A 1,015,590-nucleotide genomic window follows, 5' to 3' on the forward strand; every position below is an offset into this window, starting at 1 on the left:
TTCAGGTTTTTTTACTACTTTTTTTTGTTCTACAATATGACATTTATTTTGTTTTGAGGGGGTCTTTTTTTTTGTCTTCACGTTTTTTTTACTACTTTTTTTTGTTCTTTAATTTCTGATTTTTTTGAGGGGGTCTTTTTATTTGTCTTCACTTTTGTTTCTTTTTTTTTTGTTCTATAATTTGAGGGTTTTTTTTTTTGAGGGGTCTTTTTTTGGTCTTCATATTTTGTCTCTTTTTTGTTTTTTATTACTAATTTTTTGAGATTTTTTTTGGTCTTTTTTTGGTCTTCATATTTTTTTTTTTTATCAATTTTTTCCACCCCAATTATTTCTAGGTGTTTTATTTCCTCTTTTGTTGATATATTTGTTGTCTTTTTTATTCTTTCCTGACTTTTTTTTAGGGTTTTTTTTTGTGTTCACGTTTTTTTTTTTTAAATCTTTTTTTTCTACCCCAATTATTTCAAGGTGTTTTATTTCCTCTTTTTTGTTTATATTATTTTTTTGTTTTGTCTTTTTTGACTTTTTGGGCGGGTCCTTTTTTTATTGTTTACTTTTTTTTTTTTTTTGCTCAATTTTTTTTCTTCTTCCTTTTTCCACTCGTTTTTTGTTGGTGCCAAGATATTATTTTTCTTCTCTTTTAATTTGAAAGCCTAGAGTGATGCTGCCTTTTGTGGTGCAATCTGAGGCCGCGACGCGTTGGCGTGAAGTTGTAGATTCATCTTGATAACGACCCCTCACCCCCTAATTTTTTAATTTTTTTGTTTTGGGGTCACGGCGCTCACCCTACAAGCAACCGTCACCTCTCGCCCCACCGTTGCTTCATTTTCAGTCCATATGCTAACGACAGTGGATATGTAGCATTGATAGTTTGTTGACTACTTGATAGCGATCAGCTTAGAACGTGACAATACCCAATATCCCCCCTCAACCCCGCCACAATAAGACAATGCTAACTTTACATTGAAATATTTTGTACCGACTGAATGTTTTTTTTTTTTTTGCCTTTTCACTTGGTGTACCTGTCGTCGTCATCACTGGTTCACAAATATCGTTTAATAATTCATACAGGGGGAAAAAGGGGGAAAAATGAAAGAAAAAAATGTTTTATTTGGGTTTTCTTTTGCGATCTTGTGAAATTGGCGCTAACACTTTGGGCCGAGATTTTTATTCACTTTATTCTGAAGGTCATTTTTGTTGTTGTTTTTTTGTTTTGTTTGTGAGCCGTCTCATTGCAGTAAAAATCCAGTAAAATTCCTGTAAAATTTCAGTACAATTTCAGTAAGATTTCAGTAACATTTCAGTAAAATTCTTGTAAAATTTCAGTAACATTTCAGTAAAATTCCAGGAAATTTCAGTAAAATGCGAAAATCTAATCACTTAGCTTTCAGTTTTCACAAGGCCAAAATCTCTCACAAATACTTCGATTTCGGGTGTGAAAACTAAAAAGATTAATTAAGTTACTTTCTTTTTTTTCACCAATAAGCTAATGCTAACACAAATAGATTTAATTTGGCTACTAACGTCATTCTATTTTATGTTGCTAGCCGTAGCTGGCTTTTGGGCTACCAGCACATTTTAATTTTATTTTGAAAATACTGTAGATTGTAGTTTATAATTTTAAACATTGTAGGTGGGATTTTTTTTTTTTTTTTTGTTTTGGCTTTCAGGTTACACAAAAAACAATTTGCTTATCCTAAAATCACAAAACAGCCATCCGCTGCTATAAATGTAAATTTTCCCATTTTTATTTATGGAATTCAACTAAAATTTGCCCGCAACATTGCCAACATTTATCAAATGCGATGAAATTATAATCACTATTTTAGATGATTTTTTTTAAATATATAATCTACCCCCAAATTTCCCCCCTAAAAAAATATATATAGCAAGTATATTATGTCATCCATAAATTGTGTTTGTCGATTAATGTTTTTTTCCCCACAAAAAAATAAATAAACTAATCTTGGACCAATAAAACAATCAATTTAGCAAGTCACAAAACTAGCTTGACTAGTAGGGGGAAAAATGACAATTCCTTGTTAATATGAGACAAAGACTAAGAAATAAATGAGCTTAGCCTTACTTGCTCCGATTTTCTTGCTAACGACTGCACGATTAATGCGAAAAATTAGCCTCGCGTTAGCTCCTAGCATATCTGCAGTTAACCGTTTTTGGGTGAAATTATACTCATTTGTTTACTTTTCTATTTTTATTTTTGTACATTTTTGTTTTTGATAATCAACCCAAAATTTTGTCAATCAGGTTTCAACTGTCATGATTCATATTTTCTTGCAAAAAATTACATAAAAATCTCACTAGTATAGGCGTCGTTTACCAAGAAACAATTAGCTTAGTTCATGAAACTCGCTAACGCTGCTGAAAAAACTCAACTTTAAAACCCTCAACGTTAAATCATTCACAACAAACCAGTGAACGATTAGCCTAGCTTAACTTGCGCTTAATTTTTTGGGCTAAAAAGCAATTATTGTGTCCACAATTAGTTAGCTTAGCTTTAGCAACTCAATGATTCTACCACATGTATATTTTTTGTCGCCAAATTCTTAACAACAATTAGCTTTACTTCACTTTTTTTTCCTCCACCATTTTGTTTTCCCGCCGCCAAGAACGCAGAGAAAGTGTTAGCATTAGCGGTGACGACGTCATTGCTCCCAGTGTTGACATGTTAGTTCTTTTTTTTTTTTTTTGTCCGTAATGTATTACTGAGCCACTTTTTGTGACGAGAATAATGACGACACAATAATAATAATAATAATAATAAGCTAACACGCGAAGGAAGCTCCGTGTCTATTTTCCGATCTTTGAAACTCCGCCTCCCTGACAAATCTCTCAACCAGTCGTCTGCACTTTAATGCAGGTTGGCCTCACCACTCAACCCCCACCCCCTCAAAAAAATTAATAATCCTGCTGTACTGGTGAGCAAAAAAAAAAAAAAAAAAACGGGAGTTGTCTCTTGGTTTTAAGCATTTGCTGATAACAAAAAAAATGTATTTCTTGCTTGTTGTTTCAAGTTGTTGTTGTTGTTGTTAGTTTCTTCACCTTTCAGATTCGACTAGTCGATTAAAAAGAAAAATACAATAAAAATTGTCAGTGTTAAAACTCAAATGGACATTTTGACTGATTTTTATTTCTTATTTTTGAGAGGTGGTTTGAAATTTTCTATCTATTAGCTAGCTACGTAGCTGGCTATCTATTTGCTATCCATTTGCTCTCTATTAGCTAGCTACCTAGCTGGCTATATATTTGCTATCTGTTTGCTATCCATTTGCTATTTGTTTGCTATCTATTAGCTAGCCTCCTAGCTGGTTCCCATGTTTGAGTTGCAGTGGAGTCTCCCTCACGGGGGTGGGGGTCAAAGGGTCAGATCCCGTGGCGAGCAGCTGGTTTGGCTGAATTTCTCACCTTTTGCTCCAAAATGATTTTAGCTAACTCACAGAAGCGGCGCCACAGTGTGGTTAATATTGTAAAACTCTTGTGTCTTGTGTACCCCTGAACGAACGCTCTTCATGAACTCGGGCAACACTATTTCATATAATAATAATAATAATAATAATAATAATAATAATAATAATAATAATAATAATAATAATAATAATAATAATAATAATACTTTCATATCTTTCTTTTTTTTCTCCTGCTCACACAGCTCCTCTTGTATTCTAGTTGATAAGAGCAAATGGTGAGTAGTTTTACTTTATTTAAATATTATTGTGCCGGTGATCGTTTTATGGTCTTGTTCGTGTAGTGAGTGTTACTTCCGGTTTGAGTGAACGCTGGTGCGTCACCCGCAGAAAAAGAAAATTGTTGTTATCCTGTGACTGTAAAGTCCCCTTGAAATTTTTGAAAGGAGCTTTAAAATAAAATGTATCATTATTAATCGATTTGTACTTGACTTGCGTTATTACCATCACTTGAAAGCGAGTGTTCTCTGTCAGCTACGAAAGGACCTTTAACAGACGAAGAAGAAATACCGAGCTCTGATTGGACACCACTACGGAAGAGGAAGGCTTTACGGATCGTCTCTTTCCGTTTGGTGGGGAGGTTGAATCGCTGCAGCTAACCGGTCGTCCTGTCACCCTTCTCCATTCCGGGTCAATGTTTGGACGTCGGACGACGCCCGGTACAGAACCAGACAAGAACAACAACGAGATGTTGCTTGCTCGTTCTTGCAAAAGTCGTTTTATCTACTGCGAGTAACGACGAGGTGAGGTGAGGTCGGCGACAAACAGCGAACGTCAGGAGCTAGCTAGTTAGCTAGCTAGCTAGTTAGCTAGCTAGCTAGCTGCCTTCTGCTAGATTATTTCTCTCCCCTGCAACACGCTTCTTTTATTAACGTCGACGACAAGATATGTTAAAACGGTCGTGTACACACAACTTATGAGACTATGTTGCACATGGCAACCAACAACAAGCATTTAAATGTTTAGCTTCTCATCGGACACAACGTTAGCAACAGCCGCTGCAAAGCTAGCATAGCCCTTACTCAGGCTGTCATAATAAATTGCAGTAGTCTGTGTGTGAATATATTTATATACATATGACATTCATTTGTATGTACTGTTTGGTTGTGTGGAGATCGATTAAGGGCCATTTTTTAACTGAAATCAACCCCTCGTCATTATACGTTAGCAGATTTGCGTCTTTTTCCATGAATTTCGCTTTTATTTTGGAAACCTACGAACAGCTCTTTTACAGAGGCATTTGTGTATTTGTTAGTTTTAACGCATCAGTAATAATCAAACGAGGTTCTGTGAAAGATAAATTCATGAGAAAGTTGGTTACACTTGCGTTGTTTCATTTGTAGTGTAAGGCGCCATTTTTTGCCGGACTTTGTGGACTCAAACTGGCGGAAATGGACGAACAAAGCGTGGAGGTTTGTTGGTCGCCGCACAAATCCCAGTCCGGCTCATTTTATAATGGTCCCATTTGTTGTTTTGGTGGACGTAGAGCATCGCCGAAGTGTTTCGCTGCTTCATCTGCATGGAGAAACTGAGGGATGCTCGCCTCTGCCCGCATTGCTCCAAACTCTGCTGCTTCAGTTGCATACGAGTAAGTGGGACATGCTTTTATTTTGGCGCGCTGTCTTAAAACGATCAATCGCTCCTATCGCTTCTTGGTACAACCGTAGCGGGTTGTTAGTGCTGCGTCATAATAATAATAATCCATTTCATTTATAAGCGCCTTTCAAAACTCTCAAGGTCACTTTACAGTCAGAGTTTTTCTGTGGGTGAGCAGCGGCAGCCACACGCGCCAGCGTTCACTCAACCCGGAAGTAACTCAAATAGAATACTATAGACAAAGAGATAGAAAGCTAGCTAGCAAGCCAGTAGATAGGTAATAATAAATACATACACACAAAGAAATACAACAAAATGAATACAAAAATACACGCATAAATCGATAAATAGGTAAACAAAGATGTGCATGAATAAATAAATAATACATGGGTGAATAAAAAAAATAAATGAGTGAATGATTGAATAACTAAATAGATGCACACAATTTTTCTTTGGGTGAGCAGCGGCAGCCACACGTGCCAGCAATCACTCAACCCGGAAATCACTCAAACAAATAGAAAGCTAGCCTAATAGATAGCCAATAGATAGCTAGCTAATAGAGCTGCTAAGATTGTTGACATTGATGGTGCCCAATCACTTTTTTAGAACATGCTACTAATGTTGTAGAGATGGAGGTGCTTACTACCTGGTGCCCACAGTCACTATCTTTGGCTCAGCTAGCTAGCTAGCTAAATAATAATAATCCGTTTGATTTATAAGCGCCTGTCAAAACTCTCAAGGTCACTTTATAGTCACAGGATCGTTTTTTTCTGCGGTTGAGAAGCGGCAGCCACATGCGCAAGACGCTTCTAAATGAAATTTATTATTATTAATATCAGTAATTTTGTAGTATATCTCCGTTTGGCGCCCTTCCTTCACACTTTTCGCGTGGACGTTAACATTCACTTGTTCTTGTTGACAGCGCTGGCTGACGGAGCAGAGAGCTCAGTGTCCACACTGTCGGTAAGTGCGCCAACGTCCACTGAGCCTTTTTTTCCCTCCAAAATCCCAACGATGCTTCAGAGCGTCCCGATGGTGCGCCTGCAGGGCTCCGCTACAGCTGAGGGAGCTTGTGAACTGCCGCTGGGCCGAAGAAGTGACGCAGCAGCTGGACACCTTGCAGCTGTGCAACCTCACCAAGCACGAGGATAACGACAAAGACAAGTCAGACCCTTTTGTTTTTTGAGTTTTTGCCGAGCGCCGCCTCCTAATTCGCGACTAGTTAAAATAATAGTACCAGGCGGTGCCTCTAGATGGCAGTACAGTGATACCTCAGTTTTCAAACTCCTCGGTTTACGAACGTTAAATTTGAGAAAATTTTGCCTTGGCATACGAACTATTTTTCGGGATACACATGGAGCGCGAACGAGTCCGTTCTCCTAACAAGAAAATGGCAGCTGACTGTTTTTGTCCTCTATCCCCCGGTCAAGAAACGCAGCAGTGAGGGGGGGGTGGGCTTTAAACATTGAAGAGACAGGCAGACGACAGAGAGAGAGAGTGAGAACATGGATAGAAAATAGTGAAATTGGGACTCCTACTTTGATAGATCAAAACCAGACTACAAGGTTAAAATATCCCATCAATCAGGCTCCACAAATAACCCGAACAAGCCATCTGTAAACTTGATGCAAAAAGCTATTAACCCAGCTAAACAAAACACAGTTGATGAGGAACAAGGTAAAATTATCGCAAAGAAAGCAACTACAAGGGATCATTCGTCAAGATGGTGAAAGAAGGCCACGTTCCTCATCAAGTGTTTAATGCTAATGAAAGCGGCCACTCCATTCCATCAAGCCATCAACGACCATCACAAAGGTCAATAAAACAACTTTATTATACAGTACAGTTTATTTCTTTCATTATAATACCATAGCGCATTTATTATACATAAAATAAGGCCTATTTTGTGTAGTTTTACGGCTTATTTAGTAGAAACATCATGTTTTATAGGGACCTGGGAACGGATTATTCTCATTTTAATGGTTTCCTATGTGAAATCAATTTTTGGGATACACACTTTTCGCCTTACACACGTGATCCATTTTGTTTGTATTTGTTTTTTGAAGATGTGAGAACCACCACGAAAAGCTGAGCGTCTTCTGCTGGACGTGCAAGAAATGCATCTGCCACCAGTGCGCTTTGTGGGGCGGCATGGTGAGCGAGCCTCGCCAAAAGAGTCGCCGGGTCCCGCCCCCGATTGTGCGCCGACGCCCTATTGTTGTGTTTTGCGTAGCACGGCGGCCACACGTTCAAACCCCTGGTGGAGATCTACGAGCAGCACGTGACCAAGGTGAAAGAGGAAGTGTCCAAGTTGCGGCGGCGCCTCATGGAGCTCATCGGCCTGGTGCAGGAAGTGGTGAGCGCGGCTCGTCGGGACGCCCCGCGTGATGGCGACGGGCGTGTCGCGGCGCTATAAATGTCGCCGTTTGGGACAGGAAAGGAACGTGGAGGCGGTGCGGGGAGCCAAGGACGAGCGGGTGCGCGAAATCCGCAACGCGGTGGAAATGATGATCGCGCGTCTGGACAACCAGCTGAAGAACAAACTCATCACGCTTATGGGTAGGAAGGCTGCTGCGCTCACACACATATTTTATTTATGTATTTAGTTGTGTGTTTATTTTTTAATGTGTACATATATATATATATATATTTATATTTTATTTTCAAATTTTTGTCTGCATTTTTATGTTTATATATTTATTTACTTAATTATTAGTTTAGTTATTTTCTTCTTTATTTTTATTTATTTATGTATTCATTTATTTGTTTTTATTTTTTTAATTTCAGTCTATAGTTATTTATTTGTGTATGTATTTTTATGTTTATGTATGTATTTATCTGTGTATTTATTTACTTAATTGTTAGTTTGTTTGTTTATTTTTGTGTTTATTTCTATTTTATGTAAGTGTTTATTTATTTTTATTTTTTAATTTCAGTCTATATGTTTATGAATTTTTGTTTATGTATGTATTTATGTATTTATTTAGTTAATGTGTTTGTTTATTTATATTCTTGTTTGTTTATGTGTGTTTATTTTTATTTTATGTATGTGTTTATTTGTATTTTTTTCAGTCTATATATTTATTTGTGTATGTATTTTTATGTTTATGTGTGTATGTATTTACTTCATTGTGTGTTTGTGTGTTTATTTTTCATTTCTGTATTTATATATTTAGATTTTTTAAATTTCAGTCTGTATTTATTTATGTATTTTTTTGTTTCTTTATTTAATTATTAGTTTGTTCATTTATTTTTCATTATTTTTATTTTTCATTGATGTATTTATTTATATTTTTTTTATTTCTGTATGTATTTATTTGTTTAAGTATTTATTTTTGTTTTGTAATTTCTGCCTGTATTTATTTATGTATTTTTGTTTATTTATGTTTTATTTATCTGTGTTTATTTAATTATTAGTCTGTGTTTTTATTTGCCATTTATTTTTGTATTTATTTATTTGTATTTTTTAAATTTATCTATGTAATGTCTTGAATTCTTGTATATTTGTTTATTTTGTCATTGGCACCAATACAGATGTCGCGATTCAATATTAGAATTATTATTGCGCTTGTGAAAAAAATGAACACACCAAAACGTATTTATTGGATCCGAAATATCTTTTTGGCCCCGCCCACTCTGAAAATACAAACACTCACCTCTTCCTCCTTTGTCATCAGGCCAAAAGACGTCGTTAACCCAGGAGACGGAGCTGCTGGAGTCCATCCTGCAGGAGGTGGAGCATCAGGTTGGAGCACTTCCTTGTTTGGCGTATGATTGAGCCTTTTTATTTTTCTTCTTCTTCTTGGAACGATTTTGAAGTCCAAAAAAATAATTGTATCCATTTTTCAAGATGAACGGCAATATTTGACCCAGGTGACCTTTGACCTATTTTTGTCTTGTTTTCTCACCTGCCCCCCAATAGCTCCACTCGTGCAGTAAAAGCGAGCTGATCTCCAAAAGTCCCGAGATCCTCCTCATGTTCCAGCAGGTCCACAGGAAACCCATGCAGTCCTTCGTCACCACGCCGGTGCCGCCCGACTTCACCAGGTACTTGAGACACTTTATACAAAAAGCTACCCATTCCATCAAACCATCAACGACCATCACAAAGGTCAATAAAACAACTTTATTATACTGTACAGTTTATTCATTTCTTATTACAATACCATAGCACATTTATTATACATAAAATAAGGTCAATTGTGTGTAGTTTCAAGGCTTATTTAGTTGGAAGTTATGTTTTATGGGGACCTGGGAACGGATTATTCTCTTTTTAATGGTTTCCTATGGGAAATTACTGTTTGGAAGACACACTTTTCGCCTAACACACACCATTTGTGTTTTCCAGCGAGCTGGTTCCAGCGTACGACTCGAGCACTTTTGTTTTGGTCAACTTCAGGTACGTACGACCCGAGACGCCGTTGAAGAAGGTTTTGGTTACAATTATCATCGGGGATTTTTATTTATTAATGTCTTTTTCAGCACCTTGCGTCAGCGGGCCGACCCGGTTTACAGCCCCCCCTTGCAGATCGCCGGACTCTGTTGGAGGCTCAAAGTTTACCCGGTTAGTTCCTCTCATCACTCTTTCTTGACATCGAATGGGAATCTATTGTTATCGTACGATGATCTGGATCCATATTTACCCACCCTCCTCCGCCATGTTCCTTATTTCGGTTACCGTGATACCTCAGTTTACGGACGCTTTAGCTCGCAAACATTTTGCCTCACACCCCCTTTTGTTGACTGCAGACGTGGTTTGTTATCGAGTGGAGTACTTTTGCTAATACGGGACCGAAAAAGACCCCAGCACAGGCTCGTGTTGAGCCGAAGAAGACAAAAAAGAAAATGACGGTTGAGCAGAAGAAGGAGATCATCGAAAACCACAGACGAGCTGTGCGTTGGTGTGACTTAGCGTCCCAGTAGCAGTATGCTAAGTCGACCGTTGCGACGTGAGGCGAAGGGTGTTTCTGTGTTGTCTAATTAACGGTCTCGGGCAATAGAAGAGGTTGAAAAACTTCTGTTGATTTGAATGAACGAAAAGCAGATAGCAGGGGACAGTGTGAGTGAGGGTATTATCGCCAGCAACTTCACTCGGATATCATCAAGAGGCAATGACCATCACAAAGGTCAATAAAACGACTTTATTATACTGTAGTTTATCAATAATAATGTTTATTTCATTACAATACAATAGTACATTTATTATACATAAAATAACGTCTATTTTGTGTAGTTTGAAGGCTTATTTAGTAGACAAGTATGTTTTATGGGGACCTGGGAACGGATTAATCTCATTTTAATGGTTTCTTATGGGAAATACATGTTCGGCAGACTCACTTTTCGCCTTACACACACTTTCTGGCAACCAATTAAGTTCGTCAGATGAGGTATCACTGTACTCGCGAATCCGGGTTGAGTGAACACTGGCGCGTGTGGCTGCCGCTGCTCACCTGCAGAAAAAATATCCTGTGACTCGCTATGTACTCGCAAAAATGGAATTGTCATTTCTTTGCCTTGTGAAACGGGTGAAAACGGGTTGGATGATTTGAAACCTTTGTAATAAAAATAAAAATAATAATAATAAAAATAATAACTAAAAAAATTATAATAATAATAAAAATGATAATAATACATGTCAGTTATAAACACCTTTCAAAACTCTCAAGGACACTTTTGTTTGTGATTGAGCGAAATAAAAAACACAGAAATTGGGTGGAGGGGTCGTTTTTTGACAGCGCCGTCGCATGCTAATGTGTTAGCAAAAATAGCATCCAGTTTCTTGTCCTTGCAGGACGGCAACGGTGTGGTTCGCGGAAACTACCTGTCGGTCTTCTTGGAGTTGTCTGCCGGACTCCCCGAAACCTCCAAGTCGGTCTCATCATTTCCACATCGAAGCCCCGCCCCTCCCTAACCTCCTTAACCTTGAGGCGTTCCTCATGGTACAGGTACGAGTACCGCGTGGAAATGGTGCACCAGGCCTCCAGCGACCCGAGCAAGAACATCATCCGCGAGTTTGCGTCCGACTTTGAGGTGGGCGAGTGTTGGGGCTACAACCGCTTCTTCCGACTGGATCTGCTGGCCAGCGAGGGCTACCTCAACACACAGACCGACACGCTGGTGCTGCGGTACGCACAATCGGGTGCCGATAAAGCACTGGTCAGACCTCTGGCAATGTTTTTCCCTTTCACGAGGGGGCGGCATTTGCCTTTTGTCCATGTTAGCGCTTTGTTACAGCTTCAGTTGCTGTTAAAGCGCGAGAGACATCAATTTGCATGTATTGCATTGTATTTCGTACATCTGCCCCCATTTCAAGCTCATATAACTCCAGCCCCATATAACTTAGGAATTAACTCTTTTTTTAATGATGGAAAAAGATAGTCTAAGGTTTCTAACGCCAGACTGAATGTTTATGTAGTCCTAAAGCTCAATATTCTGTGGGTCCTGCAATTTGAGTGAAAGTGACAAAAACCCTGGCACATCGTCCGCCAGTCAATGAGTTAAAAGCTCACAGTGCGCCTTGTGTATGGTCATTATAATAGATATCATTTATTTTATGATTTCCTAGCTTCTATTTTGGTGCATTAAAAAAATTGTAGCTAGCTATTCGCTAGCTAATAGTTTTCTATTCACTTGCTATTGGCTAGCTGGCTTGCTATCAATTCGAGTTATTCCGTGTTGAGTGAACGCTGGCGCATGTGGCTGCCGCTGCTCACCCACAGGCAAAAACTTATCCTGTGACTGAAAAGTGACCTTGAGAGTTTTGAAAGGCGCTTAGAAATGAAATGTACTATTATTGTTATTATATGTCATTAGCATGTGTCATTCGCAGATTCTGCAAAATGGCCGTGCGCCCAATAATAATAATCATCATCATCATCATAATCATAATCCATTACATTTCTACGAACCTTTCAAAACTCTCGAGGTCACTTTACAGTGACGGGATCGGTTTTTCTGCGGGTGAGAAGCGGCAGCCACATGTGTCAGCGTTCACTCAACCCGGAAGTAACTGAAATAGATAGAAAGCTAGCTAACAGATAGCTAATAGATAGCCAGCTAGTCAGTTAGCTAACTAGCTAGACAGCCATATGGCTAATAATTAGCCAGCTACATAACTAGCTAGCTAGCCAGATAGCTAATAGATAGCAAATAGATAGCCAGATAGGTAGCTAGACATATAGCTAATAGAAGGCAAATCGATAACAGCCTATTGTTTGATTCCCCCCGCCTCCAGATACCAGGTCCGATCGCCCACTTTCTTCCAGAAGTGCCGAGACCAGTACTGGTACATCAGCCAGCTGGAATCGGCGCAGAGTGGCTACGTCCAGCAGATCAACAACCTCAAAGAGGTGACACGGGTGGTTTGGGGGCCTTTGACGAAGGCAAGCGAATAATTTTTTGGGATGTCGGGGTGTCCGTCTCTCAGAGGTTAGCCATCGAAGTGTTCCGCCACCGTTCGTCGCGTAGCTCCTCCCCCCACGACCTGAGGGAACGAATCCCTCGCCCCGTCACCGGCAAGAAGACGGACGACGAAGCGACGGTGCACGACGACGACTCCAACGTAAGACCGCCCCCCCGGGAGCGCCGCCCCCCCCCCCCGTAGCGAGACCTCACTCCCGCCGTCCCTTTTGGGCAGCTGTCGGACGGCGACCTGGAGGTGGACTGCCTGACGGAGGAGGAGGCCAACCCGCTGGACGGCAGCAGCACGTCGGGGAGCTCGGCGGCCACCAGCAACACGGAGGAGAACGACGTCGACGACGAGACCATGTGAGCGGCGGCGAGCCGAGACCTAAAAAACCCTCTTCAAAGTGGCTTTGACGTGTCCGCCCGCCCGCTCGCCGTGCCGGTTCAGGTCTGGCGAGAACGACGTGGACTTCGTGGGGAACTTGGACGCCGAGGAAGGGGAGCTCCCCGACGACGACTTGGATGGCGCTTCAGGTACTGATCGCCGCGACTCATCAACACGGGCTTTATTTGCCTTGGAGGAAGGTGACTCATTCCAACGGGCGCCCACTTGCGGCTTTGGATGCACATTATTGATTAGCTTTGACCTTTAAAGATCTTATTGATGACCCGGAAGGGGAGAAAAAAAAAAACACAGGTGTCAAACGTGAGGCCCGGGGGCCCAAATCTGGCCCGCCACGTCATTTTATTTGGCCCGCGAAAGGAAATCAAACCTGTGAAATTCTGCGAGTTAGTGATCCCGAGCTAGCAAGAAATTTAGCTGGCTAGCGACCCCGAGCTAGCTCGTGGCCAAGCTAGCATGCGACCCCGATTGAGCTAGCGATTGAACTAGCTAGCATTACAGCTAGGTAGTGGCCCTGAGCTAGTTCGCGACCCCGAGCTAGCTAGCAACACTGAGCTAGCTAGCGATTAAGCTAGCGATTGAACTAGCTAGTGTTAGAGATAGCTAGCGGCCCTGAGCTAGCTAGTGACCCCTACCCGGCTAGCTAACGATCAAGCTAGCTAACACTTAGCATGTGTTTCTTCTGCTGCTGTTTCCTCCCTAGGCGGCGCCAGCTCCCGTCTGCGCTCGGCCCTCCTCAGCTCCGCCGCGGGCCGGGCCTCGGGCGGGGCGGCGTCCTGCGCCGGCGGCGCCGCGGGCGGCAGCTTGCTGGACATGGACCCGGTCATCCTCATCCAGCTGCTGGATCTGAAGGAGCACAACAGCGCCGAGTCCCTGTGGGGCCTTCAAGCCGCCCGTCGCATCTCGCTCCTCCAAAATGCGGGCGGCGCCCCTTCCCGGAAAGAGCGAGAGCGCCGCCCGCAGGCGGTGCGCCGCTCCCCGCCGGACTCGGCGGTTCTGGTTCGCCTCAAGGCGCAAATGGCCGAAGTGCGGAGCAAGATGTCCGACGTCAAGAGCCAAGTGCTGGAGGCCCGCGCCGCCGGCGATTTCGGACCCGGACCGTCGGGGATTTTTGGGGGCCAACCGGAACCGGCGGACGGACGCAAAACCGGCCTTCGTACCGGTGAGAAAACCCCAAGTGTCGCGTGGGTTGTGGAAATCCAACGCGGGTGTCGGCGACCAATCATTTGCCGGTGACGTCACCCCAAGAACGAGACGCTAATGTCGTTTTCAACCCCGACCAGGACGAAAATATCCGCCATCCGTCCTGGATCGGCGGAGTCCCGAGCAGACCCAAAAAGACTCGGAGGAATCGAACGCGGACGCCGAACTCAAAGACACCCCTGATGGTTTGTAGCGCCGTTTATTTGTCAATATTGATCATTGATTGACAATACAAACCTTTTTAAAAACAAGTCACACGCGTCATCTGGCGTCCCGCAGGACGAGCGGGCGTAACGGACGACGCCCGAGTCTCCGCCGAGCCGTCGCCGCCGCCGCCCTCCAAGGCGCAGCTGTACACGCCGTCGATGTCCGCGGACGTCGTCTTCTCCGCTAACAGCTGCGGGTACCGTGCATCATTAACTAGCTGGCTATCTCTTTGCTATCTGTTAGCTGGCTGGCTATCTATTACCTGTCTGGCTACCTAGCTAGGTATCTATTAGCTGTATGGTAGCTGTCTGGCTAGCTAGCTGGCTATCTGTTAGCTATCTAGCTAGCTAACTATTGGATAGTTAGCTATCTATTAGCTATGTATTAGCTGGCAAGCTAGCTTTCTATCTATTTCAGTTCTTCTGGGGCGTGTGGCTGCCGCTGCTCACCCACAGAGTTTTGAAAGGCGCTTAGAAATGAAATGGATTATTCTTATCAGAAATGGAAAATGGCGAGCGATTTCCTCCCCTCATTGACCTCCCGGTGACCTTCCACAGGGCGGCTGTGTTGCACTCGGAGTCGGAAAGTTCCGGAAACTCCCAACGTTCCTTGCTGGAGGGGCCAGCGGCGCAGTCCAGTGAAGGTCAGTTTAAGCCCTCGGGGGCGTTTTAAGAGATCCTCACCCCAAAAAAAGCCACACTCGCGTCTCATGGTTTCCCTTGTAGAACCGCTGGTGTCCATACCGGCGACCAGCAGTGAGAGCGACACCGAAGATGAGGACGACGCACACGGCGCCGACTGTCGCTACGACGACCAGACGCTTCCCTGCTCAGGTAACGAGCCGCCGTTTTGTGACCCAAAAAAATGATTTTTGACAGCGGCTTCCTTTATTTTTGACACTTAAAGGGGAGTCGCTCTCGGAAGACGTGACTGACAGATGATGTCACCAAGATGGCTACTTTCCACGATGACCACCATCTTTGTACCAAATTCCCATTCTGATGGAGACCTCAAACTCTCCCAGTGCCCCCACCAAGATGGCTACTTTCCACGATGACCACCATCTTTGCAACAAATTCCCATTGTGATTGAGATGATGGAGACCTCAAACTCTCCCAGTGCCCCCACCAAGATGGCTACTTTCCACGATGACCACCATCTTTACACCAAATTCCCATTCCGCTCGCCTGCATGATTTCAATTATTATTAATTTTTAAAAATCATCCAACATGTCAATCATTGTGAAGAGCGCATTGGCACGGAGCATTGCTGTAATGATGCAACGCTAATTCACATTTGGGCTGCTAACGACTTTTTTTGCGCACTTTACAAGCGTCCATTCCGTCATTTTTTTTGTGACACTGAGCCATTTGTTTTGAGTTACCTTCACCGAGTTGAAATGAAAACGGTACGTGTGCACGTTTTGTGAAGGAAAATGTCTGCTTGCGTTTGGCTTCGAGCCAAAGGAAAGAACAAGAGCGCCACCTGGAATGGTGAACTTGAACCTTTGTTTGTTGATAATGTTGACTGATCCTTGTTTTGCAGGTAATAAAGGCAATTTTAGCGTCGTCTGACTCTGGCCATTTATTCACCCGAGCTGTGAGGAGAGTTTGCAACGGAGAGGCTCGTTTTGGAAAAAGGACGATGGACCATGGAGGGTAAGGCGTTTTTAGCGTAAAAAACCACCATGTATAGGAAGGCGTTTTTAGCGCGAAAAAACGACTGTGTATAGTAAGGCATTTTTAGCCGAAAAAAACGACCATTTATAGTAAGGCGTTTTTAGTGCAAAAAACAACCATGTATAGTAAGGCGTTTTTAGACGAAAAAACGACCATGTATAGTAAGGCGTTTTTAGCGCCAAAAAAACGACCATGTATAGTAAGGCATTTTTAGCGCAAAAAACGACCATGTATAGTAAGGCAGTTTTAGCGCAAAAAAAACGACCATGTATTGTAAGGCGTTTTTAGCTGAAAAAAAGGACAATTTTTAGCCGAAAAATCGACCATGTATAGTAAGGCATTTTTAGCCGAAAAATCGACCATGTATAGTAAGGCATTTTTAGCGCAAAAAACGACCATGTATATAGTAAGACGTTTTTAGACGAAAAAAACGACCATGTATAGTAAGGCGTTTTTAGCGCAAAAAACGACCATGTATAGTAAGGCGTTTTACGCGCAAAAAACGACCATGTATATAGTAAGGTGTTTTTAGACGACAAAAACGACCATGTATAGTAAGGCATTTTTCGCGCAAAAAAACCACCATGTATAGTAAGGCGTTTTTAGCCGAAAGACGACAATTTATAGTAAGGCGTTTTTTGCTGAAAAAACGACCATGTATAGTAAGGCGTTTCTCGCGCAAAAAAACGACCATGTATAGTAAAGCGTTTTTAGCGCAAAAAAACAACCATGTATAGTAAGGCGTTTTTAGACGAAAAAAACGACCATGTATAGTAAGGTGTTTTTAGACGAAAAAAACGACCACGTATAGTAAGGCGTTTTTAGACGAAAAAAACGACCATGTATAGTAAGGCGTTTTTAGCGCAAAAAAAAAGACTATGTATAGTAAGCCGTTTCTCGCGCAAAAAACGACCATGTATAGTAAGGCGTTTTTAGCCGAAAAAAACGACCGTGTATAGTGAGGCGTTTTTAGCGCAAAAAACGACCATGTATAGTAAGGCATTTTTAGCGCAAAAAAAACGACCATGTATAGTAAGGCGTTTTTAGCCGAAAGACGACCATTTATAGTAAGGCGTTTTTTTGCTGAAAAAACGACCATGTATAGTAAGGCGTTTTTAGCCGAAAAAAAACGACCATGTATAGTAAGGCGTTTTTAGACGAAAAAAACGACCATGTATAGTAAGGTGTTTTTAGACGAAAAAAACGACCGTGTATAGTGAGGCGTTTTTAGCGCAAAAAACGACCATGTATAGTAAGGCATTTTTAGCGCAAAAAAAACGACCATGTATAGTAAGGCGTTTTTAGCCGAAAGACGACCATTTATAGTAAGGCGTTTTTTTGCTGAAAAAACGACCATGTATAGTAAGGCGTTTTTAACCGAAAAAAAAACGACCATGTATAGTAAGGCGTTTTTAGACGAAAAAAACGACCATGTATAGTAAGGTGTTTTTAGACGAAAAAAACGACCATGTATAGTAAGGCGTTTTTAGACGAAAAAAACGACCATGTATAGTAAGGCGTTTTTCGCGCAAAAAACGACCATGTATAGTAAGGCGTTTTTAGCGCAAAAAAAACGACTATGTATAGTAAGGCGTTTTTAGACGAAAAAAACGACCATGTATAGTAAGGCGTTTTTAGCGCAAAAAACGACCATGTATAGTAAGGCGTTTTTAGACGAAAAAAACGACCATGTATAGTAAGGCGTTTTTAGCGCACAAAACGACTATGTATAGTAAGGTGTTTTTCACGCAAAAAACGACCATGTATAGTAAGGCGTTTTTAGCGCAAAAAAACGACCACAGTAAGGCGTTTTTAGCACACAAAACGACCATGTATAATAAGGTTTTTTCCGCGCAAAAAACGACCATGTATAGTAAGGCGTTTTTAGCGCAAAAAAAAACGACCATGTATAATAAGGCGTTTTTCGCGCAAAAAACGACCATGTATAGTAAGGCGTTTTTAGACGAAAAAAACGACCATGTATAGTAAGCCGTTTTTAGCGCACAAAACGACCATGTATAGTAAGGCGTTTTTAGCGCAAAAAAACGACCATGTATAGTAAGGCGTTTTTAGCGCACAAAACGACCATGTATAGTAAGGTGTTTTTCACGCAAAAAACGACCATGTATAGTAAGGCATTTTTAGCGCAAAAAAACGACCATGTATAGTAAGGCGTTTTTAGCGCAAAAAAACGACCATGTATAGTAAGGCGTTTTTCACGCAAAAAACGACCATGTATAGTAAGGCATTTTACGCGCAAAAAACGACCATGTATAGTAAGGCGTTTTTAGCGCACAAAACGACCATGTATAGTAAGGTGTTTTTCACGCAAAAAACGACCATGTATAGTAAGGCGTTTTTAGCGCAAAAAAACGACCATGTATAGTAAGGCGTTTTTAGCGCACAAAACGATCATGTATAATAAGGCGTTTTTCGCGCAAAAAACGACCATGTATAGTAAGGCGTTTTTCACGCAAAAAACTACCATGTATAGTAAGGCGTTTTTAGCGCAAAAAAACGACCATGTATAGTAAGGCATTTTACGCGCAAAAAAACGACCATGTATAGTAAGGCGTTTTTAGCGCACAAAACGACCATGTATAGTAAGGTGTTTTTCACGCAAAAAACGACCATGTATAGTAAGGCGTTTTTAGCGCACAAAACGACCATGTATAATAAGGCGTTTTTCGCGCAAAAAACGACCATGTATAGTAAGGCGTTTTTCACGCAAAAAACTACCATGTATAGTAAGGCGTTTTTAGCGCAAAAAAACGACCATGTATAGTAAGGCATTTTACGCGCAAAAAAACGACCATGTATAGTAAGGCGTTTTTAGACGAAAAAAACGACCATGTATAGTAAGGCGTTTTTAGACGAAAAAAACGACCATGTATAGTTAGGCGTTTTTAGCGCACAAAACGACCATGTATAGTAAGGCGTTTTTAGACGAAAAAAACGACCATGTATAGTAAGGCGTTTTTAGCGCAAAAAAACGACCATGTATAGTAAGGCATTTTACGCGCAAAAAACGACCATGTATAGTAAGGCGTTTTTAGCGCAAAAAAACGACCATGTATAGTAAGGCATTTTACGCGCAAAAAAACGACCATGTATAGTAAGGCGTTTTTAGCGCACAAAACGACCATGTATAATAAGGTGTTTTTAGCGCAAAAAACGACCATGTATAGTAAGGCGTTTTTAGCGCACAAAACGACCATGTATAGTAAGGTGTTTTTCACGCAAAAAAATGACCATGTATAGTAAGGCGTTTTTAGCACAAAAAAAACGACCATGTATAGTAAGGCGTTTTTCGCGCAAAAAACGACCATGTATAGTAAGGCGTTTTTAGCGCACAAAACGACCATGTATAATAAGGTGTTTTTAGCGCACAAAACGACCATGTATAATAAGGCGTTTTTAGCGCAAAAAACGACCATGTATAGTAAGGCGTTTTTAGCGCACAAAACGACCATGTATAGTAAGGCGTTTCTCGCACAAAAAACGACCATGTATAGTAAGGCGTTGTTCGCGCAAAAAACGACCATGTATAGTAAGGCGTTTTACGCGCACAAAACGACCATGTATAATAAGGTGTTTTTAGCGCAAAAAAAACGACCATGTATAATAAGGCGTTTTTAGCGCAAAAAAAAACGACCATGTATAATAAGGCGTTTTTCGCGCAAAAAACGACCATGTATAATAAGGCGTTTTTCGCGCAAAAAACGACTATGTATAGTAAGGCGTTTTTAGACGAAAAAAACAACCATGTATAGTAAGCCGTTTTTAGCGCACAAAACGACCATGTATAGTAAGGCGTTTTTAGCGCAAAAAAACGACCATGTATAGTAAGGCGTTTTTAGCGCACAAAACGACCATGTATAGTAAGGTGTTTTTCACGCAAAAAACGACCATGTATAGTAAGGCGTTTTTAGCGCAAAAAAACGACCATGTATAGTAAGGCGTTTTTAGCGCAAAAAAACGACCATGTATAGTAAGGCATTTTACGCGCAAAAAATGACCATGTATAGTAAGGCGTTTTTAGCGCACAAAACGACCATGTATAGTAAGGTGTTTTTCACGCAAAAAACGACCATGTATAGTAAGGCGTTTTTAGCGCAAAAAAACGACCATGTATAGTAAGGCGTTTTTAGCGCACAAAACGACCATGTATAATAAGGCGTTTTTCGCGCAAAAAACGACCATGTATAGTAAGGCGTTTTTCACGCAAAAAACTACCATGTATAGTAAGGCGTTTTTAGCGCAAAAAAACGACCATGTATAGTAAGGCATTTTACGCGCAAAAAAACGACCATGTATAGTAAGGCGTTTTTAGACGAAAAAAACGACCATGTATAGTAAGGCGTTTTTAGACGAAAAAAACGACCATGTATAGTAAGGCGTTTTTAGCCGAAAAAAAACGACCATGTATAGTAAGGCGTTTTTCACGCAAAAAACGACCATGTATAGTAAGGCGTTTTTAGCGCAAAAAAACGACCATGTATAGTAAGGCATTTTACGCGCAAAAAACGACCATGTATAGTAAGGCGTTTTTAGCGCAAAAAAACGACCATGTATAGTAAGGCATTTTACGCGCAAAAAAACGACCATGTATAGTAAGGCGTTTTTAGCGCACAAAACGACCATGTATAATAAGGTGTTTTTAGCGCAAAAAACGACCATGTATAGTAAGGCGTTTTTAGCGCACAAAACGACCATGTATAGTAAGGCGTTTTTCACGCAAAAAAACGACCATGTATAGTAAGGCGTTTTTAGACGAAAAAAACGACCATGTATAGTAAGCCGTTTTTAGCGCACAAAACGACCATGTATAGTAAGGCGTTTTTCGCGCAAAAAACGACCATGTATAGTAAGGCGTTTTTAGCGCACAAAACGACCATGTATAATAAGGTGTTTTTAGCGCACAAAACGACCATGTATAATAAGGCGTTTTTAGCGCAAAAAACGACCATGTATAGTAAGGCGTTTTTAGCGCACAAAACGACCATGTATAGTAAGGCGTTTCTCGCACAAAAAACGACCATGTATAGTAAGGTGTTTTTAGCGCAAAAAAAAAACGACCATGTATAATAAGGCGTTTTTAGCGCAAAAAAAACCGACCATGTATAATAAGGCGTTTTTCGCGCAAAAAACGACCATGTATAATAAGGCGTTTTTCGCGCAAAAAACGACTATGTATAGTAAGGCGTTTTTAGACGAAAAAAACGACCATGTATAGTAAGCCGTTTTTAGCGCACAAAACGACCATGTATAGTAAGGCGTTTTTAGCGCAAAAAAACGACCATGTATAGTAAGGCGTTTTTAGCGCACAAAACGACCATGTATAGTAAGGTGTTTTTCACGCAAAAAACGACCATGTATAGTAAGGCGTTTTTAGCGCAAAAAAACGACCATGTATAGTAAGGCGTTTTTAGCGCAAAAAAACGACCATGTATAGTAAGGCGTTTTTCACGCAAAAAACGACCATGTATAGTAAGGCATTTTACGCGCAAAAAACGACCATGTATAGTAAGGCGTTTTTAGCGCACAAAACGACCATGTATAGTAAGGTGTTTTTCACGCAAAAAACGACCATGTATAGTAAGGCGTTTTTAGCGCAAAAAAACGACCATGTATAGTAAGGCGTTTTTAGCGCACAAAACGACCATGTATAATAAGGCGTTTTTCGCGCAAAAAACGACCATGTATAGTAAGGCATTTTACGCGCAAAAAACGACCATGTATAGTAAGGCGTTTTTAGCGCACAAAACGACCATGTATAATAAGGTGTTTTTAGCGCAAAAAACGACCATGTATAGTAAGGCGTTTTTAGCGCACAAAACGACCATGTATAGTAAGGTGTTTTTCACGCAAAAAACGACCATGTATAGTAAGGCGTTTTTAGCGCAAAAAAACGACCATGTATAGTAAGGCGTTTTTAACGCAAAAAAACGACAATGTATAGTAAGGCGTTTTTAGACGAAAAAAACGACCATGTATAGTAAGGCGTTTTTAGACGAAAAAAACGACCATGTATAGTAAGGCGTTTTTAGCCGAAAAAAAACGACCATGTATAGTAAGGCGTTTTTCACGCAAAAAACGACCATGTATAGTAAGGCGTTTTTAGCGCAAAAAAACGACCATGTATAGTAAGGCATTTTACGCGCAAAAAACGACCATGTATAGTAAGGCGTTTTTAGCGCAAAAAAACGACCATGTATAGTAAGGCATTTTACGCGCAAAAAAACGACCATGTATAGTAAGGCGTTTTTAGCGCACAAAACGACCATGTATAATAAGGTGTTTTTAGCGCAAAAAACGACCATGTATAGTAAGGCGTTTTTAGCGCACAAAACGACCATGTATAGTAAGGCGTTTTTCACGCAAAAAAACGACCATGTATAGTAAGGCGTTTTTAGCACAAAAAAACGACCATGTATAGTAAGGCGTTTTTCGCGCAAAAAACGACCATGTATAGTAAGGCGTTTTTCGCGCACAAAATGACCATGTATAATAAGGTGTTTTTAGACGAAAAAAACGACCATGTATAGTAAGCCGTTTTTAGCGCACAAAACGACCATGTATAGTAAGGCGTTTTTCGCGCAAAAAACGACCATGTATAGTAAGGCGTTTTTCACGCAAAAAAACGACCATGTATAGTAAGGCGTTTTTAGACGAAAAAAACGACCATGTATAGTAAGCCGTTTTTAGCGCACAAAACGACCATGTATAGTAAGGCGTTTTTCGCGCAAAAAACGACCATGTATAGTAAGGCGTTTTTAGCGCACAAAACGACCATGTATAATAAGGTGTTTTTAGCGCACAAAACGACCATGTATAATAAGGCGTTTTTAGCGCAAAAAACGACCATGTATAGTAAGGCGTTTTTAGCGCACAAAACGACCATGTATAGTAAGGCGTTTCTCGCACAAAAAACGACCATGTATAGTAAGGTGTTTTTAGCGCAAAAAAAAAACGACCATGTATAATAAGGCGTTTTTAGCGCAAAAAAAACCGACCATGTATAATAAGGCGTTTTTCGCGCAAAAAACGACCATGTATAATAAGGCGTTTTTCGCGCAAAAAACGACTATGTATAGTAAGGCGTTTTTAGACGAAAAAAACGACCATGTATAGTAAGCCGTTTTTAGCGCACAAAACGACCATGTATAGTAAGGCGTTTTTAGCGCAAAAAAACGACCATGTATAGTAAGGCGTTTTTAGCGCACAAAACGACCATGTATAGTAAGGTGTTTTTCACGCAAAAAACGACCATGTATAGTAAGGCGTTTTTAGCGCAAAAAAACGACCATGTATAGTAAGGCGTTTTTAGCGCAAAAAAACGACCATGTATAGTAAGGCGTTTTTCACGCAAAAAACGACCATGTATAGTAAGGCATTTTACGCGCAAAAAACGACCATGTATAGTAAGGCGTTTTTAGCGCACAAAACGACCATGTATAGTAAGGTGTTTTTCACGCAAAAAACGACCATGTATAGTAAGGCGTTTTTAGCGCAAAAAAACGACCATGTATAGTAAGGCGTTTTTAGCGCACAAAACGACCATGTATAATAAGGCGTTTTTCGCGCAAAAAACGACCATGTATAGTAAGGCATTTTACGCGCAAAAAACGACCATGTATAGTAAGGCGTTTTTAGCGCACAAAACGACCATGTATAATAAGGTGTTTTTAGCGCAAAAAACGACCATGTATAGTAAGGCGTTTTTAGCGCACAAAACGACCATGTATAGTAAGGTGTTTTTCACGCAAAAAACGACCATGTATAGTAAGGCGTTTTTAGCGCAAAAAAACGACCATGTATAGTAAGGCGTTTTTAACGCAAAAAAACGACAATGTATAGTAAGGCGTTTTTAGACGAAAAAAACGACCATGTATAGTAAGGCGTTTTTAGACGAAAAAAACGACCATGTATAGTAAGGCGTTTTTAGCCGAAAAAAAACGACCATGTATAGTAAGGCGTTTTTCACGCAAAAAACGACCATGTATAGTAAGGCGTTTTTAGCGCAAAAAAACGACCATGTATAGTAAGGCATTTTACGCGCAAAAAACGACCATGTATAGTAAGGCGTTTTTAGCGCAAAAAAACGACCATGTATAGTAAGGCATTTTACGCGCAAAAAAACGACCATGTATAGTAAGGCGTTTTTAGCGCACAAAACGACCATGTATAATAAGGTGTTTTTAGCGCAAAAAACGACCATGTATAGTAAGGCGTTTTTAGCGCACAAAACGACCATGTATAGTAAGGCGTTTTTCACGCAAAAAAACGACCATGTATAGTAAGGCGTTTTTAGCACAAAAAAACGACCATGTATAGTAAGGCGTTTTTCGCGCAAAAAACGACCATGTATAGTAAGGCGTTTTTCGCGCACAAAATGACCATGTATAATAAGGTGTTTTTCACGCAAAAAAACGACTATGTATAGTAAGGCGTTTTTAGACGAAAAAAACGACCATGTATAGTAAGCCGTTTTTAGCGCACAAAACGACCATGTATAGTAAGGCGTTTTTCGCGCAAAAAACGACCATGTATAGTAAGGCGTTTTTAGCGCACAAAACGACCATGTATAATAAGGTGTTTTTAGCGCACAAAACGACCATGTATAATAAGGCGTTTTTAGCGCAAAAAACGACCATGTATAGTAAGGCGTTTTTAGCGCACAAAACGACCATGTATAGTAAGGCGTTTCTCGCACAAAAAACGACCATGTATAGTAAGGTGTTTTTAGCGCAAAAAAAAAACGACCATGTATAATAAGGCGTTTTTAGCGCAAAAAAAAACGACCATGTATAATAAGGCGTTTTTCGCGCAAAAAACGACCATGTATAATAAGGCGTTTTTCGCGCAAAAAACGACTATGTATAGTAAGGCGTTTTTAGACGAAAAAAACGACCATGTATAGTAAGCCGTTTTTAGCGCACAAAACGACCATGTATAGTAAGGCGTTTTTAGCGCAAAAAAACGACCATGTATAGTAAGGCGTTTTTAGCGCACAAAACGACCATGTATAGTAAGGTGTTTTTCACGCAAAAAACGACCATGTATAGTAAGGCGTTTTTAGCGCAAAAAAACGACCATGTATAGTAAGGCGTTTTTAGCGCAAAAAAACGACCATGTATAGTAAGGCGTTTTTCACGCAAAAAACGACCATGTATAGTAAGGCATTTTACGCGCAAAAAACGACCATGTATAGTAAGGCGTTTTTAGCGCACAAAACGACCATGTATAGTAAGGTGTTTTTCACGCAAAAAACGACCATGTATAGTAAGGCGTTTTTAGCGCAAAAAAACGACCATGTATAGTAAGGCGTTTTTAGCGCACAAAACGACCATGTATAATAAGGCGTTTTTCGCGCAAAAAACGACCATGTATAGTAAGGCATTTTACGCGCAAAAAACGACCATGTATAGTAAGGCGTTTTTAGCGCACAAAACGACCATGTATAATAAGGTGTTTTTAGCGCAAAAAACGACCATGTATAGTAAGGCGTTTTTAGCGCACAAAACGACCATGTATAGTAAGGTGTTTTTCACGCAAAAAACGACCATGTATAGTAAGGCGTTTTTAGCGCAAAAAAACGACCATGTATAGTAAGGCGTTTTTAACGCAAAAAAACGACAATGTATAGTAAGGCGTTTTTAGACGAAAAAAACGACCATGTATAGTAAGGCGTTTTTAGACGAAAAAAACGACCATGTATAGTAAGGCGTTTTTAGCGCAAAAAAACGACCATGTATAGTAAGGCGTTTTTAGCGCACAAAACGACCATGTATAGTAAGGCGTTTTTAGCGCACAAAACGACCATGTATAATAAGGTGTTTTTAGCGCAAAAAACCACCATGTATAGTAAGGCGTTTTTAGCGCACAAAACGACCATGTATAATAAGGTGTTTTTAGCGCAAAAAAAAACGACCATGTATAGTAAGGCGTTTTTAGCGCAAAAGAAACGACCATGTATAGTAAGGCATTTTACGCGCAAAAAACGACCATGTATAGTAAGGCGTTTCTCGCACAAAAAACGACCATGTATAGTAAGGCGTTTTTAGACGAAAAAAACGACCATGTATAGTAAGGCGTTTTTAGACGAAAAAAACGACCATGTATAGTAAGGCGTTTTTAGCGCAAAAAAACGACCATGTATAGTAAGGCGTTTTTAGCGCACAAAACGACCATGTATAGTAAGGCGTTTTTAGCGCACAAAACGACCATGTATAATAAGGTGTTTTTAGCGCAAAAAACCACCATGTATAGTAAGGCGTTTTTAGCGCACAAAACGACCATGTATAATAAGGTGTTTTTAGCGCAAAAAAAACGACCATGTATAGTAAGGCGTTTTTAGCGCAAAAAACGACCATGTATAATAAGGCATTTTTAACGCAAAAAACGACCATGTATAGTAAGGTGTTTTTTTGCACAAAAAAACAACCATGTATAGTAAGGCGTTTCTCACGCAAAAAACGACCATGTATAGTAAGGCGTTGGTCGTTGTTTGCGTTAAAAACGCCTTACTATACATGGTCATTTTTTTGCGCTAAAAACACCTTATTATACATGGTCGTTTTGTGCGCTAAAAAAGCCTTACTATACATGGTCGTTTTTTTTCGTCTAAAAACGCCTTACTATACATTGTCGTTTTTTTGTGTTAAAAATGCCTTACTATACATGGTCATTTTTTTGCGCTAAAAATGCCTTACTATACATGGTCATTTTTTTGCGATAAAAATGCCTTACTATACATGGTCATTTTTTTTTGCAAAAAACGCCTTACTATACATGGTCGTTTTTTTGTGCAAAAAAACGCCTTACTATACATGGTGGTTTTTTTGTGCAAAAAAACGCCTTACTATATATGGTCGTTTTTTGCGTTAAAAACGCCTTACTATACATGGTCATTTTTTGGTGCAAAAAACGCCTTACTACACATGGTCGTTTTTTGCGCTAAAAACGCCTTACTACACATGGTCGTTTTTTGCGCTAAAAACGCCTTACTATACATGGTCGTTTTTTTGCGCTAAAAACGCCTTACTATACATGGTCATTTTTTTGCGCTAAAAACGGCTTACTATACATGATCGTTTTTTGCGTTAAAAATGCCTTACAATACATGGTTTTTTTTGCGCTAAAAACGCCTTACTATACATGGTCATTTTTTGCGCTAAAAACGCCTTACTACACATGGTCGTTTTTTGCGCTAAAAACGCCTTACTATACATGGTCGTTTTTTGCGCTAAAAACGCCTTACAATACATGGTTTTTTTTTGCGATAAAAACGCCTTACTACACATGATCGTTTTTTGCGCTAAAAACGCCTTACAATACATGGTTTTTTTTTGCGCTAAAAACGCCTTACTATACATGGTCGTTTTTTGCGTTAAAAATGCCTTACTATACATGGTTGTTCTTTCCGTCTAAAAACGCCTCACTATCCATGGTGGTTTTTCTTCTGGGTTAAAAACATGAAAAGCCACGCAGCCCAACGGACGAACATTTCAACTCCGCCCACACCGGAATTGAACCTTTGCACCGCGACGTCAACGTCCTAACCACTTTTTTACATTGAAAAATGTAAAGATCAACATGGTTGACTTGTAGTCTTTATATACACGATGGTTACTCTTCAGTTACAGTACAGGTATTATATTTACTGTATGCATTAAGGTATGTGTGCCTATATCATATCATATAATACACACACACAAAACACACACATTTGCTGTAAATACTTGCTTTCAAGGTAAATTGCACGTGTTCACGAGGGGCTTCCGTGTATTGTCCATAGACAACCGACCCCCCAGAATAACTTTTTGTCGTTCCCGCCCACCCCAACACATTATTGCTTACAGAGTGCGAGAGAGAGAGAAGAAAAATACATTTTTTTTGTGTACATAAACACAACGGCAAAAAAAAAACAACGATGATAGCGGCAGTGGGCTAACTCCATTTTGGTGTCATGGCCTCTTTTTGGTAGTTAGTTCCACTTTTGGCAGATAGGGGGCAGCCCGTATGTTGTACTCACCATTTCAACTGAGCCATCAAGGGGGCCGAAGGGGGTTTTGTCAATGCGAGTGGACCCAAAATGGGGGTTCAGTTTCAGTGATTCACCTGAAAAAAGAACAAAAAAATCTCGATGATGTGGTATACAGTGATACCTTGGCTTACGAACTTAATTGGTTCCCAGACAGAGTGTGTAAGGTGAAAAGTGTGTATCCCAAAAATTAATTCCCCATAGGAAACCATTAAAATGAGAATAATCTGTTCCCAGGTTCCCATAAAACATGATTTTCTACTAAATAAGATGTAAAACTACACAAAATATACCTTATTTTATGTATAATAAATGTACAATTGTATTGTATGAAAGAAATAAACTACTGAATAATAAAGTCATTTTATTTACATGTGTGATGGTTGTTGATGGCTTGATGGAATGGGAGGAGGTCGGAGGGAGGGAATTGCTGTTTGGAAGGAGAGTCAGATTCCATAAGGACAGTAATTAAAGAAATAAAGTGGTTTTATTGCCCTTTATGATGGGCGTTTCGCCATCTTGAGGAATGATCCCTTGTAGGTGCTTTCTCTGCCATCATTTTACCTTGTTCCTCATCAATTGTGTTCTGTTTAGCTGGGTTGATAGCTTTTTGTGTTGTAGCTTTCAAGCGTACGGATGGCTTGTGCGGGTTATTTGTGGAGCCTGATTGATGGGATATTTTAACCTTGCAGTCTACACTCTGCCTTTGAACTATCAAAGCTGAAACGAGTCCAAATTTCAGTTTTCCATCCATTTTCTCACTCTCTCTCTGCCGTCTGCCTGTCTCTTTAATGTTTAAAACCCTCCCCCTCACTGCTGCGTTCTTGACCAATCACGTGGCTTTAACCGAAGACTGGGGCGGGGAATAGAGGACCAAAACAGTCGGCTGCCATTTTCTAGTTAGGAGAACGGGCTCGTTCGCCAACGACACATCAGTCATTGTGGCGCTCCGTGCGTATCCCGAAAAACAGTTTGTGTGGCAAGGTTAAATGTTCATCAATTTAAGGTTCGTAATCTGAAAAGTTCGTAAGCTAAGGGGTTCGTAAACCGAGGTATCACTGCACTTTCGCGTTTTCTTTCTTTCGCAAGCAGTCAAAGGTCACGTTGACGAACGACTATCGAAAGTCTCCAGAAAGAAAGCGAAGAAAAATGGCAGGAGGAAGCTCACCGGCAAGATGGCCGTTTGGCATCAGATGGCGCGGGGAAGTCGCGGCGGGGCGGCGGCCTCGGGTTTCCGGATGGCATAAAGGGGCGGCGACGCTAGAGGTTGGCTAAATCCGCAGCGCCGCCTGAGGTCGTTGCACCTGCGGCTTTGCCAGGGGACCCGCCTCGCCCTCGCCCGCGGCGGGTCCGTGAAAGTCAGGCGGGACCTGCGACTCGGGGGGCGTTTCTCCAGGAAGCGCCAGCGGCGCAGGGAAGGGGCGTGGCCTAGCGGCGGCCCCGCCACGCTCAGGCTGGTCCTGTCCGTGAAGGAGTCCGTGCGGTCTTCGTAGGCCAGGTCGGCGGGGGCGGAGCACTGCTGCAGGGGCCAACCGCCGCGGCTTTTCCCCTCGTGTTCGGCGGCGCCGCCTCGCTCCGCCCCGGACGCTTCCTCCTCCTCTTCCTCTTGGGGTCGGTCCTCCGGCTCGGCGGCGGGCTCCTCTTCGGCCTCGGGCTGGCCCCGGTCCCGGTCCTCCTCGGGGTCCGGGGGTCCGCGGGGGTCCCGCAGGAAGACGGCCACCACGGTGATGTTGTCGCTGGAGCCTGCGTCGCGGGCCGAGGCCACTAGCTTGTGCGCCACCATGGCGGTGTCGCCGGCGTTTTCACGCAGGTGGTCGCTCACCACCCGGACCGCCTCGTCCGGACTCACCGTGTCCCAAAAGCCGTCGCAGGCCAGGAGCAGGTAGTCCTCCGAGCCGTCCAGGGGGAAGGCGGCGCGGTCGGCGTCCCCGCAGATGTACGGCTTGTGCTCCGAGTCGCCTGGCGGCGGGGAAAACCTCGTTAGCCTCCGTCCGCCGGGACCCTCGGCACCGGACGGGCCGCTTACCGATGGCCCGGGATACCGATAGACTGCCGTTGACCCGCCAGGTCCCGAACCAGATCACGCAGCCTCCCAGCGCTTCGATCCTCTGCTTCTCGTCCTGACGGACGTTTTGGGAGATAGTAGATGGCACTGAATGAGTCATCTGGCTGGGTACCTAGCTAGAGAGCTATTTGCTATTTATTAGCTGTCTAGCTGGCTATTTAGCTAGCAAGCTATTTGCTGGCTATCTATTAGCTATCTAGCTAGCTATTTGGCTATTTACCTGGCCGGCTGGACAAATAGGTGGCTATCTATTAGCTATCTAGCTAGCTATTTGGCTATTTACCTGGCCGGCTGGACAGATAGCTGGCTATCTATTAGCTATCTAGCTAGCTATTTGGCTATTTACCTGGCCAGCTGGACAGATAGCTGGCTATCTATTAGCTATCTATTAGCAATCTAGCTAGCTATTTGGCTATTTAGCTGGCCGGCTGAATAGAAAGCTGGCTATCTATTAGCTATCTATTAGCTGGCTGGATAGATAGCTGGCTAGCTGTTTGGCTATTTAGCTGGCTATCTATTAGCTATCAATGAGCTATCTCGCTAGCTTTCCATCCATCTATTTGAGTTCCTTGCGGGTCGAGTGAACGGTTTCCGCCACCTCTCTGTCCGGTTTGTGCGCTTTCATCAGCTCCACCACTTCTCCGCCACGGACCAGGATGACCTGCGAGTCTCCAAGCCAGGCGACGTGCAACGTCCGACCGCGCAGGAACGTCACCACGCCCGTCGTGCCGCAACGCAGGTTCTGCGCGCGCGGGTTCCAACTCGTTAGCGGTGAGAAAAAAAAAAAAAAAAACACGTCATCAAGTAATGCGCCGTTACCTCGCGCGAGGCTTTCTTCACAAAATGCTCGTCGGTGATTTTGAAGGCCTGGCGGAGAGCCTCGCCGGGATCTTGGCGGAGGGAATCCTGGCGAGCTAAATTGACGTGGAGATGGTTGGCGGCGTAAATGGCGGCGTCCACCCCGCCGTGTCCGTCAAACACGGCGAAGAAAGCTTGTTCTTCTTGATCCTAAAGACAAACAAAGACATTTAGTCGACACTAAATTTGTAAAAAAAAATATATATATACAAAATTGGGATTTTCATTTTATATATATATATATATATATATATATATATATATATATATATATATATATATATATATATATATATATATATATATATATATATTTTTAATGTTCTCATTTTTTGGGAACATTTTCTAAAATGGCCTTTTTCTTAATTTTTGGTAAGTCTCTAAAAAGGTGATACCTTAATTTTTTAAACATTTTTTTAAAATGGTGATTTACTAAATTTTTGACATTTTTTTTAAATTGTGTTTGTCTTAATTTTTTGAACATTTTCTAAAATGGCGATTTTTTTTTTGAAAATTGTAGAAAATTGTGATTTTTGAAATTTTTGAACATTTTCTAAAATGGCGATTTTCTCAATTTCTAAAAAAAAATCCAAAATGGTCATTTTCTAAATTTGTAGAAATTTTCTAAAATGCAGATTTTCTAACTGTTTTAAAAATTTTTCTAAAATGGCGATTTTCAAAATGTCTAAAAAAATGATCAAAATGGTGAATTTCTAAATTTGTCGAAATTTTCTAAAATGGCATTTTTCTAAATGTCTTGAAAATGTTCTAAAATGGCGTTTTTCCAAAAAAAAATGTAAACGAGCACACGCACTAAAATGTTTTGAAACGACCACGCCCACTATGCCGCGCCCCCTTTGTGGCAAAACGTTTGGCCACGCCTACCTCACCTGAATATTAAAAAGCGTGTTAAAGTCGGGGATAATGATGTGCCTGTCCTCCATCTTGCGCCTCATGTTCTTGATGGCGTGGATGGACGTCTCGTAGTAGGGCTGCGGGCGGCGGCGGTAAGGCAGCTCTTTGCTCCAAGCGCCGCACGTCTCAAAAAGTCGGTTGAAGATGAGCCGCGACAATTTCACCGCCTCGATTTCTGGCAAAATTCCAAAAGGTGGAAAAAAAAAAAAAAAACCAAAACCAAAACATTGTGACACTTCCTCGCTAGCCAATTTCCAAAAGTCCTCGTTTCCGAAGCGAGCGCGTGACACGCTTGCGAACGTCCAGAGGATGACTTTCAAAAGCGCTAACATGCTAACGTGGCGCCAGGCCATCCATCGCCCTTACTTTTCTTTGACATTAAGTGTATTAGCTATCTAGCTATTAGCTGCATAGCTATCTGTTGGCTATCTATTAACTATCTACTAGCTGGCTAACTAGCTTTCTCTCTATTTAGCTTTCTATTGGCTATATGGCTATCTAGGTGGCTAGCAATTAGCAATCTGTTGGCTATCTACTGGCTTTAAATCTATCAGCTATATAGCTATCTGGGTGGCTGGCTATCTAGGTAGCTAGCTATTAGCTGTATAGCTATCTAGCTGGCTAGCTATCTATTACCTAGTTTTCTCTCTATTTAGCTATATGGCTATCTATCTGTTGGCTATCTATTAGCTATCTACTAGCTGCCTGGCTTTCTATCGATTTAGCTATCTATTAGCTATATAGCTATCTGGGTGGCTGGTTATCTGGGTAGCTATCTGTTGGCTATCTAGTGGATGGCTAGCTAGCTTACTATCTATTTACTTCCGGGTTGAGTGAACGCTGCCGCATGCGGCTGCCGCTGCTCACCCACAGAAAAACTGATCCTGTGACTGTAAAGTGACCTTGAGAGTTTTGAAAGGCGCTTACAAATGAACTTGATTATTATTATTATTATTATTATTATTATTTAAATCACAATTTAAACCACTTTTATTTTGAAATTTCACTGTGCAAGGCCAATAATGTGCCCGCAAGCCAAATTCCGAGCAAAAGTGGTGTCCCTCAGAGCTCAATCTTAGAGCCACTTTTTGTTCTATGACAATCTGACAAGGTCAAGATCGGACTTACGAGGTAAAGGTCCGACGCCGTCTTCCCCGCTCTTGATGAGGTGATGGATGGTGAGGTCGCTCTGCAGGATGCTATCCGACGTAGCCCGGGCCAAGGCTGCCGCTAGCGAGCACGGGCAGTTACTGCGGAATTGGAATGAGACAAAGTTCAAATTTGCTCTTGTTGGTTTGAATCAGGTGACAACTTTAGCTAACAAAAAAAATGGTGCTAAAATTTCATTTAAAAGCGCATTTCAAAACTCTCAAGATCACTTTACAATCACAGGATAAGTTTCTCAGTGGGTGAGCAGCGGCAGCCACACCGGCCAGCGTTCACTCAACTCGGAAGTAACTCGGATAGATAGAAAGCTAGATAGCTAATAGATAGCTAACAGATAGCTAGCTAGGCCTTCACTCAACCCGGATGTAACTCAGACAGAAAACTAGCTTGCTAAGAGACAGCTAATAGATAGCTAAGTAACTCGGATAGAAAGCTAGGTAGCTAATAGATAGCTAACAAATAGCTAGCTAGGCGTTCACTCAACCGTAAGTAACTCGGATAGAAAGCAAGCTAGCGAATAGATGGCTAACAGAAAGCTAGCTAGGCCTTCACTCAACCCAGAAGTAACTCAGATAGAAAGCTAGCTCGCTAAGAGACAGCTAATAGATAGCTAAGTAACACGGATGGAAAGCTAGCTAAAGGATAGCTAACAGATAGCTACGTAGGCCTTCACTCAACCCGGAAGTAACTCAGTTAGAAAGTCGAGCCGGTCGTAAGTCGGATGTTCCCTGTATATCCTTCTTATTTTTATTTATTCAATATCTTCCAGCAGCGCCACTTTAATCCGTTTTTACTTTCTCCTCCCACTGCTGTTTTTCAACAACCTTGTCACCGATGCTTTTCGCCGGCTGCGCGTACGCCGATGACTCATGGATGCGGTGGTCTGGTTTTTATTTTTTTGCTCGATTTTACCCTGCAACGGAGCATCGGGGTTGTTGCCACGGCAACAGAGCCTCGTCCTTTGGTCCCGATAACGGCAGAGCGACGTTATTTTTCATTTTCTATGAGATGAGGGCGCTAAAAAAATGACTTGAAGGGGCGGGAGTCCCCCCCGGAAACAGTTAGCCAAGCGCTAGCCCACGCAAAGCGGACACACGTTACGTCATCCCGGCGCTACTCGAGTAGAGCGCTCGGCTCAGAATAGCTCCCATCAAGTCCTCCCCCCCCCCTCTCACACATAACATTATTTTGCTTTGTTTTTTTTGACTTGTTGATTTGACTGGGGGGGGTTGATTTATGACTTTAATACTCGACATGCGAATGCGGATTAATATCTATTAGCAACCTAGCTATCTGGCTACCTAGCTAGCTATCTATTTGCTACCTATTAGCTATGAAGCTGGCTAGCTAGCTATTTAGCAATTTCCTCTATGTTTGCTATCTATTAGCTATGTAGCTAGATGGATACTTAGCTAGCTAGCTATTAGCTATCTGTCTGGCTATCTAGCTGGATAGCTCTTTGCTATCTATTAGCTATCTGGCTGGCTACCTAGCTAGCTAGCTATTTGCTCTGTATTAGTTATATAGCTAGCTAGCTAGCTGTTTGCTGTATATTTGCTCTCTATTAGCTATGTAGCTAGATGGCTACTTAGCTAGCGATCTATTTGCTATCTATTAGTTATCTAGCTGGCTACCGAGCTGGCTAGCCTTTTGCTATCTATTAGCTATCTGGCTGTATACGTAGATAGCTAGCTATTTGCTATGTATTTGATATCTATTAGTTATCTAGCTAGCTATCTATCTAGCTATTTGCTATCTATTAGCTATCTAGCTGGCTAGCTAGCTATTTGCTATATATTTGCTATCTATTAGTTATGTAACTAGATGGCTACTTAGCTAGCTATCTATTTGCTATCTATTAGCTATCTGGCTGGCTACCTAGCTGGCTAGCTATTTGCTATGTATTTGCTATCTATTAGTTATCTAGCTAGCTAGCTATCCATTTGCTATCTGTTTGCTATCTACCTAGCTGGCTATCTAGCTATCTATTAGTTATCTATTAGCTAGCCAGCTAACTTTCTATTTGAGTTATTCCGGGTTGAGTGAACGTCGGCGCTGCTCAAAAAAAACTGATCCTGTGACTGTAAAGTGACCTTGAGAGTTTTGAAAGGCGCTTAGAAATTAAATGGATTATTATTTATGATTAAGGGGAGAGGTTGGGGGAGTGCCCCCCCTCCCCGTCCCCCAGCCGCTTCAAGGGCACGAGCAAAGTATTGCAGGGATTGCTTTGCATTCATGCCACCTGCCAGCCACGTCAAGCATGAGTCACCATTTTGAATTATGAGCGTTTTGAGTGCAATGCGGTCGGGGGGGGGGGGGGGGGGGGGGGGGGGGGGGGGGGGGGGGGGGGGGGTAGAGGGAGGGCCCTGCCTCTTAAAGGGTCTCGGTAGAAAAAAGGAGGACACCGCACACTCCATTTTTTTTTTTTTTTTTAAATGAAGGTCAGCGTGTTGCCCAAAAAATGGGGCCTTCTCTCCAGAGTGGGAATTAATCAAGGCGCCGCCATTAGAAAAAGACCACTTTGCCTTCAGCCCACTTTAGCGCCATACATGAAGAATATGTCAACCATATTGGAAGATTAATGCCAAAAAAATAATCCAATTAATAAATAAAATGACATGTCAGGCCTGCATTCACGCATTTCCCCCCCCCCCATTTTATGTTGGATGCTTAGTAGCTAGCTAGTTGGTTAGCTATCTATTGGCTATTTTGCTGGCTGGCTAGCTATCTATTGGCTGGCTGGCTGGTTAGCTGGCTGTCTATTAGCCGGATAGGAAAGAGATAAGTTTGTTTTGGTGTAACTTTGGTATGTGGTTTAAAAATAGATACCAAAAAAAAATCACCCTCTTGCCACAAGATGGTGCCGGAGCGCAACATGTTGAAATCAAACTGGATTTAAAATAGTGAACCAAATACTACTACTACTACTAATAATAATAATAATAATAATAATACATTTCCTTTATAAGCACCTTTCAAATCTGTCAAGGTCACAGGTTTACAGTCACAGGATCAGCGGTCACTCAACCCAGAAATAAGTCAGATAGAAAGCTAGCTAGCTGATAATAATAATAATAAAAATACATTGTGGCGCAAATGGCTGCCGCTGCTCACCTGCACTAAAAAATCCAGTGACTGTAAAGTGTCCTTGAGAGTTTAGAAATTAAATGTATTATTATTATTATTGGCACCTTTCAAAACTCTCAAAGACATAGCTAATAAATAGCTAGCTAGCAAGCTAGATAGCAAATTGATGTAGCTAGCTAGCTAGCTAGACTACCAAAATGGATAATAATACATTTCATTTATAAACACCTATCAAATCTCTCAAGGTCACTCTACAGTCACAGGATGAGTTTTTCTGTGGGTGAGCAGTGGTAGCCACACGCACTCAACCCAGATATAACTCAGATAGAAAGCTAAAGCTAGCTAGCTAATAGATCGCTACAAGATAGATAACTATGTCTTCACTCAACCCGGAAAGTAAGTCAGAAAGAAAGCTAACTAGCTCATAGACATTATGTTTTATGAATGTAAAATTATGTCCCCGCCCCCATTGTTTTTTGGTGTGCGGGGGGTTGAAAACCTAAATCCACGACTATTTGAAGGCCACGTATTCGTGTGAAACTAGTTCATCTTGAAAAAGGGGGTCATCCATCGCCATCCATGCGAGACGCGCCCCCCCCCCCCCCCCTTGCGGTCAAAACCATCTTTGGCGTTCAAATCCGGATGGTTGCCATGGCAACGCGGTTCCCGGGACCACCGAAAGAGGCTTTCAAATCGCACCAAAGGTCAAACAAAGCTAAGTGAACGTCATGTGTTTGAAGCAAGCATAAAAACCTATATTAGCTCGATGCTAGCATACAATGGGAAACACCATAGACGGGCTAACGAAACGCGGAGGTGGACTAAGTGGCGGCGGTTCGGTGAACGTCACATCCATCAGGCGGCCTCCGCATCCATTGAACCGGCGAACTCTCCCTCTCGCGCGCTACGCTATTATTAGCCGCTCGGCCCGGAGACAAGCTAATGACACGCCGGATGAATCAGCAGACGCGCTAGCCGTTTTCACGCTAATCAAGAAATAAGTCAAATAATAATAATAATAATAAATAATCAAAAGAAGAGAACGGGTGACGCACAGTCAAGTTTACATTGTAGCACATTAGCGACCTATAATTGTTCTTCCCTGGAGGGCGACCGGGCTGTTGCCGTGGCAACGGTCATCAGCCAAAACGCAAGGTTGAGTCAATGCCGACTTCCTTCCGGGACACGCTGCAAATATAAAAAGCGCTGGTCAGACCTCTGGCCATGTTTTTTCCCTTCCATGAGAGGGCAGCATTTGCCTTTTTGTCCATGTTAGCGCTTTAGCTGGCTATCTATCTATTTGCTGTCTATTAGCTGTCTAGCTGGCTCTCTAGCTAGACAGCTAGCCATCATTTAGCTATCTAGCTGGCTAGGTAGCTATCTATTAGCAACTGTATCCTGTGACTGTAAAGTGACCTTGAGAGTTTTGAAAGGTGCTTATAAATGAAATGCATTATTATTATTGTTACTGTATCTATTAGCTTGCTAGCTTTCTATTTATTTGAGTTACTTCCGGGTTGAGTGAACGCTGGCGCGTGTGGCTGCCGCTGCTCACCCACAGAAAAAATGATCCTGTGACTGTAAAGTGACCTTGAGAGTTTTGAAAGGCACTTAGAAATCAAATGTATTATTATGATTATTATATGTATGGATTGCATTGAATGTTGTACATATGCCCCCATTTCAAGCTCAGATAACTCCAGACCCATATAACTTAGGAATTAACTATTTCTTAATGAAAAAAGACAGTCAATGAGTTAAACCTGAACCTTTTTGAGATTAGTTTGATACCAATTCAAAAGGCAACTTGTGAATCAAATGCGCATCGTCAGGAACATAAACAACGACAAAACTATCGGCAATGCATCAAGCGCAAAATAAGGAACAGGAAGTGGACCTCGTCGCCAAAACGAGCCCGGGTTGTCGTCGCCCCAGGCGGAGGAAGCGGAGAGGGTGGAGTCGCGCTTTGGTCAGGAAGGAAATGGCTCGGGCAGCCTTCAACATCGCTTCCGTACAACGTTAAAGCAAAATGCTAACGCGTATAGCCTTCAAGGGGAGGCTGCTAGCGGTTAGCATGTCCATTTGACGGGGGTTCTAGGCTACAAGATTATTAAGATTGGGCTTCAAAGTACCATTTCGGAGGGACTTGAACAGCCTGAGTAGGATTGGTCCGTCCATTTTGCTACGACACCCTCCCAATAACACCGAGACTGCCAAACTACACATTTTCACACGTCCGTTCGACTGACTTTTGGTGTGAATTGGCTCTCACAGAATTTCTCGGTGTTTTCGAAGCATCCCGCGAATCAACTAGCGTCAAATCCGGGTTGTTTTCCATCTTCTGGCTTAAACCATAGCTAGCTTAGCCGCCATCTTCGCTGCGAATCTAATGAGGACAATCGCAGTAGATTAGCTCAAAATCAATGGATGGCTGCGTTTGCATGTTGCAAACCACCCACTTTCATTATTAACTCATTGACTGCCAGACCATGGGCAAAAATAGGTCCAGGCCAGTGCCAGGGTTTTTGTCATTCTCACTTGAATTTCAGGAAACACAGAATATTGAGTTTTAGGACAACATGAATATTCAAATACAGCGTCAGAAACCTTAGACAATCTCCTTTTATCAGAAAAAAATAGGTAATTCCTAAATGATATGGTTCTTGAGTTATATGAGCTTGAAATGGGGCGGATGTACAAAATTCAATTCAATACATATTGATTTCTATAGCGCTTTAACAACAACTGAAGCTGTAACAAAGCGCTAACATGAACAAAAGGCAAATGCCGCCCCCTGGTGGAAGTGAAAAACATTGCCAGAGGCCATGGCCAGCGCTTTATCAACACCCAAGCATGAAAGAAAACAACCCGAACGAATGGCGGGAATGTCGATTCGCGTCACATTTTCAATTACAGGTATTATCCGACTTACGACCAGCTCAACTTACGACCACCCGTACTTACAACCATGACCTCCAGACCGTAGTTTTAAATTTTTAATTCTACGCCTGGCACTGCTACGCGCTAGCAGGCTGGCAACGCGCACGACAATTTTGGCCAGCCAGGCAGCATCTCACGCTCGCGCAGCAATCGACCGTGTGATGGCACCAGAGTTGAGTCATTTAGCTTCCGAGTCTCTATTCAACATTTTGAATGGATTTCGACTTACGACCGTTTCAACTTACGACCATTTGGTCGGAACGGAATTCGGTCGCAAGTCGGATGTTACCTGTATATAAATTCGGGAATGGCAGTGAATGAGTTAACCCTGAACACGCATGCTAGGCAACACCACTGGAGTACCACAGAGCGCCTTCCCAAGCCCACAAGTAGTTTTTTTTTTTAAGGAAGGTTAAATGCACACGTCCATTACGGACTCAAGTGCAGAGCTGGTGCCCTCGATGAGCGCTTGCCTTGCCAGCACAACTATTTTGGGTTTCAAACGAGGCCATCGTCTCATTTTCTCACTTTTTTTTCCCTCTTTGTGCTGCCATTTTCACCAAGTCTGTTCACACACACAAAATCAGTTGAATCCAGTTAGAACTGCACACTAACGACATTATGTAAGAAGAAATGCACCTTGTGCTGCATTTTTGTTTCTGCCGGTGTGGAATTTATCAAAAGGAAGCAAATAACAGAGAAGGTTGTGTTTATTTTTAGCCATGGTCTTCCTCACCCCCTCCTGTGAAATGACGTCGGCATGTTACGCAAAATCGGGGGGGTTCACCTTTGCCCCCCCCCCCCCCCCTTCCTCCTCGTCCTCCTAAGTGGTTCTGCAGCACGGCTGAGAATAAAATAAGCATCTACACGAAGATTTAAATAATATATAGATATTATGCAACTCTTTCGGTGGGGAGGGGACACACCCAGCGCGGTTGGGAGTGAACTACACCCACCCCGAGTCGCCCCCCAAACCCCTCCCCCGGTCGTTTTCCACGGTTTCCCCCTAAAAACAAGCAACGTGTACGTATATCAAGCGATCGAATGTCCACTTAACTATTTGTAGAGGTGCTGCAGACACAAATCGAGGCATTCCCCCTCCACCTCGTCCTCGCACACCAAGTCGGTCAAGGGGCGGGAGGGCGGCGGGTCGCTGTCCTGCAGAGGAGGCTTCATCTCCCGAAGAAAAAGCTCCAGGAAGCGTCGGAAGGTTTTCTCCTCTGCTGCACAGCCGGCCATCATTGCTCATTCCTGGACACGCTCGCACTCGCAGCTCCGCCCGTCGCTTCGCTTCGCTTCGCTCGGCTGGGAACACTGGCGGCGATATTCGGGCCCGAAGACGTGTTTTTTTTTCCGGGGCGAGGGTGGGGTGAAGGGGTGACGGAGGGGGAGACCGCCGGTGCGTGGAACGAAGAGTCGAGAAGGGCGATGACGGCGAAGTGATTTTGGCGATGCGTCGGATTGCCCCCATTCACCGCCGAGTGGGAGCGCGCCGGGCTTGCTGGGATTTCTCGTCGGATAGGAAGGACGTGACGTCACGGGAGGTGTCTTCACGCGTGACGAGAACGCGCATGGGAATATTTTTGTTTTATTCGTAATGTATGTGGACACGGTGACTATAACAAGTCATATGATTCAGGTTAAAATGATAATCATTTGGTCCAAAACAGAAATGTCAACGAACATTTGCCAGTTTTATTTCACGTCGTCTCACAAATAAAGACATTCCAATGTAAGTTGATGACATACTATTGCTATCGCGAAAAGTTTGTGGGGCCATTGACTTCGTCGTAGTCATAACATGTTACATAAACCGTGTTGTGAATTTACTCGTAGAGGAACGTTGTACATCTTTGTTTTTGTATCCATTCGGACATTTTAGTTTTTGAACCACTAAGTCGTGTTGGCGCCACCCCTCGTTATTGCTATCGCGAAAAGCTTTTGGTGATATTCACCTCGACCGTAGTCATAACATGTTACATAAACCGTGTTGTGAATTTACTCGTAGAGGAACGTTGTACATATTTGTCTTTGTATCCGGTCGGACATTTTAGTTTCCGAACCACTAAGTCGTGTTGGTGCGTCACTATTTTGGTGCCCCCCTCGCTCTTTGTTTTGGTCCTTTCCAAACCAAAATGAAGGCGGTCAACATGGCCGCCGCCGTGAGCTTAGAGAGCCTCCTCCGCGCGGTGGTCTCGGAGGACGCCGAGCACCGGGACGACGGCCTTTGCGTGGTGGGCATCTTCGGTAAAAGCAACACGCAGCTGGGCGCCCTCAAGGAGTCGCTGGTCAACATCCTGGCGGACAAGCACGTCTTCTCCGCCTTGGGCGGAGCGGACGACGACGGCGACGACGGCGGCATCCGGGCGTTGTACAACCCGGACGACCGCGTCTTGTATCTGCTGCTCACCTCCGTGTGCGACGGCCGCCAGTTGCTCCAGCGGGCTCGCCGTTCACCGGGCGCGGGCAGCGGCCACGCCGACGCGCACGACTTCTGGAAGGGTCTCGAGCGACGGCACTGCCTCGATCTCCTCTACTTATTCTCCGTGTGTCACGTCCTGCTGCTCGTCCACCCCAACCATACGTTCGACGTGACTTACGACCGGCTTTTCCGAGCTCTGGACGCCCTGAGGCAGAAGGCGCTGCCGCTGCTCCGGGCCGCCGTCAAGGACTGCCCGGTGTCCAAGGAGTGGAAAGTCAACTGCAGGCCTTGCCCGCCTCGGTTGCTCTTCGTCTTCCAGATGAGCGGAACCCTCAAGGTCCGCCGTGTGCAACACATCCACACCCACACACAACCCACACATTACACAATTGACTTTTAGTTTAGTTTTTTCTCATCATTAAAACGAAAAAAAAAGTAAATAAAAAAACTCAGTAGTGGGCCATGCATGTCACTCATAGGCCTTCAGTAGTGCTATGTCTGAATCAATCAGCTGCGAGTGCGGTGTGATATTACTACACATCCACTAGACTCGAGCCGAGAGGGGTGATGGCTGGTCTAGCTGGCTATCTAGCTAACTATTATCTATCTATCTTAAATGCTTAAATATGACAACACACATGTGGAAGCAGCACAAAAGGGGAAAAGGAAGCTGAAAGACAATTTGGAATTATTTAATAAGAATCCACGGACAAAATCATTTGCTATCTATTAGCTATCTGGCTGGCTAGCTAGCTATCTATTCACTATCTAGCTGGCTGGCTATCTAGTTAGGTATCTGTTGGCTATCAATTGGCTAGCTAGCTAGCTTTGTATCTTGAATTACGTCCGGGTTGAGTGAACGCTGGCGCCTGTGGCAGCCGCTGCTCACCCACAGAAAAACTTATCCCGTGACTGTAAAATGACCTTGAGAGTTTTGAAAGGCGCTTCTAAATGAAATGTATTATTATTATTTTCTATCTGTTAGTTATCTATTAGCTATGTATTAGCGGTCTAGCTATCTATAAATGTATTATTATGATTCAAATATAATTCCCATCTCTTTTGAGGCCAGCAGAGAAGGCCTCGCAGGCCCTGCCGCCCCACCACTGACATTTCTCACTGGGTTCTTCTCCAGGGGCCCAACGGCGGCACCGAGACGACGGGCGTCCACCCGGACAAGCCCAAGAAGCACTCGCCCCGTCGGCGTCTTCAGCACGCCCTGGAGGACCAAATCTACCGCATCTTCCGCAAAAGCCGCGTGCTAACCAACCAGAGCGGCAACTGCCTGTTCAGCGTCCCCGCCAACCAGGCCTTCGTCTACGTGCTGCCCGCCGCCGCCGCCGCCGAGGACCCCCCGGGGGCCCTGCTGGGCCGCCTGCGCTCCAACTGCATCCTGTGCGAGCAGGACTCGGGCGCGCTGGTGTCCGGACCGCGCCGCTACCAACAGACGCGGCGCTCGGCCCGGCGGGGGGTGGCTGAGGTCGCCGTGGGGGGCGTGGCGGCGACTGATTGTAGCTTGAAGGAGTTTTTGTGGCAGCACGTGGAGCTGGTTCTGACCAAAAAGGGCTTTGATGACAGCGTGGGACGGAACCCGCAACCGTGTCACTTTGAGCTGCCGTCCTACTCCAAGTGGGCCCAGGTTAGATTCGAAAGTCTACCCCCACCAGCTATGGGCTATCAATTAGCTATTAGCAGCCCGGCTGGCTGGCTAGCTATCTAGCTAACTATTAGCTATCTATTACCAGGCTGGCTAGCTATCTAGCTAACTATTAGCTATCCATTAACGGCCTGGCAGGCTATCTAGCTAACTATTAGCTATCTATTAGCAGCCTGGCTGGCTAGCTATCTATTAGCTAGCTAGCTGCTTTCTATCTATTTGAAAGGTGCTTAGAAATGAAATGTATTATTATCCATTTTCTATCTGTTGGTTATCTATTAGCGGTCAGGGTGGCTGGCTATCTAGCTAACTATCTATTAGCTAGCGAGCTAGCTTTCTATCAATTTGAGTCACCTTCGGGTTAAGTGAACGCTGACGCATGTGTCTGCCGCTGCTCACCCACAGAAAAATGTAGCCCCGTGACTATAAAGTGACCTTGAGAGTTTTGAAAGGCGCTTAGAAATGAAATGGATTATTATTATTATTATGTTTTTAATTCTCCAAAATGGCCACAGGTGGCGCTGAAGCTCCACCAGGCGCTAACGGGCAGCGACGACGACAACGACGCCGAAACAGCCGAGCAGGCGTCTAAGATCCAAGCCCAGCTGAAGGTACTGGACGGCTTTCTGGACGCCGACGCCAAGTTCTCGGAGAACCGTTGCCAGAAGGCCCTGCCGCTGGCCCACGGCGCCTACCAGGCTAACCTACCGCACAACTACACCACGGCGGTGCATAAGAACCAGCTAGCGCAGGCGCTGCGCGTCTATAGCCAGCACGCGCGTGGCGTAGCCTTCCAGCGCTACGCCCTGCAGGTCCACGAGGACTGCTACAAGTTCTGGAGCAACGGCCACCAGCTATGCGAGGAACGTAGCCTTTCCGACCAACATTGCGTTCATAAGTTTCACCTTCTGCCACAAGCGGGTTAGCAAAAGTCGCCATTTTCTTTTTTTCATGTTAGCATGCAAAATGTTAGCACTTTTGCTTTTCGATTTTCTTAGGAGAGGCAACAGATATGGATCACAACCCGCCTATTCTCAACCACAACAGTAGGGGGCGCACCACCGGGTCCTGCAACTGCGGGAGGAAGCAGGCTCCCCGAGAGGACCCCTTTGACGTTCAGGCGGCAAACTACGAGTTTTACCAGGTCTGGGATTCACAAATTTGTCTGGGTTTTGTTTTATCATGCTTGGGTGACGATAAAGCTCTGGTCAGACCTCTGGCAATGTTTTTTTTTTTTTTTTTTTTTTTTTTTTTTGCTTTCATGAGGGGGCAGCATTTGCCTTTCAGCTTCAGCTGTTGTTCAAGCGCTATATACAGGTAACATCCGACTTACGACCGAGTTCCATTCCAACCAAATGGTCGTAAGTCAAAATGGTTGTAAGTCGAAATCCATTCAAAATGTTGAATAGAAACTCCCCCCTCTGGTGCAATCACACGGTCGATTGCTGTGCGAGAGTGAGATGCTAGCTGGCTGGCCAAAATTGTCATACGTGTTGCCGGCCTGCTAGCGCGTAGCGGTGCCAGGCGTAGAATTAACATTTGTAGAATAGGGTCTGGAGGTCGCGGTCGTAAGTTGGATGTTACCTGTACATGCTATCTAGCTGGCTAGCTATTAGCTATCGATTGGTTAGCTAGCTAGGTTTCTATCTATTTGTCTTACTATTCTATTTGAGTTACTTCCGGGTTGAGTGAACACTGGTGCGTGTGGCTGCCACTGCTCACCCAGAGAAAAACTGATCCCGTGACTGTAAAGTGACCTTGAAAGGTGCTTAGAAATCAAATGTATTATTATTGTATTTTGTACATCCGGCCCCATTTCAAGCTAAGATAACTCCAGACCGATATCACTTAGGAATTAACTCTTTTTCTGATGAAAGAAGAGAGTCTAGAGTTTCTTACGCTGCATTGAATGTTAATGTAGTCCTAAAAGTCAATACAGGTAACATCCAACTTACGACCGGCTCAACTTACGACCGCGACTTTTCTGCGCTTGGTTTCAAACTCACCCGTCCGTCCGTCCGTCCGTCTGTCTGTCCTTGTTGTGGTCTTGCAGGCCTTGGATGAGAAATGCTGCGTGAAGCTGGAGCGCATCAACTTCCCCATCTTCCAACCCAGCACGCCCGACCCGGCGCCGGCCGGCAACCGGGGGCCACGCCCCCCTTGCGAGGCAGACGGCGAGCGCCTGAAGGACCCCGGCGCCGCCCACAGCCACACGCCGGGCGACACCGGCTTGAGTCTGGCGCTCAGTTTGGGCCAATCCACCGACAGTTTGGGCGCTTACGCCGACGGCGACGGGTCGTCATCCGCCGCCGTTGACGGGCAAGTCCAGCAGAAGCGACCTAGCTTGGCCGACCGGCAGCCGTCCACCGTGGAGTACCTGCCCGGAATGATGCACTCGGGTTGCCCTAAAGGCCTCCTGCCCAAATTCTCCAGCTGGTCGCTTCTCAAACTGGGCCCGGCCAAGTCGTACAATTGCCACAAGGGCCTGGAGCAGCCCGGATTCCTCCCCGGCGCCAACTTCCTGCTCCCGTGGGACCTCCTGATCCGAACCCGCGGCGAAGACGACCCGGTCGAGACGCTGGACGGCGCCAGCGCCGCCGCCTCCTCCTGGCCGGCTCCTAACAAAAACCCGGTGGGGAAACGCGGTGGCCCGGGCGGCCCCGGACGCAACCGGCGGCGGGACGACACGGCGAGGGCTTACGTGGGATTCGAGTACGAGGACGGGCGAGGGCGGCGGTTCATCGGGTCGGGGCCCGATAAGGTCGTCAAGGCGATGGCGGGCGCCAAGGAGACCGCCGGCAGGGTGTTAAGCGGCGACGTGGCGCTTTACGTGCCGTCGCCCTCGCAGGGGAGGGGCCTCAAGCCGCATTTTGCTCAGCTGATGAGGCTTTTTGTCGTGGTGCCCGACGCGCCGCTGGAAGTTAGCCTCAACCCGCAGGTAAGCCACGCAAAGAAACACTTTTTCTTTCTGGAATTGACAAGCACAATAAAATGAACATACAACAACAAAAATGGACATAAAATGACAAATTAAAAATGTTCTTTTCATTAAAAAAATAAAATAAAATTCCTCGCAAAAAAAAAATGGAGACATAAGATGACAAATTAACATTTTTGTGTTAATAGGAAAAGCCCCAAAAAATGTCCATAAGATGAAAAATTAACAATTTCCGATTCATATAAAAAAATAATACTTCCCAGCAAAAAAAAACATTAAAAAAAATTGTCTTCATTGAAAAAAATGGCTGTAAGATGAAAAATTAAAAATGTTCTTTTCATTAAAAAAACAAAAACAATTCCTAGCAAAAAAAATACAAAAAAATGGACATAAGATGACAAATTAAAAATGTTCTGTTCATAGAAAAAAAAACAGATGTTCTAGTAAAAAAATAAAAAAATGGACATAAGATGAAAAATGTCAAATTTTCTGTCCATAGAAAAAGCAGATGTCCTAGCATAAAATGGCTGTAAAATGACCAATTACAAAAATTCTGTTCATTAAAAAAAACTCATTTCCCAGAAAAAAAATAACATAAAAAATGAACATAGGATGCCGAAAAAAATCTGTTAGTAGAAAAAGCAGAAGTCGTAGCAAAAAAATCAAAAATGGCCGTAAGATGTCAAATGAAAAGCGTGCATTCTCCAAAACGTTCATTTTGAAATTGGAAAAATATCGCATGCATCTCCCATTTGAAGTTTTACATTCCATGTATAATATTTATATATATATTTTTTTAAAAGTGATGTATTTTTTTGTGTTGTGTGGGAGAGGCAAGGGACGGCAAAAAGACGATGGCATTTGCTTTTCTTTTGCAGGTGCAGCCTGGCCCGCCGCCGTGCCCCGTCTTCCACCCTGAGCAGAGCGACTTGGTGCTTCCCCCCGACGGCCTTTGGGTGCTCCGCTTTCCGTACGCTTACGCCACCGAGGTGGGACCCTGCTACCCCCCCAAGGAGAACCAACCCCTGGCCCACTACAAAGTGCTGCGGGGAATCCTCCGAGCCGCCGCTAACGCCAACGCCGCAATTTAACCGCATTTAACCACAATAAACCCTCGACAAATGCGCAATACCGCAAACGGCCACCGGAGGGAGACAATTTAAGCATCCTGCCAAGAACCAGCTTCTTTGCTTGTCAATCAATCTGTTCGGGATTAAACAAGAACCGGGAATGTAGTTTGCTACGTATCTTGTATATATTTGTCAACTCCGCAAGTTTTAAGAACTTTTCCGGGCCTGTTTCCTGAAAACTAGTTGCCATTTTGAACATTTCCCGATTAAACGGATGCCGTTGAAAAGTTAAAACATAACCGAACTGGCCTGCGAGAGTGATTCTTCCACACACATTTTAACAAATCACTGACCTCATTTTTTTTTTTTTAAACTATCAAATGGAAATATTTGAAAATCTATTTATATATCTAATTTTTAAACATTCGTTATTTGAGCGAAAATCACTAATTAAAAATGCTATCTAGCTAGCTACCTAGTTGCCTATCTATTAGCTATCTGGCTGGCTATTGAGCTATCAATTAGCTATACAGCTATCTAACTATCTATTAGCTAGCTATATAGCTAGCTTTCTATATATTTGAGTTACTTTGGGGTTGAGTCTAATTTTTAAACATTCGTTATTTGAGCGAAAATCGCTAATTAAAAATGCTATCTAGCTAGCTGGCTATTTAACTATCTAGCTGGATATCTATTGGCTATCTAGCTAGCTTTCTATCTATTTGAGTTACTTCCAGATTGAGTGAACGCTGGCGCATGTGGCTGCCGCTGCTCACCCACGGGAACATTTATCCTGTGACCTTGAGTTTTGAAAGGCACTTATATATACACACACAGAAAAAAAACACACTTGAATATCACCTGAAGGAATGTAGCCAATAACAATGTAGTTAATAACAAAGCTCGCTAGTCAAGGTCATCAAGTGGGACGTCACAAGTGACGTTCGATTGTTAAAAGGCGAACGATTATGATTGGAAGTGACATGTTTTTTTTTTTTAATCCTCTGGTTTAAACTGTTTTTTTTGGGGGGGTTCACGCGTCCCATGAGGACCATTTGAAGAATTGCGTTTTTAATCGCAGAACCACTATTTAGCATTTCCTTGGTGACCTTTGGAGTAGGATTGAGGTAAATCTGGGCCGCTGTTTAAAGCTACAACATGAATACCGAAAAAGTCAAAACATCGTCTGTCCGGAGGGGGCTTTTTTATTTATTTATTTTTTTTGCTCCCCCCCCCCCCACCCTCACTCACCCGGTGAACAGGTACAAGAGAGGAGAGGCGGTACGAACTAAATCATTTTCCACAGTGTGCTAAAGTTCACCTAGCGAGGCAGGCCGAAAGTAGATAGAAGAGAAGACCCTTGGACGACGACGACGACGACAATGACGGCGTCGAGATGTTGATGGACGAGCGTCGTTACCGACGAAAAGACGACGACGCCTTGACAAGGTGACACAAATTGATTTTAGAATAGGTGCTCGTGAAATGGTTAACGCCATTAAAATGACCTGATGACCTCTCGCAAAGGGAAATCTTGATACTAAGACGGACGAATTGGAGGCGTATTTTATGTATGTTTTTAATATGTGGGAGAAAAGCATATTGTCGCCGATATGAATGACTATATTGAGGCAGTTTGACGACAGGGCCAAATCATTTTGGAAAATCATTTATTAGCCATTTTTTAACGAGTTTTAGAGGGCAATGAGGTGCGCTAGTGTTTTAATCAACTTATTATTATTATTACTATTATTATTGTTATTATCAACTTATTATTTCAACTAATTAGTTTTTAAGGGACTGCAACGTTTAGCATTTTTGTAACAGACTTAAAAAATGTAGTAGGGCAAATATTATAATATTATATATTTTTTAAAAAAAATATTATTTATAGCATTTTCGCAACTGATTACAAAAATAATGTCGAAGGGCTAATACTGTAATACAATTATTATTATTATATATTTTTGTAATTATTTTTTTGTCAATTTCTTCTTATTTTTTAACAAATTATTTGAAGTGACTTCACCGGTTAGCATTTTTTTGCAACTGATTAAAAAAAATGTAGTAGGGCAAATACTGTAATATTATTATTTATATTTTTTAACAAATTATTTGTTTATCAACTTATTTTTTTTCACAACTTTAAGTGACTTCAACGATGAGCATTTTTGCAATTGATTACAAAAATAATGTAGAAGGTCAATTATTGTAATAACATTATTATATATATTATAAACAAATTATTATTTGTCAACTTATCATTTTTAATTTTTTAACACATTATTTGAAGTGACTGCACCGATTAGCATTTTTGTAACTGAGCAAATGCTATAAAATATTTTAACCTTTGAGTGATTAAATCTGGAACTAATTAACTATTTCTTTGGGTTAAACTCTACAGTAGCTTATGCTCTAATTATTTATACGTCTTCGAATCTGTTTTTCACTTCCCTGTTTTGACAGTTAAAATTGAAAATATACGTTGCTGCCATCTAGAGGACAAAATACAAACTGCATCGTTTTTGACCATTTTATTTTCACTTCAAATCGTCAAATTATTAACAAGAAGAATATATTTCATTATCTGAGCACCTTTCAAAATTCTCAAGGTCACTTTACAGTCACCGGATAAAGTTTTTCTGTGGGTGAGCAGCGGCAGCCACATGCGCCAGTGTTCACTCAACACTGAAGTAACTCAACTAGATGGAAAGCTGGCTAGCTAGCTAGCTAATGGATAGCAAATAAATAGCTAATAGATAGCCAGTCAGCTAGACAGCTAATAGCTAGCTAGGTAATGGATATGGAATAGATAGCCAGATAACCAACAGCTAGCCAGCCAGTCAGCTCGACAGATAACAGCTAGCTAGCTAATGGATAGCGAATAGATAACTACAACAGGTCAAACCTTTCAAACGGTTTTCACAAGGCGGGTGATTTTTAACGCAGTTTTTGCCGGGACGGGCGTTGCTTTTCCTTCTCCGTTCATCCGAAGGTCCCCAAAAAACGAGGCGGCAGCGCGATGACGGCGAGGAAAGCGGAGGTCCGTCGACGCATGGTGTCCAAAGACGGCCACAACAACGTGCGCATCAATAACGTGGAGGGCATGGTCAAGTTGTACCTTCACGACATCTGGACCACGGTGGTGGACATGAAGTGGCGCTACAAGCTCACCCTGTTCGCCTCCACCTTCATCATGACCTGGTTCGTCTTCGGCGTCTTCTTCTACCTGATCGGCATGGGCAACGGCGACTTGGAGCCAGTCCTCAACTCCAACCACACGCCCTGCCTGGAGAACGTCAAAACCTTCACGGGGGCGTTCCTCTTCTCCCTGGAGTCGCAGACCACCATCGGTTACGGATTCCGCTACATCACCGAGGACTGCCCGCTGGCTATCTTCACCTTGGTGGCCCAGCTGGTCATCACCGGGCTGGCCGAGATCTTCGTCACGGGGGCCTTCCTGGCCAAGCTGGCCCGGCCCAAGAAGCGAGCCGAGACCATCAAGTTCAGCCGGCGGGCGGTGGTGTGCCGGCGACGGGGGCGACTCTGCCTGGTGATCCAGGTGGCCAACATGCGTAAGAGTCCGCTCATCCAGTGCCAGCTCGCCGGCAAGCTCCTCCACGCCAACGTCACCCAGGAGGGCGAGAAGAGCCTGGTCCACCAGACCTCCGTCCACTTCTTCATGGACTCCAGCGGCGAGTGCCCGTTCCTCATCCTTCCGCTTACTTTCTACCACATCCTGGATGAGCGTAGCCCCCTAGCCGGGCTCACCGCCCGGAACCTGCGCAGCCGCGAGATGGAGCTGCTGGTGACCCTCAACGCCACCATGGAGTCCACGGCGGCAACCACCCAGAGTAGGACGTCCTACGTGCCCGGCGAGATCCTTTGGGGCTACGAGTTCAAGCCGGTGATTTTCGCCACGGCCGGCGGGAGATACGTGGCCGACTTTAACTTCTTTGACAAGGTTCAGGTGTGCGGCGACGCCACGTTCCTCGACAACGCTCCGGCTGAAAAGCTCCAGCTGGAGGAGAACTACAAGAAAGAGTAGCTAACTGCAGTTTTTTTCTGGTCCAGAACCGCTCAGGTTTGGGACTCCTGCTGCGGGCTGACGACTCCTTATCGAAATCGATATGATGTGGAGCTAGCCGGCCACTGTGTGGGCAGCTTAGTTTTGGTAGCATTAGCGAGCACGTGCTAATAAGGTCATTTGTGATTTTTGTGTGTGGGAAAGGCGACAAACATGAAATTTAACATGACGGTAGGAATATAGGTAGGGCCGGAACTACCAGTAAGACTTTAGTTTGCTGACGAAGCTTCTTGGATAAGAAGTGAAACATCCGACACCTTCAAATTTGTACAGATGACGGCTGAAGAAACCTTTTCATCCATGGACCATTCCTGTACCACTGAGAGCTTACACAGACAAAGAGTAAAATAAGATTTGTTTGACTACAAAAATGTCTTCTTTGTTTTCTTTTCCCTTCCAATGTCGACTTTTAGCTTTTATCGTGACAACAATTTGACAGCAGCAAAGTGATAAAATTAAAAGGAAAGGAGAGGAAGAAGTAGAAAAACAAAATACAGGAGCTGCTGTAAAGGCAGCAACTGTCGCAAAGTCAAAACCTAGCTGATCTCTATTTGCTATCTATTCGCTATCTAACTAGCTAGCTAGCTATTAGTTATCTATTAGCTAGCTAGCTATCTTTCTATCTATTTGAGTTATTCCAGGTTGAGTGAACGCTGGCGCATGTGGCTGCCGCTGCTCACCCGCAGAAAAGCTGATCCTGTGACTTGAGAGTTTTGAAAGGCGCTTAGAAATGAAATGTATTATTTTTATTAGTTGAAACTGATCGCTATAAACACTCGTGACTCCAAAACATGATCCATATTTTCATTCAGACAATTTATTGTTTCTGCTTTACCAGCATTTTTAGAGCGAATTTGCTAAATGATCACGCGAGGAAGTCTTAAGCTAGCTGAAGTCCAAGATGACCACGCACCGGTCCATTTGGCCACTACCTCTTTGGTTCGTTTTTATTTGGAGAAATTCGAGATTTATCAGAATCAGAAAACCTTTAATCGGCCCACAATTGGGAAATTTGCAACACATTTAGCGCAAAATAAGAACTGTGAGAGCAATAAACGCAACAAAACGTCAATAAGGCTTCTTTCTAGTTGAATTTAGCACAAACGCCATTTTTATTTTATTTGACAATGTAGCGCTACATTTATTTTACATACAAAATACTGACGCCTACAGGACGTAGATGGAACTGCATCTAGCCAATCGTTTACAAATGTTTACATTTAGATTTGTTTGTTACGTTTGAAACTAGCAAATAAATGATACATTTAACTCCTCGTCTGCTTTTCGACCATTTTAAGAACGACTTTGCTTCATGGTCAACCGAGTAAGTCTTAAGCTAGCTGAGGTCCATTTTGCCACGATTTCCCTGGTTAGTTTTTATTTGGAATGGCCAGAGAAAGAGCCTTACTGTCGAGAGTGAGAGTAACAAACGCAATAAAACATCGATAAGGCTTCTTTCTTGTTGAATTTAACACAATCGCCATTTTGATTTTATTTGAAAATGTACCGACCACTAAATGTACAGTATTTTAAATATACATTACTGACGCCTAGAGGACATTGGCGGAACTGCGAGTAGCCAAACGGGCTAAACATTTTCATTTGTTTGAAAAGTTTGAAACTCACTAATAATGTCGACGTGACTCAAGCAGATCTATAATGAGATAAAATGTGTTTCCGGTTACTTTTTGGTTCGTTTGGACACTTTACGGTAGTTTAAAATTCAACCTAACAACGTGGCACGGCGTAAACGTCACCTCGATTTGTTTGGACTGTTAGCAAAAAATATACACACACACAACAGAAACGCGTATTTCAGTGTTACGTTTGAGATAAAAGTAGTTGAATATTTAGCACACACAATTAAAGGAGCGTCGTGTACCCCCTCCCCCCACCCCCAAAATGATGGGCTACCTGGTCCTACCTGTTCGTCGACGGGATGAACGTCAAACGAAAGTTTCCGGCTTCCATTTTTCTTGGGGGGGGGGGGGGTAAGCTTCGGCTCATGACGTCATCAGATGGGGGTCCATAAAAACGCAGCTGACACAAGCAGCGTCGGCAATTGATCTTTGTACAAAAGATGACGTCACTGGCGAGCGCCCAACGTTTGTCTGTGGTGGCCCGTGTGTCGCCGTGACGTCACACTGTGAATCCGAGTCGGCGACTCGGAGCTCCTGTGTTGTGAGTCCTCTTGTTACTCGCCTCCTGCAAGACTTACACAAATACTACATTTGTCGTCCATTTTAATGCTAACAATGCTATAAACGATCGCTGTTTCGGTTTTTTTCCTCCTTTTTTCCCGCCTAAACAGGTGAGTCACAAACGCATTTTAATTCACAATTCATTACTTAATTAATTACTTATGAATATAAAGATTATAATTTGTTGAAAAGTTTGAATATAAAACACGAAATGTACTAATGACATTTTATTAAAAATGCTAACATGTCGGTAATAACCAGCATATACAAAAAAAGGTACTGCAGGTCATGAAGATTTTGACATGGTGTTACTATTTTTAATGAAATGCTCACATTTAGTAATAATAATAACAATAATAATAATAATAATAATACATTACATTTTAAGCGCCTTTGAAAGCTCTCAAGGACACCAGTCACAGACAAGCATAGATACAATAATAGATAAAATACAATTATAAATAGATTACAATAAATAAAATACAATTATAAATAGAAACAAGAGACAGAGCTACACAGACTATTTTAATGAAATACTAGCTAGCATTTAGTAATAATAAAATAATAATACATTTTAAGCGCCTTTCAACGCTCTCAAGGACACTTTACAGTCACAGACAAGAATTGATATAATAATAAATAAAATACAATTGGATTTGCCTTTATTAGTCTCGCAGTGGAGAAATTTACATTTCACAGCAGCAAAGTTATGAAAGGAATGAAAGTAGAAAAACAAAATACATGAGCTGCTGGAAAGAATACAATCAATAAAATATAATTATAAATAGAAACAAGAGAGAGAGCTACACGGACACTTTTTAATAAAATGCTAGCTAGCATTTAGTAATAATAAAATACATTTCAAGCGCCTTTCAAAGCTGTCAATGACACTTTACAACTTCCAGGTTGAGTGAACGCTGGCGCGTGTGGCTGCCGCTGCTCACCCACACAAAAACTGATCCTGTGACTGTAAAGTGACCTTGAGAGTTTTGAAAGGCGCTTAGAAATTAAATGTATTAATATTATTCTCATTATTAGCTAGCTAGCGTTCGATCTAGAAGCTTAATCTAGCGCTTTTTTTGTCTTTCACCCCCTCTAGAGTTGACCTTTGACCCTTGGGCCCACAAACCTCATTTGCGTTGCGATTTGGACTTTTTCCGTCGTCCGGTCGTCATCCGTTGTCCAAATCGATGACGCGATCCGACTGGTGAAATTGTTTCCAAGCCACCTCGGAGAGATGGAGGCGGAAATTTTCCCCAAGGAAGTCATCTTGGAACTGGTGAAAGCCAGTTTCGAGCAGATCTCGACGACCCAGTGGGCTCTGCTGGTGGCGGGGACCCCCGACTCGGAGACCAAGGCCATCATCGCCGACACCATCGGCGACGTGATCCAGAGGATCTCCTCCGACGTGGTCAGGCATCTTCTGCCCGCCATTAATGATCACCTGCGAGGACAAGAGGTTCACACGCCGGTCCGGATCGGTGGAAAAGAAGGATTCGGACTTTGTTCACGGGTAAGAAGACCGCTAAAAAAAGCCCGAAAACATTAGCAATGTGTGAAACTCATGACAAAAAGTTAGCGGACACCAGGGCAGACAACTCTGAAAAGTTGCCTGCCCCGGCCTGTTTGTGATGTGTCGTTCGCGAACGAGCCGGTTCTTAGAGCCGGATCTCTGAAGTGAACGAAGAGAGCCGGTTCCTAACAAGGAGCCGGAAATGGGAGCCGAATTCTTTTGTCCTCTATTTCCCGCCCCCAGTCTTCGGCTAAAGCCGCATGTGATTGGTCGATAGCCATTGTAGAGGAGGGAGGATTATAGACACACGCAGCAGTGTAGATAGGTGGACATGTTATTACATTATGCTGTTATTATTCAATTATATTTTTTACTAGTTGGTATGATAGCATTATTAATATGAAAAGCAAATTAGTGACAGTTGATGATCAGACCAGAGTAGCCACAGGAAGGTGAAAGTTAGTGGATGCTCTCTGTGCACATATAAATCAAGCCATATAAATAAAAATATTTGATATAGTGTATTTTTTACACGAGTAATCCGTTTTTCGCATGATTTTTGGTAGTTAATTTAAGCAAAGAAAAAAAAACCTGAAGAGCCATTTAGGAGCCAAAAGAGCCGGATCTTTTTAGTGAGCCGAGCCAAAAGAACCGTCTCTCTGAAAAGAGATGGAATTGCCATCACTACTGCCTGCCCCATTTTTCATAACTTGAAACACAATAAGAACTAATCACAAAAATACAAATATTATAGACTAGTTAAAAAAGTCCGCTAGCCTTATGCTACTTAATGAATGCTAGGCTAGTTTAAACAAAGTCCACTAGCCAAATGCTAATGGATAAATGCTAGGCTAGTTAAAAAAGTCCACTAGCCAAATGCTAATGAATGAATGCTAGGCTAGTTTAAAAAAAGTCCAATGGTCTAATGCTAATGAATGAATGCTAGGCTAGTTTAAAAAAGTCCACTAGTTCTAATGCTAATGAATTAATGCTAGGCTAGTTTATAAAAAATCCACTAGTCTAATGCTAATGAATGAATGCTAAGCTAGTTAAAAAAAAAGTCCACTAGCCTAATGCTATTTGTCTTACTACTCTATTTGAGTTACTTCCGGGTTGAGTGAATGCTGGCGCGTGTGGCTGCCGCTGCTCACCCACAGAAAAATGGATCCAGTGACTGTAAAGTGACCTTGATAGTTTTGAAAGGCGCTTATAAATGAAATTTTCAGGTAATATTCGACTTACGATCGACTCGACTTACGACACCTGTACTTACGACCATGACCCCCAGATCCAATTTCAGAGGGAGGAGTTTGCGAGTCATTTATCCTCTGAGCCTCTATTAAACATTTTGAATGGATTTCGACTTACGACCATTTCGACTTACGACCGTTTGCTCTGAACGGAACTCGGTCGTAAGTCGGATGTTACCTATCTGTATTACTATTAATTATGACTTCCTACCACCACAGGTGATCAAGGCCATCGACCGTTGCAGTCCGAAGCTGAGCGAGTGCCTGACCGAGACCTTCGCGGCCGCCTTGGACCTCCCGCCGCAGAAGTACGAAGGCTCGGGGGAGCTCACCTCCCTGGTGGAGTCGGAGGTCAAGCACCGGGTGACGTCGGCCTTGTCCGTGGCCCGGAACACGAGCGAATGGCCGTCGGACCCTACCCTCTTCATCCGGGGCACTATGTCTAGCGTCGGAAACCTGTCGTCCATCTTCCGCAAAGCCGTGGAGTACCTGAGGCAGGCGTTCGCCCGGACCCGAACGCCGTGCGTGGTCCTGTGCGGCCGCTCGGCTATGAAAGCCGGCGACATGACGGACGCCGTGAGCGGGATCCTCCTCAAGTGGTCTAGTCAGGGCGAGAAGGACAACGACCCGCAAAACCGAGTCGACGTGGAGACGAGGAGCCGAACCTCTGACCCGGATAACTTGGAAGTGGTGACCGACACTTCCGAGTCGGGGTTGACGCAAAGCGCCAAGCTAGCCGCGCTGGATATCACCAGAAGTATCATCCAGGAACCCTCGGGCGGCTCCGGAGACCGCGCGGAAAAACTGACGCGTTTCAACGTCAACCTGAAGGTCATTTCCAATAAAGTCAAGAATTTCTTTAGCTCGCAGGAAACGGCCGGCGCGGACGGCGGCGTCACCGTACGCAAGATGCGCTTCTTTAAGTTTGCGCGCTCGCAGTTTACGCGCATGTTGGGAGGTCTCAAGCGCACCTTCAAGAACCAGGAGGGCTGCTTGGTGTGCCTCAGGCCGGACCAGCAAAAGTCCCCCAGAGGGGACTCCAAAGGCACCTTCAGGTCCAGCACCTTACACGTCAGACCCTCGCAAAATCCCGCCTTTGAGTTCGAGGCCATCCAAGAGATGGTGTCCAAGCTGTTTGAAGACCTCAGCAAGCTGGAACCGGAAGCCCGCGCCGCCAAAATCCAGCGCTACATGGACGAGAAGCTCTGGGGCTTCTCTCAGGAACTCACCTCTCGTCTGTACGAGTACATCATGTCTTCTCAGAGCGAAGTGTACGAGGTGCCCTCTAGCCGTTCCAACACACCTTTCATGGACTCTGTACTATGGGGCCGGCGAGGCAAGAAGAACTGGGACGGTGGCCAGAAGTTCTCGCCCGAGGTCCTGTACGCCATGACGGAGGACGCGGTCTGGAGGTTCCTGCAGCAACTGCTGCTCTGGATGGAGACGGAGGACGGGGGGACGTACGCCGACGAGGTGTCGGGCGCCGTCGGCGAGATCAACGAGCTGGTGGTCACCGCCCTCAACACGGGCGAAGATCTGCAAGACCAGGTCTCCACAGAAGCCAGCTTGGAAGAGCTGGCGAAGGACGACGCCCCGGTATTGTCCTCACACGTCCTGGAAAGCTGCGCCAGGACCTCGCCCTGCTCCGACTCGGAACCGCTTTCCTTGAAGGACCTGAGCGAGGTCTTGGCCTTCACGCTAGCAACCCAGCTGGGCCACCGCCTGCCCAAGAAGTGCAAGAGGTCTCTGAAACCAGACGCCCTGATGCTGGTGGTCCAGCATCTGTCCTCCAGGGCGCTTCAGGAGATCCACCCGGACCACATGGACAACATCGAGACGCTGGCCAACGTGGAGGAGGTGATCGTCCCCGTGGTGAAGAATCTGCTAGCCGAGTTCGGATCGCCCGATAAGCTAGTGGAAGCCGTAACGTTGGACGAGGCCTACTTCGACGACGTGGTCCTGAAGCATCTGGCGGCGCAACTCAAAGCCCCCAGAGATGCGCCCCGCGGCGCCTTGTCGTCCATCATGCGCTGCTACCCGTGTCGCTGATCCCCCGTCGGACCTTAGCGCTCGGGCGGATCGCGTGACCCGACCATCGCCCCGGACTTCTGAACCCAAGATGGCGGGTGAATCTTGGCATTCGATCGGGTCCAGACACGGACTCCGTTTGAACATGTGGAGCCGGTTGGTTTGCGGTCATCTCGAAGCTTCGCCTAGCTTGACCATGAAGCTTCATCTAGCTTGACCACGAAGCTTCACCTTCACCGATGGGTCAATACGGCACCTTTAAGAGAATTCAAAGGATCCAACCTGGATTCTTCAACTGTTTTTATTGATCTGCACCGACTCCTCCGGACTCAGACCCTGCACAGCTTGAGCGGGAAGTTCTCGGTGATCAGGTGGTCGTCATGGAGCACGATGACGACGTTGACTTCAAACTCTGTGAAGAAAATGCGTCATTTTTTTTAGCTCAACTGCGAGAGATAAATTCTTGCTAGGCGATGGTACCGAATCCCACTGGACATTTTATGGAGATGATTTCATTTTCATATTTCCATATCTCAGTGGAGAACGTACTCCACCCCAAGGGTGGGCAAAGCGCGGCCCACCGAATATTGACATCAGGATTTATGTTATATTTTTGTGCATTATTTTTCGGTTGTTCAAATATGTACAGTGATACCTCAGCTTATGAACTTAATTGGTTCCCAGAAAGTGTGTGTAAGGCAAAGTGTGTCTTTCAAACATTAATTTCCCATAGGAAACCATTAAAATGAAAATAATTCGTTCCCAGGTTCCCATAAACCATAATTTTCTACTAAATAACACTTAAAATGATACAAAATATACCTTATTTTATGTACAATAAATGTGCTATTGTATGTATTGTAATTAAAGAAATAAAGTACGGTATAATAAAGTCATTTTATTGACCTTTGTGTTGGTTGTTGATGTAGTTGCCTCTTGATGATATCCGCGTGAAGTTGCCGTGCTTTCTCTGCGATAATAATATTAATAATAATCATAATAATAATACATTTCATTTAACAGCGCCTTTCAAAACTCTCAAGGTCACTTTACAGTCACAGGTTCAGTTTTTCTGGAACTTACATATAATTTCACATTTTTGATCGGAAATTACTTTTAAGCAACAACAAAAAAAAAAAAAAACTGGTTAAATCTGGCTCTTTTTAGTGAGCCAAAAGATCCGGCTCTTTTTAGTATGCCAAAAGATCCAGCTGTTTTTAGTATGCGGCTCTTTTTAATGAGCCAATAGACTAAAAAAAGCTATTTTTTTAGTGAGGGAACCAAAAGAACCAACTTTCTCATCAATGAACCGAAAGAGCCAACTCTCTCAAGTGAGCCGAGCCAAAAAGATGGCTCTCTAAAAAGATTCAGCTCTTCTTTGTGGGCCGAAAGAGCCATCTCTTTTTAATGAGCCGAGTCAAAAAGAACGTCTCGCTGAAAAGTGTCGGCTCTCGTTAGTAAGCAGAAAGAGACTTGTTTTATTTAGTGATTTGAGCCAAAAGACTGGCTAATAGAGCCGGCTCTCGTTAGTGAGCCGAAAGAGCAATATTTTTTTAGTGAGCCGGGCAAAAGAACTGGCTCTCTAATAAGAGTCTGCTCTCAATCATGAGCCGAAAGAGCTGGTTCTTTTTCGTGAGCCGAGCCAAAAGAAACGACTCTCTAAAAAGAACCAGAATTCCCATCACTAGTCCTCGACGTGGTCAGACGGTCAAAAGTACATGATGTACATGACGTGTCTCCACTGACCGACTTTGAAGTTGGTGGTCTCCAGGGTGGGACAGGTGAAGAGCCTGGGGAACACCATGTAGATGGGAATGGGCAGCCCGCGACACACGTCGCCCTCGGCTATCTGGATGTTCTGGATCTCGGTGGCGTCTCGGGCGTAACCTTCGGCGCAGCCTGTACAAGAACGCAGACGGAAAAGGATTCATAAAATAACATGTAAATCGGGTGTACATCAAGTGTACAGATGGCTTGTGCTGGTTATTTGTGGAGCCTGATTGATAGGAATTTTAACCTTGCAGTCTACACTCTGCCTTTGAACTATCAAAGTTGAAACGAGTGCAAATGTCACTGTTTTCTCTCCATTTTCTAACTCTCTATCGTCTGCCTGTCTCTCTAATGTTTTAACCACCTCCCCTCACTGCTGCGTTCTTGACCAATCACGTGGCTTTAACCGAAGACTGGGGGCGAGGAATAGAGGACAAAAATGAGTCGGCTGCCATTGTCTTGTTAGGAGAACGGGCTCGTTCGGCAACGACACATCACTCATTGTGGCAGCTCCGTGTGTATCCCGAAAAATAGTTTGTATGCCAAGGTAAAAATGTCATCAATTTAACGTTGGTAAACCGAAACGTTTGTAAGAAAATGGCAACGGTCCATACCGCAGGTCTCCACTCGAATGAGCTGGAGTTCGATGCTCTTGATGGGAACGTCAGAACTTTCCACCACCACCTCTCCGGTTAGCGGACGGCTTACGACGCAGGTGGTGTTGTCCAGGTGACCTCGGATGAGAAACCTCGGCAGTGAACTCCGCTGAGAACGAAGGACGACCAAGTGAGTGACTTGGACTCTTGGCGGCAATTCGGAATCAAACGTTTTGGGGCACCTCGCGGATGTTCTGAAGGGTCTCGGGCGTGATGGTGAAGTTGACCGGGGAGGCGCCCACGTTTGCTTTCTGGGGCTAAAAATGAGTAGGGTTGAACTTTTAGAGATCATCTTGTGGTACAAGTTCCACTCGCATGTGGGCGGGGCATATTTCCAACCTGACAGTGGACGATGAATTCGCAGCTTTTGCTTAAATCTTTGGCCAGCAGGGAGCGCTTCAAGTCACAGCGAAGAGTGTACTGTAATAACAACAACAACAATAATAATAATACATTTCATTTAGAAGCACCTTTCAAAACTCTCAAGGTTACTTTACAGTCACAGGCTCAGTTTTTCTGTGGGTGAGGAGCGGCAGCCACACGCGTCAGCGTTCACTCAACCCAGAAGTAACTCAAAAAGACCAGTAACACCAAAACGAAACGCCAACATTTAGGCTACGTTAGCATTTCGACTGTCAAAAAATACATTTTGGTCAAATGCAGGAAAACGGCAAGAAACAAGGCAGATGGAAATACGAACTGTGTTGTGTGCTAACCTGGATGTTGATGAAGACCCCGTGGTAGGTCTCGTACAGCGTTTTGTTGCCTTTGGCGTCGAGGGGGAACTCGAAAGGGATCTCCGTCTTGCCTCCTGGGATCTTGCCGGCTTTGGCCACCTCGATGCTGCAGCTGATCAGCGGGATGGGCTGCGGAGAAGCAATGTCAGATTATGTCTTTGGACTCATAATAATAATAATAATTATTATAATAACACATTTAATTTCTAAGCGCCGAGGGGTTTCAGGTTGAGACTTTTCAGGCTTAGGGTTAGAGGTTTCTCAGGCTTAAGCGTTTCACGCTTAGGGTTTTAGGGGTATCCGGTTTAGGCTTTTCAGGCTTAGGTGTTTCAGGTTTAGGGTTTTAGGGGGTTCAGGCTTAGGCTTTTCAGGCTTAGGGGTTTGGGTTAGACGTTTTCAGGGTTAGGCGTTTCAGGCTTAGGGTTGTCAGGATGAGGGGTTTTCAAGGCTCATGAGTTTTTAGGTTTGGGCGCATCAGGGTTATGGTTTTAGGGGGTTCAGGTCTGCATGTTGTAGGCTTTAGGCTTACAGGCTTTTCAGGTACGCTGAGGGTTTTAGGGGTATCCGGTTTAGGCTTTTCAGGCTTAAGGTTTTTCAGGCTTAGGTGTTTCAGGCTTAGGGTTTTAGGGGGTTCAGGTTTGCAGTTTTCAGGCTTAGTGATTTAGGGGTTTCAGGCCTAAGGTTTTTGGGTTTTCAAGGCTTAGGAAAATTCAATCAAAACAACCAAACACATAATTATTCTTTTGTTACACAACCGTAACCGCCTGACAGAGAGATGGAGAGACTGGACAAAATACAAAAAGGAAAAAAGTGGAGATTCCTGGAAAGGTATTGATTTCAAGAAACGCAAGGTCTGGACTTTTTGACCTTAGCTATTTGAACACGTCATTATTGATCTCACCTTGACTGAGTTATAGAAGGCCTCAAAGACGCCAACGCTCTTGGAGCTCAGCTGTAGGTTGACCAGGCCCTCCATGCTAAGGGAGATCCCATGATGCTGCATGGCCTCCTTGCATGCCAGCACAATAATGCCGGCCAAAGACTCCTGCATGATGTCAGAGAAACACATTACCTAACTTATTGTGTCACCTATGAGATAGAAACCAATACATCATTGATTTTGAATCCCAAATGAATATTAATAAAGGGGTAAACATGTATGTCAAAAACAACGAAATATATATTCACTTTCATACACTCAAAAAATAGTTGAAAAAAACACAAGTAAACAGTAAATGGGAGGGGGAAAGAAAATTTGTATGCGAAGAAAAGTAAATGAGACGCAAGTCACGAGACAAGGATGGCGCCTCCTCTTCTGTCAAACTAGCATAGCACCATTAGCATCGCTTCACTTTCGACGTACTTACACCCTCATGATAAACTTTGTTGGCCCTTTTTAGCCGTATGTCCAACGTGACGCTCATCTCCGGTCGTCAGACATCAGCCCAGTCGTTTAACGGTAAAAATTTCATGTTATGTAGCTGGACATGTTGGATTTTTAGACGACTTACATACTTCTGTGATTACTTCCGGATAAAAGCGGAAGTAGCGACGCTCGAGACGTTTAACGTTTTCAAAGTAAAGGCGAGATAACGTCATTTAGGATTGTGAGTGCTCTTGGCAGCCATTTTAATGATAAGAAAGTCTTTTGAAAGTGAGAACAACTAATTCTTTATACACCCCTCAAAAATAAGAATTTATTGCAACATAATGACTATTTTCCTTTACGGGCAACTTTCTTGTTTCTGAGCAGTTAGTAGTACACATCGTAATTTGCCGTAGGGGTGATGACAAAGGAGGAATAAAAATCTGAGAACCGCTGGAAAAAGTTTAGCGATTTTTTGGGGGGAGGTTACAGAATATTTTGAAAAGTATGATGATTTTTGTATACGGTTTACAGTTTGGTGATTAATTCCGGGCTAAAAGCGGAAGTAGGGAACTCTGAGACTTTGAACATTTTCAAATTAAAAGAGTTCTAATGTCATTTAGGATTGTGAGTGCTTTTGGCATCCATTTTAATGACGATATTTTCTTTTGAAAGTGAGAACAACCAATTCTTTATACACCCCACAAAAACATTATGACTATTATTATCATTATTATGGTTTATTGGCATTTAGACATCGTAATTTGCCGGAAGGGTGATGAGAGAGGACGAAGAAAAACCTGCGAAGCGCTAGGAAAAGTGTAGCGTATTTATTTATTTATTTATTTATTTTTTGAGGGGGGGGTGACAGAATACTTTAAAAAGTATGATGTACATCAACGCTCATAAGATAAGTGACATGTATCTCCTAAACTAGTAGTTGAGGAAAGAAAAGAGGACTACAACACAGGAAGTAAAAGTCTTACACGCTATGACGTCCTGGCGACTACAGTCAGACGTCGCGAGTTCGCCAAATGACGTCACCTTTTGTCCAAAGATCAAGGGCGACACTTGACCGGTGGGAGCAATTTCACGGAACCGCTACTGTTTACATACACGGTACTACGCGGTCTCGATGTAGTGGACCCGAACACGTGACGTCACTTTCCTGCCGAAACGAAGCGATCCCGAGATGGAGCCGGATCGTTTACTCAAAGTGGACCCCATTCTAGAACTGGTCAAGTCCCGCTTCAATCTCATCTCGGCGGCCCAGTGGGCGTTGCTGGTGGCCGGAACTCCGGATTCGGAGACCAAGGCGGTTTTGGCCGATACCATCAGCGATGTGATCCAAAGGATCTCCACCGAGGTGGTGCGGCAGCTGCAACCCGCCATCAGCGAGCACCTTCGAGGACATGCGTCCCAAGCTCAGGTAACGTACAGCTGGAAAAAACGTCTAAGTAGTAGCATAGACAAGTATAGTAGTTACAAATATTTATTTACCATATTGTCTGGACTATAACTTAACGTGTAAGGCGCATAATTCATAGTACAGTGATACCTCGATTTTCGAACATAATCCGTTTCAGAAACCTGTTCGAATACCGATTTGTTCAAAAACCGAAACAGCACTTTCCATTAAAATCAATGTAAAAAAATCCGTTCAAAGTCTAGAAAACAACTTTTTAACTATTTCATCGCATAAACCGGATAAAAACTTAACTTACAAGTAAATTTAGGGAAGAAAATACAGTAAAGTCTCATTATATCGATATCGGATATATCGATAGTCCCGGTTATATCGATACTATTTCTATGCGCGCGCGGAGAAAATTACATGCAAACAGGGTCGGATATATCGATAGTCCCGGTTATATCGATATTTTTTCGGACTCCCTTGAATATCGATATAACGAGACTTTACTGTATTGGTAAAATTACAGTATTTAAAAATAATTATAAAATTAACTCTGAAATGTGTATAGAGTAAAAAGTAAAAAGCGGCAAAAATATTCAGAATGACTGATTCCCAGGTCCTGAATGACTGCTAACGGTAGCCAAAGCGTTGATAATAAAAATACTAAAAACTCACACAAACGCTTTTCAGTTCTATTTTTTGGGGTGCCGTTGCGGAGATTGGCAAAGGGGGCGGGGCCTTTCTAAATAAACAAAATACAAATGGGTTATCAAGCGTCGCGAGTATGAATACAAAAATGGACCTACCAGTAACCAGTTGCCCTGGGGTGCTCCCCACCACCACAGGTGAGCAATGCCATCGACCGTTGCAGTCCGAAGCTGAGCGAATGCCTGACCGAGACCTTTGCGGCCGCCTTGGACCTCCCGCCGCAGAACTACGAGGCCGCGGGGGAGCTCACCACGCTGGTGGAGTCGGAGGTCAAGCACCGGGTGACGTCGGCCTTGTCCGTTGCCCGGAACACGAGCGAATGGCCGTCGGACCCTACCCTCTTCATCCGGGGCACTATGTCTAGCGTGGGCAACCTGGCGTCCATCTTCCGTAAAGCCGTGGAGTACCTGAGGCAGGTGTTCGCTCGGGCCCGTATGCCGTGCGTGGTCCTGTGCGGCCACTCCGCCTTGAAAGCCGGCGACATGACGGATGCCGTGAGCGGGATCCTCCTCAAGTGGTCCCGTGCCAGCAAAGGCGAGAAACCAGTCCCGTTAGAACCCGTGGTGGAAGTGGAGAAACCGAGTCAAGACTCCGAGACTGCCAACGTGGAGGACGAGAGCGAACGAGCCGACCTTGAGGTCAAGCAGAGCGCCCTGGTGGCCGCGCAAGACATCACCAAAAGTATCATCCAGGAGCCCTTCCGCGGTTCCGGGGACCGCGTGGAAAGCCGCCTGACGCGCTTCAACCTCAACCTGAAGCTGATCTCCAACAAAGTCAAGAACTTCTTCAAGTCGCAGGATACGTCCAGCCCAGACGGCCACAGCGTTGTGCGCAAGTTCCGCTTCTTCAAGTTTGCACGCTTGCAGTTTGCCCGCATGCTGGGAGGACTGAAGCGCGCCTTTAGAAACCAAGAGGCCTGTCTGGTGTCCCTCCGGCCAGATTTCCCCAAGTCCCCCAAAGACTCCAAATGGGGAGGCGCTTTCAGGTCCAGCACTTTACACGTCAGGCCGTCGCAAAATCCTGCCTTTGAGTTTGAGGCCATCCAGGACCGGGTGGCCAAGATGTTCGACGACCTGAACCAGATGGAGCCGGAGGTCCGCGAGGCCAAAATGAAGCGCTACATGGACGAGAAGCTTCCAGGCTTCTCCCAAGACCTCTCCTCTCGTCTGTACGAGTACATCATGTCCTCTCAGAGCGAAGTGTACGAGGTGCCCTCCAGCCGCTCCAACACGCCTTTCATGGACTCGGTGCTGTGGGGCCGGCGGGGCAAGAAGAACTGGGACGGCGGTCAGAAGTTCTCGCCCGAGGTCCTGTACGCCATGACGGAGGACGCGGCCTGGAGGTTCCTGCAGCAGCTGGTGCTCTGGATGGAGACGGAGCCGCAAGGCGAGGAGACGTACGCCGACGAAGTGTCGGGCGCCGTCAGCGAGATCAACACGCTGATCGTCACCGCCCTCAACGCGGATGAAGACGACCAAGAAGAACCCCCAAAGAGCCTCCAGGGGAGCGCGACGATGCTTGTCCAAGACGAAGTGCCAATCCAGGAGTGTTTCTCCACGGCTTCCGACTCGCCGCCTCCCCAAACGCAACCCTCGGCGCTCATGGCCGTTCCGGAGCCGTCGCCCAAGCTTTCTCCCAGGTGCTATCGCACAGCGTCCCTCAACGTGAAGTTGACCCGCCTCCTGGCGTCCACGCTGGCCACGCAGCTGGCCGATCGCCTCCCTCGCAAGTGCAAGCAGTCTATGAAGATGGACACCCTGATGCTGATGGTCGATCATCTGTCGTCCCGGGCCGTGGAGGAGATCAGCCCGCATCACATGGACAACATCGAGACCATGGAGAACCTGGATGAGGTGATCACGCCCGTCGTCAAGAAGCTCCTGACCCACTTTGGCTCGCCGACCAAACTGGTGGAGGCCGTGACGTTGGACAAGGCGTCTTTTGATGACGCCGTCTTCACGCACCTCCTGACCCAACTTTCCATCGTCAGGGAACAGCCTAAAGTCAGCAAAGGACTCAGATTCTTCTCCTCCGTGGCCAAGCTCTGCTCTCGCTCCACGTGACCCACATCCCTGAACGTCTTTCAAAGTCCAGGGGCGGTTGTCAACACATGTATCATGTATTTCTTTCCGATTGTATCGTTTGATTGATATTCTTTGATGTCTGTTGGGGATGGGACCAAGTACCCTTCAGGACACTCTACGTAGAACAATACACTTTTATGGGCTGCGGTTTTTCGCTTTTGCCATTCACTTCACCGAGTCTTCACGGACACCATGAAACCAATAACACGAGATGGAGATCTGACAGACGGAAATTTGAACTGGCACCGGGTTCGGTCAAATCTTCACCGTGGATTCATTTTGGACTGCTGAAGACGAGGACATGGGAGTGAAAACTGGACAGATGTTTTACCATCTGCTAGTTCTGACCTGTACTTCTTAGGAAACAAGCAGTATGACCAAGATTCTCCTGTCAATATGGCCAAACGTGGATTTCATGGACATGGCTAAAAACGGACAAGTAGCCACCAACGTCTAAGTCTGCCGCTGCTCACCCACAGAAAAACGGATCCTGTGACTGTAAAGTGACCATGACAGTTTTGAAAGGCGCTTAGAAATGAAATGGATTATTATTACTCTATGTCTAAAGAGTTCCGGTATTGGCCACAGCGCCAGTAGATGGCGCTGTGGTGCAACCAGTGGCGTTCCGCGACAAGTTGACCACAGCGGCGCCTCTCCGGCAGCCATGTTGGATGTGGCGACACTTCCAATCAATGGCAAACAATGAAAAGCACTGATGGAAGCTCAGGGCACTGTTGTTGTTTGGGATAAAAGTTAAAAGTTTTTAAACACTTTCAAGCGTTTGTTTATTTGTTTCCAGTGATTTTTTTATTTTTATTTTTTTTTGGAAAAAAAACATTTCATTTCCCACTCAAATTTGCCTGCTAAAGCCAGTGTAAGAAACCTTGGATTTTCTTTCATCAGAAAAAAAAACTGTTAATTCCTAAGTTATATGTGTCTGGAGCTTGAAATGGGGGTGACTGTATATAAGGCAAATGCTGGAAGGGAAAAAACATTGCCAGAGGTCTGACCAGCGCATTATCGGCAAACCCCCGCAAAAAAGAAAAAAAAAAAAAAAACGAACAATCGGGAATGGCGCTCCACCTCATACCTTTTGGATTGGATTGGATATGCCTTTATTAGTCTCACAGTGGAGAAATTTACATTTCACAGCAGCAAAGTGATGAAAGGAATGAAAGTAGAAAAACGAAATACATGAGCTGCTGGAAAGGCAGCCACTCTTCCCACTTTTCTTTTGAAAATCTCTTTGCATTTGTGTATTTTCTTCTAGATTGGTGCAGTTGTACCTTTGGTTATTAATCTAGCTACCTAGCTGGCTACCTTGCTGGCTAGCTAGCTGGCTACCTCGCTATCTATTTGCTATCTAACTAGCTAGCTGGCTATCTGTTAGTTATCTATTAGCTAGCTAGCTGACTTCCTATCTACAGTGATACCTCGGTTTACGAACCCCTTGGCTTACGAACTTTTCGGTTTACGAACGTTAAATTTATAAAAATTTTACCTTGGCGTACGAACTATTTTTCGGGATACACACAGAGTGCAACAATGAGTGACATGTCGTTTGCGAACACGCCCGTTCTCCTAACAAGAAAATGGCAACCGACTCATTTTTGTCCTCTATTCCCCGCCCCCAGTCTTCGGTAAAAGACATGTCATTGGTCAAGAACGCAGCAGTGAGGGGGAAGTTTACAGAGAGAGAGTGAGGCTGTTCTCCAAAAACAAAGTGGCAGCCAATTTTTTTTTTATCCTCTATTCCCCACCCCCAGTTTTGCTAATTATACATTCGGTTTATTATACATAAAATAAGGTATATTTTGTGTAGTTTTAAGGCTTAGAAAGTAGAAAACGATGTTTTATGGGGACCTGTGAACGCATTATTCTGATTTTAATGGTTTCCTATGGGAAATTAATTTTTGGGATACACACTTTTCACATTACACACTGTGTCTGGGAACCAATTAAGTTCGTAAGCCAAGGTATCACTGTATTTAAGTTATTCCGGGACCTTGAGAGTTTTGAAAGGCGCTTAGAAATAAAATGTATTTTTATTATTCTTACAATTGGAAGTAAAAATATAAACTTTATTAGCCGTAGCTAAGAACATCGACGTAAAAATCGATTTAAAATAAAAGAACCTCATCATGGGGCTTGGTGCCTCCTACCGGGTAATAAAGGAAATTCTTTGAACATGGTTTCCTTCCGGCATGTTGGACACGTGTTCTTCTCCTCCAGCCACAACGCGATGCACTGAAAACAAACACCGCAAAACGCCTTCAAAGCGATACGGGGACATCGTACGGTGTTGATGCTACGAACATGAAATTTGCGGCTTGGTTGGACTTACTTTCTTGTGGAAGGCGTGTCTGCACTCCAAAACCAAAGACTCGGGTGGCCTCATCGGATCCTGACAGATGACGCAAGGGTCCTCCAAGTTCAGCTGCAATTACACACGAGATGCAACTTAAAGGACAACCGATCCCTCCGGACAAGTTGTGTACAAAAAAAAAAAAAACACCTGCACAAAAAAAATCCCTTGACTGTAAAGTGTCATGTAAAGCATCATGTAAATTCGGGTAGGGTGAACGCTGGCGCGAATGGCTACCGCTGCTCACCCGCACAAAAAAAATCCCGTGACTGTAAAGTGTCCTTGAGTGTTTTGAAAGGCACTTAGAAATTGAATGTATTATTATTGCTATCCATTTGCTATCTATTAGCACATGTAGCTATGTAGCCGGCTATTTATTTGCTATCTGTCTAGCAAGCTAGCTATGTAGCTGGCTATTTATTAACTATATGGCTATCTAGCTAGTTAACTAACTGTCCAGCTGGCTATCTATTAGCTATCTGTTAGCTAGCTGAGTTACTCCCGGGTTGACCTGCAGAAAAACCGATCCTGTGACCTTGAGAGTTTTGAAAAACGCTTAGAAATGAAATGTATTATTATTATTGTTATTACTATTATACATATTTGGGCTTACCGCATTGGGACCGAGCGGCGTTTGGTACCGTGACTTCTTCCAGATGGCGGAGGGCTCAACCGAAGGTGGCACGGCCGCAGCCCCCGCCGCGGCGTTGTTGGATTGCGCCTCCTGAGAAGATGCGCTAATTGTTAAATGTGATTATTATTATTATTATTTATTAATCAAGGCAAGTATAGCTTGATTTGCGAAACGCTCTACCTGATGATCGCAGATCAGCTGGCTTACGGCACTGACCAGGTCTTGAAAGCGAATGTTGCTCAGGCTGCCGCCATTGGATGACCGTAGATCCTTAAAGAACTTGATGAAATCCGATCTTGTGGGAGGAAAATTTTTTTTAGGCTAGCTAGCTAAATTGACCTCATTGAAGACGTCTTGAAAATCTATTAGCTGGCTATCTTGTTATCTGGCTGGCTATCTAGCTATTTAGCAAGGTACTGTATCGATTAACTATATAGCTAGCTAGCTATTTTGCTCTCTATTTGCGAGCGTCCCTAATCAACTGCTGAAAAGGACACTTTGATCATCTCCTCTTTCATCTAGAACTGCTTCATGTCACAAAGAGGGTACAGAAAGTGCTGAAGAATGAATGACTCTCTGGGTCTTTGTGTTGTCATATTTGTTATTATTTTTTTTAACTTTGTTACTTCCAGGTTGAGTGAACGCTGACGCGTGTGGCTGCCGCTCAGAAAAAATATCCTGTGACTGTAAAGTGTCCTTGAGAGTTTTGAAAGGCCCTTATAATTGAAATGTATTATTAGTATTATTATTATTATTATTATTATTATTATTATTATTATTATTATAGCTCGCTAGCTTTATCTATTTGAGTTACTTCCGGGTTGAGTGAACGCTGGCGCATGTGGCCGCCACTGCTCACCCGCAGAAAAACCGATCCTGTTACTGTAAAATGACCCTGAGAGTTTTGAAAGGCGCTTATAAATGAAATGTATTATTATTATTATTATTATTATTATTATTATTATTATTATTATAAAGAATGCTAATTTACAAATATGGAACTGCAACTATGGCGGGTATACGCTTTACAGAAAAATAACATTTGGAAATAGGGTAGATGGCACTGAATGAAATAAAAAAAATGTGATGCTACGTGATTAGCATGACACCATTTCACCTGCCATTTTGTTTTCACCTGGTGTATTCGGGGAAGATGGCACGGAGGCTCTCCACGGCTTTGTCCAAAACGGTGTTCCCAGCAGCCTGCGGGGGGGCGGCTACGTTCTGAGTCGCCGCGGCTTGCGGCGCAGCGACGGCTGAATGCGGCGGAGGCGTGAGAAAAACGCTCAACGCGGCCATGTCGGAAGACAGCTGCAATGTTTTACCGAAAGAGGGCGGAGTCTAGATTATTCCCACGCTGGAAATGGATGCTCGTCGACGTTCTCATTCGGTGGCTTACCAGAGGAACTTGAAGATCCGTCTGGTGACTCCCCGGCAGGTTTTTAACTTCTTGGCCTTGTTTGACTTGCTCCACCTGTTCCTTGTATTGTATCTGGGGATACGTTTCAGTGTTTTTTTTTATCCAAAAAGTGACTTCTGGGGATAGCAGGCTTCATATACTACATCCACAAAGCAGAAAATACAACACAATACAATACATATTGGTTTATATAGCGCTTTCATGGATGGCGAATAAGTGGCCAGATAGCTAACAGCCAGCTAGCTAGACAGCTAATAGCTAGCCAGCTAGCTAATGGATAGCTAGTAAATGGCGAATGGATAGCCAGATAACCAACAGCTTACAGCCAGCCAGCTAGCTAATTGGTTCCCAGAACTTTCTATCTATTGGAGTGATTCTGGGTTGAGTGAACGCCGGCGCATGTGGCTGCCACTGGTCACCCACAGAAAAAAAACGCATCCGTAACTGTAAAGTGACCTTGAGTGTTTTGCAAGGCGCTTAGAAATGTATTATTATTATTATTATTATTATTATTATTATTATTATTATTATTATTAAACAGTTGAAGCTGGAACAATGTGCTTAACATGAACAACTATATATCATATACAGTAATACCTCGGTTTTCGATGATAATCCGTTCCAGAAACCTGTTTGAAAACTGATTAATTTGAAAACCAAATCAGCTCTCCTCATTGTAATCAAAGTAACTTTTTTAATTCATTCCAAGTCTGGAAAATAACTTTTTAAAAGCACTCTTTAACTAATTTATCGCATAAACTATACACGTAGGTGTGGCTGTACAGGAAATAAAGCACTTAAAAAGATAGTAGAAAGCACCAGAGAGTAAAACTATGGTCAAGTCTGAATCATGTCAACTCAAATGCCAAAGAGTACAAGTGAAAACAGCAACGGCCCCAAATTTGAGCCCTGCGGAACACCACATGACAGAGGGGCAATGACTCAGAACAGCAAATACGAACTTGTCAGCGAGGTAGGACCTAAACCAGTCAAGAGAGCACTATGGGTAATGCCCGCTACATGCTGCAAATGAAAATGTCACACGGCTACTACCATTTGTACGCAACGTACCTTCAAAGCAGCAATTTTCTGCTCCAGCTCTTGGATTTTGCCTCTTACGTGTTCTTTGCCGGCTCCCAGGTAGGGATACCTGCCAGGGAAGGATGGAGAACCACTTCACGTGAAGCCAAGGCCAATCCGAAAATGACCCCCAGTCATCGATTTCAAATCTTTACTTACCATTGTACGTATTGGTCCAGTGTGAGCTGCAGGGCTTTAGCGTCGGCCAACCGAGCGCAAAGGCCGTGCAGGCGCTGATCGTGACTGCTCTCCAATATGGACAACTGGTGGAACAAAAACCGGGATCACTCGTTTCTTGACTGCACATATTAACTGCCAGATGTGCAAAAAATGTGTCCATTCCAGTGCCAGGGTTTTTGTCATTGTGACATTTTGGAATTTTACACATTTGATTTGCTTTCTCGGGCCGATTAAAATGAGGTGGCGGGCCAGATTTAGCGCCCGGGGCCTCGATTTGAACGCCAGCGGCTTTAAAGCTACAAATAGCGCAGCAGCTGCCCAAACAACAAGAAAAAATATTTGCCAAGTACACATTCGTGCGCGAGTTTCAACGTTGAAAGAAGAAAGGCCCAACTCTATTTGCTATCTATTTGCGATCTACTAGCTGTCTAACCGGCTGGCTATCTATTTGCTATCTGGCTAGCTATGTAACTGGCTATTTATTAGCTATATGGCTATCTAGCTAGTTAGCTAACTATCTAGCTATCTGTTAGCTAGCAAGCTTTCAATCTATTTGAGTTACTTATGGGTTGAGTGAACGTTGGCGCATGTGGCTGCCGCTGCTCACCCGCAGAAAAACAGATCTTGTGACTGTAAAGTGACCTTGAGAGTTTTGAAAGGTGCTTAGAAATGAAATGTATTATTATTACATTATTATTATCAGATTTTATTATTATTATTATTAATATAAATGAGGTTAAAACGGCTTACTTGGGCGATGCGGGATCTCGTGTGTGCCGCGGCGATGGCATTTCTGCAGCGCTTCATCTCATCTTCCAGACTCATCTTCTCGGCTGCTGACTGATTGCTTGAAGATGGAATCAACCCGGAATAACTCAAATACATCGAAAGTTAGCTAATGGCTAAATAGATAACTAATAGATAGCTAGCTCGCCAGTTAGATAGCTAATAGATAGCAAATAGCTAGCTAGTAAGCCACCTAGATAGCTAGTTAGGTAGCTAGCTATATAGCTAAATAGCCAGCTAGAGAGCTACTCTAGTTATCTATTAGCTAGCTAACTAATAAACAACTAATAGATAGCTATCTACATAGCTAGTCTTATTCAAGTCTTCTTATGAGTGTATTGCGTTGGAACGAGACGTACCTTAGGTCCAAGAAGCTGTTCAACTTCTGTTCATAGCTGGCCTCGTTTGCTTGAATTTGTCTGGCGAAACTGCAGGCGATCAAACGGGAACGCTGTTTAGATCCCGGGATTCCAAACTATGGTACCAGAACTACAAAAAAAATGGGTGCGGATTTGCATACGGACCTTTCCCCTTCTGCCAATAACTTTGCCTTCTCAATCTTGAGGGCCTTCAATGCCTCCTGATTGGCTTTCTTCTCCTTCTGGTCCTTCTTTACCTCCTCCTCAAGCTTCTGCTGGAACAGGCTCAATTCTTTGTCCGTAACCTTGATGAGGGAGGCGACAAAAAAGGCGAGGGTAGGGGGGGGTTAGACACGAGCCAGATGGACCGGTTTCACAATTTGAAGCGCACTTTTATATTTGTTGTAATCTCCTGGATGTCTTTCTCCAAGGACGCCAAAGTCATCTGGTGTTCCTGATCCAAAGTCAGCTGGCGGTCGTCTGCCATTTTATTCATCTGCTCCTCCATTTCTCGAATCCGTTTGACCTTTTTGTTGATGTCACCCTGGAAGACGACTGCCGGTTGAAACGACGAACGTCCAGCGTAGCATCTGGAGAGGAATTCGTAAACAAGAACTGACCTGGAACCTCTCGTAAGGATGCAAAGGTTCCGTGTTGACCGCAACGCAGTTTTTGTCTCCTTGAGATGTCTGAGGGAGGACAAAAAATGAATAAAGCGCTGTTTTTTTGTGTGCGTTATGTGCTTCCAGAGTCCTCTGAATATAATAATAATCATCAGCCACACGCGCCGGCGTTCACTCAACCCGAAAGTCACTCAAATAGATAGAAAGCTAGCTAGCTAATAGATAGCTAACACAGTAGTCATCCAGACAGCTAGCCATCTCGATAACTAATAGATCGCTAGCCAGATAGCTAGCCAGCTAAACAGCTAATAGATATCTAGCCAGCTCGATAGCAGGTAGCAAATAGATAGCTAGCTAGGTAGTCAGCTAGATAGATAGATAGCTAGATGGCAGCTATGTTGATGCATGTCATTTTCTGTCATTTTACATGACCGTATATGATCAATATGATTGATTGTTCGGTCTGCAGCAATTTTGGTTTGGATTGAATGTACCTTTATTCGTCTCGCAGTGGAGAAATTGACATTTCACAGCAGCAAAGTTATGAACAGAACAGAAGAGGAAACACAATATTTACAAAAGATGTATTTTTAAATTTATTATTTTTACATATTATTATTATTATTAAATATTTATTATGAATTAAATTAATTGACATTATTATTTACAAAATATTTACAATATTTTGACAACATTGTAGGACATAGGTGTCAAAGTCAAGGTCCGGGGGCCAAATGTGGCCCACCACATCAATTGATTCGGCCCACAAAAGCAAATCAAACTTGTGAAATTTCATGACGCTTGCTAAAAAATGTCACTAACAGTCATTGTTTTTGACTTCAAATTTGAAAAATAGTTATTCATTAATTTGTTGCGCGCTTTTGTATGTAATATATAGAGGGGATGAAACATTCCAATGGCTTCCCCAAATTTATACCAGCCCGCGATAGTAAACCGTAACTACAATATGGCCCAGAGGGAAAAAAATGACTGACATCCCTTTTGTTGGATGACAAAATTGTTCCGAAAATGGTAAAAAATGAGTTAGAAATTGGATTCCTGTCAAGCCAAGAAGCAAAATGTCTACCTGTACTTGTGCGTGTTTCCTCAAAATGGCTTCCGGCGGTGTTGGACTTAAATCGAAATACGTTTCGCAGGCCTCGCCCACCCGTCCGGCACAAAGATCCAGAGATCCAAAGGGGGCGGAGCTTTTGCCTCTTGATGGGGGGAGTTCATCCACGCTTGACGTTGCGCGTCCGCCGATGTCTCTGAAGCGTGCGGATCGCAACAGGAAGCGCTCCAAGCCGCCCGCCTGTTGGATCTTGGCCTGAGCCGCCGCCGGGTAGTTTTCGATCTCGTCTCGCAGTAGCGGGTCGTCGGCCGGCAGGGGGCCGTGTTCTTGTAGAACCTGCGCAAAATAGCTACAAAGGGGAAAGGGGGCCTTTTGAGTTGGGCTTTGAGTTAGTCAGTTTTGGATTGGATTGGATATGCCTTTATTAGTCTCACAGTGGAGAAATTTACATTTCACAGCAGTAAAGTGATGAAAGGAATGTGGTTTCATTCTGATTGGGGTTTCATTTGGATGCGATTTGGATACTACAGTGATACCTCAGCTTACGAACGCTTTAGCTAACAAACTTTTCGCTTTATGAACATTAAATTCACGAGGATATAATCTTAACATACAAACTAGTTCTCAGCGGACGAAGCAAACCACACAGGTGGCTGCCGGACTAGTTTTCCACACCCCCCTCTGTTTGAGTGCAGGCGTGGTTTGTTATCGAGTGGATTACTTTTGCTATTATGGGACCAAAAAAAGACCCCACCACAGGCTAGTGTTAAGCCAAAGAGGACACAATAGAAAATGACGGTCGAGCAATAGAAGGAGATTATCGAAAAACACCAACGAGGTGTGCGTTTGTCTGACTTAGCGTCCTAGTATGCTAAGTCAACCATTGCTACGTGTGGCTAAGGGTGTTTCTGTTGTCTTAGGCAATAGAAGAGGTTGAAAAACTTCTGTTGATTTGGATTAACAAAAAGCAGCTGGCAGGGGACAGTGTGAGTGACGGTATTATCGCCGAGAAAGCACAGCACTCGGATATCATCAAGAGGCGACCATCACAAAGGTAAATAAAATGACTTTATTATATAGTACAGTTTATTTCTGTCATTACAATACAATAGCACATTTATTATACATAAAATAAGGTATATTTTGTGTAGTTTTAAGGCTTATTTAGTAGAAAATTATGTTTTATGGGGACATGGGAACGGATTATTCTCATTTTAATGGTTTCTTATGGGAAACAAATGTTTGGAATACACACTTTTCACCTTACACACATTTTCTGGGAACCAATTAAGTTCGTAATCTGGGTATCACTGTAGTGTACCTTTTTCGTACCGGTTCGCAGGTATTGAGTTGTGTATTGTTGTGATTTCAATTCACTGATTTTTTTTCTATTTGTTGAACAATACTGGATCAGTTCACTTGCCACGACTCACCCCAAAACATTTTATGATGAATTTAAAAAAAATGACAATCTGAGGCTTTTACTCACTCATCCAAATATTCCACGGTGAAGTTTGGATTATCGTCCACAATCGGTTGACAGTCCCTGGGGCGTCCCGTGCCGTAATACTGTTCCTCAAACTGTGCGACCTGCGCTCGAAGGTGAGGGGGGATGCTAAAAGGATTATCGGGGTCAGGTAAATATCTGTGGACAAAACAAAATTAATAAGGACTTTGTTCAAGAAACAATTTTGCCATCACCGGCCAGGCGGCCTCGCCACTTACATTGCATTTTGTTGGTTCCATTCATCCGGCGGGTCATTTTGCCAACCGCAAAATAATGGAAGAACCTGAAAAAGAACAAAAGTTGGCAGTGGCTGTCAGAGATGTTCGATCGGACACTGTGGACAAAGACTCGAACCCAGAAAGATTGTCTTTTACTGCCGGCAGTATATGCAAATTAAAGTGAACCATTAGTAAAACATAGTTTTCTTGATTAGAATACCACGCTCCTGGAACATTCTGAGCCCCAACAGCTGTAAGCAATAAAACAAAATAAGCAAAAAAACATTGTCTTTTCCATGAACTGATAAATTTGTAACCTGGTTAATGAGCTCTTCCTGTGAAGGAGTTTCAAGTCGTAAATTACTCCGGTGATAAAGGAGTTTCCCAAGTCCTAAATTCTATCCAAGGCCAGATCTCCTGGATGAAGATGACAGTTTAACTTGCTGTGTCTGTTGACCTCAGATTGACCCCAGGTTGTCTGTGCTTCAATTATGTATTCGAGTCACATATGTTGACTAAGCATACAACAGCATGAAACTTTGAAATATGATGACTTTTTATTCTGCATCAGTGCCAAAAACCGGAACTTTGCCGATCACCATCCAGATGGGCAAAAGTGACCAAACGACTAACCTTTGACTCTTTCTTTTTTCTTCGTCCTCGGCGCTTATTGCCCGCAGGAAAACTCTGAATGAGACATTCGCAAACGTGTTACATGATATGGTAAAACCGTCTTGTCATCGGCTGCCGACAAAAAAAAAAAAAAAACAGGTGACAGAAAGTAAGAGTACCGGTGTTTGCTTACATTTTGATGACCGTCCTTATTTAAAACAGAAGGGTGTCCATCTTAGGGAGGGAAAAATAAAAACACAGTTGAAGGTTAAAGGTCATGTGGTGACGCTTGAGCAAAAAGAAAAAAATCGTATAAGGTGTAAATTCTGAGAGATTTTTGTCTCAGTCGCCTCACAACCAACTGCACGGACAAGACAAATTCCACAGCTTTGATGTTTGCTTTTTTTCAGATTTACCTTTATTAATGTCAATAGGAGGATGACCGGGAAGAAATATAGGCAACTAAAAAGAATTAAAGAACACAATCAGGGATGAGCCTCAATAAAACATATTCACCCAATGCTTATCAACGCACCGTTGCAAGCTCCCGAAAGATGCCGTTTTTCTTCCAGTCACCATCGCAGTCCGTGTCGTCTGAATCCGAGACACAAATGGCCGCCATACCTGTCGCAACGTCACAGTCAGTTTGAGCCATTTTGGTCATGTCATGCCTATGACTACAAACCGGTTATACGACAACTATGAATTCAAGAAACTATGCTTGTGTTCATTTTCTATGTTTGGGTTTTGAAAAAGAGATATGTGTCTTCTTCTTTTCCTTTCGGCTTTTCCCTTCAAGGGGTCACCACAGCGAATCAGTGTCCTCCATCTTCAGAGGTTTGATCCGCATGTTTGTTTTGGCCAAGCTTTTACATCGGATGTCCTCCCTGACACAACCCTCTGTATTTATCCGCGCTTGGGACCGGCACAAGAAGACTTATGTCCCTTTGTGGCTACATAATAAGCAACTCACTCAGTAAAAGGCTCCTAGACACAAAATGGTCAATTAGTCAGATAGCTAACAAACAGCAAATAGAGAGCTAGCTGGTCAGCTAGCTAATAGACAGCAAATAAAATGATATACGTTATATCATTATATATATATATGTATGTATATATATATGTGTAAAGATTTTAAATAATGATGATAATAATAATAATCCACGTTTTACAAATATGAAAAACGCGTTTTAAAGACATAACTACATTTTGAGTTTCAGTTTGTATTCCCAATATTTCCCTTTGAGACAAAAATAATTTATATTGAACCTTTACGAAATTCAGATTCGTATGTTTTTGGCGGTGGGGTATTACAGGAGATGTATTTTCTCGTTTTCGCGCACTTTTTTGTTGTACTTTTAACATACAAAAAAAATGGAATTAATGAGTTTTATGTTGTCTGTAGATTATTATGAAATGCCAAGCGTCTCTCCACTTCCGATTAAACGAAACTGAAAAGAGTATCGATCTCGCGTTCACCTCGGTTTGAAAAACAATGATACGACGTAAATAACCAAATAGAGTATATTATGGAGGGAAAATAGTAAATGTGGCAGTTTTGCTCGGCGGTGTTAGCTTTAGCATTTAGCACCCTAGTTGAGCTAACAAGCAGAGTCTGTGGACGGCTAATTCCTCGTTCGGCCTCACAAAATAAGCACCTGAAATTGATGTTTTTTTTGGTCTGGGATCTTGTCACACATAAGATGGGCAAGAAAACCATCTTGGCACACTTATTCAATCGCCCTCGCGTCTTTCTTACCACTTTGGTCGACGACGATCTGCCAAAACATCCAAAGCAGGGACGGCAGGTCACATTATGGGAGAACGAAACAGAAATAAACAGACCCCCCGCCCCCACGACACCCAAAAACAACAATAATACTAATAATACTACTACTACTACTACTACTAATAATAATAATAATAATAATAATAATAATAATAATAATAATAATACCTTCGTCCTGGTTACAAATTCCACATTGACGATTGACGACAGGATTGACACGTCGCGACTGGGTTCGATTTCAAACTAAATGTGACCGGTCAGTGCTAACGAAATTAGATTTGAGTATTTCTTTTAATTCCCTTAACCGCGATAAACATTATATCATTTTATGTTTTCTGACAAAACAGTCATTCGGAAAAAAATATAGAATAATACAGTAAGGTCCGGTGCTTGTGATTTGCATGTTTGGGGGCTGGGCTCGTCGGGGGAGCCTGACGTCACGGAGAGAAGGAAGGACCCTACAACTAGGAGTCCGCGAGAGTGCCTGAGTGGAGTAAGCATAAGAGTGAGTTGAATCACCCCACCAACAACTCCAGTATGAGGGTTTATTCCTAAAATTATAAGTTTAATTAACTGTACAATGGACATAAAATACGAATTGTAATTGGTCTCTGTGGCCAATCTTCCAAACAGTATAGATTACAAAAAAAAAAAAAAAACATTCATACCCATCTAGTCTGGACTAAGCTCAAAAGCATCCTCTTGTGCCAACAGTTGCTCTAACACTTTTTTGGAGTGCAAGAAAAAGCGTCTGCTGTGCTCTAGGTCTTGCGCGTTTATGATTCGCGTCACCAAAGCTCGTTGGATGGCCGGAGACTCGCAAGGGTGATGCAGCACCATGTGACTGACATTTCTGCCCGGTTCAATGACCAGAAGGCCCTCTTTGTCAGTTTTACAAGTTCCGCCATCGCTCGTCTGGTTGAACGTCTCCGACTGACTGATGTGAAAGGGCCTCCCGCTGGAGCAGGTACGGTTATTGCGACGCTGCGGTGCAGTTGCTGCACTTTCCAGAATATTTCTGTGGAGGTAGACGGTGTAACCTTGCACCAGACGGTTTAATGCAGTCTTGTAGGATAAACGAAGAGACTCCACCGACCCAAATGGCACAGAATGAAGACGAACCTGTTCAAAGAAAAAGCAAATAAATACATAAATAAATAAATGAATACATCAATAAATAAAGAGGCAAACAAATAAATACAATGGTGAATAAATAAACATGAAAGAACAAATACATGAATACATAACTAACGACTATAACTAATTAATAAACTAGCTAATTAAATAACAGATAAATAAATAAGTAAACAGACAAATAAACAGATAAACAGACAGTAAATAAATAAATAGGTGAAAAAATAAACATAAATGAATATCAAACCTAACTAACTACTGTAACTAAATAAAATAAAAAAGCCCCAAAAAATGTGTGCAAAACAAACAAACAGAAAAATGAATAAATAATTACATAAATAAACATAAATAAATAAATAAATGAATACATAACTAACAACTGTAACTTTCTAGCTCACTAACTAAATAAACAGATACATAAAAGTAATCAGACAAAAAAACAGGGACATAAATACATATTTGAATAAACAAACGAATAAATAAATACATACATACATAACTAACTACCGTAAATAACTCACTAACTAGCTAGCTAACTAACAAACTAAATAAATGAATACATAACTAACTACTGTAACTAATGAACTAACTAAATAAAGCCCAAGAAAATCAAGTGCAAACATACAAATAAATAAATACATAAAATAAATAAATAAATAAATAAATAAATACACACATACATAAATAAATAAACATAAAAGAATAAGTAAACGAATAAATAAATGAATGTATAAAAAAATACATAACTAACGACTGTAACTATTTAGCTAACTAACTAAATAAACAGATAAATAAATAAATATTTGAATAAATAAACATAAATAAATGAATGAATACATAACTACTGTAACTAACTCACTTACCAAATAACTCATTAACTAATTAAATACACAAATAAATACATAAAGAAAGATATAAATACATGAATAAATAAATACATAAATAAATAAATCCCCCCTTCCTCCCCAAAATCAAGTGCAAATAAAGAAAGGCATGAAATCCATGTTTCCAAAATGTTGCCAGACCTGGTGTATCCTCATATGGAGATGAAGCGCAGCTCCGGTCAACCATTGTTGCATGGACACCGAACTCATCCTCTTCTTCTTGGTCATCCTCTGATAATGGTCCAGCATTTCCAATTTCAGCCAGGTGTCGTAGATCTCCGTGGTTTCGGCCATCGTTTCCTGGTCGTTGGCCACGGCCGGGACGGAGCGTAGGTAGTTGTGCGCAATTCCGCCGATTCGTGAGGAGATTGGAATTCCAAAAATCTTTTTGGCCGCTTTTGTCAGGGGCCGTTGGGCAGCGTGTGTTGAACTGTTGCTCCTGACCTAGTGAAGAAATACACATCAGCACAGCTTAGGAGGCGCAACAGAATTTCAAATTAGCATTTTTCGGCACTTAAAGGACAACCGACACCTGCGGGCAAGTTGCGTCCCTAATTTGTACAATCACTTGAAATGACTTCTACTGAGCGTATTTTATACAAAGATTCCACGGCATATAGCTATATTTTACGTTTGAAGACTCGCGCTGAATATTCAGAAAGTCTTGTTTTGGAGTTGATGCCTGATGTGACGTCACGTCTGGAACGCCCCTGACCGAGAAAGCGACACACAATGCATTTTGGGTACTACTTGTTTTCATCCGAAAACACCGTTAATGGTGAAATTAGAAGGAAAACTACATAAATAACGCGATGGTGAATGGTTGTGTGTTGCAACAAGACTACTATTTGATACTAGTTGACACAAATTCCCAGCAGACAAATCAGCCCATTTCCAACGGAGCTTGTGCGCCATCTTGTGCATTTTCTGGGACGCTACGTTGGAGTCCAGACGGCTCGAATTGATACGGAAGGACTTCTTTAATCGATTCCAAACATTTATGCTTTCCTCTTCCGAACTATTGGAATCAGATTCATAACTGGATGAGTAACAAGAAAGGATCTTTTTCCGAATCTGAACTCTCTGAAGCCATTGTTTTGAATCTGGAGCAAGGCAGTTGGTGAAGAAGTATCCTGGTGTGACGTCACGAACAAAGGGGGCGGGACTTTCTGAATCTACCCAGTTTTGGGACACTTTTAAGTCATTTTTATTGGTGTTTTGCATTTGACTAAAAATATCAGCCTGCGTGTTTTGGGTATTTTAGTTGCTCTAAAACGTTTTTTTTTTTTTAATGTCAGTTAGGAAACAAAAAAAATGGTGTCGCTTGTCCTTTAATTCTCGGCAGATTATAAAATTGTACCGGCTTGAGACGAAAAAAAAATATCGTACAAGAAAAAAGAGATTTTACAAGAAAAAGGGTTTAAAAAGAATTGAGTCCTTATCTTTGGATTAAAATAGTAAACGTAGTCAATCCCATCCAACGAAAAAAATCAATATTGACATGAGTCATCAATAAATCCAACAACCTGTTGAGCAGCGTGGTCCAACAGCAAGGACAAAGCCAGCGCTACCACCCCGACGCCCACGTAGGTAACCCTGGCGCCTCCCAACTCTCGGTTAAGATGGAGGCCCAACGCCGCCCGCTGCTCCTCGCCGAAGCTCCTCTGCAACGAAGAGTACTGATGCTGCAGCGCGGCCGACGAGTCCAAAGACAGGAAGGAATTGAGAACCGGGTCCAGGGAGATGTTCGGAACCACGTTGGCGTCACGGGCCGCCACAAAGAGTTCCTGGACGGTCGCCTGCGAGGGCAGACACAGACCGGGGTCCAGCGGGATCATGGTTGACCGCTTGTGTGTTATAACAGCCGTGTTTTAGTCCATAGTATTATTGACCTTGTGGTGTGTTTACTTACAGGCTGTTACGTCACATCCGGTCAGCCATTGGACCGTCACATAAATCCCCTTTTCCATGTGATGGGCACATACTCACAGCTAACTACAAGGCACACTAAAGTGGCCATGTTGACTTGGTTGTTATCAACAGCTGTGACGTCAACTAACCTATAATAGGAACGATGACATTAAAATGGCTGGAGTTGTTTTCAGCAAAAAAACATTGACATGTTACACCGGTAAAAACACGTTTTTTTTAAATAGAAGATTCGCCGTGGGAAAAAAAAACAATAATTTCCTCGGAAATGTCAGCTTTTTTAACATTACCATTTCATTCTCGTAGTTTCTTGTCGCTAGATTTTTAGATATGATAAACATACAAATGAATGACAAGTTGCCGTCGTCAAAGTGCTTCCGGTTTTTTGGGTAGTGTATACTGCGCATGCGTGTACTGACTATGTTGGGGATTAATTTTTTTAAAGGAAAACGGGAATAATGTGTAATTTTGTTGAAAAAGGACACTTATTTCCATGAGAAAAAAATCGTAATTTGATAAAAGTAAATTCGTCGTATTACTTGCGCTAAAATCGGCATTACAGATAAAAAAAAACATTGAAATGTACGCGAGATTTCTTTTTTTTTTTAACACCGTGTTTTCTTCACGTTACAACGGGATATTGTCCTATAATTATTCATATGTATTTCGTCAAAACGCCCAAGAGGAAAAAAACCAACAAAAATACGCTCCGTCAATCACGTGACACCATGCACCGAAGGCTTTTCGGTGACAAGTGAAATTTGACAACAGCAAAGACACGCTTTTCTTAAGTAGAACGTCTACTGTAGGATTAAAAACATTACTTTCCTTGGAAAATATCAGCTATTTTAACATTTCATTCTCGTAGTTTCTTGTCGCTAATTTTTTTTATTGAATAAACGTACAAACTAATAACAGGTCGCCGTCGTCAAAGTGCTTCCGGTTTTTTGGGTAGTGCATAATGCGCATGCGTGTACTGTTGGGGGTTTATTTTTAAAAGGAAAACGGGAATAAAGTGTAATTTTATCGAAAAAGGGCAATTATTTTCATGAGGGAAAAAAATCGTAATTTTATAAGAGTAGATTCGTCGTATTGCTTACAGTAATATCGGCATTACAGATAAAAATTCATTGAAATGTACACGAGATTTTTTTTTAAAGCGTGTTGTTTTCTTCACGTTACAACGGTATTTTCGTTGTAGAATTGTTCATATTTAATTCGTGAAAACGCACAAGAGTAAAAAAACAAACGAAAAGACACTTGACAATCACGTGACCCCGTGTTCCGAAGGCTTTCCGGTGACCAGTGACGTCACGCGCAAATCCATCCCATGTCTGAAAGCTGATGGACCTAATAAAATAAGTACAATGGCGCACCTTTTACTCTATTTCTACCCCTTTATCCTTTTATTTTAGTTCTTGGACTAATCTTTAAACTGGCGACCATATTACAAGAATCTGGACAAAGCTATTCGCCGTACAGTTGCCCGGTATCGTAGCTGGAATAAAAGAAGATCTTCTACATTTATGCGTTGAGGGGGGAAAAATAACAGGTGAGTACTTCACATGATCGATTCGCATGATCGATTTAACTCGCGTTTAAATTGAACGGGATGCAGTTTCTCCTCATGGTGGTTCGACGCGGTTTAGCAGCTTGAATGAGCTAACGTTAGCGACATGCCACTAAATGTGTAACTGCAACGTAATAATCATTATTATAATGCTTATCGATACAAAAATACCAAAGTTGAAAATACAAAATGGCAAGAATGGCGTGCAGTGAATCACAACATATTATAACAATGCTTAAATGCCACAAAAAAAACGTCCCGGTGGTAATGGAGGACACTCAATTTCTATCAACTAAAATTTCCCAGCCCAAAATTCACATTTTGACGTCACATGCCAGCAGGCCCCGCCCCTCAAAGGCACGTGCATATCTAGAAAAATGTCCTTTTCAGCAGTGGATCAGGGACGTCATTGTCTTGTACCAACAACCGGTGGCATTTATGGCATTATGATCTATTCTCTAGGTATAAGCTATTTATTCGCTATCTATTCGCTAGCTATTCGCGATCTATTCGCTAGCTATTTGCGATCTATTCGCTAGCTATTAGCTATCTATTGGCTAGCAAGCTTGCTATCTATTTGAGTTACTTCTGGGTTGAGTGAACGCTCTAGTGTTTTTTTAATAATATTCTTTTTCGCAGCATGAGTCAGAAAACAGAACGTCGCGGCATCCACGTGGACCAATCGGAGCTGCTCTGCAAGAAAGGATGCGGTTACTACGGCAACACGGCCTGGCAAGGCCTGTGCTCCAAATGTTGGCGGGTGGAGTACCAACGGGTGCGCCAGAAGCAGATCCAGGACGACCGGGCCTTGGCCGAAAAGTATATTGCGCCTCTCGTCGCCCGTGTCAATCTCGAGCGTCGGCTAGCGTAGCCGCGGAGCAATCAAGTCCTCGTTTTCATCGCAATTTCCAAGAGTCTACTTGACGTTTGGATGAAAAGGACTCAAAGCTAGCTCGCTATTTGCTGTCCATTTCCTATTTATTAGCTGACTAGCTAGCTATTTGGCTGGCTCGCGAGCTGGCTGGCTAGCCATTAGGCTAGCTTTCTGGCTGGCAAGCTATCTATCTGTATATATATTAGCTATATAGCTAGCTAGCTTTCAAGCTATCTATCTCTTTGCTATTTATTGGCTGGCTAGCAAGCTATATGGCTGGCTTGCTGGCTATCCGGCTATCTAGCTATCTGGCTGGCTGGCAAGCTATCTATCTGTATATTTATTGGATATCTGGCTGGCTGGCTAGCTATCTGCTAGCTTTCTGGCTGGCTGGCAAGCTATCTATCTGTATATCTATTAGCTATATAGCTAGCTCACTATTTGCTATCTATTAGCTAGCTGGCTAGCTTTCTATCTATTTGAGTTAAATTTTTGTGGGAGGAGCTTGTTTGAGGAGTTAAGCAAGTTGGACTCTTGTCATATCGTCCAGGTTGCAGCGAGAGGAGGAAGCGGCCGCCTTCGCTAGCGCTCATGGCGCTCATGGCGCTCAGGCTCAGTCCACCCCGTCTTCGTCCCAGTCCTCGCTCGGACCCTTTTCCAAATTTGAGGAGAAAAAAACCAACGAGAAGACGCGTAAAGTGACGACCGTCAAGAAGTTCTTCAGCCCATCGTCGCGGACGTCTTCCAAGAAAGGTACACTTAGAACTAGATTACATTAGATTAGATTAGCCTTTATTTGTCTCCCAGTGGAGAAATTTACATGGACGTCTCCTGTTTCACGTAAATGCAAATGTCACGTCGGCCATTTTGAATGCATTTCAACTTACACCTGTTTGACTTACGGCCGCTTTGTCTGAACGGAACGCGGTCGTAACTCGGATGTTACCTGTACTGTATATGGATTGTACAGTAAAGTCTCGTTATATCGATATTGGATATATCGATAGTCCCGGTTATATCGATATTTTTTCGGACTCCCTTGAATATCGATATAACGAGACTTTACTGTATTTTGTACATCTGCCCCCATTTCAGGATCATGTAACTCCAGACCCAGATAACTTGGGAATTAACTGTTTGTTTATGATGAAAGAAGAGAGTCTAAGGTTTCTAACGCTGGATTGAATGTTCATGTAGACCTAAATACTCAATATTCTGTGGGACCTGGAATTTTGAGTGACAATGACAAAAACCCTGGCACTGGAGTGGTCAGATTTTTACACATCTGGCAGTGAATGAGTTAATTTTTGATGCCATTTTCACCTCATCAGACTCCCCGGAGGTGAAGACGAGCAGCCCGTCCGTTAGCCGCCGCGCCAGCTTCGACTCGGACCAGGTCTCCAAGGACTTTGGGGAGTTCCTGAGGAACATGCAGCGACCCGGCCGAGAGATCCAGAAGCAGTGTCGCAGCTTCCTGCTAAGCATGTCCGGCAAGAAGGTGAGGAAATGTGCTTCCGTCAACATTCTCATCGATGGATCACTCCTGGACCACCGAGAGCTTACGCAGACGTGTTGCCACACAAAGTTCAGCACGTCATTTGGTTTTTGTTTCAGGACCTGAACGCAGAAGAAGTGTCGGAGTGCGTTCAGGATTTCTACCAAAGCCTGGCCGACCGCTTGACGAGCCACTTCAAAGGTGACGAGATTCCCGGACCGCTTCGCATCCGTAAAGGTGACCCTGGCGTGATTGTGGCGTCCTTCAGGTTCGTCCGAGTCGGTGGAGCAGGTGATGGACCAGGTGGAAAAGTACATCATGACTCGTCTGTACAAAAGCGTCTTCTGCCCGGAAACTAGCGACGACGAGAAGAAGGACTTGGCCATGCAGAACCGGATCAGGTGGGCGTGGCCTGTTTTTCGCATTTCCACGTTTGCGCGACTCGACTGGACGCTGCTTGCGTTTGGTCTTGCAGGGCCCTCCACTGGGTCAACATCCAGATGCTTTGCGTACCCATGGACGAGGAGATCCCAGAGGCCTGCGAGAGTGTGGTCAAAGCCATCACGGGTAAACCTTCCGTTGCCGTACGTCCAGGGTGGAATTGGAGTTAGCGTTTCCTCTCTTTAAATCCAAAGTCACAAATAATGACTTTCGCGGGCCGAATCAAATGATGTGGCGGCCCAGATTTGGCCCCCGGGCCTCGACTTAGACACCCGCGCGATACATGGTGGGTTTTTTTTCGGTTGGTTCGGATTTTAGCCAGCATTTGCTAGATATTAGCTGGCTCTCTAGCTAGCTAGCTATTTTCTATCTAGTTAACTGGCTGGCTATCTAGCTGGCTACCTATTAGCCATCTATTAGCTGTCTAGCTAACTATTTGCTATGTATTAGCTGTCTAGCTGACTGGCTGGCTATCTAGCTGGCTACCTGTTAGCTATCTATTATCCGGCTATCTAGCTATTATTATCATCATGGCACTTGACATGCTTGATTTGCTATGACGGGCCGAATAAAATGACATGGCGGCCAGATTTGGCCCCCGGGCCTCGACTTTAACACCCACGGGGTTTTGTTTCTCTTGCAACCACTCCAGACATCATCGAAATGGATTCAAAAAAGGTTCCCCGTGACAAGCTGGCGTGCGTGACGCGCTGCAGCAAGCACATCTTCGCCGCCATCGGCAGCACCAAGCGCGAGCCGGCGTCGGCCGACGACTTCCTGCCGGCGCTCATCTACATCGTGCTCAAGGGCAACCCGCCCAGACTGCAGTCCAACATCCAGTACATCACGCGCTTCTGCAACCCCAGCAGGCTGATGACCGGCGAGGACGGCTACTACTTCACCAACCTGGTCGGCCATCTTGAACTATATAGATTGACTATGAGCGAGGGGGGGCGGGGCAATGGCGCTTTGTAGCTAGCTAGCTATCTGTTAGCTATGTATCCAGCTAGCTATCTATTAGGTAGCTGCATAGTTAGCTGGCTATCTATTAGCTATCTAGTGGTTAGCTGCTTACTTTTTTAATTTATTTAGCTAGCTAGTTTTTTTATTTATTTGACTTACTTCCGGGTTGAGTGAACGCCGCCGCGTGTGGCTGCCGCTGCTCACCCACAGATAAAAAAACTGATCCTGTGACTGTAAAGTATCCTTGAGAGTTTTGAAAGGCGCTTAGAAATCAAATGTATTATTATTATTACTGTACCTATTAGCTAGCTAGCTTTCTATCTATTTGAGTTACTTCCGGGTTGAGTGAACGCCGGCACGTGTGGCGGCCGCTGCTCATCCACAGAAAAAGAAAGTGATCCTGTGACTGTAAAGTATCCTTCAGAATTTTGAAAGGCGCTTAGAAATCAAATGTATTATTATTATTATTATATCGAATAGAATAGCGACAAAGATGGCAGCCATGATGCTACACACCTCTTTATCTTATTTCTGATTATTCTTATCCCCCCCCCCCACCAGTGCTGCGCAGCGGCCTTCATCGAAAAACTGGACGCCCAATCCCTCAACCTGACCCCGGAGGAGTTCCAGTCCTACATGTCGGGCCAGACCTCGCCGCAGTCCGACCGGAAGCGTCTTTCAGATCCTCCGGTCGCCAGCCCCGCGCTGCTCCAGCTCAGGCGCAACCTGGACCTCCTGTCCGACCTGGACGCCCGACAAGAGGCGCTGATGGAGGCGGCCCGCCAGCTGGGCGCCGAGCTGGCGGCCTGGTCCGACAACGTACGACGGGAGGTGCGGGACGCCCTGGAGAAACAGCCGCTGACCCGGAATCGGCCCGTCGTCGCTGATGAGCTGCTGGCCGAGGCTTTGGTGGCCCAGGTTTTGGTTGACTAATGCGTTACAAACGTGAGACAAGTCCACGCATTCCATTTACAGTGACACCTCAGCTTACGAACTTAATTGCTTCCCAGAAATTGCGTGTAAGGCGAAAAGTGTGTCTTCTAACTCGACCTCCATTAGAACACGACACAAGACAACGTTGCTCATCATTTGGATGCCACAATTTAGCGGATGTAAACGTAAAGTGCATGAACGACAAAAAAACGGTTCGCGATTCCAGTAAAAGACACATTAATAGAGTTACTTACATGTCGCCGGGTTGGAGAGTAAAAAAACAATAAAATATAAGCGGAATACAATTTACATTGTCGTGCCGAAACGCTGTTTGTATTGAGTTTGGCCTACTGCGACTTCCGTATGACTTCCGCGTTCCGGTACTTCCGCTTTGACGAATCGTCGCGCTAATGTAAATACGTCGTCGAAATTACATTAAAATAATATGAATTTTAAAAAAAATATTTCGAAGCGTCTTTCAAAACTTTCAAGGACACTTTACTTCGGGATTTATTTTTCGTGACTGAATTTCCGTATGACAGAAATCCGTCGGTAGAAAAAAACAATATTCTCGTTGACGCTAAATGCTGTGTTTTTTTTTAAATAAAGAAAATCCAAATAACATGAATAACACAGCCTGACAAAAACAAAAATGCAATTAACAGTTTATTTAATATAGTTGTGATTATACTTTTTGTTGATGTGTGTGCGTGTTTGTGAGAAAAGTTTCAGGCTTCGGGGCTTTTACTGCAACGGCGATTGTCTCTTTCTCACTCCAATGTGCAAATAAAGTTGGTTTGTATTTTTAAAGGGCAGTTGAAAGTCATGGCTTTCCGTAGTAGAAGTTTACAAGAAGAAAAAAAATCCCCCCAAAGTGGAGAATGCGGACACCACACATGAAAATCATCTCAGATGATTCGTTTATTGTTGGGCATATGCTAATGCACATACGGAAAGTTTCAACTGTAATCATTAATAAGTGTATCGTGTGTGTGTGTGTGTGTATGAATCCAGTAGACAGCTTTTTAAAATCCTCAAAAATTACATAGCTATTTTCCATTTTGAGGGACTTTTTAAAATTATTATCGTTTATAATAATTATTGTCTCCGATTGGCGATCATCTTTTGAAGTACCAACACATCCAAAAAAAACGCAAAGCTGCGGAAAGGTTTTGGGGCGAACGCAGTTTTTGAATGTTCGGAGACTCAAATTTGCTATCGTAAGGCATAGATTATGTACAGGGCTAAGCTAAACCGCGATAGCGTCAAACAACCCTCAAATACAGTCAAACATTGGTTTTCGATCACAATCGGTTCCATAAATCTGTTCTAAAACCCAAATATTTCCCATTACGATCAATGTCTGCTTTTTTTATCACGACTGAACAAAATAAGCATGACTGCTACGGGAGGATAATGCGTCGGTCACAATAAGACGCAACACCAGGAAGTGACGTAAAAAGGAAGCGGAGTCGACTGGTGTGTTCAGGTGCGCTCGGTTTGGTGAGAACCAATTTTCAGTGGTTAACTGAGGCTAAAAGCCTATAATTTTTTTGGTCAAAAACCTAATTGGTCGAGAACCAAGACATTCGAAAACCAAGGTTTGCCAGTATTCACACAGCAAACCCAAGACACCGGGAGGGGTCCAAAACATGTCAACTTATGTACAAAAATACTTGATATGCAAACGTCCGTACGGGGAGATTGGAATAGAAAAAATAAGAAGGATCTGGGGACGGGGTTTCCTCTGGCCACTGCCCAAAATGGCGGAGCTAGCGCGCATGTTCGTAGCTACAGTTTGGACTCGCTCTCAGCGTTGGCGACATCTCCGTTGCGTTCAGTCCGCGAGTCTCGGCGTTCAGCCTCGGGCGCCAGACCCTGCTGGCTCAGTTTGCTGCCCATGGACCACGTAAGGGGCAGGCGGGCGCGGCCGCTCATGTCGGCTAGCTGGCGGGCGCTGCAGGCCGGCGTGTTGGTCTCGTAGATGTCGTGGAAACTGTTGTAGTCCACCTCGTAGAAGCCGTCCTCTAGCGTTAGCACGGGTGTGAAGCGGTAGCCCCACTTGATCTCGCTGCTCACGTACGAGCTGCGGGCCTGGCACGTCATGCCTGGGGACAGTGGCAAGGGATTGGCGCTAACTCAGGGCTACGTCCCTAGCTGTCCTCTAAACTCGTCCGTCCGTCCGTCCTTCCCCATGGTAGGACGAGTCAGTTGGTCGCATCGATCGCCATACGTCAGTCCAGAAGACCCTATCAATCAGTCCAGCTCAGTCAGTCAGTCTGTTCACCTGTTTTCATGTCAGGCCTTTGACTCACCCGTCGCAAACTGTCTTCCCACCTTTTGTCCACCATTTTGTCTCTCCAAGGTCGTTGGTCCCGGATCTTATCTGTCAGTCGATCCATTCTTCCAAGTCAGTCAGTCTGTCCACCTGTTTTCATATCAGGCCTTGGACTCAACCGTCTGTCCACCCCTTCCCATCCGCCATTTTGTCCGTCCAAGGTTGTTGGTCCCGGGTTCTTACCTGTCAGTCCATCTGAGTTTCAAGGTCTGTGAGTCAGTCCGTCCACCTGTTTTCATGTCAGGCCTTTGACTAAACTGTCGCGATCGGTCTGTCCACCTCTTCGCGTCCACCATTTTGTCTGTCCAAGGTTGTTGGCCCTGGTTTTTACATGTCAGTCGATCCGTTCAAATGAGTCCGTCGGTCAGTCAGTCTGTCCACCTGTTTTCACGTCAGGCCTTTGACCGTTGCAAACCGCCTTCCCACCTCTTGTCCACCATTTAGTCCGTCCAAGCTCATTGGTCTCGGATCTTCACTGTCACTCCACAAATAATTCATGGCATCCGTCCACTGGCTGTGTCCCCCCCCCCCGATGTCTTATTCGGTCCCTTCATCCTCATCTGTCAATCTGTCCAACCACCTCAGTCAGTCTCGAGAAACCATCCAAGGATTCGGTCCAACATCTGTCAGTCCGCCAGTCAACCCCCATCAGACAATCGTCCACCGTCTCCCAGTCCAGTGTCCGTCCTGGAAAGGACTATTGTCAAAACGTATTAGCGACTTACCCGTGGCCTCGACCATGCCCTCCAAAATGACCACAATCTCCAGCTCCTCCTTGGCCAGATGAGCCGGGGAGATCTCCCAAAAGGGACTGTTCTGGTTGATCTCGTGACAGATGATGAGCGGCGAGACGAGGAAGAGACGGTCGTCGCCCGTGTCGTAGCCCACGTTTATGTCCGTCTGGTTGAGGGGGATGAACTCGCCCTCCTTGGTCTGCTTGGACTTGATGAGCTTGGCCCGGATGGAGGCCTCCACGATGTGCGAGTTCCGCAGGTCGCCCACCCGGAACATCAGACACAGGCGTCCGTCTCTCATGGAGATGACGGCGTTGGTGGAAAACACCAGAGTCTCGGCTCGCTTCTTGGGTTGCGAGATCTTGACGAACATGCAGCCCACCATGAAAGCGTTGACGATGGAGCCCAGCACCGACTGGATCAGGAGCAGGAGGATCCCTTCGGGGCACTTGTCCGTGATGACCCGGTAGCCGTAACCGATGGTGGTTTCCGTCTCGATGGAGAACAGGAAGGCCGACACGAAGCCGTTGAGATTATTGACGCACGGAGTCCAAAGGTTGTCGGCGAGGTGGTCCAGGTCGCCTCGCAGGTACGCGATGAGCCACCACATGAAGCCGAAGAAGAGCCAGGTGACCGTGTACACCAGGACGAAGATGAAGATGTTGAAGCGCCACTTGAGGTCCACCAGGGTGGTGAAGATGTCCGTCAGGTAGCGGTAGATCTCCCGCACGTTGCCGTGGTGGACGTTGCACTTGCCGTCTTTCTGGACGTAGCGCTGGACCTTGCGCGAACGATCCGTCGCCGCCAACGCTTTGGACGGATCCTGGCCGAACGCCTTGAGGAACTTGGAGGCTTTGCCCAGGGCCGGACTCTCCACATCCTGCTCCATGAGGATTCTGGATGGATTCAAGGCTGTGAAGAGACGCAAAGGGTGTTCTTTGGGGGAGAAACCAGAACGTTCCCGTACTTTTCCCTTCTATTAGCTATCTATCCAGCTATCTATTAGCTTTCTATTAGCTAGCTAGCTTTCTATCCATTTAAGTTACTTCCGGGTTGAGTGAACGCTGGCGCGTGTGGCTGCCGCTGCTCACCCGCAGAAAAAACTATCCTGTGACTGTAAAGTGACCTTGAGAGTTTTGAAAGGTGCTTAGAAATTAAATGTATTATGATTATCACATCTATTAGCTAGCAAGCTATTAGCTTTTCTGTTGCAAAACATAATTTGCACCCCTGACTTGACTGTCACGTCAGATTTCCCCAGCGACCCTGCGACAGCCCCCCCCCCCGCGACCTTTCGACCCCACCGGCGTATTTACCAGCAGAACAAACGAATGCGTCGAAGGCGTTGCGCACTCCGTTCACAAGGGAATATTTTGAGCTTGAGCAGCACCGGTTTCCATGGCAACGTGCAGGCTCCGTCTATCAAGTGCTCACAATATAGCGGGGGAATGTTCTGGAACAGGCCGCTGCGCCGGCTAACGCTAGTCTCGTTAGTTTCAGTCGGTTGATAGCCGCTGTGATTTGATCAGTAGAAGAAGAAGAAAAAAAACGGCACTAGGATATAAGCCGCGGTAGCTTTCCAATGTCATGATAGTTTTCAATGCGAAAATTGGGGCTCTCAATCCATTTGCTATCCATTTTCCATCTATTTGCTAGCTATTTGCTATCCATTTGCGATCTATTAGCTCGCTACGCAGCTGGCTATCTATTTGCTATCCATGTGTTATCTATTTGCTATCTAGATAGCTATTTATTTGTGATCTATTAGCTAGTGACATAGCTGGCTATCTCTTTGCTATCTATTAGCTATCTGGCTAGCTATATGGCTATCTAGCTAGTTAGCTGCCTAGCTGGCTATCTATTAGCTATCTGTTAGCTAGCTTTCTATCTATTTGAGTTACTTCCGGGTTGAGTGAATGCTGGCGCGTGTGGCTGCCGCTGCTCACCCGCAGAAAAATCGATCGTGTGACTGTAAAGTGACCTTGAGAGTTTTAAAAAGAGCTTATAAATGAAATGGATTCGTATTCTTATTATTTAAAAAGGTTAGATGTTTTCTTACTCATTTGACCTCTTCCATCACGCTCAATATTAAAGTCCTTGAAAGTAAGGATAACATGCTAACGTTAGCATGCATTTTTTTGCATCTCCGGTGGTATTTCTATCGATTGCCGATCGGTCGTCACCATGAGTTGTCATCATAAAAAAAAAAAAAAAAAGAAAAATCCGAAAGCCCAACGGAGCATCTGCCGGCCGTTGCTAGGCAACCATTGTTTGGGGAATGGGCTTGAGCAAACAGAAAATGGGATTGTTTAAGCAGGTGCGCGCCACAATGGCCGACCGAGACTCATCTGAACACCAATGACTAACTAACTAGCCAGCTGGCTAGTTAGATAGCGAATAGAAAGCAAATAGATAGATAGCTAGGTAGCCAGTTAGCTAGTTAGATAGCGAATAGAAAGCAAATAGATAGTTAGCTACGTAGCCACCTAGCTAGTTAGATAGCAAATCAATAGCAAATTTGACAATAAAGCATGGCTGACTTTGAAATTGCGCAATAATGAATAAATACACAAATTGTTAAGTTTAAAGGTTCAAAATGGCGTCATGGAGCTCTCACCTTGCAAAAACAGGATAAACTATTAGGTGGGGGGGGGGGTGTTTTTGGTACAGGAAGAGCCTGTTGTCATGGAGACGGAGGTGACCTGTTCTCGGAGTGCGAAGAACAGTCAAAGGTCTGATGAATCATAAAAAAAGCAGCGCACCCCCTCCCCAATCCATCGTATCACGGCACTAACGTCGTTAGCATAAATAGCATCCTGGTCCTGTTATGCAACCCCCCCCCCCCCCCTCATCCATCCTTGCGCCTTTCCCGCATGTGAGAAGGCGTTACGATAGGGAAAAATGGCTTACCTGCAGCAAACGGGGGGCCCGGGCGCTTCCCATTGGCGTCCTTTTCCACAGTGGCGGCGAGCGGCTTAGAAAGGGCCTTTTTCCTCTGCCTCCATCCTTCCCGATGCCAGGAAGGCTTGCGAAGAAAGGAGCTTGTTAGCTCGCCAGCGCCAGCCTCCTCCCACCGTTGCTATCCGCCCTCCTCCTTCTTCTTCTACTCCTCCTCCTCCAGCGGCGACCTCCTTTCCGGGTCAAGTGGTTGGAGGGCAAAAGAAGAGCAGCCAAATGTGAATGAGAAATGGGAAAGAAATAAGAAATATGCATGTGGTAAGAAAAAAATACAAATAAAAAAGGTGGACTGTCCCTTTAAAATGTTCCACTTTGGGGGGTGGAGCTTATTTTTTTATGTTGAAATGTGATAATTTGTAAAAAAAAATAAAAAGCAGGTCTGCCCCTTTAAGATTTTCCACCTTATGGCAACCATAGTCGGAAAAAATATATAAAAAATATATACATACATATACTAATATATATTAAACTTATATTAAAAAAAATAAGAGAAATTGGTTAAAAAATATAGATTTTTTTGGGTGGATCTTATTTTTTTTCTTATTATAATGTGATAATCTGTAAATAATAATAAAAATAAACAACTAAATAAAGCAGGTCCGCCACTTTAAGGTTTTCTACCTAATGGGGACCATACAGTCGGAAACTTTGTTGCAGGAAAAAATATTACATATTATACTAATATAATTTAAAAGTCTATTTAAAAAAAAAAAAAAGAGAAATTTGTTGAAAAATGTGGATTTTTTGGGGGGTAGCGCTGATTTTTTTCTTATGATGTAATAAATAATATAATCTGTAAAAAAATAACAAAAGCAGGTCTGCTCCTTTAAGATTTTCCACTTGATTGCAGAAAAAAAATATTTACATATAATACTAACATATTATTTTTTTAAATAAGAGAAATTGGTTAAAAATGCTGATTTTTTGGGGGGTGGAGCTTATGTTTTATGTTGAAATGTGATAATCTGTAAAAAAATAAAAAATAAAAGCAGGTCTGCCCCTTTAAGATTTTCCACTTTATGGGGACCATTGTCTGAAACTTGGTTGCAGAAAAAATATATACATACAACACTAATATACATTTAAAATATATAAAAAAATGAGGATTTTTTTGGGTGAATCTTATCTTTTTCTTCTGTTGAAATGTGATAATCTGTTAAAAAAATTATAATCAAAGAAAAAAAAACTGTCGTTTTGATGACGTCACCCAAAGCACAAATGATTTTTCAAAATAATTGCGTGCGATTTTAAGTGACCTTTTTTTCTTCGTTGTTGGGAATGTGGATTAACAGCATATCAAAATAAGATTTTGACGTTCGGCATGTCAATAAAAACACGGCCATTTTAAGCACGACACTGGATTCTTTTATATCATATAGATTTACTTCAATTGGTGTCTGTCATAAAATTGTACAATACAAAGCAACGGGGGAAAAAACTACAGCTTCCTAGAAGCCAACAGCTTTTTTTTCCCTGATGATCCATTATAGAAACAAACACAAGGTAGCGCTATTGAGACGACAAAAATCAAAAAGTGGACGTTGCTATACCGTCTAGCGGTGAGGTACAAAAGATATACTTTGTCGGCTACAATCACAAGGTGCTCAGGTACGGGGACACCGGAAGTCCCGGTAGCGTAGCGTGAAGCGCTACGTTACAACAATTGCTTGTACGACAGTCAAACCCCGGTTTTCAAACAGAATACGTTACACAAACCTGTACTAAAACCAACGTACTAGAAAACCGAAACATGTCCCATTCTTATACATTTCTGCTTTAAAAAAAATCGATGTTGAACAATACAAATACACAAATGAACGCTACACGACAATAATGCGTAGTCGGTCACAATGACACGCGACACAAGGAAGTGACGTATAAGGAAGCGGAGGGGAGTCGAGTGGTGCATTCAAGTGCACTCAGTTTGGTTCACTTGTAAACCAAGGCGTAAAAATCACGATTTTTTTTGTAAAAAATCCAATTGGTCGATAACCGAAAAGTTCGAAAACCGAGGTTTGACTTGATATAAAACGTCTTCTTCTTTTCCTTTCGGCTTTTCCCTTCAAGGGGTCGCCGCAGCAAATCAGTGTCCTCCATCTTTAGAGGTTTGATCCGCGTGGAGGGGGAAAAAAATGTGGAATTGCGAGCGGAATGCTTGAAATAAGAACGTCTATGAATAAGTTGTCTTTTTGCAGGGAGGAATAATTGTGATTTCTTTTTCTCCCCATAAATGAAAACAAGTTGAAAATTAAACTTCCAAATGGAATGTTAGCATTTTGGTTTTGTTTAGAAATTAAATGTATTATTATTATTAATATTGTAAATCTCACCAAAATGCTCCCGTTCCAACAGGCAAGGACCCCCTACCCCGCCTTTTACCACCAGGTGATCTTGAACTCGTAAATGGGCCTCTTGCAGTAATAATGGTTGATGAGATGCTTATCGCACACACCGATGCACTGCTGCTCGGCGGCGATGCCGCGGCGCGCCAGGTCACCCACGATGCAATGCAGCAAGTCGTAGACGTCGGCCACCGCCTCCCATGGCCCGAAGGACACGTCCACGTCGCAGTGGTGCTCAAAGAGCTTGGCCTCGCCCTCAACGCGCTCCGAGCGCAGCGTGTTGAAGAGCGGGCGCTCGTACGGCGTGATGGGCATCTCCTCTTTGTAGACGCAAACCTTTAGCTTGGCGAAGCGCGCCTTCTTCTGCGTAGCGCGTAGTTTGGCGATCTCCACGATGCGCTCCAGATTGTCTGACGAAACACAAAGCCCTCATCAACAAACAAACAAAAAAAAATCTGGGATTTGTCTAATTTTCAACATTTTGGTAAATACTTTTTCAGGGATTTTTCTAATTTTAAAAATTTTGGAAAATCATTTTTCTGTGATTTTTCCTAATTTTTAAAATTTTGGCAAATCATTTTCCAGGGATTTTTCCAATTTTCAAAATTTTGGAAAATAATTTTTCAGGGTTTTTTCTAATTTGTAAAATTTTGGCAAATCATTTTTCTCTGATTTTTATAATTTTGGCAAATAATCTTTCAGGGATTTTTTTAATTTCAAAATTTTGGCAAATAATTTTTCTACTACTTTTCTAATTTTTCAAAATTTCGATGTGGGTTATTTCGCTGTTGTAAATTGTGTCATTGGGTAAGACAAATAAAGGTTTTCTTATAATGACCACGTTACTTCCGGGTTGAGTGAACGCTGGACACTGTAAAGTGTCCTTGATAGTTTTGAGAGGCGCTTATAAATGAAATTTATTATTATTATTATTACAAAGCTTGGAGGTTGGTGTAACAAGATGGCGTCAAAGCACCCTTTTTATCCCTGCCTACCTTTGTAGTAAGGCAGCAGGTCGAGAAAAGCCTGCCGGACTTTCTCTCCGGTGAGCGGCTGCGTGTCTTCTAGGCGCTCCATCAGCGGCGCGATGGAGTAGTACTGCGCCTCGCGGTGCACCGCCCTGACGCGCTCACGTTGGGGCAGCTCGCCCTCGCGTAAGAAGTTCAGGATGTCCCTTCACGACACGAACACCGCGCTTTTGTACACCTTTTGAAATACGACGGCAAACTCACCCAAAATAGGCGCCGTCGCGGTCGATGAAGAAGCGTCCGTCGGCGTCGCGCGGGATCTGGTGGCGCCCGCTGAACATGGCGGCTAGCATGGTGTCTTCGTAACGCCGTAGCGTGGACAACCGGGTGGTGAAGTGCGAGCCTCCCACGTTCAGAGAGATCACCTCGGGAAACTTTACAAAGGGGGACAAAAAAAGGGGGAACGAAATACGGGTAACATCCGACTTACAACCAAACGGTCGTAAATCGAAGTGGTCGTAGGTCGAAATGCATTCAAAATGTTGAATAGAGACGTTGCGGTGTCAAATTGTCAAAAATAGGTGCCAGGCGTAGAATGACAATTTTAAAAATAGGGTCTGGAAGTCGTGGTCGTAAGTACGGGTGGTCGCATTTCATTTAGAAGCGCCTTTCAAAACTCTCAAGGTCGCTTTACAGTCACAGGAGCAGTTTTTCTGTGGGCGAGCAGCAGCAGCCACATACGCCAGCGTTCACTCAACCCGGAAGTAAATCAAATCGATAGAAAACTAGCTAGCTAGCTACCAGATAGCTAAGCCAGCCAGCTAGATAGCTAATCGATAGCTAATAGATAGCCAGCCAGCTAATAGATAGGTAATAGATAGCCAGCTAACCAGCAAGCCAGCTAATAGATAGCTAGCCAGCTATGTCAACAAAGAACAGTTTTTTGGGTGTCCCTTTCAGTGTGTTTATTGTTTACATAAGGAATATGGGCCATTTTCTATCAGATTTATGTTGACTAACCTTGTTAGCTGTTAAATTCCGGGAGAAAGACAACTTGGGAACGTTAAATTGAAGATTGGGGTGGTTGTTAGCATGTCGTGTTTACGTCTGTATTCAGATTCAAGCATTTGGCGCTTGTTTATGACGTCAGGTGTCAGCCCCATTCAAGGACTGCTTGCAATTAAATGAAAACAAACAGTTTTGCGTATATATTAACCAACGACCCCACCTCGTGTTCCCGTCTGGCGTCCGACGAAGACCGAGACGGCTTTCCCCGGCAGACGTTCGCCGTCGCCACGGGAGGGGAGGCCGGCTTCCGCGAGTCATCGTCGGCCATGGCATCGCTGGCTTTCTCGACGTCGGCCGCGGTCGAAAAGACCACCATGACTTTAGGCAGCGGCAGGGTGCGCCGCTCCTGGATGAACCGTCTCACCCGAGTCGTCGCCGCCGGGAGAAGGGGGCTTCGGGACGGAGACATTCGCTCTCCGCCCCCGACGCCGTTGGAGCTGCTCGCGCCATTCTGTTGCATGCGCGCGGCAACCGCTGCTGCCAACAAGCATCAATAAAACGGCGGCTGGTGACAAGTCAGCCAAGAGGCTTTACTGAGACTCGGCACCTTCATGCGGTGCCTAATCGGTTTCTTCCCACAACCGGGCCCGGTTTATTTCAAGATATCTTAAGCCGCCGTTAGCTTGAGAAGGGGGCGTGTATCCTTCCGGAACTGTTTTCGCTCCTGCCAACTACCACGTCGACGAACAAGCCGACGTCTGACGTCATGACGTCAGAAAGTGAAAGCGTCGACACAGATTTCTGGAATTATTTCGATTTTTTTTAATGCGTTTAAAATATCACAGCGGTTTTTGTGTTTTGAACTCAACTCACAACAACACGTGAAAGTCTTTTTGGTAAAAAGAAAAGTAGCGAAGTCGAGAACGAGCCTGTAACGTGACGTCATAATATCGCGCCGCGGGTCGAGCACCTATCTAATCGTTTTTAAACACTACAGTATAACTATATTGCCTGATTTTGACACTTTACCAAAAACAGGCTTCGATACAATCGTTTTTAATTAAATACGGATTTTAAAAGTGGTCTTTTAATTATAACAATAATCTTTTTTGTGTTGGTTTTTGTCATGTACTACAATAAAAATGGTATTCATTGATTGAACTCAAACAAGGAAGTTACTAAATCAACAGCCCAATGACATATTTTTAAAAAATGATTCTTTTGAGCATTCCTTTTTTTTCTCCACCCTACCCAAAAAATAAGTGGAAGTGTTATCAAAATCAAGCTGAGAAAAAAAGACAACAATCACACCACAAAAGGTTTTCGGGACATTTATTAACTTGAACAGGCGAGCAGAGGTCAGAAGGTACACAAACGCCACACGAACGCCACACGAACCGTCGCGTGCGTAACAGTTAGCGATGTGGCATGACTACACACAAGTTAGCGCGGAATGACCGGCAGAGAGTTAAACACGTACTTTCTTAAGTCTGTCGTGATGGCAACTTTTCATCACAGCAAAATTTAAAAAAAATAAAATAAAATAAAATAAAAAAGCTCCACTGTAATATTCCACCTACGCTAGCAGTTTCTGACTCGTCACAGTTTTGATCTGCCATAAAGCCCACCGGCCATGTGTGTGTTTTTTTTTTATTTAATTTTATTTTTTTGCAGGGTTGCGCAAGCTAACACCAATCTGGTTTTTAGTTGCCACTCACCTTTCAGCATACACACATTCACATGTTCTCTCGGTCTTACAAACACGCATGGTGTGTTCTCACACACACGTTAGCGGGTCGATGGGGAAAGAAGTTTTAGATGTTACTCAGGGCGTCCACTCCGGGAAGAACTTTGCCTGCGGGGGGTTGGATGAAGAATTGATCAATTTAGAGGAAAAACAAAGCAAATTCACATGACGTTTTATGTCCTTTCACTCACCTTCCAGCAGTTCCAGGCTGGCTCCGCCTCCTGTGCTCACGTGACTGACCTTATCTTCAGTGTTCCACTTGGCACAGCAGGTGGCAGTGTCTCCCCCACCTGGATAAACCACAGACAAGTTCGGTGTTTCAAAAAAAAGAAGAAAAAGTGCCGATTGGTGAGTTGGAGCAAAGATTGTCTCTGCTTTTGAGATGCTTCACTCCCACATATTTTGTTGACACCAATGATTGGACTGCTTTCCTCTAATGTCCGTTTGCATTTTGAAAATATGACGGTTCGGTTGTGCGCTATTATTATCGTTATTATCATCATTATTATTAGCTAACTATCTATCTAGCTGTTACCTGCTTCATTAATAATGGCCCTAACACTAGTTATCTAGCTAGCTATCTATTTGCTAGCTATTAGCTATATGACTGTCTAGCTCTCTATCTAGCAATCTATTAGATATCTACGTATTAGCTAGCTAGCTTCCTATCTATTTGAGTTACTTCCAGGTTGAGTCTCCGGGCCAATACAATGCTATTTTTTGTTACAAATTTGTCCAGGCTAGCTTATTAGCTCGCTATCGATTAGCTATCCGGCTGGCTAGGTAGCTATCTAGGTCGCTATCTAGCTAGCTTTCTATCAATTTGAATTCCTTCCGGTTTGAGTGAACGCTGGCGCGTGTGGCTGCCCCTGCTCCCCCACAGAAAAACTTCATCCTGTGACTATAAAGCGACCTTGAGAGTTTTGCAAGGTGCTTGTAAATGAAATGTATGATTATGATGCAGATGATTGTTACCGATGATTGTGACGCAACCCGACTGGGTGACCTCCACCACTTTGTCCATCAGGTTCTTGGTGCCTTTGGCAAAGTTGTCCCATTCGAAGACCCCCACGGGGCCGTTCCACACGATCTGCTTGGCTCGACCCACCGCTTCGCCGTAAGCCTTGGAGCTCTCGGGGCCGCAATCCAAACCCTGAAAAAGAGCTTAGTAGCATTTGTATTTTTTTTTTAAATCGGGGAAACAAATGTCACTCACCATCCAACCAGCGGGGATGCCGGCGGCGACGGTGGTCACACCCGTGGCGGCCTTCTCGTCAAATTTGTCGGCGGTGACAAAGTCGACGGGCAACGTGATTTTGACGCCGTTCTTCTCGGCTTTGGCCATCAGGTCCTTGACGATGCCGGCGCCTTCCTCGTCATACAGGGAGTTGCCGATCTGTTCACAGGATCAGTTTTTCTGTGGGTGAGCAGCGGCAACCACACGCGCCAGCGTTCACTCAACCTGGAATAACTCAAATAGATAGAAAGCTAGATAGATAGCTAATAGAGAGCGACCTAGATAGCTAGCCAATAGAGAGTTAGCTAGATAGCTAGCCAGCCAGATAATAACAACAATAAAAATAACAATAACAATAACAATAATAATAATAATCCATTTCATTTCTAAGCACCTTTCAAAACTCTCAAGGTAGCTTTACAGTCACTGGATACGTTTTTTTCTGTGAGTGAGCAGCGGCAGCCACACGCACCAGCGTTCACTCAACCCGGAAGTAACCCAAATAGATAGAAAGGTAGCTAGCTAGCTATTCGATTGCCAACAGATAGCCAGCCAGCCAGATAGCTAATCGATAGCTAATCAATAGCTAGCTAGCAAGCTAGCCTGGACAAACAAAAAATAGCATCGTATTGTATTTTTTTATCAAGGCGTTTAAGTCTCTTCTCCTTATGAATAAAATAAAATAAAATAAAATAAAGTCCGAGCGACTATTAGCACACGTCAGAAGCTATCAATTCCTGAGATATTGAAATCTGCTATCGGCCTGAGCAAATACTGGTGGCGGTGTGAAATTATTTGCGGATTTCAGAATATGAGTGAGATTACAACCTTGTCACCAAAAATGGCGTCAAAGGCACAAAAGAAAAATACTTTAGATACAAAACCGTTTGGGCAACGCGAGGGTCACCACAAGGTCCTTTCCGGAGCGCGTATGAGCACATTTTTGTCCCCGCCCCCCTCACCTCCATGTTGTTGAGAACTTTGAGGAAGGTGAAGGCCATGCCGCCTCCGATGATCATCTCGTCCACCTTATCCAGCATGTTGTTGATCAGCTGGATCTTATCTTTCACCTTTGCGCTTAAAAAAACGGAACAAAATACATGAAAAGCTGAGCTCGACGTAACGCCCCCGAGCTCTGTTCTGACCAAACGGTCGTAAGTCAAAATGGTTGTAAGTCGAAATCCATTCAAAATGTTGAATAGAGACCCGGAAGCTAATTGACACGCAAACTCTGGTGCCATCACGCGGTTGATTGCTGTGCGAGTGTGTGACATGCTGGCTGGCCAAAATTGTTGTACACGTTGCCAGCCTGTTAGCGCGTTGCGGTGCAGGCGTAGAATGAAAATTTAAAAAAATAGGGTCTGGAGGTCGTCGCAAGTACGGGTCGTCATAGGTCAAGCTGGTTGTAAGTCGGATGTTACCTGTATACCCAAATTTAATATAGTTTAAATATACTATATATAGGTATGTATATTGTAAAAATATTCAATATTATTTAAAAAATAACAAAACAGCCCAAAATACAGTCAAACCTTGGTTTTCGAACGTCTTGGTTCTCAACCAATTTTTTTTAATGCTTCGGTTGACAATTGAAAATTGGTTCGCAACCAAACTGAGTGCGCCTGAATGCACCACGAGTTGCGATTGCGCAATCGCCAGAATAACAAAATAGCCCAAAATACACTCAAACCTTAGTATTCGATTGTCTTGGTTCTCAACCTATTCGGTTTTGGACCAAAAATGTATTTTTTATGCCTTGGTTGACAATTGAAAATTGGTTCATAACCAAACTGAGTGCGCCTGAATGCACCACGAGTTGCGATTGCGCAATCGGCAGAAAAACAAAATAGCCCAAAATACACTCAAAGCTTGGTTTTCGAACGTCTTGGTTCTCAACCGGTTAATTCGGTTTTCAACCAGATTTTTTTTTATGCTTCGGTTGACAATCGAAAATCAGTTCTCGACTAAACTGAGCGCACCTGAATGCACCACGAGTTGCGATTGTGCAATCGGCAGGGTTCAAACAAACTCTGAACCCATCAACCATCGCTGATAGCGACGCGCGCGAAGTCACCGCAAGCGTCGGGGGCAAAGGTCACGTGACGCTGGGCACTGGTCTCACCCGCCGAGGATGGCCAGGAAGGGCCTCTGCGGTTTCTCCAGAGCCATGGCGAAGTACTCCAGCTCCTTTTTCATCAACAGGCCGGCCGCCTTCTGGGGCAGGTTGATGCCCACCATGGAACTGAAGGGGGGGGAGGGGCGTTAAATGTAGTTGCTGTCAATCAGGGAGGTCGGTGGGGGTGGGTGGGGGCTCACCTGTGGGCTCTATGAGCCGTGCCGAAAGCATCGTTGATGTAGACGTCGCCCAGTTTGGACAAAGACGCCCGGAAGGAGTCGATCTGCTCTTGAGAAGCCTTCGTCTGTCACATTGGAAACAATTCAGTTTGTAAGTTGAGGTAGCACTGTATTTTGTGTAGTTTTAAGGCTTATTTAGTAGAAAATGACGTTTTAAGGGGTCCCTGGGAACGGATTATTCTCATTTTAATGGTTTCCCATGGGAAATAAATGTTTGGAAGACAAACTTTTGGCCTTGACCCCCTCGCTATATCGTATTGAAGCATTTTTGTGTATATGTGAGTGAGTTTGACCTTGTTTCCGGCGGGGTCTTTGCCCTTCCCCTCCTCGGCCACGTGAAAGCGGAGGTTCTCCAGCAGGATGACGGAACCGGCGGCGGGTTTAGCGCAGGCGGCCTCCACCTCGGCACCCACGCAGTCCTTCAGGAAGGTGACGTCCCTACGCAAAATGGAGGTCGGTCGGGGGTCATTTTTAGTCCGATCTACTACGCGACTTTGGGCCAAAATGCCTCTCACTTTCCCAACAGCGACTTGAGCTCGGCGGCGACGGGCTGCAGCGAGTATTTCTCAGGCACAAAGTTGCCGTCGGGGCGGCCCAAGTGGCTCATCAGGACCACCGACTTGGCGCCGCCGTCCAAGCAGTGTTTGATGCTCGGGATGGCGGCGATGATCCTGAAACGGGATGAGGGAAAAGGACGTGATAGAGATTAGACAAAATAAGAAATGTCATGCTGTTGTATGCTTAGTCAACATGTGTGACTCGAATACACAATTGAAGCACAAACAACCTGGGGTCAATCTGAGGTCAACAGACACAGCGTGTTAAACTGTCATCTTCATCCAGGAGATCTGGCCTTGGATAGAATTTAGGACTTGGGAAACTCCTTTATCACTGAAGCAATTTATGACTTGAAACTCATTCACAGGAAGAGCTCATTAACCAGGTTACAAATTTGTCAGTTCATGGAAGAGACAACGTTTTATTGCTTACAGCTGCGTTCGCGCTTAGAACGCCCAGGGGTGTGGTCTTCTAAGAAAGAAAACTATGTTTTACTAATGTATCACTTAAATTTGCATCTACTCTCAATAAATAGCTTGACAGAGGGCTGCAGAATTCAGGCGTCTGTCATGAATGGCTGCGTCTCCTGCCGGCAGTAAAGACAACCTCAATCACTCTCGCTATCAGGATGTCAGGCGTACCTCTGGTTGTTGGTGATGCGCTTGTCCTTCATGGGAACGTTGAAGTCAACCCTGGCAGAAAAGAAAGAAAAATAATAGCAATGTTGAAAACAGAAAAAAACATGGATGTTGTAGAATATTCTTTTTTTTTTTGGGGGGCGGGGGGGGGTTCCAAATGGATACAAGAAAACCATTTGCAATTTTGTTTGCAATTACAGAAAGTGCGTGTAAGGCAAAACGTGTGTATTCCAAACATTTATTTCCCATAAGAAACCATTAAAATGAGAATAATCCGTTCCCAGGTCCCCATAAAACATAATTTTCTTCTAAATAAACCTTAAAACTACACAAAATAGACCTTATTTTATGTATAATAAATGTGCTATTGTATTATAATGAGAGAAATAAACTGTACTGTATAATTAAGTCTTTTTATTGACCTTTGTGATGGTCGTTGATGTCGTTGCCTCTTGATATCCGAGTGAAGTTGCCGGCGATAATACCCTCACCCGCTTTTCGTTAATCCAAATCAACAGAAGTTTTTCAAGCTCTTCTATTGCCTGAGACCGTTGCTTAGACAACACAGAAACACCCTTAGCCACACGTAGCGACTTAGCATACTGGTACTGTGATGCTGTGACACACAAACGCACACTTCGTTGGTGTTTTTTGATGATCTCCTTCTTCTGCTCGACCATCATTTTCTTTTGTGTCCTTTTCGGCTTAACACTAGCCGGCGGTGGGGTCTTTTTCGCTCCCATAATAGCAAAAGTACTCCACTCCATAACAAACCACGTATGCACTCATAGAAAACTAGTCCGCCAGCCACCGTGGCGCTGTGTGGTTTGGTTCGTCCGCCAAAAACCAGTTTGTATGCCACGATTATATGCTCACGAATTTAATGTTCGTAAGGTGAAAAGTTCGTGAGCTAAAGCGTACGTAAGCTGAGGTATCACTGTGTTGTGATCCCTTGCTATATCGCGCTTTGATTATCGCATCCCTTAATGCATTGCGTCTTTTTCAGTGGGGGAAAAAATATATTTCAATCACAAACAATTGTACACAAATTCATCAGGGACATAGATGTGAGCAAATCCTACTTTTGCGGATTTTTGTCTATCCCAGGTGGTCCTGGTTTCCCATTCACCGCGAAAAACGAGGGAATACTGTAATCACTCAAATAAACGGTTGTTGTCGATCATGTCCACCAGAGGGCGCAGATGGACGAATTAAACGAGTTTGAATGCTATTCAGCAATTGATTTGATTGCAAAATGTGTCATAAATCCTATTTAGGGGAAGTGAGATCACTCTGATGATTTTTTATAAGATAATAACCAAGAAGATGTTATTTAACCAAGTGTAAATGGATTAAATGAGTGAATGTGGCCCTTTTTTTTTTATACGGCGCCGGCGGCGTTGCATAAATTCCCTCCTCCCCACCTGATGCGTCCTAAAGCGACACCAGCGTGTAAAGACAATGGCGTGGCGTTTACTGTAAAAGCATTGTCTGCTCCGGAAGCTCAGCAGTCAGCTTTTCAGCGGCATTTTTTGGCACAGCCAAGCGAGCATTTGATGATCCGCTGCCTTACAAACGCAGCACTTTTGATAGTGGCCGACAGCCATGTTATTGTTGAACTCCTCCTGAGCCTACCGAAAAAACGGACAGCTCGTTTGCTCGTTTTTGGAGGGGGGAATGAAGCAGAGTCTTGGGTGATCGGCCCACTGTCGCCATGGTAACGTCTTCACATCTCCCTCATTTTCATTCAAGACCTCAATTCGAATGAAATGCTAATAATGTCAGATGAGACACGCTTGATGCTAACATGCTAATAAGGTCAAATCGCAAACCGTATCTGGCGTATGTATTATTATTATGGCAACTGGAACCTTTGACCTTTCCGCAAAGGGATGGGTGTCAGGTTCAAGCGTGCCCCAAGTCCAATGCGCAGACAATCGTCAGAAGATATTTATGAAAAGTTATTGATTAACAGGAAGGATGCACAAGTGCATCAGCGCACAGTGATCGGGTCTTCTTTTGTGCATGTTTTCAAGCTCAACTCAAAAGCCACCTGTTTAAAATAGCATTTTCTGTGTAGCTCTTGTTTCTATTCATAGTTTTATTTAATTTATTGTATTCTATTTGTAATTGTATTTTATTTATTATAGTATCTATGCTTGTCTGTGACTGTAAAGTGTCCTTGAGAGCTTTGAAAGGTGCTTAAAATAAAATGTATAATTATTATGTTTTCGATCATTTTCCCTCCAAAAAACGAACCAGTTTGGTTCATTCAAGAAGTTTAAATCAACGAATTTTCTAATTTTTGCTTTTATTTGGAAGACTGGACGTAAAGGGAAGTCTACCATGTCGTCACTTTTGGTTCTAATCTTCATTTTTAATTTTGAGGGACTTTATTCACTCATCTTACCGAATTTGCTGTTTTCATAACAAAAATATATAAATAACTGTCGTTGTCGTAATAGTCGGCACCTTTTTGATCGGATGTAATTACGGTTTTCAAGAAGAAATATATTGATCTGGAATGGTTTTATGGCTTGTCCATTTGAGGAAAGCACACGGATAAACACTTGATGCAGCAAAATTAAAATATTCGAGCGGTTAAATATACTTGCAACACTATTAATAGGGGGACCCTCACACTTGGCGTCATTACGAAACATTAAAAAAATCACTTCCGGATTTTGTCAATGATGAAATAAAATATCAATAAAATTAAAATCGTCAGTTATCACGAAACGACCTGCGGTAATAATTATAAAACGGTGACAGCAAAAAAAAAATGAAATTAAATACCAAAGCGTTAGCTAGTGCAGGCTAATGCAATTTCCGTGCAGCGCTCACCTCATGATGACTCGCTTCCCCTTGACGTCCACCTTCTCCAGGGTAAGTTTGTTGGACAGAGACATCTTGGCGTCTTTTTTTTGGTGATTCGTCACGTCGCGTTGGTCGCTGTGTCGCCTCCGCGGGTTGCTGGGTGGCTGGCGAGTTCCCGAAAGACGGCGGTGACCTTTCCGGAGCGCCGGGATAAGGTTGAGGGAAGACACGCCTTCCTTCAAAGTGATTGGCTGGACGCTGGGAAGCGGCGCCGCTGCGTTTGATTGGCTAGCAAAGATGTCATTTATGGAACGTCACTCTTAAAGCGGAAGTTGGTTGTTATGACTAAGTTCACGAAGTTCAAGCCAACTTTATTGTCAGATATGCGATTCAATTATATTTTACCATAAATAAAAAGTATTTTTTGTCAAATTATGACATTGGTGTAAATAATAATTTCTTTGCATTTGCATTAATACATTTAATTTCCAATCGCCTTTCTGAACACTTAAACACTTTACAATCAAAAGAACAATGGAAAAAATAAAACCATAAATAAAATGATAAATAATAAAAAAGCTGATTGAACTAGACCATCAATGCTATTTTAAACAGATGGGTTTTGAGGTGTTTTTTCAAAGTAGGAAGGAAGTCAATATTACGGATGTTGGGTGTTAATCACACAAATAAAAATAAAAATAAACACACACCAATCTAGAATCACATGTCATTTATTTGGACAATATTGAAACAAACTTTATTGTTCATCTGTACAGTCTCGAGATTTTTTGTTTGGATCTCCATCCACCATGGCGGCCTTTTATGATTTATTCATCACCAGCCTCCCTCCATGGTTTGGGCATCACCTTGCCAACAGGGGAAAGGTTCCAAGTGATGCCAGTCTGAGTCCCCACCTGGAAAAAAAGTGTGTTTATCCCGCATGGAGGAAATCAAAACATAGATGCCACTAAACAGATAGCTAGCCACGTTATAGCCAGTCAGCCACTCAGATAGCCAGCCTGCTAGATAGCAAATAGATAGCTAGCTAGGTAGCCAGCTCGATAGCTAGCATACACATGATGTAATGAGAACCATTAATAGCTAATAGATAGCCAGATATCGCAGTTATAGCTAATAGATAGCCAGCCCGCTAGATAACTAGCATACACATGTTGTTTATACATGATGTAATGTATATTTATGCATTTATGTATTTATTTATGTATTTATAAATGTATTTATTCATGTAGTACTTATGTATTTATTTGTGGATTTATAAATATATTTATGTATGTATTTATTTAAGTGTTTATGTATTTATTTGTTTATATATATATATATTTACGTATAACCGATATATATATATATATATATATATATATATATATATATATATATATATATATATATATATATTAACGTATTATTTATGTATTTCTGTATGTGTTTATTTATATCTGTATTTATGTATGTATTTGTTTGTTTACATATAATGTATTTATTTATAGGTGTGTTTATTCATTCTAATAATGAAAGAACTTCCGGTTTGAGTGAACGCTGGCGCATGTGGCTGCCGCTGCTCACCTGCAGACAAAATATCCTGTGACTGTAAAGTGTCCTTGAGAGTTTTGAAAGTTTTGAAATAAATTCAATGTATTCTATTATGATGTAATGAGAACCATTAATAGATAATAGATAGCCATCCAGCTAGCTAGATAGCTAAAAAGCTAATAGATAACCAGGTTGATAGCCAGCCAGCCAGCTAGATAGCTAATAGACAGCAAATAGCTAGCTAGCTAGCTAGGTAGCGAGCTAGCTATCTCAAATGAGTTAATAAACACCAAATCACCGTTTGCAATGTGAAAATTTGACTTCAATTTAAAGCATTTTTGAACCCAACATATTGTTCATATTTGGCGCAGGTGAAGTCGCCATTGTAGCTAGAATTAGCATGACAACAAAATCAATTTGGAGGACTCTTGCTATCATGCTAATTGCTCATAACAGAAATACTTTACTTACATATGACCACACTGCTGTGCAGAAGACAATCCCGCCAAGCAACACACCGGTGCCATACTTAGAGTGAAAATCCTGTGGGGCGTTGGACCCGTGCCGGATTTGGCGTGCAGCTTGACCTGGATGACCACAGCACAAAACATTATTAGCTATTTGCTATCTAGCTAGCTATCTAATAGTTAGCTATTAGCGAGCTAACTTTCTATCTATTTTGAGTTATTCCGGGTTGAGTCAACGCTGGCTCGTCTTGCTATCTATTAGCTATCTACCTAGCTATCTGTTTGCTATCTAGCTAGCTATTAGATATCTATCTAGCTTTCTATCTATTTGAGTTACTTCCGGTTTGAGTGAACGATTATTATTATTATTAAAAAGTCAGTTTTCACCAAAAGTAGTTTACTTTTTTTACATTTATGGAATTTATTATGTATGAGTGAATGCTGGCGCGTCTGATTATTATTATTAATTATTATTAGTAGTAGTAGTAGTATTATTAAAAAGTCAGTTTTCACCAAAATAAGTATACTCTTTGGAAGACAAGAATTGAACCGAGCCATATTGTACCTCTTTTATCGGCAAAATATGATATTTGCATTGTGGAACGGTCACATTTACACAATGGCGTTTTACTTTTGTTAGTAATTGTTTTCTTGTAAAGTCACTTTAACACACGGGTCCTCTGTTTACGACGTTTCTACGACAACGCCCGTTCGACATACGAACGACTGCAACTTTGCGATTAAATTGCCACTCCAACAACATTAACAAAAGGGTCGTATAAAAGTAAAGTGTCAATTCCGCCAATTTCTTAAACTTACTTCAATTTTAAAACTCTTCTAGACTTGTATTAACGATAAAGGCTAAAAGAAATAGCAAACCAGAGCTGTTAGCATTAGCATGCTGACCGGGATGACCCGTCGGAGACGCGTCCAAAGAATCGAATCACAAACGTTTAATAGCTAAACGTATCACGATTTCTTGAAAGCAAATAAACGTTTATCTAATAACGCCTGGTCGTCTTACCGCTGATGTTCACGGCGGCTTTAGCGAATCTGTACATGACGATGCTAGTAGTAGATAGTTGATACCCTTGAACAGAAGCAATGAAGTCGGTCGCAAATTTGCCACGGAAGTGACGTGTGTTACTTAGTGTGAGCATGCGCAGTCGGTATCGTTTGTCTTCTCGTGGCACGTGGACAAAAAGCGAATACAGAAAGTAAAACGTACGCTTGTAGATATTAAAAACATAAAACAATATGATATATCTGTCTGTTGTTGTGATTTCGAGTGATATTAAAAAGTATAGAAATAAAATAACGGACAGCCGATCATCAGTGTCAGGATGGCCGAGTGGTCTAAGGCGCCAGACTCAAGGATGAACGTCCTTCCGGCATACGGGTATTCTGGTCTCCGAATGGAGGCGTGGGTTCGAATCCCACTTCTGACACATACCTTTTCATGAAAATACATTTCATTTATCACAGCATCAGTTTTTCTTTGGGTAAGCAGCGGCAGCCACACACGGCAGCGTTCAATCAACCCGGAAGTAACTTAATAGATAGAAATCGAGCTAGCTAGCTCTTAGATAGCTAATAGATAGATAGATAGCTATTAAGATGATACCCAGCCAGCCAGCCAGCTAGATAGCTAATAGATAGCAAATAGATATCAAATAACTAGCTAAGTAGGTAGCTTAAAAACTTATCCTGTGACTGTCCTTGAGAGTTTTGAAAGGCGCTTAGAAATAAAATGTATTATTATTATTATTTAGGTTTTTTGGGAGTCTTTTGACTTCAAGATGGCTGCCCTGCCAGCAGCTCGTGTATTTTGTTTTTCTACTTCTTTCTTTCCTTTCCGCTTTCTTTCATAACTTTGCTGCTGTAAAATGTCAATTTGTCCACTGCGAGATGAATAAAGGTACATCCAATCCACTGAATAATAAAGTAAAATCTTATTTTTTTACATTAGATACATTTTTTGGGATCACAAATAATAGACAAAAGAGAATTTATTATTATTCTTTTTTTTATTCCAAAGCTTTATTTCTTAAATTGATATCCTTTCAAGGCTGCTAGCATGATAACATTCAGTCGGCATCTACTTAGCAAATGGCAGTTCTAACCTCGAACAAGTCAGCCCGGTGTACAAGCGGTGAGTGCATCCACCTCACTGTGCAGAGGTACCGGGTTTGATTCCTACTACGGTCTTCCCGATTGAACTAAATTGTCCCCCGTGAAGACCTCGATCAATGGATATGAACGGATTGTTTATGTGGCGTATTTGAATAGGAATGACAATGAATGTAAAGAGAGAAGCGTCATTTCAAAAATAAGTATACTTGGTCCATCTCTTTAAAAAATAAAGAAATCTTTACGTCACACCTGACATTTGTTTTAGCTGTTAGCAAAGGCCACTGCTAACCCACCTGTGCTGCCTTAATCAATACCAAAATCCGTATTTATTGTAGCGTTCCGTTTTGATTGACATCTCGGGTTGCAACATAAAGATTTGTAATGGCAGCAGAAAGACAAGGTCGCATTGACGCAATTTAAGCTAATCTCCGCGCGCAGCAACGTTAGCCCATTGACAATATAGAACATTTAGCATGAAGACATCCGCGTCCTTTTCGCAGCTGGCTAGCATGCGCGGCGTGGCCTTTTTTTAGTCTACTTTCTTGTCCTTCCCTTCTTCGTCGTCCGTGTACTCCGTCGGTTCCTCGCCGGGCTTCAAAAGCTTGCCGACGTAGTCGTATTTAACTGTAATGACACAAAACAAGCCTTTTATTTTGAAATTTTCCCCCTGAGAGCTTCACGGTCCATGTTAGCGTGTGACACAACACAACAGCAATTTCACCAGAAAGAAAAGATGCTATCTATTAGCTAGCTGGCTAGCTCTCGAGATGCCTATCTATTAGTTATTTATTAGCTAGCTAATCTCGCTATCTAGCTGGCTATCTATTTGCTATGTATTAGCTAACTGGCTGGCTATCTATGATTTATTTATTAGCGAGCTAATATCGCTATCTAGATGGCTACCGAGCTGGCTATATATTTGCTATCTATTAGCAGGCTGGCTAGCTGTGTATTAGTTATTTATTAGCTCGCTATCTAGCTGGATATCTATTTGCAATCTATTAGCTAGCTGTCTAGCTGGCTATCTATTAGTTATTTATTAGCTAGCTAATCTCACTATCTAGCTGGCTATCTATTAGCTAGCTGGCTAGCGTTCTAGCTATTAGTCATTTATAATAATAATAATAATAATAATCCATTTAATTTCTAAGCACCTTTCAAAACTCTCAAGGTCACGGGATGTGTTTTTCTGTGGGTGAGCAATGGCAGCCAGACGCTCCAGCGTTCACTCAACCCGCAATAACTCAAATAGATAGAAAGCTAGCTAGCTGATCTGGCTATCTAGCTGGCGGGCCACTCACAGGTGAACTGCGCCTCCCACTCGGAGAGGCTCTCCTGCTGTGCGGCGCTCAGGTCGGATAAGTCGTCGTGCTCTTCTTTCAGGGCTTCCTGACCCAGGCAGAAGGTGGCCAGACCTCGGGATGCGTCCCTGCCGGCGAAAACGCCGTAGGGACCGTCTGGGGAAAAAAAACACAGGATGGATATTGAACTTCATGAAACAATTGTAAATAATTCAAGAATTTGCCTGTAATTGAGTTGGTATGAATTTGGGCCTAATTTGATCACACACACAATTGATGAGGAACAAGGTAAAAACCAGCCACTCCATTCCATCAAGCCATCAACGACCATCACAAAGGTCAATAAAACCACTTTATTTTACAGTACAGTTTATTTCCCTCATTATAATACCATAGCACATTTATTATACATAAAATAAGGTATATTTAGTGTAGTTTTAAGGCTTAGAAAAGTAGAAAATTATGTTTTATGGGGACCTGAGAACGGATTATTCCCATTTTAATGGTTTCCTATGGGAAAATAATTTTGGGGACACACACTTTTCGCCTTACACACTCTGTCTGGGAAGCAATTAAATGAGTAAGCCAAGGTATCACTGTACTTTTTTTTGTGGGCTGCGTTGACTTTTGCACATTTTATTAATGGCATGGTGATTCTGTGGTTGGGCGTGGCAGCATAAACAACAGTTGTGATCTCAATGCTGTCGTGATGGGAATTCCGGCTCTTTTCAAAGAGCCGGTTCTTTTGGCTTGGCTCCCAAATGCCTCCTCAGTTTCTTTGTTTAGCAACTATCCCAAAATATCATAATTGAATAATAACAGCATAATGCCATTAGATTAGCTGGCTACCTAGCTCGCTAGCTGTTTGCTATCTATTAGCTGTCTAGCTTATCTAGCTGGATTGCTATTTAGCTGGCTGGCTGGCTGGATAGATACCAAAAAAACTCGGCTCCTTCTTAGGAGCCGGATCTCTGAAGTGAACGAAGAGAGCCGATTCCTATGAACTAGCTCGTTCGCGAACGACACATCACTACATTGCTGGTCAGAGGTTACACGGAGCAGAGGTAGCAAAGCTCACATGAGGTCAAGGCGATTGCGGATTTTCTAGAGGGGGGGGTCCAAATTGGCTTGAAACCACTTCGAGCACCGTTCCGAATATTTCGGAGAACCCAAATCGGTTCTTGGGTCGATTCGCTTTCTTGGAACGGGGCCCAAACAAACACAGGCAATGTCTACCATCGCAAGGCGCTAAAACTTTGTCAAGTTAACGCGAAATTTCATCTCGTTGTTCACGGAAGGCGACAAAGTAGTAGCTTTTGAGACATTAGTGAAACTTGGTGAAACTTACCCGGCCCGTAGAATTTGCTCCCCCTGGTCACGTCGAAGACTTTGCCGTTGACAGCCATGAGGATTCGGGGACTTTGCTGCCCATCGTACGGCTTCAATTCATCCAGGGTAAAGTCTCGCTTTTTGAGTTTGGGCAGCGGTTCCTCAACTGGGCCCAAATCCGTCGGCTTGTCGCCGCGGAAGATTTTGTACAACAAGTAAAGACATAAAGCTAGCAAGGTGAGGTTCAAAGGGGACGTGAAAATCTCCCGTAAGATTCCGTCTGAAGTGGTTTCGACTTCATCGTCTTCAGCCATGTTTGAGTCTGCCAGTGTTTTCCGTTGTGTGGGCGTGTTCGAAGAGGGGGGAAGTGAAGAGATTTTAGCCAATCAAAGAGCCCCAAACTATGACGCCCTATCAATTTCTTCCAATCACATTACGCTATTTTACATCATATACGTCAAATAAATCTGATCCGATTGACATTAAATTATTGTCGTTTTTGCTAATCACTGTCAAACTACCGTGTTTGGGGAAGTCACTATGAATATGCGATAGTTTTTTGAGAAGTTCGTGTATTATTACATTGTTATATCGGTGGGGGGAAACAAACGCTGTCAATAAACCTTCAAACGTGCTTACACGTCATTCATGTAAACATGACTATTTTTTTCCTCGTAAAATCAATAAGTAAGTATAAGTAAAATCAATCAATAAAACACGTTATTGTGCAATAAGGATTAGAAAAAAAACATTTGATTCAAAAAGAAGACTTTCAGTTCCACAAAGATGACCGACCATAACTTTGGAGCGCCCTCTTATTTCTTCCGTCTTCATAGTGACGTTAGTGGGGAGTTCCCACCCCAACAAACAAAGCTGATTTCGAATCATACCCCGTCGACCTTCTACCTCCACCCAGACCCGCTTTCCGAACGCGTCGCTCTGTTCTTCTTTTAAAATAGTCATCCAGGATTCGAGAAGGGACATTTTTTTCACCAACTGGAAATTATGATCATGTTATCTATCTGGAAAATGTAGCTTTGGCGTTTTCTGCCATTGCGCAACAGAGGAGGGGGTTCGTTCGGCAACAGCAGCCGGTTTAGCTTAGCTTAGCTTTAGCTCCCCTTGATCTGGACAGAGATGACAAGCGTCTTCTTCACCCCCAGTTTGTCGCCCGTCCGAAACATTTCGTAGCTGCCGATGTCCACTTGACGTTTTCGGGCTTTCTGATTGTTGTTGTCGCGGGGGAGACGATGGAGACGTGTTGAGTCCTGCTCGCTGCCAAGTAAGATATCCAATTTTTACCCCTCGCCACAAGAATGTAATAATATATCGATTTTTTGAGCGAGTTAAATAAAATGATAAAATACACGGCCTATTTGCTTTAAAATAAGCATCAAGCCATCTAAAGATATGAAAATACTGGAAATAATATTATAAATAAAAAAATATTACGCAAGGAGTTAAAGTTGTATTATATCAGAATAAAGTTGTTTACTACATTCACGAGTCCGTCGTATTTTCTCAAACCGGAAGTTATAATTTCACGTTAATAAAATGGTATAGCCCAAAAACTGTATTTTCAATATTAAAGTTAAAGGTTCACACAAATCTGCTTTTGTTTGGTCCAATTCCTTCGTAATTCCAACCCAAAATCATTTGCATGACAAATAGTGTGAACCATGTTTTTTCTTCTTTTCACAGGCCATTTTCCTTCCTTACTTCCTTCTTCCTAGTGCTTTAGCCACCCCCCTATAGACATACAAAACTTTTATTTGGGGTGGGTGTGGGGGGGTGTAATATGAGCAGCATGCACGTGGATGCCAAGGTGGTGATGTTGGGCAAGGAGAGCGTGGGCAAGACCAGCCTGGTGGAGCGTTACGTCCATCACCGCTTCCTGGTGGGACCGTACCAGAACGTAAGATTCAACGCAAAAATAAAAACGCCATCTTAGATTAAATTTGGGAGAATACATCGACACACACACAAAAAAAGTTGGAGATTTGACAAGAAAAAAATTTTTTTTTTTTTTATTTATTCCAAACAAAAGATCTTTTTTCGTACAAATTTTAAAAAAATGATGATTTACACTGAATGTCACGATTAAATACAGATAGAACGCTAGTTAGTTCAATTAAGGGTTCAATTAATCAGAATCAGAAAACCTTTATTCGGCCCACAATGGGGAAATTTGCAGTCCACAGCAATAATAAATACATAAAATAAATACAGATAGAAAGCTAGCCAGCCAGTTAGTAGATAGCTTGTTAGATAGCTAGCCACCTAGATAGCTCTATAGCTAATAGCTAGCTAGACAGTTAACTAATACACTGAATGTCACTATTAAATACAGATGGAAAGCTAGCCAGCCAGCTAGTAGATATCTAATAGATAGCCAACAGATAGCTAGCTAGATAGCTAGCCACCTAATTAAACGCATAAAGATAGAAAGCTAACTAGCCAGCTAGTAGATAGCTAACAAATAGCCAACAGATAGCTAGCTAGAGAGCTCGCCACCTAGATAGCTCTTTAGCTAATAGCTAGCTAGTTAGCTTATACATTGAATGTCACTATTAAATACATAGAAAGCTAGCCAGTCAGCTAGTAGATAGCTAATAGATAGCTAGCCACTTAGATAGCTATATAGCTAATAGCTAGCTAGATAGTTTGGTCCATTTGGGCTAAGGCCAAAATGTTTATGACAATAATAATTTCCTTGCGCAGACTATCGGTGCTGCTTTTGTGGCCAAAACAATCCAAGTGGGAGAAAAAGTGATCACCTTGGGAATCTGGGTGAGTGAGATCCCGCCTCCATCGCCATTTTTGATTCATTTTTTTATAAAAAAAAAAAAAAAAAAAAAGAGTATTTTTTTTCTTGGTCTCTGGCGCGACCAGGACACAGCCGGGTCAGAACGCTACGAAGCCATGAGCAGAATTTACTACAGAGGAGCCCGAGCGGCCGTCGTCTGCTACGGTAAATGGCGGTCGTGTGACGGCGGCCATTTTGTATTTGATGTCCACCGGATGCCATTTTGTAAAATTAAAGTCTCATTTTTAAAAACAAGTTCTTTTAATGAATACTATTCCATAAATGTATATTATTCATAAATATGATTCTTTTTATATTCTTATTTGGACTGTCGAATTGAATTTTTCTTTGATATTATTCGTCAAAACAAAATTCACACGATGGCGTTTAATTTGCACGTTTTGGTTATTTTTAGATCTAACCGACAGCAGCAGCTTCGAGCGAGCTCGATTTTGGGTGAAAGAACTGCAAAACTGCGAAGAGGTATGCTAGCTGGCTACCTAGCTAGCTATCTATTTGCTATATGTATTAGCTATCTAACTAGCTAGCTAGCTAGCTATCGATTAGTTATCTTTTAGCTAGTTAGCTAACTTTCTATCTATTTGAGTTACTTCCCGGTTGATTGAACGTTGGCGCATGTGGCTGCCACTGCTCACCCACAGAAAACTGATTACTATGCTAGCTTTTCACAGAATGATGTTATATTAAATATCTTATTTTTGTTTTTAAACCGTCCTTAGCACTGTAAGATCTACCTATGCGGCACCAAAAGCGACTTGATCCAAGGAGACCGAAATCTTCGGCAGATCGACTATCACGACACTCAGGATTTTGCTGAAGGTAAATTAAAAAATACTCAAATAGATAGAAAGCTAGCTAGCTGGCTAATAGATAACTAATAAATAGCTAGACAGATAGCTAATAGATAGCAAATAGATAGCTAGTGAGGTAGCCATCTAGATAGCCAGTTAGCAAATAGATATCAAATAGATATGTAGCAAGGTAGCCAGCTAGACAGCTAGCTAAATAGTGAGATTCCCTAGCTAATAAATAACTAAAATATAGCCAGCTAGAGAGCTAGCCAGCTAGCTAATAGATAGCTAATAGAAATTTAGCTAGATAGCCAGCTAGATAGCTAGCTAGATAGCGAGATTAGCTAGCTAATAAATAACTAATAGATAGCCAGCTAGAGAACTAACTAATAGATAGCAACTAGATAGCCAGCTAGGTAGCCAGCGAGATTAGCGTTCACTCAACCCGGAAGTAACTCAAATGGATAGAAAGCTAGCTAGCTAAGTGATAGCTAGCTAAGAGATAGCTAATAATAATAATACACTTCATAGTCACAGGACAAGTGCCAAGTACATAGCTGCTAAGTGATAGCTAGCCAACAGATAGCTAATAATAATAATACATTTCTTTACAAGCGCTGTCAATGTCATTTCACAGTCACAGGACACGTTAAATAGCTAGCTTGATAGCTTGCTAGCCAATAGATAGCTAGCCAGATAATGAAAGCTAGAAAATGACTGACACCCCTGGTCTATCTAAGGTAAGCAAAGTTAGTTTTGAAGACATTTTATTTCCTTTGGTTCTTTATCCTCCGCAGAGATCGGAGCGCAGCATTTTGAGACCTCCAGTAAAACGGGAAGAAACGTGGGTGAGTCATTATCTGCCCACCGTCCCAAAACTGAACTGAAGGCAAAACTGAACGTAAACGTTGGATGAACCCCCCCCCCCCCCACCTTGCAGATGAGCTGTTCCAGAAGGTAGCCGAGGACTACAACAACGCCACGTTCCAGTACATGACAGGTGGGCTATCTATTAGCTATCTAGCTAGCTTTTAGCTATCTATTGGCTACCTAGCTAACCGGTCGGGCATTATTTGGCTTCATCTCAATTATGCGTTTAATTAGATGGCTAGCTATCTATCTGTCGGCTATCTATAAGTTATCTACTAGCGGGCTAGCTTTCTATCTGTATTTAATAGTGACATTCAGTGTATTAGCTAACTAACTAGCTATAGAGCTATTTAGGTGGCTAGCTATCAGTTGGCTATCAGATGGCTGGCTAGCTTTCTATCTGTATCTAATCGTGACATTCAGTGTATTAGCTAACTAACTATCCAGCTATAAAGCTATCTAGATGGCTAGCTATCTGTTGGCTGTCTATTAGTTATCTACTAGCTGGTTGGCTAGCTTTCTATCTGTATTTAATAGTGACATTCAGTGTATTAGCTAACTATCTAGATATCTAGCCATAGAGCTATCTAGGTGGCTAGCTATCTAGCGAGCTATCTGTGACCTGTGACTATAAAGTGACCTTTACAGAGTTTTGAAAGGCGCTTTGAAACAAAATGTAAGATTATTATTATTATTATTATTACATGACAGGTGAGTTGAATTCATTGCACCCAAAAACAATTTTCAAATGAGACGACGGTGAAATCAAAACCACCTTTGATCCCTTTTGCCATGTAAAAAAAATAATCATAAATAATATAATAATAAAAAAATCCCAACCTGTGTTTTGTCTTGGTAGAAGAAGCCAGAGTGACCTTGGGCCAGAAGAAAGAATCCTACTTCTACTCGTGCTGCAACAGCAACTAATGCTGGAAAGAGGCGCTAGCATGCATCTCGGACATGGATGACGATGGAAGAGAAGCCAAAAGAGGGAGAAAAAAAAAGAACTAAATTGTCTTTTTTTTTTTTGGGGGGGGGGGGGGGGGTCAGCACTGAACCGAGCCAAATGAAGGCGTAAATTTTACAACAAACATTTGACCCACAAGACCTGTGCTGGATCTGCTGTTATTTTGAAGGTGGGAGGGAAGTTAAGACATATTTTGGACTAATTTCCACCAAAATTGCCTAAGGACAAAAGAATTTTAGCACACACACACACACACACACACACAAATATGGATTTTGTTACCATGGCAACTCAAAAAAAACAAGTGTCAAACAATGCGCATGCAAAACAAAAAAAACATGCAGGTCTGCTTACCTTTTCACTTTAGCTTCAAGTTCCTCCCCCTTGTCACACATGAATGGCGTCTTCGGCAAATGGCCAATCTGTTGCACAATTTCTTCTCTCGCCGGATCGCCCAAATGAAAAAAATGATATTTTTTTTTTGGGGGGGGTGCAAAAAAGTGCTCGAAACGACATGAATGCCGTCGTTTGACATTTTGACATACCTTATTTATTGCTTACGAATCACAGATTCGGGATGAACCGCTGGAATGTTTTTGTTTTCCATGCAAAAACTGTGCTGAATTAAAAAAAAATAGAATCAAATCCAAGGTCATCAAATGATGTTTGCACGGATGAGAATGGCAAATGAGAAAAAAGGTGGGAGGTGATGATTAATAGATAGCTAGCTAGGTAGCCAGCAACGGTGACCCCGTTCAACCAGGAATAACACAAATAGATCAAGTTAGCTAGCTAGCTAATAGCTAGTTAGACAGCTAATAGATAGCTAGCTAGGTAGCCATCAACAGTGACCCCGTTCAACCGGGAATAACTCAGATCAAGTTAGCTAGCTAGCTAGCTAATAGATAACAAATAGATAGCTAGACAGCGAATAGATAGCAAATAGATAGCGAGCTAGGTAGCCAGCAACGGTTACCCCGTTCAACCAGGAATAACTCAAATAGACCAAGTTAGCTAACTGGCTAATAGATAACTAATATAAATAGATAGCTAATATAAATATATATATATATATATATATATATATATATATATATATATATATATATATATATATATATATATATATATATATATATATAAATATAGCGCCAGCGATACCAGCAAAACTTTCATTCGATGACGACGCTTTTCGGATGAGTCCGACACCTTCAAAGAAGTACAGAAGAAACCTTTTCCTCGATGGATCAATCCTGTACGACAAATCCGAACGGACAATAATCAAAATCAGAACACACGATAGAAAACAAGTCCGGTTCTACTTTTTTTTTAATTTATTTTGGCTTCATGTTGGAGCAGAAGAGAAAAAAAAAAACCGAGGCCAGTAAGTACAAAGTGCTTATTTCACAACATTTCTTTTGTTCTCTCTTTCGGTCTATATATATATATATATATATATTTATTTATATATTTACTTTTTTTTTTTGTTGTCGATTTGTGTGTATGGATGACGGCGAGACGGAACGGGCTAGAATGAGACGTGTTAGTCAGGGGCGCCTAATTTTTTCCTTCCCAAAAAAAAAAAAAAACTCCAGGGAGAAGACACTTTAAGGCAGTACACACACTCTCACACACACACACACACTCTCACAGAAACAACATGGCGGCGGTTGTGCGTCACATTGACAGTAATTATGAATAAATAACTACAGTGTACACACTGCGACTTAGTGCCATCCCTACAGTGTTAAGACCATTTGTTGATGTTTTGATTTTTTTTTCCTGCCCCCGCCCTCCTGAACTTGTCTCGATGGCATCTTGATCTCGACTGGACAAAAGCATCAGGACACACAAAAAATAAAAATAAATGCTGAAAATGTTCTAATTTAAGGCAATTTATAGCACACTCGCTAGCTAGCTAGATAGCTGGCTGGCTATATATTAGCTAGCTAGTCCGCTGGCTAGATAGATAGCTATCTAGCGGGCTATATATTAGCTACCTAGCTCGATAGATGGCTAGATAGCTATTAGCTATCTGATAGTGTATTAGTATCTAATACGCTAATATCTAGCTATTAGCTACAGAGCTATCTAGGTGGCTATCTATTAGCTATCTACTAGCTGGCTGGCTGGTTTTCTACCTGTATTTAATAGTGACATTCAGTGTATTAGCTAACCATCTAGCTATCAGCTATAGCGCTATCTAGCTGGCTAGCTATCTATCTGTATTTAATAGTGAAATTTAGTGTATTAGCTAACTAACTCGCTAGCTAGCTATAGAGCTATCTAGGTGGCTAGCTATTATCTATCAACTAGCTGGGCATGCTAGGTTTCTATCTATTAGAGTTACTTCCGGGTTGAGTGAACGCTGGCGTGTGTGGCGGCCACTGCTCACCCACAGAAAAACTGATCCTGTGACTGTAAAGTGAGAGAGTTTTGAAAGGCGCTTAGAAATTAAATGTATTATTATTATTATTATTATTATTATTATTATTAATCATAAAACTGATTGAGGGCTGTGTCCCAATACTTTTGTCCATCGTGTGTCATGGCCCCCTAAACACTTCGCCAAGAAATATCTTTCAAACTCGCCCGGTCACGTGATGCCTCGCAATCGGGTCACCTTTGCATCATCGTCAGGGAGGCGAGTCTCTCCCGTGATTGGTCCACAGGGTCCAAAATGTCCGCCGTCCTCATCGAGCAAGCGTCTGAGGAAGCAACAAGTGTACAGTAAAACGCGAAGCGGCTCGGGGACGATCCGATGGAGGCGTGACGGGAGGTTGATTGCTACTTTATGAGGGTTATGGAAGTGGGCCGGGGTGGGGCGAGGGGTTTAATATGAGAGCTGGCTGAGGGAGGGTCAATATGAGAGTTGGCTGGGTGAGGTGGATAGGGAGCGGTTGCCTTTGAACAGGAAATAAATAAATATGTTGTCGCACATACACACCAAAAAAATAATGAACTGTAGAGGGCGTCTCATCTAGTTTGTTTGCCAAAATTGAAACTGTTGTAATGATTCACACGGCCAGTAGATGGCAGCGCCGTCTAGGAAAATAACCTGATCCCAAATATGAAAATACTTTTCGCAAAAATAATAATAATAATAATTCACGGTGTAAATAACGAACGGCATGTCAAAAAATAAATAAAAATGCGATCAGTCGACTTTTTTTGGACAAATACAGGTAATATCCGACTTACAATCAGTTTTACTTACGACCACCCGTACTTACGACCATGACCTCCATTTTTAAAATGCGTAAAAAAATAAATTCGGAAAAAAAACACGTTTAAAGTTGAAAATATAAACACAGCGTTAACAGAACCTCCATACAGTACAGGTAACATCCGACTTACGACCAGTTCGACTTACGACCTCCATTTGAAAAATGTTAATTCTACGCCTGGCACCGCAACACACTAGCAGGCCGGCAACGCATACGACAATTTTGGCCAGCCAGCCAGCATCTCACGCTCGTACAGCAATCGACCGTGTGATGGCACCAGAGGGGAACGGGGGGTGTTTGCGAGTCATTTAGCCTCCGAGTCTCTATTCAACATTTTTGAATGGATTTCGACTTGCGACCATTTTGACTTACGACGGAACGGAACTCGGTCGTAAGTCGGATGTTACCTTTAAATCAACAGTCGTTAGAGCTAACTGGAAATGTTGATGTAAATGATGATGTAAACTAAAAATAAAAATGAAATGTTACGTTAGCAACATGCCGCTCCTTTTCACACCAATTACGTACGCGTACCTCCACTTAGTGCAAAAGCGAGTGCAAGAGGTGATCATTCGCTTTGATCGTCATTTTGGTCATTGACGTCACGTTTATCGCTTCTTTCAAATCGACGCAAAATGGCTGAAAGCTCGTCTTGGTCTTAGACGGACGGAGCTGCGGCCTTGTGAAATCAAGACCCCCGGCCTGTGAAAATTGTGGCCAAAGCTCTCCTATTGACCCCCCTAAAATTGTGGCCAAAGCTCTCATATTGAACCGCTTCTTTCAAATCGACGAAAAAAAGGAAAAAAAAAAAAAACGATGACGGGGAAGAACCACCCAAACAAAATGGCGGACAGCTCAGCTTGGAATTAGACAGAGCAAAATCAAGACCCCGCCCCGCATGTGAAAATTGTGGCCAAAGCTCTCATAGTGAACCCTCACCCCCAAAAGTGGCGTAGCTAATGATACGTGCGCGTGAAATTTTTCGTTGTCGCCAGGGAGCGTGTGCAAAGGGTCCGAGCTTGCGTCACAAGTGCTTCCTGTCCTAGAACTCACACTAATCCCCCGAGCTAATCGATAAAAGTTGATGTGAACAAACCACTTGGTCACTCTTCTTCGTCGTCGTCGTCATCGTCTCTGAGTTCCAGGTATTCCAGAGCCTCTTCGTCGTCCTCCTCCTCCTCCTCCTCGTCCAGCATTTCGTCCTCGTCCTCCTCCAGGACGTCTCTGTCCTCCTCATAGGAGGAGATGGGCGAGTACTGCGGGAGGTCAAAGCCGCCGCCGCCGCCACCCGCGGCAGGCGCCGAAACGGGAATGGCGACGGGCAGCGGGATGGAAAACGCCGGAAAAGCGTCCCGGGCGACATCCGAGGGGACGCTCGGGGCGAGCGACGGCGGCGTGATGACGGCCATCCCCAAGCCGGCGGTCAAGGCGTGCGGTCGGGGGTCGTACTCGCGGATCTCGCCCGGTTCCAGCGGGTGTGGTCCGCAGGGGTCGTGCTCGCTGCAGCAAAGTTTGCCGTCCAGCTTGGAGATGAAAAGAAGGCCCTCGCGGTGCGGCGTGCAGAAGGAACTGGGGCACATCTCGCAGAAGGACTGCGCCTCCTTGCCGCAGATGTCGCATTGGTGACGTGGACACTCCCAGCGGCCTGGCGGGAATTGAACAAACATAATAAAAATGGATTTCGGAGACGGCGCCATAGAGCACCTTGGTCCTCGTGTCCTTCTGGGTTGCAAGCAAGAACTTGAGGGGGCATGTCGCTTAGCTGTCCGGCTAGCTAGCTAGCTATCTGTTAGCTACCCAGTTAGCTATCTGCTCACCCACAGAAACAAAATGTATCCGGTGACCAATATTAAATTCCACTCCCAGTCTTCATCATGAGCTATCTAGCGAGTTCTCTAGCTGGCTACCCAGCTAGCTATTTAGGTGTCTATTTAGCTATCTTTCTACCTAGCAATTCGCTAGCTGGCTATCTGGATAACTATTTAACTGTCCACCAAGCTAGCTATCTAGGTGGCTTCCTAGCTAGCTAACTATTAGCTATCTAACTGGCTACCTGGCTAGCGATCTAACTGGCTAGCGATGTAGGTGGCTACCTGGCTAGCTATCTACGTGCCTACCTGGCTAGCTATGTAGATGGCTTCCTATCTAGCTAGCTATTTGCTATCTATTAGCTAGCTATCTATTCGCTTGCTTGCTAACTTTCCATCGAGTGACCTTGAGAATTTTGAAAGGCGCTTAGAAATTAAATGAATTATTATAATTATAAATGTATTATTATTATTATCATCTTGTCGGAATGATGTCGCCAAGCGGTACGGGCAGACACTGACCGGCGGGTCTCCTGGTGAGGTTGAGGCAGTCGGCGTGGTAGACTTTGGGACATCCGGGCTTCTTGCACGAGACCATCTGGCCGCCGTCGCCGCAGCTGAAACACTCGTCTTCGCGCTCTTTGGTCACCACCACCTTCTTCTTACGCCGGCCGGGCCCGCGCCGCTTCAGCTTGCGCCCTTTGTCGTCTGACGGAGGGTTGTTCTGATGGGGGAAGGGTTTGTTTACCAACAAAATCTCTTTTCACGAATGATTTTTCCTCAGAATTTGTAATTAGCAATAGCAATTTGACATTTTTATTTAGCGACACCCATGTCACTCACCAACCAAGCCCGACCCCACCAAGTTAAAGTCACAAATACAGTCAAAAACGTGGCTTTACAAACGTCTCGCTTCTCGACCAATTTGGTTTCAGACCAAAAATTTCAGGTTTTTTTTTACGCTAAAGTTTACAACCAAAAATGGGTTCTCGAACAAACCGAGTGCACCTGAATGCATCACTCAACTCCCCTTATACGTCACTTCCTCATGTCGCGTCTCATTGTGAACGACGCTTTATCCTCGTGTATTGTTTTATCACGATAAATAAAAGCATTGATTCTAATGTGAAATGTTTCAGTTTTAATAATAATAATAATAATAAATTTCATTTATAAGCGCCTTTCAATACTCTCAAGGTCAATTTACAGTCACGGGATAAGTTTTCCTGTGGGTGAGCAGTGGCAGCCACACGCGCCAGCGTTCGTTCAACCTGGGATAACGCAAATAGATAGAAAGCAAGCTAGCTAATAGTTTAGCTAGCTAGATAGCCAGCAAGATAGCTTAGTAGATAGTCAGAAAGCTAGCTAACTAACTAATAGATAGCCAGCTAGATAGCTCGCCAGATAGTCAGAATGCTAGCCAGCGAGCCAACAGCCAAATAATAATAATAATAATACTAATAACAATACATTTCATTTCTAAGCCCCTTTCAAAACTCTCATGGTCACTTTCCAGTCACAGGATATGTTTTTCTGTGGGTGAGCAGCGGTGAGCAGACAAAGGTTAGCTAGCATACCTTGGGCCTCACGCCGAGAAATCCGCTGCAGTTGGGGGCGCCGCACTTGCACACCGTCTTGCCATTACCCAAACACTCCAGGTTGTAGTTAAAAGTCAGTTCGGTGCCTGACGACAGAAATAACGCCGTGAGAAAATAGGTTTTTTTCTTGCTGGAGTGCCGATAAAGCGCTGGTCAGACCTCAATGCTTTTTTCCCTTCCACGAGAGAGCAGCATTTGTGCTTTATTACAGTTTCAGCTGTTGTTAAAGCGCTAAATCAATATGGATGTATTGCGTTGTATTTTGGACACCTTTCCCCTATTTCGAGCTCAGATAACTCCAGACCCATATAATTTAGGAATTAACTGTTTTTTCCCGATGAAAGAAGAGAGTCTAAAGTTTTTAACACTGCATTTAATAGTGATTTAGTCCTAAAAGTCCAGATTCTGTGGGTCCTGGAATTTAAGTGACAATGACAAAAACCCTGGCACTGGAGTGGACACATTTTTGCACATCATCTGGCAGTCAATGAGTTCAAAACGTTTTTTTTTTTTTTTTACCGTTAGCATTTAGCTTACCAGCAGAGACGTCCACCAAGGCGAAGAGTCCGACGCGGGTGTCGCCGCTCACCGTCCATTTTTGCGTCTCGCAGTTGGGTTGGCAGCAGTGGTTCATGAAACGGGCCTCGTTGCCTTTCGGACCGGCGTCGATGATGCGATCCTAACGGGTCGCGATGGGGTTGTAGAAGAAAATGTATATTCTAATAATTCTCATTGTTTTTTTTTTATTAGTACCTTGTCCAGCGTTAGCATGTAGAAGTTACAGATGTCATGCTCCTGGGCGTGCCTGATCCTGTTCCGGCACTCCTCCTCGTCGATGACCTCACCGACGTATTCGCTCACAAACTGACCCTGGGCGGGGCAAATCGAATGGGTCACATGACGGAGCGCGTCTACGGCGGCCGTTTTTATTGTCTTTTATTTTGAAGGGGGTACCTTTTTGATGTCGTGGACGCAGCGGAGGCCCCAACCCCGAGACAGCGTCCGGAAGATTTCCACCTGGCTGTACTGACGCCTGCTGAACGTCTGGTTGAGGCAGCGCTCGCCGGCCGGGCAAACCTGCGGCGGCGCGGCGCCATTCAAAAAATTGGATTTCGCTATCACGCTATTTATTTCGCTATCAAGCTAGCTGCTTATTTCGCTATCACGCTAGCTATTTATTTCGCTATAATGCTAGCTATTTATCTGGCTATTTATCTAGCTAACTATTTATCCAACTAGCTATTTATCTCGCTATGTAGGCATCTATTTATCTGGCTATCTAGTTCTAAAAAAACAAAAGAAAAAACAAACAAAAGCATCCACCCGCCCACCTGCGGGTGGCATTCGTAGAGCAGCATGCGGTTGATGCACTCCGAGTCGACGCCGCAGGGGCTCTCGTCCGTGGCCTTACAGTTGCAGCGCGGGATCTCCGACAGATCGGCCGTGACGATCTGGACCTTCCCGATTGGCCGGTTCACCTGCAGGGGGCGGAGTCAACAAGCATTTTAATGGACGATCGGCGCCAATCATGGACGCCGCATGCGTCGTATACGGCGATCCCACCTTAATGTGTTTGTACGGCGGTGGCTTCCTGTCGTTCTTTCGGTCCTCCTGAAGCTGCCGAAGCTCCTTCTCGGCCTGAAGCTCGCGGAATCGCACCGCCGCCTCCTCCAGAGCTGCCGACGGGCAAAAGAAAAGCCGTCACCGCAAATCCAGACGTCCGCCCGGGGTGTCGTTTTCTGACCTTTCTTATAAGTAGCGTCCACGCCTTTGCCCATCTTCTCTTTGCTGTTGGCGTCCACGTCCATGTAGGGAAAAACGCGGGCCTGGTAGGTCCACAAGTAGTCGTTGGAGCCGAAAAAGTGGACGGGGAACTCGCCCACGTCGTGCCGCATACGCAGGATGTTGTCCGGGATGGATTTGGGGTGGCTGACCTCGGCGGGCCACCACCTGGATGATTAAAATTAATAGTATTACTTAGCTGACTGTAAGCTGTCTGGCTAGCTAGCTCTTGGCTATTTGGAGGTCTATATTCACTATTTATTTGCTATCCATTAGCCGTCTAGCTGATTGTAAGCTGTCTGGAGGGCGAGCTGTTAGCTATTTGGAGATCTATATTTGCTATTTATTTGCAATCCATTAGCTAGCTATTAGCTCTCTAGCTGACTGTAAGCTGGCTATCTGTTAGCTATTTGGAGATCTATATTCGCTATTTATTCGTAATCCATTAGCTAGCTAGCTGTCTAGCTGGATATCTATATTCGCTATTTATTTGCTATCCATTGGCTAGCTAGCTAGATGTTATCTGTCTGGCTATCTATTAGCTATTTATTCACTATCCAATAGCTGGCTAGCTAGCTAGCTTTCTATCTATTTGAGGTACTTCGGAGATGAGTGAACGCTGGCGCGTGTGGCTACCGCTGCTCACCTGCAGAAAAAAACTTATCCTGTGACTGTAAAGTGTCCTTGAGAGTTTCGAAAGGCGCTTATGAATTAAATGTATTATTATTAATTTAATTATTATAAATGTAATCCGAGATTAATGGCGAAATGCTAACCGCTAGCGGTGCGCTCACAAGGCGGATGTTTTCCGTGACTGACCTGTAGCGTCCCACCTTGACCCACAGGATGTCCTTGTAGCGAGGCTTCTTGCCGGCCTTGCAATCGTTGCAGTACCAGCTGCCTTTGGGCATCTCCATGTTCAGACATTCTCGGTGGAAGGCGGCCGGGCACGACTCGCAGCACAGAAGGCTGCCCCCTGCAGGACGCCGTTTCAATCATAAACGCTTGAGTGATTATTAGCTAACTCTAGCTAGCTAGCTAGCTAGCTAGCTAGCTTTCTATCTAATAATCCTAATAATAATAATAATACATTTCATTTCGAAGCGCCTTTCAAAACTCTCTAGGTCACTTAGAGAATAGAGAGAATAGAAATATAGAGAGAATATGAAATGTATTATTATTATTCTAATTAGAAAAACGGGTGAGACAAGGCGTCCATGTCACAGAAAGACGGTTTTTGCGGTTACCTTCGGTGCACACGAAGCACCAGCTGACGTTCACGTGCTCGTGGTTCTTGACACCGCGCCGCGGCGTGAAGTGGTTGGGGCAGATGACGCTGTTGCTGGAAAGGACCACGCAGCCGGCCACCATGCACAGGTCGTTGGCGTGATAAGCCACGGGGCAGCGCACGCAACGCACCAGGCGACCTGGTTGAACCAACAAACCCTGTCAAGCGGAGGCGTTTCGCTTTCGGGGGTCGGTCGGGCTCACCTTTGGAGATGGACGGACTGCCAGGGTTGGAGACGAAGCAGGTGAGGCAGGCGTGGATGGAGCAACGGAATCCGCGGCTGAGGGGCGCGGTGGGGGCGTAGGCGGCGATGCATTCGCCGTGGTAGAACTTGCCGCACACGGGGACCATGCAGCGACGCACGTCCTCGCTACGCTTCTTGCACACAAAGCACGTGTGGATGCCTGAACGACAAAAACACGACGGTCTTTACAGTCCCCCAGCAAAAAATAAATAGCTAGCTAAATAGCTCGATATCTAGAAAGCTAGGCAGGCAGCGAGCTAGCTCGATAGCTAGATACATAGCTAGATACAATAGATAGATAAATACCTCGATAGATAGCTAGTTAGCTAGCTTGATAGTTAGATAGATAAATAGCTATCTAGCCAGATAGTTGGCGAGCTAGATAGACAGGCATACAGAAAGACAGCTAGGGAGACATCTAGATGAATAACTAGCTAGATAGCGAGCTAGAAAGCTACATAAATAGCTAGCTAGATCATTAGCTACATAGCTAATGATCTATCTAGCTAGCTACGTTAGTTAGCTACATAGCTAATGATCTATCTAGCTATTTATGTAGCTTGCTAGCTCGCTATCTAGCTAGATATCTAGACAGTTAGTTAAACAGCTAGCTAGTTAGATAAATAGATAGCTAGATACAGTAGCTAGCCAGATACAGTAGCTAGATAAATAGCTTGATAGTTAGCAAGCTAAATAGATAGCTTGCTATCTAGCTAGATAGACAGACAGATAGAAAGACAGCTCGGTAGACAGCTAGATAAATAAATAGCTGGCTAGATAGTTAGTTAAATAGATAACCACCTAACCAGCTATTTATGTAGCTTTCAAGCTCACTCTCTAGCTAGATATCTAGACAGCTAGGTAGCCAGCTAGTTAGCAAGCTAGATAAATAGCTAGAAAGCTTGATAAATAGCAAGATAGCTAGAGAAATAGCTAGCTAGTTAGTTAGCAAGATAAATAGCTACGTAGATAGATAGCCAGCTAGCTAGATACCCAGCTAGCTAGATAAACAAACAAAGAAGCCAACAAATAAATTGACATTGATAAAAAAAAAAAAGCGATGGCTTGAGTCTCCTAACAAAAAACGTAAAATGTAAATAAAAAAAAAAAAAGTGAGCGCCTCCATTGTCCTTACCCGACTTGCATTCGGGGCAGACAAACTTCCCTTTGGGGGCCTCGGCCAGGGAGATGCAGGCCAAGTGAAAGGCGCCACAGCATTGCCCCTCACAGTGAAGCAGCTCCCCCGTCTTCTCGCACACCTGACAACAAAGCGGCCATCTTGAGAACCAAAACAAACGAGCAGCATGCTAGCGCGTGAACGCTAAGTCACCTGACACACGTTCTCCTTCAAGGAGGCGGGGCCTCCCCGGTCACCGATGATCCTCCGGCTTTGTCCGAGCGCGTCATCGCACAGCGACGAGTCGTCTCGGGTGGACGAGAAGCTCTGGTCCAATGTGGAGGCTTCACCCTGAGAGAGAAAATAATAATAAGAATAATATATTTCATTTATAAGCGCCTTTCAAAACTCTCAAGGTCACTTTACAGTCACAGGATCAGTTCTTTTTTTCTGTGGGTGAGCAGCGGCAGCCACACGCGCCAGTGATTAGTTTCACAGTGGGGTAATTTACATTTCACAGCAGCCAAGTTAGAGAAAGAAAGGAATAGGTATCTAGCTAGATAGCTATCTAGCTAATAGCTAGGGAGCTAGATAGCTAGCTAAAGGCAATGATTGACAGGGGATATACAAAAGATACTTTGGATTTGCAGAATAAAATAGATCTATAATCCTTTTTTTTCACCAGAATCCGACTCGTAGTACCTCGGACTCGGTGGTGTACTTGAAGCCGTCGTCCATGTGAGGCAGGTGCGCATCTGCAGGCGTGTCGTCGGCCTGCTCGGACAACGCCGGTGCCAGGATGGGGGGGCCTGGAGGGCTGGCTGGAGTCGGCGACGGCGCAGGAGCCGCCGGACTCATCGGTTTTAACGCGGGAGGGTCGGGATCGGGATCCGCTGTCAGACAGACCCCCATTTGAGCAAAAACTGATTTTTCTTTTCAGGGTTTACCACAAAAAAAAAATGGAAATGGGGGTGATGGTGCGGTTTTAAAGGAGCTTCTTCACTAACCTGCTTGTGGATCATCGAAGGAGTTATTCACAATTTTGATCTGCGAAAAAACAAAAAAACAAAAATTCAGAATCCCGCCACAATAAAACAAAAAAGTTCGTCTGCCAAATATTTCTTTCCCATAGGAAACCATTAAAATGAGAATAATCCGTTCCCGGATCCCCATAAAACATAATTTTCTACTTAATAATCAGAAGAAGAATCAGAATCTGAATCATCTATTGCCGAGTATATAGAACACACAAGGAATTTGTTCCCGGTAGAACAAAAAGCCTTAAAACTACACAAAATATACCTTATTTTATGTATAATAAATGTGCTATGGTATTGTAATGAAAGAAATAACCTGTACAGTATAATAAAGTCGTTTTATTTACCTTTGCGATGGTCGTTGATGCCGTTGCCTCTGGATGATATGCGAGTAAAGTTGCCGTGCTTTCTCGTTGATAATACCCTCACTCACACTGTCCCCTGCTAGCTGCTTTTCATTAATCAAATCAACACAAGTTTTTCAACCTCTTCTATTGCCTGAGACTGTTGCTTAGACAACACAGAAACATAGCTTAATAGCTTCCTTGTTCTTAAGGATGGTAGCAATGGTCGACTTAGCGTACTGGTACTGGGATGCTAAGTGACACAAACACACACCTCCTTGGTGTTTTTTGATGATCTCCTTCTTCTGCTCGATCGTCATTTTCTTTTGTGTCTTCTTCGGTTTAATGCTAGCCTGTGGTGGGGTCTTCTTCGGTCCGATAATAGCTAAAGTACTACACTTGATAACAAACTACGTCTGCACTCAAAGCAAGGAGGTGACGAAAACTAGTCCGCCAGCCACCGTGGCTCCGTGTGCGGAGGTATGACTGTAATTGGATAACAGAGTATTTATTTCCTAAAGCTTTTGAGCTAACGTACCTTCTTCTTCGGGCCCACAGACGCCTCGGATTCAAGACAATATTCCAGGATCTTCGGAGTTGGTTTCCTCTTCCGCTTTTTTTGTAGCAAAGCGGCCTTGCCTGAAATCAAAATGTCACAGAAAACCAAAAAAAGTATGAAGTATTTGAATTACGACCGCGACCGGACGCCATCGTCATCTCACAATCGTCTCCAGCGAGTTCTTCAATCGCCGGCGGTTCGGCTTCGGCTTCAGGGGGCGGAGTCAAAGTGTCGATGGAAAGCGGCTGCGTTTCCGGCGGCGACGCATTTTCGGCGTTGGGGATTTGGAGTTCTGTGGTGAGGGTGATTTCCTCCGGAGGCGGAGTCTGCATTTCAGGAAGTGCTTTCAACGATGGCGGCTCGGGGACGTGTTTGTCCAGTGCAGGTGGTTGGGGTGAAAGTGCTTGGTTAGCCTAGCGTAGCGGAAAATTTCATGTTCATTTGTACACTGATGGATTCATAATTAACTGTGTATACAGGTAACATCCGATTTACGACCGGGTCGATTTACGACCGGGTTCCGTGCCGACGAAACGGTCGTAAGTCGAAATTCATTCAAACTGGCCGACGTGACGTTGGCACAACAGGATAGTATACGATGTCAATCCGTTGTTTTTAATTAAGCAACATTTTCTATTGAATACTATTATACACCAAACTCTTTACAGTTCATTTATACATTTGATAACTTTTAGTGTCATTTTTAATCATTTTATATTTCGTATTATCGATTTTTATTACTGTATAACTGTACCTCTAATGTATACAAAACTGTTTACTGTACAGTTCATTTATAAATGTTATACTTACCCTGCTCTCCCTGCTAACGGCCAATAGAGGTCGCCAGACACACACGCCTCAGCAGTGTACAATACTACAGGAGATGTCGCACTGTAGAACTACTGTATTGAGTGCAGTCACGCAGTAGATTGCTGTGCGAGTGTGTGACATGCTGGCTGGCCAAAATTGTAGTACGCGTTGCCGGGTGCTTGCGCGTTGCGGTGCCAGGTGTAGAATTAAAACAAAAGGGGGTCTGGCGGTTGTGGTCTTAAGTACGGGTGGTCGTAACTCGCACCGGTCGTAACTCGGATGTTACCTGTATTATTTTTTTCTTTTCTTACCGTTGTAATTGTCTCAAGAGGCTTTTTGCTTTTCTTCCTGGAAGAGAAAATGTGGTCGTACTCTTCCGTCCATTCTAGGAGCCTTTTGCTTGGCTTGCGTACTCGTTTATTGGCTAAAAGATGTGAAAACATTTCGCATTTAGGAAACACCGACTTCAATGTTCATACACACACACTAAATGTACTGCATTTAGGACATTATACTCCAAAATTCGCAATACGGACAGAATACTAATATAGAATCAACAGTGGAGCACCACAGGGGTCACTACACAGTACCCTATGTCTTTGTTTATTAACCTCGTTTTCATATCATAAATAATCATGTACAAAATATCGAAGTTACAGTTACAATCGCAGCGATTTCTAAATCTAGATCTCGACAGTCTTGACCTACCAGAGGACTCGTCATCGCCTTCTCCAGCCTTGGCTTGGGAGCAGTCGGATGCAAAGCCATTTTCAAAGTCTCCGCCCCACCTCAACAATGGTCCTTGGTTACCGGGCTGCATTTCCAACAGGGACCGGACCTTTGCCGAGTAATCCAGTACCGAGGAAAAGTCCATTCCAAGAAAGGACCCCACGCCCGGGTACCCGGGTCCGGACCCAGCGGGACGACTCGGCACTTTGCGTCCGTCTTTGTTCTTCATCCAAGCGGAGCTATTTCTTTTCTTGTAAGGCCTTCTGGACACGTGTCTTCGACTCGCGTCCACGCAGGGATTCAGATTCCGATCACCGTTCACAACGCCTTGTTCTCGGCCCGCGGGTCGAGCCACTCCAGGCATGACCATGGGCTCCTCTTTGACGTGGGCGCTCGGTGGTCCGATTTCCAGTTCTAAAGGGGTCCCGGTACGCTCTCGAGTGTCATGCATGTCTTTCATCATCATAAGAAAAGTGCTGAACTTGTAATTCAAGTCTGGTTTGAAGGTAAGCGCTTTGCCGTTAGCCTCGTCGGTCAAGGATTGGAAGGAGACTTCTTTTGTGGTTTTCAAAGCATTCATAAAGGAAAACGACGAGGGAGGGGAAGACGAGGAGGCGCTTTGGTGGCCCTTCTTTGTCTTGACATTGGAGGTGAGAGGTATGAAATCCATTGGCGGCGTTGAAGATACCGAAAGGATGTCCTCTTCACTCTTGAACTCAGTGCAATCATCCAACACCGAAGGAAGGGTACGGCCACTGGATACGGTTTCGGCACAAACAGCGCTAGTCCGAGACTCTACCGGTTTGAGTTTACCGCAAACGGTGGAATTGCTTCCGATGTTCCAGGCGGAGTTCTTTCCATGGTGATCCTGGTTTGCCTGGTTTTGGTCACGACGCAAAAGTTCATTCTGGGCAGCCTTCTTCTTGGCCTTTCTGTGCTTCAGCTTTTGTAACACCTTCAAGTTTTTCAGGGCTCCGGTCATCAACCGATTGCTAGCCGGTAGATGGACGGGCTGTTCTCGTGGTAGAACTTGGGGTAATTTATCAGGAACTTGCTTTGATTCCAGGGATTTGGTCTTGGAGGATGACGGCTCTTGGTACACCTGACCATCGCCAGATACCGAATTTGATTTCAGGATTTGGTCGTGGGGGATGGTGACTCTTGGTACACCTGACCATCGCCAGATACTGAATTTCTATCGTCCTGTGAGGGCACCGGGGGTGTGACATGCAGCAAGCTGGAGGCGCGAGCCACACGTTGCTTTGAAGCTTCTGGAAGATCGGAAGTAATTTTGGGAGGACATTTTGCTTCAGCGTCTGTTGTACGGGATTTGGAAGAGCCACCGGGATCGTTGTTGGACTTGCTCTTTCCGGAAACAATTTCCTTGTCAATTTTTCCTAAAACAACAAATGCACTTCTGTCTCCACTACGTGCCGAAAAACTCATCTTTTCTGGGCCACTTTTGGCATCAGGGTTACTTGAAGAGCTTTTGTCTTCAGTTTTTCGGACAACTGGTTTGCCTTCACCAATGCTGGAAACGCTTTTGTCTGCACAAATTCTGGACACGTTTTTGTTTTCGCCATTTGTAGATGCACTTTTGTCGTCGCAAATTTGAGATGCGTTTTTTTCCTGTTTGCTTCCGAAAACCGGGTCGTGTCCATTACTTGTGGAAAAGCTTTTCTCATTTTTTCGGCGCGAAATTTTGTCCTCGTTTTTTCTGTAAACGTCTTTGTCTTCAGTGAGCCTGTAAACCACTTTGTGTTTGCCGTTAGATGTAATTTTTTCCCCCGTTTCTCTCGAAACACCGCCGACCTTGTTTTTCCCGTCTTCGCCAGTTCTGGGAACAGTTTTTTCATCGCCGGATGTGGACACAACTTTGTGTTCAGTTTTTCGGAAAATCCTATTTGGAGAAACGCTTTGGTCTTCACCATTTCTCGATATATTTTTGTCTTCACAGTCTCTGGGCTTAATTTTGACTTCACAATTTCCAGAAAGTCTCGTGTCTTCAACATTCCCAGAAACAGTTTGTTTCCCGCCGCTTTGGGAAACCTTTTTGTCCACACTATTTTTGGAGATCAAGTCTAATTGAGACAGAGACTGAACCGCTGTTCTTTGGGGTTCCTTTCCCTTTGGACACCCAGTTTGTTTGTTGGAACTAGTATCAATTTTAGACTTCAAATAATTCTGAATATTTACATCCACGCGCATCAATTTAATGAACGGTAGTTTACACATAGCAATCAAAGCCTTTTGAAGGTCTGTTGACACTTCATTTAAACTGGACTTGGCCGTGGTATGACTTTCTCTTTCTTCCGTCTGGTCCAAAGCGCCAGGATCAAGTCTTTTACTGGACCTCAATTTACAACGATCACTTTGACCTTGGTGCTTGACATCGGCCTTCTTCTGAAACCTTTTGACATGTGAGCGACTTTGACCAGATGGCTGTTTGGAAGAGGGTTTAGAATGAGGGATAATTTGGCGAGACTTTAAGGAGTCAGACTTCTTAGAGGACCTGCAGGAATCTACAGACGCTTGCGATGATCCCTGAAGGTTGGAGGAGTCTATAGACTGCAGTTTTTGTGAGGATACGGGAGGGTGATAAGAATCCAATAACTTGTGTTTATGTGATGATCTTTGGATCTCAGATGAATCCAATGACTTCATCTTATGAGATGTTCCATGAGGGTCCATGGATATTTCTTTCCGTGATGAGCCGGACGAGTCAGAAATATGCACCGACTTCAGCTTTTCTGACAAAATGTGAGGGTCAGAAGACTCGCTGGACCCCTGGCTCTGTGACATTCTTCGAGGTGCAGCAGAATCCTTTGATTTTACCTTTTGAGATGAAGCTTTTGGATCTGAAGAATACTTGGACTCATGCTTTTGTGACAGTCCTCGTTGGCCGGAAGAACCTGTGGGCTCCTGATTTTTTGACAGTCGACGGGAATCACAAGGATCCATGGAATCCCACTTTTGTGACAATCTTTGATCAGACGAATCCCTGGGCACCTGCTTGTTTGATGGCCGAGTGTCAGAAGATTCCATCGGCTTCAGCTTTTCTGGCGGAACCTGAGGGTCAGAAGACTTCCTGGACTCATGCTTTTGTGATAATCCTCGAGGTTCCGAAGACTCCATCAACTTCAGCTTTTGTGACAAATTTTGAGGGTCAGAAGAATACTTGGTCTCCTGCTTTTGAGATAATCGTCGTCGGTCTGGAGAACCTGTGGATTCTCGCTTTTGTGACAAATTTTGAGGGTCAGGAGAATACTTGGTCTCCAGTTTTTGAGATAATCGCCGTTGGTCAGGAGAACCTGTAGATTCTCGCTTTTTTGACAATCCATGGGAGTCAAAAGAATCAATGGAATTCAGCTTTTGTGAAGATTCTTGATGGTCGGGTGAATCCATGGACACCTGCTTCTTTAATAACCCACAAGGGGAAGGAATATCCACCAACTTCTGCTGTTGTGCTGAAACTCGGGGGTCGGAAGAATCCCCTGAGTCATGTTTTTTTGAGGATCCTCGAGGTTCAGAAGAATCTATTGGCTTCAGCTTTTGTGACGAAACTCCGTGGTCAGAGGAATATTTAAATGCTTGCTTTTGTGACAATAACCAATGGTCAGAGGAAACCTTGGACTCTTGTTTTTTTGATAGTCCACGAGAGTCGGAAGAATCTGTAGAATTAGGGTTTTGTGGTGATCGTCTATGATCGGGCGAATACCTGGACTCCTGCTGTTGTGACAATAGTTGGGTTTCTGAAGAATCCACCAACTTGGGCTTTTGTGATGATCCTTGGGGTTGATAAGAATTCACAGATTTCTTCTTTTGTGATGATATTTGGGGGTCTGATGTTTGTATGGATTCCCGCCTTTGTGACAATTCTTTTGAGCAAGAAGATTCTGTTGATTTCTTCTGGGACAACCCATCAGGGTTAGAAGAATCAAATAACTTTTGCTTTTGAGACAAATTTGGGTGGTGAAAAGAATGCCCTCCTTTTGACAATACTTCTAGCTTAACATAATCGACAGACTTTTGGGATTCCTTTTGAGGGTCAGAAGAATCCATGGAATTCGTTTTTTGTGACAGTCCTTGACGGTCATAAGAATCCACAAACCTCTGCTGCTGCGGTGGTCCTCGAGGGTCAGAAGAATCCATGGACTTCTGTCTTTGTGACAGTCCTTGACAATCCACAAGCTTCTGCTGTTGTGGGGATCCTTGAGGAGGAGACCCATCCATTGACGCCATCTTTTGCAATGATATTTGGAAGTTGGGAGAATTCATGGACTTCTGCTTTTCTGACAATGTTCCAGGATTAGAAGAACCCTGTGGCAAATTTTGAGACCATGAAGAATTCTTCAACTTCTGCTTTTGCAATGATACCGAAAATTCAGAACAACCCTTGGACTCCCGCTGCGGCGACAATGCGAGAAGGTGAGAGGAATCCATCGATTTCTGCTTGTGGAACAGTCGAGCGGAAACGTCGGCGTCCTTCCGCCTTAGGTTTGCAAAATCCACGCATCTCTGCTTCTGTGGGAAGATTTGGGGGTCAGGAGATTCCTTGGAGTCCTTCTGCGGCATTGCTTCAGGGCTGAAACAATCCACTGACTTCTGTTTTTTAGACAATCCTCGAGGTTCCAAAGAATCGATTGATTCCTGCTTTTGGGACAATGATTGAGGGTCAGAAAGAGCCATAAATTTCAGCTTTTTTGGTGATCCTTGAGGGTAAGAGAAATCCAAAGATTGATGCTTTTGTGATGATCCTCCGGCGTCAGAAGAATTAACTGATTTGCACTTTTGGGACAATTCTCTGGAGTCGGATATAACCACTGATTTGCGCTTTTGAGAAGATGTTCGAGAGTCAGAACTATTCCGAGACTCGCGGTTCTGGGGTGTACTTGGAGGGTAAGAGGAATCCACAGATTTCTGCTTTTGTGACCATCCTGCAGGGTCAGAAGATAAAATTGAGTCTTGTTTTTGTGACAATGTCCGAGAGTCAGAACTATTGCAAGACTTGCGGTTTTGGGATATACTTGGAGGGTAAGAGGAATCCACAGGTTTCTGCTTTTGAGACAATCGTGTAGGGTCAGAAGATAACATTGAGTCTTGTTTTTGTGACAATGACTGAGAGTCCGAAAAATCGGTGAACATCTGTTTATGTAATAATCCTTGAGAGTCAAAAGGAGCCATGGACTGTTTGTTTTCTGAAGATTGAAAAGGGTCAGAAAAGACCACTGACTCTTGAAGTTGTGACAATCCAAGAAGGTCGGAAGAATCCATCGACATCTGGTGTTGAGACAAGAGCGCAGGACTACTTTTGGGAGACTCGCTAGCTACAAAGTTATTTTTAGAATCCCACTGCCATGACTGCTCAGACACAAGCTTTGGTTCAGGATTTACCAATCCACCCTGCTGGTCACCTTGCCCGGTAAAGGAGGCAGAATCCTCTTGAGCCGTCAAGTTTTTAGTAACAGCAGAAGTCTTTTTCTTACTGAGTACGTTGGTGACAATGGTACGGTCTGACCGTTCTGGAGTCACCGTTTTCGGTCGTCTGTCTTTGCCCGATTTACTGAACCAAAGACCACTTTGCATTTCCGGTTGTTTCTTTTCCTCCTTGGTGAGATTAGCGGGCGACTGGGTCGACGCGGTTTGGCGTTCAAGTGCTTTTGGACACAAAATCTTAGGGACCGACTCAAGGTCCGAATAAGGGCACTCTATGTTCTTATCTGATTGGTCGGGGTTGTGATGTCGGACCTTTTTAGATCTCTTATTTGAGAAGTTGGAGTCTTCCATCATGGCAGAAGACTTCTTTAAAGTGCCTTGCTTATTTTCTACCGGGGATGACGTCTGGCAAGAGATCGATTCGCCGATTGAGTGCGACTTTTCCAGAAGATTAGAGGCAGCGGGGGAAGATGGCGAAAGTGGTGGGCAGGGCTTGGTCGTGGTCGGTGAACCGTCATGGAAGGTTGCGTCCATGGTGAAAGAGTCGATGTTGGGCCTTTGCTGGAGAATACTTTCGGCTTCAGCCACGCTCAATTTCCAAGATGCTTCGTAGCGTTTAGCGATCTGCGGAAACACAAAGTTAGTGAAGATCTATATCAACGTCAGATTCTTGCTTATTGATTCGACACAAAGTAGAGAATTACGGTGTATTGGTGGTTCGTCCCTTTTTGCTTCCCCTTCCTACGCATTTGCGCAAGCTGCTCAAACTGAAAACCCCCGTGAAAAATATGAGTGGATTTGTCCTCCACCCAGGCTCGCTCCTCCTGGTCCCCAAAAGTCTTGATGTGGTAGAGTCGACATGGCCGATCGCTTGGCTCTAAAATAAAAACAGTCACAATCATCCGTAAGCAATAAAACCACAAGACATTTGCATACAGCCAGCAATGCAATTGGCGCACCTTTAACCTTGTGATAGACTCCCTGCGCAGGGTCAACAACCACCTCGCAGGGCCACCACGGACGTCGGTTGAACTTTGCCCAAATGACCTCGCCCTCCAGAAACTTGACTGGTGGTACGGTGCTTCGTTTCATGTCGCTCTTTCGTGGAAAACGTTTACAAAAACAAACATGAAGAGTTTCGAGGTTTACCTGAGACCGTTTACCTGAAACCTGGGACCCGAAAGGACAATCGACACCTCTGGACAAGTTGCGTCCCAAATTTGTAAAATCACTTCTACTGAGCACATTTTACAAAGATCCCTCCGCATATAGCTATATTTGACGTTTTATTAGAATATTCATGAAGTTTTGTTTTCGAGTTGATGACGATACCTGACATGACGTCACGTCTGGAACGCCCCTGACCAAGAAAGCGACACACAATGCATTTTGGGTACTTTGTTTGGTCTGAAAACTTTGTGTTGATGGCGAAATTAGAAGGAAAACATAAATAAGGCGATGGTGAATCGTTGTGTGTTGCACCAAGACTACTATTTGATACTAGTTGACACAAATTCCCGGCAGACAAATCAGCCCATTTCCAACAGAGCTTGGGCGCCATCTTGTGCATTTTCTGGGACGCTACATTGGCGCTCTGATGGCTCGAATTGCGATGCAAGTACTTCTTTAATCGATTACAAACATTTATGCTTTCCTCTTCAGAACTATTTGAATCATATTCATAACTGGATGAGTAACAAGAAAGCCTCTTCTTCGAATCTGAAGCCATTGTTTTGATTCTCAAGCAAGGCAAGACGTCTTGGCCTGAGGTCACGAACAAGGGGGCGGGACCTTCTGAAACTGGCCATTTCCGGTTTCATTTTGAAGTCGTTTTGGGACACTTTAAGGCATTTTTATCGGTGTTTTGCATTTGACTAAAAAATATCAGACTGTGTGTTTTGGCTATTTTAGGTGCTATCAAACATTTTTCTGATGTCAGTTAGGAAACAAAACAATGGTGTCGGTTGTCCTTCAATGACCCTGCGTAATTGTAAAAATACTTGCCATCAAATGCCTGGAGGGGCTATCGCCAAAAAGAAAGAGATCCGTATCGCTCTCCCACTCGTCATCGGAAACATCCCAGTACCTTCTGCGAAAACCCGAAGACTGCGACCGGGTGATGACTTTTGCGGATGAAACATTTACATCCTTGGATTCCGATTGTAAATCCACAGCGGTAGACTGAAACTCCTTCTCGGGGGTCTTGCGTTTTTCCCGCAAGTCCGTGACGGCAAAATACGTCGCGTCCTCCGGTTGCTCTTTGTCACAATCGTCGTCGTCAAACAAAGAGGATTCAAAATGGAGGAGGCCATTTGCAAAGGGGCTGTTGCTATCCAGGGAGAAGGCCGGACTGGGCGGGCAAGAGAAGCAACTGTCGGGTTTCCTCCCCGATGCAGCGGGACTGCTACAGCTAGCTGGCGGCTCCTCGTTAGCGCTGCTGCCACTTTGGATCTCGCCTTGTTTGGCAAAACCGGCGCCGCAGTCGGGCCAGGAGTCCCGCGCCGACTCCTTTTCAGCGGAGGTGGCCCACTCCCAGTTCTTCCCTGGTCGGGTGGGTAAAACTAAGTCGGGCTGGCTCACCATGGTGGTGAGATGCTGGAGTCTCCTCAGGGGGCTGTAGGTGGACGAGGGCGGCGAAGGGTCCCGTTGCGCAAAACCGTAGATGGATGCGTGCTGTAGGGAGGAGGCGGCGGCGGACATGGTTGTGCCGGGGTCTTGATTGTGTTTGGATCGGGGGTAGCGGGAGAGGTCTCGGGCAGAACTTGGCGGGCAGTTGGACTCCCGGTTTGGGCCTGCATGTAGCCCACTCATGCTGCCATGCTATCTCCCTGGAACAGGAACGGTGTCATTAATAATAATTAATAATAATAATAATAATAATAATAATAATACATTTCATTTTTAAGTGCCTTTCAAAACTCTCAAGGTCACTTTACAGTCAGTTTTTCTGTGGGTGAGCAGCGGCAGCCACACTCACCCCGGAAGTCACTCAAATAGAAAGAAAGCTAGCCTGGTAATAGATAGCATATATTATAAATGAAATGTATTATAATTATTATCATTTGCTAGCTGTTTGCTATCTATTAGCATTCTCGCTGGCTAGCTCGCTATCTATTAGCTAGCTGGCTGGCTGGCTGGCTATCTAGCTAGGTATCCGTTAGCTATCATTTATTAACCAATGGGGTAATTAGCCTCGTCTTATTTATCACATTGTGACATCTTTAGACCAAGGAACTATGTTGAAGTGAAGGGTAAGAGGTCATAGCATTTTATAATGGGAACTAAAGTACTCCGGTGCTATCTTTTAGCGTCACAAAACTTTTTGACTGGGGGTCAATTCCCTAAAAATGGAAGGACCTGATCCCGACTTTCCGCAAAAACATTGACATCCATTTCAAAATACCAGTTTGGCTCTTAAATTGAAATTTTTGGTTCACGTGACCCCTGGAATCTGTACCATTTAAAAAATAGCAAGGGGCAATGCTATCATAACTGCATTTTTATAACCTAGACAACACAAAAATGAATCTAGTTCTGATGACAAATCTGGATCTTGTGCTAGACTCTATCCCACTTGTCTTCAGGGGACACTCTTAACCGTTCGCAGGGGCACACAGAAACGTTTGACCCATTCTCAAAGGAAAACAATTCATATTTAGCCATATTGAAAAGCAGTTTCCATCACATTATTCCGGGGGTTGCGTCAAGGATGTCAAAAAGGGGGTTGCCTGTCCAAAAACAACACTTCAAGGTGACGATAATACGAAAAAATAGATCTACATATGAAAATCTGAAATGGCTAATTCAAGAATGAAGCTGTGATCGTCTTGTTTTCCTTGTCGGTGCGCAGCTTGGGAAGCCTTGCTTGCCTTTGAGGTGAACATTTCTAGAAAAGCCATCAATGGTGTGTCAAATGAGCTTCCTTTTTTGCTAGCCATTACGGGATGTGATGAAGATCCTGTCATGCCTGCATTTGTATGAATAGTATGCTGCGCGCGTGCGTGTGTATGTGTGTGTGTGTGTGTGTGTTGCATGAGGACACCCACTCACATAGGCATTAAAATGGCCCTGGTCGTGCGTGTGCGCGTCACCCAGCCTGTGCAAATACACGTTTGACACTGCGTGTAATGTGTGCGTGTTGTCAAATTACAACAAAACATGCAACACAACGACGACGCCAGGAATACACGCGCGCGCACACAAATACGGTAGGCTTGTGTCGGCGTGCACGCGCACCAGTATGGTTTGAGAGGCACGTAAAAAAAAAACAAAAAAAAAAACACACAAAACGCCGACGAACGCGACAACCGTGACGAGTTTCTTACCATTCCCCCGTCGAGCAGCTTCCGGGCGAGTCCAGCCGCCTCCATTTTGCCTCCCAAATGAGGCAATTCCGGGATTTTTGACAGCGGATGAGAGCGACGGAAGAGTCCCGGCGGCGGCACTACTAGGCCCGGATCCCGAGGAGCACTCACCCCCCCTCCCCTTCTTCGTCTCTTCTTCCACCACACCACCACCTCCCCTTCTTCCTCCCTTCTAATATATGCTCCCGCAAGGGCAATATAACCCCATTTTCTATTTGTACACGACTTTATACCATAAACGTGGATTTAATCTGGCATAAACGTCAATTTCCTGCCTTTAGAAGCCCCCCATTCCCACATGTGGCCACCTCGCCTTAACGAGCCGTCAATCACTCGCAGTCGGCGTCGGTGACGTCACGCGCCGAACTTCCACCTAGCCGTCACCTTCTACCTACGCCAAAAATAGAAAAATTCACACCGTCGAAAAGAAAAAAAAACACGCGTGGGGTTGTATCACGTTTCGTCTCTCTGTTGTTTCCCCGTGACGGGGGACTCGAGTCCAGTGGCTCCACAACCTTTCAAAATGGAGTCCTCCACAGAGACTCTCACGAGAGGTGGCGGTGGAGGCGGAGATGGGCGACGAAATAGGCCCACGAAGGGTTACAGAGCGTGGGGGGTTTTACGGTTGAGGCTTCCGTGGTGGAGTTGTCGTGACAAAATGTAAACATACAAGCAACGTGAAATTGTGGCGAATCTACGCGCAACCGACATTGAATAGCGCAAAACGGCAACCTTCCCCCCTTCTCAAACTCGAACCTTGGCGGGGTGGGAAAAAAACAAAAACACGACGACACGAGCGAAATGGCGGCCAGTAGCCGTGGTCGGTCGCCACCGCCGGGATGAAATGTGAATGTTTTTAGACATTTCCTTGGGGGATGGGGGTCATTTGCGATGAGGAAGCAAAACGGTAGTTCAAGACAGAGAAAAAAGGTAGAAGGTCTCAGCCACGACCAACAGGCGGAGAAGAAAGGGCCCGTGGCCACACGGGGGGAGTTTAGTGGGTGAAGCAGCGCCCCCTAGGAGGAAGACCCCGCACCTGCAGGCGAAGTCGCCCTTTGTGCAGGCCCGATTTGCTGCTGGTTTTGTTCTTGAGGTTGAAGCGGAAGTTGCCAGCTAATCACTCAAGCTAGCTCTCGGAATTTTTCATATTTGTTTACAACTTGACTTGAACGCTAGAATTGGTTCGTAACGTGTGATTAAAAGTCGTGGTCATCTGAATTTCATGGAAAAGTACGCGATTGACATATGTATATAAATACGTCTGACAATCACACACACAAAATAAAACACAATCCCTGCCATGTTATATTTTATATTAACGGACACAGCGAGGCCATCGGCGGCCATCTTGTGTTGCCATTCGTTGAATACGTAAACTTCTCTGGGACATCTTCAGAGCTAATATGTCGCAGCATATGGTCTGTGTGTTTGTATTAGTCAGCCCGAGATGAAACATGAACGTTTCATTGGTCAGAAATAAATCCAAAATCCACCCTTTATGGTAGAAGTGCCACACAAAGATTTGTCTGAAGTGTGTTCTCAAAATGACCAACACTGAAACGAAATCAGAAGCCATCAAGGTCTATTAAATGGCTCCAAAATGCCAACCTAAACTCTGTAACGACACGATAGAGTCAATCATGAAATCCTTCTTTGGTACTGAACTTGCATTTAACGCATATTGACTCTAGGGGGAGCCAAAGCACAGCTAGTAAGATTCTATGGGGTTTTTGTTCACCTAATTTTTAATCCAAACACATTTTTACGGTTTGTTTTCGAGTCTCAAATCAAGAAAACACAAGAAGTTGACTATTCCTCAAAAATAATAAAATAAAATCACATCTCAGACACTTTGGTTGGTTTTATGAATAACTTGATTCATCAAAACGATCATCAAATTTTAAGATTGATGACGTTTTTTGTCATAATGGCGCTTACGGTTGTTATGGAAGCAAGTGGACTGAACAAGTCATCGATGACTAAATGAGTGTGCACGTGTAAAAGCGTGCATATGCCTTCCTGTTGTTTTAGATTCTGCTTCACCCCCCCCCCCTCACCTCTTATGCGTGCCCTCTGACCTCAGCTGAACCCAGCTGTCAGCTGTTCTGGGCCAGCGTGGGAGCCCCCCCCCCACCCCCCTCTTTCGTCTGATTCCGACGAGGCATGTAACTTCTTGACAAGTTTTCACGGCAATGTTGAACTGAGCTCATAAAAAAAGTGTTTCATCGCTGCTAATGTACTGCAGCATATTTCGATGGCGTGACGAGAGGAGCCCCCTGGTGGCCGCGAGATGCATTACGCGAGCACCTGGCTCGACGCTAGTCCAGAGAGAAATGACACAAAAAAATGCATTTATTAAGAAATGAATGTACTGATTTCATCATTACATATCTCGTATTTTTTGCTTTCATTTAATAAATATATATGATATAATTATATAAACATAAGCTCTCTATTTGCTATCTAGCTGGCTAGCTATCTATCTAGCTAGCTCTCTATTTACTATCTAACTGGCTAGTTATCAATCGAGCTTGCTATTAGCTATCTATTAGCTAATGTATTTGAGTTACTTCCGGATTGAGTGGCGCGTGTGGCTGCCACTGCTCACCCACAGAAAAACTGATCATGTGACTGTAAAGTGACCGCGAGAGTTTTGAAAGGTGCTTATAAATGAAATATATTATTATTAATATTAATATATTGAACTACATAAATAATAAAAAATGAAGTTATTATTTATTTCAATGTATTAATCTATGTATATTAATCTTTTATTTATTATTATTTATTATTTTATTGTTCTTGTCTTGTGACTGTAAGGTGTCCTTAAGTGTTTTGAAAGGCACTTAAAAAATAAAATGTATTATTTTTTTTGCATAAATAAATACATAATAGTGGCTAATCATAAACAAATAAAACAGGCAACGCGTGCAACAATTTTGGCCAGCCAGCATGTCACTCTCGCACAGCAATCGACCGCGTGATGGCACCAGAGTTTGCAAGTAATTTAGGCCCTGAGTCTCTTTTCAACATTTTGAATGTATTTCAATTTACAACCATTTTGACTTACGACCGTTCGGTCGGAACGGAACTCGGTCGTAAGTCTGATGTTACGTGTATGCCGAATTAATTAAAATGAATAAAAACAATGAGTTGGTGGTGATAAGAAATAACTCCACTGGCTGTTTTTGTTTTATTTTGGCGGCCATCGCAGCTCATGAGCTAGCCTCATCTGCATAATCCTCATTAATCCTACTCCAAAATGTGAAAGGGGAAACGCTGTGAAAAGGAGAATCTGCCTCAAATGCGCCTTCGATGCCTCGGGATACAAATATCTCCACAGACCCCCCCCCAAAAAAAAAAAAAAAAAAAAAGAAGAAGAAGAAAGAAACATTCCTTGGTACCTCAAAAGAAAATTCCCACTCAAAAAAGGTGCGTAATGAAAGTGAGCGGAAGTGGCGAGGGGTTTTTACAAGCGTGATTGAAAAAGAGAAAAGGTGGACGAGAGGCGCGGGCGAAGGGTGGAGGCCCCACTCGCTGGAGGCTGGGTGAAAAGAGTCCCCGATCAACGCTTTCATGACAAATTCCTGCTGCTTTGGAAGGGGCGCAGAGGTCTTCCTTTTCTCACTGTTTATCCGGGTGCCCCGGGTGCCCCCCCCATCCCAACACCCGCATTCCACAAGACCGCCTGCGAGCGCGATTTTGTATTTTGAGATATTAAAACAGTTCTGAGATCAAATATTTCATTTGCCGCTGTACAGGTAGTAATAATAATAATCATCTATTTCATTTACAACCGCCTTAGCTAGCTGGCTATCAGCTAGCAAGCTAGCTAGTAGCTAGCTAATAGTAAGTTAATAGATAGATAGCGAGATAGCTATCGAGATAGTACCTCCTAGATAGCTACATAGCTAATAGATAGCTAGCTAGTTAGCAAATAATAATAATAATAATCCATTTCATTTATAAGTCTCAAGGTCACTTTACAGGCACAGGATCGGTTTTTCTGCAGGTGAGCAGTGGCAGCCACATATGCCAGCGCTCACTCAACCCAGAAGTAACTTAAATAGATAGAAAGCTAGCTAGCTAGTAGATAGCTAATAGATAGCCAACAACCCGGAATAACTCAAATAGAGAGAAAAGCTAGCTAGCTAGCTAACAATAATAATACATTTCATTTATAAGCACCTTTCAAAACTCTCAAGGTCACTTTACAGTCACAGGATCGGTTTTTCTGCGGGTGAGCAGAGGCAGCCACATGCGCCAGAGCTCACTCGACCCAGAAGTAACTCAAATAGGTAAAAAGCTAGCTAGCTAGCTAGCCAACAGATAAATAGATAGCCAGCTAGACAGTCAGCTAAATACCGAGATAGCCATACAGCTAATAAATAGCCAGCTACATAGGTAGTCAGCTAGCTAATAGATAGCTCATGGATAGCAAATGGATAGCAAGTAGATAGCCAATAGCCAGTTAATAGATAGATAGATAGCTAAATAGCAGCCACCTAGATAGCTAATAGATAGCTAGTTAGCTAATACACTGAATATCACAAATTAAATAAACTCAAGACATCCCGTAAATTCCAGTTTTGTCTTCACTTTGAAGGGAATTGAGGCTTTGATGTCCATGTGCGACGAAGGGGGGTGCATAAAGAAGTGGCAAAAAAAAGCAGGAGGGGCCTGCCTTTGGATATTTCCCCAAACAAAAGCCGAAAGAAAACCTGAAAGCGCGCCGCTGCCGCTCTCATTGAGTTGTCAATCGTCCCGGCGGGTCCCAACGGCGTCCTCGACCGTTTCGGCAAAGTTTGCGCCCCGAAGAACTCTTTTCTTTTCTCCAGTGTGAAGCTGTCAAGAAGAACCCCCTCAAATTTCACCCCTCGCTGACCCAAGTCCAAAGTCTTCTTTTTGTCTCATTGGACGGCAACGGCGTCATTCATCCCCTATTCAAAGCTTAAAGGACAACCGACGTCACTTTTTTGTTTCCTAACTGACATCCCAAAAACCTTTTGGAGCATCGAAAAGAGCCAAAACACGCAGGCTGATATTTTGAGTCAAATGCAAAACGCCAATCAAAATGACTTCAAGTGTCCCAAAACTGCTACAAAATGGTCGGATTGAGAAAGTCCCGCCCCCTCGATCGTGACATCATTATAGGACACAAACTGCCTTGCTCCAGAATCATAACAATGGCTTCAGAGAGTTCAGATGATAAGATGCTTTAATAATAATAATAAATATTTTTTTTAATTTTATTTTATATATATATATATATATATATATATATATATATATATATATATATATATATATATATATATATAATAAAATGTCTTATTATTATTAGTAGTAGTAGTAGTATATTATTATTATATTATTATTATCAAATTATTATTATTAGTTGTAGTAGCCGTCGTAGTATTAAATTATTATGATTAAACTATTATCAATTTATTATTATTATTAGTAGTAGTAGTAATAGTATTGTTGTTACTATTACTATTATTGTTAGTTATTGTTATTATTATTATTATTACAAGTAGTAGTATTACATTATTTTTATTATTAAACTATTATTATCAAATTATGATTATGATTATTATGATGATGATTATTATTATTATGTATTATGTATTATTCATTATGTATTATGTTTATTGTGATTATTATTATGATTATTATGATGATTATTATGATATGAGGTGGCTGGGGCATCTGCTTGTCTTTTGTACTTTGTCCCAAGTGAAGATGAATTTCCCCGCGTGCTCCGATGCAAGCGTGGCGCCGCCACTTGGTCTGGCGCTGAGTTCGATCCAACCACAAAACCCACACGGCCACATTTTTGGGTGTCTGCCCTTTAATCGGGCGCCCCCGCACCAATTCGGCCTTCTGAGGCTCGTCGGGATGAAAATAGACTGCAATCAGCGAACGCCTCTGAAGTTGCCTTCCAAGAAAAATGTTTACCCTTTTTTTCTCCTTCCCTCCAACTTGTTTACGATGGAGACGTGCCACCTAGAGTTACGGCGTCGCGATTTGCTCTTTTTGACCTCCCCGCGCCACCTCAATGGGACACTTATCTCCTGATCCACCTCATTGCTTTTGCAAGCGTTGTTTTTTTTTTGTTGCTAAAAAGTTAGCATCTATGAAATAAGTCCAACAATGCGGACGTCGCCATTGGCTGATGTCACGTATCAAGTCCGAGTAAGTAGGGGGCGAAAAAATGAAGAGACTCGGGAATCTGAATTCAACGCGGACTAACATTTGGACTTGGCCCGAAAACAAGGCCGTCTGGCTCGAATTTACAACCCTAATAAATCTCCACCCTCTTTACCCTTTGACCCCTCCGTAGCAGGCAGGCAGTGTCTCAAAATCTTAATCACTCCCGCCGGATCCCCCCCCACCCCCACCCCATACCACTTCCCATGAGCACCCCCTTCCTCTAGGGGGTGGGGGCGGCTCAGGAGAGAAAGTGGCTAAGCGAACACGCACACAGCTGGTATTCTTGTGCCGTGAAAAGCCAATGGCCGCCTTTGTCGTCACCTGACGACATCCCCTCCCTCCCCATACCACCTCCCCCCCCTTTCGGCGTACGTTGAGTGCATTTTCTGAGTGGTGTTGACTGGGTCCGAGTTACTTAGCTATCTATTAGCTGTCTATTAGCTAGCTAGCTTTCTATCAGAGTTACTTTCGGGTTGAGTGAACGCTGGAGCGTGTGGCTGCCGCTGCTCACCCACAGAAAAACTTATCCTGAGACTGTAAAGTGACCTTGAGAGTTTTGAAAGGCGAATGGATTATTATTATGATGATGATGGTTATTATTATTATTTTACGTGGGTGTTGTGAGGCCTTCAGCTTTCACTCTCTACGATGCGTTCAAGGACAAACCGAAATCCAGTTTGTTTGTCATCCACTGATTATCTCTTATAGTCCAGGAGCCAGATGAAGTGGCTCGGGCATCAATTGTTATTTTTTATTTTTAGTTCAAAGCATTCTTGTTTCCAGATGACTCCCGATAACGGGCGCCTTCATTATCCAATTGGAAGGCTCATATCAAAAAACAAGGCGTCCCGAGTGGCCTCATGTAAACAATTATGGCCAAGTGGAAAATGCTGCGGCCTGTAATTGGGCGTGTGGGTCGCCACTGATTGGCCATTGCGTGCGTCAATCGACCGTTTCGCCATCCAACCACTGCGGCCAGATGTTGTTTCTTTGCCAAATAAACCAAAAAACGCTGCGTGGAAAGGCGCCATTTGCGCTAGATACTTTTATTTTGAAAAAGATCTTTAAGATGGCTGTTTTTATAATAATAAGAAGAAGAATAATAGTAATAATAAATAATACTAATAATAATAATAATACATTTCATTTGTAATCGTCTTTCAAAACTCTCAAGGTCACTTTACAGACACAGGATCAGTTTTTCTGTGGGTGAGCAGTGGCAGCCACATACGCCAGCGTTAAATCAACCCGGAAGTAACTCGGATAGAAAGCTAGCTAAGTAGCTAGCTAGCTACCAGATAGCTAATAGATAGCCTGCCATCTAGCTAGCTAATAAATAGCTAATACATAGCTACTAGATAGCCAGCCAACTAGCTAGTGAGCCAATAGATAGCCAGCCAGCTAATAGGTAGCCAGCTAATAAAGTTTCATGGTACTATCTGAAGATTTTGCTGAATAATAATTCATTGTAAATGTATTTTAGAGGTTTATTTACTTTTGGATTCGCCCTTTTCACTGACCACACGCGATCAAAAAACACACAGTGACTCGGTCAAGTCCAATATTAATCTTTTGTTTGGAGGTATATTAAGCAGATGCCCGAGCCACCTCATCCGGCACCTCTCTATGTGGAGGAGAAGCGGCTCTGTCAAGTCCAATATTATGATCCTAGTGAGAATCAAATATTTGATGACAGTCAGCTCATAGACATGAAAAAGAAAAGGACGCGGCATTCACCCGCGAAGTGGTTAGGGGACAACAGAGGGCACTGACCTGAACTTGTGCAACATGTGCCCACTTGCCTGCCATTGACAATATTTGAGGAATTCTTCCACGATGGATGGAATGAGAAGATTCGTCGGGGGGGGTCAAAGGTCAATTCGTGCCATGATGCAGGGGTCAAGTTTATTTTTGCTGCCGGGAGGTGGCTAGGGGGGGCCGTAGATGCCAAAAGCCAGTGGAAGAGTGAAGCGGGATTCTGCAAATGAATGGAGGGTTATGTGCATTGTGTGGCCTTACGGTGTGTGGGGGTGTAAAAAAACTTCAATCCCCGAAGCTATTCCTGTAATCTTGCAACCCCCCCCCCTCCCACCCCAAACCACTTCTTCCATCTTCTTCCCTGCAGGCTTCACATCAAAGGTTTATGCGTTATCAGTGTGTGTGTGTGGGGGGGGGGCAACCACTTCACCCCCCCCCCCACTTGCTTTATCTCTTTCAGGACAAAAGCACCCCCCCCCCTCAAAAAAAAAAAAAACCACAAAAGCCTGCCTGTGTCCGCCGAGGCGGTTGGGGGTGGTGGGTCAGGCCACTTGATTTTCACTCAACCCGGAAATCAATAGATAGAAACCTAGCTAGCCAGCTAGTAGAGAGCTAATAGCTAGCCAAAAATCCGGAATAACTCAAAATAGAGAAAAGCTAGCTAGCCAGCTAGTAGATAACTAATAGATAGCCAACAGATAGCTAGCTAGATAGCTCACCACCAAGAAAGCTCTATATCTAATAGTTAGCTAGCTAGATAGTTAGTTAGCTAATACACTGAATGTCACTATTAAACACACAGATAGAATGCTAGCTAGCCAGCTAGTAGATAGCTGAAGAGTCGGGTGGCGTTTCAGACTGTCCACAACTGCAACGTGGAGGCAGACTTTGGAATCGTGAAGTCATGTGACCTGTCCGTCGTGTCACATGACCAGTTTTGCGCTATTCTGTTTTTCTTGGATGACAACAAGAAGCCATTTTGCAAACACGAGTGGGCTGATATCAGAGCCATGTTGACCCCAGAACTAAATCAGACCCCCGTCGGCCCATCCTGACCCCCCTTCCATCAAAACCTGGACCCCTGGGTGACCGACACCATCTTTGTCTCACTTCACGTTAAGGCTAACACTTGTTAGCATAGCTAAGATGCCTTTGAATTAACTCATTCACTGCCATTCATGAATTTAATTGAAAATATGACATAAAGCGCCATTCTGGAATTTGTTAGGGTTTTGTTTTTTTCATGCTTGAGTGCCCATAAAGCACTGGCCAGACCTCTGGTAATATTTTTTTACTTCCACAAGGGGTCAGAATTTCCCTTGTTTTCATGTTAGCGCTTTGTTACAGCTACACTACAGCTAAAGCGATATATAAACAAATATGCATGTACTGTATTGTATTTTGGACATCTGCCCCCATTTCAAGCTCAGATAACTCCAGAGCCATATAACTTAGCAATTAACTGTTTTTTTTCTGATGAAACAAGACAGTCTAAAGTTTCTAAAACTGTATCGAATGTTTTTGTAGTCCTAAAACTCAATATTTTGTGGGTCCCGGAATTCGAGTGACAAATACAAAAACACTAGCACTGGAGTGGACACATTTCTTTGGACATCATCTGGCAGTGAATGAGTTAAATCCGGGTTCCTGGGTGGGTTCGTGTGGGCGTTTTTTATTTTTTTTTATTGTTGTGCAAATTAGCCACACATGCTAACGCCCCGGATAGCGAGCGTACAAAATCATCCGAACAGTCTTGACAACAGACGCCTCTCAGGAGGAGAGCGTAAGGCGGGCATTCCGCCGAGGGGATCTATGACAATTGCTTTTGAAACACCAGCGACAAGGACGCCATGAATGGAGACGCACCCGTCAAATGCGGACAATCGAGTATGAAATCACAATTATGGACAGTCCAAGAAAAAAAATAGCGTCACTGCCATTTTTGGGCTCATCTTTGGTACAGTTAGCAAGTCGAAAACTGCAGGAAGCGCCGCTAACGGACCGTCCGCTAGCTCATCAACCGTCAAAGACCCCAACATAGCTATATAGATAGCTAGATGGCTAGCTAGATAGATAGCTAGATAGATAGCGGCAGCCACACGCGCCAGCGTTCACTCAACCCGGAAGTAAATCAAATAGATAGGAAGCTACCTATCTAGCTAGATATCCAACCATCTAGCTAGGTATATAGCTAGATAGATAGCTAGTTAGGTAAGTAGCTAGGTAGGTAGCTAGGTAGGTAGGTAGCTAGATAGATAGCGGCAGCCACATGCGCCAGCCTTCACTCAAACAGGAAGTAACTCAAATAGATAGAAAGCTAGCTAGATAGCTAGCTAGCTGCTATCTAGCTAGATATCCAGCCATCTAGCTAGCTATCTAGCTAGATATCTAGCTAGATGGCTGGTTAGTTATCTATCTAGCTCGATATCTAGCTAGCTAGCTAGCTAGGTAGCTAGCCGGGTCGGTAGCTAGGTAGCTAGATAGATAGCGGATGCCACACGCGCCAGCCTTCACTCAACCCGGAAGTAACTCGAATAGAGCGACATATGTTGCTAGATGTGTAGCTAGATAGATTGAGGCATTAGCACCAAAGTCCATTTTTCCGATCGACGGCGCGGAAGGACAATAACATTCCTGCGCATATTATCAGACGGTCGACCAATCGGCACTCGAGAAACTCCAAACATGTCTTCCCGCATTGCGCGTAGACCGGCTTTGATCCGGTTCCCTTTTGTGCAAATACCGACGCAGAAGAAAGACCTGGTCCACGTTGGGGAGACTGCAGGATTAAGAGGATCCTTTTTGGGGAGGCTGATCGGACATGAAGGGGTTAGGGGAGGGGGTTGTGGGGCGGTCACTCGGTTGAGATTAACACCTCCGTTTGGTTTTCCCATGCCGCCTCTCAATCCCTTTGGAATGCTGCATTCCCTAAACCCCGTCACCGATGTCTCCCTTGGAACTGACGTTCCGGTTCTGCTTCACGCGGAGAACCGGGAAAATGAAGACCCCAAAATTATCCATCCTGAACAGAACCCATAGATTGCAAGGTTTGACCCACTGAAAAACCACAGAAAACCAGTCTTTGATTCGGATCAGAATCCCCAAAATGGTTCGGATTACGGTTCGGGTTAGGGTTGGCCAAGTGTGTAGACCACATGAGGAATTTGTCTTCGCTAGAACATGCTGCACTAGTATCATCAGATTTACAAAAGATGGACTTTCACAATAAAAGCAGTTTTGGGCTTTGGGTCACCGTAGCGAGTGGCTAATGAACCCGTTGCCTGCGTTGAGACGCCCATTGTCTCCCAAAAGCTGCTCACTTCACATCTAAAGATGGATTGGGACATCAACCGCTGGCCCCCCGAAAGGTCGAGCTTAAAGGTTTTAAAGACCTCATGGTCGAAAGGTCTCATTGCCCCCCCCCCCCGCAATCAAATCCAGAAGCCTGGCAACAATGTGGCCTTACGGGCTTGGACTCCCACTTCTTTAGGCTGATCCTCCACCGCGAGAAGCTCTTAATCAGGGGCCAAACAATGAGGGCCCCCAAATCTTTGGCTCTTCTTGACAGGGGCCCCTGATCTAATCAGGGGTTGCAAGGCGGGGGGCAAGGGGGGCCAAGGAGGGACTGATCCAAGGGATTATTGAGAGTGATCTGGATGGAATGAAGGAATGGAATCGATCGGCAGAGTCGGGAGGAGAAAGTTCGAGCAGATAAAGGGCATTCTTGGTTGCCGTGGTAACGAGTCGGCCATTTTGGAAGGTGAGGAAGATTTCGGACATTTTGTGACGATTTTTTTTCAACTTGAATTTTTCTGTAAGCGTTGAATAGAAGTAATTGTTGATTGTTGACGTTTAAGATTTTTTTTAAACAATTTAGAAAATTATTTGAGAAAATTTTCTAAATATTTAGAACGTCGCCGTTAGATTTTTTTTTTATGTATTTTTATGTAAAAAAAAATCGCCATTTTGGAAAATGTTAAAAAAATGTTCAAAAAAATGTGAAAATCGCCATTTTAGATTTTTTTTCAATTTTAGAAAATTGCCATTTTAGGCAATGTTTAAAAAAATCTGAAAATCGCCATTTTCAATTTTTTTTTTTTTGAAAATCGTTATTTTAGAAAATTTTCTGAACAAAAAAAAATCGGCATTTTCCATTTTTTTTTGAAATCGCCAATTTAAAAATGTGTCAAAAAAAAATCACCTTTTTTGATTTTTTTTATTTTATTTCGAAAATCGCCATTTTTGAAAATCCGGGTGTCATTGAGTCAATTAGTCATCTGACTAATTTGCTGTTCCTAACTGAGCCTGCAGATGGCAGCACTTAGCACACGTAGCTAACGCCGCTACTGCCCAATGCTTTCATTATACATGATGTCCAGACATTATTGATTCTATGACGGAGTCTGCGGGCCGAATGAAAATTGATCAGGGGCCACATTTGGCCCCCGGGCCGCACTTTGAGTGTCGATGTGAGAATGCGATTATTATGGAACAAAATCAAACCGAACAACTCGTTTAGACATGACAAACTACAGTAAACCGGCTACCGTGGCGCCGTCCCCAAAAAAGGCGCTAAGCTAGCCTCTCCGATGAATCACTTGAGGAAGGAAGCGTCGTAGCGCCAAATGGTTTCCGTCCTCTCTCGGGTGTTTATCGAAAAGTGTAATGATGACAAACGCCCGGCATGTGTAAGGCGTTAACAGGATTTCCTGTGGCACGGTGCGACCGCTCGTCTGCATTCACTCACGGCTCAGCGTCCATTTTAAGCCAACATGTCTTTCTATGGACATCCTGCGTACGTCAAGCCGTGTTTGGAGGATACTAATCTGCTCCGGTCGCGGCACCCGGCGCTGCCAACTATCTGGAACGTTGCACTCGAGGGGGGGCGATTAATTGGTACTGTAGAGACAAGGACGGGGAAAAAAGGCTACTAAATAGCTTTTCAGGGGGGGGGGGGTAACATGCCGGAAAATGTACTATTGTATTGTAATTAAAGAAATAAACTGTACTGTATAATAAAGTTGTTTTATTGACCTTTGTGACGGTCATTGACGGCTTGATGGAATGGAATGGGAGGAGGTCGGGGGGAGGGAATTGCTGTTTGGAAGGAGAGTCAGATTCCATAAGGACTGTAATTAAAGAAATAAACTACAGTATAATAAAGTTGTTTTATTGACCTTTGTGATGGTCGTTGACGGTTTGATGGAATGGAGTGGCCATCTTGAGGAATAATTCCTTGTAAGCTTTGGCAGCTTTACCGTCAGAATTGGCTGCCTCACCAGGACGAATGACACTATGAATCCCTGTACGACGACGCTTAAAGTTCTCGAACCATCCGTGGCTAGCCTTGAAATCATCAATGGATGCCGAACTTCCAGGTTGCCTCTTGACGATATCCGAGTGAAGTTGCCTGCGATAATCTTACCTAGTTCATCATCAATTATGTTCTGTTTCGCTGGGTTGATAGCTTTTTGCATCAAGTGTAAAGATGGCTTGTGCGGGGTTTGTGGAGCCTGATTGATGGGATATTTTAACCTTGTACAGTACACTATCAATAAAGTTGAAACGAGTCGGCTTTTGCCAACGTCCCACGACAGGTGAGCCGAATTCAAGCGTGCCACCCGGGGGCCACGTTCTTCAAAGACGAACCAAAACAAATAATTGACAACGTAAGCGAAGGAGATTGATCAAGGCGGCGGGGTTCAGACAGGGTTCATTCTTCTGTATGTGATGTGGTTGGGGGGGGGGGGGTGCGGAAGGGGTACGGAAGGGGTTGACTTGGGGTCTTGGGATCAGGCCTCCCCTGCTGCATGTGATTAGGAGAAGAAAGGGAGAGGGGGCGAGGGCAAACAAGCATCTCCATCATATCTGTCGTCATGTAAACAGATGGACGGAGGCGTGGCTAGCTTGGAGTTGCATGCTAACGGGAAGCCAACAAAATACTTTTTTTTTTAAATTAATCAATCAAAAATGAACCATTCGATTACTGCCCACTAAAGAAACCTTTTAAGGTTTCATGTTGTTATAGCAGAACCCCCGACTCACCGAATCGGACCCCATCACTCTTCTTTAGCACCCCCCCGTCCCCCACCATGATCGCATCACAAAGTCCCGCCTGTAGTGGCATCTCGGCCCTTTGTTGCCATCTAATGATTAACACAAACCTTTACATTAATTGCGTGAATTGCCCCGCCCCTCCTGAATAGAAATTTCAGATATGAACATGTTGGAACTACATTTTGCGACTTAAACATTGGGGGGAAATGGATGGAGGAATAGATGGAGCGCTAGCTAGGTAGCTAGCTTGATAGCTACCTGAATAGCTGGATGGATAGATGGATAGCTAGCTAGATAGCTGGATAGCGAGATGGATAGCTAGATGGATAGCTAGATGGCTAACTCGGTGGATAGCTAGATGGATAGATGGATTTCCTAAATAGATAGCTGGGTAGCTAGATGGATAACTAGATTGATAGCTGGATAGCGAGACGGATAGCTAGGTGGCTAGCTAGATGGATAACGAGATGGATAGCTAGATGGATAGATGAATTAGATGGATAGCTAGCCGAATAGCTGGATAGTTGGATAGCTTGATGGATAGATGGATGGCTAGATAGTTAGCTGGATAGCTAAATGGATAGCCAGATGGATAGTTAGCTGGATAGCTAGATGTATAGCTAGATGGATAGATGGATAGCTAGCTGGATAGTCGGATAGCTGGATGGATAGCTGGATGGCTAGATAGATGAGAACTCGGTGGATAGCTAGATGGATTAGATGGTTAGCTAGCTGGTTAGGTGGATATCTGGATAGCTAGATGGATAGGTGAATAGCTCGATGGCTAGCTAGATGGATAACTAGTTGGATAGCCGGATAGCTGGATAACTGGATAGCTAGATACCTGGATAGCTAGATATCGATATATATCTAGCTAACCAGCTAGCTAGCTAGCTTGCTAGCTAGATATAAATTACAGCGGCGAGCCAGGTATTAACGAAAGAGAATATTTGGTGGTTATCTTTGCCGCTCCCAAACGGGGGTTGTGATATAATCGGATTCGCTTTTATCTGATAGCATCGGTGACGCGGGCCGATGTCCCCCACAACCGCTTCCAGATAGCAATGATAGCTCACATACTGATGCTAATGAGGTGGTGGGGGAGGGCAGCCATGTTTGGTGCCTGAACACTGATAACAAACTGATTTGGGCAGATAGGTGGGGGGGGGGGTCGATGATGACCGGGCGGAGGGAAAGTGAGGTGGACGAAAGGTCAGGAAGAATGCGCGAGGTGTGGCTGCTCGCTCATTAGTTGCCGTCACAGCGGGAGGGGGCGCATGGGGGCCACATCAGGTCCCTTTCACATTTAAAGATCCCCCCGCCCCCGGCATCCCAAGCCTCTTCTTTCAAAAGCTTGTTGACGCCATTTGCATGTGTTAGATTGAATGAGCTCAGATGACTAAAAAGCAATCAGAGGACTTGCTTTTTTTTAAATTATGTTTTATGGGCACCTGGGAACGGATTATTCTCATTTTAATGGTTTCTTATGGGAAATAAAGATTTGGCAATCAAACTTTTCGCTTTAAACACACTTTCTGGGAAGCAATTAAGTTGGTAAGCTGAGGTATCACTGTATGTATTTTGGTTCGGACTTTAGCGATCATTCACCATTTTGAATGGATTTCAACTTACGACCATTTTGACTTACGACTGTTTGGTCGGAACGGAACTCGGTCGTAAATCGGATGTTACCCGTATATCCCCGTGAACATGAATCATAAAGGTACAAAGGAAAGTTGTTGTTTTTTTGGGGGGGCGGGGCTCAGGGGGGGTTCCCACTTTGCGCAGGGGCGCTACATAACCCGACGCTAGTTTTGCTCCGAGTGTTGACATCCATTTCAGGCTTCCACTCGGGGGCTCAGACGGTGCTTTATGGTGAAAGTCAAAGTACACAAATACAGGAAGTCGTAAAGTAGATAAGCGCCGAGCGCGCCGCCGAGCGCAACACGCTCGGGTGTGTTTAGCGTGTTTATCGCACGCGAACGTGCGTCGCGTCGATGTAGCGAACACAACATGACCATTTTTTTTTAATGGACTGACCTTTGAAACTTCCTCCAAAACGAGAACACGATGTAATAGCGACCTCGGATTTATGACCATCGGGATGAGCAGCTGTTGGCGATGACGAACAACCATACCCATGATGCATTGCGGCGTCAGGAGTCTGTTGAGTGAAAGATTAGAATTAGTTCAGAATATGTTTTGGATCAATTTTTTTTGCATTTCGAGCAAGAATCTCGAGCTGACTTTCCAGCAGCTCCTGTATTTTGTTTTTCTACTTCTTTCTTTCCTTTCCTTTCCTTTCATCACTTTGCTGCTGTGAAATGTCAATTTCTCTACTGCGAAACGAATAAAGGTTCAATCCAATCTCTTACTCCGCCCTCATGTCTATATCATCTGAAATCTGAATAATTAAAAAAAAAACATTTTTGATCTGTTATGCTGCATTAGCTATCCGTCTAGCTGGCTAGCTACCTAGCTAGCTGTCTATTTGCTATCTATCTGACTGGCTAGCTATCTGTCTGCCTGGCTAGTTATCTATTGCCTATCTATTAGCTATCTATTAACTAGCTAGCTGACTGGCTAGCTATCAATTTGCTATTTATTTTCTATCTATTGGCTATGTACTGTATTAGCTATCGACCTGACTGCCTAGCTATCTAGCTGCCTGGCTAGCTATCTATTAGCTATTTATTAGCTAGCTAGCTCACTTTCTATCTATTTGAGTTACTTCCGGGTTGAGTGAACGCCGGCGCATGTGGCTGCCACTGCTTACGCACATAAAAACTGATCCTGTGACCTTGAGAGTTTTGAAAGGTGCTTAGAAATGAAATGTATTATTATTATTATTATTATTATTACTATTATTATTAAATGGCCGTCCCCTAGTATGAGCATCTTTCTAACAATCATTGTCACAATTTTTTTTGACATGTTTTTCCTTTAAAGCAGCACATTCAAAAATAGCAAATGGGGGTGGGGTGGGGGGTTGCTAATGGGATTATCCCCCCCCCCCCACTTTACTGATGTCACAAAACATGTCAGAAATTTGCTTAATTAGAGCTACCCTCCCCTCTATACCATATTTGCATAAAAGGCTAATTAAGGCGTCATAATTAGGTACTTGTCAAAAAATAAATTAAAAATAAATGCTTTGGGAAAACAGATTGAAGTGCCCGGATGTAAAAAAAATGTTTTTTTTTTCTGGGGGGGGGGGGGGGTTGGATATAAAAAAAAAATAAATAATAATAAATGAGCATTGCAGCAGTGTTTTTTTTTTTGTTGGTTGAAGAGATGAGTGTGTTGCGGGGGGGCATCGAAGAAAGGTGGGGGCAGAAGTACCCCCCCCCCCCTCCCACGACCCCCCCCCCCCCTCTGACATACACGCGCCCTCCCCCAGCCACTCGGACCATTGTTGTTGTGGCCGCAAGCAGTGCGCGTCGCTCGCTGAGGTGGCGGCAGTGCAGTCGGAGCCGAGCTGCAGCGACGACGCACGCGGACGCTTCTCCTCAAAGTTTTTCACCCCCCCCCCCCTTACCGCGTCAACCGAACCGAACCTTGGCGGAGGTCCACTTAGACCACGCGCGCATAAAGCGAGTTGGAAGAAGAGGACCCAAAAGGGACACCCGAGGACGCCGCGTAAAAGACAGAGAGAGAACCGGCTTTACCCCCCCCCCCCCTCCAGCCCAAAAAAGACGCCGAGTCCAAGACGCTTAAAGCGGACAACATTCGCGGAGGTCGTCGGGGGAAGGAGCCTAGCAGATTCCCCTTGTGTGGACCCCCCTTCCATGGATGTACTTTGAGTGATTGTCCCCCGCTCCTCGCACCAGGGGCCCGGCAGCTGTCGCCACTCAAGGGGGGAGGAGGCGGACTAGGGTGGGTGGGGGGGTCGCTGGTGACTGGGATGGATTTCGAAGACTGCCAGTGACAAGAAAAGTGATTTTCTTGTCGCTGTTTTTTTTTAAACGCAAGTGGACTACTCAAAAACTGAATGAGGATTTCAACATTTCAGGGTAGGGGAAACGAGTGACCCCAGCCGGTAAGAATACAAAAACTCCTTGAACTCCTTGAAACTTTTCGTCCTTATTTATCTCGTTTGAAATTCGTTGAAACGAAAAAGCCCGTTTGCGAAATGAGCGCTTTAGACATTGAACCCGACCTGGAGAGCGCCCGACCGACCGACCGACCGCGCGCGCGTGTGCGTTAGCGCTGGGCTGTAGTGCGCTCGGAGTTTGGACTTTAGGACGCCTGGCAACTTGTAAACGTCCTGAAAGAGGGATGCTAATCGCAGCTCGGATCGATTCCCCAAACTTTGGGTTTCTTGGTTCTTTTCCGATCTTATTATGGGGTGCTGGAAACCATCCGTTTCGTGACTTTGGGAGTCAGATTGTAGACGCGTAATCCGTATGAGGACCGGTTCACCGCTGGAGTGGTCACAAGTTGCGTCATTGGCGTGAGCGATGCAAAAGACAGTCAACCGGTTTATCTCTGGCTCATTTCCATGAGAAGGCCGCCAGATAACTCCAGATTTGCATGGAAGGGAGTCGAGATGTCAGGCGGACTCCAATCCCAGATGGACTCTTTAGCAAAGTCAGATATAAGCCAGAAGGTTTTACAACGCGGATATGATCAATTTGTCTGAAAACGTCGGCGAGAAAGCAAGCAGATTGATCAGACGGTGTTGGACTTTCGTATTCCGGGTCTCCCTGGCAAATTTCAAGTGTTTTCTTCCCTCGGTCATGGCCCATTAACCCTGGTCGGCCCTTAGCGCCGTCCATTGACAAACACCAGGCGGTAACCGCCCGGCCCCTCATTCATGGCGCAGAGGGAGAGCCCTGGACTATGTAGGACGGAAAACACGAGTGGGACAGTTCGTGAGACAGCTCGCGGGACATCTGGTTTAGAATGCGACTGCTCCCAGTCCAAACAGTCGCTCTTTAAATTGAACCGTGCAGAAGACCTGGTCCTCATTTTTCATTTTGCCTTCCCAGGTTCAAGACTTGAGGACCGGTGACGTCGTCGATGCCAGGAGCCGGCGGGTAAAGCCAGGTCTGGGCTTCCCGCGTTGACGTCGTCGCCTTCCAACGTGCCTCGAGAAGACCGGCATGGCGAGACTCTGCGCGTTGTGCCTGTTCCTGCTCTGCTGCTCAGACCAGCTATGGGCCAGGTCCCGCGACGGATCAGCAAGAACCAAAGGTAAAGACGCGGACATTGTTTTTGAGAGTGAGACTCCCGGATCCGGCAGTGGCAGGAAAGTATCTTTGGCTCTTGAATATCAAGGCCGAGATCAGGTTGTAATTAGGGCACTGGTACCAATCTATCAGCTTTGTTATAGAACCTGAAGACAATCCCGACTCGGGTTGTCTGGACCTTTGCCTGAGAGCAGGAAGAACCTTAATTTGGCTTTCAGGTCTGTACCGCAGTCGTTGTTTTCTGTGGTCCCCTTTGGCGGCTTCTTTACCACCAGATTGTGGTGTTCGAAGCACCCTGGACTTGGTTTTCAGACATGATGCACACAAAGTCCCAATTTCGAGTCGTCAATCAACCTAACTTGTGTTTTTCCAATGTGGGAGGAAGCTGGAGTACCCGTAGAAAGCCACCCTAAGAGCAGAGAAAACACGCAGACTCCACACAGCGCGAGCAGAGTCGACATTCAAAGAGGCACTCAGGACTGTGAAGTAGACATGCGAAGCATCGGGCCACCCCTGAGTCAAAAACACCTTGGTTTCCGCCCAGTTCCCTTGACTAAACCGCAATCTGGATGCGCTCCTGGATGGCAAAATGTAGATTGGCGTCAGGGGTGGGGTGCCGTGGAGGTGTCAGAGTGTTCCCGCTTGGTTCAATTCCAAAGTAAGTTCAGTACTTCCACTGTAAATACCGAGTCCCGTCACCTCCCGCGAGATGGAGAGCAGAGGGCGCAAAGTGTGTTTTGGCTGCCTGGAAAAATGCTACCCGATCTGCCGCGAGCCCTGAGGCTCGGAAGTGTCAATCTGCCGGGTCGCACGGCAGCTGCAGAAGAAGAAAAAGAAGAAGAGGGAGGAGGAAGGCAAGAGTGATATTTTCCACAGATGGAATTTAATAGTGAGTGGTTTTAGGGTCTCCGGGGACTGGTAAAGGACAGGGTCCTTGCTGGGGGTATCAAGCCCTGAGGTGAGGATAGCTGGGGCTTGATCCAGAGAAGCCCTGGTGACGTTATTCACAAGGTACATGAAGGAAGAAGGATCGGAGGTGGTTCAGGATTTGGAGGGTAGATTCGGTCAGCTGAGGTCAGCACATTTTAAGGCACCCTCCTCGGCACTGAAGAGCAATAAAAATGGTGGGGGCAACATCAATGTGCAGTGACCGTGCCAAGGAATCTGTAACGTTGAACCCCCCTCCTTTTCCCTACCGGGGGTGCATCCACTGGTCAGGCCATTTAGTGGGAGCACCGACGGCGAGTAGCACTGGCAGCCCGCCACCCGGTCGCCTGTCTCGCAATTTGTTTGTGTTTGTGCCTTGTTTTGTTTGCCCCATTTGCCTCGGGGTGATCATTCACACCCCGCCGCAAGTTCACCAGCAGGACACGGCTGATCCCCCGGCCCCTGCAAGTTCATGACCACGCGTCCCCAAGCATCTCCTGAACTTTGTGAATCAACAGATTTGTGTTTCTGTGTAGTCTGCCGTTTTGTGTAGTCTCCTTGTAAGGCTCAATGTTGCGATTGTGCGTTTTGTTCCGAGTACATTAGCGCCGTGTGTACTTTGGGGCAGTTAGTGAAGAAGGACTTCACTCTGACAGGGGAACAGATTGCCTTTTCACTAAGCGCTCGCAGGAAGCAATCAAACAGAAAATTGCCCTGGAAAATTGCTCGTTCTGAGTGACTGAGCGGTAATGGAGGTCCGCGGTCAGGGGGGAGCGCATATGTTGCTAGCGCAGCAAGTGACCCGATGAATGGAGTCCACTGTGGCCGATGGTGACACGATAGTAGCCAGGTTATCTTCGCACTCCATCGCCACTTCCTGGTGGCATTAAGCGGTCTCAGTTGGATAGGAACACAATGTTCTTCCGACGCCGGATGTTTCAGGGGAAGGGGGGAGGAACAAAAACCGGAAGGATGTGCAACAGTGCTTTTGATCTTTACACCTTCAGGGACCCGGATTAACATTGGGTTTTTTTCACCTTCCAGCACTTCAGATGTCCAGACCTCTGATCGTGGCAGGTTACCCGGAAAACATCACAGTGACGGTGACCGGTCAAGCCAAGCTGCTGTGTAAAGTCCACCGGCCGGGATCCACGAGGGTGCAGTGGTTGAAGGTGGAGCCTGGGGGACCGAGACCAGGCCTCAGACCCCTCACGGTGAGTGATGCTCAACTGCCTGACCGTCAAAAAGTAGCCTCTTACCGAGGCGCCTATCTCAAAGCTACCTTGTTTTCAGCCCTTACAGAGCAACGGACCCAAGTTGAACGTGTTGCATCTGTCTGACATCAGCCAGGAGGACGCCGGCGAATATATCTGCCTGGCCGAAAGCAAACACAAAGGCAAAACTGTCCAAGCCATGCAGTCGGCGTGGCTGGAGGTCCGGCCAGGTAAGATGTCACCCGTAAGTCTGCTGGATCACGAGCAGTCAGACAGAAACATCATTGGTTTTCTAACACGTCTACCTTCTTGCGCAGGTCCCATCGTTCCAAAAATAGTGGACGTGACTGAAACGATGATCGCGCAAGGTAACGTCATGCGCCGGAGCTTTTCCTCAACTAAAATTAGGTGGATACGTTCATTGGAAATGTGAGAGCAAGTGAGACCTGCAGGTCTCCAGTGACCCTTCACCACCCCCCTTTTTGTCTTTGCGCTCGGTGTACTGTCACACCGCGACATGTTCATTAGCTTCATTCTCTCCTACTCAGTCCTAGGCTCTGTTTGTTTAAAATGAACCGAGGGGAGGGAGCTTCACGGTGTCCGCTCGAATGCTCACCGTCCCAGGATAATCCACAAAAGGGACAACAAAATGAAGCAGCTCAAGGGAGTGGGTGGCGGGCGGTAGGGTCAGGTCGGTCACTCAGTCCTCATCTCCATGGCAATGTCATTTGTTGGTAGGTGCGGGGGTGGGGGCTATCTCACTGAGCGGCGAGGGCTCGCCAAGTGCTAGCCAACATAGGGGAATGTTTTTTCATTCGGGGTAGTTTTGTTCAAAATTTAATGGCCTTAAGAAAGAGTTTTTGGTGACCGTTCAGCCTGTTTGCGAATGTCTAGAGAACATTTTTGGAACCTTTTGCAACCTTGTATGAACTACACTCTGGCAATTCTTCAACAGGGGGTGTAACCCTCTGCCTAACTCAGCTTGATTCATCCGCAAGTAGTTTCTGTCCTGAGGTCCAAAGGCAATGTTATCCTCGGTGGACGTCCACCATAACCTTTTGTGCTCATTCTATACAGACTCCCTGATTGATGACACGACAGAGCGTCTCCTGCTAGAGCCGGGCGACGTCCTGAAATTGCGCTGTGACACGCCCACTCGGCCCGGCATGGCGGTCAACTGGTACAAAGAGGGAAATCGGCTGGTGCCGGCGCCCCGTATCCAGATCCGTGGCGCTGCCATGGAGATCGCCGACGTCACAGACGAGGACTCGGGAGTCTATGCGTGCGCCTTGCGCGGAACTAGAGGGCCTGTGAAGAACTTCACCGTCACTGTGACCGGTAAGAGGCAAAGGAAATGACTAATCCGCACCGTAGCATTGGCGGTACAGTGCAAGTTGTGTCCAGCCAAGACATGGTGGCTCAAGGAATGGCAAAAAAAATCAGCTCCCATTAATACGACTCACTTTGTAGACTCGTTGGGCTCAGGGGACGATGACGAGGACAATGGCCTGGATGACTCACCGTCCGAGATCGAAAACGACCAAGTTTACCTTTCTCGAGGTGCATTACTCGTCGGCGGTGTATCAAGTTCACCCGGACGCTGGGAACTGACGCATGGTCTGGTCTTGGCAGGTCCTTACTGGACCCACACCCAGCGAATGGACAAGAAGCTGTATGCCGTCCCGGCTGGCAACACGGTGAAGTTTCGGTGCCCGGCCATGGGTAGTCCCATGCCAAGTATTCGGTGGCTGAAAAATGGCAGGGAGTTCAGAGGAGAGCACCGTATCGGGGGCATCAAGGTAAATAGATTTCCTTTCTTCCTTGAATTGCCCATTTTTTGAATGAGTATGACTCATTTCCTGATATTTTGTTGTTTGTTTGGTTTTCTGCAAGCTGAGGCATCAACACTGGAGCTTGGTGATGGAGAGTGTTGTGCCTTCAGACAGAGGAAATTACACCTGTGTGGTGGAAAACAAGTACGGCGCCATTTCTCACAGCTACGTCCTTGATGTCCTAGGTAAGATTCCGAGATTTGAGGTCAGTCCGGGGAGGAGGTTGGCGCGTTGTGGGGGTTCGCCTGGAAGAACATTTTTTACAGCTTCGGAACTGGCTCGTGCATGCAAAAATGCTAAAAAGTAATGTTTCCCCGGGCTGAGGTTGTAAACACTCAGTCCATAAAACGAATGGCATCTTAAAAGTTTGGATTTCAAGGCAAGTCGTTGCCATCTGACTGAGCGTATTCATGGAAGCCCCAGCGGCGGTCATTACTTGGCTCTTGTGGAAAAAAGCATCGTGGCTCCAAATGAAAGCGTCCAGTGTGAGGGAGAGGATAATCGGTGAGAGTGGAGAGGGGAGGGCGAAAGGTGACGCGGCGCCTAGCTTCAGCCATGGCGCAGGGGGGATGCGGACAGTCAGGCGTCCAAAGCAGTTTTCTACCTGACCTGTGACTGTGGATAGAGGAGGGCGGTGGGCTTGTTTGCTCATTTGCTGGCTCTGAATCCACAGCGGGGTCAGTTTCCCTTTCTGGGCTAGGACGAGGCGGGAGAGGACTAACGAGACACTTAACGAGATCAGAGAATGACACAAACCGCTGATCAAAGGGGACCCCGGTGGCCTTTCTTTTCGATGTGCAGTATTTGTGAAAACATGCCCCGAAATCCGTTTTCAAATAATGAAGGTAGCTCGGGTTGGACCTTTGTTCTTTTCCCTTCAGAGCGCTCGCCCCATCGGCCCATCCTGCAGGCCGGCCTACCGGCCAACACCACGGCAGTAGTGGGCAGCGATGTCCAGTTCCAGTGCAAAGTCTACAGTGATGCGCAGCCACACATTCAGTGGCTCAAACACATCGAGAGGAACGGGAGTAGATACGGACCTGACGGGACACCATACGTGCAGGTTCTCAAGGTCGGTGAACTTGGCATCCCCGCAGTCTTGAAAGCTTGCAGATTTTGACCCCTCTTTTGTCACGTAGACCGGCAGTCTCAACATGTCCGAGGTGGAGGTGCTCTATCTGTCCAAAATCACAACAGAGGACGCGGGAGAGTACACCTGTCTGGCCGGAAACTCCATCGGTTTTGCCTACCAGTCGGCTTGGCTCACCGTCCTTTCGGGTAAAGGAAAAACCAAATGCCCGACCGATGCGACAACCCTTTCGGCGCCACGTTTGAACAACTAGCGTACGGTTCCTAACTATCTGCAGAAGAAGAAGCCGCAGACTCCCCGGACGCCATCGAGACCAAGTACACGGACATCATCATCTACGCCTGCGGCTTCCTGGCTCTCATCATGGCCATCGTCATTGCGGTTTTGTGTCGGATGCAACTGCACCCCCGACGGGAGCCGTTTGATGCCCTCCCGGTCCAGAAGCTTTCCAAGTTCCCGTTACGCCGGCAGGTGGGGGATCGCGGCAAGACGTGGTCTTCCATTTGACAGCTCAAAAGCTCACGTTGACTCTTGCTTTTAGTACTCGGTGGACTCCAACTCATCGGGGAAGTCCAGTGCGTCTTTGATGAGGGTGGCTCGCCTTTCGTCGAGCTGCTCTCCCATGCTGGCCGGAGTGATGGAGTTTGAATTACCCCACGACCCCGACTGGGAGTTCCCCAGGGACAAGTAAGATAACCTAAAACGACATCTTCCATTGTAGCTTACGCGAAAATCCGCCAACTCTGATAGCTGCGTCTTGACCCTCAAAAAACATTTTTCTTCGGTTGGCGGGACTCGGCCGTAAAAATTTAAATTGCAGTTCTCCGGTCATGCAAGGGACCTAAAAAGGAACCTATGTTTGAAGAAACCGGAGCCCCATATTATGGCGGCTGGGGCAGAATTTTCAAGTGCTCTTATTTTTAACCGACTCCCGTCCTGTCCTCCAGCTTGACGCTGGGAAAACCTCTGGGGGAAGGCTGCTTCGGCCAAGTGGTTAGAGCCGAGGCCTACGGCATCAACAAGGACTCTTCGGAACAAGCCACGACTGTGGCGGTGAAGATGCTGAAAGGTAACAATGCCGACTTTCAAAATTTGCAACCTCAAGAGATTAGTTTGTGCCCGTTTGAACCTTTGTTTCGACTGCTCCAGATGATGCCACAGACAAAGATCTCGCTGACCTCATCTCCGAAATGGAGCTGATGAAGGTGATGGACAAACACAAGAACATCATCAACCTGCTTGGAGTCTGTACCCAGGAGGGTGAGTTGGATCCACAACGGACGATCTGAACATGGGGCGGTCAGAAGCTAGACCTTCTGGTCCCAAACAACAACTGAAGCAAACCCCGTTCCCATTCTCCTCCCCTGCGGAACCAGGACCCTTGTACGTCCTGGTGGAGTACGCCTCAAAAGGCAGCCTGCGCGAGTACCTGCGAGCCCGACGGCCTCCGGGCATGGACTACACTTTCGACGTCACCAAGGTGCCTGAGGAACAGCTCACCTTCAAGGATTTGCTGTCTTGTGCCTACCAGGTGGCCAGAGGGATGGAGTACCTGGCTTCGAAACGGGTAGGTTTGGACTTGCAAGTAGATTTGGGCAGTTTCTCAGTAGGGTCAAGCACAACAGTTATTCTGGTGGCTAAAAGGGATCCGATAAACATTCTTTCACCCTGAGACTTCCCAAAATCGACGAGATTGCGGTTCCTTGAACAATGAACCACAAGGCGGTATCGCATTTGGATCATTGCGGACTGAGAGTTCTAGGTTGTTTATGTATCGCAGAAGCCGGATGTTTTCTGGTCTGTGGTTTTGGACCACTGGTTGCGGAATCCGATGCTAATGCGACCACTAGAATGCATTTATGAGCCCGGATAGGAAGCGTGGCCGACAACACGGGAACACCAAGCCTCAAAATTGGACGGCCCAAAAGGGTCAAAATACATAAAAGTCCTCCAGTTTCAATCGAGGGATCTTCATGAGAGCTCCGCCTTCACATCTCTCGTCCAGATGGGTCTTTTTTATTTGCTATATTCTTGACCCCCCCCCCCCCCCCTACCCCAATCTTTCTTTTCTTGTCATTTTCCCAGCTTGCCCTCTGCTCTCACTCATCAAAACCCTTCTTTGTCTGGCAGGCCGCCTTCTCAGACTCCAGTCCGGTTTACTCTCCTCCGTCCATCTGTCCGTCCCCGCCGTCTTCGGGCTTTTGTCCCTTTTAGCACCGCCATAAATCTGTTAGCAAACAGACTGTCTGGGCGGAGGCATCGGGTTTCTGGGCTGTGAGGCCACTGCCGGAGTCTCAAAGTAACCCTCCATTATAAGGAGGCCCGCAAACCAAAGGGCCTTTGGTTTGCGGGCCTCTCGCAAAGTCTATTTCGAACCAAAACCAAAATAAGCTTAAATGATGCCCATTCAAGACGCATAAACTGGGTCTTTCAAGCACACGCCCACCTTTCCCTTGACACTCTAAAAGAAGGTATTTGCCTCGAGTACAAGTCGGTCTGGATAATGACATTTCGGTTCGGATACAAAAATAAATACAGTGATACCTCGGCTTACGAACGCTTTAGCTAACGAACTTATCGCATACAAACTATTTTTTGGGAAACACATAGAGCGCCACAATGAGTGATGTGGACTGCAAGGTTAAAATATCCCATCAATCAGGCTCCACAAATAACCCGCAACAGCCATCTGTACAATGTGAAGAGAAAAGACAAGCAAGGGAACCCGCTATTAATGAAGTTTCTAGTGTGTCTGCTTGCATGCTGTTGCAATATCACAACTTCTAAAATGCACAACCCAGAGCTCCTTGAGACACTTTATGCAAAAAGCTATCAACTCAGCTAAACAGAACACAATTGATGAGGAACTAGGTAAAATTATCGCCGAGAAATCACGCCAACTTCACTCCGATATCGTCAAGAGGCAACCTGGAAGTTCGTCATCCATTGATGATTTCAAGGCTAGCCAGTGACGGTTCGAGAACTTTAAGCGTCGTACAGGGATTCACAGTGTCATTCGTCATGGTGAGCCAGCCAGTTCTGACGATAAAGCTGCCAAAGCTTACAAGGAATCATTCCTCAAGATGGTGGAAGAAGAAGGCGACGTTCCTCATCAAGTGTTGAATACTGATGAAACTGGCTTCTCCATTCCATCAAGCCATCAACGACCATCAGAAAGGTCAATAAAACCACTTTATTAAACAGTACAGTTTATTTCTTTAATTATAATACCAAAGCACATTTGTTATAAATAAAATAAGGTATATTTTGTGTAGTTTTAAGGCTTAGAAAAGTAGAAAATTATGTTTTATGGGGAGCTGGGAACGGATTATTCTCATTTTAATGGTTTCCTATGGGAAATTAATTTTTGGGATACACACTTTCCGCCTTATACACATTTTCTGGGAATTAAGTTCGTAAGCCAAGGTATCACTGTACATAAAACCCCAACTTGAGATGAACCAGTCTCAGATTCTGGTCTAAATTTGTTAGTTTGAGGGAGTTTTTTCCGACACGGAGCTCTGGTCCCGAATCCTTAATCATACTCTGGTCTCAGTTGGTTTGAGTTCCTGCACGGAATTGAGTCTAGAGTCTGAAACAATCGGCCGACATCCCTCCGTTTTCATTTGGCAGTGTATCCACCGAGATTTGGCGGCCAGGAACGTCCTGGTGACGGAGGACAACGTGATGAAAATCGCCGACTTTGGCCTGGCGAGGGGCGTCCACCAGATCGACTACTACAAGAAGACCACCAACGTGAGTCAAGACCCCATTTTGGCGCCGTACTGTACTTCCAGACGCCAGTCAGACCTCCAGCTCTTGATTGGCAGGCAGCGGAATGGGATGTAATTAGAAAGGAGGGAAAGCCAGAAAGGGGGGTGGGGGGGGGTCTGGTTTTAGCCAAACCGGAGCAGGGAGGCGTCTTTTACAGTCAGACAATGAAAGTCGGGCCTTTTTAAATACTCGCAGCTGCGTTGGCACGGCAACCCGAGGCAGAAAATGGATCGAAAACACAATGAAATTTGGACTCGTTTCAACTTTATTGATAGTTCAATGGCACAGTGTAAATTGTGCATTTAAAGGACAACCGACACCAAGTTGCCTCCATAATTTGTAAAAATCACTTCAAATGACTTCTACTGAGCATATTTTACACAGATTGCAGCTCATATAGCTAGATTGTTCTGACCGAGAAAGCGACCCACAATGCATTTTGGGTACTTTGTTTGGTCTGAAAACTTCGTGTGGATGGTGAAAGTAGAAGGAAAAAAACAAATAACGCGATGGTGAATCGTGTGTTGCACCAAACTACTATTTGATACTAGTTGACACTAATTCCCAGCGGACAAATCAGCCCATTTCCAACGGAGCTTGGGCGCCATCTTGTGCATTTTCTGGGCGCTAATATAGGTGGCTGGAATTGACACGGAAGGACGTCTTTAATCGATTGCAAACATGTATGCTTTCCTCTTCAGAACTATTTGAATCATATTCATAACTGGATGAGTAAAAAGAAAGCATCTTCTCCGAATCGGAACTCTTTGAAGCCATTGTTTTGATTCTGGAGCAAGGCAGTTTGTGACCCAAAGTGACATCACGAACAAGGGGGCGGGACTTTCAGATTCCGCCCAGTTTCAAGCTCATTTTGTAGCAGTTTTGGGACACTTTTAAATCATTTTGATTGGTGTTTTGCTTTTGACTAAAAATATCAGCCTGCGTGTTTTGGCTATTTTAGATGCTATAAAACGTTTTTCTGATGTCAGTTAGCAAACCAAAAAATGCTGTCGGCCGTCCTTTAATCGGTATCTATACACAGGGACGCCTTCCGGTGAAGTGGATGGCACCCGAGGCCTTGTTCGACCGGGTCTACACCCACCAGAGCGACGTGTAAGCGCTACCCATACCACTTCGGACAGTCACAAATGATACAAGTGTCGTTCGCTAAGCGCTCACCGTATTCGGCAGGTGGTCGTTCGGCGTGCTAATGTGGGAGATCTTCACCCTGGGGGGCTCACCTTATCCCGGTATTCCGGTTGAGGAGCTCTTTAAGCTGCTGAAAGAAGGACACCGCATGGACAAGCCGTCCAACTGCACGCATGAACTGTAAGTTGAGAAAACGCTGGCTAAAAGTAAGACGTCGGTCTACTAGCGGCTATTTAGCGGGTGTGTTTTTGTGTCTGTGAAGCTACATGATGATGCGCGAGTGCTGGCATGCGGTTCCCATCCAGAGGCCCACCTTTAAAAAGTTGGTGGAGGAGCTGGACAAGGTGCTGCTGTCCATCTCTGATGAGGTCAGTGTGTTATCTTCTATGCTAGGATGAGACAATGCTAATGTTAGCTCATGGATGGAAGGCAATGAACGGGTTGACAAACTGGTCCGGAAAGCAAATGAAGCTATGCTAACTAGGCTCGGTCAACTAAAATCAAATACAGTGATACCTCAGCTTATGAACGTTTGGTTCCCAGAAAGACTGCAAGGCAAAAAGTGTGTATTCCAAACATTAATTTTCTATAGGAAACCATTAAAATGAGAATAATCCGTTCCCAGGTCCCCGTAAAACATCATTTTTCTCCTAAATTAAGCCTTAAAACTACACAAAATATACCTTATTTTATGTATAATAAACGTGCTATTGTATTGTAATAAAAGAAAAAAACAGTACGGTATAATAAAGTTGTTTTATTGACCTTTGTTATGGTCGTTGATGTATAACTACAATGTATTATTATTAGTAGCTGTCTATTAGCTAGCTAGTTGATCTATGTAGCTATGATTGAATGTGAAAGCTAGCTAGCTGTCTTTTAGCTAGCTAGCTGAATAGCTAGTAGTATAATGTCAAGCTTGCTAGCTATTCATTATTAGTGCTAGCGAGCTATCTATTAGTTTTGAGCGTTTTGAACGGCACTATAAAGCGAGCTTATTAGCGCACTTTCTACTAGCTAGGCGTGTGGTTGCCGCTGCTCACCGGCAGGAATAAAACTTATCCTGTGACTGTAACGTGACCTTGAGAGTTTTGAAAGGCGCTTAGAAATGAAATGTATTATTATTATGAGCTATCTATTAGAAAGCTAGCTATTAGCGACACAGCTATCTAGCTAGCTATCTATCTATTAGCTATCTTTCCTTGAGAGTTTTGAAAGGCGTTTACTACTAAAATGTATTCTTATTATACTCCAGTTGTTCTCGGCGTAGCAAATCAGCCCTCGAACCGTAAAATCGGGCAACCGAAGCGCCTTAATGGCGGTTTCCCCTTTAGCGGCGTATGTTAACACGCGTGTTTTTCCTGCAGTACTTGGACCTGTCGACACCCTTCGAGCAATACTCGCCGTCGTGCGAGGACACATCCAGCTCGTGCTCGTCCGACGACGACTCGGTCTTCACGCACGACGCCTTGTCGACGGAACCGTGCCTGCTAGGCTACCAGGTGGCGCTACCCCGCCAGGACACCAAGACGGCGCTACGCTAAGGACGTCTTTTTGTAATGGACGGATGTGTTTTTTGGACAGCTACATCCGGGAACTTTTTGGGTAAACAGAGGACTGAAAAACGCCACTCGCCCCAAATGTTATTTTTGTTTTTAAAAAGACATTTTATTTTGACAAGGACAAATAAATATATAGATTTTATTTTGCTATGTTTAAAAAAAAAAGAAGCGATTGTTAATTATAAATCTCTCTATATAAGATTATTTTACTTTGGTGTTGCTTATTTAAAAGGAAAAAAAAGTCTTAAAACTCAGGATGTCTTATGCTAAAAAAAAAACAAAAGAAGTTGGAGGAAGTGTCTGAATGGATGATTTCCTGTGAATATATTACAACAATAAAATATTGGATGTACACCCTTGTGCGAATTAATTGCACCACCCTGTGATCTTATAATTTGCTAGCCATTTGCTATCTATTAGCTATATGGCTAGCTATTTGCTATCTAGCCAGCTATCTATTCACTATCTAACTGATTGGCTATCTAGCTAGGTATCTGTTGGCCATCTATTAGCTAGCTAGTAAATTAGCTTGTTAGCTTTCTATCTATTTGAGTTACTTCCGGGTTGAGTGAACGCTGGTGCGTGTGGCTTCCGCTGCTCACCCACAGAAAAACTAATTGAGAGTTTTGAAAGGCGCTTAGAAATTAAATGCATAATAATAATAATAATGGATTATTATTATTGTTATAAGTTTTACTGTGGGTGAGCAGCGGCAGCCACACGCGCCAGCATTCACTCAACCCGGAAGTAACTCAAATAGACAGAAAGCTAGCTAATATATAGCTAATAGCTAGCCAGTTAGATAGCTAGCCAGATAGATAGGTAATAGCTAGCTAGACAGCTAATATCTAGCCAGCTAGACAGACAATAGATAGCTAGCTAGGTAGCTAGCTATACAGAAAGATTATTATTATCATTTAGTTTAGAATGGGGTCACAGGAGGGGGTGTGCGGGGTGTTTGGGGTTGAAATAGAGGCGGTGTTGTGGGAACGGGTGGGGGGTGAGTTGGGCTAGCTCCTTTGTGAGGTGCTAACCCTTCACCCAAGACCCCCGAGAACCAGCAAGGGGGTCCCCGGGCGAGAGGGTCCTTGGGCGGCTTGAACAATGAAGGCCTTTAAAACGGGGAGTGATGGGCAAATGCAGAAAGAGGGGATCTTTTTATGGCCCCCGCCCACAGCAACACACACATTTCCCCTCACCATTTGCAAAACGGTGGTGGACCCCCAAAAAGCAGGCAGTCGGGAAGAGCAGGGATGTATTTGACAAATTGTATTAAATAAAGTCAGCGGGAACAAAAATCTCCCCCAAAAAAGTCATCAGCACAAAAAGGTCCAAAGTAGTAAACAAACAGACTAATAAAGATTAATCCAATCCAAAAATAAATATTAAATATGATTTTGGGGTAGGGGTGGTCTTCCAAAGCCAGGAAGACCCCGAGGGTGCCCGCAGATTTATTGCGCGCGAGTGCCTTTAGCCACAAGCGCTAGCACGTACGCGGAGGACCACACAGCGCGTGTGCACACGTGTTCCAATGCGCTCGTGCGTAGCGAACGATAAGGCGCCGGCGCGTGATAAGCTGGGGGGGGGGGGAAACACACTGCCACGGCCCTTCTTGACCTTTGACCCCTACCCCCTGACTTTCCCTCCCCTTCGTCTCGTCGTTTCGCCCGTCTGTCTCTCGTCTGCCTCACGTCACTTTCTTTCTCATTTGCCATTTTTTTCTTTGTCCCCCCCGGCAGGCAGAAAGAGGGTTTGGCAAAGAAAGCCTACTTTATACTACTTTATACTACTTTATACTACTACTTTATAGCTAATAGATAGCAAATAGATAGCCAGTTCGATATGACCACATGCTTCAGCATCACCGCACGAGCATATTGTGGTTGCTGCACCCGCCTCGCAGTGCAGAGATCCCGGTTAGAATCCGAAAATCATTCACCGCGTCGGGGCAAATTTTTTCTCGCTACTGTTCCGTGATTGGCCGACCCGAAATAAAAAATGGAGGCAAGACGGCGCCCGCTCTGCGCTATTTTCAGGCCGTCCTGGCAAGCGTTGAAATGTAAGTTAATGGCTGTTTGGATTGCCCCCCTCCCCACCAATGTACAGACATGGAAGCATAATGACAGGGTTGTAAAATCACATCCACGCGCACGCTGGGGTGGAACATGTTAGTTTAAACTTTTAACCAAAACACTGAGCATGTTGTTGCTCCTTTCTCCAAAATGGCGGGCGACAAAATGTTCCTGGCGGTTTTCACAAGCTAAAAACGGGACTGGAGACACTCCGCCGCCATTGGGAGGGCAATGTTGGCTATCTTGCTATCGATTAGCTATCTGGCGAGCTATTAGCTGTCTAGCTAGCTGGCTGTTGGCTATCTGGCTGTCTATTAGATATTTATTAGCTATCCGTTAGCTAGCTGGCTAGCTATTAGCTGTCTAGCTAGCTATCTATTAGCTATTTATTAGCTATTCATTAGCTAGCTGGCAAGCTATTAGTTGTCTAGCTGGCTGTTGGGTATCTTTTAGCTATTTATTAGCTAGATCGCTAGCTATTAGCTGTAAGGCTAGCTGGTTGTTGGCTATCTGGCTATTAGCTATTCATTAGCTAGCTGGCTAGCTATTAGCTGTCTAGCTAGCTGGCTGGTGGCTATCTATTAGCTATTTATTAGCTATCCATTTGCTAGCTAGCTAGCTTTCTATCTATTTCATTTACTTCAGGGTTGAGTGAACGGTGGCGGCGCGTGTGTCTGCCACTGCTCACCCACATCCTGTGACAGTAAAGTGACCTTGAGAGTTTTGAAAGGCGCTTAGAAATCAAATGTATTATTATTTATGTTATTATTATTACAAGGTCACTTTGCCCCGCTAAGTTAGTGATTGTCTCCGAGAACTTTAGTCAAAGCAAACATGCGAGGCAGACGCGCCGACCGCAAGGCCACCGCGCCTTCACAATGCCTCAGTGTTGCTATTCCGATGGGCGCAGGATGAACAAACGCCCCAGTTAAATGCACTCAATAGAAATCCTGTTGGAGGTTCGAGACCCCCACCGTGCTGACAGGAACACCCCCCCTGCCCCCCAACCTCCGAGCCGCCACCGCGTCGGCCGACTGCTCGTTTATTGCTCTGTCATTTCAGCGGACTGATTCATTCGGGGCGGAGGCAGGAAGTCGGGCGCATTCGGAACCGGAATGTGCACATGCATGCTTAGCGTGTTGTGAGACACACACACACACACACACACACACACACACACACACACACACACACACACACACACACACACACACACACACACACACACACACACACACACACACACACACACACACACACACACACACACACACACGTTTTGCTATATGGTGGGGACGAGGTGTGTGAGGGATTTGTCCCTGTGGGAACCCAATTATACACACATACACACACACATTCTGACTGGTGTGTGTGTGTGTGTGTGTGTGTGTGCGCGCGATGATCTCATAGCCCGAGCACTCACACACACAGAAGCATGACGCCGCATCTGCCTCGCGTTAGTCCACAAATTGTTACGACAACTGCGCGACGTGAATGCATCATTTTGCTTTTCGTTTCGAGACGCGGGCAAAATGGCAACCCCCAGCCACCCCACTTTTTTTTTTCACTGTTTGCTCTGGAAAAGCTGCCCAGGGTCTCCAAATGTCAAGCTAGCTAGACAGCTAATCGATAGCAAATAGATGCCTAGCTAGGTAGCCAGCAACGGCGACTCCGTTCAACCGGGAATAACTCAAATAGATAATTAGCTAGCTAGCTAATAGATAACTAATAGCTAGCTAGCTAGCTAATTAGACAGCTAATAGATAGCAAATAGATAGCCAGCTAGGTAGCCACAACGGTGACCCCGTTCAATGACTCCAAATAGATCAAAGTAGCTAGCTCGCTAATAGATAACTTACGGATGTCACACGTAAGCTAGCAAAAGAGGATTCGTTTTGTTTTTTTTGGGGGGGCAATAATCATTTGTCACTTGTTCACTCAACCACACAAAGGGCATCTTTTAGGATGGCCTTTTTTAGGGTGTGCGGGGGGGGGGGGGGGTCCCACCTGGGTACAGGCCACCTTTCATTAGCTTCGTTGACAGCGGCGCTAAAATCGCCCTGTGGGGTTTAGCATCCAATGAAGGAGATGATTCAAGTAGAGCGAGAGAAAAAAAATATCTCAACGAGTGTTCCATGAGTATGCGTTTTTTTTTTTTTTTTTTTTTTTTGGGGGGGGGGAGCTAAATAGCTAGCGCTGGCTAGCCAGATGTGTCAAGTGGGTGGTTAGCGACTAAAAAAGGCACTTTAGGGGTGCGAGACTGGTGACTGGAGGGCCTTTGTGCAACGGGCCAAAACTCACTCAAAGTGCCATCAAGAAACAAACCACCCAAAAATTGCTTTGGATGTAAACCTTAAGGTGCACCGCATTATGAGGGGCACCTTCAACAAATGCCACTTTTTTTTTTTTGCATTTTTTGGCAGTGAAGGAGTTAATTCGACAAAAAATAACGGGAGGTGGAGTGAGGATAAGAAGAGATAGAAAGAGAGGAAGAGGAAGGAAGGCAGGAGGTGGTTGGGGGAGGCAGGGTGAAAACCGAATCGCCAAGGGAACAATGAGGCACTCTTATCCAAACAACAGCTGAAAACATCTTGAGGCTGAAAGTTTGGCCGCCGCGCCACATTTCCGGTTGCTGATATTAAGCAACTGCTTCACGACGATCGTCACTAAATCGTCACTCCAGTTATAGAAATAATAATAATAATAGCTAATAATAGCTAGCTAATAGCTAGCGGGTTACCCAGTTCGCTAGCTAATAGCTAGCGAGCTGGATAGATAGCTAACAGATAACCAACCAGCTAGACAGCCAATAGGTAGCCAATAGCCAGCCAGCCAACTAGAGTTAATAGATAGCCAGCCAGCTAGCTAGCTAGGTAATAGATAGCCAATAGATAGCCAGCTAACCAGGTACCTAGCTAATAGCTAGCGATCTGGAACGATAGCTAACGGATAGCCAGCCAGCTAGGTAGCCAATAGCGAGCCAGCCAACTAGCTCACCAACAGACATCCAATAGATAGCCAGCTAGCCATCCAAATAGCCAATAGATAGCCAGCTATTAGCATGCCAGCTGGATAGATAGCTAATAAAAAGCCAGATAACCAGATAGCTATTATCAAAATAATATGAACATTCACGGAAAACGTGGTTTTTAATAACAAAGTGCCTACAAGAGAGCAAAATGGCTCCCGCGAGACAAAAAATAATCATGTTGCGGATTCCCGAGCCGCTTCGATAAAATAGTTTCTCTGCAAATCGAGTGTGTACCTTCCTGATTCCTTTTGGCTTTGGCCTTGCCCTCCTCCTCCTCCTCCTCCTTTGCCGGCATCCCTTCCTCCAACGCCAGCTGTTGTTTTGGAGACAGCCAGGGTTACTAGCCGGGGTGCTCGGGTCAAGACCTCCGCCTGGACAAACGAGACCATTGTAAGTTGAAGTGCATCGTAGTGGGGGGTGCTAGGCGTCTAGCATGTGTGCCTAGTGTCGGAATCGCCACCTCATGCTTTTTGCCACCCTTTGTACAGTTGTCCCAATGATTGACGACGGGAACCAAAATGGCCTCCGCGGATCGCAAACAATTTCTTGTTATTTCTTTAGCTATCTATTAGCTAGCTAGCAAGCTAGTTGAGCCAAAGAGAGTGACTGTGGGCACCAGGTGGCAAGCACCTCCATTTACAACATTAGTAGCCTGTTCTAAAAAAAGGGACTGGGCACCATGAATGTCAACAATCTTAGCTATCTATTAGCTAGCTAGCTAGCTTTCTACCTATTTCAGTTACTTCCGGGTTGATTGAACGTTGGCGCGTGTGGCTGTCGCTGCTCACCCACAGAAAAACTTACCCTGTGACTCTAAAGTTTAGAAAGGCGCTTAGAAATGAAATGGATAATTTTTATTATTACTGTTATAACTACTACTATTACTACTACTACTACTAGTATTACTACTACTACTAATACTACTACTATTACTACTACTAGTAGTATTACTACTATTACTACTACTACTACTAGTATTACTACTACTATTATTATTAGTACTATTACCACTACGACTATTATCATTATTATTATTATTACTATTATTACTACTACTACTACTAGTATTACTACTACTATTACTAGTATTATTACTACTACTAGTAATATTACCACTACTACTACTAGTATTACTACTACTATTATTACTACTATTATTATTATTATCATTATTATTATTATTGTTATTATTATTATTAGCATTATTATTACTAGTATTCTTACTATTATTCTTATTCTTATTATTATTATTATGAATTATTTCGTACCCAGCCCGCAAACGACTCCGGCGCCAGAGTCAAAAGCCAGCTTTGTGCCGAGCCCAGAGGCAAGAGGAAGGAGTGCGGCTTGCTGACCTTTGACCCCCTCCCGGACCCTTCCGGAGGTCACGAGGCCCCCCCGGAAGCCATTTCGGAGTGGCTCACCAAACGGCCAGCGCGTCCGGACGAAGTTTTGCCATCTGTCCCCGGTGTCGGGCTTTTTGTTTGGCTCACCGGGGTCGCGACCCCCCGACCCGGAAAATTCGAGGAACCGAAAGCACAGCTGAGAAGAGAGAAAGTTCCAGTTCCAGGATCCAGCTGACGGCGGTTCCACCTGTTCCCTGTCCTCAGAGCTGCTTCCCCATCCGGATGTGGGAACTTGGGGAATACGGATGAATCCAAAAAAGGAAAAACAAGACCCCCACCATTTTTTTTTTTCTTTAACAATCAGCCGAGTTTCTGTGGCAGCGACGCCAACCTCGGTGTGCCTCAAATATGCCGGAAACAGAATCGATTGCGTTTGACTTGGCTGCATTAAAATGCTGGAATTTATGCCGGGTGGGCTACCCCCACACACCCCAAAAAAAAAAAAAAAAAAAAAAATGCTTCCTCTGTGGTTGCACAACTTCAAACATGGTGGGCAAATCCACTGATTTTCCTTTTTTTTTTTGCTTGAACAGCAAAAAAAGACAAACGCCATTAACTATTAATAATAATAATAATAATAATACATTCATTTTACAAGCACCTTTCAAAACTCTCAAGGACACTTTACAGTCACAGGATAAGAACAAAAAGGTTTTTCTGCGGGTGAGCAGCGGCAGCCAGAATTGCAGTAACGCGCACACATTTAACTCAGAATTTCAATTTTTAACTCAAAATTCCGACTTTTAACTCAAAATTCCGACTTTTAACTCAAAATTCCGACTTTTAACTCAAAATTCTGACTTTTAACTCACTCAATAATATAGTTATCAAAAGTTTCCTGTAGTTTAAAAAAAATTGAGGGTGAAACTCAAATCGTCTTTCCCATTTGAAAGCAATGGAAATGCCATTAATCCGTTCCAGGCCAGCAGGAAATATATTTGTTCCTTTTTTATAAAGGAAATAGCAACTGTGATTTAGTTTCCACTTTTCCCTTTTATGAAGCCGAAAAAAATGCTCAGCCTGAAAAAATCAATTTAAATATTTTTTTTGGAGTGGGAGGGGCAAGAGGTGTCTTTTATTGTATTTTTTGGGGTCAATAACATTCATGCTGTCTTGTTGTCAAAAGTTTTCGGTAGTTTTTTTTAATTTTTTTTGGGTGGGGGGGTGTGAAACTCAAATCATCTTTCCCCATTGAAAACAATGGAAATGCCATGAATCCGTTCCAGCCCAACAGGAAATATTTTTTTTATTTTTTTAGTAAGGGAACTAGCAATGGCGAACATTTTGTTTCTACTTTTCCCTTTCATGAAGCAGATAAAAATGAGTATAGAAGCTTGAAAGAATTAAACACGCACCCACGTTGTGGAGAAATTGTTGTTTTAAGCTGCTTTCCATCTTGCGTCTTAATCATTTTACAGTTTGGGGGTGTGGAGGCAATGCTAGCCGGATTCAACAAAGCAACGGCGGCGTGTCGGATGGCCTGCATCATTAGGGATACCGTCAGCACCGGCGGGTCAGGATGGAGTCAGCGAAGGGGGGTGTGGGGGTGAAGGTGCGCTGATTCGAGGAGGGGGTGGTGGGAGGGGGGGGGGTGCAGATTAGGCAGTTAAAGAGCTTGGAGAGGAAGTGGACTTTTAATGCTGACAAGGTTCCTGTGGAGAGTGTTATGCTAATCTGCTCATGTTTAGCGCTACAAAACGTCTGGCGTGGAAGAGGAGGGGGGGGGGGATGCGCCATGAAAACATCCAGCTCCGGCCAACACAAGGAAGCAGGAAGGGGGGAGGCGGCTGGGGGGGGGGGGGGGCATTGCACACAGGAAGTAAACACGGCAGATTTTGTTTTTTGTCTTTTTTTGCCTTCCTGTGTCCGAATTGTAACGATGGCTACAGTGATACCGAAGCTCACAAATTAATTGGTCGCCAGAAAGTGTGTGTAAGGCGAAAAAGTTCGTCTACCAAACATTTACTTCCCATAAGAAACTATTAAAATGAGAATAATCCGTTTCCAGGTCCCCATAAAACATAATTTTCTACTAAATAAACCTTACAACTACACAAAATAGACCTTATTTCCATCTATTTGAGTTACTTCCGGGTTGAGTGAACGCTGGTGCATGTGGCTGCCACTGCTCACCCACGGAAAAACTTATCCTGTGACTGTAAAGTGACCTTGAGAGTTTTGAAAGGCGCTTATATATGAAGTGTATTGTTATTATTATTATTATTATTATTATTATTATTATGAAAGTCCGCCAATTGAAAACATTTGAAATCATCAAAACACACTCACTCTTGACGCTTCCTGTCGCCGTCATCGGGAACCGAATGGAAGCTGTCAGGCTTCGTTAGGTGGGCAGGAAGGGGGGTACCGGGGGTCAGGGGGGTGTCTACACACTTCAACAGCCAACCGACCAACCGTCCGTCCGTCCGTCTGTCTGTCTGTCTGCGCCTGAGTGTCGCCACTTTGTCGAAACCCCGTGACACATGCCTTTCAAAAGCGCTGCCGACTGTCAAAACAAATCAAGAGGAATATTTACAACATTCTGTTGATTGGGAATGCTATTGTTCTAAATTAAATGTGGAAGCCATAACCTAGTTCACTTTCGCCGAGAAGAACCCCTGGACTCATTTGGCTTGAGGTGGGGCGCTTAAAACCCTGGTCTGACTGGCCGTCAATCATTGGGAAGTGATTATTATTATTATTATTATTATTACAGTGATACCACGGTTTACGAACGCTTTAGCTCACGAACATTAAATTAGCGAGAATATAATCTTGGCATACAAACTAGTTTTTGGCAGATGAACCAAACCACACAGCACCATAGTGGCTGGTGGACTAGTTTTAAACACCCCCTTTCTGAGTGCAGATGTTGTTTGTTATCGAGTGGAGTACTTTTGCTCTTATGGGGGCGAAAAAGACCCCACCGCAGGCTAGTGTTAAGCCGAAGAGACACAAAAGAAAATAACGGTCGAGCAGAAGAAGGAGATCATGGAGAAACACCGACTAGTCCGGCAGCCACGATGGCGCTGTTCAGCCATGTGGTTTGGTGTTCTTCCGCCGAAAAACAAAATTATCAATAAAGTTGAAACGAGTCCAAATTTCACTGTGTTTTCCATCCATTTTCTCACCATTACTCTTTTGTTTTTTTGTTTCAAGCTTTGTCGTCTCCCTCTCATGTCATCTCCCTCCTCTACCACCGATCGTGACCAATCACGTGCGGCTTTAACCAAAGACTGGGGGCGGGGAATAAAGTAAAAAAAAAGCCGGCTGCCATTTCAGGAGCTCCAAGAACCGGCTCGTTCGCGAACGACACATCAGTCATTGTGGCGCTCTGTGTGTTTCCCGAAAAATAGTTTGTACTCCAAGGTTCTATTCTCGCTAATTTAATGTTCGTTAAGCGAAAAGTTCATTAGCTAAAGCGTTCGTAAACCCAGTTATGACTGTACGACTAAAATAAGTGATTTGAAGGCTTATAAAAATGTGTATGTAATTTAGTAGAAAATTATGTTTTATGGGGGACCTGGGAACGGATTATTCTCATTTTAATGGTTTCCTATGGGAGATTAATGTTTGGAATACACACTTTTTTTTACACATACGGCAAGTGTAACACCCCCTTTCGACCATCCCGTTCCACTTTTCACCAAGGCAGCGGGTTGAGGGACACGTGTGGACAGAAGACAAAGTGACGTCTCTGCGGGAAGAGTGCAATAGGTTAGAATATTAACCAAAAGCGTCCAAGAGCGGAACGGCTCACCCGTGCGTCCGTCCGTCCGTCGTCCGTTGGCAAAGCGTCCCCCCCGTCCGTCCGTCCTGGGGAAAATCCATCATGATCATGACAGTTTGGACTCCTTAAATAACAGATGCCCTTTGAAAAGTCCAAGTGCGGACAGGAAGACAGACGTTGGTGACGTATTAGTGACAGAACACAGTTCTTCTTCTCCCGTTTAGGCCTGGTACACAGTCAAGGATCTGTCGCATCTGTTTATCTGTTGCAGCCTCCATAACACATAAAGATTTAAACAGACATTCAACAGTTTAGGTTATAGAGTTCAATCTGGGTTTCTGACCATAATCCGTTCCAGAAAGCTGTTGGAAAACCGAAATACGTATTTCCTATTATAATCAATGTCTGCTTTTTTTTTTTTTTTACAAAAATTGTAATTGAGCAATACATACACGTCGACTCAAAATGGCGACGTCAGGAAGTGACGTATAAGGAAGCAGAAGGGAGTCGAGTGGTGCATTCAGGTGCGTTCGGTTTGCCCGAGCGGTTAAACCGAGGCATTAAAAAATTTTGGGTCGAAAACCCAATCATTCGAGAACTGAGACGTTTGAAAACCAAGTCTATATAAAGCAATTGCTATTGTATTTTGTACATCATAGATAGCGAATGGATAGCTAATATCTAGCGACTAGATAGTGAATGGATAGCGAATAGATAGCTAATATCTAGCGACTAGATAGTGAATGGATAGCTAATAGCTCGCAAATGGATAGCTAATAGCTAGCGAGGAGATAGCTAATAGCTAGCGAATAGATAGCTAATAGGTAGTGAAGAGATAGCTAATAGCTAGCGAAGAGATAGCTAATAGCTAGCGAGTAGACACCAAATAGTTATCAAATAGACCCGGAAGTAACTCAAATAGATAGAAAACTAGCTAGCTAATGGCTAATAGCTAGCAAAGAGATAGCTAATAGCTAGCGAAGAGATACCTAATAGCATAGCACGATTCCCCCAGCACAGGTTTGAGTCATCACCCCCCGCCGCCCCCTGACAACCCAACGGATGGACCCGATTGGGATGGGAGGGAGTGGAGGGGGAGGGCGGCCGGACCTGGCAAGTCCGGCTGGGAGCGGAAACCCAAAGAGGAAGCGTCCATTTGATGCAGCTGTTTTCTCCCTCTCACTGACTCACTGGGTATCGAGTGTCCGAGGGGGGTCTCGGGGTGGGGTGGGGGGGAGGGGCAATGCTGCAGGCCAACAGGTGTCTGCGACTGCCATGCTCAGTTTTTGCACACATGGATTTGGGTGGCCATCTTTTTTTTCTACTTCTTTCATTCCTTTCATAACTTTACTGCTGTGAAATGTCAATGTATCCACTGCCAGACTAATAATAATAACACATAGAATTTATAAGCGCCTTTCTAAACTCTCAACTCTTTATTTGCCATAAGAAACCATTCAAATGAGAATAATCCGTTCCCGGCTCCCCATAAAATCTCATTTTTGACTAAATAAGCCTTAAAACTACACAAAATAGACCTTATTTCCATTTATTTTATTTACTTCTAGGTTGAGTGAACGCTGGCGGCGCGTGTGGCTGCCGCTACTCACCCACAGAAAAAGTTATCCTGTGACTGTAAAGTGACCTTGAGAGTTGTATTATTATTACTATTATTTGAACTTCCCATTGGAACGAACCACTTTTTGGCGAGGTACAAGGGCGCCACCGTGTGGTGAACTTTAGCAACCCCTTTTTTGCAAACTTCCCATGATGCTCAATGCAACGTATGAATGAACTGATTGGGGGTGCGCCTTATACACTTATAATATTTCTAGAATATTAAGAAATGGTCAAAATGTGTTGGTGGGAGTCCATTTTGATAATCTAAAGAGAACTACGAGAAGACATGCTGCTTTTCTGCCATGATTGATTGACGTGGCCGTACACCCGTGCCAATGTTTCTCGGGTGTTCGGTACGCCGTTGCGACGAAATCAAGGAGAGCCAACAAAAACCATCAGAAACGTTTTTTTTTTCTTTATGTAGCACATCAAGATAACACCAAAATGTACAGCAAATAAAAATAATTTAAAAAACCTCTCCCAAAAAAATAGCGCCAATATTCAGCAGGTTTAGAGAACAAGGTCAAACTTACTTGATGATACTCACTGACATCACTTGTGCCTATTTTGACATCAACTTGACGACCAAACGGAGGACTCGTTTTGTTATTGATCGCCGTTTACTGCAAAAGTGGAATAAAAACCAAGTCAGGTATACATTAAAAAAAAATGGCGGTAGAAGAAAAGCAGATTTTTCTTTTTCGGTCGACTTCCATTGTTGAGGGGGCGTAACGATTGAAAGCGGGACACGGCATGACCAAAGCCACAACAGTTTTTCATCTGAAATCTGCGAGGACAAGATCAATGACCAAATTTAAAGGACAACCGACACCATTTTTTTGTTTCCTGACATCAGAAAAACGTTTGAGAGCATCTAAAATAGCCAAAAAGGCTGATAGTTTTAGTCAAATGAAAAACAACAATAAAAAATAACTTCAAGTGTCCAAAAAAACGACTTCAAAATGAAACCGGAAATGGCCAGTTTCAGAAAGTCCCGCCCCCTTGTTCGTGACATCACGCCAAGATGTCTTTCCTTTCTCAAAACAATGGCTGCAGATTGGGAGAAGATGCTTTCTTATTACTCATCCAGTTATGAATATGATTCAAATAGTTCTGAAGAGGAAAGCATAAATGTTTGCAATCCATTAAAGGAGTCCTCCCATATCAATTTGAGCCGTCACTGACAGCAATGTAGCACCCAGAAAATGCACAAGATGGCGGCCAAGCTCCGTTGGAAATGGGCTGATTTGTCTGCTGGGAATTTGTGTCAAATAGTCGTAAAATTCACCATCGCATCATTTCTGTGTTTTTCTTCTAATTTCGCCATCAACACAAAGTTTTCAGATCAAATAAAGTACCCAAAATGCATTGTGCATCACTTTCTCGGTCATGGGCGTTCCAAACGTGACTATTTTGCTATCAAAGTCATCTCAAGCCCAATTATGGGATGTCTCTGAAATGGACGCTTGCCATTGTTGTTTGTTAGCACTTGTTGCGAGCTAGTGGCGAGGTCAAGCAAAAACCGTTTTTTTAATGTATGTGTTAATAATAATAATAAATTGAATGCATAACCGCCTTTCAAAACGCTCAAGGTCACTTTACAGTCACAGGATAAGTTTTTCTGCGGGTGAGCAGCGGCAGCCACATACGCCAGCGTTCGCTCAACCTGAAAGTAAATAGGGAGCTAGCTAGCCAGCTAGTAGATAGCTAATACATAGCCAACAGATAATCCACTAGATAGCCACCTAGATAGCTAGCTAGCTAGGTAGTTAGTTAGCTAATACACTGAATGTCACTAAAATACACAGATTTAAAGCTAGCTAGCCACCTAGATAGCTATCTAGCTAGCCAGCTAATACACTGAATGTCAGTTTAGTCGCTGAAAGTAATTGCCCGCCCCCCCCAAAACAACGCAAGATTCTCAGACTTACAAAAAGATGTTTTTTAAATAAATAAATAAAAATAACAGTAAAAAGATGGCGAAAACTCCCGCACACAACTCGAAATCTAACGACAGTTCCGTGCGACATGATGACAGGAACCGTTTGGGTAAAAGTAACAATAACCGACATTATTTTTCCTTTGATATGGAGATCTTGGGCTTCTCCGTAGACAAGTTTTTTTTCCCCCCAAAGGGGAATATGTCCTTGTTTATCACATGCTGAGACGATCACAAAATCGTTTTTTTAAAGGACAACCGAGAGCATTTTTTTGTTTCCTAACTGACATCAGAAAAATGTTTTGGAGCATCTAAAATTGCCAAAACACGCAGGCTGATATTTTGAGTCAAATGGAAAACACCAATAAAAATGACTTCAAGTGTCCCAAAACTGCCAGAAAATGAGCTCGGAATTGGGGGAGATTCAGAAAGTCCCGCCCCTTGTTGGTGACATCACGCCAGGATACTCCTTCACAAACTGCCTTGCTCCAGAATCAACACAATGGCTTCAGAGAGTTCACATTCGGAAAAGATGCTTTCTTGTTACTCATCCAGTTATGAATATGATCCAAATAGTTCTGAAGAGGAAAGCATACATGTTTGCAATCGATTAAATTCCGGCCGTCTGCAAGCAATTAGCTAGCTAGATAGCTGGCTATTAGCTATTTAACTGGCTAGCTGGCTATCTATCTCTCGCTATCTAGCTATCTATTTATTAGCTAGCTATCTATCTATTAATTAGCTATTAGCTAGTTGATAGTTACCTATCTGGCTCTCCATCTATTTGCTCAGTAGAAGTCATTTGAAGCCATTTTAGCAATGACGGACACAACTTGTTGGGAGGTGTCGGTTGTCCTTTACAGTAGAATCTCAAATTAGGGGTTCAGTTCAAATACAATTTGGGGGGGGGGGGGGGGGGGTGCGTGGAGTCTTGCGGTAGTTTTGATATGGTTCCAGATCCTGACTGAATCCTCCATCATCTGGCACCTAAAACCCAGTCTGGTGGTTGCGGTCCTCCCACGTCCTTGTTAGCGTGCGTCCTAGCTGTCTTCCTGGAATTGGTCAACGTCGCCCCCCATCCCAAAAAAGTTATCTTCCGTCTCAAAAAGGTTGCCTTCCGTCACAAAATCTTGGTCCTCCCCCGACGCCATCAGCTCGCTCGGCGGACCCCTCCGGTAGGCGTCGTTGCCGGGCTGCTCGCCGTCATCGTTTCCGGCGAAATGCTCGTCGCTTCCGTCCCGCCGCTGGTTTTGGGGCGTCGACGCCTGCTGGTTGTCCAGCCCAGATTTTTTCAGTCTGGAATCAAGTTAGGAGGAGTGTCAAAAAGTGAGAATATTATCACCCCCCGGCCCACACATACTCCATTTTTACCATCAAACTGCTTCATTTTACAGTAAATAATGCAAAAATATGAATAATAGACAGACAGACAGACAGACAGACAGACAGACAGACAGACAGACAGACAGACAGACAGACAGACAGACAGACAGACAGATAGATAGATAGATAGATAGATAGATAGATAGATAGATAGATAGATAGATAGATAGATAGATAGATAGATAGATAGATAGATAGATAGATAGATAGATGTTTTGAATGTCTTTTAATATTACTCCGGCTATCACGCTCCATATTGCAACCCTCCGCCATGTTGGATGTAACTACTGCAATGCACTATGGGTAAATTAATATTCGATTATCTCTTTCAGCAGTTTCAGGCGGAAAAGCCTGAAACTGGTTTACGAAGCGCGGGCGGTCGCTGCGTACGTACTGGTTCTTGTGTTTGGCGCCGCTGACGTGAGACTGGTACTGATCCACAGAGTTGAGCTCAATGTTGCAGAGCGTACAGGGTAGGCCTTTTGCTGCGGACGCCGCTTGAAAAAGAAAAACGTTCAACGCCCTCAATTTTAAGAAGAGGTTCTCCCCCCCCCCCTCTTTTTTTGCGACGATAGCGTCGAGGTACCGACCAGGAGCGGCGGGCTGAGCGTAGAGCTTCATCAGGTCCTGCTGGGCCAGGTGCTTCTTGTGCTTTTTGCCCGAGTAGTGCTGCTGGGCCATGTGAGCGTTGTTGAAGGACGCGTGGCAGATGGAACAGAAGCGGTCGGGGTCTTGGTCGCCCCCGTGACGCCCGTTGTCAGTCGCCATGGCCACCGCTTTCTTCTTGGATGGAGCTGGCGCAACCAGTTGGGCTACCGGTGAACAACAACGGTAAACAACAAAAAAAAAGTCTTCAGTCATAATAATAACAATAATACAGTGATAGCTCAGCTTACGAACTTAATCGGTTCCCAGAAAGTGTGTGTAAGGCGAAAAGTGTGACTTCCAAACATTAATTTCTCATAGGAAACCATTCAAAAAGAGAATAAACAGTTTCCAGGTCCCCATAAACCTAATGTTTGTAATGTTCATTAGCTAAAGCGTTCGTAAGTCGAGGTATCACTGTAATAATAAATTTGTACATATAAGCGCAAGGAGATTCAAGCCACTCCCTGTCCAACAGAAAAAAAAAACATGCTTTGAGTTGTGCACGTACAGGTCTGGAAGTCCACCGCTTTGAATTTGAGGTGCTTGGCGTGGATCTTGCCCTGGTAGTGAGAATGCGCCATGACGGGGGACGTGAAGGTCATCTTGCACATTTCGCAAGCCTTCATCGGGTCAGACTCGCCGTTGTCGTACTGAAAGACAAAAACGCCGCAAAGTTGGAGTCCAGACGGCTCGAATTGATACGGAAGGACTTCTTGAATCGATTGCAAACATTTATGCTTTCCTCTTCAGAACTATTTGAATCAGATTCATAACTGGATGAGTAAAAAGAAAGCATCTTCTCCCAATGTGAACTCTCTGAAGCCATTGTTTTGATTCTGGAGCAAGGCAGTTTGTGAAGGAGTATCCTGTTGTGATGTCACCAACAAGGGGGCGGGACTTTCTGAATCTCCCCCAGTTCCGAGCTCATTTTCTGGCAGTTTTGGGACACGTTTAAGTCATTTTTATTGGTGTTTTGCATTTGACTCAAAATATCAGCCTGCGTGTGTTGGCTATTTTTGATGCGATAAAACGTTTTTCTGATGTCAGTTAGGAAACACAAAAATGCTGTCGGTTGTCCTTTAAGGAGACATGTCAATAATTAGCAGATTTTTGCTATTCGCCCACTACCCCAGTTATTAAATCCCCCAGTTATTCACATGTAAAGTGACAAATATGTCAAAACAACCCCCAAAATTAGAGAACAGCTTTGCTTACTTACACTGACAGACGTCAGAGTCTTCAACTTTTTGGTCTCTGGCTCCTTCTCGTTTTGGATGGAGAGGTAACGTCGCACCTTGTTGCTGTGTTTCTTACTCTATGAAAAAAAAAAGAGCAAAAACACGTTAAATGACCTCATCGGTGAAACGTGATAACAAATAAATAAACAAAAGAAAAAGGGCGGCAACCTGATAATGAGCTAGCTTCTGTGACTCTGAGATGAGGACGGCGTTGCAGACGCTGCAGAGGCTGTCTGTGAACAGGTTGCCGTGCTCCCTGATCATTTGATTGACTGCGATGGACGGGGTGGGGGGGAAACAAATGAAAGGTGGTTTTAAAAAAACGACAATGCTTGGGAATTCAATACACATATCAAGGAAACTAAGTAACATAACGTAACCCTTTCAAATTGCTGCTGTGGACTGCAAATTTCCCCATTTTGGGACGAATAAAGGTTTTCCGATTCTGGTGACATGATTTTTACTTAATAATCAGTTCATGTCAGGTTCTATTTTAGGAAAATCATCCAAATATACGAGTGAGAGGATACTATATATATATATATATATATATATATATATATATATATATATATATATATATTACAACAAGCCAAAGTGACAAAAGAAAACAAAAACAACAAAATCCATTTAGCGGCTTTTAGTTATCTGTTAGCAAGATAGCAATCTCGATATCTATCTATTAGCGATCTATTATATACAGTATATACCTAGCTAGCTATCTCGATAGCTATATATTAGCTAGCTAGCTAGTTGTTATCGGGTGGATTACTTTTGCTATTATGGGAGCGAAAAAGACCCCACCACAGGCTAGTTTTAAGAAGAGGACATAAAAGAAAATTACGGTGAAGCAGAAGGAGATCAATGAAAAACACGAACGAGGTGTGCGTTTGCGTGACTTAGCTTATTACAATACAATAGTACATTTATTATACATGAAATAAGGTCTATTTTGTGTAGTTTTAAGGCTTATTTAGAAGAAAATTATGTTTTATGGGGACCTAGGAACGGATTATTCTCATTTCTAATGGTTTCTTATGGGAAATAAATGTTTGGCAGATAAACTTTTTGCCTTGCACACACTTTCTGGGAACGAATTAAGTTCGTTAGCTGAGGTATCACTGTATAGTGTATTAATAGAGTAGAAAGAAGGGTTGACAACAAAACTATATTCTCTATGTTGATAAACAGGTGGTTTGAAACGGTTGGTAAAATGATTCGATCAACCAGTTCTCTTGTAAAAAAAAAAAATATTTTCGATTTTACACAGAAGCCTCTTTCAACCCCATAACCACCGAATTTATCTAAACCAAATCCACCCAATCTATCTAAAATGTAACTGTGAGTCGGAAGGGTGTGTGACAATAAAAGAGCAAATTATCCGAGATACGTACAGCGAGCCCGTTTTGCGACGACGGCGCGGAGTTCAACGTGGAGTGAGCGAAACCGCATAATCGGCACCACAAGTCGCCGCTTAGCGGGGCTAACCACAAAAACACGACGACGTAAACGAGCGGACGTCCAAGCACCGCTGTAGTTAAAGACCATTCGCCAACATTGGGCGAAAGTAACGCGGCGTGATGAGCTCGCTGCGACCTTGACGACGAGTCGGCTGCTGTTAGCTTAGTTTAGCTTCTCGTAGCTCGAGTCAGCTCATACCAGACAGACGAGCACGTAGCATAGCTTAAATTAGCTTTATTCATTCGCACTTCGGACACTATCGACGCGCGGTCGGGAAAAGGCAAGCAACAAAAAAGGCAAAACATTTTTTTTTGGGGGGGGGGGGGGTTGTTTCATCTTCATTAAGAAAGTCTCACCTTGGTCTGGCCCCGTAGGTAAGTAAGGGAATTGATCAGTCTCCATCGCGACCGCCATCGTAACTTCAGCTCGAGGCTCGAGCAACACTTTAGCGCCAATGCGCGAAACTGCGCATGCGCACAAGCTGTCTTGGAAACTGGAATTTGCCACTTTTTCTCTTTTTCTTTTTGTTTTTAGCCATTACTATTTTATTTTACCGATAAAATATCAATATAATATATATATAAAGGATAAGTAATGTAAAAAATATGCTTCAAAACAAATAACGACATCGTGTAAAACGTAATCAAATATCAAATCCACAAAACACACGCCATTTAGGTTATAAAACATATAAAACGTAAATAAAACATTTTTCTGTTTTAAGACCAAATACAAAGAGAAGAAAAAAACAAATATGGAACTGAAGCCGATCGAAAATTGACAGAATTGAACCGATTTCATTGATCGTCAATGGGACTCCAGAGCTTCTTGTTTCTGTGTTTGCCCATTTTGAGCTTAACGTCCTCTGTTTGGTTAAAAGAAACTTTGTTCTTCTCCTATTTCACATGCTTCAAGTAACTGTTGTAAAAGCCTTTTATAACTAAAGATATACGTATTGTGCGTGTGTATCGTTTCAAAAATAATTCAAACTCTTGCACATGCAGGTCAAGGTTTGACCAGTAAGTGTCGCTGTCGTCACATTTAGCTCTTATGAATGAAAATTCAACCTTCGGTTTCCAAGCGATTTAAAAAAAGTACTTGATAGCCAACGTACTGCACAGCAAGCGACCGGTTTCAGTTTGTTTACAAACTAAAAAACATATCACAAAATTGTCTTTTTCAAAATTGTATTTTCTACAAGTAAAAAAGCGGTAGACGATTATTCGGTTTCCGTAGTGTAGTGGTTATCACGTTCGCCTAACACGCGAAAGGTCCCAGGTTCGAGACCGGGCGGAAACAAGCTAACTTTTTTAATCGTTAAATTCCCCTCTCCTCGGATAGTTGAAAGACGAACAACTACCGGTATTTCGAATGCTAAAATTGTATCCAAAATATGTCATCGACCCTTCAATGGGTACTGATGTGCAAAGTGGATAATTACAACGTATGTCAAAGCATGAATAAATAAATGGGCTGTTGTCCTACTCGGACATGCTTTAATGAGTTTTAATGGCTAGTATTTTTTAAATAATAATAATAAAATAATGCCTTTGATTTATAAGCGCCCCTCAAAACCCTCAAGGCCACCCTACAGTCACAGGACCAGTCCCTCCGTGGGTGAGCAGCGGCAGCCACACGCGCCAGCATTCACCCAACCCAGAAGCAACTCAAATAGAAAGAAAGCTATCTAGCTAAGCTAGTGAATAGCTAGCCAGTGCTAGCCATTCACTAGCTGTATAAGTAATAGATAGCTCGATAGCTAGCCAGATAGCTTACATATAGCACTTCGCAAGCGACATTCCCAAATTTCTTCAGGATTAGTTTTTTTCTTGTTTGGGCGCCAATAAAGCGCTAGCCAGACTTCTGCCCATGTTTTTTTCTTTTCCACAAGGGGGCAGCATTTCTCTTTTTTCTGTTAGCGCTTTGTTCCAGCTTCAGCATGTTTTGATTTTGCTAATATGACTTCATATCCAAATGCAGCAGTCCCACACACACATCCACCATTAGCTAGCTGGCGAGCTATCCATTAGCCCAAAATGTACCTTTTTTCTTCCCGTGGATATATTGTACAATACAAACATGCATTCAATAAAGCAGACACATAGAATGAGACGAGAGAGGACTATGGGAGCTCCAGTTCGAGACCAGGGATGGAAGGAAAGGTGGTGTACATCTTTCCTTTGGTGGTCACCATCATGGCTTCTCCGTTCTTGGTCTCATCCGTCACCAGTTCCAGAAGGTTCTCTGCCACCTCGGAAGGCCTGAAAACCAAAATTGGCAATGGAGAAGTGATGCTGGAACCATGGATCTTCCCCCCAGCAAGCTGTTAATAATAATAATCATAATAAGAATAATACATTTCATTTATAAGCGCCTTTCAAAACTGTCAAGGTCACTTGACAGTCACAGAATAATTGTTTTCTGTGGGTGAGCAGCGGCAGCCACACGCGCCAGCGTTCACTCAACCTAGAAGTAACTCAAATAGATTGAAAGCTAGCTAGCTAGTAGATAGTCAATAGATAGCAAATAGTCAGCCAGACAGACACCCAGCTATGTAGCTAATAGATAGCCAGCTAGATAGCCAGCCAGATTGACCTAACTACAATAAAATAATCAAAGCCCCAATGGACATGGGTACAATCAGATATCAATAATGTCGATTAGAAAGTGTACAATGGGTCCTTCCTGGTCTTTTTACATCATGTTGCTCACTTGAGCTATCTAGCTGGCTAGCCGGCTATCTAGCTAACAATCTAGCAGGCTACCTAGCTACTTGCTATCCACTAGCGATCTAGCAGCCGAGCTAGCTATCTATACGATATTTGTAGTGTGTTTTTTTTTTTCTTCTTGCCTTCAACTGCCGTTGTTAGCAATTCTGCTCATATGCTACCTAGCTAGCTATTTGCGATCTATTATCAATCATTTCCGGTTGGGCTTATTATTATTATATCTTTTTAAAACACCAACACACACCAATCACTTACTTGATGATGCCATGCTTGTCTATGAGTTGTAGGGTGGGCATTTCCAGCAAGGTGAAGCGTCCCAGTTTTTCGGCGTAACTCGTGAGCAGATCAGTGTCCACCAAAGCTGGACAAATGGCATTAAAGCGAATGCCGTAGCCCGCCATGATGGAAGCAGCCTAGTACGTAAACACGGGAGGGGGAGAAAAATGACACATCGGTTGCGTAGCGTTTCTGTGTAGCCGATAGAGGCTCACCGCCATGGCTCTGGCAAAGCCAATCACGGCACTCTTGGTGGCGCTGTAGACGGGGCAGCTGGGTAGTGGTTTGATACCTACGATAGATAGAGAGAGAGCAATACATTATACGACACGTACTAGGTTATAAAAATGCCTCAGAGTGCATAGTCTTGTCAATGGAACCAAAACTAACACAAAAATTCCAAGAAACAATCTCCATTTTAACTCATTCACTGCCTGATGATGGGCAAAAATGTATCCGCTCCAGCTGGATAGCTAGATGGCTAGCTAGATGGGTAGCTAAATGGATAACTAGATGGATAGCTGGATGGATAGATAGCTAAATCAGAAATCAAATCCTGGTTTTCTCATAACTTTCTCAAACTAAACAGCGAAAAAACGGAACTTCTCCTTGTCGGTACAAAATCCACCCTTCACAAAGCAAACAGTTTCTCTCTCACCATTGACAATTCTACCGTGTCCCCCGCCCTTCAGGTTAAGAGCCTGGGTGTCATCCTTGATAGCACACTATCTTTTCACTCCCACATAAATAACATAACCCGGTCTGCATATTTTCACCTCCGCAATATCAATCGTCTCCGTCCCTCTCTCACCCCTCACACCACTGCTATCCTCGTCCACAGTCTCGTCACCTCCCGTATCGATTATTGTAATTCACTTCTTTTCGGGGTCAATCAAAAATGTCTCCATAAACTCCAACTAGTCCAAAATTCCTCAGCCCGGATCATCACAAAAACCCCCTCATTTCACCACATCACTCCTGTCCTCCAACAGCTCCACTGGCTCCCTGTTAAACTCCGTATTGAATTCAAGATACTTCTGTTTACATTTAAAGCCATCCATAACCTTGCCCCCCCCTATCTGTCTGACCTAATTCAAATCTCCGTTCCTACTCGGGCCCTCAGATCCTCTTCCTCCCTCCACCTCTACACGCCCTCTGCCCGTCTCACAACGATGGGGTGCAGAGCTTTCAGCCGCTCCGCTCCTAAACTCTGGAACTCACTTCCACCCAACATCCGCAACATTGACTCCCTTCCTACTTTCAAATCTCACCTGAAAACCCACCTCTTTAAACTTGCTTACATGGTCTAATTTATTATGCTGTTTTATTATTTATTGCTTTATGCATGATTTTACTGTTTTGTGTGTTGTCTTTGTTGTAAAGTGTCCTTGAGTGTTCAGAAAGGCGCTTGTAAATTAAATGTATTATTATTATTATTAAATAGCAAGATGGATACACAGCTAAATAGCTAGATGGACAGGTGGATGAGATTGATAGCCAGGTGGATAGCTGGATAACTAGATGGCTAGCTAGATGGTTAGCTAAATGGATAACTAGATGGATAGCTAGATGGATAGATAGATAAATAGCTAGATGGATAGATGGATAGATAGCTAAATAGCTAGATGGACAGATTAATGAGATGGATAGCTAGCTGGATAGCTAGATGGCTAGCTAGATGGGTAGCTACATGGATAACTAGATTGATAGCTAGATAGCTAGATGGATAGATAGCTAAATAGCTAGCTAAATGGACAGATGGATGAGATTGATAGCTAACTGGATAGCTGGATAGCTAGATGGCTAGCTAGATGGGTAGCTAGATGGATCGATAGCTACAGATAGGATGATGAGGACAGATATGACAGATGGATGAGATGGATAGCTAGCTGGCTAGCCGGATAGCCGGATAGCTAGATGGATAGCTAGCTCCATAGCTGGATAGCCGGATAGCTGGATAGCGAGATGGATTTATAGAATATTGAGTTTTAGGACGACATAAACATTCAATTCGGCTTTAGAAACCTTAGACGCTCTTCTTTCATCAGAAAAAAAATAGTTAATTCCTAAGTTATATGGGTCTGGAGTTATCTGAGCTTGAAATGGGGCAGCAGTACAAACTAGAATGCAATGCATTTTTAGTTATGTCGCGCTTTAACAACAGCTGAAGCTGTAACATGGACATAAGGCAAATGCTGCCCCCTCGTGGAAGGTAAAAACATTGTCAGTGATCTGACCAGCACTTTATCCGCACCCGCAAAAAAAATAAAAATAAAAATTCATGAATGCCGCTCCACGTCACACTTTTCAATTCTCGAATAGATTCCGGAATGGCAGTGAAAAGTTACAAAATCAGGTGGAGATCTTCACCTGCGATTGATGCAGTGGTGACAATGACACCTCCTCGACCGCCATTCAACTTGCTCATGTACTCCAGGGCAGCGTACGTCCCCTTAATGACACCCGCCTACGGCGACAAAGCCATCGACAACAACGGCAGTTTATTATTTTATTTCTCTTTTTTGACACGATAGACAATCAAAATTGCCCCATTGTGGGACGAATAAAAGTTTTCTGATTCTGATTCGGATCAAATCGAGCCGATGTTGTCTCATAAAAATGTTCTTACAAGGTTGATGGCCACTGTTTGCTCCCAATTTTTCTCATTCAGGATTCCGGCATTGTTGCAAAGGATGTCGATCCCTCCAAAAGTCTCCACGGTCGTCTTGAAGGCGGCTTTTCCGTGGGTGGAAAGAGAAAACCAATTATAGTCTGGACAGGCTTAGCCAATCTCCAGACTGAGATACTATGGAGTGGCGTTCCTCACGGCTCAATCTTAAACCCACTGGCAATTTAGATACACTTCACATTTCAATTAGGTTTCATGGATTGGGACCTTGTGTGTGTTTTTTTATTTGATCAACTAGTAATACCAGTGTCTGAAAAAACGTCTGCCCGAATGCCCGGGGCGTGCAACGTTTACGTTGGGCGTACAATTTACAAAACGAGTCCGCCCGGGTGGCCGACAACTTCAAGAAAATAATAAAAATCAAACGTTTGCTTAAATCAATAAAGCAAACGTTTGAACAAAGATTTCGAAATCGGAATAAATTATTCCGATTTCGAAATCTTCATTCGGTTTGGAAATTTGGGCATTTCGGTTCATTTGGCAATTTGCATACCCGGCACGGCAGCCAATCAGAAGCCTACTTCGTCCTTCCGGACTTTCCCTAACATTATAAGGTCGTGCATTTGCATAACATTTTGCAAAGTAGATGCACAGCCCCAGAAGAAAGATTCAAAAGAAGCTAACAAAATTTATGATGCTACAAAACGTTAACGTACACTGTCCCGTGACTGTAAAGTGTACTTGAGAGTTTTGAAAGGCGCTTAAAAATAGGAGTTCAAGTGGCTTGTAGCAGTTTGCTTGTAGCGTTTGCTTTTTTGAATAAAGTTTTATTTGATTTTTTTTTTTTCTTGAAGATGTCAGCCACCCGGGCGGAGACGTTTTGTAAGTTGTACGCCCCGGGCATCCGGGCAGACGTTATTTCAGACGCTGCCCCTATCCTTGAGTGCGTACGTGTTTTGTTATCTAGGATATGTTTGTTATTATGGGACCAAAAAAGACCCCGCTGCAGTAGAAAATGATGTTTTATGGGGACCTGGGAACGGATTATCACATTTCAATGGTTTCCTATGGGAAATAAATGTTTGGCAGACTAACTTTTCGCCTTACACACACTTTCTGGGCACCAATTAAATTCGTAAGTTGAGGTATCACTGTCTCGAATGAGAATGCAAAATGCAGTCTTACAGTTCTTGCTAATCACTCATTCACGAGGCACGTGTTCCGAAGATTGTACGATTATTAGCGTTCGTTGCTCGGTGGGCGATTCACCAGGCAGGTTCCAACAAGGCGGAAGAATGCAAAGCTGTCACACGGACACCTTTCATTCCACTCCCTAGCCGACGCTACCTTTCAGCTGCTCTTCCGACAGGACGTCGCAGCTTAGGAAAAGAGCTCGATCTTGCCCGTCCTCCTTGTTGAGGGCGTCCGTCGCAATCTTTCCGTCGCGTTCGTTCACGTCCAACAGAACAACCTGGCGAAGGTGAATGCGGTTGGTCAGTTTGGCCGTGACGTCACTGGACCAAGACTGCTGGTCTTCACGTTCGTTCCATCCATTGATATCCATTCGATTGATATCGAATTGGTTCGAATCAGAGGGACAAATCTGCACTTGTCAATCAAATGAATGGACGTGACATTAATGAATCAACAGAGAAAATTTACACTTGGGCTTCCAAGCTATCAATTATTCCGGAACATTCAGCAAAAACTTCATTATTTACGATCGACTTTGGAAACACTTAAAGGACAACCGACACCTCCGGACAAGTTGCGTCCATAATTTGTAAAAATCACTTGAAATGACTTCTACTGAGCGCGTTTTACAAAGATTCCACGGTATATAGCTATAATTTACCTTTTAAAACTTGCACTGAATATACAGGAAGTCTTGTTTTCGAGTTGCTGATGATTCCTGACGTGGCATCACGTCAGGAAAACCCCTGACTGAGAAAGCGACACATAATGCATTTTGGGTACTTTTTTTCATTTGAAAATCCGTGTTGTTGGCGAAAACAGATAAATAACGCAATGGTGAATCGTGTGTTGCACCAAGACTACTATTTGATACTAGTTGACACAAATTCCCAGCGGACAAATCAGCCCATTTCCAACGGAGCTTGTGCGCCATCTTGTGCATTTTCTGGGCGCTACATTGGAGTCCAGACGCCTCAAAATGATACGGAAGGACTTCTTGAATCAATTCCAAACATTTATGCTTTCCTCTTCAGAACTATTTGAATCATCTTCATAACTGGATTAGTAACAAGAAAGTATCTTCTCCCAATCTGAAGCCACTGTTTTGATTCTGGAGCGAGGCAGTTTGTGAAGGAGTATCTTGGTGTGATGTCACCAACAAGGGGGCGGGACTTTCTGATTCAAGCTCATTTTCTGGCAGTTTTGGGACACTTTTAAGTCATTTTTATTGATGTTTTATGTTTGACTAAAATATCAGCCTGCGTGTTTTGGCTATTTTAGATGCTATAAAAGGTTTTTCTGATGTCAGTTAGGAAAAGAAAAAATGCTGTCGGTTGTCCTTTAAGTGGTGAGAGATGTTTGAATACCGTCGGGATTGTTGTTTATGAGAGTGGGCGTTTATTTTTTTACACAAACACGCTCACAACAAAATTCAGAACATTTCTCATTCGTCACGGCAGGGTGTTGTCTATGATAAATTGTATTGAATTTTAAAAATTAACCGATTAATCCAAAATTCGAGGAAATAAAGTGAGCCGATTGCTTTCCAGATAAGACTCTTTCTAATAAGATAGATAAGATTCTTTTTTTCGTTAGATGGACGGACTTTAATTCTTTCTTCGTGAGATGTTTTGTACGAAGAAACACGCCCGTGAGCAGTTTAAAAGGAAAAATAAACACTATTTTGGGGGGATTTTACAAAACATGACGTGTGTGCGATCGCTTCGCTTGAATCTAAACTACGGTTCAATTTACAAATCAATTCTAATAACTTTGACTCGATTGATTACTGTCACAAACACGGCGCTTTTCTTCGTTTTAATCGATTGTTTACCTTCGCTCCATGTTTGAAGAGAATCTCGCTGAAAGCTTTGCCGATTCCTGCCGCCGCTCCGGTCACCACTGCGACTTTTCCTTCGAGTGACATTTTACGTGAATTGGGAGCCAAAATGAGGGTGTTTCGTCTGCCTCAAAGTGTGCCCGTGATCCTAAACGGGCGAGTGCGCGTGGACGTCTAAGTATTCAACAACGGGCACCACCCATTTAGACAAACACGGATTGAGCATGAGAAAAAATGCGTTTTTACTAATTACTGTCAAAGTAAAGCGATTGGGATTGAAATGCGCCTGTTTTTAATCATTCCGAATTTGTTTCAATGTTTTACAGCTGTGGAATCTTTGAATTAAACGACGTAATATCGATGTAGTTAACGTACATCATTAAAAAAAAACGTGTTTTGTAAAATGGAGGTTGGTTCAATCCGTGGGCTCGGCGTGTGTTGTTCTACAAGTGACCGACCACAAGATGAGAAGGTTTCTTCAGCCGTCATCTGTACAATTTTGAAGGTTTCGGACGTTTCGCTTCCTATCCGAGAAGCTTCGTCAGCGAACTCAAGTCTGACTGGTCGTATCGGCCCTATTTATAAATCCCTAATGTCCAGACCTGGCGGCACCGGACACAGCTATGATAGGTCCCTACTCTCAGGTTGGGGGGAGCAGAGGACCACTCCCTGCGCCCCCCCTGATTGTTCCTACATTGCTGACTAACGACTGGCCTATTTGCCACACTCCCACCGGCATCACCTCATCAGCATTGCGAAAGTTGCCTAACCTGTTTTGCCTAAGCAGGCTATTGTATAAACGATCCAAATTGAATCTCACCCAACCAGGCCGCTTTAATGAAGGATTTTGTTGTTTTATAAGAATGGCTTCTTTTACCCCCCTTTCAAAGCATCTATGTTCTTTCGCTAAGATTTTAACCTCATTGTCGTCAAATGAGTGGTTGCTAGCTTTTAGGTGCAAATGTACTGCCGATTGAGGCCCACTTGTATTATCCCTGCAATGTTGATGAAGGCTTTTTTGGAGAATTTGTTGAGTCTCCCCAATGTACTGCTCTTTACAATTTTCATTCTTACAATGTATTGAATAAACTACATGACTTTGTTTTTCATTTGGTAGCCTATCTTTTGGATGCACTCATTTTTGCCTTAACGTGTTTATCGGTTTGAAATAAGTAGGGATTTTGAAACGTCCGAAACCTTCAAATTTGTGCAGATGACGGCTGAAGAAACCTTCTCATCGACGGACCACTCCTGTACGACTGAGAGCTTACACAGAAGTGACCGCAAGATGTCGCCAAAAACGACGCAACGCTGCTTCACTTCGTCACGAGGTGGAGCACATCCTAATGGACTCTGGACTGCATTCAATCGTGTTACTGGCGCCGTCAGTTGCACCACTGTCTTCAATCGTTGACATGAAGCAACGATTCTAATTAGAACGCCTTCTGGAAATCTTAATTGGCTTCATGCAACAAATATGGTACAGAAAGTGCTTATGATTGCATATTTGGGAGTGAGGGTCGTTGGATCTGAACTCCTATCAGCTTCTATCAGGGAAGACACTCCCTGACATGAAACTCCCTCTGCAAGTACACACACACACACACACACACACACACACACACACACACACACACACACACACACACACACACACACACACACACGCACGCACGCACACACACACACACACACACACACACACACACACACACACACACACACACACACACACACATTTACAATACAGGTTTGGCTGAGGGATATTTTTTCTGCAGGTGAGCAGTGGCAGCCACACGTGCCAGCGTTCATTCAACCCGGAAGTAACATAAAATTAAAAAAAAACGCCATATAGCTGGCTAGCTATGTAGCTAGCCAGCTACATGACGTTTTTTTAGCGGCAGCCACACGCGCCAGCGTTCACTTAACCCTGAAGTAAATCAAATAGAAAGAAAAGTAGCTAGCTAGCTAATGGATAGCTAATCAATAGCTAATGCTAGGCAGATAGCAAACAACCATACAGCTAGACAGCTAACAGCCAGCCAGCTAGACAGCTAACAGCCAGCCAGCTAGACAGCCAGCAAGCTAGCTAACGGATAGCTAATAAATAGCTAATAATTTCTTTCATAATTTTGCTGCTGTGAAATGTAAATTTCTCCACTGCGAGACTAATAAAGGCAAATACAATACAATACAATACAATACAATAATAGACAGCCAACAAGCAGCCAGACATACACACACACATGCACTCTCACATACAAGAGTCCCTTTCATGCTAGCACCGGGCCTTGGTTTTCAGTGAGACAAAGCTAGCCACCGTCCACAATTTATAATTTAATTTTGGGTCGCGGTGGGAGTTCAGTGTGCCCCCCCGAACCCGACCTGCTGGTGCTTACTGGGCAAATGTGCCATTTAGTGGCTTTCAACTTGCTGACCAGCTGCTGACTTGTTGTGTTTTCATTGGCGATTACGACTCCCAAAAAGGGGCGGCGTGGCGGACAATGGCACCCAGCTTTACATGTCCCTGGAGCGCTCGCACACAAAGAAGCATAACGCGCCACCATACAGTCCCTGGGCGAGTTTTTTTGCCGGCCAGGGGGCCCTCGACGGGAAAAGGAACAACCTGGATCTGAAGCGTACTTGTAGCCTAACGGTGATTATTGATTAGCCGCCATTGGCCGTCTTTGTTGTCGTCAACTAGTCCTTTCTGATGGAACTAAGCTATCATATGAACAATCCACACAGAAATCAAGTGTCAACAATAAAGCACTGAACATGATGGGGTCTATGACTGGCCTGATTGTCCCATTTGCCCTGGTATCACCTCAGAAGTATAACTAAGCCTATGTTGCCGAGGAAGTCTGTTGTAGGAACGATCCAAATTGAACCTCACCCCACCATAGCGATTTAGTGATGGGTTTTTGCTGTTTTATGAAAATAGCTTATTTTACCATCCAAATTGAACTTCTCACCATCATGGCGATAAAACAGCAAAACCCATTACTAAATTTCCATGGTGGGATGAGGTTCAATTTGGTTCCTACAACAGACTTCTTAGGCGACAGGATTAGTTATGCTGAGTCTGGACAGCAGGGATATATATATATATATATATATATATATATATATATATATATATATATATATATATATATATATATATATATATATATATATATATAGGGCCAAAGCTACCAGCAAATTTTAGTTTTCTGACGAAGCCTCTCGGATAAGAAGCGAAACGTCCAACACCTTCAAAGAAGTACAGATGACGGCTGAAGAAACCTTGTCAAAGAGTTAATTGAGTTTTTTAAGTGTGTTTTAAGTCACGTGACTTTGATTTCTTTGCTATCCTTCAACCACTGCCTCTAAATGGAACGGCACCATTGACCTCGTGGACATTACATATTGTATTACATCAACCCATGACTAAATTGTACTTTTTTTTGACGCTCTTTGTAGTGCATCCAATGGAGCACGACAAGAGGTTTTGTGTTCATTATGTTATTGGCGATGACAAACTACGACATCAAGACACGGAAACAAGAATATAGTGTAACTTTAAGACAAATACGCACACGGCGTGGACACGTGCAAGTTAGTTCAGGGGGGAGGGGACTCACCGAAGAGGCGTTCAAGGACACGTTACTTCAGATACGTCAACTCTGTGCTTGTTTATTCGGTCAACGTCCGACAAAGATTTCACCTATTCCCAATATGTTGTGTCATCAAACTTTTTGCGATTGGGGTTTAGGTGATTAAAGTCATTTAAAGACGTGAGAAATTCAAAAAAACAACGGAGGTTTGGTTGGGCAGAAGAGGAAAAATACAAATGGCTATTAACGCCGTTCGACGTTAATTTATGTTTAGTATTTAATAACAAAAAGTTTGTAAAGGTTGTTTAAAATGTTAAAAACGGCATTGGTGAAAGCAGGGTTTCAAAATAGAAAAGAATGTGCAAAAATGAAGCTATGGAAACTGGGGGAAAACACATTATTTTTACCTGAGTACCCTGAATATGGCATTACTGTGATGTGTTTGAAAGCTTTGTTGTCGCGTGCGTTCGCCCTTTGAGTAAAATACACTTTCAAATAAAAAACTATTTGTTCAACACGATTACGTGGTATCAGTCTGGTTGTAGAACTTCTAATTTAAAGTTTCAGTTACGATATATACATAAAAGCGTTTCAAATTTGAATCGATTTCTATTCAAATGTTTTGATGTTTCAAACCGCGATTTCTTTTCACCAGAAAACAATGAACGCAGCATTCTTATGACGTGCCACTGATGCGCGCGCCCGACCTTACGACGACGTACGTGCGCGCCCCCTGGAATCGCGTGGTGGAGAGCGACCATATTGCTGCTATCGGCGGAGGTAGGGTTGTTCTCCCCGCCGTAAGGCCTATCGGACGGGGATCTTTTGGGATTTCGTTCATGTTTGAAACAACCGTGGACGTGTCCGCGTCTTGGACCGAAGCTCGGTTCGTCTAAGCTCGACGGAGGAGCGCCACACTCCCTCCGATCAACTTCACTTTTCCCCTTCGACCGCATTCGGACCGGGGGGTGAAGGGGGAGGAGGAGGAGGAGCGGACTGGCTAATCTCGTAGCGGGTGGGAGAACCGCTCGCGGCGTTTGCAAATGGCCACTCAGGTGGAGACTCTCCTACCGGGCAACCCGCTTATCAACGCGGAGGAGCGGGGCCAAGTGAGCCGCGGCCAACCGGAGCTGGACGGGGCCAAGCGGGGCCGGGCTGGGAGTGTGACCGAGGAGGAGGAGCCCGAGCCCGGCAGCGGCGACGCCAGCGGGCACGGGCGGAGCTCCGGAAGCCCCAAGCGGGACGCGAAGGGCGACGAGGGGGGCTGTGACAGCGCAGTCAACGCCGGGGAGGATGACGGGAAAGGCCGGAAGGAGTTTACGGAGGCCCCCCCGCCCAAGGTGAACCCGTGGACTAGGAAAATGAACGCGGTGACCGTGGTCAGCGTGAACGGACAAGCACATCACGGTGGGTACACCCCCCTAAAAACCACTCAGATTTCTCCCCCTCGCGTGTGCGTGGGTCAATCCGGCAGGTGGACCAGGTCGCGTTCATTTTGTTTTAAATGTCAAGCCCTACTGGATCTAATCGCATGCATGCAGCCCCTTCCCCACTCCGGGAGTCTATTCCTGGAATCTAGGGTCTCTCAACTATTATCACGGGGTGTCCCGTTGCGCCCACGACGCCATTTCACGCGCGCACCTCGAGAAATGACTTGTTCGATTATTTAGTTATTTATTGTTTGGCCTCAAAAGTTGTGATGCGTAAAAGTGCAACGTCACAACCGTGCAAGCAAAATCGATAAAGTGGACGTTTAATCGGGAATGACACCGCGTTGAATTCAACTAACTGTCACGCGGGGTGAGCTCGAGTGGTCGTGGGTGCTTAGGTGGCCATCTTTAAAAGTGAATTTACGCCAGAAAAAAAAGTGGAGACGCCCGCCCTGGCTAACAATAGCACAGGCCTAGTTTAGCCGCCCCAAACATTTGTTCTCATTGGCACTCTACTCTAAAAACGACCTCCCCGTCTTAAAACCTCTCAAATTTATTGCTATCCCTCGACGATTCAACTATTTAATCGTCTCAAAAAGACCAGCGGATTTGTTATGAGACATCACGTGTTCCCCGCACGTGTGGAAGACACGCTAGCCTACACGAGCTAGCTAGCTAAAGGAACCCCTTGTTGCAATCGACCTCCCCTGTTTTGTTGTCTATGGCGTCGTTTGTTAGCCCCCCTCTTGTTTAGTTGCGGGGGCTGTCATGTGGCCTTTAAGTCGACGACCTCTTCCAGGCTACCGGTTAGCCGGCGATGCTAACAAGGCTGCGTGCAAGTCGTCGTATTTCGCTCACGAACGCGACACGTCGTGGTGAGAAACGTGTCTTTAAAAAACGGGAATGGGTCGTGAGTCGTTTTCTTCCGCACAAAGTAGTGCTGATCGGAGAAGAAACCGTTTTTAAACCTTCCGAAGGGGGCTGGCATGTGGAAAGACAACGTGTCTTTCAGCCATTTGTCTTCCCCCACGCCACGCTGCCGCTTGTGTTGGAATCGTCCAGCTGTTTCACGAAGCGTATCTATTTGAGTTATTCCGCTTCCAAGTTTGATGAACTTTGCACGTAAAATCGCCGTTGCAGCATCGCCGAATACACTAGAAATATTCGCTGACTTGTGTTTTGACATCTGGACTCGGATTTTTTTCGGTCACTGGTCACTTGAGACCGAGACAATACACAAATTAGCACATTCTGGATACTTGATAGGAATGACGTGTAAATTCAAATGTTAAATAGAATCCAGATACTTCGATAGCTATGTATATTGTTCCCTTTTTGTTATAGTCCCAATGTAACACTCTTTATTTGTTTTTTTTGTTATTATTGTTTATTTTGGACAAGAGTCAGAGTGAGCTCAGACAGATATGTTACCTTCATTTTCTTCTGTCAATTTTATTTTAAGCGGCTCCTAAAAAAGCTTTCAGATGAAACCAGTCCGCTTCTCCACGGGCATTTTATCTATTTGCTATCTATTAGCTTTCTGACTGGCTACCTAGCTAGCTATCTATTTGCTATCTATTAGCTTTCTGGCTGGCTAGCTATCTAACCAGCCATCTATTAGCTAGCTGGCTAGCTTTCTAACCAGCCATCTATTAGCTAGCTGGCTAGCTAACTTTCTATCTATTTGAGTGAACGCTGGCGCATGTGGCTGCCGCTGCTCACCCACAGAAAAACTTATCCTGTGACTGTTAAGTGACCATGAGAGTTTTTAAAGGTGCTTGTAAATGAAATGTATATTTATTATAAAAATTAGCAGACAAAAAAAACGGAATGAATAATGAGGGGTGTGACATAGGTAGTGAACAAACGGATAGCTTTCGTTCGTACGTCGACCCAATCTAAAACAATATCCTGAGTTCCTGGATGTCTCTACAGTAATGGAGGTGCTAGCGCACGGTACAGCGGCACATAAAACCGGCGTCCCAGGGGATTGTTCGATGGAGCCGAAGCGATTAATGGGATTGGTGTTTTTTTTATAGCGCCATCATTCGCGCCGATCAAAGGATTACTGTTGCACTTCGTAGTCAGTCACGGTGCCGAGCGCTTAGGGTTCGAAACCCTGGTGGAGTTTGCATGTTCTGCGCCGGTTTCCACCCACATTCCACAAAGAAGCATGGCAGGTTAATGGAAGTCTTGAAATTGGCCGTAGGCGTGCCTAAGTACGTACAAATATTCGTCTCTGTGTACCCTGCGGTTGGCTGGCAACCAGTTCAGGATGTACCCCGTGTACTGCCCAAAGTCAGCTGACAGAGGCTCCGGCGCCCCCCCCCCCACCCCCAACCCCCTGGCGAATCTTGTGAGGATAAAGCCGATCATAAAATGGATGGATGTGCTATACTATATTTAATTTTATATGTGCAGTGAGGGTGTTACGATATGGCGTTTATTTTAGCTAGCGGTCACTCAACCTGGAAGTAACTCAAATAGATAGAAAGCTAGCCAAAAGATAGACAGAGAGACATATAGCTAGACAGATAGCTAGCTAGACAGACAGATAGCCAGATAGCTAGACAGACAGACAGACGGATAGCTAGCTAGACAGACGGATAGCTAGCTAGACAGACAGACAGTTAGCTAGACAGACAGACAGCTAGCTAGACACTAGACAGACAGCTAGCCAGCTAGACAGACAGATAGATAGCTAGCTAGATAGATAGAAACACTGATAGCCAGACAGCTAGACAGACAGATAGCTAGATAGATGACTGAGTTATTTATGAGCTAGCTAGCTAACTTTAGCTACATAGCTGGGTGTCTGGCTGGCTGACTATTTGCTATCTATTGACTATCTACTAGCTAGCTAGCTTTCTATCTATTTGAGTTACTTCCGGGTTGCGTGAACGCTGGCGCGTGTGGCTGCTGCTGCTCACCCACAGAAGAACGTATCCGGTGACCTGTAAAGTGACATTTAGAGTTTTGAAAGGCGCTTAGAAATGAAACATATTATTATTATTATTATTATTATAAGTATGTGGTCAAAATTGAAATTCGCCAACAGTGCTAATTCCACGTTAGCTTAATGTCGTAACTCCAAAGACAAACGTGTCAATTCTCCATTTTGATGACATCATTGGGCTGCACCTTTTGCGCAGCCGCTAACTATCAGCTGTCTGCGGCGAGCCATTCAACTCAAGCGGCTTTATCTGCCGCAGGCCGAGTCTGCGTTTGGCGATAGAGCTCGAGAGGGTGTGGGCCGGTTACGCCGATGGCGTGTCCGGACGACTCGGTATCAATATCGACGAGTCTTCCATTCAAGAGGTTTTCAAAATAAAATCTGAGTCTAATTTTGTGCTTTTTAAAGCGCGGAAGCCCAAATGTTGGGCTAATGTTTAACTACGCTGCTAACTGATTGGATTAGCATGTGAGTCATTATCAGTGCAATGAACGCTTGCTAAGGGGTGGTTGGGGGTAGTGGGGAGTCGGAGGGGGGGGGGGGGGGTTAAGAAACCCAATTCATGACTGAAGGTCGTGCCCCCAGTCGTCACGGCCATTTTGAAACGCTGTTGAATTCTTGCACCCCTTTGTCTGCAAAAGGCAAATAAATGAGAAGTGACGACAGCCATGTCATCACGTGCCGTTGTAACTCATTGACTTTCTGGTTTTTTTTTTTTTTTTGGGGGGGGGGTCACGTTCCAACGTTTATAATAATACATTTCATTTCTAAGCGCCTTTCAAAATTCGCAAGGTCACTTTACAGTCACAGGATAAGTTTTTTCTGTGGGTGAGCAGCGGCAGCCACACGCGGCAGCGTTCACTCAAACCAGAAATAGATAGAAAGTTAGCTAGCTAATAGATAACTCATAGCTCGCTAGATAGTTGCATAACTCAAATAGGTAGAAAGTTAGCTAGCTAATAGATAACTAATAACTAGCTAAATAGATGGCGAACCAGCTAGATTGCAAATAGAGAGCTAGCTAGCTCGCCAACGAGATAGCTGGATAGAAAGTTAGCTAGCTAATAGATAACTCATAGTTAGCTAAATAGTTGAATAACTCAAATAGGTAGAAAGTTAGCTAGCTAATTGATAACTAATAACTAGCTAGAGACATAGCTAGCCAGCTAGATAGCAGATAGGGAGCTAGCTAACCAGCTAGATACAAATAGAGAGCTTATGTTTATATAACTATTATTAATTATATACTCCATTTGAACTTTTAGTAGGACATAAACATTCAATGCAGTGTAAGAAACCTTAGACGCTCTTCTTTCATCAGAAAAAAAGGAGTTAATTCCTAAGTTGTATGGGTCTGGAGTTATCTGATCTTGAAATGGGGGCAGATGTACGAAATCCGATACAATACATATTGATTTCTATAGCGCTTTAACAACAGCTGAAGCTAGACCAAAGCGCTAACATGGACAAAAGGCAAATGCTGCCGAATCGTGGAAGGGAAAAAACATTGCCAGAGGTCTGGCCAGCGCTTTTTCGGCACCCGGAGTCGCGCAGCGTTATCGGGCCAAGTTTATTTGCGGCGTTTCTAAGCCGAGACGCGGCGGGATTCGGTGGGACAGAGCTCTCGTTTGTTGGCCGCCGCGTTGTGGAATGTGCGCTGGTTGCTAGCGCGGTCGGCGTGCTGCTGCTTTTGCCGCGGATGTTCGGCGCTGCCGTCATCCTTTTTCCAGCGGCGTCGCTTTGTCTTTTTTGAACGTCACCTGTTTGAGCTAGCTTCTGGCGGACAACAATTAGAATCTTCCACCCCTCCCGTACACATGTCAGGGATTGGTCGGCTAGCTGAATAGAAATAGCGCCCTCGATCGCGAGTTAGCTCGCTGGCTAGTTAGCTTGATAGATTCGTATATTTGTTTTCGCATTTTTTTTTTTTACATCGGATGCCCTTCCTGGCACAACCCTCTGTATTTATCTGGGCTTGGGACCGGCACAATAAGACACTGGCTTGTGCCCACTTGTGGCTACATTTGCTAGCTCGATAGATAGGTATGAAATTTCACAAGTCTAATTTGCTTTCGCGGGCCGAATAAATTGATGTGGTGGGCCAGATTTGGGCCCCGGGCCTTTACTTGGACACCTAGGCTACATTGTCGGACCCCTTTGCACTAAAATATCATTTTATTCTATTTTCTCAGTCCATTATTTTTCATTTTCATGCCCAAATGCTTGATTAGCATCTTTGAGGGCGGGACTCTGCGTGAAAACAGGTTTTCGGAGTGACTTTGTCACCGATGTCCCGAGTGACTCATAATAGCAGCGGTAGTAGCACCCAAAACAAAAAAAAATCAACCCGGTGCATCAAACTCCCCTTTGCCCGACACTCATTGTACGCGTCCGGAAAACGAGTTTCCTGTTATTTCCGCGCCGGATTATTGAAAGCTAGCCCCCCCCCCCTCTTCCATTTTGTATTTTTCCTTGGAATGTGGGGAATGATTGAGCCTGATAAGCTGATGAAGAAACAACTTTATTTACTCCAAGAAGGTTTCTTAAAGGACAACAAAAATGACTTCAAGTGTCCCAAAACTGCTTCAAAATGACTTTGGAAATGGCGAGTTCCAGAAGATCCCGCCCACTTGTTGGTGACATCACGCCAGGATACTCCTTTACAAACTGCCTTGCTCCAGAATCAAATTGTGGCGCTGTGTGGTTTCGTTCATCCACCAAAAACTAGTTCGTCAGCCAAGACTATATACCCGCGAATTTAATGGTCGTAAGTTGAAAAGTTGGTGATCGAAAGCGTTCGTAAGTTGAGGTATGACCGTATTTGTGAATTGAACGCCTCCATCTTGTTTCCGCAGAGTTAAGCGGTCCCGCCAAGGTGGTGAGAGCAGGCAACCCTCCCAAAGCTCGACGTGGAGGCAAGGTATGAACGGATTTCTTTTCAATTGGAGCTTCTCCAACATTTCTCAACTGCACTAGTGTCTTTTTCGGGCGCTTGATAACAAACTTTTGCTGCGTTGCTCAGGTCGGAGACTTTGGCGACACCAACAGTTGGCCCACACCGGGGGAAATCGCAACCAAAGACATGCAGGTGGGTGGTTTTTTTTTTTTTTTTTTTTTTTTTTTTTTTTTGTGGTGCTCGGACCTGGACCTCGGATGGTTTCTTGGCTCCGTTAGCGTAGCGTAGCGCTGAACTCTGTGATCATCGACAACCATTTTAGAACGATAGAGGAGTTTTCGGTCAATGAGTTAATGAATAACTTGTTTTCAAATTTGTAGTTAAAATGACTGTTATTGTGGTTTAAATGCAACATTTTGGTGCAGGCTTTAGCTAGCATCATGGATCTCGACGTGCCTTATTTGCTATCGCGGGCCGAATAAAATGATGTGGCGGGCCACATTTGTCCCCCGGGCCTTAATTTTGACACCTGTGGAGTAAGGGATTAGCCAGATAGCGGAATAGATAGCTAGATAGCTAGCTCGATAGATGAGCATGGCACTTGACATGCTTGATTTGATTTCGTGGGCCGAATAAAATGATGTGGCGGGCCACATCTGGCCCCCGGGCCTTGACTTTGACACCAGTGCTCTACATTTCTTATTCTTATTGTTATTCATGGCGCGACGAGGCTCCAACTGTTAACGTTCTTGACAAATCGTCACTCGAAATCTGTCGTGTGCTCGCTCACAAAATAGCCAGACGGCGGCGACGGCGGCGACAGCGGCGGCGGCGGCGGCATTCCCGACGTGCTTCCGTGTTGCATAATATCGACGTCAAAGCATGAAACAGCTGTAGCTTGGGGGGGCTTCTCAGCGGTGACCCCTCCTCACCTTTTGCTTCAATGTAGCCGTTAGCTATTTCTGATTCCCCGGATTGACTTGGCGCCCTAATTTAGCGCGCGGGAGCAAAATGTGGGTTGGCATCATCGGAAGCCGGTATTAATGGCGCTTGGGAGGGTTTGTCCTTTTAGGGACGGGGCCCCCGCACCCCCAGATCGGTGACGCCGGTGCTATTTTTTTTTTTTTGGGGGGGGGGGTGTCCGAGCGTCACGTAACAGGACTTGCGTGCACGCTAATGAGAAGGTTGATCTTGGAGCTAGCGTCTTTTCTTTTTAGCTGCGCGGTGCATACTTATTTCTAAGCACCTTTCCAAAACTCTCAAGGTCACAGGAGAAGTTTTGTCTGTGGGTGAGCAACGGCCGCCACACGTGCCTGCGTTCACGCAACCCGGAAGTAACTCAAATTGATAGAAAGCTAGCTATCTAGTAGATAGCTAACAAATAGCTAGCTAGGCCCTCACTCAACCCGGAAGTAACTCAGATAGAAAGCTAGCTAGCTAATAAATAGCTAATAGATAGCTAACAGATAGCTAGCTAGGCCCTCACTCAACCCGGAAGTAACTCAGATAGAAAGCTAGCTAGCTAATAAATAGCTAATAGATAGCTAGCTAGATAGCTAATGGATAGCTAACAGATAGTTAGCTAGGCCTTCACTCAACCCACAACTAACTCAAATAGATAGAAATCTAGCTCGCTAATACTTGAGGTTTGTTGCTCGGGCGCTCGCATTGTTTCTCAACCAAATTCCGCCGCCCCTGCCCCTCCCCCTCGTTCCTTTGTTTATTTTTTTTTGACATTTTCTCCACCATCCCACCACACGACGACCCATTTGCATACCGAGCGCCGCTTACCTTAATCCTCAAGCTAATCGCCCAAAAGTAAACAATGTGGAGCAGCCATGTTAGATTTAAACCCCGCCTATCGCCATCTTGTCCCCACCATTTCATTTGTGCCTGTCAACAATCTGTTTTTATTTATTTAGATTATTTGTTTTTGTGTGTGTGTTAGTCTCTGTCCACGTCATTGTGTCTTCTAAAATGCTCTTCCCACCCTTGCCCCCCCTCCCTCTGTTCAGATCGAGGCAGTGACACGGACCGTGTCCTGCCCGCCGACTGTCAGGCAGGGCAAAGACTCGTGGAGATCCACTGTAAGTTTCAACCGGCAGCCTCGTAAACGCTAGCCCGTTGACGCCCGCTAGCCCCCTCGTATACGATTAGCTTGAAGCTCCGCCGCCGATGTGTCGAGAGAAACCGTTAGCAGTATTCAAATTGTTGAGTGTCGAACTCTGGAAGAGTTTTCTGCATGTTTTCAGACTAACTCTTCATCTGTCAGACATCTTGCTAGCTAGCTAGCTAGCGTCAGGTCAGGCTAGCATGACACAAAGGCAGCCCAACTTCTTATTCTGTCTAATCTCAGTAATAGCTAATATCAGTAATCCAAATAAAGCGTCGCCTAAGAAGGTAAAGTTCAAGGCTATCTCGATTCACCTCCTCCAAAGTTGTCCATCGTTAAAAGCCATTGCCCGTTTCTCCTCACCCCCTAACTCCATTCCTTCTATTCCTTCTATTCACCCTTCCAAGCCTGAGCCGGTTTTAACGGATTACGGCTCGTGGACGCACGCCGCGGTTGGACTTAATCTCTGTTGTGTTGGGAAATTGCACTAGCTAGGCGCTAATCCACGCCGTCCGTTTGAGTGTCAATTGCGTTGGAGTTCAATGAGCAACTTTGCGTTCGTTCGTATGGAAAAAGGGGGTGTAGTTGTCCCATAATATGGTTTTTGTGGGGGTGCGTGTGGGCACGAATGTTGTGTACCTTCATCATAATAATAATAATCCATTTCCTTTCTAAGCGCCTTTCAAAACTCTCAAGGTCAATTAACAGTCACAGGATCAGTTTTTCTGTGGGTGAGCAGCGGCAGCCACACGCGCCAGCGTTCACGCAACCCCCGAAGTAACTCAAATAGATAGAGAGGTAGCTAGCTAAGGATAGCAAATCAATAGCTAATAGATAGCCAACAGCTAGCCAGCTAGAGAGCTGACAGCCAGTCAGCTCGACAGCCAATAGCTAGCTAATGGATAGCGAATAGATAGCCAGATAGCCGATAGCTTACAGCCAGCCAGCTGGACAGCTAATAGCTAGCCAGCTAGCTAATAGATAGCCAGCTAGACAGCTTACAGCCAGTCAGCTAGATAGCTAATAGCTAGCTAGCTAATCAGAATCAGAAAACTTTTATTCGTCCCACAATTGGGAAATTTGCAGGAAACTAGACAGCTAATAGCCAGCCATCTAGACAGCCAATAGCTAGCCACCTAGCTAATGGGTAGCTAATAAATAGCTAATAGCCAGCCAGCTAGACATTTAATAGCTGGGGGGAGTTTGCGAGTCATTTAGCCTCTATTCAACATTTTGAATGGATTTTGACTTACGACCATTTTGACTTACGACCGTTTGGTCGGAACGGAACTCGGTCGTAAGTCGGTTTTTACCTGTATTCATTTATTTATTTTCAATTGAACAAAACAAGAGGGGGGGGAAACCATTTTTTGCTGTTGGTACCGTTAGCCCGCTAACGGACCAGGTCACGCAGAGTCCACTCGGTGGGGAAAGCTGCTTCTCTTCTAACATCAACCTGTCCTCCCAGCAGGCCCACAAGAAGACCTCCACGAAGAAGGAAACCAAGGAGAAGCGCGACAGCAACGAGGAGAGCAAAGAAAACCTCAAGACCAACAAGTCGGACGACTCCGGCGAGGAAAAGAACGGAGACGACGAATCCCACAAGAATGGCCAGAAGAAAAAAGGTCCGTTTTTTTAAAAAACAAAATCCCATCCAAATGACAAATGCGGCGCTACGCTACGTTGTTAGCCGCCAACTTCCTGTTTGGCTTCCATCTTCCCCCTCGTTCGGATTTGCAGCCAAAGCAAGCAGAGCGCCACGTCACTTGAAAATAGCTGTGTCATTCCCTTGTTTGTCCTCCCTGGCGGTCGCCCGCCTCCGGCAGATCGTGCACGCCTCCTGCTGGCCGGCCGCAATCCTGCAAAAAACCTTAACAAATACAGTGATGATAATCATAATAATAATAATCCATTTCATTTATAAGCGCCTTTCAAAACTCGCCAGGACACTTTACAGTCACAGGATCAGTTTTTCTGTGGCTGACCTCACCTCCCGAACTTAATTGGTTCCCAGAAAGTGTGTGTGAGGCGAAAAGTGTGTCTTCCAAACATTTATTTCCCATAAGAAACCATTAAAAATGAGATAATTCGTTCCCATGTCCCCATAAAAAAATATTTTTTTACTAAATAAGCCTTAAAACTACACAAAATATACATTAGTTTGTGTATAATAAATGTGCTATGGGAGTGTAATGAAAGAAATAAACCGTACTGTATAATAAAGTTGTTTTATTGACCTTTGTGATGGTCGTTGAGTATGAGAAGCTGCCCATTGCCATCTTGCTGCCCCTTACATCCCAAACCGCAAGAGAGGGCAAATTCTGCAGCAGGATGGTGCTGCTTCTCATACTTCAGCCTCCACATCAAAGTTCCAGAAAGCAAAGAAGGTCAAGGTGCTCCAGGATAGGTCAGCCCAGTCAGCAGACGTGAACGCTATTCAACATGTCGGGGCTAAGATGAAGAAGGAAGCTTTGGAAGATGAAACCGAAGAATCTTGATGAACTCTGGGAGTCCCGCAAGACTGCTTTCTTTGCCATTCCCGATGACTTCATCAATAAATTAATTGAGTCATTGCCGAGACGTATGGATGCAGTCCTCCAAGCTCACGGGAGCCGTACACGATCTTCATACTTTTTCTAAGGCATCATAACTTTATGTTCTGACGGTATTGTCGCATATTTGTGTATGCAAAATGAAATAGATGTGTATCATTTCTACATTGCTTTTGTACGAGACAAGACTTTTGTCCAAGCAAAATCTGACCTTTGAAACTCAATGAGTGATACAAAACTTTATTTTGGTATAATAAGCATCATCGAGAGGGCTTTGCCTTTCATATTGCCAATTTTCCTCACGCAGGAAACAAGCAGAAGTGGGTCCCCCTGATGATCGAGGGACCCCGGGAGCGTTCGGCATCCCGGAATAACAGCCGGCAGAACGAAAACCCCCGCCTGCCGCCCAACGCCAGGAACGACCTCCGAGGTGAGCGCCGCCATTTTGTGGAAGTCGACCCGCGATGAGAAAATGGCCCCTTTTGCTGATTTTGCGTCGCCGCAGATTGGCACAGTCACAAGTACGAGCGGGAGTGGCGAGACGACCACGACGAGGTGTCCAGCGTCAAGAGCGAGGGGGCCCCCTTCCGAGGAGGCTTCAGGGGACGCGGACGCGGCCGGGGGAGAGGCAGGGGGCGGGGGCGAGGCAGAGGTATGGCGCTATAGCATTTTATTGGATATTTTAAAACATGGTGTCCATGTCAATGTGTAGTTTTAAGGCTTATTGAGCAGAAAATGATGTTTTATGGGGACCTGGGAACGGATTATTCTCATTTTAATGGTTTCTTATGGGAAATAAATGTTTGGAAGACTAACTTTTCGCCTTCCACATACTTTCTGGGAACCAATTAAGTTTGTACGCTCAGGTATCACTCTATGAGTGCTTATATAATATACCCCATTGAAAAAAATATTTTGGGGGTGCAGAAAATGTCATTTCTAAGCATGCCCCCCCCCCCTTCAGGCCACTACGACTACCACCAAGCCTACAAGTCGTACGACGCGAAAGACGGAACCTACGGGCAGAAATTCAGCAATTCGGTCACCTACTACTACGACAACATGAGCAGCAGCGACTTGTACTCGGTGGACCAGGACCTTCTCAAGGATTACATCAAGAGGCAAATGTGAGCTCGGGGAGGGGGGGGGAGCTTTCGAGTTGTCGCCGGTTGGAAATGATGAGTATTTTCATGTCTCTTCTCTGATGAAAAATAACCGTGAAGAGCACAAGTTGAACTCTGATATCTGCGGCGCTGTTTTTTTTTTTTTGTAGCTTTTGCGTCGTTTCTTCAGCGTTCTAAAGGAGCTTCTTGTTTCTCCGCAGCGAGTACTACTTCAGCCTGGACAACCTGGAGCGGGATTTCTTCCTACGGAGGAAGATGGACCAGGAAGGGTTCCTGCCCATCGGACTCATTGCTAGCTTCCACCGAGTTCAGGCGCTCACCACCGACGTCAACATCATCTTGGAAGTAAGGATGTTTTTTTTTCCCATACAGTAATACCTCGGTTTACGAACCCCTTGGCTTACGAACTTTTCGGTTTACGAACGTAAAATTTATGAAAATTTAACCTTGGCATACAAACTATTTTTCGGGATACACACAGAGATGCCACAATGAGTGATGTGTCGTTGGCGAAAGAGCCCATTCTCCTGACAAGAAAATGGCAGCCGACATGTTTTTGTCCTCTATTCCCCGCCCCCAGTCTTCGGTTAAAGCCACGTGATTGGTCAAAAACGCATCAGTGAAGGGGAGTGTTAAACATTAAAGGGACAGGCAGACGAGAGAGAGAGAAATTTGGACTCGTCTCAACTTTATTGATACATTTTATGGGAACCTGGGAACGGATTATTCTCATTTTAATGGTTTCCTATGGGAAATTAATTTTTGGGATACACACTTTTCGCCTTACGCACTCTGTCTGGGAACCAATTAAGTTCGTAAGCCAAGGTATTACCGTATCTGCTACGCAAAAGAACCCGCGGAAGAACTGATGCCATCTTCATGTCTCTTCTCTGACATCACTGGAGAGATTTGATATTTTTCACAACTCTGATCTCCGCGTGAAGAAGCAACATGTTGTATCCGTTGTCGTCGTCCGTGTAATTAGTCTCCTCCGCCGTCTCGTTCCCGGCAGGCTCTGAAGGACAGCAATGAGGTAGAAGTTCTGGACATGAAGATCCGTCGCAAGTTGGAGCCCGAAAAGTGGCCCCTGCCGGGTCTGAGCGTGCCGAACCAGACGGACTTTTCGCAGCTCATCAACTGCCCCGAGTTTGTTCCCCGGCAGCCCGCCGAGGAACCCGTCGGTGAGGAAGGAACCACGGCGAAACATTGTCAATGGTGACCCAAAATGAAGACCCGCCGCCATTTTGTGTCAGGTTCTCCCTTCAGGGTCTCCTCGACTTTGACCCAACGTCCCCCCAAAGCTGAATTTGACGCGCCCTCCAACCTGAAGACCATGCCCAAGGGTCTCTCGGCGAGCCTCCCCGACCTCGACTCCGAGTCCTGGATCGAGGTCAAGAAGAGGCCGCGACCTTCGCCGGCCAGACCCAAGGTCACCCCGGAGAAGGTGACGACCTCGTCGGGCGACGTCATTCCGCCATTTTGTTTTTTTTTGTCAATTTGATCTCACCGCCATCTTCGTTTTCGATGGCAAACTAACGCAGGCGCCGTCTTCGCAGCAGCAGAGGGAAAAGGACAACGCCGGACGCTTGCCGCCGCCCCGGTGTGGCTCGCCGTCGTCGCCCGCCCTACCTGGAAATAAGGTGAAAATGTCCGCTAGCGATGGATGGATGGATCTGATAGCTAGCTAGCTAACTAGCTATCTAACTACCTAACTAGCCGTCTACCCATCTCGCTAGCTAACGAGCAAGATAGCTAGCTGATGGATAGATAGAGAGCTAGCTAGCTGGATGGATGGATCTGATAGCTAGCTAACTAGACGTCTAACTAGCTAAGTCCCCATCTACCCATCTCGCTAGCTAGCTAGCTGATCAATAGATAGCTATCTAGTTGGATGGATGGATGGATCTGATGGCTAGCTCACTCGCCATCTACCCATCTCGTTAGGTAGCTAACTAGCAACCTAGCTAGCTGATTGCTAGATAGCTAGATAGCTTGGGACTCTGCTAGTTTAGCTTTGCGAAAAGGAAGGGATTTTTTTTTTTTTTAATCCGCCGCTGGTGTCCAAACGTAGGAAAGCGGCGAGCAGGACGAGCCCGAGGAGCTGGACTTTATGTTTGACGAGGAGATGGAGCAGATGGACGGACGGCGCAACACCTTCACCGACTGGTCGGACGAGGACTCGGACGGCGAGATCGACGACCACGACGTCAACAAGATCTTGATCGTGACGCAGACGCCACCTTACCTGCGCAAACACCCCGGCGGCGACCGCACGGGCCACCACACGTCCCGCGCCAAACTCTCCAGCGAGCTGGTCAAGGTCATCAACGACGGGCTCTTCTACTACGAGCGCGACTTGTGGGACGACACCTACGAGCCCGAGTACGCCACCATTAAGGTGAGGCAACCCTTTAAACACCCGCGACCGACGCTTCTCGTTTCTCCTTTGTTGCGATGTTAAATGGACTTTTTGCCTCGGCGCAAAGCCCCTCAAAAAGGGAACCCCATTTATGTATCTATTTATTTGATTATTCATTTATTTATTTGTTTATGTATTCATTATTCGTTTATTTATTTATCTATTTACCTATGTTTTTATTATTTGGATTTTAATTTCAATATTTATTTTAATTTTCATTTTTAAATGTATTTTTATATATACTTTTCCTTTTATTTAATGTATTTTTATTAATTTTGGGGGTTGCTAAGGCCTAGCGTAAAAGAACCAAAACCTTGTTTTTTATGTATTTATGTATTTGTTTATTTAATTTTTATTTTACTTTGAATAATTATTTTATATTTAATTTTATCTACATTTTTCTATTTCTATTTTTATTTAATTATTATTTATTTTGGGCGTTGCTATGCTGCAGCGTAAAAGAACCAGAGCCTTATTTATTTGTCTTTATGTATTTGTTTATTACATTTTTATTTTACTTTTAATAATTATGTTTATAGTTATTTTTATATTCATTTTTCTATTTTACTATTTTTCATTTTATTTTATTCTATTTATTTATTTGTGGGGCTGATATGGTGCAGTGTAAGAGAAAAAAGCCTTTATTTTTGTATTTGTTTATTTAATTTTTATTTCACTTTTAATATTTCTTTTTATCTTATTTTTTCTATTTCTATTTTTCTTATTTATTGGAATTTATTTTGTGGGAGTGCTACGGTTCCGCGTAAACGAACCAAAGCTAGCCGGTCAATGTATCTTCCAAGACCTTCCACGTTGTGGCCTCCATTATAATGGAGGCGTTTCCACGCTAAAGGCTAACAAACAACACTGGAACCAAAACGTTCTCCTTCGCTTTTGAGCGTGTTCTGGATGTAGAAACAGAGAATTTTGTTTTAGCCCCCGCCCCCCTTTTGTTTTGGGGCTCTTTTGTGAGGCCTTCACGTGCCGGTCTCGCTCTGTGTGGAAGGGTTTGTTTGAGTAAATAAAGCGCACGGAGCAGGCATCCACGGGCCTTCAGGCAAAGATGGACGCTCAACAACGTGAAGTTGCCCGTGTGAGTTTTTTCCACAAGCTGTTCCTGAGCTGCGCTTGCCCCCCCCCGCCCTCGATATTACAGCAAAGAATAATTAATTAGTCTTTTATTTTGAAATGATTCTATTGTCCATCATCTTTCAGCAAGAGGTGGAGAACTTCAAGAAGGTTCACCTGATCAGCCGCGAAGAATTCGACTGCCTGACCCCCGAACCCCCCGTCGACCCCAACCAGGAAGTTCCCCCGGGCCCCCCGCAACCCCACCAAAGTAAGAGCTGATTTTCACCCTGTTGCAAATGGCCGCCACAACCTCATCGCCTTCCCTTTCAGTCCCGACAGACGCCTTGGCGAACAAACTCTTCGGCGCCCCCGAACCGTCGTCGATAGCGCGGTCGCTCCCGACGACCGTGCCCGAGTCGCCCAACTACCGCACGCCCCGAACGCCGCGCACGCCTCATCGGAAAGACGCCGCCATGACGCCGCGTTTCTACCCCGTGGTCAAAGAAAGTCGGCCCGTTGACGCCAAGGTGAGATGCAGCTTGGGAAAATGGGGGGAAATATGGCTACCAAGCTGGCTAGCTAGCTTGCTATCTATTTGCTATCTATTAGCTAGCTAGCTTGCTGTCTAGCTGGCTATCTAGCTGGCTACCTTGCTAGCTAGCTATTTTATATCTTAGCTATCTATTCGCTAGGTATTAGCTATCTATTCGCTTGCTTGCTATCTATTTGAGTCACTTCCAGGTTGAGTGCACGCTGGTGCGTGTGGCTGCCGCTGCTCACCCAAAGAAAAAAACTTATATGTGACTGTAAAGTGACCTTGAGAGTTTTGAAAGGCGCTTATAAATGATTTTTTTTAAATTATTATTATTATCTATTTGCTAACTAGTTATCTAGCTGGCTACCTAGCTAGCTGGCTATTAGCTAGCTATTAGTTATCTATTAGCCAGCTGGCTAACTTTCTGTCTATTTGAGTGATTCCGGTTTGAGTGAACGCTGGCGCATGTGGCTGCCGCTGCTCACCCACAGAAGAACTTTATCCTATGACTGTAAAGTGACCTTGAGAGTTTAGAAAGGCGCTTTGAAATGAAATGAATTTTTATAACATGGCCGCCCTCTGATTCGCTCCAGACCCCGAGGAAACGCAAGACCCGGCACAGTTCCAACCCCCCCATGGAGTGCCACGTGGGCTGGGTGATGGATTCCCGAGAGCACCGTTCCCGAACTGCCTCAGTCAGGTAACACTTGCCTTACACGTAGCCTAGCTAACTTGCTAGAAAGTTGGCTGGCTAGCTAGATGATGGGTGGCTGGTTGGATTGCTGATGTATAGCAAATGGCTAGCTAGCTAGTTAGCCAGCTAGATGGCTGGCTGGCTATTTGCTATGTGTTGGCTATCTGTCTGGCTGGCTATCGATTGGTTGTCTATTTTCTGGCTCGCTAGCTAGCTAACTTTCTATCTATTTGACTTACTTCCGAGTTGCGTGAACGCTGGCGCATGTGGCTGCCGCTGCTCACCCACAGAAAAACTGATCTTGTGACTGTAAAGTGCCCTTTTGAAAGGCGCTTAGAAATGCAATGTATTATTATTATTATAACTCTTAACTCCGCCCCCAGCTCTAACGCCAGCCCCTCTGAGGGCACCCCGGTCCTGGGCAACGTAGGTTGCACGCCACAGTCCCTGCCCAAGTTCCAGCACCCTTCCCACGAGTTGCTCAAGGAGAACGGCTTCACGCAGCACGTCTACCACAAGTACCGCCGACGCTGCCTAAACGGTAAAGACGACTCGACGGGCGCTGGGGGCGGGGGGGTCACCGGTGTGCCAGGCTAACCGCTAATTGAACCGCAGAGAGGAAGCGGTTGGGGATCGGCCAATCCCAGGAGATGAACACGCTGTTCCGCTTCTGGTCCTTCTTCTTGCGGGATCACTTCAACAGGAAGATGTACGAAGAGTTCCGCCAGTTGGTACTGGAAGACGGCAAAGAAGGATACAGGTGAGAGCAGAGGGAGGTGGTTAGGGGATACAGGGAGGTGGTTAGGGGGGGGGACGCCGCCGCTTAAATAACACCCCGCCGTCTGCTCTTCCAGGTACGGTTTGGAATGCCTGTTTAGGTACTACAGCTACGGTTTGGAGAAGAAGTTCCGGCCGGATATCTTCAAGGACTTCCAGGAAGAGACCATGAAAGACTACGAGTCCGGTGAGATGCGAATGGATAGCCAGCTAACCAGCTAGCCGGCTAGTGGATAGCTGACAGATAGCCAGCTAGCTAGATGTATAGCTAATAGATATCCAGCTAGATAGCTAATAGATATCTAATAGATAGCTGGCTAACTAGCTGCATAGATAGCCAGATAGCTAACTAGCTGGAGAGATAGCTAATAGATCGGCTGTTAGCTATCTGGCTGGCTATCTAGCTAAGTATCTGTTGGTTATCAATTGGCTAGCTCGCTAGCTTTCTATCTATTTGAGTTACTTCCGGGTTGAGTGAACGCTGGCGCATGTGGCTGCCACTGCTCACCCACAGAAAAAACTTACCCTGTGACTGTAAAGTGAACTGAGAGTTTTGACCTGAGAGTGAGAGTTTTGAAAGGCACTTACAAAGGAAATGTATTATTATTATTATTATTAAAAAAAAAAAAAAAGCACCCAACCACTTTGAATTATTATTATTATTATTTTTTTTTTGGGGGGGGGGGGGCGTCGTTACGACTGATCGCCGATTGGTTGAAAGTGTCGTTGAATTTGTGTCGGTGCTTCTGCAGGTCAACTGTACGGCCTGGAGAAGTTCTGGGCCTTCCTCAAGTATTCCAAAACCAAGACCTTGGAGATCGAGCCCAAACTCCAGGAATGTCTTGGAAAGTTCAAGCGACTGGAGGACTTTAGAATCGACGTGAGTCCAATTTATTTATTTTTTGACTTTGTTTGCTGGAAAAGGTGGTGGGCAGGGTGTGAAGGGTCCACGCAAATTTTTATGGCTGCGAAGCTTCCAGGCGCCATTTTTATTATTGGTTGCCAGACAAAAAGTGTGAGTCCCAAAACATTAATTTCCCATAGGAAACCATTAAAATGAGAATAATCCGTTCCCAGGTCCCCATAAAACAATTTTCTAAGCCTTAAAACTACTACTACAAAATAGACCTTATTTTATGTATAATAAATGTGCTATGGTATTGTAATTAAAGAAATAAACTGTACTGTATAATAGTCATTTTATTGACCTTTGTGATGGTCGTTGATGGCTTAATGGAATGGAGTGGCCGCTTTGATCAGCATTAAACACTTGATGAGGAACGTAGCCTTCTTCTTCCACCATCTTGTGCATCAATATCAATAAAGTTGAAACGAGTCCCAATTTCACCCGTTTAGCCGCCGATGGAGGAGGGCGGCCGCCGGAGACACTCGTCCAGCGGGGACGGGCGACGCCGCCACCCCTCGCATCCCTCCAGTCGCCCGCATAGCCGGAACAGCAGCGGCTCCAGTCCCGTCGCCGCCATCGCCGTCAAGGATGACGCCAAACCCGACACCAAGTAAAAAACACGACTTGGGGGGGGGGGGGGCTTCAAAGCCGCATCACTACCCCCCGCCTTCCCGAGCCGCTTCACTTTTAGGCTTAAGGGGAACTATATCATGACGTGATGAGGAAAATTTGGGTGATTTTTTTTTTTTTTTTTTTTTTTTTTTTTTTTAGGTAAGCGAGCCAGCAACGCGGTGTCAAACACGGTTTTTTCCTTTGCAGATCGTTACCAGTCCACCAGGTGGAATTTTTCGTTTAATTTTTTTAATGGTTATCTAACCACACTTTTTGTTTCTTTCCCTTTCAAGGATTTTTTTTTTTTTCAATGGGGGGGCGGGGCATCCGGAGACAATTTTCGGACCAAAGCGCCTTGACAAAAAATTGATTAGCTGGATTTTTTTCGGATGGGGGGGCGGGGCTTAATAACCAAAAATGCTACAAAACGAATAGCTAAGGTATAGGAAGAGACTTGATTTAAGTGTTGCCTTGTCGTTCATGGTTTTGATGTAGCCCCCCCCCCCAAAAAAACACCCCCCCCCCACTACCCGTCTAACCACGTCTTGCCAAACTTGCTTAAATTGTCTTCCAAGTGTCATTTTTTTTTGGGGGGGGGGGGTCCTGTTACAAGTGCTACGAGTCGTTTAGCTTCATGCTAAAGCGCATCCGCGTTCCATTGGAGGAAGTTTCCTGGACCTTTTTTAGGCAAAGGGGGCGGGGCTATGGGCGGGAGGGGCGTTTCCTGATATTGTTTTCACACATCCCATCCAATCACTCACTCATCCAATCCGTCAAGGACTGGAAGGAATCAATAAATCCGGATTACTTGAAGAAACAGGAAGTGACACGGGATTTTGGCGGTAGGGGGCGGGGTCAAATGTCAAAATTGAACAATGATGACGTCGCCGGATGTATTTTTTTGCCTTACGCACGCGTCTATGTACTCCTTGACATGTTAAAAATGCTTCTGGATTCTTGGGGTGGGTGACATGAGCAGGATATTTAGGGTTTTTTGGGGGGTTCCTGTTGACATCTGCAACATTTGAATGTGTATTTAAATCGACAAAAGGGAACAGGGAAGAGAAAAAAAAGCTCGAGCAAATCTTGTTTCATGTTGAAATCGCTTCCATTTCCCTGTTCCCGCCCCCCTTTTTTCACCCCTCCCCCTTATTGATTAGCACCTCTACTCCAATTGGATTCCATTTTTTTTTGGGGGGGGGGGGGTTAATGTAGAGACAGTCTTAAAAGAAATTGTGTGTGTGTGAGTTATGTAAAAAAAAAAATAAGAATTGCAATTATTTGCCTTGTTTTTGTCCTCCCAATATGGACGTCGCCCTCATTTTCTCTTCCAACGCAAGCGGAGCTGGACTTTGGCCTCCTTTTCTCTTTTTCGGGGAGGCTCACGTTGTTGTTTTTTTGAGACTTGATGACAAACGAGAGCGAGACGAGCATAAAAAAAAAACAAAGATTGGACTACATTTTTTTAATGCTCACTGTGCTTCACCTGTCGGGACATTTTTGAGGATTTCGAGGCCTTGTGGGAGTTGTCCACCCTCACGGAGGTGCCACCACCTCCATATCGGCTCCTTGCAAAACTCTGGCTGGTGGGTGGGGTGGGTGGCGAAAACGCAAAAAAAAAAAAAAAAAAAATACAAGTAGCATCCGACTTACGACCAACCTGTACTTACGACCACCCGTACTTACAACCACAACCTCCAGACCTTATTTTTAACATTTTAAGAAGGGGGAGTTTGCGAGTCATTTAGCCTCCGAGTCTCTATTGAACATTTTGACTGGATTTCAACTTACGACCATTTGGTCGGAAATGGAACTCTGTCGTAAGTCGGATGTTACCTGTACAAAAGTGTGTGTGTGTGTGAGGAAAATGGCTGGTTATGATGTCTGCAGACTGAAAAGTATAAAAAAATGTCATCAAGCCATATGAATATAATAATAATAATAAGGAAAAAAACTGTATATGAAGCATTGAAATTGAAAATAGCTTTCGGCTTGTTATGAGGAGAAATTAACAAAAAAAATGTGAAAATCCTCCCCGGTAAAAAAAAATATATATATATATATATAAAATGGAAAAAAAAAGTCAATTTACTTGAATGAAATCTTGTATGATAACATTTAATATTCGCTATCCGCTTTGTAGGCTGATGTGATTGGCTATTATTATTATTATTATTAGTGTTATTTGTAATTTGTAGTAATGCTTTTTTTTTCTCCATTCTCTCCCCTTTAATTAAAAAAAAATGGACAAAAAAAACCCACCTCAAAAACTTGGGCTGCCGAGTCATCATTTCTTCCCCTCGGATTGTCAAAATAAGATCATTTATTGATGAATCAGTCATCGCTAACGCGATTGGAGCAGCAAATGTAGCCATTGTTACAATTCGGACCTTTTCTCATAAAATTGTAAATGGTTGTCAGTCAGTTTCAAAAATGATTGAACAAAAATTGATCAACAGGTCTTAAAAGACAAAAAAGCGTGACGGGTGTTCATTGGGCCTTAGCGAAAGTGACGGGCGGGTCAATTGGCCATTAGCGGGCGTGATGGGTGTTCAGTGGGCCTTGACGGGCGTTCAATGGGCCTTAGTGGCCGTGGTGGGCGGGTCAACGGTCCATTAGCGGGCGTGACGGGCGTTCAGTGGGCCTTAGCGGGCGTGATGGGCGGGTCAATGGTCTGTTAGCGGGAGTGACGGGCCTTCAGTGGGCCTTAGCGGGCGTGACGGGCGTTCAGTGAGCCTTCGTGGGCGTGTCGGGGATGCTGTCAGTCAGTGGAGTGAGTCCCATGAGCAAAACGTGGCGTTCGTACTGCTTGGTCTCCCGGAACTTGGCGTCGGTGCCATGCAGGCGGTCCAAAACCCCGAAAACGCCGAAGCACTGGTTGAACCTTGAGGGGAGGAGGCACGATGGGGGCGGGGTTAACGTGAGTACATGACGACGACCCGGAAAGTTCTCCAGGAAAAGCCCACCTGAGATGATGAAAGTCGTGGAACTCGGGCGAGGGCAGAAAAGGGAGGTGATAGCCGCAGTGGGAAATGGTGGTGGTGACCAGCGCCAAGCAGTACCACGCGCACGTGCTGGACACGTGCGAGCACAGCAGAACCGGGCCCAGCACCACCGGCAGCAGGTTGGAGAACTGATGGGTCGCAAAAAAAATGTACATTGCATCTGCAAAAATGTCTTGCAGTGATACGAACTCAATTGGTTCCCAGAAAGTGTGTGTAAGGCCAAACATTTATTTCCCATAGGAAGCCATTAAAATGAGAATAATCCGTTCCCTGGTCCCCATAAAACATAATTTTCTACTAAATTACGCCTTAAAACTACACAAAATAGACATTATTTGATGTGTAATAAATGTGCTATTGTATTGTCATTAAAGAAATAAACTGTACTGTATAATAGTTGTTTAATTGACCTTTGCGATGGTCGTTGATGTCGTTGCCGTGTGATAATACCCTCACTCACACTGTCCCTTGCTAGCTGCTTTTCATTCATCCAAATCAACAGATGTTTTTCAACCTCTTCTATTGCCTGAGACCGATGCTTAGACAACACAGAAACACCCTTAGCCACACGTAGCAATTAGCGTACTGGTACTGGGACGCTAAGTCACACAAACGCACACTTTGTTGGTGTTTTTCGATGATCTCCTTCTGCTTGACCGTCATTTTCTTTAATGTCTTAACACGAGCCTGTGGTGGGCTCGTTTTCGATCCCATAATAGCAAAAGTACTCCACTCGATAACAAACCAAGTCTGCACTCAAATAAAGGGGTGACGAAAAGTTGACTGTATTTTGTGACTCTCTGTCTCTTCCAGGGAGACCCGAAGAGTCATCGAAAAACGTGAAGGTAGCGCGAAACCTACCAAATGTTCCAGCGGGTGAGCGTAGGTGGCCACCACGCAGATGGGGGCGGTCCACTCGTGGTGCTGCTTGTGGAAGCGCTTGTACAGAGTTGGATGGTGGAACAGTCTTGACGGGGAAGGGAACACACCCACAAAAATGACTTTGACACCCTTAGTTATAAAAGTTTTTAAATGTCTTTTGCTACCTGTGCGAGTAGTAAAAGAGAACTTCCTCCAAGATGGAGAAGATGGTGAGCTCAGCGAGGGCCCAGCGGAGGGTGGGCAGCTGAGGTCCGCAGGGGGTTCCTCTCCAACGGGTCAGGTGGTAAGCGGCCACTACCACGGGCGCGGAAATGAACAACTGGTTGAACACCACCGTCTTCAAAGTGTGACGCAGCTTCTCCGGCTCCACCTGGACAACAGGCGGCCAATCACAACCAAGAGTTAATTCCTAAGTGAGATGGGTCTGGCGTTATATGAGCTTGAAATGACGCTGGCTGTCCAAAATACAGTGCAATAGATTGATACCTCAGCTTTCTTTGAGTGCACTCGGTGCAGATGTGGTTTGTTATCGAGTGGAGTACTTTTGCTTTTTTTGGACCAAAAAACATCCCACCGCAGGCTAGCGTGAAGCCCAAGAGGACACAAACGAAAATGACGGTCGAGCAGAAGATGGAGATGATCAAATAACGCGAACCAGGTGTTCTGTTTGGATGACTTAGTGTCCCAGTGCCAGTATGCTAAGTCCACCATTGCTACGTGTGGCTAAGGGTGTTTCTGTGTTGTCTAAGCAACAGTCTCAGGCAATAGAACAGGTTGAGAAACCTCTGTTGATTTGGTTTAACAAAAAAAGCAACTGGCAGGGGACATTGTGAGTGAGGGTATTATCGCCGAGAAAGCGCGGCAACTTCACTCGGATATCAAGAGGCAACTACATCAACAACCATCACAAAGGTCAATAAAACGACTTTATTATACAGTACAGTTTATTTCTTTCATTACAATACAATAACACATTTATTAGACATAAAATAAGGTATATTTTGTGTGATTTTAAGGCTTATTTAGTAGAAAAAGTGTGTTTTATGGGGACCTGGGAACGGATTATTCTCATTTTAATGCTTTCTTATGGGAAATACATGTTTGGAAGACGAACTTTTAGCCTGACACACTCTGGCAACCATTGAAGTTCGTAAGCTGAGTTATTACTGTATATACATATTGGTGTATATAGTGCTATAATAATAATAATTCATTTCTAAGCGCCTTTCAAAACTAGCTCATATGGACTAAAGGCAAAATCTACCCCCTTGTGGAAAAGAAAAAATATTGCCAGAGGCCTTGGGCAGCGCTTTATCAGCACCCAAGCAGTGAAGAAAAAAAACCGGAAAAAAATCAGGAATGGCGGTCTGTCACATTTTCACAGCGCCCTCTGCTGGAGCGCTACAGCACCAGCAGCTAAATTGCCTCCTTTTTTTGACAACATCCTGGCCTACTTCTGCGTTATTTCGGGGAGAAAAACAAATCGGGTTAATTATGTCAGTGTGAGTCCAAAATGCAAAATAAATCAATAAAATAAATAAAAGTAAATCGTTACTCTGATAAGATAACGCCTGTAGAGTAACTTCTAGCACACGTTATCAACTATCTATCAGGGATGTGATAGGACTTTGAGACTCCATACACAGACGCGCACACTCACAACCCATGAACTGTGACTCAAAAACAATATATATTATTGTAATTATTATGTTCAAATTCCCAGTCTCAAAGTAGCCACGCAGGGCGTCGAATCATTTTAACGCTTCATTGATCCCGACTAAAAATAAACCAACCGTGCAACTTTCTAACCACTTTGACTCAAGCGTGACGGAGTACACTTAAACGCATCACGCCGTTGCGTCACATTTACCGTACATGGCCAAAACCTACCGGGTTGTTCTTGTCGGCTTGGATTCGGTAGCGGGTGATGAAAGTTGGCTTCCCCGTGGTGTCCACTAGTAGCAGGAGAGCGTTAAATGCCCAAAACACCACGTTGGGAACCAGCATCGTGCCTGTGGATGTCATGACATTACAGTTCTTTTCACTTTAATTCCCATTGGACGGCCATTTTGCACCTTCCGAATTCTGCCTAGCAACAAGCGGGCCGAGCCATTCCATTGGTCAACGCCAATTTGAATGTTATTCCGCTTCCGTTTAGATATTTAATAACAAGAATGCGTTTTATTTCAAGCGGTTTTAAAAGCTCTCAATGACACTTTACAGTCACAGACAAACATAGATACAATAATAAATAAAATCAAAATATTTAACGCATAATGCTTCCCAGAGATAGATAATCAATTCTGTACATGTCATTGTGCACTGGAAATGTTTACATGTCATACAGATCGATTTGTGGTCACCCCCATCATCTGTTATCGCAGAAACAAAATATGGGATTGAGCCTTTGAAGAAATCCAGTCCATCCTCCTTACCCATGTAGAATAAGGCCTCGTCGTGGCCCTCAAACATCACGTAGAGTTTGGTCCATAAATTCTGCCAAAAGTCGCCCGAAGCTCCCCAAAACTTCTGAAGATGCCTGCAAAACATAGAAAATGGCCGCTGTATCTCATCGGCCATCATTTGACAAGATTTCCTCGTGATTTTTGTCCATGATATTTACACACACAAAAAAAAACAACAACTATTTTTCCCCTCATAGATAAGAACAAGATGGAGTGCTATGTGGCTAAAGGAAGGAAATCGCACCATGTCAACGAATTACCAAACGCCGCCAGGAACAGGATTCCGGATCCGATGACAATGACGGCTTTCTTCACGGAATCCCACAGACCTCCAGAGGCCTCCTGAGGAGACAAAAAAACAAACGTTCACAAATGGTCACGCAACATCAAGTACAAGCTACTAGTCCCTTTAGCCTGTCTTATTCTTGTCACATCTGCTTTACTGGTCCTTTGCTTTGAAAATTCCTGAATTTGGCACTCATCTCTTGGGCGGGGAAGTTCCCGGGGGTCGCCGCTATCAAGTTTTTGGCTAACGGTGGCATTGTTGAGGACCTTAAGAGGCTCTCTGGAAATCAACGTGACTTAGCTTGATATTGCTGTGCAACCATGTCAATTTTTTAATCTGGCAGGAAGAGTCCAACCCCGGGTAAGGAAACGCACTTGGCGGAGCTATTGTGTAGAAAACAAAAACTGTTTTTTTTTGTTCTACGAGAAGTCCTCAACATGCTGATGTGTCAGTCACCAAAAATTAAAATAATAATAATAATAACACATGATGGACATTTTGGTCTTTCTCCCATTGAGTCATGTGTTAATTGAGCGATACACGACAAAACTAGAAAAGTACAAAATAAAAATAAGTGTGATGAAACCGAACCAACCTGACAATCCAGACAATAAGCAACATCATCATATAATAACTCAGGTGTGCGTGTGTGTCAAGAAGCGCTTACCTGCCTGCTGCTTACCCGTGCTCCCCTCATGTCTAAAAACAACAACAAATCATTAGCAAAGATCAATTTTACACATTCCCGTACTCAAAAGAAAAGTATTTTGACTGATCGTAATGATAACATGAATTGACACGAGGTCAAGTGTTCCCTGTGTTTGTATGGCTTTTCTCTGGGTACTCTGGCTTCTTCCCACATTTCAAAAATATACTTGGTGTGTTAAATGTCTACCCTAAATTGTCCCTGGGTGTGATGATGAGCGCGAATGGTCATTTGTCTATATGTGCCCTGCAAATGGCAGCGAACCAGTACCTCACCCACAAAGTTGGGTATTTATTTACATGGGTACACAAAGGTAAATTTTACTTTTTACTATTTAGGCCCTTTAAAAAAAAGACAAAATAACCCCCAGTTTTAAAGTCACTTGATAGGACGATTTTATATACACATCCTTAAACATCTGATGTTACTTTTAATTCCTCGTTTGTATTTCTTCATCGCTCACCTGCACGACGCGTCGCTCCACCGCACTTTTGCCGCTGTTGTGTGTTCGGTCTCGAAGTTCAATTTTCCGGGCGGTCATCTGGCTTTGAAGGGGCTTTGTTGACAGACAACCCAGCGACACGCCGATTGGACCGCTGCAGGTCACATGACCGGTGCGTACCCGGAAGTAACAGTCCATGCCGCCTCGAACAGTCTCGATCGATATTTGTTTTCATTTCCTTGATGTGTTGTTTTTATGAATAACTCTTTAATCTGTATATTTCAAAAGCGCTGCCAAGGTAAAATTTTGAATATCCCACAGGAGTCATTTAGATGACGTACTTACTCGTTAAACTCATAAATAATGAAGTCATGTTCATCGGGTGTCACCGCACGCCAAACATGATGTGCAGTCATCCATTTAACGATCATGTTATCTCTGTAAACGCGTGTTTACCAAATGCTTTGGCAGATAGAGTAGTGTGCATAAAACACGATAGGATCTTAATCGTCAGCAACAAAACCCCAAATCAACTGAGAAAGCCAGCTCGGTGTTCGTTTTCTTTTTTTTCTACTCTTGTATCTCAATAAATAATTGATTTGTTGTGAACGATAAGCACAATATACGATACAGTTGGTAAAATTATCATTTCAAGATGTCAGTTTACGGTCGCCCTTGAACGTCATCTACAAATGAGCAGACCCGTTTAATTGATAATAATCGAATTTGGCCATTGAGTGCAACGCTCCTTAGCCGATGGATGATGTTTTTTTCTATTTCGATTAGTAACGATCAGCTTATTTGCACGACCAAAACATGCTTGGCCGCAAGGTCAACTTTCTGCCTCCGAGCTATATTCACCGTCGCGTTGCTCAAGCCTGACGCGCAGTGGCCGTATGCCGCCATTGCAGCTTGACCATGATTTACCATGAATTACGTATTCAACACAACCAATCTTTATTTATCGACTGGGGGAGCAACATATAGTATTTTAACATAAAGTAAAACATTACACGTTGACATGAAACATGGCGAAATTGATGTCCGAAATAAAAGCTCTTTGACAGGACAGTACGTACTATGTCGCTTGGCTTCCGTTGCTGTGGCAACCCCGGAAATGTTACGTCTTTATGAATTTTGACAAACAACGATTTTTCAATTCACTCACAATCACACTACGCGACAAGTGTTCCCTTAACCCACTAAGCACCAGTAAATGTTGATACGCCCCTGCCTGTGTTAGTCAATCATAAATTCAGCTTCATTTGAAACAGGCGGGGTCTTTACTTCTCATGGATTGTTACCAGAAACATTCTAAAAAAACGGTTCAATATTTTAAAAAATGTCTTTCTGATCCTCCCGATGGAATTAATGTGTTTGTTCTCTTCGTTGTTGTTGTTGTTTTTTTTGGGGGGGGCAGTCGACGGATTCCAGCCCGGGTGCCACGGGGCAGGTTGAGGCGGCTGCTCCCCCGCTGAGTGGCGTCGTCGTCGGCCGGCAGCTATCGGCTCGTCTCGCTGTGGATTGTGGGAGGCGACCGACACAACCGCAGCGAATCGCCGAGCCGAACCTTCGCGAGTCACCGGGAGACATTTTACGCCTTCGTCCTCGGTTTTGGCTTTGACGTAAGTACGCCATTTGCTCGCGGTTGTGTGTGTTTTTTGGGGGGTTGATATTGATATTTTCATATAACCTGGCGGAAGCGGAGCGAAGGCCGAAGTGGCGAGCTCTCGCGAGGGGGACGGCGAGACGCCACCGTCGCCGCCGACATAAGCGCAAACGTCAACGCCGCTTCGACTGACATATTGCGGAAATGCTCGTGAATGTCAAAGCCCGCTTGGGACGCGAACGGGCCGAGGTTGTCGTCACCGCGTCGGGCCGCGGGGACGAACGCCACCCCGGTTTCGTTTCCACCTCCCGCTTGCTAACCTCGGCGGTCGTTCACGTCGCTTTCCCGCTCCAAAATGGAGCCGGGGTCGGCCTGCACACTTGACGCACATGACCGCGGTGAGGGTGTTGATGCCATCAACACCCTCATTGTGACCCCCAAACAACACAATAACCCCTCTCGTGATGCCATATTATCCCATTTGAAGAATTTTAATGACTATCGATGACCAAACATGTGAGTATGGTAACATTCGGGCTTCATTTTGGATCATTTTCTCATTAGTACGCCAACACGTCTAATGAGTATTCATTTTGGCTAATTACAAATCAATTTTTGGAATCAATTTGACAACTAGCTCGGATATTTAAACGCGGGGCGACATAAAAGCACGCGAGGGCTATGTATTAATACTTAAAAGGTGTCACCACGACACAAAAATGACAACTATGTTTGTAGTTAATGAGCCTCCACGAGCTCGGCGGTCGCCATGTTTTAAAATTTACCGATGGTATTTTTTTCGAAGGGGGGGGCACTTAGAAAGGCGCTTATAAATGAAATTTATAATTATTATTATTATAAAAGCTCACCTATTTATTGCTTGTGTACACAAATGGCGCCCCCTGATGGTACCCTGGTAAAATGAGTGAAGGATTTTCAATTAGCCAGAAGTAGCGGTTGCCCCCCCTTTTTAATAATAATAATAATAATAATAATACATTTCATTTCTAAGCGCCTTTCAAAACTCTCAAGGCCACTTTTCAGTCACAGGATAAGTTTTTCTGTGAGTGGGCACACGCGCCAGCGTTCAGTCAACCCAGAAGTAACTCAAATAGATAGAAAGCTAGCTAGCCAATAGATAGCCAATTGAAAGGCAATATAAATGAATAAATGAATGAAAAATAAATGAAATGTATTATTATTATTATTATAAACGGTAACTGTTGTCAAACTAGGTGCTATATTGCCAAATTTGTTGTCCAATGAAGCGCTCTTGTTTTCCTTGTAGCCGCAGGAGGCCCCGATCGCGTCATTGTGACAAGATGTCCAGTCGAGGAGGTAAAAAGAAGCTAACCAAGACGTCGCGCTCCACCAAGGCGGGCGTCATCTTCCCGGTGGGCCGCATGCTACGCTACATCAAGCGCGGCCTGCCCAAGTACCGCATCGGGGTGGGGGCGCCCGTCTACCTGGCTGCCGTGCTGGAGTACCTCACCGGTGAATCAATTTTTGTATTTTTCATTGATAATAATCATAGTAATACATTTAATTTCTAAGCGCCTTTCTAAACTACCTAGCTAGCTATTTATTTGCTATCTGTCTAGCTGGCTATATATTAGCTATCTAGTTGGTTATTAGCTATCTAGCTGGCTGGCTATTAGCTAGCTTTCTGTCGATTTGAGTTACCTCGGGGTTGACTGAACGCTGGCGCGTGTGGCTGCCGCTGCTCACCCACGGAAAAACTACTTAAATGGATTCTTCTTCTTCTTCTTCTTCTTATTATTATTATTATTATTATTATTATTATTATTCAGCACTTGCTGTACCCTCTTTGTGACATGAGGCAGTTCTAGATGAAAGAGGAGAGGATCAAAGCATCCTTTTCAGCAGTGGATCAGAGACGTCATGGTGAAATGTGCACGTCTGCTACAAACTAAATGTTGAAAGCAAAACATTTGTCCTTGAGAGTTTCGAAAGGCGCTTATAAATGACATTTATTATTATTAATATTATTATTCACCGCACCGCGGACGTTGCGGTTTGTTCCGGCGCCGTGACGTCCATCGATTGACATTTCTCCTCCGCAGCTGAAATCTTGGAACTGGCGGGCAACGCGGCCCGAGACAATAAAAAGGGACGCGTCACGCCGCGACACATCCTGCTCGCCATCGCCAACGACGAGGAACTCAACCAGGTCGGTCGCCTTACGCCACCTGGACCGCCCGGGATGAAAATCAAACGCACCCAAAATCTCATTTTTTTCCTCCATTTTAGCTGTTGAAGGGCGTGACCATCGCGGCGGGCGGCGTCCTGCCCAACATCCACCCCGAACTTCTGGCAAAGAAGCGAGGCGCCAGAGGCAAGCTAGAAACGCCCCTCTCGCCCGCCCCCGAGAAGAAAGCCAAACCGGCGAAGAAGACGGCCGCCAAGAAAATGGCCGCCAGGAAGGGCGCCGGCAAAGCCAAGGTAGGACAGGAAAGCCACCTCGTCGGACACGCCCCCCGTTTGTGACATCACCGCCCCCTTCCGACCCCCCGCTTTGCAGAAACAGGGCGAAGCTAGCAAGACGGCGTCGGCCGACAGCACCACTGAAGGCTCCCCGGCGGACAGCTTCACCGTCCTGTCCACCAAGAGTCTCTTCTTGGGACAAAAAGTCAGTCCAAGCCGCAATGGGGGCCTTTCATTTTGGCCCCCGTGGCATTGCCTGTGGGATTTCATCGGACGGGGGAAAAAAATTCATCCGAAGGCTTTTTGGGGGCTGATTTTATCCCCGCCGTTATTCTTTTAATGCAATAATCTGCTGAATAGCCCCGCCCCCAAGTCCTCATTTGGGATGCGCTGAGTCAATGGCCGCCGTCAATTTCCGTGGGGACGCCATTCGTGGCTCCATGACGCCAAACGAGTCCAGTCAAACCTCGACCGATTCAGTTTTCACCCAAAAATGCCGTTTTTAATGCTTTGGTTTACAACCCAAAATGGGGTCTCGATTTAACTAGGCGTACCTGAATGCACCACTCCCCTCCTCTCCGCTTCCTTATACAGGTAACATCCGACTTACGACCGAGTTCCATTCCGACCAAACGGTCGTAAGTTGAAATCATTCAAAATGTTGAATAGAGACTCGGAGGCTAAATGAGTTGCAACCCCCTCCTAGCCAGGAGATCAATTCATTCCAATCATTTTTTTTTTGGTCAGCGTTTCAATTGTTATGACATCATGAATCCGGATTTTAACGATCCCGAATTGACCTCACGCGGTCGTCTTCATGTTTTATTTTCATCGGGAAGAATTGATTTCAAAGGGGGGAAAAATGGCCGACGTCATCAGCGCTTCTCAAATGAAAACACGACAAGACTAACACGATAACCAAACGATGCGGCCTGAGCCTTCAAAAAAAATCAATAATAATATTAATTAATTAATTAATTGGCGCATCGAATATTCCACGATCAACTTCAAAATACAAAACAAAATGGCGTCCATTGAGGCTCAGGTGGTGTCAACTTGGTTTTAACGGCTCTGCTTCCTTCCTCCTTGTCGCTCTTTCGCTGCATGACCCCCCGCCCCTCTTTGACCCCACCTTGACCCCACGCAGCTCAACCTCATCCACAGCGAGGTCAGTAACTTGGCTGGCTTTGACGTGGAGGGGGTCATCAACCCCACCAACGCCGAACTTGAGCTAAAGGATGATCTAGGTGAGACCCCGCCCCCTCCCCGTTCCACGCCCTGCCCCCTTGAAACGCTCGGCGGCCATGTTTGCACCCTCCTATGTGCTCACTTCCTGTCCGGCGGCCATTTTGTCAGTTCCTGCCCGACAGGAAGTTGCCCATTCACTTTCCTCGCCAAACGTGGACGATCCGCTTAGTCAAAAGCCGCCAAATCGCAACCGTTCGCCTTTTTGATTTGATTATTTTTGGCCATTCTGACCAAACGACCACCCCTCCCCCGCCCGGCTTCCGTGGCTCTGGTTTCCCGTGGTGTGGTGATGGCCGCGTGTTGTCTGACCGCCGTGTTGTTTGTGGTTCATTCGTAGTTGCAAGTTGTCCAAGCCGACATTTCCATAGTGGAGAGCGACGCTGTCGTTCACCCCACCAACTCGGCGCTCTATACGGGCGGTGAAGTAGGTAAAGGAACCAATCACGTTCCAGCTTGGCTTCGGCCTTTCCCCAAAGCTGCCGCTTCTGCCCCCGCCCCTTTTTGACACTGACCCCAAGCGAGCGTACCCGATTCAGATTGCAAAAACGCTGATTTGGCGATACCGCCGCCCTATCGGATCCGAGGATGGATTTAGACGTCCGGTCGGAACGCCCGTTTCAAAATTCAGGGCAAAAAAAGGCTAATTTCAAGATAGGCAAAACCAAAGACGACTCACCGTTGTCTAAATAAGCTAAGCAAATATTCCAGCTAACCTTCACACTGTATCTCACGAACGTCAAGTTTCAATCCGACGTCCCGTATTGGCATGTGTCCGCCTGCTAGCATGGCCGCCGGCAACCTCCTCCGCCCGTGTTTGACTTTCCCGCCTGTGAGATCTGGACTGCTTCCTTTCGCAGGTTCTGCCCTGGAAAAGAAGGGAGGCAAGGAGTTAGCCGAAGCCATCTTGGAGATCAAGAAGAAGAACGGGCCGCTGGATGTGGCGGGAGGCAAGTAGCTCCCTTAAGTCGGATTTATTAAAATCGTTTCACGTCAGCGAAGGTCGTTGGGGGGAAAAAGACAATTCAAGATGCTCTTGGATGGAGCCCTGAGGAACTCCACGGTTGGTAGTCGGCAGATACTTGCTAGGAACACACCCCCCCTATCTTCATTGAACTAATTGGAAAAAAGAAAATTCAAGGTGCTCTAGGATAGAGCCCTGAGGGACTCCACGGTTGATAGGGGGCGTGTTTATAAGAAGTATCTCTGTCCACTATCTTCATTGAAGTAGTTGGGGGAAAAAAGAAAATTCAAGATTCTCTAGGATAGAGCCCTGAGGAACTCCATAGTGGACCGTGGACCGATCAAAACGTCCTCTATCTCCATTGAAGACTTGACGTTGTATAATTCTATATATATTTTTGGGATGTTTTCAGCTGTGTTGACCGCCGGCTTTGGCCTTCCCGCCAAGTACGTCATCCACTGCAACAGTCCGGCGTGGGGCTCGGACAAGTGCGAGGACATGCTGGACAAAACGGTGAAGAACTGCCTGGCGCTGGCCGACGACAAGAAGCTCAAGTCGGTGGCCTTCCCGTCTATCGGCAGCGGAAGGTAAGGGGAACCCTGAACCCCTCCCCAACTGCCAAAACCGGTTTCATTCACTGCCATTCCCGATTTTTTTGGGGGGTTTTCTTGTGGGGGTGCTGATAAAGCGCTGGTCAGACCTTCCATGAGGGGGAAGAATTTCCCGCTTTTCCATGTTAGCGCTTTGTGCCAGCTTCAGCTGTTGTTTAAGCGCTATATAAACCAATATGGATGTATTGTATTTTGGACATCCGCCCACATTTCAAACTCGTATAACTCCAGACCCATATGACTTAGGAATTAACTCTTTTTTTTCAGCCTAAGGTTTCTTACGCTGCATTGAATGTTGATGTATAGTCCCAAAACTCAAGTATTCTGTGGGTCCTGCAATTCCAGTGAAAATGACAAAAACCCTGGCACTGGAGCGGACACATTTTTTTCACGTCTGGCAGTCAATGAGTTAATAAATACATAAATACACAGCTACAAACAATAAAAAATGTTTTTTGGATTGGATTGGATATGCCTTTATTAGTCTTACAGTGGAGAAATTTACATTGAACAGATTAATGGCAATTGCATTAGTTTCAATGGAGAAAGACGATTTGGAATACAAACATGGAACCAAGTATCTCAGCAAGCGAGCCATAACTTAGGAATTAACTCTTTTTTTTTGATGCGCACGTTTCAATCAGCACGTTTTTCACCAGTAGACCCACTAAAGACTCTCAAAAAGCCCCTCCCGCCCCCCCGCAATTTGGTTGAGGGTTAGCGAAGGCTAACGGCAGGCCCGTCCGTCCTTCTAGGAACGGTTTTCCCAAGCAGACGGCGGCCCAGGTGATCCTGAAGGCCATCTCCAGCTACTTTGTAGCCACCATGTCGTCCACCATCAAGACGGTTTACTTTGTTCTCTTTGACAGCGAGAGCATCGGCATCTACGTGCAGGAAATGGCTAAATTGGAGGCTAGTTAAAAGCTAGCGCGCTACTTATTTTTGGCTCTTTTCTTTCCTATTGAATTTTTTTCCCCCTTTAAAAATTTACGTCATCGCTGACCTTTTAAAGGCAAACAGCGGCGACAGAATAAGAAAAGAAGTTTGAATTTTTTGGGGAAACGGGTATTTGCATGTTAGCATCACCATTGCTAGTTACGTAAAAAGAAAAGGAAGAAAAATAATCTTTGCACCTTTGTTTTCATCTCGGTAGCGTTCGTAATTGTGTTTTCAACCTGTCGCCATCTTTTTTCGTCGAGGAATCTCTTTAATTTGGCTTTTATTTGGGTGTGGCGTGTTTGTTAGCTGTTTTGCCCTGCAGAATTGACCTTAAAAAAATGGGGTCAAATTTAGTCTCAAGTGACTATCCCTCATCTTTCTATCAATGTTTGTAGTTGAAGTATTTGTGGAGAAAAAAAACTAAATATTCTGTCGTATTTTGAATTTGCACATCTTTTCAAGGCGTTTGGAAGCTAATTGCTAGCCTGGCGTCGTCGCTATTTATGTATGTTTTGTCCTCATTTAGCCGTACAAAAAAAATATGATTATGGAGGGGGGGGGGGGGGGTTGTAATGGGAGGGGAGGTAACTGAGATTGCCGCTAGGTGGCGCACTAGGATCAGAATTGGTCTTTGTCAATTGGAATTTGGTTTTGATGGATAGAAAGAAAAGGTCCAAAAAAGACGTTTTCAGCTTTCGAATGAATGACTTTGTACATTTGATGACCACAAACAAAAACAAATTAATCTGTCTGCACTTGGACAATAAACGCTTCCAAAACACCCCCAAAATGGAACTATTGTCTTCACAAGAACAAACATATAAACAATAATAATAAAACAATTACAAATTAAAACGGTACTTCCTAAAATGGATTACCAAAATTTGGATTTGATTATTATTTTTAATGTGTTTTTTTAATCTCTCCTCCTTATTCATACATTTAAGAATTTTTACAAATCAAGTCATTTTAACTCTAATTTTACTGGTGTTGTAAAAAAAATATTTTTTAAACTCCACAAATTTTTAACAGAATTTTTTTTACATAATTTTTGTAAAATTGTAAATTTTATTATTTTATGTTAATGTGCTTTAAAAAACATAAAAACAAATTTAATAGGTGTTGTACAAATATTTTTTAAACTCTCCAGATTATTAACTGATTTTTTTAACATAATTTTTGTTTTAATTGTAAATTGTATTATTTTGTATTTGTAAATTTGCTTTAAAAAACATCAAAATTAATTTAATTGGTGTTGTCAAAATAATATTGTTAAAAATATTTGTTAAACTCTCCAGATTGTTGAAATTATTTTTCAAAACATGTTTTTTGTTAAATTTTACATTCTATTATTTTATATTTGCACATTTGCTTTAAAAACATCAAAACTAATTTAATTGGTGTTGTCATTTTAATATAAAAAATCCTTTTTAAAATCTAGATTTTTTAAATTAATTTTTTTAAACATATTTTTTGTTAAATTGTAAATTTTTATTATTTTATATTTGTAAATTTGCTCAAAAACATCAAAACTAATTTAATTGGTGTTATCAAAATAATATAAAAAATACTTTTTAAACTCTCCAGATTTTTTAAATTAATTTTTGTAAACATAATTATTAAATGGTAAATGTTATTTTATATTTGTATTTTTTCTTTTCGTTTTTAACATCAAAATATCACCTCTGTATTTCTTTATAAAACTCTGCACTGCTCAATTTATAATAATTAAATTAATTAATTAATTTTCATTTATTTTGAATATTGTTTTTTTAAAAAAAGCCCCCAATTTTATGGTTATTTAATCTTTTTTTTTTTTTTTTTTTTAAGATAAAAACCTACGCCGAATTTGTTTGTCAGTTAGCGGCCGCAACGCTAGGCCTGTCAATCAATGACTCCAGACATCACTTGACCCCCGCTGAACTTTTGCCCTCATCCTTCCAGTTATTGATTAAAAGCCGGACGTCCAAGCCGCCGCGCAATCGCGCCGCAATAGCGCTTGGGACGACTTCTCCTTCAAATCCGCGACGGCTCGCAAAATCTTCCCACGGGGACAAACCAGGAATTCATGACGACTAACTAGCTCGTCAAAACGACATGTCATCGCTTGACGACTTGCTCTTAGTCGATGTTTGACAACGACAACCTTGCGACCAATCCTGCCAAACTCGACTGATTCAAAACAGACAAAAGGCGAGTGTCGAAAACTCGGAAACGACGCCCCGCTAAACTCTTGACGACTTGTCAATCGGACGGCGCCGCGCTTTTAGCGTCTTTGCTACGTCCCGCCGAGATTCGCTAGCTACAGAGCTAATGGGGCTTCCGTGGCGGTGCTTTTCTTGGCCATTTAAAGAACATTGCTAAGATGCTTTTTAGGTTAGCTAGCTAGCCACATCTTTTTATCAAGTAAGAAGGCAAAAAAAATGTGCACGGAGAAATTCTGGGGAGTCAGACGGGGGTCATGTTCCCAGCCGTGGGGGTGGGGGGCGTCCCGGGACCACAGACCCCATCTGAGGCCTAATCCCTAGGAAATACATCCAGGTTTCAGCTGCGATTCCCCCTCTTCCCGTCCAACCATCTCCGAACCCCCCCCCCCCCCCCCCACTCCCACCCGAAGAAAAATCTCTTAAATTCAAAGCATGTGTCCCAGGCCAATCCCAGGCTTGTGTTTCCCAGCGTCCCACCTGATGAAATTTTAGTCTTTGCGCGAAAAATGGAGTGAGGGTGGAGGCAAAACATCAAATAAAATAAAGCAAACACTGAAGGCTGGATCAAGGTGGGATCAGGAGGGCGGGCGTAAAAAGTTGGTGGAGGACGGGGTTAGAAGCGCTTTCGTTTCTCTGATCCCCAGATAGCAGCAAAAAAAAAAAATGTTCACAGGATGGCAACAAAATTGTTTTTCAGGCAACCCCCCACCCCAAAACAAGCGCCCCCATTTGACAACCTCAAATTAAAAAACAGTCATACCTTTAGTTTACGAACTTTTCGCTTTACAAACATTACATTTGCCAGAATATAATCTCGGCATAAGAACTAGTTTTTGGTGGATGAACCAAACCACGCGGTGGCCGGCGGACTAGTTTTCCACACCCACTTTTTTTTGAGTGCAGACATGGTTTGTTATCAAGTGGAGTACATTTGATATTATGGCACCGAAAAAGACCCCACCACAGGCTAGTGTTAAACCTAAGAGGACACAAAACAAAATAGCTATCTGGCTAGCTATCTAGCTGGTTAGCTATTAGCCATCTATTGCTTTCTATCTATTTGTCTTACTATTCTATTTGCGTTATTTCCGGGTTGAGTGAATGCTGGCGTGTGTGGCTGCCGCTGCTTACCCACAGAAAATACTTATCCTGTGACTGTAAAGTGACCTTGAGAGTTTTGAAAGGCGCTTAGAAATGAAATGTATTATTATTATTATTATTATAATAAAATGACAGTCGAGCAGAAGTAGATCATCGAAAAACACCAACGAAGTGTGCGTTTGTGTGACTTAGCGTACCAGTATGCTAAGTGGACCATTGCTACCATCCATTGACAACGACCATCACAAAAGTAAATAAAATGACTTTATTATAAAGTACAGTTTATTTATATAATTACAATACCATAGGACATTTATTATACGTAAAATAAGGTATATTTTGTGTAGTTTTAAAGCTTATTTAGTAGAAAATTTGGTTTTATGGGGACCTGGGAACAAATTATTCTCATTTTAATGGTTTCATATGGGAAAGAAATGTTTGGCAGACGAACTTTTCGCCTTACACACACTTTCTGGGAACCGATTAAGTTTGTGAGATGACGTATCACTGTATGTCAGGTTTTTGTAAAATGTAAATCAAAATAGCTGCCCCCCCCCCCAAAAAAAAAAGTCCAGTGGACATTTTTATTGTGGGGGGGGGGTGCTAACAAGGAGCTGTCCCGGTGTCCCTTGAATAATCCCATGATCCTCTTGGCCATTAAAGACGAGATCTCTAACATCAGGGCAGAGAGTCGCTATCACCCCCCCCTCCCCTCATGGTAGCTTCTGCCCCCCCGTGACACCCGAAAAGGGTTAACCCCCCCCCCCCCTCCTCCTGCTGACACTTAGCGCCGGCAACCCGATAGCAGCCCGCCTTTTGATGGCCTGATTCTGTAGCTTAAGAGAATAAATTAAACCAAATCCTCGTCCTCCTTCGGGCGCACCGCGTCGGTTGATTTAGGATTTTCATCTGGAATGAGAGCGTTTGGAGTCCCACCCGTAACACCCCCCCCCCCGACCCTCCCGACCCCACCCTTTCCTTCCGCCTTTTTTAGGCAGGCTGTATATATTTGGATCAAATGCGCTGCTAATGGAAGGCCGCTGCGACTGTCAATCAAACAAAGACATTCCGTCCCGATCTGGCGTTGCCGTGGGGGGGTTTGCGTGGGTTGCGTGGGGGTGTTAGATGCTGATACGAAAGCTCGCCGATGGCCCCTCACGGTGCCAAACAATAGTAACGTGCCTTCTGCTAGCTTAAATGCTAACTCTCTAGCTAAATCTCGTAGCTAGCAACGCCCTTAGCCTTTAAGCAACAAATACAAACGTTAGCATCAGAATATAACATTACGATATATTCCTTATAGTCTACGAATAATATTAGTGATAATAATAATAATCCATTTCATTACGAAGCGTCTTTCAAAACTTAGCTATCCCCCTGAGCCCCGCGGCGGTAGCCTAGCCGCTACCAAAACAAGTTTGTAGAAAGAAAACAAAATCCAACTTCAAGAAAAAAACATTCACATTTTTTTCTGTCGATGAAACCGCCGTCCCTAATGAAGTGTCCGGCGGCCGCGCGTGAATTCCTGAGGGTCATTGAACGCATCGCCGTAAATGACTTTTTTATTAGCGTTGGCCCGCTTTCGGGGGTCACGGGGAGGTTATCCAAGGCCGTACACGCGCGCGTGGGTTTTCCCACGCTAGATAGCGTATTGCTGCGCGCGCGCGGGTTAATGCGAGGGCCTCGTCGGACGGGGTCAAGCCCGACAGATAAACTTCGGCCCCCGAAGGTTCCAAGCTTCTCGGCGGATCTGCAAATCATTAAGCCCAAGGTGATTCACGGCGGCTTTGCCCCAGAGGATTGTGGGCCGCGTCTGGGAGATACACCCCCCAATCGCTGACTCAGGCGAGCCACTCAAGAAGAAGAAGAACACTTTTTATTTCAAAGCAACTTTCAAAACTCTGAAGGTCACTTTTCAACCTGGAAAAACTCAAATAGATAGAAAGTTAGCTAGTTGGCTAATATATAACTAATAGACAAAGACAATGTTACAGGGTGGGAAGGCCCCAAATCCCCCCACAAGCTAATTGCGCCGCATTGTCCTGACTGACTTTGAACTCCAAACGGGGACGGACGACGCTGGAGGGCCTCCGTTTTTTTGCGGGTGTGCGAGGGCAAACAGGTCTGGGCCGCTATGGAGCTCCCGTCCGTCTTCCTGAAAATATCAAGGGCGTCGACTAAACGCATCAAGAACCACACACACCTAAAAAAAAACGTGGCTCAAAAGATGGACTTGCAAGGCCCATTTTCACCCCCAAAAAAATGAAGATCAAGCCGCCCTGTGGCCCATCTTCGACAACGCCGACGTTGGGCCACAATGCGGCACTGCGTCGTTTTTTGGCTCTTCTGATGGTCTTCTGACGGACTTCTTGCAAGGTAAGGTACTCGTTTTTTGGCGCTCAAACGGATCAACGCCGACGAGGGAAAAGACTGACGAGCCTTCGACGGGGGGATGCTAATGTTAGCATCTCGCTATCCTTGACCACCGATTCCATCGCATCCTGGTGGTCCTGCAAAAAGATCTTCGACGGACTGAGTGCTGTTTACACTATGACACCTTTGACGTGTCAGGGTGTGTTTATGGGCGACCATTCGTCTCGGCTCGGGCGTTGACCGAGCGGATAAAAGCGCCCGTGGACGTTTGACCTTCCGTTCAGGTGCCGCTCAGAAGATGAAACGTCACCGACACCATTAGCGCGTCTCCGTTTTAGCCCCGAATGACCTGGCACACACTTTTTACTTACTTTGACGGCCCGAATTCATCATTCAAATGACGAATACCAAAATGGTGAAAGGAATTTTGTCTGTTCTTTTCAGGTTAAAGACGCCTTACTAGACATGGTCGTTTTTTCGCTGAAAAAAGCGCCTTACTTACGTCATATTTTACAATATATACATGGTCGTTTTTGTCGATCAAAAATGCCTTACTATGGTAAGGCGTTTTTTTCTGCCAAAAATGCCTTAGTATAGTAAGGTGTTTTTTTTTCGGCCAAAAATGCCTTACTATAGTAAGCCGTTTTTTTTCTGCCAAAAATGCCTTACTATAGTAAGGCGTTTTTTTTCGGCCAAAAATGCCTTACTATAGTAAGGTGGTTTTTTTTGGCCAAAAATGCCTTAGTATAGTAAGCCGTTTTTTTTTCGGCCAAAAATGCCTTACTATAGTAAGGCGTTTTTTTCTGCCAAAAACGCCTTACTATAGTAAGGCGTTTTTTTTCTGCCAAAAATGCCTTATTATAGTAAGGCGTTTTTTTTCGGCCAAAAATGCCTTAGTATAGTAAGCCGTTTTTTTTTCGGCCAAAAATGCCTTACTATAGTAAGGCGTTTTTTTCTGCCAAAAACGCCTTACTATAGTAAGCCGTTTTTTTCCGGCCAAAAATGCCTTAGTATAGTAAGGTGTTTTTTTTTGGCCAAAAATGCCTTAGTATAGTAAGGCGTTTTTTTCGGCCAAAAATGACATACTATAGTTAGGCATTTTTTTTTCGTCCGAAAATGCCTTACTATAGTAAGGCGTTTTTTTCTGCCAAAAATGCCTTACTATAGTAAGCGGTTTTTTTCCGGCCAAAAATGCCTTAGTATAGTAAGGCGTTTTTTTTCATCAAAAATGCCTTACTATAGTAAGGTGTTTTTTTTTGGCCAAAAATGCCTTAGTATAGTAAGGCGTTTTTTTCGGCCAAAAATGACATACTATAGTTAGGCATTTTTTTTTCGTCCGAAAATGCCTTACTATAGTAAGGCGTTTTTTTTCGGCCAAAAATGCCTTGCTATAGTAAGCCGTTTTATTCGGCCAAAAATGCCTTCGTATAGTAAGCCGTTTTTTTTCGGCCAAAATGCCTTACTATAGTAAGCCGTTTTTTTTCGGCCAAAAATGCCTTATTATAGTAAGGCGTTTTTTTTTTTCGGCCAAAAATGCCTTACTATAGTAAGGCGTTTTTTCTCGGCCAAAAATGCCTTACTATAGTAAGCCGTTTTTTTCAGCCAAAAATGCCTTACTATAGTAAGGTGTTTTTTTCGGCCAAAAATGCCTTACTATAGTAAGGCGTTTTTTTCGGCCAAAAATGCCTTACTATAGTAAGGCGTTTTTTTTCGGCCAAAAATGCCTTACTATAGTCAGCCGTTTTTTTGGCCAAACATGCCATACGATAAATGGTGTTTTTTTTTCGGCCCAAAAACTTACTATAGTAAGGCGTTTTTTTCGGCCAAAAATGCGTTACTCTAGCAAGGCATTTTTTTCATCCAAAAATGCCTTACTATAGTAAGGCGTTTTTTTTTCGGCCAAAAATGACTTACTGTAGTAAGCCGTTTTTTTGGGCCAAACATGCCATACGTAAGGCGCTTTTTTGGGCCAAACATGCCATACGATAAATGGTGTTTTTTTCGGCCAAAAAAACTTACTATAGTAAGGCGTTTTTTTCAGCCAAAAATGCCTTACTATAGTAAGGCGTTTTTTTCAGCCAAAAATGACTTACTAAAGTAAGGCATTTTTTTTCATCCAAAAAGTCCTTACTATAGTAAGGCGTTTTTTTCGGCCAAAAATGCCTTACTATAGTAAGGCGTTTTTTTCGGCCAAAAATGACTTGCTATAGTAAGGCGTTTTTTTTTTCGGCCAAAAATGCCTTAGTATAGTAAGGCGTTTTTTTTCGGCCAAAAATGCCTTACTATAGTAAGGCATTTTTTTTCGTCCAAAAATGCCTTACTATAGTAAGGCGTTTTTTTTTCGGCCAAAAATGACTTACTATAGTAAGGCGTTTTTTTCGGCCAAAAATACCTTACTATAGTAAGGCGTTTTTTTTCGTCCAAAAATACCTTACTATAGTAAGGCGTTTTTTTCGGCCAAAAATACCTTACTATAGTAAGGCGGTTTTTTTCGGCCAAAAATACCTTACTATAGTAAGGCGTTTTTTTGGGCCAAAAATACCTTACTATAGTAAGGCGTTTTTTTCGGCCAAAAATGCCTTACTATAGTAAGGTGTTTTTTTTCGGACAAAAATGCCTAAAGATAGTAAAGCGGTTTTTTTTTCGGCCAAAAATGCCTTACTATAGTAAGGCGGTTTTTTTTGGCCAAAAATACCTTACTATAGTAAGACGTTTTTTTTGGCCAAAAATGCCTTACTATAGTAAGGCGTTTTTTTTCGGCCAAAAATGCCTTACTATAGTAAGGCGTTTTTTTTCGGCCAAAAATGCCTTACTATAGTAAGGCGTTTTTTTTTGGCCAAAAATAACTTACTATAGTAAGGCGTTTTTTTTGGCCAAAAATACCTTACTATAGTAAGGCGTTTTTTTTCGGCCAAAAATGACTTACTATAGAAAGGCGGTTTTTTTTCGGCCAAAAATACCTTACTATAGTAAGGCGTTTTTTTTTCGGCCAAAAATGCCTTACTATAGTAAGGCGTTTTTTTTTTTCGGACAAAAATGCCTTACTATAGTAAGGCGTTTTTTTTCGGCCAAAAATGCCTTACTATAGTAAGGCGTTTTTTTTTGCCAAAAATGCCTTACTATAGTAAGGCGTTTTTTTGGCCAAAAATGCCTAACTATAGTAAGGAGTTTTTTTTGGCCAAAAATGCCTTACTATAGTAAGGAGTTTTTTTTGGCCAAAAATGCCTTACTATAGTAAGGCGTTTTTTTTTCGGCCAAAAATGCCTTACTATAGTAAGGCATTTTTTTTCGTCCAAAAATGCCTTACTATAGTAAGGTGTTTTTTTTTCGGCCAAAAATGACTTACTATAGTAAGGCGTTTTTTTCGGCCAAAAATACCTTACTATAGTAAGGCGTTTTTTTTCGTCCAAAAATACCTTACTATAGTAAGGCGTTTTTTTCGGCCAAAAATACCTTACTATAGTAAGGCGTTTTTTTTTCGGCCAAAAATACCTTACTATAGTAAGGCGTTTTTTTGGGCCAAAAATACCTTACTATAGTAAGGCGTTTTTTTCGGCCAAAAATGCCTTACTATAGTAAGGCGTTTTTTTTCGGACAAAAATGCCTAAAGATAGTAAAGCGGTTTTTTTTCGGCCAAAAATGCCTTACTATAGTAAGGCGTTTTTTTTTGGCCAAAAATGACTTACGATAGTAAGGCGTTTTTTTTGGCCAAAAATGCCTTACTATAGTAAGGCGTTTTTTTTTTCGGCCAAAAATGCCTTACTATAGTAAGGCGTTTTTTTTTGGCCAAAAATGCCTTACTATAGTAAGGCGCCTTACTATAGTTTTTTTTTCGGCCAAAAATGCCTTACTATAGTAAGGCGTTTTTTTTTCGGCCAAAAATGCCTTACTATAGTAAGGCGTTTTTTTTTTGGCCAAAAATAACTTACTATAGTAAGGCGTTTTTTTTGGCCAAAAATACCTTACTATAGTAAGGCGTTTTTTTTTCGGCCAAAAATGACTTACTATAGAAAGGCTATAGTAAGGCGTTTTTTTTCGGCCAAAAATACCTTACTATAGTAAGGCGTTTTTACTTTCGGCCAAAAATGCCTTACTATAGTAAGGCGACTTACTATTTTTTTTTTCGGACAAAAATGCCTTACTATAGTAAGGCGTTTTTTTCGGCCAAAAATGCCTTACTATAGTAAGGCGTTTTTTTTGGCCAAAAATGCCTTACTATCTATGGTCATTTTTTACAATATATACATGGTTGTTTTTTCGGTACACAGACAGAGCGCCGCTCATTATGAAATCAAGTCTCGATTTTTCATTGACGACGCAGACGAGGAGATTGTAAACAAAATGGACGGCGCAGGAAATCCGCCAAAATGAGACAACAAAGAGAGCAATCCCAAAAATGAGGGTCCCCATTTTTTTTTGGTGAAATTGCACTATTTGTAATTAATGCTCAATTAAACTCCAGGCGGGCGCCCCCAAATCCCTCGGATGGTCCCACATGAGCCGTCGCAGCTGGTCCACATTGGAGTGCGGGGCTCTGGTTACCTTGTTAAGGTGAACTGGCTTCCTCCCTGATCCCGGACACCAGTTGGCCCTTAACAAAAAATAAAAATAAAAAGTGTGATTACGGGCAGACGGGAGCAACTTTTTGCTGCGATCAATCAGTAAAACTATGGATCAAAGTCATATTTTTCAATCATTTTAAAAATCTTATTTTTTCTGTTATTGGATGTTGGATGTACGTACCTTTATTTGTCTCGCAGCGGAGAAATTGACATTTCACAGCAGCAAAGTTATAAAAAGAAGAGGAAAGGAAAGAAAGAAGTAGAAAAACAAAATACAGGAGCGGCGGCCATCTTGAAGTAAAAAAAAAACAACAATAAAAACTAAATAACAAATAAAATGACAACACAAAGACACAGACTCAGTCATTCTTCAGCACTGGCTGTAGCCTCTTTGTGACGTGAAGCAGTTCTAGATGAAAGAGGAGAGGATCAAAGCGTCCTTTTTACCAGTGGATCAGAGACATTTCAATGTTACAATTCCTAATCTAAACTGTTTGCCACGTGCCAAAACGATGGCGCCAGTTGAACGACAACACTCGAACGCATCACGACCGAGCGTCCCAACGCCTTAACCCCCCCCCCCCCCCCCGCACTCCCAAAAATGAGCCTTCACTGAAGCCGTCGTCATCATCATTACCATCATCCCAATTGGCGAGGTCACGGGCTATTTTGCCATCACTTCATTTCGTCTGCGAGGGACTTTTCCAATCATTCATGTACAGTCCAAGCTCACTTTTCAACCATAATCCGTTCCAGAAAGCTCTTCGGAAACCGATTTGCTAAAAAAACGGAAATATTTCAGAATCAGAAAGCAAGTGACATATACTATCTCTTAGCTATCTATTAGCTAGCTAGCTTTATATCAATTTGAGCTACTTCCTGTTACTTATATAGCTGAATAGCTATATAGATGTAGAACTATCTATTAGCTAGCTAACGTTCCATCTATTTGAGTTACTTCCTGGTTGAGTGAACGCTGGCGCATATGGCTGCCGCTGCTCACCCACAGAAAAACTTATCCTGTGACTGTAAAGTGACCTTGAGAGTTTTGAAAGACGCTTATAAGTGAAATGTATTATGATTATTGATTAATGATTCATGATTAATGATTCATGATTATTGATTATTGATTATTGATTAATGATGACTTTTTAATTATTATTATATAAGTAAACAGAGGATAGGCGAGTGATGCATTCAGGTGCACTCGGTTACGTTGAGAACCCAATTTCAGTTGTAAACCGAGTCATCAAAAACCCGAAATTTTGGGTGGAAAACCCAATTGGTCGAGAACCAAGACGTTCGACTGTACTGGTGAACGTTAGTTAGTAGGACAAAAGTAGCAGCTAGCATCGCCGCTAATCTCACGAACGGGTTTTCCTAGCCAAAATGCGCCTTTTTGAAACGGCGCTCCAAGCTAGGTTTGACAATTAGCCGCAGGCCGTGAGGCAAATTGACCCGTCTCCGCCGCCTGTCAACCGGACGTCTCATTTCACGTCCACGTCCCGCCCCACTTGTCAAAACAGAGTGACGGGTTGACGTGACATGTCGGCGACATCGCCTGCCGCTTGTGACTTCCTGTCTATCAGATAAAGACAAACGTTCTGCGGCGAGCTAATTTTTAGCCACAGAGAATATTTGCCAAATTAGCATTGCGCAATGTCCAAAGACATGGAGAGCAAAAAGCCGCCGGCTGTTGCACTGTTGGGCTAACGTCTTGTTGAAACAATGCTAATGGGCGGCTAACAAGCAGCTAATGTGAAAAGTGCTTGTTATCTGTGCGCCTTTGTCCCCCCCCCCCCCCCCCCCCCCCTCTAGGCGAAACCGGCGGCTAATCCGCATCGACCGGAGGCCTCCGTCTTCCATTGTCACATTTGGAGTCTCCCGAAGGGCCGCAAATTTGATTGACATTCGGTGTCGTCGTCCATTTTTTTCCCTCTTGAGCTTCAATCGGGAAGATTTTGTTTTGTTTTTGTTTGTTTTGGTGACTTTTCTTTTTGTGATTGACGACTTCATTCAGTCCGGCAAGCGCGCCGCTTCTTTCTGTGCGTGTGGACGGAAACAACAAGGTGGCGTCGGCGCTTGATGAATGAATGGCATATTTCTCGCACGGTTTACTCTGCAGCGAAAACGCCTTGGAGTGACTCATTCTTTAGACTGAAAGAAGAAGAGGAGGCGATGGGGGGGCAGCGAAAAAAAAAAAAAAAAAAAATATGGGCACGGTTGGAAGACATCACAATGTGTTTGAATGGGCCACAAAAGAAAAAGTGCAGCTGATTCAAAGTGTCTCTTTTGTCTTGTCTTTTTGTTTGTTTTGGCTTCTTCAATGGCACCTTTTCATACGCGGAGGGAGAAAAAGAAACAACCTCCTTAATAAAAAAAAAAAGCACCGCCCAAAAAAATAAAAACTCCATTAAAAAATGTATTGCGAGACTAATAAAGGCAAATCCAATCCAATCCAATCCAATAAACTCCCCCCAAAAATCCATTAAAAAAATTCATTAACAAAACATCCCCAAAAAACAAACTACATAAAAAATTAATATTAAAAAAACACTTATTTGCAATATGATAAGAGTCTAAGCTTTCTTAGGCTGTATTGAATGTTTATATAGTCCTAAAACTCAATATTCTGTGGGTCGAGTGATAATGACAAAAACCCTGGCACCGTCTTCCAACCGTCACACCTGGACATTATTTTTTTCACATGTCTGACAGTCAATGAGTTAAATACATAAATATATAAATACATAAATACACAGATACAAACAATGACATTTTTTGGAAACGGATTAATGCCAATTGCATTCGTTTCAAAGGAGAAAGACGATTTGGAATACTAACATGGCACATTTTCTGACCTAATATCTCAACAAGCCAGCCTGGTTTTAAAGAATTCAACATCAGAAAGTTGTGGCAGACACACACACACACACACACACACACACACACACACACACACACACACACACACACACACACACACACACACACACACGCACACACACACACACTTATGCACACACACGCACGAACAGACGGCGGGGCCAAGTACTGGTTGCTCCGAGAGACGTTGATGAAGAGCCTCATCAGGCCTGTAAAGAGGAGATGGTCCACTTTGAAGTGGACCATGACACTGTCCAGAACCACACAGACACACACACACACACGAGTGCGCTCGTTCAAAGTGTGTGTTTGTCATTCCAGGGTTATAAAGGTGGATGTAAACACAAAAGGAAGAAAGCAAAAGAGCACAGACGCCGTCAAACGCTGAGTTAGCGAGCAGGAGACAATTTGGTTGGTTGGGGGGGGGGGGGGCTGGGGGGGTCTCGAACTCGGATCCATCAAGAAGCTCTGATGTCATGAAGGAAGTGCAATTAAAAATGGCGGATAGCAAAACAAATATTTAGAAATGGATTTCGGGGGGGATCAAGCTAAACGGAACGCATGTCAGATGAAAAGAAAACGAAAAGGCGGCCATCTTGTCAAAATCAGGACAAATTAGGACAAAGACAATCAAAACGGAATTTCTGAGACAGGAAAAAAAAACAGCACCCCACCCTCCATTTATTATAATTAAAACCCACAAATCACAACAATTTACATTGAAAAAAATGGCGGAAGAAAGAAAAAAATATCAAAAAATGTGGAATGACTTCCATTGGTTACGTGTCAATACCCACTTTGGCCACAAGGGGGCAGAAACAAACATACACAAAGCCTCAGAGGAGTTTAAAAAATGGCAAAATGGCAATAATAATAATAATAATAATAATAATAATAATAATAATAAATGTCATTTATAAGCGCCTTTCAAAACATTCACAGGATCCGTTTTTCAATGCAGCTTACGGAAGGAGTCGCAGCGCTAGCGAAACTCGTCTTGGTTTGGATCTGCCCGCGCCGCCTCGCTAGCTAAGCGCACCCAAACAAAGGGTAGCCAGACGCGGCGCACAAAACGTTAGCTTAGCCATACGGACAACGAAAAGGTAGAATTTGCGGCGAACTGCGGCGCATGCTAGCAAGGCCTGGTCCCAGAAGCCCCGCCCCCAACCGCCTCCTCTGGTGCTGTCAAAGACCCCCCCCCCAGTTGCCTCCCCTCTGCCTCCTGACGGTTATTGAAGAGGCCGATGTCAGCAGCGAAGTCAAGCGGCGTCTTCTCGGGAAGGGGCCTAATGCGTCGCGTTTGACCTTCCTCGCCGTCAATCACGTGGCGGCACGCCTTCAGATCTCCCAAAACGTGCCGGCGTTCGCATTTTGCGCACGTGTCAAAAGATTAGCAAAGGGAGGGGGTGAGATTATTTTTTTAAAAAAATCTATTTTTCCAGCTTCAGCTGTTGTTCAGGCGCATATTTTGTACATCCGCCCCCATTTCAAGCTCAGATAACTCCAGAACCATATCACTTAGGAATTAACTCATTTCGTTGTACTAAATTCATCCTGTCTACTTGATAACTAATGTTAAGCAGATTCCTTACTTACAGACAGTGTATTGTCGGTGTTCAAATACCTGACATGTTTCGGCGACTACTTCCGCCTTCGTCAGAGTGTCACGGATGTTGCTGTGACGCGCCATTTTCAGCTGGTGTTGCTATGGGGGCGTGACCTACCTGTCAGAACTGACAGGCAAGCCACGCCCCCCGCTGTCCGCTCGTCCCTCCAGGATGCTGCTCCAGGTAGTAGAGAGCATGTAAGCTCCCTCATCCCTGTTGATGGTCCTTGGTCCTCGCAATAAATCATGCAATAAATCATACATCGCATAAGTCATGCAATAAATCATACATCGGGGAGACAGGAAGGAGTTTCAATACAAGAAAAAAAGAGCACAAGAACGAGTGCGAGAAGGAGACGGCAACAATCCAAACAAGAGCAATAAAAGAACAAGCACAACAGGAGCACCATAAATCAGCCATCACGGACCACTGCAAAAGAGAGAACCACATCATGGACTGGGAGAAGGCCAGAGTCATCCGCACCGAAGACAACAAACATCAGCGCTGGATCAGGGAGGCCATTGAAATCCGAAAGCGAGGACCAAGGACCATCAACAGGGATGAGGGAGCTTACATGCTCTCTACTACCTGGAGCAGCATCCTGGAGGGACGAGCGGACAGCGGGGGGCGTGGCTTGCCTGTCAGTTCTGACAGGTAGGTCACGCCCTCATAGCAACACCAGCTGAAAATGGCGCGTCACAGCAACATCCGTGACACTCTGACGAAGGCGGAAGTAGTCGCCGAAACATGTCAGGTATTTGAACACCGACAATACACTGTCTGTAAGTAAGGAATCTGCTTAACATTAATTAACTCATTTCATTTCATTTATAATCACCTTTCAAAACCCTCAAGGACACTTTATTGCAACAACAACAACAACAATAATAATAATAATAATAATAATAATAATAATAATAAGAAGAAGAAGAAGAAGAAGAAAAGAATAATCATCATCATCCTCATAATAATACATTTCATTTATCAGCCAATATGTATGTATTGTATTGTATTGTATTTTGTACAGCCGCCCCCATTTCATGTTCATATAACTCCAGAACCATATAACTTAGGAATTAACTCTTTTTTTTCTTCTTACGGTGCATTGAATGTTTATGTCGTCCTAAACCTGAATTTTCTGTGGGTCCTGCAATTCGAGTGAAAATGACTAAAACCCTGGCACATTTTGGAGCATGGTCTGGCAGTCAACGAGTTAATAGTGCTTTTTTTGGTTTAGTTTTTAAACAGGTTATTTTAGATTAGTATTGAAAAATCTCACAGACTTTTATTTTGTAATTTCCTGCAACTTTATTGTCACTTTTTTTTGTTAACAACAACAACAACGTGAGTTTAAAATGTCCATTCAAGCTAAGCTAAAATTTGGATTTGGGTCTTTTTTGTTGTTGTTGTTGTTGTTGTTTTTTTAGGGGGGGGGGGGTGTCCCACCGCCATCTTGCATCGGCTTCAATAGGGGGCACTAGTGGGCCGCTCCGGAGGAAGCGCGTTTCCTTTGCACCGAAATGAGTCAGAATCATTTGCTAAGCTAATTTTGACAACCGCTCGTTTCTTTCCATTCACAAGAAATGACTCGTTGTCAAACCAAAATAATAATCATAATAATCATAATCAAGATAGGCGTTGGCCAGCAGTCGCCCACGACTTGATTGACATTTTTGGGGGCGGCGGGGAGGAGTCATCATGAGTCAGCATTCATTCGCCCATTCAAAAATGTGGTGGTCTCGCACGCATCTAAATTCGCATTTTTTTTTCCCACAAAAAAAAACAATACAGATCTAATCCCGCAGCCAAGATGGACGCCAGCCGTCATGATGTCATGGCATGGGCGGGGCTAGTGAGAGAGAGAGACAGGTGAGTGGCGAGAGTAATTGGTTTCCTGCCGGGGATTAACTTGTCTGCCTCGGGGGGGTTCGGCCTTCAACAATGCGCAGGTAGTGTGTATCATCCATGGTTGCCGCGGCAACCCCAATTTTTTTTTTTTTGGGGGGGCCACGCGCTTTGTCCGCTTCGCAAACCTTTTAGCGAGATGTTCCGCGCACGCCGATGTGGACGTGCGCGGAATGTTAACCTGGGTGAGCTAGCGCCGCGTTAGCATCTTAGCGCTAACGCTTTGGATCGCGGCGGGGCGAAGATTCGCTCCGACTCATGTGCGTAAGAAACAAAAAAAAAAAGGGCAGGGCCCCGAGTCGCTTCCCTTTGCTCTGATCAAGGGATTTGCGTTTGATTGACAGCTGGAAAGCCGAGTGACACGTTGATAAAAGGACGCCTCGCCGCAGGGCTAAAAGGCAAAGCGGTTGCGCCAGGTTCCCACCGAGCGGCCGGATGACGACGCCGGGCGGCAAAGAGACGCCCTGACGCCTGCGTGGCGGGCGCTGTCGTGTCTCGACAAAATCCCGGCGAGGAAACGCGCCATTTTATGAGCGGGAGTCCGAAAATGCGGCGGGGGAGGGGCATTTAAACAGGTGAATAAGCCCCACCCCCAACACAAATAGTGGCGGCAAATATTGAAAAAGTAGCGCCTGAAAGCGTTAGCGCTAGCAACCTGTTTTGCTACGCTTTTCTTCATTCAAACGTACAAAGTGAAACAAAACACACTGATGCCTCTAGTGGCCTAAAGTGGAATCGCAGCAAAGGAAATGTTTTATTATAATAATAATAAGAAGAAATAATAATAACAATAATAATAATGCATTTTATTTCTAAGCGCCTTTCAAAACACTTTACAGTCACAGAATATTTTTTCTGTGGGTGAGCAGCGATAGCTAGCTAATAGATAGCTAGCTAGATAGCTAATATGTTTCCTGACTCAAATAGCTAGCTAGCTATATTGCTAATAGCTAGCTGTCTAGCTAGATAGCTAATAGATAGAAAGCTAGCTAGCTAATAGATAGAAAACTAGCTAGCTAGATAGCTAATAGAATGCTAGATAGCTAGCTAATAATAATAATAATAATAATAATAATAATAATAATACATTTCATTTAAAAGCGCCTTTCAAAACTCTCAAGGTAACTTTACAGTCACAGGATACGTTTTCTGTGGGTGAGCAGCGGCAACCACACACTCGATAACAAACCACGTCTGCACTCAAAGGGGGTGTGGAAAAATTAGTCCGTGGCGCTGTGTGGTTTGGTTCGTTTGTATGCCAAGATTATATTCTCACGAATTTAATGTTCGTAAGGCGAAAAGTTCGTTAGCTAAAGCGTCCGTAAGCCGAGGTGTGGTTTGCGCCCTCATTTTCCCGCCACAAGTTCATCCCCGTGTCCGTCCGAGACGCTTTTATGAATTCTGTGCAAGCGACGGAGAAGGTCAGAAATGGAGGGGCGAGGGACGGTGGGGGGTTTTGCTCTAAGTGCCCCCCAAGAGAGCAACCCGGGTCAGGGAGTGGACAACCTGCCAATTACCCCCCGCGAGTCGTCCAAACGGCAAAACGGCGGCGGAGGTGACATCATGGATATGTATGACACACCCGCGTTGGCGCCGCGCGGTGATTTCCCCAGGTAGCCGCGCTAAGCCCCCCGCGCGGGCCGCGGATTTGCCCGACACCTTGTTTAACACAGACGTCACACAAAATCAGGACGGAAAGAAAGAAAAGATGGCTTACGACGAAGCGGCTCAGGTCCCGCGGAGGCGCTCGCCTCGCTTTGATTGACAGGCGCCAAAGCTCGGAGATCCCGATTGAGTCTAGCGTGTCAATGCGCCGCCATTTCGTCCATTTCTGTCTTAACGGGACAGACGTTGTGTCCCTATGCTAGGCTTGGCGATGCTAGCCTCTGCAAAGCTAGCCTCTGCTATGCTAGCTATGGCGATGCTAGCCTAAGCATTGCTAGCCGCAGCGATCCTAACCACAGCAATGTTAGCCACGGTGATGCATGCCACTGCAACGCTAGCCACGGCAAAGCTAGCCTTGGAGATATTAGCCACAGCAACGCTAGCCTTTTTGAGGCTAGCCTCCACGATCCTAGCCTCGGCGAAGCTAGCCTCTGCGATGCTTGATACGGTGATGCTTGATACAGCGATGCTAGCCTCTGTGATGCTAGCCTCAACGAAGCTAGCCACAGCGACGCTAGCCTTGGCGATGCTAGCCTAAGCATTGCTAGCCATGACCGTGCTAGCTACGGAAATGCTAGCCATGGAGATGTTAGCCGCACCGATATTAGCCTCTGCGATGCTAGCTATGGCGATGCTAGCCTAAACATAGATAGCCGCGGCGATGCTAGCATCGTGTTGTGCTAATCGGTAACATTCGGCTCCATTTCCACTGCGGGTCTTGTCAATCAAACTCCGAGAAGGTGAAAGATCAATCACATGGTGCGACGTTAACATTCTTCCGTCATCATCGATCCCGTAACAAAAAAAAAACCTTTGCAAGCTAACGTGTTCGAACGTCAACATACGCTAGCACAGCATCAAACTTTTAAAACGACTTCTTTGTTTTTGCCGGTGCAGCGGTAATATGCCCCCCCTCCCCCCAACCACTTCGCCCTGCCCGCCCACTCGCAGACAAACGAAGAGCCGCCACGCACCGAAGATTTTGCCGACGAGGCACCTGGCGGAGCTAAACAAAAAGCTATCGTGAAGACCTGTCAAGTTTCCGCTCTACAAACGGCGGGGGTGCGGCGGAGGAGGAGGTGGTGCGGGGTGTGTTTGGCGCTCGCTCAGGTCCAAATTGGCTCAGGTAATTATGCAGACGGCGCGGCTAGCGGCTAGCGGTGACATCAGAGCTAAAGCTCCGAGATGGAGCTTGTTAGCGGGCAGCTCCATTAAGGCCCCTGGACGACATCTAAATTGGCTTCCCCCGAGCCGCCTCCCCCGCCGCCTCCCCCGCCGCCACCCTCATGTATATACATGGCAAATCCCCGGCAGACACGAGCAAACGCGCCCGGCCCAAAAGCTCGGCGGCGTCGACCCCTCGCCGCAGCGAGGAAATCTCCCTCGATCGCTCCATCCCCGAAATCCGACATCCCAATACGACCAATCGTCATGCCAACCGCGATATCAAGATATGTTAGCTAACTGTCCAGGTTTTTTCGACAAACGTTCTAGCTTTTGGCTATCTGGAGCTCTATATTCGCGATTCATTCGCTATCCATTAGCTAGCTAGATAGATATTAGCATAGCTATATATCTAGCTCTCTATCTACAGTTTTAGCTATCTAGCTATCTACGTATTCACTATCTATTAGCTGTCTAGCTGGCTAGCTACTAGCTATATAGCTAGCTAGCTTTCCATCTATTTGAGTTACTTCCAGGATGAGTGAACGCTGGCGCGTGTGGCTAGCCCACATACGGCAAGCGTGACTCAAAAGCTCAGATGGGATTGCACAAGCGGCAACGCTACTTCTTCTTCTTCTTCTTTTGTATTGTTGTTTTTTTCTTTGGGTGCGTAATGGCCTCCATTTGGAACAACTTGCAAAATGCTATTACGGGCGCTAAAGTGGCTGGTTTCCAACGCCACTTGTGTTAGCGCCGACCGCACTCGGCTGCTTTTTAAACCGTGCGGTCGCACCGCAGCGGCGCGCCTCGCGCGAGGCTGGACAAAAAATTGGAAAAGAGCTGATATCGGAGACGGCTTATTACAAGACGAAGTGCAGATGGCGCCTGCCTGCCGAAAGGGCGACTGGACGGAACGCCCGCCGCCGCCACCGCCGCCACCTCCGCCACCGCCGCCACCGCGCACCTTAGCGCTTCTGAGTAAACTGCTACTTAGGGAGATATAAGAATACATCAACTAAAACAGTAAATATGTCTACATTCTGTTTAAAAAAAGAAATACTCCTTTCATTAAAAACATAAATATATAATTAAATACATAAATAAATACATAGATAAATAAATGAACGAATAAATGAATTAATAAATCCATAAATAAATCCATAAATAAATAAATGAATAAATAAACCCATAAATGAATCCATCAATAAATCCATAGATTAACAAATAAGTAAATAGGTAAATAGGTGAATGTGCAAATAAATAATAATAATAAAACAAATAGACACATAAAGAAATAAGTAATAATAATAAACAAATAAAAGAACAAATAAAGGAATAAATTAATAAATAAACAAATAAACAGACAAATAAATAAATAAATAAATAAATAAAAATAGACAAATAAATAGACGAATAAATAAATAAATAAATAAATAAATAAATAAATAAAGTGAAGATTCTAAAGACTACAAAAGTTGTCCTATGAAAAAAAAGTCGACTTTTGGGACAGGGTTTATTTTGTATTTTTCAAAGGTGAAAAATACAACATTTCTGCATGATGAAATTTGTAAGATAATATAAATTCAGATAAGATAATATAAGATAGGCTTTCATAGTGCCAAAAGGGGGAAATTTGCAATATAAAGCAGCATTTGTCCGCTAGATTTGGTCGCGCCTGCCTGAGGGGAATCGCTGGAAAAAGTGGTGGGCAGGATGCGGAGGGTCCAGTAGGATTTTTCCGCACCCTTATTTGGATTCTTGCAGTGTGCACAATGGCCCCTGGGCCGTCCAGCCATGACGGTTAAATGGCAATGACATTCCTCCCGAATCAAAAACTGTGCTGGCGTATTGGTGCTGCCACTTTCACAAGATTCGGTGAGTCAAAAGGCAGCGCGTGCACTTCAAAGGTGTGGAAAGTCATCGTAAGCGTGGCGCCAATAAATGATGCGCCGTCCAAACGCCGGTCGACGCCTTTGTCATAATGGCGGCAATTAAAATTCATCTGGCAACATCTATGTCAATCAATCGGCGGCCATTGAAAAAAGGAAAAAACGTCGCCGCGAACGTGAGCGAAAGCCGCCGCCGGCAGAGCATTGATTTTGTAAATCGGGGCAGGGTGAGAGCACCAGCTGTGTTTATTTGACCTTTGACCCCCCCAGGGCCACTCCAATCTCAACAAGAGCTTGGCCCGACGCACACGCGCGTAGCATTACTGACCCCCCCCCCCCTCAATTAAAAGACAGCAAAGGTCAGTGCAACAAAGGTAGGAGTGGACGGGGGGGGGGGGGGGGGGGGGTCCCCAAAAAAATGTTTTTATTCAATGCACAATAAGGCACTCTGATGTCATCATTTTATGCTTTGGTGTGCTTGATTGCAAAGAAAAAAAATCAATTAGTGCCATTCATTACTTTTAGTTCATTTTATTGATTGATTTTTAACTCATTCACTGCCATTCACGAATGTATTCGAGAATTGATAATATGACGTAAAGCGCCATTTCTGAATTTAGTAGGGTTTTAGTTTTTCGTGCTTGGGGGCCGATAAAGCGCTGGCCAGACCTCTTGCAATGGTTTTTCCCTTTCACAAGGGGGCAGCATTTGTCTTTTGTCCATGTTCGTGCTTTGTTCCAGCTTCCTGCTGTTAATAATAATAATAATAATACTTTGTATTTATAAGCCAATATGTATGTTTTGTATTGTATTTTAGACAGCCGCCCCCATTTCAAGCTCATGTAACTCCAGACCCATATCATTTAGGAATTAACTATTAAGGTTTCTAATCCTGTATTGAACGTTTATGTCATCCGAAAACTCACTATTCTGTGCAATTTCAGTGACAATGACAAAAACCCTGGCACTGCAATGGACACATTTTTGCACATCGTCTGCCGGTCAATGAGTTAAATGACAAGCAAATGGTCAGATGGTGGCTAAAACGGGCATCAAATGAAAAACTAGCATGTTGCTACGTAGCGCGAGTTTTCCGTCTGACTCGATGGAGGAAACACTTTAGGAAAACTGACTGACGGAAAAGGTCAGAGGTTTTTTTTCTTTTGGGGGGGTGAGGGGGGTCAGGTGAGGAAGGAGGGAGGGAGGGAGGGAGGGAAGGTGTGTCTGGCAAGGCTGCTGAGAGCTTTTCTCAGGTAGGTCTGCCCAAACACGACAACCTTGTTTACTTGTCAGCTTGCGCTTTTGTGCGGGCCTCCCACGGGAGACAAAAGAAAGGGTGAGGGGGGGGGGGGGGAAAGCTCTTAAAGACCACCGATGGAGACGTACGCAAAAGAACCCCCCCACCACCCCGCCCACTTTGTCTTTACGCATGTATGCTTAAACATCCTGACTTGTGTGTGTGTTTGCGCACACGCGTGTTGATTTTTTTTTGCGTGTCTAAAAAGTGACCCGGAGTGCATGTTGTGTTTGTTGCTGGGCGGGTTTGTGTACAAAAGCAAACACGTGTGACTAATTCACGCTGGTGAGCAAAAAAAAAAAAAATGTGGGCGTGTCGCTGTTTCAGTAGTGCTGAACGCTTTTTTTTTTTTTTTTTTGTAAGGTGTCCTCAATTTTTTGGTTGGTTTCGATTTTCTTCAAATGAGTCACTTCCAATTACAGATGCTACCCAATTTACGAAACGACACGAGTTCAAGAACGCTCGTTCGCAAGTTGAATTCGTTCATAAGTTGAATTCGTTCATAAGTTGAATTCGTTCGTAATTCAAATTTGTTCGCAAGTTGAATTCGTTCATAAGTTGAATTCGTTCGTAACTCAAATTTGTTCGTAAATTGAATTCGTTCGTAACTCAAATTTGTTCGTAAGTTGAATTCGTTCGTAACTCAAATTTGTTCATAAGTTGATTCAGTGCTATATTTTGAATGGAATGTATGTTGAAGGCTTATATAAGTATGTTGAAGGCTTGTACTAATAATAATAATAATAATAATAATAATAAATTTACTTTACAAGCGCTTTTCAAGGTCTCTCTCAAGGTCACTTCACAGTCACAGGACAAGTTAGATAGCTAGCTAGCCAGATAGGAACTGTCTCCATGAAAATCGGAAAATGTCAACGTACGTATGGAAACTAAATCCATCCATGGCGCCAATTTAGCACGTTACAGTCCCAAATTATAATTCTTCTTCTTCTTCTCTTGTTAAACATGTCTAGATTGTGCCGATAGACGTAGCATGTTAGCAGCGAGGCAAATCTGGTCACGTGTGCGCGTGAGCTACTGTGGGAAACCCCCCCCAGACCTGGATGAAGATAACCAGAGTCGCAGTAGCTCATCCTGCTAACCCCAATGACCCCCCCCCCCAAAAAAAAAAAAAAAAAAAAAAAAAAAATTACAGGCGAACAGCCATCATCCGAAGCTCGGGGTCAGCGCATACCTGCGCTGGTCTGAGTGAAGAAGCTTTTTCCCATTTTTATCTGCGCCTGGAGATAAAAGTACCAGACCGCTATTTTCACCGGGCGTCCTCCAAACCTGGAGCGCCTGGAATTTCCAGAAAAAGGCCGTAAATTGCGACGCCGGCGTTTTTCCTCCTCCCAAAACAAGATGAAGAAGAAGAAGAAGAAGACTTGTGAAAAACACATCCATCACTTTTGCTTCTGACAGAGTTTGCATCTATTAGCTAGCTAGCTCTCTATCTATTTCAGTTACTTTCGGGTTGAGTAAACACTAGCGCGTGTGACTGCCGCTGCTCACCCACATAAAAACTTATCCTGTGACTGTAAAGTGTCCTTGAGAGTTGAAGGATGAGTCGCCATTTTCTTTGTCAGTCAAAAAAGGGCCTCGCGCCAAAAACAACCCGGTGTCAAAACACGCCACAAAGATGGCCGACGCAGTGCCCGAAAGTATGATTTGCGCCCCAAAATAAAAGAAAATGTCTATATTGATACCTTAATTTAACTGCATACGTATTTTGCTAGCTAGCTAGCTAGATAGCTTACCAACTAGATAGCAAATAGAGAACTAGCTAGCTAGCTAGCACGATGGGTCGACAGCTAGATAGATTATTATTACTATTATTATTATTATTATTTAGCATTTGAGCTAGCAGCTAGCCTCAGTATCCGTTTCCTCAATTGTTTTTTTTTTTTTTTTTTTTGCTCTGAAAGCGAACGTGGGACCGCATTCCAACTCCTTTCCGCTCTTAAGTCCAAAAGTGCAGTATGAGGAATTTCCTTTTTGGAAAGGCGGAGGGGGGGGGGGGTTGGGGGGGGCTAAACCAAGTCGTGATGACCGCGCGGATTCTTTACCGCGACGTTTGCGGTATGGGAGGCGACAACTCAGCACATTTTTTTTTCTTCAACCATCATTGTTTGACATCTTTGTTGGCTTGAATCGTGGCGGCCATCTTGGGGGGGTTCTTTATCTTATTTCAAGAACGGAGAACGAAATGTAAACAACGTGACACAATGTGCAAGCAAATGAACCAAGGAAGTAGTGTAGATCATTCTTTGGGGGGGAGGGGCAAAATTATACGATTATACAATTGCTAATGCTATAAATTTTGTCAGTATATGGACTTGAAGGTAATGGCAATGCTAATTCATGCTAAATGCTAAAATGCCTAACCTAACACAAAACGAAGCTAAGTCAAGACGAGGTCCGAGGATCCTAACACAACCCATGCTAATGCTAATGCTAACGATGGATAATGGGACTTTGGAGTGACCTTATTTTGACAGACGTTTCAAAATGACATCAGATCTGAAGGCGGGAAGGGGAGGTTGGGGGGGAGGTGCGTTATTTTAAAGGGCCGGCGCGGCGCAATACGATCCCATAAAGCGCCGCCGTAAATCTGGTCTTGGCTGCCGTTGAGTCCGGCGACGTCCAGATGTTGAAAAACAATTCATCAAGATGATGATCTGAAGCATTTTGATCGGGCAAAGGGGGGTCAAGGGGGGACGGGGGGGCACGAGGACCCCAACGAGCAACAGAAGAATAGCTTTTAATCCTGTTGGGAATTTGTTGCTAAATGCTAAACAAACTCGCGGCTACGACAACGTTCAATCTTTCATTACGGCGACAGAAGCGCTGCAACGGGAAGACGGCGCGACGGTACTCATGTTACACCCCCTCGCCCCACTCAAGAAAAAAAAACTCTCCTTGGCTCTGTTTGCACTGTATAATAATAATAATAATAATCTGCACACAGTCCACATGGCTGCCTACGTAGTCCTCAAAGATTAAATCTTCCTGCCTCCAAGACTTTCTTGCCAGATTATTGCCGTTTGCTTAAACGGGAAAGGCCATCAACACTCACAAATCCTTTCCCAATAATTACTCCCTCTCTCTCTCTCTCTCTCTCTCTCACACACACACACACACACACACACACACACACACACACGCACACACACACAGAGATTATCTGGGATGTGGAATACCGTGATGACTCAACGAGTGGCAACAGGAGTTAAGTAGAAGCCTGAAGGGAAGGCCTACGCTAGCTAGTCTGCATGCCCAATTGTGCAAATAGGTCAAGGGATTATAGTACGACGCCCTTTCAAACCACTCACTACTCCATCTATGTACCTGTGTGTGTGTGTGTGTGTGTGTGTGTGTGTGTGTGTGTGTGTGTGTGTGTGTGTGTGTGTGTGTGTGTGTGTGTGTGTGTGTGTGTGTGTTTTGGCATTTTTTTTTAACATTAAAGGACAACCGACATCTCCGGACAAGTTGTGTCCATAATTTGTAAAATGGCTTCAAATGACTTCTACTGAGCGTATTTGAATAAGATTCCACTCGCGCTGACTATTCAGGAAGTCTTGTTTTTGAGTTGGTGACGAGTCCGTGTGTGACGTCACGAAAGGAACACCCCTGACCCGAAAAAAAAGACACATTGTAGCAGTCCTTCCATCACGTCAACGCTTGTTTGGTCTGAAAACCTCGTGTTGCACCAGAAAGAGCCAGAAGAGGGCGTCCAAGCTCCATGTAAGGAATTTATCAGCCTGTGGAAACGGGCTGATTCATTCCTCACAGGAGCTCGGTGGCCATTTTCTGCCTCTTTTTGGGTGAGACATTTCCCCCCAATGTTGTCTCAAAATGGCACGGAATAAATTCTTTAATGGATTGCAAACATGTATGCTTTCCTCTTCAGAACTATTTGAATCATATTCATAACTGGATGTGTAACAAGAAAGCATCTTCTCCCAATCTGAAGCCATTGTTTTGATTTTCTGGCAATGCAAGACATCTTGGCGTGACGTCACAAACTGGGGGCGGGACTTGCCATATTCGCAGCTCCATTTTTTTGCAGATTTTGGACACTTTAAGTCATTTTTATTGGTGTTTTGCATTTGAGTCAAAATATCATCCTGCGTGTTTTGGCTATTTTAGATGCTATCAAACGTTGTTATGATGTCAGTTAAGAAACAAAAAAGTGACGTCGGTTGTCCTTTAAAACCACAGTATCTGATGCAAACGTCATTTTTCATTCATTAACTTTTTGTATATATCCATTATATAATAAATATATCAATATATTCACTTCCACACGCACGTTTTTTGGGCTATATATATTCATATGATTATTTCTTGATTTTATACTTCAACAGATAGCATAATTCAACGATGATAAAGGCCCCAAAATAATCTTTGGACAACAATAACATTGTTATATGCTTGCATGGAAAATTTGTCATCAGAAAAAATGTCCGATAAAAAAAATAAGTCATAAAAAGATTATTTTTTTTTTTACAATATCCTTCTAATTGCTCGCTTTACTAAAAAGGAAGCAGTGATTCTGTCCAATAGTGGGGGGGGGGGGGATGAGGAAGATGAGGAAGATGATGGCGACGGTGGGATGACAGTGGGGGTCTGTGACGTCACCGCACGGCAAGAAAGTGGGCGAACCGCCACTCAAGCTCCAAAGCAAACAAGTCGATGCGAGTGAACGGATTGGAGACCGCTAACAGTCCAAATCCATTTTTTTTATTTATTACCGTTATTATTTATTGCTCTTCTGCTGGGAAGCTCGAAACCGGTAAGGACAAAATATAGTCACTATTTTTATATATATTTTTCTTGCTGGTGAAATGGTGGTGGAGTGGAGCATCTTCTCATACATAGAACACCTTTGCAAGTGACTGAAATACCACGTGTGCGCGTCAATATGTCTTAAAATGAAAAGTCAAGGGGTTATTTATTTACTTATGCAACACCCCCTTTTGGAATTTATGACCATTTAATCGTCGTTGTTCCAAATTTTAAATAAAAATCGCCAAGTTAGCAATTTTAGAAGAAAAAAAAATGCACTTGAGATGCTGACGTGAGTTGATGGGACAGACGACGAGTCGCCATTTTATTTTCTCATCTGGATTTTTATTTAGTTTTTTTTTTTTTTTTTTTTTTTTTGGGGGGGGGGAGAGATGCAGATTTTTAACGTAGATTTTATCCTGGGGGTGGAATACGGTCGAATAAACCAATCATATATGCAATTTCTAGTATATTTCACTAAATTCTGTCCAACTTTGTGAAACAAAAGTGATGAAAGTTATTGATGGAAAACACAAGAGACATTTTTTAGCTCTCAAATTGGCGCTCGTTTCATTTTGCACCGGCCAACATGCAGTCAAGTCATCGCCCGGTTAAAAAAAAACGTGTGTGTGTGTGTGTGTGGGGGCAACTATCACCAAGGTAATAATCAGCGTTGTCCTTCTCCTGTTACGCGCGCGGCAGACGGACTCCGCTTTTGTTTGGGAAACTTTTTTTCCTCCTCTTTCCCCTCAAAACACACGCGTGCGGCCTTTTTTTCCAGCGTATTTGCGCTTTTTGGCCTGCGGCGACGTCGATGACCTTTGACCCGCCGGTGCCGGTGGCGCATGCGAGGCTTTGTCGGGAGACATCCATCACGCGCACGCTCGCAGAGAAAGGATGCGGGGAGCGAAAACGACTGTTCACGTGAGAGGCTATCTATTAGCTTGTAATAACCACGGGGGTGGGGGTGGAGAAACTCATGTCATTCACTCGTTCATTCATTAGGCCGTTGGTCAAGTGGAAGTGTTGCTTAGACGTCAATTGTCGCGGTGCATTAGCATTTTTGACGCTAGCTTCAGTTGTTGTTAATCAATATGTATTGTATTGTATTGTATTGTATTGTATTGTATTGTAAATACAGATCAATATTAGAGGGGGGGTATATATGCAAAGTGGATAGTTGACAGCTTGTTTTGCATTGAAGGGCCTTGGGGGGACTTTTCCGGTCCGACTACATGGGATTTTATCCCCCCCCCCCCCCCTCAAAAAAAGAGAAAAAAATGTCTTACAAGAGCAGTCGTGGCGCCAATGGCGAGCCCAGTTGATGCAAGTTGACCTGTCACACATGCCGGAAGACAAAAGTCAGTCTAGTCGCGATGTTTCCTGAGACAAAGACATATTTTTGTGCGTTAGAAAAATTGCATCACACCCCTCGCCCCCCAAAAAAATAAAAAAAAAAAAATCGGTCACAAAAATAGGATGCATATGTCAATGTGTTACTTTTTTGCCATGCAAGCAAATGTATTTTTGTGTGGTCTATCACGATAAATTGCTATCATAGAAAGCTGGACGTTATTTATTATTCCTTAATAATATTCACATCAATTAATTGCGATTTGATGAAAAACGATCATGTCACCATTTACAAAGTGATGCGTTCGAAGGCTCAACAAAAAAAATCGACGAGCTCAGCATCAAATAAGGTGAGATTTTTAGGGTACAGTGCGGAGGTTCGGTGTCACTTTTTAATTTAAAAATCACCCCAAATAATTAATAAGTAAATAATAAGAATAGTACTACTAAAATATAATGATCAGAATCAGAATCAGAATCATCTTTTACGTAGCGTTAGAAGTACAAATAATTAACACCCAAATACACACGTATATAAGCCTAACTCGTTCGTCAAAACAAGACACGCGTTTTCAGAATAAAATGTATTGTTATTACTATTATTTTGAAATCGATCGTTTTTCCCCCCTCCTTATTTTTTTCTTGTTAAATTAAACGTTACGTTGCACGTAATGAAGCAAGTTCAAAACGTTTTTGTTCGCTTTAAAACTGTTTATTCGACGTAGAAATATTCACATTTACTATACAAATAATCTACAGGAGACGAAAAAGAATGATGGACGTTTGGATTATATTAATACTAAAACTCGAAGCATTTATTCGAAAGTGGACACGTTTTATGAAGTCTAAATCAGATGAGAGGGGACGTTCTATTCAGTGGACCTTCGATACATTACGATAAACAAACCGACATATTTGATATTTACATAAAAAGAAGAAGAAAATTACGTTTCAAAATAAAGTGGCTGGACGCCGCCATTATGGACACCAACGTCAATTGTCAAAACGTCACCTTAAATTAAACAATAAAATCGAATTAATTTTGTCTTCAAATTGGCATTTAACACCACACAAAACTTATTAAAATGACCAACTAGTAGTCAAGAAAAAAAGTATACTTAAAAAAGAGCCAATGTGAAATCAAAGAAGTCGATTTAAACGTACCACAGAAAGGGGTCACGTGGAAACGGTGCATTCAGTGACCGTTCAATAAAACGCCATACAAGCAATCTCAATCCTGGGTTTTACTTCTACAAACAGCAGGTCAAAAGTTACTTTGAGTTCAACACGGTCATAAAAACAAAAGTTGTAAAAAATACGAACAAACATCTGAGGGGGTGCGTTCACGGCCCGCTAGATAACGTTGGGGACTCGATATTGACGTCGCAAGCTAATTTCTGGATTGTCACCGAAAGTGGCTTCGGTGGATGCGTTTTCGTGCAATAGGACAAACTGCGATTTACACGCCAACAGGTGCTAAAATTGCCTTCAAAGGAGACTCGATTACAAGTATGAGCGGATCGTGAAAATAAACACTCGGTGCTCATTTTAAACAAAATCTGGAAGGCTTGTAATCACAGACGCCTCGGAAAGAAGACGAAGAAGAAGAAGAAGAAAGGAGAAAAGGATTTGCTTACGACTCGAAAGAAAATGTCGTATGCTAGCTAGCTTGCTGGTGCATTCGCGTACGACAACATCCACGTTCGTCAACAACGGACGTTTTGCTCACGATGAAAAATATTAAAATTATCACAGCTAGTTGAACGCAAATTCAATTGTATAAATGTGTTTGTTTGATATTATTTAAAAAACATGACATACTTTACTATCTGAAACGATTGTTCGTGAAAATAGGTCAGTGGGGCTCGTGATCCATTCGCCGATGTCAACGCGATTACAAACCCTACTCGAACATTTACAAAAAAAACCAAAAAATAATACTCCAAAGGAGCTCGGTTTGTTTCTAGAAAACAAATAAACATACTTATTATTGTGCTGATGACCATTTTATATTCCAATTAGTGGCGTGCGTGCGTGCGTGTGTTACTTCCGGGTTGAGTGAACGCTGGCGTTTGGCTAGCGTTGCTTTACCCGTACATAAGCGTATCCCGTGACTGTAAAGTGTCATTGAGAGCTTTAAAAGGCACTTATAAATCAAATGTATTATTAATATTCTTAGTTTTTATCTGTATTATGATGATTGAACACCGAACCGAGAGTGACATCGGCCAAGTGCCGCATTCACAGACGACTCGATAAAATCGGACAAAGCCCAGCGGTGACCCCGAGTTGGCATTTATTGGCGCTAATTGTTTACCCGTGACACGAAAAGGTCAACCGAGGCGCGATAACTCACGCAAGCTTTCAGGCGCGCACTCGACTATCCCCGTACGCGTGCACGCGGCCAACTATCGCGACGCATTCTGTCGTATCGATCGACGAGCCAAACAGTAACCGGGCGAGCCCGTTTTTGGAGGGCGAATGTTTGCTCTGCTGAGCACATACGCGCACACGAATATTCACGCGCACGCGCTTGTCAACGGGCCGCGTGTCGTGGCGCGGCGTGGCTGCGTGGGCGTGTGATTGCTCGGCACACAATGCACGACGAGCATGCCGATGCTGGAAAGAAGTTTCCAAATCAAAACAAAACAAACTCGTCTTGCATGAGAATGACGCCATTTTTGTTGTTGTTTTTTGTCATGTGGATTTTGCGGGTGACGTCGCGTGGGAGTGTTTTTATTCCACGCTAGCACAAAAAAAAGAAAGAAATGGCCGCTGACTATTTAGGTGTAGTTCGGTGACGTCACGGCGGGGGCAGGGCTCTGGAGCCTCGAGTGGGCGGGGCGTCGTCAATTTGATCCCACGCGAGCTGAGCTCGTCCTTCTTCGCCTTCGCTATGGTCACGACGCGCGAGGACGGAGCCGCCGAGACCAACTTGCTTTTTCATTTTTCTCTCTTTTTTTTTATTTTTTTTTAGGATTGTAAAGGAGATCTAGTCCGTCCTTCACCTCCCATGTCGCCACGCGCGTCCATCTCGGCGTGGATTGGTCCGCGCGTCGCTTCGTCGGACCCACGCGCGGGGAACGCTTCCGCCGCGCTGACTCGTCTGCATCCCCGCTTCTTGTAATCTCCTCCGAGGCGTGATGAATTTGGAGAGGCTTTCCGAGGCGACGGCGACGACGATTCGGGGCCGCGCCAACCCGAACCCCCCGCCTGCCCCGCTGACGTCACGCGACGTGGCCTCGGCGTTCCATTTGCAGCCAAGAAGCTCCGACGGCGCTCGTGGGGGGACTTTAGAGCACTCGAGCAGCGAGTCTTCCGACGCCGAGTTGGCAGGTACACCCGCGGAGGGACTTTCTTCTTCATCATCATCATCATCATCATCATCATAATAATATATTTAATGTCTAAGCGCCTTTCAAAACTCTCAAAAGAGAGAAAAGTTGACTTTTTTTCGGGGGGCCGTCATGGCATATAATAATGATAATAATACTACTACTACTACTACTAATAATAATAATAATAATAATAATAAATAACAATAAAAATAAATAATAAATTATAATAACAATAAATACATACAAATAAAAAAGATAATAATAATATATTTAATTTCTAAGCACCTTTCCAAACTCTCAAGAGAGAGAGAAGTTTTTTTGTGGGTGATATACATGAATAATAAATAATAGTAAAAAAGAAATAAAATAAATAATAAGTAGCAAACAATAAATAAGCACATAAATAAATACCTAAAACAAATACACATATAATAAATACATATATAACAATCAATAAACATTGCATCAATAAATACCTAAAAAGGTAACAAATAAATACATATAACAATCAATAAATATCACATAAATAATAAACAAATAAATAATATCGTTGCAATGACGTCATCGGACACTTATTTTCGGGCTATTTATTTAAAAAAAATAGAATTCAAAGATTAGACTGTCACGTCCAAATGGACTGTTTACTTTTTTGGAGGCAGTTTATAGGCAAGCTTTTTCATCAGTACATATTCATATTAGTATTTAGCATTTTATTGATGGTTTTATTGTTATGTGCTTTGTTTTTTTATTGGAAAGTGTCCTTGAGTGTTCTGAAAGGCGCTTGAAATTAAATATATGATGATGATGATGATGATGATTATTATTATATCGATCTTTTTTCCGTATAGTCATAGAAAATATGTAACATGGCTCCTGCATGTTTTTTTTTTTTAATTTGAGGGGAGTTCAGCTAAAAAAAAAATCTCATTTGAGGAGGGGGGCACATTTTGGGGGCCACGGCAATAAAATAACGTCTCGTTTAGCGTGTAAGGAACCTTTAGAAGAAAAAAACGCAACTTTGAAAGTCAAAATGCGCACAATTTCAATTTGGAGTAGAGTTTACAAGCCACGCCCCTTGAAAAAAATCGCAAAGACAAGCACTTTTTAATTTTTGAAAACAAAATCAAGGCTCATCCGGGTCTTTGGAGTACGTTGGGGATGTCAAACGACAAATACCCCCCGCCCTCCTCAAATAATTAAATAAATAAAAAATAATAATAATAATAATAATAATAATAATAATAATAATACAATAAAATAGCGAGGCCAGTTGACCTTGACAAAGGTCACGACTCATTTTTTAACGCAACTTTAAAACTTAAAATGTTCTCAATTTAAATTTGGAGTCGAGTTCAGAAGCCCCGCCCCTTTAAAAATCGGGGGGAAAAGCACTTTTATAATAATAATAATAATACATTGAATTTCAATTTTTGAGCACAAAATAAAGGCTCATCCGGGTATTTGCAGCACGGAGGGGATGTCAAACGACAACTACCCTTCCACCTCTAATACTACTAGTAATACTACTACTACTACTACTACTACTAGTACTAATGTATAATAAAGTAGCAAGGCCAGTTGACCTTGGCAGAGGTCATGACCCGTTGTTCTTTTTGTGACGCAGCGGCGAAGGAGCGCGCGGGCGTCGGCGGGGTGGCCTCGCGCCCGGTCGGGGGCGCGGAGGCGGCGTCTCCGTCTCCGTCTCCGTCGCACTTGGGGGTCGCCGACGACCCCAAGAAGAAGAAGCAGCGTCGGCAGCGGACGCACTTCAGCAGCCAGCAGCTTCAGGAGCTGGAGGCCACCTTCCAGCGCAACCGCTACCCCGACATGAGCACGCGCGAGGAGATCGCCGCGTGGACCAACCTCACCGAGGCCAGAGTCAGGGTCGGTCACGCCGCACTTTGCGCGGGGGGGTTCAAGTGGATCTTTAAGGGGCCTCGGAAAAAAAGCACGCGTTCCATCAACTCTTCCCAAATTAAACGACGACGACGACGACGCTCATTGGCTAATAAATAAAGTCCAAACGTTTCGCTCGAGAGAAAAACGCGCAAATGGTCATTTTCGTCATCATATTGCACTTTTCCTCACTGCAAATATCGGACCATTTTTTATGACGTCAGCAAGAGGAAAGCAGATCTAATAATAATAATTATAAAAAAATGCCAAGAATTATAGTCATGATATTAATGCTAGAGAATTGGTCATTAGGATAAGAATGACAATAATAATAATCATAATAATAATGCAAGGAAAGTGATCACTATAATCAGAATCATCTTTATTGCCAAGTATGTAGAACACACAAGGAATTTATTTCCGGTAGAACACGCTGCACTAGTATCGTCGTCAAAAAAAAAAAACTGCTCAGTGGCACTATACACTTCCATAAAATCATAATGCAAGAAAATTGGTCACTATAGAATAATAATAATAATAATGCTAACAATACTAATAATGCAAGAAAATTTCTCACTATGAAATAAAAACAATGCAAAAAATGGTCACCATAATAATCATAATAATAATAATAATGTAAAACAGTTGGTCACAAAATAATCCTAATAATAATAATGCAAGAAAATGCTCACTATAATAATAATAATAATAATCATGCAAGGAAATTGGTCACTATAAAAATAATCATAATATTGTAAGAAAATTGTCACTAATAATAATACTAATACTAATACGAATACTAATACTAAAATTATTATTATTGAAAGAAAATTGATCACAATACTAATACTAATACTAATACTACTACTAATAATAATAATGCTAACAATACTAATAATGCAAGAAAATTTCTCACTATGAAATAAAAACAATGCAAAAAAATGGTCACTATAATAATCATAATCATAATCATAATAATGATAATAATCATAATAATGCAAGAAAATGCTCACTATAATAATAATAATCATGCAAGAAAATTGGTCACTATAAAAATAATCATAATATTGTAAGAAATTGGTCACTAATACTAATACTAAAATTATTATTATTATTATTATTATTGCAAGAAAATTGGTCACAATAATAATAATACTAATACTACTACTACTACTAATGATAATAATAATAATAATACTTCTAATAATAAGGGATAAGGGTGGAATGCGCACGTGTAGTCCAAGCTAAATGTTGAAAGCAACCGAGTGTTTTTGCCCGGCGTTGTTCGTACGACGCGGGTGGAGTGACATTGCGCATGCGCATCCCTTTGCAGGTGTGGTTCAAGAACCGTCGCGCCAAGTGGCGCAAACGCGAGCGCAACCAGCAGCTGGACGCCTGCAAGGGCGCGGGCGCAGGGGGCGGGGCCTACCTGCCGCAGTTCGGCGGCTTGGTGCAAGCCTACGACGACGCGTACCCGGCGGCCGCCTACGGCTACAACAGCTGGCCCAACAAGGGCCTTCACGCGCCCAAAAACTTCCCTTTCTTCAACTCGGTCACGCAGTCCGTGTCGGGCATGTTTTCTTCCGGGGGGGCGGGGGCGGGGTCGGGGGCGGGCTCGGCGATGAGCGTCGCCGCCGCCGTTTCCGGGATGGGCGCCCCGCCCACCCACGGCGGCCTCAACAATATGAGCAACCTGAACGGCGTGTCGGCGCCGGGCTGCCCGTACGCGGCGGCGGCCGCTGCGGCGGCGGCGGCGGCGGCGGCCGCGGCCGGCTCGCCCTACGGGGTCTACCGGGACAACGCGGGCTTGGCGTCCCTCAGACTCAAATCCAAGCAGCACCATCACCACCATCATCATCATCACCCGCACCCCACTTTCGGCTACGGGGGGCTTCAGAGCCCCCCCTCGGGGCTCAACGCGTGCCAGTATAACAGCTGACGCCCCAACTGCCCCCCGCGGACGTCACATGTAAATAGAGACTGTGGGCAAAATGGACGCCCCCGCTTGCCCCGCCCACTTGGTGCTTATTTGCCCCGCCTTAAAAAACTTTAATGGCGGGGGGGTGGGGGCAAACTTTCCGTGTGAATGACAGTGTGTGATTTATTTTTATTTGTTTCTGTCGAGGGGGGGGGGGGGGTCTCTGGGGGCATCCTTTACGGATGCTCCGCGCGTGGATGGAATATGTTTTGCTTGAATAAAGTGAAAAAAAAAAAAAAAAAAAATTTGCAATCGAGTTTGTCGTTTTGTTTTTGGTTGCTAATCTAATCTAATCTAATCACATCAAGGAGTTAATGATACCGATATCGATATCTAAGGCCGATATCGGTTGTGTGTTTTGGCTGATAACGAGGCAATGCGAGTTAGCGTGAGCCACAATATATATATATAATTATATAATAATACATACTGTAATATATATATATATATATATATATATATATATATATATATATATATATAAAACAACAAATAATAATATAAATAATATCATATATAATATAAATAATGTAAAAATAATTCAAAAAATAATTCAGTGCCCATTCAAAGGAAAAATTTATATTTGAGGACGTTGGGTTTTGTGACGTCACGTCACCAAGAAAATGGCGTCTTATAATAAGAATAATAATAATAATAAAAACACCTTTCAAAACTCTCAAAGTCACTTTACAGTCGCAGGATCAGTTTTTCTTCGTGTGAGCAGTGGCAGCCACACACGCCAGCGTTCACTCAACACGGAAATAACTCAAATAGATAGGATGTTAGCTAGCTAAAAGATAACTAATAGCTATGAAATGTGACCACGACCCTCCACCTGCAGAATCTAGGCAATTTACACCATCTATGCAAATATATCGTATTATTATTATTATTATGGTTATTATTGTGGTTATTATTATTATTATTGTTATGATTGTGATTATTGTGGTTATGATTATGATTATTATTATTGTGGTTATTACTGTGGTTATTATTATTATTGGTATGATTATTATTATTGGTATGATTATTATTATTGTGATCATTATTATTATTATTGATAAAAAGGTTTCTTCATCGATGGACCACTTCTGTAAGACTGAGAGCTTACACAGACGTATTATTATTATTATGATTATTATTATTATGAATGCAAAAAGGGATTGCTTGCAAAAAAAAAAGAGGGGGGGGGGGGGGGTTAGATGCATCCCAACAAGTCCCAACAGTGAAAAAAAGCATCACATTCTTGACGTGGGCGCGGTGCTGGAGCACGAGGAAGGGGGAGGGGCCTGGGGTGTTGCATCATGGGAACCGGAAGACGACACACCCATCGGCAGAGACACAAACTCGTCAAAGCAAAAGAACAAAAAAAAAAGAAAAGGGGATAACAGAACGCGCATGCGCGCGCACACACATGCGTACGACGTCAAACGACAAGGCCACAAAAAGTCACGTGATGGGCCTCAAAGCGTCCCAGCAGGACTAAAAAGCTCAAGAAAAGACAAAGTGGTCTCCTGGCGGCATGCTGAGGCCACACGGGCACGCGCACACCCACGCGAGAATCCCAAACGTGTCATTTGGGAGCCTCTAATCAAGCGCTCCTTTTTTCTGGATTGGGGGGCGGGGTGATTTTTCAAACCCGGAAGAGCGGCCCGAGACTCCACCCCCTTTTTTTTAACCTGTAAAAGGCTTCCCAATCAAAGCCTATTGATTAATCTGCCAATATAGATAAATTGCTTGTCTTTTTTTCCAAGTTTCGATATTTCACTGATACTCTCATCAATTTTTATCCAATGGCAAACAAAATCGCATCCCCGTAAAAGTTTAAAAAAACGACCCCCCCCAAACACACACACACACACACACACACACACACACACACACACACACAGGTGTTTGCATCACGTTGCAACGTATTCCAATTTTCAGACGGCCATTTTGCCACAAAAAAAGCCCCCCTTTCCCCCCTCCCCCAAATTTTAAAATAAATTTTAAAAGCATTTTAAACTAAAACTAAACTAAAAAAGTGAGTCATTCGTCTTACCTGAGCTTGTTTTCAGTGGCAAAAGGAGGTCGAAAGGCTTCCGGGTGGCTCCGTCAGTTCGAGGAAGCAATCAAGAAAGGGAGGGGCCACGTGACCTCTAAAAAGTCACGTGACCACCCTCTGGCTCTCCATTTGACACGTTTCATCCATAAATCAAGCGAAACGGATATCAAAACAAATGTCACCATTATAAAGAATGGAAATATGATTAATCCGTTACACAAAACTAACCCCCCCCCAGCGGAAAAATACTATCACTCCACAATATATCAACCTAAATGTAATCAATCGATTTTTTTTATTATCATCAATGTTTTTAAACATGAAACCAAAAAATAACAATTGCAAAGTGAAATGGATATCAAATCAAATGCCTCCATTAAAAAGAATGGAAATATGATTAATCCGTTACACAAAACTAACCCCCCCCCAAAAAAAAATACTATCACTCCACAATATATCAATCTAAATGTAATCAATAGATTTTTTTGGTTATAATGAATGTTTTTAAACATTAAACAACAAAATAACAATTGCAAAGCGAAATGGATATCAAATCAAATGTCTCCATTAAAAATAATGGGATTATGATTAATCCGTCACACACAACTCCTCCCCCCCAAAAAATAAATAAAATCACACCACAATCTATCTGTATGCTATCGATTGATCGAGATGTAATCAATCGATTTTTTTTATTATGATCAATGTTTTTAAACATTAAACCCAAAAACAATAAAATGTAAAAAAATACATGAAAATGAAAAGAAATACAACATTCAAAAAATGGACAATCAGTGGATTCAAAAAAATATATATAATTAAAATTAATTGAAATGCATACCTACAAGGACAATTCGATACAACCACAACAAAGTGAAATACTGTAAATGTGCATAATGATTATGAATTATAACCCCCCCCCACACACACCCTTCAAATGAGTCCCTCCATAAAAAAAAGAAAAAAAAGAAGTGAACTAAAATGCATCTGGAGTCAAAAGTAAAATTGATATGTTGCAAAAAAAAATGTTTTTCTTGATGGTTGGTTGGGGTCACATAGAAAGTGCAACCTTATCAATAAATTTGGCCATTTTAATGTCTCGCTTGGACAAACCGCCGCAGTCGTGAGTACTCAACGTCACGTGCACCTGAGACACACACACACACACACACTTGTAATGACCTATAAATATGAAATTTTAGGACATTGGAAATATTCATTTTTTTTGGGAGGGGGGGGGGGGGGGGGGGGGGGGTCACCTTGTTGTAAGTGTTGAACCACTCGGGGTGATGGTTCATCTTCTCAGCCTGGAGAGCCACTCGAGACATGAAGCCGAATGCCTGCAACGCGTCGTCAGAAAAATAGCCATCATATTAAGAAGAAGAGCAATAAAAAAAAAAATACATATATATACATATATATATACATATATATACATATATATATATATATATATATATATATATATATATATATATATATATATATATATATATATATATATATATACACATTTACATCCATCTACATAATACATTTTATTTCAAGCGCCTTTCAAAGCTATACACACACATGTACATACACATATATATATACGCATACATGTACATATATATTTACATATACATATAGACACACACATATATAAATACATATATACACACAATTTCTAAGCGCCTTTATATACACACACATACATACACACACACACACACACACACACACACACACACACACACACACACACACACACACACACACACACACTTTATCTCCATACACTGTGGGTTGTTTTCCTTTCCTTTTCAGACACACACTTGCTATTTGCAATCCATAAACTACAAACGCTGAATTTCAAACGACATGGAATATAAAAACAAAAAAAAAATGTCAATCAGAAAGAAAGAGTTGAATTTCTAACACGTTGACCTGTTGGAGAAAAAAAAAGGTGATGAATCCACGCACAGCCGCTTCCTATTTGGCGTTTGCCACGCGGCGCTCTCCAATCAGCACGCGCGGCGGCCATTACGCTCCTTGTCATTATGTCCAAAGTCCGTGAGCTAACGCTAACCCCCACCGCTAAGCCCCCTTCCTGGTCGTTTGGCTTCACCACCGCAGCATTTATTTCGGAGCAATTTCCCACTGCAATCTCAATTAAGGCCCTAACCACTTCCTCCCCCGCCAAATCACATCAACTGAAAGGCCATTGTTTACACGACCCCCCCCCGGCCCCCCCTCAATTGGTGATTGAGTCCCGCCGATCAATTGGGGCCAATTGTGATTTTGGTGCAACTTGACCCGGTTGCCACCAATTTAGCCCGGCAGGGGGTCTGCTTCGTGTCGGCTGTTGTCCTCGCCCGTCAACTTGAGGCCTGCATTTCCTGTCTGAGGGGGTTAGCTTAACCTTTAGCGGAAGAGTTGCTTTAGCCTGAGCTAGCCGTTGTCCTAGCAACACAGCATCGTTTGGGACTCTTCCATCACCGTGGCAACTCAACTTTTTTTCAAATGAAGCTAATGATTGACGGTGACGTCATCATGGACGTCGATTTCACCGATGAGACATTCCAAGCGACGCAGTTATCGTCGTTTTAAATGCGTGAGAAGCATCGAAGCCCGAGAAGAAATGAAGGTGGGCTCATCCAAGGTGGGCGGCACGCGGGGGGGGTCCACTAATCCCCAAGTACAAATGATCGGGAGTCGGATGACGTGGGCCTCCTCCCTCGGGGGACCAGTCATCGGCGTGGCGGGACACGAGGGCGACCAAGCGCTAGCTGGCTGGGTGGGGGGTCAGCTCGCTAACCCCCCCCCCACAATTGGAGATGGGACAATGGCAGTCGAGCGCTTAGCTAGGCGACGCTTTGTCTACCCGCATATGGGCCACATTCGACAGGGACCGACTTTGGGCCAAAAGGTCACGACCAGCATTTTATAATAATAATAATAAGCCATTTCATTTCTAAGTGCCTTTCAAAAACTCTCAAGGTCACTTGAGAGTCACAGGATCAGTTTTTTTTCTGTGGGTGAGCAGCGGCAGCCACACGTGCCAGTGTTCACTCAACCCGGAAGTAACTCAGATAGAAAGCTAGCTAGCTAATAGACAGCTAATAGATAGCTAAGTAACTCGGATAGAAAGCTAGCTAGCTAGCTGATAGCTAACAGATAGCTAGCTTCATGATTCTGATTATGATTATTGTTGTTGCGAAATGTATTTGGAGCCTCATGACATCATTTGAGCTCATCGGAAACACGAACGGAAGGTGCGCTAAAGACTAGCCGCCCCCCCCCCCCCCCCTTCAAGCTGTCAAAGTAAGCTAATTTGACGTGACGCTAGGCAGGCCCCCTCCTCCGATAATCAGAACCACAAGAGAGCCCCCCACCGTCCCCGTCGGCCATTTTGCAGCTATTACGGCGTGATTGTCACACAACACGGGATGAGACGCTCCGACCGCCGACCGCCGCCGCCGCTTGGAAGGAACACGTGCGCGTTATTTACGGATCGTCTTTCCGCCGCCGCGCCGTCCAAAAGGGGGCTTAAGAGCGGCCCCCGCCCGCTGCGCCGTGCCAGGACTAAGTGCATGCAGATTGCGCCTCGCCGACTCGCGCACACGCGCCAACATTCTTGTCGAGGCGCCAATGGCGCGGTTAGCGGTTAGCGCCTGGCCACGCCCCCCCCCTTAAGCCGTTTGACCAATGACGATGGGGCCACGCCTCTTACGTCTTCCAGCTGGCGGACGGCGGCCGAGGCCCGACCGCCAGCAAAAGTCCAGACTCGCAAACTACTCGCGGGCGTCGTCGCGAAAGATGATTGACAGATGGCGTCGCTCTTTGTCGGTATGCGTTTGGGGGCGCTGTCAAAATGGCCGCTCGCAACCAAAATGGACGACTTTTGGTTCAATTTAGGGCTTTTTTGTGTGGGTGTTCTGTTATGATTGATATGTTTAGCAAATTCGTTTTTTGAACTTTACAAAGGGACGAATGAGGCCCAAAATGGCCGCCATGAGCCACTTGCTGTTCAATTAGGGGGGGGGTTCCCCGAGACGTCAACCTCGTCTGTGAAATTGGAGGAATTTCTCCAAATTGGGTGCATAATGGTCTCTTTCCCGTTCCACCGCCCCCATTTTTCATGCATCCTGTTATGTATGATAAATGCGGGCACCTAATTTGGCGTCAATCAGCGAAGAGGCCAAAATTGGGGGGGGGGGGGGGGGGGGCAATTGATCCCACTCGACCAAAAAAAAGACCCTAAAAACCAAAATGGCGGACTTCCTGTTTGATTTGAGTCGGAGATGATGACACAGTTCTATCTCGGATGCCACCAAATCAACGGAAAACAAATAAAAGGCGTGTTTTCCCATACATGGAGGAGCGTAATCCGCGCTAGTTTGCGTGCGGCAAACATTCGGGGGGCAAAATACGAAGCAGATGGCGGCATGGCTAAGCGGCGCATCAACGCGCTTTTTAAAAAGGAAGTTGGCGCGACACAAAAATGATGCCATCCCGCCGCCGACGTTTCCACTCGCTCAAATTGAAGGCAACCAAAATCAAGGTCTCATTTTTAGGCATGGGGGGGGGGGTGAGTTTATGTGGTCCTAAAACTCAATATTCTGCGGGTCCTGGAAATCGACTTACAATGACAAAAAACCCTGGCACTGGAAGGGACACCTATTTTCACCTCGTCTGGCAGTCAATGAGTTAAAGAGAACTTTGATACAAATGCTGTCGGCTGTTTTGACATTTTTCACAGACAGTAGCAAACTCTTTATGTTACTTTTCCTTGCTACTGATCTATGGTTGTCATCATATTTATGTATTATTATTATTATTATTATTATTTTATCTTCCTCCTGTGGTTTTAATGGGATGTGGCAAACAAGCCAATAATTCAAAGCAAAGCTTAAACTGGCCATGTTGTACCTCAGCGCGGCGCAGCCTAATTGGGATTGTCATTTTGCCCCCCCCAAAAAAAAAAAAAAAAAAAAAAACTCTTCTATTTTGTGGGCAAAGCGAGGCCCACGCGCGCCTGAATAAAAATGAATGTCATTCAGACGGGGACAACTCCGAGCCCGAGAGGCTTTTCTTTCCGCCTTTTAAAACAATGGCCAGATGAAAGTTTTGAAGCAATTGGATTTGTTTGCGAAAGGAAGGGCCAGCCAGGTGGGCTGCCTCGTGTCAGCCTAACGCGAGGTGACGCGCGGCGCTAAGGAGAAAGCCCGCCCCACTTCAAAAGCGGGGAAGTGTAAAAAAAAAAGGGCCAAAACGCCACGCTTCCCGGGGGCTAAAACAAGCGGCGGGATTACAGGAAGTCCGCTAAGCGGCCTTCAGACTCCACAACAAATTTGAGACAATTTGCCTGTTTGCTTTTTGTACTTTGGACGATAGCGTTAGCTTAAACTTGCTGCTTTTGGGGAATATCACCTTTTTTACAGCCATAATAAAGCCAGAAAAGTACACGTAAAACAATCCGATAAACACATCCTTACCCTAATATTGCTTCATCTCATTTAAACAAATAGTTACATTCTACACTGACGTTTAGTTTACATGTACAGTGATACCTCGGCTTACGAACCCTTTAGCTTACAAACTTTTTGCTTTATGAACATTAAATTCGCGAGAATATACTAATCTTAGCATACAAACTTTTTTTCAGCAAACAAACCAAACCACTCAGGTGTCTGGAGGGCTTGTCTTCCACACTCCCTTCCTTTGAGTGCAGACTTGGTTTGCTATCAAGTGGAGTACTTTTGCTAATATGGGACAGAAAAAGGCCCCACCGCAGGCTAGCGTTAAGCCGAAGAGGACACAAAAGAAAGTGACGGTCGAGCAGAAGAAGGAGATCATCAAAAACCACCAACGAGGTGTGCGTTGCTAAGTCGACTATTGCCACGTGTGGCTAAAGGTGTTTCCGTGTTGTCTAAGCAACGGTCTCAGGCAATAGAAGAGGTTGAAAAACAATACAATAGCACATTTGTTATACATAAAATAAGATATAGTTTGTGTAGTTTTAAGGCTTATTTAGTAGAAAATTGTGTTTTATGGGGAAATGGGAACGGATTATTCTCATTTTTAATGGTTTCCTATGGGAAATTTATGTTTGGAAGACAAACTTTTCACCTTACACACACTTTCTGGGAACCAATTAAATTTGTCAGCTTAGGTATCACTGTAAACATATCAGCTTCTTGAAAACAAGTTCCTTAATGGCTCTTTTAAAAAGGTCGAAAAAGGGTTTAAGTCTGGGAAAGATTATGGCCACCCAGAACTTCAAATCAACTTCAAATAAGGGCAGGGCAATAAATAGGGCATCAAAATAAAACTGCAGATTATTCCCCTCAGTCCTCCACAAGTTTAAGATGGCAAAAGGTAAGATGATATTTTGCAAAGACACCTGATTGAAGTTTTTAAAGTGAAGCTCCTTGTAGATAGCATCTCGGTCTTCCACCTCCAACCAGCCTGTGGCCCTCAACTCCATGATGTGCTGCTCCCGGTCAGTCGGCGCGAGCCAATGGGAGTCGGATGACTGCACAAAAACAAACAAACAAACAAAACAAACATGTTAGCACGTTATGATGAAATAAAAACTTCAAGACAGCCTGGGGAAGAGAGATGCTTTGTTTATGCAATACCCTGAAAAGCCACTAGACGGCAGTGCGACGCCATCAATAATCAAAAGCGACCCAGGAGGCAAACTGAAACCAACGAACTAATAACAATGAATTACCAACACAATACTATCGTCATTAATAATGCAGTAATGGACGAATCTAACAATTCGGGCTGCTCGGATATATATAATATTGCTCAATATTCAATTCGATGTGACAAAAAGAACATGACAGAGAAATAAGCAAATTTAAGCCACTTCCGGTAGTCCCACAGATGACATCGAAAAGAAATAAAAGTTGACATATTTCAATCATCTGACCTCACACCTTTAGCCGATAGAGACGACGAATCATACAACACACGAGAATATTCTCAAAATATGTTTAATCGCAGTACTTTTCAACCGGACGCGGTTTCCTTATTTCAATGGCTTTTACCTACGGGGTCAGGCGGAAGTAATACGTCACTGCGGGGCGACGCGTATGCAATTTTAATAATTCAAACCTTGTAATTCACTCACCATTTTAGTAGAGCTCCTAGCGATACAAGTCGCACTGAGGCCGCTAAAAGCGAGCCGAGTGCGGGGCCAAAGGCTGCCGACTGCCGGGCTAAATATTAACCAGGACATATTGTGGCTCTCCACCGCCACTTGTTAACTTTCGTCTCCCTCGCGACACTCGACTGAGGTTCTCATTCGGCCCCGAAGCTGTTCAAGTCAATGCCTGATTAAAAATGACGACTTGGTCTCGCTCCAGTGTGACAAATTAAATGTATTATTATTATTATTATTATACTCGTGACTACGGGAGAAAGAAAATCTCCAATAAGTTTTCAACACAATCCTTTATGACTATAGATTGTGCTATTTATTTCACGACTAAAAATTGTGCTCTTCGTTTTCTTGTCGAAAGTGCGTTTACGAATTACAAGCGTTGTATTGTTACTTCGTATACATCTGTGAATATCCGCAGGCTCTCACACCGATTTATTATTATTATTTATGAACACAATATTGGGCTCCTCCGAACATACTTGTGTGCGGTTATGCAATAAAATTAACAAAAACCTCCATTGTGATGGATTATCTCTTCCTTTTAATAATGTTGCTGCCGTGTTACTTCCGGGTAGAGTGAAGGCTGGCGCGAATGGCTGCCGCTGTTCACCCGCACACACACACAAAAAAAAAAACATAAAAAAAGTTCTTATCCCGTGACTGTAAAGTGTCCTTGATAGTTTTGAAAGGCGCTTCGAAATGAAATGTATTATTATTATGACTATCGGACGTCTGTGGAGTGTTCATAGGATGACAGGTGGCGACATGCTGCCTCCCACAGGTCAATCTTGGTACTACAACAATCCTTTTTTTTCTGGGGGTCAACAGGGACCAGGTTTAGGTCACATGGTTGTTTATATTTTAGTCTCGTTCAATGCAGAATCTGCGAAACGGGTAAAAATCGGTCCACGTGTGCAGTTAGCCCACGTAAAACATTTTTTGGGGTGGCCCCGCCCCCGTCCGGCACACTTGCTCAGCGGCGCCTTTGACTAGAAACGTTCCTCGCCGTTCTGCTCAGTCCTGATGCTCGCGCTCGTGTCCCGGAATGAGCCAACGGACGCCGTCAGCTCGTAGGATCCCGTAAGCGGTGAAACCGGCGATGAAGAGAAGCGAGAAGACCAGGAGCCAATCCACAGCCGCTACGGGCACGCCGGCCAGCGGCCCCAAGCGGTCGGCCTCCGTCACGTTCCTCTCTGGCCCCGCCTCCAACCCTTGGGAACAAGCGGAAGGGTTACCGTTTGCGGCTTTTGGATCGGCGGCCGTTTGATTTCGCCGCTGCTAACCCGTCTGGTTGCTAATGAAGGAGGCTAACGTGTCCAAAGTTCTCTCCGAGTGGTTGAAGCGAGCCATGGGTTTGGCCCCTTGGAAGAGGAGGATGTTGGGCACCGCCACCGTCCCGAAACGCGTCGACAGGCTAGCCAAACACACCCCAAACGCTGTCGGAATGGTCGTCGCGGAGTTAGCGGCGCTCACCTGCTATGCTGCGAGGCGTCCAAAGCCAGGAAGCGCACAGCGGGAAAGACCCGAGGTAAGGCGTTGAAATGCGGCGCCAAGCCGGCCGAGAATTGGCACCAGGCCGTGAAGAAAAGCACCACCGAGCACTCGCTGCCGTTGACGCTTAAGAAGTCCATCAGGTCCTGAAGGCATCGCGCGACGTCAGGATTTCGTGACCGCTCCCTCGTTCCAGAGTGCGCTACCTGCGACGCGTTGAGGACGTTCACGGCCAAGGTGTCGGCGTCGCTGACGTTCCTCTGGTCGCAGGTGACCTTGAAGGTCTTGGCGGCCTCGGCGGCGGGAACGTGGACCATTTCCAACGACACCTAAGCCAACGCAATCATCACAACACGTCCACGCGTAGGCCCGCGGACATTTCGTCTCACCCGCTGGGACGTCTCGCCATCGTCGTCCTCAGGGGCGGGACACTCGGCGCCGTCGTCGCAAGGCGGCGAGAAACCCGAGCGGACGTTCGTGGGGAAGAGAGACGCCATGTCGGACGGGTCGATGGCGGCCTCGCCAACCATCACGGCGTCGGCCATCTCGGCTGTTTTGAACTGGCGCTTGGGGAACGTCGGATCGGCGCCATCCGCAAGTTCGGGGACGTCGTCCGAGTGCGACGCCGTTAGCGCTTCCTCTGGCGATTTATCGTTCTCTGAAAAATGAATGTGTGACGTTCAAGGGCTCATTGTAAATGATGCTTTTTTATGACTTGCTGCAAGGCTTTCGATGACACAGCTTTGCAATTTACTGATGTAGCAATTCAGTTTTGTGGTACATTTATAATTTTTGAACCGTTAGTCAAAGCGATGACAAGCATTTTTGGATGTCAATTAGTTATTATTTATTCCACCTGGGAGATTTGTTTGTAAAAACAGAGCGTTCAAAAGAGTTTATGCCCAATGTGACCATAATAATAATAATAATAATAATAATAATAATAATAATAATAATAATAATAATAATAAGCGCCTTTCGGGAACACCCAAGGACACTTTACAATTAAAAGAACAATACACAGAACAATAAAACCATAAATAAATGATAAATAATAAAATATCTGAATTGACGACGGACTGTTAGACGCAAACGAGAAACTGCATTTTTTCAAAAGAATCACGAACGTTAAATTGCTATGCGAAGCGTCCCGTTTTGTTAGCACGAATGCTAATCTCACCGTAATTTACTTACCCTGCGATGACGCCGGCCAAACGCTCAACAACCAAACGAACAATAAAATCGAAGACATTTTAAAACTCGCCGAAACAGTGCTCGACATGTTTCTTTCAGAAACGGCTCACATTTGCCTGTCACATTCCAGTTCAGACATATTTTGAGCCGGTAAGGTCGAAGTCGAAGGCTACTATTTTGCTAAACGGAACACCATCGGATGACTTAAAATGTGACACCGTCTGTCAACATCCGTTTGTGGACGGATTCTCATTTGAGCCAAATTACCTTATATTTCAATACATTTGACACATTCCGGATTAATATCCAGCAATAAACTAATTATTAAAACATCGGATTAAATTAAGATGTTTTTCGAATTGTTTTTGGACTTAGACTGGCAAACTTTATACGTACTGTACAAACAAACAAATGGATACTTTTTTTTAAATTCCAGAATCGGAGTCCATTTTGAGACACGCCCATTTTAAAAAAATATGGTACGTAATAATTTAATATAAATGATTGATACACTCTAAATAAAATAGAAACAAGTCATTTTTGGGAAATAATTTCCCAATATGATCACAAATGAAGTCATAAAAGTGATATTAAAACATTTACGGTATTTTTAGTAACATCCTTTTCACATTCATAATTCCTTTGTGATTTATTATTCAAAAATAGGTTTCTATCATGTGGAATTTTTAAACAGTGAAATAATACAGAAAATGTATTTTGTTAACTATTTACAATGGCAGCAGAGGTAATAATCAAAAACTTTATTCGTCCCACAATGGGGAAATAAAAAAATAAAAATAAAAATAATAACAAAAAGAAAAAAATGGAGAGTAAAATTGACAGTTTTGTCTTTATTACACAACTTTTTGGACATTCCACAACAAGCATGCAGGACTAAAATGAACAACTATATAGACAAAGTAGGTTTTTTTTTCATCGAACTGTGTCGATGTTATTTACATATTTTGATATTATTTTGATGACGGCAGCGACGGGAGAACCGAGCAGTCCATTCATGTCAACGTTTCCCTACAAAACATGTCCCCCATGGAACAAAAATGGTTGCATGAAAAAGTGATCATAACAACTCAAACCTTTGCAGTATGAAATACTGGAAGTATAATCGTGTCGTGTACATGCATGACCCTTTGAGAGGCGGGGCCTGACATGATTGAGTCCCTGCGTTCGTATCTGGGGGGGGGGGGGAATTTTTGGTTTGATTGGCTTTCACGGACCAAATAAAACGATACGGCGGGCCAGATTTGGCCCCCGGGCCTTGACTTTGACACCTGTGAACTAGGACCGTATAATAAAGTTAAATCATACAATATTTACTTTCTTATCATGTGAAAAAGTGTTTTGAAAAATTACAGCATAAAAATGGACAGAAATTCAAAATAGGAAAACGGGTGAAAAAGTGACATTCACGACACAAAGAAAGAAATATTTGGTGAATAATAATAAAAAAAGAACTTAAAGAATGGTGGAATAAATAGCAATGAGACTATAAAAATAAAAATAAAAACATAAAAGAAAATAAATTAAAATTAAAATTAAATAAATACATGAATAAAAATTTAAAAATATATATTAAAAAATTACATTAAAAAAAAATATATATATATATATATATATATAAATAAATAAATTAAAATTAAAAAACAAAACAAACAAACAAACAAAAAAAAATAATAATAATATAACGCATACATTTGTGGACACAAATATGCGAGGAGATGATGTATAATTATTAGTCCAACACACACACTGGACCACCACCGCCCCTCAAAAAAAAAAGCTACATGGAGACACGCCCCCGTATCGCCAAACTGTCCCCTCAATGACAAATTCCATTTTAAAGTCCATCATTGGAATTTCCTATAGTCATGAAGGCAACATAGGCGATGCCTTCGCTGTTGCACAAAAGTCTTTTTCCTCAATTCCCCTTTCGCAGGAGATTGTTTGTGAGGTCATAAAAAAGAGAGACGCAGGAAGTGGATTTCGAGATTTCAAAATAAAACAAATCCAAGGCTGTTGAAAAAGCAAAATGGCGGGTGTTGGCTCACTCGGCGGGGGGCTTGTCCTTGCAGGAGGCTTGGCGGATGATCTCCTTGTGCGTTAGCGGGTACGGGAAGGCGGCGCCGCTGCAGGTGGCGCCGTAGGGCAGTTTGTTGAGGCGGGAGAGACCCTTGACGCTGCCGGGGGGCCGCCCGGGGCTCACCTTGTAGCCCGCCGCCCTGGTGGTGCCCAGCGGCCTGCCGGGGCTGGTTTTGAAACCGGCGGCGCGGGTGGTGCCCAACGGTCGCCCCGTGCTGGTCCGGTAGCCCGCCAGTTTGGTGGTGCCCAGCGGGCGACCGCGCCGCCCCGATTTACCGGCGCCTTTGCTCTTCTTTTTCCCGTTTTCGCCCGCCGCCGCCGCCGGGTCGCCGCTTTTGCCGGCGGGGAGCTTGGCGCGCCCCAGGACTTCCTGTCGGGGGCACGGCAGGGGCTTGAGGCCGGGGACGGGCGGCGCCATGGACGCCAGCGTCATTTGGACGGACGAAGGCGGGGCAGGGGGCGGCGGGTAGAACTTGTTGGGCTGCGGGGGGCACAGGTCAAAGTGCGCGGCGGGGTGGTGGGCGTCCTCCGCCAGGCACGACGGCCTGGCGTTCATGCAGAAGTCGCCGCTCGTCACCTGGCGCATCATCTTCTGCGTTGGGGGGGGGGGGGCAACACATCACTCATTAAAAATGTTTTATTTTCTATCTAGCTGCCTGGCTAGCTAGCTAATAGCTATATAGCTAAATAGCTAGATTACAGTTGAAAGTCGGAAAGGAAACGGCAAAATGTATCTACTTGCGATCTAGCTGCCTGGCTAGCTATCTGGCTAGCAGTTTGAATAATTTATGTTGCTTTATAGCAATGGGAAGCTCACTACAAATTAGCTACCTGTTAGCTGTCTGACTGGCTATCGAGCTAAATATCTATTAGCTGTCTGGCTAGATGGCTAGCTAGCTACATATCTATTAGCAATAAGGCTGTCTGTCTATCGAGCGAGCTAGCTATTAGCTAGCTGGCTTGCTTTCTATTTATTTGAGTTACTTCCGCTGGCGTGTGTGGCTGCCGCTGCTCACCCACAGAAAAAGAACTTATCCTGTGACTGTAAAGTGACCTTGAGAGTTTTGAAAGGCGCTTATAATCAGAATCAGAATCAGAATCAGAATACCTTTATTCGTCCCGCAATGGGGAAATTTGCAAATGAAATGTATTATTATTTCCAACAAACAAAGGACAACGTCCAGTTTGTTGCCTCAACGGGTTGCGCGGGGAAAAAGCGACAATATTTATGGGGGGGGGGGGATTTTAAATAGCATTAAAAACACTTTTGTCGCCATTTGACTCAGCACGATTCAGACTTGATTTTAGTTTTAATGCCTTGTGCTTTCTACTATCTTTGTGAGTGCTTTATCTCCTGAATATGATAGTTGTCAATTTTAAACACCTTCTTAGAGCTTTAGATGTTGTTAAAGCGCTACACGTATTATGTATATGGATTATGTATCATTTTACTTATGGTTTTATTGTCATGTGCTTTGTTTTATTGGTTTTATTGTAAAGTGTCCTTGTGTGTTTTGAAAGGCGTTTGAAATAAAATGTATTATTATTATATAAATCAATATGGATTGTATTGTATGAAATAAACACGAGCTTCGAGTTCAACAGATATGGATTAGCTAAACCCTTTGTGAATGATTATTTTTTTTTCGAATGGAAAATTCGTGTTTTGTCTACGTTTTGAATGTTTATTAATGTTTCTTCCAAAACGTCAATTTTAAAAAACAACAGAATGGAAAAAGTATCCAAAGTTTTATTTGACGTTTTGTGCTCGCACTTTCGACATTCAATAACGTCCAAAATGAGCTTTTCATTTAAGCAGCAAGATAAACAAGCAGAGTGAACGATGGGTAAATCCGGAGGTGAGTACTAATCTTGCCTGTGGGTGAAAGTCATTCACAAAAATATTATAAATGTCTATTTTTAAAAAATAGAAAAAAATACCGCGTACGTCGCTCGTAGTTCTGACATCTTGCGTGACGAAACGGCGAGCGGCACACAATGGTTCTTTTGCTTCTTTTTTTAGACAAGCGTTAGCATCGACGCTAATATTTAAAAGGCAAGGTATAAATAAATAAAAAAACACCCGCATTCACAATAAGCACTTGTTTAAATGATGATATTCATACCTTAGCGTAATGGTCGTCTGAGGTCGGCGGGTGAATAGTTAATAAATTGTGACGAAAATAAAAAGATTTTTCATCCTTCACAGCGCAAACGGGTTCATTTTTTGTTGCCCCTTGAAGACACCGCTTTCTTCTTCTTGCCTCTGGATGAGGTTGGAGGGGGGGGGCGTCACCACATCGTGCAAATCTTGGGTTTGAACGCTAACACGTGAAGGTTAACTAAAAAATAAGGATGATTATCTTGTAATTTTTGGAAATAATCTGTTGTTTCAGGGGCTTTAGACGAGAAACGGAGCCATTTTCCATGAAAAATTAATAAACGGCGAGAGCGACGTCAAGTGCGCATGCGCACAAGGGAAGGAAGCTTTCCCGCTTCCCCCGCCCCCTTCTTCTTCGTGTCCCACAGCGGACGTCGTTTCGTCAAACCCCAAAAATGTCCATTTTGACGTCAAAATGTCAACATTTAGAGACACAAAGCGACTCAAAATAAACATTTTTGTTCACGGGTTAGATTATTTTGGATATATTTGAATCGCAAGGCGTGTTTTTACACGCCGTAACTCACCCCGTTGTGCCCCACCACCACTAATGAATAATATACAAAGTCGACTGTTCAATAATGTAAAACGCAGTCTGCATTGCAGACACACATATTAATACAAATGAAACGTCAAGAAAATACAAATCCTGCTCACAGAGATTATGATTTATTAAAGGGGAGGGGTTAAAATATTAAAATGATTTGGTTTTTTTTTAATACCAAAAAAAAAAAATAATAATGAAAATGTTTATTGATGACTTGTGGATTTGGAGCTAGGAGGTATTTCCATGTATCATTATCACCAATGAATCAGCTGTGAAGAAAGCATTATGTATTTAAAAACAAAAACAGACAAAATATTCTTTTACAAGACTTTGTATCGTCCTTTGCTGGTGGGCTGGTAGGAGTTTTGCTGCAAAAAAAGGAAAATATTTCAGAATGAGTCCATGTTTGATGTAAATCGCAATATTTGCCGCTAACTCATTCACTGCCATTCATGAATTTATGAGGGAATTGAAAATATGACGTCGAGCGCCATTCCCGAACGCGTTCGGGTTGTTTTTTTCCCTCTTCATCCTTGGGTGCCGATAAAGCGCTGGCCAGACCTCTGGCAATGTTTTTGCCTTTCCACAAGGGGGCAGTATTTCCCTTTTTTCTCATGTTAGCGATTTGTTCCGGCTTTAGCTATTGTTGAAGCGCTATATAAACCAATGTGTATGTATTGTATTGTATTTTGAACAGCCGCCCCCATTTCAAGCTGAGATACTAAGAATACCAATAATACTAATACTACTACTACTACTAATACAAATAATAATAATAATCCATTTAATTTCAGCTGTTGTTAAAGCGCGATATAAATTGCCATGTATGTATTGCATTGTATTTAGTACATCCGCCCCCATTTCAAGCTCAAATAACTCCAGACCCACATTATTTAGGAATTAACTCTTTTTTTTTTTCGATGAAAGAAGAGAGTCTAAAGTTTCTAACGCTGTTTATGTAGCGAACAAACCCCATTTTCTGTGGGTCCTGCAATTTGAGTGACAGTGAGAAAAAGCCCAGGCACTGGAGTGGACACCTTTTTTGGCACATCGTCTGGCAGTGAATGAGCTAACGTGCTACTTACTAATCTGATGAGTTCTTCCTTGATGAGACGTGTGATCTCCGTTTTGGCTTTGGTCACCGCCAGTTCGTTTGCGCCTAGAAAGGAAGACGCCATTCAGGTGACATGACGAAAAAAATCCATACAAATACAAATCTTTGTGGCGTACTTTCGATAGCCAAGTAGATCTTGCGCTCGCCCTCCTTGGGCTCCTTGCCCGGAGGGAAGTAAGTCCCCCTGATGGTAATGGCGGCCTCCGAGTACTCGCCGATCCTCTGCAGGGCTTCCTTGGACGTCACCTTCCACCTGGCCGTCTGCGCAAAACAAACAAACAAAACAACGCATTTTGCTGGAATCCATCGATGAGAAGATATCAAAAAGGAGGCCTGACGGACCTGCGGGAAGTCGTTGATCTCCAGCTCCTCCTCGTAGCGCTTGACGGTCTCGGACTGCTCGGCCGCCTGCCGTTCCTCCTCCAGCTTCTCCACCGGCGTGTAGTTGAGCTTGGCGTTGATCTTCTCCGCCAGCTGCTCGGCGATGGTCTTGGCCGACACCGACGGCGTCATGATGGTGCCGCCGCGCAGGATGGCGTTGGTGGCCTGTTGCATCACGTCCTGGATCGGGGTCGGCTCGGGGGTTTAGGCCACAAAAAACAAAACCCCAAAAACATTCCAACGGATGACCCAAAACCTGAGCTTCTGCTCCCAAGTTCTTCTGGGCGTTGATCTTGAGCGCCAGCCGCTTGGCCATCTCCAGTTTCTGGATGTTCCCGGCAGACGTGGGTCCGAGTCCGGCCAGCCCGCTCAGGGTGGCCCCCGAACCGCCTCCCGAGCCGGCCGCCGACGCCCCGGGAGCCATCAGATCCTTCACGCGCTTCTTGGAGTTGAACATGCTCTCGATCTGCTCCTCAATCTGAAAAAAGTGGAGGTGTTTTGGTGTTGTTGTTGTTGTTGTTTTTTTTTTTTTTGGGGGGGGGGGGGGGTGTTCCCTCACATCCAGAGCGCCGTCCTCATCGTCGGAATCCTGCAGGCCCAACGCCGCCTTCTGCAGCTTCTTCCTCTCGTTGGCCAAGGCGTGCTCCGTCTCGTCGAACTTGAAGCCTTTGCCCGAGAAGCCGCTGCTGCTCTTGATGGACTTGCCCTCCTGACAAAACAAACAAACAAATCAAATGAAATCAAATCAACTGTCAAACTTTGGTTTTCAAACATTACAGTTCTCGACCCAAAATTTCATGTTTTTTACGTCTTGGTTTTCAACCAAAAATTGGTTATCAAAAAAAAAAAACGAGCACACTTGAATGCACCACTCGACTCCCCTCCTTATAAGTAGTCACTTCCTGGTATCGCATGACATTATGACTGACGCATTAGTGTTGTTAAATAAAGTTTTTACAGTCAAACGTTTTTCAAAAATTTCGGTTCGCGACCAATTGGTTTTTTTGGTCTCGGTTTTCAACCGAAAATCGCTTCTTAAAAAAACCAGCGTACCTGAATGCACCACTCCCCTCCACTTCCTTATACGTACATCACTTCCTGGTGTCGCATCTCATTACGACCGGCGCATTAGTGTTGTTAAATAAAGTTTTTACAGTAAAACTTTGGTTTTACAACATCTCAGTTCTCAACCCAAAATGTATGTCTCGTTTTACAACAAAAAAAGCGTTATGGACCAAACTGAGCGCACCTGAATGCACCACTGGATTCCCTTCTGCTTCCTTATATGTCACCTCCTTGTGTTCGATCCCCATTGTGAGCAGGCATGTTTGTATTATTGTATAATATCATTTTTTAAAAGAAAGCAGACATTGATGACATTGACTTTCTGGAAGGGATTATGGTGGAAAACCCAAGCTTTGAGCGCAAATCCATAAAATCTCCCAAATTGAGCCTCTTACCGCCTTCTGTTGATCTTTGAAGGAGGCCCAAAGTTGCTCCAAATCGGCCGGGATGGCAGAACCGGACAGTTCCAAGGCTTTGATGATGTCACCGGCGTATCGGACTTGGTCCTCCGTGATGAAGGTGTAGGCGTAGCCCTGGAATGAGCGTACGTGAAGACCCTCCGCCATCTTTTTATGGATTGATTGGCAAGCGGACCTTGTTGCCGGCCCGTCCCGTGCGCCCGGCCCTGTGCACGTAGTCCTCGTAGTGGTTGGGGCAGTTGTAGTTGACCACCAGGATGAGCTGCTTGACGTCCAGGCCTCGCGCCGCCACCGACGTGGCCACCATCAGGCGGCAGGCGCCGCTCTTGAAGTCGTTGATGATGCTGTCGCGGTCGTACTGGTCGATGCCTGGACGACAAAGCGGCGTGAAAACGAGGAGGAAGGAGGAAGGAGGAAGGGGGCAACTTGAACGCCACCTCCGTGCAGGGACAAGCAGGGGTACGAGGCCTTCATCAGGTCTTTGAGGAGCCCGTCGGCGTGCTCCTGCTTGTCCACAAAGATGATGACCGAGCCCTTTTCCTGATAGTGGCCCAGGATCTCCAGCAGCTTCAGGAACTTCTGGTCCTCCTCGATCACCAGCTGCGCGTCACAAAACGTCAAACAGTCCACTCCGGTGCCAGGGTTTTTGTCATTGTCACTCGAATTCCAGGACCCGCAGAATATTGCTCGCTATTTAACTGGTTATATAGCTAGCTAACTAGCTGGCTATCTACTAGCTATGTAGCTGGCTGTCTAGCTGGCTATTAGCTATCAGCTAGCTAGCTTTCTATGGACTTGAGTGAACGCTGGCGCGTGTGGCTGCCGCTGCTCACCCACAGAAAGAAACTGATCCTGTGCCTGTAAAGTGACCTTGAGAGTTTTGAAAGGCACTTAGAAATCAAATGTATTATTACTATAATACCGTACAATAGCTATCTGGCTGGCTAGCTGTTAGCTATCTATTGGCTTGCTAGCTAGCTAGCTTTCTATCTATTTGTCTTACTATTCTTGTTCTTTTTTTCCCTTCACTATTCTATTTGAGTTATTTTGGGTTGAGCGAACGCTGGCGCATGTGGCTGCCACTGCTCACCCACAGAAAAATTGCTCCTGTAGACTGGAAAGTGACCTTGAGAGTATGAGGAAAGGCGCTTCTAACTGAAATGTGTGATGATGATGATGGTGGTTATTCTTACCACGTGCTGTTCCACGTCGGAGCAGACCACGCTGCGCCCGCCCACCAGGATCTCCAGCGGCTTGACCAGGATCCTCCGAGCCAGAGCCTCCATGGCTCGGGGGAAGGTGGCGGAGAACATCACCGTCTGCCGGTCCGGACGGATGTTGTCCACGATGCGCATAACCTTGGCGGGAAGCAATGGTTAGCTGCTTTTTTGGGATCAAGGCGGCGGGTTGGGGTGGAGGGAGGCCCGTCCGGCGCTGACGCCCACCTGCGGTTCGAAGCCCATGTCGAACATGCGGTCCGCCTCGTCCAGCACCACGTAGGTCGCTCGCCGCAGGTTGGTGACGCGACCTGCGCCGACGGGGACAAACGCGCGTCACATGCAACTCGGCAATCACATCAAAGCTGGTAGAAATAATAGTCAAAAGGAAATAATAAACAGTAAAAAAGAAGAAATAGTCAATAATAAATATTGCTAAATAATAAATAGTAAATATAAAAAACAATATTAGTAAAAAGTAAATATAAAAAAATAATGAACAGTAAAAAGTAAATAAGAAATAAACAATAAAGAGTAAATATAAAAAAACAATAATAGTGAAAAGTAAACAATAAATAAGAAAAAATAAATAGTAAAAAGTAAATAATGAATAGTAAAAAATAATAGTTAATAGTAAATAAAAAAATAAATCATAAATAGCAAGGAGTAAATAATAAATAATATATACAGGAATTGAAAAGTGTTACATGGAGCACCGTTCCCAAATTTTTATTTTTTTTTTGTGGGGGTGCCGATAAAGAGCTGGTCAAACCTCTGGCAATGTTTTTCTCCTTCCACGAGAGGGCAGCATTTGCATTTTGTCCATGTTAGCGCTTTGTTCCAGTTTTAGTTGCTATAAAAATCAATGTATGTATTGTATTTTGTACAGCTGCCCCCACTTCAAGCTCAGATAACTTCAGACCCATATAATTTAGGAATTAACTCTTTTTTTTCTGTTGAAAGAATACCATCTAAGGTTTTTTTTTACGCTGAATTGAATGTTGATGTCATCCTAAAACTCAATATTCTATAGGTCGTGCAATTTGAGTGACAATGACAAAAACGCTGGCACAGGAGTGGACACATTTTTGCACATCATCTGCCAGTCAATGATTCATAATAATAATAATCATAAATTTTATGGGGCGTGGACTACTTTGTCTTTTTTTTTTTTGGGGGGGGGGGGGGGGGGGGTTCAGGTCTTGCGTACCATCTCGGCGAGGGACCTGAAAAAGTCAGAAAAGCGCCTCAAGATAACAAAACAAAGAGAGACGGACGGACGGACGGACGGCGCCCTGCTCGAGCATTATCGAACCTACAAAGAAGGGGAACAACAGAGATTACCTCGCATGTGTGGAAGCCACAAAAACACGGTCAAACCACGGGTGCGCTCACCGTAGTTTTCCTGTCAGTGTCGCACCCGCATTATGGCGACAGATGCATTTTTTTTGGGTTTGTTTAGGGTGTTCAATGATTGGGTGACGGGCGAAAAATATGTGATCAAAACGCGGGTTGACTCACCGCTATTAGCGCCCAACATGTCAATCATTCTTCCCGGCGTGCACACGATGATCTCGGCCCCTCGCTTCAACTCGGCAATCTGGTGATCAAAATGGCGTCGGGCGTTAAACGTCGCCCGTTTTTTTTGGTGTGGACGCGGCCTTTGACCTGCTCGCTGATTCCCGTCCCGCCGTAGACGCAGACCACCCGCAGGCCCAGCGACTTGGAGAACTTTTTGCACTCTTTAGTGATCTGCAGGGCCAATTCCCTTGTCGGCGTCATGATCACGGCTAGGGGGGGCAAACAGAGACACGGCAAGGGTTTTTTTCTACACATGGTTCCATGAGAAACCATTCAAATGAGAATAATCCGTTCCCGGGTCCCCATAAAACATCATTTTCGAGCCTTAAAACGACACAAAATAGACCTTATTGCGTGTTTGCTTCCACCATGACGTCCCTGATCCACTGCTGAAAAGGATGCTTTGATCCTCTCCTCTTTCATCTAGAACTGCTTCATGTCACAATGAGGGTACAGAAAGTGCTGAAGAACGAATGACTCTCTGTGTCTTTTGTTGTCATATTTGTTATTTAGTTTTTTTATGTTTTTTTTTTTTACTTTGTTACATCCGGGTTGAGTGAACGCTGGCGTGTGTGGCTGCCACTGCTCACCCGCAGAAAAAAATATCCTGACTGTAAAGTGTCCTTGAGAGTTTTGAAAGGCGTTTGTAAATGAAATGTATTATTATTAGCTATTTATTAGTTAGCTAGCAAGCTAGCTTTCTATCTATTTGAGTTACTTCCGGGTTGAGTGGACGCTGTGGTTGCTGACCTGCAGAAAAACTTATCGTGTCACTGTAAAGCGTCCTCGAGAGTTTTGAAAGGCGCTTAGAAATGAAATATATTATTATTATTATTATTATTATTCGTTAGCTAGCTATTAGCTGATAGCTATTAGCTCGCTATCTATTTAACTGATCCTGTGACTGTAAGGCGTCCTCGAGAGTTTTGAAAGGCGCTTAGAAATGAAATGTATTATTATTATTTGTTAGCTAGCTATTAGCTGCTAGCTATTAGCTCGCTATCTATCTAACTGATCCTGTGACTGTAAAGTGTCCTTGAGAGTTTTGAAAGGCGCTTAAAAATGAAATGGAATATTATAATGTACCAGTCATAATGAGATGCGACACCAGGAAGTGATGTACATATACGGAAGCGGAGGGGAATGGTGCATTCAGGTGCGCTCGGTTTTTTTGAGAACCGATTTTTGTTTGAAAACCGAGACATAAAAACCCCGTTTCCCATTATTATTATGGTTTGGAGTAAGGGTGGGCGGAGCTTACCGATAGGACCCTCGGCTTCCTCCAGAGGGCTCTGGTCCAGGATGTGCCTGAACATGGGCAGAAGGAAGGCGATGGTTTTGCCGCTGCCCGTCTTGGCGATGCCGATGAGGTCTCGGCCCGACATGATGGCGGGAATGGCCTGCGCCTGGATGGGGGTGGGCTTGTCGTAGCTCTGCCTGGAAGGCCCAGGAGAACAACGTGACCTTTGACATTTATGATGATGATGATGATGATTTTTTGTGGTTGCCGACTGACTTCTTGAGGGCGTTGAGGATCTTCATGGAGACGCCGCACTGCACCCAAGTTTTGATGGGCTTGGGGCAACCTTTCCCCTTCACGTTGATCCCCTCCAGTTCCAAGCGGTACGTGTTGACCTCTGCAACCGATCGCCGTGGCGTCACATTCCAAAAACGGAGGCCGGACGTACGTGTGGTACCAACCCTCGGGGGACATCCTGGCCAGATCGGGAACCTCCACGTAAAAGTTCTTGCGGTAGGGCTCGTACTGGATCTTGCCGTGGTCCACGGGTTCCAGAACTTTCCTCTGTTTGGTCTGAAAGCCCGTCAGCGCCGTCTGAAGGTCCACTTCCTCCTCCTCCGACGAGTACTGCAACGGGAGGGGCGGCGTTAGCCTTTTTGTTAGCTAGCTAGCTAGCTATATGGCTGGCTATTAGTTAAATAGCTAGTTGTCTAGCTGCCAATCTATTGGCTATCTCCTAGCTAGCTTTCTATCTTTTTGAGTTACATCTGGGTTGAGTGTGACTGTTGATGCTCTCCCACAGAAAAACTTTATCCTGTGACTGAAAAGTGACCTTGAGAGTTTTGAAAGGCGCTTAGAAATGAAACGTATTATTAGTAGTATAATAGCTAGCCAGCTATATAGCAAATAGAGAGCTAGCTAGCTTAATAGCAAACAGAGAGCTTATGTTGATATAATGATATTCTTGTTAATTAGCTACTCCATTTGAACCTATTTGATACTCTTTTTTTTTTTATTTTATTTTGATGTATGACTTTGGGGCAAAAATGAGCGGCGGCGAGGGGGATGTTAGCTCACCTCCATGGCGTCCTGGTCGTTCTCCATCAGTTCTCCTTTTTTCTTCTGAGTGTGAGGTCCTTTTTTGGTCTTCACCACCGTCACCACTTTTGTGACGGTTGCTCCCTTCTGTTGAGAACAATTTTTAAATAATAATAATAATAAGAAGAAGAAGAAGAAGAAGAAGAAGAAGAGAAGAAGAAGAAGAAGAAGAAGAAGAAGAAGAAGAAGAAGAAGAAGAAGAAGAAGAAGAAGAATTTTATTATAAGCCAAGTAGGCCCTTCTCAAAACGATCAAATTGAGATTTTTTCATGCATGTTGTCATCATGGACGTTTACTGAAAGTTTGCCCCAAGGCAAAATGGCCGACTTGGCATCAATTGAGGGGACTTTCCACGCACCTTGTCGTTTCCTTTGAGGCCTCCCATGTTGAACTTCTTCACCTCCTGCTTCACCTCCTCCATGTAAGCGTCCAGCGGGTCGATGCCGTCGTCCTCCACGTCGTCGTCCTGCTTCTCGACGGGGGCTTCCGAGTCCTTCTCGTCTTGCTCCATCTTTTCCTCCTGGACTTGGGTTTCTTTGACCTCCGTTTTGCTTTCCGCCTCCTCGTCTTCATCCTCCTCGACCGCCTCCATCGGAACGGACGCGTCCTCGTCATCGTCTACGAGGACGCCGACGTGCGCGTTAGGAAGCGAATGCGATTTTGGTGCGGCGACGCGCGCTCACCGTCGTCGTCTTCCAGGCTCCATTTTTTGCCCTGCTTCATTTCCTCCAGCTCCTTCTTGAGCTCGCCGATGTTCTCGATGGCCTTTTTGCGCTGCTCCTCGCGCCACTTCTCCACACGTTCTTTACGTTTCCTCATCTCCTCCTCCAGCTTGTTCTGGTCAAAGTCTTGTTGCTGTGGAAACACACAAAGCCACTTTCTTTAGAGATTTGATATTTTTTGACATATATGAGCATTTTGGGGATCTATTTGCTGTCTGTTTGCTATCTGGCTGGTTGGCTGGCTTTCTATGTAGCTATCTGTTAGCTAACTATTAGCTAGCTAGCTATCTAACTCATCCCGTGACTGTAAAGTGACCTTGAGCGTTTTGAAAGGCGCTTATAAAGGAAATGTATTATTGTTATTATTATTATTAGCTATCTATTACCTAGCGAGCTAGCTTTCTATCTATTTGAGTTACTTCTGAGGTGAGTGAATGCTAGCGCGCGTGGCTGCCGCTGCTGACCCACAGTTTTGAAAGGCGCTTAGAAATTAAATGTATTATGATTATGATGATTATTTTCTTTGGGACCTCTGGAGCCATTTCTGTCAAAAACTTACATCCTCAACTTTCTCCTCCTCCTTTTCCTCCTTAATTTTCTTCCGGTCGGATACAACGTCGAGGTTTTCTTTCTCTTTGCTCTTTGACCTGCAAAGAAGATCGAGAGAACAAATGAGAACGTAGCAAAAGTGTGCAAATTGCTATTTTTGCTGGTGAAGAAAGGCAGACTTTTCATCCGTTTTCCTGCTCTTGCCGGGGCTGGCCGAGCGCGACCTTCTGGTTCGTCCTCTGCTGCCGGACCTCTTGCGTTCTCGGCTTCTGGACCTCCTCCTTTCCCTGCTTCTGGAACGTCTGCCCAGAAGAACAATCAAGACAATTTGATGTAGGTACGCGACAGTTGGCTATATTCCACCGCCATTGTTTCTGTCCAGTGAAGCGAGCGCGCTCTGTACTCGCAGTTGTATATCATTGCATTTTTGTGGAGTACGTCATCGTTTTTTTGGTGGGATTTTCCAAGTTACGCAGTTTATGATGACGTGTTACACGTTTCCCTCCATGCTGATTCTGGAAATTTCCCAATACAAGAAACGGGGAAAAAAATGGATCAACATTTACGCTCTTTTTGCGTACACTACAGTTTAGAAAGGTGAATAACTTGTATTTTTATAACTCATACAAGTGCTATTTTTCATTGTGTTCTCTGTCCTTGTTTAGAATTTCAAAAGCTTTCCAATGGTACCTTACTGGCTAAGATCTGCCAAAAATTAAGAACGTTGTGAGAGTTTAAACTGTAATAAAGAACTCAGTCACAGATTTTCATTGTTTTAACTGTTTCATTACAGGCAGAAAATCCCCTCATATTTCCAAAATCAAAAAATCCATTATTTCCTTATATTTGTCATTGAACAATATTCTATACATCATTTGAAATCTATTTAAATGCACTTTGATATGGTATTAGAAAATGTGTGATGAATTATGATTGAATACTTTTGTCACATCCCTACTTGATGGAAAAGTTTTCCTGGATTGGATGCGATTGTATTAGGACGGATGATCAATAAAAATGTAAATGTGATTGATTGAGGCTCACCTGGCCCTCTTTCTGTCTCGGGAACGGGAACGAGACCTGCGCCGGTCTCGGCTGCGCGACCTCTCCCTCCGGCTTCGGTCCCGGTCGTCCTTTTTGGAGCGTTTGTCCGGAGAGCGACTCCTCGAGCGGCTGCCGGAGCGCCGCGGAGACGTCGAGCGCTTCCTGTAATGTCTAAAAAAAGGTCAACGCGAGAGTAGATTAAATGGCGAACATGAAACGTTCGTGTGAAAAATGCGAGACTTGGCGGGCATTTTTTTTGCTTGGAGTTGACGGCAAAACAGCGTAGTTAGCATGCTAACGTTCGCTATTCAGATTATCCTTGTAGCGAGCGGCGTGCGACAATTCTAAACAATTTCATAACACAAGATTAAATAAATTAAAATATTTGAAAAGAAGAAAATGAATTTAACATACTCTCGGACGTACCGCGAATCGCGACCCATCGTAAACGTCGTGAAACAATTCCAATGAGTGAGTGAGGCGGCGGCGCCTTGACGGGGGATCGCGGGGTGCTTCCGTTCAAAATCGTTGCGTCATCAAAGTGCGACACATGTTGTGACTATGTGGCACCTTGCTTTGTTAATGTGCCACCTAGTGGTGGGAGGTGTTCTTCTTTATTTACAATTGGGCATGTATGGATTTCGTTAAAATTAACGACAGTATTTCGGATAATATCCTACAATATTCATTCAAATAAACCATTTGATAATTAGTCAACCTATTCAAACAAAACACCGTGTCACAGAAATCGTTTGACTTGAGTTTTAATGCTTGTACTACATCAACACTGAATTATTTCACATTTGTATGTATAAAGATGGGCGGTTAGCGCATTGACCTCACTTTATTCACTTTAAGTTTCATTCACCACTGAAATCACACATAAGTCAGCCCCCCGATTGTGAAACTATACAAAATGTTGACAGAGTATCGGTATTTGCGAGCTATTAGCTATCGATTCGCTAGCTATCAAAATAATAATAATACATTTCATTTATAAGCGCCTTTCAAAACTCTCAAGGACACTTTACAGTCACATGATATTAGCTATCCTTATCCTAGCTATTAGCTATCTATTTGCTAGCTATTAGCTATCCATTCGCATAGCGGGTGCTGAAGTGCAAAGTACAGTACTCCTCCATTCCCCAAAACACCCCCATTTCTTAATTATGGGTTTCACATAAAAAAAATTTTTTTTATTGTATTTAAGATAACACAAACAAATGAAGTGTGTGATAAGTGTCATCGGGCAAGCTGTAAGCTTCCAAGTGTGAGTTGTGGTGTTTTTGTGAGCTAGTATTATTGTTGCAGCAATACAGCTTAAAAAACATCAAAGTACATGCTGAAAAGCAAAAATGTACACAGGCGAGTTCACTAATCGACTATCGATTCTGCACGTTTGTTTGACTTGTTGTCCTGTCTCAATAAAGTGCATCGCTATCTATCTATTCTATCGCTAACTGTCCTTGCCGAAACGCAATCCCGCTTTGTTCAATTCGGTTGATCGGCGTCGGAGCCGAAAAGCAGCAGAACTTGATGAGAGAAGATGAATGTGAAGAAGTAGACGCAGAGGTCAGCGAAGACGTCGCCCATCCGCCGGTACGTGTCCATGAAGCGGTTGATGACCTCGGCGGGGATGCCCGATAGCAGCAGGGCGGCGGTTAGCATGGTGGTTTGCGCTTTCTTCTCCATCTGGAACCGCAAAAGTCAAAATCGTCAACTGTTTTCATTCGCCAGCGTTCACTCAACCCGGAAGTAACTCAAATAGATGGAAAGTTAGCTAGCTAGCCACTAGATAGCCAGCTATTATATAGCTAATATAGCCAGGTAGCCAGCTAATAATAATAATAATAATAATAATAATAATAATAATAATAATAATAATAATAATAATACACCCACCTTTGGAAAGTATTTGGACAAACCCATAAAAGCCAGTTCCAGCGTCAGAAATGGAGCAAATATCGACTAAAATCACAAAAAAGATCAATAAAGCATCACTATGTTGTGACAATGTAAAATAACATCAATCACACACGCGTGACAACTTACCAGATACTTGCAGACAAACACCCGCACAAAAACGGCGAGGAGGACGCTGCACACCAGCCTGAAGACGTCAAAAGGGTCAAAGTCGTCGCCTTCGGCTTGGCCGTCCTGCGCCTGCTTCTCATTGGCCAACTGACCCCTTAGCTTCATAGCATCGTCGAAGCGCGAGAGGTACTGATGGACGCCGGCGGCGGGGGGGTCATCTCCCGCCATTTTCTCCGCCTTGGACTGATGGCGGATCCCTCGCAAGTGGACGTCCGTCGTCAACGTAGCGTCGTCCGAGTCCTTCATTTCTGGGGTGGATCCGCGGGATAGCTTGATTGACTCCGGAAGGAAGGAGGAGGGTCTTGGGGAGGGTTTGGAAGACGACCACGCATCGGTCCGGTCCAGTTCTAGGTGGAAGCGGGGTTCTGCTTGACGCCGGGGTGACCCCACTGCATATAAGTCAGAACAACGCAAAATCCAATAAAATATGCTTTTAACCTATTTCTAATGATTCACTTTATTCACAGAGATGAAGACAAAACAACAAAGTCAAAAGCCAAAGTCAGCTTTATTGTCAAATATGCTAATATACATGACATCAATTTAAAAAAATATGTTTTATGGGGACCTGGGAACGGATTATTCTCATTTTAATGGTTTCCTATGGGAAACTAATATTTGGAAGACACACTTTTCATCCTTACGCACATTTTCTGGGAACCAATTAACTTCGTAAGTCGAGCTATCATTGTATTTGCTATATAGCTGGCTAGCTAGCTACCTAGCTAGCTATCTATTAAAGTCAAAGTCAGCTTTATTGTCAAATATGCGAATATGCATGACATATTAGATGGCTGGCTAGCTACTTAGCTAGCTATCAAATAGCTGTCTAGCTATCTTATTATTTGATATCTATTAGCTAGCTGGCTAGCTTTCTATCTATATGAGTTACTTCCGGGTTGAGTGAACGCTGGCCTGCGTGTGGCTGCCCCTGCTCACCCACAGAAAAACTTATCCCGTGACTGTCAAGTGACAACATACATTGACATTAATTTAATTGGTTTATTTAATATGCTACTATAATATAGTGTTGGTGGGATAATACCCAGATCGAATTCCACATGACAAATGGCGTCGAACATCCGGGTATTTGGTTGGGAAATACCGTCTTCGTTTGTTTTTCATTGTACATCATGAAAAATCGCAAACATATAAAATAAAGCGTTCGTTATGACACAGAGAAGATTATTTATAAAAAACACCACCAACAAGTATGATTAATTACATTTAATTTCAAAATGGCCCGTTCGCTCTTTGTGACGTCACGTTTCCGTCGCCACCTCGGTTTTGGGTAGATGCAGCTATCGCTAACGTAGCAAAATATAAGCCCGTCAATTTACATACCGTTCTTGTCAGCATCGCTCTTGGTGTAGCCTACAATTCTCTTCATCCTATCCTCGGAATTCAGGAGCAGCTTCCTCCGGCGGATCTCGGCTCGTCTCTGCGTCGCCGACAGAGCCGAGTCCGCCGTCGTCGTTCTATTGTCAGCGGCGTGACCCTCCGCAATATCCATATTTTCAAAATAATGAATCCACGTCAATCAAAACGACATAAAACAACCGAAAGACAAATTAGAGTAGAAGAACGTGTGTCGATAACAGAGTGGAGACGATCGGGTTGCTGAATAACAACAACACGGTACGGATCTCCGGTGTCGCGCGGAGACGACGTCACTAATATGAGACAGGCAACGCTCTGAAACGCACGGTACAGTGCTGTACTGTGAAGTGACAAAAAGACGGTCTAATGTTAATTTCATACAGAGAAAAATGTTTTCCCACTGTTAATCTTTGAAATTGACTACTGAAAAACTAATAAGAGTCTCAGAACGTGTGTCGATAACTAAGTGGTTTTTAGACGGTCGGGTTGCTGAATAACAAGACGGTATGGACCTACGATGTCGCGCGGTGATGGCGTCACTGGGAACAGGTGTACAGTACATAAACCCAAAAATGCTTTCCCCACTGCTAATCTTTGAAAATGACTACTAAAAAACTAATCAGAGTATAAGAACATGTGCCGATAACCATGAGGAGACGATCGGGTTGCTGAATAACACGGGATGGACCTCCGATGTCGCGCGGAGATGACGTCACAAACAGATAATTTTCTTTATCAGTCTTTGAAAATGACAACTGTAATGTTCCCCCCCCCCATTTTTTAGGTATTTAAAGATGGAAGTCACGACAATACACGGCTATGACTTGAGTAAGCAAAGTATTTATTTTTTTTCTATCAGACAATTTAGATCCGATTGGTTTGTTTTCTGAATATGTTTATGCTTTTTATAATACTGTACATCAATTACAAACCAACTCACAGAGTGACTCATTCGTTGCACATATTTCAGACCCACTGCATTTAAAAAGCCCCAAACATTTTATGTCATTAACATATCACCTAAACTTTCATACTAAAAATGCATTAGCATCTCTCGGCCATAGATGTAATGCAATATTTTCAATACACGTGTATCAATAAGCATGATTAAAAGATCACAATGGCTTTCTGTTAGATCTTATGTTCATAAACCAAAAAAATAATATTCCTGTATTCTATTATATTAAAATATTTTACATATAATCTTGTTTTCAACAGGAGGCTTGGTATTAAAAGAGTTCCCGTTCAAGGCAATCAATGAATTTTAATTATATTGATAAGCTTATAAATTAAACAGGACACGGGTGGGGGGGGGGACCAAAATGGCCGCCTGATGCTTTCATTGCCATTTTCTGGCATTTGTTTGTCGCCACATAGAAAGACGGATTCTTCAAAGAAAGAAAAAAAAAAAAGCAATGAAAATACTTGATAACAGTCGGACATCTTTGTTAGCCTGCAAAACACGCACACGCATGATGGAGACGAAGAAACGCTCTGTGCTTTTGCCATCGACGAGCTCAGTTCTGAGCCATACCTCAACTTTGGACATTATTGTTCTATGAGAATAAAAACGGATACTTTCCCATCTTCTTCCATACATATAGTACACGCACGCACGCACGCATATGTACATCCACACATTTGTTTGTTGGATCACCCCCTAAAGGCTAAATCGAAAGTGTCGCTAAGGGCTCATTTGGAGATCTGCTGTTGCAGGTGAAGCAGGAACTCGTAGTAGGACAGCGCCGACTCGGTGCGGTCCTCAATCATGTTCTGCAGCAAGGCTCCTTTCAGCTGGCTCTCGTCCCTTGGAACAAAATATGAAAGAAAAAAAAAATTGGAAATATAAATAAAAGTAAAAGATGCTAGCGAAGGTTTGGCGCGGTTGCCCACCTGATGATGTGCAACGAGGGGAAAAATGGCCTCTTGTCCCTCAGCCAGCCCACAAAGGCTCGGGTCCGCTGAGACTCGGCAGTGTCCAGCTCGGGCAGAAAGTACTGACGCGGGGAACAAAAAGCATGTTTAGTCCCAGAAAGTGTAAGGCGAAAAGTGTGTATCCCAAAAATGTAATTTCTCATAGGAAACCATTAAAATGAGAATGATCCGTTCCCAGGTCCCCATAAAACATACTTTTCTACTAAATAAGCCTTAAAACTACACAAAATATACCTTATTTTGTGTAGTTAATTAAAGAAAAAAACTACTGTATAATAAAGTGGTTTTATTGATCTTTGATGTCGTTGCCTCTTGATGATATCCGAGTGAAGTTGCCGTGCTTTCTCTGCGATAATAACCTCACTCACACTGTCCCCTGCTAGCTGCTCGTCATTAATCCAAATCAACAGAAGTTTTTCAACCTCTTCTATTGCTTTGAGACTGTTGCTTAGACGACACGGAAACACCCTTAGCCACACGTAGCAACTTAGCGTACCACCAACGCACACCTCGTTGGTGTTTTTCGATGATCTCCTTCCTCTGCTCGACCGTCATTTTCTTTAACGTCTTCTTCGGCTTTACGCTAGCCTGCGGTGGGGTCTTTTTTGCTCCCGTAATAGCAAAAGTATGACACTCGATAACAAACCACGTCTGCACTCAAAGAAAACTAGTCGGCCAGCCACCGTGGCGCTGTGTGGTTTGATTCATCCGCCGAAAACTATTTCGTATGCCAAGATTATATTCTCGTGAATTTAACGTTCGTTAGCTAAAGCGTTAGCAAGCCGAGGTATCGGTGCATTTAAATGGGGAAGGGTAGAAAGAAACAAAAATTACCAGGTTGTCAGGCACGGCGGCGTAGCTGGGGACACCCAGAACTCGAGTGAGGAAGTCGGGGTTGCAATTGCGTCCGATCCACAGGTACATAATCTGGACGGAGACGAAAAAAACCCGACATTTGCTACGTTTTGCTCGGCTAAGACGTCAAGACGCACCGTTCCGGCATCCATGAGGAAGGCTGCCTCCCGGCTCAGCTTTTCCACGGACAGCTGGAGGACCCTCGGCTGAGGGACGGTCCGCTCGTTGACGTTCAGAGCGCCCTCGTCGCTCAGATCGTCGACGCGGTACAACGCCGGGTGGATCATCAGCATGGCGTAAACTAGCGGCTGGCACTTGAGCTGACACATGGCGGCCACGCGGTCGTCCAGCCTGGTGCTGGTCCCCGTCCGGAACGCTTTCTGCAAACCAAAACGCGGTTTTGTTTTGGGCCACGCGGCCGCCATTTCGGGTCGCGATGGCGGCGGACCTGCTTGAGCAGCGCCAGGATGTAAAGCGGGAAAAGTCGCAGGCAGGCCGGGGCCAGCAGGCCGGGCTGCTGGATGGTCAGCGCCGACTGGCGGTACGACGACAGCGAGTCGATGGCGGCGTTGGTCATGGCGTCGCGGGCGTCGCTCAGGCTGGCCGACACCGAGCGGTCCACCGCTGAAAAGGAGAGCGCGCCGTCACTCACGTATTGCGTCGGATTCCAGGGTGTCAAAGTCGAGGCCCGGGGGCCAAAGCTGGCCCGCGGCATCATTTTATTCGGCCCACGGAAGGAAATCAAGGATGTAAAGTGCCAGGATGCTTGCCTAGTCCGAACCAAAACGTCAAATTGCCGTATGTCAAGCACAATAACATGACTTCAGATTGGAGAGTTTTGAAAGGCGCTTAGAAATGAAATGGATTATTATTTAGTAAAAAAAAAAATCTGACTTATTTTGGTGTTCATCTGTTTTGAATTTTTGGTTCGGACTTTAGCCAGCATGCTTGTTTTACTCAAAATGACGTTTCGGGCCAGATTTGGCCCCCGGGCCTCGACTTGGACACCCGTGCACTAGAGCCAAACGTAAATGAACGAAATCTCCTCTTCGACAAAGATGGCGGCCGGTCCTCACCCATGCACGCCAGCAGGCCGGCCATGGCTTGAACGTCGGCGCCGGCAAAGATGTCCGACAAGGACTGGACCACCGGGAGGCACAAGGTGTGCACGCGGATCCGCCGCTCTCCTGTTCCAAGCGCAAATTCAAACATCGGGCTGTTCCTCAAGCACAGAAGAAGAAGGCAAGCTTTTGGGGCGACCCCTAACCTTTGCTGGAGGTGTAAAGGAGGGCGGCCTGGAAGGAGACCACCTGCATGTCGTCCAGGTTCTCCTCGATGGACATCTGCACGGCGTAGCCGGCGTCCGGGTTGACGTTGGGCAGCGACAGAAGGTCGGTGGAGCGCACAAAGAAGTTGCCGTGGAACGTGTGGATGGACAAACCTACGGGGATAACAAACAAACCACAAAAAAAACCACCAAAAGTAAGGCGGCCATTTTGTTTACGGACGCTGTGGCGTTGGCGTACCTTTGGTGCAGCGTATCCTCATGACGGCCTCAAAGCCGATCTTCCTGGTCAGGTATCTCTTCAGGTCCTTCTGGAAGCGCTCCACCTGGGCGGGGTTGTGCTGGTGGTGGTACGACGGGAAGTAGTAGATGCTCCCGGCGGAGTAGCGAGATATGCAGCCTGACAACAACAACAACAACAAAAAAACCAATCAGCTCACTGGACCAACTTGGATCGGATTGGATGAGCCTTTAATAGTCTGCCAATGAAGACTTGACATTTCGCAGCAGAAAAGTGATGATGAACAGAAGAGGAGAGAAAGGAAAGGAAGAAGTAGAAAAACAAAATACAGGAGCTGCTTTCCTGGAAAGGCAGCCACTCTCGCGGCGCCATCTTCAAGTCAAAACAACTAAATAACAAGACAGTCATTCAATCGTAAGCCTCATTTTCACCAGTGGATCAGAGACGTCGTGGGGTAATCTGCACGCCCGCTACAAGCTAAATGTTGAAAGCAAACATGAAGCTGCCGCATCCATTGACGAAAGACAATTTCTCACATCTCTTGTCCCGCGTCAATCCACTTCAATTCCAAGCCGCGGCCGGTATATATGCATTATATCGATTTGCTATCTATAAGATATCTATAAAATAGTTAGCTAGCTAGCTATCTATTATTATTTATTAGCTAGCTAACCTATCTATTTGAGTTATTCGGGGTTGAGTGAACGCTGGCGCGTGTGGCTAACTCCGCTCACCCACAGAAAAACTTCTCCTGTCCTGTGACCTTGAGAGTTTTGAAAGGTGCTTAGAAATGACATGGATTATTATTATTATTATTACTAATAAATAACGGTCAAACCAGGAAACGGGAATAAAAATGAGGGGTGGCTCACCGAGAGATGCCAAGTCACAGTACTGCGAGCTGAGCAGGAAGAGGTCCACGGCCACCTGCTGCCCCGAGCAGTCCAGCGCCAGCTTCTTGTAGAAATCCGTCGCTGGAGATAAGTGCTGGATGTCCTGCAGGGGACGGACGGACAACAACAACATGCGTGAGGATCCGCTGCCCGGTCCCTCCCCAGCCGCCGTCCCGACCGGTCACCTTGGCGGAGGCTCTTTGGTTGGGGTCCTCCCTGGACTGCAGCGCCCCCACGCCCAGATTGGGCAACTGCGTCTGGAAGACGGACAGGCGGCCGCCGGTGGGCGACAGCAGCTTGAAGGCGGCCCGCAGCGCCGAGCCCAGCGCCGACTGGGTCTCCATGGTCTTCTCGAATAAGGTGGGCAAGCTCTTGAGGAGATCCTGGACCAGCTGAAAGCAGGAGGCGTCGACACTTGAAAAGGAGATCCTGAGAAGGCGTTGGTTTGCGTGATACGAGCGCATTTCTCACCTCTTTGCTCTCGTTGAGGTTGACTAAAAGGCTGTCGGGTGTGGGTAAAAACATGTCTGCGGGACACACGAGGCAGAGAAACACCGTGAGGAACTCCAGAAACGACACCTCCTCGCTATTTGCAGCGATAGTCCTTCAGAGAATCACCCCAGAGGATAAAGAATAGAGACCAGCAAGCATTGCGCTAATCGCTCAACACCATTTGTGTTCAAATCATCCTGGGGATTTCAAATGCTATTTGTTAGCCTGAAGGTTAGCATTATGCTCAACAGGCTTTGCTTCCATTACGTCATTTGCAATTCGATTGGGACTCAAATGATCCGTGTAGTTCTTATATACAGGTAACATCCAAGTTACGACCAACGCAACTTATGACCACCCGTACTTACGGTCACGCACAGCAATCTACTGCGTGACTACACTCAATACAGTGCAGATAGTATTGGACACTGCTTTTTTTTCCCCTTCAACTTACGACCGTTTGACTTACAGCCGTTTTGTCGTAACTGGGATGTTACGTAATACCTGTATATAATATAAAAAGATGAAAATAAATCCAATAAAACCTTCGATGTCCGACACGATGAGCATCTGCGGTCGCGAGAGTCCCTCCTGCAGGTTGTAGAAATGAACGGTGCTGTCGAAGGTGACGAAGCCGATTTTGGTGCGCGCGTCTCCGGGGAGCCTTCGGCGGAAGCAAACGGGGCGGTCGGTATCGCAAGACGGGACAAAACGGCGGCGCCGCGGACTCACGCGTTGATGTTGTCCAGCAGCGACTGACAAAAGACTTTCAGGTAGCCCGTCTCCACCGCGTTGTGAGACACGTCCAGGACGAAGAGGTACGCGGCCGGCTGCGGCGGCCTCAGCTAAAAGGCGGCGGGGGAGAAACGTCAGCCGACTCAAGGAAAGTCACCCGACGACTTCGCTCGGCCAGAAAATGGCTACCATGTATTCTGAAGGAGCGATGAACTCGATGGTGGCGTTCTGCACTTCGGGTCGCTTGTGCGGTTCTCCGTAAGATCGACTGACGAGGTTGTACATGAACTCCTCTGGAACTTGACGCGCACAAGCAAGATACCGAGGTCATCCATGGATTTGCCGCATTTGCCGCATTTGCTTTCCTTACCGTCGTTGACCCGGTAGCACAGGTTGCACTTCCACCTCCTCTGGTCCAGGAAGGACACGAAGGGGTTGATGTACGTTCGGCACGAGCGACACCTGACGATGGCGCTGGGCGTCACCACGGGGAGACCCTGGAAAACAAACGAGCGGCGCCAATGAGCGGCGCCGACGGGCGGCGCCGACGGGCGACGGCGCGGTCCTCACGGAAAGGTCCTTGAAGGGGTGCAGCAGAAGGCCCAGCGGCATCTTGGCTTTGTTGAGCAGCGACTGCGTCTGCGGGATGCTGGTCAGCGTGCAGCGAAAGACCCTTTGGGGGCAGAGACGGCGGCGAGGCGAGGGCGGGCGGGCGTTAGGCGGGGGTGCGACGGCGTTGCGCAGCCTCCGGCGTGCTTACTCGGGGTCGCAGTTGATCCTCTGCAGGTCTCGGGGCAGGCAGGGGACGGGGGCGGCCGGCGGGCCCGGGGGCAGCAGGTTGCGCTCCTGCAGCAGGTTGACCACCCGCAGGCTCTCGGGGGGGCCGGACTGAAGGCTCATGGCCGCCAGGGACGGGCTGAGCTGAGCGTGGCCGGGTCCGGGTCCTGGTCCCGCCTGCGGGGGACGGCAAAACGCCGTTCGCTCAACCCGTCGTTATTTGGGCCGCTTTGGCTTTACTCTAACTAGCTGGCTGGCTACCTAGATAGCTATCTATTAGTTATGTATGAGCTAGCTTTCTATCTATTTGAGTTACTTCCGGGTTGAGTGAACGATGGTGCGTGTGGCTGCCACTGATCACCCACAGAAAAACATATCTTGTGACCTTGAGCGCAACTCGTCACCTGATGGTACGGCCGAGGCGCTTGACCGTAAAGCTGCGCGGCGGCGGTCGGCGGGGCGCCGCGGGGGGCCGCCTGCTGCTGGTACCCGGGCGGAAGGGAAGGGTAGTGACCCAAGTGGTGACCCGGCGGGACAGGCTGAGGTGGGCCGGCTGGGAAATGGACAAAAAATATATAGTATTTTGAAAAACCTCACGTGAACAAACAGAAGACAGTGGCCATTTTGTGTTGCCACGCACGTACCCAGTTTTCCGTCCGCGTGATTGGCGGCGACGCCAGCCGGCTTTCCTATTCGGGAAGGAACACCAAAGACGTTTGAACTCTCGTCACTTGACCAACGTCACCGCGAAAAGAATAAAAAAGGCGGCAGACACGTTGTCTTTTCGCGATTGCACCCGATGCCAAGGCAGTATTTAAAGCTCCACGACAATCAGCCGGCTCGACTGGATTGACTTTTTAAATTGTCTGTAAAATTTGCATTCAAACTTTTCCAGCCTCGGGCGTGCATTTGCATATTTTTAGTACTTCCTGTTTTTTTTTTCTTTGCTGGCGTGCTTACAGATTTTGAGGCACTTTCAGCACTTGGCTAGCTACATTAGCGCAAATGAGTTTGCTGGCTTGTCAACGCACTGACGCCAGATCGGTTTTCCCGAAATAACAAGACACGCTAACGGCCGGATTGAGCCACACCTGAAGGTTCAATTTCCGCCTCCCGACCGTCGGGCTCAGCGAGGGGCAAAGTGTTGCCGCCCCCCCACTGAGCTGGCATGTACAATAAAAAGTAAAAAGACAAAAGCTGTGTAAAAACAAGACGTTTTATCGAGTCGGGAGGCGAAAAACATGAACGGCATACCGTCAGCGTTTGCGAGCGGAGGCGGGGTATTGGCCATCGGGGGTCCGGCGGGTTTCATGGTGGGTGGCGGCGGCCCGTAGGGAGCTTGGTTTGAAGGGTACGGCCGTGAGGATGCCGGGTTCACCGGCTGAGAAGCGGCAGCTGCTGGTGGAGAGAGAGAGAGAGAAATCATCGCATGAATAGCTAGCTAGAAAGCTAGAGAGCTAGCTAAAAAGCTAGATAGTGAACTCGATAGCTAGACGGCGAGCTAGAAAGCTAGCAAGAAAACTGGCTAGATAGCGAGCTAGCTAGCAAACTAGAGAGGTAGTTGAGCTAGAAAGCTAGGTATCAAAATAACTAGCTAGAAAATGACATAGATAGCTAGATAGCGAGCTAGCTAGCAAACTAGATAGGTAGATAATGAGCTAGAAAGCTAGATAGATAGCTAGATAGTGAGCTAGCAGACTAGATAGACAGGTAATGAGATAGAAATCTAGATAGCTAAACAACAAGCTAGAAAGCTAGATAGCAAGCAAGAAAGCTAGATAGGTATTAAGAAAACTAGATAGATAGCTACATAGCGAGATAGCTAGCAAACTTGAAAGGTAGATAATGAGCTAGAACGCTAGATAATTAAATAACTAGCTAGAAAGCTAGATAGCTAGAAAGCGAGCTAGCTAGCAAAGTAGATAGGTAGATGATCATCTAGAAAGCTAGATGGCTAAATAACTAGTTAGAAAGCTAGCTATAAAGCTAAATAGCTCGCTAAAAAGTTAGATAGCTCATTAGATATCTCGATAAACAAACTGAAACTTGTCATTATTTTAGCGTTCTTTTGTTGCTTTGCGAAGGGGAAAAAAATGTCAACAACAACAGATGAAGTGGATATCCATCGCCTGAAACGATGATTTTCCCTCCATTTTATTTATTTTTGGGTCATATCGACTTCCTGTCAACGTGTGCCACTGAACTTTGGACTTAGAACGCATGCGTGTGAACTCGTTGAAGGCTCGATTAGGGTCCAAGGTCCTCCCTCCAACTTATCAACACCCAAAGATACTTGCTCCGACACAAGTAACTTTGATTCAAAGCAAATGCCATCTAGGTCGACATTTGGGCATTTTTATTTTCACTCATTCACTGCCAAACCATGCTGCAGTGCCAGGGTTTTTGTCATTGTCACTCAAATTGCATGGAGTTTTAGGACGACATCAACATTCAATGCGGCGTTAGAAACCTTACACTGTCTTCTTTCATCAGAAAAAAAAAAAACAGTTAATTCCCAAGTGATATGGGTCTGGAGTTATCTGAGCTTGAAATGGGGGTGGATGTGCAAAATACAACACAATACATATTGATTTATATAGTGCTGAGGCTGTAACAAAGCGCGAACAGGGACATTTTGATGTTCTTACCTGGCCGGGCGTAGCTTTGTAGCGAGGCGGGAGGTTGGACCGCGTTATGGGTCACGGAGGGCGAAGGCGCCGAGCCGTAAGGCGCTGGCGGGCTCACGTGATTGGTCGCCGAGCCCCCGGGCGGCGGCGCGTTCACAGCGGCGGGGGCCGGCGCCGAGTTGTACTGCCACCCCGGAACCTGCTGCGGATGTTGGGCGTTCGGGCAGTAGCCGGCGGAGTGGGGAGGGGTTCGGGGCGCCGGGACGCTCGGAGGCGGTCGGGGAAGGTGAGGTTGGTCGGGCGGGGCTGGATAGGACGAGGGCGGCGGGCCGGATTGAAAGGAGCTGACTGGAGGGATGTGCCGGTATGGCCCGGAAGGAAAGAGTCCGGGACCAGGGGCCGGTCCGGGGGGAAGGGGCCCCGCGGCCTTGGCCTGGTTGTAGCTGGCTTGGTGCGTCATGCCGTAATTGACCGCCGGGAGCTGCTGGACACCAACTGGATTCTGTGAAGGACCTGAAAACCAGTCACAAAATTAGCAAGAACCTCGAAGGCAAGGAGGCTAGGAGACCATCCACGTCAAGGACAAGGTAGCATTCCTGCCACTTCAATGGAAAATGAATAAAGATTAGACAGAACAACAAGTTATCCTATTCAAAAGTGCCACGCTTAGTCCAAGAGGCCCACAACGAAAGCTCAGACAAGCTGGGGTCAATCGGAGGTGAACACACACAGCCTATTAAGCCGTCATCTTCATGTAGGAGATCTGGGGAAACTCCTTGATCACCGAAGCAATTTACGACTTGAAACTCCTTCACAGGAAGAGCTCATTAGCCAGGTTACAAATTTGTCAGTTCATGGAAGAGACATCCAATTAAAATGTCGATGTTGTACTGTTTATCGCTGTTGGTGCTTGGGACGCCCAGGAATCAAGAAAAATATGTTTTATTGATTTATCACTTAAATTTGCACATACTCTCAATAAATAGCTTGGCAGAGGGCTGCAGAATTTAGGCGTTGGTCATGAGGTTAAAATCTTAAAATAGAAGCTTTGAAAGGGGAGTCAAAGAAGCGACTTTGATCAAACAGCAAAAGCCTTCTCGAAATCGTCACGGTGGGGTGAGGTTTAATTTGGATCGCGCTTGCAACACACATCTGAGATAGTTACCACATAGGCTTAGTTATGCTGATGAGACGATACCAGGGCAAATGGGGCAATCGGGCCAGTCAGGACAATAGAAGTAATCAGTGTGGCCTCAGGGAATAGTCCTCTGCTCCCCCCAACCTTAGAGCAGGGACCTATCAGAGCAGAGGTTTGGCACCTCTGGACAGTAGGGCCAGCAAAATTTTAGTTCGCTGACAAAGCCTCTCGGATGAGAAGTGAAACGTCCGACACCTTCAAAGAAGTACAGGTGACGATTTTCATCGATGGACCCCTCCTGTACGACTGTGAGCAAACACAACATACGCAATAAACACAACATAATTTGAAAGTTATTGACTGTCTCCTTTTTGTTTTCGACAAACCCCCGAGTCTGCTCACTCGTACCAAACACCCCGAGGCGGCCAAATACGCCACCACGGGATGCATTATTTGATTTTCGCATCTACTTGACAGTTAAATAACACATGAACAAAAAAGGGCCGTTTGCAGCTAGCATCTGAACGGCGTGAGCAAACAAAACGCACAAACACGCCGGTTGGATTGTGAGCGCTAGTTTAAGAGTGAACAGACCTGACCGACAATAACAAGCAAGCTACTGTAACCCGGTGACCAATCAAGTGCTAGCGTACCTGTACCTGGATACTGGCTACCTTCATCTGTTGTAGATTTGCTGACGCTTAAAAAAAGCAGATACGAAGATTTGCAGATGGGACTAGTCGAAAAAGTCAAGCTGTCCTTCGGTTCGAAATGCATTTCTGACCCAGACAGACTTAAATTCACATTAAATGTTTTTAAAATTTGGTTTTGAGAGGCACCCCTGCACACAAAGAAAAAGTATCACGTTGAGGAAAAGGATCAAGTCACATGTGCCACATTGACAGTGAGAAGTAGGGCACACAAAAATGACATGAAGCAAGTTGGAACGCTACTACTAATAATGTAATCATCCGGTTGTCCTAATGACAACAGGGCGCGGATATTAAGGCACTAAAGACTTTGGATTGGATGTAGTTTATAAATGAAATGTATTATTATTATTATTATTATTGGTCTCGCAGCGGCGAAATTGACATTTCACAGCAGCAAAGTTCGGAAAGAAAGAAAGAAGAAAAACAAAATACAGGACCTGCTGGCGCCATCTTGAAGTAAAAAAACAACTAAACTAAATAAAATGACAACACAAGAAGCTCGAGAACATATGACGAAGTGGTTCATTGAATCAAAACATCGATGAGAAGGTTTCTTCAGCCGTCATCTGTACAAAAGTGACGTATTGAATCAAAACGTAACCGCTCACCATCGGTGACGGAAATAAGACTCATTTGTTCAACCAAGTTCAATTTTTAAGCCACAAAGTTAACATCGAGATGACTTGGCGTCACACACAAGCGTTTATTTAGCTAGTAGCTCGAACTTTGGGACAGTTGACTCGACGGTCTTTGACGAACTTACGACGGCGTTCTTTTTCTTTTTCTTCCCCACCTCCCTCCGTTTTTAAGACGAATCGACGAGCTAACTATTAGCAAAGGTTTCACGGGCAAACAAGTGAGCGGCTTTCGCTTCGAGCCTTTACCGTTAGCGTACGGCTGCCCGGTCCCATTCTGGCCGTTGAAGCCCGCCGTTGACATCTTGAAAACGCTCAGCCGGTTCCGATTGGGAGCGGTTAGCTTGGGGGAGCGATTAGCCTCTTCTTCTTCGTTTAGCCAACTACTTGAGGAACGAGTTATGGAACAAACGTCAACTTCCGGGTGTCCCTGGTTTTTCCGCCTTGTAATTTTTTTTACCGTCTGACTTGTTGGCAAGATCACACCGCCATGGCTGCGGGACGAAAAGCCCCCCCTTGGCAAGTGACGCTACGGCTAAAGGCCTCAACCAGAGCAGTCGTGTACTAACCGGAAATTGGGATCACCCAAGAAGGATCAACTTCCAAATTGTCGAGCATGCGCAGTGTGTACACGTGGCATTTCCGGCCGTGCTCTCCATTTTTGCGGTCGACGAAAAACAAGTGCCGTCGATCCAAATTATCTTTCGTCGATGAGTTTTTTTTTTTTTTTTGCTTACAGGTGTAACTAACATAGTCTCAAAAAGTTTCTTAAAAGTCATTACCGGGGGCGATAATCGCATAAAACGAGATCCGGTGCATATGTGAACATGCTACAGGTGGTGCTTTCTCAGTGGTTTGTTGATTTGCTTTGGGGGTTTGTTGCGCAGTCAAACAATTCCGCCATAGTTTTCCGCAAACAAAAAGAATCAACAAACGCCCATATGACAATATTGATTGTATTTCGACTTAGCCTGTGCGTCACATGTTTATAATTCGGTAAAATACGATCACGTGAGAATTAACGGAAGTAAAGAGGGTAGATAACATGGTGCCCGGTGCGGCATTCAAATAGTTCCGCCTGAGTAACGGAAGTTCCGGCAGCCGAACAATACACGCGCATTGTATGGTTACTGTTTCTTTAGATCGAAACGATCCTGTTTGATTGACTTTGAGTGATTGATTGTGTTTTGGGGATTTTTACTGGTCAACCCGACAAGTTTTTTTCAACAACAGCTGTTCAACGCGATTGATCGTATAATCACTAGATGGCAGTAGTGCGGTACAATAGATTGCAAATCGCCATTCGACCTGAAGACGAGGTAGAAACTGAAGAAGCCATTGCGGTGTCGTGGCTCGCTTAACAACACAGGGGGAAAAACGGGGTAGACAGGCAAGCAAGCGACCGAAAGAGCGAGCTGGCTGTCAGCTGGATCACTTCATATTTTTCCCCACCCGGAGTCACATTCACATGAGCAGACGAGTCAACGCATTCGCTCGACGAATCCACGCGTGAAGATCGAGTGAGTTTCCCGGCGGATGACGCCCACGTAATCGGCCGTCTTCAGGCGAAACGTTCGCCATCGCGGTCGCGACTCATGCTAGGCTAATAATGCTAACGTCAACTTGGGCTAACTTGGCTCTTTTTTTATCCGACCGCTACGAGTCGAGAAATATAGAATGTTGTTCTAAAATGATATTTTTTGTGGTTCGTCTTAGTGTTTTTTTTGTGTTGTGTTACCGTGATGCGAACGAGTTTTTTGGGGCTTGTCGATGCGACGGCGACGTTCGGAGAAAATGACACGTATCTAGTAGCTTCCTGCTAGCTCAATTGAAAGCCGCTAGCATCGAGCGTAAAGTGTCTATATTTTGGTACATACTATCTTGTTCGCTTTTCTATATTTAACAATAATTATTTTAAAACATAATTATCGCTGGGATTAAATAAGAAAACTAAACTAGTCACGCTTTGGTTATCTTCAGACAACTGTTTGAAGATGAAGTGCATCTTCCTTCCCAATAGTTCGCTGCGTTTTATTTTCTAAATGTATTTATGACGTTACCTGTGTCAGCGAAATTCATCGATCTGATTACCTTCCCGACCACGAGAAGAAACTTGGGGGGGGGGGGGACAAAAAACATTTGTTGAGCATTGTAATAAGAATAATCAAAAATACTCCTCGTCCACGGTGTAAAACCGACTTCCGGTCTCTTGTGTGGCATTAGTCCCATCGTTACAATAAATGTTTATACTTTCAGTATAAAACAACAAGATTGGGATCAACCCAGGAAGTGATGTATTAAAACGAGGCCTGAAACTTGATGGATGAGGCAATCATTTGATTGAACAAACATGAGCAGCATTGGACTGCCTGAGGTCATGCACCCAGTCGCCGGCGCCCATGTCACTCACCTCTCTCCATTTATAAAACTGACTCAAAAGTCACAAAGTAGCCCAATTGATAATAAAGTAGATACAAACAATACATGTGATTGACATCTGGCCTTGCGTTGAACAGGCGGCGTCACATCAGAAGCTGCTGATGAGTCATTGACGACATTTTTTATGTGCTTAATCAGTAAATTCATCCAATAAAAGCCATTGATCTAGTGGTCCACTCACCCGAATACGCTACGGACTGAAAGTTAGAATGACCTGTCCAGGGCGTCCGTCGTCTCCCAGCAGGCTCGGCATTCTCTAAGCTCACCTATGAGTGTAAAACAAAGCATTCAAAGTCAAAAGGATGGAAATCAATCAATCAATCAATCAATCCACCGGCACGGTCCGCATATTTGCTCCGCTGGTCTGTCCGTGCGTACGTTATGTCTCACCAAAGCGCCTTTTGTGCTCACGGAGGGAGTACTTGCGCGACAACATTCCGCCGCTCGGAAGCGCAACATGGCCCTGATTACACCCAATTGTGTATTTTGCCTTTCTTTTAATGAAAGAAAAAACATCAAACCGGGAGGCACGTGTGAAAGGGGTTACGCATAGTTCATTGCGTGTCGTTTGTAAACTTGGATAATGTGTTCGTCGGGTGACGTGTAACTCAGCTCAAGTCAATGTGCTAGCAACCTTTGGATCTGTTACACTTTAGACCCGGAGACGTTGCGTCGTTAGCGGTAGCGGGGGAGTTAGCGGTGATTGACAACTGGGTTTTTTTTTTTTTTTGGGGGTGGTGGGCAAGTACATTTTGTCAATGGCCTTTTTTTCTGCCTTTGTTCTGAATTAATTGTCATCTGTGCTTCATTTTGATAGGATTGAACAGCTCCCGATATGTCATTCATATTTGATTGGATTTATAGCGGGTTCAATAGCGTACTACAGTTTCTAGGTGAGTATGACAAATGATCGACAACCCCAACCCCCCTTACCCATACTCAATACTTGTACTACTACTCACGTGCGACCCCCTCAAACGGCGACGTCGGCGAGCGCGTCACCGCGTGGCCTTGGCGACCGCTCTTTGTGGCCAAAGCTGCGTCCGTCGGTCCTGTCTTCCCCGTTGCGCTCGACACTCACGGCGTTTTCAGGACAGCATGCACGTAAAAAAAAAAGATATTGTAAAGGATGGGAGTAAAGCTAAAGTTTCCTTCATTTAGCGGCGCCAAATTAACTCATTCACTGTCATTTCCGAATTTATTTGGGAATTAAAAATGTTCTTCTTCCTGGGCTGCTGATAAACGCGTTGGCCAGACCTCTGGCAGTGTTTTTACTTCTTCCACAAGGGGGGTAGCATTTGACTTTTTGTCCATGTTAGCGCTTCATTCCAGCTTCAGCTGTTGTTCAAGCGCAATACAGATAACATCCGACTTGCGACCGAGTTCCGTTCCGACCAAACGGTTGTAAGTCAAAATGGTCGTAAGTTGAAATACATTCAAAATATTGAATACAGACTCGGAGGCTAAATGACTCGCAAACTCCGACCCCTCTGATGCCATGACAGGGTCGATTGCTGTGCGAGAGTGACGTGCTAGCTGGATGGCTAAAATTATCGTACGCCTTGCCGGCCTGCTAGCGCGTTGCGACGCCAGGCGCATTTTTTAAAATAGGGTCTCGAGGTCATGGTCGTAAGTCGGATGTTACCTGTATAAACCAATATGGATGGATTGTATTTTGTACATCTGCCCCCATTTCAAGCTCATATAACTCCAGACCTATATCACTTAGGAATTAACTGTTTTTCTGATGAAAGAAGAGAGTCTAAGCTTTCTAGCGCTGCATTGAATGTTTATGTTGTCCTAAAAGTCAATCTTCTATGGGTCCTACAATTGGAGTGACTATGACGAAAACCCTGGCACTGGAGTGGGACACATTTTTGCGCATTGCTTGGCAGCGAATGAGTTAGCTTTGTTGACGTGGGACGTGACATTCGATTTTAAAGCATTGCGCTTTGTTTTCAGGACTGTACAAGAAGTCTGGCAAGCTGGTGTTCCTGGGCCTGGACAATGCGGGCAAAACCACGCTACTGCACATGCTCAAAGACGACAGATTGGGACAACACGTGCCCACTTTACATCCCAGTTAGTAGCTTAGCTAACCGCCGCCGCGTCAAACGGCTTTTCCTTCACTTCCTAATTTTTGATTTGCTTCCATGTCGTCGTCACGTTAGCCTCAGAAGAGCTGACGATCGCCGGCATGACCTTCACCACGTTTGACCTTGGAGGCCACGCGCAAGGTGGGTGGTGCTTCATAGCGCTACGGTTAGCCAAAATGGCTGCAAATACACCCCTGCCCTGTTTTTTTTTTGTGCTCCCGCCAGCCCGCAGAGTGTGGAAACACTACCTCCCTGCCATCAACGGCATCGTTTTCCTCGTGGACTGCGCCGACGGCGTCCGATTGGCAGAATCCAAAGCGGAACTTGACGTGAGTGACCTCAAATGGGATCCAGGGCGCATTTCCACAAAAAGGTCCAAAAACTGAAAAAAAAGTCACAATTGGAACACAAAAAACAAGTCAATGTAACACAATTGATTGCGCAACACATTGACAGGCATAGATTCTTTATCCTATGCAAAGAACGATTAATATTCTCGCGCCTTACCAGAAGTGGTAATCGTCCCCATGCGTGTTACTATATAATAATAATAATAATCCATTCGATTTATAAGCATCTTTAAAAACTCTCAAGGTCACTTTACAGTCACAGGATGAAGTTTTTCTGTGGGTGAGCAGCGGCAGCCACATGCGCCAGCCACTCAACCCTGAAGTAACTCCAATAGATAGAAAGCTAGCTAGCTAATGGATAGCAAATAAATAGTTAATAGATAGCCAACAGCTAGCCACCTAGACAGTTTACAGCTAGACAGCTAATAGCCAGCTAATAGATAGACAGATAGCTAAACAGTTTACAGGCAGACAGCTAATAGCTAGCTAATGGATAGCAAATAGATCGCTAACAGCTAGCCAGTTTACAGCCAGTTATCTAGACAGCAAATAAATAGTTAATAGCTAGCCAGCTAGACAGGTAACATCCGACTTACCACAGAGTACCGTTCCGACCAAACGGTCGTAAGTCAAAATGGTTGCAAGTCGAAATCCATTCAAAATGTTGAATAGAGGCTAAATGATTCACAAACTCCCCAGTCTGGCGCCATCACACAGTCGATTGCTGTGCGAGAGTGACATGCTGGCTGGCTGGCCGGCCAAAATTGTCGTACGCGTTACCGGCCCGCTAGCGCTTTGCGGTGCCAGGCGTCGAATTAAAATGTAAAAAATAGGGTTTGGAGGTCGCGGTTGTAAGAACAGGTGGTCGCAAGTCGGATTTTACCTGTATTGGCCAATGTTGTCACTTCCCGGCCTTGCGCTTTTTCGCGTACGTACGTTCAGGGCTTGATGACGGACGAGACCATCGGCAACGTGCCCATCCTCATCCTGGGCAACAAGATCGACCGACCGGAGGCCATCAGCGAGGAGCAGCTGAGGGAAATGTTTGGACTGTACGGCCAGACGACGGGCAAGGTGAGGAGAGGGCCTTCAAAACAAAACAAAACAAAGCAGACCAAAAGAGCAAAATGCACGCGCGTGTGGTGTACCGCAGGGCAACATCCCGTTGAAGGAGCTGAACACGAGACCTCTGGAGGTGTTCATGTGCACCGTGCTGAAGCGCCAAGGATACGGCGAAGGATTCCGCTGGCTCTCGCAGTACATCGACTGAAGGCGACGCCCCCTTCCTGCCGCACCCTTCACTGCAACGACAACAAACAGAAAGAGCGGCGGCGGCGGGCGTGACCACCCAACAACCCGCCCACCCACCAAGACGACGACGACGACGACGACGACAACTCGATCCCAATAGACTTTTATTGGTTGTTTGGGTTGTGCACTTCCACAAACCCCTCCGCCATCTTCCTTCCATACACCGGCGTCCATTTTGCTCTATACATGCCGTTTCTATTCAATCCTATTTTTTTTTGTTGGTTTACTTTTTTTCGACAGCATTAATAAATGGAAAGGACCGACCAACACCCCCTCCTCACCTCGCTGCGAGGAAAAAAAAAAAAATCACTTTTCTTTCATTTCTATTTTGATATCAAAAAAGTAGCGACATAGCTCCTTATTACAAATGGATGAAATGTACACTGACATGGTACATGGACGTTATAAACTTTACGTTCGTTACATTATGCATGCTTTGTTCTGTACCCCCGCTCATATTCTTTTTTTTTTTTTTTAATTATGATTGTTATAAAAGTAGAAGGAAGATGCCATTTTTTTTGTGGGTGGGCGGGGGGCAACATTAGCACACATGTCCCGTTCCCTTTTGTGTCTCTTCTTCCCCCCCCCCAAAAAAAAGCCAGGCTGGTAGCGGCGGTGGCGGCGGCGTGGTTTGCATCATAAACGTGTAAGAAGAAGAAATGATGAAAATAAATGTTTGCAATCAATAACAAACAAACAGCTTTTGAGATCAATCAATACAGCAAAATGAGACACTTTTCTTTATATCTTACGCCACCGTGTGGCTTTCCCTGGTAGTGCTATTTACATGTTCAGAAATGATGTCCACTCCCACAGAACCCGTCATCTTGTATCTAATGTCTTCATTTTATTTTGAAAAGTAAAATTGTTCATATCATGGGAGGTCTGGGGCGCAGTGCACATCATTTCATATTTTTTTAGGGAGAAACAAAAATTGGAGTGACCCCTTTTTACAGTTAAGAGGGATAAAAAATGTAAACTAATACTTTCCAGGTGAAAAAAACGTCCCCATTTTAACTCATTGACTGGCAGATGTGCAAAAATGTGTCCACTCCAGTGCCAAGGTTATTGTCATTTTCACTGAAATTGCAGGGCCCACAGAATATTGACTTTTAGAACTATACATCAACATTCAATGCAACATTAGAAAACTTAGACTCTCTTCTTTAATCAGAAAAAAAGTTAATTCCTAAGTGATATGGGTGTGGAGTTATATGAGCTTGAAATGGGGGCGGATGTACAAAATGCAATACATATTGAGTTATATAGCGCTTTAACAACAGCTGAAGCTATAACAAAGCGTTAACATGGAATAAAGGCAAATGCTGCCCCCTAGTGGAAGAGGAAAAACATTCCCAGAGGTCTGACCAGCGCTTTATCAGCACCCCCGCAAGAAACACCAAAAGCCGAACAAATTCGTGAAATGGCGCTGTCACGTTTTGGTCTGCGACCAGTAGGTGGCACTGTAATAAACCTTAGACTCTCTTCTTTCATCAGAAAAAAAGAGTTAATTCCTAAGTGATATGGGTCTGGAGTTATATGATCTTGAAATGGGGGCGGATATAGAAAATGCAATACATATTGATTTATATAGCGCTTTAACAATAGCTGAAGCTATAACAAAGCACTAACAAATGCCAGACAGGAACGATCCTATGATGTAATATAAATAAGAGCTAGCTTGCTAACTGGCTATTGAATGGCTTGCTAACTAGCTATTAGCTGGCTGACTGGCTATTAGGCTGGTTAACTAGCTATTAGCTGGCTATCTAGCTGTGGGCTGGCTAGCTATTGCCTGACTATTAGCTAGCTAGCTTTTAACTGAGTTATTCCAGGTTATTATTTATTGATTTATTATTGTTATTTATATATGACATCCGGGTTGAGGGAATGCTGGCGCATGTGGCTGCCGCTGCTCACCTACAGAAAAAAAAACTTATCCTGTGACTGTAAAGTGACCTTCAGAGTTTTGAAAGGCGCTTAGAAATAAAATGGATTATTATTATTATTATTATAAAAGGCAAATGCTTCCCCCTCATGGAAGAGATAAACATTGCCATAGGTCTGACCAGCGCTTTATCGCCACCCAAACAAATTTGGGAATGGCAGCGAAGGAGTTAATTAAATTCACTGAACGTGGATGAGCTCTTAATAGCGACGTCCAAATTATTCCCTTTCACCAGTGACACAAACGTTTATTTTGGACATGACACCAATCCCGACTAAAAAGGTACAAAAGGGTAAAGTAAAAGATGACTTCATGATATGATATGATATCGTACAAAAAAAACAGAGAAAAGTTTTAAAACGCAAGTGGCTAGAAAAGTCTGGCGTACCCTGTGCCAAAGTGGGGTGTGTTCTCAACAGGAAGTCCCTCCCTTTTAGGGCGTGGCATCGTTACCGCTATCCATATCGTGGTCGGCGGTAGCGTCGTCGTCATCCAGCTGCTGGCTGGTGTAGTTGGTGATCTCCAGGAAGCCGCTGGGCTCCACTATCACGTTGGACTGGCTCGAATCCGGCACGATCGAGTACTGAGGGATCACCTGCGCAAAAATATTCAAATCAATACAAATACTCAAGCATTTATTCATTTTTTTCTGAAGGTGGGGTCAAAACAAAGTACAGTTTTTACCTCATTTTACGAACGCTAACAGATTTCCCCCCCCCAAAAAAATACATATTTGTCCAGAAAATTATGCTTTTTTTTGTCTGTGGGATGAAAATGACATACCTGGATCACCTCCACGCGCTCCTTGGCAAAGTGTTGAGCCGCCACGGCGCCCCCCCGCTTGGCCTCCAGGGCCTGCGCCAGGGAAGGCCGGTCGGCGGACGAGTCCACCAGCACGGGCTCGGTTCCCGGGTCGATCTGGGCTTCCATCATGGAGATCTTCAGGATGTCGGACACGGACGCCTCCGAGCCCGGCTCGCCCGCCAGCTCGGCCTGGTCGCCCGGGACGGGCGGCGGGTGGGCCGCCGGCTGCTGGTGGACGCCCCCGAAGGTGATTTTGGTGACGGTGGCGCTCTGCGTGATGATTGGCTGCTGCGCTCACCACACGGTGACAATAACGTCAACATATTCATTCAGTTTAGCGTTCATGTTCACATATTAGCAAAAATGGTTTCTAAATTGGACACAGCAAAAAAAGCCAATTTCACGACTGTAATTAAATAAATTGTTCAATAAATACATATAGATATCTCGCTAGCTAGCGCTACAAAAGCTAGCTAAAAAAAGATCTTTAGCTCGCTATATTGTCTAGCTGGCTAGCTATCTATCTATTAGCTAGCTGGCTAGCTTTCTATTAGCTATCTGGCTAGCTCTCTAGATATTGGCTATCTATTAGCTAGCTGGCGTGTGTGGCTGCCGCTGCTCACCCGCAGAAAAACTGATCCTGTGACTGTAGAGTGACCCTGAGAGTTTTGAAAGGCGCTTATAAATGAAATGGATTATTCTTATTCTTACTATTACTATTACAAGAGCCGTGTCTGTTTACTATTTGGATGATTTTTTTTCAGAAAACAGTGGCCATTTTGCTTGACGTGTTGACGGACTAACCTGTAGCGGGGCGGCTTTTTCGGCGCCGATGGGGTGATGCGCCTGCAGTGGCGGAGGGTGCGACATGGGGGCGTGCAGCGGGCGGTGGTGCGACGTGGGCGCCTGCTGCAATTTGGGCAGCTGCGGCGTGACGGGCGAGGGGGGGGCAACCTGAGCCTTGGCCGGACTCTGCTCCCGTAGTTTGGGGAGTTTCTTGACCGGTGAGGTCAGAGAGGAGGAGGAGGAGGAGGCGGGACTAGGCTGGCTGAGCTGAGGTTTACTTTGCAGCTGAGGAGGGGGAGGGGGTGGAGCCGTGGCCTCTGATTGGCTGGTCGCTGTGAGCTGAGGAGCGGCGTGGGGGCCTTGCTTGGGGGCGTCCGCCTGCTTGCCCGAGCGGTAAAACAAGCCCGTCTGAGGGTCCAGCGTGTCGCCTTCCAGCTCGCTCGCCTCCAACGCGGACTCGCTTTTGCCGTCGGGAGGCTGCAACGCAAAAGGATTCAGAGGTAAAAATCGGAATTTTCAGTTAAAAATCGGAATTTTCAGTTAAAAGTCAGAATTCAGAGTTTAAAGTCGGAATTCTGGGCCTTTACGCCCAATGTGATGTCGGGGGAATACTACTAATAATTATTTTTTATGGGTTAAATTTCACACATGGTGATTATTATTATAATTATTTTTTTTAAGATGGCATTTCCTCCTCACCTTGACCTGCGTTACCGTGGTGACAGGCGCAGCATCAACCGGCTTGGTTGCCGCGGGGACCCGGCTGACGTTTTTGTGGGCGGCGGCGGGGGGCGTGGCCGCGGGTTCCTCCGTCGAAGCGGCCGCTTTGCTAACTTTAGCTTGACGAGGGAAACGGCGGCCATTTTGTTAGCCATAGAAACATCGCGGCAAGGCGACAAAATGGCGGGAGGCCGGGTGGGATGGGTGTACCGGGTGGCGGAGGTGGGGCGGCCGTTTGGACCTCGGAAACGGGCAACCGGGACGATTCCGGGCTGGTCTTCTTGTCCTGCGCCAGCTGGATGGGCACGGCCATCTGACTCAGGTCGATGTGCGCGTGCTGCCTGGGTTTAGACTCCGCCTTCTCCTTCACTACACAAACAATTTTACAAGATGATTGGACGTCAAGTGGACCCCCCCCCCCCCCACACATATTCATAAATTCTCACTGTTTTCCCAATTTTTTTTGGGAGGGGGGGGGGGTCCATAATTGCTGTTTTTGTGCAAAGACCAAAGCTTTACTGCCACCTGGTGGCGTATCTGTGCATCAAGGAAAAATGTGGAGCTGAGTTTATAATAATAATAATAATAATAATAAAATAATAACAATAAGAAAAAATTAGACATATAAGACAAACAATAAAAATAACTAAAATGAATCAAATAATCAAAATAATAAATATAAAAAAAACAATACAAAATAGAAATAATACAAATGATAAAAATGTCAAAACAGAATAAAAAAATAAAAAAATAAAATAAAAATAATAAATAATAAAATTATATATAAAAAAAAAAAATAATAATAATTAATTATGGCATTTTTATTTCTAAGCGCTTTTGAAAACTCTGAAGGACACTTGATATCGAAGAAGAAGGGCGTTGTAGCGATCTGTTTACCCGAGGTCTGCTGCTGCAGCTCCAGCAGAGCTTTAATGGTGGACGTGGCAGACTGGGATTCGGCGGCGGTCACCTCCTGGTAGATGACGGTGGGGGCCGACTCCACCGACACCTCCCGCTCCGTCCACTCCTGCTCCCGGGAGGACAGCACGTGCAGCACCGTCTGCGTCTCTGCCGGAGGGGGACGACCCGCAGAGCGCGTGAAACCCTCCGAGATGCGCCGCCGGTCTTTCGCCAGCGCGGGGTCGTTCGTGCCTACCGTGGGTCATTTCAGGGGCGGGGCCGCCGGTTTCCGCGCCGACGCCGCACTCGTCCTTGGCGGCGCCCTCTTGAGCGGTCGCGTGAGTCGCGTCGACCGAGCGGGTGACCCGCTGCAGGGTCTCGCTGACCAGCTGACGGGTCTGTTCGCTCAGCACGGCCGCCTGGTACACCGGCTTGGGCTTGATGAGCACCTGCGCCACAAAAAGCCAGCAAAAAATGAAGAAAGAAAAGAAGATTTACCAACCGGACCGCAGCCTCCCATCATAAAGCTAATAAGGCCTCGCCCGAATGAAGACTTTGGGCAGTAGCGCTGTTCGCTGCGTATGCTGAGTGCTGCCATCTACAGGTTTCATTACAAACAGCAAATTAGCATAGAACTAATTGAATGAATTAATTAATGAGCCTCCACATTTTTTAAAATGCATATTTTCTAAGTTAAAAAAAAAATCAAAAATGTTGATTTTCTATATTTTAAATACATTTCTAAAATGCAGATTTTTTAAAATATTTTTTTTAATTTTTGAATGTGGCGATTTTATACATTCAAAAAAAAAATTATATATATATAATGGCGGTTTTCTAAAATTTACTTGCATTTTTTTTACACTAATATTCAGAGTAAAATTTTCTAAATTGAAAAAGAAAATTCTAAAATGTCAATTTTCTACTTTTTAAAATGTTCTAAAATGGTGATTTTCGACATATTTTTGTGATTCAAAAAAGGCGATTTTGAATTTTTTTGAAAAATTTCTCGAATGCCGATTTTCAAAATAAAAAAAAAAGTCTAAAATGGTAATTTTCTCCATTAAAATAAATAAATAAAATGGCTGCTTTCTACTTTTTAAAATGGCGATTTTCTACTTTTTTTAAATTCAAAACTTGTGACAAATGTCTAATGACTTAAAAAAAAAATGTAAAAAAATTCTAAAATGGCGATTTTCTAAATTAAAAAAACCTTATAAAACAGCGATTTTCAAAATGTTTTGACAATTTTGTAAAATGGTGATTTTCTACATTAAAAAAAAAAATATAAAATGGTGATTTTCAAAATATTTTGTCATTTTCCTAAAATGGAGATTTTTGACATTAAAAAAATGAGAAAATAGCGATTCTCAAAATGTTTTGACAATTTTCTAAAATGGCCATTTTTCTCCATTAAAAAAATAATAAGAAAATGGCGATTTTCCGAATGTTTGGACAATTTTGTAAAATGTTGATTTTTTTAATTAAAAAAAATCTCAAATGTGACAATCAACAAAAGAACAATGACTTCTGTATAACTGTTCCAACCGTTTTTCAGAAAAACCTATTTTGGCCGGCCGGCCTCCTCGCAGAAGTAAAAGTGAATGAAAAAATGACCTGCGTCTTGCCCTGCTGACCGTAGACGATCTTGGTGGGGATGATCTTGGTGGCGGCGGCGCCGGAGGCGGCGGACGCGGCGGCGCCGGCGCTCAGGCCTTTGGGCTGCGTGACGATCATCTTGGCGACGGGCCTGCCGGCGGTGATGATGGCCGGTTTGGTCCCCGGGACGCCCTGCAGGCTCTTTTCTCCCTGACGACGGCAAAATGAATCTTAGCGCGCTCGACGCTAGCTTGCCGTCGACGCGGCGCTACTGACCCCGGCGTTCAACAGCGCGGTGACCACGTTCTTGCCGGGCAACCCTTGGACGGCGGCCCCTTTGCCGCCGCTTTTCTGGACCACGATCACGTTGGGTTTGGACGACATGGGGATGGCGGTGATCTTGGCGGCGGTCCCTGCGGACGCAAAACGGACAGGCGTCCGCACGCTATCGCCGCGAGGAAACCAAGAGGGCGCTCGCACCTGACACCAAGTTGCCGCCGATGAGCTTCCCGCCCAGCGTGGCCAAAGATTTGGGCACCACCGTGATGATGCTGCCGCTGGTGGTCTTGACGTAAGTGGCGGCGCCCGCCGAGGCCGAGATGCGGGCGCCCAGGGTGGGCGTGACGGCGGGCCGCGTGTAGCTGGCCTGGCTCGCTGCAAGTACAACGTTGCGCGAGGGAACCTCAACACAAATGGCCATTTTCTACTTTTTTTTTTTTTTTTTCAAAAAAGACTTTCTAAATTGTTGACAAATTTCAAGTCTGTCGATTTTAGAGTTTTTTTTTTTTTTTAATTCGAAAGGGATTTTCTAAATTTAAAAAAAAATATGAAATCGCCCTTTGAATTTTTTTTTTTTTTTTTTTACAAAATCGCCATTTTAGAACATTTTAAAAAGTAGAAAGGCGCCATTTTATTATATTTTTAATGGAGGAAATCGCCATTTTATATATTTTTTTATTTAGAAAATCACCACTCTAGAAATATTTTTTAAAACCTCAAAAATCGCCATTTTAGAAATTTGTCAAAAAAAAAAAAAAATTAAAATCGCCCTTGTTGAATTACATTTTTTTTAGAAAATCACCTTTTTATAATTCTTTTTAAAATTTAGAAAATCACCACTTTAGATTTTTTTCAGAAAAACCTAAATAATCGCCATTCTAGAACTGTGTCAAACATTTTGAAAATCGCCCTTTTTGAATTTACATTTTTTTAGAAAATCGCCAATTTATGTATTTTTTTTTAATTTAGAAAATCACCACTTTAAAATTTTTTCACAAAAAAAAAAATCTGCATTTTTTTTCATTCAAAAAGGGCGATTTTCAATTTTATTTTGACACATTTCTAGAATGGCAATTTTTTTAACTTGATTTTTGGAGTCAGCAAACCTGTGGACTGAGTGACCAGTTTGGTGGTCATGATGGCGCCGTTGCTGCTGACCACCATGATGGGGGGGGAGCTGCCGCTGCCGCTGCTACCGCTGCTGCTGGACAGAACCGCCGACGTCGGCTTGGGCAGGATTTTGCTGGGCTGGACCTGCTGAGTGATGATCTTCACCCCTGTGCACGCAAAATGGAGGGTCGGGAGGTCAGGGGTCGGTTATCATTTGAAAAGTGGAGAATCAATGAAAAAAATAAGAACTAAAAACCCGATACGGCGATACCTCAGCTTACGAACTTAATTGCTTCCCAGAAAGTGTGTCTAAGGCAAAAAGTTGGCTGCCAAATATTCATTCCCCATAAGAAACCATTAAAATGAGAATAATCCGTTCCCAGGTCCCCATAAAACATACTTTTCTACGAAATAAGTCTTTAAAACTACACAAAATACACCTTATTTTATGTATAATAAATGTGCTTTTCATTTGTAATTAAAGGAAAAAAACAGTACAGTATAATAAAGTTGTTTTATTGACCTTTGTGATGTGGTCGATGTAGTTGCCTCTTGATGATATCCGAGTGAAGTTGCCATGCTTTCTCGGCGATAATACCCTCACTCACACTGTCCCCTGCTAGCTGCTTTTTGTTCATCCAAATCAACAGAAGTTTTTCAACCTCCGTTGCTTAGACAAGCACGTAGCAATTAGCATATTGGTACTGGGACGCTAAGTCACAAAAACGCACACCTCGATGGTGTTTTTGAATGATCTCCTTCTTCTGCTCGACCGTGTCCTCTTCAGCTTAACACTAGCCTGCGGTGGGGTCTTTTTCGCTCCCATAATGTTGGTAAAATCAAGCGTTCGTAAGCTGAGGCATCGCTGTACTTGGCTTCTTACCAGACTCTTGCTTGATTTGAATGGTGGGCTTGGGGCCCGGCGAAGGGGCGGCGACGGCGGCCTGGGCCACGCCGGAAGCGCCCGCGGGCGACGCCTGCATCTGCTGCTTGGGGAACTGACCCAGGATCTGCGCGGCCGAGCCCACCAGGGTCTTCGGGGAGGGCAGCCTGGCCGAGGCCACCTTCACCCCCGCCGAGCCGGCGCCTGTAAGTCACAAATCGGGGTCATTTCACGTTTACAATAATAACAATAATACATTTCATTTCTAAGCGCCTTTCAAAACTCTCACTTTATAGTGACAGGATAAAGTTTTTCTGCGGGTGAGCAGCGGCAGCCACACGCGCCAGCGTTCACTCAACCCGGAAATAACTCAAATGGATACATAGCTAGCTAGCTAAGACATAGCTAATACTAATACTAATAATACATTTGATTTACAAGCGCTCCCTTGACATCATCGTGATGCGTTTGTGGCCAACGTTGGTCTCGGCGACGGCACTCACACGAGGTGGCGGTGGCCATGACGGCCGAGGGCGAGGACGAGACCACGGCGGTGACGGCGGGCGCCGCCGAGGGGCTGCAAGTGGCCGCCGGGAAGACCACCGTCTGCTTGTGGGCGGCCGAGGCCAACTTGGACACGCCGGCGTTGTTGTGCGACTTGGACAGGATGTTGGGCACAAAGTTGGAGCTGGGCGACGTGGTCACGATGATCACCTGCCGAGGAGAGCGCCGCCAGAAGGTTCACCGGGAGGAGCTGGAGATCAGGTGATGGTTTTGGAGGTCACCTTTTGCGTGGTGGAGCTGCTGGTTTGGATGGCGGGCTTGGTGAAGGTGATCTTGACGGGCGACAGGTGAGGCGGGAGCGAGTTGGCGATGCTTTGCATGATGTTGCTCATCTTGGGGCCGCCGCTAAGCACCGACGGCGCCGCCGTCGGCTTGGCGACGGACGACGACACCTTGGCCGCCTCCTTGAGGAGCACCGGCGACGACCCCGACGAGTTGGTGCGCCGTCGTTTGCGCGGCTTCTCGTCTTCGTCGGAGCAGCTCACGCCTAAAACGGAGAGCGGGTTGCGTTGGGAGGCTCGCGCCATTCTTCACGGGGAGCCATTTTGACCCACTTTTGACGTAGACGGTGCTCCCGCTGGGCAGCACCACCACGCTGGACGAGGGGCTGGGGGGCCGCGGGGACTTGGTGGCCGTGCCCGCCGTGCCCGCCGCGCCGCTAGTGGCCGCCGAGCTGCTGGAGGTGCCCGTCGTGCTCGTGTAGGAGTAACACACCACCACTGAGAGGAAAAGGAGGAGCGTTAGCCGCATTTTTTGCCCCCGTTGGACCATTAGCTAGCTAACAGGTGTCCAAATCGAGGCCCGGGGGCCACATCTGGCCCTCCACATTATTTTACTCGGCCCGTGAAAGCAAATAAAGCATGTCAATAATAATAATACATTTCATTTCAAGTCAAATAGATAGAAAGCTAGCTAGCTAGCAAATAGAGAGCAAATAGATCGCTAGCTAGATAGATATATAGCTTTTCAGCAAATAGTCAGCCAGATAGCTATTAAGCTAATAGATAGCCAGCTAGATAGCTCAAAGCTTATCAGCCAGATAGCTAGCCAGTCAGCAAGATAGCTAATATATAGCAAATAGATTGCAAATAGCCAGGATGCTTGCTAAAGTCTCAATTAAAATGTCAACCACAATAATAATCATTATTTTTTTTTACTTCTAATTTGAAAACTAATTAGTTATTAACTCATTTGCTGCCATTCCAGAATTTATTTGGGAATTGTAGAGTATTACTGTTTTTTTTCCTTAAAATGCCTTTATCAATTTTTCTCATATGCTAGCTAGCTATTTGCTTTCTATTAGCTAACTGACTAGCTGGCTGGCTATCTAGCGACCTCGCTATTAGTTGGCTGGCTATCTAGTTAGCTATCTTTTTGTTGTGTATTAGCTAGCTAGCTTTCTATCTATTAACTTCCGGGTTGAGTGAACCCTGCCGCGTGTGGCTGCCGCTGCTCACCCACAAAAAAAAAAAATATCCTGTGACTGTAAAGTGACCATGAGTTTTGAAAGGCGCTTAGAAATGAATTATTATTATTATTATAATTGAAGCGTGACGTGGAGCACCATTTATATTTATTTATTTCTTTGCAAGGGGTCAAGCGCTGGTCAGACCTCTGGAAATGCTTTTCCCTTCCACGAGGGGGCAGCATTTGCCTTTTGTTCATGTTAGCGCTTTGTTACAGCTTCAGTTGTTGTTAAAGCGCTATTGAAATCAATATCTATGTATTGTATTTTGTACAGCTGGCTCCACTTCAAGCTCAAATAACTCCAGAACCATATCACTTAGGAATTAACATTTTTTTCTGATAAAAGAAGAGAGTCTAAGGTTTCTAACACTGTAATGAATGTTTATGTTGTCCTAAAACTCACTATTCTGGCAGCGAGTGAGTTTTGATTGTTTTCACGGTAGTGAAATACCCAATCCACTACTGAAAAGGATGCTTTGATCCTCTCCTCTTTCATCTAGAACTGCTTCAGGTCACAAAGAGGGTACAGTAAGTGCTGAAGAATGAATGACACTGTGTCTATGTTTTGTCATATTATTTGTTATTTAATAATAAGAATCCATTTCATTTATAAGCGCCTTTCAAAACTCCCAAGGACACTTTATAGTCACGTAATTTTTTTTGTGCGGGTGAGCAGCGGCAGCCATTCCCGCAGCGTTCACTCTACCCGGAAGTAACACAGCCATTTAGTTTTTTTTTTTTTTTACTTCAAGATGGCGCCGCGCGAGAGTGGCTGCCTTTACAGCAGCTCCTGTATTTTGTTTTTTCTACGTCTTTCTTTCCTTTCCTCTTCTATTCATCACTTTGCTGCTGTAAAATGTCAATTTCTCCACTGGAAGACTAATAAAAGTTCATCCAATCCAATCCAATGAGTAAGGGGGGAATAAAATCTGCTCTTGGGACTAAATTTGTGAGCGCTGCACATTTTCTTGGGATTTGAGCAGGAGCAGCGGAAGCAAAAGCGATGTCACAAGTGCGGCTAAATATCAAAGAACCTTGCGACAGGCGATGTCACAGAGCAATCGCCTGCCTTTGTGCTTTTCTGCTGCTAGTTTGCCAGACGCGAACTGACAATGAGACAAGCGGCGCCATCGCTGCATCACACTAATCCTCATTAGCCATTTTGGCTCTCCCACAGCGGCGCGGAAACCAGTTTAGAGCCAAAATGGCGCCCGCCCACCTTCCTTGTTCCCCGTCTCGGCCGGCAACGGCATGGAGGCGTTGCGAGTGGCGGCGGCGCTGGCGACCGCGTTAGCCGTGGCGGTGAAGGCCGTCTGAGGGACCAGCCGGGGCATCAGCGGCACCAGTCGGCGCCCCTCGATGGACCATTCCGATGAGCTGTTTTGACCCGCCATGCTGCAAGGGGCGGGACGCCGACAAAGGTGAGCGAGTGAAGCGCTAACTTCATTAGCGGCTAAGGTGATTAGCGGGTGACTTACTGGTACGCGACGGTGCAAAGGCGCTCGTCGTTGACGGCCCGCCGCACTTCGGCGCGATGGCGCTCGGTTGAGATGCTAAACAGGAGAAGAAGAAATGGATAATTTTACTTTTTTTAAGTGTGGAAGGAAATATAATAATAATACATTTCATTTATGAGCGCCTTTCAAAACTCTCAAGGTCACATTACAGTCACGGGATTTTTTTTTCTGTGGGTGAGGAGCGGTAGCCACACGCGTCAGCGTTCACTCAACCCGGAATAACTCAAATAGATAGAAAGCTAACTAGCTAGCTCATAGCTAGCTAATAGATAGCTACCTAGATAGCTAAGAGATAGCTAGCTAAAGAGCCAGCGAGCCAGCCAGATAGCCAATAGACAGCAAATAGCTAGCTGGGTCGCCAGTTAGATAGCCAGCTAGATAGCTACCTAGCTAGCTCATAGCTAGCCAATAGATAGCTAGCTAGATAGCTAATAGATAGCTAAAGAACCAGGCTAGCCAGCCAGATCGCTAATAGACAGCAAATAGCTAGCTACCTGGGTAGCCAGTTACGTAGCCAGCTAGATAGCCAGCCAGATAGCCAGCCAGATAGCTAAAAGCCAGCAAATAGATAGGAAATAGATAGCTAACTAGGTAGAAATGAAAACGGATGTGGTCTTGAAAAAAGTAGCTCGTATGCTAAGATTATATTCCCGCGAATTTAATGTTCGTAAGGCAAAAAGTTCGTTAGCTAGAGCGTTTGTAAGCAGAGCTGTTGACATCTTGACATGGGAGTGCTTTGGAATCGACACTTTTACCCGAGGATTTTGGTGAGCTCTCCCAGTAGATCCTTCTTGTCCTTCGTAAGGTCTCCCTGAGCTCGCATGGCACTGATGACCCCGGCGTACGCCTCTAGCTCTGCCAAAAGGGGGCACAAGGCGTTCATATTACAGGGCTGTAAACCTCCTTCGAATACAAACACAAGACCTCGAACCAGGATGGGTTTTACAATTCAACCTATTAGAAACCGCGCTGACAAATCTTGATCTTTTGAACCAAGGATGCTAACTTCTAGCTTACCCAGTTTGCGCAGTATTCTTTTGCACTCATCCCTGCCCAGGTCAAGGATGGTGGGCCAGACCACCGGCATGGTCCCAGACAGCAACGGTTTCTCCAGCTGAATCATTGGCTAGAAAGACAACAATCGTTGGCAGACTACTCTCCTGCATTAAAAAAATATATACATATGTCGTTTTTTGATAAAAAAAAAGCAAAACCCTTCACTAAATCGCCATGGTGGTGTGAGGTTTCATTTGGATCGTGTTTACAACAGACTTCTGAGATCGTTACCACATAGATACCAGAGTGAATGGGGCAATCAGGCCTGTCGTAGACTATAATCAGTCAGGACAATAGAAGTAATCAGTGTAGCCAGCGCTACCAGCAAAATTTTAATTCGCTGACGAAGCCTCTTGGATAAGAAGCGAAACGTCCGACACACTGAAAGAAGTACAGACGTCGGCTGAAAGAAACCTTTTCATCGATTTAAGAGGGAAGATATACATCTGGTATATTTGATATATGTGTAAAAAAACACTGATAAATAGTGATCGAAAAAAATATTAAAGAGCCACCACAGGAGGCTGTAGTAATAGTCTTTAAAGGATAAAGAACACATGCCCGTGAGTTATTGTAATATTGTCTATTTACATGTAGCAATCGCGGCTAGTTTTGAAACGTAACACAGAGAGCTGTAGGGGAAAATGGCGCCCTGTCATTTGACTGACTATTTCTCGCCACCGGAAACATATGAGGTTCAGCAAACCATAATGAATCAAATGTGTGTCAAATGATGTTTGGTGGCGGGGGCGAAGGAGTAAATATGACTGACGTTAGCTTAAAATGCTAGCGTGGCTTACCTTTCGTTAGCAGGACAAACACAAGGCCTCGTTAAAAATGCACAACTCCGAACGGTCATCGTTGAAGGTTTACATTTTCTCCAAGCCGTTGCGTAGTTTTCTTCGGCCAGAGTCAACCGGAGCGACAGCGCCCGGAAAATAAGTTTAAAAGTCAAATGTTGTGCCAATGTTTATGTTGGCTGTTAGCATAGATGCGCCCAAAGAGATGGCGCCTGCTTCTTCTTCGAGTGGTTCTAGTGGTGCTTATTTTGTCCCAGTTTTGTAAAATGCTGCCCCTACCGACGACTAATGACACCGCAGCCTTAAAAAAATCTAAACGATTACTTTAATGACTGTTCATGTCGTTGTCTCCGTAGACAAAAAACACAAGTAAAAGACTCGTTTGTGACTCTTTTTGTTTTTTTTGGGTAATTTCTTTATTATTTGTATGTCATTCACTTCCAGGATAGAGGAGAAATATCAATTTTTATTTCATTTTTTGCAGTTTTACTCAAGCCATCGAAGGATTACAACGAGCATTTGAACGCATCGCTTTTTGCCAACTGAGGGGAAGACAAGAGGACAGAGGCGAAGGCATTTCCTTTCATTTGGCATCCTCAAGAACTTTGATTGGGGGTAAAACACTTCCACTGGTCTGAATCGGAGATAAAGAGACGACGCCTTTGACAGGGGACGCAACGGCGAACTTTTAATTGTGGATTTTCAAACCCGGCCGAAGTTTGACACGACCCCCCCCCCCCCCTCCAGCTTCCCCGCCCCTCACCCCTCCAGGATCCATCCATGACACCACGGTGTCATGAGGGAACATTTTCCCACGGAAAATAAAGATACAACCGTCACGGGAGTGTCTTTACGTCTTTTTTTTATTTGTTTTCAAACAAGACAAAGGGTGGATAAAATACAATAAGACTCCGAGTGGGGTAAAAAAAAGCTTTGGAAGAGCGGCAGTTGTGATTTTTTTTTTCTTCTTCCAGGAAACACTCCCTAAAAACGAATATAACGGACTCCGGTTGGATGCTTCACCAAGCCCGAAGTGACAAGTGTTGTTTTTTATCCCACTAAAACGTCGTTATAAACATGTTATTCGGCTGAAGAAGAAGAAAAAACAAAGTTGGACACCGAGCAAGGGAAGCCCAATGAGCGGGACACAGACGACGCTCACCGATAGGTAAACTGGCTGATGTTTTAAAAACAAAGTTGCATAACGATAAGCGAAACGTCGCGAAAAGTTGTGTTTTCAAAGTGAAGTCCGGGGACTGTGTGCTTGTGTCCGTGACGTAAACGCCTGATCGATCGATCGATCGACAAGATCGTCATGTCAATAACCTCGAAAGTTGAATTGATCGCGGCTACTTTAAATTAGCTTTTTTTTAAAGGGAAGGTGGTTGGGACGACTCAAAGCACCGAATTAAAGCTATGTCGACATAATATCAGGATATCAGAAGCAGCTTTTCGATCCGATTTAGGTGATGAGAGGCAATGTTTTAGCGCAAGCAAACATTGAGCTAAACAGTTCGACTTTGGGATCGTTAGTTATGTTAAACCGTGGAAGGAAATGTCCAAAGTCACCCTCAATACTATTACATTTAGATTATACTCATCCAAATCACAGGTCTCCAAGTAAAGGCCCTGGGGCCAAATCTGGCCCGCCATGTTATTTTATTCGGCCCGCGAAAGCAAATCAAGCTTGTGAATTTTCATGATGCTAGCTCAAGTCCGAACCAAAAGTGCAAATTGTCTTATGTAAACCACAATAACAGTCATTTTTTTACTTGTATTACTTTTTTTACTCACTGCTAACCCACAAAAAAACTACCGTAACTGTAAAGTAGCTATCTATTAGCTAGCTAGCTAGTTTTCTATCTATTTGAGTTACTTCCAGGTTGAGTGAAGGCTGCCGCATGTGCCTGTCGCTACTAACCCACAGAAAAACGTATCATGTGACTGTAAAGTAGCTATCTGTTAGCTAGCTAGCTTTCTATCTATTTGAGTGACTTCCCGGTTGAGTGAACGCTGGCGTGTGTGGCTGCCGCTGCTCACCCGCAGAAAAACTGATCCTGTGACTGTAAAGTGACCTTGAGAGTTTTGAAGTTAAGAGTTAAGAAACGGCATTTGAATAAGGGGTGTGTAGACTTTTCATAGCCACGACATGTCAAGGAAGTCAATTGAAAGGCAATTTTTCTGGCTTTCACCCAAGCACGCTGAAGAAGAGAAGAAGAAGAAGAAAAAAGCCCCTAATTAAAGTCACCCACACGTTGGTGGTCGAGCATCAAAACAATCGCTCATTTGATTTGCTGACCCTCTGCAACAATGAGGCTCTTTTTTCCTCCGCAACGTCACGTTTCAAATCGACAAAACGGGGCTCTCGAACGCCTCAACTCAGCATCACGATAACAGATGCGATGAACATCAGCAACTTTTGGAATTTTAGCCAACGCTGTTGGAAAAAAAGTCGATAATAAACTTTATCGGCATGTTAGCACGAGGCTAGCAAATGTGAAAATCAGTGTTGTCAACCTTAGGCCTTCAATAGTGCTACTGGGTATTTCCGCCACACCCGTCTGACGGCGTTAGGTAACTGACTATCTGGCTAGCTAGCTGTTAGCTATAGAGCTGTCTGGGTGGCCAGCTATCTGGCTAGCTATCTGTTGGCTATTTATTAGCTATCTACAAGCTGGCTAGCTAGCTTTCTATCTGTGTATTTAATAGTGACATTCAGTGTATTAGCTAACTAGCTGTTGAGCTCAGACAAAATAGAAAATCTGTGATTTTTAGGCCAGCAGAGAAGGCCTTGCAGGCCCTGACGGCCCACCACTGGTGAAAATAGACTTTTGTCGTAAAGTTTGAACGAAAGCAAGCCGAGAGCTGCCTTAGCCATATTGTCGCCCGGAAGAGGGTCAACTGAGCCTGTTCCGGTTGGCCTCATGCGGTTGGCATGAAGAAAAAACAAAACACTCAATCTGCATTTGTTTGTGTGTAAAACTAGTAAACAACAGAAGCAGGTGTCCACGAAATCATACATTTCTTCATTTCATATTTCATATACGATGGAGGGCGTTCCCCACCGCCCCTTTTCCCGAATCTTTGGCCTCATTTGCGTTCTATTATCTGAAGCAGGAAGAGCAGGAAGACGAAAAAAAAAGGTTGAGTTGCCCGGCAACAGCCGTGCCAACTTTTTTTCTCCCTTTTTTCCTCTCCTTTCCGAGCGTTTCTCAGAGGAAAGAATCCGCCGAGCTAATTCGCATCTTTGCCGGTTGTGAGTTAAAAGTGGACAGGCGCTAGTAGTCAACTGCAGGCCCGCCCCAATGACCCCCTCCTCCGAAATCCCCTTGGCCTCTTATCACTGCAACAACAATGTGGCGCTCCGTCACGTAATGGGCAAGATTTGGAGAACGCGGCAGCCGTTCTAAAAATAGCCAAACTCCGCCCCCCCCCCCCCAAAAAAAAAAAAAAAAAAAGAAGAAAATAAACTCCGTCCAACATTCTTGTTGTAATCTGATGGGTAGCTAGGAGAGGATGTTCAGCTAACATCCTTGGAAATGTCCCGAAAGCTTTGAAATCAAACTAAAGGTGGCCAAGTGCTTGGCAGGCGGTGAAAAGGACGCCACTTTTCAACAATTTCTCACCACGCAAATCAGCGCTGAGTCGTGTATTTGACAGCTAGGCCTTCACTAGTGCTACTTCGGAATCAATACAACTACAGTGACACCTCAGTTTATGAACGCTTTAGCTCACAAAATTTTCCGCCTTACAAACATTAAATTCGCGAGCTTGGCTGACGAACTAGTTTTCGGCGGACGAACCAAACCACACGGCGCCTCGGTGGCCCACCTCAGGATGTTTCTGTGTTGTCTAAGCAACGGTCTGAAAAACCTCTGCTGATTTGGATGAACGAAAAGCAGCTAGCAAGGGACAGTGTGAGTGAGGGTATTATCGCGCAGAAAGCACGGCAACTTTACTCGGATATCATCAAGAGGCAACGACATTAACGACCATCATAAAGGTCAATAAAATGACTTTATTATACTGTACAGAGTATTTTTAATTACAATACAACAGCACATTTATTATACATACAATAAGGTCTATTTTGTGTAGTTTTAAGGCTTAGACAATTAGAAAATGATGTTTTATGGGGAACTGGGAACGGATTATTCTCATTTTAATGGTTTCTTATGGGATATAAATGCTTGGAAGACAAACTTTTTGCCTTATACACATTTTCTGGGACCCAATTAAGTTCGTAAGCTGAGGTATCACTGTACTTGTGATGATGCGGTGTGATTGACGATAAGTCCACTAGAGGGTAGCGTTAGCCAGGAAATAAGAAGGGCTTGCGAGAAGGAAGGCCTTGAGTGCCGCTAACTCCAAATGGAATTGATTCAAGCAACAGTTGGATTGACACTTATTGGACGCTGCAGGGCCTTCAGAACCGATTGTGAAGGCGTCCTTGGTTGTCGTCTGCGAGTTGGTTATTTATTTATTTAGTATGTATTGTTTGTGTTTGTCTTTTGCTATGCTAGCAGCACATGATGTTTTATTAATATTATTATTAATTATTATTATTATTATTTTGCTTCTGTCTTTTCTTCATACAAAGAAACAACGGGCAGCTCTTCTGGAAAAAAAAAACAACAAAAACAGCGAGTCTCAACACGTTAGCACGCGCTAACTAGAGTGACCCGCTAAGCCCCCCGTGCAAGCATCGCCGTCGTGCGCTGTGCCGCCATCTTTCCCAGCTTTGTAACGGCATTCAGGAGTCTCGAGGGGGAACCAAAAAAGAAAAAAACTTCCTGCTGTCCGTCGCTTTCCGGGAATCGTAACCCCCCCCCCCCCCCCCCCCCCCCCCCCCCCGCCCCTGCAGGCCTCCCACCGCCCTCCCCCTCCCACTGTGACGTGGTGTGGCCATTGTTGAAAAGGAAGCCCGGGGGCCTCCATTGTCACCATAAACAAAGCCTTCTCCTACTTCGGGAAGTCGTGGCGGGCAACTTTATATATAAAGACCCTCAGAACCGTGTCATGAAATTAAACAAAAAAAAAAGGTTTTTAAATGATATTTTCAATTTTAATGATGACTCATTCCGAAATATGTGAGTCCAAGTAAATATGGCCGGATCACGTGCACAAGGGCCACAACGGGGCACTCGGAAGTCCATACTTACATACCTCAGCTTACAAACGTAATTGATTCCAAGAAAGTGTGTTTAAGGCGAAAAGTTTGTCTTTCAAACATTCATTTCCCATAAGAAACCCTTAAAATGAGAATAATCCATTCTCAGGTCCCCATAAAACATAATTTTCTACAAAATAAGCCTTAAAACTACACACAATATACCTTATTTTATGTATAATAAATGTGCTATTGTAATGAAAGAAATAAACTGCACTGTATAATCAAGTGGTTTTATTGACCTTTGTGATGGCCGTTGATGTAGTTGCCTCTTGATGATATCCGAGTGAAGTTGCCGTGCTTTTTCGGCCATAATACCCTCACTCACGCTGTCCCCTGCTAGCTGCTTTTCATGAATCCAAATCAATAGAAGTTTTTCAACCTCTTCTATTGCCTGAGACCGTTGCTTAGAAAACACAGAAAGACCCTTAGCCACACGTAGCAATGGTCGACTTAGCATACTGCTACTGGGACGCTAAGTCACACAAAGAAAGGGGGTGACGAAAACTAGTCCGCCAGCCACCATGGCGCTCCGTGTGGTTTGGTTCGTCTGCCGAAAACTAGTTCACTGACGGGCGACGAGGCGTTCTAAAAGTGTTTTTCATGGCGGCCATCTTTCTAAAGGTTCACTTCCTGTTTGTGTTGTCTTTTCAGGACCCCGAGCATTCTCAACAAGGAGCCTGCAGAGAAGAAGCCAAAGAACGACAAATGCTCCGTTTCACTCAAACACGACTTTGACCCCACCGGTGGGTGAGAGAGCGCAACCTGAACTGCCGAACACTTAAAAGCCGAGTCGCTTGACCGCGTCAATCCGCTTCAATTCCAAGCGGCGACCATTCCACCTACGCATGACGCTCCATGCATCCATCCAGACGCCGCATTTTTCAATATTTGTGCCATGTTAGCCGCGTTTTAGCGTAGCGTGTAATGAGCGCGTCTGATGCTTACGACAGGCCTGGTCCAGCGCTGCGTGATCATCCAGAGGGACGAAAATGGCTTTGGGCTGACGGTGAGCGGAGACAACCCCGTGTTTGTGCAGCTGGTCAAGGAAGGTGAGGATCTCCCCGTGCCCCTTCAACGCTACAATGCTACAACGCTACGCTAGCACACTGACGCTTCTTCTTCGGTTTCCCATTTTAACAGACGGAGCCGCAATGCGTGCGGGGGTCCAAACTGGAGATCGAATCATCAAGGTGATGGATCCGATCATTTTCATTTTATTCGGCATTTGAAGGCTAAACTGGAACCACGGTAGGCGCTCCACTTTGGGGAGGCGTGGCAGCTGCTGAAAAGTAGCCCAAAATAATATCAGCCGAAAAAAACTAAACAAAAACAAAATGTCATATTTTGACATGGAAAGATGGTCAAAATGTTGTCAATGCATCGTTGTCATTCATTTTGATCTATTATTATTATTATAATATGAAGTGGCTCGGGCATCTGATTAGGACGGATAAGCGGCAGAAAATGGGGCAAATTTGGGGGGTTGATTGATTTTAGGAATTGACATGTTTTCATTGTGAAGCGCTTCAAACAGAAAAAAACGCTTCAAATATTTCCGACTGATTTCATTTGATATTTTATTGTTGTTGTTGTTGTTGTTGTTGTTGTTGTTGTAGGTGAACGGGACCTTAGTTACACATTCTAATCACACCGAGGTTGTAAAGCTGATCAAATGTAAGTATGCACGCATGTCGTTTCGCGCGCTAACTAGCACGTGCTAAACTTGTGTACATTCACCGCACTTAGCCGGCTCCTACGTAGCACTTACGGTGCTCGGAAGACCTCCGGGTCTTCCGAGGATCCAACTGGACGAAGATGACGAAGACACGTTGGACGAGGAAGAGGAAATCGGCAGCGACCAGTCGTTGCAAAATTCACCGAGCGGCGAGCGACACGGCGGCGCCACCTGCAGCCCCGAGGCGTCTCTGCACGATGGGGTAAACAGAGCACGGGTCAGTCATGGGGTGGCTCGGTCATCACAAAATGCCAACATTGACTTGAGAGTCGGGCTAATTGAAGTTAAGTGGTAGCATAATGATAACACGTAACGGGCTAAGGAAATGAGCCTCTTTGGATACACACATGCAAATATTCCGCCCCCTGGTGGCCTGGCACTGACATTTCCTCTAATTTCAGGTATCTTTTATAATAATAATAATCTAAAAGTTATATTGCTATACAGCTAATAGATAGCTAGCGAGACAGCTTGCCAGTATCTATTGTTCACATGTTTGGTATTGATTGATTGATTGATGTCCAGGAGGGATCGATCGACTTCAGGAACACTGAAAACGAAGAGGGTGACGCTAGCATACCATCACCGGCGGACGACATTAGCGACATTAGCGGCGCTTCGGTAAGTTCGTACGCACCGATTTACACACACACATACAACCAGAAAATATACTTTTGCTTACTTGTCTGCAATCAAAGCTTAGAAATCAAGCGCCCCCCCCCCCCCCCAAGCCCCGCCCTCCACATCAGATGTAAACAGGAAGTGACCGTAGCCGCGGCTCTTTCATAACAATGTTGTCGTTGCGGCCGCAAGTCTTTAAATAGCCACCAAACACTTAGCGCCCCCCCCCCCCCTTGGAAAAGTTTCCTGGAATTAGCCACCCCCCACCTCCGCTAACCCTAAACCAGACTAAACAATCAATTTAGCCTAATTGTTGTGTTTATGGTCCCGCCTGTGTTTGGATTAGCGGTGTGAGAAGATGGCGGACATCTTACTTTTTGTTCGCCGTTGGACACGTTCAACGTCTTCATATTTAATCCATAAATATGCTTTCTTTTATTGAAAAGCTCAATTTTCACATCAATAAAGGCTAGCATGTCAGGAAGAGGAAAGAAATGGCGGTCGCTATTAGCTAATGCTAGCAATTTAGCCTTTCGACAACTAATTTTGATTTTCCTAATAGAAAATGTGACTTTATTTGTAAAGCGAAAATGGAGACGCTAACTTGAAGGCTAGCATGTCAGGAACATGAAAGAAATGGCCGTTGCTATTAGCTAATGCTAGCGATTTAGCCTTTCGACAACTAATTTTGCTTAAATGTGACTTTAATTGTAACGCGACCGCGGAGGATGTTTTCACCCCATCTAACGTGAAATGTCATGCTAGCGCCGGCCGCGGGCTAACGAGCTAATTCAGTTTTGCGAATGACTTTCTTGCTTCATAAATGAATAAATTACTAAAAAAATCAATCAATTTTGATGTTAAATGTGGACGTTCTTGATGTCTCAGGACAACGGCGGTCGCTACACGGCGGGCAGCCCGCCGTACCTCCTCCACCCGCAGATCATCGGCGCCGAAGACGACTACTTTGATTCTCATCAGGAGCAGGTACTACATGCTAATGCTCGTTTTTTTTTTTTTTTTTTTAACTGCGCAACGTTAGCGTAGCGGTTTGTTTGTTTTCAGACAAACGGTCAGTGCGGCTACTTCCAGAGCATCGACTTGCTCAAGGGTCGCCCCGCCCACCTGGCCGTCTTCCTGCATCACGTGGTTTCGCAGTTTGACCCCGCCCCCCTGGTAGGTCGCGATGGCGATATCGGACACGCCCTCTTTCGACCCCGTCCTCCATTTTGTGTCTTGTTTTTGTCCGCAGTTGTGTTTCCTGTATGCCGAAATCCACAAGCAAACCAACGGCAAAGAAAGTCGGCGATTCTTCCTGGAATTTCACTCGCTCTTTCTGGATCGAACTGCGGTTGATTGTTTTTTTTTAATCTCATTTCTTAATATTTCATATTTTTTGGTCATTTCGTTTTTTTAAAATGAAGTGGCCCGGGCATCTGTTATCTGAGTCGCAGCTGTTGTATCGTCAGCAAATAGTTATTAACTCATTCGCTGCCAATTTATTCGGGAATTGAAAATATGATGTAGGGTTTTGGTGTTTCATGCTTGGCTGCCGATACAGCGCTGGTCAGACCTCTGGCAATGTTTTTTCCCTCCCTTTTATAATAATAACAATCATAATAATATTAATAATAATCCATTTGATTTCGTCTTTCAAAACTCTCAAGGTCACTTTACAGTCACAGGATCAGTTTTTTTCTGTGGGTGAGCAGTGGCAGCCACACGCGCCAGCGTTCACTCAACCCGGAATAACTCAAATGGATAGAAAGCTAGCCAGCTAGATAGCTAGCTCGGTAGATGTCCATGTTAGCGCTTTGTTAAAGCGCTATATCAACCAATTTGTATGTATTGCATTGGATTTTGGACATTTGCCCCCATTTCAAGCTCAGATAACTCCAGACCCAGATAACTTAGGAAATAACTATTTTTTTTTCTGATGAAAGAAGAAAGTCTAAGGTTTGTAACGCTGCTGAAGTGAATGTTTATGTTGTCGTAAAACTCAAAATTTATGTGGGTCCTGGAATTGGAGTGAAAATGACAAAAACCCTGGCACTGCAGCGGTTGCATTTTTGCACATTGTCTGGCAGTGAATGAGTTAAATTAGCATATTTTTTTCCCGTGAACTAGTATTGATTTTTAAATTAAACTTATGTGCGGGTGTTTGTGTTGTAGAATCTCAAAGTGGCGGTGCCAGACGCCATCGCGACAGAACTTGGTAAGAAAATCCAGAAACGCTTAGCGAGCTAGCGGGTGTTGCTAACCATGTGACAAACAGACAAACGGCGGCTGGAGTTGATCCCGGAGGAGACGTGCAAGAACTACACGCAAAGCATGCAGGACTCGCTCATGCCGGACTTGCACAAAAACCTGGAAGACTTCCGGCAAAAGCGTAGCATGGGGCTAACCCTGGCCGAGGACGACCTCTCCAAGATGGACGCCGACCGGCCGCTGGCGTGGGAGAGGCAATGCTCCTGCGCCGAACGCATCCTGGCCAAGATCGACGACGTCCTGTGAGATCTTTTGATACTTTCGCCTCAGCCGCCGTTGACAGTCGATTGATTAGTCAAAGACTTTCATCTGATCAGATGAAATACTCTGAAAATTTGAATATCATGAAAAAGTACATTCATTTTAGTCCTTCAACCTAAATGAGGACGTACATCTAGTATTTCGACTCATAACATGCGTTGGAAGATATTTCAAGCTTTTATTTGATTACAATTTGGATGGATGATTATGGCTTATAGCTCATGAAAACTGCAAAATCAGTCCAAAAAAAAAAATTAAATATCACAAGAAATGAACTATTTTTTCTATTTGTTTCACGTTTTTTATTAATAATTTTTAAACACAAAATTTGTATATTTTATGTGATGTTCTAATTTAATTAATTTTATTAAATTAATTATCATTTTTTTAAACACAAAAAAATGTATATTTTATGTGATATTCTAATGTAATTAATTTTATTAAATTAATTATCATTTTTTTAAACAAGAAAACTGTATTTCATGTGATTTTCTAATTTAATTGTATTACATTAAAATATCACATGAAACAAACTAATTTTTTCCGTCTATTATATATATCAATATATGTATATATGTATAAATAAAATGTATTACATTTGAATAATATTCAATTGAATTGAATATATATATATATATATATATATATATATATATATATATATATATATATATATATATATATATATATATATATATATATATATATATATATATATACTTTATATATATATTACATTTGAATATCATGTGAAATAAATGGAGAAAAATGAGTTAATTTCATTTTTTGATAATTTTTTTTGTATTGACAATATATAATCAATAAAATCCGAACAAATAAAAGCATGAAATATCTTCCAATGCATGTTACGAGTGGAAATAATAGATTAATTTCACATTTGAAGTTGAATGACTTGAATGATTTTTTTTTTCATACTATTAAAATTGTCTGAGTATGACTTGTATTAATCAATGGATGAAATACAAAAGCAAACATTTACGCATCGCTAGTGACGAAATATGGGCTTTTTATTTGATTTTATTTTTTTAATGATGCTAAGGGCAATTTTCCTGTGGCAGGTTCACATCTCAACCTTCCGAGGAGGAAAAAAGGTATAAAGGCCCCTTTGACACACTTACCCCGCCCCCGGCGTGCCTTTCGTTAGCATCCATCCGTCGCTAATGGAGAGCAATGTTGTTGTTTGTTGTTGTTGTTTGTTGTTGGGGTGTTTCGGTGGCAGCCAAACGATGCAGTACGTCATCGTGACGTACATGAAGCACCTCGGCGTCAAAGTCAAGGAGCCTCGAGGCCTGGAACACAAACGAGCGCGAATCAACTTCCTGCCCAAAATCAAGGTGACGTGCGCCCGCTAGCTACTCCCCCCCCAAAAAAAAAAAATAATAAATGACCCCCTGACCCCTGACCCCAACAGAAAAGCATCAAACCCGACAAGGAAGGCGACGAGAAGGTGAAAAAGCCTCGTTTCCCCAACATCCTGGTCCCGCCGCGCCGTTTGAGCCGAGTGGACTCGGCCTTGGGTGAGGACCAAACCAAGTTGTCCACTCCAGTGCCAGGGTTTTTGTCATTGTCGCTCCAATTCCAGGACCCACACGATACTGCTAGCTATCTGCCTGGCTATTTAGCTGGTTATCTAGCTAGCAGCCTAGCTGGCTATCTACTAGCTATGTAACCGGCTGTCTATCTGGCTATCTATTAGCTATCAACTAGCTAGCTAGTTAGCTAGCTTTCCGCCGATTCGAGATACTTCTGGGTTGAGTGAACGCTAACGCGTGTGGCTGCCACTGCTCACCCAAGAAAAAAACTTATCCTGTGACTGAAAAGTGACCTTGAGAGTTTTGAAAGGCGCTTATAAATACAAAGGATTATTATTATTATGGAGTTTTAGGAATACATCAACATTCAATGCAATGTTAGAAACCTTAAGACTCTATATTCATCAGAAAAAAAGTGATATGGGTCTGGAGTTATATGAGCTTGAAATGGGGGCGGATGATCCATCTTGATTTATATAGCGCTTTAACAACAGCTGAAGCTGTAAGAAAGCGCTAACATGGGAAAAAAGAGAAATGCTGCCCCTTCACGAAAAGGAAAAAACATTGCCAGAGGTCTGACCAGCCCTTGATCGGCAATTCAAATGACTTTTGGACTATTTTGCGCAGCAGGCAAGACGGCAGAGGCGAACAAGCAGCGTTCCCCGAAGCTCCTCCCCCAGACGGCTTCGGGGGCCCCCGAGCCGCCCGATTGGTCGCCTTTGAATTCCGGAAGGAGCCGCGGGAATCACGCCGGCGAGAGCTCGGACCTTTCCAGTCCCTCGTCCGTGCACGGCTCGCCCACCGCCGCCACCGCGTCGGACGCCAGCGGTCACGATTCGGACAGCAGTAAGGAAACGTTGGCCGGGACCGCGTCGGGAGGGTTAGCGATCGCTATGACAACTGTCCCCGCCCCCTATGCAGACGTCTCACCGCTCTGTGTCCAATCCCGAATCGGCGAGGTTTCAATCGGCGGCGAGCACCAAGATGGCGTCGGCGGCCCCACCGCCACACAATTTGACTTTGGTCCTTCCAACTTGGACGACTTGCAGGAAGAAGGAGACCACGACGCCTTCAGGTCCGCCTTTAGCTTCATGCTAACAAATGACAAAAAATGCTAACGAACTTCATGCTAGCAAACGACAAAAACGCTAACGAAGAAGGAGACCACGAGGCCTTCAGGTCCGCCTTTAGCTTCATGCTAACAAATGACAAAAAATGCTAACGAACTTCATGCTAGCAAACGACAAAAACGCTAACGAAGAAGGAGACCACGAGGCCTTCAGGTCCGCCTTTAGCTTCATGCTAACAAATGACAAAAAACGCTAACGTGAAACGCGAAATTGTCATTGGGTATGTTGGCAGGATGGAAGTGACGTGCGCGGCGGACGTGACCAGCGAGGACGAGCAGGCGCGCGAGGTCGGCGGCGAGGACGATCCGCTCAACTGGCGCAGTCTCGTTAGCCGCCAGGTTTTAGCCGCGCTGCCGCCGCAGGAAATCAAGAGGCAGGAAGTCATCAATGGTGAGCCCGGATATCAAATCTGGACATCGGCCAGTTGCGTTAGCATTAGCGTTATCATTAGCGTTAGTGTTAGCATTGGCATTAGCATTGGCATTAGCGTTGGCGTTAGCATTAGCATGGGCATTAGCGTGAGCATGAGCATTGGCATTAGAGTTAGTGTTAGCATTAGCATTAGAGTTGGCATTAGCATGGGCATTAGCGTTAGCATGAGCGTTGGCATTAGAGTTAGCATTAGCATTAGAGTTAGCATTAACGTTAGTATCAGCCTTAGCATAAGCACTGGTGATATCATTAGCGTTACCATTAAAATTAGCGTTAGCATTAGCTGGAATGGGAGCCCCCAGTGATACGATACGCGGCGGCGGTGTCGCCATTTTGTGAGAGCGCATGATATGAAAGACCAACGGCGTACCCGGCGGGCTAAAATGTTGGCGTTTGGCTGCGCAGAACTGTTCTACACGGAGCGGGCCCACTTGCGCATGCTGAAGGTGTTGGACGGCGTCTTCTGCCAGCGGCTGAGCCGCGACGCCATCTTGCCGCCGGACGACGTCAAGAGCATCTTCACCAACCTGGACGACATCGTCCAGCTGCACGGTGGGTGACCGCCGCCAATTTCCACCGACAAGTCGTCAACTTTGCCGACAACTTTTGGAAAATCAATGAAGGGATCGCGGGCGCACCTTATCAATGTCGTTGCGGATCTTTTCCCTCCAGTTTCCTTCACCGAGCAAATGGCGGCCGTCAGGAAAAGGAGTGAGACGTCCGTCATCGGGCACATCGGAGAGGATCTCTTGGCTTGGGTATGAGGCATCGATGATATCAAAATGCAATATGATACAGTCGGGTATTAACAATATTGCAACACACTGTCGATATCGCAATGAAATACGATAAAGTGATGTATCAATGATATACCGATGCATTATTGATGCGATATAGCAAGGCGTCAATGATATCATCGTGCATTATCGATACGGTACAGCCAGGCATGAACAATATTGCAATGCATTATCGATATGATACAGCGAGGCATCAATGATCTCAAAATGCACTATGAGATACAGAGAGGTATCAACGATATTGCAATACATTGATGTGATACAGCGAGGTATCAATGATATCGCAACACACTATCCATATGATACAGTGAAGCATCAACGATATCACAACGCATTATCGATATGATACAGTGAGCTATCAATGATATCGCAACACATTATGGATATGATACTGTGAAGTATCGACATCTCAATGAAATACGAGTGAAATATCAACGATATTGCAATGCATTATCAATGATACAGCATCAACTGTATCATAATGCATTATCGATACAATATCAAAATGCAATATGATACGGTGAGTTATCTGATATTGCAACACATTATTGATACGATAAAGCGAGGTATCAACGATATCGCAATGAAATACAATACAATGAGGCATCAAGGATATCGCAATGCATTATCGATATGATACCACGAAGCACCAAAATGGTCTTTTTTTGGGGGGGTGTTTCTGGCGGCGAATTGCAGTTCGGCGGCGAGGAAGAGGAGAAGATGCGGCGCGCGGTGGCCACGTTCTGCAGCAACCAACCGTCGGCGTTGGAGCTCATCAAAAACAAGAAGAAGAAGGACCCCAGGTTTACCTTGTTCATGCAGGTGATTGCCGAGGACGCCGGGGACGCCATCGCCGGCAAGCGGCTTCTTAGCGCCCGTTTGCCGCTTTGCTTCCCAGGCGGCCGAGAGCAACCGTCTGTGCCGGCGGCTGCAGCTGAAGGACATCATCCCCGTGGAAATGCAGCGAGCCACCAAGTACCCGCTTCTCCTGGACAAGATTGCCAAATATACGGGTAACCCGAGCCTCGGATTTGATCAAAATAATAATACATTGAATTTAGAAGCGCCTTTCAAAACTCTCAAGGACACTTTATAGTCACAGGATATTTTTTTCTGCGGGTGAGCAGCGGCAGCCACACGCACCAGCGGTCACTCAACCCGGAAGCATGATTGTATACCGTAGCTAGCTAGCGAGCTAATAAACACAATATAGCATGATTCCATGCCGTAGCTAGATAGCTAGCTAATAAACACAAAGAATAAACACAATATAGCATGGTTATCTACAGTAGCTAGCTAGCTAGCTAGCTAATAAACACAAAGATGGTGGTCATTCAACAAGGTGGTCCTGACTGGTTCTTTGTTTTGTCCACAGAGGACAAAGAGGAGGCTGAGAAGGTGAAAAAGGCCGGCGAATGTTGCCGGCAGATTCTCAACCACGTCAACCAGGCGGTGAAAGAGGCCGAGAACAAGCAGGTAAAGAAATCCACCAAAAATGTGATGACCCCGAATCCAAACGGCGACCCCGAAGCGCCTCACTTGCAACTTTTCAAAAGAGGCTGGAGGACTATCAGAGACGGTTGGACATCTCCTCGCTCAAGCCCAACGAGAACCCGCTGGTGGCCGAGCTGCGGGTAGGAAACGGCAACAAAAACCGCCCGGTTTGGACTGGTCGTCAAAAGGTGGGGGGTTTTCATCTCCCCTTGCAGAACCTGGACCTGACCAAGAGGAAGATGCTCCACGAGGGGCCGCTCTCCTGGAAAGTCAACAAGGACAAAAGAATTGGTATGAACCTGAAAAAATAAAAAATATATAATAATATCAAAATTAGCCCATAATGCTAGTGCTAACGTCAATGCCAACACACCTCCTGATACAAAACACGATGATTCATAAAAAACAACATCACAACAACAAATTAAATTAAATAAAGAAAAACGCAGCTCGATGACAATCGAAATGGAGCTCCTCACCTTCACGTCAACCTAGTTCTTTCTTTCTCAGGTCTGAGCAAAAAAAAAAGGAAAGCATAATTCGAGTACAGCGAATACTTTGCACTTTTGTGCCTCAATTAAAAAAAACCGCAATTGAATGACAATTGAAATGGAGTTCCTCACCTTCACTCCAACCGAGTTCTTCTTTCTTTCTCAGGCCTGAGCAAACAAAAAAGAATAATTCGAGTACAGCAAATTAGCGCTTTTGTGTCTCCAGTGCATTTTTTGACCCCGCCCCCACCCCCTTATGATCTTTGACCCAGACCTGTACACGCTCCTCCTGGAGGACATCTTGGTGCTCCTCCAGAAGCAGGACGAGCGCCTGCTGCTCAAGTTCCACAGCAAAAACGCCGCCGGCGCCGTTGACTCCAAGCTGAGCTTCAGTCCCGTCCTCAAACTGGCCAGCGTCCTCGTCAGACCCGTCGCCACCAGTAAACTCCGCCCCCCCCCCCCCAAAAAAAAAAAATAAATAAATAAATAAATAAATTAGCATTTTATTGCTAGCGTTTCACCTGCTAAGCCGTCCTCGTCCGTCTCGCTCTCTTGGGTGTCCACAGACCAAAAGTCCTTCTTCGTGCTGTCCATGTCGGACAACGGGGCGCAGATCTACGAGCTGACGGCTCAGACCGTGGCGGACCAGAGGACGTGAGTTGGAGCCTTTGGACCGGGTGGACTTGCGCTGCATTTGACTGTCCCTCCTGTCCACCAGGTGGCAGCGTCTCATCACGCAATGCGCCGAATCCATCAAGGCGAATTCGCATGGAGGCCACGCGCCAAACACGCCAACGCAGTAAGTCGCCCGGATTTTTTTTTTTTTTAGGGTGGCGGGGCGTTATCGGTGTCTCAACGGAAGACATTTTCCGTCCTCAGAGGTGAGCAGGACGCCCTGGAGATCATCAACCACGCGATGGACAACCCCGGAAAAGGCAGCGGCGCCACCTCAGGTAATAATAATAATAATAATAATAATAATAAGAAGAAGAAGAAGAATCCATTTCATTTCTAAGCGCCTTTCAAAACTCTCAAGGTCACTTTACAGACGCAGGATACGTTTTTCTGTGAGTGAGCAGCGGCAGCCACACGCGCCAGCATTCACTCAACCTGGAAGTAACTCAAATAGATAGAAAGCTAGTTAATAGATAGCTCGCTAATAATGATAACAATATATTTCATTTCTAAGCGCCTTTCAAAACTCTCAAGGTCAATCCACAGTCACAGGACACGTTGGATAGCTAGCCAAATAGCTAGTTAGCTACATAGCTAATAGATAGCTACCCAGCCAGCTAGATAGCTAATACACGATACCACAACAATTCCAAAATATAGGAAAGTAAACTAGTGACTCTGCGTTGTCATATTATTTGTTATTTTGACTTCAAGATGGCCGCCGCCAGAGTGGCTGCCTTTCCAGCAGCTCCTGTATTTTGTTTTTCGACGTCTTTCTTTCCTTTCCTTTCATAACTTTGCTGCTGTGTCACTTCCGGAGTGATATAGAGTGAAGAACGCTGGCGCGATAAATAAATACAAGGTAAATAAACACAAACAGATAAACAACGCAATAGGTAGTTGACCTTTGACCCAGCGGCCCGGTCTGCAGTTGCCGACGGGCGCTTTTCTCACCGAATGGTCTTTCTAGACTCACCCGACATGCCGGCGCGTGCCGCCAACCCCTTCAAGTCGGAGGACGAGGAGGACGGCGAGGACGAAGACGAGGTGGATGAGGAAGAGCTGGAGGCCTTCCTGGACGCTCGTCTGGAGGACCAGGACGACGAGGAGGAGGACGAGGACGACGCCGGAGCCTTGTCCTCGTCCCTGGGTTCTCCGTCGTCGCCCTCCAAAGCCCAAGAAGCTCTGGGGACGCGTAAGTTGACTGCACGGACAACTGGTGCGCAAAAAGTGTGTCTTCCAAACATTAAGTTCCCATAGGAAACCATTAAAATGAGAATAATCCGTTCCCGGGTCCCCATAAAACACAATTTTCACCCAAATAAGCCTTCAAACTACACAAATAGACCTCATTGTATGTATAATAAATGTGCTACTGTATTGTAATGAAAGAAATAAACTGTACTGTATAATCAAGTAGTTTTTTTGACCTTTGTGATGGTCGTTGATATAGTTGCCTTTTGATGATATCCGAGTGAAGTTGCTGTGCTTTCTCGGCGATAATACCCTCACTCACACTGTCCCCTGCTAGCTGCTTTTCGTTCATCCAAATTAACAAAAGTTTTTCAACCTCTTCTTTTGCCAGAGACCGTTGCTTAGACAACACAGAAACACCCTTAGCCACACGTAGCAATGGTCGACTTAGCATGCTGCTACTGGGACGCTAAGTCACACAAACGCACACCTCGTTGGTGTTTTTCAAAGATTTCCTTCTGCTTGACCGTAATTTTCTTCAATGTCTTAACACTAGCCTGTGGTGGGGTCTTTTTCGCTCCCATAATAGCAAAAGTACTCCACTCGAAAACAAACCAGGTCTGCACTCAATGAGAAGGGGTGACGAAAACTAGTCCGCCAGCCACTGTGTAATTTGGTTCGTCCGCCAAAAACTAGTTTGTATGCCAAGGAAGGTGAAAATTTGGTGAGCTAAAGCGTTTGTAAGCTAAGGTACTCCCCAAAAAGTATTTTGTGCTTGCAGTGATGCTACTGAAGCAGCTCTTGTTCAAGCACATGATGGGGGGCCCCGAGGAGACGACGACGACGACCCCCCTGCGTCCGCCCGCCCCCCACCACATCTTCCCAAAAGACCACCACGTCCACACGGAACCCAACGGTGCGCCTCTGGTCAAGATTCCCCAAATTTTCGCGGCGCTAGTAGGTAGCGTCGGAGGAAAGTGTTTTTGTGGGTGTTTCCGCAGGCGCGCTGGATCCGGGTGGCGGTCGCCACGGCGACGACGCACCGTCGACGGACGACGTGGATATGAGCAAACTTTTGTCGTCGGAGAACGGCGGGCGAACCAACCTCACCCGGCGGCTGATGACGCACTTGCGCCTCCTGCAGGCTGACCTGCAGTACCTCAAGGTCAACAAACAGAAAAATGTCGCTTTTTTGTAGACTTTTAAAATTCGGAAGAAAAAAAAAAAATCGCCATTTACACAATCCCCATTTTAGATTTTTTTTTTTAGAAAATCGCCATTTTAAAATTGTAAAAATCTGAATTTTTTGACATTTTGGATTTTTTTAATTATTCAAAAATCACCATTTTATAATTTTTTAGAAAATTTTGAAAATCACCATTTTTGAATTTTGTCTAAGTCAGAAAATCACCATTTTAGATTTTTTTTTACATTTGAGACATTTTAGAAAATCCCAATTTTTGATTTTTTTTTTAAATGAATTAATAGAAAATCAACATTGTAGAAAATCGCCATTTTATATTTTTTTTATTTAGAAAATTGTGGGGCTAATTCGTCCGATTACTAATTTGCAGTTCCTAATTGAGCCTGTAGATGGCACACACACACACAGGTAACTAAACGGCACTACTGCCCAATTCATTCGCGACAAAATTGACCCCATTTGGCCCCCGGGCCGCAGTTTGTTTCTCCGGTAACGCGCCGACACGCGGTTGGCCTAAACGTTGTTGTTGTTGCGCTGTCCTTCCAGGAAGTGGAAGTCAAATACAAGGAGCTGCTCGGAACGTCGGGCGACTCCGACAACGGTGAGTTTTACGGTCATGGTCGGCGACGCCCACTTTGCTCTCATCACTAACATTTGACGCCGTCCGTCTCTTTAGATGGCGTGCGCTAAAGAGCACCTTGCCGTTTTTGACGACGCCCGCTTTTCTCTCGCCCCGCTGTCACGCCGCCTGACACGAAAATTCGCCACCGGACGCGACTTCTCGTAAAAACGCTTCCTTGGCTCTGATTGCACGAGGATGAAAAAGCAAACGTTCACAAGACTGGGTATGATAATTTGTAGCCCCGCCCCCTCAACTGGTTTTTGAGCAAGTATGATAATTTTTGTTTTTTTTTTATGGTGTAAATGTTTCAACCAGATTGCTGTGAAGTCTTACTTGTCAAATTAACTTATGCTGAAGATGTTTTTTTTATCTTGTATTCACGTCAAAAGACGCCAATGTATTTGCGCGCTATTAATCATCTAGTTCATTTTTAATTGTTGTATTTATATTTGTGTTCATGTGCATCGTTCGTCTCTTGGTCAATAAAAAAAATTGCACACTTTTTTCCCATAATTTATGACAAAATATTAGAAGAAAAGGATTTCCCAAAGGCAATACAGTACCTCATACCTCAGCTTCCCAACTTAATTGGTTCCCAGAAAGTGTGTTTAAGGTGAAAAGTGTGTCTTCCAAACATTTATCTCCCATAGTAAACCATTAAAATGAGAATAATCTATTCCCAGTTCCTCATAAAACATCATTTTCTACTAAATAAGCCTTAAAACGACACAAAATAGACCTTATTTTACGTATAATAAATGTCCTATTGTATTGTAATGAAAGAAATAAACATAAAGTAATTTTAATGACCTTTGTGATGGTCGTTGATGCAGTTTCCTCTTGATGATATCCGAGTGAAGTTGCCGTGCTCTCAGCGATAATACCCTCACTCACACTGTCCCCTGCTAGCTGCTCGTCATTCATCCAAATCAACAGAAGTTTTTCAACCTCTTCTATTGCCTGAGACCGTTGCTTAGACAACAAAGAAACACCCTTAGCCACACTTAGCAACTTAGCATACTAGCACTGGGACGCTAAATCACACCTCGTTGGTGTTTTTTGACGATCTCCTTCTGCTCGACCGTCATTTTCATTTGTGTCCTCTTCGGCCTTAACGCTAGCCTGTGGTAGGGTCTTTTTCGGTCCCATAATCGCAAAAGTACTCCACTTGATAACAAACCACGTCTACACTCAAAGAACACTAGTGGTGGTTTGGTTTGTCCTCTGAAAACGAGTCCGTATTAGATTATATTCTCTGGTTTGTCCTCTGAAAACGAGTCCGTATTAGATTATATTCTCGCAAATTTAATGTTCGTAAACTAAAGCGTTCGTAAGCCGAGGTGTCACTGTAAGTGTATTTTTTATTTTGGGAAAAGGGCGGGGCTTAAGAACATCGGGGAAATAGAAAAATGAAGCTAAAAAACACATGAAGGCAGATTTTTTCGGGGGTTTATATATAAAATTTCAACCAGAGGATACAGAACAAGCTATGATGCATAATAAAAAAAATACATACCATAAAATAAAAGAAAAATAGCTTTCTTTTTTTCTATCTCGAAGCAGACGTTTTTTTTTCCGAGTTAACCGATGAAATGTAAAAGGCACGAAAATGTACAACATTCCAGTTTGTTTGTTTTTAAAGTCATTCGCACATGAGATGTACAAAAATAAACATCGCAGCGGGCGGGTTTGTGTGTCTTTTCGTATTGAAGGTGTAGTGCGCGTTTTTTTAACCTTTCAGAACGAGCAAAACAAAAAAAACATTGAATAAAAACAACCATTTAGCACACACACACACTATGCTATTCGCACACCGAATAGCATAGCTTGGGCCGCGTCCCTCTTCTGTTTTTTGTTTTATAATTTATACTTTACAATATCACGTAGACGACGACGCACACACGCATACCAGCACAAAAACCACAAACGGAGACGCGGGGCGGGTGGGGGGGGGGTCACGTCTTGGGTTTTTTTTGGGGGGGGTGAAGACGCTTAGTCTTAACGCGTTATTAAATAATAAGCCTGCAACAGTGAAGCACAAAATGCTAACATGCTAACAAGCTAAAGACACAAATCACCATTAAAAAACGGGGGGGGGAAAAACACCCCCCCCCCAACATACAAATTGGACTTCAATCTCAGCATATGACAGGTCAATCAAAAAAGGGAGAAACCATTAAATGTTTTAAAAGGGGGGGCGGAATTTTGGAATGACAATTTTTTTTTTTGTTTTTTTAACGGAGATTTCGGAATTTGTGATTTTCACATAAAAGACGTCAACTCAATTTGGCTTCAGAAAAAAAAAAACAACTTTAAAGCTGGATGGCGGATGATCGCCATGGTTACGGTAGTGACGTTTGGCCCACTTTTGTAATAAATAAAAATGTACATTATATATATATATATATCTCAATAGAGTTTTTTTTTACAGAATGATCTCTGCATGCAAGCACCTCAGAAGAACTTTTTAAAACACTTTTAAACATTTAAAACATGCAAACAAAAAATTGTAAACTTGTATGGAATTTTCCAAATGAGGTTTTTTTTTCCTAAAAATTTGTTGAAGTGGCAAATGAAACGCTAATAGCTTAGCATCAAATGAAAGTCACTTTGGGGGGGGGGGGGGGATTTTCGGTTGCTTCTATGATATGAAAAAAAAAAAAAAAAAAAACCCTCAAAACTAAACCCCCCTCCCCCAAGATTTTGGTTGCTTCCACCATAATGTCGGCAGTTTCAAAATAAAAGAAAATCCATTTGGATTTTGCTAATTTGTGAAATGATTTTTGACCGATAAAAGTTTCCGTGGGCCAATTATGGAACTGAATTTCCTGGTACTGAAATATGATATGAACAAATAAATCATCAAGAACCGCTTCATGTCACAAAGAGGGTACAGCAAATGCTGAAGAATCTCTGTGTCTTTATGTTGTCATGTTATTTGTTATTTTGCTCTTTTTTGACTTCAAGATGTCTGCAATGAGAGTGGCTGCCTTTCCAGCAGCTCCTGTATTTTGTTTTTCTACTTCTTTCTTTCCTCTCCTCCTCTTTTTATTATTTTGCTGCTGTGAAATGTCAATGTCTCCACTGGGAGACGAATAAAGATACATCCAATAAAAAAAAATAAAATCTCAAAACTAAGCCCCCCCCCCCAAAAAAAAAAAAAAAAAAAAAAAGATCCAGCTTTTAAGTGAAATGTTTGTCCGAAGAAGGAATGTGGAAATTTCAAAGCAACCCGTTTGAAGGCGGATGTGACCCCCCCGCCAAAATAAAACAAAGATGCTGTACAAAGAGGGGGAGGGAGCCGTATGTGCGTGTCCCCCCCTCCCCCTCCCCCTCACCTAGTCCGTTTCAGTTTTTGCGAATGTCGGCGTAGACCACCGGCTCCATCTTGTGGAAGGAGTTTTTGCTGCCCGTGTGGTCCAACTGGACGTAGATCACCGGGCCCTGCCGCAAACACAAAACTGGGGGGTCATTTTGAGGCCCCCTCCCACCGTGTCTGACCCCGCCCCCTTCTGATCTGACGCGCCGGTTGGGCGGGTTTGTCCTACCTGCACTTGTCCGGGTCGGTTGCCGCTAGCGACGGGGGTCTCCGCTTTAAGTTCGCTCTTCTTGACGGGCTGCGGAGGGGGTGCGCGCGCGCTTTCCAAGATAATACAGCTAGTTTGGGGGTGCGGTTTTGCCGCCGTGTCGTGGGTGCGCAGAGACGAGACCACGACAAAAATGGAAGCCAAAGAAATGAAAAAAAAGAAGAAAAAAAAAGAGAAAAATGAAAGTGAGTGATGGACGGGCCGAAAACAAAGCCAAACTTGAGACTGCAGTGATACCTCGGCTTACAAACACTTTAGCCAACGAACTTTTCGCTTTACGAACATTAAATTCTTGCCCTACAAACTAGTTTTCGTTGGACGAGCCAAAGCACACACGGTGGCTAACGGACTAGTTTTCCACACCCACTTCCTTTGAGTGCAGACATGGTTTGTTATCAAGTGGAGTACTTTTGCTATTATGGAACCAAAAAAGTGCCCACCACGGGCTAGTGTTAAGCTGAAGAGGACAAAAAAGAAAATGACGGCCGAGCAGAAGAAGGAGATCACCAACAAAGTGTGCGTTTGTGTGACTTAGCATCCCAGTGCCAATATGCTAATTGCTACGTGTGGCTAATTGTGTTTCTGTGTTGTCTAAGCAACAGTCTCAGGCAATAGAAGAGGTTGAAAACTTCTGTTGATTTGGATGAACAAAAAGCAGCTAGCAGGGGACAGTGTGAGTGAGGGTATTATCGCCGAGAACGCACGGCAACTTCACTCGGATATCATCAAGAGGAAACCGCATTCACGACCTTCACAAAGGTCAATAAAACCACTTTAGTATCCGGTAGGGTTTATTTCTTTCATTACAATACAATAGCACATTTATTATACATAGAATCAATTCTATTTTGTGTAGTTTTAAGGCTTATTTCGTAGAAAATTATGTTTTTATGGGGACCTGGGAACAGATTATTCTCATTTTAATGGTTTCTTATGGGAAATACATGTTTGGAAGACAAACTTTTTGCCTTACACACACTTTCTGGGAACCAATTAAGTTTGTAAGCTGAGGTATGACTGTACTCACAAAAAACTTTCAGGAAGTCCATTTCTTAACACTTCCAGTCTCTCCAATGGGACCAAAAACCCGCTGGACTTTGACCCGTTTGATGCCCCCCCCCCCAAAAATAAAAAATAAAAATAAAATCATATCTCAAAAGTTTTGGTGAGTAGTGGATGTTCAAATAAGCAAGGAATGGAAAGATGATGGAGAGATGGATGAAGTTGTTTAGTGTTTTTTTTAACCCCTGACCTCGCCGGAACGGGGTCAGAGGTCACTCTGGATTTTTTTTTCTCCCCAAAAGGGCGGCCATTAGGGCCAAACAAAGTGTGAAAATGGGCGAGAGGGTACGCACGTGCCATATGAGCAGAAAGCGATGGCAACACAATTTTGTGAGCAGGCAGCGGAAACAAGGAGGCCAAACGACGGTGCGGCCAAAGCAAAGCAAAAAAAAGTGATGGAAAAGAGCCACAGCAGCGCAACCGCTAACCCCAAAAATAGCCACTTTAAAAAAAAATGTCCGCCACCCAAACGCGACGTATTGCAGAGCGCGTCGCACCCCAAATCGAAGCGGCTCGGGGTCGCTTCAGATGGGTTAGTTAGACAAGCGGGAAATCCCAAAAGATCCAAACGGCAGCCGCCTCAAATGCACTTCAACTCTTTGCAGGTGAACTTTGACCCGGAAGGCCCTTTTTCCCTTATTGTCGCGCAAGCCGCCGCCCTCACCTAAGCACATCTGCATCCACATAGAGCGCAGGTGTCCGAGTCAAGGCCCGGGGGCCAAATCTGGCCCGCCACCTTCATTTATTCGGCCCATTTTTGTCATTGTCAATCGAATTGGAGGACCCGCAGAATTTTGAATTTTAGCACGACATCAACAACGCTCTATTTTCACGAGTAAAAAACAGTTCATTCCTGAATTATATGGGTCGGGAGTTATCGGAGCTTGAAATAAGGGCAGATGAACAAAATATGGTGGTCGCTCACGAACCAAGGTCGAATCAAGTTCACCCGGGAAGTTTCGGTACATTTTAAGTCTCCGCGTGAAATTTCAGCCCAAACCCGGCATGCTCATTGGTTAAAGAGGGGGCGGGGGGGGGCGGGGCTGACCAAATCAGGTTTTGTAAAGCTTACCCTTCGTAATCGTGGCGGTTGTGAAGGACCTTCATGACGATGCAGACGACCACCAGGATGAGCAGCAGCAAGGCCACCGCGCCGCACACCGCACCCACGATCACCACCGTGTTGCTCCGGGGGAGGGATCCTGAACCGCCGCCGCAAAAAAAAAAAAAGCAGAATTAAAAATCAAATCAACAACAACAACAACAACTACGACAGACGAATTTTGCGGCAGCTGTTGTGAAAGAGTGATATCAATTAGCATGTAGAGGTAACATCCGAGTTACGACCGGCGCGAGTTACGACCACCCGTACTTACGACCGCCAGACGTTTTGTTTTTTTTTTAATTCTCCACCATTTGTGTTCAAATCCCCTTTGCTTACAAGATTAGATAGCCAGCAAGCCAGATAGCTAACAGCTATCTGGCAACCGGAGAGCTAGCCAGCGAAATAGGAATTGTGAAATTTTGGCGGGCGGGGCTGGTGGGCTCACCTTTGGAGACCACTCGCAGCACAGTCCGCTCAGGCGTGCCCATAAAGTCGGGCGGGTTCTTCACGTCGCAGAAGTAGGTTCCGTTGTCACCGAACTGCGCCGGGTTGATTCGGATGGACACGTCCTTCTTATTGATGTCACCGATGAACTGCAATCGGTCTTTGAACTCCTTTGGCGGGGGCGCCGCCTTGGCGTCGTAATAGTAAAAGATCTGCCACCAAAAAGGAAACATCCCGGCGTGACTCCAAAACAAGTCCAAGATGGCGCCCGAGTAGGCTAGTAGCCATTAGCTTTTTGTGTTGTTTTTGTCACTCTGCGTCATGTGGATTGTTTTTCAGCATTTTTGGCCACGAAATTCGTCAAGGCGGAGACTCTGCTCAGCGCTTGCGCCTTTTTTTCGGCAGCACCGTTTTTGATAGGGAGGAATGTCGGTACCATTTGTCGCAGCTTGGAATTGAAGCGGATTGATGTGGATCCGAATCAGAAAACCTTTATTGGTCCCACAATGGGAATATTGTACAAAATGGAGTAGAAAAAAAGCAAGTTCGAGAAAGGAGCGTCAGCGCAGAGCGCCGATGTGGAACGGTCGCGGCTTGGAATTGAAGTGGATTTACAGTATGTGGGACAGGGAATGTGACACAATCTCTTTTGCTCAATGGATTCTAGAGCTTTGTGTTTGCTTACAACATTTAGCTTGTATAGTCGACATTCACATTTCTCAGCATGACGTCCCTGATCCATTGGTGAAAAGGATGCTTTGATCCTCTCCTATTTCATCTAGAACTGCTTCATGCAAAAAAGAGGGTAGCTGCTGGAAAGGCAGCTACTCTCGTGGCGCCAATTTGAAGTAAAAAAAAAAACAAAAAACTATTTTGATTCTTTTCTTTTTTGTTGTTTTACTTGAAGATGGCTGCCGCGAGAGTGGCTCCTGTATTTTGTTTTTCTACTTCTTCCTTTCCTTTCCGCTTCCTCTCATCACTCCATTTCTCCACTGCGAGACGATTAAAGGCTAATCCAATCCAATTTGCCATTTGTCTCACCGGGTACGGCGTCTTGGAGAAGCGGGTGTCGGGCAGACTGGACTGGAAAGTCCAGGTGACGGTGATGTGGCTGCCGACCACCTCGCTGGACTTGAAGGTGCAACGGAGGACGCACGACGTGCCGTTCTCCACCGTCACCTCGGAGTCCGTGTAGATGTCGATGGCCAGCGTCGGCGTCCGGGCTGTAAGATGGCCGAAAAAAATTTCTTACATTAGCATCTTACCTTTGACAGATGTTTGTTTGTTTGTTTGTTGTCAACAGTTTTCACAATTCTGGTACTCCCAAACACCATTTGAGCAGTTTTTTAAAAAAGGTTGATGCGACTTCCGTACAGAATGCATGACCAAATATGGTCATGGATAGTTCCACATCCTGCTTTTCACTATCTATCTATCCATCTATTAGTTATTTATTAGCTAGCTAACTTTCTATAAAGCAGAAGTGACACCCGGGTCGAGCACACACATAATAATAATAAAGATATCTAAGAGATAGCTAGCTAGCCAATAGCAAGTAAATAAACACAGCAAATTAATAATAAGAATTATTATTATTATTATGATAATAATAATAATCCACTGATCCTCATACACACACAAAACTAGCATTTTTGTCATACATGACTCATTCTGCGACTCCCATCCTGCCTGTTAATATTAATTTTAGGGCAAATGACAACAGTGTCAAAGCGTTTTATGTCGCAAGGTAATCAGGTATCGTCTGCATTTCCGAAATATCGCGATATCGACGAACGTCATCGGGTAAGGGATGTGGTGTCGAGTTGTAAACATCCCTTGGCAAATATGAGGGTGTGCATGCAGAGATCACACGCGCGCTATTTGCATTCATTGTCGGCCTCGTTGTTGGTTAAGGGCGTTCTTTTAGCTAACATGAATATGAAAAACGCGTTTATTGTCACAAATGCCCCACGACACAGTGACGTCACAAACGCGTTGTTTGGGGACGTGTTTTCACGTGCAAGGATGGGAAGTCACGACTATCACGTAGAAGAAAGAAACATTTGTATTGATTTACTGATGAGACATATGAAGAAAAAAAAAACATTGTTGAATTGAATTAAAAACAATGCACAAAAACACCAGATCCACTTGACAGTCTACCCCCGTTTTAGTCGTTTATGTTACCGTGTGTCGCATTATATTTCCCGACCAAATACCAAATTCGACTTAAGACCGCGGGAAAATGTTGTAATCGAGTAAACGAACGCAATGTGGCGAATTTTGCGACCCTGAAACTGGAAGTCCATCCGGTACTTGTTTGTTTTGTTCCGCTTTTGGGGAAAAACATTCGACAAGCTTACTCCCTCGAGCCAAGTCCGGTTGATACAATGTTTCTTCGAACACGACGCAAGTCGGGGACGAGTTCGGTCGTGTTAACGAAAGCTCTTTAAACACAATAGGTTACATTTAAAGAGAGAAATCGGTGTCTCCCGTAAATGATCCTCAAGGAAACGTCGTCGAGTTCGCTGAAATCACAACCCGCTCGGCGAAAGGAGGGGTAAAAACAACAACATAGCGCATTTCGTGACTAATTGCTACTTACCTGAGAGACTCAAAATCATAAATCCAGTCAGTAAACTACGCGTTGAAAGCATATCGTGCCTTTTATGCTCCATTGTGTCGGTCAAAAAACGAGTTGATTTTTTTCCCCACCCTCCTCGCTGCAGTCGATTTCTTCTTCGCGGACGAGTTACGCAGCAGAGCGCCGCGTACGGCGTTTAGCGGCCGATTGTTGTATTACATCACGGTACAGCCTCCATATTGGGCCGTGGGAGCGCCACATGCAAACGCGTTCGCCATGTTGGATGTGGCAAATCGGTGAGCAAGAAAGAGGATTAAAAATATGATTGCGTTCATTTCAAATGTTTTTATTTCGTAGCTCATTCACAAGCAGTTGTATTCAAACCAGAGTTCCTGTTTTGTGTTCTTTGCTTATTTGACAGTAAAACATGGGCTGGTCTCACAAAAAAATAAACAAAAATAAAGGGTTCTGACCGACAAGCACACAAAAACAGGGATTTTTGTGCCAAAAATAATTGACAAGTCAAATTATGACTTTAATGCTAACATTGTCTTCATGCCATTGTGACATAAAACTAGAAAGCCACATGAATAAGACTAAGACAATGCAAACAAATACAATACAATATTTGCACGGTTTTGTAATGTTGACTCACTGCATGACCCGAGTTGAAATTGAGTGATTGTTATTTCTGTATTTATTTATTTTACTTGTCATCATGATGATCTGACATTTTTACCTCAACCTTTATACTCACCTGGCGTAGGAGGAAGGGGTGAAATCCGTTCAGTCCATCTTGTGTCATTGAGCAAAACTACTCAATATCGATGGGGCAAAAAATGGATTTGTTTATCATTGCAAAGAAAATCATCGCTCCGGGTATTTTATTCTCATCTAAACAAATACATTTTGTTTATGTTTTTAAATTAACTTGAAATGACTGAAAATAATTCATTATTATTTGTGAGATTATTTTTACAGTATTCTGTAAAGCCTTGAGGTTTGGACCCAAGTCTGAGAAACCCCGGTCTTTTGGGGGGTCAGGGGAGGACACACTAATGGGATGAAACTACCAACATACAAGATGAATGATTATGGACCAATCTAGTATTTAAAAAAAATCTACATATTTTTATATATACAGGTAACATCTGATTTACGACCAAGTTCCGTTCCGACCAAACGGTCGTAAGTTCAAATGGTTGTAAGTCGAAATCCATTCAAAATGATGAATAGCGACTCGGAGGCTAAATGACACGCAAGCACCCTGTGGTGCCATCACACGGTCGAAGGCTGTGCGAGAGTGAGATGCTGACTGGCTGGCTAAAATTGTCGTACGCGTTGCCGGCCTGCTAGCGCGTTGCGGTGCCAGGCGTAGAGTTAAAAAAAAAAAAAAAAAATTGGGTATGGAGGTCGTGGTCGTAAGTACGGATGGTCGTAAGTCGAGTCGGTCGTAAGTAATATAAGTTACCTGGATATACAGGTAACATCCGAATTACGACCGAGTTCCGTTCCAACCAAACGGTCGTAAGTCCAATATGGTCGTAAGTCGAAATCAATTCAAAAATTTGAATATAGACTCAGAGGCTAAATGACTCGCAAACTCCCACCTAGAATTAAAATAAAAAACATGGTCTGGAGGTCGTGGTTGTAAGTACAGGCGGTTGTAAGTCGAGTTGGTCGTAAGTCGGATGTTACCTGTATATATAATTCCCCAAAAAAGTGCTTCGAACCCACAACAAAGCCGACATTTTTTTAAAAAAGCTACTCATACTTTTGTTTTGAAAGAGTCCTCTGTACAGTAAGAGCAAGAAATCCACAGGAGAAAAGGAGACAACCTCCCCATCCATCCGTTTGCAATGTTTTTGAGTCATTCTCTTTCCTCATCACGATTCCACCATTGAATGTACAATAAAAAGCCTCCGCTGCTCCTTCCTACCTGCCTTGGCTTCTGTCGTGACGCATTTGAGGAGGAGGAGGAGGATGGAAGGATGGATCAATCGATCGATCGATCGTGATGGCGGGATGGAGAAAGAAATAAAAGAAGGGATGGAGGAGGCACTTTTCCGGGTAGGCGCGCTATCATGTATCCGGAAGCTGGTTGATGTCCGTCAAGTTGGTGTCGTTGAGGATGAGTCTGATGCGCTCCAAAGAGTCCGCCTGTCGTATTCGCTCTAGCTGAACCTAGCCACAAAAACAACATGGCGGCAGACTCAAAAATGGCCTTTCTACTTACACAAATTAAGCATGTTCAGACTTTAATCAGAGGTCCATGTTAGCATTCAAAGAACATAAAATTAAAAAACATATTTCACATGGAAAATGTATATTAAAATTAGTTTTATAAGCTATGTATTTGCTAGCTAGCTGCTACCTAGCTAGCTATATATTTTCTATCTATAAGCTATCCGTCTAGCTAGCTAGATATTAGTTATCTATTAACTAGCTGGTTAGCTTTCTGTCATCAAATGCTTGTTTTAGCTCCATGTAGCGCACAGGTGTCCATGTTGCGGCCCGGGGGCCAAATGTGGCCTGCCACATCATTTTATTCGGCCCGCCAAAGCAAATCAAACTTGTGAAATTCATATATAAAGTTAGCGAGCTCGCGATCAAGCTTTCTATTCAGCTAGCTGGCTAATCCCTTACATCACAGGTGTCCAAATCAAGGCCCGGGGGCCAAATCTGGTCCGCCGCCTCATTTAATTCAGCCGGCCAAAGAAAACCAAGCACGTCAAGTGCCATGATGTTCGCTAAAGTTTCAAATTGTCCCATATAAACCACAATAAGTTATTATTTTTGACTTCTAATTTGAAAACCAGTTAACTCATTCACTGCCAGACGATGTGCAAAAATGTGTCCACTCCAGTGTCACTTGAATTCCAGGACCCACAGAACATTGAGTGCTACGACTACATAAACATTCAGTGCAGCGTAATAAAGCTTACACTCTCTTCTTTCATCAGACGAAAAAAGTTAATTCCTAAGTGATACGGGTCTGGAGTTATGTGAGCTTGAAATGAGGGCGGCTGTCCAAAATACAATGCAATACATCCATATCGGTTGATAAAGCGCTTGAACAACAGCTAAAGCTGGAACGAAGCGCGAACATGGAAAAGAAAAAACATTGCCAGAGGTCTGACCAGCGCTTTAATGTCACCCAAGCATGAAAACAAACAAAACCCGAACAAATTCGGGAATTGCGCTCTACGTCATATTTTCAATTCCCGAATGAGTCAGCGTTACCTGTAGCGTCTGCGAAAGCTTGACAAAGTCCTTCTGGACCTGCTCGCTGACATCCAGCTCCGTCTGCAAGCGTTGAGCTCTGTCTTTTTCTTCAAACACTTGAGTCTCTAGCGCACTCTACAGGACACACGCGCGCAGTGCGACATTGCCGTCAACACAATTCCAAATGGCGGCGCATCACATGTCGAAGCGTATAGTGATACCTGAGTTGATGAACGTTTTAGCTAACGAACTTTTCGCTTTACGAACATTAAATTTGCGAGAATATAATCTTGGCACATGAACTACTTTTTGGCGGACGAACCAAACATCACGGCGCCGCGGTGGCTGACTGACTACTCCACCCACCCATTGAGTGCAGAAGTGGTTTGTTATCGAGTGGAGTACTTTTGCTGTTATGGGACCGAAAAAGACAGGGTATTATTGCCGAGAAAGCACGGCAACTTCACTCGGAGGCAACGAGATCAATGACCGTAACAAAAGTCAATAAAATGACTTTATTGTACAGTACAATACAGTAGCAAATTTATTATAGGTAAAATAAGGTCTATTTTGTGTAGCTTTAAGGCTTAATTTGTAGAAAATTATGTTATGAAAAGTATGTTTTCTGGGGACCTGGGAACGGATTATTCTCATTTGAATGGATTTTTATGGGAAATAAATGTTTGGAAGACACACTTTTTGCCTTACACACTTTCTGGGAACCAATTAAGTTTGTAAGCTGAGGTCTCACTGTATATGCTATGTTTCTAAGGCCCCAAATGAAACAAAATGGCACTGCGAGCACGTTATTTTATGTTTTGCGTGTATCTGCAAAGCACCTTGGCGGCGTGAAGCTCTTTCATCTGCTGCTCCAAGCCGATCCTCAAAACCTGGATGCTCTCCAGCCTCTCCGTCTTTTGCGACAAGCTGCTCCGCAACTACGAGGCACAAACGTCAACATGGAAACATTTGAATTGACTCGAGCGCTAGTGCTAATTAGCGCGCAGCTTTAGCGGGCTAGCAAGGCAAGCGGCTTTCCGTACTCGAAGCCATCAAAGTGGAGAACAAATCCAACCTGCTCCTTCTCCGTTTTCAGCCGCTCCAGATCCGTCTTCAACGTGGAGAAGGAAGCTGTCCAAGATGGCGGGATCACCATTAAAAACAACAACAACAACCGCCCACCTGCACCCCCTGGTGGCATAAAATGGCGTCTCACCGATCTCCTCCTTGCAGCCTTCGATCTCCATCTGCAAGGTGTCCTCCAGGTTCTCCTTGAGGCACTGCTCGGCTTGGATCTGCTCCTTGAGGAAGAGGATCTCGGCCTTCAGCTTCTCCTCGACGTGCTCGGCCGACGTCCGCAGCGTCAGCGTGTCGTCGCGCAGCTGCAGCACCGTCGTCCGGAGATCCTGAAACGTTTTGTTCACGGGAGACAAAAGCAAGATGAGCGGCTGGTCCGTTTTTTCTGGGCAGCCTAAAGACAGTGATAGCGTGAGCGTTCGTAAGCCGAGGTATCACCGTACGTACTTGGACGTCGTCGGGCATGACGAAGCCATCTTGCTCTTGGAGCTCCGAGTGAAGGCGGCGTTTCCCCTGCAGGCTCTCGTTGTCCCGCTGGAGTCGGCTCACCTCGTCGGCGAGCTGCTCGCGCGACTGCGCCAGCGCCGCCTCAAAATGGGGGACGGACGCTAACGTCAGGAAGGCGGCGTTCCTACCGGGTGGCGCAATGCCCCCCCGCCCCCTCACCATCTGGCCTTGCGTGCTCCTCTTGGCTTCACTGAAGGCCTCCTGAAGCGTACCCAGCAGCGTTTCCGATTCCTGGACTCGTCGGACCAGCGTCGACACCTGGAAAAGCCCGACGAGTCACACATTAATAATAATACATTGAATTTATAAGCGCCTTTCAAAAGTCTCAAGGTCACTTTACAGTCACAGGATAAGTTTTTCTGTGGGTGAGCAGCGGCAGCCACATGCGCCAGCGTTCACTCAACCCGGAAGTAACTCAAATAGATAGAAAGCTAGCTAATACATAGCTAATAGCTAGCCAGCTGGATAGCTAGCCAGATAGAGAGCTAATAGCCAGGTAGACAGCTAATACATAGCCAGCCAGACAGCAAATAGCTAGCTAGCTAGGTAGCTAGATAGCCAGCCAGATAGATAGCTAATATATAGCCAGCCAGACAGCTAATAGCTAGCAAATAGCTAGCTAGCTAGGTAGCTAGATAACTACCTTAGCGGCGGTTTCTTCGTTCCCCAGCTGGATGGCATCTTCCAGGCTTTGTTTGTCGGCCATGCTCCTCTCCAGGTGATCGTTGGCCTGCCGCAGCATCGCCTGCAGTTTCTTGACCTGCGGAATGAGCCGGACGGGCTTCCCCCGTCAACACTCGGCGCCATTCGGGCCAAAAACGCGGGCCGAAACGCCACGACGGGGTCACCTGATCTCGAGTCTCGGCTTCCTGGCCCTGGATGGCCTGCAGCTGCTTCTCGTAGTTGGAGCACATGTCGCAGCGGCGGCCGAGCTTCCTGCCGGCGTTCTTCACCTGAAGGCAAAGGCACAATGATGCTAAATATCAGAAAAAATACAAAATGGAGTCGATCGGTCGCGGCTTGGAATTGAAGCGGATTTAGGTGGGACAGATGTGAGACAACCTTGGTTCATCAATGGATGCTACCGCTTCATATTTTTTTATTATTATTATTTTTTTTATTATTATTATTGATATATAAATAATGAAACACGAATTATCCAACCTGAAGTCAAAAATAATGACTGTGACTTATATGGAACAATTTGAAATTTTGGTTCTGATTTTAGCTAGCGTCATGAAAATTAACATGCTTGATTTGCTTTCACGGACCGAATAAAATGACGTGATGGGCTAGATTTGGCCCCCGGGCCACGACTTGAACACCAGTGGCTTCAATCCTCCTCGGGCCAATTTTTGAGCGTTCGCGAGGCCGTTCCGGACTCACCTCCTGCTGCAGCAGGTTCCATTCGCTGTCGCTAACCAATCGGTAGCCGGCGGGGGGCAAGTAGGCGGCGTCGGGTGCTTGCGAGATGCTGGAGAGCAGCGACGCCGTTTCCTCCTGCTCGGGCGTCATGGCCTTAATGGCCTTCTCCTGGTCTTTGGTCAACAGGAAGTGGCCTGCCGTTAGCTTGACCGCGCCGCCGTCCGGCGCGCCGCAATCGGCCCCCACCAGGGGCCCGAAGTCGGACTCTTCCAAGTGTCCGGCCGACTTGGCCTTGTGGTTCAGCCCCGGCGTGGCCGACAGGGAGGAACCCAGGCTGTCGGTGGACTGCACCCGGCGAAGGTTCTCCCGGTAGGGGTCCGGCGGGTCGGCGTCCAGGGACAGCATGGAACCGCCGTGGGCGCTGTGGTTGCTCGGCGCCTGGAGAACAAAGTCCCTGAGGAATTTGTTTTTGTTCTAGCGAAAGCGGAGAAAGTCATCAAGCACCTCCTCAACGCTCAAGCCCAGGAAGATGTCCTCCAAAGGTTCCGTGTTGTCGGCGCCGTCTTCCTCCAGCAGATCCTTCATTTGGCTCAGCCTCTCCTTCTCGTCGTCTTCCTACGAGAAAGACGCGGCGTCACTAGTTACTCGGCGGATGAACATCAAAATTTCTTTGAGTGCGGATGCGGTTTGTTATCAAGTGGAGTACTTTTGCTATTATTGTGTAGTTTTAAGGCTTATTTAGTAGAAAATTATACCACCAAACCACACGGTGACTGGCGGACTAGTTTTCGTCACCCCCTTTTTTTGAGTGCGGATGGGATTTGTTATCGAGTGCAGTACTTTTTTTTTAATTAGAAAATCTCAATTTCAAAATGTTTTTTAAAATGCTAGAAAATATTTACACATTTAGAAAATCACCATTTCAGATTTATTTTAATTAGAAAATCACCATTTTAGAAGATTTTTTTAAAATGTGGAAAATCTCCATTTTATATTTAAATTAAACAAAAATCACCAATTTAAATTTTTAAAAACATTGAGAAAATCACAATTTTTGAAAAAAAAAAAAAGAAAGAAACATAGAAAATCACAATTTTATTTATTTTTATTAGAAAATATCCATTTCAAAATGTGGAACATTTTTAGTGGCTGCCGCTGCTCACCCAAACAAAAACTTCTCCTGTGACTGTAAAGTGACCTTGAGAGTTTTGAAAGGCGCTTAGAAATGAAATGGATTACTATTACTATTGCTATTATTATTATTATTATTATTATTATTACTGCTATTATTGCTATTATTATTGCAGTTATTATTGCAGTTATTATTGCTGCTGTAATTGCAATTGTTATTATGATGATGATGATTATTATTATTATGATTATTACGATAAAAGGCGGCGACTACCTGATCCTTCTTCTTGATCTCCTCCACCTGCCGCAGCTGCTCGGAGGAGAGGACGTTCTCGATCCTCTGCATGTCCCTCATGAGGAGACGCTGGGACTCCAGGAACTGATCGTTAGCTCGCTGCCACGTGTGCTTCAGCTGGTTGTGCTGCTGCCGTTCCAGTTCCAGCTTGTGGCACACTTGTGGACCAACCAAAAGAAAACATGTCAGCCATCTTGTTATGGTGTCCAAGTGTGAAAACGCAAGGGTTACCTTCGTGAAGCTCCCGCCGAAGTTTCTCGGCGTCCTCCTGGAGCACCGATTTTTGCGTGTTGAGTACGGCCACGTACATCTCCAGGTCGGTGCGACACGACTTCTCTGCCTCCAAAACGTGGTTGAGCTCCTTCACCTGGCATCATTTTTTTAAATATTTAATAATAATAATACATTTCATTTCTAAGCACCTTTCAAAGCTCTCAAGGTCACTTTACAGTCACAGGATATGTTTTTCCGTGGGTGAGCAGCGGCAGCCACACGCGCAAGCGTTCACTCATCCCGGAAATAACTCAAAAAGCTAGCTCACTAGAAAATAGATAGCTAATAGCTAGCTAGCTAGATAGATAGCCAGCTTGATAGCAAATAGAGAGCTAGCTAGCTAGATAGATAGCCAGCTAGATAAATAGCTAGCCCGCTAGATAGCAAATAGAGAGCTAGCTAGCAGCTAGATAGCAAATAGAGATCGAGATGTGAGGATTCGAGTGTTAAAATGAGAAATGTGGACCACCTTGGACGCTTCGAGTTCCTTGACCCTGTCTTCTGCGGTGGACAGCTTAGCTTTGAGCGTGCCGATCTCCTGCTCCATGGGCATCACCACCGAACGCAGCTTTTCCGCATCTTCTTGGGCCTTTCAAGCAAGAAAATGGAGCGAGAACATTTCATTTAGGAGCACCTCGGCTGTCGACACGAGTGGGTAGCTCCATCCATACCTTCTTCATGTCGTCCTCCAGGTTCTGCTCCTCCTGAGGCTCATTGAGCCGCCGCCTGAGGTCGGCCACCTCCCTCCCCATAGCCTCGCGGTACTGACCCCACTGGGCTCGTTCCTGCTCCAGACGCTGGTGGCACTGGACCTCGTACTCGCAAACCGTTTCTGCGGCGGCACGAGAAGGTGTTGAGTTACGGATGTGGAGGTACGAGCAGATGTTTCTGGACGTGCCTTTCATGATGGCCTGCAGCGAGGCCACCTCCTCCTGCCACTGGCCGCGAACTTGATCGATGGCCTCCTGCTTGGTGTTCTCCGACACGGTGGCCACCGCCTTGATGGTCTCCATTTCGGAGCGGGCCTGGCTCAGCTGGGCCTGCGCCGCGCTCAGTTCGGACTGGGCTAATTCCAGGGCTGACGTTTGCTTCTTCAGGTCCTCTGGGAGAACCAGGAAAGATAACTTTAGCCTGCTCGGGCTATCGGATTCCGTATGGAACTCGGACAACAGTACAGTGATCCCTCAGTTTAGGAATTTAATTGGTTCCAGGAAAATGTAAGGTGAAAAGTGTGTCTTCCAAACATTTATTTCCCATAAGAAACAATTAACATGAGAATAATCCGTTCTCAGGTCCCCATAAAACATCGGTTTCTCCTAAATTAAGCCTTAAGATGACACAAAATATACCTTATTTTATGTGTAATACATGTACTATTGTATTCAAATGAAAGAAATAAACAGTACTATATAATAAAGTTGTTTTGTTGACCTTTGTGATGGTTCTTATAATAGCCAAGTTATAATAATATAATAATAATAATAATAATAATAATAATCCATTTCATTTATAAGCGCCTTTCAAAAGGATCAGTTTTTCTGTGGTTGAGCAGCAGCAGCCACACGTGCCAGCGTTCACTCAACCCGGAAGTAACTCCAATAGATAGAAAGAGAGCTAGGTAGCTAATAGATAGCTAATATAGAGCTGATAGATATATAGTCAGTTTAATCGACCTGCGAATTCCGCTTTGGCCAATTACCTTCTTTGGCCAAATAAAGCTCCTTGAATTTGGCTCTTTTCTGGTTAAACTCGGCTTCCAGCTGCTGCTTGGCTTTGCCCAATTCAGCCCTCTCCCGCTCCAGGGCCTCCATTCGCTGCTGGAGCTCATCTGAAAGCACAAAATTGAGGTTTTTGGTTAGCAATCATCTGACGCTACCTTACAATATGGACGAAAATATTCTTATTCTTATGACTACATAGTTCCCAATGTATCCCGAATTAGCAGAATACTGGCTATCTAGCTAGCGATCTAGCTGGCTACCTAGCTAGCTATCTACTGGCGATCTATTAGCTAGCTGGCTCGCTATCTAGCTAGCTATATATTTGCTCTCGATAAGCTATCTATAAGCAAGCTAGCTAGCTATTAGTTATCTCTTAGCTAGCTAGCTAACGTTCTATCTATTTGAGTTACTTTGGGGTTGAGTGAACGGTGGTGCATGTGGCTGCCGCTGCTCACCCACAGAAAAACTGATCCTGTGACTGTAAAGTGACATTGAGAGTTTTGAAATTCGCTGATGAATGAAATGTATTATTATTATTATTATTATTATTATTATTAAACTAGTTCTGAATTGGGGCCATTTTGGAACATGATCCCCAAAATGTTCATCATGAGCCGAATCCTGTGATGATGGAATACTCTAAATCGGCGTAGAAACGTGACGTAAACATGATTCAGGATTGTATCTAATAATATGCGTGTCTGTGACTGTAAAGTGCCCTTGAGAGTTTTGAAAGGTGCTTGAAATAAAATGTATTATTATTGTTATTATTATGAATGGGGACTCATTGACAACATGGATGAGGGAACGTCATTACGACACTATGTTTGTAGCTACATATTAGCAAGCGTGTTATCACCGATAAGAACAATCATTACAGTACTATACACACTATTGTGACACTTAGCAAGTTAGCACAACATGCTAGTTTAGCCACACTAGCTCACTCATCAATATCTATAAATAAACACGTTACAGAATAATGTCACGTCAAACTTGATAAACAATTAACATCGATACACTTGCACAACATGAGCTATTGTCTATGCTTGCGTGTGAGAGTATGTGTGAGAGAGAAAAATAGACACGTCGCCCTGCTAATATCCTGTTAATAGATCGGGAATTGAGGTGATGCTAATGAGCTAATGTTGTCAAAAGATGCCGAGGCCGCTAACCAAGCGCCAGGCTAACCTTCCGCACGCTAATGCGCCGTAAAACATCGCGAAAACGCAGGAGACGTGTTACCGTCATGCTGCGACGACGAAGGGGCTCCCAAGGCCTCCTCGGCCATGGCTGGTTGAGGGGAGGGGGGACGCTGACGGTGAGGAAGGGGATCCGAGCTAGGAGTGTCTCGCAAGCTAGGCTAACAACATGACAGCTAGCGTCTAGCCGACAGAAAACACGTCACGTCCGCTTGAGGCTTCAAAGTAAATGTCTTGGCGGTATACTTAGTCACATTGTGTGCCACGAAATGGTGGTCAAAGGTAAATACAATAGTTGTATAATTTTCTATATTTTATAAAACAATATTGTAATAGCTCATGTATTTTGTTTTTATACTTCTTTCTATCGTTTTTTTTCCCTTTCATTACTTGGCCGCTGTGTTACTTCCGGGTAGAGTGAACGCTGGACTGAATGGCGGCTGCTGCTCAACACACAAAAAATAAATGAATAAATCTTATCCCGTGACTGTAAAGTGTCCTTGGGAGGTTTGAAAGGCGCTTAGAAATAAAATGTATTATTATTCTTATTTCCCTACCATCAATTAAACTGTCTTTTTTTTACCAGATAAATATGCTGAATAGGCGCCTGACGTAATTCCGGTTAAATAATGCAGGCTTCCGAGCTTCCGCATTCCTGTATCGCAAAATACCGGGGCACCACCTGCAGAAAATATGTAATAACCTCATTATTTTCAAATTTATAAACGTTTTTTTTTTTATAAATACATTAGGATCTGGCACTTTTTAAGGAGAAATCCCCCCCTAATTTGTTATTTAATTTGTTTATTAATTTCGTTGTTTTGGTTATTTTGTCTTCAAGATGGCGCCGCGAGTGGCTGCCTTTCCAGCTAGCTAGCGTTCTATCTATTTGAATTAATTCCGGGTTGAGTGAACGCTGGCGCATGTGGCTGCCGCCGCTCACCCGCGTAAATAAAAAAACGATTTTGTGACTGTAAAGTGACCTTGAGAGTTTTGAAAGGCGCTTAGAAATGAAAAGGATGATGATGATAATTATTATTATTATTATTAGAATGTGATGCATCATCATCATCAAAAGGAAACTAATGGGAAGCCTGCACAGTGGGAAGGATGCAGATAATGAAAACCTCATCCTCATGAGTTAGCATGATATGCCGACTTGTTTGCATTTTTTTTTTTCTAATAACGCACATCAACACTCATGAAAATGTTGCGCTAACACGCTGAGTGTTGACCCACTGTGTCTATTTTGTGTAGTGGCTGAGTCACATGTCCCAAGAGATGCCATATTTAGGTGATGGTCTGCTTGGCCGCGTGAGTCAAAAGTATCAAAAAGGAGGAAGTCGCTAACGCTCTTCTTTCCAATCGCACTTTGCATCGTCTTTCTCAAAAAACAGCGGTGACACCGACGTGTGCTTCCTCGAGGGAAACTGCTAATGGATCTTCTGCGACAGTATTTTTGGTTGTGGCTGCTCCTCGGGATGCTTTTTGTATGTTTGCTCATCGGCATCATTTTCGCTGTCATCAACAAGTGCATCCCCAACAAGGGTTGGTTTGCTAACGTTTTTTCTTTAATTTTCTGTTAGAACGAGTTATATACGCATCCTAAAGACAGCCAATCTTATTTCATTTCTACTTATTCTTATCACTTAGTTAGTCTGTATATGTATGTAGTTTAGTTATTTGGATATGCTATTATTGTTATTATTATTATTATTATTAACACAAAAGACAGACAGTATTTGACTTCAGATTAGAAAATGAGTTTTTTTTATTAATTTGTACCTATGCATCACTTGTTGCTAGGCAGAACATGCGCTACACAATTTGCAGAACTTAATGTTTTAAAAAATATTTAAAATCATCTTTTCCTTGCATTGGATTAGCTGTTATTCGTCTCGCAGTGGATACATTTACATTTCACAGCAGCAAAGTGATGGAAAAGAAGAGGAAAGGAAAGGAAGAAGTAGAAAAACAAATACAGAAGCTGCTGTCAAGGCCACTCTTGTGGCAGCCATCTTGAAGTCCAAAAATAACAACAAAAACAAAATCACAAATATTATGACAACACAGAGAGTCATTCATTCTTCAGCACTTGCTGTATCCTCTTTGTGACATGAAGCAATTCCAGATGAAAGAGGAGATAATCGAAACCTCCTTTACACCAGTGGATCAGGGACGTCATGCTAAATAATGTGTATGTCTGCTACAAGCTAAATAATGAACGCAAACACGAAGCCTTAGTATCCATCGACCAAAAGATATCGTCTAACATCTCCCGTCCCACGTCAAGTTAATCCGCTTCAAACCACAGACTGTCCAACAGCACCGACCTTTCCGCTGAACAAAACGGGACTGTGAAAATGTTGCGCATGACAGGCGCAAAAAAAGCACAATCGCTGTCCATCCATGACAGTCAAAAATGACATTGACATTCCTCGCAATCAAAAACAGTGCTGGCATATTGGTGCTGCCGAAAAGACGCAAGCGCTCAGCACAGTCTTCTTCGTTGGTTGCTTATTGTTATTACACGTTGCAGTCTAATCCTTTTGTTTGTTTGTTTGTTTTTACAGAGAAACAAAGATCCTCACCGCGCTACAAAGACTCAAAAGACAAGTAAAATAAATTAAATGTGAAATGTTTTTGATGGATTATTATTATTAATAGATGCAACTTTTGGTCATTTTTAGTCTACAATATTTCCTTGAACATTTCTTCCATTGGATGTTTCAGGGACAACGAATACCGAGACTGGAACCAGACTATACCGCCCTTGCCACCTCGCACCCAATTCGGGTCGGAAGGTAAAAATGAACATTTATAATCATAATAATACATTTCATTCTATATAATAATAATAATAATAATAATAATAATAATAATAATAATAATAATGTGCACATTATGCTTTTATAAATATAAATATAAATATAAATAACGCTAATATCTAGCTAATAGATAGCTAGATAATATAAGACCCCAGATCTATGGTTAATAATTGGTCAGATGAGGTTGAAGACATTTTTAATTCCTCCATTTAATCAGGAGAAATCGTCATGATCTTGCAATTTGCTTCCGTTTTTTAGAAGGCCACAGCTACGAGAACATTGCCGAGGTTGCCAACCAAAGACAAAAAACAATGTCCCATAACCAACGTGACCGTGAGGAGAACCTTCCTGAACATATCCAAATCCAGGACCAGATCCATGGCAATCTCCATGACCAAGATCAGAAAGTGGGTGGACTCCATGACCAAGATTGGCACCTCATCAACGTCCACAACCGAGACCGGAAAGAACTTCAAAACCAATGTCAGAACTTCAGCAAGTTCCATCAACTCCATCAGAAGACTGGAACCCCTCACACTCGTCGTGATTGCACCTTGACCCACGTCCACATCCAAGATCACTACCTCAGCAATCTCCATCACCAACATCAGAACCTGAGCCACCTGAACAGCTTCCAGCAGATCCCCAATGAGCAGCCGGACTACGTGGAGGTAGAAGATCAGGTCATAGAAGCGTTCCCTCTGGATCCATCGTGCGACACGGCCTATGCGGAGGACTATGACGACGTCGAAGACAAGAACCAAGATGAGGACTATGATGATCTTGGTTGAGTCTCCATTTTGGTCAAGGGCTGATGCTCTTCGCCTTTATTTTGAAGGAAGTTCATGACCAAAAATGTATCTAGATACTACTTGTAGGACTTCCTAGTATGTCAGGATTAATGCTGATACATTAAAAAATTAATTTGCAAGTATGTTTTTGACTTTCCGCATTTGGATTTGACACTTGTTCGTTATTTGAGCAAAAATCACGAATGAAAAATGCTATCTAGCTAGCTACCTTGATGGCTTTCTATTTGCTATCTTGAGAGTTTTGAAAGGCGCTTAAAAATGAAATGTATTATTGTATTATTGTACTATTTGCTATCTAGCTCCTAGCTAGCTCTCTATTTGCTATCTAGCTGGCTAGCTGTCTAGCTAGCTAGCTCGATCTCTATTTGCTATCTAGCTGCTAGCAAGCTCTCTATTTTTCGTCACCTTGAAGCAAAGTTGAGCTTTTATTTTCCAAGTCACACATCCTTCCCTATCTCTTATTTTGGCGGGAGCTAACAAGAAGTAAGCTACACCCACGCTAGCTTGGCCTGTTCGTCGCTTAGCGTCGCGTTTTCACCGCGACGCGAGCCGCCGACCTCGGCAGCGAGATGTGAACCGGCCGCCCGAAAGGACTTTTCGCCTTTCCCAAACTATCTTTTTTGTCTATTTTAAAGGACGTCGAAAGTCCCCCCGCCATGGACCCCGCCGCTTGCCCCGACGGCTACCGGGCTTTGAGCACCGGCGAGCTGAGGGAGCTTCTCCACAGCGACGACAAAATGGAGCAAATCATTGGACTCAATGAGAAGGTGGGCATACACACAACATACATACATAGCGGTATCGGCGTCGCCTCCCTCCGGCGACGTTTTTTGCCTTATGTTTTTGTCTAAAACTGTTTTTAAATGAAAAAAATGGATGTGCTTTTGGTTCTTTTGTTGCGGCGAATCCGCTTTAAAATGCTTCGTCTGTTGTCTGCGTGGCGGGCGGTCCTTTTTTTGTTCGACGTTACGAGCAAATTATCGAACGGAAATGTTTACGCATTAATCATTTTGGGGGCTTGTTTATCACTCGCGTTATCGCGTTGTAATGAGTGTAAATACGTTTCCCCGTCGTCTAAAATTATGTTTAATACAAAACCCAAAACATTAAAAAATGCCGATCACCTCCTCATTTCTCCATTTCCCTGTTCAGTAATCCGACCAGTCTTCTTAAAAACAGACATTTTATACTCAAATAAACAATTCGGCGTTGTTTCAAATCATCTCCGCCCAGAGGGACCTGTCAAACTGATGTTCAGGAGGGCCTCACTCCTGCATTTTGCACCCCCAAGTCTCCCTGTTGCGACACAGCTGATTCAAACGATGGGATCTAGTGATGTGTCGTTCGCGAACGAGTCGGATCTTAGAAGTGAACGAAGAGAGTTGGCTCTCAAGAAGGAGCCGGAAATGGGAGCCGACTTATTATTAATAATAATAATAATAATAATAATAATAATAATAATAATAATAAAGAGGGCATAAAGGTAGCTGGTGTGAGCGAACAGGATGCACAAAACCGGGTTTGGTGGAGGACATTGATTCGCTGTAGCAACCCCTGAAGGGAAAAGCAGAAAGGAATATAATAATAATAATAATAAAATTCACATTTATTACACATAAAATAATGTCTATTTTGTGTAATGTTAAGGCTTATTTAGTAGAAAATGATGTTTTATGGCAACCCGGGAACGGATTATTCTCGTTTTATTGGTTTCCTATGGGAAATAAATGTTTGGAAGACAAACATTTCGCCTTACACACACTTTGTGGGAACCAATTAAGTTCGTAAACTGAGGTATCACTGTATAATAAAAAATAGTTCACCACGCATCGTTTTTTTAATGATATTTTTCTACATAGCGGAGGAAGGGGATGACTCCAAACGGCGTCACTAGGCGCAAAATTGAAATAATGTGACATGGTGTGACTTGTTTGCTAGCTCAGCTGCTTTCTTCTTAAAAGGACGCGACATTTGACACGAGGCTGCCAGGAGGATTTCAGTCAACGCGGACCGACCGCAGGCATTGTTGAGGTCTGTCCAAGCGCATCAGCGGGGGGCCTGTGATGTAAACGGAGACCCCCGAAACCCCCCGCGGGATGTTTGGCGTGGCCCAGCAGGCTTTTGTCGGCGTACGACGTTAAGTTGCCGTCATTCTCCCAAATAGCCACATTGGAGCTATTTGGAAGAATGGAATTTCGAGAACTTTCCAAGAACTTGGTTGAAAATTTGATTTACCTCAGCTTACGAACTTAATTGCTTCCCAGAAAGTATGTGTGTCAGGCCAAAAGTTCGTCTTCCAAACATTTATTTCCCATAAGAAACCATTAAAATGAGAATAATCCGTTCACAGGTCCCCATAAAACAGAATTTTCTGCTAAATAAGCCTTAAAACTACACAAAATATAGCGCAAACTGACGCGTCGTGATCATCTGCGCTACCTTGGTAGCTCCGAGAGTGTCGTCTTTCAAATCCAAACAAAAATACCCCCGGCATTCCCGGTCGGATAAGCTCCGAGCGTGAACTGACATGACCACCAACAACAACAAAGTGTCTTATCTTTCTCGACGCTGCTCAAATTCGGCAAAAAGTGGGAATGCGGGAATTCTGGAGTTGGCCTTTTGGTGAACCCTCCAAAAGACGCAAGGTGGATAGAGGCATCCGGGTCGCTCCCGGAAAACCACCTCCTGGTACTTAATTCATTTTCATTTGTGCCAGATGAACAGAATTGATTGTCACCATTTTATAAAAAAATAGAACATTGCCATTTTAGTAATTTTTTTACAAAATTTAGAAAATAGAAAAAAAATTATTTAGGAAATCGCCATTTCAGAGGTTTCTTCTGAAAATAGTCATTTTAGACATTTTTTTTAATTTACAAAATCGCCATTTTAAAATGTTTTTATTGTTTTGGAGAAAATAGCCATTTTAGAAAATCTTCACAAAATTTAGAAAATAGTCATTTTAGACATTTTTTTTAATTGAGAAAATCGCCATTTTTGAATGTTTTTATTCTTTTTTCACAAAATTTAGAAAATAGCCAGTTAGACATTTTATTTGAATTTAGGAAATCACCGTTTTAGGATGTTTTTATTTTTTTTTTATAAAATCGCAATTTTAGACATTTTTTTTTTTTAATTTCAAAAATCACCATTTTAGAAGTTTAGGGTGCTGATTCAGTCAATGACTCCTACACTAAAAAACAAGTGAGTTGCTAGCTGAAAACAAAGTACGCCACAAGGTTCTCCGCGGGTGAAACAAACAAAAGAAAAGCTGTCATCGGCGACATGGTTGCGGAAAAACGGTCACGGCCCGCCGGGGCGCATCCAGGGTGGTCCGGCTGCTAACGATGATCGGTTCCGGCAGCGCGCACCCGAAAAACTCCGCCTCGTTTATGGCAAAACGTTAGAACATCAGCAGTCCAAGGTTCTTGCCAGTCAGGTCAAAGGTGAAGTTTATCCACCTGTGCATGTTTTGGTCATGTGTGTAGGCAATCGGAATACCCGCAGAAAAGCCACGCAGGCACAGGACTAAGATGCAACTTGAATTGAAAATAACCAACTGGTGTTTTCAGTTTCAGGAGCTCCAAATCGACAGGGAGATGATGATGGCGTCCAATCGCAGCCTGGCCGACGACAGCCTCTCCCGGCGACCGCTCCTTAATAACGGCAGACTCCAGTTGGCCGAAAAATACCGGCAGCTGTCCAACGTGGCGACCGCGTGCTGGGAAAAACAGAGTCAACTCGGTGAGTCACTTCCACATCTGCCGAAAATGACGGTCGAGCAGAAGAAGGAGATCATCGAAAAACACCAACCAGGTGTGCGTTTGTGTGATTTAGCGTCCCAGTACCAGCATGTTAATTGCTACGTGTGGCTAAGGGTGTTTCAGTTTGTCAAAGCAACGGTCTCAGGCAATAGAAGAGGTTGAAAAACAAAAAAAAAAGCAGCTAGCAGGGGACAGTGTGAGTGAGGGTATTATCGCCGAGAAAGCATGGCAACTTCACTCGGATATCATCAAGAGGCAACCTGAAGTTCGTATTCCATTGACAACTACCATCACAAAGGTAAATAAAATGACTTTATTATATAGTACAGTTTATTTTTTAATTACAACCCAATAGCACATTTATTATACGTAAAATAAGGTCTATTTTGTGTAGTTTTAAGGCTTATTTAGTATACAATGATGTTTTATGGGGACCTGAGAACATATTATTCTCATTTTAATGGTTTCTTATGGCAAATTAATGTTTGGAATACACACTTGTCGCTTTACACACTTTCTGGGAACCAATTAAGTTCATGAGCTGAGGTATCACTGTAGTGTACGCACAAAAGACTGAAAAGTACAACTGCACAAAAAATAGTTTCCTAAAAACAACTGGACTGGATTGAGTTGCTACTAGCGCCTCCGTTTCCTGCTTTTATTTCACGACTTCATGGAAAAGTCGAGCTCTGGGGGTCAGTTTTGCGCCAAATAAGAGAAAAAGAGGTGGAGGGGGCGGATTCATTTCATCCGGTCATACAAAAGTGAGGAAATGCTGCCATCGTGTGGCAACAATGGGTCATGACAACTGCTTTGTGATCTGACTGCAGTGATCCCTCGCTACTTCGCGGTTTCAGAGAATTTTCTTCGAGAAAAAACGTTCTGAATAAAAAAAAAGCACAATAACTCCAAGGTTTCGTACGTGGCTGTCGCTTGATTGGTTCCCAGCTGTGACGTCACCCAATGACAGCACGATATCGCATGATTTACAGCTATGTGGATTGGCTGTGTCTTATCATGTGGGTTATTATAATAATAATAATACATTTCATTTCTAAGCGCATTTAAAAACTCTCAAGCTCACTTTACAGTCAAAGGAGAGGTTTTTCTGTGGGTGAGCAGCGGCAGCCACACGCGCCAGCGTTCACTCAATCCGGAATAACACAAAAAGATAAAAAGGTAGCTAGCTAGCTAATAGATAGCTAGACAGCTAATAGATAGCTAGCTAGCTAGATAGCTAATAGATGGCAAGCTCGATAGCTAGCTAGCTAATATGTTTCTTGACTTGACTTAAAGATCGTATCAGTAAGTTAACTTTATCAATTGACCTTTTTAATTCCGTTAATCAAAATTATATCACGACTTAGCCGCGAAAAACGGGGGATTAGTGTTGCTAGTGCACATTTTCAACATCTTTTCTATTTCCTTTCACATGGTTTTATTTTGTCGGACTTCCTGTCATGTCATGTTGGCATGAGTTTCTCCCCTTTTTTTTCAGGAACCCGAGTCCAGAAGCGCAGCTTGCAAAGTGCCCAGAATCTCCTCCAGGAAGAGGTGGCGCGCGCCGAAGAGAACTCCGAGGTCGGTAACGACAAACAGCGTACACCCCAAAAAGTCAAGGAGGCTTGTCAGTGGCCCCGCCCCCTAGTGAGGCGACAAACGACACATTGTTGTGTTCTGTTTTGTTTTCCTGCAAATTGTCTGATTGGAGCGGATGCGGTGATTTCATTTATGTTTTCTTATAATAATAATAATAATAATACATTTTATTTCAAGCGCCTTTCAAAACACCCAAGGACACTTCACAATAAAAACAATAGAACACAGCACATAACAATAAAACCATAAGTAAAATGATAAATAATAAAATAGAGAGAATTAGACATTGAAAGCAATTTTAAACAAATGGGTTTTGAGATGAGCCTTGAAAATAGGGAGGGAGTCAATATTACGGATGTTGGGTGGGAGTGAATTCCAGAGTTTGGGAGCAGAGCGGCTGAAAGCTCTGCATCCCATCGTGGTGAGACGGGCAGAGGGCACATAGAGGTGAAGGGAGGATGAGGATCTGAGGGACCGAGAGGGAACAGAGATTTGAAGCAGGTCAGAAAGATAGGGAGGAGCAAGGTTATGGATGGCTTTGAAAGTAAACAGAAGTATTTTGAATTCGATACGATGTTTAACCGGTAGCCAGTGGAGTTGCTGGAGTACAGGGGTGATGTGGTGAAAGGAGGGTGTTTTGGTGATGATCCGGGCTGAAGAATTTTGGACGAGTTGGAGTTTATGGATAAATTTCTGATTGACACCGAAGAGGAGTGCGTTGCAATAATCGATGCGGGAGGTGACAAGACTGTGGATAAGGATAGCAGCGGAGTGAGGGGTGAGCGAGGGACGGAGACGGTTAATATTACGGAGGTGGAAATAAGCAGACCGAGTAATGTTATTAATATGGGAGTGAAAGGAAAGTGAGCTATCGAGGATGACACCCAGACTCTTGACCTGAGGGGAGGGGGACACGGTAGAACTGTCAATGGTGAGGGAGAAACTGTTAGTTTTGTGGAGGGTGGATTTGGTACCGACAAGAAGAAGTTCAGTTTTTTCACTGTTGAGCTTGAGAAAGTTATGGGAAAGCCAGGATTTAATTTCTGAGAGGCAACATGAGAGGGATGAAGGTGGAAGAGAAGCGTCGGGTTTGCTGGAGAGGTAGAGTTGGGTGTCATCCGCGAAGCAGTGAAAGTGAATGCCAAACTTACGGAAAATATTGCCAAGAGGAAGTAGGTAGATAATAAAGAGAAGTGGCCCCAGGACAGACCCTTGAGGCACACCAGAGGACACCGGAGAGGACCGTGAGGTGAACGAGTTGATTTGGATGAATTGTGCGCGATCAGAGAGATAGGAGTGAAACCAGCGGAGTGGGGTGTGGCTGATGCCTAGGGTGGAAAGTCTGTCGAGAAGGATAGGGTGGGAAATGGTGTCAAAAGCTGAGGTCAGGTCGAGAAGAATGAGGATGGAGAGTGAACCGGCATCGGCTGCCATAAAAAGATCATTCGTGATTTTTATGAGAGCCGATTCAGTACTGTGGCGGGGGCGGAAACCAGACTGGAATTGTTCGTAGAGGTTATTGTGAGTGAGGTGTGAGTGAAGCTGGGAAACAACTGTCTTTTCAAGAATTTTGGCGATGAATGGAAGGTGGGAAGGTTCTTCTTTTGTAGCCATTTGCTGCGATTGTTTTGGGTTTTGCCAGCTGGCATGATTCGCAAATAAAGATTGATCGGGAGTCAGTCGGAGGGGGCGGGCTTGGAATTACAGAAGCAAGTTCAACAGTCTGTATGTAGCATGTACACCAGTGGGCGTACAAAATTTATATATATATATATATATATAACAGCAATGAATTTAAATCAATTTGAGCGAGCCATTCAGTGTTTCACATTTGCTTTTTTTAATTTTAATTTTCAACTAACATAAGCATTCGTTTGAAACATGCCCATCAGAATAGAATTGGCATTCAAAATTGAAATTAAATATTCACTTCTTTTACCATTTGATGAACAGAATTGTTCTCTTGTTGATTGTCGCCATTTTAGACAATTAAAAAAAATTGAAAATCACCATTTAAGGGTGTCATGAAGCCATGTTGCCATTGTGGGGCTATTGAAGGCTTTCCGAGTCCTTTTTTTACACTGAATGATGGTCGTAGCGCAGTGTAGATGCGATTAGAAAGTAAGTTGACTTTTCCATGGAGCCAAGCTAATAAATTAGCGTGTCGATTTTGCTAATTGCTTCATTTGGACGCTTGAAATTTTTGGTTGTTGACACGTTTTGGTCTCAGGAACTGCTGGACAACTTCATGGAGGGCAACGTGAGCCTGGAGGACTTTCTGGACTCCTTCCAGCGCTGCAGGAGGACTTGCCACATCCGCCGAGCGCAGGCGGAGAAGATGCAGGACTGGCTGGAGAGGCACCCGGCCAAAGCGGGCGGAGACACGCCGGGCGACGCGCCCGAGGTGGCGAAAGCGGCCACGGCGGAAGCGCCCCCGCCCAACGGCTACGTGGCGCAAGGACCCCTGCGGGTTTTCCAGGTACGCTACGGCCTGACGCCGGCCATCCTGCTGCCGCGCTACCCGGTTTCTCCCGCGCCCCCCGCGACCAGGACTCCCCCGCCGCACCCCCACCCGGTCGGGCTCAGGGTGATCGGACAGCTGCCCGGGGGCTGGCCGCCCGCCGGACGGCCGCTGCGCCTGCAGCAGCTCTACAGGCCTGACCCCCAACAGCCCCAACCCCCCCTGCGGTAGGTCTGGACATTGTCCCTCGGAAGACGGCGCACCACCCGCCCCAAAATGGGGCGATGGGACAGTTGAATGGACGCCACCCTCACAATCGCGTGATCCGGACGCCTTGGACTGGGGGGGGGGGGCAAAAAACAAAGAACTTGATTGAGGAGACTGGACTGCCTACGATTGATTGGCGACCACGCAGCCACCGATTGGACTCGGTGTAAGAATGCCCGACGAGAACCTCAAAGTAGACCACTTAAAGGACAACCGACACCATTTTTTTGTTTCCTAAGTAACATACAACAACAAGTAACGTTTTATCTAAAATAGCCAAAACACGCAGGCTGATATTTGTCGTCTAATGCAAAACACCAAGGCTTCAAGTGTCCCAAAACTGCCACAAAATGAGCTCAGAAAGTCCCGCCCCCCTTGTTGGTGACGTCACGCCAGGATACTCCTTCACAAACTGCCTTGCACCAGAATCAAAACAATGGCTTCAGCGAGTTCAGATTCGGAGAAGATGCTTTCTTGTTACTCATCCAGTTATGAATGATTCAAATAGTTCTGAAGAGGAAAGCATACATTTTTGGAATTGATTAAAGAAGTAATTTCGTGTCATTTGAAGGCATCTGGACTCTAATGTAGCGTCCCAGAAAATGCACAAGATGGCGCACAAGCTCCGTAAGGAAATGGGCTGATTTGTCCGCTGGGAATTTGTGTCAACTAGTATCAAATAGTAGTGTTGGTGCAACACACGATTCACCATCGTGTTATGTTTTTTTTCTTCTCATTTTGCGATCAACAGTTTTCAGGCGAAAAAAAGTACCCAAAATGCATTGTGTCGCCGTCTCAGTCAGGTGCGTTCCTGACGTGACATCACTTAGGGTGTCGCCTTCAACTCGAAAACTAGACTTCATGAATATTCAGCGCAAGTCTTAAAACGAGGTGTCGGTTGTCCTTAAAATATTCAAGGGGGGGACACGATATCTTGACGCTTTCCGTTCCCAAGTAGGGGGCGCAATTGTGCTCAGTGGAATATTTTGAGAAAGGCCCCAGAATGTTCGACGGGAATACGATGCCTTGAATGGATCGGCGACCAATCCCGGGTTGCCTCGTGCTTCTGTCGCTCACCCAAAGCTCAGCTGTGGTTCAGCTCCAATGACCCTGAAAAGCAAATGGACATCTTATGCGCCCCCCCCCATCACAAAAATGAAATTGATTGACGTTTGGCTCTCAGTCGCCCGCTAACGGACATTCAAGTGACCTTACGCAAAGCATTTTCAGGTGACATCATTTCCATCCTGGAGTTTAAAGTTCAATAAAGCACATTTGTGACGCATTTATCGGCTGGCGCTAAACTACCGCCGCCGTATCAAATCATGGCCTCTTTCTCAACCTTTTTGAATGTCATTCTCCCTCCGGGTCAGCAGGGGGCAACCATTGAGAGGAAGCCCGTTTGTTCTTTGTCTTTCGGAAGCTGCTCAGAGGCGGTGGAAGCTTTTATGGCGGCGGGCGAGCACGCCTTTTCCCTCTGTTGTTGGATCAATAAAGCTAATCTGATGAGATTTAGGTCAGGACGACCTTTGACTCCATCCATGTTAGATGAAAACGTTTTAATACGTGTGGTGCTTTGCTGCCCTCTGCTGGCCATCAGTATATTCCACCACTTTGTAAGCAGTCAACATCAAATTCAGTTGAATTTGAATTCAGAGAAATAGCAAAGAAGGGCACATGACTTCATATTGCCCCCACCGCGTCCTCCCTGCTTGTCAACGGTGCAGTTTTTTGATTAAAACCGTCTCATATGTGAATCTATGTGAATCTTCTCCGAAGGACGCCGCCATGTTGATTAATGGCCCTTTTCAGCATTTTTGTGGTGAGTCAAAGTGGCTTCTGGTTTCGCTTTGACCTTTGTGACCCGGTCCGAAATCTGAGCCCATGGTCCCCGGGCAGATTCCTCTGGACCTTTCGTTCACATCTTGGTGACGTCGTGAGCGTCGTCTGCGCACTGGTAGGCCGGGTTGTGGACGCCGATCTTCTGCTGGTCTTTCTTGCGTCGTCGGGCGTGGCCCTCGAAGCAGCGGGCGCAGTGCGGCGTGGCCACCCGCACGCTTTTGGAAAAGTTGGAGAAATCCACGCGGTACTTGCCCGTCTTGGTCTGCGAGATCATGGGCAGGAAGTTGTGCCCCCACTGGATCTCCTGGGGCGTGTAGGAGGTCCGCACCTGGCACACGGAGCTGGTGGACTCGGCCGTGCCGTCCAAGAAGACCACCAGCTCAAAGTCCTGCTGGGGCAGCGTGTCGGCCGAGATCTCGTAGAAGGGGCTGGCCCGCCCGATCGCGTGGCACAGCGTCAGGGGGCAGATGAAGAACAGGTTGTCCTTGCCGTCGTCCAACGCAAAGTGGATGTCCAGCTGGTCCAGGATCAGGGTCTCTCCGTCCGCCGTGGTGGTAGTCTTCAGGAGCTTGCCGTAGATCTGGCTGCCGATCAGGAGCGTCTTGCGCAAGTTGGCAACGCGGATCTGCAGGCACAGCCTGCCGTTCGTCACGCAGATGACGGCCGTGTGGCTGAAGCTCACCGTCTTGGCGCGCCTCTTGGGGAGGGAGATCTTGGCCAGGATGACGCCGCACACGAAGCTGTTGATGACCACGCCCGCCATGGACTGCAGGACGATGAGCGCCACCGTGCCGGCGCACTGGCCGGTGGGCGCTCGCCCGCCGTAGCCGATGGTGGTCTGGGTCTCCAGCGAGTAGAGGAAGGCGGTGGTCAGGCTGTCCACGTTGGCGACGCACGCCGTGTGGTTGCCGCGCCGCCCCGCCGACATGTCGCCGTTGCTGCGGGCGATCCAGTACCACAGCAGGCTGAAGAGGAACCAACTACCCAAGAAAGAGGCCACGAACAGGAGCAGCACAAAGCGCCAGCGGATCTCCACGAAGGTGGTCCACACGTCCACCAGGTACGCCAGGTGGTTGCCCAACTCGATGTTGCAGCGCCCATCTTTGGTCACCAGACGGCTTTTGCGGACCAGCTGCACCTTTGGCTGGATGTGACCCCGGAAGCGCCCGAACATCCTGCAAATACCTGACGGGAAGGGAGGGGGGTGGGGGCAGAGGGGATAAGGTGGGGGTTAGTTGAGCCACCCAGCGGGCAGATTTCAAGTGAGTTGAGGAGCTCGGTGGAGCCCAACCTTCACTGGAAACCACTCCGACTTACTGCGGACAATGCGAACCAAACTCCGACATCGGTCGTATAGGGACCGAAGGGCCCGTATCGGGGGTTTTTCTGTACCCCATACTCCCGAAGCACCCTCCACAGAACTCCCCAAGGGACACGGTCAAACTCCTTCTCCAAGTCCACAAAGCACATGTAGACTTGTTGGGCGAATTCCCACGGACCCTCTCGAACCCCTCAATAGACCTTACCAGGGACTCTGAGGAGTGCGATCCCTCTGTAGTTGGAACACACCCTCCGGTCCCACTGTTTAAAAAGGGGGAGCCCGGTTCTGCCAATCTAGAGGCACTCTCCCCGATGACCATGCGATGCGTCGACCAAGACAACATCCAGAGCCCGACAACATCCAGAGCCTTGAAGAACTCCGGGCGGATCTCATCCAGCCCTGGGACCTTGCCCATCCCAGAGTCCCCATACTCTGCTTTCTCCAAGGAAGGCGTTGAAGTCTTTGAAGGACTCCGCCCACAGGCTCACAAGGTCCCCAGTCGAGGTCAGCTGTACGCACTGTACGCAGTGTTAGTCGTGCACTCTTGAGACGCCAGATGGTGGACCAGAATTTCCTCAAAGCCTTCCATGGCCTCACCGAACTCTTCCCCTGCCCATGAGTTTTTTGCCTTGGCGATCACCATACCCGCATTCCGCTTGGCTAATCGATACCCGTCAGCTGTCTCTGGGGACCCACTGGACATATAGGTCCGATCGGAGTCCTTCTTACTGCCAGTGGCATAGAACCCCAGACAACTTAGGTCCTAAGGGTTCTTTGGGTCTCAACTTAGGTCCTAAGACCTAAGTTGAGACACACAAACCCCTCCACCAGGGTAAGGTGACAGCTCATACCCAGTGTATTTTCAAGTCATTGTCAATGACTTATCCCACAACTGCCCCTAATTCTGAGGTTGGGGGCGGGGGGGGGGGGGGGTGTCAACCCTAGGGTCACAAATTTGAGTGCCGCCGTACGCCGGTGCCTCGCGAGATAATCTTTCACGGCTACAATTTTTTGTTACCTTACAGTGCATTCATTGTGTTCTGCTTCCTGGTCGGCTAATAGCTTGCGGGCAGGCTCGCGTCGACAGTCCGAGCGCTTACCTTCTGTAGGCTCAAAGCTATCAGTCGTTTCGATGAACGCGTGGATATTTTTGAGAAATACAGTATTTTATACGTCAAAATGACAATAATACAATTCATTTCTAAGCGCCTTTCAAAACTCTCAAGGATCAGTTTTTCTGTGGGTGAGCAGCGGCAGCCACACGCACCAGCGTTCACTCAACCCTGAATAACTCGAATAGATAGTTAGCTCGCTAGCTAATAGATAAATAATAGATAGATAGCTGTCTAGCTAATTTATAGATAGTCAAAAGCAGTTGTAAGACTTAGCTAGCTAATAGATAACTAATAGATAGATAGATAGATAGATAGCCGAATAACAGATTGAAATGCGATTTTTTTTTGTGGGGCTGTGGGCGTGTCTCGGGCACCGTTTACCCGTCATTCGCGTTCTCCTGGACATGAATCAGGACCTCCTGGAAGCCTCGGGACAGGGTCGACGCATTCGCTTTCATTCTTTTTGCTAAAGTGCCTGGAAAAGTCCCCAACGGCTTTTCCTGGAATCGCCTCGACGTCCTTTGACGTCTCTCAGTGACGCGCTTGCGTATAAGCGACTAACATGCAAAGTTGACGATTTTATGACGACGACCGTGAACGCGCCCTTTGGTTTCTGTTTGATTCGGGGCGAGTGGGTGATTTTAAAAAACTAAACAAAGAACCCCCATTTCCCGCGTTTTAATAATTATAATAATACTTTTCATTTATGATCGTGTCACCCCATCGATTCGCAAAAAAAAAAAAAAACACACACACAATTCAACAATAATGAGAAAAAAACGGATTTCGCTAGAATGCGTCGATTCACTTTGACGTTCTTTTTTCAAAATAAAACAATCAAAGCCATAGTTTTAGCAACTGACATTGAGACTTATCCAAAATGAGATTCATTTATATCACGGCGGATTCCAAGTTGATATGAATTTATATCACAACTGATTCACCAGTAATTAACCCCCAAAAAATCCATTACTTTAGCGATATGCAAATTGTAATCCAAATTGGCAGTATTCTATAAAGGTGCGATTATTTGCCACATTTTCTCTGTGCCTACCTGAGCGTTTCCTTGAGCTTTTGTGTCGCTCGCCGCCTTCCTTCCAACAAATTTTAAGACACGCAGCAATGTTCTAATCCCAGCCACATGCCAGCAGCGCCAGCGAGGACCGATTACATGGTAGCCGGAGGGAGACCACCCCTTTCCATACTCACCTGCTAAATATTGGATTAGCCTTTATTAGTCTGCCAGTGGAGAAAATGGATATTTCACAGCAGTAAAGTGATGAAAGGGAAGGAAGAAGTAGAAAAACAAAATACAGAAGGCAGCCATCTTGAAGTCAAAACAACAACATAACGTGACCCTATTTGTCGTATGAAGCAGTTCTAGATGAAAGAGATCAAAGCATCCTTTTCACCAGTGGATAAGGGATGTCAAAATTTGATTGGCTGTACCTTTATTCGTCTCACAGTGCAGAAAATGTACATTTCACAGCAGTAAAGTGATGAAAGGAAAAGAAGTAGAAAAACTAAATACATTCATCCAGGTGTGATTTGTTTAAATCACTGGTGTCCACGTTGAGGCCCAGGGGCCAAACCTGGTCCCACCTGATCATTTTATTCGGCCCGCGAAGGCAAATCAAGCATGTCAAGTGCCATGTTCATCTATCGAGCTAGCTAGCTAGCTAGCGATTTCTCTTAGCTAGCTCTGTTTCTATTCAGCCAGTTGACTAATCCAGTACACCACAGGTGTCCGGGGGCCAAATTTGGCCCGCCACATCATTTTATTCGGCCTGTGAAGGCAAATAGAGCATATCAAGTGCCATGGTCATCTATCAAGCTAGCTAGCTAGCGATTTCTCTTAGCTAGCTCTCTTTCGGCCCCCGAGAGGAAACCGGAACAACAAACCCGAGCATGACGAAGGGCTCAATGCTAGTTTAGTAGCATTGAAGACGAGAAAAGGGGGCACGGGGGCTTTTTGCGGCTATCGGCGACAACTAAATAATATTGCTCTCCGTTAGCGGCTCGCGGTCGGCGATGCGTCGGAAACCGAACCGGCTGAGGTCCACGGTGGCGAAGCCGTTGTCCAGGATGAGCTCGGCGACGGCGCGGCCCACGGCCGGCGAGTGCTGGAGGCCGTGGCCGCTGAAGCCGGTGGCAAAATACATGTTGTTGACCAGCGGGTGCGCCCCCACGATGCCGTTCTGGTCCAAGGTGTTGTAGTCGTAGTAGCCCGCCCAGGCGCTGGTCACCTGGCCCCAAAGCGGCACGAAAGCCAGTTAGCCATTCCGCTAATGGGACGCCTACCCTTAGCGGGACCACTTACCTTCAGTTTCTCAAAAGCGGGAACGCGATGGGCCAGTTGGGGCCAAATGTGGTCTTGGAAGAAGCGCTGGTCCACTTGGAGATCGGACACGTCTGGTTCCTCGGCCTGGCGCCGCGCGGAGCCAATGGTCGTTTGCAAGGGAACGGGGGTGTTTTTCTTCTCACGACAGAACCAAAGCGTCGATTCCAGTACCTGGTCGGGCGACTTTCCGGCGATGTAGTTGCCTCCGAGCCCCTCCCTCCTGAAGTACACCCCCGAATGGTCGATGAGGAAGGGGGCGTCCAGTCCGGGACCCTCCGGACAATGGAAGACGTACACGAACCTGAAACAAGGTCAGGCGCCGTTTCACGCGTCGGGCGCAGTTGACTCGTTTTGTCCTTGTTACCTTTTCCTGGGTTCCACGGGGACGGGGATCCCCGCCAGGGTGTCTGGGGCCCCGAGGCCCACGCCCAACATGCGGGCCAATTTGGCCGAGAAGGCCCCCGCTGCGTTCACCACGATGGTGCACTCCACCGGCTGGGTCTCCAAACTGCGAGGCATCTGCACCTGGAGGACAGTGAGTGAACCAAGAGAACCCAGCTGGAAATGGAAAGTTGGACTCGTTTCAACCTCGTTGATAGCTCAAAGGCAGTGTGTAGACTGCAAGGTTAAAATATCCCATCAATCAGGCTCTACAAATGACCCGCACAAACCATCAGTACAATTTGAAGAGCAACATACAAACAAGGGAAGCAGCTATTAATGAAGTTTCTGGTGTGTCTGCTTGCATCTGTTGCAATATCACAACTTCTAAGATGTACAACGCAGAGCTCCTTGAGACACTTTAAAATAAGAATAATACATTTCATTTATAAGTGCCTTTCAAAACTCTCAAGGACACTGCAAAAAGCGATGCATTCCATCAAGCCATCAACGACCATCACAAAGGTAAATAAAATGACTTTATTATATAGTACACTTTATTTATTTAATTACAATACCATAGTACATTTATGATACATAAAATAAGGTATATTGTGTGTAGTTTTTAAGGCTTATTTAGTTGAAAATGATGTTTTATGGGGATCTGGGAACGCATTATTCTCATTTTGATGCTTTCCTATGTGAAATTAATGTTTGGAATACACACTTTTGGCCTTACACACACTTTCTGGGAACCAGTTAGGTTCGTAAGCCAAGGTATGACTGTAATAACATTTGCTGTGAAATGATCAAGACGTGCTCACTTGAACACTTTTGATCCTGCGCAGCTCCAAACGTTCTCCGTCTTCAGTGATGGCCTCGTTGGAGGTAAATTTGAAACCTGGCAAAAAGGGAGAACGCGGACGCGGCGTTGACAACCGAGAATCTTCGGAAAAAGGGGCGTTTCTTCATGTTTTGCGCCGGGCGAGCGTTTGCCCACCCGTCACTTCTCCGCAACACTGGATGACGCCCATGGAAAGGGCTTTCCTCCTGAAGGCGTTCAGCAAAGACCACGGGTCAAACCAGCCCTCGTTCTCCATACCTTCACACACACACACACAGACAGACAGACAGATAGCTAACAAATCGCTAACAGACACACTTCAGCATCCATTCAAACCCTTTTTACATTTTTTGCTAGCTAGGTAGCTAGCTAGCTCGATAGATGAGCATGGCACCTGACATGCTTGATTTGCTTTCGTGGGCCAAATAAAATGATGCGGTGGCCCAGATTTGGCCCCCGGGGCCTCGACTTGGACACCCTTGCTGTAAATGATACTTTTGTTTTGATCAGTAGGATGGGATGGAATTAGCGAGCGTTTGACAAGCCGTTTTCATCGTCGTCAAAGAAAGGCCTTCACAGCAGGCCCTCCGCGTACTCACCATACGAAGCGAGCGCCACGTCTTCCGTGTTTATCCATGGAAACTTCTCGCGGAGTTGCGCAGGCGACAGAAGCGACACCTGCGCACCGGCGTCCCTTCCCAAGGACAAACGGGTGAAAAAAAAATGTTTCATCGGGGAAAACGACGCTAACCTACTTCTGCGTCTTGTAGTTCTCCTCCAAGATGGGCGCCCCCTTGTGGCTGGCCAGGAACATGTAACCCGCCTGGTTAAAGTGCACGTCCACCGGGTCTTCGTTCAGAACACCCAAGTGGTCCTGCGGAACGGGAACATTTCTAAGCGCCTTTCAAAACTCTCAAGGTCACATTAAGGTCACGGGATAAGATGTTTTGGGGGTGAGCAGCGGCAGCCACACGCACCAGCGTTCACTCAACCCAGAATAACTCAAATAGATAGAAAGCCTATATAGCTAATAGATAGCTAATGAACTGGCCAGATAGCTAATAGATAGCTAGCTTGATCTCTATTTGCTATCAAATTTTTAAACATTGGTTATTTGAGCGAAAAACACTCATTAAAAATGGTATATAGCTAGATACCTAGCTGGCAATCTATTAGTTATATAGCTATCTAACTAGCTGGCTATCTAAACGCTATCTATTAGCTATCTATCTAGCTAGCTATCTATTTGAGTGACTTCCGGGTTGAGTGAACGCTGGCGCATGTGGCGACCACTACTCACCAGCAGACATTTATCCTGTGACTGTAAAGTGACCTTGAGAGTTTTGAAAGGCGCTTTGAAATGAAATGGATTATTATTATTATGATAGATAACGAGCCGGCCAGATAGCTAATAGATGGCTAGCGAGATAGCTAATGAACCGGCCAGATAGCTAATGGATAGCTCACGAGCCGGCCAGATAGCTAATGGATAGCAAATAAAGTACTAGATAGGTAGTCAGCTAAATAGCTAGATAGCTAGTTTGCTAATTGCCGACCTACGTTGATGTTCCTCAAGAAGTCGGCGGAGGCCAGCGACAGGCGAATGTTCTCCAGCAGCGAGAACTGCTGGCGGATCCCGCCGGCCGACAGCACCGACGACGCCTGCGAGTACTTCCGACAGAGTACCACAAACAGCTTTCTTTACTTCATTGTCACCCATGATTTTTTTCCAGAATGGACGCACTCACCGTGGTGTCCTTCTCGACCACGACGACGTTGAGTCCGCCGGGGAAGCCCTGCTTCTTCTTGAGCCAGTACGCTACGGACCAGCCCATCACGCCGCCGCCCACGATCACGATGTCGGTTCTCTCCGGCGGGAGGTTGGGGTTGATCTCTATCGGGCTCCAAGAGCTGCCCGGCGCTATCATCGCCACCTTCTTCCTCGCGGCGGATAGCGTGGCCTCCACATCTTCCGGGTAAAACACACATTTGAGCAATACAATGTTCACGGAAGCTAGCTAGCTAATAGCTAGTTAATATCTAGCCATCTAGATAGCCAGCTTTGTCTTTCGCGGGTGGTCCCGGTCCCTATTCACCGCGAAAAACGAGGGATTATTGTAGTTCATTTTAAGGTCAAATGACGGCTCGTAAGCGTTTAAATCGAATACGTTCGTGAAATGCTCTTTCATCCAGACTTTCCAATTACAATTTCGGTCTTAATTTATAGATTATTTTTTGTTCATTTTCCCACATTTATGTCAACTCGCGACGGCGCTCCCCAACCTTTAAAAAAGTCATTCCGCAGCGGCGTCCCGGTGCTCAGGCTTCGGCGGAAGTGTCCATGCGCCCACCGAGGCTCCGGCGCGACCCGTCTGAAGGTGAGCAGAACCCGAAGCGCCCGCACGTCCGCACGCATGCTGTAGCACGTTAACATTGAGCCGCCTTGGCTACCTTACACGCTCCAGGGAAGATTTCGAGTATGCGGAAAACATTTGGGCGCGGTAGAAATGTGCGATTTGGCTCCAAGTGGGTAAACTCGCTCGTTGGGCAAAACACGAGCCGCGTTTCGGTCAAACGCGGTTAGGGTGAGGGTCTTCAAAATAAAAGCGAGACTCCGATGTACTCGTCTCTCGCTCGGTATTTGGGTGAAATATTCGCACTTTTAAACTGTGAATTAATTTCAATGACTTAAATAAGAGACGTATACCTCTTAATATGACTAAAACCAGCAACGAATTCGAAAAAGAACGAAATTACAATCTGAAAGGAACTGAGCTTGAAAGGGTCGCCAAGGAACCGTGCGAGTGCTTCCTGATAAACCATTTTGTCACGTGATTATCATTAGCCAATCGGGGACAGCAAAAGCTGATTCGAATTTTAAGCATATTAAAGAAAATTTAAAAAATAATCAATCAAATCAATTTTTAAAAAATCAATCAATTAAAAAAATCAAATATGATTATGGCGTCAAAATTGAAGAGTAAAGACGAGTGAATTGTTCAGGTAAGAACAATTCTCGTGTGAGGCGACAGAGGGCGACAGATAGCTACCATCAATGGATGCGCAAAATATAGTCGAGTTTAAAACTAACACGCGTTCACTCATTATTATTATTATTATTATTATTATTAATCAGCAGTGTCTTTCTAATGGAGGGTAAGGTTTCAAATTTGGATTGAAGTTTCAAATAATAATAATAAATTTTATTTCTAAGCCCCTTTCAAAATTCTCAAGGTCACCTTACAGTCACAGGATCAGTCTTTCTGTGGGTGAGCAGCGGCAGCCACACGCGCCAGCATTCACTCAACTCGGAAGTAACTCAAATATATAGAAAATTGGCTAATATATAGCTAATAGCGAGCCAGCTAGATAGCTAGCCAGATAGATAGCTAATAGCTAGCTAGAAAGTTAATATATCGTCAGCGATATAGCCAGCTAGACAGCTAATATATGGCAAATAGATAGCTAGCTAGGTAGCTAGCAAGGTAGCTGGCTTATAGGTAGGTATCTGGCTTATAGCTAGCTACCTTGCGGTACCTAGCTAGGTAGCTAGCTAGGCTTATAGCTAGCTAGATAGCTCATATATCGCCAGCGGCGAAGGACGCGGCTAATCTGAGATGGTTAGCGTAGCGCCGCAGCATCCCGGGCTCATGGCCTCCTCAGGTGGTTGTCACGGCGACCACTCGCCCAGCCGCCACGTCTTTTATGTTGCCTCAAAAGCAATTGAAAGGCGCTCAAAGACGGCGGCGACCGATTAATTTCAATATGGCCGACGTTTCTCCGGGAGGTCACGCGGGGTCGTGAAGTGCGGACCACCCCCCCCCCCCCCCAGTGAGAAAAAAATTAAAAAATCTTATTATATTTTCACAATGTTGCCTGGTCAGCGGGTTGATGGTGGTGGAACTTGGTGGGGGGGCGGAGATTGCGGCTAATGACATCCCAAAGCTGGGCGACGGTGTTGCCATGGCGATAGAGGAGCCCGGCTGGGTCACGGTGAAAGATTTGGGACTGGACGGATAAGACCCTCCCCTTTGTACACAGTCCTTGAACCGTGTCGAGCAGAGTGGGGGCAACGTTTTTCATGGAAGGATGAAGGGGCAACCTGAACGTTTTGAAACTCACTGAAATCATTCGAGAGAGACGGCCATTTTGGATCAGTTGTGTTGCGGAGTTCATTTTTATGAGCTATCTATTAGCTAGATAGCTATTTGGCTATTTAACTGGCTGGCTGGATGGATAGCTGGCTATCTGTTAGCTAGCTAGCTATTTGGCTATTTACCTGGCTGGCTGGATGGCTGGCTGGCTATCTATTAGCTATCAATTAGCTAGCTAGCTAATTGGCCATTTAACTGGCTGGCTGGATAGATAGCTGGCTATTTGTTAGTTATCTATTCGCTAGCTAGCTTGCTATTTAACTGGCTGGCTGGATGCATAGCTGGCTAGCTATTAGCTAGCTAGCTATCTATTTGGCTATTTAGCTGTCTGGCTGGATAGATGGCTGGCTATAAATTAGCTATATATTAGCTAGCTAGCTATTTGGCTATTTAGCCGAATCGGAATCCTCTTTCTTGGCCAAGTATGTAGAACACACAAGGAATTGGTCTCTGGTAGAACACGCTGCACTAGTATCATCATAAACAAATACATGACAAATAAGTATGGAGGACACTCATAAAGTCTAATCTAATCTAATCCAGTTCTGTTTGGGTTAGAGAGCTAATGGCGACGTGGAAACAAGCTATTTAAAAGTCTGATGGATTTGGTGTGCATGGCGCCTGCCTAAGGGGAGTCGCTGGAAAAGGTGGTGGGCAGGGTGCGGAGGGTCCAGTCGGATTTTCTGTGCCCTTGTTTTGATTCTTGTAGTGCGCTAGTCTTCCAGAGTGGCTAAGGCGTTGCCAATGATTTGAACTGTCCTCACTGAGTAGATCGCGTTCGGTATTTAGCACTAGCGCCAGTTCTCGGTTGTTTGGGGGGCCTTTTCCTTGGAAAATAGGCGTCCCCGCACTGCCTTTCCACGGAAGTCGCAGCGCTGTGAGAGGCACATATCGGCGTTACTGCGCTGGTGTCATGTGGACTGGACTGAGGGGGGGGGGGTCTTGTTTCAATGCGCCCCACCAACATTTGCCTTTTACGGCAGAAGAATGAACTCCGGGGGGGGGGGTCTATTTTTAGAATCCATCTTGTTTTCCTTCGTTTTATTTTCTTGAACGACCGCACGCACACACGCTTGCTCGCGACGGGCTCCTTCCGTTTATTGACACGCAGGCTATTGCTATAATTGGCTATTGATTATCATGCGCGTGATTCATTGCCAAACGTCGCCAGGGGGGGGGGGTGTGCTTCACAAATGACTTTTTAGTCACATGATTCATTTCATTTTGCCCCCCCTGACACCGCCCCCCCCATGCCACTGTTGCATATTTTACATAATGATTACTTTAACAATTAGCTACTAGCTAATCTTCAGAAAACCAATTTCTTTCTTTCAGAATCGGAATCACCTTTATTTTTTTTTATTAAAAAAAAGTGACCCAAAAATGGTTACTTTTTCTGCCCCTCAATACTTTCACCCCCACTTGTACTTTTTCACCCCTTTCTGCTTCTTTTCCCATCATCATCATCATCATCATTTTCTTCTTCCTGCCAACAGGTGGCTGCAAGCGCAAGCGTGCGACAGACGCACTTTGAACTGCGGCGAGGGAGGGGGGGGTGTGCGTCTCTCGCACTACCCCCCCCCCCCCCCACCTTGTCTCTTCCCTTTCCTCCCTTCACTGCGTTTCTCCAGCGCTCCCGATTCCAAAGTCGCCGGGTGGTGAGTAACCTTTTTGCTGGCGGTGGATGTGTTGGTGACCACCAGGACGGCCATCACGACAAGGATGAAAAAAAGGAGGAGGAGGAAGAGGTGGGGTGGCGTGTGGAACGTGTGAGGGAACCCGCAACCCCCCCCCCCCCAAAAAAAAAAAAAAAACGGCCCCTTGTGGAGATCATCAGCACCAAGTTGCGCAACATCATCACTAAGGTGGGTGCTCTTTTACTCCCCCCTCCTCCCCCATTTTGCTCTCATGATTTTGTATGTGCACTCTCACGTGCATGTGCACGGTGTAACTTTGCCGTTTTTACTTCAGCAGCTCTGTGTGTGTGTGTGTGCGTGCGTGCACGTTAGCGTTATCCCGCCACGAGCGCTAGTAAAGTGGCGTTATTATTTTTCGCATTAGGATAAACGGGGGAGTGTTGGGGTGGGGGGGGTGCTGCAGGATGAAACAATGCAGATGATGTGCTCATATGCGGCTGAGTTCTATGGAAACGTGCACGTCGGGGAGCGTGCACGTGGCCCATAAGTGCATTCGTATGGGAGAACAGGTTGTTAATGTTGAATTATTATTATTATTGTTAATATTATTGTTATTATTCATTGTAATGCATGGTAGCGTTTACATTATCCATTAATGCTCCAATCCGGATCCGATCTGGATCAATGGGAAAAAAGGTCGTTGATGTTGAATTATTATTATTATTATTAGTTGTTGTAATGCATGGCAGCGTTTACATTGTCCATGAATGTTCCAATCAATCCGGATCCGATCCGGATCAAACATCTTGTTTTAAGTCCATGTCGACGGGCAACTTTTTGGGGAGATTTTACAGCGATGACAACTTTGCGCTTGCTTACTTGTCGGGGTTTTGATGTTTCCTGGAACAACAAAAAACTCAATAAAAATGCAATCATGTTAAGAAAAATGAAAAAAAAAATGCTTGATTACGTTTGGATTTGTTTACTTTGCCTTTGTTGACCTTTAAAGTGCTCGCAATGCATTCATGACGCGACTTTTTTTTGCTTACTTCGTCAACAGAGACATTTCCTTCTTATTCCACCTAAAAAATAAAATCAAAACTAGAAGCCTGTTGGTCGCTAGGCAACCGCGGGCGCTGTCGATCAATTAGCAAGCTAATGGTGTTTACTTTCAGACAAGGTTGGCCCCGCCTGTCAATCAACTCCGGCCCCCGCGGACGCCAGCGACTGCGGCTAATGTCGTTACTAGCGTCGCTAATTGTAATTAGCTCGGTTGAGACCGAACCAAAAAGGATTAGAGCACTCAGCCTTCATGTCCAGGGCTTCTTACGTCCAACACGCGTGGTCTCGGTTTTCTTGGACAGTTTCCGGAACTTTTTGCTTCTTTTCCAGTTTATCTTCGACGCAAACGAGGCTATTGTTGAATACTTGTTAACAACTGTTGCTAGGCAACCGCTAACGCTGTCAATCACTCACCCATCCCTCTTCAGGACGACGCCCTGTGGCCCGGCAACGACTGTTAGCGTCCGTTAGCGTTAGCGGGGGCCATGTCCCAGCTGTACTACCGGCGCTCGGACAGCTCGTCGTACCGAGACCGCATCCCCCTGAGGATCGTGAGGGCCGAATCGGAACTGTCGGCGTTGGAGAAGGCCTACCTGGGAGCCGTGGAGAAGGGCGACTACGCTAGCGTCAAGCAGGCCCTACAGGTTAGCCGACGTCGGGAACTTTGAGGACCTTAGCATTTTGCTAAAAGACCCAAAGAACAGACGACCACTCCGCAACAGAAACCCGCCAAGTAACCTGCGACTTTGGGGTCCCCGCAGGAGGCTGAGATCTACTTCAAGATCAACATCGACTGCATCGACCCGTTGGGCCGCACGGCGCTGCTCATCGCCATCGAGAACGAGAACCTGGAGATCATCGAGCTCCTATTGAGTTTCGGCGTTTACGTGGGCGACGCCTTGCTGCACGCCATCCGCAAGGAGGTGGTGGGCGCCGTGGAGCTGCTGCTCAACCACAAGAAACCCAGCGGCGGGATGCAGGTGAGACCGAGACCGTTTTGGAGACCTTCGGGGTCCACTTGAGGTTGGATCGTGACCAGCAGATGGCAGCACACTAATTCTTCTGGAAGTGTACTTTTGGAAGAAGAAGAAGAGTAAAAACCGATCGTGCTCAGACCAGTTTTTGCTCAAGGTTACTTCAACGTAAAAATCTTATTTGTTTCTGCTTTGTACACCGACAGGATTTGATCATGTGAACTAAGTTGAGGTTGTTCTTTTGTCCAAAGACTGCCAAGTTGCACGATGACGTCCTTTTGTGACCTCTTGTGTAATTCAAAATTTGGGGTGTCTGGGACACTGAATTATCCAGAAACTCTCCTGAACGTTGCTAACGAGGTGTCCGGTTGCGTGCCTACCGTCCCTCCCCAGGTCCCGCCCATCCTATTGGACAAGCAGTTCTCGGACTTCACGCCGGACATCACGCCCATCATCCTGGCGGCGCACACCAACAACTACGAGATCGTCAAGCTGCTGGTTCAGAAGGGCGTCTCCATGCCGCAGCCACATGAGGTGACCACGGTCAAAGTCAGGACCATTGAGGACTATACACCCCCCGCCCCCACGAATGTTAATTGTCAGCAATTGACCGCAGGAGACCTACTGAAAAGTCCATGAAGTAGGAGGACCTCCTTGGATGGACAATCATTCACTGTTTGTGCCCGGCAGGTCCGCTGCAACTGCGTGGAGTGCGTATCCGGCTCGGACGTGGACAGCCTGCGGCACTCGCGTTCCCGCCTCAACATCTACAAGGCCCTGTCCAGTCCGTCGCTCATCGCGCTGTCCAGCGAGGACCCCTTCCTCACCGCCTTCAGGCTCAGTTGGGAGCTACAGGAGCTCAGCAAGGTCAGCGTCGCCACCTGCCAACAACGACTTTTGTCCAAAGAGGGCCCCGCAAGTGACTTTGTAGCACGGAGTACCAGGAGTCAGTGTTGCTAGCTTGAATCTTTTGGTTTTTAGGCTTTCTATGGTTGAAAAGCGCTACTGTTTGTCCAAATCGGGTTCCTCTAACGCGGTTTCGTCCGTGGCATATGTGTCCCGGGTGCTGGACCGCCCGCTTGCAGGTGGAGAACGAGTTCAAGTCCGAATACGAGCAACTGTCTCAGCAGTGTAAGGAGTTCGCCAAGGACCTGCTGGACCAGACCAGAAGCTCCAGAGAACTGGAGATGATCCTCAACTACAAAGACGACGTCAACCTCCTGGAAGAGGAGGGAAACGGAGACCTGGCCAGACTCAAGTTGGCCATCAAGTACCACCAAAAAGAGGTAACCTTCACGCCGGGGTCACCTTCAGAACCTCGTTCCGCACTTGATCAAGTGCAAATGAAAGTAAATCCCAGCGAGCCTCGCCGTGGGCTGAGCAGGCGGGAGATAATCTCCGGCTTTTAACTCTCATCTCATCGTTGGCCGCAGACAAATGCAATCGCCTCGCGGGGAATTTGCGCAAGGGAACAATTGGTTTTTCGGTTAGCTTCTTGGTGACTTTCTTCCAAGAAAGCGACTGAAATTACACACAGACTGCTCATTTCCTGGATGGCAGTTGGAACCCTATCTCCTTGTGCCCTCGCAGGGCCGTTGAGGTCTTGATAGGGGTCTAGACAGGTCGTCCCTACACCATCTAACAAGCTCAGAATGGCTTCGACTATGCTTCAGCGCCTTTGACGGGCGCTAGGGAAGACATTTGGGCTTTGCTTTTGACTTTCCTTCTGGACTTTTGTCTTCCTTTGACATTTTCGCATCTTCGAATGTGACTCACTCATTCCGCCGCCGCCGCTCTCACGCACTCAATTTAGGAGCCCTTGTTGCCATGGTAACCGGGCTGCAGAGTCGGCACCCGACAATGCGGGTCGACGCTCCGCCGCTCTGATCCGGCGACTCCAAGTCTCGTTTGTTTTTTTGTGCGCTGTTCAATCACCGCCGCCTCAAAGTGGCAAGCGGGACCTCCGCCAAGACCCGCGAGCTCCCAAACGGGGTCCTTTGATTTAAAAACGGCCGAACGCAGGCCTGAAAAGTTCTACCCTTTGGCGTTTCCAGTTTGTGGCGCAGCCCAACTGCCAGCAGCTACTAGCGTCGCGCTGGTACGACGAGTTCCCGGGCTGGCGGCGGCGCCACTGGGCCGGCAAGTTCCTGACGTGCGTCTTCATCGGGCTGCTGTACCCGGCGTTCGCCCTGGTCTACCTGGTGGCCCCCAAGAGCCGCTACGGGCTCTTCATCCGCAAGCCCTTCATCAAGTTCATCTGCCACACGGCTTCCTACCTGACCTTCCTCTTTCTGCTGCTGCTGGCGTCGCAGCACATCGTCACCACCGAGCAGGACCGCCAGGGTCCGGCTCCTACCGCCGTGGAGTGGATGATCCTGCCTTGGGTGCTGGGTGAGTCATCGCGGCGTCCCCTTATGGTCTGGCGGGAAGCTCGCCCTCTCACAACACGAGGACCTCTTGGCTAACGTCCGACCTTGTATGGGTCTTTGCAGGCTTCATCTGGGCTGAAGTCAAGCAGATGTGGGATGGAGGTTTCCAGGACTACGTTCACGACTGGTGGAACCTGATGGACTTTGTCATGAACTCTCTCTACCTGGCCACCATCTCCCTGAAAATGGTGGCCTACGCCAAGGTAGCCCGCTGGCGGAGCTCCGCGATGGACCTTGGTCACTGTCGTGTCTCGCTCATCTTCTCCTTCATCAGTACGGTGGCAGTAAGCCCAGAAACCAGTGGGAGATGTGGCACCCGACCCTGGTGGCCGAGGCGGTTTTCGCCATCGCCAATATCTTCAGCTCCCTGCGTCTCATCTCACTCTTCACGGCCAACTCCCACCTGGGACCTCTGCAGATCTCCTTGGGCCGCATGCTGCTGGACATCCTCAAGTTCCTCTTCATCTACTGCCTGGTAGCCCCTCCGCAGGGATCCAGAGACCAAGGAGACGCTCAGAGTTGCTAAATCTTCCTCCCCCGTCCAGGTTTTGCTGGCTTTCGCCAACGGGCTGAACCAGCTGTACTTCTACTACGAAACCAAAGCCTCGGATGAGAGGGCCAAGTGCAAGGGCATCCGATGTGTGGAACAGAACAACGCTTTCTCCACGTGAGTCCCGCCACCGTCTCAGGACATCCGAGACTCAACCCGATCACTAGAATTGATCCTAGATCTCAAATGATCTCATTGCCATCCTCGCCTCGGAATCTCGGGTCCTTTCCTTAAACATCTCGCACAGGCTGTTCGAGACCCTTCAGTCGCTGTTCTGGTCCATCTTCGGCCTGATCAGCTTGTACGTGACCAACGTGGACGCCGACCACCAGTTCACCGAGTTTGTAGGGGCCACCATGTTTGGCACGTACAACATCATCTCCCTGGTGGTGCTCCTCAACATGCTCATCGCCATGATGAACAACTCCTACCAGCACATCGCGGTGAGGAACACGCCAAAACCCTGTGAGGACCATGGGGGGTAACCCAGTGGCTCCATACGTGTCGCTTAGGACCACGCCGACATCGAGTGGAAGTTTGCCCGAACCAAGCTGTGGATGAGCTACTTTGAGGAAGGGGCCACCCTGCCGCCGCCCTTCAACGTGGTCCCTAGTCCGAAGACCATCTGGTACCTGGTCTGCTGGTTGAGGTCGCGAGCGTGCCGGGGCGACGGCCACGCCCCGCGGGATACCATCGGCACGCTTGGGGTGAGGGGGGCCGCTCGTTTTGGGCTTTTTGGCTACCTGATGAGCTATCTATTCGCTATATATCTAGCTCGCTAGTTGTGTAGCTAGTTAGCTATGTAGCTGGCTAGCTGTATCAGAATCAGAATCAGAATCAGAATACCTTTATTCGTCCCGCAATGGGGAAATTTGCAGTCCACAGCAGCAATTGAAGAGGGATGGGGTTGGGGTGGGAGTGAAAGGATAGAAAACAAGATATTCAAGCATAACAAAATAAAAATGTCAACTGTATACTGTGCAAATGTAGATGTGCAAAAACCGTTCTATAAACAAGACTGTACATAGTGCAGAATCAAGAGATGCATTAAGATATATTGCAACAACCCATATTTACAAGTGTCCAGTTTTTTTTTTTGTTTGTTTTTTCACATGTGATCATTGGGAATTGTGAAGCCTGACAGCAGTCGGTAGGAACGAGCGGCGGTACCTCTCCTTCTTGCAGCGCGGGTGTAATAGTCTCTGGCTAAAGGAGCTACCCAGAGCTGTCAGGATGGGCAGGAGGGGGTGGGAGGGGCTGTCCGTCATAGCTTTTAGTTTAGCTAGCGTCCGTCTGTTGCCCACCTCCTCAAGAGAGTCCAGCGAGCAGCCCACGACAGAACTGGCCCGCTTGACAAAGCGCTCCAGTCTTTTTCTGTCCCGGGTGGTGATGCTGCCTGACCAGCAGACAATATATATATCTTATATATATATATGTATATCTTATATATATATGTATATCTTTCTAGCTAGCTATCTATCGGCTATATATTAACTAGCCAGCTAGTTTTCTATCTATTTGAGTTACTTTCGGGTTGAGTGAATGCTGGCGCATGTGGCTGCCGCTGCTCACCCACAGAAAGACTCATCCTGTGACTGTTAAGTGACCTTGGGAGTATTGAAAGGCGCTTAGAAATGTATTGTATTATTATTCTTATTATTATTATCTGGCTCGCTACCTAGCTAGCTACCTATTTGCAATCTATTAGCTATCTAGCTAACTGGCTAGCTATCTGGCTGGCGATCTATTGGGGGAATAGCTATCTAGCTAGTTATCTATTAGCTATCTATTAGCCAGCTAGTTTTCTATTTATTTGAGTTACTTTCGGGTTGAGTGAAAAACGTCTTTGTCTCCCATGCAGAGGCGGGCCACTGAGAACCTGAGAATAAACAGTCAATACCAGGTAAGCCCCGCCCCTTCCTGTTGTCCACACGCGTGTCGATTTTTGCGTCTACTACTGGAAGACATGAGAGATGAGTCATCGCGCCACTCAATGAGGTGTCGAGTTCTATTTGCGCGTCTCCGTGGGGGGCGTCGGGCGAGGGGGGGCGACGCTCGCCATTTCTCTGCCGCTTAACGGGCCGTGACGTCTCCACGGAGACGGGCGGCGGCGGCGAGTTGACGAGGCGCTGATGGCCTCTTGCGCGTAGGAGGTGCTGCGGAACCTGGTCAAGCGCTACGTGGCCGCCATGATCCGAGACGCCAAGACGGAGGAAGGCCTGACGGAAGAGAACTTTAAGGTGAGGCCCCCACCCCGGACCCCCGCGGACCCCCGCGGACCCCACGTGTGGTTTTCGCTCACGTTGCTAATGACGAGTGTGGATCTACGTTCCAACAGGAACTGAAGCAGGACATCTCCAGTTTCCGCTACGAGGTGATGGGCATGATGAAGGCGGGACGACGTGGCGGCCATCTTGAAGGTGGCAGACTTGGCGCCCCAGCAAAGAGCGAAGCCAACCGCTTCAAAATGGCCGCCTCCTTCTTCCGGCGGACCGCCAACGGGCTCCCCAACGGCGGCGGTGATTTTGCCGCGTTCAGCGAGCGACCCCCCAACCCCCGCGGGTGTTGCCAACACCGCCATGCGGGGACGCCGGACGTTTCTAGAAAAATGTACTCGCTATCGGAGGAGGCGGAAGAAGACCGAGATGGCCGAAAATCTCCGGACGTCGGCGGCGTGGCGGAACAGGAAGACGAGAGCTTGGCTTGAACTTTGACTCGCCTCCTCGAAGCGGGTTCACCTTCAACGAAGACTCAAGGGCGTGACGCAGAAACACAAAAGTAGCACAGATGAATGGATACGTATGGAGGCAGCCATTTTGTCTGCTCCCGGTGTGTCAATAAAATGCCCGAGAACTAAATGAGAGCGTGACTGCGAGAGTGCGTGTTTATTTAAGCAGAATTTAATGGCGGCATGAATATTCTTTGCCTTACTTCAATTTCTGAGTGCACTTTAATGGGATGAGTTCGATTGTTTGACTCTTTTGAACGTTGTCAATGGTTCTTTTCTATGCAAGAACAAAAAGATGGAAGGCGAAGCTTTTTATCACTGGAACTTCTCACCTGTTGATTGTTTTCAAACAAGTTCGGAAAATGAACGTGAATGAAAAAAAGTATTAGATGTTTTCATAGTAGAGTAAAGGTCGGGCGTTTTTAAATTTGAACATTAGAATTGTTATATTGTCACATAATATGGCGACAGTGTTGAAAAGCAGCGGTGACGTCACGACCACAGGTAGACGAACATGGCGGCACAATAAAGACGTTGACAAAGCAAGTCTTCTCTCGTTCTTTCGGAAATAACAGTTACAAGGGGAAAATACAATATTTTTAAAAGGAATTTCTGTAACTTGATAAATGGGAAATTGAAAAATAATATGAGTTATATTTATCAGCAATCTTAACGGGATTATTTTTCTCGCGAGATGAATGTGACACCGTACGGATGTGACGTAACTGTATAAGCAAATAACCCGGAAGCAAAACTAGCAGGCCGCACAGGTGTTCGTCGGTTTGGTCAACCAGGTTTTGAGCTAAAGGCGGCACGAAACACCGAAAATGGATCAAAAAGAGCTCATGAATGGAAAGTTGACTTTTAAAAAGTCGCGATATGGTTTCAAGACCAAAGTTAGCTGTTTGTTACTGTCAGGAAGTGAACTATCGTCAGTCCGAACGACCACGCACCTGATGTAAGTACCCCCACAGCCCTTCTTTCCGAATCCAAGACTGAAATCTGTTGAAAATTTCAAAGAGAATAAAATGAAAAACATGATCAAGAACAAATTCAGTCGATCGTAGCTAAATGTAAATGGTGGGCTACTGTTAGCATCGGCTTACATTCATGACAAAATTCTATATATATATATATGAGCAAAAAATATATATTTCTTAAAAAATTGTATTGAAAAAAAAAACGTCTGCAAAAAAGTTTTCACTATTTTAACATTCATTTCATATATTTCATTTCTCAATATGTCATTCGAAAACCACTTGACTGATTTTTTTGGACGAGCCAGGTTATTGCACCGACACCCTTTGCCCGCTAGAGGGAGACGTCACAACAAGAAACTCATTTCTTTTGTATCCATAATGTCATGCCCGTCAAAAATAATATTCATTATGATGGACTGCGCCCCCCCCCCCCCCCCCAAAAAAAAAAAAAAAAAAGTTTTTTGACTTGGGGTAGCCAGTTTTTATGAATTATTTTATTCTTGAAGTCATAAAAAGTAATCAAAGTGCAGATGTGAAGGATCCAAGTGCATAAAGTGGAAGAAACGAGAGGATGAGCTGCTGCTGGAAATGCACCAAATCATCAAAAGGTACTTGAGCAACATTTTGAAGTGCATTTATAATAATAATAATTTCAAAACTCTCAAGGTCACTTTACAGTCGCAGGATCGGTTTTTCTGTGGGTGAGCAGCGGCAGCAGCTACACGCGCCAGCGTTCACTCCACCCGGAAGTAACTCAAATAGATAGAAAGCTAACGATAGCTAATACATAGCAAATAGATAGCCAGCTAGGTAGCTACCTAGATAGCAAATGGATAGCAAATAGCCAGTTAGGTAGCTAGCCAACTAGCTAGACAGCATGTAGCTAATAAATGGCCAGCTACAGAAGTAGCTAGCCAGCCAGATAGCTAATAGATAGCAAACAGATAGCAAATAGATAGATAGCTCGGTAGCTAGCTAGATAGCAAATATATTTTTGATTGATTTTGGGCGGCACGGCTCCAACCGTAAATGGGGTGGGGGGGGTAAACAGTGACTGGAGCGCATCAATTTGTTTGACAGTGTGTGGGTGTGGGTGTGGAAATTACTCAGTATCATCGATGAAATCATTTCAATGTCATCCAAAGTGCTGTTATTTAAAAAAAAAAAAAAAAGACATCTCTGCCCCCGGGCAAAATGTGACCTTTGACCCGAATGCTTTGGAACATAATGATGACATCACCAAGCTGTCAACATGTCAATGGAGCGAGGCCAGGGTGTCTCGGGTGCTCCGGGATGGGATGGAGGTGTCAATTGGGGGGAAAGGGAGGGGCCGCGGAAGAAGGTGGGGGCCCCTGGATGCGCGCATCGGTATAAAGGAGGCGGCTGGCCCGACTCCGTCTCTGTTTCAGGCTTGAAGAGCGCACGCCGGCGTCATGACGGCTCCCGGGATGATGCGAGCGGTCACGGCGGCCGCCTTGCTGTCGGCCGCGTTTTGCTCGCTGGTCGGCGCCGACGCCTCGGCCTACGATAAGATCGTCAGCCATAGTCGCATCAGGGCCAGGAAGGAAGGGTAAGTGAGGACGCGCGCAAAGACGTTCGACAAACAGCCTTTTCTCACATCAGGAGCATTTTTTGGGGGGGGGGGGCTCTTTTCAAGAAGAAAAGCTAATCTATCACCCAAAATTAACACACTATTATTATTATTATTACTATTATTACTTTTATTATTTTTATCGTTATCATTATTACAATTATTATTGCTATTATTATTATTACAATTCTTATTATTGTGATTATTGTTATTATTATTGTTGTTATTATTATTATTACAGTGATTATTATTGTTTTTTTTCATTATATTTATTACAATTTCGATTATTATTATTATTTTTATTCTTATTATTTTTATTATATTATTACAATTATTATTAACATTTGTTATTATTATTACGGTTGTTATTATTGTCATTATTATTACTGTTATTATTATTATTAAAATTATTCTGATTGTTGTTAGTACTATAATTGGTATTATTATTACAATTTTTTTAATTATATTATTACATGTATTAATATTTTCTTATAATTATTTTTATCATAATTATTACAATTCTTCTTCTTCTTCATATTATTATTATTATTATTATTCTTTTCTGTATATGGTAGTTGTCCATGTTAAGCCCTTTGTTCCAGCTTCAGCTGTTGTTAAAGAGCTATATAAATCAATATGTATTGTATTGTATTCTCATTAGAATTCTAAAAAAAGAAATAACGTCCTATGAAGAACAAAAATGATTCCATTGACAAGATTTATTTTTTATTTTTAACAAAAATAGAACAGAAAGAGGAAAAAGAACACACATTTGTAGTTGATTATTATGAATTTAAATGTTAAAAATGATGAGATTGAGAATAGGATGCAGGTTTATGGGAGGAAAAAAAATATGCGCGTTTTTAGGATGACAGAGCCTGTATCGCAGGAAAGAATTTGCATATTTGAGAGGGAAAAAAATACATACGTAGCACATTTATTATTATTAAAGGCTTGCTGATTTTTCATCTTTGAAGATAAAAAAGTCCCACTTTAGATCATCTGCTTCCATTGTGGGCCTTTTTTTCCATTTGCCGGCATTCCCGTCACTCAACAACCTGCACCGTTTTTCACCCCACAACCCCCTTTCCCGCTTAGACCCAACGTGTGTGCCCTGCAGCAAGTTTTGGGCACCAAGAAGAAATATTTCAGCACCTGCAGGAACTGGTACAAAGGCGCCATCTGCGGAAAGAAGGCGTAAGTCTTGCATCCAACATCGAAATTGCCTACGAGCGCCTACAAATGTCTTTCGGAGCTGTTATGGACAGTCAGACCTCAGCTTACAAACTTAATTGCTTCCCAGAAAGTGTGTGTGAGGCCAAAAGTTCTTCTTCCAAACACTTATTCCCCATAAGAAGCCATTAAAATGAGAATAATCCGTTCCCAGGTCCCCGTAAAACACAATTTTCGACAAAATAAGTCTTAAAACTACACAAAATAGACCTTATTTTATGTATAATAAATCTGCTATTGTATTGTAATGAAATAAATAAACTGTACTAAAGTCATGTTATTGACTGAGTGAAGTTGCTGCGCTTTCTCGGCAATAATACCCTCACTCACACTGTCCCCTGCTAGCTGCTTATTGTTCATCCAAATCAAAAGAAGTTTTTCAACCTCTTCTATTGCCTGAGACCGTTGCTTAGACAACACAGAAACACCCTTAGACACACGTAGCAACTTAGCGTACTAGTACTGGGACGCTAAGTCACACAAACGCACACCTCGTTGGTGTTTATTGATGATCTCCTTCTTCTGCTCGACCTTCATTATGTTTTGTGTCCTCTTCGGCGGAACACTAGCCTGTGGTGGGGTCTTTTTCGCTCCCGTAATAGCAAAAGTACTCCACTCGATAACAAACCAGGTCTGCACTCAAAGAAAGGGGTGGTGGAAAACCAGTCCGCCTTGGTTCATCCGCCAAAAACTAGTTTGTTAGCCAAGATTATAGTCTCGAAAATTTAATGTTCGTAAGGCGAAAAGTTCGTTAGCTAAAGCTTTCGTAAGCTGAGGTATCACTGTAATTTTTTTTTTTTCCAAAATGGCGAGCGGCTCGTAGCCGACAATAAAACAATAACGATGAAGCAACGCAGATTCGCATGCGTGCGTGAGACCTTCCTGCATAAATGCAGGAAGGAACACAGCAATTGCGGCTGATGAGGCCACGGGGGAGCGTCTTTGATGACTTGGCGCAAAAATAAACCCCAAAAAAGAAAGAATGACACACATTGACTTGTCACACTGTCAAAACTTCAAAATGGCTGCCTTTTTAATCATAATAATAAGAATCATACATTTCATTTATAAGCACCTTTCAAAACTCTCAAGGTCACTTTACAGTTAAATTTAAAGTTAATTCCGACTTTAATCCCAGAATGCCGACTTTTAACTCAGGTTGAGTGAACCTTGCCAAGATGCTCTCTGTACAAATGCCGCAGTGACGAGACCAAAACTCAAGCTAGCTCCGCGCAACGAGTTAATAGACGGCAGTCCTTGCAGTGAACCGCTTTCTCCTACACGGCCGATGTGTTAAAAAGTGTCTTAATCCGCACGCCCAGCTGGGCGTCAGGAAGCCATGATGTCATCACCCACTGACAGGCAAACAGATGTGCTCCACATGTGCGCAAATCAAACACAGAAAAAAAAGGGAAAGAAGAAAACAAAGTCGCCCAGTAGCGCCCTTGGAAACTTTGAAAAACTACATCTGCTCCAGACAAGCAACAGGAGTTAGCATCAACACAAAACAGGAAGTGGATAATTTCTGAAACATCGGATAAAAGTACCTTTATTCGGCTCACAGTGGAGACGTTGACATTACACAGCGGCAAAGATATGAAAAGGAAGAGGAAAGGAAAGAAAGAAGTAGAAAAACAACATACAGGAGCTGCTGGAAAGGTAGCCACTCTCGCGGCGGCCATCCTGAAAACAAAAACCTAAATAACAAATAAGTCGTTCATTCTTTAGCACTTGCTGTACCCTCTTTGTGACATGAAGCAGTTCTAGATGAAAGAGGAGGAGATCAAAGCATCCTTTTCAGCAGTGGATCATGGTGGAATGTGCGCGTCTACTACAAGCTAAATGTTGAAAGCAAACACGTAGCTGTAGCATCCATTGAAATTGAAGATGTTTTTACTTTTATTTTGAAAATTAAGCACCCGCGAGCGAACAAGACTCCGAAGGTGTCATGGCTGACATTGAACAGGAAGTGTACAAATAAAATCAATAAATAATAATCATCATCATTGATCGACACCAAATTGGCAAATCCAAACTGTGGCAAATCGTTGACTTTCCAGACGAGTAATTTTGACATGATCTGATTTTAAACTCCTTCACTGGCCGATAAAGCGCTGGTCAGACCTCTGGCTATATTTTCCCTTCCGCGAGGGGGTCACATTTGCCTTTTTTTCCCATGTATGCGCATTGTTCCAGCTTCAGCTGTTGTTAAAGCGCTATATAAAGCAATATTGGATTGTGTTTTGTACACCTGCCCCCATTTCAAGCTCAGGTAACTCCAGACCCATATCATTTAGGAATTAACTGTTTTTACATTATGTTGCTCACTTGAGGTATCTAGCTGGCTATCTAGCTAGCTATATCTTTGCTATCTATAAGCTAGCTAGCTAGCTATTAGTTATCCATTAGCTAGCTAGCTAACTTTCATTCTATTTGATTTACTTCCGGGTTGAGTGAACGCTGGTGCATGTGGCTGCCGCTGCTCACCACAGATTTTTTTATTTGTTCTTATCCTGTAACTAAAGTATCCTTGAGAGTTTTGAAAGGTGCTTATCAATTGAATGTATTATGATTATTATTATTGGCGCAGTGGTTGATGGCGAACCCACGAACCGCACTGCGCAAGAGGTCGTGGGTTGGATCCCCAATCTCGGGCTCCTCATGTGGAGTTTGCACGTGGTCTAACATCAAGATTGAATGCATGAATTCTTTATCCTCGTCTCCCCTTTGCAGGATGGTGGTATACGAATGCTGTCCGGGCTACATGAGTATGGAAGGCATGAAAGGATGTCCCGCAGGTCAGCGCCTATTCTTTCCGCATGTTATTGACGTGTTCTAATTCATTAATACTTGAACATGTTGCTTTTTGCGGCAAAGTGGCCCCCATCGACCACGTTTACGGCACTCTGGGCCCGGTCAAGGCAACGCGGACGCAGCAGTACGCCGACGTCTCCAATTTGAGGGAGGAAATCCAGGGCGGAGGCTCCTTCACCTTCTTCGCGCCCAGCAACGACGCTTGGGACCGGCTGGATTCTGTGAGTTCTCTTGGCCCGCCCGGCGTTCCAGATCCCGTGACCCCCCAAATAACCCTCAAATACAGTCATGCCAGAGCTCACAAACTTAAATGGTTCTCAGAAAGTGTGTGGTAGGCCAAAAGTTTGTCTTCCAAACATTAATTTCCCATAGGAAACCATTAAAATCAGAATAAACCGTTCCCAGGTCCCCATAAAACATAATTTTCTACCAAATAAGCCTTAAAACGACACAAAATATACCTTATTTTATGTGTAATAAATGTGCCATATGATTGTAGTGTGTCTTCCAAACATTAATTTCCCATAGGAAACCATTAAAATCAGAATAAACCGTTCCAGGGGTCCCCATAAAACATAATTTCCCCCCGTTTTATTACAGAGCGTCCGCTCGGCGCTAGTGGGCAACGTGAACAAGGAGCTATACAAGGCGTTGCGCTTCCACATGCTGGACCGCCGCCTGCTGACCAAAGACATGAAGAACGGCCTGAGCGTCACGTCCATGCAGGACCGCTTGAACCTACACATCAACCACTACGCCAACGGGGTGACGTGACGTGACGTGTCCATCCCCCCCCCCCCCGGCCACACCCGCCGCCACAATGCTAACACGCTTGTCCGCGCCGCGCAGGTGGTGACGGTCAACTGCGCCAGGATCGTCCACGCCAACCAGGTGGCCACCAACGGCGTGGTTCACGTCATCGATGGCGTCCTCAGCGCCGTCACCGGCACCATTAAAGACTTTCTGGATGTGGAAGACCAGTTGTCCTCCTTCAGTGTAAGAGCCCCTCCTCCCCAAGCTTCCTATCTAGCTGACTACTTAGCTAACTGTTGTTTTGATGTCTATTTGCTGTCTATTAGCTGTCTATTAGCTATCTAGCTGGCTACCTAGCTAACTGTCTATTTGCGGTCTATTTGCTGTCTGTTAGCTGTCTATTAGCTATCTGGCTGGCTATCTAGATGGTTACCTAGCTAGCTAGCTATTTGCTTGTCTATTAACTGTCTATTAGCTGGCTACCTAGCTAGCTATTTGCTTTCTATTAGCTATCTAGCTGGCTATGTAGCCGGATACCTAGCTGACTACTTAGATGGCTACCGCTCTCTTAGCTGTCTATTAGCTCTCTGGCTTGTTGAGTATTAGCTCCCTGGCTAGCTTTCTATCTATTTGAGTTATTCCGGGTTGACTGTAAAGTGACCTTGAGAGTTTTGAAATGTTGTTGATCAAAATGAAGCAAGTGTAGCTTTGCGCCAGCAGATGGCGGCGTTGGCCTCGGGCGCCATGGACAAGTTTGACCAAGCGGGCCACTACACCCTGTTCGCCCCCACCAACGCCGCCTTCGCCCGCTTGGGGCCGGGCCACCTGGAGCGCCTCATGGGAGACAAGGACGTCATCGCAGCCCTGGTCAACTACCACCTGCTGAAAAGCGTCCAGTGCTCGGAAGCCATCACGGCGGGCTCGGCGTACGAGACGGAGGAAGGCGGCGCGGTGGAGATCGGCTGCGACGGCGACAGCCTGACGGTCAACGGCGTCCGGATGGTCCTCAAGAAGGACATCGTGACCACCAACGGCGTCGTTCACCTCATCGATCGGGTCCTGCTGCCCAACTCGGGTGAGATACCGACGCGGGCGGGGAGGCCGCCGGCCCCGCCCTCTCGTCCCATGTGACCCACCGCTTCCAATCGGAACCCGTCGTCTCGGGCGGGTGCCTTTCAGCCAAGACGGTGATGGAGCTGATGGGCAAAGACCAGAGCACCTTCGGCGACATGGTGGGCGAATTGGGCTTAGCCGCCGCTTTGGGACCCGAGACGGAGTACACGCTGCTCGCCCCCGTCAACGCCGCCTTCACCGGTCAGCGAAAAGACTCTTTGCAGCCACACTCGACCCGGAATAACTCGTACAAGAGATAGAAATACATAACTAGCGACTTAGATAGCAAATAGATCGCAAGCTAGATAGATAGCTAATACATAACTAGCTAGCTAGATAGCAAATAGATCGCAAGCTAGCTAGATAGCTAATACATAACTAGCTAGCTAGATAGCAAATAGATCGCAAGCTAGATAGCAAGCTAGCTACCCAGATAGCTAATAGACAGCAAATAGATAGCACATAGATTGCTAACTAGGTAGCCAACTAGATAGCGAGCTAGATAGCCAGATAACTAATAGATAGCAAATAGACAGCCATCTAGGTAGGTAGCCAGCAGTAGAGATTCGGTCCGGTTGCCTCCAAATGTCACCGCCGCCTAATCTTGCCGTCCGCCTTCAGACGAGGTGATGGCGACGGACCGGGGTCTCCTCAAGGACCTCCTGCAGAACCACATCCTGAAGCGCAAGGTCACCTTGGATGAGCTCTACAACGGCCAGCTGCTGGAGACCACCAGCGGGAAGCTCCTGCGGGTCTTCGTCTACCGCACGGTGAGACGGCCGACTAGACGCGTGAATCATCGCGCCAAATGCGTTTGACCGGCGCCGCGTTCGCCGGCGTTTAGGCGGTGTGCGTGGAGAACGCCTGCATGGTGCGCGGAAGCAAGCAAGGCAGCAACGGCGTCCTTCATCTTATCCGGACCCTCATCAGAACTTCGCAGAAGACCGCCTACGACATCCTACAGGCTGACGGACGCTTCAAGTACTCGTTGTGTTTTTTTATTTGGGGTGGGGGGGATCACATTGACCCATTACTGAAATGTGTTGGACTAGCTAGATAGCCAGAGAGCTAATAAATGGCCAGCTACATCGCTAGCTATCTAGACGGATATCAAATAGACAGTTAGCTAACTAGCTAGATAGCCATATAGCTAATAAATAGCCAGCTACATCGCTAGCTATCTAGACGGATATCAAATAGACCGTTAGCTAACTAGCTAGATAGCCATATAGCTAATAAATAGCCAGCTACATAGCTACATGTGCAAAGTTGTGCGTACGATCCCACAAAAAAAAATGGAATGAGTTTTGTTAAGGGGGCGTGTAAAACGCAGTAATTTGCATTTTGACTACGTTGGTAAAATGACGGCAGAATTTTCCAGCCTTGACATGCTCCAACATTCAATTTCAATGTCCGGAGCAATTAAAAAAAAAAAAAAGTTGTGGTTCTGTTGCCGTTGACAGCAAAAAACAAAAAAATCCCCCCTTTTATTTGGACACAATGGTCGCTTCCATTTTGTTTGGCTTCCAAAATGGCTGACGTCTTTTTGTTGCGTGTGTAACGAATGCAGAATTTTCCAGTCTCTTAATGCTCGGAAATTCAAGTTCAACGTCCGAAGCAATTAAAAATAAAAAATACATAGTTTTGATTGTTTTGCTGTGGACAGCAAAAATAAATACAAAAAAACCCCCCTTTTATTTAGACTCAATGGTATCAGCCATTTTGTTTGTATTTCAAAATGGCTACCATCCCTCTTCAATTGCTGCTGTGGACTGCAAATTTCCCCATTGCGGGACGAATAAAGGTATTCTGATTCTGATTCTGATCTTTTTATTGCTTTTCTAACAAACGCAGAATGTTCCTGTCCCTGATGGCGACGGCCAACCTCACCGAACTACTTCAGCAGGAAGGCTCGTTCACCGTCTTCGCGCCGACCGACGACGCCTTCGCCGACATGACGGCCGACGACCTGACGCTGCTGAAAAGTCCGTCGCTCGCCCGCCCGCCCAGCATTTTCAGGCTCCGCCCGGAAATTTGTAATGGAAAAAAAACGGCCTTTCCGCCAGGCGACCCGACGGCGCTAAGAACCATCCTGCTGTACCACGTAGCCCGCGGCGTCTTCATCAACGGCGGCCTGGAAGTGGGCGTGACCAATCTGCTCAAGACGCTTCAGGGGAGGAACCTCCACGTTTTGGCTGTAAGTTGAAAGCAAATCCAGATGTTATTTTTGGACGGGCATAGGCGTCCTTCCCACTCTTGGACGAGGTCCTTCCTGGTCGACCGGCGGGGGAGGGGAAAGTGATCCCCTTTAGTGACTCAGCCACAGGAAGCAAACGGGCCTGCTTTGGCCATCAACTCTCGCCTTCACCAAATCCGTTAGCATCAATATACTACTGTGAAAGCAAGCGTGCAAGCTAATGAGCAGCGTGCAGGCTAGCTAGCAGTGACCTTGCGTACGTACACGGCAAATTGACTTTAGCCGTTAGCTTGCGTTGAGCTTCAAAAGCATTTGTTGGCTTTCCAGGTGAACAACTCCATCCACGTCAACTCCATGGACATCCCCAAGAGTGATTTGATGTCCAGCAACGGCGTCATCCACGTGGTCAACAACCTCCTTTATCCAGCGGGTTGGACATTTATGACTACCCCCACGCCCCCCCCCAAAAAAAAAGAAAATATTAATAATATTTTTTTAATGTCTTTTTCCTTGCAGACCTTCCGGTGGGTCGCGAGGACCTCCTGCTCCTCCTCAGGAAGCTAATCAAGTACATCAAGATCAAGGTAGGGGCGGCTAAAAATCAATAAAACGCGACCGGGATGCTGCCAGATGACTGAAAAAGGACCCCCAAAAAAAACTAGCAGTGGCAAAAAATAGCGCTGAGCGCCAATGTGGAACGGTCGGCGCTTGGAATTGAAGCGGATTTACGTGAGATGATCTCTTTTGGTCAATGGATGCTACAGCTTCGTGTTAGCTTTCAACATTTAGCTTGTAGCAGACGTGCATATTCCAACATGACGTCCCTGATCCACTGGTTAAAATGAGGCTTTGATCCTCTCTTTCATCTAGAACTGCTTCATGTCAAAAAGAGGGTACAGCAAGTGCTGAAGAATGAATGACTCTGTGTCTTTGTGTTGTCATATTATTTGTTATTTAGTTTTTTTGTTTTGTTTTTTCGACTTCAAAATGGCTGCCGCGAGAGTGGCTGCCTTTACAGCAGCTCCTGTATTTTGTTATTCTATTTCATCCTTACCTTTCCTCTTCTTTTCATCACTTTGCTGCTGTGAAATATGCATTTTTTCCTCTACAAAAATGATAACGGCTAATCCAATTTAATGCAATCGTGACATCCCTTATCCACTGGTGAAAAGGATGCTTTGATCCTCCTCTTTCATGTAGAACTGCTTCATGTCACATTATTTCTTCAAGATGGCTGCCGCGAGAGTGGCTGCCTCTACAGCAGCTCCTGTTTTTTTGTTTTTCTACTTCTTTCTTTCCTTTCCTCTTCATTTCATCACATTACTGCTGTTAAATGTCAGGTTTCTCCACTTGCAGACTAATCAATACTAATCTGATCCAACGTACACCCAATTTGTTGTCCAATTCCCCACCAAAACGCAAAATTAGCAAGTACTCACCGCCATGTTTGTTTTTCTTGTCTGCAGTACGTGTCGGGATTCTCTTACACCGACATCCCGCTCACCTTCCTCCGTAAGTCTCGTCCGTCAACTCCAACCCGAACTTCCCGCCACAATACGTACGTTCAAACTAAAGCTTTTTTTTTTTAATTTCATCCGCAGGGAGGACCATCACCACCACAAAGTACATCGAGAAAGGTAAGACCGACCTGCCACTCAGGGGAGGGGGCGGGTCCGAATCGGTCGGAGATACTTCCAGGTCACGGAAGATAACAAGTACAGCCTGAGGCGGCCATGTTTTCAGAATGATCATCGATGACGTCATGCTTGTGCGTCAATCAACCTGCGACGCCTTTTCAAACCGTCGAGTGTAAAATATCCCTCTTCCGGGACCTCTTCCTCATCATAATAATAATAATCCATTTCATTTCTAAGCGCCTTTCAAAACTCTCAAGGTCACTTTACAGTCACAGGATAAGTTTTTCTGTGAGTGAGCAGCGGCGGCCACATGCGGCAGCGTTCACTCAACCCGGAAGTAACTCAAATAGATAGAAAGCTAGCTAGCTAGTGAATAGATAGCTAATAGTTAGCAAATAGATAGCTAGTTAGTTGTGTTAAGTTCATTCTGTCTCCTTGTTATCTGTTACAAATCAGCTAGATAGCTAGCTAGCTAATAGCTAGCTAGATATGTTACAATTCCATAAAAATGGTTCCTCCTGGCAGTCCCCGAAGCGCCGCGAGTGACGGAAGAGCGAACGTCGCTGAGCGAAGTGGTGGAAGGCGGCGACCCGTCCATCACCGAAGTGACCAGGGTTATCCAAACGCAACCCACGCTCACCCGGGTGGTGGTGGTGAAGGGCGAGCCGGTCGTCACCCAGCTGACGGGCGTCGTGGAGGGGGAACCCTCCGTTACCAAGGTAACCAGAGTCATCGGGGAGCCCGGCGTGACCAAAGTGACCAGGGTCATCGAGGGTGAGACGTCCGCCTTTGTAAATTCCAACATGGCCGACGAATTCCCGGAGATAAGTCGCCATTTTTGACCTTTTAGGTGGACAAGTGATATCGGAAGACAAAACCGTCACGGGTCAGTTCCTTGTCTTTTCTTTTTGTACATAAAGTTGTTTTGCGAGTGAATCGCGCAGTAAATGACGTTAGCGACGTCCGCAAAAAAAGAACACAGACGCCTCATCGGGCACGTTGGCCCATCGCTGCCACGCGTTAGCCCGTCCACCATATTGGATGTGGCCAGAACCCCCAAAAGTGAATGCCGGTCATTCGTGCGCAGATTCGGCCCATTAATTTGGCGCCCGGAATAGTCTGGCAACCGACCAGGACAAGAAGGTTCTATTCCTAAGTGGTGGGGGTTCTCCTTCCAACGTTGGTTTCAATTTACCGTGTCGCCTTGAAAGAAGTTTGTTGTCCGTCGTGAAGCTTCTATTTACGAGAGAGGGTTCTTCTCCGTAGAGAAAGTACCCGTCGCTGGACAGGATTTGAGGTTTTTCTTGGTGAGAAAAGGCTTTGGTCTCAGAGGGAAGGTTCTCAGGGGGAACTTGCTGGTCCCGAGAGAAGATTTAGGACCCCAAAGTATGTTCTGGTCTCAGAGGGAAGGGTCTATGGGGAAGCTTCTCAGGGGACGGTCCTGGTCCCAAGAGAAGATTTGGAACCCCAGAGTATGTTCTGGTCTCAAATGAAGTTTGTCTTCTGGAGAAAAGACCCCGCCCCCATGAGGCGTCTGTGTCTGTTTGTCTGCTGGTGCTTTTGTGTGGTGGTTATGGCGTCCGTCCGTCCGTCTGTCTGTCCATCCGTCCATCTACTGTTGGCTTGTAACGGTGGAGGTGGAGGCAGGGTACCGTCCGTCCGTCCGTCCGTCTGTCTGTTGAGGTGAATTAATGGATTGACTCTGGACAACCTCCCAAGGTGGAGCCATGTCCATCGCGGAGTTCCAGCCGCATATCATTGAGGGTAGGGACCCCCCCCCATCCCCCCACCAATTTGCAGTTCCAAAAATCAAGAAGGAGTCTTGATTTTTGATGCTTAAAAACAAACAAAAAAACGAAATAATCAACGGCGACTTGTCCCGCTTGGTCCACGCAGGACCGGATTTCTCCAGGATCACCACCATCCACGGCAACCCCTCCTTGATAGAACAGGAATCCGAGAGAATCACCAAACTCATCCAAGGTTGGTTGGTTTGCCGAACCTCTAAGGCCAGAATTGTTTGGACTTTGCTTGATGCAACGTCTTCAAGTCTTGGATTAGCTTCCGAAAGACTATACGGTGATACCTCAGTTTACGAACGCTTTAGATCACGAACATTAAATTTGCGACAATATAATCTTGGCATACGAACTAGTTTTCGCCGGACGAACCGAACCACACGGCGCCTTGGTGGCTGGCGGACTAGTTTATTATAATTTATACAGTTGATTTCTTTTATTACAATACAATGCAATACAATAGCAAATTTATTACACGTAAAATGCGGTATATTTTGTGTCATTTTAAGGCTTATTTAGTAGAAAATTATCTTTTATGGGGGGACCTGGGAACGGATTATTCTCATTTTAATGGTTTCTTATGGGAAATAAATGTTTGCAAGACAAACTTTTCACCTTACACACACTTTCTGGGAACCAATTGAGTTTGTAAGCTGAGGTATCACTATAATTGATCACGGTTCTTGGATGGATTGTTTTTGGTTTTTTTTGGTATGGGGGTCCGTGGACTTAGTCATAGCTTGCTTTGAAGATCAATCAGCATTTCACGTGTCCCTCCTTGCAGAGGGCGGCAAGTTTAGCGGCGTCAAGACCATCCCAGGTAACCAAACATGAGCGCAGATGGTGGACTCGTGAGACCCCCCGTTGTGACCCCTCTTGTGCGTGCGTGTCCTCAGCCGGCATGAGGAGAAGGAAGACCCGCTTGGTGAGGCGCCATCGCAAGGCGACGCTGCCCCGCTGAACAATCACATTTCAAAAAGAAAACAAGCTCATCTCGCCTCTATTTTTTTACCACGATCATCCAAAAGCCACAATGGATGAATTATGAATGATGAATTATGACGATGATGTGATTTGGTGGCTTTCGATCGGTGCTCTCGCGTTCACCGCCGTGGATGCTTTGAAACGTCATCTCCGGCCGGATCAATAAAAGACGTTTTCGAACTACGTTGGCTCTCTTTGATCTTGAATGACGACACGTTTAGCGATCGCTCAAAGCGTCTTTTGGGTCGTGCAAAAAAACAAAAACAATGTATGTTAGCTTGCGCCAAGACTTCGACGTCGACTTGGAATGTTGGAATTGAAAGACAAAGTCCACGTCTTTGAAGTTTGAAGAGAAAGCAGAAGGCGCCAAAACGTGCGGCGACCATTCGGGCTATACGACTCATTTCTGGAAGCTCTTTAATGTTTTCCAGCCAAACCCGTCACAGAACCCCACACCCCTCCAAAATAAAAGCCTGGAAAACCCAGCTAGCTAGTTCGATTGCAAATAGAAAGCTAGCTAGGTAGCGGGCTAGCTAGTTAGATAGCATATAGGTAGATGGCTAGCTGGGTAGCCAGCTAGCTAGTTCGATAGCGGATAGATAGCTAGCTGGGTAGCCGGCTGGCTAATGGATAGTGGATAGATAGCTAATAGATACAGTAATAATAATAAATAATACATTTCATTTATAATAGATAGCGAATAGCTTGCAAATAGATAGCTAATAGGTAGCTAGCTATATAGATAATAATAATAATAATCCATTTGATTTATAAGCGCCTTTCAAAACTCTTAAGGACACTATATTTTTTTCTGCGGGTGAGCAGCGGCAGCCACACTAGCAAATAGATAGTAAATAGATATTACACAGAAAATTATACAGAAATTACATGCAATTCATTTGACACATATTAATTCACTGATTTTTATGTATCTGTCGATCCAGCTGTCTATCTAGCTGGCTAGCAATTTGCTATCTGTTGGCTGTCTGGCTGGCTATATATTAGCTATCTAGCTAGCTGGCCGTATATTAGCTAGCATTCTGTCTGGTTGAGTGAACGTTGGCGCGTGTGTCTGCCACTGCTCACCCACAGAAAAAAAATGATCCTGTAACTGTAAAGTGACCTTGGGAGTTTTGAAAGGCGCTTAGAAATGAAATGTATTATTATAAACATCTCTGTTTCCACTCGTCGGCGTCCAGCTAGCTCAATTAGCATCAGATGAAAGTACAGAGGCCACATCTGCTGCATCTGGACTGGGACTCGTCAATTGTCGCGTGATGTAATACTCGTAGAAATGTGCCAGGACCAATTCCAAACCCGACGGTACTTGTTTGAGCCCGTTTGTACGAGGAAAGAACAAATCTTGGAGAAGTAAATAAAGCGTCACTCCATTTTGCAAGTTTACACCATCCGTCATCAAGCAGTCTGTCAGCAATGGCGACGTTGAGGAAAAAAAATGTTTACAGTAAGGATGTCATTCAAACTATTTTTTTTTTTTTGTTGCCGCGGGCCACATTGTGGTTCCGGTTTCCTCTCGGGGAGGCGCTATGCATCACGCCAAGTGCTACGTGTGGCTAAGGGTGTTTGTGTGTTGTCTACGCAACGGAGTCAAGCAATAGAATTGCTTGAAAAACTTTGTCGATTTGTATTAATGAAAAGCAGCTAGCAGGGGACAGTATGAGTGAGGGTATTATCGCCGAGAAAACACGCCAACTTCACTCGGATATCATCAAGAGGCAACAACATCAACAACCATCACAAAGGGCAATAAAATGACTTTATTATATAGTACAGTTTATTTCTTTCATTACAATACACATTAGCACACACAATAGCACATTTATTATACATGAAATAAGGTATATTTCGTAGAAAAGTATGATTTATGGCGACATGGGAACGGATTATCCTCAGTATAATGGTTTCTTATGAGAAATACATGTTTGGAAGACTAACTTTTCACCTTCCACACACTTTCTGGGAACCAATTAAGTTTGTAAGCTGAAATGTCACTATTTCTTCTTCTTTTTTAAAGACACTCAACTGTACTTAAATTGTTCCCTTGGGCTCAATTTGAATCCGTGAGTCAAAAAATGGGAGGGTGGGGGAACCCCGATTCAGGAAATGTCCACCCTCTCCCCCCCTTTTTTTGTATTTTACAGGCGTTTCCTCCTTCCTGTTAGCTCGCTTATCAAGCGGTCCAAACATGGTCTGCCGCGTCAGCACGCTGCCTTTGGCTCATCGTTTGATGCCAAGCCGCCCAAAATGTCAAGCCCCGACCGCTTCGTCCGCCCAGCAAATAAAAGTGTTGTTTTTTCAGCCTCGGTCCCGATAGGATGATGACGTTGTCAAGACGGACGTAGCAAAATAAGCTAAAAAAAACGGCTATAAGGGCTAATCCGAAACAGCTAACCTAGCGCACAGCAGGGGGGCCGAATTCGTTGGCGAATCTCAGCAGGAGTATAAAATGGGACGCCGGGCGCTTTGGTTTCGTGCAGCGGCACGTTTTGTTGCCGGCAGGTTAGCGCTCGCCAAATAACTGCGCGCATGATGTCAGATGTGTTGAGATGACGGACGGCTGAGCCAACAAAAAGCCTGACAACCGCTTTGCAATACCTTCTACCGCTTTTATAACAATAATAAGAAGAGATTTCATTTTTAAGCGCCTTTCAAAACTCTCAAGGTCACTTTACAGTCACGGGATGCCTTTTCTCCACGTTTTCTCAGAAACATGTTAAAAACAAAATGTCCGTCCTCCACACGTGTTGGCATCATTCGCCACACAAAGTAAAAAGAACGGCGGAACGTTTGCGCTTACGTAACAGCCTCCCATTGTGACATTGTCCGCATAATTCGTGGAAAGGGAAAATAAGCGTCATTTGAGTATAATCATATGCATTTGCGCTACATTTTTCTTGCATGACACACGTAACATGTCTGCCATGTTGTGTGTGTGTGTGTGTGTGTGTGTGTGTGTGTGTGTGTGTGTGTGTGTTGACTTTGACAGGTTGGTCTTTGTTAACGCTGCGCGGCCTCAAACGGTCATATTGCTGCTTACGATCCCGCGCATTTACTCTATGATTTTCTAACTTTTACGACGTTAGCTGTCGACGGGCCGTGAGAACCGGATGCCATCTTGGAGGTGGCAGCCCGCCAAAATGTGGCTTGCAAACGTGAGAAAGTGTCTGCTCGAGTTGCGTCGGGTGAAAAAGCAGCGCCTGCGAGGGCGATAAATTTGTTTAGATGGCGCTAGGGGGGCATCAGCAGGGTTATCAACGCATCTGCCCGATTTTACGCTACTGCGGAAAGATGATCTTTTGATGGATTTATTTCTTTTTTCTTGTTCTTTTTAGCGTAGCCCGTTTTTGTTGCGACTTTTTCAATTGAAGCTTGGATCCCATCTTCCAACTTGTTCAATTTCCTGACTTTTTTGATCTTTTCTTTTAGCTTTGACAGGGCTGAGAATTTGATGCCAATCAGCGGATTTCCGACTTTTTCCGACCAAAATGAAAACTCAATATGTATTGTCGCTTTTTCGCTCTTCATTTCCTGTTTTGGCTTGTGTTGGCGGAAAGCGCAATTTTGATTGGATAAATTTAATTGCGATAGTTTGGCTGGATTTTTACCAATCGTGAGAACCAAATTCATATTAACGGGGAATTTTCGATCGAGTGTGAGTGACTAGCGCTTTCTGGAGGAGGTTTCTCGGCCTTTCTTGACTCTGAGTGACTTGGTCAGGCTTTCCAGGGAGAAAAGCGCACGTTGCGCAAGGCCGCCGCCGTCGCCCGTTGACATCATCGTCCATGCATGCGCCGCGGCGCGGATGCGTTTGTGCGCGTCAACTTTGAACATTTGCAGCTTGACTCCCCCCTCGAAACCTCAACATAGTTCCTCCGAGTGCATTGTGTTGGCCTTATGGGACCCCCCCCCGCCAAGACTTTTGTGTATTTCCGCTGATTGCAAGAAGTTGAACTAAACAAAGAAACGCTCCAAGGTCGCCCCTGTTTTGCGTTTCCATCCTGAGAAATTTAAGCCAGCGACCATGCCGGCGAGCTCGTCCAATCACGGGAGGTCTCGGGAACCCCCCACACGTTGCCTGCCGCTGCCATCCATGTATTATTATTATTATTATTATTATTATTATTATTATTATTATTATTATTATTATTATTATTAACTCTCAAGGGCACTTTTCAGTCATGGAATACGTTTTTCTGTGGGTGAGCAGCGGCAGTCACACGCACCAGCGTTCACTCAACCCAGAAGTAACATAAATAGATAGAAAGCTACTGAGAGCGACTGAGAGCTTACACAGACAGATAGAAAGCTAGCTAGCTAATAGATAGCCAATATATATCTAATAGATAGACAGCTAGCTTAGGTAGCTAGATAGCTGTATAACTAATAGATAGCCAGCTACATACCTATATCCATTTGCTATATATTAGCTATCTGGCTCGCTATGTCGCTGGCTATTTATTAGCTATGTGGCTATCTTGCTAGTTAGCTAATTATCTAGCTGGCTATTTATTAGCTATCTGTTAGCCAGCTAGCTTTCAACATATTTGACTTACTTCTGGGTTGAGTGAATGCTACCTATTTGCGAATGGCTACCTATTTGTTAACTAGATATTAGCTTTCTATTCGCTAGCTATTAGCTATCTATTTGTGAGCTAATAGCTATCTATTCGCTAGCTATTAGCAATATATTCACTAGCTAGCTTGCTATCTATTTAAGTTACTTTGGGGTTGAATGAACGCTGGCGCGTGTGGCTGCCGCTGCTCATCCACAGAAAAAAAATGATCCTGTGCCTGTAAATTGGATTGGATTGTATTTGCCTTTATTAATGTCGCAGTGGCGAAATTGACACCTTAACCTTAAGAGTTTTGAAAGGCGCTTTGAAATGGAATGTATTATTCTTCTTATTATTTGTGCTAACGTTGACGAAAGTGACTGGTCGCCCAGTAGCCTGCAAGCCTTGGACTGTTTTATGATGCGGCGCACCAGAATTTGTCTTCTTGAGGTCAATGTTGTCCTTTTTGGAGCGGTCGTCCGTCAAAGACAAACTCGCCCTGGGGATTTGCTCCAAAATGGATGACTCGCTTTTATATCGAAATGCAATAAATTGAAGCAAGTCCGCAGGGATGGATGGATGGCTTCCCACGACTGAGCTCATTTTTGCCGGGTGGGGGTCGACGCCCGCCACTTCCTGTTTGACATCAACTCCAGTCATCTTACAAACTTAATTGGTTCCCAGGAAGTGTGTGGAAGGCCAAAAGTTAGTCTTCCAAACATTTATTTCCCATAAGAAACCATTCAAATGAGAATAATCCGTTCCCAGATCCCCATCAATCAGAATTTTCTACCAAATAAGCCAGTAAACTCCACAAAATAGACCTTATTTTATGTATAATAAATCTGCTATTATATTGTAATTAAATAAATAAACTGTACTGCATAATCATAGTCGTTTTATTGAACTTTGTGATGGTCGTTAATGCTGTTGGCTCTTGATATCTGAGTGATGTTGCCGTGCTTTCTCTGCGATAATACCCTCACTCACACTGTCCCCTACTAGCTGCTTTTCGTGAATCCAAATCCAACAGAAGTTTTTAGAATAATAATAATACATTTCATTTAGAGGCGCCTTTCAAAACTCTCAAGGTCGCTTTACAGTCACAGGATACGTTTCTCTGCGCGTCAGTCACAATCGCCAGCGTTCACTCATTACGGAAGTAACTCAAATAGATAGAAAGCTAGCTAGCTAATACGTAGATAGCTAATAGATAGCTAGACAGTCATATGGCTAATAGCTAGCTAGCTAGTCACTTATATAGCTAACCTATTGCCTGAGACCATTGCTTAAACAACACAGTAACACCCTGAATAGCTTCTTTGTTCTTAAGGATGGTAGCGATGATCGACTTAGCGTACTTGTACTGGGACGCTAAGTTGGTGTTTTTTGATGATCTCCTTCTTCTGCTCCCACCATCATTTTCTTTTCTCTCCTCTTCGGCTAAACACTAGCCTGTGGTGCGGTCTTTTTCGGTCCCATAATAGCAAAAGTACTCCACTCGATAACAAACCATGTCTGCACTCAAAGAAAGTGGGTGTGGAAAACTAGTCCGCCAGCCACCGTGGCGCCGTGTGGTTTGGCGCGTCCGCCGAAAAATTAGTTTGAGAGCCAAGACTAGCTAATACGTAGATAGCTAATAGATAGCTCTCGTGAATTTAATGTTGGTTTGTGAGCTAAAGCGTTGTGTATTTGTATTTTTTTAACATGTGCTTGTGCCACAAAATGGAGGCGGGTGAACTCAAAAGATGGCCGAAATCCCTTGACGATGCATCAATGCTACTTTGAGATTCTCGTCACACACGGTTGACCTTCCACGTATGTGGACTTTTAGCTTTTGAAAGAAAAGGGCCCGTGTTTGTATGCTGGCCTAAAAAGAAAAACAACCGCACCCACAAGTCTTGGGCTCTCATAAAGGAACCTCTTTTTCACCAACCACCCCCCAAGCTCAGATGTTGACACAGAGCTTTGAATCGGAACAATTGCTCGTCGTTTGAGGCCAATGTTTGCGTGTCGTACGTTGCTTAGCCCGACGGCCAACAAAAGCTACGCTCACTCACTTGCAATCCAGCACAGCGCTAGGTTTTGTGCGCTACGCTAATTACCGGATTGTTTTATTAAAAAGTGAGAGTGCTCAAAGAGGCTTTTCAAGTGAGAGGCAAAGGACAAAAAAACCGCTTTCACACCTCCAAATTGGCCCAAAGGATCAAATGGATTTCTTTCATTCACTACTTTGGCGTTTTTGGCACCGCTCGCGCGAAGGCTCCGCGGGCCTACGCCGCCCCCTGCTGCACATTTGTGGTACTGACACTCGGTTTGGATTATTGCCTGCTTCTCGGATTTCTCTGAAGAAACTTTATCCTGTGAAGATGATGTTGGCCAATGGGACGACCCATTCCCGCTCATTCTGGCTGGAAAATGTGTTATAAATTAATGATTAATCGACGACCAATATCGATCAAACGGCGCCATTTTGTTTTTATTTCAGTTAAACGCCGGTTGGCACCGGCGATCAGCCTCATTACTGCCCTCTCATGGATTTTTCTCAACGCAGCGAAATGTATTTTGTTGTCATATTATTTATGTAGTTTTGTGGGTGTTTTTTTTATTGCTTCAAGATGGCTCATGTATTTTGTTTTTCTAATTCTTTCCTTTCATAACTTTGCTGCTGTGTTACTTCCGGGTAAAGTGAAAACTGGCGCGAATGGGGGCCGCTGCTTACTCGCACAAAAAAAAAAGTTATTATCCCGTGACTGTAGTGTCCTTGAGAGTTTTGAAATGCGCTTAGAAATTACATTATTAGTATTATTATTGTTATTATTTCATATAACTACATTCGAAGGAAGATTGTGTATTTTCTAGGCGATGACGTCAGCCGCTGAGCCCCGCCCATCCGCGGCTCAAACGGGAAGTTGAGCTGTTGTTGTCACACTGGAACAAGATGGCGGCCGCGCCTACTTTTTTTCAATGAAGACTCCCGATGTTTCCCTCGGCTTTCGTTATCCCGCGTCGGAGACGCCGTTGGCCGCTATGCAACCCGCGAGGCGAGTCCCCCCTTCTCCGTCAAGCACGTCGCGGTCGGGGACTCTTTTTCTGCCGCGGCGAACAGAAAAGAATAATGAAATCAAAAGGAAAAACGGCTCCCTCGTAGCGGCGGGTTAGCATGGTAACATTAGCCTCGCGCGCTTTCAGCGGGTCGAGCATCCGCGGAGGGGCTTTATGGTCACGCGCGTCGCATGTCCTAAACTCCCTTTAGTCGAAACTATTGATGAATTGCTTTTTGTCATCGCGAAGGTGCAATCGAAGCATGTTTAGACGAAACACGTAACTTTGGAGAGCGGTGTCGACTGAGCGCTTTTCTTCTTCGTTGGTTATCAGCTGGCCTTCCAGTTAGCTTGAATGGCCTCCTTTTTCCAAACAGGGCGTGAAGAGTCGCATTAGGAGGGCGACGCCGAGGGGCAACGCAGGCTGGAGGGGGCGTCAACTCTCACCCTGTCGCTGGCGGCTCGCCTCACCACAATGGTAAATTCCACCTCATCTTCATCTGTCACGACAATAAATGTCACCCGTAATTTGCCCTTCACTTCTGCAGCAACAAGTATTGGAATATGCATTAGATCGAGCTGAGGTAAGTATTGTTTTTCTTTATCCTTGCGTTAACATGCTTTTTCTGTGTACGCTGATGCCTCAGTTTACAAACGCTATAGCTCACGAACCTTTCGCTTAACGAACATTAAATTATTCGAACTAGTTTTCCGTGGACGAACCAAACCACGCAGCGCCACGCTGGCTGGCGGACTAGTTTTCCACACCCACTTTCTTTTAGTGCAGACGTGGTTTGTTATTGAGTGCAGTACTTTTGCTATTATGAACACCAACGAGGCGTGCGTTTGTTTGACTTAGCGTCCCAGTACTAGTGTGCTAAGTTGACAATTGCTACATGTGGCTAAGGGTGTTTCTTTTGGATTGCTGAAAAGCAGCTAGCAGGGGACAGTGTGAGTGAGGGTATTATCGCACGGCAACTTCACTCGGATATCATCAAGAGGCAACGACATCAATGACCATGACATAGGTAATTAAAACAACTTTATTATACAATACAGTTTATTTCTTTCATTACAATCCAATAGCACATTTATTATACATAAACTAAGGTATATTGTGTGTAGTTTTAAGGCTTATTTTAGTAGAAAATGATGTTTTATGGGGACCTGGGAACGGATTATTCTCGTTTTAATGGTTTCTTATGGAAAATAAATGTTTGGAAGACACACTTTTCGCCTTAAACACACTTATTGGGAACCAATTAAGTTTGTAAGCTGAGGTATCACTGTACGTTCTTTTGCCGTGCATGTTAAATACTTGTACTGTAAGTGTAACGTCGTACTAAGACCAGACGTGTTTTTTATTCAGACTCTTTGTTTCCAATAAATCACAACTTGTCATCTTCTTTATCCTCCCGCGTTGCTCAGTACATTGTGGAAAGTGCCCGCCAGCGCCCCGCCAGGAGGCGTCTTTCTTCTGGCGGCAGGAAAAGTTTGTACCAGAAACTCTACGAGCTCTACATCGAAGAATGCGAGAAGGAGCCGGAGTTGAAGGTTCGATTCCGGCGGCCGATTTTGGCGGCCTTCTACGCGCTTGGCGTGATCGCCATTTTGACACCTCGTCCGTTCGTTTGCGGCAGAATTTCCGGAGGAACGTCAAGCTGCTGGACAAGTTGCTGTCTCAGGAGTCGGCGCCTTGTTTGGTGGTCAACTTGTACCCCGGCAACGATGGCTACTCGCTCATGCTAAGGGGCAAAAATGGATCAGGTGAGGGGAAAATGGCCCGCACCAGTCACTCAAACAGATAGAAAGCTAGCTAGATAGCTAACATATAGCGAATAGATAGATAGCGAATAGATAGCTAATAGCTAGCCAATAGATAATAATAATACAGATAGAATACATAATACGTATATAGCCAGATAGATCGCCAGCTAGCTAATAGATTGCAAATAGCCAGCTAGCTAACAGATAGCAAATAGATAGATAGAAAGCTAGCTCGCTAGTGAATAGAGAGCTAATAGCTAGCGAATAGATAATAATAATAATAATAATAATACTTATAGAATACATACATAATACATATATAGCCAGATACATCGCCAGCTAGCTAATAGATATAAAATAGCCAGCTAGCTAACAGGTAGCTAATAGCCAGCTAGATTTTGGGTCTTGAAACTCATGAAAAGCTGAATGAAAATAATAATAATTATACATTTGATTTCTAAGCGCCTTTCAAAACTTTCAAGGTCACTTTACAGTCACAGGATAAGTTTTTTTTTTCTGTGGGTGAGCAGCGGCAGCCACATGCGCCAGCGTTCACTCAACCCGTAAGTCACTCAAATAGATAGAAAGCTAGCTGGCTAATACATAGCTACCTAGATAGCTCATTGTGTTTAGTTCATTTTGTCTCCTTATTATCTATTACAAATTAGCTAGGTAGCTATTTAGCTAATAGTTACATAACTAGAAAAGCTATACGTCTTTCTAATGTCCCGACTTCCTGTTTTGTTTTTATTGGTCAGATTCGGAAACCATCCGACTGCCGTACGAAGAAGGGGAGCTGCTGGACTACCTGGACGCCGAGGAGCTGCCGCCCGTTCTCGTGGACCTGCTGGAGAAGTCGCAGGTGTGTGATGTTAGCGCCTCATTTTCGCTAGCGGATGTCGCTAGCGGCCATCGTGGTACGTTTTCCAGGTGAACATCTTCCACTGCGGCTGCGTCCTGGTGGAGGTGCGAGATTTCCGCCAGTGCGCCAGCACCAAGATTCCTTCCTACCAGAGCAGGCACGTTCTGCTCAGGCCCACCATGCAGACGCTTGTATGCGACGTTCACGCCATGACTAGTGACCACCACAAGTGGACACAGGTACGAACGCGCTAGCTAGCAAACTTTTTGCCTTGCCAACATTAAATTCGCGAGAATATAACCTTGGCATGCGGACGAACCAAACCACACAGCGCCACGGTGGCTGGCGGACTAGTTTTCCACACCATCGGTCTTTCAGTGCAGACGTGGTTTGTTATCAAGTGTAGTACTTTTGCTATTATCGGGCCAAAGAAAAGACCCTACCACGGGCTAGTGTTCAGCACGTTTATTGTACATAAAATAAGATCTATTTTGTGTCGTTTTAAGGCTCATTTCGTAGAAAATTATGTTTTATGGGGACCTGGGAACGGATTATTCTCATTTTAATCTTTTGTTATGGGAAATACATGTTTGGAAGACGAACTTTTTGCCTTACACACACTTTCTGGGACCATTTGCGATGCGGTTGACATTTTGTCCGTCCTCCCCCAGGATGACAAGTTGCAGCTGGAGAGCCAGCTGATCTTGGCCACGGCCGAGCCTCTGTGCCTCGACCCGTCCATCTCCGTCACCTGCGCCGCGAACAGGCTGCTATACAACAAGCAAAAAATGAACACCCGCGCCATGAAACGGTAACCAGCTCCTCCGCCATATTCTCACCACTCATTTTTTTCAGGGGGATTCCCAATTAATTGTTTTTTCATTGCCGCCCACCCCGAAAGATGTTTCAAGAGGCACTCTCGGGCGGCGCTGAACCGGCAGCAGGAGCTGTCGCAGCTGCCCACGCCGCGCCAGCTGCACCTTTACGACTACCTGCAGAAGAGGAAAGAGAGGAAAACCACGCCGGTCATCGACCTAAAGATCTCCAAGATCGGAAACGTGAGCGTCCTGGCCGCCATGGCCGTTAGCGCTTCTTATTTTCCCACCAAAGTTGAGGTCTCGATCACTAGCGCATTAATTAAACATAAAATAAGGTCTATTTTGAGTAGTTTTAAGGCTTATTTAGTAGAAAATGATGTTTTATGGGGACCTGGGAATGGATTATTCTCATTTTAATGGTTTCTTATGGGACATGAATGTTTGGAAGATGAACTTTTTGCCTTACACTTTCTGGGAACCAATTAAGTTTGTAAACTGAGGTATCGCTGTATTGTTTTTTTATAAGCACTACATACTGAGTAGTACTACCCCAATACCTTTGGCTCTTGGTACTAATAGTTCCTAGAACTAAATGGTTCCAATCAGTCACTGGGGGAAAAAAAGATGTACGCAATCTGGTGTTTCCCCAATATTTTTGGTTCTTGATACTTGTAGTCCCTGGAACCAAATGCGCTGCAGACCGCACCTGAAAAGTTCCTGGCCCTCTAGAAAGTCCTTTGCCAGCAAATTCCCCCCTGGATAAAAATGTCCATCCTCTCCTTGCCTTTTGAATCTGCATTCAAGTCCGGTTTTGGCCGGTTTGACTTTTTGTTGTTGTCGTTGTGGGACAGTGCGTGGACATGTGGAGACGGAACATCTGCCAGCTGAGCGTTCCCAAAGAAATCGACGTAAGCGGCGCTTCGACCCAAAAACGGGCCCGTTTGCTCTGTTGGAGAACCAACGTGACGTTCGTTCGTTCGTTTGTTTGCTTCCCAGGTGGAGAAATACGCACGGGTGGAGAAATCGCTGCAGTTGGAAGATTCTCAGCCCAATACGGTCATCTGGCCCGCCGAGGTACGGACGGGACCTTTACCTCCTTTAGCGCCGGAATTTACCGACCTAGCTGGCTGCGTATCTATTAGATACCTATTGGCTATCTATTAGCTAGCTGACTCGCTTTCTATCTATTTGAGTTACTTCCGGGTTGAGTGAACACTGGCGCCTGTGACTGCTGCTGCTCACCCACAGAAAAACTTGTTTTGGGACTGAAAAGTGACCTTGAGAGTTTTTATTTAATTTTATTTAATAATCGGACGATTATTATTGTTATAATACATTTCATTTATAAGCGCCTTTCAAAACTCAAGGTCACTTTACAGTCACAGGAGCAGTTTTTCTGTGGGCGAGCAGCGGCAGTAACACCAGCGTTCACTCAACCTAGAAGGAATTCAAATAGCTAGCTAGCTAGCTAGCTAATAGATAGCTAAAAATACTACTAATAATACATTGTATGTGTCACCTATTTGCGCTTGGACCTGGGACGGATTATTCTCATTTTAATGGTTTCCTATGCGAAATTAATGTTTAGAACACACCCTTTCCATCTTCGCAGGAAGTTGTGGACGACTACACCTTCGAGTGCGAGTCGGGCGAACAAGCCCAAAGGACCAAAGTGTCCGTCATCCAATCGTTGGGCGACCCGCTGGTGTACGGCAAGATCTACTGCGCCAAAGACGGCAAGTCGGACGAGGACGGCGCCGACCTGAAGCTCACGCATCCGCCGTAAGACCTCCAAAGATGGAGCGCGCCTCAAAATGGCAGCCGCTCAATTAACGTCCTTGTTATTACGCACACAGTTTCCTGATCGGATCCAAAATGGATGCTGAGCGGTGAGTGGGCACGGCGGAGAAGATTTGAGCTGGTGGTAGCAACAAAGCGTAGCATTTTCAAAGTGATTCAAGTGATTTCAAAGTGAAAAAAATGATGTGACGGCTAGCTGAATAGAAAGAGAGCTAGCTAGTTCGATTGCTAGCTAGCTAGAATAAAATGACGTGGCGCCCCAGATTTGGGCCCCGGGCCTTGATTTAGACACCTGTGACTCAAGGGATGAGCCAGCTAGCTGAATAGAATGATTGCAAGCTATCTATCTCGATCGCTAGCTAGCTAGTTGGATTGCTCGCGAGCTACTTCGATCGCCAGCTAGCTGGCTTATTGGATCGCTAGCTAGCTAGTTAGCTTTCCGCCATTTCTTGACGCCGTTTGCGTGTCCTCCAGGTTCCTCGCGCAGTACAAATGCGTGTACGAGCAGGATGTCAAGTGTGAGGTGAAGATGTCCCACAACAGCGGCAGCCTGGCGCCGGCGCCCCCTTCTTCTCCCGACAAGGACGAGGTGCCTCCCCATTTTTTGGGGGGGGTCGATGACGCTAACGGCGCCGGTTGTGATCGGCCATGTCGCCGTCGCCGACAGGGCGACGGCCTTTCTCTGCTGGTCCAAACGTCCTCGTTGGGCAAAGGGGTGAAGCACCGGCCGCAGCCCATCAAACTGCCGCCGGGACCGGGTAGCGGCGCCTCAGGTAGCCCCCTAGTTCGATCGCTAGCTAGCTAATTTGATCGCCAGCTAGCTATTTTGATTGCTAGCTAGCTAGTTCGATCGCTGCTGACTTTGCGCTTGCGTCTTGTGCCCGTAGGTCATCCGTTCAGCTCCCAAAGCGCTAGTGGTCTTCTCAAGTGTCCGACGCCGCCGCCGCTTCCGCCCCAGGTTAAAGGTCAGCCTCCGAACAGGAAGCACTCGGTGGAGCTGGGACAGGTGGGACTGCTCTCCCCCGCCTCGCTTTCGCCCAGGAGCGCCACGCAAAGTGAGTACAAGACGGTTTTCCACACCCCCTTTCTTTGAGTGCAGACGTGGTTTGTTATCGAGTGGAGTACTTTTGCTATTATGGGAACTGGGGTGGTTCCGGTTCCATTTATATCATGTATATGTATATTTTGCGTAGTCTTAATAATAATACATTTCATTTGTAAGCGCTTTTCAAAACTCTCAAGGTCACTTTACAGTCACAGGATCACTTTTTCTTTGGGTGAGCAGTGGCAGCCACACACGCCAGCGTTCACTCAACCCGGAAGTTACTCAAATAGATAGAAAGTGAGCTAGCTAGCTAGATAGCCAGCTAGCTATATAGCTAATAGATGGATAGCTAGATAGCTAGACAACCATCAAGCTAATAGATAGCCAGCGAGATAGCTCATAGATTGCTAGCCAGCCAGAAAGATAGCAAATAGATAGCTACCTAGGTAGCCAGCCAAATAGCTAGCTAGTTAGCTGATAGCTAGCCAGACAGCCAACAAGAAGCAAAGATATCTTGCTAGGTAGCTAGTCAGGCTTATTTAGTAGAAAATTATGTTTGATGGGGACCTGGGAACGGATTATTCTTATTTTAATGGTTTCTTATGGCAAATAAATCTTTGGAAGATGAACTTTTAGCCTCACACGCACTTTCTGGGAACCAATTAAGTTTGTGAGCTGAGGGTGGGATGGTGTGTCATAGTTAGCCAACCGGGGGGGGGGGGTTCGTCTTTGTGTTAGGATCCGGCACCCCCAACACGACGTCACACGCCGCCGACCCGCCGACGGAGCCCCCCCTGCAGCCGCTGACCCTCAGCCAGCCGCTACCCGTCATGAGCATCCCGCTGCCCACGGTGGGCACCTCCATCACCACGGCCACCACCTCCTCCAACCCGGCCGGCCTCAACTTCATCAACGTGGTCGGCTCCGTCTGGTGGGTGGCGAGCTTTGCTATCTTCGCCGTCCACAAAAAGCCACGCGATTGGTTGTTTTGACGATTTTTTTTTTTTGGGGGGGGGTCGCCATAGCAACCCCCAGACGCTGATGAGCGGCTCCGCCTCCATGCTCGGTCCGGGTCTGAACCTGAGCGGAATCCTGCCGTCCGGAGGCCTCGTGCCCGCCGCTCAGACCGGTTAGCGGTTAGCCGCGGTGCCCCAAACGGAGGCTCGGGGGTGGGTGGTAATTATTCGGGTGTTGTTCTCTGACAGGAAGTCACTTTGGCCTGAACAGCAGCGCCGGGCTGCGACCGCTCAATTTGTTGCAGGTAAGCAACGTCGATTGATGACCTTTATTGATGACCTTTATTGAATAATTGATGTGACGGACGCGCTCAGATCCCGACGGGGCCGCTTATCTTCAACCCCGTCCAGCAGCAGCAGCCGCCGTCGCAGTTCTCCCCGCAAAGCCAGTCGGCCACTTCCAGCCCTCAACAGCAGGGGGACACGGTGAGTCCAGAATAGATAGCGAATAGCTAGCAAATAAATATATAGAAAGTTAGCTTGTTCGCAAATATATAGCTAATAGCTAGCGAATAGATAGCTAAAGGCTAGTGAATAGATGGCTAACAGATAGCGAATAGATAGCTAATACCTAGCGAATAGATAGCTAATACCTAGCGAATAGATAGCTAATAGCTAGCGAATAAATAGAAAGAAAGCTAGATCACTCGCTCGCAAATAGATTGTTAAAAGCTAGCGAATAGATGGCTATCAGATAGTGAATAGAGAGCTAATAGCTAGCAAATCGCAAATTCTTTCTTCTTCCATATTTTTCTTGATTTTAAAAACGTGACACAAAAAAGTGACTTGGATGCGATTCGACTCCAATTGGCAGTTGTGGCGTTGTCGGGCTCACCCGCTCGCCCCGACACACCCGCAAATGCCCACAATCTCCTCAAAACTCCAACTAATGACTATGTGTGGTGTTGCAGGGCGACCAGGGCGCCGACCCGACTTTAGGCAACCAGCAAACGGCCGTCATCAACTTGGGCGTGGGCGGCTTCATGTCTCCGCCGGCGGCAGGTAGGACAAACGGTCCTAAAAAAAAAAAAAAGCCATTTATTATAATAATAATACATTTCATTTCTAAGCACCTTTCAAAACTCTCAAGGTCACTTTTCAGTCACTAGCTCAGTTTTTCTGTGGGTGAGCAGCGGCAGCCATACGCGCCAGCGTTCACTCAACCCGGAAGTAACTCAAATAGAGCTCGCTATTTGCTGTCTATTGGCTATCGAACTAACGAGCATTTCCCTCCTCGGCCATGTAAACGTTGCGGTTGTACTCAAGTTTCTTTTCTCCTCTGCTGGTTGACCCCCGCCCCTCCCCCCATTAGTGCTGTCCCAGTTGGGCTGCGGGCCGGACGGCCCCGGGCCCCCGCCGCCTACGCCGAGGCTTCAACAGCAGCACCAGCCTCAGATCCAAGTAACGGTGACATGGACATAAAAACACACACACGTGCAAACGGGGGGCCATTTTGTCAATGAGGCAAAACAAAATGCAATCCAATTGGAAAGCGCCGGTTTTCCAAATAACGTCCTTTTTTAATTTGTTTTTCCTGTTATAGTTGCAATTCTTGCAGCAGCAAATGGCTATGGCGGCGGCGGCCCCCCAAGGGGGTCCGGGGGGACCGCAGCATCCCGCCAATCAAGCAAGAAGTCGGAGAAAAAGAAGCACGCCGCAACCCCTCCCCAAACCTCGCCAGGCGGACGCGTTGCCCCCCGCCGCGCCCAGGCGCGAATGAGCCGCTAGCAAGGAACGTTTTTCTTTATTATTTTGAACACACAAGATGGAAAAAGGTCCTTGAAGCTCAATACTTCCTCCTGCAAAAGGTCCTTGAAGCTCTTCCACCAAGACCCCCCCCCCCCTGGATCCCCCCAACCAAAAGATAAAATTGACCCCTGGAGGCCACCGTCTACCTCTCCAAAGCGCTTTTCGTCGGCGCTGGATTTAAAACCGTGAGTGTTGACACATTTCTGGACACTTAAATACTTTTTAAAGAGGACTTTTGTCAGCCATTTTATTGTTTTTTTTTATTACAAAAAAAGACTATATTGACAGTGGAAATACAACTATATATATATTATATAATACAGGTAACTTACGACCAGGCCGGGAACGCGTACAACAATTTTGGCCAGCCAGCCAGCATGTCACACACTTGCACAGCAATCGACCATGTGATGGCACCAGAGGGGGCGGGGGAATTTGCGTGTCATTTAGCCTTCGAGTCTCTATTCAACATTTTGAATGGATTTCGACTTGCGACCATTTTCGACTTACGACCGTTTGGTCGGAACTGAAGTCGGTCGTAAGTCAAATGTTACCTATATATAATATATATATGTATATAGTGGTTAGCCTATATTTTTATACGATGCTTTTGATGACTTTGTTGATGAGTTTGTGGATCTCTTTCTGTCGCACGGTCGCTCGGCTGATCAACTCTTGGACTTTCTCCCCAGACAAAGGCGTCCCACCTAAGAAAAAAATCAAAATAAAGAGCATAAATAATAATAATAATCATCATAATTATACATTTCATTTCTAAGCGCCTTTCAAAACTGTCAAGGTCACTTTACAGTCACAGGATGCGTTTTTCTATGGGTGAGCAGCAGCAGCCACCCGCGCCAGCGTTCACTCAACCTGGAAGTAACTCAAATAGATAGAAAGCTGGCTAGATAGCTAGCGAGATAGCTGGATAGCTAGATAAATAAATCAGGAAATGTTTCAGCAACATTTTTTACATTTAAGGCAACAACGTGGATATTGGCCAATATAAATTGTGCATTGAGATTTCCCAGTTTCCCTGAACGCATCACAGGACAGTTTCCAGCAGTGGTGACCTGGTTTGTGAACGGCGCACAGGCGTCCTTCCTCATCGGTCACCACGGTGAGGCGAGCGGTCGCCAGTTGCTCCTCTTCGCCCGAGGGGTCCACCAGGACGACGGAACTGCGGGACACCAAACGGACGTCGCGTTTTAGAAGAAATACGGGTAGGGTGGCCATTTTGGTGAAAAGGACATAATCATAATAATAATACATTTCATTTCTAAGCACCTTTCAAAACTTTTTTGTGGGTGAGCAGTGGCAGCCACACGCGCCAGCATTCACTCAACCCGGAAGTAAATTGACAGAAAGCTAGCTGGCTAGCAGATAACTAATAGCTAGCTAGTTAGACAGCTAATAGATATCAAATCGATAGCTAGCAAGGTAGCCAGCAACAGTTACCCCGTTCAACCGGGAATAACTCAAAGAGATCAAGTTAGCTAGCTAGCTAATAGCTAGCCAGCCAGCTAGATAGCTATTAATAATAATAATAACAATACATTTCATTTATCAGCGCATTTATTAGCTAGCTGGCTAATAGATGACTAATAGCTAGTTAGACAGCTATATTGAAATACACTAAATTGTGTACACACCCACGTCTGCGCAAACAGCCCAAAAAGTGAAAAAGGAAATCCTGCACTCACTTGTCAAAGACGCCGAAGGAGGCGGCGACGGGATGCTTGCGAATCTTTAACCCGCGTCGCTTTTCCAAGTTGACGTCCGGTGCGCCGGTTTCGCCGTCGACGCAGACTTTGGGGAGCTTGGCTGCGTCAATCAAAACCAAGAAGATCAAAACGAGCAGTCGACGGCAACGGAATGCGATAGCCGAAAATACGCACTGTTCTTCAAGGCGGCTAACATGGCCAGCGTGCACGCGTCCAACAGGTTGCCGTCGTAGTCCAAACAGAGCAAGTCGCAGTACAACGACCAGCACAGCTACACAAACGACGGAACGACTTGAAAGCCCAAATTTCAACACAACGCAGATAAACGTGAACATTTTTAATCGCTAAACTCCCGTCATTCTCGTAGACGACCGTATTCAAGTATTATTATTTGCTAGCTATTTGCTATCTATTAGCTCTGGCTAGCTAAAGAGCTAGCTATCTATTCGCTATCTAGCTGGCTGGCTGGCTAGATAGGTATCTGTTGGCTAACAATCGCTTACCTAGCAATCTATCTATTTGAGTTACTTTGCTAGGTATTAGCTATCTACTCGCAATCTAAGAGCTATCTGGTTGCTAGCTAATAGCGATATATTTGCTAAGCTATTAGCTATCTATTCTCTAGCAAGCTAGTTTTCTATCTATTCGCTAGCTATTAGCTATCTATTTGCTAGCTATTCGCTATCTATTTGCTAGTTATTAGCTATCTATTAGCTATTTATTGTCTAGTTAGCTAGCTTTCTATCTATTCGCTGGCTTTTAACTATTCGCTAGCTATTAGCTATCTATTCGCTAGCTATTCGCGAGCGAACTAGCTTTCTATCTATTTGAGTTACTTCCGGGTTGAGTGAACGCTGCCGCTGCTCACCCGCAGAAAAACTCATCCTGTGACTGTAAAGTGACCTTGAGAGATTTGAAAGGCGTTTCTAAATGAAATGTGTTATTATTATAACACACACGTGTATAACGTGCACACCCCTAATTTTCAATTAAAAATCGGCCTAACATTTTGTTTCACTGAATTGAAACTGATTTTTTTTCCCCAGGCCTCGTTTATAACACGCACCCAAACTTTGCTAAGCTAATTTGGTGGATATCACACTTGGAAACTAACCCAAATTAAAATATGAATTCTACTTTTGTGTCGTGGATGACATTGAGTCGCTTACCTTGCCTCGCTCGATACACAAATCCTCCATCTGGAACATTTCCGAGCTGCAGTGACGCCCCCCCCCCACCCCCAAAATAAATAGATAAAACGTTAGAAAATGTGAGTTTAAAAATGAAAATATAAATCAATTGGATGGTACCAGGTGAAGTGAACGCTAGCGCGTGTGGCTGCCGCTAGCTAGCTTTCTATCTATTTGATTATCCTGTGACTGTAAAGTGACCTTGTGAGTTTTGAAAGGCGCTTATAATCTGCTATCTATTAGTTATTTATTGGCTAGCTAATCTCGCTATCTAGTTGGCTACTTTGCTACCTATCTATTTGCTAACTCGCTATCTAGCTGGCTGCCTAACTAGCTATCTCTTTCCTATCTATTTGCTATTTATCTAGCGAGCTATCTATTAGTTATCCATGAGCTAGCTAGCTAACTTTCTGAGTTATTCCAGGTGTAGTGAACGCTGCTGCTGCTCATCCACAGAAAAAAAAAACTTATCCCGTGACTGTAAAGTGAACTTGAGAGTTTTGAAAGGCACTTAGAAATCAAATGTATTATTATTATTATTATTATTATTATTATAAATGAAATGTATTCCTATTACCTGTCAATGATGTCAACCATGAACTGACTAGCAGCCTGGGCCTGCTCCCCAGGGGGTCCAGGTCGGAATTGTGATGAGCACAGAGGTGGCAGGTCCACGTTGGGCACTGGACATTTACCGAGATATCAAAAAAGTGGTACTAAGTCCTGATTCATCAACCACAACTCACCAACGAAACCTTTTCCCGTTGCGTCCACCGACGGGTTAGCGAGCTCCTGCGCGACAATACCCACAAACTGAGCTCAAAACAACAACGCAAGTTTTAGTTTCTTCTCCGTGTTGAACATTTACCGCTTTGACCCCACAGATGACGGTGGTGTTGCCCAACTTCACCAGCGCCGAACCATCTGCTGTACCGATGGACCCTGAGGACAGTTGCAATGTGTGAAAAATAAGAAATGGGCACTTTTTGGGGCAACCGGAGTCTATTTTAGACGTATCCTTCTTCCAATGCTCTTCATTCAAACCGTCAGGGGCTTCCGAAAGCTTAGCTCAGGTGGGAAAGCTCTACAACGGTCCGGATCGGACCTCCGGAGGGCCGGATTGAGCCATGGTCTGGAGGAAAAAAAGTGCAACTAACCGATGTTGACCGTCGTGGTTCGAAATTCGTCCAATTCGCGTCCATCCGCTCGACAGTTTTCCTTCTGGAAACGTGAAAATATGCCAGGTAACGTTTATGCTCAATGTGGTGTACTACAGTATTTATAAATACTCAAAGTTCGAACGTCACCCACCAGAAAGCGCCGGTGGAACTCCAAAGGCTCAGCCGTCCTGAACACAAATCAAGACAAATCCGAAATCGATTGAATTGATTTCAGGCAAGTCCTTTTGGTCGCGTACACATTTTCATACCAACTCAGTTGTGTAAAACCCCGATTTTAAAACCGATAAATAAGTACATAATTTGTCGATAACGGCGATAAAATTATGAATTTGCCAAGTCTTTCTTACTTGAATCCAGCAGCCATGATGTTTTGTTTAACCACGTGGGTCGAAGAAAACTACGGAAGCCTGCAGGGGGAAAATAGCGAATTACATTAACTGCTAAGAATTGGCATTATTATATAATGTGTGTTATAACAACACAAAGAAGGTTACAAAAATCGGGATAATATCTTTCGGAAAACCAGCTAACGCTTAAGTCATTGCGTTTAGAATAATAATAATGGTAATAATAATTTCTAAGCGCCTTTCAAAACGCTCAAGGACACTTTACAGTCACGTGTTTTTTTTTTCGAGCGTTCACTCTATCCGGAAGTTTACTTATATTGAGGATGAACTAAAAGGCGTTTCGTTAAATTTGCTTTTTAGTGTACTTAAAAAAAGCATTAAATTCACCACGAGATGCCACCTATATATCTTTCATTAATATCCTCCATTTTTTTAAACTAATATTTCGCTTAGAAATGACATGTTATTATTATTATTATTATTATTATTATTATTATTATTATTATTATTATTATTATTATTATTATTATTATTATTATTATTATTATTATTATATCCCCGTTCAACATACTATAATGGCTCCGGCAATAACTCCTCCTGACCGATAGATGTCAGTACAGGCATGACTGTGCCTCCCCTCTTCATCACAACCAATGACGTGTCAATCCGGAAACGATCGCTTCCGGATTGCCGCTGTGTTCGCTCGTGATTGGAAGCGAGTCAAAATGAAGGATTCTCGTCGTTGTGCAAATACGAACTTTACGTCGTCCCGACCTGCTTGAATTTCATATTTTTCCTGGGCGATGTACCTTGAAACTTTGGAAAAGTACAAATTGTCACACGGAAGAAAGCTGACCGGCTCCGTGAGAGCTTTCGGCGAATCCGTCCAGAACATTTTACGCCAAAAATGGACTGCATTTGTGAAATAATTCACGCTTTGATCGGCTTGGCCATTGCGGCTGTCATTGTGGTAAGTGGACGTATCTCGATCGTAAGAACTCTATGGAATATAACCTCGTGTACACCAGGTCGTGTATATTTATTTTATTTTATACATCGTTGATTTTAATTAATGAAAATGTACTGCGAAACTAGTTTTAAAACGAGAGCATTAAATAGGGATGCGACAACAATTTTCAATAATAATTCTTCATTGTACTACCATATTAAAGTGCATTTAAATAGCTTTCAAATGATGTGTAGATTATTGTTCAATGACAAATAATAAGGACATAATGGAGTTTTTAATTTTCGAAATATGAGCGGATTTTCTGCCTGTAATTACACAGTTAAAACAAAGAAAATCTGTGACAGTTCTTTATTAACATTTAAACTATCATAACTTTCTTAATTCTTGGCAGATCATAACGACTAAGGTACCATTTGAAAGCTTTCGAAATTCTAAACAAGAACAGAAAACATAAGAAAATATTCAAAATATAAATTGCCAAGTATCAACGATGGAATGCAGGCAGATTTTCGTCAGAAATCCAAAATGGCTGAATACTGGGAAAGAAAATTGCGAGCTCTAGAAATATATATGCTAATGGTTCGTTTTTCTTGAAACTTTGCAGTTATGGAGACAAATAGATATTGTTCCACTTCTATGAGTTATACAAATACAACTCACCTTTATGAATTGTAGTGTTAGCAAAAAGAGCGTCAACTTCAATCCATTTTTTTCCCCGTTTCTCGTTGTCGTACTGGGAAATTTCAAAAACCAGCATGGAGGGAATCACGTGTAATACGTCATCATAAACTGCGTAACTTGCAAAATCCCACCAAAAACCATGACATACTTCACAAAAATGCGATGATATACGACTGCGTGTACAGAGTGCGCTCGCTTCACTGGACAGAAACAATGGCGGTGGAATATAAGCAACTGTAGCGTACCTACAGAATTCTGAATCACAACTTATTGCATTTATTTGCAGCCGTTAGCAAGCATTTTGTGACCCGTGGAATGAAGCCGATGACTCTTTTTGTTCTGCTCAGTTGGTGATGGTGGCACATGTGACGGCCAACGTGGCCAACCTGATGCGAGACGACAAGGAGAAACGCTTCGTGACAGCTACCGGCGCAGAGGAGCTTTTCCCCAGTTTGCATGACCCCCCCTCAATCGAACTCTCAGTAGTGGTGCCTGCCTACAATGAGGAGCTACGGAGTGAGTGACAACCCCAACACACACACACACACACTTTTTTGGGGTGTCAAAATAAACATATGACTATGACAAAAATATCCAATCATGTGTTGTTTTCAGTGCCGCTCATGTTGGATGAAGCGATGGAATATTTGGAAAGCAGGCGGGTCAGTATGAAGCTTCAAAGTCATAGCAATAGCATTCATGCTATTTATGCGAACGTTTTATATACTCTTCATTGACAGAAACGTCAAGCGACTTTTACCTACGAGGTTATTGTGGTTGATGACGGCAGCAAAGACAAAACCACTCAGGTGAGGTCCTTGTTGACTGTCTGGATATATTTTAGATTATTATTATTTTTATCATAATATTATGGAATACGGAAATGACAAAGGCCAAAATGGCCGACATGGGATAAGTTGATAATCTATCCTGCTAACTAGCTATTTAACTTGTTCGCTAGCTTACTTGTCAACCAGCAGGCCAGTTATCTGGTAATCAATTAGCTAGCTAGTAAGCTAGCTAGCGAGTTGGCTAGGTAGTTAGTTAGTTAGTTTGTTTTCATACAGAAATGACAAAGGACAAAATGGCCGACAAGGGATAAGGTGATAATCAGTTGAAAAATCTGAATCGCACATTTTATCCATCTATTTACATAACTAGCTAACTAGATTGTTAATTAGTTAGCTAGGCAGCTATTCGACCAGTAGGCCAGTTATCTGGTTATTAATTAGCAAGCTAGTAAGCTAGCCAGCGAGTTGGCTACTTAGTTTGTTTTTACTCTGAAATGACAAGGGACAAAATGGCCGACAAGGGATAAGTTGATAATCAGTCTGAAAATATGAATTTCAAAATCGTGGCTCGCATCTGTGTGTTCCTTTCAAATGTTCCCGTGAAATCGACTTCATTGTTGCCTCTGCGCCCAACCACCAGGTGGCACTGCGGTACACCAAGAAGTACGGCGCTGACAAAGTGCGAGTTCTGACGCTGGCGAAGAACCGCGGAAAAGGCGGCGCCGTGCGCTTGGTGACAAACCGTCGGCGTGTCGGAAGCGTCACGCTACAAAAATGCTAACGTTGTTTTTTTGTTTGTGTCTTGGGAAAGGGAACGCTGAGCTCCAGGGGACGCCTGATTCTCATGGCCGACGCCGACGGCGCCACCAAGTTCGCCGACCTTGAAAAAGTGGAAGTGGGCCTTCGAGACCTGCCACCCAAAGCGGTAAAAACTTTGTACCAATAATACAGTGCTACCTCGGTTTACGAAGCCCTCGGCTTACGAACTTTTCAGTTAACGAACGTTAAATTGATGAATGGCATACAATTGGCATACAAACTATTTTTCGGATACACACGCAGCTGCCACAATGACTGATGTGTCGTTGGCGAACCAGCCCGTTCTCCGAACAAGAAAATGGCTGCCGGTTTTGTCATCTATTCCCCGCCCCCTGTCTTCGGTCAAAGCCACGTGATTGGTCAAGAACGCATCAGTTAAAGAGACAGGCAGACGACAGAGAGAGAGTGAGAAAATGGATAGAAAACACAGTGAAATTTGGACTTGTTTCAACTTTATTGATAACAACAAAGGCAAAGTGTAGACTGCAAGGTTAAAATTCCCATCAATCAGGCTCCACAAATAACCACACAAGCCATCTGTACACTTGATGCAAATAGCTATCAACAGAACACAATTGATGAGGAACAAGGTAAAATGATGGCAGAGAAAGCACCTACAATTCCTCAATAATACTGGGAACAGATTATTGTCATTTTAATGGTTTCCTATGAGAAATTATTTTTTGGGATCCACACTTTTGGCCTTACACACTCCGTTTGGGAACCAATTAAGTTTGTAAGCCAAGGTATCAGTGTAATTCCAAACATACGCCATGGACAATGTTTTTTTTAATGATCTTTTGGACAATACGGCCGCCCTTTTTGTGACTTATTTGTGGGTTCCAGGACAACATGGCCATCTCGTGCGGTTCCCGAGCTCACCTGCAGCAGGACGCCGTCACTCAGGTAAACACCAGTGGATTCCCGGGCCGCTACCACCACCCCCCCCCCCCCTTATATAACCTTTGTTTGCCGTTTTCCTTTTCAGCGTTCGCTGTTCCGCAACTTCCTGATGCACGGTTTCCACTTCCTGGTTTGGTTCCTTTGCGTACGCGGCATCCGCGACACGCAGTGCGGCTTCAAGCTTTTCACCCGCCAGGCTGCGCTGCGCACTTTCTCCTCTTTGCACGTGGAGCGCTGGTAAGGACGGCGGAGACGGCGGCGGCGGCGGCGAAAACCCCTCCCGTAATCGGCGTGTTCCACACCCATTTGTAAAATTAGCGTAGCAATGCTAAGCGTTATCAAAAAATGTCAGTGATACCTCATCTTCCAAACTTAATTGGTTCCCAGAAAGTGTGTGTAAGGCAAAAAGTTCATCTGCCAAATATTTATTTCCCTTAAGAAACAATTAAAATGAGAATAATCCGTTCCCAGGTCCCCATAAAACATCATTTTTTTTACTAAATAAGCTTTCAAACGACACAAAATAGACCTTATTTTATGTGTAATAAATGCGCTATTGGATTGTAGTGTGTCTTGCAAACATTAATTTCCCATAGGAAACCATTAACAATCAGAATGATCGGTTCCCAGGTCCCCATAAAACATAATATTCTACTAAATATGCCTTAAAAGTACACAAGATACACCTTATTTTATGTATAGTAAATGTGCTATTGTATTGTAATGAAAGGAATACAGTGTACTGTATAATAAAGTGGTTTTATGGACCTTTGTGATGGTAGTTGAAATATATTTTTGGGGAACAACTGTCAACAATGACTGTGTTAAAATTTGAATGCGTTGTTCGTAGGGCTTTTGACGTGGAGTTGTTGTACATCGCGCAGTGCTTCAACATCCCCATCGCAGAAGTGGCCGTCAACTGGACTGAAATCGAAGGTAAACTTGCGTCACTCCCGTGGCATCAAAAGCGGAAAAAAGCCAAATGAAAAACTCCTGCGGCGCTGAGTGACGTTTGTAGCCCCCTTTTACTTTGAAAAATGATTTGTTTATCTAGCTATCAAGCTAGCTACCTCGCTTGCTGTCGATATGCTATTTAGCTGGCTATCTATCTATCTATCTATCTATCTATTAGCTATCCATTAATAATAATAATAATACAAATACATTTCATTTGTAAGTGCCTTTCAAAACTCTCAAGGTTACTTTACAGTCACTGGATCAGTTTTTCTGTGGGTGAGCAGCGGCAGCCACATGGAACTCAACCTGGAATAACTTAGATAGAAAGCTATCTAATACATAGCTAACAGATAGCGAAGTGACTTGGATAGAAAGCTGGCAAGCTCATAGCTAGCTAACAGTTAGCTAGGTAGGCCATCAATCAACCCGGAAGCCAGCTAACCAGCCAGCCAGCTAATAGCTAGCTAGCCAGTTAGATAGCTAACAGATAGCCAAGTACATCGTGCTCCGAATCTCCATCAATGTTCTCAGCAAACATGCTCTGTTAAAATGCTACATGTGGCTAATTTCTTCATTGCTAATAAAAAAATAAATGTCTAAGCTATCTAGCTTTCTATCTATTTGAGTTACTTCTGGGTTAGAGTAAAGTGACCTTGAGAGTTTTGAAAGGCGCTTAGAAATGAAATTTCTTCTTCTTCTTAATATTTACACATGTATTTGTGCGCCTCCTCAGGTTCCAAGCTGGTTCCGTTCTGGAGTTGGCTCCAGATGGGTCGAGACTTGCTGTTTATCCGCCTGCGCTACCTGACGGGAGCCTGGAAGCTTCAGCCGCCCGGCAAAAACCGCTAGCTCGTCGTAGCTCAACACAACCAATTGTTGATAAGTCCTTTTTTTTACATGTCTCCACAAGGGGGCGCCCGCCTGAAAGGATGGAATTGACCCTGCTGACTAGGTGCCTTTGAGCATGGTATATTCCAACGGACGCTTACGTATCTAAATCAGTCCTGAAAGATCGCGCTGAAGCGTCACATTTTGGGGAGAAGCGGCAGCCATTTTGAGTGCCAAGTTGTTTTCATCGCTCAGATGGAAACTTATTTTTTGGGAATAAAACATGATGATCAGAGCGCCACTTAGCTCCTTTGCTACCTACCTAGTTGGCTATATATTTGCTGTCTATCTAGCTACCTAGCTGGCTATCTATTTGCTATCCATTTCCTATCGATTTGCTATTTAGCTAGCTACATACCTGGTTATCTAGTTGTGATCCATTTGCTATCTATTAGCTAGCTTATAAATACAATGTATATATTGTATTATTATTATAATCATAATTACTATTATTATTATTTGCTATTTAGCTCGCTATCTTGCTATCTAGCTCGCTGGCTTGGTAACTTGCTAGCTACCTAGCTATCTATCTATTTGCGATCTAGCTGGTCAGCTTTCTATCTGAGTTATTTCCGGGTTGAGTGAACGCTGGCGCGTGTGGCTGCCGCTGCTCACCCGCAGAAAAACCGATCCTGTGACTGTAAAGTGACCTTGAGAGTTTTGAAAGGCGCTTAGAAATGAAATGGATGATTATTATTATTTATTTTTTTTTTTTTTTTCGGTGCTCAATTTCCCCTCAAATGTAATACAAGACGCGACCACTGTGTGGTGGTGTTGCTCAGCAAAAAGCGCATGTCAAGGTGTCAACCGAAAAAAATGTATATGCCATTGTTGACGTCTGCTTGTACTCGCGACAAAAAAAAAAAATCTGTGCTTGGATCGGCAGCCGGGGAGGTCCTTCCGATGCCCCCCCCCCCCCCCTTCCCAAACACTTAAAGTTAAAAAGTGGGGCGCGCCGCTTGCAAACAGAGTTCTGGCACATCGGTCGGCGTGGAAGCACCGGAGGCCCCGCCCCCTCAACTAACCACCCGCCCCCACTTTTCTTGTCCTCTGCCGACATGCTACTCGCGCTTCTTCTCCTCTCGCTCTCGGCTAGCCGCGTTGAGCCGTCCGCGCGGCCGTCGCCGCTCAGCGCGACGTCCTCGGAGCTGTCGGAGGACGCCTTCCTGGTGACCAAGAACCGAATCCGGGTGCCGCTGGGTCGGACCGTCTTCGTGGACCCGGCGGACGACCTGGCGGTGCAGACGCGGCCGGGTCATCGCTGCCGCTTGACGGTTCTGGACGGCGACCCGTTCGCCCGGCGGCCCGGCCGCCTCTCGCCCGAGAAGTTCCCGTGCGACTTCGGCCCCCGGGACGTCACCTACACGCACTACGGGGCCGAGGGGCCGGCGCCGGACCGGGTGCGGCTGCAGCTGCGCTACGACGGACCTGCCGAGACGCTGGTCATCCCCTTTGCGATGGACGTAGAGGTGGACCCGACACCGCCGGAGGTGCTGGTCAAGAACGAGCCGCTGACCGTCACCTGCTTGGGGGGCGCCAGCGAGGCTGTAAGCGGACGGATCCTGGACTTCGCCTACGACCGGCGGGGCTACCGGTGCCGCGCGGCGCCCCTGGCGGGCCGCGGCGCCCTGCCGCGCTACGGCCGCCTGCTGGATGGCGGCGAGCCGGTCCGGGCGATGGACTGCGACCGCCTAACCCGGGCCGACGTCCGCTACCGGCCACACCTCCCGGGGCCCGTCGCCCGACCGGGACCGTGTCCTCATGGTCCTTGAGCTCCGGGACCGGGAAGGCAACCTGGCCAAGCGGGAGCATTTCCAGCTGACGGTGCGAATCCCGCGGGGTCGGCCCAACGCGGCCCCGAGGCCCGGCTCGGCGGCCACCTTGACGATGGAGGTGAGCCAGTTTGCCGCCACGGCGCTGACGCCTGACATGCTGGCGGCGTACGACGCCGAGGCGGACCCGGGAGACCTAGCCTTCAACGTCACCTCGCCGCCGTCTTACGGGGACGGCTACTTCGTCAGCACTGACGACCAAAACCTGCCCGTCACCTTTTTCTACCAGCGGGACTTGCGGGACCTTAAGATTGCCTACAGGCCGCCCGCCTCGGATTCAGACGCCGAGCGCGTCGTCCGCTTCCAGTTGCAGGCGGTGGACCCCCAGGGAGCCGCCTCGGAGCCCTTTGGCTTTACCATCGTGGTGAAGCCCATGAACCGACTGGCGCCGGCGGTGACCTGCAACGCCGGCCAGCTGCTGTACGAGGGCCAGTCCCGCCCCCTGGTGACCGGTGGCAACCTGCAGATAAGCCACCGGAACCGCCCGGAGGCGGTGCGGGTGTCGGCGGTCGCCGGGCTGCGCCACGGCGTCCTCCTGGTCCGGGGGTCCCGCCGGGACAGTTTCACGGCGGCCCAGCTGGCCGCCGGCGCCGTGGCGTACCGGCACGACGGCAGCGACACGCACAGTGACAACGTGGTCTTGCGGGTGACGGACGGGCGCCACCGCCTGGACTTCCTCTTCGCCATCACCGTGGTGCCCGTCGACGACGAGCCGCCCGTCGTCGCCGTCAACGCCGGTCTGGTCCTGTCAGGGCGGCGAACCGCGGCCGTGTCGCCGCTGGCGCTGAGCGCCGCCGACGTGGACTCTGAAGACTCTGCGATTCGATTCGTCCTGGCCCGCCCGTATTCCACCGTCGGCGTCTTGCTACTAAGGCAGTCGGACGCCCCCCGCGACCCCTCCTCCTGGAAATTCAACGCCGACGACGCGCTCTACGAGAAGCGAGTGCGGCAGTGGCTCCAGAAGGACATCGATGAAGGGAAGCTCTTCTACAAGCACGTCGGCCCACCGAATGGCCGGACCGTCAGCGACCGCTTCGTCTTTACCCTGCGGGACGACAACGACCCCCCCAATGAATCAGACCGGGCGACCTTTAAAATTCGGGTGTTGCCCGTCGACAACGCCCTCTTGCGGGCTATGGCGGATCAAGGGCACCCCACCCTAAAAAGACCCCCCGTGAGCCACGTGGGCTTCCTCGTGGATCCTAAGCACCTGAAGGTGCAGAGCGGTCCGGCGGCGTTGCTATTCCGGGTCAGCGCGCCCCCCAGACGTGGCAACCTGGTGAACGCAAACCGGAACAACAACGCAATGGATGGCTTCAGTCCAGGTTAGCGAACCGCTACTTCCTGTAACGTGCTTGTTTTTTCTCTCATCTAAAATAATAATAATAATAATAATAATACATTTGATTTCCAAGTGCCTTTCAGAACACCCAAGAAACACACTTGTATTATCTATTCGCTAGCTAATATCTATCTATTCACGAGCTAGCTAGCTTGCTATCTATTTGAGTTACTTGCGGGTTGTGTTATTATTATATGGTCTCCTTCCATTTTCACCAGCCTTCCTAATAAAAATTAGGAGTCAGCACAATTTGCAGGCCTATGAAGGAGATCAAAGCAACCTCAACGAACGCCTTCGGGGTCACCACGTTGCGCACGCGCACACTCGGGGCAACTTTGTCGTTGCTCCGAGCTACGTTGGAGGCGCCACAAAAAAACTGGAATGCATCGTCCAACAAAACTTTGCTGTTGACTGCATGAAATGAGGATTTCATCAGTTAGCATCCCACCGAGGGGGGCTTTTTTTTCTAGTTTGCCCTTGGGTGCACTCATATAACACCCCCCCCCCTCACTGGAAAAACAGCTTTGTGTCGCTGAGTTTTAATTTCCCTCGCTGATCACTTTCAATGCACGGAAATTCTTATGGCATTTTTTTAATAACCCCGCCCCTCCCCAAAAAAGTATATGCATTGCTTTGTGTCAAAAGACAGTTTAATATCTCAGCTTATGAATGCCAAAAAAAAACATACAGTGATACCTCAGCTCACGAACTTAATTGTTTCCCAGAAAGTATGTGTAAGGCGAAAAGTTCGTCTTCCAAACATTTATTTCCCATAAGAAACCATTAAAACTAGAATAATCCGTTCCCACGTCCCCATAAAACTTAATTTTCTACTAAATAAGCCTTAAAACCACACAAAATATACCTTTATTTTATGTATAATAAATGTGCAATATGATTGTAGTGAAAGAAATAAATTATACTGTACAATCAAGTTACTTACACAAACGCACACCTCGTTGGTGTTTTTCGATGATCTCCTTCTTCTGCTCGACCGTCATTTTCTTTTGTGTCCTCTTTGGCTTAACACTAGCTTGTGGTTGGGTCTTTTTCCGTCCAATAATAGCAAAAGTACTCCACTCAATAACAAACCATGTCTCGACTAAAAGAAAGAAGGTGTAGAAAAGTAGTCCGCCAGCCACCGTGGCGCTGTTTGAAAACTACTTTGTTAGCCAAGATTATATTCTTGCGAATTTAATGTCCGTAAGGCGAAAAGTTTGTTAGCTAAAGAGTTCATCAGCTGAGGTATCACTGTACTTGTTTGTGTCCAACGGAATGGCGTCCTGCTAAATGGCGTCCCCCCTCAGCGCCCCCAGTGAGACAGTGAGAGTCAAGCAAGTCATTCATGTTTAGCGCTAGCTCCTGATTAATGATGCATGCGCGTGTGCGCCGTGTCTGCTACATGCTTCCATTATGTATAACAGCGATTTACGCTTGACCTGTCTGAAAGGGTTGCATTATGGGTAAAAAAGTGGGGGGGGAGACGACAGAAGAGGCAGATGCCAAGTGTTTGCCGCAAGGTCAAAAGTTCAGCGGCGCCTTGGCCTGATTCTTGGGTTCGCTTCGAGCTTGGCGGCCATCTTGGTGGGGGCATAACAAGTTCACGCTAGCCACTGTTAGCATGGTAGCATGTGGAAATTGGATTGATAGCCGCATTTTACACTTGGAAGCGCAAGTTGAGGCCTGAGTGGATGAAATAAAAAGTCCAAAAGTCCAACTTGAAGCCACGCGCCAGGATTCAAAGTCTCAAAACCCGACCCCGACTTGGATCCTGAACGGTTGGTCTTCAAAGACTTCGGGAGATCACCAAGTCAGTAAAAATCGCTATGTTCTTCTAGCCGCCGTCACTCGGGACAGCAGCGTCGAGAAGGACCAAGACTCCCCCAGGCAAGTCCAGACCGAGACCTCCTGGGAGATCCAGATCCTCGCAGACCAGGCCGAGACTTTCCGGATCCTTCTATCAAAGCCCATCGCGGCGGCGTTAGAATTCCCCGCTGACGCCGCCGTGGAGATCCTGGACCTTCGTGACGGTAAGACCTCAAGCGGGTCACGAGCAGGGAAGCTGACGCGGGTGAAAATTCCACACTTCAACCACACATGCCGACTAAAGAAACCACAGCGCCAATCTGGAATGTTCCCCCGACGCAGCTTTAAAAAAGTTACATGACTGTAAAAAGTAGATCAGAGTGTCAGAATGAGGGTCCGGGGGTTCTGGGTAATGAGGAGGGGGGGGTCCCGGGTGATGGGGGGCTTACACTCGGAGATGCTTATTAGTTAAAAACACGCCGTCAAAGCCGCTACTTGTTAGGTTTTGTTGCCGCTACCCCGGACGGACGCGGGGACCCCGACGTGCCCACCGACGTGCCCACCGACGTCTATCTTGTCGCATTGGACAAACTTCACAAGGCGGCGAGTAATGAAGTCACGAGGGAGGGACGCGGCGGCGGTTAGCAGCGGCGGCTAGCGACGGATCGCAATAGCAGACCCGATTAATGGCGTGCGGGGAAACGATGAAGGGCAGCAGGCTCGTTGTGAAGTTGAAGACCTTTCAACTTGCTGCCCCGAGCGCAACCGCCACATGAAAACAAAGCCAGCTAGCTTACGACGAGAGGCAAAGGGAGACGAGATAATAGCAAGTAATAATAGTAAGACATTTGATTGATAAGCGCCTTTCAAAACTCTCAAGGTCACTTTACAGTCACGGGATCAATTTTTCTGTGTGGTGAGCAGCGGCAGCCACATGCGCCAGCATTCACTCAACCTAGAAGTAACTCAAATAGATAGAAAGCTTGCTAGCTAGCTAATACATAGCTAATGGATAGCTGATAGATAGCCAGACAGCTAGCTAGATAGCCAGACAGCTAATGGATAGCTGGCGAGAGAGCTAGCGAGATAGCTAGCTAATAGATAACTAATACAGGTAACAACCGACTCGACTTACAACCACCCGTACTTACGACCACGACCTCCATACTCCATTTTAAAAAAAAATATTCTACGCCTGGCACCACAACGCGCTAGCAGGGTGGCAACGCGTACGACAGTTTTGGCCAGCCAGCCAGCATGTCACACACTTGCACAACAATCGACCATGTGATCGCACCAGAGGGCTATAGTTTGCGAGTCCCTTAGCCTCCGTGTCTCTATTCAACATTTTGAATGGATTTCAACTTACGACCCTTTTGACTTACAACGGTTCGGTCGGAACGGAACTCGGATGTTACCTGTAGATAGCTAGCCAGACGGCTAGCTAGATAACCAGGAATAGGAAACCATTAAAATGAGAATAATCCGTTCCCAGGTCCCCATAAAACATAATTTTCATCCCGTTCTTCCCCGGAAGTTGTTTTGCTAACATTTAACACTGCGATCTCCATTCCGTGTTAGCGCGGCTAGCTTCACCTTACGACTGCAACAAAAGCGGGTATCCATAATGGAAGCAAAGCTATCTTGGGATGGCGGCGACATTGTCAGACGCCGCCCGCCGCCTTTGCCCTCCCCCCACAACCTCCTTCACCCTCATCAAATATTGAAGGTGTTTTCGTCGCCGGGGGTGAACCTGACCCACTTGGCTAAAAACCAGAGAACCAGCGCCATTTGTGTGTATGTGAAGACCCTCGGGGGTGGGGGGGGGGGGGCAGAATGTGTCACTCCTGCAGCACTTCTTCATACAACCCCGGTGCCCCTCCCTCCTCCTCCCCTATCACCTCCCCCCTCCTCCCTTTCCTCATTTCCTCTCCCTTCGCGGCGGCCTCCTCCGCATGAGCATCACAGTGGCCATTTTGGAACTCCTTCTCCTCCATCTTATTTGGTTGGTGATGAGCCACTAACAGGAGCTTTTCAAAATAAAAGCACTTGGAATGAATGTGAAAAGTTGACCACAAATATATATACGTATGTGGCGTGGACAAAAGTATCGGGACGTCTATTTTGGGCCTTCACGGCGCGTGGCCTACTTAGCGGTGTAAAAATACCTCAAAAAGGAGTCGAATGGAAAACAATGATTATTTGATGATAACAATTGATGAGAGGAAAAGGGGGGCGGGGTTAAAGGAATGAGAAAGAGAGAAAAGATCAACTTCCTGTCACTTTTTTTCCCTTTTGATAATAATAATCCATTTCATTTTTAAGCGGCTTTCAAAAGTCTCATGGTCACTTTACAGTCACAGGATACATTTTTTTTTTTGTGGGTGAGCAGCGGCAGTCACACGCGCCAGTGTTCACTCAACCCAGAAGTAACTCAAATAGATAGCCAGCTAGCTAACAGATAGCTAATAATAATAATAGTAACTCAAATAGAACTCAAAAAGCTAGCATATGAATAGATAGCTAATAATAATAATAATAATAATAATAATACACAACTCATATAGATAAAGCTATCCAGCTAGCTAATAATAATAATAATAATAATAATAATAATAATAATAATAATAATAATAATAGATTCCACTTCCAAGTGCCCCCCCAAAACTCTCAAGGTCACCCCACAGTCACAGTCTTCCTGTGGGTGAGCAGCGGCAGCCACACGCGCCAGCGCTCACATTTCATTCACAAACTATAAACTACATATATACACATATATACACACGTATATACATATATACACACATACTAACTAGATATTAGCTCGCTTTCTATCTATTTGAGTTACTTCCGAGTTGAGTGAACGCTAGCGCGTGTGGCTGCCACTGCTCACCCACAGAAAATGACTTATTAACTATTATTATTATTATTATTATTATTATTATTATAATAAAATGTTGGCTTGTCTTTGTGTGCCCCCCCCCCCCACTCAGCGCCACTGTTTGACTTTGACCCGGGCGAGAGCGACGCTTTTATCGAGGTCAAAGTGCATAGGGGGGGCAGCGACCTCTCCACTGTCCGCCCTCGTCCTTCCGAGCCCTCCTCGTCCCAAGGTGAGGACCCCCGCCGCCTTCCAGCTTGTCCAGCGCCATTTTCACCCATTGCCCAACAACCGTCGGACGGCGAGTCCGCGATGGCGGCGGCGGCCTGGTCGGGCGCGCTGCTCCTGCTGCTGACCGGCGCCATCTTGACGCTGGCCTGGCGCTCCCGAGCCAAATGCCACCTGGGGCGAGGGCGAAGACGGCGGGACCACGTGTGCGAAACCGTCAAAGGGTCGCTCAGCTCGGAGGCCATTTTGGTGGTCAGGATGCAGCGCGGCCGCGACGGCGGCCATCTTGTTTGACGCCCATCAATGGATACTGTGAAAGAATTTCAAGTCTTGTTTTTGACGAATGACTTTTTTGTGTGTATGTTCATGTCGTCCTTGTCAGTGTGTCAACTTGAAATGTAAACACAGCCGTTTAGGGTCGCCGTGAACATTTTCATCAGGTTTGTCGCCATCTTGGGTGTGGCGATCGCATTGACGCATTACGGACACGCCCCCTTGCACACGTCTGCTTCCTGTCTCCCTCTTAATCACTCCTCCTCACCTAATAATAATAAAAATGAAATTTCATTTCTACGCGCATTTCAAAACTCTCAAGGTCACTTTACAGTCACAGGATACGTTTTTCTGCGGGTGAGCAGTGGCAGCAGCACGCACCAGCGTTCACTCAACCCAGAAGTAACTCAAATAGATATAAGCTAGCTAACTAGCTAATAGATAGCCAATAGATAGCTAGCTAGATAGCCAGATAGCAAATAAACAGAAAACAGATAGCAACTAGATATAGGTAGCCAATAGATAGCCAGCCAGATAGCTAGCCAAATAGCTAACTAGATAGCTAATAGATAGTGACCTAGATAGCCATATAGCTAATAGATAGCGACCTAGATAGCTAGGTAGCAAGATAGCTAGCTAGCTAGATAGCTAGCTAGATAAATAAAAAAGTGAAGACCGGAAATATATGCTAATGCTTGCACTACTTTGAGCCAACAAAGTGAATGATAAAGATGGACAAAAGAACTAGCTAGCTAGCTAATAGATGGCTAATAGGAATGTCTCGGTTCCCGATCAATTTTCGACCAAAAAACAACACATTAAATATCATGTACCCGGAAGTCACAATCTATTTTAATAGTAATAATAATAATACGTTTCATTTTAAGCACCTTTCAGGACACTTTACAGTCACATCTTGCTACTTACTTTGTGATTTAATTGTTATTTTTTTAATGGGGTGTATTTACTAGAACACATTTGGACACTTTGATGGCAGGATGTTGTTATTGTGATCACAAAGTCGCTTACGAAATAAATTGGAACAAAACAAGCAGAGAGATCAATTTAAATAAATATTTGTTTGGATTTTTAATCCCGTAGAGTACTTCCTTATACGTAACTAAGCACGCCCATGTCTCATCTTGTGATTGGCCGAGAGGAGTGGCGTCACTACCATCTTCCGGGTTTGAGTTTGTGTACTGTTTTTTTTTCCGCTTGCCGTTCGTTACCTTGTTGTCGTTGTCACTAACGACGAAATGGCCGCGGCCGCGTCGTCCAGCGACGACGTGAGGAAGGAGCTGACCTGCGCCATTTGCCTGGAATTCTTCAAGGACCCGGTCATCCTCAAATGCGGACACAATTATTGCCGCTTCTGCATCTGCATGCATTGGGACGAAAATGGCGACCACTTCGGCTACCAGTGCCCGCAGTGTCGAACGGTAAATGTCGTTCGTTTCTGTTTTTCGGGGGCGGGAAGCTTGTTGTTGTTGTTGTTGTGGGCAGTTTGCATTTTTTTAGTAAGAGCTAGCTAGCGTTCAAGTTAGCCTCATTCATAGAAATCCTTTCTTTTATGACTGCTTTTGGTTTTGGGCCCCGACTCCTTTCGTTTTGGCATCAAACAGGACTGATCGAAAGTTATTGGCGAAAAAACAATTAGTCACATGGGAACATAGACATTAAAGTCAGAACACGTTTACCTCATCTTACGAACTTAATAGGTTCCCAGAAAGTGTGCAAGGCGAAAGGTTTGTCTGTCAAACATTAATTTCCCATAGGAAACCATTAACAAAGAGAATAAACCGTTCCCAGGTCTCCATAGAACATCACTTTCTACTACATACGCCTTAAAACGACACAAAATAGACCTTATTTTATGTATCATGAATGCACTATGGTATTGTAATTCAAGAAATAAACTGTACTGTATAATAAAGTCGTTTTATTTACCTTTGTGATGGTCGTCGATGGCTTGATTGAATGGAGTGGCCGGTGACCAATCACGTGTGACTTTAACCTAAGGAGTTGGAGGATCGGCTCCTATAACTTCGAAGAGCCGTATCGAAGAGCCTGTTTGTTTGCGAATGACACATCACTCTTCGATCCTCCCTCCAGGTGTTCAACAAGAAGACCTTCACCAAGAACTACCTGGTTCAGAATCTGGTGGCCAAAATGGATGGTCTGGATTGTTTGGGTTCCACTCCGAACCCGTCCAAGTCCAAATCCAAGTCCAAGTGCGAACTGCATAGCGAAGAGCTCAAGTTGTACTGCCAGACGGACAAGAAACTCATCTGCGTGGTGTGCCGCGAGTCGCGCTCGCACAGGTAGCGCCTTTAAGAATATGGCGCCGCATTTTCGACATGTGACGTTGATGTAAACAAGGAACGTTTCAATGCCGCCGTTTCATCACGTTTGCAGATATCACGAGGTGGCGCCTGTCTCAGAAGTTCTCCCTGAAATCAAGGTGAGCCTCTTTTTGTGTCTTCCAAACATCAATTTCCCATAGGAAACCATTAAAATGAGAATAAACTGTTCCCAGTTCCCCATAAAACATAATTTTAAAACTACACAAAATAGACCTTATTTTATGTATAATAAATGTGCTTTTGTATTACAATGAAAGAAATAAACTGTACTGTATAATAAAGTAATTTTAATGACCTTTGTGATGGCCGATGATGTCGTTGCCTCTTGATGATATCCGAGTGAAGTTGCCGTGCTCTCAGCAATAATACCCTCACTCACACTGTCCCCTGCTAGCTGCTTTTGGTTCATCCAAATCAACAGAAGTTTTTCAACCTCTTCTATTGCCTGAGACCGTTGCTTAGACAACACAGAATCCCACCCTTAGCCACAGTTAGCAACTTAGCGTACTGGTACTGGGATGCTAAGTCACACAAACGCACACCTCCTCGTTGGTGTTTTCCTTCTTCTGCTCGACTGTCATTTTCTTTTGTGTCCTTTTCGGCTTAACGCTAGCCTGCGGTGGGGTCTTTTTTGCTCCCATAGTAGCAAAAGTACTCCACTCGATAACAAACCAGGTCTGCACTCAAAGAAAACTAGTCCGCCAGCCACCCTGGCGCCGTGCGGTTGGCTTTGTCCGCCGAAGACTAGTTAGTATGCCAAGATTATATTCTCGCGAATTTCATGTTCGTAAAGCGAAAAGTTTGTTGGCTAAAGCGTGACATACGTACTGTGTGTTTTGTTTTGCTCTCCAGGTGGAGTTGAGACAGCGCCTGAGGCCGCTCAACAATTACAAATCGCAGTGCCTCAAAGTCATCGCCGCCGACGAACGTACCAAAAAGGACGTCAGGGTACGCGAACGCGCTAGCTCGTCCGTACGTTAGCCGTTAGCGCTGTGCGGTAACCGCTGTGCCCACTGGCGCTTTTCAGATGAAGAAACAGAGTCTGAAGGAGAAGGTGGAGGCGGACGTGGGCGCGCTGGTTCAGTTCCTGCTGGACGAGCGAGACGCGCTACTGGACAGCCTGGACGCCGAGGAGGCGGCGGCCGTGGCCGTTGTGGAAGACAACCTGGAAAGCGTCCGCGCCAAAGCGGCCGACGTCGCCATGCGCATCGCCGACGTCAACCAGCACGTCAGCGGCGACGCCAGCTTCCAGGTCGGACCTCAACCGCACGCGCCCATCTGGCTACATTTTTTCCCTGTGGGTTGAGTGAACGCTGGCGCGTATGGCTGCCGCTGCTCACTCACAGAAAAACTGATCCAGTGACTGTAAAGTGACCTGAAGAGTTTTGAAAGGCGCTTTTAAATCTCATGTAGTATTATTATTATAGATAGCTGGCTGGCTATCTATCCAGCTAGTTAGAGATCTATTAGCTAGCTAGATAGCTGTCTGGCTATCTATCCAGCTAGCTAGAGATCTATTAGCTAGCTAGCTGGTTGGCTGGCTATCTATTAGCTGTCTATTGGCTAGCTATCTGGAAATCAAACGTATTATTATTAATGTGTTTGTGTGTATCCATCAGAGCCTGGCCGAGACCTTCAACAAGTAAGTTTTGTTTTTGTTTATTTTTTTCCTGAACGTTGCCGCCATCCTCCATTTTGTGACGTTTCCTCCGACTTTTGGAGCGTGTCTAAAATGTCCGCCCGCCGTGTCTGCGCGTCAGCGCGTCGCAGGATCCGTACGGCGACGTGAGACCCGTCGACAGTCCCACCGAGTTCACCGACTTCTCGGGACCTTTCCAGCTCATCATGTGGAAGAAGATGATGCACGTGCTGCACACCAGTAAGTCGGGGGAAAACGGTCGCTGCTCGGAATTGAAGCGGATTTACGTGAGAGAATAATAATATTAATATTATAATAATCCATTTCATTTATAAGCCCCTTTCAAAACTCTCAAGGTCATTTTACAGTCACGGGATACGCGTTATCTATACGCTAGATAGCTAATAGATAACTCATACTCAGCTAGATAGTTGAATAAGTCGAATAGGTAGAAGGTTAGCTAGCTAGCTTATAGAGAGCTAGATAAATAGCCAGCCAGATAGCTAATAGATAGTAACTAGCTAGCTAGCTATTTACTATCTATTAGCTAAGCGCCTTTCAAAACTCTCAAGGTCACTTCACGGTCACGGGATATTTTTTTTCGTGGGTGAGCAGCGGCAGCCACATGCACCAGCGTTCACTCAACCCGGAAGTAACTCAAATAGATTGAAAGCTTGCTAGCTAGCCAATAGATAGCTAATTGATAGATAGCCAGCCAGCCAGCTAGATAGCTATGTAGCTAATAGCTAGATAGCAAATAGCTAAGTAGCTACCTGGATAGCTAGATAAATAAAAAGATAGGAGATAGGCGATGGATCCCACAGCTTTGTGTTTGTTTTCAACATTTAGCTCGTAGCAGACGTGCACGTTTCACCTATGACGTTCGCTGATCCACTGGTGAAAAGGACGCTTTGATCTTCTCCTCTTTCATCTAGAACTGCTTCATACAACAAAGAGATTGAATGACCGTATTATCTTGTTTTGCTTCAAGATGGCTGCCCTTACAGCAGCTGCTGTACTTTGTTTTTCTACTTCTTCCTTTCCTTTCCTTTGCTCTTATTTTCACCACTTTGTCGCTGTGAAATGTCAACAGCTGTGCCGCGCTTGTTCGCAGTGCCGCAGAACCTGACGCTGGACCCGGACACGGCGCACCCCAACCTTCTGATCTCGGACTTTGACACCAAGGTGGAGGAGCTTCGCGGGCGCGGCCAAGAACCGGAACCGCCGCTGCGCTTCACCCGCTTCACGCGCTTCTGCGGCGTGCTGGCCACGGCGCAGTACTGCAGCGGGCAGCACTACTGGGAGGTGGACGTGCGCGACAAGGGCGTTTGGTACCTGGGCGTCACCACCGCTAGCAGCAACCGCAAAGGCTTCGTCAACCTGGCGCCGTCGGCCGGCTACTGGAGCCTCTGCCTGCAGGACCGCCTCTACGCTAACGGCGAGGACGGACGCGTGCCCGTGGCCGATTACTGGAACTCGCCGCGCGTCGGCGTCTTCCTGGACTACGACCGCGGGCGCCTTAGCTTCTACGACGGCGTCACCATGAAGCGCCTCTACCTGTTTGATACGTGCTTCGTGGAGCCCGTCTACCCCTTTTTCAGCCCCGGCAAGAACGACCCCGGAAGTCGCCTCTGCATCTGTCACTACTACTGACTGCCGCCGCCCGCACTCAGCAAATGTACGACCGTTCCGTCCAGCAAACGCCATCTTGGCGTCATGTTTTCGCGTGACTCGATGGGCTGCGCATTCCCAGGTTAAAAGTGACATTGATAGTTTTAGCTTTTGGTTTTTAGCTAGCACTTGTTTTTTGTAGCATAAATATATATATAAACAAACAAATACATACATAAGTAAATACTTAAATAAATACATACATAAATATGATAGATAGATATCTAGCCAGCTAGATAGCAAATAATAATAATAATATTAATACATTTCATTTCTAAGCGCCTTTCAAAACTCTCAGGGTCACTTTACAGTCACAGGATAGGCTTTTCTGTGGGTGAGCAGCGGCAGCCACACGTGCCAGCGTTCACTCAATTACTCAAATAGATAGAAAGCTAGCTAGATAGCTAATATGTTTCCTAACTCAAATAGCTGGCTAGATATCTGGCTGGGGAGCTATCTATCTGTATATTAGCTATATAGCTGGCTAGCTAGCTAGCTTTCTGTCTGAGTTATTTCTGTTTTGATTGAATGCTGGTGCATGTGGCTGCCACTGCTCACCCACAAACAAAAACTTCCGTGACTGTAAAGTGACCTTGAAAGTTTTGAAAGGCGCTTAGAAATGATGGGAAAGTTTTTTTCCCAGGCAAGACTGACTTTCTTGATTAGCTAGCCTTTGTATTTTAGCCGTCTTTTATTTTTTAGCTAGCTTTTGTTTTTTAGCAAGCTTTTTTTTAGCTCCCGTTACCTCCTTGCGCCTTCCCCGAGCGATGTCACGCGATCATGTTGTTGTCACTTTCTTCAAGTACGTTTTTTTTTTATTGTATCGTACTTTACAATTTAAATATTGCCTTCCAAGTGGCGTGATCGTTTTGATGTCAAACTGACTCGATGGGCTTATGTTATTGTTTTTATTTTGTTTTATTACATCGTGATGTCGTTTTTCCCTTTTTGTTTTTATTCAAATAAACAATTATATCCATTCACATTTTTTATTCTTATTTTTGTCACTTATCTATTTTTTAAATGTTGAATTATAATATAATCATTTACCTATATCTTATAATTATTTTAGATTTCTGATTCCACATCTAAAACTATATAATGCGGAGTCATATTTTTTAATGTAAATTAATACAAATAATAAATAAATCATTTTAATTTGGACAAACATCTTGAATCGATGGACTTATTTCGAACTCTGCTAAAGAATAACCGTCAACAAAGAATCAACGAAACTCTTGCTCTACAGCGTAGAAGAAGACGTGGCGTCGAAGAAGACGCAGCGTAGAAGAAGACGCGGAGTCCAGAAGACGGTGTCCAAGGAAGAGATTCAAAATGTCTGCTCCCAAAAGCATTCCCAAAGACGCCCAGGTAACTTTGGAACTTTTCTTGCGTTTCTTGGTGATTGTAAGATGGTGGGCGCTTCTCGTTAAGTGTTGCAACTTGGTCGGCTGGGCCGCAACTAGCTTATTAGCGTAGCCCTTCATAAAAATGCATAGCGTCTGGTTAGCTTAGCTGCTGCTAACCAATCGGCTCAGGTAGATGCTGTATGCTAGTATTCATTTAGCACCGGCGTTTGCTTGGGTGTTGTTCGGGCAAATCATCCTCGCCAAACAAGATTTTTTTTTTAATTAAAATGTGTACTACTGCGTGTACCGTATGTAATAATAATAATACATTTAAAGTGAATACGCGTTGAATGAATCATACAAGCTAAAACGATGTATTTTTCAGGTGTTCCCATGATTATTTCAAAGATGACCACGTCGATTCCAAACAATTCTTAGACGATGTACAATAAGAAACTACGAATGACGAAATCAACAAAACAATTCAAATAATAATCATAATAATAATACGTTTGACTTCTAAGCGCCTTTCAAAACTCTCAAAGCAAAATAATGAACACAAAAACATATAAAAGTAATTCCTGATACATATTGTTTTCTCCAATACTTAATACTTATGTAAAAAGCACTTTATGTGAATATGGGTTGAATCTAGCTAGCTATCTGTTGGTTATCTATTAGCTAGCCAGGTAACTTCATATCTATTTGAGTTATTACGGGGTGAGTCATGTGGCTGCCGCTGCTCACCAACAGAAAAACTTACCCTGTGGCTGTAAAGTGCCCTTGAGAGTTGTTATTATTATGGTTATTATGATGCTTATTATTATGATTACTTCCTGGCTTTCTAGCTAGCTACCTATCTGGCTATCAATTTGCCTACTATGAGCTATCTGCCTGGCTCGCTAGCTCTCTAGCTGGCTATCTATTAGTTATATGGCTATCTAGCTAGCTAGTTAGCTATCTGTTGGCTATCTATCTATTATTCTTATTTAGTCACAGGATGAGTTTTTTCTGCGGGTGAGCAGCGGCAGCCACTCGCGCCAGCGTTCACTCAACTCGAAAGAAAATAGAGAAAGCTAGCTATCTCATAGAAATAATGATGATACAAATAATGCATGGGAAGGAGATAATTTCAAATGTTTTCTTTGTTTCCCCTGCAGGTGATGATCCAGATCCTGAAGGACATGGGCGTGACCGACTACGAGCCGCGGGTCATCAACCAAATGTTGGAGTTCACGTACAGTGAGTGGTCGCCATGAGCGAAACCCCCCACTCCCCAGGCCCTAAACCCCACCGTGACCACGCCGTGCGCTCTTGTCAGGATACGTGACGAGCATCATCGAGGATGCTAAAATCTACGCCACGCACGCTAAGAAGTCCACCGTGGATGCCGACGACATCAAACTGGCCATTCAGTGCCGGATGGACCAGTCGTTCACGTCGCCGCCGCCCAGAGATGTAAGGAAACATTTGGCCGGCGAGCTATCTATCTCTCTGTATATCTATTAGCTACATACCTCGCCGCGCCACGATGTAGGCGGTCGTGGTTAGCTAGGCTAAACCCGACGCCTTGTTTGCGGGTTAGCTAACCGAGTCCGCTTTTCGTGTCTTTCAGTTCTTGCTGGAAGTGGCCCGGCAGAAGAACCAGACGCCGCTGCCCCTCATCAAGCCGTACACGGGGCCCCGATTGCCCCCGGACCGCTACTGCCTGACCGCCCCCAACTACCGCCTCAAGTTTCTCCCCAAGAAAGTCACGTCGGCCGGCAGGATATCGGCGCCGCGCCTCAGCGCCGTAACCGGCAGGCCGGCCACGCCCACGCTCGGTTAGTCCCCGCCCACGCCGCCGTGACGATCTTCGCTTTTGTTTGGAATGTTTAGTGGCCCATATTGGATTAGAATAATAATAATAATAAGCTAGCCGGAACAACCCGGAATTAACTCAAATAGAGAGAAAAGCTATCGAGCTAGCACGGATGTACCTTTATTCGTCTGGCAGTGGAGAAATTGACATTTCACAGAAGCAAAGTATGGAAAGGAAGAAGAGAAAGAAAGAAGTAGAAAAACAAAATACAGAAGCTGCTGTAAAGGCAGCCGCGCTCGCGGCGCCATCAAGTCAAAATGAGCTAGCTTTCTTATCCGTCGTTACTGCTCACCCAAAGAAAAACATATCCAACAATTTGCAAGTTCTGAAAGGTGCTTATTGCTATCTATTCGCTAGCTATTAGCTATCTATTGGCTAGCTATTAGTTATTTATTCACTAGCTAGCTTGCTATCAATTTGAGTTACTTCCGGGTTGAGTGAACCCTGGCGCGTGTGGCCGCCGCTGCTCACCCACAGAAAAAAACGTATCCTGTGACTGAAAAGTGACATTGAGAGTTTTGAAATCTATTATTATTTAAAAAACACACTGGCTGTACCCTCTCTGTGACATGAAGCAATTCTAGATGGAAGAGGAAAGGATCAAAGCGTCCTTTTCAGCAGTGGATCAGGGACGTCTACTACAAGCTAAATGTTGCATACCTAAACGAAATTTAGTATGTCGAATGACTCAACCGAGCAAGGTCACGTTAGCACGAGGCTAATCGCACCGCCGCGTCGTCCTCGCAGGAAACGCGTCGGTTCAGTCGTCGGGCGGCGGCAAGGCGACAACCCCGGTTTCGTTGGCGGGTCAGAGGTTCGCCGTACAGATCCCGCCTCCCTCGCAGAGCGCCGGCGCTAAAAGCGGTAAGTAAGTCGCCTGATTCGTTTCATCGTCGCAGGCGACCAATCAAAAAAAATGTCCTTTTCCTTGCAGCGCCGCTCGGCGCACCCGCTGCCTCCGGCGTCCTCATCAACTCTTCTCTGATTGGCTCCAAGAACATCCTCATCACTACCAACATGGCCGCGCAGAGCACCGGCGCTAGCGAGTCGCTCAAGAGGAAACACCAGGATGACGACGACTACGACGCCATGTGACCATACGCGACAGGACACACACACACAAACACACAAATATTGCTGGCGTGATGCTAACTGCTACGATGCTAACGCATCAAAACAAACTTCCGAATACACGACACATTGACTTGTTTTTCCATCTTTAATCCTAAAAACAATTTCCAATAAAATAAACCATGTGAATGATTATAATCAAGCATTTAAGTCACTTCCTGTTTGTGGCGAAACGTTAGCGCACACCATTTTGACACATCACGCGCACATCGCAAAAAAAAATAAAGTTAGCAGCGCACATGCACGACTTAAAAAAAAAACCACAACGACGACCAATCACGGTACTGTAAAGAACATGCTCCGCCTCTTTCCCTTTTGGGGCGTGGCTAACCATTACAGGAAGCCAAAAAAAATCCAAAGCAAACGATGCAAAAAAAAGAGCTTAAGTGTTTTGTTTGTTTTGGTTTTTTTTTTTTACCCATGATGCACTTGATGCCACAGGAAACACTCGCAACTGGCTGAATGGGATCATGGCACTCAACAAATGTTTGTTTTTGGGAACTTTTGAAACTGAGGCGGCGGATGCGCAGGAATAGGAATGCTGCGAGCGATGCCCCAACAGCCCACCTTTCAGGTATCAACACTTTTTGAAAATTAGGTTTTTACAAGACCCCGTCGTTCGTCATTGTTGCGCAGGTAAAAAAAAAAAAAACAATTGTAGACATTCAATAAGGATTTCAAAACTAATTTCATATATATTTTTTGTTTACATCCTTTAATCGACAGTGTGACAAAAGTTTCAATTGGCAACAAAAAAAAAATGAAAGCTATTTTGACGATCGACAGCAAATCCGAGCCGCGATTCGCCTCGAGTTTCACCCGCGATTTCAGTTTAACAGGCGAGTTTTCACGGTGAGCTCAATTACTGTATATATTCGAGTATAACGCGCACCCCTAATTTTCAATTAAAAATCTGTATAAAATGGTGTTTCACTTTTTCTCGGCTCAGTAACAGTATATCAATTAAAATACAGGTAACATCCAACTTGCGACCGGCTTGACTTACGACCACGACCTCCAGGTCCTATTTTATACATTTTAATTCTACGCCTGGCACCAAACTCTCTTCTTTCATTAGAAAAAAAAGTTAATTCCTAAATTATATGGGTCTGGAGTTACATGAGCTTGAAATGGGAGCGGCTGTCCAAAATATAATGCAATACGTATACAGGTAACATCCGACTTACGACCAGATCGACTCGCGATCACCTGGACTGAGAACCACAAACTCCAGAGTCTCTATTCAACATTTTGAATGGATTTTAACTTAAGACCGTTTTGACTTACAACCCATTTGGTCGGAATGGAACTCGGTAAGTTGGATGTTACCTGTCTGAAGAAGACTGAATGGAAACTCTGGATATTGGTAACAGTGCAAAACAGCAATGCTTAACTAGTGTTTCAGTGTGGGCGAGGAAAGGAAATGAAGCGTAGCTAAAGAAATGCTAATCAACAATCAAAAAAGGAATGGCCGCAATCAGGGTCTGAAGGGCGAGAATAGCCACGGAAATGCTGCCCCCCCCCCTGGAAGGGATGAAGCATTAAATGTATATGAGAACTTTTCCCAGGCCTCGTTTATAACGCGCACCCAAACTTTTAAGTTTTTTTTAAGGTCGAAAATTTTGCACGTTATACTCGAATAAATATGGTAAAAGACGTTTTGTCCATCTGACAGCAAATGCGGGTTGTGAACTGTCCCCCCTTTTCTTCCCCCAGAAAATGGCAACCAGTTGTGGCAAAAAAAAAGTCGGCGAAAACCTGAACTTGCTGTCAAGACGCAAGGACGACCCTCGCCAATCCCATTGGTGAAGATCCTTCAAAATAAAAGGCGGAAAAGATGGCAGATGATATTTCGCCATCCGGAATGTTAACGCGCCCGTGCATACGGCGCGTGCGCGCGGACGTGCGTGCGTGGAGGCGGCGCTCCTAGCAGTCCTCGTCTTTGTCGTCCACCGCCCCTTTCAGGCGCAGGCGGGCGAAGTCCTCAAAGACAAAGTCGTCGTCCTGGGAGACGCTGCTGAAAAGAGGAAACGTTATGGCGCCGCCGCTACGCGTCAATGGCGAGACGTCTTAGCAGGTACTCACTTGGTGTCAAACTCGATCAGGTTGGTGTCGATGGGCGGGTCCGACTCGGGCACGGCTGACGGGGGGGGGGCAAACGCGCAAGCGGTTAGCATGCGCGACTCCGGTTAGCGAGGTCTCGCGCTACACCCCGGTTAGCCAGTTAGCGCGTGCCGGTGGGCACTCACCTGACTGCGGGCGCGACGCGGGGGGCTCGAGCGGTTTGGGGTGCATGAGGATGAACGGCAGCTCCACCGACACGTCGCTGTGAACGATAAACACCCGGGAGGGGGCGGAGCATGAGCGCACACCCGACTATTTGCCGCTACTACTTCACTCTCACATGCAAACTTTTGTGATTCTGCCTCACTCGCTTAATTGATTTTGTGTATTTTATAATAGTATAGTATAGAAGTATAATAATCCATTTCATTTCTAAGCGCAAGATAAGTTTCTGTGGGTGAGCAGCGGCAGCCACATGCGCCAAGAAGTAACTCAAATAGATAGCTACTAATAATCATACATTGTATTTATAAGCGCCGTTCAAAACTCAAGGACATAGCGAATAGAAGGCTAGCTAGCTAGCTTATTCACTTAGTTAGCCCCCCACACGGCGATACCGTACCCTCCACGCGAGACCACCAGCTTGACTTTCACCCTGTACGACACCAAGATGCCCAGCACCTCCTTATTGGTCACGTCCTTGACACTGAAAAAACGCACGTTAGTATCAAGTGGGCGGGGCGTGGGAAAGAGGGCGGGGCATATGTGCACGTTACATAGTGGACGAGGCCAGGTTGGTGTCTTCGTGTTTGAGCTTGCCGTCCAACGCCAGGCCTCGCTTCTCGCGGTTCTTGTCCAGGGTGGGCGTCAGCGTGTAGACTTTGCAGAAAGTGGAGCTGGACGACACCTGGTCGCTAACACGCGTAGCATAGCATAGCTGTCAATCAAAGTTGCGTTTGCGGGTGGGGGGCCTCACGCGGTACTTACTCGGCCTCCAGCTGCGCCACGGGACATTTGTACTGCGCCGTGCTGAACAAACAGATGTCGGCGTACTGACGCACTGGAGGGGGGACAAGGACGCACAAACGGGGTCAAGGTAGAACCGGGCGATACCGCCACAGATTTGACCTTTTCACCCCCCCCCCCCCGCCCTTTACTGATAATTTAGTTTATTTTTTGAGATTTGCTATGTTGCCTTTTTTTAACCTGTGTCCTGTCATTTGTTTTCGCAGCATCAACATTGAGCAACTTGCATTGAATGTCGATTCCCTAAATGGCCACAAGATGACGCCAAAGCCTTGGCAAAGAAAAATGGCAATTGGCGTCGATGCACAAAAAGAATTCGGCGACTGCATCCAAGTGAGATAAACATTTTCTGTGCGTTGACTCGAAACTTTAGAAAATAATAACAAATATTTTTGATGTTTTTTTTTAACATGTGTTCAAAACAAAGCAAGACAGTGAACCAGAATCAATTCATAGCTGTGCTTTTTTTGCGTTTTAGGATACAACTAAAGCACAGGTTTTGAGTCAAAGTCAAGGCCCACGGGGCCAAATCATTTTTTGCCGTCCGCGAAAGCACGTGAAATTCCATGATGCTTGCTAAATTACGAACCAAAATGTCTTTTTTTGGATGTAAACCACAATAACAGTCATTCTTCTTGACTTCAGATTTGAAAACTAGTGATTCATTATTTTGTTGTGTGCTATGTATATAATATGTGGAGATGATAAATAAATCCTTGATGTTTTCCCCAAATTAAGAACGGCCCTTGAGAGGAAGCCGTAACTACAATGTGGCCCGCAGCAAAAAATGACCACTGAGCTAAATCCTTTTTTATTGTATTAAAAAAAGTGACCTATATTTGAAATCTAGTGTCCAAAAGACATTTTTAGGTGTGTAGGTGCAGGCTGACCTGAGATCTTGACCCTCTTGACGGTCTTGGTGGAGTTGTTGGTCACGTGCACGTTGACGCTGATGGGCTCGCCGTGGTAGTAAAGCTAGACGGGTCAGTAAAAAAACACACACACACGCAGCGGTCAGTCGACACTTCCCCAAACGTGTGCATTTTACCTTAGCTAGCTAACTTTCTATAAAAACACCTGGCTCCACCCACCCCCTTAAAAAGTGCTGATTTAAATCATTTCTGTGTAGTTGCTATATATTAGCTAGCTATTAGTTATCTTTTAGCTAGCTAGCTAACGTTTTATCTGTCTGCGTTATTCCGGGTTGAGTGAACGCTGGTGCATGTGGCTGCCGCTGCTCACCCACAGAAAAACTGATCCTGTGACTGTAAAGTGACCTTGAGAGTTTTGAAAGGCGCTTATAAATGCAATGTATTATTATGATGATGATGATGATGATTACCTCCTTGTCCAGCGAAGCCTCCAAATGCAGCGACCTGTCTGACATCAGGAAGTTGCGAGTGGTTTCCACCATGGGCTGAGGCCCCGCCTTCTCGGGGGCATACTGCACCTTGCGGATCACCAGGCGCACCGAGTTCCTGTGGAGAGGTTGACGGGGGAGTCATTTTTAAAGTAAGTTGGTGCGGGGTTTAACGCTCACCTCTTGTGGATCTTCTCCTCCATGTTCTTGGCACAGAAGGCTCGGATCTCAAAGTCCACCCCGCACGCCTGCGCGCACACACGAGAGCCACACCCGCGTCATCTCAAACAACGAGTCAAACGCCGCGAATTGACAGAGTGGCTACCTAGCTTGCTTACTATCTATTTGCTAGCTAGCTGGCTACCTAACTAGCTATATATAAGCTAGCTAGCTAGCTAACTTTATATTTGAGTTGAGTGCTGTACCCTCTTTGTGACATGAAGCAGTTCTAGATGAAAGAGGAGAGGATCAAAGCGTCCTTTTCAGCATTGGATCAGGGGCTATCTAGCTGGCTGGCTAGCAATCTATTGGCTTAATTGCTATCTAGATAGTTATCTATTAGCTAGCTAGCCTTCTATCTATTCTATATATCTAGTTATTCCGGGTTGCGTGAACGCTTGCGCGTGTGGCTGCCGCTGAGCAGCGGAAGTAACTCAGATAGATAGATAGAAAGTTAGCCAGGTAGATAGCTATATATAGTGCTTTAACAACAGCTGAATAATAATAATAATAATAAAGCCTCCGATGCCCCGCCCACTTGTGATGCCACCATCTTCACCTCATGAAGTGACCTCTTGACCTTGTCACATTTACCTTGCCGGTGTCTTCGGGTCCGGGCTGCAGCGTGACGGAACACGGGAGGTTCTGGGGGATCTACAACACACACACACACACACACACACACACACACACACACACACACACACACACACACACACACACACACACACACACACACACACACACACTGTGTGTGACACCTTCACATTTGTGTGTACGTGTTTGTGTTTGTGTCCACTCACAGTGAAGTAGAAGGGATGGGCATGCTGGCCCAACTTCTTGAGGAGTCGCTCCTGAAGACGACTGTTGGCTTTGCGCTCTTCGGGGACGGGCGGGAAGGCCTGCAACAGGAAGTGACATCACGTCACGTCAGCCAGGCGGATCTAGGACCGGCGAGTGCGAGCCAAATGGCGACGACCTGGAAGGTGGAGATGTAGAGGTCCTTGCGGAAGGACAGACCCAGCACGTCCAAGTCCTCGCGGCCATAGCGGAAGGCGCAGGTCAGCGTGACGAAAACTGCACGCGAGGGAAAAGGCGGGAAGCGTCGGCTGACGGCGAGGAAGACCCATGACAAAATGGCGTCCTACCTTTCCTGTCCTTCAGGTACTCGGGATCCACCAGGATGACGCCGTCTGTCCGCAAGGAGACAAAATGGTGACGAGCGACAGGCGCGAGGGGAGGTCACGTGACGGCGCGTGGGACTCACCGACTGGATCCACGTGGTCCAGGTGGTCCACAAAGTCCCGCTTGCCCAGGTAGACCGTCACCTGCCCACATTAGAACGCATTCAAAAACTGCACGTTTGCTTTCAACATTTAGCTTGTAGTAAACGTGCACATTCCCCCATAACCTTCCTGATCCACTGCTGAAAAGGACGCTTCGATCCTATCCTGTGACTGTAAAGTGAAATTGAAAGTTTTGAAAGGTGCTTAGAAATCAAATGGATTATTATTACTAGCTAGCTAGCTGGCTATTAGCTATCTAGCTGGCTACCTATTAGCTATATGGCTGGCTAGCTAGCTAATTGAGTCAGGAAACATATTAGCTGTCTAGCTAGCTGCTATTAGCTGTCTAGCTAGCTATTGGCTATCTATTAGCGAGCTAGCTAGCTAGGTTTCTATCTATTTGAGTAACTTTCAGGGTGAGCGAACGCTGGCGCGTGTAGCTGCAGCTGCTCTCCCACAGAAAAACTTAATCCTGTGACTATAAAGTGACCTTGAGAGTTTTGAAAGGCGCTTAGAAATCAAATGGATTAATATTCTCCTCTTTCATCGAGAACTGCTTCATGTGACAAAGAAGGTACAGCAAATGCTGAAGAATGAATGACTGTCTGTGTCTTTGTGTTGTCATATTATTTATTCCGTTTTTTTTTGTTTGTTTTTTTTAACTTCAAGATGGCCACCGCGAGAGTGGCTTCCTTTCCAGCAGCTCCTGTATTTTGTTATTCTTCTTCCTTTCATCACTTTGCTGCTGTGAAATGTCAATGTCTCCACTGGGAGACGAATAAAGGGACATCCAATCTCATCCAATCCAAAAATGTCCATCTACAGCCTCACGGAGAACCTCACGGAGACCAGAGAACCAACAAATTCCCTTCTACAAACCCGGTTCTAAGTAAGCTTCGACTCACCTTACAGTTGGGACTGGATTTCTTGAAGACTCTAAAAGAGGACGAAAAAGAAGAATCAGTGCCTGGTCATTGGACAGGAAGTGTCCCAAAGAAACAGGAAGTCGCAACATCAGGTGAGTAGATGTGCCTGCGCGGAATTGTAGCCTAGCCGCTAGCTAATAGGATGGCTTTTACTTGAAACGGGAAGTCACTTTTTGACTCGGGGGGTTGTTGGGGATGGGCGACCAATCGCTTCCTTTCTCGCGTTAAACAGGAAGTAGCTTCGTGTCAAAGCAGAAGTGTCACAACACATCTTTTTATGTAATAATTGTTATTGACATTGTAATAAGACCGACGTAAAAAAACAAATATTAAAAGAGCAAACACGCCGTCGGGTGTCCCTACGATCGTCTGGAGAAAAAAAATGTCTGCAAATGAGCACAGCTAAAAAAGTAGCTACGCTAGTTGGCTCTATTCCACCGCCATTGTTTCTGTCCAATGAACCGAGTGCACTCATATCATTTTGCAATGATATATAGTTCTGGCTAATAGCTAGCTAGAAAGTTAGCTAGCTATATAGCTAACAGTTACACAGCTAGATAGCTTGCAAGCCATTTATATAGCCAGCAAGCCAGCTAATAAACATCAAATATCTAGCTACCTTTTAGTCCTTTTTCATCCAAACATCAAGTAAACTCTAGCTATTTGCTATTTATTAACTGGCTAGCTGGCTATACAGCTCGGTCGCAAGCTATCTAGCTTTGTATCTGTTAGCTATATAGCTAGTTTTCTGTTCCTGTTTAGAATTTCAAACACTTTCCAGTGGTACCTAACTCGTTAAGATCTGCCAAAAAAAATAAGAAAATTATAGTTTAAACTGTAATAACGCACTCTGTCACAGATTTTCATTGTTTTAACTGTGTCATTACAGGCAGAAAATTAATTTCCTTATTTGTCAGAGAACAATAATCTATCCATCATTTGACAGCTATTTAAATGCACTTTAATATGGTATTCGAAAATTCGTATGTGATGAATTATTATTGAAAAATTATATCACATCCTGATAAAAAGGCAACATTTTCCAGCTCGTTTTGGGAAAATGTCGTTAGTCGACGTTAAGAAGAAGAACGCTAAGAAAGAAAGCAACATTTTGGTTTCGCTTTATTTTGACTTGGCTGAAAAAAATGACAGATGTTGTTCAACATCCACCTCGCTTCCAAAAACGCGTCTTGGATCAGAACAAGAACGACGTTGAAAAACCGCACCGCGTATTTCCGTTTAACGACCTTGAATAGCGAAAAAAAAACATTGTACGATAATTGCGACGACAACGACGAAAAAAAAAAACCAACACGAAGACCCATTTGAGGCTCGCAGCTAGCCCGCGAGTTAACCCCACCCTGGTGCGCCTGCCTCGCCGCTCGACCCCTCCGCCGAACCCCGCTAAAAATACAAACAAAAAACATATACACAAATTAAAAAAGCCATGACTAGCGACAGCGTCGTTCAATCAAAAAAAAAAAGGTCACGACAAAGACGCGCAAATGGCCGCCAGGGCATAGCGATTCGATGCTAACTAGCCAACGGAAGCTAGCCGCCCGCCCGCCCGCCTGCTCGCTCGCTCACCTCGTACCCGCCTTGTCGCCCATCTCCGCGGCTGGCGGACGTCAACAAAGGCCGCAAGAGGCGAACCGGGACTCGGTCGCCGGTATCCAAGACTCGGTTGATATCGGCGTTGTTGTTTTTTTGACGAGAGGGGGAGGGGGGAGGTGCCAGCGGGCGGCGTTCAACCTTCCATCCGCCTCGGCGAACCGCTTCAGCGGGTATGCTAATTTGGCGTAGCGCCGCCTTAGCTCGCCGACACTTCCGCGAGGGTTTGCTGCGTTTATTTTGCTTTGCTTCCTTTGCGGATGCTGTGCGCGTGCGTGTGTGCGCGTGCGTGCCCGCCCTGGCTGCGGATGATCACGTTGCGTCGAACGCACGCGCGCACGCGACGTCTCCGTGACGAATTTGCGTGCGCGTGCGGCAGTATTTCGAGATACGACTCGGATATGTTTCGTGAACGAGCTTGTATCTCAAAACAATCGTTCTTCCTTCCCCTGATTGGATTGAATGTACTGTACCTTTATTCGTCTCGCAGTGGAGACATTTACATTTCACAGCAGCAAAGTTATGAAAGGAAGACGAAAGGATAGGAAGAAGTAGAAAAACAGAATACGGGAGCTGCTGGAAAGGCAGCAATTCTCGCGGCAGCCATCTTGAAGTCAAACAACAAAAATAACAAATAATGTGACAACACAATCATTCCTTTGTCAGCACTTGCTGTACCATCTTTGTGACATGAAGCAGTTCTAGATTGAAATGAATCGTGAAGGCGCCCAGGTCCATTTTTGATCCCGGGTCACAAATGATGGCCGAAATGCAATTGGTTCAATGCTTCAATACGAAAAGACACATCAGGAAGCGGGACAATCGGGGAAAAGGAAGCTGGAAGATAATTTTGAATGATTTCATAACAATTTGTGTACAAAATACAATAATAATAATACATTTCAATTCACATTAGTCTATGATTCCAATATTTTTAGGACAGCAGAGAAGGCCTTGCAGGCCCTGGCGGCCGACCACTGGTGGTGAAGTACTGTGTAGTGTAGTGCCCATGACAAGGAGGATTGTCCCGTTTTTTATTGGCTTTTAAAAAGTAAACAAAGTCATTTGGAGCAGAATGTTTGTTTGTAATCGCGATGACATCATCTGATGATGTCATCATCAAATACGCTTCCGCCCGCCGCCTCAGATGCGGATTGCGTACGAGTCCGAGTGTGTGACGTAGCGCACCCAACGCTGGATGGGGCCGCGATGTTGCGTTGGCACCAGGCGCAGGAAACGAACGTGGAGGCCGCTCGCCGTGACCTTTGGCAACTCAAAGGTCAAACATACGGGACCCACCTCCATCATGGAGGCGGAGCTTAGGGCGGGAATGTCCAGCTGGGGAGAAAAGCACGATTCAGATGCCTCAAATATAGGTAATATTCGACTTACGACTGAGTTCTGTGCCGACCAAACGGTCGTAAGTTGAAATGGTCGTAAGTCGAAATCCATTCAAAATGTTGACTAGAGCCTCGGAGGCTAAATGACTCGCAAACTCCCCCTCTTAAAATGTTAAAAAAATAGGGTCTGGAGGTCGTGGTCGTAAGTCGAGCTGGTCGTAAGTCGGATGTTAGCTGTATTTTTACGTGAGCGTATCATCGGCTCGTATTGATTGATTTTTGGCGTACCTTGAAAATGGCGGAGAGCTGCGTTCCCCTGGGGAAGCGCGGAACTTTCCAGATCACGGCTCGGTTTTGCGCCTGCAGCTCGGCGCTCTGATCAGGACTGCTGAGTTCCTGCGACAAACTGACAGGAAGTGGCATGATTACCATGTTGCTCATTTCAGCTAGCTAGCTATCTGACTATGTAGCTAGCTATCTAGCTGTCTACCTAGATCACTATTTGCTATCTTTTAGCTATCTGCTATCTAGCGGCTAGCTAGCCCCTTATTTGCTATCTAGCTGGCTAGCTATCTATCTATCTTGCTCGATCGCTATTTGCTATCTAGCTGCTAGGAAGTGCTCTATTTGCTATCTATCTGGCTATCTATCTAGCTATCTCAATCTCTATTTGCTATCTAATTTTTAAACATTTTCATTATTTGAACGAAAACCGCTAGTTAAAAATGCTCCCTAGCTGGCTATCTATTAGCTATCTGGCTGGCTATTTAGCTATACAAATTCGCTTACCTGACGACACCGTTGGGCACGCGGATGTCGGCGCTCACGTTGACTGCCGAGCTGCAAGAACAAAACAACCGTCTCAGATCACGATTGGTCGCACAAAATTCCGACGTGTCAACATGCGTGTTAGTGTGCGCGTGTGCATGTTAGCATGCATGCGTGTCCACGTGTAGATCGGGGTTGCATATGCGAGTGAGGTCGCATTTGACTCGTGTGCATGCGTGTTGATGTCATGTGACAGGAAGTGTGACCTTTTTGGGGGCAGGTCGCAGCGTAGCTTGAAGAACATTAGCAGCCTGCAAGACAAACGAGACAAACATGAGTAAAAACAATTCATGTTAGGGTTCCTTTTACATCATAAATTATGACAGTCGGGCTAGCTATCGAGCTACCTACCTAGCTATCTATTTGCTATCTGTTAGCCAACAACAAGCGCTCTAGTTGGCTGGCTATCTTATCTATCAGCGGTCTAGCTTGCTGGCTAGCTCTCTATTAGCTAGCTAGGTTGAGTGAACGCTGGCGCGTGTGGCTGCCGCTGCTCACCCACAGAAATATGTATCCCGTTACTGTAAAGTGACCTTGAGAGTTTCGAAAGGCGCTTAGAAATGAAATGCATCATTATTGTTATTATTATTATTACTGTATCTATTAGCTAGCTAGCTACCTAACTATCTATTTGCTATCTATTAGCTATCAGCTGTCTAGCTGACTCGCTCGCTATCATTTAGCTATCTAGCTGGCTATATAGCTATGTATTAGTGACTGTTAAGTGACGTTGAGAGTTTTGAAAGGCGCTTAGAAATGAAATGTATTATTATTATTACTGTATCTATTAGATAGCTAGCTAGCTCTCTATCTATTTGAGTTACTTACTTGAGTTAGAATATCTTGTTTCTATCCTTTCACTCCCACCCCAACCCCATCCCTCTTCAATTGCTGCTGTGGACTGCAAATTTCCCCATTGCGGGACGAATAAAGGTATTCTGATTCTGATACTTCCAGGTTGAGTGAACGCTGGCACGTGTGGCTGCCGCTGCTCACCCACAGAAAAAAATATCCCGTCACTGTAAAGTGACCTTGAGAGTTTTGAAAGGCGCTTTGAAATTAAATGTATTATTATTATTATTTGGGTCAAGGTCATGACTCATCATCACGGTTACCTTCCTGCGGCGTCCTTCTCAATGGCGGGAAAGAGTCGGAAGGGCGGGGCCAAGGGGAGTCGGTCGGCCAGTCGGTATTGCATGATGCTTTGCTTTCGGAGCACGGGTCAAAGGTCAACACGTTGAGGCCAATCACGCGTGAGTGTTGGGTTGGTGGGGAAGGGCTTACCTCCCCCTGACCGGGGCTTAGTCGCAGGATGCGGTGAGCCTCAAAGTCGTCCAATCGGACGGCCGGGTGGAAGCTGCACTCGTCCACGCGGACCCCCGAGCCGTAAGCTGGTCCCGGAGAAATTGGGTCAGCGCGCTTGGCTCCGTGCTTTTATTTTGAAAGGTGGTCAGGGATGGCTGACCTGCGAGATGTGAGCCGCCGATGCTCAAGTCCTCGTTGAGGCCGATGCGAATCTCTGCGAAGAGCAACGTGGTGTGAGGGGGACCCCCGCCGAATGTTACAAAAAACCAAAGAGACCCCCCCGAACCGAGTCAAGGCCACCCCGGCCGCCAATCGCCAGTATTAGCTATCCATTCGCTAGCTAATAGCTATCTATTCCGTAGCTGTTAACGATCTATTCACTAGCTATTAGCTATCTATTCGCTAGGTAGCTCGCTATCTATTTGAGTTACTTCTGGGTTGAGTGAACGCTGGCGCGTGTGGCTGCCGCTGCTCACCCGCAGGAAAAAAAACTAAAGTGACCTTTAGAGTTTTGAAAGGTACTTAGAAATCAAATGTATGATCATTATTATTAGTCGCTATCAATTAGCTAGCGAGTTAGCTTTCTATCTGTTTGAGTTACTTTCGGGTTGAGTGAGTTTTCAACCAACAAAAACATTTTTGACCTTCTCTCTCGTATTTTGTCCCTCCACTCACCCGAGCAGCTGGGCAGGAAGCACTTGACCTTGACCTCCCCTTCCACCTCCGCCTTCATAAGGACACCCTGCACACAGCCCACTCAGTGGACCCGTACACCCGTTCAAGTCCCGCCTCCGCCGCAGCGCCGATCCGACTCACGTTGGTGCTCATGACAACCGACATCCTCTCCATCACGTCCACAAAGATCTCACTTTTCCCTCCCTGGACACACACGGAGGTATGGCTGCCATTTTAAATTTTAAAATGGCTACCTAGCGAGCACTTTATTTGCTATCTATTAGCTATCGAGCTAGCTGGCTAGTAGCTATCTATCCAGCTCGTTAGCTACCTAGCTAGCTATCTATTAGCTACATAGCTGGTTAGCCAGCTATCAGCTACCTATTAGCAAGCTAGATTTCTATCTGAGTTATTCCGGGTTGAGTGAACGCTAGCGCGTGCGGCTGCCGCCGCTCGCCCACAAAATAACCGATCCCGTGACTGTAAAGTGCCCTTGAGAGTTTTGAAAGGCGCTTATAAATGAAATGGATTATTATTATTATTAAATCTTTCCATTTGTGAAAGTGCTTGTGGAGTTGACGCCATGCAGTACCTGGAGTGGCCTGGTGGCGGCAGAACTGGGCGCCACTTTGTTCTGTTGGGTGTCGGCTCCGAACTGCGGCGGGAGAAGAACACAAAGGTCACGGAGGAGGTCACGAGGGCGACACGTATGACGGCGGCCTCGCACCAGCCCCACGTTGGCGAGGTCCAATAAAGTGAAGGGTCGCGAAGACAGCGCCTCCGTCTGGATGAAGTTCTTCAAGACGTCGCATGACGTGGACTGGACGTAGCCGTAATCCTGAAAACAAAGACAACTTTGGACGTGATATTACGCAATATTTCATGTTAGCTTTTAGTTTTTCTAATAGCTGTTGTGAAAGCACAACGTAAAGATGAACTTCACTTTGTATATCTACCTATCTATTGATCTGTAAGATTGATAGATAACTACGTAGGTAGGTAGGTAAAAAGATAGATAGATTGCTAGAGAGGTAGAGATAGATCGATAGATAGGTTGGTAGGTAGGTAGATTGCTATATTGATTGCTAGATAGATGTATGTGTGTGTGTGTGTGTGTGTGTCACACCAGCATCTCATCCAGAAGTTCATAGATGAGGGCAAAGTTCATCTGCACCGTCTTCTCCGACAGAGAACCGCAGTAATCTTTGATGAGCGCAGCCAACCTGTTACGACGCGCGCACGCACGACATCACTTCCTGCGCCACGGTTACCATGGCGATGTGCCGCACCTGTTGAGGAATTCCACCATGGCGAATGGGGAGGAATCCGCCGCGGTGGTGGTGGCGACCAGGTACAGTCCACCTTGCCACACGTGCACAAAATGGATGTTTTTGTGCGTCTGGGGGACAAGAGACGCAAGTGAAACTCGAGTCAACGCACGCACACACACACTGCTAGCTAGCTTTCTATCTATTTGAGTTACTTCCGGGTTGAATGAACGCGGGCCGCAGCTGCTCACCCGCAGAAAAACGTATCCTGTGACCTCGAGAGTTTTGAAATAATAATAATAATAATAATACATTTAATTTCTAAGCACCTTTCAAAACTTTCAAGGTCACCTTACAGTCACAAGATCGTTTTTTTACGCAAGAGCAGTGGCAGCCACATGCACCAGCGTCCACTCAACCCAGAAGTAACTCAAATATATAGTAAGCTAGCTAGCTAGCTAACAGATAGCCTATAAATAGCCAGCTAAATAGCTAGCCAGATAGCTATAAGGCGCACTTATTGTTTTCAAAGTGAAGACAAAAATAATGTACTTGTGTGCTATCTAGCTAGGTATCTGTTGGCTATCCATTGGCTAGCTAGCTAGCTAGCTTTCTATCTATTTGAGTAACTTCCCGGTTGAGTGAACGCTGCCACTGCTCACCCGCAGAAAAACCGATCCTGTGACTGTAAAGTGACCTTGAGAGTTTTGAAAGGCGCTTAGAAATCAAATGGATTATTATGATTATTCTTGCTGCAGGTTACCATGACGACGGGAGGTTGGTCTCCAGGCAGCGCAGTCACTTTGTCATAAAAAAGGCCAACGGCGTCGCTCCCGATGTCTCCCCGGACTGTCGGGTGGGTGTTTAGTAAAGTCCACAAATGTGAATAAAACAGTCAATTTTGTTTGGTTGGTCCTTGGTTTGTGCCCTGCGATTGGCTGGCAACCAATCGAGGGTCACGCCCACCCCCCATCCTCACACCCAGAGTCCAATAGGGACATAAATGGATCAGAAACTTGAAATACTTCAACAGAATGTAGCTGCGCTACAGTGAGCTATATTCCACCGCCATTGTTTCTGTCCGATGAACTGAAAGCACTCTGTACTCGCAGTCGTATATCATTGCATTTTTGTGAAGTACGTCATCGTTTTTTGTGGTATTTTCCAAGCTGAACTGTAATAAAAAACTCCGTCACAGATTTTCATTGTTTTAACAAAACGAAAATTGCCTTATTTGTCATAGAACAATAATCTATACATCATTTGAAAGCTATTTAAATGCACTTTAATACGGTATTAGAAATGTGTGATGGATTATTATTGACAATGTTAGTCACATCCCCCTGTTTTGAAGGATACAGTCTTTATAGATGAGGCGGTCGCCTTTCGATGACAAAATAAAGACCTGGGCAATCATCCTTGGACTGAAACACAACAAGAAATAAATAAAACAGCATAAATGAAATGTTTATCTCCATCGGTTTGCGTGCTTTACTTACCGATTTCAGACTCGTCCAAAAAATCGACTCTTCCAATGAAATTACGTCATGCCATTGGATCACACTTTGGTTTTAAACGACGCGTCAATAATTTTTACACTATATTATTATTTTAACATAAGCATTAGTTCATATTTCGAGGAATATCCGATTTTAAGAAAAGTCCAAATACGAACTCAAGTAAGCAATTTCCAAAGCGAATGGTAATAAACGTATCTTCGAGCTTGTTGACAAAGTGCTTTGTCGTCCCAGTGCATAGCACCCCCTACCGAGCAGGCGGACCACGCGCTTTTATTTCCTTTTTTATTTCGCTGAATGAGTTTAAGTGTCAATTTATCATAAACGAAGCTATATTTTTATATTTTTTCCACATTATATTGCAACCAACGCGTATGTTGAGGTTTCAAAGTGTATAGAATTGGAAAACGTAAACGGTAATAACAGACCTCCAATCAGCAGGTGGCGCTACAAGCAGGAACCTTGACCCGGAAGTCTTTTCCCCCCCTTTTACCTCCGGAGATAACACCAACCACTTTTTACAATGAAGTGAGTTCATACGATTCCTGTTTTCTGAAATTAATATTAATTATTTTTGAATAGCTATGTGTTCGTGTTTCGTGTTTGTTGACCTTTTTTTGTCGCTTTTTATGGTCACCCGTTCTCCTATTTACCGGCCTTGCCGAAGCTAACAGTCGAATTATGAATAGCACCCTCCTAAAATGTCACAGCAGTGTTGCGATAAATCATTAATAAAGAGTTTGATAATCATTTTGGAGTTCTGCATGTATCGCCCACTAGTTTTTCGTCAATTTTGTTGCCTCGAAACGTAGCTAAAATAATCCTAACAAGAATAGCGAAGTGGAAGTACTTTCGTAGGCATGTGGCAAAATGTTTCAATAAGCGTCAGATTAGCAAATATCAACGATGGAATGCAGGCAGATTTTAATCCGAAATCCAAAATGGCTGTCACTGAATACTGGATAATTGCCAGCTCTAGAAATATATATATGCTAGTGATTCTTTTTGCTTGAAACTTGGCAGTTATGGAGAAAAAATATATATTATACTACTTCTATGCGTTATAAGAATACAATTCACTCACCTTTATAAACTGTAGTGTTAGCAAATATAGCGTCAACTTCAATCCATTTTTTCCCCCGTTTCTCGTTGTCGTATTGGGAAATTTCTAGAACCAGCATGGAGGGAAACGTGTAATAAGTCATCATAAGCTGCATATCTTGGAAAATACCACCAAAAACCATGACGTACTTCACAAAAATGCAATGATATATTGCTGCGAGTACAGAGTGCGCTCACTTCACTGGACAGAAACAATCTAGCGAACTGTAGCGTACCTATAAATTGTTGGGGGTATCCATGTGTGTATTTTATGATTATTTTGTGTATTTGTGTCAGTCCGTTGACCAAGGTGAAGCTTATCAATGAGCTCAATGAGAGGGAAGCTAACCTGGGCATCAACGAGAAGGCTTCATGGCACAGCGAGTACAAAGACAGCGCTTGGGTATTCATAGGTAAGACAAACAAAATGGCGACGATGAGGAAGAAATAACATGTCGGGTTCACAGTCTTCCTTTTCCCCCTGCAGGAGGTTTCCCTTACGAGCTAAGCGAAGGCGACATCATCTGCGTCTTTTCGCAGTACGTCCGTCACACGTTGTCTCGTGGGATTGTTTTTTAAGATTCAGGGACACACTTGGACTGTTTTGTCCCGTCAGGTACGGCGAGGTCGTCAACATCAATCTGGTGCGAGACAAGAAGACGGGCAAGTCCAAAGGCTTCTGCTTCCTGTGTTACGAGGACCAGAGGAGCACCATTTTAGCCGTGGACAATTTCAATGGCATCAAGGTGAGACCACAAAGTTATTCTTGGGATATAAAGAGAAAAATAAAATTGCCCGTTATCACGATTAGCCAATTAATTTGTACAAATTTGACAATCAAGATTACAGTGATACCTCAGTTTACGAACGCTTTAACTCACGAACATTAAATTTTAGTCTTGGCTAACGAACTAGTTTTCGGCCGATGAACCAAACCACGCGGCGCCACGGTGGCTGGCGGACTAGTTTTCCACACCCCCTTTCTTTGAGTGGAGATGTGGTTTGTTATCGAGTGGAGTACTTTTGCTATAATGGGACCGAAAAAGACCCCACTACAGGCTAGTGTTAAGCCTAAGAAGACACAAAAGAAAATGACGGTCGAGCAGAAGGAGATCATCAAAAAACACCAACAACGTTGCGTTAGTGTGACTTGGCGTCCCAGTACTAGTATGCTAAGTCGACCATTGCTACGTGTGGCTAAGGGTGTAGAAGAGATTGAAAAACCTCTGTTGATTTGGATGAATGAAAAGCAGCTAGCAGGGGACAGTGTGAGTGCAGGTATTATCGCAGAGAAAGTACGGCAACTTCACTCGGATATCATCAAGACCTGGAAGTTTGTCGTCCATTGACAACTACCATCACAAAGGTAAATAAAATGACTTTATTATATGGTACAGTTCATTTCTTTCATGACAGTACATTTATGATACATAAAATAAGGCCTATTCAGTGTACTTTTATGGCTTATTCAGTAGAAATGTATATTTTATGGGGACCTGGGAACGGATTCTTGTCATTTTAATGGTTTCCTATGAGAAATTAATGTTTGGAAGGCACTTTTCGCCTTACACACACTTTCTGGGACCCAATCAAGTTTGTGAGCTGAGGTATCACTGTACTCTCGCGTACTTTGTGCTACCACGCCAGATCAAAGGTCGCACCATCCGCGTGGACCACGTCCGGGACTACCGCCCCCCCAAAGACCACGAAGATATCGATGACGTGACGCGGCGACTGAGGGAGGAAGGATGCGCGCCGCCGGCTTCCTCGTCCAACTCTTCGCCGCAAAACGATGCCGTAAAGAAGAGCAAGAAAGGTTAAGCGCTGGCCATAGCCTCTGGCAATGTTTTTCCCCTTCCTCAAGGGGGCAGCATTTCCCTTTTTATAATGTTAGCGCTTCATTCAAGCTTTAGCTGTTGTTAAAGCGCTATAGACTATTAGCAATCGAGCTAGCTAGCTCTCTATTTACTATCTATCTAGCTATCTAGCTAGCTCTCTCTTTGCTATCTAGCTGGCTCGCTGGCTATCTATCTAGCTATTATAATAATAATACATTTCATTTATCAGCGCCTTTCAAAATTCTCAAGGTCACTTTACAGTCACAGGATCAGTTTTTCCGTGGGTGAGCAGCGGCAGCCACACACTTATCCCGGAAGTAACTCAAATAGATAGAAAGGTTACCTAATATATAGCTAATAGATAGCTAGCTAGTTAGACAGCTAATAGATAGCAAATAGATGGCCAGTTACTCAACCGGGAATAACTCAAATAGATCAAGTTAGCTCGTTTGCTAATAGATAACTAATAGATCGCTAGATAGCTCGCTAGTTAGACGGCAAATAGATAGCAAATAGATGGCTAGCTAGGTAGCCAGCGACGGTGACTCCGTCGACCGGGAATAACTCAAATAGATCAAGTTAGCTAGCTAGCTAATAGATGACTAATAGATAGATAGCTAGCTATTAGCTATCTATTAGCTTGCGAGCTAGCTTTCTATCTGTTTGAGTTACTATTATTATTATTATAAAACTTCTCGATGTGCGTGATTGTGTGTGTGTGTGTGTTTGACACGACTCTCAACCCTCCTCTTGTAGATAAGAAAGAGAAGAAGAAGAAAGAGAAGAAGGAGAAAAGGAAAGAGAAGAAGAAAGCTAGCCGAGCGTCGTCATCCTCATCCTCCTCATCATCGTCGTCATCTTCTGCTTCACCTCCTCCTGCTCCCGTGAGAGTAAAAGAAGAAAAAGAAGACGCCGCCTATGACAAATATGACCAGAGGAGGGCGCCGGTCCACAGGGACGAATGGAGACCACGGCGGGACCACGACGGCGATGACCATCGGAGAAAAGGACATGAGGAGAAAAGACGGGGAGATTCCGAGAGAAGACATGAGAGATCCAGAAGGTGACCTTAAGTGACTTGTCAGGGATTTCTGCAATCTTCTTTTTTTTTTTTTAAATACGTTGGACAAACACAATTTATCTTTTTGGGGGGGTCAGGGGTCATATTTTTCTCAGACTTTCTGGTTTTTGGAACTGAATACAGAAAGTCCCGCCCCGATGTAATTAACCTTGACTGGCCACTAACGTTGGCCAAGAAGAAGGAGGAGGATTAGCATCACGATTGCATTGTCGTCTTCCTTTTCAGCGATTCCCACTCCAACATGAGCCGCCGTTTCAACGCTAACCGCTGTGCTTTAAACGGAAAAATAAAAAACATGAAATCATTAAATTGTGTTGTAATAGAAAAAAAATTACAGTACAGTGATACCTCAGCTCACAAACTTATTTGGTTCCCAGAAAGTGTGTTTAATGCGAAAAGTGTGTCTTCCAAACATTTATTTCCCATAAGAAACCATTAAAAATGAGAATAATCCGTTCCCCGGTTTCCATAAAACACAATTTTCACCCAAATAAGCCTTCAAACTACACAAATAGACCTCATTGTATGTATAATAAATGTGCTACTGTATTGTAATGAAAGAAATAAACTGTACTGTATAATCAAGTAGTTTTTTTTTACCTTTGTGATGGTCGTTGATAAGTTGCCTTTTGATGATATCTGAGTGAAGTTGCTGTGCTTTCTCGGCGATAATACCCTCACTCACACTGTCCCCTGCTAGCTGCTTTTCGTTCATCCAAATCAACAAAAGTTTTTCAACCTCTTCTATTGCTTTGAGACCGTTGCTTAGACAACACGGAAACACCCTTAGCCACACGTAGAAATTTAGCATACTGGTACTGGGACGCTAAATCACAGAAATGCACACCTCGTTGGTGTTTTTTGATGATCTCCTTCTTCTGCTCGACCGTCATTTTCTTTTGTGTCCTCTTTGGCTTAACAGTAGCCTGTGGTGGGGTCTTTTTTGGTCCCATAATAGCAAAAATACTCCACTCGATAATAAACCATGTCTGCACTCAAAGAAAACTAGTCCGCCTGCCACCGTGACGCATTGTGGTTTGGTCCGTCCGCCGAAAATGAGTCCGTATGCCAAGATTATATTCTCGCAAATTTAATGTTCGTAAAGCAAAAAGTTCGTCAATGGAGGCATCACCGTATAGACCCAAACAGTTAGCTGGCGTCCATAACGCACCAAAGTAAGTCTTTTTTTTGGTGCCCCAGAAAGTCAATCTATTTCATGCTAATCCCTTAATCTCTCCAAAATGTCTTCCTTCAGGTTAATTTGAAGGAAGATGGCCCAAAGATGAAGGTCACCTTGCGCCGTTGTGGGTGTTCAAGCCCCTCCAAAGACTCCCCCTCAGCTTCACCGGCTCCCTCCTTCATTCCTATTAAACTTCTTTTTGTGTTGTATTATGTTCTATGGCATTTTTTTGTTTTTTGTTGTTGTCTTGCTTGATTGTGTTTAGTGGTGCTCTGCTGGGCTTGTGTACCTGAGGTCAAGGGTCAAATGCGGCGTCATGGAGTCGAGGTTTCCAACAGAGCTTAATGCTAATCCATTTTTTCTTCAATTCATGTTGTATTTCTTTCCTTTGGCGGGAGGAGGAGTGAAACATCACACGAGCTCCTCACACATCAGCCACTCGTCCTCCCAACCAAAAGGAAGAAACTAAGTCTGCGCATCAAGATGGTGCGTGTCTGCGTCCTTGTCTTTCTTCTCATCTTTCTTCCTGGTAAGACACATTTTCCTTTTGCATGCAAGGAATTGCAAATTCCAGCATAGGCGTCTCTCAAGGATCAATTTTAGGTCACGTTTTGTTCCGAATAAATGACCTTCCGGGGGTCCGTCCAGTTTTTTTTTGACGAACTTGTAATTATTTTCTTTATCAACATGCCAAGTGACAACAGAAGCTGTGTTTCTACTATCTTTGTGACTGCTTTATTTCCTGTATATAATAATAATAATAATACATTTTATGAAATGGATTATTCTAAATAAAAATAAGAGATAAGACTGTGGTGGTGGCGGAAACCAGATTGGAAGGTTTCGTAGAGATCGAACTGCGAGGAAACAACTTTTTCAAGGATTTTGGAAATAAAAGGTTGGTGAGAAATGGCGCCAAGGTTTTTGAAGTCATTAGGATCAGATCTCGTCTTTTTTAAGAATTGGTATCTGTTACTTGTCGATGTTAAGCGCTTTGTTGCAGCTTCAGATATTGTTAAAGCGATATAGAAATCAATATGGATTGAATTGTATTATTCTAATTCCATATCGAGAGAAAAAAATCTGCTGAAATGAAAAGTTGTCATTTTTTTTTGCCGACGAGGGCGATTGCGCCGCACGTAGCTCGCCGCATGCATGTCCATGTTTGTACATGAGGCGCTAACGACCGGGAGTCGCTTGTCATAATTTATGTGAAGGTCCTTGAAATGAGAACGCCACGACCTTCTTTGTGCAAACCGCGCCGGCAACATCGGCATCTCCGTGTGTGTGATTGCATCACACACAAATGCCACATATCACCGATCAAATGAGCCAATACAAAATACAATATTGATTGATATACGTAGCACTTTAGTAACAGCAGAAGCTGTATCAAAGCACTTAATATGCACAACTATCCTATACAGGAAATAAAGCAGTCACAAAGATAGTAAAAAGCACCAGGGAGTGAAACCGAGATCAAGTCAGAATGCCAGAGTCCAAGTGACTTTTGAGGCGGGTGTTAAGAAAGCCAGCTAGTAGATAGCGAATAAATAGCCAAAAGCTAGCTAGCTAGCCACCTAGATAGCTATATAGCTAATGGCTATCCAGCTAGATAGTAAGATAATACACTGAATGGCACTATTAAATACACAGATAGAAAGCTAGCTAGCCAGCTCATAGATAGTCAAGAGGCGAGCAGCAGCATTCTGGACCAGCTGGAGACGCTTGATGGAGGATTGGCCGACTCGTGACATCACATCCTTCTGTGCGTATACGTGCAGGGTGTCAGTCGGCGCACGGGCGCTACGCTCATAAGCTGCTGAAAGATTTGCTGGCCAACTACACCAACGCCCTGCGGCCCGTGGTGGACACGGACCACATCATCAACGTGACGCTGCAGGTTACCCTGTCGCAGATCATCGACATGGTGACGCCCGCTCTCGCCCGCTTTCGCCCGCCCCACCCTAACCCTCTTGTTTCTCCGTCCGTGCGTACGTGGTTCTCCAGGACGAAAGGAACCAGATCCTGACGACGTACCTGTGGGTGCGGCAGGTGTGGATGGACGCCTTCTTGGCCTGGAACAAGGACGACTACGACGGTTTGGACACCGTCCGCATCCCCAGCAGCTACGTGTGGCGCCCCGACATCGTCCTCTACAACAGGTGCCTTTCATTACTGACTACAGTTAACATCCGACTTACGACCACCCGAACTTACGACCACGACCTCCAGACCCTATTTTGACCGTTTTAAGATGGAGTTGCCGAGTCATAGGGAACTCGGTTGAAAGTCAAAGTCGGATGCGACCTATATTTGTTTTGGGCCGCCACAGTGATACCTCGGCTAACAAACGCTTTAGCTAACAAACTTTTCTTTTTAAATTTGCGAGAATATAATCTTGGCACACAAACTAGTTTTCGGGAAACACATGGAGCGCCACCATGGTGGCTGGTGGACTACTTTTCCACCCCCCTTCTTTTAGTGCAGATGTGGTTTGTTATCGAGTGGATACTTTAGCTTTTTTGGGACCAAAAAAGACCCCACCACAGGCTAGTGTTCAACCAAAGAGGACACAAAACAAAATTCTGGGTGAGCAGAAGTAGGAGCTCATCAAAAAAACATCGAGGTGTGCGTTTGTGTGACTTGGTGTCCCAGTACGCTAATTGCTACGTGCGGCTAAGGGTGTTTCTGTGTTGTCTAAGCAACGCTAATACGGTCTCAAGAAGAGGTTGAAAAACTTCTGTTAATTTGGATGAACGAAAATCAGCTAGCATGGGGCAGCGTGAGTGAGGGTATTATCGCCGAGAAAGCACGGCAACTTCACTCGGATGTCATCAAGAGGCAACTCCATCAAAGGCCAATAAAACCACTTTAGTATACGATACCGTTTATTTCTTTCATTAAAATGCAATAGCACATTTATTAGACATAAAATAAGGTCTACTTTGTGTAGTTTTTAGGCTTATTTAGTAGAAATGTATATTTTATGGGGACCTGGGAACGGATTCTTGTCATTTCAATGGTTTCCTATGAGAAATGAATGTTTGTAAGATGCACTTTTCACCTTCCACACTCTTTCTGGGAACCGATAAAGTTTGTACGCTGAGGTATCACCGTACTTGGTCGCCTCCACGTCTTTGTTGTCCACCGTCGCAGCGCCGACGATGAGTTCTCCAGCTCCATGGAGACCAACGTGGTCCTGAGACACGACGGCCAGGTGATGTGGGACCAACCGGCCATCACCAAGAGCTCCTGCTCGGTGGACGTGGCCTTCTTCCCCTTCGACGCGCAGCAGTGTCACCTCACCTTTGGTTCCTGGACTCACAACGGCAACCAGATGGACTTGTTCAACGCCCTGGACAGCGCCGACTTGGCCGACTTCATCCCCAACGTGGAGTGGGAGGTGAGCAAGAGGCCGCTCTGGCGGCCATCTTGAAGTCAAACGACAACAAAATAATAAATATATGCACCCTCTTTGTCGTATGTAGCAGTTCATATGAAAGAGCAGAGGATCATAGCATCCTTTTCACCAGTGGATCAGGGACGTCATGGTGGAATGTGCACGTCTGCTACAAGCTAAATGTTAAAAGCAAACACGTTGACCAAAAGAGATTGTCTCAGCAAGACTAGCGAGCTAAAAGATAGCTAATACCTATCTAGCTAACTTGCTAGCTAGATAGCTATATAGCCAATAGATACTGAGCTAGATAGTTATTATCTATCTATTAGCTAGCTATCTTAAATGTCTGCTGGATTTCGTGCGTGTGGATCCGTAGCGCCTGCCTGAGGGGAGTCGCTGGAAAAGGTGGTGGGCAGGGTGCGGAGGGTCCAGTCGGATTTTCCGCGCCTTTGAATGTCGCTGAAAAATCAAATGTATTATTATTATACGTATGAGCTATCTCTATTCGCTAGGTATTAGATATCTATTCACTAGCTACTAGCTATCTATTCGCTGGCTAATGGCTATCGATTCACTAGCTATTAGCTATCTGTTCACTAGCTAATAGCTATCTATTCGCTACTATTAGCTATCTATTCGGCAACTTGATAGCTTGCTATCTATTTAAGTTACTTCCGGGTTGTGTGAACGCTGGCGCGTGTGGCTGCCACTGCTCACCCACAGAAAAAACTTATTCTGTTACTGTAAAGTGACCTTAAGAGTTTTGAAAGGCACTTAGAAATTGAATGTATTATTATTATTATTATTATTATTATTATTAAACTCAAATGATGCATGATGCACAAGGACACAAAATGACAAAAGCGTCCTCGGGCGCCATCTTGGACTTGTTTCTTTCTTGTTGGCGGCAGGTAGCGGGCATGCCCGCCAAGAAAAACGTCATCCTTTACGGGTGCTGCTCGGATCCGTACCCGGACATCACCTTCACCTTACATCTGAAGCGCAGGTCTTCCTTCTACATCTTCAACCTGCTCCTTCCCTGCATGATGATCTCCTTCCTGGCTCCGTTGGGCTTCTACCTGCCGGCCGATTCCGGGGAGAAGGTCTCGCTGGGGGTCACCGTCCTGCTGGCCCTCACCGTCTTCCAGCTGCTGGTGGCCGAGAGCATGCCGCCATCCGAGAGCGTCCCCCTCATCGGTGAGTCCGCCCACAGCCAGGGAAAAAAAGCCTTGCCATTGCCTCTCCGCGCCACAAGAGGCAGCATATACTCATCTAACTCGCTATTTATTAGCTAGCTAGATAGCTATTTCACTTAGCCATATCTTAGCGATAAGTTATTCCGGGCTATCTAGCTAGGTATCTGTTGGCTAACGATTGCTTCGCTAGCAAGCTTTTTATCTATTTGAGTTATTTCCAGGTTGAGTGAACGCTGGTGTGTGTGGCTGCCGCTGCTCACCGTCATAGGATAAGTTTTTCCGCAGGTGAGCAGCGGCAGCCACACAATAATAATACTAATAATGGATCGGTAGCGCCTGCCTGAGGGAAGTTGCTGGAAAAGGTGGTGGGCAGGGTGCGGAGGGTCCTTTAGGTTAAAAAAAATCTGTTTTGTTTGGCGGACGGGGGGGGGCCGTAGCGAATAAGGACGGCGTTGTTTTGTCATGTGTCGCCGGGCAGGAAAGTACTACATCGCTACCATGACGATGGTGACGGCGTCGACGGCGCTCACCATTTTCATCATGAACATCCACCATTGCGGCCCCGACGGACGTCCCGTCCCCGCTTGGGCGGAGCGCTTCATCCTACACTATTTAGCCCGCATCTGCTTCGCCTACGAGGGAAAGCGGGCGGAATCCGACGGGGAGGCGCCGGGCGACGACGACGCTCGGAAGGACGAGGGCGTGGCCGCCGTCCAGGGGGCGTGCACCTGCCACCGTCACCTGGTGTACATCGCCAACGTCTACAAGGATCAACGCGTCGCCCAGCTGCGCATGGGAGAATGGAAGAAGTTAGCTAAGGTGATGGATCGGTTCTTCATGTGGCTCTTCTTCCTCATGGTCTTCATCATGAGCGTCCTCATCCTGGGGAAGGCCGTCTGAAGACCGACCTCAAGAAGCTAATGCTAGCTTCTTGAGGAACCACATCCCCCCACCCACCCCCCCTCCTGGACCTCCAACTTGCTGACGGTTTACGTCTGTGTAAGCTCTCAGTGGTACGGGAGTGGTCCATCCATGAAAAGGTTTGAAAAGTGAAAAATGGAAAGTCATCTGTACTTCTTTGAAGGCGTCGGACGTTTCGTTTCTCATCCAAGAAGCTTCGTCAGCGAACTAAAATGTTTTTGCTGGCCCTATATATACACACCCCTACTGTCCAGACGTGTCGGTGCCAGTTTCTGCTATGATCGGTCCCTGCTCTCAGGTTGCGGGGGGCAGAGGACAATTCCCTGAGGCTACCCTGATTGCTTCTATTGTCCTACCTGACTGGCCTGATTGCCCCATTTGCTCTGGTCTCACCTCATTAGCATAACTAAGCCAATGTGATCTAAGAAGTCTGTTGTAATAACGATCCAAATTAAACCTCACCCCACCATGGCGATTTAGTGAAGGGTTTTGTTGTCTTATGAAAATAGCTTGTTTTTACTCCCCCTTTCAAACCATCCATTTTTCGACAGATGCTGACCCCTCGTGGAAGGAAAAAAAAAACATTGCTAGAGGTCTGACCAGCACTTTATCGGCACCCAAGCATGAAAAACCAAAGCCAGAACAAATCTGTGAATGGCAGCGAATGAGTTAATTTGTTTTAAAAATAATAATAATATATTTCATTTGTAAGGGCCTTTCAAAACTCTCAATGTCACTTTACAGTAGCAGGATCAGTTTTTGTGTGGGTGGGCAGCGGCAGCCACATGCGCCAGCATTCGATATAATATGTTGAAGGGACGAAACATTAATGGCAACCCGAGAGGAAAGCGTAACCGCAATGTAGCCCGCGGCTAAAAAGGACTTTGCTGTAGACGGTGAAGATGTTTGGCGCCGCCCTGCTGGACGTTCTCCTGTGAGATGAGCTCCATCATGTCATGTGTCATCACGTGTATTTCAAATATGTTTTTTTGCAGTCCGCGCTCGGATGTTCTCGTCTTCATCCGCACCTCCGTGATGTCACGTGACCTTTGCTCTCTTACTTTTGTTGCTTTTGAACGCACCTAAAAAGGAGTTGCTGCGCATGATTGGTCCCCCTAGTTTTTCGGTTCCTCTCCGTGGGGGACCATTTGACACGCGCGCAGTCTTTCAACTTCCTGCACCTCTTGTGTCTCTGTTTTTTTTTTTTTTTTTCTGGCATCAAGGTTGACATTCCACACGGCTGGCTCTCCTCCTTCGGACGTCCTCCCCCATCTTGACGGGAACGAGCTGCTCCTCTTCAACATTGCCGTTGCGGCGAATCTCTCGGTTTGTCTGGTCTTTTCTGGACTCTAACGTTGCCTGCGAGGCGCTTCCTGGACCCACGTGGCCTTCGGTTTTCTTGATGGGCATGTGACGGATGTGTGGGTAGGGTTTTGAGGCAACCCCCCCCCCCCCCCCCCCCGATACCCCCTGGTCCAACCTTGTGCATTGACAGTCATCATGGAGACAAGGACAAGCATGAAGGTCTTCAGCAGCGTCAAGGTAACCGTTGACAATTGCCGTTTGAATGACTGTATTTTTCGGTGTACAGTGAGACCTCAGCTCACAAACTTAATTGCTTCCCAGACAGAGTGTGTAAGGCGAAGTGTGTATCCCAAAAATTAATTTCCCATAGGAAACCATTAAAATGAGAATAATCCGTTCCCAGGTCCTCATAAAAGATATTTTTTCTACTAAATAAGCCTTAAAACTACACAAAATAGACCTTATTTTATGTCTATTAAATGTGCTATGGGATTGTAATGAAAGAAACTGGACTGTATAATCAAGTGGTTTTCAAAGTCAGCTTTATTGTCAAATATGCTAATATGCATGACATACAGCACAGATGAAATTCCTGTCCTCTCGGACCCAGCATGCAAAGCACTTATCGTGACTTTAGCAAACATAATAAACATGAAAACGCCAATTGGCCGGGAGAGGAGAGCCGCTGTGTGTTCACGCGCCGCTAACTTGAGAAAAACCAAAATAACAAATATGACAACACAAAGACACAGAGTCTGCTGTACCCTGTTTGTGATGACATGAAGCAGTTTTAGATGAAAGAGGAGAGGATCAAAGCATCCATTTCAGCAGTGGATCAGGGACATCATGGTGGAATTTGCAGTCTATGTAATAATAAACATGAAAACACAACACAAAGACATAGAGTCATTCATTCTTCAGGACTAGCCAAAATTGTCGTACACGTTGCCGGCCTGCTTGCGCGTTGCGGTGCCAGGCGTAGGATTACATTTTTTTTTTAAAAATAGGGTCTGGAAGTCGTGGTCTTAAGTACGGGTGGTCGTAAGTCGAGCTGGTCGTAAGTCAGATGTTACCTGTATCATAACGGAAATGTCCACCGACTTTCGTGTCTATTGACGAAACTAATAATGGATTTGTTTTTGTGGTGGTGGGGGGGGCGGGTCGGTCCAGTTTTTCGTGGCGTGTCACAGTGTTCTGCAGCTGTCGCAGCTGCTGGTGTCGGGCTACATGAAGAGTTCCATCTCCACCATCGAGCGACGCTACGGTCTCTCCAGTCAGAAGTCGGGACTGCTGGCCTCCTTCAACGAGGTGGGCGCAATCACTTGCTTGGGGAAAACAGTCCGAGACCGGTTTGGCGAGGTTTGGTCTTCCAGGTGGGCAACACGCTGCTGATCGTCTTGGTCAGCTTCCTGGGGAGTCAAGTCCACCGTCCTCGCGCCATCGGCTGCGGCGCTCTGTTAGCCAGCTTGGCGTCGCTGCTCATGGCGCTGCCGCACTTCCTGGGCGGACCTTATCGCTACGGCGAACGGCGTGACCCCGCCCATTGTGAGTCGCAACCCGCTCGCCGTCCCCGTGGCATCGTTGGCGGAAGTACTGTGAAACCTCGGTTTACGAAGCCCTTGGCTTACAAACTTTTTGGTTTACGAACGTTAAATGTATGAAAATTTAACCTTGGCATACAAACTATTTTTCGGGATACACACGGAGCTGCCACAATGAGCGGTGTGTCGTTCGCGAACGAGCCCGTTCTCCTAACAAGAAAATGGCAGCCGACTTGTTTTTGTCCTCTATTCCACGCCCCCAGTCTTCGGTTAAAGCCACGTGATTGGTCAAGAACGCAGCAGTGAGGGGGGGGTTAAACATTAAAGAGACAGGCAGACGACAGAGAAAGAGTGAGAAAATGGATATAAAACAGTAAAACTCGGACTCGTTTCAACTTTATTGATAGTTCAAAGGCTTGTAGACTGCAAGGTTAAAATACACACTCTGTCTGGGGACCAATTAAGTTCGTCGTCCACGCAGCCGCCCGGAACGGATCCGCGCTGTGCCGCTGGGACAAGATCCCGGCTCCGTCGGCGTCGCCCAACGGGAGCTGCGGCGAACACGAAGGCTTGGCCCAGGATGGCGTCTACCCCCTGCTGCTATTCGCTCAGCTGCTACTGGGCGTGGCTTCCGTGCCCATGCAACCTTTTGGCATCTCCTACATCGATGACCACGCCAGCAGGAAGAACTCGCCGCTCTATTTGGGTTCGCCGCCGCCGCCATCTACGATCGGGTTGCGCTGGTGTGACGTTGACGGTGGCGTTTTCGCGTCAGGCATCCTGCTAGCCGTCACCGCCATTGGTCCTGCCTTTGGCTTCCTGGGCGGCGCCTTCTTGCTGCGATTCTACGTGGACTTGGACAAGATGGCCGCAGGTCTTGCCTTTGTTTTTTCGTTTCCACGACACCACATACATACCGTCCATCCGTCCGTCAGATGAAGTGGCGCTAGATCGCGGCGACCTGCGCTGGGTGGGTGCCTGGTGGCTGGGGTTCCTGGTGGCGTCAGGCTTGCTCTTGGCGGCGGCGCTGCCCTACTTCTTCTTCCCCCGAAGCATGGTGCCGGAGGTCGAGTGGACGCCGCCGGCGCTGCATTTTGTCCCGTCACAAGGCCTTCACTGTCAAATTTGTTGTTTCCGCAGGATGAGTCGGAATCAGTCGAAAAGCGCCAGCCGGATATTTTCCAGGAAGTCAGCCTTCTCCACTTCCTTAAAAGTCTGCATCTGCTTCCTGTCCGACTTCCTCGTCGGTCCCGCTCTCGTCTGATCATGCGTGTGCCTCCTTCAGGCTTTCCCGCCATGTTGTGTCGAACCCTGCGGAGTCCAGTCTACCTGCTGGTGGTCCTGGCGCAGGTCAACCTCGCCGCCATGGTGGCCGGCCTCGCCACCTTCATGGCCAAGTTCATCGAGAAGCAGTTCAGCCAGACCGCCCACTTCTCCAACGTCATGATCGGTGCCGCCACTCTTGATCTTTGTCCGTGTAGCATAGCGCAGAGTCTGCCCAGTTACCGGGTTTCTAATGACCTCCTGCTGGTCAATGAGAAGATGTGTGTGTGGTTTGATTCGATCTGCGGGTCAGTGGATCACAGTATTCTACGGTCTAGTTTGTAGCACTTGGTGAGCATTACCGGTAGTACTCTTGCCTGTTTTAGGTCCTACCTAGCTGACAAGTTCACATTGGCTGCCTGGAGTCACGTACTGCCCGTCTTAGACTGTGCAGTGACTGTTGCGAATCTTGAAAACCCGTCTGAAATCTCACTTGGACTCTTTGGCGTTTGACTCGGCATGAGTCCCGATGTATTGTGTTGTGTGCCTACGCCTGACGACCACATGCAGATGTGCCAACCCGTTTTCTGGCACTTCCCCCAAGGCGGCGTGAGCATCCCCCTGGCCGTGTTGGGAACCGTGTCGGGTGGCATCCTGATGCGGCGCCGGACTCTGGACGTGGGTGGGGCCAGCAAGCTCTGTGCCGCCGCCATCTTGCTAAGCCTATTCTGCGCCTTCCCGCTGATCCTCCTGGGCTGCCCTACGCAGGAGGTGGACGGTGTCTTCCCCCTTCGGTAAGGGCGCCGTGACCTGTTGCTTGACGCAAACCGACCCCAGAGTCAAAACCGCAACCATAACCGGAAGCGGTATTAGCGCTAACGCCGAAACGGCGCCCAAATGGAGGCGAGCGCAAAATCCAAGAGTGTGTATGTCGCTGTGGGTCTACGTCAGGCGTGAGGTCACCCGGTGTGCCTCATCGTGTCGGTGCACCCAGGATTTGTTTCATCCGGTGTGCGGGTCCGACGGCATCGAGTTCACCTCGCCGTGTCGTGCCGGCTGCGTCGCCGTGGAAACGGACAATGCTAACAAAGTCACGGTAAGGAAAGAAGACCAGGCGCCTTTTCGTCTTCGCGGCGGGAAGAACGTTCCCTCGTATTTCTGTGCAGAACTTCACAGGGTGTCACTGCGTGGGCAAAACCGGCGGCTGGGCCGCACCGGGAACCTGCGGCAGCCGGTGCGGCCGCCTCTTTTGGCCTTTTGTGGTCTTGATGGGGGCCACCTGTCTCACGGCGTCCCTGTGCCAGACGCCGTCCTTTGTCATCATCCTCAGGTACGCAGATTCCGCGCATCTGCGTCAACACCGCTGCTTACCGCGTCGTTGCGTCCAGGACGGTCTCGGCGCGGGACAAGTCTTTGGCGGTGGGAATCCAGTACATGCTCTTTAGGCTTCTGGGTAAGTCGGATGATGTGACGGCAGTCACACCGCCCGCCGTGGCCTGATACGTCTGTGTCGTGCGTAGCCTTCATGCCCTGCCCGGTGTTCTACGGCTCCGTCATCGACTCTGCGTGCGTCCTGTGGGACCGCCGCTGCGGCAAGCAGACTTCCTGTCTCTACTACGACTTGGACCGCTTCAGACACAGGCCAGTTTCTTCCCAACAGTTCAGCCAACGTTGATACGTTGGGTGCAAAAGCCGGCAGTTCTTTTGTTCAGTAACTGGTCAAGGGACTTAGCGCACCCAAAAACGATTTTTTTGGTGCATGATCGGAATTCAACCGTTGCGTACCCGTGCAGGTTTTTGGGCGTCCAGGGCGTCTTCGTTTGTGGGGGTCTTCTATGCTTCTGCTTGACGTCGCTGTTCCTGCACAAAAGGAAGAGGGCGGCCAATCGGAGCGTCTGCGAGCTCGGCAGCGACCGCAACAAAGAACTGGAACTCAACCCGGGGGACACCTGGGGAATCCCTTGCACACCTACGTCCACTTTGTCTGCTTCCTCGCCCGTGGACGAGTATCGGTCATGAGACCGTGTCACTCGTTCCACCAGCATGTTGGTCGTACAAAATACGTGGACCTTCACCATTTTGTCAATATGCATTCATTGTGACAAATGTTTGTTTCATTTTGTTTGTTTTTTCTGTCTTTCTTTGGGGTTTTCCTGATTTTGCTGTGCGAACCTCAGGAATGTGACGATAAAATGAAAAACACATGGCAGGCGTACTCGCGTTCCTCTCATGGGAGGAGAAAAACGGGAAATGCATGCGCATCGCCATCTGATATGATCCACATGTGGCGAGTTCATCCTGTAGTGTGTGTGTTTGTCCAGATGGTGCTGCTAAAATTCAAAGTTTACAAGTATAAAAAAAGCCCTTTGGGAACAAGAAAATTCATGAATGTCGACTTTTTTTTGATTGTCATCTTTATTTTGTAGCCTCGCATGAATGTGTTGTACCACAAGTGACAATGTTGGCAATTAAAACCGAAAAAATCACCCCTCATTCTCATTGCCCTCCTAGGACCTGCTAAGAGTGTATATGCCTGTATGTGTGTGTGTGTGTGTGTGTGCCTGTATATATTAGATGGTGAGGTCCTTGGGATTGATGACTCTCCCAATGAGGAGCAGGGCCCCCGAGGCTTCATCGCGAATGAGGAAGAGGAAGGGGCGGTCCATGCGGTAGGTCAGGTGACCGGTGGCGGAAGTGGCGGGTGCCGATTGTTCCCCTTCGGCCGACATCTCCATGGCAACCTTGTGATTTACGGTGACCAGCTTGGCGGGCTGTGTTGCGATCTTATCCAAATCCTGGTCGGCAAGCCAATCGGTGAGCCCTGTTGATTTGTGGACAGGGGGGGGCATCCTAGTAATTATGGATTCAAACCAGCTCCCAGAGACCAAGCCTCGACATAACCTTGAGAACCCCTCATACGAAACACTGGAGCCCCCCCCCCCCCCCCCCCCCCCTGAAATCCGCTGAGGACTCACCCATGTCAGGGAAGAGTGTCAGGAGATCGGCGGCGTAGCTGAACTTGAGGACGGGCATGGTGAGTGTGACGTGCGTGGCGTGCAGGGTGTTGCCCAGGTCTTGCACAAACTCCGCCGTCAGTGTCTCCTCCAGGGCGGTCAGGTTGGTGGTGACTTCCTGGGGCAGGAACACGAACATGCTCACCTGGTTCTGCAGGAGGATCTGCGCGATCTGCAACGGCAAAACAAGCGACGGAGGTTAGCGGGTTGGTGGCAAAGGTGACTGGCCGCAAAGGTGACTCCAGCCCACCGTGCAGCTCAGGTCGGAGTCCACGCCCATCTTGATGGGGTAGTTCTCCTGTTGCATCATGGGAACTCGGACGGGGGCTTTGCCTTCCTGCCGGAAGTTCTGCATGGACTGAGGTGCGAACGCCGTCACCCACTTCCCTGTTTGGTGCCGCCACATTTGCCGTTGTTGCTCTGGGATGGCGTCGTCGTGATGGTGCTTCTTACCCTTGAAGTAGGAACCGGCCACGGCGTTGACTCCGGGGTTCCTGGGCAGGGGCTTGGCCAGGAGGCGCTGCACCTTGTTGCCGGTCTCCGAGGCCACCCACTCGTTGATCTCCTTGGTGTCTCGGCTGCCGCCCTGCAGGGCTTTGGGCCGAATCCCGTATTGCTGCTCCACCGCGGTGAAGAAATCTTGCTTGAGGCGCAGACCTGGGAGGAAAAAATGGCGTCATCGAACCTGCAGGGAGGGGGGGGTCAAGACAACCGATCTCGACACGGTCCGGGGTCACGGGAACTGACGTCTGGCCAGGTAGAGGCGGGCTGCGGTGCTGAGTCCTTTGTTGCCTGTCTTGATGGAGCTCAGGAGGTCTCTCAGGGTGTTGTGGAGCTCAGGGTCTTGCAGGGTGTGGTACCGCAAGGCCCGGAACAACTGCATCTTGGCACGCTCGGACGCGCCTGTGCAAGCGAGCGCATTAGTTCTTCGTGAGAACCGATGATTTCCTACGGACAAGCGAAGACCCTCCTGGCCAAAGTCCAGCCCGGACCGTACACATGAGACACCCCCAGACCCACCATATGAACACCCCAAGAACAACCAAAGGACTCTTTAGAGACACCCTGGGACGCAACCTGGTGACACCTTGGAGACACGCGCGAGACCCCCTTTGCGCGAGACCCCGTTTGACTTTGTGTTCTCACCCAGGGTCAGCTGGCTGAGGACGGCAGAGACGCCGACGGGGGCCAGAAAGACGTTGGCGCCGTCCTGATGGGATGCCAGCGCGCGGAACAGGTTGTAGCCAAAGTCGGAGGTGGCGGCGGCCATCTTGGTGGCGGGCGTGGTAAACAGCTCCACAGGTTCCGCTTCTTCATTCTCGCCGGCCGCCGGCTCGTCCTCCGTCTGTGCCTGCGTCACAAAGGGAAACACACCCTCCAAGTCAATGCCCGATAAAGCGTCTGACACTAGTCTGTTTTGTCGCGTTTTGTTTTTCAAAGTGCGTTTAGGGGTTCTGTAGGACAACCCACAACCATGCTGGGAGCAAAGCCGAAGAAACGAAACACCAAGAGACACCCCGCGGACACCAAAGAGGTACCCCCCAAAGCTACCCCGGGGACACCCCGAGACGTCTCCTGGGCGTCTCCCGCCGACGTTGATCTGGTAAGTTGGACGGACGCATCGATCGGCACATCGATTCACCGTGTTGACGATACCTGAACCACAACCAAGACCACAAGACCCAAAAGCAGGAGGGGGGTTGTCGGCTTCATCCTAACAAACACAAACACACACAAATGTCATTGACCACCGCAACGCTGCCAAAAGGGTCAAAGTGCACGTCGCTTGCGCTCAAACGCGCAATAGGGAGAAGTAACTAAGTACTAATACTCGATTCGTGTAACTACAGTTGACAACCGGAATTGAAGTACTTTTCTCAGCCAGGCATTGTCAAAGTCAGCTTTATTGTCAAATATGCTAATATTTAGATGAATACTTTCTTAACCCCCCCCCCCCACCCCCGAGAGTTGTATTTGTAGTACAAGGAGTGAGTACTGCAGTATTGGCATCTTTGATGGACGGTCACATGGCGATGACACGCTATCATCCCCGAAAATGACACCCGACCGACCGACCGACCGACCGACCGCACCCCACCCTGACCCAGAGTACCGACCCAAAAGATTTAAAAGTGCACCCGGTCTCCCTTGGTTCGACTTTTTAGCAAATCCGATTGTGCAGGACCCCCAAATTGGTCAAGTGAAAAAATGGGGGGTGGGGGTGAAGACGTGTAAGGAAAAGACAAGACAAAGTGATTGACGCTCACTCACCTCGCAGCAGCGTTGTTCTCTCGCTCCACGTCGTCGCGCGTGACAGCGAGGCGCGCGCACGGCCTCGTGGGCTCGCTCCCGAGCGGGGACGCGCAGCCGAGACCTCGATCCGGGATGACGACCGCAAACACTGCGCGAACGCGCGACGTCGTCACCCGACGCAGTCCACCGGGCGAGGCAGTACCGCGGTGTGGCCGCCAGATGACAGCAGACTCACAACACAAACTTGGTTTCCTCTCCCACCGCCATTGAGCTCATCCATTCATTCTTTCATTCTTTCATTCATCCTGCCTTGCTAGTTCAGCCAATATCACGCAGTCATCGCCCGTCACTCGTTTATTCACTCACTTCACCGGTCGTTGAGTTTATTGATTTTTAATTCCTGAATTGATGACTCATTTAAATATCCAAATGTGATCATTTGTTTGGTTGTGATTCCTTCACGCAGTAGTGAGGCGTCGTTCGTAAACGAACCGGCTCTTAGACTCGGCTTTTTGAAGTCAACCACCAGAGCCGGCTCTTCATAGGGAGCCGCTTATAATAATAATAATAATAATAATAATAATAATAATAGTACATTTCATTTATAAGCGCCTTTCAAAACTCTCATGGTCACTTTACAGTCATAGGATCAGTTTTTCTGTGGGTGAGTAGCGGGAGCCACATGCACCATAATAACTCAAATAGACAGGAAGTTAGCTAGCTAACTAATAGATAGCTAATACATAGCTAGCTAGCCAGCTTATATTTGTTATTTTGTTGTAGGACCCGACTCCCCTCCCTCGGTTAAAGCTGCGTGTGATTGGTCAAAATCCGTTGTAGAAGATAAACACACAAATAAAATAATAATAATAATAATAATAATAATAATAATAATAATAAAGCCACATAAATTAAAAAAACATATTGTATGTTTTTTGCATTTGTAATTCATTTTACATATCATTTTACATTATTTTAGGTCCTAAATTAATTTAAGCAAAACAAACCAACTAACTGATGAGCCATTTGGGAGCCGAATGATCTTGTCTCCTTTAGTGATTCCGGCTCTCTAAAAAGAGCCGGATCCTACCCATTTTGTTTTTCTACTTCTTTCTTTCCTTTCCTCTTCCTTTCATAATTTTGCTGCTGTAAGATGTAAATATCTCCACTGTGAGACGAATAAAGGTACATCCAATCCAATCACTGCTTTACTGCCCCTTTAACGCCGTTTATTCAGTCATTCTTCTTTGGTTTTCCCTCCCTTGACCGGGGGGGGGTGGGGGTATTTGAGTGGGGGGCTTCGTCCACCGGCTCAACGTACCTTCGCTCTGCGCGTGCACGTGCGCGCGTGCACGAAGCGACTATTTAGAGTGAATGTTGAGCGAGTTGGCGGCAGAAAGAAAGTTTGAAGAAGTTTGTCGTTTAGTCCGTAACTTCCTCCTGTCGCTTGGTCTTTTAGGTCTTGGCTCGTGCCGTTCTTGCTAATGGCTATCCTTCCGGTTCGGGTGCGACTCTTTCGCGCCGTTTGGCGTCTGAAAGGCGTCTTGGTGGTGGCCCTCGCGCCGCTGGTCCTGCTGCCGCTCGCGCTCGGCACCAAGGTGAGTGAGGCGGGACCGCCGGAGGCCAATTCTGGCTTTTGTTTTGAAATTATTTTTTTTTTTTGCCACGTCATTTGTATATTAACGCATATTACATGTTGATGGATTCATTAGCATTTCATGTGTTTTTGTTTTAATCATAACATTAATAATAAATTTCATTTCTAAGCGCCTTTCAAAACTCTCAAGGTCACTTTACAGTCACAGGATCAGTTTTTCTGTGGGTGAGCAGTGGCAGCCACACGCGCCAGCGTTCACTCAACCTAGAAGTAACTCAAATAGATAAAAAGCTAGCTAGCTAGCCAGCCAATCGATAGCCAACAGATACCTAGCTAGATAATCAGCCAGCGAGATAATGAATATATAGCTATCTAGATAGCCAGCGAGCCATCCAGATAGCTAATAGATAGCAAATAGCTAGAAAACAATGATAATAATAATAATAATCAATATAATATATTTCATTTATAAGCGCATTTAGCTAATCGCCGAATTTGTTTCTGTACTTAATTATTTGTCCATATTTCAATTTGTTTTTATTTGTTTATTTACTTTGGTATTGATCCATTTATCAATTTCTTTATCGATGTATTTATTTACTTTATCAGAATACATTTCATTTATGAGCACCTTTCAAAACGCTCAAGGTCTCACTATACAGTCACAGGATAAGTTAGACAGATAGCCAGCGAGCTAGATAGCTAATAGATTTTGCACAATTATCAATACCCAGAGTTTCGATTCAGTGTTTACATGATCAATAAATTATTTTTATCACAATGTTTGTTTTTTTACCGATTTTTAATTGAAAATTAGGGCTGCGCGTTATACTTGAATAAATATGGTATATATTATTTTTTTGTGTTGCAGTCTGAAATGTCCATCAAAATTTCTTTTTTATATTATTTTATTGTTTTTCATTTTCAACCATTGGCTGTATCTATCTATTAGATAGCTAGCTAGCGTTCTATCTATTGGACTTACTTCCGAGTTGAGTGAACGCTGGCGCGTGAGACTCTCGCTTTTGAGTCTTCAGAAGATGCGGTTTACCCTCTCAAAATTTCTGAACATGTTTTTCGTTTGTCATTTTTGTCAACAAGTTCTGGACTTGTTTCCTTCTCACCGATTTTCTCAAGACCTTTGACCCGTTGACGTCCTTCTCCTCGCTGCACGTTTCCTAACATTTTTTTCATTCCTGGATTTTTTTTCTGGCTGTCACTGATTGACAGGTCGCCCCAGCACATCGGCTCCAAGTTCAGCGACCTTTCCATTCATCAATATTGCTTCCCCCCCCCCCCACCACCTCACGTGCACACGGGTTTTGGGTCACGTGTTAGCTACGTGCGCGCGAGGGTCCGTAAGTGAAATCCTAGTGGTGTGTTTGCCCTCAGCCGGTCCCGGTGACCTCTGCCCCCTGGCGGCTTTAGCTACTTTCTCACGCTCATCCCTCATTTTCACCTTGATCATAGCCACAGCTGGCAACCATCCAAAGTGGAACACAAGCGGTGCGGCAACACACGTAGACAGATAATATTGTGGGAAATGATGATTTTGAAGTGTATTCTTTGAAGTCAACGTGATCGTGGAAGAAAAATACAAGTGAAAAATCGCGGAGAAGCTTCTCGGTTGGCGTTTAAAGCAACAAGTGTCACGTTTTTCAAGAAAACAACCCCCTTCCTGCCTTCTCCGGGCGGACTTGACACCCAGCTGTTAGCCTCCCGTCTCACTGCATCTGGGTTACTTTTAGTGTGAAGATTTCTTGATTTATTTATCTAGCTATATGGCTATCGAACTGGTTATCTCGCTAGCTAGCTATTTGCTCTCTATTTGCTATCTTTTGCTATCTAGCTCCCTGGCCGGCTATCTAACTAGCTATCTATTAGCTATATGGCTATCTAGCTGGCTATCTCGCTAGCTATCTATTTGCTATCTATTTGCTATCTAGCTCCCTGGCTGGCTATCTAGCTAGCTATCTATTAACTCTATGGCTATCTAGCTGCTATCTCGCTAGCTATCTATTTGCTATCCTTTTCTATCTAGCTCACTGGCTAGATAGCTAGCTTTCTATCTATTTGAGTTACTCCCAGGTTGAGTGAATGCTGGGGCGTGTGGCTGCCGCTGCTCACCCGCAAAAAAAAAAAAAACAACGTATCCTGTGACTGTAAAGTGACCTTGAGAGTTTTGAAAGGCGCTTAGAAATCAATTGTGTGATGATGATGATTATTATTACATGTTTCCAGGAGGCGACGTGCGCATACGTGATCCTGCTAATGGCGCTCTACTGGTGCACGGAAGTCCTACCGCTAGCCGTCACGGCGCTGCTGCCCACCATTTTGTTCCCTCTGCTTGGCATCATGCCGTCCAAAGATGTAAACAAGCAACTCCGCATACATTTACAACACGCTATGCTACAATTGAATATGATGTTAGTATGTGTAACAAAATGGCGAAACCCCCCACTGCCCACGCAGGTGTGCATGCAGTACTTGCGAGATAGCAACATGTTGTTTGTGGGCGGGTTGACGGTGGCGGTGGCCGTGGAGCACTGGAACCTCCACAAACGCATCGCGCTCAAAGTCCTTCTCGTCATTGGCGTCAGGCCCGCATTGTGAGTGCACATTCCATTGTCTGTCTACGTGTGTTGCAGCAGCTGTTGTGTCTCAATGTCCCAATGTCATAGAAAATCGTATGCATTTGTGAAGGAAAGCAGCTTACGAACTTAATCGGTTTCCAGAGAGAGTGTGTAAGGTGAAAAGTGTGTATTCCAAACATTAATTTCCCATAGGAAATCATTCAAATAAGAATAATCCATTCCGAGGTCCCCATAAAACACAATTTTCGACAAAATAAGCCTTAAAACGACACAAAATAGACCTTATTTTCTGAATAATAAATGTGCTATTGTATTGTAACGAAAGGAATAAACTGTACTGTATAATAAATTCATTGTGAAAATTGTGATTTTTCCAAATGTTTTAATTTTTTTTATATAAAATTTAAGATGGAGATTTTCCAAATTTTTAAAAATCTTCTAAAATGTTGATTATCTAATTAAAATAAGTCTAAAATGGTGATTTTCTAAATGTGTAAACATTTTTCTAAAATGGCGATTTCATAAAACATTTTGAAATTGAGATTTTTCTAATTCATAAAAGTACTCCACTCGATAACAAACCACGTCTGCACTCGAACAAACGGGGGTGACAAAAACTAGTCCGCCATCCACTGTGGCGCTGTGTGGTTTTGTTCATCCGCCGAAAACTAGTTTGTATGCCAAGATTATATTCTCTCAAATTTAACGTTCGTAAGGCAAAAGAAAAGTTTGTGAGCCAAAGCGTTCGTAAGTTGAGGTATTACTATACTCTGAAGTTGACGCTATTTGTTCTTGTAAAAGTATTTTTGTGGTGATTCCAGGCTGATGTTGGGCTTCATGAGCGTGACGGCCTTCCTGTCCATGTGGATCAGCAACACGGCCACGGCCGCCATGATGGTCCCCATCGTGCAGGCCGTGCTGGACCAGCTGCATTGCCGCGACAACGCGGCGCAAGGACACCAGGCTGATTCCGCCTCCGGGAATCAGAGCGCCTTCGTCGTCCCAGTGCCTGATGAGGACGCTACGGGTGAGTCCACGGTGGGTGTGGCCACAGAGGTCAGGGGTGCTCGTCAAAAAGGAGATACAGTACAGTGATACCTCAGCTTTAGCTTGCAAACTTTTCGCCTTACGAACGTTAAAATTTCGCCAGAATATAATTTTGGCATCCAAACTATTTTTCCGCAGACGAACCAAACCACACGGCGCCACGATGGCTTACTGACTAGTTTTCCACGCCCCCTTCTTTGAGTGCAGAGGTGGTTTGTTATCGAGTGGAGTACTTTTGCTATTATGGGAGTGAAAAACACCCCACCACAGGCTAGTGTTAAGCCGAAGAGGACACAAAACAAAATCACGGTTGAGCAGACACACCAACAAGGTGTGCGTTTGTGTGACTTAGCGTCCCAGTACGCTAAGTTGCTACATGTGGCTAAGGGTGTTTTTTTGTGTTGTCTCCGCAATGGTCTCAGGCAATAGAAGAGGTTGAAAAACTTCTGTTGATTTGGATGAACGAAAAGCAGCGAGCAGGGGACAGTGTGAGTGAGGGTATTATTGCCGAGAAAGCACGACAACTTCACTCGGATCTCATCAAGAGGCAACGACATCAACGACCATCACAAAGGTCAATAAAACAACTTTATTATTCACTACAGTTTATTTCTTGAATTATAATACCATAGCACATTTATTATACATAAAATAAGGTCTATTTTGTGTAGTTTTAAGGCTTATTTACGAGACAATTATATTTTATGGGGACCTGGGAACGGATTACTCTCATGTTAATGGTTTCGTATGTGAAATAAATGTTTGGCAGACTAACTTTTCGCCTTACACACACTTTCTGGGGACCAATTAAGTTCGTAACTCAACGATTGGAACTTGCGGAAATTCTTTCTCGCAACAGAATGTGAAGAAAAAACAGGAGAGAGCAAAGCGCCGCCGACAACCCGCGAGGACGTGAGAATGTCAACGCTCAAACCGCCGCCGCAGGACAAACCTCCGTCTTCTCCAAAAGGTTCAATTTTGTCTTTCTTTCAAGTTATCACAAGCTAATTTAGCTTTAGCGGTGACCTCAATACAAAAAGAAAGCGGTCAGTGACATTAGCTTATGATCTCGCTAGCCGTCGCTAATTTCATGAATACTTCGGCCGTGTGGATCACCGCGTGGCGCATGTAACAAAAATGGCCGCCGCAGGGTGTGAACACTTTTGACCGCCTGCGTCCTCAGCGTCCGCGTCCAGCGTGGATTTCGCCTTGGAGGTGGAGGAAGCGGACGGCGCCGACGAGCAACGCAAACGTTTGAGCAAAGGCCTCCTATTGAGCGTGTGCTACGCCGCTAGCATCGGAGGCATCGCCACGCTCACCGGAACCGGACCCAACCTGGTTCTGCTGGGCCAGATGAGCCAGTGAGTACGCTAACGCGCTAACGGGGGCTAACGGGCGCCAACGGTAACATGCGCTAACGGGCGCTAACAGTGACGGGCGATCATGGGCGCTAACGGTATCGGGCACCCACGGGCGCTAACAGGCGCTAACGGGTGCTAATGGGCGCTAATGGGCCGCTAACGGGCGGGACTCTTATTGTGCCGGCGCCATCTGCAGGCTGTTCCCGCAGAGCGGCGGCGTCATCAACTCGGCGTCCTGGTTTGCCTTCGCCTTCCCCACCATGATGATGATGCTCGTGATGGCCTGGATTCTCCTGCAGCAGGTCTTCATCGGACGCAGGTCAGTCCCGAAACCACCGCGACCTTTGCCCCCCCCCCCGTACAACTTGGTCATCCCGCCTCGTTGCGCTTTTTGCGCCGCTCGACTCGTCAGCCTGCGGGAGGCGTGGTCATGCGGGGCGGGCCAGGCGGGGAAGGAGCGAGCGGCGCGCGACGCCATCCAAGAGGAGCACCGGCGCTTGGGTCACATGACCTACGGCGAGGCCAGCGTCATGGCGCTCTTCCTCCTGATGGTGGTGCTGTGGTTCACCCGGGAGCCGCGTTTCGTGGACGGATGGGCTTCACGGGCCTTCAACGCCGACGCGGAGTGAGTCCACCCGCCGTTTCTCTTAACCGCGTACGTTTTGCCATTTGTGGCATCAGCGGCAGGCCCGGGGTTTCATGGCTAGGCCTTCAGTAGTGCTACATCTGACTCAATCCAGACTAAAAATCAATCCAGATTGCAGAACTGGTGGTGAAGGCGTCCAGGTCGATTTCTAAACTTAGTAGCAAATGACGGCTGAAATGTGATTGGTGTGTGATTGAATCTACTGGCTATCTATTCGCTAGCTAGCTTTCTATCTATTTACTTCCGGGTTGAGTGAACGCTGGCGCGTGTGACTGCCGCTGCTCACCCACAGAAAAACTTCTCATGTGACTTAAAAGTGACCTAGAGAGTTTTGAAAGGCGCTTACAAATAATAATAATAATAATTATATTACACTAGAAACCTAGCTAGTTAGCTATATAGCTAATAGATATACAGATAGATAGCTTGCTAGCCAGCTAGAAATGAAATGTATTATTATTAACTGTTTTCATTCTCTGACAGAAACTTTAGCAAGCTAGCTATTAGCTATCTATTAGTTAGCTAGCTAGCTTTCTTTCTATTTGAGTTATTCCGGGTTGAGTGAACGCTATTATTATTATTATTATTATTATTATTATTATTATTATTATTATTATTATTATTATTAAATGCTTAAATATGAAAACACACATCTGGGAAGCGGCGCAACAGGCGAAAATGAAGCTGAAAGACAATTTGGAATGATTTCATAACAATTCATGGACAAAATAGAATTCACATCAGTCCGTGATTCAGATATTTTTAGGCCAGCAGGGAAGGCATTGCAGGCCCTGACGGTCCGCCACTGTGTATGAAATCAAAGGCAGTTTCCCCCCAAAAAATACGCCACCAAAAAATGACTCTAAACTCTACTGCGCTTACTAAAAATGATAGAAAAAAAACCGTTTTAATAGTTTGAGCAGCGTCATGCATGACTCATTCATTTCAGCTCCTGCTGCTGAGTGTCATATTTCATTTGGCCACAGGGGTCAGTATAATCCAGTGAAAGACACCAACAAGTTTGAAGTCCACCATGGCGTTCATTTTCAATGAATAATATCTCAAACTTTTCCTCGCAAGTCGAAGCGATGACAAAAAAATCAACAATAAATAACCTTATTTTGTGCAAAATGTCATCAATGTGTCTGATTGGCTAAGATGCCCATTTGTCAATGAAAGTCTTTGAACCTTGGAAAGGGGACCAAAGTGGACGTCATTCATGTCCATTGATAAAGTCCGCTGCCAGGTTACGTAAACGCCGCCTTTTACCTGCACTCTGCGTAAACAAGAAAGAGCAGCCACGCGGGTGCGTGGCGGTTGTGCGGGTGCGCCTGTTCGTCCTTTCAATATTTGCTTTCTGCCGCCACAGGAAGTGAACATGACCTTTTTGTCACGTGGCCAAAAATAACAGCGTGGACCTTTTCCAATCCATTCAAAGTCCTCTTTGTTTGGACAACAACCTCAAAAATAAAGTTCAGAGGCTCAGTGCCATCTTTTATTTTTCTCTCGTTACACGTTAGCTTAATGCTAATGTGAAATGTCGTGGGATAGGCTAATGAAGAGCATCTGTAGATGCGGCGTTATATCAAATCTGAATATAAAGTGTCAGAACTGCATGTGTGTATTCTTTATCCTCTGTAAAGAGCAGCTCATATTTCTTTAGCTTAATAATAATAATAATCCATTTCATTTCTTAGCGCCTTTCAAAACTCTCAAGGTCACTTTACAGTCACGGGATAAGTTTTTCTGTGGGTGAGCAACGGCAGCCACACGCGCCAGCGTTCACTCAACCCGGAGGTAACTCGAATAGATAGAAAGCTATCCAGATAGCTAATAGATAGCCAGTTAGAGAGCTAGTGTTGGGGCTATTATTAATAAAGCAGGTAACAGCTAGCTAGATAGTTAGCTAACATGGGCTCATGAAGAGCATCGGTAAATGTGGCGTTATGTAAAATCTGAATATAAAGTGTCAGCACTGCATGTGTGTATTCTTTATCTTCTGTAAAGAGCAGCTCCTATCTCTGGCTTAATGAGTTGTGAGTGGCTTCATGTATAGCGCAATATGTCCCTTGGATGACATAACGGATGGATTTATGACGACATCTCCGCAGGTTCGTCACGGACGCCACCGTCTCTCTCTTTGTGGCGCTTTTATTGTTTATCCTGCCGTCCCAGCCGCCCAAATTTCTCCGCTGCTGGAGGCACAACTCGGACCAGGGTTAGTGACACTTGCGCACGCACGTATGCTAACATATTAACATTCTTTTTCTTGCCAACCACAATTTGACGATTGTGGCCAATCGGCTTGAGTGCGGTGACAAGTTTTGCTTGTTTGCGTCCAATCAGATGCGCAGGTGTGCCGAGGCCCCGCCCCTCCGCTGTTGACCTGGAAGGTGGCGCAAGCCAAGATCCCCTGGAACATCGTCCTGTTGCTGGGCGGCGGCTTTGCGCTGGCCAAAGGAAGCGAGGTTAGCTAACTATCTAGCTAGCTATCTATTTGCTATCTATTAGCTATCTAGCTGACGAGCTAGCTATCTAGCTAGGTATCAATTAGCGATATACCTATCTGGCTGGCTGGCTATCTAGCTCGCTATCTATTAGCTAACTCTTAGCGAACTAGCTAGCTTTCTGTCTATTTGAGTGAAGTGGCTCGGGGTCGAATGTGGCGTTGTGTGTTCAGGAGTCGGGCTTGTCGCGCTGGTTGGGCTCGCAGATGACGCCGCTTCACTCCATCCCGCCATGGGCCATCACCGTGGTCTTGTGCCTCCTCACCGCCACCTTCACGGAGTGTGCTAGCAACGTAGCCACCGCCACCCTCTTGCTACCCATCCTGGCCTCCATGGTGATATTCGGGGAGACAAAACCCCCCACCAACCGCACCAGACCCCCCCCTCAGGACTCTGGTCTTGCTAAACTGCGGTACTTTCTTCTTTGGTAGTCTCAGTCCATCAGCGTGAACCCTTTGTACGTGATGATCCCGTGCACCCTGAGCGCCTCCTTTGCCTTCATGCTGCCCGTGGCCACGCCCCCCAACGCCATCGTCTTCTCTTCGGGCTACCTCAAAGTCGCCGACATGGCGAGTCCGGCCGAGCCGACACTATGCACCCATGCCAAGATAAATTCACCGGCCAGGCACATGCTCTATATTTTAACACGGGTATCAAAGTCAAGGTCCGGGGGGCAAATCTGGCCCACTACATTATTTTATTCGGCCCATGAAAGCAAACCAAATGTGAAATTTGATGCTCATCTCTCGAGCTAACGAGCTAGTGAGCTAGCTATTGAGCTAGCAAGCTAGGTAGCAAGCGATTGAGCTAGCTAGCAATCGAGCTAGCTTGTGAGTGTGCTAGCTAGCAATTGAGCTAGCTAGTGAGTGTGCTAGCTAGCTCACTTTCTATTCAGCTAGCTGGCTAATCCCTTACATCACATCTGTCCAAGTCAAGGCCCAAGGGCCAAATTTGGTTTGCCACATCATTTTCTTCGGTCCACCAAAGCAAACCAAATGTGAAATTCGATGCTCCTCTCTCGAGCTAGCTATTGAGCTAGCAAGCTAAGTAGCAGGTGAGCTAAGTAGCAAGCTAGCTAGTTAGAAAACTAACGATTGAGCTAGCTAGCAATCTAGCTAGCTGGTAAGTATGCTAGCTATCTCTCTTTCTATTCAGCTAGCTGGCTAATCCCTTACATTTTATTTGGCCTGCGATAGCCAATCAAACTTGTGACGTATGCTAACCACAATCACAGTCATTGTTTTTTTTTTTTTACTTCAAACAAGTTTTTCATTCTTTTGTTGTGCGCTTTGTATGTAATACGTGGACGGGTTGAAACATTCTAATGGCTTCCCCAAATTCAAAATGGCTCCTGAAAGGAAACCGGAACTACAATTTGGCCCACCACAAAAAAATGACTTTGACGGCCATGTTTTCTAAAATGTGACACTTGCATTATAGCAACAAGAAAGATACGGTTTGTAAACCTGCCGGCTCATCGTCACCTGTGCTGTTTTCTTGCGCCCCCTGCAGGCGAAAACCGGCGCGTTGATGAACGTCATCGGCATCGCGTGCATCAGCATGGCCATCAACACTTGGGGCCGCGTCCTTTTCTCACTGGATTCCTTTCCCGAGTGGGCCAACGGCACGACGCATATTTAAGCTGCTTGATCGTCTGTTTCCATTTCTTAAAAGGAAAAAAGGAAGATTGTATTTTATGAAATATTATGAACTTTGTGTTTAGTGCATTCGTGTTAATATTATTTTCCGTTCAGTCAATGTTAATATTATTTTCCTTTAGACTCAACTTTTGACTTTATTATTTTTGTTGACGTCGTTTTTCCGTTTGAGTATATGTCTCATTGTACAGATGTAACATCCTAACTCCTATATGAGCTTTAAATAAACATTTCACACAAAACGGTGATTGCTTTCAAACCATCATCGTCAAGTAGCTATCTATTAGCTAACTACCTAGCTAGCTTTCTATCCATTTGAGTTACTTCCGGGTTGAGTGAACGCATGCGTGTGTGGCTGCCACTGCTCACCCACAGAAAAACGTATCCTGTGACTGTAAAGTGACCTTGATGGTTTTGAAAGGCGTTTATAAATGAAGTGTATTATTATTATTATTATTATTATTATTATTATTATTGAGATCTTAAATTCAATAGATTGGAAGAATCAATAGTGCTTTCCTTTCTCACCGATGATTGAAAGAGTTGTACATATAGCTATCGATTCGCTCGCCTGTGACTGTGAAGTGACCTTGAGTTTTGAAGAGCGCTTGTAAATGAAATGTATTATTATTGTCATGATGATTATTATTATAAATTCAATCCAGTACATACGTGATGTGAAGAGGCAAAACAGAAAAGGGATGGAAAATGAAATATGGCAAAGAAAATATCTCGTCAAATATAACAGATGGAAGAAATAATGAGCAAAAAGACCTATCTGTACAGAAAAAATATGAAACGATGTTACTGAATGGCTTGAAAATTAAAAAAAAAATAAAAAACATGATTATCTGGGAAGAAAAGATTACAACAACTCTATACGTATAAAAATGTCTCTGTGTTAAAAAAAAACAAAATAATGAAAAAAAGCCTTCCTGGTAATGATCGAGTGTTTTAGTTGCGGTTTGTCGCCCTCTAGCGTAACTTTTTACACATGTTCTCACCATCGTAAATGGACGCAAATGTCGCGTAATATACGCGTCACTGTTATTTATTCATTTCCGGCAATCATGGCCGTGTCAACTGACGGCTGAACTACCACACAAAGCAGCGAACGCTTTTCCACGCGTTTTCTCTTCTTTCTCTCCTTCTTCTACTCGGTGGGCGAAAGAAGAGACTTTTGTCATGGAAACCGGTGAGCCAACGTTCATATTAAAGCGCGATATAAATCAATGTGAATATGTATTGTCTTGTATCTTTCTTCGAACTTCCATTGTTGTGCTAACAAGCTAAAGCTAATTGACCATACGTCGGCACACTAAACGCTTCATTTAGTCTCCTACGAGGGCAAAGTAAAGCTCGAACGGCGTTTAACTGCTAAATCGTTGAATTGAATTTATATAATAATTAATTTTGAGTATATAATAATACACTTATAAAAATATGAAGACATTTTGATGGCTGGTTATGGAAACCGAACTTGGATAGTGATGCACTTGTGTGCTACAAGACAGACTTAACGTTTAAATCAATTGTTGCAGTAACAAGTGTGTGTGTGTGTGTGTGTGTGTGTGTGTGTGTGTGTGTGTGTGTGTGTGTGTGTGTGTGTGTGTGTGTGTGTGTGCGCGCGTGTGTGTGCGTGCGTGAGCAGAGGAGCAGGCTCGTACCCGCTTCCAGTCAGAGTTGGAGTTCATCCAATGTTTGGCTAACCCCAACTATCTCAACTGTAAGTGTGCACCTTTTGTATTTCAAGACATTAATTTCCAATCAGAAACCATTAAAATGAGAATAATACGTTCCCAGGTCCCCATGAAAGATCATTTTCTACTAAATTAAGCCTTAAAATGACACAAAATACACCTTATTTTATGTATAATAAATATGCTATTGGATTGTAATGAAAGAAATAAACTATACTGTATAATAAAGTCGTTTTATTGACCTTTGCCGTGCTTTCTGGGCCATCATACCCTCACTCACACTGTCCCCTGCTAGCTGCTTTTTGTTCATCCAAATCAACAGAAGTTTTTCAACTTCTTCTATTGCCTGAGACCGTTGCTGAGACAACACAAAAAAAACACCCTTAGCCACACGTAGCAACTTAGCGTACTGGTACTGGGTCGCTAAGTCACACAAACGCACACCTCGGTGGTGTTTTTCGATGATCTCCTTTTTGTGTCCTCTTTGGCTTAAAATTAGCTTGCGGTGGGGTCTTTTTCGCTCCCATAATAGCAAAAGTACTCCACTCGATAACATACCATTTATGCACTCAAAGAAAGGGGGGGTGGAAAACTAGTTTGCCATCCACCGCGGCATTGTGTGGTTTGATTCGTCCACCGTAAAAATTGGTTTGTACGCCAAGATTATATTCTCGCAAATTTAATGTTTGTAAGGCGAAAAGTTTGTTAGCTAAAGCGTTCGTAAGCCGAGGTATCACTGTACGCTTTAAATGTGTGTGTGTGTGTGTGTAGTCCTGGCTCAGAGGGGCTTCCTGAGGGAAAGACCCTTCATCAACTACCTCAAGTATTTGTTGTACTGGAAGGAGGCCGACTACGCCAAGTTTCTCAAGTAAGACCACCAAAATTAGAAACAAAAGCTCTCTATTTGCTATCTGGCTGGCTAGCTAGCTAGCTTGATCTCTATTTGCTATCTAGGTGGCTGGCTAGCTAGATAGCTTGATCTCTATTTGCTATCTAGCTGGCTAGCTAGCTAGCTTGATCTCTATTTGCTATCTAGCTGGCTAGCTAGCTATCTAGCCCCAGACTGCACAGGAGCCATTTTGAAATCCATCCGTTGAAAGTGCCCCCTTTTTGGCCCCCTTTTGCCGGCGCGCAGGTACCCGCATTGCCTGCACATGCTGGAGCTGCTTCAGTACGAGCACTTCCGCAAGGAGCTGGTGAACGCGCAGTGCGCCAAATTCATCGACGAGCAGCAACTGCTCCACTGGCAGCATTACTCCAGGAAGCGAACGCGACTGCAGCAGGCGCTAGCCGAGCAGCCGCCGCCGCAGCAGCAACAGCAGCCGCCGCCGCCGCAGCAGCAACACGCTAACGCTAACGCCGCCGCTACCAAGTGACGGCGCGCTTAGCAAAACAATAAACGTTCAAGACACTTTTGGAGAGGAAATTGGATGGTCTTTGTCACTTCTTTATTTGTCCGCAAGTATTGTCTTTGATAAAAAGCTATTTTTTTTTCGTTCTTTTATCATAATCATAATAATCATTTCTCAGCGCTACAGTCACAGGATAAGCTTTTCTGTGGGTGAGCAGCGGCAGCCACATGCGCCAGCGTTCACTCAACCCGGAAGTAACTCAAATAGATAGAAAACCAGCAAGACCGCGAGCCAGATAGCTAAGAAATAGCCAGCTAAATAGCCAGCCAGATAGAAATTAGCTATCTAGCTAGCTAGATAGCATTTTTAATTAGCGATTTTCGCTCAAATAACAAATGTTTAAAAATGAGATAGCAAATCGAGAGCTAGAATTATTGTTGTTGTTTTCAGCACGTGGCTATACTGGTTTTAAAGTTCCGTTATTTGCCTTCAAAAGAAGTACCATGCCTCTGGTACTTTTATTTTGAAGTCAAATAACCGGAAATGCTCGGTGTTTTTCCGGTAAATTTGACTTCCTGGTCGAAAGTAGCGGAGCGGGGGCGAAATAAATCGTCGTTTGACTTGTTTTTTTTTTTTGTTTTAACTGCGGAACGACACAGGTACGTGACGCAAACTGGTTTTTGATCATATTGTTTATGTGAATGAAGCCGAGGGGTTACATTTTGGACTGTTTTCGGATTATTCGTACGGCAACGATAAAGTCTGGTTCCCCCGATCGGATTGTCAAACTGTCACCTGGCGCGTTTTTCCTGAACCACGTCGAGTTGTGAATTTAAACATTCCATGACAACAGATGCTTTTTTTTCTAAACTTACTGTCAGTGTACGAATTCATACGAGAAAAGGAACGCTTTGGTTGCCCGAGCTATCTTCCCAGCTGTCAATCATCTCCTTTTTTTCCGTTCAGGTTTGAGATCAATAGCGATTTTGTTCGATTTAGGCGGTTTAAATCTGATTGTTTCACTTGTTTTAACTGTTAAAGGAATTCGCTCAACGAACACATGGTAAACATCGTTTTATTTTCTTATAGTTTCTCAAACCTCCGTCTGATCATACATCCGGTCAATTACGTCACATCCGCCGGTCTTCAAAGAAGCATAATATTGGATTGGATTTTAATAATACATTTGATTTATAAGCGCCTTTCAAAACTCTCAAGGTCACTTTACAGTCACAGGATAAATGTTTCTGTGGCTGAGAAGCGGCAGCCACATGCCACAAGTAACTCAAATAGATAGAAAGCCAGCTAGACAGCTAGCAAGATAGCTATATAGCTAATAGATAGCCAGCTAGATAGCTTTATACCCAGCCAGATAGCTAATAGATAGCCAGCTAGGTAGGTAGCTAGCTAGATAGCATTTTTAATGAGCAATTTTCACTCAAATAACAAATGTTTAAAAATTAGATAGCAAATAAAGATCGAGCTAGCTAGGTAGATAGAAAATAGATGACCAGCTATGTAGCTTTTTTTTCGCTCAAATTACGAATGTTTAAAAATTAGATAGCAAATAAAGATCGAGCTAGCTAGCTAGCTAGATAGATAGCCAGCTAGATAGCAAATAGAGATCAAGCTATCTTAGACATGAACAATCAACCATGTGGAGTCATTCCAGGAGTTCCCTCAGCGGTTGTCATGGCGACCAGTTCACCGCTGCGCGTGGCGGTGGTCGGCGCCGGAGCAGCGGGACTCTGCGCCGCCCGACACGTTTTGTCCAGACCGGAGCGCTTCGCCCCTCCGGTGGTCTTTGAGCTCAGCGGCGACGTGGGCGGAACGTGGCGCTACCAAGACCGGGTCGGACCGGACGTACGATGCAGCATGTATAAGAACCTCAGGTGAGAGAAGCCAACTTTTGGTGCCTAGACCAGGTCCCGATCCCGAGGTCCGCTCCCAAGAAGCGGTCCCAGACTCAGGCCTGCCTTCCGACTTTGAACCGCGTAAGAGCAGGAAGCGAAGACGCTAACGTCCATCCGCCAACTGTTCTTTGGGGTACAGGACCAACCTTCCCAAAGAGGTGATGATGTTCCCGGACTTTCCGTTCGACCCGCAACTCAACAGCTTCCTGTCACATCGGGATGTCCAGCGCTACCTGGAGGACTACTGTGACCGGTACCGCGTCCGCCCCCACGTCAAGGTAAATTGTCCGTCCGCGAATGGCAAGACTGCAAGGACTCTCGATCGGGTTCTGGCTTTAAATGAAGGGTCCTCAAGTCCGGTCCCCGGCGACTTCTCGAAACATCTCTTTGTCTGCGTCAGTTCCAGACGGCGGTGGAGGAAGTGAAGCCCGTCGTGGTGACGACGGAGCACGGTGACCATCGGACAACCTGGGAGGTGACGGCGTGCGACGCCTCAGGTTGCCGCACCGCTAATACCTTCGATGCCGTCTTTGTGTGTTCGGGGTAAGCCCGGAGGGTAACGGAGATGCTAATGGAGACGCTAACGGTGAGGCTAACGTTGAGCCGTTTGCATGACAGGCATTACTCGGAGCCCAACATCCCCAGCGTGCCAGGCCTGGAGAACTTCAAAGGCAAGTCCCAAGTCGTTGGACAGCGCTGAAAACTTGGTCCAGTCCTAAACGCTTCCCCGGTCGGTTCCGCGTAGGACGCGTTCTCCACAGTCACGCGTACCGCAGCGCAGAAGCCTTCTCGTCTCGATCGGTGGTGGTCGTCGGCGCCAAAGCGTCCGGCGTCGACATTTCTTTGGAGTTGGCCAAAGTGGGCGCGCAGGTACAAATGGAACCAGGGAAAAATATGAAAAGTAAGGTTTTTAGCCCCCCCAAAAAAAACAAGACCATGTATAGGAAGGTGTTTTTAGCTGAAAAAAAAACACCAGCACGTACAGGAAGGTATTTTTGACCTGAAAAAAAAGGACCATGGGTTTATTCGGCGTCCATGCTAATTGTGGTTTGTCCTTCCTGGCAGGTGACGCTGAGTCACCGCGGCCCCCCTCTGGCGGCCGCTCTTCCGGCCGAGATCCGCCAGGCGGGCCCGCCGGCGGGCGTCCGGGCCGACGGCAGAATTTGCTTCCAGGTGAGCCAAAAAGCGCCCACGTTAGCTTAGCGCGGCTCGATGGCAACGCTGGCGTCGTTCCAGGACGGTTCGGCGCGCCCGGCCGACGCGCTGCTCTTCTGCACGGGCTACAAGTTTAGCTTCCCTTTCCTGGACGCGGCCCGCTTGGGTCTGGAGATGGACGGCCAGCTGGTGGCGCCGCTGTACCGCTACATGATGCCGCCCGCCTTCCCCTCGCTGGTCTTCGTCGGCCTCTGCAAGAGCATTTGCCCCTTCGTCTACTTCCATTGTCAGGTGACGAGGGGGCGGAGTCGATGGGTCCCGCTAGCCGCTAGCCGATCGCCGTCACGTCAACGTCGCTCCGCCCCGCCAGGTCCGGTTCGCGTTAGCCGCGCTGACCGGCTCGACGCCGCTGCCGTCGCCGGCCCGCATGGCGGCGGAGGCGCGGCGCGCGCTGCGGGAGAAGGCGGACGGCGGCGTGGCGCGGCGCCACCTTCTGGTGATGGGCGGCGACCAGTGGGAGTACATGGCCCGGTTGGGCGCCGACGCCGGATTCACGCCGCCGCCGCCGGTCGTGCGGAGCCTCTACGAGGAGGTGTGGCGGCGGCGGGCGGCGCGGCCCGACCGCTACCGCCGGGTGAACTACCGGATTGTTAGCGACACCCGGTGGCAGGAGATGGACGCTGCATGATGCAGCCTTGCCTCATTCTGGGCTGCGGTGCGGACCTTACCTTTACTTCACTTGATTGGTTGTCACCATTTAAAAAAAAAGTCATTTTGGATCCATTTTGTTTTCGATGGATGAATGCTAACGAATGCTGCGTGGAAATTCAATTCATGATTTCAGTTTTTTGAAATATAATTGTTTTTTTAGGCGTTTACGTGAATGTTGCTTTTTCTTGAAAATGTCGGGTCATTTCGAGTGATCGTCGTTGAACGTCAATGGGAGTGACCTTTACACGTCAACAAAGACGGAAGGCGTTTTCAGCGCAAAAAAAACATCATTGATAGTCAGGCATTTTTGGCTGGAAAAAACGCCTTACTATACTAAGGCGTTTTTGTTCCAGCCAAAAATGCCTTACTATAGTAAGGCGTTTTTTTCGGCCAAAAATGCCTTACTATAGTAAGGCGTTTTTTTTCGGCCAAAAATGCCTTACTATAGTAAGGCGTTTTTTGGGGCCAAAAATGCCTTACCATAGTAAGGCCTTTTTTTTCGGCCAAAAATGCCTTACTATAGTAAGGCGTTTTTTTCGGCCAAAAATGCCTTACGATAGTAAGGCTTTTTTTTTTTGGGCCAAAAATGCCTTACTATAGTAAGGCGTTTTTTTCGGCCAAAAATGCCTTACTATAGTTTTTTTTCTTGGCCAAAAATGCCTTACTATAGTAAGGCGTTTTTTTTCGGCTTAAAATGCCTTACTATAGTAAGGCGTTTTTTTTCGGCCAAAAATGCCTTACTATAGTAAGGCGTTTTTTTGGGCCAAAAATGCCTTACCATAGTAAGGCCTTTTTTTTCGGCCAAAAATGCCTTACCATAGTAAGGCCTTTTTTTTTCGGCCAAAAATGCCTTACTATAGCAAGGCGTTTTTTTCGGCCAAAAATGCCTTACGATAGTAAGGCGTTTTTTTTTGGGCCAAAAATGCCTTACTATAGTAAGGCGTTTTTTTGGGCCAAAAATGCCTTACCATAGTAAGGCCTTTTTTTTTCGGCCAAAAATGCCTTACTATAGTAAGGCGTTTTTTTTTGGGCCAAAAATGCGTTACTATAGTAAGGCGTTTTTTTCAGCCTAAAATGCCTTACTATAGTAAGGTGTTTTTTCTTGGCCAAAAATGCCTTACTATAGTAAGGCGTTTTTTTCGGCTTAAAATGCCTTACTATAGTAAGGCGTTTTTTTTTCGGCCAAAAATGCCTTACTATAGTAAGCCGTTTTTTTTTCGGCCAAAAATGCCTTACTATAGTAAGGCGTTTTTTTCGGCCAAAAATGCCTTACTAGTAAGGCGTTTTTTTTGGGCCAAAAATGCCTTACTATAATAAGGTGTTTTTTTTCGGCCTAAAATGCCTTACTATAGTAAGGCGTTTTTTTCGTCCAAAAATGCCTTACTATAGTAAGGCGTTTTTTTTCGGCCAAAAATGCCTTACTATAGTAAGGCGTTTTTTTCGGCCAAAAATGCCTTACGATAGTAAGGTGTTTTTTTTTGGGCCAAAAATGCCTTACTATAGTAAGGCGTTTTTTTTCGGCCAAAAATGCCTTACTATAGTAAGGCGGTTTTTTTCGGCCAAAAATGCCTTACTATAGTAAGGCGTTTTTTTTTGGGCCAAAAATGCCTTACTATAATAAGGTGTTTTTTTTTCGGCCTAAAATGCCTTACTATAGTAAGGCGTTTTTTTTGGGGCCAAAAATGCCTTACTATAGTAAGGCGTTTTTTTTCCGTCCAAAAATGCCTTACTATAGTAAGGCGTTTTTTTTCGGCCAAAAATGCCTTACTATAGTAAGGCGTTTTTTTTTCGGCCAAAAATGCCTTACTATAGTAAGGCGTTTTTTTTCGGCCAAAAATGCCTTACTATAGTAAGGCGTTTTTTTTCGGCCAAAAATGCCTTACTATAGTAAGGCGTTTTTTTGGGCCAAAAATGCCCTACTATAGTAAGGCGTTTTTTTCGGCTTAAAATGCCTTACTATAGTAAGGCGTTTTTTTTTTCGGCCAAAAATGCCTTACTATAGTAAGGCGTTTTTTTTCGGCCAAAAATGCCTTACTATAGTAAGGCGTTTTTTTTCGGCCAAAAATGCCTTACTATAGTAAGGCGTTTTTTTCGGCCAAAAATGCCTTACTATAGTAAGGCGTTTTTTTTTGGGCCAAAAATGCCTTACTATAGTAAGGCGTTTTTTTTTGGGCCAAAAATGCCTTACTATAGTAAGGCGTTTTTTTCGGCCAAAAATGCCTTACTATAGTAAGGCGTTTTTTTCGGCCAAAAATGCCTGAAAATATGGTTGACGCTGGAATCGAACCTGCACCTCTGCAGTTGTAATCCAGAGCATTTACCATTTGCCCATAAAGGTACTGTCATCTGAGTGACTGTTGGTGGTGATTGGCATTCAATTAAACAAAAAAAAAAACTTATTGGAAGGCAGTTTGGCTAAAAAAAAAAACACCTTACTGTAGTAAGGCATTTTTAAGCTGAAAAAAATGACCATTTATAGTAAGGCATTTTAGGCCGAAAAAAAACGCCTTACTATAGTAAAGCATTTTAGGCCGAAAAAAAAAAAACGCCTTACTATAGTAAGGCATTTTAGGCCGAAAAAAAACGGCTTACTATAGTAAGGCATTTTTTTCGGCCAAAAATGCCTTACCATAGTAAGCCGTTTTTTTTCGGCCTAAAATGCCTTACTATAGTAAGGCGTTTTTTTCGGCCAAAAATGCCTTACTATAGTAAGGCGTTTTTTTTGGGCCAAAAATGCCTTACTATAGTAAGGTGTTTTTTTTCGGCCTAAAATGCCTTACTATAGTAAGGCGTTTTTTTTGGGGCCAAAAATGCCTTACTATAGTAAGGCGTTTTTTTGGGGCCAAAAATGCCTTACTATAGTAAGGCGTTTTTTTTCGGCCAAAAATGCCTTACTATAGTAAGGCGTTTTTTTCGGCCAAAAATGCCTTACTATAGTAAGGCGTTTTTTTTGGGCCAAAAATGCCTTACTATAGTAAGGCGTTTTTTTTCGGCCAAAAATGCCTTACTATAGTAAGGCGTTTTTTTCGGCCAAAAATGCCTTACTATAGTAAGGGTTTTTTTTGGGCCAAAAATGCCTTACTATAGTAAGGCGTTTTTTTTCGGCCAAAAATGCCTTACTATAGTACGGCGTTTTTTTCGGCCAAAAATGCCTTACTATAGTAAGGCGTTTTTTTTGGGCCAAAAATGCCTTACTATAGTAAGGCGTTTTTTTTGGGCCAAAAATGCCTTACTATAGTAAGGCGTTTTTTTGGGGCCAAAAATGCCTTACTATAGTAAGGCGTTTTTTCGGCCAAAAATGCCTTACTATAGTAAGGTGTTTTTTTTCGGCCAAAAATGCCTTACTATAGTAAGGCGCCTTACTTTTTTTCGGCCGAAAAAAATGCCTTACTATAGTAAGGGTTTTTTTTGGGCCAAAAATGCCTTACTATAGTAAGGCATTTTTTTCGGCCAAAAATGCCTTACTATAGTAAGGCGTTTTTTTCGAGAAAAAATGCCTTACTATAGTAAGGCGTTTTTTTTTCGGCCCAAAAAAATGCCTTACTATAGTAAGGCGTTTTTTATGGGCCAAAAATGCCTTACTATAGTAAGGCGTTTTTTTCGGCCAAAAATGCCTTACTATAGTAAGGCGTTTTTTTCGGCCAAAAATGCCTGAAAATATGGTTGACGCTGGAATCGAACCTGCACCTCTGCAGTTGTAATCCAGAGCACTTACCATTTGCCCATCAAGGTACTGTCATCTGAGTGACTGTTGGTGGTGATTGGCATTCAATTAAACAAAAAAAAAACTTATTGGAAGGCAGTTTGGCTAAAAAAAAAAACACCTTACTGTAGTAAGGCATTTTTAAGCTGAAAAAAATGACCATTTATAGTAAGGCATTTTAGGCCGAAAAAAAACGCCTTACTATAGTAAAGCATTTTAGGCCGAAAAAAAAACGCCTTACTATAGTAAGGCATTTTAGGCCGAAAAAAACGCCTTACTATAGTAAGGCATTTTTGGCCCCAAAAAAACGCCTTACTATAGTAAGGCATTTTTGGCCGAAAAAAACACCTTACTATAGTAAGGCATTTTTGGCCCAAAAAAACGCCTTACTATAGTAAGGCATTTTTGGCCGAAAAAAAACACCTTACTCTAGTAAGGCATTTTTGGCCCAAAAAAAACGCCTTACTATAGTAAAGCATTTTAGGCCGAAAAAAAAACGCCTTACTATAGTAAGGCATTTTTGGCCGAAAAAAAACGCCTTACTATAGTAAGGCATTTTTGGCCCAAAAAAAAACGCCTTACTATAGTAAGGCATTTTTGGCCGAGAAAAAACACCTTACTATAGTAAGGCATTTTTTGGCCAAAAAAAACGCCTTACTACAAGTTTTTTTCTGGTTCGAATGAATCTTTTCCCATTCCACGCGTGAAATGCCTGTTTTACTTTCTTTTCATTTCAAGACTTGGAATTTAAACAAAGAGTCTGAAGAGTCCAAAAAAAAAATCAGCTGAATATGTCACTGTTGTCAACTTTTTTTAATCGATTTTTTTAAATAGCACAAAAGTGCACAACGGGGGTGAGAAACACGTGCACGTTCTCTCCCTGGCGTGCACGTACGCAGGCAGGCGGACGGACGCCTTGATCACTTCCTGTTACACGGCGGGCATGCAGTTGCTGACACGTCACAACATTGACCGTTTTTCATTTTCATTTCTTTTGATGTGTACATTTTTTGTGTCGTCGCTTCACCTGAGAGACGTGACCGTGGGCAAGATTAGCATGGACGGGCTAGTTCGTTAGCGTCTTAGCTCAAGAGCCCAAGCTAACGAGGCGAAAACTAAACTAAACCTTAAAAATGGCAACAAAAAAACCACTTCCTGTCCATCCATGTGACGCGTGTGACATCATCAGCGTCCAAACAACAACATTCAAAGCCATAAAAAAAAAAAACATTGGATATGCCTGCACTTTAATAATAATAATATTAATCCATTTGATTTCTAAGCGCCTAAATAAAAATAATTTTTGATATTTTGGAAGGCGGGCTACAATTGCTTAAAAAAAGAAACAAAAATAAAAATAAAAAACCCCCAAGATGGTCGTCTGATGATGTCATCAGCGTCCAGTCAAAATGGCAGCAAGCGTTCCACCGAGCGAGCGCGCCAAATGAGCACAAAGCCACTCCAAACAGGAAGTCAAAGTTCAAACGCATGCAATTGAAACCGCACACACGCACACACAATAACGCTTCCCCCGTACGATCATCTCGATATTGATTAACCCCCTCATGTGCGGCCCCAAATCAATTGAATGTGAAAGGTCATCAATTGAATAAACAAGCTATAAAAAACAACAACAAACGACATCACATTGATGACTTTTTTTGAATTATTACTCGATTTGAAGTGAGTTAGACTGCGCCCAATAAGAGCGAAGGGGGCGGAGTCAAAGCGTAGCAGTTTATGGAAGCTCGAGAGGTCAAAGAAGACAAGAAGGAAGCCTTTGGATGGAACAAAGTCAAGCAATGGCCGTCGCACTTGCTCACAGCGCCCCCTACGCCTTAGAAGGCGAATCACACACACCTCTTTGTTTCCGATAGAGCTGTCACTTTGCAACGCTAAACTAAGTTAAGTTAAGCCCCTCCGGCCACACGTGTCAATCATCGGTCGTGTGAAAACAGAAGTAAGCAAAAAAAGTAAAAAGGAGCTGCGGGGATGGGGTAAGGGGCGGGGTCAGATTGGTAGGGCGGAGTAACAATAACGGGCGGGGTTGGTTGCGCTGTGTTGGCCACACCCTCGGCGTCCCCTCTTCCGATTTGTCCACGGGACGGGCCTCCTGTCAATCAATTGGTCGTCCGGGTGACGGGGACATCTTGGAGAAGTTAGCTAGGTGGACGCAGATAATAATAATTATGTCATTTCTAAGCGCCTTTCAAAACTCTCAAGGTCACTTTTCAGTCACGGGATACATTTTTCTGTGGGTGAGCAGCGGCAGCCACAAGCGCCAGCGTTCACTCAACCCGGAAGTAACTCAAATAGACAGAAAGCTAGCTAGCTAGGTAGCCGCATAACTAACAGATAGCCAGCTAGGTATCAAGCTAATAGATAGCCAGTCCTTTTCTGGGTCTTGGGGTTTGCGTCGCAGGCGTCACCCGACTTTAGGCAGCGGGCCAACTTTATTTTCACAAAGCCACCGGTGCAAACTTTAACCTTTGAACTCAATGCGGCGTGTCGGCTAGCTGCTACAAAACGCCGGGCTAGCTAGTTGCTAAATTAGCCAGCGAGGCGCCAATCAATTTGGACCCTTCTAAAGCGGTCACCGGAGATTTTCAAAATAAAAGCCTACCAAATGGGGGTGAGGGCGGGGCTAAAAGCGGCTAAGATGAGCGAGCGATCGAGCCTTACTTGCTAAGCGCGGAGGGCGAGCCCGAGCGGTGAAAGTGGACAATCTGCCACTTGCCGTCGCGGCGGTGCCACACCCGCGTCTCCTCCGACTGGACGGTGCGCGGCGTCCCGTTGCCGTCCATGTACTGCGTCACGCGGACGTAAGCGATGCACGCCGCCTCCTCGCCCACCAGGTGGATGTGCGGGTTCAAAATGGTGGTGTGCACCGGCTTGCTGTTCTTCGACCACACTGGCGACGCACAAAAACAAAAACAAGAAAAAAGGGGCGCCGTCGGGCGACGGGCAAAGCCGGGCGAGCGAAAACGGGCGTAAAGCTCACGGTTTTCAAAGTAAAAGCGATGAAAGTCCAGCCCCTCCACCAGGTTGCCGAGCGCCTCGGGTTCGAACGCCGTCACCGCCGGGTCGCACATCTTGCTGCGGGCCGAAGGAAGGAAGGAGGGAGGAGGGAGGGAGGGAGGTTAAGGTAAGGTAAGGTAAGGTAAGTAAGGAAGGAAAGAAAGGGGGAGGAAGGAAGCAGACCAGAGAGAGGCTGGACTCACGTGTAGCTCTCAAAGTCGCCGTTACTGATGGCCTCGATGAGCATCTCCGTCACCTTGATGATGTCCTGCTTCCTCGCTGCCGCACCCGCGCAAAAACCAAGCGACGCTTGAAGACATCGGCGACAAAGAGGCGCCGGCGCGGACCTACCTCGAGCGTCCTCATCCTCAATGGTGGTGTTGGCGCTCTCCGAGGACTCCTGCGAGCGCAGGAAGAGCCACGGGATGGGCGACGGGCGGGAAGAGCGCCTGACCGACAGGAAGTGTCCGGCGACGACGGCTTACCTTGACGCCGTCCGTCTTCTTGTTGCCGGTCTTCCCTCCTGCCGCCGCCGCCGCCGAGGCGCAGAGGAGCAACAACAGCGTGACGGGCAAAGCAAACGGCGCCAGCGCCTGGACCGCCGCCCACATGACCGAAAGCGCTTCCGCAACCAGAAGTCCGCGTCGCGCACGACTTCAGGAGACCTCCCCCCCCCCCCAAAAAAAAAGAGTCCACAAAGACCGGAGGGAACGTGTGCCTGACTGCGGACTCCGGTAGCGAGCCGCTTTTAGCAACCACTTGACACCGCATTCCTCAAACGCGACACACAGTGGGGAGTCCCGCTCGGGCCTGCGTCGCAACAGCAAAGGCTAACTCGGGTCTTGGACGCTCGAAAAACGGCCGGTGCTCCGATCGGGACTTGTACCGGTTCAAGTCTTGCCCGAGAACCAAAACCGTGACAAGCGGGCCGGGATCTGGACCGGATCTGGACTTTGATCTGTCTCAGGACAAGGTCCGGACTCGGGACTGGGATCAGATTCCAGTTTTGAGACCGGCCCGATGAGCTGGATCAAGCATCAGAACCACAACCAGGATGAGCGGGACCTAGGATCAAGTCTCGACAAGGACCGGGTCTCGTTCAAGCGGAAACCAGCTACGACAACGAAGACCGCTATGAATAGACGAGACGATTGACGTGGCACCCCAACCTCCCACCGCGCACGTCGTCAATGTAGCTCGTCTGCTGTTAGCACGCAAGCTAAAAGGTCAAAGGGCGAGACATTTTTCACCTTTGAATCCGTTTGTCTGAGCACCCACCTGAGAAGTTGCGGGTGGCCAACATGGTGGTCAAGATGGCGCCCTGCAAGCGAGGAAGGGGGGGGGGGGGAGTAAATAACGTGGGGGGGGGGGGGGTGAGACGGGAAGGCCGTCCTACCTTCAGCTTGCGGCGGGCGTTGAACTTCTTCAGGCATTCCACCGTCTCCTGCCGATGCATACAGGACGCCACCGTGGAGCGATGCTGCAGACCCCCCCCCCCCAAAAAAAAAAAAAAAAACGGTTAGCGCGCTACATGTTAGCGGGAGAGACCCCGACGGGAGCTCACAGAAATCCACGGGTGCTTGAGGGCCTCGGCGGCCGAGATGCGTTTGGACGGGTTGATGGTCAACATCTTGTTGATCAGGTCTTTGGCCTCGGGGGTCACCGTGTCCCACTCGGGGGACGGGAACTGCGGACCGCAAAAAGCCTTTGAGGACGGCGACGGCGGCGGCGCCGATGCTCACGCGGCGACCCCTACGTCGTACGCTCCCGCTTTGATCTGCTGGTACAGACGGTGCTGGTCTTCGTCCCAAAAGGGGGGGTAGCCCACCAGCAGGATGTAGAGGATCACACCTGCCGGTGAGAAACGCGCCCGTGAGGGAGCGCCAACGATAACCGCCGCGCTGGACGGGGACGGGGACGAGGACAGGGGGGACAACCCAGAGCAAAAAGACAAACGGTCCTCCGTAAGACGTGGAAGCGAGGACGGATCCCAGGATGCAAAACGCCGGTGAGGGAGGACACACGTGAGGATGTAACATAGGCCTGAGGGGACAAAAGACACACCCCGGGAGACAGGACACGCCTGAGGAGAGGAAACAAGGAGACAAGTGGAGGAGAGAAGGTGATGAACACGCACACCAAAAAAGGAGCGGGAGACGAGGAGGGGGACGGAAGGGGGGACGGAAGGGGACGCTCGGGATCTGACCGCAGGCCCACAGGTCCACGGCTTTCCCGTAAGGGTCCTTCCGCAGAACTTCGGGGGACAGGTAGCCAGGAGTCCCGGCAAAGCCTGACGACACACGCACGCAGTTACCTTAGCGACATGGCGGTTGCCATGGCAATAGCAGATGAAGTGTCGCCGACACTATCGGACATGGTGATGATGGCGATGATGATGATGATGGTGATGAAGATGGTGATGAAGATGGTGATGAAGATGATGGCGCTGAAGATGATGGCGATGATGATGATGATGGTGGTGATGAAGATGGTGATGAAGACGATGGCGATGAAGATGATGCCGATAATGATGATGATGATGATGGTGACGATAATGATGGCGACGGCGTCTGCACGGGCTCACCAAACCAGGCCTGCTGCTCGCCCTCCACCTCGATGGCCAGCCCGAAGTCGGCCAGCTTGACCGCCGCCCCCTTGGACTTGGAGGCCAGCAGCAGATTCTCCGGCTGCGGCCACATCGAAGACAAGCTAAGCGCGCTAGCCGATCACGCGACGGAGGCGGGATGGCGGAGACGGCGAACCTTGAGGTCGCGGTGGACCACGCCCATCTGGTGACAGTGAAGCACCGCCTCCAGAATTTGCTGGATGCAGTGGCTGTGCGCAAAAGTCAAAGGTCAAAGGTCGACCGCTAACGGCTAATGCTAACGGGCCTCGCCGCTCACCTGGCGTCGGCTTCGCTGTAATACTCTCGGGCAACGATGTCTTCAAACAACTCGCCGCCCGTCACCCTGACACGCGCACAATAGAGGGAGGGAGGGAGGGAGGGAGGGGGCGTTGACCGGGGTAGCCGCGATGACGTCGTAGGTCAGAGGTCAAGCAAAAACGGGGACTCACAAGTCAAAGATCAGGTAATGGTGAGCCTCCTCCGAGATGCTGTCGTGAAGGCGCACTGCAAAGAAAAAAGAAGGAAATGGCAAAAGAAGCATCATCATCATCATCATCAGAAGAAACTTTTAAATGAGCCACCCGCATATTCACAAGTCTCCATTTTAGGTGTTTTTTTTTTTGTCGCAGATGCGCAAGAGAAAAAACAAAATGACCTCCGGTGCACCAAGGCGGCCAATCAGAACGCTTGCTCGGGTTGAGTGGCCAATGGCGGCTTTGTGTGGGTGAGCGATGCTCGACAGATAGCGAGGAAGCTTACGTAACGTAACCCGTTTTGTGTGCTAGCGTGTGTGTGTGTGTGTGTGTGTGTGCATGTGTTGCCAGGCAACAGTGTCTTTAGGTGAAAGCGTCGAAAGCCTTGTGACACACAGCATTAGCGCAGTGTGTGGGAGTGTTAGGAGAAAAAAAATATAGTATTGTTGCGCTCTGAGAGTTTTTATTTTTCAACACAGGTGTGGGGGGGGGGCAAAGGGGGGCAACAAAAGGCCTGCATTACCACATCGCGAAACGAAACTCAACGCAGGGCCTCGCATTGTCCTTTTCAAGACGGACGGGGAGGTCACGTGACCAAAGAGGCAGGGGACATGTGATGTAAGAGAAGACATTACTAAGAAATACATGATTCCAAAAAATATATATATTATATATATACAGTAAAGTCTCGTTATATCGATATTCAAGGGAGTCCGAAAAAATATCGATATAACGTGACCGATATATCCGATATCGATATAACGAGACACTGTATATATATATATATATATATATATATATATATATACATATATATACACACAGGTAACATCGAAGTTACGACCGAGTTCCGTTCTGACCAAACGGTCGTAAGTTGAAATCTATTCAAAATGTTGAACGGAGACTCGGAGGCTAAATGACTCGCAAATTCAGCCCCCCCCCCCCCCACTACTCTGGTGCCATCACACGGTCGATTGCTGTGCAAGTGTGTGACATGCTGGCTGGCCAAAATTGTCGTACGCGTTGCCGGCATGCTAGCGCGTTGTGGTGACAAGCGTAGAATAAAAAAAAAGGGGTCTGGCGGTCGTAAGTCGTGCCGCTTGTAACTCACGACCACCCGTACTTACGACCATGACCGCCAGACCCTTTTTTAAAAAACACATTTCTACACCCAGCAGCGCAACACGCGAGCGGCCGGCAACGCGTACTACAATTTTGGCCAGACAGCATGTCACGCACCAGCACGGCAATCTACTGCGTGACTACACTCAATACAGTAGTTATACAGTCCTTTGGCGTCCGCCTGACTTTGAGCGACCTCTTCTGGCCGTCAGCAGGGAGAGCCATTTTGAACGGATTTCAACTTACAACCGTTTGACTTACGACCGTTTTGTCGGAACGGAACCCGGTCGTAACTCGGATGTTACCTGTCGATGAATATTTTTGAATGTACTGTAGTTGCTTTTGCCAAAACAAGACGTCACAGAGCTCAGTTTGTCGGCGTTGATGTTCCGCAACCACATCTCGGTCACGCGATGATGACATCACATGAATTATGGACGGCGCGGCGACAAGCGCGGCGTGCATAATTCATTCTCGTTATCCTCGGGCAGCCCCCCCCCCCCAACGCGACTCACCGATGTTGGGGTGCTTAAGCAGCCGGCAAATGCGAGCCTCGCGGTCCAGCTTCTGGTGATCTGGAGAGACCAGGAGACAACGTTTGGATTTGGGCGGAAACGCGGGGGGGGGGGGGCGCTAGCGTCTCACCTCGCGCCGACAGCTTCTTGGTGTTGATGATCTTGGCGGCGAACTCCTGACCCGACAGGACCTTCACGCAGCGCCGCACCACCGAAAACGCACCCCTGCCGGCGGACGCGCACGCCATTGGCCAGTTAGCTCATAGCTAGTTAATAGCGAGCTATCTAGATAGCTAGCCAGACAGATAGCGAATAGCTAGCTAGATAACCGGCTAATTAGTCAGATAGCTAATAGACGGCAAATAGATAGTTAGCTAGCCAGCTAGTCAGTAGATAGCTGGCTAGACAGATAGCAAATAGCTAGCTAGATAACCGGCTAATTAGTCAGATAGCTAATAGACAGCAAATAGATAGCTAGCTAGCCAGCTAGTCAGTAGATAGCTAGCTATACAAATAGCGATTAGCTAGCTAGATAACCAGCTAATTAGATAGCTGGCTAGATTGACAACTAATAGTTAATAGAGTGATAGCTAGAACTAGAGCTAATAAATAGCGAATAGCTAACTAGATACAACTAGTAGTGATTATGCTATATTGACATTTTAGAAATTGTTTAAAAATTTAGAAAATTGGCATTTTCTAAATCTGTTTTAGAACATTTTTAAAAATGTAGAAAATTTTCTAAAATGCGAACAAAATCAACGAGATCACGGAGGGGGCGGGGCTTGGTCAACGAGTCAGGATGTGAGTTGACGTCGCCGCGGCGATGGTGAACAGGTGACGCCAGGTCATCAATATTTGATTGGCGAAAGACATCCCGTCCACCCCACACCTTACGTAAGAGACCCACCGAGCGGGTGGGATGAGGTCACGGAGGTGTCGCCCCCATCCGTGGACGCCGTCGCCACCCGTCCACCCGTCCACCGCGTCCCTGCAAGTTTGTAACCCGCGTGAAGGCGTCGGTGCACTTACTTGCCCAGCTCCTCGTACAGTTGATACTCTTCGGTGAAACGGGTGCAGATGACCGTCGCCATGGTGACGCGGCGGCGGGACGACAGCCGACGGCGACGACGAGCAACTTGTGCGGCCGGTTGGAGAAAAGGAAGCGAATGAGGGAGACGGCGGCTCGCTTTCGGAGGAAGGCGATGAACAAGATGGGGTGGGAGGGGGGGGGGGGGGGGCGGCGAACCTCCGCTGGCTCCGCTCCCCGCCTACTCAGACCCCCCCCCCCCCCTCCGCCCACCCACAACCGTCAGCCAATCGCGGAGTGGAACTGGCGCCTGCAGGGTCGCCATGGCAACTGCATCCTCTCATTTTGCCCGTGTGGAGTCGGCAGCTCCTTTGACGAAAAAAACCTGGAAATACGGCGACCTTGTCACAAAACATTTTTCTTTCGGTGGCCTTTGACCCTTATGACGTCATCCCGGACCCGCTCACGTGGCCCGGGCTCTTTTCTTTTTGCCCTTTTATGACTTGTGCATATAAATGAGCCTTTGTCGCCTCCCGCCGGTCAGACGTGGTCGCCGCAGTCAAAAGTCATTTGCCACACGTACGACGTCACAAAATACATATTTTTATTACGATGATGACGATGTCGAAGGCAAAGAAGCAGACAGAAGAAGGCATTTTGCGGGCGGCGAAGTGGCGCCGGTGGCGGTCCGCTTGAGGGTCGCCGCGGCAACGGCGTCCTCGCTCCTCCTTCCCCCGCGTTACCTCGCTTTGATAGGGTCAAAGGTCGCGATCCGTCGAGGCTTCGGGACGCGGCTTTCGGGTCTCGGCGATCAGCCGCTTCACGCCCACCATCCATTGGCTGACCTCGGTCACATGATCCACCATCAGCGAGCGGTGGATGTCGTCGGCTCGGTCCCAGCGTTCCGCCCGCAGTTCTGGAGACGCTAACGGTCACACGCCACAAACGGACAAACGGACGGACGGACGGACGGACAACCTTGCGACAAGGCGCTCATGCGTCTCTTCACGGGAAGACTCAATCGACCCGATGTCCAGCTGTCCTGAAAGAGGCGGAGTCTCTTTTCGATGTCGTTACACACCTGTGGCTGCGCAAATGACAAAAACGTTGCGCGTTACAACTCAATAATAATACATTTGATTTCTAAGCGCCTTTCAAAACTCTCAAGGTCACTTTACAATCACAGTATAAGGTTTTCTGTGGGTGAGCAGCGGCGGCCACACGGCGCCAGCGTTCACTCAACCCAGAAGTAAGTCAAATAGACAGAAAGCTAGTTAGCTAGCTAATAGATAACTACTTTGCTGTCACAGGATAAGTTTTTTTTGTGGGTGAACAGCGGCGTGTCCTTGGGAGTTTTGAAAGGCGCTTAGAAATTAGCTAACTAGCTAGCTATTAGCTGGGTGGGTATCTAGCTAGCTATTATATGTCTGTCTATCTCCCTCTTAGTATCTCACTCGATCTATCTATCTAGCTGGCTAGCTACCGAGCTAGCTATCTATTTGCTACCTATTAGCTATCTGGCTGGTTGGCTAGCTGGCTATTTATTAGCTTGGTAGCGATCCAGCTAGCTATCTATTAGTTATCTAGCTCAGCTTTCTATGTATTTGAGTTACTTCCGGGTTGAGTGAACGCTGGCGCATGTGGCTGCCGCTGCTCACCCACAGAAAAACTGATCCTGCGACTGTAAAGTGACCTTGAGAGTTTTGAAAGGCGCTAAGAAATCAAATGTATTATAATTATTATTATGATTATCATCGTCCACTGACCGTCACGTCCCGCCTGCACTCGGCCAGCGCCCGCAGCAGAACCTCAACCACGCACTCCACGTCAGGCTCGGCCTCCGATTGGCCGCCGTCCTCGTCAGCCTGACCGCTAACTGGCCTCACGGGGGGCGGGGCCTTCCAGCCAGGCGCCCGACCTGTCGGGGGCGGGGCTGAGCCGCTGGGGGGCGGAACCGAGGGGCCGGGACGAGGAGTCGCAGGCGGGGCCGCCGCATCTGTGGTGCAACAATGGTGAAAAAGAGCAGCTTGACCCCGTGGCTAACTTGGAGCAACACGCTAACCATGGAAAACAGAACTCGACATTATTATTCTTATTAATTTAATTTGTGACATTCAGTGTATTAGCTATCTAGCTGGCTATCTTTTAGTTATATAGCTAGCTAAGTGGCTGGCTATCTACTAGCTGGCTAACCAGCTTTCTATCTATGTATTTAATAGTGACATTTAGTGTATTAGCTAACTATCTAGCTATGTAACTATCTTGGTGGCCAGCTATCTAGCTGGCTTTCTGTTGGCTATCTACTAGCTGGTTAGCTAGCTCGTGTGTGGCTGCCGCTGCACACCCACAGAAAACTTATCCTTTGACTGTAAAGTGACCTAGAGCGTTTTGAAAGGCGCTTAGAAATAAAACGGATTATTATTATTATTATACTACGCATTTGGTCATATTTTCAATTCCCAAATAAATTCGGTGATGGCAGTTAATTGATAAATAAAAATTGAATCAATTGATAGTTAACTTACCGATGCAATCTTCAAGTCAAGACACATATTAGCTATGTAGCTGGCTGTCTAGCGGTGAGCTATTTAGCTAGCTTGCTATTTGAGTCAGGAAACATATTAGCTATCGGGCTAGCTAAATACCTATTAGCTATCTAGCTTTCTATGCGACTTATTCCGGGTTGAGTGAACGCTGGCGCGTGGCTGCCGCTGCTCACCCACAGAAAGAAAGTTCTTATCCCGTGACTGTACAGCGCCCTTGAGAGTTTTGAAAGGCGCTTAACATGAAATGTATTATTATTATTATGAAGCATTACGAGACCAGGCAGCGTGGGCCTCTTGTTCAAGAGGTTCCTCTGTGGGGTGCGGGCCGTCTGGAGGCCGTAGGAGAACTGAGGGGGGTCGTTCCATCCTCGTTCCTGGTTACCTGGAGGACCAAACGTGATTATTTACGTAGTTTTCTTCTTTGTCACTTCACAATGTGACGATGTGCCACAAACCTTATTAAACATTGCATTCCGCTATATAGATCATGATAGTAGCTACCTATTGGCTTGCTAGCTAGCTTTCTATCTATTTGTCTGACTATTCTATTTGAGTTACTTCCGGGTTGAGTGAAGCTGTCGCGTGTGGCCGCCGCTGCTCACCCACAGAAAAACTTATCATGTGACTGTAAAGTGACCTTGACAGTTCTGAAAGGCGCTTAGGAATGAAATTGATTATTATTATTATCGTGTTAGCATGGACGAACGCCAGACCTGCGCTCGATTGTGTACGTGACAACATATCGGTAGTTGCTCTAAATTCGTCACAAATTTTACGGGACGTATTTGTCAGTTGAATTTTTATTTTGAGCGCCTTACCCGGTTTGACGTACATGTCTTCCATTGCGTGTCGATGGTAAAGAGACTAAGATGACTATAAAATAGTCGGCAAAGAAAAATAATAAGCTACACGTAGAAACACCACGCCATTTTGTTTCCGGGTTAGGAGCCGTGTCAGGATGACGTCAGTAGTAACTGGTGTCAGCTTTGGTTAATTCTCCGGATTTGTATTTTTTTTTTTTGAGCTCCCTACCTGGTTTGACGTACATGACTTCCATTGCGTGTCGAAGTTTAAGAGATCAAGATGACTTTAAAATAGTCGGCAAACAAAAAGAATAAACTACACATAGAAACACGCCCCCATTTTGTTTCCGGGTTAGGAGCCGTGTCGGGATGACGTCAGCCAGTACTGAAACGGTGTCGCCTTTCGTTTTTGGATAATTCTCAGCATTTTTAATACGCGACGATTGTTCGTGTCGTCCCCAAAAAGTAAATGGCTCTCTGAGTTGCGCGTTGGTACTTTTAACCGATCGGAAGTTACATTTTTAAGTCGGGATCATCGAGTGCCGTAAAGTGTAGTCTGTCGTAAATCAGTAACTGTGTTTTTTTACATTTAATTTAAAAAACTCAATTGGAATCAACAATAAACTTTGACCCAGAAGAACATTACATTTAAAAACATTTTGAGATGACAATAAATAAGTAAATAACATTTTTTAACGTTCTCTCGCGCGACGTCATCTGAGGGCGGTGCCAGATGGGGGAGGCGGGTTTGAGGCGCCAGTGACGTCACTGGGAGGGAGCGGTCGCGTCTGCTCCATCACGGCGACGACGAGACGCAAGGACACCAGACTGATGCTGTTGCCTTGGAAACAAAGACATTCAGACAACTTCGACAACCTTTCTTGGAGTTTAGGAGTTGGCGTGTGCGCGCTGGAGGGCAAGCGGCCGATCGGAGCCATGATGGGAAAGGACTACACGTTGGCCATCATCATTGTCAACAGTGACGGTAAGCAGGAGCTTTTGGCCGACATCAACAAGACTGACAGCTAAGGCGAGAAAAGTAGAAAAAGAATCCTCTCCCACCGCACTTCCCGCTTTATGAATTAATTATTCAGGCCTCTTCAGCTACTTCCTGGTCGGCAATGTTATTGATCTGCGATCACATGACAAGGAGCAGATGTTCACGCTAAACGCCAAACAATGGCCGCCCGCCATCTTGCTGACGTTGCTGTGTTGGCTGCTCCACGCGTTAGACAATATTTGGAGCGACCAGAACCTTTTGCCGGACCGGGATCTTCCTTCCGGTTGGAGGACCATCCGCGATTCTTCAGGCACCTACTACTGGCACGTGCCTACCGGCGCCACCCAGTGGCATCACCCGCGCCTTGACCAGAAGCTCACGCCGCCGCCGCCGCCTGAGGCGCAGGTACCGCCGCTACTTGTTTAGTTGGTCCAAAAGTTCTTCCGTGTTCTAAGACAACTTCCTGCCTGAGTCCCAGGTCAACTTGTTGCTTTGGTTCCTTGTCCCGGACGACGGACCCGGATTGGATGTACTGTACCTTTATTTGTCTCGCAGTGGAGAAATTGACATTTCACAGCAGCAAAGTTATGGAAGGAAGAGGAAAGGATAGAAAGAAGTAGAAAAAACAAAATACAGGAGCTGCCGGAAAGGCAGCCACTCTCGCGGTGCCATCTGGCACAAAGACAAGAGTCATTCATTCTTCAGCACTTGCTGTACCCTCTTTGTGACATGAAGCAGTTCTAGATGAAAGAGGAGCAAAGCGTCCTTTTCAGCAGCGGATCAGGGAGGTCATGGTTTACGGACTGTCACCCGGGTGGCCATTGAGCCACCCGGGTGTAAAAACGTTCAGTTAGCGGCCAATAGAACAAAGTGGCGGGCCGTGCATGTCACTCCTGGGCCTTCAGTGGTGTGTGTGATTTGCTACACGTCCACTAGAGGGTGCCATTGGACAGGAAATAACATGAAGAAACACACTGTCATTAAATTGTTTGAATTTTCACTATGAAGGCGTGGATTCATGCAGGTAGGTAACATCTGACTTACGACCAAGTTCTGTTCCAACCAAACGGCCGTAAGTCAAACTGTTTGTAAGTTGAAATCCATCCAAAATGTTGGATAGAGACTCGGAGGCTAAATGACTCGCAACTCGCCCCTCTAGCGCCATCACACGGTCGCTTGCTGTGCGAGAGTGAGACGGTGGCTGGCGTGCGGTGTAAAAATAGGGTCTGTAGGTCGTGGTCGTAAGTCGGATGTTACCTGCAATTGCAATATGATTTGCTATTTATGATTGCTAGCTTCGGAGCTGTCCAACCTGAATGATGTCCATCTACACTTGAAAAGTATGTCTTGAAGCTGAAAGACAATTTCGACTGATTTTACAAGAATCCACGGAACAAATAGCATTTACATGAGTCTGTGATTCAGATATTTTGAGGCCAGCGGAGAAGGCCTTGCAGGCCCACCACCGATGGAACCTCTGCTCTCGTTTTGTCTTCCTCCAAGTCTCCTCATGGTTTTGAGAAGACCCCACAAGGACCCGCAGTCTCGGGCGCCGTCCCGGCGGACCCCATTTGCGCTAGCCGAAGGTCGTGGAGGTCGGAGGACTCCTGTCGCCATGACAACAACTCACAGGTACGAGCGCAGGCGTACAGAATCCCCGTCCTTCCGCGCGCCCGACTCTCTGTCCACATGTGTCCATTTGTCTTCCAAACTGTCCACCAACGGCAGTGTTTCTCGGTGCGCTCGCTGGGCTGGCTGCAGGTGGAGGAGGACGACTTGTCGCCGGGTCGCGGCAGCCTGGCGGTGGGCAGCGTCATCCGGCAGCTGTCTCGCTGCGCCGGGCCGCCCGAAAACACGGGCGTCTTGGGGGAGGTGAGACGTGTCTCCCGTTTGGGTGCCCGTGTCATCTCGCTGACCGACAGCTGACCGCAGGGCCGCGAGATGAGGCTGATGCTGAAGCGGGACACGCTAACGCTAGTGGAGCCTCTAGACCACACCCCCCTGTACAGCCAGCCAATCGTCAACATCCGCGTTTGGGGCGTGGGGAGCAACAATGGCAGGTGAGCCACCCAAAAACAAGCCGGCTTTTGCACCATCTCACCCGCTTTTTTTTTTTTGTATGCCACGAAACAGAGCACCCGCTTAGCATTTCACGCTAAGCTAGGCTAAGATCACTGCATTAAGCTAACAAGTCACTCATCACCGTGTGTTTCTTTGAATGCCGCCTCACCCGCACCCGGCAGGGACAGGTAACGCGCACACCCACACAAACGCCGTCGCCGCGTGGAAAAACAAAGATGGCCGCCGGCTCGCCCCGCAGGGATTTTGCCTTCGTGGCGGCCGACAAGGACAGCTGCGTGCTCAAGTGTCACGTGTTCCGCTGCGACGCGCCCGCCAAGGCCATCGCCACCGCGCTGCATCGCATGTGCTCGCAGGTCAGTCGCCACCCCGAGCCACTTCGTGGTGACGTCTCGCAGTGATGATGTCATACGAGCGGATAATATCACTCGCGCAAGTGTCTGATCGCGACTGGAACATTTGCTATTCGCGATTTATTAGCTGGCAAGCTAGCTTTCTTTCTATTTGAGTTACTTTCAGGTTGAGTGAACGCTGGCGCGCGTGGCTGCCGCCGCTCACCCACAGAAAAACTTAGCATGTGACTGTAAAGTGACTTTGAGAGTTTTGCATTTTCCTGGGGAGGATTTTAGCCTTTTCTTGATGACAACGCTAAAAACGTGTCCATGATGATGCTAACGTTTGACCGCCGGCGTCCTCAGATGACGTCCCGGCAGACGTCCCGCTCCCTGTCCGTGGACGGCATCTCAGCAGAGGACCTCCCCCGACGAGGTAAAGTCCCGCCTTGCCCGCTCGGCTCTGATCGGCGGCCGACCGGCTGACTCCGCCTCCCGACTGCTGTCTTTCAGTGGACTTCCTGGAGGCGGGGCCCGGGCGCGTCCACAAGTTTGACGTCCACTACGTGGGCAACCTGCCCGTGTCCCGCGCCATGGGTAGGTAGGTCAGGCGAGGGTCATCGGCGGCGTCCTCTGAACAGCGTGCGTGCGTGCCATGTTGCAGGCATGGAGGTGTTGAACTTGGCCATCGAGAGCATCCTGAACGCCACCCGCCGCCACCAGTGGGAGGCCGCCGTCCTCCAGGTGACGGACGACTTGCTGTCTGTCTTCAAGGTACGCTTCACACCCCAAATCACTTCATCCATCCTACTGCTTTATGTGCCATGAGCCCGCTTTGCTTACAATCTATTATTATTATTATTAGCTATTTAGCTAGCTGGCTGGCTATCTGTTAGCTATATATCCAGCTAGCTAGCTATCTATTAACTCTCTATTGGCTAATAGCTAGCCGGCTGGCTTTCTATCTATTTGAGTTACTTCCGCTGCCGCTGCTCATCCTCACCCACAGAAAAACTTATCCGGTGACTGTAAAGTGACCTTGAAAGTTTTGAAAGGCGCTTACAAATTAAATGGATTATTCTTCTTGTAATTTGCAGCAGCGGGAAGGGGAGGAGCCTGTGTGGGCGTGTCAGGTGCGTTTCCTCAGCTTCCTGGGCGTGGGCCACGACAGCCGCACCTTCGCCGTCATCGCGGACGGCGGGGGCCGCCGTTTCGAATGTCACGTCTTTTGGTGCGAGCCGGACGCCGGCCTCTTGTCCGAAGCGGTTCAGGCAGCGTGCACGGTGAGTTTTGCGTGAGCAATCGAGATTTGGAGTCCACGACGAAGCCGATCCGGGTCACCGGTTCCTTTCAGGTGCAGTATCAAAAGTGTTTGGTGGCTCAGACGCCGCCGCCCAGGAGTCGGCTCGGGCACGCTGCCGGGCCCAAGGTCAAACGCGCCAACTCCATGGACGACGGCGGCGCGTCGCCTCTGAAGACAAACGGCGGGCGTGGCGTTCGAAGGGGCATGATGGCCTTCTTCGACACCTTCCGCAACAAACCGGCCGCCACCTCGTAACTGCGGCGCCGCAAAAATGGAGGACGGTCCCATCGGGACGGCTCGGACTTGCGGCTGCCCCAGCCGCCTCCCCCGCCTATGTGGTCGCATGATCCGTGTCGCCGATGCTGACTGACAAAATAAATTTCATGTTGATCTGAGCGGATGCGCCCAAAGTCGATTTGGGTGAAAGCGGCCATTTTCTTGCCTCTCCCCAGCCACTTCTTCCAGCTCTACCAGGCAGATCCTGATGCGTTTCCAAGCCAACCGGGGGTGCCGTCGTTTCTCCAGTGTGTCCTGATGAGGTGCTCATGCCCGGAACGCCTCACCGGGGAGGCATCCTAATCAGATACCCGAGCCACCTCATCAGGGAGTTTCATCATCAAGGAGGCATCCTCATCAACTGATAGAGTGTTTATGCACATTAGTAAACATATTACGTTATTTCATGTTTATATTAGTAAACATATGTTTTTTCATGTTTAGCTTAGTATATATTATGAATTGTGCACGGTTAATTTCAGTCTAATTTAGTTAAATAAAACTATCAGTCTTATTAGTACAATAGCCGTGGAAGGAAAAAAGCAGCGGCTCCAACTTCAATCTAAGACCCGCCCAACACTGAGTTGCTCGTAACCGATTGGACGGGAAAGGTCGACTTGTTCGCAACTGATTGGACAACAGATCGCCACTCTGTACGTTTAAAACTTGTCAAAGCGGGAGCTCTCTCTCTTGCTTTCTTTCTTTCTTCTTTGTGCTCGTGTGCTCATGTCTTCGTCCCACCGAGAGGAGAAGTGCTTTCTCTGCCTCATTAGAATAAAGTAGATGTTTGTCCACCATCTATTGTACTTGCTGATATTTTTATCAAGTGAACTCCAGACAATGCGCGAACCAGGAAAGACAAACGAAGTTTTAACCGGACATCAACTATTCAACATCCATCCACCTGGGGTCGGATCAGCAGCTTCAGTCGGGAAGCCCAGACTTCCCTCTCCCCAGCCACTTCTTCCAGTTCCTCCTGGCGGATCCTGAGGCATTTCCAGGCCAACCGGGGCGACATCGTCTCTCCGGCGTGTCCCGATGAGGTCTTCATGCCCGGAACACCATCCTAAGCAGATGCCCGAGCCACCTCATCTGGCTATTCAACCGACGCGTGATAATAATAATAATATTTGAACAAGTAAATTCGCAACTATGTCAATGTATTATTCCAGCCCAAAAAGGGGGTGGGTGGTAGGGAGGCGGGAAGCAAGACGAGGAGGCGGAGCCAAGGAAGCCGCGACCTCCCCTAAGGTCACGCAAAGCGAGCAGAGAGCGTTGACGTCGGACGTGCGGCTGAGAGTGAAGGTAGGAATTTGTTCTACTTTTGCGTCCGAATACCCGCGTTGACTATTTGATGACGGCGAAGGCGTCAAATCGGGCCTTCAACGTCGCGCCGCCTCAAACTTTCTCGCCGCAACTTTGAAAAGTACGCCTTACGTCTTCCTTCCCGATCACAATTCCCTCGTTTTGCTACATATCCGTCTTTTTCCAAACAATGGACAGTGCGGGGAGAGACGGTCGCCACGGTAACGTACCTCAATCAGATTAGCGATTAGCGTCGCTATGCGCGGCGGACAGCGGGTCATTGTCCTTCCCTAATCGGCCGTGACGTCATCCGCCGGGCGCTTTTTGTCCTTCCAGATGAGTGCTGACCACCCGCCTCCGTATGCCCCGCCTCCATCGGCCCAAGGTGCGTCCCGATTGGTCCGAAGTTTCTCGCGCTAGATAGACGGACGGGAGGAAGTTCAAATCATATCTTCGACCGTTTGTCCATCCTTGCAGGTTTTGCAGGCGGCGCGCCTTACCAGGTAGGGGTCACGTACGCCGCACCAGGCCTTGGCGCCGCCACTCCTCACGGCGTAACCGTCCGTCCGTCCGTCCGTCGCAGGCGGCGCCCTCCTCCTACTACCCGTGCCCGCCGCAGCAGTACGTGAGCCCGCCGGGGTACCACACGCCGTTTTACGACCCCCCTCGAGGCTGGGATGCCCCCGAGGCCTACGGGGGGCCGCCCAAACACACGGGTAGGTTGCACCGTCGCCGTCGCCACGTTCCGTTTGTGGCCAGCAGGTGGCAGCGGAGGGCTTCTCCTCAGCAGTGGCATTTTTGCGGGTGTTTACAACAAGTGAGCTCGCTCGCTGGCATGCGGCGATTGTGTTTCAGTGTACGTGATGGACCGGAACGAGGCCCCGGGCTACGGCGGCGGGGGCGGAGCCTTGAGGTCGCTGTTGTCGGCGTGCTCCACGCTTCTGTGTTGTTGTTGCCTGTGCGACCTCCTGACCCGTCGCCTTTGACCTCCCCTACGACGATGACAATCAACAATGCGGCGCCATGGCTTTTGAGATCCGCCCTGAGTGACCCTGCAAAGTATGAATAATAATAAATTTCATTTCAAAACTCTCAAGGTCAATTTACAGTCACAAGGTCAGTTTTTCTGAGGGTGAGCAGTGGCAGCCACACGCACCAGCATTCACTCAACTCGGAAGTAACTAGCTAATAGATAACTAACACCAAGCGAATAGATAACTAATACCTAGGCAATAGCTAGCAAATAGGTAGATGATAGCTCGCGAATAGCTAGCAAATAGATAGTTAATAGCTAGTGAATAGATAGCTAATAGCTCACGAATAGATAGCTAATACATTTGATAGCTAATTCCTAGCAAATAGATAGCTAATAGCTAGCTAGCTATATAACTAATAGATACAGCAGCGAGCTAAATAGCTAGATAACAAGATAGCCAAGCTAATAGATTTTCAATAATAAACAAAGTTTGATGCTTTCACGTTGATGACACGTGTCCATCATGGCCTCACCCTGCGCCCGTTGGGGGCGGGGGTCCGAGTCCGCTCCTCCGGGTCCATCCGGTCCTCCGGGTCCATCCGGTCCTCCGGGTCCATCCGGTCCTCCGGGTCCCGCATGTTTCGCCAACTCCGACGCAGCCCATTCGGCTCATCGGCGGACTGGACGTGGAATTTCGACGGCTCGTCACTGGAAAGAATCAAATCGACAAAACAAAGGTCGGGCGAGTGTGTTGACAACGTTGCGCTCGTATGCTGAAACGCCCGCGGGAATCAATCGATCTCCCGAGTCCACGCACAACAGCTGCTTCGGCGTCACCTCCGCGGCCCACCGGGACCATCGCGAGTCTCTCCCGCGGGCGGGCGGGCGGGGCGCAGATGTCGACGACACGTTTTGCGCGCGGCGAGGATCAGCCGCTACAGGTCAAAGGTCAGCTCGTGCGCAGCTGGAGCGCCGCGGGCGACGACGAGATCGAGCGAGGCCGCCAAGAGACGAGAAAACTCAAACGGGGATGCGAGAGCGTCCAAGCGCTAGCGGCCCCCCGGGGGGGAAATCAAGTCGGGATGAAGATGAAGGAGACGTCCAACAGAAGGAAGTGACGGCGGCATCGGAAGGCGAGTGGCCTCGGGGAAAAGGAAGTCACCATGAGAGCGAGAGCTTGAAGATGACCATAATAAGAATAAGAATAATAATAATACACTTCATTTATAAGCCAGATAGCCAACCAGACAGCTTAGAGACAGATAATAGCTAGCTAGCGGATATAGTTAGCCAGATAGCTTAGGCCATCGAAATGCTAATCATGGCAGCGTAGCACGACGGTATCATTGGCCAGTTTGTTTGTGGCATTTGTCAGCCGCTTCCCGTCGCCCGCAGCGCCACTTCCTGTCAGGGCCATCGCGCGCGTAGGGCTAATGAGCAAAGCTGCATGGCTCATTTTCTCCGTAACGAGCGGACTGCGTCGCTGCGGAGGGCGGGGTTATAAGAGACGTACGGGCGGGCGTCGTCGCCCACGCAGGAATTGAACAATTTGTTTGTGCTGAACGCACACGCTGAAGTCAGCACAAACATCACGCCTCGCCGCAAAGCTGCTCACATTTAGCCACGAGATGCAACACGCGCGCGCGCACGCACGCGTGACCTGATGATGTCATCTGGCGATTTGAACGGAGCTTGAGAAAGTGCCGAGGAGGGAAAACATGAAAGGAAAACATGGAGATGCTAACGTTGCGCCGTTGAGGGCGCGTCTTTGTTGTCTTTGTCCAGATGAAAAAGTCTTTGAGAAGAAAATGTGGCTTTGCTGAGCTAGTTGAATGTGCTAAGTACGGAATGGAAAGCTAGCTAGCTATCCATTAGCTCAGTCCTTAAGAGTTTTGAAAGGCGCTTATAAATACAATGTATTATAAATAGTAGCTATCAATTAGCTCGCTAGTTGAACGTGCTAAATAGTATAATGTAAAACCAGTTAGCTCTATAGCTATCTATCTATTAGCTATGTCCTTGAGAGTTTTGAATGGCGCTTATAAATACAATGTATTATTATTAGTAGCTTTCTATTGGCTAGCTAGCTAGCTTTCTATCTTATTTGAGTTACTTCCAGGTTGAGTGAACGCTGGCGCGTGTGGCTGCCGCTGCTCACCCACAGAAAAATGGAACCTTGTCCTGTAAAGTGACCTTGAGAGTTTTGAAAGGCACTTATAAATCATATGTATTATTATTAGTCTTAATTTCCCCGAGACGAACGGCGACACGGCTACGGTCCAGAATGGCTCGGCTCGCCCAGGGCCGCGTATTCAACGCCCCCCCCCCACAGCTGGGTTGCCCCCACCGCCGCCCCCCACGGCAGTCCCCAGCTGGCATAAGAACTCGCTTCATCTTGTGTTCGTTGCCCCTCCCGTTCCGCCTCGTCCTCTTGATCTTCGTCTTCTCAGGCAAAAAAAAAAAAAAAAAAAAAACAACATCCCAGGGCCCATCAAGGCGTCGTTAACGAGCACTTGACGTTGTGGGCGTGCCGCAAATGCTAACGCTAGGGCGTGCTCGTGTTTTTTTCTCTCTCTCTTTGAGTGCGCGTTGGGCTTGAAATGAGCCGAGCGCGCGTGCGTCGCCAAATCTGAAAATAAACTTGCGCGTCTATTTTCAGAAAGGCTAAAGAAGAATTGATGATGTTAGCATCAGGCGACGGATGCGGGAAGCCGGCAAATCGTCCACGCTCTTCAAATCAAAGGCGCTCGCTCATTGGTCGCCGCTCACCAAGGGCGAGGTCACGTGACCCTCCACCGCCCGGCCAGGAGATGGGAGACAGATCGCTTTTCGGCAATGAATGCTAGTTTTGTGTTTGCTTTCAAAACTTAGCTTGTAGCAGACGTACACACTTCACCATGACGTCCCTGATCCACTGGTGAAAAGGAGGCTTTGATCCTCATCTCTTTCATCTATCTAGCTAACTATCTATTGGCTATAGAGCAATCTATTTAGCTAGCTATTAGTTATCCATTAGCTAGCTAGCCTTGGTGAGACAATCTCTTTTGGTCAATTGATGCTACAGCTTCATGTTTGCTTTCAACATTTAGCTATTGACAGACATGCACATTCCTCCATGACGTCCTTGATCCACTGGTGAAAATGATGCTTTGATCCTCTCCTCTTTCATCTAGAACTGCTTCGTGTAACAAAGAGGGTGCAGATATTTGTTATTTTGACTTCAAGATGGCGCTGCCACTCTCGAGTGGCTGCCTTTCCAGGAAAGCAGCTCCTGTATTTTGTTTTTCTACTTCTTCCTTTTCCTTCCGTCACTTGGCTGCAGCGAAATGTCAATTTTCCCGCGGCTACTTCAATCCAATCCAATAAAAAGTGTTGCGGCGAGCAGGAGCGAGCGAGCGAGCGAGTCGTCGTACTTTGTCGCTCGTCAGCAGCCGAGCGAGGCGAACGGCGCCTGCCGTGGTTAATGGCCTCCCGCATGAATAAAACAGCGCGCCGCCCGGCTTGCCCGCCCGCCCGCCCGCCACCTACGGCGGTTCCTGTCGACGCCGCATCGTCGCTGGCAAGAACTTTCGGGTCAGCGTCCCGGCCGCACGCCTCCCGAGGATGAATAAATAACGAGGTATTGTGGCGCCACCTCCTTCACGCCGCGCCGACGGGAAGTGGACCGGCTAATTGGATGCCGCCGTCCCGCGATGTTCCTTCTGCTTCCGCGGGCCGCCCGCTCCGCCGCCACCCCCCCCCCCCCCCCTCGCTGTCAGATGAAGCGCGGCAATCAGGGACAATTTAGAGCGCGGGTGTCCAAGTCGAGGCCCGGGGGCCAAACGTGGCCCGTCAACTCATTTTATTCGGCCCGCGAAAGCAAATCAAGCATGACAAGTGCCACGCTCACCTATCGAGTGAGCTAGCTAGCAATCAAGCAATCAAGCAAACTAGCTAGCAAGCTCTCTATTTGGCTAGCTGGGTAATCCCTTACATCACAGCTATCAAAGCCGAGGCCCGGGAGCCCAAATCCGGCCCTCCGCGTCATTTTATTCGGCCCACGAAAGCAAATCAAAGGTGTGATGATGATGTCGCACCTTCTTGAACTGAAGCCCCGAGAGACACCCCCCCCCCCCCCCCAAGTTCGGACTAGAAGTGAAAAGAAGCGAGGAGAAGTGAATCCAATTTGGAAAGGAGATGACGACGACTCCAAGTGGCTTCTGATTGGCCGCAGTCCACATTTGGGTGTGCTGACGCTGCTAATTTGATAGGAGGACCCACGGGGGAGTCGGCTTGATTGTGAGGAAAGCCCACGCCTGCTCCCTCCCTCCCTCCCTCCCGCCTTCCTCGCACAAAGACAGCATCTGCGGACGAGCGAGAAGGACGACGAGACGAGACGAGACGAGCGCCACAAGCATGAAGACTCCACTTGTTCTCATGCTGGGCTTGTTCGCCGCCGCCGTCGCCGCCGCCACTTTTCCCGCTAGCGTCAACATAGGTGAGCTCACCTCGCACGTTAGCGACAGCGTAAAAATCAATCAGGAGCCGCCATCTGCTTGGTCAAACTTTACGTGTGTTGTTGTCGCGCGCCGTTGATGGTGCGTACGTCGCTCGTACGGGATGCAACGGAGCGCTTGCACGAGCGTGCCTTCAAGTTTGCTTACTCTGCCAAAAAAAAGTAATGAAACATTTATTTTAACTCGACTTTAAATGTGCATTTGCCGTAGTGTGTGTGTGTGTGTGTGTGATTTGTACGCCTGCATGTGTGTCTATGTATGTGTGTATGTTACTGCGTTCGCTTGTAGTGACACCTGTGCATGTGAACGTGCACGCCACGCGCAAGATGCCCAGCTCAGCATTAAAAATCACTTACATCATACGAGCGTGTGTGTGTGTGTGTGTGTGCGGTACCAATTGATCAGGTGTAGCTGTTAAGGATTGTGTGTGAATTATTTAAATACATGCCTCAGCATACGAACTTAATTGGTTACCAGAAAGCGTGTGTAAGGTGAAAACTTTGTCTTCCAAACATTTATTTCCCATAAGAAACCATTAAAATGAGAATAATCCGTTCCCAGGTCCCCATAAAACATCATTTTGTACTAAATAAAACAGAAAACTACACAAAAATAGACCTTATGATATGTATAATAAATGTGTGATTGTGCTGTAATGAAAGAAATAAACTGTACAGTATAATAAGTGGTTTTATTGACCTTTGTGATGGTCGTTGATGTCGTTGCCTCTTGATGATATCCGAGTGAAGTTGCCGTGCGATAATACCCTCACTCACATTGTCGTCTGATAGTTGCTTTCCGTTAATACAAATCATCAACAGAAGTTTTTCAACCTCTTCTATTGCCTGAGACCGTTGCTTAGACAGCACAAAAACACCCTTAGCCACACGTAGCAATTAGCGTACTTGCACTGGGACATTAAGTCACACAAATGCACACCTTGTCTGTGTTTTTCGATGATCTCCTTCTTTTGCTCAACCGTCATTTTCTTTAATGTCCTCTTTGGCTTAACACTAGCCTGTGGTGGGGTCTTTTTCGGTTCCATCATAGCAAAAGTACTCCACTCGATAATAAACCATGTCTGCACTCAGAGAGGTGGTGTGGAAAACCAGTCTGCCAGCCACCTGTGTGGTTTGGTTGATCCGCTGAAAACTAGTTCGACAGCCAAGACTATATGCTCACGAATTTAATGTTCGTAAGGTGAAAAGTTCGTAAACTGAGGTATCACTGTACATTGAAATTTAGTCCCCATCGCACTGGTAAAACCGTTTTTTCTGAAGTCCTCAAAAGACATGGTCCAAACATGACCTGATAAAGTGTGTGTATAAGCTGACAGAGCCACCGTGCGCACGCCTGATTTTTTGTTTTAGCTGTAAGTCATTTGGGGGGGGGTAGTTCCCGAAAGTGACGTCCCCAGAAAACACGAAAACGCAGATGTGTGTGAATTTTCTTTTGCTAGTCGCGAACATGCCGTAGGAGTAGCCACCGGTGTTTTCACGTGTAACATCAGCATAACCAAATTTGTATGCGGCGACTGGGCGCCACCTAGTGACATCATCGACGAACGACATCCCCGGCGAGGTCCCCCAACCAGGCCACGCCCCCGTTTGATTGCGCTTTTTCCGCAGGAGGACTTTTCCCCAACGGGTCGCACGAGCAGGACGTGTTCCGCTTCGCCGTGATGCAACGCGGCGCCGACGTTCCCAAGCTGCTGCCTCAGATGGACGCCGTGGACACCGGCAGCAGCTTCGCCATGACCTACGCCTGTGAGCCATTCGCAACTTTGACCAACTCCCACCGAAAGGCCGAACCCACAAATCAGGGGCTCAATAGAAAACAACATTAAAAGCTATTAGCTATCTAGGTATTAGCTGTCTATTCGCTAGCTATTAGCTGTCTATTCGCTAGCTATTGGCTAGTTAGCTAGCTTGCTATCTATTTGAGTTACTTCCAGGTTGAGTGAACGCTGGCGCGTGTGGCTGCCGCTGCTCACCCACAGAAAAAAAACTGATCCTGTGACTGTAAATTGACCTTGAGAGTTTTGAAAGGCGCTTGAAAGTAAAATGTATTCTGATTATTATTATCATCCCAGTATGGGCTGTGTCCCGTGTCCCGAGTGGTCCATCAAAGGTTGTGGCCCGAGGGCGCCTGGTCGTCATTGCTAGCCAACAATGCGCTGACCTCCTTCGGTTGAAGCGGCCACAAAAGAAGACCGCCATAGAACAAAAAAGAAATCCATCACGCACCCTCTTCCTCTTTCTTCCTCTGGAAACTTCCTGCCCGACGTCGGCCATCTTCGACTCCCAAATAACAATCAAATAATGAGAGCGAGCGACTGTAGTGGAGATGCAGCCTCCTACCTGTGAAGCTTCACTTTTGGTTCCAAACTCCAAAGGCGGCGTTAAGTGACTTTAGCCCAAGACTGGACTCGTTGCTCGCCATCATTCCTGACCTGCTAGAAAAACAACAACACTGAATCGAATGCAAACAGTCCCACTTTTAACTCATTCGCTGCCATTCACGAATGTATTCTGGAATTGAAAATATGACGCCATTCCAGAATTTGTTCCGAGTTTTGTTTTTTCACGCTTGGGTGCCGATAAAGCGCTAGCCATGGCCTCTGGAAATTTTTTTTATCTTTTCCGCAAGGGGCAGCATTTCCCGTGTTTCTATGTAAGCGCTTTGTTCCAGCTTCAGCTCTTGTGAAGCGCTATATCAATCAATATGTATTGTATTTTGTACATCTGCCCCCATTTCAAGCTCATATAACTCCAGGCCCATATCACTTAGGAATTGACATTTTTTCTCTGATGAGAGAAAAGAGTAAAGTGTCTTACGCTGCATTGAATGTTGACGTAGTCCTAAAACTCAATATTCTCATGGTACTGGAATTCGAGCGACAATGACAAAAACCCTGGCACTGGAGTGCAAACATTTTTTGCACATCTGGCCGTGAATTATTGAAAAGACAAAATAAACAACACAGGAAACAAGTGGCAATCAAAACTCAACACTTGGATGTGCTTTTTTTTTGTGGATTTGGTGTGTGGCGTCAGTCTGCTCGCAGTTCGCCAGGGGGGTCCACGCCGTGATGGGCGTGTACGACCAGAGGACGGTCAACATGGTGTCCTCCTTCTGCGGCTCGCTTCACGTCAGCTTCGTGACGGCGTCCGTTCCCGCCCTGGCCGACAGTCCCTTCGTGCTGCAGTTGCGGCCCGGCCTGCAGGAGGCGCTCCTGTCACTGCTGGACCGCTTCGGATGGCACCGCTTCGTCTACATGTACGGCGCCCATGCAGGTGACGTCACGCTCGAGGTTATTTTGGTTCTGACGAGCCAAAGTGGACTGGAATGACGTCTCGGTGCCTCCAGGCGTGTCGGTCCTGAAGAAGGTTCTGGAGCGGGCGGCCGAGCGGGACTGGCAGGTGACGTCGGTCAACTTGGACTCGCTGAACGAGTCGGGCTTCATCCAGCTGCTGGCCGACCTGGATTTCAAGAAGGAGTACCAGGTGGTTGTGGATTGCGAGTGGGACCGCCTCAACGCCATCCTGGGTTTGGTATGTCCCGCTTGGCCTCGCCGTGCATCCGCTTCCTCATCCTGACCGAGGGTCTGTGTTTGCTTTTATGACGGCAGATTTCGTCGCAGAAAAGAAACCTGAAGAACTACCACTACATCCTCCTAAACATGGTCGGCTCTCACGCACACTCTGCTTCGACGTGGCGGACTTCCGGATTTTTCCGATTTTGTCGTTGTCTTGTCCGTGTCAGGGCTTGGTGGAGCTGAACCTGACAGAGTTCCACGCGCTGTCCCCCAATGTGACGGGTTTCCAGCTGGTCAACTGGTCCGACCCGTCCGTGCTGAAAGTCCAGCGGGACTGGCTGAACTTTGATCCCAAAGGGGTGCGACGCGCTCTGCGGGTACGAACCACGTCGGTCGCCGTTTGGGTCGCCGCAAGGCCCTGACGCCTACTTCCCCGACTCCGACTGGTCAGTACGCAGGGGCGCTGACCTACGACGGCGTCAGCGTGATGGCGGCGGCCTTTCGCAACCTCAGACGCCAGCGCATCGACGTCTCGCGCCGGGGCAACGCCGGAGAGTGTCTGGGGAACCCCCCTGCGCCATGGGGGCAGGGCATCGACATCCAGAGGGCGCTGCAGCAGGTCTCGCGCCGGCACGTAGACGCGCCACTAAATGATGTGCAGGATTGCTAAGCAGTCGTTGGCGGGCGCAGGTACGGCTGGAGGGTCTGACAGGCCGCATCGAGTTCGACGAGAGAGGACATCGAACCAATTTCACGCTCACGGTGATGGAACTGAGCCGCACCGGACCCAGAAAGGTTGGCGTGAAGATTTGTCGGCGTGCGAGGGCGTAGGACTCTGAGCGGGTTCGCGTGATCCAGGTGGGCGTGTGGAGCGAGCAGAGGGGCTACGTCAAGACGGCCCGGTACAAGCCCACCCCGGAGGAGTTCTACGGGCTGCAGAACCGCACCTACGTGGTCACCACCATCCTCGTAAGACCATGGCTCCGTCAGGTTCCGTAACGTTTCAGGATGACGTAAAAAAGGGGGCGGGTCTGGCTCCCCCAGGAAGCCCCCTACATGATGCTGAAGAAGAATCACGAGCGGCTGGTGGGTAACGACAAGTACGAAGGCTACTGCGCCGAGCTGGCCGCCGAGATCGCCAAGCACGTGGGCTTCGCCTACCGACTGGAGCTAGTGGGCGACGGCAAGTACGGTGCCCGGGACCCCGTCAACAAAATGTGGAACGGCATGGTGGGAGAGTTGGTCTACGGGGTGAGTCAACGGGGCGGGGATCGCAAATTTTATCCTGGATATTTGGTTGCGGTTTCTGGTGTAGTTCTTCGGTCCCTCCACCGACCAGGAAATCCACAACAGGCACAAGCAGCTTGAGTGCTTTAACATTAGCCATACTTGTGTGGGGCGGTTTCGTATTTTTCAATATTGCACAATTTCATTTGGTTGCCGACTCCCTCCTAGCCACTGGGGGCAGTAGTGTGCCAACACAAACAAAAACTAGATTTGTTCCTTGCGGGAATGCTGGCCATTTGTCGGGGAGGGGGTGAGCATTGGTAGATCTGGCAGCTCCTGCAGACCTTGTTTAAAAGCCGCGACCATCGAAGCGAGACTCGGGAATCCGTTCCGTCATCTGGACGCAGAAAGCGGACATGGCGGTGGCGCCGCTGACCATCACGCTGGTGCGCGAGCAGGTGATTGACTTCACCAAACCGTTCATGTCGCTGGGCATCTCCATCATGATCAAGAAGCCCACCAAGTCCAAGCCGGGCGTCTTCTCCTTCCTGGACCCGCTAGCCTACGAGATCTGGATGTGCATCGTCTTTGCCTACATCGGAGTCAGCGTGGTGCTCTTCCTGGTGAGGCCCCGCCGCACCGCCGGCTACCCGCGCCGCCGTCTTGACGCCATCTGTTGTCGTGGGGGCAGGTGAGCCGCTTCAGTCCCTACGAGTGGAAGAACGAGGAGGACGAGGACGACGAAGATCCGCCCGTCGCAGGTATGGCGTCGCCAACCTTAGCTTCATCATCATTGACTCTAGCGACATCACACACATCATCGCTAACGTCGGGCGGGTGCGCAGGACGTCCACCTGCGGCGCAGACGCGCGAGCAGCAGCCTCCCAAAGACAAGGAAAAAGAGAAGCCGGAGCACAGCGAGGAATTTGGCATCTTCAACTCGCTCTGGTTCTCCTTGGGAGCCTTCATGCAGCAGGGCTGCGACATCTCGCCCAGGTGCGTCGCCGCCGAAGGTCCTGGCCGTCAGGCGGCGTGACGCCCGTCCTTCCCGCAGGTCCCTCTCGGGCCGCATTGTGGGTGGCGTTTGGTGGTTCTTCACGCTGATCATCATCTCGTCGTACACGGCCAACCTGGCTGCCTTCCTGACGGTGGAGCGCATGGTGTCGCCTATCGAGAGCGCCGATGACCTGGCCAAGCAGAGTGAAATCGCCTACGGCACCCTGGACGGCGGATCCACCAAGGAGTTCTTCAGGGTCAGCGGACGCCTCCCGTTCAACCTTCGCGCCAGTGACCCAAAACGCGTCCTGATGTGTGAACGCTCACCCCGTCCATCCTGGTGGTCTTCTTCTGTGTTTGTCCCCCGAACCCAGAGGTCCAAGATTGCCGTGTTTGAGAAGATGTGGTCGTACATGCGCGGCACCGACCCGTCCGTCTTTGTTAAGAACACGGACGAGGGGGTGAGCCGCGTGCGCAAGTCCAAGGGCAAGTACGCGTACCTGCTGGAGTCGTCCATGAACGAGTACATCGAGCAGCGCGCCCCCTGCGACACCATCAAAGTGGGCGGCAACCTGGACTCCAAAGGCTACGGCGTGGCCACGCCCAAAGGATCGCCACTAAGGTACCCGCCCGAGCCTCGTTTGTCCGCTTGCCGCCGTTAGCCTCGCCGTCGCTACCCTTCTTGGCTTCACGTAAGTCTCTCGGCGAGGAGGTCCTGCCGTTGTCGCGCCGGTATTATTGGGGCCACATTAAGTGTTGTCACGTGTTTGTATGTGTTTCTCACGTTTCCTATGCCGTCCGTCCGTCCGTGCGTCTGATGTCCATGACTTCCACCCCACCCGGTGCTTCCCTCTGCTTGTCAGCTGACAGCCAACACCTTTCAACGCTTCGGTTAGTGACGCCACCTGCGCTTGGTGACGTGCTAGCAAGCGCCCGTCCGCGCATCGCAAGCTTTCATTTGGGAGCTTCTTCTTTGGCCAGCACGCGCCTCCTCACGTCGCCCATTTGGTCCAACATCCCGCATGACTCGGCACCGTTATTACAATGGGGAGGGGGAGGGAGGGGGACCATTTGGGATCCAGTTGCTTAGCAACATGTCTCACTCGTGCGCACATTTCAAGTCTATTTTTTGTTGTTGTCTTTGTTTGCGTGCATCCACGTCTCGGTTTCACCATTGGGAACTGGTTTTGTCCGCACTTGCGGCGTGGACGGGACACGCGGTAGGACACGGCGTAAGCCGGCGCGTCCGACACGACGCCGGGAAAGGAGCAGTCGCGGCTAACATAAGATAACACGGCGGCGGCTGTTGATGTTATGTTATGTTACATGTTAGAATTCCGGTGAACCTGGCCGTGCTCAAGCTCAATGAGCAGGCCGTGTTAGACAAGTTGAAGAACAAGTGGTGGTACGACAAAGGTCAATGTGGACACAAGGACGCCGGCAGGAAGGTCAGTTAGAGGTGCCTCGGACACCCCACTCGCCCCTCCCCGTGACCCCGCCTTTTCACCTGCTAGCTTCCACGACTGAACCCCCGCCCGCTACATTTCCTTGCCTTCTTGCTTGTCTAGTTTCTTTCTGTTTTCTTGACAGTTCCGAAGGACTGTTTTGGTGCCTTTTTTAATGTGTTTTGGATGTTCTTCTACTTTTTTGTTGTTGTCCTTTTGGTTTGGTTTCATAGTAAGGGTGGGGGAGGGGTCATATTTTCAGGGTAGGTTTTTCCCCCACTTTTTTTGGGGGGTGCCCTTCAGTTTTTGTTCCGTTTTTCTCCCATCATGATTTCAGACTTGTTTTGTTTCATATTTTATTTGTGCTTCAATTTGGGGGCACATTTATTTATTTATACTGTGATACCTCGGCTTACGAACGCTTTAGGTCACAAACTTTTCGCATTCCAAACATTAAATTCACGAGCATATAATCTTGGCATGCAAACTAGTTTTTGGCGGAAGAACCAAACCACAGCGCCACGGTGGCTGGCGGACTAGATTTCCACACCCACTTTCTTTGAGTGCAGATGTGGTTTGTCATCGAGAGGAGGACTTTTGCTATTATAGGACTGAAAAAGACCCCACCACGACAGTCGAGAAGAAGATCATCGAAAAACGCCAACGAGGTGTGCTTTTGTGTGACTTAGCGTCCCAGTCTGTTAAGTCCACCATTGCTATGTGTGGCAAAGGGTGTTTCTGTGTTGTCTCAGGGAATAGAAGAGGTTCGTTTGGATGAACGAAAAGCAGCTAGCAGGGGACGTGTGAGTGAGGGTATCAACAAGAGGCCACTGCATCAACGACCATCACAAAGGTCGATAAAACCACTTGATTATACAGTGCAGTTTCTTTCATTACAATCCAATAGCACATTTATTACACATAAAATAAGGTATATTTTGTGTAGTTTGAAGGCTTATTTAGTAGAAAATTATGTTGTATGGGGACCTGGGAACGGATTAGTCTCATTTTAATCGTTTCCTATGGGAAATTAATGTTTGGAAGACACACTTTTCACCTTACATGCACTTTCTGGGAACCAATTAAGTTCGTAAACTGAGGTATCACTGTATTCTATTTTCATTTTCCTATTCCAGTTGTGTTTTTGTTATCCTTTCCATGTAAGATTTTTGTCTTATTGCGGGAGAAGCATGAACGCCTCGTGAACCAGCATGAGTCCAGCAACCGCGAAATGTAACCTTTGACATCACCGTGTGGCCAGGCCCACTTCTTGGAAACCATCCCGTTTCAATGTCAAAGGTCACGTTTTTGCCACACCAAGCAATGCTTCTTTCTCCAATCTGTCACAATTGCAGTTTTTGCGGCGGGGCGGTATACTTGATGCTGTTGATTTCAGCTAAACGCTAACTTCTCGTTAGCTTCATGTGAAATTCGTATTGACGTGTGGTTAACTTCCGGTTGACTTCTGCTCAACTTCTTGTTGTCAAATGCTCCCGAATGTCATTTTGGAGGCACATTTTCGACCTTTGACACTTTCCGTCTCATGTCGATCTCGGGATGCGATGTGTCGATCAAAAGGACACTTTGGAGAGAAAAGCATCATTAGGCCCCGCCCACTCTGACAAATGCATGCAAATGAGGTCATGAAGCGGCAACATTTTTATTCTTGAAGAAACTTTTGAACGCTCCCCCAACCCCGTTATTTTAATGACACTACACTTCCCATCAGCCTCTGCTGCATTGCCCCTCCCCCTGAGACCAGACAACCAGCTAGAATGGAGTATGCCTTGTGGAGTCCAGTGTCATGATGGGAATTGTAGTTCTTCCTTCCTTCCTTAAAAAGTGATGTTGCGCATGATTGGCTGTCCTCTGCCGCCCGTCATTCGTCATCCCGCCCCTTACTGACAGGACAAGACAAGCGCGCTGAGCCTGAGCAACGTGGCGGGAATCTTCTACATCCTAATTGGCGGCTTGGGCGTGGCCATGTTGGTGGCGCTAATGGACTTCTGCTACAAGTCGCGTCTGGAGTCGCGCAGGATGAAGGTGAGGAAGTCCAAAATGGCCGCGCCAGCGGAGCAAGTGAAGGGAAATTGGCATTTGTTGCCGCTAATTGGCTTGATGGCTGCCACGGTGGAGCCAGCGGCAACAACGCTAACACATCATTAGCGCGCGCGTGCAGGCGTGCGCACGTGGAGGGGCCTTCGGGGGACATCATTCAAAAATAAGCAACATATCAACATGACTGAAAAGGCGCTCACCCCTCTCATGAAAAATTATTTGAGCCTATTAAAACGTTTCTCGGTCTTGTGCTCACACGTGACTGAAATGCTCTCAATATCACTATTTGCTACTATTAGCTATCTGGCTGGGTGGCTAGCTAGCTAGCTATTAGCTTAATAGCAAGCTAGCTATCTGGTTATCTACCTAACTGGCTAGCTATTTGAGATCAATTTGCTATCTATTAGCAATCTGGCTCGGTGGATAGCTAGCTATCTAGATGAATATCTATTAGTATTAGCTTAATAGCAAGCTAGCTATCTGGCAAGCTATCTGGTTGACTAGCTAGCTATCTAGATGACTATCTATTAGCTTAATAGCAAGCTATCTGGGTGGCTAGCTAGCTATCTAGATGACTATTAACTTAATAGCAAGCTAGCTATCTCGCAAGCTATCTGGCTCGCTACCTAACCAGCTAGCTATTTGCAATCTATTAGCTATCTAGCTGGGTGGCTAGCTAGCTATCTAGCTGACTATCTATTAGCTTAATAGCAAGCTAGTTATCTATTAGCTAGCTAGCACGCTTTCTATTGATTTGAGTTACTTCCGGGTTGAGTGAACGCTGGCGCGTGTGGCTGCCGCTGCTCACCCACAGAAAAAAATATCCTGTGAGTGTAAAGTCAAGTCAAGGTGCTTAGAAATTAAATTTACTATTGTGATGATTATTCGATATTCTCACATTGCTAAATAGTTCTCACGCACTACAGAAACAGTCGGTATTCATATAGATATTTTTTTTTTTGGTGTAATACTAAATCATTTTTCTTTCTTTTTTGTAGTTTGCGTGTGACCGACACCAATACGTTCCTGACTCTTCTCTCTTTGACGAAATACTCCCCTAACAGGAGCTGATTGACGCGGCGATGCTAAGCAGTAGCTTGGGCGGGGCCCTGGGCCTAGTGGGTGGGGGCACCCTGGGCCTGGCAAGCGAGAACGGCGGCATGGTCGCGCAGGAGTTGGCACGAGCTAGCGCGCCCGGCCTGGTGGGCGTGAGCAAAGCCGGCCGACTGGGCTTGCCTTCCGACCTCATGTGACCACCCGCCGATCGACCGCCGTCGTCGTCGTGAATCGAGTGCACCCTGAACGCATCAGCTGGTGGAAGCCCAGCGACACAAAATGACTATTTCTACCACTATTTTCTTGTTTGTCTTTTTAAGCTTTTGCTCGGAAGTCAATGAGCAGACTGACTTGTCACATGCACGATTCACTTGCTTGTTGAACACAAAGAAAAACGACAAATACAAATTAGAGTCTGGTGTGATGATTACGGTGAAAACAACGCTAGCTATTAGCTATCTATTCGCTACCTATTAGCTATCTATTCACTAGCTATTAGCTAGCTTGTATCTATTTGAGTTACTTCCGGGTTGAGTGAACGCTGGCGTGTGTGGCTGCCGCTGCTCACCCACAGAAAAACTGATCCTGTGACTGTCAAGTGACCTGGAGAGTTTTGAAAGGCACTTAGAAATCAAATGCATTATTATTATTATAATGACTGTGAAGATGATGGTGATCATTGTGCAGCATATTTCCATATAGGATTAAGGAATTTTCGTTTGACAGAATCCCTGATGAGAGAATACTTATGACAGTCTAGCTAGCTATCAAACTAGCTATCTAGCTATGTATTAGCTATCTATTAGCTGTCTAACTGGCTGGCTAGCTATCTAGCTAGCTGGGTAGCTATCTATTAGCTACTGTATCTATTAGCTAGCGAGCTAGCTTTTTATTTATTTGAGTTACTTTGACTGACCGTGAGGGTTATGAAAGGCGCTTATAAATGAAATGCATTATTATTATTATTATTATTATTATTATTATTGGACAAGTTTGTGGTGGGCGGAGCTAAACAGAAGTTCGCGACGCGTAGACGCTAAAGTGGCCTCGCCACAAGAGGGCGGAAACGAGTCCATTTCTACACACCTTGACTCAGTCCGCCCAGTCGAAGCCAAAAACCGTAAATAAACGGACTCTTTTCACAAGTCCGGTAGCGTTGTCCTCTCCTGAAATCACAACAGAGCTGAAGTCAACTACAAGTCCGACTCCGACGTGGTTGATAACTAGCAACAAGTGCTAAATAGCTACCACGGTGAACAAACTTGTCGTCAAACCGCCACCGAATTTAACTAGCGATGAGCAATTGTGCTAATTTAAAACAAAAGGGAATCGATTTGAACACACAACCGGATCAATGTAATTACCTCTTTGACATTCGGTGTATTCAAACAGTCAAAAACAACCAGTACAGTCGTTCATTCCGACTTTACGGACAGAAAGTTCGACGAAACAACACGGAAGTTTCCCTCTCGTTCCCGCCGTGACGATTAAGGTTGAGTGAGTTGGAATAAGTCCCGCCCCTCGGACTTCATATACGTAGATGGTTGAACGTGGCCATTAGCCAATGACAGGACATAATTACGATGAATGACATTGTCGAATTCGCGTTGAAACTTTGCCCCGCCGGGGACGTTCTTTGACGAGAATCCATCCATCCATTTTCTGCCACAGAAGAGGATCATGAGGTAGAATATGACAATAACGATTATGATAAAGATGGATTCATGTTCATATCGTCGTTACGTTGACACGGTTTGAGCGACGACCGACATCTGGTGGCGTTTTTAGAGCACCCGGTTATTGGCTGAATAAAGTCACATGACACGGAACGGTGCGCGAATGCTCGTTTCTATTGGCTGATTGACGTCACGTGACGTAGCCCTATTAATCCACCGTAATCAGAAAAACATGCGTTATTCGTCACCGTTTGAATACATTTCTTCCTTATACGCGTGTCAAAGGCGTCAAAATAAGGAATGTATAATACAATCATGCTAACAAAACACTATGTTCTTTTTAAGGACCAAAACGCACCGCGCTGTACGCAAGACCTCGTGGCGCAACGGTAGCGCGTCTGACTCCAGATCAGAAGGTTGCGTGTTCAAATCACGTCGGGGTCATTCGTTTTTTTTAACTTTGTTTTGATGGCGGCAAAACTGGACACCCGCTGTCGATGTCGAGCGGACACTTTTCCTGAGGGATTTATCGAACCATCTCGAAGCGCTGTCACCGTCACCGTCACGGTTCATTAGCTTCCACACTTGCTTTCTGCTGTCTCTCGCAGAAGTATATCGATGCTAACGTTAGCACGGGGCTTGTCAAAGTGCCACTGGTTTCATTGCAAATTCGAATCAGAACCTTTTCTCTCCATAAAGGCGACTCTTTTGGTCCATTCCAACCTGAAGTGTACGATACTCATCATTTTAGTACTCTCGTCGGGCTTATTTAAAAGGGGCGTTTACCTGTTTCAACACGAACGGCCAGTATCATCCAATCAAAATGGCGCTTTCCGCAAACTGCCGCCCAAACAGGAAATGAACAGCCAAAAAGCGAGAATATGTACAGGTAACATTCGACTTACGACCATAACCTCCAGACCCTATTTTTAAAATGTTAATCCTACGCCTGGGACCGCAACGCGCTAGCGGGCCGCCAACGTGTACGACAACTTTGGCCAGGCAGCTAGCATGTCACTCTCGCACAGCGATCAACGGCGTCACGGCACCAGAGGGGTGGAGTTTGCCGGTCATTTAGCCTTCGAGTCTCGATTCAACATTTTGAATGTATTTCAACTTACGACCCTTTCGACTTACAACCCATCGGTTATTTAAACACTGCTTCACTTCAAGTGAATGGGCATAGGCATGTAAAAAGGTAGCAAGAGATCCTTTATTGTACTTACAAAGAGAGGACGTTTGAGGAAACGGAAGATGAGAGAAAGGCAATTTGTGAGTGTTGACCGACTCCCAAAATGTTCCAAGACAAGTGCCAAGTTGTCATTTCAAAGACAAGGATTGGAATTGGATTTTATAAAAGGGGGCGAAAAATCCCTCGAGACCTACTCAAGTCCTTTCAGGCTGAGCTCCTCCGCCTCCCTTTTGCCTCCAAAGCGTCTGAAGAAGGAAACAAAAGTAAAAGAGGCGGCGGTGTTCCCGGCGCCGGTCGAATACGAGCGTTGGGAGGCGGCCCTTTGGAACAACGTCCCCAGTCGGAAGCCCACGGACGCCGAGCGTCCCCGAAGACCCCCGGAGGCGCTTTCCCGCCCCTTGTCGTTGTCCGACTCTCGCCGTCTGGGACGGCGCTGGGGGCTCAGGATGGTCCACGGCGAGCCCAAGTCGCCGTTGTTGGCGAAGAAAACGTCTCGGCTTCTGGGCCGGGGGGTGCGGGGACTTTGGTTGCCGCCGCCCTCCTCCACTTTGGCGTGTTTCTTCTCGGGACTCTGCGGCGCCGTTTCCCGGTTCCCGGCGGGGGGGTCCGGCGCCGCGGGGGCGCGCGAGTTCTTCCGGGACCTGCTGGCGAAGGGTCGCCCCTTGGAGGGGCCGGACAGGAAGTTGTGCAAGGCCGACTCCAGGCTGGCGTTCGGGGTCGGGGGGGCGGGGGCGCGTTTGGCGGGCAGGCGGACCCCCTCCTTGCTTTTGCGACGTCGCTCGGCCGCCTCGCGCTCACGATTCTCCTTCGGTTGGGAAGAAAAACATTACAAAAAATATGCCCCCATGTAAGCATCTTGATATTGCAGAACATACTACTACTACTACTACTACTACTAGCTAGCTATTAGCTATCCGGCTCGCTTTCTATCTATTTGAGTTATTCCGGGTTGAGTGAAGGCTTGCTGAACGCCTAGTAAGCCAGCTATTTGCTATTTATTTTCTATTATCTATCTGTTGTCTAGATGGCTATCTAGCTAGCTATCTATTATCTGTCTGGCCCACTGGATAGCTATCTATCTATCTACCTAACCAGCTAGCTATTAGCTAGCTGGCTCGCTTTCTATCTATAAGTATCTATAAGTTACTTCTAGTAACTTATAGTATCTATAAGTTACTTCCGGGTTGAGTGAACGCTGGCGCGTGTGGCTGCCTCCGCTCACCCACAGAAAAAAAACCTATCCTGTGACTGTAAAGTGACCTTGGCAGTTTTGAAAGGCGTTTCGAAATGAAATGGATTATTATTAATATTACCAATGATAAAACATTGAATTTAGCACTTCAGGGCTGAGGTTGCGCACCTGCACGGCAGCGACGAAGCGGCGGCCGAAGGAGCGGAAGATGGCGCAGCATTCCTCCAGCTTGAAGTTTTGCGGATCCTCGCAAAAAAACTCGGCCACGGCAAAATTCAACACGTCCAGCTCGTGCAGCAACGACTTGACCTGGCAAAGCTCGTCGTCGCATTGCTGGAGAGACAACCAACATTTCTTTATTTGTACAGTACAGTTTATTTCTTGCATTACAATACAGTAGCACATTTATTATACATAAAATAAGGTATATTTGGTGTAGTTTTAAGGCTGATTTAGTAGAGAATTATGTTTTACGGGGACCCAGGAACGGATTATTCTCATTTTAATGGTTTCCTATGGGAAATTAATGTTTGCAGGACAAACTTTGCCTTCCACACACTTTCTGGGAACCAATTAAGTTCACGAGCTGAGGTATCACTGTACGTCTTTGCATATAAGGCTTATTTAGTAGAAAATAATGTTTTACAGGGACCCGGGAACGGATTATTGTCATTTTAATGGTTTTCTATGGGACATTAATGTTTGGAAGACACACTTTTCGCCTTACACACACTGTCTGGGAACCAATTAAGTTCGTGAGCTGAGATACGCTGCACTGCTACTCCTTTAGATATTTCGGAAGGCGAAGGAGATACCTGGAGGAATGGCGCCATCTGCCGGTGGAGTTGGGGAAGCCTGCCGGCGCCCAGTTTGACCTCCTTGAGCTTCTTCACTTGTCTCTCCAAATCCGCCAGCACGTCCTCTCGGCACACTCTTGGCACAAAAGTAGACAAAGTATGGAATAATAAGAATCATGACAATCATGCGGGTGCACAAAAATGGAAGATGGCGCCCACCTGGCGGCCATTCCGATATGCTCCAGCTGGCTGGGGAAGGTCAAAAGGTCAGCGTCGATGTCCTCCGCTTGCTAGTTTCACAAAACGAAATTGGAAGTTGTGGGTGTGAACACTTTCTTGTCCAGAAAAAAATAAAATAAAAATAGTACAAATGCAGACAAAAATAGTCGATAAGATTGAAAAGAGCATAAAAAAATGTTAAAGTAATGAAAAGGTTGTTGAGTTGACCTTGGCGACGTAGTGGAGGAGGTTGACGGTCGGCTTGTTGGCCTTGGTGTCGGCCAGATTGAGCAGCGACGCCATCTTGAAGCCGATGGCGTCGGCGCTGTAGCCGCCCTGCGTCGGGGACAGGGGGGGGAAATCGTCAGGTCGGCGTCCAATCACATGCAAGGATTAGCTAGCTGGCTATCCATTAGCTAGCCATCTATTAGCTATCTAGCTGGCTATCTATTAGTTATTTATCCAGCTAGCTATTAGATATCTATTATGTATGACTATTATTATTAGTTATCTATTTGCTACCTATTAGCTATTCGCTTGCTAACTAGCTTGCTATCTATTTGAGTTATTTCCGGGTTGAGTGAACGCTCACCCACAGAAAAACTTCTCCGTTGACTGTAAAGTGACCTTGAGAGTTTTGGAAGGTGCTTAGAAATGAAATGGACTATTATCATTATTATTAGCTAGCGAGTTAGCTGGATATCTATTAGCTATATAGCGGGTTATCTATTAGCTAACTATCAAATAGCTAGCTGGCTATCTATTAGCCTATTAGTTAGTTGATAGGCGCTTAGACATGAAATGATGATGATGATTATTATTATTATGACGACGACGACGACGACGACGAGCGGGAGGACAAAAGCGAGGAAATACCCACGGCGTTCATGTAATTGCCGGCTTTCAACACCAGGCGGATGACGGCGTGAAGCTTGTCGCAGTCCAACAGTTCTGTGCAGAATTACAAGCGCTCAATTAGCACAAGCTAAGGACCCTCTGCACCCTGCCCACCACCTTTTCCAGCAACTCCTCTCAGGCAGGCGCTACCGATCCACGCGCATCAAATCCAGAAGACCGAAGTTGCTTACCGTTTGCGGCTTGGATCATGACCTCCAGCGACTTGCCCACCTCCTCCATGAGAGGCGAGAACTCCTGGCGCAGGACCATGGCCTTCAGAAGCTCCTCGTACCTACCACGGTTGCCACATTATTTTTCTTATACTGCTTTTGTGATCAATTTTGCTCATATAGCTAGCTATTTGCTATCTATTTGTTAACTGTCTAGCTGGCTATCTATTAGCTATCTGCTAGCTAGTTATTCTAGGGCGCGTGTGGCTGTCGCTGCTCACCCACAGAAAAACTTTACAGTCACAGGATCAGTTTTTCTGTGGGTGAGCAGCGGCAGCCACACGCGCCAGCGTTCACTCAACCCGCAAGTAACTGAAATAGATAAAAAACGAGCTAGCTATCTACTAGATATCCAGCCCGCTAGCTAGCTAACAGATAGCATTTCTTCCGGGTGGACTCACCGCGGCACTTTGACCAGCTGCACCATGAAGCGATCGGCCTCGGATAAGAGCGACAGGTTCCCGCTGAAGGACAGCAGCCGCTTCACCTGCGACCAGTCGCCGGTTAGGGTCGGCGCGGAGCGGCGCGCGGCGATCGGTCGCGGGTTACCTCGCTTTCCTCGGGCAGCAGCTTGCACAGCTCCGTCAATTTGCCGCCGTCTGCGCCGCCGCGCCACTCGCCCCTGATGATGTCCTCCAGCATTTCTGCCGCCGGCCTGCAGGGGGAGATGCTGGTCAATCCTCTTATATTTTCCACCCATGTTTGGATGTTTATGGCACGTATAATAATAATAATAATAATAATAATACATTTCATTTCGAAGTGTCTTTCAAAACTCTCAAGGTCACTTTTCAGTGAAAGGATTAGTCTTTTTTCTGTGGGTGAGCAGCGGCAGCCACACGCGTGAGCATTCACTCACCCCAGAAGTTAATCAAATAGATAGAATGCTAGCTATCTAGCTAATATGTAGCAAGCTAGATAGCTAGGCATCCAGCTAGACCGCTAATAGAGAATACATAGCTAATAGATAGCTAGGTTACTCAAATAGATAGAAAGCTAGATAGCTAGCTAATAGATAGATAGCTGGAAAGCTAGCCAGTTATATAGCTAATAGATTTACAGGTAGATGGCTTGCCAGCCAGATTGCTAGCGAGCCAGCCATATAGCTAGCGAGCCAGCTAATAGATAGCAAATAGCTAGCTTTCGGTGAATGTTTGTCAAATTTGGGCACTTTTGGAACGCTAATAATATTTGCATTGACGGCAAAAGATGATTTGTGATGAGCGACAATTCACCTCTTAAAATATCGCAGGAAGATGCCGATGTTCATGCTCTTTTTGGGGTCCAGAATGCTCACCTGAAGAAGACAAAAAACAGTTCGCCACACAGCGTTTCTTTTTTGTTCTTTTTTTTGGGTGGCATGGAGGAAGTGGAACTACGCTGGGGACCTGAGCACTTCGATCTATTAGCTAACTTGATCTAGTTGAGGTCTTCCGGGTTGAACGGGGTCACCGTTGCTGGCTACCTAGCTTGCTATCCTTTTGCTATCTGTTAACTGTCTAGCTAGCTAGCATGATCAGTTATGACAACCGTTGTCGGAGAATTTCCCACCTGAGGCTGCGACGGGCAGACGTCACCACCGCCGCTCGGTCTCCCAAAGTTGTCCGTGCTCCGGTCGCGCCGGTCCACGCGGCTGAAGAGCTCGTCCATGCTGCGGGTGTCCAGCACCAGCTCCCTGGACGGCAGCGCCGACGTCCACACGTTAATTTTGCCCAGCACGCGCTGGTTGGGGATGGGGTCCCAGTTCAGCTTTTTCATGGAGCGCCGCTGCAACGAGGGCGGCAGAGGCAGGACGCCACATAGCGAAGGCGGCGGCGGCGGCGGCGGCGGCGGAGGAGGAGGAAAAAGTAGCGCCGACGACATCTGTGCTGCCTCCATCGCGTCCGACAATCAGGAGGGCTCGCTTTCCGCCACCGACGCCGTCGGGACGGGCCAGCAAATAACAAATCAGGCATCGGAGCTGATTGACGACTCCACATTTGGTTAAAAGTGCGTCGGCGACCAATAGGGTAGAAAATTGAAGCCGCCACACAGGTGTACGAATCGTCCCGGCCAATGGGAGTCGTCTTCGCCGAAGGTCGGAAATGGCGCGTAAGAGCAACAAAATGCGGAAGCGCGCCGAAGTGTAGCGAACTTTTTCACCAATCCGATACTGAGTCGGCGAAAAAAGCCTCTCATTGGTTTAAAAGTCTGAAAGCCCGCCTATCGACAAACGTCAATCCATGACCAAGAATGCGGAAGCGTCTTGACCAATTGGATGTAGAAATGGTGCTCACGTGAGCAGTAGCAGACTGCGATTGGTTTAAATCTGTCGATTGTCAACAAAGAAAAAAAACGTTCATGTTCACACGCGCGCACTAAAACATGACATTTATTTATTTTTAAATGATAAAAAAGCGCAAGATCTACGACTGAGATGTGCTTTATTCATTTCATCTAATCATTAAAAAAAATCATTGCAAAACTGCATTAAAAGTCACTTTAAATGACGCTTTTTGTTCTTTTGATAATGCCACGTTAACTCACATTTCAATAATAATAATAATAATAATAATACATTTCATTTATAAGCACCTTTCAAAACTCTCAAGATCACTTTAGTCGCAGGATCCGTTTTTCTGCGTGTGAGCAGCGCCAGCCGCATGCGCCAGCGTTGACTCAACCCAGAAGTAACTCAAATAGATAGAAAGCTAGCTAGATAGCCAGCTAGACAGTTAGCTAACTAGCTATATAGCCATATAGCTAATAGATAGCCGGCCACATAGCTAGCTAGCTAGCATTTTTTATAGCATAGTTATATCCTCTTTGGTCAATTTTTAGCCCATCAAATCCACGGCCGCATTTGAATCACTCTCACTGTCATGACATTGATTGTCCACACGACGGCGCAATGGAGCAAATGAAGCCTCGTGAGGCTTCATTGAAATGGTCGTCATTGAAAACCACACACAACAAAAGTTGCTGATTTGAAAATGATTCCTTTTATTCTTTCCGAGGGCGCCTTGTCACATTTTGGAGCATATTGCTCCAAAATGATGATGATTTCAACTTTTTGCCATGGAATGAGCGGAGTGTGGAAAACATCCATCCCAAAGTTTGCCCGGTTACAGTCCAGTGACGGATTGGCGGGAGACATGGCCTGCATTGTGATATTTTGATTGGTTGGCGCTTTTGATGGCATCATCAAAGCTTTGGGTTGAGGTTGGGTTGCGGTCCGTCCATCTTCAGGGCTCCTCCAGCCAGGACGGCTTGTCGGCTCCGGGCGGCTTGAGCTTGACGTTGAAGTGCTCCAGCGTTTGCTCCAGTTGCTGCTGGTTGCCGGCAAAGTACGCCGAGATGGCGTTGTGGAAGAGCAAAAGCTGCTTGCGCATCACTTTCACCTGTGGAAAGCGAAGCGCAACGTAGGCGCCGGCAAGCAAATCCCCGCACGCTCCCCCATGACGCTCCCCACCTTGTTCTCCTCCAGGAACCTGAGTTTGACCACCACGTCGGAGCGCAGTCCTTCGTATTTGTCCTTCTGGACCTGGTACTGCAGCTGCGCGCTGTCTAGGTGGGCCGCGGTCGTCGCGTCCCGAGGTCCCGAGCTCACTTCCTCCAGGTCCGACCGGTACGCATCGAATTCCAACCTAAAGGAGGGGGGGGGGGCGTTGTTAAAATGATGGCCCCCAAAATGTTCAGACATTTCTTTCGTTTTGTTTTTACCTGGCGTTTTCGTACATCTTGATGGTCACGAGCGTGTCCTCCATGGTCTTGTTGACCAAGGTGTTGATGCCGGACACAAAGAAGTTGACGGCGCCCAGCAACGTCTCGCCGTTCCGGCACAGCAGCTTCTGGGTCTCGGCGTTGTAGCCAAACTCGTCCTGCGCAGACGGACGGACGGAGGGACGGACGGACATGAGGCGAGCCCGGAGAAGAAAGCTCTTTGTCGACAAACCGGGAGATCCCAATCGGCGTTCACCCGAAGCTCCGGCGACTTCTGAGCCAGGTCGGCGAAGGCGTCGCCCAGCGTGCGTTGGCTCTGCACCATGTTGTAGAAATGATCGGTCAGCGCCCGGGCCAGTCGCAGGACGCCGCCGTATTTGCGCTTGGTGTCCCGCAGCTGCTCGATCTGGGCCTCCAGTTCCGGGTCCGCCGTCCGCGAACCGCGGCCCAAACGCTCCGAGATCATCTGCTTGGTGCACTAACGACAGCAATAATAGACGGCGGATTGACGCCACATTGACGCTCAATTGCGGTCAAAACGTCCTTGTTTTGAACAAGCTGAAACTCAACTTGGCAGAAATGTGGCAGCAACGCGTACACCCTCGATAGCGACGCAACGCACGCTCGTCATTATGTCACTCGGGCTGTTGTTTCGTCTCACGTGTTGACTTTAACATTGTCAGTGTACTGTAGCCCGTTTAGGCGGAAAACTGCCCGAATCTCCACCCTGTAAGCGGACATACAATATATGCTCCGGCTAGACGGCGATACCTCAGCAGAGAGTGTGTAAGGCAAAAAGTGTGTCTTCCAAACATTCATTTCCCATAAGAAACCATTAAATTGAGAATAATCCGTTCCCAGGTCCCCATAAAAAAATACTTTTCTACTAAAATAAGCATTAGAACGACACAAAATAGACCTTATTTTATGTATAATAAACATGCTATTGTATTGCAATGAAAGAAATAAACTGTACTGGATAATAGAGTCGTTTTATTGACCTTTGTGACGATCGTTGATGTAGTCTCCTCTTGATGATATGCGAGTGAAGTTGCCGGCGATAATACCCTCACTCACACTGTCCCCTGCTAGCTGCTTTTCATTCATCCAAATCAACTCAAGTTTTTCAACCTCTTCTATTGCTTTGAGACTGTTGCTTAGACAACACGGAAACACCCTTAGCCGCACGTAGCAATTAGCGTACTGGTACCGGGACGCTAAGTCACACACCAAATGGAATTGTTTTGCCGTTTAACATTTGGCACTCAACATTTCCCCAAAGGTAGGCTCGGGGGCGTTTGACAGTTTTTGGTACCTTATAAGTGTTGAGCCCCCACTTCTTAACGTTCTCCAGCTTTTCCGCCGCCACGCCGCGAGCGGCGTCGTCCGTCGCCGCCATCGCGGCGTCAGACGGGCTGCTAGCGCTCCGTTGCATACCGGGACCTTCGAATGGAGCCAAAAGACAAACCGTCACGTCCGAGCCAGAAAAACAAGGAACTGGTTGGACTTTGTTATCAAAGGTCCTGCACATAACTTTACTTTACTTTACTTTACTTTAAAATATTTTTCAGGCTGCCCGTTTAGGCAGCAAACTGACATTTGCTCACTCGGGCGCTTTGGTGACTGATTTCCAAGGAACTTTGTTCTCAAAACGTGCCACACAAAATCTTCCAGGCTGCCCGTTTAGGCAGCACCAGAATCATCTGCAAGCGAGATGGCGGTCTTGAGCGCACGAGGCCCCCGTCGGGGCCTTTTCGGGGCGTCGCGGTCGCTACCTTTGATGATGGCCTCCGCCGTGCCGCCGTAGCCGCCCGACACCACGCTGGTCTCGTTGAGGTTCGGACCCGACACCATCACCTGCTGCAGGGCCTAAACGTGGAAGGAAGGATTCCATTGGATGATTGATGTATTTTGCTTTTTTTTCATTGACGGAGGGACGATTAGTCACAAGTGGACGAGGGGGAAGACGCCACACGTGTTAGTGACGGCGCCGCACGCACCACAAATTCAAAGCAACACGCTCACACAAACACAAACTAGGAAGGGCGCACCGCACTAAAATAGGCGCTTTCCTACCTTCTCATCTAAACGCCACGGCCGCCTCGTCGCCTGCACAGACGGCCACAAACACACGTGGACAAAAAGCCAAAATCGACAAAAAAAAAAAAAAAACAACAGGGAGGACCGAAATCGGGAGGATGCTACACAAAAAGTCAACGCGACGGGTGGCAAACGATGCTTATGGCGCAAAATGGCGGAAAATAACATTCACCTCCAAGATGGCGCCCGAGTCGGCAGCCGTCAGCAAGTGCTCTCAAAATCATTGCTTTTTTTTTTTAACCATCTGTTGGCTATATAGTTGTTGTTGTTGTTGTTTTGACTTCAAGATGGCTGCCGAGAGAGTGGCTGCCGTTCCAGCAGCGCCTGTATTTTGTTTTTCTACTTCTTCCTTTCCTTTTGTCACTTTACTGCTGTGAAATGTCACTTTCTCCACTGCGAGACTAATAAAGGCTCATCCAATCCAATCGACACGCGCACGCACGCACGCACGCACGCACGCACGCACGCATGCATACTCCATCACGGTCTGGCAGAGGCCACGCAAACCAGGCGGCGTACCTGCTCCAGGCCGTCGTCCTCCGCCGGCGCGCCCGCGCTGCCGTTGCTGTTGCTGTTGATGGCGATCTCCACCGTGGCCGCTTTGCTCATGATAGCGTCCGACATGGCGCCTTGGGACGGACAAACAGACAGAAATAACAATAAAACATAGCTATTAGCACATATCCGATCGCTTTAGCTCACGAACTTTTCGCCTTACGAACATTAAATTCACGAGCACATACTGTTGGCTAACGAACTACTTTTCGGCGGACGAACCAAACCGCACGGTCGAACATCGCCACGTTGGCTGGCGGACTAGTTTTTGTCACCCCCTTTTTTTGGGTGCAAACGTGGTTTGTTATAGAGTGGAGTGCTTTTGCTATTATGGGACTGAAAAAGACCCCACCACAGGCTAATGTTAAGCCAAAGAAGACACAAAAGAAAATGACGGTCGAGCAGAAGAAGGAGATCATCAAAAAAACACCAATAAGGTGTGCGTTGGTGTGACTTAGCGTCCCAGTACCAGTACGCTAATTGCTACGTGTGGCTAAGGGTGTTTCTGTGTTGTCTAAGCAACGGTTGTCAGGCAATAGAAGAGGTTGAAAAACTTCGGTTGATTGGGATTAACAAAAAGCAGCTAGCGGGGGACAGTGTGAGCGAGGGTATTATCGCACGTCAACTTCACTTGGATATCATCAAAAGGCAACGACATCCACGACCATCACAAAGGTCAATAAAACCACTTGACTATAGTTTATACAGTGTGTAGTTTTAAGGCTTGTTTAGTAGAAAATGATGTTTTATGGGGACCTGGGGACAAATTATTCTCCTTTTAATGGTTTCTTATGGGAAATACATTTTTGGAAGACACACCTTTCGCCTTACACACACTTTCGGCGACCCAATTAAGTTGGCAAGGTGAGGTATCACGGTATTGGACATTGATCTGGGCCTTTTTCCCCAATACGCCGCCTCAAGCTTAAATATGTTTGCGCAAACCCGTTTGGTGAAAAACGTTTCATGTACGAACACTTTATCAGTCACGTCAGTTCATTTGCATCTTGCGTTTTGCATACTACACGGCTGGGTTAGCTCATTGGTTTATTTATCGCATTTTTTTGTAGAAAGGCTATCAGATTGGTGAAAAAAGTTACAATTATAGTATTTTCAAAAGATGTGCTGATCTCATGCTTGATTGGCAGACCAAATAAGATGGCCAGATGTGGCACCGGGGCCTTGAATTTGACACAAGTCATTATTAGCTATCTATTAGCTCGCTAGCTAACTAGCTTTCTATCTATTTGAGTTAGCTCCAGGTTACTCATCCACTCAAAAACTTATCCTGTGACTCTAAAGTGACCTTTAGAGTTTTGAAAGGCGCCTAGAAATGAAATTATCAGGATTATTTTTATTATTATTCTAAAAAGGCCGTTTGAAAGGGATTGACTCGTTTTGAGGTCATTTGACATCCAGAGACGCCATTTTGTCGTCTCGACCAGGTACACGTCAGTTGCCATGTCAACGCCGACGTTCAAATGCTATTCAAATCGGCAATCCAAGTTGTAGAATTTAAGATTGGCAACGACACCCACCTTATTATTCTATATTTTTAGTTTCACGTCACCGTTTTGTTAGCCGTGTGTATTCATTCATCCGTATTAAACAAATGGGCAGTAACTTTACCCCAAGAAAACATCACAAACCACAAATTCACTGCGCGTGTATCTGAAACGCACAAATGAAGAAACCGCAGAAAGAAACAATGTAGCAAACAGACTTTAAAACGTACAAGCGTCGGCTTGGTGCCATATGGCAGGTGCAGCCGCTCAGGTGCGAACGCGGAAACGTTTATTCGCGTCCGTGACGCAATTCTGCACTTTTGCTCGCATTTCAAATCATCGTGCAAACAACAATTGTGCAAACAACGTGCTTATTTGCTTGTTGGATATTATCTCGGAAAGGCCCGATTTCAAGTTGGAGCGTCAACCGGCTAACAGACTCGAGAGCAGCCTTAAAATGTGACGTGGTGTGCACGCCCTCCCCCAAATAAAATGATAATAAAAGTGAAAGAATCGAGGGAATTACCCTTTGCAGAGTTTGGGGTCCGTTCGTGCCGCCCCTCCGCTCGAATGCCAGCGGGCAGGCTAACGAGCTGCTAGCGGCCACAACGAAACATCTCCGGCCAACGCGTCTTGGGCTACAACGACCACAAACCGGAGGGAGGAAATTCGGACGACATGACGGCAGAAAAGGACGATCGTTGTTTTTGCTGATGTTGCTGGTCAGGCGCAGTAATCGGGTGACGATTTTTGGCTGGCTGACTGACTTGGACGAGCCGAGAAGGAAAAGGAAGAAGCGGAAGAAGGGGACCAATTAATCGGCGGAGGAAGTGACTGGCGGGCAATGCTTTTATTTTGTCGGATACAGGAAGTTATTCGCTGCGTTTGACGTGCGAGGAATTACTAGACCAATTATTTAAAAGACATATTGTTTTTATTCGGAAATTGAGAAATAATGTTGGAAGACTCTTACAGTCAATGAATTATAGGTTGCATTTAATTTTCCTACATTAAAACGCTCTGTGTCTTTATGTTGTAATATTATTTGTTATTTAGTTTTTTTGTTGTTGTTTTGAATTCAAGATGGCTGCCGCCAGAGTGCCTGCCGTTCCAGCAGCGCCGGTTATTTTATTTTTCTACTTTTTCTTTTCCTTTCATAACATTGCTGCAGTGAAATGTAAATTTCTCCACTGCAAGACGAATAAAAGTACATCCAATCCAATCCAAAAAAAGGCCTCAAGTAAATGCTTGGAACAAATACAGTACTGGACACTACACTGCCCTCCTGTGGCCAAGTTACTCAACACAAATGGTTTCCGTACATCTTGATAACAACCGGCCCAGTTCCAAAGTTCGATACAACACAGGTGTCCATGCCAAGGCCCGGGGGCCAAATCTGGGCCGCCACATCATTTTATTCGCACCATTAATGCCAATAAAGCATGTGAAATTCTATGATGCTTTGTAAAGTCTGACCTAAAATTGTCTCAGTAAATCACAATGAAAGTCATGTTTTGACTTCAAATTTGAAAAGTACTTCTTCAATAATTGGTTGTGCGCTCTAAATGTAATATGTGGAGGCTATAAAACACAAAGGAAGCACACACACACACACACACACACACACACACACACACACACGAGACATGGAGTTATTCATGGCCTCAGTGAGTCTTTCGTCACGTCATTTTGGCTAATCTCCCTTGCAGGCAGAATTTCTCCTCCAAAAGCCGCAAGAACAACAAAGCCGGCGCGTGACAATCCAGCCGTGTATTAAACAGCTGCAGATGAGAAACTCGATATATCCCGGGGGAGGGGGGGGGGGGGTTCAGTGGACGGGAGTGGCAGCCAAGACTACATTCTCGCCCATTAAGTGGCCGGTAACGCGACGCAGAGTGTCGTTAGCTAGCGTGCTGAATGGTGACAAATATCCCAGACCGGCGCCATCTGGATTTCTGAGGTCACCAATTACAGGTAACATCCAACTTACGACCGAGTTCCGTTTTGACCAAACGGTCGTAAGTCAAAATCCATTCAAAATGTTGAGACTCAGAGGCTAAATGACTCACAACGACCATGACCTCCATCTGACTTACAACCGAGTTTCGTTCCGACCAAACGGTCGAAAGTCGAAAGGGTCGTAAGTCGAAATCCATTCAAAGGTTGAATAGAGACTCAGAGGCTAAATGACACGCAAACCCCTCCCCCCTCTGGTGCCATGACACGGTCAATTGCTATGCGAGAGTGACATGCTGGCTTGCTGGCCAAAATTATCGTACGCGTTGCCGGCCTGCTAGCACGTTGCGGTGCCAGGCGTAGAATTACAATAAATAAAAAAATAGGTCATGGTCGTAAGTACGGGTGATCGTAAGTCGAGCTGGTGGTAAGTCGGATGTTACCTGTATGTTCTGCTGCGTGTTCTAAAACAAATGTTTTGATTGCCATTCACAAGATAGCTAACAAAGTTGCGGTTACGGTTTGCGTGTACGACCGTTTAAAAATGTGGACTCAAGCCGAAACCTCTAACTGCTAACCGCTAACGTGTTAGCCTTAACTTTAACCCGAATGCGGTGGTTCCGAATGGCGAACGGAAGCATTCATTGATGAAAAAATATATACAGTGATACCTCGGTTTCTGAACGCTTTAGCTAACGAACTTTAGCACATTTATTATACATAAAATAAGGTCTATTTTGTGTCGTTTTAAGGCTTATTTAGTAGAAAATTATGTTTTATGGGGACGTGGGAACAGATTATTATCATTTTTAAGGGTTTCCTATAGGAAATTACTGTTTGGAAGACACGCTTTTCACCTTAAATACACTTTCTGGGAACCAATTAAGTTCGTGAGCTAATGTATCACAGTATTTTTTTTAATTCTACAAATGTAAGTGTTTCAAATAATGCGTTTTGATGGCGCAGACGTGTCCCGCGCGCAGGTTGCAGTTAGCTGGACGCGGTCCAGCAAAAGTCAAAGACTTGGAAAGGATTCCAGACGGAAGAGCATCTGCTTTCACTTGACATGCTGGAGTCCACGGCCAAGTCAAAAAAACAACAACCTTCTGTGAGTCCCGTTTTATGGCGGCTTTCTTTATAGCCTCGCTCTTGACTCGCCCTATTAGCTGCATCGCCGCACGATATAATCATAATAATAATAATACATTTCATTTCTAAGCGCCTTTCAAACTCTCAAGGTCACTTTACAGTCACAGGATCAGTTTTTTTTCCATGGGTGAGCAACAATAATACGTAATACGTAACTCATATAGATAGAAAGCTAACTAGCTAATAGATAGCTAATAATAATAACAATAATACGTAACTCATATAGAAATAAAGCTAGCTAGCTAATAGGTAGCTAATAATAATAATAACAATAATACGTAACTCATATAGATAGAAAGCTTGCTAGCTAGCTAATAGATAGCTAATAATAATAATACATAACTCATATAGATCGAAAGCTAGCTAGCTAATAGGTAGCTAATAATAATAATACGTAACTCATATATATAGAAAGCTTGCTAGCTAGCTAATAGATAGCTAATAATAATAATAATAATAATAATAATAATAATAATAATAATAATAATAATAATAATAATAATAATAATAATAATAATAAAGTCAGAGAGGCCAGACTGAGATGGTTTGGACATGTCCAGAGGAGAGAGAGCGACTATATCGGGAGAAGGATGCTGAGTCTTGAACTGCCAGGCAGGAGACCGAGAGGAAGACCCAAGAGGAGCTTTATGGATGTGCTCAAAGAGGACATGAAGGTAGCTGGTGTGCGAGAAAAGGATGCACAAAACCGGGATAGATGGAGGACATTGATTCGCTGTGGCCACCCCTGAGGGGAAAAGCCCAAAGGAAAAGAATAATAATAATAATAATAATAATAATAATAATAATAATAATAATAATAATAATAATAATAATACATTGTATTTCTAAGCGCCTTTCAGAACTCTCCAGGTCACTTGACTAAGGATAATTTTTTGTCTTTAAAATAAACCCCTCCCCCCCTGCGGCTCCCTGGCGAAGTCACTTCAAAGACGGATCTTTTTCCTTCCTGGCCCGATCGGCCTCCTTTGTTGAGGATTGACAAGGTTACAGCGGCCGTGTTCTCGTCCTCTCCCAGACTTGGAGCAAGTTTTCAACCCAGTGTCCTTTCAGCGTAAAAGGAGGATAACGTTTCAGGTTTGCTGGAAGGGAATACTTGGACAAGTCGTTCAAAAAAAAAAAAAAACTTCCCGACGTCTGCACATTCTCCACATTTAAGCTGACAGAAGAAGGCCGGCTCATAAATGTCCGCGTCGGCAGCGAGCGAGAGGCTGAAGCATTTTCAAAATGGCAGCTCCTAAATCATCTTGATGGAAAAATAAACTTCAGATCAAATGTCCCATTTAAGACAACAAATCTGCCTTTCTAAGCGGAATTAGCTTGACTTTTCATTGACGACAACATTTTTTAGGAAATAACAGAAATGATCTTCTCGGGGTTGAAAATGCAAAACACGATGGCGGAAACAAGATGGCCAAAAGAAGATGGCCGAAAACAAGATGGCCGAAAACAAGATGGCTGAAAACAAGATGGCGGAAACAAGAATGCGAAAACAAGATGGCCGAAAACAAGATGTCCAAAACAAGATGGCGCGCCTTTACGACGGACGGCAATATCGTAACCAGACATGGGCTGCGATGGATGACCTTTGACAAGGTCACCGCGACGTCAGGCATTTTTTTTCCCACGTCACTCACAGAAACCCGAAGGATGCTAATGCTAACGACGCGTGACACATTGGCGTTTTATTCGAAGAAATGCAAAACCTCAGCTTACGAACTTAATTGGTTCCCAGAAAGTGTGCGTAATGCAAAAAGTTTGTCTTCCAAACATTTATCTCCGATAGTAAACCCTTAAAATGAGAATAATCCATTCCCAGGTCCCCATAAAACATCATTTTCTACGAAATAAGCCTTAAAATAACACAAAATAGACCTTATTTTATGTCTAATAAATGTGCTATTGTATTTTAATGAAATAAACTGTACTGTATAATAGAGTGGTTTTATTGACCTTTGTGATGGTCATTGACGTAGTTGCCCCTTGCTGATATCCGAGTGAAGTTGCCGTGCTTTCTCGCCGATAATACCCTCACTCACTGTCCCCCGCAGCACTTGAGGTCGCGCGCCTGACGTGAGCAATTTTTGATTGTGTTTTGGTAACAAAAAAAAGCAAAAGAAGTGCACCTCCCGTCAAGCACTTTCATAAAAAAGATGATTACAAGCGCTGGCCCAGATCTCCTTTCGGCTACGCAAGGGAGGGCGGCACTTGATTTGAAGTACACCGACGTTGTATCTGTATTAATTCCTTTCATGTGTGTCGTATTTTGAAGGTATGCAGAAACTCACCATGAGCTCATGCGAAACGCCGCCGCCGCCAGAATCTGCAAAATCCTGGAAAGGATCTCAAATCTCCATCATTCCCCGAACACGCCGTCGTCGTTCTTCAATTCATCAAAGAGGAAAAAGAACAGACGCCATTTTGTGTCCAAATGGGTCAGCGGGGGGGTTTGGGCGGGCGTATTTTGTCGTTTTATTTGCTTTAAATACGAGTACAGTACGGTGGAGGTCTTTGTTTCTGGAGGCTGGCGGAAACGCAGGATATTCAAGGGGATGCACATGAGACCGCTTGACGCCATTGTTGGGCCACGTACGGTGAAATTGCCATGCAGTGATACCTCAGCTTACGAAACTTAATTGCTTCCCAGAGAGAGTGTGTAAAGCCAAAAGTGTGTATTCCAAACATTCATTTCCCATAGGAAACCATTAAAATGAGAATAATCCGTTCCCAGGTCACCATAAAACATCACTTTCTACTAAATAAGCCATACAACTACACACAATAGACCTTATTTTATGTATAATAAATGTGCTATGGTATTGTAATTAAAGAAAAAAAACGTACTATATAATAAAGTCGTTTTATTGACCTTTCTGATGGCCGTTGACCTAGTTGCCTCTTGATGATATCAGAGTGAAGTTGCCCTGCTTTCTGGGTGATAATACCCTCACTCACACTGTCCCCTGCTAGTTGCTTTTCGTTCATCCAAATCAACAGAAGTTTTTCAACCTCTTCTATTGCCTGAGACAACACAGAAACACCCTTAGTCACACCCAGCAATGGTCAACTTAGCGTACTGGTACTGGGACGCTAAGTCACACAAACGCGCACCTCGTTGGTGTTATTCGATGATCCCCTTCTTCTGCTCGACCGTCAGTTTCTTTTGTGTCTTCTTCGGCTAAACATTAGCCTGCGGTGGGGTCTTTTTCGCTCCCGTAACAGCAAAAGTACTCCACTCGATAAACCATGTCTGCACTCAAACAGAGGGGGGGGTGCAAAACTAGTCCGCCAGCCACCGTGGCACTGTCGGTGTGTTTGTCCGACAAAAACTAGCTGGTATGCCAAGATTATATTTTCGCGACTTTTATGTTCATAAGGTGAAAAGTTCGTGAGCTAAAGCGTTCGTAAGATGAGGAATCACTGTATTTCCCTTTGTGCTAAGATTGAACACCATGGTTATCAACGTAGGAAGCACTTTAGTGGTCAAGACACGGAGGCGATCCCGCTGGAAACCGCTTTCAAATGCAATTTCACACAAAAATCAACAACCAATACAACCCCCCTCCCCCCACTTCATTGATCGTATAAATAACGTAGTGGCAAATCTGTCCCAATGCTAGTCGGCTAACAATCCCAGATGCACACGGCCTAGTCATCCTAATACAAAAACGCACAAATACAATCTCAAATCAATATCGTCAATATCAAGCAAAGAAACGACCTTGACGTCTGTCCATCAAAACAATTCGTTGGCACTCGTTTTTTTGTTCCCCGATGATTTCAGACGGACGAAAAACTGCTTTCTGGCCCGCCAGCGAGGGACCGCAAAAACCAACCACAAGGCCGTCCCCAAGTCACCACCATGTGGTTCGGACAAACCGGCGGTTCTCAAACTGGGGTCCGGGGACGATAAAGCCGTCCGTTTATAAAAGTGCAGACCTCGATTTGAGGCTCACGTTCGAGCCTTTTCCCTCATATTCTGATCTCGTGATCTGGACTCCGGTCCGAAGAGGGCTCGCGGGTGCTAATCAAGGACGCCGAGGGTGCTTGGTTGACACCGAAAGGGGAGACGGCGGGCGAGCGTGTCGCCAGCGGGGAAAGCGACGGCGAAAAGCTGGGCGACATGGCCGCCGACGAAATGGAACCCTCGTGGCTGATGGGCGACCGGCGTAGGGACATCAAGTGGGGGAACGTCCGTCCCATGGCGGGCACCTTGGGCGGCACCGACATGGCCCCCGGGTGGGCCACCGAGGTGATGAGCGGAGGCGGGTCGATCCGAGGTTTGGGATCCGGTTTAGGTTTGGGCTGGAAAGGCTGCCGGGCGTTGGGGTTCTGCTGGGCCGTCTCGTCCTTCAGTCTCGCGATCTCCGTGAAGACGTTGGCCAGCGGCTGGAACTGAGGGCACCAGTTAAGGAGGTAGTCCCAGTTGTAGCTTCCGCGGAGTTCCTCGTCGCTGGCGACGATCGCGGTGAGGGAACCGTCCACGGACGGTTTTCCGTCCTCGGGGAAGGCGTAGTCCTTGGGGATGGAAATATTGAGGCCCCGGGACACTCCCAGATAGCCGCCTCCATCGTCCCCGTAGGCCGGGAGGTGGCCCGAGAGTAGCGTTCCGCTCAGACCGCCGCCCAGTTTTTTGCCTTTGAGCCAAGATCTGCCGTCCAAGGCCGCCGGCTCACAGGAGACGTCCGAGAGCTGGTCGGCGTCCTGCTGAATGCCGGAGTCCGGACCCCTGGCGGAGATGTGCTCCTGCATGGAGGAGCTGATGGAGGCCACGCGGGGGTACTCGTTTATCATGCGAATTTCGTCATCCTCCGCCGCCTCGGCCGATCCTCTCCCGCTGGAGTGAGATGGATCCAGAGACCCTCCTCTTGCATACGGACCCCCGCCGCCACCCACCTGGTCTCCAACGTAGCCCGGCAAGGCCTGGTGGTAGATTCTGTCCCCGCCTTGTCCCGAGCCGCAATCGTCTAAGTTCTTCGGGGTGGATCCCGAGGCCGCATTTCTGTTTGCGGCGTTCTGGGCTTTCTTCCTCCTGCGCGACTTGACCAGAAAGACCACCGCCGCCAAGATGGCCAGCAGCACGGTTACGCCGAGCGACACACCGATGATGATAATCAGCAAGACGTTCACGTCGAGGGCCAGGCCGAAGCCCGTGTTTGTCACGTCGATGGAGACCTGCGCCGCGGTGTGGCGAGAACCGTCCAGAGGACTGTGAGCTCTCACGTCCAGAGTCATCAGGCGAGGTTCCCTTTTGGCCCGACCAGATCCGTCGCCGCCGCCACTGTGCCCACCCCCCGAGCTGTCCAGCTTGAGGAAAATCACCCCGGTGGTTTTGTTGACTTCAAAGTACGGGGAGCTCGTAGGGAATGAGTAGAGGACGATCCCGTCGGCGCCCCCGTCCTCGTCTCGGGCTTGGACCTGGCCGATGCTCTGACCTTTCCTGGCATCTTCTGGAACTTCAAAGGAGAAATCGTAGGACGTGAAAAGCGGGTCGTATTCGTCCTCGCCGGTGACAAACACCTGCACCGTCACGGTGGCGGAGTGGTTTCCCGCGTCCACCGCCAGGGCCAGAAAGTCGTAGGAATTGATTTTCTCAAAGTCGAAGGGGTTCCTGCTCCTGATCTCTCCGGTGGAGGCATCCACGCTAAAGTCCTTTCCTGCAGGCGACCCCTCCGCCATGAAGTACCTCAGCCGGCCGAAGACGCCCGCATCGCGGTCGACGGCGTGGAGAACCGTCACGGCCGAATTCGCCGGCCGGTTCTCTCTGATGCTTGCCGTCAAGACCTCCACCGGGAAAAAAGGTTGATTGTCGTTCACGTCGTTGACCTCGACAACCACGGGAACCAGAGCCAAATTCCCTTGACCGTCCGTGGCCTGGACGATGACCCTGTGGGTGGACTGGTGCTCGCGATCCAATGCCCGCTGAAGTCGCAAGGCTCCGGTCCACTGGTCCACGGTGAAAAGATTCACCTCGTTCCCGGAGCTTATGGCATACTGGACCTCCGCGTTGGGCGTTGAGTCTGGATCTGGAGGAAACGGGCGATAAAACGGTTCTCGGTCAAACGTAAGCTCAAGAAGTCCAACCGGGAAAAGTTGTTGGTACCTGTCGCGGTCAATCTGATGATCTCGGTCCCGGTAAGAGCCCCTTCGCTCAACGCCACCACGTATTCCGCCCTGCTGAAAAGCGGCCGGTTGTCGTTCACGTCGCCGACAGTAATCACGGCGGCCACGCTGGAGCTCCGGCGAGGTACGCCGCGGTCCGACGCCACCACAGTGAGGTTGTACAGGGCTTTGGCTTCAAAATCCAGAGCCTCGGCCAACAGCAGCGTTCCCACCGTTTGGAATCCTCGACCCTCCAGAAAGCGTACGCTGCTCTCCATCCGGAAAGCGTTGCCCTCATTGCCGCTGGCCACGGCAAAGTCCAAGCCGCAGTTTTCCCGGGAGAGGTCGCTGTCAAAGGCCTCCAATGTCAAAACCGTCACTCCGGGGATGGCGTCCTCCGGAACCTGCGCCCTGAAAGTTACAATAAAGGGTCACTTTTTAATTGCTATTGGACTCTTTCAAATGGAAACTGACCTGTACTCTGATTGGTGGAAGACGGGGGCGTTGTCGTTGATGTCGGTGATTTGAACCCGCACGGTGGCGAGGGAAGAACGCGGTGGCGAGCCGCCGTCGCGAGCCTCGATGACGACATTGACGCAAGGGCGTTCGGGATCAAACTCGGCTCGGTGGCTGATGAACAAAGAACCTGAAAAAGGCCGAAAAATGTCAGAAAATGAAAGAATCAGATACAGTGATAACTCAGCTTACAAACGCTTTAGCTCACGAACTTTTCACCTTACGAACATTAAATTCGTTTTCCACACCCACTTTCTTTGAGTGCAGACGTGGTTTGTTATCGAGTGGAGTACTTTTGCGATTATTATTATTATTATTATTATTATTATTATTATTATTATTATTAAACACTGAGGTGTGCGTTTGTGTGACTTAGCGTCCCAGTACCAGTATGCTAAGTCGACTATTGCTACGGTCTCAGGCAATAGAAAAGGTTGAAAAACTTCTGAAAGCACAGCAACTTCACTCGGATATCATCAAGTGGCAAGTACGTCAACGACCATCACAAAGGTCAATAAAACGATTTTATTGTACAGTACAGTTTATTTCTTTCATTACAATACAATAGCGTATTAATTATACATAAAATAAGGTCTATTTTGTGTAGTTTTAAGGCTTATTTGGTAGAAAATGATGTTTTATAGGGACCTGGGAACGGATTATTCTCATTTTAATAGCTTATTATGCAAAATTATGGTTTGTAAGACAAACTTTTCGCATTACACACACTTTCTGGGAACCAATTAAGTTTGTGAGCTGAGGTGTGACTGAAGTTTGACTTCCCGGCCGGAGGCGGCGTTTGTCTACCGTTATTAGGATCGACGTGAAAGCCCTCCTGAGTGGAGGACATCACGCTGTAGGTGATCCTTCCGTTCTCTCCGTCGTCTCTGTCGGTCGCTGTTACCGTGACGACCACCCCGCCAGCTGGCGTGTGCTCGGCTAAGGTCACCTGGGGTGGGAATGGCGGGAAGAACAGTCGTTGGGAGTACAGGTCACCTGGTTCAAAGTTTTAGACTGACCAAGAATGTTTCTGGACTGAAACCGGTTCGTCTTACCTGGTAGAGGTCCTGAGTGAAGGCGGGAACGTTGTCGTTGACGTCCTCGACCACGATGGTGAGGTTGGCCTCCGTGTGGTGCTGACTGTCGGTGGCTCGGACGGTTACCGCGTAGCACGTCTTCTCTTCAAAGTCCAGCGGGGCGATGAGTGAAACGGCTCCAGTGTAGCGATGGATCCCAAACTTGCCTGTGGCGCTCGGGTCCAAATGTAGCGAGTAGGCCAGAGCGGGACCGGAGTCGACATCGTTCCCCGTCACCAGGGTGATCTCGGTACCGATGAGTGCATCTGGTAAGCGCATAGTCCCGTTAATTCCTTTCAGAGTGCCAATACAAAACTGTTTGGTGGTACCCTGACAGGTTAGGTCAACATCGACTATTCGAAGTATCGCGAAACAAAGCAAAACATTGTCCGAGTCAAGGTACCACTGCGTACGTAAAGTAGGATTCTCAAGTACTTTCGAAGATGCGGATTTCTTGCGGCAAGGGAATAGTGGGACTGTTGTCATTCTGGTCCACGATGATCACGGTCAGCGTCGCCGAGCCCGCCAGTCGCGGGCTTCCTCTATCGGTTGCCGTTATCACCAGCCTGGGCGGGGATGGTCGTAGAGTGAATAGGGCTGCCTTTAAATCCCATCCCGGTTTCTTTGCCTTCTTACTTGGTCTGGGTGAAGATCTCTCGGTCCATGATGGCCGTGGTGGTAATGCTCCCCGTCATCGGATCAATCTTAAACAATCCACTCATGGCCGATGACTGAATGGAGTAAGTCACCTGACCGTTCTGGCCCTGGTCCGCGTCCTCGGCCATGACCTGGGAAAGGTCCATAGCGGTTAAAAACCCTGAACGAGCCGGTAGCGAGTAGGCGACGGTTACCTGGATTATGGGCGTAATGTATCCGCGGGCCTCCCTCATGTAGGCCACATAGTTTTGCAGCTGGAAGCGAGGCAGGTTGTCGTTGACGTCCTGCAGCATCAAGTTGATGGCGGTGAAGGAGGTTGACGACACCGTCTCGGCTTTCACCACCAGACGTAGCCTGGGTGCGTCCTCAAAGTCCAGTCCCTTGGCGCTCTGCACCCAGATTTCCCCTATGCAACGCACGGACGAAGGACCGTGTTTTTTTTTAAATGTAGGTCTGGTTTCCGTCTCGCTTCCCTGCGCCGACATTTAGAGAGTGTGAGCAACGGTGTTCACCTGTAGACGAGCTGATTCTGAAGACTTGCTGTCTGTTTCCGCTGAAGATGCTGTAGCTGATCCCCTTGCGATTTCCATCTGGATACCGGGCCTGAGCCTGGACAACGGCTGTACCTGATTACAGGAGCAATAAAAACAATCAGATCACGATCCTCGTCTTGGCGAATGCTGGACTATGTGAGACCTTTAGCTGCGTTCTCCGGTATGCTGACATCTCTGGCGTTCCTGGAGAAACGAATGCCGTTGTACTCCACTTCCTTTACGTAGATCACCACAACCCCCTGCGCAGACTGGGCCGGGGTGCCCTGATCCATGGCCTCCACGATGAGGGTCCTCTGAGCCTGGGACAGAGTGTCCAGAGGCTCGGTGGCCCGGATCTGTCCGGTCAGTGAGTTGATGCCGAAGCCCTTCACGGGGGCGGCGAAGCGATAAAACACGGAGCCGTTGGCCCCAAAGTCCTTGTCCTCGGCCTTCATGGTGGCCAGAACCCCCTGGGACCTATCTCTTGATACCTCGATGACCAGCGGGTCTTGGATGAAGACGGGCGTGTTGTCGTTGATGTCCACGATGGTGACACTCACCTGGAAGCCAAGGTCAACAAGGTTGTCGATTTCAAGGCAGTTCGGTTGGTTGGCACCATTTTAAACGCACCTGAGCGGACGAGTTCCTGGGCGAAGCCGGGGAAAGGTCGGTGGCAAACACCCTGAAGTTGTACGATGCTTTCCTCTCGCGATCCAGGGGGGCCGACGTGGTGATGCTGCCCGTGCGCTCGTCCACCGCAAACGCGCAGTCGGCCTCGGGGCTAAGGAAGTACAGTACTTTCCCGTTCACGTCCTCGTCAACATCAGTAGCGGACACCTGGAAAGTCATCGGGGAAATATACAACTCAGCAGATTGCAAAAATAGGATTCAACAAATGACGGCATCAGGAAAATAGGTCTCTCTCTACCGTCAAGATTTGCGAACCCACGACAGCATCCTCCGAAACGTCGGCACTGTAGGTGTTCTTGCCAAAATCGGGGGCGTTGTCATTGACATCCAGCACTCGGACGTCCACCGTGATCACAGTACTGAGAGGCGGGTGCCCTCTATCCGTGGCCGTCACCTCCAGGGTGTACTCGGCCTTGGTCTCCCTGTCCAGGCCCCGGTGGGTGGACAGGGCTCCTGTGCTGGCGTGGAGCTGGAAATCCCCATCCGGGTCTCCGGCTGGAGGGAGCAGTTGTTGAGAAGATGAGAAAAAAAGGTTTCAGCGGCAAGGAGGCAAGCACTCCTTTGAAAGTCCGACATCAAAAGCCAGACTTGGGCCAGACCCGTCCAAAGAAGCCGGCGCGTAGTGCTAGCGGACTACTAAAATATTTGACAAGAGGGCCTGTCGGAATGACTCTCACCGGTAATCCTGTACTCCAACTCCCCACCGGCACCCGAGTCCGGGTCGCCGGCCTTGAGGAAGCACAGATCCACGGGGTCCTGGTTCTCGGGGACCTCCAAGCCGTACCACGGCTGGGCAAACACCGGAGCGTTGTCGTTCACGTCACCGACCTCCACCCGCACCGTTGCCTTGGCAAAGTTGGGGGGCAGACCTCCGTCCTGGGCGTACACTGCCCCGAAAGACGGATGTGGTTGGCTACGGCAATCGCTTGGATGATTTTTGGTGGCGTGTCATGTTTGGTGAGTACCCGTGAGAACATAGTGATCCCGAAGCTCTTTGTCCAGCTCCTTGGTGGTGGTGATGACACCGGTGGCCGGGTTGATTACGAAGCCTTCCTCCGTCACCCCGCCGAATGTGACGTGCCCGTTGGACCCTGCGTGAAAACAGGCCGATGAGGACGCGTTCCAATCGGATCTTTGCGGCGTCATCCCAAAAACCAAACCTTGATCCCTGTCGGTGGCCACCACCGTCAGCACCGCGGTGCCGGGTCCTTGGTTTTCCAGGACCCGGGTCTCAAAGTCTGCCTTCTGGAATACAGGAGCCTCGTCGTTGACGTCCATCACTTGCACGCGGAGATCCTGGGAGGTGGAGAGCGCAGGCGTACCGCCATCCTCCGCGACCACCGTCAAGTTAAAGACCTCCTGCTGCTCTCGGTCCAGAGCTTTCGAGATGGACAGAGAACCTGTGGGGTGTTTGAACCATTTACTCTACTCTTTATTTTGATTGACTGAGACACTTTATCGTAGCGTTATCTGGATTAGCCCTTGGAGTACATTTTTTATAGTACTCATCTACTCTTAAAGCGGTATGGCGTCTGAGAAAACAACCGGCAGTCTAAAGAGACTCGCAGCCAGTAAGTCGACTTTTGCTACATCTGGAAATCCCATCAAGCAAGTAGCTGACCTCAACCTCAGGCACCACCGAGGTAAAATATTATCACAAGAAAGCTCCTCAAGTGCGGATGTTGATAAAGATCTGCCTCCCGGATCAGGCCAGGTGGGCTTCTCCGGACCTCACACTTGGTGAAACTTACCGGTGTTTGGGTTCAGGCTAAAGTGACCGGCAGCGTTTCCCATCCGGATTCTGTACGACACTCGGCCGTTCTCCCCTTCGTCCGCGTCCCGAGCCATCACGTGCACCATTACAAAGCTGTCCCGGAATAAAGAAAAGTTCAATTACGGATCCTTTTTCAAGCCCAAACTTTAAGCTACGAGCTAACGTACCCGACGGGCTGATCCTCCATCACACTGATGGCCGCCGGCGAGCTGAAGATTGGGCTGTTGTCGTTACGGTCGGTGATGAACACCTGCGCAGTGACCGAACCGCATCGCCTCTGCGCTGGATCCCCCGCTTGATCGGTGGCCCGGACAACCATGTGGAGAGACCGAGTGGTCTCGCGGTCCGGCGTCTCCCCCAAGGTGAGGATGCCAGTCACAGGGTCCAGTTGAAGCAGGTCGGCCTTGTTGGGCCACAGGCTCTCCATGGAGTAACGCAGCTCACTGTTGGGACGGCTGCCGTCCTGTGTGGAGACCATTTAGAAGACGGGGGAGGAAGGAGGTGAGGTTCACTGACGCAAAGCTTGAACCAACATCTGTTCCATGAGCACAGTTATAGGGACTCGTTTGGGTATGTTTGGGTCTGCGCTTGGGTACCTCATCCACTGCCCGGAACGTGTAAATGGAGGTTCCCGGCTGCAGGTTCTCTGGGACGACGATGGTCACGGGATCTTCTGTGAACCTCGGCCGATGGTCATTGGTGTCCTGCACCTGAACACGCAGGTTCACCAAATGACTGCCAGGAAAGGCCCGGGAGAAGTCGGAGACCTCCACGTGCAGCGTGTACTCGGATGCCTTCTCATAGTCGAGTTCGTGCACCAGGTACACGTCACCCTTCAAGCGGTCCACCATGAACGTCCCATCCTTGTCTGTCCCACCCACCACCAGGTAGGTGACCCGCCCTTCAGGGACGCTGCCTTCGGACCGGCGGTGCACCGAGCCCACGACGGATCCCGGAGGAGTTCCTTCGACCACTTGAAGTACCACGGACAGGACGTTGGCCTTTGGGGTCGATGTGGCCGAGCTCAGAACCTGCAGATCAGGAGAGAAAAAAGACCTGTCGGCTCCAATCGCTCCGTTTCAGATGATTTGATGGTGAAGGTCATGAGTCTGGGTCTTAGCCATTACAAAAAGGCCTTGAGGGATTGTGAAAGCCCAGCAGCTAGAAAAAAAACTCGAGTGGATTTTAGTCCAACTGGTTTTGACTCTGAAAAGCGATTGTCAAGGATGCCTGATTACTTGTATCCGCAGCTGGCAGGTGGATCTGAGACTGGGTGTCCCGTGGTCGGCGGCGGTGACGGTCAGGGTGTACTCGGCACGTTCCGCCCACCTCAGCGGGGCGGCGGTCCGGAGCTCCCCGGTGGCGGCGTTCAGGGAGAAGCGCTCCACTCTGGAGCCTTTGGAGGAAAATAATGGTGAGAAAAGCAAGCCTGTCCCCACGAAAAACCAAATCCAGTCTTGCCTGCTAAAGAGTAGTCAACGGTGCCGTTTTCGCCTTCATCCGGGTCCTTGGCGGACATCGTGCCTATGACAGTGCCAGGGGGTACCCCCTCGTTCACCTGCAATTCAGAACATTCTTTGAACATCTGCGCCGCATATGGCCTGGCAAATCTCCAGAGTTCAACCTGAAAGACGAGCTCCCTGCCAGCACGGGCGTGGGCGAAAGTGGGCGCGTGGTCGTTTTCGTCCAGCACGATGACGTGGGCGGTGCCGGTGGCGCTGCGGGGGGGCGTGCCGCCATCCTGCACGACCACCGTCAAGCGGAAGCTGGAGTGCTGCTCCCGGTCCAGGGCCTGGCGAGTGCTAATTTCCCCTGGAAGGGAAGAACAAAACCCGGGAAGTGAGTCGGAACAATTGGGCGGGTCGATGTGCGTCCTCACCAGTCTGCGAGTTGATCTGAAAGTTTCTGTCGGGGTGCAGCAGCCTGTAGGTCAGTCGGGCGTTGGGTCCCGCATCCCGGTCCGTCGCGGACACCCTGCCGAAGCCCGTACCTGCCAGCAGGTTCTCCCGCACCGCCAAGAACACCCTTTCCTGATTCAGCTTGGGTGAGTTGTCATTTTCATCCGTCACCGTCACCCTGACTGTGGAGCTTCCCGTCCCGCCGGTCCCACCCTGGGTCGTGGTGGCCACCACCGTCAACAGGTACACGTCTTTGACCTCGCGGTCCAGGGAGCTTCGCACAAAGAGCCAACCGCTGACCGGCGCAATGCCAAATCCGGCCGCGTCGCCGTCGGGGCGCAGGTGGTAGGAGATGTCGGAAGACAAGGTGGGGCTTTTCCCGTTGGCGAATGCCTCCCTGTTGAGCGCTCGAACCTGGAGGAAGCGCGTGTTGAGAGGTGCATTCTCTCGCAGCTCCACGCGGTAGGTCAGCGTGTCAAAGTGGGGGCCTCGCTCATCCTGCGCCTGGACGTGAACCACCAGGGTGAAGGTGGAGCTCCGCTGAGGCACTCCGCCGTCTTTGGCCACCACCAGGAGGTCGTAGCGGGGGATGCTTTCGTAGGACAGAGCTCCGATCAGACGCACCTCACCGCTCCCGCGGTCCACGCCGAAAGTCCTTTGCCCGCTGCCGCCCGTAACGCCGGCTGACAGAAGGTGGAAGCTCAGCTGACCGTTATGGCCGGAGTCCTCGTCCGAAGCTCGAATGCGGTAGATGACCATCCCCATCTTGGCCACCTCGGGAAGGAGGAGGGACTCTGACGAGGAGGGGAGGAACGTCGGCGCATTGTCGTTCACGTCCGAGATGGAAATGCGCACTCGACTGGTCCCGAAAGCGGGCGGGGAGCCCGAGCGCGCCTGGATCTCCAGGTCCAGCCTTGGTCGGGTTTCATGGTCTAAGGGGAGTGTGGTGCGGATGGTTCCGGTTGCACTGTCCACGGTGAAGTACCCGTCGGGATCTCCAGAGGCGATGGCGTAAGAGACGTCTTTGGCGTGACCTGAACCAAAAAACACAAAGGGGAATGGAAAACGGCCACGGCGACGCTACGCGGCGAGCTGGCGTTTCCCAAACCTGGTTTGGTGGCGGCGCGGACCACTCCCACCGCCGTGCCGCGGAGGACATCTTCCGACACGGTGAAGAAGTACTGCGGCTGCTCGAAGACGGGCAATGACACGGAGCCCCCCACCACGCTCACGTTCACCCTGGCGTCCGCCGGAGCCATCAGGCCGCCGCCGTCCCGGGCCGATATCACCATGGCGATGAGCGAGTTTGCTTTGCCGTGAAGCGAGCGCGAAAGGGAGATCACGCCTGAGGATGGGGGCCAACAAAACCCTCATGTGGGGACTGGGTCCAGGTTGCCCACCCTACTTTGTAAACGCCCCATCGTACCTGTGTCCTGGTTGAGGGTGAAGAAGGCGGACGCGCCCCCGGATGCCTCCTTGTAGATCACCCGCCCGTTCTCACCGGCGTCCGGGTCTCGGGCCGTCACCCTGACCACGGAGGTTCCGGGGGCGCTGTGTGCACTCAGGCTGACCTCGTACAGGAGAGGGTAGAAGGCGGGCCGGTTGTCGTTGACGTCGACCAGCGACACCCTCACGCCGACCGCAGCGCTCCGGCCGCCCTGAAAAGGGAAAAACCCTCATGGAACCGACGTGTTGGCCGACGGTCGGAAACGTTCGCTCTCACCCCGTCGGTCGCCGTGACCGTCAGCTCAAACGCCTCGACGCCGTCGTCCCGGTCCAACGGCGCCGTGATGCACAGCTGACCGCTCTCCTTGTCGATGGCGAAGTGGGAGGACGCCGCGGCGCTCGACCCGGAGGCCAACGCGTAGGACACCGCGCCGAAGGAACCGCGGTCGCCGTCCGTGGCCGACACCTGAGGGGAAAGGAGACCAGAAAAACCCGTGGAGACCGTCTTCAAAGTTGTCCAAATATGGTGGCGAAATCCTGACAGGTCTACAAACTACGCCAACTTTGTTGAAACGGGTACAAAAGACAAAAAAACAAGGGGGACGGGGTTTATATAGCTAGCTAGCTTTTTATCTGAGTTACTTCCGGGTCTAATGAAGGCATAGCTAGCTATCTGTTAGCTAGCTATTAGCTAGCTAGATTTCTATCCGAGTTACTTAGCTATCTATTAGCTGTCTATTAGCTAGCTAGCTTTCTATCTGAGTTACTTCGGGTTGAGTGAAGGCATAGCGAGCTATCTTTTAGCTATCTATTAGCTAGCTAGCTTTCTAGCCGAGTTACTTATTTATCGAATTATCTGTCTATTAGCTAGCTAGCTTTCTATCTGAGTTACTTCCAGGTTGAGTGAAGGCCTAACTAGCTATCTGTTAGCTATCTATTCGATAGCTAGCTTTCTATCCGAGTCATTTAGCTATCTATTAGCTGTCTATTAGCTAGATAGCTTTCTATCTGGGTTACTTCCGGGTTGAGTGAAGGCCTAGCTAACTATCTGTTGGCCATCTATTAGCTAGCTAGCTTTTTATTTCTTTGATGTATTCCGGGTTGAGTGAACGCTGGGGCGTGTGGCTGCCGCTGCTCACCCACAGAAAAACTGATCCAGTGACTGTAAAGTGACCTTGAGCTTACAAATGAAATGTATTATGATTATTATTATTATTATTATGATTATACCTCCCTCCCCATGCGTCCAAAACAGCTGCGCGCCACATGAAGGCGCTAACATCAATTTAGCCGACATGCTTCGGGCTTCATCTTTTAAGTAAGCAGAGATTTATTAGCGCGCCGCATTTTACGTCGGCAAAAGGTCATAAATTCGAGACGCGCGTAGCAACAGGTGGAATGTGAAGGGCAACAATCGCAACAGAGGCGGCAATCGTAGCCGCCCGTCAATCACGCCCACAAATTTTTGCCGGTTCCTTGTTGTGTTGATTTGTGTGAAATGTATTATTATTATTATTATTATTATTATTATTATTATTATTATTATTATCTCTCATCTCATCTCTCATCTCTCATCTCGATTGGCTCACTAGCTAGCTTTCTATCAATTTGAGTTACTTCTGGGTTGAGTGAACGTTGCCACTGCTCACCCACAGAAAAATTGTCCTGTGATTGTAAAGTGACCTTGAGAGTTTTTTGCTTTTGGCAAAGAAACAAAAGGGGAGATGAGAAGACGAGACCTTGAAAGTTGAAGGCCTCCTCCGGTTTTTCCTTTTTGCTGCGGCGCATCTGCTTTCAACACCCGCGTTACAGCCGCTGCGTTCATGAGCCCTTCGCAGCTGGAAATTATTACTGCCATTCCGAGAGGGTTGAGAGTTGAAGCGGGGGGGGGGGGGGTACCTCGATATACAGTGATACCTCAGCTCACGAATTTAATTGGTTCCCAGAAAGTGTGTGTAAGGCGAAAAGTTCATCTTCCAAATATTTATTTCACATTAGAAACCATTAAAATGAGAATAATCCGTTCCCAGGTCCCTATAAAACATCATTTTCTACTAAATAAGCCTTAAAACTACACAAAAATAGATCTTATTTTATGTCTAATAAATGTACTATTGGATTATAATAAAATAAATAAACTATACTATATAATAAAGTGGTTTTACTGACCTTTGCGATGGTCGTTGATGATATCCTAGTGAAGTTGCTGTGCTTTCTCGGCGATAATACCCTCACTCACACTGTCCCCTGCTGGCTGCTTTTCGTTCATCCAAATCAACACAAGTTTTTCAACCTCTTCTATTGCCTGAGACCGTTGCTTAGACAACACACAAACACCGTTAGCCACACGTAGCAATTAGCGTACTGGTACTGGGACGCTAAGTCACACAAATGCACACCTTGTTGGTGTTTTTGGAAGATCTCCTTCTTCTGCTCGCCCAGAATTTTGTTTTGTGTCCTCTTCGGCTTAACATTAGCCTGTGGTGGGGTCTTTTTTCGTCCCATAATAGAAAAAAGTACTCCACGCGATAACAAACCACATCTGCACTCAAAGAAAATGTGTCTGCCAGCCTCGCGTGGTTTGATTCGTCCGCCGAAAACTAGTTTGTTGGCCAAGATTATTTTCCCGCGAATTTAATGTTCAGTGAGCCAAAAAGTTCGTTAGATAAAGCGTTCGTTAGCCGAGGTATGACTGTATTTGTGGGGGTCAGGGGTCATTTGCATCAATTAGGAACATCATGCTAAATAATAATCTTGCTGCTCAGTCACAACATTGAAGCTAGCATGGAAATTTCCGGCTCGGACCGTCCGCGTTTTGTGTGTCAAGCTCGAACGGCGTCGCAAACGGCTGTCGTCACGCCGCCCGCCGCTCACGTCTTACATCAGCGGCGGCGGCGGCCATTTTCGTCCATGTTTTTGTTTGCGGTCGCTTGTTCTCCGAAGGGGGAAAGTCGCTGCTTTTCTTTCCTTTCCGCTTGAAGAAAATGCCAAGCCGCAAGGACCAAACCCCAAACCGGCGACTTTGATGTTGCGCTAAGCGTAGCCACTTTGCGTCTTCAAAAAGTCCAAAATAAAAGCGCTTTGGTTCCTTTTAATCACCGGGAGAAAAGCTAACAACGGTTCGAGAGCCGTGAGAGCGGACAAAAGTCATTAACAAGGTCAACAACATTGGTGCAAAGGAAGCAGACGCTAGCGTTGTAATGTTAAGACCACGCTAAGCTAATTTCGTGCGGCTCAACGTCCTCCCTCAACTTTGGAGTCACATTGTTTGTGCTTTTTATTTTGGATTGGATGTATCTTAATTTGTCTCGCAGTGGAGAAATTGACATTTCACAGCAGCAAACGTGATGAAAAGAAGAGAAAAGGAAAGAAAGAAGTAGAAAAATATAATACAGGTGCTGCTGGAAAGGTAGCCACTCTCGTGGCGCCATCTTGAAGTCAAAAGAACAAAAAAATCGCTGTGATCACAAAGCAAGATGCTAGCTACTGTATCTATTTGCTATCTATTAGCTATCTATTAGCTGTCTAGCTGACTGGCTAGCTATCTAGCTAGCTATCTCTCAGCTATCTAGCTAGCTGGCTATCTAGATCCCGGGCCGGCTATCTAACTAGCTAGCTATTATCTATCTATTAGCTCGCTAGCGAGCTTTCTATCTATTTGCGTTACTTCCGGGTTGAGTGAGCACTGGCGCGTGTGGCTGCCGCTGCTCACCCGCATAAAAACTTATCCTGTGACTTTAAAGTGACTATGAGAGTTTTGAAAGGCGCTTAGAAATGAAATATTATTATTATTATTATTATTATTGTAGCGGTTATTTTGCTGAAAAACCCCACAGCGAAGTTGACGGTGGCTAGCTTAACGCCGTTAGCTGCCTGCCCTGCAGAAAAGCCCTTCAACCCATTTTAAAAAATTGCCATAAAAACAAAATTCAATCCGAATTGTTCACAATCCGAGATGCTAAACTTGTTTGGAACGGCTTCATGCTTCCCAACCAAATGCAAAAAGGCTACGATTAGCGCTTGTATGGCGGCTTCAAGGCAAATTCTTGTGGCATTCCAGAGCGGCAAAGGGGGGAAAAGTGCTCCGTCAACTGCTTCTCGCCGTATTTTTGTTGGGTGAGACGCCGCAGAGCTAAAATTGAATACGTACAACAAGGCAACATTGTTTGCACACCCACAGGAAATGCGAGAAAAGCTAAGTGGTTAGCATTCCTGTTAGCGAGGTTAAGATCCCCGCTCATCCCTCACATGCCGATCTTTTCCCGGCACCAGACGGATTGGAGATGAGCGGTTTACGAAGGCTTTAGCTCACAAACTTTTCGGCTTACGAACATTAAATTTGCGAGAATATAATCTCGGCATACGAACTAGTTTTCGCCGGACGAACCTAACCACACGGTCGAACAGCGCCACGGTGGCAGGCGGACTAGTTTTTGGCAGATGAACACCAAACCACACAGTCGAACAGCGCCACGGTGGTTGGCGGACTAGTTTTCCACACCCACTTTTTTTGAGTGCAGACGTAGTTTGTTATCGAGTGGATTGCTTTTGCTTTTATGCGAGCGAAAAATACCCCACCACAGGCTGGCGTTAAACCAAAGACGACACAAAAGAAAATGACGGTCGAGCAGAAGAAGGAGACCTGGGAACGGATTATTCTCATTTGAATGGTTTCTAATGGGAAATAAATGCTTGGCAGACAAACTTTTCGCTTTACACACACTTTCTGGGAACCACTTAAGTTGGTCCCTTCCGAGCGGGGCTTCAACCCCACGCAGGAACGTCGTGGAGGCAGCCCGGGTGGTGCGTTGGATCCCGCCACTTGACCTCGTCCTCATTTCACCAAGGTTACTTTTCCGGTCTGACCGAAGGATTTGGGGACTGATATCCGAGACGCAAAAGAAAACTGCTGTTGAACTGGACAAAACAGTCTAGAGAAGAAGAAGAACTACAACTACAAGAATCCAACTTTTGTAGTCTGACAATGGAGACGTCGAGTCCCAAGAAGTCTAGCGAAGCCCGCTAACAAAGTATTTGCACAGCCCTGATGTGAGCGATAAGGACCGAAAGCGGAGGTTGCCGGGTTCACGCCGGAAGATTACAGGTAGGGGGGGACAGGGTGGGGGCCGGATCACGGGTGCAAGCGGACCTCCGGCGTCGTTTGGCACCGACTCGGTCGCAACCGTATCACGTGGCGGGGAAGGTGGGGGGGGGGGTCTACGGGCTCGGGGACAAGGGGTCAACACAAAGCTGCCTGGGAGTCCGACAGAAGATTATGAGTCCGATCAAAGCCGCCTTTGAGCGCAACCAGGCGGACCGGGTCCGAGATGGAGATTAGGATTTCAAAATCCCTGGCGGCTGAAAGTAGAGGTCTCGTCAATTTGACAGACCGCAGAAGATCACCCGGGACAAGATGGCTTCCTGATTAGTGGGGGGCGGAGTCTGGCCAGGAATCACCAATCAAACGCTCGGTCTTTTGAACGAGTCCGACGTAAGAACTTTCCCAGGCCTCGGCGCCAAACTGGCCTCCATCCTTGACTCATCTCTGGACTTCCAGAACGCCAAGGACGGAAGCGCAGGAAACCGCCGGCTGGACCGCTATTGTCAAGACGGCGAAAGCGGACGTCTGCCGGAGACGATACGCGGCGGAAGGAAGCGGACGTCTGAGGTCCCGATGGCGGCGGAAGGCAGATAAACAAGTCCCGGGAGCCTTCGCGGGGGGCCTTGGACTTTCTCCCACCGGCGCCGCCATCCGCGACCGGCTAACGGAAACCGCCCGGTTTTGTCGGCACCCAAACCCAAACGCTGCGTGCGTCGGACTCCATCAAAGCGCCCGGCGTTTTGCGAAGGGATTTATCCCTTTCTGAAACCGGATCTTGAGCGGAGAGAACCAGACGCAACCCGATACGGCCAGAAGGAGCAGACGTGACCAAACGCGTCGGCACGCGGCGGTGGAAATTGAAAACCGCAATTAGATTGTTGGAAACGGCGAGGTGGCAAACAGCTGCGCTCGCTTTGACTTGAGGATTTGCACCCTTTCCCAAAATGCCGTCCCCCAACGGCCTTCTCTACTCGCACAGTGGCGAGAAACGCTTTCCGCTAGCTTTTCGCTAACTTTTTGCTAGCTTTCCGCTAACTTCCTGCTAGCTTCCCTAACACGTAACACGGGCACCTCTTCATGCTCATTCCGCTTCCTTCCGACCAACGTCAATTGAAACTCACTGATCTTCTACTCAAAAACTGTGCTCATCTCCCATTTGAAGCGACGTCACGCGGCATCTGCTTGTCATTATCGTCGCGTCGTCGCCCAAATGACGCCGATGGCGGAAGGCAGGAAGCGCTCGGATTCCACTCGGCTAAATGAAACGTCCGGCTAACGGGATTTTCAAGCAATGGAAACATGCTAATCATGTCGCCCGAGGAGAAAAAAATAGGGCAGATTAGCGATTAGCTCATGCTAACAACTGGAAATCCCCCCAAAAAAACGGAAGGCCATGGACTCTGAATCTCGTTCGTCTGGGGTGGATAACAAGAATTATTCGCAAACACACACACGATTGTGAGCAGATGACGGCGGGTGGGTCGAGTGGAGGGCTTTGCTCATCCATCCACCCAAATGACGCCGACAGACAAAAGACGGCAGCGACCTTCACCTGGTTCTGTGGATGTGTGAGATAGAAAGCCGATGACACCCCCCTCGTTGGCCTGCCTTTGAATTCAAGATACAGCAGCTGGTGTGTGTATGTGGGGGAGGGGTTGGGGGGGGGTGATTATCCAATTTGAGCAGTTTGGGGCTCATTCGGGGACGCAAAAGGCCGATCGAGTCCAAATGGGGCAGCGTGCAAAGATTGAAGTGCGATCAATAAATCGCAAATGTCGCTTCCAAACCAAAACAACAACAAGAAAATTGACAGCAGATGCTGCGAAAGAAAGACAGGATGCCACATAGCCCGGCGCTAAAGTAGCTAGCTATCTATAGATCTTTCTAGTTAGCTAGCTATTAGCTATCATGGAGGACACTTTCCCTTGAAGGGAAAAGCCGAAAGGAAAAGAAGTAGTTATCTAGCTAGCTTTCTATCTATTTGAGTTACTATGTATCTCACTGGCTATCTAGCGAGCAATCTAGTTAGCTATCTAGCTATTTAGCTGGCTACCTAGCTAGCACTTTATTTGCTATATATTTGCTATCTATTCACCTCGCGGCGCAGCGGAACTGCACCCAAAATCTAAATTAGTCACGAAACCAAAAACAAATCTGCTGTCGGATTCTAACTCGTGAAGATGCAACGATGCCGTTCATCGTGTCATGACGCCAAAACCTCCCCCCCCCCCCCCCGTCCCCCCTTTTGACCTCCATGTAGTCCTCAGAGACCCGTTGCCGTAGTTACGGCTGAATGATGACTTTGACCTATGGCGTCCGGATGACATCATCGCAGGCCCCTTCACGGGGTGACAAATGTTCCAAGCTCCCCCCACACACGGGCGGGGGCGGGAGGTGGTGGTCAAGCCGCCGCCTTTTCCCTCATCACCATGGCGACGGTCACGAACGGAGGAGCTGGCGCAAGGGTGCGGACGTGCGGCGGTACCTGGAGGAAGCAGGTCCCGGGCGGAGCGTTTTCCTCCACGGTGGCGTTGTAGGCGCTGGCGGAGAAGACGGGCGCGTTGTCGTTGGCGTCCTGCAGCAGCACGTCCACTCGCGCCGTGGACGACAGCGGCGGCCGCCCGCCGTCCGTCGCCACCACCGTCACGCCGGGCGACGGCTCCGACTCGAAATCCAGGACGCCGGCCGTGGTGACGATGCCCGTCACCGCGTCCACCGAGAACCAATCCGAGCGGGAGTGCTCGCCCGTCAGGAGACTGTAGCGGATTTCTCCGTTGGGACCTTGGTCCTTATCCCGGGCGGTGACTTGAAGGACAAAAGAGCCCGGGTAGACCGCCTCGGGGATGGTCTGTCTGTAGGCCCGCTGGTCAAACAGAGGCGGGTTGTCGTTGACGTCCGTCACCCGGATGGTGAACGAGGACTCGGCCCGCAGGGGGGGCGTCCCTGAGTCGGTGGCCATCACCCGCAGGTCGTAGGAGTCGCGCTCCTCCCGGTCCAGGACCTGGTCCACGTAGATCAGGTAGATGACGCTGTCCTTGGTGGCGAGCGCAAACTTGCCGTCGCCGCCCTCCAGCGACACGTTGACCTTGGCGTACTCGCCGTAGTCCGGGTCAGTGACGGAGATGCGGGCCACGTACTGGCCCGGTTGGGCGCCCTCCGAGATCTTGGGGGAACCGTCCTCGCTCAGGAAGATGATGGTCACGGTGGGCTGGTTGTCGTTGTAGTCGCGTACGTGAATGGTCACAAAAGCGTTGGTCACCTGGGGCGGGGGGGTAAGATGAACATTTCTGAGCTCGAACGCCGGACAGTCAGCCGCCCGTCTACACCGGAAACGGCATTTTACCTCCGGGTGGCTGGCGTTGTCCCTGGCCTGGACCACCAGCTCGTGCACTCGCTTGAGCTCGTAGTCCAGCGGTCTGTTCAACGTGATGACTCCAGACTTGAGATCCATGACAAAGTAGCGCTCGGGATCACTTTGCCGCCGGTTGATCTCATAGAGGACCAGGCCATTGTCACCTTCGTCACGGTCTGTGGCAAAGACCTGAAACAGCAGCAACAAAAATCAAACACCTGAGTCAGAGGTGACCTTCTTGTTCTTGCAGATTTGGTGGACCGACCTGGAGGATGCTGCTCCCTTGGGGAAGACTCTCGGAAATGATGGCGTGGTATCGGCTCTGGTTGAAGACCGGCGCGTGGTCGTTGATGTCCGTCACGGCCACCTCCAGAGTCATGGAACCGACTCTCCTGGGCGAGCCCCCGTCAAAGGCCTCCAAGACCAGAGTGTAAGCCGAGCGTTTCTCCCAGTCCAGGGCACCGCTGATGACCAGGTCCAGATTATTGGAGGCCTTCCTGGTTTCCAAACGGAACACCTGACCCACGTTTCCCTCCCGGATGGAGTAGCCCTGCGTCGAGAACCGGTCCTTGTCAGCGTCGCCGGCCGGGTCCAGGGAAAACCGGGTGCCCGGAGCCGTGTGCTCGGGAATCTTGAGAAGAACTTTGCTTCTGGGGAACTCCGGCGCGTGATCGTTGATGTCGTTGACGGTGACGACCACCTGGACGGTGGCGCCCGTCATGGTGACGGCGATGAAGCTGTAGCGGTCTCTCCGCTCGCGGTCCAGCCGCCGCGCCGTGGTGATGATCCCGGTGGTCTCGTCGATGTTCAGGTCGCTCCCCGCCCCCGTGCCTTCGTGGTCCGAGATGAAGTAGAGGCTGGCCGTCTCGCCGGGCGGCAACCCGGCCCCGATGTCCCCGACGACGGTGCCCGCCGGCTGCTCCTCATCCAGCTGCAGCTCCAGCGCCCCCGAGAGGGCGGCGGGCAACCAGAGCAGGATGAGGAGGACCGGTAAGCGGAGGAGTGGTCGCCACACAGGAGAGCGAGAGGACGAGACGCCGGGCCGCCCTGGCGACCCTTTGCTTGTCACAGTCATGACTCAGCTACACCTGAAAACCAAGACAAAGGGGGTCATCTCAGAACCCGTTTGCGAAACCCGACACCGCCTTCGTCAGCTAGCAGTCCCGTTGTTTGACTCTACGGGATCCGGAGTGGAGCTTTTCTTTTTCCAGCTTGTGATTTACGGAGCCAGAATATTTGCGATCAAAGCGGGAGCGCAGCTTGGCCCTGAGACCGAGACCTCGGGCCTCCCGAGACCTCCTGAGGCCTCCGTCCGGACGCTTACAGCCCCACAGAGATCGAAACGCTTGACGGACGCACGCCGTCACGGGTGAGCGCCGACCCGCTGGAAATCCTTCCAACAAAAACAACCACCGAGCTAGCGTTAGCCGTATCGTGGCCCAAAAGCGGCGTTGGTGCGCTCGGCAGTTCCCGCCGTGCGAATAAAATTTGGACTCTGAGCTCCGGGAATGTCCTGCACATCTGTCACACATCCTGCCGAGGTGAACCTTGACAGTTTTGAAAGGCGGTTGGAAATGAAATCTATTATTATGATGATTATTATTCGAGTTAGCATGGTCATAAAGGATTAGCTTCCCCGACAGCTCCCATTTCTTTTTTTCTGCTGGAAAGTCGTCATTTTGGCAACCGTATGAGCAAGAAAAACAAAGTCGATCCATTAGCACGACAAGACGACGACTTTTGCTTGTTATTATTTCATCATAATCATAATAATACATTTCATTTAAAAGCGACTTGAGCTATTGCGAGCAAACACAAAGCGCCATTCGCCGCCTAGCGTGACCACATTAGCGCTAGTTTTAGCAGCCGCCCCCGCGAAGTAGCGCCATTAATAATCCTTCGATGGCTCCCGGGAGACGACGCGGATGGCGGGCCCTCCACATCTGGAGGGGCCCTCGACGCCATTTTAGTTTTTGGGATGAAAAAGTAGGCGAGCGCAACCAGGACACGTGACGACGGCGTGCTAGCAAAGCCACAAGATGGTTTTTCAAATTGTGTTGATTGACAAAAGAAAATGACGGTCGAGCAGAAGAAGGAAATCATCGAAAAACACCAACGAGGTGTGCGTTTGAGTGACTTAGCATTCCAGTACCAATACGCTAATTGCTACGTGTGGCTAAGGGTGTTTCTGTGTTGTCTAAGCAACGGTCTCAGGCAATAGAAGAGGTTGAAGAACTTCTGTTGGATGAACGAAAAGCAACTAGCAGGGGATAGTGTGAGTGAGGGTATTATTGCCCAGAAAGCACAGCAACTTTACTCGGATATCTTCAAGAGGCAACTACATTAACGACCATCACAAAGGTCAAGAAAATGACTTTATTATATAGTACAGTTTATTTTTTTTCATTATGTTACAATAGCAAAATTATTATACGTAAAATATGGTATATTTTGTGTAGTTTTAAGGCTTATTTAGTAGAAAATGATGTTTTATGGCGACTTGGGAACGGATTATTCTCAGTTGAATGGTTTCTTATGGAAAATAAATGTTTGGAAGATGAACTTTTCGCTTTACACACACTTTCTGGGAACCTATTAAGTTTTTGAGCTGATGTATCACTGTACACGTAAGCGAGGCCAGAGGTCGCCCTGTGTGTGTGTGTGTGTGTGTGTTTTTTTTTTTGTGGCTTTTTTTTTTCCACTTGTTTGGTTTGGCCGAACGGAACGCGGTTAGCTTCTGCAGAAAGCATCCGTCGAGTCCATCAGGATTGGACGACGTGCTAAGCCAGAAAAAGCGTTTCTGAACGCCCGGAACGGAAACGAAGGGTTTGGCGTACGCCTGCCAGTTGAAAGGTAGTAAAAGGTCAAAGGTCACATTTGAAATGGGACCAACTGAGTCACCTCCAATATTTTCATGCCATTAAAATGGGAGCTAAAAACGGAACGTGGACACGCTGAGGCTCAGAATTTTTATTACAGATGTTTTTTACGTTTCTTTTTTTTCACACTAGCAGCAAATGAAAAACAAATATTTTATTGAAATATTTTGTTTCTGCAGATTCCGCTTACATTAGCTAGCTGGCTATCTATTGGCTATTTGGCTATCTATAAGCTATCTAATAGCTAGCTAGATAGCTAGCTTTTAATTTATTTGAGTAACTTCCAGGTTGAGTGAACGCTGGTGCGCATGGCTGCCACTGCTCACCCACAGAAAAAAACTTACCCTGTGACTGCAAAGTGACCTTGAGAGTTTTGAAAGGCGCTAATAAATGAAATGGATTATTATTATTGAAAAGCTAAAACTCAAGGATGCCCCCGAGCTTGGTGTTTGTTGGACATACGGCGATGGCAAGTTGAGCCTTCATGAAAAAGGCACGAGGGGGACATCTGAGCCCAGACCAATTCATCTTGGTCACCCCTCCCTCCCCCTCACCTCACCTCACCTCACTACACGCTGCAATTGTTGGGGGGGGGGGAGGTCTTACAAATGTCCAAACATGTCCACAAAGACTTCTTTCGGACTATTTTGCAGTGGCCTCGGAAAACCGCATCCCTGCCGCGGACGCCTTTGCTTGGCTTTTTGTCGGCGGGCGGCGGGAGGGACAAAGGCGCCTGCCTGCCGTCGCTTCCGTTGGCCACCGGCGCCAGCTGCCATGGCAACGCCACCCACCCCGCACCCCACCGATCATGTATGTAAATGCTCAATCTGGCTGATTTTTGGGGCTTTCAAAAAAAAAAAAAAAAAAAAAAAAAAAGGAGTTCTTTGGCGGCCAAACATTTATTTCCCATAAGAAACCATTCAAATGAGAATAATCCGTTCCCAATTCCCCATAAAACATCATTTTCTACTAAGTAAGCCTTAAAACTACACAAAATACAATGATAACTCAGTTTACAAACTTAATTGGTTCCAAGAAAGATGAAAAGTTTGTCTTCCAAACATTTATTTCTCATAAGAAACCATTCAAATGAGAATAATCCGTTCCCAGGTCCCCTCCCCATCATGTATGGAAATGCTCGATCTGGCTGATTTTTGGGGGTTAAAGAAAAAAAAAAAAGGAATTCTTTGGCGGCTTATGCGAGGAAAAAAAGCAAACATTGTGTCCGTTTAAATAAGAGTGCGTAAATCTCCATCTTGCCGCCGTCCATTGTGTTTGCGCACAAACAGCCGCCTGTGTTGACTTTGGCCGATAAGCCCCCTGACCAACCCCCAAAACATCTCTTTTCAAATCAATTGAGGACATCATTAAAAGATGCCCAATTCGGTGATGCTAACGCCGGCGCGCTAATGCCCCCACGCTAACGCCGGCGCGCTAACGAATGAAGGCAAATTTGTGGCCAAGCGCTCGCACACATTTTTATACAGTGACCCGAACGACAGAAGCAGCAAAGGAGCCGCCGTAAACGACAGCCAATCACACGGCAGGCCCCTTGAGCTGACTTGAATGGGTCGCGCCCCTTAAAGGCACATCTGCACCCTGATCAGGACCCGATGGCATTTGGAGTCCATTTGGGTTCAAGTCAAGGTTTCATTGTTTGGACAAACGAGATCTGCTATTAGGATTGTACCCCCCCCCCCCCCCCACGACCCCCATACAACCCCCCCCCCCCATGAATCCCCCCCCCCCCCCACATCCCAAAATATCAAATCAGCACGCTGCATCTTGTTTGCTACCGGCAGCGTGCATGCGTATACGCGTGTATATGGAGGAGGGGGGGCTTTTTTGGGGTGGGAGGGGTCTTACCTTCATTGGCTTGTGGTTGGGGTGCCCCCGACGTCAAGCTGATGCGATGCAGAAGACAAAAAAAGGCATTCACACAATAATCCACATAAAGGGAAGCAAATGGGGTAATAAGGGGGGGGGGGGGGCAAAGAGGGCAATTCCATAAAGGGGGGCTGCTGGGTTTGGGGGGGGGGGCTGTCCAGGTCGCTTGTTGTCGGCAAATCTTGTTTGAATCCGTCTTGGCTGTTGCTGCTCCAGCCTCCGCGCCGGAGACGAGCGACCATTCGCCGAGTGACTAACTGGTGGACTGAGTGAGCCCCCAGCCCTGCTGAAAGCTCCCCCCCCCCGCCTCGTTCGCTTCCACTGACACTCCTCCTTCTCCTCCTGCAGGCCCACGCCCCTTCCTCCTCCTCCTTTTGGGTAGTGAGGATGGTGGGGGAAGGAGGAAGGAGCCCCCCCCCCCCCCAATTAACCCCTCGTCATTGGAAGCGAACGTGCCGAGAGAGACAAAAAGGCTGCTTGGGAGGAGCAAACGGAACATTTCAATTGAGGTGAAAGCACTTTGCTTTTAATGAATATTTGATTTTTTTGTTTTTCATTTTGGGCAAGCGGGTGTGTGAAATTTTAGAGGGTTTTTTTTCAAACACGGTGATACCTCGGCTTACGAACACTTTAGCTAATGAACTTTTCGCCTTACGAACATCAAATTTGCGAGAATATAGTTCAAACTCGTGCTCGGCGGACGCCACCAAACCACACGGTGGCTGGCGGACTAGTTTTCTTTTGAGTGCAGTTGTGGTTTGTTATCGAGTGGAGTACTTTTGCTGTTATGGGAGCGAAAAAGACCCCACCGCAGGCTAGTGTTCAGCCGAAGAGGACACAAAAGAAAATGACGGTCGAGCAGAAGAAGCAGCACCAACGAGGCGTACGTTTGAGTGACTTAGCGTCCCAGTACCAGTACGCTAAGTCGGCCATTGGTACGTGTGGCTAAGGGTGTTTGTGTGTTGTCTAGGCAACGGTCTCGGGCAATAGAAGAGGTTGAAAAACTTCTGTTGATTTGGATGAATGAAAAGCAGCTAGCAGGGGACAGTGTGAGTGAGGGTATTATAGCAAAGAAAGCATGGAAACTTCACTCGGATATCATCAAGAGGCATCGTCATCAATGACAATCACAAAGGTCAATAAAATGAATTCATTATATAGTACAGTTTATTTCCTTAATTATGTTGCAATAGCACATTTATTATACATCAAATAAGATCTATTTTGTGTTGTTGCAAGGCTTATTTACTAGAAAATGATGTTTTACGGAGACCGGGGAACGGATTATTCTCATTTTAATGGTTTCCTATGGGACAGTAATGCGTTTTGTTGTTTTGCATCGGATTTCCAGCCGCCTTGAACTGGAAGTGACAAACAGCTTGAAGCAAGCGCACACTTGGGGGGGGGGGGGGACGGGGGGTGACGTGGGGTGAAGGGAAGAGCGCTTCTTGTTGGACTCGCTGCTAAAACGATCGTCCCAAACGGCGTTCGGCGTGTGTGGGACACGTCGCCATGATTGGACTAAGTAATCCCAGATGGGGAAGCCCCGCCCCCCCCACACACACACACACACGTTTGGCGGCCATGGCTTCCCGCACCGCTGCCACCGCCTGCGCAACTATGTCCCGTCATAAAACCCACAAAAAGAAAACATCTGGAACTGACCTGTTGCCAAGATGCGGCCTCCGTCGCGTCTTCTTGGACGCGTTTCGTCCCAACGGCGACGCCGTCCGTCAAAAGGCCCAAAGCCACAATTGGACAGCTGGCAAAAAAGAAACACAAGAAACAACAAAAATATGATTCAATGTTGGTGTCGTTTTAAAAGTCAATCTTGTGTAGATCCTGGAATTAAAGTAAAAATGACAAAAACCCTGGCACTGGAGTGGACACATTTTGGCATGGTCAATGACTTTAAATTGAATGACTGTTTGTGTCACATTATTTTTTGTTATTTTTGTTGTTGTTTTGACTTCAAGATGGCCGCCTTGACAGCGGCTGCCTTGACAGCAGCTCTTGTATTTTGTTTTTCTACTTCTTCCTTTCCTTTCATCACTTTGCTGCTGCGAAATGTCCATTTCTCCACCGCCAGATGAATCAAGGTCCATTAATGCAATCTAAAATGGGGTTTTATTTTATTTTATTTTATTTGGGGGGGGGGGGGGTGAAGGCCTCTAATCAGTGAAAGGAGCGTTTCCACACGTGTTCTGAAGGCCGCCTGGAAAATGAGGCTAAAAATTTGGTGGCAAACCAAAAGTGACGGAGACTTTAAGGGGGGGGGGGGGAGGCGGAGGGGGGGTCCTGCTTTCTGGATTTGGTTGAAGCGCCCAAGTGGGACTGAAGGCTGCACTTCTCAAGTCTCCTCGAGTCTTATCGCAGGCTGCAAAACAGGAAGACGCAAAAAGGAATTCCGCTGGGGGGCTTCCGGGTCAAGAATCCGTTCGGGGTTCTTACGTCAAAGTGGGCGAGAGAACGACGACGGCGGGCTTCCCGTTTTGTCCTCAATTCAACGCAAACGCACACGCGGTTCTTTAGAACCAATAATAATAATAATAATTATAATTATAGTGGGTCGTGTAAGTGGCATTGGAAGGAGGCCATTTTGAAAATTGGGACCAGTTTTGTTTTTGTTGTTGTTGGAATGTCCTGAAAGACGAACGCGAGCGTCGCATTCGATTGGCCCACATTTGAGTCTTTACGTCCTTCGCGTCAAGAGCCAATTTGGACCCAAAATGGCGGCGGAGGTAGCGGCTTCAAAGGTGGAATAAACAGGAAGCGGGCCCACCGGAGAACTTCCCGGAAAAGACCATTTGACGGCCACCTCGTGACTTTGCTGACACGGGTGCTTCCTCGCCGTTTGTGTGCGGGTGTGCGGCCGTGCCGGAACACACCCCTTCGCCCCCCCCCCCCCTACCCTCGCCCGCCTCACCTGCTTCCTGCCTCCGTGGGAAAGTCACGCCTGACCATTCAAAAGCCGCATGGGACTTGAGTGCTTTCATGACTCACACACACAGACATATTTGGTGCTTGGAAATAAAATGTATGATTGTAATTATAATTATTATTATTATTTGGTCCCCATATGTCAAATGGTCCCCAGAACGCGACTGTAAACAGGTTTGTGTCCCCATAACCACTAATAAACAAGAGCACGCGCACACACACACACACATTCACAGATAACTAGCTAGATAGCTAGCAACCCAGATAGTTATATAGCTAATAGCTAGCTAGCTAGATCGTTAGCTAATACACTGATTGTCACTATTAAATACACAGAGAAATCTAGCTAGCCAGCTAGTAGATAGCTAATAGATAGCCAACAGATAGCTAGCTAGATAGCTAGCCACTTAGATGGCTATGTAACTAAAACATAGCTAGCTAGATAGCTAGTTAGCTAATACACTGAATGTCACTAATTAAATTAAAAATAATAATAGTAACAATAACAATAATAATAATACATTTGATATGTCACTTCCTCGTTTGTATTGTTCAATCAATATATTAAAAAAAAGCAGACATAGATTACGTTATGATGGGAAATGTTTCGGTTTTGCACCACATTTGTTTTCCAACAGGTTTCTGGAACGGATTATGGTCGAAAAGCCATCAAATATTGCATGACATGACAGACATGAAAAGGGGAAAAAAAACCCTTTGTGGCCCACGTCTACTCTTGCGGTGTGGCGAGAGAGCCCCCTGGCGGTGGCAAACACAACTGCCACACAACCAGCGCGGAAGACTTGGTATTGAAAGACGATGATGACGTCACCGACGTGCACGTGACTGTGAAAGCTAAAATACAAATCATGTTCTTGATTTTTTTTTGTTACTAAAACCAATTTTCAGCAGTTGGTTCCCTCAAGTCGATAGCGCCTTTAGCGTAGCGTGCTAAAAGTAGCGCTTGAAAGAAGATGACCACCTGCTTCGGAAGTCGCGAATCCGCTCGGGCGTTTCCATGACGACGACGAAGTTCGTTCGTTCGTTCGTTCATTGGAGGAGACGCTCGCGATCGCCGTGGTCACGGTCGTCGTGGTCTTGGGGGGCGTCGCCGTCCGCTCGAGGGCTCTCGTCCTTGTTGGGGACGTCCAATCCCAGCATACACACCGCACTGGAAAGATCAAACAAAGGTCAGAGGTCAAGGAGTTTTTCCGTGGATGAGCGGCGGCAGCCGCACGCACCAGTTCGTTCACTCAACCCGGAAGTAATTCAAATAGATTGAAAGCTAGCTAGATAGCTATTAGCTACATAGCTAGCCAGCTAGCCAAATAGCTAGCTAGATAGCTAGCCAGCTAATATATAGCCAATAGATGATGATAATAATAATAATAATAAATTTCACTTCTGAGCGCCTTTCAAGGTCACTTTACAGTCAGAGGATCAGTTTTACTGTGGGTGAGCAGCGGCAGCCACACGCGCCAGCGTTCACTCAACCCACTCATAGAAAGCTAACTAGCCAGCTAATAGATAGCCAATAGCTAGCTTACTAGCCAGCCAGATATCTAATAGACAGCCCGCTAGATAGCTAGCGCGCCAGCTACATAGCTAATAGTAATTGGTAATTAGCAAGGCCAGAAGGTGTGGAATTACATTTTGGTGTTGGAGGTCAAGGTCAACTTTTCAAACGGGGGGAGGGGGGGGGGTCAAAGTGAGAGTCCGGTTTCAAAAATCGGGTTTCCAGTTCCAATTTTAGGCCCGGCGTGAACTTTTGTTGAGTCGGCCTGAAATGCTTCAGAGACTTGAAGACGCCACTTCAGATGGGATGGAGCGCTGCCATTACAAGTACAACTTGAGGACTCCTTCTGAGTGCACTCGGCATCGAAAAAGATGCACCTAAACATTTTTTCAAGTGTTTTTTTTTTAACTCCTTGACTGCCAGACCATGTGTCAAAAAGTGTCCACTCCAGTGCCAGGGTTTTTGTCAGTGTCACTCCAATTCCAGGACCCGCAGAAGACCGACTTTGAGGACTACATCAACATTCAAAACAACATTCAAAACCTTACACTCTCTTCTTTCACCAGACAAAAAGAGTTAATTCCTAAGTGACATGGGTCAGGAGTTATCTGAGCTTGAAATGGGGGCAGATGTACAAAATACAATACATATTGGATGATATTGCGCACAGGTGTCAAAGTCAAGGCCCGGGGGCCAAATCTGGCCCACCGCATCATTTTATTCGGCCCTTGAAAGCAAATCAAACTTTTGAAATTCCACGCTCATCTATCGAGCTTGTGAGCTAGTTAGCTAGTTAGCTTTCTTTCTATTCAGCCATCTGGCTAACCCCTTACAATATAGCCCGTTAAATACAGCTGAAACTGGAACAAACCGCTCACATGGACAAAAGGGGAAACGCCGCCCCCTTGCGGGAGGGGAAAAACGTTGCCGGAGGTCTGGCCAGCTCTTCATTGGCACCCAAACGACATCATATTTTTAATCCGTGAATAAATTGTGTAACGGAGGCTGAGTGACTCACCCCAAAAGGGCGACTGGGATGGCGCACAGGCCGGCGCCCATCAGGAAGACAAAACCGGGGTACCAAGACACGGTGGCGGCGTACAAAGTACTGAAGAGCGCCCCCGACAGGTTGGAGGTCAGCACTTCGGCGAAGGACAGCAAAGCAAACAAGGCGCCTGCGTCAGAGGGAAAAACAAAAAAAGGGTTCAAAAGCTTCCAGGTTAGCTAGCGCGACGGCTACCCACCTCGCTCCGACTCGGAGATGATTTGGGACATGGTGGACCGCAGCACCGAGAAGGGCATGATGGACAGCAGCATGGGGATCCTGGCTAACGACCGTGAAAACACAGAGACATGTTGCGGTTAGCTAACGATGGCTAATGACGGCTAACGATGGCATGCAGCTTGGGGATCCTGGCTAACGACCGTGAAAACACAGAGACATGTTGCAGTTAGCTAACGACGGCTAATGACGGCTAACGACGGCTAACGATGGCATGCAGCTTGGGGATCCTGGCTAACGACCGTGAAAACACAGAGACATGTTGCAGTTAGCTAACGATGGCTAATGACGGCTAACGACGGCTAACGATGGCATGCAGCTTGGGGATCCTGGCTAACGACCGTGAAAACACAGAGACATGTTGCAGTTAGCTAACGACGGCTAATGACGGCTAACGACGGCTAACGATGGCATGCAGCTTGGGGATCCTGGCTAAGGACCACAAAAACACAACATGTTGCAGTCAGCTTACGACGGCTAACGACGGCTAACGACGGGCGCTCCGTTGCCGGCGTCTCACCTAAAAACATCATGAGCGTGCTTTCGGAGAAGGCCACGGCGACGGCGCCGGCGGCCATGGACAAGACGCCAATCAGCACCACCGTCAGCGGCGGGACGCGGCAATACGTCAAAGCGGCCACGCCGGCGAAGCTAAAGAGAAAAACGGCGGAGGAGAGCGCCGCGCCGTAGCCGATGAGAATCTCCGTCCAGCACAGCGGCGCCTTCAGCTCGTAGAGGAGCACCGACGAGAAGCTGCCCACCGAGGCGAAGGAGAAGCTGGCGAAGATCAACAGCAGCAGGACCAGCGCCGCCCGCCGCTCCGACGCCGCAAACATCCGGTAGATGGACCGCAGCGCCTGCCGCGCCCCCGACTGGGCGCCGTCGGCGACCGGTCGCCTGACCGTCTCCTCCAAAACAAAGATGGCGTAGAGCAAGACCAGGATCTGACAGGCGGCCGAAGTCAGGAAGGGCCCGTTGAAGCCCGCCGCCCGCAGGAAGTAGCCCGAGGACAGCGCGGCGGCGCCCGATAGCAACCCGATGCTCATGTCCAGGCCGGCCATGCGTAGCGTCATCCCGCCGCCGCCGCCGCCGCCGCTCACGTCGGCCACGTAGGCGAAGCAGCCGCCCAGGAAGGCGCCAAGACCGCCGAAAAGGGCCGACAGGAAGGAGGCGGCCACCAGCAGGTAAACGTTGAGCCGCTGCGAGGTGACTAGCAGCAGCGCTAGCGTGTAGAGTAGCGTGCCGGCCACCGGCAGGACGATGGCCGCCTTGCGGCCCCCCCGGTCGCTGTACGCCACCAGCAGTAGCGTGACTAGCAAGGACGGCGCCGCCGACAGGATCTGAGAGTACAGCGAGAACAGCGACGCCTGCCGCTGCACTTCCTGGAGACGTACCCAAAAAATGACGTCGTTGCTAGCTAGCGCCGCTTTGCTAACGCTTCCCGCAGCCGATGCCAGCGCCGACGACTCGCCTGGAAGTCGGCGGTCCGGTTGTCGGCGCCGCTGGCGTTGCCGCACGCGGACGCGTCGTCCGCGGCGGGGTAGCTGCTATTGGTTAGCTCCTGCCATAGCCGCCGGTACACGTACTGCGGCACTAACGGGTACGTCAGGTACGCCGAGAAGGCGTATGCGGCCACCACCGGCTCCACCAGGAAAAGGCCCTTCATCTAGCTGAACACAAACAAACGCCAAAAATTGTCGCCGAGGGAGAAGCTAATAGATAGCAAATCCATAGCTAATAGAAAGCTAATAGATCGCCAGCTAGACAACTAGCTATATAACTAATAGACAGCCAGCCAGATAGCTACCTAGCTGGCCAGTTAACATCGGACTTCCGTTCCGACCAAACGGTCGTAAGTCAAAATGGTCGTAAGTCGAAATCCATTCAAAATGTTGAAGAGAGTCGATTGCCGTGCGAGAGTGAGATGCTGGTTGGCTGGCCAAAATTGTCCTACGCGTTGTCGGGCAGCTAGCGGGTAGCGGTGCCAGGCGTTGAATTAAAATTTAAAACATGGAGGTCGTGACCCAATGGAGGGGGGTTCCAATCCAAACGCTGCCATTCAAGTATCGCGTTATTGTTTACAACCTGAGAGTAGGGACCTATCATAGCTGTGTCCGGCGCCACCATGTCTGGACATTAGGGATATATAAATAGGGCCGACACGACCAGTCAGACTTTAGTTCGCTGACGAAGCCTCTTGGATAGGAGGCGAAACGTCCGAAACCTTCAAATTTGTACAGATGACGGCTGAAGAAACCTTCTCATCGATGTTTACAACTTGCATATGGACCTACTAACGTCCCGTGACACGCACAAGGTTGCGTGCGTGCGCAAAGTGGACCACGTCCGTTTCGAGAGACACGCAAACAATTTGAAAATCATCTGTCGGGACGCGGAGGGTCTTTCTTACCCGTTCAAGACGTATTTATGTTCATCTCGCCTCAGGTCTGACCAGGTTCAGGAAGCCGCTCAGGAGTCTGATCGATATCGGTCGGTGGCTGTAGTCAAGCGATAAAGGTCTGGCCCGCCCACCTCTTATTCGATTGGACAACTTCGTCTTCATAACAACGCTGTCATTGGCTATTGTCTGCCATTTAAAAATCGGACGAGAACGTTTACGCGACTCGTGTGTATTCTTTTGAAATGATGTACTGAGTTAATAAATCAGAGTTTTGTTTTGAATTACATTTTTCGAGAAGTTGTGTGTTCCAAAAGTCCGCCGCCATTGGCTCGAGTAGACTGCTGCGTCCCCCAATCAGGCCCAATCCCCGCCCATGCCTTCGTCCGATTGGACAGTCAAAGATTGCATAAACTCGTGACTAGTTCTTGAGGGGTTTGAAAGGCGCTTATGAATACAATGTATTATTATTATTATTATTATTATTATTATTATTATTATTATTATTATTATTATTATTGACTGTCGTTTCGTGCGCTGTGGCACTTACGGGTGTTGCTCCTTTTCCGGTATCTGAGGAGAGTTTGATTTGACTGGCGGAAATCATACCACGTGTTTATTACGCCAAAAATGAGGCGAGGAAAGGGAAGTTCGGTACTGTCATGACAGCCGACTGTCAAAAGTGTGGACCAAAATATTTTTCCACACTCGTGTATATTGCACTACAAATATGTCTCCATTTACTACATAAGATGCCATATTTACGTATGTGTATGTATTTGTCGAGTTTTGTTCTGTGAAACCAGAGAAGTCCCTCCTACCTCCAAATCCGACTGCACAGGTTGGACGAGAACATTCTTATTTTCATGTGTTTAGAATAGTAAAATATCCGTCTATTTTGGGTATATCGAGCGTTATTCGGATTTAAGGGGGATATCTGCACATTTTTATGACGGTTTTTCCATTCCGCTAAACCACGCCAAGCGAGGAAAATGCGTACATTGGCGCTGGAATGTACCATTGTGCCACCGAGAGGGGCGTTTTTTTGTTGTTGTGACAGCGAAGTCGGAACTCGGCGGTGAGAGTCGATGAAGCGAAGGCGATCAAGAAACGCTTTCCTTTGCCCGACCTGTTGTTTGTTGTGTTTATTCATTTATCCTTTAACCTTGACGGCGATGGAAATGGCGTCGTTGAGGCTCTCTTAGGCGTTCGCTCCGAATGTCCATCGCGTGAGCGGAGCGCTTGCTTGTGAAGGTAAATGCCGGTTTGACGCAGGGAAGCCCGGGAATCAGCGATTAGGGCTAGCCCGCTAAAGCTAACGCGGCTAAACCTAGTCGCCATTCCAAGAATGTATCAAGACCCGGTATGTTTTTTTTAGACAATCCGAAATAAATGAACGCAAACAAGGCATTCGCATGAGGCCGGTGTGTCACGTCATTTATATTTTTGGCTTCAAATAAAAGTCGTGACTCTCCGTGCCTGCATACCGGCCTCTTAAGCCCCCCCACCCCTCCCCTCGGTGGCTTTTAACCTGGTCGCAAAATGAACATTCGTCGTAAAATTGGACCGATGGAATCCGTGTCCGTTTTTGTGCATCGTCATGCGGGATGCGAGGTGACGGACGCGTCGGTCGAATTGTCATTTGGAAATCCTCCTCCAGCCGCAGTGAGGAAATGAATCGGATGATCGAACCGCAGCATCAATTGCGGCACGTTTGATGAATGCTTTGCACGGCCGGGCATTACAACCCCAAGCCCCAAAAATGTTTGAAAGTGAGCGATTGATCGTTACACCGCCTTCTGGTTGCATCGTGCATGGAGACATCCGTTTTCTTGTCATTCACCCTGCAGCCGATTCCAGGTGATTTTGGGCCAGAGGCGGTTTACGCCTTGTAATGGTGGCCACCCTAACAGTGATACCTTGACTTGGGAACTTTATTGGTTCCCAGGAAGTGTGTGTAAGGTGAAAAGTGTTTATTCCAAACATTAATTTCCCATAATAAACCATTAAAATGAGAATAATCTGTTCCCAGGTCCCCATAAAACATGATTTTCTACTAAATTATCCTTAAACTACACCTAACAAACCTTATTTTATGTATAATAAATGTGCTATGATATGTATATATGTAATTAAAGAAATAAACTGTACTGTAGAATAAAGTTGTTTTCATGACCTTTGTTATGGTAGTTGTCAATGGATGGTAGCAATGGCCGATTTAGTGTAATGGTACGGATATGGTATGGATAGCGAAAAGTTTGTTAGCTAAAGCGTTCGTAAGCCGAGGTATCACTGTATAAACAAACGGGCATGCTTCACAAACGACAAGGTGGATTTGACTGCATTTCGACTGTCTCATCTTGTCCTCAACAGTAAGTTTGGATCGACGGTTCTAAGTTTGCCGTCTTTCTGACGTCCCAGTTGTAGGCGATTACGCCTGGCGTCCAAGATGGCCTTCAGCAAAGGTTATCGCATCTACCACAAGCTGGACCCGCCCCCTTACAGCGTCATCGTGGAGACCCGCGCCCGCGAAGAATGCCTCATGTTTGAATCGGGGGCCGTCGCCGTCCTCTGTAAGGAGTCGTTTGTTTGTTTTTTTGTTTTTGACTCGCTGCCATTTTACTGGTATCGCCTCATCAGCAGAACTGAGCCTATGTGGTAATGATCTGAGAAGTCCAAATGAAACGTCACCCCTCCATGGCGATTTAGTGAAGGGTTTTGCTGTTTGATCAAAATAACTTCTTTGACTGCCCTTTCAAAGCATGGATTTTCTTTCGCTACGATTTTAACCTCATTGTCGTCGAATGAGTGGTTGCTAGCTTTTCGCTGCAGATGTACCGCAGATTGAGGCCCACGAGTATCTTTTTTTGCCACTCGCCGCCATTTCACGACCGCACGTCTGACGTTTGGCTCCTCGTCATATTTAGCGGCGGCCGAAAAGGAGGCCATCAAAAGCGCCTATTCCAAGATTGTGGACGCCTACGGCATCTTGGGGGTCCTCCGCCTCAACTTGGGTGAGCGGCGCGCACAAAATGGCGTCGCTGCAACGGAGCGCCTCGATTGAATCGGCGGTGGCCATCTTTGCTTCCCGCAGGCGACTCCATGCTCCACAGCCTGGTGGTGGTGACGGGCTGCAGCTCGGTGGGTAAAGTGCAGGAATCGGAGGTGTTCCGCGTGACGCAGACGGACTTTGTGTCGCTGAAGAACGACCCCGGCGACGAGGAACGCATCGGCGAGGTGCGCAAGGTGCTCAACTCGGGTCACTTCTACTTTGCCTGGTCCGCCTCGGGCGGCGGCATGGACCTCAGCCTCAACGCGCGTCGGCGCATCCTGGAGGACACTACGGACAACCGCTTCTTCTGGTAGGCCACGCCCACGTCCGTTCCTCGCCGTCCAAATGGCGGTGGATTTTCCTGAAGAAACGTCCCGAGCCCTTGCTAGCCAGCTAGCCAATAGATAGCTGGCTAGATGACTAGCCAGCTAGATGGATATATAGGTCATAGCTAGCCAGCTAGCAAATAGATACTATGGCTAGCTCGATGTAATTGCTCCCAGGAACCAGTCCCTGCACCTGCACCTGAAGCACTACGGCGTCAACTGCGACGACTGGCTGCTGCGGCTGATGTGCGGCGGCGTGGAGATCCGCACCATCTACGCCGGACACAAGCAGGCCAAGGCGTGCATCTTCTCGCGCCTCAGCTCCGAGCGCGCCGGCACGCGCTTCAATGTGCGCGGCACCAACGACGACGGCCAGGTGGCCAACTTTGTCGAAACCGAGCAGGTCAGGGCTTTTTGGGTTTTGAATGCGCTAACATGTTCAATGCGTCCTTTTTATTATAATAATAATAATCAGAATACATGACATTTTTAAGCGCCTTTCAAAACTCTCAAGGTCGCCAGCGGAAGTAACTCAAATAAATAGAAAGCTAGCTAGCTAATAGATAGCGAGCTAGATAGCTATATAAGTTGATAGTTAGCTCGATAGCTAGCCAGCCAGATAGCTAACAGATAGCAAAAAGATGGCAAATAGATAGCCAGCTAGGTAGCTCGCTAGTAGTATTGTTATCATTATTATTATGCTTTAAGCAGATGAAGGAAAAGTAAAAACATTGCCAGCGGTCTGGTGAGTGAACGCTGGCGCGTGTGGCTGCCGCTGCTCACCAACAGAAAAACTTATCCTGTGACTGAGATTTTTGAAATGAAATTTTTATTATTATTATTATTAGCTATCTGGCAGGCTGGCTAGCTATCTATTGGCTACCTAGCTTGCTAGCCGTTTGCTATCTATTAGCTACCTATCTGGTTATCTATCTGCTGTCTATTAGCTGCCTGCATTGAAGCAATCCCATTTCTGCCATCATTTGTGACCCGGGTCCGAAATGGACCTGGACGCCTTCACAATCAGTTGAATGTGGCTAACTTTTGCCCCGCTAACATTTTCAACGCGTCCTTTTTGCAGGCCATCTTCTTGGACGACAGGGTGTCGTCTTTCATCCAAATCCGCGGCTCCATCCCGCTTTTTTGGGAGCAGCCCGGCATCCAGGTAAGGCCAAAGGTCAACCCACTCGTCCGCCCTCGCGGTCAGCCGCTCCTCAAAAAGGCGAACGCCCCGTCGTCCACGACCGTGACCGAGATCGGTTGCACTTTGGCGCCCCCGGCGGCCATTTAACGCATCTCCTCCCCTCCGTATCGGATGCTGTGTTCAGAAAAAGTCCCTTAAGGGGGTTTTGTTGCACCTGAACGACAATCGGCAAGGCAGGCGACGCGATGACGATGACGATGACGACCCTCACTTGGTAGAAGGATCTTGTCTTTCTTGCCTGTTGGCCTCTTTTCGCTTTTGGACTCAGGCGCTGTCACGAAATGCACTGGGGGGGGCGGGGCTTTGACTTTGGCACCTGTGCTTTAAAGGCACTCGTCACAAATCCGCCGGTAGCCATTTTCATTTCATTTCTTGGTCAACGTTGCCGCTTCCGCCTTTTCCACAAAAGTTTTTTTCCACGCTTCTGATTGGATAAACGGAATGAACGAGACCTTTTTTGGTTGTTGATTGGCGGAGGGAACTTCTTTAAAAGACACAAGTGACATTGCACAGATGGCGTTTTTGGTTCACCGTTGGTCGGTAAAGGGCGTTTCTCTGTTTTTCTCAGCTCCCCGACATCTTTGGTCAGGTGAGAGCCTGGTCTGAAAACACGCCCCCCACCTTAATAATACAGGTAACGTCCGACTTACGACCGAGTTCCGTTCCGACCAAATGGTCGTAAGTCGAAATCCATTCAAAATGTTGAAAAGAGACTCGCAAACGCCGCCCCTCTGGTGCCATCGCTCAGTCGATTGCTGTGCGGGAGTGACATGCTGGCTGGCCAAAATTGCGGTACGCGTTGCCGGCCTGCTAGCGTGTTGCGGTGCCAGGCGTAGAATAAAAAAAATAAAAATAGGGTCTGGATGTCATGGTCGTAAGTACGGGTGGCCGTAAGTCGATGTTACCTGTCATAATAATAATCACACATTTTGTTTGTAAGCGTCGCCTCCACTTGTTAATCGACACCTGGCTACGTGTTGCTAACGCTTAGGAGCAACCGAAAGACAACGGAGGCCAACCGGGGCGTGTTTTCAGGCGCGTTGACGGGGTTGGTAGCGCTTCCCGCTTTTGAGGTCCTGCTCCACTTGCCCCCCACCGACGTCCCCTCCCCAAACTCAACGCTCTCGACTTGCAGGATCGCGATCCAAAACGCAGTCGAGTCGGCAAGTCGAAACTCGCAAAATTCCTGCGTTGACGGTGGAGAGCATGACTCATGCGCTCCAGGTGATAATAACAAGAATACATTTCATTTCTAAGCGCCTTTCAAAACTCTCAAGGTCAAGGTGGATGTGCTGAAAATGGCGGTACAGTAGATGGCGCTTAGGTAGGCCCCCCCCCCCTTACCCCTCCATGTCCTTGTTTGCTTTGTGGCAACGCCGAGCTTCACTTTGCGTTTTTCTTTCTGAATTTGATTCTTCGGCGCGTCGCGTTCGACTCCGTCTGTTAGCCGCGTGTAGTTGCTAATCTCTTTCCACGTCTGCAACGGCAGGTGGGCTCACACCGCGTCAAACTCTCCCGAGGATTCGAAGCCAACGCGCCGGCCTTCGAAAGGTACTTCCTTACACGTTTTCATCGCCGCCTCGGCGGACATTTTGCGCTCGGGCGTATTCCTTAAAATGGCCGAGCTAATCTCCGTGCTGCACCTTGGGGGCTGGCGGCCTTATCTGCTTAGGCCGTCATATCGCAACTCAACTGTCTTTCTCATATTCACAATATTTGCTCCATGAATTCTTATGAAATCATTCCAAATTTCCTGCTATTTAGCTGTCTAGCTAGCTATCTAACGGGCCAGCTAGCTAGCTATCTAGGTGGCTTCCTAGATAGCGAGGAAGCCACCTAGATAGCTAGCCAAATAGCTAGATAGCGAGCTAAACAACTAGCTACGATGACAGACGGTCAAATGAGCATGGCAACATTTTATATGAGTCGCAGTCGCAGCTGTAGGCGGCTGTATCGTCACGTAGTTATGAAGGGTTGGATTGATTCCCGCATAGCACGACTGAAGGCCTCGCTGTCAAATGTACGGCTCGCCGATGCTTTCGAGTGCTCTTGAAATCAACCGGCGTCAACTACAACGTACTCTAGCTTGTTTATTGATTTGTGAGGGTTTGCTTTGGTGTGTCTTCCAGGCACTTCACCGCCCTGAAGAGCTTGTACGGCAAGCAGGCGATCATCAATCTGCTCGGCAGTAAAGAAGGAGAACACATGCTCAGCAAAGCCTTTCAAGTGAGACGCACACAAATCTTTCTTTTTGTCACCAGTCGCGTTGTCCAAGAGGGAACAAAATGCTTTAGAGTGCGCCGTATAATTTTTTTGGGTGCAGTATTGTATTTAATCAAGTATAGTGATACCTCAGCTTATGAATGCTTTAGCTCATAAACGTTTCGCCTTACACACATTAAATTCACGAGAATATAATCTTGGCATACTAACTAGTTTTCTAGCACATTTATTATACAGTAAAGTCTCGTTATATCGATAGTCCCGGTTATATCGATATTTTTTCGGACTCCCTTGAATATCGATATAACAAGACTTTACTGTACATAAAATAAGGTATATTTTGCTTAGTTTTAAGGCTTCTTTAGTCGAAAATTATGTTTTGTGGTGACCTGGGAACGGATTATTCTCATTTGAGGGGTTTCTTATGGGAAATACATGTTTGGAAGACACACTTTTGGCCTAACACACACTTTCTGGCAAGCAATTAAGTTCGTAAGCTGAGTTATCACTACGGTGGGAATTGCAAACGTCGTGGTTTTAGTGGCCTTTGGTGGAAGTCATTTTGTGAGTCCCGCCCCCCAAACGTGGTCCGATTGCCCTTTTGTCCGCCAGAGTCACCTGAAAGCGTCGGAGCACGCCGCCTGGGTCAAGATGGTCAACTTTGACTACCACCAGAACGTGCGCGGCGGCAAGGCGGACAAGCTGCACAGCGTGCTCAAGCCGCAACTGGCCAAGTTTGTGGAGGACTGCGGCTTCTTCTACTACTCGGGAGAGATGGGCATCACCAGGTCAGCCGCCGCCGCCATTTTGATCCTCGTTCCATCGCAAATCCACCCTAAACTCATTTGCTGCCATTCCTAAATGGTTTTGTATTCACGAATCGAAAAGTATGAAGCGCCATTTTTTTTGTTTGGGTTTTGGTTTTTCTTGCGTGGGGTGCCGATAAAGCGCTGGTCAGACCTCTGTCCATGTTTTTTACCTTCCACGAGAGGGCAGCGTTTGCCTTTTGTCCATGTTAGCGCCGTGTTACAGCTTCAGCTCTTGCTAAAGCACTATATAAATCAGTATGGATTGTATTGTATTCTGTACAGGTGCCCCCATTACAAGCTCATATAACTCCAGACCCATATCACTTAGGAATTAACTTTTTTTGGATGAAAGAAGAGAGTCTAAGGTTTCTTACGCCGCATTGAATGTTGATGTAGTCGTAAAAGTCAATATTCTGCGGGTCCTGCAATTTGAGTGAAAATGACAAAAACGCTGGCACTGCAGCGGACGCCTATTTGTCTGGCAGTCAATGAGTTAATGTGCGTGGTTTTTGTAGGAGCCAGGGTGGCACCATCAGGACAAACTGCCTGGACTGTTTGGACAGAACGAACAGCGTCCAGGCCTTCTTTGCCCTGGAGGTACGACACGGAGCGGGGCGGGGGTCTCCATTTTGGATCCCATCACCATGCGGCCTGCCGCCATTTTCAGATGCTGTCCAGGCAACTTGAGGAAATGGGCCTGACGGAGAAACCCCAGCTGGTGGCCCGCTTCCAGGAGGTCTTCCGGACCATGTGGTCGGCCAACGGCGACTCGGTCAGCAAGATCTACGCCGGCACCGGCGCCCTGGACGGCAAAGCCAAGGTGCTGGGCTGCACGCCGCTCGTGCTAAGGTCGCCGCGTGCTACATTTTAACTCTCGCGTGTGTCGTGTGCGTCTTTTTTTGCCGCCCTGCGGGACGCTCTTCACGTCCGGTAAGTTCCCCCCCCACCCACCAAAGTACTTGTGGCAAGCTGGGATGAGGGTCTCTTTTCTTCTTCTGTGGTTTTTATTGGATTTGAGGAGGGTCCTTTCTTTTCCCCCGTCACTTTTTTTTAATTTGGTGTCGTGCCATGAAACATTTCTAAGCGCCTTTCAAAACTCTCACGGTCACTTTACACTCACAGGTCAAGTTTTTCTGTGGGTGAGCAGTGGCAGCCGCACGCGCCACCGTTCACTCAACCCAGAAGTAACTCAAATAGATGGAAAGCTAGCTGTTAGCTAATGGATAGCAAATAAATAGTGACTAGATAGCCAGATAGCCAACAGCCAGCCATCTAGACAGCTCGCTAATAGATAGCCTGATAGCCAAGAGGTAGGCGCATGTAACTGCCGCTACTCCCCCAGAGTAAAACTTCATCCTGTGACCGTAAAGTGACCTTGAGAGTTTTGAAAGGTGCTTAGAAATCAAATGTATTATGAATATTATAATTAAAAGATGCGTGTCCATTCTCAAAGCCGCCACTCCACCGCGCGGAGGATGGAGGAAATAAGTAACCCCGCCCCCTTGTGGTGCCCTTCAGGGTGGCAAGCTGAAAGACGGCGCCCGCTCGGTGACCAGGACCATCCAGAACAACTTTTTCGACAGCTCCAAGCAGGAAGCCATCGACATCCTGCGGCTGGGCTCCACGCTCAACAGCGACCTGGCCGACAAAGCGCGGGCCTTGCTCACCACCTCCAGCCTGTACGGTGAGTCCATCGTTCGTCCATCGTCCGTCCCCGTCCGTCCCCCCCATTGGCCAAAATGAACCTTAAGGCGTCTAACGGGCCTCTTGTCTTCCTTCTCTGCACGCTGCGGGCGCTCTTGTTAGTCACCGAGCCCGTCTTGCAGTCAGGTACGCTACCCGAGTACCCTTCAAGTGTACCCGCCTTGTCCTTCACTTTCATACTCTCATACGTGATGGTTGTTTCCAGGAGCCGTATTGTCCCCCACTCTCACACATTTCAAGGTTCACGGGGTCCGTGCAACCCCCCTCCCCCCAAAAAATAGTGTCTCCTTCCCCCTCCCGTTTTTTTGCCTCCATCTCATTTGTGTGAAAAACATTGTGATGTCACCCATCATTTTCTTGATTTAACTTTTTACAATTACCGTATTTCCCGATGTATAAGGGCCACCACAAAGCTTTGATTCACTTCAATGGGATGACCCTGCGCCTTATACTGTGTTGTGCCTTATATTTGGAATTATTTTTATAGATCATACTTGCCAAACTTTTATCATTCATTGAAAGTGCGCCTTATCATCTGGTGCACATTATACAGGTAACATCCGAGTTACGACCGGGTTCCGTTCCGACAAAACGGTCGTAAGTCAAACGGTCGTAAGTTGAAATCCATTCAAAATGGCCGACGTAACGTTGACACGACAGGATCGTAGACAATGTCGATCTGTTTTCGATTGAATACTCTTATATACCAAACTGTTTACAGTTCATTTATACATTTGATCACTTTTAGTGTCATTTTATACTTTGTATGAGCAATTTTTATCACGGTATAACTGTACCTGTAATGTATACAACACTGTTTACTGTAGAGTTCATTTATAAATGTTATACTTACCTTGCTAATGGCCAGAAGAGGTCGCCCGACACATACACTCGGACTCAGGCGGGAACGCCAAAGGAAAAAAAAGCAGTTTACAGTCCTACAGGAGACGGTATCTGCACTGTATAACTACCGTATTGCGTGTAGTCACGCAGTAGATGGCTGTGCTAGTGTGTGACATGCTGGCTGGCCAAAATTGTGGTACGCGTTGCCGGCTGCTTGCGTGTCGCGGTGCCAGGTGTAGAATTTTAAAAAAAGGGTATGGCGGTCGTGGTCACAAGTACGGGTGGTCGTAACTCGCGCCGGTCGTAACACAGATGTTACCTGTAAAGGAATGCACCTTTCATTGGGAGTGCGCCTTATATATATGGGAAAATACGGTACACAATGAAAAAGAAGAGCCAGTCCTGGAAGTGCTTTCACTCATTTTGGTGTTTTGTTTTTGGGGCGCAGCTTCCCCCAGGGTGCTTCTGGGCATGTGCCAGAACCACGGCAAGTACACGCGACCCAAGAGCATCCGGGTGTGCGTGGGCACCTGGAACGTCAACGGCGGCAAGCAGTTCCGCAGCATCGCCTTCCGCAACCAGACTCTTAACGACTGGCTGTTGGACGCCCCCAAAATCGCCGGGCACCCCGACTTCCAAGGTGGGATTGGGACGTTTGGGTTTTCGCGCTCTCCCCCCCCCCCCCCCCCTTCCCCTAATTGCCGTGCCTCCGCTTTGCAGACAGCAAAGCCAACCCCGTTGATATTTTTGCCATCGGCTTTGAGGAAATGGTGGAGCTCAACGCCGGAAACATCGTCAGCGCCAGGTACGTGGGGGGGGGTCCGCACGGACCCACACCCAAGTACAGTGATACATTGTCTTACGAACGCTTTAGCTAACCAACTTTTCGCCGTACTTACATTAAATTCGCGAGAATGTAATCTTGGCATACGAATTAGTTTTCGGGAAACACACAAAACGGCACAATGGCTGGCCGACTAGTTTTCGGTGCAAGAACACCAAACCACACGGCCGAACAGCGCCACCGTAGCTGCCGGATTACTTTTCCACACCCACTTTCTTTGAGTGCACTCAGATGTGGTTTGTTAGCAGGTGGAGTACGTTTGCTATTGTGGGAGCAAAAAGACCCCATCACAGGCTAGTGTTAAGCCAAAGAGGACACAAAAGAAAATGACAGTCGAGGAGAAGGAGATCATCGAAAAACACCAACGAGATGTGCGTTTGTGTGACTTAGCTGTCCCAGTACCAGTACACTAAGTCGACCATTGCTACGTGTGGCTAAGCGTGTTTGTGTGTTGTCTAAGCAATGGTCTCAGGCAATCGAAGAGGTTGAAAAACTTCTGTTGATTTGGATGAACGAAAAGCAGCGAGCAGGGGATAGTTTGAGTGTGGGTATTATCGCCGAGAAAGCACGGCAACTTCGCTCGGCTATCATCATGAGGTAACTACATCAACGACCATCACAAAGGTCAATAAAATCACTTTAGTATATAGTACAGTTTATTTCTTTCATTGCAATACAATAGCACAATTATTATGCATAAAATAGGGTATATTTTTGTGTAGTTTTAAGGCTTATTTATTAGAAAATTATGTTTTATAGGGACCTAGGAACGGATTATTCCCATTTTAATGGTTTCCTATGGGGAATTAATGTTTGGAAGACACACTTTTCGCCTTCCACACCCTTTCTGCGAACCAATTAAGTACGTAAGCTGAGGTATCACTGTATTGGGGCCACACCGGGGGTTATCTTTAATTTCCAGTCTGTTGTTGACGTGTTTATGGGGTAAATCGCTGACCAGGTATGCAGAATGTGAGTTTTCATCAAATGACCTTCATTTTGGCAGCACCACCAACCAGAAGCTGTGGGCCGCCGAGCTGCAGAAAAACATCTCGCGGGATCACAAGTACGTCCTGCTGGCGTCGGAGCAGCTGGTGGGCGTGTGCCTGTTCGTCTTCATCCGCCCGCAACACGCCCCCTTCATCCGGTATTGGCCGCTTCGAAGATAGGAATGACGGCGGAGGCGGCGTCGCTCGTCTCATTTTTGGGGGGGTGTCACGCAGGGACGTGGCGGTGGACACGGTGAAAACGGGCATGGGCGGAGCCACGGGCAACAAAGGGGGCGTGGCCATCCGCCTGCTCTTCCACACCAGCAGCATCTGCTTCGTGTGCTCGCATTTCGCGGCGGGGCAGTCGCAGGTCAAGGAGAGGAACGACGACTACAACGAGATCACGCGCAGGCTCAGCTTCCCCATGGTGGGCGGGGCCAAAAAAAAAAAACTATTATAATCATAATCATAATAATAATAATAACAGCAGCCACACACACGCCAGCGTTCACTCAACCCGGAATAACTCAAATAGCTAAAAAGTTTGCTTATCTTTAACTATCTATTTGTTATATATTAGCTATTTAGCGATCTATTGGCGAGCGAGCTAGCTTTCTATCTATTTGAGTAACTTCCGGGTTGAGTGAACGCTGGCGCGTGTTGCTGCCGCTGCTCAGCCACAGAAAAAAACTGTTCCTGTGACTGTAAAGTAAGTGTCCTTGAGAGTTTTGAAATGTCCGATGATGATTGATTTGTCTCCCACTCCAGGGACGCCTGCTGTACTCTCACGACTACGTTTTCTGGTGCGGCGACTTCAACTACCGCATCAACCTGCCCAACGACGAGGTGAAGGAGCTCATCCGCCAGCACGACTGGGACGCGCTGACGGCCGGCGACCAGCTCTTGGACCAGAAGAATGCCGGGATGGTACGTGTCTCAATGACGGTTGCTAGCAGTCAGGTCCTCGTTGTCATCGGGATTTCCAAGAGTCTGCTTGACGTTTGGATGAAAAGGACGAAAAGCTAGCTAGCTATTTGCTATTTTTTATATTTTATATTTTTGAAAGGCGCTTAGAAATCAAATGTATTATTATTATTATTATTATTATTTATTATTAGCTAGCTAGCTATATAGCTGGCTCGCTGCTGGCTATCTACCTGTATACTCGCTATATATTTATATATTCTAGCTAGCCAGCTATTAGCTATCTATTAGCTAGCTAGCTTTCTAGCTATTAGAGTTATTTCTGGGTTGATTGAATGCCTGCGCATGTGGCTGCCGCTGCTTACCCACAGAAAAACTGATCCTGTGACTGTAAAGTGACCGTGAGATTTTTGAAAGGCGCTTAGAAATGAAATGGAATGAATTGTTATTATTTTGATAAAAAACGACTTTGACAACCTTGGACTAAACCACGTTGACATCCGTCCTCTTTGTGCATTTGGCGGCCATTTTGTGGCTCAGGTGTTCCGGGGATTCACCGAGGGCAAGCTGGACTTTGCGCCCACGTACAAGTACGACCTTTTCTCCGAAGACTACGACACCAGCGAGAAGTGCCGCACGCCCGCCTGGACCGACCGCATCCTGTGGAAGCGCAGGAAGTGGAACTTTCACAAAACAGGTACGCGCGCGCGCGCGTGCGCACCTAAAATGGCGACGTGATGACTTTGCCGCGTTGGCGTGTAGCTGAGGAGATGAACGTGGTGGGCGCCGCGTCCACGTCGGCCGAGAAGGAGGACGACCCGGATTCCCCCTGGAGCCCCGGGACCCTCAAGTATTACGGCAGGGCCGAGCTCAAGACCTCAGACCACAGGTTGGTGCCGGACAATCACTCCTTGTAGTGATTGTGCCAAAATGTGTCCACTGCAGTGCCAGGGTTTTTGTCATTGTCACTCAAATTCCAGGGTCCACACAATAGTGAGTTTTAGGACTCCATAAACATTCAACGCACCATTAGAAACCTTAGACTGTCTTCTTTCATCAGAAAAAAAGAGTTCATTCCTAAGTGATATGGGTCTGGAGTTATCTGAGCTTGAAATGGGGGCAGATGTACAAAATACAATACAAAACCTGCCCCCCCCCAAAAAAAAAAAAAAATATCAAGAAAAACACATTAATATGAGGATCTACACACTGTTTAATGTGTATGAAATGATAGCTATCTATTAGCTATCTAGCTAGCTATCTATTAGCCAGCTAGCTTTCTATCAATTTGAGTTACTTCCGGGTTAGCGCTAAAGCTGTAATAAAGCGCTAACATGGTAAAAAGGGGAAACGCTGCCCCCTTGTGGAAGAGAAAAAAAATCCTGAGGTCTGACCAGCGCTTTATCGGCACCCAAGCATGAAAACCCCCAAAACCCGAACAGATTCGGGAATGGCGCTCCACGTCATGCTTTTCAAATCCCGCATTTGATGGCGACCCGATGTTCTCGCTAGGCCGGTAGTGGCCGTCCTGGACGTGGACATCTTGGAGGTGGACCCGGAGGCCCGGCACCAGGTCTACAAGGACGTGATCGCCTTGCAAGGCCCCCCCGACGGCACGGTCCTGGTTTCCCTGCGCTCGTCGGGACCCGACGACTACTTTGACGACGCGCTCATCGACGAGCTTCTCGACAAGTTTGCCAACTTTGGCGAAGTCATCCTCATCAGGTGGGTCCAAGACCGCAACAAATACTCATGCTCATGCTCATTTTTAGCTGGAGCTCATGTTAAATTCGGGAGCATATAGTCTCAGCAGACGAGCTGGTTTAGGGTATCACGAGCAACTACACTAACGACCATCACAAATGTCAATAAAAGGACTTTATTCGACAGTGCAGTTTATTTCTATCATTACAATACAATAGCACATTTATTATACATAAAATGAGGTATACTTTGTGTAGTTTCTAAGGCTTATTTTGTAGAAAATGATGTTTTATGGGGACCTGGGACCGGATTATTCTCGTTTTAATGGTTTCCTATGGGAAATAAAGGTTCAGAAGACACACTTTTCACCACTTTCTGGGAACCAATTAGCTTCGTGATCTGAGGTATCACTGTATTTTTAATTGCATCGCCTAAGGAGCGCTCATGTGACGTATGCCTTTAGATTTGTTGAGGAGAAGATGTGGGTGACGTTCCTGGAGGGTTACTCTGCTCTGGCCGCTTTGTCCCTCAGCGCCTCGGCCGTAAGTTCCTCCGCCGTCCAGATGTTTCCGTGGATCAACACAGACTTGAAAGTCCATGCGTGAATCCCGACATGTTGTCGCTGCAAATATTAGCTTTAAATCCCAAACCCGAGCCTATTCAAGTCCAAGACCTTGCGTCAGGTTCTGGGCAAGGTTCTGGACATCCGCCTGAAGAGTCCCGGCTGGATCAAAAGCCTGGAGGAGGAGATGAGCGCCGAGCGCGTGTGCGACGGCGGCGGCGTCGGCGTCCCCGCCTCGGCCAGTTCCAGCCTGCTGGCCGAGGACGCCGACCTGGGCGACGACGACGGCTACGACATGGAGGGCGACGTGGACGAGGAGGTGGAGGCCGTCCTGCCGCAGCACCTGCAACCCGGCGCCGGATCGGCGGCGGGCTGGTCGCCGCTGCCTTCGCCGAGGGGAAGTCCCTGCGCCTCCCCGACCCAACCGGCACGACCGGCGCAAGGTGCCTGATGAGTTTGAGGATTTGCGCAACCACCGACGGGCTTGTGTGCGCTCCAAAGAAATGTCATTGAGTGTCAGAACGCACTAAGAGAGACGCTGTCAGCCATCTTGTTGACATTAAATTAGCTGTTTAAGCTAACCTGACTCTCCATTTTAAGGTCCACTTGCTTGTAGGCACGTCATGTATTAGCCAGCTAGCTATCTAGCTTACTTATCTGTTTTAGTTACTGCTCACCCAAAGAAAAACTTAGCTAACAGTGACCTTGAGAGTTTTGAAAGGTGCTTATAACTATCTATTTGCTAGCTAATAGCTATCTATTCGCTAGCTATTAGCTATCTATTCATTAGCTATTAGCTATCTATTTGCTAGCTATTAGCTATCTATTCGCTAGCTAGCTAGCTTGCTATCTATTTGCTAGCTAGCTTACGATCTATTTGAGTTACTTCCGGGTTGAGTGAACGCTGGCACGTGTGGCTGCCACTGCTCACCCACAGAAAAAAACGCATGTCAAGTTGCATGTCGTCGGGCGAGGGGCGTCCTCAGTCGATAGCAGTTTTTTGTTTGTTTTTCCCGCCCAGGCCCCCCCGTGGACTTGCAGCCCGGCGCGCCGCCATCCCAAGGCCTGGAACCCAAGCGCGCGCCACCGCCTCGGCCCAACGCGCCCCCGGCGAGACCCGCGGCGCCCCCTCAGCGCCCGCCGCCCCCATCAGGTAGACCAAAAACTCCTTGAGGAATACTTTTCCCCTTCAAGGGAGGGTCCGGACCCCTAAAGGACAAGATTTGCTTTCATCCTTGACCTTTCAGGTCGAGGTCAGGTCACGGCGGGAGCCCCCACCCCCGGAGGCGCATCCAGGCCGGTAGGTTTATAATCATAATAATAATAATAATAGTCATACATTTGATTGATAAGCGCCTTGCAAAACTCTCAAGGTCACTTTACAGTCACGGGATCGGTTTTTCTACGAGTGAGAAGCGGCAGCCACATGTGCCGGCGTTCACTCAACCCTGAAGTAACTCAAATAGATAGAAAGCTAGCCGGATAGCTAATAGATAGACAGTTAGCTAACTAGCTAGATAGCCATATAGCTAATAAATACCCAGCTACATAGCTAGCTAGCTAGACAGATAGGTAATATATAGCAAATAGATAGCCAGCTAGGTAGCTAGCTAATAGATAGAAAATGGATAGGAAATAGCTAGCTAGATAGCTAGACAGATAGCTAATAGATAGCAAAAGGATAGCCAGCTAGGTAGCTAGCTAATAGATAGCAAATAGATAGCCAGCTAGACAACCAACTAGATAGATAGACAACTGGAAAGCGAGATGGCATATTTATTCAAGTATAACGCGCACGATGGCGCCGCCCTTGTGGTTTTCTCCAGAATCTCCCCCCTCGAGCAGGCGTGATCAGCGTGGCCCCCCAAACTCGTCCGTCTCCCCCACCTCACCCCGGAGCGCCCCGGCCCGCCGCCGACGTGCACCCTGGGGCCCCGCGACCCAATGCCGACACCCACCCGGGGGCCCCTCGGCCGGTACCCGCTGCCGCGGCTGATCTTTCTCAAGGTGGGGGCTGGTTTTTGTGTCTTTTTGAATAATAATCATTTCATTTCTAAGCACCTTTCAAAACTCTCAAGGTCACTTTACAGTCACAGGATGAGTTTTTCTGTGGGTGAGCAGGAGCAGCCACACGCGCCAGCTTTCACTCAACCCGGAATAACTCAAATACATAGAAAGTTAGCTAGCTAATAGGTAACTGATAGATAGCTAATAGCTTGCTAGCTAGGTAGATAGCTAATAGATAGCGACATGAGCCAGCGTTCACTCAATCCGGAATAACTCAAATAGATAGTAAGTTAGCTAACGAATAGATAGCAAACAGACAGCTAGCTAGGTAGCTTTGCCCCCCCCCCCCGATGTATTGAAAGCTACTTTTGTCTTGCAGGCCCTCCGCTGCCGACGGCGCCCCCTGTGGCGAGGCCGTCCTTACCGGCGCCCATCCAACCGCAAGCCCCGCCGCAGCTGCCCGCCCCCATGATGCCAACGCCCGCCGCCGCCCCCCCGCAGACGCTGGCGTCCCCGAAGCCGCCGCCCCGATCCCGCTCGCATCACGCTCTGCCGTCGGACGCCGCCAAGGGCGACTCGGCCGCGCAGGTTCGTCACCGTGACGATTGACCCCATGACCCCCGCCCCCTTCAATGGAGCGCCTCTCTTTCAAAATGTCTTCTTCTTCTTCTTCTTCGTGACTCTTTTGTCTTTTCTCTCGCAAGCCGGACAAGCCATCGAGGTGACAGGTACTTCACGTCTTTCCTCTGTGGCGCATGTCGTCCTTTTTGTCCTTTGTGTCCACACAAAGACGAAACGTGTCTTTCCATGACTTGGTTCATCCGTGTTTGTGTTGGGTTGTGCTTGAAGGCCTCCCATGGGGTGGGGCGGTTTGCTAATAGATAACTCAAACAGAGAGAAAGCTAGCTAGCTAGCTAGCAGCCATCTAGCTAACGAGATAGCTGGCCAGGCAGCTAATAGATCTGCTTCAATTCCAAGCTGCGACTTCCACATACGCATACGTTTTCTTTGTGCGACAGGCGAACGGATTGCACGGCGTCCAATCGAAGGCCGTCGCCCCGGAGTTCCCGCCCTCCGTCCCCGCCCGGTGGTCGTCGTCCTTGTCCGCCGCCCTCCTGCCGCCCCCGCCGCCCGCTATGCCTCGCAGTCGCTCGCAGGAGACCCTGCGCGCCTCCCCGCACCTTTTACCCGTGGAGCCGCTCCCCGTCCGACCCTGCAGCACCAACCCGTTCACGGGCCGGCGCGACCGGCCGCCGCCCGTCCCCCCCGCCGTTGTCCCGCACCGCCCGTCTCGGGGCGCGTCCCCGACGGCGCCCTCGCCCCGCCGCCAGCCCTCAAATTGGGTGACTTTCAACGAGGACTTCCCCGCCGCCTCCCTCACGGAACCGGCTTGGTTAACTGAATCCGTGGCCCCCCCGGCCCCCTTTCTGATCCCCGAGCCGGACTGGTTGACCCCTTCCCCGGCGTCCCGCGCCCGTCGGACTAAAACTCTGCCCCCCAACGCGAGCCTCTTCCCCGAACCGGATTGGTTAAGCGACATCCAAGCCCCTCCCCCTCCGCCTGTCCCATCGCGCTCTGGCGCGGCGGTCCCGAAACCCCCTGACGGATCGGGTCCCGCCTGCCTCCTCTGAAGGCTCGACGTCGACATATTTGCGTGAAAGTATTTAAGACGAGCTAAAACGTCGGTGCTCCCATCGTCCACTCGATTAAAAAAAGTAGATACAGTGACACCTCGGCTTACGAACTTTTCGCTTTACGAATGTTAAATGTATGAAAATGTTACCTTGGCATACAAACTATTTTTCGGGATACACACGTTGCGCCACAATGAGCGGTGTGTCGTTCGCGAACGAGCCCGTTCTCCTAACAAGAAAATGGCAGCCGACTCATTTTTGTCCTCTATTCCCCGCCCCCAGTCTTCGGTTAAAGCCGCGTGATTGGTCAAGAATGCAGCAGTGAGGGGGTGGTTTAAACATTAAAGAGACAGGCAGACGACAGAAAGACAGTGACAAAATGGATAGAAAACAGTGACATTTAGACTTTTTTGATAGGTCAAAGGCAAAGTGTAGACCACAAGGTTAAAATTCCCATCAATCAGGCTTCATAAGCCATCTGTACACTTGATGTAAAAAGCTAGCAACCCAGCTAAACAGGACACAATTGATGAGGAACTAGGTAAAATGATGGCAGAGACAAGGGATCATTCCTCAAGATGGTGAAAGAAGAAGGCTATGTTCCTCATCAAGTTTTTAATGCTGATAAAACCGGCCACTCCATTCCATCAACGACCATCCTAAAGATCAATAAAACAAATTTATTATACAGTACTCTTTCTTTCTTTAATTAGAATACCATAGCACATTTATTAGACATAAAATAAGGTGTATTTTGTGTCGTTTTAAGGCTTAGATAATTAGAAAATTAGGTTTTATGGAGACCTCGGAGCAGATTATTCTCATTTTAATGGTTTCCTATGAGGAATTAATTTTTGGGATACACACTATTCGCCTTACACACTCTGTCTGGGAACCAATTCAGTTCGTAAGCCAAGGTATCACTGTATATCTGTCTATTAGTTTTCTTGAATGAGCTGTGGCGCTTGTGCAATATCAAGGTCAGTTTCTGTGCTTCCCAACTGTGACTTTAACGCTTTGACGTAAGAGTTGCAAGTCATCTTTCCTCGTGGAAATCAAATCGAAACGACGTTACTGCCGTATATCGCGGACATGCAAATCATGGATGATAGCTCCAAATGCGCTCGTACCTCAAGGCTCCGTTGTGGACCGAAACGAGGACCTTTATTTGGCTTCAAAATCTGTAATAGAGCGTAGCGGGGAACACAACAAGCTCCACATTTCACATTTGTGCAGTGTCAGTGTGGGGTCAGGGGTCACGCTGCCCTCATGAATGTATCCCTAGGCCGTTCTAAATCTACCACTGTTGCATTGTACGTAGTTGTTTATGTCGAAAACCCTACATGTGTGTTTGCACAATTATATCTAGATGGATAGATAGATACGTATCTATATACAGGTCACATCCGACTTACAACCGAGCTCCATCTCGACCGAACGGTGGTAAGTTGAAATGGTCGTAAGTTGAAATCTATTGAAAATGTTGAATAGAGAGTCAGAGGCTAAATGACTCGCAAACTCCGCCCCTCTCTGGTGCCATCACGCGGTCGATTGCTGTGCGAGTGAGATGCTGGCTGGCTGGCCAAAATTGTCGGACGCGCTGCCGGCCTGCTAGCGCGTTGCGGTGCCAGGCGTAGAATTATAATTTTAAAAATCGGGTCTGGAGGTCGTGGTCGGAAGTCGAGACGGTCGTAAGTCGGATGTTACCTGTATACAACCCACATATGTATTTCTTTGTCCCCCCAAGCCCCAAAGACGTCTGTATGTGTGCGTTTGAGACTACGAATAATGTGGTGTTGGGGATGTGACAAACGACACAAGGGGCACACGCTTCATTTTGGGCTTCAAACTCCAGGCAATTCTTGAATATGTGGGGAAAAAATGTGGCGTGATATGTATTGTGTACATATTTTGTGTGGTTGTCTTAAATCAGTGTTGTACAATTGTTTGAACCTGCAACAGGGACATTATGTAATTTTCAAGCCCTTTGGTTTGAAATCATTCTCCGCAAAAATAACCAATATTGACGTCAAAAGTGAATGAAAGGCAGCAAATGGTGTTGTTCTCCTTCTCCACCATGTTTGTGTTGCGTTTGAGTTTTGACAGGCCACAAAATGGCTGCCTTTACGAGGCCAGTTTCGACTGTCGTGTCGTCGGTGTCGTCCATCTTTTGTTTTTAATTATGCAGAGTAATAACTGACTTTGTGCTACTGAACATAATCCTTATCAGCGTGAAGCAGCCATTCGTGTTTATCTCCGTGAATATTCCATATTTAAAAGGCGCAGTCGCTAGCACATTGATGTATCAAAAGCTAGTTTATGTTGTACGTATGAAACGAAATAAAAATGGAACCGAATGAATGGCGCTTGCTTGTGCTTACTTGTGGGCGGCAATCTAACCGCACTTTTGCCATTTGCCTGCGGGTGGCAGCAGTGATACACCTGCCGTTTTTACTTGGACAACGAAGAAGAACCCGAAAGTGTCCCACCAATACGAGTCGTTCCAAAAACGAGTTGCTAAGTCACCAGATGTCAACAAACGTCAGTCTTGAGCGACCACGGTGGTCTTTTACTTGTAAGCTGGTAAGTTAATTTGACTCAAACGAGATAAAATCGATTTAAATGCTGCTGCGAACGAGTGGACGCTAATTTCGTCGGTTTTCACCAGTAAAACGTTCCGCAGATCGTCAATCTGGCCCGAGTAGTACGCCAAAAACCATGTCACAATGTAATATTCACGCCGTTAATAGCTCGACTCTTTTTTTTTTTACGATAAAATTCAAAACAATTTAAAGTAATTTGACATTCCTGATGTTGGACTTCCGAATGCTTATTGATTTCGTTGAATTGGCTCTCATAATTCGTAGCTAAACTCGAAATTAGAATGACATTGAAAAAAGGAAGTAGAACAAAAAGACTGCAAATGGGAGCAGCGCCATGTCCCGGCGCCATCTTGAAGTCCCTCGCTGCCCGTTGATTAGACGTTATGGACGAATTGATTCGGTTGTTTCCATTACTTCCGGTCTTTACAAGCGTTTAACCCAAGTGAACTAATTTGATCCTAGATGAATCTACTGTAACTGGTCTGTTAGGATGGGACTTAACTTGAAAATGACACGATTTATCACTGCGTACAAGTCAGTCTGGACCAGTCAACAAAATAAAAATTGGATGATTTTGTTCCAAGTGAGTTCACTTTATCTTCACGTGTGCAATGTGACATTAGTGACGTTTTAGTAAGGCCTTATTAAGTTGGGTAAATGTTGGGTGTTGTTAAATGTTTTTTTTTTTTAATTTCAAGCAAGAGAAGTTTGAATCTTCACGATGGTTCTTCTGCACGTGAAGCGCGGGGACGAGAGCCACTTTTTGTTCAGCGCCGCCGTGGACCAGGAAGTGGACGCGCTGGTGCGCGACATCACCGCTATTTTCAACGGGAGGCTGAAAGTCGGACGAATCTGCGCAGGCAAGAAACTTTCAACTTGAACGAGAAACACAAATGGAATGATTGTCGTTCAAAACAAAATGGCCGCTTGCTTGCGGTGGCAGAGGTGGCGGAGCTCGCCGAGCACGGCGTCACGCTGCCGCCCAACATGCAAGGTCTGACGGACGAGCAGCTGGTGGACCTGAAGCTGAAGGACGAGTGGGAGGACAAGTGCGTCCCCAGCGGGGGAGCCGTCTTCAAGAAGGACCACGTCGGCCGGCGCAACGGACACGGTCGGACCACCCATTGGAATCATCATCATAATACTGCTGCTAATACTAATAATCATAATACTACTACTACTAATAATAATACTAATAATAATCCATTTCATTTCTAAGCGCCTTTCAAAACTCTCAAGGTCACTTTACAGTCACAGGATCAGTTTTTCTGCGGTAGAGCAGCGGCAGCCACACGCGGCAGCGTCGACTCTACCCGGAAGTAACTCAAATAGTAGTCCAAACATTAATTTCCCATAGGAAACCATTATAATGAGAATAATCCGTTCCCAGGTGGCCATAAAACATAATTTGATACTAAATAAGCCTTAAAACTACACAGAATATTGTTGTATTAAGTTCATCCCGTCTACTTGATATGTAATTTAAATTGCACAATTAATAATAAAAAAAAATGTACACAGAATATACTAGCTTATGGCTATGATTATTTTTCATGGGAATCGTATCGATTTGCCGCAGCTCCCAATGAGAAAATGAAAGGCGTGCTCCTCAAAACGGCGGACGAAGCCAAGGCGCTCATCTCCAAAGTAAGGCCCCGCCCGCCACTCGCGACGGCGACCGATCCCGGACGTCAACGCCGCCGCGTGCCGTTGGCAGAAACAAGCGCAAGTCAACGTGTGCGTGACGGCGGCGGTGGTGAAGGAAGCCCTGGCGCAGCTGCGGGGGGCCGTCATGATCGTCTACCCCATGGGGCTGCCTCCTCACGACCCCGTCCGCATGGAGCTGGAGGACCGAGAGGACCTGGCGGGGACGCAGGTTAGACCCGCCGCGATTGGGAGTCGTCGGGGCGCCGACGGCTTCCAAATCGCGCTTGTGAGGTGAAGATTTTCTTGTGGCGGGGTGTGTCTTCCTGTCCCTTCAGGCGTCGCTGCAGATCCTGGAGGAGTCAGAGTGCCAGCTGTGGTGGGCCGCCAAAGAACTGCGGCGGGGCAAGAAGCTGCGCGACTACATCGGCAACAACGACAAGACCAAGATGGTGGTCAAAATACAGAAGGTGACCCCTCCCAATTTGTGACTCTTTCTATTTCTTGACATTGTTTGATTTTGTCGGACTTCCTGTCACATCCGGTCCATCTTTATATTGTTTTATTTTCTCGGACTTCCTGTCCTGTCCGTCTTTTTGTTGTTCCTTTTGCTTCGTGCTTCGTGACTAATCGTGTTGCCGTTGCCTGTTAGAAAGGACAGGGGGCGCCAGCGAGGGAGCCCCTGGTCACCGATGAGCAGCACAAGCTGATGATGATGCATTACTACAGAAGGCAGGAGGAGCTCAAGGTCGGTCAAGTGGCAGCTAAATAGGAAACCCCGCCCCCTTTTTCCTTGCCTCGTCGCGATGTCGCTCTCGCAATCAATATGAGGCGTCTCCTGTTTTTGCGCTTAGAAATTAGAAGAGGCGGACGACGACAGCTACATGGACTCTGCCTGGTCCGACCGGCAGGCCCTGAAAAGACAATTTCAAGGCCTGACCGACATTAAATGGGGACCCAGGTAACGCCCTTCGCCACATCTCCACGGCAACCGGGTCTGAAATATTAAATTTTTGTTTCCGCAAACCTTTATTTTTTTGGTTACATTTCACAATGAGTTGCTGAAGCCAAATTGGCGCCACCTAGTGAGCATCTGACGTCATTTCTTGGCGTCACTTGAAGTCCACGTGCATCTCCAGCTCGGAGTCCAGCGTCGCCTAGAAAGGCCACAAAAGGTCAAAAAGGTCAAAGGAAGAAACTTTTGTTTGCAGTTTGAATTGACCCACCAAGTTTTGGTTCAAATCACCCCCTGCCTTAAAAAAAGGACTCATTGACTCCGGTGCCAGGGTTTTTGTCATTTTCGCTCCAATTGCAGGACCCGCAGAATATTATTATTATTATTATATAGGATGACATCAGCATTCAATACAGCATAAGAAACCTTAGACGCTCTTCTTTCATCAGAAAAAGAGTTAATTCCTAAGTGATATGAGTCTGGAGTTTTATGAGCTTGAACTGGGGGCGGATGTACAAAATACGATCCAATCCATATTGATTGATATAGCGCTTTAACAAAGCGCTAACATGGACAAACGGAAAAGTAAAAAGATTGCCAGAGGTCGAGTGAGTGAACTGATAGCTAGCCCAGCTATTTGCTACCTATTAGCTATCTGGCTGGCTACCTATTAGCTGTCTGAAAGGCGCTTAGAAATGAATTGTATGATTATTATTTAAGGAGGGGAGTTGAAAACGTCTTACCAGTTCTCTTTCCGCCTGTTGGATTTTGACTCGGGCGACAGACGGGCACTGCGTGGGGCAAGAGGGCGACTTGGAAAAATGTCAACGAGAAAAACAAGCGCACAATTCAAACAAACCGCGCTGAGATCCATGAAAGGCTCCAGATTCTTCTTAAGGTGGCCGATTTGCTTGGTCAGCGCCTTCACTTCCTGTTTGGAGCAAGGCAACAGGAAGTGGTGGAAAAGCCGTGTGTGATGTCATCATCATCATCATCATGATGGCTTGCGTTGGCTCACCTCCGAGAGTCCCACCAGGGCGCCGTGGCTCAGCGACTCCGTCATGTTCCTGGAAGCCAGCTGGGCCTCAACACGTCCAAGGACAAAAAAAACGCAGCATTGGTGACATGGAGGTAAGAGAGGTGTTGATCTCTTTTCAAACAGTTCATTGCAGACTACCTTGTGTCATTTCTACCTGTGGCCAATTTCAATAGCAACATTCTTTTTATAAGTGAAGATTCATCAATAAGGAAAACAAGCAATCAACATGTCAATACATGTCAATCAATAAAAATAATTAGAGAGAGTGATCAACAGTTTACCATATTTTCGATATATAATCATGAATTATCTTTGTGGTGTCATGTATTTATAAGCTATAATACATTTCATTTATCTCGCGAGCTAGCTAGATAATGAAATGTATTATTGTTGTTACTAGCTAGCTAGCAGGAAGTGGTAGAAAAGCCGTGTAACTAGCTAATAGATAGCGAATAATAATAACAATACATTTCATTATCTAGCTTGCTAGCTAGCTTATCCTGTGACTAAAGTGACCTTGAGAGTTTTGAAAGGTGCTTATAGATAAAAATGTATTATTATTATTATTAGCTAGCTAGCAAGCTTTCTATCTATTTGAATTACTTCCATGTTGAGTGAGCATGTGGCTGCCGCTGCTCACCCACAGAAAAACTTATCCTTTGACTGTAAAGTGACCTTGAGAGTTTTGAAAGGCGCTTAGAAATGAAATGGATTATTATGATTATTTCTGTTCTTTAGCTAGCTCTTTGCTATCTAGCTCCCTGGGCAGCAATCTAGCTATCGATTGGCTATTTAGCTATCTAGCTGGCTGGCTGGCTATCTAGCTATCTTTTGGCTAGCTAGGTTTCTATCTATTGGAGTTACTTATTTGAGTTACTACTGTTGTTGTTGTTTTTTTTTTCTGAGGTTGCTACCTCTTGGGCCTCCCGCCCGCTCTGGATTTCTTTGGCCTTGGCCTGGACAAAGTCTATGTTGAGCAGATGTTCCTCAGCTTCTGCCTTCTCCACCATTTGAGCCTGCTGTGTTTCTTTGACGTCCCTGAAAACAGAGACAAAGTGGCCATTTTTGAAGAAGGAAATCCGATTTTGATGCTAAAGAAGAGCTAGCGTACTCTTGCAGTTCTCTCCTGAAGATCAGTGCGGCGCTCAGCTTCTTCCTGAGGTTGAGGAGCTCCCGCTCCAAATGCCTCTCGGATTTCTCCGCCTCCAGAAGCTCGCCGGTCAGCCGGCTCAGCGCCGGCATCAAACTGCGCAACAGAGCACAAACCCGCTAGCACGCTATGTTAGCATCTCCAATAGATTGGATACCCCAGAAACTCGGGCGTCGTCATTCTTCTCCATTTGAGGAAGGAACTAACGTTAGCGCACAAACCTAGCGAGCTAGAATACCTGCACGGCGACGTGTCCTGGACCGCCAAGACCGCCGCGGTGTCCACCAGAGAGGACACGTAGTCCACGCAGGCCGCGGGCAGGCTGGCGAAGGACAGGCCCAAACTTTGGTCCAGAAGGTCCCGGAGGTGAGCGCCTGGGAGACCGCAGTCAGCCCGCCACCCTCAGATTTCACACCTCAACGCCCGGAATCGTCCTCGCAACCGTTTCTGCCTCACCGTCGGCTTGGTACTCGGCCGCTTTTTGTCTTCGATCTTCGGCGAGCAGACGCGCGCGTCGGCATCGAGACTCGCCGGACTGGGCGAGCTGCTCCAAGATGTCCACCGTCCTCGCGGTCACCTCGAACCGAGGAACCGCCTCGTCGCCCAACGTCGCCGCCAGCCAGCGGTTCACCTGGAGAAAAGCTACGTCGTCACCGCGCGTCGCAAAACACGACGCGCCATTTTACCTTCTGCATCTTTTCACACATCGTGCAAGAACGTCGAGGCGTCGTCCGCAACAACGCGTCGTTTTATATTTTCGCGCCGCGGACATTTGCCCTCTAAATTTCCGGGTTGATTTCCGTATTTCCGCGTTGTTGCCCAATAGGAGATCAGGATCCGCCTTTTCCTACCAACGAGGAAGAGTTGATGTGAGACGAACGCTCCAAAGACGAAACAGACACCCAACAAGACATGAGATTAGTCAACTTTGAAAAGGGAATTTTAAAATAACATTCTGTTGGTAAATTAACGTAATCCGATCCGTTTTTTGGAGTTACATTTGAAGATGAAATGAAGAGGTTAGCCCGAGCCGCTAAACCGTGATGTAAAATTAAAGGGGGTGAACTATCTCGATTCTCTTTGGTCGTCGTGACGCCGCGAAATTTCGAACAACCCAAAATGGCGACACGAGTCAAGTGTCCCACGGACGGCGTTCAAAATGTCAACCGGATGTTCGAAACGTTTAGCGTGGACTCCAGCGTTATCGAGAAGAAACTTTTTAATTCCACTGGCACGGAAGGTGACGACGAAGACGGTCCGGTGGTGTTCATCTGCGCCAAGTGCAAATTGCCCGTCGGGGATTCCACGTCGTGGGACAACAACCAAGATGGACGAACTCACATTCAGCTCAAACGTAAATTGCCTTCATCCGGAAAATATTTGCGATGGTGGGGTTTAAGAAGGGGCTTGCGACCCACAAAGCCACGTGTAAAATGCTATGCTGCTAAAAAAAAAAAAGGTCAGCTTTATCGTCAAATATGCTAATATGCATGACATATAGCACTGCACGGCACGCAGAATGTGGCTAAAAAAAGACAACAGACAATACATGTCATTTCTGAATGTCAAGTGAGGTAGTGACGTATGTAAAGTGACATAATGTAGTCATGCAAAACAAACACAAAAAGGGGTTGATTGAAGTGAGGTCTTGCAGAAAAAAAACAAGAAAGAAAAAAATAGAGTTCAGGATGATAGTACAGCGTGTACTCACGAGTTCGGTGTGTGCGGCAGTGGGAAGGGGCAGGGGGGGCAGGGCTGGGAGTGAGTTGAGAAACAACCACAGCAAATATGTTGCCATTTTAAATGTCCATCTGTTATCCACCTCATTTTTAGGGCGTGAAAGATTCCTGATTGCGTCCTCATTGTTGACATCCTGTTTTTGTTGCGTTTTGGGTCTTCAGGGGTGACGAACAACGTGCTGATCGGCAAGGACGCTCATTTGCACGAAGCCGGCAAAGGTTCTCTTTGGTAAGAAACGTCACATTTTATGATGGCAGTGACGCACTGGAGTCGTCACATTGGAGTGTTTGGGACTATTTATCTGCCATTAGAGCTGATGAAAGGAGTGCTAAGATTAAAGCACCTGTTTTTGCAATCGGGCACTTATCGCGGCTCCAGGCGACACCTGTCAATCCCTCCTTTTTTATGTATTATTATTATTATTGGCAGTCTGATTGTGGATTTGGTGTGCGCCGGCTGCCACGCCATTCTGGGGATGATCTACAAGTCTACGCCCAAGAACTTGGACCACAAGAGATGCACCTTCTGCTTCAACGTGGCCCGCATTGACAGGTAGCTAGCTTGTTCAGGTCAACGGCGCGGCTTTTAGCGACCGCAATAATAATAATAATGATGGTAAATGTCATTTCTAAGCACCTTTCAAAACTCTCGAGGTCACTTTACAGTCACAAGATCAGTTTCGTAGTGGATGAGCAGCGGCAGCCACACGCGCCAGCGTTCACTCAACCCAGAAGTAACTCAGATAGAAAGCAAGCTAATAGTTAGCTAATAATAATAACAATAATACATTTCATGATTTAGTTAGCTAATAATAATAATACATTGGCGGTGAATGAGTTGAAAATGGCCGATCAATCAGACATGTGAAATGTTGATTTTCGCATCATTTTGTTTCCATGTCTGCAGTTACGTGCTGGGCTCGGCCAGCCAAAAGTTGTCAGCGGAGGGCGCCAAAGAGCAGCCGGTGACTCTGGAGTACCGAGGCCATGTTGAACAGGTGCTGACCGAGGTAAGAACAAAGGGGCAGTTCGTGAGGGGCGGGGGGTCATAAATGGACATTTCCAGCTGTTTTGGTCCACCCCGTGACATCATCTTTGTTCACGATGACGTCACCTCATCGCCACAAAAAAGAAAATAGTAGTTTTTTTTTTAAATAAACAAACACACACACACATTGAAAGTCCTGCACACTCCCCCAAATCAAATCCGCCCATCATTTTAATGGCCTTTGTTTGGCGTGGAGAGCAAAAAAAGTACCGCAAACGACCTGTAGTGGGCGCTGCGGACGAGCTTTTCGGACAAAAGAATTCCAAAGCGCCTGGCTGAAATGTTTTTCATGCCACAAAAACACCGCCTTGGCTCGGGTTGCCCCGTGACGCTTCTGTTGTCGTCCCTCCCCCACAAAGATGAAGATGTTGGTGGTTTCCATGGCCCGCCACGTGGAAAAGTTTGAGAGCACCTCTGATCGCAAGACCTGACGTCAGCTCTTGTGTTAAAATGTGTCCGTTTAATTGTTTGTTTTTCAAAATAAAAGCCACCTTCAAACTGGAACGCTTGCGCGCGTAGTTTGACCATTGATACGCCGACTTGCGAGTTGTTGGAAAGCCCGAACGAGGTGCGCTAAGACCCCTCCCCAAAGTGACGTGGGGGGAGGGGCTGCTGCTGTTTTGGTTCGCAACAGGGATGCAAAAGGCTCCGCCTCCTCCTTTTGGGTGTCGATGGAGGACAAGAGCGCGAGATGTTTTGAGGGATTCGCGTGCACCCCCCCCCCCCCCCCCCCTTCCTGGACTTTTGCTTTTCAGGATCCTTGAAAATCCTTGGGATGCGCCCTCCCTGCCGTCAACCTTGTCCTCCGCAACCCGGCGGTCGCCACGGCGACAGGCACCACGCTGGGCTCTAATCCGCACGCGCTTGTTTTCCACCCTGCCAAACCCCGCCCTTCCATCCATCCCCCCTCCCCCGGCGCAAAACAACAAGACGACACAAAGCACGGCGAGATGTTTTTGTTGCTTGAGCGCCTCGTGGTGTTTTTGCGCGCGTGAACGGAACCCCCCCCCCCCCCTTTTTGTGTGACAGCTTGTTTGATGATCCCCCAAATTAGTTTGATGGTCGCTGTGAGAGGATGTCAACATGTCAATCATGGTGTGAGGTCATCCCAATGGATGTCATCAGGCGACCCCCCCCCCCCCCCCAATAGTGTTCCTGTGCCATCCATTTGAGGTGACGATAAACTCAATGCCCCCCCCCCCCCCCCCCCCCCACTTTGCACACATTGCACATCTCGCCTCCTTGATTGCACCAGTTGCAGCCTGGACCAATCAGACCGCCCCCCCCAAGTGAAAAATGCCGAGGCAGCGTTTCGTTGCCGCTTGCCCCCCGACGAGGAGGAGGCCATGTTGCCATGGAGCCAATAAAGCCCCCGTCGGCCAATAGCGTCGCCGCCTGCCTTCCCGCGACGGCCAATCGCGGCCTCAGACGCCGCCGCCCGATTGGCTCACGGCATCTCTTTCATGGCATATTTATTTCTTTTTTTGAACCAATAGCAGACGGGGGGGGGGGGGGGGGGGGGGGGGCATCTCCACCAATTTGGTAAGCAGCAGTATATACACACATATTCGGACAAAAGCAGCAGCCACACCCTAAAGTTAACCCACACGGGGAAAAATACAGCGATACCGTGGCTTATTAACTTAATTGGTTGCCAAAAAGTGTGCGTAAGGCCAAAAATGTGTCTTCCAAACATTAGTTTACCATAGGAAACCATTAAAATGTGAATAATCCGTTCCCAGGTCCCCATGAAACATCATTTTCTACTAAATAAGCCGTAAAACTACACAAAATAGACCTTATTTTATGTATAATAACTGTGCTATGGCATTGCATAATTAAAGAAATAAACTGTACTGTATAATAAAGTCATTTTAATGACCTTTGCGATGGTCGTTGATGTCTTGATGATATCTGAGTGAAGTTGCCGTGCTTTTTTGGAGATAATACCCTCAGTCACACGGTCCCCTGCTAGCTGCTTTTCGTTCATCCACTTTTTCAATTTCTTCGATTGCCTCAGACCGTTGCTTAGACAAAACAGAAACACCCTTCGCCACACGTAGCGACATAGCATACTGGTACTGGGATGCTAAGTCACACAATCGCACCCCTCTTTGGTGTTTTTCGATGATCTCCTTTTTCTGCTAGACCGTCATTTTCTTTTGTGTCCTCTTCGGCTTAACGGTGGGCTCTTTTTCACTCCCTTAATAGCAAAAGTACTCCACTCGATAGCAAACCACGTCTGCACTCAAAGGGGGTGTGGAAAACTAGTCCGCCAGCCACCGTGGTGCGAGTTCGACCGCGTGGTTTGGTTCGTCCACTGAAAACTAGTTCGTTAGCCGAGATTATATTCTCACAAATGTAATGTTGATCAAGCTGAGGTATCACTGAACATGAGCATTTTGCATTGAAAAAAAAATCCTACATTGTATAACTAAAAGGTCTATCAAAATTAAAGGAATACATAAATAAGTGAATTGACTCACACACTTGAGATAGATAAGATTGTTTTTTTAATCATGATGTGGAGGTGAAAGGTCAAACTGACACTTCTTTCGATATCAATAACTAAAACACATTGTTGGTGATTTGTTGTTGTTTTGTTTTTAAAAGAGGAAAGTGTCGTTGGCTCGATAAGCCATTAATCCCCATCTCAGTTTGGCAGCGCGCACGTATTGATCGCAAATCAGCTTAAAGACCTCGCCGGCTGCTCAAAGACGTCATTTGCAAAACATTGCCGCGTTTGCGCAAACAAGCTAACGCGCCGCTGCTCAAGTTGTGCGCACCTCCTTGCGTGTGGGTGTGTGCGGGTGTCAGTCAAACTCATTTTGGATCTTGTGTGGAACGTACACAAAACCCATCGAGACGTGTAGACGCACAATAAAGTATCAACAAAAACTCTATGACCTCAGAACTACATGCTAGTATCATAAAGAAATAAATACATCCATAAATTGCTCAGATAGATAGATAGATAGATATTTAAAGGAATCTCGCTAGCGAGATAGCTAGATTGATAGCCAAATAGATAGCTAGTTAGATAGATACAGTAGATATGTAGCTAGATATTAAAGGAAGAACTACAAATATGGCGGAAGAACTACGGAAAGGCGAAAGGGCCAAAAATTTGGCCGCGAGTCGCAGGTGGAAACAATTAATCTTAATGGAGCAGGTGAGAGTCGAACGATAGTTAGATAGATCGATAAATAGATAAAATAACGGCGACGACGCCGAGTGCCGCTGAAAGAACTACACTTTTCCCCATTGCGGGACGAATAAAGGTTTTCTGATTCAGAACATGGCGGTAGAACTACGGAAAGGCGAAAGGGCCAAAAGGTTGCCGTCGGAGCCCGTCGCGCTTGATCCGCTTAAAGATGTGGCCGTGGGGGGGGGGGGTTGCCGGGCGCGTCAACAAAAGCCGTCGGAGCCCGTCGCGCTTGATCCGCTTAAAGAAAAAAAAGCTCGCCATTGTTTGTGTCATGTGACCGACGCCCCCCCGCCATTAACTCCAAACAACGTGTGTCTGGCGAGGCCAGGGTTGACCCCCAAAGAGGTTTAGGGGGGGGGGGGGGCGTTGAGCGGATTAATTAACGTCTGCACTTCGTGTTTACGACGGCCAGAGTTTAAGGGGGCGGGGTCATTTGGATGTGACCACCACGCCCCCATCGCCATTTGAACTTGAGCTATCGCGAGCTTTGCTTGTTTGGCGAGAATTCCAAAGGCCCAACAAACGACAAAATGCGCCCGGAAACGACAACGCGGAAACGTTTGAAAAGACTTTTATGCAGCGTAGAAATCTCTTGACCAAACAACAAAAGTTACAAAATGTTACAAAAGTCGCCCGGCGGCCATCTTCATTTGAAAAAAAAAAAAGTAAAAAGTACAAAGTTCGAGGACGCACGGACAACATTGCATGCAACTTATTCTTTGAGGGGTTAATGATGCCCCCCCCGTCCAAAAAAGTGCCTTTGAGAAACAGGAAGTCCAACTTGCTTCCCTGTTTTGTCGTACATCTTGGCAAACACTCACGATTGGTCATCAGCACGTACAAAAACACAGCAGATTATTGCACAAAATTAATAACAAATACAAATGTGGACCTCGGGCCCTTGCGCAACTCAAAATGGGGGGGGGGGGTGACATGGCTCTTTGTGTGTGGGTGGGGCAATCCTCCTGGTTTTAATAATAATACATTTGATTTCTAAGCGCCTTTCAAAACGCTCAAAGTCACTTTACAGTCACAGGATCAGTTTTTTTGTGGGCGGGCCAGTGTCAGCTACACAAGCCAGCGTTCACTCAACCCGGAAGTAACTCAAACAGATAGGGAGCTAGCTAGATAGCAAATGGAGAGCTAGCGATCAAAGTCAGGAAGGGTTGCCCCCTCCCCCCCCCCCTCAGCAGAGGGTCTTGAGCGCCCCCGAGGCGCAAAGCAGCGTCTGCATGGGGTACGGCGGGGGCGACACCAGCGTCTCCTCGGCCACCTGCTCGGGGCGGAAGGCGAAGGGCTGCAAGCGCAGCTTCTTGCTGAGCGCCAGGCCGCCGGGGGGGCGGGGCCACTTGGGCCGGGGGGCCGGACCGTCGAGGTCGCCTCCGTTCCGGTCGGCGGCGCCGGCGTCGGACCAAGACCCGCCCCCCCCCCACTCGGCCGACGCCCCCTCGCCGGGCCGCGTCGGGACGACGGGCGCGGGCGGGCTGGGGACCGCCGCCTTCTTCAGGTAGGACGAGTCGGGCCGGAAGGCGGAGACGTGGCGGGGGGGCGACAGGGTCCCGTCGGTCAGCTTGTACCAGGGCGAGGGGGGCGCCTCGTCGCCCCGCTCCGCCTTGGCCAGCGAGCCGAAGGAGTGCATGCCGATGGGCGAGGGCGCCGGGGGGGGCGGAGCTCCGCGCTCGGGGCCGCCCCCGCCGCCCGACGGCGGCATGGTGGCCAGCCGGCGCCGCCGGGGGGGGCCGCCGGACGACGGCGGGGGCTGGATCTCCAGGTACTCCATGGACGACGACGCCACCGTGCCCGGCGGCGCCAGCGGCGAGTTGCGGTGGCCCCCGATCAGGGCGCGGAGCAGACCTGCGGGACGAGCCGGGCTTAGCGAGAGGGGTCAAAGGTCGCCGTCCGGCGGGCTCACCGTTGCGCTGCTTCTTCTCCTTGCCGGCCCCTTTGCCGACGGCCAGGTAGACGGGCGTCTGCTTGGGGGGGATGGTCAGCTTGTCCACGTGCTTGCGCCACTGCGTCTGGAAGTACTCGTCGGTGGACTTCTTCTCCTCCCGGAAGTGCAGCTCCTGGGGGGGACGGACAGACGGACGGACGGCAAAAAAGTGGTTTCCCGCCCGTTAGCTTAGCCGCCACTTTGGAAGATGGCCGCCTTCTCGTTCAGGGGTGGGGCTTGCCTACCCTGTACTCCTTGGAGAGGCGCTTCATCTTGTTGTTGAGCAGGAAGTAGACGGCCAGCGTGTGGCAGGCGCGGTTGGTGAGCACGGCGCCGAGGACCTCGCTGTGCTTGTAGGCCATCTTCTCCGTCATGTGCAGCAGCACCGTGTGGTTGATCTCCTCGATGTGGATCCTGGCGCGAAGGGGGCTTGAGGAGGGGGCGGGGTCGAGGGGGGGGGGCGTCGGCGCCCGTACCTGTTGAGGTAGGGGGCCCCCGTGTTCCTGTCGGCCAACTGCAGCCACGAGTCGGCCATCGCCTGGTGGATGTTGGGACGCTTGTTGGGGTCGGGCTCCAGGAGCTTCTTCAGCAGGCAGATGGCGGCTGGCGGGAAGCGCGACGAGAGCTCATCTCGCGAGTTTGCGCGGGGCGACGGGGGGCCTACCTGTGGACAGCGAGGGGGGCAGGGGGTTCATCTCCTTGTCCACCATCTTCTGGTGCAGCGCCCGCAGGCTGAAGGGCTCCACGGTGAACGGCAGCGTCCCCGTCAGCATGGCGTACATGTTGACGCCGCTGCCCAACGGCGCCCAACGCCACGTTAGCGCTTTTTCCTTTTCCGAGCCGACGCCCCCAAGACCAAACTCACATGGACCAGATGTCCACCTTGGGGCCGTACTTCTTCCTGGAGAGAAGCTCGGGGGCGGCGTAGGCGGGACTTCCGCACTGCGTGCTGAAGGGGTCCGAGTAGCCCAGGATGCCGGCGCAGTTGCTTAGGCCAAAATCTAGACGAGGGGGCGGGGTCGAGGGGGCGGGGACGAGGGGGCGGGGACGAGGGGGCGGAGACGAGGGGTTATCGCCTTGGCACGCTTCGAAATACCCGACGGGACCGAGCGCTTTGTCTTCTTACCGATCAGCTTGATGTTGTCCTGCTCGTCCAGCAGGAGGTTTTCAATCTTCAAGTCTCTGTGGGGGAGCGGAAAGCCCTTTTGGTCTTTGCGCCCGACGGGACAAAAGGTCAAAGGGCGGGCGGGCGGGCGGGTACCTGTGCACCACGCCGGCCCGGTGCAGGTGCTCCACGGCGAGCACCAGCTGGCGGATGTACTTTTGCGTGCGGCGCTCGTCCAGGCGCTGGCGCCGGTAGATGCGGTTCATGAGGTTGCCCCCGGGGCAGAGCTCCATCACCAGGTAGTAGCCGTTGTCCGTCTCCAGGATGTCCAGCAGCTGCGTGATGTTGGGGTGGCGGATCATCTGCTGGATGTGGCCCTCGCGACGCAGGTTCTTGCTCACGTACGAGTCCTTCTTGGCCTTGCGCTTGTCGATCACTTTCACCGCCACCTGCGCCGAGACGCCCATCGTTAGCTGCCAGCGCCTCCCCGTGACTTAAATCGCGCTTGACGTGGGACAAGTGGACATTTTTCTTTGGACTTTAGCAAGAAAAACGGCACTTGACGAGCTTGATTTGCTTTGGTGGACCAAATAAAATGAGGCAGCGGGCCACATTTGGCCCCCAGGCCTCATATTGCTTTAAATAATAATAATAATACATTTGATTTCTAAGCGCCTTTCAAAACTCACTTTAGTCACAGGATCAGTTTTTCTGTGGGTGAGCAGCGGCAGCCGCACTCGCCAGCGTTCACTCAACCCGGAATAACGCAAATAAATAAAAAGCTAGCTAGCTAATAGATAGCCAGCTAACTAGCTGTACATACATATTAGTTTATACAGACGCCCCCTACTTATGAACATTCGAGTTACAAACAACGGTACATACGAACATTTCTGTAGTAACATATGTCGTATTGTCTCCAGTTGCACATGTACGAATGGAACGCTTGAGGTGGCGGCCATTGAGCTTTTGTCACTTGCAGCGGCCTTCGGAACTCGTGTGGAATTCACACTTGCTTGTGGGGGGGGGTCACAGCTGCCCCCCCCCCCATCCCAAAATAGCCCAAAGGCATTTACTTGAATTTCCTTTGCAGCTGCCACCGAAGGGAACGTCCTTGACGACGTCATCATCCCCTCATAAATTGCCCCCCCCCCCCCCCTCGTTGTCTAGACGTGGGTTCAAGAACACCGATGGCGGGCGACCAATCGCAAGGTCGACCGGCGGAAGGTCCGTTTGTCCTTTGTTTTATTTCCTGTTTTCTCACTTTTATGGGGGGGGGGGCTTCTAGTCGTAATTCTTCTGCGCATGATATGGCAACAGGAGCCGCCATCTTGATTTGAAGGCCAATTTCGGTTGCAGGAGGGGCGGGGCTTATTTACAGTATGAGCCAAAGGGGGGCGGGGCGATGGGCTGAGTGGGCGGGGGTCCCTGACCCGCCGGGGGCGCTTTTGGCTTCGGTTGTTTACTGGAATCCCCTCAGACAGAGCAGGTGGGGGCAAGTGGGGGCAAAAGCAGAAAGTGGGTTAGGGTACAGACGTGCAAAACATGCCACTTTCATCCACGCCTAATATGAAATGGCCACTTTCCTTGGATGGACGCTTCCAGGCTGCTAGCATCAATAAACCCTCTAAAGCCCCCCCCCCCCCCCCCCCCCCACCTCCACGCGATTGCATTGGTTTGCATCATCCCAAACAAAGAGAGCAGCGAGACGCTCTTGGAACAGGCCAAAAGGCGCTCGCGCTCGCTCGCGTGTCCACCATCTTCGCATAATGTGGAGAAATAAAAAGAGAGAAACGAGGACTGTCTTTCTAGAAAAAAAATAAATGTCATAATAATAAATAAGCAGATTTTTGGGGGGGCACAAAATATGATTTTTATTTTGGATTAAAAATGTCAGATTATGGAGAAAAATATTACATGTAATAATAATAATAATAAATAATATTTGGGGGGGGTCACAAAATGTGATTTTCATGTAATAATAATATTTTTGGGGTCACAAAATATGATTTTCATTTTGGATTAAAAATGTCATTATGGAGAATTTATTTTGACTATTTTCACGATAAACACATTTTGTAGCCAAGGTTGCTATGATGGACGACGGCAAAAACTGTAGAATATATGCCAAGTGGAAATTTCAATGACTCTATCAATAACATGATTGATTGATTGATTGATTGCAGATGCCCCGATGACGTGCGGAGGCAATAGAAATGCGTCCCAGACAAAGGCGACTGGCCTTGAGAAGAATCCTGATCAGGTGCGTTCATCTTTCTCGCACACGCACGCGCCACGCTTTCAACCCCCCCCCTCCCCCTCTCCCTCGCGCATGCGCACTTGTCGGAGTGAGAAGAAAGCCGCGATGTTGTCAAAACAAGAAACGTCATCGGGCGCGAGTGAGGTCATCAGGACACAAAAGACTAAATGTGGATGAGTTTCCACATGACGTCATCGAGGAAGAGCTGCCGTTAGAAAACGCGAAAAAAACAAAACAATAAGGTCACCACAAAATATTGGATGACTAAAGATGCAGTTTAGTAGATAGGAGCTCAGATTTGCCTTTGAAGGTACAAAGTCCCAATAGAAAACAAGTGAGCCAAAATGTTTGAAAAAGTGATAGAAAAAACAAGAATAAAGTCAGAATGGAGGTGTTTTTGTCAAAGATTCGGATAAACTTGAAACTCCCAAATGAGGTTGAAGTGGAGAATTGAACCGGCAACCCCACTCCCCCTCCAAAAAAACCGTGTGTCGGGTGACGGCGGTCGTTACCTTTTCCCCGGTGAGGGCGTGCAGGCCCTCCCTGACTTTGGCGAAGGAGCCCTCGCCCAACTTCCTGCCGATCAGGTAGTTGCCCACCCGCTTGGTGTGGTAGAAGTTCTTGAGGACGTCGGCGGCGGGGCTGCGGCACAGCGTGGCCGCCGCTTCCGGCGCCAGCTCGCCCTCCTCGCCCTCGACGTCGACGTCGGCGTCGGCCACCGGCATGACGGACGAGTCGTCCCGGGGCTCGCGGCGGTCCAGCAATTAGACGGGGTCCCGAGAGCGCAGTCGCCTCGTCGCTCTACTGACGGCCGAACGCCACCTGTTCCTGTTCCTGTTCCATTCCTTTACCGGCGCACGGCGGACTCCCTTTCCGCTCAAAGTATGACAGAAAAACAAACAAACAAACAAACAAACAAAGAAACGTCAAAAGGCACCGGCGAGGTGTCGCTTTCCGTGCGTGTTCGCGCGCGGGCTGGCGGGTCCCGTTTTGAAGAACCGGAGACTTACTTTCCCGGTTCGGGTCAAGGAGGAAGAGGCGTGGCCGGGGTAGACGATAGGAACGGAGACGGCCAATCGGTGGCGATCTGGGCGGGATTTACTGCGACGAGCCAATTGGCGTTGACCGGGGGCGTGGCTTTTGAAATGCCAGGAAGAAAACAAAAACGAACAAAGAACAGCACGAAATGCACGAGTCGTCCACGCGAGAAGACCAAAAATCAAGAAATGACATGAACATTTAGATTTCGTCATCGGGTTATCTGCAATCAATCAATCAATCATTGACAGATTCATTGAAATAGCCACTTTGCATCTATAATCTCCATTTTTTTTGTCGTCGTCCACGATAGCAACAAATGATGGCTACAAAATGTTTATCGTGAAAATAGTCCATGTCAATTTTTTTCCTTCGTAATCTGACATTTTTAATCCAAAATGAAAATCATATTTTGTGACCCCCAAAAATATTATTACATTTTATATTTTAGATGAGAAAGAAAACTACGTGTACAGCATTTGTTTTTTTAGACTGTCGTACTTTATCATATTAATATTTTTTCCCTCCAAGCACAATGGCATAGTTTTTCAAAGTAATTTTTATTGTCAAATATGCTAATATTTATACCATACAATCCTTTTTTTGCGTGAATAAATAGTCTTGTTTGTTTTTGAAGGGAAATAATAATAGTCAAGGAAATATGTGCATTTCTGCCAATCAAAACACAGATAACTGATCGTTTATGAATCCACTCAAAAGGCAATTGTTGCCATTTGGGAGGCTTGAAATCGAACCGACAAAAAGGACGAGTGTACCGCCATCTATTGACGTACTTGCGCACTACAGTTGAACAACGGCAAGTTGTAACAACGCGATCAATGTAGTATCGTGTATACGTACATACATAGTATTTGATCCCAAGAAAAAGGTACTTTTTATTTGACAGGCAAGCAACGACACCTAGCGACCGCAGGTGGAAAAGCAGAAACAACAACGTGGGCGCTCGCAACACCGAAATTGAGGTGAGTTGTTTAACGACTGTCGTAAGGAATTCAATTCATAATCAAAAGAATTGTATTGTTTTCTATTTGTAATCGTTTATTTATGATAGTACCGATGCTTTTCTGTGACTGTAAAGTGTCCTTGAGAGCTTTGAAAGGCGCTTAAAATGTCATGTACTATTATTATTATCGATAGCCATCGAGCGAGCCAATAGATAGCTAGCTAGATCGCTAGCTAGATAGCCAGCGTTCACTTAACCCCGAATAACTTCAAATAGTTAGCTAGCTAGCTAGCTAGCTATCTACTAGCTAGCTTTTTATCGATTTGAGTGACTTCGGCTGTCAATATCCATCACCTGTTATGAAAAGCATTGAGGAAAGCGGCTGCAATGTAAGCATTTGGAGTTTTATTGATCCAAATCGGGCATGAAACAAGCGCTCGAGTCAAGCAGTGCTTTGCTTTTGCGAAATAAATTAACCGGCAATTGAGGCGATCTTCACGCCAAAAACAAAGTCCTCAAAAAAGAAAAACAAAATGGCGGAGCCACCGCTACGAAAGCAAAAGTTCCAACTCCCGCAACGTCTCGTCCTCCATCGCTTGCTGATCCGCCGCCGTCGGCGTCATGGACAGAAACTCGTCCAGGAAGTTATCGGGTTGCAGAGGCGGCTGGAGGGCGTCGTCTTGGCGACAGGCCAGCGCGTCCAGGAAGCCCGAGCTGTCGGGCGAGACGGCGGCGGAGGAGGGCGAGGGGAGCGGCGGGCGGCCGTTGGACACGCCCGCCAGGCCGCCGGCCGGCGCCGCCCCTTCGGGCCGGCGCGACAACAGCTTGTCCAGTTTGGCCAACTTCTTCTTCTTGGCCTTTAGCTTCTTTAGCAGTTTGTAGCGTAGCGCCTCCGTGTGGTTCGCGGGGGTCGGACCACCGCTCCCGTGACTAAACGGCGGCGGGCGGCGAGCGGCGTCGTCAAACGCGCCGAACGTCTCGGCCGACTTTGCGGGGCGATCGTCGGCGTCCTCCAGAGTGGGCGTGGTCACGTTGGGCCTCCGATTGGCAAGATGGTGGCTGAGCAGGACGGACCAGCGTGAGCCGCGGTCGTCGGGCGGCGAGGGCGACGCCCGCCGGACACTATGCGGGGGCGGGGGCCCCCCTCCTCGGGCGACGCCTCCTCCGCCATCTTGGCCGTCCTCGGGCGCCGGACTTTGGAGATGCTTTTGTGCCTCGTCGGAGGTTCGTCCGAAGCTCGCTCACCGTCGGCGGCGGGTGGCGGGGGGGTCTCGCCGGGGGGTTCGGGCGCCAGGGACGAGCTGTCCGGCGTCTGGATTTCGTCCAGGAACGCCGTGGGATCGGTCGCCGCGTCGGCTGCGACCTGCCAAGCAAAACAAGATCATTCCATTGGAATTTTTGGATAGAAAAATTCAGCGCTTTTCCCTTCATTTCATTGAAGCGCTTAGCATGTTAGCATCATCACCATATTGTTTTGCATGTTAGCTACGCCATATATCTTTGTGTTGTCATTTAGTTTTTTACTTTGTTACTTGCGGGTTAAGTGAAAGTTGGCACGTGTGGCTGTCGCTGCTCACCCGCAGAAGAAATATCCTGTGACTGTAAAGTGACCTTGAGAGTTTTGAAAGGCGCTTATAAATGAAATGGATTACAATTATTATATCTGTATGTATTTGCTCGCAAGCTTTTTGTTGTTGTTTTTTTGGCGTCAAGGAGGACGAGGCGCCATTTTTTTGACGCTTAAGGAACAGGACGGCGAGGCTCTTGCGTAACGCACCTCGGTCAGCGTGAGGGTGACGATGTCGTCGTGGGACAACCCGTGGAAGGCTTCCAGTAGCGTGGCGGAGCCGATGGAAACGTCCGCCGCCGCCGCCATCTCGTGCTCGCCCCCTTCGCGGCGCTCCGGCGGAGAATCGGGTCGCGTGCTGGACGGCGAACAGGCGGCGGAGGCGTTGGCGTTGGAAGCTTCCTGCGCTTCCCAAAAGTCGAGGTGGTTTTCCTGCGCGGGAACGGGCATCCTGGGGTGCAGCGACCCCTGCGGGTGGGTCAGCTCCGTACAAATGGCCGCCGGCGCCGCGTCGGCGCTGGCGACGCCGCCGTCGTTTCCGTCGGCGCTCTCGTGAGGAAGCGCTGGCTCAGCGCGCAGACTCTTCGCTTTGACGTCGTCTTGGGTTTCCGTCCGCGACGTCTTCCTCTTCCCGCCGCCGGTCGGCGTCTCGGCAGGGGCCAAACTTGCCAAAATGTCCTCTGGGGGGCGGCTGACCAGAGGGAAGAGGCACTGGCGGGCAGGAGGGGAAAGCGTTAGCGCAGGATTAGCACCTAGCATTGACAATCAATCAGAATCAGAGGAAGAATCCATTTCCTTTCTAAGCACCTTTCAAAACTCTCAAGGTCACTTTACAGGATACATTTTTTTGTGGGTGAGCAGCGGCAGCCACATACGCCAGCGTTCACTCAACCCGAAAGTCACTCAAATAGATAGAAAGTTAGCTAGCTAATAGATAACTAGCTCGCTAGCTATCAGTTATCTATTAGCTAGCTAGCTAACTTTCTATCTATTTGAGTGACTTTCAGGTTGCCAGGAGAGTTTTGAAAGGTGCTTTGAAATCAAATGTATTATTAATATTATAATAGATAAGTAGCTAGGAAGCTAGTTAGATATCTAGCTAGATAGCTACATGGCCAGCTAGATAGCTACCTTTGTAGCCAGCTAGCTATCTAGCTAAGATGACAGAAGGTGAAATGAGCTTGGCAACATGAACACAATGTCCATTTACCCCTCCAATTTGTGTGAATTCTTTGTTCCCAGCCAGCGTTTGCCGTCGCTAACGGGCAACTGACCTGAGGCTCGGTGCACAGCGTGACGGACTCGCTCAGGTTGAGGCCAAACGGGCGCAGGGACGAGCGCAGGCCTTTGGACGTGCACCACGGGCAGCAGTCCAGACCCGCCGCCCTCTCTTGAACCTACAAACGCACAATTGAAGAATTTGGCGGTAAGACATCGGCCATTTGGTAAAATCTCTTTCGTCAAAACAATGTGACTGGATAGCATTAAAGACAATGCAGGAAATGTGACTGCCATTTTTTTTCATGTTCTCCATTTTTAGAGTAGCCTACATAAAACATAAAACATAAAACGTGACTCGTAGGATGAAGCTAGCAGTGGAAACCTTCCAGTTTAATTAGCATTTTTTATTCATAGCATTCATAAAGACACCATATTTATTCGAGTGTAACGCGCAAAATTTTCTACCTAAAAAAGCAACTCAATGTTTGGGTGCGCGTTATAAACGAGGCCTGGGGAAAAAATTCTCATGCAGCTAACATCCGACTTACGACCGGCCGGACTTACAACTACCCGTACTTACGACCACGACCTCCAGACCCCATTTTTTTTTTTTTTTTTTAATTTAACTCTACGCCTGGCATCGCAACGCGCTCGCAGGCCGGCAATGCGTACGACAATTTTGGCCAGCCAGCCAGCCGGCATGTCACACTCTGGCACAGCAATCGACTGTGTGATGGCACCAGAGTTGGAGGAGTTTGCAAGTCATTTAGCCTCAGCGTCTCGATTCAATATTTCTCTTTTTTGAAATGACTTCGACTTACGACCATTTTGACTTACGACACACTTTGGTCAGAACGGAACTCAGTCGTAAGTTAGCTGTATATATTTCATGCTTTATCCCTTCCAGGAGGAGGCAGCATTCCAACATTTTATACCGATTTTTGATTGAAAATTAGGAGTGCGCGTTATACTCGAATAAATACGTTACTAGCTAGGAAACATCCTAATGCTTTTCTCCAAACACCCTCTGAATCTCTAAAAGATGATTGACTTTATTCTTATACTTGTAACTAATTTCTTGACTTCTTATCAAAAATAACCAAAATGTAATCTTTCTTTGACCTTTGACCTCAGATGGTCTTTTTTTTTTGGTTGAATTTGGAGTGTCACTGTGAGTCACAGTGGTGCTCAAACACAATTCAGCTTTGCGCAGGTGACAAGCGAGTTGAGAGCGGAGCAGCTGAAAGCTCGGACTGACTTTTCCCAAATACCCCGCCGTCGGGGAGGCCCGAGCCCCCCAAGCGGCGTCTTCACCAGGCATGGCTTCAGCGCTGCTCCGGCCCGGTCCGAGCGAGGTCCGCCGCACGCGCCATCTGCCATTGCGGCAATATCACCATGACAACCGGGATGGCCCCTCCCCCCACAAGACGCTAAAAGAAGAAGGAAAAACACATCATCCAATTGAAGGGAGAGAGAAAAAGGTCATTCGACTTGACTTATTTGGTCAAATTGGAGACTTAGCGACGTCCCACGTGCGCTTTCCTCCCACATTCAGGCTAGGTTGACCGAGCACTCGAAACGGTCTGTAGCACGTGAACAAAAGTGCGAATGGTCGCCGTTTGTCTATGCGTGCCCTGCGATTGACTGGCAACCGGTTCAGGGTGTCCCCCTACTGCCCCAAGACGGCCGATATAGGCTCCGGCTTGCCCCCGGTTGACCGTATGGATGTAAGATGGAGTACGTAAGCAATGTAACCAGTATGGATTTTGAAGTAATTGGACCATTCAATCTGATGAACTCGACGACCGCCATTTCTTACTCTTCAAAGATAACCGCAACAAGTCTTCTGACCTTTTTAAAAGACATTCTCATGTGGCATTCGCTTGTTATTAGACGTTCCGAACCAAGTTACAGCGCAATTGTTTAGTTTCTTACGAGTCAACGCGAAGCACCTGCCGGTTAGCATGCTAGCAAGCACGAGGCCGTTCCGGTCGAACCCGAAGTGCAAGACAAATGGCTTCAAAGTATACGTACCCTTCTCGCACTCTAATTCAAATCGTCCATTTTCAATTCTAAAAGTAATTAAAATATTCCATCGTCGATGAGCGGCATCTGCGTTGAGTGCATTTGTCGTGTTGAAAACGTTGTGCTTCCTTCCGCGTGTGTTGCACCGTTTGTCTTCCCCCCAAAAACCACGACCAACGATTTTTGCACAATGGGACCGTCAGCAATTCTTTTTTGTTTGATGGTTCGTTAGTTGGTTAGTTATTTAGTTAATTAATAAATTTGTTTTGTTCGTTAGTTTGCTGCTGTTGCTCTGCAGCGACCTCGGTTGACGTCCCTCCTAGAATTAGCAAAACCGACAAAAACGTCTGTCAACATTCATGATTTTAGCCTATATTTACCCCATTCACCCAAAATTGCTTTTACACACATATCGAACGAATTATATTTCACTACGAATATATTTTTTTCATTTAATTGATAGTTTTGAACGAAAAAAAGTAACGACCACTCTCGGTGAGGTCGGCTCCTTAGCGCCCTCTATCGACCAGCCACCGCTCCTTGTTTCCCTTTGGGGTTGTGCTATTAATAATTAATGTTGTTTTTGTTCACACAGTGTAAAATCGAAGAAATGGTTACAAATAGGTTCAAAAGTTGGATCCTTGAAAGATCATGTGGATTTTATTGAAAGTATTTCCCGCTCAATCCAGCTCACAACACGCATCAAATGTCTCGAGCACCTCCTCTCCGCCCGTCCTCCACCCCTGTAGCCCCACCACCACCCCCATATCTCCTCCAGGATTAGATCCTGTCGTCTCTTTCCCCCAACGATGACAAATGAAGACATTTGCATGCTATTCCCGTTCGGACGAGCGCATTCAAGCAGACGCCATCTTGTGGCACCTTCCTGATGCAAAAAGGACAAGCGGGAAGAAAAGAAGGACACGAAAAGCAAAAGATCATTTCCTTGCAAATGAAATGAGAAATGAAACACGTCATCTCATCCAGCTCTCTCATCGGAACCACGTTCGATGAGAGAGTTAGCTATCTCAAGCTAATTATGCGACACGGGACAGATTATTTATCCTCACTTTGGGCAGCAGGTTTTGGGCAATAATCATACATTTCATTTCAAGTACCTTTCAAAGCTCTCAAGGACACTTTACAGTCACAGACAAGCATAGATACAATAATAAATAAAATACAATTATAAATAGAAACAAGACATAAAGCTACACATTTCTATTTAGAATTGTATTTTATTTATTGTTGTCTGTGACTGCAAAGTGTCCTTGAGGGCTGTCAAAGGCGCTTGAAATAAAATATTATTATTAGTGTGTATAAGTGCTGAAGAATGAATGCGTTGTCATGTTATTTGTCATTTAGTTTAGTTTAGTTTTTTGACTTTAAGATGGCGCCGCAAGCGTGTCTGCATTTCCAGCAGCTCCTGTATTTTATTTTTCTACTTCTTTCTTTCCTTTCCGCTTCCTTTTATAACTTTGCAGCTGTTAAATGTCCATTTCTCCACCCACTGCGAGACGAATAAAGGTACATCCGATCCAATTTCATCCTGTTGTCAATGATGGCGAACCAGAAATGCTCGCTGTTCACTGCATAGTGATGGAGAGTGGAAATGCAGCTGATACTACGTTTGTCTAGAACTGCTATCCCATAGTTGACCAGCAGATGGCCGTGCTTTATTTTTCTTGATATTACGTTGGGTTGTTGACACTTCCGGTACAGGCTCTACTTTCCGCGCTTCGTTATTTCACTTTCATTTTACTGAAAAGATGGCGCGAATCGACATCATTTATCGCTGTATTGTTTAGCAAGGACAAGATTAAAAAGGACGAAGATCAAACGTTCTATTTGGGAGCCGAAAGCGGGCAACGTGGTTTGTACGATTTTATTGCAGACGTTTTATTTCATTGACGTAAAGTCCAAATGTTTGTGTAAGTAATAGCTATATTGTTATACTTGTTTGTAGTTTTACGGTGGTGTGAAATCACACGAAAGAATTCACCATCAGTACAAAGAACCGGAGTCCTCTGTTTGGAATGGAAGCACGGAGAGTAAAAGCTCTTTTTTTTTTACTTGAAGTACGTATTTGTACTGCTACTCAAGCACAAGGTGTGATTATTTGAGGCACCTCGGCTCCTTTGTGTGAAAGAAACGAGCGTATGTCGACGACTCGGTGACGAGATGCGAGGACCGGGTCGGACGAGACTGTCTTCAGCCTCGCTTCGGCTCTTCTCCTCGGCCGCGGCGCGCTTGAAGAGTGGGCCCGAGTCTCGCGAAGGACTCGCTGCGGCACCGGCACGAGCGGCCGCGGCGCGTTTAGCTCCCACGCTCATATTTTCACATCCACGCGCTCCCGGAAAGCTCCGTGACGTGGGAGGGACGCCAACCAATCGACACTCGTCTTCTATCGGGACAATGAAAAGGACGCGGCCAATCGGAGGAGCGGCAGACCGCGCGTCGACCAATGGCGCGCGAGCTCCGTCGAGAGTAATGTTAGAGAACGGAGCCGTGAAGACGCTGCGTAGCTGCTCGCACAACAGCCATTGCCCAGCGTCGAGAGCCCCTTCGCGGTCCTTCTGTAAGTACGCGTCGGGATTTCCGGGCTTTTTTCACACCGACACGAGCGCAAAAATAGAAAATAGCTCGCCTCCCTACCCGCCATTAACAGTTTTGTCGTGTCCGAACGCGAGACGCGAAATACCGACGGCGAAGGTTAAAGAGTGGCGCCGACGACGGGGGGAAAGTGTGAACAAATGGGAATATTCGCCAATGGCGAACTCAACGGAAAAGCGCGGATCTGACAAAGCGAAAAATTTCGACTATTTTTTCCCGATGCGGTAGCTACAAAATGGAGTCCGGTCGTCTCGCGGCGACGGCGTCCAAAAATCCGAGAAGAACGCTTCGTCGGCGGCGACAATGGTAGCGGATTGGCCGTTAGCGGTTTCCCAGCGTCGTAAGTCAAGTCATGGGAAAAAAACATGACGAAAATGCCGCAAAAGTGGAGAAAAAGAAAGAAAGGCTTGAAAACGACACCGTCGCGTGTGTTTGTTGACTCGCGAGGCCTTCAAAACGATGTTTTACATTAAAAAAATGAGAAAAGGACGAGACTCCGCGCAAGCTCCGCCGCTCGCTTGACCGTAATGGCTGACCGAGCGGATTGCCGTCGGAAACACACAAGGGCGAGCGGCAACTTTTCCGAGCGGCTTTTCTCGCCCGCGCAGCCCGACGGCGGCGAAGGCTCGGCGGGACCCTCGCGGTGCGGCTCGGCGGCGGCCGCGCAGGGAGCCGAGCTCGCGTCTCGGTCCGCTCGCGTCTCCGCCGACACAAAGAGAAGGAGGGGAGCCATATTCCCCCCGCCCGCCAAGACGAGAGCGCAGCGGCCATTAGGCGCCGTCGAAACGCCAGCGAGCCGATATCGGGACGCCGCGAGCGATGGAAGAGGAGCGGCGTCGGAGCTTTCGGAGGGACCCCGGGAGCTCGCGGCCGGCCGGAAGGAGACATTTGAGGGCCACTTTGTTTGACGGCGAGGCCATTTGCGCAAAATGGAAGAAGAAATCTCGCCGCCGCCGCCGTCGTCGCTGTTGTGACCTCCTTTTCCGAGCGGCGATGAGCGCCATGACCAGCGAACTCGCCGAGCGCTCCTCCTCTTTTCTCGACAACTTTCCGCCGCTCTTTACGGAAACATTTCAACACATTAACAAAAAAGAAACATTTTTTTTTTGAGGGGGCGGCATTTATTTTCTTTATTCGGACGAACAGGGGTTGGTCGAACGCCGCTTTAATCGGTGTTTTTAATCACAAATTCAGCCTTTAATGTGAGATGAGCGCGTGTGATGTGCGCCACAACCGCAACATTTTAGATTTGGATCGATTATTCCACGTCAAAGCAAAGAAGTTCCCCGCGTCATAAAGTGTGTTTATATGCGGGGTGGGGGGCGCTTTGTCCCACCGCCGTAATGAACACGTCGCCTTCCATAATGAACGCAGATGCACATTAAACGACGGAGCTCCCCCCACCATCGCTTACTGTAACGGTAGGGATGTGACAACATTTTTCAATAATAATGCACACATTTATAATACCATATTAAAGTGCATTTAAATAGCTTCCAAATGATGTACTGAGGACAAATAATAAGGAAATAATGGCATTTTTAATTTTGGAAATAGGGGATTTTCTGCCTGTAATGACATAGTTAAAATAATGAAAAACCAAGTTCTTTATTCCAGTTCATACGATCATAACTTAATTTTTGGCAGATATTAACGAGTAAGGTACAGTTGGAAAGCGTTTGAAACAGAAAAGATTCCAACTAGAAATGAGCAAATCTCAACAGTGGAATACAGGCCGTCAGAAATCCAAAATGGCTGTCACTGAATACTAGGAAACAAAATTGCCAGCTCTAGAAATCGTGACGCTAATGCTTCTTTTTGCTTGAAACTTTGCAGTTATGGAGAAAAATAGATATTCTACCACTTCTATGAGTTATAAAAATACAACTTTGTTACCTTTATAAACTGTAGTGTTAGCAAAAAGAGCGTCAACTTCAATCCATTTTTCCCCCCCGTTTCTTGTTGTCGTATTGGGAAATTTCAAGAACCAGCATGGAGGGAAAGGTGTAACACGTCATCATAAGTTGCGTAGCTTGCAAAATCCCACCAAAAACCATGACGTATGTCACAAAAATGCAATGATATACGACTGCGTGTACAGAGTGCGCTCAGTTCACTGGACAGAAACAATGGCGGTGGAATATAGCTCACTGTAGCGTAGCTACTGTCAAGGTGAATGTTTGTCAATTGCCCCCATTCGCACACATAGACAATTGCAATGGACTTTTCTTCTTGCAGAATAACGCGTTTGGCTTCAGGTGTTTTCTCACGCCAGGATGAGGAAAGATCCGTCAAAACCCAGAGGCAAGATGTCCTCCTACGCCTACTTTGTGCAGACGTGTCGGGAGGAGCACAAGAAGAAGCATCCCGACGCCTCCGTCAACTTTGCAGAGTTCTCCAAAAAGTGCTCCGAGAGATGGAAGGTGAGCAAAGACTCTTTGGATTGGATATTGGATGTCCCTTTATCGGTCTCGCAGTGGAGAAATTGACATTTCGCAGCAAAGTTATGAGAGGAAAGGAAAGAAAGAAGTAGAAAAAGAAAATACAGCTCTCGCGGCAGCCATCTTGAAGTAAAAAAAAAAACATTAAAAAACAAAAATATGGAACGGATTAACAATTATTACATTGATTATAATGGAAAATGTTGTTTCGGTTTTTAACAAAAATAACAAAATGCACATGACCACACAAAGACGCGGAAAGTCATTCATTCTTCAGCACTTGCTGTACCCTCTTTGTGACATGAAGCACTCTAGATGAAAGAGGAGAGGATTGAATTGGACGTACCTTTAAATTTACATTTCGCAGCAGCAGAGGAAAGGAAAAGAAAAAGTAGAAAAACAAAATACCGGAGCTTCTAGAAAGTTTTACAGTCGCAGGATCAGTTTGTCTGTGGGTGAGCAGCGGCAGCCACGTGCGGCGGCGTTCATTCACTCAAGCCAGAAGTAACTCAAATGGATAAAAAGATACCTTGCTAGGTAGATAGCTAGCTAGCTAGCTAGCTAATAGATGGCAACGCAAGCCAGTGTTGACTCGACCCGGAATAACTCTGATAGAAAGTTAGGTAGCTAGCTAGAAAGCAGTAAAACGGCGAGATGAACATTGGACCCGTGGCTGTAACCCCCCACCTCCTTTTTGTGTGGCCCCCGGGGGCGCGGCAGACCATGTCGGCCAAGGAGAAGGGCAAGTTTGAGGACCTGGCCAAGCAGGACAAGGCTCGCTACGAGCGCGAGATGATGAACTACGTGCCTGCCCGCGGAGGCAAGAAGAAGAAGTTCAAGGACCCCAACGCCCCCAAGAGGCCCCCGTAAGTCAGGCGCGGGCGGGACACCCCCCGCGGGGAGGACCCGGCCAAACCAAACGCTTTGCGCTCGCAGGTCCGCCTTCTTTATCTTCTGCGCCGAGTACCGGCCCAAAGTCAAGGGCGACACTCCGGGCCTGAGCATCGGCGACGTGGCCAAGAAGCTGGGCGAGATGTGGAACGGAACCTCGGCCGAAAACAAGCAGCCCTTCGAGAAGAAGGCGGCCAAGCTCAAGGAGAAGTACGAGAAGGTGAGGCCACGCCGGCCGGCGCCAATGGGGCAATCGCAGCCATTCGTACAACATCGGCGGGGTTTTTGTAAAACGGCAAAAGCCTTTGCGGAATCGGCTTTAGGCTTTCACTTTGTCATTCATTCTTATTATTCTTGTGCGTTTCAGGACGTGGCGGCGTACCGCGCCAAGGGCAAAGCGGGCGGCGCCGGGGGCGGCGGCCCCCCGCCGGCCAAGGCGGCCAAAGTGGAGAAAGACGACGACGGCGACGAAGATGACGACGACGATGAGGAAGAAGACGAGGATGACGACGACGACGACGACGAATAGTCGGTCGTGTCTGGGCGGCGTCGGCGCCCATTTATTGTTTTGGAAAGCATTTGCGACGTGAGCGAGTGAGCGAGCGTGCGTCACTTGCGGAAGCAAATCCATTCGTTGCGGTTGCGGGCGGACGGACGGACTGGCTTTAAAAAAAAACTGCATAAAAGAGAAAAAGGCTGTGTATATCACTTGTTTTTATGCTGTACAGTTTGTTTCTCCTTTTTGTATAGTTAACACTACACACGTCTGGTTTCCATCTTCTCTTCTTGGGCTTCTTCTGCTCCTCAGAATCCTCGTCCGGGGGCGTGGGAGGGGCCTTAGCGTATTTAGCCTAGCTCGACGTGCACAGCACATAAAAAAAAACAAAAATGTTAGAATTGAGTGTTGCTGTTTTTTGTTTTATCGCTGTTTGACGTATCACTTTGACTGATCTTTATGTACCAACCACTGTTAGAGCAACACCACAAGAAAAAAAACAGACTGGGGGGGGCCAGACTCATTTATTGTTCAAATTGAAATTGCTTCTAATGTCAATAAACATTTTTTTGATATGCGTTTGTTTCCATAACCTTTGTGTGGAAACATATGTGCTTATATCAGAATCGGAAAGCCTTTATTTGTCCCACAATGGGGACATTTGCAGTCCACAGCAGCAATTTGAAAGGATAAAAAAAACAAGATATTCTAAGCATAGTACAATAAAAATGTCCGCAGAGTTCGATGTATACTGTAAATGTGCAAAACCGTTTCATAAAAAAAAAACTAATGCAAGAATCAAAGGTATGTATACCTCTTGAGTACAGGTTTGCTTGCAACCAAATGGAAGTTTGGAAGACATCTTGGGAAAGCCAAAAATGGACAGAAATAGCTGAAACTCTGCCGAATGCTCTTCCATAAACTGAATAACGTGTGGTTGTAATTTGAAATCGATAGCTTTTTAATCAAAGCCACAATTGACATTTTCACGGGTACGCATCTTTTTGGGTCGCCCTGTAGAATCGGAATCATCTTGATTGCCAAGTATGTAGAACACACAAGGAATTTGTTTCCGCTCGAACACGCTGCACTAGTATCATCGACTATTAAAGTACGTACCACAAAGGGGACATTGGTACTGTATAGAATAGATATACGTCCTCTAAGTAGGAACTTGAAAATGATTCCTGGCGACGTCTGTTGGACGAAGTGTATCGGTATGAAGAATGTCCTGTAATGACCAGGATTGTCCACTAGATGTAGCTCTTGTCCATCGAAAATGGCTCCTCGGGTTGGACGCGCGAGTGCCGGAAGTTGTGGATCCCGCCCGCCTGCTTTGAAAACCGACTTCAAACATCCCGAAAGCAGAACATATCCATTGAATTTCCGTGTCAAAAATCGCAAGAACGTCTTTAAACAACCTTCCGCGTTCCTTTGAATTTATTTCCACCTGATTGGCAATTCCGGAAGTCCGCGTCGCGCACTGGATTGAACCACTGTGTTTGGGCACAAGGGGTTGTTGTGGTGTCGAGTGCTCTCCTGGATCCAAATCAAGAATGAAGTTTTTGATACCATTTTATTCTGACAACTAAACTAAGTTAATGGAATCCAAAGTCATCTTTTAAACCCAACTCTCAAAGTTGGACTGTTTGTTGTCTGACAGCTAAAAAGCTAACTGAACTCACCGATCAAATGTGGGTCAGTCCAGACGGGCGGCGACGTCACCACCCAGTCGATGACGACCCCGACGAGCCAGTCCGGAAAACGCCGAACGCCTTTTTTTGGTTGACTTTTTCACATTGTTTTGTCGCCTTTTCCTCAAATTCTTTCACGTCGTTGGACTTTCTTCTTCGGGCAACGAGCAAGCGACAGAATGTGCTTGGGCTTGTTAGCGTTCGTCATGGCGTAGCTTTCTCCCCCCCCCCTTTCAGTCCTTCGTCGTGTGTCTTCTTTCCGGTGGCGGCCGAACCGCGTTTGACTTTCGGGAGTGGACCGCAGCGGACGGCGGCGACTGGCCTGGAGGGGGTGGGGGGTCTTTCCACGAAGAAGGACGCCTCTCGAGCTCACCCGGCGGTGGACATGTCGGGACTTGCCTCTGGAGACAGTTAATGGACAACCGGGACTGATCTGGACTGGACCCGGTGCCAGTCGGTGTTCGGGTCCTCTCCAAGATTCGTCTCCCGAGACTCTGACCAAAATACATACATTGATCGATTACCGGCTAAGAGGGAGGATACCTGAAGTTGGAGAACGACCTGCAAGATGTCACCGAGCTCGTCCCAAGACCTGGTGAGGCCCAGCAAAAAAATAACAATCCTAAACATTAAAATCCTCCAAACTCGAAAACGACCTCACTTCAATTTTGTTTATTTGGTGGAAAACATAGCAAGCTAGCTAGCTAGGCTAGTTAGGCTTTTTATCTATTTGAGTAACTTCCGGGGTGAGTGAACGCTGGCGTGTGTGGCTGCCGCTGCTGACCCACAGAAAAAAAACTGATCCTGTGCCTGTAAAGTGACCTTGAAAGTTTTGAAAGGCGCTTAATAATCAAATGTATTATTATTATTATTATTATTATTATTATTATGAAAAGATTTGTCTTGCAAAATACGGTTTTCCTCTCGGATTTAAAAAAATCTAACTTCCTTTTGGTGCAATTAAATTATCGAGTCTTGTCTTAGGTAATAATAATAATAATAATAATAATAAGCGTTCACTCAACCAGGAAGTAACTCAAATAGATAGAAGGCCACATAACTAATAGATAGCTAGCGAGCCAGCTAGATATCTAGCTGGCTATCTATTAGCTCTATAGCTATCTAGCTGGCTGACTTTATTTATACAGTACAGTTTATTTATTTAATTACAATACAATAGCACATTTATCATCGATAAAATAAGGTGTATTTTGTGTCGTTTTAAGACTTAGAAAATGAGAAGATGATGTTTTATGGGGCCCTGGGAACGGATTATTCTCATTTTAATGGTTTCCTATGGGAAATGAATGTTTGGAATACACACTATTTGCCTTACACACACTTTCTGGGTACCAATTAAGTTCGTAATCACTGTATATGGATGGTAAATTTTATGTTATTATTATTAGTATTTTTTGGGTGGCAACTCGATTTCATCGGATATTTCACAACAGGTGCAGTCAAACTTGGGTTTTTGTCCATAATCCGTTCCAGAAACCTGTTTGAAAGCGTGTTTGTCTTTGTTTTGGGGGTGGGGAGGGAGGGAGGGAGGGAGTGGGGGTGCCATCTGCTCAGCTTTTTCCATGCGATGTGTGAGAGTGCTCTCCTTCGTGGCCGATTGCAAATGCGTGCCTTGCGCCTCGCAGCTCAACCTGCGACTCATCCTGGTCAACGGCGAGACCAAAGAATTCGTCTTCTCGCCCGACGACTCGGCGGCTGACGTCACCAAACACGTTTACGGCAACTGGCCCGCGGGTGAGACGCCGCCTCCCCCCAACCCCACTTTTTTTGACCTTTGACCTTTGACACCGACCTCCCCCCCGTTTGCAGACTGGCAGCAGGAGCAAGTCGGCAGTCCCGACATCCTGCGGCTCATCTACCAGGGACGCTTCCTGCATGGCAACGTCACGCTAAGAGGTACACGCTAACACGCACGCTGCGTTGCTAAAAAGCCACACGCAATGTGTGTGTGTGTGTGTGTGTGTGTGTGTGCGCGTTATTTTAATGAATGAATTCATGGATTTTTTTCCCTTGGGGAGCATAAAAGGACAGAGGAAGCTCAGTGTTCAGGACAAGTGTCCTTTGAGACAGACAGGAAGTCAAACGGGGGTGCGTGGTGGGGGAGGGGGGGGTGATGCTTCCTTTCTCACATTTCTTCCCCCACCGCCCAATCAGACATTTTGAATGGTAATGCGCCATGTCAAGGTTGTGACGCGCGTGCGTTTGTGCGCGGCAGGTTTGAAGCTTCCTGTGGCCAAGACCACCGTCATGCACTTAGTGGCCAGGGAGACGTTGCCCCAGCCCAACTCGCAAGGTAAACCGCAACACCTCACTCCTTTATTTGCCCCCACTCCCCACAAGAAGTCAACATTCTGGCAAAACAGCGCCCTCATGTGGCGACACTGGAAATAATCATCATCATCATCATCATAATACATTTGATTTCCAAGCGCCTTTCAAAACTCAAGGTCACTTTTCAGTCACAGGATCAGTTTTTCTGTGGGTGAGCAGCGGCAGCCACACTCGCCAGCATTCACTCAACCCGCAAGTAACTCAAATAGACAGAAAGTGAGCTAGCTAGCTAATAGATAGCTAGCTAGCTAGATAGCAAATATATCGGGAGCTAGGTAGCCAGCTAGAGCGCTAGCTAGATAGCTAGCTAGCTAAATAGATATTTTATAGATAGCAAATATATGGAACTGTATAGTGCCACTTAGCAGTTTTTTTGACAACGATACTAGTGCAGCGTGTTCTACCGGAAACAAATTCCTTGTGTGTTCTACATACTTGGCAATAAAGATGATTCTGATTCTGATATAGCGAGCTCGGTAGGCAGCTCGCTAGCTAATATATAGCAAATAGATAGCTTGCTAGCTAGCCAGCTAGATAGCTCAAGTGAGCAACATAATGTAAAAAGACCAGGAAGGACCCATTGTACAATAATAATAATAATAATAATGCATTTCATTTCATTTCTAAGCACCTTTCAAAACTCTCAAGGTGACTTTACAGTCACAGGATCTAGTTAACAGATAGCTAGCTAGCCAGATAGCTATGTTGACCTCTAACCCTCCAACTCTGTCACGTCAATCAAATGGACTCACTGAAAGCCTCCGTGTTTTGGGGCTAAATGGCATTTGCATTCATTTTTTTGGTGGGGGTCGGGGGTGGGGTCATCTGGAGGTCAACGTGCCCACTTGTGACGGAGTGTTCTGTGTGCTCAGGTCAGAGGAACCGCGAGAAGAGCGGCGAGCGCAACTGCTGCGTCATCCTTTAAAAAAACAACAAAATGGAAGCCTTGAAGACCCCCAAACAGAGTGCCCCCCCCCACCCAAGATCCACGGGGGTTGCCATGGCAACGCCGCGCCTTCTTTTTCTCTGTTTTGGAATTCAACCAACCTTCACCCGTGCGCGGGCGCACCGCTGGCGGCCATCTTGTCGGCCAAGAAGAAGAGAAAAAAAAAACAGCGGAGGAGGAGGAGATGCACCGCAAAAGCAAAAACTGGGTGACGGTGAAAAAAAGGTGCGCTTGTTGAATTGGTCAGGACGTCCCCTTTGCACCACCATTGATTGATGGACGGTTTCATTTTGAAATGTCATCGCTGCTAACTGCTAATTGACGTTGCAACCCGCCGTGTACGTTTGCATTTGTGAAGACCTCTGGCAATGTTTGTCCCTTCCGCGAGGGGGCAGCATTTGCTTTTTGTCGACATTGTTACGGCTTCAGCTGTTGTTCAAGCGCTATATCAATCCATATGTTTTGTATTTTGTACAGCCGCCCCCATTTCAAGCTCAGATAACCCCAGACCCATATCGCTTAGGAATCAACTCTTTTTTTTCTAATAAAAGAAGAGAGTCTTAGGTTTTTAACGCTATATTAAATGTTGATGTAGTCATAAAAGTCAATAATCTGTGGGTCCATGAATTCGAGTAACAATGACAAAAACCCTGGCACTGGAGTGCACTCATTTTATAATAATAATAATAATACATTTGGTTTCTAAGCGCCTTTCAGAACTCTTAAGGTCACTTTACAGTCACAAGATAAGTTTTTCTGTGGGTGAGCAGTGGCAGTCACACGCGCCAGAGTTCACTCAACCCGGAATCTCCCCGGACCCGCGTGGGTTTTCTCCGGGTCCTCCGGTTTCCTCCCACACTCCAAAAACACGCACGGCAGGCAGATTGGCCACTCCAAATTGTCCCGAGGTGTGCGTGTGAGAGTGACTGTTGTACGTCTTTGTGTGCCCTGCGATTGGCCGGCAACCAATTCAGGGTGTCCCCCGCCTCGTGCCCGAAGACAGCTGAGATCGGCTCCAGCAACCCCCGCGACCCTAATGAGGAAGAAGCGCGACGGAAAATGAATGAGATGAGATTATTATTATGATGCAGATTATTTTAATCGGTGAACAAGTTTCAACATTAACATGGGCAAATCGGATGTTCTTTGAGAAAGAAAGGTGAATCTCGATGCGACCTAAATTCCGCCATCTTGAGGTCCAGGCTTTGCCTCGGCGAATGGGAGACACCCGGGGCGTTTTTTTCCGGGTGTGTTCAGGCGGGCGTGCCGTTGTCCACCCGCCGCCGGCCCAAGTGCTCCTGTCGCAGCTCGTGATAGTCGCTCATGCATTTTTTGAAGGCGCCAACGTGGCTTTGGCAAGCTCGCCAGTCCTGATGCTGGGCCATGCAGTCCTGCAGCGCTCGGTGCGGTTCGCCGCAGCCCGTGCGAGCGATCATCTGCTCAACGGGGTCTTCGGCATCTTCGCCGTCCGCCGTCTTTGCTCTTCGCTCATGAGGAGAATGCGACGTCATTCTGCGCACAAAACGTACCGTTGCCATTAGTTTCACAACATTGAAATTAATCGTGCTTATTCATTCAATGATGGACGAATAACGCCGTGACATTTAGTGACTTAAAATCTTATCAAGAGTATCAGCGTTATATGATAACACACACACATTCAAAATGTGATCGTAGGTGAGATTTTATTGGTGTTGCTTGACTAAATGTGTTGTACATTACTGAGTTATGGCAACATACGGAACAGTACTTGAGGTGAGTTTTACGTTCCCCGGTCGAGCCCACTTGTCCTTACGTCTGAGCAGAAGTTCAAAAGCTAACCTGTTAGCATCCCCCGGTTGTCTCTATGTATCCGATAGTGATAGCAAAGTCATAATCGCATAATTTAAACGACAATGTTTTGGTTTGTGGAATGGAGGGGGAAATATTTTAGTGTGAGGCTAAGGTCCACCAGTTAAATAATTCCCCTGAGCAACGAATGTTCCGCCTACGAAAGAGATAACAAGATAGCAACACAAAATAAAATCGCGTGTTAGAATTAATCGCGTTTTGTTCATATTAAATGGATTTTTCTTCTTAATTTAAAGATTAATATACTATTATTATTATGATTATTATTGAAGCGAATAAGCGTTCTCTTCCTCTTCCTTTCATAACATTTCTGCTGTGTTACTTCCGTGTAAAGTGAACGCTGGCGCGAATGGCTTCCGCTGCTCACCCGCACACACACACACAGACAAAAAAAGTTCTTATCCCGTGCCTGTAAAGTGTCCTTGAGATTTTTGAAAGGCGCTTAGAAATAAAACGGATTACAGTATTATTATTCTTAAACAAGGTGATTAACGGGTCCGTGCGTCGTTCAAATCGCCCCGTGCGGCGATCAAATCATTCTTTGATGTTCCGTCTCTTTCCTGTGGTTTTCCACCCGCAAAAAGAACTCGTTCCTTATTATAACAATGCATTAGTTGTATGTGTATGTGTAAATATTTAGCACGTGTTTGAATTTGAATTATAGCTGTCTGTTTGGTTCTAGTTTGATTTGCCAACATGACTGACAAGTGCTAAGCAATGGCGTCCCCTTTAGGACAAATACAAGCAGCTGTGGCGAACGAAGACAGATCTCATGTCACGACAAGTGTGTCTTTCACACAGCAAAACGATTTGGAGGCAACATTTTGCTTGTGGTTTATTTCAAAGGATTTAAATGGTTTGTTTGTCGACTTTTTTTTTCCGGGGAGTTTTGGGGAGGGTAACAAGCGTCGATGAGAACAGGTGCATTTGAGAGGTCTCCCGTGGCCATCTGAGGACAACACTTTCGAGATTCAATTCTTGGATTTTGGTGACGACGGCGAGGTAATGGGCGTTTGCTTTCCTACATTTTGAGTTAGCGACTGCATTCTTTGTTAAAAAATGTGACTTTGGCACAATTTTTTATTTAAAGACGGCCAAAAACTTGTTAGGAAAGGTAAAAAGTCCACCACGGGCGTGTCGCGTACATATGACGTTACTGTTAGTCACGTGCTCAAACAAAAAGATACCGGCTAACTGTAAAAAAATGTAAATATCATTTTCATAATACTTCAATGCGCCATATTTTCAAGTGGTACACAACTAAAAGTAAAAGATCACAGTGTGAAAATAACAAAGTTGTATTATGCTCAATAACTGTTTTAATGCTATTAGGCAAAGTATATATTGTGCTTGTGCTTTTTACTATCTTTGTGGCTGCTTTATTTCCTGTATATGATATTTGTCCATGTTAAGCGCTTTGTTCCAGCTTCAGCTGTTGTTAAAGCTCTATAGAAATCAATATGGATTGTATTGTGTACAGGTAACATCCGACTTACGACCGAGTTCCGTGCTGACCAAACGGTCGTAAGTCCAAATGGTCGTAAGTTGAAATCCATTCAAAATGTTGAATAGAGACTCGGAGGCTAAATGACTGGCAAACTCCCCCCCCTCTGCCGGCCTGCTAGCGCGTTGCGGTGCCCGGCGTAGAATAAAAAAAATTAAAAATGGAGGTCGTGGTCGTAAGTCAGATGTTACCTGAATATATAAAATGAGCATCAGAAGACCAAGTCGGCAGCTGTAATGACTTTGATTTGACACCGATATACGCTACACAAGGTCAAAGGTTACAATTTTTTTTGGGGGATGCTGATATAGTGTGTGTAGGGTGTGTGTATGTAGGGGAGGTGAGTGAGTGTGATGTGTGAGAGCATTTGCATTTGGATCAGTTTTTCTGTGGGTGAGCAGCGGCAGTCACACGCGCCAGCGTTCACTCAACCCGAAAGTAACTCAGATAGAAAGAAAGTTCGTCCTTCGCGCGACAACAACGGTTGGATGGTTTAGCTTTGTGCTAAGCTAAACTCTTGTTTGCATGATCTGATCAAAGGAAATTTTGAGAGGAAAAAATGTTTCTCTTTCAGGAATGATTTATTTGTGAAAATGCGAATGTGATCATCTTGAATAGAGTGAAAAAAAATGACCGGTCGCTTGGCGTCAAGGGCGCAAGCAGTCCTCCATGCGGTGCAGTTCCCGCACTTCGGGGCAGAGGGCGCCACAGTGCAGGGTGAGGAGGCGGAGCGCTTCCGGGATGACGGACAGCGCCGACGCTCTCGACCCGCTGCAAAACAACAGTAATCGTCGGCGGGCAACCGGAAAAAAAAAAGAGCGCGAGCGACCACTCACGCGTTAAAGTGCAGCTGCGCCAGCTTGGCGACCTGTCGCGCCATCTCCACGCTGTCGGCCCCAAAGCGAGCCGCCACGGCGGCGGCGCTGCGTTCCAAGTGCCGGGCTGCGCGAGACCAGTCGCCTTTGTGCGCGTACGCCCGGGCCAGGGCGTCGTCGGTGCCGCCCCCCAGCTCGTGCGCGGGCCCCGGCGTCACGCCCGCCTGCCGCCACCGCCTCTGCGACCGCTCCAGCAGGACGACCGCCTCGCCTGCGGAGAGTAACAATCAAGCCAGGCAAACGGGGGACGGCGACCGCTCACCCACCTGGTTTGTCTTTTTCCAGGAGACGGGTCGCCGCATCCAAGTCACACCGGACGTCCTGTGACATTTGGCTCAGCTCGCCCCCAGACCAAGCGCCGCCACAGGAGCCGCAGGAATGGTCGTCTCCGCTGGAAGGCTGAGTCACAGGTGACCATTCAGTTGAGGATGGCGAGGGGCACCGACTGGCTATTTGTCGTCCATTTGAATTGGGGTGACCGATCCCTTTTCTCTGTGCAAGTGGCACTGTGATTGGCAAGCGACCAGTCCTAAAGTCATACGGCGTAAAAGTCACCAATCTGTGTTCCAATCAGTGTTCTTGGACAGACAGTCGACTGGCACAATGTTTCCCTCCACCAGTAGGTTCCCCTTTATTGGCTGGTGACCAATCGATTGTGCCAATTGGACTATTGACCTGCCAGTCTCCATCTGTCTCCCGTGATAGATGGCGATCGCTCGCTCGCCAGGCCACTGTTGGTCAAATAGGGGCTCCCGAATCGACTGTGTGGCGCGGGTGACCAATCTCTGGTCAAGAAGTCATGAGCTAAAGCTGGACGTCGCCCGATGAGGAAATCGCTTACCAGGAGGGCAGCATCGCAGCGGGCACACAACAGCCCGGATCGTTCGTTCTGCGACCGCTCCTCCTGGCAGGCCTCGCAGCGGCACAGGAAGAAGTACTGGTCCCGCAGGAGGCGTTGCCGCTCCTGGGCGACCATTCTGCCACTCTGAGGACCTGTGGGAAAACCGGGGTGACGTCAGCGCTGATGAAAACTCAACTTGAGATAAGGTGAGACTGAGATTGGGGGGGGTGACTGACCGTAGCAGTGGGCGACCTCTCGCCCGGGTGGGAGGCTTCGCGCCGCCCGCAGCGTGACGGCCCCGCCGGCGCCGAAGCTCAAGCTGGTGTTGGGGCGGCACGAGTGGTTGATGAGACTCAGCGTGGGGAAAACGGCCGTGGCGACCCGTCGCTCCTCCACCGACTGCACGGGGGCGTCCGACAACCCTGAGGTGAAAAACCCCGATTGGTCGGCGTCCACTCGAAGAGCGGGTGACGCCGACGGGCCGGCGGAAGAGCGTCACCTGGCTGTTGCAACATGACGACGGCCTGGGCGTTGCAGCGCAGTTGCAGAGCGTGCCTCAGCATCGCCACGCCCAGCGAGCGCCACCCGGCGCCGTCCTCCCGCTGGACGGGCGGCGCCGGCGTCTCGCCCAGAGCCAGCAGCAGCGCGGCCGCGGTCACGGCCCACAGGAAACGCATGCTGGGGGCGTGGAGCCCCGCGTGGTCCAGCAGGGCCGAGACGCCCCGGTAGGCGTCGCCGCCGGCCACGCCCGCTTTGAGCGCCACCCTCAGCGCCAAATGCGACAGGACGCCGGCCGCCTCCAAGCGGGCGCCCAGCGGGCATTCCCAGCGGTGGTGCTCCTCCCAGGCGGCGTCCCTGCAGCGGGCGTCGCAGTAGCGGGCGTACGAGCAGCCGGTGCAGGGAATCGGTCGCCAGACGGGCTTCAGGCAGGCGTGGCAGTGCCGCCGCTCCGTCCCAAAGGCGCCGCCGCTCGCCACGAGCGCCGCGCCGAACGGCCTCTCGCTCAGGATGAGCTCCCCGGCCGCGATGGCCTCCGTCGCCACCAGGTGGCGACCTTTCTCCGGGTTGAAGCGCACCGTCACTTTGGGAGACACCCACGATCGGTCGTCCGGCTCTGCGTCGACGACGCGGGAGGACGGGAGGCGCGCCAGGCATTGGGCGCGCCGCTTGGCCAGCTTGTGCGCCAGAGCCGGCGGGTAGCCGCTCTTCTCGGCCTCCGACACGTCCGCCAGGGCGTCCTGTCAAGGGTGGGGGGGGGGGGGTGGTGGCAACCGCTGACTTTTTGTACCCGCCCGCCAGCCACGCCCAGTGCGAGAAATGACCAACCTGTCCTCCGATTGACCGTCGACCACTCCCACGTGTGTAAATACCGGATTGGCGACCAATCCGTCCGTCCCCCCAGAGCCCAGACTGATTGATTATTGACTGGCGACCAGTCTTACTCTATCACGTTTTGCTCATGAACTCGCTTAAAGTTATCTAGCTAGCTACCAAGCTATCTATTGGCTGGCTGGATGGCTATCCAGGTAGCTATCTATTAGCTAGCTAGCTGGCTATTAGGCTAGCTATCTATTGGTTGTCTGGCCCGCTATCTAGCTATCTAATGGCTATCGGTAGCTATCTATTGGCTAGCTTGCTCACTTTCTCTCTATTTGGCCTTGTGACTGCCACTGCTCACCCATGGAAACATTTATCCTGTGACTGTAAAGTGACCTTGAGAGTTTTGAAAGGCGCTTAGAAATTATATGATTATAAATACCTGATTGGCGACCAATCCATTTACCCCTTGAATGACTGGCGACCAGTCTTACTCTATTCGCAGCCATGCAAATGTCCTCACCTGATAGCGTCGCAGGTGGAAAAGTGCCGCAGAGCGATTAGCGTAGCATAGCGACAGCTGCTCGGAAATTTGGGGCGACAAACACACGCCCTGTAATAGAGAATTCACGACCGTTCATCAAGATGGAGAAGGAAAAGGGGGCGAGGGTAGAAGTGAAGGTAGAGGAGGGCGACCTGCGAGTAGTGCAACGCGGCCTCGCCGTACTCGGCGCTCTTGAAGCTAACGTTTCCGCGTTCCCTGCAGGCGGACGCCTCCGCCGCGTCTTTCCGGGTGTGGCCGTGATGTTCCGCCGAGATGCGGCGCAGACGTTCCGCGTCGCCCTTCCTGGAAGAAAAAAGGACAGGTACGTCAAATTCGTTGCTTGCCAAAAATGTCTATTAGCAGCCAGCTCACTTTCTATCTATTTGAGTTACTTGCGGGTTGAGTGAACGCTGGCGCGTGTGGCTGCCGCTGCTCGCTCACAGAAAAACTGATCCTGTGATTGTAAAGTGGCCTTGAGAGTTTAAAAGGCACTTATTAATTAAATGGATTATTATTATTATTATTATTATTATTATTATTATCTTCCCATTTTAACAATTTTAACATATTAGCTATCTAGCTAGCTATTAGCAATCTATCTGGCTAGCTATCTAGCTGGCTTTCTATCTATTTGAGTTACTTGCGGGTTGAGTGAACGCTGGCGCGTGTGGCTGCCGCTGCTCCCCCACAGGAAAACCTATCCTGTGACTGTAAAGTGACCTTGAGAGTTTTGAAAGGCGCTTATTAATCAAATGGATGATGCTAATAATCTCTTCGGTCGCGATCTCGCGCCCAAATAAGGCTGAAATTCTCCAAACGAGCAACTTACGTGGTCACGCTGGAGGCGCTTTGAAAAACCTCTTCGATTTCCAACAAGGACTTAAAACGCGACCTGAACGCGGGTTCGAGTTCCGCCCACTTGCGAGCGACGTGCTTTTGCCACGGAAGGCACGGAAGGTCCATTTCGGAGAGAAAAAACAAAACAAAAACCAGTTTGTTTACACGAGAGGCGCCGTGTTTAGAAGGATGTCACGTGACAGATCTGGGAACGAATTGGCCTTCAAAATAAAAGACGCCTACCGTCATGCCCTGATCGAGTCCAAATATGTGGTTGCTGTTTGTTTTGAGATGGAGGCACGCGCACGCGCGGAGAAGGATTCATTCAACACGGCGAGAAAATGGAGACTTTCATTTTTCATGATAATGTTCGTGTGGAAATTCAACAGGCGACATTTCTTCAAGTACTGTGCCGCACGTCTTACAGAACCAAGTCAAAAGTAAAATACATTTTTTGAGTCGTAAAACGCCTTACTATAAATGCTCGTTTTTTGTCAGCTAAAAATGCCTTAATATACATGGTGGGTTTTTTTCGGGCTAAAAACGCCTTTCTATCATGGCGCGTGTGTCTGCCGCTGCTTACCCACAGAAAAAATATCCTGTGACTGTAAAGTGTCTTTGAGAGTTTTGAAAAGAGCTTATAAATGGAATGTATGGGCTTGATGGGCAAATGGTAAGTGCTCTGGTTTACAACTGCAGAGGTGCAGGTTCGAGTCCAGCGACAGCCTTTTGTATTGTATAGGTATTTTTGGCCCAAAAAGACGCCTTACAATAGTAAGGCATTTTGGCCGAAAAAAAACCCGCCTTACTATAGTAAGGCATTTTTGGCCGAAAAAAACACCTTACTATAGTAAGGCATTTTTGGCCGAAAAAAATGCCTTACTATAGTAAGGCATTTTGGCCGAAAAAAAAACCGCCTTACTATAGTAAGGCATTTTTGGCCAAAAAAAACGGCTTACTATAGTAAGGCATTTTTGGCCGAAAAAAATGCCTTACTATAGTAAGGCATTTTTGGCCGAAAAAAACGCCTTACTATAGTAAGGCATTTTTGGCCGAAAAAAAAACGGCTTACTATAGTAAGGCATTTTTGGCCGAAAAAAACGCCTTACTATAGTAAGGCATTTTTGGCCGAAAAAAAAAAAAACGGCTTACTATAATAAGGCATTTTTGGCCGAAAAAAACGCCTTACTATAGTAAGGCATTTTTGGCCGAAAAAAACGGCTTACTATAGTAAGGCATTTTTGGCCGAAAAAAATGCCTTACTATAGTAAGGCATTTTTGGCCGAAAAAAAACGCCTTACTATAGTAAGGCATTTTTGGCCGAAAAAAAAGCCTTACTATAGTAAGGCATTTTGGCAGAAAAAAAAACGCCTTACTATAGTAAGGCATTTTTGGCCGAAAAAAAACGGCTTACTATAATAAGGCATTTTTGGCCGAAAAAAAACGCCTTACTATAGTAAGGCATTTTTGGCCGAAAAAAAAGCCTTACTATAGTAAGGCATTTTTGGCCGAAAAAAAAGCCTTACTATAGTAAGGCATTTTGGCCGAAAAAAAAAACGCCTTACTATAGTAAGGCATTTTTGGCCGAAAAAAAACGGCTTACTATAATAAGGCATTTTTGGCCGAAAAAAAAACGCCTTACTATAGTAAGGCATTTTTGGCCGAAAAAAAAGCCTTACTATAGTAAGGCATTTTTGGCCGAAAAAAAAGCCTTACTATAGTAAGGCATTTTGGCCGAAAAAAAAAACGCCTTACTATAGTAAGGCATTTTTGGCCGAAAAAAAACGGCTTACTATAATAAGGCATTTTTGGCCGAAAAAAAACGCCTTACTATAGTAAGGCATTTTTGGCCGAAAAAAAACGCCTTACTATAGTAAAGCATTTTTGGCCGAAAAAAATGCCTTACTATAGTAAGGCATTTTGGCCGAAAAAAAAACCGCCTTACTATAGTAAGGCATTTTTGGCCAAAAAAAACGGCTTACTATAGTAAGGCATTTTTGGCCGAAAAAAATGCCTTACTATAGTAAGGCATTTTTGGCCGAAAAAAACGCCTTACTATAGTAAGGCATTTTTGGCCGAAAAAAAAACGGCTTACTATAGTAAGGCATTTTTGGCCGAAAAAAACGCCTTACTATAGTAAGGCATTTTTGGCCGAAAAAAAAAAAAACGGCTTACTATAATAAGGCATTTTTGGCCGAAAAAAACGCCTTACTATAGTAAGGCATTTTTGGCCGAAAAAAACGGCTTACTATAGTAAGGCATTTTTGGCCGAAAAAACGGCTTACTATAGTAAGGCATTTTTGGCCGAAAAAAATGCCTTACTATAGTAAGGCATTTTTGGCCGAAAAAAAACGCCTTACTATAGTAAGGCATTTTTGGCCGAAAAAAAAGCCTTACTATAGTAAGGCATTTTGGCAGAAAAAAAACGCCTTACTATAGTAAGGCATTTTTGGCCGAAAAAAAAAAACGGCTTACTATAATAAGGCATTTTTGGCCGAAAAAAAACGCCTTACTATAGTAAGGCATTTTTGGCCGAAAAAAAAGCCTTACTATAGTAAGGCATTTTTGGCCGAAAAAAAAGCCTTACTATAGTAAGGCATTTTGGCCGAAAAAAAAAACGCCTTACTATAGTAAGGCATTTTTGGCCGAAAAAAAAACGGCTTACTATAATAAGGCATTTTTGGCCGAAAAAAAAACGCCTTACTATAGTAAGCATTTTTGGCCGAAAAAAAAAGCCTTACTATAGTAAGGCATTTTTGGCCGAAAAAAAAAGCCTTACTATAGTAAGGCATTTTGGCCGAAAAAAAAAACGCCTTACTATAGTAAGGCATTTTTGGCCGAAAAAAAAACGGCTTACTATAATAAGGCATTTTTGGCCGAAAAAAACGCCTTACTATAGTAAGGCATTTTTGGCCGAAAAAAAACGCCTTACTATAGTAAGGCATTTTTGGCCGAAAAAAAACGCCTTACAATAGTAAGGCATTTTGGCCGAAAAAAAAAAAACGGCTTACTATAATAAGGCATTTTTGGCCGAAAAAAACGCCTTACTATAGTAAGGCATTTTTGGCCGAAAAAAACGGCTTACTATAGTAAGGCATTTTTGGCCGAAAAAAAACGGCTTACTATAGTAAGGCATTTTTGGCCGAAAAAAATGCCTTACTATAGTAAGGCATTTTTGGCCGAAAAAAAAAACGCCTTACTATAGTAAGGCATTTTTGGCCGAAAAAAAAGCCTTACTATAGTAAGGCATTTTGGCAGAAAAAAAACGCCTTACTATAGTAAGGCATTTTTGGCCGAAAAAAAACGGCTTACTATAATAAGGCATTTTTGGCCGAAAAAAAACGCCTTACTATAGTAAGGCATTTTTGGCCGAAAAAAAAAGCCTTACTATAGTAAGGCATTTTTGGCCGAAAAAAAAAGCCTTACTATAGTAAGGCATTTTGGCCGAAAAAAAACGCCTTACTATAGTAAGGCATTTTTGGCCGAAAAAAAAACGGCTTACTATAATAAGGCATTTTTGGCCGAAAAAAAAACGCCTTACTATAGTAAGGCATTTTTGGCCGAAAAAAAAAGCCTTACTATAGTAAGGCATTTTTGGCCGAAAAAAAAGCCTTACTATAGTAAGGCATTTTGGCCGAAAAAAAAACGCCTTACTATAGTAAGGCATTTTTGGCCGAAAAAAAAACGGCTTACTATAATAAGGCATTTTTGGCCGAAAAAAAAACGCCTTACTATAGTAAGGCATTTTTGGCCGAAAAAAAAACGCCTTACTATAGTAAAGCATTTTTGGCCGAAAAAAATGCCTTACTATAGTAAGGCATTTTGGCCGAAAAAAAAACCGCCTTACTATAGTAAGGCATTTTTGGCCAAAAAAAACGGCTTACTATAGTAAGGCATTTTTGGCCGAAAAAAAATGCCTTACTATAGTAAGGCATTTTTGGCCGAAAAAAAACGCCTTACTATAGTAAGGCATTTTTGGCCGAAAAAAAAAACGGCTTACTATAGTAAGGCATTTTTGGCCGAAAAAAAAACGCCTTACTATAGTAAGGCATTTTTGGCCGAAAAAAAAAAAAACGGCTTACTATAATAAGGCATTTTTGGCCGAAAAAAACGCCTTACTATAGTAAGGCATTTTTGGCCGAAAAAAAACGGCTTACTATAATAAGGCATTTTTGGCCGAAAAAAAACGGCTTACTATAGTAAGGCATTTTTGGCCGAAAAAAATGCCTTACTATAGTAAGGCATTTTTGGCCGAAAAAAAAACGCCTTACTATAGTAAGGCATTTTTGGCCGAAAAAAAAGCCTTACTATAGTAAGGCATTTTGGCAGAAAAAAAACGCCTTACTATAGTAAGGCATTTTTGGCCGAAAAAAAAACGGCTTACTATAATAAGGCATTTTTGGCCGAAAAAAAACGCCTTACTATAGTAAGGCATTTTTGGCCGAAAAAAAAGCCTTACTATAGTAAGGCATTTTTGGCCGAAAAAAAAGCCTTACTATAGTAAGGCATTTTGGCCGCAAAAAAAAACGCCTTACTATAGTAAGGCATTTTTGGCCGCATTTTTGGCCGAAAAAAAACGGCTTACTATAATAAGGCATTTTTGGCCGAAAAAAAAACGCCTTACTATAGTAAGGCATTTTTGGCCGAAAAAAAAGCCTTACTATAGTAAGGCATTTTTGGCCGAAAAAAAAGCCTTACTATAGTAAGGCATTTTGGCCGAAAAAAAAACGCCTTACTATAGTAAGGCATTTTTGGCCGAAAAAAAACGGCTTACTATAATAAGGCATTTTTGGCCGAAAAAAAACGCCTTACTATAGTAAGGCATTTTTGGCCGAAAAAAAACGCCTTACTATAGTAAGGCATTTTTGGCCGAAAAAAAACGCCTTACAATAGTAAGGCATTTTGGCCGAAAAAAAAAAAACGGCTTACTATAATAAGGCATTTTTGGCCGAAAAAAACGCCTTACTATAGTAAGGCATTTTTGGCCGAAAAAAACGGCTTACTATAGTAAGGCATTTTTGGCCGAAAAAACGGCTTACTATAGTAAGGCATTTTTGGCCGAAAAAAAACGGCTTACTATAATAAGGCATTTTTGGCCGAAAAAAACGCCTTACTATAGTAAGGCATTTTTGGCCGAAAAAAAACGGCTTACTATAGTAAGGCATTTTTGGCCGAAAAAACGGCTTACTATAGTAAGGCATTTTTGGCCGAAAAAAAACGGCTTACTATAGTAAGGCATTTTTGGCCGAAAAAAATGCCTTACTATAGTAAGGCATTTTTGGCCGAAAAAAACGCCTTACTATAGTAAGGCATTTTTGGCCGAAAAAAAACGCCTTACTATAGTAAGGCATTTTTGGCCGAAAAAAAAAGCCTTACTATAGTAAGGCATTTTGGCAGAAAAAAAACGCCTTACTATAGTAAGGCATTTTTGGCCGAAAAAAAACGGCTTACTATAATAAGGCATTTTTGGCCGAAAAAAAAAATAGTAAGGCATTTTTGGCCGAAAAAAAAAGCCTTACTATAGTAAGGCATTTTTGGCCGAAAAAAAAGCCTTACTATAGTAAGGCATTTTTGGCCGAAAAAAAAAAGCCTTACTATAGTAAGGCATTTTGGCCGAAAAAAAAAAACGCCTTACTATAGTAAGGCATTTTTGGCCGAAAAAAAAACGGCTTACTATAATAAGGCATTTTTGGCCGAAAAAAAAAACGCCTTACTATAGTAAGGCATTTTTGGCCGAAAAAAAAAGCCTTACTATAGTAAGGCATTTTTGGCCGAAAAAAAAGCCTTACTATAGTAAGGCATTTTGGCCGAAAAAAAAAAACGCCTTACTATAGTAAGGCATTTTTGGCCGAAAAAAAAACGGCTTACTATAATAAGGCATTTTTGGCCGAAAAAACGCCTTACTATAGTAAGGCATTTTTGGCCGAAAAAAAACGCCTTACTATAGTAAGGCATTTTTGGCCGAAAAAAAACGCCTTACAATAGTAAGGCATTTTGGCCGAAAAAAAAAAAACGCCTTACTATAGTAAGGCTTTTTTGGCCGAAAAAAAAAAACGCCTTACTATAGTAAGGCATTTTTGGCCGAAAAAAAACGGCTTACTATAGTAAGGCATTTTTGGCGGAAAAAAACGGCTTACTATAGTAAGGCTTTTTTGGCCGAAAAAAAAAACGGCTTACTATAATAAGGCATTTTTGGCCGAAAAAAAAGGCTTACTATAGTAAGCCGTTTTTTCGGCCAAAAATGCCTTACTATAGTAAGGCATTTTTGGCCGAAAAAAAAATGCCTTACTATAGTAAGGCATTTTTGGCCGAAAAAAAAAGCCTTACTATAGTAAGCCGTTTTTTCGGCCGAAAAAAAATGCCTTACTATAGTAAGCCGTTTTTGGCCGAAAAAAAAGCCTTACTATAGTAAGGCATTTTGGCCGAAAAAAAAACGCCTTACTATAGTAAGGCATTTTTGGCCGAAAAAAAAAGCCTTACTATAGTAAGGCATTTTTGGCCGAAAAAAAAGCCTTACTATAGTAAGGCATTTTGGCCGAAAAAAAACGTCTTACTATAGTAAGGCATTTTTGGCCGAAAAAAAACGCCTTACTATAGTAAGGCATTTTTGGCCGAAAAAAAAAAAAACGCCTTACTATAGTAAGGCATTTTTGGCCGAAAAAAAACGCCTTACTATAGTAAGGCATTTTTGGCCGAAAAAAAAAAAAACGGCTTACTATAATAAGGCATTTTTGGCCGAAAAAAAAACGCCTTACTATAGTAAGGCATTTTTGGCCGAAAAAAAACGGCTTACTATAGTAAGGCATTTTTGGCCGAAAAAAAAACGCCTTACTATAGTAAGGCATTTTTGGCCGAAAAAAAAACGCCTTACTATAGTAAGGCATTTTTGGCCAAAAAAAAACGCCTTACTATAGTAAGGCATTTTGGCCGAAAAAAACGCCTTACTATAGTAAGGCATTTTTGACCGAAAAAAAAAACGCCTTACTATAGTAAGGCATTTTTGGCCGAAAAAAAAGCCTTACTATAGTAAGGCATTTTGGCCGAAAAAAAAAACGCCTTACTATAGTAAGGCATTTTTGGCCGAAAAAAAAACGCCTTACTATAGTAAGGCATTTTTGGCCGAAAAAAAAGCCTTACTATAGTAAGGCATTTTGGCCGAAAAAAAACGCCTTACTATAGTAAGGCATTTTTGGCCGAAAAAAAAACGGCTTACTATAATAAGGCATTTTTGGCCGAAAAAAAAACGCCTTACTATAGTAAGGCATTTTTGGCCGAAAAAAACGGCTTACTATAGTAAGGCATTTTTGGCCGAAAAAAACGCCTTACTATAGTAAGGCATTTTTGGCTGAAAAAAAGCCTTACTATAGTAAGGCATTTTTGGCCGAAAAAAAAACGCCTTACTATAGTAAGCCATTTTTGGCCGAAAAAAAAGCCTTACTATAGTAAGGCATTTTTGGCCGAAAAAAAAGCCTTACTATATATAGTAAGGCATTTTGGCCGAAAAAAAAAACGCCTTACTAGAGTAAGGCTTTTTTGGCCGAAAAAAAAAAACGCCTTACTATAGTAAGGCATTTTTGGCCGAAAAAAAAACGGCTTACTATAATAAGGCATTTTTGGCCGAAAAAAACGCCTTACTATAGTAAGGCATTTTTGGCCGAAAAAAACGGCTTACTATAATAAGGCGTTTTTGGCAAAAAAAAAACGCCTTACTATAGTAAGGCATTTTACGCCTTATTATAGTAAGGCATTTTTTGCCGAAAAAAACAGCTTACTATAATAAGGCATTTTTTGGCCGAAAAAAAACGCCTTACTATAGTAAGGCATTTTAGGCAAAAAAAATTACCAATCATAATAAGCTGTTTTTAGCCGGAAAAAAAAGCTGACGCTGGAATCGAACCTGCACCTCTGCGGTTGCAAACCAGAACACTTACCATTTGTCCATCAAGATACCAGCTTTTGAGTGACCGTCTCCGTGGTGATTGGCACTCAATTTAAAAAACAAACAAACAACAGCAACCATGATTCGGAAGGAGTTTTTCGCGGAAAAAAAAATTATCGTAAGGCATTTTTAGTCAAAAAAAAATGACTATACAAAAATATAGGAAGGAATTTTTAGACAAAAAATGCCTTATTGTACAGTAGGGCATTTTTGACCCAAAGAATGGCTTACTAGTAGGGCGTTTTTGGCTGAAAAAAATGCCTTACTATCGTAAGGCGTTTTTTTTTCGGCCAAAAACGCCTTACTATATATACATGGTCGTTTTTTTTTTTTTTTTTTGTTTTTTTTCGGCTAAAAACACCTTACCACAATGGTCCTTTTTTGGCTAAAAACGCTTGACTATACATGTTAATTTTTTTCAGCAAAAAAACGCCTTACTATACATGGTCGTTTCGTTTTCTGGGCCAAAAATACCTTACTAAACATGGTCCTTTTTTGGCTAAAACGCCTTCCTATACATTTTGGCCTGAAAATAACCCACCAAGTTGCAGTCAGGTGTTAAGAAATGTGACGATATCAAATATTTTTTTTGTTTTTTTTTTACCTTTCAAATGATGCCTGAAAAGCTTGTCGGCGTTCATTTCGGCAGCATCTCGTCATCCTTCCGCTCTTGCCTCTTTTTACTTTTACCGCGAGTACTTCGTCCTCCTCGCCAGCAGGGAGCAGCATCGTCCAGTCGCCTCCCCGCGCCATACGCGTCACCAACTTTAACCCCGGAAGTTGTCCCCTCTTTCTTTTCCAGTCGGATCCTAACAAGCGATACACTGAGGTGAGAACCGTCTCTTCGCTATCTTCCTCAATCCGATTTATTTGACTTCATCGGCACTTTATTTTGCCGCACGTCGACTTTGGCGCACTCGGTCTCTCCCGTCGACCTTAAATTGTCGCTTTGGAGCCGCTCGTTTGGCCGCTTTGACGCCTTCACCGTCGCCATGATCGTCGCTCGCCATCCGCCTTTTAAAAGGCGACGCAACCCGCTCGCGCGTTCGTCTTCAATGTTCTTGTTTGGCATCCAAATGGCGAACATTCGCCGCCTGCAAAATGCGGCTCTCGTCCCGTAACAGCGACTCGTTTTCAGCAAATGGCCCTCTTGCATTCATTGCTGTTGTCCTGGCGTTTTGCGGCTAATAAAGTTTTGTCCATTTCCGAGCGCTTTTCTTTTCGTCGTTTGGGGGAAGCGGATGTGTCGTCATGTTTTGAATGTGTGCATGGCAAGACAAGATGGCGCCGCGCAAAGGCAAAGAGAAGAAGGAGGAGCAGGTGATCAGTTTGGGACCTCAGGTGGCCGAGGGCGAGAACGTCTTTGGCGTCTGCCACATCTTCGCCTCCTTCAACGACACCTTTGTGCACGTCACCGACCTCTCCGGGAAGTGAGTCGCCCTACGCCGCCCGCCGTCACCCTCGCCCGTCGTCACCTTTGCCCTTTCCTACAGGGAGACCATCTGCCGCGTGACGGGCGGCATGAAGGTGAAGGCGGACCGAGACGAGTCGTCCCCCTACGCCGCCATGTTGGCGGCGCAGGACGTGGCGCAGCGCTGCAAGGAGCTGGGCATCACCGCCCTGCACATCAAGCTCAGGGCCACCGGCGGCAACCGGTCAGTCATTTCATCATCGGCATACATTTCTTTTCTAAGCCCCTTCAAAACTCTCAAGGTCACTTTACAGTCGCAGGATGCGTTTTTCTGCGGGTGAGAAGCGGCAGCCACATGCGCCAGCGTTCACTCAACCCGGAAGTAACTCAAATAGATAGAAAGCTACCCAGATAGCCAAATGGATACCCAGCTAGACAGTTAGCTAACTACCTAGATAGCCATATGGATAGCCAGCTAGGTAGCTAGCTAAGATAGAAAATTGATAGCAGATATATAGCTAGGTAGCTAGACAGATAGAAAGCAAATGGATAGCCGCTCGTCTTCTCCCGTGACATCCATTTTTCTTTGCTCTTCCAGCACCAAGACGCCCGGACCGGGCGCACAGTCGGCGCTCAGAGCCCTCGCCCGATCCGGCATGAAGATCGGACGCATCGGTCAGTGCCGCCTTTCTCGTCGGGCACATGCGGGACACCCCCTCCGCCGCCCCTCTTCTTCATGCGCCGCCATTTTGTGCTTTCAGAGGACGTGACCCCCATCCCATCAGACTCGACGCGCAGAAAGGGAGGACGTCGCGGGCGCAGACTGTAAAAGGAAAACAACCTTCACGTGTTCCATACAATAAACGTCTTGTACCACAACACGCGTGTCGTAAGCGTGTCGACGTTTAATTGCTTTTCGGCTGAACATAAATAGAAAAGAAAGCAGGCCAACGGCGTCCATTTTGAAGGGGGCGGGCTCACTCTTCAACCCGAAGATGCTGACTCGGTTGATTGACGGCCTCGTCCGCTTTGTCCAACTGGTCCGCCGTGCCGGCGGGGGCGACGCTTTCGGGGTCGTCTGCGTCGTAGACGATGTCTTCGGGGTTGGGCGCGGGAGGACAAAAGTCCTGGTCGGGGACAATCTGCCGGAAGATGGACTCCGCCTGAACACACAAGGGAAAAAAAATAACTTGACAGCCACGGGATACGTTTTGCTGCGGGTGAGCAGCGGTAGCCACACGCGCCGGCATACACTCAACCTGGAAGAAACTCAAATAGATCGGAAGATAGCAAGCTAGTCAATAGATAACGTCTGTGTAAGCTCTCAGTCGTACAGGAGTGGTCCATCCATCGATGAAAAGGTTTCTTCAGCCGTCAACTGTACAGTTTGCTGACAAAGCTTCTCGGCTAATAGATAGCTGATATCAAGTAAGGCGCAAATAGTTAGCTAGCCAGATAGCTAATTGGGTAAACTTAGAAATACAGCTAAAAGATAAGGAGCAAATAGCCAGCTGGTCAAAAACCAAAACAACATTTCCCATTATAATCAATGCAAAATATTTTAATCTGTTCCAAGAGCTCTCACCCTGAACTACTTTGGTATGAAAATAACACTTTGATGCATTCCAAATAAAAGCGAGTCACAAATGGACCGAGCGAATGGGAGTGAAGAGCGCCGCCTACCTGCTTGATGGCCCGCTCGTGACCCAGCTCGGCGTCCGGCCCGGAGCAGACGTAAAGGTTGGAGGGCAAGCGGGCGGCGACCGGCTCGGCGGCGTCCTCCATGTTGAAAAAAAAACACCACAGCACGTTGGGCCGCGACGAGTCTCGCTCAGGCGCCTGCGCGGCGTCGAACATCCTGGTCACCACGGGCCACAGGTCCTCGTAGGCGGAGCCCAGTTGCGATTGACAGGTGAGGTGGACCAAATCTGAGGTGGCAAAGGCGCAATGGTGGTTTTTAAATGATAATAATCCATTTCTAAGCGCCTTTCAAAAATCTCAAGGTCACTTTACAGGCACAGGATCCATTTTTCTGTGGGTGAGCAGCGGCAGCCACAGGCGCTGGCGTTCACTCAAGCCGGAAGTAACTCAAATAGATAAAGCCAGTTAGCTAAGAGATAGCTGATAATACATTTCATTTCCAAGCACTCTTCAAAACTCTCAAGGTCACTTCACAGCCAAAGCTATCTAGCTAGTTCAATAGCTAGCCTGATGAAATGTAAAATATTGATTTATTATTATGAATTATTTTATAATTGTTATTTATCGTTTTTTGAAAAGACGCTAGTCGTGTGTCACATATTTGGCTTTTTGAAAATATTGATTTTAAGATACATTCATTATTATTTCTTCTGAATTATTTGATCCTGCATATTGTTTATATTTGTGGTTATTGATCTTTTTATGACCGCTATTTGTGGACGGCATATATTTGGTGATGCTCACATGTTCCCGGAGCGCACGTCATGGTGGACGGCGACAGTTCCACCATCCTGACGGCGGGAAGCCCCTCCTCCAATGGGGGGATGGTTACCACGGAGACCTTCAAGCACACACACACACACGACGCCATTTTAGTGCACTTTTTTATCACCGATGTAGAATCAAAAATTAAAAAAAGGGCGTGGCCACGTCACCTGATGCTGGTCGCCGGGCAGAATTGAACGGTTGGTGATCAAAACCCCTCTGGAGATGGACCTGCAAGAGAAGACATCAGCAAAGGTCTTGGCAGAAAAAAAAGAGGTAAAGTGTGAGGCCAACCTGGACGTGGTTTGCACACTCTTCAGCTGCGCGGGGAGGAAGCCATCTTCCAGCACAAAATGGCCGCTGGTGATTCGCTGGCCGCGGCCGTCAATTAGCGCCGTGCACCTGGGACCAAGTGAACACTCATGAACTAGCTAGCTATTAGCTATCATTGGCTAGCTGGCTAGCTTAAACACTCGTGAACTAGCTAGCTAGCTATTAGCCATCTATTGGCTGTCTAGCTAGCTTTCTATCTATTAATTTCCTGCTTAAGTGAACGCTGGCGCATGTGGCTGCCGCTGCTCACCCACAAAAAAAACTTATCCTGTGACTGTAAAGGTATTATTATTATTATTATTATTATTATTAAAGGTGCACACTTGGAGGTATTCGTGACTTATGGGAGGGGGCGGGGCTACCTGTTAGCGGTCTTGTCCAGCAACAGGCAGCTGACGGGATGCCTCAGGCAGTACACGCCTCCAAAAACGGCACTCATCCTGAAAGGTCAAGCAAAAGGTCACACGGCTGACCCCACCAACACCCCCCCCCCCCCTCCATCCCGGCGCCACCTCACCGGCAGAAGCACTGCGGGATCTCGCCCAGGCCGTAGACGGGGAAGAGGAAGGGCGTGTTGCCGTAGCGACCCAGGCAACGCAGGAAGTGGCGCGTCGAGGCCAGGCCGTCCCGGGCGGGCGTGTGCTCCGTCACCATGGCGATGGAATGCAGCAGGAAGTGCTGCAAGTTGTCGCCCAGCTGCTGATCGCGCAGGAACTCCAAATACGTTTGAGCGCCGTCTGCCGGAAGACGACCGGTCGCCACAATGACTTGGCACGTTACGCCAGAGCGCGTCCGCCACATCCAATATGGCGGACGCGAGCTGAACTTTTCATCATCATCATCATCATCCATTTGATGTCTCAGTGCCTTTCAAAACTCTCAAGGTCACTTTACAGTCACAGGATCGTTTTTTTTCTGTGGGTGAGCAGCGGCAGCCACATGCGCCACCGTTCACTCAAGCCAAAAGTAACTCAAATAGATAGAAAGCCAGCCAGCTAGCTAAAAGATAGCTAATGGATAGCCAGCTAGACAGTTGGCTAACTAGCTAGATAGCCATATAGCTAATAAATGGTCAGCTACATAGCTAGCTAATAGATAGCAAATATATTGCCAGCGAGATAGCTAGCTAATAGATAGAAACTAGATAGCTAGCTAGGTAGCTCGATTGATAGTTAAACAAAGCAAATAGATAGCAAAAGGATAGCCAACTAGGTAGCTAGCTAATTGATAGCAAATGGATAGCAACTAGCTACCTAAATAGCAAATAGATAGCCAGCTGGGTAGCTAGCTAGAAATAACTTGGCTAACAAGTGATTGGCATTGGAAAATTTCCGAGAAAGGCGGCGTCGACATCGGCCTGCGGGTCGCTAACCCTTTAGCACTTCCTTTTCCTCCAGACAGGAAGCCAGGAAACGCATCAACTTCCTCTTTTCCACCATGGACAGGCGCCGACTGGCAAAGACGTCGGCGCGGCTGCACGGCACTTGCTCCACGTTGCCGTGGCGATAGGTGAGGATCCTGCTCACGTTCTTGAACTCGGCGTAGCGGCTAACGTTGGATTTGATGAGCAGGTCCACCAGGGAGCCGCGGGCGTACATCAACTACCGAAGACAAAATGGCGGCCGACGAGTTAGCGGTTGGCGTTTGACCTTGGCGCTTGGATTTGCCCGACGCCGATCACCTTGGAGACCAAGTCGATGTTGAACCTTCGTCCTTCTTTCAGCAAGTCGCCAAACGTCATCTGCGGGGGCGTCGCCGCCTCAGGCTCCGCCTCAGGCTCCGCCTTTTCCGCATCGCCGGCCTGCCAGGGGATAAAATGGCTGCGAGTCACACCCATGAGCGACAAATGTATTATTATTTCTATATAGCTAGATAGATAGCTAGCGAGCCAATAGATAGCTAATAGCTAGCCAGCTAGATAGCTATTGTACGGTATTGCCGAAAAGACAAAGAGTATAGACTTAGCACATTAGCTTCAATCAGGCTATTTGACCTGCAGTGCAACCACGTGTATTATGATTATGATTATGATGATTATTCTTCTAAATGCCACACCTCCTCTTGCTCCTGGTGCCCGTCGGCCGTTTGCTCCGGCGACTCTGCGACTGCGAACGCGAGGAAAAGCACATTGAGCTGAAAAGCAGTGGCACATCAAAAAGAAAGCCCCGCCCCCCTGAAGGCAAACCTGCGCTGCAGTCTTCATCATTTTCCATGGGCTGCTCCTTTGACTCTGACAAAGACAAGTTGAAAGTTGGCCTCGTAGCATCTTGCCACTGCGGCGGCTGAGCCGAAAAGTAACCTGCGCGTGGATCTTCTTTATCTTCTTCTTCTTTGTCTTCTTCTAGGGAGCCTTGAAGCTCCTTCTCCTCATCTTCCTCTTCCTCACTGGGACAAACATCAAACGAGTAATAATAATAAGAATACATTTGATTTCGAAGCGCTTAAGGTCACTTTACAGTCACAGGATAAAGTTTTTCTATGGGTGAGCAGCGGCAGACACACACGCTAGCGTTCACTCAACCCGCAGTAACTCAAATAGATAGAAAGCTAGCTAGCTAATGGATAGCAAATAAAAAGTTAATAGACAGCCAGATAGCCAACATTTTTTTTAATCATTTCCAATAATGTACGGCATACTACAACTTTTATACGGGACTTGTAATCATTTGTAAGAGCAGGTTGATAATAATAATAATCCATTTCATTTATAAGCGCCTTTTCAAACTCTCAAGGTCACTTTAGAGTCATGGGATCAGATTTTCTGTGGGTGAGCAGCAGCAGCCGCACGCGCCGGCGTTCACTCAACCCGGAAGTAACTCAAATAGATAGAAAGCTAACTAGCTATCTAATAGCTAGCCAGCTAATCGAAAGCTGGCTAGATATCCAGCCCTAATAGTCAGCCAGCTAGCTAGCCAGATAGCTATCCATCTAATCGATAGCTAGCTAGATAGCCAGCCAGATAGCTAGCTAGCTAATAGACAGCCAGCTAGATATGATATCCATTTTTATCGCTGCGTACGGTCGGATTGATCAAAGTCATTGGTGTTCATTTTTTTCCACAACACCAAAGAAGAAGAAAGTGGAAGCATCCAAAAAAAAATATTAAGCCGACCTGGCAAAGCAGAAGACTTGCAAGTTCCTGATGGAGGAGGAGTCGGGATTTGACAGACAGATTGGCTCCTCCCCATCTTGCAACACGCTGGACCAATCTCGGACCACCTCCTGGCTTGGCGAATCGGGCTCCTGACGGACAAGGAAAAAAAAAAAAAAAGAGAAAAATCAAAATCCAGGTTTATTTTTGCCGGCAAGCGTGGCGTCACCTGCCTGCCGCTGGCGGATCCACGTCAGCAAAGCGTTCAAGGTGAAGCTGGCCCACTTGGATGCGTAGTAAGTCCTCCTGAAAGGCCAAAAGCGCAATTGGGGGCTGGCTCTCGCCAAGGCCCGGAAAAGCTTTTGGTGGACTCACGTGTCCACGTGAAGAACTCGTTGGCCCACTCGAGCGCAAGCTGCCGCCACCACCGACTCGGTCAGACCTTCGCAATGGAGAAAGAAGAAGAAGACATAATCATAATCATCATCATAATAATCCATTTCATTTCTAAGCGCCTTTCAAAACTCTCAAGGTCACTTTACAGTCACAGGATCAGTTTTTTCTGTGGGTGAGCAGCGGCAGCCACAGACGCCAGCGTTCACTCAACCCCGAAGTAACTTAAATAGATAGCCATCTAGCTAGCTAGCGAATAGATAGCTAATAGCTAGCAAATAGATAGCCATTAGCTAGCGAATAGATAGCTAATAGATAGCCATTAGCTAGCGAATAGATAGCTAATATCGATCTACCTACCTACCTATCACTATCTGTTGGCTATCTATTAGCTGGCTGGCTAGCTTTCGATCTCGCTATCTATGGAGCTATCTAGGTGGCTATCGACTAGCTGTCTGGCTTTCTATCTATTAACTTGATGGGTTTTATTAACTTCCGGGTTGAGTGAACGCTGCCGTGTGTGGCTGCCGCTGCTCACCCATAGAGAAACTGATCCTGTGACTGTAAAGTGACCTTAAGATCTTTGAAAGGTGCTTAGAAATGAAATGGATGATTCTGATTAATATTCGCCAAACTCGGAAACGGGCCATTGTGAAAACATCGTGACGTCACGACGAAAAGACAACACGTCAGCTGAAGGGAGTGACATTAATTTTCAAAAATGTGGGTAAACGTGACAATATGACGGTTCGATTCAAACAGTACGATTGGAATACAAGTAAAAAAAGGGGTGACAAATCGCCAGGTCCAAGTCGCGTTCATTGGCGAGCTTGTTGTGGTTAGCTAGCCGCGACCATTGAAAATCAACAGGGCGTTAGCCGCAAGCTAAACTACGCGCGTCCCCGCCGGCTTCGTTTGTGCTTCCACTTCCCGCCAAACCCCCTCGTCGCCACCGTCTTGTTAACACGCCATTTTGCATCTGGAAAACTCTGGATTGTAATCGGGTATGTTTGTGGACGTTTACCCGTTCCCACGAGGACGACGTCGAACTCGGATGGAAGATCCTCGGCAGCCATCTTGGCGCGGCAGGGACCGCGCTCGTCCCCGACGTCGCGAGCGCGCGCCATTCGGGCACGTGAATTGAAAAAAAGAACACAGAGCCAAAATGTCACGCTAGGTTGCTTATTTTTGTCTTTTTAATGAAATCAGACGAAATAAGCGTCTCCTCATGTGTTGCGTGCGTGGGAAGAAAAGCAACAAGCGCTTCTCCTCATTTGGATGGCTCAAAGAAGACAGAGGTCAAAGTTCAGTATTTGGGTCGCTTCACATCCACCCTGCGGGAAAAGGACAATTAAAATTAAAAAAACGAGTCAGTCAGCAATTTGCGACGAAAAAAAATGTGATTAAAGCGGATCTTGCACACAAAAAAGCCAACGAGCTTTTGTTAATTTATATGGCTATTTAGCTGGCTATCTAGCTACATGGCTTGCTAGCTAGCTATTTGCTATCTGGCTGGCTAACTAGGTATATATCTATTAGCTATCTATCTAGCTAGCTAACTTTCCGGGTTGAGTGAACGCTGGCGGGTGTGGCTGCTGCTGCTCACCCACAGGAAAAATTGATCTTGTGACTGTAAAGTGACCGTGAGAGTTTTGAAAGGCGCTTAGATTGAAATGTATTATTAGCTATCTATTGGCTTGCTAGCTAGCTTTCTATCTATTTGAATTACTTCCGGGTTGAGTGAACGCTGGCGCGTGTGGCTGCCGCTGCTCACCCGCAGAAAAAATTATCCTGTAAGTGTAAAGTGACCATGACACTTTTGAAAGGCGCTTAGAAATGAAATAATAATAATAACTTTGTATTATTATTATTATTATTGTTGTTAAAACATCCAAAAAACTCCAAGTTTACGCTGCAGGGAAGGTCACGTTGGCATATTTTCATCAATCTGGCGGCAAGGGAAGTCCACGACTCACCCATCGGCCTCCATCTTCTTCCTCTTCTCGATGATCTGAAAGGAAAAGTGGGCGGGGCGGTGATGACGTCATCAGAGCGACACGGCGGCCGCCGACAAGGACGGCGACTTTTCTCACCGCGCTGATCTTCTTCCACTGGCGGTCCAGCTCGGCCTTCTCGTTGGTCTCCTTGAAGCGCCGCGTCTTGCGGCCTTCCGACATCTTGATGCCGTATTGGAAGGCGGCCCTGTTGGTGGGGGCAAGGGGGGGCATCCCGATCACAGTTTTCCCAACAAACTACTTCCTTGGTCGGAAGGGGGCGTGTTCAAAGACGTACTTGGGCAACGCCTCCTTGTTGTTCATGTAGTCCGAGTACTCCTCCTGGGTGTCAAAGTCCCAGCGGCCTAGTGGGCCCTTCTTGTTGCCCTGCGTCAGAGTGAGGGGGGGGGGGGGGGGGGGGGGGGGTCAAATCCCCCTTGGGCGGGCGGCGCCGGCGCCAGACGGGACTTACTTGGTCCATCTTGCTGTAGTCGGCTTCCTCGTCGCTGTCCACGGCCAAGTCGTCCATCCTAAGAAGGCAAGCGCGGTCAGATGAGGCTCTGCGGGCGCAACCGCCTTGGGGGGGGGGGGGGGGGGGGGGGGGGGGTCGGTTCTGGGTGTGTGTGTGTGTGCGCGCGTCTTACGTGGCGGGGTAACACTCGGCGTAAGAGTTGGAGCCTCCGAAGAAATCTCCCAGATGTTCCTGAGCGTCTCTCCTCTGAGGCGGCGTGACGGCCGTTAAGGAGGCACAACTGCTATTTGAGTCAGGAAAGATATTAGGTATCTAGCTAGCTGCCTATCTATTAGCTAGCTAGCTCTCTTAGCTAGCTAGTTAGCTATCTATTAGTTATCTGGCACGGGCAGGCTCATTCAGAGCCGCTGTACAAATGATTGGCAACGATTCAATGGATTTGCTATTTGCTATTTATTAGCTGGCTCGCTAGCTATCTAGCTGGCTAATTAGTAAACTTTCTATCTGTATAACTATTAGCTATCTAGCTAGCTAGCCATGAGCTAGCTTTCTATCTATTTGAGTAACTTCCGGGGTGAGTGAACGCTGGCGCATGTGGCTGCCGCTGCTCACCCACAGAAAAACTGATCCTGTGACTAAAGTCACCTTGAGAGTTTTGAAAGATGCTTATGTATTCTTCTTCTTATCATTATTATTAGGTAGCTCCCTTAGCTATCTATTAGCTATCTGGCTATCTAGCTAGCTATTTGCTATCTGGCTATCTAGGTATCTATCTATTAGCTATCTATCTAGGTGGCTATCTATTAGCTAGGTAGCTAGCTATCTATCTTTTTGAGTTATTCTGGGTTGAGTGAATGCAGGCGCGTGTGGCTGCCGCTGCTCACCCACAGAAAAACATATGTCACTGTCAAGTGACCTTGAGAGTTTTCCAATGTTGCGACTGGAAAAGGATATGCATCGTGGCCCTGCCATTGGTTGCCTGCGGCGCCGGCAAACTTTTCGTTGATCAACTTGAGCTGATCCCGCACCGATCCGGGACCTGCGGCACCCGCACACGTTAAAACACGCAAAGTGGGGCGTCACGCCGCTCGCCCTTTTTGCCGTCTCGTACCTGCGTCGGCCTCCTCCGCTGCCTGCACGGGCAACACAACAACTTGTTAGTCAGCCGACGTTAGCTTGTTTGTGCGGGCGTTTGCGCGTGCAAACCTGCTCTTCTTTATCAAAGTAGGCGTGTCTTCGCTTCTTGTCGTCGTCCCTGTCGCGCTCTCGTCGCCGCTCTTTGTCTTTGGAGGCTTTGGGCAAAGACGCCGCCGACGGCGCGTAGTCGCCGATGTCGTCGAAGATGCTGCGTGACAAAACAAAACAAAAAAACAAAAACAAAGCGGGCGTCACCCAACGCAGGCGGCGGGAACCGCGGCGCCGTCAACGGCTAACTGACCCGACATCAGCTTCCGGAGCTCGTTTTTCATCCGCTTTACCTAAAAGAGATCAAACGCACCCGCGCGCATGTAACGGCGAGGTGGCGGTTGGCCCTGGAATGGGCGGGGAACGGCGCAAGGAGGATCACCTTTGTCCTTCTTCTTCATCTTCTTGTGGCGAGTTCCTTGGCGCAGGTAGGAGAGGATCTGCGTCAGCTTGGAGATGACGATGTCGTTGGTGCTCAGCGTGGTTTGCGCCTGGCGGAGGCAAAAACCGGTTGGAGATCAGCGGCCGATGGCCCCGCCCCCCACGCCACGCCACGCCGCACCTCCATGCTGGGACAGTCGGCCTTGCTGCGGATGAGCGTGGTGGGGATGTCGGTGTCGGTGAACTCGTCGTCCAGGTCCACCACGTAGGCCATGCGGCCCGGCAGGAACAGCTCGTTGCGCTCCAGCGCCCCCGAGCGGAACACCATGCGGTAGATGTTGCGACCTGTCGCGCACACCGCCACACTTTGCCAACGCCGTCCGGGTGCCGCGCTAACGTGGGTTTTTTGGGGGTACAGTGATACCTTGGCTTACCAACTTAATTGGTTCCCAGACAGAGCGTGTAAGGTGAAAAGTGCGTATCCCAAAAATTAATTTTCCATAGGAAACCCTTCAAATGAGAATAATCCGTTCCCGGGTCCCCATAAAACATCACCTGCTAATTGTCTAAGCCTTAAAACGACACAAAACAGACCTTATTTTATGTCTAATAAATGTGCTAAGGTATTATAAGTCAAGAAATAAACTGTACGGTATAATAAAGTGGTTTTATTGACCTTTGTGATGGTCGTTGACGGCTTGATGTTCGTAAGCCGAGGTATCACTGTAGTATTTCAATCTCACCCAGACGAGTCTTGAACTCAATCTTCTCCTCCGGTTCGACATCTTTCCTGTCGCACACAAACGCACAATGACGACAGCTCTGAGGTCAAAGGTCGGTAACGACGATCACGAGGTCCTACTTGGCTTCCTTCTGGACTTTCTCCATCATGTCTTCTTCTTCTTTCTCTTTGCTGTTGATCTCGGCTCTCACCTGAGGCGCAAAAATGTCACCACTTTGATTTTTTTTGGAGCGCACGATTGACTTTCAAGCTAGCTAGCGAATAGATAGCTAATAGCTAACGAATAGATATCTAATAGCTAGCGAATAGATAGCTATTAGCTAGTGAATAGCTATTAGATAGCGAATAGATAGCTAATACCTAGACAATAGATAGCTAATAGCTAGCTAGCTAGCTATTATTATTATTGTTTGTGGACAGCGAGAGGCTCCGCCTCACCTTCTGCAGCAGAGCAAAGTCCAGACCTTTGACCAAGTGAGTATGCTCCATGTCACCACCCAAGAACTTGGACTCTTGGATCAGCTGCCGTCTTTTCTCCGCTGCGGACTTGTCCCTGCGTTAGCATTAGCATATTAGCCCGAGCGGCGGCGCGACGGCGTATCCCACTCACGCTTCGGCGGAGGGTCCGACGGCTCTGTAGTTGGCCGTGGTGCTGATGAGTTCCGTTTCCTCGTAGTCTTTGTTGACGCCGTCACGGCGCTCGCGGGCCCGGTCGCGGTATTTCTCCGCCAGTTCGCGCTCCCGCTCCATCTCCTGTTGCCGTAGCTTAGCGTAGTAGCTAACGGCCCGCGGGAAAATTCAACGCCAGTCAGTCATCAAGTCCAAAGCAACTTGGTTGGAAGAAGCGATCAAACCTCTTTTTCTTCCTCCTCCTCGCCGCGGGATCTTCATCCTCATTGTAGTCCCTCGGCATTCTGGGAAAAAAAATGGCTGGCATTTATGTTGCTACTTTGCGGTCGCGCTGTTGAAACGCCGCACAGTATTTTCTGTCTATTTAACTAACTAGCTGGCTATCTATCTAGCTAGCTATCTAATCTAGCGACTATCTGGCTATCTAGCTAATAGATAGCCAGCTAGCCAGCTAATAGATAGCCACCCAACCAGCTAGCTAGCCACCAGATAGCCAATAGATAGCCAGCCGGCTAGCTATCATCGTCCTGTAAAGTTGCCAGGGCAACAAAATGGTGGCCATTAAGCTTTGTTGTTTCAGTCCCACACTCGCACACGGTGGCAAAGACGCACTCATGATGTCTGCTGGACTTGGAAGGCGGCGCCGATGAAGGTGTGGCCCGCGGGGTCATCAGCAGCTTCCTGAAGTCGTCATTGGTCAACTTTGACCTATCAACCCAGACACAAACACCATGGTGAATGCAACCAAGACAGATCAGAGCAGACAATGTGACTTACTGTGCGGATGATCTGTCATCCGGGTCGTGACCTTCCGGTGCCAAAGGGTTGGAATAACTCTCCGCTGCAACACCAAAACACGCGTTAGCGTTAGCCTCCAAATCCAGCACCCAAACATCAGGACCACGCTTGGCTCTCTCACACATAAACACAAAGGCGGTCCTACTCGCCATTGCGCGTCTTGGATTGGGTCTGTAAACCGTAGCCACGCGCTCCGTTTCAACGCCATTGTGATGCTCGCTTATCAAGTCGACTTTGATGTGTGATTTTTGGTGCTGAGAGACAGTCTATTTGCTATCTATTAGCTGGATAGCTGGCTATCTATAAGAATATAAGCTTGCTAGCTAGGTACCTATTAGTTATCTATTAGCTAGCTAGCTAACTTTCTATCTATTTGAGTTATTCTGGGTTGGGTGAACGCTGGTGCATATGGCTGCCGCTGCTCACCCACAGAAAAACCTATCCAGTGACTGAAAAGTGACCTTGAGTTTTGAAAGGCGCGTATAAATTAAATGTATTATTATCATTAGCTATCAATTAGCTACCTATCTAGCTTTCTATGTATTTGAGTTACTTCCGGGTTGAGTGAACGCTGGCGAGTGTGGCTGCTGCTGCTCACCCACAGAAAAACTGATCCTGTGATTGGAAAGTGACCTTGAGAGTTTTGAAAGGCGCGTAGAAATGTATTATTATGTATGTATATGTAGTATTATTATTATTATAACTGTCAACGCTCGCCAATGAGCAAGAAAGCGGCTGACTAGCATGTCGGCTAACGCTAGCGCTAGCCTTGCGGTGGTCATTCACGTCCCTCGCCCAAAGGGGCCGACGTACAAACGAAACAAAACGAGGCGACTTACTCTCGGGCATGTTGGCGGCGTCGAGTTTTCAACCGTTCCCCAAAAAAAATAGCTTTGTTTCGGATTTGTTGGCTCTCAATCTCCGCAACAATAAAAGGTCGTTGCGCTTCGCTAGCGTAAAGCCGACGAGAGCTACTTCCTGTGTCTGCGTCTTTCTCTTCCGGAAAAAAAAGCAGCGTTAATGAACTGTATGAGTACAGTCTCGCCCCCTAGTGAGTCGGAGTGCTTACTGCGTAGCCGAAACTCTTGATTTGACGTTTGTCACTCAAGAATACAAATTAAAGATTTTATTTAGTCCATTTTTCTGTCATGAGCGATGGAAATGACAGCATAAAAAGGGGTCAAGCAAAAATTCGGTGCAATAACCGATATACATAGTTTTGTCAGTCAACAACGACAACAATGAATGATTGTTTGTTTTGAGTATTTAATCAAGATGGAATGCAGGGAACACAATATATTTATTTCAATAACCTATTTTCTTATAAATTCTATGTTTCTATTGTAATAAAATTAACCAATGAGTATCTAGTGTGTGAGTGGATTGGATTGGATGTACCTTTATTCGTCTCACAGTGGAGAAATTGACATTTCACACCAGCAAAGTTATTAAATGAAGAGGAAAGGAAAGAAAGAAGTAGAAAACAAAATACAAGGGGGTGCTGGAAAGGCAGCCACTCTCACGCCACCGTCTTAAAGTAAAAAAGCAAATAGATAGCTAATAGCCAGCGAATAGATAGGTAATAGCTAGCTAGCAAATAGCTAGCCGTTAGCCAGCGAATAGCCATTAGTCAGCGAATAGATAGCCATTAGCCAGCGACCAGATAGCTATTAGCCAGCGAATAGCTATCTATTAGCCAAAAAATAGATAGCTATTAGCCAGTGAATAGATAGCTAATAGCTAGCTAGCAAATAGATAACCATTAGCCAGCAAATAGCTAGCCATTCGCCAGCGAATAGATATCCATTAGCAAGCAAATAGATAGCTATTAGCTAGCGAATAGATAGCCATTAGCTAGCGAACAGATAGCTATTAGCCAGCGAATAGCTATCTATTAGCCAACAAATAGATAGCTATTAGCCAGTGAATAGATAGCTAATAGCTAGCTAGCAAATAGATAACCATTAGCCAGCAAATAGCTAGCCATTAGCCAGCGAATAGCTATCTATTAGCCAACAAATAGATAGCTATTAGCCAGTGAATAGATAGCTAATAGCTAGCTAGCAAATAGATAACCATTAGCCAGCAAATAGATAGCAATCAGCTAGCGAATAGATAGCTATTAGTACTTGAGACATGAAACAAAATGGCAGACCAAACAATGAAGACCCCTTTAGATGGTGTAAACAAAACTAACACCAGACGAATAATTATAATAATATGAAGAATAATGTCATTTATTTTGGCAACGGGAGGCTGGGCTGAGTTAGGCTAGGCGCAGAAGTTCTGCAGCTCAAAGATGTCGCAGGGCTTGCGGCAGCACTGCTCCATGATGCCTCGCTTCATCAGCACCTCCATGTGGTCCCGGAAGCCCAGCTCCGCCGCCGCCGCGTTGTCGCCGCCCATCGGCGGGAGGAAACCTAGCCGCACACGCCACAACGTCATCATCAACATCACACCCAGGCCACGGGGCCCGGCGGGGGGCCTCACCCAGCAGACGGTGGACCTCCCTCTTGGGGTTGTAGGTAAAGCCGCGGTCTCCGCAAACCAGATTGAGGGCGTCCACCAGGTCCGAGCCGCACAGGCGTTGCGGCTCGGCGGCGGCGGCGGGCGGCGACTCCGCCGCCGCCAGCGCCAGCACGGTCAACGCGTGAAGCCACAAAGACGCCATCTTGGGGGGGGGGGGCTGGGTCTTTCTTACCTGCAGATCGATTTGGAAACGGCGGCGAAGAGAAGCTGCGGGCTGTGAGAAGGACGTCGCCGCCGACCGGGCTTTTATAGCGGCCGAGCTAGCCTGCCGTGCGCTCGCTCGCTCGCTCGCTCGCTCGCTGGCTGGCTGGTGCCAGCGTGCGTGCGTGCGTAGACGCTTTTAGTAGAACAAACACGACAAATGAGGCGACTTGATGTGCTGAACGCCCGCAAATATTGACCGACTTGCTGGGATCACCTTCGTGTCTTCTTCGACTAGCAAGATTTGCTCCAAAACCTGCTCCCAAATGGATTCGTAGCTTCTCAGTGCAAACGACCTGATTCGGAGGCCGCGTTTGTGGGTCTGGCTCGCCCGCATTCTACCGGGCGTACCCCGTTGTCCGCGCCGACGGTCGTGGTCGTAAGTCGGACGTGACCTGTAAATCCATCTCAGGCCGTCGGTCCAGGTTCTCCTGCAGATTGGAACCGGGTCCCCCTGACTCCAGCAGTTTTGGCTTAGCCAACCAGGGCTGGTTCTGCGACTGGTCCTTGTCCGATTGGTCCTCACCCTGCAGTCGCTAGCGCTTCCCTTTCCATCTCCATCCATTCACTCACAAATATATCTGAAATAGGAAAATAAAATGAGATCTTTATATATGTATATATATATATATATATATATTTTTATTATTATTTGCTATATAGTGGCAGGCCGTGGTTTTCATGACCAGGCCTTCAGTAGTGCTATGTCTGAAACAATCCAATCTCTTTTGGGCAATGGATGCTACAGCTGTGTGTTTGCTTTCAACATTTAGCTTGTAGTAGACGTGCCCATTCCACCATGACGTCCCTGATCCACTGCTAAAAAGGACGCTTTGATCCGCTCCTCTTTCATCTAGAACCGCTTCATGTCACAAAGAGGGTACAGCAAGTGCTGAAGAATGAATGACTCTCTGTCTTTGTGTTGTGATTAGCTATCTAGCTGGCTATCTGGCTGGCTATATATTAACTATTTAGCTAGCGAGGTATCTAGCTGGCTAGGTGTTGGATAGCTATTAGCTAGCTGGCTTGGAAATGAAATGTATTATTATGATGATGATGATGATGATTATTATTCACCGCACGAGGGGGCCAAACCACAACAGACCAAAAGCTAACAAATGATACACACACGGACACACACACGGACACGAAAAGTGTGTGTAGCTAATAAAGTGTCGTATGAGACAAAGAAAAGTCATGAGTGTAAAACAATAAAAAGTCATAAATCCATAAACGCTCCACAACTGCTGCAAATGTTCACAGGCTTTAAAAAGGCCAATGGCAATCCGTCGGGGGTTATAACCATGCTCGATTGGCTTTGCTTTTGCTTTTCTAATAAAATCCTCACATCAAATGCGGGCAGGCCCCGCCCACCTCCCCCCCCACCCCCAATTTTTTTTTTTTTTATGAAGGTGAAATTGTTTTTAGAAGCTTGTGTGGATTCCGAAATTTTGTGGTGGGGGGCGGAGGTAATGAGGGGGGGGGGGGTGTCCGGGGAAGCAGGTGAGCCGGCGAGAGCAATAAAACGGATCACGTGACTGGCGGGCCGCCTTATAACGGGCTGCCCGGGTCCACCACGGGTGGGGCAACAGGTGGACAACACGCACACGCATTTTCGTAGCACGTTCGGTGATCGCCCCCCCACCCCGTTCACTCCCAGTCGGGCGAAGATGTACGTGAGCTACCTGCAGCTGGACAAGGACCCCCCCATGTACCACCAGAACGGCGTCAGCAGACACCCGGGCCTGGGCCTGGGCCCGCAGAATTTCCCGCCGCCCGGACCGGCGCAGTACTCGGACTTTGCCGGTTACCACCACCCGCACCCGGGCCACCACGGCCTGGCGGCGGACCCGCACCAGGCCCAGCAGGGCGGCGGCGGGGGGGGCTGGAGCCCGGTTTACCCGCCCCCGGCGCCGCCCGCCCGGGACGACTGGACGGCGCATCACTACGTGGCGGCGGCCGGTGGGCCCAACCTGGGCTTCGGGCCTGCGGAATTCGCCGGGCAGCCGCCGCCGCTTCTGGCCGCCTCCCTCAACGGGCCCGGCGGGCAAAGCTCGGCCGAGTCGCCGCAGAGGAGGAGCACCTACGAGTGGATTCGCCGCGCGTCCACGCCGCTCGCCAACCCCAGTAAGGATCGCGACACCATCGTGGTGCATTTGAGTGGTGGCGCGATTGCCGCATCGCTCGTCTGCTCTGATTTGCTCAAAATGACCACGCTTGAAAAACGGACGTTAGCATCAAAACAATCAGTGTGACTGAAAAATCAATCGAGTTGGCTAAAATGTTCCGATCGGTATTCAACAGACGACGAAATCGGGGTCTTTCCCATTGGCTGAAAACAAATATTTTCTTTTTCCGATGCACGGGTGTCCAAGTAGAGGCTCGGGGGCCAAATGTGGCCCGCCGCCTCATTTTACTCGGCCCGCGGAAGCTTATCAAGCATGTCGAGTGCCAGGCTCATCTATCTAATTCGCGATCGAGCTAGCTAGCTAACTAGCTTTCTAGCTGGCTAGCGGGTTATCTTTGCTATCTATTAGCTATGTAGCTGGCTCGCTAGCTATCTAGCTAGCTATCTATTAGATATCCTTATCCTGTGACTGTAAAGTGACCTTGAAGATTATGATTGATTATTATTATGATTATTATTATTATTTTTAAGATTATGATTGATTATTATTATGATGATTATTATTATTATTGTTATTATCTGGCTGGCAAGCTATCTATCTGTATGATTATTAGCTACAATATAGCTAGCTCACTGGCTATCTAGCTGGCTATCTAGCTAGCAGGCTATCCATCTGGCTGGCGAGCTATCTATCTGTATATCTATTAGTTATATATCTGGCTAGCTTTCTAGCTAGCTAGCTATTCGCGATGTATTAGCTCACTAACTAGCTTTCTATCTATTTGAGTAACTTCCGGGGTGAGTGAACGGGAGTGAATGAAATGTATTCTTATTCTTATTCTTATTGTGCACGCATGCTAGCTGGCAAGTCTGCTTGATTGTTTGCTTCCATGTGACTTTTTAACAGGACGTGTCCATTTGGGGCCGGCGCGTCGCCGCCGCCGCCTGTGTATTTAGCGTTAATTGTCAATCAGCGCGCGCTAACGCGTAGCAGATGGACCGCGTCGCAGGCTAATCGACAAACGGGAAATTCCTCGGTGCTCGCCGCGGTTGACTTGCGCGGTTTTCCCGCGCAGACGGCAAGACGCGGACAAAAGACAAGTACCGGGTGGTCTACACGGACCACCAACGTCTGGAGCTGGAGAAGGAGTTCCACTACAGCAAGTACATCACCATCCGCAGGAAGGCCGAGCTAGCAAGCACCCTGAGCCTTTCCGAGCGACAGGTGAGGCGGCGGCGGCGGCGGCCTCGAGCGGCGTTGAATGACCGACCCCCTTTGTTGACCTCCAGGTGAAGATCTGGTTCCAGAACCGGCGCGCCAAAGAACGCAAGATCAGCAAGAAGAAGCAGCAGCAGCAGCAGCCCGCCTCCTCGTCGTCGTCGTCCGGCAGCGTCGCCATGGTGACCAGCAGCAGCAGCGGCCTGGTGTCGCCGTCCTCGCTAGCCATTAGCATCAAAGAAGAGTTTTGAGGCCGCTTCCGGCGGCTCTTCTTCCGACTTCAGTCTCTCCGCGTCACACCAGAACGAGGACCTCCACCAACGAGGTTGCACAACGGGGAGGGACCTCGGAACCAAAAAACAATAGTTAGCATCTTGATGCTACGTCATTAGCAAAGCATTTGGCCACACTATCACGCTAATGAGATCCTGATGCTGGACTAGCAGGTAGCTATTAGCGTCGTGCTGCAAGACTGCAGAACGGGAAGTGGATTGGACTTGGGCGAGTTAGCATGCTGATGCTATGCAACGTTTCGTTAGCATGTGTTTTTTTTTGTTTGTTTTTTTTAACAGGACATCAGGTTACGTACATTAGCATAGTGACGACATCGTACAACAAGCCCGGTATTGAGCCGTATTAGCAGGCCGACGATTATGTTTCGCTAGCTCGAAGCGATAGGATCATGCTAATGATTTTTCAACCGAGGGGCTAGCATTCAGCCGCATATTCCCAAGTAAAGCTAACATCCGATTTACGACCAGCTCGATTTACGACCACGACCTATTTTTAAAATGTTAATTCCGTGCCTGGCACCGCAACGCGCTAGCACGCTGGCGAAGCGTATGACAATTTTGGCCAGCCAGCTAGCATCTCACTCTCGCACAGCAATCGACCGTGTGATGGCACCAGAGTGGGAGGAGTTTGCGAGTCATTTAGCCTCCCAGTCTCGAATCGACATTTTGAATGGATTTCGACTTACGACCATTTTGACTTACGACCGTTTGGTCGGAACGGAACTCGGTCGTAAATCGGATGTTATCTATACATACCCCTCACAATCACTTAGCACTGTTAGCATGCAATTCAAGCGCGGGACTGGAGTCTGATGGACCTTAACGAGTTGAGATGTTAGCTGCATGCTAAGGATACCGTCAAACTTTGCGAGTCAATATATGAGCATGCTAACGCAACTGAACCGTCAGACTTGATGTTCGAGGCAACGTTTGGGAAGCAAGCGGCCCGTGTTTTCATTTGATCTTTGACCTTTCCTAGTTGCTTGCCACTAAAGGGATGACGGACATTTGGATTTTTTTTTGTTCTTTCTCAGTTCTCGTCTATCAAAAAGTAAAAATAACAAAGTCTATTTTGTTTCCCTTCTCTTTATTTTTTCCCACGAATACACACGCAGGCACACAACGAGAGGCACGCTGATAGCAGGATCCTTGATTGTGTTTGCTCTTTGGACGCCACACCTCAACGAACGCCGCGAGAGGCGGCGTATGAGCGGGTGTGAGCGGGTGTAAGCCGGTGTGAACGTCAGACCTTTGACCTCGGCTCCATTTTTTGCCTCTTTTCACATCTTAAACCTCATTTGCACCTTTCAGTATGTGTTTGTATGACTAGTCTTGTGAGGACCGCTAACATTTGATACCATACGTAGTGAGGACATTTTTGACAAGTGAGGACCTTTTGGCCGGTCCTCACAAGTGGTTTCATTCTGACGGCTTCTAGAGGGTCTTTATATGCAATCTGTTAGTTTCAGAGAGGTCCTCACAAAGTCACCCAAAATGATTTTTGGTGTGTATTTTCATTTCACTTGGATACACACACTTTTTACTCACTGTGTGTGTGTGTTTACGTTTGTGTGTGCGTGGTTAATGAGAGGAAAAAGTTCATACCACAAAAAGTAAAATAATATTTTCACCAAATTCACCACAGGGGTGAGGACTTTGAATGTACCATGTCAGAAACCTCACTCTTTTCTTTTAAATGCGCCTTATAGTTCAGAAAATCATTTAAGTGTTGAGTAGCCATACGTTCTTATTAAAAATAAGCATTTTTCTAGGATTGTATTAGGGTGTATTATTATTATGATGAAATATTTCAATGCATTTATGACATCATGTTAACGACATGTTAACCAAGTTAGCCGTTTTTTTTATTGAAAGTTCAGCTCTGAAAATGGCTTTCCCTGAACCAGTTAACACGACGCCATGTACGGCATCTTTTGTTACCGTGGTGACCGAGCCACCAAAAAAAAAACAAAGCAGGACTTTAATGAGAAAAAGACAGCGAGCACAAACAAAACGTCCTCTGCTCGGCGCTCTCGTAAAAGTTAATCATTAGAGGCCAACGCACACACACAATAAACTGTCACCATTTTATGGCTGATGATGAAGCTCATATTGGCCAGGGGGGGTGGGGGGGTGTCCCGCATCAGGGTTCAAAGGTCACCTCACCGGGAAGTAAGCAGAATGTCACATGGGTAGAAAAGCGGAAAGCCTCAATTGTATCGAGCACGAATGCGCGTCTGAGTTGTACATATACCTATCTATCTGGCTAGCGATCTAGATAGCTAGCTAGCTATTGGCTAGCTTGCTAGACAGCTATTTAACTTGTCATGTGACTGAAGTGACCTTGAGAGTTTTGAAGAGCGCTTGTAAATAAATTTCTTATTTATATATATTATTATTAGCTATCTTTTAGCTAGCTAGCTCTCTATCCATTTGAGTTACTTCCAGGTTGAGTGAAATAGTTATGTATTAGCTAGTTAATCTCACTAATCTAGCTGCCTTGCTAGCTAGCTATTTGCTATATAGCTGGCTACCTAGCTATTACCTATCTAGCTATTATCTATCCAGCAGACATTTAAACAGCTTCTTCCCCCAAGCCATTAACTCTTTGAACTCTTTCAACAGTGCCACGTAGAAATTTTTTGATGATGATACTAGTGCAGCGTGTTCTACATACTTGGTAATAAAGATGATTCTGATTCTGAGCTACCTATCTATTAGTTGTCTATGAGATAGCTAGCTAACTTTCTATCGATTCCGGGTTGAGAGAACGCTGGTGCGTGTGGCTGCCGCTGCTCACCCACAAAAACTTATCCTGTGACTGAAAAGTGACCTTGAGAGTTTTGAAAGGCGCTTAGAAATGAAATGTATTCTTATTATCATCATTATCATTAACGAACAAACAGGACGCTCTTTGACTCATTCAGTCTTCCGACCAGTAGGTGGCGGTAACGCGCCGCCAAAAGGGACGAGGAAGAAGTCGGAGCTGGCCGAGCTTTGCCGAATTCGCCAAGATCAGCTGACACGAAGCCCGTGACGGTGCGTCAGAGCTCGGCCGTCGCGTTTCCTCCTTTGACGGGGGATCTACTTGTCCTTACAGAGCCACATTAATTTAAAAAAAGCGACAAAAGTCGTCGTCGTCCGACTGCGAAGCGCCGAGGATGCCGTCGTTGCTCTTCTGCGGGCCCAAAATGGCCGCGTGCGGAATGGTCATGAGCGTTTGGGGCGTCATCATGTTGGTAAGGAAAGCTTTTGATTCGTTGACCGCCACCTTCTTCTTCTTCTTTCGGGTCCTCGTGCGGACGTTCGTTCGAGCGTCATTCGCCACGTTTGTCGTCTTCCTCGCCAAATTGACGCCGCTAGGCAACAAGCGAAGAAGGAGGGATCACGTGACGGAATAGCGTCACGTGACTTTTCAGAAGTCACAAATGGAGAATCGTTTTGATCGCATTCAGCAAATTTGCGTGACCGTTTTAGCGTCGATGCACTTTTTTTAAGTATAATTCAACTCCCGTGTCGCTTTATCCTTAAACACGGTGCGTTTCGGTGACTTTTTAATGGCAACCAAAAAGCGGGTGGGATTGACCGCAAATGAAAAACCCGCGTCCACGTTTCCAAACGTCAGCCAGCCGGCGAGCGGTCGCTCATGACGCCGCTTTGTTGCGGCCGCAGGCCACGCTGGGGATCTTCTTCAGCGCCAAGTCGGCCGTGCTGATCGAGGACGTCCCGTTTACCGAGGAGGACATCCGCAACGAGTCAGTTCTTCTTCTTCTTTGATTCCGCCGAGATCTTTCGCGGCAACAGGAAGTGACGCGGCGCGCATGTGCGTTTGTTCCCGCAGTCGCCACCCTCCTCAGAACATCTACGCTCTCTACAGCCGAGTGGGCGTCAACTGCTTCATCGCCGCCGCCGTCTACGTGGCGGTGGGCGCCGTGTCGCTGTGCCAGGTTCGACTCAACAAGCGCCAGGAGTACATGGTCGCCTAAGATGGCTGCCGCCCCCTACCCTCACCTTATTTATTTTGCGAGCTCGTAACGTCATTCCTCTGTTGTGAGCGCTCTTTTCCGTCAGTATCAATAATGCGGGACAGGAAGTTGGGATGTCAAAGTTGTGCGATTGTACTTTTGTGTGGAAATAAAACGGACAAAAATGGTTTAGAGCGCTGAAGTCTTTTGGGAAAATTCACAAAACGGTGACGGACGGAGCCCATTAGTAGTAGTATTATTAGCTAGGAAGTGTTAGTAGTAGTAGTATTAGCTATGAGGTGTCCTTGAGAGTTTTGAAATGGATTATTATTATTATTAGCTGTCAATTAGCTAGCTAGCTTTCTATCTATTTGAGTTATTCCGCGTTGAGTGAACGCTGGCGCATGTGGCTGCCACTGCTCACCCATAGAAAAACTGACCCTGTAAAGTGACCTTTTTGAAAGGCTCATCCAAATGAAATGTAGTCTTATTTGTCTTTCCCATTTTTCAAGATTGAAATCTGAAATAGGCTGAAATGCAACTTAGCGAGCGACAACAATCCGTCCGAGTGGCCATTTTGGAACGTTAAAAAATAGCGGTGGAAAACGACGACGCTCTGCCGCCCCCCTCAGGACACCGACGTCACTGGCGCAGGTTCCCCGGGACCAGCCGGGGCCGGGGCCCACCCGACCCGAGTCATCCGCTCACATCCATCCGACTCAATGGAGCGCCTTTACATTCATTTATTCATCTCGATTTTTACGTTAACGAGCAAAAAAGCTGAACCTTCGTCACGGCTTTGCCCGAACCAGCGTGTGGAGACTTTGGGCCACCTGATCGACGGACATGTTGTCCACCGAGACGCTGCGCTCCTTCCCCAAATCTGTCGGCAAACACACACCACAACACGCACAGCGTCAATGCACTCTCTTCACTTCTTTTTATTTAGCTGGCTAGCTAGCTATTTTCTGTCTATGAGCTATCTAGCTGGCTAGCTATCAACTATCTACATTCCACCATGATAGCTAGCTCGCCAGCCACATAGCTCGCTAGCCGGCCAGAGCTAATTTGCCAAACGACCGTCTTTGCTTTCAACATTTAGCATGTAGCAGACGTGCAGCTTCCACCATGACATCCCTGATCCACTGCTGAAAAAGACGCTTTGATCCTCCCTTTCATCTACAACTGCTTCATGTCACCAAGAAGGTACAGCAAGTGCTTAAGAATGAATGACTCTGTGTCTTTGTGTTGTCATATTATTTGTTTGTTACTTACTTTGTTACTTCCGGGTTGAGTGAACGCTGGCGCGTGTGGCTGTCGCTGCTCACCCACAGGAAAAATATCGTGATTGTAAAGTGTCCTTGAGAGTTTTGAAAGGCGCTGAGAAATGAAATGTAGTATTATTATTATCTAGCTGTTAGCTATCTATTAGCTGGCGATTAGCTCGCTTTCTATCTGAGTTATTCCGGGTTGAGTGAACACTGGCGCATGTGGCTGCCGCTGCTCACCCACAGAAAAAAACGTATGTGACCTTGATAGTTTTGAAAGGCGCTAACAAATTCAATGTATTATGATTAGCTAGCTAGCGATCTATTTTCTGTCGAAGCTCCCCGTGCGGTCATTCCAAATCCATTTACCGTAACGGGCCCAGAGGCGGGCCTCCACTCCGGAACATTCTCGGACCAGGATGGGCAAGTTGGCGTTGGCTCGCTTCAGGTCCACGTAGTGCTGCTCCACAAAGTCTCTGAAAAGAAAACAAGAGCACTTGATGGACCATCATCTGATGACTGGCCTGGATCTCAAAGTCTGGACTTGTTTTGAGCCGCTTCTGCGTCCAATTGCCAAATCTCCGTCCGGTTTGAGAGTCCGCAATATGGGACCAACAAGGACCATTGGAGGACGGCAAGGCCAAAACCCTTTCATTTTTTACATTTAAATTACAAATAAATTAATAAGATATATAGATGCACTACCTGTTTGGAGCATGTTTGATCAGTCTTATCGATTGGTGATTCGCAAAGACAAATAGGTTTAGCAGGACAACTTGGAGAAAATCGTCACTTTATTCGGGCAGAGTGGCAACGTCTGCTTTTGTCCTCTTGAACGGCTCAAATCGGCGAGGGTTGCCTCGACTTTGCCGTTAGCATTTAGCTGCGGGCGCACGATGCTAAATGCTAGCAGGACGGCGGACCTTTTGACGGTTGTCACCGTTCTACTGCTATCGGCGGCGCATTAAGTCGCTTACCTGGTACCCTTGCTGGCGGAGGACGTTTGGCAGACGTGGATTCGGATTTCACGGAGATTTTTAGCCACGGCGGAACCAAGACCCCTGACTACGGCGGCCGCCATCTTGCTTTCACGTCACTCCCGACTACGGCGGCCGCCATCTTGCTTTCACGTCACCCATGACTACGGCGGCCGCCATCTTGCTTTCGCAGCAGTGAGCCCAGATTCTTACCTGACAGGCATGACCTTGAGTCAAATGAGCCAACCAGGATTGCGTTTCGAAGGGAAAACTAGGAAAATCGTTAACAGTTTAACTGCAAGAGTGTTATAGAGATATGAAACTGAGTTTTGCTCTGGTTAAGAAGAACTCCACTCTTCAGCACAAAAGGTGCGACTTTTGCCGTTCGTGAATATGTTGTCATATCCACGGTACAATTCTCTAGCTCTTCAAGTTGCGGTACGATGTAGTGAGAATTTGATTTCGACCACTTGAATGTCAGTTGAAGACATCTTGGCGAAATACTTCACTACTTATCTGAATTATGAAGAGGAAAAATCGAAATCCCTTGCCTGACAGGCAAAGTGGTGGGCCAAATTAACCGGTGGCGTAATATACAAATGTGCAATAAAATACAAATGACGTATATCTAAAATCACTTCGGAATTAAATGATGTGAGGGAAAAAACAAATGCTTCCATTTGAAAATAAAGCATCACACATCCTTTATCGAGATACATTGGACACGCCTAATGTAGCTGTACAGTAATCCCTCGTTTTTCACGGTGAATGGGGACCAGGACCAGCCACAATAGACGAAAATCCGCGAAGTAGAGTTATATCATAATAATAATAATAATAATTTAATTTCTAAGCACCTTTCAAACCTCTCAAGGTCACTTTACAGTGACAGGATACATTTCTTTCTGTGGGTGAGCAGTGGCAGCCACACGTGCGCCAGAGTTCACTCAACCCAAAAGTAACTCAAATAGAAAGCTAGCTAGGTAGCTAGCTAATTTTGGAAGTAACTCAAATAGATAGAAAGCTAGCTAGCTAATTGATAGCTAATAGCTATATAGCTAGATAACTAGCCATATAGCTAGCTATATAGCTATATAGTGACTAGATAGCTAGTCAGATAGTTAGCCAGAAAGCTAGCCAGTTATTAGCTTTTAGTTTTCTCTGAAAAAAAAAAAAAATCAACGATGCACTGCAACCACAAAGTAGCGAGGGATCACCGTACAGCGTCTTGGTAGTGACGGAACAGAATTCATCACTTTGCTAACTTGCGCGGGATATTTGCGACTTTTTTTTATTGGACAAAACAAGGCCACGCAAATGGGGCCACTTTCCGAGCGAAAAGGAAACAAAAACCCAAAAGACAAAATGTCCTACAAGGCGCCGTGTTTGGGCCGGCGTCCAGACCTCGCCGGCGTCTTGTCCACAAGCTGCCGAATGCGTTTGTTTTGCGTCCGCTCCTTTCTCGGGGCCACTCGGGGGACAAAATGGCTCCGCGGGCCCCTCGGCCCGTCGGCGTCCAATCCCACGATGCCGTAGGAAACCTCGCCCTTCGGAGATGTCGGCGGAAAGGAAGACGAAGGTTGGCCCCTCCCGCTGGGCGTGACGACATCTTCAGCCGCCCCGAGCGAGACGGTCGGCGCCGTTTGGCCGGCGAGGGTTACCGCGGCAACAGAGGACGCCGGGGCGACGGTGGGCGTGGTCTCCGCCGAGAAAATGGGCGGCGCGGGCGTGGGAGCGACGGAGGGCGAAGGCTGCCCGTCGTCGTAATCCACGTAAATAAAGTCGGTGGTGCCTGGGGGCGGAGCCACGGTCCAAGCAGCGCTGCTGGGGGAGGGGCTTGGCTGGGGCATTCCTGTGGCGGACACGCTAAAAAAAAAACAACAAAAAGACCATTGCGAGCATGGACCAACAAAACGAAATCCATTATTATTATTATTATTATTATTATTATTATTACTGTATCTATCAGCTAGCCAGCTTGCTTTCTATCTATTTGAATTACTTTCGGGTTGAGTGAACGCTGGCGTCTGTGACTGCCGCTGCTCACCCACAGAAAAACTGATCCTGTGACTGTAAAGTGACCTTGAGAGTTTTGAAAGGCGCTTAGAAATGAAATGATTTATTATTATTACTGTATCTATCCGATAGCTAGCTAGCTTTCTATCTATTTGAGTTACTTCCGGGTTGAGTGAACGCTGGCGCGTGTGGCTGCCGCTGCTCACCCACAGAAAAACTGATCCTGAACGGTTCTGAAAAACTGTGTTAGCGAAATGGCAAGGCCAAATCGAGTCGTGATTGACAGGTCAATATGGCCGAGGTCGGTCGGGGGTCACCTGAAATTGCGGCAGGACTTGCAGCACATTTGTCTGTATGCGGCGTTGGCGCAGTTGCGGCTCAGCGATTCCATGCGGCAAAACGCCGAGCGGTCGCCGCGGCAGCGCTGCCCTGCAGAAACAACATCAGCGGTCAAGACGGCGTAGCGCAACCACAAGAACCGAAACCCAGCCGAAGGACTTTGGACTTTGCGCTACTTGAGGCGGTCTTGGCCAGCGGGACTTCCGTGTCGGATCTGGACAGCCATCGGACCGGGAAGTTCTTCGGGTCGCCTGCGCCGGAACATTAATAATAAGAATCATACATAGCTGACTAATGGCTAGCTATTTTCCGCTTGCTATTAGCTATCTAGCTAGCTTTCTATCTATTTGAGTTACTTCGGGGTGAAGTGAACGCTGGCGCGTGTGGCTGCCGCTGCTCACCCACAGAAAAACTTTATCCTGTGACTGTAAAGTGTCCTTGAGAGTTTAGAAATGACATGTATTATTATTATTATTATTATTATTATTATTATTATTATTATTATTACCTAGGTAGCTATTTTCTGTCTATTATCTAATCTAGCTGAGCATGCGAGCATGAATCTAGCTCTAGAATCTAGCCGGCTAGCTGTTAGCTAGCTGGCTAGCATTGTATCAATTATCATCACGTCAGGCGAGCGAGGGTGCAATTCAGGCTTACCGCCACACGGTGGCGCTCGGCAGGCGCGGGTGGAGACGGGCGGGACCAGGCTGCAGTTCCCCGAAGATCCGTCGGGGTGCACGCAGGCCACCCGCCTTTCCTGCGTGCCGTCGCCGCAGGTGACGGAGCACTACCGCACACAAGCCGCGTCATAGGAGCCCATAAGGCGCCGCCCCCGTGCGGGCGGACCCCTTACCGGCGTCCAGGGCCCCGCCCGCCACGAGGGCGGGCACGGGACCCGGCCGCAGGGCCGCTTGGCGTCCGGACGGCGCTCCTGGCAGAATTCGCTGTTGACGGAGAGGCGCCGCCCGCCGACGGAGACCAGCTGGCATCCCACCCAGCGCCGCTGCCACCCGACACGACCGCAGGAGGCGCTGCAGGCCTCCCAGCCACCGCTCATCCAACTGATGGGCGAGGAGCAGGAAGCGGGTCGTAGTCGGGCGACGGGCGACGGCGCGGACGACCTGGCCCCGGACGTTACCGTGGCGGGCTGCAGACGTCCGGGTTGCAGCTGCGCGTGATGGCTGTGGGTTTGCGGATGTTGGAGCAGAAGGTCCTCTGGACCATCACGCCGTCCGCCTTGCGTCGGCATCCAAAGCGGGTGTACTGCTTCCCTGCCGGGCGCCAGACGTGCGGGTGGAGTCGCGTTCCCTCCAGACGGCCAACGGGCGGCGCCGTACCTCCGCCGCACGACTCGGAGCACGCCGACCACTGCTTGAGGGCCCACTCGTAAAAGACGCCGTCCTCCTGCACCAGGTTGGACTCCAGAGACGAGCGCAGGTGGTCCCGGATCACGTACTTGTAGGAGACCGTCACCTTGGCGTCGCCGTGCGAGCGCAGCTGACGGGGAGAGCGGTTAGCTTCTCACGACGCCGGCGGGCGGACGGACGGACGAGCGCCCGCTCACCATCAGGACCGCGGCGTACTTGAGCGGCCCCTGGGCCTGCAAGGCCTCGCCGTCCTCGCTGTGCGTGTAGCGCCAGGCCACGCCCATCTCCACCAGGGTGCGCGACGTCGGCGCCGCGTCGTCGCCGTTCAGGAAGAGGCGACCGCTCTCCTGGTTCATCAACGCTAGACGGGCGAGAAAAACACGCCGTGATCCGGGTCGGCCCGGGACCCGGTCTCACGAGCCCCGCCTACCGAGGACGTGGGGGGTCCTGCTGAACTCCTGCACCAGGAGGTGTCGCGCTCCTCGAGGAATCTCCAGGATCTTCAGGTAACCTGCGAGCGACACAGACGGCCGCCAATCCACATGATTGGCGCTTTTGTTCGCCATTTTGATTTGAAAGTGAACTTCAAGCAGGCGTCTATTGATTGATTGATTGATTGAGTGACTGACACGCGCAACGAAAAGTCGCCCATGGTCTTCAGCTCACCTGTTTTGTTGGCGCTACGAGTCAAGTTTCCTTTGACCACGCGACAGCGCGAGTGGTCGCCGCCGCACACCCCGCATCGGTCTTCCTGGCGGTCTGACGCGATCTCTCCATCGCAGCCCACGTGCTGCGCGGAGACAAGGACAAAAGGGGGACAAGCGGAGACAACGGACCCCCGTCCGAAGGAGGCCAGAATGATGGAGACGCGTCACCGTGAGGACGACGAGACCGGATAAAGACCTCGCACTCTCCTCGCACGCACACGCTGTGGGCGTCGTCGTACGAGCAAAGCGTCCCGTCGTGCGCCGCCCTCTTCATGGAAACCTGGACTCCCGTCTCGTTGGAGCGGCAGAACAGGTTGCAGCGCTCGTCCGCTGACGGAACACCGACGTCGTCAAAGACAGTCGCGAGTGAGACCGTCTGCGCGACTGCGCGACTGCGCATGTTCATGTGTGTGTAATTACGGTCAACATGTTCCACAGGCAGCCAGCGGTGTTTTTTTCCCTCGTGCTCAAAAGACTCATCCCAGACGGCGCACTGTTCCGCCCTGAAAGACAACACAGGCCAAGGCATTCCAGGTTATTCCAGGTCATTTCAAGTCAATCCAGGTCAGTCCACGACATTCCAGTTTATTCAAGGTTATTCCAGGTCAGTCCTAGTCATTCCAGGTCAATCTAGGTTATTCTAAGTCAGTGAAGGTTATTCCAGGTCAGTCCTAGGTATTCCAGGTTATTCCAGGTCAGTCCAAGTCAATCTAGGTTATTCCAAGTCATTGCAGGTTATCCCACGTCAGTCCAATGCATTCCAGGTTATTCCAGGTCATTCCAGGTCAGTTCAAGTCATTTCAGGTCATTTCAAGTCAATCCAGGTCAATCCAGGTCAGTACAAGGCATTCCAGGTTATTCCAGGTCAGTCCAAGGCATTCCGGGTTATTCCAAGTCATTCCAGTCTTACTCACTCACCTGAAGTCAGTCATGGGAGGACACCGGGGTTGTTGGTTACACAGTTGAAACTCAAAACTGTTTCCAAAGCAGGTGCGCCCCCCATTGGCCGGCCTGGACACAGCAAGAGAAAGCGCCTCTGATTGGGATCGAAGGACGGCCGCGTTGAAAAACCTACGGTGGGCTGTCGCAGTTCCTGGAGCGGATCCGGACGCCGCCCCCGCAGGTCCTGGAGCAGTCGGCGTAGGCGCTCCACGAGCTCCAGGCGCCATCCTGTCTCAGGAGGTTGTCCGTCAGCGTGATGCAGGATCCTTTGAAGCAGTGCTGAGGAAGACGCAGACGTGCGCCACGAGGGAGACGGTAGTTGTCAGTCAGAGCGCCGGTCAACTGCGGCCAGGTCGGCGGCGGCGGCGGCGGGCTCACCAGGCCGGGTCCGCACGGCGTCCCGTCCAGAGGCGGACCTTTCTTGGATCTGCAGAACAAAGGATGGTTGTTGTCGCTGCACCACAGCTGCTGGCAAGGCTGCGTGTTGGGATACTGACAAGAACATCAAATAGACCAGCGTGGAACATAAAGAGACCGGCCAGCCGGCAACCGCGACTGGACCGGAAGACTCAAAGGAGGCGAACGTCAAGACTTACGGCTTTACAGGTTCCGTATCCGGGTCCAAAGTCAAAGCTGCACTGCTGCTCCATGGAGTACTCAAAGCCTGGCAAAAGGGGCGGAACGGGCCAGTCGGGGCTGAACGGATCATCTCGGAGACAGTCGTATGTGCTGGTCGGGGACACCGGAACGGGACGCAGAAAAGGAAGGGAATCGGGACAATTCCAAAGGACAAAAATGGTAAGTGAAGGGCCCAGGAAGGGGACGGACACGGGGAGGAAATGGACTAAGCCGAACAGAAAACGGACAGAGGATTTGCGCAAGTGTGGGGTGGCCTTACGGCAGGTACTTGTGCAGCTCACTCCAGCTGCACCTGGACCAGTGGTAGCGGTAGAAGGTGGCCTCCACTTGTGGAGACATGATGCTGCCCAAGTACACGTCATCGTCACACTCGTTGACCTCTCCGTCGTGCTCCATTCCCAACCTGAACGGGGACACGCGGCAATCGAACGCTCACGCTAGCCAGGGCAAAGCGGCGCCGCCTTGTTTGCGATGGCGTGTTTGTGTGCCTCACACGTGTCCAATTTCGTGCGCCGCCACGAAGGCCGAAGAGAATCCGTCCTCCAAGACCAGGACGCAGCTCTGGTGCATCTTACACATTCCGGTGACGGGAGCGTAGCCTGCGAGGAGCATGAAGATGAGCGGCGCATGACGCCCAGCGGTCCGCTCCGCGGGCTCCAGGCGCTTTTCGCGACGGGGATGGCGGAAATGGCGACCTTGGCATTAGTCATATCGGTATTTGCATTCCGTCAGCAGTAGGCCAAGTCTTAGCGGAAGCGGCCTTAGCAGACATTAGCGAGTCGCACAGTAGTCTGGAGCTAGCATCGTTACCTAGCATGCCGGAGGGTCCAAACTCCCGTCTGCTCAAGTAGACCAGGTGGTCATGCTGCTGGTTGGGGCTTTGCTCCCTCTGCTGGATGTAAGACCAGCCGCAGACGTTCTCCAAGCTTTTCTGGGCATTGCCCACTGAGATGAGCTCCTGCGACTGGTTTGAAAAGTCTCACAGTTAGTGATGGCTCATGATATTCTCGACCGGGGCAAATCCGGAGTACCTTGGAAGGAGACAGCATGATGATTCGGACCAGAACAACATTGATGTTGGCGCCCAGGGACTGATCCTGATAGATCTCGTTCACCTGCAACACATTGGTCCCAGCCTGAAGGATCTGCTGCAACGTTTCACGCTCCAGTTTCTTCTATAAGCTTGATGAATGCAACTCAGAAAAGACTGGACTTGACTTGAAAGTTCAAGGTCAGGACAGGGCACATTCTTATGACTCACAGACACGTGACCTAGTCCCACCTGCGGCGCGTCCACTTACGATGTTCATAAAGGTGAGCAGATATTTCTGGATATGTTCTTGTCCGTGGAAAAGAAGTACGGAATAATCCACGGCGAGCAGGACCTCTATGTTGAACATATCCGCCTCTTCGATGTAGCGCCGCCGCCGAGCCGAGCCAGACCGGGACGTCAGCGGATCCGAGGAACCCGAGAGACGTTCTGAAGAGACAGTAAAAATCTTGGATGAGAGCCAAACAGGTGTCGCGGTGTGACCGAGCGTCTAGGGATAAGAATTCTTCTGACCTCGCAGAAAGTCAGCGGTTTGGTTGACCGCCCGTTGTTTGGACTTGATGGCGGCGGACGATGGGTAAACAATGTGTGGTCGTCCTCCCTGGTCATCTTCACTTTCACCTTGGCCTCCCTGGCCCGAACGCCGGAGCGGCTCAATGAAAAACTCCTCCTCGGCCGTTCGGATCATCCCAGCCTGCCCACACGTACATGACCTTACTCAACTCTCGGGACCATACTGGGTCAAAGGCCACTCGACTGAGAATTGACATTTTCCATGGGAAAGGGCATTGACCAGATCCGCATTGGTCATCGACCAGTTTTCCTGAAGATCTCCTAAAGATCTACTGACGGTTCCCCGATAATCGTCCGAATAACTACTGACCTAGATCAGAAGAGCTCCCCAATATGTGCTGTGGATGACGGCAAGGTCAACTGAGGAGTGTACTTGTAACCTCCATAAATGCTAGCGCAGGCCCACTCTACGGAGCCTTTTCCGAAAGTCTACTGCAGATGTGTTTGTGGAGGACCAAACAAAGATCTCACGAGGATCGACTCGGCATCCACTAAGACCTGCCAACGTCTGTAGGTGGTGCCTTAAAGAGTTACTGTGGAGGGTCTGCTAAAGGTCCACAGAGGGTCAAGAAACAACTGAGACCGGCTGCAGAGGTTGTGCTATTGCGGTTGGACAGACAAGACCGAGGGGAAGCTTGCCAATTGCCTTTCAAAATAAGAGTCCTTCCCGTGCAAGTGTGTGCGCAGCTCATTCCTTTCAAGCAGTCTCATCTTTCCATGACATCTGGATCCCATCACAGCCAGACGTTGAAGCCAGCGCGTCCGTCCCATGTGCACGTGGCTGCTGCTTTTTACAGCCCCCCCCCCCCCCCCGTTCCTCTGCTCTCTCATTCCACACATCTTACAGCTAGCTAGCTAGCTATCTGACATTTTGACTCCCTAGTTTCCCCATCGAGGATCACACAAATTAGCATGCGATGACGGCCAGCGCTGACAGAAGCACTGATGATCTGGTCTCAATTTTCTGGTCTAAGACGTACTATAGTGTGTTATCTGGGCCCGTACGGTCGGACCCGCGACTATTGCGCGAATGGGAAGGGGTGGGTTCGCAAATGCTAACTGCATTTTACCCTGTTCATTTCTGTTCTCTTGACTCTCCGACTTCACTTAATACTTGTCCATGACGTGAAGCTGAACTTTAGAGAGTACTACTCAATACTCGGTATGGTATTACGCCATCCGACAAGAGCATCTGATTCTGGTTTTGTTACTAACTGCGCTAAATGTGTCACTAACATCAGTGTGTGAGTGCGAACTGGCTCACGGTTGCGTTACATTAGTGACGGCAATAGTTAATTTGCTAATGAGCGCGCGGTTAGCTTGGCCGGCAGCGTTAGGGAGAGGTTCCACCCACCAGTCCATCACAGTTGCTAAGAGCGACGGCCGCATCCTCCAGGCCGGACACGCCCCCTGCGTAGAAGCAGCCGGCGTCTCCGATTGGCTCCGAGCGCCCAAGTCCGGCGTCGTTCCACCAGTCCACGGTGGCCCGGGGGGCCACCAGGCGACGGTTGGCACGCAGCCGCAGGTGCAGCTCCCGTCCAAAGACCGTCACGTTGTAGAAGACCTCCGGCTCGGAGGTCCGCGTCGCCTGACGTTTTCCACGGTGCGGCGACTGGGTGGAAACGTCCGCGGGCAGGAAGCGGCCACGCGAGTCGGTTCGGATCGGACGAACCACGCTGAACTTGGACAAACCCTCATGGAGGGAATCTGAGAAAGGCAATCCATCATCTCATTGACTGTAGACTTTTCAAACAGGACAAAGACAATCTTCACCTTCTTCATCCACCATCTTTTTTTTTAATAAGAAACCTCGTCCAGCACATGAACAACCGACGGTGCCTTGAAAAAAAATCAATGCAATCCATCCCGACTTTTTCAAATGCCAGAACACAATCAATCACCTCATTGATCCCTTTTCCAGCTGTCACAGGCAGACCTTCCAGCGCACGATTTGCGGTCTGGAAACTTGTTGGAAGGCTACGACCGCAGCTCTTATTAGTGAAGATCCACGGCGCCACTTTTTTTTTCTGGAGTCTTGGTCGGGGGTTGCGTCCAGATTTAAGCGACACAGCTAAATACCATTGACTGAATCTTGGGCGAGAGTCCGTCTCGCATACGGTCCTAATTGCATCTCTTCTCCATGTTTGCGAGAAAACCCAAGACCAGTTCCTGCAAGAGTGTGCAGCTAAGCCCCCCGTCCCCAAAAACCAAATGATAACAAAATGTCCTCTGGCAACTTGTCAGACTTGAAGTTCAAGGAGGATTGAACACACACACACACACACACACACACACACACACACACACACACACACACACACACACACACACACACACACACACACACACACGCTCGGTCGGCACATTACATCTTGACCAAACGTTCTAGGACATAATCAAGCTAATCAATTGAACACACTTGTCTATAAAGATGATTGGGATTCTGACACTTGCACCGTTGATGAATCAATCAGGTCAAAGCAGAGTCTTGACACTGCAAGTTGAGGATCTTGTACCAGATCCACTCCACTATGGACCAAGTCGTCTCGACTCCAATGACATGCGGGACTCGCTTACCTGCGCTGCGGCCGCTGACGACAGAGACGACGGGCGCAAAAACAAGCAACAGCGCGCACACTAGCAAGTCCATGTCTTCATGTCTTCACGCGTTCACTTCTTTGTGCGCTCATGTCCCCGCCACTGACTTTCACCGAGTATGTGTGTGTGTGTGTGCGGTTGCGCGTAGTCAGGCAAGAGACAAGTCCACCCGACCCGACTCGACTCCACCCACACGCTGTTCTGTGCAAGTGCGCGTCGCTCCGAAAACAGCGTCCAAGTTGGCAGGAAAGAAAAGCGTCACGTGACAAAATAACTTTGCACACATGGATTTTGCACCACAGCCAATCAGAGCAGCCGGAGTTGGGGGGGTGTCATCGGTCGTCGCGGCATCTGCGCAGAGTCGGAGGACGAAGAGGAGGAGGGCGAAATGGAAGATCAAGAGGAAGAGGAAGGACAGGACGTTGAGGAGCAAGAGGAAAAAGTGGAAGGAAAAGTGGACCTTCATGGAGAGGAGGACGAAGGACAGGAAATCAAGGAGCAACAGGAAAAAGTGGACCTCCATGGAAAGGAGGAGGAAGGACCCGAAGTCAAGGAGCAACGGGAAAAAGTGGAAGGAAAAGTGGACCTCCATGGAGAGGAGGAGGATGAAGAGGAGGAGGAGGATCATCACGGCAACAAGGAGGAGCGCCGCGTCTCCGCGATCCAGGCGACGAAGGCCGAGACTCTGGCGTAGACGCCGGGCCGCCCGGGCCGACCGCAACCCATCCCGAAGGACGTGACACCTGTCAGCGATTGACGGCACAGGAAGTGGATTGCCGAGCGAGGTTCTGCGAAACGCAAGCGCTGACGAGAAGCTCACCAATCACGGTCCAGCATCCCCCGTCCTCCTCGCACATGAGCGGACCGCCCGAGTCGCCCTGTGCGCAAAAAGTCCCGCAGTGAACTCTCAACTCCCTTGCGGACGTCCGACGCAAGGGAGTGCACGCTGATCACCTGACACGAGTCCACCCCGCCTTCCGGGAAGCCTGCGCATAGCATGCTGGACGTGATGTTGTACTCAGCCAAGGCGCGCTGGCACGAGACCCGGTCCACCAGAGGGACCTCGGCCTCCTGCAGAATGTCCGGAAGAAAACCTGCACGCCGTACACACGCCAATGAACCGGCAGGGAAACAGTCGGAGAGACAGACGGCAAGTTGACTGACCGTCCTCAGCCTGTCGTCCCCAACCAGCAATCCAACATTTCCTCCCGGTTGGGAACTGGTGACCAGTTTCAGGGAGACACACCGGCTGGATCAAATCTGTTGCACACGCACAGGCGCACCTTGAGAGCATGGTTCAGGTCCATTCGTAGCTCGTTCCAGGTCTCCAGACCCCAAGTCAACTTGGAAGTCGACGCGTGGACTCGTGTCCGGTCATACCGGTGAAGTTGGCGGGCGCGCCGAGGCGCATCAAGGCCACGTCGGCTTGCTTGCTAAGTCTGTTGTAATGCGGGTTGACCAGCACGGCATCGATTGGGAAGGAGTTCGCGTCGCCGACGTGGCTCTGAGACCTGACACCCAACTTGGCCGACCAGCGGGCGAGGGGGCGGTCCTTCCTGTCAAAGACATCCGACTTGTCAATCACCCAAGAGCGACCGCCATTGGCTGGGCCATCTCACCCGTAGACGCAGTGGGCGGCAGTCAGCAGCCAGCGGCGACCGAGCAAGGCGGCGCCGCACACGTGGCGACCGTTCCAATGCAGCGACGCCATCCAGGGCCACGCCCCTTCTGCAGCGTCCGACCCGCCCACCACTCGGACCTCCCCTTATTTGGGAGGAGAAGGAAATCACAACTGGTTCGACTCTGTAGAATCCAAACTTTTTTTTTGCCAGCAAAAACTGAATTTGCATCCGGTTCTCCGCAGTTTAGCGCTCTTACCGTCTCTGGCAACGGTGTCATTGGCGACAAAACGAAGGCCGCAAGCTGAAAGAGAAAGGCAACTGACGATTATGTGATAATGGGATCCTACTGAAAACAGTCTTGAGGACAGGAAGAGTGCGGATACCCACGCTGGTTGTTACACCGGAGGGAAACCACGCGCTGGCCGGGACATCCGTCACTGAAAAACAAGCGAGCGGCAACCGTGGCACTCTGTTGAGCATCGCGTCGACTCTTGGCGGGTTCTACAAAGTTTGCAGCCAGTCACCTCACGTTGGATTCCAGACTTCCGTTTGCGGTGACTTGGACACTGGCGTAAGGGGAGTCTCCCGGCACGGCAGGCGGCAGAGTCACCACCCCAGACCTGGTCAACGACAATGGGTGACAAGACCCCCTTCCCAAGTTAACAGTTTGTATTTGGACGGACAAATCGGACCCTGCGGTCGGTCTCTCCGTTGACCGGGCTTAGTAGGGCCAGCTCTGCCTGACTGCCAGGAGGACTTCTCGCAAGTTTTGTAGGTAGCGAGTGGTCCGACGGGTCTCGGGAGTCGACCCATCACCCATTTGCGTGTCTTTGCTAACGAGAGAGTCTACCTTAGTGGCCACTGACGGCGCAGGTCTTACAAGAGACCAACCCGTATGGAGGGTCCAGGAAGAGTCTACCTGTATCCCAAGTAGCGGCAGGTGAAGCGAGACAGGCGCGGGGTCCAGGTGTCCGCGCACACCGTAAACCGAGAGGCGCCGATCTGAAACCGGAGACGGCCGGAAGTGGCGGCCTGCAGCACAACTGAGAACGCGCGTCTGCGCTAAGTACTCGGTAGTCTCAACGGGACCAAATCGCTTTGGGCGCAACGCTCACCACAGTTGGCTTCATCGGAAGCGTCGCCGCAGTCAACCTCCGTGTTGCACTGGCGGTTTTCCGGGATGCAACCGCCCGTTCTGCACTGGAAGTGCTCCGGGGGGCACGGCTCTGGTTTTGGCACAGAAGAACAAAGACCCGTCAACCCGATAGCGGGCGTTTGATGAGAGTAGCGGACCTCACCTGGAGACCCCAAGTCGACCCCGGAGGTGAAGTTGGCTCTGAAGCCCCGTCCGCTTCCCGAGCTGTCCGTGAAGAACCACACCGTCACCCGATTGCTCGTTGAAAACAAGTCACGGGCGGGGCCGCCGTCGCCGGTCAGAATGGCTACGAGAGGCGACAAGACAACACATATTCCCTAATGCGCAACGCCGCTCCTCACTGGGAGGTCCCAGGGCGGCTGGCGTCGGGCCACCGCCGTGATAATCCGACACGCGGCTCACCCAGCAAAGTGGAGTTGGGCCCCACCCCGTCGCGGACCTCCACCACGTCGTAGTTTTCTTCCACATCCAAGTCCAGGAAGTGGACTTGGATGTTTCGACCCGGCACAGTGCGGAGCGTCCACTTGCCTGCGGGAGCAAAGGTAAACGGGCTGATCGGATCTCTTGGATAAGGTCTAGCTTCTGGCTCGGGAGCCGTTCCCTTGGCGGCTCTCACAGCGAGCTCCGTTCCCATAGGAGTGCGGGTAATTTGGCGAGCTGAAGGTGGAGTTGGGCTCCCACACGTCCAAAGGACCGCCGCAGTCCGCTAGCCAGAGGAGAGGGCGCCGTCAGTTTTCTGTTCAGGCTTTCACGCTGTCCCATTCCGGCCCAGGGTCGGGGGGCCACGCTCACCCGGCATGGTGGGCGCCACGGTTGGAGTGGGCGCTAAGGTAGGTTCGGGCGGGGCGGGTCCGCAGGGCTCGGATGTCAACGTGATGTCGTCCAACGCGATGTCGTTCTCCATGCCGCCTCGCTTCAGAGCTTCGAACACAACCTGCGCACAGCAGACCGGGCGCGGATCCCGAGTGAAAACCTGGTCTGCGGAAGGTGGAAATCCATCGGAAATGGGTGCGTTTCCAAGAGGCCACAATCATAGCCCTTTGGAGTCTTTGGAAAATCAGTCCCAAATCGGAGTCAAATAAGGTTGAATCCAGTAAGAAGTTGGAGGGTCAGTCGGTATCCTGCTTGAAGTCGGTCTGAACTCACCTCGACATTGGAAACCAGTTTGCGTCGTGGAACCGCTCTCACCTGTGAGGCGTTGGCGGAGCTGAGCGGGACTTGTCCATAGTTCCAGTTGTCGCCATAGTTCCCCTCCCTGTGGAACGCCACTGTGGCGAATTCGCCTGGAAGCGCACCGAGCAGCAACACTTGAAGACGGTGGACATCTTCTCCGAACATGTGATACCTTCACACACGAGTACTACTCAGATCCGAATGCACAGCTTTCAATCATCTCCTCGTTTGTCCAGTGTCTTTTTTTACCAAAAACGGAGACACATTGGCTTCGCGAGCGCAGTCAAAGGCAGGCTGCGCATCCTGAAGCTCTTCAGCCATTGGCCGGGACTCAGAGGGGTTACCAAGTAGAAACCTGAGTCGGCAAACACGGCGGATTAGCACCTATGCTAACACCATGCTAAGAAGTCAACCCGGCACTTGAGTTTGTCTTGACAAAAGAGCTGTTCAAGGTGCAGATCTTGTCCTTCAACTTGTTTTAAGGGCAAACAAACCTGAAGTCAATCCCGATACTGATTTTGATATAGAGCCGAATTCAAGAGCTTTCCCGCAACCTGATCCAAGACATGTTGCGAGATTTCTTCCAGGATCACCTTTGGAACCAATACCGGCTCCAGTTTCAGACTTGATGCAGAAAATGCGCTTATCCTCCATCCAATTCAAGACCGACTCCAGACGTTGGTATCGGACTTGATGTGAAACGCGACGGCCAACGTGAGTTAACCACAGATAAGCAGAAGCAAACCGACCCGTTGGGGTTCCGAGTGTGTGGTCCGCGCTCGGACCAGTGAGTGGCGGGAACGTGGCGCCTCTGCTTCGAAGCCAGTCGCCGTCGTCTTGGTGGTCCTGCCTCCAGAAGCAAAAACCGCGCTCAAACGTACACGAGAGCTTCTCCGAATCTGAAAAACAGCAACAGACTGACGGACGCCGCTTTTGCCGCGGAGGATTGACAGGTCGCGGCTGAGGCACCCGTGAGCGCCGAGAGGTCGCCGGCGCCGAAGGTGGCGTTGAATCTCGACGCGTCGTCAAGGTGGTCTGAAGAAAACTCAATCGTGGATTGGTGGGTCAGAAGCCACACAGTCCCGGGTGGGGTGGGACCAGAGAACTCGGCTGCGATCGAAGAAGGAACGATGACCATTCGGGACCCCAACCTGATACTGGACTGGATCCAAGATCCGGCGCCAGCTCTCCTGACCTGCCAAGGTCTTGTCAGCACCGAGTCCTTCGTAAAGTCTCACAATGTCGACACCCTCTCGACTTTCAAACTCGTGAAAGTTGACCTGAACGGAAAATCCAGTCTGGACCCTGAAGGCAGTAACGAAAAACATGGATTGGTCGCCAATCTTGTGCTTGATCTGCCCGGTGTGCTTTTGGGACCTGATGATCCAGCGGCAGAATCCGCCTTTGCCGGATGAGGCGAACCATCCCGATGGGCCGCGCAGCAAAAAGTGGCCGTCGCAGGTCGTGGCTGTAAAAAAAAAAAAAGGAGGACGGCGTTGTCACGGCAACAAGCGAGCGACTCTCGGGCGAGCGACATGGAAGGTAAGGCGCCGACCGCAGCGAGCGGCGTCTTCGTCGGACGCGTCGGCGCAGTCTTGGATGCCGTCGCAAAGCCGCTCGGCGTGGACGCAGGTGGACGAGCGGTCGCAGGAAGCGTGGAAAGGAGGACACGTGACTGGGTCGGGGTACAAACAGGAAATGAGGCGTTGATGACACTCGGTCGGCCATTTTACATGTCGCCTGTTCTGATTCGTGGCGCGCAGGCAGTCTGATTTCTGACTTTTAACTCAAAATTCCAACTTTTAAATCAGAATTCCGACTTTAAACTCAAACTTTTGACTTTAAACTCAAAATTTTGACTTTTAACTCAGAACTCCGATTTTTCATATTCCCTCGCTTCATGAAAAAAAAATTAATTTGGCGCGAATAGGTCGGTCATTTCATTAATAATGATGAATCCGACTGACTCACCTGGTACGGGCGTCGCGGTTGGCGTGCAGGCGGTGGGTGTGGCCTCCGGGGTGGGCGTGGCCTCCTCCTGGCTCTCCATCTCTGCGGGAAGGTGTCATGAGGGGTCGTGACCTCGGAGCTCCGGCGGGCCCGCAACTCACCCGTGATGCGGACGCTGTCCGCGTCCACCGCCAATTGGCCGCCGCTCTCCCGCAGGCCCGCCTTCATCTGCTGCTCCGCCTCTTGCCTCTCCACCCTCGCCGTGAACCACAGGTCAAAGGTCACCAGCACGCTGCCCTCACTGAGTCAGCATGCCACCGATAATGAAGATGATCTCAGTGATGAATAATCAATAAGTGCGTTCAATCATCACCGGGCAGTGTGTGATCAAGTAGCAATTGTTAGCGACCAATCAATACATTTTTTGGAGCAACTGATTATCAAAAGGAGTCAACGTGCTCCACGATGAAAATGTAAAAAATGTATTCAATTACCAATGATCAAACCAAACTGTTGCTCATCAATACATCCTGATCAATCGGGATTTAACGATCAAGATGTGCAAATAATAATAATAATCCATCTTCGCAGTAATTATCATTAATCAATGTGTTCAATAGAAGAGCGTTCAGCAAAGCAACAATCAATGATATTGGCCAAGGGTGTTTGATCAATTTTCAGGCGCGCTGATTGAACCGATCGTCGTTCACGATCAATCGGGTCTCGTGAATTGCGTCGGCGACGTCCTCACGTGAATGCCACCACGTCGCACGTGACAAAGCGCCTGCTGAGCCCGCCCCTTCTGAAGGCCTCGCGTACCTGTCGACCAATCACCAGTCAGCCTGGTGGCCCGCCGGATGGCGAGGCTCGCCTGCTCGCTCGCCCGCCCGCCCGCTCACTCTCGCTCGCCCGCCCACTCTCTCTGCTTGCCCGACTGACCGCTCGCTCGCTCGCCCACTCACTCTCGCTCATTCGCCCGCTCACCCTCGCTCGCCCATTCTTCCTTGCCCGCCCGCCCACTCGCATGCCTAGTCGCTCGCCCACTCGCCCGCTCACCAGCCGCTGGACGTCATAGGCCAGCGCCTTGAAGGCGGCGCTGCTGCTGTTGCGCAGATCCGGGCCGAAGCGGGCTCCGTGCGTGATGGCCATCTCGCCGCGGAGCCCCGCCCCCTCCGCATCTGAAACGCCCGTCACTCATTAGTGTGAGCTGGCTCGGGGGTCAAAAAATGTTTGTTAAAAAATCAATCACTTCCCACAGATACCACAAGAGGGCTCCAAACCCCAATCGCTGTGGAATTGAAACTCTCCAACTCACTTCAACATTTCCTCTTCTTCCTTGATGCCACAAGATGGCAACAAAGCACCCATTTTGGGTCCAAATTAACTCATTCGCCGCCATTCCCGAATTTGTTTGGGTTTTGTTTCTTCACGCTTGGGTGCCGATAAAGCGCTAGCTATAGCCTCTGGAAAGGTTTTTATCTGTTCCACAAGGGGGCGGCATTTCCTGTTTTTCCATGTTAGCGCTTTGTTCCAGCTTCAGCTCTTATTAAAGCGCTACATCAATCAATATGTATTGCATTGTATTTTGGACATCTGCCCCCACTTCAAGCTCATATAACTCCAGCCCCATATCACTTAGGAATTAACTATTGATTTCTGATAAAAGCATAGAATCTAAGGGTTTTTACACAGAATTTGATATTTATGTGGTCGCAAAACTCAATATTCTGTGGTTCCTGGAATTCAAGTAACAATGACAAAAACCCTGGCACCGGAGTGGACACATCATCCGGCACTGAATGAGTTAAAACCGGCATTGTTCCATGACACTTTATCCAAAATGAAACCCTTCAGCCCACTCGGACCGAGTTCCTTGACAGCAAGACGTCACAAGATGGCGGCAAAGTCAAGCTTTTGTGGGACGGCAGGTTAGGATGGACGGAGGGACTCACCCGGCGGCGCCGCCGCCGCTTGGGCCCACATTAGCGCCGTCAGCGCGGCGCAGCACAGCAGCAGCAGCACGCACAGCGCCACCAGCAGGAAGGTGAAGGAAGAACGCCCGAGGCGTCCTTGCATCCTGGACACTCGCGCGGCCAAGCCGCAACCTGACAAATCCAACGGAGGATCCGATCGATCGATCGATCGATCGATCGGATTGACGGATGACGCGACAATTGGTCGAAGCCTCAAATCCAACTGCAAACAAGTGACGAAAAGGACAAAAGGTCAAAGGTGAGCCAGACGTCGAGCATTTGTGAAAACGTGCAAAAGGAACGACTTACTTCCCTGCAACTTCTCAGCTCCCGAACGTTTTGAGCGTGAGAGGAACATTTGCCGTCTTTTTATCCTCCTCGATAAGAACGCCGTCAACGCCTTTCTTTGTTTGTTGTTAGCCGTCCGTCGCGTGCCAAAGAAAGTCCAGCGGCAGTAAACGTGTCATATTATTTCCAGTGGATTATTATTAATGCAGCCCAAAAGTCCAAGAGGGCAACCTGAGCAAACAGTCATCAAGCCATAAAGCATCCGCTAATCAACGGCAAAGATGGCATCTTTTAGCCTCACATGGGAAATAAAAGGACATCTTTTTTTGGGGGGGCCGGGGGTCACTCCCAGTTGAAATTGAATGTGATAATGAAGCTGGAAAAATAAGGCCGTGTATTCAGTGCTATAGAAAAAAAATGTTTTCTAGACTTGGAACGGATTAAAAACAATGACATTGATTATAATGGGAAGTGGTGTTTTGGTTTTCGAACAAATAGGTTTTCTTCACCCCCCCCCGCAGTTGAAATGTAATGTGAGAATGAAGCTGGAAAATTATGGCTGCGTATTCAGTGCTTTGAAAAGGTTGTTTTATAGACATGGAATGGATTAAAAACAATTGACATTGATTATAATGAGAAGTGCTGTTTCGGTTGTGGAACAAATAGGTTTTCTTCACTCCGCAGTTGAAATGTAATGTGAAAATGAAGCTCGGAACAAAGGCTGCGTATTCAGTACTTTGTAAAAAGTTGTTGTATAGTCATGGAACAGATTAAAAAAAAAATACAGTGATTATAATGGGAAGTGGTGTTTCGGTTTTGGAACAAATAGGTTTTTAAACAGGTTTCTGGAACAGATTATGGTCAAAAACCAAGGTACCACTGTATATGGAAAACACCCTTCATTGGGGGTACGCTTTATACACCGGAAAATACGCTAGCTAGCTAGATGCTAACAAGTAATTTGATTTGAATCTGATTGTACGAGAGCCTCAGGACAGCTGGTAAATGTTCTTTGTTGGCGTTGTCATCTTGATGGACTCCTGCTCTTGGGCGTCCCCTTCTGAAGACACAAAGACGCAGCAGGTCAAAAGACGGCAAGCGCACTTTCAACCTTTCTTGCTGGGGTGCCGATAAAGCGCTGGTCAGAGCTCTGGCAATGTTTTTTCACTTCCAGCAGGTGGCAGCATTTGCCTTTTGTCCATGTTAGCGCTCTGTTCCAGCTTCAGCTGCTGTGAAAATGCTATAATAATAATAATAATAATAATAATAATAATAATACATTTCATTTATCAGTGGCTTTCAAAACTCTCAAGGTCACTTTACAGTCACAGGATGAATTTTTCTGTGGGTGAGCAGCGGCAGCCACACGCGCCAGCGTTCACTCAACTGGGAACAACTCAAATACATCAAGTTAGCTAGCTAGCTAGCTAATAGATAAGTAATAGATAGCTGGCTATCTAACTAGTTAGACAGCTAATAGATAGCTAGCTAGGTAGCCAGCAATGGTGACCCAGTTCAACCAGGAATAACTCAATTAGATCACGTTAGCTAGCTAGCTAATAGATAACTAATAGCTAGCTAGCTAACTAGTTAGACAGCTAATAAATAACAAATAGATAGCTAGCTCGGTAGCCAGCAACGGTGACCCCGTTCAACCGGGAATAACTCAAACAGAAACCAATATGGATCTATTCTATTGAATTTTGTACATCTGCCCCCACTTCAAGCTCCGATAACTCCAGACGCATACAACTTAGCAATTAACTCTTTTTGTGTGATGAAAGAAGAGCATCTAAGGTTTCTTAAGCTGCGTTGAATGTTGATGTCATCCTAAAAGTCAATATTCTGTGGGGCCTGGAATTCCCGTGACAATGACAAAAAGAGGCAGTCACCTGGCTCCACCCCTTTTAGGGCGTCTCCAGCGTCCACTTGTTCGGGGTCTTCATCGGCCCCTCGCTCGTCAATGTTTTTGTACGTCGCCTTGATCGCCAAGCAGGAAGCCGTCGAAGCGTCAGTCAGTCCAACGTCGCGCCGGCGCGATATCGGCCGAGCCTCACCTGAACGCCGCGCCCGCCCCGATTGGCGGAGGGGAGGAGCCGTTCCATCAGACGACCAATCATTTTGAACGTCGGTCGCTCCGTCGGCTCCAAACTCCAGCACGACGTCATCAGTCGGTACCTGAAAACCCGATCGGTCAACCGCCGGCGGGTCGGACGGACGGACGGATCGGAGGGGGCGGGGCTCACATTTGGGGCGGAGCAAAATCGGGCCTGTCCATGTGGCGGCCATCTTTGATCATCTTGTAGAATTTGGTATCCACGGCGACGTTGGGGTAAGGACTCTTCCCTGAAAGGGGAATAGGCGGAGGTCAAAGGTCGCCCGGAACGACGCACGCCCCCCCCTCCGCCGAGGAGCGATTGGTCGCCGGGCTTACCGAGGGAGAAGATTTCCCACAGCAGGACGCCGTAAGACCAAACGTCGCTCTGCACCGTGTAGACGCACTGGAAAATGCTCTCGGGCGACATCCACTTGACCGGCAGACGTGCCTGTCAACAATAAGAACAATAACTAACATTTGCAATGGCGCCGGGCGTTTGTGCGATTGGTCGCTTCGCTTGGCCTCGCCCTCCTTCCACCGCCACTGACGTTTCCTTGCACGATGTAGCTGTCGTCGTTGCGGATGTCGCGCGCCAAACCAAAGTCGCAGATTTTGGCAACGTGGCGCTCGGTCAGCAGCACGTTCCTGGCTGCCACGTCTCGATGGATGCACTGAAGCACACGCGTGTGCACGTCGCATGACCGCATGCACGACATCCGTGTGCGTGTGCGTGCGAGTGTGTGTTTGTTACATTTCGTGTGGACAGGAAGTCCAAACCCTGAGCCACTTCGTATGAAAACTTCATCAGGTCACTCACACACAAACTTTGCTCCACACCTGAAGGACACACACAGGAAGTCAAATCTGAGGCTGTGTGTGTGTGTGTGTGTGTGTGCGCGCACGTGTGTATTTGTGTGTTACCTGAGTGGGAAAGGATGGATTGCATTTCCTGATATTGGGAACAACATGAAATCCCACTGTCACTGCAGCACAAAATTGGACGGACACACACACACACACACACACACACACACACACACACACACACACACACACACACACACACACACACACACACACACACACACACACACACACTTTAGCACCATCAAAACATTGAAACAACAATTATCTAGCTATCCAGCTATCTGGCTTTCTCGCTAGCTATCTGGCTAGCTGTCTCACTACCTATCTGGCTAACTACCTGGCTGGCTATCTATTACCTATCTAGCTGAATAGCTAGATAGCTATCTGGCTAGCTAACTAACTGGCTAGCTAGCTAGCTATCTGGCTAGTTGTCCAGCTAGCTAGCTCTCTGGCTAACCTGGTTGGCTATCTATTAGCTATCTATTAGCTATCTAGCTGGATAATAATGATAATAATAATACTAATCCTAATACCACTACTACTACCACTAATAATAATAATAATAATAAAAATACATTTCCTTTCTAAGCGCCTTTCAAAACTCTCAAGGTCACTTTAGTCACAGGATAAGTGTTTTCTGTGGGTGAGCAGCGGCAGCAACACGCGCCAGCGTTCACTCAACCCGGAAGTAACTCAAATAGACAGAAAGCTAGCTAATAGATAGCCAGCTAGATAGCTAAAAGAGAGCCAGCTGGGTAGTTAGCCAGATAGCCAGCTAGACAGCTGGCCAGATCGCTATCTAGCTACATAGCTAATAGATAGCTAGCCAAGCTATCCAAATAGCTAGCGAGACAGCCAGACATCTATCCAGCGAGATAGCTATCTATTAGCTAACTATTAGCTAGGTGTGACTGTCAAGTGACCTTGAGAGTTTTGAAAGGCGCTTAGAAATGAAATGGATTATTATTATTATTATCATCAATATTATTATCAATGTGACGGACACGTATGCAAAGTAGTAGAAGAAGAAGAAGAAGAAGAAGAAGAAGAAGAAGAAGAAGAAGAAGAAGAAGAGGAGGAGGAGGAGACGGCACCTCCTGAGCCTGACGTTGGAGTATTTGGCGTCGCGCTCGCCCGGCTCCACGCCGAGCGCGCCCGCCGCAACACGCCGGGCGCGCAGGAAGTTGAGCAGGTCGCCGTGGAAACAGTACTCGGTGATCATCAGCACGGGCCCTGCCAGGAGAGGCGACGGGCGGTTTGCGGGCGAGCGAATGCGGGTGAGCCGACGCGGGCTAACCTCCTCGCGTGCAGGCCCCCAGCAGGTTGACGATGTTGTGGTGGTAACCCAGATGGCTGAGGATCTTCAGCTCGCACATCAGCGCCTCCCGCTCCTCCGAGTGGGCGCTCGCTGCGGGGTCAACGTGGCGGCGGGGTCAACGTGGCGGTTCAAGTGCGCCCGCCGCCGGCTTGCCGCTTACGTTTGAGCATCTTGACGGCCACCCGCGTTTCCTCCGTGCTGCCGAGGCCGTAGGCCGTGGCCTCCACCACCTTCCCGAAGGCCCCCGAGCCCAACACGCCGCCTAGTGCAGGCACGGATTATCGGTAGTATTAGCTATCTAATAGCTCGGTGGCTAGCTTCCTACCTATATGAGCTACGTATTATTGGATTGGATTTGCCTTTATTAGTCTCGCAGTGGAGAAATTTACATTTCACAGCAGCAAAGTGATAAAAAGTGTTATTGTTAGCTATTAGCTTGCTAGTTTTCTATCTATTTGAGGTACCTATTATGATTATTAGCCATCTATTAGCTAGCTAGCTAGCTTTCTATCAATTTGAGGTACGTATTATGATTATTAGCTATCTATTAGCCAGCTTTCTATCTATTTCAGTTACTTCCGGGATGAGTGAACGCTGGCGCGTATGGCTGCCGCTGCTCACCCACGGAAAAACTTATTCTGTAACTGTAAAGTGACGGAGAGTTTTGAAAGGTGCTCATAAATGAAATGTATTATTATTGTTATTATTATTATAAACCGCGGCGGGAGGGACCGGGGTGAGAGTGGGGGTCAAAGGTCAACGGCGGGCAACCGGCGGCGTTTACCCAGGCGCAGCTTGTCTCGGGGAAACTCCCACTTGAGGTGGTTGTAAGGCAGGAGGGCGGCGTCCACCACGGTGTAGTTGTTGTCCGAGCAGCTCTCCACGATCTTCCAGCGGATCTCGTACTTGGGTTGCTGCGTGGCCCAAAAGCGGCGCAAAAAAAGCGGCCATGATGACAACGGCGGCGAAGGAGGCGCGTCGGCGACCACCTACGGACCCGTCGGATCTTCCACACCAGGAAGGCGATGAGTAGGAGAAAGGCGGCCAGCGCCGAGGCCAGCGCCGGGGGCGTGGCCGCCACGCTGCCGGAATTTGCCGAAACTGAAACAAGCGGACACAAGAGCTAGCTCGCTATCTAGCTCGGTATCGGTTGGAGTATCAAGTACTAATAGCTATCTTTTCGCTGGCTAGTGGCTAGCTGTTTGCTGGCTAACGGCGATCTGTTCACTGGCTAGTGGCTAGCTATTTGCCGCTAGCTATTAGCTATCTATTCGCTAGCTATTATGGTATCTATTCACTAGCTAGCTAGCTTTCTTATCCTGTGACTGTAAAGTGACCTTGAGAGTTTTGAAAGGCGCTTAGTAATGAAATGTTTTATTTATTAGTATTATTATTCTTCTTATAAGAAGACAAAAATGTCACACGGCAGACAAAAAACACTTTTTTTTGGCACTTACAGTGGAAGACGTGTCGCGAACGTCCCACGCTATTGGTGGACACGCACCCGATGGTGATGTCATCATCCAGCGGCTGCGGGAGGGCCAGCTGTTGCTTAGGCTCCGCCCCCTCCTCGAGGCGATCGGCCGCAACGTCGCCGCACCTGCGCGGGGACGTCCCAAGTGAGGCGGAGAAGGAGGACGGCCCCCCGGGGACTTACGTTTGGACCAAACCGCGGCACTGGGCCCATTGCAGGGTGGGCGGGGGGAACCCTGAACCGCTGCAGGTCAGGGTGCCGTTCTCCAGCGTGATGACCGCGCTCGGAGCGCCTGCGTGGCAAAAAATAAATCAATCAATCAATGGCCTCGCCGCTCACGGGGAAGGCCGAGGGTTTCTTACGGAGAACCCGCAGGTCAAAGGTGAAAGCGCCGCTGACGAGGGCGTTGGCGTAGCGCAGGGCGTAGACGCCGCTCTCCTCGTCGCGCACGCGGCGCAGCAGCAAGCTAGCTCGCGACCTGCAGGCGCAAACGTCGCCATCTTGGGAATTCTTTCAGCGAGTAGGAAGTCGGGGCGACGCTAACCTGTAGCCTTCCGCCGCGCCGCTTAGCGCGTGCGGCGCGCTGCGGTTGGCCAAAGTGGGCGTGGTCCATTCCAGGCGCCCAACGGGGGGGTACGCTTCCACCGTCACCGTCAACGCCACGTCGCCGCCGCGGAGCACCTCCAGCGCGCTGCTAACGTCGAACCGCCGAGCCTGCGCGGCGTCCAAGCTCAGGTTAGCCAGCACCTGGCGCTCGCTAACCTCGGCGCTGGCGTTCGCGGCGCGCCGCTCCACGAAGGCCGTCAGGAAGGGAGCGTCTGCGAAAGGGGGACAGGCGTGACGTCCCGGCCGCGCCGCGGCGCGATCGCCTGGGCTTCACCTAAAACGCGGAGGCGGGCCGCCGCCGTGGCGTTGCCGGCCTCGTTGCTCGCCGCGCACACGTAGCGTCCGCTCTGCCGCGGGCCGACGGCGTCCGCGCTCAGCGTGCTGTTCAGGTAAAAGCGTCCGGCGACGTAACGCCGGCTCAGCGTGATGTTGGGAGCCTGCGGGCCGGCGCCAGACCAGGCGTCAGAGCGGCGGCGGCGCCGGCGGGAGGGCGAGCGAGGCCCACCTGGACTTGGGGGTGCGTCCAGGTGACGCTGTAGATGAGGGAGGGGTTGCTGGTCACGCACGTCACCGCGAAGGCTTCTCCCGCCACGCGGAAAAACCGGCTCTGGTTCAGGGACACCTCAGGCGGACGACGCTGTCCTGAACCCACGCCAGACCACCAATCAATACGGACGATTGGGTGGGGGAGGGGCGTGCGGGGCGGCCTTCTCACTGGGCGTCACGATGAGGTGCAGCGTGTCGGACGTCACTAGCGTACCGTTGGCGCTCCGAGCGCTGCAGACGTAGCGTCCGTTGAACTTGCGCTCCACTCTGTGGATCAGGACCCCCGCGCGAGGATCCGCGCTCACCTTCATGCCGGGGGGCAGGTCCCGCCCCCCGGGCCCCTCCTCCTTCGCCCGGAGGGTCAGGTTGCTAAGCGACGGGTCGGTCGGCAGGCAGCGGAACAGGAAGTCTTCGCCCTCCTTGACGTCGGGGGCGAAGCGAGGCGTGACGAAGACGTCGCCGGACCGGGTCGGATCTGGGGGGACCGTTCGGGGGTCGGTTCGCCGTCGGAAAAGCGGCACGATCCGGCGGACCGACCGGCTCACCTCGGACGTAGAGGTGCACCGAGGCGTGAAGGCGCCCGAGGCCGCGCTCGGCGTACCGGCAGCGGTACGTCCCGGTGTGCCTCGGTCGGGCGTGCCGGACCTTCAGCAGCCCGCCGCGCGACAGCGACGGCGAGTGGAAGGCCGTGCTGGACCAGCTCAGGGACGCGTTGCCGCCGCAGCTCAGGCTGAACGGCGAGCCGGCGCTCAAAACCGCCTCAGACTGGTTCTGGATGGGTTGAGAGTTCAGTCGGATGGATGGAGGGATCAAATCTGGGGGGACAAACATTGACCGCGGGTCAGGACTGCTGGCGGCCGACGTCCGTCGGCATGCCTGGTAGCCCCACCAAGTGCGTCCACGTCGGTTCGGGAAGCCCGAAACACATTTCTGTTGACGTGACGCTTGCGTTTCCGCAAGGTAGCAAAAAAAAAACTGAAGTGAAAGCAGAAGCGCAGAACTTTGCTCGTTGCTCCGACGACAAAAGAGGAAGAAGACCAGGCGCCGTCCTCGTCCCGATCGGGAAAAATCTTCTTGGACGACAATGGAAGATTCCAAGCCGAAATATGTTGGAAAGCGACACGTTGGAACGCCGACACGCCAAGGTGGCGCTAGCTCCGCCCACTGGCGACGCATTTGTCTCCGAATGCGACGGGTTCTCGAACGGCGCCGACGTCAAAAGGCCATCTCGGGCGGACCGCCAAAGTCCGCCACTCGCTCGGCTTTCTTACCTTGGCCGTAGACAACCGCGAGCAGGAGGAGAGGCAACGCCGACATCTTCTTCTTCTTCTTCTTCTTCTGCTGACTCACTGACAGGCGCTGGAGCGAGCGGCGCTTTTGACTTCCCGATCGGCGCTCGGCCCGCCCCCTCTGACCCCCGACCCCCTCGCCACTTCCCTCCTCGAGTAAGAAAAAGGGGCCCGGATGTCCCAGGAGGTCCTTGGACACTTGGCCCAGACCCGGCGGTGGCGGCTTTCGGGCTTTGCGCGACCGTCCCACCCTCGTCCCACCCCCGGTGACCCCTGGTGACCTCTGGCGGGCCTTCTCAAACCTTGGATGGCATTGAACGCCCAGCGACTGCGGAGGTCCACGAGTGGTCTCCGAGGGCCCTCAAAAATCTCAAAGTGGGGGGTCAGGGGTCAGGAGGGACACCCCTTTCAAACGTTTCCACACTTGAAGGTAGAAGACAAAGTCATCCAGCAGGTGGCGTCTGAGCATTTTAATTCAAGCTGAGTAAAAGGAGCGATATTGCGTGCCGCCATATTGGTTAGCGTAGCCGCCGCCGCCGCGTGGCTCAAACGTGGCTTTCCGCCTCCCTTTCGCCGCACGAGTCCTCGGCCCTGAAGCGGAAAACGCAACCGTGACGCGCTCGCACATTTTAGCCCCGCCCCCAATCAACACTTTACCTTTCGGCGTCCAGCGCCGCCCCGAGCTCACCGTCGCGTGACTCCGCCTCAACGCGGAGGACGTATTCACCCGGGGTGGGTCCCGCCTCCCCCGGGTGCACCCTCAACCTTTCGACATCACGGGACGAGGGGGTTTCGCCGCCACCGCTCGCCAGTCGGGATCGAACCGCGGCCGGATGGCCGCCCGTCAGGAAGTCTGCCGTCAGCGCGGCGTAGGCCTGGCGGGGGCGGGGACAAGTTGACCTTCGGGCTCGACGAGGGGCGTCGGCCTGAGGCGCCTCACCTCTTTGTGCTCGTTCGTCAACGTGGCGGCCAGCGACGCCGCCAACGCCGAGAAGGACGGCCTGGAAGCGGGAAGCTGGCTCCAGCACGCTCGCATCACGTCCGACCTGCCAACGCGCGTCCGAGGGTCACGCGGGGGTCACTTGCCGCCACGCGCGTGCCGTCGTGTGACCTACACGTCGGCGTCGGCGTGAGGCGGCGGCGCCAAGCGGTGTCCTTTCTTCAGCGCAGCTCGGAATCGGCGGGCGGTGGCGAGGTCCGAATACGGCCTGTCCCCTGCGGCGACAGGCGGCGGTGACATCATCATCATCATCATCATCATCATCATCCATTTCATTTCTAAGCGCCTTTCAAAACTCTCAGGTCACAGGATACGTTTTGCAGCGGGTGAGTAGCGGCAGCCACACATGCCAGCGTTCACTCAACCCGAAAGTAAGTCAAATAGATAGAAAGTTGCAAATAGATAGCTATCTAGCCAGCTAAGCGATAGCTCGCGAGCCAGCTGGACAGCTAATAGATAGATAATGAACGCTTATTATTATTATTATTATTACTATTAAAATAGATATGTAATAAGAACAATAAGGGTTTAGGGTTAGTGCGTACCCAGCGAGAAGATCTCCCACAGCAGAACCCCGAAGGACCACACGTCGCTCCAGGAGGAGTAAACGCCCTGGAAAATGCTCTCGGGCGACATCCACTTGAGCGGCAGCGAGGCCTGTCGGGCGACAGACACGTCACGTCACGTCACGTGACGTCACGGCGTCGACGGCGGCGGCGACGTCCTCGAACCACGTAGTCCTCGTCCTTGAGCGGGTCTCGAGCCAGGCCAAAGTCGGCCACCTTCAGCCGCCGCCCCTCGCCCACCAGAACGTTCCGGGCCGCCAGGTCTCTGTGGACGCACTGCGGCGGTCGACACGCGCTCAGCGCGTGCTAACAGCGCGTCGCCGAGTGGCGCCGACCTACGTTGCGTGATGACAGGAAGTTCATGGCGCTGGACACCTGGAAGGAGAAGTCGTGGAGGTCGCTGAGGACCAACGCCGCCGACGCCGCCGCCGCCGACAGGTCCTGAGCTGCATGCGCAAACGGGCGCGCACACACACACACACACACAAACCCGTTTCCCTGGTCAACACAGCCGCTTAAACGGTAATAATAATCATAATAATCATAATAATAATAATCATCATCATCATCATCATGTAAATTTCTCCATTTTGATTCTGATTGTGAAACGCTCATTTTTGGCGTCACCTGACGTGACGTTCTCCGCGTCGCTAACGACGGCGTTGCCGTCCCGCTGGCTCATGTCCATGTAGCCGCCATCCGCCTCTCTTGGGGTGCGGGCAAACACACGGCGGGGTCACATCTGTAGTTGCGCACAAGCGTTTTGGGGTGTGGCGAGCGTACCTCTTGGCGGGCGCATCGCCGCCAACGAAAGCGTCTTTGTGGCGTCGCAGGTAGCTGGCCAGGTCTCCGTGGCAACAGAACTCGGTGACGACGTAGACGGGACCTGCGGACGAGGAAGGGTGTCAGCCTGCGGGGGGCGCCGGCGTGGTGAAGGAACGCCCGGGCGGGTCACCTCCCGTCGTGCAGGCGCCGAGCAAGTTGACGATGTTCAGGTGGGGCCCCAGATGACACAAAAGCTTCAGTTCGCCTAACAAGGAGCGACGGGAGGCGCCGTTGTGGGCTGAACACACGCACACACCCACACAAATAATCAAATAATCATCATACATTTCATTTAGAAGCACCTTTCAAAAGGTCACTTTACCCTCACAGGATACGTTCTTCTGCGGGTGAGCAGCGGCAGCCACACGTGCCAGCATTCACTTAACCCCGAAGTATAGATAGAAAGCTAGCTAGCTAGCTATTGAATTGATAGCTAATAGCTAGCGGCAAATAGCTAGCCATTACCCAGCTAACAGATAGCCATTAGCACGCCAATGTAGTCATTAGCCAGCGAATAGATAGCTGATAGCTATTAGCTAGCAAATAGATAGCCATTAGCCAGTGAATAGATAGCTATTAGTACTTCAGACTCCAACAGATACCTAGCTAGATAGCCAGCTAGCTAGATAATGAATAGATAGCTAGCTTGCCAGCCAGCGCTAACAGATAGCGAATAGCTTGCAAATGATAAGAATAATACTAATAAAAGGCAATGCGGGTTTGACGGCACGGCGTCAGGACTCGCTACGCACATTTGACCATCTTGATGGCCGCCAGGGTGGTCTTCTGGTCCTGGATCAGACCCGACACCTGGGCTTCCACCACTCGCCCGAAAGCTCCGGAGCCCACGGTTGGACCTGCACACAGCGGCCCCACACGGCACCTAGCGTCGAGCGCGGGAACGGCTCGCGTGCGACCTGGTTGTGAGCGCCACCTAGCTGGATGTTCTCCCTGGGAATTTCCCAAGCGGCGCCGTAGGGCAGTCGCTGGAGGTCCAGGTAGACGCAGTCCAGTCCGTCGGGGCTGACCGAGTCCAGCAGCTTCCAACGGCCTTCGTAGCGAGGTTTCTGAAAGGCGGTGAGGCCACTTAACGGCCAGGCGCGAGCGCGCCGGCGCTAGCGCTAGCGCGTGACTGACTTTTCTCCACAGGACGATCAGGATGATCAGGAAGACGATGGCGACGAGCCCCAGCAGCAGAACCAGCGCCAACACGGCCACCTGAGACAAAAGAGCTGGACGGGAAGTCCAAAAGTCAAGCGTCCGAATTCCACCGCGGCCACCAATCCGTCCAGCTTACGAGTGGACGTCAGCCGGAGGTCTCTGGCTCGTCGTCCCGCCGCGTTGGAGGCCTCGCATCGGACGGCGGTCAAGGCCTTCGGGCTCCGCGGGATCAGCCGGCTGCGCACCTGCCGGGGGAGGTCGCGGTTGAGGCCGCAGGCTCCCCGCCAAGAGGGAGGACGGCGGCGCTCACCTGGGTTAGCCCCCCGCCCGCCAGGACGGTGGCATTCTCTTGCGGGAGCAAAGTCCCCGATTGCCTCGTCCAGGTTCCCGTCCCGTTGGTGCACCTGCGCGCCAAAAAAGGCTCAACGCTTCCCGTCTAGTCACGCAAAAGCGGCCCAGGCGTCGCCGCATTGGCGGCGGAAAGGACTGGATGTCGATCATAGTTAAAGGACAACCCGCACCATTTTTTTCGGTGCAGATCTGGACTCCAACGTAGCAGCCCAGAAAATGCACAAGATGGCGCACAAGCGGCGTTTCGTCCAGTATATGGAGCCCATTATAGGAGCCGACCTTCGGTTAAAGCCGCCCGCGATTGGTTAAAATCCGTGGTAGAAGACGGAGGGGTGGGTTTTACGCACACACGCACACACACACACACACAAGAGACAGAGGCACAATTCCAACAAGCACACGAACATCAGAGATGTTGAGACGAGAGAGAAAGCTCCGACAGCGCTACAGAGTAACAAATGACATGGTGAAAAGTGGATGTTTGTCCGATCGCTTTGCTCCACTAATATAGCGATCGCTCTCTTTCACCAGGGGAGCTCGCAGTTAGCATGCAGTGTGACTAAATGAGAAAACATACATCAAACTTATGCTATCCAAGCGCCGAATTGCTAACTACGGTTAGCTTCCTCATTGACCTCCGCTATAAAATCGCTATATACGCTGGAGTCTTTGTAAAAGGTGCTCAGTAGAAGTCATTTGAAGTCATTTTACAAATTATGGACACAACAAGCTTAGCTAAGCTAAGCTGCTAAACTACGCTAAACCATGCCGCCTTCTTCTTACCCATGTGCACTGTGACAAGCGAACCAGGTGACCGAAGGCGGCGGAAATCCTTCGCAGACGCACAACATGGCCCCAGAGCTGGTTTCCATTAGCGACGTGATCCTGGGCGGGGCTGCGGACACCCGCGGGGGACGCAAACGTCAAAACCGTCGCGTGAGACACACCACAAAGCACAAACGCACTCCCGGCTGCTCACTCGCCTCGAACTTGCAAGTAGAAGACGACGTCCTCCTGTTGATCTTCGTTGTAGATCCTGGCCGTGTAAGTTCCCGTTTGCTCCAAGCGGACCCTCGCCAAGGTCAGAGTGCTGACGTAACTGTCGCCAACACATTGGTTGCTCGTGTCGGCTTAGCATCGCGGTTAGCATCGCGCTTTTGCTTCAGGGCATCCCGTTTAGCTGGTTAACATTATAATCATAATCACAATAACAACCCGAAGTAACTCAAATAGATACATAGAAAGCTAGCTAGCGAGCTAGCAAATAGATAACCAATAGCGAGCTAGCTAGGCAGCTAATAGACCGCAAATAGATAGCTAGCTAGGTGGCCAGCAACGGTGACGCCATTCAACCGGGAAACTCTAATAGAGCAAGTTAGCTAGATAGCTAATAGACGACTAATAGCTAGCTAGCTAGTTAGACAACTAATAGATAGCAAACGAGGTAGCCAGCAACAGTGACCCCGTTCAACCGGGAATAACTCAAATAGATCAAGTTAGCTAGCATTGTTAGCGTCAGGCTTGCTACAACCTCGGTTGGCCTTGTTGGTATGAAAAGTTGTCGGTGCTGTGGCGGACTTCATTTTAGCATGCCGGCTAGCAGCGCGGAAGCCATCTTGTTCGGTTCATGTTAGCGTTGGCGTCCATGCCGGCGCTGTTAGTAGCGTCACGGTGAGCGTACCTGCTGTCTGACACGCGAGCGCTGGACACGAGGGTGCTTCCGGCGGAGACGACGACGCTGCGGTTATCTTTACGCCAAGCCACCGTGGGCGGAGGGAGGGCGTCCGCCGCCACCCGCAGCGTCACCGTGTGACCGACCGGCGCAGACACGTTGGTGTCGTGTGTCGCACGCGCCGAAACGTAACCGCGATCTGTGGAGATTGCGCCCGCTGTGAGCGTGTCTAGGCTGCAGGCCGCCGTGGTTGCGTGTACGTCCGCTCTTTAGTTTGTCGGAATGCGCCTTAGTGTTCTTTGCGTGGGTTTGTAAGGGTGTGCTCGGCTCACCCAATATGTTGACTGTGATGTTCTTCTCCACACGCCGTCCTTGCGCAGTTTCCTGGACGGAGCAGGTGTACACGCCTGCGGGAAGCGTCGTTGGCGGGGCCAAAAATGCTGAACTGCGGCGGTGGTGCGGCGGCGGCGCCTACCAGAGTCTGCCAGCGTCACCGAGGGGATGTTGACAAAGGAACGGATTTCAGAGGGCAGAAATTCTGTCAGCGACTCAAATTCCTGGAACAACACAAGGCCAAGGGGCACCAAAATGAACGCCGGCGACCGAGCAAGCCGATGACGGACGGAGGCGCCGAACCGAGGCGCCGTACCTCGCTACGCGGGAACCTCCAAGAGAAGTAGACCATGTCCACGTACCGGACGGTGCAGTTGACCAGGAGCGGCTGTCCGCGCTTCAGCACGTGGCCGGACGCCACCAAGTCCACCTTCATCTCCTTGGCGACTGCCAGACGGGTCGGTGAGCGGCGGCACCGGGACGCGCTGGGACGCCCCGCCCCCGAAACTCACCCACGACACTGAAGACGTAAAAGACCTGCGAGCGCGCCTCCTCCGAACCGCCGGAGGCCACGCAGACGTAGGACGAGTCGTTCAGCCGTCCCGTGAAGCCGCGACTCGGCTCGTACGTCGGCCCCGGCGCCGGCGTTTTGTCCCCGCGCTGGTACAAGCTGACATTGAGAAGCGGATCCGACACCGCGCAGGGGATGGTGGTCTCCTCCTTGTCCTTCATCACCACGCCGGAACCCATCGGGATAAACCACTGGTCCGGACCTGGTGGGCAGTTGGGGGTGGCGTTACAATCGCTCAACTTTGAGACACAGAATCCGCCGTCCGGCGATCCGGCGCTCGCCTCGTCCGGGTACAAAGATGTGCACCGCCTTGATCTGATCCGACGCCGACTCCTCGCAGGCGTATCGTCCGGAATTCCTCCAGGTGACGTTAAAGAGCCGCAGGACGCTGCGGGATCCCCGCTTCTCCACTGCCACGCTGCCCTCTTCAAGCTCCTGCGGTGGCAAGCGCCAGGACACGTCGCTCCAGCCGGAACACACCTGAGACACAGGCCGGCCCCGTCCAAAAACCAAGAAAGACGCACCGGGGATATGGCGCCAACGCTCCCCTCTAAACCACTCCAAGAGGTCCAACTACAAACCAGTTGATGGGTTACTGACCACAGTAAAGTTGGAGTGCGACTGGAGCAGAACTTGGGAGGCGAGTGGGATCAGTTCCAGGGAGACCCCCCATCCCGGAAGAGTCAGGATCACAGCTACACACGCGTAAACACACACAGAGCGTCGTAAGGCCATCCGGCCAATCGGTAAGCGAGGCTTGGTTTGCGTCATGACTCACCCAGGCGCAAGTACGCCACTTTCACACTTCCTGTTTGTCCTCGCAGGGACGCCGGCATGACTCCCGACTCTGACCCGGCACATCACAGACACCCTTTGGTTTACTTGGAGTTTTGTCTTGCGCCCGGAGCGCCCCCTGCGACTCGGTACTTGTGACGCAAGTACGACTAGCTATCTATTCGCTGACTAATGGCTATCTGTTCGCTGGCTATTAGCCATCTATTTGCTAGCTTGCTATCTAATCGAGTTACTTCGGGGTTGAGTGAACGCTGGCGCGTGTGGCTGCCACTGCTCACCCGCAGAAAAAAACCTATCCTGTGACTGTAACGTGAACTTGAAAGTTTTGAAAGGCGCCTAGAAATGAAATGTATTATTGTTATTATTATTACACTCTTCTGGAACGTTGCACTCACCGCAGCGTGTCGGTCGCCCGACGTCCGATTGACTTCGGCGAGGTAAAAAGGACCAACCTGCACAGACGCCACAACGGGTGACACCGACAAAGCCTTCATCCAATGACGGCAGCCTGGAAAGAACGGCGGGGAAAATATGCATGGATCACCACAGGGGGGCGGAGTCAAATTCTGCCAAGTCAACACAACGTCTGCTAAAAGCATCAACAAACTTTGCCAGCGTCCACGCTTACGCTGACGATCAATTCCGTCCTCAAAAGGACTTTGACGATGGAAAAGTCCCACACACTAGCATCCTAAGCCGAGTAATGCAAAATAGTTTTCTCCCAACCTGGTCCTTCCTTGTCCTCCTTTCTTCCAGGCTTCTTTTCCTCCTTTTCGGCGGTGCTCCTCGTCTTTCTGAGCTTTTTTTCTTCCCAGCGCTCGATCCCTGGAAACTCAACGGGCGAGCGAGCAAGAGTGAGGGAGAAAGAGAGCGAGGGGGGGGGAGAGAAGGCGGGGACGACGGAGAAAACCAGCGAGAGGGAGAGAAAGAGGCTCTGTTTACATCTGTAGCGCTTCCAAGCCAGACAGGAAGTCAACCGAGGTCCACACACAACAATGCTCACACGTGTGCGCACACACACAAACGCAAAAGCCGTAAAAGTTGAAAAGTCCTCCGGTCTGGTCTGTCTCGGGGTTTCGGCGGACGTCCCCTCATGTGCTCGGTCGAGGCCGCATCCAGTGTCCAACTAGTCTGACGCGTATGACCTTGGTCGACCCCTCCTGCGTCAAGTCTGTGTAGGCTCTCAGTCGTACAAGGGCGGTCCATCGAGGAAATGGTTTCTTCAGTCGTATTCTGGACTTCTTTGAAAGCGCAGATGACGACTCAAGAAATCTTTTCTTCCTACGTCAGAGAACCACAAAGCACAGACCGAGTCCCAAGTCCTCGTCCACATCATTGATGAAATTGTAGTGCTGAAGTCTACCCAAACGTCATTGGGCTACAAACTTGGTGGGCGTGTCCCGTCTTGGTGGCCGCCATGCGAGCGAAGCTCATCCCGCCGCTTCCTTCAGGATCTGGAGCGTTATCGGGTGCCAGTTGGCGCCGACCGAGCTTTTTCCTCCCGCCTTTCTGAAGGCCTCACTCTGCCCTTGCGAAGGCGCCTCTGTCAATGGACTTTGACATCATTGGAACAAGCGTTGTCTCTGCCTCTTTTCTGGACTTGTCTTTATACATTGGGATTGGGGTAACAGGCAGACGCGTTCGACGCTAGTTATTGTGTGGGGGCGCTGTGTGCAGGTCCAACCTTGGGCTCCGGAGCTTTCGGGTGAGTGTTGGAAGCCCTGGTGTCGGGTTTGCTCCAGGAACAGAAGACCACCCTGGCGGCCATCAAGATGGTCAAATGTGGGTTGCGCGTCATGACGCTTCACTGTTGTCGTTCTGGCGCGTTGACATTTTGAACTAAGGCTGTGCGATAAGAGAAGGTCGAGCAAGTGGAGCCATACGCACCAGTGGATGCATACTTGTGCGATGACATCGGGGAGGAGAACTGGTTGGGTGACAGAGCAGGTTTGACGATATCACGTGAAGCCATCTGTTCGCCCGGGATCCACGCAGAGAAAGTCGAATGCCACCAAAGCCAGACAAAAACAAAGCCGCCGAGTGGAGACCGAAAGGACAGGGCGCTGAACCAGAGGACCGGACAACGCGGTAGCCGGATCGAAGGAGTCGCGCGGTAAGACGGGGTCCGCATAGCCTCCGGGAGGCCTTCTCCACGGACCACGGCCACGGAAACGCCCGCTTTCGGTCACCACAAACGGATGCTCTCTGGGCGGCGTCCAATCACGGTGTCCCGTCATCTCTCTCCCAGATGCCTCTGCCGGTCCCCAAACCGAGAGCCCGCTACGCGAGGGACAACCTGGGCTCCCCCTCCTCGCCGGACGGCCCGTCATCGTAGGCGCATGCAAAAACACACGGGGGCGCGAGACTCAGCCCGTCCGAGTCCAAATGTCTTGTCGGTTGCTTGTTTTTTGTCCATGGGCAGCCGCGAGCCGCCCGAGTGGAGCCTTTCCCGGATTTGGGGGGGTCCATTTCCTGCCGTCACATGCACATGTGAAGAGTTGTCCATGCGTGTCCTCGCGCCGATGCCGCCAAACATATTTGTGGTGTTCTTGTCTTTCAGAAATCAGATGGTTTCCAACGGAGATCAGCTTGACACGGGTACATGCGCACACACGCAACACTTGGATTCGGCACCAAAACAGTTAAACGGCGCGAATCAAATGCACGTCAGTGTCAAAAACTGGTTTGCCGAACTTGTTTGCAACCAGTTTGTGACCTTACTTTAACACACATACACGCTGACAAGAATTCAACGGGCACATCAATCATCCATTCCATGGCTTTAATAAGAATGATGATGTCACTGCCCCCTCCCACTCAGAGGAAGACGGCGGGTCACCTGTTGACGTGCCACATGCAGTTGTCGGCGACTCGGCCGCCGGTCCGACCCACTCATCTCCCCCATCCATACACATCCTCGCTGGCGACATTGCTAAGCGCATACCTAGCTTAGCCGGGGCGGCCAGCACCGTCTCTCACCCCGCCGCTGCTCCTACGCGGACCTCCTCCGGCACCCCGCCTGCTAACTTGGCCGCCCTCGTTAGCACCCTGTCTAGCATACCCAGCGTAGCGGATATGCTTAGCCTGGCGACCAATCCCCCGCCACAATCTGCCAAATCCATCCGTCCTTCGACGTCTGATGGTAAGTCATTTAGGGCCCACGTTCCTATTCCAGTCCATCAAGTCATCCGGTCCTCATTTTGGTTTTTTTCTTCTTCCGGTCCAGGTGTGATTGTCGCGGACTCGCCGGCACCAGCAGAGGGCCAGGCGGGACTCCCTGGAGCAGATCGCGGTGAGCCAAAGTTATAGGTCAATGCCCCATCGCTCAGCAGCTAGCTAGCTGGCTCGATTCAATTTGTTTCAAACTCCACAGAGGAAGAAGACGATGATCTCTACATCACCGTGTTGGAAAGTTGGGAGGACGACGAGGATTCAGACTCGTCCGATGAGGAGGAGGTTTATCAAAACTGTCCGGGCTCCTGCCCGCCGAACGGTCCCACCAGAGGAGACCTCGTTGACAACCCGCTTGATGGTATCAAGTGCGTAGCAGACATGGCGGCTGACTTTGATCCACTACCGGACCGAGTACTCGGACTTGATACAACCCCTCATCGTGCACTTGACCACTCTCGTTTGGTTTGCAGTCGTTCCCCGAGCGTGACGCCTCATCGGCCAGCGGCCCCGCCCCCTTTCCGCGTCGCCCAACCAGCCAACAGCAGGAAACCTTCCAAAGCGAAGACGCCAAGGTACGTGACAGACACACCAACGGCCACCCACGGGTGGGAGGGTGTTGCCGGTGACCATGGGCTGGGTTCTAGGGTTTTCAGTTGTTCTTCTCAATGCTACTGAATTCCCACTCTTATGGTGGGCTGTTTGAGTCTTGTTCTTGGCTTTCACGGTTGTTCTCCTTGAGGGTTTTTATTTTGTGGGCGGGGAACACGGTTCTTTTTGGCGTCGTCCTGTCCTTGAGGGCGTGTCCTCCAAGTCCAAATTCAATTCCTTGCGGTGGCATTGGGCCCATGATCAACGTTTGTTTTTGTGGCAGCGCGGCGACCATCCGAGTGTCGAGAAAGAAAGGACAGGGCCCGCCCATCGCCCCGCAGAGCGCGGTGGTCCGAGCGAGCTGGTTGGACGTCTGGAAAGGCTTCAGGTAGAGCAAAAAGCTTCACGTCTGTAGTTCTGATGGTTATGATGGACGGGGATTGAAAGGAATCCTCGTCAACAACAACAAACCGAAGTCCGAATCCGTAGGCGGGGGTAAGGTCCTTCTGCCAGTCTTGACCGAGACACGTTGTTTCTTTCAGACACAACGTCTTTTGGGCCACACTGGACGGGCAGTTGATGTCTCTGTGGAAAAAACGCACGGTAAGCGTGTCCCTCCCTGCCATGAAGACCTTTGTTGTGAGGTACGGTTGACCTTTGTGCTCAGGACCAGTTCAGCGAGGTTCTCTTCCACATGTCCAGCATCACAAACGTGAAGAAACTGGAGAGCGGGAGATTCTCCATCTATTTCAAGAAGAAACATTACGACTTCATGGCTCACAGCGACGGTGGGTCGCACTCCGGCCGCCTTCTGATATCCGAGCGTGTCGCAAACCCATCCTGGACCTTTGCCTCACAGACGTTCAGGACGGCTGGGTCCAATCTCTGTTGGCGTCACGCGGGCAGCCCAGTCCTGCCGCCCCGGATCTCCACGGGGCCATCACGGTCAAGGACCCCAAGAGCCACTTCTATGCCGCCGTCTGGGGCCACGACTTCTGGATTTACCAGAACAAAGACGGCTTCCAACTGGGCGTAGCCTGCTACAGCATTCCCCTCAACCTGGCCACAATCCGGACCACCGGCAAACACTCCTTCACCCTCACCACGCCGTTCCGGACTTTCAGGTGCGCGTGGGGATGTGCCCCCGGTTCCTGTGCGTCCTATCTTGACCGGGTGCTTTCCTTGACAAACAGCCTGTCCGTGGATTCGTCCAAGGATCTGTCTGGCTGGCTGGCGGGATTGTCCTCGTCCATCAGCAGGGCTTTGTCCTGCAACCAGGTGGCCACGCGTCTGTGGAAGAACCCGTCCAACCGGCAGTGCGGCGACTGCGGCGCCGCTGACCCCGAATGGGCGGCCATCAACCTGCTGCTCGTCATCTGTCACAGCTGCGCGGGTGAACGCAAGCCCGGGGCGCCGCCGGCCGCGCGGGTGAGCCCACGCTAATGGCTTTTCCGCAGGGCAACACCGCGCTCTGGGCAGCGCCGTGTCCAAGGTCCGCAGTCTGAAGCTGGACAACAAAGTGTGGACCGAACCGCTCGTCCAGGTGAGCGGGGAATCGGGCCAGGGACAGTCCGCCAGACGCTCGCTCTGACTTTGGAAGGCCCTTCTCTCTCGCAGCTGTTCGTCGCCCACGGTAACCGTCTGGCCAACCAGGTGTGGGCCCCCCTGATACCAGCGGAGGAGAAGATCGGTCCGGGGACCTCCGATGAGAGCAGGTCAAAGTTCATTCAGGACAAATACAGCAAGGGCCGCTACCGCCGGGTCCACGCCCTCGCGTCCTGTGCAGAGTCCATGCAGCAGGTGCGAAACGGCGTGCGATCACCGCAACGGAGCGCAGTCGCACGATGAGGTGACTCGGACGTTGTGTTCTAGAGGCTACGAGAAGTCGTTTGCGGAGGTGATGTGGAAGAAACGTTCTCACTCATCTGCTCGGGGTCAAAGGTAACCCATAAAGACACAAAACCCCGCCACGGTATCTGACGTGTCTTCCTTCCTGCAGGTGTGTCAAACAGACCCCCTGATCCCCTCCGCCATCCAGCTGGCTGAGAGAGCGGGCCAAGCTCTGCAGGCGGAGCTACTCAGACTCAACGAATACACAGGTCCTCCTCACACGCGTGCAGACTCCCAGAAAGATTGACATCACCATTCCACTTGTTCTTTTAAATAGAAGTTCCGCCATACTTGCCAAAATTGGGATATGGCAGAGCCGAGTCCAGCTTCTCAGGTAAACCTTTTTCAACTCCAACGTATTTCCCACGATGAGAGTTGCGTTTGCCTGCGTTGGTCCACAGGAGAGGAAGACGAGGAGCTTCACGGTAAACTGGAAGAAGATCGTTTCCTCTTCTCTGTGGAAAACGACTCGGCGGCTTGTGACGTGCTTGACTTGCGGGAGGTGTTGTCGCTTTTCCGAATAGACGGGTATGTGGTCCCTTGAAGCTACCGCGGTGGCGGCGCGAGGAAGCGGCGGACTAACTGACGCTCCTCTTCGCAGGGCGGCGTTTCAGTTTGAGTTGATCACATTAGACAACCGGCTCATCTGCGTGGCCGAGAGTGAGGACGAACTGCTCATTCACCTGGTCCACATCCTCAAGGTGAGAACTTCAGACGCACCCCAGGACTGCGAAGGGGGTGCGGGGAGAGAGCCCTCCCATCAAGACTGCCGGCGCGAGATGTTTTCCAGGTGATTCTACCGGCCGGCGTGTCATACGCCGAGGTGTGCGGGGCGATGGGGGTCAGCAAAGTGCGCGTGTTGGAAGACAGCGGCGTCACGGACAACTCCGAGGCCTGGCTGCTGCTGTGGGATGGCGGCGTCAGCGTCCATCGCGTTCAGCGAGACTCTAAGCGGTCCTTGAAGATGGAACTGAGCGCACTCAGTCACCACGGTAAACGTACTCTCCGGATCGGCACTCAATTCAAACGCAAACATCCGCACCCAAAGGAACCTTGGTTGCGGTCCTCCTTTCTTTAGAAAAGGACCCGTCCGAAAACCTCGTCACCATGGTGCTCGGACACAGGTTGGTTGGGGACTCCCAACACTCGGGCTGGCTTGCGTTGGGACGATCGTTGCATGTGAGTAGGCGATAACTGACTGGCCTCCGACCACAAGTAGCGGACCAACGGGTAGGACAAAAAGGCAAACCGCCTGCCACTACATAAAACAAAGACCACGTCTTACAACACACCACCTGATGATAAAACTCACTGAACTAATTGCGCCTGACGAGATAAAGATCATCAGACTCAGACCTTCCGTGTGGCAGGCAGAAAAACCGATGAACCCACTGCACAACCTGCTACACAAAAACCCCCTGCCAGGATTCGGGTGACAGAGACCGGCAGACAAAACAGATTGTCAGACCAGGGAAGGATTCAGACCAAACGCCATTCCTCTGACCCGCCCGGTTTTGCGTCGAGCTTCGCCGCCCTGTCAACGGGGTAACAGGCGTCGCGTATGTGTGCGCAGGCGGCTGACACTTCACTTTGACGAGCACGAGAGCTGCGGCAGGTGGTACCACCTCCTGCTGTGCGCTTTGGTCACTCCAGACGCCGGTGAATCCCCCGTCGGCTCCAACCCGACCCCGTACCTGCAGAGTGACCCGGAGGAAACGGCCGCAGTGCCGCTCGCCGTCCAACGATGCATCCAACACGTCCAGAGCTGCGGTCCCGACTCCCTCTCGCCAATCCGGTCCCCCCACGGGTGCCATTTTGACGTCCTCCTTTTCCCTTCCGGCGCGTTGACATTCAGGTCTGGAGGTGGAGGGCGTTTACCGGCGCTGCGGCCTGGCCTCCAAAGTGTCCCAGCTGGTGGAGGCCCTGGCGAGATCGCCGGCATCGGCCCCCCTGGAGTCGGATGAGCAGGGCGCGCTGGACGCCGCCGCCGCCCTCAAGCGGTTCATACGCCAACAGGAAGCGCAACTCTTTCCCGAGAGCGAGCGCAAGGACTGGATGCGCGCCGCCGGTGGGTAGGACGGCGTGACCCGTGTACGGCGGTGGCACCGAGCGACTTGTCTTACCTGGTACTTTGCGTTAACTCGTCCAGCGATTTCAGATGAAGGCGGCAGGTTCTCGGCCTACCGGCGCTTGCTCCGCCAGCTGCCGTCCGTGAAGCGAGTCACGCTCAACGCCTTGTTTGGACACTTCCACATGTAAGCGAGTGTGGAACATCTTTCAGGGTGACCCTCCTGCACACAAGTCCAAGGAAAAGAGGACATTATTCGCACTACCTGAAGAACTTCTTCATCCGACAGAAACTCATGACTCAAAACGTAGCTTATGTTTTGTGCACATCCGCCACCAGGGTCCAGACGTTCTCGCATGTCAACAAGATGTCAGCCCACAACTTGGCCCTGGTTCTGGTTCCGTCACTCTTCCACAGCCTGAACGGCGACCTGCTCAAGCTGACCCGCGAGTTGGTCCTACACCACGGGCGCCTCTTCCCGGTAGGTGACGCCATGGAGCGCAAAAGCGCCCGTTTGTGCCGACATTCGGGAAGACTCACCGCTGCGTTGGGACGCTTTGCAGCCGCGGCGCCGCGACAAGGAAGACGGTGAGGAGGAGATCACCGTCCTCTGAGCAACAACGACAACGTCGCTGATCAAGACCACCCGGGAGGTCTTGTCGTTTGCAAGGCGCACGAGGTCCTGCTGACGCTGAGCCCAGCGCCCTCTGCTGGGGAACAACACTCAAGATTCCCTTTGGTTTTTCGTGGCCCCTTTTGTGTACTTTTGTGTATTTTGAAGAGAGAATAAGAATAAAGAGAAAAGTGGATTTCCAAAATGGGGGATATTTTTTGCTTGAACCCTGGTGATTTTTTTCTTTTTACCGTCAAGCCTTGTTTTTTCTTCAAAAGACATTTTTGATCTTTGAACTGCTCCGAAAACGTGTTTGTTGCGTGGTCTTTATTCAAAGCGTTACATGCTCCTCCCACCTCTAGAGGGCAGTGATGTGGGGTGACGCTCTTTAAGTTCATTAGAATTATCATCATAATAATATTACATTTCATTTCTAAGCACTTTTCAAAACTCTCAAGGTCACTTTACAGTCACAGGATAAGTTTTTTCTGTGGGTGAGCAGCGGCAGCCACATGCGCCAGCGTTCACTCAACCCTGAAGTAACTTAAATAGATAGCAAGCTAGCTAGCGAATAGATAGTTAATAGCTAGCGAATATAGTTAATAGCTAGCGAATAGATAGCTAATAGCTAGCAAATAGATTGCTAATAGCTAGCAAATAGATTGCTGCTCGCTAGTGAATAGATAGCTATTAACTAGCGAATTGATAGCTATTAGCTAGCGAATAAATAGCTTTTAGTACTTGAGATGTGAAACAAAATGGCAGACCAAACAATGAACACCCCTAAAGACCATGTAAAGAAAAACAAACACCAAAATAATAATAATAATAATAATCCATTTCCTTTCTAAGCGCCTTTCAAAACTCTCAAGGACACTTCTGGACCAGTTCTGTTTCAACCCCCCTTTTTGGAGTCCACGTGGATCGCTAGACTAGCCTGAGTGGCCACGTCGGGCGTCAGTGAAAGACGGTCTGCTTCCAGCGTTTGTCGGGGGTGAAAGGCCACAGACAGTCGGCGATGGCCGAGGCAAACGCTCGCGGCTCCACGCTGAGGCCCAGAACCTCCAGACGGGAACAGTCCAGGCGAGGGTTCAGCGGGCGCGTCGCCGCCGCCCCCGTCGGCTGCTCCGTTAGCTGCCGGCGCCGACAAGGACGAGGAAAAAAAAAACAGCCACATGACTACCCGCTGGCGGTGCGAGCGACCAATCGCATGACGCGCATACCGGCATCAGATGATCGGACGGGAGGTTGAAGGCCCGGGCCATGGCCAGCGCCATCTGGTATTTGCTCATCTGCTCCTGAGCGGAGTAGTGGAAGATTCCTCGGATGGAGTCGTCCTACGCACACAAAGCGCAACAATGGTTCCGAAGTGCGGATTCATCAACCTGCGTGGCAGCTGTGGCCCAGGAGTTCAGGTTGGCCCCGCCCGCACTACCCGAATCCCACCCAAGTTGGAAAGTGGCCGATGAGCCAACTGACACTTATTCTGAAGTACAGCGATACTTCAGTTTACACTCTTAATTGCTTCCCAGAAAGTGTGTGTGCGAAAAGTTTGTTTGCCAAATATTTATTTCCCATAAGAAACCATTCAAATGAGAATAATCCGTTCCCAGGTCCCCATGAAACATCATTTTCTACTAAATAAGCCTTAAAACTACACAAAATACAGTGATACCTCAGTTTACAAACTTATTTGGTTCCTAGAAAGTGTGTGTCAGGCAAAAAGTTTGTCTTCCAAACATGTATTTCTCATAAAAACCATTCAAATGAGAATAATCCGTTCCCAGGTCCCCATAAAAAATATTTTTTGACTAAGTAAGCCTTAAAACTACACAAAATATACCTTATTTTATGTATAATAAATGTGCTATTGTATTGTAATGAAATAAATAAACTGTACTAGATAATAAGTGCTTTTATTGACCTTTGTGATGGTCGTTGATGTCATTGCCTCTTGACGATATCCGAGTGAAGTTGTCGTGCTTTCTCGGTGATAATACTCTCACTCACACTGTCCCCTGCTAGCTGCTTTTCATTCATCCGAATCAACACAAGTTTTGCAACCTCTTACTGTTGCCTGAGATCGTTGCTTAGACGACACAGAAGCACCCTTAACCATACGGAGCAGTAGTCGACTTAGCATACTGGTCCTGGGACGCTAAGTCACACAAACGCACACCTCGTTCATGCTTTTTGATGATCTCCGTCTTCTGCTTGACCGTCATTTTCTTTTGTGTCCTCTTCGGACTGTGGTGAGGTCTTTTTCGCTCCCATAATTGCAAAAGTACTCCACTCGATAACAAACTATGTCTGCACTCAAAGAAAACTAGTCCGCCAGCCACTGTGGCGCTGTGTAGTTTGGTTCGTCCGCCGAAAACTAGTCTGTCTGCCAGAACATTATATTCTCGCGAATTTAATGTTCGTAAGCCGAGGTATTGACAAAAAAAAAAAAAAAAACATTGGTAAACACAAACAGAATTTTTGAAACAGTCGTGTCCTCTGTGTGGCAGCCATGTCATAAAACTGTACTTGATTGACAGATATTGCAACAGTCACACAAGATGGAGGACAAGAAAACGAAGAAAAAATGGAAGAGCAACAACACAAGGGCGAGAAGGGCGTACCGTGGCAGCGGCGGCGCAGATGTTCCAGCAGACGGCGGCGACATCTTGCGTGTGCGTGGGGAAGCGCTGCTGGCAGTGGTCCAGTGCGCAGGTCTCGCCCGCCGCCTCGCCCGCCGCCTCGCCCGCCGCCTCCCCCTGCAGGACTTTGGGCCACAGCGCCGTCACGGCGCTCTCGCCCGGAGACTCCACCTCGCCAAACAGGACGGGAACGCGCAGAATGGCCGAGCCTGGCGGGCGAGAGTCGAGCACGTTGAACCGCCGCCGGACGGACGGGCGACGCGGAGGTGGCGCGCGATACCGACGTGCGCAGTATTGCAGCGTTTGTCGCTCTCCTTGCAACTTGCTGCGTCCGTAAGCGTTGACGGGGGCGGGGGCGTCGTCCTGGCCGTAGGGTGGGCGTCGCCCGTCGAACACGTAGTCGCTGCTCATGTACAACAGAAAGGCGCCGCCGCGCGCTGGCGGGCGAGCGCGCCCGTTACAAAATGCCGCGTCTTGGGCGTGCCCGGCGGACTCACCGGCCTCCCTGGCGAGGATGGCGGTGGCGTGGACGTTGATGTTTTCCGCCACCTCCGGGTGGCGCTCCACCACATCCGGGCGACGCTCCGCCGCGCAGTGGACCACCGCGTCGGGCTGTTGGTTTGGATTAACAAAAAGCAGCTAGCAGGGGACAGTCCTTATGGAAGGTGACTCTCCTTCCAAACAGTAACTCCCTCCCTCCTCGTCCATTCCATCAAGCCATCAACGACCTATTTATGTTTATTTGCTGCTCTGTGTTTCTGTAACCCCCCCCCCCCACCTAACTGCTGCATTCTTGACCAATCACGTGGCTTTAAGCGACGCCTGGGGGCGGGGAATAGAGGACCAAAACATTTTTTTTTTTTTGCTTCAACCCCCCAACGTGGTTCCATTACCTTGCACTGACTGAAGAGAGTCCTGACGGCATCATCATCGGTGAGGTCGCAGCGAAGGAGGCACGGGCCGGCCCTGCGGTACGCTGTCCCCGTCACGGATGCGCCGCGCTTCTGGAACTCCTTGAGGACGGCCCGGCCCAGGAGACCGCTGGCCCCCGTCACCAGAACCCGCAGACCCTCCGCTGGAGGCTCCTCCTCCTGCTGCGCAAAACGCCTTGCCATTGTTTACGCAGACCTCAACAGACCTTTTTTGGCTCGAGGGTTTCAGGGTTAAGAGTTACAGGATTAAGGTTTCAGGTTTTCAAGGCTTAGGGGTTGTTAGCCTTGGGGTTTCAGGGTTATGCTTTTCAGGCTTAGGGTTTTATGGGTTTCAGGTTTATAAGTTCATCGAGTCGCTCGTACTACAGCCACAAGAGGACACAAGCCAGTGTCTTCTTGTGCCGGTCCCAAGCCCGAATAAATACAGAGGGCATCCCACGTCAAAGCTTGGCCAAAACAAACATGTCAATCAAACCTCGTAAGATGGAGGACACTGATTGGCTGTGGCGACCCTTTAAAGGGAAAAGCCCAAAAGAAAAGAAGAAGACATTTTATTTGATTTTCAAGCGCCTTTCAAAGCTCTCAAGGACTACTTTCGGATTCGTATCGAGACTGGGTTGACCTCATTGGCGAACGAATAAGAAATCATCAACAGAAACGCTATTGCTGCTCTCGTGCGAATAAAATTATCTTTAAAATAATATGACCTGCAACAGCTTGACGTGTCCCGGCCTGAAGTCAATCATCAAGTGGTTCATATTTCTTGTTGAATACTTTTAATATCACTTTCAAATGGCGAATTGGCCTTTATTCGCTCGATTTGGATGCCGCCAACTTCACCTGCTCGCAAACTTCCGGATTGGAAATCTAAGAATTGTCGTAAACGGGACGCCAATGTCGTGAACGCTTGACGACAGACACCCCCCTTACACACAAATAATAAAAACAAAAGAAAAAGAAATAAAGACAACTCGTTTTGGGCATATTTTCCATATTTACAAGTACTATCAAAAAGTTATCTCGTGTTACAAATGAATAAGAGTAAAACTGAATATGAGTAAAATTGAAAATGAACGTAATAATTCACCTGAAGTTGTTCTGATTCAAATCCTGGCGTCTGGCGACAGATGGCGAAAGCAGTTCGAAGCCACGAGAACTCAGTACGAGTCCAGTTTTTTTTTCATCGTCGGTTTAAAACAAAAGTCACATTTTCAACCGGAACACACAAGCGGCGTTGTATTTCGTCGTTGGTATTTTAACGTATGAAATCTTCATGAGTCGTCTCACTACCGCCACCAGCAGACGATAAACGAAAACGCATTCAGTGCATTCCTTGTTGCGAATTTTTATTTTTTATTTTGTTTTTCAAATTTACGAGTCATCATTTCCCTAGGTATTTTTTGTGTATTGTATTTTTTTCCAACCTCTTCTATTGCCTGAGACCGCTGCTATCTATTCGCTAGCTCATAGCTATTCGCTAGCTTATAGTTATTCGCTAGCGAATAGCTATCTATTTCCCTTTGTCCCATTTCCCCATCATTTCATAACAATTGATGTACAGAAGGGATTTGGTCCAAAAAATATATATAAATGCTGACATTATCTGTTGAATAGGGAGCAAAATCTATTTTTCAAGTTTAAATAAAAAAAAAATAAACAAAGATGACGTAGCTCACCAAAAAGCATTTAACATGGACAACACTTTTCAAAATAAAAATGAGAGAAACATCTGTAGATATTTCTTAGCTGTCTCGCTGGCTGGCTAGCTTTTGGCTATCTATTCGCTAGTTATTAAATATCCATTAGCTAGCTGGCTAGTCTAGCTGGCTGTAAGCTGTCTGGCTGTTGGCTATCTATTTGCTATTTATCTGCTATCCATTAGCTAGCTAGCTAGCTATTAGCTGTCTAGTAGATTGCTGTAAACTGTCTAGTTGGCTAGCTGTTGGCTATCTGGCTATCTATTAGCTATTTATTTGCTATCCATTAGCTAGCTAGCTTTCTATCCATTTGAGTTATTTCTGGGTTGAGGGGATGACACGTGTGGCTGCCGCTGCTCACCCACAGAAAAACTGATCCTGTGACTGTAAAGTGACCTTGAGAGTTTTGAAAGGTGCTAAGAAACTAAATGTATTATTATTATTATTATTATTATTATAAATCGGTATTTTCGAGATAAAAAATGACAACGGTGAAACTCGACTATCATGATCCAGCTGGTGTCATAAGACGAAAGTAGGGTTGTATCGATTTGTGGAGAAGAAAGCGCAAAAATCCAAACACACAAGGTATGCAGCAGCGTCAGGGAGGACATTTACACTTGGGTGCAAGGGTGGCCATCTTCCTCTCCAAGCGGCCCCGCTCGGGAGGGCGAGTCCCGGCCGGAGCTCCACCCCTTAAAGGTGGGACAGATGGGGAGTCTCGCCATCCAGCGGGCCCGTCGTAGCGCCGCCATCCCCACGGGGAAGTCGTAGGAGGGCGACGGGAGCGACGAGGACGTCAAAGCGCTCCAGCGCAGGAGGCCGCGCTCCTCCCTCGAGCCTGAGCGCAAAAGCCATCACCACGGCAACGGCACCGTCACGGGTGGCCTCGCCAGAAGAAGAACCCGGACCCACCTGGCACGGTGTTGTCCAGGCAGAAGGCCAGGAAGCCGCCCACAAACATCTCGGTGGACAGCAGAACCGTCAGGATCTGGTTGAGCTCCTCCACACCTGTCAAGGTACGACAGCTCGTGGGCCGCCCGCTCGCCCGCCCGCCCGCCCGCCCGCCCATCCCGCGCGGGCGACGTCGGCGCACGCACCCGTCTCGATGCATTTGGGGTGCGCGTCCAGGTAGGCGGGCAGCGTGAGTCCGAAGAACATGGAGAAGCCCAGCACAAAGAGATTCCTGGACGAGTTGAGGTCCACCAGCTGCAGGTTGGACAAACCCACCGCCGTGATCATGCCTGACCAGACAACCAACAAAGGGCTCAGCTGAAGACGACCTTTTGCCCAAAAGGTCCACCCTGAACAACAACGACACCAGACGCCCGCTTGTTCTCCTAAAAAGGGGGCGACCCCAGTCCGAACCTTCACCGCACCGTCGCCCATTGCCAGGCAAGGACCGCCGGCGACTCATCTTTGCGGCACAAACTGGCGGAGCGACGACGCAAAGCGAGTGAGCGAGCGAACGTGAGGCGGAGTTTCACCGAAGAGCGTGCAGAACATCCCCCCCAGGATGGGGTCCGGCAGCGACGCGAACAGAGCCGTGAACTTTCCCACACATCCCAGCAGCAACATGATGCCGGCGCCGTACTGGACCACCCGGCGGCTGCCCACCTGCCGCCGCAGTCAACCAAAACCAACAACGTCACTTTGGAAGAAAAATAAAGGCCCGAAACCACGGCGAGCGAGCACCTTGGTGATGGCGAGCACACCGATGTTGGGGCTGGAGGACGTGGATCCGTTCCCGGTCCCCAAAAGTCCGGCAATGATGCAGCAGACCCCCTCTGTGAAGATTCCTCTGCGGCAAGGACGGAAATGTTGCCAAAGAAAGAAGCGGCGGCGCGGCGGCGTTGAAGCCTCAAAGGCGGCGTCTCACCGGTTGATGGCGTGCACCGGAGGCGGCGAGGCCCCGGCCAGCCGAGCGCAGGCGTAGTAGTCGCCGATAGATTCCACGATACCCGCCAAGGTGGCGCTGAACATGCCCAGCGCCCCCGCCACCGTCACCGTCGGCACCCCCCACTGGCCTGGGGTGCCGTTGCATGGTTACCAATACAATAAAGACATATTTTTGGGGGAATGGGTAGAGAAAACCAGCAAAGGTTTTGGGACAACGGTGGCGTGTTTGGGTTCATAGATGGCGAACGGCAAGGGAACTGACAGGGGTAAGGAACCCTGAACCAGGGGGCGGAGGTCATGATGTCACCGCGGGCGTCGGTGCGCGCCCGGTGGCCGTAGCGTCGCGGGTCGCTGGGCAGAAGGTCGGCCAAGGTGAAGACGTAACACAGGAGCCACACCAGGACGATGGCCAAGATGATCTGAGGGCAAAACCGGCGCAGGTGGGAAACGGCGGCGGTGAGCGCTCGCGCCGCCTCGTCCTTTACCGGGAACATCTTGAAGACTTGAACCCGGCTCAGCCGCAGACCCCCCTTCCTGCTCCACATGGGGAACGGCACCGAGGTGGTCCGCAAGTACTGAGCGAACAGCACGATCAGGAGGATGCACCTGGACGGCCGCAAACACGCCGGTCAGCGCGGGCGCAAAGCTCGCCGGGAGGGAGGGTCTTACAGCGCCGAGAAGCCCCAGTGCGATCCGGCCCGCTCGCTGGCCGTGGTGAAGACGGACAAGCCGATGAGCGAAACGGTGGGCGTGACGGTCAGCGGCCCGATGTAGTCCAGCAGGATGCCCGGCAGCCCCAGCAGACCGATGCCCACCTCCACCGTGCTCGATACCATGATGGCGCCCTGGATCTGCCGCACGTCACCACGTCATCAATTGGATTCCGAAGAACCCCGGACGGGCGGACCGACGGACGGACGGACGGACCGACCTCTCTAATGCGAGGATGCCAAACGTGCGACGTGTCCAGCGGAAGAGTCCAGTTGCCGTAAATCTCCTCTGTCAACAGGCACAATGGTGAGAAGGTACAGTCCTGGACGTGCCCCCCAGATAGGCACCGGGTCTAGCGCTCACCTTGGCTGGGGCAGGCCCATCGCTCCAAGCCCAGGATGGCCTGCGCAGGAATCAGGAAGGCCAGCGCGGAGGCTTGAAACAGAGGAAGTCTACACAACAACAATGGCGACCATCAGCCGGCGACCATTCCCCTTGCAACTTTTCCCGCTTTCCTCGAGGCGCTCTGGATTTGCCGCGCCCACCCCGGCCGGCGCTCACCTGACTCCCAGGGTGGTCTGGATGAGCGTGGTGATCCCCACGGTGGTGAAAATGGTCCCGATGAGCTGGCTGATGGTGTTCTGGTCCCGGCCCACGCACATGGCCTCGGCTAGCAAGAAGGGGACGGCCACCGTGCCGCTGAAGCAGGTCAGGTAGTGCTGGACCCAGAGGGGGGGGCGGAGTCAGACGACGCCCCTTCCACCCGGGCGACCTTTGCGGCCTACCTGCAGGCCGAGCAGGATGCACAGGTACCAAGGCGGGACGTCCTCAATGGTGTAAATCATGTCTGACTCCGCCTTCTGCGCTACGGTGGGCTCTTGGGCGGACTCGCCGCCCCTCGGGGCTTCGTCCTGACTCTGCGCACAACAAACAAAGCTAATATTTGTACTTTGGACCGGCCTTTATTATTTTAGTCCTCCATCAAGTGTCTCTGAGGGGCGGGGGGGGGTCCAAAACGCTGCTGCTCCCCTCCGAACCGGCTTAGCTCGTGAGCTAATTTAGCATCTTTCTTTGGTCCCGCTTTCCAACAATATGAGAGGGAAGGCAATTTCATGGCATTGGAAGTGGAGCTAATGCTAGCGAAGGCAACATGATTTTTTTATTTACTTCCGAGCCTAAAACCAGGAACTGTGAAAGGCATCCAAAGTACAGTGATACCTCGGCTTGTGAATGCTATAGCGAACAAACTTTTCGCCTTACGAACACTAAATTCGCGACAATATAATCTTGGCATACCAACGAGTTTTCGGGAAACACGCGGAGCGCCACAATGGCTGGCGGACTAGTTTTCCGAGGAAGAACACCAAACCACACAGCACCACCGCGGCTGTTGGACTACTTTTCCACACCCACTTTCTTTGAATGCACTCAGTGCAGACGTGGTTTGTTATCAAGGATACTTTTGTGAAAAAAGACCCCACCACAGGCTAGTCGTTTTAAGCCGAAGACGACAAAAAACTAAATTAGGAGATCATCAAAAAACACCAACGAGGTGTGCGTTTGTGTGACTTAGCGTCCCAGTACCCGTACGCTAAGTTGCTATTTAAGTTACCTTTATTATACATAAAATAAGGTCTATTTTGTGTAAGGCTTATTTACTAGAGAATTCAGTTTTATGGGGACCTGGGAACGGATTATTCTCATTTTAATGGTTTCCTATGGGGAATTAATGTTTGGAAGAGACACTTTTGGCCTCACGCACACTTCCTGGGACCCAAATAAGTTCGTAAACTGAGGTATTTGGCGTTAGCAAAACGGCTATTGGACACAATTAATTTTTGCGCTGGAGTCCGTTTGGTTGTTTGTATTTTGACTGACTTTGAAGTACAAAGTAGTTCTAGCGACGGAGTTGTTGTAGCGGACGTAAACGGCCTTCTATTGCGTGCCGTCGTTCCTTCCCACGTAAGATCAATAACGGCCTTTACCTTGCAGTGGTCTTGACCGGCAGCCATGTTGATCAAGCAAAGAAACAAAAGCGTTTGCGCGTCGGCCGGCCGGCCGGGCGGAAGCCAGACAATGCGGCCATAATCTCGGTGGACTTTCACCTGGAAAACACAAAGCCATAAATCAATTACTTTACGAGTGTAGCCCGATCAATGATTACACTATTAGCTATTAGCCCGCCGCACGTGCTCACATTTTTGTAATGGCGCCATTGCAGGCCCGCAAAAATCTGCCTTCAAATGTCATCTTTCGGGCACAAAACAAGTTAAATGAAACAGAAAATGACAACAAACCCGGTGGCGGACCGTCAGGGCCTGCGAGGCCTTCTCTGCTGGCCTAAAAATATTAGTTTATCCATGAATTCCTAGTCAATCATTCCAAATTGTCTTTCAGCTTCCTTTTCCCCTGTTGCGCCGACCCGGACGCCTTCACAATCATTTCTGTCGCATCAAATGTGTCAATCAAACTGTTGCTCTAATCAATCAGAGTTCGAGATGTCCAACCTCGTCCTGCTGGAAATGTCAGAGTTGTCGGAAACTACGATTGGCTAGTCACTAGCCAATCACAGTATAACTAGCTGCTAGTGACGAGAGCATACTGGCTAGAGCTAGCACACTGAATCGGTCGCAAGCTGCATAAGTAACTATCTGTTTTATGTTGATTTAACAACATTTTTTGTGAAGCCACAATGGCCAAAGGCGAAAACATAAGCGGCTTTCAAAACTCTCAAGTTCACTTTACAGTCACGGGATACGTTTTTCTGTAGGTGAGTAGTGGCGGCCATACGCGCCAGCGTTCACTCAGCCCGGAAGTAACTCAAATAGATGGAAAGCCAGCTAGCTCACTAATAGATAGCTAATAGATAGTCAGCTATCTATCTATCCAGCCAGCCAAATAGCTAGCTAGCTAGATAGCCAGCCAACTAGAAAGCTAATAGATAGCAAATAGCTAGCTAGCGAGCTATTGATTGATTGCAGATTTACTCTTAAGGCCATTTTGAAGACGGCCTTTTCAAGAAAAACGGGACATCATTAAGAAAGGTGGCTCTGTTAATTCCTGGCTAATGGCACCCTCTAATGGACATGTGGTGAATTTGTTTGGAACTGTTATCTTGAGACGAGTGTGCTTCACACCACCGCCGCCAGATGGCGACAGAAAAGCGGTCCAGGATACAGTCATCAAGTCGCTGATGGTCCTGAATGGTCCTGATCGTCCAGCGGCAGCCACTGAAGCAAATCCAGGTCCAGGTCCAGGTGGGGGGGGGGGGGGTATTGCGTCGGTCCACGGAACCAGCCCCCCCCCCCGTAGATCCACCGGTCTTGAGTCAACTTGAGTTTTTGGATGCTGAACCAGGTCACCACTGGAAGCCAAACAAATCAAAGCATTGGACGGATTTCGTCCAGGATGACGGAAATGGGCCAACGGTTGAGTGGCCACAAAGACCATCGATTGATCGATTGATCGATGATCGGAAGATTTGTCCAGTGACAACAACCGTGGCTTCGTTGTATCTTCATGTGGCGACCACACTAACTCGCGGACTCATCTGTCCAAAGTATTGATGATGGGCGGATCTTTGGTGAGCGACATGGCGCAAGCGCCCGTCGGCGGCGGCTGAATTAATCACGCGTGACACCACGTGCAATATTTTATTGCCTTGCTAAACCTTCTTCCTGTGAGAAGCTCACGTGAAAACAAAGAAGAAGAAGGAACGTCCCGGAGCAAACGGGGCGGCGACGGCGGCGATCGGCTCCATAAATAGACTGATTGGTTATTGATTGTGAAGCGGGGACGGCGGCGAAGACCACGTCAGCAGCTCTTCAGGGAGGCGTTGCTGGAACGACAGAGACGTCACATGATGTCACCACAAACTCGGACGGAAAAGCTTTACTTTGCTCGTAGCGCAGACGTTAGCAAGTGCGCTTTAGCGGCGAAATGTCAAAAACCTTCACAAACGCCTCGTCGACTAAGTCAAGCTTTTAAGGTGTTTGATTAGCCTTCACGAGTTACAAAAAAAGAAGAATCTACGCAGGAGTGGGAAAAAAACAGACCGTGGTAAGCACGAACATAGGACCCGACGAATACAACAAGCGGGGTGGGAAGGGGGGGCAGTCCGAGCCAAGGACTTAGTGCTTGACTTTGAGCACAAATAGCAAGCAGTCGGCCACTCGGATGTCGCTTCCAACAGTCGTACACGCAAAAGCAGACGGCGGATCAACCGAACGACACGGTGCCGGCGGACTACTTTTCTTGGACTGCAGATGTAGTTTGTTATCGAGTGGAGTACTTTTGCTATTATGGGACAGAAAGTGCTGCAGAATACGTCTTTGTGTTGTCATGTTATTTGTTAGTTTTTTTTACTTTGCTACTTGCGGGTTGAGTGAATGCACAGCTAGCTATCTGTTAGCCAGCTTTCTATCCGACTTACCTAGTTATCGAATTAGCTGTCTATTAGCTAGCTAGCTTTCTGAGTTACTATCAGGTTGAGCGAAGGCCTAGCTAGCTATCTGTTCGCTATCTACTAGCTAGCTAGCTTTCTATCTATTTGAGTTATTAAAGGTTGAGTGAACACTGGTGCGTGTGGCTGCCGCTGCTCACCTGCAGAAAAAATATCCTGTGACCTTGAGAGTTTTGAAAGGCGCTTAGAAATGAAACGATTATTATTATTATTATGAAACAGGGGGAATCCATCTTCTTGAGCCACAAAAGTGCCAGCGTGGCCGGCAACCGGGTCAAGGGGTCAACAGGGGCAGTCGCATTGGTTTGCGTTCTGGGACTCGGCCCGCCCACTCGGGTGGCGACGCCGACGCGAGAGTATTTTCCCACTCTGCTTGCTTTCAAAAACTGTTTGTAAGAAAATCCGAGAGGGGGGGGGGGGGGGGGGGGAGACGGGGTCTTGAGGCACGCGGGCAGAACAAAAGCTCTAATGACCACAATTCAAAGACATTTTTTATTTCACATTCCAAACAACAGGGAAAGAAAAAAAAGCATTGACAGCAAATGGTTTTTGTTCAGAATCTCAAATGTGGACGGGAAGGCCGAAATGAAGAGTCCCAAAGTGGGACGGGAGACAAACAGAGAGGGAAAATACATGGCCATCGTCAACGACTTCAGTTGGGAGGACGCTTTCACAGTTTGGATCAGTTCTTCACCTTTAGCGCAGCATGAAAACAGACACTCGCCCCCCTGCCCCCCCTCCAAAAAAACAAAACTCTCCGCACCGGCTCGGTCCACGTCACTTGGCAACAGTCAAACGAGTCCGTTTCACCAAAATCAGTCCGGCGATGCCCGAAGAAGAAAAGTGAACCGTGGTGGGGGGCGGGGCCAATTATACGCGCTACGTCTCAAACTGCGTGAGCAGCGCCCGCACTTCGGGCGTGAGCTGCTTGGCGGCGCTGGCGGCCTCGGAGATGGCGCGGCGGTACGGGCCCTTCCTCTTCCTGTCGAAGCGCGACCGGAAGCTCTCCAGGAAGGGCGAGAGTTGCGCCAGCGGCAGGAAGGACGTGGTGGGCGAGCCGAACCAGGACACGCGCGCCTCCTGCCGCTCCGCCTCCCGTCGCGCCACCGTGATGCCCAGCACGCGCGCCGGCCACCAGGGGAAGCCGGAGATTTTGGCCCACACGATGTCGCCCACGCAGACGGGGCGCCCGTCCGGCAGGAGGCTCCTGGACACCGACTTGGAGACGGACGAGGACGAGGACGACGCGCTCGAAGACGACGACGACGACGACGACGTGGAAGACTTGCGACGCCGTTTGGGCTCGTCGCCGACGACGCGGGCCTCCGCGCGACGCGGAGGGGGAGGGGGGGCCTCCTCCTCCGCCTCGGCCTCGCAAAAAGAAGGCGGCGGCGAGGGAGCGCGGGAGGGGGGCGGGGCCTGCGCGTCGTCGGTACGGTACCTTTGCGGTTTGAGGCGCATCCGCGGCGGCAGTGGCGGCGCCGCGTGCGAGGCGCCCGGGCGCCGCAGGCGGCGAGTGAAGTGGACCTTCTGGTTCTGGTTGCGATTCTGCAAGGCCGCCGCCCGCGTCGAGGCCTCGCCGCCGCCCCCTCGGTCCGGGTTCTCCCTCGGCGGCGAGTTCCGAGCCAGTTTCCCGAGCGCCTGGCCGCTTTTGCCGCAATCCTTCTTGGAGTTGAGACGGACGGAGGAGGACGAGGACACGGCCCGCAGGACGCGGCGCGAGGCCGCCGCCCGCAAGCCCGGCGGGGGCCTCCTGTCGTCGCTCCTCGGCCGCTTGACCTCAGCGGACGCGGGCCCCTCGGCCGCCCGGCGCCGCCGCGAGGCCTCCTCGGCCCTCGGGTCCGGATGCCGCGGCCGCCGCCCCCCTGCCGTCGCCGCCGTCGTCGTCGTCACGCCACCTTTGCACTTGTCGCACAGCACCTGGCGGGGGCGCAGCCGGATGGCGTTCATGATGGAGGTGGGCTCCTCGCAGCGGTAGCGCCGCTTGGGCCTTTTGATCTTGCGGGGCGGCGGCTGAGGGAGCGCCAGGTTGTAGGTGTCGCGGATGAAGAGCGGGGGCGGGTACGGCGCCCCCTCCTGGAACAACGGCGGGCGAGGCGGCGAGTCGCCCTCCGCCGGCGCCTCCCGCCGCTCGGGGGCCGCGGCTTCCGTCGGCGCCCTCTGGGACGCCCTGCGGTCCTCGCGGCGGGGAAACGGCGTGACGGGAATCCCGTAGGGTCCGAACCTGAGCAGAGGGAAGGAGACCCTGACGGACGGATTTCCCGTTCCGACGCAAAGGCCCGAACGCCGCCCATCGGACGCAAAAGCGGGCGAGAGAAGATGGCGGGCGAGCCTCACCTTTTGGAGACGTCCATGAGGACCCCGGAGAAGAGCTTGTCGCCCACCCGGAAGGACACGACCAGCGCGTCGTCGATGACGTGGTCCAGAGAGACCCGGACCTCGGAGCCCGGGCCGAGGTTCCTCAGGTCCTGAACGCAGGCGCCCGGCGGCGGAGGGCGAGAACCCGTCTCGGCCGACCCGCCGTCCGGGCCGCTCTCCTCGGGCCCGGCGTCTTGGCTCGCGGCGGGCCTTGGCTCCGGTTGCACCGGGGCCGCGTAGCCTCGGTCCCGGTCCCGGCCCGCGGCGCGGGCGGTGGGCTCCGCCGGTTCCGCCGGTTCCGCCAGCGAAAGGCCGGCCTCGGCGCCGGGCGGCGGCCGCCGCGCGGCCGGGAAGGAGTGAAGGAAGACGGCGGACGAGGAGGGCCCCGGCTGGGCGAGGACGCTGCCGTACGCCGCCTGCGCCGAGACGTTCCGAGCCGCTTCCCCGGAGGAGCCGCCGGCGGCCTCGCCTTGGCCTTTCCCCGCCGGGGGCTCCGGCGGCGGGGGCTCCGGCGGCGGCGGCTCCGGCCTGACATGGCGGCGGCCCTCCCCGCTGCCGGAGTCTCCCGAGCGAGGCCGATGCGGCTCGGCGGCCGGCTCGCGCTCCGGGGACACCCGGGAGACCCGGGCGCGTCCCGGGCCCGCTTCCGGTGAGCCGTCGTCTCTCGTCGCCGTCGCGCGAATCGCCGCGGCTGCGGGCTCGGTGGCCGCGGCCGCCATTTTCTTCCGCTTTGCGAGCGAGCGCGGGCGGCCCCGCCCGCCCCTCCGCTACAAAGGGGCCGAGAATCGGAGGCCCGCCATTGGCCGAGGGCGTCGTCAATCGAATGAAAGCCCGAGGAGCGCGCGCTCCGATTCGTCCGAGACTCGGAAGTGCTGCGACGTCACGGGGAGCTCGTCCGAGACTCCAAACAAAAACATCTGCCGGCAGGAAGAAGCCACTCGGACGCGAGCGACTTTTTGAAACGTTTTGTCAAGAAAACACCAACGAAATGACAAGAACAAAAGACATTAGCAGTTGATCATTCGAATCGGATGAAACGCCAATAAAATGTGTTGTTTTCGTTTGTCTTTCTTCATTTGCTCAACAATTCACGGCATGTCAAGTGTTGATTTGCGGAGCCAAAGCAAACGTGAACGTTGATTGATTAACTCGACGCCATTCGTTGACTTGTAAAAGCTAACTTGACCGAACGAGTCGAAACTCCTTTCATGTGTTCCCTTCTTGAAAAAACAACAACAAACAAACACATGTCGACACACACAATTGGATTCATTAGATTGAAAAAGAAGCGTGACACCATCGGCTCCTCCTTCGCCACCGTCGTCATCAATTGGAGTCCGCCCTCCAATCACTTATTGATCATTTCAGATTAATAATCATCATCCATTTCGTTTCAAAGCGCCTTTCGAACCTATCACGGTCGCTTTACAGTCACGGGATCAGTTTTTCTGTGGGTGAGCAGCGGCAGTCCACACGCGCCAGCGTTGACTCAACCCGGAATAACTCAAATAGATAGAAAGCTAGCTAGCTGGCTAATAGATACCAAACACAGTAGATAGATAGCTAGACAGCCAGCTTTCCCGCTAATAGCCAGCTAGCTACCTTGAGAGTTTTGAAAGGCGCTTATAAATTAAACGTATTATTGTCATTATAACAAATAGATAGCTGGCTAGCTAGTTAGATAGCTATACGATCAAAGCGGTGTGTGTGATTGCGTTCTGATTCCCAATCAACACTTGGGTGCACGATGACGACAAACGAAATGCGGATCAAGCCATCTCGTCCGCGAATGAGCGGCGGCGAGGTGACCCGCGCGGGGTCAGAGGGCATTCAGACCGCCCCCTTCCACTTCTTTCACTTGTTTTCCGGACAGCGCCACTCGTTCATCTTCCGACGAAATCTTCCGATTGGGAGCGGCGAGGCTTCCTCCGGACCTTGGCAGACACACGGCGCTCAAACCCAAAAGGCCACAATGGCCGTTTGACAAAATGGAGGCCAATCTTTGGCCACTCACCATTTCTCCTCCACGTCGCGAATGGTCTCCGGCAGCGGAACGTTGAGCGTCTCCGGCAGGAGGCAAGCAAACCCCGAAGCCAACACGGCGGCGCCCCCGTACACCAGGGCGGGCAGGGCCGGGACCACCTGCGGAGGCCGCCAGACGCCATTGGGGAGGCCGCCCGAAGGCCCAATGGTGACGCCCCGCTAACGCCCCGCTTACCTCATCCAGGATGAGGACGGCGGGCGCCGCCATGCTGCCCACTCTGGCCATGGTGGACACCAGACCCATCCCCGTCTGCCTGCGGAGCCGCAGACCTTCTGTCATTCCCCACCCGTACGGTTTTTGACGCCGTCCTACCTGATGACGGTGGGATAAAGTTCTCCGGTGTACAAGTAGACGGTGGTGAAGGAGGCCGAGGTGAAGGCCTTGCCCAGACAGGCCAGCGCCGTCCTGACGGTCTGCATGTCTGACGCGGGAGAGGCAAGCGGGCGTTTGGAAAAGCGTGCGACGATCGCTCGCCTCTGAAGGACCCGTGAAAAGAGTCTTTTGGTTCTTTATTTTGGAAATCTCCGCGTTTTGCGTTACCCGCGGGGACAAACATGTTGGCGAAGATGAAGAGGGCGGACATGAGGAGGCACAAGGCCTGCGTCAGCCTCCTCCCGAGGAAGCTGAGCATGCCCAGAGCCAAAAACTTGGAGGGAAAATCCACAGCTCCGAAGATCAGCTGCATCACATAAATACTCACCTGCGTGGAGGAACGGCGCCTCTTAGCTTAGCTCAGCTTAGCTTAGCGTGTTTGGGGCAAAAAGTCAACGCGCTCACCCCAAACTTCTGCAGGTCCATCACCAAACCGTAGTACGCAAAGCTGGTGGCGAACCTAGCCAAAGAAACACGGTCCAACGTCTGGCAAATTGGCCGCTGGAGTGTGATTGAACGATGACGGGAGCCCCGCGCCTGCGCTAGCATTAGCCACCTAGCGCCGGGTGGTCCCTCACCAGACGGCGATGAGGCCGATGGAGATGCGTCTCATGCCGGGTGTCCGCAGAAGGTCGTAGGCGGTCAGCGTCTTGCGCTCGGACTCCAGCTCCTTGCTCATGTGGGCCTGAAGTGCCTGCGGGTCACACGGCGAACGCCCCGTTGGCGCCGCAAATCATCAAAGGGGGGGGGGGGAGGTGGGACGCTGCGAGTCATCATTTGCAGACACCTCCGCCGTCAGCTTGTCCACCGCCTCGGCTTTTCCGTTGATGCGAGCGACCCTGTGGAGGGTCTTCAAGGCTTCCTGCGTTCGACCCCTGAGGACCAGCCAGCGCGGCGACTCCGCCAGCCACCTGAGCGGCGAGGCCTTTGGGTCAGGCGGCTATTCGCAAGGCGGCACCCGAGTCGGGAACGGGGACGGACCAGCTGTAGGCGAAGGACAGGAGGTGGGGGACGCACACCACCAAGTGCAGCTTCCTCCAGTCCCTCAGCCAAAAGGCCAGACCGGCCAGGACCAGCTGACCGAAGGTGAAGTAGAAGGAGGTGAGCGTGCCCACCAAAGTCCTGGTTTTGGTCGGGATCCACTCCACCTCTGATGACAAACGGCAAGAGCGTCGGCCCGACAGGGGGAGCCCGGCCAAAGCCTCCGGGTCAAAAGGCAAAGTCCTTACTCAGGGAGACGCTGTTGAGGATGATGCCCGACACGGCCATGCCGCTCAGGAAGCGCAAGACGCAGTAGACCGAGTAAGACTTTGAAAAGGCGCAGCAGGAGCCTAGGACGCCCAGCTGCAGATACGACCAAATCAGGATGGAGCGCCGTCCCAACCTGAGACAAAAACACCGTGACCCGACCGGGGACGGTTGAGGAGGACGTCATTCGTCTGGCGGCGCAAAGTGACAAAGCGTCCGTCTCCTTTGGGGAAGGGGGCCGGACGGGGGTTCTCCGTGGTCGGAACCCCCGGGGCACCCCTGTCCCTCTGAGAAGCAAAGAGGCTGACCTGTCGGACAGGCCCCCGTAGACCACGGCCCCCGCCAAGACGCCGCCCATGTACACCGTCTGGATCATCTGCTTGAGGGGGCGCAGCGAGCACACCAGATCCCACTGAAGGTGCACAAGGCGAGACCACGTGCATCTTTTCACTTTGCTGCCGGACGGGGACGTCTTCCCGCCGGAAGGCGCAGACGGCTCCCATTTCTTACCTCGGAAACGGTGGTGGCCAGGAACTCGGAGCGGTCAAAGGTCCAGCCGTCCACGCAGCTTTCCGTCTCCAGGCCACTGGCGTTCACCGAGCTGTTGGCGGTCAGCAGCTGCCACTGCGGCGTCACGTACCTGAAAGCCAGTCGGCGTTTAGCCGCCGAGGCGCCGCCGGCCCCGCGCCATCGACGGCTTGCCCGGAGACCTGCTGCAGCGGTCCAGCCGGGTTCCCAAGGCGTCCGGAGGGATGAAGGCCTTTAGAACATCTCGCCGGTCCGTCTGAAACGCGACCGCGCCGCATTCAGGCACGCGGCGCCCAAACGCCCGGAACCGGGATCACCTACGTCTGGCGTGAGGTTCCACGGGCTGTGATTGGTCGACAGGCTGCAGTGGTGGTCGGGCGTTCCGGAGACAAAGTTGTTCAGGAGGTTCTGACTGGCCATCAGCAGGCCCGGGAGACTGATGAGGGTCACGTGGAGCCACTGGTAGCGCCCGAAACCGCCCATCTGACCGGTCGCACATGCGGGGATTGACCGCCGAGATGTCGAGACAAACTGGACCGCCGCGACTCTCCTCTGCGTCATTAAAACTTCTCGCTGTCCATGTGGACCGCGTTTGTTGGAGCCAATCGCGGCCACCAACCAACCAACGAAGGGACTGGTCGGCAGCCGGTGGACAAACAATTGACCGGTCGCCGGCGGGTCACACGCGAATCGGGCCTGCCGCCGTTTCTCCTTGGAATCCGAGTACTCCCAATGGCCGCTTCTTGTGATGGATTACTCACCTCATCCAGCAGCTCACTGAAGCCCATCCCGACAACGGCGCCGTCCGGTCTTCTCGTCTTCAAATGGACCTGTCAAAAAAAATCAGACGTGGAGATCCGAAAAAGTCGCCATGACGGCGGCGTTTGCTCCTTCTCACAATTTGCCGGCGGTCTGCTGAGTCGCCTTAACAGATTAAACGTGCGCACGTTCCCAAACAAGAGGATTTCCTCCCGCCGGCGACCGTTCGCTCGCTGTGGGGCACCAGGACGTCGGACGATGGTCTGACGGTCCAGCTGCGCTTTGCTCTGCGGCGACCACCGCTCAGAAACTGACCCCTCCGACCCCGACCCCCCTACCCATCCCGTGACTCCGAGCGACAAACAAGACGGCGGGCGACAGGTCGCAAGGTCGCCAGCTGAAAAAACCGCCGCGGTTCTGGTGCGGCGCGCCGGGTTGAACATTGACGGCGGGCGGCGCGTTTGCACAACGGCGAGGGCAATGATTGCTCAGGCCAGCCGCCGTGAAAACGTTGCCGGTCACTCATTCACCACCGCAGAAAAGAAAAGCAAAAAACCGGACCGGGAATGGAGCTGCAGGCTGGACTCTCGTCTCGGAGCGGTCGCCGTAGATCTGCCGAGGCCTTTTGGGGCTCCCATAAAAACCCAAAAACCTAGCTTGGTTTCTCTCAGAAGAACCAGTCAGTGGTCATAAGTGTCACCAAGAGACAGACGGACGGACAGACAGACAAAATGGTTGTCTGTTGATTGCTTGGTGTCACAGTGAGCTAGCTGAGTTAGCTAGCTTGGTTTCTCTCAGAAGAACCAGTAAGTATCACCAAGACAGACAGACAGACAGACAGACAGACAAAATGGTCGACTGTTGATTGCTTGGTGTCACAGTGAGCTAGCTGAGTTAGCTAAGTGAATCGGTCGACGAGCAGACTGCCCTCTTGCGCGCGAGGCAAACCAGATGACGTATTTCCGGGCGGAAGAGAAACACTCGCGCGTCACGGACGACGTTTTCGTTTAGGGTTTGAACTCGAGGTTGCTTCGCGGCTCCTTTATCTTGTTGCCGAACGATCGATTTCGATCACGTGAATTCAAACGCCATTCATTTGCTACTCGACGCCGACAAAAAGCAGCAGCGCGTCGCCGTCGGGGAGCGGAAGTCGCGGTGCGCGTGCGCCGAAGCACCTTCGGCAAAATGGCGGCGCCGGTCGATTTGGAGCTCAAGAAGGTAACTGAGCGAAATAAGGCGCCGTAACTTTCCAACGCGTACACAAACGGCGTCGATGCGAGCTACCGTCACGTGACGCCCGCTTAAACCGCCGCCGCGTCGCCGGTTCTGGCTTCGGCGATTGGTCATCTGTCACGTTTGTTCATCTCCGAATGTAAATCGAAGAACCGCTCGGGCGTCTCCATACGGGGACTCGGAGGTCCGGTCGTCAACGTCCACCGCGTCCCGTCTTGTTTCGACGCGAGCTCCGCGGAAGGTCCGCTAACGGTCCAGATCATTCGTGGCGGGCAAACCGGACGCTCCGGGGCGCGTGTCAACTGCGGGTGTGCTTTGTGGACGGCAGGCCTTCTCGGAGCTGCAGGTGAAGATGATGGACACGCAGCAGAAGGTCAAGCTGGCCGACCTGCAGATCGAGCAGCTGACGCACGTCCGGAAGCACGCCAACCTCACGCACGCCGAGATCGGCACGCTGGCCGACGACACGCGCGTGTACGAGGGCGTGGGACGCATGTAAGTGGCCCGCCGTCGCCCCAAAGCCCTCGCCCGCCTGACGCCCGCCCCCCTGCTGGCGCCTCAGGTTCATCCTGCAGTCCAAGGACGACGTCGCGCAGCGGCTGAAGGTCAAGCAGAAGACGGCCCAGGAGAAAATCAAAGAACTGGAGGTAGCCGCCTTTCGCCGGGCGTCACCGTCCGTCCGTCCGCCCGCCCGCCCCCTTTCCCTTGCCGCATCGGGCGACCGCTACGCCCCCTTCGATCTGTGCTCGTTTCCCACAATTGGACCAAATCGAGCGGCCCAAAACTTCTCCACCCGGGAAGCGTCGCGCTCAGACCGCCTCGTCAATCGTTCTGAAAAGCGTTTTGAAATTGGGGCGTCCGTCTCCGGGCGCGTTTGTGCCTTTTAGCAGAAGAAGGTGTACCTGGAACGCAGCGTCAAGGAGGCGGAGGACAACATTCGGGAGATGCTGCTGTCCAGGAGAGCCCAGTGAGACGTCCGTCCGTCCGTCCGTCCGCCTCCCCCGTTTTCAATAAAGCGTTTGTCTCACCGAACCAGCGATTGGTCATTAATCGGCAAAAACTTTAATTGAGATGGCGGTCACGTGTGCTCGGCCTTGTTGACAAAGTTGATGGAGTAGGAGCCCGTGGCGGCGTCCTGGTTGACCTGGAAATTGTTGGTGGACAGCCCGAACGGTCGCAGCACCATGTTGCCCAAGTCCTTCAGCTTCCCTGCCGGCCGGGGTCAACAGAGGTCAAGGTCAATCGGGCGTCGGGAGCGTCGCCCGCCCGCCCGCCCCGGCGAGCCTTACCCAACATTTCCGCCTTCAGCTTCTCGTTCTTTTCGTGGATCTGCCGAGGGAGTCTCTGCGGGAACGGGAGACGCCCGTTAGCAAACGCGGGAGGGCGAGGGGGGCGGGAACATACCGCGCAGGCCTGCCGGGCTGCCGTCTGCTTGGGGTCTCGCTCCAGAAGCTTCTGGTAGTCCTCCAGCGCCTTTTCCAGTTGCTCCGTCTGCTCGTAAAGCTCCGCCCTCCTTAGCAAAGCCTTGGCGTAGTCCGGATTTAGCGCCAACGCTAGCGAGGCGCAAATCAACGTGCGTCCGTCAGTCAGTCCCTTGTCGCCGTCGGGCGGACAAGACGCCCGTTGGAGACGTGGCTCACCTCTGGAACAGTCGGCGATGCCCTCGTCTTTCCGCTCCTGACGCCCCAGAGCGAAAGGTTTGGTGAGTCCGGCGGCGGCGGCTTTTGCGTGGGTGTGCGCGGCGCTTACCAGGTGCAGTCGGGCGGCGGCTCTGTTGGAGAACAAGACGGCTCGTTCTCGGCTGAAGCGGCTCGGGCACAAGCGCAGCGCCTGCGTGTAGCTTTGCTCCGCCAGAGACCAATCTGCAAAAGCCGTCAAAGCGCCAGGAGGTCAAGCTAACGCTCGCCAACACGTGCTAACTGGCTAGCTTATGGCCAAAGCGACAGACTGGAAATGGTCAACCTGGACAGTCTTTTTCCACAAATGGATGACAAGGTGGCGGACGTTTGGCTTCGCGTCCGAGAGGCTTCGTCAGCAAAGTCAAATTTTGCTGGTAGCTCTGGCCCTATATTCCTTCTTCTGGTGTTTGTTTCATTGACACGATCTTTAGGGATGTTCACTGTTTGGTCCGCCATATTGTTTCACGTCAAAAGTACTAATAGCTATCTGTTCGCTGGCTATTACCCATCTATTCACTAGCTAGCTATTGGAGTTACTTCCAGGTTGAGTTAACACTGCCGCGTGTGGCTGCCGCTGCTCACCCACAGAAAAAAACTTGTCCTGTGACTGTAAAGTGACCTTGAGAGTTTTGAAATGAAATGTATTATTATATATATACACAGGTAATATCTGACTTACGACCAGCTTGAGATACGACCACCCATACTTACAACCACGACGTCCAGACCATTTTTTTTTTTTAAACTGTTAATTCTACGCTTGGCACGGCAACGCACTAGCGGGACGGCCGGCAACGTGTACAACAATTTTGTCCGGCCAGCCAGCCAGCATGTTCAACTTATGACCGTTTGGTGGGAACGGAATTCTACCAGAGCTACCGGCAACATTTTAGTTCAGGTAAAGAAACCTTTTCATCGATGGACCGCTCGCAGACGTACGTAATCAACAAATGGGACATTTTGACTGGCGTTAAGTACAGTAACGCGTTGGACCGCAGTTATGGACATTTGATTTGGCCAAAGAAAATCCATTCCAATGTTCCTTTGCTACGAGTCAAAATGGCGGCCGACATAAATGAGCTCACCTCCGGTTTTAAAGTGTCGGTTTCCTTCCTCCTTCAAAGTAAGACTCTGCAGGCGTCGGCTCTGAGGTGACAAAAAGGTCAGCGTGGCGTTTGGCGCCCGACCCTTCAAAGGTCACCCGCCTCTTTTACCTCCTTCTCCTCCTCCGTCAAGTTCTCCTCTTCCTCCTCCTGATCTTCCTCATCTGCTGCTTCTCCTCCCAAGTCGCCGTCGGAATGGTCCAGCAGGTCCTCCGTCGGTTCTTCGCCGGCGTCGTCGTCTGGCGTGTCCGTTTCGGGGTGTCGTTGGTCCCGGTCTCTCCGCTCCGGATGCTCCAAAGTCTCCTGGCAATCAAAAAAGTCCTCCCGCTCTGCAGAATCTTCAGCGCGGCCTTTCTGTTCAGCTGCTTGCCGGCTCATCCTCAACAAATCAACCACAGAGAGGAAAACAGTTAAGAAGTCCTTTCAAGCTAATAAGTCCACGCTGACGACCTTCCACGGCGGGCGATGGACTATTTTTCTTGTTACCGTCCTGGACTCTTTTGCGTGCACCCGAGAGAAAACCGTGACGTACGTATTTGACGTCAAAGCAGAACGGTTTCATGCAGAAGGACAATGTTGACAAACGGCGTGATGCTAAGAGCAACTGTCGCCTTCGCGGTTGTGCTTGCAAAGCTTTCACAAAATGGCTTTCTGAAGATTAAACGCAGGCAAACATCCCAAATGGTCGAAATGCTTGATTTACCTGATGAGATCGAGGCTCTGCTTCGAAAAATTGGACAACCCACTTCCGGGCTTTTCTTCTTCGTCGTCTTGTCTTCTTAGGACTTCTTCTTCGGGCATTGGGAGGAAACGGCGGCTGCGCTTGGTGAAATGTTCAACAGCGCTATATGGAATTTAATAATAATAATAATAATAATTTTCCTTTATAAGCGCCTTTCAAAACTCCCAAGGACACTTTACAGTCACAGTGGCAGCCAGCGTTCACTCATCCCGGAAGTAACAAACGCACCCGCCACTCACTCAAACAGAAAATGGTAATCGGCGAAGTATTAATATAAAAACAAAAGTCGGTGTGAAAAAAAAATGTTTTAAACAATCGTAACCATAAAAAAAGATTGACTCGAATTTGAGATGTCTTAATTTCGTTTATTTTCTCACCATCTTGACACAATACGAGGGAACGGAAGGAAAGGAAGTTCGGCGGGACACAAAACGCTCTTCTTCGTGAGCGTCACAACATTTGAAATCAAGAAACGTTTTATTATTTGTAATATTTTTGCGTCATGTCAAATCGCCGACGTCGTGAAACCTTCGATTTCCTCAGCGAAAAAAAAAAAGTTGACGACAATAACGGAAATAGAATTCAGCCATTAGTTGTCAAAATAATAATGAGGGATAACCGCTAGAGGGAGCCGCAGATGTTCTTTTCAACTTCCTTTACTCAACAGGATGGACAACAAGGACGAAAAAAGACAAGAAAAGAAAACGAAGAACAAAAGCTCTTTTTATTCCAGCCAGCTTTGGCGTGCTCGCAGGGAGAAATCCAGTCTCACTTCCCTTTTTCAACTGATAACAGCAACAAATACTGACGGGGCTTGACTCCGCCCACCCCGCCGCGGTGGGCGGAGTCATCAGTCGACTTCCTGTGAATTTTTTGGACACCATTTACAATATGAACACATTTGACGGCAGCGACTCGACAAGATTCTTCATGTACATATTTACATTAGGCCGCTAGCGAGGCCGCTAGTTATGCGTCACGTTCATGCTTTCAAGTTGTTTTAAGGGCAAAAAAGGAAAAGAAAAAAAGGTTTCTTTGGAAGCTTTTAATGACACATCAAGAACCGTTTGCGCCCACAAAATGGAGATGAAGGCCGCCGAGCGCCACACGTGAGTGGAAAACAAAAAGCCAGAGTCCAAAATAAAAAAGAGAGAGAAAGAAAAAGGCTCTTGCTGGACCGTGAGATGAAGAAGAAGCAACCAAAACGTACATTTTACGCACCAAATGTGTGGAATCCCAACCTTTTGCCGTTTGGATCAAGCTAAGCAGTCGTTTGTCTTCAAAAGACGCGTGGAAACTTTCACGCCGACGTCGTCCATCCGACGTCCACACGTCTCAACCGAGCAAAAGAAGCGGCAGCTTGACTTTTGCGAAGCCTTCGGAGCAGGAAACACCCGCACGCGCGCTAGCTAGCTAGCCGATTAGCAGCGCGGGGCCGTCGCGAGGCGCGCGGGCTTCTTCGCCGCAACGCGCCGTTTGGGGGGTCAAATGGCCGTACCGGGCCGCCTTCCCGTCCGGAGGGGGGAAAAGGGGGGGGGGCTTCAGCCCACCTTGGCCCAGCTGAGGAAGGCGGGGATCTCGCGGACGGGGACGTTGCGCGTCAAGGCCTTGACGCGCAGGTTGCGGTCGTCCGTCAGGAGGACCACCTCGCGATGGAGACGCACCGTGCCCCCGTCTGAAAGGGAAAGCGCAGCAAGAGAGCTAGCTACTAGCAATATAGCTAGCTAGATATTTGAGTCAGGAAACATATTAGCTATCTATCTATTAGCTAGCTAGCGAGATATCTATTAGCAATATAGCTAAGTTGCTAGCTATTTGAGTCAGGAAACATTAGCGATCTAGTTATCTATGAGCTATATAGCATTCTATTAGCCAGCTAGCTAGCTTTCTATCTTTTTGAGTGATTCCAGGTTGAGAACACGAATGCTGGCGCGTGTGGCTGCCGCTGCTCACCCGCAGAAAAACTGATCCTGTGACTGTAAAGTGACCTTGAGAGTTTTGAAAGGCGCTTAGAAATGAAATGGATTATGATTATTCTTATTGAAATAGTTTTGCCGCGACCTTTCCTAACAGGAGCAGCCAGCCGCACGTCGGCCATTGCGAACTTTGACCTTTGGGGCGCGACTCGTGCCACAAACGACCAAGACTTTGAGGTTTCCTACTTTGGCGGTGGGGCGCCTCGTCCCCGGCCTCGTCCCGGCAGTAGTGGAGGCAGCAGGACAGGATGATGTCATCGTTGTTGCCCTGACAACAAGAGCGAGACGTGTGCAAACAAAGCCGATCGCCAGCCCAAAGCGGCGGCCAGCGCGGCGGCGGCTAACCTGTTGCGCTGAGGTGTCCTCGCTGCGGAAGGCGATGGACTCCAGCTGGGTCCCCCTGCTGGTGAGGGCCCGCAGGCGCGGCTGGCGCGCCTTGAAGGCCCGCTCCAGGAACAGCAGGGCCTGGCGCGCCTTCTCCTGCACGTCGCGCAGGTGCGCCTCCGCCTGCTCGCTCGCTGCGGCCCCCGAAGCGTCCTGACCTTTGGCCAGACCGTCCAGCTCGGTGATCACTGCCGCCGGAAGAACAGAAAAAAAATGGCGGATCGCACCAGTTGGCCGCCCTCGTAGACCATGAGTGAGCAGCGGCAGCCACATGCGCCAGCGTTCACTCAACCCGGAAGCTAGCTAGCTAATAGCGAGTTAATATCTAGCCATCTAGCGAATAGATAGCTAGCTATATCACCAGCTAATTAGTGAGATAGCGAATAGACAGCAAATAGCTATAATAATAATAGTAATAATAACAACATTAGCTATATAGCTGGCTAGCTAGCTAGCTGTTGGCTATCTATTAGCTAGCTTTCTATTAGCTGGCTAGCTAGCTTTCTATCTATTTGTGTCTTTGTGTTGTCATATTATTTGTTATTTAGTTTAGTTATTTTTTTTTAAATTTATGTTACCCGCGGGTTGGGTGAACGCTGGCGCGTGTGACTGCCGCCGCTCACCCGCAGGAAAAAAACTATCCTGTGATTGTAAAGTGACCTTGAGAGTTTTGAAAGGCACTTAGAAATGAAATGTACAGTATTATTATTTTCAAAGCAAATGCGCCCTGTCCACATTTGTGTCTCCATCCAATGAAGATTAAAAAAACACGCGCGGGGGGAGTTTTTTTTTTTTTTTTTTTTTCCCCGTTCTTTTTTGTTACCGATGAGCGGCACCACCACGATGTAGCTCCCGCATTGGAGGAGCTTGTTGAGCGCCGGCAGGTGGTCGATGAAGCCGTTGGTGTCGGGCACCAGGAAGACCGGTCTCACCTCCAGCTGCAGACGCCCGCTGGTCTGCAGCACCGCCTGACGGAAAACAAAAAAAAAACAAAAAAGTGGTGTTAGTCCGAAATGCAAACCTTTATCAGACTGTAAAATTGTTTAAAAAAGTTTTTTCTACACTTGGAGCTGATTATTTGTTTTTACATTGATGATAATGGAAAGTGATGTTTCGGTTTTCCAACAGGTTTCTGGAGTGGATTATGGTCAAAAAACGAGGTATCACTGTATATCATTTAAATTTTTGTATTTTTAATTCCGGGTGTTGAGGGCTGCCGCTGCTCGCCCGCACAAAAAATATCCTGTGACTGTAAAGTGTCCTTGAGAGTTATTACAGTCACAGGAATAATAATAATAATAATAATAATACTAATGCATTTCATTTCTAAGCGCCTTCAAAACTTTCAAGGTCACTTTCCAGTCACAGGTTTTTCTGTGGCTGAGCAGCGGCAGCCACACGTGCCAGCGTTCACTCAACCTGCAAGTAACTCAAAAAGATAGAAAGCTAGCTAGCTAGCGAATAGAATGCTAGATAGCTAATAGATAGATAGCTAACTAGATAGCTAATATGTTTCCTGACTAAAATAGCTAGGTAGCTATAAAGTGACCTTGAGAGTTTTGAAAGGCGCTTAGAAATGAAATGGATTATTATGATGATGATGATGATGATAATGCTGATTATTATTAAGTCAAGATCATCCAATCAAAATGTGTCTTTCCGCCCAAACAGGAAATGAACAGCGTCTGGATTTCATTTTGGTGTACTTGTATTTTCTGTCGGCGCTTCTGCTGCTGCACCAGCTCGTTGGCGAGGGCGTGGCGGCGGGCCTTCAGCTGCCTGATGTCACTCTGGCCGTCGCCCGCCGCCTCCTGCGTCTCGTCGTCCGTTCCTTCGCCTTCCGACGCTTCCGCCGTGACATCATCGGCCTGCCCACAAACAAAAAGCTAGCCATTGGCTGTCTAGCTAGCTAGCTATTGGTTTTCTGTTGGCTAGCTTGATCAATTGGAGTTATTCCCGATTGAACGGGGTCAGCGTTCCTGGCTACCTAGCTAGCTATCTATTTGAAATCTATTAGCTAGTGAGCTATCTATTAGTTTTCTCTTAGCTAGCTAGATAGCTAACTTGATCTATTTGAGTTATTCCCGGTTGAAGGAGGTCCCCGTTCTATCTCACTATCTAGCTAGCTAGCTATCTTTTAGTCTTCTATTAGCTAGCTAGCTAACTTGATCTATTTGATTTAAAGCAGATTCTTTACTTACAGACAGTGTAGGTGTTTCGGACATGTTTCGGCATCTAAGAATCTGCTTTAAATTAGATATCAAGTAGACAGGATGAACTTAGTACAACGGTTGATCTATTTGAGTTATTCCTGGTTGAACGGGTTGGGTCACCGTTGCTAGCTAGCTATTTACTCTCAATTAGCTGGCTAGCTATCTATTACTTATCTATTAGCTACCTAGCTAGCTAATTTGATCTATTTGAGTTATTCCTGGTTGAACAGGGTCACTGTTGCTGGCTACCTAGCTAGCTATCTATTTTCTATCGATTAGCTGTCTAACTAACTAGCTAGATATCTATCTTTTAGTTATCTATTAGCTAGCTAGCTAGCTAACTTGATCTATTTTAGTTATTCCCGGTTGAATGGGGTCATCGTTGCTAGCTATCTATTTGCTATGGATTAGCTGTCTAACTAGCTAGCTAGCTATCTATTACATATCTATTAGCAAGCTAGCTAACTTGATCTATTTGAGTTATTCACAGTTGAGTGAACGCTGGCGCATGTGGCCGCCACTGCTCACCCGCAGAAAAAATATCCTCTGACTGTAAAGTGTCCTTGAGAGTTTTGAAAGGCGCTTACAAATGAAATTGTGTTATTATTATTCTTAAATTTTTTTTTTTTAAAATCCATCGACACGGCTCGTTGGATTTGTCGTCCGTTGCTTTTTGTGAACGGCGGCGAGCGAGATCACCTCGTTGTCCGAAAGCGAGTGTCGCCTGGCGACGGCGTCCGCAGGTGGCGCGTGGGCCGGCGCCACCGACACGTATTTGCCGCCCTTGAAGGCCAGCAGGGGTTCTTCCTGTCCGCAAAGCGCCTCCAGGAAGTACTTGAGCACCGTCACCCGCTTGCAGTCGGCGGCTTGGCCCTGAAAGCAAAAACAACAACAAAAAACGTCACCCGGCCTTCAAACCAGTCGGGTGTTTCTTTCCCGGGTCAAATTGCGTCCCTTCCCTTTGGCGTGGGGGCCCCCCCCCCCCCCCCCCCCCCCCCCCAGATAACTAGCCAGCCACCTAGATAGCGATATAGTTCATCGCTAACTAGCTAGATAGCCAGCCAGCTAAATAGCAAATAGATAGCAAATAGCTAGCGAGCTCGCTAAATAAATGACGAAATATTGGACGCCCCAAAGCGGGCGAGCTTACGGCGGGGGTGCGGCGGTCGACGTAGCAGGGCTCCTGCGGCGCGGCCAGCAGGGGGACGAAGCCGGCGAGCAGCGCGTCCTCCTTGAGCTGCAGCAGCGTCAGCTCCTCGTCGCCGCCGCCCTCGTCCGAGTCCGCCTTGTAGAGCGGAACCTCGCCGTGGTCCACGCGGGCCAGCGCGTTGCACAGCCGGGCCAGGCAGGCCCACACGTCCGGGCTGTCGCTGCGGAGGGAGGAGGGCGAACTGAGAAAAGGAGGAGGCGGCGGCGGCGGCGCCGAGGGGGAGGAGACACGACGCGACGCTCACTCGATGCTGCGGGGGGGCGGGTTCCACTGCTCCGGGTGTCCCAGCATCCAGTCGGACCAAACCTTCATGCTGGGGAGGAGCTCTCGCAAGTCCGCCGGGAAGCGCGACACCCTCAGCAGGGCCTCCGGCTCATCGGCGCCATCTGATTGCGCAACAAAGGTGGGACCGGGCAACGCGGTGAAGCGCTTGACCTTTGACCGACGGCGAGGTGACCGTGAGAGTTTTGAAAGGCGCTACCTCACCAGCTAGCTATTTGCTATCTAGCTCCCTGGCTGGCTAGCTATTAGCTATATAGCGTTCTAGCTGGCTGGCTATCTAGCTAGCTAACTATTAGCTATCTATTGGCTAGCTATTTGAGTTACTTCCGGGTTGAGTGAATGCTGGCGCGTGTGGCTGCCGCTGCAAAACTTATCCTGTGATGATAATAATACTAATACTAATAATAATAATGCATTTCATTTCTAAGCACCTTTCAAAACTCTCATGGTCACTTTACAGTCACAGGTTTTCCTGTGGGTGAGCAGCGGCAGCCACACGCGTTCACTTAACCCGCAAGTAACTCAAAAAGACAGAAAGCTAGCTAGGTAGCTAATAGAATGCTCGATAGCTAATGGATAGATAGCTAACTAGATAGCTAATATGTTTCCTGACTCAAATAGCTAACTAGCTGTAAAGTGACCTTGAGAGTTTTGAAAGGCGCTTAGAAATGAAATGGATCATTATGATGATGATGATGATGATGATGATGATTAAAATCGCAGGTGCAGGAGGCGTAACGGCAGCAAGGTACCTGCGGGGGCGTCGGTGAGCATCTGCGTGCAGCGTTCCACCATCAGCGCAAAGATGGCCAGGCCGAGCGACGTGCTTTGCTCCTGCAGCATCGGACGGCGCTCTTCGCCGCCCGCGGCGGCTCCTTCTTCTTCTTCTACTCGGTCCCCTGCGGCGGCAAAGGGGACGACGCAGGGGCGGGTCACGGGCGTTGGAGGGTCGGCGATTGGGCGGGCGTTACCTCGAGCGAGGGCGTTGTGGACGGTGAACATGTTGATGGTGACCATCTGCAGCAGCTGCGTGCTCCCCAGGAGGGAGGGTCCGCGCTGGAGCAGCGCGCGGAACTCCTGCACCGCCCGCCGGGACACCCGCGGGAACGACTCCATTCTGCGCGGGGCGGATTGCAATTGATTGACTGGGAAGTTTTTCATCCATTTAGCGTCTTTTAGTTATCTGTTAGCTATATAGCTAGCAATCTCGATAGCTATCTGTTCGCGGTCCCTTACAGACAGTATATACCTAGCTAGCTATGGCGATAGCTACCTATTAGCTAGCTAGCTAGCTTTCTTTCTATTTGAGTTACTTCCGGGTCGAGTGAACGATGGCGCGTGTGGCTGCCGCTGCTCACCCGCAGAAAAAGATATCACGTGACTGTCAAGTGTCCTTGAGAGTTTTGAAATGCGCTCAGAAATGAAATGGAGCGGGACTCACCCCACTTTGGTGAAGAGTTTTCCGTGCGCGTGCAGGAAGCTCAGGATGAAGCGCCTGTTGAGCTGTGGGGGGGTCAAGGGTCAGGGGGAGGGTCCGCGGAACAAAATGCCACCCGCGGACGCACCTCGCCGGCACCGAGCCCCCCGAGCTCGCCGTCCCGTTCGGCGTCCCCGGCGGGGCGCAGCCAGACCTCGGAGCGCTCGCCGTCCCCGAGGCCGGCGCGGCCCCGGACGGGGGGCCCCCGGGAGCCGCCGTCCGGCCCGTCGCGCCTCCCGCGCCGCTCCAGCCGCTCCGACTTGCGCTTGGCCTCCTCGAACAGGCTCGTCAGGCTCTCCCGCGCCGTCAGGATGGGATTGGACGCCGCCAGGCTGCGCATGTAGTAATAGACGGCGTCCAGCTTGCGCTTCTGCGGGGGTCACGGGGGGGGTCACGGGAAGGCGTGCGGATCAATGGCGCTCGAGCGCCGCCTTTGCTCACTCACCGTGTAGACGGCCAGCAGGGCCAGCTGGTTGTAGGGACGCCCGTTTTTTGGGGCGATCCGCTGCGCTTTCAAGTACCAGCTAAAAAAAAGCTCATCAGATCAGGCCCCGTTGGAGGAGGATCCGCGAGGGCGGCTGAGCAGCTACCTGCGGGCCTTCCCAAAGTCGCACGAGTCGCGAGCTTGTTCGCGGTAGCGAGCGATGTCGCCTTGGCAGATGAGGCAGCGCTGAGCGCCGATCAGGGCGTACTTGACCTGGGTGACGGCGAGAGGCTCAAAACGGAGCGGGCGTGGCCGCGCCGCCCCTCCCCCCCCCCTACCGTTTTGTGCAGCGGGCGGGCCCGGACGGCCACGCCGTCCATGTAGTCGTCCAGTCGGAAGCGGTAGACCGCCTGCAGCTTCCGCAGCAGGGCGTCAAAGAAGCGCCCGCCCTGGAAAGGAGTCGCGTAAGTCATCCCCCCCCGCCCCCGAGCGGGCGCGCAAAGGGCCCACCTCGTCCAGCAGCGCCAGCAGCGCCCGGCGGACGAGCGGCGGCTCGGCGGCGGGGTCCTTCAGCAGCTGCCGAAAGCGCTCGATGACCTGGTAGAAGACGTTCTTCCACAAGGCCTGGTCCACCGCCTGCGCCTCGGCCAGCTCGATGTCGCCCAGGATGACGCGCTCGTACGCCGCCCGCAGCTCCGCCCTGGCGGGTGGCAACAAAAGGTCGCGGGGGGAGGGGAAGGAGGCTTTTCGGCAGCTCGGGGAGGCGGCGGCCACCTGAGCCGGGCCATGCGCTCCAGTCCCTCGGCGCCGAGTCCGTCCCGGGACAGCAGGTTGCCCAGCTGGACCTCCTGCGCGTCGGCGCCCCGCAGCAGGCGGCGCAGCTCCGCCTCCTCCGCCGCCAGGTCGCCGTCGGCCCGCCGGCCGTCGGCCCGGGACGGCTTGGCCGCGCGGCGGGGGGGCGGCGGCCCCTCCCCCGCGCCGCCGTAGGGGTCGTCCGACTTCTGGAACTTGTAGTAGGCCGAGGCGGCGGGGGGCTGGCGCCACGTCGCCGCTTCGTCGTCCGTGTCCAGAAAGTGCAGCTGGACGCGCGGCGGCGGGCGAGCGGCGGGGACCGGCGCCGGATTCCGCTCGGGGTCGTTGGGGTCCCAGAGGCGCCTGGCGCCCCCGCCGCGCGCCCCCCCCCGCGCTCGGGGGGCGCCTCCCCCGACTAGCAGGCGGCGGCCCGATTCCGGGAGCTTGGCCGCGTCGCCGCGGGTCGGCAGCACCAGGATACCTGCCGGACAAAAGGCCGGCCTTAGCGCCCCCCTTCGGATCCCGAGCGCTTTGGACGGCGCCCCGTCATACGTACCCCCGCCTCGGCCCCGAGGAGCCGGCCCGTGTCCGGCCCGGTTCTCGTCCAGGGAGCCTCCGAGGGGGCCCCGCCTTGCGCCCGGGCCGCCTTCGGCCTCCCCGGCTCGCTCCGCCCGGCGCGGGGGTTCGTCGTCCGCCGCGTCGCTGGTTTCGCCGTCTTCCCCGGAGTCGGCCGAAGACGCCCGGCCGGCGACCCCGCCGGGGCGGCGCGACCCCCGACCTCCCCCGCGGCGCCGTTCGGGCCCGTTGGCGGCGCTGCCGGCCGAGCTGCTGCTGTACGTGCGGCGGCGCAGGCGGCGGACGTCCGACTTGGAATAGCGCTTGGAGGCGGGCGCGGCGACCCCTCTTTTGGCGCGCTCATCGCCTTGAACCCTGCGGGCGGGGGCGCCTCCGCCGTCCTCGCCGCGTCTTCCGGCGCGCTCGCCTCCCTCGTTTGGATGAGTCCGGGTCGACGGACGGGCCCCGTCGCCCCACCTCTGGCTTTGGTGGTCCGCGCCGCCGGCTCCTTCCCGCCCGTTCGCCGCCCGGCGGCGTCTTTCCCCTTCGGTGCGTTTGCCCGCGTGCCCGCCGGCGTCCTCCTTGACGCCGAGTCCTTCCACTCGGCTCAGCAGTTCCTCCATGTTGTTTTTTCCCGCCGTGCGGCCAGCGGCGTCTTCGCGTTTGGCTTTTTCGTCTCGGCCCTTCCCGTCGGGGTCAAGGGTCGCGGGCGGAGGTTGAGCCAGCTGCGGCGCCCCGTCGCCGCCTTTGGCGCGGCGGCTTCCGGGCCGGTAAAATTCCCGGTCGGGTTTGCGGCTTCTCTTTGGCTCGATGTCTCCGTCGGCGTGCTTTTGCGGCGCGGCCTCGCCGTTGACGCCGAGGCTATCGCCTTGGCCGTGCGGCGGGAGGTTCTTTTTGCCGTTCCTCGCCTTGGGACGGCGCGATCCGGACGGCGGGGTTCCGCGGCGGTCGCCCGGCGTATTTTCCGTCTCCTCGCCGTCGCGTTGCCGGCGTCCCTGCCTCGGCCCTCGCTGGTAGCGTTGCGCGTCGGGACGCCGCCGGTGCTGGTTGGGCGCGTGGCCGTCCTCTGAAAACAAAGAAAGGAATTTGTCCAATAGAATTTCCTTCCAGACGCGCATCCGCTCTCGCGACTCGGGCGATTGGCAACCACCGAGGGGTGATCGGGTGCCATGATCCAAATTCACCTGATTGGTCCGCAATGTTTAGTTTTTAGGTTTTTCATTCAAGATGGCCGCCGCCAGACCGGCTGCCTTTCCAACAGCTCCTGTAGTTTCTTTTTCTACTTCTTTCTCGCTACGTATTAGATATCTATTTGCTAACTATTAGCCAGCTATTCGCTAGCTATTTTCTAGCTAGATAGCTATCTATTGACTAGATATTAGCTATCTAATCGCGAGCTATTGGCAATCTATTTGCTAGCTATGCACGAGCCATTAGCTATTTAATCGCTAGCTCTTCGCTATCTATTTGCTAGCTTGTTAGCTGTCTATTCGCTAGCTTTGAGTTACTTCCGTGTTGAGTGAACGCTGGCGCATGTGGCTGCCGCTGCTCACCCACAGAAAAAAAACGTATCCTGTGACTGTAAAGTAACCTTGAGAGTTTTGAAAGGCACTTGGAAATGAAATGGATTATTATTATAATTTCCAGCAGCACCTGTATTTTGTTTTTCTACTTCTTTCTGGCTACGTATTAGCTCTCTATTATCGAGGTATTAGCTATCTATTCGCTAGCTAGCCAGCTTTCTATCTATTTGAGTTACTTCAGGGTTGAGAGAACGCTGGCGCGTGTGGCTGCCGCTGCTCACCCACAGAAAAAAAAACATATCCCGTGACTGTAAAGGCGCTTAGAAACGAAATGTATGATTATTATTTCTTCCTTTTCCTCTTCCTTTCATAACTGCTGCTGCGAAATGTCAATTTCTCCACTGTGAGACGAATAAAGGTCCATCTAACGCAAAGTCTCCCTTTTGTCGTCATCGTGACGTCACCCACAACGGCAGTGAGGAAAAAGTGTGAAAAAGCGGCTACTTCCTGTCTGTCGCTCGCCGTGTGCGCGATTGGTCATCGTGGCGACGCTTAAAAGCAGAGAAAAGTAAAGAAAGGAACGAAAAGCGCGGTCTCGGCGCTAGCCTTAGCCACATTAGCATCAACATTAGCCAAGCGCGCTGACGTCGGGCAGACGCCGATGCCCGACAAACGAGCGAGTCGCCACTTTTGAAACTTTGCGACGCTTTTGTCGTTTGCGTGTCACCTTGGTCGAGAGAACAACCGGACGCTCGAAGTTCGGCGGCCGAGATTCGCACTCGGTCCAGCTGCTCCGCCATCTTGGCTAGCCTCCACGGTCCACACCGACGGCGGCGGAACAGAACGACAACATCGAGCGCGGCGACGGAGGCCGCGGCGGGACACGGCCGGGCCCGAGTGACGTCATCTCCACTCGACAAAACCTTCCCGTTCGCGCTGAAATCTTCTCGTGAAGGCAAACGCGTCCCCGGCGACCGGTCCGGTGTTGCCCCACCAAATCCGGGAACCCCCAGAAGGTTTCATTGGTGCGGAGCTCACAATATTGTCGGCCACGTTGTAGTCAAGGTTTCTTCTTCTTCTTGAGGGCCGTTATGAATTCGGGGAGGCCATTCGAATGTTTCATCGAGAGCGCGCAACAAATGAAGGGATACATAGTTTTCACATCTACGCATATGCGGAACTGTCGCGGCTTGGAATTGAAGCGGATTTATGTGGGACAGGAGATGCGAGACAATCTCTTTGGGTCAATGGATGCTCCAGCCGCGTGTTTGCTTTCAACATTTAGCTGGTAGCAGACGTGCACGTTCCACCATGACGTCCCTGATCCACTGCTGAAAAGGACGCTTTGATCCTCTCCTCTTTCATCTAGAACTGCTTCACGTCACAAAGAGGGTACAGCGAGGGCTGGAGAATGAATGACTATGTGTCTTTGTGTTGTCATATTATTTGTTATTTAGTTTTGTTGTTTTGAAATCAAGATGGCTGCCGCGAGAGTGACTGCCTTGACAGCAGCTCCTGTATTTTGTTTTTCTACTTCTTTCTTTCCTTTCCTCTTCTTTTTATAACTTTGCTGCCGTGTTACTTCCGGCTATCTATTAGCTGTCTAACTAGCTATCTAGCTAGCTATCTATTAGTCATCTGTTAGCTAGCTAGCTAACTTGATCTATTTGAGTTATTCCCGGTTGAGTGAATGGCTGCCGCTGCTCACCCGCACAAAAAAAAGTTCTTATCCTGTGACTGTAAAGTGTCCTTGAGAGTTTTGAAAGGCGCTTAGAAATTAAATTGATTATTATTATTATTATTATCATGCGGATCAAACCTCTAAAGATGGAGGACACTGATTTGCTGTGGCGACCCCTTGAAGGGAAAAGAAAAGAAGAAGAAGATGATGATGATGATGATGATGATGATGATGTGAAGTCCAAAATAATGCGTGTCATTGCAGTTGAGGCGCACTTTGATTCCATGGCGGCGTCGACGGAGAGGACGTAGCTCCCGTTTGGTTTGCAACCGAATGTTCTTTTTCTGCGTCTGCGCCACTTCTGGGGGTCTTGTGTGTCTCTGCGGGAAGGGAAGCACACACCGGAAGTGAAGTGTGTGTGTGTGTGTGTGTGTGTGTGTGTGCTGCAGCAAATTGCAGGTGAAGCACTGGAAGATGATGACACACATGCCTGGGAGGGGAGGAGGGGGGAGGAGGTGGAAAGGGGGGAGGAGAGCTGCTGTGAATACAAAGGAGAAAAAAGCGGGGGCAGACTTTCCTTGCGGGGGCTTTCACCGGCCCGGCCGCCCAATGGCGAACCCCCGCGACGATGCCCACGCACGGGCGTGAGTGACGAGGGAGGACACGTCGAGGAAAGGGGGGAGGGGGAGGAAGGCGAAGACGGAGAGCAAGGCGCCATGAAGCTTCGTGCCGCAAAACGGACGGACGGCGACTTGAAGGCGTCAGGAAGCGTCCAAGTCATGACGTCATGAAGCAAACTCCGACGCAACCGCGATGCCCCTCCCCCAAGCCCCCCTTGTCATTTTGCCCGTCTGCGTGTGTTGCCAAGCCATTTGTGGTCCATCCGTTTCTTCCACGCATTTTGTGCGCGGGTTTGATTCCTCCCACGCTGCCCGCGCAAGATCAGGCGGTGTTCGGACAGCGACGTCACGGCGAGCCCCCCGCGCCCACGCCCACCGTGCATTTCGTCACCTCCCGCACGTGCCGGGTCGGCTTGCCAATCAAAGGGAGAGAACACACAAATGAGCGTCCGCGCGTGTGCAGGGGGGGAGGGGGGGGGGGTCTCGCGGGGATTTCGGCGTGAGTCAGAAATGGGGGGGGGGGGGGCAGCGGGCGGCTTCTGGGAGACGAAAAGAAGAGAAAAGGAGCTTTCTTTTACGGGCTTCTTTGCACTCAAAAGAAAACGGAAGGAAAAGAGCAGATGAGCTCACGACTTCCGGGTGGGGGTGGGGGGTCGAGGGTGTGTGGGCTGCGTGGGGGGGTTCATCCGATCGTCTTTGGAACAAGAAATGAGCCCAAGCAGCTTTTGGGCCTCGGCCACCAGAGGGCAGCGTCGAGCCCGCGACAGAACGGCTCCTCGCTGAGGATAAAGATCATATGCACCCCACCCGTGAAAAACTAAATGGAGCAAGCGGATCCCCTCAAAAAGTCAGTTGGCTATTTAGCGGGCAGAATTCCGCACATTTTCTTCCTATCTCACTGGCTTCCTAGCTAGCTATCTATTTGCTATCTAACTAGCGAGCTAGCTATCTATTAGCTAGCCAAATTTTCCATCTATTTCGGGTTGAGTGAACGCTGGCGCGTGTGGCTGCCGCTGCTCACCCGCAGAAAAACCGATCCCGTGACTGTAAAGTGACCTTGAGAGTTTTGAAAGGCGCTTAGAAATGAAATGGATTATTATTATTATTATTCAGATTATTTTGGCCAGAATTGGAATTGTCGGTCGGCCAGCGCAGCGACGACGCCGACGATGCGCGGGAGGGAGCTTTCCCCGCTCGGAGCTCGCCGGCCCCCACCCTCGCGTCTTCGATATGGGAGCACACGCGCCTGGCTGACGTATGGACGCGTGGAGGTGAATCTTTGAATGGAGACCCCCTCCCCCCCCTCCCCTTTACGACTTACTAGGGCACGACTATAAAAAGCCCGCGGAGGACGCCACAGTGTGCGGAAAGCGAGCGGCGGCCACGGACCGCAAGCAGATGCGCCGACGACAAGGAGAAAAGGAGAACGCGGCGGCGGCGGGCGACGCCATCGCCATCGGCAAACTTTTGATGCAGGTGACGACGACAAAGGTGAGCGTTGCTGCAGGGGGGTCACCGGCGGCGGGAGCCCCCCCTTTTGCCTTATATGGACTTCCAGCCGTCGTTTCCTCCCCGCGACGCCTCGCTTGGCCGACGTCATTGTCGCCGATGGCCCGCAGTGTGATCCTCGCCGCGCGTGGGCGGGATTGCGCAGTGGGGTGGGAGGTCGTCGTCGCTCCCGCACCAATCCGGCGAGCTCTCCTTCATTCGCAAGCCGCGCACTGCCGCCATGGCAACCAAGCAGCCGGCAGCTCAAAGCTCATTGGCTCCGGAGGAGCGGGAAAAGGCGCCACGGGTCGGCCCGGCCGACGTGCTTGCCGCTTTTGGGCCTGCGCATCAGCACCTTGGCTTTAGACTGCTTACTGCTTGGAAGCAAAGGCCCGCTACAGTAACAGTCTACAGTCATGGCTACTGACGCCTGGCAAACGCATCCGTGGCGCGGGCTGCCCTCGCCGGGGTATCAAACCCAAAACCATCCACGCTCGCTCATCCTTCCGGTTCGTTTGGCGCCCTCTATCGGTACTGCAGTTGAGCGACGCGTGACCTTTTACCATGTGAGGTCACAGAGGTCAGGGAGGGTCGTTCGCCGAGGCCCGTTTCCAGCGAGACCCGCCGGGAGGTCGCGACCTTTCGTGAGAACAGACGTTTGCGAGCCAACGGGAGAAGACAAACTCAAGGACGGACAGATGGACCGCCGGAAGCCCCCCCCCCCCCATCACGAATGCTGTCTCCATGGCGACCGTGGTTTTAGATTGGTACTCTGGCACCTGGTCACCCCGGTAACAGTCTACAGCCATGGTCGCTAGGGGCAGGAAGGCGTCGTCACGGAGACGCCACCCGTGGCCTCTGCTGCCCTCTAGGAGGCCGTCGGGCGCGACTGCGGCGGCGTGGGGGGCAAAACCTCCCAAATGGCTTTTGTGACGTCATCGTGTGCACAAATATTGCTTTGAGAGTATTTTACGCCGTTAAACACAACAGCAATATATTTGTTGAATTTTGCTTTTCTACTTCTTCACTTCCTTTCTCCACTGCGAGACTAATAAAGGTACATCCAATCCAACCCATTGCTTTTTGTTGTTTTTTTTTGTCACTTCCTTTTGTTCATCTAGCTATCCAGATAGCGATCTAGCTAGCTAGCTATTTGCTATCTATTGGGTATATAGCTATGTTGCTAGCAAGTTAGCCAATTATCTATTAGCTAGCTAGCTTTGGTGAGACAATCTCTTTCGGTCAACGGATACTACGGCCGCGTGTTTGCTTTCAACATTTAGCTTGTAGCAGACGTGCACATTCCACTGTGACGTCCCTGATCCACTGCTGATAAGGACGCTTTCATCTAGAACTGCTTCATGTCACAAAGAGGGTACAGCGAGTGCTGAAGAATGAATGACTATCTGCGTCTTTGTGTTGTCATGTTCATTTTGTTTATTTTTGTTTCAAACCAAAACGACATTTTCCATTATAATCAATGTAAAAATGGTTAATCCGTTCCATATTTTTGCATGTATTTATTTATTTTTCATTTGAATTGAAGCAGCTCCCGTATTTTGTTTTTCTACTTCTTTCTCTCCTTTCCTCACTTTGCTGCTGTGAAATGTCAATTTATATCCAATCCAATCCAATCGGAAATGATTTCCTTGGCTTACCTTTGCTTTCAGATGAAGTCGTACTTTTCTGTTCGGTTTTCAGTGTCTGTCTGCCGACATCGACTTTGCAACAACAGAAAACAAACCAAAAAAATGGTTGTTTGGAGCGTCGCGTGCAAATGTTTGCTGGCGTCGGCCGTCACTGGAAGCGCTCCAGAAAGTCGCTGTAGCTTTGCCTGTGAGCCGAGGCGGCCGGCACAAAATGTCCGCCGGGGTGGACGAGGACGTGCGGGTCCCGGAAGACGGCGAGGAGATCCCGGCTCACGTCGGCGGGAATCACGCCGTCCGCCAGGCCCAACACGTGCATGGACGCCATCTGCAGCGGCGCCGAGTAGAACCTGAGGAAAGTCAGACCGGGTTGAGGCGGAGGCGGAAGGCGGAAGGCGCGTCGCCGACCGACCTGAGGTGCTCGGCGCAGGCGCTGCGGAAGCCGGCGACCAGGATGGCGAAGCGGAAGCCAAAGTCGGGCTCGGCCCGGGATTCCTGCAGAGCGCACAGCATGGCCGCCAAAGCGGCGCCTTGGCTGAAGCCCAGGACGCCGTCGAAGGGGCCCAGGTCCCGCGCCGCCCGCCGCAGCGCCGCCAGGCTCTCGTCCAGACCGGCGCTTTCGGCGCAGCGCTCGTGCGCGCTGAAGGTCCGGGCGGTCGGGTCCGAGAACCACCAGCCTCGGGACTCTCCGTCGCCGTCTGCGCATACGTGAAATCTCTCGCTGGTAAAGCACCACCAATCAATCAATCAATCAATCAATCAATCTTGCTTGACACCAAAGGTTCAAAGATGTCTGTCGTCCCGGGTGAAGGGAGACCTATTCTGCGTGTCTTTCCTCCAACGAGGACAGGTGTCAAAGTCAAGGCCATCTTGTGCATTTTCATTGCTGTCCTCGACGGCTCAAATTGATACGGGAGGACTCCTTTAATCGATTGACAACATTGATGCTTTCCTCCTCACAACTATTTGAATCCTATTCATAAGTGGACGAGGAACAACAAAGCATCGGAAGCCATTGTTTGGATTCTCGAGCAAGGCAAGACGACGAACCAGGGGGCGGGACCTTCTGAAACAGGCCACTTCCGGGTTCAAAGTCGTTTTATGTGGTGTTTTGGCTATTTTAGATGCTATCGAACGTTTTTCGGATGTCGCTTAGGAAACAAAAAAGTGGTGTCGCTTGTCCTTTCGGTCAACTTCGCTTCGGAACGAACGTCAAGAGTTTCTCCGTTTTCTCTTTGCGCCCCAAAAGCGCCATTTTGCAAACAAGATCCTTTCAAGGCATTCCGTCATCGTTGCCGTTGACCTCACCGAGCAGATGCGGCGCGTCCACGTACACCAAGTGGACTTTGGTCTTGAGGAGCTTCCTGAGGGCGCCCGTCTTCTCCCGGAACGAGGAGCCGCTTTGCCGGTAGCCGTGGACGCACAACACTCGCAAAGGCGCCATCGTGGACAGCCGCTTGGCCGCTTGGCCGCTTGGCTTTCGCCTCGGCTACTTCTTCTTCTTCGTCGTCGTCGTCGTCTTCTTCTTCTTCTTCGTCGCTAGCTGGCAGGAAGCTGCGGGCTATCCATTAGCTAGCTGGCTAGCTTTAACTGTTTAGCTATTAGCTGGCCGGCTGTAAGCTGTCGGCTATCTATTCGTTGCTATTTATTTGCTATCTGTTGAGCTCCTCGGCGCTTTCGCGATGCGTTTGGGGGAATAAAGAGTCGAGATGGTCGTACAAGTCGCATATTTATTTGCCGGAGCGCAGAGAGCGGCAGCCGCGCTCATCGTCGTACGCGAAGTCCAACGCGTATACTCATTTACATAAAGTGGCTTTTAGCGCCGTCAAGTCACGTGATGTCGCGCAGTGGCTGGGTTGCCAGATCAGCTCAGTATGACAGCATTACACAAAATGAGCATACAATCGAAGTTTCTTAACACTATCCATTAGCTTTCTATCTATTAGAGTTACTTTGGGGTTGAGTGGACGCTGGCGCATGTGGCTGCCGCTGCTCACCCACAGAAAAACTGATCTATAAAGTGACCTTGAGAGTTTTGAAAGGCGCTTAGAAATCAACTGGATTATTAGTATTATTATTATGATCACGTGCGGGTGCGTCAAACTTTCCAGCGCTCGTTGTGTCATTTTGCAAGCAACCACCAGAGGTCGCAAATAGGCCGCCCGCCCCGGCTCCGTACTGAGGAGGAGCAGGAAGAAGAAGAAGAAGAAGAAGAAGAAGAAGAAAAGTTGTTGTTGTTTTTGTTGTGTCCGCCTCCCCCGTTCGGCGTCAAGGTTGCCTTGAAAGTTGCTCCCTGCAACGGCGTCCGTTCCCCTCCGGCGGCTCGACGACGTCCACTCGGCGCTCGTCCGCCTTTCCCCCGCCGGACCGACGTCGGAGGCGCCCCGCTGACTCTGACGCCTCGTGTCCGGAACCACTTTGGGGTCGATTCGGCCCACTTTTGACGTCCGCCGACTTTGATCGAAGTGGATTGTGACAGAGGTTCGGAACCGGGTCGGGTGGTCTTTTGGGGGCTTGCGTGGGAGCGGGCGACGCCGTCGGCTGCGGGCGGGTCGGGCTTCTGGCGCTCTCGATTTGAGCGATGGAGCGGATGGAAGTGGACCAGTCGGCGGGGGCTTCACCCAGGTCCATCAGCGCCCCCGCGATCACCAATGTCAGGTGAGGCGAAGTTTACGGCCTCACCACTTCCTGTCGCAAAGCTAAACTTCGTGTTCGAGCAATTTCGTTTTTCACAGGAAGCCAGCGCCAAACCTAAGGTTGGAGGGCCAGAGGCGGCCCACCTGCAACGACAAACGGTCACGCACGCGGCTTTTGTTTTTCTCCGGGGCCGTTGTTTGGCATGATAACAATCGCCATTTCTAAGCGCCTTTCAAAACTCTCAAGCTCACTTTACAGTCACAGAAGCAGTTTTTCTGTGGGTGAGCAGCGGCAGCCACACGCGTTCACTCAACCCGGACGTAACCCAAATAGATAGAAAGCTAGCCAACAGATAGCAAATAATACTACTAATCCATTTGTGCCCGTTAGCAAGAGGATGGCGGTCGCGTGCCCCCCCGCCAGCTGGCAGCGACAGAGGCGGGTCTCCGTCAACTGCATCTGCCCGTCACAGGTCGGTGCCCGCGTGGGAGGAGCTTCTCTTTTTTCCTTTTGAAAGTTGACCGCCAAAGTCACGCACGCCACTTTGCGGGCAGGAGGACACGATGGAGGCCACGCCCCAGGAGCGCCCGCCCCCCAGACTCAGGTGGTGAGGGGGGCCGGCCGACGGCGCCCGTTGCCACTCACGCTTTGCGGTTTGCCTTCCAGGGTTGCCAGCGAGACGTCGGCGCCGCCGAGCAGCAGCCGCTGGCAACGGGCGACGGCGGCCGAGGTGGCCTTTGACTCCCGCCGCCGTGACCCCCCCCTCCGCGTTTTCGCTGACGCTCGCCTTTGCGTCCGTCCTCAGTGGTTTGGCTGGCAGGAAAGCGGCGCCACGCCAAACTCCACGCCGACTTGCGCCAGGAGGTCGGACGACACCCATTTACGAAGCCCCGCCCCCGATGTCGGACGGCCCCCCTCCGCGCCGCTCAAGCGAAAAGGTGGCCGTCTTTCCGGCGCGTTCCCGCCCCCCGAGTGGAGGTCGGGCGGCACGGCTCACCCTCGTCTCCCCGCTTTGTTTCTCAGGGGGGGCGGAGTCAGACGGTCCCCCCAAGAAGCTTTTTGCGAGCGGCGTGTTTGACCCCGCCCACCGCAGGTGATGACCAAGGCCCCTGACTCGCTTTGCGCCCGCAGGTCCTCGACGGCAAACTCCGCCCCCGGCCCTCCGCCGCCTTGAGCCCGCCTCCTCCGCGAAGGGGGAGGGGCCTACCGGCGCCCAAGCGGACGCTCGCCGCGGCATTTTGCTCCCTTTCTTTGTGACCGCGCGCGTTTGGGGACGCTTTTTTCTTTGTTTGCTTTTTCCCGCCAACCTTGCGCGTCCCAAAATGGGGCAGAAGTTCAGCGTTAGCGCAACAAACGCCGCCATTTTGTTGTCGCCACAAGAGAATAAAAGGCTTTTATTTTTTGCAGAAACAACAAAAGTGTCCATTTTGCCGTCATCGCTTGAGCTCAAGGTGAAAATTCCCGAATTAGATACGAGAATGAACGGCAACGTGTGGTCAGTCGGTCCCCGTGACCCCCGACCCGCCCCGGGGTCAAGGTCAGCGGGAAAGCAGCGGGAGGTCACCGGGGTCGATGATGAGGCCGGACTCCAGGTTGAGGTTTTCTGCGGAGAACCAAAGCCGACCAAAGTCAAGCCGCCCCTCCCCCCCGGGTGACCCCCCCCCCCCCCAAAAAAAAAGCAAACTGACCTTGGTCAAAGTTGAGCTTCTTGCCGAGCCCGTCCATGTCCGCCAAGTCGCTGTTGACGTCAGAGTCGTTGAGCGCGCTCAGCGTCACGTCTGCCGGCGGCGAAGGAGCGCACGGGCTCAGCGGGTGAGCGGACGCGGCGGGACGGGAAGTGACGGGACGCCTACCTGCCGTCTTCTGCTTCTTGATGGGCGGGGCCAGGGCGGCGGCGGGCGCGGGGGCCTTCTTGGGGCTCTTGGCGACGAGCGGCACCCTGCTGTCCTCGTACAACTTCCTCTTGACCGTGCTCTTGATCTGAGCGCTGTCGCCGGACGGACAAAGACAAAAGGCGTCACTGGACCGAAGAGAGGAGGCCATTTTTCGGCGACGGCCGACGTACACGGTGCGCTCTTTAATCAGGCCGCTGATGCCGTTGAGGTCGTCGCCGAATCGTCGCACGGCCGAGCGCAGCATCTCGATCTCCGTCTCCGTCCACTTGGCCCTGAACACAGTCGTCAGCGGATGGGCCGCGAGGCTTCGGCTTTAGGCCCGGCGACGCGGCACCCACCCCGCGGGGCTGCCGTCGGACACCGGGTGCAGCTGCGCGGTCAGCTCGCCCAGTTTGCTGAAGGCCGCCCCCGCCGCCGAGAAGATCTCCCCCACCTGCCCCCCCCCCCAAAAAAAGGACAGCGGCGCCTCGGTGAAAAGGTTGGCAAGCAAAGCAAGCCAGCAAACGACTGCGAGGTGAAGCCGATTGCCGCGGCCTCCGTCCGACTATTGTGACGAGCGGCTCGCTCATTTCTCCACTGTGAGACTAATAAAAGCAAATCTAATCCAATCCAATCGTTCCTTCACTGACCTTCGCGGAAGCTGACGTCATGTCGGCCAAAATCAAAAGGCTCTTCCTTCCTTCCTTCCTTCCTTCTTGTGGTCAATACGAAGCAAAATAGGCGACCGGCGAGCTAGCGCTGCTAGCTAGCTAGCGTTAGCCGGGCCGTCGCCGCTAATTAATTTGGCGTCTCCGCGGAGGCCTCTTCAAAAAAAGACAACAACTCGCCGACTCAAGATGGACTTTCGTGACAGCGCGAAAAAACTTCCGCGAGGTTTCCGAGCGGAAGACGGCGCAAGGAAACGAGTCAAACGAACGAACGAACGAAGCCGAGCGGCAGGACGCGCGGATCGGCGAACGCCATTGGATAGTCGTCGTCCGGAAAAGGCGGGGCCGTCCGGAGGCGACGTGAGCGCCGTCGACAAATGACGTTGCTGCGGAGGGAGGGGTCTAAAACTGCTATCCCACAGTTGACCGGCAGATGGCGGTGCTTTATTTTTCTTGACATTCATTATGTTGTCACTTCCGCTACCATTTTACCTTTTTGAATACTAAGAATAATAAATGTCATTTCTCAAAACTCTCAAGGTCACTTTACGGTCACAGGATCAGATTTTCTGTGGGTGAGCAGCGGCAGCCGCTCAGTCACCGAACCCCAAAGTAACGCACACATAAGCTAATAATGATATAAGATATTGATATCAGTACGGACACAAAGCTGATTGATTGTGAACTCCGATTTCCCGAATAAAGCCATTTCGACGTGTCCCGCGTAGCATAATTCACCTCAATGACATATTTGCGCAGACAAAAAAGCGTTGAGGCGCTTCAATGTGTTCTCGCATCAATCAGACTCAAATCTGGTCATTTCATTCATAAGCGCCTTTCAAAACTCTCAAGGACACTTTACGGTCACGGGATACGGTTTTGTTTTTGTGCGAGTGAGAAGACGCTGAGAATGCTGTCCTGCTGAGCAACAAAAACATTAAAAAAGTCACAAATCAAAGGTTCCATTTCGGAGCAAAGCGCTTATTTCATTGACGTAAAATCCAAGTGTTTGTGTGTAACCAAAGGGGATATTGTCCTGCTTGTTTGCAGTTGTCGGTCATTCATGACGCAAGGAGAGAATTAACCGTCTGAATGGAAGCACAATGTGGGAAAGAGACAAACTTGGCTCCCAACATCATTTTAATTTGCGCGACTCTTATTGGGATAGCCACACAAGCCATCACACCTTTCTACTCGCGGAAAGCAAGGTTGACAATGTTTCAAGGCAAAATAAATAAGGTGAGGGTAGGGGGCGGCAGCCATCTTAGGCGACCATGTACTCCTGGCGCTTGTTGAGTCGAACCTGGCACAGCGACACGGCGCCCACCGCCACGTAGACGGCGGCGGCGATGAAGCAGTTGACGCCCACTCGGCTGTAGAGAGCGTAGATGTTCTGAGGAGGGTGGCGACTGCGGGAACAAACGCACATGCGCGCCGCGTCACTTCCTGTTGCCGCGAAAGATCTCGGCGGAATCAAAGAAGAAGAAGAACTGACTCGTTGCGGATGTCCTCCTCGGTAAACGGGACGTCCTCGATCAGCACGGCCGACTTGGCGCTGAAGAAGATCCCCAGCGTGGCCTGCGGCCGCAACAAAGCGGCGTCATGAGCGACCGCTCGCCGGCTGGCTGACGTTTGGAAACGTGGACGCGGGTTTTTCATTTGCGGTCAATCCCACCCGCTTTTTGGTTGCCATTAAAAAGTCACCGAAACGCACCGTGTTTAAGGATAAAGCGACACGGGAGTTGAATTATACTTAAAAAAAGTGCATCGACGCTAAAACGGTCACGCAAATTTGCTGAATGCGATCAAAACGATTCTCCATTTGTGACTTCTGAAAAGTCACGTGACGCTATTCCGTCACGTGATCCCTCCTTCTTCGCTTGTTGCCTAGCGGCGTCGATTTGGCGAGGAAGACGACAAACGTGGCGAATGACGCTCGAACGAACGTCCGCACGAGGACCCGAAAGAAGAAGAAGAAGGTGGCGGGCAACGAATCAAAAGCTTTCCTTACCAACATGATGACGCCCCAAACGCTCATGACCATTCCGCACGCGGCCATTTTGGGCCCGCAGAAGAGCAACGACGGCATCCTCGGCGCTTCGCAGTCGGACGACGACGACTTTTGTCGCTTTTTTTTAAATTAATGTGGCTCTGTAAGGACAAGTAGATCCCCCGTCAAAGGAGGAAACGCGACGGCCGAGCTCTGACGAACCGTCACGGGCTTCGTGTCAGCTGATCTTGGCGAACTCGGCTGAATTCGGCAAAGCTCGGCCAGCACCGACTTCTTCCTCGTCCCTTTTGGCGGCGCGTTACCGCCACCTACTGGTCGGAAGCGTGAATGAGTCAAAGAGCGTCCCCGTTTGCTTTGTTTCAATTACGTATTTCCTCCCTTGTCATCCAAACATATTGACTTGAAGGAATTCAGTGTGTTGGTAATAATTCATTTGAATATAGCAAATGTGAGATAAATGGCTTTGGCTGCGGAAGGGCAAAGTTCTTCAGGTGGGACGTTAGTAACACAAGCAACTATTTGATGTCAAAAAAAATCATCGCTTGCTACCAGGCTTTATTCAAATTGTTTGGATACACAAACGACGCCATGAGGTCATCACAAAAATGACGCATTTGTCGTCCATTTTTGTACAAAAGTCATTTTCAGCACAGAGAGAAAAAAAAAGTCACATGAAATCGGGTGACGTTCCTTTCAAAACGGCGACGACATGTTCAAAAGGTTGACTTGGAGTTGCTCGCTTACAAACACTCCAAAAGACACACACGCACAAAAAGCCTCAACAAAAGTCTACAAAAATAGAGCATATGGGACACTTTTGGATCCATCGAACATGGCAAAGATAGCATTGATGGGAAGCCTTCGCTTCCATACGGACACGCCGCAGTGGCCTTGATTTAGCTCAGCTGAAAGCGTGCACGGATGGCGATCGGCCCTCACTGGCCGACCACGAGCTGGCGCAGGTACGAGGTGGTCAGACCTCGCAGCTCCTCCAGGGCGTAGTCCTCGGGCACGGGCAGCCGGGCAAGGTGCGGCGCCAGCTGCTGCGGCGTCCCCGCGCCGCCCCGCAAACTCAGCACCACGCGCAGGATGTTGGCCACGCACTTGGCCATCTCTGAGGAGACGTGCCCAAAAAAGAAACAAACAAACAAACAAACTCACTCATTCTTACTCAGATGTTTGCGTGAGAAATGGCGAAAAGTGTGCATCCCAAACATTAATTTCCCATAGGAAACCATTAAAATGAGAATAATCCGTTCCCACGTCCCCCTAAAACATCTACTTTCTAATTTTCTAAGCCTTAAAACTACACAAAATAGACCGTATTTTATGTGTAATAAATGTGCTATTGTATTGTAATTAAAGAAATAAACTGTACGGTATAATAAAGTGGTTTTATTGACCTTTGTGATGGTCGTTGATGGCTTAATGGAATGGAGTGGCCGCTTTGATCAGCATGAAACACTTGATGAGGAACGTAGCCTCCTTCTTCCACCGTCTTGAGGAATGATTCCTTGTAAGCTTTAGCGTCAGAACTGGCCGTCTGACAAATGACACTTTGAATCCCTGTACGACGCTTAAAGTTTTCGAACCATCCGTGGCTAGCCTTGAAATCATCAATGGATGACAAACGTCCAGATTGCCTCTTGACGATATCCGAGTGAAGTTGCCGTGCTTTCTCGGCCATCATTTTACCTGGTTCCTCATCAATTGCGTTGTGTTTAGCTGGGTTGATCAGAATGGAAATACTTTATTATTAATGGGGGCGGGGAATAGAGGACAAAAAAGTGGGCTGCCATTTCCTTGTTTGGAGAATGGGCTCGTTGGTGAACGACACATCACTCATTGTTGCTTATCCCGGAAAATAGTTTCTTTGCCAACATCAAATTGTCACATTCGTAAGCGGCAAAGTTGGTTCGCCAGGGCTCTGCGTAAGTCGAGGCAGTGAAAAAAGTCAACGGAAGGATTTTGCAGACCTGACTGCGCCAAGCGGTCTCTGGCGCCCTGGCACGGGAGGAGCTGGATCCTGTCGCACAAAGACGTCACTTGAGTGTGAAGGCGCTCCAGCTGGTAGCCGCCGTCGTCGCCGTCGCCGCTTTCCGCCTGGAACGCAACCAATGTCGTTCGTCATCGCGCGGCGACCAATCGACGGACGGAGATACGGACCTGCTGAACGGCCCGTACGGCGTTGGTGACCAGGATGTAGTCCAGGTAGACCTTGCCGGCCGTCTCCCAATCCTGGATGCTGGCGCTGCGCTCGGGCAGCGCCAGCCCCTCCAAAAACTCCAGCAAGTCGTCGTGGTTGCCGTTGATGATGCAATCTAAGAAGAAAACAAAAAGGGCGAGTTAGGAGAAATGCTCCAATTGCAACGCTCGCAATTTGGAGTATATCGTTACATAAACATAAGCTCTCTACTTGCTATCTAGCTGGCTACCTATATATCGATCTAGCTCGCTCTCTACTTGCTATCTAGTTGACTAGATATTTAGCTGGCTAGCTAGCTATCTATTAGTTAGCGGGCTATCTGTCTAGCGAGCTAGCTCTCTACTTGCTATCTAGCTGGCTAGAAACATATCCAGCGTGCTATTGGCAAGCAGGCTAGCTTCCTATCTATTTGAGTGACTTCCAGGAAGAGTGATCGCTGGCGTGTGTGGCTGCCGCTGCTCACCCGCAGAAAAACGAAGCCTGTGACTGTCAAGTGACCTTGAGAGTTTTGAAAAGTATTATGCTGATTATTTTTTCGCCTCCCCCCCCCCCATGAATCAAGGTGCGCAAAGTGTGTAAAGGGGAGGTCTGACCGGGTGCCAAGTGCGCCACAAGCAGGCGGTGACAGCGGCTCCAGCAGCCGGCGCGGTAGAGGTGCAGCGCCTCGCGCCGCCTGTCGCCGCAGTGGCGGGCGCGGACGCTCTTGGCCCGGTGGATCCAGCGCCGGGGGACCAGCAGGCGCTCCGTCAGGAAGCGCTCCCTGCTCAGCGACTCGTCCGTCTCCTGCAGGGGGCAGTGCAGGCCCAGCGCGGCCTTCACCGCTCGCTCGCGCTGGCTGGACGACGGGGCGCGGGCGGGTCACGCGATAGGTCACCGAAAAGGGGAACGCGGCGGCGGGCGGGAACGTACGCGTGCTCGGGGATGTGCATCAGGACGAAGACGGCCAGGTGCCAAAGTCCGGCGCTCTCCAGCTGGGCGGCGTAGCTGGCGTGCAGCAGGCCCTGGCGCCCGGCGCTCAGGTGGCTGTAGTGCAGCGCCTGCAGGACGCCCCAAAGGTGCCAACTCAGCCGGAAGTCCAGACGCTCCCGCGTGGCGCTCAGAGGCTCCAACAGCCGCTGCAAGCCGTAGTGCCTGCGGGGGCGACGCGAGAGGCCGTCAAACCTCAAGGCCTCGCTCGCCCAATTCGGGGCGGCGGGCGTACCGGTCGCTGTAGAGTTTGAGCAGGTGGAAGCAGACGTCGTAGAGAGGCCGCCGCTGGTCGTCACGCTCTCGGTCGGCCGTGCCGGAGGGCTCCTCCTCCTCCTCCAGGTGAGGCGGCAGCGGGGCGCAGGCGTATTTGCCCGCCTGGCACGATCCCTGTGGGGGCCACCCACCGACAACGGCCCACTCGTCATGCGAATTCTTTGGGCTCGGCTCACTAAAAAGAGCCGGCCGGCCGGCCGGTCGGCTCTTTTGGCTCCTCAGTTTGTTTTGTTGCTTCAATTAATTAACTACCAAAAATCATGTCAAATTGTGTGAAAAACAATCAACCCAGAAGTAACTCAAATAGATACAAAGCGAGCCAGCTAGCTAATAGATCGCAAGTAGTGATGGGATTTGCGGCTCTTTTCAGAGAGCCGCTTCTTTTGGCTCGGCTCACTAAAAAGAGCCGGCCGGCTCTTTTGGCTCCCAAATGGCTCTTCAGTTTTTGTTGTTGCTTAAATTAATTAACTACCAAAAATCACGTCAAATAATGTGGAAAAACGAATTACTCATGTAAAAAATACACTATCAAATATTTGTATTTCTATAGCTTGATTTACATGTGCAGTTAGTGGATGCTGTGGTGACTCTGGTCTGATGAGCAGCTGTCACTCATTTGCTTTTCATATTAAAAACGCTATCATAGCAACTACTAATAAAATATCATCGTTGAATAATAATTACAGCATAATGTGATAACATTTGTCCACCCGTCTACCCTCACGCCCTCCCTCCATCTCACTGCTGCATGTGTCTGTAAATCTCCCCTCCCTCCTCGACCAATCGCGTGCGGCTTTAACCGAAGACCGGGGGCGGGGAATAGAGGACAAAAACAGTCGGCTCCCATTTCCGGCCGGCTCTCCCGGTTCACTTCAGAGAGCCAGCTCGTTTGCGAACGACACATGGCGAATGGCCACCGCGGGCGTCGGCGAGGTGGGCGGGGCTCACCTGGAAGGCATCCTGGTACTCGGCCAGGGCGTCGGCCACCGTGGCGGTGGGGGGCAGCGCGAACCACAGGTGAACGGCCACGCAGCGCTTCCAGTCCAGCTGCGAGCACGCGTTCACCACCGACTCCGACGTCTGCCACACCTGCGCCGACGACAAACACATCGTGATTAATAAGAATTATAATAATAATCACCCATTTCATTTGTAAGCGCCTTTTAAAACTCAAGGTCACTTGAGTCACAGGATCAGTTTTTCCGTGGGTGAGCAGCGGCAGCCACACGCGCCAGCGTTCACTCACCCGGAAGTAACTCAAATAGATAGAAAGCTAACCAATCGATAGCCAATAGATGCCTAACTAGATAGCCAGGCAGCTAGCTAGGCAGTTAGAGCTAATAGATAGCAAATAGCTAGCATATGATAATAAGGTAGCGCTTTAACAAGAGTGGAACGATAGCAAGCCACTCAGAGGAGTTCTTTCAAGTGCTGCCACCTACAGGCTTTCCGGCGAGCAGCATGAAGATCCGCAGGCGCTCTTCCGTCAGGTAGGCGTCGGTCTGCGTGCGGTGCCAGTCGGCCAGCTGAAGGCCCAGCAGGTCGCGGGCGTACTGCGAGCCGGCGCCCTGCGACAGCAGCAGGGCCAGGCGGTGGTCACCTGGCGCCGCAACGGCCGCGGGTTAGCGAGGGTCCAAATGAGGCGGGATCGACGCCTTAGCTCACCCTCCTCCTGCGCCAGGCGGCAGGCCTCGCTGACGCGGTTGGCCGTCAGGTAGCTGAAGACGGCCTCGGCGCGGCGGCCGCGGCCCGCCCGCGCCGCCTCCTCCTCCACCCGCCGGGCGCTGCCTCGCGAGAGCCAGGCGGAGAAGGCCCGCCTCCTCTCCTGCTGCCGCTCGTAGCGGCCCGGGGGCTCGGCGTGCGGCCCCCGCCCCCACAGGGCCCGGCACAGGGTCCACGCCTCCCGCCAGTGGGCCAGCGCCGCTGAGGACGCGCCAAACGGCGCCGTGAGCGGCGAAAGGGACGGACTGACGGACGGACGGCGTCTCTTACGGTCGGCGTCCTCCAGCTCGCGGCTGAGCTCCGAGATCCAATCGGCGTAGGCGCTCAGCGCCGCCGCGCCGGGCTGCGGGCGGACGAGCGGGCAACCGGGGGCGTCGGCGCTGACGGCGCAGTGGTCCAAGCAGATGTCCAGGGGGCGCCGCAGCACCTCTCGCTCGTGCTCCCGGCCGGCCTCGGGCAGGCCCACCAGCCGCTCCACAAACACTTGGTAGGGGGTCTCGGCGAGCCTGCCGGCGGCGCCAAACAAACAAAGCGGGTCGCTCGCCATTCGGGCGCTGCGGGGGAAGGCGGCGCCGGGCGCTTACGGTTTACCGCTGGCCGCTTTTGGCAGGAAGGCAAAGTCGGCGTCGCCGGACCCCCGGCGGCCGAGCCGACGGCCGCAGTGCGCCAGCGTCCAACCGGGACCCCAGCCCACCCGGAACGAGCGCCCCACGTACAAACCCGCGTCCATCAGCAAGTTTCCCTGCCGGCACGAAAAAAAAACGGGCTCACCATACGCCCGCCCGCTCGCTCACTTTTTAGCGGTCAGGAAGTGGGCGAGCGGCGTCTTGCCTTTCCCAAGGTGACCGAGTCCTCCAGGGGAACGGGGCCTCCCGAGCGCCGGACCCCCACCGTTCTCACCGGGAGCTCCGCCGGCTTGGGGGGCAGCGAGAAGGAGGAGGCGACGGGTGGCGGCGCCCAAGAAAAGCGAGCCTGGAAGAGACCCCCCGCTGGCGCAAAAAACGCTTCAGACTCGCGTCGTGGGCGCATCCCGCCGGAACCGCGCTTCCGGTTCCTACCTGAGGGCGGTCCCGGCGAGCAGAACTCGGCCCGCTCCCGGAACAAGTCGTCCTCGTACTCGTCGTCGGCAAACAGCGACGCCTTCATGATCTAAAGCGGAACGGGCGTCACAGTCGAGGCCCGGAACCGGCGGCGACCGAGGCTCACCTGCAGGGTGTGCGGGTTGATGCCCAGGGAGGACGCCGCGCGGGCCGACGCCGAGACGCCGTCTTGCTCGAGCGCCGCCTCGCCGTCGTCCTCGCTTTCCGCCAGGAAGCCGCGCGCGGCCACGTCGGCCATGTCGCTGTCCAACTGGGCCGGGTCGGCGACCTGGGCCTTGGCGGGGAGCTGCGGCGGGGGGAACGCCAGCATGGTCTTCGGCTTCTTGGGGTCCGTCTTGAGCGGAACCTCGTCGTCTTCGTCCGACTCCTGCAGTCCGTACTTGGAGAAGTGGGCCACCTGGGACACCGGGGGCCAAGATCGCAAATGAAACCAAGCCCCGCCCCGCCCCGCCCCCCCAGCCCCGAGACGCACCTCAAAGACCCAGGAACCGGTTTCGGGCCGGTACTCCAGGAAGCGCGCTCCCTGCCTGCGCGCCGCCTTCTCCAGCCGCCCTTCGTAGTTCATGTCGGCGAGCCGCTCGGGGCTTCGGATTTGCGTGCGGCTGGTCTTGTCGTTGGGCCAAACGCCGTCCAGGGTGACCTCGGCCCGCCTGCGCCCGGGCCAGAGACGCGCGGTGGGCGGAAGCTAAGCGGCCGACGCCCGGATCACGCACCTGTTGAGGCCCTCGCCCTCGGCCGGCTTGTTCTTATCGTCCGGGTACACGATGACCTCTTTGCGCCTGAAGTGAACGATCCGGTCCAGGTCCAGGCCCGTCACGTTCACCGTGCCGGGAAAGAAGATGGAGCCGTAACCTGGGCGGGGTGGGGAAACGCGTCCGTTTGAGCGTCCGGTCACGGGCGGCGCGGACCGGCGGTCGCCGTCACCTTTCCTGCCCACGGTAAAGTTGTCCACCAGGCACTCGCCGCTGTCGTCCACCATGTCGGCCAGCTCGTCCATGGAAGGGATGGTGTAGTAACCCGCGCGCCTCAGCACGATGGCTGCGGGCGACGAGCGACAAGGTCAAAAGGGGGCGGGGCGCAAAAAGGGGGGGAGGGTGGGCGAGTCGCTTCGCACCCGCCGGGTGAGGAGGCTGCTTGGAATCGTGCAAGACGTCATCTCGCTCCTCCTGCAGGGACTCTTCACCCAAGGATGCTGACGCATCCTCGCTGCTTAACTGGGGGGGCGCACATGAGCGAATACAACGTTTTGCATGCCAAACCAGGAAACAATCTGCATCCATGTTGACATCTCGTCGCTTATGATTTGTTATTCGTGTCCTCATATGCCACAAATCACGCAAGTTGACGCTATATTGCTTCATACGTCGTGTCCTTCAGCAGTTTCGTCGCTTTGTTGACACGGAAGGACTTCTTTCATCGATTCAGAACGATTTGAGTCCTATTCACGAGTGTAAGTGGATGAGTAACAAGAAAGCATCTTCTCCCAATCTGATGCCATTGTTTTGATTCTGGAGCAAGGCAGTTTGTGAAGGAGTACCCTGGCGTGAAGTGCCGAACGAGGGGGCGGGACTTTCTCAATCTGCCCACTTCCGAGCTCATTTTGTGGCACTTTTGGGACACTTGAAGTCATTTTGATTGGCGTTTTGCCTTTGACTCAAAATATCAGCCTGCGGGTTTTGGCTATTACACATGCAAAAAAAACAACAACATTTTTCCGATGTCACTTTGGAAACAAAAAATGCTGTCGGTTGTCCTTTAACATTGACAACTATCCTAGACAGGAAAATAAAGCAGTCACAAAGATAGCACCGCGAAGTGAAAGGGAGATCAAGTGGGAATCGTGCCAAAGAAGTGACTTTTGGGCCCGCGGCTCACCTCCAGGGCGGTCCCGGCGGCCTTGCGCACGTTGAGCTCGCAGATGGTGTCCTGCGAGACGCCGGGGGCGCGACCTTGCGGGACGGGCTTGGCGATGGGGTTGACGTAGAAGTGCGTGACCTCCGGGTCCTCGGCGGCAACCGGCGCCGCCCTCGACTCCTCGTCCTCCGTTTGACTGCGGGACAAGCCGGCGCGGCGTCGTGAGCGTTACGCGGCGGTACGCGGGACGGGCCGTCGGCGCCGAGCTATCGTTTCCTGGCGTCGTCAGGGTGGTAATTGACCTCGCGCCCTCATTGCTCATTTCCGCTCATTTAGCGCAATTTCACGGGCGCCTTTGATGATCCGCTCCAACGTTGCCGACAGATACGAGCGCAAAAATCAGCGATTCCTCCACAACTGAACTATGTTCGTCTGATCAGATCTTGGCTCGGAAACCATTTTGTCTCATTTTAGCCTGAACCCGTTCTGTCAAAGGCGGAAATTTGGAAGTTTATTCATCAACAGATTCCTCAATTCTTTCAAGACTGGCGAGTTGCGCTTGTCCTTCTCTCGGCAGCAAACGTGAGCTGCGACTGACAGTTTGGTTCGGAGAACTGCGCCGGTCTCGGATTCCTTCCCTTCCGAGCGACGTTGTCCTACACTCGCTCCTTTCTGGGTAGCGACAACAAATTTGGCATTTGACAAAATGGCGGCCACTGGGATTTGGAGCATCTACCCGCCGCCCCCGCCGAGCTACGAAAGCGCCCGAGTGGGAGGAGACCTGTGTCCGTTTTGAGGGTACGCCGACAGCAAGGCCAAGTCGTCGCCGTCTCTGCCCGCCGGACTGCCGTACTGGCTGCTGTTCAGGTTCTTCAGCACCAGTTTCTTGATGCTTTTCCTGCCGACGCAAAAGAAAATGGCGGCTTAGCGGGGGTGGGGTGGGCGGAGCCAGCCGGCCGCCTGGGCGCCGCTCACCGGGGGACGAAGGCGCCGTTGGTCAGCGAGGGCTCGTCGTCATCCAGGCCGTCGAAGAGCTGCGACTTGGAGCCGCCCGATGAGGTCAAGGCTTTGGGGCGCACCCTGGTGGCCGGCCGCGGGGTCAGCTTGTAGTGCGTGGGCGTGGTCAGGGCCTTCTGGGCCGCCGGGTTGGTCGGTTTCAGACGCTGCCAAACAAAATCATTTTTACAGTGCGCCAGCGTTCACTCAAGCGGGAATACCTCAAATAGATCATGTTCGCTAGCTAATAGGTTGCTAGCTAGTTAGACAGCTAATTGATGGCAAATAGGTAGCCAGCAACGGTGACCCCGTTCAACTGGGACCAACTCAAATAGATCGAGTTAGTTAGCTAGCTAGCTAGCTAGACAGCTAATCGATAGCAAATAGAGCTAGCTAGGGAGCCAGCAACGGTGACCCCGTTCTACCGGGAATAACTCAAATTAGCTAGCTAGCTAATAGAAAACTAATAGCTAGCTAGCGAGTTAGACAGCGAATAGATAGCAAAAGCACAAGTTTCCAGCATGCGCGCTGGCCGCACTCACCTCCTCCTTCTTCTTGGGGTCGGACAATGAATTTCTGAAGAGCGGCGAGTCTCCGTAGGGCGAGTACGCCAGCACGCTGAACTGCTGCTGCAGCAGGGCCTGCTGGGCCGCCGCCGCGTTGGGATCCGTTAGCGCTGGAGGGGGGACAGCAATCAGAGAGGCAGAAAGAAGGGCTCCCCGGACGGAAAAACGCTAGCGCCAACGCTAACCGACGGCCTGCTGCGGCGCCCCGAAGCCGACGGCGCCGCTGTTGAAGCCGCCGGTGCCGAAGGTTCCGATGGTTCCCAGCGTGGAGCCCAACTTGTTCTGGTTGTTTCCAAAGAGGGAGGTGGTCCCGGCGCCCACTGCTCCAAAGGTGCTCCCCAGTCCGGTTCCGAGGCCGCCGGTGGTGGACTTGTTGCCAAATAGAGTTCCTCCTGTGGGGTTTGCGCCAAAGCCTGCCCGCGCCACATAAAGGAACAATCACAAAATGGCCGCTTTGGAAGAATTGACGGCCACAATTTGTCGCCTCTTTCTGTCATGGCCGAAAAATAACAAGACATTTCAAAACTCTCAAGATCACTTTACAGTCACAGGAAAAGTCTTTCTGCGGGTGAGCAGCGGCAGCCAGACGCGCCAGCGTTCACTCAACCCGGAATAAATCAAATAAAAAGCGAGCTCGCTAGCGATTAGATAGCTGAGCGATAGCCAGCCAGCCAGCTTGCGAATAGATAGGTAACAGACAGGCAGCTAACAAGCTAGCCAGTTAATTGATAGCTATCTGGATAGATAGCAAACAGATAGCCAGCTAATAGATAGCCAACTAGCTAGCCAATATGCATCCAATAGATAGCCAGCCAGCTGTCATTTCTGCAGGTGAGCAGCGGCGGCCAGACAGGGCCATCCTTCACTCAACCCAGAATAACTCAAATCAAAAGCTAGCTAGCTAGCTACTAGATAGCTAACAGATAGTTTGAGCAAAAAGTTCTTACCAAACGTGGAGGGGTTGGCCGCAGTTCCCAGCGTGAGCGCAGGCTTGTTGCCAAAGATTCCAGTGGCGGCGCCAAAGGACGGCGCGCTGGTGGTGGTGGCGCCAAAGCCGCCGGCTTTGTTTCCAAATAGGCTGGGCTGGAAGAGGGGAAGCCACGCGTTAGCCACGCGTTAGCCAGGCGTCACTTTGAGCCGTTTCGCCGCTCGCCCTCACCTGAGTGCCCGCGCTCCCGAAGCTGGCGCCGGCCTGGCCGAAGAGTCCGCCGGTGGCCCCGAAGCCGGTGGAGGCGCTGGTCTGAGCGCTGCCGAACAGGCCGCCCGCCTGGGACGCCGCCGTGTTGCCAAACAGACCCTGCGATACGGCCAGACAATGTCCACGTGGGAAAATAGAATCATAATAATAATAATAATAATAAATTTCACTTAAAAGTGCCTTTCAAAACTCTCAAGGTCACTTTACAGTCACAGGATCAAGTTCTTTCCGTAGGTGAGCAGCGGCAGCCACGCGCGCCAGCATTCGCTCAATTAGATAGAAAGCTGGCTAATAGCTAATAGCTAGCCAGATAGCTATCTAGCTAACCGATAGCTAGCTAGAAAGCCAGCCAGATAGCTAGCTAGCTAATAGATAGCAAGCTAGATAGACAGACAGCTAGAAAAATAAGTGTACAGTAAAAATGGCCACTATGTGAAAAACTGTAGATTGTGTCACAAAGGGAATTGCGCAAAAACTTGATCATCCAATTGTGAGGGGAAAAAAGTTGAGATGGTGGATTGTGCCAAAACGGCCAAATGGATTCTTTTCTTTCTTTTTTGTTGCTAAAATGGGAACTTCCCCCATGGCTAGCCAAATGGATAGATAGCTAGCGAGCAAGCTAGATGGCTAGCAGGCAGTTTTGGTAGCGCCGGGCTGACAAATCCTCCGGCCCGCATCCTCTCACCATGTTGCTGGTGCCGGCCTGGCCCAGCGTGTTGGTGTTGCCGAAGGAAAAGCCGGCGCTGGGCGCCGTGGTGGTCTGACCGAAGGGCTTGAAGAGGCTGCCGGCCTGCTGCTGGTTGGGCTGGCTAAACAGGCCCCCCGCCGTGCCGCCGAAGCCCCCCGTCGAGGCTGCCGCGGGACAACAAGTCAAGCGCCGTTTTCGGGCCCCGTCGCCCTGCCGTCGGCGTTGCCCGACCCACCTTGACCAAAGGTGCTCTTGTTCTGCCCGAAGGCAAAGTTGTTGTTGTTGGACGCCGCCGAGGCGAAGAGGCCGGCGGGGGCGGCGGAGGCGGGGGCCGCGCCGCCGAACAGGCCGCCAGACGCCGCCGGCATTTGGTTGGCGGCCCCCTTGCGTCCCGCCTGGTAGTCCTCCAGCCTCAGCTCCTGCCGCGCGACAAACAACATTTGTATGATTATTAGCTTGCATTCCACTGTGTAAGATAGAGTTAGATGTCAAACTGGCTATCAAGCTGGCTATATATTGGCTAGCTAGCTAACTATTAGCTATCTATCTGGCTGGCTATATATTAGCTATCTGGCTGGCTATCTACCTGGCTAGCTATCCATTTGCTATCTATGAGCTGTCTGGCTGGATATATATATATTAGCTGTCTAGCTGGCTATTAGCGATCTATCTGGCTGGCTAGCTAGCTATCTAACTAGCTTGCTATCTATTAGCTGTCTAGGCTGGCTATAGATTAGCTATCTAGCAATCTATCTGGCTGGCTACCTAGCAGCTGTCTGGCTGGGTATTAGCTCTCTATCTGGCTAGCTATTAGCTATATATTAGCTAGCTTTCTCTCTATTTGAATTACTTCTGGGTTGAGTGAACGAACGCTGGCGCGTCGCCCGGCTCACCTCCAGGGATTTGTTCTCGTATTCCTTCATGGCGGTGATGCACTGGTGCTTGGTGTTGATGTTGGTGGTGACGCCGGCTTTCACCATGGTGTCGTTTCCCGTCGGCGCCTTTCATGAAAGACACAAACGGGCGTTGGAGCCAGCGCAAGAAATCCGCCGCCCGCTTTCGGACGCCGTCGCCTCACGTTAAACTTGACGGTGGTGCCGGGCTGCTGCGTGGCCGAGAAGCCCGAGCCGCCGAACAGGGACGTGGCGCCTCCGAAGGGGTTGGAGGCCGCGTTGGTGGCGCCGAAGAGCCCGCCGCCGCCGGTGCCGGTCCCGAAACCTGCGTTCGCACCCCGTGAAGAGCCGCGCGAGAGGCCATTTGGCGGGCCGGGCGGTGCCACTCACTTCCAAAGGACGCGGGCTTGTTGGCGCTGAAGGCATTGTTCTGCTGCGAGAAGAGCCCGCCGGCCGCCGCGCTGCCCGCCGCCGTGTTGCCAAACAGGCTGCTGGACGTGGCGCCGGGGGTGCCGAAGCCAAAACTGGTGCTGGTGGACGACGTCGCCGGCTGGCTGAATGTGCTGGAGCCAAACAAGCCGCCTGCATCGCAAAAGGAGGCGGGCCTTAATATACCCGCAAATAACTCAAATTGAAGACAGACAAATAGCTAGAAAGCTAGCTAGCAAGCCAATAGCTAGCCAGCTAGATAGCTAGTGTACGGTATTACAGAAAAGACAGAGAATAGACTTAGCACACAATTTCTTACTAATGTCTACATAAACAAAAGAACAAAAAAAAACAACAACTAAATAACATATAGCCAGCCAGCTAGATAGCAAAATAACTCCCAACGAAAAAATAATAATAATCCATTTCATTTCTAAGCGCCTTTCAAAACTCTCAAGGTCACTTCAGTCACAGGATCCGTTTGTCTGTGGGTGAGCAGCGGCAGCCAAACGCGCTAGCGTTCACTCAACCCGGAAGTAACTCAAATTGATAGAAAGCCGGCTAATAGATAGCTAATAGCAAGCTATAACTAATAGATAGCCAGCTGACCGGCTAGATGGCCAGTTGACAAGCTAGATAGCAAATAGATAGATAGCTAGCTAACCAGCTCGATAGCCAGCCAGCAAGCAAGATAGAAAATAGATAGATAGCTAGCTAAATAGCAAATATAGATAGCTAGGTAGCTAGTTAGATAGCAAGTCGATAGATAGCTCGGTAGCTATCAATCTCACTGAAGAAGTTTTGACTCATATGGCGCGACGGTGGGACTTTACCAACCGGGTTTGTTCTGCGTGGTCCCAAAAAGGCCTCCGGCGTTGGCGGTCGCCCCGAACGCCGACGTGCCGAACGCCCCCGTGGTCCCAAAGCCCGCGTCTGCACACACGCAAGGACGGCGTGATGATGGAAAGCGGCGAGCGCTTGGCAAACTTACTTTGCTGGCCAAAGGTGGAGGAGGTGCCGAATCCGCCCGAGGCTCCGCCGAAGGGGGTCCCGAACGACTTGTTGAACATCTTGCGCCGCTAGCGGGCCAGCGCCGGGTGGGTCACTGCCAAGAGACAAGATGTCGGACTCCAACACGCAACTGAAGCACAGACAACCGAGGGTCAATCTGAGGTCAACGCACTGTCGTCTTCATCTAGGAGTTCTGGCCTTGGACGGAATTTAAGACTTGGCAAACTCCTTTATCGCCAAAGCAATTCACGACTTGAAACACTTTTACAGGAAGAGCTCATTAGCCAGGTTGCAAATGTATCAGTTCACGGAAGAGACAATGTTTTATTGCTTACGGCTGTTTGCGCTCAGAACGCCCGGTGCTGTGGTATTCTAATCCAGAAAAACCATGTTTTACTAATGTATCACTTAAATTTGCATATGCACTCAATAAATAGCTTGGCAGAGGGCTGCAGAATTCGGGCGTCTGTCATGAATGGCTGCGTCTCCTGCCGGCAGAAAAGACAATCTTTCTGGGTTCGAGTCTTTGTCCACAATGTCCGATCAAACATCTCTTGCTAGCAAATTTGTGACTTTAAATGTAGCAAATTGGCGAGTTGGAAAATCGCAAATTTGCACTTTTTTTTCAGGCTGTCCCTGGTGCTCTTCCGTAAAGACACGACTCCTATTGATCACAGGGGAAGAAAAGGCTTTCCTATCACTGCAACGATCGATGTGATGATCATGTCCCGCCCACCCCCCTCCACGCCAATCAAGCAAAGGTTGAAGTTTTCCATCTTAGCCACAACCTGGTCAAGATTCAACGTGAAGGTTCGTCGGCGGCGCGAGCGCCTCGGGCGGGGGTCGGCACGTCGCGCCTTCACTTTTGGGACATTGCGGGCCCAACGAAGCCACCTGACGAGCCGTCGTTTGACGCAATAGAGGCGATGAAAGCCGTTGACGTCACGGCCTCAAGCCGGCAACACACTTTCGCCGATTTCACCCCCAATGAGCCCCCCGCGTGTCACCAAAGTGACTTTGGTCGTGCTTGGGCGAAAGAGGGGCGACCGCGTCGCTTTCGGAACCCCCGCTGGGCTCGGACACTCGTCGCGCAAACTTTGGAGGCGTCCGAAGCGACGCTAGCCGCGGAGCTAAATGCGGCTAGCTTGGCAAAACACCAAGCGGGGCCTTCCCGCGACGCCGCTTACCTTTAGCGACGAGCTGCTCCGTTCGCCCAACTCCGCCTGCCTTTGTCGTCGAAAACAAAGAAGGCGAATGAGCCGCGAGCGCGGAAGAATGTCCGACTAGCTTAAGGTGTAGCTAGCTGGCCGGCTAGCTCGGTCAGCGCGGAGGGAAACTGCTCAGTCACGTCACCACGCATTTTCAAGTCTGCGCGGTGACGTCCGCATTTTTCTCTCACGGGGCCTACGTCACATCCGGTTCTCCGGGACGCTTCATTTCACTCGATGAAATAATAATAATACATTTTATTTCAAGCGCCTTTCAAAACACCCAAGGACAATAATAATACATTTGATTTCTAGGCGCCTTTCAAAACTCTCAAGGTCACTTTACAGCCATACGCGCCAGCGTACACTCATTCCCGGCAGTAACTCAAATAGATAGAAAATTAGCTAGCTAGCTAATAGTTAAATATGCTACGACGTTGGCTCTCATCCACGACGTGCGCTCTTTTTTTGACTGCTGTTGTCTGCTCGGCAACACAGCTGACGTCACGCACACGCGTCAACCTGCGTCGCGCTAGCAGGTCGCCTCCGGCAGGTGGCGCTCCGGGGCCGTCCGGGGACGCGCCGGCGCGCTATTGTTTCTCTTCGTCGCCCTCCCGTCGTCGCCATGGTGCAGACGATGGAGTCGCAGTGCGAGTACTTCATGTATTTCCCGGCGGTGCCCATCGCGGACCTGTCCGAGCCGGCCCGGTACCGAAGCCTCCCGCGCCGGAGCCACCTCTACCTCGGGGAGACGGTCCGCTTCCTGCTGGTGCTGCGCCGCAAGGACGCCGGCAAGGAAACGCCGACCGAGGCGGGCCCCGGTAAGGGGGGGGGGGATGCCGAGGCCGCTCCCCCAATCATAATAATAAGAATAATACATTTCATTTCTAAGCGCCTTTCAAAACTCTCAAGGACACCTTACAGTCACAGGATCAGTTTTTCTGTGGGTGAGCAGCGGCAGCCATTCGCAGCAGCGCTCACCCTACCCGGAAGCATAACACCGCAGCAAAGTTATGAAAGGAAAGAAAGAAGTAGAAAAACAAAATACAGGAGCTGCTGGGAAGGCAGCCACTCTCGCAGCGCCATCTTCAAGTCAAAACAACAAATAATATGACAACACAAAGAGTCATTCATTCTTCAGCACTTGCTGTACCCTCCTTGTGACAAGAAGCAGTTGGAGATGCAACTTTGTTGCCTTGATGTGTTGACTTCATTTATGTGCTTTATCTATCTATTTGTTATCAATTAGCTGTCTAACTAGCTAGTTACCGATTAGTTTTCCATTAGCTAGCTAGCAAGCTCACTTGATCTATTTGAGTTATTCCCGGTTGAACGGGGTCACCCTTGGTGGCTACCTATCCAGCTATCGATTAGCTGTCTTACTAGCTATCTACCAGTTATCTATTAGCCAGCTAGCTAACTTGATCTATTTGAGTTCTTCCCGGTTGAGTGAACGTTGGCGCATGTGGCTGCCGCTGCTCACCCGCAGAAAAACTGATCCTGTGACTGTAAAGTGGCCTTGAGAGTTTTGAAAGGCGCTTTTCAATCAAATGGATTCTTCTTCTTATTATTTATCGCAAGCATTCTTAATTGAATCGAGTGACCGTATTGTCATCGGTGGCGGCTCCAACAGGGGGCGCCGCGGCCGCATCCTTCGGGACGGAAAGCCGGGGGGGCCGCGCCTGGCGCGAACTGGCCGGGTCGCTGCGCGCCGTGGCCAGCGTGAGTCCCGGGGACGGCGGCCGCCACCGGGCCGCCCGGCGCCACGACTCCGGCAGCGGCGGCGACGACGCCGCCGACGACGACTACGTGGCGGCGGCGGAGGCGGCCATCGCCGCCTTGGGCAGCAGGGTGGACTCGCGATGTCGGACCTTCCGCGACTGCAAGCCGCTGCTCATCCGCAACTCGCGCGGGCCGGCTCCGATCCAGGTGAGTGGAGTGCCGGGGGCGGTCCCGAGCGGCGCCGCGGACGCTTGAGCGCTCCTCTCTGTGCGTCGCGCCGCGTCGCGCAGTCCCCGCCGGACGAGCCCATGGTTCTGGCGGACGAGGTGGTCTTCCCGTTGACCGTCTCCTTGGACCAACTCCCCGTCGGCACGGTCAAGGTCAAGGTGCCCCGCCCCCCCGTCGGGTCTCGACGCGGTCCGCCTTCGGAGGCCTCTGCCTCAGCGCCGCCGCGCCCCCCTCCAGGTGACGGTGACGGTGTGGAAGGAGGAGGCGGAGCGAGCCGAGGTGCAGGAGTTGGGCTACTTGAGCGTCCTGCAGCAACGAGAGCCCTCGCTGACCTTCAGACACGACCTGAACACCTTCAAGGCTCAAGGTTTGCCCCCCTTTCGCCGCCCCAAAGTCCCTCCGATGGCTGCCGGCCGCCCTTCCTCACGCCGGTCCACGTTTGTCTCCGCTTAGTGAGCACCACCCTGACCGTTTTGCCGCCTCCGGCCGTCCGCTGCAAGCTGATGAGCGTCTCGGGGCGCCACCTGGCGGCGCTCAAAGGTACGGACGGCGCTTCGCCTTCCGAACCGGCGCCGACCTTGCGCTTTTGCCGGCGGTGTCCAGTGCTCAACGAGGCGTCGCAGGAGGAGGTGCGGGTGCAGGACGTACGGATTCTGCCGGACCTCAACGCCTCCTACCTGCCCGTCATGCCCGACGGCTCCGTGCTGCTGGTGGACAACGTTTGGTGCGTGGCCAAAGCCGGGAGGGGCGGGGGTGAACAATTGTGACGGGCCGCTGTCGCCGCAGCCACCGCTCGGGCGAGGTGGGCATGGCGTCCTTCTGCAAGGTGGACAGCGCCGCGTGCCGCCTTCCCGGCATGCTCGGCACCTTGGAGGAGCACGACTTCCTGTTCCGGCTGCACCTTGACAACGTGCCGCAGGACGAGTCCAACGAGGTGCGTCGGACCCCCCGTCGAGCCGATCGGCCATTCCGCAAACTCCGCCGTTTCCCCAACGTTGGCGTCCTCGTGCCCAGGGCACGGACGTCCCTCTGGTTGCCGTGTTGCAGTGGTCTACTCCCAAGATGCCCTTCACCAACTGCATCTACACCCACTACAGGTACAAGCGTCGCCCGCCGACCGCGATCGTCGCAGTTGGCTATCCGTAGCCCAACGGTCGCCGCTTCCTTGTCAGGTTGCCGAGCGTCCGCCTGGACCGGCCCAGGTTCGTGATGACCGCCAGCTGTCCCAGCACCGTGAAGGTCAAGGAGCGCTTCAAGGTCAAATACGTGCTGCTCAACAACCTGCAGGACTTCCTGTCCGTGCGCCTGGTCTGGACTCCCGAGGGTGGGCTCCGTTTTTGCCGCTCTCCGGTTTGAGTCCGACTCGTCCTTGTCGGGGATTGGTATCGGGGGCGCTTTGGGGCTTCTTTGGCGCAGCCGCGTATCCGACTGACTTCTGTCGCGTTTTCAGGGCGCGGTCAAAGCGAGGGCGCGTCGCCGTCCGCGGTGGTCTGCCACAGCCCCCTCAGCAACCTGGGACAATGTCGGAAGGGCAGCACTCTGACCTTCAGCGTGGCCTTCCAGGTCCTCCGACCGGGACTTTACGAGGTAGACCTGTTAGCGACGCGGGAATGGATCCGGCGCCGGATGACCCCGCCCTTTGCTTTGTCCTCTCAGCTCAGTCAGCACATGAAGCTCAAGCTGCAGTTCACGGCGTCCGTGTCCAACGCGCCACCCGACGCCAGGCCGCTTTCACGTAAGCGCGCCTCCGAGTCCGCATCATAAAATCCCCGGGTGCGATTTCCGTATTTGTCGGCCCCCCGCAAAGTCCGGACGGTCCATCCCAAGTACGCGCCTTCTGTCCTCAGGTAAAAACAGCCCGTCCAGCCCGGCCATGCGAGACCTGCTGGATCGCCACCAGGCCAGTTTGGGTCGCTCCCAGTCCTTCTCCCACCAGCAGCCGTCTCGCTCGCACATCATGAGGTGAGACAGCCGCCGCCGGCGCCGCGTGACCTTCCATCCCTGCCTGGGGATCGTGTCACCGTCCCGCTCTTCGCACGTGCGTCTCAGGACGGGCAGCGCCGTGGAGCGGCGGGCCATCACGCCCCCGGTGGGCTCTCCGGTGGGCCGCCCGCTCTACTTGCCGCCGCAGGACAAGAGCCTTCTGTCGCTGGACAAGATCGCCAAGCGGGAGTGCAAAGTTCTGGTGGTGGACCCGGGACGCGGCGACCGCCTCTAAGAGAAGGCGCCCCGTGGGTGGGGGGTCATCTCAAAGGACGCTCCGCAGGATGCCGAGGAGGACACCCGCGTGGTTCTGACAAGGAACAATGTTTTTGTCTGTCGGGATCGCATCATAGCACCCTCATGTGGAGTTTTGTGGCCGTTGCACCCGCTTTTCAACTTTGTCATTTTCCTTCCTGCGACTCGATTTGATTTGACAAAGGAAGACATTTCAGGGGACATTTTGGCAGTCGCTATCAGTATTAACTTGAATAAAGTTGACGCAGACACACCCTCATCCAAGGGAATGACATGTGCAGCTTTTCTGGGGGGAACGTTTCTTGGTCAACGAACGTGGAAAATCCCGATCACCTTGGGGGATTGTGGCTCGGTTCTTCGGGTGTCCGGGTGGCGAACTGGACAACCGCGACGGTTGGAAGGAGGCGGCGAAGGGCACATTAGGAAAGCCGGTCCGAGCCGTCAAGCCCCGACGCCGCCACGTTCGGTCGACCGGGGAACGCAGAGCAGAGCGCACCTCCGGCCCGCCCTTTTTCGCCACTTTGTCGTCCTTCCGGTGACGGGTCGTCTTCCATGACGTCAACGACGCTACACACGTACGATCGCGTGACCGAAGAGCACTTCCGTCCCCTTCTTCAGCTTCCGCAGCGGATTCTGCGTCGTCGAGGTTCCATAGTGTAGCGGTTATCACGTCTGCTTTACACGCAGAAGGTCCTGGGTTCGAGCCCCAGTGGAACCAGCGGCGACGTTTTGTCCCGCGCGACACGACCAATGTATTCAACACAACGGCGGAGGGATTCAACGTCCCTCATTCGGCCTTTTACGCTCTCTGATTATTCTTTATATTCTGCGGTTTGACGACGGAGGACAAGTTAGGTTCCATAGTGTAGCGGTTATCACGTCTGCTTTACACGCAGAAGGTCCTGGGTTCGAGCCCCAGTGGAACCACGACATTTTTTTTGCCATTCCGAAATCAATTTGTCGGAAGCAAATTGACATTTGCTACATTGGCTTTTTACAAGCAATATTGACCACTCCGTTGCCAAAGTACACGTTTTGCTTGTTATTAACGCTCCGGTACTGTTTTGAGAATACTCATGGAAGTTCCTTGCTTTTTTTCCCTCCCGGTTCACGTTTTCGGGTCGCTGCTCCAAAAATGGAGATGCCGGGGATTGAACCCGGGACCTCATACATGCGAAGCATGCGCTCTACCACTGAGCTACATCCCCGTGAGCGGACGAACACCAGAACGAGCAGAAATAAAGACAAACAATAGCCGGCGGTTTTCGATGACGTTTTTGGCGCCATTTACTTTTCGCTTTCTGCCTCCTCGTCAGCCGTCACTAAAGTGGCAAACCTTGACACAAAAACGTTGGTCGAAGACGACAAAGGGAAGGAAATCGTCGCCGTTTCCATGTTTATTTTCCAAAGGGACGAAAGTGAGCGCGCTCCAACGAGCGACGAGTTCAATAAAACAAAAATAAATTGAATTCCATTAATGTAAATAAAATAACATTAAATGTAATTAAGTATAATCAAATAAAAGTAAATGCAATGAAATAAAATCAAATAAAAAAGGAATTGCGTGAGTGTTTTTGTAACGGCAAATTGGCGTTTTCATGTTTATTATGTTTGTTAAAGTCATGCTAAGTGCCTTGCACGCTGGGTCCGAGAGGACAGGAATTTCATCTGTGCTGTATGTCATGCATATTAGCATATTTGACAATAAAGCTGACTTTGACATAACTGCTTTGACTGCTCCACTTGTCGGACGCTGAGTTGTTTGGTAGCTTGTCCGTCGCCACGGTTACCAATGAGGTCGGTTGCTCATTTGAAAACATCAGTTTGGCACCAAGTGCATTTCTCGAAGCCTAATTTCGTTTACCGCGCGACCCGTCTCACGAACGCGTCACGTCGCCACCTCATTCCGTCACCGCGGGTCACGTGACCTCGATTCCCACCGGACCATGTGACGCGCCGCCATCTTGAGGGGCGAATGCCACAAGCACGTCAAACGTCAATAATAATAATAATAATCCATTTCATTTCCAAGCGCCTTTCAAAACTCTCAAGGTCACTTTAGAGTCACAGGATCAGTTGTTTTCTGTGGGTGAGCAGCGGCAGCCACACGCGCTAGCGTTCACTCAACCCCAAAGTAACTCAAATAAATAGCAAGCTAGCTAGGTAGCGAATACATAGCTATTAGCTAGTGAAGTGCTAGCCAATGGCTAGCGAATAGCTAGCAAATACCAAGTGTTGAGGGGTGTTGAGGGGCCGCCAGCAGACGACACTTGTTGAGCCCGCCCGTCCGCAGTGGTTTCGCTTCGTTTGAGCTGCACAACCGTTGCCTTTGGCGGCCTCTGGCGGACACTGCCGGGGGCGCGTCGGTGGATCTTGCAACGACAGCAAATTGAACAGGAGAGGAGCGCCTCGATCTCAAGGGCGCGGAGGTCACGTGACCAGACAACACGCTGCCATGGAAACATCCGCAGAGCCATTTTAATGGGCAAATCGTTGGAAAAGAGAAAATAACTTAGAAAAAAAGAACAGAGTTTTCCCCTCCCCCCATCCCAGTTCAAAGGGTCAAGCCCCCTCATTGGCCGATCTCCCGCAGGCTCCGCAGGGAGGCGGCGCAGCTGGAGATCAGGTTGCACAGCTGGATGCTGGACTCCAGGGAGGCGCAGCTTTGCAGCTGCCCGCTGGCCCAGCGCATCTTGCTCAGCACCGCCTCCTCGGCGTCCCGCAAGACGGGACGCCGGGCCGCGCTGGGCGGCGCCGGGCGGGGGGCGGCCGGACCCGGGACGGCGGCGCCCGCGGGGGCCGGGCCGGCGGCGGGGGGCGGCGCCGGCGGTGCGGCCGGCGCGGGAGCGGCGGCCCTGCCCCCGGTCGCCGCCCCCTCGCAGTGCTCCGGTCGGGGTTGGGGGACGGCGGCGGCGACGCAGGCCGGGTCGGGCGGCGCCGGCGACCGAGCCGCCAGCCGTCGCTCTCGCACCTGGGACAGCGCCGCCTGCGCGTTGAGGGCTGACGGGACACGGCGGGCGCGCTGTCACTGGTCCGCCCGCCGACTCCCAAACGGGTCCCCGGGCGTCTTACCGGGGTCGTCCTTGTCCACGTCGGAGTCCAGCTCCTGGCACGAGACGCAATAATTCTTGCGGGCGCGGTCCTGCAGCAAGATGGTCTGCAAAGAAAAAGAAAGAAAGGCACCCCCCCCCCTCGCTGAAATCAAACGTCGGCGGCGCCGGCAGGCGAGCGACTTACGGCGCAGACGTGGCAGCACTCGCCCAGCATCTTGTAGCCTTTCAGGAGGTAGTCGCCCATGGCTTTGCTGATCTGGTCCTGCCTCTCCTTGCGGGCCCGGATCACCTTCATCTCCGCCTCGCTGGGGGGCTCCCACTCAAAGTCGTCGTCCTCTGGCGCCGCCGGACGAACCGCAAAAAGGTCAGCGCCGATACCGCCGGCAAAGATGGCCGCGAGATAGGTGGGAAACGAGCCAACGCTGTTCGCCGATTGCCTTTCAAAAGGTCACTTTACAGTCACAGGAGAGGTTTTTTCCGCGGGTGAGCGGCGGCAGCCACACACTCATCCCAGAAGTAACTCAAATACAGTAAAGTCTCGTTATATCGATATTCAAGGGAGTGCGAAAAATATCAATATATCCGATATCGATATAACGAGACTTTACTGTAGATGGAAAGCTAGCGAGGTAATATTTAGCCATCCGGCCAGCTAAATAGCCATATAGCTAGCTAGCCAGCCCTCTAATAGATAGCCAGCCAGATAACTCCTTCACTGCCATTGACAAAGTGTGGAGGACGAATCGAAGTGGAATCATCACATGACATATATGGCGTATGGATGCAATGGGGACCGACCGGCACGTGCCAGGGTTACTCCACAAACATCCAAGGGTGTTCCGAACAGTACAACATCACAATCACAACAATCTCACACTGCATTTTAGGCTTCTGGTCGAATGGGAAAAGTCCCTCGTTTTCATCAATTCCTTTCCTGCTTGTAATGACAGCATTTTTGGGTCATCTACTGCAGAATTTCACGATCGGGTCAACATGTCCCTGTCGAACTCGGATTCGATTGATTAGGGACGACCGCCGAGCGGTGGCCCGGAGCGTCCGGAGCGAGCTAGCAAAAACCGGCTCAAGTTAGCCGAGGCAACCGAAGCGAACAGAGTTCGCTAAAGTCCCGCGACAGTCGCCAAAAGCGTCGCGAAAAGCGTCTCGGAAACGGCGGGCGGGCAAGCGGGAAGGCGGGCGGCGGGAAGGCGGACAAGCAAGCTAGCAAGTGACAACCAACCTCCGTGAAGCGACATGTTGCTGCGCGGCGCCGGACGCACGTACGGCGTCATGACGTCACATAAGTCTTCCTCACGGCCGTAGACCACGGTCCCCTTTGGATCGCTACTGCCCTCACTGGCCAATAGCTGTAACTGCACTAGGAAAAGCATGCTCAGCTCCTTTTTCTTTTTAATAATAATAATAATAATAATAATACATTTCATTTCTAAGTGCCTTTCAAAACTCTCAAGGTCATTTACAGCCACGGGATACGTTTTTCTGTGGGTGAACAGCAGCAGCCATGCGCGCCAGCGTTCACTCAACCCAGAAGTAACTCAAATAGATAGAAAGCTAGCTAGCTAGCGAATAGATAACTAATAGATAGATAGCTAATAGATAGCAAACAGATAAGTAGCTAGCTAGGTAGCCAGCTAGATAGCCAGTAAGCGAATAGATAGCTACCAAGGTAGCCAGCTAGATAGCAATATAATATTATTATTAGTAATAATAATAATCTTTTCTTTAGGCTTTTCTCTTCAGGCGTGGACAAAGAGGTGAAGTTTGCTTTGGCCAAGCTATGACATCAAATGCCCTTCCTGACACAAGCCTCTGCATTTATCCGGGCTTGGGACCGGCACAATAAGGCGCTGGCTTGTGTCTCCTTTTTAATCATCATTATCATACATTTCATTTCTAAGCGCCTTTCAAAACATTGAAGGACACTTTGCAGTCACAGAGTATCAGACTGAGATTTATTGGCCAAGTGGGTCTGCACGATGGCGGGATCGCCGCTGAATCACCATGACGTCACCTCGTTTGACGGGTCGAGACGTCGGGGCGAAGCTCGGCGTCAAGGGGCCATCAAGGCCGCCATCTTGTCCGGAGTGAAGATCTCGATCCAGTAGCCGTCGGGATCCTGGATGAAGGCCAGACCTTTCCTCTTGCCTGCCGACGAGCCAAAACCATCGGCGCAAGCAAATCGGGAATAAGCCCCACGGGATTCATCCGCGATAGCGAGTCCGCCAGTAGATAGCTAGCGAGCTAGATCGTGAATAGCTAGCTAGCTCGATAGCCAGCTAGCCAAGAACTCAAACTGGCGGTGTGTTGCCATTTACCCGAGTGGGGTTTCTTGATGAACTTGACGCCCAAAGATTGAAACAAGTGACACGCGATGCCGACGTCGGGCACGGCGATGCCGATGTGACCTTGGCGTTTGACAAACAAACAAAAGAGACAAACGCTTTCCAAAAACACGGCCATTTTTTTTTTTTTTTTTTTCATTGAAAGGAGGACAAAGAGCAGCTGCCATCTCACCAAAGCCGATGGGGTCGGCGTTTCCGTTGTGGTAAGACAAACCGCCGTTGGACTCGGAACCCCAGTTGCTGGGACAGACGGACAAACAAATACAGGCAACATCCAACTTACGACCAGATCGACGTACCGCCACCAGTACTTACGACCACAAGCTCCATTTTAAAAATTTAGCAGGCCACCAACGCGTACGACAATTTTGGCCAGCCAGCATGTCACTCTAGCACAGCAATCGACCGCGTGATGGCACCGCAGGGGGGAGTTTGCCAGTCATTTAGCCTCTGAGTCTCGATACATCCTTTTGAATGGATTTCGACTTACAAACATTTTGACTTATGACCGTTTGGTCAGAACTTGGGTCTTACCTACACAACATGAATAATATCCTGTCGAATTTTATTTCTGTATTTATTTTGGGGGTGGGGTTGTGTGACAAAGGTTTTTGGCACCGTGGACTCACTGGGTCAGCTCCAAGGTGGCTCGTCGGGAAAAGGTCCAAGCCGTCCGCTCGCGGATGTCGGAGGGGATGTCGGCCTTGTTCTCGAAACCCAGGAAGTAAAGGCTGAAGTGGACCGACGGGAAGTCGATCTTCTGCAGCAGCCTGCGCGCAGTGGCAGGCGGGAGGTCAAGCGGCGCGCCGGTCGCCACGGCGAGGCCCGCGGCGGCGCTTCCGCACTGACGTCATTCCCAGGATTCGCGTGTAGAAGTCCAGGGAGCGAGCGGGATCCTTCACCCTCAGCATGGTCTGCTGCATCATGTAGTCCTGAAGGCGACAAGCCAGTTGAAAGGACGGCAAGAAGGCCCGGCAGCCGGCCAGGCGGCCCGCCGGCCCGCCAGCCCACCTGCCCGCCCCGAGTCAAAGCGCTCACGCCACCTTGGTGGCGGGGTCGCCCTCCTTGCAGGCGTCGGCCACCGCCTCCTCCGACAAACCTCCTCTGTCCATGGGAAGATCTTTCGCCTTTGGGTTGACGTCTGCCTGCGTCGCCACCTGAAGGCGCGGCGCGGGCGCGGCGCTTCAGGAATGCGGCTGCGTGTGTCGGCACGTGTCCCGCGTTGGCCCGGCCCAAAACAATTTGGAGGACGGTGTTGGGTTATTTTTTATCGTTCGCCCTTGGTTCATTGCTTCGACGGGTGTTGATGGAGATCGATGGGAAATCATCAGGGAGCCAGGACTTGAACAGAAAGTTGATTTAATTTGGAGAGCACGGGCGGACGGAAGAGCGAGCATGGAGAGAGAGAGAGACGAACGGGCTGCAGGAGTATTTATGCGGCGCATAGTAATGACGCGACAGGATGTGACGTAATAAAATGCGACATCGTGTAAAGGAAGGCAGGATATGACATACGAGGAAGTTCAAAATGTAAACAAAGATTACAGAGCGATGTTTAGACATGTTTGTATGGCGAATTACCCTAACAGACGGCAGGATCTATTTGCTATCTAGCTGCCAAGCTATCAGCTATCTATTGGCTAGCTAGCTAGCTTTCTATCTATTTGAGTTACTTCCGGGCACCAAAAAACTGATCCTGTGACTGAAAAGTGACCTTGAGAGTTTTGAAAGGCGCTTAGAAATGAAATGTATGACGTATTATTAAGATTTGCTGACACGCAAACACAAAGCATTTGAGCTCCTGCGCCATTGTGCTATCCATCGTTGTTTCCCAACATGATCGGGTGTTTCCGGTCCCCCCGAAACGACACGGAATGGAGTCGAGAAGCCATCTTTGCCTCTGCCGCTGCCGCGCAGCGCCTCGTTGCGCAAGGATGCTGCCGGTTACCAATAGCAACCAAGGTCTGCCAACCTCGAGTTGCCACTCCGCGCGAACTGGAAAGTCACGTGGGTTTGGAAGATCGCGTGAGCGTGCACGCGCGCGTTCCTGTACGCTTTTCCTATTGTTTTGCTTCGTGCGCCGCGCGACAGATTCCTCGGCTGCACATCACGACGCCGACGCCGACGGGGAGAAGCCTCGCGGCGGTGCTTTTTCAAGCGTCCTGGCAATTTTTCTTTTCGCTTTGGCTTTGTTAAAGGCACAGCCGAGAGCCGCGTCTTCCTGTTGGCTCAACTCTGAGAGAGGGGACGGGCGCTAGGACCCGGGGGCGGCCGAGCGGCCCAACGGAGGTCCTCCCGCTCCCTCCCTCCCGCGGCGGTCAGTGTAGTTCGCCGCGGCCGCCCGAAGGTTCAGCGGGTCCGGCTGCGCTCGTCCCCGCTCGGCCCGGTGACGCTCCTTCGCGGAAGAGCGCCACAGCGACGCAAGCGGCCGCTCGCCGGGACCCCCAAAAGCGGCCTTATGGACCCCAAACAGCAAAGCGGTGAGTTGAGCTCCAACTTGACGTCACTTCGCCGCGACTTCCGCGCTTGCTACTAGCCGCCTCGGCCAACCCCGAAGGGAGCGCGGAAAGTCCGCCGAAGAGCGGGAACGGGAGCGAGTCTCGGCCGAGGTTTGGCAGTGACGTCAGAGCCGCCCGGTGACGTCATCAGGCAGTTTGTCTCTCACTCGCCTCCTCCTCCGTCCTTTCGTCCTTTGACTTCTCTCACCTCCTTCATTTCCTTTCTTCTTGTGTCCTCCGGGCGCTCCTCTCCCATTCCCTTTCCTCCGTCACCCCCCTCCCCCCCCCAGCCTCCCCCAGGCCCCCTCTGGCCCTCGCGACAGCCCCCTGCTGTCTCAAGTGCGCAACAGACGCTGTCATCGTCCTTTTGGCGTCAGAAGATCACAACCGCGCTCAAACGGGCCACAATTGGAGTCGCATGCTTCCACTCTCATGACCGTCTGTGTGTGTGTGTGTGTGTGTGTGTGTGAACAAAGCAGGCTCTATGGGCTCGGGTTGCGCTTCTTCTTTAACGTGGGATGAGCTGGCCAAAATGGCCACCGCATTGACGGCGGACACGAGGGACTTGTCGACAACCCTGACAGGAAGGAAACCGCAGCTGCTGGCGTGCACGCGCACGAGCCGCTGTTGGATGGGATGTCGGGCTTTGTTCCATTCGCGGCGGACAAAAGGACATTTCGCAGCAGCAAAGCGACCAAAGAAAGAAAGAAAGAAGTCGAAAAACAAAAGACAGGATCTGCAGCAACGGCGGCCACTCTCGCGCCAGCCATCTTCAAGTCAAATAAAACACCATTATATGGCCGAAAGGAAAGAAAGAAGTAGAAGAACACAATACAGGATCTGCTGGTAAAGCAGCCACTGTTGCGGCGTCATCTTCAAGTCAAAGCAACAAAATAACAATGAGCTCGTTGCGGCGACGACAACGGCGGCGGCGTTCCATCCTGTTGGCCACTTTTGCGTTTGCCCTTTGACCTCTTTTCCTCTTTGCCGGGAAACATCTTGGCTGAGAGACAAAGAGAGCAGGAAGCGACGCGGGATGTCAACGCTTTGGAGGGAAAAAATGGGGAGCGGGGGGGTCGCGCGGGGGCGCTGCGGCGACCTCTCTCAGCGAGCGTCCATGTTTTGCGTGCAGAGGCGCTGGAGCGACTGGTCGCCGACCTCTCCTCTTTGCTGGAGATGTTGGACGGCGAGAGCCTGAGCGCCGCCGCCGCCCGCAAGATGGCGTCCGTGCGCGCCGTCTTGGACACGCTTCCGACGCCGCCAGGTAAGGTCGTCGGCCTCGCCGTCCGCCGTTTGGACCAACGCGCCGTCCGTTGTGCGCAGGGCGCCGCTGCACGGCGACGGCGGCAGCTTCGTGGAGTCCTTGTTCGAGGGCTTCGGTGAGTCCTCGCCGGCCAGCCATCTAGACTGCTAATAGATAGCAAATAGCTAGCTAGCCAGTCACTCATTTACCGCCATTCGCAAAGTATGGACAATACTTAATGAGTTAAGTTACTTAAATAGATAGAAAATAGCTAGCTAATAGAAAGCTGGATAGCTAATAGATAGCTAATATGTTTCCTGACTCAAATAGCTAGCTAGATAGCTAGCTAGCTCATAGAAATGATGCCAAAAAGCAGCGCACGGGCCTCAAAATGTCCATTTGAACATTGCCTTGCGTTGCCTGGCGTCGTCTCGTGCTGATGACGTCATCACTCGCGTCACCAGACTGCGACCTGCACGCGCTCTGTAGCTCCCCCGTCCCGCGGAGGGAGCACGAGGGAGAGGAGACGCCGCCGGGCGACCCGTCGGTAAGTCGTGCGACCGCGCCTTGCGCTAACTGGCCCATGAGCGCCTAGACCGGCTTCCCTCAGACCGCCACGGACACGCCCCCTTCGCCGCCTGCCACGCCCCTTCCAGAGGGCTACTACGAAGAGGCCCTTTTGCCGGAGTGCGACGTGGACGGTGGGCGCCGTTCCCGACGCGGCGGCGGCGGCGTCACGGCCGCTTGAGTCCGTCGTCTTTTTGGTTCTCCACAGCGGCTGGCGGCGACTCTGAGGAAGACGCCTACTATGAAGACGCCGACGGCGGGGGGACGCGCGCGGGGACGGACGGGCCTTCCCAAAACTCCCGTGAGTCCTTCTTTCCGCTCGGGAATACCAAAAAACCACAAGGGAGGCGGCTCGGGCAGCGATACCCCGAGTCCCACGCGGCCTGTGCGCTCAGGCAACGACTCGGACGCGGCCAGCAGCTCCTACGAGTCCTACGAGGAGGACGAGGAGGTCAAAGGGCAGAGCCCCCCTCCCAGGTGGAGCGCCACGGACGCCAGCGCCGACGCCGCGCTGGGCAACTGCCGCATTTGCGCCTTCCTGCTGCGGAAGAAGCGGTTCGGGCAGTGGGCCAAGCAGCTGGTGGTGGTGCGGGATGACAAGCTGCAGGTGAGACGTCGAAGGGCTGAGAGGGATTTTTTTGTGGGTGGGCAGTGGCAGCCACACGCGCCGGCATTCACTCAACCCGGAAGTAACTCGAGTCGGTAGAAAGCTAGCTAACTAGCTAGCTAGTTGATAGCCAATACATAGCTAATAGCTAGACAGCCGGCTCCATAGCTAGTAGATAGCCAGCCAGGTAGCTAGCTAGATAACCGGCTAAATCGCTAGGTAGATAGATAGCTAGCAATATTCTGCGGGTCCTGGAATTGGAGCGACAATGAGAAAAACCCTGGCACTGGAGTGGACGACTTGGATCGTGGGAAGGACATTGACCCCCGACCCCGTCCCAATTCCGGCGTAGTGCTTCAAGAGCGTGAAGGAGAGCAGCCCCCAGACGGAGATTCGGCTGGAGCGATGCGACGTGGTCTACGTCAACAAGGACGTCCGCGGCAAGAAGAGGCACGAGCTGCGCTTCTCCACGCCCGCCGGAGAAGTCCTGGTGCTGGCCGTGCAGAGCCGGGAGCAGGCCCGCCGATGGATCCGGGTAGGCGGGCCCGGACCCCGGCCCGGACCCGGCGGACGGACGCTCCCAGCTTTCACACGAGCAATTCCAACTTGCAGGTGGTGGAAGGCGTTGGCGGTGATGGCGGCAACGCATCCGACCCCTCCGTGGTGACGGGGAAGGCGGAGCTTGACAAGGTGCGTGACCCCGCCCCTTTTCCCGCGGGCTCCATCACAAAGTGATGGCAAAGCCTTCCCGCCGCAGACGGCGCCATCCGACGGACCCCCGTCAGACTGGGACGGCGGGACCGCCGCGGAGCGTCGCTCGTCCTCGCGCGGAGACCCGCTCGGTAGGTTGCCGCTCCGTCCAGCTTCCCGGTTTCACCTGAGGCCCCTCCCACCCCCGTTCCGGGAGGCGGGAGCAGATGGCGAGTCCTCCCTGCCACAAACGGTCACCGTGCCGGCAGGCAAGGCGAAGCGCGGCGCCCTGTCGGAGTTGACGGGATCCGTCAGCCGCGCGGCGGGAAAGACCATCAACCACATCATCACCTTCTCCAAACGCAAGCCGGCCGTCCCCGGCGGTCGCCAAGGTGAGGCTCGCCGTCGGTGGATGGGCCGCGGCCGACCTCGCCGACGATCCCCCTTCGCCCCCCGCAGGCTACCTGAGCGCGTGCGTGGGCGGCGTCTGGAAGGAGCGTTGGTGCACGACCCGGGCGGGGAATCTTCACCTACATCGGGAAGCGGGGGACCGGCGGGCCCCCGTCGCCAGCGTCCCCCTGCGGGGGGCCGAGGTGGCGCCGGGGGGGCTGGGCCCCAAGCGGCCCTTCGCCTTCCGTGTCCTCCGGGGAGGGGTGGAGCTGATCGCCCTGGAGGTAATCCCATCGCCGTCGCTCGGGCACCACCCATATGAAAGGGGGGGGGGGGGTGCTGTCTAACCCCCCCCCCCCAAAAAAAAAAAAAAAAAAAAATGTTATCTTGGCTGAAAACTGGATAGAAAACTTGGAAATCGTGAAATTTGGACTCGTTTCAACTTTGATAGTTCAAAGGCAAAGTGTAGACCGCAAGGTTAAAATATCCCATCAATCAGGCTCCACAAATAAGCCATCTGTACACTTAATGCAAAAAGCGATCAACCCAGCTATGAGGAACTAGGTAAAATGATGGCCGAGAAAGCACCTACGAGGGATCATTCCTCAAGATGGTGGAAGAAGAAGGCTACGTTCCTCATCAAGTGTTTCATGTTGATGAAAGCGGCCACTCCATTCCATCAAGCCATCAACGACCATCACAAAGGTCAATAAAACAACTCTATCATACAGTACAGTGTATTTCTTTGATGACAATACAAGAGCACATTTATTAGACATAAAATATGGTCTATTTTGTGTAGTTTTACGGCTTATTTAGTAGAAAACGATGTTTTATGGGGATCTGTGAACGAATTATTCTCATTTTAATGGTTTCCTATGAGAAATTAATGTTTGGGATACACACTTTTGGCCTTACACACACTGTCTGGGACCCAATGAAGTTTGAAAGCCAAGGTGTCACTGTACTTGTACAGACAAACGGTGAGCTAAAAATGTGAAGGTCGTTGCAAGGGGCGCTAAGGTTTTGCCGCTGGGCCCAGGCCGACTGCTCGGAGAGTCTGGGCCGCTGGCTGGGGGTCCTGCTGGCCGAGACGGGCAGCGGGACGCTCCCCGAAGAGCTCCACTACGACTACGTGGACGTGGACACGCTGACGGACATCCGCCACGCCGCCAGAAACTCCTTCCTGTGAGAAGCTGCGAGTTGCGGACGCCTGCCGCCTCTGCTGCCTCATTTCCTTCTTTTTCTGCAACCCCCCCACCACCATCCCCACCAGATGGGCCGCCGGCGCCGCATATGACCAAGTCTACGAAAGCGTGCAGGTGAGGCCCACCGTTGGCGGAATGTCAGCCCGGTCACGTCAGCTTGTGGTGTCGGGTGCAAAGAATTGGAGGGGTGGAAAAATTGTCCCGGGGTGTGAGTTATGAGTTCAGATGTCCCCCGAGACTACCAGAAAACGGCTGGGATAGGCTCCAACATGCCCCCCACCCGATCCAAGTGAGGATAAAGCGGATCAGATAACAGATGGATCCGCTATTTGTTGGCCATTTTGTTCAAAAAGAAAGCCAATGAATTAAATAGCTTCTTTTTGAGGCCCTCAATGCTAGCTATCAGCTATCTGCTAGCAAGCGAGCTTACAGTCAATCTATCTTGCTATCCATTTGAGTTACTTCCGGGTTGAGTGTGATTGAAAGGCGCTGTAATGTCATGAGAGGCTCGCTCTCAGCGGGACAGGACAAGGAGCGCAATGGGCGACAGCTTTGAATGCAAACAAAGCTTTTAATAAAGGCTTTCAGGGGGAATTCACAAGCAACAAAGGCAAGAATAGCGTCTCCTCCAAGATCCTAGTCAAGTCTCTTCTGAGGTGAAACTGAAGACGGAGTTCTTTTCCCTGAGTTTCCAGGCCTCACCCCTCTCGATGTCCTCCTCATGTAGCCTAGCCACCTTTAGCAAGGGTCCGAAACCAGCGTCCCGTCGTACGGCCCCAACCGGCAATCCGTTTCTCCACAGAGCACAGCAATAGCGCTTGTCTCCCCCGGCCTCCACACTAAGAGGCTCTCTTCCTTAAGAGCCTTGCCTGCCAATCAAGCCGTGATCAGCCACAGGTGTGGGGTATGAATTGCTGCCTTCCACCAGATGGGGCCAAAACTCTCTCCGGGTCAAGCCATCTTAGGGGAATGTATTTGCCCTCCAGGACTCAGCCTCTCGTGACATCACGGCGCTTACAAATGAAATGATGATGACATAGGACAGGCTGCGTCACCATTCGGGGGCAACCACCCCAAGCGCAAAGACGGCGAGCGGTTGTCATCTCGCCTCACTTCCTGTCGCGTCACCGCAGGACGACGGCGGTCCGGCGGCCGGAGGCGCCCCGTCGAGGCGCCCCGCCTCCTTCTCCGGCGGGGACTCTGATCGCAGCGAGCAGCAGGCCGCCGTCAAGAGACACGCCTCCAGTGAGTCCCGCCCCCCCGGGCGCCGCCGCGCGCCTCCGAACGCCCGACCGCCTTTTGCCTTCCAGACGTCAACCCGTCGGCCCGCTACGGCAAACTGCGCGCCGAGGACGACGCCAGGAGGTACGTGACGCGGCGGGCGGAGCTGGAGAGGCGCAAGGACGCCCTGCGCCGCGACCTTCGCGCCCTGCGGGCCCGCCGGAGGAGCCTGAAAGAATCCCAGGACGGCGGCGGCGCGGCCGGTGAGCGGCAAAGGCCCGTCTTTGGCCCAAAAGCGGCCATTCGCCTCTTGCTCAGGGCGTGTCTTTACGCCGGCGCAGACGCGGCCCGGCTGGAGGCGCTGTGCCGGCAGAAGGAGGAGGAGCGGGTGGAGCTGGAACTGGAGCTGACCCGGGTCAAAGAGAACCTCCGCAAGTCCATGGCCGGCGCCGCCGAGGGGCCCGACGGGGGCGGGAAGCCTTCCAAGCCGCGCGCCGTAAGTCCGCCGGGAACGCTTCCGTCGCGTCCTCCGGCGCATCTCCAAGAATAATACACTTCATTGAAAAGCGCCTTTCAAAACCCTCAAGGACACTTTACAGTCACAGCATATTTTTTTCTGTGCGTGAGCAGCGGCAGTCACATGCACCAGCGTTCACTCAACCCGGAAGTAACATAAAGTTCTAAAAAACCAAATAATATGACAACACAAAGACACAAGAGACTCATTCATTCTTCAGCGCTTGTTGTACCCACATGAAGCAGTTCTAGATGAAAGAGGAGAGGATCAAAGCATCCTTTTCAGCAGTGGATCAGGAAGCTCATGGTGGAATGTGCACGTCTACTACAAGCTACATGTTGAAAGCAAACACGCGGGCGCCATTTGAATTCTCCAGCGATTTTTTTTTGAAAAGGGCGAGAAGGAAGAAGGAAGGCCCAGCCGCCATCTTGGATGTGGACTTTACTTGGTCATGCTTCCAAAAAAAACATCAAATGTCAAGCAAAGCATTCTGGGAAAATGTGCAAACCACAACAAAAGTTGACAGAATGGGCGGGAGACCCCCCCCCCCCTCCCGGGGGAACCGATGAAAAATCCCTCAACGGCCCCGCCCCCGATCGGTTGTGGGCCAAATTGGCCGCCGCTAAGATGCGCGTGTGTGCAGGTGGGCGGCGGCTCGGCGCGCGACGTGTCCAACGGCGGCGGCGGCTCGGCGCGCGACGTGTCCAACGGCGGCGCCGGCGGCATTCCCGTCAAGTCGTCCTGGGAACTCCGCAAGCGGCCGGCGTCCCTCGTCGCCTCCTCCAAGGGGAACGTCATGCGCAAGGCCAAGGTGAGCGGCGGGCGCGTGTCGGCCATCTTGGATCCGGCCCATTTCCGCTTTCAAGTGCGGCGCCGTCAACTTGGAGCGCGCCGCCGCGGTTCCGAAAAGTCGCCTCACCGGACCGCCGGCCTTTTGCAGGAGTGGGAGTCCAAGACGTGCAGGTGAAGACGTCCACGTGGGCCGCCGCGAGGAGGTGAAGAAAGGCCCCTCGGGAAGTCATTCAACTTTGCCCAAAATGGCAGCCTGGAGCCAAAATGGCCGCCAGGAGCCAAAATGGCACACTTGTGACGTCTTTGAATGACTTGCCGTCAAATGTTTTGCAACGAGTCATTCAACTTGGCCCAAAATGGCCGCCAGGCGCCAAAATGGCACCCTTGTTGTGTCTTTGAATGACTTGCCAATGAAGCTCGCGGACGGCTGCTCGGCACCGACGTGCCACAAAAAAACAAGAAGACAAAATGGCGGAAAACGTGGATACAAAAGAGCCCCCCCCCCACATCCCAAAAATAAAAATCTTCCACTTTTTGCTTTGTTGTAGTTGGGGAGAAATTCGTCCAGATGGCCGAGTGCTACTTTTGTTCGAATATAGATTAGCGCAAGAAAATCATGGCTGTGCACTTTCACCCCGCCCCCCTCCCGTTTTTTTAAGTTTGCCTGGCCAATGAGCATAAAAAGTTTGCCTCGTCCGGGCGGCGGGCAGCAAAGCAGGACTTTTGATGCGGACGGAGCTCCTCACCCGACTCCAAGGTAGTTTCTGGCCGGCGGGAGGCGGCGAGGGGGGGCTAGGACAGGTGGCGGTCGCCGGCCGACTTGCCTCCATCCAGCAGGGCCGAAGCGCTGCGACTTTTGGTGGGCGTGCCGCCGCCCGAGCGCGACAACTCGCTCAAGTCGTGAAGCGACGGCTCCCGGTACATGGCCGCTGCGCACCAAAAACAAAGTCGGCACGGGCCGCGTCCCGTCACGCCAAAGCGCCCTCGGGCGGACTCACCTTTGAGCGGTTTGGGGATAAAGTGGGCGGCGGCCTTGTTCTTCTTGACGCGGTTGCCCTTCATGGCTCCGCCCTCCTTGTCCAGGCCCAAGTACCACGAGCGCCCGGACGCCTGCTGGCGGTACAGCATGGACGAGTAGGTCACGTAGTAGTTGTCGAACACCGACTCCTTGAACTTGCACTCGGCCGTGAAGTGTTCCTGCGGGCGCAAGGGGGGGCTGTCGTCAACGCCCCGCCCACCCCGTCTCCGGAGGCGAGCGCGTACCTACCGAGGTGTACGGGAAGCCCTCGCCGTTCATCGCCAAGTAGAGTTTGCTTCGGACGCCTTGGATGGCCACCACGCGGAGTCCCACAGGGATCAGGTTGAGGACCGCTGTAGGGGCCCGAACGCACACGCGGGCGGCTTTGAGTGGCGCGCGGACGACGCAAAGACTTTGTCGCGCGTGGCGCTCCGCTGACCGTAGGCGCCGTCGTCGTCTTCCGCGGCGCCGCGGACGGCGCCGTCGGGGCCGAGCTGCAACTGGAAGCCCCGCCGACTGCTCAGGCGCGTCACGATGCCCTTTAGCTGCGGTTCTGCTCACCCCGCCGACGCCAAAAAACATCAAACCGACAACATGAACGGCGCCGGGACGCCCCTGGAGACGATTCGGACAGGAGGCCCCCCCTCGAGCCGACTTTGCCGGCGACCAATCGGAGCTCACCCGGCGGACTCCTCCTCTTCCTGTTGCGGGGGCGGCGCGCAAAAACGTCGCCGTTGCCCTCGTGGGCGCTCGCCTTCTCGCGCTCCCGCGCTTGCCGCTTCTGGCGCATCAGCGAGCCGGCGATGGCCGCCGCGCGCGACATGTCGCGGGCGGAAAGGGGGGCGGGGCGTTCACTCCGCGTCCATCGGCGCGCTTCCGCAATCTGCCGAGGACCCCCGACAACCCCCGCGCATGGCTCCTCTCACGCGTACGCCCATCTCCACGGCAACGCCTCTCAGCCTGGACGACCCCCCCCCGACCCCTGCCCCTGCCCACAATGTTTTTACTCTGTTGATCAGTGTGTGTGTGTGTGTGTGAGAGAGAGAGAGAGAGAGAGGAAGACTGGCTAGATTGACGAGTCAGTGTGTGTGTGTGTGAGTGAGCAGGTTTTGTGTGATGAAGCTTTTGCTTGGCTGCAGTGAGGCCGCCCCTCGCCTCTCACACTCCTTGTTTGTCAATGAAACCAAGCGGCATTCATAGAAAAATCCTCATAATCATACTAAAAGGGGGAGGGGCTGTGCATTTTGGATCCCACCAGATGAACGTGGAAAAGCAGTCTGAGGTCGTCCCTCTCCGAAAAGGTTCACCGCCGCGGCTCGCCGAGAAGAAAAGCATCAAAGGACCTCGCGAGAAACGATGACTTCTCAAGAGAAAGGCGAAGAAGGTCATTCTTGGTCCACGCCGGGAGAGTTGGGTCCGTGGGTGCCGCTCGCCCTGCCCTCCCGTGGCGCTAGGCGGTACTACGCGGTACTACGCGGTACTACGGGGCACTACGAGGTACTACGGGGTACTACGAGGTACTACGCGGTACTACGGGGTACTACGAGGTACTACGAGGTACTACGAGGTACTACGGGGCCTCTGTCCCACCCGAAATTCCCACCTGGCCTGCCAAGTTCCCACCAAAACGACGTCTTCTCGGGCTTCCCCGCAAACAAATCCGACCGGAACTTTCCCTCACCACAGACTCGACTTCCTCCCCCCGACCCGCCTTCAGACCAGACCCCAAAAAAGACAGCCAATACATCTCCGGTCCGGTATTTGTATCCCACGTGTTCCATGGCGTCGCGGGGCCTACCTGAGGTGGATCTGCGCAGCGGGAAAGTCATGGTGGAGGCGCCCGTGGATGCTCCTCCTGGCATTTGACAAGTTCCCGACGGCCGAGGGGGAAAGTTGCCAGGGCGCCGCCTCCTCTCCATTAGGCCCGCCCGGTGGATCGTTACAGGACATTAGAGCCCATTAGGACTTCATCAATTTTTCATTGCCGAGACGTCGCTTCCCAAATGTGCCCACCCGGGCGCGGGGGGTGAGGGTGGGGTGGGGGGGTATTTTCATAAAACAGCAAAACCCTTCACTAAATCTCCAGGGTGGGGTGAGGTTTCATTTGAATCTTGCTTACAACACACTTCTGAGATCATTACCGCATGGGCTCAGTTATGCTGATGAGGCGATACCACAGCAAATGGGGCAATCGGGCCAGTCGTAGACCCCATAATCAGGCAGGGCAATAGAAGTAATGAGTCAGGACAAGAGAAGTAATCAGTGTAGCCTCAGGGAATAGTCCTCTGCTCCTCCCGACCTTAGACTAGGGACTTGTCAAAGCAGAAGTCTGGCACCACCACCTATATTTGTATATATAGGGCCAAAACACCCAGCAAATGTTGTTTTGCTGACGAAGCCTCTTGGATGAGAAGTGAAACATCCGACACCTTGGAAGAAGTCAAGACGACGGCTGAAGAAACTCAGTAACAGAGTTGCGGGGCAAGCAACACATTTGGAATCGCAATGTTGCAATCTATCAATATCTAGCGCTCCCGCCCACACAGACTTAATGGCATTTCCTGAATGGCCCCCATAATAGCAGACATTCCATGTTAGCCGCACTGAAGTGGACCTCCATTAACCTGTGACCCGACTTGCTGTTAGCGCGTCTTCAAATTGCTGAAGCGAAGGAAGACGCGGACATAGCAAGTTCAACTTGCAAACATTGCAACGCGACGCCATCAGAAAAAAGCCCGTCAAGGCACCTGACGCAAAGCGCCCACCGTCCCATCCGGCCGGCGTCTCCTTCTCGACCTCGACGTGTCGTTTGGTCAAGAAAGCCAGTTCGGCACTTGGCGGCCATTTTGAAAGTCACCGCTAGCGCGCAGGCGGAGCTTCGGCTCACGCGCGTTTGTCATTTTCAAACGCGGGGGCGGCCCGCGTGGGCGCTGACGTCGCGCCGTCCGCTTTTCCAGCGCGGACACTGACCCCGACGGACGCGCAGAGTAAACACGGCGCGGCGCGGCGCTCGCTGCACTTTGCTTCGGAGCGCCGCAGATTGAAGATGGCGTCCGTGCGCTTGGCCTCGCTGCTGCTGCTGCTGACATCGGGAGGCCCGATTGCCGCCGACGACTTGGAGGGAAACGGGCGTGAGTGACGGGCGGCGGGGGGGTGGACGCGATGCGGCTCCGGGTCACCTTTGCCCACGTCGCCGAGCCGCGTGTTGCGTTTGCCTCGGCAGGCGACGTGCGGCTGGCGCGGCGGGCGGCCTCCCAGCTTCTGCGGCGACAGCGGCGCTACAACAGCCCCTTCGAGGAAATGTGGCCCGGCGACCTGGAGCGCGAGTGCCGGGAGGAGACGTGCGACTTTGAGGAGGCCCGCGAGATCTTTGAGGACGAAACCAAAACGGTGAGCCCGCCCGCTTCCCTTCGCCGAAAAACGACTTTGCGTTGTGGCGTTCGGGACGGTCACTGAGGCCACTTTTGTGATTTCAGATGCAATTCTGGGCCGGTTACGCGGGTAAGACGCCGCCCCTTCGCCGACGTGCGCGTCCGCATGCTCGCTCGCCGCCCGTGTTCGGCGGCCCGCGTCGGGCGAAGCGCCGCCTTGTACGGACACTGACCCAGCCGCCGGCGGTGTGGATTTGCGCCGACGTGTCGATTTGTGTGGCGGCAGACGGCGACCAGTGCGAGCCGCCCCCCTGCCAGAACGGCGCCGACTGCGAAGATGGCGTCAATTCGTACGTGTGCTGGTGCAACAGCAGCTTCACCGGAAAGAACTGCGAGCTCGGTGAGAAGGTGGCGAGACAGACGCCGCCATTGGCGCCTCCCCAAACCGTCTTTGTGCCCCTCCCCCCCTCAACTCCCAGAGGTCTCCAAGCAGTGTTCGGTCCAGAATGGCGGCTGCTCGCACTTTTGCACCATGAAGTCCAACGCCGTCCACTGCAGCTGCGCGCTGGGCTACAAACTGGCAGACGACTTCGCCTCTTGTGAGGCCGCAGGTGGAAGTCGGATCGCCCCTCCAACATCTCGGCGCCCAAACGGGGTTGTGAGGAACCTTTCGGGTGTGCACGCAGATGAGTTCGGCTGCGGCGTGACGGGCCCCGCCTACGTCGCGGCGCCGCGTTCGTCCAACGGGACCGGCGGGGAGCCCATCGGCGACGCGGTCCCGGACGAGTGGTGGGACGATGCGGATGAACCGGAGCGCGGCTACAATGTCTCGACGGGGTCTCGACCGAGGCGTCGCTCGGCGAGGCGGGCCGGCGATTCCCCGCCGCCCTCACCTCGCTCCTTCTTCCCCACGCTGCCCACCATCACGGCCAAGGAGAACAGCGACCAGAGGATCGTGGGCGGCTACGAGGCCAAAGCGGGAGACTTTCCCTGGCAGGTAACCGCCCCCTCGCCCCTCCGTTTTCTTGACCTCGCAGACCCCTGACAGCGGCGCCACCCGCAGGCGGCGCTCATCTCGCACCAGGCCAGGCGGACCGAGCCCACGCCGGAACCCTTTTGCGGCGGCTCACTGCTCAGCGAGCTGTGGGTGATCACGGCCGCGCACTGCGTGGTGGAGGCCCGGCGGGACGGAGTCACCTTCTTCGTGCGACTCGGTGAGACAGCCGCCGGCCATGCCGACTACGCGGGTCCGACTGACGGGGGCGGTCTCGGCGGCAGGGGAGCACGACGTCGGCGAGCCCGAAGGTCCCGAGCGGGACCACGAGGTGGCCGAAGAGCTGGTCCACAAGTCCTACAAGTTCCGCAAGTCCCGCTTCAACCACGACGTGGCCCTGCTCAAGCTGGCCACGCCGGCGGAGCTGTCGGCCCGGCGTCGGCCCGTCTGCCTGGGGCCGCCCGCCTTCACCGAGGGGCTCCTGCGGGAGGCGCCCACCTCGACGGTCAGCGGCTGGGGCAGCGTGCAGGAGGGCGGCCTGCGCTCGGCCACCCTGCGCCGGCTGGAGGTGCCCCTGGTGGAGCGCGGCGTCTGCAAGGCCAGCAGCCTGGCCCGCATCACCTCCTTCATGTTCTGCGCCGGCTTCCGCGACCGCAAGGAGGACGCCTGCCAGGGCGACAGCGGCGGCCCGCATGTCACCCGGCGCCACCGAGGCCTCTGGTTCCTTACCGGCGTGGTCAGCTGGGGCGAAGGCTGCGCCGCCGCCGGCAAGTACGGCGTCTACACGCGCATCTCGCGCTACTACGCCTGGATCAGCAACACCACTGGGGTGCGCACCTACCGCTGAGCCCCCCCCCCCTACCCCGTCCCGGCTCGGTGTTTCATAATAAAAGCCGAGTCGCCCGTGCGTGCCTGTCATTTTATTGTGTTGTCCCGCCGCCGCGTGCAACGGAAAGGAAGCGCCGGCGAAGTCCCATGCTGCGGCGAGTGGCTCTCAGCGCGTCTGCCCCTGAATTCCAAGCGGATCCCGGGGTGGGTCGCGGCCATCTTTGGGTGCCGGCCGGTCCCCTTGCCCCCCGTCGTCTGAATCGGACACGTTGGAGTCGTCGGTCCAGTCCTCCGCCACCGCCCAGCCTGCCGCAAAGGAAAGACGGAAAGTTCATGTTGGAGGGCGTCTGCACGTGAGCGTTCACGTGGGGGAGCATAACTCACCGCAAGAGGCGGAGCAGGAAACGGGGTCGGCGTGGGCGGGCTCATCCCATCCAGTGGGGTGCGTCAGGCTGGACTCGGAAGAGCTGCGGGGAACAGGAAGACCCCTTTAGTCGATTCACGGCCAGAAGCGCGCCGCCGGGCGGCCGTCACTCGGCCGAACGCGGTCAGGGGTGGGGTCCCGGGTTCACAGATGAAGATGGAAAAACAACAAAAACAAAATGGCGGTCATACGGCGGGGCGGGGGCTCAAACAGGAGCATGCACGCCGCGGGCGGTCGGTCACCTGTCCGAGATGAGGCCGTCTGTAAGAAAAACCACCTGTCTGTTAGGCTCGTGAAATGCACCAGCATTGGAACAGGAACGAGACGGCTCCTTTGCCAAAAACTCTCAACGCTTGTCGGCGCTTCCGACGTTTGATTGGCAGCTGCCACGAACGTCCAAGGAGACGTGTTACCTTTGTGCAGTTGGCCGATGATCTTTTGGATCTCCGTCAGCCACGCCGCCTTCACCTCCACACTGGGAGCCTGCGTCGACATCGGCGGACCATCGCTTGAATGTCCCGGTGGCGCAGCCGCGGACCCCCGATAATCGGGGGATTAAGAGGTATACACACCTGGAGGATGTAGACTTCCTGGGTTCCTCTATGGCACAGTTGAAACTTCTTGGCGTCTCCTTTGACGGTTTCCGCCAGGCTCAGCGAAGTCATCTGCGCACGCAAGCCACGCGTGGATCGAGGGCGCCGCACAAGGGCCCGTTCCGCAATGGAGTCCGTACGTACCGGCAGACAGGACTTGAAGCTGTAGACGGGCGAGCGTCGGCGGTCGTCGCGGCGCTTGCAGCACAGAAGCGCCCTCTCGTAGAGGAAGACGCGACGCCGGGCGCCTTTGAAGCGGGCCAGTTCCCGCATGCGCCCCGCCGCCGCCCCCTTGTGGCTGCTCCACACGCTGAAGTCGCCCTGCAGGACCACGCGGCCCAGCGGGCCCAGCTCCCCCTGCGAGGATTGCGGCCGGAACGCCCGAGGGGCCGCGCACCCAAAAATAGAACAACTTCCGTGGGTGCGCGTTGGCCCGTTTGGTTGACCTTTGACCCTGGCCCTACGAGATCGACATTACCCGATATCCAACGATGGCGATCTGGTGCATGGAGTCGTTGACGGACTTGAGCAGGTCTAGCATGCAGTCCAGCGCCTCCTGCAGTTGCGCGCGGTACTGCGGCCCGGCGCAGTGTTTGAGAAGCTCCTGCGTGCACGGGCGGGCGTGTGATCAGGCGCCATGTCGGCGGCGCCCGCGGGCGCGTGGGTGTGATGGCCACCTTGAGGATCAGTTGGTACTTGGTCAGGCGCTGGATGGGCTTCAGCAGGTACGAGTCTAGAGGCAGCTTGTGCTGCAGCTTCCTCTGGCACTCCTGCGCCCAAGACACATGGCTAAACTGCTAGCTAAAGAGCGTGTGAGCTGAATCATGCGTCCCAATCAAGTCCTTCCAATTCTTTTTTGCACCCCCCCTTGGTCCCCTCCTCCCAGGCGTACCTGGAAGAAGGTGGACTCTGAGCACTGGTTCCATAAGGATTCCGAAAGAGGCTTGTTCTGGCAGTAAAGCTCATACAGCTGGAACTTCTCCTTCTACACACATACGCACACAATCAAGTCAAGGTGTGTTTTTGTAGGATTGGCGGGGGAGGCTGAGGGGGTCCTCACCCACTGCAGGAAACATTGGCCGACTTGCTCCGGAGTGTCCAGGTAGCGCTGCAAGTCCCGCAGGAAGGTTCTGGAAGCAGAAGACGTTCAGGGTTGAGGACGGGGGTGAGGGGGAAAGGGTCCAGTTGAAGATACCTGCTGTGGAACTGGTAGATTTGCGGCATGTTGCCAAAAAGGACGTCCCCATGACCGCGCAGAAGCGATGGCAGAAGATCTCGCGCTGATGGGTCCTCCATCTCGGCCCGGTAGCCCTGCATGGACACGCGTCAACAGCGGCGATAAACGGCACCGGCATAGAGCGGCACGTCTACCTAGCAAGCGCTCACCAGAAGAACGGCGAGCAGCTGCTCCACGTAAAGCTTCTCAGTGGAGAGGAGTTCCTTCATGATGCGACTGCGCAGTTTAAGGCCAGTCAAGATCCCGCTGCCGCCTTTGAGTGACCAGGTGGGTAGGTACCCACCTGGTCACTTGTTCCGCCCTTTCGTCCCCCTCGGAATCGCTGTCGGAGGCGGGGCCATACAGGGAGCTGCGGTTGCCTCGGTAGTCGTGCATCACGTGGATCTGCCGGCGCAACCCCCGACCACCGTCGCCACGCCGGTCAGCCTTTCCAAACCTGGTCCGCGCCCGTCTTCCGCGGTTCAACGTTCACGGCGTCTCAAATTGGACGTCGCGTGACCTTCGCCGCGCACCCACCTCGGGTTGGTCGGCGCTCCTTCTGGAGCTTCTCTTTCCCGGAAGCAGATCGAAGGGGAACCTGGAGTTGAGGAGGTTCAAGTCCACCCCTGAAGACAGAATGCATCAAGATCCGGGATGACAGCCCAGTTCTGTTGGTCTGGACCTACCGTGCTTGGGCGACCAGAGCGGCACCTTGGCCCCGTGCGAGCGTGCGGCTTGGGCTTCAGGCCGGGGGGCCACGGGCTGGATGGGTCGGACCCCCGCGTCAGCCATCTTACGGAGGCAGCGCTCCCGGTTGTGGATCATGGCCCGTACGGATGCCAGCTTGTCGGTCACCGCCGCGATCCGACCCTGGCCCAAGTGACGCCCGGTGAGCGGTCCTTCGCCACGCCAGGAGGGAGGCGGCCGGGCCCGCTACCTGCAGCTGAGGGGTGAGGACTGCCACAAACTCCAAACTGAGGACGTCCCCTCGGGTCTCCGGCGCCCTCTCTCGGTGCTCCGTCAGGCACCGCAGGGCCTCCTGAGCCCCTTCCCTGGTCTGGAAGCGGTCCACCATCTGGCTGGCCAGCAGGTACGCGCCCTCGTCGCACCATCCCAGTGTCTGCAAGCCCCATGCGCCACATTTGCGATGCGCCAAAAGCCAACTCGACTGAGTCGCGTTACGACCACTCACCCGGTCCAGCCGTTCCAGCAGTTCAAACGCTCGCGTCAGCAAAGCGCGCTTGGCGCGCAGTCCGCCGCTGATCACGTTGCAGTGGTGACGCAACTCGTTGCAGCGCTGCAAGATTAGGGCCATGGCGTAGTGATGGCGGGCGGCTAGCTGGTGGCCCCGTAACGTCAGAACCTGAGCGCGGGATGTCGCCTCCTGGCGCCGCGGGCACAAACTGAAGGTGAGGCCGCGTTCCCACGCCAGCACCGCTGCCCCCCGGGCGGGCGAGTCGCACCTGCGCGCGTCGCTCCAGCGCGTGGAGCTCCTCCATGAGTCGCTCGGTGTGCGGCAGCGTGTCGCCGACGGCGGGGATGGCCTTCTCCTCGCCCGTCATCTTGTCCAGCTCCACCTCCATCTGCGTACGCATGCACGGGTTGGAGCGCGAGCGCCTCCAGGACCGTTCCGCACCCACGTGGGCACCTGCTGGAAGTCGCGCTCAAAAAGCAGCAGCTGCCGGTATTGCTCCGCCTTCAGGTGGTGTTTCTCAAAGAAGCCGTCAAAGGCGTCCTCCATGTCCCGCATCTGCGACAATAGCCTGCGCAAAAAGACAAGACGCGCGCATGTCCGAATTTCCTCGCTCCCTCTGTGTCGTCGGTTGACTGCGCCGACCTCTGGACAGTGTCCAGGTCCGACTGGATGTGGTCCCGGTCCTCCGCGGCATACTTGGAGGTCTGCAGCGCTTGCAGGGTGTCCAGCAGGAGGCGTCCTTCCTTCAGCACTCCAACAACGCCCTCCTACAACAACGACAACAACGGCGACAGCGACTGACCAAGGCTGCCGCCAGACGCATTTTGCACCTTCATGTGTCGGTAGCGCCGCGTCTGTGAGCGTAGCTGGAAGTCGATGGCGTCGGCTTGCTCCGGAAGTTCGTCGTCCGACAACTCCGAGCCGAAGGTTTGCAGGAAGTGAGCCATCTCCTTCACCGTCACCGCAAAGGTCTCGATGGCCTGCGTGGGGGCGCGCGCACACATCGGGCACGGCGTGCGGCGGCGCGCTATGCTAACGATGAGCGCTTGATCGTTGCCGACGCGACTTTGTTTACCGAGCGCAGGACCATTCGGTCACCTCGGGCGCCGCCGGGCGCGTCCGACATCGGCCGGTTGTTGTCGATGTAGCGGAGCAGGTCGCCCAGCAGCACCACCTGAGGACACGCCAAGCGCCGCCGCGCTACATGAAAAACAATAACCCCATGCGCGGCGCCACAACACATCGCAGCTCAACTTTAAACGACACAACGCAAATGCCGTCGCGGCGACTTCCCGTTACCGGCATCTTGAACAGGAAGTCATCCTGGCTGTAGCGGAAGCCCAGGTCGGTACTGGAGGAGGGGCTGGGGACGGAGCTTCGCCAGGCGGAGGGGTGGAGGACCAACACCAAGTGCAGGTTGCCCGGAAACGAAGTCTGGGGGGAGAAGGAGCCAAAGTTGTCATGGAAACGGCTTGCCGAAGAATCAGAAACTTTGTTTCGATGTTGCTCGGCAGAATCGCGATGGAATCGGGCGAGTCGGAGAAGCGTCACGTGACTCAGTCCACATGTGCGCGTTTCCAAGGTGACTCGAGTGGGTGCACGCACGTGTATATGCGCAGCATCCGCACCGCATCCGCGCAGCATCCGCGCAGCATCCGCGTAGCATCCGTGTAGCATCCGCGTAGCATCCGCTGTCTCAATTTCCACCCCGCCACCAGCCGCCCCCCCTTTAGCTCTATCCTCTCCACAATCTTTTTTCTTTCCCCTCCCTGTTGCCGGAACTTACCGCGGCGCGGCGGAGACGTGGGAAACCCCCCTGCGGCTCGGACTCGGCCATCTGTGACGCTTTCTGGAAGCGTCCGAGTCGGCGGCGAGACGCGACGAGAACGGCCAAGTGGACTCCCTGCGGCGTGCCAGGGAGGGGGTTGCTCGGGCCTCTGCGGCAGGCACGGACGGGACGGCCACCTGATGTCACGGCTGACGTCACAAAGATGTCACCTGACACGCCGGCTGCACTCCTCCGCTTGATGGCACCGTGTAATGACGGACGGAGGCCAGTAGATGGTGACGTTGCCTCGCCTCGTGGTTGAAGTCAGACCAGGTTTCTTGTTCAAAGATGAAGACCGGGAGGTGACTCTGGTCCCCCGTGAGGGAAAGAAACGGCTATACGAGAATTGGGGGGGCTGGACGGCGGGGCCGCCAATCTTCAATTGCCTTCCCGAGAGCCTTTGGCAAGAAAGGGCTTAGCTTAGCGTCACGCCGCGCAAGCCAGATTTAGGAAGTCCGAGAATGTCCGCCTTGATCCGCCACGAGCTGCAAATACCAGCTGGCCTCCATTTGGCCCATCACACAAACAATTCCACGAAGGTCTTGGCTCAATCCTGACTACCAAAACAACAACAAGCGCTCTGGCACATGCTGGTTTGTTTTTTTGGTTGCTTTCATGTCTTGGGCACGACGGGCTGCAGTCCTGACCTGCAGACAAGATCAAAGATTGGGGAAAAAAACATTTTGAAGTGCCCCCCCCGGCCACCGCGGCTGTTTGACGGACATTTGGCTGACAAACGAAGGACGGCCTGAAGTTATTTTCATCCCCTTTTGTGCTCCGAAAGCCTGATTGGATTTTGCCGCGGCTAAGCCGGGACGCCAAACATCCCTGATCCCCCCCCCCCCCCCGCTCCGTAGCTGCTATAAAAGGGCCGCGGCACGCAGCCGCCGGTGCGCTCAACTTCCCTCCCTCGGCCGGCGCAGGTAAGGCCCGCCCCTCGGCCCCGTCGCCCGGGGTGGCTCGGCACGTCCGCTTTGGCGACCTGAAGAGGAGCTGAGCGGTGGGGCGGGGGACAAGGGGCCGCCGGCTCAAACGGAGACTGGGCAGGGTTGGTCAAGATGGGGAGCGGAGGGGGGCGGGGTCTGTTGCAAGCAAAAACTTGATGAAGTTGTCAGTAAAAGTCTTGGTCCCACTTGATGGCGTGAAAAGTTCCCACTTGGTGTTGTTGTTTGGCAGTCGCGTCAAATGAGGCAAGCTGGTCGCACAACCAAAATGATGGGGGCAGACGTGACGCCTGTGCCATATTTGCAGCATCGAAAGGCGTCCGAACCCCCGTTTGAGCAACGTGTCGAAGCTGAAGGTGCGGCGTCAACTCGGCTTCCAGACCGTCGTACGCGTGGACCGAGGCCACGTCGCCACGTGTTCTGGGTTGCGCATCTCGCGGACGGATCGTTTGGAGAGTCGCGGTTTACGACACGGATGGAGCGCCATCGGCGCTTTCCCGGTTCTCCGGTTGGGCCTGACGCCCATCTTCAGTCCGGGGGGGCGGTGGGGGTCGCGCTCCCGATTTCCATCACCCCATCAATTTATAGGTCAGATCCAGAGCAAAGTAATGGTCAGTGACCCCGCCCCCAAAGTCGCATCCCCGAAGAGCCTTTTGAGGCCTGTTGATGGTCTTTCCGGCGGTGCTCAGATGGGCATTTAACTCCCAAGAGACCCACTTAGCGCTCCGGGAATAGCGGCGGCGTCCTCATCATTAGTCACGCCGTCCTAATCCCGTCGGCCGGGATTAACCTCGCCCGAGACGGACGCCGTCTTTGCCGAGCGTCCGCGTCCACCCTATTAAGATGCGCTCTCCTTGTCTTCCCCAGAGAGGCTTCCGGAAGGCTAGCAGACATGGCAAAGTAAGTGAGACGGGAGCCAGAGCCCCTGCGGCTCAGTTTTGAAGGAGCTCCCCGAGAGGGTGCTCGGGACCGCGTCCTCCGCGCCGTCGGCCGGGTGGACGGCGGTCTCGGCGGAGCGCTACCTCTCTCGGGCGCTCACGCTTGTTTGCTTCCCTGGCGCAGAGTTTTCAAGAAGACCAGCGGCAACGGCGGCCTCACCCTCTACCTGGGCAAGCGAGACTACGTAGACAACGTCAGCGATGTGGAAAAACTAGGTAAGCGCCTCCACGCCACCGCTTCCAGGTGCAGAAAATCCAAACCCTGCGCCAAGAGCAAACGGTGGCCAGGTTTGGAATTTCTCCACCGTGACGTCGGCAAAATGTCCCGTAGATGGCGTTGTCAAGTTGGACCCGACTGACTTTGGAGATCGAAAAGGTGAAGCCCGAGTGACGGCACCCACTCGCCTCGCTCGCTCGCTCGCTGGCACGTCGGCGTTCTTCGGCGCCGCGTACGGCGCACGCTAGCATTCAAGTCAGCCATCTTGCCATTGTGGCGATACGCCAGCACGCGGGCGAGGCATCGATACGCTTAGATGTTCAAATGTGCTAACGTTGTGGCCCGCTAACACGCCTGCGCAGTGTTTGTCCAGCTGGCGTGCGCCTTCCGCTACGGCAGCGACGACCTGGACGTGATGGGCTTGTGCTTCCGCAAGGACATCTGGATCCAGCACGTCCAGATCTTCCCGGACGAGCACAAGCCGGCGCTGAGCGAAATGCACGACACGCTGCTCAAGAAGGCCGGCGACGACGCCCGACCCTTCACCTTTGAAGTACTGCCGCCGCGCCGCCTGCTCCTTGCTACCTCGCTGACCCCGTTCAACCGGGAATAACTCAAATAGCTCAAGTTAGCTAACTAGCTAATAGATAACTAATAGATGGATAGCTAGTTAGACAGCAAATAGATATCTAGCTAGGTAGCCGGCAACGGTAACTCCGTTCAACCGGGAATAACTCAATTAGATCAAGTTAGCTAACTACCTCATAGATAGCTAGCTAGCTACTTAGACAGCTAATAGATAGAAAATAGATAGCTAGCTAGATAGCCAGCTAGGTAGCCAGCAACGGTGACCGTGAATAACTCAAATAGATCAAGTTAGCTAGCTAGCTATTAAGGATGTGCCTAGCACAAATGCTCCCTTGCTTAATTCAAGCGTATTCAAAACTGTCAAGGTCACTTTAGAGTCACTGGATCAGTTTTTCTGTGGGTGAGCAGCGGCGGCCATTCGCGCCAGCGTTCACTCAACCGGGAACAAGTCAAATGGATCGAGTTAGCAATCTATTAGCTAGCTAGCTAGTGACCTTGAGCGTTTTGAAAGGCGCTGAGAAATGAAATGGATGTTGATGATTATTGTTAACTATCGACTTGCCATCGCCGCACAGATTCCCAACAACCTTCCATGTTCCGTTTCGCTGCAACCCGGCCCCGATGATAAAGGGAAGGTACGTCAGGCTCCGGCGCCGTGCCGCACACCCGCACATGAATGGCGTGCCCCGGCCGGCCGCGGTAGCGCCTCGTTTTAAACAACGCGCACGCGCGTGCGTTTCAGGCTTGCGGCGTCGACTTTGAGGTGAAGACCTTCCTGGCCCAGGACAAGTGCAACCCGGACGAAAAGATTGTCAAGAAGTGAGTTGCTTTGCCTCTCCCGCCCGCCCGCTCGCCGGCCGTGACGCCGGCCGTGTCGCCGGCAGGGACACGGCGCGCCTCATCGTGCGCAAAATCCAGTACGCGCCGTCGCAGGTGGGCGCCGGGCCCAAAGCGGAAATCTGCAAGAGCTTCATGATGTCGGACAAGCCGGTGCACCTGGAGGTCTCCTTGGAGAAAGACGTACGAAAACGTGGCCCGGAATTGGCCGCGGCTTCTTCCCGCAACCGTTGCGGGCCTTGAAAAGATCAACGACAGGATAAGCTAACCGTAGCGTGTGTTGACCGCAGCTCTACTTCCACGGCGAGGCCATCCCCATCAAGGTGAAAATCAACAACGAGAGCAACAAAACGGTCAAGAAGATTCAGGTGTCCGGTGAGTGCCCCGTCATCCGCCCGATACCGGGCGGCCTCGGCTCACCTGGCCTCTTTCTGGTTTGGTCTGCAGTGGACCAAACCACCGACATCGTCCTCTATTCGGCCGACAAGTACACCAAGTGCGTCTTCTCCAAGGAGTTTGGGTAGGTGGTGGCGGAGCTGCCCTGGCGCCCGGTCCGGCGCCCGGTCCGACGCCCGGTCCGGCGCCCAGTCCGGCGCCCGGTCCGACGCCCGGTCCGACGCCCGGTCCGGCGCCCAGTCCGGCGCCCGGTCCGACGCCCGGTCCGACGCCCGGTGTGCTTCGTTTGCTGGCAGCGAGACGGTGGAGGCGGGCGGCACCTTGGAGAACACGCTGAGCATCGTGCCGCTGCTGTCCGACAACAAGGAGAAGCGAGGCCTGGCGCTGGACGGGCGCCTGAAGGACGAGGACACCAACCTCGCCTCCACCACCATGTAAGGAACCGCGCCGCCCCAAAGATTGACCCCAAAAAAGGCCAAGCGAGGGTCCCCGAGTCCAATGTGACAGCCCGCGTCTTCGGTCTCCAGGTTGCGTCCGGGAGTTGAGAAGGAGGTTCTGGGAATTCTGGTGTCGTACAAAGTCAAAGTCAACCTGATGGTGGCCGGGGGAGGGTGAGTGTGTAGGCGGGTGGGCGTTCGGGGGTCCGCCGCCCTTTGAGTCGGTCCCGTGACCCGTGTGTTGCGTTCCCGCAGGCTGCTGGGAGGACTCACTTCCAGGTGGGGGCGCCTCACTCGACCCGTTCGGGGCGCAAACGGGCCCGGACGTGACTTGACTGTTGTTTTCTTTCCCGGGCAGTGACGTCACCGCCGAGGTGCCGCTGATGCTGATGCACCCCAAGCCGGAAGGTGACGTCTCGCCGCCATTGCGGCACAAGTGAGCCCGCCCCAAAGTGGAAATGTCCAAAACGGGTCCGAGGTGGCGCCGAACTTGGAGCCGCTCTCAAGTTTTCCAAAGTGGGGCGCGCTCACTTGACGGGGCTGCTCCCTCCCACCTTTGGAGGCGCCACTGAGCCGCTTCTTCACTCTCCATTTTTTTTCTTTCCTCGTCTTCAGAGTAAAAGATGGCCGCCCATGTACGTATTCCTCGTATGCGCGTAGACGACGGGGCCTCCTTTCAAGTCACCCGACGCGGGGCCCATGTTGAAGTAGCGCTCGGCCCTCGTTCAGAAAGCTCTTCGGCCCGCAGGGGGACGCCAACGCCGACAGGAAGTGAGGATGCGCGAGACCACCCCCCGTCGCCGCGGACGCACCTTTGTCCTTTCGCTGCCTCGTCCTCTCCAATTAAACATTTCAACCTCGGCGCGTGCGTCTGACTTTTTGCAATCACACCAGCTGACGTTACACACCAACGTCGCGTTAGCTTGCTAGCGAGCTAGCTTGGATACATTAGCCCAGGGGTAGGGAACCTATGGCCGGCGAGCCATATCTGGCTCGTTTGATGATTGCATAAAACGATAAAACGAGCGACATTAAAACATCCAGTGAGTGTAAAGTGTCCTCGAGCAGGGAGAAGGGGGACGCGAGGGTAGACAAATGTTATCACGTTACGCTGTCATTATTATATTTTATCACTAGTTGGTATGAAAGCATTATTAATATGAAAGGCAAATGAGTGACAGCTGATCACTAGACCAGAGTCAGCACGGGGACAGTCAAAGTTAGCATCCGCTAACTCTGCGCACATACAAATCAAGCCGTATCGGTCACGTCCACTCGAGGCGTAGTGACGAGACTCGACGGAAGGCGGAAAGGGTCGGATGCAAAATGCACGGCGAGACGGCGTTCCAATCAAGAGTCTTTTACCGAGACACGCAAGAAACAAAGAGGTCACAACCGAGGGCACTAAACGGTCAGACCTGCTGGAGCGGTAGCGGCGGGGAACTTCCTGAAATACTCCGACAAAGACGCTAAGGTAGGAGTGGCTTTTATAGGCAGAAGACACAATCGAGGCAATCAAGAACAGGTGCGGGGGGAAGGGAGGGGCCGTCTCCAAAAAGCAGCGGAGGAGGAGACGGCGACGACGACCATGGCAATATCTCAAGAAAAATATTTGACATGAGTACGTCGTTTTTCACACCATTTCACAACATTTTTGGGGAGTTCATTAATTTAAGCAACAAACAAACCGAGGAGCCGTTTGGGAGCCAAAAGAGCCGGCCGGCTCTTTTTAGTGAGCCGAGCCGAAAGAAGCGGCGCTCTGAAAACAGCCGCAATTCCCATCACTCAAATCCATGTTCTCACTTTTTCGCTCTTCATTTGCCGTTTGGGCAACAGCTGGTGGAAAGCGCAGTTTTGATTCGATGATACTAAGCAACGCCCACTTTTAAATCACAGCGATTCTAATCTGCCACGAAACGTTACCGTGAATGAAACAAGTGCACGTCGGCGGCACTTTGACAAGCCCCGCGCTAACATTAGCATCAATGTACGTCTGCGAGAGACGGCCGAAAGCAAGCGCGCAAGCTAATGAGCCTTGCGCGGGCTAGCTAGCAGTAGCTCGGCGTATGGACCCGGCAAGTTGACTTTCATTCCCATCGTTCGGATGCTTTTTTTTATTACCAATCACGAGGAAGGCAAAACTATCATATTCGTGGCGAGTATTAGCGCAAACGTCTGTGCAAGCTCTCGTCTGAAGAAACCTTCTCATCGTATTAGCACAAAGTTGTTTGAAATGATATATTCTGACATTTGCTTGAAATCCCGTGCGTGCGTGTTAGCGTACGTGCGTGTTAGCGTACGCGGGGCTCTTACCAGTTGACTGTTTTGTGTGGATTTTTACATCCAGGTAAAAATGGCCCACAACATAATCTACGTCGGCGATCAATCATAGATAACTATTATGACGCAACGTTGAAATGCGCACCGGGAGTAGGCCAAAGGTCAATTGTTCCCAACGTCGGACGGCGCGATGCTCACGCGCTCACGCAAGAGGTCGGCTACCAAAAAATGCTTTTTATTCAGCCGCCGTTTCCATGACAACGTGCCGCCATTTGCCGTCCCGGCCGCTCTCGTCGTTTCTTGCGTCGATGGCGGCGGCCCCCCGGAAAGGACGAGGAGGCGAGGACCGCCCGGCTTCCTTGGCTAGCACCGGACGGGATGCGGGCGCGCCGCTGCAAACGGGCACCCGGACGCCCGCCGGTGTGGCGTCGAGCCGCCGGAAAGCTTTTTCCGGCGCGCCGCCGTGATGTGGGGTGGTGCTCGCTCAGTGTCGCTGCCTCTTGGACAGGTACCTGCGCACACCCAGACAACGGGGCGCTCTTATTTGCCCTTCTCTCAATTTTCGACCTCTTATTGTGTTTCAAGTTGTGAAAAACGGGGCGGGCAACTTTTCACAGTTGTCCGCTAACTTTTTCTCACGCGTTTCAGACACTGCGACGCGTCGGAGCCCCGCTCGGTTTCTTCCCGGATTTGAAGAAGGAGAGGTCAAAGGCCGGGCGGGCTCACCTCTCCCAATGCTTGTGGTTGAGGGCGCTGAAGTCGTCCAGCGCGGCGATCTCCTTCAGGTACTCGCTCAGCTTCTGGAGCTCGCGGTCCTTCTCGCGGTTCAGGTGCGCCTTCACGAAGGGCCGGATCTGCGCGCAACAAGACGCGCGCGCCCCCCCCCCGGTGCCTTCAGATCGCTGCCGCCATATTGGGGCCAACGTCGCGGCCCGAAAAGAACAATCCGCTTCCTTTGGTACCTTGAGCCCGTTCTGCGGGTTCATCAGGAAGTTGCGTCCGATGTCGTCCAGCATGATGGTGTTCTTGCGGGTGTAGAAGCGCTCGTACTTGCCCCAGATGACCCCCAGCGGCTTCACCTGGTGGGGGGGGGAGTCAGATTTCAAGCCAATTCCGCTTTTGTTTTGGCGCCATTTGTGACGTGATGAATGCGACCGACTGGACGGGAGGAAGGACGCCCCCCCCCCCCTCGGCAGTCGGCTCACCTCCACCACGCCTCGTTTAGGCGTGTGCACGGTGATCATGGCGGCGCTGTCCAGCATGAAGGTGATCTTGTAGTTGGGGTTGTCGCTCACGCCCAGCTCCTGCCAGACACGAGCGCACATTGGCGCCATCTTGCCGCCGTCTCGGCGCCCCGCCCAAAGGGGTCCCGCTGACCTTCATTTTGGCGTCGATCCACTTCATGCTGGTGGCGGCTGCAAAAGGGAAAAGACGCCATTGGAGGGCGGCCTCGTCTCCGCGACGACAGCTTTTACGTACACCAGATGACGATGTCGTAATGGGCGTAGGCCGCCGTCAGGAACTCGTGCAGGAAGGGCCTCATCAGCTCCTGGCCGCTCTCCGCGCACGACTTGTGGTCTGCGCCCGACGCAAAGGTCAGCGCGAGGGTCGGCGGGCGTCCGCCGGGCGAGGCGGGGCCTCACCAAACAAGGTGTAGTCCACGTCCAGCACCAGAAGCCTCTTGCCTTCCCTGGGGGAGTTGATCTCCTCCACCTTGTAGTCTTTGACGCGGCGGGCGACCTTGGCCAGGTTCTCCTCCCTGCGGCGGGCGAGCCCGTCGTGATCGGCCCGACGTTTGGGACGGACGTTTGCGCGGCTGACCTGTTCTCCACGTCCACGACCTCCTCCTCGATGTCAAAGTCGTTGACCACCTCGTCGTTGTCGGGGGGAGGGGCCAAGACCTCCTCCTGCGCAAGAGCAAAGCCGGTTTTGACCAAAAACCTCGTCGGAAGGAGGACGAAAGATGGCGGCGAAGGGAGGGGCGAAGGGAGGGGTCTTACCAGGCCCTCCTCCCTGGTGCCCATCATCATGATCTTGGTGTTGGGCTTGAGCTTGAGGGAGCCCAGCTTCACCTGGTCGTCCGCAGCCTTTCCTGGCGAGTCACCGGAAGCGCGCGTGACCTCGTGACCCCGAGGCCCACTCGGCGTCCACTTTACCTTTGACCTTGAGCCCCAGCAACTTTTGCCTCTCGGGCAGCACGCCCGTCAGAGCTTTGATGGACCGCTTGAGGTCCATGACGGTGTCCTCCTCGGACAGCGACGTGACGGCGTATTCTTGGCCCCCCCACTTGATGATCACGGGCACGGACATGGCGCGCCGACGACCGGCCGGCCGACCGCCGGCCCGCGTTCGCGGTGACGTCGCTAGCCGAGGAGGCTAACGGCCGGCGAGCGCGCGCGCCCGCCTCGACTTACCTCACCCGGCGGCGACAAATGGCGGCCGGGGTCCAATCGCCGAATGCGCTTCGTTCGTTCGTTCGTTCGTTCGTTCGACGACGCCGGCGAGAAGGCGACGAACCGAGCGGGCGAAACGACTCGCAACCAAAGCCGAGACGAAGCAAAGAGGCTCTTCCCGGCGAGGCAGGCGCTTTCCGCCGGAAGTGACGTTCGACAAAGGCCGTCGTCGCGGCAACCCGACGCGACGCTCGTCGGCGATGCCCCGCCCCCACCCCCGGAGACCGACGATCAAAGCGGTTGAACGGGGACGTGTTTGATCGGACGATTGATTGACATTGGGCCGGGCTCTTTGAGGAAAGATTCCGAACGGGAAGCCTCCCGCCCCCCGCAGTATGGCGGCGACCGCGCACGCGTAGTGGCGCACTCCCGGCTGGCGTCTGGCTGCGGGCGGAGGATGGCGTCGAGGCGAAATGCCGGGGACCGGCGAGGGGGGCGCCTCCCCTGAGCTCCACCAGGCTCGGTTCGGGCTCGGCCCGGCTAAAATGCTCCGAGCCCCCACCGGCAGCTCCCCGCCGAGGCTCCAGCGCGCTCCCGAACCACCGACGGCGCCCTTCGCTCGTAAGTCGGAGCTCGTCCGCCATTTTGAAGCTGTCAAAGTGCGCGCTGGGCGGCTAAGCGGCTAAACGGCTAAGCTAATCTCGGCCAAAACCAGCCCGACGAGGCGAACCGCCAGAGACCTTTATTCTCGGCGCGCCTTGACCTCCGTGTCTGAAAATGAAGCCCAAGTGTATTATTATGCTTGACGTCACTTTCTTCGACGAGCTAGCTAAGCGGCTAAGGTAGCAGTGTCTCGACACGGCGCAAGACAATTGTTGTTTATTGGCGTTGGAAGAGCTCGGCCCAATTGGCCTTTCGCTTCGCCAACGATGCCAGCGAACGAACGAACGAACGAACAAACAAACAAACAAGAACGGGGAGGTTATTCGAGTTCACATCGACGTCCGTCACCGGAAACGTCCGAACTCCTGTGGAGAGCAACTCGAGGATGGCGTTCCGTTTTCACAATTGGAAGCTTCGTCCTTGATAATAAGAATAATACTTTTCATTTAGATGCGCCTTTCAAAACTCTCAAGGGCACTTTACAGTCGCAGGATCAGTTTTTCTGTGGGTGAGCAGCGGCAACCACACGCGCCAGCGTTCATTCAACACGGAAGTAACTCAAATAGATAGCAAGCTAGCTCGATAGTGAATAGCTAGCGAATAGATGTCCCTTTGTGAGTGGTCAATCCTCTCCCAAGTGTCACCCGGCGTCCTTGTTGTCGTCCCCCCAGCGTCCCACCCGAGTGGCGCCGGGCGTCCATGGCCATGAAGGAGCGCGCGGAGGCGGCGCTGAACGTGGGCCTGCGCGTGCCCGGCCTGGTGCTGCTGGACGTGCTGTACCGCTGGGACCGGTGGGACGTGGGCTCCTTCTTCCAGAACACGTCCAACCACCCCCTCCTCCAGTGCGAGTCCCTGGCGCTCTACCTGCGCTACGTGGGTCAGTCCCGCGCCCACGCGCAGGCTGTTTTGGATGTCATTCCGCTCTCGGCCGCGGTGCCATTGAAACGCGGGTGTGTCTCCCAGGTTACGTCCTGAGCCTGGTGCTCCTCACCCTTCCCCGCCAGCACCTGGTCAAGCTTTACCTGCACGCGCTCGCCGCCCTGCTGCTCTTCGCCGGCCACCGGGCGTCCAGGTACGCGGGCGAGGGCGGGCGATGCGCTCGGGCGATACCTGAACGCCTGCTTCGCCGTCAGGGATTACGTGCGCGGCGAGCTGGAGTCGGGCCACGAGGGCGCCGTCTACCTGGAGCCGCTCTCCATGAGGCGCTTCGCCGCGGCGCTGGCGGGTAAGAGCCCGCCGTTCGCCCGTCCCGTCCTGTCCCGTCCCATCCCGTCCGCCCTGAAGTTAAGGTGGCGTTCCAGGTCAGCTGGTGGTGTGCGGGCTGTGCTCGTGCGCCATGCAGACCAGACGGGCGTGGCTGTTCTCGGCCCACCTGCTGCCGCTGGTGGGGCGGCTGTGCCTGGCGCCGGCGGAGGCCCTGCTCTTGATCAACCGGTTGTCGGGCATCTTGACGGGCCTGGAGGTCCTCTACTTCCTGGCGTCCAACCTGCTGGTGCCGTACAACCTGGCCAAGACGGCCTACCGGGAGCTGGCCCAGGCGAGTCAGCGGCTTCCGGCTTCCGGCTTCCGGGTTCCGGGCCGGGGCTGAGCTTCTCTGCGTGTCCAGGTGGTGGAGGTCTACGGTCTGGTGGCTCTGGGCGTGTCCCTGTGGAAGCAGCTGGTCCTGCCCGTCCTCTTCATGTGCTTCTGGCTGCTGCTCTTCGTCGTGCAGATCTACTCGTACTTTGGCGCCCGGGACCAGACCGCCTCCCGGGACCAGACCGCCTCCCGGGACCAGACCTCCTCCCGGGACCAGACCGCCTCCCGGGAGAGGCTCCTCTTCCTCTTCCTGACCAGGTGAGTCCCCGGCGGCCGTTTTCGGTTGGCGGTTGGCGGCGCTCAAACGTGTTTCTCGGGCGCAGCGTGGCCGAGTGCTGCGGCACGCCCTACTCGCTGCTGGGCCTGGTCTTCACCGTCTCCTTCGTGGCGCTGGGCGTCCTGACCCTCTGCAAGTTCTACCTGAAGGGCTACCGGGCCTTCGTCAATGACGACAGCGCGCACAGGTGGGCCCGGCGCACCTTTTGCGGCTCGCCCTCTGCGGCCGGCGTCACTGCCGCTTTTTGCGCAGGGGCGCGACGGAGGGCATCACCCTGCTGGTCCTGGCGCTCCAGACGGGCCTGATCGAGCTGCAGGTGATCCAGCGGGCCTTCCTCCTGTCCATCATCCTCTTCATCGTGGTGGCCTCCGTCCTGCAGTCCATGCTGGAGATCGCCGACCCCATCGTGCTGGCGCTGGGGGCCTCCGGCGACAGGTAGGAGGGCCGGACCGCCGCTGTAGCGCCCAACCGCCAGCGCCTGACCCCGGCGGCGGCGGCGCTTCCCGCCAGGAGCCTGTGGAAGCACTTCCGGGCCGTGTCGCTGTGCCTGTTCCTGCTGGTCTTCCCGGCCTACATGGCCTACTCCATCGGCCAGTTCTTCCAGATGGACTTCTGGCTCCTCATCGTCATCTCGTCCTCCGTCCTCACGTCGCTGCAGGTGGGGCGCCCGCCCCGCCGCCGGCGCGGCTCGGGCGCAGGCTGACGGACGCCGTGTTCCTTCAGGTGCTGGGCACTCTGCTGGTCTACGTGCTTTTCATGGTGGAGGAATTCCGCAAGGCGCCGCTGGAGAACATGGACGAGGTCATCTACTGCGTCAACGGGACCTACAGGCTGCTGGAGTTTGTGGTCGGTGGCCACCTTTCTTTCAGTGCAGATGTGGTGGTTTGTTATCGAGTGGAGTACTTTTGCTATCACGGGACCGGAAAAGACCCCATCACAGGCTAGCGTTAAGCCAAAGAGGACACAAAAGAAAATGACGGTCGATCGGAAGAAGGAGATCATTGAAAAACACCAACGTGGTGTGCGTTTGTGTGACTTAGCGTCCCAGTAATAGTATGCTAAGTCGACCTTTGCTACCATCCATTGACAACTACCATCGCAAAGGTAAATGACTTTTTTATAACGTACACTTGATTTCTTTCATTACACTCCAAAAGGACATTTACGAGACATAAAATAAGGTCTATTTTGTGTCATTTTAGGGCTTATTTGGCTGAAAAAATTATGTTTTATGGGGATCTGAGAACGGATTATTGTCATTTGAATGGTTTCTTATGGGAAATACATGTTTGGAAGACAAACTTTGTCTTCCAGAGTTTTGAAAGGCGCTTATGAAATGGATTATGACGATGATGGAAGCCCCCCACCCCCCCACCAGGTGGCGCTGTGCGTGGTGTGCTACGGCGTGTCGGAGACGGTGTTTGGCGAGTGGAGCGTGATGGGCGGGGCCATCATCCTGGCGCACTCGTACTACAACGTGTGGCTGCGGGCGCAGCTGGGCTGGCAGAGCTTCCTGCTGCGCCGCGACGCCGTCAGCAGGATCAAGAGCCTCCCCGCCGCCAGCCCGGCGCAGCTGCGACGCCACAACGACATCTGCGCCATCTGCTACCAGGTCTCGCTCGCGTACGCCGGGTCGTCGCCGGCCGGCCGCCTAACCTCTCGCCCGCCCCCTCCAGGACCTGGGCGGCGCCGTCATCACGCCCTGCGGCCATTTTTTCCACGCCGGCTGCCTGAAGAAGTGGCTGTACGTGCAGGAGACGTGCCCGCTCTGCCACGCTCAACTCAAGAGCCCGCCGGGCGACGGGCGGGCGAGCGATCGGGGCGCGGAGGGAGGAGCCGCCGCCACGTCTCGCTCTCCTGCCGACCGCCCGTCCTCTCCCGCGCCTCGCGCCGCCCCCGCCGGATCGGATCGTCACGTCTCCGCCGCCCGTGACGCCACGTGAGCGCGCCGCGCGAATGACGGGCCGCCGCCGCCGTCGCTCCTTCCCGATTGGCCGAGCGACGGCGACGCATGCCGGAGCGCCAAGGCCCGCGCGTCCCCACCGACGCATCCCAAGCCTCTTTTCCCGCCCGCCCGGGGCCCAGATGACGCGTCCCTCCCCGCCGGTGTGATCGCTCGGCCCTCCGCGGTGGGAGCGGCGGGACGGGACGCCGAGGGCCCGCGCGACAGCGTTAGCGAGCTTCTCCGTGAATACTTGCGCAATCGGCAACGTAGGATGGACGACGCCCGCCCGCCCGTCACTCATTTGTTTTTTTGGAAGAAGAAGCCGCGTGAACTTGGTAGAAAATGGCTGACTTTTGAAAATGAGATGATGCGCCCCTTCGTTTTGGACGTGAGCCCGAAATAAAGGAAAAGCAGCTCAACTTTGCGGCAAACGTACTCCCTTCATTCCCAGGCTAATGGCGCCTGCTCACTTCTCCATTCTCAAGGGGTTCGGCCACACGGCGCCAGGGTTGGCAGCGCGCTCGGCAACGAGCCACAACAGTCTCAAAACGCCTCATGGTCGCTTTGTTTTGGGGCTAAAAAAACCTCCTATACATGCTCGTTTATTTCCGCTTACTCGGCATCCTTTTTGACTAAGACGGCCATAAAACGAAAATATGTAGAAATGTTTCAGTGAGAGCCACGCGCACACACGCAAACACACACGGCCACTTTTCAACAGGATATCAAAATGTCTTCTTTAAAAGAACTCACCGTTCCCACGAATGGTTTTCCGTTCCTCGCGATTGGTAAAAATCCAGGCAAACGATCGATCGGAATGAAATTGAACTTGCCGGTCCAGAGGCCAAGTTACTGCTAGCTAGTTACTGCTAGCTAGCCCGCGCACGGCTCCTAAGCTTCCACACTCGCTATCTGCAATCTACTTGCGGCCGAAGTATGTTGACGCTAACGTTAACGCGGGGCTTGTGAAAATGTCAGCGACATCGATGGTGTCGTTTCATGGCGAATTCCAATCCGAACCTTTTCTCTCCTCAAAGGCTAATGAATCCTCCGGTGCGTTCAAGCTCAAGTGCACTCGCGGGGCTCATTTAAAGGGGCGTTTACCTGTTTCGACTGACGGCCAGTGTCATCCAATCAAAATTGCGCTTTCCGCCCAACGGCAAAAAAACCACAATGCGTATATAGTTTTATCGGCGAGCCATATGCAATCGTCAAAAGAGCCGTAGGTTCCCGACCGACCCCTGCTATACGCGCTTGTTGTTTTTTTGGCTCAAAACGCCTTACTGTACGCGGTGGGTTATTTTTGTACTTCCTGTGGAGCCTTTTCCAAAGCGCATTTGTGGGGACTGTCCAAAGAATGAAGAGGACGACAATGCGAGTGAAGGACAAGCTTGAGCATCCACGTTTAATAGTTGACAAATTAGCAGACGTTCGCGCCTCCAAAGAAAAGAAGAACATTTACTGGCGGGAATTCTCTCTCTCTCTCTCCTTTCTTTTCCCCGACTGGAAAAAAATGCCACAGAGTTCCCATCTTGTCCCAACACACACACACACGCTCATGCGCAAGACAGCCCATCTCTCACGTACACATACACACACACACACACACACGTGCACACGCAGACCTGACAATTTGCTACTTCAGTCAAGATGGTTCTGAGCCAATTGGAGCGAGCGGGCGTTCGCCCGCCCTCTCAGCTCGCCCGCCCGCCCGCTCGCCCGTCTCACGGAGTAGTTGTCAAGGAGAAAGAAGGCCATCGAGTTGAAATTGAGTGCGGGTGGTGGGCGCGCCCGCCGTTTACAGTACAGTGATATCAAAGTTTGACGCCCCGCCCACCTGCCCGCCCTCTCAGGAAGTCACCAGTAGAAATCAGCTTACAAACAAATGCTAACAACAGAGCTAGCTCTCTAGGCTGTACATCACCCTGAAGAAAGTCAAAGAACAATCAATCAATCACTTTTCCATAGGAAATCTCATCTCGCCCGGACGCCGCCTTGCGCCTTGCCGAACGCAAATGGCGCCCGGGCGACGCTCAAGTCTGCTTGCGGCCTTCGCAGCAGGCCTTCCTTTCTTTTCTCTTTTTTTTTGTAGCAGCAAATGGAAGAAAAATGCTTTTCTTTTTCAGATTTTTTTTTCTTTTTCGCTCAAAGTGCAATTGTGTTCAACATATAGATAGATATACTATATATATATGGTACTTTTCACAAGTATGTGTGTATCTCTCTCTGTGTATACATATATATATATATATATCTCTTTCTCTCTGGATCTATAAAATGTGTGATTGACTTTGGAAGTATTTACAAAAAAGTGGAAAGGGACGACAGAGCGAGTGAAGCAAAACGCGGCGGCGTGCCCATCCGTCTTGGGAGCGAGCGCCATCTCGCCGCCACCGTCAAGCGGGCCCCGCCCACTCGCAGGGACAGCATAAGAAACCTTCCACTCTCTTCTTTCATCAGAAGAAAAAAAAAAAAGAGTTAAATGTACCCATACATTATTTTGTCTTCTCTTTGAAAACAATAAGTGCGCCTCGTAGCTATCTGGCTGGCTAGCTAGCTATGTAGCTGGCTATTTATTAGCTATATGGCTATCTAGCTAGTTAGCTAACTGGCTATCCATGAGCTATCTGTTAGCTAGCTAGCTTTCTATCCACTTGACTTACTTCTGGGTTGAGTGAACGCCGGCGCATGTGGCTGCCGCTGCTCACGCGCAGAAAAACCGATCCCGCGACTTTAAAGTGACCTTGAGAGTTTTGAAAGGCGCTTAGAAATGAAATGTATTATTATTATGATGAATATTGGGAAAAGCCAAAGTTTAGGACTCTGCGGCCATTTTTTTGGGGGGGTCAAGGCCTTTTTTTCCAAAATAAAAGGCGGAAAAGTGCATGTTCAAATTGAGCTGCGGAATGCAAATGGCATCTCGGTGGGATTTTGTCCGCCGAGGTAAGATGGCCGCCGCCACTTTCCCCTGCGGCACCAATTCAGAGGGGGTGAAAGGTCGCTTGTAACATGCAGCCAAAAGAAGAAGAAGTTTTGTATGTGGTCCGTCCCAGTTCCACCGGGGTCCCCCATACGAGCCCCCCCATCGCACGTCTACATTCAATACGTGTCACCACGTCGGCTGTGCAAAACCTCGGGCCGCTCGGCCATTTTGTCGCAAGTGTCTTTGGTACAAAACAATCCATGAAAATCCATCAATAGTGTGCAAATCTTCCCGCGTAACACAAAAACGGGCGCGGCTACTCGCCACCGCCGCTCGCCACCGTCCACCCTCACGCGCACTCAATCACTCTGTGGCATTGCGCAAGCAGAGCGCTCATATTTACACGCGTTCGCCGCATCCTTGAACACATCCCGACGTCTCCGTCCCGCCGCCACGCACGCGCAAGGCACAATGAATAGAGGAGGGTCTGACGGGGAACACCAGAACGAGCCCACTCACGTCCGCTGTACAGGGAGGGGGCGGGGCCATCGTCAGATGGGTCTCGGTAACTCCGCCCACGCAGGACCAGCACCAGGCGACTCGCCGTTCCGCTCGGAACCGCGGGATCCCTTTGGGGGGGAGGGGGGGCGGGGTCGCGCGACTACGCGTGGATGCCGGGCGCGGGGGGGGAGGGGCATGCGAAGGGGGCGCGCTCCGCTACATTTTGGAGGTGGGGACCCGCAGGCCCAGCAGCCCGCCGGTGGGGTCGCCCGATCCCGTCTTCTCCAAGATCTTGTTGACAAAGTCCGAAGTCTGCCCGGCGACGGGCGGCGACACTGCCCACACAAACAAAGACACGGGCGACCGATCACGGCAAGGCGGATCGGCATCACGCAAAATTGCCTTTGAAGCGCCGTCAGTTTGGCAACGGTGGAGGGGAGGGGTCTCACCGAGCTTGTCCCGGATGACGGCGTCCAGCGCGTCGCTCATGCCGCCGGCGCCGGGCGACCAGTCGTCGGCGCGTCTGACGATCTCCTGCTTGATGGCGTTGATGACCGACAGCAGGCGATCTAGAGGAGGGGTCCAAAAATGCAAAAGGGGTGTGTGCGCGGCACGGCGTGGCACGTACCGTATTCGGTGCCGAGTCCCCACAGCTTGACCTTGTTGGCCTCGTACTGCGCCTTCTTCTTGAGCCGGCAGGCCCTGCAAACGCACGCCAACGTTAGCGGCGTCACGGCGGGCCGGGGCGCGGCGGCGGCCATCTTACCTGGACGCCAGCTTGTTCTTCTCCTTGCGCGACCAGGGCCGGGCGGTGAGCGGCAGCTCGCTGACGGGCGTCAGGTCGCCGATCACCTTGTTGAGTTTGCGCAATTCGGCGCCGATCTGCAGGAGCTTGCGGGGGTTGGGCGTCAAGTCCTCCACGTCGGTGCGCCGAGACTTTTTCAGCGCGTACTTGCCTGCGGGGCGGGCGGGCGGGGGCGGGTGTTACGGCGGACGGGCGGTCCCACCCCCTCCCCTTACCGCGCAGAGGCCCGTTCTTCTGGTAGAGGTTGCTGGGCAACGTGTGGCGGTCCCACTCGGACGGCTTGAGCAGGCGCTCCTGCTTGGACGGCGTCAGCTGCTCGCTGTACTCCCAAAAGTAGCGCCGCTTGCCTCGCCGCTTGCGACTCGTCGAGCCCTCGGCGTCCTCCGGCAGGGACGCGTCGCAGCCTGCGGGGGGACGGAGACAAGGAGGGGGGGAGGGGGGTTCGAGTTAGCTAGCTAGCTAGCTAGCTACTTAAGACAGCACAATGACAAACAGTGTATGGAGCAAAATCATCAGCAAGGGATATTTAGCATCTGGGAGCATTTGTGCTAGCTACATCCTTAATAGCTAGCTAGCTAACTTGTTGAACGAGGTCACCGTTGCTGGCTACCCCTCGCTAACTAGCTGGCTATCTATTAGTTATCTAATCCCACCTATTTTTCCTATTTATTATTGTATTTGCTTTATTGCATTCTATTTACAATTGTATTTGATTGGTTTTTGTTTCTATGCTCGTCTGTGACTGGAGGGAGTGGGAAGAGGCCGGCCCCGCCCAGCCATCGGGCCGGCCCCGCCCACCCACGGGCCGGCCCCGCCCACTAACCCACCGGGCTCCGAGAAGGCGTCGCTCATGTCGTCGTCCTTGTCCGCCTCGTAGTCGTCGTCGTCGTCGTCCGACAGTTCGCGCTCGCTGCCGAAGCCTTCGTCGTGGTCTTCCTCACGGTCCGCCTCCAAGCCGTCCTCGTCTTCCTCCTCGTCTTCTTCGTCCTCCTCGTCTTCTTCGTCCTCCTCGTCCTCGTCCTCGTCTTGGTCCCGGCGCGGCCGCGAGAGGCTCCCGCCGGCCGGCCGACTTTGCGTGAGGAACAACGAGTAGTTGTGCTCTTCCTCTTTGCCCTCCTCCTCGGGGGAGGGGGGGGCGTCGCCCGCCGGCCCGGAGGGACCTCCCTCCGGGGGAGGGGCGGGCGGCAGCGGCGGCGAGGCCGACGGCCGGCGGGCGCTCGGGGGCCGGACCTCGGCCCGCTCCCGGGCGGGGCGCCGGCGGGCCGCGGTCTCGGTGCCGGACGGCGCGGGCCGGGTGGCCCTTTGGAGGCCGTCGGGGGGGCGGGACGAGGAGGCGCGGTCGGCCGGGGGACGGGGCGGGCACAGGGCCTCGCAGACGGGCTGCGAGTCCTCGCCGTTGAGCTGGGCCAGGGTGGGCGTCCGCCCCATCACCTCCTCGTCCTGGTAGGGGCTGGAGAAGTCGTCCAGGCCCAGGAAGTCCACCTCCTTGGTGCCCCAGATGTCGCAGCTGGCCAGACGCGTGTATCTGCGGGGGGCGGGGGGCGGGGTCTTTGAGCTACGGCCCGTCCAGGGGGGGGGGGGAGGAGTCCTACCTGCTGAGGTCCTCCCACGAAGAGTCCCACTGCTCAAAGGCCGAGGCGCCGCGCGCCGCGTCGCACTCTCCCATCAGCAGCTGCTCGGCGGCGCCGTCGGGAGCCTTGGCGCCGTCCGGCCCGTCGGCGTACGGGCTGCGGCGCTGGCCGGAGTCTCGGTCCTGGGAGGGGGGCACCTTTAAGGCGCGGCTGAGGTCCGGCGCGGAGGCCGACGGGGGCCGGCGCTCGCTCACCAGCTCGTACGTCAGGTCGGGGTCCGACGCGCTGACCAGCAGCTCCGCGCTGGTCAGCGCCTGGTCGGCCGAGGACCGGTGCCGAAAGTCGTCCCCGAAGGGAGGCTCCATCCCGCTCGCGCTGGGCTGCGGCGCACGCGAAAGCACGTTGGCGGCCATTTTGCCGAGCTCGCTCGGGGGCTTTCCCACCTGAGGCATCGCAGGGGGCCGCTTTGCGCTCCAGCGGCGGGGAACCTCCTCCGCTCTCCGGTCCCGCGGCGAGGGAGACTCGCTGTCGGGATCCCGCACGGACGCCTTGGAGGAGATCTGAGGCGGAAGAAGATCAGACAAAAAACACCGACGACGTGTGCATCCGTACGCTATTGCTACGTGCGGCTAAGGGTGTCTCCGTGTTGTCTAAGCAACGGTCTCAAAGCAATAGAAGACGTTGAAAAACGTCTGTTGGTTTGGATGAACGAAAAGCGGCTAGCGGGGGACAGTGTGAGTGGGGGTATTATTGGCGGCAACGACATCAACGACCATCACAAAGGTCAATAAAATCACTTTGTTTATACAGTATAGTTTATTTATTTCATTAAAATCCAATAGCACAATTAGTATCCATCAAATAAGGTCTATTTTGTGTCACTCTAATGCTTATTTAGTAGAAAACCATGTTTTATGGGGACCTGGGAACGGATTATTCACATTTTTAATGGTTTCTTATGGGAAATAAATGTTTGGAAGACACACTTTTGGCCTTACACACACTTTCTGGGAAGCAATTCAGTTCGTAAGCTGAGGTCTCACTTGTATTGTAAACTAGTCAACCGGGCTGGCGAGTTCGTTCACTTACTCCTGAACGAAGTCGCCAAATGGGAAAAGAAGTCACCTCGGGCAACCACGAATTTGGAGCCCTGATTAAAACGTTCAGCGAAGAGTTTGACCACGGCGGAACAAGCCAAAAGGTGGCGTTTGGTTTGCCAAAAGGTGGCGTTTGGTTTGCCGAGGCCGCCTCGTCTTGTCTTGTGGCGGCCTCGCCTCCTCGCAGGAGCAAAACAAAAGCTCAACCAAACCCACGCGCGGCGCCCGCGCCCACGCCAGCTCCCCTTTCCATTGGACGACGAGCGGCGGCGGCCCGCCTCCGCGCTCGCGCCGTTGGCCGAGCGCGCCGTCCCTCCTTCTCAGAAAGCAGCTCGCTTCAAGGTGGGTTGAGGCTGAAGATAAACAAGTCTGAGGCCTGCTGGTCGCTGGCCGGTCGCTGGCCGGTCGACCGACGTTCGGTCGCCGACGCGCGAAACAAACGTTCCCGCGCCGACGAGAAGGCCAGGCTTGAGCGCCGACCCCGCGCGCCAAGTGCTAGCTGCTAATCGCTCATGGCTAATCGCTGGCGACGCAGCGCTCCAATAAACAGCTGCAATCGCGTGACGTCAAACTCCGACTTGGCCCGCGCGGCCCTTTTCTCATTATCTGATGTGTTTTTTTTTAACTTGAAGGGAAAACAAACGCGGAGGGGGGGGGGGGGGTTCTAGCATGTAGCATTGCGCGGGGCCGCGCGCGTGTTGGGGGGCGTGTACCGTGGCAACGCAAGTCGACGTTCCACGCGATCCTCTCGAACGATCGAAAGCGTGCGCGCGCGCCCATAAGTGGACTCCGTCTTGTTACGTCATTGATTTTCACCCGGGAATTAGACGGCTCCCACGCTACGCCTCCTGCTCAAGACGAGACGGTGTCCCAATGGCGTGCGACGCGTCAAAGCTCCTTTGTTTTGGTTGACAGCCCCCCACGCCCCCACCCCCGTGGCTACTTCAAACGTTTCCAAAGCCGAGCAATAAACAGCAACGGAGCCGCCACAACGCCCCCCGGACATCCCCCAAACACCCACCGCCAGTGTTTTCGATACGGAACGAAAAGAGGACGCTGGCGAGCTGGCGTGCTAGCCGCCGAGCTAATAATCCTCCGCGGCAGGCGAAATCTCCAAAGCGCCAAACGTCTCGCTCGGTTCCCCGCCAACGGCGTCTCGCTCGGGCACTCACCGACTGAGTTGCGGGCGGGCCGCGCTGGCGTCCGGCTCGCGGGCTCGGTTCGGTTGGCTCGGTTGCTTTGGTCGCCGCGTTCGCCGCTCGCTGTTTTGTTTTGGTTTTTTTTTTCGCTTCCTGGAAGGCGCGTGACTCCTCGGCCACGTGGTACGCGGCTCGGCCAATGGGAGCGGCCGCATCAGCTCCGCGTTCCGCACCGCTCGGAAAAGGAAAAAACGGCAAAAACCGGCAAAAGTCAAATCGAGGTCACTTTCCGTTGGCGCCTCGGCTTTCACTTTCACATTCGACGCCATTTGGAAGAAAATGTTGCATTTTCCCCATTGCGGGACGAATAAAGGTATTCTGATTCTGATTCAAGCCGTCAAGTGAGACAGCGCGTTTGAAAAGGCTCATTTGCAGACGACAACGCCATTTGGAAAGGAATTCTCATCATAATCCATTTCAATTCTAAGTGCCCTTCAAAACTCGCAAGGTCACTTTAGTCATAGGATCCGTCTTTCTGTGGGTGAGCAGCGGCAGCCACACGCGCCAGCATTCACTCAACCCAAAAGCTAGCTAATAGCGAGCTAGACAGCCAACCATAATAATAATAATACATTTCATTTGTAAGTGCCTTTCAAAACCCTCAAGGACACTTTAGTGACTGAATTTTTTTTGTGCGGGTGAGCAGCGGCAGCCATTTACGCCAGCATTCACTCTACCCGGAAGTAACAGTTAGTTAGCTAATAGATAGCTAGCTAGATAGCCAGTGAGTAAATTTGGATATTTTTAGGGCCAAAAAACATTTGTAGATACAGGTAACATCCGACTTACGACCGGGTTCTGTTCTGACCAAACGGTCGTAAGTCAGATAGATAATCAATAGCTAGCTAGATAGCTAATATATAGCCAGTAGTATCGTGTGCATATACGCAGTCACCTGCGTTTGTGGCGAGGAAGCATTTGCACGGTTTGAAAAAGACGAGAAATGGACTTTATTAGAAGGCGGAGACAAAGTGGGCGCGGGGGGGACATTCCGGACGGCGGCGGCGCCGGAAGGCTCGGCCGCAGCGCCGACAAACCGACGCGCGCCGTACTTGAGCGGCCGCAACCCCTCCCCCCCACCTGGCGAGGGGGCGCCCCAGCTTGCCAAAGCGAGGCTGGCTGCAAACCTTCCGCCCCGCCTGGACTTTGGGGACGGGCCACCGCAAACGACCCCCCCCCCCCCTTCGGACAGTTTTGGCGGCAAAATTTCCAAAGCAATGTGGCGCCATCACCTCCCCGGAAAAGTTTGCGAGGGCGCACGGGGGCCCGCCCGGGGGGGTCACTTGGTGGAGCGTCGCGTGGGCTCCGAGGCGGTGGGGGGCGGGGGCGGTCCGCGGCGGTCCAGGTCCTCGATGTAGAACATGATGAGCTTGCGGCGCTCCTCGGGGACGCATTCCAGCACCAGGTAGCGCATGTCGTTCTGCAGGATCTTCTCCACGTCCTTCAGGTGCTGCTCCGACTCCTGGATCAGCTTGCGGGACCTGAAAGACGGAGGGCGGGCGGGTCGGTGCGGGAGGCCCCTCCCCCCTGGCCCGCGACCCCCCCCCCCCACGTGACCGAAGGCAGACCTGTACGTGATGAACTTGGTCTCCTTGAGGAGGGTCCTGAAGTCGGCTTTGGCCGAGATGTACTTGTCTTTGATGTAGTCCTCGAACTCGCGCTGTCGCTTCTGCAGGCGGCCAATGACAGCGGCGAGGTCAGCGAGCCACGCCCCCTCCCGGACTTCCCATGAAGAGGAATGGCGCCACGCCATCTTACCCGGTCGCTGGAGGAGAACTTGATACACCGGGAGTCCTCCTTGATGACCTTCTTGACCTCCTTCCACGTGGTCGTCAGCGTGATCTGACAAATCGTCATCATCATCGTCATAAGAGTCCCTTTCATTTCTAAGCGCCTTTCAAAAAGGTTTTCTGCGGGTGAGCAGCGGCAGCCACACGCGCTAGCATTCACTCAAACCGGAAGTAACTCGGATAGAAAGCTAGCTAGCTAACAGATAGCGAGCTAGGCCTCAAATAGATAGAAAGCTAGCTAGCTAGCCAATAGATAGATAGCTAGCCAGTCAGCTAGCCCTATAGCTATTAGCTAGCTAGCTAGCCGGCCAGGGAGCTGGATGGCAAATATGAACATAATGGCAATAGACCAAGGGGGCCTTGGTTTTGTCTCCCCCTTTCATTTGCGCCCCCCGGTGGCCGGTCGGGCCGGCTGCAGGCTCACCGCCGCGGTGTCGTCCAGCAGCTGTCGAAAGTGCTCCTTCTTCTTCTTGGCCAGCGCCTCCACGTGGTCGTTGAAGAGCTTCTCCTTGTCCTCGCGCTCCAGGAGGGAGGCCGACTCCCAGCGGTGGTCTTTGCGCAGGTTCCGCCGCGTGTCCGACCAGGTGGCGTCCGAAGAGCGCACCTGCCGGCGGGGCGGAAGGACGGACGGGGTGTCGGCGGGGGGGTCGCGGAGGTCACGGTCCGCGACGACCTCACCATGTCCGACATGAGCGCTTTGAAATGCTGGACGGCCTCCTCGCGCTTGTGCTGCTCGCGCTCGCGGTCGATCTCCTTGGTTTGCTCCGATCGGGCCTTCTGGACCTCGCGCTCGCGTTCCCGCAGGCTGGCCTCCACGCGGGCTTGGCGCTCCAGCTCGCGCTCCTTCTCCAGGTCCAGGCTCTAGAAAACAAAACAGTCCAGCTAGCTATCAAGCTATCTATTAGAAGAAGAAGAATAAAAACTCAAAAAAACCTCTCAAGGTCACTTTACAGTCACGGGATCCGTTTTTCTGCGGGTGAGTAGCGGCAGCCACACGCGCCAGCGTTCACTCACTCAAAAAGATAGAAAGTTAGCTAGCTAATAGAATGCTAACAGATAGCTAATATGTTTCCTGACTCAAATAGCTAGCTCGCTATGGAGAGAGCTAATTGAGGGGGAAATGTGCATGATTAGCTAGCTAGCTCCAATCCAAAAATAGTCTATTAGCTGGCTGGCTAGCAAGCTATCACGTTTTGAAAGGCGCTTGCTTCGAAATGAAACGGACGATTGTTATTATTGTAAAAGGAGGCAATGCCCCCATGGCGGCGCCCACCTTGGCCTGCTTGTCCAGGTACTGCTTGAAGAGCTCCTCCCTGAGGGCGGAGCTTTCCACCGCCTTGTAGCGGGGGTCGGTCTCCATGCGCTCCTTGACTTTGCTCCAGCGCTGCCCCCCTTCCACGTGCTGGTCGCTCAGCATCTCAAAGAAGTCCTGCCTCACCTGCGGGGGGAGGGGCGGGTTAGCGCGAGCGGGGCGGGGGGACCCCCCTCGCCCCCCCCCAGGCGTACCTTGTCCCCCCGGGACTTGGAGTCGTCCTTGTCTCGCTTCCTGAGGGTGGCCATGTGCTCCACAAAGATGGCCTCCCTGTCCTTCATCTTGTCGATGCTCTTGAATCGAGGGTCTCGGCCGTGTTTGACGGCAAACTCGCTGAAGGTGGTCCTGCGAAGACGGCGGCGGGGTTGGAGGGCGCGCGGGCGGACGTCCGGGACGCCCAAGCGGCCTCCTCACCTGCCCGTCAGCTTGGCCTCGTCCATCATCCTGCGGAAGTCGTCTTTGGCCTGCATCAGCTTGTTCTTCTTCTCCTTCCTCTCCTCCTCCGCTCGGGTCTTCACGTACTGGTCGAAGACCTGCGGGCGCAGCGGCCACGTGAGGCAGGGCCGTGGGGGGGAGGGGGGGGGGTCGAGCGGCGGCCGACCTGCTTGCGTTCTTTGGGGTTGAGCAGAAGGTATCGGGGGTCAAAGACGATCTTGTGAAGCTCCTTGTCCCACGTGGAGAAGGCCGACACCTGCAGGAGGAGCGACAAACACTTGATTTCAGTGGATCGGATGGGGGTCCGAGCCCCCTACGCCCCCCCCCCCCCATACCGCTCTCTCCAGCAGCATGTCTTTGAACTGCGTCATCCTGGACTCCAGAGGTACCACGGCTCTCTCGCGGGCCGCCCGGATCTCCGCCTCCATCACCGCCTCCTTTTCAGAGTCGGCCTCGTCGCCGTCGTCCTTCCTGCGGCGAGCCAAGGGGAGGGAGGGGGGAGGGGGAGGGGGTGAGCAGGCGGGCGGGGGCAAACCGGGCCGGCGGCCCGCCCACTGACTTTCGCTTCTTGGCTTTGGAGATCTCCTCGTCGCGGGCGTCGTCCGCCATCGGGGACCCCCCGGGCTCCTCCTTGCCGAACACTGTACGCGCCCGCGCGGGTTAGCGAGGGCCGGCGAGCGCGGCGGCGGGGCGGGCGCCTCACCCGTCCTCCTGGCGTTGTCCGAGCCCCTCTTGTGGGGGGGCTCCTGGATGTGTTTGTCCACGTCGGCGCGTCCCTGCAGCTCGTCGGGTCGGTCCCACATGGACAGCCGAGTGGTGGGGTTGTAGAAGAAGACGCGCTCGTCGCCCGTCCACACCACGCACCTGCCGGATTGGGGGCGTTAGCCCGGTTGCCAACGTGGGGGGGCGGGGGGGCGGCGCTGCGCACCAGGGCGTTCCCGGGATGGGGTTGGTGGCCACCGGACGAGCCTTCTGGGCCGCCTTCTCCTCCTCGCTCATTTCTTCCTCCTTGCGGCACTTTGGACCAAAAAAAAAGGATTCCTTCCTTTCACTTTGCCAAACGAGAGCTAAAAGCGGCCAAACGCAAGAAATGAGCAACCTGCTTGTCGCTCATGCTGAGGATCTTGGCCTCCTCCTCGTCCTCCTCCATCTGCAAGGCCTGCGCCTCCTCCTGCGCCAGCCGCCGCTTGGCCTGCTCCGCTTCCTTTTCTGCACACACACACACACACACACACACACACGCTTTTTCGGTCTCCGGCACTAAGTCATTGGGGGGGGGGGGCGGGGCAGGGGGCGGGACCTCGGTCCAGCAGCGACTGCGGCTTCTCCCAGGTGGACTCCAGCGTGCGGTTGTTGTGGTAGTACGTCTTGCCGTCCACCGTCCGGTACTCGGACCACTCGGGCAGCTGCGGCGCGGGCGCCGTCGACAGCGCCAACTGCGGGTGCATCACGGACACCAGGGGGGGCCCCATGCCGGGCAGCATTCCTGTGGGGGGGGGGGGGCAGCGTCGGCAAGGCTCTCGCGGGTCGGACGGCGAGGCGGCTGCGTTTACCGTTGGCGCCGGGGCCCGCCTTGACGCAAGGAGCGCCAACAATCTGCATCATTGCTACACCTGCAACAACAACGCACAAGCAAGCATCCGGTTGGCGTACGAAGGGGTCAGGGGTCAGCCCGGTGCCCTTCAGTGGACAAAAAGGCATCCGTCGCGAGCGGCGCCTCACCTGGCAGGGGGATGTGCACGCCCGGCAGCGGCACGCGGAAGGGGGGCACCATGACGGGCGGGAAGGCCGGGAGGGCGGCGGGCGGCTGGGCCGGGCCGCGCGGCAGGGCGGCGGGCAGCAGCGGCACCGTCTGCATCGCCGCCGCGGGGGAAGGCGCGGCCGGCGCCGCGGCGACCGGCGAGGCCGCCGAGGAGCCGGCGGCGTCTGGCGCCACGCTGCCGGCCGCTGCGGGGAAAGCGAGCCGAGGTCAGGCGCTTTCTCGTCCAGGCTTTTAGGCTCATCGCGCGCTCACCTGCGACGCTGACGGAGGGGGCCGCGGCGGCGGGGGGGTCCGGGCCGGAGATAGGCGAGGCGGCCGCGCCCTCGCCGCCGTTCACGTTGGCGGCGCCCGTGACGCCGGGGGGGGCCGTCGTCGCGGCGGGGGACCCCGCCAGCACCGGGTTGAGCTCCGCCTGCTGGATGATTTTCACGCCGTCCGGTTTCGTCCACGCCGACTCTCTGGTGCGAGCGTTGTAGTAATAGGCCTGGAGGGGGGGGGGGGGGGGTCCCGGCGGCAAAGGCGTGAGACGGGACGCCGAGCCTCATCCACCGGCGCCGCCTTACCTTGCCCTCAGGCGTCTTGTTCTCCACCCAGATCTCCTCGGGCGGATTGGGCGCGGGGCCGGCGGGGGTCGGCCCGGGCGGCATCCCCGGAGGAAAGAGCATCCCCGGAGGGGGCGGAAGGCTGCTCATGGGAGGGGGCAGAAACGGGGGTCTCTGCGGGAAAGATAACGAGGATCAGACGGCGGCCCGGGGGCGCTCGGACGACCGAGAGTCACCTGCAGGTGGGGCGGGCCGACGGGGGGCGGCATGCCCGCCGGCGGCGGGATGGGGGGCATGCCGGGGTCAAAAGGCGGCCTCGGGAAGGGGGGGCGAGCCGGCGGCGGGCCCCTCATCATCCCGAAGGGCGGCGGCGGCGGCCTGAGAAGCGGCGGCGGCGGGCCGCGCGGCGCCGTCGCGACGGGGGCGGCGGTCGGCGCCGCCGCGACGGGCGCGTGGAAGCGGGCGGCCTGCTGGGCCATACTGCAACACATCGCAATCATCTTTATTGCCGAGGAATTTGTTTCCGCTAGTATCAGCGCGAGACAAATGGAGGCGCTATACACTTCGATGTGGGTGAGAAGCTGTTTAAATGTGGATCGTAGCGCCTGGACCCTCCGCACCCTGTGGGCAGGGTGCGGAGGGTCCAGTAGTACATCAAACGGGGATCGCGACAAGCAAGGAGGGCACCGAGAAACAATCCCAAAGGGGCGACGGCGGAGTCTGGAAGCATCCGCCATTCCCAGAGACACTTTTCCTCTTCGCTTCCTTTCACGACTTTGCTGCCGTGAACGAGGACTTTCTCCGACGGGAGAGCGATCGAGTTTGGGCTCTCGCAATGCGCAAAGTCCCAAATCACGACAGCGAAGAGGTGAAGCGGAGACATTTTGCACACGCTCGAATGCCTTTCCAAAAAAGCCCCGAGCAAACACTTTTTGTTGGTTTGTCGCTCGCGCTCTCGTCGCGTTTCGAGGCACGCCGCGTCGAAGCACGCGATGCTGGCCGAGGGCAAGCCACCTTTTGGCGCCGGCTTTCTAACTCGCTAGCTTGCTCGTTTGTTTGTTTGTTTTCCTTTCCAAACTCTCGGGCGGAACGCGGCGGAACGCGGCCGCCTCGGCGAGCGAGCGAGCGAGCGCCGGCTAGCAGGCTAACCCGGGAAGGCCGCAGACGGGGGCCCGTCCCGAGCGGGGAGACGCGAGGGCGGCGACCGCCGACCCCAATGGAAGGCGTTTTGTCCGGAGATTTACCGCGTGCGGCGAGGCTAGCCGCTAGCGGCTAATCCGAACGCACGTTAGCTTCCGAGGCTACAGCCGCTCCGGTCGCGACTGCCTTTCGCGCATTCGGGCCGCAACGGAGCGGCTCGGCGAGACGAATCGAGCGCGGCGGCGCGGGGCGGCCGCGCCGTTTCAGCCCGCTCGGCGCGGTCATTTTTCTGACCTGTTGTCGCCGAATCCGATCGCTTCGCTCTCCGTCTGCTCCGCCATTACAGGAAAACGCAGGCGGGCTCTTCCTGGAAACGCCCCCAAACGTCTTCTTCGCTTTACATTCGACGAACCGCGCCGTCGATCGCGCGCAGCCCGAGCTCCTATTGGCCGGCGACTGCGTTGGAGGCGGGTCCGCCGCGTTGATCGCTCACGTCGCCTCCAGTGAGGCGCCGCGTCTTTGTTCGCTCACGATGACACCCGCGCGCTCATTGGCCAATTTCTGAACGGCCAAAACGATCGAAAAAATGTCTTGTATTGTTCTTCATCGATTGATTTGATTGATCGTTTCAGGTTTAAAAAGGATTTTGTTCTGTGAAATTGGCACAGCGAAATCCGAGGATCAAGACAGCTTTAAATTCAACATCGCGTCGTCATTTGTCAATTGTGGCGCACAAACAAGTTAGCAGACTTTTGAGGAATTTGCGTTTAGCACGTTGCCTCAACGTCGACCTGTGAGAAAACGATCAATTAGTTGACAAGAACAAGTGAAAAAAAACACACTTTATTTGTGTCTGTGAGTCACAAAAGAAACACGCTGAGCCGCGGGCGCCCCTCGGCAAACGTCCAGCAGGTCCATCCGTGCCACAAAACAGGTAGTTATCGAAAAAACAAAAACCCTCGCGACCTTTGCCCCAGCAGGTGCCGCGAGTGACCAGTAAAAGGATCACAACAACGTCATACAAAAAAAGGCGTCAAAAATGAAAAACTAGCTTGATCCAAACCTGAAATTTTCAAGAGCCCAACTCGTAAATTCATGAGCTTTCTTGCTTTTGATGGAACCCTCGGGCCTACTGGGCCACTGTACAGGACCTGTGTTATCATAATAATCATAATTTTCATTTTTAAGGGCCTTTCAAAACTCTCAAGGTCACTTGATCAGTTTTTCTGTGGGTGAGCAGCGGCCTTCAAATCCCATCTCAAAAGCCACCTATTTAAAATTGCATTTTCTGTGTGGCTTTATCTCATTTCGATTTATAACTGTATTTTATTGATTATTCCATCTATGCTTTTCTGTGACCGTAAAGTGTCCTTGAGAGCTTTGAAAGGCGCTTGAAAGAAAATTAAAATTATTCGTTAGCTGGCTCTCTGTTAGCTATCTAATAGCTAGCTAGGTGGCTAGCTTTTTTTTAATTTGAGTTATTGCGGGTTGAGTGAACATTGTGGCGCACGATGACGACGTCGAACGATGCGGCATAAGACGACATGACGCGAGCGTCGGCTTGTCGTGGTGGTGCCCGGCGGCCATTTTGCGAGTCAAACGAGAGCTCCCGCTCTCGTTTCGTTGCGGGGGTCAATGGCGGCGGCGTCTCTTAAGGGCTTTTGGGTCCCTCGGGCGGTTGCGTGTGATCCGGGGGGTCGTCGTCCTTCTTGTCCGCCGACAGGAAGTGGTGGATGGCCGTCTCGATGTGCGGTCGAAAGGTGTGGTTCATCTTGGGGTCCACCACTTGAGTGATGATCCGGTCCACCCCCGACTCCAACATGCCCGACCTCCACGCACACACACAGCGGCGCCGTTACGGCAAAGCCGCCCGCCCGCGCACGTACGTACGTACGCCGCCGCCGGCCACTTACTGGACCACACTTTGCCGAAGTCCGTTTCTCATCTGGTTCTTGTTGATGGACGGCTTCCACTCCTGAGTGCTCAGCTGCGACGTCACAAAGTTGTCCACCTTCTGACGCAGGTTCTGGTAGGCCGGCTGCAAGCGGAGAAAGCACCGATCAAATGCATCCGCAAGAGAGCCTGCTCCCAATTCACCGCCCTTACGACTAGCGTGTGGCCATTTTGGCCTTCATGAAGGCCCCACACCCCCAATGGCAGATTTCATTTCTAGCTGATGTTCAGCCGATCAACTGACAATTTGAAAGCCGAAAATGGGAGTCGCCTTCCTTCTGGCTCCAACAGGTGTCCGTGAGAGACCCCAATAATAATAATCATCATCATCATCGTCGTAATTAATATTATGATTATTATTCTGTTTACACCATCTTTAGGGGCGTTCATTGTTTGGACTGCCATTTTGTTTCACGTCTCAAGTACTAATTGCTATCTATTCGCTAGCTAATAGCAATCTATTCGGTAGCTATTTACTATAGCTAGCTTGCTATCTATTTTAGTTACTTCACGGTTGAATGGTCGCTGGCGCCGTGTGGCTGCCGCCGCCCACCCACAGAAAAAAACTTATCCCGTGACTGTAAAGTGACCTTGAGAGTTTTGAAAGGCTCTTAGAAATTAAATGGATTATTATTCTTATAAATGTCACGAGTGGGTTACTTTGGTGTCAACGTCCGCCAGGCAGTCTCGGCGGAACTCGTCGAACAATCCGCGGTTCTTCAGGTGCTCCACGATCATGGCGATGAGTCGCGGGTCCCCGGGGGGTAGGCTGGCCGGGTCCGGGACGCCGCTCTCCGCCATCTTCCGCCAAGTCGGAGAGGAGGCGAGCAACGCTAGCAGTGCTAGCTTCTAGCCGGCGAGCTACCCGCTTCGCTCGGGCTAACGATAGCGAGGATTCCGCGCGGACGCTCGATTCGTCTCACCGAACCAAACGGGCGGGCGGGGTTGCCGGTCCAGAGCCACCGTTTCAGCGTTTTCACTCGCAAAAGGTCTCGGAGCGAGCGCCCCTCGAGGAGCGGTCCGAGTCCAATAGACGCGCATGCGCGAAAGGACGTCGACCCGGAAGTGCTTGTTTTCAGGCTCACCGCGAATCGAGCTTCTTTCTCCAACGTTAACGCGACGCCTTTGTCCTCCAAAAGTCACACCGAAAACGCCGGCGAGCGAAAGAATGGCGCCCATTTAGAGGCCGGTCGCGCCCACGTCTGGAGATTTTCGTCGCCATTCGGACGCCCGACGCCGCAGAAAAGTAAGGCGAGCTCGGTGACGCTAGCTTAGCATCGGGCGCGCGCGTGCGGATCAAAATCGCAAACGCATCCGAGCGCCGAAATAGCTCACGACATTTGTCGGCACGCGCCGCCGCGCGCACTTTGCTTACAATCCGACGTCGCGCACTCGACGCCCGGTCGTGACGCTAAAATAAGAAGAAAACATTTATTTCTAGCTCTCAAGGACACGTTCCAGTCACAGTCAAGCGTAGATACAACGATACATAAAATACAATGGAAAATAAATAGAAACAAGCGATAGAGCGACACAGAAAATGCCATTTTAAACGTGTGGCTTTTGGGATGGGATTTGAAGGCGGGAAGAGAATCCATGTTGGGAGGAAGTGAGTTCCAGAGTTTGGGGGCAGACAGCTGAAAGCTCCGTCCCCCTGAGACGGGCGGGGGGGCAAAACGGCTTTGCATGTGGCACAAAAACGATGACATTGAATTGGTTTTCAAGGATATTGACGACTTGCGGTCAAACTACGGTCGTCCGTGGAAGCAGGCCCATGTTCAAGACAATCGCAAGAAACAAAAACGCTAAGCCCGGCCGTCGGGGCGTAGCAAGAAAGAGGAGCGAATCCCATTCCTCCTCACAAGAAAAGCCGCCATTGATTGGTTGACGCTTGACCTGAACTAAAAGCCGGCAGCTCGATTGACGGACGGGTGATGACGTTGCGGACGCAGATGAGCGGCGAGGCCAACGAGGAATTTGAAGAGCAGCTGCGCCTGCAGGAGCGGTACGGCCGCTCGGACCCCTTCACGTACACCGACCCCCACGACGGCACCGTCTACGACTGGGACCGCGACAAGAAGGCCTGGTTCCCCAAGGTACGGACGGACGCGCGCCGTCACGGCGGCCCGCCCTGACGGCCTCGCCGCTGCGCGCAGATCACCGAGGACTTCATGGCGGCGTACCAGGCCAACTACGGCTTCGCTCGGGAAGGCCGGCCGGACGGTGGCGCGGCGGCGGCAGCGGCCGCCGCGGAACCCGAAAAGCGGCCGGCGCTCGGCGACGAGACGCCCCGGGAGCCCGGATCGGAGCGGCCGACCGGCGGGGCCGCCGACGCCGAGCGCAAAGGGGACAAGAGGAAAGCGGAGCCGGGTAAGCGAGGGCAAAGCCCACCCGGGATTAGCGACCGCCGGAGCCAAAGCGGCGCGTAGCACAAAGGCCAAAAGCTAGCGTGGGCGCTATCGCGTTTGAATCGAGGCGCTCGCCCGCCGCTAGCTTAGCGCGCGACGACGACGATGACCTCCGGTGTTGTTTCAGGCTGGTTCGACATGGAGGACAACAAGAACACCAACGTCTACGTGTCCGGTGAGTCTGGCGCGCTTGCGCTGGCTTTTTCCGGCGCTCCGATCGATGGCTCGCTCTGATCAATGGATGGATGGATGGCAGGCCTGCCCCCCGACACGAGCCCCGAAGAATTTGCGGCGCTGATGTCCAAGTGCGGCATCGTCATGAGAGACCCGCTCAGCCAAGACTACAAGGTCAAACTGTACAAGGACCAAGACGGCAACCTGAAAGGGGACGGCCTCTGCTGCTACCTCAAGGTTGCGCTCGCCGAGGGGGCGGGGCTCCTGCTCGTCCCGCCCCCTCTCCTTCAGATCCCGCGCTCGTTTGCCTTCAGAGGGAATCGGTGGAGTTGGCCGTGCGGCTGATGGACGAGTCTGAGGTCAGAGGTTACAAAGTGCGCGTGGAGGCGGCTCGCTTCCAACTCAAAGGCCAGTACGACGCCAGCAAGAAGAAGAAGAAGAACAAGGACTACCGCAAGAAGATGCGGCAGCAGCAAAAGTAGGTGCGCCGCCGCCGCGCCGGCGGCCCTCTCGCCTGACGCGCCGACGTCCGCGCAGGCAGCTGGACTGGAGACCCGAAAAGCAGGGCGACGCCAGGATGCGCCACGAGAAGGTGGTCATCATCAGGAACATGTTTCATCCCAGCGACTTTGAGGTACGTGGATCATCATCATCATCATCATCATCATCATCACCATCCATTTCATTTCTAAGCGCCTTTCAAAACTCTCAAGGTCCCTTGACAGTCGCAGGATATTTTTTTCTGCCGGTGAGCAGCGGCAGCCGCACGCGCCAGCTCAACCTAAATAGCTAATAGACAGCTAATAGCTAGCCAGATAGCTAATGGATATGGATAGCCAGATAGCTAGACAGCTAATAGCAAGCTAGCTAGCTCATCGATAGCCAACAGCTAGCCAATATGATCTAAAAAATAAATAGTAGAAAATGATGTTTTATGAGGACCTGAGAGCGGATTATTCTCATTTTAATGGTTTCTTATGGGAAATAAATTAAGTTAAGCAGCAGACAAACGTTTTTGCCTCACCCACACTTTCTGGGAACCAATTAAGTTTGTGAGCTGAGGTTTTGTTTTTTTTAAATACAAACACAGTCAAATGTATTCAATCCAAATCCACGAGTGAAAATGAAAGATGAAAAAGCATTGAAAGAGGAGTCAAACAGCAAAACCCTTCACTAACTGGCCACGGTGGACGAAGGACTCCTTCGGTCCGAGGTGGACACGCGTGTAACGTGTCGGGCGGCTTTTTCAGGAGGACCCTCTGGTTTTGAACGAATACCGCGACGACCTGCGCTCCGAGTGCGAGAAGTTTGGCGAGGTCAAGAAGGTCATCCTGTTTGACGTGAGCGCCCCCCCTCCGGCGGCCATTTTGGGAGGCGGGTAACCTGACGGCTTTTGTCGCGGGGCGGCAGAGGCACCCGGACGGCGTGGCCTCGGTGGCCTTCAAGGACCAGGAGCCCGCCGACGCCTGCATCCTGTCCTTCCACGGCCGCTGGTTCGGAGGACGCCAGCTCAGCGCGCGGCCGTGGGACGGCGCCACCGACTATCAGGTGACATTTCACCCAATTGTGGCCGCCGCTGCTCGCCCACAGAAAAACTCACCCTGTGACTGGAAAGTCACCTTGAGAGATTTGAAAAGCGCTTACAAATCGCACGGGCGATGACTATTTGCTAGCTAATTTATAGCTGGCGGGTGGGCCGTATATTAGCTAGCTAGCTAGCTCATCGCTGAAAAGGTTTCTTCAGCCGTCATCTGGACTTCTTTCAAGACATTTCGCTTGTTATCCAAGAAACTTTGAAACGTCCGACACCTTCAAATTTGTACAGATGACGGCTGAAGAAACCTTTTCAGCGATGGACCGCTCCTGTACGACTTGAGAGCTTACACAGACCTAGCTAGCTAGCTATTAGCTATGTGATAGCTAGCTTTCTTTCGATTTGAGTTACTTCCAGGTTGAGTGAACGCTGGCGTGTGTGGCTGCCGCCGCTCACCCACAGAAAAACTGATCCCGTGACTGTAAAGTGACCTTGGGAGTTTTGAAAGGCGATTATGAATGGAATGGATTAATTATTATGATGATGATGAGGATGATAATTGTCTTTTGGCGGAAGTAATTTGAGCGTGATGGCATGGCGAGTACTGGCAGCTTTCAAATATGTGGCCCGCCCCCCGCAAAGGTGGAGGAGACGAGCCGCGAACGTGAAGAGCGCCTGAAAGGTTGGTCGTCCTTCCTGGAGGGGTCGCAGCCGGGCGAGGGGTCGCAGCCGGGCGAGGGGCCCGCCCCTCCTTCGCAAAGCGCCGCGCCGCCAACGCCGGACAAAGCGCCGGCGCGGGACGACGGGGACGCCGGGGACGCCGAGTCCACCGACAGCAGCCCGGCGGCCAGCGACGATGAGGCCTGACCCACCAGACGCCATTTTGTTTGGAGCGCGGTGACCCGGCCGGTCCTTTTGGATGGCCGTCCCGCCCCAAAATGGACTTTTTTTCTTTTTTCTTCCGCGCCAGCAGGACGTCCTCTGCGACCACTCGCCCCAAAAAATGCCCACTTTTCATTTGTAAGCGTAGAAAATGACCCCCCCCCCTGTAAGGAACGGAAAGCAAAATGTCCGCCCGCGAGTGTGAGGCTACGACGCTGAACATAAAAGAAGGACGCCATCCCGTCATTTGTGTTTATTGTTCACCAGAACGCCAGCGACCATTTTGCCGGGCGGCAACACGCCCGTCCGTCCTCGCTCTGTCCTCTTAAGTTGCGGACAAAAGTCTTTCCAAAAAGTGCAGCCAGTGTTCGCTTGACGTTGGCGGCGGGAAAAAACAAAAGGCAGAAAGATGGCGGCCAGGGGAGGCGACCCGTCCGGTGGCGCCTTTCAAGTGCATCTGGGATGCGCGGCGTTGGTTCCGATGCCCTCTTTTTGTTCTCTAAGCGGTTCCGGAAGGTTCCGCTGCCTTCCAAGGCTGATGACACAAAAGAAGCAGGGCAACAACAAATGCAATCAACTCGCCCCAACGATGCTTTTCAAGAAGTTCCGGACCAAGAGAGCCGACTTTTTTGCGTCCTCTATTCCCCGCCCCCAGTCTTCGGTTAATGCCGCACGTGATTGGCCGATATCCGTTGTAGAGGAGGGGAAAGTCAAAGTTAGTGGATGCTCTCTGTGCATATATGAATCAAGTCATATCAACACAAATATTTGCTAGCGTGTATTTTTTACATGAGTAATTCGTTTTTAACATCAATTCAATAATAATTAATGTAAGCATCAAAAAACCAAACAAACCGGGGAGGCAAAAGAGCCGGCTCTTTTTAGTGAGCCGAGCCAAAAGGAGAGCCGCAATTCCCATCGCTCGTTGGAAACCGTTTCAACCGCCCCCCCCCCCCCACGCTTGCCATGGGAGGAAGCGACCGTCGGCGCTTTGGACTTACCAGCGGCGGCGCGCGGGCGTAGTCGGGCGGGTTGGCGCGCGGGTCGTAGCCCAGTCGGGCCAGCATGGGCGCCACCTCGGCCATGCGCTCCACCACGTCGGCGGGGAGGCGGCCCACCCACTTGGCCAGCGCCTCCGTGTTGACCGGCTTGACCACCTGGTCCGTCGAGCGCTCCACCCTGAGGGCAAACGTGAGCGCTTTGCCCCAAACAAAGACGGCGGGCGGGGGCGCAAGCGGGCCGGCCGACTCACTTGGAGAGCGAGACGCCGCCGGCCTTGCCGATGAGCTCCTCGTGGTGCAGGACGGCGGCGTCCCAGGGGAGCTCCAGGAAGCGCAGCAGCTGGCGCATCTCGCGCTCGGGCCGCAGCACCAGGTGCTCGTAGCGCAGCGGCAGGCAGCGCTCGGGCCCCGCCGCCACGCACTGGTTGAACATGGTCTCCACCGCGTTGCTCCACTTGCTCAGGCAGTCGCGCGGGTTGTTCAGGTCGAAGCCCGAGATGGTCACCTGCGGGCGGGCAAGCGGACGTTTCACGTCGACACCTCGGCCGGTAGGTCCCGTTTTTGGACCTCCGCTGCCTCAAACAAAGCGGGCGGGCGGGCGGGCCCCTTTTGCCCTTTTGGAAACGGGCAAACTGGAGTTCGGGCGCCGTCAAGACAGTCGGGATGGCTCTTTTCAGGGAGCCGCTTCTTTTGACTCGGCTCACTAAAAAGAGCCGGCTCTTTTGGCTCCCCGGTTTGCTTGTTTTTTTGTTACTTCAATGAATTGATTCCCAAAAATCACGTGCAATTATGTGAAAAACAAATTACTCAAGTAAAAATACTCTATATCAAATATTTGTTATTGATATGGCTTGATGTCTATGCACAGAGAGCATCCACAAACTGACTTTCCCTGTGGTGACTCTGGTCTGATGATCAGCTGTCACTAATTTGCTGTCATACAAACTAGTAAAAAATATCAGAAATGAATCATAACAGCGTAATGTGATAGCATTTATCGACCTGGATAACCCCCCCCCTCCTCACCGCCGCGCGTGTCTGTAATACTCCCCTCCCTCGGATATGGACCAATCACGTGCGGCTTTAACCGAAGACCGGGAGCGGGGAATAGAGGACAAAAAAAAAAGTCGGCTCCCATTTCCGGCTCCTTGTTCGGAAGCGGCTCTCTTGGTTCACTTCAGAGATCCGGCTGGAAGAACCGGCTCGTTGGCGAACGACGCATCACTACAAGCCAGACGCCGGGCGCGGGCCACGTGCGAGGACGCGAGGACGCGACTCACCTTGCGCGAGATGACCGAGTGGATGGAGGCGCGTCCGTCTCGCAGCATCAGCACAAACTTGCTCTTGGGGAAGATGCGGGCCAAGTACGACAGCGACTTCAAGGCAAAAGGATCTTTGTTGCACAGACGCGGCGCCGGCTCGCCGTGGCCCGCGATCACCTGACACGCACACAAACGGGCGGCGCGTTCAATGGACGAGAGCCGACCCGGCCGGCCGCCCGGCGCCGACGAGCTCACCTCCAGCAGGAAGGCGCGCACGGCCGAGTCCAGAACCTGGTCGGTGACGCCGGCCTCGTCCAGGCGGACGCGCTCCTTGACGGAGCGGCTCCAGGAGGCCCGCATGGTGAGCAGGCGGGGGATGACCCGGGTCTCCTCCCCGCAGCGGACCGCCCGGTGGGCGTCCAGCATGACCCGCATCAGGGTGGTGCCGCTTCGGGGGAAGCCGCCGATGAAGATGAGGGGCGTGTCCTCGGCCGGGCGCTCGCCCAGTGAGGCGTTGCGATTGGCCGAGGCCCGCCGGAGCTCCGCCCAGCCGGAGCGCCGGCCCCCGGGGGGGCAGTCCGGCCCGCCCAGGCCCAGGTAGAGCAAGGAGGCGGAGCAAAGGAGCGCGCAGCCCAGCAGGACGTTGGAGCGGCTGACTCGCATGGCGGCCCGGGAGTCGCCCGCTTTCCGCCGGCCGGTTCAGGGGAGGGCGGGGGCGTTTCCGGCGGGCCGGCCGGCGTCCATCGCGTCCACCTGAAACCACCAAAGGGGGCGACCTCGTCAAAGACGCTCATCTGCATGACCGACGGCGCAAGGAGCTTAAACAGCAAAACGCCGGTTGCCGCCGCGTTTTCAAAGAGCCAGACTAACAAATGAGGCGACGACGCAAAGACACGGCATTCTTCAGCACTTGCTGTACCCTCTTTGCGATGACGCAAAGCGGTTCGACATGAAAGAGGGGAGGATCAAAGCATCCTTTTCAGCAGTGGATCAGGGACACGGCGGTGAAACGCGCACGCCGACTACAAGCTAAATGTCGAAAGCAAATCCGAAGCCGTAGCAGCCGTCGCGACCATCAAGGCGGCGCTTTGGATCCCGACCCGGGTCCAAAAGACCCGGTCCAAACGCAAGGCTTCTGTGCCTCTTCCCTTGCCTCAAATGACAACAAGGCGCCACTCGTGCGCTCGCTGGACCGGCGCGGACACTCGGTCACGACCGACCGCCGAGCGAAGAAGGGTCCGAACCACGAACGCTCGGACGGCGCTCCGGTCCTTTCACGTCCACCTTCGTCGGTCGTGAGTCTCCGTCGACCGCGATCCGGTTTGCGAACGCTCGGCGGCGAACGCTTTGGCGTCACGTGCCGGTTGTTGCGACATCGACGCGTCACGACGTCGTCGTTTCTAAGGCCGCTCTCGACGGTTGCGAGCTCGAAAACAAGCGTCGTCGACGTCGTCGACGACCAGAACGCGGTTCCGCTCAAAGGCCGGACGCGACGTCGACTAGCGCCATCAACAGGTCAGTCCGCTCCAAGCCGCGCGCGCGAGGGCGCGCGCGGGCGCGGTCGCGCCGGAGTCCGCCGAGGCCCGTCGGCGCATCTGGCCGGGCGGCCCCCTCGAGCTCAGGCGGGTACGTTCCGACCCGAAAAGCCGACGAAGCGAGCCGAGGCGGACGCGAGCTCGCTCGCTCGCTAGCCGGCCAGGCAACCGGTTAGCCGCCCGCGGAAGGACGCGTTTGGATGGGCCGGACTCACCGGCCGAGTGGGGGGCGAAGCTCTCAGCTTTGCGGCGGAAACGTCTTGACCGTCCGGTCGCTCACCAATTCAACTCGCCAGTCGCCGCCGACCACCGCCACGACGACGCAGGGCACCGCGAGCGAGTCTCGAGTGCGCGCTCGCGAGGCGACCGAGAGAAGAAGAAACAACGCTCCGCCCCAGTGTCGAAAGCTCGGCGCCGATTGGCCCGGCGCACATTTGGAGCCCCCCCCCCCCCCGGTTGGCGGACTTGTTCCATTGCGATTCCGTCGTCGTCCGCTTCCGCGCAAGAGCCCCAAAAACGTTTGCCTTGGCCTCGTTTGCGTCTGAGCGGCTTCCCCAAAGCCAAGTTAGCCGCAAGCTATTAGCGACGCACTTTATCGGGAAACGGACTCGTTTCTTTATTAGCGGCGCGAAGACAACATCAAGAAAAGAAACGTCCTAGCAACACGGGTGTGAAAACGACCCCCTCAATGAGCTTTAATAATAAAAACACACTTCATTTCTAAGCACCTTTCAAAACTCTCAAGGTCACTTTACAGTCACAGGATAAGTTGTTTTTTCTTGCGGGTGAGCAGCGGCAGCCACACGCGGCGCCAGCGTTCACTCATCCCCAAAGTCACTTAAATAGATAGCAGGCTAGCTAGCGTGTATAATAATAATAATCAGAATCAGAATCATCTTTATTGCCAAGTATGTAGAACACACAAGGAATTTGTTTCCGGTAGAACACGCTGCACTAGTATCGTTGTCAAAAAAACTGCAAAGTGGCACTATACACTTCCATTTTGGCTACTGTTGAATACATTGCATTTTCTGCGTCGCTCTCTCTCGTTTCTATTTGTAATTGTATTTTCTTTCCGATAGCATAACATCTATGCTTTGTAAAGTGTCCTTGAGAGCTTTCAAAGGCGCTTGAAAGAAAATGGATTGTTATTCTGCCGATACTCTTACGACAGTTGATTTGGAAGCGCCTTTGAAAGCTCTTCAGGTCACAAGATGACTTTTTCCGCGGAGAGTTGGGATGAATCGATGGCAGCCGACGGACAAAGAGTGAAGCGAGGTCGCGGATGCAGCCGGGGGGCCCCGCCCCTACCGACCGACGCCGTCGGCCTCCTGAGACGTCGTCGTCCAAGCAAACAGTTCGCGCGCCCTCGTTTCCGGCCGGCGGCTCCCGACGGGCCACAACCGTTGACGCTGGGCCCGGAACGCTGGCTCTCGGGGGGCCGCGTTCCTTTTCTTGCATCCACTCCCACGTCAATCGAAGGCCGCGGGTCTCAGGGCGGCGCCCCCGCCAGGTCGAGGCGCTCAGGCCGCCCCCCCGCCGGCTCCCGCCGCCTCTTCCCGCTCCCCCGGAAGAACTTGCGAGATGGTCCGGATCAGCTCCTGGATCTGCTCCTCGGACAGACGCTCCTCGCTCTCCTCCACCATCTGCGGCGCAAAGACGTCGGATCTTGCGCTTTGCTTTTCCCCCCGTCGGAAAGACTCACCAGCTGCATCTCCACGGCGGTCTGCGGGCGGTGGTTGAGCAGCTGCAGCTTCTCGGCCCTGGCCAAAAAAGGGCAGCGGGCGGCGCCCCGTCAACGCAAGCGCGGGCGGCGACGGGAGGAGGGGGCGGGACCCACTTGGTGAGTTTGTGGCGCATCATGACGGACAGGAAGGCCTCCGCCGTCTCGGGGCGCTGCCGGCCGCACGGCGTCTCGGACAAGTACTTGAGGGTCTGGGTGGCGGAGGGGGCGGGGCTCGGTCAGGCGCGCGCGAAGCCTCGCCGAAGCCCGCGCACGTCCGCTCACCTCGTAGGCGACGGTGTTGAGATTCTGCTGGCCGCCGCCTTTGCCCTTGCCGCTGTCCTTCTTCTCTTCCTTCAAGTCGCTCAGCAGCCGAAAGACCTGCGCGGGAAAAGCACCCTTTCAACACTTTGGACAAGGTGGAACGAAGCTCCGCAGAGCTTTTGGGAGCTTTTCAGAGCTTTTCAGAGCTTTTCAGAGCTTCCGCTCTCACCTCGTAGTTGCTGAGCATGGCCGCATTTGCCTTTTTCCTAAGGAAAAGGTCCACATGTCACTCGTGAAAGTACAGTGAAAAAAAAATACAAAAACATTTGGATAAAGACGCTTAATGTGGGCTTAATATCCCTAACCTTGCCCCCCCCCCCATCCTATCTGACCTTCTTCAAAGTTCTATTCCCTCTGGTTCCCTCAGATCCTTATTGTTCTTAAAAGCGGAAGAGGATGACTTGCAAATGTCGTTCAAGCCAGTGGATGAAAAACAATGCAAGGGCAAGATATTGCTTGTTAAAACGAAACAAATCATGGTGAATTGGGAAGGTTCTGGCGAAAAACACGTTCCCAAAAGGCCGCAACGCCTTGACTTTGTGTATTATTAGTATTTACGTTCCAAACGGACGTTTTCCAAATGAAACAAAGGTGTGAGACGCGAATCCGAAAAAGAACAACACGGGTGCCAATATAAAAGCTATCCGCCAGGCGATCGATCGGAAAGCCGAGCCGCATATGCTTCACCGGCGACGCTCACGAATCGACGAAACGTGGCCTCGTTTCAGAAGGAAAATGGCCAAAATCCACGGATGAAATCTGCTCGATCAAGTAGAAGGACTTACACTTCCATGTTGGCGGGAGCAAAAGAATCCGTGCGAAACAACTGGGACGTTTCTCGGTTCCGCTGTACAAAACCGCACCCGCCTTCGCCACACCAGCAAATACTCTATACTAAAAGTAGTTCGTTTTATAGATATCTATCTATTAGCTAAATAGCCATCTAGATAATTTGTAACAGATAATAAGGAGACGGAATGAACGAAACACAACTAACTATCTGGCGAGCAAGCTATTTATCTATTTGGGTGATTTCCGGGTTGAGTGAACGCTGGCGCATGTGGCTGCCGCTGCTCACCCACAGAAAAACTTAACCTGTGACTGTAAGGTGACATTGAGAGTGTCGAAAGGCGCTTAGAAATGAAATGGATTATTATTATTATTATTATTATTATTATTATTTTTATTTTTCTCGCGCATTTTGTCGACAAACCAGGATGCCTTTCGCCCGCCGAGCCACCAGGGGTGCCAGCGGGCTGCAGGGAGGCTACCGACGACGTCACTTGACTCACTTATTGGGACTTTTTCTCGTATTAGTCCAGAGAAACGGGATATTTGTGTCCCTAATTCGGCTCGCGTCGACTTTTCTTTTAACGAGCACATGTAAAATTCAGCTCGCTTCGTTTTCAAAAGTAGCGACGCGCGAACGAGCCACCAATAAAACAACGTGTTGTTGAGGTCTCGCGGCGGCCGTCCACAAATTGTCCCCCCCAGCCTCCCAGGCCTCCATACACGTTTGGACTTTGAGTCCTTCCTTTGCCACTTTTCGACGAGTCGAACCAGTCGCGAGTCATTTGTTAGCTTCTTCTGTCAACGCCAAACAAGAGAAGAAAGAGCAGGTGGTCTAATGGCAGCCGAGGTAAGGAACTTTCTCGCGACGTCAATTTGGGAGCCGTTTTCTCTTGTCTTTTTTTCTGACCCGGAGCAGGTGGATGTCGTTTTGCGAGGAAATATCGATCGCGGATTGTCTCTCGTGTCATTGTGATCATTTTTTCACAGTCCCGCTTGGTTTCCCAACCACACGGATGAGAATTTTCCGACGGTCGGCGGATTTCCGACTTTTTCAGACCAAAGTCAGCTTGATTGTCAACTATGCTAATATGCACGACATACAGCACAGATGAAATGACTGTCCTCTCGGACCCGGCGTGCAAGGCACTCATAACGCGGCTAAAAAAAGACATACAATTGACAACATGTCATTTCTGAACGTAAAGTGAGGCAGTGACGCATATAAAGTGACATAATGCAGTAATGCAAAAACAAACGAGAAAAAAGCGTTGAAGTGGTTGAAGTGAGGTCTTGCAGAACAAAAAATCGAGTTCAGGATGAAAGTACAGCGTGTAGCGCACGGGTGTCAAAGTCAAGGCCCGCGGGCCAAATCCGGTTCGCCACATCATTTTTTTCAGCCCGCGAAAGCAAATCAAACTTGTTAAATTCCATGATGATAGCTAAAATCTGAGCCAAAATTTCATATTTTTGGATGTCCACCACAATAAAAGTCATTATTCTTGACTTCAGATTTGAAAACGACTTATTCATTAATTTGCTGTGTGCTCTATATGTAATATTTGAAGGGATTTAAACATTCTAATGCAGGGGTCGGGAACCTATGGCTCGCGAGCCATATATGGATGGCTCTTTTGATGATTGGCTCGCCGATAAAACTAAATACATATTTTTGTTTTTTCGCCGTTCATTTCCCGTTGGGGCTGCAGTTGGCGGAAAGCGCAATTTTGATTGGATGATAGTGGCCGTCATGTTGAAACAGGTAAACGGCCCTTTAAATGAGCCCAACTAGTGCACTTCAGCGTGAATGCACCAGAGCATTAGAGGAGAGAAAATGTTCTAATTGGCAATGAAACAATACCATCGATGGATGAAACAGTCGAATGTCGCTGACATTTTAACAAGCTCCATGTTAGCGTTAGCATCGACACACTTCTGCGAGAAGTCGATTGCAGATAGCGAGTGTGGAAGCTTGTGAGCCGTGCGCAGGCTCGCTAGCAGTAACTTCACTTCTGGAGCGGCAAATAGAATTTCATTCCGATCGCGGAAAACCATTCATGTTAACGGTGAGTACTACCACAAAGTTATTTTAAATCATACATTCTGACATTTTGTTGAAAAGTGGCCGCGCGCGCGTGTGTGTCTCACTGAAAAACATTTCTAAATATTTTACTTTTCTGGCTCTCTTAGTCAACAAGGTTCCCGACCCCTGTTCTAATGGCTTCCCCAAATTCAGAACGGCCCTCGAGAGGAAACCATAACTACAATGTGGGCCGCGGCGAAAAAAATGGCGCCATTTTGATTGGATGATCCTAACTCGGGTGGCGTCGGTGACGTCGAAGCTTTTGAAGGAGCGGACGCGTTTGTCCTTGCATTGTCCTCCCCGATGGACGTGACCGATCCTCTTTTTTGCTTTGTGTGTCTGCGAGGGCGGCAAGCTGTGGGGGGGTCGCTTTACCGGCGCCACCGACCCGGCGATGGAGCGCTTCAACGCGTCGGCGGCGTACGACCAGAGGATGTGGGACGCCGACCTGAGGGCCAGCAAAGCCTACGCCAAGGCGCTCGGCGGGGCCCGGCTGCTCGGCGCCGACGAGACGGAGGACGTCCTGCGGGGGCTGGACCGGGTACGCGCGACCGATTGGCTGCGGCGTGCCGGCGCATTCCCGCGCCGTATGACAAAGGAGCCGAAACAAAAAGGGGATTCCCGTGGCGGCGGCGATGACCGTTTTGCCGCCGTGTTGGCAGATCGGCGAGGAGTGGAGCCGAGGCGCCTTCGTCCTCCGAGACACCGACGAAGACATCCACAGCGCCCACGAGCGAAGACTCAAGGTCAGCCGTCGGCGAGCCGCCCTCCGTTCGCTCCCAAACGACCAATCACGTCGCGTTCCCAAAGAAAACGGGGCGGGGTCAAAGTGGCCATTCGCGTAGGCAGCCATTGGAGACGCCACTTGTCTTTACTTTTTTGTGTGCACTCGCGGAAAAAAACGATTGGCTCTCTTGGCCAATCGGTGTGGAGATTGATTTCAACTTTTGTCGACGATGTGCGTGCGCAGGAGTTGATCGGGCCGACTGCGGGGAAGCTCCACACGGGCAGGAGCAGGAACGACCAGGTGGGGGCGGCGCCGCCCGCCCGCCGGGGGCCGCGAGACTCGGCCCCCGGCGGGCGACGCTGACGGACGGACGGGCGGGCGGGCCTTTGCGGCGCAGGTGGTGACCGACATGCGCCTGTGGCTGCGCGACGCCATCGCCGCCCTGCGGGACGACGCCCTGGTCCTCATCTCCACCTTGGTGGAGCGCGCCGCGGCGTAAGACCTTTGGAGCGAGCCTCTCGCCGCCCCCGTTTCAAACGGTTGAGGCGACGACCCGCAGAGGTCGGCGGCGCCGCCCAAGCCCTCCTTCCTCCCCGCAGGGAGATGGACGTCCTGTTTCCCGGTTACACCCACATGCAGCGAGCTCAGCCAATCAGGTGGAGCCACTGGATCCTGAGGTGAGTCGAGACCCGAGCGTCAAAGGCGCCGGTTGCCGTCCTTCATCCTCCTTCTCGTCGGACGGCAAGTCACGCGGTGGCTTTGCGGCGGGACGTGCAGCGGCTGCGGGAGATCGCCGGGCGCGTCAACGTCTTGCCTCTGGGCAGGTGGGTCGGCGCCGTCCCGGTTCTGACCAAATGGCGGCGAGCGGCTCCCGTTGACCGCTCGGCTTTGTCGCGCGTTTCAGCGGCGCCCTCGCCGGAACGCCGTTCGCCATCGACAGGGAGCTCCTGAGGAAAGGTGAGGGCGCCGCCGCCCTAGCGTGGAACGCGGTGACCTTCCGCTCTGGTCAACGTGGGCCGCAGCTTTTGCCGTGTCGTCGCCAGAGTTGCGTTTCGATGAGATCAGCTTGAACAGCATGGACGCCACCGCCCAGCGAGACTTTGTGGGTACGTCCGTCGGGCCTTCTCGGCCGCCCGTCCGTCCGTCCGTCCGTCCTCCCCGATCGGCTGACTGATTTTAGCGCCCGCCCGCCCGCCCGCGTCAGCCGAGTTCCTGTTCTGGGCCTCGCTGTGCGCCACTCACCTCAGCAAGATGGCCGAGGACCTCCTGCTGTACAGCACCAAAGAGTTCTCCTTCGTCACGCTCGCCGACGCCTACAGGTCGGACGGCCGGCCCTCCCCTTTTTGGCTCCGCCCCTCACCCGGAGTAACCTGGTTTTCCGGCCCGCAGCACGGGCAGCAGCCTGATGCCGCAGAAGAAGAACGGCGACAGCCTGGAGCTGATCCGGAGCAAGGCGGGACGAATCTTTGGCCGCGTAAGAGACGGTCGGCCCGACGGTCGCCCCGGCGGGCGACGGGGCGACGGCGACCCCGCTTTTGCTTTCTTTTGCAGTGCGCCGGCTTCATGATGACGCTGAAAGGCCTTCCCAGCGCCTACAACAAAGACCTGCAGGTACGCCGTCCCGCCGTCCGGCTGCCGGGGAGCGCGTCGGGGTCACCGCGCGTCTCGCCCCAAAACGCACGTTTGGGCGCCTTCCTTGGCGAGGAGCGAGCGGGAGCCGTAAGCCCAACGGTCTGCGGTGTCGCCCCCCGCAGGAGGACAAGGAAGCCATGTTCGACGTCTACGACTCCATCCAGGCCGTTTTGCGGGTCGCCGCCGGCGTGGTCTCCACGCTAAAGGTGAGCGGGCGGCGAGGCCCGTCGGCGCGGCGCCGCACCGCCTCACGCCTCCTTCGCTCTTTTCAGATCGACGCCGGCGCCATGCAGGCGGCGCTCAGTCCCGACATGCTGGCCACCGACCTGGCCTACTACCTGGTCCGGAAGGGGGTGAGTCGGCGCAAGCCGCCCGTCGCGCCGAAGGGCGCCTTTGCCGTTTCCCGCCGGCGTCATCGGAGCCGTCGCGCCTCCAGGTGGCGTTCAGGGAGGCTCACGCCCTGGCGGGCAAAGCGGCGTTGGCGGCCGAGTCCAAAAAGGTGCCCCTGGACCAGCTGACGGCCCGCGACCTGGAGGCCATCAGGTGAGGGTGAGGGTTCGGGCGGCGCGAAGCGCGCCGGCCGGCTAGCCGCGCTCACCGTTTTGGGGCCGGGCGACGTCAGCCCGCTGTTGGCAGGTGACGCGGCCTCGCTGTGGGACTACGCGGCCAGCGTGGAGCAGTACGCCGCCCCCGGAGGCACGGCCGAGAGCAGCGTGCGGGCTCAGGTGCGCCACCTGCGCGCCTGGATGGCAAACGTCAACGGCGCGCCCGCGCAGTCGCCTTGAAGTTCGCACCTTTAATCGAGCTGTCAATCAATGGATCAAATAAAGCAAAGCAAAGCAAAGTGGGCGGTCTCAATGGATGAGCGCGGCCAGGCGACGGCGGCCGGGTCGGAGCGGTACGCCACCCGCCCGTCCAGAAGCGGCACTGCCGCACGACGGGGTCACCGCGTGTCACATTCACGGTGGACGACACGGGACGGCCAGTTGCCCTTGGGGGCGGGGCAAGGCGGAGCTCGCCACCTCACCTCCGCCGGCCGGGTGAGTACAGCGATGCCTCGGCTCACCAACTTAATCGCTTCCCAGACAGTGTAGTGTGTGGATCCCAAAAATGAATTTCCCATGGAAAACCATTCAAAAGAGAATAATCCGTTGCCAGGTCCCCATCAATCATCATTTTGTAAACCTTAAAAGGACACAAAAGACGCGTTGTTTTATGCACAATAACGCTCTTGTCATGAATGAAACAGGCAACGCTCGCAGGGCGAATGCGTTTATTGGAGCGGTTTCGTGGGACCAATAAAGGTTTTCTGCTCCTGAAAATGGCCGCCCCGTGCCCATTCTGAAATGACGGAGGACCGAGAAGAAAGTGCCGCTCGGAGACCGGAGCGCTGAAATGAGACGGACGGACTCGCCGGGCTTTTTAAAAGGCTGTGAAAATGGCGCCGCCGCGCTGAAATGTTCGGATCGCCGGCTCCTCAGCGCACGAGCTCGTACCTCTGTGGGGAAAAAGCAAAGGTCAAGGGTCGATCGAGGCTTTGGCGCCCGCCCCCTTGCCTCCTCGCGCTCACCTGCGCCACCGCGGCGGCCAGCGCCGCCGCTGCGCCGGCCAGCAGCAGGCGCCCCATCCGGCCCGGGTTCCAGTTCTGCAGAACCAGGAAGCGCGCCCAGCCCAGCTTGCCGGCCGTGTGGGGGGGGTAGCGCATGGCGTTGACGGACTCCATCTTCAGCGTCTTGATGAGGCATCCTCGCAGGTGGCTCAGCCGGTCGAAGGTGTGCTTGCCGTGGTAGCAGCCCATGCCGCTGTTTCCTGTAAAAAGGGGGCGGTCCTCAATCCAGACATTCCCAAAGCTCGTAGCTAGCCGTCTATTCGCTAATAGCCGTCTATTCGCTAGCTCTTAGCTATCGATTCGCTCGCTAGTTAGCTTGCGATCCATTTGATTTACTTTGGGGTTGCGTGAACGCGCGTGGCTGCCACTGCTCACCCGCAGAAAACAACTGACTGTCAAGTGACCTTGAGAATTTTTGAAAGGTGCTTAGAAATGAAACGTACTATTATGTAACAGGCCACGGCGAGACCAAGACGCTATCGAAGGCCCCGAAGGCCCAGGAAGGCGCCCTCGCTCGGGTGCGCTTACCGACTCCCCCGAAAGGCAGCGAGATGACGGAGTAGTGCACCAGGCAGTCGTTGGCCAAAAGTCCCCCGCTGGACGTCTCCTCCCTCATTTTCTGGATGACCTTCAGCCAAAGTGGCCAAGACGTTAGTTACGCAGGCGCTCGCCGGGCGACCCCGCGACCCCCGGCGACCCCTACCTTGGCGTCGTGCGAGAAGACGTAGAGGGCCAGAGGCTTCTCGCCGCCGTTGATGAAGTCGATGGCTTCGTCCAGGCCGGCGACGGTCACGATGGGCAGCAGGGGGCCGAAGATCTCCTCCTGCATCACCTTGGCGTCGGGCCGGACGTCCCGCAGCACCGTGGGAGCTGGAGCCGAGCCGCGACGTTAGCGGTGACCCGGCGGGGCGAGCGGGGCGAGGGCCTCACCGATGAAGCAGTCTTCCTCGTCGTTGTCTCCGCCCAGCGCCACGGTGCTGTCCTGCATCATGGCCAGGATCCTCCCAAAATGGCGCCGGTTGATGATGCGGCCGTAGTCCGGGCACGTCTTGGGGTCCTCGCCGTAGAACTCCTGCCGGGGAAAAGTCCGGCTTGCGGGAGCGGGCCAGGCGGCGCGGGGGGCGGCGCGCGGCGGCGCTACCTTGATGGCTTTGTGGAGCTCCCGGATGACGGCGTCCTGCGCGTCGGGTTGGCACAGGACGTAGTCGGGCGCGATGCAGGTCTGGCCGCAGTTGGTGAACTTGCCCCAGGCCACGCGTCTGCGGACGGATGGACGGACGGGCGTCAAGGGCGGGTCGGACCTCGGCGCCCGAGGCTCGCCGGCTACCTGCAGGCCACGGCCAGGTCGCAGCGGCTGTCGATGTAGCAGGGGCTTTTGCCGCCCAACTCCAGCGTGACGGGCGTCAGGTGGTCGGCGGCCGCCGCCATCACCAGCTTGCCCACCGCGCCGCTGCCCGTGTAGAAGATGTGGTCCACCCTTTGGCGCAGCAGCTCCTGCGTCTCGGCCACGCCGCCCGTCACCACCGGGTACAGCTCCTGCGCGGCACCACCCCGGTCGGCTCTCGTGCGACGGCGCCAGCGGCGGCGACGGCGGCGACGGCTTACTTTGTCCAGGTAGAGCGGCAGCAGCTCCTCCATCAACTTGGCCGTGTGAGCGCAAACCTCGGACGGCTTGATGACCGCCGCGTTACCTGCCCCGAAACAAGCGCTTGAGCCGCGCGTGACAAACGCCCTGGCGCTAGCGCGAGCTTGAGCTCGACCAGAATGTTGCCTTCACGTGACGCAGGCTGGCAATTTCAACTAAGCTAGCTCACGCTATCTGTGAATGCCTGCCCAGATCGAGTTATCTAGCTGGCTAACTCGCTAACACGCTATCTATTTGCTATCTAGCTATCTAGCCGGCCGGATAGCTAGCTTTCGGCTATTCCTTCCGGGTCGAGTGAATGCCGGCGCGTGTGGCTGCCGCTGCTCACCCACAGAAGAACGTATCCTGTGACTGTCAAGTGACCTTAAGAGTTTTGAAGAAATGACACGTATGACGATGACGAGTCGGCATGACAAAGTGCGGTCGCGCCGCCGTCTTTGCACCAGGAAACATTTTTGTGCGCGCCGACTTTCAAGGCGTCGCTGGAGTTATCAAACTGGTATCAAGAATCCCAAACAGGAAGTTGAGCCGCGACCGGTCGCACCAGGGTGTCGACTTACGCAAGCGCACAGAAACGTTGGCGCGGCCGATGGCCCGTCTTTGTTCGCTCGATAACGTTCACGCGGCCGGAGGGCAAAGGTCGCCGCGAGGGGGCGTGTCGAGCGAGCGTACCGGCGGCGATGGCGCCGACGAGCGGCTGCAGGGTGACGGCCCACGGGTAGTTCCAGGCGCCGATGATCAGGACCACGCCCAGCGGCTCGGCCTGGACGTAGACGCTGTCCGACGCCGTCAGCAGGTTCTTCTCCACCGGCCGCGGCGCCGCCCACTCCTTCAGTTTGCGCAGCGCCAGGCCGATCTCCTCCTCCAGGCCCAGCGTCTCGTACATCTGGACCACCACCTCGTTCTGGGCCGCAAAAAGGGCGAGGGGGGCCTGAAACGGGGGGGCCCGCAAAGGTCGGAACCGCCTCGGCCCACCCGTGGCGTCGGCGCCTCCCAGTTGGGGCATTGTGAGAGCAAGCGAGGGGCAGAAGAGCTACTTTTGCGGGCGGCGGCGGCGGCCCACCTTGCGCAGGTCCTCGTGGACGGCCCGCGCGATGTCGCCGCGGCACTCGTTCAGGAGGCGCTGGAGGTTCTTCAGCTGCCGGACGCGGTGCTCCAGACATCGGGAGCGACCCGTCCCGAAGGCCCGCCTGGCGCCCGCCACCGCCTGCTGCTCGCGAGACATCCTGCTTTCCACCCGAATGGACCCTCCTGGACCCAAACAACAGAACTGAAGCACCCGACCCGACCCGATCGGACCTCCCCCCGCGTGACTCCGGCAAAGCGCAGACTTTGAGCGTCCCTGGCAAAGTCCAAGCGAGGCCTTGGCGAGGCGCCAGGGCGGGACAATCTTTGACCGCCAATCAAAGGTCGTCCCGTGTGCAAAACAAGCGAAGTCGTCCCTGAAAAAAAAACATTCTCGGGGCTTTTTTGGGCTGCTTTAGTTTGTTTTTCAAGCGCGCGCGCGCGCACACGCACACACACACACACGCCTTGTGTTTGGCACGCGATGATGAGTGACGTCGTCCGTGCGCGTGCACGAACGTCACGTAAACAAACTCGAGGGCGCCGATGAGGTCAAGCGCGCTCGACGCCAACAGAAAAAAAAGGCCAAACGTTCAATGCCGGACGTCGCGAAAAACAAAAAGGGGGGAGGGGCGGCGACTTCTCGTTTTGTTCTCGGACGGAACGAAAAAGTAGTCCCCGAGGCCAAGCGGAAGCGGAGCGGGAAGACGCGGCGGGCTCACCTGATTCAGATTCACTTGAGCCGGCGTGCGGTTCTGCCCGTCGGAGCGGCGCTAATGGGAGCCGGACCGGATCCGGAGCGGTGCGGTGCGGTGCGGTGCCGTGCGGGCTTAGAGCGACAGCCCCGCTATGCTCGCCTCCTCGTGGGCGGGGCCCTCGCGAGGACACGCCTCCCGGGTTCGTCCATTTGGACGGGATGAGCGACGAGCCGCCCTCTGGCGTCGCTCCGCTCTGACGTCATCCGATGGCGCCTTTCCGAGCCGTCTTGGAAGCCATTCGCCCGGCGTTTTTTATCATAATAATAATAATAATAATAATAATAATAATACGTTTAATTTCTAAGCGCCTTTGAAAACTCTCAAAGTCCTGTCCTGCCTGTAAAGTGTTACAGTCACAGGATCGGGTTTTCCTGCGAGCGAGCAGCGACAGCGACACGCGCCAGCGTTTACTCAACCCCAAAATAACTTCAATAGATAGAAAGCTAGCTAGATAGCCATATAGCTAATAAATAGCCAGCTACATAGCTAGCTAGCTAATGGACAGCAAAGAGATAGCCAGCTAGATTGTCATCCAAACGAGTGCCAAGAAAGGGGAGGCTTGGCCAGAACCGCTCCGGACCCCCAAAAAGCCGCCAGGGAACAATGGGCCGCGGCGGGCCTGCAATCGACTTTATTCGGAAGGCTCGACGGGCGGCGGAAGACGATGTGATCTGCTTCCCCCTGGAACGATGCGGATTGGTCGCCGTCTGCCGGCTCGCCTCTTCATCTCTCGGCGCGGCGGGCGTCGGCGGCGTCTTCGCGCTGGCAACCCATCCAGTACTTGGCCACGGAGCGCGGGTAGGGCGGCGAGGCCGGCGCCACGCGTTTGCCGCGCAGGTCCACCCGGTAGTAGCCATCTGCCGGCGGAAAGAGGAACGCCGCGTCACGGCCGGCGCCGCCGACCGCCGCAAGTGCCAACCAACCAACCTCCCTTGAAGAAGTACACGTATTGAACGGCCGTCCGGCCCGGCGGCGCTTGGGCGGCGGCCGCGTCCTCGCGCGACGTTTCAAACAAGTCGCCCCAGAGGTCGTCGAAAGGCGTTTGGCGACTTTGCCTGCGTCGGGACGTCCTGCCGGGCCTCCTCCACACGCGCCGGTCGCGCCTGGCGGGCGGCGGCGGCGGCGGTTTGGGGCTGAGGAAGACGCGCCCCACCATGGCCGCATCCACCGGGGGGCTGAAGCCCGCCCAGTCCCTGGCGATGAGGCGAGGCCCCGGCGACCGGTCGCCGGCTAAAGACCGACGGCGAGATAAGGGTTAGGCGGGAGGGCGGGCGATCGGCGCCGGCGCCGGCGCCGGTCTGACCTGCGCCCCCGAGGAGTTGGACCAAGAGGCGGTCCAGATTTTGGTCCCAAAAGAGGTCGACGTAGCTCGAGAACAAGAGCGACGGCGCAGATCGGCTCATCCGGACGCAGTCGCCGTGGCTCGGCTGGTTGACAAACTCGTACACGTAGTAGTGATCACCTTTACGGGGACGCCGCGTCAACGGGTCCCGAGGGCCAAAATGCGCCGGGCGGGCGGGCGGGCGGCCACCCACCTTTGAAGAAGTAGGCCTTCTCTTTCTGACGGTGGCCCGGCGCCGGCACGGCGAAGGCGGCGTCCAGGTCGGAGGGGATGCCCTCAAAGCCCTCGGAGATGTCCCTGGGGAAGCCCTCGTCCGGGACGTCGCCCTCAAAGCGCCAGTACTTGCTTCCCTTGGGGTGGCGGGCGGGCGAGTGAGCGAGGCCCCTCCCCCCGCCCCGGCAGCTCGGCTCACCTGGAAGACGTACGACTTGCCCTGGCAGTTGACGCGGGTGAAGGCGGCGTCCACGGGCCCCGGCAGGCCCCACGCGTCGCCGATCGGCTTGGGGTAGCCCGGAAGCGCCGCCTCGTCGTCCAGCGCGAAGAAAGAGCGCCCTGGGGGGGGGGGGGGAGGGGTCAAGGACCCGACCGAACGTCCCGGACCGATCCCTCCGTCACGCACCTCTGAAGGCGTACACGGAGCCGTTCTTCAGCTGCAGGAAGGCGTCGAAGGGCCGCGCGGCGCAGGCGCCCGCGTCCCGGTCGGCCGGCGCCGTCGTAGCCGAAGGTCCGGGCGGCGCCGCGGCGGAGGCGAGCGGAACGGCGGCGCTTGTGGCCAAGGCCGGCGCCTCCGACGCGCTCGGGTCCTCGTGAGCTTCTGCAAAGGTGTCGCCGCGACCCGCTGGAGGACGCGCGAGAGAGGCGCGCGTGAGCGTTCGGGGCGAGGCGAGGCGAGCGAGGCGAGGCGAGGCGAGGCGAGGGGTCACCCACTCTTCCTGGGACACGTTTGCTCAAAGTCACGGCAGCAGCTCCCGTAGTAAAAGCACATGGAGTCGCACTGGCACTTGCTCAGCGGCCGGAAGGAACCGCAGCGACCGGCGCACGTCTCTGACAGCCGCAAACGCAGACGTCAAAATGTAGAAAAGCGGCGCGAGGACTCGGCGGGCGGCCGCCGGGCTCCACCTACCGTCCGCGGCCAAGGCCACCTTCGCCATCACGGTCATCAGGGCGAGGATGAAGACACGCGGCCTCTTCATGGCGTCGACCGAGCGGAAGCTCACAAAGCGAGTTGGCGACCAGTCCCAGTCTGTCCAAAGTGGCGGCGGGACGCCCGTATTGACCTGTCCCGTCAGTCCGCCCGCCGCCCCCAAAATGCTAAAGGTCGCGTTTGCTTTTGCTGCGGGGGCGTGCGCCGTTGATTTCTTTGACCTCGATCACGTTGACGTGGGCGACAAACAAGAAAAGCAACACCGCGCGCCCTCTGGGAGCATTTCATGACAAGAAGAAGAAGAAGAAGAAGAAGAATCCAGTTGATTTCTAAGCGCCTTTCAAAACTCTCAAGGTCACTCTACAGTACATGTCATGTTCAACGCGAGGCCCTCGAGCTGGCCTTACTGTGCCAACTCGTGATCTGATTGGCTATCGCAACTGTATATCAACTGCACGTGCCCGTTCGCGTACGGCGCACAGACGCCCTCGCTGTTGATTCTGAAGGCGTCGGTCAGATTTCATACAGCCTGGCGACACAAACTCGCTGAATTCTGATTGGATTAAAAACTCTGACCTAAAAAGAAAACAGTATGTAGAATAATTATATACATATTTCGAAAAAGTACTTTTTTAATGACATTGACTTTTATTATAATTATGATAATGATGTCTGATTATGTTCGGCCAGCAGAGAAGGCCCACCACTGGTTGGAAGTCACTTTTCTCCTTTTTTTTTCTGTTTTCAAGTCAAGTGCCCGGTCGGCATCGTCGGCGGCGCCCGTTTTGGGGCCTCGGAAGCACCGAGTCAGCTTCGTTTGGAGGGGGGAGGGGGGGGGGGGCGTTTCCGTGCCTCCAAAAGGTTCTGCCAGAAGCGAGCTGCATGCATGGCGGGGACCATGCGTGTGTGTGTGTGTGTGTGTGTGTGTGTGTGTGTGTGTGTGTGTGTGTGTGTGTGTGTAAAGCCCCTCCCTCCCGGGACTTTCTGACCTGTCCGTTTTTCGTTTTTTTGTTTTTTTTTCCAGGTCAAGCGCCAGCAGGCCGATGTGGCCGTTTGCCTTCTGTCACATGACCACTTGTTGTTTTTCTCTCCTGCTGCCGTTTGTGCTTTTCCATCGGGTCCTCGCCGCTGCCGCGGGGGGGAGGGGGGGGGCCCCCGATGACGAGGTGCGGTCGCCGCCGAAGACGCCAGCCGCTCTTGCGCCGCACTCACTGCTGGAGCTCTGCACACACACGCACGCGCAACTTTGACCGACGCTTGCTGTCTTTGGTGATCATGTGACCTTTTAAAACCGCCCCCCAGACCCCAAAAAGACAACAAGTGTGCGTTTTGTGCGCGTACCGACGGTGAAGGCGACGAAGACGATGACGGCCACGCCCAGCAGCACGGCCAGCAGGCTGAGCAGCAGAGCCACGCGGCCGTACTTGCGCGCCGCCTCCGCGTCGCCGTCGTTCAGCACCGACCGGGACTGGCGCGGGGGGGCACGGGTCAAAGGTCACGTGGCACGCACGCTCTGCTCCCGGACCACCGCTCGCCAAGACCGCGCAAACCAACTCAAACGATGACGTAAAAAGACGTGTCGCGGACTCACCGCGCTGGCGTACCACAAGGCGCACGCGTTGAGCGGCACGCCGGGGCAGAGGCAGGAGAGGACGGCCAGCCACAGGAAGCTGGGGGGCGACGCCGAGCGGGGGGGCCCCGGCGAGCGACGGCCGTTGCGCTCGCCGTGCGGCGAGCGGCGCGGCCCGCTAAGGCCGGCGCTCGGCAGCTTGTCGCTGTCGCGGAAGGCTCCGCTGCCGGACGGGTCCCTCCGGACCGGCGCCGCGCCGCTCTCGGGGCGGGCGGCCATGTCGGCGGCCCAAAGCGGGAAGAAGGGAGGAAGCGGTCGCGGACGTCTGCTCGCTGGCTGGCCGGCGGACCTCACGGCTTGTCCATCGGCGTGACGGCCCGGCAGAGTGAGGCGCTCCCGTCCAGGTCCGCAAGCAACACTTAAGGCGGGGCGCGCGCACCTGCGCCTAAAAGCTTTCCACTTAGCCGTGCACGCGAAGGCTTCTGAGTCAGCAGCGTTGGCGCGCACGCCAAAAGTGCAGCGCTCAGTCGGAGCGGGACGCCGCTTCATAGCTAGCTATCCAGCTGGCTGCCTATCCATTAGAGAGATAGTTGGCTGGCTAGCTATTAGCTATCTAGTTGGCTGGCTAGCTATTAGCTATCTAGTTGGCTGGCTATCTTCTTAGCTATCTATCCAGCTCACTAGCTATTAGCTAGCTAGCTAGCTGCCTATCTATTAGCTATCAAATAGCTAGCTAGCTAGCTTTTGATCTGTTTGAGTTACTTCCAGGTTGAGTGAACGCTGGTGCGCGTGGCTGCCGCCGCTCACCCACAGAAGAACATATCCTGTGACTGTAAAGTGACCTTGAGAGTTTTGAAAGGCGCTTACAATTGAAATGGATTCTTATTATAATGGAGGTGTGCTGTGCGTCCTTCCGACACCAAAGAAGGTACCCCACACCCCCTCTGACGTCATCGTGCCCAAATGGCGGCCTTCGTCACGCCCGCCGTCCAATGAAATGTGCTAATGGCTCAGATTGCGCGCGCGCACTCATCAATTATTGAGGCCGTTGTAATGGCCCTTAATGGCGGCCAGCAGGAAAAGGCCTGTTTTTGGTTGCCGATCGTCTGACGTTGCGCATCGTGTTCGGCTCGCGAGTCGCCTTTCATCGTCGCTCGAGCTTGACAACAAAGAAAAACAAGGCGGCAAGTGGTGAGAGCAAAACGCCTCTCTTTGTTGACGTTTTTTTGTTTTGCCGCGCCGAATATGGCTTTTATTTTGAAAATCCGCCCAACGGAGGCCATCGCAAAATGACTCTTTGGCGCGCGAGTCTCAAGATCAGAAGGTTTGACGTTGAGGTGACGTCACGGCGAAGCTTTGATATCCCCCCCCCCCGCCCAACCCACCCTCACGCGTACGTCCTCCGACTTGGCTCGAGCCGTAGTGCGTAAACCCGGAAGCGTGACATTCCGCCCGAGTGGACAAAATCGAGCGCTTCCCGTCGCCGCGAACGAATCTCGCGCATTTCCGAACTCGACTCTGGAACGTTAAGAGGCGCGGCCTCCGGCGGGTTTTGGTCGCCCGTCGTCGGACCTGAAAACTACCCGTCCGCTCGCTTTGCGTTCGGGGGACATGTCGGAGGAGGACGGCCGCAAGATGAAGACTTCGAGCAGCCCGGACGACAAAAACAAGAAGCGGAGGAAGAAAAGGAGGAGGAGAAAGAAACTCGGCGCTCCCCCGACACCGCAGCAAGCGGGTAACTCATTTTAGCCGCCGAGCGCCGCGTTTCAATCCCGAGGCGGGAAGCGTGACGTGCGCTTTTTGGCTCCGCCTAAGCCGGAAGTCCAAAGTGCTCAGTCGCCATCTTGGTTCGGGAACGCAACTTTGGAGTGATGGGAATTGCGGCTCTTTTTCAGGGAGCCGCTTCTTTTGGCTCGGCTCACTCAAAAGATACGGCTCTTATGGCTTCCAAATGGTTTTTTTTGTCGCTTAAATGAACGAACTACCAAAAATTATGTCAGAAACGAATTAGTCCTGTAAAAATACACTATATCAAATATTTGTATTGATATGGCTTGATTTGTATGTGCTCAGAGTTAGCAGATGCTAACTTTGACTTTCCCTGTGGTTACGCTGGTCTGATGATCAGCTGTCACTCATTTGCTTTTCATATTAATAACGCTATCATACCAACTAGTAATAAAATATCATCATTGAATAATAATAACAGCATAATGTGATGACATTTGTCCACCTGTCTATCCCCACGCCCCTTCTCCTCACCGACGCGTGTGTCTAATCCAATCCAATCCAATCACGTGCGGCTTTAACCGAAGACCGGGAGCGGGGAATAGAGGACAAAAAAAGTCGGCTCCCGTTTCCCGCTCATTGTTAGGATCCGTCCGTCTCTCTTGGTTCACTTCAGAGAGCCGGCTCTAAGAACCGGCTCATTCGCGAACGACACATCACTCCAATGTAGCATTTTTGTACTTGTTTTGTGCCAAAGTGAGCGGAACGCGCTGGAAGCAGGTGTCGGGGGTCCCGCCCCCCCGCCCGAGGTTAAACGCGTCACCGAAAGCCGCACTTTGGGTCGCCCGAGGCGAACGCCCCCCTAACCCTTGTCTGCCTTCATCAGCCCTCGTTGAACTGGAGCCGGCGCTCAAGCCCCCCGAGGCGGCGCGGGCGAGCCCCCCGCTTCCTCGGGGCCGCGCCTCCAGGCGGCGGGCCGCGGGCAAGAAGAGCAAAGAGCCCCCGCCGGAGGCGTCGCCGCCCCTGGCCTCGGGCGCCCGTCTCAAGGAGGCCCGGACGCCGTCGCCGGACGCGCGGCTGAGGGAGTGCCTGAGGTGGGAGGGGGCCCTGCGGGACCCCCGAGCGGAGGAGGAGAGGCTGGAGGCGTACCGGGCCAACAGGAGGAGCCGCTACGCCGCCCGGCGAGACGCGACGGCGGCGCCGTCGGACCCGCGCGCGCTCTGAAGGTCGGAAGGGCTTCCGGTTTTGGATCCCGTCTCCAGCGGGCGAGTCGCCAGTCCAGGGGGCAGAGAGACAAACGCCACGCAAAAAAACGCCTTTGCGCTCCACGTCGCTTGTTCTTCTTCTTTGCTCAAAAATGACGTCGATGGCAGCCGCGGAGACGGGAAAAAAAGTGAGTGTTCAAGGAAGGTCTGCCGTCACGGCGCCTGTCTTGCTCTTCATCCGTCCATGTTTTGGGGGGCGCGTCGGACCGGATGTGAGCCACGTCACCGAGTCCCCGAAAAGGCGTGGCGCCGTCGTGCGGGCGCACTGTTGCTGCTGAGACATGCACGCTGGTGTCCATCGGGTGGGTTCAATCATGTCAATAAACGTGGACTGAATATGCATTTGCTCCGATGAGAATGGGTGTAATCCGAGCCATGAATCAATAACGAGCCAACGACCCCATCACACACACACACACACACACACACACACACACTCTTGTCTTCTGAGCAGTTGAACACTCAATTTTGAGCCTGCAAAACTCAAAAGCTTTCTATTTGAGTTACTTCCGGGTTGAGTGGACGCTGGCGCGTGTGGCTGCCGCTGCTGACCGTAAAGTGACCTTGAGAGATCTGAAAGGCGTATATCATTAGTATTAAGGAAAAGTGTATAAAACCGTGGTGAGAGCAGCCATGATGTTTGAATCCGGCCCGCCGCCTCCCTCTATTGGGCCCGCGGAAGCAAATGGCGCACGTCAAGTGTCCTTTTTCTTGCTGGAGTCTCAAGGAAAATGTCCACTTGTCCCACGTAAACCACACTTTGGAAAACGTGTTCTTTCCTTCATTTGTTGTGCGCCCTCGATGGAATGAAAGCTTGTCATCTCTTGCCTTCGGCCATCTTGACAGCTTTGAAATGAAACATTGGAATGGCTTCCCCAAATTCATCACTGCCGCCAAACATGCCTTTGACACCCTTGCCGGAAAGGCTCGGGCTCCGGTGTATCGATTGGATGTTTCAACTTGCAACGCTCTCTCTGACGTCCCGCCCGCCCAGCGCGTCCCGGGCGGCGCTCTTCGTTGGATGACATTGGCGGTTGGCACATTTCCTACTGTGAGTGTGGTCCTTGAACGCACCTCGAGTGACAAGCGGCTTCCCTCTTCGCAGGGGCGGGGGATGACCGATTGGATGGACACCTTCCGTCAAATCGGATCAAATGCGGGTTTGCTTTCTGTGACGTCAAACGCGTCGGAGACGTTTGACGCGGCGCTTCGTCACGACGCTCCTTCCGCAAACCGACGCCCCGCCTGTCACGCGCAGCCTTCCGTCTCGGCTCCGTCGTTCGCGCGCCGCCCCGTCCCACACACACGCAAAGGGAAATGGGGGGGGGCAGATTCAGACACGCGCGGTTCTTATTTGCCATTCAAAACTACAAAAGATTTAAAAAAACAACCTCCGCCATGAGTCTTGCCGTCCTTTAGCACCGCCCTCGACGCTTTGAGCGACAGGCTGCGGTGGGCGGGGCCTTTCAGGTCACGCGCGAGCCGCGGCCGCGGGCGGGGCGGCCGCCCATGCGGCCCGCTTGCACGCTTGTTGTTCTCGTCGCGGATTGGTCGGTCGTCACGCGCCTCGGGCTGGGCGGGGTCTTCGTCAAAACGCGGAAGCGGAGCGGCTCGCGCCAATTCCGGCGGTCGGCGGTCGACGCTAAGCGGCGCGAGCGACGGCGCGGGGGATCCGTTCCGTATTTTGGCGGAACCGTAGTAAGGAGGCGGGGCCCGAGGGGCGACCGGGCGGGGCTCGGGCCGCCTGGAAGATTGTTTTGAGTTCCGAGTGCCTCGTCGCCATCTTGTCGCCCGAACGCTTTGGACGAGCCCGGCGCGCTCCGGGCCGCCGAGGAGCGAGCCAGCCAGCCACATTTCCCAGCAGGCCGCGGGGTCCGGGCTCCGCGCGGACCCCGGATTCCGCCCGCCCGCCCCCCCCCCCCCTTCTCCCACCGCCTCGTCACGTCACGTCCCGTCCCGTCCCGTCTGATCGGCCGGAGTCGTCGGCGCGTCCCGGTTCGGCCATGAGCATCGACACGCTGCTGGAGGCCGCCCGCTTCCTGGAGTGGCAGGCCGAGCGGGATCGGACCGAGCCGGCGGAGCTTCGGGTCGAACCGCGGCGGCTCCCCGACGGTGAGAACCGACCGACACTCTTTAAAGGGGGGCTTTTCGTGGCGGAAACGCCGAGGAGGTTCCTGTCGCGAGCCTTCCGTTTTGTCGACGACCCCCACCCCGGTACACGCACGCGCACACGCCAGCGGGGGCGTGGGTGCTAGAAGTGTGTCACCATCGCGATCCAACAGTTGCCCCACTTTGAGCGGTGGGTGGGCCGGGGGGTTCCCCGAGGGGGGGGGGGGTGTCCCCGCGGTTCACGTCGTTCACGTCCACGGCGAGTGCGCGTGAAAGGAATGCGGGGCGGTGGGGGGGAGTTCCGGGAGGGTCTGGCCGCGGGACTCCTCCCCCGTCTCGTGAGACCAAAAGCAGCACCGACACCGCGCACGCGCGCCCACGACGGCGGGGGGTGGGGCGCAGGGATCCCCCTTCTCAAAGCGACCCGGCTTTTCCGCCCGGTGACGTCATTGCCGTGCGCGCGCACGGCGCCACCCGGCCCGCGGGGAGTCAAGTGAGCAGAACATACAATGCGCACGCGCTCGCCCGTGAAATGTTGGACAGGTGGACAACTGTCCTCTGCTTCTTCTGTCCGTCTTTTTTCCTTCCTCGTTTGCGCTTTTTTTCTGAACGTGGCGTCAAGCGCTCCATTTGCGAGCACGACAAGACGATCGGCGTTTGCCGATTGGTCGCCCCTTCGGACGGGCGCAAACCGGCGCCGTTCGCAACGGCCGAATTTCCGGACGCCGGGCGGGCGGTCGTTTGGCACGCGGTCGCGTCAGATGCGGGCGGCGGCCGATCGGACGGATCCCCGTTCCCGACGTGGCCCTGTTACCATGGCAACACACCCATTCCGGTCGGCTCCGAGGCCGCCGCCGTCCTCGGGTACCCCACGGCGTCCGTCATGGGACCGGTCGCAAGGTGACCTTGGCCTGTCAAAGGTCAACCCCCGTGGGAATGTGACGTTTTTCCGCCGCCGGCGCTCCTTTTGTCATTTTTGACACCCCCCCCCCCTCCCTCCATTAGAGGCGGATCGGCGCGCGGCGATGGAGCGGAGATGCCCGGAGCCCCCCGCGCCGACGGGAGCCGACGGGGGCGAGCCGGCCCCCTGCCCTGCGGACCCGCCGGCCTCCGCCGCCGTCAACCCGGCGCCTGGCGAAGGGGCGGCCCCCCGCCCCCGGCAGGCTCCGCCCCCGTCCCACCTGGGCGCCAACGGCCTGGTGCCGGACGACGTGCGAGGGGGGCCCAACGCCAAGAGGAGGCCTGGAGGGTCAGTACGGCAAAATAAGCCCCGCCCCCCATTTGCCAAAACAAAGTTTCCTTTTTCCAAATGGGCAAAAGGCGGCCATTTTCTTGTCAATGGATTTTTTTTTCCTCCGGTGCGGCAAACGAGCATTTTTCTGTTGCGCTGTGTCCTCAGGGCGGGCACCAGGGAAGTCCACAACAAGCTGGAGCAGAACCGGTGAGTGGATTTCGGCCCGACCCGCTGGCGCTTCCTTTTCCCCCAAAACGTCTTCCGGCGTTTGGGAACGCGGTCGCTCTGCACGAGATCGGAGGCGGGCGAGAAGAAAAGTCCGCACCGAGCCGCCATTTCTGCCACCCCCCGCCCACCCCCACGTTAGCAGGTGTGACCTTGTGTTCTTTTCGGGGCTCAGGCGGGCTCACCTGAAGGAATGTTTCGAGACGCTGAAGAAGAACGTCCCCGACGTGGACCGCAAGAAGACGTCCAACCTCGGCGTCCTGCGCGGCGCCTTGCGCTACATCCAGGTAGCCCCGCCCACCTTCTCCGCAAGTCTCTCGGGATGTCGCCGCGGCCGTTTCGTGGCCTCCCGGCCGCCGTTTGCGCCCAAAGCGGCGCCCGGAAGCCATTTTGTCCGTGTTGTCGTCGTCGCGCAGACGCTGAAGCGCAAGGAGAAGGAGTACGAGCACCAGATGGAGCGCCTGGCGCGGGACAAGATTGCCGGCCGGCAGCGTTTGCGGGAGCTCAAGAAGGAGCTGAGCCTGCGGATGGACGCGCTGGACATCGAGCGCCTCATCCGGCAAAGCGGCCGGCCCGAAGACGACCGGGCGTCCACCTCCACCGCTTCGGGTGCGCCTGGACGCCGCCGACGTGCCGACGTCGCCGGCCTTTCAACGGATTGTTTTTCTTTCCAACAGAGGGCGAGGACGGCTCGGAGCGGGACGGCGACAGGGCCGCGGCCGCCGCGTCGCGGGTCGGGCGCGATGTGCCGTCCTCGCCCGCCCGCCGGGCCCCTCCCCCGTCGCCCGGCGTCATCGCCCGCGCCGCCCTCCCCCACCCGTCCGTCATCCGAGCGCCGAGCCGCGCCGATCGCGAGCCCCTGCCGCACATCGGCCCCTCGCCGGGTCCCGTCGCGGCGGCGGCGCTCCCGTTCCGCCCGGCGCATCCCTTCGTCCGGCGGGCGGCGGCCCCGGGGAAACCCGCCGCCGCGCTGGCGCCGCGCCCACGCCTGGTGGGCCAGGCGTCCGTCACCATGGTAACGGTGCCCGCCTTCCCCATCGGCACCATCAAACTGGCCTGAAGGCCGCCCGTCGGGACCACCGCAGTCCCCAAAAAAGTCGCCGTGCCCATTCCAAAGCCCCGTTTACCCCCGTGCCCCCCAACTGGGCACCGTTTTGGGGTCACCGGAAGTCCAACAAAGCGAGTTGGGGAGCCGACGCGGCGCTTTGCCACCCCCCTGCGGCGTCGGTCTGCAATCGCCCGAGTCTTGCGAGAGCGCCCTCTGGCGGAGGCGGTCGCTCAGCAGAACAACAACCAAAAACAAAGCAAACGTTTTGAGGTCCAAAAACTGCCAAGAGCCCAATTGGACTTTTTTGTTGCCATCGTGTGAAGGGCGCCCCTTTTGATCCCGCCCCATCTTGTGCGCAGGCGTCAAGGTGGCTGCGAAGGAAGGCACGCATCGCCGCTCGGCCTCCGAGGCTGGCGACGCGCTTTTTCTTCTCCGGGACCGAATGTGGAGGGCGCGAGCATTCGGTCTCGCTGACGTGCCGGACGGCAAAACTCGTTTGCGTCGCCTGACGTCACGCTAAATATGGATATTATATATTCATGGCGGCGCGGCTCTTTTCCCTATGGCGAAAGTGTTTCGTGACAGAAGAAGGGCGATTCTTCGCAAATAGGATTCCATGTCCAACGTTTGCTCCTTCTGCCTGCTTTTCTTTGACTTTGAGGACGTTGTCGACAGCCGCTCGGTTTGGGGCGTAGAAAGGCCGCTCGCGACGCTCCAAGAAGGAGTCAGTCGGGTGTTTGCGCTGCACTCTTTTGGCCCGCTGGCTACCGGCCATCTTTGTTGCAGGTCGAGCATCTCCTCCTGAAACATCTCCACAAGCACCCACATAATAATAATCATCATCATCATCATCCATTTCATTTCTAAGCGCCTTTCAAAACTCTCAAGAACACTTTACGGTCAAAGGATACGTTTGTTTTTTTTCTGCGAGTGAGCAGCAGCAGCCACACGCGCCAGCGTTCAACGTTGAGTCACATCAAGTAAAAATAACCATAACAAATTGACCTAGTCGAAATAATCCACCCAAAATGTAAATAAATGCATTTAAAAACGAATTGAATTGAAAAATAAATAAACAAAGGCAAACGAATACATGTAAAAAAGCGAAAGAAATAAGCAATGAGCGTGTGGCAGGCATCCGTTGAAGAAGCAGGCGTCCAACGACAAGCATCTTGTTCTGTCCCGAGGAAGGAGAGGACAAGACTTGCTTGCTTTGTCAACGCGTCCGTCTACCTGCTGGCGTGACGTCACCGACGCTTTACGACCTGTCGCGACGTACGCTCCGCATCCGGGCAGGTGCCGGCTGGCGCGGCCAAAGTATTGACGGGAGCTCGCCCTTCTCCTTCTCCTTCTCCTTCTCCTTCCTCCTTCCTCCTCGAGTCTGTATTCGGGCTGTTCAAGTGGGAACGTCGAGCCGCTTTGGCGTCGCTTTGGCGTCGCTGGGAAGGCGAAGCGATGACGACGCGGCCTCCGTTCCGACGGCACGTCAACCTCGCGCTCGACCGCAAGTGCGCGCGCTTTTCTTCGCCGTGTTCCTCTCAAGAATGTTCCCAAGTCAAAGAGGAGGCGCGCTTTTCTTCGCCGTGTTCCTCTCAAGAATGTTCCCAAGTCAAAGAGGAGGCACGCTTTGAAAGGCCGAGCTCGCGACACAAGGTAAAACGCGGCGGCAACTTATTTCGGCCGTCTTGCCTATTTTCGAAGTAACCTTGAACGGCACGATTAGCATCGACTAGCCGGCTAGCTACGACTTTTGCCCATTTCGTCAAACGACTCAAATAATGGCGGACTTTCGATTTCCTTTTCTTTTGACTTCCCATTTACACTCCGTTTTAATTTGTCCGTCGTCTACCCAAAACACGAAGTGAATAATAATAATGGCTCCAATAGCAAGTGGCACTTTCTTTCTTTTGGTTTTTTTTTTCTTCTCGTTTGTCAGCCTTGAGCTCACTTAGCTTAGCTTAGTTTAGCTGTTTTTTTTTTCCAAGGTGGGAATGACCTCAGAAATGGCGAGTTTTGCAGAGAGCGGGCAATCCCTCTCTCTGCCAACTCTTGTGGACAGAGATTCACTTGAAAAACGTGGACGTGTCAGACGGTACCGCAGTGCAGAACTTTGGAGTGGGATCACGTAGCGAGCGAGGGTGCTACTGGAGAAAGAAAGCAAGTAGACATCGCCTCAACTTTTGACTTTGACGCTTGGAAGAAATGTGCACATGATGGGAAATAAAGACATCCAACCGCCTGTCCGTGACTTGCAATTTTATTGTTCCAAGCGCCGTTTACAAAAGTGCGCCGTTTTGCTGCGCTCAACGTGAGAAGGAGGAAGAAAAACGCCAAGTAGTTTGCCATGAAGTTGTGGCTCGTCCGTCACCCGCGACTTGGGAGTCATTTGCAGGCGTGACTCTCGCCAAACGCTCGCCAGCCAGCATTGCGGGCAGCGGAGCTTTCCACAAAACCACACTGGCAACGCTCGACTAAATAGGCAGGAAGCCACCTTGTTTATGTATTTTTTGGTCCCGCTAACTTCAAATGCGCACCAACATGAACGCACGCTCCTCTGGAAATGTTTTCATGATGTGTTTGCGTTGCCACCTTCATGTGGACCCTTTGGTGTCCCTCCCGAGCTCCCAGTCAGCGCGTCTTGTTATGGCGGCCTGAAATGTTGTCATTTGCTCCATGTTATCGGTCATCGGCAGTGTCGAAGGGCGACGCGGTCCGCAACACGTGATGCCGGCGGGGGAGCCATTTGTATTATTATTTCCTCGGGGGAGGTTTGCAGCAACATCCGCATTTGGCAAATTTGGCACATGCAAGAGTAACAAAAAGCGTCTTTTCTTGACCTAAAAGCGTGCGGGTGCTTGGCTAAAAGCTTGAATGTCATTTTTCCAGGGAATCCCGCTGGGGGCGGCGAGCATCCCACGTCTGCCGGAGATGCCGAAGCTCCAGCCGAGGTAGGATGTGTTTGCTCTGTTGTTACCGTGAGGTCACATCCTGCTTGAAGCTCTCACTTCCTCGTCAGGCTGCAGTATTTACCCTGACAACCGCCGCCTCCTCCTACAACAACAACAGTCGCGCGCACTTGATCCGTGGGTATTTGGAAAGCACGCGGCGCGTACGTCCGCGACATTACCTGCGTATGCTGCGGCTGCCGACGGGCTCCGCACGGCGCCGTACTTGGCCGCCTTCTGCGCGCTCGCTGCAGCACACGTGACAAGTCAACACTCTTTGCGCTCAAGGCGACCGACCAAACGTGCAAAGGTATTGATTGCCACGCCCGCAACAACAAAGGAGAAGGCCCGTCACCCTCTTAACCCCTACTAAGGAGGCCTTCGGCGGGGGCATAAACGAGGCTTCGGCAAGCAAAAGTTGGAGGGTCAAACAAGTCTTGGAGTTTCAGCTTTTCAAACCTGCTTTGAATTTCAAATGAGATCCAATCAATTTCCGTTCCAAAATTGACGCAAACATTCAACTGATTGATTGATTGATGGATGGACTGGTTTTGCGGTGCGTGGCAATCCTTGATGTCATTTGAATGAAACGGGCACATTCCGGAGGAGGCAATCTTACATTTTTGTGCAGCTCCCGCGTATCCTGCGAGACAAAAAGAAGACGCGTGGGGGGTCAAACCGTGCCAGTCTGTCTTTCCGCATCGTGTTCATCAATAAAGTCGGGGAAGCTTTCAGGTCGCCATTGATTCATTTTTGCGTACATGACTGGATGCCGTGCTCAATCAAAAAAGCGCCCGGCGTCGGTACAATACGCAAGTCGTGTCTTTTCTGACATTGAATGTGGCATTCCCTTCAAAAGATACTTTCTCACTCATTTGGGTTATTTCTAAGCCATTCCAAATGGAAGAGAAGACGCGCCAAACAAGCTCAAATAAGTCAAGCTTTGTTTACCGGGGTAGCCTCTGGGGTAGCCTCCGGGGTAGCCTCCGGGGTAGCCTCCCTGGTAGCCTCCGGCAGCTGGTCCACCAAAAGTCCTCATGGCACCTCCTGCTGGACAAACACACTCACATTTGACTCCATGGGGCAAATCTCCAAAGTCTCTTTCATGGTTCAACAAGCTTTGAAAGGCAAGTTGAGGCAATTCAAACAAAGTCAAAGCGTCCCGTTCAGAGGCAGCGCCTTGTTTGTTTTTTCCCCACGCCTTTTATGACAACACACAATTGTTCATTTCATACCAAAAAATACTTTCATGAACCGAGGAGTCTTGACCATTAAGTTGCTCCGCTTGTTGGACCCCCCCTCCCCCCCCAACCCACACCTGCAACCCACCCCACCACCAACCGACACGGAGCGACCCGCTAGACGCAGATAGCTCCCCGGTGGACTGTGCCCCGGCTACAAGTTCAAGATCTTGGGAGTGAGCAATTCAACGTGTTTTGGTGACGCTGTTGAATGGACATCAACTTACCCGGCCTATATCCCGCTCCTCCAAAGAACGATCCGTAACCTGATTTTGCAGGTTTTGTTGCTCCGAGCACTTGGCCGCCATTTCCATATCCTGCACGGCCACCTATCGCCGGCCCACTTTCAGCCGCTCCTGGACCGTAGCCTCCCATTCCAGCGCCCCTGGGCCCAAAGGCATAAGAGCCCATCCTAGTTCCTCCCAGGCCATAGCTGCCAGGTCCAACTCCATTGGAAAAAGCAGCAGCTGTCGGATGGCGTGCATGGAATTCCGGATGAAATACAAGCAGATTGCGACTCTGCGCACATTCGGATGCAATGTGTGATCTTACCCGGTGTTTGGGTATTTCCTTTGCCGGATGGTTGGCCGCTTGGTCCAAACCCACCCAATCCTGGGCCGACAACACCTGGACTGAAGCCGCCTCCCCCAGCAGCTGCCGGTCTAAATCCGCCAGTTCCCATGGCCGCACCAGCTGGACCGAAGCCAGCTGGTCCAATTCCATTGGTCCCCATGCCAGCGGCACCTGGTGTGAAGCCTCCCCTCCCCTTGGTAGCACCGCTCGGTACCAATCCAGCTGTTCCGGGACCTGAACCACCGGGGCTGAAATGACCAAAGCCGACTGTTCCTGTGCCAGCAGCGCCCGGTCTGAAGCCTCCTGTTCCGGCACCTGGTTGGAGACCACCTCCCGGTGTGAAGCCACTAGGTCCGTAGCCACCTGTTCCTGTCCCGGCAACACCAGGTCTGAAGCCACCACCTGGTCCAAATCCAGCTGTTCCCGTGCCAGCACCGCCTGGTACGAATGTAGCACTGCCATAGCCAGCTCCTCCAAGTGAGGATGAACCATAGCCTGTTGTACAGAAAGAAAAATCCAAGTATGTCTGTGCTTTAGATTTTCAGCGTCAGAAAAAGATATTGTCATCATACCAGATTTGGCGGGCTTCGCGGTGTTTGATCCTTGACCCGCTCCTCCAGTTCCATAGCCGCCAGGTCCTACGGCACCACCACCTGGTCCGTAGCCACCCGCCGTCGTTCCAACACCGCCCGATGGTTGTCCGGCTCCCGGACCAATACCAAAACCTCCCGGTCTGGAAGCGGCTCCAACTCCTCCAGTTCCATAGCCACCGAACCCATTTCCAATTCCACCAGCTCCTGCCCCGTAGCCTACAAAGAAATCATGTATCTTTTTATGGGGTCGAGGTGAAGGCTTGATTGGATGTTTTTCGATGGCCGCATACTTTTGGATGGTTTTCCAGCACTGGGCCCTGAACCGGAATAAGAGAACATGCCATATCCATCAAAATACTTTTTCAGAATGTGTTTTGAGAAATTCAAGCTTACCGACATATCTTCCGAGGCCACCGGCACCCCCACCATAACCCAGTCCTCCGGGAGCCGCTGGAGCGGGTCCAAAGTTTACAGTTCCACCAAGATTACCACCCACGCCCCTGCTTCCAGTCTTGGCATCATAGGCTCCGGGTCCCCCCCGAAAATTGTTGAGTCCGGGACTATAACCTCCGGGCCCCGCACCATAGCCTCCGTGACTGGCACCAACTCCTCCGGGTCCAGCGTAGCCACCAAGTCCACCTTGGCCCCCCGCTCCAAAAGTGCCATATGCTGACATAAACATAAAAACACGATGAAATCATATCTTGCGGAAGCCAGACAGTCCTGAAAGAAAAGGACAATACTTTGGCCTGGTTGTCCTCCTTGCCCCGCACCGGCACCATTCGTAAAGCCTGAGCCTGAGCAAAGAGTTCAACTGCAGTTTTTTTTTACGTCTGACACCTTGTTCTTGGAAGTGAAATGTCATTGGCATACCTCCACTTGGCAAGGTTCCTGCTCCACCAGCACCATCATAACCTGCAGTAAATGACGGGGGAAGTGGAGAAACCTTTTTGCAACATTGGCCTGATTGTAAACTTTTGACACATTTCATTGAGCCGATTTGGTGATGCACTTTCCACATGGTTCATTTGATTTGAAGCGTCTCACTTTTCCCAGGTTTTGTGATTCCTGGTCCAACTCTGCCAGGCACCATGCCGCCAAGACCTGTTCCGACAGCTCCTGGACCTCCGCCGACAGCCCCAGCCCCCAATTGTCCTGGACCTCCTCCAATCACACGTGTTTGTTTCCCAACTCCTCCTGGATTGGCACCAACACCTCCAGCCGCATCATAGCCGCCAGCCCCACGCCCACCTTGACTTCCTGAACCAAAGTTCCCATACCCTGATATGGAGACCAAAATGGGGGATTTAGGGGGGGGGGGGGCGAAGAAGCAAGAGGATTCTCAAACTGGGTAAATCTGGATTACCTCCTTGTCCTGCACCAGCTCCAGTTGGGAAATGTGGACCTGAGAGGGAGGAAAGAGTTCATTTCCCAATTTCTGAACTCAGTCATTTGATTGTGCACATAACCAAACGCCATACCTCCAGCTGGGAAGGCTCCTCCTCCTCCACCAGCTTCATAGCCTACGATTGATGACATGAGAAAATGAGACATCTTCCAACTTGGCCTTCACTGTCATTTTCTAACATTTTAGAAGCAAGTTTATCAGCAGCTCACTTTTTCCAGCTTTTGTGAGAGCTGTTGCTACTTGTCCAGGCCCGGTCCCGGTTCTTCCTGGATCTCCTCCAAATACCGGAGCAATACCAACACTTCCGGGACCGCCGTAGCTGCCAGGCCCAAGCCCACCTTGGCTTCCTGGGGCGACATTCCCCAACACTGATGGGAAAACAAAGCAGCTCACGTTGAACATGGATTCTCAGGGGCGATGCGAAAAAAATGAGATGAAATTAGCGAGCTCAGTACTTTTGCCTGGGTCTCCTCCGTGCCCTACACCAGCTCCATTCGGAAACTGTAGACCTAGAGGAAAAAGAGTTAGGCTACCCTTTTTGAAGCTTTCTTTGATTAAAATTGGTCGTTGACGTACCTCCGCCCGGTAAACCTCCAGCTCCAACAGCACCATAACCTGCGATAGACGATGAGTGAAATGTCGACTTTTTTGTCTGCAACATTGGCATCACTGGTTACTTTTCACGCAGTTCAAGAAGCATTTTTCAGCAAGCTCACTTTTTCCAGGTTTTGTGAAACCTGTTCCTACTCCACCAGAGCCGCCCCCCAATCCTTCTGGATAAACTCCAGTTCCACCTGCTGCACCTCCTCCAAGTACAACACGTCTGGTCCCAACTCCTCCTGGACCTTCTCCAACTATCCCGGTGCCCCCTTGTACTCCTCCTGGTGAAGCTCCAACTTTGGTCCCATCTGGATTGTATGCTGTGTTGGGGAGCACGTCAGTGGATTGTGATGGTTTATAAATGTTCCTGTGTTGCTCTTCTAATGTAAATCACAAGAGTTATTGATGGTACCTTTGGATGGTTTTGGTGTTGCCCCTGCTTCGAGAGGTGTGTTTCCTAATCCAAATCTAGTTCCAATTCCTGCTACACCTTCTCCTCCGGTCTGTCTTCCATCTGTCCTACGTCGACCATCGGGACGTACTTCTCCCTCTCCCTCACCAGGGGTATCTCCTCTCGGGACTCCTAATATGCAGAGGACCGACAGTCCCTCATGAGATGAATGCAATTAAATGAGGGACTTTAATGGTCAACTTAAAAAGTGGCAGTGGGTCACCAGGTGGTTTGAGAGGTTTCGCTGCAGTTAGGACCCCACTGGCGCCTGGCGTGATGAGACATGGCCGTTAGCTTTTCTTTCATTTGAGGTGTAACTGGACATACAGTGGGTCTCTAAAGTCATACCTGTTGGTTGGACAGCTCCCCCGCCACCTGCAGTCGGACATGGAGATGGTCAGTGAAGTTTCAGGCAGGCTTTGGTCTCTGTGTGATCACTTTATTTGATATTAACCTACCCGGCGTGGATCCTGTCGGGCATCACGACAACAAGCACACTTGTGACAATGACCATCGAGGCAATCAAACTCCATTTGGAAATGCAACTCTTACCAGGAAGTGGGGTCCCGCCGAACCCTGTTCGGGGGGGGGGGGGGGGGGGGATAAAGAAAGCATCTGTCTAAACAATAATCAATATTATTGAAGAATCATTTAATATGTATAACATTGACCTGGTCCTCCTCCGGGGATGGACATTCCTGTTCCCCTAAGACCATCTCCATCCACTCCGGCACCAAATGGTCTGCCAGCGAGGCCCCCGCTGACCCCTGCTACAGCAGGCGTTTATTCATGTGCACATTTACAGCATCGGTCATGAGTAAAAACGGACTGGATTTGAAATGATAATCCTGTTTGAACATGAGCGCGCTACAACCCCAGACCCTTGCTGGGGATCTGCAGACTTTATTGATCACTGCAAATAAGAAGAGTTCAATTCAAACACACCTTCTCCGGCAGCAATGCCAGAGCCCTCCATCATGCCGCCCGGGCCACCCTCACCTGGAGTAGGACAGATTGTTACCATTGAAATTGTTGCTTGATACCAATTTGATGATGACCTCGATCGCGGAAAACCACCACAAAATGCATTGCAGTATGTCTCAGTGAAGTTTTCCCATTTCAATTTCTTTTGGGGAGGAGGGGGGCGGGGCACTTCTGTCAAATTATTTTCTGTCCTTTCCAACATCAATGCAAGCCCCACTAGGGTCAGTACGAACTAACAATGTCACAAGTCATTCAAAGACTACTAGAAGAATCGCTAGCGCTGAGATGTAGTTGTTGTGTTACGTGCCCTCTGCCAGTGGCTCGTGCAGTGCCTCGCCCTGACCCAGCACGCATTTAGATGATTTTTACAGCGACAGAACCTTACCGCTAGGTCCAGTTGTGTGAGCAGCATCAGCAGTGCCGGTTCCGTTCATATCGACTCTGCTGCCCTTGACCAGAGCGCCGGTGCCACCTCCTGGTCCCGAAGACCCTCTCCCAGTTTCACCTACAGGGTAAGGGATTTGTTGCAATTTGTTTATTAGCAGATATATTCCTTTCAATGATGTGATACTCAAAAACCTAATTCATTTCCTACCATATTTTTCTCCTTTGGATTCAGCGACAGCGTATCCTGAAAAGAAATAATCCATGCGATGCCGTCACCAAAAAAAAACAAACATTGTATCTCTAACCTGTTTATCTGTTATGTTGTGTGTGCACGTGCATATAAGTCTCAATTGCTCTTTTTTCATAGTGGAGGTCATGAAAGCAGTATGTAGTTCACAAGCCTGCTCTGTTTTCATCAGCTATAAGACATAATAAACCTCAACAAAAATGATCTATCATGAAAAGCAACCTTGTCCGCCTCCGACTAATCCTCCGCCGATGCCACCTTGTCCGGGTCCGCCACTACTGACTGCGCCCTGTCCGAGCTGGACTCCAAGTGCCCCACCGCCGACTCCACTTTGTCCTGTTCCGCCTTGTTCTGCACCGATCACACAAGTTTCATTACCGAGGACGAGTGCAAAGGCATCATCGTCTATTAGGGTGCTCATTTGAATGAAACAACATCTTATTTGTACCATATTTGGCAGCTTTCGAGCCGACTCCATATTCTGTGAATGACATGTTGATGAGTTCAGTCATAGTGAGAACATTTACTTCTTTATTTTATGTTGCTATAAAGTCATTGCACATGAGAGATTTAGCACCACCAAGAGAACATGTGCGATGAATGTTGTTCTTATTTGACACCAAGGACAGCACTAGTGACTGAATATAAATAAGCGAACAGGGTTTTGCGGTGTCATATACCTGCGGCACCACCTGGTCCAAGACCACCATGTCCTCCTGAGATTCCAACACTAGAAGGGGGCAGTCCGCTCGTCCCGAGTCCTGCCCCGGCTCCGCCAGATATTTGTCCAGCGCCTTGCCCGTGGATCCCTACTCCTCCAAGGCCAGAACTTGGCCCACTTACAACACCAAGTCCACCTGCTCCCATGACCACGGCAGGAAAACATGAATGGGATGAGGAGTTTACCGAACGACCTAAAATTGTAATCAAGAATTTAAAAGGGTGTATCCCTTACCATATTTGCGGGCTTTGGCGCCACCATAACCTGAAACATTTATACCCATCAACAACCAAGAGTGCCTCATTAGTCCTTAGTAAATCTGCTTCTGAGTCTTACCCCCTGGTCCATTTATAGTACCTCCAGGTCCAACTCCCGCACCTGGTCCAAATCCAGTGCCGGCACCTCCTGGGCCAACGCCTGCTTCTGGTCCGTAGGCAGTGTTCGCGCTACCAGGCAGCGTTCCAATTCCTTTACTTGCACCCCCAGGTCGGACTTCTCCCCGGCCAAACCCTGCCAAGGTATCACTGGGTCCAATCCCCCCAGGTCCAAATCCTGTACCAACACCACCAGGCCTGACCGCTCCTGGTCCATAGCCAATGCCAGCTCCACCCGGTCCAGCACCTCCAGTACTTATTCCTTGACTCCCCAGTGATCCACTGAACATGCCTATCCAGGGATGTTTTTTTCTTTTCGTAAATATCATCAAACAATAAACGGGCAACCGTTGTTTTGAAACATCGGGCTTCACTTACCATATTTACGGGCTTTGGCGTTGCCATTGTACTCTAAAATATGAAGACAGTGCAAATTGAACAAATGTAAGGTTTCAGTTATTCAAACAGAACTTTTAATGTGTTATTACCAGGAGATCCTGTTCCTATTCCTTCTAGGACACGTCCAGCTCCTTCTGGTCCAGTACCACTACTCCCGGGGACATAATAACCTCTTCCGCCAGGTCCAGCGGCACTACCAGCTAACCCAGTTCCAGCCGCGCCTGGGCCATATCCAGGACCGTCTCTCCCAGGGCCAGCGCCACCGTATCCAAGGCCACCCGTACCAGCACCATCGCGCACTCCTGGTACACCAAAGCCTCCAGTCCCACCGGTACTGACGTCACCAAGTTGCCCTGGGCATAGTTTTGGGGACTTTGGTTGTTTAAGGTTGTCTAATTGACATGATGGCAATTTCAGATGAAGACGTCTTACCATATTTGAGTCCTTTGGCTGAATCGGGACCATAACCTAGGGCACAAAGGGTTGATAGATTTCTGGAGCTCTCGGACTTTGGGCCATTTGTTCATGAATGATGTATCGTTTGCTGTAACGGCGCTGAGGAAAACCCAATATGGCACCTGTTCCTGCTCCGCCGCCATATCCAGGAAGACCACCCGTTGTTCCCATTCCAGCCCCATATCCAGGAACAGCTCCAGGTCCGACAGCTGATCCACGCCCGCCTCCGAATGCAGGAACAGCTCCAGGTCCTCCGACGGGTAGTCCAGCACCAAGTCGACCAGGGGAACCTGCTCCAGCTCCAGCCAGCGGACACAGTGAGATTAGGCGAAGCATCGGGGACTGTATTGAGGACGTCATTCAAGGTATGGCATGAAGCCAATGTCAAATACCTTTACCATACATGGCTGCTGCTTTGGCTGCACTTTTTGACTTTCCTGTGCCTGCGACAGTAAAAACACTTGGTAGGTCTGTCTGGCCTTAAGCGATGATGCCCTCATTCAGTTAGAAGTCCAACTTGAGTTACCTGACTTGGGCGATATGAGAGGGTATCCACGAAAAACCCCTGGCAGTTGTTGTCTTCGACCGTCTTAAGAGAGAAATCCGTCACTGACTTAGTTGTGTGAGGGAGGTCACTTGACATGCGGGGCTCAGCAGCGCAGCCAAATTTTCACCTGGTCCTCGTATGAGCACCAGAGGTTGGTTGTCGGTTGGTGCCCCCCACCGACCCCGTCGAAGACTCGCGCACATTAGGGCAATTTTATCATGATGTGTGGATGTCTCGTTTCAAGAGAACTGAATCCTAGTTTTTTTTTTCTTTCTTCTCTTTCAGTTTTCACTTTTCATTTCCTAATTATCACGACATACCAGGGCTCGATATTCTCATCTGATTGAAGCAATATCACAGCTAGTTGAGCCCACTTCCTTATGGTAGCTGTCCAACAATCTTTTTTTTTTTTTAGTCATGCTAGGCTAGTATAGCTAGCCCACTCAAGCCAACCACCACGATTGTCCATGTGCTACGCAACACGCTACGATGGTTTTCTTTCAAAATAGAGTTGCAACATGTTGGACGGGCGTTTTCATTTTGAAGTTGGCCCTCGGAAGAAATTGTGGCGGCTGATAAATACAAAAATCTCAAGCTCACTGACTGAGCTCCATCCAGAAAATGCCACGACAGCCATGAATTGAAGTGCATTATTCAAATTGCCGTTGTCGTGTCCGCCATTGTACCATTTAAAAAAAAAAAAAAAAAAAAGTGTGGTATCATAATGCCATCATTTGATTTTTGTTTCAACTTACCGTCCCCGCCTTGGCCGAGTACCCCGCCACCTGCGCGTAAGAGGGCAAGGCTTAAATTTATTTTGTAAGGTATCCTCCACTCCGCACAACCAGATTCCGTACCAGCCTGTGGATTAAGTCCAGTTCCGGTTGCCACTCCAGGGACAACACCTCGGTTTAGAAAATCTAACCATGGGAAGAAATGGGAATGAAGTCTGTTTTGTTCGCCCGTTTGTGTTTCAATCATTTGGTGGATTAAAATGTGCTGTTTGTGCCTTAGAACCTACCTTGACTTTGTACAAATCCACCTTGGTACAGTCCGGGAACCCCAATACCTGGATGAGCGCGTACATTTTAGACGCCTAATTTCCACCAGCCAGAAGGTCAACTGGTGTCTGACATTGTTGCGAATTTACCTACCTGGAAGTTGTTTTGATGCTTTACCCCCAGCAGGCCCAAGTCCCGCAGGCGCCGGTTGAAGCCCCGCACTTCCAGGTCCAAACCTCGCACCTGCAGGCCCAGCCCCTGCACGTCCAAATCCCATGCCTTGGGGCCCAACGCTAGCACTCCCTGCTCCATACCCTGGTCCATACCCTGCTCCATCGGTCCCGAAACTCGTTGCACCTGGGCTGTAACCTGTTTCCCGAATCAGAGTTACGGTCCTGTACTTGAAGCAGTGAACATTGCATACGCTCTCTCTCAGGTACCTGATTTTGGAGGTTTGGGTCCAGTTCCACCAAGTCCTGAATACTGGCTACTGCCGCCTTGTCCATAACCTCCCCCAAAGGCACCTGAATCGAAAGCGGACGTGATTTACTTTCGCGCGGCCTCCTTTCGCTGACTGGATGATGTCGAAAGGAGTTAGTCAACACCGCCATATTCTTGCCGGGACTAGTCATCCCACGTCATTCTGATTCATGTTGCAATGGTTTGAATACGCCGTGGAAAATGTGGCGTTGACTCTCCCTCGGACACATCGGCGGGTACGAGGCCCGTTCCATTGACTTGAGGTGCCCGACCTTGCGATCCGAGCGCTCGGACCGCACCCGCTTGACCACCTAAAGCCAAAGCGGCTGCGGAGGCTCCCTGTGGGCCCGTTCCATAACGTCCAAGAGCCCCTAGTCCGAGTCCACCTGCAGCACCCGTTGATAGGCCTGGTCCAAAACCTCCACTCAATCCTCCATGACCGCCGTAGCCGCCACCTTTGGGCAAATTTGAAATAAGCGGTACGATCACGTTGCGGCCTTCCTGCGTCTCAAGACGCCGCCACGAACGCCATTTGCCCCGTGGCGAGAGGATGCCGGATCAAGAAGACTTGCCTGTTTTCGGAGGCTTGGCACCTGGAAGGAGACATTTGGACCAGTCAAGAAAATGGCAAAATCGTACTCGTGGTTTCAGTTGAATTTGGCATACCGGCTCCTAAACTTTCAGCTGCACCTCCCACTCCGCCTCCGCCGCCGGGACTGAAGCTGCCCGGCCGGAACCCTCCTGCGCCTGGAGCCACAAAGCCACCTGAGACAGACAGACAGAAAACCCGGTGAGACGTCAGTGCTGGTGAAAACCTTTCCTCTTTCTTTCTGTGGTTGTTTGGTTTGGCTTTTGTCTTTTCAAAGCGAGAACAGCTTCCTGGCGTACCTCCCTGAGCGAAGCCTCCGGCACCAGGACCGAATCCCGTGCCAGTGCCGCCCGCCCCCAAGCCAGTCGCGGCTCCCGCGCCGATTCCAGCTGCTCCTCCGCCTCCAACTGCTAAGGTCACGCCTGCGCAAACAAAATGACGCCAAAGGAAATTTCTGCCGTTGGCTTCGTGCCCGCGTCAACCGCCATTTTGTTTCGTTCAAACGCCAATCGTCACCGTGTGCAAATCATCCGTGACTCCGTGTTGCACTTTCTCATGACAATCTAGCTCGCTATCTATTGGCTAGCTTTCTATCTAATTGAGTTACTTCCGGGTTGAGTGAACGCTGGTGCGTGTGGCTGCCGCTGCTCACCCACAAAAAAATGTATTCTGTGGCTGTAAAGTGATCTTGAGTTTTGAAAGGCGCTTAGAAATGAAATGGATTATTATTATTATTATTATTATTATGATGATGATGATGATGACATGTGGGTTTGTAAAGAATGGGAGAGCTGTGATTTGGTGTGCGCCGCCGAGGCCCGTCATCTTGAAGCCATTTTTGCCTGGGCTGTTAATTGAGAGTGGCGCGTTTGGTTGTGTTTTGAGGTCCAGAAATAGAAAGTTGGCTATAAAAGGAAAAGATGGAATTGTCGCCTCCCGCCGCCGCTCTCCAAGGATTCCCAAAGAATGCGAATGACTCACCTCGGCGTGACGTCATGTTTTGATGCTTCAATGCGCCTCCCCTCCTCCCCCAAAGCCCACCGGGACTCTTCCAGCGGTTCAGCACAAGGCGGCCCCCTTCCGGTGTGCGAGCCAAGCCAACACAATCGCGAAATCGGAGGTCGGCGCGGCGCTCCACCGCTTGGTGCGTCGGCCTCAGCGTGCAGGATTCCGCCGGCGGCTTTTCTACGGGTACTCGCTTTCTCCGCGCAAGCCAACAAACGTGCACGGCGGACTAATGCGGGGCGGCAGAAGGGAGGGTTGTGTGCTCCTGCGAGTTCAGGGTGTCCCCCGCTACTGGCCCAAAGACAGCGGGCGCTGCGGGTTTTGGCGACCCTCCTACGCAAAAAGCCCATCAGATGATTGACGGAGGAGGCGGCAGAGAAAGCGTGATTGCTTCTCGTCCTCGCAACAAACCAAACCCGACGTTGCGCAGCGGATGGATTGCTTTCCCGCGGCTCGACGTCGCCGGGTAGAATAGCGCCACCTTTCCCAAAGGTCGTGAAAATAACGGGCCGCCGCTCACCGTTACTTTCATTGACCCGTCGGATCGGAAACGGCATTCCCAGGAACATTTCTTGCACGAAAAGCGGGACGCGAGTTGAAAGGGAACAACGCGCGGACAATTGGAAAATGGAAACGGATGCCGTTCCATTCTTCAGGGACACGTTTGCAAATGTCTTCACTCGGGTTTGCAGAAATGTCCCCCAGGAAGACATTCCCGGAACCTGATGATTCCAATCGGGCGACATTTGCACAGGCCGAGAAGAAGAAGCGGCGACGGCGGGGGGGCCACTCACCTCCTTGCAGCGAGGGCGCGCACAACGCCAGGAGCAGCAGCAGCGGTGCGGGCAGGCCCGTCGGGCCTCTCGGGTACCAGCGCCGCGTGCCTCCATCTGCCATCTTGGCCCCAAATGTCCCGGCGCGCTGCAAGACGGGCCGCTTTTATGCCGCCCGGCTTGCGGGGAGGGGAGGGAGGGAAGGGGGGGCGGGCGGGCGGGCGGGCCTTCCGCGGCGCACGCCTCTCTCCAATTGGACCGCCGGCATGAAAAAGCCAAGTGAGGAATCAGATGGCCGCTAAAATGTCGACATAATTTGGAATTGTAGCATCATGAGCGCGCGCTTGCAACCTCGGTGACAAGACGACAAAGCTGAAAGGCGGCCGTCCGGTGCGTGCGAGGCGCAATTTGGGAAGGCCCCGCAGTTGTCGAGGCGCACGCGCAAAAGGCCAATAGAATGGCCCCATTCAACAGCTGTCGCTCGCAGCATTGACGTGCGCAAACAACCTCGCCTCACGTTGCGACAGCTCGCGCGTGTCAGCGCGGCGGAAAGCCGCCAGCGTGACATCATGCCAGTCGCACTCGCGGCCGTCCGTCGCGGCGGGACAGAGCGCCCATTCACGGGTCGCGATGGCGTCGTAAACGCTCCCGAAAAACAAAGTTGCGGTGCCAGCCGCGGGGGAGGTGCGACCCCCCGCCGCCGGATTGCTTCCCGTCTCGCTTTTCTGTTTGTCGCCGTCTGAAAAGGACCAAGAGGCCTGCAAGAGGCCTGCAACCTGCCGCCCTCGCCCGTCCGACGGCCCTCGCGGGCCTCCGGACTGGGCTGCGCTAGTGAGGGCGTCAGGATCCGCTGTTTCCCAGGTCTGCCCTTCGTCCGCCTTATCGCGCATGCGCGCCGCCTTTTTTCTGGACGTCTGCACGCTTGCTTCACTTTGAGCTCTTTGAGTCTCTCCGGCGCTCCAAGTGTCAATCAAGTCCACTCGGGTCCACTGGCGACCCGGCGTCGGGTTCAGGCTCAACTGTGGAGAGGGGGGTCAACAGGAAAGTGACATTGGCGAGGACGCCATGACGCAGGCTGGAAAGTGGCATGATTCACGCGGAGCAACAACATCAATCACGCTGCGGGAGCTTAGCAACATGCTAACAACAACAATAATAAGCCGTCCGGAGTGGGACAATATTTGCAGCGGCAACATGACGCCCGGCGCCGCCTTCGACGCCGACGGAGGTTCCGCTTGGAACTTTGCCCGTTCCGACGATGGCTTTTTGTCCTTTTCAATGGCGTCGGTCTTGAAAAGGGGGAGCGACCATCTGGAAAAGGTCCCGGTCGCACCCGCGGACGAGCGAAGGAAGGCCCTTGCGCCCGGCGGATGATGGCCTGATGGCCGCCGCCTGCTTGCGGCCTCTCGGACCGGGCCGCTGGAGCGCGCGTCCCGCTTGGCTTGTTAGATTCTTGAAAGAAGCGCTAGTTGCGGTCCCGCCGTCGACCGCAATCCGACCCCCACGTCCACTCGCGCGTCCTGATGGCAGCTGCTTCCTTTGTGTCATCGGAGAGGCCCCGAAAGCCTTTGGTCCAATCTGAAGGTTTTGTTTTGTTGTGTTTTGCCTCATAACAAGCGGCGCTTTCTGTTGAAGGGGCCGACAACTGAGCTGGCCAGCGCGCGCGATGACCACACTCTGTAAACACGTTGGGGGGGGGCGTCGGTCCTGTTTGGCCGTCTGCAGCGGGGGGCTCACTTGCTCTGCACAATATTAGTTTTTGTGCGCCGCCAGGAAAGACGGCGAAGCGACTCCGCCGCCGGCCCACTTCCATTCAGCAACCGTAGACGCGCGCGCGCACCCTCCGCCTGCCTTTTTTTTTTCAGACGTCATTCTCATCGCCGACTTTCGTCCGGCCGGGTCTTCTGGACTTTGGGCTCTCCGTTCCGATGGGTCGTCGTCACGGCAACGGCACCCGGCCCGTCCGACAGCCCGTTTGTCTAGCTCGAAGCTTTTTGACGGCAGCCCGACCCGAATGATGGATGAGCGCCTGCGGATGATGTCACGCGATGACATCGGCAGACGACGGCTGGCACGAGTGCGGTTTGTGCGCGGACAAAGCCCCGGTTTCAGCGCTCCGACCTTTTGCTGAGGTTTGGGCCGATGCCGCAGCTCTGCTTACCTTTCAGCTTTGACGTGATGGATTTTCGTCATCCGTGGGCGCTGAATCAGTGCCAGCTGCTCGTTGCCGGCGGCCTCTTGACAGGTGACGCCCAAGAAAAATGTTGTCGGAGCAGACGCACGATAAGAAGTTTGCCATGTGGTCATTGAAAACAGAACCTGGAGGTGAAGTCACACGCTTGGCAAATATTTGCACCGCGCGCGTCAGCCAAGAGATGACGTGGGTCGCATTTGATACGAGGCAGCCGTGTGAAATACGAAGGAGTCACGGTGCGCTCCATTGCGCCACTGAGCTCGTAGAAAAGGAAGGAAGGAGCCGGGCCGGCCGAGGGTGCGAGGACTTGGCGCCGCGCTCTTGACCTTAAATAGCAAACGTTTGGCTGGCGGGCGAACGAGCCCCCAAGCGGGAAGTGTGACGCTCCACTTCCTGTCTGCCCGCCCGCCTCACTGGGAGGCCTCGACCTTTGCCACGATGGTCGTCTTCATCAAAAAGTGTCGCTTGTACTTGGAGCTTCTCGGCTCTGTGAAGATAATTACAATCGGGGGCAGGAGGGAAAGGGCAAAGGGATGAAATCGCCATTTACTCTGAATACTTCTTCATTTTTTTAGCTGGCTAGCTATTTGCTATCTAGCTCCCTGGGCGGCTATATAACTAGCTATTAGCTACAGAGCTATCTAGCTGGCTGGCTAGCTATTGGCTAGCTAGCTTTCCATTTGAGTTACTTTTGGCTTGAGTGAACAACCCAAAAAACTGATCCTGTGACCTTGAGAGTTTTGAAAGGCGCTTAGAAATCAAATGGATTATTGTTATTTGCCACTTTTCCCACAACCCTGGCAACAAAATGACAGGAAGTTTGACGCTCCACTTCCTGTGGGCGGGCCGGCCGGCCTCACTGTGGCGCATTGATGCCCATTTGCCACTTTTGCCACAACCCTGGCAAGAAAATGCCGAGACGCAGCGTGCAAGACGAGGTCGCCCCCCTCGTTTCACCTTTCACGCGTCATTCAAAGGCAAGACGACTTCTGCTCTTATCAATGCGTCAAATCGATCCAAAGATGGCAACGGCGCGCTCTTTTTTTTGCTTTGCTTGTCACCAGCAAGCAAGCAAGCAGCGCTCGCCTTCAACTGACGTGTTGCTGAGAACGTGTCGGCGATCCTGGCGATACACGGAAACAAGGGGACGCTTTTTTCTTGATTCTGCACTATGTACAGTCTTGTTTATACGGTTTTTGCACAGTATACAGTTGACATTTTTATTTTGTTATGCTTAGAATATCTTGATTTCTATCCTTTCACTCCCACCCCATCCCTCTTCAATTGCTGCTGTGGACTGCAAATTTCCCCATTGCGGGACGAATAAAGGGATTCTGATTCTGATTTTTCACTGTAAGGAGAGTTTGTCCCTTTCCCTTTGCCGTCGTGACGTCATCAAAGCGGGACGCGCTCGGCAACGCGAGCCGCAACAGAGCGAACGTCTCGTCGGCGGCGTGCGCTTTGACCTCGGAGCAACCCTCATCGTCCGTTTGCTCCGCGCGTCGAGAGTTCGGTACCGAGGTTAAGATCCGGGCACTTGAAAGTCTCGGCGGCCTAGCTTTAGCGCGTCGCGTCGCCTCTGAGGCCACCTACGGCCGACTTTGGCTCGAGCGAAAAGAATGGCGGCCAAGCAGGCGTCCGTGCACGCCAAGTGGATCATCGGCAGAGTGATCGGAACCAAAATGGCCAAGACAGCCAAAGTGCGCGTCACCAGGCTCGTGCTGGACCCCTACCTGCTCAAGGTAAAGAGACGCGCGCGCACACGCACGTAGAGATAAACGAACGGCGGCCTTATTGTTGTTGTTGTTGTCACCTTGTCTGTCACCCGCGGGTCCCGCCGTGACGCAGTACTACAACAAGAGGAAGACGTACTTTGCGCACGACGCGCAGCAGCGGTGCGCGGTGGGCGACGTGGTGCTGCTCAAGGCGCTGGGCGAGCCGCGCGCCAAGCGCGTCAAGCACGAGCTGGCCCAGGTGGTCCACCGGGTGGGTCGCGGCGTCGACCCTCTGACGGGCAAGCGCGTGGCCGGCGTCCACTTCCTGGAGCCGCTGGACGACCTTCGCGCCGCCGACGACCACGACGCCTTGGCCCGCAAAGTCCGAAGCTTGAACATCGCCGGAGACTCGTCGGGTTCCGAAGGTTCGAAGGAGGTTTGGTGAAGCGCCGCCTGGTGACCCGGGCGGGCAAAGAACACGCCGCGCGTGGACCAAGAAGCATTCCCGCCACCGACAAGCGTCAAGTCAGCCGAGGGGAAAAGCGACTCGGGATTCCAAGGCAATGCTTGAAACCACGACGGCATGCTGTGCTCGCCATTTGGAGCTGCTCCCAAACTCCTTTTCATCCACAACGGGACGTTTCTGAGAGGCCGTGAACTTTTGCCACAATAATTCACGCTGATTTCACATTAAAAAAACCGCAACCGGCTCCTTTTTTGCATGTTCAGAATCAGAATCATCTTTATTGCCAAGTATGTAGAACACACAAGGAATTTGACATCACGCTGACGAGGGCTAATAAAGTGTGTCAAATGTTCTTTAATTCAATCGATTCGAGAGAGAAAACAGAATTGAAACACATCATTTCCAATCCATTTGTTTGCTCCGCTTTATGGAGCCAAGTTAACCGTCACTCGTCGACTTTTGGTCCGAGCGAGCTTCCGTCCGTCTGCCTCGAGCAAGATGGCGGCGCGAGTCCTTCTCACGGCGCCCAAATGGTCGACGAGCGTCAAACGCTCGCAACAAAGCGTCGCCGCCGGCGGACGCTTCGGGCCTTCCGTCAGGTGACTTTCGCTCTCGTCCGCCGTCGGCGCACGCTCGCGATTTGTCACTTGAAACGTCAAACTTCGGCGAGGTGCTAACTGGCTAGGCTAAGGCTAGCTTCGGCGGCTGCCGCCGAGGACGCGAGTGACGCTCGCTAACGCGCGACGTCAAATGGCCGCCGTGGATTTTCTCGGTGAAGTCAAAGGCGCTTCGGCTATTAAGACCCGCGCCACGATCGGACGCTCCCAAATCCCGTTCAAGGTCGAAATCGGGACGCGCGCGGCGACGCTCTTCGACTCGAGTCGAACTCGACAAAGTGTCAAGTTTGTTGATGAGTCGGAGCCGACGAACTTCATTGCTTGCCAGAAAGTGCGAAAAGTTCGCCCGCCAAACATTTATTTCCCATAAGAAACCGTTCAAAATGACATTCATCCGTTCCCAGGTCCCCTTAAGACATAATTTCTACCAAATGAGCCTTCAAACTACACAAAATATACCGATTTTAATGTCATACGTATTTATTTTACTTTGTTACTTGCTGGCGCTGCTCACTCATAGAAAAAAATAATCCCGTGACTGTCAAGTGTCCTTGAGAGCTTTGAAAGGCGCCGATCAATGAAACGGCTTCTTATTGTTCTGGCGAAAAACGCTCGTCGAGAGCGTCCGCGTTTATTTTGCCGCTCGTGTGTTTGCGTGCGCCAGGCGGTCGTCGGGGCTGCCGGACAGCTGGTTCAAGTCTCTGTTTGTGAGGAAGGTGGACCCGCGCAAGGACGCCCACTCGCACCTGCTGGCCAAAAAGGAAGACGACAACCTCTACAAGATCCAGTGTGAGTGCTCGGCCACTCTCGGCCACTCCGGCCCTCTCGGCCACTTCCTCACTCCGACGCCCTTTTTTTGTTTTTTTTGCGGCAGTTCACAACGTGAAGCCCGAGTGCCTGGAAGACTACAACCGGCTGTGGTAAGGTCCGAGCGGTCGCCGGCGCGCGGGGGTCCGGACTCCGCTCGACCGCTCCTCGCGTCCGCTTGCGTCCGCAGTGAGAGCGTGCTGCCTTCCATCCACGACGACCCGGAATACCCGTGCGAGCTTGTCGGCACGTGGAACACGTGGTACGGAGAGCAGGACCAGGCAGGTCAGAAGGCAACACCCGCGTTTCCACCACTCCCCCCCCCCCCCCCGCATTTCCTCCGTCGATAGACGTCCGGTGCGCTCTCACGACACCAAACGGGCAATTGGGATTATGTCGCCTTGATGGAACACGAATGGAGGCGCGCTGTCCGCTTGGCCTGGCAAAGTGGCCCGCTAGCCCGCTAGCTCCTAGCCAGCGCGGCCGGGTGAACGTTGAGCGCGATGCCTGTTGCAGTGCACCTGTGGAGATATCGAGGAGGTTACCCGGCCCTCACCCGAGTCATGAGCCAACTGCGGCAGAACCGGGTAAGGCTGCCTTCGCCGCCTTGACGCGACGCGACGTGACGTGACGTGACGTGACGTGACGCGCCGCCCGCCAGATGTTTGCGGATTACCGGCGGGAGCGCGGCAAGATGTTGCTGTCCCGCAGGAATCAGCTGCTGCTGGAGTTCAGCTTCTGGAACGAGCCGCTTCCCCGCGCCGGCCCCAACGTCTACGAGCTCCGATCCTACCAGCTGCGGGTAAGCGCGCCGCGCCCGCCCGCCCCTCGCCGGCGTGCCCCTTCTGACGCCCCGCCCTCTTGCGCGTCTCGCAGCCCGGCACCATGATCGAGTGGGGCAACTACTGGTGAGTGCGGACCGCCGGCGGGGCCCCGCCTCTTTGCCTTTCCGGGTTTGGCGGCTGCCGGTCGTCGGCGTCACCAAACGCCTTTGATTGTTGTTTTCCTGCGGCCGCGAGCAAGAAAGACAAAGGGAATGGCCGCCGCGTGCGTGCGCGCGCACGTAGGTGGCCGCGCCTCTTTGAATCCCACGTGAGGACTTTGCGTCCTAAATGCGGGCCGCTCGAAATCACGACGTGCGGCGCAGACGAGCGACGGTCGCGCCGACTCGCGTCCGACGGCTTGGCGTGAAAGCGAGCGTCCGGCGTCTGCCGCTCGTCCCCGCAGGGCGCGCGCCATCGAGATCCGCCAGCAGAACCAGGAAGCCGTGGGAGGGTTCTTCTCGCAGATCGGAAGTTTGTACCAAGTTCACCACTTGTGGGGTGAGTTTTGGCTTGCGGGTTCGGATCCCGCCAGCGAGCCAGCGAGCCAGCGAGCCAGCGAGCCAGCGTCTCACCTCGGGGATTCTTTTCCAGCCTACAAGGATCTGCAGTCCAGAGAAAACATCCGAAACGCCGCCTGGCAGCGAGAAGGCTGGGACGAGGTGGTCTACTACACAGGTTGGCCCCCAATCCATCACCCACCCCATTTAGCATCATCGTCATCATGCATTTCATTTCATTTGATTTCTAAGCGCCTTTCAAAACTCTCAAGGTCACTTGACAGTCACAGTCACGGTTTTTCTGCGGGTGAGCAGCGGCAGCCACAATGCGAAGCAATTCTCCCAAAATGAGTGAACAAAATAACCAAGCCGTTTATTTCTTTACAGTGATGTTTACTTTTTGGGGGAAGAAAACCAAATTACGATTGTTTTTATGACTAAACGTCGCGCGTGGCGTGGTTGTTCCCTTGTAGTGCCGCTCATCCAGCACATGGAGTCCCGCGTGATGATCCCCTTGAAGAATTCGCCTTTGAAATAAGTCCTGCCGCCGCGTGAGCCATCGAGGAAAAGGAGGAGCCCGCCGGACTTGGCGTGCGGCGTGAAGAGCGCCGTCGCCGCGCTAACCTCAGCCGACTCGCCCACAAATGCTCGCTGATTAACTTGATTGATTTGTCAAATGAATGAACGACGGGGAAAATAAACAATGTGGCTTGCCGATTGATGTTTGACGTCTGTGTAAGCGCTCGGTGCTACAGGAGTGGGCCGTCCGTCCATCCGTCCGTCCGTCCGTCCGCGACAAGGTTTCTTCAGCCGTCATCTCGACTGCTTTCAAGGTGTCGGACGTTTGGCTTCTTAGCCAAGAGGCTTCCTGCAACAGACTTCTTAGGCAACATAATGCCGATGAGGTGATACCAGAGCAAACGGGGCAATCGGGCCAGTCGCCCCCAACCTAAGAGCAGCGACCTATCAGAGCAGAGTCTGGCACCGCCACATCTGGACAGTAGGGATATATTACAACCATATACAACCATAGACGTATATATATATACGTCTATGGTTGCGCCTTGAAGAATGCGCAGCAGATTTCTCTTTGCTTTCGTCCAAATGGGATTTTTTGGCCACTTTGAAACAAGCGGCGGCGGCGGCGGCGAGAGCAACGAGGATCCACACGGCAACAAACGCCAAATGAAAAAAGTCCAAGTCCCGCCCGAAAGGTGAAAAAGGAGCGGCGAGACGGCAGAATGTCCGAGCCCCGCCGCGTTCCGCGAAGGGGGCGCCGGAACGTCCGAGCGTCAGCGCGTCTCTCGAACGCGTCACCGAGGCGCGCGCGGCCGCCCCGGGAAGCTTCCGGTTCTTTCTTCGCTCGCCTGTCTCGCGACTTCGCCTCGTCGTCCAGTCGCCATGGCCGCCGTGAAAGCTCTCAACCCCAAGGCGGAGGTGGCCCGCGCGCAGGCCGCCCTTGCCGTCAACATCAGCGCGGCCAGGGGCCTCCAGGACGTCCTCAAGAGCAACCTGGGACCCAAAGGCACCATGAAGATGTAGGTAGCGAGGCTTCGGGGCCTTTTTTTAGGGGGTTGGCGGCGGCCGCTCGATGCTAGCCCGAGCTAAGAAAGCGCTAAATGGCGTCGCCGATTGAACGCTTGCTCCTTGGGCGCTTCGTTCCGGCGGTGGCCAGGACATTTACGTCAAATGTACATTTTTCCCCGCCATGTTGGCCGCTTTATTTGTTATTTTTTGTCGATCGTTGCCGGCCTCGCTTAGCTAATGCTAACAACGCTAACCCCGTGCCTGCGCACGTTGCCTCCCCGCCCAGTTAGCCTCATCATCGGAACCAGCGAGGAGCAATTCCTCAACCTTCGAATCGAGCATCCCGGGGGTGAAGGGGGGGGGGGGATGTATCGGAAATAAGACGTAGAAATGTGTTTGGAACAACGAGCGGACGGGACGGATCGGACGGATCGAAAAGGCGTCGTCGCGAAAACGTTTTTGGAGCCATTTTGGCTCTCCGAAGGTTAAGCCGCAGCTCTGCGGATGTGTCGCAGGCTCGTTTCTGGAGCGGGAGACATCAAGCTGACCAAAGACGGAAACGTCCTCCTTCACGAAATGGTAAGTTGCTTGCCGAAAAGGAGCACATCTCCGGGCAACGTCAGCGTCTCCGCAATCAGGACCAAACCTTTATTCGTTAATTGCACTCCAATGGGGACCTTTTCCTGCGTCCTCTCTTCCCTTTGCTCGCGTCAGCAAATCCAGCACCCGACGGCGTCGCTCATCGCCAAGGTGGCCACGGCCCAGGATGACATCACGGGCGACGGCACCACCTCCAACGTGCTCATCATCGGGGAGCTCCTCAAGCAGGCCGACCTCTACGTGTCCGAGGTGGCCCGTCCGTCCGTCCGTCCCTCGCCGTCCGTCCCTCGGCGCTAACGGCCGACGCGTCCCCGTCAGGGCCTCCACCCGAGGATCGTGGCGGAGGGCTTCGACGCGGCCAAGGAGAAGGCGCTGGCCGTGCTGGAGGAGGTGAAGGTGACGCGGCCCGCCGATAGGCGGACCTTGCTGGACGTGGCCCGGACCTCCCTGCGGACCAAAGTCCACGCCGAGCTGGCTGACCTCCTCACCGAGGTGGCCGTGGCTGCGCGCCCGCCCGCGTTCCCGTCGGGTCGACCGTGACGCCGCGCGTGTTTTGCAGGCGGTGGTGGACGCCGTGCTGACCGTCGCCAGGCCCGACGAGCCCATCGACTTGTACATGGTGGAGATCGTGGAGATGAAACACAAGACGGACTGCGACACGCAGTGAGTGGGCGGCGGGGGGGGGCGGGGCCTGACGCCCGACGCCTGACGCCTGGCCTGATGTCCCTCGCCAGGCTGATCCGAGGCCTGGTCCTGGACCACGGCGCCCGCCACCCGGACATGAAGAAGCGCGTGGAGGACGCCCTGGTGCTGACCTGCAACGTGTCGCTGGAGTACGAGAAGACGGAGGTCAACTCGGGCTTCTTCTACAAGAGCGCCCAAGAACGCGAGCAGTTTGTGGCGGCCGAGAGGAAGTTCATCGCCGAGCGCGTGCGCAAGATCGTGGAGCTCAAGAAGCGCGTCTGCCCCGACGGCGGCGGCTTCGTGCTCATCAACCAGAAGGTGAGTCGGCCCGCCGAGCCGCCCGTCGGCACGGCGAACACCCGGGCGGCGCCGTCCCCGTGACGCCGCCCGCTCACCTGAGCGTGCCAGAGCAAGCGTGACGCGCACCTCTGCGCGCGGGGGCCCCTCCGTCCCCCGACGCGTATTCGGCGCATCGCCACAATGGCCGACGCCGGGCCCGCCTTGACCGCGCCTTCTCGCGCCGCAGGGCATCGACCCCTACTCGCTGGACGCCCTCGCCAAGGAGGGCATCGTGGCGCTGCGCAGGGCCAAGAGGAGGAACATGGAGAGGTCAAAGTTCGCCTTCGCCCCGCCCCCCCTTTGCCCTTTCTGACTCGTCTTTGGCGGCAGGCTGACGCTGGCGTGCGGCGGCGTCGCCGTGAACTCGCTGGACGACTTGACGCCCGACTGTTTGGGCCGCGCCGGCCTGGTGTACGAGCACACGCTGGTGAGGAGACGCGCCGGCGTCTTGAAGCGCGCCAACCGCCCGCCTATCGCCCGCCTCTCACGGTGACGCCCTTTTCAGGGCGAAGAAAAGTTCACCTTTGTGGAAAAGTGCGGCAACCCGCGCTCGGTCACGCTGCTGCTCAAAGGGCCCAACAAGCACACGCTGACGCAGATCAAGGACGCCGTCAGGGACGGCCTGCGCGCCGTCAAGAACGCCATTGAGGACGGTGAGAAGCCGCCGACGGCAAATCCTCCCGCCGGGGTCGCGCAAACGCTCCCCGAAGTAAGGCGCCTTTTTCTCTCCCCGCCGCGTCGCCGCTCAGGTTGCGTGGTGGCGGGCGCGGGCGCCTTGGAGGTGGCCCTGGCGGACGCGCTGCTCAAGCACAAGGCGGGCGTCAAGGGACGCGCCCAGCTGGGCGTGCAGGCCTTCGCCGACGCCCTCCTCGTCATCCCCAAGGTGCGCCGCGGGGCGGAAGCGGGACGCGGTCCAAACCCACTGGACGGACCGGTCGCACCCTCCCTCCAAAATCACTTCCTGCCCTTTCGGGCCACGTGACGGCAAACGGGCGCGACGAACGTCCTTGCGGATTCGCTGTCCCGCTCTGCCTTTTGAGGTTGATTTTGGAGGGAGGGGATTCGGCGCGGGCGTCCGGGCGCGTGCCCGCCGTCCGTCCCTTTTAATGGCGACCCTCTCCCCTCCGCGTGGCGCCAGGTTCTGGCCCAGAACTCGGGCTACGACCCTCAGGAGACGCTTCTGAAGCTGCAGACGGAGTTTAAAGAGTCTGGCGGTCAGCTGGTGGGCCTGGACCTCAGCACAGGTGACGCTTGGCGCTCGCCGCTCACCTCGAAGGGTCCAAATGCTGGAGTTTCTCGCGGCAACGGGACGACGGCCATTTTGGGACCAGCGCTCCCGTCCCATTCGTGCGAACGATGTCAAACGTGCGCTTGTTGTTTTAGGGGAGCCGATGGTGGCGGGCGAGGCGGGCGTGTGGGACAACTACAGCGTCAAGAAGCAACTTCTTCACTCTTGGTAAGCAAACGTCATTGTCGTCATGCAGGTCTCGGTTCTTGCTAACGTGCGCGCGTGCGTGCAGCACGGTGATTGCCAGCAACATCCTGCTGGTGGACGAGATCATGCGGGCCGGAATGTCGTCCCTCAAGGGTTAAAGTTGAGCGCAAGAAGCACTCCAAGTTGGCCAAGCTTTGCTCGCTCGTCTTGACCGCATCACCTTTGTTGATCACTTTTTGGTGAAAAGCCATTAAACTTGTTTTTGGCGTGTCTCACTTGCTTTCTTGGGCGATTCTTGGACTTGGTTTCAAGCGGGGGCAAAGACTTGAATCAGAAAAGCTTTATTGGTCCCACAATGGGGACATTTGCAGTCCACAGCGGCAATTGAAAGGGGACGGGCTGGGGGTCAAAAAGTCTAAGCATAACCAAATAAAATGTCAACTGTATACTGTGCAAAACCGTTTCATAAAAAAAAAAAACTACATAGCGCAAGTATCAACAAAAGGCACATCGATATATTGCATCAAGCCATATTCACAAGTGTCCACTTAGTTTTTATCATCGAGAATTGCAAAGCTTGATAGCAGTCGGTAGCGGCGGTACCTCTCCTTCTTGCAGCGCCGGTGGAATCGTCTGGCCGAAGGAGCTCCTCGGGGCGGGAACGCGAGGGAGGGGCTTTTAGCTTGCTTCAAGGTCGGCCGGTCGGGCGAGCCGCGACGGCAAATCCAAAGTGGAATCGTCGCATTTCACTCGGCCAAAGTAGCAACAAAAAGTTGATGGGAGAAGGCGTTGGCCTTCATTCACAGGCGGCGAATGAATAAACGATGTGCCGGACGGTGATGAGTTAAAGTCATCGGCCTTTCTATTCTGTTTCCAATCACTTCAATCAATTTCAGAAAGAAGCCAAGAGAACTTTCTTTGAGCTGCGTTGGTGGTCAAAATGTGGCTTTTTAAGCAACCCCAAAATAATTGCGTGGAATTTGATGTCTCATTTAGCTACCTAGGTAGCTTTCTATTAGCGACTGTATCTGTTAGCTAATGAGCTAGCTTTCTATTTGAGTTACTTTGGGGTACGTGTGGCTGCCTCTGCTCACCCGCAGAAAAAACGATCCCGTGACTGTAAAGTGGCCTTGAGAGATTTCTCAAAGAAATGGATTATTATTGTTCTTATTACTGTTATTGTTATTATTCAGAGGACGCCCCCTCCTCCCCCCAATGATTTTGTTTGATGATACATCAGATGTGGCGGTCAAAAAGATGGGCGACATTGCAGGCTTTTATTTTGAAAAGCCACGTCAGAATGAGGTGTTGGATGAGTGCGGGGCGCTGTCATGGCCGTCTGGCAGCTTTCCCGCCTGCCAAATCAAATCGCCACAGTCGAACTCAAGCCGCTTCCGAAGTGGCCGAAGAGCTGCTCGTGTCAAGCGCGTGCGTCGCCGCAGGTGACGACGGCGGCCGCGCGGCGAGGCTCCGCTTGGGCGGCGACCGAACGAGTTTGGGGACATTCTTGAAGAGCTCGGGCACGACTTGAAGTTTTGCTTTGCTTTGCTTTGCTTTCTTTCACTTTGCTTGCTCGTCGCTTCGCTCGGCTCGGCGATGGAGGACCGCGGAGAGGACCGGGACTTTGCCCAACTCAACGCCAGCTTGCGTCCGCGCCTGAGCGCCAGCGAGCAGCTGTACAGCTCCCTTAGCAGGGTGCCGTCCAAGTCCGCCGGACGCCCGGCCGCCTCGCCGCCGCGCCGATCCGCCTCGCTCTCGGAGCCGGAGGACGACGACGCCGGCGACTCCGACGTCTTCGCCGGGGCGAGCCCGGGGGAGGCGCCGCGGGGGCGGGGCGCCTCCGGCTCCGGGGCCGACGAAGCCCCGCCGCGGGGGCGCTCCGAGTCTCCCGCCTCGGACGGGGGCGACTCGCCGTTCCAGAGGAGCTTCGTCACCCTGCCCGACCTCATCCACGGCGGACGCCCGCTCGGGAGGCGCAGGACGTTGGGGCACGTCAATGACACGGTAGGCTCGCAAAATGGCCGCCAGATCAGCTCGCTCGCCCCCCCCCCCCTGCCCCAATCAACACGGGAGAGGTCGAGAGGTTTTGGTTTTCGCTTCGGGCACCGTTTGGGAACGTTGCCGGACTCGAACTGGTTGCAAGTCCCAAAGTCGCCCGCACGGTGGCGGCAACGGACCGATTCCGAGCGTCCAAAGTTGCCCTTGCGCTCCGCTTCACTTCCTCGTTTGCAAATAGGCCGACCAAAATTGCCACAAACGCCAAGTCGCGACCGAATGAAATGCTCGAGGGCTTGAAACGGCTCGCGACGGGGCGAGGCCCGCGGGCCAAATGTGGCCCGCCGCCTCATTTTATTCGGCCCGCCAAAGCAAATCAAAGTCAATTTGAAAATGAGTTATTTATTATGTCACATGTGGAGGACACGAAAGGCCCCCGAGAGGAAAACTACAAAACTACAATGTGGCAAAAAAAATGAGGGAAAGAAACCGGCCCAGGACCGGGTTTCCGTCTTTGCGCTGTACCGACACCCGTCTGACACCGACTCGTTGCAGCTGAAGGAGGTTCGGCGCGAGGTGGAGCTGTCGCGAAGGCGCAGCATCAAGCTGAAGGCCCAAGTGGACAAACTGCAGGAGAGCCGACAGGGACCCGGATGGAGTCAAGACCGGGAGCGGGTAAGCTGGCGGGGGGCCACCGGGGGGCGCTCGCTCACCCGCCCGGCAAACGCCCGCACGTGCCGCACCGCATCCAGGTGACGGAGGAGGTGCTGTCCATCTTGCGGCTGATGCGGCTGATGGCGGACGAGTCGGGCTCCGCCCCCCCGGAGCCGCCGCCCCCGGGAGGCAAGCGCCTGGACGTGGCCCTCGCCCAGCTGCAGGACATCGCCCGCAAAATGGCCGTCGGCGGCATCGCCAAAAAGGTGCCCTCGCTCGCCCGTTTTTCTGCTTCCTCTTGGTTTTCCGCCCATTTTTTTTTGCCGCTCGCTTTTGGTCGTCATGGCAACAAAAGAGCGACGTTTGTCCGGCCACGTCAAAGGACGGCGGGCGCGCGCGGGAGAACCGGAATCCGAAAGCCTTTCATCGCCCCGCGACGGGGAAATTAGAGGCGGGCCGCGTCAACCCGCGAGAATGTCGCCCGGCCGGCAAAGTGGACAAACCGGCTGGCACACGCGCACCGCGTGACGCCTTTCCTTGTGTCGATTGTTTCTCTCGGGCGAGATGTCGGGTGGGAAAGGGCGATTGAAGCCGCCGTCTAACGTCACGCGCTGCGCTCAGGACGCCTTTAGGTCGGCGGGGGGCGGCGCCGCGGCGGACGGCGCCCTGCTGGAACAGGCCCTGAGGGATCGAGACGACGCCATCGACAAGTGAGTGGCCCCGACGCTCGCCCGTCGGGCGTGGCGGCTGACGCCTCTTTTGTGGCGCCGGCTGGCCGCAGGAAGAAGGCCATGGAGGCGGAGCTCCTGCGCAGCAAGTCGGAAATGATGCTGCTCAACAACCAGCTGCTCGAGGCGGCGCAGAAACGCTTGGAGCTGTCGCTGGAGCTGGAGGCCTGGAAGGTGAGACGGGGTCGTCCGTCGGGGTCGGGGTCACCGCCGGGAGAGGCAGACGGGTCTCGGAAAGACTTTGGGCCAAACGGGGGCCCCCCAAAGCGCCTCCCGGGTGACTCGGGTGGGACCGGAAAGCAAAGGCGCCTCGGTTTTTGCCAGGGCGTGGCCCGGCCCCCGTCGCCCGCCTTCACCTCTCGCCCTTCCGTCGTTGTCGCAGGAGGACATGCAGCTCCTGCTGCAGCAGCAGCTGCTCCTGCAGCAGCAGGTGGAGCAGGGCCAGAAGAAGCCGTCTCGCATGGGCCTCCTGAGGAGGAGCAAGGCCCCCCTTCAGCGGCCCGCCAGCTTCCCGGTGGCCTCGCCCGTCTCGCCCGGCCTCAGCCCCACCCAAAAGTCCTTTGGCCGGCCTCAGCCGTCGCCCGCCCAGGCCGCGCCCACTTGGAGGGACAAGTGGAAGAGGGGCAACGGGGCCGGCGCGGGGGTGGAGGGGCCCCGTCGCCGTGACGACGATGGTTTCCAGGTGGTCTCGCTGGACTGACCCCCCCCCCCGCGATGTCTTCATCGGCAACCCTCCACCGATGGCACCGAAGACCTTGAGAGGGACGTCAAAGTGACTTTTTTTGGGAGGGGGGGCCGCAACGGACGTGTTTTGCTCTGAAGTAAAGGCCTCCAGCCGGCACGCCCGATGGCCCTCTCGTCTCCTTCGCCAAATTGCGCCAGCGTCGTGGGCGCGCCGAGAAAATGTACGTGCGCCAGCGGCCAGGAAACGAACCTGAGGCCAGGCGGCGCGGGGAAAAGGTCCGGCTCCCGGCGCCACCTCCAAGATGGCGCTCGGCCCTCCTTTGCCATAGCGGCACTCGGTGACAGACAACAAAACCGCCACATTATCGTCATCCATTTAATTTCTAAGCACCTTTCAAAACTCTCAAGGTCACTTCCAGTCACAGGATGGGTTTTTCTGTGGGTGAGCAGCAGCAACCGCACGCACCGGCATTCACTCAACCCGGAAGTAACTCAAATAGATAGAAAGCCAGCTCATAGATAGCCAGATACAGTTAGCTAACTCGCTAGATAAGCAGCCAGCCGCATGAGTCAAGATGCCACTCGCGTTATTTTTTTTCATGTGGTGGAGACAAACGCAGGCGTTCATTTTGTTTTCAACTGTGACCCCACAGCGTCCCGTTTCGTGACAGTCACCGAGAGGGAGGGGGCGTGTCTTCCCGACGTCTACGACTGCAGGAAGGCCACCACGGAGCTGATGAAGTCCAGAGGCTTGTCGGCGTGGACCCAGTGGCCGGCGTCCGGGATGTACTGGATGTCGGCGCGCGGGAACAGACGCTGGATTTCGGGGTAGTCTTCGGAGCTGCGAAGGCGGCACGTTAGAGCGCGCGGCGTACGCGGGAAGGAGGGCGGAGGGCGCACCTGATGTAGCCGGAAGAGGCTCCGCCCAGGAAGAGGGTGGGGCCTCGGTAGGGGGACCCGAAGGCGGGGAAGCTCACGACGTGGCGCAGGTGGGCCGAGATGGCGTCCAGGTTGAGCCTCCACACGTAGCGCCCGTCGCGCTCCACCAGGTTGCTCAGCAGGAAATGGCGGACGGAGCGCTCCTGCAAGACGGCCGCCCGCCGACGACCCGTCGGCCAGTTCAACGCCTTTCGGCGGCGGAAACGGGTCGCCGACGGGCGGCGCCGCTCACCTCGACGGCGCCCCGCAGCTGGTCCTCGGCCAGGCGTCTGGCGGCGGAGCGCGGCACGCCGCCGGGGACGTCCACGGCCCGCATGGCGCCCACGATGGCGCCAAAGTCGCTCCCGCCGTCGCTCGGCGCCGGGCTGACGTCCACCACCACCAGACGCTCCACCAGCGCCGGCTGCCGGCAAACGGGGAGGGGGGTCAGCGCCGCCGTCGGGGGTCAAGCGGGCGGAGCCTCCTGACCTGCGTGATGGCGGCCGTCATGGCCGTCTTGCCGCCCATGCTGTGCCCGATCAGGACGCACTGGCGGATGCGCAGCCGAGCCAGAAGGTGCGCCAGGTCGGCGCTCATGGCCCGGTAGGTCAGCTGGGGGGCGTGGGGGCTGTTGCCGTGGTTACGGGCGTCCACCGTCAGCACCTGACTGGACAAAGGCGAGTTGAGGCCCCGCCCGCCCGCGCGCCAGCCGGGTCTCCGCCTTTACCTTTCGGCCCGTCCGCTGCGCCAGCGACTTGGCGATGGACTGAAAGTTGGATTTGCTGCCAAACAAGCCGTGCAGGAAGACCAGCGGCGGCGCTGCGGCGCCCGCGCCCTCGCCGTCAAAGACGTCGTACGTCAAGTCCACGGGGCTGCCGTCACACCAAACGCCGCGCCGTCAAGGGTCGCCGGCGGCCATGTTTCGACAATCGCATCGACGTGAGCAAAAATGGCAACATAACAAAGTGTCGTGTGGGACTTGCGGAGCGGCAACCTTTTGTGATCTATTAACGATTGAGCTAGCGACTTAGCTATTTGAGTCAGGAACTATATTAGCTATCTTGCTAGCTAGCTGTCTATCTATTAGCTAGTGAGCTAGCTTGCTATCTATTTGAGTTACTTCCGGGTGAGTGAACGCGTGTTCACGCGGCGCGTGTGGCTTCCGCTGCTCACCCACAGAAAAACTTATGCTCTGACTATAAAGTGACCTTGAGAGTTTTGAAAGGTGCTTCTAAATGAAATTGATTCTTCTTCTTATTTATTATTAAAGTGGTTAGACAACAAGCGCGTGACGTGCAACGTTGGGCCGCCACCGACTGCGTTTTTCTCCCCCATTTTCTTCATCCAGTGAGGGCAATTGTCACTCTGTGACGTGACAACTGCCTTCGCGCGGATAGCGAGCTAGCCGCTAGGTGCGTGAAGGCTAGCTAGCGAGCTACATCGGACGGCTGCGGTCGGCTCGTACCTGTCGGCGGCCGCCGAACTCGCCGAACCGGCGTCCCTCCGTTCGGCCGGCAGGCGGGCCGACGTCCCGCGCGGGCTTCCGTTCAGAACCGGAAGCGACGTTTCTGGCGCCCCGCGGACCAGGCGACGCAGAGCGCTCATGACGGCGGCGGGGGACTCGACGTCAACCGGGAAGGCGGAAAAGCGGCAGCGAGACCGACGGAAGCGACGTCGCGCGCACAGGCAGGAAATACGTGCCGGTCACGTGTGCGCGCCCGACGTTCAGAGGAAAATCCGAGCTGGCCGCTTCGGCTGAAAATGGCCAAGAGAAACTCGAGCCCGGACGCGAGCGAGGCGGACGGTCGCGGTTGTTCTCTTTTGGACCGGCAGGTGGCGGTGGAGGTGGAGGTGGAGGTGGAGGGCTTCTCCACTCCGTCGTGTCACGAGTCGGTGGTGGTTTGTCTTCCTCTTTTCCTCCACGGACACTTGACTTGTTTTGCTGTTATCCTTTCTTTGTCGTTTTGGAGGTTTTTCGGGGTTTCTTGGTGACCTGTTTTTTAATAATAATAATAATAATAATAATAATAATCATAAATTTTGGCAGCCACACGCGCCAGCCTTCACTCAACCCGGAATAACTCAAATACATTGGATTGGATTGGATTTGCCTTTATTAGTCTCGCAGTGGAGAAATTTACATTTCACAGCAGCAAAGTTATGAAAGAAATGAAAGTAGAAAAGCAAAACACAGCACACACATACAGCAAACACATTGAAAGCTATTTGATAGCTAATAGATAACCAGCTAGCTAGCTAAGAGATAGCCATTAGACAGCCATCTAATTAGCTAGCTAGCTAATAGCTGTTGAGCTGGCTAGATAGCTAACAGATAGCAAGCCAGCTCAGCTAATAGGCAGCTAATAGCTTTCGTCCCCATCCGCTTTGTTGTTGGAAGAAAGAGGCGAGATTGGCATCGTTGGACGGCCGCCGTTTGGACCAAAACCACCTGCGCCTGGTGGGGGAGGGACGCCACCTGCCCGCCTCACCAGGGGCTCAGTACCGACGGCAAACAAAAGCCGGGCCACGCCCAAGACCCAAAGGAGGTCCTTCTCCGTCCCGGAGGCCCGTTTGCCGACCGGCAAGCAAGTGACGCGCAAGCTTCGGGAGCCGCCTCGTCGCTTCCCCGACGGCGGCCGTCTTTGCGGGAAAACAATCGGGGACAAACCGGAAAAAACGCTCCCAGGGGAAACGCCAGCCGGCGCGCCGAAAACCGCCTTCGTCCATGCCGATCGCAGCCGCCGCCCAGCCAAAATGCGGCCGGGCGGCGCCTCCAAATTGCGGACGATTCTCGGGCCGAGGCAAGTCCAGTCGAGAAATCTTGTTTATTGTGCTTGCGGAACCGGAGGCGGGGGGGGGGCATTCTGAACGCGTAGTGACGGACACGCCGGGGGGCGTCGGAGCTCGGATCGTGGAAATGATCTGCTGCAGCCGCGGAGCGGCGAAAAGGTAAGGAGGCCCGTTTGGGAAATATCGGAGGAGGGTCCAAAGCAATCCACGTCGCTGACGGAAGAAGGAACCTCTTTCTGATTCCATCCCAACAAATGGCGGCGGCCTTGTACTTTTGCGAGCAGATACGACACGCTGGAAGAAAGTCACGTGACGTTCCTCCTGCCGCAACAAAGAAGTGCGCGAGTACTCGACGCAAATGCTAGTTGGCGTCTACGCGTAAGAGTCGACGTTACGGGACACGAGCGAGCTCGCCACAAACACTTGACTTTCACTTTTGACGTGAACGGACGGACGTCAACAAAACGACATCTGAAACGCACACAAGAAAGCAATGAACGGAAGCTTCAGCTGGTGTTAAAGCGCGATAGCAATCGATATGTCTTGCAGTAGATGCTTGCTTTTCTACTTCTTTCTTTCCTTTCCTCTTCCGCAAATGGCTGCCGCTGCTCACCCGCACAAAAAAATCCTGTGACTGTAAAGTGTCCTTGAGAGTTTTGAAAGGCGCTTAGAAATGACATGTTATTATTATGAAAGTCCAAAAGTCACAAAGCGTTTGGAGCAAAAGGCCAAGAGAAGACGAGGGCGGGCGACGCCTCCGCCGACGCCTCCGCCGACGCCTCCGGCGACGCCTCCGCCGACGCCTCCAGCGCTTTTAAAGGACGTTGACGTGAAAATTGCCGATTTGCTCGAGCGGCCCCGGGATTCCGCTTGCGTCACCATGGCAACAGCGGGCCGGCAACTCAATCCGAGGGGCGGGTCCCGCGCCGCTCACACGTAGTCCTTCCTGTCGTAGGAGGCGCGGGCGACGGAGACGGCCGAGTAGGCCGCCCGGGCCGGGTCGGACCCGCCGGGCGCCTCTCGGCGCGGCGGGCAGCTGCAGCACAGGATGGCCCCGCCGACCAGCAGCAGCAGCGCGGCGGCCCAGCCCAGGTACAGCGCCGCCCCCATCTCCATCTTCTGTCCCGACAGGACCAGCGGGCTGTAGAACTCCGCCACGATGTTGTTGGCCGACCAGGACACGGGCACCAGCTGGGCCAGCGCCGCCGCCACCAGGACGGCGCCCGAGGCCGCCGTCGCCCGGGCCTTGGCCTGCGGCTCCTCCACGCAGTTGGTGCACTTGGCCCCCAGCAGGGCCGCCAGCAGGCCCAGCGCGCCCAGCGCCGCGGCCGCCACGGTGAGGGCCCGTGCCGCCTGCAGGTCGGCGGGCAGCGCCAGCATGGAGTCGTAGACCTTGCACTGCATCTGCCCGGTGCTCTGGACCACGCAGCTCATCCACAGGCCCTCCCAGAAGACCTGCGCCGTCACGATGTTGGCGCCCACGAAGGCCGACACCCGCCACATGGGCAGCGCGCAGCTGGCTACGCTCAAGGCCCAACCCAGCAGCGCCAGCGCCACGCCCGCTAGCTCCAGGCCCAAAGACGACATGCTTGAGACGGGCTTCTTCGGCCGCCGTCCGAGTCGTCCGAGCTGACCTCGCCGCGGCTCTTCCTGTCGCCGAGCAGCCTCGCGTCACGTTACGCGGTGGTCGTCGTCCCTCCTGGTGCCGACGCCTTATCCGGACGCGCTTTTATGGGCCCTGGCGGACCAATCGGGCCGTCCCCCGTTTACCACTTGGGCGTGGCGCTTCTGCCGCCGCTTCTCCAACAAACGGCTTTATGGCGGAACCTTTCGCCCGCCGCGCCGGCGAGCGGCTGTTTTTATAACTGCCGCTGGCTAATGATCAGCCAGCGTCCGGCGTGCGGACCAGTAGGAATAATAATAAGCATACATTTCATTTCCAAACGCCTTTCAAAACTCTCAAGGTCGCTTTACAGTCACAGAGTCAGTTTTTCTGTGGGTGAGCAGCGGCAGCCACACGCAACAGCGTTCACTCGACCCGGAAGTAACTCGAAATGATAGGAAGCTAGCCAGCTAATAGAATGCTAGATAGCTAACTAGATCGCTAATATGTTTCCTGACTCCAAGCTAGCTAGCTATATTGCTCATAGCTAGCTAGCTCTCTAGCTAATATGTTTCTGTGTATGTATACATTTCAATTAGTTTCCCTCCCCTTTTTCCAGGTGACTCTTTGACCAGATACGTGAGGCGGTAGCTGAGCAACTGTTCAGAAACGTTACAAACAAGTAGGCTACATCTGCTTACTTCACCAAAATAGTTCTCTTGACATTATCCTTCAACGAGGGCGTCAAAGCGAGCATCGGCGGACGGCGGCTAACTTGCGCCTCGGGGAACTGACAAGCGGGTCAGGCCATGAAGTCAGCGTGACACTTTGGCCGGCGGGCGGGCGGGCGTACGCGCAAACGCAATCGCCGCCGAGCGAGCGAGCGCCTCTTCTCGCCAGCTAGCGCCGGTTTAGCTAGCGATAAGATCAAGACAGATAGAAGGCCTTTCCATCTTGCCCTTTTGGACGGACACGAATGCCGTCCGGGCTGACGCTCGTCAAGGGCCGTCCGTCCGTCCCTTCATCGCTAGCTAACGCGCACGAATGCTTTGGCTTTTGCCGCCAAGGCCATTTTGCGCCCGCCGAAGCGCAGGCCGTGTTTTGGACTCGTCCCGACAAAACTCGAGTAGTTTTTTCCTGGCGGTCTCGGTCGTTGCCGTCACCTCGTCAAAAGCGCACCCTGCGCGGCCTCAATGCAGCAGCCGGCGGCCGATGTCGGGGTCAAATACGGGGTCGCCGCTTGACGTCAACCGCTGACGTCTACGTTGGCTACGAGCGGCTCTCGGAACTCCGAAGCTCCCAACTGCGAGGCGGACGCGCGTCCCACTTGGTCCGCGTGCTGCCATTCCGCAATGGCAAAAGATTCTCATGAGAGTCGGCTGGGATCTTTTTTGCCCTATTTGAAACGGGTCTTGTTTTTGTTTTTATTATTTAGCGGAGCAATGCGCTCAAATGCGTTCGTCAACAATTTGCTTGGTTTTTGCGTGAGGGGTGGGGGTGGGGGGGGGAGGTTCGGGGGAGCGAGGGCGAGGACGAAACATCCTCCCCCTTGTTGTAAAAGAAGATAAGAAGTTTCAATGGGGGGGAAGCTTCATTGCACTCCGGCGTCATCGAAACCTCCGCTGGGCTCGTAAACGCCTTTGCCCAAAGCGCCACACGGTGACATGACGTCACGCTCAATATCGCTTATAAATGAAATGTTGTATGATTATTATATTTCCAAAAGCAGCTTTGGGGGAAACGAAAGCGCGACGACGACCAACAAAGCTCGAAAGAGAGCCGGCCAAAAAAAAAGGTGAAGTAGCGCCCCCGTGCGGCCGCGAGGTAGACATGTCCTCTGCGGAGAAGGGTTCAGCGGGCGAGCGCAGTCTCGCGAGACGTCATGTTTCGCGACGTCTCCTTACGAGCGACCGCCACCCAAAGCAGAGAGCGGGAACGACGGAGCCTCGCGAGAGGCCGCGGCTCGCGCTTCCGGGACGACTTGACCAATGAATCGGCGGCAGAATGAGCTCCACTTCCGTCACTTCCGCCACGGTGAGCCTCCGAATGCTCGCTCGCTCGCCGAGCAACTTGCTCTCTTTTGCTTCCCCCCACAAAACAACAGCGAGACGACAAGTTGCCTCCAAGGCAACAACGCTTTAAAGCGGTGCTGTAGTGGCCATTTACGAGTTTCTGGAATGTTCTATCTACACATACATACTAAACACCAATCAACACCGGTTGAACTCATGTGAAATGGAATGTTTTACTCCTCCTTAATAATCACAGGCCAACGTTATGAAGCATAACTCACTCCAAATTGCCAACAGTGTAGCTGACTATTAGCTAGCTTTCTATCTGAGTTACTTCCTGGTTGAGTGAAGACAGTAGCTATCCATTAGCTAGCTTTCTATCCAAGTTATTGAATTAGCTATCTATTAGCTAGCTCGCTTTCTATCTCAGTTACTTCCGGGATGAGTGAAGGCCTAGCTAGCTATCTGTTAGCTATCTATTAGCTAGCTCGCTTTCTATCTCAGTTACTTAGTTAGCAAATTAGCTGTCTATTAGCTAGCTAACTTTCTATCCATTTGAGTTACTCCCTCCGTGCTAGCATCAGCGTGGCTAGCATGAGTTGACCAAGTGACTTTGGTGTTGGCGCCGGAAAGTTTCATGGAGCAGATGCTCGCTGTGGTTTTGATGTGTTGGGAGTCACTGCGGAGGGTCGCCGCGCACCTTCAGCGGAACCCGGCCGGGCCCGGTGGATCTTGGGGCTCGGGCCGGATGAACCGCGAGTGTCGTTTGAGGCCGGGGAAACCGGTTTGGGGCGTTTCCCTGGCCAGCTCCGCCCCCTCCGGCCTAGAGATATGTAGCCGCTCGGCGCCCCGCCCGCCCCACACGGAAAAGTCGCGCGTGAGGAGCTCGCCGGCCGGAAAGCCAGCCAGAAGCAAAGAAGAAGAAGGAAGAGCAGCAGCAGCAGCAGCAGCAGCAGCAGCAGCAGCAGACGGCGGGCCGGCATGGTGTCCGCGGGCTTCCAAATGCTGGGCGCCGCCCTGGGCCTGATTGGCTGGATCGGCGCCATCGTGGTGTGCGCGCTGCCCATGTGGCGCGTGACGGCCTTCATCGGCAGCAACATCGTGACCTCGCAGACGGTCTGGGAGGGCATCTGGATGAGCTGCGTGGTCCAGAGCACCGGGCAGATGCAGTGCAAGGTCTACGACTCCATGCTGGCGCTGACCTCCGACCTGCAGGCGGCCCGCGCCCTGACGGTGGTGGCCATCGTCGCCGGCGTCCTGGCCGTCCTGCTGGCGGCGGCCGGCGGCAAGTGCACCAACTGCCTTGAGGACCCCGCGGCCAAGGCCAAGGTGGGCGTGGCGGCCGGCGCCGTCTTCATCGTTGCCGGCGTCCTGCTGCTGGTGCCCGTGTGCTGGACGGCGCACGCCGTGGTGCGCGACTTCTACAACCCGCTGGTGGCCAGCGGCCAGAAGCGCGAGCTGGGCGCCGCCCTCTACGTGGGCTGGGGGGCCGCCGCCCTGATGATCGTCGGCGGCATCATGCTGTGCTGCCGCTGCCCGCCCAAGGAGGAGGCCTCGTACGCCGCGCGCTACAAGGCGGCGCGCTCCGACGCCTCGGCGCCCGCCTCCGGCAAGGACTACGTCTGAAGCTCCGGACGGACGCCCTTTTGGGGAGCGGCGGGGCCCCATCTCGTGCCGCCCTCCCCGACCGTTTTCATTTTGCCGCCCGCCCCGTTTTCACTCCTTCCAGACGACCTCCTTTTCTGTGTAAATAAATCTTTTGTCCACAAAGCACGAGTGGCCTCCTCAATGCTTCCAACCGAGACCATTTTTAAGCTATCCATTAGCTGTCTGGCTGGCTAGCTAGCTAATAGCTATCTATTAGCTCGCTGGCTTTCTATCTATTTGAGTTACTTGTTGAGTTACCGGGTTGAGTGAACGCTGGCGCGTGTGGCTGCCGCTGCTCACCCGCAAAAAAAACGATCCTGTGACTGTAAAGTGACCTTGAGACGCTTAGAAATGAAATGTGTGATTCTTCTTCTTATGATTGATTTTGTGTTGCCTCCCAAGACAAACGGCGGAGGGACGCCCGAGTTTGGATGGCGTGCGTGCAAAGCGTGAAAGGAGGTGAAGAGAGGTCAAATATTTGCTCTGCTTTGCGCATGCCTTTTTCTAAAGCGTGACAAAATGGCTTCTCATTTGAAGACGTCCGTCCGTCCGTCCGTCCGTCCGTGGGATGACTCAGAGAAAGCAACAAAGAGGCCTTTGCATCCAGCTCGCCAGCCGCACCCAAACCGGCTCGGCGACAAACGCAAACGGTCGCGCGTCTTTGTTTCGCGTCTCTCTTTGTTGCTTGCGCGTGTGAGCCCAAAAAAACAAAACCAGTTCAAGGCAAAAAGAAGAAGAAGAGGAAAGAAGAGGAGAGGAGCACTTTTTGGACATGACGGGAATTCAGGCAGAAGACAAAGTTTCAAAGAAACTTCTTTTGTGGTCCGTTGCCATCAGGCTGCAAAGATGCCGTCCTGTCGTTGAAATTGCGCCCCTCTCTCACGCTCGCTGCGCGACAGTCACATTGTCCGTTCTTGACGGAGGATCAAGACTATATCCCTGAGTAGCCTTAGACTCATCTATCTATCTAACTTTAATTGAATACCATATGAAGTTTACAGTTTGATGTTTTGGTCCATTTGAAACCCGAATAATCCCTTGAAATATCTTTTTGCTATCTGGCTGGATAGCTAGTTATCTATTAGCTGGCTAGCTAGCTGCCTGGCTGGCTATCTAATAATGGGCTGGCTGTCTAGCTAGCTCTCTCTCTATTTGAGTTACTTCCGGATTGAGTGAACGCTGGCGCGCGTGTGGCTGCCGCTGCTCGCCCACAGAAAACAACTGATCCTGTGACTGTAAAGTGACATTGAGAGTTTTGAAAGGCGCTTATCAATGCTACCTTGCTAGCTATCTATTTGCTATCTAGCTCCCTGGCCGGCTATCTAGCTAGCTATCGATAAGTTATCTATTGAAAGGCGCTTAAAAATGACATGTTATTATTATTATTATTGGCGGAGAACTTTCTTTGACCTGCGTTGGACTGCCGGTCGTCAAAATTTGGCTTTTTAACCATCCCAAAAATAATTGCGTGGAATTTGATGTCTCATTTAGCTATCTAGCTGGCTAGGTAGCTCTCTATTAGCGACTGTATCTGTTAGCTAATGAGCTATCTCTCTATCTGAGTTACTTTTGGGTTGAGTGAGCGCCGGCGCATGTGGCTGCCGCTGCTCACCCACAGAAAATGATCCTGTGCCTGTCAAGTGTCCTTGAGAGTTTTGAAAGGCGTCTCGAAATGAAATGGATTCTTCTTCTTCTTCTTCTTCTTCTTCTTCTTCTTCTTCTTCTTCCAGTGTGTGGTGCATCGAGGGCGGCGGGTGCAGTGAAGGACATCATCCACCAGATGGCGACGTGCTCACTTCCATTTGGCCTTGCTGTTTTCCTTGCGGCTTGGGTTCGGTTGGCGGCTAGACGGGCCGGCAAGCTAGTAGACCGTCAGGCAGGGCCACTTTTTGTCTTTTGGCTCCGACTTCCTCCTTCTCCTCCTCCCCCTGCTCCGCTCTGGCGTTTTGCGTGAGGAATCAGGTCGAGCCAGAAAAGTGCGGCGCAGCGCGGCGCCTCCCCGCTTTGTTTGCCTTCCCGGCGCCACGTCGGGAGGGCGCGTCCGCCGAGCGATCGAGAGCGGGAAGATGCGCACTCAGCCGGTTGGCGTGCTGCTGGGACTGCTGGGCTTGCTGGGCACCGGCCTGATCTGCGGGCTGCCCGCCTGGAAGGTGACGGCCTTCGCGGGCTCCGACGTGGTGACGGCGCAGGTCTTCTGGGAAGGCCTGTGGATGAACTGCGTCATCCAGAGCACGGGACACGCGCAGTGCAAGGCCTACGACTCCGTCCTGGCTCTGCCTCGGGACCTGCAGGCCTCCCGGGCGCTGGTGCGTATCTCGTCACTCGACATCTTTCAGAAGCAAGACGCCACTACACTGATACCTCAGCGTACCGACTGAATTGCTTCCCACAAAGTGTGTGTAAGGCCAACATTTCTTCCTTCCAAACATTTATTTCCCATAAGACACCACTAAAATGAGAATAATCCGCTCCCAGGTCCACATAAAACATCATTTTCTCCGAAATAAGCTTTAAAACTACACATAATATACCTTCTTTTATGGATAATAAAGTGCTATTGTATTGTCGTGAAAAAAATAAACCCGTGAGGAATTCCCCACAGGTTAAGAACCACTGAAATAAACTGTACCGTATAAGTCATTTTATTTACCTTTGTAATGGGAGTTGTCAATAGATGACGAACTTCCAGGTTGCCTGATATCCGAGTGAAGTTGCCGTGCTTTCTCGGCAATAATACCCTCACTCACACTGTCCCTTGCTAGCTTTTAGTTCATCCAAATCAACGGAAGTTTTTCAACCTCTTCTGTTGCCCGAGACTGTTGCTTAGACGACACAGAAACACCCTTAGCCACACGTAGCAATGGCCGACTTTGCATCCTGGTCATGGGACTGCTAAGTCACACAAACGCACACCTCGTTGGTGTTTTTCGATGATCTCCTTCTTCTGCTCGACCGTCATTTTCTTTTGTGTCCTCTTCGGCTTAACACTAGCATGCGGCGGGGTCTTTTTCGCTCCCATAATAGCAAAAGTACTACACTCGATAACAAACCACGTGGAGTGCCGAAAAGTAGTCCGCCGCGTGGTTTGATTCGTCCGACGAGACTATATGCTCGCAAATGTAATGTTCCTGAGGCAAAACGTTTGTGAGCTAAAGCGTTCGTATGCGGCGCTATCACTATATGGACTGCGAGGTTGACGTCGCCGCCCAAAAGTCAAGAAAAGACAAAGTGGCGCTAGTGGCAAGCGGCAATGTCTGACGCGGAGACCTTGAGGAACGGCGCTCAGTGTCCAGAGGCTTTCCCGCAGGTGTGCGTGTCGTTGGCGGTGGGAGCGCTGGCGCTGGCCCTCGGCGTGGTGGGCGCCCGCTGCACGTCCTTCCTGCGCCACGATTGGCCCGCCAAGAACAAGGTGGGCCTGTCGGCGGGCGTGGCCTTGGTGGCGGCCGGCGTCCTGTGCGTGATTCCCGTCAGCTTGTCGGCTCACGCCATCGTCACGGGCTTCTTCGACCCGCTGCCCTCCGAGCGGCGGCGGGGCGAGCTGGGCGCCTCCATCTACGTGGGCTGGACCTCGGCGGCGCTGCTCGTCATCGGCGGCGTGCTGGTGTGCTCCGTCTACCGCTGCTGACGCCGCTCCGGATGCGGGAATGCCGGCTCCACTGGCTTCCGGACGCTCCGCCGCACGCTCCTCTTGCCACGTTTCAACCACGTTTCCTGGTCCGCTGCGCTAAATTTGGTTGCTGTACACTTTGGGGAGTTTGCGCCGCCCAATATAATCCAAAAATTTGCTGCGCGTTGAATTCAGAGCGGCGGTCGGCAACCTGTGGCTCCGGAGCCGCGTGTGGCTCATTAGCGCCGTCCTAGTGGCTCCACGGAGCTTTTTCAAAAATGGAAACTCAATGTTTTGTTGTCATTTGCTCTCTGTTGGAGGACCAACGGGACATTTTCTAAGGCTGTCAAAATGTGTTCAATAAATTTTCAAACGTTTCACCATCTCTGTCCACAAAGATTGGCCTGGTTGCCCGCCACTCACATTTTGATGAGCAGGGCGGGAGGCCGAGCAGGTGGCATTTCACATACAAATGTTGACTGGCAAAGAATAGGAATGTGGATCCTGCCGGAAACATTTAAGAATAATACATTTAATTTATAAGCGCCTTTCAAAAGTCTCAAGGTCACTTTACAGTCGCAGGATCGGTTTTTATGTGGGTGAGCGGCGGCAACCGCATGCGCCAGCGTCCACTCAAGCTAGCTAGCTAATGGATAGCAAATAAATAGCTAATAGCCAGATAGCTTACAGGCAGTCAGCTAGACAGCTAATAGCTACGATAGTGAGCACCCTGCAAAAATGCACCGTATCGGTCCCGAGTGTGGCGGTGCCGATCCAGCCGTCTTCGGGCAGGAGGTGAGGACCACCCTGAACTGGTTGCCAGAGTTTTGAAAGGCGCTTAGAAATGACATGTTATTATTATTATTATTATTATTATATCACGGGGACCAACCATTCACACTCGTCACGTGTTGCGGATGGATCTGTTTGTGACCAGCAGGTGGTGCTGTGGGGCTCCTGCAGCTGAACACCTGTTGGCGTTTGCATCATTGGTTTTGTGTTTGGAGGCCTCCCCGCCTGCCAGACCTGCCGGAGCGCTCGCTCTTCATCCTTATTTGTGGCTTCTGCCCTGGGCTCTCCGTTTTTGTGCTTTTCTGTGTTTTTCAGTTCCTTATTCGGTGTCCATATTGTCAAGTCCACCCTGTTCACACCTGCTTTTTGGGGGGTTCTCCACGACCAGGTTGGTGGCACGGTCGCACCCGGGCGGAGACAATTTGGACGCCTGAGCCAGGACCCTACCCTGCACCCCTGCACCTCTGCACCGTGAGAGAAGACGCCTGGTGGGTGCGCAGCTCACCCGGCAGACGTCAGCTCCAGCTTCCCAAGAAGACTCACAGACAATTTGAAATACGACACACACGCCAGGTGTGAAGGAGGGACAGGAAGCCGCCATGCAGCAAAGTGAGGCTCCGCCCACTGAGGTCCCAAAAGAGCAGGCGGAGTCATCTCAGTGGTGCTCAGGTGACACCACGCCAAGGACGCCGGCAAACAGGCTTCAAAGCGCAAAAAGAGCAAAGAGGAGAAGACCGCTCACGTCTCAAGTCCCAAGGAGAAGATCAGGACCTCGGAGGTGTGTTGCCGAACACAAATGAGGAGCCGTCGTTGAGGGTCCACTTCTCTTTTGCAAGACCACACGAGTAGTGGACTTGTCAAACTTTGGAAAGGCACTCGGCCAGCGACGCCCGATCCCAAACGCTGTCGCCAACCCCCCCCTGGGAGCGGTCGCCATGGCTTCCATGGGCACGCAGGTGCTCGGGGGCGGATTGTGCCTGCTGGGCTGGGCGGGCGTGATCATCAGCTGCCTGCTGCCCATGTGGCGGGTGACGGCCTTCGTGGGGAGCACCATCGTCACCTCGCAGACCGTCTGGGAGGGCATCTGGATGAGCTGCGTGGTCCAGAGCACCGGCCAGATCCAGTGCAAGCCCTACGAGTCCACCTTGGCGCTGAGCGCCGACCTGCAGGCGGCCCGCGCCCTCACCGTCCTGGCGGCGGCCACCGGCGCCGCCGGCCTGCTGCTGGCCTTCGTCGGGGGCAAGTGCACCCGCTTCCTGGAGGGCGAGGACTCGGCGTCCAAAGTCAAGCTGGCGGCGGCGGCGGGAGCGCTTTTGCTCCTGGCCGGATTGCTGTGTTTGATTCCCACGGCGTGGGCGGCCGGCGCCGTGGTCCGCAAGTTCTACAGCGCCGCCATCGACGCTCAGAGGCGCGAGATGGGGGCCTGCCTCTACATCGGCTGGGGGGCGTCCGTCCTGCTCATCCTGGGAGGGGGGCTGTTTGTCAGCGCCGCCTGCCCCCCGGGAGCGCGGGGCGCCGGCAAGAGCCCGTCCGTTCGGTACCTTATGGTCCGATCGTCCACCGGCTCCCTCCGCAGAGTCCCGGCCCCCGCCACGCTTATCGGCGGCCCTCCCGGCTACCGGCCGGCTTCCGCCAAGTCCGAGCCCGCCGGCGACACCGCCTGGGGCCGCGTTGGACAGAACTCGGAAAGGTCCTGGGCGCCGTCCGCCAAGTCTCAGCTGAAGCGAATAGACTCGACGCCCTCGGAGCAAAGCGGCGCGCCGTCCGGCGAGTCGCAGCCGAAGCCCAACAAGCGGGACCTCGCCGAGACTTTGGACTCTGACGGGAGCCAACATGAAGAGTCGTCCTTTAACCCTTCCAAGACCTACCTGTGACCCGGACCTGACGCACCTCAGATCTGGACTGGCTCACTCTTTGACATGAACGGATCACGGTCCAGTTTTGATTCCATTTGATTGATGTGGACTCGCCAAACGGACTGAAATCGATGCCATCTGAAACTTTGCCGACCTGGACCGATTGTCTCATTGACTCGAATTGAAATCTAGCCATGAACTTGCCAGACCAATTCTCATCTACGTGAGTTGAAAAAAAGCGAACGGACCGTCTTTTGACCTGGACTGACTCAGCAGCTCGACTTGTGCTGTCCCTTGTTTTTCCCAGTCCTCGTCTGATCTTTGATCTGCCCTCTTTCCTTTACACTTGAAAGAACCTCATCTTCCGTTTGCCGTGAAATATTTGACAAATCAAAGAGCCGCCATTGACCTGGACTAACTGGAGTAAATACCAGCAAGCCTCTGCTAAGACAGTGGCGGGGTTCGGCTCGGAGACTGATTTCTTGCTTTGTCGTTGCACTTTGAAAGTGCCCGGTTGAGTTGACTTTGAAGGCCAGTCAGTCAATACTCAGAGCGCAGACGGCAGCTGCTTGGCGAGGCCCGACGTTGATTGCGTTCAGAGTTTGGCCCGCGGCCGGTCAAACGGGTTTGACAGAAAGTCTTCATTCAGCCGTCTTTACGGATACCGAAAGGGTTTCACCCGATAGCTTTGGCTCTAGCTTTGACTGCTCGGGGCCGTGACGCGAGTATCGTCACGCTCGCACCGCCGCCAACGCCGCCAACGCCGCTCGGCTTTTTGCTTTTCTGTGCTTGCAGACATCTACGTGGCTTTTGCGGGGGTTTGGACTTGGTTTCGCGAGCCCCTCCACTGAAGCTCTTTTGCATGTTTCAAATGTCACGAGGTGTTTGTTGACTCAATGACATCTTTTGATTTCCGGGTGAGAAACGCGTGACCATCGTTATGCGGAGCATGTGACTCGTGAGTGATGCTTGAAAGAACTCATGCAGTCAAATAAAGGTCACAAACTTTTATTGGGCCCACAAAGCTGCACTCAAAAAGTCAGTGGCCTTTTTTGGCCCGACGGACCGCAGTCGGTACGTTGCGACGACGGCACGGGTGGTGCGTTAGAGCTTGAGAAAGAGATAAAGGCATCCGGGAACGTAGCCCCTCTCGTGGCTGCTCACCCCTTTCTCAAAGTCGCTGACGTGGGTCACCTCCAACCGGCGCCACAGTCCCTCGTCCTCCATTTTGCTCATCTCGCCCTCCAAGGCCGCCTTGTAGTCCAGGTTGTCGCGGTTGGCCCGGGTGGTCATGCAGACCAGACCCCCTGTGCGGCGGTCCCGAGTACGAGAGTCAGTCGGAGACCCCGAGCGCAACATCCGAGTCCAAAGCGCCCTCACCCTGCTTGGCGGTCCGCCGCAGCTCCCGGATCACCTGGACCGGAATGTGACTGGAACTCAGACCGCCGCAAATGGTCACCACGTCAAAGGCACCTGCGGCGTCAGGGCAGAGTTGAGCGTTGTGACCAACAGGCGGCGCTGTCGGCCCGGAGCGACCCGACCAGGTGGATGGCTTTTGCTCCCGCCTAACTTGTGCCAAACATTTTCCTGGTTGACAGAAACGTGACGGACGGCCGAGCATCACCTGACGGAAAGGGAATTGTCTGCTCTCCCAGCAAGGCCACCTTGAGCTCTTGGTACAAGCCGCTCTGGCGGGCGTGTCGTAGCATCCCCTCGCTGCCGTCGACGCCCGCAAAGCGGCGGAATCCCTCCCGCTTCATCTGTGCCACACGGCCACGTGCTTGGGGCGGTCGTCGTGACAACGGTGAGCGACAATGACTCACGGGATGGCGGTACGCACCATCTTGGCCACCATCCCCGTGCCGCAGGCCACGTCCAACACCGCCGCGGCTTGGCGCTCGGCGCCAAAGTGGGCGGCCGCTCGGGCCGCCACCAGGCTTGGCGCGCGGTACTCGATGAGTTCCACGTCCTGTTGAAAGGAAAGCGCAACGCCGCCAATCAGCAAGTTGCTGCTACTTTCATTCCTTTCATCACTTTGCTGCTGTGAAATGTGAATGTCTCCACTGTGAGACGAATAAAGGCAAATCCAATCCAATCTTCCATGGAAGCGCCCAAACAGACATTCGCCATTCAAGTGGCGGCAACCGCCAATGACTGCCAAGCGTGCCGTGTGAGATGAGTCAATCATATATACGCGCAGTTAAGGTCACGCGGGCGTGGCGTGACCTTTGCCCGTTGCTCGGGTGATTGCGGTCAAGACCTGCTCGTAATTTTGGGCCCATCCGTCGTAGAAGAGGATGAGGTCCTCCGCCGAGCTGTTGCCGTGCACGGAGCGGATGACGTCTCTGGCTTTTTCAAAGGTGCGCGGGTCCGCGGACGACATCGGGCCTGAGCGCGCGCCTGTTGAGTACAAAGTGTCGCCAGACACGTCACGACATCAACTTGAAAGACGCGTGAAATGAACCCGATTGCGCAGAAATGAACCGAGGCGGCCCTCTTTCGGCGCTCCACGTTGTTAGTTGCCGAATGCGGAATGTCGACGCATCAAACAAAGTGCTTTCAAGTACGTCGAGCCGTCCGTTCGAAACAACGAACCGCTCCTCCACTTGGACTTGTATGACGCGGGGCGTCGCTGCGAACGGGAAAAACGGTCCGCTAGCAAACTAACGGGATTGCTCGCTATTTTGCTTTACCTGCTCAGCCAAAAAGAAGCGATCGAACGTGGAAAGGAGGCGGAGTCACGCACGACACTGGGCGCAAGGCGTCCAAAGCTCAGACGCTTTGCTCTGGGCCGCCTCCAGAAGGCGCGCGCGGGCGCATTCACGATCGACTCAACGAGATTTGCTTCGCCCTCTGCAGGTAAACGACAGTCCCTCCGCCATATTGAATGTGTCACAAACACACTTCTATCCGTCAGTTTATTCTTCGCACAGTGGTCGCGGGACGTGGTGGAGCCGATCTCGGTTGTCTGTGGACACTAGGCCGAGTACACTCTGAACTGGTTGCGAGCATCTCGCCGGGCCTATCCAGACGAGCAACCATCACACTCACGTCGAGGGACAACTTGGAATGTACCATTAAGTTGCCGCGTATGCTCTCGGAGCGTGGACATACTCGATGTGGCGGACGCGTTGACCGGAGGAAGGTGATCTATATATGCGCATTATCTGTGGACTCTCCAACCCTGGCGGGTACGATTTTCCCGTGCTTTGTGGGCGTCATTTTGGTCCCGTTCTCTATTTTTGACAGCGATATCCGTCTTGTGGTCTTCATTGGTTCCAGCGGGGTTTAGCTCACGTGTTTATAAAGAGACAAAGATCACTTGAGACGCGCTTTGAGCCCGCAGTTCCCGACGCGGCCTGAAGCGGCGCCCCCTCCTCAGCGCTCCACTTTTCCAAGTCCTCGCAAGCTCCCCAAACTTCAGCGACGCCTCAAGAAGCACCGAGCGCATCTCGAACGCAACTGTGGATGAACAAACTAAAAACATCCCGGGCAGACGAGGACTGGCTTCGTCTGCGTGTTTAGTGATGGAGTCTTGCGAAACGTCGCCGCCTTGTTTGCGTCGCTTTCGTTATCTTTTCGCGCGGTAGTTCAACTTGGCGTTGGCGCAAGTTAGCTTAGCAGCAAGCCGACAAACAACAACAACAACAACTCAAAAGTCTCCTTCAACTTGTGTGGCCGACAGACATTTTGGCATTCCTCTCCGGTAATGAGCTTTTTCTACCTGTCCGGGATTTGCCCGAGTTACGTCGGATCACTTGTCGTTTGTGGAGCCGTTTTGTCTTGGTTTTTGTGACTGGGGTGGGGTGGGGTGGGGGCACACTTGAGTCCCGGTTTTGTCTTGTTGAGGCGTGAAGTCCTGAACTGATTTCGGCTTCCCCGCAGGCTTGCCAAAATGTCCATTTTGGGCTTAAAAAAGAAACAAGCCAAGACGTTCAAAGTCAAAGTGGTCACGATGGATGCTGAGATGGAGTTCAGTTGTGAGGTACCCCCACCGAGCATGCTCTGCAAACACATTCTCCAGATACTCTTGATGGATTTTCACACTTTTTTCCCCACATGTATTTATCAAAGTTTCTTTCTTTTTGGGGGCAGAGGTAAAAAGCGTGACCGTCTTGTGTGCTGGTCCTCACCTTCAGAATCAGAAAACCTTTAATGGTCCCACAAAGGGGAAATTTGCAGTCCACAGCAGCAATTTGAAAGTGGATGGGAGGGTGAAAGGATAGAAAAACAAGATATTCTAAGCACAGTAAGAAAATGTCAGCAGACTGAGATGTAGACTGTTAACGTGCAAAACTGTTTCATAAAAAAACTACATGGTGCAAGTATCATGAAAAGGTAGATTGATATATGTAGCTGTATTGCATCGACACGTATTGACAGCACAAGAGTCCAGTTTTTATGTTTATTTTTGGAGAATTGAGAAGCCGGACAGCAGTCGGTAGGACCGAGCGGCGGTACCTCTCCTTCTTGCAGCGCGGGTGTAACAGTCTCTGGCTGAAGGAGCGAGCCAGCGCCGTGCACCCAAGAAGGGCGGCCTCGCGCACGTCTTCATAGTGTTGAAAAGCTCCCGTGGCCGCCAGGCAATTGCGTTCTTTGGTCCCGCTCGCGCAAGGTTTGGAATGAGCGACTTTGTTTGTCGGGAAGCAAAGGCTCCGCGCAGGCCACGCCAGCTGGTTTTGGTCCCGGCGGCCCGTCCTCACCTTGCCCTTTTCGCCCCTCAGGTCAAGTGGAAAGGCAAAGACCTGTTTGACCTGGTGTGTCGCACGGTGGGCTTGAGGGAGACTTGGTTCTTTGGCCTGCGCTACACCGTCAAGGACACGTACGCGTGGCTCAAAGGCGACAAAGCGGTGAGTGCGGCAAAGGGAGGCCGGCACCTCAAATCGAGTCAGCTGACATTGGCCCCCCCCCCCCGCAGGTCCTGGACCAGGAGGTTCCCAAAGACTCGCCCATCACATTTCACTTTCTGGCCAAATTCTTCCCAGAGAAAGTGGAAGAAGAACTGGTCCAAGAAATCACGCAGCATCTCTTCTTTTTGCAGGTTCTTGACTTCAGGCGCAAGTGGTTTTCCTTTGCCTCGATGGCGTCTAAGTGGATTGATTTCCTTCACGGCTTCGGTGACGCCGCAGAGAAATCCATCCGCTCTTGCGGCGGCCATTTTGCCACATGCCGTCAACAGAAAACGAGTCGTCGGTGCCCGACGGCCGCGTTGCGCCCAGCGACCGTCACAAGGCCGCGCGGACGCATTCTTGGACACGCGTAGCAAAAAAAGGACTTTTGGGACTTTCCCAGCGCACTCGGTTCCCATACGGCCCAATTTCATCTTGGATGACGGTCGCCCGCCGCGTCTATCTTGGCCAGCGCGCTTGCTTGCTTTCTAAGGTGATGTCCGCAAGCTGAGCCTCGTTTTCGGTCGAGCGCCTGTGGCAAAATGGCTGCCCGGCGATGGGCCAAAGGGGGCCGCAGGATGCCTCCGCCATTTTGGAGTTTTTGGGACAAACGTGAAGCCAATTCAATTGCCAGCACTTCCTCTGTGCTTTTGCTTGACGCGCTTGAGTTTCTTTGCTTCAGGTGAAAAAGCAGATCTTGGATGAGGAGATCTTCTGCTCGCCGGAAGCTTCTGTTCTTCTGGCCTCGTACGCCGTCCAAGCCAAAGTAAGCCACCGCGCCATTTGGGACAAGCTGCCTGCCTGGCTAGCTATCCAGTTAGCAATCTGTTAGCTATCTAGCTAGCTGGCTAACTATCCCATTAGCAATCTATTAGCTGTCTAGCTAGCAATCATTTGTCTATCTAGCTGGCAATCTATTAGCTATTGATGATTACCCGCTTTGCCTCTTGCAGTATGGCGACTACGAGCCCAACTTCCACAAGCCGGGCTTCCTGGCACATGATGAGCTTCTGCCCAAAACAGTAAGCGTGCCCGTTGCCATGTCGAGACGCACCACAAGTGGGCGCTCAAGCGCGATTGCCCATCCAAAAGAGGAAATGCAATCCGCTGACTCGTGCGTGCGTTGATTTTGACCGTCAGGTGCTGATGCAGTACCAGATGACGGCAGACATGTGGGAGGAGAAAATCAGCGCGTGGTACGCCGAACACCGCGGCATCGCCAGGTAACCGCTCGGCCGCCGCTCAGCCGCCTTGACGCTGACGGCGCTTTTGCGGCGGCAGGGACGAGGCCGAGATGGAATACCTGAAGATCGCTCAGGACCTGGAGATGTACGGCGTCAGCTACTACCACATCACCGTGAGTGCTCGCGGCGCGTGGGCGCATCGGCGGCTCGCTTGAAGTGGCTTTCCCGGCGACAGCAAAACAAGCGCGACACGGACCTCCTGCTGGGCGTGGACGCGCAGGGCCTTCACATCTACAGCCCCAACAGCAAGCTCAGCCCCAACAAGTCCTTCCCCTGGAGCGGCATCCGAAACATCTCCTACAGCGAGAAAGAGGTCGGCCGCCGCCGCCGCCGCCATCTTCCTCCCTCCACCCGCCGCTGACCTTTGCTCTTGCAGTTTACCATCAAGCCCCTGGACAAGAAGAAGGACGTCTTCAAATTCTACTCGTCTCAGCTGCGCGTCAACAAGCTGGTGAGTCCGGCGAAGGCGGCGCTCGTGCCGCTCGTCTCGCTTGACGCGTGGGCGGGCGTCTTCAGATCCTGCAGCTGTGCATCGGCAACCACGACCTCTTCATGCGGCGGAGGAAGGTGGACTCCATCGAGGTGCAGCAGATGAAGGCGCAGGCCAAAGAGGAGAAAGCGCGCAAGAAGGTGGTGCCGGAAGGCGGCTCCGATGGGGGTTTTCCCAGGCTGACGGGCACCTGTGGGCGTTTCCCGTTTCCCCAACCCGCAGATGGAGCGCCAGATCCTGGCGCGAGAGAAGCAGATGCGCGAGGAGGCCGAGCGAGCCAAGGAGGACATGGAGCGACGGCTTTTCCAGCTGCAGGAGGAGGCGCGTCTGGCCAACGAGGCGCTGGTGAGGGAGGGGGCGCCGCCGCCACCGCCGCTTCTCGCCGTCTGACTCGACGACGTCCTTCAGCTGCGCTCGGAGGAGACGGCCGACCTGCTGGCGGAGAAGGCGCAGATCGCCGAGGAGGAGGCCAAGCTCCTGGCCCACAAGGCCGCCGAGGCCGAGCAGGAGCGCCAGAGGTTGGAGGTCAACGCCATCAAGACCAAAGAGGAGAAGCGGCTGATGGAGCAGAAGATGAGGGAGGCCGAGCAGATGGCCGTCAAGCTGGTGGAGCAGTCGGAGAGAAGGTGGGTGGCGGCGATCCGGAATGGCCGCCGAGCGCTCACGCCGCGTTGCGCTTGCAGACTGAAGGAAGCCGACCACCTGAAGCAGGACCTGAGCCAGGCCAAGGACGCCGAGAGGAGGGCCAAGCAGAAACTGCTGGAGATCACCAAGACCACCTACCCGGTAGGCGCCGTCCGGTGGACGAGGGGCGGGCGCCGAATCTCACCTTGGACCTCGTGCGTTCAGCTGATCGCGGCGGCGTATTCGGCTCCCGCCGCCATCGCCCCCCCTGCGGCGGCGACGTCGTCCCCGGAAGGCGACTCGCCGGCCTACCAAGCCGCCTTGTCGTCCCGTCTGGACTTTAAAGACTCGGACATGAAGAGGCTCTCCATGGAGATTGAGCGCGAGAGGTCGAGCGGACGCACGCCTCGCTGCTGCTTCTTCTTCTTCTTCTTCTGTTTGTCACAGCGCGCGTGTGTGTGTGTGTGTGTGTGTGTTAGGCTGGAGTACATGGAAAAGAGCAAACATCTTCAGGACCAACTGAAGGAGCTCAAGTCTGAGATTGAGTCTCTGAAGCTGGAGGAGCAACAGCAGCAGCAGCAGCAGCTGGCGGCCGCCGCCATCTTCCCGCCGCATGACAGCAGGGCTTCCGTCCCAGAAGCCATCTTCCTTCCTCACGCCAACGTAAGCGCTCGCCTTCGCCGTTGGGGGGAGGGCCACTTCCTACCTTGACAACTTTGCTCAACTGGCAAAAAGTCTGTCAGAGGCAAACGCTTGCATGGAAAGAGAGTCCGTCCGTCCGTCCGTCCATCTTTCAGGACCCTTGAAACGCTTTCACCTTGGGAATCTGCCGCCGCCATCTTTTTCTGTCTTTCTTTCTTTGGAATGAATAATAATCCATTTCATTTCCAAGCGCCTTTCAAAACTCTCAAGGTCACTTTACAGTCACAGGTTAAGTTCTTCTGTGGGTGAGCAGCGGCAGCCACACGCGCCAGCGTTCACTCAAATAGATAGAAAGCTAGCTAGCGAATACCTAATAAATAGCTAATAGCTAGCCAGCTAGATGGCCAACTAGCAATTGACATCAACATAAGAGAAGAAGTCAAGTGTATTCCAAAGCCATCTCAACTTTGACTGGCTGCTGTCCAAATCAGGAAGAAAGCGGCGGCCCCTTTCACGCTGTTGACGGCTTCCGTGCTTTTGTCTTGGCCAGAGAAATCCGGCCTACGCGCCTCCGATGGCCTTCTTTGACGAAGTCTGACGGAAGAGCGCCACGCGGAGGATTCTGCCGGACGTCTGCCACGGCGAAAAGATTTGCCTCCGCCGCCCTGTCGACGCTGCCCGTTTGGACCAACCGCGGACGGCTGCCATTTTGGTCTCGTTGCGCAATCGTCCTTTTTTTGGCATCCTGGTGCTATTTATTTGCGCTTGATTTCATCACCCCGGCGAGCTTTTTGCCGCCTCTCGACTGAATTGCTTTTCGATCCTTTTCTGGCCTGTACGTACGCATGCACGTACGTACGCACGTATGCACGCACGCACGCCTTCTTTGAATACAATGTGTTAGCAAGCACCTGCCGGCACTTCTTTGTCGTTGTTCATGTTGCTTTTTTTGGACGAGCTTTCTTTGCTTTTCGGCTGTCAGTTTGACACGCGGCAGCCGTCTGCGGACGAGCCCCGGCGGGTCCGCTTTCAAGGCCGCGGCCACCGCAAAGGACATCGGGAACCTTCAAAAGTCGCCTTGGAATTTATTGCAAAAGTTTTGCCAGCGTCGTCGTCCGAGCGAGGAATGAAAATGCGGCGGCGGCGGTCAAACGGGGCCGATCCGTGGCACGTTCCCCGGACGCGTCGGCGGGGCGCTCAGAACTCGGTGTGCGCGTGGGCCGGGGGAGCCCCGTCGGCGGGCTTGACGAAGACGCCCTCGGCGGCTTTCCACAGGCCGTGCGCGCCGCCGCCGCCGGCCATGGCGTGCACCTCCCGCTGGCCGCTGATGGGCCGCCCGTACTGCTCGCCCGTCACCGCCAGCGCCGCCCCGGTGGCTTTGTGGCGCAGCCGCACGGCCTCGGCGCGCCGCCACGCCGACCCGCCGCACTCCACCGTCCACTCGTCCAGGTGGTCGCCTTCGCCCTCTTCGCCAAAGGCGCTGACTTCCTGCAAGGAAAGGCATGAAAAAGCCGCGAGCCTTCAGAGGGATCCGCCATCCAGAGGCGTCCGTCCGGCCGTCCGTCCCCCACCTGGTTGGACGACAGCGGCGAGCTGAAGTCGTGGCTGTGCAGGTTGCGCCCCGTGTTGACGTGCGTCAGGCGGATGTTCTGACCGCACTTGACGGCGTTTCCTCGCAGGCAGGCGCCTTGGCCGGTGCCGCGGACGCTCCAGTAGCTGTTGCTGTCCTCCACGCTGGTCACGCCCGTCACCGACTGCTGGCCGCTTCCTGGGAGGTCACGGAGGTCAGAGCGACGCGAGCGGCCGTTCCTCCGGCCGACGTTTGCGTTGACGATGCGGTCACGTCAACGCAAACGCCGTTCGGCGAGCGGCTTGTTGCGCGCGCACCGAAAAGCCGGCGAGGCTCGTGAACGCGCGTGACGTTCCGAACGGTTCGACGGCGCGGCTCTCCTACTGACCTGAGCCGTAGCGCACGTCGTGCGAATGAAGCCTCACGTTGTGTTGGACGTTGACAAGTTTGAGCGCAGAACCGCACGTGACGAAAGGCAACTCCGAGGCCAACGAGCTCCGGAACAAAATGGCCACAAATACAAGACAGGCGGAAAGGCGTGAAAGAACAACGAGCTTGAGCGAATCCATTCTTCGTTTGCCTTCTCTTTTATTCTTATTCTTTTTCTCCCCCTCCCCCCAACTCCGGTTTTCCGCTCTCTCGCCGTGACGACGTCATCAAGGAGGAAATGCGAAGCGGATGTCACAGCGACCCCTGCGTCTCGGAGCCAAACTGCACTTGCACAAGAACAACAACAACCGTAATACGTACTAATACATTTCATTTTTAAGCGCCTTTCGAAACTCTCAAGGTCACTTTACAATCACAGGATCAGTTTTTCTGTGGGTGAGCAGCGGCAGCCACACGCGCCAGCGTTCAATCAACCCGGAAGTAACAAAGTAAATAAATGACAAATAATTTGACAACACAAAGACACAGAGTCATTCATTCTTCAGCACTTGCTGCACCCTCTTTGTGACATGAGCAGTTCTACATGAAAGAGGAGAAGATCAAAGCATCCTTTACAGCAGTGGATCAGGGATGTCATGGTGGAATGTGCACCTCTACTACAAGCTAAATGTTTATGAAACCTCGGCTTACGAACTTATTTGGTTCCCAGAAAGTGTAAGGCGAAACGTGTGTATTCCAAACATTAATTTCCCATAGGAAACCATTAAAATGAGAATAATCCGCTCCCGGGTCCCCATAAAATAAATTTCAACTAAATAAGTCTTTTTTTCCCAAGATGGCGGCGCGTGAATACGCAGCGGCTCCCCTCTCCCGGCAAATTGGCGTTTTCATGTTTATTATGTTTGTAAAGTAATTATAAGTGCCTTGCATGCTGGGTCAGAGAGGACAGTAATTTCATCTGTGCTGTATGTCACACATATTAGCATATTTGACAATAAAGCTGACTTTGACTTTGACTTAAAACCAATTGTGGTGTGAATCCCCCATTTTAGCCATCACAATGAATTCAGAATGTATTTATTTATTTTGGTGCAAATATTAATATGTCAAACAAAATTTGCATTGAATGTTTATGTAGTCCTAAAACTCAACAATTCGCTGGAGCGGACACATCCCGCACATCGTCTAGCAGTGAATGAGTTCAAAGGTCAATGACAAAACATCTTCGATTGTCCGGCGCTTCTTTATCACTTTTGAAGCGGAAAGTAAGAGCGCGTTCAGGCTAACTGACCTTGGCCACGGACAAACAAAAGTTGCCACGGCGGAAATGGATGCCTGAAGGTAACGCGTACTTTGATGACGATTATGTTGGTATACTTGCACATTCTGCCTCCAAGTCAACGTGACTTTTTGAAAGGAGAGAAAAACGGGACATCGCCGAGAATCGGTTTTGTGAAATGTTCCCCAAATCGGAACCAGCAGGGGGCAGGCACGCTCAGTTGAAAATGCCGCCGGGTATGACTTCCGTTATTCCGGAAGTCGTCACGCGGTCCGCCATTTTTCTCCAAAGAGCTAAAACAGAGCTGACGGAACCCGACGAGCCAATTTTGGTGCTCTCGCGCAACCCGTCACCACAGCGAGGCGGACGGGTGAGTCGAGTCCCGTTTTGGTGCTTGTTGGTGTCGCGGAGCCAACCGCAGGACGTCCAAGTTGGCGCAGTTGCTGCCCCCCTGCCTGCTCTTGGTTCTTGTGCTAGCGGCTCATGCTAACGCAAACATAGCATAGCGCGTTTGCGGTGCCAATTTCAATCGTCGGTCTCCTTTTCCCTTCCCTTCCCTTCCGTTTTCTTTTCTTTTCTTTGTTTGTCCTCCCGTGTCGAAACGTGCCGTTCGGCGTCCCGATATCAATCGTGAACATAAGCGAGTCGCTCGAACGCCTTCGCGGATCCATTCGAGCGACGCCGAGACGGCGCGCTAGCTAGTGTGCTAGCTAGCGCCCGCGCTGGCAAAGAAAATAAAGCTCCTTCTTTCTTACTTTGTCACATTCGGGGAAAGAATTTGAGCGGAAAATAGGACCCTTCCACTAAAGCCCACCACTCCATTGATTGTTTTTCCTCCAACGTGTGAGTGGGACATCTTGTTGATGTCCATCCACATCGCCGTCGCTTGTTGTGCTGAGGAATTCCATCACACACGACTCACAACACACGCACACCAGCCCAAGTCCCGCGTCTTTGTGTCGATGTGGAACGCGAGATGGCTTTTAATTGCTAGTCCAAAACGGAACAGACGGAATGGAGACTATCTCCTATATATTGGATCATAATGATACATTTAATTTCAAGCGCCTTTCAAAGCTTTCAAGGACACTTTACAGTCACAGACAAGCATAGGTACTATAATAAAGAAAATATCATCACAAATACAATGCAATAAATCAAATACAGTTATAAATAGAAACAAGAGATAGCGCTACACAGAAAATGCCATTTTAAATAGGTGGCTTTTAAGAGGGGATTTGAAGCCGGCAAGAGAATCCATGTTACCAATGTTGGGAGGAAGCGAGTTCCCCGTGACCAAATGTTGAATTCCCTACTTAGGAAGTGTGTTTGCCAATGTCTGTTGGCTGTTGGGTTTGTGAAAATGCGTGCAGGAGTAGCAGTCATGTCGGACTTCATCGAGAGCGAGGCCGAAGAGTCTGAGGAAGAGTTTGAAGAAAAAGACCTAAAGCCCACAAAGACTCAGAGGTTCATGGAGGACGAAGGTAGGCGCGCTGGCGAGGGCCCGGGCACCCCCGCCCCCCCCACACTCAGTGAATATTTGACCGCAGATGAGGAGGAAGAGGAGAACATGGAAGACCAAGACGAGCGAGGCAACTTGCGTGGGCTCATCGATGACGGCGAGGAGGACGAGGAGGACGAGGAGAACGCGGCGGCTCAAAAGAGCCCAAGTGACGCTGCCAGCGACTCAGAGGAGGAAGTCCGCCATCGCCGCAAAAAGCGCAGTGAGTTTGCTACACTTCAACAAAGGCTCAAAAGTGGAGGAAAAGGCACAAGACGGAGCTAATCTCTAATCATAATAATCATACATTGTATTCATAAGCACATTTCAAAACTCTCAAGGACACTTTACAGGGACAGGATAACAAAAAAAAAAATCTGCGGGTGAACAGCGGCAGCCAGACGCGCCAGCATTCACTCAACCCACAAGTGTACACCGTTAACTCAACTATAAAATGGTCATCAGCACAATAATAATAATAATACAGTGATACCTCAGCTTACTTAATTGGTTTCCAGAATGTGTGTAAGGTGAAAAGTGCATTTTCCAAACATTATTTTCCCATAGGAAACCATTAAAAATGGGAATAAAATGTTTCCAGGTCCCCATAAAACATCATTTTCTACTAAATAAGCAATAAAACAACACAAAATATACCTTATTTTTATAGATAATAAATGTGCTATTGTACTGAAATAAATAAACTGTACTGAATAATAAAGGGGTTTTATTGATCTTTGTGATGGTCGTTGATGTCGTTGCCTCTTGATAATATCCAAGTGAAGTTGCCATGCTTTCTCGGCGATCATACCCTCACTCACACTGTCCCCTGCTAGCTCCTTTTCGTTCATCCAAATTGACAAGTTTTTCTACAGACTCGAAAAAGATTGACGCCAGGGGAGGCGCCTGAGGTCGGGGGCTGTTGCCGCTTCCTAGGCCCCCCTTCAGCCCCTGACTTCTTTCGTGTTCCCCAGCCTGCTTGTTGTAATGCCAGCTCTTTTTTGGACTTATCCTTTATGTGCACATGTCATCTCCTATCAGGTGTCACCAAATTCTTCAAACGCGAGATTGATGAAGAGGTAAAGTCTTTGACACGTCTTCTTCCCCCCCGGACAGATTACAACGACCTGGACGAGGATGACCTGGACCTCATAGAAGAAAACTTGGGTGTCAAAGTGAAGAGGAGGGTAAGGGTCTTTGTTGCCCCCCGTTCCCCTTCTTCTCACGAGCTGCGTGCCAATTTGACCTGCTGCCGTTGTCGCGCCACAGAAGAAGAAATACGACCGCGTGAAAACGCTGGACGACGACGACGAGGACGACGACGAGAAAGACCTGATCGCCGACGAAATCTTTCACGGCGACGGAGATGGCGAGGCGGAGGAGGGCCAGGCCTTCCACCGGCCTCTCCAGCAGGCCGACGACGACGAGGAAGGAGACGAGGAGGAGTCGGGTAAAAGCTCCCAATCCCCACTCAAATTCCTTCTTCCGCCCGCGCCTTTCTTTGCCACAAACTTTGCCAAACATCTGCCAGACTTGAGTGCAATGTAGCAAACCGGTGCAGGCGAGAGAAGGAAACGTAGCCGTCCTTCCTGAAATCAGCAGCCAGCTTGTCCAAATCAAGGTTCAACGCCACCAAGGATGCTTGTGGCCACTGCTGACAAATGTCCCAATTTCAGCCCCCAAAATGCCCCGCCGTCTTGATGCGTTGTCTCCTATTGTGTTTGTCTCGTCTTGAATTCCACAGATATTGACGACTTTATCGTGGATGACGACGGGCAACCCATCACCAAAAAACGCGGCAAGAAATTCTCCGGCTACACCGACGCGTGAGTCTTTTGTTGTCGTCGGCGACGTCTGCGCGCGGAGGAAACGAGTCGCCGTCATCCGGTTGAAACGGCGGCGGTCCCGCTGGTTTGCGCAGAGCCCTGCAGGAGGCGCAGGAGATCTTTGGCGGCGACTTTGACTTTGCCGACTTTGACGGCGACGCCTACGACCAGGGCGAGGAGGAGGAGGAGGACCAGGACGAGGAGGCCTGGGAGCGACCCAAGAAGCAGACCAAGAGGCGGCAGGGTCGCAAGAGCATCTTTGAGCTCTACGAGCCCAGCGAGTTGGAGAGCAGTCACATGACCGACCAGGACAACCAGATCCGCTCCACCGACATGCCCGAGAGGTTCCAGGTGCGCGCCGCCCACCGGCAAACGTGGCCCTTGCGGGGCGCCGTCCCATCTTCTTCACTCTGACAAGAACGCAATGATGGCCCTCATTCATAGCTTCAATCCGCGACGCGCCAAAAAGGCTCAAAAGACCGTCTGCGGCTTTGCTTTGGCGACAGCGAGGCGCGGCGGTTCTCGTCACGTCAGATTGTCCAAAACGCGCCGATTGCAATCTGCTTTGTTTGGCAGCTGCGATCCATCCCCGTCAAAGCGGCCGAGGACGAAGAACTGGAGGAGGAAGCGGAGTGGATCTTCAGACACGGCTTCTCTACGCTCACCATTTCCATTCAGGTTGGTGAGGTTGTTCCGGCCAAAGGCGGCCCGGCGCGCTCACCTGAACGTGCTGCCGTGTCTGCCGGCAGGAGAGCGCCGACTATTTGGAGCGCGGGACTTCCACCAACTTCAGCCGACAGGGTCCCAGCACCACCGCCAAAATCAAGGAGGCCCTCAACTTCATGAGGAACCAGCAATTTGAGGTCTCGCTGGACGCCAAAACGCCGTCCGGCATCCGGAACACATGAAAATGCTGCACGTCCACTGGCTGGCTTTGTGGTGTCCTCATCCAAACGTTGTCTCAACGACAATTTGCAAGATCTTCTTCTGAATCAATGAGCCCCTTTTGAGTCGTGTGGACTGTCTGCGCCGGTGCAGCGAGGACCACTTTGGGCAATTTGACCTTGAGTGACAGCCAAAGCCAGCCAATGGCAATCATTTCGGAGAGGGGGACGCAGCGTTGATTGATGATTGACAAAAAGAACACATCGCCATGGCCATCTGGCACATGTTGTCTGTCTCTCCATAATGGCTGCCTTTCTTTCCAGGTTCCGTTTATCGCTTTCTACAGAAAAGAGTACGTGGAACCCGAGCTGAATATCAACGACCTGTGGAAGGTGTGGCAATGGGATGAAAAGGTAGCGCACTCGCCGCCTCTTGCAAAGCGGCACGCAATCAAGTCCACTCCAATCGCCGCGTCAACATTTACCACTTCCTCCACCAGTGGACTCAGCTGAAAACCCGCAAGCAGAACCTGAGCCGACTCTTCCACAAGATGCAAGCGTACCAGTTTGAGCAAATCTCTGCCGACCCCGACAAACCTTTGGCCGACGGGATTCGCCCGCTGGACACGGCGGACATGGAGAGGTGCGTGCGTCGCGCATCGCCGGCGTTTCTCACTGCGTCGCCCGGCGAACATGCGCGTTTGTGTGCTTGTCGCAGGCTGAAAGACGTTCAGACCCTGGAAGAGCTGGGCGACGTGTACAACCACTTTTTGCTCTACTACGGCCGAGACATTCCCAAGATGCAGAACGCCGCCAAGGCCAGCAAGAAGAAGCTCCGCAAGATCAAGGAAGTCGCACAAGATGGTGGGTCACAGAATGGACGGACGGACGGACGGACGGATGCTTTTATTTTTGGTCCTCTGCCGAGACCTGACTTGTATGCCCTTGCAGGTGAGGAGGCGGAAGTGGAGGTGGAAGAAGAGGAGGAGCAGAAGGGTCCGGACCTCAAGCTGGCTTCCCGCAGGGACATGTACAGCATCTGCCAGAGCGTGGGCCTCGGTCTGTGCGCCGGCTTCTTGCGCTCGCGGCTTCTCCGACACGCTTTGTGACGGCTGCCCCCCCCCTCGCAGACGGGCTGGCCAAAAAGTTCGGCCTGACGCCCGAGCAGTTTGGCGAGAACCTGCGAGACAGCTACCAGCGCCACGAGACGGAGCAGTTCCCCGCCGAGCCGGTGGAGCTGGCCAAGGACTACGTGTGCAGCCAGTTCCCCAGCCCGGACGCTGTCCTGGAGGGCACGCGCTACATGGTGGCCATGCAGATCGCCCGTGAGCCGCTGGTCCGACACGTTCTGCGCCAGACTTTCCAGGAGAGGGCCAAGATCAACATCAAGCCCACCAAGAAGGGCAAAAAGGTCGGAAGGGGCGGTCGGAAGGGGCAGTCGGAAGGGGCGGTCGGGAGGCGCTTACGTGGTCTTCTTCTTGGCCTGTCTACGCAGGAAGTGGACGAGGCCCACTTTGCCTACTCCTTCAAGTACCTGAAGAACAAGGCGGTGAAGGAGCTGAGCGGCGATCAGTTCCTCAAGATGTGCTTGGCCAAGGACGAGGGCCTGCTGTCCTTAGACATCTGCATCGACCTGGTTGGCGTCAAAGGGTAAGACGCCGCTCCTCAGGGACGGACGGCCAGGCCCTCTGATTGACCCCCCCACCCCAGGTTCGCCGGCGACCAGACCTACTTTGATGAAATCAAGCAGTTCTACTACCGAGACGAGTTTAGCCATCAGGTGCAGGAGTGGAACCGTCAGCGCACCATGGCCATCGAGAGGGCCCTCAACCACTTCCTCTACCCTCAGATGGCCAAAGAGCTCAAGAGCAAACTCATGGCTGAGGCCCGCGAGAGCATCGTTCGGGTATGCCGACACATCCGGGCGGGGAGTGGGGGGGAAGAGGTTCAAGCGCCTGCCGATGAGTCAGACCTTTTGTTTTTTTCCCCTCCGCTCACTTGCAGGCGTGCTGCCGCCGCCTGTACAACTGGCTGAAGGTGTCTCCTTACAGGCCAGACCAGCAGCTGGAGGAAGACGACGACCTGATGGACGAGAGTCAGGGCAAAGGCATCCGCGTGCTGGGAGTGGCCTACGCGCCCAGCAGGTACCAGCGGGCAGGAGAATTTGCCGCCCATCGGCGGATTTCCAACTTTTTCAGAGCAAAATCAAACTAAATATGGATTCTGGCTGCTTCGCCGTTCATTTCCTGTTTCGGTTTGTGTTGGCGGAAAGCGCCATTTTGATTGGATGATACTGACGCCGGTGCCGTTGATGTCAAAACAGCTTGAATAAGCGGACCAGTTAAAAAAAATCAAGTTGATTCGCCCTTGTGGAGAGAACAGCTTCTAATTTGATAGATTGTAATTAGCAATGAAACATTAGCATCAATGAAACAGTCCAATGTCAGTGGCACGATGACAAGCCCCATGCTAACGTTAGCATCAATATACTTCTGTGAGGCAGCAGAAAGCCGGCGTGCAAGCTAGCTAGCAGTAACCTTGCGGATGTACCCGGCAAGTTGACTTTTATTCCGATAGTTTGGTTGGATTTTTACCAATCAACAGAAAACCATTCATGTTCATGGTGAGTATTAGCACAAAATTATTTAAAATAATACATTCTGACATTTGTCATTCGCATCCCCGTACGAGGCGGACACGCCAGCCGATCAACTGAGCTAGCGTGTGACGCCACTACAGCCGTTGAACTGGGAGGCGGCGTTTGCCAAATCTGCGCGCAAAGCGCATCGGTTGCAGTTTTATGACCCCGACGTGTTAAACGCGAACGAAATGTCCCCCTTCGTCGGCTGCGTTGAAAAGGACGCGCCTTGGCGGCCTGAGCCAGCCAGTCTTTGCGGAGCCCCCCCAGACTGGCTGGCAATGGCGACGTCGGCCATCAGGGTGGCAACTCGGCTCGCCATCAAGCCACGAGGGGCGGCGTGGCGGGCGAGACGCTGGAATCACCCCGCCTTTCTCCCGCCGCAGAGACACGCCCGTCTTCTGCGCGCTGATCAATGGCGAAGGTGAAGTGGTGGACTTCCTGCGCCTGCCCTACTTCATGAAGAGGAGGAACGCCTTCAGGGAGGACGAGCGAGAGAAAAAGGTGCGCGCGTTCAAGACCGGCCGTCTTTCGCCGTCGCTCACCGGACGTGTCCGCTTTAGGCAAACGACATTGAAAACCTCAAGAAGTTTTTGGCCAGCAAGAAGCCTCACGTGGTGGCCGTGGCCGGCGAAAACCGGTAAGAGATTTGATTGCGTCCCGCCGCTCGGAAAGGTCACGACCCCCGTGCGGCCTGCAGGGACGCTCAGATGATCGCGGAGGACATGAAGAGGACGATCGGCGAGCTGGAGCAGGAGTCGTCGCTGCCCTCTGTCGCCGTGGAGATGGTGGACAACGAGCTGGCCACGCTCTACATGAACAGCAACAAGTCGGAGGTACGCCGCCGCCGAGGAAAAGGCGCTTGCCGCTCAGCGCTTCGCGCTTGACGCTGTGCTGTGGCGCAGGCCGACTTCCGAGACTACCCCCCCCTGCTGCGCCAGGCCGTGTCGGTTGCCAGGAAGATTCAAGATCCGCTGGTGGAGTACGCACAGGTCTGCAGCTCGGACGAGGACATCGCCTGCCTGAAATTGCACCCCTTGCAGGTGAGGCCTCCATCTTGGGGGGGGCATCCACTTTTTATGGGTTCTGTCCCAACCCGGCTCCATATTGCGACCCGTCTCCAAAGGATCCCAGCCGTTCCATGAGAGCTCTCCTTTGGCTTTCAGGAACAAGTGGTGAAGGAAGATCTGCTGTCGGCGCTCTACTGCGAGTTCATCAATCGGGTCAACGAGGTCGGCGTGGATGTCAACCGGGCCATCGCTCACCCTCACACTCAAAGTCTGGTCCAGTACGTGTGCGGTCTGGGCCCAAGGAAAGGCTCGCACCTGCTCAAGGTTGGCTAGGTCCCCCCTCCCCCCCAGCAAAGACCCCCACGGCTCTCGGCCCTGACCGCCGTCTTGCTCCTCCGAGCAGATCCTGAAGCAGAACAACACGCGTCTGGAGAACCGAACGCAGTTGGTCACCATGTGCCACATGGGCCCAAAGGTCTTCATCAACTGCGCCGGTTTCATCAAGATCGACACGGCGTCACTCGGTGACAGGTGGGCGTCCTGGCGCCCGGCATCCTGGCGAGGACTCGACTTTCACCCGACTTTCACCCGACTTTCACCCGACTTTCCTTCTGCAGCACCGACTCCTACATCGAGGTTCTGGACGGTTCCCGCGTCCACCCTGAGACGTACGAGTGGGCTCGCAAGATGGCCGTGGACGCGTTGGAGTACGACGAATCGGCCGAGGACGCCAACCCGGCAGGCGCCCTGGAAGAGATCTTGGAAAACCCCGAACGGCTCAAAGATCTTGACCTGGACGCATTTGCCGAGGAGTTGGAGAGACAGGTGGGCTCCCCGGGTGGCAGTGGCGGTGGCGGCAAGAGGGCTCCCAGCCTCACCCCCTCTCTCGTCTCCAGGGTTACGGTAACAAGGGCATCACTCTGTATGACATCCGAGCCGAGTTGAGCTGCAGGTACAAAGACCTCCGGGTCCCCTACAGAGTCCCCAACACGGAGGAGGTCTTCAACCTGCTCACAAAGGAGACGCCAGAGACCTTCTACATTGGTGAGACCTTTGGAAAATGCCCATTTCAGATTGAAACGGGGCAAAATGCAAAACCGAAATACCCCAACCGATGCCAGTCTTTGTCGGAAGTGGCCCGTTCTTTGTGCTTAGGCGGCACCGTGGCCGGTTGTTTATGTGCTGAGTTCATCGGAATTGAGGTTTCCTCTCAAAACGGCCTCGCTGCGAGCCGCTACTCCAGTCGGCCTCACGCGGGAAGCGGCGGCGCAAGCGCGGCGAATGACATGTGGCCTTTTGCGGCGCAGGCAAGCTGATCACCAGCGTGGTGACGGGCATTGCCCACAGGCGGCCGCAGGGCGAGAGTTACGACCAGGCCATCCGCAACGACGCCACCGGCCTGTGGCAGTGCCCCTTCTGCCAGCAGGACAACTTCCCCGAACTGAGCGAGGTAGCGGCCGCCGGCGGGCTCTTCCTCTACTCGCCGCGCGCCGAAAGGTCACGCTCCACCCTGGCGTCCGTCCGCAGGTGTGGAACCACTTTGACAGCGGCTCCTGCCCCGGTCAGGCCATCGGCGTGCGCAGCAGGCTGGACAACGGCGTGCAGGGATTCATTCCCACCAAGTTCCTGAGCGACAAGGTGGTGAAGCACCCCGAGGAGAGGGTGAAGGTGAGACGCCCGTTTCACGCCCGGGCGCCGCCGCTCTCAAACGCCCCCCCTTCCTCCCACAGGTGGGCATGACGGTTCACTGTCGCATCATGAAGATCGACATTGAGAAGTTCAGCGTGGACCTGACGTGTCGCACGTCGGACCTGTCGGACAAGGCCAACGAGTGGAAGCTTCCCAAGGACACCTACTACGACTTTGACGCCGAGTCGGAAGACCTCAAGCTGGAGGAGGAGTTGAAGAAGAAGCAGCAGCGCACGCGTCAGTAGAGCCCTCGCTCGGGTCGTTGCCGCCTCGGGTCAGCTAACCCCCCCCTCATCTCCACAGCGTACATCAAGCGCGTCATCGCCCACCCAAACTTCCACAACATCAGCTTCAACCAGGCCGAGAAGATGATGGAGACGCTGGACCAAGGAGACCTGATCATCAGGCCCAGCAGCAAGGGCGAGAACCACCTCACCGTCACCTGGAAGGTGAGCGGGGCCGGGATGGGGGGCGGGGAGGAAGCGCCGCTCCGCCTCCAACCAAAGGTCTCTCCACTTGGAGCAGGTGGCCGACGGCATCTACCAGCACGTGGACGTGAGGGAGGAGGGCAAAGAGAACGCCTTCAGCTTGGGACACACGCTCTGGATCAACAACGAGGTAGGCCACCCGCCAGCACCCGCCAGCCCGACCTTGCCTTGAGCCTTTTGTTGCTTTCTTGCCAAATGGCTCTCCTCCTCAACAAGCGTCTGGATTCTTGCAGGAGTTTGAAGACCTGGACGAGATCACGGCGCGCTTCATTCAGCCCATGGCGGCCTTCGCTCGCGACCTGCTGAGCCACAAATACTTCCAAGAGTGTCACGGCGGAAGCAAGGAGGCAAGTTGTTCCCGCGCCTTCCGTCGCCGACCTCGTCGTCGCGCGTCGCCGACGTCGTCGTCACGGCTTGCCCTCGTCCGCAGAAAATGGAGGAGCTGCTGGTGAGGACCAAGAGGGAGAAGCCCACCTTCATCCCCTACTTTGTGTCGGCGTGCAAGACCTTGCCTGGAAAGTTCCTGCTGGGCTACCAGCCTCGAGGAAAACCGCGGTGGGTGACCGTCCGTCCGGGCGAGCGCTCGCTCAATAAGCCCGCGCCCTCAAGACGCCCCCCCCCCCCCCCCCCAATCCCGGACTGTTCGCAGGGTGGAGTACGTGACCATCATCCCGGACGGCTTCAGGTACCGCTCACAGGTCTTTCCCAGCGTCAACGGCTTGTTCCGCTGGTTCAAGGACCACTACCAGGAGCCCGTGCCAGGTAGGCACAAAAACCACGAGAAAAAGAAAGAAAGAATCCATTTTGCTCTCGCCATCAACCAATCTGGATTGTATTGTATTGTATTGTGTTGTATTGTATTGTATTGAGCGCGCATGTTTTGTGGCCAAGGCATCACACCCACCAACAGCAGCAGCAGCCGCACGCGCACGCCCGCCTCGGTCAACGCCACGCCCGCCAACATCAACATCGCCGGTGAGTGTCGTGAGCGTCGCTCGCCGCGTCCGTCCCGCGGCCTCAACGCCGCCTCACCGGCTGTCCGCCCGCCCGGCTCTCTCTCTCTCCGCAGACCTTACGCGAGCCGTCAACGCGCTGCCGCGAAACATGACCTCGCAGATGTTCAGCGCCATCGCCGCCGTCACGGGCCAGAACCAGAACCCCAACACCACGCCGGCCCAGTGGGGATCCAGCCAGTACGGCTACGGGGGCAGCACCGGAGGAGGAGGCAGCTCCTCAGCCTATCACGTGAGCCCGCCTTGGCGTCCGCCTGCGCTCGCGAGCGCGTCGACTGACGCCTCCTTCCCGGTCGGTCCGCCGCCGCAGGTGTTCGCCACGCCGCAGCAGCCGATGGCCACGCCCATGATGACGCCCAGCTACGCCTTCGCCACGCCCGGCCAGCAAACGATGGGCACGCCGCAGTACCCGGGCTCCACCCCGCAGTCCGCCCACGCCCACCACCACGGCCACGCGTCGGGCACGCCGGCGTCGTCCGTGTCGTCGTCGCGAGGCCGAACGCCTCAGCAGCAGCCAAAGTGAGTCGCGCGCTCCCGTTTTGTTTTTGCCTGCGGGCTGTGCCGGCGTTCACCGGGCGGCCCTCGCCCTCCCTCCCTCCGTCCCCCCGCAGGGCGAGCGGCGCCGGACGCTCCACGGCGGCGGTGGACTGGGGCAAGATGGCCGAGCAGTGGCTGAAAGAGAAGGAGGCGGAAGGCCGTAAGAAGACCCAGAGGATGACCCCGCGACCTTCGCCCAGCCCCATGATCGAGAGCACGCCCAGGTCCATGGCCGGCGACGCCACGCCCCTGCTGGACGAGATGGACCGCTAGCGCGCTTCCCGGACCGGCATGCCGCGCAGCCCCGCTCTCCCGCCGCCATTTTGCTCGTTGCTTTGCGGCGTTTTTTTGCTTGGCTCGTCCCGTCGGCGAGAGACAAGCCACGCCTCCCGGTCACGCCCATCGGGAGAGCAAAGGACTTTATTTGGGAATCCAAAGACAACTGTTGCTTTGTTGTTCCCCCTTTTGGAATCTTCCAAGTTGACATCGCTGCGCGCACGTTGCGCACGTGCGTCGCCGCCGTCGGCCCTCTTGCGTGCACAAGATGGCCAACGGGGCGGCGTGCGACTGTGATGCCTTGAAGGCCATCGTGCGGATCCGCGACTTGGCGGCGTCCGTTTTTTGGGTCAGCGCCAGCCCATTGGCTGGCTCGCTCGCCGGTCTGAATTGTGCTCTCAATTGGCTCCAGACCGACTAAAGAAATCTCGCCCAAATGGCCGCCTGTGACGTCTTTGTTTGCAACGCGTCAGCAGTCGGTGGCAGAAACAAACGGCTGGCTTGTTTGATGTCCAAATGTGAAAGAAAATGATGCCTTCATTTTGTGCCACTTTCAACAAAATCCAGAGGCTTTCAATCAAAGGAAAAGACGTGATTTCAGACACGATCTGACGTTCCAACACGACGGAGCTTTTTTTTCTTCTTTGAGGTTGAAACGCCCGGTTTTGTCGCTTTCGTGTCATGTTCTCGTTCTCTCGCCAACCTCTTTGTTTTGAGTGCATTCTGCAAATATTGGAAAGATCGCTTGACGGTTGGAGACCCAATTTAGGGAGTCAGCCGCCCTTGAGCAAGCGGATGTCGTCGCCAAGCGTTTTTCCCAAGCCCCCAAATGGACCGCTGGAAGGAGACGCGCCCGCCAGATGAGTCGTGCGTGCACCAAATCAACACGCCACGAGGAGATGCGGCCAACAGCAAACTTTTATTGGCGGGATTGGCGGCGGCGTCTCCTCAGCAACAGTCGGGCTTCCTCCTGGGCGGCTCGTCGCCGGTGATCTCTGGCAAGACGACAGGCGCGGCTGCGTCATTGGTGCGACGGTCCGGCCGGCGTCAGCGCGCGACTCACTGATGACGTCGGCGGCGTTGCCGGCCGCGCTCTTCTCCAGCCGGCGCAGGACGTTGGCCTCGAAGGTCAAGGCGGCCACGCGCAGGAACAAATCTGCCACGCCGTCCCCTGCGGCACGACAGCCGTCAGCTTGATGGGTGCGCCGCGCCGCCCGGGCGCCGCCGGCGCGCCGCTACCTGACTTGGCGGAAACCGCCCAATACTCGGCCCGGATCTCCTCCGACACTCGGACGGCTTCCTGTTCCACCTCAAGCAGCCGCTCGGGAGGCTGGCGGCGAGAAAAGACGGTCGGAGCTAGCGCCGCGCGCTCATGTTTTGCTCTGCTCTTCACCCACGCTGAGGTCCTTCTTGGTGCCCACCAGGAAGAGGAGAACGCTGGAGGGGTCGTTCTCCTTCATGGCGTCCTCCAGCCACTGCCTGCGCAGCCGCCGTCAAGGTTTTTGCCCACTCCAGCCGCGTTAAAACGGGCCAAGAAAGCGGCGACTGCCACTCACCTGGCATGCGCCAAGGAGCTTTCTCTGCTCAAGTCGAACACCACCACGATGGCTGTGGGGGCGGAGCACGCAAAATGGCAGCGGGTTGGACTTCCAAGTGCAACAAAGACCTCCACTACCCGCCTCACCTTGCGCTCCTCGGTAGTACGTGGAGGCGATGCACTTGAAGCGTTCCTGGCCCGCCGTGTCCCACCTGCAACGCACGCGGGGCGCCTCAGGGCTCCTGACTCGCCCCCCTTCCTCTTCTACGGCCACGGCGGCTGGCATACTCACAGCTGTAAGCTGAAGGGGACGCCGAGCACCTGGAAGTGTTCCATGTCAAAGTCCACGCCGATGGTGGCTTTGTAGTTGCCGCAGAAGCCCCCCTTGCTCAACCTTCATTTTGGCCACAAAGCACAACCGTCAGCCCGCCGACGGGCCCGGGACACTTGGGCCTCCCACGTCTGCTTCCACGCCTGCCCGGCAACATGTCGCCCGGCGTGACGGTTCCCTCACGCGACGGCGTGCGGGAACCGTTTGCAAGTTGCTGTGGATGGCCACGATGAGCTCGGGTGGAAGACCCTTCAATGCCAAGTGGGCTTTTTCGGGGACCGCCCCCTTTCCAGTAGGGGGACCGTTGTTCTGTCCTTTGGCCCGAGTTGGCCTGGCAAACCCTCTCTGATTGTTCTTTCTTTCACGTGTGGTTTTTATGATGGCTATGTGCCGTTCTGTCATTTTTTGTTGGGCCTTGACAGAGTTGTAGTGCCGTGTGAAAATGGCGCGACCGCCACGGCCGCGTCGATACCGACGACGCGAAGCGCTCGTGCCCCGGCTGCTTACCGGCTGACCAGACACGTTTTGCCCACAGAGACGTCGCCCACCACGATGACTTTGGCAAAGTTGAAGCTGTGAAAGAGCAAACGGGAGGTGAAGGCGGGAGAGGTTTGCGCCGTCATCGGCGTTTCCTTCTCTCGATCTCAAGAGTTTTGCTCCCCCTGCGACTGCTCGAACGCACCTGACGGCGTCTTCCTTGAGCCGCTGACACGCGGCCTTCACCTCTGGATGGAAAACCTCTTTGGTCTGCAGCGCCGCCATGGGACTGCAACACTAGAGGCGACGTGAGCGCGCGCCGCCGCGGCCAAATGAGCGTTTGCGGCCACTTCGTTGTGTCGGGAAGGTGTCGCGCGCCTCGATCGTGTTTGCGGGCGTCACCTTGGGGAGGCGCGTGATGATCCTGTCGTTGTTGTCTGGGGGCAGCATGATGGCCGACGCTGAAGCCGATCCACCTCCAACAAACAACACCAAACGACACGTTGGCTGCAAAGTTTGCCAACCGACCGTCGCGCGGTTCGCTCTCAACGCCCGACCCTCGAAACCCCTCCCCGCCCAACATTGAGAACTCCTTTCCTATGGAGAAAACAAGCAACTTGCCTCGGTTCCTTCGCGAACGTTTCGGCGGGATCTTGCTGACCAAGCCGAGTCGAAACGAAAGAAGGCACAGGAACACTTGAGAGAAATGCGTGGAAAGTTACCTGGGGCGGCCGCGACAGCGAACGAAATGAAAAGAAACTCGTCCGGATGGGATGTGGAAAAGGACAAAAGAAGCGCGGCCGCCGAGGGCGCAAAATGAAGTCAGCAGACTTGCCTCGCGATCAAATCAATTCATTAGTGGCGGTTGGGAAACAAAGTGCGCCACCGCGTGGCCTCGCCCGTTGCCGGCCCGGGGTTGAGGCCGCGGACCGCGTCGGAAAGTCACACCGAACCACCGGAATTGGAAAAAGACTCGAGCGTCTCGACCTATCTCCAATGACGTGAATTAAGACCTGCGTGGCAATGTTTTGATGACGAACGCGCAACGAGGAAAAGGGAGCGGGCTCCCAATTGACCGCAATCACCGTTTCGCATTGTTTTCGCAAATGACGTCCACGTTTAGACAGAAAGGCCAAAGTATGGACACTAGTGATGTGTCGTTCGCGAACTAGCCGGATCTCAGAGCCGAATCTCTGAAGTGAACGAAGAGAGCCGGCTTCATACTCATGCTCTCAACACAATCGATGCAATTTCAGGCAGGAAATATCCGCATTGTTTCGCTATTAAAGGCTTGTGATTCACTTTCTCAAAGAATCATACCCATAGATGACAAAGAACGTGCTGGAGTCCAAGATTGGCTCAAAAAAGTCACCACAGGGAAAGTCAGTTAGTGGATGCTTTCTGTGCACATAGAAATCAAGCCATAGAAATAAAAATAGTTGATATAGTGTCATTTTTACATGACTAATTCGTTTTTCACATCATTTTACATGACTTTTTTGAGTTAATTAATTGAAGGAACAACAAAACAAAAAAAAACAACAAACTGAGGAGCTATTTGGGAGCCAAAGAAGACGGATCTTTTTAGTGAGCCGAGCCAAAAGAACCGGCTCTCTGAAAAAAGCCGGAATTCCTATCACGATGTACACTGCGAAATCCAAATCGCCCTTTTCTGCTGCGACGCCGCAACCCGAGCGTGATGTCATATGTACGCGACTCTTGGTATTTAACGGGGGCGCTCAGCACGCCTCGTTCTTTTCCACCTTCAACGCCGACCGCCAAGTGACGCACGGGAGAAGGAACTCCGAAGCTAGCATGGAGCAACTTCCACCGAAAATGAATGCGTTTGGTTGGCGACCGCGTGGATTCGTCGTGGACGCCGCGCAAATGTTAGCGTTTTCTTCCGTCGCTCGTCGTCGTTATGGACACGTGCCGACGAAGATTGAGGCCACCGATTCGCCGTGGAGCGTCTTTGAGATTGGCGACGAACGTTGAGGTTTGCCCCTTTTCGTCTCCCGTCACGCCACGCGGATGCGATCGTGATGAAAATTGTGAATAGGAAGTGCCGTCCGATGCGACAATTGACGAAGTTTCTCGATCACTGTTCTGAATCGCCCCGCCGACCCAATTGGTGTATTTTGTATAGTCTGGGAAGAAATAATAGATTTTTTAACCACCCCCCCAACACCCCACCAGGTCACGCGCCCAGATGGAAACCCCTCCACAAAGTCCCCATTTCTGATTGGAGCGACTGTTTTCAAGCCGGAAGGTATTTTACAAGTTGAGGTCTTGATTGTTTCAAAGTGGTTGTGATGAGATCTGGAGTGAAACAGCTGGAATTACCGGCAGATGCTCAGTGGTGACGCTCGCTCTTCTGAACGCTGACGTCTTGATGGAATGCTGTGCATCGTTGAGATGGACGTTGTGCTGATGTGGACGTTTTTCTTCTGCTTCCTAAAGATCAAAAGTCGTCACGGCAGGCCTGCGACGAGGCCTAATTGACGTCCAACTCGCCGCAGACGCGACAGGGCGGTGACGTCACTCGAATGCTTGCGGAGGTGCCGAGATTCGCTTCGGGTGAGTGTCGTGGATGATTGATTGACAATTGGGCCGTCGTGATGAGATCTGGAGTGAAACAGCTGGAATTACCGGCAGATGTTCAGTGGTGACGCTCGCTCTTCTGAACAGGCGTGAAATGTGCCGTCACGATGTCGGCGGGCCGCCCAGCGCGCCGGTAATTGTGACTTTCCTTGTGGTGCAGATGGCGGACGAAGAATGTGCGGCTGCCCCGAGCAGACTTTGGCCAAGTCGGGGCGGCTTCGGTCGTTTGCCAGCTTTGCCCGAGACGTGCCGCGTCCATCTTGAGGACTTCTTCTTTTCCTTTTGGCTTTTCCCCAGACGTCCTGTGCCCATCTTGAGGACCAAGGAATAAAATGTGTAAAAACAAAGTCCTGGTTTTTGATGTTTTTTTTTTTGTTGACTTCTCTGTTGACCCCAGTTGCCATCTTGATTTTTGCTGCCAATTCGGCTCCGAATCATTCAGCCCAGTCGTTTGTGCACTTTCTCAATGATTCAAGACTATTAATGAATGAATGATTTTGTTATGCTTGAATATCTTGTTTTCTATCCTTTCACTCCCACCCCAACCCCCATCCCTCTTCAATTGCTGCTGTGGACTGCAAATTTCCCCATTGCGGGACGAATAAAGGTATTCTGATTCTGATTTCTACTAAACTATTGGGCTGATCAATTAGTTTAGAGCTCAACCTCCACAATTGATGAAAATATTTCTTCAGTCGTCATCTGTGCTTCTCTGAAGGTGTCGTACAGATGACGGCTGAAGAAACCTTTTCGTCGATGGACCACTCCTCTATTCAGGCGAACCTCCACAATTGCAATTTTTTTGGGAGTAAACAACAGCGTTAAGATGCAAAGCTTTATTGTCATGTCGTTTGCCACTTTTGTGCAGTCTCCAAAAGGTGATTGCAGCCCAGCGGCGCGGCACGGTGCCAACTTTCAGATGATTGGTTGTGCATTATCCATTAAATTAAGTCGGAAAGGACGGACGGATGCGCGCCCACTTGCGGACGGCACCCGTGCCCCACTTTTTAAAATGCGATCACATAGCAGGTCGTGGACAAAGACTTCAGGTCCGACAAAGGTGTATGTATTGTCAACAAAAAGGTAGGTTGTCATCAAAGGTGAGTCTAAGCAGTCTCTTAAACAACATTCTCTTGAAGTGTCCATTGTCACAAGATTCAAGGGCATCGCACTCAAATCAAAGTCGCGGTGTTTTGTTTTGGTGTTGCTTTATTGTGTTTGGGGGGGGGGCGGCACTCCGATCAGTCATCGTCGCGCTCGATGTAGCTCTTGGAGGCCGAGCGCGCCATCTGGCGGGCCAGGTATCGATCTCGGGCCGAGCTGACGCTCTGCTCGTTGGAACGTTTGGCAAATTTGCTGCCTTTGCTCCGCTGCCTTTGGCCTTCCTCATTCGCCGGCTCGGCTTCCTCGCGCCGGGACTCTTTGTGCCGGTTTGTCTGGACGTCCGGTTCTCGCCGTCCGTCCACTTTGTGCGACTTTGTCTGGCCGTCCGTCTCCCGCCGTCCGTCTTGACGTCTGCTTCTTTGACTGTGTCCGTCTCTCCGCCCGCCGCCCGGCGCGTCCTCCGGCTCGCCGTCGCTGCCCGACGACGGCGAGCCGGACCTGCGCCTGTCGTGGCGTTTGGACTGCGACGGGGGAGGCGTCTTGCTGCAAGCGCGCTGCCCCTCACGGGCGTCTTGGATGTCGCTTGGCGTCGTCTCGCTCTTCTGGCTGGTGTCTGGAAGCCTCCCATGGCTTGACTTGTTTGCCAAGCGTTCTGGGATGGCTTCCTCGCCAACTGTCTGGTTGAGAAGATGTCTGTAGAAACCGCTCAGATCTTTTTGTTTCCTCACGTCCAATGCAGCTGGTGAGGGCAATAAACAATGGCTTCCGTCATATTTTGTGACACTCCCTCCCAGCCCTGCCCCTTCCCACTGCCACACTCACCAATCTATGAGTACATGCTGTACTTTCATCCTGAACTTTTTTTTTTTTTTTTTTTTGCAAGACCTCACCTCAACTTTTTTTACATTACTACACTATCACTTTACATACGACACTACTTCACTTTACATTGACAAATGACATGTATTGTCTGTGTTTTTTCGCCACATTCACGCCGGGTCCGAGAGGACATTAATTTCATCTGTGCTGTATGTCATGCACATTTGACAATAAAGCTGACTTTGACTTTTTGACATTAGAAATAGCCAAGTGCAACTCGTTATTTCAGTTTAGGGGTGGGGGGGATGGACGTGCAAAAGTTGCTTTCTAATTCATCTAAATATCATGTCATGGTTTGCAGCAGATCTGACCTTCAATGGCAGCCTGGTGCCTCTGGCGCTCCTCTTGGTCCTTTTGTTCCTGCAGCTTGAGTTTGTAGGCCGAGGTGACGTAAGCCTCCTTGTCGGCAAACTGATCGCCCTCGGCCTCGCGCTCCTTTTGGATCTTGCGCTCATCTCTGCGTTCCTGCTCCTTCTTGCGGCTGTCCACGGCCTTCATCAGCTGCTGGATGTACTTGGGCTGGAAGTGCAACAAAAAAAAAAAGAGAAAAAGACGCTTGACGGGACTACAACCAAATTCTCAAAAGCAGGTTGCTTTGAGCGACTGCACAACCTTCCTGTCTTCCCCCGACAAAACTTTTTGACTGTTGTCCAGCCTTTGTCTTTGGATCTCATCATAGATGTTGTCGTAGTCATAGACGGTGCTGTCCTCCTCCAAGGCCTTCTTCATCTCCAGCTGAGTCTAAGCAGATGGCGAAGGGGAGCCTGTCAAGCGTGTCGCACGCTCCGCTAAGAGCGAAGAGGAGGTATGGCCGTACCTGTCTCATTGTCTTCTTCTTGGTTGCTTCTTTTTGCAAAGTCTCTCCAACAGTCGCCTGATTGAAAAGAAGCAAGTGTTGATTAAGACGCCATTTTTCAACAGGCGGATGATGGATTCAAATGTCCAAATGGTGCCACCTCATCATCAGAGTCATTGGCAAACACAGAAGGTCTCTGGAGTCGTGGAGGCTTGCTCAAGCATTTCTTCTGAGGCAGGATGAGCCCGTACCTGAAGAGGACGATCAAGAACCAAAGTTCTAAAGGTAGGTACGCTACAGCGAGCTCTATTCCACCGCCATCGTTTCTGTCCAGTGAAGCGAGCGCAGTCGTATATCATAGCATTTTGGTGAAGTAGGTCATGGTTTTTGGTGGGATTTTCCAAGCTATGCAGCTTATGATGAAGTATTGCACACGTTTCCCTCCACGCTGCTTCTTGAAATTTCCCAATATGACGAAAATCTGCCTGCATTCCATTGTTGATATTTGCTCATTTCTAGTTGGAATCTTTTCTGTTCTTGTTTAGAATTTCAAAAGCTTTCCGATGGTACCTTAGTCGTTAAGATCTGCCAAAAACGAAGACGGTTATGATCGTTTAAACTGTCATAAAGAACTCGCTCACAGATTTTCATTGTTTTAACTGTGTCATTACAGGCAGAAAATCCCCTCATGTTTCCAAAATTAAAAATGGCATTATTTATCCTAGAACAATCATCTGTACATCATTTGAAAGCTATTTAAATGCACTTTAATATGGAATTAGAAAATGTGTGATGAATTATTCTCGAAACATCCCTACTATTAGGAAACACAAGTATCGCTTACGACCTGACAGAGTTATGAATTTGTATTGCAATTGATTTAACTCGTCCCGTGTATTCAACACAACAGTGCGCATGTAGCGGATTTAGCATGAATGCTACTTTTCAGACGTATTCCCAGAAACAAACAAACGTTGAAGACAAAACCCGAACCTTGAATCGAACACGGGCACACGTCAACACCACTGAACACAATCAGAATCGGAAAGGCTTTAATAGTCTCAAAATGCGGAACGCAGTTTGATGCAATCCTTGTTTTCTTTTGCTCCTTTTTGCAGTGCTGCGTTTTGCACATCGTTACGAGCTGGATTAGCGGCGATGGCTCAGAGGTAAAAGTAACGAGTATATAATGAGGTCGAGTCTTGAATTTAAACTCTTTTCAAATCCCAAACTACCCCCGACTGTCCCATTAGTGTTCGTATTCGTGCTCGCACTTACTGTTTTGCTGGCACCGCCATCTTGTCTTCTTGGATTCAACCCTTACGGCAGATTCGACACATATGTAATCCTGCCAAGTCGTAAAAATAAACAAATAAATCAAGGCGCAATGTCTGCACCTATATAATCCATTCATATAAGTGTACACACTAGTCTATAGTTTTATCTATTCTTCTGACACGAATTTGCCAATGTGGCGAAAGTGCGACGGCCGTTGGTGCTAAATGATTATCAACATCAGATGTGGGCAGGATGCAAGTGCGGGTGCGTCATGTGCTTTGTCGCCAAGCGATGGTGTTCGAGAGAGTCTGCGACGAAACGCAACTGTGTGTTCAATTGTCCGAGGTGTCGGGATCGTATTTGTATACATTTTCCACGATGTGGCGCCATAGATCCTGCAAAAATGCAAATTTGCGCCTGAAGGTGACTCAATAGGACATTCCAAATTCTTGACGTCGTGTATGTAGAATGTGCGCGTCCTTGTGAACGCTGCAATCTGGTTTGGTGTGCATGTAAAAGTGCAAAGTAGAGTGTTGTGGAATTTAGATTGTCAATCGTTGTCATCGCGTTGACTTTGCTTAGTTCCTGGTGGAAAAACGGCAGCGGTGGGCCGGCACGCAGGAGGCCAGAATCTGTTCCGGCACAAACTCTCTCAACAAGTCCAACGCGCTCCTAATTGCAGCCGCAATCGCGGCCGATCACTTAGTTCTGTCATGAACTTTTATCAAGTTGAAGTGAGCCATAAGCTGGTTCGCCAGCTCGAGGGTGACGACCCCTTTCCCCGAACACAAGAGGCTCGTTCCAAAATAGACGGTCACCCAATACCCCCCGCCACCCCTGCTCATGCAGTCATGCCCCCCCATACACACACCCTCTGTCTTTGTGTTGAGAGGACACGCACAGCCGCCTCAGCCGGCCTGCGTCTGGCAGCGTTTGACGAACTAGAACAACAAGCAAATAGGGAAGAGGGCTCTATCAAAAACCTCAGGTGAGCTTTCTTTTTTGGTCCACCTGTGTGTGTGTGTGTGTGTGTGTGTGTGTGTGTGTGTGTGTGTGTGTGTGTGTGTGTGTGTGTGTGTGTGTGCACGCACACTCACACACGAACAGGTTACAAAGGCTGTGTTTGGGGGCAAAAGTCCCCCCTTGTTTTTTCCAGTTGCCCATTTTTCTTGGGCCTTTCTATCTGGGAGCCCAAATAGGCTTGTGTTCCTTTTTTTGGTGTTGGGGTACAGGCGGGGTCTCCTGTGGGCGTGTGAAGCCCTCCGACACTCTTGTCAGTAAAGGAAACAAAGCCAACTTAAGTTGAAGTAAGAGAGGAAGGTTTTGGATGGACGTCGCGCACGGGCGTGGACTGGCTAGGTCCCGAGACTATTTCGGACAAGGTCTCTGAGGGTGGCTCAAGCGTGCGCTAGCGTGGCTAAATTAGGAAGGGGCCACTTGCTCTGCTGCTACAGGAGGAGGAGCGGCAAACTCATGACTGGAGCCTTTTCCCCCAAGCCCACGTGGACTCGCGTCCCCGAGTGCACGCAATGATGCGCACGTAAATGTCTCCACTGTGAGACAAACCAAGGCTCATGTAATCGAATCTAATAAATTTGCAGCCGTAGTAAAGAATCCAGTGGCCGTTGTTGTTGGACACAAGAGGGCGCGGTTGAGGATTTGGGTCCGCGCAGGCGTCCGCCTGCCAAGATGCGCTTGCGCCGATGCCGACGGCACTTTGCGACGGCGTTGTCTGTGACTTGCGCCTGTGCTCAGTCTCCGCCCCCTGCAGCCATGAGTCGCAGCATTGTGCGGCAGAGCAAGTTCCGCCACGTCTTCGGCCAGACCGTCAAGGCCGAGCAGAGCTACGACGACATCCGCGTCTCCAAGGTGACGTGGGACAGTTCCTTCTGCGCCGTCAACCCCAAGTTCCTGGCCGTCATTGTGGAGTCCAGCGGGGGAGGCGCTTTCTTGGTCATTCCTCTCAGCAAGGTGAGTACGGCCACCACCGACCATTTCCACCTCAACCAATATGCTGTTGCATCCCTCCTGTCGCTTCACGTGTCATGCACGTAGATGCACAAGCTAACACTGGCCCATAGCTGGGCAGACAAACAACAGTGTTGCTCACTTTTTTTGTCCCCGTCTGCGATTTAGCGGCAGTTGCAGAAAGTTTAAAAACAATGATGGCCTTCAGCCTGCTCCAGTGTACAGTCCACTTGGGACTGTCCAAGCCAACCTTTCTTGACAGCAGAACTGTTCTTCAAACTCATAGCTTTTGAATAGTCCCAAGTCAGTATAGCCGAAGCTTCATGACCCCCACCCCCCTGTCGAGGCATCTGCTGCGTCCAACTTTTGTCGAGGCTACATCGCGGCCGGTCCTTCCTGGCAGACCTTAATTTTCGCTGCGCAACCGCTGGGAGAGTTCAGTGTTTTAACGGGTCGCAGCAGTCCAAGAAGAACCCCTGAGACCTGTGAAGCGTCACTTGTGTGAGGACCTGTTGGACTTGGGAATTGATCTCCGCTGCGTCGCCCTGGGTGCAAAGTGCGAGTGAGAAACCCCACCAAGCATAAGCTGCTAAAGGCTGCCGGCCTCCCCTCTGGTCTGAATCCTGCGTGATGTGAAAGGGGTTGGGACTGGCTGAATGCGGCAACTGTGTCAAAAGCACTTTTGAAGTAGCATCAGATCCCCAAGTCAAGCTCGATTGGGGATGTCATGAGGTCCATGCGCCGTCCCAATGAAGGACACCCGATCTTGAAGACCTTCTGAGGTTGATGGCGTGTTCCGCAGATGGGCCGCGTGGGCAAGAACTACCCTTTGGTCATCGGACACTCTGGACCTGTGCTGGATATCGACTGGTGTCCCCATGACGATAACATCCTGGCCAGTGGCTCGGAGGACTGCACCGCTATGGTAACCAACACAGACAACAATCCAATGCCGTGCGCGTCACGCGTCTTTGAGAAGACATTTCTCCTGGCGACCAAGTTTGACTGTTTTGACAAATTGCGCAGGTGTGGCAAATTCCTGATCACTCTCTGGTACGGCCCCTCACTGAGCCTGTCGTGGTACTGGAGGGTCACTCCAAGCGCGTTGGCATCGTCAGCTGGCACCCGACCGCACGCAACATCCTCCTCACCGCGGGTACGCAGGCCCGAAGCGGCGGACGCGGACATGTGCAAATGGCCGCTCTCTTTGCAGCAAGCGACAACCTGGTCATAGTGTGGAACGTGGGAACAGGGGAGCCGCTCATCTCCATAGACGACCACCCGGACCTCATCTACAGTATCAGCTGGAACAGGAACGGAAGCCTGTTCTGCACCACTTGCAAGGACCGCCGCTTGCGTGTCTGCGACCCCCGCAAGGCCGAGGTGGTGGCGGTGAGTGAGGCCAGCAGAGCCAAGGCAGCCCCCACAGGCCGGCGTTAATGTGCACCGCCTCCCCCAGGAACGCTTGGCTCCTCACGAGGGAATCCGGCCCATGAGAGCCATCTTCACCAGAGACGGCAACATCTTCACCACAGGATTCACTCGGATGAGCCAGAGGGAGCTCGGACTCTGGGACCCGGTACGTGTCCGGTCCGAGGGACTCGCAGTCCACTCCGTCAGACCGTGATGCCAATGGCGAGCTGTTGTGGACTAACTGGATCCCATGCGGCGGCGAATGCCTGCGTTGAAGTAAGTGACGGAATGTCCTCTTTGTCTTTCCCAGAGCCATTTTGAGGAGCCCGTTGCCCTGCTGGAGTTGGACACGAGTAACGGCGTTCTGCTACCGTATTACGACCCGGACGCCAACATGGTGTACTTGTGCGGCAAGGTAATGTTCTTCGAAGGGCGAGGCACACGTCCAGCGGCGTAGCTTGACGGCACGCTATGCGCAGGGAGACAGCAGCATCCGCTACTTTGAGATCACCGAGGAGGCCCCCTACGTGCACTACCTCAACACCTTCAGCAGCAAAGAGCCGCAGCGGGGGATGGGCTTCATGCCCAAGAGGGGCGTGGACGTCAGCAAGTGCGAGATCGCCAGGTGAGTCCGCCAGACCGCAAAGTGGACCCAAACCAGGCTGACAAGCTGCGTTTACCACAAGGTTGTACAAGCTGCACGACAAGAAATGCGAGCCCATCACCATGACCGTTCCCCGAAAAGTAAGTCCCGCCCCACCCAGTCCATTTGAGCCGCACGCGCGCGGCAGTCGAGGCCCAACTTGGCGACCCGCTCCACCCTGGGGCAGTCGGACCTCTTCCAGGACGACCTGTACCCGGACACGGCCGGCCCGGAGCCCGCCATGGAGCCAGAGGAGTGGCTGGAGGGCCGCGACCAAGACCCTGTGCTGGTCTCCATGAAGGAGGGCTACGTGCCGCCCAAGAGCCGCGAGCTCAAAGTGTCCAGGAAGAACCTACTGGAGTCCAGGACCGCTCCGCGCCGCAGCATGTCCACGTGCGACGCCGCCAGCCTCCCGGTCAGTTCTTTGTAATAATAATAATAATAATAATGATGATAATAACAATCATAATAATAATAATAATCATAATAATAATGATAGTAGTGATAGTAATGATAGTAATAATAATAAATACGCCTTACATTACAGTCACAGGATAGGTTTTTCTGTGGGTGAGCAGCGGCAGCCATACGTGGCAGCGTCCTTTGTAAACACAAAAAGATTCTTGAATCTTTGGGACAGCACAAAATTTAATTGCCCACCCCGAGGGGCAGGCATGGGAGAAGAGAAAGGATGGGCTTGTTGGGAGAGCTTTTATAAAAACGGACAGGAAGTGACATCGCGTAAAGCTGGACCAAATGTGGCATAGTGACAGGAAGTCCGAGAGAATAAAACGACGTGAAAGGAAATCGTAAAGATGTTTAAAATGTGTTCATATAGCGAATTGCCCTAACAGTGACATTAGTTTTTTCATTGCTTTTGTTTAAAATTGCATTCACAGTTTAGTTTAATCAGCTCTTTTATTATCATTTTACAGATTAATAATTTTACAGATTATTAGCTGTCTATTAGCTAGCTAGCTTTCCATCTGAGTTACATCCGGGTTGAGTGAAGCCCTAGCTAGCTATCTATTAGCTAGCTATTTTTATATCAGAGTTACTTAGCTATCTATTAGCTGTCTATTAGCTAGCTACCTAGCTAGCTTTCTATCTGAGTTATTCCGGGTTGAGTGAAGGTCTAGCCAGCTATCTATTAGCTAGCTTTATATCTGTTTGAGTTACTTCCGGGTTGAGTGAATGCTGGTGCGTGTGGCTGCCGCTGCTCACTCACAGGAAAACTTCTCCTGTGACTGTTAAGTGACCTTGCGAGTTTTGAAAGGCGCTTATAAATGAAATGTATTATTATTATTATTATTAGTTTTTCAGCAAATAACAATGAAAAGATAATGCTCCACCCACAAGGTCGGCGTTTTTTTTGCCCTGGGCACAGTCATTTTACTTCTTGATTTTGTTTTTTGCATTTTTCTCCTTCCGTCACTGTCCTCTTCCTCCCTTACGGCGTCTTGCCCTTTTGTCAACTTGTCTGGTCGGTACTCGTCTCCCTTCTCCTCTGTCCCGTTGCAGCCCGAGCTGCTGGAGAGGCTGCTGGAGGAGATCCGGCACCTGAAAGCAACCGTGTTGTCCCAAGAGAAGAGAATTTGCGACTTGGAGAACAAACTGTCCCAGTACGCCAACGGGATGGCCTGAAGGCCTCTCGGGCACGCCGTCGTGGCAACGCTGCCCGGCATGCCAAGGCAGGGACGTGCTGGAACGCAATCCCCAGTGCGCCACCAGTGAACGCTACAGACTTTTGACCCCGGAGTCGGCGTCTCGTCAGCGCCTTTTCTCCAAACGGGGGCAAGGCTTGAAGATTTGAGGGACACGCCGAGCTGACACAGTGGACGAAAGGAGACAAACGAGCTCCCACTCGGAAAGTCAAGGAGCTAATAAGTCACGATTGCAGAGTGGGCTCATCTCACAATCCTTTACGACATGTAAATAGACAGCAAGGAAAGAAAATGTGTCCCCTTTGTCACTAAATGTCCTCTGCAAAAGTTGACACACAAAGTCAAAATAAATATTTGTCTTTTTTGTAAATGCTCCTTCTTTGCTGGAGGCTTTTTCTTGACAGGTTCTTTGCACATACATTTTAATGCGTCCTTCAGTGGTGAGCAGGTACTTCCACACAGCTTATTTCTTAGAGTGACGCATTGTTTCCTTCAAATCACCAGCGCACCGACAAATTCTTCATTTCAGAAAGAGAAATCAGGCAAAAGACATTTTATTCCCAAAACTAGACATAGACCGCACAGGTCAAGCGTTTGCATGGTTTATGGGAGACAATCAGTTTCACAACCTTCCACAAATTGGATGATGCGTCGGCGGAGGACATTTTCCAAGGAAAGGCCGCACCGTAACGCGATGAAAACCGTGACCACCACTGGGCCAAGCCTTTCCCGCCGGGACTTTAGCACATGTTCAAACTCTTCAGGACTCCAAGCGCCAGGACGAGCGGCACACTGGTGACATAAACGTCCACGTGGCCCGAGCTGGTGGTGAAGGCGTTGAAGGAGCAGGTGTCCACATTGCCCACGTTGTCCACCACCAGCAGCTCCACGTCGGGGGAGCCGCACGAGGCGTTGTAGGCGGCCAGGGTGGCGTTCGGGTTGTCGGGCGCCGGTCTGAGGTCCAGCGTTCCGTTGCCCCGGGCCAGGCTGACCCGCTCCACGCCCGACCCCTCGGCGCCGTCGCTCACCAGCACCAACAGGTGCCACGCCGCCTCGCTGCAGTTGCACACGCACTGGACTACGCACTGGACCTGGCACGCGGGGGCCGTGAAGTCGGTCACCTGCGGAGCCACAGGAAGCGGTCAGCGGACGTTTGCCTTGCGCAAGTGACGCGGCGAGCCGCCCACCGGATTCAGGACAGAGACCCTGAGGACAATGTAGTTGATGTCCCCGACTGCGGGACCCTCCGCCTCAATCACGAGGGTGACTGTGGTTCCGGACGGCGTGTTCAGTGGCACAGAGAGCATCACCGTGCCATTGGCGCTCACTCCGGGTTCTGCCAGGAGTAAGCTTGGAGCACTGGCGTTGTAGAGCAGGTTGTTGGTGGTGGCCCGGATGGAGACGTTCCCTCCCGTCCCTTTGACCATCACAGAAAAAGGCACCGACAGCGCCGTCCCGGGCACGAGGTCACGCGCCACCTCGGCCTAAACGCACGTGATGGCAGACAGATTGCGCTGCGTCATTCGACACAACTTTTCACCGCGGCGTGTCGACCACTCACCTTGATGGTTATATTAGACGCCCGGAAGCTGGTCAGCGACTCCCTTTGGAAAGCGGAAGCTTCTGCGGTTGAGGCGTTCACCACATTTCCCTTCACGCGCACCACAAATGGCACCGATGGCATGCTTTCAACCCGAGCCAAGTAGCGCCCGCGCCCCAAGTCCTGCACGTCCCCCGGAACCTCCAGCGACTCCGCCACCTCAACCAGAATGACTTCGGTGATGTTGGCCACATCAGAGTCGGTGAGCGTCACCAGCAGGAGGCCGTCGGTGCCTTAAAAAAAAAGTGGCCTTGGTTGTGAAGACTGTTGACGTTGGAAACGCGGATGGCTTTTCACAGACTTTGTCCTACCGGCTGCAGGACGTGTGTCGAGAACATCAAATGTGTTTTTGGAGGGTATGTTCTCCACAAAGTCAAACAGGAAGTCGAGGGGGCTCTGACCTTGAAAGTAGAACAATTCAGCCAACAAATAGAGGCATTCCCCCAATTCTGTTTCCATTCACGGAGAACTCACCAATGGCCCTCAGCGTGAATGGAATTGAGGCCTCCACCATGACTTGCCACCTTCCAACTTGTGGCTCCAGTTGCAAAGTTTGTAAGTTTCCCACCGACTGAGAGAAGGTCACTGCATCAAACACCCGGGCCTCACCTGCCAAGACACAGCGTGCAACGCGGCGCTCCGTCACCATCTCGGCGTGCCGTCAATGCCGCACCGTTCAAAGCGTGGAACAAACTGGTGTCCGCTTTTGTGTGTCTCAAGTTTGCTTTTCACCCTGGGGATCGATGACAACGACTCGTGAAGAAGGCCCTGTAAGGAGAAGTTGGAGATTTCCGACGGTCTCGTCAACCACAAACGTGAAGTTTGCGTTCTGGCCCGGAGTCCCGGACACCCGCACCAGCGTCACCTAAGAAAAGCAACGTGACACGCAGAGTTTGACACTCGTCCCACTTGTAGCCTCACGATGAGGTTGTCGACGTCAGGCTGACTCAACCAGAGAGGAGCTGGACATTTGCCCAATGATTCCAGTGGCCTCAGCGAGATCGTCCTGCCCCACTTCCACTACCAGACCTCCGGCGGCCTCGGCCAGCGTTTTGTATAGCTGAGCGTCCGATTCTGCAATCCTGCTGGCCCGAAGCGCTCGAGGACGGTTTTGTCGCCTCCGACGCTTACTGTTGGCTGTTGTTTCTGTGATCAGGAAGTACACCTGGACGGAGAAATGGCGCTTTAATTGTCACGCATCATTGGCCAGGAAGCGCCACAAAAGTCGCTCTGAAATGTACCCACCACCGATTGAGTCCGCTCGATGAGAGCGATGACGGTGGACTTAAGCTGTTGGTCTTTGGCTGGCGCATCTGTGAAGACGAAGATGTCTGAGCTTTGGGGAGCATTCGTCAACGCCAACTTGACATGGAAAAGAAATGAAGAAAAGTGTTAGGGTTATTGTTCCTCCTTGTTATTTGGGGAATTGCAATTATCAGACTGCCAAAAGATGTCTTTCAGGAGGCTGTAGCACAGAGCTGTTGCTCAAGTCCAGACCGCAAAATGGGGTCACATCTGGGATTCACCCGTGAAGCTGGATGAACTCCCTGTGCCTGGCTTTGGTGGTCCCAACTCAATATTCAATACTACCGTGTTTTTTCTCTCTGCTTCTACCCTGTAATGCACTTGCTGAAAGAAGCACATCCACCCATCCACCATTATCTGCCGCTTATCCGAGGCCAGGTCGCGGCGGCAGCAAGTTCAATAGGGAAGCCCAGACTTTTGCCTACCCAGTCACTTCTTCCAGCTCTTCCTGGCGGATCCCGAAGCGTTCACAGGTCAGCTGGGTGACAGTCTCTCCAGCACGTCTTGGGTCATCTGCCAGTGGAGCATGCACGGAACACCCCACCAGGGAGGTGTCCAGGAGGCATCCTAATCAGATGGCTGAGCCACCTCCTCTGGCTCATCTCTATGTGGAGGAGAAACGGCTCAATTCTGAGCCCCTCACGGATGACCAAGCTTCTCACCTTATCTCTAAGAAAGAGCCCGGACACCCTATGGAGAAAAGCTCATCTTGTATCCGTGATCTCGTTCTTTAGGTCACGACCCATAGCTCGTGACCATAGATGAGGCTTGGGACGTAGATCAACCGCTAAATTGAGAGCTTCGCCTTTTGGCTCAGCTCCTTCTTCAGTGAAATGTCCGCAATTTGTGCAATGTGAGTACAATGTCACCCATTTCACTTAAGCTAAGGGAAAATATGTCAAAAGTGAGCTGCTGTCTACGGGATCAAATGTCAAGATTAATTGAGGAGTCTATCGGGGCATCCCCCGAAGCCTCGTTACTCTCTCTTTCTGACTGTGACCATTTCCCATCTGTGTTATGACACAATGGAGTTTGGTGGCCACAACTCCCATGTACACGACATCACTCTGACTTGACCTGAGCACTTGGACTTTTGCTGTGTCTTGTGTCCTGATTGAGGAGCATTTCTGCTGCATCATATGCCGATTGTCTTTGAGATCCAAAGAATAGTTCTGCCAGTGAGTGTACCTGAAGGGCTGAGAGACTTGGTTCCTCTTCATCTCCTCCACCGCTCGCTGTCAGATCATCGAGAATGTCCTTGAAGGTTCCTGGTTCACTCGTCCTAATCACCGGCCCGAATGCTGAACAAAACAATGAAGCGGCTTATGGATTAGAGTTGAGAGCTAAGGGCCATCTTCTCCCGGTCTGCATCCTCAGTCCTTACCGGGATCATTGAAGGGCACCAGAAGGTAGGAGAAGGGCTCATTGTCGGTTCCCACTTGGCTGTCGATGAGGGACGACGCAGCGTTCTGCACGGCAGCAATATCGTCGCTCATACTCTGCGTGGTGTCGATCACAAAACATAGAACCATCCCAGATCCTCTGGAGATCCCCAACATCCTGATGAAGCACATAACAGCTTGACACTGTGTGTGTGTCTTTCTCTCTCTCTCATTGCTCAGATCAGCTTACCGGAGGAATGGCTCATTTCCCGCCGCCTGTCGAACATTCTCCAAGATCTCGCTTGTCGCCTTTGTGGCCAGAGTGGCGGCTTCCAAGTGGAGGAAGCCGTGCTCAGAATCAAATGTGTCTTTGTTGATCCCGCCGATAGGTGGAATTCTGCTGGTCAGGTCCAAGGCTCCTCCATGGCTACACTTGCCTGCCCGGGAAACAATGGGCACGTTGGACCTGGTTTACAATCAGCGCTCGCTGATTATGTTTCCGATTTGGCTGCCGAGGCCGACTCCGTCCACTCTCAGCTCCAATTGCTTCTTACCTGTGACTTGGCGTAACTCTGCAGAGCTCCTGTGGATTTTGTTCATTGTTTTTTTGTTCTGACCCAGCCCGTTTTGTGTCCTCGAAATAAAATGTCAAGTCGGCGCACAGTAACCCAGATGGATGTCCCCAATTGTTCCCATCCCAAGCCCACCTGTTGTGAATGTGTGCGGCACTATTTTCCCAAGGCTCTTCCTTACCGCTGGGCTTGCTGGCGATCCCGGGAATAATTCCAAAATATCCAGTGGTAAGTATCTGGTTCTCGCTGATGTCCTCCAAGATGTTGTTCCTGCAGTCGTCTCCTTCACAGCTGCGACAGGTCGACCTGTTCGCATCTGCCACAAGATGGTCAGGTTTGCTCCGAGCTGCGCCCCCTTCCGCCCCCCGCGGGCTTCTTTCCTTACCTGCTAGGTTTCCGATGCTAGTGTTGGGGAGGATCAGGTTGGAATTGGGAAATGCATTGCCGTTCTCCGCCCAGTTGCTGTGGCTGTAAAAATCCTTTTAGTGGAAGGGAAACGAAACCAGTTAGTTTGCCACCCCTTGTAAAGAGCACCAATGGAGGCAGGGGAGGAAAACCTGCAGCGTGTGCAGGGTCTCGCCCAGCCTGTCCTGAGCCGCTTCAAAGTTCTCCTGCTTGTTGTTGGCCTTGACCATTTGCAGGCCCGTGGTGATGATGTCCCGACCGCTGACGAAGGTCTCGTCGTCAAAGTGGAAGCTGGCGTTGAGCGCTTGCACCAGGTCCACCCGAACGTTGCGCAAAGTGATGGACATGATGGCCTGCTGGAAGCTCTTGACGGACCCTCTGGCCCGGCAGGCGGCGGCCACGCCTGAGGCGGTGAATGGCTGCAACGGCACGTGCAAACGCACAAGCCACATTGGCACTCTGTTGAACTTGCCGCTACTCACGTAGCATTCATTATTTATCAAATGAAATCATTCATTTGTTTACACTCATCTGTATTACGGGTGTGTTTTTGTCATTGCCCAAGTGGATTGCATCTCTTTGACAAGGGTAACCAGAAAGGATTGGAGCGGGTGCGGTGGCCAGGCCCTTAGTTTTTTGTTTAGAGTTAATTTCTCAAGCTTGCCATCAGGGGTCCCTCACCCCTCCTTCGAAAAATGGCACGGCACCAGACCAAATGATCAGAAAAAGAGGTACACGTCATTTTCTCACCAATGAATTTGAAGTTCCCGAAGCACAGCGCTAGAGCTGTCGCGGCTCACGACTGTGCCCCAGCACACTGGTTGGGAATCACGGACATACACTCAGAACAGAATTTCATCTGTGCTGTATGTCATGCAGATTAGCATATTTGACAATAAAGCTGACTTTGACTTTTTGACTTTGAACTTTGGATGAGGTGCTGTATTTATTTTAACCTGCACCCTCCTCCAGCTGGCTGGAGGATCTGTGCCTTTACCTCATCCGTTTACGACACCAGAGTCCTTTTGGGCATAGATCTGTGGCAGATACAACACAGACATGAAAGCACTGAAGCCAGAACGGGTCTCACAGGCTGGTTGAAGTCGTTCCCCTCTGATTCTGCCAGCGCGCGGCACACTTGTATGGTGACATTCAAAATGGCTTCTTCTGTGATCTCCTGGTGACTCCTTGAATTTCCTGGCAGAATTCCAAATCCCTCAGCTCTGCTTTGAAGTAACAGCAGGACCCCCAAAAGCCCCAAAATGGGCGACATGTCTTCTCGACCTGTCATGAAAAACAAAAACAAGTTTGTTCGAGTCCCTTGCGTGAACTGCTGACCAACGGTCACCTTACTCTAGTTGTCCTTCTTTCAGCAAGTTGGAAGACGAGTTGTTCTGAAAGTCTGACAGCGCTTCCGCTCGGCTAATGGGGATGACAACAGAGAGTGTGCTGCGGGAAAAGGGCAAGGCCGCCGCAGGCAGGACCTGTTCAACCTGTTCGTCTGTGTAAGCTCTCAGTCCCACAGGAGTGGTCCATCGATGAAAAGGTTTCTTCAGCCGTCATCTCTACTTCTTTGAAGGTGTCGGACGTTTCGCTTCTTATCCAAGATGCTTCTTCAGTGAACTAAAGTTGTACTGGTAATTTCGGCCCTATATATATATATATATATATATATATATATATATGCCACAGATCTATGCCCAAAATATATATATGTATATGTATTCCTACTATCCAGACATGGCGGTGCCGGACCCTGCTATGATAGGTCCTGCTCTCAGGTTGGGGGGAGCAGAGGACTACTCCCTGCGGCTTCACCTATTGCTCCTATTGACCAAATTTGGTAGTCAATAAAAGTGTTTAGTGGGGTTGCAAGCCAAAGTGGCAATCACTGAAAGCGCACCTGTAATTGTTTGTTTTGGTATTCATCTCACACGACACTTTATGTACTGTTTTCCCAGGCACAGACCGATTACAATGAAGTCAGGATCAGCAGCAAAATGGGAAAACAGCCACGGGAATCTTCTCAAATGAAATCATCATAGTGTTGACGATCTAAGGACAAAATATAATGAAGCAGGTATGTGCATATACGAGAAGGGACTGACTTATGCACTGACTTGTCTCGCTTTTGTGAATTTTAACTTTATTTCCTGTTATTTGGAGGTGTTCTAGCGTAATCTTCCTGTGTGTCATTTGTTCCTATTTAGGCAACAGTTTGGCAACAGTTCCGGCACTTGTCAAAAAATGCTGCCGCATTTGCGGGACGATTGGCACACATGGAGGCTGTCGCACGTCGTTGCCTTCCGTTTGTTTTTTTAAGACACGAACGGCAGTGTCGCGGACAGCGGTGCCTCTTTTATCGCTTGGCAGCAGCTAAACTCGGCTTCCTGCTCCACATGGAGAACTCCCGCCCCCAGCATCGGCTGCTCTCCTGTTGGCCGCACGTAGATGCCGTCACAGCGTTTTGATGCACAAATTAAAAATTGTTTAAATCTGGCGTCAAACGCTATCCTTGCGTGGCACTCTGCCGCTGACGTCGCACATACACAATAAATGGCCGCGCTGACGCCACCCAGCGCTTGACGCGTTCAATGTGTAGGTAACTTTTGCTGTACGTGCTCTGCATAATGGGCCGGCGGGCCGGATGTAATACATATTAGAAATCATCTCACCGGCCAAATATATTTGTAGTGCGGGCCAAAAATAATTGTATATCGGGCCTAGATTGGCCCGAGGGCCTGAGTTTGATATGCCTGCTATACATGATTGTTTTTTGTTGGTGAAAAACGCCATACTGTACAGTATATAGTCATTTTTTTCACCCATATATACATGGTCAATTTTTTCGGGATGAATTTTTTTTTAATAATAGACGATTAAACACAAAGTCCTTAAGAATGTATGACTCTCTGTGTCATTGTGTTGTCATCAGAATCAGAATCAGAATCATCTTTATTGCCAAGTATGTAGAACACACAAGGAATTTGTTTCCGGTAGAACACGCTGCACTAGTATCGTCAAAAAAAAAACTGCTAAGTGGCACTATACAGTTCCATTTTGGTTACATATTATTTGTTCTGTAGTTTATTTTTGTTCTTTTGACTTCAAGATGGCGCCGCGAGAGTGGCTTCCTTTCCAGCAGCTCACGTATTTTGTTTTTCTACTTTAATTCCTTTCATCACTTTGCTGCTGTGAAATATAAATTTCTCCACTGCGAGAATAATAAAGGCAAATCCAATCAAATCCAATTTCACAACACGTAGGGTGCTCTACAGTCAACGTTGGTACAGACCAACCAGAACGTTGTCACGTTGTGGTTGGCGACCAATTGATGACGCCGTGGGCCCCGCCTGCAGCTGCACAGGTGGAGGTCGTTTCAATCAGTGGCAGTTAAAAGGACTCCTGGCACACCATCCGACCATTTGGTGTTGGCTCATTGGGCTTGCTTCACCCTGTCAGGTATGTTTCATCTTGCATGCAGATTTGTACTCTTCTTTTCAGATGACTTTGATGATTTGCGATTTTCTTGGGCCGTCAAATCAAAGTAAGACCCATCTGGTTATATGTTTTGAAAGTAGTTATCACTGGTTTGGTGAGCGTGTCAAAGCACTGCGTTTCCTATTGGTGGGCCATTCCTCTAAATCTCAAGGCAGCGCAGTAACATTGTCAGATGACGCGGTGATGTTCCAATGACGTCTCTTTGTTTCATGTTTTAATCATTTGTCTTTTTCAATGCGTTTTTGCTTTTTCAGGGTTGCATTGAGATTGGCTGAAAGATGTTGAGAATGTGGCTGATGCTTCTTCGCTCCGGCATCGCCGGTTTCCTGCCTGGGGACGTCAAACGTAACTCCCCTCTGTTATTTTTCTCTTTGCTTTTAAATTAGTTTTTGAAACGTGTGTATGTTGGTTGCCAGGCCATCTGTGCACTGGAGCACAGTAGCCTCTCCAGAGCCATTCCTTCGATGCGTGCGCATGCGTCACATCGGTTTAACTCAAGTTAACTATTTTGGGAACAGTTTCCTTTCCAAGTTTCCTTTTATTTAAGACAGAAAAACTGTCCCGGCACATTGATCTTGGCTGCATAGTGATTATGACTTTTTGCAGCAAAAATAATCGAGTGGTAAAAAAAAAAAATGCGTCATAACTCAAGCTGGGTTGATTCAGGCGTTCACTTTCAGTTCATTGCAATGTGGCTTCCACTGGTGGAAAGGCCGCACCATTGCACCCCTCCTTTCCTTTTGGAATTTTAAAGGTTGTTTAATTGAGTTTGAATTCACTTTTAATTGGCATTAATCGTTCAAAAAACTCGATTCATAATATTTTGGGTTAAACTACTAGTTTAATCCGAAAAACCAAAGGTGTCCAAACTTTCCCTTTAAGGTCCGCTGTCCTTTCATTTTTTACTATCCCGGTAACAACACATCTCATTCAACTAATCAGGATCGTTTTCATGCTGGCTGATGAGCTGATCATCTGAATGAGGTGTGTCCGACCCAGGAAAGCTGGAAAGCAAAGTAGCCATTTAACCGCTGAGCTGTACATGCCTACTACTTGCTAGAAACAGATTTACCTCAACTAGCCAATTTTTTTTTCGAGTCCCCCAAATTCTTGTTTATCTTGAAGTAATCTAGGAGCAGATTTGTGATGTCTCTGACCCATAGATGGCGTGAGATGATCTCCCAACATGCAGCGCAGATCTGTATCGCCTGGAAAAAAAAGCTCTGCAAATATAAAACATTTTAACCATGTGCATGAAACCAATAAATTTCATGACTGATGTTTATGCCTCCCCCAGCGCCGGCGTCCAACAAGAGGGTCACTGGTGACAAAATGGGACATGGTCAGTGTGCAGCGTTCTGATAAATACAAGTATGGGCACCGCCTCAAAACCTCTACATATGGTGCATTAAACTGACATAAATCCTTTGTTACCTAGCTGCTCAATGGCCAAAAAGGACAAGCCAGCTGTCTAATCCATACGGCACGTTTGACCCATTGCTGGGGTGAGGTGAGCTCCCAATATTCAGTGCAGATCAGTATAATTCATTGTGCATTCAATCATCATGAATACGTCTGTTTATGCCTCCCCCTAGCGCCGGTATTCAGATGGGCAGCTTCGAGACTGATGGAATGCTGAACAAGATTCCCGCCAGCGACAGAAAGTGGACGTGGTTTGCGGTGTGCAGCTCTTCCTGATGAATGAGTAGTAATAGATTTTATTTTAAGCGCCTTTCAAAGCTCTGAAGGACAATTTACAGGCACAAACAAGCATAGGTACTATGATAAATAAATGACTCTAAATAACTCAGTAAATGAAAGTATAAATAAGTAACAAGAGCTACACAGAAAATGCAATTTTAAATAGGTGGGTAGTTAGGCCACCTATCTCGTAATCCGCGAACCCCAGAAACCAGGGAGTGTCAAAGCTTGCCCCTCAATAGCCACTGTCCTGTTTGTTTTCTTGCTGTCCCAGGATGAACACATCTCATTGAAACAATCAGGATCGTTCAAATGCTGGCTGATGAGCTGATTGTCTGAATCAGGTGTGTCCCACCCAGGGAAGCTGGACTACGGAAGGACAGCGGTCGAGTGCCAAGTTGGGACATCCTCTGTTTTTATGGATCCCGGATTCTAGCTGGGGTGTGCTTTGGGTTTAATGTAGAATTCACGCATTATACCAGAGATTTATAATCATTTAATTTACAAGCGCCTTTCTGAACACCCAAGGACATTTTACAATAAAATCATGATTGTGTAAAGTTAAGGGGTTCGAGGTTTGATTAGGAAGCCGGTTAACCGGTTTGACTGTTAGGCAGCTCGGTTGCTGTGGTACGCAGCATGGAAATTAAGAACACAGATGAATTTGTCCGTTTCATGTACGTAGAGGTTTTGAGCTCTACTCACATTCATCAGAAAGAGTTGAGCACCACTCCTGAGATGACCTACAGACATTTGGCACAGGTCTGTATAACCCCGAGAACTCAAAATAAATATCTACAACGTTAACCCCCGTAGTTTATTAAATCAATGTTGACATGACTGACGTGTATGCCTCCCCCAGCACCGGTGGTCAGTGGGCAGCTTCATCAAGACCGACGGAACGCTAAACACTATGCCCACCGGCGACAGAAAGTGGACGTGGTTGGCGGTGGACTTCTTCCTGATGAATGAGTAATGCCACCGAACTCTTAATCTGCGAACCCCTGAAACCAGGGAATGTCCAAACCTGATCCTCAATGACCGCCGTCCTGTTTTTCTTGATGTTCCAGGAGCACGTTAATGCTGGCTGCATGCATACAGCATGTTTGACCCATTGCTGGAGGGAGGTGAGTTTCCAATATTCAGTGCAGGTCAGTATAATTCATTGTGCATTCAATTATTCTGAATACGTCTGTTTATGCCTCCCCCAGCGCCGGTGTTCAGATGGGCAGCTTCATCGTTACTGACGGAATGCTGAAAAAGATGCCCATCAGTGACAAAGTGGACGTGGTTGGCGGTGCGCAGCTCTTCCTGATGAATGAGTAATAATATATTTTATTTTAAGCGCCTTTCAAAGCTCTCAAGGACACTTTACAGTCACAGTCAAGCATAGGTACTCTAATAAATAAATAATGCATTCATAAATACAATTATAAATGTTAACAAGAGAGCCAGACAGAAAATGCAGTTTTAAATAGATGGGTAGTAAGGCCACCTATCTCGTAATCCGGGAAACCCAGAAACCAGGGAATGTCGAAGCTTGCCCCTCAATGGCCACTGTTCTGTCTGTTTTCTTGCTGTCCCCGGATGAGCACATCTCTTTCAAACAATCAGGATCGTTCAAATGCTGGCTGATGAGCTGATTGTTTGAATCTGGTGTGTCCCACCCAGGGAAGTTGGACTATGGAAGGACAGCGGTCGGGTGCCAAGTTGGGACACCCCTGTTTTTATGGATCGTGGATTCGAGTTGGGGTGTGCTTTGGGTTTAATGTAGAATTCAGGCATTATACAGGAGGTTTATAATAATACATTGAATTTACAAGCGCCTTTCTGAACACCCAAGGACACTTTAAAATAAAAACAATACATAAAACAATAAAATCATGATTGGGTAGAGTTAAGGGGTTTGATTAGGCAGCCGGTTAACCGGTTTGACTGTTAGGCAGCTAGGTTGCTGTGGTACGCAGCATGGAAATTAAGAACACAGATTTGTCAGTTTCATATACGTCGGTCTTGAGCTCTACTCGCATTCATCAGAAAGAGCTGAGCACCACTCCTGAGATGACCTACCTCCATTCGGCACTGGTCTGTATAACCCCGAGAACTCAAAATAAATATCTACAATGTTAACCCCGTAGTGCATTCAATCATCATGAACAAGTCTGTTTATCCCTCCCCCAGCGCCGGTGGTCAGATGGGGCAGCTTCATCGAGACTGACGGATTCCTGAAGATGCCCGCCGGCGACAGTGGACGTGGTTGGTGGTGTGCAGCTCTTCCTGATGAATGAGTAGTCATAGATTTTATTTTAAGCGCCTTTCAAAGCTCTCAAGGACACTTTACAGTCACAGTCAAGCATAGGTACTCTAAAAAATAATGCATTCATAAATATAATGCATAAAATACAATTATAAATGTTAACACGAGAGGCAGACAGAAAATGCAGTTTTAAATAGATGGGTAGTAAGGCCACCTATCTCGTAATCCCAGAAACCAGGGAATGTCGAAGCTTGCCCCTCAATGGCCACTGTTCTGTCTGTTTTCTTGCTGTCCCCGGATGAGCACATCTCTTTCAAACAATCAGGATCGTTCAAATGCTGGCTGATGAGCTGATTGTTTGAATCTGGTGTGTCCCACCCAGGGA

The 1,015,590-nt window shown here is 49.2% G+C and overlaps 139 protein-coding genes, 8 long non-coding RNA genes and 9 other non-coding genes across 252 annotated transcripts in view; 73 read left to right on the forward strand and 83 right to left on the reverse strand.

Moving 5' to 3' along the window:
* Positions 1–148, forward strand: part of castor2 (cytosolic arginine sensor for mTORC1 subunit 2) — a 7,206-nt gene extending 7,058 nt beyond the window's left edge. Inside the window, exon 9 of the mRNA XM_089017062.1 lies at positions 1–148. This exon is cut by the window's left edge and continues 478 nt beyond it. The gene's annotated coding sequence lies outside the window, so the exon portion shown is untranslated.
* Positions 149–4,046: 3,898 nt separating this feature from the next.
* Positions 4,047–15,380, forward strand: trim37 (tripartite motif containing 37). Its single transcript, XM_089017468.1, has 24 exons — positions 4,047–4,222; positions 4,823–4,891; positions 4,966–5,067; positions 5,998–6,038; positions 6,123–6,239; positions 7,142–7,229; positions 7,309–7,431; positions 7,511–7,634; positions 8,753–8,820; positions 8,998–9,122; positions 9,424–9,474; positions 9,558–9,639; positions 10,867–10,943; positions 11,021–11,200; positions 12,310–12,424; positions 12,502–12,636; positions 12,712–12,842; positions 12,928–13,013; positions 13,586–14,044; positions 14,166–14,270; positions 14,365–14,488; positions 14,850–14,935; positions 15,018–15,125; positions 15,199–15,380. Exons 2-24 carry the CDS (start codon positions 4,871–4,873, stop codon positions 15,231–15,233), a joined length of 2,583 nt encoding a protein of 860 aa, XP_088873594.1. The 5' UTR covers positions 4,047–4,222; positions 4,823–4,870; the 3' UTR covers positions 15,234–15,380.
* Positions 15,381–27,574: 12,194 nt separating this feature from the next.
* Positions 27,575–40,526, reverse strand: LOC148886858 (protein phosphatase 1E-like). The gene is made up of 8 exons (XM_089016446.1): positions 40,108–40,526; positions 32,985–33,106; positions 31,832–32,031; positions 30,903–31,091; positions 30,682–30,825; positions 30,045–30,138; positions 29,187–29,977; positions 27,575–28,095 (listed from the first exon to the last, which is right to left on the reverse strand). The coding sequence occupies exons 1-7, from the start codon at positions 40,290–40,292 to the stop codon at positions 29,208–29,210; spliced, it is 1,704 nt and encodes a 567-aa protein (XP_088872572.1). The 5' UTR covers positions 40,293–40,526; the 3' UTR covers positions 27,575–28,095; positions 29,187–29,207.
* Positions 40,527–40,726: 200 nt separating this feature from the next.
* On the forward strand, positions 40,727–47,436 carry smg8 (SMG8 nonsense mediated mRNA decay factor). The gene is made up of 6 exons (XM_089016444.1): positions 40,727–41,809; positions 42,608–43,111; positions 43,645–44,050; positions 44,128–44,273; positions 45,183–46,067; positions 46,946–47,436. Exons 1-6 carry the CDS (start codon positions 41,186–41,188, stop codon positions 47,156–47,158), a joined length of 2,778 nt encoding a protein of 925 aa, XP_088872570.1. The 5' UTR covers positions 40,727–41,185; the 3' UTR covers positions 47,159–47,436.
* On the reverse strand, positions 45,959–54,612 carry LOC148886860 (uncharacterized). The gene is made up of 3 exons (XR_016117777.1): positions 54,555–54,612; positions 53,149–53,437; positions 45,959–46,097 (listed from the first exon to the last, which is right to left on the reverse strand). It is a non-coding gene; the product is annotated as an uncharacterized LOC148886860 (long non-coding RNA).
* Positions 48,420–51,602, forward strand: kcnj15 (potassium inwardly rectifying channel subfamily J member 15). Its single transcript, XM_089016930.1, has 2 exons — positions 48,420–48,586; positions 50,133–51,602. The coding sequence occupies exon 2, from the start codon at positions 50,160–50,162 to the stop codon at positions 51,183–51,185; it is 1,026 nt and encodes a 341-aa protein (XP_088873056.1). The 5' UTR covers positions 48,420–48,586; positions 50,133–50,159; the 3' UTR covers positions 51,186–51,602.
* LOC148886862 (uncharacterized) lies at positions 53,799–58,351 on the forward strand. Its single transcript, XM_089016445.1, has 2 exons — positions 53,799–54,938; positions 56,408–58,351. Exons 1-2 carry the CDS (start codon positions 54,663–54,665, stop codon positions 58,235–58,237), a joined length of 2,106 nt encoding a protein of 701 aa, XP_088872571.1. The 5' UTR covers positions 53,799–54,662; the 3' UTR covers positions 58,238–58,351.
* A 148-nt stretch (positions 58,352–58,499) lies between these two features.
* Positions 58,500–62,910, reverse strand: vps26c (VPS26 endosomal protein sorting factor C). Its single transcript, XM_089016447.1, has 8 exons — positions 62,747–62,910; positions 62,281–62,424; positions 61,359–61,508; positions 60,982–61,062; positions 60,825–60,899; positions 60,601–60,751; positions 59,963–60,115; positions 58,500–58,628 (listed from the first exon to the last, which is right to left on the reverse strand). The coding sequence occupies exons 1-8, from the start codon at positions 62,801–62,803 to the stop codon at positions 58,546–58,548; spliced, it is 894 nt and encodes a 297-aa protein (XP_088872573.1). The 5' UTR covers positions 62,804–62,910; the 3' UTR covers positions 58,500–58,545.
* A 787-nt stretch (positions 62,911–63,697) lies between these two features.
* On the forward strand, positions 63,698–68,134 carry LOC148886864 (uncharacterized). Its single transcript, XM_089017103.1, has 2 exons — positions 63,698–64,174; positions 65,005–68,134. The coding sequence occupies exons 1-2, from the start codon at positions 63,938–63,940 to the stop codon at positions 66,928–66,930; spliced, it is 2,163 nt and encodes a 720-aa protein (XP_088873229.1). The 5' UTR covers positions 63,698–63,937; the 3' UTR covers positions 66,931–68,134.
* A 22-nt stretch (positions 68,135–68,156) lies between these two features.
* Positions 68,157–79,706, reverse strand: ttc3 (tetratricopeptide repeat domain 3). The gene is made up of 21 exons (XM_089017692.1): positions 79,567–79,706; positions 78,343–78,431; positions 78,224–78,269; positions 78,001–78,041; positions 77,829–77,882; positions 77,196–77,260; positions 76,960–77,115; positions 75,486–75,819; positions 74,396–74,464; positions 74,167–74,319; positions 73,941–74,080; positions 73,776–73,844; positions 73,381–73,477; positions 72,610–72,713; positions 72,442–72,520; positions 71,350–71,442; positions 71,086–71,261; positions 70,131–70,245; positions 69,930–70,040; positions 69,296–69,388; positions 68,157–69,198 (listed from the first exon to the last, which is right to left on the reverse strand). Exons 1-21 carry the CDS (start codon positions 79,595–79,597, stop codon positions 69,091–69,093), a joined length of 2,223 nt encoding a protein of 740 aa, XP_088873818.1. The 5' UTR covers positions 79,598–79,706; the 3' UTR covers positions 68,157–69,090.
* A 428-nt stretch (positions 79,707–80,134) lies between these two features.
* On the reverse strand, positions 80,135–83,493 carry LOC148886866 (uncharacterized). The gene is made up of 3 exons (XM_089017105.1): positions 83,141–83,493; positions 81,756–82,058; positions 80,135–80,718 (listed from the first exon to the last, which is right to left on the reverse strand). Exons 1-3 carry the CDS (start codon positions 83,450–83,452, stop codon positions 80,269–80,271), a joined length of 1,065 nt encoding a protein of 354 aa, XP_088873231.1. The 5' UTR covers positions 83,453–83,493; the 3' UTR covers positions 80,135–80,268.
* Positions 83,494–84,848: 1,355 nt separating this feature from the next.
* rabgef1 (RAB guanine nucleotide exchange factor (GEF) 1) lies at positions 84,849–90,629 on the forward strand. Its single transcript, XM_089016611.1, has 9 exons — positions 84,849–85,095; positions 85,753–85,932; positions 86,538–86,740; positions 87,319–87,485; positions 87,602–87,683; positions 87,751–87,883; positions 87,958–88,049; positions 88,576–88,832; positions 89,448–90,629. Exons 2-9 carry the CDS (start codon positions 85,754–85,756, stop codon positions 89,817–89,819), a joined length of 1,485 nt encoding a protein of 494 aa, XP_088872737.1. The 5' UTR covers positions 84,849–85,095; position 85,753; the 3' UTR covers positions 89,820–90,629.
* A 138-nt stretch (positions 90,630–90,767) lies between these two features.
* On the reverse strand, positions 90,768–96,047 carry kcnj6 (potassium inwardly rectifying channel subfamily J member 6). The gene is made up of 3 exons (XM_089016612.1): positions 95,802–96,047; positions 92,883–93,803; positions 90,768–91,927 (listed from the first exon to the last, which is right to left on the reverse strand). Exons 2-3 carry the CDS (start codon positions 93,778–93,780, stop codon positions 91,611–91,613), a joined length of 1,215 nt encoding a protein of 404 aa, XP_088872738.1. The 5' UTR covers positions 93,781–93,803; positions 95,802–96,047; the 3' UTR covers positions 90,768–91,610.
* Positions 96,048–97,206: 1,159 nt separating this feature from the next.
* Positions 97,207–100,899, reverse strand: kctd7 (potassium channel tetramerization domain containing 7). Its single transcript, XM_089016613.1, has 4 exons — positions 100,388–100,899; positions 99,424–99,593; positions 99,187–99,365; positions 97,207–98,601 (listed from the first exon to the last, which is right to left on the reverse strand). The coding sequence occupies exons 1-4, from the start codon at positions 100,685–100,687 to the stop codon at positions 98,225–98,227; spliced, it is 1,026 nt and encodes a 341-aa protein (XP_088872739.1). The 5' UTR covers positions 100,688–100,899; the 3' UTR covers positions 97,207–98,224.
* Positions 100,900–101,483: 584 nt separating this feature from the next.
* Positions 101,484–109,736, reverse strand: pgk1 (phosphoglycerate kinase 1). The gene is made up of 11 exons (XM_089017272.1): positions 109,547–109,736; positions 106,706–106,756; positions 106,022–106,177; positions 105,800–105,944; positions 105,468–105,571; positions 105,274–105,393; positions 104,114–104,228; positions 103,131–103,310; positions 102,890–103,067; positions 102,106–102,204; positions 101,484–102,022 (listed from the first exon to the last, which is right to left on the reverse strand). Exons 1-11 carry the CDS (start codon positions 109,609–109,611, stop codon positions 101,982–101,984), a joined length of 1,254 nt encoding a protein of 417 aa, XP_088873398.1. The 5' UTR covers positions 109,612–109,736; the 3' UTR covers positions 101,484–101,981.
* A 498-nt stretch (positions 109,737–110,234) lies between these two features.
* On the reverse strand, positions 110,235–112,708 carry cox7b (cytochrome c oxidase subunit 7B). Its single transcript, XM_089017077.1, has 3 exons — positions 112,562–112,708; positions 111,542–111,657; positions 110,235–110,433 (listed from the first exon to the last, which is right to left on the reverse strand). Exons 1-3 carry the CDS (start codon positions 112,695–112,697, stop codon positions 110,347–110,349), a joined length of 339 nt encoding a protein of 112 aa, XP_088873203.1. The 5' UTR covers positions 112,698–112,708; the 3' UTR covers positions 110,235–110,346.
* A 166-nt stretch (positions 112,709–112,874) lies between these two features.
* trnal-caa (transfer RNA leucine (anticodon CAA)) lies at positions 112,875–112,985 on the forward strand. The gene is made up of 2 exons: positions 112,875–112,912; positions 112,940–112,985. It is a non-coding gene; the product is annotated as a tRNA-Leu (tRNA).
* A 557-nt stretch (positions 112,986–113,542) lies between these two features.
* Positions 113,543–116,640, reverse strand: pgrmc1 (progesterone receptor membrane component 1). Its single transcript, XM_089017234.1, has 3 exons — positions 116,320–116,640; positions 114,972–115,127; positions 113,543–114,294 (listed from the first exon to the last, which is right to left on the reverse strand). The coding sequence occupies exons 1-3, from the start codon at positions 116,612–116,614 to the stop codon at positions 114,200–114,202; spliced, it is 546 nt and encodes a 181-aa protein (XP_088873360.1). The 5' UTR covers positions 116,615–116,640; the 3' UTR covers positions 113,543–114,199.
* A 424-nt stretch (positions 116,641–117,064) lies between these two features.
* Positions 117,065–122,012, forward strand: rab24 (RAB24, member RAS oncogene family). The gene is made up of 9 exons (XM_089017233.1): positions 117,065–117,582; positions 118,002–118,215; positions 119,022–119,090; positions 119,193–119,271; positions 119,522–119,589; positions 119,847–119,946; positions 120,716–120,766; positions 120,859–120,918; positions 121,648–122,012. Exons 2-9 carry the CDS (start codon positions 118,099–118,101, stop codon positions 121,713–121,715), a joined length of 612 nt encoding a protein of 203 aa, XP_088873359.1. The 5' UTR covers positions 117,065–117,582; positions 118,002–118,098; the 3' UTR covers positions 121,716–122,012.
* Positions 122,013–123,052: 1,040 nt separating this feature from the next.
* Positions 123,053–146,236, reverse strand: nsd1b (nuclear receptor binding SET domain protein 1b). Its single transcript, XM_089016698.1, has 25 exons — positions 146,060–146,236; positions 143,739–144,562; positions 142,694–142,832; positions 142,439–142,611; positions 137,469–142,358; positions 136,278–137,400; positions 135,881–135,993; positions 134,923–135,172; positions 134,739–134,839; positions 133,827–133,866; positions 133,522–133,712; positions 133,033–133,170; positions 132,838–132,961; positions 131,662–131,862; positions 131,418–131,597; positions 130,990–131,146; positions 130,133–130,338; positions 129,952–130,064; positions 129,720–129,866; positions 129,343–129,465; positions 129,142–129,258; positions 128,926–129,067; positions 128,368–128,474; positions 127,313–127,514; positions 123,053–126,627 (listed from the first exon to the last, which is right to left on the reverse strand). Exons 2-25 carry the CDS (start codon positions 144,543–144,545, stop codon positions 126,086–126,088), a joined length of 10,326 nt encoding a protein of 3,441 aa, XP_088872824.1. The 5' UTR covers positions 144,546–144,562; positions 146,060–146,236; the 3' UTR covers positions 123,053–126,085.
* A 17,387-nt stretch (positions 146,237–163,623) lies between these two features.
* Positions 163,624–177,223, forward strand: fgfr4 (fibroblast growth factor receptor 4). The gene is made up of 21 exons (XM_089016614.1): positions 163,624–164,168; positions 165,121–165,325; positions 167,293–167,462; positions 167,542–167,692; positions 167,780–167,830; positions 168,540–168,800; positions 168,933–169,022; positions 169,095–169,261; positions 169,356–169,479; positions 170,176–170,366; positions 170,434–170,572; positions 170,662–170,855; positions 170,926–171,071; positions 171,332–171,453; positions 171,534–171,644; positions 171,761–171,951; positions 174,018–174,140; positions 175,201–175,271; positions 175,350–175,487; positions 175,570–175,675; positions 176,675–177,223. Exons 2-21 carry the CDS (start codon positions 165,235–165,237, stop codon positions 176,849–176,851), a joined length of 2,814 nt encoding a protein of 937 aa, XP_088872740.1. The 5' UTR covers positions 163,624–164,168; positions 165,121–165,234; the 3' UTR covers positions 176,852–177,223.
* An 11,321-nt stretch (positions 177,224–188,544) lies between these two features.
* On the reverse strand, positions 188,545–195,826 carry znf346 (zinc finger protein 346). Its single transcript, XM_089017577.1, has 7 exons — positions 195,754–195,826; positions 194,105–194,208; positions 193,918–194,013; positions 193,207–193,348; positions 192,641–192,862; positions 192,445–192,547; positions 188,545–191,963 (listed from the first exon to the last, which is right to left on the reverse strand). Exons 1-7 carry the CDS (start codon positions 195,809–195,811, stop codon positions 191,708–191,710), a joined length of 981 nt encoding a protein of 326 aa, XP_088873703.1. The 5' UTR covers positions 195,812–195,826; the 3' UTR covers positions 188,545–191,707.
* Positions 195,827–196,623: 797 nt separating this feature from the next.
* On the forward strand, positions 196,624–196,696 carry trnav-aac (transfer RNA valine (anticodon AAC)). Its single transcript has one exon. It is a non-coding gene; the product is annotated as a tRNA-Val (tRNA).
* A 596-nt stretch (positions 196,697–197,292) lies between these two features.
* LOC148886879 (15-hydroxyprostaglandin dehydrogenase [NAD(+)]-like) lies at positions 197,293–204,266 on the reverse strand. Its single transcript, XM_089017576.1, has 7 exons — positions 204,060–204,266; positions 202,379–202,502; positions 201,032–201,138; positions 200,773–200,869; positions 198,618–198,694; positions 198,382–198,539; positions 197,293–197,658 (listed from the first exon to the last, which is right to left on the reverse strand). Exons 1-7 carry the CDS (start codon positions 204,150–204,152, stop codon positions 197,520–197,522), a joined length of 795 nt encoding a protein of 264 aa, XP_088873702.1. The 5' UTR covers positions 204,153–204,266; the 3' UTR covers positions 197,293–197,519.
* A 4,130-nt stretch (positions 204,267–208,396) lies between these two features.
* larp1 (La ribonucleoprotein 1, translational regulator) lies at positions 208,397–229,810 on the forward strand. Its single transcript, XM_089016414.1, is given in 21 exon segments — positions 208,397–209,071; positions 214,903–214,967; positions 215,070–215,135; positions 216,959–217,030; positions 218,525–218,681; positions 219,916–220,260; positions 220,573–220,735; positions 220,933–221,077; positions 221,745–221,913; positions 221,986–222,176; positions 222,274–222,372; positions 222,804–223,130; positions 224,367–224,493; positions 224,496–224,749; positions 225,351–225,457; positions 225,835–225,992; positions 226,067–226,211; positions 226,306–226,415; positions 226,981–227,108; positions 227,585–227,745; positions 227,907–229,810. Coding segments are annotated over 21 exon segments (3,357 nt in total). The 5' UTR covers positions 208,397–208,707; the 3' UTR covers positions 227,911–229,810.
* Positions 229,811–230,037: 227 nt separating this feature from the next.
* On the reverse strand, positions 230,038–235,659 carry faxdc2 (fatty acid hydroxylase domain containing 2). Its single transcript, XM_089016415.1, has 9 exons — positions 235,555–235,659; positions 235,053–235,084; positions 234,344–234,441; positions 234,070–234,173; positions 233,525–233,646; positions 231,799–232,004; positions 231,614–231,719; positions 230,714–230,880; positions 230,038–230,631 (listed from the first exon to the last, which is right to left on the reverse strand). Exons 2-9 carry the CDS (start codon positions 235,080–235,082, stop codon positions 230,475–230,477), a joined length of 990 nt encoding a protein of 329 aa, XP_088872541.1. The 5' UTR covers positions 235,083–235,084; positions 235,555–235,659; the 3' UTR covers positions 230,038–230,474.
* A 1,160-nt stretch (positions 235,660–236,819) lies between these two features.
* macroh2a1 (macroH2A.1 histone) lies at positions 236,820–244,127 on the forward strand. 2 transcript variants are annotated; one of them, XM_089016695.1, is made up of 9 exons: positions 236,820–237,158; positions 238,431–238,636; positions 239,227–239,333; positions 239,414–239,605; positions 239,685–239,792; positions 240,735–240,834; positions 241,693–241,782; positions 242,209–242,383; positions 243,163–244,127. In XM_089016695.1, exons 2-9 carry the CDS (start codon positions 238,465–238,467, stop codon positions 243,326–243,328), a joined length of 1,110 nt encoding a protein of 369 aa, XP_088872821.1. In that variant the 5' UTR covers positions 236,820–237,158; positions 238,431–238,464; the 3' UTR covers positions 243,329–244,127. The 2 variants fall into 2 exon arrangements, with proteins under 2 accessions (XP_088872821.1, XP_088872822.1); XM_089016696.1 differs by lacking the exon at positions 240,735–240,834 and adding an exon at positions 241,173–241,263 and having other exon boundaries at positions 236,823–237,158.
* Positions 244,128–253,332: 9,205 nt separating this feature from the next.
* On the reverse strand, positions 253,333–274,631 carry LOC148886883 (uncharacterized). Its single transcript, XR_016117779.1, has 4 exons — positions 274,500–274,631; positions 273,308–273,393; positions 272,080–272,173; positions 253,333–253,618 (listed from the first exon to the last, which is right to left on the reverse strand). It is a non-coding gene; the product is annotated as an uncharacterized LOC148886883 (long non-coding RNA).
* Positions 274,632–275,025: 394 nt separating this feature from the next.
* pitx1 (paired-like homeodomain 1) lies at positions 275,026–279,505 on the forward strand. The gene is made up of 3 exons (XM_089016849.1): positions 275,026–275,479; positions 277,106–277,365; positions 278,711–279,505. Exons 1-3 carry the CDS (start codon positions 275,287–275,289, stop codon positions 279,314–279,316), a joined length of 1,059 nt encoding a protein of 352 aa, XP_088872975.1. The 5' UTR covers positions 275,026–275,286; the 3' UTR covers positions 279,317–279,505.
* Positions 279,506–281,932: 2,427 nt separating this feature from the next.
* LOC148886885 (pterin-4-alpha-carbinolamine dehydratase 2) lies at positions 281,933–288,695 on the reverse strand. Its single transcript, XM_089017328.1, has 4 exons — positions 288,529–288,695; positions 287,791–287,922; positions 282,662–282,742; positions 281,933–282,549 (listed from the first exon to the last, which is right to left on the reverse strand). Exons 1-4 carry the CDS (start codon positions 288,634–288,636, stop codon positions 282,454–282,456), a joined length of 417 nt encoding a protein of 138 aa, XP_088873454.1. The 5' UTR covers positions 288,637–288,695; the 3' UTR covers positions 281,933–282,453.
* A 279-nt stretch (positions 288,696–288,974) lies between these two features.
* Positions 288,975–291,451, reverse strand: txndc15 (thioredoxin domain containing 15). Its single transcript, XM_089017327.1, has 6 exons — positions 291,247–291,451; positions 290,442–290,710; positions 290,259–290,381; positions 290,035–290,198; positions 289,845–289,975; positions 288,975–289,772 (listed from the first exon to the last, which is right to left on the reverse strand). The coding sequence occupies exons 1-6, from the start codon at positions 291,332–291,334 to the stop codon at positions 289,576–289,578; spliced, it is 972 nt and encodes a 323-aa protein (XP_088873453.1). The 5' UTR covers positions 291,335–291,451; the 3' UTR covers positions 288,975–289,575.
* A 1,486-nt stretch (positions 291,452–292,937) lies between these two features.
* On the reverse strand, positions 292,938–296,109 carry lg16h5orf24 (linkage group 16 C5orf24 homolog). Its single transcript, XM_089017085.1, has 2 exons — positions 295,470–296,109; positions 292,938–293,935 (listed from the first exon to the last, which is right to left on the reverse strand). Exon 2 carries the CDS (start codon positions 293,930–293,932, stop codon positions 293,309–293,311), a length of 624 nt encoding a protein of 207 aa, XP_088873211.1. The 5' UTR covers positions 293,933–293,935; positions 295,470–296,109; the 3' UTR covers positions 292,938–293,308.
* Positions 296,110–296,206: 97 nt separating this feature from the next.
* On the reverse strand, positions 296,207–307,023 carry ddx46 (DEAD-box helicase 46). 2 transcript variants are annotated; one of them, XM_089017084.1, is made up of 23 exons: positions 306,908–307,023; positions 306,482–306,652; positions 305,617–305,739; positions 305,448–305,535; positions 304,850–305,021; positions 304,525–304,784; positions 304,146–304,253; positions 303,530–303,695; positions 303,345–303,465; positions 303,090–303,265; positions 301,916–302,037; positions 301,769–301,847; positions 300,476–300,558; positions 300,224–300,388; positions 299,468–299,630; positions 299,206–299,399; positions 299,007–299,144; positions 298,106–298,255; positions 297,803–298,024; positions 297,508–297,726; positions 297,282–297,426; positions 297,137–297,210; positions 296,207–296,419 (listed from the first exon to the last, which is right to left on the reverse strand). In XM_089017084.1, the coding sequence occupies exons 1-23, from the start codon at positions 306,922–306,924 to the stop codon at positions 296,372–296,374; spliced, it is 3,204 nt and encodes a 1,067-aa protein (XP_088873210.1). In that variant the 5' UTR covers positions 306,925–307,023; the 3' UTR covers positions 296,207–296,371. The 2 variants fall into 2 exon arrangements, with proteins under 2 accessions (XP_088873210.1, XP_088873209.1); XM_089017083.1 differs by having other exon boundaries at positions 306,896–307,003.
* Positions 307,024–307,235: 212 nt separating this feature from the next.
* On the reverse strand, positions 307,236–310,238 carry camlg (calcium modulating ligand). The gene is made up of 4 exons (XM_089017066.1): positions 309,920–310,238; positions 308,534–308,964; positions 308,384–308,449; positions 307,236–308,173 (listed from the first exon to the last, which is right to left on the reverse strand). The coding sequence occupies exons 1-4, from the start codon at positions 310,086–310,088 to the stop codon at positions 307,973–307,975; spliced, it is 867 nt and encodes a 288-aa protein (XP_088873192.1). The 5' UTR covers positions 310,089–310,238; the 3' UTR covers positions 307,236–307,972.
* A 537-nt stretch (positions 310,239–310,775) lies between these two features.
* On the reverse strand, positions 310,776–326,640 carry sec24a (SEC24 homolog A, COPII coat complex component). 6 transcript variants are annotated; one of them, XM_089016294.1, is made up of 23 exons: positions 325,683–326,640; positions 324,902–324,986; positions 319,817–320,308; positions 318,423–318,566; positions 317,813–317,857; positions 317,573–317,721; positions 317,152–317,345; positions 316,962–317,064; positions 316,762–316,888; positions 316,581–316,690; positions 316,389–316,501; positions 316,202–316,320; positions 315,636–315,691; positions 315,350–315,556; positions 315,144–315,267; positions 314,272–314,430; positions 314,013–314,186; positions 313,822–313,932; positions 313,194–313,369; positions 312,883–313,125; positions 312,725–312,817; positions 311,849–311,952; positions 310,776–311,762 (listed from the first exon to the last, which is right to left on the reverse strand). In XM_089016294.1, exons 3-23 carry the CDS (start codon positions 320,253–320,255, stop codon positions 311,648–311,650), a joined length of 3,105 nt encoding a protein of 1,034 aa, XP_088872420.1. In that variant the 5' UTR covers positions 320,256–320,308; positions 324,902–324,986; positions 325,683–326,640; the 3' UTR covers positions 310,776–311,647. The 6 variants fall into 6 exon arrangements, with proteins under 6 accessions (XP_088872420.1, XP_088872416.1, XP_088872415.1 ...); XM_089016290.1 differs by lacking the exon at positions 325,683–326,640 and adding an exon at positions 325,099–325,422 and having other exon boundaries at positions 318,423–318,563; XM_089016289.1 differs by lacking the exon at positions 325,683–326,640 and adding an exon at positions 325,099–325,422.
* On the forward strand, positions 323,595–329,174 carry sar1b (secretion associated, Ras related GTPase 1B). Its single transcript, XM_089016295.1, has 7 exons — positions 323,595–323,801; positions 325,538–325,613; positions 326,683–326,802; positions 326,892–326,957; positions 327,042–327,145; positions 328,109–328,240; positions 328,320–329,174. Exons 2-7 carry the CDS (start codon positions 325,556–325,558, stop codon positions 328,434–328,436), a joined length of 597 nt encoding a protein of 198 aa, XP_088872421.1. The 5' UTR covers positions 323,595–323,801; positions 325,538–325,555; the 3' UTR covers positions 328,437–329,174.
* On the reverse strand, positions 328,962–343,125 carry emsy (EMSY transcriptional repressor, BRCA2 interacting). Its single transcript, XM_089016288.1, has 20 exons — positions 342,911–343,125; positions 342,072–342,180; positions 341,810–341,909; positions 341,016–341,090; positions 340,757–340,932; positions 338,625–338,789; positions 338,292–338,557; positions 338,010–338,220; positions 337,507–337,710; positions 336,620–336,790; positions 335,715–335,888; positions 335,511–335,647; positions 335,253–335,444; positions 333,892–334,084; positions 333,633–333,803; positions 332,946–333,104; positions 332,715–332,854; positions 332,034–332,492; positions 331,209–331,517; positions 328,962–331,020 (listed from the first exon to the last, which is right to left on the reverse strand). The coding sequence occupies exons 2-20, from the start codon at positions 342,175–342,177 to the stop codon at positions 330,859–330,861; spliced, it is 3,570 nt and encodes a 1,189-aa protein (XP_088872414.1). The 5' UTR covers positions 342,178–342,180; positions 342,911–343,125; the 3' UTR covers positions 328,962–330,858.
* A 176-nt stretch (positions 343,126–343,301) lies between these two features.
* arhgef12b (Rho guanine nucleotide exchange factor 12b) lies at positions 343,302–364,656 on the forward strand. Of its 4 annotated transcripts, none has more exons than XM_089016691.1 (34): positions 343,307–344,078; positions 348,735–348,826; positions 349,034–349,132; positions 349,224–349,273; positions 349,700–349,757; positions 349,830–350,035; positions 350,344–350,439; positions 351,328–351,426; positions 351,505–351,615; positions 351,692–351,790; positions 352,612–352,654; positions 352,715–352,949; positions 354,048–354,080; positions 354,209–354,323; positions 354,401–354,506; positions 355,152–355,367; positions 355,443–355,596; positions 355,884–356,041; positions 356,489–356,635; positions 356,756–356,841; positions 357,577–357,702; positions 357,779–357,893; positions 358,256–358,356; positions 358,437–358,514; positions 358,590–358,665; positions 359,138–359,305; positions 359,432–359,519; positions 359,584–359,664; positions 359,745–359,818; positions 360,511–360,735; positions 361,516–361,650; positions 361,736–361,899; positions 362,485–362,539; positions 362,615–364,656. In XM_089016691.1, the coding sequence occupies exons 1-34, from the start codon at positions 344,047–344,049 to the stop codon at positions 362,626–362,628; spliced, it is 3,735 nt and encodes a 1,244-aa protein (XP_088872817.1). In that variant the 5' UTR covers positions 343,307–344,046; the 3' UTR covers positions 362,629–364,656. The 4 variants fall into 4 exon arrangements, with proteins under 4 accessions (XP_088872815.1, XP_088872817.1, XP_088872816.1 ...); XM_089016690.1 differs by having other exon boundaries at positions 343,309–344,078; positions 355,149–355,367; XM_089016692.1 differs by having other exon boundaries at positions 343,309–344,078; positions 349,830–350,020; positions 355,149–355,367.
* mpzl1l (myelin protein zero-like 1 like) lies at positions 363,993–371,486 on the reverse strand. The gene is made up of 6 exons (XM_089016693.1): positions 371,364–371,486; positions 369,800–369,981; positions 368,760–368,970; positions 368,282–368,411; positions 366,109–366,217; positions 363,993–366,004 (listed from the first exon to the last, which is right to left on the reverse strand). The coding sequence occupies exons 1-6, from the start codon at positions 371,434–371,436 to the stop codon at positions 365,909–365,911; spliced, it is 801 nt and encodes a 266-aa protein (XP_088872819.1). The 5' UTR covers positions 371,437–371,486; the 3' UTR covers positions 363,993–365,908.
* Positions 371,487–371,672: 186 nt separating this feature from the next.
* Positions 371,673–382,322, reverse strand: rabep1 (rabaptin, RAB GTPase binding effector protein 1). Its single transcript, XM_089017496.1, has 18 exons — positions 382,182–382,322; positions 380,915–381,043; positions 380,114–380,317; positions 379,887–380,047; positions 379,685–379,804; positions 379,174–379,309; positions 378,922–379,100; positions 378,021–378,131; positions 377,538–377,954; positions 377,000–377,104; positions 376,795–376,911; positions 376,311–376,409; positions 376,092–376,232; positions 375,784–375,973; positions 375,643–375,698; positions 375,407–375,505; positions 374,586–374,702; positions 371,673–373,526 (listed from the first exon to the last, which is right to left on the reverse strand). The coding sequence occupies exons 1-18, from the start codon at positions 382,225–382,227 to the stop codon at positions 373,425–373,427; spliced, it is 2,529 nt and encodes an 842-aa protein (XP_088873622.1). The 5' UTR covers positions 382,228–382,322; the 3' UTR covers positions 371,673–373,424.
* A 1,119-nt stretch (positions 382,323–383,441) lies between these two features.
* Positions 383,442–386,023, forward strand: scimp (SLP adaptor and CSK interacting membrane protein). Its single transcript, XM_089017344.1, has 4 exons — positions 383,442–383,686; positions 384,712–384,754; positions 384,872–384,942; positions 385,225–386,023. Exons 1-4 carry the CDS (start codon positions 383,575–383,577, stop codon positions 385,755–385,757), a joined length of 759 nt encoding a protein of 252 aa, XP_088873470.1. The 5' UTR covers positions 383,442–383,574; the 3' UTR covers positions 385,758–386,023.
* A 213-nt stretch (positions 386,024–386,236) lies between these two features.
* On the forward strand, positions 386,237–395,210 carry vps37d (VPS37D subunit of ESCRT-I). The gene is made up of 4 exons (XM_089017045.1): positions 386,237–386,545; positions 389,351–389,522; positions 391,041–391,123; positions 393,372–395,210. Exons 1-4 carry the CDS (start codon positions 386,435–386,437, stop codon positions 393,831–393,833), a joined length of 828 nt encoding a protein of 275 aa, XP_088873171.1. The 5' UTR covers positions 386,237–386,434; the 3' UTR covers positions 393,834–395,210.
* Positions 395,211–395,353: 143 nt separating this feature from the next.
* LOC148886898 (ATP-sensitive inward rectifier potassium channel 1-like) lies at positions 395,354–399,423 on the reverse strand. Of its 3 annotated transcripts, none has more exons than XM_089017043.1 (2): positions 399,202–399,423; positions 395,354–396,896 (listed from the first exon to the last, which is right to left on the reverse strand). In XM_089017043.1, the coding sequence occupies exon 2, from the start codon at positions 396,883–396,885 to the stop codon at positions 395,788–395,790; it is 1,098 nt and encodes a 365-aa protein (XP_088873169.1). In that variant the 5' UTR covers positions 396,886–396,896; positions 399,202–399,423; the 3' UTR covers positions 395,354–395,787. The 3 variants fall into 3 exon arrangements, with proteins under 3 accessions (XP_088873169.1, XP_088873168.1, XP_088873170.1); XM_089017042.1 differs by lacking the exon at positions 399,202–399,423 and adding an exon at positions 398,529–398,698; XM_089017044.1 differs by lacking the exon at positions 399,202–399,423 and adding an exon at positions 397,029–397,882.
* A 143-nt stretch (positions 399,424–399,566) lies between these two features.
* foxred1 (FAD dependent oxidoreductase domain containing 1) lies at positions 399,567–404,308 on the reverse strand. Of its 2 annotated transcripts, XM_089017041.1 has the most exons (11): positions 403,997–404,307; positions 403,462–403,682; positions 403,274–403,384; positions 402,469–402,587; positions 402,313–402,407; positions 401,870–401,971; positions 401,694–401,770; positions 400,853–401,013; positions 400,660–400,789; positions 400,468–400,572; positions 399,567–400,393 (listed from the first exon to the last, which is right to left on the reverse strand). In XM_089017041.1, exons 1-11 carry the CDS (start codon positions 404,145–404,147, stop codon positions 400,139–400,141), a joined length of 1,527 nt encoding a protein of 508 aa, XP_088873167.1. In that variant the 5' UTR covers positions 404,148–404,307; the 3' UTR covers positions 399,567–400,138. The 2 variants fall into 2 exon arrangements, with proteins under 2 accessions (XP_088873167.1, XP_088873165.1); XM_089017039.1 differs by having other exon boundaries at positions 400,468–400,789; positions 403,997–404,308.
* Positions 404,309–406,933: 2,625 nt separating this feature from the next.
* On the forward strand, positions 406,934–415,785 carry LOC148886900 (short transient receptor potential channel 4-like). The gene is made up of 15 exons (XM_089017294.1): positions 406,934–407,732; positions 408,995–409,210; positions 409,328–409,546; positions 409,934–410,074; positions 410,231–410,407; positions 410,626–410,826; positions 411,595–411,931; positions 412,033–412,172; positions 412,244–412,444; positions 412,515–412,636; positions 412,767–412,962; positions 413,032–413,226; positions 414,381–414,422; positions 414,670–414,759; positions 414,858–415,785. Exons 2-15 carry the CDS (start codon positions 409,052–409,054, stop codon positions 415,224–415,226), a joined length of 2,589 nt encoding a protein of 862 aa, XP_088873420.1. The 5' UTR covers positions 406,934–407,732; positions 408,995–409,051; the 3' UTR covers positions 415,227–415,785.
* A 267-nt stretch (positions 415,786–416,052) lies between these two features.
* On the forward strand, positions 416,053–430,531 carry LOC148886901 (periostin-like). 2 transcript variants are annotated; one of them, XM_089017177.1, is made up of 23 exons: positions 416,053–416,205; positions 417,637–417,797; positions 418,917–419,015; positions 421,785–421,849; positions 421,929–422,086; positions 422,466–422,630; positions 422,715–422,861; positions 423,339–423,693; positions 423,798–423,932; positions 424,353–424,501; positions 424,576–424,712; positions 425,586–425,716; positions 425,798–425,928; positions 426,256–426,358; positions 426,445–426,512; positions 427,395–427,440; positions 427,530–427,565; positions 428,091–428,339; positions 428,416–428,451; positions 429,285–429,329; positions 429,462–429,548; positions 430,149–430,184; positions 430,261–430,531. In XM_089017177.1, the coding sequence occupies exons 2-23, from the start codon at positions 417,661–417,663 to the stop codon at positions 430,323–430,325; spliced, it is 2,580 nt and encodes an 859-aa protein (XP_088873303.1). In that variant the 5' UTR covers positions 416,053–416,205; positions 417,637–417,660; the 3' UTR covers positions 430,326–430,531. The 2 variants fall into 2 exon arrangements, with proteins under 2 accessions (XP_088873303.1, XP_088873304.1); XM_089017178.1 differs by lacking the exon at positions 429,285–429,329.
* Positions 430,532–437,809: 7,278 nt separating this feature from the next.
* Positions 437,810–447,268, forward strand: supt20h (SPT20 homolog, SAGA complex component). 2 transcript variants are annotated; one of them, XM_089017156.1, is made up of 23 exons: positions 437,810–437,966; positions 438,344–438,444; positions 438,515–438,550; positions 439,395–439,520; positions 439,607–439,733; positions 440,492–440,595; positions 440,664–440,834; positions 441,267–441,406; positions 441,497–441,653; positions 442,265–442,321; positions 442,410–442,487; positions 443,026–443,195; positions 443,270–443,302; positions 443,688–443,802; positions 443,881–443,986; positions 444,101–444,268; positions 444,997–445,189; positions 445,284–445,387; positions 445,464–445,519; positions 445,590–445,700; positions 446,186–446,276; positions 446,587–446,681; positions 446,818–447,268. In XM_089017156.1, the coding sequence occupies exons 2-23, from the start codon at positions 438,442–438,444 to the stop codon at positions 446,992–446,994; spliced, it is 2,418 nt and encodes an 805-aa protein (XP_088873282.1). In that variant the 5' UTR covers positions 437,810–437,966; positions 438,344–438,441; the 3' UTR covers positions 446,995–447,268. The 2 variants fall into 2 exon arrangements, with proteins under 2 accessions (XP_088873282.1, XP_088873283.1); XM_089017157.1 differs by having other exon boundaries at positions 446,587–446,675.
* exosc8 (exosome component 8) lies at positions 447,240–451,547 on the reverse strand. Its single transcript, XM_089017158.1, has 11 exons — positions 451,466–451,547; positions 451,249–451,285; positions 451,095–451,158; positions 450,806–450,879; positions 450,684–450,729; positions 450,515–450,620; positions 449,917–449,962; positions 448,922–449,018; positions 448,727–448,847; positions 448,097–448,203; positions 447,240–447,730 (listed from the first exon to the last, which is right to left on the reverse strand). The coding sequence occupies exons 1-11, from the start codon at positions 451,480–451,482 to the stop codon at positions 447,621–447,623; spliced, it is 825 nt and encodes a 274-aa protein (XP_088873284.1). The 5' UTR covers positions 451,483–451,547; the 3' UTR covers positions 447,240–447,620.
* Positions 451,548–452,142: 595 nt separating this feature from the next.
* On the forward strand, positions 452,143–457,731 carry alg5 (ALG5 dolichyl-phosphate beta-glucosyltransferase). The gene is made up of 10 exons (XM_089016918.1): positions 452,143–452,435; positions 453,464–453,632; positions 453,732–453,778; positions 453,857–453,925; positions 454,548–454,640; positions 454,719–454,832; positions 455,573–455,632; positions 455,715–455,866; positions 456,480–456,565; positions 457,320–457,731. Exons 1-10 carry the CDS (start codon positions 452,373–452,375, stop codon positions 457,433–457,435), a joined length of 969 nt encoding a protein of 322 aa, XP_088873044.1. The 5' UTR covers positions 452,143–452,372; the 3' UTR covers positions 457,436–457,731.
* On the forward strand, positions 457,516–466,098 carry LOC148886905 (FRAS1-related extracellular matrix protein 2-like). The gene is given in 5 exon segments (XM_089017693.1): positions 457,516–457,538; positions 458,361–459,192; positions 459,194–460,631; positions 462,487–462,678; positions 465,448–466,098. Coding segments are annotated over 5 exon segments (2,895 nt in total). The 3' UTR covers positions 465,858–466,098.
* A 905-nt stretch (positions 466,099–467,003) lies between these two features.
* trim47 (tripartite motif containing 47) lies at positions 467,004–472,492 on the forward strand. Its single transcript, XM_089017393.1, has 8 exons — positions 467,004–467,275; positions 467,949–468,157; positions 468,252–468,297; positions 469,052–469,147; positions 469,227–469,451; positions 469,819–469,841; positions 469,960–470,078; positions 470,953–472,492. The coding sequence occupies exons 1-8, from the start codon at positions 467,093–467,095 to the stop codon at positions 471,489–471,491; spliced, it is 1,440 nt and encodes a 479-aa protein (XP_088873519.1). The 5' UTR covers positions 467,004–467,092; the 3' UTR covers positions 471,492–472,492.
* A 296-nt stretch (positions 472,493–472,788) lies between these two features.
* On the forward strand, positions 472,789–475,937 carry taf9 (TAF9 RNA polymerase II, TATA box binding protein (TBP)-associated factor). The gene is made up of 6 exons (XM_089017826.1): positions 472,789–472,880; positions 474,019–474,100; positions 474,180–474,316; positions 474,474–474,681; positions 475,467–475,583; positions 475,654–475,937. Exons 1-6 carry the CDS (start codon positions 472,845–472,847, stop codon positions 475,812–475,814), a joined length of 741 nt encoding a protein of 246 aa, XP_088873952.1. The 5' UTR covers positions 472,789–472,844; the 3' UTR covers positions 475,815–475,937.
* LOC148886908 (arrestin red cell) lies at positions 475,920–484,642 on the reverse strand. 2 transcript variants are annotated; one of them, XM_089017823.1, is made up of 16 exons: positions 484,319–484,642; positions 482,711–482,741; positions 481,787–481,847; positions 481,668–481,712; positions 481,499–481,596; positions 481,323–481,421; positions 481,114–481,173; positions 480,481–480,548; positions 480,283–480,418; positions 479,831–479,915; positions 478,902–478,974; positions 478,691–478,828; positions 478,537–478,620; positions 478,100–478,176; positions 477,936–477,990; positions 475,920–477,864 (listed from the first exon to the last, which is right to left on the reverse strand). In XM_089017823.1, exons 1-16 carry the CDS (start codon positions 484,339–484,341, stop codon positions 477,777–477,779), a joined length of 1,221 nt encoding a protein of 406 aa, XP_088873949.1. In that variant the 5' UTR covers positions 484,342–484,642; the 3' UTR covers positions 475,920–477,776. The 2 variants fall into 2 exon arrangements, with proteins under 2 accessions (XP_088873949.1, XP_088873948.1); XM_089017822.1 differs by having other exon boundaries at positions 475,920–477,867; positions 484,319–484,639.
* Positions 481,442–489,193, forward strand: LOC148886909 (uncharacterized). Its single transcript, XR_016117967.1, has 5 exons — positions 481,442–481,580; positions 481,684–481,835; positions 482,631–482,823; positions 488,499–488,710; positions 489,055–489,193. It is a non-coding gene; the product is annotated as an uncharacterized LOC148886909 (long non-coding RNA).
* On the reverse strand, positions 484,796–491,478 carry ap4m1 (adaptor related protein complex 4 subunit mu 1). Of its 2 annotated transcripts, XM_089017821.1 has the most exons (16): positions 491,258–491,478; positions 491,118–491,182; positions 490,522–490,607; positions 489,780–489,889; positions 489,617–489,713; positions 489,218–489,328; positions 489,083–489,145; positions 488,632–488,694; positions 488,491–488,557; positions 487,976–488,029; positions 487,795–487,901; positions 487,626–487,717; positions 486,717–486,761; positions 486,472–486,522; positions 485,971–486,088; positions 484,796–485,680 (listed from the first exon to the last, which is right to left on the reverse strand). In XM_089017821.1, exons 2-16 carry the CDS (start codon positions 491,173–491,175, stop codon positions 485,486–485,488), a joined length of 1,317 nt encoding a protein of 438 aa, XP_088873947.1. In that variant the 5' UTR covers positions 491,176–491,182; positions 491,258–491,478; the 3' UTR covers positions 484,796–485,485. The 2 variants fall into 2 exon arrangements, with proteins under 2 accessions (XP_088873947.1, XP_088873946.1); XM_089017820.1 differs by having other exon boundaries at positions 489,083–489,328.
* On the forward strand, positions 489,799–495,868 carry rbmx2 (RNA binding motif protein X-linked 2). Of its 2 annotated transcripts, XM_089017824.1 has the most exons (7): positions 489,799–489,841; positions 490,517–490,614; positions 492,674–492,789; positions 492,864–492,915; positions 492,993–493,122; positions 494,024–494,192; positions 494,971–495,868. In XM_089017824.1, exons 2-7 carry the CDS (start codon positions 490,595–490,597, stop codon positions 495,279–495,281), a joined length of 798 nt encoding a protein of 265 aa, XP_088873950.1. In that variant the 5' UTR covers positions 489,799–489,841; positions 490,517–490,594; the 3' UTR covers positions 495,282–495,868. The 2 variants fall into 2 exon arrangements, with proteins under 2 accessions (XP_088873950.1, XP_088873951.1); XM_089017825.1 differs by lacking the exons at positions 489,799–489,841; positions 490,517–490,614 and adding an exon at positions 491,727–491,803.
* Positions 495,869–496,694: 826 nt separating this feature from the next.
* On the forward strand, positions 496,695–502,618 carry LOC148886912 (neuronal acetylcholine receptor subunit alpha-10-like). 2 transcript variants are annotated; one of them, XM_089016284.1, is made up of 6 exons: positions 496,695–497,004; positions 498,260–498,405; positions 498,486–498,640; positions 499,635–499,881; positions 500,790–501,075; positions 501,553–502,618. In XM_089016284.1, the coding sequence occupies exons 1-6, from the start codon at positions 496,959–496,961 to the stop codon at positions 501,972–501,974; spliced, it is 1,302 nt and encodes a 433-aa protein (XP_088872410.1). In that variant the 5' UTR covers positions 496,695–496,958; the 3' UTR covers positions 501,975–502,618. The 2 variants fall into 2 exon arrangements, with proteins under 2 accessions (XP_088872410.1, XP_088872411.1); XM_089016285.1 differs by having other exon boundaries at positions 498,260–498,378.
* Positions 502,619–502,842: 224 nt separating this feature from the next.
* On the forward strand, positions 502,843–508,590 carry slco2b1 (solute carrier organic anion transporter family, member 2B1). Its single transcript, XM_089016278.1, has 14 exons — positions 502,843–503,537; positions 504,471–504,608; positions 504,674–504,845; positions 505,323–505,547; positions 505,617–505,715; positions 505,777–505,907; positions 505,982–506,054; positions 506,127–506,291; positions 506,709–506,898; positions 507,056–507,200; positions 507,271–507,434; positions 507,493–507,557; positions 507,625–507,745; positions 507,898–508,590. The coding sequence occupies exons 1-14, from the start codon at positions 503,496–503,498 to the stop codon at positions 508,121–508,123; spliced, it is 1,956 nt and encodes a 651-aa protein (XP_088872404.1). The 5' UTR covers positions 502,843–503,495; the 3' UTR covers positions 508,124–508,590.
* On the reverse strand, positions 508,501–511,488 carry serpinf1 (serpin peptidase inhibitor, clade F (alpha-2 antiplasmin, pigment epithelium derived factor), member 1). Its single transcript, XM_089016286.1, has 8 exons — positions 511,390–511,488; positions 510,775–510,832; positions 510,265–510,469; positions 509,866–510,021; positions 509,572–509,775; positions 509,369–509,505; positions 509,080–509,290; positions 508,501–508,925 (listed from the first exon to the last, which is right to left on the reverse strand). Exons 2-8 carry the CDS (start codon positions 510,829–510,831, stop codon positions 508,675–508,677), a joined length of 1,221 nt encoding a protein of 406 aa, XP_088872412.1. The 5' UTR covers position 510,832; positions 511,390–511,488; the 3' UTR covers positions 508,501–508,674.
* Positions 510,579–523,216, forward strand: slc13a5a (solute carrier family 13 member 5a). Of its 3 annotated transcripts, XM_089016281.1 has the most exons (14): positions 510,579–510,721; positions 512,831–512,969; positions 515,210–515,338; positions 515,441–515,577; positions 516,384–516,589; positions 517,469–517,579; positions 517,793–517,970; positions 518,167–518,289; positions 518,383–518,595; positions 520,728–520,834; positions 520,963–521,084; positions 521,297–521,458; positions 521,555–521,692; positions 522,636–523,216. In XM_089016281.1, exons 2-14 carry the CDS (start codon positions 512,856–512,858, stop codon positions 522,762–522,764), a joined length of 1,869 nt encoding a protein of 622 aa, XP_088872407.1. In that variant the 5' UTR covers positions 510,579–510,721; positions 512,831–512,855; the 3' UTR covers positions 522,765–523,216. The 3 variants fall into 3 exon arrangements, with proteins under 3 accessions (XP_088872407.1, XP_088872406.1, XP_088872405.1); XM_089016280.1 differs by lacking the exon at positions 522,636–523,216 and having other exon boundaries at positions 521,555–522,609; XM_089016279.1 differs by lacking the exons at positions 510,579–510,721; positions 522,636–523,216 and having other exon boundaries at positions 512,704–512,969; positions 521,555–522,609.
* Positions 523,217–523,840: 624 nt separating this feature from the next.
* Positions 523,841–525,907, forward strand: med31 (mediator complex subunit 31). The gene is made up of 4 exons (XM_089016287.1): positions 523,841–523,976; positions 524,433–524,507; positions 525,253–525,349; positions 525,617–525,907. The coding sequence occupies exons 1-4, from the start codon at positions 523,967–523,969 to the stop codon at positions 525,855–525,857; spliced, it is 423 nt and encodes a 140-aa protein (XP_088872413.1). The 5' UTR covers positions 523,841–523,966; the 3' UTR covers positions 525,858–525,907.
* Positions 525,908–526,016: 109 nt separating this feature from the next.
* On the forward strand, positions 526,017–529,779 carry unm_sa30652 (un-named sa30652). Of its 2 annotated transcripts, XM_089016283.1 has the most exons (9): positions 526,017–526,492; positions 527,506–527,725; positions 527,886–528,024; positions 528,147–528,289; positions 528,365–528,417; positions 528,492–528,616; positions 528,812–528,919; positions 528,983–529,192; positions 529,272–529,779. In XM_089016283.1, exons 2-9 carry the CDS (start codon positions 527,526–527,528, stop codon positions 529,587–529,589), a joined length of 1,296 nt encoding a protein of 431 aa, XP_088872409.1. In that variant the 5' UTR covers positions 526,017–526,492; positions 527,506–527,525; the 3' UTR covers positions 529,590–529,779. The 2 variants fall into 2 exon arrangements, with proteins under 2 accessions (XP_088872409.1, XP_088872408.1); XM_089016282.1 differs by having other exon boundaries at positions 526,017–527,725.
* Positions 529,780–534,113: 4,334 nt separating this feature from the next.
* On the reverse strand, positions 534,114–542,543 carry LOC148886918 (calcium/calmodulin-dependent protein kinase type II subunit alpha). Of its 7 annotated transcripts, XM_089016324.1 has the most exons (18): positions 542,102–542,543; positions 541,200–541,294; positions 541,070–541,129; positions 539,409–539,463; positions 539,237–539,302; positions 539,096–539,168; positions 538,918–539,020; positions 538,540–538,623; positions 538,090–538,184; positions 537,898–538,020; positions 537,730–537,813; positions 537,612–537,654; positions 536,819–536,856; positions 536,685–536,733; positions 536,537–536,612; positions 536,317–536,411; positions 535,998–536,226; positions 534,114–535,478 (listed from the first exon to the last, which is right to left on the reverse strand). In XM_089016324.1, exons 1-18 carry the CDS (start codon positions 542,161–542,163, stop codon positions 535,475–535,477), a joined length of 1,434 nt encoding a protein of 477 aa, XP_088872450.1. In that variant the 5' UTR covers positions 542,164–542,543; the 3' UTR covers positions 534,114–535,474. The 7 variants fall into 7 exon arrangements, 6 of the variants coding, with proteins under 6 accessions (XP_088872450.1, XP_088872448.1, XP_088872451.1 ...); XM_089016322.1 differs by having other exon boundaries at positions 536,537–536,733; XM_089016325.1 differs by lacking the exon at positions 534,114–535,478 and having other exon boundaries at positions 535,994–536,226.
* Positions 542,544–542,686: 143 nt separating this feature from the next.
* sra1 (steroid receptor RNA activator 1) lies at positions 542,687–545,797 on the reverse strand. Of its 3 annotated transcripts, none has more exons than XM_089016329.1 (5): positions 545,678–545,797; positions 544,923–545,027; positions 543,866–544,095; positions 543,078–543,186; positions 542,687–543,015 (listed from the first exon to the last, which is right to left on the reverse strand). In XM_089016329.1, exons 1-5 carry the CDS (start codon positions 545,700–545,702, stop codon positions 542,858–542,860), a joined length of 627 nt encoding a protein of 208 aa, XP_088872455.1. In that variant the 5' UTR covers positions 545,703–545,797; the 3' UTR covers positions 542,687–542,857. The 3 variants fall into 3 exon arrangements, with proteins under 3 accessions (XP_088872455.1, XP_088872456.1, XP_088872454.1); XM_089016330.1 differs by lacking the exon at positions 545,678–545,797 and adding an exon at positions 545,464–545,595 and having other exon boundaries at positions 543,078–543,141; XM_089016328.1 differs by lacking the exon at positions 545,678–545,797 and adding an exon at positions 545,464–545,595.
* Positions 545,798–546,154: 357 nt separating this feature from the next.
* apbb3 (amyloid beta precursor protein binding family B member 3) lies at positions 546,155–550,830 on the forward strand. 2 transcript variants are annotated; one of them, XM_089016320.1, is made up of 12 exons: positions 546,155–546,433; positions 546,681–546,853; positions 547,952–548,080; positions 548,177–548,320; positions 548,381–548,508; positions 548,692–548,697; positions 548,769–548,883; positions 549,226–549,295; positions 549,373–549,460; positions 549,524–549,633; positions 549,957–550,142; positions 550,214–550,830. In XM_089016320.1, the coding sequence occupies exons 1-12, from the start codon at positions 546,280–546,282 to the stop codon at positions 550,507–550,509; spliced, it is 1,599 nt and encodes a 532-aa protein (XP_088872446.1). In that variant the 5' UTR covers positions 546,155–546,279; the 3' UTR covers positions 550,510–550,830. The 2 variants fall into 2 exon arrangements, with proteins under 2 accessions (XP_088872446.1, XP_088872447.1); XM_089016321.1 differs by having other exon boundaries at positions 546,160–546,433; positions 549,373–549,456.
* Positions 550,831–551,323: 493 nt separating this feature from the next.
* Positions 551,324–552,839, forward strand: LOC148886921 (uncharacterized). Its single transcript, XM_089016331.1, has 5 exons — positions 551,324–551,743; positions 552,080–552,128; positions 552,221–552,246; positions 552,327–552,459; positions 552,599–552,839. The coding sequence occupies exons 1-5, from the start codon at positions 551,591–551,593 to the stop codon at positions 552,727–552,729; spliced, it is 492 nt and encodes a 163-aa protein (XP_088872457.1). The 5' UTR covers positions 551,324–551,590; the 3' UTR covers positions 552,730–552,839.
* Positions 552,840–553,176: 337 nt separating this feature from the next.
* LOC148886922 (uncharacterized) lies at positions 553,177–569,256 on the reverse strand. Of its 2 annotated transcripts, none has more exons than XR_016117826.1 (4): positions 568,900–569,256; positions 568,622–568,701; positions 559,576–559,667; positions 553,177–553,427 (listed from the first exon to the last, which is right to left on the reverse strand). It is a non-coding gene; the product is annotated as an uncharacterized LOC148886922 (long non-coding RNA). The 2 variants fall into 2 exon arrangements; XR_016117825.1 differs by having other exon boundaries at positions 559,576–559,670.
* On the forward strand, positions 557,066–567,896 carry LOC148886923 (glutamate receptor 1-like). 3 transcript variants are annotated; one of them, XM_089016726.1, is made up of 18 exons: positions 557,066–557,196; positions 558,844–558,981; positions 560,272–560,511; positions 560,585–560,769; positions 560,847–560,900; positions 560,981–561,130; positions 561,205–561,372; positions 561,444–561,548; positions 561,612–561,722; positions 561,798–562,004; positions 562,388–562,603; positions 562,672–562,741; positions 562,826–562,976; positions 563,035–563,233; positions 563,351–563,598; positions 564,310–564,424; positions 566,330–566,464; positions 567,544–567,896. In XM_089016726.1, the coding sequence occupies exons 1-18, from the start codon at positions 557,115–557,117 to the stop codon at positions 567,730–567,732; spliced, it is 2,763 nt and encodes a 920-aa protein (XP_088872852.1). In that variant the 5' UTR covers positions 557,066–557,114; the 3' UTR covers positions 567,733–567,896. The 3 variants fall into 3 exon arrangements, 2 of the variants coding, with proteins under 2 accessions (XP_088872852.1, XP_088872851.1); XM_089016725.1 differs by having other exon boundaries at positions 562,672–562,976; XR_016117824.1 differs by lacking the exon at positions 564,310–564,424 and having other exon boundaries at positions 562,672–562,976; positions 567,544–567,677.
* A 327-nt stretch (positions 569,257–569,583) lies between the features above and the next one.
* On the forward strand, positions 569,584–569,655 carry trnaw-cca (transfer RNA tryptophan (anticodon CCA)). Its single transcript has one exon. It is a non-coding gene; the product is annotated as a tRNA-Trp (tRNA).
* Positions 569,656–570,408: 753 nt separating this feature from the next.
* On the reverse strand, positions 570,409–575,823 carry LOC148886925 (FH2 domain-containing protein 1-like). The gene is made up of 11 exons (XM_089017082.1): positions 575,290–575,823; positions 574,974–575,035; positions 574,288–574,393; positions 574,140–574,225; positions 573,700–573,800; positions 573,492–573,562; positions 572,840–572,947; positions 572,612–572,682; positions 572,411–572,528; positions 571,764–571,928; positions 570,409–571,208 (listed from the first exon to the last, which is right to left on the reverse strand). The coding sequence occupies exons 1-11, from the start codon at positions 575,614–575,616 to the stop codon at positions 570,594–570,596; spliced, it is 1,830 nt and encodes a 609-aa protein (XP_088873208.1). The 5' UTR covers positions 575,617–575,823; the 3' UTR covers positions 570,409–570,593.
* An 877-nt stretch (positions 575,824–576,700) lies between these two features.
* Positions 576,701–582,411, reverse strand: LOC148886926 (arfaptin-2-like). Of its 4 annotated transcripts, none has more exons than XM_089017426.1 (9): positions 582,127–582,411; positions 580,060–580,169; positions 579,517–579,549; positions 579,216–579,309; positions 578,756–578,883; positions 577,673–577,918; positions 577,441–577,598; positions 577,190–577,364; positions 576,701–577,118 (listed from the first exon to the last, which is right to left on the reverse strand). In XM_089017426.1, exons 2-9 carry the CDS (start codon positions 580,162–580,164, stop codon positions 576,963–576,965), a joined length of 1,095 nt encoding a protein of 364 aa, XP_088873552.1. In that variant the 5' UTR covers positions 580,165–580,169; positions 582,127–582,411; the 3' UTR covers positions 576,701–576,962. The 4 variants fall into 4 exon arrangements, with proteins under 4 accessions (XP_088873552.1, XP_088873553.1, XP_088873554.1 ...); XM_089017427.1 differs by having other exon boundaries at positions 577,697–577,918; positions 582,127–582,408; XM_089017428.1 differs by lacking the exon at positions 579,517–579,549 and having other exon boundaries at positions 582,127–582,410.
* Positions 582,412–588,179: 5,768 nt separating this feature from the next.
* dchs1b (dachsous cadherin-related 1b) lies at positions 588,180–614,317 on the reverse strand. Of its 2 annotated transcripts, none has more exons than XM_089017102.1 (29): positions 614,300–614,317; positions 608,134–608,956; positions 607,860–608,057; positions 607,002–607,775; positions 599,693–599,881; positions 599,396–599,627; positions 599,078–599,314; positions 597,951–599,003; positions 597,696–597,883; positions 597,533–597,629; positions 597,310–597,467; positions 596,668–597,102; positions 596,239–596,534; positions 596,049–596,164; positions 595,458–595,697; positions 595,263–595,388; positions 594,975–595,184; positions 594,536–594,792; positions 594,238–594,444; positions 593,771–594,167; positions 593,587–593,700; positions 593,269–593,480; positions 593,054–593,205; positions 592,853–592,983; positions 592,397–592,683; positions 592,149–592,290; positions 591,300–591,471; positions 590,827–591,236; positions 588,180–590,749 (listed from the first exon to the last, which is right to left on the reverse strand). In XM_089017102.1, exons 2-29 carry the CDS (start codon positions 608,941–608,943, stop codon positions 588,696–588,698), a joined length of 9,894 nt encoding a protein of 3,297 aa, XP_088873228.1. In that variant the 5' UTR covers positions 608,944–608,956; positions 614,300–614,317; the 3' UTR covers positions 588,180–588,695. The 2 variants fall into 2 exon arrangements, with proteins under 2 accessions (XP_088873228.1, XP_088873227.1); XM_089017101.1 differs by lacking the exon at positions 614,300–614,317 and adding an exon at positions 612,614–612,775.
* Positions 614,318–616,096: 1,779 nt separating this feature from the next.
* On the reverse strand, positions 616,097–620,836 carry LOC148886928 (lysosomal proton-coupled steroid conjugate and bile acid symporter SLC46A3). 2 transcript variants are annotated; one of them, XM_089017697.1, is made up of 7 exons: positions 620,783–620,836; positions 619,844–620,042; positions 619,134–619,754; positions 618,893–619,023; positions 618,335–618,418; positions 618,109–618,265; positions 616,097–616,745 (listed from the first exon to the last, which is right to left on the reverse strand). In XM_089017697.1, the coding sequence occupies exons 2-7, from the start codon at positions 620,036–620,038 to the stop codon at positions 616,656–616,658; spliced, it is 1,278 nt and encodes a 425-aa protein (XP_088873823.1). In that variant the 5' UTR covers positions 620,039–620,042; positions 620,783–620,836; the 3' UTR covers positions 616,097–616,655. The 2 variants fall into 2 exon arrangements, with proteins under 2 accessions (XP_088873823.1, XP_088873822.1); XM_089017696.1 differs by having other exon boundaries at positions 618,893–619,754; positions 620,783–620,799.
* A 986-nt stretch (positions 620,837–621,822) lies between these two features.
* Positions 621,823–641,956, forward strand: synj1 (synaptojanin 1). Of its 4 annotated transcripts, none has more exons than XM_089017067.1 (29): positions 621,823–622,024; positions 623,192–623,343; positions 623,698–623,784; positions 623,865–624,132; positions 624,326–624,551; positions 625,230–625,313; positions 625,477–625,566; positions 626,842–626,903; positions 627,482–627,578; positions 628,188–628,363; positions 628,900–628,981; positions 629,052–629,204; positions 629,903–630,068; positions 630,191–630,214; positions 631,380–631,571; positions 631,652–631,736; positions 632,782–632,922; positions 632,999–633,191; positions 633,533–633,691; positions 634,229–634,385; positions 634,451–634,577; positions 635,201–635,413; positions 635,856–635,934; positions 636,076–636,397; positions 636,976–637,107; positions 637,202–637,254; positions 637,781–637,961; positions 638,341–638,549; positions 638,981–641,956. In XM_089017067.1, exons 2-29 carry the CDS (start codon positions 623,220–623,222, stop codon positions 639,590–639,592), a joined length of 4,494 nt encoding a protein of 1,497 aa, XP_088873193.1. In that variant the 5' UTR covers positions 621,823–622,024; positions 623,192–623,219; the 3' UTR covers positions 639,593–641,956. The 4 variants fall into 4 exon arrangements, with proteins under 4 accessions (XP_088873193.1, XP_088873194.1, XP_088873195.1 ...); XM_089017068.1 differs by having other exon boundaries at positions 629,912–630,068; XM_089017069.1 differs by lacking the exon at positions 630,191–630,214.
* Positions 641,957–642,049: 93 nt separating this feature from the next.
* On the forward strand, positions 642,050–644,922 carry cfap298 (cilia and flagella associated protein 298). 2 transcript variants are annotated; one of them, XM_089016713.1, is made up of 9 exons: positions 642,050–642,178; positions 642,897–643,058; positions 643,142–643,309; positions 643,778–643,845; positions 643,916–644,074; positions 644,181–644,312; positions 644,495–644,590; positions 644,697–644,803; positions 644,901–644,922. In XM_089016713.1, the coding sequence occupies exons 2-9, from the start codon at positions 642,920–642,922 to the stop codon at positions 644,905–644,907; spliced, it is 876 nt and encodes a 291-aa protein (XP_088872839.1). In that variant the 5' UTR covers positions 642,050–642,178; positions 642,897–642,919; the 3' UTR covers positions 644,908–644,922. The 2 variants fall into 2 exon arrangements, with proteins under 2 accessions (XP_088872839.1, XP_088872840.1); XM_089016714.1 differs by lacking the exon at positions 644,901–644,922 and having other exon boundaries at positions 644,697–644,862.
* Positions 644,853–647,821, reverse strand: haus1 (HAUS augmin-like complex, subunit 1). Its single transcript, XM_089016715.1, has 9 exons — positions 647,673–647,821; positions 647,443–647,617; positions 647,225–647,360; positions 646,948–647,082; positions 646,751–646,874; positions 645,816–645,881; positions 645,657–645,728; positions 645,541–645,588; positions 644,853–644,999 (listed from the first exon to the last, which is right to left on the reverse strand). The coding sequence occupies exons 1-9, from the start codon at positions 647,691–647,693 to the stop codon at positions 644,955–644,957; spliced, it is 822 nt and encodes a 273-aa protein (XP_088872841.1). The 5' UTR covers positions 647,694–647,821; the 3' UTR covers positions 644,853–644,954.
* Positions 647,822–647,891: 70 nt separating this feature from the next.
* Positions 647,892–663,230, forward strand: mis18a (MIS18 kinetochore protein A). 3 transcript variants are annotated; one of them, XR_016117821.1, is made up of 7 exons: positions 647,892–648,340; positions 648,888–648,954; positions 649,156–649,278; positions 649,633–649,735; positions 658,206–658,282; positions 660,225–660,300; positions 663,091–663,230. XR_016117821.1 is itself a non-coding variant. In XM_089016716.1 (5 exons), exons 1-5 carry the CDS (start codon positions 648,106–648,108, stop codon positions 650,202–650,204), a joined length of 600 nt encoding a protein of 199 aa, XP_088872842.1. In that variant the 5' UTR covers positions 647,892–648,105; the 3' UTR covers positions 650,205–650,277. The 3 variants fall into 3 exon arrangements, 1 of the variants encoding a protein (XP_088872842.1); XR_016117822.1 differs by lacking the exon at positions 663,091–663,230 and adding an exon at positions 661,995–662,118; XM_089016716.1 differs by lacking the exons at positions 658,206–658,282; positions 660,225–660,300; positions 663,091–663,230 and adding an exon at positions 650,133–650,277.
* On the reverse strand, positions 653,537–659,323 carry hunk (hormonally up-regulated Neu-associated kinase). Its single transcript, XM_089016711.1, has 9 exons — positions 658,792–659,323; positions 656,176–656,468; positions 656,041–656,096; positions 655,780–655,915; positions 655,579–655,706; positions 655,391–655,517; positions 655,160–655,328; positions 654,894–655,047; positions 653,537–654,835 (listed from the first exon to the last, which is right to left on the reverse strand). Exons 1-9 carry the CDS (start codon positions 659,002–659,004, stop codon positions 654,168–654,170), a joined length of 1,944 nt encoding a protein of 647 aa, XP_088872837.1. The 5' UTR covers positions 659,005–659,323; the 3' UTR covers positions 653,537–654,167.
* uspl1 (ubiquitin specific peptidase like 1) lies at positions 660,672–664,484 on the reverse strand. Its single transcript, XM_089016712.1, is given in 6 exon segments — positions 660,672–661,446; positions 661,449–661,644; positions 662,059–662,559; positions 663,123–663,245; positions 664,328–664,411; positions 664,413–664,484. Coding segments are annotated over 6 exon segments (1,575 nt in total). The 5' UTR covers positions 664,467–664,484; the 3' UTR covers positions 660,672–660,829.
* A 3,041-nt stretch (positions 664,485–667,525) lies between these two features.
* LOC148886935 (high mobility group protein B1-like) lies at positions 667,526–672,113 on the forward strand. Its single transcript, XM_089016615.1, has 5 exons — positions 667,526–667,672; positions 669,946–670,130; positions 670,869–671,014; positions 671,085–671,259; positions 671,407–672,113. Exons 2-5 carry the CDS (start codon positions 669,984–669,986, stop codon positions 671,566–671,568), a joined length of 630 nt encoding a protein of 209 aa, XP_088872741.1. The 5' UTR covers positions 667,526–667,672; positions 669,946–669,983; the 3' UTR covers positions 671,569–672,113.
* LOC148886936 (uncharacterized) lies at positions 671,659–673,333 on the reverse strand. Its single transcript, XR_016117806.1, has 2 exons — positions 673,221–673,333; positions 671,659–673,074 (listed from the first exon to the last, which is right to left on the reverse strand). It is a non-coding gene; the product is annotated as an uncharacterized LOC148886936 (long non-coding RNA).
* Positions 673,275–677,090, forward strand: LOC148886937 (ubiquitin-like protein 3). Its single transcript, XM_089016616.1, has 5 exons — positions 673,275–673,824; positions 674,876–674,984; positions 675,060–675,146; positions 675,466–675,543; positions 676,454–677,090. Exons 1-5 carry the CDS (start codon positions 673,798–673,800, stop codon positions 676,504–676,506), a joined length of 354 nt encoding a protein of 117 aa, XP_088872742.1. The 5' UTR covers positions 673,275–673,797; the 3' UTR covers positions 676,507–677,090.
* A 492-nt stretch (positions 677,091–677,582) lies between these two features.
* Positions 677,583–678,478, reverse strand: LOC148886938 (uncharacterized). 4 transcript variants are annotated; one of them, XR_016117805.1, is made up of 2 exons: positions 678,323–678,467; positions 677,583–678,039 (listed from the first exon to the last, which is right to left on the reverse strand). It is a non-coding gene; the product is annotated as an uncharacterized LOC148886938 (long non-coding RNA). The 4 variants fall into 4 exon arrangements; XR_016117804.1 differs by having other exon boundaries at positions 678,278–678,467; XR_016117803.1 differs by having other exon boundaries at positions 677,584–678,039; positions 678,268–678,467.
* A 1,966-nt stretch (positions 678,479–680,444) lies between these two features.
* Positions 680,445–693,036, reverse strand: smyd4 (SET and MYND domain containing 4). 2 transcript variants are annotated; one of them, XM_089016436.1, is made up of 9 exons: positions 692,840–693,036; positions 683,612–683,762; positions 683,439–683,528; positions 682,098–682,836; positions 681,835–682,020; positions 681,599–681,750; positions 681,024–681,156; positions 680,719–680,968; positions 680,445–680,653 (listed from the first exon to the last, which is right to left on the reverse strand). In XM_089016436.1, exons 1-9 carry the CDS (start codon positions 692,986–692,988, stop codon positions 680,530–680,532), a joined length of 1,974 nt encoding a protein of 657 aa, XP_088872562.1. In that variant the 5' UTR covers positions 692,989–693,036; the 3' UTR covers positions 680,445–680,529. The 2 variants fall into 2 exon arrangements, with proteins under 2 accessions (XP_088872562.1, XP_088872563.1); XM_089016437.1 differs by lacking the exon at positions 692,840–693,036 and adding an exon at positions 684,289–684,543.
* rps14 (ribosomal protein S14) lies at positions 692,945–694,525 on the forward strand. 2 transcript variants are annotated; one of them, XM_089016443.1, is made up of 5 exons: positions 692,945–693,064; positions 693,517–693,665; positions 693,729–693,890; positions 694,245–694,321; positions 694,408–694,525. In XM_089016443.1, exons 2-5 carry the CDS (start codon positions 693,517–693,519, stop codon positions 694,473–694,475), a joined length of 456 nt encoding a protein of 151 aa, XP_088872569.1. In that variant the 5' UTR covers positions 692,945–693,064; the 3' UTR covers positions 694,476–694,525. The 2 variants fall into 2 exon arrangements, with proteins under 2 accessions (XP_088872569.1, XP_088872568.1); XM_089016442.1 differs by having other exon boundaries at positions 692,954–693,064; positions 693,512–693,665.
* On the reverse strand, positions 694,513–701,093 carry chm (CHM Rab escort protein). Of its 2 annotated transcripts, none has more exons than XM_089016438.1 (16): positions 700,954–701,086; positions 699,912–699,978; positions 699,770–699,842; positions 699,558–699,688; positions 698,745–698,830; positions 698,631–698,675; positions 698,501–698,550; positions 698,127–698,246; positions 697,818–698,046; positions 696,963–697,182; positions 696,808–696,885; positions 696,407–696,514; positions 696,283–696,343; positions 696,092–696,188; positions 695,330–695,574; positions 694,513–694,809 (listed from the first exon to the last, which is right to left on the reverse strand). In XM_089016438.1, the coding sequence occupies exons 1-16, from the start codon at positions 701,054–701,056 to the stop codon at positions 694,624–694,626; spliced, it is 1,899 nt and encodes a 632-aa protein (XP_088872564.1). In that variant the 5' UTR covers positions 701,057–701,086; the 3' UTR covers positions 694,513–694,623. The 2 variants fall into 2 exon arrangements, with proteins under 2 accessions (XP_088872564.1, XP_088872566.1); XM_089016440.1 differs by lacking the exon at positions 694,513–694,809 and adding an exon at positions 695,660–695,733 and having other exon boundaries at positions 695,372–695,574; positions 700,954–701,093.
* Positions 701,094–701,097: 4 nt separating this feature from the next.
* On the reverse strand, positions 701,098–707,130 carry ik (IK cytokine). Its single transcript, XM_089016441.1, has 20 exons — positions 706,971–707,130; positions 706,111–706,174; positions 705,946–706,041; positions 705,558–705,617; positions 705,314–705,481; positions 705,142–705,256; positions 704,824–704,894; positions 704,705–704,751; positions 704,143–704,306; positions 703,963–704,071; positions 703,834–703,873; positions 703,602–703,740; positions 703,507–703,528; positions 703,350–703,434; positions 702,568–702,651; positions 702,396–702,453; positions 702,222–702,310; positions 702,023–702,131; positions 701,906–701,940; positions 701,098–701,263 (listed from the first exon to the last, which is right to left on the reverse strand). The coding sequence occupies exons 1-20, from the start codon at positions 706,978–706,980 to the stop codon at positions 701,236–701,238; spliced, it is 1,593 nt and encodes a 530-aa protein (XP_088872567.1). The 5' UTR covers positions 706,981–707,130; the 3' UTR covers positions 701,098–701,235.
* Positions 707,131–707,504: 374 nt separating this feature from the next.
* On the reverse strand, positions 707,505–708,882 carry ins (preproinsulin). Its single transcript, XM_089016872.1, has 2 exons — positions 708,622–708,882; positions 707,505–708,551 (listed from the first exon to the last, which is right to left on the reverse strand). The coding sequence occupies exons 1-2, from the start codon at positions 708,800–708,802 to the stop codon at positions 708,403–708,405; spliced, it is 330 nt and encodes a 109-aa protein (XP_088872998.1). The 5' UTR covers positions 708,803–708,882; the 3' UTR covers positions 707,505–708,402.
* A 1,481-nt stretch (positions 708,883–710,363) lies between these two features.
* cdx1b (caudal type homeobox 1 b) lies at positions 710,364–713,571 on the forward strand. The gene is made up of 3 exons (XM_089016346.1): positions 710,364–710,988; positions 712,066–712,214; positions 712,280–713,571. Exons 1-3 carry the CDS (start codon positions 710,532–710,534, stop codon positions 712,457–712,459), a joined length of 786 nt encoding a protein of 261 aa, XP_088872472.1. The 5' UTR covers positions 710,364–710,531; the 3' UTR covers positions 712,460–713,571.
* Positions 713,572–715,460: 1,889 nt separating this feature from the next.
* LOC148886945 (ribonuclease kappa-B) lies at positions 715,461–716,654 on the forward strand. The gene is made up of 3 exons (XM_089016347.1): positions 715,461–715,740; positions 716,174–716,256; positions 716,343–716,654. Exons 1-3 carry the CDS (start codon positions 715,663–715,665, stop codon positions 716,485–716,487), a joined length of 306 nt encoding a protein of 101 aa, XP_088872473.1. The 5' UTR covers positions 715,461–715,662; the 3' UTR covers positions 716,488–716,654.
* Positions 716,655–717,194: 540 nt separating this feature from the next.
* On the reverse strand, positions 717,195–718,865 carry ndufa2 (NADH:ubiquinone oxidoreductase subunit A2). Its single transcript, XM_089016348.1, has 3 exons — positions 718,712–718,865; positions 718,104–718,210; positions 717,195–717,349 (listed from the first exon to the last, which is right to left on the reverse strand). Exons 1-3 carry the CDS (start codon positions 718,813–718,815, stop codon positions 717,258–717,260), a joined length of 303 nt encoding a protein of 100 aa, XP_088872474.1. The 5' UTR covers positions 718,816–718,865; the 3' UTR covers positions 717,195–717,257.
* A 1,121-nt stretch (positions 718,866–719,986) lies between these two features.
* Positions 719,987–729,064, reverse strand: LOC148886947 (A disintegrin and metalloproteinase with thrombospondin motifs 2-like). 3 transcript variants are annotated; one of them, XM_089016333.1, is made up of 25 exons: positions 728,926–729,064; positions 727,703–728,055; positions 726,289–726,469; positions 726,026–726,204; positions 725,756–725,839; positions 725,535–725,688; positions 725,218–725,323; positions 724,984–725,127; positions 724,682–724,814; positions 724,464–724,577; positions 724,219–724,364; positions 724,062–724,154; positions 723,564–723,646; positions 723,340–723,473; positions 723,103–723,226; positions 722,867–722,947; positions 722,634–722,797; positions 722,407–722,566; positions 722,208–722,340; positions 721,923–722,130; positions 721,727–721,856; positions 721,243–721,317; positions 721,045–721,156; positions 720,373–720,577; positions 719,987–720,258 (listed from the first exon to the last, which is right to left on the reverse strand). In XM_089016333.1, exons 1-25 carry the CDS (start codon positions 728,996–728,998, stop codon positions 720,082–720,084), a joined length of 3,546 nt encoding a protein of 1,181 aa, XP_088872459.1. In that variant the 5' UTR covers positions 728,999–729,064; the 3' UTR covers positions 719,987–720,081. The 3 variants fall into 3 exon arrangements, with proteins under 3 accessions (XP_088872459.1, XP_088872458.1, XP_088872460.1); XM_089016332.1 differs by having other exon boundaries at positions 719,987–720,577; XM_089016334.1 differs by lacking the exon at positions 727,703–728,055 and having other exon boundaries at positions 719,987–720,577; positions 728,926–729,059.
* tmprss15 (transmembrane serine protease 15) lies at positions 728,640–737,526 on the reverse strand. The gene is made up of 27 exons (XM_089016341.1): positions 736,800–737,526; positions 735,904–736,025; positions 735,599–735,666; positions 735,009–735,148; positions 734,869–734,949; positions 734,453–734,572; positions 734,275–734,365; positions 734,093–734,202; positions 733,867–734,007; positions 733,647–733,796; positions 733,147–733,252; positions 732,913–733,069; positions 732,517–732,658; positions 732,341–732,430; positions 732,127–732,252; positions 731,867–732,010; positions 731,684–731,794; positions 731,488–731,611; positions 731,093–731,188; positions 730,956–731,005; positions 730,825–730,869; positions 730,566–730,710; positions 730,327–730,502; positions 730,111–730,206; positions 729,901–730,040; positions 729,767–729,824; positions 728,640–729,689 (listed from the first exon to the last, which is right to left on the reverse strand). The coding sequence occupies exons 1-27, from the start codon at positions 736,921–736,923 to the stop codon at positions 729,574–729,576; spliced, it is 3,069 nt and encodes a 1,022-aa protein (XP_088872467.1). The 5' UTR covers positions 736,924–737,526; the 3' UTR covers positions 728,640–729,573.
* A 148-nt stretch (positions 737,527–737,674) lies between these two features.
* On the reverse strand, positions 737,675–745,431 carry csf1rb (colony stimulating factor 1 receptor, b). Its single transcript, XM_089016342.1, has 22 exons — positions 745,289–745,431; positions 744,563–744,832; positions 744,187–744,492; positions 743,977–744,113; positions 743,746–743,908; positions 743,410–743,683; positions 743,228–743,343; positions 743,049–743,157; positions 742,849–742,991; positions 742,389–742,492; positions 742,176–742,305; positions 741,552–741,653; positions 741,371–741,481; positions 741,168–741,306; positions 740,128–740,189; positions 739,958–740,043; positions 739,755–739,877; positions 739,543–739,654; positions 739,355–739,454; positions 739,166–739,286; positions 739,001–739,088; positions 737,675–738,168 (listed from the first exon to the last, which is right to left on the reverse strand). Exons 1-22 carry the CDS (start codon positions 745,332–745,334, stop codon positions 738,098–738,100), a joined length of 2,913 nt encoding a protein of 970 aa, XP_088872468.1. The 5' UTR covers positions 745,335–745,431; the 3' UTR covers positions 737,675–738,097.
* Positions 745,432–745,761: 330 nt separating this feature from the next.
* On the reverse strand, positions 745,762–760,396 carry LOC148886950 (platelet-derived growth factor receptor beta-like). Of its 4 annotated transcripts, XM_089016338.1 has the most exons (29): positions 760,356–760,396; positions 753,307–753,405; positions 753,033–753,088; positions 752,859–752,916; positions 752,564–752,632; positions 752,386–752,480; positions 752,067–752,265; positions 751,727–751,987; positions 751,531–751,661; positions 751,357–751,438; positions 751,214–751,288; positions 750,891–751,080; positions 750,193–750,308; positions 749,993–750,104; positions 749,169–749,262; positions 748,995–749,103; positions 748,835–748,929; positions 748,632–748,764; positions 748,450–748,554; positions 747,828–747,935; positions 747,656–747,758; positions 747,500–747,579; positions 747,212–747,318; positions 747,038–747,148; positions 746,852–746,963; positions 746,422–746,521; positions 746,247–746,352; positions 745,995–746,181; positions 745,762–745,897 (listed from the first exon to the last, which is right to left on the reverse strand). In XM_089016338.1, exons 3-29 carry the CDS (start codon positions 753,072–753,074, stop codon positions 745,782–745,784), a joined length of 3,096 nt encoding a protein of 1,031 aa, XP_088872464.1. In that variant the 5' UTR covers positions 753,075–753,088; positions 753,307–753,405; positions 760,356–760,396; the 3' UTR covers positions 745,762–745,781. The 4 variants fall into 4 exon arrangements, with proteins under 4 accessions (XP_088872464.1, XP_088872463.1, XP_088872465.1 ...); XM_089016337.1 differs by lacking the exon at positions 760,356–760,396 and having other exon boundaries at positions 753,307–753,441; XM_089016339.1 differs by lacking the exon at positions 760,356–760,396 and having other exon boundaries at positions 745,964–746,181; positions 753,307–753,441.
* On the forward strand, positions 754,778–761,118 carry LOC148886951 (arf-GAP with Rho-GAP domain, ANK repeat and PH domain-containing protein 1). Of its 2 annotated transcripts, XM_089016335.1 has the most exons (24): positions 754,778–755,178; positions 755,402–755,722; positions 755,807–755,872; positions 755,954–756,119; positions 756,225–756,326; positions 756,626–756,730; positions 756,885–756,945; positions 757,010–757,130; positions 757,202–757,466; positions 757,536–757,735; positions 757,800–757,885; positions 757,960–758,142; positions 758,215–758,283; positions 758,342–758,441; positions 758,510–758,566; positions 758,634–758,760; positions 758,834–758,933; positions 759,023–759,224; positions 759,311–759,356; positions 759,806–760,002; positions 760,088–760,300; positions 760,382–760,487; positions 760,640–760,781; positions 760,864–761,118. In XM_089016335.1, exons 1-24 carry the CDS (start codon positions 754,779–754,781, stop codon positions 760,912–760,914), a joined length of 3,486 nt encoding a protein of 1,161 aa, XP_088872461.1. In that variant the 5' UTR covers position 754,778; the 3' UTR covers positions 760,915–761,118. The 2 variants fall into 2 exon arrangements, with proteins under 2 accessions (XP_088872461.1, XP_088872462.1); XM_089016336.1 differs by lacking the exons at positions 760,088–760,300; positions 760,382–760,487; positions 760,640–760,781; positions 760,864–761,118 and having other exon boundaries at positions 759,311–759,411; positions 759,806–759,967.
* Positions 761,119–761,253: 135 nt separating this feature from the next.
* Positions 761,254–765,356, reverse strand: mat2b (methionine adenosyltransferase 2 non-catalytic beta subunit methionine). Of its 2 annotated transcripts, none has more exons than XM_089016344.1 (7): positions 765,195–765,356; positions 764,449–764,649; positions 764,053–764,167; positions 763,840–763,992; positions 763,538–763,764; positions 762,137–762,250; positions 761,254–762,047 (listed from the first exon to the last, which is right to left on the reverse strand). In XM_089016344.1, exons 1-7 carry the CDS (start codon positions 765,243–765,245, stop codon positions 761,871–761,873), a joined length of 1,038 nt encoding a protein of 345 aa, XP_088872470.1. In that variant the 5' UTR covers positions 765,246–765,356; the 3' UTR covers positions 761,254–761,870. The 2 variants fall into 2 exon arrangements, with proteins under 2 accessions (XP_088872470.1, XP_088872471.1); XM_089016345.1 differs by having other exon boundaries at positions 764,449–764,646; positions 765,195–765,355.
* A 456-nt stretch (positions 765,357–765,812) lies between these two features.
* On the reverse strand, positions 765,813–770,899 carry slc23a1 (solute carrier family 23 member 1). The gene is made up of 14 exons (XM_089016343.1): positions 770,780–770,899; positions 769,580–769,711; positions 769,356–769,513; positions 769,158–769,246; positions 769,015–769,082; positions 768,753–768,934; positions 768,569–768,689; positions 768,346–768,502; positions 768,064–768,211; positions 767,880–767,985; positions 767,672–767,801; positions 767,285–767,428; positions 767,100–767,195; positions 765,813–767,025 (listed from the first exon to the last, which is right to left on the reverse strand). The coding sequence occupies exons 1-14, from the start codon at positions 770,804–770,806 to the stop codon at positions 766,799–766,801; spliced, it is 1,785 nt and encodes a 594-aa protein (XP_088872469.1). The 5' UTR covers positions 770,807–770,899; the 3' UTR covers positions 765,813–766,798.
* A 2,835-nt stretch (positions 770,900–773,734) lies between these two features.
* On the reverse strand, positions 773,735–776,491 carry pwwp2a (PWWP domain containing 2A). Its single transcript, XM_089016735.1, has 2 exons — positions 775,594–776,491; positions 773,735–775,480 (listed from the first exon to the last, which is right to left on the reverse strand). The coding sequence occupies exons 1-2, from the start codon at positions 776,331–776,333 to the stop codon at positions 774,136–774,138; spliced, it is 2,085 nt and encodes a 694-aa protein (XP_088872861.1). The 5' UTR covers positions 776,334–776,491; the 3' UTR covers positions 773,735–774,135.
* A 360-nt stretch (positions 776,492–776,851) lies between these two features.
* Positions 776,852–781,385, reverse strand: oatx (organic anion transporter X). 5 transcript variants are annotated; one of them, XM_089016738.1, is made up of 16 exons: positions 780,705–781,385; positions 780,568–780,636; positions 780,128–780,379; positions 779,989–780,062; positions 779,789–779,918; positions 779,587–779,690; positions 779,260–779,414; positions 779,012–779,180; positions 778,818–778,941; positions 778,609–778,724; positions 778,436–778,490; positions 778,199–778,358; positions 777,971–778,079; positions 777,833–777,911; positions 777,629–777,756; positions 776,858–777,548 (listed from the first exon to the last, which is right to left on the reverse strand). In XM_089016738.1, exons 2-16 carry the CDS (start codon positions 780,592–780,594, stop codon positions 777,434–777,436), a joined length of 1,797 nt encoding a protein of 598 aa, XP_088872864.1. In that variant the 5' UTR covers positions 780,595–780,636; positions 780,705–781,385; the 3' UTR covers positions 776,858–777,433. The 5 variants fall into 5 exon arrangements, with proteins under 5 accessions (XP_088872862.1, XP_088872867.1, XP_088872865.1 ...); XM_089016740.1 differs by having other exon boundaries at positions 776,861–777,548; positions 780,128–780,289; XM_089016736.1 differs by having other exon boundaries at positions 776,852–777,548; positions 777,971–778,358.
* A 223-nt stretch (positions 781,386–781,608) lies between these two features.
* pfdn1 (prefoldin subunit 1) lies at positions 781,609–782,798 on the forward strand. Its single transcript, XM_089016743.1, has 4 exons — positions 781,609–781,783; positions 782,127–782,293; positions 782,361–782,445; positions 782,686–782,798. The coding sequence occupies exons 1-4, from the start codon at positions 781,751–781,753 to the stop codon at positions 782,767–782,769; spliced, it is 369 nt and encodes a 122-aa protein (XP_088872869.1). The 5' UTR covers positions 781,609–781,750; the 3' UTR covers positions 782,770–782,798.
* A 39-nt stretch (positions 782,799–782,837) lies between these two features.
* On the reverse strand, positions 782,838–785,443 carry ttc1 (tetratricopeptide repeat domain 1). The gene is made up of 8 exons (XM_089016742.1): positions 785,284–785,443; positions 784,692–784,959; positions 784,563–784,623; positions 783,548–783,660; positions 783,439–783,475; positions 783,203–783,351; positions 783,088–783,142; positions 782,838–783,007 (listed from the first exon to the last, which is right to left on the reverse strand). The coding sequence occupies exons 1-8, from the start codon at positions 785,379–785,381 to the stop codon at positions 782,877–782,879; spliced, it is 912 nt and encodes a 303-aa protein (XP_088872868.1). The 5' UTR covers positions 785,382–785,443; the 3' UTR covers positions 782,838–782,876.
* A 909-nt stretch (positions 785,444–786,352) lies between these two features.
* smg6 (SMG6 nonsense mediated mRNA decay factor) lies at positions 786,353–797,071 on the reverse strand. Of its 2 annotated transcripts, XM_089017194.1 has the most exons (19): positions 796,886–797,069; positions 794,637–795,701; positions 794,063–794,561; positions 793,799–793,988; positions 793,627–793,737; positions 793,455–793,561; positions 793,310–793,388; positions 792,953–793,234; positions 792,829–792,890; positions 792,359–792,504; positions 792,140–792,286; positions 791,350–791,491; positions 791,046–791,265; positions 790,595–790,768; positions 789,389–789,550; positions 788,506–788,650; positions 787,644–787,870; positions 787,485–787,566; positions 786,353–786,997 (listed from the first exon to the last, which is right to left on the reverse strand). In XM_089017194.1, exons 1-19 carry the CDS (start codon positions 796,956–796,958, stop codon positions 786,864–786,866), a joined length of 4,047 nt encoding a protein of 1,348 aa, XP_088873320.1. In that variant the 5' UTR covers positions 796,959–797,069; the 3' UTR covers positions 786,353–786,863. The 2 variants fall into 2 exon arrangements, with proteins under 2 accessions (XP_088873320.1, XP_088873319.1); XM_089017193.1 differs by having other exon boundaries at positions 792,140–792,504; positions 796,886–797,071.
* A 4,323-nt stretch (positions 797,072–801,394) lies between these two features.
* Positions 801,395–803,359, reverse strand: ovca2 (OVCA2 serine hydrolase domain containing). The gene is made up of 3 exons (XM_089017837.1): positions 802,902–803,359; positions 802,006–802,291; positions 801,395–801,943 (listed from the first exon to the last, which is right to left on the reverse strand). Exons 1-3 carry the CDS (start codon positions 803,035–803,037, stop codon positions 801,745–801,747), a joined length of 621 nt encoding a protein of 206 aa, XP_088873963.1. The 5' UTR covers positions 803,038–803,359; the 3' UTR covers positions 801,395–801,744.
* Positions 803,360–803,540: 181 nt separating this feature from the next.
* LOC148886960 (uncharacterized) lies at positions 803,541–805,452 on the forward strand. 4 transcript variants are annotated; one of them, XM_089017842.1, is made up of 6 exons: positions 803,541–804,251; positions 804,621–804,702; positions 804,785–804,834; positions 804,897–804,960; positions 805,036–805,168; positions 805,254–805,452. In XM_089017842.1, the coding sequence occupies exons 1-6, from the start codon at positions 804,175–804,177 to the stop codon at positions 805,325–805,327; spliced, it is 480 nt and encodes a 159-aa protein (XP_088873968.1). In that variant the 5' UTR covers positions 803,541–804,174; the 3' UTR covers positions 805,328–805,452. The 4 variants fall into 4 exon arrangements, with proteins under 4 accessions (XP_088873968.1, XP_088873966.1, XP_088873969.1 ...); XM_089017840.1 differs by having other exon boundaries at positions 804,897–805,168; XM_089017843.1 differs by having other exon boundaries at positions 803,541–804,074; positions 804,897–805,168.
* A 154-nt stretch (positions 805,453–805,606) lies between these two features.
* Positions 805,607–807,182, reverse strand: bacc1 (BPTF associated chromatin complex component 1). 2 transcript variants are annotated; one of them, XM_089017839.1, is made up of 6 exons: positions 806,755–807,088; positions 806,464–806,558; positions 806,296–806,397; positions 806,084–806,217; positions 805,919–806,008; positions 805,607–805,833 (listed from the first exon to the last, which is right to left on the reverse strand). In XM_089017839.1, exons 1-6 carry the CDS (start codon positions 806,773–806,775, stop codon positions 805,769–805,771), a joined length of 507 nt encoding a protein of 168 aa, XP_088873965.1. In that variant the 5' UTR covers positions 806,776–807,088; the 3' UTR covers positions 805,607–805,768. The 2 variants fall into 2 exon arrangements, with proteins under 2 accessions (XP_088873965.1, XP_088873964.1); XM_089017838.1 differs by having other exon boundaries at positions 805,919–806,217; positions 806,755–807,182.
* A 712-nt stretch (positions 807,183–807,894) lies between these two features.
* Positions 807,895–809,060, reverse strand: rnasekb (ribonuclease, RNase K b). Its single transcript, XM_089017845.1, has 3 exons — positions 808,784–809,060; positions 808,268–808,350; positions 807,895–808,181 (listed from the first exon to the last, which is right to left on the reverse strand). Exons 1-3 carry the CDS (start codon positions 808,859–808,861, stop codon positions 808,037–808,039), a joined length of 306 nt encoding a protein of 101 aa, XP_088873971.1. The 5' UTR covers positions 808,862–809,060; the 3' UTR covers positions 807,895–808,036.
* Positions 809,061–809,315: 255 nt separating this feature from the next.
* On the reverse strand, positions 809,316–824,032 carry nup98 (nucleoporin 98 and 96 precursor). The gene is made up of 33 exons (XM_089017833.1): positions 823,876–824,032; positions 822,669–822,782; positions 822,515–822,610; positions 821,639–821,830; positions 821,434–821,573; positions 821,249–821,356; positions 820,591–820,774; positions 820,353–820,519; positions 819,629–819,766; positions 819,417–819,552; positions 818,655–818,882; positions 818,446–818,579; positions 817,883–818,070; positions 817,689–817,805; positions 816,929–817,103; positions 816,168–816,267; positions 815,978–816,091; positions 815,767–815,905; positions 815,526–815,703; positions 815,160–815,450; positions 815,012–815,102; positions 814,785–814,942; positions 814,538–814,695; positions 814,224–814,459; positions 813,897–814,154; positions 813,674–813,831; positions 813,180–813,320; positions 812,191–812,345; positions 811,899–812,120; positions 811,583–811,824; positions 810,950–811,104; positions 810,760–810,886; positions 809,316–809,897 (listed from the first exon to the last, which is right to left on the reverse strand). Exons 2-33 carry the CDS (start codon positions 822,745–822,747, stop codon positions 809,719–809,721), a joined length of 5,184 nt encoding a protein of 1,727 aa, XP_088873959.1. The 5' UTR covers positions 822,748–822,782; positions 823,876–824,032; the 3' UTR covers positions 809,316–809,718.
* A 132-nt stretch (positions 824,033–824,164) lies between these two features.
* On the forward strand, positions 824,165–828,581 carry LOC148886964 (trafficking protein particle complex subunit 14-like). Of its 4 annotated transcripts, XM_089017835.1 has the most exons (13): positions 824,165–824,717; positions 825,530–825,825; positions 825,909–826,004; positions 826,084–826,213; positions 826,300–826,386; positions 826,450–826,570; positions 826,633–826,780; positions 826,861–826,943; positions 827,019–827,170; positions 827,297–827,433; positions 827,503–827,581; positions 827,694–827,808; positions 827,896–828,581. In XM_089017835.1, the coding sequence occupies exons 1-13, from the start codon at positions 824,522–824,524 to the stop codon at positions 828,062–828,064; spliced, it is 1,809 nt and encodes a 602-aa protein (XP_088873961.1). In that variant the 5' UTR covers positions 824,165–824,521; the 3' UTR covers positions 828,065–828,581. The 4 variants fall into 4 exon arrangements, 3 of the variants coding, with proteins under 3 accessions (XP_088873961.1, XP_088873960.1, XP_088873962.1); XR_016117970.1 differs by lacking the exon at positions 827,896–828,581 and having other exon boundaries at positions 826,300–826,570; positions 827,019–827,196; positions 827,694–827,754; XM_089017834.1 differs by having other exon boundaries at positions 826,300–826,570; positions 827,297–827,581.
* Positions 828,582–828,729: 148 nt separating this feature from the next.
* trnav-uac (transfer RNA valine (anticodon UAC)) lies at positions 828,730–828,802 on the forward strand. Its single transcript has one exon. It is a non-coding gene; the product is annotated as a tRNA-Val (tRNA).
* A 136-nt stretch (positions 828,803–828,938) lies between these two features.
* On the forward strand, positions 828,939–829,011 carry trnav-uac (transfer RNA valine (anticodon UAC)). The gene has a single exon. It is a non-coding gene; the product is annotated as a tRNA-Val (tRNA).
* A 209-nt stretch (positions 829,012–829,220) lies between these two features.
* Positions 829,221–829,292, reverse strand: trnaa-cgc (transfer RNA alanine (anticodon CGC)). Its single transcript has one exon. It is a non-coding gene; the product is annotated as a tRNA-Ala (tRNA).
* Positions 829,293–830,543: 1,251 nt separating this feature from the next.
* Positions 830,544–832,513, reverse strand: znrd2 (zinc ribbon domain containing 2). Its single transcript, XM_089017018.1, has 4 exons — positions 832,375–832,513; positions 831,322–831,473; positions 831,157–831,241; positions 830,544–831,084 (listed from the first exon to the last, which is right to left on the reverse strand). Exons 1-4 carry the CDS (start codon positions 832,424–832,426, stop codon positions 830,657–830,659), a joined length of 717 nt encoding a protein of 238 aa, XP_088873144.1. The 5' UTR covers positions 832,427–832,513; the 3' UTR covers positions 830,544–830,656.
* A 575-nt stretch (positions 832,514–833,088) lies between these two features.
* On the reverse strand, positions 833,089–834,759 carry LOC148886969 (lactoylglutathione lyase-like). The gene is made up of 6 exons (XM_089017021.1): positions 834,541–834,759; positions 834,347–834,429; positions 834,127–834,267; positions 833,670–833,737; positions 833,471–833,560; positions 833,089–833,300 (listed from the first exon to the last, which is right to left on the reverse strand). Exons 1-6 carry the CDS (start codon positions 834,607–834,609, stop codon positions 833,206–833,208), a joined length of 546 nt encoding a protein of 181 aa, XP_088873147.1. The 5' UTR covers positions 834,610–834,759; the 3' UTR covers positions 833,089–833,205.
* Positions 834,760–837,171: 2,412 nt separating this feature from the next.
* Positions 837,172–840,684, forward strand: LOC148886970 (actin filament-associated protein 1-like 1). The gene is made up of 11 exons (XM_089017694.1): positions 837,172–837,259; positions 837,703–837,785; positions 837,849–837,939; positions 838,014–838,106; positions 838,201–838,412; positions 838,765–838,947; positions 839,025–839,102; positions 839,170–839,254; positions 839,372–839,494; positions 839,562–839,776; positions 840,535–840,684. The coding sequence occupies exons 1-11, from the start codon at positions 837,172–837,174 to the stop codon at positions 840,682–840,684; spliced, it is 1,401 nt and encodes a 466-aa protein (XP_088873820.1).
* On the forward strand, positions 837,316–849,520 carry LOC148886971 (coagulation factor X-like). 2 transcript variants are annotated; one of them, XM_089017009.1, is made up of 21 exons: positions 837,316–837,374; positions 837,703–837,785; positions 837,849–837,939; positions 838,014–838,106; positions 838,201–838,412; positions 838,765–838,947; positions 839,025–839,102; positions 839,170–839,254; positions 839,320–839,494; positions 839,562–839,776; positions 840,535–840,814; positions 841,834–842,184; positions 842,263–842,417; positions 847,206–847,379; positions 847,472–847,638; positions 847,725–847,749; positions 847,906–848,019; positions 848,099–848,230; positions 848,306–848,616; positions 848,683–848,833; positions 848,898–849,520. In XM_089017009.1, exons 11-21 carry the CDS (start codon positions 840,789–840,791, stop codon positions 849,458–849,460), a joined length of 2,169 nt encoding a protein of 722 aa, XP_088873135.1. In that variant the 5' UTR covers positions 837,316–837,374; positions 837,703–837,785; positions 837,849–837,939; positions 838,014–838,106; positions 838,201–838,412; positions 838,765–838,947; positions 839,025–839,102; positions 839,170–839,254; positions 839,320–839,494; positions 839,562–839,776; positions 840,535–840,788; the 3' UTR covers positions 849,461–849,520. The 2 variants fall into 2 exon arrangements, with proteins under 2 accessions (XP_088873135.1, XP_088873137.1); XM_089017011.1 differs by lacking the exons at positions 837,316–837,374; positions 837,703–837,785; positions 837,849–837,939; ... (5 more) ...; positions 839,320–839,494; positions 839,562–839,776 and having other exon boundaries at positions 840,539–840,680; positions 840,769–840,814.
* On the reverse strand, positions 843,537–846,229 carry LOC148886972 (fibroblast growth factor 13-like). Of its 2 annotated transcripts, XM_089017020.1 has the most exons (5): positions 844,930–846,229; positions 844,688–844,801; positions 844,498–844,601; positions 844,229–844,427; positions 843,537–844,159 (listed from the first exon to the last, which is right to left on the reverse strand). In XM_089017020.1, exons 1-5 carry the CDS (start codon positions 845,069–845,071, stop codon positions 844,023–844,025), a joined length of 696 nt encoding a protein of 231 aa, XP_088873146.1. In that variant the 5' UTR covers positions 845,072–846,229; the 3' UTR covers positions 843,537–844,022. The 2 variants fall into 2 exon arrangements, with proteins under 2 accessions (XP_088873146.1, XP_088873145.1); XM_089017019.1 differs by having other exon boundaries at positions 843,537–844,427; positions 844,498–844,960.
* LOC148886973 (proto-oncogene DBL-like) lies at positions 849,498–855,375 on the reverse strand. 3 transcript variants are annotated; one of them, XM_089017012.1, is made up of 24 exons: positions 854,475–854,625; positions 854,169–854,303; positions 853,945–854,043; positions 853,700–853,849; positions 853,512–853,636; positions 853,323–853,437; positions 853,138–853,257; positions 852,867–853,058; positions 852,612–852,794; positions 852,361–852,544; positions 852,212–852,300; positions 851,979–852,079; positions 851,845–851,911; positions 851,654–851,769; positions 851,519–851,588; positions 851,351–851,443; positions 851,136–851,228; positions 850,937–851,062; positions 850,603–850,815; positions 850,438–850,530; positions 850,279–850,348; positions 850,108–850,126; positions 849,826–849,908; positions 849,498–849,747 (listed from the first exon to the last, which is right to left on the reverse strand). In XM_089017012.1, the coding sequence occupies exons 1-24, from the start codon at positions 854,544–854,546 to the stop codon at positions 849,608–849,610; spliced, it is 2,748 nt and encodes a 915-aa protein (XP_088873138.1). In that variant the 5' UTR covers positions 854,547–854,625; the 3' UTR covers positions 849,498–849,607. The 3 variants fall into 3 exon arrangements, with proteins under 3 accessions (XP_088873138.1, XP_088873140.1, XP_088873139.1); XM_089017014.1 differs by having other exon boundaries at positions 853,945–854,069; positions 854,475–854,621; XM_089017013.1 differs by lacking the exon at positions 854,475–854,625 and adding an exon at positions 854,656–855,375 and having other exon boundaries at positions 849,499–849,747.
* A 148-nt stretch (positions 855,376–855,523) lies between these two features.
* Positions 855,524–859,916, forward strand: arr3a (arrestin 3a, retinal (X-arrestin)). 3 transcript variants are annotated; one of them, XM_089017017.1, is made up of 16 exons: positions 855,524–855,620; positions 856,509–856,541; positions 856,704–856,795; positions 856,911–856,955; positions 857,159–857,349; positions 857,960–858,019; positions 858,127–858,203; positions 858,269–858,404; positions 858,512–858,596; positions 858,669–858,741; positions 858,914–859,051; positions 859,145–859,228; positions 859,310–859,333; positions 859,413–859,462; positions 859,670–859,689; positions 859,803–859,916. In XM_089017017.1, exons 2-15 carry the CDS (start codon positions 856,534–856,536, stop codon positions 859,672–859,674), a joined length of 1,068 nt encoding a protein of 355 aa, XP_088873143.1. In that variant the 5' UTR covers positions 855,524–855,620; positions 856,509–856,533; the 3' UTR covers positions 859,675–859,689; positions 859,803–859,916. The 3 variants fall into 3 exon arrangements, with proteins under 3 accessions (XP_088873143.1, XP_088873141.1, XP_088873142.1); XM_089017015.1 differs by having other exon boundaries at positions 859,670–859,916; XM_089017016.1 differs by lacking the exon at positions 855,524–855,620 and having other exon boundaries at positions 859,670–859,916.
* A 1,632-nt stretch (positions 859,917–861,548) lies between these two features.
* Positions 861,549–863,915, reverse strand: ublcp1 (ubiquitin-like domain containing CTD phosphatase 1). The gene is made up of 10 exons (XM_089017462.1): positions 863,491–863,915; positions 863,335–863,426; positions 863,156–863,241; positions 862,978–863,093; positions 862,814–862,912; positions 862,712–862,749; positions 862,540–862,638; positions 862,297–862,413; positions 862,061–862,188; positions 861,549–861,846 (listed from the first exon to the last, which is right to left on the reverse strand). Exons 1-10 carry the CDS (start codon positions 863,642–863,644, stop codon positions 861,819–861,821), a joined length of 957 nt encoding a protein of 318 aa, XP_088873588.1. The 5' UTR covers positions 863,645–863,915; the 3' UTR covers positions 861,549–861,818.
* Positions 863,916–864,102: 187 nt separating this feature from the next.
* Positions 864,103–868,609, forward strand: LOC148886976 (RING finger protein 145-like). The gene is made up of 12 exons (XM_089017445.1): positions 864,103–864,348; positions 865,062–865,267; positions 865,354–865,462; positions 865,524–865,615; positions 865,692–865,927; positions 865,997–866,226; positions 866,292–866,432; positions 866,498–866,680; positions 866,756–866,903; positions 866,969–867,091; positions 867,624–867,857; positions 867,922–868,609. The coding sequence occupies exons 2-12, from the start codon at positions 865,090–865,092 to the stop codon at positions 868,186–868,188; spliced, it is 1,941 nt and encodes a 646-aa protein (XP_088873571.1). The 5' UTR covers positions 864,103–864,348; positions 865,062–865,089; the 3' UTR covers positions 868,189–868,609.
* A 960-nt stretch (positions 868,610–869,569) lies between these two features.
* On the reverse strand, positions 869,570–876,404 carry crebrf (creb3 regulatory factor). Of its 2 annotated transcripts, XM_089017448.1 has the most exons (10): positions 876,260–876,404; positions 874,434–874,550; positions 874,245–874,370; positions 874,012–874,172; positions 873,247–873,944; positions 872,635–872,823; positions 872,381–872,570; positions 872,243–872,316; positions 872,064–872,183; positions 869,570–871,949 (listed from the first exon to the last, which is right to left on the reverse strand). In XM_089017448.1, the coding sequence occupies exons 2-10, from the start codon at positions 874,440–874,442 to the stop codon at positions 871,831–871,833; spliced, it is 1,686 nt and encodes a 561-aa protein (XP_088873574.1). In that variant the 5' UTR covers positions 874,443–874,550; positions 876,260–876,404; the 3' UTR covers positions 869,570–871,830. The 2 variants fall into 2 exon arrangements, with proteins under 2 accessions (XP_088873574.1, XP_088873573.1); XM_089017447.1 differs by lacking the exons at positions 874,434–874,550; positions 876,260–876,404 and having other exon boundaries at positions 874,245–874,427.
* An 808-nt stretch (positions 876,405–877,212) lies between these two features.
* LOC148886978 (transcription elongation regulator 1-like) lies at positions 877,213–883,642 on the reverse strand. Its single transcript, XM_089017444.1, has 21 exons — positions 883,562–883,642; positions 882,364–882,607; positions 882,149–882,301; positions 881,838–882,069; positions 881,546–881,770; positions 881,377–881,436; positions 881,124–881,309; positions 880,923–881,032; positions 880,752–880,840; positions 880,527–880,687; positions 880,383–880,464; positions 880,159–880,294; positions 879,990–880,079; positions 879,803–879,921; positions 879,583–879,733; positions 879,350–879,514; positions 878,755–878,937; positions 878,501–878,680; positions 878,045–878,128; positions 877,855–877,955; positions 877,213–877,767 (listed from the first exon to the last, which is right to left on the reverse strand). Exons 1-21 carry the CDS (start codon positions 883,606–883,608, stop codon positions 877,566–877,568), a joined length of 3,000 nt encoding a protein of 999 aa, XP_088873570.1. The 5' UTR covers positions 883,609–883,642; the 3' UTR covers positions 877,213–877,565.
* Positions 883,643–884,094: 452 nt separating this feature from the next.
* On the reverse strand, positions 884,095–886,213 carry bod1 (biorientation of chromosomes in cell division 1). Its single transcript, XM_089017465.1, has 3 exons — positions 885,881–886,213; positions 885,181–885,305; positions 884,095–885,096 (listed from the first exon to the last, which is right to left on the reverse strand). Exons 1-3 carry the CDS (start codon positions 886,019–886,021, stop codon positions 884,919–884,921), a joined length of 444 nt encoding a protein of 147 aa, XP_088873591.1. The 5' UTR covers positions 886,022–886,213; the 3' UTR covers positions 884,095–884,918.
* Positions 886,214–886,285: 72 nt separating this feature from the next.
* Positions 886,286–890,460, forward strand: htatsf1 (HIV-1 Tat specific factor 1). Of its 2 annotated transcripts, XM_089017455.1 has the most exons (10): positions 886,290–886,466; positions 887,173–887,316; positions 887,377–887,590; positions 887,756–887,803; positions 887,885–888,039; positions 888,117–888,280; positions 888,340–888,436; positions 889,053–889,142; positions 889,213–889,350; positions 889,979–890,460. In XM_089017455.1, the coding sequence occupies exons 2-10, from the start codon at positions 887,173–887,175 to the stop codon at positions 890,201–890,203; spliced, it is 1,275 nt and encodes a 424-aa protein (XP_088873581.1). In that variant the 5' UTR covers positions 886,290–886,466; the 3' UTR covers positions 890,204–890,460. The 2 variants fall into 2 exon arrangements, with proteins under 2 accessions (XP_088873582.1, XP_088873581.1); XM_089017456.1 differs by lacking the exons at positions 889,053–889,142; positions 889,213–889,350 and having other exon boundaries at positions 886,286–886,466.
* On the reverse strand, positions 890,457–894,419 carry tpst1l (tyrosylprotein sulfotransferase 1, like). Of its 3 annotated transcripts, none has more exons than XM_089017459.1 (6): positions 894,232–894,419; positions 892,737–893,234; positions 892,500–892,658; positions 891,471–891,724; positions 891,220–891,397; positions 890,457–890,753 (listed from the first exon to the last, which is right to left on the reverse strand). In XM_089017459.1, exons 2-6 carry the CDS (start codon positions 893,142–893,144, stop codon positions 890,718–890,720), a joined length of 1,035 nt encoding a protein of 344 aa, XP_088873585.1. In that variant the 5' UTR covers positions 893,145–893,234; positions 894,232–894,419; the 3' UTR covers positions 890,457–890,717. The 3 variants fall into 3 exon arrangements, with proteins under 3 accessions (XP_088873585.1, XP_088873587.1, XP_088873586.1); XM_089017461.1 differs by having other exon boundaries at positions 890,457–890,874; XM_089017460.1 differs by having other exon boundaries at positions 894,297–894,412.
* A 477-nt stretch (positions 894,420–894,896) lies between these two features.
* crcp (CGRP receptor component) lies at positions 894,897–897,164 on the reverse strand. The gene is made up of 6 exons (XM_089017466.1): positions 896,849–897,164; positions 896,233–896,269; positions 896,025–896,120; positions 895,857–895,951; positions 895,722–895,779; positions 894,897–895,662 (listed from the first exon to the last, which is right to left on the reverse strand). Exons 1-6 carry the CDS (start codon positions 896,854–896,856, stop codon positions 895,540–895,542), a joined length of 417 nt encoding a protein of 138 aa, XP_088873592.1. The 5' UTR covers positions 896,857–897,164; the 3' UTR covers positions 894,897–895,539.
* Positions 897,165–897,308: 144 nt separating this feature from the next.
* Positions 897,309–902,138, forward strand: asl (argininosuccinate lyase). 2 transcript variants are annotated; one of them, XM_089017452.1, is made up of 16 exons: positions 897,309–897,702; positions 899,282–899,476; positions 899,598–899,681; positions 899,906–899,962; positions 900,060–900,157; positions 900,262–900,339; positions 900,409–900,486; positions 900,567–900,619; positions 900,685–900,768; positions 900,867–900,981; positions 901,052–901,136; positions 901,214–901,273; positions 901,417–901,500; positions 901,567–901,647; positions 901,731–901,837; positions 901,917–902,138. In XM_089017452.1, the coding sequence occupies exons 1-16, from the start codon at positions 897,691–897,693 to the stop codon at positions 902,077–902,079; spliced, it is 1,434 nt and encodes a 477-aa protein (XP_088873578.1). In that variant the 5' UTR covers positions 897,309–897,690; the 3' UTR covers positions 902,080–902,138. The 2 variants fall into 2 exon arrangements, with proteins under 2 accessions (XP_088873578.1, XP_088873579.1); XM_089017453.1 differs by having other exon boundaries at positions 897,310–897,702; positions 900,706–900,768.
* Positions 902,139–902,550: 412 nt separating this feature from the next.
* aldh3a2b (aldehyde dehydrogenase 3 family, member A2b) lies at positions 902,551–906,498 on the reverse strand. 3 transcript variants are annotated; one of them, XM_089017451.1, is made up of 11 exons: positions 906,336–906,498; positions 905,612–905,799; positions 905,221–905,452; positions 904,509–904,594; positions 904,231–904,439; positions 904,045–904,162; positions 903,834–903,975; positions 903,607–903,773; positions 903,432–903,531; positions 902,865–903,103; positions 902,551–902,792 (listed from the first exon to the last, which is right to left on the reverse strand). In XM_089017451.1, exons 2-11 carry the CDS (start codon positions 905,771–905,773, stop codon positions 902,772–902,774), a joined length of 1,476 nt encoding a protein of 491 aa, XP_088873577.1. In that variant the 5' UTR covers positions 905,774–905,799; positions 906,336–906,498; the 3' UTR covers positions 902,551–902,771. The 3 variants fall into 3 exon arrangements, with proteins under 3 accessions (XP_088873577.1, XP_088873576.1, XP_088873575.1); XM_089017450.1 differs by having other exon boundaries at positions 905,221–905,479; XM_089017449.1 differs by having other exon boundaries at positions 903,834–904,162.
* Positions 906,499–906,970: 472 nt separating this feature from the next.
* Positions 906,971–908,996, reverse strand: vtnb (vitronectin b). The gene is made up of 8 exons (XM_089017454.1): positions 908,837–908,996; positions 908,641–908,757; positions 908,333–908,551; positions 908,126–908,265; positions 907,907–908,063; positions 907,675–907,833; positions 907,299–907,601; positions 906,971–907,228 (listed from the first exon to the last, which is right to left on the reverse strand). Exons 1-8 carry the CDS (start codon positions 908,904–908,906, stop codon positions 907,095–907,097), a joined length of 1,299 nt encoding a protein of 432 aa, XP_088873580.1. The 5' UTR covers positions 908,907–908,996; the 3' UTR covers positions 906,971–907,094.
* Positions 908,997–909,943: 947 nt separating this feature from the next.
* Positions 909,944–911,670, reverse strand: LOC148886986 (uncharacterized). The gene is made up of 3 exons (XM_089017463.1): positions 910,449–911,670; positions 910,199–910,325; positions 909,944–910,079 (listed from the first exon to the last, which is right to left on the reverse strand). Exons 1-3 carry the CDS (start codon positions 910,974–910,976, stop codon positions 910,066–910,068), a joined length of 669 nt encoding a protein of 222 aa, XP_088873589.1. The 5' UTR covers positions 910,977–911,670; the 3' UTR covers positions 909,944–910,065.
* A 181-nt stretch (positions 911,671–911,851) lies between these two features.
* Positions 911,852–913,762, forward strand: LOC148886987 (uncharacterized). Its single transcript, XM_089017464.1, has 2 exons — positions 911,852–912,162; positions 913,042–913,762. The coding sequence occupies exons 1-2, from the start codon at positions 912,039–912,041 to the stop codon at positions 913,377–913,379; spliced, it is 462 nt and encodes a 153-aa protein (XP_088873590.1). The 5' UTR covers positions 911,852–912,038; the 3' UTR covers positions 913,380–913,762.
* Positions 913,763–915,030: 1,268 nt separating this feature from the next.
* On the forward strand, positions 915,031–927,299 carry LOC148886988 (uncharacterized). 7 transcript variants are annotated; one of them, XR_016117905.1, is made up of 9 exons: positions 915,031–915,532; positions 916,535–916,778; positions 916,929–916,970; positions 917,164–917,275; positions 917,405–917,597; positions 917,666–919,548; positions 919,603–919,689; positions 920,923–920,984; positions 927,223–927,299. XR_016117905.1 is itself a non-coding variant. In XM_089017457.1 (6 exons), the coding sequence occupies exons 1-6, from the start codon at positions 915,424–915,426 to the stop codon at positions 918,046–918,048; spliced, it is 1,083 nt and encodes a 360-aa protein (XP_088873583.1). In that variant the 5' UTR covers positions 915,031–915,423; the 3' UTR covers positions 918,049–920,275. The 7 variants fall into 7 exon arrangements, 1 of the variants encoding a protein (XP_088873583.1); XR_016117904.1 differs by adding an exon at positions 920,730–920,848 and having other exon boundaries at positions 917,666–919,689; positions 927,223–927,292; XR_016117903.1 differs by having other exon boundaries at positions 917,666–919,689.
* LOC148886989 (uncharacterized) lies at positions 920,278–933,972 on the reverse strand. Its single transcript, XM_089017443.1, has 45 exons — positions 933,832–933,972; positions 932,332–932,454; positions 932,110–932,208; positions 932,016–932,036; positions 931,716–931,898; positions 931,404–931,487; positions 931,117–931,332; positions 930,984–931,031; positions 930,718–930,882; positions 929,942–930,004; positions 929,808–929,858; positions 929,538–929,714; positions 929,392–929,427; positions 929,049–929,312; positions 928,939–928,971; positions 928,523–928,852; positions 928,421–928,450; positions 928,146–928,322; positions 927,914–927,946; positions 927,688–927,816; positions 927,427–927,462; positions 927,217–927,336; positions 926,793–926,846; positions 926,519–926,617; positions 926,400–926,423; positions 926,306–926,317; positions 926,196–926,222; positions 926,071–926,115; positions 925,809–925,979; positions 925,513–925,716; positions 925,373–925,411; positions 925,252–925,305; positions 925,006–925,164; positions 924,870–924,911; positions 924,755–924,793; positions 924,436–924,669; positions 924,262–924,303; positions 924,132–924,185; positions 923,782–924,057; positions 923,679–923,705; positions 922,450–923,604; positions 921,933–922,031; positions 921,601–921,624; positions 921,164–921,229; positions 920,278–921,087 (listed from the first exon to the last, which is right to left on the reverse strand). The coding sequence occupies exons 1-45, from the start codon at positions 933,932–933,934 to the stop codon at positions 921,038–921,040; spliced, it is 5,517 nt and encodes a 1,838-aa protein (XP_088873569.1). The 5' UTR covers positions 933,935–933,972; the 3' UTR covers positions 920,278–921,037.
* A 3,425-nt stretch (positions 933,973–937,397) lies between these two features.
* Positions 937,398–938,537, forward strand: mrps17 (mitochondrial ribosomal protein S17). Its single transcript, XM_089017251.1, has 2 exons — positions 937,398–937,746; positions 937,853–938,537. The coding sequence occupies exons 1-2, from the start codon at positions 937,624–937,626 to the stop codon at positions 938,162–938,164; spliced, it is 435 nt and encodes a 144-aa protein (XP_088873377.1). The 5' UTR covers positions 937,398–937,623; the 3' UTR covers positions 938,165–938,537.
* A 96-nt stretch (positions 938,538–938,633) lies between these two features.
* On the forward strand, positions 938,634–941,647 carry LOC148886991 (protein NipSnap homolog 2-like). 2 transcript variants are annotated; one of them, XM_089017247.1, is made up of 10 exons: positions 938,634–938,784; positions 939,467–939,591; positions 939,677–939,722; positions 939,800–939,894; positions 940,126–940,196; positions 940,271–940,411; positions 940,486–940,517; positions 940,837–940,931; positions 941,025–941,108; positions 941,404–941,647. In XM_089017247.1, exons 1-10 carry the CDS (start codon positions 938,684–938,686, stop codon positions 941,466–941,468), a joined length of 855 nt encoding a protein of 284 aa, XP_088873373.1. In that variant the 5' UTR covers positions 938,634–938,683; the 3' UTR covers positions 941,469–941,647. The 2 variants fall into 2 exon arrangements, with proteins under 2 accessions (XP_088873373.1, XP_088873375.1); XM_089017249.1 differs by having other exon boundaries at positions 940,321–940,411.
* A 624-nt stretch (positions 941,648–942,271) lies between these two features.
* Positions 942,272–945,785, forward strand: cct6a (chaperonin containing TCP1, subunit 6A (zeta 1)). The gene is made up of 13 exons (XM_089017244.1): positions 942,272–942,468; positions 942,973–943,036; positions 943,172–943,306; positions 943,376–943,549; positions 943,617–943,720; positions 943,792–944,059; positions 944,268–944,350; positions 944,411–944,507; positions 944,586–944,733; positions 944,830–944,963; positions 945,219–945,324; positions 945,464–945,536; positions 945,601–945,785. Exons 1-13 carry the CDS (start codon positions 942,332–942,334, stop codon positions 945,671–945,673), a joined length of 1,596 nt encoding a protein of 531 aa, XP_088873370.1. The 5' UTR covers positions 942,272–942,331; the 3' UTR covers positions 945,674–945,785.
* Positions 945,786–946,813: 1,028 nt separating this feature from the next.
* On the forward strand, positions 946,814–949,740 carry bicdl2l (bicaudal-D-related protein 2-like). Its single transcript, XM_089017245.1, has 6 exons — positions 946,814–947,519; positions 948,066–948,185; positions 948,263–948,430; positions 948,786–948,874; positions 948,946–949,066; positions 949,275–949,740. The coding sequence occupies exons 1-6, from the start codon at positions 947,112–947,114 to the stop codon at positions 949,590–949,592; spliced, it is 1,224 nt and encodes a 407-aa protein (XP_088873371.1). The 5' UTR covers positions 946,814–947,111; the 3' UTR covers positions 949,593–949,740.
* A 198-nt stretch (positions 949,741–949,938) lies between these two features.
* Positions 949,939–952,274, reverse strand: abhd11 (abhydrolase domain containing 11). Its single transcript, XM_089017246.1, has 6 exons — positions 951,960–952,274; positions 951,222–951,366; positions 950,984–951,157; positions 950,748–950,918; positions 950,477–950,658; positions 949,939–950,417 (listed from the first exon to the last, which is right to left on the reverse strand). Exons 1-6 carry the CDS (start codon positions 952,097–952,099, stop codon positions 950,282–950,284), a joined length of 948 nt encoding a protein of 315 aa, XP_088873372.1. The 5' UTR covers positions 952,100–952,274; the 3' UTR covers positions 949,939–950,281.
* A 1,900-nt stretch (positions 952,275–954,174) lies between these two features.
* On the reverse strand, positions 954,175–955,203 carry LOC148886995 (claudin-3-like). Its single transcript, XM_089017250.1, has one exon. The coding sequence runs from the start codon at positions 954,869–954,871 to the stop codon at positions 954,215–954,217; it is 657 nt and encodes a 218-aa protein (XP_088873376.1). The 5' UTR covers positions 954,872–955,203; the 3' UTR covers positions 954,175–954,214.
* Positions 955,204–957,764: 2,561 nt separating this feature from the next.
* LOC148886996 (claudin-4-like) lies at positions 957,765–958,672 on the forward strand. Its single transcript, XM_089016710.1, has one exon. It carries the CDS (start codon positions 957,881–957,883, stop codon positions 958,523–958,525), a length of 645 nt encoding a protein of 214 aa, XP_088872836.1. The 5' UTR covers positions 957,765–957,880; the 3' UTR covers positions 958,526–958,672.
* A 1,669-nt stretch (positions 958,673–960,341) lies between these two features.
* On the forward strand, positions 960,342–962,536 carry LOC148886997 (claudin-4-like). The gene is made up of 2 exons (XM_089016708.1): positions 960,342–960,852; positions 961,854–962,536. The coding sequence occupies exons 1-2, from the start codon at positions 960,613–960,615 to the stop codon at positions 962,169–962,171; spliced, it is 558 nt and encodes a 185-aa protein (XP_088872834.1). The 5' UTR covers positions 960,342–960,612; the 3' UTR covers positions 962,172–962,536.
* On the forward strand, positions 960,926–965,812 carry LOC148886998 (claudin-4-like). Its single transcript, XM_089016705.1, has 2 exons — positions 960,926–960,945; positions 963,334–965,812. The coding sequence occupies exon 2, from the start codon at positions 963,881–963,883 to the stop codon at positions 964,817–964,819; it is 939 nt and encodes a 312-aa protein (XP_088872831.1). The 5' UTR covers positions 960,926–960,945; positions 963,334–963,880; the 3' UTR covers positions 964,820–965,812.
* Positions 965,789–967,616, reverse strand: mettl27 (methyltransferase like 27). The gene is made up of 6 exons (XM_089016706.1): positions 967,495–967,616; positions 967,062–967,201; positions 966,642–966,770; positions 966,426–966,561; positions 966,182–966,274; positions 965,789–966,108 (listed from the first exon to the last, which is right to left on the reverse strand). Exons 2-6 carry the CDS (start codon positions 967,182–967,184, stop codon positions 965,906–965,908), a joined length of 684 nt encoding a protein of 227 aa, XP_088872832.1. The 5' UTR covers positions 967,185–967,201; positions 967,495–967,616; the 3' UTR covers positions 965,789–965,905.
* On the forward strand, positions 967,227–973,440 carry nf2b (NF2, moesin-ezrin-radixin like (MERLIN) tumor suppressor b). 5 transcript variants are annotated; one of them, XM_089016702.1, is made up of 19 exons: positions 967,519–967,660; positions 967,735–967,946; positions 968,051–968,507; positions 968,687–968,786; positions 969,526–969,651; positions 969,720–969,842; positions 970,373–970,456; positions 970,644–970,712; positions 970,831–970,913; positions 970,972–971,047; positions 971,110–971,247; positions 971,311–971,385; positions 971,451–971,564; positions 971,647–971,769; positions 971,833–972,050; positions 972,108–972,210; positions 972,274–972,437; positions 972,528–972,711; positions 973,241–973,440. In XM_089016702.1, the coding sequence occupies exons 4-19, from the start codon at positions 968,697–968,699 to the stop codon at positions 973,286–973,288; spliced, it is 1,818 nt and encodes a 605-aa protein (XP_088872828.1). In that variant the 5' UTR covers positions 967,519–967,660; positions 967,735–967,946; positions 968,051–968,507; positions 968,687–968,696; the 3' UTR covers positions 973,289–973,440. The 5 variants fall into 5 exon arrangements, with proteins under 5 accessions (XP_088872826.1, XP_088872828.1, XP_088872827.1 ...); XM_089016700.1 differs by lacking the exons at positions 968,051–968,507; positions 968,687–968,786 and adding an exon at positions 967,227–967,364 and having other exon boundaries at positions 967,503–967,660; positions 967,719–967,946; XM_089016701.1 differs by having other exon boundaries at positions 968,687–969,651.
* A 315-nt stretch (positions 973,441–973,755) lies between these two features.
* On the reverse strand, positions 973,756–974,926 carry sdf2 (stromal cell-derived factor 2). The gene is made up of 3 exons (XM_089016707.1): positions 974,649–974,926; positions 974,262–974,458; positions 973,756–974,178 (listed from the first exon to the last, which is right to left on the reverse strand). Exons 1-3 carry the CDS (start codon positions 974,827–974,829, stop codon positions 973,888–973,890), a joined length of 669 nt encoding a protein of 222 aa, XP_088872833.1. The 5' UTR covers positions 974,830–974,926; the 3' UTR covers positions 973,756–973,887.
* Positions 974,927–976,170: 1,244 nt separating this feature from the next.
* On the forward strand, positions 976,171–988,398 carry supt6h (SPT6 homolog, histone chaperone and transcription elongation factor). Its single transcript, XM_089016699.1, has 37 exons — positions 976,171–976,299; positions 977,303–977,413; positions 977,480–977,653; positions 978,547–978,617; positions 978,700–978,880; positions 979,175–979,256; positions 979,352–979,607; positions 979,833–979,934; positions 980,006–980,119; positions 980,465–980,554; positions 980,641–980,783; positions 980,859–981,004; positions 981,092–981,199; positions 981,271–981,551; positions 981,636–981,790; positions 981,851–982,046; positions 982,145–982,284; positions 983,165–983,282; positions 983,342–983,418; positions 983,479–983,614; positions 983,684–983,821; positions 983,945–984,112; positions 984,192–984,319; positions 984,406–984,613; positions 984,685–984,832; positions 985,096–985,238; positions 985,316–985,456; positions 985,519–985,714; positions 985,781–985,926; positions 986,003–986,095; positions 986,199–986,312; positions 986,396–986,520; positions 986,615–986,727; positions 986,857–986,940; positions 987,035–987,210; positions 987,289–987,497; positions 987,590–988,398. Exons 2-37 carry the CDS (start codon positions 977,314–977,316, stop codon positions 987,786–987,788), a joined length of 5,199 nt encoding a protein of 1,732 aa, XP_088872825.1. The 5' UTR covers positions 976,171–976,299; positions 977,303–977,313; the 3' UTR covers positions 987,789–988,398.
* Positions 988,399–988,672: 274 nt separating this feature from the next.
* rab34b (RAB34, member RAS oncogene family b) lies at positions 988,673–991,269 on the reverse strand. The gene is made up of 10 exons (XM_089017695.1): positions 990,758–991,269; positions 990,539–990,612; positions 990,342–990,433; positions 990,167–990,232; positions 989,621–989,722; positions 989,476–989,540; positions 989,348–989,399; positions 989,189–989,270; positions 989,031–989,121; positions 988,673–988,962 (listed from the first exon to the last, which is right to left on the reverse strand). Exons 2-10 carry the CDS (start codon positions 990,584–990,586, stop codon positions 988,673–988,675), a joined length of 888 nt encoding a protein of 295 aa, XP_088873821.1. The 5' UTR covers positions 990,587–990,612; positions 990,758–991,269.
* A 606-nt stretch (positions 991,270–991,875) lies between these two features.
* Positions 991,876–993,084, forward strand: LOC148887004 (uncharacterized). Of its 2 annotated transcripts, XR_016117864.1 has the most exons (4): positions 991,876–992,132; positions 992,333–992,405; positions 992,597–992,713; positions 992,898–993,084. It is a non-coding gene; the product is annotated as an uncharacterized LOC148887004 (long non-coding RNA). The 2 variants fall into 2 exon arrangements; XR_016117865.1 differs by lacking the exon at positions 992,333–992,405 and having other exon boundaries at positions 991,883–992,132.
* Positions 992,172–992,243, forward strand: LOC148887005 (small nucleolar RNA SNORD49). Its single transcript, XR_016117972.1, has one exon. It is a non-coding gene; the product is annotated as a small nucleolar RNA SNORD49 (small nucleolar RNA).
* On the forward strand, positions 992,444–992,516 carry LOC148887006 (small nucleolar RNA SNORD65). Its single transcript, XR_016117974.1, has one exon. It is a non-coding gene; the product is annotated as a small nucleolar RNA SNORD65 (small nucleolar RNA).
* LOC148887007 (small nucleolar RNA SNORD65) lies at positions 992,750–992,822 on the forward strand. The gene has a single exon (XR_016117973.1). It is a non-coding gene; the product is annotated as a small nucleolar RNA SNORD65 (small nucleolar RNA).
* Positions 993,085–993,781: 697 nt separating the features above from the next.
* nsrp1 (nuclear speckle splicing regulatory protein 1) lies at positions 993,782–997,401 on the reverse strand. Its single transcript, XM_089017081.1, has 6 exons — positions 996,795–997,401; positions 995,677–995,767; positions 995,538–995,594; positions 995,333–995,461; positions 995,032–995,239; positions 993,782–994,580 (listed from the first exon to the last, which is right to left on the reverse strand). Exons 1-6 carry the CDS (start codon positions 996,812–996,814, stop codon positions 993,979–993,981), a joined length of 1,107 nt encoding a protein of 368 aa, XP_088873207.1. The 5' UTR covers positions 996,815–997,401; the 3' UTR covers positions 993,782–993,978.
* Positions 997,402–997,546: 145 nt separating this feature from the next.
* On the forward strand, positions 997,547–1,002,856 carry coro6 (coronin 6). 2 transcript variants are annotated; one of them, XM_089017080.1, is made up of 11 exons: positions 997,547–997,782; positions 998,550–998,765; positions 999,565–999,687; positions 999,789–999,918; positions 999,976–1,000,154; positions 1,000,222–1,000,341; positions 1,000,486–1,000,590; positions 1,000,655–1,000,800; positions 1,000,862–1,000,919; positions 1,001,006–1,001,233; positions 1,002,340–1,002,856. In XM_089017080.1, exons 2-11 carry the CDS (start codon positions 998,568–998,570, stop codon positions 1,002,460–1,002,462), a joined length of 1,410 nt encoding a protein of 469 aa, XP_088873206.1. In that variant the 5' UTR covers positions 997,547–997,782; positions 998,550–998,567; the 3' UTR covers positions 1,002,463–1,002,856. The 2 variants fall into 2 exon arrangements, with proteins under 2 accessions (XP_088873206.1, XP_088873205.1); XM_089017079.1 differs by lacking the exon at positions 997,547–997,782 and having other exon boundaries at positions 997,994–998,765.
* A 164-nt stretch (positions 1,002,857–1,003,020) lies between these two features.
* On the reverse strand, positions 1,003,021–1,009,254 carry LOC148887010 (von Willebrand factor A domain-containing protein 7-like). The gene is made up of 16 exons (XM_089017391.1): positions 1,009,100–1,009,254; positions 1,008,837–1,009,030; positions 1,007,899–1,008,165; positions 1,007,727–1,007,820; positions 1,007,523–1,007,657; positions 1,007,020–1,007,206; positions 1,006,772–1,006,947; positions 1,006,576–1,006,688; positions 1,005,328–1,005,444; positions 1,005,035–1,005,247; positions 1,004,815–1,004,947; positions 1,004,557–1,004,691; positions 1,004,394–1,004,483; positions 1,004,044–1,004,315; positions 1,003,670–1,003,966; positions 1,003,021–1,003,603 (listed from the first exon to the last, which is right to left on the reverse strand). The coding sequence occupies exons 2-16, from the start codon at positions 1,009,017–1,009,019 to the stop codon at positions 1,003,223–1,003,225; spliced, it is 2,793 nt and encodes a 930-aa protein (XP_088873517.1). The 5' UTR covers positions 1,009,020–1,009,030; positions 1,009,100–1,009,254; the 3' UTR covers positions 1,003,021–1,003,222.
* Positions 1,009,255–1,011,497: 2,243 nt separating this feature from the next.
* LOC148887011 (uncharacterized) lies at positions 1,011,498–1,013,678 on the forward strand. Its single transcript, XR_016117901.1, has 4 exons — positions 1,011,498–1,011,592; positions 1,012,545–1,012,618; positions 1,012,686–1,012,757; positions 1,012,843–1,013,678. It is a non-coding gene; the product is annotated as an uncharacterized LOC148887011 (long non-coding RNA).
* The last annotated feature ends 1,912 nt before the right edge of the window (positions 1,013,679–1,015,590 follow it).

This window comes from Hippocampus bargibanti, linkage group LG16, assembly GCF_051943395.1.
Source record: "Hippocampus bargibanti isolate YZ-2025 linkage group LG16, ASM5194339v1, whole genome shotgun sequence".
NCBI classification, from domain to species: Eukaryota; Metazoa; Chordata; class Actinopteri; order Syngnathiformes; family Syngnathidae; genus Hippocampus; species Hippocampus bargibanti.

What these genes read in the sequence shown, in the direction of transcription:
- trim37 (XM_089017468.1), top strand. Translation starts at nt 4,871, where the DNA reads ATGGACGAACAAAGCGTGGAG. An exon ending in GAGGATAACGACAAAGACAA is followed by an intron (nt 6,240 to 7,141) that starts GTCAGACCCTTT and finishes TGTTTTTTGAAG; the next exon opens with ATGTGAGAACCACCACGAAA. An exon ending in GTGCCGCCCGACTTCACCAG is followed by an intron (nt 9,123 to 9,423) that starts GTACTTGAGACA and finishes TGTGTTTTCCAG; the next exon opens with CGAGCTGGTTCCAGCGTACG.
- LOC148886858 (XM_089016446.1), bottom strand. Translation starts at nt 40,292, where the DNA reads ATGATGGCCGGCTGTGCAGCAGAGGAGAAAACCTTCCGACGCTTCCTG. An exon ending in ACACGCTTTTTAATATTCAG is followed by an intron (nt 31,092 to 31,831) that starts GTGAGGTAGGCG and finishes GTTTGTCTTTAG; the next exon opens with GATCAAGAAGAACAAGCTTT. An exon ending in TGAAGAAAGCCTCGCGCGAG is followed by an intron (nt 30,826 to 30,902) that starts GTAACGGCGCAT and finishes CCGCGCGCGCAG; the next exon opens with AACCTGCGTTGCGGCACGAC.
- smg8 (XM_089016444.1), top strand. Translation starts at nt 41,186, where the DNA reads ATGAAGGCGGTCAACATGGCCGCCGCCGTGAGCTTAGAGAGCCTCCTC. An exon ending in TCACCTTCTGCCACAAGCGG is followed by an intron (nt 44,051 to 44,127) that starts GTTAGCAAAAGT and finishes CGATTTTCTTAG; the next exon opens with GAGAGGCAACAGATATGGAT. An exon ending in CAAACTACGAGTTTTACCAG is followed by an intron (nt 44,274 to 45,182) that starts GTCTGGGATTCA and finishes GTGGTCTTGCAG; the next exon opens with GCCTTGGATGAGAAATGCTG.
- kcnj15 (XM_089016930.1), top strand. Translation starts at nt 50,160, where the DNA reads ATGACGGCGAGGAAAGCGGAGGTCCGTCGACGCATGGTGTCCAAAGAC.
- LOC148886862 (XM_089016445.1), top strand. Translation starts at nt 54,663, where the DNA reads ATGGAGGCGGAAATTTTCCCCAAGGAAGTCATCTTGGAACTGGTGAAA. An exon ending in GATTCGGACTTTGTTCACGG is followed by an intron (nt 54,939 to 56,407) that starts GTAAGAAGACCG and finishes CTACCACCACAG; the next exon opens with GTGATCAAGGCCATCGACCG.
- vps26c (XM_089016447.1), bottom strand. Translation starts at nt 62,803, where the DNA reads ATGAGCGTCACGTTGGACATACGGCTAAAAAGGGCCAACAAAGTTTAT. An exon ending in CCCTTCAGAACATCCGCGAG is followed by an intron (nt 60,752 to 60,824) that starts GTGCCCCAAAAC and finishes CTTCGTTCTCAG; the next exon opens with CGGAGTTCACTGCCGAGGTT. An exon ending in CATTCGAGTGGAGACCTGCG is followed by an intron (nt 60,116 to 60,600) that starts GTATGGACCGTT and finishes GTTCTTGTACAG; the next exon opens with GCTGCGCCGAAGGTTACGCC.
- LOC148886864 (XM_089017103.1), top strand. Translation starts at nt 63,938, where the DNA reads ATGGAGCCGGATCGTTTACTCAAAGTGGACCCCATTCTAGAACTGGTC. An exon ending in GACATGCGTCCCAAGCTCAG is followed by an intron (nt 64,175 to 65,004) that starts GTAACGTACAGC and finishes CCACCACCACAG; the next exon opens with GTGAGCAATGCCATCGACCG.
- ttc3 (XM_089017692.1), bottom strand. Translation starts at nt 79,597, where the DNA reads ATGTTTTGGCAGATCGTCGTCGACCAAAGTG. An exon ending in AACAGCTTCTTGGACCTAAG is followed by an intron (nt 73,478 to 73,775) that starts GTACGTCTCGTT and finishes TCCATCTTCAAG; the next exon opens with CAATCAGTCAGCAGCCGAGA. An exon ending in CGGATCTTCAAGTTCCTCTG is followed by an intron (nt 71,262 to 71,349) that starts GTAAGCCACCGA and finishes AAAACATTGCAG; the next exon opens with CTGTCTTCCGACATGGCCGC.
- LOC148886866 (XM_089017105.1), bottom strand. Translation starts at nt 83,452, where the DNA reads ATGATCCCGCTGGACCCCGGTCTGTGTCTGCCCTCGCAGGCGACCGTC. An exon ending in TGGACCACGCTGCTCAACAG is followed by an intron (nt 82,059 to 83,140) that starts GTTGTTGGATTT and finishes TTTCTTCACTAG; the next exon opens with GTCAGGAGCAACAGTTCAAC. An exon ending in TCCATATGAGGATACACCAG is followed by an intron (nt 80,719 to 81,755) that starts GTCTGGCAACAT and finishes TTCTTTGAACAG; the next exon opens with GTTCGTCTTCATTCTGTGCC.
- rabgef1 (XM_089016611.1), top strand. Translation starts at nt 85,754, where the DNA reads ATGAGTCAGAAAACAGAACGTCGCGGCATCCACGTGGACCAATCGGAG. An exon ending in TAAGCATGTCCGGCAAGAAG is followed by an intron (nt 87,486 to 87,601) that starts GTGAGGAAATGT and finishes TTTTTGTTTCAG; the next exon opens with GACCTGAACGCAGAAGAAGT. An exon ending in TGTGGTCAAAGCCATCACGG is followed by an intron (nt 88,050 to 88,575) that starts GTAAACCTTCCG and finishes CAACCACTCCAG; the next exon opens with ACATCATCGAAATGGATTCA.
- kcnj6 (XM_089016612.1), bottom strand. Translation starts at nt 93,780, where the DNA reads ATGGAGCAGGATGTGGAGAGTCCGGCCCTGGGCAAAGCCTCCAAGTTC. An exon ending in GGGCATGGTCGAGGCCACGG is followed by an intron (nt 91,928 to 92,882) that starts GTAAGTCGCTAA and finishes CACTGTCCCCAG; the next exon opens with GCATGACGTGCCAGGCCCGC.
- kctd7 (XM_089016613.1), bottom strand. Translation starts at nt 100,687, where the DNA reads ATGCAACAGAATGGCGCGAGCAGCTCCAACGGCGTCGGGGGCGGAGAG. An exon ending in CGCGACGGCGCCTATTTTGG is followed by an intron (nt 99,366 to 99,423) that starts GTGAGTTTGCCG and finishes CGTGTCGTGAAG; the next exon opens with GGACATCCTGAACTTCTTAC. An exon ending in CCTGCTGCCTTACTACAAAG is followed by an intron (nt 98,602 to 99,186) that starts GTAGGCAGGGAT and finishes GTGTTTCGTCAG; the next exon opens with ACAATCTGGAGCGCATCGTG.
- pgk1 (XM_089017272.1), bottom strand. Translation starts at nt 109,611, where the DNA reads ATGTCTCTGTCCAACAAACTTACCCTGGAGAAGGTGGACGTCAAGGGG. An exon ending in GGGAAGCGAGTCATCATGAG is followed by an intron (nt 106,757 to 109,546) that starts GTGAGCGCTGCA and finishes CTTTTCTGCCAG; the next exon opens with GGTTGACTTCAACGTTCCCA. An exon ending in CAGCCTGGAACTGCTGGAAG is followed by an intron (nt 102,023 to 102,105) that starts GTGAGTGAAAGG and finishes AACCCCCCGCAG; the next exon opens with GCAAAGTTCTTCCCGGAGTG.
- cox7b (XM_089017077.1), bottom strand. Translation starts at nt 112,697, where the DNA reads ATGCTCACACTAAGTAACACACGTCACTTCCGTGGCAAATTTGCGACC. An exon ending in AGCCGCCGTGAACATCAGCG is followed by an intron (nt 111,658 to 112,561) that starts GTAAGACGACCA and finishes GTGGTCATCCAG; the next exon opens with GTCAAGCTGCACGCCAAATC. An exon ending in GCACAGCAGTGTGGTCATAT is followed by an intron (nt 110,434 to 111,541) that starts GTAAGTAAAGTA and finishes CTTTTTTTCCAG; the next exon opens with GTGGGGACTCAGACTGGCAT.
- pgrmc1 (XM_089017234.1), bottom strand. Translation starts at nt 116,614, where the DNA reads ATGGCTGAAGACGATGAAGTCGAAACCACTTCAGACGGAATCTTACGG. An exon ending in GAGCAAATTCTACGGGCCGG is followed by an intron (nt 115,128 to 116,319) that starts GTAAGTTTCACC and finishes TTTTTTCCCCAG; the next exon opens with ACGGTCCCTACGGCGTTTTC. An exon ending in GTGGGAGGCGCAGTTCACCT is followed by an intron (nt 114,295 to 114,971) that starts GTGAGTGGCCCG and finishes GTGTCATTACAG; the next exon opens with TTAAATACGACTACGTCGGC.
- rab24 (XM_089017233.1), top strand. Translation starts at nt 118,099, where the DNA reads ATGAGCAGCATGCACGTGGATGCCAAGGTGGTGATGTTGGGCAAGGAG. An exon ending in TGATCACCTTGGGAATCTGG is followed by an intron (nt 119,091 to 119,192) that starts GTGAGTGAGATC and finishes TGGCGCGACCAG; the next exon opens with GACACAGCCGGGTCAGAACG. An exon ending in CACGTTCCAGTACATGACAG is followed by an intron (nt 120,919 to 121,647) that starts GTGGGCTATCTA and finishes TTGTCTTGGTAG; the next exon opens with AAGAAGCCAGAGTGACCTTG.
- nsd1b (XM_089016698.1), bottom strand. Translation starts at nt 144,545, where the DNA reads ATGAGTGGGCTACATGCAGGCCCAAACCGGGAGTCCAACTGCCCGCCA. An exon ending in GCCCCTCCAGGCATTTGATG is followed by an intron (nt 142,833 to 143,738) that starts GCAAGTATTTTT and finishes TTTCCACGAAAG; the next exon opens with AGCGACATGAAACGAAGCAC. An exon ending in AGAACTCGCTGGAGACGATT is followed by an intron (nt 134,840 to 134,922) that starts GTGAGATGACGA and finishes TTTTGATTTCAG; the next exon opens with GCAAGGCCGCTTTGCTACAA.
- fgfr4 (XM_089016614.1), top strand. Translation starts at nt 165,235, where the DNA reads ATGGCGAGACTCTGCGCGTTGTGCCTGTTCCTGCTCTGCTGCTCAGAC. An exon ending in GTGGCTGGAGGTCCGGCCAG is followed by an intron (nt 167,693 to 167,779) that starts GTAAGATGTCAC and finishes CTTCTTGCGCAG; the next exon opens with GTCCCATCGTTCCAAAAATA. An exon ending in TTGGCTCACCGTCCTTTCGG is followed by an intron (nt 170,573 to 170,661) that starts GTAAAGGAAAAA and finishes AACTATCTGCAG; the next exon opens with AAGAAGAAGCCGCAGACTCC.
- znf346 (XM_089017577.1), bottom strand. Translation starts at nt 195,811, where the DNA reads ATGGCGGTCGCGATGGAGACTGATCAATTCCCTTACTTACCTACGGGG. An exon ending in AGAAGCTAGCTCATTATCAG is followed by an intron (nt 194,014 to 194,104) that starts GTTGCCGCCCTT and finishes TTTTTTTCATAG; the next exon opens with AGTAAGAAACACAGCAACAA. An exon ending in AGACTCTGACGTCTGTCAGT is followed by an intron (nt 193,349 to 193,917) that starts GTAAGTAAGCAA and finishes TTTGTCTTTCAG; the next exon opens with TACGACAACGGCGAGTCTGA.
- LOC148886879 (XM_089017576.1), bottom strand. Translation starts at nt 204,152, where the DNA reads ATGTCACTCGAAGGAAAAGTCGCAGTGGTGACCGGAGCGGCGGCAGGA. An exon ending in GTCGGAAGAGCAGCTGAAAG is followed by an intron (nt 201,139 to 202,378) that starts GTAGCGTCGGCT and finishes CCCACGGAAAAG; the next exon opens with CCGCCTTCAAGACGACCGTG. An exon ending in CACCACTGCATCAATCGCAG is followed by an intron (nt 198,695 to 200,772) that starts GTGAAGATCTCC and finishes TATCTATCGTAG; the next exon opens with GTATCAAACCACTACCCAGC.
- faxdc2 (XM_089016415.1), bottom strand. Translation starts at nt 235,082, where the DNA reads ATGAGGGGAGCACGGGTAAGCAGCAGGCAG. An exon ending in CACGGGTAAGCAGCAGGCAG is followed by an intron (nt 234,442 to 235,052) that starts GTAAGCGCTTCT and finishes TTGTCTCCTCAG; the next exon opens with GAGGCCTCTGGAGGTCTGTG. An exon ending in AAGCCGACAAGAACAACCCG is followed by an intron (nt 232,005 to 233,524) that starts GTAGGTTTTGGC and finishes CCTGTTGTCCAG; the next exon opens with GTGGAGCCGGAGAAGCTGCG.
- macroh2a1 (XM_089016695.1), top strand. Translation starts at nt 238,465, where the DNA reads ATGTCCAGTCGAGGAGGTAAAAAGAAGCTAACCAAGACGTCGCGCTCC. An exon ending in CGTGCTGGAGTACCTCACCG is followed by an intron (nt 238,637 to 239,226) that starts GTGAATCAATTT and finishes TCTCCTCCGCAG; the next exon opens with CTGAAATCTTGGAACTGGCG. An exon ending in CCGTCTATCGGCAGCGGAAG is followed by an intron (nt 242,384 to 243,162) that starts GTAAGGGGAACC and finishes CCGTCCTTCTAG; the next exon opens with GAACGGTTTTCCCAAGCAGA.
- pitx1 (XM_089016849.1), top strand. Translation starts at nt 275,287, where the DNA reads ATGAATTTGGAGAGGCTTTCCGAGGCGACGGCGACGACGATTCGGGGC. An exon ending in TTCCGACGCCGAGTTGGCAG is followed by an intron (nt 275,480 to 277,105) that starts GTACACCCGCGG and finishes TTTGTGACGCAG; the next exon opens with CGGCGAAGGAGCGCGCGGGC. An exon ending in TCACCGAGGCCAGAGTCAGG is followed by an intron (nt 277,366 to 278,710) that starts GTCGGTCACGCC and finishes ATCCCTTTGCAG; the next exon opens with GTGTGGTTCAAGAACCGTCG.
- LOC148886885 (XM_089017328.1), bottom strand. Translation starts at nt 288,636, where the DNA reads ATGTCCTGGTTAATATTTAGCCCGGCAGTCGGCAGCCTTTGGCCCCGC. An exon ending in ACTTTAAAAACTTCAATCAG is followed by an intron (nt 282,743 to 287,790) that starts GTGTCTTTGCAA and finishes GACGCGTTGCAG; the next exon opens with GCATTCGGCTTCATGTCTCG. An exon ending in GGTTCAACACTTACAACAAG is followed by an intron (nt 282,550 to 282,661) that starts GTGACCCCCCCC and finishes TGTGTGTCTCAG; the next exon opens with GTGCACGTGACGTTGAGTAC.
- txndc15 (XM_089017327.1), bottom strand. Translation starts at nt 291,334, where the DNA reads ATGTCGAGCACTGTTTCGGCGAGTTTTAAAATGTCTTCGATTTTATTG. An exon ending in TTGGCCGGCGTCATCGCAGG is followed by an intron (nt 290,711 to 291,246) that starts GTAAGTAAATTA and finishes TTCATTTTTCAG; the next exon opens with AGAACGATAAATCGCCAGAG. An exon ending in ATGGCGAGACGTCCCAGCGG is followed by an intron (nt 290,382 to 290,441) that starts GTGAGACGAAAT and finishes GCGTTGGCTTAG; the next exon opens with GTGTCGTTGGAAATGGTCCA.
- lg16h5orf24 (XM_089017085.1), bottom strand. Translation starts at nt 293,932, where the DNA reads ATGATGCGCCAGGTGACGAGCGGCGACTTCTGCATGAACGCCAGGCCG.
- ddx46 (XM_089017083.1), bottom strand. Translation starts at nt 306,924, where the DNA reads ATGGGTCGCGATTCGCGGTACGTCCGAGA. An exon ending in GGAAGCCGAGGGTCCTATCG is followed by an intron (nt 302,038 to 303,089) that starts GTAAGCTCCGCC and finishes TGCCCCCCCTAG; the next exon opens with CCGTGATCATGACGCCGACA. An exon ending in CTGCTTGTCCCTGCACGGAG is followed by an intron (nt 299,400 to 299,467) that starts GTGGCGTTCAAG and finishes TTTGTCGTCCAG; the next exon opens with GCATCGACCAGTACGACCGC.
- camlg (XM_089017066.1), bottom strand. Translation starts at nt 310,088, where the DNA reads ATGGATATTGCGGAGGGTCACGCCGCTGACAATAGAACGACGACGGCG. An exon ending in TGTTTGTCTGCAAGTATCTG is followed by an intron (nt 308,450 to 308,533) that starts GTAAGTTGTCAC and finishes TTGTGATTTTAG; the next exon opens with TCGATATTTGCTCCATTTCT. An exon ending in TGTCCAAATACTTTCCAAAG is followed by an intron (nt 308,174 to 308,383) that starts GTGGGTGTATTA and finishes TTGCGGTTCCAG; the next exon opens with ATGGAGAAGAAAGCGCAAAC.
- sec24a (XM_089016289.1), bottom strand. Translation starts at nt 325,236, where the DNA reads ATGTTTTTTCTTTCATTAAAAGAAAGGCAAAATACACAATTGGGTGTA. An exon ending in GCGCTTTGGTGAGACATAAC is followed by an intron (nt 324,987 to 325,098) that starts GTACGCACGGAC and finishes TTACACTCATAG; the next exon opens with GTGAGCTTAGAGAATGCCGA. An exon ending in GTGCTACCGGGTCAACGACG is followed by an intron (nt 316,691 to 316,761) that starts GTAAGGAAAGCA and finishes GTGCGCGTCAAG; the next exon opens with TTCCAGAGGAGTTCATGTAC.
- sar1b (XM_089016295.1), top strand. Translation starts at nt 325,556, where the DNA reads ATGTCATTCATATTTGATTGGATTTATAGCGGGTTCAATAGCGTACTA. An exon ending in CGTGCCCACTTTACATCCCA is followed by an intron (nt 326,803 to 326,891) that starts GTTAGTAGCTTA and finishes TCGTCACGTTAG; the next exon opens with CCTCAGAAGAGCTGACGATC. An exon ending in CCTTGGAGGCCACGCGCAAG is followed by an intron (nt 326,958 to 327,041) that starts GTGGGTGGTGCT and finishes TGCTCCCGCCAG; the next exon opens with CCCGCAGAGTGTGGAAACAC.
- emsy (XM_089016288.1), bottom strand. Translation starts at nt 342,177, where the DNA reads ATGATTCAGCTGGAGAAACCGTTGCTGTCTGGGACCATGCCGGTGGTC. An exon ending in CGGCGGCAACTTGGTGTCAG is followed by an intron (nt 335,648 to 335,714) that starts GTGCGAGCGCCC and finishes TTGCGTCCGCAG; the next exon opens with GGACCGCCGCCAAGATCACC. An exon ending in AAAAAGCCGCCCCGCTACAG is followed by an intron (nt 331,518 to 332,033) that starts GTTAGTCCGTCA and finishes TGGTGAGCGCAG; the next exon opens with CAGCCAATCATCACGCAGAG.
- arhgef12b (XM_089016689.1), top strand. Translation starts at nt 344,047, where the DNA reads ATGAGCGGGACACAGACGACGCTCACCGATAG. An exon ending in ACACGACTTTGACCCCACCG is followed by an intron (nt 348,827 to 349,033) that starts GTGGGTGAGAGA and finishes TGCTTACGACAG; the next exon opens with GCCTGGTCCAGCGCTGCGTG. An exon ending in AGGCAGCGGCGCCACCTCAG is followed by an intron (nt 359,819 to 360,510) that starts GTAATAATAATA and finishes TGGTCTTTCTAG; the next exon opens with ACTCACCCGACATGCCGGCG.
- mpzl1l (XM_089016693.1), bottom strand. Translation starts at nt 371,436, where the DNA reads ATGGAGCATAAAAGGCACGATATGCTTTCAACGCGTAGTTTACTGACT. An exon ending in TCTCCAAGACGCCGTACCCG is followed by an intron (nt 368,971 to 369,799) that starts GTGAGACAAATG and finishes TTTTGGTGGCAG; the next exon opens with ATCTTTTACTATTACGACGC. An exon ending in AACCGCCACGATTACGAAGG is followed by an intron (nt 366,218 to 368,281) that starts GTAAGCTTTACA and finishes CCCCCAAACTAG; the next exon opens with CTGTATTATCTTGGAAAGCG.
- rabep1 (XM_089017496.1), bottom strand. Translation starts at nt 382,227, where the DNA reads ATGGCCGAGGAGGCCTTGGGAGCCCCTTCGTCGTCGCAGCATGACG. An exon ending in TGGAGGACGACATGAAGAAG is followed by an intron (nt 379,805 to 379,886) that starts GTATGGATGGAG and finishes CTTGCTTGAAAG; the next exon opens with GCCCAAGAAGATGCGGAAAA. An exon ending in AGCTTTCGCAGACGCTACAG is followed by an intron (nt 373,527 to 374,585) that starts GTAACGCTGACT and finishes TTTTGTGGCTAG; the next exon opens with GTTCAGCTAGAGCGAATACG.
- scimp (XM_089017344.1), top strand. Translation starts at nt 383,575, where the DNA reads ATGGATCTTCTGCGACAGTATTTTTGGTTGTGGCTGCTCCTCGGGATG. An exon ending in CAAGTGCATCCCCAACAAGG is followed by an intron (nt 383,687 to 384,711) that starts GTTGGTTTGCTA and finishes TTGTTTTTACAG; the next exon opens with AGAAACAAAGATCCTCACCG. An exon ending in CACCCAATTCGGGTCGGAAG is followed by an intron (nt 384,943 to 385,224) that starts GTAAAAATGAAC and finishes TCCGTTTTTTAG; the next exon opens with AAGGCCACAGCTACGAGAAC.
- vps37d (XM_089017045.1), top strand. Translation starts at nt 386,435, where the DNA reads ATGGACCCCGCCGCTTGCCCCGACGGCTACCGGGCTTTGAGCACCGGC. An exon ending in TCATTGGACTCAATGAGAAG is followed by an intron (nt 386,546 to 389,350) that starts GTGGGCATACAC and finishes TGGTGTTTTCAG; the next exon opens with TTTCAGGAGCTCCAAATCGA. An exon ending in GGAAAAACAGAGTCAACTCG is followed by an intron (nt 389,523 to 391,040) that starts GTGAGTCACTTC and finishes CTTTTTTTTCAG; the next exon opens with GAACCCGAGTCCAGAAGCGC.
- LOC148886898 (XM_089017042.1), bottom strand. Translation starts at nt 398,553, where the DNA reads ATGTCCAGGAGAACGCGAATGACGG. An exon ending in CAGGAGAACGCGAATGACGG is followed by an intron (nt 396,897 to 398,528) that starts GTAAACGGTGCC and finishes CCTTCCCGTCAG; the next exon opens with GTATTTGCAGGATGTTCGGG.
- foxred1 (XM_089017039.1), bottom strand. Translation starts at nt 404,147, where the DNA reads ATGTTAACGTGCTACAGCATGCGTGCGGACGTGCGGGCGCTTCGGGTT. An exon ending in GTGTTGCGGAGAAGTGACGG is followed by an intron (nt 401,771 to 401,869) that starts GTGGGCAAACGC and finishes CCTTTTTGCCAG; the next exon opens with GTTTCAAATTTACCTCCAAC. An exon ending in CCCGTGGAACCCAGGAAAAG is followed by an intron (nt 400,790 to 400,852) that starts GTAACAAGGACA and finishes ACCTTGTTTCAG; the next exon opens with GTTCGTGTACGTCTTCCATT.
- LOC148886900 (XM_089017294.1), top strand. Translation starts at nt 409,052, where the DNA reads ATGTCCCAGCTGTACTACCGGCGCTCGGACAGCTCGTCGTACCGAGAC. An exon ending in GCGTCAAGCAGGCCCTACAG is followed by an intron (nt 409,211 to 409,327) that starts GTTAGCCGACGT and finishes GGGTCCCCGCAG; the next exon opens with GAGGCTGAGATCTACTTCAA. An exon ending in TCCTCTTCATCTACTGCCTG is followed by an intron (nt 412,445 to 412,514) that starts GTAGCCCCTCCG and finishes TCCCCCGTCCAG; the next exon opens with GTTTTGCTGGCTTTCGCCAA.
- LOC148886901 (XM_089017177.1), top strand. Translation starts at nt 417,661, where the DNA reads ATGACGGCTCCCGGGATGATGCGAGCGGTCACGGCGGCCGCCTTGCTG. An exon ending in GGTCCTGCTGCCCAACTCGG is followed by an intron (nt 423,694 to 423,797) that starts GTGAGATACCGA and finishes GGTGCCTTTCAG; the next exon opens with CCAAGACGGTGATGGAGCTG. An exon ending in CATCCCGCTCACCTTCCTCC is followed by an intron (nt 427,441 to 427,529) that starts GTAAGTCTCGTC and finishes TTTCATCCGCAG; the next exon opens with GGAGGACCATCACCACCACA.
- supt20h (XM_089017156.1), top strand. An exon ending in AGATCTCCAAGATCGGAAAC is followed by an intron (nt 441,654 to 442,264) that starts GTGAGCGTCCTG and finishes GTTGTGGGACAG; the next exon opens with TGCGTGGACATGTGGAGACG. An exon ending in AACGTGGTCGGCTCCGTCTG is followed by an intron (nt 445,190 to 445,283) that starts GTGGGTGGCGAG and finishes GGGTCGCCATAG; the next exon opens with CAACCCCCAGACGCTGATGA.
- exosc8 (XM_089017158.1), bottom strand. An exon ending in TGTGTATCGAGCGAGGCAAG is followed by an intron (nt 449,019 to 449,916) that starts GTAAGCGACTCA and finishes TCGTTTGTGTAG; the next exon opens with CTGTGCTGGTCGTTGTACTG. An exon ending in GTTAGCCGCCTTGAAGAACA is followed by an intron (nt 448,848 to 448,921) that starts GTGCGTATTTTC and finishes TGATTGACGCAG; the next exon opens with CCAAGCTCCCCAAAGTCTGC.
- alg5 (XM_089016918.1), top strand. Translation starts at nt 452,373, where the DNA reads ATGGACTGCATTTGTGAAATAATTCACGCTTTGATCGGCTTGGCCATT. An exon ending in AATATTTGGAAAGCAGGCGG is followed by an intron (nt 453,779 to 453,856) that starts GTCAGTATGAAG and finishes CTTCATTGACAG; the next exon opens with AAACGTCAAGCGACTTTTAC. An exon ending in TCTTTGCACGTGGAGCGCTG is followed by an intron (nt 455,867 to 456,479) that starts GTAAGGACGGCG and finishes CGTTGTTCGTAG; the next exon opens with GGCTTTTGACGTGGAGTTGT.
- trim47 (XM_089017393.1), top strand. Translation starts at nt 467,093, where the DNA reads ATGGCCGCGGCCGCGTCGTCCAGCGACGACGTGAGGAAGGAGCTGACC. An exon ending in AAGTTCTCCCTGAAATCAAG is followed by an intron (nt 468,298 to 469,051) that starts GTGAGCCTCTTT and finishes TTTGCTCTCCAG; the next exon opens with GTGGAGTTGAGACAGCGCCT. An exon ending in GCGGCGACGCCAGCTTCCAG is followed by an intron (nt 469,452 to 469,818) that starts GTCGGACCTCAA and finishes TGTATCCATCAG; the next exon opens with AGCCTGGCCGAGACCTTCAA.
- taf9 (XM_089017826.1), top strand. Translation starts at nt 472,845, where the DNA reads ATGTCTGCTCCCAAAAGCATTCCCAAAGACGCCCAG. An exon ending in GCATTCCCAAAGACGCCCAG is followed by an intron (nt 472,881 to 474,018) that starts GTAACTTTGGAA and finishes TTTCCCCTGCAG; the next exon opens with GTGATGATCCAGATCCTGAA. An exon ending in AATGTTGGAGTTCACGTACA is followed by an intron (nt 474,101 to 474,179) that starts GTGAGTGGTCGC and finishes CGCTCTTGTCAG; the next exon opens with GATACGTGACGAGCATCATC.
- LOC148886908 (XM_089017822.1), bottom strand. Translation starts at nt 484,341, where the DNA reads ATGGGCGACAAGGCGGGTACGAG. An exon ending in GTGGCGCAGCTGGAGGCCGA is followed by an intron (nt 478,829 to 478,901) that starts GTAAGTACCGCG and finishes TACGCGTGTTAG; the next exon opens with CGACCAGGTGTCGTCCAGCT. An exon ending in CTGATCGAGTTTGACACCAA is followed by an intron (nt 477,868 to 477,935) that starts GTGAGTACCTGC and finishes TCCTCTTTTCAG; the next exon opens with CAGCGTCTCCCAGGACGACG.
- rbmx2 (XM_089017824.1), top strand. Translation starts at nt 490,595, where the DNA reads ATGTCTCCCCGGACTGTCGG. An exon ending in ATGTCTCCCCGGACTGTCGG is followed by an intron (nt 490,615 to 492,673) that starts GTGGGTGTTTAG and finishes TATTTGTGTCAG; the next exon opens with TCCGTTGACCAAGGTGAAGC. An exon ending in CAGCGCTTGGGTATTCATAG is followed by an intron (nt 492,790 to 492,863) that starts GTAAGACAAACA and finishes TTCCCCCTGCAG; the next exon opens with GAGGTTTCCCTTACGAGCTA.
- ap4m1 (XM_089017820.1), bottom strand. Translation starts at nt 491,175, where the DNA reads ATGATTGCCCAGGTCTTTATTTTGTCATCGAAAGGCGACCGCCTCATC. An exon ending in CCGCCTCATCTATAAAGACT is followed by an intron (nt 490,608 to 491,117) that starts GTATCCTTCAAA and finishes CCCACCCGACAG; the next exon opens with TCCGGGGAGACATCGGGAGC. An exon ending in CGGTTGTCATGAGCACCAAC is followed by an intron (nt 488,558 to 488,631) that starts GTGAGTCGGATC and finishes GGCTGTGTGCAG; the next exon opens with GGTGTCCTTATGAAGGCGGA.
- LOC148886912 (XM_089016284.1), top strand. Translation starts at nt 496,959, where the DNA reads ATGGTGCGTGTCTGCGTCCTTGTCTTTCTTCTCATCTTTCTTCCTG. An exon ending in TCTTCTCATCTTTCTTCCTG is followed by an intron (nt 497,005 to 498,259) that starts GTAAGACACATT and finishes GTATACGTGCAG; the next exon opens with GGTGTCAGTCGGCGCACGGG. An exon ending in TCCCCAACGTGGAGTGGGAG is followed by an intron (nt 499,882 to 500,789) that starts GTGAGCAAGAGG and finishes TGTTGGCGGCAG; the next exon opens with GTAGCGGGCATGCCCGCCAA.
- slco2b1 (XM_089016278.1), top strand. Translation starts at nt 503,496, where the DNA reads ATGGAGACAAGGACAAGCATGAAGGTCTTCAGCAGCGTCAAG. An exon ending in CTTCTCCAACGTCATGATCG is followed by an intron (nt 506,292 to 506,708) that starts GTGCCGCCACTC and finishes ACTTCCCCCAAG; the next exon opens with GCGGCGTGAGCATCCCCCTG. An exon ending in TCCTTTGTCATCATCCTCAG is followed by an intron (nt 507,435 to 507,492) that starts GTACGCAGATTC and finishes CGTTGCGTCCAG; the next exon opens with GACGGTCTCGGCGCGGGACA.
- serpinf1 (XM_089016286.1), bottom strand. Translation starts at nt 510,831, where the DNA reads ATGAAGCCGACAACCCCCCTCCTGCTTTTGGGTCTTGTGGTCTTGGTT. An exon ending in TGGTCTTGGTTGTGGTTCAG is followed by an intron (nt 510,470 to 510,774) that starts GTATCGTCAACA and finishes TTTGTGACGCAG; the next exon opens with GCACAGACGGAGGACGAGCC. An exon ending in ACTCCGACCTGAGCTGCACG is followed by an intron (nt 509,291 to 509,368) that starts GTGGGCTGGAGT and finishes TTGCCGTTGCAG; the next exon opens with ATCGCGCAGATCCTCCTGCA.
- slc13a5a (XM_089016280.1), top strand. Translation starts at nt 512,856, where the DNA reads ATGGCTATCCTTCCGGTTCGGGTGCGACTCTTTCGCGCCGTTTGGCGT. An exon ending in CGCTCGCGCTCGGCACCAAG is followed by an intron (nt 512,970 to 515,209) that starts GTGAGTGAGGCG and finishes ACATGTTTCCAG; the next exon opens with GAGGCGACGTGCGCATACGT. An exon ending in ACCTCCGTCTTCTCCAAAAG is followed by an intron (nt 517,580 to 517,792) that starts GTTCAATTTTGT and finishes CTGCGTCCTCAG; the next exon opens with CGTCCGCGTCCAGCGTGGAT.
- med31 (XM_089016287.1), top strand. An exon ending in TAACCCCAACTATCTCAACT is followed by an intron (nt 524,508 to 525,252) that starts GTAAGTGTGCAC and finishes GTGTGTGTGTAG; the next exon opens with TCCTGGCTCAGAGGGGCTTC. An exon ending in GACTACGCCAAGTTTCTCAA is followed by an intron (nt 525,350 to 525,616) that starts GTAAGACCACCA and finishes GCCGGCGCGCAG; the next exon opens with GTACCCGCATTGCCTGCACA.
- unm_sa30652 (XM_089016282.1), top strand. Translation starts at nt 527,475, where the DNA reads ATGAACAATCAACCATGTGGAGTCATTCCAGGAGTTCCCTCAGCGGTT. An exon ending in GCGTCCGCCCCCACGTCAAG is followed by an intron (nt 528,025 to 528,146) that starts GTAAATTGTCCG and finishes TGTCTGCGTCAG; the next exon opens with TTCCAGACGGCGGTGGAGGA. An exon ending in GCCGTCTTTGTGTGTTCGGG is followed by an intron (nt 528,290 to 528,364) that starts GTAAGCCCGGAG and finishes TTTGCATGACAG; the next exon opens with GCATTACTCGGAGCCCAACA.
- LOC148886918 (XM_089016322.1), bottom strand. Translation starts at nt 542,163, where the DNA reads ATGGCGACGGTCATCTGCACCCGTTTCACCGAAGAGTATCAACTGTAC. An exon ending in GCTTAAGCACCCCAACATCG is followed by an intron (nt 539,464 to 541,069) that starts GTGAGTCGCGTT and finishes TTTTCTTTGCAG; the next exon opens with TGCGCCTTCACGACAGCATC. An exon ending in CATTACCTGATCTTTGACTT is followed by an intron (nt 539,303 to 539,408) that starts GTGAGTCCCCGT and finishes TGCGCGTGTCAG; the next exon opens with GGTGACGGGCGGCGAGTTGT.
- sra1 (XM_089016329.1), bottom strand. Translation starts at nt 545,702, where the DNA reads ATGGAAGTCATGTACGTCAAACCAG. An exon ending in AGTGCAGGCGGGACGTGACG is followed by an intron (nt 543,187 to 543,865) that starts GTCAGTGGACGA and finishes TCATTTGCGCAG; the next exon opens with CCACAGGTGTGTAACGACAT. An exon ending in CATGAGCGCCTTGTCGCAAG is followed by an intron (nt 543,016 to 543,077) that starts GTTGTCCGTCCG and finishes TAGCGTCTCCAG; the next exon opens with AACTGCGGGCGGAACGCTGG.
- apbb3 (XM_089016320.1), top strand. Translation starts at nt 546,280, where the DNA reads ATGCTGTTGCCTTGGAAACAAAGACATTCAGACAACTTCGACAACCTT. An exon ending in ACACGGGCGTCTTGGGGGAG is followed by an intron (nt 548,321 to 548,380) that starts GTGAGACGTGTC and finishes AGCTGACCGCAG; the next exon opens with GGCCGCGAGATGAGGCTGAT. An exon ending in ACTTGCTGTCTGTCTTCAAG is followed by an intron (nt 549,634 to 549,956) that starts GTACGCTTCACA and finishes TGTAATTTGCAG; the next exon opens with CAGCGGGAAGGGGAGGAGCC.
- LOC148886921 (XM_089016331.1), top strand. Translation starts at nt 551,591, where the DNA reads ATGTCAATGTATTATTCCAGCCCAAAAAGGGGGTGGGTGGTAGGGAGG. An exon ending in ACGTGCGGCTGAGAGTGAAG is followed by an intron (nt 551,744 to 552,079) that starts GTAGGAATTTGT and finishes TTGTCCTTCCAG; the next exon opens with ATGAGTGCTGACCACCCGCC. An exon ending in CCCGCCTCCATCGGCCCAAG is followed by an intron (nt 552,129 to 552,220) that starts GTGCGTCCCGAT and finishes CCATCCTTGCAG; the next exon opens with GTTTTGCAGGCGGCGCGCCT.
- LOC148886923 (XM_089016725.1), top strand. Translation starts at nt 557,115, where the DNA reads ATGAAGACTCCACTTGTTCTCATGCTGGGCTTGTTCGCCGCCGCCGTC. An exon ending in TCAACGCCATCCTGGGTTTG is followed by an intron (nt 560,770 to 560,846) that starts GTATGTCCCGCT and finishes TTATGACGGCAG; the next exon opens with ATTTCGTCGCAGAAAAGAAA. An exon ending in ACTACATCCTCCTAAACATG is followed by an intron (nt 560,901 to 560,980) that starts GTCGGCTCTCAC and finishes TGTCCGTGTCAG; the next exon opens with GGCTTGGTGGAGCTGAACCT.
- LOC148886925 (XM_089017082.1), bottom strand. Translation starts at nt 575,616, where the DNA reads ATGGAGGCAGCACAGATGTCGTCGGCGCTACTTTTTCCTCCTCCTCCG. An exon ending in TCCTCCACTACGTCGCCAAG is followed by an intron (nt 572,683 to 572,839) that starts GTCAACTCAACA and finishes TTGTGAAACTAG; the next exon opens with CAAGCGGAGGACATCGACGC. An exon ending in CATATCGGAATGGCCGCCAG is followed by an intron (nt 572,529 to 572,611) that starts GTGGGCGCCATC and finishes TTTTGTGCCAAG; the next exon opens with AGTGTGCCGAGAGGACGTGC.
- LOC148886926 (XM_089017426.1), bottom strand. Translation starts at nt 580,164, where the DNA reads ATGTCGGACGCTATCATGAGCAAAGCGGCCACGGTGGAGATCGCCATC. An exon ending in CGTGGCGTTTAGATGAGAAG is followed by an intron (nt 579,310 to 579,516) that starts GTAGGAAAGCGC and finishes TTCCACGTTTAG; the next exon opens with GCCCTGCAGCAGGTGATGGT. An exon ending in GGTTCCTGGAGGAGAACAAG is followed by an intron (nt 577,119 to 577,189) that starts GTGGGGAGCGTC and finishes CGCTTTCCACAG; the next exon opens with GTGAAAGTGATGCGCAAGCA.
- dchs1b (XM_089017102.1), bottom strand. Translation starts at nt 608,943, where the DNA reads ATGACTGTGACAAGCAAAGGGTCGCCAGGGCGGCCCGGCGTCTCGTCC. An exon ending in ACCGGAGAACGCAGCTAAAG is followed by an intron (nt 593,701 to 593,770) that starts GTCTCACATAGT and finishes TCCTGTAATCAG; the next exon opens with GTACAGCCGTTGTCCAGGCT. An exon ending in TCACTCAGGACCTCTACCAG is followed by an intron (nt 592,291 to 592,396) that starts GTAAGACGAACC and finishes TTCCCACCCCAG; the next exon opens with GTGACCTTAGCCGAGCACAC.
- LOC148886928 (XM_089017696.1), bottom strand. Translation starts at nt 620,038, where the DNA reads ATGAAGGGCCTTTTCCTGGTGGAGCCGGTGGTGGCCGCATACGCCTTC. An exon ending in CACGCTCATGATGTTTTTAG is followed by an intron (nt 618,419 to 618,892) that starts GTGAGACGCCGG and finishes CACGGTCGTTAG; the next exon opens with CCAGGATCCCCATGCTGCTG. An exon ending in CATCTCCGAGTCGGAGCGAG is followed by an intron (nt 618,266 to 618,334) that starts GTGGGTAGCCGT and finishes CCTCTGACGCAG; the next exon opens with GCGCCTTGTTTGCTTTGCTG.
- synj1 (XM_089017067.1), top strand. Translation starts at nt 623,220, where the DNA reads ATGGCCTTCAGCAAAGGTTATCGCATCTACCACAAGCTGGACCCGCCC. An exon ending in ACGGACAACCGCTTCTTCTG is followed by an intron (nt 624,133 to 624,325) that starts GTAGGCCACGCC and finishes AATTGCTCCCAG; the next exon opens with GAACCAGTCCCTGCACCTGC. An exon ending in ACTTTGTCGAAACCGAGCAG is followed by an intron (nt 624,552 to 625,229) that starts GTCAGGGCTTTT and finishes TCCTTTTTGCAG; the next exon opens with GCCATCTTCTTGGACGACAG.
- cfap298 (XM_089016713.1), top strand. Translation starts at nt 642,920, where the DNA reads ATGGTTCTTCTGCACGTGAAGCGCGGGGACGAGAGCCACTTTTTGTTC. An exon ending in AGGACCTGGCGGGGACGCAG is followed by an intron (nt 644,075 to 644,180) that starts GTTAGACCCGCC and finishes CTGTCCCTTCAG; the next exon opens with GCGTCGCTGCAGATCCTGGA. An exon ending in GAAGGCAGGAGGAGCTCAAG is followed by an intron (nt 644,591 to 644,696) that starts GTCGGTCAAGTG and finishes TTTTGCGCTTAG; the next exon opens with AAATTAGAAGAGGCGGACGA.
- haus1 (XM_089016715.1), bottom strand. Translation starts at nt 647,693, where the DNA reads ATGTGTGAAAAGATGCAGAAG. An exon ending in TGTGTGAAAAGATGCAGAAG is followed by an intron (nt 647,618 to 647,672) that starts GTAAAATGGCGC and finishes GCTTTTCTCCAG; the next exon opens with GTGAACCGCTGGCTGGCGGC. An exon ending in CAGGACACGTCGCCGTGCAG is followed by an intron (nt 647,083 to 647,224) that starts GTATTCTAGCTC and finishes TCTGTTGCGCAG; the next exon opens with TTTGATGCCGGCGCTGAGCC.
- mis18a (XM_089016716.1), top strand. Translation starts at nt 648,106, where the DNA reads ATGGCGACACGAGTCAAGTGTCCCACGGACGGCGTTCAAAATGTCAAC. An exon ending in GCCGGCAAAGGTTCTCTTTG is followed by an intron (nt 648,955 to 649,155) that starts GTAAGAAACGTC and finishes TATTATTGGCAG; the next exon opens with TCTGATTGTGGATTTGGTGT. An exon ending in TTGAACAGGTGCTGACCGAG is followed by an intron (nt 649,736 to 650,132) that starts GTAAGAACAAAG and finishes TCCCCCACAAAG; the next exon opens with ATGAAGATGTTGGTGGTTTC.
- hunk (XM_089016711.1), bottom strand. Translation starts at nt 659,004, where the DNA reads ATGCCGGTGGCCGACGCCGACGTCGACGTCGAGGGCGAGGAGGGCGAG. An exon ending in GGACAACATCAAGCTGATCG is followed by an intron (nt 655,916 to 656,040) that starts GTAAGAAGACAA and finishes CCCCTCGTCTAG; the next exon opens with ATTTTGGCCTAAGCAACTGC. An exon ending in AAGGTGGACATCTGGTCCAT is followed by an intron (nt 655,707 to 655,779) that starts GTGAGTTTGGTC and finishes GCCGTTGGGCAG; the next exon opens with CGGCGTCAACATGTACGCCA.
- LOC148886935 (XM_089016615.1), top strand. Translation starts at nt 669,984, where the DNA reads ATGAGGAAAGATCCGTCAAAACCCAGAGGCAAGATGTCCTCCTACGCC. An exon ending in AACGCCCCCAAGAGGCCCCC is followed by an intron (nt 671,015 to 671,084) that starts GTAAGTCAGGCG and finishes TTGCGCTCGCAG; the next exon opens with GTCCGCCTTCTTTATCTTCT. An exon ending in TCAAGGAGAAGTACGAGAAG is followed by an intron (nt 671,260 to 671,406) that starts GTGAGGCCACGC and finishes TGTGCGTTTCAG; the next exon opens with GACGTGGCGGCGTACCGCGC.
- LOC148886937 (XM_089016616.1), top strand. Translation starts at nt 673,798, where the DNA reads ATGTCACCGAGCTCGTCCCAAGACCTG. An exon ending in TTACGGCAACTGGCCCGCGG is followed by an intron (nt 674,985 to 675,059) that starts GTGAGACGCCGC and finishes CCCCGTTTGCAG; the next exon opens with ACTGGCAGCAGGAGCAAGTC. An exon ending in GCCCCAGCCCAACTCGCAAG is followed by an intron (nt 675,544 to 676,453) that starts GTAAACCGCAAC and finishes CTGTGTGCTCAG; the next exon opens with GTCAGAGGAACCGCGAGAAG.
- smyd4 (XM_089016436.1), bottom strand. Translation starts at nt 692,988, where the DNA reads ATGGCGCGGGGAGGCGACTGGACGATGCTGCTCCCTGCTGGCGAGGAG. An exon ending in TTTCAGGCATCATTTGAAAG is followed by an intron (nt 683,763 to 692,839) that starts GTAAAAAAAAAA and finishes TTTTTCTTCCAG; the next exon opens with GAAGGGCGACGCGGAACGTC. An exon ending in TCCACCTGCGACGCTATCAG is followed by an intron (nt 682,837 to 683,438) that starts GTGAGGACATTT and finishes CACCCTTGACAG; the next exon opens with GACGCCCTGGCGGACGTGTC.
- rps14 (XM_089016443.1), top strand. Translation starts at nt 693,517, where the DNA reads ATGGCGCCGCGCAAAGGCAAAGAGAAGAAGGAGGAGCAGGTGATCAGT. An exon ending in GTCACCGACCTCTCCGGGAA is followed by an intron (nt 693,666 to 693,728) that starts GTGAGTCGCCCT and finishes CCTTTCCTACAG; the next exon opens with GGAGACCATCTGCCGCGTGA. An exon ending in AGGGCCACCGGCGGCAACCG is followed by an intron (nt 693,891 to 694,244) that starts GTCAGTCATTTC and finishes TTGCTCTTCCAG; the next exon opens with CACCAAGACGCCCGGACCGG.
- chm (XM_089016438.1), bottom strand. Translation starts at nt 701,056, where the DNA reads ATGGCGCGCGCTCGCGACGTCGGGGACGAGCGCGGTCCCTGCCGCGCC. An exon ending in CAAGTCTTCTGCTTTGCCAG is followed by an intron (nt 698,831 to 699,557) that starts GTCGGCTTAATA and finishes TGTTTGTCCCAG; the next exon opens with TGAGGAAGAGGAAGATGAGG. An exon ending in TGATGAAGACTGCAGCGCAG is followed by an intron (nt 698,551 to 698,630) that starts GTTTGCCTTCAG and finishes TCGCGTTCGCAG; the next exon opens with TCGCAGAGTCGCCGGAGCAA.
- ik (XM_089016441.1), bottom strand. An exon ending in AGCGGAGGAGGCCGACGCAG is followed by an intron (nt 703,435 to 703,506) that starts GTACGAGACGGC and finishes CGGGTGCCGCAG; the next exon opens with GTCCCGGATCGGTGCGGGAT. An exon ending in AAGAAGATGGAGGCCGATGG is followed by an intron (nt 701,264 to 701,905) that starts GTGAGTCGTGGA and finishes CTTTTCCCGCAG; the next exon opens with GGTGGATGTGAAGCGACCCA.
- ins (XM_089016872.1), bottom strand. Translation starts at nt 708,802, where the DNA reads ATGGCGTCTTTGTGGCTTCACGCGTTGACCGTGCTGGCGCTGGCGGCG. An exon ending in GGAGGTCCACCGTCTGCTGG is followed by an intron (nt 708,552 to 708,621) that starts GTGAGGCCCCCC and finishes GTGTGCGGCTAG; the next exon opens with GTTTCCTCCCGCCGATGGGC.
- cdx1b (XM_089016346.1), top strand. Translation starts at nt 710,532, where the DNA reads ATGTACGTGAGCTACCTGCAGCTGGACAAGGACCCCCCCATGTACCAC. An exon ending in CACGCCGCTCGCCAACCCCA is followed by an intron (nt 710,989 to 712,065) that starts GTAAGGATCGCG and finishes TTTCCCGCGCAG; the next exon opens with ACGGCAAGACGCGGACAAAA. An exon ending in TGAGCCTTTCCGAGCGACAG is followed by an intron (nt 712,215 to 712,279) that starts GTGAGGCGGCGG and finishes GTTGACCTCCAG; the next exon opens with GTGAAGATCTGGTTCCAGAA.
- LOC148886945 (XM_089016347.1), top strand. Translation starts at nt 715,663, where the DNA reads ATGCCGTCGTTGCTCTTCTGCGGGCCCAAAATGGCCGCGTGCGGAATG. An exon ending in TTTGGGGCGTCATCATGTTG is followed by an intron (nt 715,741 to 716,173) that starts GTAAGGAAAGCT and finishes TTGCGGCCGCAG; the next exon opens with GCCACGCTGGGGATCTTCTT. An exon ending in GAGGAGGACATCCGCAACGA is followed by an intron (nt 716,257 to 716,342) that starts GTCAGTTCTTCT and finishes TTGTTCCCGCAG; the next exon opens with TCGCCACCCTCCTCAGAACA.
- ndufa2 (XM_089016348.1), bottom strand. Translation starts at nt 718,815, where the DNA reads ATGGCGGCCGCCGTAGTCAGGGGTCTTGGTTCCGCCGTGGCTAAAAAT. An exon ending in TCCGCCAGCAAGGGTACCAG is followed by an intron (nt 718,211 to 718,711) that starts GTAAGCGACTTA and finishes TTTTCTTTTCAG; the next exon opens with AGACTTTGTGGAGCAGCACT. An exon ending in CCGCCTCTGGGCCCGTTACG is followed by an intron (nt 717,350 to 718,103) that starts GTAAATGGATTT and finishes GTTTGCCGACAG; the next exon opens with ATTTGGGGAAGGAGCGCAGC.
- LOC148886947 (XM_089016332.1), bottom strand. Translation starts at nt 728,998, where the DNA reads ATGGACTTGCTAGTGTGCGCGCTGTTGCTTGTTTTTGCGCCCGTCGTC. An exon ending in CCTCCCATGACTGACTTCAG is followed by an intron (nt 723,647 to 724,061) that starts GTGAGTGAGTAA and finishes GTTGTCTTTCAG; the next exon opens with GGCGGAACAGTGCGCCGTCT. An exon ending in AAGTCCTGCCGCAATTTCAG is followed by an intron (nt 720,578 to 721,044) that starts GTGACCCCCGAC and finishes TTTTTTTTTTAG; the next exon opens with CGTGTCCGCCACAGGAATGC.
- tmprss15 (XM_089016341.1), bottom strand. Translation starts at nt 736,923, where the DNA reads ATGCAAGGACGCCTCGGGCGTTCTTCCTTCACCTTCCTGCTGGTGGCG. An exon ending in CGTGGCGCCCACCATGCCGG is followed by an intron (nt 732,431 to 732,516) that starts GTGAGCGTGGCC and finishes TCCTCTGGCTAG; the next exon opens with CGGACTGCGGCGGTCCTTTG. An exon ending in TTCCGATGAAGCCAACTGTG is followed by an intron (nt 731,612 to 731,683) that starts GTGAGCGTTGCG and finishes GCGCGTTCTCAG; the next exon opens with TTGTGCTGCAGGCCGCCACT.
- csf1rb (XM_089016342.1), bottom strand. Translation starts at nt 745,334, where the DNA reads ATGTCGGCGTTGCCTCTCCTCCTGCTCGCGGTTGTCTACGGCCAAG. An exon ending in GGACGCACCCCCAAGTCCAG is followed by an intron (nt 743,909 to 743,976) that starts GTGGGCCTCGCT and finishes GCCGGCCCGCAG; the next exon opens with GCTCCCAACATCACGCTGAG. An exon ending in TCCAACGTCAGGCTCAGGAG is followed by an intron (nt 740,190 to 741,167) that starts GTGCCGTCTCCT and finishes TTTGTGCTGCAG; the next exon opens with TGACAGTGGGATTTCATGTT.
- LOC148886950 (XM_089016338.1), bottom strand. Translation starts at nt 753,074, where the DNA reads ATGAAGGCTTTGTCGGTGTCACCCGTTGTGGCGTCTGTGCAG. An exon ending in CTTCTACTTGCAAGTTCGAG is followed by an intron (nt 750,105 to 750,192) that starts GCGAGTGAGCAG and finishes GGGTGTCCGCAG; the next exon opens with CCCCGCCCAGGATCACGTCG. An exon ending in GGCGATGCGCCCGCCAAGAG is followed by an intron (nt 747,580 to 747,655) that starts GTACGCTCGCCA and finishes CCGCACCCCAAG; the next exon opens with AGAGGCGGATGGCGGCTACA.
- LOC148886951 (XM_089016335.1), top strand. Translation starts at nt 754,779, where the DNA reads ATGCTCTCTGGGCGGCGTCCAATCACGGTGTCCCGTCATCTCTCTCCC. An exon ending in GTGCAGAGTCCATGCAGCAG is followed by an intron (nt 758,143 to 758,214) that starts GTGCGAAACGGC and finishes GTTGTGTTCTAG; the next exon opens with AGGCTACGAGAAGTCGTTTG. An exon ending in GGACTGGATGCGCGCCGCCG is followed by an intron (nt 760,301 to 760,381) that starts GTGGGTAGGACG and finishes TAACTCGTCCAG; the next exon opens with CGATTTCAGATGAAGGCGGC.
- mat2b (XM_089016344.1), bottom strand. Translation starts at nt 765,245, where the DNA reads ATGAACCACTTGATGATTGACTTCAGGCCGGGACACGTCAAGCTGTTG. An exon ending in CTCTCTTCAGTCAGTGCAAG is followed by an intron (nt 764,168 to 764,448) that starts GTAATGGAACCA and finishes CCAAACCAACAG; the next exon opens with CCCGACGCGGTGGTCCACTG. An exon ending in TCTGCGCCGCCGCTGCCACG is followed by an intron (nt 762,251 to 763,537) that starts GTACGCCCTTCT and finishes TTGTGTGCGTAG; the next exon opens with GACGACTCCATCCGAGGAAT.
- slc23a1 (XM_089016343.1), bottom strand. Translation starts at nt 770,806, where the DNA reads ATGGCTGCCGGTCAAGACCACTGCAAG. An exon ending in CCGGTCAAGACCACTGCAAG is followed by an intron (nt 769,712 to 770,779) that starts GTAAAGGCCGTT and finishes TGTTGTGCGCAG; the next exon opens with AGTCAGGACGAAGCCCCGAG. An exon ending in GCATCCTGCTCGGCCTGCAG is followed by an intron (nt 769,514 to 769,579) that starts GTAGGCCGCAAA and finishes CTCTGGGTCCAG; the next exon opens with CACTACCTGACCTGCTTCAG.
- pwwp2a (XM_089016735.1), bottom strand. Translation starts at nt 776,333, where the DNA reads ATGGCGGCCGCGGCCACCGAGCCCGCAGCCGCGGCGATTCGCGCGACG. An exon ending in CTCATGGACGTCTCCAAAAG is followed by an intron (nt 775,481 to 775,593) that starts GTGAGGCTCGCC and finishes CCCTCTGCTCAG; the next exon opens with GTTCGGACCCTACGGGATTC.
- oatx (XM_089016736.1), bottom strand. Translation starts at nt 780,594, where the DNA reads ATGGGCTTCAGTGAGCTGCTGGATGAG. An exon ending in TGGCCACCACCGTTTCCGAG is followed by an intron (nt 779,691 to 779,788) that starts GTAAGAAATGGG and finishes GTGCACCTTCAG; the next exon opens with TGGGATCTGGTGTGCTCGCT. An exon ending in TACGGGGGCCTGTCCGACAG is followed by an intron (nt 779,415 to 779,586) that starts GTCAGCCTCTTT and finishes TTTTTGTCTCAG; the next exon opens with GTTGGGACGGCGCTCCATCC.
- pfdn1 (XM_089016743.1), top strand. Translation starts at nt 781,751, where the DNA reads ATGGCGGCGCCGGTCGATTTGGAGCTCAAGAAG. An exon ending in TCGATTTGGAGCTCAAGAAG is followed by an intron (nt 781,784 to 782,126) that starts GTAACTGAGCGA and finishes TGTGGACGGCAG; the next exon opens with GCCTTCTCGGAGCTGCAGGT. An exon ending in TACGAGGGCGTGGGACGCAT is followed by an intron (nt 782,294 to 782,360) that starts GTAAGTGGCCCG and finishes CTGGCGCCTCAG; the next exon opens with GTTCATCCTGCAGTCCAAGG.
- ttc1 (XM_089016742.1), bottom strand. Translation starts at nt 785,381, where the DNA reads ATGCCCGAAGAAGAAGTCCTAAGAAGACAAGACGACGAAGAAGAAAAG. An exon ending in CAGAGCCTCGATCTCATCAG is followed by an intron (nt 784,960 to 785,283) that starts GTAAATCAAGCA and finishes TGATTTGTTGAG; the next exon opens with GATGAGCCGGCAAGCAGCTG. An exon ending in GCTGAAGGCGGAAATGTTGG is followed by an intron (nt 783,008 to 783,087) that starts GTAAGGCTCGCC and finishes CCCGGCCGGCAG; the next exon opens with GGAAGCTGAAGGACTTGGGC.
- smg6 (XM_089017193.1), bottom strand. Translation starts at nt 796,958, where the DNA reads ATGGCGGAGCAGCTGGACCGAGTGCGAATCTCGGCCGCCGAACTTCGA. An exon ending in GACTTTGGGAAGGCCCGCAG is followed by an intron (nt 793,389 to 793,454) that starts GTAGCTGCTCAG and finishes GCTTTTTTTTAG; the next exon opens with CTGGTACTTGAAAGCGCAGC. An exon ending in GCTCACCGACGCCCCCGCAG is followed by an intron (nt 791,492 to 792,139) that starts GTACCTTGCTGC and finishes TTGCGCAATCAG; the next exon opens with ATGGCGCCGATGAGCCGGAG.
- ovca2 (XM_089017837.1), bottom strand. Translation starts at nt 803,037, where the DNA reads ATGGCGCCTTTGCGAGTGTTGTGCGTCCACGGCTACCGGCAAAGCGGC. An exon ending in GGACGCGCCGCATCTGCTCG is followed by an intron (nt 802,292 to 802,901) that starts GTGAGGTCAACG and finishes ACGTATGCGCAG; the next exon opens with ACGGCGACGGAGAGTCCCGA. An exon ending in GCCTGCGCCGAGCACCTCAG is followed by an intron (nt 801,944 to 802,005) that starts GTCGGTCGGCGA and finishes GACTTTCCTCAG; the next exon opens with GTTCTACTCGGCGCCGCTGC.
- LOC148886960 (XM_089017840.1), top strand. Translation starts at nt 804,175, where the DNA reads ATGGAGCGGATGGAAGTGGACCAGTCGGCGGGGGCTTCACCCAGGTCC. An exon ending in CCCGCGATCACCAATGTCAG is followed by an intron (nt 804,252 to 804,620) that starts GTGAGGCGAAGT and finishes TGTGCCCGTTAG; the next exon opens with CAAGAGGATGGCGGTCGCGT. An exon ending in CGCCCGCCCCCCAGACTCAG is followed by an intron (nt 804,835 to 804,896) that starts GTGGTGAGGGGG and finishes TTTGCCTTCCAG; the next exon opens with GGTTGCCAGCGAGACGTCGG.
- bacc1 (XM_089017838.1), bottom strand. Translation starts at nt 806,775, where the DNA reads ATGACGTCAGCTTCCGCGAAG. An exon ending in TCCGACGGCAGCCCCGCGGG is followed by an intron (nt 806,398 to 806,463) that starts GTGGGTGCCGCG and finishes GACTGTGTTCAG; the next exon opens with GGCCAAGTGGACGGAGACGG. An exon ending in GAAGCTCAACTTTGACCAAG is followed by an intron (nt 805,834 to 805,918) that starts GTCAGTTTGCTT and finishes GGTTCTCCGCAG; the next exon opens with AAAACCTCAACCTGGAGTCC.
- rnasekb (XM_089017845.1), bottom strand. Translation starts at nt 808,861, where the DNA reads ATGCCGTCGTTGCTCTTCTGCGGGCCCAAAATGGCCGCGTGCGGAATG. An exon ending in TTTGGGGCGTCATCATGTTG is followed by an intron (nt 808,351 to 808,783) that starts GTAAGGAAAGCT and finishes TTGCGGCCGCAG; the next exon opens with GCCACGCTGGGGATCTTCTT. An exon ending in GAGGAGGACATCCGCAACGA is followed by an intron (nt 808,182 to 808,267) that starts GTCAGTTCTTCT and finishes TTGTTCCCGCAG; the next exon opens with TCGCCACCCTCCTCAGAACA.
- nup98 (XM_089017833.1), bottom strand. Translation starts at nt 822,747, where the DNA reads ATGTTCAACAAGTCGTTCGGGACCCCCTTCGGCGGAGCCTCGGGCGGA. An exon ending in GACCACGCAGAACAAACCCG is followed by an intron (nt 821,831 to 822,514) that starts GTTGGTAAAGTC and finishes TTTGCGATGCAG; the next exon opens with GCGGCTTGTTTGGCTCCAGC. An exon ending in GGCCAACCCCTCCACGTTTG is followed by an intron (nt 818,883 to 819,416) that starts GTAAGAACTTTT and finishes TGGCGCGGGCAG; the next exon opens with GCTTTGGCGCAAACCCCACA.
- LOC148886964 (XM_089017834.1), top strand. Translation starts at nt 824,522, where the DNA reads ATGGTGCAGACGATGGAGTCGCAGTGCGAGTACTTCATGTATTTCCCG. An exon ending in GCCGACCGAGGCGGGCCCCG is followed by an intron (nt 824,718 to 825,529) that starts GTAAGGGGGGGG and finishes CGGCTCCAACAG; the next exon opens with GGGGCGCCGCGGCCGCATCC. An exon ending in TCGGCACGGTCAAGGTCAAG is followed by an intron (nt 826,005 to 826,083) that starts GTGCCCCGCCCC and finishes GCCCCCCTCCAG; the next exon opens with GTGACGGTGACGGTGTGGAA.
- znrd2 (XM_089017018.1), bottom strand. Translation starts at nt 832,426, where the DNA reads ATGACGCCGTACGTGCGTCCGGCGCCGCGCAGCAACATGTCGCTTCAC. An exon ending in CAACATGTCGCTTCACGGAG is followed by an intron (nt 831,474 to 832,374) that starts GTTGGTTGTCAC and finishes CGGCGGCGCCAG; the next exon opens with AGGACGACGACTTTGAGTGG. An exon ending in AGTGCTGCCACGTCTGCGCC is followed by an intron (nt 831,242 to 831,321) that starts GTAAGTCGCTCG and finishes TTTTCTTTGCAG; the next exon opens with ACCATCTTGCTGCAGGACCG.
- LOC148886969 (XM_089017021.1), bottom strand. Translation starts at nt 834,609, where the DNA reads ATGGACAGAGGAGGTTTGTCGGAGGAGGCGGTGGCCGACGCCTGCAAG. An exon ending in ACGCGAATCCTGGGAATGAC is followed by an intron (nt 834,268 to 834,346) that starts GTCAGTGCGGAA and finishes CACTGCGCGCAG; the next exon opens with GCTGCTGCAGAAGATCGACT. An exon ending in CATCAAGAAACCCCACTCGG is followed by an intron (nt 833,301 to 833,470) that starts GTAAATGGCAAC and finishes GCTCGTCGGCAG; the next exon opens with GCAAGAGGAAAGGTCTGGCC.
- LOC148886970 (XM_089017694.1), top strand. Translation starts at nt 837,172, where the DNA reads ATGTTGGACGGCGAGAGCCTGAGCGCCGCCGCCGCCCGCAAGATGGCG. An exon ending in CACGCTTCCGACGCCGCCAG is followed by an intron (nt 837,260 to 837,702) that starts GTAAGGTCGTCG and finishes TCGCGTCACCAG; the next exon opens with ACTGCGACCTGCACGCGCTC. An exon ending in TGGAGCTGATCGCCCTGGAG is followed by an intron (nt 839,777 to 840,534) that starts GTAATCCCATCG and finishes CGCTGGGCCCAG; the next exon opens with GCCGACTGCTCGGAGAGTCT.
- LOC148886971 (XM_089017009.1), top strand. Translation starts at nt 840,789, where the DNA reads ATGACCAAGTCTACGAAAGCGTGCAG. An exon ending in GGACGGCGGCGGCGCGGCCG is followed by an intron (nt 842,185 to 842,262) that starts GTGAGCGGCAAA and finishes ACGCCGGCGCAG; the next exon opens with ACGCGGCCCGGCTGGAGGCG. An exon ending in AGCCTTCCAAGCCGCGCGCC is followed by an intron (nt 842,418 to 847,205) that starts GTAAGTCCGCCG and finishes CCGCTTTTCCAG; the next exon opens with CGCGGACACTGACCCCGACG.
- LOC148886972 (XM_089017019.1), bottom strand. Translation starts at nt 844,830, where the DNA reads ATGTTTTTTGGCGTCGGCGGGGTGAGCAGAACCGCAGCTAAAGGGCAT. An exon ending in AGGGCTTCCCGTACACCTCG is followed by an intron (nt 844,428 to 844,497) that starts GTAGGTACGCGC and finishes TTGCGCCCGCAG; the next exon opens with GAACACTTCACGGCCGAGTG.
- LOC148886973 (XM_089017012.1), bottom strand. Translation starts at nt 854,546, where the DNA reads ATGCTACACGGATGCTACGCGGATGCTGCGCGGATGCTGCGCGGATGC. An exon ending in GGAGCGCCGACCAACCCGAG is followed by an intron (nt 852,080 to 852,211) that starts GTGGGTGCGCGG and finishes TTGCGCCGGCAG; the next exon opens with ATCCACGTGATGCACGACTA. An exon ending in CAGAGTCCACCTTCTTCCAG is followed by an intron (nt 851,229 to 851,350) that starts GTACGCCTGGGA and finishes TCTTGGGCGCAG; the next exon opens with GAGTGCCAGAGGAAGCTGCA.
- arr3a (XM_089017015.1), top strand. An exon ending in AACCTCGCCTCCACCACCAT is followed by an intron (nt 859,052 to 859,144) that starts GTAAGGAACCGC and finishes TTCGGTCTCCAG; the next exon opens with GTTGCGTCCGGGAGTTGAGA. An exon ending in CTGATGGTGGCCGGGGGAGG is followed by an intron (nt 859,229 to 859,309) that starts GTGAGTGTGTAG and finishes GCGTTCCCGCAG; the next exon opens with GCTGCTGGGAGGACTCACTT.
- ublcp1 (XM_089017462.1), bottom strand. Translation starts at nt 863,644, where the DNA reads ATGTCCGTGCCCGTGATCATCAAGTGGGGGGGCCAAGAATACGCCGTC. An exon ending in GCACCAGGGAGGAGGGCCTG is followed by an intron (nt 863,242 to 863,334) that starts GTAAGACCCCTC and finishes GCTCTTGCGCAG; the next exon opens with GAGGAGGTCTTGGCCCCTCC. An exon ending in ACCCGCAGAACGGGCTCAAG is followed by an intron (nt 862,189 to 862,296) that starts GTACCAAAGGAA and finishes TGTTGCGCGCAG; the next exon opens with ATCCGGCCCTTCGTGAAGGC.
- LOC148886976 (XM_089017445.1), top strand. Translation starts at nt 865,090, where the DNA reads ATGGCCATGAAGGAGCGCGCGGAGGCGGCGCTGAACGTGGGCCTGCGC. An exon ending in CCTACCGGGAGCTGGCCCAG is followed by an intron (nt 865,928 to 865,996) that starts GCGAGTCAGCGG and finishes CTGCGTGTCCAG; the next exon opens with GTGGTGGAGGTCTACGGTCT. An exon ending in ACAGGCTGCTGGAGTTTGTG is followed by an intron (nt 867,092 to 867,623) that starts GTCGGTGGCCAC and finishes CCCCCCCACCAG; the next exon opens with GTGGCGCTGTGCGTGGTGTG.
- crebrf (XM_089017447.1), bottom strand. Translation starts at nt 874,403, where the DNA reads ATGGCCGCCAACGTGCTTTCGCGTGCGCCGCAGCCCAGCGCGAGCGGG. An exon ending in AAGAACAAGCTGGCGTCCAG is followed by an intron (nt 872,317 to 872,380) that starts GTAAGATGGCCG and finishes GTGCGTTTGCAG; the next exon opens with GGCCTGCCGGCTCAAGAAGA. An exon ending in GGGACTCGGCACCGAATACG is followed by an intron (nt 872,184 to 872,242) that starts GTACGTGCCACG and finishes CCCCTCCTCTAG; the next exon opens with ATCGCCTGCTGTCGGTCATC.
- LOC148886978 (XM_089017444.1), bottom strand. Translation starts at nt 883,608, where the DNA reads ATGGCGGAGCAGACGGAGAGCGAAGCGATCGGATTCGGCGACAACAG. An exon ending in TCGGCCCGCCCCACCTGCAG is followed by an intron (nt 882,302 to 882,363) that starts GTGACTCTCGGT and finishes TCTTTCCCGCAG; the next exon opens with AGACCCCCGTTTCTGCCCCC. An exon ending in AGTTCTCCTCCAGCGACCGG is followed by an intron (nt 877,956 to 878,044) that starts GTAAGATGGCGT and finishes GGCCGCCTGCAG; the next exon opens with AAGCGACAGCGCGAGTTCGA.
- bod1 (XM_089017465.1), bottom strand. Translation starts at nt 886,021, where the DNA reads ATGGCGGAGAGCGGCGTCCCGGACCCGGCCAGCCTACCCCCCGGGGAC. An exon ending in TGGCGGACGTTGACACCAAA is followed by an intron (nt 885,306 to 885,880) that starts GTAACCCACTCG and finishes CTCCGCTTGCAG; the next exon opens with CCGGCCTACCAGAACCTGCG. An exon ending in CTTCGGCAAAGTGTGGTCCA is followed by an intron (nt 885,097 to 885,180) that starts GTAAGTGGCCGG and finishes GTGTGCGTGGAG; the next exon opens with GTCGGGCATGTTGGAGTCGG.
- htatsf1 (XM_089017455.1), top strand. Translation starts at nt 887,173, where the DNA reads ATGAGCGGCGAGGCCAACGAGGAATTTGAAGAGCAGCTGCGCCTGCAG. An exon ending in CAAGAGGAAAGCGGAGCCGG is followed by an intron (nt 887,591 to 887,755) that starts GTAAGCGAGGGC and finishes GTGTTGTTTCAG; the next exon opens with GCTGGTTCGACATGGAGGAC. An exon ending in ACGGCGCCACCGACTATCAG is followed by an intron (nt 889,351 to 889,978) that starts GTGACATTTCAC and finishes CCCCCCGCAAAG; the next exon opens with GTGGAGGAGACGAGCCGCGA.
- tpst1l (XM_089017459.1), bottom strand. Translation starts at nt 893,144, where the DNA reads ATGCGAGTCAGCCGCTCCAACGTCCTGCTGGGCTGCGCGCTCCTTTGC. An exon ending in TGCGCGCCTTCCTGCTGGAG is followed by an intron (nt 892,659 to 892,736) that starts GTGAGCTCGTCG and finishes TGTGCGTGTCAG; the next exon opens with GTGATCGCGGGCCACGGCGA. An exon ending in GGCGGCGTCTCGCTCTCCAA is followed by an intron (nt 891,398 to 891,470) that starts GTGAGTCGGCCG and finishes GTTTGCCCTCAG; the next exon opens with GGTGGAGCGCTCGACGGACC.
- crcp (XM_089017466.1), bottom strand. An exon ending in TCAACACCGTCGCCTACGAG is followed by an intron (nt 895,952 to 896,024) that starts GTGAGCGGACGT and finishes TCCGCCACCCAG; the next exon opens with ACCCTCAAGTACTTGTCCGA. An exon ending in ATGCGCCACAAACTCACCAA is followed by an intron (nt 895,780 to 895,856) that starts GTGGGTCCCGCC and finishes TTTTTTGGCCAG; the next exon opens with GGCCGAGAAGCTGCAGCTGC.
- asl (XM_089017452.1), top strand. An exon ending in TGGAGCCACTGGATCCTGAG is followed by an intron (nt 900,340 to 900,408) that starts GTGAGTCGAGAC and finishes TCGGACGGCAAG; the next exon opens with TCACGCGGTGGCTTTGCGGC. An exon ending in GCGTGGTCTCCACGCTAAAG is followed by an intron (nt 901,501 to 901,566) that starts GTGAGCGGGCGG and finishes CGCTCTTTTCAG; the next exon opens with ATCGACGCCGGCGCCATGCA.
- aldh3a2b (XM_089017449.1), bottom strand. Translation starts at nt 905,773, where the DNA reads ATGTCTCGCGAGCAGCAGGCGGTGGCGGGCGCCAGGCGGGCCTTCGGG. An exon ending in GCTGCCTTTCGGGGGAGTCG is followed by an intron (nt 903,104 to 903,431) that starts GTAAGCGCACCC and finishes CCCTTTTTACAG; the next exon opens with GAAACAGCGGCATGGGCTGC. An exon ending in TGGCCGCCGCGGTGGCGCAG is followed by an intron (nt 902,793 to 902,864) that starts GTGAGCGCGAGG and finishes TTTTCCCCACAG; the next exon opens with AGGTACGAGCTCGTGCGCTG.
- vtnb (XM_089017454.1), bottom strand. Translation starts at nt 908,906, where the DNA reads ATGAAGAGGCCGCGTGTCTTCATCCTCGCCCTGATGACCGTGATGGCG. An exon ending in CCAACTCCTCGGGGGCGCAG is followed by an intron (nt 907,602 to 907,674) that starts GTCAGACCGGCG and finishes GTCGGTCTTTAG; the next exon opens with CCGGCGACCGGTCGCCGGGG. An exon ending in CGTGTACTTCTTCAAGGGAG is followed by an intron (nt 907,229 to 907,298) that starts GTTGGTTGGTTG and finishes TTCCGCCGGCAG; the next exon opens with ATGGCTACTACCGGGTGGAC.
- LOC148886986 (XM_089017463.1), bottom strand. Translation starts at nt 910,976, where the DNA reads ATGAAGCGGCGTCCCGCTCCGACTGAGCGCTGCACTTTTGGCGTGCGC. An exon ending in CCTTGTGGTACGCCAGCGCG is followed by an intron (nt 910,326 to 910,448) that starts GTGAGTCCGCGA and finishes CCCCCGCGCCAG; the next exon opens with TCCCGGTCGGTGCTGAACGA.
- LOC148886987 (XM_089017464.1), top strand. Translation starts at nt 912,039, where the DNA reads ATGTCGGAGGAGGACGGCCGCAAGATGAAGACTTCGAGCAGCCCGGAC. An exon ending in CCCGACACCGCAGCAAGCGG is followed by an intron (nt 912,163 to 913,041) that starts GTAACTCATTTT and finishes TGCCTTCATCAG; the next exon opens with CCCTCGTTGAACTGGAGCCG.
- LOC148886988 (XM_089017457.1), top strand. Translation starts at nt 915,424, where the DNA reads ATGAGCATCGACACGCTGCTGGAGGCCGCCCGCTTCCTGGAGTGGCAG. An exon ending in ACCGCGGCGGCTCCCCGACG is followed by an intron (nt 915,533 to 916,534) that starts GTGAGAACCGAC and finishes TCCCTCCATTAG; the next exon opens with AGGCGGATCGGCGCGCGGCG. An exon ending in AACAAGCTGGAGCAGAACCG is followed by an intron (nt 916,971 to 917,163) that starts GTGAGTGGATTT and finishes TTCGGGGCTCAG; the next exon opens with GCGGGCTCACCTGAAGGAAT.
- LOC148886989 (XM_089017443.1), bottom strand. Translation starts at nt 933,934, where the DNA reads ATGGCAGATGGAGGCACGCGGCGCTGGTACCCGAGAGGCCCGACGGGC. An exon ending in CTCGAAAGCTGCCAAATATG is followed by an intron (nt 927,817 to 927,913) that starts GTACAAATAAGA and finishes TGATCGGTGCAG; the next exon opens with AACAAGGCGGAACAGGACAA. An exon ending in CGGAGGAGACCCAGGCAAAA is followed by an intron (nt 925,165 to 925,251) that starts GTACTGAGCTCG and finishes TTTTCCCATCAG; the next exon opens with TGTTGGGGAATGTCGCCCCA.
- mrps17 (XM_089017251.1), top strand. Translation starts at nt 937,624, where the DNA reads ATGGCGGCCAAGCAGGCGTCCGTGCACGCCAAGTGGATCATCGGCAGA. An exon ending in TGGACCCCTACCTGCTCAAG is followed by an intron (nt 937,747 to 937,852) that starts GTAAAGAGACGC and finishes GCCGTGACGCAG; the next exon opens with TACTACAACAAGAGGAAGAC.
- LOC148886991 (XM_089017247.1), top strand. Translation starts at nt 938,684, where the DNA reads ATGGCGGCGCGAGTCCTTCTCACGGCGCCCAAATGGTCGACGAGCGTC. An exon ending in CGCTTCGGGCCTTCCGTCAG is followed by an intron (nt 938,785 to 939,466) that starts GTGACTTTCGCT and finishes TGCGTGCGCCAG; the next exon opens with GCGGTCGTCGGGGCTGCCGG. An exon ending in CGAGGTGGTCTACTACACAG is followed by an intron (nt 941,109 to 941,403) that starts GTTGGCCCCCAA and finishes GTTCCCTTGTAG; the next exon opens with TGCCGCTCATCCAGCACATG.
- cct6a (XM_089017244.1), top strand. Translation starts at nt 942,332, where the DNA reads ATGGCCGCCGTGAAAGCTCTCAACCCCAAGGCGGAGGTGGCCCGCGCG. An exon ending in TGGCTGACCTCCTCACCGAG is followed by an intron (nt 943,550 to 943,616) that starts GTGGCCGTGGCT and finishes CGTGTTTTGCAG; the next exon opens with GCGGTGGTGGACGCCGTGCT. An exon ending in GGGCCTGGACCTCAGCACAG is followed by an intron (nt 945,325 to 945,463) that starts GTGACGCTTGGC and finishes TTGTTGTTTTAG; the next exon opens with GGGAGCCGATGGTGGCGGGC.
- bicdl2l (XM_089017245.1), top strand. Translation starts at nt 947,112, where the DNA reads ATGGAGGACCGCGGAGAGGACCGGGACTTTGCCCAACTCAACGCCAGC. An exon ending in TGGGGCACGTCAATGACACG is followed by an intron (nt 947,520 to 948,065) that starts GTAGGCTCGCAA and finishes GACTCGTTGCAG; the next exon opens with CTGAAGGAGGTTCGGCGCGA. An exon ending in TCGGCGGCATCGCCAAAAAG is followed by an intron (nt 948,431 to 948,785) that starts GTGCCCTCGCTC and finishes CGCTGCGCTCAG; the next exon opens with GACGCCTTTAGGTCGGCGGG.
- abhd11 (XM_089017246.1), bottom strand. Translation starts at nt 952,099, where the DNA reads ATGAGCGCTCTGCGTCGCCTGGTCCGCGGGGCGCCAGAAACGTCGCTT. An exon ending in TGACGGCCGCCATCACGCAG is followed by an intron (nt 950,919 to 950,983) that starts GTCAGGAGGCTC and finishes GTTTGCCGGCAG; the next exon opens with CCGGCGCTGGTGGAGCGTCT. An exon ending in GCCTCTTCCGGCTACATCAG is followed by an intron (nt 950,418 to 950,476) that starts GTGCGCCCTCCG and finishes CCGCCTTCGCAG; the next exon opens with CTCCGAAGACTACCCCGAAA.
- LOC148886995 (XM_089017250.1), bottom strand. Translation starts at nt 954,871, where the DNA reads ATGTCGTCTTTGGGCCTGGAGCTAGCGGGCGTGGCGCTGGCGCTGCTG.
- LOC148886996 (XM_089016710.1), top strand. Translation starts at nt 957,881, where the DNA reads ATGGTGTCCGCGGGCTTCCAAATGCTGGGCGCCGCCCTGGGCCTGATT.
- LOC148886997 (XM_089016708.1), top strand. Translation starts at nt 960,613, where the DNA reads ATGCGCACTCAGCCGGTTGGCGTGCTGCTGGGACTGCTGGGCTTGCTG. An exon ending in TGCAGGCCTCCCGGGCGCTG is followed by an intron (nt 960,853 to 961,853) that starts GTGCGTATCTCG and finishes GCTTTCCCGCAG; the next exon opens with GTGTGCGTGTCGTTGGCGGT.
- LOC148886998 (XM_089016705.1), top strand. Translation starts at nt 963,881, where the DNA reads ATGGCTTCCATGGGCACGCAGGTGCTCGGGGGCGGATTGTGCCTGCTG.
- mettl27 (XM_089016706.1), bottom strand. Translation starts at nt 967,184, where the DNA reads ATGTCGTCCGCGGACCCGCGCACCTTTGAAAAAGCCAGAGACGTCATC. An exon ending in GGGCCCAAAATTACGAGCAG is followed by an intron (nt 966,771 to 967,061) that starts GTCTTGACCGCA and finishes TCCTTTCAACAG; the next exon opens with GACGTGGAACTCATCGAGTA. An exon ending in GCGGCGGACCGCCAAGCAGG is followed by an intron (nt 966,109 to 966,181) that starts GTGAGGGCGCTT and finishes ACCGCCGCACAG; the next exon opens with GGGGTCTGGTCTGCATGACC.
- nf2b (XM_089016700.1), top strand. Translation starts at nt 967,280, where the DNA reads ATGAACCGAGGCGGCCCTCTTTCGGCGCTCCACGTTGTTAGTTGCCGA. An exon ending in CGTACGCCGTCCAAGCCAAA is followed by an intron (nt 970,457 to 970,643) that starts GTAAGCCACCGC and finishes TGCCTCTTGCAG; the next exon opens with TATGGCGACTACGAGCCCAA. An exon ending in GTGGAGCAGTCGGAGAGAAG is followed by an intron (nt 972,051 to 972,107) that starts GTGGGTGGCGGC and finishes TTGCGCTTGCAG; the next exon opens with ACTGAAGGAAGCCGACCACC.
- sdf2 (XM_089016707.1), bottom strand. Translation starts at nt 974,829, where the DNA reads ATGGATTCGCTCAAGCTCGTTGTTCTTTCACGCCTTTCCGCCTGTCTT. An exon ending in CGACGTGCGCTACGGCTCAG is followed by an intron (nt 974,459 to 974,648) that starts GTCAGTAGGAGA and finishes GTGACCTCCCAG; the next exon opens with GAAGCGGCCAGCAGTCGGTG. An exon ending in CGCCGCTGTCGTCCAACCAG is followed by an intron (nt 974,179 to 974,261) that starts GTGGGGGACGGA and finishes CTTTCCTTGCAG; the next exon opens with GAAGTCAGCGCCTTTGGCGA.
- supt6h (XM_089016699.1), top strand. Translation starts at nt 977,314, where the DNA reads ATGTCGGACTTCATCGAGAGCGAGGCCGAAGAGTCTGAGGAAGAGTTT. An exon ending in TGTGGCAATGGGATGAAAAG is followed by an intron (nt 980,555 to 980,640) that starts GTAGCGCACTCG and finishes TTCCTCCACCAG; the next exon opens with TGGACTCAGCTGAAAACCCG. An exon ending in CTACCAGGAGCCCGTGCCAG is followed by an intron (nt 986,728 to 986,856) that starts GTAGGCACAAAA and finishes TTTGTGGCCAAG; the next exon opens with GCATCACACCCACCAACAGC.
- rab34b (XM_089017695.1), bottom strand. Translation starts at nt 990,586, where the DNA reads ATGCTGCCCCCAGACAACAACGACAGGATCATCACGCGCCTCCCCAAG. An exon ending in TCATCACGCGCCTCCCCAAG is followed by an intron (nt 990,434 to 990,538) that starts GTGACGCCCGCA and finishes CGTCGCCTCTAG; the next exon opens with TGTTGCAGTCCCATGGCGGC. An exon ending in GTACTACCGAGGAGCGCAAG is followed by an intron (nt 989,400 to 989,475) that starts GTGAGGCGGGTA and finishes CCGCCCCCACAG; the next exon opens with CCATCGTGGTGGTGTTCGAC.
- nsrp1 (XM_089017081.1), bottom strand. Translation starts at nt 996,814, where the DNA reads ATGGCGGTGCCAGCAAAACA. An exon ending in CCAATGACTCTGATGATGAG is followed by an intron (nt 995,595 to 995,676) that starts GTGGCACCATTT and finishes CTTTTCAATCAG; the next exon opens with GCGACTGTTGGAGAGACTTT. An exon ending in GCACCAGGCTGCCATTGAAG is followed by an intron (nt 994,581 to 995,031) that starts GTCAGATCTGCT and finishes TGCCCTCACCAG; the next exon opens with CTGCATTGGACGTGAGGAAA.
- coro6 (XM_089017079.1), top strand. Translation starts at nt 998,484, where the DNA reads ATGCGCTTGCGCCGATGCCGACGGCACTTTGCGACGGCGTTGTCTGTG. An exon ending in CGGAGGACTGCACCGCTATG is followed by an intron (nt 999,688 to 999,788) that starts GTAACCAACACA and finishes CAAATTGCGCAG; the next exon opens with GTGTGGCAAATTCCTGATCA. An exon ending in GCGACGCCGCCAGCCTCCCG is followed by an intron (nt 1,001,234 to 1,002,339) that starts GTCAGTTCTTTG and finishes GTCCCGTTGCAG; the next exon opens with CCCGAGCTGCTGGAGAGGCT.
- LOC148887010 (XM_089017391.1), bottom strand. Translation starts at nt 1,009,019, where the DNA reads ATGTCGCCCATTTTGGGGCTTTTGGGGGTCCTGCTGTTACTTCAAAGC. An exon ending in GATCGCCAGCAAGCCCAGCG is followed by an intron (nt 1,007,207 to 1,007,522) that starts GTAAGGAAGAGC and finishes TTTCCCGGGCAG; the next exon opens with GCAAGTGTAGCCATGGAGGA. An exon ending in GGAAATGAGCCATTCCTCCG is followed by an intron (nt 1,006,948 to 1,007,019) that starts GTAAGCTGATCT and finishes GTGCTTCATCAG; the next exon opens with GATGTTGGGGATCTCCAGAG.